The 1,119,788-nt window shown below is 41.5% G+C and overlaps 5 protein-coding genes, 1 non-coding gene and 3 pseudogenes across 16 annotated transcripts; 3 read left to right on the forward strand and 6 right to left on the reverse strand.

The window, feature by feature from the left end:
- The first annotated feature begins 61,606 nt into the window (after positions 1–61,606).
- LOC115846350 (putative MAGE domain-containing protein MAGEA13P) lies at positions 61,607–62,641 on the forward strand (annotated as a pseudogene).
- A 108,088-nt stretch (positions 62,642–170,729) lies between these two features.
- FGF13 (fibroblast growth factor 13) lies at positions 170,730–670,448 on the reverse strand. Of its 4 annotated transcripts, none has more exons than XM_030844968.2 (7): positions 670,308–670,448; positions 668,932–669,144; positions 368,365–368,532; positions 235,544–235,654; positions 229,835–229,938; positions 173,325–173,523; positions 170,730–172,121 (listed from the first exon to the last, which is right to left on the reverse strand). In XM_030844968.2, exons 2-7 carry the CDS (start codon positions 668,978–668,980, stop codon positions 171,985–171,987), a joined length of 768 nt encoding a protein of 255 aa, XP_030700828.1. In that variant the 5' UTR covers positions 668,981–669,144; positions 670,308–670,448; the 3' UTR covers positions 170,730–171,984. The 4 variants fall into 4 exon arrangements, with proteins under 4 accessions (XP_030700828.1, XP_060148784.1, XP_069900831.1 ...); XM_060292801.1 differs by lacking the exon at positions 670,308–670,448 and adding an exon at positions 669,885–669,937; XM_070044730.1 differs by lacking the exon at positions 368,365–368,532.
- A 94,737-nt stretch (positions 670,449–765,185) lies between these two features.
- LOC115846169 (heat shock cognate 71 kDa protein-like) lies at positions 765,186–767,293 on the reverse strand. Its single transcript, XM_060292615.1, is given in 3 exon segments — positions 765,186–766,764; positions 766,767–766,796; positions 766,799–767,293. Coding segments are annotated over 3 exon segments (1,935 nt in total). The 5' UTR covers positions 767,289–767,293; the 3' UTR covers positions 765,186–765,349.
- A 47,051-nt stretch (positions 767,294–814,344) lies between these two features.
- Positions 814,345–816,114, reverse strand: LOC115846173 (small ribosomal subunit protein eS27-like pseudogene; annotated as a pseudogene).
- Positions 816,115–891,891: 75,777 nt separating this feature from the next.
- LOC115846183 (small ribosomal subunit protein uS12-like) lies at positions 891,892–892,402 on the reverse strand. The gene has a single exon (XM_060292606.2). It carries the CDS (start codon positions 892,370–892,372, stop codon positions 891,941–891,943), a length of 432 nt encoding a protein of 143 aa, XP_060148589.1. The 5' UTR covers positions 892,373–892,402; the 3' UTR covers positions 891,892–891,940.
- Positions 892,403–953,282: 60,880 nt separating this feature from the next.
- On the forward strand, positions 953,283–981,342 carry F9 (coagulation factor IX). 2 transcript variants are annotated; one of them, XM_030844663.2, is made up of 8 exons: positions 953,283–953,370; positions 958,348–958,511; positions 958,714–958,738; positions 963,377–963,490; positions 969,859–969,987; positions 972,449–972,654; positions 980,013–980,127; positions 980,795–981,342. In XM_030844663.2, the coding sequence occupies exons 1-8, from the start codon at positions 953,283–953,285 to the stop codon at positions 981,340–981,342; spliced, it is 1,389 nt and encodes a 462-aa protein (XP_030700523.1). The 2 variants fall into 2 exon arrangements, with proteins under 2 accessions (XP_030700523.1, XP_030700524.1); XM_030844664.1 differs by lacking the exon at positions 963,377–963,490.
- Positions 971,877–971,949, forward strand: TRNAK-CUU (transfer RNA lysine (anticodon CUU)). The gene has a single exon. It is a non-coding gene; the product is annotated as a tRNA-Lys (tRNA).
- A 10,870-nt stretch (positions 981,343–992,212) lies between the features above and the next one.
- On the reverse strand, positions 992,213–1,056,341 carry MCF2 (MCF.2 cell line derived transforming sequence). 7 transcript variants are annotated; one of them, XM_060292587.1, is made up of 26 exons: positions 1,055,960–1,056,335; positions 1,046,860–1,046,979; positions 1,045,944–1,046,060; positions 1,044,317–1,044,466; positions 1,041,511–1,041,644; positions 1,041,090–1,041,204; positions 1,038,002–1,038,121; positions 1,036,055–1,036,246; positions 1,034,264–1,034,455; positions 1,032,797–1,032,968; positions 1,031,239–1,031,286; positions 1,028,445–1,028,482; positions 1,027,092–1,027,180; positions 1,025,564–1,025,630; positions 1,024,805–1,024,920; positions 1,024,620–1,024,689; positions 1,022,714–1,022,806; positions 1,018,584–1,018,676; positions 1,017,697–1,017,822; positions 1,016,823–1,017,044; positions 1,010,078–1,010,170; positions 1,008,514–1,008,592; positions 1,007,895–1,007,955; positions 1,004,612–1,004,721; positions 1,002,930–1,003,039; positions 992,213–993,833 (listed from the first exon to the last, which is right to left on the reverse strand). In XM_060292587.1, the coding sequence occupies exons 1-26, from the start codon at positions 1,056,008–1,056,010 to the stop codon at positions 993,822–993,824; spliced, it is 2,790 nt and encodes a 929-aa protein (XP_060148570.1). In that variant the 5' UTR covers positions 1,056,011–1,056,335; the 3' UTR covers positions 992,213–993,821. The 7 variants fall into 7 exon arrangements, with proteins under 7 accessions (XP_060148570.1, XP_060148575.1, XP_030700526.1 ...); XM_060292592.1 differs by lacking the exon at positions 992,213–993,833 and adding an exon at positions 1,000,274–1,001,021 and having other exon boundaries at positions 1,056,254–1,056,341; XM_030844666.2 differs by lacking the exon at positions 992,213–993,833 and adding an exon at positions 1,000,274–1,001,021.
- Positions 1,026,144–1,026,270, reverse strand: LOC115846184 (U4 spliceosomal RNA; annotated as a pseudogene).
- Positions 1,056,342–1,119,788: the final 63,447 nt, after the last annotated feature.

Consider the following 1,119,788-nt stretch of genomic DNA (forward strand, 5'->3'; position numbering starts at 1 on the left):
CCTCCATACTGTTCTCCATAGTGGCTGTGCCAATTTACATCCCCACCAACAGTGCAGGACGGTTCCCTTTTCTCCATACCCTCTCCAGCATTTATTGTTTGTAGATTTTATGATGATGGCCATTCTGACGGTGTGAGATGATATCTCATTGTGGTTTTGATTTGCATTTCTTTAGTAATTAGCGATGTTGAGCACCTTTTCATGTGCCTCTTGGCCATCTGTATGTCTTCCTGAGTAGTATTTCTGAAGTCCTACCTCAGAATACTGTAGTACAGAGGAAGTTCGAGCAAATATGTCAACAGCAAACATGCTTGTTTGGTGTTAGAAAACTGCATCAGTTCATTTTGTTGTATTTACTGATCTGATCTGTGAAACAAACTCTCAGCTGATTCATATAACTCTTGTGTTTTGCTGTTATTGCCCACTAAATTGACCATTTGACCAAATTATTAGTTGTTGTGGTTTTCTGTAGAAGAGGGTAAGTTCTGACAAACTGTGGGGGATGGAGGAAAGCACTTTAGTTAGCTTTGTAATGAACATCCACAAATGATCCCCAGAAACAAAGCATCTATTATGGGATGGCAGATTCCTAAACCATCATCACAACCTGATTCTTTAAAATAGCACAACAATGCAAACAATTTAGCGATAACTTCTAAAGCTGTACTTGAAATAGGGCAACTTCCACGCACAGAAATAGAGAATTTGTTGCTGGGATGTCTGTAGTGTCTGTGGATTTTTAAAATAAGTCCCAGTTTTACTCTTGATCTGGAACATCTCATTATCATCATCAAAAGGGAGATTTGGTTCTGATGTCTTACATGTTTACTATCTTTAAAATATAGCCAGGGGATTGCAGTCCCTGACATTTACATTTATCTAATTTATTGTCCACAGGCTTTGAATTGCTTATTTAATTTAAATTAATGGGCCGTGTTCAAATCAAAGAAAGCTAAACAAATTAAGGCAGAGTAGTCTAATCTGGCACTTTAAACTCTAAGATTTATTGCAGACATTCAAGATTTGAATTTGATTGCATTTATTGAATCAAGCCAGGAAGCTATTTGACTCTAATGGTTGGGCTAGGTTAATCTATAATGAAGTCCAACCTAAGATTAGAGGTGGGAGTTCAACTCAGTTCAACATCTGAGCACTGCATGCGCTATAGGTTCTGGGTACTGGGGAGAGAGAGAGGCTAGGCCTCATACCTCACCTTCAAGGAGCCCACAGTTTATTGAGAAGAATCAAAGGGAGGGATAATATCACAAAGGATGAATTTTCCTATCTTCTCTCAATTTGAAGCCTACCCTCTGAAGACGATATAACTTCCAGAGATACATTCACTTCAAAAAATTTTTCCTAAGCACCTACTACTATGTGTCAGAAACTGGTACCAGTGCTAGCGACTGGGAATACATAGATGATTTATTTTTTTTTTGGTAACTGAGCTGTACATGGAGAAGACAGAGAAAAGAGACAAATATTTACAATAGAGTAGGACTTAGGAAGATACGTGGACCCTGTGAAGAGAAGCACAGTTTGTTCTGGAAGAATTAGGGGTTATGAGATGTTGCTAGCTGATACATTCAATAAGCATTTAATAAGTGCCCACTATGTGACAGGCCATGAGGGTAAAAGGATGAATAAGAAATACTTCTTTCCCTGGAGGAGCTCATGATTTAGTGGACCTATGTATTGCAAAGTTCTAAAAATGTCTGCATCAGACGGGTTGTTGTTCTTAACAACAACAAAAAATTTAGAAGGCTTGACCTTCTGAAAGAATAACTGGCTTAAGGTTAAAAACAAATAGAAAATGCTGTGGACAAAATAATGAACAATGTACATTTAAAGACTCAGAAATGTCTATTAGACAAAGATTAATAAACAATTTATTTTACTGAGTTGTATTGTATATAAAAAATAATTTAAAAGCTGAAGTTCAAAAATGACTGGCAATGCAATTATGATTTCCATAAATTAAATTACATTAAGTTGCCTCAAATATTTTCCTTGGTTTAAATTCCAAGTTATGACACTAGATTGTTTATACAATATTAGAGTCACTGGTTGAAATGTGTAAGACTTGGTCAACTAGCTCTTACCTACTTTATGCTAAGTGATTTAATTGTAACAACAATACTTTTCTATAAATATAACAATGTTCAAACACTGATTCACAAAATTTTTGCCTTAGTATATTTCTGTATGATCAGGAGTTGTTGAATTGCTTGGGTACAGAACTTTTTGCAGTTACATAAAGCAGTTTGTTTGCATTTACAGATGACAATACTTTTCAAGTTCCGAAATTCACAAATATTAAGATTACATATAATTTCCCCCCTAAAACTTCTGTGTTATGGCTAAGAATAATAAATTTTGGAGAATTTTTATACATTCATCACCAACAGTGGACTTTCATGTGGGGTCTGTTTTTACCCACACAAGTTTTTATCACTTAGAATTATGTGAGGTTGACTAGAGAACAATCATGCCCCTTGCAGAGGAAGTGCTTGCCAGTCCACCGGCCTAACCTGCCAGCTAAGTGACTCCTGAAGGTCGCTAACAGGGTGGGAGAGAGACAAATTATTACATCGTCAACCTTAAGGGTAACTTGAAATTATTTTAAACTTTCAATATGAAATCTATAAATGCTATACTGTAGTATATAAAAAATCATATCCTTATATTTTTAACATATGTACCTGGCATTATCTCTAACTCTTTCCAAGGAATATAGACATCTTAGGTAACTCCAGTCACCTCTCCTATCTTCCATGTTTTTGTTTTCTAGTATTATAGTCCCACCTTTTTTTATCACATCACCCCAAAATTCGTCATTAATATAATTGTTTGTACCCAAATCAGTCATTAACATGATTAGCCGTTGATTTGAAGTTAGCAAGCTTGTTCTGTAAAGATGAGGTAGTAAATATGTTCATCTTTGCAGGCCATACAGTCCCTATCACTACTACTCAATTCTACTGTAGTAGGAAAGTGACCACAGACAGTAGGTGAATGAATGAGAGTAGCTGTGTTTCAATAAAACTATAGGTACAAAAATAGGCAGTGGGCTGCATTTGGCCCAGAGGCCATAGTTTGCCAAATTCTGGTTTATACAGTCAGAGCTTTGTTCAGCTTTAGTTTCCCAGTCCCCCCTTCCTTTTCTTAACTTTTGCATCCTGCTCTTTGTAGGTTCAATTTCCTTCTTTCTGAAATGAATCCTCATGTAGGTTTTTCAGAAGAGATCTCTAAAGTGTAACCACTCTTTGACAGTGAGGAATTCCTGAAGCCCTTCAGTCTAGAGTTCCTAATCACATTTGACTTGCAAGGATTTTAGGCTCTGTGTAAAAAAAAAAACAAGTTCCAAGTTCGGATTTTTTTCTTCAAAAGGTCCTACTCTAACACAAAATTTTATCTACCTTATATTTAAAACTATTTAATCATGATATAAATAGGGACAAGGACTGAAAAGGAATGTGAGAATATAAAAATAATTTGATAGAAAGATAGGATTGGTAGGTGATTTTTTTTCTAGTTATGTTTGTTCAATAAATAAAAATTTTAAGTACTGGTCTCAACTGATTCAACTTTCTTTTCCTTAGAGAAAAAAGATAATTCTAGCTTTCAAGTAAATTGGTATAATATCAATATCTAAATAGAATGACACTGATTCCCCTTTGTAAGCTCCCAGTTTCTCAAAGAATACCTTAGGGAAAGCTCCTGCCAACTCCCTGCAGTTGTACTGTCTGGATGACACAAATGCTTTGAACACTGATTCCCAGAAGTGTATGCTGGATCCTTCCCCAGAGGCCTGTGTGCCCACCTCATGTGCTGGCAGTTGGCATCCTCTTGGCATAGGAGTTGTACTGCATAGTCAAACCCAGCTTCTATCAGTAGCATGTGAGTTGCTGATTTAATCTCAAATATATGTTGATTTTAATGCCCTTGGCCATGGCTGTTTGGGAAAAAAAAAAACCTGTTACACTACAACTAGAATAACCTTAATCTTACACTGACAGCCTTTAACGATTACTGTTACAGTGTAATATAATGTAATCTTTTGTATCAGTTGTCGATCACTATATAATAAACTGCCTCAAAGCTTAATGGCTTAAATAAGCAACTATTTCTTATCTCTCAAGGTTCTGTGAGTCACCTAGGATGTTTTTCTGGTCTGGGCTGGTTTGATTTATCTCTGCTGGGCTCACTGACGTGTGCGGTCAGGTAGTGGGTTGAATGGCACCCGGACGATCTAGGGTGGACTCACTCACATGTTTGGCACTTGCCAGGCTATTGAATGGAACACTTAGATTCACCTCTGTAGTGAATACTATGGCATGCAAGCCAGATCCCCCTCTTCAAGGCCAAGACATTTTTCCCACAGTGACTAGAAGTGTTGCCTGTTGACAACTTACTGCTGAATCTCTACCCCAATAGTTGTCAAAAGCACCTGCCTAGCCCAAGATCATACTCCCTCCTTGAGGGCAGCCCTCATCCAGTGACTGGCTGATGCAGACATCAAAGTGCCTGGCCCTTTGCCTTAACTTGAAACAACTTTGAAGGGCCGTCTCAGCTCCAGAGTTCCCCAAGGGATCAGCTGAGACCTCTGTTTCAACTGTGCTGCAGCTTAACTTTCCCCATGACCAGTCCTACATTTATTCCTGCCTCACAGTTGTTGCCAACAGCACTCCCCAGTAAACTTCCTGCTTGAAAATCTCCATTCCAGAATCTGTCTTCTGGGAATCATGACCTAAGACATCCTGAATGTGGCCTCTCATCCTCCAGCAGGTCTTGTGCTCACCCACGTAGGTGCTTACAGGGTTCCCGAGACCATAAAAGTAAACTGCAAAGTCTTTTAAGGAATGGGCTCAGAACTTGCACAATTTCTTTTCTGTCACATAATTTTGGTCAAACATATCAGTTATTAAAATAAGTGAGAATGGGTTAAATAATATTAATAGCATTGGTGGTGATGACAATGCCTTTTCAATGCTTACTTTGTGCAGGCACTATTTTAAGCATTATATGTATAATAATATCTTTAATACCATAACTTTATGAGGCAAGTGCTGTTGTTATTCTTTTTTACAGATGAACAAAGAGTAGAGTTTCATCAAATATTTCCCCAAACAAGCTAATCTACTACATGAAATCTGTGAAATACCTCTGATCCTAAAATGGGGATGGGTGACACAGCTCTGTGATGTACAGAACAGTCATTCCAATCAGCTGATTTCACGCTGGGACTTTAAATCACTGAGCAGTGCTGATGCTAGTGAGAAGTTTCATTAATTTCATTAATGAAATTAAGTTTCATTAATTTTTTTAATTAATTAATTTCATTAATTAATTTCATTAATTAACCATCAAATGACTAAGACTTGGGTGAAGCAGGGACGTTCTGAACTTTTTTGGACTCTTCAAATGTTGTGGCCTTCAGTTCACTTATGCTCATAGACCTTTACTGTATTTTATTCACTGAGGGATTCCTATGCCAAAAGAATTTCAGTTGAAGGATTAGTCTGGTGAAGTCAAACCCTCTGTCGTGCATCAGAGTAGACATTTTAAGCATCAGTCCAGCTCACATTTGAGGAGAAGTGGATTTAGTTACTGATCCCATGTATTTATGCTGTCTGCCTTTTATTTTAATAATTGCTTTTCTCCAATCTCCCTTGATAATCAGAAACTCTGTATTTATGGCTACCCGAATACTACAGTGGCAGCATGGATTTAGCATAGAACTTTAGACAGCTAAGAACTGACTCACCATCCCCTCATTCCCCTAACTTAACCATTTCTAATGGAATGTAAGAGCAATGTTGTTGCACCCTTGTCACCCACTGATTGGCAGGATGTATGTTTGGTCTAGCTGCTGGGTAGGGATTCACTTTCTCCCTCACTACTTGACGCAGACATGACAAAAAGGCTGATCTGGCCATGGGAATGCAAGTTGCTATCCTCTTATACTAGAATTTCCAAGAAAGCTTCTGGAGAACAAAAAGGACAGCTTAAACACCCTACATTTATAGCCTATGCATTTTCACCATTGTGATATTGTAAGTGGCCTAGTGTTGTCTCCGTGGATTCTCGACCCGAAGCGCTAACACTTCCTTGTCACTTTTACTGCAGCTAGAACACAACAGATATGATTCATGATGCAAACACATGTACTTTTTCCCTTAATAAAATAAAATCTCCGAAGTCATTTTCCAAAGTGGGGCACTGTTCAGTTGTGTTTTTAAACAACTTGTCTATAATGCGTTATCAGAAAATTTTGGCTGAGAAGGGAAGATGTGATTACTTCCTCTAAAATGTAGTCATTGACTTAAAAAAATCATAACCATGCCCCTGGGACAGTTAGTAAAATCATTCATGAAAGGTGACTGAGCATCAATCAAGTTTTTTTTTTTTTTTTTTTTTTTTTTTATTTTTTTTTTAACATCTTTATTGGGGTATAATTGCTTTACAATGGTGTGTTAGTTTCTGCTTTATAACAAAGTGAATCAGTCATACATAAACCTATGTTCCCATATGTCTTCCCTGTTGCGTCTCCCTCCCTCCCACCCTCCCCATCCCACCCCTCCAGGCTGTCACAAAGCACCGAGCCAATATCCCTGTGCCATGCGGCTGCTTCCCACTAGCTATCTACCTTACTGCGTTTGTTAGTGTGTATATGCCCATGACTCTCTCTCGCCCTGTCACAGCTCACCCTTCCCCCTCCCCATAACCTCAAGTCCGTTCTCTAAGAGGTCTGCGTCTTTATTCCTGCTTTACCCCTAGGTTCTTCATGACATTTTTTTCTTAAATTCCATATATATGTGTTAGCATACGGTATTTGTCTTTTTCTTTCTGACTTACTTCACTCTGTATGACAGACTCTAGGTCTATCCACCTCATTACAAATAGCTCAATTTCGTTTCTTTTTATGGCTGAGTAATATTCCATTGTATATATGTGCCACATCTTCTTTATCCATTCATCCGATGACGGGCACTTAGGTTGTTTCCATCTCCGGGCTATTGTAAATAGAGCTGCAATGAACATTTTGGTACATGACTCTTTTTGAATTTTGGTTTTCTCAGGGTATATGCCCAGTAGTGGGATTGCTGGGTCATATGGTAGTTCTATTTGTAGTTTTTTAAGGAACCTCCATACTGTTCTCCATAGTGGCTGAACCAATTCACATTCCCACCAGCAGTGCAAGAGTGTTCCCTTTTCTCCACACCCTCTCCAGCATTTATTGTTTCTAGATTTTTTGATGATGGCCATTCTGACTGGTGTGAGATGATATCTCATTGTAGTTTTGATTTGCATTTCTCTAATGATTAATGATGTTGAGCATTCTTTCATGTGTTTGTTGGCAGTCTGTATATCTTCTTTGGAGAAATGTCTATTTAGGTCTTCTGCCCATTTTTGGATTGGGTTGTTTGTTTTCTTGTTATTGAGCTGCATGAGCTGCTTGTAAATTTTGGAGATTAATCCTTTGTCGGTTGCTTCATTTGCAAATATTTTCTCCCATTCTGAGGGTTGTCTTTTGGTCTTGTTTACGGTTTCCTTTGCTGTGCAAAAGCTTTGAAGTTTCATTAGGTCCCATTTGTTTATTTTTGTTTTTATTTCCATTACTCTAGGAGGTGGGTCAGAAAGGATCTTGCTTTGATTTATGTCATAGAGTGTTCTGCCTATGTTTTCCTCTAAGAGTTTGATAGTTTCTGGCCTTACATTTAGGTCTTTAATCCATTTTGAGCTTATTTTTGTGTATGGTGTTAGGGAGTGATCTAATCTCATACTTTTACATGTACCTGTCCAGTTTTCCCAGCACCACTTATTGAAGAGGCTGTCCTTTCTCCATTGTACATTACTGCCACCTTTATCAAAGATAAGGTGTCCATATGTGCATGGGTTTATCTCTGGGCTTTCTATCCTGTTCCATTGATCTATCTTTCTGTTTTTGTGCCAGTACCATACCGTCTTGATGACTGTAGCTTTGTAGTATAGTCTGAAGTCAGGGAGCCTGATTCCTCCAGTTCCTTCTTTCGTTCTCAAGATTGCTTTGGCTATTCGGGGTCTTTTGTGTTTCCATACAAATTGTGAAAGTTTTTGTTCTAGTTCTGTGAAAAATGCCAGTGGTAGTTTGATAGGGATTGCATTGAATCTGTAGATTGCTTTGGGTAGTAGAGTCATTTTCACAATGTTGATTCTTCCAATCCAAGAACATGGTATATCTCTCCATCTATTTATATCATCTTTAATTTCTTTCATCAGTGTCTTATAATTTTCTGCATACAGGTCTTTTGTCTCCTTAGGTAGGTTTATTCCTAGATATTTTATTCTTTTTGTTGCAATGGTAAATGGGAGTGTTTTCTTGATTTCACTTTCAGATTTTTCATCATTAGTATATAGGAATGCCAGAGATTTCTGTGCATTAATTTTGTATCCTGCCACTTTACCAAATTCATTGATTAGCTCTAGTAGTTTTCTGGTAGCATCTTTAGGGTTCTCTATGTATAGGATCATGTCATCTGCAAACAGTGACAGCTTTACTTCTTCTTTTCCAATTTGGATTCCTTTTATTTCCTTTTCTTCTCTGATTGCTGTGGCTAAAACTTCCAAAACAATGTTGAATAATAGTGGTGAGAGTGGGCAACCTTGTCTTGTTCCTGATCTTAGTGGAAATGCTTTCAGTTTTTCACCATTGAGGATGATGTTTGCTGTGGGCTTGTCATATATGGCCTTTATTATGTTGAGGAAAGTTCCCTCTATGCCTACTTTCTGCAGGGTTTTTATCATAAATGGGTGTTGAATTTTGTCAAAAGCTTTCTCTGCATCTATTGAGATGATCATATGGTTTTTCTCCTTCAATTTGTTAATATGGTTTATCACATTGATAGATTTGCGTATATTGAAGAATCCTTGCATTCCTGGAATAAACCCCACTTGATCATGGTGTATGATCCTTTTAATGTGCTGTTGGATTCTGTTTGCTAGTATTTTGTTGAGGATTTTTGCATCTATGTTCATCAGTGATATTGGCCTGTAGTTTTCTTTCTTTGTGACATCCTTGTCTGGTTTTGGTATCAAGGTGATGGTGGCCTCGTAGAAGGAGTTAGGGAGTGGTCCTCCCTCTGCTATATTTTGGAAGAGTTTGAGAAGGATAGGTGTTAGCTCTTCTCTAAATGTTTGATAGAATTCGCCTGTGAAGCCATCTGGTCCTGGGCTTTTTTTTGTTGGAAGATTTTTAATCACAGTTTCAATTTCAGTGCTTGTGATTGGTCTGTTCATATTTTCTATTTCTTCCTGATTCAGTCTTGGCAGGTTGTGCATTTCTAAGAATTTGTCCATTTCTTCCAGATTGTCCATTTTATTGGCATAGAGTTGCTTGTAGTAATCTCTCATGATCTCTTTTATCTCTGCAGTGTCAGTTGTTACCTCTCCTTTTTCATTTCTAATTCTATTGATTTGAGTCTTCTCCCTTTTTTTCTTGATGAGTCTGGCTAGTGGTTTATCTATTTTGTTTATCTTCTCAAAGAACCAGCTTTTAGTTTTATTGATCTTTGCTATTGTTTCCTTCATTTCTTTTTCATTTATTTCTGATCTGATTTTTATGATTTCTTTCCTTCTGCTAGCTTTGGGGTTTTTTTGTTCTTCTTTCTCTAATTGCTTGAGGTGCAAGGTTAGGTTGTTTATTCGAGATGTTTCCTGCTTCTTAAGGTGGGCTTGTATTGCTATAAACTTCCCCCTTAGAACTGCTTTTGCTGCATCCCACAGGTTTTGGGTCGTTGTGTCTCCATTGTCATTTGTTTCTAGGTATTTTTTGATTTCCTCTTTGATTTCTTCAGTGATCTCTTCATTATTAAGTAGTGTATTGTTTAGCCTCCATGTGTTTGTATTTTTTACAGATCTTTTCCTGTAATTGATATCTAGTCTCATGGCGTTGTGGTCAGAAAAGATACTTGATACAATTTCAATTTTCTTAAATTTACCAAGGCTTGATTTGTGACCTAAGATATGATCTATCCTGGAGAATGTTCCATGAGCACTTGAGAAAAATGTGTATTCTGTTGTTTTTGGATGGAGTGTCCTATAAATATCAATTAAGTCCATCTTGTTTAATGTATCATTTAAAGCTTGTGTTTCCTTATTTATTTTCATTTTGGATGATCTGTCCATGGGTGAAAGTGGGGTGTTTAAGTCCCCTACTATGAATGTGTTACTGTCGATTTCCCCTTTTATGGCTGTTAGTATTTGCCTTATGTACTGAGGTGCTCCTATGTTGGGTGCATAAATATTTACAATTGTTATATCTTCTTCTTGGATCGATCCTTTGATCATTATGTAGTGTCCTTCTTTGTCTCTTTTAATAGTCCTTATTTTAAAGTCTATTTTGTCTGATATGAGAATTGCTACTCCAGCTTTCTTTTGGCTTCCATTTGCATGGAATATCTTTTTCCATCCCCTTACTTTCAGTCTGTATGTGTCTCTAGGTCTGAAGTGGGTCTCTTGTAGACAGCATATATAAGGGTCTTGTTTTTGTATCCATTCAGCTAATCTGTGTCTTTTGGTGGGAGCATTTAGTCCATTTACATTTAAGGTAATTATTGATATGTATGTTCCTATTCCCATTTTCTAAATTGTTTTGGGTTCGTTATTATAGGTCTTTTCCTTCTCTTGTGTTTCTTGCCTAGAGAAGATCCTTTAGCATTTGTTGTAAAGCTGGTTTGGTGGTGCTGAACTCTCTCAGCTTTTGCTTGTCTGTAAAGGTTTTAATTTCTCCATCAAATCTGAATGAGATCCTTGCTGGGTAGAGTAGTCTTGGCTGCAGGTTTTTCTCCTTCATCACTTTCAGTATGTCCTGCCACTCCCTTCTGGCTTGTAGGGTTTCTGCTGAGAGATCAGCTGTTAACCTTATGGGGATTCCCTTATGTGTTATTTGTTGTTTTTCCCTTGCTGCTTTTAATATGCTTTCTTTGTATTTAATTTTTGACAGTTTGATTAATATGTGTCTTGGCGTATTTCTCCTTGTATTTATCTTGTATGGGACTCTCTGTGCTTCCTGGACTTGATTAACTATTTCCTTTCCCATATTAGGGAAGTTTTCAACTATAATCTCTTCAAATATTTTCTCAGTCCCTTTCTTTTTCTCTTCTTCTTCTGGAACCCCTATAATTCGAATGTTGGTGCGTTTAATGTTGTCCCAGAGGTCTCTGAGACTGTCCTCAGTTCTTTTCATTCTTTTTTCTTTATTCTGCTCTGCAGTAGTTATTTCCACTATTTTATCTTCCAGGTCACTTATCCGTTCTTCTGCCTCAGTTATTCTGCTATTGATCCCATCTAGAGTACTTTTAATTTCATTTATTGTGTTGTTCATCGTTGCTTGTTTCATCTTTAGTTCTTCTAGGTCCTTGTTAACTGATTCTTGCATTTTGTCCAATCTATTGTCCATTCTATCTCCAAGATTTCGGATCAACCTTACTATCATTATTCTGAATTCTCTTTCAGGTAGACTCCCTATTTCCTCTTCATTTGTTAGGTCTGGTGCATTTTTATCTTGCTCCTTTATCTGCTGTGTGTTTTTCTGTCTTCTCATTTTGCTTATCTTACTGTGTTTGGGGTCTCCTTTTTGCAGGCTGCAGGTTTGTGGTTCCTCCTGTTTTTGATGTCTGTCTCTAGTGGCTAAGGTTGGTTCAGTGGGTTGTGTAGGCTTCCTGGTGGAGGGGGCTAGTGCCTGTGTTGTGGTGGATGAGGCTGGATCTTGTCTCTCTAGTGGTCAGGTTCACGTCTGGTGGTGTGTTTGGGGGTGTCTGTGGCCTTATTATGATTTTAGGCAGCCTCTCTGCTAATGGGTGGGGTTGTGTTCCTGTTTTGCTAGTTGTTTGGCATAGGTTTTCCAGCACTGTGGCTTGCTGGTCGTTGAGTGAAGCTGGGTGCTGGTGTTAAGATGGAGGTCTCTGGGAGATTTTCGCTGTTTGATATTATGTGGAGCTGGGAGGTCTCTTGTTGATCAGTGTCCTGAAGTTGGCTCTCCTACCTCAGAGGCAGAGCCCTGCCTCCTGGCTGGAGCACCAAAAGCTTTTCATCCACAGGCTCAGGATAAAAGGGAGAAAAAGTAGAGGGAATTAGTAGAAGTATGAGGAAAGAAAGAAGGAAAGGAGGGTAGGAAGGAAGGAAGAAAGAAAGAAAGAAGCAAAGAAGGAAAGAAGGCAAGAAGGAAAGAAGGGAGGGAGGGAGGGAAGAGGGAAGGAAGGAGGGAAAGAAGGAAAAAAGACAGAAAGAAAGAAGATACAGTAAAAATAAAATACAGTATAATAAAGTTATTGAATTAAAAACTTCTTATTTAGAAAAAAAAAAAAAGGGACGGAAAGAACCTAGGACAAATGTTGGCAGACAAAATCTTACACAGAAGCATACACATACACCCTCACTAAAAGAGGTAAATGGGGAAAAATCCTAAATCTTGCTGTCAGAGACCACCTCCTCAATTTGGGATGATTCGTTGTCTAAAGGAGGGAAGGAAGGACGGAAAGAAAGAAAGAAAGAACGAAGGTAAAGTATAATAAGGTTATTAAAATTAATTATTAAGAAAAAAATTTAAAAAAAAAACATGGACGGATAGAACCCTAGGACAAATGGTGGAAGCAAGACTATACAGACAAGATCTCACACAGAAGCATACACATACACGTTCGCAAAAAGAGGAAAGGGGAAAAAATCATAGATCTTGCTCCTAAAGTCCACTTCCTTAATTTGGGATGATTGGTTGTCTATTCAGGTATTCCACAGATGCAGGGTACATCAAGTTGATTGTGGAGCTTTAATCCGCTGCTTCTGAGGCTGCTGGGAGGGATTTCCCTTTCTCTTCTTTGTTCTCACAGCTCCCAGGGCTAAGCTTTGGATTTGGCCCTGCCACTGCGTGTAGATCGCTGGAGGGCGTCTGTTTTTTGCTCAGACAGGATGGGGTTAAAAGAGCCGCTGATTGGGGGCTCTGGCGCACTCAGGCCGGCGGGGACGGAGGGGCACAGAGTGCGGGGCGGGCCTGCGGTGGCAAAGGCCGGCGTGACTTTGCACCAGCCTGAGGCGCGCTGTGCGCTCTCCCGGGGAAGTTGTCCCTGGATTCCGGGAACCCGGCAGTGGCGGGCTGCACAGCCTCCGCGGAAGAGGGGTGTGGAGAGTGACCTGTGCTCGCACACAGGCCCCTCGGTGGCGGCAGCAGCAGCCTTAACGTCTCCCGCCCGCCTCTGGGGTCCGCGCTTTTAGCCGCGGCTTGCGCCCGTCTCTGGATTCCGCGCTTTCAGCCGCGGCTCGCGCCCGTCTCTGGATTCCGCGCTTTCAGCCGCGGCTCGCGCCCGTCTCTGGATTCCGCGCTTTCAGCCGCGGCTCGCGCCCGTCTCTGGATTCCGCGCTTTCAGCCGCGGCTGGCGCCCGTCTCTGGATTCCGAGCTTTCAGCCGCGGCTCGCGCCCGTCTCTGGGGTTCGCGCTTTTAGCCGCGGCTCGCGCCCGTCTCTGGAGTTCCTTTAAGCAGCGTTCTTAAACCCCTCTCCTCACGCCCCAGGAAACAAAGAGGGAAGAAAAAGTCTCCTGCCTCTTCTGCAGGTGCAGGCTTTTCCCCGGACTCCCTCCCGGCTAGCTGTGGTGCACTAACCCCTTCAGGCTATGTTCAAGCCGCCAACCCCAGTCCTCTCCCTGCGCTCCGGCCTCAGCTCTCAGCCCCGCCCGCCCCGGCGGGTGAGCAGACAAGCCTCTCGGGCTGGTGAGTGCCGGTCGGCACCGATCCTCTGTGCGGGAATCTCCCCGCTTTGCCCTCCGCACCCGTTGCTGTGCACTCCGCAGCTTCGAAGCTCCCCCCTCCGCCTCCCGCAGTCTCCGCCCTCGAAGGGGCTTCCTAGAGTGTGGAAACTTTTCCTCCTTCACAGCTCCCTCCCACTGGTGCAGGTGCCGTCCCTATTCTTTTGTCTCTGTTTTTTCTTTTGCCCTACCCAGGTACGTGGGGAGTTTCTTGCCTTTTGGGAGGTCTGAGGTCTTCTGCCAGCCTTCAGTAGGTGTTCTGTAGGAGTTGTTCCACGTGTAGATGTATTTCTGGTGTATCTGTGGGGAGGAAGGTGATCTCCGCGTCTTACTCTTCCGCCATCTTCCGCCTCGGTCCCCATCAATCAAGTTTGAAATGTTCCCCAATGAACAGCTGCTAGCCGAGTCAGAATAATAATTTTGATTTTATTGTATTTCCGTTTGTTGAGTATATTAAATTAACAGAGCTCAATGTTAGGCTTCTTGACCTCAGTATTATTGCTATTACTCATGGAGTAAGATTTTCACCCAGGGAAATTATTTTGATTAATTTCTCAGTGGACTAAGGAAAGATTTTATCTCATTTCTGACTCATAAAGTTACTATTTCATTCACTTCAGTTGGCAATGGAAAAGAGAATTCTCTGAAATTGCCGTGCTGCAAGAGGGAAGAGATATGGGGATATATGTATATGTATAGCTGATTCACTTTGTTATAAAGCAGAAACTAACACACCATTGTAAAAAAAATACATTTACTGAAGAGTTTATGTGCAAAGAGAATTTTAATTTCTGATGAAAAGATAAGTGGCTTTTTTTCTTCCCTAGGAAAGAAACTTGAAAGTCTACATGCAAACTGGCTTTAGGAGACTGTACCTTCCTTAGATGCAAGGGGAATGTTTCAATGTTTGAACACTTTTGTATGTTTGTATATAAAATGTCAAGTGACATATTAAATAGCATATTATAAATAAAACCTAAATGCTGATAGATATGGCAAAAAAAGAAAAAGAAATTGCCGGGCCACTCATGCCCTATTTTGTATTATATTTGGGGTTGTCTACTTCCATAATTAGGAGAGGACCATAACCTTGACAACAGAGTTCCCAGAGTTCCTGACTACTCTCCACAGACCACTGGGTATTGTGTGCACCTGACTCAGGGAAAGTCTCACCTCACTAAATATTAGGGCGAACCTTCTCAAAATGAGAGAACACTGGCATTTTCATTCATACAGTAATGTGCTAAAAATGCTTTCAGCAAATGGTTTGTTATAGCTCAGTTTAAAATGTGTAGAAATCCCTCTTTTTTTCAGCTGGGTCTCTATTCATTCTTGCCTTACATGACTGAGATGTCAAATAAGAGGTAGGGAAATGATTTTTTTACTTGCCCCAAATAAGAACACATAAAGGCATTAATGCAGTTTGGTTTTTTTTCTTCTTTTTCTTTTCTTCCCAATTCCACAGAAGACATCCTGTTCCAAGAGAATTAAAATCAAATCATCAGTTAATTGTATCTATATACACAGATATTTTCTTCAATGTTCAAATCCCTTTGAAATTGTCTTCCCTTTAGCTCTTAACTTCTTATTAAGTATGTTTTTGGTGCAAGCCTGAAATCATCATTAAATTGCCACAGATGGTTCTGCTTTGATCACATTTTTCCTCAGTCAGTCTTGCCCTTGATGTAGCTAAGGGCTAGCTTTCTGCTTTGATTTTCCTGAGATTTTGAAAGCTAGAAATGCAAATGTTATTTTACACCATAAACTGGACTAAATTCTGTTTCCTCTTCATAATTCCTTGGCGGATCTTTGTTAATGTTGGTTTAAGTCTTGTGGCTATTTCTAACCATGTAGCATGTGGATTATTTCCCTGAAATTTGTTTGATTTAATTTAGTCTTCATGATCAACTGAAGCATTTATCAAAATCATTAAAATAAACCCACTTTTCATTCATTCATCTCTCTGGATGTTGTAGAAAAATGTGTTTAGGATCAACATTTCAAGCCACTTTCCCTAGCTTTCCACTTTCTTATGCCACCATGAACCCAAATAGCGATAGTCCCTAGTAATAGCCAATTGTCCACCTGCCCCCCCCCCCCGCCAAAATAATGGATTTGCAGATGCCAATGCTGATTTTTGTAACCAGTTTTCCAAAATCCATCTGCAAAACGTTGTTTTATATGCTGGATACATAGTAGAATTCCCCTCCAAATATCTGTAGACAAAGGGCCACCTCTTAATTCAAGCTTTGAGTTCTTTAAGGATGGAGACCTCATTAACCTTGATTATGGACCTTCAAGAGCCAGCCTAGTGCTGGGCTCTGAGAAGATTCTTAGTGAATTACAGACTGATTACCTGAAAATCACAGGCTGTTAAAAGGCTGCTAATTAGGAATTGTAGAATTGATTAAATAATATTTTATACATTCTATGAAATTAAATTGAATCTAAAAGATATACTAGAGCCCTTTAAAAAGGATCAACACTATAGAAACCATAATCGGAGGTAAACATGAATGCAAACAGTCCAGAAGAATAAAAGGCAGCATCAGATTGTTGCTTGAACCGCCCCTACACACACACGTACACCTAAAGTGTGCCCCTCCTTCTTTCTCCTTTCCCATTATCTGGAGAAGAGTTAAAGAAGGGAAATCATATGGGAGATGATACTGTGCTTATCTTTCTTGTTCACTTAATGTGCTTATAATTCTTGTCACTTCTGGTTTACTTTGTTCCTTATAAGTGTTTGTATTTGTATATGTGGGAAGTAAATAGTAGTAGCAGCATAGAAATCAATTGTAGCTTAAAACAACATAACTAAATTTCTATTACTGTGACCCCAAACAATTGCAGAAAGTGGGTGGGTCTGGTTAATGTCCAACTTGAATCTCCACCTGAATATCCAAGTATTGATGTTAAAATAAAGGAGATAGTTTATAGTAGTTAACTTTAATTTCCTCGTCTCTTTAGCAACCCCATGTGAAGCAGGAAGAAGTGGTGTCCAATGACAATAACATATTTTTTTCCCCTCTCTCTCTACTGGTCACCTCCAAGTTAGGATTGGCAAAAACTGCCTTTAGTGGCTTTCCACAGTCTGGTGACCCAAATGCATGTGTTCCTTTGTACCCTTCTGCTGAATCCCTAGTGAAATAGTTAATGGATTTTGTAGAAATATTATAGAATATTACCAATAAAACTTTTTCATTTTACAAGTGAGAAAACCAAGGTTCAGGGAGGTAAAGCTAGTTGGTTACACTCAGTGCAAATACAATTATGCCATGTGACACAGTAAGTATCAGGAAAACAAAGGGTACTTAGGTTATAACTTCAGCATTGGGGGAAAATAAAAATAATCATACCTCCAATAATAATAATTCTCCTTATTTATTTTTGTCCTTTTCTTTTCTTTTCTTTTTTTCTTTTTTGTGGTACGCAGGCCTCTCACTGTTGTGGCCTCTCCCGTTGCGGAGCACAGGCTCCGGACACGCAGGCTCAGCGGCCATGGCTCACGGAACCAGCCGTTCCACGGCATGTGGGATCTTCCCAGACCGGGGCACAAACCTGTGTCCCCTGCATCGGCAGGCAGACTCTCAACCATTGCACCCCCAGGGAAGCCCTGTCCTTTTCTTTTATCGTCAAATTTACATATAGAGAATGCACATACAATATTTTAAGTGTACCATTGGTTTAATTTTGACAGTTACAAATACCTGTGTAAATACTATGTAATCAAGAATATAAACTATACCCATCACCTCAGAAAGTACCCTAGTTCCCCTTTGCAGTCAGTTCCAACCCAACCCTAATACAACCATGTTTGGATTGTTACTACCATAGATTTATTTTCCCCGTTTTTGTACTTAATATAAATGGAATAATAAAGGGTTTACTTTTTTATTTTTCTGGCTTCTTTAACTCAGCACACCATGAGATTCATTTAAATTGTCCACATATACCAGTGTTCTTTTTTTCTTTTTTTTGGATTAAAAAAAAACAGACATTTATTTTTCACAGTTCTAGAGGCTGGAAGTCCAAGATTAGGGTGCCAGTATGATCTACCAGAAAACTACTAGAGCTAATCAATGAATTTGGTAAAGTAGCAGGATGCAAAATTAATGCACAGAAATCTCTTGCATTACTGTACGCTAATGATGAAAAATCTGAAAGAGAAATTAAAGAAACACTCCCATTTACCATTGCAAAAACAACAAAAAATACCTAGGAATAAACCTACCTAAGGAGACAAAAGACCTGTATGCAGAAAACTATAAGACACTGATGAAAGAAATTAAAGATATCACAAAAAGATGGAGAGATATACCATGTTTTTGTATTGGAAGAATCAATATTGTGAAATGACTATACTACCCAAAGCAATCTACAGATTCAGTGCAATCCCTATCAAATTACCAATGGCATTTTTCACAGAACTAGAACAAAAAAGTTCACAATTTGTAGGGAAACACAAAAGACCCCAAATAGCCAAAGCAATCTTAAGGGAAAAAAACGGAGCTGGAGGAATCAGACTCCTTGACTTCAGACTACACTACAAAGCTACAGTAATCAAGACAGTATGGTGCTGGCACAAAAACAGAAAGATAGATCAATGGAACAGGATAGAAAGCCCAGAGATAAACCCATGCACATATGATCACCCTATCTTTGATAAAGGAGGCAAGAATATACAGTGGAGAAAAGACAGCCTCTTCAATAAATGGTGCTGGGAAAACTGGACAGCTACATGTAAAAGAATGAAATTAGAACACTTCCTAACACCATACACAAAAGTAAACTCAAAATGGATTAAAGACCTAAATGTAAGGCCAGACAATATAAAACTCTTACAGGAAAACATAAGCAGAACACTCTATGACATAAATCATAGCAAGATCCTTTTTGACCCACCTCCTAGGGAAATGGAAATAAAAACAAATGGGGCCTAATGAAACTTCAAAGCTTTTGCACAGCAAAGGAAACCATAAACAAGACGAAAAGACAACCCTCAGAATGGGAGAAAGTATTTGCAAACGAAGCAACTGACAAGGGATTAATCTCCAAAATATACAAACAGTGCATACAGCTCAATCCAAAAATGGGCAGAAGACCTAAATAGACATTTCTCCAAAGAAGATATACAGGTAGCCAACAAACACATGAAAGGATGCTCAACATCACTAATCATTAGAGAAATGCAAATCAAAACTACAGTGAGGTATCACCTCACACGAGTCAGAATGGCCATCATCAAAAAATCTACAAACAACACTAAATTCTGGAGAGGGTGTGGAGAGAAGGGAACCCTCTTGCACTGTTGGTGGGAATGTAAATTGATACAGCCACTATGGAGAACAGTATGGAGGTTCCTTAAAAAACTAAAAATAGAACTACCATATGACCCAGCAATCACACTACTAGGCATATACCTTGAGAAAACCATAATTCAAAAAGAGTCATGTACCACAATGTTCATTGCAGCACTATTTACAATAGCCAGGGCATGGAAGCAACCTATGTGTCCATCAACAGATGAATGGATAAAGAAGATGTGGCACATATATACAATGGAATATTACTCAGCCATAAAAAGAAACGAAATTGAGTTATTTGTAGTGAGGTGGATGGACCTAGAGTCTGTCATACAGAGTGAGGTAAGTCAGAAAGAGAAAAACAAATACTGTATGCTAACACATATATATGGAATCTTAAAAAAATGGTTCTGAAGAACCTAGGGGCAGGACAGGAATAAAGACGCAGACATAGAGAATGGACTTGAGGACACGGGGAGGGGGAAGGATAAGCTGGGCCGAAGTGAGAGAGTGGCACTGACATATATACACTACCAAATGTAAAGTAGATAGCTGGTGGGAAGCAACCGCATAACACAGAGAGATCAGCTTGGTGCTTTGTGACCACCTAGAGGCGTGGGATAGGGAGGGTGGGAGGGAGACGCAAGAGGGAGGAGATATGGGGATATATGGACACCTACAGAGGAATGGATAAAGAAGATGTGGTACATATATACAATGGAATATTACTCAGCCATAAAAAAAGAATGAAATAATGCCATTTGCAGCAACATGGACGAATCTAGAGCTTGTCATACTGAGTGAAGTAAGTCAGACACAGATAGACAAATATCATATGTTATCACTTATATGTGGAATCTGAAAACAGGGTACAAGTGAGCTTATCTACCAAACAGAAATAAAGTTACAGATGTAGGAAACAAACTTATGGTTACCAAGGTGTAAGGGGCGGGTATAAATTGTGAGATTGGGATTGACATATACACACTACTATGTATAAAGTAGATAACCAATAAGGACCCACTGTAAAGTACAGGGAACTCTACTCAGTACTCTGTAATGGCCTATATGGGAAAAGAATCTAAAAAAGAATGGATATATGTATAACAGATTCACTTTGCTGTACACCTGAAACTAACATGACATTGTAAATCAACTATACTCCAATAAAAATTTAGAGAGAGAAAATAAATAAATTCTGGAGGATGTTGAGGTTTTGAGTAGGGTCACCATCCTGGTACTTCTTCTCTGAGCGTATCCCAGTATAGAGTCTTCCAAATGTCAAAGCGTAAATTTTTCAGGGTAAAGTTTTCAGGTATCTTTTGATCTGTGCAAAATAGAGCAAGCCTGTTGCCTCTTCTAGATATTAAACATCTGTTAGTATAACCTCATAATGCTATTGATTCATGGAACCTACTAAGACAGCTAGTCTTTTTTACAGGTCCCTCACTTTTTTAATATGTCACCCCAAAACTGCACTACTGCATTTATAGAGCTTGTTTTATACACGAAAGCAGGACATTGAAATGTGTCACTATTAAATTTCATCTTTTTAAAATCAGAATCTAAAACCAAGAGGCTACAGAGATGGGCAAAATCTATTTTTCATAATAAGTCATTATCCCTACTGGCTTTGTGTCTACTAATGGTTGGGTAAGCATGTCAGCTATGCTCTCATTTAATTCATTAATATAAGTGATTACTAGGACAAGGCATAAGATAGAGACTCATTAGAGATGTGTTAATTTTGACCTATTAATTAAGACAAAGATAATTTAACCCAATATGTAGCAGTACAATTGTCTGGTCACAATTTATCCCTCTTATGGATAGGATATGAGGAAAGGCTTTGTAAAATGCCACCTAGAAATCCAGTTACACCATTTTCACAGAATACCCTTGATATGTCGGTCTGACAAAATTCAACATAGTCCATCTCATCACCGTACTCCATTAACATATCTGCTTCTTAATTTCCCTATTTCTGACAAAGAGGCCCTTTCTCCTTCAGGCCACCCAGGCTTGAGAGTTAAACCATTTTTGATACCTCCACCTCCCTCTCCTCCTGGTCAGTTAATCACGAAATCAATTGTTTGCTCTTCATTATAATGCTCTGCAACTCTTATGTCTCCATTTTCCACTTTTACCACCCTAATCCAGGCCTTTATCACTTCAGACATGGAGCACTGCAGAAGCTTAACGATTTCCCTCATTCTTTTATGTAGTGACAGTGTGAAGAATGGCTCCTTTTATTCCTGTCACTCCCATCTAAGATGCATTCACTCATTTCTTCTGTACACATTTATTAGACATGGGGGGCATGCTTTTTCTTGTCTCTTCAAGGAACAACCTCTTACAATCTCTTTGTAAGCAACTTGAAGGCAAAGATTATAGTATCAACCCCCCCATCATTGTCCACACAAATATTGCACAAATACTGTTTAATAGCTGTACAGTACACAAATACAGTAAATAGCTGTTAACTAGAGATCAAATCCATTGAATCGATTCAGTTATTTCACTCATTCTCTTATTTCATACTTATTAAAGATAGGTAGGGAATTTTTTGTAGTACCGTAGTTATGTGAAGATAATTATATGCAACTTTTTAGAACCAAGAACACCACATTGAATTCATCTGGGTGGTCTTGTGGTAAAGTATTAGAAATTTGTCATTTGAGAATCTTCCAAATGTATAGGATACTACTCCAAGCAGAAATCTATTGGCAGACAAAGCGCCCCGAGTTCGATACTTCACTTGCAGTGTTAGGCTGAATGGTATTTGGCAGCAAAATCCATCCAGAGACCTCCAGAGACTCATTAAAAGCAGATAGTGCGGAAGCATAGCAAAATGGTTTCCATTTGGACCATGGTGCCAACTTAGATGTATGAGAAATAAAATGATTAAGTAGTTCCTCGCAAGGACATTCATCTAACTAGGCAGTTCTTAAAAACAGTTAATGTGTGTACACTTATTAGGTCAATGTAGTTGACCCCTAACTCCTTTGAACCGTACAACCTAAACACAAGTTACAGGAGAGATGGCCTAATACCAGGCCATGTATGTGCTAGAAAAGTAAAAACAACTTATGTGACTTTAAAGTTGAAGTGCTAGTACATAAAGATGCCTGATTTGTATGACATAAGAAATGAGAATAGTCACTCTGTGAGAGAACAACTTACTGATGGGCACATAGCTCAGTGGTTCCCAATCCTGTATATGATATACATTTATTTCAAACCTCAGAGCAAGTACAAATCTTTTTCTAGTCACTAGAGTAATTCATTGTCATTGTAGAGCATTTGGAAAGTATGTAAGCACAAAAGGAAAATGAAATTCACCTGGAATCCTACTACTCATTATGACTCCTGTTACCATGTGGTGAAACTATGTAATTTTAGTATGCTTTTATAAATAGGGATCTTATTGTGCATATAGGCAAAAGAAATATTTTCTACAATCAAAAACATATTTCATTTTCTTATGTCATTGATGCTGTGTAATTAATATCCACACATCTGTTTTTATCTATTTGAATTTTTTGTTGATTTTTATTAGTGCTTTAACGGGGAAAATCAAGAGCATATGCATTATAAATATAACTGTATGATGTTTGTTTTGGCAATTTTGCCAGCTATTACGAAGCCTCTTTTTAAAAGACCTCACTGAAGACATAGTAGCCTCCCATGAAATATGAAGCACTTTGGTAGCTGCCAACAAGTGTTGAGTAGGCCCCTTGCAGGGAAGACTGAGGGTCTTACTTCTTGGAGCCTTTATGGTAAGGAACATTGGAACACTGGACATTGTTTGTCTGGGAATTAAGGAGATCTGAGCTCTAATTTTGACTCTGCCACTAAATCACCACTAACCTCATTTTCTTATCTAGATACGGAATTAGGGGGGTATTAGGAGAGGGAGAATATTTGAAATGATCCAAAAACTCATCAAAAACCTATTCTGATCTAGACAGAAGGTACAGGTGCTCAATGTTTTACATATTGGATGTTGAATGATTGAACAGCATATCCAGGTCAAAAAGTTCATGATACTAAGCAGTTATAGCTATAGCATTAAATTAACTGGAAATGTGGTAAAGGGTAAAGGAAAAAGAAATTGTGTCAGCCCTTCTAAAAATGCTCTTCAGTGAAAAACACAACATAAAGTTCTCCTTTACAACTATAAATATTTGTAAATAGTCAGTAGATAACTCTAGGTCACTGGTTTGCTGAGGTTGGAGTCTTGACTCCCATTGACCCCTTCCTATCATAACATTCCTTTTTCTGTGCCTATCTTTTATTCTGTCACATGTAATGTGAAGCTCGCCGGCAGGAGGACAGACTGAATGACACGTAAACCTTCCTCATGGGCACTTGGACCCACGCGCCACTTGTTTCCCAAAGCACAACCATAAACACCAACGGAGGACTTTTTAGAGAAGAACAGAGGACCAAGGACTTTACATGGAAGCAGTGGCCAGTTTATAGCCTCTCCAGGGAATCAGGCAGTGTGATAAGGGAGAAGGGCATTTAGAGAACCAGCCAAAAGCTCCATCTTCTTTTATTAAGTGTTCTGCTCACACCCATGAAAGTTTCTCCAGGACAGCTCTTGGAAGAGCCTTGGGAGAAACAAAAATTCAAGTTTCTGTCTAATAATGGAAAACAAAGACTTAACTAGATGACTGCTAAAGCATGTCTTCAATTGCTCTTGGTCATACATCCCTATGAGGAAAATAAGAGCAACTCCCAGCAGGGCTAACGTTCAGCTAGTACATTCTCGTACGACCCTACCTATTGTTTGCATCTGTTCTAACTGGCCAGTACCCATTTAGGCTATCGTACTTCTGAAGGGGATTTTTGAAACAGAGTTTCCTCTCATGATTTTGCCCGAGATACACTGCTCATGGACGGGAAGGCCTCTTCCAGAGGGTCACTAGAGAGGTCTAGGGAGTCCACGTGAAGGAAACTTCTGTACTTGACATTTGACAGCCCATTGCTGCCGGTTCTTTAAGGCTTGACAAAGTTAATAAGCCACAGAAGACTTGGGGAATGTGTGCATATAAGTGAAAAAGACTATGTTTAAGCTCTAACTATGTCAAAAGCCACACAGCCAAAAGACGTCTAGGAAACCTCAAATAGCTGCAGGGACATTCTGGGTGGCTCCCCTGAACAGCACCTATAGTAGGTGGGGCGGCTGAGCAACAACAGCTGTGCAAAGTGGTTAGCAGTGACATCACTAAGTTTACCAAACCCCAGGGTGAGCCCCACATCCTACCTGGTTCCCTGAGATTTGGAAGCATTTAGTGTCTCTGGTCACACGGCTCTAACTAGTTTCCTGCTGCCTTTGCAGTCCAACTCGTGGCTATTGGGTGAGGAGGAAAGCACCAGAGAACAAAGCCCGCACCAGTCATTCGCCCGTTCAATCTGAGGGGTGAGTGGGAGAAAAGAATCATGAAAATGCGAGCGTTCTGATTCTAAAAGTGAAGATTAAATCCATTCCTATAAGCAAGTATAGGAGGATCTTGGAGGTTCATGATTCCTGCATGTCATCTCACAGTGTACGTGCAGCCCTACGAAGAGGCAGAGAGATGGGCTATAATAACCAAACACCTTTTTTAGTTTGATACACTGTTATCCAGCAATGAAGACCTGGTTCAAAACGTACACGAAACTCAGGGAGATGGGTGCCTTACAAAGTGGGCTGTATCATGCGATAACGAAAATTGCACAGATTTGGGGGCCAGGTAAACCTGGATTCAGATCCCGGATCTGCCGTTGAAGGTATATTCTGTGACTTCAATCAACATGGTTTCAGTTTTCTCATTTGTCAAACGGAACTAGTAATAGCACCTATTTACTAAGGTTTAATGGGGATTAACTAGAATACTGTATAGTACAAAGATCTGGCACAGAATAGGTGCTCAGTAAATGGTTATTCCTTTTCCCTCCACTTTGCCCTCATTTTTCCTTGGCTTCTTGGAGCACAAGGGTTTAAGTCATAGACACAGACATGAGCCCAGGAAGGCCAGAAAATGAAGGGTGACTAAGCATGACCCTCCTTTTCTCCAGACAGCAGGTAAAGATAAGCCATTGCTGCCTTGCGGGCTCTGAAAGGTTCTTCTATATCAATGTGGGGCACGTAGAAGGAGGTTAAAGTAAGTCATTTATTAAACCAGTGCAAGAGGCAGGAGGGAAAATGTAATGACTTCTCAAGTTTCCTTGGTCTTCTCTGTGCATCTTTGCTCTGAAGACTTCAGCCAGGTGGCTTGATAGGGTGTGGGCTTGTCAGGGTTAGGGTGTGCTATGGGAAGCTCAGCAGTTCCCCAGCTTCACCCCAAATGCCTAATAAAGATACCCACTCGTGAAAACTCGTAACGACTGATCAGAGAAGTCTAAGAATTGAGGAACTTAGCTAAAAATCTTTATGGGCAGCCTTTTGTGAGAATACTGCAGAGGAAAACCAAGAAAGAGGATGCGAGCAGCAGTGTCGCCAAGTAGGCTGCCCTACTTACCTTGCTTAGGATCAGTACTAAGTCTTCTCTCAGACAAACCTAATGGAGTAGTGGCGTAAAGCTCAGACATTACAAAGAATTTAGTTCAGAGAATAGCCGGAAGTTACAAATGCTTATCAGAGTCAAGTTGTTTCCCTAGCTCGACTCTGCAGGTGCTTTAAGGAATGCCAGGAAAAAGCAAACATGTTACAATCATGCCGTATTTTACATGTAAAATTGGAATTTCCTATGTTGAATCTGCTTGAAGATCAATTAGAAATGATTTCTTTATAAAAAGATTCACATCAGGATTTCTTCCAACAGTGTGTTTTAGAAGGGCTTTTCTCCATACGCAACTCCTCGTGAACGCACCTATTGGGCAAAGGCAGGAAGTCCTGTACAAAGACGGAAAGAAGTGATGATTTATGAAGAGCCAAGGAAAGCAAGAGTGAACTGAAGACAATTCCTTCCATTTGTTCAAGTGCCTTCTCCGTTGGTTTTCCTATGCTAACAACCAATCACAAGGAGAAAAAGTTACCCGGGGGCTGAAAGTATAAGTGTGGCTCCTGAATTGTCTGTTTGGAATCAGACATTGCGACAATGTTGCTATATGTGCAACAGAATCTCTGGTAATAAGTATTATGTTCGATAGTAGCTATATACTATCATTAAACCTCTTAAATACTGATTCTAGGGACCCAGGCAGTTCACATGTGGCAGCTATAGCTTTTTTGCTGCTGATAGAGGAGAAATTATAATTTAGAAAGGCAAGAAGGAAATGAAATTAGTTTCTATTAAAATTAAAGGAAAGGGCTTCCCTGGTGGCGCAGTGGTTGAGAGTCCGCCTGCCGATGCAGGGGACACAGGTTCGTGCCCCGGTCTGGGAAGATCCCACATGCCGCGGAGCGGCTGGGCCCATGAGCCATGGCCGCTGAGCCTGAGCGTCCGGAGCCTGTGCTCCGCAACGGGAGAGGCCACAACAGTGAGAGGCCCGCGTACCGAAAAAAAAAAAAAATTAAAGGAAAGCATTAGCTGACATCATTCAGACAAGTCAGAGCCATTAGGAAATCAAGTTGCATGTCTAAGATCATGAAGCCCACAGATAAAGCAATAAGTATGGAATCCATTTCTCTTCTAAATTTATCCGATATTACTTCAAAACACTGCTAGAAACATAGTTCATTTCCTCATGCCCATTTCCTAGTTAGAGTTATAAAACTTTATATAAAAGACTGAAATTATCCTATATTGTAAGACACTTACAAAGTTGTTATTTTGTATTTACTCCGGAGTTGTATCCTGGCCCCAAACACTGCATACAGTCAAAAGTAATTTTAAAACAAGCCAAGTCCTTACTTGTATTTCTTAACCTTGAAATATATCAGAGTCTCAGCTGGACATAGATGGCGTACTCAAAGGGTATATAAGTCGGGAAGGTTTAATATAGGGCCCATTTTTACAGAGGGGTAGGCAGGGTAAGAGAAACCCACAAAGATATAGAGTGTCTGGGGACTAAGAACAGAGGGAAGCTGCTACTGCTTAGGATTGAAGGAGCCAGGGGACGGAAGTGGTGTTACTAGAACTCAGTGAGAGCTGTAGTCATGGAGACGGGCTCCTCAACAGGAATCGTGGCTTTTGTCAAGGACTGCGGCCACTGCCCAAAGCATGGGCAGGTTGGGTGTGAGGTGGGAAATCAATACCCTACCCAACTTCTCTTTCTTCCCATCCTTTGATCTTATGCTAGTGCCTCCCACTGACTGAATCGGATCCTAGCCCAGCTAGAGACCCAGGAGATGCGGTACCTGGAGCCTCCAGGGGTACAAAACAGAGCAGAGAAGGGTAAAGAATGACTCTGCAAGAACGAATGGAGAATAACCATCACAACAGTGAATAGGGATTCCTAAACCACATCAACACTTCCTTGAAGTGTCCTTAAGATGTCCCATTTCTCTTTCATCCATTTCCTTCATAAATCACAGCTCTCCTCTCCACAACCCCTGAAAAACCCTCCGTCTCTCCACTCTACATGCCTCTTATTAATGTCTTATGCTGCTACTCTTTACCCTTGATTCATTCTGTGTCACAGAACCCCTAGAGTAAATCTGATCAGGCAGAACCCCATCTTTCCAGGATGCAGGAAAAGAAGAGACTGACCATACCACACTAGAATTCTCTTTAGCAAACAGGAGGGAAACACTAGGGGACTTCATTTATTAATCACTTTTGTCCTTTTACGATAAGGTTTTCTAAAATTCTAACCCCACCACCCATTCCTTACCATCATAATTAGTATACCTTTAAAGTGTCCTTATTCTTTTTTCTTTTCATCCTTAAAACACAGGCATACACTCAAACATATACAATGCTGTACAATTCCATTAAGATCTCAAGCTCATTAATTAGAAGGATACCTCTGATGGAAGCCAGGGTTGCTTTCCACTAACACTTTCACACTGAGTGGTACCATGTCTGTCCTGAGCCCAAATGGCTTTTCAGGTTGCTAAAGGGAGTTTTTCCTCATCATCGAAGTGAAATGCCAGGCTTATAATAACCACTGCCTGGAGACAGGAGCTAACAATCTATTACACCAAACCCTGAGAATCAATTAAACTACTTTATTGAATCAATGAGTCAAACTTTCATCAAGCATCCTCTCTAAGTCCCTGAAGCAGAGCCATCCTTTCCTTGGATATCCATTTATCTCAGTGTTTTCCCTCTTTTTCAATTCTGTCCATTTTCTATTTTGGCAAAAGATACATGGTATATTTATTTGTTAGGCCAGGGAAGTGGCTGTTAGCATAAGACCACAAAATAAAATTTTTAGTGAAGAAGAGAACCATATGGTGAAGTTGGGAGGAGGAAGAAATAAAATACCTAAGGACTTTATTATTCTAAGAATAAATTATTAAGAAATATTTAAAATACACTAAAACAGCACAAAATCTTATTTAAGGAAACAAAACTGCACAAGTATAAAAGAAGCCATGTTACCAAATACGAAGACTCAGTATTACACAAATGTTCATTTTTCCCAATTACTGTATACATTGAACACAATTTTAAAAACAGTGAGGGACTTCCCTGGTGGTGCAGTGGTTAAGACTCCACCCTCCCAATGCAGGGGGCCCGGGTTCATTCCCCGGTCAGGGAACCAGATCTCACACGCATGCTGCAACTAAGAGTTCACATGCCACAACTAAGGAGCCCATGTGCTGCAACTAAGGAGCTGGCAAGCCACAACTAAGGAGCCCATCTGCCACAACTGCCACAACTAAGACCCTGCATAAATAAATAAACAAATAAATATTTTAAAAATAAATAAAAGCAGTGAAATTTACTCTGGAACTTAAAATGAATCTTGTGCTTATAAACACAGGAAAAATAAACATTTGTGATCCATCAAGAAAATTGTGTAAAAAAAAATTAGAGGGCTCTTGTATCAAAAAATAACTTTAAAAGCATAATATTACCACAGAAGGAGTCAACTCAATGAAACAATAGAGACTTTTGAGAGATATTATCAGATATAAATATATATATATGATTAAAATGTCATGTCAATTTAATAAGAATAGTGTCATATATGACGTTTAAAAAAAATCCAGCAAACCAACAAAACCTTATGTAAGGAAAAACTATGAAGGAACTTGAAGACAAATGACAAATCAAAAAAAAAAGCCCTAATCTGTAAACCACTATTACAAATCAAAAAGGAGTAACATTTCCCTCAAATTGGTAACTATATGAATTTTAAAAAGAAATACAGAAGGCAAACAAACATAAGGACAAGATAAAACATGAAAAAGTTCAATCTCACAAATAATAGTGACATAAATAGAGACACAATTTTCAATTAAATTCATGGAACATTACAAATTGTAATAACTAGTGTTGGCAATGGAATGGGGAACGGGAATGTTGATAGGCTGAAATTGGGAGAGTGATCTGGTGAGTCTCTGGAGGCATTTTGGCAGCATGTACCAAAAAACCTTAAAAATATACATCAGCTGGGACACAGCAATTCTGCTTCTAGGAATTTGTCTGAAGGAAAAAAATCATGTTAATTTATAGAGATTTAGCTACTAGAATGCTCATTTCAGTTACATGTGACACCAAAAAATGATTCCTTTTATTTTCTTTCTATCTCCTTTCCCTACATTTCTATAATGAACAGTTACTTTTGTTATAGGAGAAAAATAACTGTTGTTTATGAGCAGACCTAAATAAACAAGGGAGCCATGACGATTTAATGGAAAGAACACTGAGCTAGTCACCAGAGTTGGTGGATTCCAAAACTAGATGGACATGAGAAGCACCTGAACGACTCGTTTTTAAAGATCATCTTTATTTGAGAATGTGTCAGTTTTGGCTTCTACCCTCTACTACTTGATTGCCCGTCACTCCCATGGCTGTTGACAAGCCAAGCTCGGTGGTGACGTCTTCTAGCATCATCCCTGGCCTGCAGAAGAGAGCCACCTTTTAACTTTTTAGTGATGCTAGTGCCACTCTCACTAGCACATTCCTGAGGTCCTTGGTGAATTCTTGAGGTCCTTTGGGTTCCCCTGTGGAACATAATTATCTGGTGGTTTTTATGGCCCCACTTAATATATCTCTTACAATATCCCCACTTTCCTGAGCTTTTTTATTCTTTCCTCTACCATCTGCCAGGGTAACTCTGGCATTTCCACTTCCTACAACATAAGATGTATCTTTCTCCAGGTTTCTAAGAGACACACTAAGTGAATTTGTAACACTCACAGGGGTCCTTGCCAGGTGTTAAATCCTGTGCCCTAAGAAAATACCCTGAGTCAATTAATTCTTGATAACTCATTCTTAAATTGCACCTCTCTTGTAGAAGCATCCACAAAATTCAATCCCAGGGAGTACGATGGCTTTTACAGGACATGCTAACAAATTCTTGCAGCCCCTTCAGAGTATAATCTCTTTCCTCCTTATCAGACCCACCACATCCTGAGCTAGGTTACCCTGGGATTTAACCCATTATTGTCCTGGCCACCAGGAGAGGAGATGCATGATCCTTTTAATGTGCTGTCACATTCTGTTTGCTAGTATTCTGTTGAGGATTTTTGCATCTATGTTCATCAGTGATATTGGCCTGTAGCTTTCTTGTTTTGTGACATCCTTGTCTGGCTTTGGTATCAGGGTGATGGTGGCCTCGTAGAATGAGTTTCAGAGTGTTCCTCCCTCTGCTATATTTTGGAAGACTTTGAGAAGGATAGGTGTTAGCTCTTCTCTAAATGTTTGATAGAATTTGCCTCTGAAGCCATCTGGTCCTGGGCTATTGTCTGTTGGAAGATTTTTACTCACAGTTTCAATTTCAGTGCTTGTGATTGGTCTGTTCATATTTTCTATTTCTTCCTGATTCAGTCTCAGAAGGTTGTGTTTCTCTAAGAATTTGTCCATTTCTTCCAGGTTGTCCATTTTATTGGCATAGAGTTGCTTGTAGTAATCTCTCATGATCCTTTATATCTCTGCCGTGTCAGTTGTTACTTCTCCTTTTTCATTTCTAATCCTGTTGATTTCAGTCTTCTCCCTTTTTTTCTTGATGAGTCTGGCTAATGGTTTATCAATTTTGTTTATCTTCTCAAAGAACCAGCTTTTAGTGTTATTGATCTCTGCCATCGTTTCCTTCATTTCTTTTTCATTTATTTCTGATCTGATCTTTATGATTTCTTTCCTTCTGCTAACTTTGGGGTTTTTTTGTTCTTCTTTCTGTAAGTGCTTTAGGTGTAAGGTTAGGTTGTTTATTTGAGATGTTTCTTGTTTCTTGAGGTAGTATTGTATTGCTATAAACTTTCCTCTTAGAACTGGTTTTGCTGCATCCCATAGGTTTTGGGTCATCGTGTTTTCATTGTCATTTGTTTCTAGGTATTTTTTCATTATCTCTTTGATTTCTTCAGTGATATCTTGGTTATTTAGTAGCGTATTGTTTAGCCTCCATGTGTTTGCATTTCTTACATTTTTTTCGCGGTAATTGATATCTAGTCTCATAGCGTTGTGGTCAGGAAAGATACTTGATATGATTTCAATTTTCTTAAATTTACCAAAGCTTGATTTGTAACCCAAGATATGATCTCTCCTGGAGAATGTTCCATGAGCACTTGAGAAGAAAGTGTATTCTGTTGTTTTTGGATGGAATGTCCTATAAATATCAATTAAGTCCATCTTGTTTAATGTGTCATTTAAAGCTTGTGTTTCCTTATATATTTTCATTTTGGATGATCTGTCCATTGGTGAAAGTGGGGTGTTAAAGTCCCCTACTATTATTGTGTTACTGTCGATTTCCTCTTTTATGGCTGTTAACATTTGCTTTATGTATTGAGGTGTTCCTATGTTGGGTGCATAAATATTTACAATTGTTATATCTTCTTCTTGGATTGATCCCTTGATCATTATGTAGTGTCCTTCTTTGTCTCTTCTAATAGTCTTTATTTTAAAGTCTATTTTGTCTGATATGAGGATTGCTACTCCAGCTTTCTTTTGATTTCCATTTGCATGGAATATCTTTTTCCATCCCCTCACTTTCAGTCTGTATGTGTCCCTAGGTCTGAAGTGGGTCTCTTGTAGACAGCATATATATGGGTCTTGTTTTTGTATCCATTCAGCCAGTCTATGTCTTTTGGTGGGAGCATTTAATCCATTTACATTTAAGGTAGTTATCAATATGTACGTTCCTATTACCATTTTCTTAATTGTTTTGGGTGTGTTATTGTATGTCTTTTCCTTCTCTTTTGTTTCCTTCCTAGAAAAGTTCCTTTAACATTTGTTGTAAAGCTGGTTTGGTGGTGTTGAATTCTCTTAGCTTTTGCTTTTCTCTAAAGATTTTAATTTCTCCATCGAATCTGAATGAGATCCTTGCTGAGTAGAGTACTCTTGGTTGTAGGTTTTTCCCTTTCATCACTTTAAATATGTCCTGCCACTCCCTTCTGGCTTGCAGAGTTTCTGCTGAAAGATTGGCTATTAACCTTATGGGGATTCCCTTGTATGCTATTTGTTGTTTTTCCCTTGCTGCTTTTAATATGTTTTCTTTGTATTTAATTTTTGACAGTTCGATTAATATGTGTCTTAGCGTGTTTCTCCTTGGATTTATCCTGTATGAGACTCTCTGTGCTTCCTGGACTTGACTATTTCCTTTCCCATATTAGGGAAGTTTTCAACTATAATCTCTTCAAATATTTTCTCAGTCCCTTTCTTTTTCTCTTCTTCTTCTGGAACCCCTATAATTCGAATGTTGGTGCGTTTAATGTTGTCCCAGAGGTCTCTGAGACTGTCCTCAGTTCTTTTCATTCTTTTTTCTTTATTCTGCTCTGCAGTAGTTATTTCCATTATTTTATCTTCCAGGTCACTTATCCGTTCTTCTGCCTCAGTTATTCTGCTATTGATCCCTTCTAGAGTATTTTTAATTTCATTTATTGTGTTGTTCATCGTTCCTTGTTTCATCTTTAGTTCTTCTAGGTCCTTGTTAAACGTTTCTTGCATTTTGTCTATTCAATTTCCAAGATTTTGGATCATCTTTACTATCATTATTCTGAATTCTTTTTCAGGTAGTCTGCCTATTTCCTCTTCATTTGTTAGGTCTGGTGGGTTTTTATCTTGCTCCTTCATCTGCTGTGTGTTTTTCTGTCTTCTCATTTTGCTTATCTTACTGTGTTTGGGGTCTCCTTTTTGCAGGCTGCAGGTTCATAGTTCCCATTGTTTTTGGTGTCTGCCCCCAGTGGTTAAGATTGGTTCAGTGGTTTGTGTAGGTTTCCTGGTAGAGGGGACTGGTGACTTTGTTCTGGTCTATGAGGCTTGATCTTGTCTTTCTGATGGGCAGGACCGTATCCATTGGTGTGTTTTGGGGTGTATATGACCTTATTATGATTTTAGGCAGCCTCTCTGCTAGTGGGTGGGGTTGTGTTCCTGTCTTGCTAGTTGTTTGGCATAGGATATCCAGCACTGTAGCTTGCTGGTCGTTGAGTGGAGCTGGGTCTTAGTGTTGAGATGGAAATTTCTGGGAGAGCTTTCGCCATTTGATATTATGTGGGGCTGGGAGGTCTCTGGTGGACCAATGTCCTGAACTCAGCTCTCCCACCTCAGAGGCATGGGCCTGACACCTGGCCAGAGCACGAAGACCCTGTCAGCCACAGAAGAGAAGGGAGAAAGAAAGAAAAACATAAAATGAAATAAAGGTATTAAAATAAATAATTTTTTAAATTATTAAAAATTAAAAGTAATAAAAAAGAAAGAAAGAAAGCGGAGAGAAACCAAACCAAAAAACAAATCCACCAATGATAACAAGTGCTAAAAACTATACAGAAAAAGAAACAGACAGACAGAACCCTAGGAAAATGGCAAAAGCAAAGCTATACAGACAAAGTCGCACAAAGAAGCATACACATACACACTAAAAGAGAAAAAGGAAATATATATTTATATATATTTTTTTAAAAAAAGGAGGAGAGAGAGCAACCAAATCAATAAACAAATCTACCAATGATTACAAACTCTAAATACTAAACTAAGATAAACATAAAACCAGAAACAAGTTAGATGCAGAAAGCAAACCCCAAGCCTACAGTTGCTCCCGAAGTCCACTGCCTCAATTTTGGAATGATTCATAGTCTATTCATGTATTCCAGAGATGCAGGGTACATCAAGTTGATTGTGGAGCTTTAATCTGCTACTCCTGAGGCTGCTGGGAGAAATTTCCCTTTCTCTTCTTTGTTCGCTCAGCTCCTGGGGTTCAGCTTTGGATTTGGACCCGCCTCTGCATGTAGGTCGCCTGAGGGCATCTGTTCTTCACTCAGACAGGACGGGGTTAAAAGAGCAGCTGATTAGGGTACTCTGGCTCACTCAGGCCGGGGGGGGGGAGGGAGGGGCATGGAGTGCGGGGAGAGCCTGCGGAGGCAGAGGCCGGCGTAACGTTGCACCAGCCTGAGGCGGGCCGTGTGTGCTCCCGGGAAAGCTGTCCCTGGATCACGGGACCCTGGCAGTGGCGGGCTGCACAGGCTCCCAGGAGGGGAGGTGTGGAGAGTGACCTGTGCTTGCACACAGGCTTCTTGGTGGCTGCAGTAGCAGCCTTAGCATTTCATGCCCATCTCTGGTGTCCGTGCTGATAGCCACGGCTCCCGCATGTCTCTGGAGCTCATTTAGGCCTCTCAGGATGGTGAGTGCTGGTCGACACCAATCATCTGTGCGGAATTTCTCCACTTTGCCCTCTGCACCCCTATTGCTGCACTCTCCTCTGTGGCTCTGAAGCTTCCCCCCCTGCCACCCCCCGTCTCCGCCAGTGAAGGGGCTTCCTAGTGTGTGGAAACTTTTCCTCCTTTGCAGCTCCCTCCCAGAGGGGCAGGTCCCATCCCTATTCTTTTGTCTCTGTTTTTTCATTTTCTTTTGCCTTACCCAGGTACGTGGAGAGTTTCTTGCCTTTTGGGAAGTCTGAGGTCTTCTGCCAGCATTCAGTAACGGTTCTGTAGGAGTTGTTCCACATGTAGATGTATTACTGATGTATTTGTGGGGAGGAAGGTGATCTCCATGTCTTACTCCTCTGCCATCTTGAAGGTCTCCTCCAAAAAATAAATATTCTGTAGAATCCCCAGAGGTCAAAGTGGAAATCACAAGGGAAATGAGAAAATATTCTGAGTTGAAGTATAACAGAAACACAACATACCAGAATTCATGAGACAGCTAAAGAAGTACTGAGAGGAAAATTTATAACATTTAAGGCTTATAATATAAAAGAAGGAAAATCTATCATGACTTAAGATTTCACCAAAAAACAAAACAAAACAAAAACTAGCTAAAGAAGAGCAAATTTAAGAAAAAGCAAGGAGAAGGAAAAATACAAAAATAAGAGCAGTGAAAATGGAAACAAAAATCAGTAGAGAGAATCAATGAAATGAAAAGTAATTTCCTTGAAAAAAATCAATAAAATTGATAAACTAGCTGAAATGACCAAAAAAAGACACCAATTACAAATATAAGAAATGACAGACAGGAAGTCACTATAGACAATGCAAATCTTAAGAGGATAATAAGGAATACTTCAAACAATGGTGTGACAATAAATAAATTTTACAACTTAGATGAAATGGATGAATTCCTCAAAAGATATGATCTTCCAAAGCTCACTGAAGGAAACAGTGATAACTTGAATAGTGCTGTTATCCAAAGAAATTGAATTTGTAATTTAAAAACTTCTAACAAAGAAAAATCCTAGTCCAGATGGCTTCTCTGGCAAATCTTAACACACATTTGAGGAAAGAATAATAACAATTCCACACAAATTCCTCCAAAATATGTAACAAAAGGAAACCCTTTCTAACTCAATTTATGAGATCAGCATTACGCTGATAAGGAAACCAGACAAAAACATTCCAACAAAAGAAAACTACACAAGAATATCCCTAACATGAATGTAAAATCTTCAACAAAACACAAAATAGACACAAAACACAAAAAAATAGAATCCAACAGTATATTAAAACAGATAATGCATTATGACAAAGTGGGGTTTATCTCAGGAATACAAGGCTAGTTCAATATTCAAATCCCAGTCTGAGGAATTCACCATATCAACTGACAAAAGAAGAAAACCATATCATCATCTCAATAGATGAAGAAAAAGCCTTTAACAAAATTTTACATCTATTCATGATAAAAAGGATAACTCCCAGAAATCTAACAGTAGAAAGGAACTTCCTCAATCTGATAAAGGCTATCTCCAAAAAAATTTTCATTTCTCCATTGATGATCTAATTTCACTATTTCTTTAGTCACAGAAAAAATTTATTTTTCAGTTTATACTGAACCATGACTTTTATTCACATGCTAAAAATTCACCATAATCTTTTGAGATATTGGATTAATGGGGAATATTCTAACCTTACCAATGATTAAACATCACACCAGACAGTCTAGAACCTCTTTAGCATGTATAATTTCCCCAGAAAATAAATGTCATTTCAATTTGTTGGGACAGACATGAGGCTACACAGATTGACATAGGAGACTAGGAAGTCTAAACAGCATTTTTTTTTTTTAGATTTTTAACTAGTTCGTATGCTTTCATATCACCTCAACTTTTACCCATGCTTTCTGTGGTACTCGGGACCTCCAATCAAAGTCTTGCTTAAGTTTGACAAAGAAAGATTAGTTCAGGTCTTATCATTATTCCCCTCTATAGCTACCTAGGCTTCAGTTCTTTATGTTCTAAGTCATTTACCAATCTTCTGTCTACTGTAGATCTTTCAGATTTTTGTTTATTTATCTCTCGTGCTGTAGTCTTCTCTCCTGTTCTCTTTGTGGTTATGGTTTACATGTGTCTTATTTCTTTGTTGCTGTTTTTAATGGGATTTAAGGTAGTAGCATAGATAACCACATGTTTTCATCTGCCATTTTTTATAGCTTTACTGTGGTATAGTTTATATAACATAAAATTTACCCGCTCTAAGTATAGATTTCAATGATTTTAGTAAATTTACAGAGTTGTCTAGTTTTACAACGTTTCCATCACTCCAAAAAGTTCCTTCATGTCCATGTGTAGTCAATACCCACCCCCAGACCCAACCCCAGGCAACCAGTGAACTGTTCTGTCTCTACAGATTTATCTTCTCTGGAAATGACATATGAATAGAATCATACAATATATAATCTTTTGCATTTGGCTTTTTCTCACTTAGTATTATGTTTTTGAGATTCATTCATGATTCATGTTGTGGAATGTATCAGTAGTCTATTTCTTTTTATTGATGAATACTTTTGCAATAAAACCACATTTTGTTTATCCTTTCACCAATTGATTGATAGATATTTGGATTGTAGCTATTATGAAAAAATACTTCTGTAAACATTCCCCCACAAGTCTTTGTGGAAACATGTTTTCATATCTCTCAGATAGGTATCTAGGCATAGAATTGTTGTGTTGTGTGGTATGTTTATGATTAACTATCTAAGAGACTGTCAAACTGTTTTTAAAAGTGGATGCAGCATTTTACATTCCCACCAGCAATGTATGACCATTCTAGGGTTTGCATTTTCGTGGTGTATCACTGTGATTTTAATTTGCATTTTCATAATGAGTAATGATGTTGAACATTTTTTCATGTTTTTATTCACCCATTCCTATATCTTTTTTGCTGAAATATCTGAATCTTTTGAGCATTTCTTAATTGCGTTTCCTTCTTATTATTGAGATATGAGTAATTATTCTTGATACCACTTCTTTAGCAGATATGACTTGCAAATGTTTTTCGTCCAGTTTATGGGTTGCCTTTTCATTTTATCAGTGTTGTCTGTTGAAACACAAAAACTTTCTATTTATGTAAAGTGCAATTTATCAATCTTTTCTTTTATGGATCATGCATTTGGTGTCATATTTATGTGCTTACCTAATCCAGGGTCACAAAGATTTTATGCCAAAAGTATTATAGTTTGATATCTCACATTTTGGTATGATATATTTTGAATCACTTTTTTGTGTTTTATGTGGAGCAACGGTATAATTTTTTTTTTTTACATATGCTACCCAATTGTCTCAGGACCACTTGTTGAAAAAACTATCTTTTCTCTATCAAATTGACTTCTCAACTCTGTCAAACATCAATTGACCATAAATGTAAAGGTATTTTGAGAAGTTCAGTTCTGTGCCATTAATTGATATGCCTATTTGTACACCACTCCCATACTATCTTTACTAATGTAGTAACTTATGAATTGGGAAGTGTGAGCCCTCCAGCTTTGTCCTTTTTTAATGTTGTTTTGGTTATTCTGGGTCACTACATTTCCCTATGGATTTCAGGGATACTTTGTCAATTTCTGCAAAAATGCCAATTGAGAATTTGATTGCAGTGAATCTATAAATCAATTTGCCACCTAATGTTAAAACTTAAAATGCATGAACATGGAATGTCTGTCCATTTGTTTGTCTTCTTTAATTTCTGCCAACAATGTTTTACAGTTTTCAGGTACAAGACTTGCACTTCTTCTGTTAAATTTGTTCCTAAGCATTTGTTTTCTTTTTGATGTTGTTGTGAGTGAAATTTTCTTAAGTTTATTTTTGGATTATTCATTGCCTTACATGAAACACTCTTTTATGGTCACTCCCAGCCCTTTCCTGTAAAATGCTAATTACATGTTAGTGTGTGAACATGTACATAAATATAGCTTCCAGGACTGTTTGCAATAACTCCATACACCCTCTCCCTGAGAAATCCAAGGCCCAATGCTTAAGAATTACTTTCATATAAACAACTAGGTACATTAAAATGGGATTTTAAAAAAGAATAAATATTGCTCTCTGAATTTAGATGCAGATTTTGTGAATTTAGATTATCTTAGTTGGTTTAATTCCTGACAATCAACTTTTATTAAAGAATATAGCTAGGCTTTAGAGTTATAATAAGTAGACAGGCTGAGAGATGGAAATAAAATTATTCTGATTGGGTACATCTGTGTAATAACCTATAAATCTGTTTGGTCTTCGCTCATGATAATAGAGTTCTTGTTATGACATAATATTACAAAACTTTTTACATGTCTATACACAACTTATCAGCTTCCTATGGCCACAGTAACACGTAAACAATTACAAAATCTCAGTGGCATAAATGGTAAGTATCTTTTTAGCTCACAACACTGGGTCAACTCATCTAGGCTGGACCCTGCTGGAGAGATCTGCTAATCTCAATTTTGCTTGCTCATACATCTAGGGGTTGGTTTATCTATGTTGAGCTCAGCTGGGCAGCTCTTTTTATCTCAGATATGTTTGCTCACACATCCGGTGGTTGTTTGATCTAGTCTGGGATACACTAGGCAGCTCTGCTAACGTCAGATATGCTTGTTCACACACCTGGGAGTTGGCTGATCTAAGCCCGGCTCAGCTGTGGTAGAAACTCTGCGTCACTTTTCTCTCATCCTCCTTTGGAATTCAGTGAGCTATCCACGTTCTTTCAGCAACAGCAGACGCTCAAGAGCAAGTGGAAAGAAACAAAACTGAGTTATTGGTAGTGAGGTGGATGGACCTAGAGTCTGTCATACAGAGTGAAGTAAATAAGAAAGAGAAAAACAAATACTGTATGCTAACACATATATATGGAATCTTAAAAAAAAAATGGTTCTGAGGAACCTAGAGGCAGGACAGGAATAAAAACGCAGACATAGAGAATGGACTTGAGGACACGGGGAGGGGGAAGGGTAAGCTGGGACGAAGTGACAGAGTGGCATGAATATATATACACTACCAAACGTAAAATAGATAGGTAGTGGGAAGCAGCTGCATAGCACAGGGAGATCAGCTCGGTGCTTTGTGACCACCTAGAGGGGTGGGATAGGGACGGTGGGAGGGAGGGAGACGCAAGAGGGAGGAGATATGGGGATATATGTATACATATAGCTGATTCACTTTGTTATACAGCAGAAACTAACACAACATTGTAAAGCAACTATACTCCAATAAAGATGTTAAAAAAAAAAAAGAGCAGGGGCTTCCCTGGTGGCGCAGTGGTTGAGAGTCCACCTGCCGATGCAGGGGACGCGGGTTCATGCCCCGGTCTGGGAAGATCCCACATGCCGCGGAGCGGCTGGGCCCGTGAGCCATGGCCGCTGAGCCTGCGCGTCCGGAGCCTGTGCTCCGCAACGGGAGAGGCCACAACAGTGAGAGGCCCGCGTACCGCAAAAAAAAAAAAAAAAAAAAAAAAGAGCAAGTGGAAAAATGCAAGCCTCTTGAGGGCTACGTTTGGAATTGGTTCACTGTTACTTCCAGCTTATTCTACAGTCCAAGGCAAATCACACAGTCCTACTCAAGTTTGAGTTTGGGAGGACACTGCTGCACCATAGACATATGGAAGGATGAGGAATTTGAAGCAAATAATACAATCTACAACGTAACTTTAGAAATAACTGACTATTAAAATTCCGAAATCATTATGAATCTGTCAGGATTATTCAAACCCATACTTGAGAGTCTCACCCTCAGGCCCTCTCAAAATGGCCTCCAAAACTGCCAGCTCAGTATGAGAGCTAGAGACTACTGAGTGTCTTAGTATCTGTGCCTTTGTTCTGCTTTCTGCAATTTAAGTAAATACATGCATTTCTAGTACAGGGCTACACTGGTGTGCTGACCTATACAGTGTGCCCTGAACTACAGACATCTATCTAAATGATGCTTTGGAATATCACAACTAATATATTCAATTTGATAAGAAAAACAAATGGCTTTGTGCTTTTGAAACTGTGCTCTAAGCATTTGTTAGCCCTTTGTACACTGTTCCCTCTGTTATCCGCCTCTAATGGATATATGTTTCAACACTCCCTAAGCCTCTTGTGTTGAGGAGACTCTGAGTAGGATGTTCAGCAGTTGGCATATGATTCCTAGTTGGCAAGATTACAAATAATCACTAAATGGTAGAAAAAGATCTCAGTGTGTCACAAAAAGAGAAAAAAAAATTGACATGTAATTAGACTGTACTCACTTAGTAAATTATATTGGGAGCAAAGGAAAATTGCATTTTGAGCAAATATATCAAGAAGCTAGTATTTTACTCTAATTTGTAGTTTGACTATGGGTTTCAATCCAACTGTGACTAGGAAATTATTTCACCCAGTGAACTCTAAATATAGGAAAAAATGAAAAACAAGAATCAATTTATGTAAACTTGAAATTTCTTACAAATATTCTTCTGTTATTAAACCAAAAAATAACCCAACATTATTTCATAATCTGAAATGCCATAAGAAGTCACACGACACTCAGATAATACCATGTCTACAGAATGTTGTGAAACTTAGGAGAATCATAAGTTTAGTTATAGTCAGATACATGTTTGGATAAGAACAAACAATTGGCTCAGTACAAATCCTCATCTATTCACAGATCTGTTGATTCACTAGGGAACTGGTCATAGTTCCTTTTGAATAATTCATTTTAACAACTGCTTATTGGGTCCTCATCAGGTACAACACCCGTGATAAGTGTTGTGCGCATCATCCAGACATGTCTTTGGAAGACTCAAGTCCAAAAAGGGAGAGAGACACTTAGAGAAATACTAATGAAAGAAGTAACATTTATTGAGTGATTACTGGGCACTGTGTTATGGTAATTATGTCATTTAATCCTCACCACCCTCCTATGACAGAGGTATTATCATTATTCCCATTTTACAGATGAGGGAACAGAGGTCCCTTAAAATGGTTAATTAACTGGTGCATCGTTTCACAGCTAGTAAAAAAGGCAGAGCTTCAATTTGAACACAGTTCTTTTGGACTCAGTAGTAATCACCATGGTCTAATAGGTGATAAGTGCTCCTCAAAGAAAAGTGATACATTAAATATTATGGAAGGGAGCCAGAAAGGGGTGGGGTGTGGTGAGGAATGGAATTCTAGGCAGAGAGATACATGAGCAAAGCTAAAGCTCTACAGATGATATTCAGGCAATGGCAAGGAATTCTGGCATGGCTGGTGTGTTCAGGGTGTGAAGGGGAGGGAAAATGCAGGGAAAGGAGCCTGGAATAGAAGTTTGGGGTGAATTTGTCCCAGGTTTTGAATGCTTTACATAGGAAATTGGGCTTTATTTTTTAAAGCAGTGGGCTGCCATAGAAAGTGTTTTAGAAAGGGGGTGATGAGTTTTAAATTATGAGATCTCTGTGCTTACCTAAGTGGTGCTGCCATGTGCTATTATTCAGAAAACTGCAAGTTTCCATTACTATGGCATGCTGGCCCCAGGGTGGATGGGGAAGAAAGTCAGCTTGAAAAGCCCAGGCTTGGGCCAATTTCAGTACTAAATATATAGTGAAACTATCACATCAGTGCTATATTAATCTCCATATGTAGATATTTGTAAAAGCTGGGCCATTTGAAAGTTATTTCTCAAATGGATAAAATTGATAGTAAACATTCAGAAATCACACTTTTGGGAAATGCATGAGTTATAAAGTGAAAGAAATATACCATCTATATAGAGGTGACTTCCAAAATGAATTGTTTAGTGAGGTGATGAGATATCACATTAGGACTAAAAATAACCTTTTCTATTCCATTGAAGTTCTTGTTTGTTTTGTTACTTCCAGAACTCCCATCCTGACTCCCTCATAGTCCTAGCTCAATGTTTCGCACATACTGATCTCTCTGCCTGAAAAACCTTTTCCCTGTCTCTTTTCTTGATTCAGTCTTAATGGTCATGGAAAACTTGGGTTGGTCATCACCACCTGCTCCAGTAAGCTACCCAGCATGTTTTCCCTACTCCATTCTTAATTAGGTGTACATGTTGTGAGCAACCAAAGCCTCTTGTTCTCACTTCCAGCTTCTCTTATAGTCCCTCTTATACTGGATTGCAGCATTCTGTTTACTTTTCCATGTCCCAATGACTGTGAGCTCCATGAATTAAAGGATAGGTCCCCGTCTTTTGTATTATTTTTCCACGTAACTACATATGCAATAAAAGTATGTTGACTGTGACTTCAAATTATATTACAAAGTGATCATAATCAAAACAGTATGGTACTGGCATAAAAACAGACATATAGACCAATGGAACAGAATAGAGAACCCAGAAATAAACCCATGCATTTACGGTCAATTGATATTCACCACAGGACAGTAGAACTGAGTTCTTATATATATATATATATATATATATATATATATATATATATATACTTTTAAAATATTGGGGTTTCCCTGGTGGTCCAGTGGCTAAGACTCCACACTCCCAATTCACGGGACCTGGGTTTGATCCCTGGTCACGGAACTAGATTCCGCATGCCACAACAAAAGATCATGCCACAACTAAAGATCCCGTGTGCCGCAACTAAGACCCAGTGCAGCCAAATAAATAAATTTAAATATATATATATATATATATCTTGTTATATAGAATAGCATGATGAATAAAGTAAAGAAATTAAAGGCCCTTTCCTACCAACAAAACACGAAGAAACAGGAGATTACATTTTCATATGATATACTGAGTTGACTTACTTTATGTAATATTTTTAAAGTTTTTTGCATTAGCTATCTCTTCAAAAAGACATTATCAACATAGCTTCCCTTCATATTGTATTAGTGTTCTCTTAAAATCCAAGCATTTCTTTTTAAGACATCCTCAAGGATGAACATGGTTTAATTACAAGGAGAGAAGCCAACAGAAATACTTTTGGCACTGAAAGTTTGCACTCTGCCAGAGTATAATTTATTCCTGGATTCACATAGTTAAGAGTATATATATTCTCTTCACAGAGCACATTGTTTACTACATCCCCATAAAGATGAAGGGAAGAAAGGTTAAATAACACACAAAGCCCATGATTTTCATATTTTGCAGAAGAAATGAGCATTCATCCATTCATTCATTCAGCTAACCTTTGACTACATTACAAATGCCACAGTTGTGGGTTGGATTCCCTAGGGAGCCAGTTCTGAGTTGGACGTCAATGTGCAGGATGTTTACTAAGGAGTGCCTTTGAGATAAACACCTATGGAAGGGAGAAGAAAGGAAACAGGAGTGGGCAGTGGGAGATCTCAAATTATGATGCAGCCCAATGATAGCCTTGTCCAACCCCACAGGGATCTCTGAAGCTATAGTTGCCCTTCAGAATTGCCATCCCCAAGAATGGATATCACCAGGCCTGTATATTTCTAAATCAATTACTCACTGTGTCTCTGCCTTGCGGGGGGGATGTGACCTTGAACAAAGCAGCTCTGTGTAGCTGAGATGTTTCCTGAAGGGGCTGACAACTGAAGGCTTTCTGCTGAGAGTACTCCCAACAGCTAGGGGAATAAGTCCTTCACTGAAGGGGGATCTGGGTGGCATGTCATCTTGTCTACCATAGCTATGCACTATACCAGGAAACACGAAAATAGGTACAACTCTTACCCTTGGAAAGGTCAAAGTCTGGTAGGGTAGATTGTCTTGGAAACACACAAACAAATATAGTATTTTATTTGTTTTGTGGTTATGGTATTTAAGACATTGTTACAAACACTTCACATATATTATCTCTTTTAATCCCCACCAGGACCCAGCGTGGGTGGTACTATTAATACAATAAGTCCCTTATATACGGACCTTCAAGTTGCAAACTTTCAAAGATGCAAACGTGCGTTCGCATGTCCAATCACGTAAGTTAGTTCATGTGTCAGGTGTACATTGTCACGTGCGTGCATCCTCTACAAGTGGTTGTGCTTTTGTATACTTTACTTTTGTGTGAAAAGTATTATAAACCTAGTACAGTACCGTACTACATAGCCGATTGTGTTAGTTGGGTACCTAGGCTAACTTTTCTGGACTTGCAAACAAATTGGAAGTATGAACTCGCTCTTGGAATGGAACTTATTCATATGTAGGGGACTTACTCTATCTCCATTTAACAGAGGAGGAAAAAGAACCTATGGTAAAATGACTGGCCCAAGGTCTAATGGTAAGTGGCTGATGGACACAGGATTCAAACGTTTTCAGTTTGATTTAAATCTGATAAGTGATAAAACAGTGGGTACCATAGAAACAGACACAAAAAACAGAATCAACTTTGTTTGCATAACTCTGTTTCAAAGAGCAAAATCATTTCTAAAGAGATAAATTAGGAGTTGGGATTAATATATACACACTACTATATATAAAATAGGTAAACAACAAGGGCCTACTGTATACCACAGGGAACTATACTCAATGTCTTGTAATAACCTATAAGGGAAAAGAATCTGAAAATGAGTGTGTGTGTATGTGTATATATATATGTGTGTGTGTGTGTGTGTGTGTGTGTGTGTGTGTGTGTGTGTGTGTATATATATATATCCGAATCACTTTGCTGTACACTTGAAACTAACACAACATTGTAAATTAACTATACTTCGATTAAAAGATTAAAAAGAATAAAAAATAAAATGCAATGGAGACAATGTCAGTTCTTTGTTTTAAAGCCTCCAATGACTACTCATTGCCTTTTTAGGACAAAGCCAAACTCATCAGCATGTGGTTTTCCAATGCACTTTATGAGGTAGCCATTCTAGTTCTTCACCCTTATCTTTTATTAATTGCTATGGCCTCTCGCATCCCTCACCCCCTCATTCACCCACACTGTCAGATCGAAAAACTTGAAGTTTCATTACCAAGTAAGGTCATGTTCTCTTAAACTTACGAGCCTTTGCACACACAGCTCCCTCTTCCAGGAGTGATTTTACCAGGATGATCCATGATCATCCAACCAATTCCTATATGTTCCTGAAGGCTCATTTCAAGTGCTACCGCCTCTCTGAAGCCTCCCTCAAGTTTCCCAGGTAGAGTAAATCATTTCCTCCTCTTCATGCCCCACTGTAGCTCGTGCATAATTTTACTGTAGTCCCATCACACTGTTTTATAATTATTTATATGCATTGCTACTTCTTTCACCTGAAAACAAGGATTGTGTTTTACTTATCTTCAGATTTCTAGGTTCTAGCTGTTCGTGGCACGAAGTAGGAGATGGATATATTTTTTGAATGAATGGACAATCAGCCTTGTGGCACCTGCCTCTTAATAAAGCTTCTGAATCTCTGAGATCCTCTTCATTTCCACAAGTACTGACTAGCTCAGTACCTCATCATTTCAGACCCAGACTATGCCAGCAGCCTCCTAGGTAGTCTTCTTGCCTGTAATCGTACTTCTTCCTCTCCCTGCTCAGGCTGTCTTCTGCATGACTAGCAGAGTGATTTGTCTGAAACATAAACGGGATTACACCGATCCCTAGTTAAACGCTTTCCGTGGATCCCAATGACACATAAGATAAATTTTATATTTTACGTCGCTTATATTTTCTGCTAGTTATTTGTCCCCTGCTGATCTCTGTAGCCTCATCTCTCATTACTCCCCTATTCAGAGCCAGAATGATAAAAAGTGGTACTCCCCGGATGGCTAGTAATTTGGCACCCAATCAAGGCGATATTCTTTTTTTTTTAATTAATTAATTTATTTTTTGGCTGCATTGGGTCTTCATTGCTGCGCGCAGGCTTTCTCTAGTTGTGGCGAGCGAGGGCTACTCTTCATTGCGGCGCACGGGCTTCTCATTGCGGTGGCTTCTCTTGTTGTGCAGCACGGACTCTAGGCGCATGGGCTTCAGTAGTTGTGGCACACAGGCTCAGTAGTTATGGCTCACAGGCTCTAGAGCACAGGCTCAGTAGTTGTGGCTTATGGGCTTAGTTGCTCCACGGCATGTGGGATCTTCCCACGCCAGGGCTCGAACCCGTGTCCCCTGCATTGGCAGGTGGATTCTTAACCACTGCACCACCAGAGAAGTCCCAAGGCGATATTCTTTAAACACATACTTCTTCAGCCTCATTTTTTCAAGTGAGGATGGAAAGATATGAATTTTCTAATAATAAAATTTGATGCTTCTTTACGTTTAAGGTAAAGGATTTATGACATTAATTTATTCCATACAATCTCCAAATCCTGACAACCCCTTGGGAGGCATGGTGAACCATTTAAAATGTAGCTACTAGATGACATTTCTTATTCCAAATAACTAGTCCTATACTTTGCTGCGGAATTTAGGTGACTGTCCTCTGACTGGTCTTGGGTTTGGTTGTGCCACCTGCCTGTAGTTGGAACCTGCAACTTGCACATGTGTGTTGCAACAACCGTTCAACCATGAGAAGTCAGCACCACTAGGAGTATTTTTATTTCTACTTGAGGTACTGAATATTTCAGTCAAAAGCTGTCCGATTTCTGTTTTGCCAGTTATATAATGATTGGTAGATAGAAGCATGAATTAACTGGTTTCATTTAGTATTTAACACTTTAATGTTTTAGCGCCCAGAATAGATTGACACCCTGTGCAGCCGCTTGTCTGCCCTCCTCCTAAATCTGATTCTGTCTCTACCCACCTTGCTTAACCAAACCATATATCTGCAAGGACCCGTGATTGCCTAGAAAACTCCAATTCATCTTTTTTATTCTCAACCTAAGGGCCGCCATCTCTATGAAACCTTCCCAAATTCCCCAGAAAACTTAAGTTTCCTTTGTCTGTTATATATTTATATTGTTATGTACTTTAGTCGATCACTTATCACACAGTATTTTTACTGCTGGTTTATATGTTTGTCTTTTCTGCTAGGGCAAAAAATATCTTAATAAAATACAAAGAACAGGGTTTCCCTGGTGGTGCAGTGGTTAAGAATCCGCCTGCCAATGCAGGGGACACGGGTTTGAGCCCTGGTCCGGGAAGATCCCACATGTCGCGGAGCTACTAAACCCATGCGCCACAACTACTGAGCCTGTGCTCTAGAGCCCGTGAACCACAACTATGGAAGCCCGCATGCCTGAGCTCCGCAACAAGAGAAGCCACCGCAATGAGAAGCCCGCACACCGCAACTAAGAGTAGCCCCAGCTCACCGCAACTAGAGAAAGCGGCGCACAGAAACAGAGACCCAATGCAGCCAAAAATAAATAATAAATAAATTTATTAAAAAACATACAAAGAACACACTCATTTTTCTTAAGGTATATTTATTGTAAGTGAGTTTGATGAAAAAAGAGAGGGATATCTGAAATTAGGCTGATACAGGACAACCGTAAGTGTCCACATCCTGAATAATCTCACACAGGGCAGAAGTATGATCGTGTTGTAGGGTAGGTTAGACAGGCTAAATTAATTTGATTATCAAATTCCTTTTTTCACAGACCACCCATTGCCATCTCTCATGACACTAGCATCAGATTAGTTTGGGAAGTGCTACACTCCACCATGACAGCAAATGTCACCCACGTAGAAATCTTATCTGTATTTACAGAGGAAATGTATCAAAACAAAACTTGCATTATTTTTACCCACTCATTGTCACTCATCAGTTTTATTTTTTAAAAAATGGATCATGTGGCTCAGAGCTCCTACGAGCCAGTTCACATTGTTTGTTGTTAACTTACCATTCCATTACAGAGGTATCAAATGGAATGATTCCATGCCAGGGGCACTGACATTTCGCTTCTGACTGGCTCTGGATAGGAAAACGTTCCTCTCTACCTTAGAAATACTATCCAAGTGTAATTATACATGAACAAAAAAATCTGCCAGTGATCTCACACCAATTTTAGAAACACCAGTGTGAGTCTTCTTACACTAATCAGACTTCATATGTAAAAGTCTTGATTACAGACTCTTCAGGAAAAAATACAGTATTCACTATTACACACAGCTAAGCCGTTTACTCACAATTCCTCGATCATTGTTCTACTTTATATGACCATTTGGTATTTAATTGCTCACCTTATTGGAGAACCCAGCCCACATTGTCTGCAAGATTATAAAGGCAAAGGAAGTTGGAGATATTAACTACCTAGTGGGGACCTTTTTTATATTTCCATATAGGTATAATTTAAGATGGTTGCATTTTTCTCGCAACCTCAAAATAAATGTAACCCATACTAACTGTATTTTATTATAGGCAAGTGACATTACAGTTCCATCTGCTATTTAAAGTAAATGTATTCGAATAAAAGTTTCAATTTGGCATAGTAGTTAAAAGCATGGACTCTAGAACCACACCATGTGGACCCCATCCCTTACTAGCCATGTGACATGGAACAAGTAACATATTCTCCCTGTGCCTTAGATTTCTCAACAACAGAATAAAGGTAATAATAGTCCTTGTCTCACAGAATTTTAGGTGGATTTAATGAACTAACACTTATAAAGCACTTAGAATAGTAACTGAAACATTAGTAACGCTATATAACTGGTAGCAGATGTATTAACTGCAAGCCTTCGCCATGCCTTTAATATGCTTACGTTCCTTGTGAATCCATGGGAGTCTAGCTATTAAGAAATGGACTAGCATCCTATTTATTCAACACTGCACTAGAGTTCCTAGCACTGTAAATAAGAAAGGATTCAGCTACACTGCTGAAAGTGGTTTCAGTATACTAAATTCATTTTATTTCTACACACTAGGAATGAAGAGTTATAAATGCAATCGAAATGTCTAAATGTCATTTATACTAGCAACAAAAATACTAGATAGCTAGAAATAATCCAGTGAAAGTTGTGCAAGACCATTATATACAAAATCATAAAATTTTAATTGAAAGTTATCTTAAAAATCTAAATAAATGGAGAACAGTGGTCAGGGGAAGACTCAAAAGAGTAATGATATCAATTCTTGCCAAATTAATCTATAAATTCAATGTAATTCCAATTAGGAGAGTAAGTTGTGGGTTAGACTCCCAGGGCTCAAATTCCAAATCAGCCACTTACTACAGGGGTCCCCAACCCTCAGGCCCGTGGACCACTATCAGTCCGAAGCCTGTTAGGAACCAGGCCTCACAGCAGGAGGTGAGCGGCGGGCGAAACGTCACCTGCCGCTCCCCATCACTCGCATTACTGCCTGAACCATCTCTCGCATTACCACCTAAACCATCCCCCCCAACCCCGCCCATCCGTGGAAAAATTGTCTTCCACGAAACCAGTCCCTGGTGCCAAAAAGTTGGGGACCGCTGACTTACTATATGACCTTGGGCAGGTTACTTCACCATTCTGTACTTTAGTTATGTTGTCAGATGAACACAGATAATGTACTCTTTTCCTTTTGGGTTTTTGTGAGGAATAAATAAAATAAATATAAAGTGCTTAAAATATTCCTGGCATGTAGTCAGGTCCTCTAAAAATGTTGTATATCGTTGATGTTATATTAAGAACTGCAGGTCCATAAAGAAAAGAAACAAACAACCTAATAGAAAATAGGCAAGCAAATGAAAAATACTTTACAGAATAAGAAATAAAACTGTCCAAAATGCATTTAAAACAATCTTTACTAATAATTGTAAAAGGCAAATTAAAACTCTAAATACTTCTTCAGTCGTATTGGCAAAGATTAAAATGTGTTGGCAAGAATGTAAGAGAAACAAGTGTTTTTGAACACTGTGAGAATATAAATTGGCACCATTTTATAGGAAAATATAACAGTAACTAACAAATTATAAAGTGTACATACATTTAAAAAAATTATGTACATACATTTTTGATTGAGCAATTCCATTTATGAGACTTAGCCTACAAAAACTGTCATGTAAGTACACTAAGATGGAAGGATGTTTATTGTCATATTGTTTGTAATACAAGAACCTGGGAAAATCCTAAGGATCCATATTATTCGGTCAATGAAAATAAAGTGATAGAAAGTATACATTAACATGGAAAAATGTCCAAGATCTAATGTTAAGTGCAGAAAAATGAGTCCAACAAGGTAACATAATTTAAAATTTTTCACATAAATGTTAGTATGCACATAAAAATCCTCTGGAAGGATGTACAGAAATTGTTCACAGTGGTAAACTTTGAGGGTGTGAGTGGAAAGGGAATGTATGTGACTTTTATTTTCTATTTGAAGCATGTCTCAATTGTCTAAAAATATTACAAGGTGAGAGCATCATTTTTATAGTAAATAGATTTAATTCTTCTAAGTTTTATTTAATTAACATGGTTCCCACTGTTAAGCATGTTTCTTAGCTTGATATAACTATGTTAAACTATTTATCTTAAATTATTTGAAGAAGTACTAAAGACTTCCCCAATTCAGTAGGATAGAGTGTTTAGTTTTTAAACTTATGAAAACTTTGTGTTTTTTTGTTTTGTTTTGTATTTTTTACATCTTTATTGGAGTATAATTGCTTTACAATGGTGTGTTAGTTTCTGCTTTATAACAAAGTGAATCAGTTATACATATACATATGTTCCCATATCTCTTCCCTCTTGCGTCTCCCTCCCTCCCACCCTTCCTATCCCACCCCTCCAGGCGGTCACAAAGCACCGAGCTGATCTCCCTGTGCTATGCGGCTGCTTCCCACTAGCTATCTACCTTACGTTTGGTAGTGTATATATGTCCATGCCCCTCTCTCGCTTTGTCACAGCTTACCCTTCCCCCTCCCCATATCCTCAACTTTGGAATGATGATTCATGAATGTTTTAATTCTACCTTTTCAGGTGCATCCTAAAACTGATTATATATTTCACCAGAGCCAAATAGCAAATGTTTTAGTTCTCTGAATGTTTCAACACTTTTTGTCAGTTCCCTATATATCCCTCCCCAAGACAATGAAGAACCATGCCCTTGGGCTTTCTTTAGTCACCAAGGAATTTCCCCAGCGATAGTAACTCTGCAGTGGCTTGGACATAAAAAAGCACCACTCTTGATACCTTGGAATGGGGGTGTAAGGAGACCCTGGAAGACAACATGCTCTAATTGCATAAAGGGAGCATTTATTTTTAGCACTTCTAAAGACCCTTCCCAAAATGACCTTCCACTTTTCCTCATCTCCCCACCATCAGTTCTGACAGCCGACATGCCAGAGAGGGTATTTCCTCCAAGACTTTCACCACAGCCACTACATTCGGTGGTTCATTCTGTTCTTTTTCTCCACCCTTCACCATGCATGACCTATTATTTTGGATGTCTTACCTAAAATCCCTCCAACATAATGTGACTACATTTAATATGTAAGTCTCAGTGGATATGTGAATCATCTCAGTTCCTTCCTACAAATTTCCCTTGTATGCCTTGAAGATGATTCACTTCTTGGCTACCACCAGGTAACTTCTCCATTCTTCCTCATTTTCACAATGTCCACGTAGCTCTTCTCAGTTCTCTGTTTCTAGCCTGAGATCACTGCCTTCATTCTGTCAAGACTTTAGTGAATTAAACTTGCCCTACTGAGTATCCTACTCTTGTTTTAAATCTGAGGGGTTATGTTCAACTCAGAAAATGTATTACCCAGGCTTAGGTTTTTTCAGTGTAGATGGTGAGGAGGCAAATATTCACATGCTGAAAGTTGTTCTGGGTGTTTGCATTCAGGAAACCACCATCTAAACTGATGTGCACTCCCAGAGCAGGGAAGGGTTGTTCAACTTCATACTGAAGGTTCTGTCAAGTGCAACATGAGGGGGAAAAAGGCCTCCAGATCACAAAGGGAGGTGTAAAAATGTCTTTATTCAGACTCTAAAATAGTGTATGTAGAATACTCTATCAATCTTAAAAAAAAAACTTCAAAAACTAATATTTGGATTTAGCAAGGTTGCAGTATACAAACTCTATACACACACAAAATATTTTATTTTTACATATTAGCAATGAACAACTGCAAACTGAAATGAAAAAGAGTGCATTTTAAAATAGCATCAGAAAATATGAAATACATAGGGATAAATCTGACCAAAGTTGTAGAAAAACCGTACACAAAAAAACTAAAAGTCACTGCAGATATAAACTAAAGAAGACCTAAGTAAATGATAATATGAGGGGTAAAACATCTTATCTATAGAGAAAGAGGTTTTAGTACGTTGAATTGTGGTCCCCAAAAAGATATGTGTAAGTCCTAACCCCCAGTAGCTGTGAATGTGACTTTTTTTGAAAAAATGTTCTTTGCAAATGTCATTAAGTGAAGAATCTGACGATGAGATCATCCTGGGTTATCTAGATGGGCCCTAAATCTAATGACAAATGTTTTTGTAAGAAAAAGATGAGATACAGAATACCTCAGATAATACCATGTCTACAGAATGCTGTGAAACCTAAGAGAATCATAAGTTTAGTTATAGTCAGATATATGTTTGGATAAGAACAAACAATTGGCTCAGCACATATTCTCATCTATTCACAAAACTGTTGATCCACTAGGGAACTGGCCATAGCTCCTTTTGAATAATTCATTTTAACAACTGCTTATTGGGTCCTCATTAGGTACAACACCCATAAGTGTTGTGTGCATCATCCAGACATCACTTTGGAAGACTCAGTCCAAAAAGGGAGAGAGACCCTTAAAGAAATACTAATGAAAGAACTAACATTTATTGAGTGATTACTGAGCACTGTGTTATGGTAATTATGTCTGTCCTCCAAAACAAGGACTGGAACCACCAGAAGATGGAATAAACAAGGAAGTATTCTGCACTAGAGCCTTGGGAAAGAGAGCAGTCCTGCCAGCTCCTTGATTTCAGACTTCAGGCCTCCAGAATTGTGAAAGAATAAATTTATTTTAAGGCACCCAGTTTGTGGTAATTTGGCAGCTCTAGGAAACGAATATACAGATGCAAGAATTACACTGGACATCTCATCAGAAACTATGGAGAAAAGAGTGAAAAGTGAAATATTTAAAGTATTGAAAGAAAAAAAAACCCATCAACATAGTATTCTGTATCCAGCAAAATTGTTCTTCAAAAGTGAAGAGAAGTCGCTGGGTGAGGCGGGGATTTTGGTGCCAGGAGCCCAGTTAGAAGAAATGATACATTTCCTCACTGCCCTCGTGTTCTCTTTGTGAACAACATGTGTTTTCCAAGAAGTTAAGTGAAACTAAGGATCCAGTTGGTGGCCACTGAACAGAGCGAAGCCGTGTGCATGAAAGGCTCTTGGTGCTGCAGCCAGCAGTCAGTGCTGTGCCTCTGAGGTGGGAGAGCCAACTTCAGGACACTGGTCCACAAGAGACCTCCCAGCTCCACATAATATCAAACAGCGAAAATCTCCCAGAGATCTCCATCTCAACACCAACACCCAGCTTCACTCAATGACCAGCAAGCTACAGTGCTGGACACCCTATGCCAAACAACTAGAAAGACAGGAACACAACCCCACCCATTAGCAGAGAGGCTGCCTAAAATCATAATAAGACCACAGACACCCCAAAACACACCACTAGACGTGGACCTGCCCACCAGAAAGACAAGATCCAGCCTCATCCCCCATAACACAGGCACTAGTCCCCTCCACCAGGAAGCCTACACAACCCACTGAATCAACTTTAGCCACTGGGGGCAGACACCAAAAACAACGGGAAATACGAACCTGCAGCCTGCAAAGAGGAGACCCCAAACACAGTAAGATAAGCAAAATGAGAAGACAGAAAAACACACAGCAGATGAAGGAGCAAGATAAAAACCCACCAGACCTAACAAATGAAGAGGAAATAGGCAGACTACCTGAAAAAGAATTCAGAATAATGATAGTAAAGATGATCCAAAATCTTGGAAATTGAATAGACAAAATGCAAGAAACGTTTAACAGGACCTAGAAGAACTAAAGATGAAACAAGGAACGATGAACAACACAATAAATGAAATTAAAAATACTCTAGAAGGGATCAATAGCAGAATAACTGAGGCAGAAGAACGGATAAGTGACCTGGAAGATAAAATAATGGAAATAACTACTGCAGAGCAGAATAAAGAAAAAAGAATGAAAAGAACTGAGGACAGTCTCAGAGACCTCTGGGACAACATTAAACGCACCAACATTCGAATTATAGGAGTTCCAGAAGAAGAAGAGAAACAGAAAGGGACTGAGAAAATATTTGAAGAGATTATAGTTGAAAACTTCCCTAATATGAGAAAGGAAATAGTTGATCAAGTCCAGGAAGCACAGAGAGTCCTATACAGGATAAATCCAAGGAGAAACATGCCAAGACACATATTAATCAAACTGTCAAAAATTAAATACAAAGAAAACATATTAAAAGCAGCAAGGGAAAAATAACACACAAGGGAATCTCCATAAGGTTAACAGCTGATCTTTCAGCAGAAACTCTGCAAGCCAGAAGGCAGTGGCAAGACATATTTAAAGTGATGAAGGAGAAAAACCTACAACCAAGAGTACTCTACTCAGCAAGGATCTCATTCAGATTTGATGGAGAAATTAAAACCTTTACAGACAAGCAAAAGCTGAGAGAGTTCAGCACCACCAAACCAGCTTTACAACAAATGCTAAAGGATCTTTTCTAGGCAAGAAACACAAGAGAAAGAAAAGACCTATAATAACAAACCCAAAACAATTAAGAAAATGGGAATAGGAACATACATATTGATAATTACCTTAAATGTAAATGGATTAAATGCTCCCACCAAAAGACACAGACTGGCTGAATGGATACAAAAACAAGACCCATATATATGCTGTCTACAAGAGACCCATTTCAGACCTAGGGACACATACAGACTGAAAGTGAGGGGTTGGAAAAAGATATTCCATGCAAATGGAAACCAAAAGAAAGCTGGAGTAGCAATTCTCATATCAGACAAAATAGACTTTAAAATAATGACTATTAGAAGAGACAAAGAAGGACACTACATAATGATCAAGGGATCGATCCAAGAAGAAGATATAACAATTGTAAATATTTATGCACCCAACATAGAAGCACCTCAATACATAAGGCAAATACTAACAGCCATAAAAGGGGAAATCGACAGTAACACATTCATAGTAGGGGACTTTAACACCCCACTTTCACCAATGAACAGATCATCCAAAATGAAAATAAATAAGGAAACACAAGCTTTAAATGATACATTAAACAAGGTGGACTTAATTGATATTTATAGGACATTCCATCCAAAAACGACAGAATACACATTTTTCTCGAGTGCTCAAGGAACATTCTCCAGGATAGAACATAGCTTGGGTCACAAATCAAGCCTTGATAAATTTAAGAAAATTGAAATTGTATCAAGTATCTTTTCCGACAACAATGCTATGAGACTAGATATCAATTACAGGAAAAAATCTGTAAAAAATACAGACACATGGAGGCTAAACAGTACACTACTTAATAACCAAGAGATCACTGAATAAATCAAAGAGGAAATCAAAAACTACCTAGAAAAAGGTGACAATGAAAACACGACGACCCAAAACCTATGGGATGCAGCAAAAGCAGTTCTAAGAGGTAAGTTTATAGCGATACAATCCTACCTTAAGAAACAAGAAACATCTCAAATAAGCAACCTAACCTTACACCTAAAGCAATTAGAGAAAGAAGAACAAAAATACCCCCAAAGTTAGCAGAAGGAAAGAAATCATAAAGATCAGATCAGAAATAAATGAAGGAAATGATAGCAAAGATCAATAAAACTGAAAGCTGGTTCTTTGAGAAGATAAACAAGATTGGTAAACCATTAGCCAGACTCATCAAGAAAAAAAGGGAGAAGACTCAAATCAATTTGAGTTAGAAATGAAAAAGGAGAAGTAACAACTGACATGGCAGAGATACAAAGGATCATGAGAGATTACTACAAGCAACTCTATGCCAATAAAATGGACAACCTGGAAGAAATGGACAAATTCTTAGAAATGCACAACCTGCTGAGACTGAAGCAGGAAGAAATAGAAAATATGAACGGACCAATCACAAGCACTGAAATTGAAACTGTGACTAAAAATCTTCCAACAAACAAAAGCCCAGGACCAGACGGCTTCACAGGCAAATTCTATGAAACATTTAGAGAAGAGCTAACACCTTTCCTTCTCAAAGTCTTCCAAAATATAGCAGAGGGAGGAACACTCCCAAACTCATTCTACGAGGCCACCATCACTCTGATACCAAAACCAGACAAAGGTGTCACAAAGACAACTACAGGCCAATATCACTGCTGAACATAGATGCAAAAATCCTCAACAAAATACTAGCAAACAGAATCCAACAGCACATTAAAAGGATCATACACCATGATCAAGTGGGGTTTATCCCAGGAATGCAAGGATTCTTCAATATATGCAAATCAAGCAATGTGATACACCATATTAAGAAATTGAAGGAGAAAAACCAAATGATCATCTCAATCGATGCAGAGAAAGCTTTCGACAAAATTCAACATCCATTTATGATAAAAACCCTGCAGAAAGTAGGCATAGAGGGAACTTTCCTCAACATAATAAAGGCCATATATGACAAACCCACAGCCAACATCGTCCTCAGTGGTGAAAAACTGAAACCATTTCCACTAAGATCAGGAAAAAGACAAGGTTTCCCACTCTCACCACTATTATTCAACATAGTTTTGGAAGTTTTAGCCCCAGCAATCAGAGAAGAAAAAGAAATAAAAAGAATCCAAATCGGAAAAGAAGAAGTAAAGCTGTCACTGTTTGTAGATGACATGATACTATACATAGAGACTCCTAAAGATGCAACCAGAAAACTACTAGAGCTAATCAATGAATTTGGTGAAGTAGCAGGACACAAAATTAATGCACAGACATCTCTTGCATTCCTGTACACTAATGATCAAAAATCTAAAAGAGAAATTAAGGAAACACTCCCATTTACCACTACAACAAAAAGAATAAAATATCTAGGAATAAACCTACCTAAGGAGACAAAAGACCTGTATGCAGAAAACTGTAAGACACTGAGGAAAGAAATTAAAGATGACACAAACAGATGGAGAGATATACCATGTTCTTGTATTGGAAGAATCCACATTGTGAAATGACTATACTACCCTAAGCAATCTACAGATTCAATGCAATCCCTATCAAACTACCACTGGCATTTTTCACAGAACTAGAACAAAAAATCCCACAATTTGTATGGAAACACAAAAGACCCCGAATAGCCAAATCAATCTTGAGAACGAAAAATGGAGCTGGAGGAATCAGGCTCCCTGACTTCAGACTATACTACAAAGCTACAGTAATCAAGACAGTATGGTACTGGCACAAAAACAGAAATATAGAGCAATGGAACAGGATAGAAAGCCCAGAGATAAACCCACGCACATATGGTCACCGTATCTTTGATAAAGGAGGCAAGAATATACAGTGGAGAAAAGACAGCCTCTTCAATAAGTGGTGCTGTGATAACTGGACAGGTACATGTAAAAGTATGAGATTAGATCACTCCCTAACACCATACACAAAAATAAACTCAAAATGGATTAAAGACCAAAATGTAAGGTCAGACACTATCCAACTCTTAGAGGAAAACATAGGCAGAACACTCCATGACATAAATCACAGCAAGATCCTTTTTGACCCACTTCCTAGAGAAATGGAAATAAACACAAAAATAAACAAATGGGACCTAATGAAACTTAAAAGCTTTTGCACAGCAAAGGAAACCATAAACAAGACCAAAAGACAACCCTCAGAATGGGAGAAAATATTTGCAAATGAAGCAACTGACAAAGGATTAATCTCCAAAATTTACAAGCAGCTCATGCAGCTCAATATCAAAAAAACAAACAACCCAATCCAAAAATGGGCAGAAGGCCTAAATCAACATTTCTCCAAAGAAGATACACAGACTGCAAACAAACACATGAAAGAATGCTCAACATCATTAATCATTAGAGAAATGCAAATCAAAACTACAATGAGATATCATCTCACACCAGTCAGAATGACCATCATCAAAAAATCTACAAACAATAAATGCTGGAGAGGGTGTGGAGAGCAGGGAACCCTCTTGCCCTGTTGGTGGGAATGTAAATTGATACAGCCACTATTGAGAACAGTATGGAGGTTCCTTAAAAAACTAAAAATAGAACTACCATATGACCCAGCAATCCCACTACTGGGCATATACCCTGAGAAAACCATAATTCAAAAAAAGTCATGTACCAAAATGTTCATTGCAGCTCTATTTACCATAGCCAGTACATGGAAGCAACCTAAGTGTCCATCGACAGATGAATGGATAAAGAAGATGTGGCACATATATGCAAAGGAATATTACTCAGCCATAAAAAGAAATGAAATTGAGTTATTTGTAATGAGGTGGATGGACCTAGAGTCTGTCATACAGAGTGAAAGAAGTCAGAAAGAGAAAAACAAATACCGTATGCTAACACATATATATGGAATCTAAGAAAAAAAGTCATGAAGAACCTAGGGGCAAGAAGGGAATAAAGACAGAGACCTACTAGAGAATGGACTTGAGGATACTGGGATGGGAAAGGGTAAGCTGTGACAAAGTGAGAGAGTGGCATGGACATATATACAGTACCAAATGTAAAACAGATAGCTAGTGGGAAGCAGTCGCATAGCACACGGAGATCAGCTCGGTGCTTCTTGACCACCTAGAGGGGTGGTATAAGGAGGGTGGGAGGGAGGGAGATGCAAGAGGGAAGAGGTATGGGAACATATGTATATGTATAACTGATTCACTTTGTTATAAAGCAGAAACTAACACACCATTGTAAAGCAATTATACTCCAATAAAGATGTTAAAAAAAAAAGACACAGGTAGTCAAGGTGATAGAATACAATATCTAATCACATTTTGTCTAATGGATGAAGAAATTCATTTTAAATATAAAGATTCAGATAGGCTAAAAGTAAAAGTATGGAAAAAATATTCCACATTAACAATAATCAAAAGAAAGCTGTTGTAGCTATATTAATTTCACAGAAGCAGACTTTAGGACAAGGGAAATCATCAGGGATTCAGAGGGGCACAACATCATGAAAAAGAAGTCAATTCTCCAAGAAGATGTAGCAATGTTAAACGCATATGCAACTAAAAACAAAGTGTCAGAATATGTGAAGCAAAATCTGATAGAGATGAAAGGAGAAATAGACAAGTCCACTATTATATTTGGAGACTTCAATACCACTCTGTCGGTAATTGATAGATCAAACACGCAGAAAATCAGTAGGTGACCTGAACAGCACTATCAGTCAACTTGATCTACTTGACATTTATAAAATACTCCATCCAACAATAGAATACATATTACTCTCAAGTGACATAAAGCATTTATCAAGATAGGACAAAATCAAAGCCATTAAACATACCTAAAAGAATAGAAATTATACAAAGTTTGTTCACAAACCACAATGGAATTAAACTGAAAATCAGTAACAAGAAGGTAGTTAGAGTATCCCCGACATATTTGGAAATGAAATAACATGCTTCTGTATAATTTGTAGGTTAATGAAAAACCCCAAAGAGAGATTGAAAATATATTTTTTAATCTAAATGAAAATGTGTTTAACAAAATTGTAAAGAAAGCAGAGAGAAAAATAGAGTAAAAAATCAGTGAAATTGAAAACAGAAAAACAATAGAGAAAATCAAGGAAACCCAAAGTCGGTTCTTTGGAAAGATCAATAAAATTAATAAGCTTCTAGTTAGGCTAACCAAGAGAAAAGAAGACAGAATTACAAATATCAGAAATATCAAATATTACACATATCAGGTCAGCTGAGGGGGAAGGACCCACTCCCACCTGCTGGTCTCGCGGAGCCTCAGTGCGCCAGAGGGATGAATCTCAGGCTGTGCCAGGAGTGAAGTGGAAGGTGGAGGGCGGGGCGGACCCCCTGCTGCAGCACAGATGGGGCCCGGCGCCTCTCTGCCCCTGCTGTCAGCCATGAGAGGACACAGGGAGTGGTGGTTGAGTGTGGCGCCCCTTCGCTTCCTCCTCCGCTATCTCAGGGAAGTGAGGCCTTGGTTTAAGGAGGGTGACCTCGGGTCAACAGAGGGGGTGTCCCAGGCCTTAAGATAGGGACCGTGATGATCCGTCTATTCCAGGAGAGCAGGGTCCACGGAGTTCATCCAGCCCTTACTGTCACCCCAGGTAGGCCCTGGGCAGGTGTGGCCAGATGCGATGCCCTCCTCTTGATCTCGGGAGAGTGAGCTCTTGTTCTGCGAGTTCTGCCTCAGAGCAGCAGAGGGGTGGGGTGCAGGCCTGCCTGGCCAGGAGAAAGCCAAGGACTCCGAGTGGGCACTGATGGGACCATCCACCCCAGGACGGTGCGAGCAACCCAAAGGCTGGCCTTCCCCCTCCCGTCAGCGCTGGGGACTGGGGGCAGGATTTTGATTGCAGTCTGCGGCCTGAGGTGGCCCTCAGTTCCTCTTACAGGGACTCAAGTAACCCCGGGAGCAAGGATCTTGGTCTGAGGCAAGTGTCCTCGGGTGAGCAGAGCAGAGGAAGCCCAGGAAGGGCCGGGAGTCAGTCAAGGTGAGGACCCTGAATGTCGACCAGTGGACCCCCCCACACCAGAGCAGAGGGGACACCACAGTGCCTGAGCTCGCACAGCCTACTGTCTTACCTGGAATCTGCAGGCTGAGCGGGCTGGTGTCACCCTGAGGAGTTTCACAGGCCCTCCCACTGGTCCTTAGGGCACAGACCAGTCAGGAAGACAGGGGACCCCCCAGAGCACTGTCTAAGGGAAGACCTATTAAGATGGCCTTGGTCAGAGCTGACAGGGTCGAGTTTCTCACACTCTTCCTCTCTCCCTCAGACCAATTGGCCGCCATCACCACGCCCTGCCCACACCCCTGCCTGCTGCCCCAGCACGGGTCATCATGCTTCACAGTCGGAAGAGTCAGTGCGACGTGCTTGAAGTAGGCCTTCAGGCCGGAAAAGAGGCTCAGGGCCTGGTGGGCGCACAGGTCCCTGTAGCTGAGGAGGAGGGGCCAGTGCCTCCTCGCTCTGTCCTTTGACCCAGGGCCCCTAAGAGGCTGTGCCTGCTGCTGGGACGCGGTGTGTGTCCCCGGAGGTCGCAGAGAGCCCGCTTCTCCATGGCCGTCGCAGCCATTCCACTGAGCAAGTCAAATGAGGGCTGCAGCAGGCAAGCAGAGGGTGTGAGCACCTCCCAGGCTCCCGGGTTCTTGCTCTGTGACGTGCTAAACAAGAAGGTGGCCAAACTGGTGCAGTTCTTAAGTGTCAAGTATGTAAAACAGGAGCCCATCACAAAGGCAGAAATGCTGAGGAATGTCATCAAAGAGCACAAGGACCACTTCCCTGCCATCTTCAGCAAAGCCTGTGAGCGCATGGAGGTTGTCTTTGGCATTGAAGTGAAGGAAGTGGACCCCACCAGCCACTCCTATGTGCTCGTGAAGACACTAGACCTCACCTACGACGGGATGCTGAGTGATGACCAGCGCGTGCCCAAGGCCGGCCTCGTGGTACTTATCCTGGGTGTGATCTTCATGCAGGGCAACCGTGCCCCTGAGGAGAAAATCTGGGAAGTGCTGAGTGTTATTGGGATGTATGCTGGGCAGGAGGATTTCATCTACGGGGAGACCAAGAAGCTCATCACCAAAGAGTTGGTGGAGGAGAAGTACCTGGAGTAGCGCCAGGTGCCCGACAGTGATCCCCCACACTGCGAATTCCTGTGGGGTCCAAGGGCCCACGCTGAAAGCAGCAAGACGAAAGTCCTGGAGTTTTTTGCCAAGATCAATGAGACTGACCCCACTGCATTCTCACGCTGGTATGAGGAAGCTTTGAGAGATGAGAAAGAGAGAGCTCAGGCCAGAGCTGCCGCGGGGGCTAATACTTCCGCCATGGCCAGTGGCAGCTCCAGTGTCATGCCCAGCAGCCTCTCCTGCCCTGAGTGAAGTCAGAGGAAGATTCTCCACTCTGTGTTTGAGGTCAAGGTTCTAAATAGTGGAGGGCTGAATTGCAGATTTTATCTTTTTTTTCCTAAAGGTTTTTAGCTTTAGAGTCTAGGTTCGTGAATAACATTGGTCACATATTTACTGCTGTTAGTCAGGCTTTAGAATAATAATTTTGCTAGTCTGTAACACAAATTGGGAAATCTTTCATCATATTTTGTGATCTGGAACAGGATAACATGGCATTGGAATAGGAATTTCCTTAGAAACATGCAAGGGCCCAGGAATAAAATAGATGGGAGCGAGAAATAGAAGAAAAAAATGTAAAAGATGGTTATCCTAAGAATCCTGTATCCCATTTAGTCTGTTGTTTTGTAAGATTAAAGTTATACACCTCGATTTGCTTGGCTAATTAAACAAGGTGTGAGAAATTAAATCTTAATAAATGAGAGTCCTGGCTCACTAGCTCATTTATGCTTACAGGTGGGTGTTAGAGGTGAGAGAAAAGCCTAGAATGGAAAGCTGGTCCTGGCAGTTTCTCTGGGATCGTGGAGCAGCATAGCCCAGTCTCCACCTGGAGCGGGTGTCCTGCCCTTCTGTCCCCACGCCACCGAACAGTGCACAGACTTGGTGTTCTATACACATCATCTGCAAGGATTTCCTGAGAAAAGGCTGATATTTCTTTGAGGTGGTGCCCAGAGGCTGGCACTTTTTCCCTAGCCTGGGAGAGCCAGAGCCCATGCCACTGAGAGGACATTTTCATTAAGTTATCTTGAGTGCAATTCGGCCAACTCTAAGCAAGGGCTAGATTTTTGGTGGGGGTGAGATGAATGAAAATAGTTGTTTGGATGGAAAAGCAGCTGAGAGGGGGGAAAGGAGTTAGTCCTTGACTCAAATTCCGGAAGCTTTGAGTTGCATTCAACTGGGGAAGACCTCCCAATATCCAAATTAAAGATTATATCCACTAACAGGGAAAATGTACTGCGTTTTATTTACAAAGCAGCATTTGGGGCTCACTTGTTTTATGTCCTAGAGTGCTACGTGTTCTCTGAGATGCCATGGAGCGCGCGCACACACACACACACACACACAGTCCCAGGAGAGACTGATAGAGTCTGGGGTCAAAATCATATTAGAATTACTGCTATTATTAAACATCCATTAAATGCCAGGCCATGTGCTTGACTTACATTATATGCTGTACATTCCAGCAGTCCCACAAGTCAGGGCTTATTAGACCCACTTCACAAATGAAGAAACTAAGGCTCATATTGGCCACTTAGCCATGGACCCAGTATCACATGTCCAGTAAGTGACAGAGCTGGGACTGGATCCCTGGTCTGAATTCATCGAGGTCCAGACTGTCCCCACTACTCCCAGCCTGAGGCCGACCTTTTGTCTCTTAGTTCGTTTCCCTCCCCAGTACTGCATCATGGCAACAAAAAGAAGGGCCCTGTGTCCAGTGTGCTAAAAGCAGGCCAAAGGAAGGAAGGAGACGGTGAGAAACTGGACTTGGGGATTGTCTGTGGGCTTTATTTACCTCTGGGCCTCCTGCCTGGGTCCCAGGGCTTCCTGGCAATTCTGTCCGGGCCTGGCACTTTCCTGCACTATGCACCCTTCCACTGGTCTTCCTTCATGTGCCCTCCTGTCCAGCTCTGGATCCTGGCCTGCTGGCCGGCTCATCACTTACTCTTCTCTGAAGACTGGACCCTGCTCCCAGTGGAACAGCCACAAATATTGTGTCCAAGTTATTTTAGTATGTCTCCCATTTTCTCATTAAGTTAAGCAGAAAATTAACTTATCCCTCACGCATATAAAACTGGATTTGTTCAGTGATGTCCTGAGAGAAGGGATTCCTCTGGGCATGACTTAAAGTTCTGAAATGTCAGCAGGACCTTTCTCCTTTACTTTGAGAAGCAAGGATTTGGCCAGAATGACCAGGAGCCAGGGAAGGATACTCTCAGTCAGTGAGGGTCATTGAGAGCATCCTGGCGAGAGCGATTGCCAGAGCCCACGAGAGAGCACGTACAAAACCGAGTCCAGAGAGCCCCAGGCAGGCTGGTGGTCAGGGCTCTCTGAGCCCAGAGTTCAGGGCCCAGAAGGAGAGATGGTGGGGAACCTGGGCGGGTGGTACTGGACGCCTTACAAGAATAGGCTGGGGAATCTCGGCATCCTCATGACCAGCTGGAAGTCCCAGTGTGGTCTGAGTGGGTAGGTCATTGGGAGGAGTGGACCAGCCACATGCCAGACACCACCCGCTGCCTTAGAGTCGCCCGTGTGTCCTGTCAGGAAGAGCACAGCTGCTCCCCTGCATCATTTGGGTGAGCTACATTTCTTGACACCTCTAGTGGTCCAGTGCTCCCTTGCCAGTGTCCCCGCGCTGGGAGCTGTCTTGATGCCTGCTGGAGGCTGGGATGTGCCCCTGTGCGCAGTGGACCCCTCCGTAGCAGCTGGGCTATGTGAGTGAGTGGGGTGGTGACCGACGTCTGCCAGGTGAGACAGGCCAGGGGCACCAATGAAGAGTGGAAGGCAGTGCGCAGCCACAAGGAGGGGGCAATTGGAGGGGCAATCCCTGGGACTAATCACCTCAGAGACTCTGCAGCAAAAGGGCTGGGTGTGAACGTGCATTGAAACATGATCCAGGTGTTGTCCCCAGCTCAGGCTGCTTCCCACGGATTCTGAGCTGTCGGGACACTAGAGGGCGGGTGTCCTGTGGCTCTGACTGCCGGTCTATGTTGCCACCAGATTCTGTCTGGGATTGAGGATTGGTCTGCATTATCTTCCCAGGCAGTAAACTGGGATATCGTAGGACTTTACTCATTTGCTTTCCATTTCTTAGAGATCACTGTCCTTCATGGCCTGATGTCCAATCAGTTAAAACTTGTTTCATATATTTCATCTGGATTTTTAGGTATATCAGGTAGGAGTTCAGTTCCTCTTACTCCATTACGGCCAGAAGCAGAAGTCCTATAATGCAAATTAAAACCAGGATTGAAAGACTATGGGACACATTTATGTTAATATAGACATACTTACATACAGCTAGGAGAATATACAGAAAATGTCAACAATGTATTTCTCTGCTAGTGGGTATATAATTGATTTCTTTATTTTCTTATTCACGGTTTTAAAATTTTCCAACAGTTTGGAAACACATATGAATTACCTTTATAAATATTTTAAAATGTGATTTTGACTGCCAGAAATAAATACACATCCTCTAAATGGTTTGTTTGCAAAAAATTGATCAACCTCTTGCTGGATTCTACCCAGCTTCTGGCATGCCTACTGCTTGTCTGACTAGAAAGAAAAAGAAATGCAATCCAATTAGTAAGCTATGTGTAGCCATCCAACTTCCCTCATACTTTCAAAGACAGTGCTGCACAGATAAGAATGCATCTCCTTTTTAAAGCCCTCTCTCCAGAAAAAGTATATTTACATCTAAATCATATTCTCCATGATATGATTAGATCCAATATTTATACGAAGGACAGTACACAGGCAATTTGGGGAGAAGGAATTATAATGATCACGTTCATTACTATGAGTGTTGTTTATATGTCTCTTGTCAGAGCGCATAATAAATAAATCATGTTATTTTAAAAATACGTTCTTCCGTCATTACTGCATTAATTCCAAGTTGTGCCTGAAAATGCACTTTTATTTTCTTATGACTGACGCAACATTTTCATTAGAATGTTTATCATTTTCTTTCATAGACTATTATCAACACACAGTTTCTCAACACATGGTTATCTTTCACAAAGTAAGTATCATGTAAAAAGTGCTATAATTGATCATTTTGACAGCCTTCTCTACTGTATATGTTATTAGCTGTAATTCACATACTCATTTTCTACACTCAACAATTCCACTATTTTAATGGTTTCATTCACACACTGCCCTAACAGAGCCATTAATGCTTATTGATGTGATTCAATATTATTTATACCTTAGGATATTCTCATCACTGTATTGTTTGTTCCTTGTTCTTTACTTTTCTTTCTTTTTCTCTTTCTTTCTTTTTATTAGAACAACCACATAGCCGCTTTCTTCATGTGAACAATCTCTCTTTATTAGACCATGGCCAACTTTCTGGAACTAATCAATCCCTGAGTTTTACCAAATGATTTTGATCCAATTGTGTTTCTATGGATTTTTCAGTTGTAAAATATATACACATTATTTATTTCTTTGCAATGGAATAATCTTACAATACTTTTATTTTTCCATTTTTACAATGTAGGTTCACATTCTCCAAAAAAAAGGATGCAAGTGAAACTATACTTCAATTTAAGAAAAAAATAATAATAAAGATACAAGTGAATTAATAAGCACCAGTAACTCTGCCAATACTATTTTTTTACCAATACCACTTAATAAATTGACTAGCATTTTCCTCTTGAAAATTAAAACTGTTCCTAATTTTCCCACATTATCACCTTGTTTCCTTTATATGCATTTGCTCTAGATCTAAATAATTTGATCACTATTCTACACTTTTAAACAATTACAAATTACTACTATAAGACATTTTTTTGTTTATATGATTATAAGTATCCTGTCATTTTTGCCCTTTCTGCAAACTCCTATATTATCTGTCATTTTCTCTATATGCACAGTTTCATATACTTTAAACTATGTCTGCAATGGGCTGAATAGCTGTGTCTCCCCCAAATCCTTATGTGTTTGGAGGTGAGGTCTTTGGGAGGTAATTAGTTCATGAAGGTGGAGCCCTCATGAATGGGATTGGTGCCCTTATAAGAGTCCAGAAAGCTAGCTAGTTCTCTTTCTGCCATGTAAGGATACTGAGAAGTTAACAGTCTGCAACCTGGAAGAGAGCTTTCACCAGAACCCAACCATGCTGGCACCATGATCTCACCCTTCTAGCCTTCGGAACTATGAGATATAAAGTTCTGTTGTTAATAAGTCACTCAGTTTATGGTATCTTTTTATAGGAGCCTAAGCTGACCAAGACAGTGTCCAAAACCATTGTTTTATAACAGTCTTTTAAAAAAATTCTCAGATATTTCAGCTTCTTTGATCTTTTCGAAGGAACAGTTTTTGTTCCATTGATATTATTTATTGTTTTTCTAATTTCAATTTCATTGGTTTCTGCTCTTATCTATATTATTACTATCATTCTTCTTGCCTTGGGTTTAATTTAGTTTTATCATTTCTCACGGTAGGAGCTGATGTTATCAAGTTGAGTCTTTTCTTCCTTTCTAATATAAGCATTTAATGACATAAATTTCCCACTTAGCTCTTCTTTAGCCAAGTCCCAAAAATTGTGATATGGTGTATTTAGATTTTCATTCAGTTCAAAATATTTTCTAATTTCCTTCAATAATTTCTTTTGAAGCATGTGTTAGTAAAAATGTGTTGTTTAATTTCCAAATATCTGGGAACCGTGATGATATTTGAAAAAAATATTGAGGCCTTAAGTGCTAGAGTGAGGAGTTGGTAACTAATGTGTTGAGCAATGGGGAGCCTTGATGATTTTTGAGAAGTATGCTGACATGATCTGAGCTATGTTTGAGGAAGGACAATCTTGAGGGATAGAATGGATTGGAGGCAGGAAGTAGGGAGGTAGCTAAGAGTCAGCTACTCATTCTAGCCAAATACACCAGATCATGCACTTACATCTATTGAATTTCTATTTCTGAAAGACCATTTCTCTAAGTATTCAAGTCACTTTGAATTTAAATCCCAATTTAAATGTACTAGCAAATTCACTAGTTAATGTCATCTGCAAACCTAATTAGCACATCCTTTATCTCCATGAATGACTGGTTTAACCATTACCATGGCCAAGCCAGTTAAATTGCTCAATTTGGGCTAAAGTTGTTGCTACTGGAATAGATATTTGCATTTAATATATGCATTTCAAACTATAAGCAATTGCTACTTAGCTACTTAGAACCTAAAACATAATTGTCAGGAGACGTAATTAGTATGAAATCAGAATCTTATAAATCTCTGCCTAATTATTCTGAGTTATATATCTAGATGTCTGGTTGCTATATATTCTTCCAAGGTTTCATACTCTTTTAAACCAAAGCATTTAAACCAGAGAACTGTGAGACAATAAAGTTCTGTTGTTTTTAGCTATCCAGTTTGTAGTACTTTGTTTTGGCAGCCCAAGAAAACGAATACAGATTTTGGTACCAGGAAGTGCGGTGCTACTGTAACAAATATCTAAAATATAGAAGCAGATTTGGAATTGGATAATGGGTAGAGCTTGGAAGAATTCCTAAGTGTTGATTTTTTTAAAAAGCTTAGATTGCCTTTAAGGGAGGATGGTAAAAATATGAACACTAAAGCACTTCTGGTGAGGCCTGAAAAGGGAATGATGAATGCATTATTGAGCACTGAAGGAAAAGCAATCCACGTTATAAAGTGGCAGAAAATTTGTTTGAATTGTGTTTTTTTGTTGGGTGAAATGTAGAACTTATAAACTATAAACCTGAATATTCAGCTGAGAAAATTTTCGAAGTGTAGAAGATACAGCCTGATTTCTTCTTACTGCTTATATTAAAATGCAAGAGTAAAGATATAAATTAAGGAATAAATTATTAAGCCAAAAGCAACTAGCACTTAATGATTTGGAAAATTCTCAGTCTATCTAGATATCATGATCTGGAAACAAGGCCAAGGGTGTGGCTGAACAACTGTTGGCTAAATTGATTAGGTACGTGCTTTGTGGGTCCAATCAACCATCTCAGCAATAGGAATGTGGTGATCCTGGAAGGATCTGGGAGAAACCCCATGTCAAATGGGGTGAATTCCCTTGACATTCATGGAAGACAGAAAAGGTTTTTGAGAAGTATAGCAACATGGCATTTCTAGCCTAGATTGAAAGGGACAGAGGTGGGACAAAGTGAGGGAAGCATGACTCTAAGGGCAGAGCCATGGATGCAAAGGCCAGAAAGAGCACAGGCCAAGGGGGCAGAGTGGCCACCTCCTTGTTTCCAGAGGGTAGGGCTGCTGCCCAGGGCTACGAGGGCAGAGCATTCTTAGGTCCTGGAACCTAGTGAAACTTGCCCTGCTGTGTTGTGAACTTACTTTAGATTAATGACATCTTTTTTTTCTTCTTCCAATCCCTCCCTTTTAGAATAGGACGTCTATCTTTATATATATATATATAATTTATTTATTTTTTGGCCGCGCCGCACAGCATGCAGGATCTTAGTCCCCAACCAGGGATTGAACCCGGACCACTTGCAGTGGAAGCGCTGAACCACTGCACCACCAGGGAAATCCCTAGGATGTCTATCTTAAGCCTGTTCTATAATTGTGTCTTTGAAGCAGATAATTTCTTTTCCAGTTTTCACGGGTCTATAGATGGAGAAGAACTATGCCCCAAGATGGACCATACTCATAGTCTCACCTGTAACTTATTTAAATGATGTATATGATACGATTTGAGACTTTAGTTGATTATACTTAGATGGTATTTTGGACTTAAAGTTGATGCTGGAATGGGTTAAGACTTTGGGGGATGTTGGGATGGGATTAATGTATTTTGTACGTGGGAAGTACATGAATTTGGGAGGATGCAAAGGGAAGATTGTTATCGGTTGAACTGTGCCCCCCCCCAAAAAGATATGTTGAAGTTCTAATTCTCAGTATCTGTGAAGTGACAATATGACACAGCAAGTCCACTCCTGGGTATATACCCAAAGATTTGAAAACATTCAAACAAAAACTTGTGCATAAATGCTCTCAGCCTTACTATTCACAATAGCCAAAAAGTGGGAACAACTGAATTGTCCATCAGTGGATGAGTGAATAAACAATTGTGGTGTGTCCATACAATGGGACATAATTAAGCCATAAAAAGGAATGAAGTACTGATACATGCTATGATGTGGATGAGCCTTGAAAATATGCTGAGTGAAAGAAACCAGATACAAAATGTCACATGTTGCATGATCCCATGTGTATGAAATATCCAGAATTGGTCAATCTATAGAGACAGAAAGCAGATTGGTTTTGCCAGGGGCTGGGAGAAGGTTGAGTGGGGAATGACTACTTAATGGGTACAGCGTTTCCTTTTGGGATGATGAAAATGATTGGAACTTGATATAAGTGGTGGTTGCACAACATTGTGGATGTCCTAAATGCTGCTGAAATGTATGCTTTAAAATGGTTAATTTTATGTTATGTGAATTTCATCACAACAAAAAATGAAAAGTATATAAATGCAATCATACAGCGTGTAACCTTTTGAGATCAGCTGGTTTCATTCAGAATAATTCCCTTGAGATTCATCCAAGCCATTTGCCTTCTATGTCTTCAGAGAAACTGATGAAATGGCCAAGGCTAAGCACAAAGCCAGCTAGCATGTGAAGGCATTCTCTAGCCATGTTAACATTGCTCCATTCATATTTGTGTATACTTCCACCAGGTGTGACACCACTTACCTATCCTATCATCTAGTCCATGTTTCTCCCTTTTGTTTCTAAAGCTATAAACTCTTTACCTAATTTAGTGAGTATCAGTATTAGTTACTATAGCTGCTGTAACAAATTGCTACAAGCAGAGAAGCTTAAAACAAGGCGAATTTATTATCTTAAAATTCTGAGAGGCAGAAGTCTGAAGTGTGCATGACTCAGTGAAAAAGGTATTGGTAGGGCTGCATTCCTTCTAGAGACTCCAGGGGAGACTATATCTCCTTGCCTTTTCCAGGTTTCAGAGAATGCTGGCGTTCCTTGCGTCAAAGTCCCTTCATCAATCTTCAGAGCATCATTCCAACCTCTGCTTCCACCATCACAGCCCCTCTCTCTCTGTGACCCTAATTCTACTACCTTCCTTTCATAAGGTTGATTACATTGGACCCACCTGGGTATTTCACCTTAATCTCCCCATCGCATTTCCTTAATTTAACCTCCCTTTTGCTATGTAAATTAACATATTCACAGATTCTAGGGTTTAGAATGTGAACATATTTGATTCTGCCTACCTCAGTGTTTGTTTTTTTTTGAATTCCAGACATATTGGTTCAACAGCATTCCCTTGATTTACCAGCCTAGTTAGACTTTCAAGGCTCCTCAACTGAATCCATTAATTTAACTGCAATGCATTGAATGAATTGAGTAGAAAGTACCACAGTAAACTGGACATGCCAATCATCCTGCATGTGTCTGGACACACACAAAATGACTTCTCAAGAGTCATAACTTTTATTAAAGTATTAATACAAGCCTTGCTTACTGCTTTCCACACTCTGCCTATTTGGGAGCAATGCTTGAGATATTTTGCAGACTAAATATGCATTGATTAATGGTTCTTTCCACATCTTTTCACCAAGATAGTATTTTAATGGTGTGTATTATTGATTTGCACTTTCCCACAGTAATAATTTGTATTGGTAAATAAAACAAAGAGATGCTTAAATATTCACTTGAGTTGTTTTTCTAATTCTTTTTTTAAATTAATTTATTTATTCATATTTTATTTTTGGCTGCATTGGGTCTTCATTGCTGCACACGGGCTTTCTCTAGTTGCGGCGAGCGGGGGCTTCTCTTGTTGTGGAGCACGGGCTCTAGGCACACGGGCTTCAGTAGTTGTGGCTCACGGGCTTAGTCGTTCCTCGGCATAAAGGGTCTTTGCGGACCCAGGCTCAAACCTGTGTCCCCTGCATTGGCAGGTGGATTCTTAACCACTGCGCCACCAGGGTAGTCCTCACTTGAGCTATATTATGATCAGTACTTTCAGAGGCACAAGATAATAGAGACAATATAAATAATCTCATAGAAGCTAAGCAATTCTTCCCACACTAAAATGTGAAGGCATGTCCAAATGGCAGCATTTTTTCCTAATCCCTACCATACTGGGTTTTCAAAGATAAGTTTCTCACTACCAAACTAAAGTTGATTCTCAATTTATAAAACTAAATCACTTTTAAAAGGCGTTCAGACTCCTTAAAACGTTCCATTATTACTTGTGACAATTACTAGTTGTAAATGTAAAAACTATACAAAATCCCACCATATATTCTGGGCCAGTTGACACCAATGAGAGTGCTGGGACATTTATCCCCTCTTTAGTCTGAGATACCAAAGGAATGTTAAGAGGTCTTCTGGCCTAAAATCCAGCTCCCTAGATTTGTGGCATCTGCTCATTTAATAAACATGCCTCTGTGTATTCCTTGAATATGTTGACTTAATAGGGCCAAAGACAGAGACCAAAGCAGGAAGTTTCCTTGAGGACAATCTTGGTAGATAGACCTTCAAGCTTTGTTTGGACAGTTCCTAAGATTACTCTGGGGTTTTCTAAGTTACCTCTGCCCTCTCCCTTCTCTCCCTGCCCTCCCACCCCATGCTAACTGCTTTGCTGATCATGCTCTTTGCTTGTATTTTCATATGTATCTGGTTGGACTGCTTTGATATAAGGGAGGATCTCTCTTTAAGCTTCAGTTTTATTGTGTGTCACTAAGTCCAAAGGATAGAAAGCCCTTTTTATAGGCTGTGGGCTGTAAACGTTTCTGGGATATCTTTAGCGCAGTCTATAGCAACTGAGGATTTGCATTACCTTGCCTTTTCCTTATATGTCAAGACACATAATTTACTAACTTTTTAAATGGACTGGTATATATTGATATTTCATTGTTTCTTTGTTTTTCTTTGTTTCCATTTGTCTCGCTAAGCTGTGAGCTGAGAGGTTTGAGAGCCAGACTTTGAAATGAGTCAGCTGTTTAGAGCCCAGACACTGAAAGAGGTTTCCGTAGCAACGGAGATGTGTGGGAAAGCCTTATGCACACTATAGCTTAGGAAGCAAGATTTACTGGCTGAAGTGCAAAGCTTCCCCTCCGTCCAGGAGTTATTTTCTTAGTACAGGGATACTTGATTTGTGTTAGTTTTAGCTAACATTCAAACATGGTAAAATTTCTTCTCAGGGTGAACTTTGCATTTTGTGGAAATATATTAAATACTGATATTAAACACATACTCTTTCAAAAATAATCATAAAATCAATAAAGCACTATTAACTAAGGGAGCTAAGCTTTAGTCAATGGTAAATAACAACAGTATCTTATTGATCTCATCACAAACATATTCACTGCTACAATGAATTCAGTCTGGCAAATGTCTTGCCTCCATTCCTATCTATAAAGTGGTCATTAAATATATGGAAAACATCCGACACCTAGCAGGTTTCCTAGAAGAGATTTCAGACAACCAATCCTTATTCGACCTATGGCCGGCTGATTTAATTGGTTAGAAACTGACTAAGCAAACCAACACTTCTGGTCTGATTCAATATTCCACTCAACCCTAGGTAGTTGCATTGTGATGGAGCCATTGGGCAGAAGTGAAAGAATCAGTGTATTTCCACACATCCACTATTGGAGAAACAACTCCAAGGGCATTCCCTTGGTAACTCATTCCCAGGAAACTCAGCTTTCTGCAATATAGAGGGCACATATACTGCCTGGAGTTTTGCAAACTAATTACAAAAAGACTTGTGATCTAAGAAATATTGCAGTTGGACCATGAGGATAACTATAAACAAATTCTGCCATATGGAAAATTTTACAAAATATTATATCTCAACCTAGAGCTAAACACTGTAATTTGCTAGGCCAGGGTTTTCCTCCCATAATCTTTGGGGCTATTGTGAGAACATTAAGAACCATTCTTTTCTCTTTATTTCTGTTGATGACCTCTGCACTCTTGTCACCATTCTGCTGAAAGGAAGCCTTATCTCCCCTATAGAATCATTTTGATTTCTAACATGACCTCAAAATCTTCAGCTAAAAACTGCCTCAAATTTGTGGTCATGATAATTTAAATATTAAATGGTCTTTTAAAGGTGGCTATCACTGGGCTTCCCTGGTGGCGCAGTGGTTGAGAGTCCGCCTGCCGATGCAGGGGACACGGGTTCGTGCCCCGGTCCGGGAAGATCCCACGTGCTGTGGAGCGACTGGGCCCGTGAGCCATGGCCGCTGAGCCTGTGCGTCCGGAGCCTGTGCTCCACAATGGGAGAGGCCACAACAGTGAGAGGCCCGCGTACCGCAAAAAAAAAAAAAAAAAGTGGCTATCACTAAAAGCTATGTGGGAGTGCATACAAACTAGCAGCAATGCTTTGTAACTTCAAAATATGCCATGATTCGAGATTTGATTCCATATTTATAGAAACAGCAAGAATTGCTTGCGTGATCAAGTAGTACAACTTCCTCACTTTACGGATGGTGAAACCAAGGCTTTTATTGAGAGAAGAGCATTTCTCCTTCAATTACATTAAATTAAGTGAGGTTTGGAGATGATTTAATTTGAAATACATTTTTAATTCCCTGCTAACATATATTTTAATGTCAAATTACATTTGGTTTACATACCTGTATTTCTTCAAAAGATCTTACATATCTATAAGGTATTTAATGGAATTGGAAATAAAACTTAATCTTCTGTGTCTAGGGTCTATAACTTTTCTTTGACAACTAAAATGGCCTTCCCTCTTGGTTGATGATAAAGTGGAAAATTTTGAAAAGGCCTGGTGTCATCCAGACTTCTCTGCAATGGTCATAAACGCTAAGTATGTAAGTGGCACTAACTCTTATTTCTGCATGAATATAGCAATATTAAAGCCATAGCTACAGACTCAACAAGCTACCTCGTTCAAGACAAATAGTATCTTATGGTTCAAATGAAAGAATTTTTGTACTGGTTGTCTTTCATCCGGTAGGCTCTAAATAGAAAGAATGCCTGTAAAACAACGCGTACTTTTCAAATACGTGTACTGATTTAACTATTGTGCCTGCTTTCCATATTGGAAGCACTGAGATAGTTGAGTAATTAATATGTTTTAACAAATATACATGACAAATAGTTTGCGCTTAGTAAATGCTTGTCAAATGAGTGAATGAACATCCCCAGTTGGTTTTTACCAGTCTGTCTCATGAACTCCTTATCCTCTATCCCATCCTCCCAAGTTGGGAGTACTAATGTATGCATCACATATCATGTACATTTCCAACTGGATCTTTTTATTTGAGTCTCAGGGCTAATAGATCTGCCCAGATACTAGACATATCTTCTTGAATTATGAGCTCTTTCCTCCCAAACCAATTATATCCATAAGCGAACACCCTTTTCCATAGTTACCCCTTCCAATCAAATTCAGTTCTATTCCAAATAACTTTGTCCCTGTTAATAACACTTTTATTCTAGTAAGCTATTCAGGCTTAAAACTTTGAATCATCTTTGGCAGTTTCCACTCACAGAGCTCTCATTTCATTCAGTCACAGACGCTATCCATTTTCTTTCAAAATGACTGTCATTTTCATCCACCTTATTTCCCTTCTCTATACCCATTTCCAAATATTTATCCCCTCACCCTTGGATTATTGCAACAGCCTCCCAGCCTAGCCCTCAGGTTCCAAGTTCTCCCTCACCCCAAATTATCTCCATTGTCCTCCCTCTCTGCTATACCTCCTTACAGCATTTCTAATTTGCATCTCTCAGTTTAGCACTGAATTCCATAATTTTGCACTGGTGTTTGTTGCTGTGTGGAAAGCTCATTTCCCCAATGTATTGTAAACCCCTTAAAGGCAGGCATAGTATCTTAAACTGCTCTGTATTTCCTACAGCCCTGAGCACAGAGTGGCCACTCAAAAAAATAAGAAAAGCGTATGAGTAAAAAATAAATAGAAGGCAGAATAATAGGAAGCAGACAAGAAGAGGAGAAAATAATCAAAGAGGAAATGAAAGGGGGTTTTCTATGCAAAAATACCTTTATGGAGTGAGATCTCCCAATCCTGTCCCAGTCTGCCTCTGTTCCACTCGCCCTGTGGAGCAGCTACCAGGCTTCTATTCCATGTGTTACTTAGCATGAAAATAGGACCCACTACAGAGCTGATACCTTGGCTGGAGTACTGAATTTTGAGATGGTTTGGAAAGACAATGGGAAATGAAGAATCTTTGCTAGGACATCCCTGGTGACCAGTGGTTAAGAATCCGCCTGCCAATGCAGGGGACGTGGGTTCGAGCCCTGGTCCGGGAAGATGCCACATGCCGCGGAGCAACTAAGCCCGTGCACCACAATTACTGTGCCTGTGCTCTAGAGCCCGTGCGCCACAACTACTGAAGCCCGTGCGCCTAGAGCCCGTGCTCTGCAACAAGAGAAGCCACCACAATGACAAGCCCACGCACCACAACGAAGAGTAGCCCCCGCTCACCACAACTAGAGAAAGCCTGCGCGCAGCAGCGAAGACCCAACGCAGCCAAAAAATAAATAAATAAATTTATTTTTTTTAAAAGAGTCTTTGCTAAAGAAACAATAAACAGAAAATCTCGAGTAACCATGCCTTATGCTTGTGACACTGTTTACCAGAAGAGGCTTAGATATGTTTCAGTAACACATAACCCCCAAATCTCAGAGACTAAAGACACAAAACTTTATTTCTCACTCACACAAAGTCACTTGGGGGTCATTTAGGAGGCGGAGTTTTCAGCCATTTAGTGACTCAGAGATTGATGCTCCTTCTGTCCTTACAATGTATCCTCTTCCTGGTTACTGAAGAAGGGGAAGAGACAGCTTGGAGATGGCCTAGGAACTCTTAATGCTTTGAATTAGCAGTTACTTGTGTCACACCCACTCACAGCCCATTAGCCAGAGTTTTCACATGGTTCCAACATAAGTAAAAAGATACTAGGCTATATATGGGAACACGTGGAAAACTGGGAGAGCACTAGTGTCTTCCACAAGCACCTTTATGTTATCCAAGGAGTTTTACATCTATTGATCACTTGGTTCCCACAATTCTGTGAGGTGTCTGGGACAGACAGCAGCTCCTTTGTAAAGAAGTAGCAACCAAGGCCCGGAGGGCAAAAGTGACTTTTCTCGGTTACAAATTTAACGAGTGGCAGAGGTAGAATTAGAAACACGGTGCCTCTTTTCACTCCTGAGTTCTTTATGCTTTAAAATATTTCCTGCTGAAAAGAAAAAACTCGACAGCCAGGAGCAAGCCAAGAAGATGAAGATGGTTGACTCACTTCATACTCAGCCACTTTCAGGCACTTCCAGATTAAATGAAAACATCTCTCTTCAGATTGTAATAATAATAAATAAATAAAATTATCCAGAAACTTTTCGAAGATATTATCAGATGTTTGACGATTTTTAACTAGACCCATGGATTTCTTTCACTGGCAAAAAAGAAAGAAAAAATCTCTGTTGACCTGAAAGTGGTTACCACCACAAAGCAGGTTAAAAGAATTAGTGAAGAACATCTTGCTTAACAGTCAAAAGAGATGCTGAAAGGAAATCCAATCAGAGGAAGCTTAATATTAAATAGGTAGTCTTATGTTGGTCATGTGACATTACACACATACCCATGAATATACTATGCCATACAGATAATTGGTCAACTAGACTTCAAAATAACGGATGTGTCCCATGCGTTACTATGCTTCTCCTTATACTCGTCTCTCCTGCATGAATATACCCCTGATGTAATACTTGTCACATTGTGTTGCAATCACTGATGTGCTTGTCCCTCCCCTTTCTCCAACCTTTGAAGACAAAGATCATGTGTTATTGGTTGTTATAGTCACAACACATAGTGAAATGGTCCTACCTCTCTTGTTCCCCCTTTGAAGGTTCCTTGGCTTTAGTTGATCACTTTCATGTTCCTCAGTGCTCTGCCCCAGGTCCTATACTCTTCTCAACGTATACTAACCTCTTGGGTGGTTTCATCTACTCCCATGGATTTAAGTACCATTAATATTGTGGTTATGCCTAATCTCTGACTCTGATTGAACTTTAGACCCACCAGTCATTGTCTACAGGACCTGTCCATTGGTCCTGAAAGTCAATACAATGCTGGCTGACCCAATTCTCTCCCTCACCACCCCCAAACTACTACTGTTCCTTTGCTCCCTGACTCTTTCAGTGGCACCAATATCCAACCAGTGACTCAAGCCAGATATTTGGGAGTCATTCTCCTACTCCCTATTCATTTTCCACCACGATCAATCAATCACCAAATCCTGACCTTTCAATTTCCTAAAACATCTCTCAAATCTGTAAAATTTCTCCCCATCTCCACTTTCACTGCATTAGTCATGACACTATCACCTCCCAACTGGAATACTCCAATCTTTCCTCTTCTACCCCATTTTCTTTACATCAAAGAGAGTGATCTGTCTAAAATGCCAGTATGATCTTGTCACTGCCATATGTAAAAGTAATCAATTATCTGTTATTACTAGGTGCTTTGAGTACACAAAGATAAAAATCTAGATGAGGGTGGTGTTATGGACTGAATGTGCCCCTCTCCAAATTCATATGTAGAAACCCCAATCCCAATGTGATGGTATTAATTAGGTGGGGTCTTTGGGAGGTAATTAGGTTTAGATGAAGTCCTGCGGGTGGAATTCTCATGAATGGGATTTGTGCCCATATAAAAAGAGGCCAGAGATCTGGTTAACTCTCTTTCCAACCTGTGAGGATACAAGGAGATGTCAGCAATCTATAGGCTGGAAGAGCATTCTCATCAGAACCTGACCATGCTGGCACCCTGACATTGAACTTCCAGTCTCCAGAAATGTGAGAAATAAATTTCTGTTGTGTTTATAAGCTACCCATTCTATGGTACTTTGTTATAGGAGCCTGAATTGACTAAGACAGGTGAAGGTGGAAGGAAAAGATAGTCTATAATCAGTTAAGGTTTTTCAATACAAATAATAGAAACTAACTCTGGCTAACTGAAGGGGAAAAGTTTATTGAAAAGATATTGGATAGTTCACAGAATCAACAGGAAATCTGTCAAAGCAGGTTCAAAATAGTCAAGAACCAAAGGTAACTAGGCAGCAAGAAATACAGCCAGTCACTCCACAGGAACAGCTGGTGTTGGCAACACTGCCACAGGTCACTTGACTACTGCCTCAGTGAATAATCTCTAACTTTCCCTGTTCCTTTTCATCTCTCTCAGAATTCCAAGTCCCAAGATGGAATATTCAATTGGTGAAACCTAGGTTATACATCCATGACCAAATACCAGGGAAGAAGAGGTTGAAATACCAGGTAACTTCAAAGTCCATGATGGAGATGGAGCCCTAATTCCCACCAAGACTTACACAATGGCAGATTCTCTCAGAATAGAATGGTGGTCTAGATATTAGGTAGCCAAAAAAAAAAAAAAGACAACTGTATATTATCAAGTTTACAATCCCTATCCTTGGAAACAGATATATTTCAAGATTCATACATTTTCAGAGTTAGAACAGTAATAAGACCCACATACTGCATATGAAATAACACAATGAGAGTAGCCCATTATCAAACACATTTATATTTCTGAACTGAAATAAATGCTTATTAACACTAAACTGAGATAAATAAAGACTAGAGAGAGTCTCACATCACTTCAGATTAAATTTTACTACCAAATAAGTTCAGATCAGATCTGATTTTTTTAATGCTTTTGAAAACTTTTCTATTTTCATAGCTTTGGGGGTTTGAGAATTGCAAGAAAGAGATGGTCAACCTATCTGTGTTAGCGCCATAAAGACTCATCAGAGTTTCTGGAGAAAGGAGAATGTGATTATTCTGAAAGAATCAAGGATGACTTACTGAAGAAAGTAACATTTGAACCCAGTCTAACATAAAGAATGGATAAAATCTGAATGGACCTGAATGTGAGGGAGGACATACACATTAGGAGGCATAGCAGGAGGGAAAATCCCTGGATGGAAAGACAAGGAAACATGTGAAGAATAGCTGCGGTCAAGTTTCAGCGTCTGTGAAGGAGAACAGGATATAACCTTGAAACGTAGACTAAATCATAGAGTGCCAGATTAAAGGATTCATTTCATTCTCCAGCCAATGGGGAGCCGTCGAAGTTTTTTGAGTATGGAATTATAAAATCAGAGCTATGCTTTTGGAAGTTTAATCTGGCTATATTGTGTCAGTTTCAAATAATCCATATAGATAAATTTTATCTGATATCACAGGAGATGTTTAATTTATACAATTGAAATCCATTTTCTCTTGCCCTTGTCTCAGTAAAGATAGCTGCTTGACACCGCCCAGTCAATATTCCTATCCTTTCAGAACACTCCTACTCAATTGCCTACTAAGAAGTGTTGGAGAATTGTCGGAAGACTTGTGAGGAACTAAGTTATTGGTGTAAGATAAACCACAAATACACAATGTAATGCAGAATAATGGACTTAAAGGTTAATATTTAACGACTTCTTCAGTTGCTTCAGTTGTTTCATTTAATGGTCTGGTATCAGTATGCCAGATGCTGATGAGAATAATGAGTTAATTATAATTATTCCAAGTGAGGGAAAGAGTTAAAGAGAAGATCAACCCCAACCAACATTTATTGAACATTCAGTGAGAACCAGACATTATCCTAGACAATTTCTGTACATGATACTCATGTCAGGAATGAACTATTTCTTGGCCATGCACCAGGAAAACAATCTCTCTCCCTTCCATTCTCACCCCAAATTCACCCTCCTTTCTTGGATACAAAACAAAACTTCCATCTTTGGCGTACTTTGTCCTTAGGAACAGGAACTGGTAATTTTCTTCATTACAAAGTGTCTGTAGTCACAGCTACCACAGAGACCTATGTATTAAAGACCATTGGCTGCCCCAGCTGATTAGCAGCCAAAGGCACAAACGAAATGCATTCTCAGCACTTTTTTATGACATTAGCCCATTACTTCCCACTAAGTGTGAGTTATAAAAGCATCTTCCCTGCCCCCACCCTAACTACTGCATTTGACTCAGTGTCCTCCCTACAAGCTGTTATCTGCAGACTCTGCCATGACACATATTGGCCAGTTATGGATGAGATCAAACTGCAGAATATTTTTGTTCTATGGGCTAGAATATTTCCAGTAATTAAAGGGACTTAAGAATAAGTTGGTTTTTTAAAATTATATTATTTAATATAATTAATTCAAAATATTAACCAATCAATACAGAATCGGTTTAAAATATTAATGACATAGCTTACAAGGAAAAAGTTGTTTTAAAACCATTTATTTTTCATGTGTTTCACCAATGTCATTAAAATACTATATACTCCATCCCTTTAAATCCCATAATCCCTCCCACCAACAACTCATCCTCCAAAGTTACTCCTCCTTAGCTTGGAGAAAACATTTTTACCTCAATAGTCAGTAGTCTTGAAATTTCCTGGCTATAGTTAAAGAGATTTTTTTTAAAAAACTTCATATGTATCTGGCTACTGAAAGATAGTATGACTCAATGCAACAATTCTTGACTTGCTTCTCCCATGGCACATGGAATGGAAAGCCTGAATATGCTTACCCCATTCCTCTGAGCAAGTCCCAGTACGCTCGTCATAGCTGCATCCCTTTTCTTCTCATTCAAGAAAGCAAATCAGAATATAAGGGACTGAGAGTGACCCCATGTTGTTCTGGTTTTTTCCTACTCAGTGTTCTTTCTTGGCCCTTCCTCCACAACCTGATTTCAAGCTAATGGTTCAGTCATAGGGACATCTCTTCTTATACTATATTCTTTTTTAGGGACTTCCCTTGATATCTAAAGATCTATTTGATGTCTATATATTGACAACTCCAAAAATTTATATTTCCAAGGCAAATCTCTCTTCTGAACCCCGGAAACCCATCTGTTCCTCTGTCTACTTGATATTCAATTTTTCAGAGGCATTTCAAACTCAATTTTTCCTTGTAATCTTCCCCCACCAGCTAGATCCTCTCTCACTACGCCATGCCTCAGTGAAGCGTTTCCATTCAGTTCAGTAAGTCAGAATCCTAGGTGTCAGCTATAATACCTCCTTCTCCCTCAACATCTGTATCTAATCTAAGTCCAAGTCCTGTCAATATCCCCAGCTAAAGGTTTCTTGAATCTGTCCATATTTCTCCTTTCCTACACCTTTTCCCCTAGTCTAAGCCATCACCCAATTTCACCTGGACCACTGTAATTTACTTTCTACACAGCATATATGGAATATAATGTTAATGGTGCCCTAAGGAGTTGCTCAACTCAGCAGTTCTCAAGCCACTGGAGAGGAGTAAAATCAGGGGATCATGGCCAGAAGTCAGTTTCCGGAATTGTGGAAGAAGAGATGCTCATCTTTAAGCAGATTATTGTGAAAGACACACATCTCTCTGTGGAACAGTCTAAGATCACAGTTGATAGGAAAAGATTAGTAGAGTCTACAGGAGGTAAGATTCGGGAGCTGAGAAGCCTGGATTCATTTTCTGGGGAGAAATTAGCACGCACCCATAACTCTTATGACAATCCTAAACCTGCCTTTGAGGATGCAACGTGGCCACCTTAAAAGCTCAGTACTCTGAACTGGCATTTATTTTCCACAAATGTCTGCTTTAGCTTCTGGATTTATTCAGCTATATCTGATAAATTCAATTTTCTGGAAGAGGGGAGAGAATGAACAGAGAGATGTGGATGAAGACAGGGATAAAAGGAACAGAGGGTCAATACTGGAAAAGAAAGGGACACATAAGATGATCTAAAACCATGAGAAAATGTTTCACCCATAGCCTCCTCTGTCCTCTTGCAAAATCACACAATCAATCTCACCATACATTTCTAATTAGACAGGAGCCATGGTAATGGTAGTGTTCCTCATCTCTTACCACTCCCACTGCATTATTCCCTTCCAGCCACATTGTTTCTTTCCTATTCCTGGAGTATACTAGGCTTGCCCCAGCCTTAGGGATTTATACTTACTGTTGCCTCTGCCTGGACCCATCTTCTCCCAGGTATTCTCATCACCTTCTCCCTCACGTCCTTCATGCCTCTGCTCAGACAATTTTCTATCAGAGAGGATTCCCTAGCCTCCCTCACCTGCACTTACTATCCCTCTTGTCTTTATACCCCCAGTAAAGGGGTTAACCTCAGAGGAGTAAGATCTTCTCTCTCTTTTTCTTTTTCTTTTCCTTTTCTTCCCTGTGGTATCTACAGCATTTTTTCTAATTGATATAATTGACATACAACATTGCATTAGCTTCAGGTTTACAACATAATGATTCAATACTTGTATACATTGCAAAATGATCACCACGATAAACATTTAGTTAACATCCGTCACCCATACATGGTTACAATTTTTTTCTTGCAGTGAGAACTTTTAAAATCTACTCTCTTAACAACTTTCAAATATGCAATACAGTATTTTTAATTAGAGTCATTATGCTGTACATTACATCTGCATGACAGTTATTTTATAACTGGAAGATCGTACCTTTTGACCCCATCACCCATTTCACTCCCCCTCCCACCCCCTGCCTCTGGCAGCCATCAATCTGTTCTCTGTATCTATGAGCTTGGTTTTTTTTTTAGATTCCACATATAAGTGTGATCATATGGTGTTTGTCATTCTCACTACAACATTTTAGAACAATACCAGACTTATAGTAGGTATTCAATAAATATTTGTTATATGGAAAAAAGAATAAATAATCCAATGCAACCTAGTGATGAAATACCCTAGTGAAAATTTTTCCTATTAATTACTAACAAGTGCTAACAAAGAAAGTCTTACATATTTAAGCAGCATCAATTTGGTTGGATAGAATCCAGGAACTATGACAATCCTTGCCGACACCCACTCAAAACCCCTTTTGCCCTATCCATCTGCTAAATGTTTCTATTCATATATTTGCCTTGTGGCTTTGTTTTCAGTCCCATCCAAACTTTTTCTTGTCCAAAGGAAGAAACACAATCTCAGTGTCTGGTACATATTTAGCCTTTTCCCATTCGAGATTTGGTGTTCTATCTTTTCCCAGGCATTCTGAACCACAGCTCATCTTCTCAATCGTTATTATACAGCCACGCCACCTGCTTTGCTCACCACATTGCGGATCTGAAACAGGTTCAGATCCTGTACAGACTGAGTTAAGTACCTACCTCCTATTGGGAATGTATAGGCAAGCTGAGCTGTGTGTAGGCGCTACAACCGTGGGAACGGGTTTTCAAGCAGCTTTTAGGAGCTGTTTGAGTTGTTATGCTTATGACAGTATGCAGCAGAAGATTGTATTAATGCTCACTAAACTCTAGAAAAAAATACTAAGAACTGAGTTTTTCAGAATTTAAAAATAGAAATGTATACATATTTATACAGAACCAAAATAAAACACTAATTATTCTACTGAAATTATATTGGGCCTTTTGCCTGTGAAGGTTTTACATGGAGCATTTTATAAATGTGGCTAAATCAGTCTAGCAGAGAGAATAAGAGGAAATGCAACTCTTATGCAATGGTTAAACGGCTATGGAAAGTCCATGAAATTTATACTAGAGTCATACCCAGAATCCCAACTCTTAATTTCTTCAGGGTGATTTTTCCAACAGATGATACTAATTTAGGACACAAGGAATAAAAATATTTCCTGGTTTATTTTACATTTTAGTTATAGTTAAGATATTTTTCATGCCCAATCTCAGAGCATGGTACAGCTAAAAGAGAATGGAAATGAGAACCAGGGTTTAGTCATAGTTCTGTTAAAAAAAAATTGGTGTTCAACTTTAAGCCAGTTACCTATCCTCTCTGAATCTCAGTTTCTCCATCGGGAAAATGCAGTCATGTAGTAATAATGGTTCTTTTAAAAAAAATTTTATTGGAGTGTAGTTGACTTACAACGTTGTGTTAGTTTCAGGTGTACAGCAAAGTGAATCAGTTACACATATACATATATCCACTCTTTTTTGGATTCTTTTCCCATATAGGTCATTACAGAGCAATGGTTCTTAACCGAGGGTTGTATAATACTCCCAGTTGGGACTTTGGAAATGTATGGTGGCATTTTTTGGCAGTTAGCAGGCAAGTGTATGAGCAAGAATTGTCTCCCTCAAAATACCAGTAGTGTTCCTCTGAGGAAACACTGGACTGGATTTTTAATATTCCTTCCAGCTCTGACATTCTATGATCCTGTGATACTGCCTCTCTTAGATTCACTATGTTAAAATGTAAAATACTAACATTTGGAACCTATAAAATCCCTTTTCAAATGATTTTGAAATGGTTTTTTTCTTTAGGATGTGATATAAATTTCCAACTTTTCTTACAGATGATAAGTTGTCTTGGGTAGAAATACACACTGAATATGACAAAAATAGCATAAAGGATGAGAAAAGGAGAAAATGGACCTATACAGCTCAAGGTTTCTACATATTCTATGAAGCAATAAAATATCAACTCTAAGTAGACTGTTAAAATTTAAGGACGTATACTGTAATCTCTAGAGGAAACACTAAAACAAAAATATAAAAGAGATATAGCTACAAAGCCAAAAGATAAAATAAAAATGGATTTTTAGAAATAAATATTCAATTAATCCAATAGGGGGAAGGGAAGGAGGATTAGTAGAATAAACGACAATGGAGACCTCAGAAAATAAATAGTAAAATGGTAGACCTAAATCTAACTCTATCAATTTTACAGTAAATGCTGATGGCACAAAAACACTCCAATTAAAATGCAGAAGTTGTTAGAATGGATAAAAACCGAGACCAAGTATGTGCTATCAACTAGAGATATGCTTTAAATTTACAGACACAAATCGATGGAAATAATATGGATGGGAAAAAGATACATGTTATATAGAAGTATGCATAGGTTAATTGCAGTAAAAAAAAAGTATGCATAGGAAAGTAGGGGTCACAATATTAATATCAGATAAGATAGACTTCAATAAAAGTATTACAAAAAATAAAACAGAAAATCTAAATTACACAATAAATCTTAAGGAATTTGAATTTGTTGTATTTTTAAAATTACCCCAAAAGAAAACTTCAGGCAATTATAGATTCAATGATAAGTCTTATCAAGCATTTAAGGAGGAAATAGCATGAATCTTAAAGTCTTTCAGAAATAGAGGAAGAGGAATTGATTCACAACTTATTTCATAAGGCAAAGCGCAAACCTCATTTTAAAATCTGAGACAGTCATTACAAAAGAAGAAACTAATAGACCAGTATCCCTCATGAATATAGGCACAAAACACTTAATACAATTTGAGCAGATAAAATTCAAAAACATAGAAAGATATATCATAATCATGGAACATTTATCCCAGGAATATAGGATTGATTTATTTCAAAAATTAATCGATGTAATTTGCCATATTTATTGAATAAAGGAAAACACCACATATGGCAAAATTCAACACCCACCCAGTGTAAGAACCTGCAGTAAACTAGATATAGAAGGGAAATTCTTATTCCAATAAAAGACATTTACGAAATACCTAGAGTCAGCATCACATTTAATAGTGAAATATTGAATGCTTTTCCCCTTAGAACAAGGGGTGAATAGCCACTTTCACCACCTATTCAGCACTTTCCTGGAGGTACTATCCACTGCAATAAAGCAAGAAAAAAAAAGAAAGAAAGAAAGGTATAAAGATCAGCAAGGAGGAAACAAAAATCTTCTTAGGTTTAGATCTCATGAAGGTATATATAAAATATCACAAAGAATGTATAATTAAAATTACCAGAACTAATTTATATCATTTAGCAAGGTTGTAGGATACAAGGTTAACATATAAAATCAATTATATTTTCATATGAAACAGTTCCAGTTGCAAATTAAAATTAAAGCAATGCAGTTTACAACAGCAACAAAAAGCATTATATTCCTAGGAGTAAATCTAACAACAGATGTACAAGACCTCTATACTGAAAACTACAAACCATTGCTGAGAGAAATTAAGAACTAAATGGAGACATTTGTTATGTTCATGAATTGGAAGATGTAATATTTTAAAGATATCAGTAATCTCCAAATGGATCTACAGATTCAGTGCAATCTCAAACATAATTCCACCATGCTTTTTGTTGTAGAAACTGATAACCTAATTCCCTAAATGTATAAGGCATTAAAAGGATCTAGAACAGTGAAAGCAGTTAGAAAAAGAACAACAAATTTGGAGACGTACACTACCTTATTTCAAAGATTATTGAAAAGTTACATTACTCAAGGCAGTATAGTACTGTCATAAAGACTAATGAAACGGAGTCCAGAAAAAGACCCACACTTATAACAGTTATTTAATTTTTGAAAAAGTCACTAAAGCAATCCAATGTTGAAAGGAACATCTTTTCAACAAACGGTAGTGGGAAAATTAGGTATCTGTATGGAAAAACAATGAAACTCAATCCCTGCCTCACATTGTAAACAAAAGTTTGTTTGAGATAGGTCATTGACATAAATGTAAAATAATGTATATTGCATATTTATACAATGGAATACAACTTAGCAAGAAAAGGGAACATACTACTGATACACACAATGTGAATGAAACTCAAAAATATTATGCTGAATAAAGAAAAGCCTTACACAAGAGAGTACATTACACACCATAGATTCCACTTACATGAAGTTCTAGAACAGGCCAAACTAATCTACTGTGAAAAAAATCAGAATATTGCCTCTGGTGGGGGTGTGGGTGGGATGTGACAGGAAATGAAGCGTTAGGGAAATTTTTGGAGTGATGGTAATATTTCTATATTTTGATAGAATTTTGGATTACATGGTGTATTCCTTTATCAACACTCATTGAATTTCTGCATTTCATTTTATGTAAATTTCACCTTAAGAAAAGAGCTATAAACAAACATTTAACTATGGTTGATGATATGCATTCTGTAGTGTTTCCTGATGAAGTGAACTGATGTCTGCGACTTATTTTGAAATTCATTAAAGAAAATAAGATGAATTGATTGGTGTATATGTGATACATGATGAAACAGGTATTGTAAACTGTTAATTCTAATATCTACATAATGTGTATATTCATACTCACTGTATAATTCTTTCAATTTTCTGTGTTGTGCTTCAAAGATTTAATTGTAAAATGTTGGTAAAAATCAAACAAACAGATAGGGGTAAATATGTATATTTATAATGATAAGGAATTGTCTCCAGGATAAATCATTGAGTGAAAAAACATCAAAGTACAGATACTTCCATTTGTGGAACACATATGTAATATGTGTGTGTGTGTGTGTGTGTTTGTGTAGTTTCTTGTGTTCTATGCATAAACTATTTTGGAAAGATAGACAAGAAAGCATTAATGGTGGTTGTGTTGTGGCTACCTCAAGGGGTAGGGACTGGATTAGAGGAAGACTTACATTTCATTGTATAACATTCTACACTGTAGGAAATTTTATCCTTATGATAATGTATTACTTTTTCAAAAAGACCTACATAAAAACCTAAAAATAAGGAAAATAATAAAATTAAAATCTCCTTATCATCTCTATTTAATGAGCTAGCAATGAGCAAAGCTTAGGAGACTAGGACTTGGAATCCAACAAGGTCATGCCTGTGCTACTCATCTGAGCAGGCAAGTAATCGATTTCAGGAAGATCAGTCAGTATACACATACTCACACACCTGTGTGGACTTTAGGCAAGTTAAATTTCCTGAGCCTTTGCTCATCTGTCAAAATAGAGATAATAATACAAGGCTGCAACTTTTAATTACATGGCATATTCAAATGCATGGGTGGAGCAAGGTCTACTTTTAAGGTCTTAGCCCACACGATAATAGACCAAAATAGAGTGTAAAAAAAAAATTGATTGACGATCATTTGAATTGCTGGATTTCAATGAAGCAAGGTACATTTCTTCAGAAGAACCACCATAAGAGCCTAAATGCTCAGGAAATCATTGATAAACTGCCAGGATAAATTTATTAACTCGAGGGACTGTAGCATTCTACACGTGCAGATAAAGGGGCTTCAGTTCATCCTTAATGAATCCCTGATGTCTGAATGCCTGGGAATCTTTACTCAGGTGAACCAAAGTCATATGGCTGGTTCCCTGCCCTTAATACATTTATTAAGGCCAAGAAGTACTCTTCTGGTGTTCTAAGACTCAATTTCCAATGTGTGGGGGGGGGCGGGGCAGGTGGAGGGAGTTTCCCCCCACACCAACGAAGGGACACCACCACGGTGCCTGAGAATTTAACTTAATTCTGACACAGTTTCTACCAGAGATAGCATTAGATGCCACAGGTTAAGGGCTGTCCTGCAAGACTGCCCTCCACCCCCTCCCTGCCCCAACTTCAGACACCAGTCACAAGTCCAGGTTATCACCTGCATTTCTGACCAACTGACTACAAACTGGGGGTTCCAACAACCCCCCAACTTGGGTTTCAGACACCAGCCTCAAGTCCAGGTTGTTACCTGTACTTCTGACTGACTGGCTTTAAATCAGAGGTTCCCACAACCTCCTCCTTGGGGTTGATTATTTGCTAGAGCAGCTCACAGAACTCACAGAAACATTTTACAATACTTACTAGATCACCAGTTTATTATAAAACGATATACCTCAGGAACAACCAAACAGAGGAGATGTATAGGGCAAAGTATGAGGAAAGAGCGCAGAGCTTCCATGCCCTTTCCATGTAAACCCCCGCCCCCAAACCTCCAAGTGTTCACCAACCTGGAAGCTCTCCAAACCCTTTCCTCTGGGGTTTTATGGAGGCTTCATTACATAGGCATGATTGACTAACCCATTGGCCATTGGTGATTGAACTCAACCTCCAGCCCCTCTTCCCTCCTTGGAGGTCTTGGGGGTGGGACTGAAATTACCAACCTTCTAATCACGTGATTGGCTGCTCTGGCAACCAGCCCCCATCCTTAGGTGCTTTACAAAAGTCATCTCATTAATATAACAAAAGACCTTTAAACTCTTATCACTTAGGAAATTTCTAGGGTTTGGGGAGCTGTGAGCCAGGAAGTATGGGCAATGACCAAATATATATGATAAGTATATTTTGGTCATCTGAATGACCAAATATAGATTTCTTATAAATTATAATATCACAAATACATTAAAAATTATAGAAAAATTCCAGTAAACTATTAATACTTTTCTGGCACTGAAGGGTTAATCTTCACCTATCTAGAAAAAGTGTTTATTCAAACAACTACTTCTTTAAAGATTTCAATTTTATAAGGCTTATTCAACTGCTGGAAGGTTGTAGGAATATGACACAACCATTGTGGCATATTCAAAATGCACATACCTATCTGCTTCAGATTTAATTTTATATATTCCCACATCTGGCTTTATACAAAGGAGAAAGGAAGGTGTTGAGTAGGCAGGAGAAGGCAAACAGCTCCTCTGTTCTCACTGATCTAATATACCGTGGCGTTCCGGTATCTGAGTGTTTCCACTAGATCAGTGTTTAATTCAGCAAATATTTATTGAGTATCTACCTATTCTGTGTCAGGCACTATCATAGGCACAGGAAGAAAGTGCTGTGAAAGAAAGATCAGAGTCTTGCTTTTGTGGAGTTTGCATTCTCACTGGGGAAGATAGACAATACACAAGTAAAGATATATACAGGAAGATAATTTTACATAGTGTTAACTGCTGTGAAGAAAATAAAAGAGGATGATATGAGAATGATTTAAAGGGGGGGCAGGGCATCTCTCTCTAGAGTGGCCTGGGAAACCCTCTATGAAATGGTGACATATCATCTGAGACCTGAGTGATGAGAAAAAGTAAGCTATACGTGAACTTGGGGGAAGGAATAGCAAGGAACAGCAAGCAACAAGGACTGGTTCTTAAATATTCAGGCAGGTGAAAATCTCCCAGAGGACTGATTTAAATGACGATTTCTGGGCTCCAACTTCCCTATTCTGGTTCGGTAGATCTGAGCTGAGCCCCCAGATCTGCATTTTAGCAAGCTTCATGCCCACCCCAAGGCATTTCTGATTCTCATGATCTATGAACCACATTTGGAGAAACACAAGTCTCGGGCCTGCTTATTGGTTTGTGGGATGAATTTTCATACTGAAGCCCAAGAAAGGTTGGGGAATCCAGAGCTTTGGGCCTAGAGAAAGGATCCCTAGAATCTTGTGACCCTAGAGGCACAGACAGTGGAATAGACAAGCCAGGTGGAACCTCGAAGGCTTGTTATTCAAGGCTGGAAAGGGGATGAAGGTATGGAGATCAACTAAGGTAGGGAGATCAACATCGACAGGTTTAGTCAATGTTCCAACTAGCAGAAATCAGGAAATCGGTGAGATCCGCAAGAGTTGAAGGCTTTTCCTAAGGCAGGCTGGCTCTCTGCCGTGTGGAGGTGGCCCTGAGCTCATAGGTGTTGATTGAAGACAGAAGGCCCTCAGGAGCCTGCAGGTGTCTCTAAGGGAGAAAAGGGTCCATTTTACCTCTTGCATTGTTTTATCTCACCAGTAGAAATATCTCAATGTTGACTGAGAGCAAATCGAGTAAGGAGGAGATGCAATCTTTTTATTTCCAACCCAGATGATGATAACGAGCTTCACCACATTCTATTTACTGATTTCTGCCTCGAGGAACATCTTGGCTTTTCCAATTAACAATAATTTAATATGTTTTTGCTTATCCTTTGTTCTTTTTCTTTGAGCTTATCCAATTACTGCATACTGCTTTTGTTTTCATAGTCCTAAACACTAACTTTATTATTTTTTCTTATGAGATTTTTTTCTTAGATCTTGTCCTAATTATAAAGTATTTCCAGTTGTATTTAAAATCATGGTTAAATGCTTCATTTGGGGGGTATATAACAAAAGAGTGGATGAAGTATCAGCTTTTTGTTACTGGGGAAATAATGCAAGTAACAAAAAAAAGTTTTGAAATTTTTAAACAGCCCATTTTTATCTATTTAAACTATTATCAGCTCAAGGTATATGCAATTTAAACTAAATTGCATCTTCTTTGCAAATCAATGTCTTCGGAAGCAACCCCCTTGTTTGATTGTATAATCAGTCCAGGAGTCATTCTGCACTTTCCAGCCTTTCACACAGTGTGGGGCTCAAACCATCCTAGGATCACAGTGGTTTTACGGTATTCCTAAAATATTTTAGAAAGAAACCAACCACGGGCACAAGATTTCCCCAGATGCTACTCTACCAATTTTTATTGAGTAGTAACTATCTGCTAGGCATTGTAATTAGTGTCTTCCAAACAGTGCTTGCAGGCTATACCTCATAATTAACTGTGTCACAATGTTTTACAGTTCAACTGTAAAACATTGAACTGCTTTACAGTTCAATGCAACTATAAACTTCCTGAAGACAGAAAACATATCACGCCTTTGTTTGCCCCCATAATAACAAGCAAAAAAAAAAAAAAATAGGGTCAGTGTGGGTTTCCAAAAGTAAACGGATTGATATGTTTCAGTGACATTTCTCATTCAATGCACTGGCTGCATTTGTGCTATATGAATCTGTCCAAGTACAAAATCCAATAAAATTAATCTTTTTAACCCAGTCGATCATCTACAACTGCACTGAGACCATGCTTTGTCCCTTCTGTGGGCTCTTAGATAGGCTTACTGATCTGTTGATGGGAGAAAAAAAGAAGTGTAAATTAGACACATTTCTAACAGTTTTTCCAGTCTCTATTAAAAAGTTCCATAGCCTTGTGGCCAAAGGACAATTTTCATGACCACTCTATTAAGAGAACTCATCAGCTTTATTTCACTGACTTCATTTATAGCATTTCTAGTCTAATAGAAGAAATGATGTAACTTCTGAACCATTTATTAGTAGAAGAATACACTCTTAATCAGATTGTATACTTTGAAAAATGTTAAACATATTGGAATATCCCAATTACCCTTCCCAAGGGATTGGGCAGTTTGCCCCACTGCAATAAATCATTGCCTTGTACAAATAAATTATTAGCAGTGTCGCTGTGAGCACTGTCATCCCATTCAAATATGCTAAAAAGCTCTTTGGTTGATTTGTGCTTCTGTAAGAGAATGTGTTGTAAATGTTGATCTAACTTCAGCTGTGAGAATGTGGAATAGACAGAGGGTAGTAGAAAAAATTTTGAACTTAAAATAGGAAGAACCGGTTCTAGGCCTAACCCCATCATTACTGGGTAACATTGGGCAAGTCATTGTACCTCTCTCAGGCTTTGACTTGTCCCCTGTAAAATGAGGATAATGCTGCCTGCCCTCCCACCTCTCAAGGCTGTGAGGATTTACAAACTTTGTAAGCAGCGGAGCACAGTACAAATTTAAGGGTGATAGCCACGGCACAACAAACAAATTCCTTTACCTTGAGCTTTTCTTTATGAACAGAGCATAAATTTTCCCGGGAGAAATTCTAGTTTCTAAACGAATAAAACTTACAGCTCTACTGACTAAAATGTGTTCTTCTTTTCTTTTTTCTTTTTATTGAAGAAGTGTTGATTTACAATGTTGTGTTGTTAGTTTTAGGTGTACAGAAAGTGATTCCGTTATATATATGTATTATTTTTCAGATTCTTTTCCATTATAGATTATTACAGAATACTGAGTATAGTTCCCTGTGCTATACAGTAGATCCTTGTTGGTTATCTATTTTATATACAGTAGTGTGTATATGTTAATCCCAAACTCCTAATTTATCTCTCCCCTGCCCTTTCCCCTTTGGTAACCATAAGTTTGTTTTCTATGTCAGTGGGTCTTTTTCTGAAAAATGTGTTCTTTGCATGGAAACATTGTCCAGCTGTCTCTAGAAATGTGTCTCTACCCCCTCTCTCTGACTTAGCTACCTTATTTCCAACTACTGCTCTCACCACGCAAGTCCTCTCCATTCTTTCAGGCCCATTTAAAGCCTAGGTCTTCAGTGTTGATTCCACGCCACATTGATTTCTTCCTACAATGAGCTCCCAGAGATCTTATTATGGGCTAAACCATGTGATTAATGCCAGGTCCGCTAGCAATCCTTCCCTGACCACCTCTACCAGGTCTAGGTTATGGGCCCTTTCTCTGTGTTCCCAGAGGCCCCTGGGCAAACCTCTTTTCTAGCACCTGTCACACTTCACGTTTTAAAGAGCATTATGCAATATATCTGACATGAAATTGAACAAAATGATATTTTGATTATTTATTCACTCATCATGCAGCTTAAGAAATAATGGCATCATCAATATACTGAAGCCTCCTAGGCACCCCTCCCAAACTGCGTCACCCTCCCTAACTCTCAGAGGTGGCTACTTCTTTGAACTGTTGTCCATTATTCCATGCAATTCTATATCACTTAACGACAGCTAGATATAGAACTATACACCATACAGTATTATTTGGCATATTTTAAAAACCTTATATGGAATTATACTGGAATGATCTTTCTGTGATGTTTGCTTCTGCTCAATATTGTTTGTGAGATTGCTCCATGTTGTATCCTTGAATAGACAACAACGTAGTCATCAGTTCTTCTAATTGGTAGACTATTTTTTCAAAAAATATTTTAAGATAATTATGCTATGAACTTTCTTATACTTGTTTTTTGCTGCATGTGTATATATTTTTCTGTAGAGCATATACATAGAAGTGAAACTGTTGAGTCATAAGGTATATATGAGGTAAGCTTTAATAAATATTGACAAGTCACCCTCGAAAGTGGTTGTGTGAATTCACACTCCCATCGGAATTGTATGGGATTTGCCCTCAGTCTACATACTCTCCAACACTTCGTACGGTTAGACTTGTAAAATCTGATGGATCTTGTGCCCCTCCAGATCCACACTTCATTCTTTTCTATCCTGCAACGTGATCCAGGGGGTTGAACTCTATGCGTGACCGCAAAGGGTTCCCTTGTCTTTGACTTCTATTTGGTTTCACATGGGGAACATCAGAAGGAAATTGAATGGAAGGTAGAATTTTAATTCCTTCAGTCCTCTCTCTGGGAGTCATCACATCATGAGCTAGAATTATACCTTCATAGCTTCTATTGAAGTGACATTTTCCTTACTGATTTGTAGGATTTCTTTACATATTCTGGAAAGTAATCCTGCTTTCAGTTATGTACACTGCAAATATTTTCTCCCAATGTGTGGTATGTCTTTTTACTTAAAAAATATTTTTGTGCTAATTTTTTTTACAGTGGTTCTATTTATCAAATTGTTCCCTTTATAGTGTATGTTTTCCTTGTCTTCTTAAAAAACGATTTCTCTACTCTAAAGTCATTAAGATATTGTCCTAAATTTTCTTCTAGAAGATTAATAAAAGTTTTACTTTTCACATTAGACTTTTAAGCCACCTAGAACTGATTTTTGTATATACTATGGAACAGAAATCCACATTTACTTAATTTTCATGTGGGTAGCCTATTTTTCTAGAACAAAGTATTGAACTGCTATTCTTTCCCTACTATGAAACATTTCATGTTTCTGTTTCATGCTACCTTTCTCTTTATCACTCCAGGTTTAGTATATGTGCTGACAAAGTGAGCACTCCCATTTCACTTTATTATCTGGTTCTGTGACTATCTCCCTGTAATAATTTGCTGCTATAACAAATTACCACAAACTTGAAGCTTTAAAACAACACAGATGTATTCTCTGAACTGTATGTTCTGGAAGCCAGAAGAAGTCTAAAATCAATTTCACTAGGCTGAAACCAAGGTGTCAGCAGGGCCAAGCTCCCTCTGGAGGCTCTAGGGGACAATCCATTTCCTTTCCTTTTCCAGCCTTTAGAGGCCTTCTGAATTCCATAAATTCATTGGCTCATGACCCCTTCCTTCATGTTTCAAAGCCCAATAACTTCAAATATCTCTCTCTCTGCTGAGCTTGTCACATCGTCTTCTCTGTTCTGTAGTAGAATCTGCCTCTGCCTCCCTCTTGTAAGGACGTTTGTAGTTATATTCAGGGTCCATCTGGACAAACCAGGATAGTCTCCCCATCTCAAGATTCTTAATCACATCTGCAAAGCCCCTGTTACTATATAAGGTAACAGTCACAGGTTCCAGGGATTAGGACCTGGATATCTTTGGGGGCCATTATTCAGCCAATCACACTTTCCATGAATCTTATGAGCTCCTTGAAGGCCTATACCCTTATTGGTCTTTAAACTCCTAGTGCATCAAAAGTAGCAAACGTTCAGCACACATTTTCTGAATAAATAAAATTTTGTTTCATCTCCGTACTATTATTGTAAACTCCTTCAAGGAAGCCTTTGTATCTTTAGCTTCTTTCATACCTTCCAATGTGTCTACAATAGCACAGGTCCCTAATAAATTCAATACTCTTTTGAGGCAATATGGTAGAGTAGAAACAGATCTAGAATCCGGTCCTGGTTGTATCACTTATAAACAAGGAATTTTAAGGCAAATTCATTTTTCCTTCTCTGGAATTCTCTTTCTTCATTGATAAAATAAGAGGAGGAAAGAGTAAGCCTAGATGGTGAGGGCCCAAGCCCCCTACTTCTAATTCATTCAGAGCATTTCTGCTTTTATCTGTTTTATATAACTACTGAACATTTTTATACAAAATTTTGTTTGAAAAAATAAAAGGTTCTCTTCCTTTAAACCCTTTTGAAAATTACTGTCCTCATCACAGTCTACCATGGGAATACTGAAACTCAGGTGTACTCTTTGCCTTCTGAATTTATTTTCTGAAACCACTGCCTTGAAATTATTCTGTTGAAACCACTGCCTTGAAACCATTGTGTTGAAAAGACCACTGGGACAACTTGTGCCCTCGTCCTGGTGGTTGCTAATGTCGTCTCTTATCTTAACATACAAATCCAACTGCGTAAGCTCTAAGATACCAAAGGAGTATGCGATCAGACACATACTTCCTACAGGAGAATCAAGATCTAAATCTGCTACACAGACTGATCAAATTGCAAACCACAGTGATCGCTTGGGGAGAAGGGATAGAGGAACACCGAGCCACTCAATAAGCCAGGGAATTTACTGTATTCAGTGTAGAGGGGTATACAAAACGCTCCTTGAGAGTGGGAATGGTGTCTTATTCATATTCATCCGCCCACATTTATACTGCACAGATGACACAGTATCTGCCCCCAAAGGGCTTATATCTTAGTATCTTGCATCGTATGCACAACTTTAATCTACCTCCATCAGTAAGACTGCTAAGCTGATTAGATTGACTGTAGGCCAATATTTGCAGTTACTCAGATATGACTTACATTGTTTCTCTCTAAACTTCATCACGGAGCCCCTAGAACACACTGCCATATATCCCAGAGATGGTCAATAAAATTACTGATAAGGAAGATCTTAGTTTTGTTGTTTTGGGTTTTTTTTTTTTTGCGGTACGCGGGCCTCTCACTGTTGTGGCTTCTCCCGTTGCGGAGCACAGGCTCCGGACGCGCAGGCTCAGCGGCCATGGCTCACGGGCCCAGCCGCTCCGCGGCATGTGGGATCTTCCCGGACCGGGGCACGAACCCGTATCCCCTGCATCGGCAGGCGGACTCTCAACCACTGTGCCGCCAGGGAAGCCCGATCTTAGTTCTTTTTCATGTATTTCCATAGCTTTTCTGAAAAATAAAATAAAATCCCAGCCTCATTTTGTTATATGAGAAAGGATCATGTTTATGTATTCTGATAACTTACTATCTGTGTGACATTAATCAGTCCCTTTCTACCCCTGTGCATCATTTTTTCCCATCTGAAAAAATGAAATGAGAATATTCAGACTAAATGATCTCTGAATTCCTCTTCAGACTCAAGGCTTTACTATCTATTATTACAGGAGTAAATGTATCATTTTAACCCACTGAATTGGTTTTCTTAGCTGTCTGCACCATTCAATAACTATTTATTTAATGTTTACTAGGTGCAAGAATTTCACTCAGAAAGAAAAAAGAGCAGCAGGAAAGTGTTGATTCTGTTAGTGATTGATAGTATTATTCATTGGCACAAATTGTGGTTTCTGAATTTTGTTTTCAAGTCAACCAAGAGTAACCATGGCAAAATAGGTTAAGTTGACTATTGCCCTATGTTGAAGTGTCAAAGTCTTAAATTCCTCCTCTGCAGCAAAGGCAGGGAAATAAGAAACATGCCACTCTTTTCTGAAGCTCAATTAGTTAAAATTAATGCAGGAAGCTGGGTTATTTCAATCGACGTTTCAGAAATTCTGTGACAGATCATTTAAGGGTGAAAGTGCGATCCAACTACTACTGACAAAATTAGATTACTATTTTTTAACGCCCCGTTACAGCCATACAACTTAAAATCAATAGTCTGGGTTCTTGAGGAATGTGGTAATCAAGAAGAGATTAATATTGTAAGTTTTGTTATAAAAGTGAAGTCTGGTCAATTTTTTAAATGATTAAAATCAGGAAAGAATTTATATTTTAATTGCATCATAAATAGTATAAGAAAAGATGGATGGAAAAATCACATGATGTGTGAAAAAAAATGAAAAATAAACCAGGCATCATAAAAAAGAATTTTTTAAAAGGTAGAAAAATTTAGAAACACCACTCAAAAAAATCACTTGACATGTAAGTGAAATTAGTTACATTTGAACTGGTTATTTTTTTTTTCTCTTGATTCTATCATTGTGTTATAGTGACTTTTTTCATTAGAAGATATATATTGGCAGTGTTTGTTAACAAGTTGCTTCCTAGATAAAGCTATTTGAATATTTCTTATCAGTTTCTTAGTATGACATGTTAGGAGTGATGACACTGCATGCTTTTCATGCAAAGAATTTTCTGAACATTTCCTACACAGGTCAAGTCCCTAATCCTTCCTTAGCTCTTCTTACTCTCAATTCAAACTTTACAGAGAAGACTCAAGAAGATCAAAGTCATCTTTTGTGAGTTTCCTCGAGGTCCTTCCCTTCTACCTCTGAAGTCCTCTCTCTGTTCACTTACTCCCTCATTTTCTTTTTGTATTTTAGAGAAAGAAACATCTCCCCACTATTTTAAGTCAAATTCATCCCTACAGTGTCTTTGATTCCATTACTCTCCGCTGGTTCTTTCCTCCAAACATACTCATCTCTGCTCTTCTGTATTCACTTCCTGTACTTTCATCTCTAGCACTCATCTTTCATCTAGGCTCCAGATCTAACCTTACCAGCTGCTGGGTGGATATTTTCAGGTAAATGTTCCTTAGACTCTGTAAACTCAATGTTATTTTATTTTATTTTATTTTATTTTCCGCTAATACTGGCTTAGAATTTGTGCTTTTTTTTTTAAATTGGAGTGTAGTTGCTTTACACTGCTGTGTACAGTTTCAGGTGTACAGCAAAGTGAATCAGTTATACATATACATATATCCCCTCTTTTTTGGATTTCCTTCCTGTTTAGGTCACCACAGAGCACTGAGTAGAGTTCCCTGTGCTATACAGTAGGTTCTTATTAGTTATCTACTTTATACATAATATGAATAGTTACTATAATTGCTCTCATTTTGCAAATTGGTTAAAAATACCTGAGGTCACACCACCTAGAGGGGTGGGATAGGGAGGGTGGGAGGGAGACACAAGAGGGAGGGGATATGGGGATATATGTATACATATAGTTGATTCACTTTGTTATACAGCAGAAACTAACACAACATTGTAAAGCAATTATACTCCAATAAAGATGTTAAAAAAAAAAAAAACTCAAGGCCAGTTCAACTCCTCCATGAAGACTTTTTCATCCTTCTGTTTGAAATCACTCCTTGCTTTGCGTTCCCTTCAAGTTCCACTTGTTCTTACGAGGTTTTCCTTCTAGTTGCTATGTTCCTACAAATCCTGGCATAGCATAGGCGCTTGTTTGAAGTGAATTGAATCAATACATAATTGATACAATACACTGAGCTATGATTATGGTAATATGTTATACCATGAGAAATCAGTTTCTCTTAGTAAAAAATGATTATCAGTTGGTTATTCCATATGGTTTAACCTAATACTCAGCTCTCTAATTGAATTTTCTACTATTAGTTCTTTTTTCTGGAAATGAATTTTTACAGTATAGGTGGGTCGTGATTCAGTCTGAGTCCATGGTTCTCATAGTTAGAACAGAAAATGTCAGTTAGATCTTCTTATTTGTATTCCTGCCTTTTCAGCAGTCTCATTTTATTCCCTAGATCATGTCACCTAAATCACAGCACTAAGGTCATGTACACTCAAGGCTAACAGCTAAACACAGTGTATGGCTGGAAAAAGGTCAGCACAGGCACTTAATGGAAAGCAGTCATTCTGGCCAAAAATAGTATTGGCCAAACACCCTGAGTCATTGGAAAAGTTTAATTTTGCTTCAGCTGATCTGATTCCACCAAGGAGATCCTACCACATTTTTGCTGCACTTTACAAATGAACTGAATTCAAATTCCCTTCTTTAAATTCATGATGATCTGTTCATAGGAATTACTAAAACCTTTTCACACATGCAAATTGAATACACTTGTAACCTCTCTATAATTCCCTCTACTCTGCGGAGCCCACCGAGGTAAATGATTTCCCGGAAATAGGTGGCTTCTCAGGATGCCAGGCCGTACGTTTGGTTACACTTTGCATTTCCCCAACTATCAGATATGTTCTTTGGAAGTCAGCAATCAGTGGAAAGGATATAGTTTTATTCTCCTATATTTAAAGTATTCTATTTTTATTATTCTGGTCAATTAATCTCTTTGATGGTTATAATCCATTTTTAACTATATCTCAGATGTTCCATTGTTCTGGTCATTTTACATAGTAGCAAATTATGGGGTTTTTTTGTTTTGTTTTGTTTTGTTTGCGGTACGCGGGCCTCTCACTGTTGTGGCCTCTCCCGTTGTGGAGCACAGGCTCCGGACGCGCAGGCTCAGCGGCCATGGCTCACGGGCCCAGCCGCTCCGCGGCATGTGGGATCTTCCCGGACCGGGGCACGAACCCGTGTCCCCTGCATCGGCAGGCGGACTCTCAACCACTGCGCCACCAGGGAAGCCCAGTAGCAAATTATGGAAAGGATAGAATGATTCTTTAAACCTGACTGGCTAATGTCCAATTAATTCTATACAAATGTTCAATACATTATAATTTGGAAATATATCGAGTTTTCTTATGTCCTATATCCTTAAATACAATCAAGCATCTAATCATTGCCCCTTTGGAATCAATAAGGAAAGAAGTAGGTGCCTTGCCAGCTCGAATTCTGAAATAATTTCTAGGTTTACCCGATGTATCTGAGCCATCATGACACCCTTAAAAACTCTCTTCTCGGGCTTCCCTGGTGGCGCAGTGGTTGAGAGTCCGCCTGCCGATGCAGGGGACACGAGTTCGTGCCCCGGTCCGGGAAGATCCCACATGCCGCGGAGCGGCTGGGCCCGTGAGCCATGGCCGCTGAGCCTGCGCGTCCGGAGCCTGTGCTCCGCAACGGGAGAGGCCACAACAGTGAGAGGCCCGCGTACAGCAAAAAAAAAAAAACTCTCTTCTCATTCATTGCCAAAGCTACCCGTGCACTGAAAAGAGGCTTAGTAAATTTCCCTAAGTTCCTCCTTCTGCTCTCCATCCTCCATTTTGCTCTGGTGCTACATTGCAGGTCCCTATCCCACTTCTTCACTCCTGGATTCTACCCATCTGCCTTACTCTCTTGTTTAGAATCCTTGTTTGAATTGTATGTTTTTCTGGCTTCAATTTGGCTACTGTCATTCAGCACCCTATACACCACCGGCCAGAGCCCTATGCCCTTGGGATTACAGCCCAGGTACAACACCCCAGGCTTCAGCTTATCCAAGAACAAAGTTCAGACACTCTGCCTGATCTAATATTGACCATTCTGCTGCCACAAAACCAAACCCACATACCAAATGCTTTTGAAAGTTTTCAAAATCCAGGAGTCAAGGCCAATGCATTTTGATAACTATATTAAAGATGTTAAAAAAAAAAAAAGAACAAGGGAGAAAGGAGCCAATCAACAAACTGATTTGGAGTCAGTGGATGTAAGTTTGAGTCCCTGCTCAGCCATATACTATAGCTGATGACACTGGACAAGTTCATAGTTTCTAGGGGCTTCTCTTCCTCATCTGTAAAATAGGGTAACAGCTTTCCTGCCAATTTCTTAGGGCTGTCGTAAGGACTAAACAAGGTAACAGAAGCAGAAATGCTTTTCAAGCAAAGGAAAATTATCCTTATTGAAATAATAAGGACAAATAAGTAACATTTTGAAAGGCATAAAGCCTTTGACACTTTACAAAGTGGCTAAGAAAATAATTATCTAAAACATAAAGGTATCCCAGCAAATTCTAGTTTCCTGTGGCTCCTGGAGCGTCCTAGAAAAGTTAATTATTCATGCTAACTGGCTCTTGCCATTTTTTTACTTACAATTTCTCCCATTACTCCATCACTCTTGTTTATTACATGCAGAAATGGCTGCCTTTATATTTCATGTATTCTTTTCAATATCAAGACGAATACAGCACGGTGACATGAATAATAGCCAATCTGCCACAGCATACGCTACAGCTCATAACATGATTCATCGCTGCAGTTTTGGTCGTGCAATGCTCCTTGATTTGACGTTCTGGAGGTCTATGGTTTCCCTCTATATTAACTTTGAGCATGTCCTGTCAGTATTCTAAAGCACAGTGGCTTTGGACTGAAGGGATGCTCTATTTTAAGGGACAAGGGCTCTTAACATGTAGTACAGAACGTTTAGTCCGTAGACTAATTCAATCCTTTCCTTAGTTTTCATGCCCTTGTTTATATCAGAAATAGCTGCCACACCACAGTTTACATAAATATTGGCTTCACAGAATCTTCCATTGCTTTTCCTTAATTTTCTTTTCCTAAAGAGTAAGGCTCAGTTAGTAGAGCTACCACCAAAAGCGTTTTAATTGAATGAGCAGTCTATAAAGTAATCAGTGGTCATGCTGAGGGCAGTCCCATTTATGGCTTGTCTGCTTGCTTGTAATTTAAAAAAAAAAAAAAACAGCACTTTCTGGGAGATTCTTTCTTCAAGTCTCTGAGATATTCTCTTTGTTCTAGGACATCAACCATTTTCACATCCCCATACCTGTAAAGTCACTTATCTATAGAAGAGTCAATTCTCTATTTTTAGCGGTGCTAATGGTCAATTTTCACACAATAGAGCAACCTGACCAAACAGTGACCTGAAACAGCATGTTGAGACAGATGACATGCAGACTTTCTGTTACAATCCAAAATACTGGCTGTTAAAAGCTATATGTGGTAACAGTCAAATCCGGGCTGTTTAAAGATGGCAACCACAGCACAACTTTGCGAGAGTTATTTTCAGCTCAGCTTCAGATAGACATTGAATTCTTGCTCTGGGACAATGGAGCGAGCTCTTTTATGAGCCAAGGTTGACATTTCAACTGATTGATACATATTTCTTGAGCCCTTGCTATGGCTGTCAAAGTGACTGAATTGTTTGATTGAGTCAGAAGGCAAAAGCCAGGTTTTAAAGCACAAATTAAATTTATGAAGTGAAAAACTAAAATGAAAATGCCTGGGCGAACAAAGCTGAGATACCTTAAAAATTCCCCCAAACAGTGTGTCCAAAGAGCAGGCTGAAGGACAGCCAGCCACAGCAAGGGGCAGCGAGAGTCGTGGTGCATATGGTCTCCAAAAGGGATGGGGAGATGTGGGCAGATCGCCAGGCATTCTGTCTGTTTTCTCCCGTAGCCACTGGCTCTCTTGGAGGGGAAAAATGGATACCTCTATTCTCTTTGGCAGGCAGACATTAATCAACTGGTAAATATGAAATGCCTACCGTGTATAGTATTCTCTAGGTGCTGTAAGAAGGGGATACAAAGAAATATGTACTACGAGCTCCAGGCTCTAGCTGCTTAGTTAGGGAGTGAAGATACCTCTGCATAACAATCCTACACTAAAAGTTTGTGCCATGTGCCAACTGAGAGGTATACCTTATGAAGGTTATGGAAGTTTGTAGTTCTCCATCTGTTTGGACCATTTCCACCTTCCTTCCCTGACTTCACAAGCTAAGGCAAGTCCTTTCAGTGTAGGCTCTCCCAGAACCTCCACTTTCCTTCCTAGTCCTTTTTTGGAGTAACTCTGTGATTATTTTGTTTCTTGCCACCTCCTTCTATAACTGTAATTAACATGAAAGACCAGGGCATTTTCCTGCTCAACATTTTCCTGTATCTTCAGTATTTAGCACATTGCTTAGTTTCCCTCTCATGTAACGTAGCATGTTTTTTGATATTTATTTTTAGTTAACTTTAATTGAGTATGATTTACATACAATAAGCTAAATTCATTCAACGTACAGGTTTTGATAGATGCATACAGCCACAACCAAGACACAGGCCATTTGCATCACCTCCAAAAGTTCTCTTGAGCCTCTTTGCAATCCACCACTACCTGTGATCCTGGCTGCAGGCAACCACTAATGCTTTTGTCCACACTTTTTAGAATTTCTACAAAATTTCATTTTCTAGAATTTCGAGAGTTTCATATACATGGAATTATACAGCATGTACCCTTGTATCAAGCTTCTTTCATTCAGCATAATGATTTTTTAAAATAAATTTATTTATTTATTTTTGGCTGCGTTGGGTGTTTGTTGCTGCGTGTGGGCTTTCTCTAGCTGCGGCGAGCGGGGGCTACTCTTCGTTGCGGTGTGCGGGCTTCTCATTGCGGTGACTTCTCTTGTTGCAGAGCACGGGCTCTAGGTGCGTGGGCCTCAGTAGTTGCAGCACACAGGCTCAGTAGTTGCAGCTCACGGGCTCTAGAGCGCAGGCTCAGTAGTTGTGGCGCACGGGCTTAGTTGCTCCGCAGCATGTGGGATCTTCCCGGACCAGGGATTGAACCTGTGTTCCCTGCATTGGCAGGCGGATTCTTAACCACTGTGCCAACAGGGAAGTCCCCAGCATAATGATTTTTGAGAATCCTTCATGTTATTGTGTTGCCACAATAATTTTTATGCATCTTACAACAGTATCTTCTGACAAAGAATGCATTTCTGTTTTATTATCATGTTTCCCTCATATATTATTTCAGTCATTTTATCATGGCAAATGAACAAGTGTGTTCCAAGTAGTGTGTGAAATTTTGTAGTTTGTTAATAAGTGAGAATCCTCAACAAAGGCTGCACATTTTCATCATTGTTAAATGAACTTGGGTGAAGTATTGGAACGAGGATCACATGATTTTATACATTTGAAACTCTGGAGCTAATTTTTTTTTTTTGGCTCTTTGTCATGTCTATGAGATGGTCATTGTTTTCACCTTGTAATATAGCTAAGCGCTTGTACCAGGACTAGGAAATGTGTCAGATCTGCCAATTATTTGTCATTCATTTCTGCTTATGTTATTTATATAAGCCCCAAAGCTGAGTTTCCTTGAAGGAATATTTTTAAGTGACTTATCAATTTTTCAAAAAGTTTCTTTATTTCCAGCTAGATTTTTGAAAATCCACAAGTTGGCTTTTCCGGGCTCACGGAAACTGTAATTAGTTGGAATCAGGAGAAAGTGAAAGGATGAGCAAGGGCATCACCTTAAGGCCCTTTGTGGGGTGGAACGCCCCGCTTTCCTTGGGACACCTTGCCTCCCTTATGCAATAGATGGTCATGTAAACACCAAGGGAGGGTGCCGGTATATACGCATGTATTCAATGTCAATAGTTTTTTCTTTCTTACTATTTGAGCTAAATATATATAAATAGAACATCCCTCATTTTGAAGACCATTGCTAGGCAGTGGAGAGTTATTGAGACTTGGTGAGCAGAGGAGTGACATAATAAAAACGGGTATTATCATTATATTAACTCAGTGCTACTATACAGAATGTGTTGCAAAGAGTAGTGACTGGTGGCAAGAGGAATAGTTAGAGGTTGTGTTTGTTTTTACTTCCATTTATTTATTTATTTTGGCTGCATAGGGTCTTTGTTGCTGTGCAGTCTTTCTCTAATTGCAGCGAGCAGGGGCTACTCTTCGTTGCGGTGCGCAGGCTTCTCATTGCGGTGGCTTCTCTTGTTGCCGAGCATGGGCTCTAGGGCGCATGGGCTTCAGTCGTTGTGGCATGCAGGCTCAGTAGTTGTAGCGCACAGGCTTAGTTGCTCCACGGCATGTGGGATCTTCCCGGACCAGGGCTCAAACCCATGTCCCCTGTAATAGCAGGCAGATTCTTAACCACTGCACTACCAGGGAAGTCCCTTCCATTTATTTTTTAGTTAATATATTTAAGTAATATACACTCAAAGGACAATATATAAAGGAATAAAGAGGATAAAGCCCTCTTCCTCTCAACTTTCAGACCAACTCCTTAGCTAACTGTTAATAGTTTCTTGTGCATCCTGCTGGATGGTTTCTACATGGATGCAACATATGCACGCGTGCCTAGACTTGTCTATCTGCGTAAATGTGATTAACTGTTCACACTATTGTGAACATTGCTTTTTCATTTAACAATATACCTTAGACATCTTCCCACACGTGTAAATAGAGAACCACCTGATTCCTTTTCAGGGCTACTGAGTATTCCACCACATGGATATGCCATGATTTGTAAACCAGCTCTCTTTTTTTCCCCTATTTTTATCCTTATTAGAAAAAACTCCAGTGGCCGTATGTGTACATATGTCTTGCATAGGGTTATTTTTAGAAGCAAAATTTGCTGAGTAGAAGCACATATCGGTTCCTATTGTTGCATAACACACTGCTCAGTCAAACACTAGCTGTTTGTTCGTTCATGATTTCCTGGCTTGGCAACTTGGACAGGGCTCAGGGGGCGTGACTCATCTCTGCTCCCCACGATGCCAGATGGACCCACTCCCGCATTTTCAGTCTGTTTGTGGGTTGTCTGCTCCTAGATGTCCCTCTCCCCTGTCAGGGGCCCCAGCATTAAGGACTGGGATGCCTGGACCCCTCTTTCTCACCTCATGATCTCTCTCTCCGTGTGGTGTCTCATCCTCAGAATTCGCCTGGGATGATTCACAAGGTTGTAGTGATACAAGCGATACAAGTGATACAAGTGATACAAGCGAGTGAGAACAGAAGCTGAAAAGCTTCTTAAGGCCTAGAGTTGGAAGTCACACAATAGTTTTTTTATACATTTATTTATTTATTTGTTTGTTTGTTTGTTTTTGGCTGCATTGGGTCTTCGTTGCTGTGCGCGGGCATTCTCTAGTTGCAGCGAGCAGGGGCTACTCTTCGTTGCGGTGCACGGGCTTCTCATTGCGGTGGCTTCTTTTATTGTGGAGCACGGGTTCTAGGTGCGTGGGCTTCAGTAGTTGTGGCACGCGGGCTCTAGAGCACAGGCTCAGTAGTTGCGGTGCACGGGCTTAGTTGCTCCGCGGCATGTGGGATCTTCCTGGACCAGGGCTCAAACCCATGTCCCCTGCTTTGGCAGGCAGATTCTTAACCACTGCACCACTAGGGAAGTCCGGAAGTCACACAATATTAATTCTACCACATCCTATTGGTCAGAGAAAACTCATAGCATCCCAGACTAAAGGAGTGGGAAGATAAGTCACCTTTTGATGGAAGTTGCAACAATGTTACACGACAAAGACACCTGTGTACAGAGATGGAAGAAGATGTTTAACCATCATTGTAAACAATTTTTGTAAACAATGCTCCCCAAAGAATGTGCACATTTTAATTTTGATATATCTTTTTAATTAGGAGAATATTGTAATATTCAGATCACTGTAGAATAATAATGCAAGAATGATACAGGACACATTGTAAAGGAACTCATTAACTGATTAGATATGAGGTGCTAGGCAAGAATAGAAGATTCTTTTAATGTTGTTCAGAACTAGGTCTCTAACGTCATTGACCAAGTTTAGAATATTAGGACTGGGGGAGACTAATTTGTTCCAACCCCATCTAATGTTGAGATTTCCTCTTCAAACACATTCCTGACGTACTTGAGCACCTCCATTCGTAGGCACATCTCTGTCTCCTAGGATAGCCCATTCCTTTTTTGAAGAGTCCTGCTAAATGGGTCTCTCCTGATTTGAGCCGAATATTGCTTCCCTCCTCAGTCCTGCTGTTAATCTGTAGAGGCCAGAGAACGATTGCCTTCATCCTTTGCCATAAGCGCTTCAACAACTGAAGTTCACTACTGTGTCCTCCTTTAGTCTTTTCTTCTCTTGATTAAACTTGCCCAGGTCCTTCTCCCATTCCCCATATCACGTAACTTTTAGAATTGTCATCCTCTCTAAGGATAGCAGAATTTGGATATGTTCCTCATCGTCAATCTCTCTCAAACTACAGTGTCCAGAACAGAACACAGTTCACAAGGATGGCCTGACTAGCATATAACAAAGCAGAGCCATTAACTCTTTTTCTTGGACGTGTCATTTTGGTTAATAAAACCAAGGCTGCACTAGCTTTTTGGGAAGCTACATTTTATACTTTACTCATTTCTACTTTCAGTACTTTCAGTTTCTTTTTTTCCAAGTATACTCCTTTCAGTACTGTGCCAGGAGTCACTTGAAAAATCCTATCCTTCCAAGCCAGGAGCTTTTTGCTAATTTTCCATGTGACAATCCTTTATTTTTTAAAAAACCTTTAAAAAATAGGTTTAATAAACTCTCATTCGTATTCCTACAGAGTGGTATTACCAGTACTTGGCCATTCTTTTCCCAAATGATAATTTATGCATTGCACGCTTTACAAGGGAAGGGAACAAAACATGAGGTGCTCTGCAAAAAATGCTATATCTTGCTTTCTGTCCTGAGGCAATACGTATGTTGGCTATTTTGTAATTTTTCAGTATAGAGGAAGCCCACTTCTCGCTGTCCCAAATGAGAAAGGAAAACTCGGATTAGACGTTAAGACTAAGATGAAATAAACAGGTGATGCCAACGGAGCTTGGTTCTCCTGAGAGAGTGAAGAAGGGTGGGGTTTACACTTTTCAGCAAGAAACATTATAAATAGGATTGAAAAACCATTACAGGTAAAAACTAATTGCTCCTTAATATTATCTCTATTATCTTTTGTTGAAAAATTCTTTTTTTTTTTGAGTTCAAAATCGTTCACTTGCTCCCTTATGAAAATAATCAGTTGATCAATTTAGAGCCTGGAAAGGAGACGTATTCCCTCATCTTTGACTAAGAATTCCCCTAAAATAAGAACAGGCTTTTTCTCAACATAAATATAAAGTTTTATATTTATTTATATATCTGTATACATATAGCTGACTCACTTTGTTATACAGCAGAAACTAACACGCCATTGTAAAGCAATTATACTCCAGTAAAGATGTTAAAAAATATATATTTATTTATATCAGTCAAGGTTCAGCTTTTAGATTCAGAGGAAGTGTCTAGCTTGGAAAGATCTTTAAGGCTCCTGATTATGTCACAAAAATACATTCACTGTCCTTACCAAGTTCTTGTGATGAGCAGATTTTATACATATGTTATGGATGTCCTCCTCCAAGTCATTAAAAAATTGTTGAACAGGTCAAGACCAAATTTCCAGCTCTGATGTATGACACTAGAAAGTTCCCTCCAGGATTGCAATGAGCCATAATCAGCATCTTTTGGCTACAGTAGATCGACCACGGCTGAATCCACCAAGCTCTACTGGGCATCCAGCCCATGCTTCTGTAACTCATCCAAAAGGACAACATGAAACACACTGATATCTGCTTTCCCAGTGCGATGCCATCTTTTTTCTTTCTCCCTGAATTCCTAGTTTTGAACTCAGCAAGTTTAAAGTTGTTCCACAGATTGGTGTTTATTTAACCCTTCATAAGGAGAGGCATACCTAATGCAGAGATGTGTTTTTAAATGTCTGTAAAGTTCTCTAATTTAAAAATGCCAAATTCATCTATGCACCAAATAAAGTGAAGTAGCCCAATGCACACTATTCTTAGCTCAATCTGCCAGAGGACATTTGCATAATATCACAATGTACTGATTTCAGCTGTTTGTAATATCAGGCCCAGACGGAGTAAGGCTAAGAAACAGAGTGGAAGTGGTGATAGATGCTACAATACTGCTTTTCATTAATGAGAAGTTTAAAGAATGGCCTCTAAAAAAATAACACTTGTCAGAGCCTTAAATGGGTACTGTCTAAGGAGTATTGATTGATCTCGACTAGCCAGGAAATTAGAAAGAGGAGAGTCATAGTGGAACAATTCATCTTTGTCAATAAAAGGAATTTCTGTTTCTATTGGAAACCATCTCTCTCCTGGTTCGTAGCATGCAGTCTTTAAGAACGGTATATTCTGTAGCAATTTTCATGTGTTACCTTGGAAAGTCCTCCAATTGCCATAATTATGTGTGCTTATACCTGTCCCCTTAAACCACTCTTAATCACATTCACCGACCAACGTGAAGTGCTATAGAAGTGAAATGTTGACCCAATGCACCCAAGAGTTGTTTAGTATGGTAACATTGAAAATGGGGAAAAGTTGTCATTTATGTCAATGAAAAGTAAAAATTACATTCTGTTATGTTGTCTAGATGGTATTGTTTTCATTAGAATGTAAGTCCCATGAGAGCAGGGATGTTACTTTGCTCAATGACATGTCCTCAGCACCTGGCAGAGTGCCTGGCACATAGCAGACACTCAATAATATTCGTGAGATGAATAAATGGATTAATGGATAACTTCTTCAATACACATATCTACTGAATGTCTACTATGGGCAAGGCACCAGAAAACATGCTGTTGGAAGTAGTCGTTCATTTATTCAGCAAATATTGAATGCCGACTATGTCTCAGGTACTGAACTAGGTTCTAAGGGTATAACTGTGGAGAAGATGGAGTGTGCCTTCTTCGGAGCTTATAGCCCAATGACAAGTAGCCAGGAGTAAAAGATAGATTCTCTGCTCTTGGGAGCTAGCTATTTAAAAAATCAAGTTGGGGAGGCAAGACATAAACATAAGAAAGTTAAATAATGAAAAATTTAACCTATATAACACAAAGACTATCATCCTTCTTTAATGTATGGTCCCAAGGCTTAAAGACTCCACCTGCAACTAAGTTCATGTCCAGTTTTTTTCTTTTCCTTTACGAGGGCTTCACACTACTTTATTTTCATTTATCATTTTTTCTTTCCTGCATACTATAAACCCCCGACCAAACAGGAAGCAAAATAAAGTGTGATACATCTTGTTTACTTTAAAACATCACAACCTTTCTGCCTACACCACCAAAAGCAATCATACTTCAAAGTCCGTTGGCTGTATCATCTCAGCACTTTTAATTTAGATGTAGTTACATTTGCATAACAGTTTAGCTGTGAATTTGGCAGGAAATCTCTGAAGAGTTATTTTGGTTCTACAGAGAGCGTGCCCAATGTCTAATAAGCAGATCTCCTGTGCAGTATTGCATTTTTATCTTCACAAAAAAAGTACCCTGGAGGCTCATACCTTGGCAAAAGCTTTTTTTGCTAACCAATAATATGATTAGCAGCATTGTTTTCCCTGGGAGTGATAATGTGGTAAAGCCTGTTGAATTTTTGAAACCATAGTAACTATACAGGAGAAACTCAATGAGAGTGATATTTTAAAATTTTTGTACGGTTTACTTTTCTGATTATAAAAGAAATGCATATTCATAGTTATATATTTGGAAGATACAGAAAAATACAGAGAGGATAAAAATCACTCATAATCCTACCACCTGAAGCTAAACAGTTTAATATATTGGAGTAAGTTGTTCTAGTTATTTTTTTTCGCTCTGTGTGTGTGTGTCTGTGTGTGTGACAAACTCAGAAGTGTATGCTACAGGCCAAGGGCAAAAAAACACGTTATGTCACGTGCTTCTGACTGATTATTAGAGACTACTCATGGACTAAAACGGATTCTAAGGCAAGGACACCGTGAGGATTAATAATGGCTGCCTTCTTTCCTTCATTCTTTCATCCTTTGTTTCTTTTTAAAAAAATTTTTTTTAATTACAGAAAATTTCAAACATAAAACAGAATAAGCAAAATAATGGGAAACCCCATGTACCCATTACCTAGCTTCCACAACTATCAACATTCTGCCATTTTTGTTTCATCTGTATCTCCCGCCCAATTCCCAAGCGACTTGATTATTACATTTGTACACTTCTTTTATTGGTAAGAATGGCATATGTTAAAATGTACGTATTTCAACTGCACAATTTTGAAAAATTGATACATCCATGTAATCTACACCCACGTCCAGAGTTCCCTTTGCAATCAATCCTGCCCCTCCTCCATGGGCAACCAGAATTCTGACTCATCTAGAACTTCATATACATATCCAAATACATATACATAAACTTATACACAGACATAAACATATACATGTACATAAACATATACATATACAGTATGTTCTCTTTTGTGTCTGGGTTCTTCATTCAGCATAGTACCTGTGAGATCCATCCGTGTGATTGTGTGTTTCAGAAGTTCGTTTTGGGTTTTGCTGAATGTATGAAGATACAATGGTTTGTTTATCCATTTTTCTGAGCTATTTCCAGTTTGGGCTCTTATGAATAAAAGTGATGTAAACATTCTGCTGCACATTGTGTGCGTGCTTGTGTGTGTGTGGGGGGGTAGATATAATTTTATTTTTCTTGAATAAATACCCAGAAGAAGAATGGCTGGGTCACAAAGCAGGAGTATGTTAGTTTTATAAGAAACGGTCAGACTTTTTTCCAAAGTGGTTGTAACCTTTTCCCACATCACCAACAATGTAGGAAAGTTCTAGTTGTTCTACATTCTCACACACATTACGTATTATCAACCATTCCAGAGAGTATGTTAGTGTTACATGCTGGTCCAGTCATTAGGATGACCTAACACCCACACTTCTAGGTTAAGGTCTCAATGTCTATGGTGTCGCGAGGGCTGCTTCCTGACCAGCTAGCGGCTGCGTTATGGAGACAAAGTTGGCGGGAATAAGCACCGGTGACGGTGTCTTGAAAGTCTCAGGCCAGCTGAACGATCAAGCTAGGTGTACAGAGCAAACCATCATGCTGGAAATAGAAGCTGTCAGAACTCTTGTGGGCTTAGGAAGCATACACCCTCCTGCCGCACGGAAACCAAGCCACACTTCCCTGAGAGCCACGTGGACCACCGCGCGCACGAAAAGCGCTCTGCCCAGTGCCTGAGCTTGTCCACGCAGGTTCTCCTCTCTGCCATTCTCTAATACATGAGCTCCAGCCACCAGCAACGGCAGGATTTGGAGGGCAGTGGCCGACAACTCGCAGCTCAGTCACCTCTTTGAAGATGACACCAATTCTCAGGTTCGTGAAATGTTGTATCGCAGGAAGGACAGCTGGTGCCTGGGCCCCAGCGCCCGGAAGGAGCCCCACATGGCCTCATCCAGCGCCAAAACCTCTCACGGCAGAAGAAGCCCTGTGCTGCTAACACCTGTCCAGGTTATTCAAGAATTTAAATCCGTGGGCGTGCTTGTGGCTCCTGCCACCTGTAATCCTACTAACTTGAAGGTGTGTGTGAGGCATCCAAGAGAAGATGATTCCACAGAGAGTTGGAAGGATAGAGGATGTGGTCAGTGGGGTGGGGGGGCTTGAATCAGGGGTTCCAGAGGAGCGGTTTCCAATGGTAACGATGAGGGGAGTGACCCCGGCGGGGGGACTACCGGGTTGAGGTGGTGGGGAAAGAGGACTCCCTCACTGGCTCTGAGAAAGTAAGGGCTTGACACCAGGAAGTCGGCTGCGTGCGTTGTAGGCACAGTTGACTTCCCAGAGTGATGGTGGTAGCTGAGGCGGAGCTGAACATGATGACTAGGCTACAGAAGGCTCCATTCGTAGTGGGCAAATGTCTACAGGTCAGAAGGGGACAGCAATGGGGATGGGGAGCAGAGGGCTGCACAGCAATTGGCATGAACTTGGGGCAGAGACTTTCACAGGAAGATTGAGGAGTGATGGAAGAAATATTGGTTTGGCCAAAAAGTTTGTTTGGGTTTTTCTGTAACATCTATGGTCATGCTGATTTCATTGATTATTTATACCCTGCCTCATTCCCAAAAAAGGACTCGAAGCAGGGATTATTGGTTAGATTGTGCCATGATTCTTTCTGTGGAATATATCCTTCTGTCCTCTCTTGTGAAAATATAAATAGGAATATTACATATAAGCCACTCTCTGGCCTTAAGGCATGGAATTCAAGCAGTTCTTAATGATTATTAAATATTAATGAATGGATTTATTTCTTTTTCAAACTTTTTGCGTGCTGTCTGTCTTGCGGGATCTTAGTTCCCTGACCAGGGATTGAACCTGGGTCATGGTGGTGAAAGAGCCGAGTACTAACCACTGGACCGCCAGGGAACTCCCCATGAATAGATTTATTTGTTAATGTATTCCATTGTAAATACAATGATTAATCTCATTCTCAGATGAAACACCAATAAGTCTAATGATCTCATATTTGATAGAGCACCATAGAATTATCAGTAGTTGAATAACTGTTTTAAAAAGTATAAGTATATTCTACGTAAATTCTGTTCCAAGTGGTGAACTCAAAAGAAAATGCATAGGAGGGGTGGGGGAAGGAAGGATTGGGAGTTTGGGGTTAGCAGATGCCAACTATTATATAGAGACTGCATAAACAACGAGATCCTACTGTATAGCCCAGGGAACTATATACAATATCTTGTGATAAACCGTAATGGAAAAGAATATAAAAAAGAATGCATGTATATGTATAACTGAATCACTTTGCTGTACAGCAGAAATTAACACAACATTGTAAATCAACTATACTTCAATTAAAAAAAAAGAAAATACAATTCTTAGAAACACTTTCATGCACTGTATTAAGTTAAAAATAGCTGTCACATTACATGGTGTGGAAATCTGAGATTCATTTCTATGAACAGTAACTATTCACCCTCCCCTGTGAGTGTCAACATTTGAGGTTTTCACTTGACCATTGGATGCTCAAAGACAACCCTCTGCTGCTTCTGGGCCTTTTCATAGAGGGCTGGTAAGAGGCTGTCCAGATAACCTGAATAACAGAATTAGATGGGCTGGGTTCAAGACAGCAGTTCACCACTTACTGGCCATGTGATCTTGGACATCCATTTATTCCCTCTAAACATGTTTCCTCATCTGTAAAATGGGAATAATAAGAGTTCCTTCATCTTTGGGTTTTCACAAGGATTAAGACAATGTTTGCCTGTAAACTGCAGTTTAGCACAGTGCCTAGCACAGAGCACTCTTAACGAGTAGCTACATGCAGCTTCTTCCATAAATACTAGATGTTTAGGCATGCTTCCCTAAGGTGCAGCTGGGTCCATTTCTCACATGATGACTGGATGCTTGGGCCACTGGCTCTGAAAACCATACCCTGCTAAACGTCGTGGAGAGACAAAGGAGTGCGATGAAGGTAAGTCAGAGTTAGAACAGAGAACTAGACGGTCCAGACACAGGTTTCCTCTTGTCTCCCCACTGCCTGGTGATCTACTCTCTCTCTCTGCTTTCCACCACGTGTCCAAGCAGAAGGACCCATCTTGGCCTTTGCCTGCTACACAGCAGTCTCCTGAGAATAAAAGAAATAGTATTAGGATTGGCTTTACAGCTCTTTGCAATATGTGCTTGTTATAGAGCCAAGAAACCTTTCTTGCCACATAATTTCATTAAACACCATACTCATAGATCACTCATTGTCCCAATGTTCACACCACAGACTTGTGATTCGTTACAGGCACACATGAAGCCCTCCTAGCGTTAGCCAAGCCCAACCCTTACTCTGCTCTTCGTTGCAGTTGACAAGCAGGCCTGTGCCCAATAACTGCCTGTGGAGATTCACCTTCAAGACTGCTACCACCACCCCATCCCAAAATGAAGTATCTGTTTGTCCAGGGCATTGGTTTCTCATATTATGGTGCCCTTCAGCCTACAGTGAATGCCTCTATGGTGGGTAATGCCAGGAAATTAATCATTATACTAAGAACATAGCATGTTGGCTAAATAGCTAATTTTTTAAAACTGCTTTTTTGACCTATAGTTGTTGCTTGTAGCACAAAACATAATCTCCTGGATATGTCACTGAGCAACACAACAAAGGATATTCATGGTGTCAAGAAGCCATAGCTGGTGGGTAAACCATGTCAAGGTTAGCAATTCTCTGTGGCCAGGTCATCAGTCCTTACAGTCCATGAAGCGGCCAAGAAGTAGTCCTGTAAGGAGGCAGGCTTCTGAGGTCTTTCAGACACCCTTTGATTTCTGTGGTGAAGCTTGGAAGCTGAGCATTTAGGAGCTCACGTTGGAAAGCCCTCTGGGGAGTCACATAGGTGTGGGAGAATCAGCAATACTACGATGCTTTTAAAGAATTATGTTTCAGCTATGCTTGTGGTTTTTACAGGAAACCTGGGGACCATGACAAACATAGCATCTGGCCTAGAGCCTGCTTATTCATTTCCTAAATGGTATCTTGTGAGGAGGAGAAATTTTTAATTTTTATGAAATATAATTTTTCAATATTTAATCTTACTTTCTGTTAATATGGTGAATTATGTAGAATATTTTTACCTTATATTGCTAGGATAATTCCACTCAGTCATGAAGTATTTTATATTTTACATATTGCTAGATACAATTGCTAATACTTGATACAATATTTTTGGATATGTGCTTCCCTTATTGGAATGCCTTTGACAAGTTTTAGTATCAGGGTTATTCTATTTTCTGAAAGACCTTGTGTAAAATTGTTATTATTTCTTTTTGAAATGTTCAATAGAATTTACCAGTAAAATAATTTGAGCCTGGGGTTTTGTTTGCATAGATGTTTCTAATAATAATTTCAATTACTTTGACACATATAAGGCTATTCAGATTTTCTATTTCATCTTGTATCAATTTGGACTGTTTTGTTTTTCAGGTGCTTTTTATCTCGTTTGTCTAATGTATTGGCATAATATTTCCCTTTTGACATCTGTAGAATCTATAGGGATATCTGCTCCTTCATTCCTAATACTGGTTGTTTGGTTTTATTCTCTCTCTTTTTTTTTTTTTTTTTGGTCTGTCTTGCTAGGGATTCATCAATTTTATTAACCTCTTAAAAAAACCAACGTTTGACTTAGTACAATTTTTATGTTGTTTTTATATTTTTCATTTCATTGATGTCTGCTCTTATCTTTATAATTTCCTTTCTACTAACTTTGGATTCAGTTTGGTATTATTTTTTCTAGGATCATAAGATAGAAATGTAACAATTATTTTTACCCATTCTTTTTCTGTAATATAAGCATTTATTATGAATTAATTCCAAGCATGCCTTAGCTGCCAATAACAAAGTTTGCTATTTCGTATTTCCATTTTCTTTCCATTTGAAATATTATCTACCTTCCCTTTTGATTTATTTGTGCCATGAGTTATTTAGAAATATGTTGTTTTATTTCCAAATAATTAGGGCTTTTCTAGCTTCATTATTGTAATTGATATCAAATGTAATTTCATTGCAATCAGAAAAGTAAACTCTCAAAACAAACTTCTGAAATGTCTTAAATCTTGATTTATTTCCTTGTATATGGTCTATGTTGGTGTACATTCCATACGTATGTAAAAAGAAAGGAGGATGTATATTCTGCAGTTGTTTGGTGTTGTATTTTATAAATGCCAATTTGGTTAAAGTGGTTGATAGTGTTCTACAAATCTTCTGTATGTTTACTTATTTTCTGTCTAGCTCTATCAGTTATTGAGATGGGGTGTTTATTTCTGATTACGTTTGTGTGTTTATCTTTTTCTCTCTCTAATATAGACAAATTTGTTTCACTGACATTTTTGGCTGTGTTTTAGGCACACGTAGAGTTAGAATTTTTATGTCCTCCTAATGTATTGTTTATTATCATTAAGAAATGCCCCTCTTTCTCTCTAATAAAACTGTTTATTTTGAACTGTATTTAGTATAGTCACTCTGGATTTCTTATAGTATTATTTATATATTATTTTCCATCTTTTAGCTTTCAACCTATTTGTGAATGTTCATTTAAAGTTCATTTTTTGTAGATATAGGTAGGTCCACCTGTTGTTTTGTCTGTTTAAACTATATTTCTTACATTTCGCCCCAGCTTTATTGAGATATTATTGTCATATAATGTAAATAAGTTCAAGGTCTACAACATGATTTGATACACATATATATTACAAAATTATTACCACCATAAGGTAACACCTCCATCCCCTCATATAACTACCACTTCTTTTCTGTGGGGAGAATATTTAAGATCTACTCTCTTAACAATTTTCAACTATATAATACAGTATTGTTAATTATAGTCACCATGCTGTATATCAGATCTCCAGAACTTAGTCATATTTTATTTAGTTGGGAATTTGTACATTTGACCAACATCTCTCCATTTTCCCTACCCCCCAGCCCCTGCAAACACCACTCTACTCTCTATGAGTTCAGCTTTTTCAGATTCTGCATATAAGTAAGAATATACAGTATTTGTCTTTCTCTGTCTGACTTATTTAATGTAGCATAATGCCCTCAAGATTCATCCATGTTGTCGCAAAGAGCAGGATTTCCTTCTTTTTCGTGGCCGAATAATATTCTAGTGTGTGTGTGTGTGTGTGTGTGTGTTTTTTATATATATATATATATATATATATATATATATATATATATATATATATATCTCACATTTTCCTTATCAATTCATCCATCAGTGGGCATTTAGGTTGTTTCCGTGTCTTAGCTATTGTGAATAATGCTGCAATGAATGTGGTATGGATATTTCTTTGAGACAGTGTTTTCATTTCCTTCAGATGTACACCCAGAAGTGTGATTGCTGAATCACATCGTATTTCTATCTTTAGTTTTCTGAGGACCCTCCATACCATACCAATTTCCATTCCCACCAACAGTGCAAGAGGGTTCCCTTTCCTCCACACCCTCATCAGCACTTATCTCTTGTCTTTTTGACAACAGCCATTCTGACTGGTGTGAGGTGACATCTCACTGTGGTTTTGATTTGCATTTCCCTGATGATTAGTGATGTTGAGCAACTTTCCTTGTACCAGTTGGCCATTCATATATCTTCTTTAGAAAAACATCTATTCAAGTCCTTTGCCCATTTTTGAATCAGATTGGTTAGGTTTTTGCTTTTTTTTTTTGCTATTGAATTGTATGAGTCCGTTGCATATTTTAGATATTAACCCCCTATCAGAGAGATGGCTTGCAAATATTTTCTCCCATTCTATAGGTTGCCTTTTTATTTTTCTGATTTCTTTTGTTGTACAGAGCTCTTTAGTTTGATGTCATCCCACTTGTTCATTTTTGCATTTGTTGCTTGCACTTTTGGTGTCATATCTAAAAAATCTTTGCCAAGACCAATGTTAAGGAGGCTTTAAGCCTTATTAGATGTCCTTTACTCAAGATTTAATATATCTCCTCTGCTATGGTGCTATCTTCCTGACAACTCTACCGTATGCCCTTTGTGAGATGAAGTTTTTCACTCTGGCTGGTGAGAACACGGAATATTCCCATCCCTGTGGGAGATTTGGAAATTGTTCAGCCTAATGGTTTACAGTGATTCTATTTCCTGTGCCTGGTAGTTTCCTCTCATGCATGCACAGGATTAATAAGCCTAAGACTCAAGGGAACACTTCTGCAGACCTCTGGAGTTTTCTCTCTGCAGCTTTCTCCTCTCTGGTACTCTGTCCCATGATTACCAGCTGCTTAGGCCTCCCTGAATCTTGTTCTTTGACTTTTCAAATTCAGGCTGTGTTTGGGTCCCCCTCACTCTGCGCTGTAGCTTGAAAACACCTCCCACCAATAAGTTGGGGCAACTGGGGGGAGCACCTCATTTATTTCTTTTCTCTTATGATAATAGTCCTGTGCTTCCTGTTGTCCAGCCTGAAAACAATTGATTCATTTATTTATCCAGTTTTATAGTTGCCTAAGCCAGGAGAGTAAATCTGATCCTGATCACTCTACTGTGACAAATTTCATGGCTTCTTATTTCGTGTTGATCTTTTTTTTTTTAATGTTTTTTTTTGTTTGTTTGTTTTTGCGGTACACAGACCTCTCACTGTTGTGGCCTCTCCCGCTGCGGAGCACAGGCTCCGGACGCACAGGCTCAGCGGCCACGGCTCACGGGCCCAGCCGCTCCGCAGCATGTGGGATCTTCCCGGACCGGGGCACGAACCTGTGTCCCCTGCATCGGCAGGCAGACTCTCAACCACTGCACCACCAGGGTAGCCCTCGTGTTGATCTTTTAAAGCTTTTCTTTTCTTTCTTTAAGTACAGCAAGCGTAGCTCTTTTATAGTTGATTACACATTGTTCCAATTTCCCAGGTCTTTGTGGATTATGATTTTTCTATTGTTGTATAACAAGTTAACTACAAATTTAGTCACTTAAATCAACAACCACTTACCAGCTCACAGCTCTGCCTGTCAGAAATTCAGGCAGAATTCTTTGCTTGGGGTTTCACAAACCTAAAATCCAGGATTTGGGCTGGTGCATGCTCATGTGTAGCTGAGAGTCTTCTTCCAAGCTGACATTGTTGTGACAGAGTTAAATTTCTTGCAGTTGTAGGACTGAGCTCACAGTTTCCGTGTTGACTGTCAGCTGGGGGGCGCTCTTGTTCCCAGATACTGTCTGCATCCCTTGCCACGTGGCCTTCTCCATCTTCAGAGCCAGCAGCAGAGATTCTCCCTTGTGCCAAATTCCTCTCATGCTTCAAATCTCTTCATCAGAAAGAGTCCAGTAAATTATCCTCTGTAGGCCTGATTAAGTCAGGCCCACTGAGAATAATCTCCTTATCTTAAAGTCAGCTGATTTGAGACCTTAATTATGTCTGCAAAATCCCACTACAGCAGCACCTAGATTAATGTTTGATTGAATAACTAGGGCAGGAATCTTGGGGACTTAGAATTTTGCCTACCGCATTTGGTATGTTTCTATTGCCTATAGTTTCACTTGGTTCTTGCTCATGGTGTCCTGTTTCCTAATGTATCTAGTTCTAGTTGCCTGTTTTCTTGATATTTTATTAGAAGCTTTATTAACAGGAATTATATGAGGCCTAGGATGATAGCTTCCTCCTCCAGAGGACTTTTTGTTTGCTTACAGGAGGGGCCTGTGGGCATTACTTTTCCAGGAACACCTTAATACAAATTTAAGGTGTGTGTTTGTCCAGACCTTCCAAGACCATTCGTGGTCTGGTTTACTTCTGGTTCACCTCTACCCTGAGGATATAACCCTTTGGTGTGGCAACTTAAGAGTGGCTGGTAATTTATTCAGTCTTTTCCCCGCTACGAGGACCCTGGGATTTTATCACTGTCCTCCTCATGCCAGAATGTTGCCCAAAATGCAGGGCTGTTTTTTCAGGTCAGTTTCACAGTTGTTTCTCTCACAGTGGCAAATACGCTCAGAGCCAAAGTGGCTCTGAGTGTTGGGATTCCCTCTTCGTTCTCCTCTTCTCCTAGATTTTGGTTATTTCTCTAGTTCTTTTGTGCTTTAATAATATGTTTTATATTGCATCTAACTTGTTTTAGATGTGCTCTATAGAAGATTATTCTGATTGTCTAGCTGCCAGTTTTAGAAGTGGATGCTATCTCCATTGTTTTCTAGTTTTAATGTTATTTTTAAGGAACTTGATGCCATTTTGATTCCTGTTCCCTTGTATGTGACCAGTTATTTTTTTCTCCATGCAACATTTTAGGACCCAGCTCTGGTTTTGTATAATTTCATGATGATGTGCCGAGTATGGGTAATTTTTCCCATTGTGCTGAGCACTTAGTGGGTTCTTTTGATCTGGAAACTCATATCCTTCAGTTCCAGGAAGTTGTCTAATATACTTTGTAATTTCCTTGTCTATGATTTTACTATTCTCCCTTTCTAAAACTTTAAGTAATGGGATGTTTGGCTTCTTGTAATGATCCTCTAATTTTCTTGTCTTTATTCCCTTGTATTCCCTTTATTCCCCTTTTCTCTTTTTCCTCTATTTCACTGAGATTTGCTCAAATTTATCTTCCAATCTTTCATTAAATTTTCACATCAGCAATTACATATTTAATTTCTGAGAGCTCTACCTTGTTTTCAGAATATTCCTTTAAAATACCATCCTGTTTGGGACTTCCCTGTTGGCGCAGTGGTTGAGAGTCCGCCTGCCTATGCAGGGGACACGGGTTCGTGCCCCGGTCCGCGAAGATCCCACGTGCCGCGGAACGGCTGGGCCCGTGAGCCATGGCCGCGGAGCCTGCGCGTCTGGAGCCTGTGCTGCGCAACGGGAGAGGCCACCACAGTGAGAGGCCGCAAAAACAAACAAACAAACAAAAAAAACCATCCTGTTCATGTTCAGTGATGGGATTTTCTCTGATTATCGGGGGATATAAATTACAATGTCATTTTAAGTTTTCTTTTATTCACTGCATTATCTCTATTTCCTCCAAGTTCTTTACTTTTGTTCATTCTGAACTCTGTTGTTAATATTAGAGTCTTTGCTTGAATGTGTAGTGATTATTTGCTATCCATTCATATTTATTAGTGAGTTACTAAAAATCTCACTGGAATTTCTACATTTGGGGAACAAGACTTTCTGTATGTGAAATGACCATGAATCAGGAACCTGACTCTTGGTGGGAGACAGCTAAGTGTGTGTGTGTGTGTGTGTGTGTGTGTGTGTGTAGCATTTTGTTTAGGGCCAGTTTTCACAAGGAGGATTTCTCTGATCTCTAATCTTTGGGGCCCCTGTTTTGGGAGCCAACAGAGAAAATGGGGCTGTGGACTCTCAATGTTCAATATGAAAATTTGTAACTAATTCCCTTATTTTCAGTATAGAACCTTACTTCAGGCCTCATCAGTTCAATCTGGTATCCTCCAGTCCAAAATCCCTCCTGTCATCTCACTCTTTTGTCTTTTCTCTATATATTTGCTTCATTCTTGTAGTGACAAAGTGACTTTCTCTGAAATCTCTTAGATTTCCCTCTTCCATATCATCTACTTGCATGAGGCTGTGGTATATCATGGCGGCAATTCCCAGCCAGCATTCTATTATATTTTTTTCAATCATATAAGTGTTCCAGTGTATCGATGTTTCAAATTCAAGTTCTTAGGAAAAAGAATCAAATTAACCCAACTTAGACCAGGGGTTCCATTTTGGTCATATCAGCTGCAAGGGGGGAAAGCAGGTCATCTACAGCTTATAGAAACCTTTTTAAACTTCTATATAGCAGAAAAACGTCATAAACAAAATTAAAAGGCAAAGTACAAACTAGGGAAAAAATTTGCAATCCATATAAGAGACAAAGGGTTAATAGATGCATAATACCCTCTATTCGTATGTACGAATAGAACTAAAATAAACACCTGATAGCAGAAAAATGGGTAAAGAGCTTGAAAATGCCATTCACACTAGTGACAAGTAAATATATGGGAAAACATTCAACACCAAACAGTAATAAAAGCAATAAAATTTAAACAGAAAAGTTTTTACCTATGACATAAAAAGGAATAATGATATTCAGGATTAATGGTAGCCCATGTAAGTAGCCACCCTCAGACACTGCTGATAAATTTGTAAATTGAAATTGGTATAATCTTTCTTGCGGCTTTTTGGTATCATATCTAAAAGGAATTAAAAGGAAGCATTCCTGGAGCGCTTGGTGTGCTGGGCACTTGGGCAGAGGCTGGGGGCGTGGGATGCTGACAGTATGCAGCTCTGAGGCCCGGTATGGGGCCCCAGGGACCTGAGGTGAGGTACCCAACCAACCACGATGGGGCACCAGTGCCGAGGCTCTCAGTGGGCTTTAGACCACCCTCCCCTTTGCTGAGAGTGCTCCTGGGGAGTCTGAGGACCTCGCAGTCAAGGCCTTGCCCTTAGGATCTGCAAAGCCAAAGGTCCCATTGACTGCATCGATCATCATGGCGGCCATTTCACCTGGATTATCACATTTAACCCTCACAAATCCATGGAGTGAGTGCTACTGCTACCCTGGGCCTTGCAGAAGATGTCAATATTACTTTTGAAGATCAACAAGAGATAATTTTGCATGGACCGACTAGAAGAACAGAGCTAAAGGAAGAAATGGAAGTGATAAAGCAACAATTCCAAAAGCTAGAAGATGCTTGTGATGGCATCACGCTGCCAGATGACTACTTAATGACACCTTATCCAACTGGTGATGCTTTCACTAGCCATTTTCAAGAAGAAACACCATAAATGGTAGGAGAAAAATTTGCAAGAGGAAAATGACATCTTAGAATTCATAGTGGAATCAAATCAGCAAGTGTGAGCAGATTGGAAAGTTCAATTACATGCCAAAATTAGGATCAACATAAACCTCAAAGCTGATGAGTATTAAAAGTTCTATACCTTTTTTTTTGGCCATGCCACGTGGCATGCAGGATCCTACTTCCCCAACCAGGGCCCGAATCTGGGACCCTTGCAGTGGAAGCATAGAGTCCTAACCACTGGACCACCAGGGAATTCCCAATATACTTTAAAATTTTTATTTAATACATACAAATATTGTTTAAAATGAAAAAATAAGCATTTCTTTTGACCCAGCAATTTCACTTCTAAAAACCGCATCCTAAGAAAAATAAACATAGATGTATATTAAAAGCGACACGTGTTCAACAGAATATTACTGACAATAGAGAAAAACAGTAAACAACCTTAATGTCCAACAATAGGAGACTGGTTAAAGATATGTATGACACAAGCATGCAATGGAATAATGGAATATAATATGTATACTGTATATAATAATGGAATATATTTATTCACTATGTACATACATATTTATTAACATTCATGTTCTGAACATATTTAATGACATGAATTATGTCATTTTAAATCTAAAAGCAAGTTACAAAATTTTATATATCTAACATGCTCTTATTTTTGTAAAAAAGAGAATAATGCATAAAAACGAAAGGCTATACATTCTCAAGCTGATAATAGTTATCTCTGGGTAGTGACATTAGGAGTCATTTTATTTTTTTCTTTGTAGTTTTTTTAATTTTCAGAAATTCCACAGTGAACACATATCCCTTCTGTAAATATGAAAAACAAGTAAATGTTATTTTATGTATTAAATAAAGAGATCTTGTATTGTGGAACAATTTATTGGTTACTTCAAAGCACAGGGGTCTTATAATAGGCAAACGCTTGTCCAATTTTCAGGTCTGTACAGACCTGGAATTTCTGTGCTAAAGGGCAAGTAGAAAATAAGAGATAATATGCCTTCCTGTCTTCTTGCGGGGAGGCCAGGCTACCCTGTTACATGGGGAAATGGGGAGGCGGCTGCTGATGGGGAACTGATCATTTTTTCAGTGCTCAATCGGTCTCTCTCTCTCTCTCTCTCTCTCTTTTTTTTTTTTTGGCCACGCCACATGGCATGCAGGATCTTAGTTCCCCCACCAGGGATTGAACCCATGCCCCCTACATCGGGAGAGTGGAGTCTTAACCACTGGACCAACAGGGAAGTCACTCAATCAGTCTTATAATTGGTAGAAATTCTTTCCAGAGTCTGTCAGTAGGTTGTCTCTCAATCTTACTTTTCATTGCTGCTGAGTTTTCATCTTTTTATGTGCATTTTAGAGGGAAATTGTATGAGACTGCAATAGATATGCTAGCCTGAAATCCTTTTAAAACTGAATGTATAGGAAGAATTCTCTCTCTTGATCTACAACTTTCTTGTCATATATGTGATGGTACCTTAAGTGGGCCTTTTTTCTTTTATAATATTGCTTCACAGAGACCAGTAACTCCTCCCACTTCATCATCACTCTAGGAAGCTGGGCATGGATTCCTGACATATTGGGGGGAATTGCCTTGTTTTTTGTATTTATCCCAGATCTCTGAAACAGAGGACCTGTAACCCACTCCCAGATGCAGAAGAAAGGAATGCGACAGGCAGGGACTGGGTTCTGGGAACAACGAGCTTTGTCATTTCCAAAGATCACCTCTGGGAGCTGAGGCTGCTTTGGCTCTGGTTTTCTGAATCGTGACTCTGAGATCTTTTCTGAAACGGGAACATTATTAGGAGCCCAAGTGGAAGGCCCTGGAATCAGTTCTGCTCTCTTGGTCTGCAGGAAATCCAGACACCTTGTAGTTGTTAATGTGTTTGGGGTAAAATCACCCTGAAAGTTTGATCACACCTATATAGAAATTAAAGTGGCTGCAAGAAAAAAAATAACTGTACATAGATCCCACTTCTGGCATATCATGTGTTGATAAAACCACTTTTCGAAATTTTTTGCTAAAGTGCTAATAAAATGGATGGACAAAATGGCTAGTTACATGCGGCTTTCTTAGAAGGTCACTGCAATTTTCTCCTAATATAATTTGCTTTGACCTGTCAAAATAAACCTTCTTTTGAATTACATATTTGCTTTTAATCCTAATACCTTATGTGTGCTCTCCTGCAAATGTATCATTAAGTTATACAGTTTTAAGCTTGAAATGGAGCGAATTGAAAAAATGTAAAAATTATCTTTTGAAAATAATGATGTAGCTCTAGAGAGGAGTTGTGATTCAGTTTTGTGTGTGTCTTTGATTTATTCTCACCCAAATTCACAAACCTGAAAAATCCTGAAAGCCAGTCTCAGATTTTTTTTTTTTTAGCTTGAAGAAAGTTTGGATATCATCTAAACCTAATTCCTAATTTTATAGAAGAGAAAACTAGGATTCTCTAAGATTAAATATGTAAACCTAGGATCATACAGCGAAGTCTTAAAATCACTCTTTCCAGCATATTTATGAGATGATGAAATGAACGATACGCAGCCTGCAGAGGACACCACTGCAAAATCCCATGATAACGAAGTCCTGTACTCATTTGTGGAGCAAATATTTTCTTTCTGTGAAGAAAGACGAATCAGAGCATCTACTGCTTCTGCTATCCCTTAGCTATAAATTGAGCTCAGAATTTTTTTCAAAAGCCTATTTGGTAATTGCATAAAATCACAATTAGGGATGAGTCACTCTACACTCAAGCAAATTTTTATTGAGATTAATTTATGCTAATCAAGGTGAATGGGCTGACCATAAGCAATGGTATTAGCTAATGTAAATACATGGTCAAATTATCAGAGTGGTGGTGCTTTTACTAATAAGACAGTTTTTAATGAAACAGGCTCCCTCAACCCCTGCGCTACCGCTATAGACCTGTCAGTCCTTTACACCCCCTAAGGCCTATTCTTCCTAAGCTTTGACGTTAGCTAGCAGAAACTAAAAACGATTTCATAATTCTTTCACAAAAATCTTTCTGGCATTTAGTGTCTCGTTAGGCACCTAAGCAGTAGATAAATCTCAGCTTCATGGAATCCAACTGCCTCTGTCTCTAATGGAGATAAAACTAAAGAAAAAGACCATCGATTTCTGACACCATCATGATTTCCTCCAAAATTATGTGAATATATTATTGTCCTTCTGATACGGACCCCTCTAGTGGTTTCCTTGTGGACTTTTAGAGAATAGTTACTAATAGACTTCCCTGGGAATGCACTGGTTGTCTAATGATGCTTCATTTTTCCATATAGTCCCTCCTTTTCAGAATGTGTTTATTGCCCCCAATTCTACAAGCACTGCCACCCCCATCTCCTTCCCCATCTCTCAGCCTAAAAATGCTGCAGTGACTTCAAACCAGTACACATTTTCATTTGATTTCATCTTCAATACATGTATGCATACCTGAAATATTTAAGAGGCCAGTTTGGATTAATGAAAATTTGATATTTCTGAATGTTTTAGATGACTAGCAATAAAAAAATTGTGTATGTAGAATGCTTTTATGCTTCCAGAAGAATTTCAAACCCATTGTTTCATGTGATCTCAGAACCTCACTGAGAAGTTCACAGCACAGTTATTAGCACCCTCATTTTCCATGTGAGGATCCAGAGGCTGAGAGGCTGAATGATTTTTACCAGCTTATTCACCGAGTAAGTCTTGTAGTAGAAACTGACACCTACGTACCTGAACTCCTACCTAAATGACTTTTTTTCTACATGCAGCTAAAATGTTTCACTTTTTAGGCAATCTCATTGGTCTTGGTGTTAGGCAATTTGCACCAAAGAATTGAACAATATTATTTAAATGAACTTTACCATAACTAATAACTGAGTATTTCTAAAGTGTTTGAAAAGAGTTCATGAAAATTGTTATTACAAAACTATTCCTGAGATATTTGGAATTCTAAATAGAAAAGGCAAGAAGTCAGAGGATTCTAGGTAGAAGGGGAGAAAACAGTCCATCATTTTCTGATCCAAAGTTGGCATTTTAAAAATGACAGCATGAGGTTAACCGGATTGCCATTCCCATTTAGCACAAGGAAACGAGTGTTTCTAGTGGTGAGTGCAAACCATGAACGTTGAAGAATAAGACATTTTCACTCTTTCGTAAGACATTGTGTGTCCTCTTTACTTCTCTCTCACTTAACTGTACGTCTTGGACCTAGCAAGTTGGCTCTATTTGGAAGCTTTTCTTTTCTGATTCTTTGAACTCCAGGGAAACACATGCTGTGCACTGCAGCTGGTACTACTGGGCTTAGAACCTCCTCCTCGTCTCATATTTATTAGTCATATCTCTCACTCCTTACCTTAACGTGCTACCTTTCAAGGGGGTGGCAGTATAGTGAACTTATTAAAAACATAGATTTAGGGGTTAGATCGTATGAGGTTTGATCTTATTACTTACTGCCCTCATCAGTTTCTAGCCATATGACCTTGGATTTCTTACTCAGGGTCACTGATTCCTTTTCTGTAAAATGGTGTTCACATATTAATCTGCAGGTGTCTGGATGAAGCTCTCACATAGCAGGTGTATGGCTGAGACAATGCAGGGATGAGCCCTAAAAGTAGCTCAAATTGATCATTAAGCCAGACTGTTTAGACTGAGGAAGGCTGTGTCACTTGGTTGCTATAGCAACCGAATTATAGATAGGTAGGTAGATAGCTAGATAGATAGATAGATGGAAAATAGACAAATAGGCATAGATATTGATAGACAAAATCTACATTCCACCATGGCTAATTAATTATGCTACCATCCAAGTATAGAAGTTTCTCCCATATATATGTGTTTTTCAAAGAGTTTCTGCAGTTCATTCAACTTGAATTCTTCTGGGACGCTAGTTAGGATATTTAGGTTGCAAGTAACAGAATACCTGACTTAAAAAATAACTTAAAATATAGGGATTTATTATCTCACTTAATAAAACTCCATAGTTAGACTTTCCCTGGGGTCTGTAATGGCAGGACTCCCACTTGATTTCTCTGTGATTATTTTGGCTTCCCCCTCATGGTTGCAAGATAACTGCCACAGCTCAATATATCACATTGTCAGAGGACTCATCAAAAAGTGAGAAGAGGACACTTTCTCCTACTGCATCCTCTGCTCTTCTTCAGGAAGGAAACCTTTCACAGAAGTACAAAATTCTCACCCTGAAAGAGTTCCCCTTACATTTTTTTAGACAAAACTGGATCACATGCTCAACCCTAAACCAATCACTGGCAAGAGAGCAATGGGGTTACCATGCTTGGTTTAGATTGGAGAGGTACCCGCCTTCTCTGGGCACTTTGCTACCTATCCTGAACAAAATCAGAGTCTGTTAGCAAGGTGGCAGTGGAGCATGGCTGTTAGATAGGTAATAACCAGCAGTATCTGCCATGGGGATGCAGAGACTGGTATCTGGCAATAGATTTCTGTCTGATGTAACCTTACACAAAGATCAACCTTCCCTGTGTCATAATACTGAAAAGGAAAGCCCATGAGATTTACTAAAAAGTGATGCTAATTATGGACCACTGCTTTGCGTTTTTTCTTTCTTTTTTGATATAGAAGTGAAATTTGATACACAAAACCACATAGGCTAAAGCTGAAGTTGGGAAGGAGGGTAATTTGGAATATTAACAATTCATAGAACTTTTCAAGATCGGAAGGAACATTAGAAAATATCTATATTTATAACTCAGAATCCTTTGTCCAGTGTTTGTTTTCAATAGAGCATCCATGTCAAATAATTGTTCCCCTCTTCTTGAACACTTTCAATGATGGGCATCTCACTACCTCATGACGCAGTCCAGTGCTCCTTTAAACAAGTCTATTAAATACTTCAAGTTTATGCTGACCCCCAAATCTATCATCTTCAGCCATTCATCCTAGTACTTGAATCCAGCACCATACAGAACTGATCTAATCTCTCTTCTAAGTTCTAGACATCCAGAAATTGCTTGGTCCATCTTCCATGCAACAACGCTGCAAATATTTGAAGAAAGCTATTGTGTGCTTTTATGTCTCCTCTTCATGAAGTTATTTGTCCCCAGATCCTGCATGGTTCCATAGCCCATCACCATCCTGGTCCCTTGCTTGTAGCCTTTGCTCATCTTAAAGGAGGCAGCCAGAGAAGGATAACAAGTGCAAAGGGGGACTTATCTCCTTCATTCGAAATACTAAATATCTATTAAGGCAGTCCAAGTGGGCACTACATTTATATTTAAACTGTGGCCTTATACTAAAATAGATACTTAGTATACCTAAGTCTTTTTTTTATGTGCAAATTTTCAGCCTATCACCTGTATCCTGTAAAGGTAGTATATTTATTATTTGTGGCATTTTAAAGGGGGGGGTGTAATTTGAGTAAAGGATGTTAAATTGATTTGCTTAAATTCATCTCATCAGATTAAGATTTCTCTTCTTAAAAATCTTATGACTTTTTTTTAACATCTTTATTGGAGTATAATTGCTTTACAATGTTGTGTTAGTTTCTGCTGTATAACAAAGTGAATCAGCTATATGCATATGTATATCCCCATATCTCTTCCCTCTTGCGACTCCCTTCCACCCTCCTATCGCACCCCTCTAGGTGGTCACAAAGCCCAGAGCTGATCTCCCTGTGCTATGCTGCTGCTTCCCACCAGCTATCTATTTTACATTTTGCAGTGTATATATGTCAATGTTACTCTCTCACTTCATCCCAGCTTACCCTTCCCCCTCCCCGTGTCCTCAAGTCCATTCTCTACATCTGTGTCTTTATTCCTGTCCTGCCGCTAGGCTCATCAGAACCTTTTTTTTTTTTTAGATTCCATATATATGTGTTAGCATACGGCATTTGTTTTTCTCTCTCTGTCTTACTTCACTCTGTATGACAGACTCTAGGTCCAGCCACCTGACTACAAATAACTCAATTTCATTTCTTTTTTATGGCTGAGTAATATTCCACTGTATATATGTGCCACATCTTCTTTATCCATTCATCTGTCGATGGACACTTAGGTTGCTTCCATGTCCTGGCTATTGTAAATAGAGCTGCAATGAACATTTTGGTACATGACTCTTTTTGAATTATGGTTTTCTCAGGGTATATGCCCAGTAGTGGGATTGCTGGGTCATATGGTAGTTCTATTTTTAGTTTTTTAAGGAACTTCCATACTGTTCTCCATAGTGGCTGTATCAATTCACATTCCCACCAACAGCGTAAGAGGGTTTCCTTTTCTCCACACCCTCTCCAGCATTTATTGTCTCTAGATTTTTTGATGATGGCCATTCTGACTGGTGTGAGATGATATCTCATTGTAGTTTTGATTTGCATTTCTCTAATGATTAATAATGTTGAGCATTCTTTCATGTGCTTGTTGGCAGTCTGTGTATCTTCTTTGGAGAAATGTCAATTTAGGTCTTCTGCCCATTTTTGGATTGGGTTGTTTGTTTTTTTGATATTGAGCTGCTTGTAAATTTTGGAGATTAATCCTTTGTCAGTTGCTTCATTTGCAAATATTTTCTCCCATTCTGAGGGTTGTCTTTTGGTCTTGTTTATGGTTTCCTTTGCTGTGCAAAAGCTTTGAAGTTTCATTAGGTCCCATTTGTTTATTTTTGTTTTTATTTCCATTTCTCTAGGAGGTGGGTCAGAAAGGATCTCGCTGTAATTTATGTCATAAAGTGTTCTGCGTGTGTTTTCCTCTAAAAGTTTTATAGTGTCTGGTCTTACATTTAGGTCTTTAATCCATTTTGAGTTTATTTTTGTGTATGGTGTTAGGAAGTGTTCTAATTTCATTCTTTTACACGTAGCTGTCCAGTTTTCCCAGCACCACATATTGAAGAGACTGTCTTTTCTCCATTGTATATCCTTGCCTCCTTTGTCATAGATTAGTTGACCATAGGTGCATGAGTTTATCTCTAGACTTTCTATCCTGTTCCATTGATCTATATTTTTCTTTTTGTGTCAGTACCACAACTGTCTTGATTACTGTCGCTTTGTAGTATAGTCTGAAGTCAGGGAGCCTGATTCCTCCAGCTCCATTTTTCTTTCTCAAGATTGCTTTGGCTCTTCAGGGTCTTTTGTGTTTCCATACAAATTGTGAAAGTTTTTGTTCTAGTTCTGTGAAAAATGCCAGTGGTAGTTTGATAGGGATTGCATTGAATCTGTAGATTGCTTAGGGTAGTATAGTCATTTTCACAATGTTGATTCTTCCAATCCAAGAACATGGTATATCTCTCCATCTGTTTGTGTCATCTTTAATTTCTTTCATCAGTGTCTTATAGTTTTCTGAGTACAGGTCTTTTACCTCCTTACATAGGTTTATTCCTAGGTACTTTATTCTTTTTGTTACAATGGTAAATGGGAGTGTTTCCTTAATTTCTCTTTCAGATTTTTCATCATTAGTGTATAGGAGTGCCAGAGATTTCTGTGCATTAATTTTGTATCCTGCTACTCTACCAAATTCATTGATTAGCTCTAGTAGTTTTCTGGTAGCATCTTTAGGATTCTCTATGTACAGTATCATGTCATCTGCAAACAGTGAGAGTTTTACTTCTTTTCCGATTTGGATTCCTTTTTTTTCCTTTTCTTCTCTGATTGCTGTGGCTAAAACTTCCAAAACTATGTTGAATAAGAGTGGTGAGAGTGGGCATCCTTGTCTTGTTCCTGATCTTAGTGGAAATGGTTTCAGTTTTTCACCATTGAGAATGATGTTGGCTGTGGGTTTGTCATATATGGCCTTTATTATGTTGAGGTAAGTTCCCTCTATGCCCACTTTCTGAAGAGTTTTTATGAAAAATGAGTGTTGAATTTTCTCAAAAGCTTTTTCTGCATCTATTAAGATTATCATATAGATCTTATCCTTCAATTTATTAATATGGTGTATCACATTGATTGATTTGCACATAATGAAGAATCCTTGCAGTCCTGGGATAAAACCCACTTGATCATGGTGTATGATCCTTTTTTTTTTTTTTTTGTATGATCCTTTTTATGTGCTGTTGGATTCTGTTTGCTAGTATTTTGTTGAGGCTTTTTGCATCTATGTTCATCAGAGATATTGGCCTGTAGTTTTCTTTTTTTTTTTGTGACACCTTTGTCTGGTTTTGGTGTCAGGATGATGGTGGCCTCGCAGAATGAGTTTGGGAGTTTTCCTCCCTCTGCTATATTTTGGAAGAGTTTGAGAAGGATAGATGTTAGCTCTTCTCTAAATGTTTGATAGAATTCGCCTGTGAAACCAGCTGGTCCTGGGCTTTTGTTTGTTGGAAGATTTTTAATCACAGTTTCAATTTCAGTGCTTGTGATTGGTCTGTTTATATTTTCTATTTCTTCATGGTTCAGTCTCAGAAAGTTGTGCTTTTCTGAGAATTTGTCCATTTCTTCCAGATTGTCCATTTTATTGGCATATAGTTGCTTGTAGTAATCTCTCATGATCCTTTGTATTTCTGCAGTGTCAGTGTTTACTTCTTTTTCATTTCTAATTCTGTTGATTTGAGTCTTTTCCCTTTTTTTCTTGATTAGTCTGGTTAAGGGTTTATCAATTTTGTTTGCCTTCTCAAAGACAGCTTTTAGTTTTATTGATCTTTGCTATTGTTTCCTTCATTTCTTTTTAATTTATTTCTGATCTGGTCTTTATTGTTTCTTTCTTTCTGCTAACTTTGGGGTTTTTTTTGTTCTTTCTCTAGTTGCTTTAGTTGTAAGGTTAGGTTGATTATTTGAGATTTTTCTTATTTCTTGAGGTAGGATTGTATTGCTATAAACTTCCCTCTTAGAACTGTTTTTGCTGCATCCCATAGGTTTTGGGTCATCGTGTTTTCATTGTCATTTGTTTCTAGGTAGTTTTTGATTTCTTCAGTGATCTCTTGGTTATTTAGTAGCATATTGGTTAGCCTCCCTTGTCTGTATTTTTTACAGTTTTCTTTCTGTAATTGATATCTAGTCTCATAGCGTTGTGGTCAGAAAAGATACTTGATACGATTTCAATTTTCTTAAACTTACCAAGGCTTGATTTGTGACCCAAGATATGGTCTATCCTGGAGAATGTTCCTTGAGCACTTGAAAAGAAAGTGTCTTCTGTTTTTTCTGGATGGAATGTCCTATAAATATCAATTAAGTCCATCTTGTTTAACGTGTCATTTAAAGCTTGTATTTCCTTATGTATTTTCATTTTGGATGATCTCTCCATTGGTGAAAGTGAGGAGTTAAAGTCCCCTACTATTATTGTGTTACTGTCAATTTCCCCTTTTATGGCTGTTAGCATTTGCCTTATGCATTGAGGTGCTCCAATGTTGGGTGCATAAATATTTACATTTGTTGTATCTCCTTCTTGGATTGATCCCTTGATCATTATGTAGTGTCCTTGTCTCTTGTAATAGTCTTTATTTTGAACTCTATTTTTTCTGATATGAGAATTGCTACTCCAAGTTTCTTTTGATTTCCATTTGCATGGAATATCTTTTTCCATTCCCTTACTTTCACCCTGTATATGTCCCTAGGTCTGAAGTGGGTCTCTTGTAGACACCATATTGTGGGTCTTTTTTTTGGTATCCATTCAGTGAGTCTATGTCTTTTGGTTGGAGCATTTAATCCATTTACATTTAAGATAATTAATGATATGTATGTTCCTCTTACATTTTCTTAATTGTTTTGGGTTTGTGTTTGTAAGTCTTTTCCTTCTCTCATATTTTCTGCCTAGAGAAGTTCCTTTAGCATTTGTTGTAAAGCTGGTTTGGTGGTGCTGAATTCTCTTAACTTTTGCTTATCTGTAAAGGTTTTAATTTCTCCATCGAATCCGAATGAGATCCTTGCTGGGTAGAGTAATCTTGATTGTCGATTCTTCCCTTTCATCACCTTAAATATGTCCTGCCACTCCCTTCTGGCTTGCAGAGTTTCTGCTGAGAAATCAGCTGTTAACATTATGGGGATTCCCTTGTATGTTATTTGTTGCTTTTCCCTTGCTGCTTTTAATATTTTTTCTTTGTATTTAATTTTTGATAGTTTGATTAATATGTGTCTCAGCATGTTTCTCTTTGGGATTATCTTGTATGGTACTCTCTGTGCTTCCTGGACTTGATTGACTATTTCCCTTCCCATTTTAGGGAAGTTTTCAACTATAATCTCTTCAAATATTTTCTCAGACCCTTTCTTTTTCTCTTCTTCTTCTATAATTCGAATGTTGGTGTGTTTAATGTTGTCCCAGCGGTTTCTGACACTGTCCTTAATTCTTTTCATTCCTTTTCCTTTATTCTGCTCCCTGGCAGTTATTTCCACTATTTTGTCTTCCAGGTCACTTATCTGTCCTACTGCCTCAGCCATTCTGCTATTGATCCCTTCTACAGTATTTTTAATTTTATTTATTGTGTTGTTCATCACTGTTTGTTTGCTCTTTAGTTCTTCTAGATCCTTGTTAAACGTTTCTTGTTTTTTCTCCATCTGTTTCCGATATTTTGGATCATCTCTACTATCATTACTCAGAATTCTTTTTCAGTAGGTTGCCTATTTTGTCCTGATTTATTTGGTCTTGTAGGTTTTTACCTTGCTCCTTCGTCTGTAACATATTTATTTGGTGGTGGTGCTGTATTCCTGTCTTACTGGTTGTTTGGCCTGAGACGTCCAGCACTGGAGTTTGCAGGCAGTTGGATAGAGCTGGGTCTTGGTGCTGAGATGAGGACCTCTGGGAAGCCTCACTCTGATTAATGTTCCCTGAGTTCTGAGGTTCTCTGTTAGTCCAGCCGTTTGGACTTGGAGCTCCCACCACAGGAGCTCAGGCCCGACCTCTGGCCTGGGACCCAAGATCCTGCAAGCTTCGTGGTGTGGTGAAAAAAGAAAGAAAGAAAGAAAAAAGGAGCAGTACAATATCAAAGAATAAAAAACAAAATAAAATTAGAAAGATAAAAAATATATTAGGAAAAATAAAACTGTAATTGAAACAACTGGTTGCTGGGGGTTCCTCCCATCTCCTTAGGTGTCCGTGGTCTCCCAGCAGTGCTTGGTAAGTGCCCTAGTTGTGCGGAGATGCGAATTCCATGTCCTCCTAGTACACCATCTTGACTCTGCCCCACCTCGTGTGTTTCTCAGTTCTTTCATGTATTCACTTTTTTATTCCTTTATTTATTTTTATTTAGGGGGCTCAATTTTCTTTTCCTATGGTGAAGAAATCATTTCTTGTGTTCATTGTGGTTGTCAAGGCCAATGAGCGCCAGATCAAACAGGCTGTGAAGATGCTCTACAACCTTGATGTGGCCAAGGTCAACACCGGATCAGGCTGTGTCCTAATGCTGGGCAGCAAGCCACAGCTCCCAGTTGAGACAGGAAGTAAGGGGCATGGCACAACCATTAAAAGAATGACACAGCCCAGCCATTGAAGATATGACAAAACTCCTTATGCCTTTTTAAATGCAGCTTAGTTGTGGTAACTGTTGAAGTTCTGTAAGAAAAGGGGCTTTCAAATTTGTTTAGGTTGGGGATCTCAGTCCTGGCTACATAATATCATCTGGAAAATGGAAAATAAAACAAATCAAAACAAATATCACAAATAAAACCCTTGATGTTCAGGCCCAACCCTACACCAATTTAATCAGAACCTCTGGAGATGGACCTGGGTATCACCAGTTTTTGGAAAACTTTCCAGATAATTCTTATGAATAGCCAGGATTGAAAATAATTGCTTTATAGTGACACAAGTCCAGAAGTTCTGGATACATTAGGAAATGGGTCTCTAATTTTAATATTATAGCCTAGTATCTTAGAAACAAGATAGTCTTCTCAGGTTCAGATGTTTTTCCAAATTTTTTAAATATTTTGGACAAAAGTTAGAAACCCCTTACATTTATTCATGTACAGTAGTTCCCCCTTGTCCATGAGAGGTACGTTCCAAGACCCCCAGTGGATGCCTGAAACCACGCGTAGTACTGAACCCTATATAGACTATGCTTTTTCCTATACTAGCAGGCGGGTAGCATATACTGGGTGGATAAGCCATGCAAAGGGATGAATTCCTGGCCCAGAGCAAGCAGGAGCACGGGAAATTTTATCACACTGTTCAGATGGTACTCAATTTAAAACTTATGAATTGCTTATTTCTGGAATTTTCCATTTAATATTTTTGGACCATAGTTGACCTGGGTAACTGAAACCATGAAAAAGGAAGCCACAGATAAGGAGGGGGGTAATCCTTTGTAAATATATAATCCCTTTTCCTCTCTAGTATAACTACTAGCATTTTTGTATGTTTTCTTACAGTTTCCCATGAATCTCTTTTTTATAGTTTGAATCATAATGATATTAAGCCAAAATATTTTCAAGTATTATTCTTTATACTTATCTTTTTAATGAATGTATAATATCCTAATGAAAGGATGTATCATACTTTCTTTACCCATTTCCCTGCTGTCAGACATTTAAGATGGCTGTTTTAGGTAATGCTATATGGAGTACTTTCATCCACATAACTATATTTTGAAAATTTTCCCAAGCATAAGTCCCAGAAGTGGAAGTAATTAGTCAAAAGTCATAAATATTTTACTGCATATTTTATAATTGCTTTCCAAGAGATCTCTAAAATTTGCAATAAAAGTTTTTACATATGATAATACTGGTTCTGCCACACTGTAGTCAACATTAGGACTAACTTAATTTTTTACAACTTAATAAGCAAAAATGACTTTATATTGTTTTTTTCAAATTGCCTTTCCTTGATCATCCACATAATTAAATGTGTGCCTTCTTGTAAATATTTTCCCACTCTACTATTTTCTTTGTTATATTGGAGTAAAGGGGTAAGATTGAGGGGGAAATAATAATAATAATATTTTTAAAGTGACCATGGGGCTTCCCTGGTGGCGCGGTGGTTGAGAGTCCACCTGCCGATGCAGGGGACACAGGTTCGTGCCCCGGTCCGGGAAGATCCCACATGCCGCGGAGCGGCTGGGCCCGTGGGCCATGGCCGCGGAGCCTGCGTGTCCGGAGCCTGTGCTCCGCAACGGGAGAGGCCATAGCAGTGAGAGGCCCGCGTACCGCAAAATAAATAAATAAATAAATAAAGTGACCATGAATAGCTCAACAATAATGTGATATGATCTGAAGATTTTTACCACTACAGTTTGGTGCCCCTAAAGATTTATATTTGTATACACAAACCAAAATAAATAAATGCTTACCCAGGTCAAGGGAAACCACACTTGCAGGAAAAAAGCCCTGGCTACCCTGGGGTAGGGGTAAAGAAGGGGAGGGAAGGGGAGCAGAGAATTGCCTTTCATTCTCTTATTTTGCAAATGTCGGCAAAATAAAAAAATACGACATGACAAATTTTGCAATCTGATTATATATACTATACCACACAGAAAAAAAATACCTGGAAATAATATAAATTATAAGAACACACTATTATCTATTTTATGTGTATCTTTTCAATCTGCCTTCCAGACCTTTATGTACATATTATAAGTATCCACAGTATTTTCTTTTCACTCGACATCATGTTGAAATTGACCCCAATTTCATTGGTTTTTATTACTGTAGAATATTCCATCCTTTGCATATATCTCACTTTATTTATGCATTCCTCTACTTGCAAACATTTAGGTTGCTTCCAATGCTTAGTTATTTCTTATTACATCACTGCTACTTTGAGCACACCCCTACATATGTTTGTGGACCTGTGCAGTAATTTCTCTGGGCTCTATACTTAGGGGTGAAATTGCTGGGCCCTGGGAAATTCACATATCTCTTTTCAGTAACAACTTCCAAATGACTTTTCATAATAGCTGCATGAGTTTACACCTCTATCAAGCATACCTGATGATTGCTGATTATGCATATCCTTTCTAGCACTGGATATTATTCATGTTTTAAAGTTTGGGCTATCTGTAAGTATAAAGTAATATTATGCAGCTGCTTCATCTTGCATATTTCTAATTACTAATGAAGTTGATCATCTCATACGTTCATTCATGTTGCCCTTCTGTGAACTATCTTTTCATAATCTTTACCCATTTTTCTATTCTGCAGAGTCTGTTGTCTGTTTATCTTGCAGATGTGCATGAGTTTCTTCCAATTGTTCTCCATGGAGATAGCATTCCTCCCAAGAGAACATTTTAGAAATTTGTGAGGACATGTTTAGTTGTCCCTATGCCTTGTGGGTGTTATTGAGCCTCAGTCAGTGAGGGCCAGGAATGTTAGATATCCTACACACACACACACACACACACACACACACACACACACACACACAATGTTCCCTATTCCTCCTAACTTTCAGATGTCTTGTCATATATTCATGCAGATGACAAATCCGTTTGTATATAAAACACATTAGGTTCTTATTAGTTATCCATTTTATTTTATTTTATTTTATTTTTGCGGTACGCGGGCCTCTCACTGTTGTGGCCTCTCCCGTTGTAGAGCACAGGCTCCGGATGCGCATGTGGGATCCTCCCAGACCGGGGCACGAACCCGCGTCCCCTGCATCGGCAGGCGGACTCTCAACTACTGCGCCACCAGGGAAGCCCTGCTTCTATTTTTTAATTGTGGAAAATTTTAATTTTTAATCAAAGTTGGAGAAAAACACATATATATTGTTTTCCTATTCTACCTTAATACAGTGATTTCCACAATTTTGCTCATACACCTCTATCAGTTAGAGACTGATCATTCACCATTTAAATTATATATGTGACAAATCAACTATAGTACGCCATTTTGTGTTCTACAAAAATACATGTCAAATGAGACAAAGGTGAAGTTAATTAAAATAATTTGACTTGATTTAATTTGATTTATTAGTAGTATTATTAAAAGTACTATATGGGACTTCTGGTCCAGAAAAGATGGCACAGACCTGTTTCTCCCTGCCCTTCTGCACTAGGATCAGCCATAAATAAGCCCTGGGAATAATGCAAAAGGCAATACTGCAAAGGAGAACTCAACAGTGGCTCAGTTCATTTCTATGTGATCAGCTTAATCAAGTTTTCTAATTTTTGTGCCAATTTTGGCATGTTATATTTTTCCAGAAATTAAGTCAACTTGTGTAAGTTTTAAAATGCTATTTCTTAGTGAATGTTTCTCCTAGTACGTATCCAATGGATAGATCCAATTTTCCTCATGCATTTTTTTCACTGGTGGTTTCAAGATTTTACATTTTATTATTATTGCTGTCAGATGTCTCTAGATTCACATAGATATAAGCCTAGACTGTTTGATAAGAAGTGTTTAAGAGCTGGGTTTCCCAATGCTGAAGGGATGCATGGTTCCTGGACTCTGTGAACGTTGAGACTATGTAGCATTCTTGCATACAAAGTTAGGAGTTGTCAGGCTTTTTCACAGGGGTACTTGTGTAGTAGTTGCAAGGGACTGATCTCTAGGCATCACAGCTTTCCAAGGGACAGTGGATATCCTGGTGGCTGAATTTCTCTCAGAAGAATTGTAGGCTGTGAGCAGGAGAACTGACAGTATCTGAATGTATCATATAGCTGCATAGGTTTCACTTGATTTTTTAAAAAATAAAGAAATGCACTGTTACTTTCACGCAAGTGCCATGGAGCAAATTCATATGATGTTATTGATGTGTGTGTATGTATATATATATATATTTATATTTATGTATGTAATAGATAGATGATAGATAGACCTATTTCTTCCATCTATAGGCTCCCATAGTATTAATAGCCTGTATCAGTTTATTCATTACTTACATTTTTATATTCTCCTCTTACCTGCCCAGCTGGGTTGTAAGTACCTCAGTCACTAACATTTACTCCTTTTTCTGCCACTGATTGCAGCCTTAAGCCTTTCCTTCTCTGTATATTGGGCATTCTCATGGTCATCTGTATAATGAAGGAGTGTAGAAGCTCCATGTAGTGTCTTCCAAATCTAACGTCCTAGAATTACAAAGCTGTCTTTGATGAAGAGCAGGTGTTCAAAAACTCATGTTGATTTCATTATCACTTTGTGGCAGGGGAAGCTGATGTGAAAGATCGTTAGCATCCTTTTCATGCAAATGTTACGTTTCTCACTGTAAGCTGGGAATCATAGAAATATATAGGCTTCCACACTGATAGCAATCCATGCCACTGAGCTGAGGGACTCAGAGAATGAAACTAATCCTCAGATCTGAAAGTCCGTTGGTCACTGAACATTCTCTACAAAGCACTGTGTTCAGTGCTATGGGCTGTACAATATATTAGTCAGAATAGGCTTGTTATGCTGCAGAAACAAACAACCCCAAAATATGAGAGCGTCAAAATGACAAAAATATGGTTTTTCATTCATGCTACGTGTCCATCACATGTTGGCTGGGGAAAATCTTCTGCATCTCATCCTCACTCACAGGCTAAGGGAAGCTCTACCTCGGTGCTTCCATAATTTCTGAGCCAAAAAATGAGAATGTGGTGGATCATATCTTAGTTCTAAAGCCTTCACTTGGAAGTGACAAGCGCACTTTCCACTCACATTTAATTGACCAAGAAATGATGAGGCTGGACTTAACTTCAAGGGCACAGGGAAGTGTCACCTACCTCCTACCATTTCTGGAAGGAGAATCAGAAATATTTGGTGAATAGCTATAATGACTACCATGTTTGATGATTAATATGAGATAATATATACCTTTGAGGAACTCTAAGTTTATGACTCATACCCCCCAAAAACTACAAAACAAGGCAGATTGTAATAAATGCCAAAAGAGAAATGAAATCAAGTATTGTGGGGCTTTAGTGGAGAAAAAGATCTATTTGGCCACGGTGGTCTAAGAGCACACCATTCCTTTCTGTAAAGGTACCTCTTTAACTTCAAGTTTGTGGGACCAAACTCATCTTTATGGGAATCATGTCCACTATCTAGATGTGGTCTTCAGATACCTCACACTATATATAAGCACAAGATTTCCAGTAGTACTGCAGAGGAAAGGTAAAAATAAATGTGAGATGGCGTCAAAGCTCCATCAGCCATTGGGCTTGATCTATGATTTAGCTTAGGAGAGAGAATAAATTTTTGGTTCATGTATGCAAGTCAGTTCAACTGCTGTTACTGTGATTATCCATTTCAAACTTTCTTCCAAATGTGCAGACTCATATCTGAAATGTTTCCCACCAACACCGGCAAAGTGAAAGTGAATCTCATAGTAAACTTTTCAGGATGGTAGTTAGACCTTGGGCATTGAAACTGATTACACTTGGAAGCTTTCTATTTGCAGTACAAGTTCACTGAATTACTGCTCAATTCCTTTTAATCATGCTCTGAGCACTTCTCAGTGGATTTGAATTGAGGCATGTTTTATTTATTCATTTATCATTGATGGAGCTATTAGAATGCCAATTCCAAGCCTCATTATATATGTAGCTTCTTAGATGGTTTTGCTTTTGTATCTGTGGATTTCTAATTCTTTCATTATTTTGTAACCCTTGATAATTCTTAGCTGACCACCCAACCAATTCCTGTTCTCCAATTCTGACTGAGGCCAGGTTACTTAGTTCAAATTACACTGACTGGACATTAGTGGACCCAGATATCACAGCTCACAAATCCTAATCCCAGTTCCAGTGTTTGTCTCAATAGTGTGAGCTCTAAATGCCAAAGTTCCTCTATGACACCCTCAAATGCTTATTCTTCTCCGTATTATTTGTCTGTGTATATGTCACAGATAGATCCTGCAAAGAAAACTTCCTGGGAATTTCTGTGGCAATTCTATTTAGCTGTGGTAAAGTTTATATTTATTAGATCTTTATGTAATTTAGGGAGAAGGATGCACAGTCTAAAAGCTTAAAGGAGCATTTTGACAACAGCTGAAAGAAATCAGAGTTACTTTGTACTGGCAATGGTTTTATTGTTTGCCAATGTATGAACTGTCTTTCTACCATAGGTTAATTGTTATAAAAGATTGCATATCACTAATTTAGTTTCATTGTCTCTCTTCATTCTTAGGTGGTGACCTTCCTTCTTTTACCGAGAAAATAGAAGCAATCAGAAAAGAATTTACACATCCTCCCACCGCCAAATCCACTAACCCCACTACATTGCACACAAACACAGTGCCCCATCCTTTTTTCCTATATAACAGCAACCCTTCCGCCTCAATCCAGGATCCCTACACAAGGATTATAATTAGTGTCCCTCTCCACTGCATCATTGTATGCTGATGAGAATGATCTATGACAAACAGAAAAAAAAACATGCTGTAAAATCTCTCCATTAAAAAGGAAACCCTTCTGAGACATCCTCCCCACTCCTCCACCCCCGAACTTGTTATCTTTTGCCATGTAACAAAGTCTCCCAACCTTGGTAGCTGAAAACAATACGGATTATCTCACAGTTCATGTGGATCAGGAAGTTGGGAGCAAATGAGTTGGTGGCTTTACCTCAGGTTCTCTCTGGAGGCTGTCATCAAGCTGTTGGCCAGGGCTGCAGTCCCAACTCTACTGGAGCTGAAGGGTTCACGCCCATGCTCAATTCCCAGGTTGTTGGTGGGCCTCGATTTCCCGTGGGCTATTGGACGGAGGTCCCTAGTTCCTGGCCACACCACCTGGTCTTCTCCATAGAGAAAGAATTGCTTGCTTCCCCCATGCCAGTGTTCAGAGAGATAGAGAGAGAAGCTACAGTCTTTATGTAAATTAATCTCCCAGAAGTGACACCCTATAACTTCTGACGCATTCTATTCTTAGGAGTGAGTCACTAACTTCAGCCAGAACTCCAGGGGAGAGGATTACACAGGGGCGTGAATACCAGGAGCCGGGGAATCATGGGAGAGCAGTTTAGAGACCGACTACCATACTCCCCTAGGTATTGCCATAGTCCTCTGCTTCCCTTTCTAGCTCAACTCAAAGGAGTATCCAATACTTACTGTCTTTATTTTCTCACCTCCCACACCTGTATGGTTTTTACCCCCTCCACCCCATTGAAACAACTTTCACCTTGTCAAATCTAATGAGCCATTTTCATTCCTTATATTAAGGATTTATCAACAATATTTGGCCCAATTAATTAGTGTCTCCTTGTTGAAACAGTCTCTTCACTTGGTTTTTAGAATTCCTTAGTCCCTTTGTTCTCCTGACACCCCACTGGCTTTTCCATGTCAACCTCCTTTGTTAGTTTTCCCTCCTCTTTTATCTAATCTCTAAATCCTATCTCATCTTATCACCTAGATTACTTCATCCAGATTTACATCTCATAAGCATCTAAATCTTAAAATGTCCCAAACAAGACCCTTGATTTCAACCCACAAAATTAATTTCCCCAGTGTTCCCCATCTCGCTGAAGAGCACCTCCACAAGCCAGATTGCATAAGTAGAGATCTTAAGTGCCTTCATGGCTTATCTCCCCTTCGGACACGGAGTCAGTGTTTCAGCAAATTCAGTGTACTCTACCTTCAAATACATCCCAAGCTAAACCCCTGCTCTCACCACTAGCATTTTGGTGTGACATACCAAAACTTAAGAGATGGACTTAAGCAGTGCTTAAAGGGAAATTTATAGCTGTAAATGCCGAGTGCTTATCTCTTTATTGATATTCTCTATTTGGTGATACGTGGGTCTCCTGGTGCCCTTTTGTTCTTCATCCACACTTTGCTTTAGCTCTTGAGCATATTGAAGATAGTTGATTTAAACTGTGCTAAAGTGCAACATCTGTGCTTCTTCAGGGCCAGTTTCTCTCGACTACTTCTCTTGCTGTTTGTGGGCCATACTTCTCGTTTCTTTGCATGTCTCACGTTTCTTTGGTTGAAAATTGGGCATTTTACATAATATAATGTGTCAATGCTGGAAATCAAGTTCCTCCTCTTCCTTAGGATTTGCTATTTCTGCTGTTGTTGTTTGCTGGTTTAGTCACCTTCCTGAACTAATTCTCTAAAGTCTGTGGGGTTATTTGTTTGTTTGTTTTTGTTTGTTTTTGGCCATGCACTTTGTGGCATGCTGGATCATGCGGGATCTTAGTTCCCTGACCAGGGATCGAACCTGTGCCCCTGCAGTGGAAGCACGGAGTCCTAACCACTGGACCACCAGGGAATTCCCAGTCTGTGTTTATTATAAGGAAATCATTTGTTGTGTGTGACCACTGAAGTCTCTGCTCAGCTGATAGTCTAATGGTTGGACTAATGATTAGACAGAGATTTCTTAACCGCTTGCATTGTGAGCCCAGGGGCGCTGTTCTCATGCTCGGCACGCTGTCCACACTTAAGCAAATAGTTTCCAATTCTAGTCTTTACTTCCTGCTTGCGAAGAGGCTTAAGTTCAGCTCAAGGTGAGAGATTAGGACCTTCTCATGTCTTCCCTGAGCGTTCGCACAGCCCTGGGGGTGCACGCAGCCCTACCCATGTGCTTAGCCTTCTAGATTTCCAGGAATATATTGGAGCTTTCCAAAGCCCTCTATGGACATCTTGTTCCCAAGCTTTCCTTTTAAGCTTTTTGGTTAGCCTCTTGTTTGCCCCAGCTGTTAACCACATCTTCAAATAGCTATGATTTTAAACAACTGCTGTAATTGTTTTCAACAAAGACCTTCAAGAAAAGGTAGTTAGCATTGGGTGAGTTCTGAGTCAGCGCAGATAAAGATAAGCTTTGGGGGTTTGTATCTACCAGGGAGCCACCAGGTAAAATAATGATGAGAATGGGGCTTTCACAGAGCTCCAATGCCACTCTGTCCCCTCCAGTGGCTGCCAGAATTTTTTGGCTACTGTGGGGAAGAGGGGCTTAGGAATAGGGCTAATTGAAATGCCACAAAGCTCGCTGTCCTTACCAAGATTCAACTACTTTTCTTGAACAGATGCTCCCAGATTGTTCTCAGCCTTTGGTTAATTTTCAGAGTTCTGAGAAAGTTGATTCTGATAATGACAATCTTTTCATCGCTTTTATGGAGGAGAGCGTTTTCAAAGTTTTCTTACTCCATCATTCCCACTGATGGCACCTAACTGCTGTTATTTTGACTAGAACGTTCCTTCTCTCAATTTTTGCATAGTTGGCTACCTCACTTCGGTCAGGTCTTTGATAATATTGTAACTCCTCAGAGTTACATCCACTTTTCCTGAAATACCCACCATCACCTTACCCTGATATATTGTCCTGATAGTATCTGGTATTGTGCTATATAGTGATCGTTCGCCCTGTAGAATGTCACTCTATAAGGATGAGAACTTTGTAAATTTTGTTTACAACTTTAACTCCCTCATGTAGCACCATCTTTGGTACATAGTATAAGCTCCATAATTATTTGTTGAATCAATCAATAAATTGGACTATTTAATTTATTATTCCCCATAATAAAATATCTGGCTTAATTACATCTGTTTTTAATAAAATAATATTCATGGTTTTGTATGAATATTAATGTAGTATATACTAATTAAAGTATGGAAAATGTAGAAACATAACCATAGATGCTCTTGTGAACATTTTGGTATATATCAAATCAACTTGTTTTGTAGAACCGGATTGTTTTTACCTGAACACATTTCTGTATGTGGATGAACCATAATTTATTTAACCTTGATGGACATTTAAGTTGTCTCTAATATTTTTTTGTTAAACTGTGGTGAACAGCTTTGTAAATTTTTTTTTCATTTTTATGGCTATTTCCTAAGAGATTAAAAGCCTACAGTTAAATTTTCTGATCATGGAATATATAGAATGTTAAGTCATTTTTATACGTATTGCTAAATTTCTCTCAAGAAATGATTTTATTAACTTTTACTAACTTATACCCTCATTAACAGGGTCGTAGTTTTCCTATTCCCTCAAAGCATTAACTTTACTTTTATATTTTCTTTATCAATTCTTAGGCCAATAAAAATGATGTCTTATCTCAATGTTCATTAAGATAAATACTAATGAGGCTGTGCAGTTTTATATGTTTATTGAAAATGTTTAATTTTACAATTATTCACACTTTGACTTTAAAAATTTTTTTATTATTCAATTTTTCCTTATTGATAAGGGAGCACTCTATTAAGCAAATAATTCTTTATTGAACATATAAGCTCTTTGTTAGTTTCTCCTTTCTGTTTTTATATAAATTGTAATGCTTTTATTTCTAATGCAGCCAAATGTCACAATTTTATTTATGTAAACACTAAACATTATTTGTTGTGTTTAATAATTGATATTTTCTATTTCCTTGTTACGGTGAATAGGACTTTTGTCCTTTATATTTTTAAGTGATTATATTGGTATGTAAAAAGGGTATTGATATTTATTTAATTTTAATAAACCCTCTTTTATATTCTAGATAGTGTTATTTGTGATGTCTGTTTAAGGAAAGCTAAGAAAATATAAAAGTACTTACTCATATGGAAAATAAGCAGCAAAGCCTACCCCATTATTTATGGCTTGACTTCCTAGGCAGATTCTTAAGCTATAATACTCAAAGTGAAACCGAGCATGTGGTTAAAATGTAATACAGAGGGTATTTACCTAACTGTCCATGTGCTTTTCTGAAGATTGCAAGTTCCTCTTGCTCCAAAATTTATAGAAGCAACTGCAGTAGCTCTGGGTTGAAAATTCTCACCCCCCCAAATCTGCAGCTACTCCATCCCTGGCCAAAAAAATAAAGCTCACATTCTTATCTTGCAAAAATACGATCACTACATCCTCTCACTAATGATTTGTCCATCGCAGTTCCTTTCCTTTCTAATATTTTACCCCATCCCTGTTCTATTTTTTCTGCCTCATTTCTCTCTATTTTTCATTAACTTTCACTTCTTTCAAGCTCTTACTCATTTTTCCTCTGTTGCTCTTAAAACAGATCCTCTTTTATTTTTCTTAACAATTTATCAGTTTTTTTCTCTTTTTTATTTCCATTTTAATTATAATGTCACTTGAAAATAATGATTTACTCATCCCTTCTTTCAACACATATTTATTCAGTACCTACTCTAGGCCAGACATTGTTCCTCACACTGGGGATATGTCCCCAGCTACAAAACAAGACAGACAATAACTCTACACTCACAGCAGAAACAAGATAATGATCAAACCAAACCTTCTACAGTATATCAGTTGGTGATGTGTTATGAAGAAAAATCAGCAGAGAAAGAGGATATTGAGTGATGATGGCAAAGAGAGGTTACAATTTTAGGTAGGGTGGTTCAGGAAGGACGCTCTGATAAAATGACATTTGAGAAGAGACTAGAAAGAAGGTAGAGAGGGGCTTCCCTGGTGGCGCAGTGGTTAAGAATCTGCCTGCCGTTACAGGGGACACAGGTCCGAGCCCTGATCTGGGAAGATCCCACATGCCGCAGAGCAACTAAGCCTGTGCACCACAACTACTGAGCCTGCGCTCTAGAGCCCGGAAGCCACAGCTACTGAACCCGCGTGCCACAACTACTGAAGCCCACGCACCTAGAGCCCATGCTCTGCAACAAGAGAAGCCCCTGCAACGAGAAGCCTGCGCACCCCAATGAAGAGTAGCCCCCACTCGCCGCAATTAGAGAAAGCTTGTGTGCAGCAACGAAGACTCAACGCAGCCAAAAAAATTGTTTTAATAAATAAATCAATTTATAAAAAAAAAGAAAGAAAGAAGGTAGGGAGTCAGCCATGCAAAGATCTTGATCTGGGTAAGCAGTGTTCCAGATAGAACAGCTTGTGAAAAGTGCTGCTCTAAATCAGAAATGAGTCTGAAAAGTAAGGAGGCCAGTGTACCTTGTGCAGAGTGAACAAGGGGGAGAGAGTTAAGAGATGAGGTCAGAGAAGTAGTAAGAATGGTAATGTGTATAACCTTGTAATGTGGTTATAATGTGTATAACCTTGTAGACTTTTACCAAAGTGTTTAACAGGTTTCAGAAGTCACATGTTCCATTTTGGGGGCTATTCATTTTGATATATATCACTTTGGCTGATGAACAGAAACGATATTTTGGTCATTTTTTTCAGTTATGCCAAGGCTCAGAAATTACATCTATAATAATAAATTACTTGAGTTGATAATATTTGACTTAAAACATTTCTCTCAAAACTATGTCTGGGCTTCCCTGGTGGCGCAGTGGTTGAGAGTCCGCCTGCCGATGCCGGGGACGCGAGTTCGTGCCCCGGTCCGGGAGGATCCCACATGCCGCAGAGCGGCTGGGCCCATGAGCAATGGCCGCTGAGCCTGCGCGTCCGGAGCCTGTGCTCCGCAACGAGAGAGGCCACAACAGTAAAAGGCCTGCGTACCGCAAATAAATAAATAAATAAACTATGTCTGACATTTCCCCAAATCCATTCTATGAATGTGGAATACCAATCACTATTACACGGAAAAAGGGAATTCTATGGTCAAATGAATTTGGGGAACTATGGACTTAAAAATTAAATTTGTGTGGTTTCTTTGCCATACAAATTCTCAGAATTTTAAAATATATTGAATCTGCTTTACTGAACCACCAAAACAGACACATACCTGCAGCATTTCATAAACTTCTTTGATCAAACAAACAAAAACCCAAAACATTTTTCTGATGGAGAATGTCTTGGAACTTGCTGAAGCAAAAAATATTTTGGAAAGTTGTCTTCCAAACAAGCTCCATTATCTTCCATAAGCCTCAATAATCTGAGGCCAATCTGATTTCTCCTCCTCTGCAAATTCACTATATTTTCCTGCATGCTTGCTTTCTTGACTATAAAAATTAAAAGTTTTTGCCTGATTTTTTCCCCATATCTTCAAAGAAAAGTCTTTCAGTTTGCAGATCCAGATCTTTACTTCTTCAGAAATGTTTTCCTTCTTGAATCTTGCTTATTTTGGTTTCTCATCTTGTTCTGGTTCCTTGTACAAGAGCATGAATTGTCTGCATTTGCCTGATCCCTCATACCCACCCTTCCTTCCCTTTTCATAATCATCTTTTTAACTGGCAGAACCTCGATACCCTTGCAGTGTTGTTCTGATTGCTGTCACTTCTTCTAAAGATTCTAATTCTCTTGGTGAATTATGATTTTCCTTATATGTTTTCATTATTTCATCCAATTCCTTTTGATTTTTTCATTCTCTTAGCCAAAGACTTTCCATAAGTTTCTTTTCTTATACTCTCATATTTAATTTCTTATTTTATACTGTCCATTTTAATAATACCCATTAAAAATGTTTCCTTAAATGTACTTTTCTTTTCTTCCATAAATTCTTCTTTTTCTATTTAAAAAAAAATTTTTGCCCACGTCATACAGCATCTTAGTTCCTGACCAGGGATTGAACGCATGCCCCAGACCACCAGGGAAGTCCCCATAAATTATCTTTTAAAATATGCCCTTTCTCTTGAAAGAGGAGAGGTCGTCCATGATCACTATTTCCCCATTTGCAATGTGTGACTGACACAGGGGATGTGACATCCCAAAGACATTCATAATACCCTTTACCTTGTCTTTCTTCCTAGACTTCCTTGCAGCTGAGTGTGGCCACGTGACACAGTTTCCAGACAATGAAATTCAAGCAAATGTGTGTCTAGGGGAGTAGGGCTTGCTGAAAACTTTTTATATGGCGCATACTAAGTTGGCATGTCCCGTTGACACTTTGTGTCTTCCTGCCTGAAATTCAGATGTGAGGCTTGGAGATCAAATAGCCACCTTGCAACCAGAAGGTGAAAAGCCACACACTAAGTCCCACACTAAGAAGATAGAAAAAGCTTAGATTTCTTATGACATCTCTGAGTATATCACTGAAATAAATAGACTCATCTTTTTAGACACTGCTAGTCTGTTTCCTGATACACACAGACAAATGTGAGTGGATTTTCCTTTTATACATTTACTTTTTACCAGTTTGCTATGCAAGGGGACAGGCTGTTATATATTCAAAAACACTGTGTGATGGAGGAGAGTATGGAGAAGGAGTTGGTGCTTTGGGAAGTCCCAGAAAGAGATTTCCATCTCACTGTGATATTTTCCTTCTGTTTCGTAAAGACATTGAGCAATGGGACAGCTTTATATATTCAGATGTCTTTTAGCTTAGCCTCCATTCCAGTTCTTTGATGGTTCTGTTTGGCCTTCTTCCCAGGGCTGTTGTCAGAAATGCAGCCATCTGTACAGCTGGCTATCTGCTCCTGGTAGCTCTGTGCCTCCTGGAGCTTTCCAGGGTAGTTGTCGATATTATGGCTCTTTATTGACAAAGGGGTCTCAAGGAGGCTTGTTTCATATCTGCCCTACGTTTCTTCCTTGCCTGCAGCCCTTGCCCTTCCAAATGAGGTGGTCACTGTGATACCGAGCAGGACCCTATGGGGCTCCTGGGCACAACAGCCTTTCTGTGTCCCACGTTTCTTGATTACAGGAAATAGGCTTCATTCAGCCTCCATGACCTTCCCTGAGTTCCAAAGGGCAGGTTCAAGCAGTTGCTAATTAGGGAAGGGAGGGGATGCGGAGACGAGAGGAGCAGTTCAGAAACAATAGTGCATTTCTGCAGTGTCAGTTGTTACTTCTCCTTTTTCATTTCTAATTCTGTTGACTTGAGTCTCCTCCCTTTTTTTTTGATGAGTCTGGCTAGTGGTTTATCAATTTTTTTTGTCTTCTCAAAGAACCAGGTTTTAAGTTTATTGATTTTTGCTTTCGTATCCTTCATTTCTTTTTCATTTATTTCTGATCTGATATTTATTATTTCTTTCCTTCTGCTAACTTTGGGGTTTTTGTTCTTCTTTCTCTAATTGCTTTAGGTGTGAGGTTAGGTTGTTTATTTGAGATTTTTCTTGTTTCCTGAGGTAGGATTGTATTGCTATAAACTTCCCCCTTAAAACTGCTTTTGCTGCATCTCATAGGTTTTGGGTCATCATGTTTTCATTGTCATTTGTTTCTAGGTATTTTTGGACAACTACATGTAAAAGAAAGAAATTAGAACACTTCCTAACACCATAGACAAAGATAAACTCAAAATGGAATAAAGACCTAAATGTAAGGCCAGACACAGTAAAACTCTTAGAGGAAAACATAGGAAGGACACTCTTTGACATAAATCACAGCAAGATCCTTTTTGGCCCACCTCCTAGAGAAATGGAAATAAAGACAAAAATAAACAAATGGGACCTAATTAAACTTAAAAGCTTTTGAACATCAAAGGAAACCATAAATAAGACAAAAAGACAACCCTCAGAATGGGAGAAAATATTTGCAAACGAAGCAACTGACAAAGGATTAATCTCCAAAATTTACAAGCAGCTCATGCAGCTCAATATCAAAAAAACAAACAACCCAATCCAAAAATGGGCAGAAGATCTAAATAGACATTTCTCCAAAGAAGATATACAGATTGCCAACTAACACATGAAAGGATGCTCAACATCACTAAGCATTAGAGAAATGCAAATCAAAACTACAATGAGGTATCACCTCACACCGGTCAGAATGGCCATCATCAAAAAATCTACAAACAATAAATGCTGGAGAGGGTATGGAGAAAAGGGAACCCTCTTGCCCTGTTGGTGGGAAAGTAAATTGATACAGCCACTATAGAGAACAGTATAGAGGTTCCTTAAAAAACTAAAATAGAACTACCATATGACCCAGCAATCCCACTACTGGGCATATACCCAGAGAAAACCATAATTCAAAAAGACACATGCACCCCAATGTTCATTGCAGCACTATTTACAATAGCCAGAACATGGAAGCAACCTAAGTGTCCATTGACAGATGAATGGATAAAGAAGATGTGGCACATATATACAGTGGAATATTACTCAGCCATAAAAAGAAAGGAAATTGAGTTATTTGTAGTGAGGTGGATGGACGTAGAGTCTGTCATACAGAGTGAAGTAAGTCAAAAAGAGAAAAACAAATACCGTATGCTAACACATATTATATGGAATCTAAAAAAAATTTTTTTATGAAGAACCTAGGGGCAGAACAGGTATAAAGATGCAGACATAGGAATATACTTGAGGACATGGGGAGGGGGAAGGGTAAGCTGGGATGAAGTGAGAGAGTGGCATGGACATATACACACTACCAAATATAAAATAGCTAGTGGGAAGCAGCCACATAGCACAGGGAGATCAGCTCGGTGCTTTGTGACCACCTAGAGGGGGGGGATAGGGAGGGTGGGAGGGAGATGCAAGAGGGAGGGGATATGGGGATATATGTATACATATAGCTGATTCACTTTGTTATACAGCAGAAACTAACGCAACATTGTAAAGCAATTATACTCCAATAAAGATGTTAAAAAAAAAAGAAACAATAGTGCAATCTTGGGGCAGGGTCCTGGTTCCCCCCAAGTGATATACATAGCAATATCTTTGAACTGTTTTGCAGATACTGAAATCTCCACCAGGTGGGAGAAATTAACGGTATGCTCCCCACAAGCACGTCGACCCCAGACCAGTTGGAATCAGAAAGTTGATGATGCTGACGCCTACTTACCTCACCACCAACCGGTCAGAAGAAAGTCCATGAGCTGATCACAACCTCTTTGAACCATTTCTATAAAACTCCTCACTCTCCCCTCCATGTTGGGACACACAGTTTTGAGGGCATTAGCCCACTGTGGCCCCCCTTGCCTGGCAAAGCAATAAAACTAGTCTTTTCTACTTCACCCAAAACTCTGTCTCCAAGATTTAATTCAGTGTTGGGGTACAGAGGCCGGATTCAGCTTCCACTGTTGCCTTTTTCCATGATGGCCTCTCCATATGACCATCATTCTCTGATGTCTTTTCAGAAGAGAGTTAAGACCAGGATTAGCACTTTTCTTCAATATGCTGACATGTTCATAATATTTAGAAGAAATTTCTTAAAATTTCAAGTAGGTGAATAGCACCCTTACCTGGTTTCCAGAGATGAAATAGATCCCCTGCCACCCTTTTAACTCCTTTGCTTATTCCATAGGTGGATACTTGGGAAGAAGTAGACACTTTTATTCAAGTCCCATCTTAGGCAGAGTTCCCAAAGTTTAGTTTAAACTTATGAACACACATAAACATTCAGAAAGGAAATTAAATTTCTCAGTTCCATATATAAATGTCCTGCTACATGACATTTGCCACTTAATCTAATGCACCTCAGTCCAATCAGTGAGGTACAGTCTGAAGTGCACTGGTCTGGGACCGGGAGGGTCACGTAACGAAGTTTGTGACCAAGGTAAAGGGATTTAATTTTCAATTTCTCCTTTTTCTCATCTGTAAAAACAATGTTTGGATTAGAGTGAAGTTCTCAACCAAACTATACAGAAAAATAGTAAACTATCCAATATCTGTACTGTGAACCTCAGGAATGAACAAATAGGATACAAGGCAGAAGAGCGGAAGAGGGTATGTTTTCAAGGCATGAAATAGAAGGTACTAAATTAACATTCCTTCTGGCTCTGATATTCTGCTACAGCATGTGTTTTAGTGTGTGACAAGACATCTCTTGAAATTACCACACTCTCATCAAAAATGGGTTCCACATTCCCAAGTGGGAAAAGTGTATATATGTATTTACACACACATACCATAGTGGTCATTTATTTTTATATTTTTAGAAAGTTTATGCCTTTGTACAGTTCTCAAATTTTCTACCCAGCCATATAGTACATATTTTATAATTAAAAAAAGAAAATGATCATTCTCTCCCCATAATGACATACTCATTTGGTAGGGGGTTGTCCAACAAAAACCAATAGACTACATAATATGTCCCTGTCAGTTTCCAAAAGGGATCATACAGCAGCAGCAGCAATAATGATGATAGAAAACATTAAACTCTTATTTGAGCCCTACTTTTTGTTTTATACCTCTATGTTTGTGTTATATAATACAGTGAAACTTTCTTATTTACCATCTGCTAGGCCCTGTTCTAAGCTCTTTAATTTAATCTTCATAAGAAACCTATAAAAAAGGCACTATTATGATCCCTATTTAATAGATAAAGAAACCTAGGGATATGGAGTTCTACAATAACAGAATGACACAGCAGCACATGAAATAGCAATGGGGGATCACATCAACACAAAGAACTCTGCCAAGGTGAAGTCCACTTCTCTGTCAGCAGAGCATTAAGGAAGTGCTTTCTCTCTTTGCTCCCTAGAGCTGTGGGTCTCAATTGTATTGACCTGACACATGTTTTGAGAGATGTGAGACATATTTTGTTACTAATACTAGTTCAAAAACCAAAGTTTGCTAATTATGTACTTTTTATTTTATTTTATTTTTACTTTTGCTGTGCCATTCAGCTTGTGGGATCTTAGTTCCCCAACCAGGGACTGAACCTGGGCCCAGGCAGTGAAAGCACAGTCTTAACCACTGGACCTCCAGGAAATTCCCAATTATGTACTTTCTAAAGTTAAAAAAATTGTGTACAATTTAGTGGTTTTTATTATATTCACAAAGTTGTACAAACAACACCACTAATTCCAGAATATTTCAACACCTCAGAAGGAAATCCCATACCAATTAAAAGTCACTCCTCAATCTTCCTTTCCCCCAGCTCATGGTAACTGCTAATCTACTTTCTGGCTCTATCAATTTGCCTACTCTGGACATTCCATATAAATGGACTTGTACAAATATGTGTCTTTTTTTTTTTTGTGGTACGCGGGCCTCTCACTGTTGTGGCCTCTCCCGTTGCGGAGCACAGGCTCAGCGGCCATGGCTCACGGGCCTAGCCGCTCCGCGGCATGTGGGATCTTCCCGGACCGGGGCACGAACCCGTGTCCCCTGCATCAGCAGGCGGACTCTCAACCACTGCGCCACCAGGGAAGCCCCTATGTGTCCTTTTTTGTCTGCCTTCTTTCTCTTAGCATCTTTTCAAGGTTCATTCATGTTGTAGATATGTCTGTACTTTGTTCCTGTATGGCTAATAATATTCCATTGTATAGATACACCACATTTTGTTTATCCAGTCATCAGTTGGTGGACATTTGTGTTGTTTCCACTTTTTAGTTATAGTGAATAATGCTGCTGTGAATATTCATGTACAAGTTTTTGTAAGCTACTATATGTAAAATAGATAACCAACAAGAACCTACTGTATAGCGCAGGGAACTATATTCAATATAGTTGAAAAAAAATATATAGTTGAATATAGTTGTAATAACCTATAATGGAAAAGAATCTGAAAAAGTTTTATATATATATAACTGAAAAAGTTATATATATAAAACCAAATCACTCTACTGTACACCTGAAACATTATAAATCAACTATACTTAAAAAAAAAGTTTTTGTGTATATACCTAGGAATGGAATTGCTGTGTCATATGGTAACTTTATGTTTAGGTTTCTGAGGAATTGCCAGACTTTTTTCCAAAGTGGCTGCACCAGTTTACATTCCCACCATTGGTGTATGAAGATTCCAGTTTCATCACATCCTCACTAATATGTGTTACTGTCTTTTAAAAAAATGTAGCCATTTTACTGGGTGTGTTTACTGCAATTTCATTGTGGTTGTGATTTGAATTATGTAAATGACTAGCAATGCTGAGCATCATTTCATGTGCTTATTGGCCATTTTTATGTAGTTTTCAGAGAAATAACTATTCAAATCACTTAACCATTTTTAAGTGGGTTATTGTCTTTTTATCGTCAAGTTGTAAGAGTTATTTATGTGTTTTGGTTAATTTCCAGAGTTCTCAAAAAGTTGATTTAGAATTTTTGCCAGTGCTCTCATGGCTTTTATGAAGGAAAATATTTTCATAGGCTCTAACTCCAACATTCCCAAAGGCCTTCCCTAATTAGATACATTTTTAAAAATAAATTTATTTATTTATTATTTTTGGCTGTGTTGGGTCTTTGTTGCTGCATGTGGGTTTTCTCTAGCTGCGGCGAGCAGGGGCTACTCTTCATTGCGGTGTGCGGGCTTCTCATTGCAGTGGCTTCTCTTGTGGCAGAGCATGGGCTCTAGGCATGCAGGCTTCAGTAGTTGTGGCAGGCGGGCTCAGTAGTTGTGGCTTGCGGGCTCTAGAGTGCAGGCTCAGTAGTTGTGGCTCATGGGCTTAGTTGCTCCGTGGCATGTGGGATCTTCCTGGACCAGGGCTCGAACCCATGTCCCCTGCACTGGCAGGCAGATTCTTAACCACTGTGCCACTAGGGAAGTCCCACTAATTATATACTTTTAATAACCAATCACTGGAAGATAATTTGCAAGCTATATAACTGCCAAAGGATTCATACCTAGAATACATAACAAACTCATAAAACTGTATGGTAAATTTTAAAAAATCCAATAGAAAATAGATAAAAGTCATGAACAGACATTTCAAAAAATAGGATATAATAATGGAAAATTAAAACATGAAAAAAATGTTCATTAGCCACTAAGGAAAATGCAATTAAAATCATAATGTTATATGTTATGCACCTATCAGAATGGTTAAAATAAAATAGAATATTGACAACGGCAAATGCTGGTGAAGATGCAGAGAGTTTGGATCACTGTATGTTTATGGTGGAACCTATAATAATACAGCCATGTGGAATGTAGTGTGTCAGTTTCTTTTAAAACTAATTATCATATGACCCAGCAATTACACTCATGCATTTAGCCCAGAGAAACAAAAACTAATGTCCACACAAAATCCTGTATGTGAATGTTCATAGCAACTTTATTTGTAATAGCTGAAAACTGGAAGCAACACAAATCTAGTTCAGCAGGTTGATAATTAAACCAACTGTGGCACATCCATACCCAGAAATACTATGCAACAATAAAAATGCACTACTGATACATGTAACAACGTGAACGAACCTCAAGGGAATTTGGCTCAGTGGGAAAAACCAATCTCAAAGTGTTACATTATGTATGATGGCATTTATGTAACATTCTTTTTTTTATGTAACATTCTTGAAATAACAAAATTATAGAAGTGGGGAACAGATTAGTGGTTGCCAGCTTTTACGGATGGGAAGGATGAGAGGGAAATGGATGTGACTATAAAAGAACAATACATGGGGTCTTAGTGGTAGTTACACGAATCCATACACGTGATAAAATTACATGGATCTTCACACACACGAGTGCATTGTAAAACTGATGAAATCTGAATAAGCTCTGTAGATTGTACCCATGTCGATTTCCTTGTTTTGATATTGTAGGATAGCTCCCATTGGGGGAAGGAGGTAAAGAGCACACAAAGTTCTCTGTACTCTCTGCATCTTCCATGAATCTATAATTATTTCAAGACGAAAATATAAAGAAATCAACCAGAGAAGACTTGTGCTTAGTCCTACAGTTGTAATGTTGCCCTCTACATTCTGAGAGCTTCCCTAAAGTGCAGAGAAGAGGTGAGAAGGAGTCAGAGCTAGTAATCAGGAAATTGAAAGGAACCACAATAGATCCATGTGAGTGAATATCATGGCAGAAAGAAATGTTCAGAAACTCCACCTTCTGTTATCAGAGAGTAAAGTACAAGGATAATGTAATAATGGGGGAGAGTTGTGAGAGTATAAGTTTGCTTATTTATGTGTCTTTGTTGTTAAAATTTTACCCTGTAAATGTTTTAATAGTGGATTTCAAAATGACAGTCTCTCAACCTCACTAAGGGTAGTTTTAGATCTAGGGCATTTTCCCACTATATTTCTATTTTATACTGTGGGAACAATTCTGGTTCTGAGAAAATGTAAAATCTTTGATGTGTTCTCACACTAGCAATGCCAGGGAAGAAGAGGCAGATGAGTTTTCCTTAAAAAACCCAAGGGACTGAACTGACTCTAGTTCCATAATTGGTGGCAGAAACTCTATTATTTGCTATGATATTGCTAACATCAGAACGTGGTCCTCGAACACTTTCTAAAGATTATACCTAGCATTCTAGTCAATAGGGTAATTTAATTGTAGACATCCGATCTTCCTCATTAGATTATATTCTTTTCCAGGACAAGGATCATATTTATTTCATCCCCATATTCTGAGCGCCTACGTAAGGCCTGGACCTTAGTAAGAACCCAATACGTTTTTGATAAATAAATGATTGAGTGTAGCAGATGAGGTCATCATTCTTGGAAAATGTTTCTTTTGGGGTCCCCAGTCTTGATAGTAAGGGTAGCATATTTCATTCTCTTTACCATTTCTGTGAGTTTTACTTTCAGCGTTTGAGGTCCAAATATGGTCCAGTGATAGAATAGTTCTAGATCCAGGGCCAAGGTAATGTATGAATAGACTGGAAATTGCCTACGTACTATGTTTTGAGGGAAGGACTTCACACCCAGTTACCCAGAAAACCTTTATCTTGGTCCATTCTGGTTGCTATAACAAAATACCACAGACTGGTATTTTCCTGGTAAAAAACAGGAATTTATTTCTCACAGTTCTGGAGGCTGCAAGTCTGAGATCAGGGTGCCAGCACTGTCGGGTGAGGGCCCCTCTTCTAGGGTGCAGATTTCTCGTTGTGTCCTCCTATGGAGGAAGGGGTGATGGATCTCTGTGTGGTGGCTTCTAAAAACACTGATCTCATTCAATAGGCGTCCACCCTCATGACCTAAGCCCCTCCCAAAGGCCCCACCTCCTAATACCATTACACTGAGAATTGAGTTCAACATATGAAATTTAGGAGGGACGTGTTCAGATCATAGCAGCCCTCAGTAGAATCCTAGAGTGGGTTAACTGGAGTATCCTTAAACATTGACTCCAAAACCCTCGTCTTCCAAATAAAAAAGAGGAGAACAGAGAGGAGAAGTGACTCATTGTAGATCAAGCAGGTGAGGGAGATGGCTAGAACTGGAGTGTCTGTCTCCAAAATTCTAATAAAATGAAAACCACACTCAGCTTCTTCCTCCAATGATAGGCATTTCTTTAAGAAGCAATGAGCTGGAATGGTCTGGAGCATGGACTGAGGGATGCAGTGTGGGATTAGACATGTATAAAATACAAACAGGAAACTTGTCAGCATTTCCTAATGCACATTTTGAAAATAACTTCCTTGTTGTCATTAGAGCAAGAGAACAAAAGAATGAATGCCTAAAGTGTGCTCCCTACAGAAGTGTCTAGGAACACAACCAAGAGAAAATTCCCGTTCAGCATCCTTGGTCATGTCGCAGAGGACTTCAAGTTCTGATGGTCAGACTGGTCAATGACATGGTCAATGCCGAGTAGAAAGTGACAGCACAATGAAGGGATCTAAGGTGGCTCTGGGAGCTTTAACCATCAACAGATGCAAGAATACTTTGAAAAGGTGGGACTTATTGGTTAAATAATCGAAGTTTATGCTGAAATGATTATTGAAAGGTGAGAACATTTAATGTAGTGTGGTTACTAAATAATAGGAATGGTTTTTTCCTTCTGACCTGAGAAAATTTTTTGTAGCTACACCTTGTAATATCTGGAAAGGCTGAATTTTATGGAGTTAGAAAAACATTGTTGAAAGGCTCAAATAACTACCAGATAGCACCTTTATTTATAAAGGCTACCAGGAGAGGAGGTGAGAGAGTTGGAGGAAGACCACACGTGGAACAGCCTCCAAGGGCCAAATCCAGAGGTTTAGAATTGATCAGACATTGTCTAATAAGGAAATAATATGGCCTAAAGGATTTTTAGGACGTTTATCTAGCTGAGATAGGAAGGGGAGATAGTGGGAGACAATAGCATTAGTTCAGGTGGAATGTTCCAGAGAAGGTGGCTGTAAGAATGGTTAAAAAATAGAAAACAAAAAGCAAATAAATATTTGGCAACCCTCAATGATTAGCCATGGGAGATGAAGAGGCAACGCAAAGAACTTGTTTTTCTGAGCTTGAAGCTGGTAAGAATGGTCTTACTCCTGATTTGGGCCAGCTTGTGGGAAAGCCTAGTGAGTTCAATTCGTTATTGATGTGGAGAAATAGCTAAGCTTTAGGGGAATGTCTACATGGGCTTGGGGCATGAATTAGACTTAGCCAGATATTACGATTTGGAGATTCATTAGTCAGCAATGATTTGTGAAAACGGGAGATCAGGTGAGCACTTGGAGTGGATGGAAAGGTAGAAGATTAAAGTGCAAGCCTGTGGGACATCTTCAGCTACCCAGATAAGGACCTGGAATGTTTAAAAGCTACCTGGGAAAGAAGAACAAAGTTGAAGGAATTATTACCAGACTTCAAGACCTACTACAGAGTTACAGTAATTTAGACAGTGTAGTACTGGCATAAGAATCAATAAATATACCAGTAGGACTGAATAGAGAGTCTGGAAATAGACTCACACATATGTGGTTATTTGATTTCTGTCAAAGACACCACAGCAGCCTAATGTGGAAAGAAAAGTCTTTTCAGCCAGTGGGGCTGGATATCCATATTTAAAAATTAACCTCAACTAGGACCTTACACCATACACAAAAATTAATTTGAGCTGGATCATAGTTGTAAATTTAGAAGCTAAGGATAAGACACAAAAATCAATAATAAAAAAAGGAAATTTATAAATTAGATTTTATCAAAATTAAAATTTCTGCTCACTAAAAGACACCATTAAGACAATCAATACAAAGGCCATAAACTGGAAAAGAATATTCACAAATCATATATCTGACAAAGAACTGGTATCTGGGTTATATAAAGAATTCCTACAGATCAATAATAAAAAGACAATGAGATATACATGGGCAAATCAGGGGAGCACACACGTCACACAGGAGGATACATGAATGGCCAATAAGCACATGAAAACGTGCTTGACGTCACTAATCATCAGGGAAATGCAGATTAAAGCCAAATGTGATACCTCTACACACATACCAGAATGGCTAAAATTAACAAGACTGGATACACCAAATGTTGACAAGGATTTGGAGCAACTGGAACTTTTATACACTGCTGGCAGGAGTGCAAAAGAAAGTACTACTTTGGCAAAAGTTCTGACAGGCTCATAAAATGAACCATACACCTACTCTAGGACACAGAAAATCCACTCCTTGGTATTTACCTAAGAGAAATGAGAGTCTATGTCCACAAAAACCTGTGTAAAACTGTTTATAGCAGCTCTCTTCCAAGCAGCCCAAATTTGGAAACAGCCCAGGTGTTGTCAACTGGAAATGGGTAAGCAAACTGTGGATATAGTCATATTTTGTAACACTACTTATCAGTAAAAAGGGATGAAAGACTGATAACACACGACAACATGGATGGATCTCAGAAACATTTTCCTGAGCAAAAGAAGTCTTACAGGGCTTCCCTGGTGGCACAGTGGTTGAGAGTCCGCCTGCTGATGCAGGGGACACGGGTTCGTGCCCCGGTCTGGGAAGATCCCACATGCCGCAGAGCGGCTGGGCCCGTGAGCCATGGCCGCTGAGCCTGCGCGTCCGAAGCCTGTGCTCTGCAACGGGAGAGGCCACAACAGTGAGAGGCCCGCATACCGCAAAAAAAAAAAAAAAAAAAAAAAGTCTTACACAAACAGCACATATGTATGACAATATTTGTAATAAGTTCTAAAACAAAAACAAGTCATCTAAGGTGAAAAAAAAATCAGACCACTGGTTGCCTGTGGGTGGTGGGTGCATATTGACTGGGAAGTGGCACAAGAAAACTTGCTGTGGTGCTGGAAACACTCTATATTACAGGGGTTTGCTTTCCATGGTGTATGCGTTTGTCAAACCAAACTAATTGGTACACTTAAGAAGTTTGTACATTACATTATATGAAAATTTTAGCTCTCCTTCCCAAAGAAGTATACAAATTGTGTGTGTGTGTGTGTGTGTGTGTGTGTGTGTGTGTGTGTGTATGCGGGCATGCGTAGGTGCATGTATGTGGTGGTGTATGGAGAGGGAGGGAGAGAGGTTATTTTAAATAAATGTGTAAATCTGAAAATTCCAAATAAACTGTATTCAAAGGAAAAATCATTCAAATGTACATTTTAGATGGAAGGAATTTGCTTGAAGAAAGTTTTCCTTTCATTATCTTGCTGCTGCTTTTCTTTCTCTATATGATTGTACTGGTCAAACAACCCATATTGCTTGACAAATTCTTTTTAGAGCAGGCAAAGAACAGATTGTTCAATAGAGAAGGGGGAATTAGTAAGACCCATCCACTCCAGTCTAATAAGCAAGGCTGTGAATCATACTTTGCTCAGACAATTATCTTTGATTTTTGTCTACTGAAGAGAGTAATTTACTCATCAGGTTTTTACAAAACATATAGAGCAACTAGGTTTCAAAGACAGGCCAATAATCCAGACTTAGGTGGCTCACAGCCTCTTTCTGGCAGTGAGACATAGTGGAATGAAGCATTGCGGGGAGGTTATTCTTCTCCAGAGCGTCACTTGCATAGCAGGGGCTCTGCCTCCTATCGTCCAGCTACACTAGGCTAACTAATGTTTTCTGGACACTCAATGCTATTTAATGACTCTATGCTTTGCTTATATTGTTTTTTTGTCCTAGAGCCACCTACACTACCTTTCTAGCTCATCTTTTAAGACTCAACTCAAAGATCAACTCCTCTTTGAAACTTTTTCAGTTTCCCTAATCAATTTCTTCCTCCACTGTGTTCTCCCGACACCTTGATTATACATTTTACAGTGTTTATACTAACTGACTGAATTTGATAGTTGCATGTGTACTATTCTAGACTGAGCGTCTCTGGGAAGTAGAACCTGTGTATTTGGTTCCTAGCACAGTTTAGTCACATGATATTCTACTTGATGCAGGTGACTCCAAGGAAATTTGAAGACCTCCTGACTGAAACCTCCGAGAGCAGGTAGCAGGACTCTTTATTCACTGCCCTGGCCGCTACACGCACACACACCATAGGGCAGTGTTTTGTGTGGATTTGGCATACAGTATGTTGGTGAATGTAATGATGATGTACTTTGAAATGTCCCTAAGACCCAGGAAACTCAAATGTTGTGCAAGCTGTTTTGTTCAGCTGTTTTATATTCAAGGCAAAACTGTAGTACAGCCAGCCTTTGAGAACTAATTGAACCTAGTTTTGCAACTTTTAAAGAAGAAAAGAACACTTGGGTTGTGACCATCCAGTTTGTACCAGGGTATTAGTGATGGAGAGGTTTACATATATGAAGAATGTAAAGCTGAACAATTATTTCCAGTTGGAATTCCACTTTATTAATTCCAGTAAGGAAGGGAAATTTCCACGTTGCTAAAACCCCAGAATCTCTCTTTTTCTGCAAGACTGACTCAGTCTCAATCCATTTGTCCTTGCGTGAATGCTTTCTCCACGGCTCAGCTACGTGCCGCGCTGCACTGACAGCTTATAAGGTGATAGATATCCACTGAGCCAACGACCTGAGCAATTGACTCCAGGAAGCCAAGCTTTTACTCACTCATCGCCCTTGTACATCTCTCTTACTTTAAGCATTAACTTTACAGAATCAAAAACAAATTTTTAAGAGTGCACACAATTATTTAGAGTACAGAATGTTGCAGGCATGCTCATTTGTTGTGAGGACACACCTGGGCAATCCTCCTTAGTGAACAGAAGTGTCATAGCTTCAGAAGCCATCTTACTTTATTCTTCCTGGTATTTTTTGAAGTATAGCTGACATATAATATTCTGTTAGTTTCAGGTGTACAACATAGTGATTGATATTTTTATACATTATAAAATGATCACTATAAGACTAGTTACTATCTGGCCCCGCACACAATTATTAAAGTATTACTGGCTATATTCTTTGTGCTGTACGTTATATCCCCGTGACTTGTCTATTTTATAAGTGGAAGTTTGTACCTCTTAATCCCCTCACCCCCCCTCCCCTCTGGTAACCACCAGTTTGCTCTTGGTAACTGAGTCCGTTTCTGTTTTGTCTTGCTTTTTTTGTTTTGTTTTTTCCGTGTTGTCACAAATGGCAAGATTTCATTCTTTTTCATGGCTAGTATTCCACTGTATATATATATACCACATCTTCTCTATCCATTCATCTATCAGTGGGCACTGAGGTGGCTTCCATATCTTGGCTATTGTCAATAATGCTGCAATAAACCTAGGGGAGCACATATCTTTTTTAGGTTATCTTATTCACATTCTTTTTTTTTCAGTTGAAGTATAGTTGATTTACAATGTGTTAGTTTCAAGTGTACAGCATAGTGATTCAGTTATACATACATATATATATTCTTTTTCAGATTCTTTAAAATTAGTGTTTTTGTTTTCTTTGAGTAAATATCGAGAGGTGGAATCGCTGGATCATATGGTAGCTCTGTTTTTGACTTTTTGAGGAATCTCTATACTGTTTTCCATAGTGGCTGCACCAATTTACATTCCTACCAACAGTGTAGGAGGGTTCCCTTTTCTCCATGGCCTCACAACTCTTATTATTTCTTGTCTTTTTTTTTTTTTTTTTTTTTTTTTTGCAGTACGCGGGCCTCTCACTGCTGTGGCCTCTCCCTTTGCGGAGCACAGGCTCCGGACACGCAGGCTCAGCGGCCATGACTCACGGGCCCAGCCGCTCCGCGGTATGTGGGATCCTCCCCGACCAGGGCACGAACCCGTGTCCCCTGCATTGGCAGGTGGACTCTCAACCACTGTGCCACCAGGGAAGCCCTCTTGTCTTTTTGATAATAGCCATTCTGACAGGTGTGAGAGTAGGTATCTCACTGTGGTTTTAATTTGCATTTCCCTGATGACTAGTGATGTTGAGCATCTTTTCATGTACCTGTTGGCCATCTCTATGTCTTGAGTCCTGGCTTTTGAAACTTAGCTGTCCCAGCCTCCCTACTGAATAGACATACGTCATCTTCCCAGAGGAACAGAGCGTCTCTGAGAACTTTTGGGGGCACATCTATTTGTGTGTGTATGTGTGAAGTGACTGATGAGAGACAGAGAGGCAGAGTGTATGAAACAAAAATTAACAGAAAAGGAAATATTGGGTTGACATTTGGTAAATTAGTTTAGAATCCTAATACTGAAAACCATCCATTGGGTGTTCTAGAAAGACTTCCTGCATAATGACAGAATTGCAGCTGTTACAAACCTCTTCGAGAATGCCCACATAGAAAGTGAAACATTCCCCTAATGATGCCATGTACTTTTCTGTATTTATTATTAGAGTAACTGTGATGAAGAAAATACCATGTACTCATGTGATATTAGCAAAATCATGTGATTTGTACTCATGTGATATTAGCAAAAGGGCTGACTGATTTGGCATAGATTATTGTTCTCTGTGCAACAAATTCAAACTAACCCTTAAAGAGCAGTACAATGTTTAGCGATTAAAGAGGTCCAGGATGTGATGATCCATGAAAGAATAGCACTCAAATGCTAGTTCTCTGTCTGGATTTTTCTCCTTTTTTTTCCCCCCATTTAGAGCTAAAGAGCAGCCCAGAATTTGAGGCACACTCTGTTGTGTGTACATGCTTGTAGCATTCCCATTCACTAGGGGGGAAAGAGTGTACCCAAGGTGACAGAACAAGCTAGCACGGCGGCCGAGTGTCTTCATTCCAGGATAGCTAAACACATGAAGTCAAACCATGGGACCACATGTTGGCATATAGAGTAATGGAAAGTATGAAAAGTTGTCATTGTCAATAAGGTTAATAATTTGGGGCACAAGTGGCCTACCCTAGCTACAGTTCTCCACTTGTTTTTTGTTTTTGTTTTTAACATCTTTATTGGAGTATAATTGCTTTACAATGGTGTGTTAGTTTCTGCTTTATAACAAAGTGAATCAGTTATACATATGTCCCCATATCTCTTCCCTCTTGCGTCTCCCTCCCTCCCACCCTCCCTATCCCACCCCTCTAGGTGGTCACAAAGCACCGAGCTGATCTCCCTGTGCTATGTGGCTGCTTCCCACTAGCTATCTATTTTATATTTGGTAGTGTATTTATGTCCATGCCACTCTCTCACTTCGTCCCAGCTTCCCCTTCCCCTTCCCCGTATCCTCAAGTCCATTCTCTATGTCTGTGCCCCTATTCCTGTCCTGCCCCTAGGTTCTTCAGCACCTTTTTTTTTTTGGATTCCATATATATGTGTTAGCATATGGTATTTATTTTTGTCTTTCTGACTTACTTCACTCTATATGACAGACTCTAGGTCCATCCACCTCACTTCAAATAACTCAATTTTGTTTCTTCTTATGGCTGAGTAATATTCCATTGTATATATGTGCCACATCTTCTTTATCCATTCATCTGTTGATGGACACTTAGGTTGCTTCCATGTCCTGGCTATGTAAATAGAGCTGCAATGAACATTGTGGTACATGACTCTTTTTGAATTACGGTTTTCTCAGGGTATATGCCCAGTAGTGGGATTGCTGGGTCGTATGGTAGTTCTATTTGTAGTTTTTTAAGGAACCTCCATACCGTTCTCCATTCCACTTGGGTTTCCATTGGAAATGGTCATCCATCATGCCTCTGTCATATCCCTGTAGAGATTTTGGTACTGTAGTGCGATGCTGCTATAACCAAGACCTAAAATGTGGAAATGGCTTTGACCAGAGGTTGGAAGAAGTTTGAGAAGCATGATAGGAAAAGCCTAGATTGCCTTGAAAAGACTGTTCGTAGGAATATAGTCGTGCCAGTGAAGGCACATTTCAGTTTAACCCGTGAGTGACATGCCTCAGCTAAATGAGGCTTCTAAGGCCCATGTGGACGACATTTATTCAAAACGGTTCTCAGCCCTGATTCCACCACCCCTTCTATGCAGACTGGCTATAATCAGACGGTGCAGATGAAAAGGTGGTCCTACTGGATATTCACTTTCTCCCATGTGCTCACTTGGACAATGGGTGCTTGGAAAATTCGGCAACATGTAGCTGGCTCCTTTGAAAAGTTCTTCGGTGAAATTGACTGGCTTAGGACTGGGACGGTGTGCTGCGGAGGGAGGTGAGGGCAAGGGCTACAGGTCACTTCTCCCCTCAATCCTTTAAGGATTCCATGGCAATGAGTACGTGTTCTCTCCAGGTACAAGTGCAAGTCCTGGAGGAAAATGCTGGCATTTGTTTTTCTTTTAAACAACTGCAAGTAGTTTGAAGAAAGTCGCTGCAGTGGTTGTTGTTTTCCTTATTAGTCTCCTAGGCTCAATACAACGCAAGGATTGGCTATACACTCACAGAGAGTGTGACGACGTGAGATTGACTGGGCGCCACAGAGCAGTGGGCTCAGACTGTGGTGGGAGCCCAATCCAGCATGTTCCCAGGCCTGGCCTAAAACCACAGATGGTTCTGGCACTGCCAAAGGCCTGAGGACCACCGTTCTCTGGCAGGGTTAGTATGTGCTCTGTGAAACTATGGCTTCATGGCCAAATGTTTGTTCATCCCAGCAGCTCCCAAAGTTAAGCAGGCTTCCTTAACAGAAGACTTTCTAGAATTCAATGTGCTAATGCTCATTTTCAATCCTGAAAGAGAGTGTGCGGGCCAGTGGTTCTCCAAGTGTGGTTCCCCAGGACCAGAGGCCTCAGCATCACCTGGAAACGTAAACATCCAAACACTTGAGCCCACCCCAGACCTACTGAATCGGAAACGCTGGAGGTGGAGTCCACCAATCTGTGTCTTACAAGCCCTCCAGGTGTTTCTGATGTGGACAAAGGTCTGAGAGCCAATAGTCATTGTGGTGTTTTTCCAAAAATATTTCATCAAACATGTGGCAGGGCTAATATTTTCAACCATGAGAAATGATACTGAAGTGTGTGTGTGTGTGTGTGTGTGTGTGTGTGTGTGCGCGCGCGTGTGTGTGTGTGTGTGTGTGTGTGTGTGTGTGTGTGTGTGTAATGAAGATGTGTGAAAGCATCACTGTTTGTAGGGAGGTATTTTGGAGGACGATTTAATCACTGATTTATTTAAACACCACCTTCTGTTAAAAACAACTTGCGGCAGCTCGCTGAGAATGTTGTGACTAAAGGATTATTCCTGGGCATTTTAGCCCCTTCTTATTTATGCCAGGCCTCCCCAAGACACCAAGGTTCTGACTTGTTTATGACTAGCAGACCTATGCTATTCCTGAACAATGAAAAAGCAAGAGCCACAAGCAAACTAATCAATAACCAAACCTTAAAGCCCTTGGAGCAAGAGTGAGACAATAGGGCTTCCCCGGTGGCGCTGTGGTTGAGAGTCCGCCTGCCGAAGCTAGGGGACACGGATTCGTGCCCCGGTCCGGGAAGATCCCACATGACGCGGAGCGGCCGGGCCCGTGAGCCATGGCCGCTGAGCCTGCGCGTCCGGAGCCTGTGCCCCACAGCGGGAGAGGCCACAGCAGTGAGAGGCCCGCGTACCGCAAAAAAAAAAAAAAAAAAAAAAAAAAGTGAGACAATGCACTAATTTTCTCTACGGACTGAAAATGAGTGAGACTGAATAGTGGGCAGGGTTGAGCAAGTCTACTTATGGTATATGGTACCCAGGCTCCTGTCCAAGCTGGGCAGGCAGGCTCTTTCATGCAAGCTGGACCTTAGAGCTCTGGCAGGATGAAGGCTTAAGACGGGATCACAAGGTGACTGAGCTGAGCTGGGCTGGACTAGGAGATCCTGCTGAACCTGGCCCAGACATCTTAGGAATGGGCAGCCTCCCCTCTGTGCAAAAGCATGCTGCCTGGGGCCCGGGAAACTTTAGCTGACGGATGCCCTGAAAAGTGCCAGTCAATTATGTTTCACCTGTTCCTCCACTCTTACTTACCTACATCAACTACTCTGAAAGCAGCATAACCAGGCAATGGCAGCTTTGGGGAGCTAGTGAAAAGTCATCAACATTGAAAATGTTTATGGTTACACAAATGTATGCCTTTGTCAACTCAACAAACATACACTAAAGATACGTGCACTTCATTGTAAGTTTTATATTAAGAGAAAAAACTGCAGGCACTTCCCTGGTGGTCTAGTGGTTAAGACTCTGCACTTCCAATGCAGCGGGCGTGGGTTCGATCCCTGGTCAGGGAGTAAGATTCCCCATGCTGCACGGTGCGGCCAAAAGATTAAAAATAAAAATAAGAGAAAAAACTGCAACGAACATTGAACTCTAGTTACAGATATACATAAGGAATTAGGAGGAAGTGTACATATGTCTGCAATTTATTTTGAAATATGTCAAACATAAGATGGATTGATAAATTGATGGACGGATAGATGTATAGTACAGTAATATGTTAATGGCGGAACACAGGTGTAGGTTTACTGACGTTCACTATAAAAATCTTTCAATTTTAATATATGTTTTGAAATTTTAGTGAAAAAAGAAAATGTTTATGTTTTCCTTCAGTTCTCAGAGGTGGAAAGGACTTGAGATATTTAGTCCCGTTCCTTCCCTCTACTGAGAGAAATGAGAAACAGAGAGGGGAAATGACAGACTGAATGGCAGGGAGGGTACTAGAACATAGGTGTCTTTTGTACAATGTATCACTGAATGGGAATGAGAATTCTTCTGTTCCAATCTGAAGTTCAAGTACAACAACTAGTACAATAACTACACTTCCAAGAGTGTTCGTGTTAATATAAATCTCTAGACTGTAGATTATCTGAGGGCAGTGACCTGATGTACATAATTCAGTGTGTAACTCCAGTTTCTACCACAGTTCACGGCACATAGTGGACGCTCAATAAATACACGTTGGAGGATTTTTCTTTGAATGAATAGAAAGAGTTTATTCGGTGCGTATCTGGGTATACAACAACAAATATTAAACAACTTTTTTTAAACTTTTTTGTGCACAGGACAGAAAACTGCCTGTACATGCTATGTCCACTTTTGGAACACAGATTTTAACAATTATTAATGCACAAAATCTTACATATCATGCAACTCTATGCCAAGATTCCAACTTTCTTCCATGCAACAGATATGAAGATCTAAATGGAAACCTAGCTAAGTCTTAAACACTTTTCCAGAAGCAGGTATAAGTATATGTTGTTTAGGGGTAACCAGTCTTTTAACATTTTCTTGTACACAATATTCACGCGCCAAATACAATGACAGGAGGACTTATACATACACAGATAAGACATTTCTTATTTTAACAACACGAAAGACAACATCACAGTTCCACAGTTCCTGTCTTTACACAAGAAGCCACAATAGTAGTTTAACATGATAACACAAATGGAATTAAGAGAAATCTATACTTGAGGATAACTTTTTTTTTAAGTAATCGTTACTGACTGGGGTTGACAACACAACACAATTTCTACGCACAAAGTACAGCACAAGAACTCGATCAGAATACTACAAGTGTAAAGGAAAAAAAAATTTGGTAAAATCACAAGAACACTGTTACCTTGAGCCTGAGATGCCAATTCAGCTTCAACCCTGAATTTGGTTGAGTTGGATTAAGTGACACAGAGTCAATAGAACCATTGAATTCCAGAAATCATAAAGTTGCGCTATGCCAAAGGAAAGAATACATACGAATCAAGCATAGATAGAAAACAACACGGTTCACAGAATTTTGTTTGCCCCTACAAAACATTGAAGCAGTTAATTTTGTTCTGTTTTGTTTTGTTTGCTTTTGAAGAACAATGGTGGTCTTTTCAATTTTCTTGGTTGGAGAGCAATTTTTTTAATCAGCATTAGTGCTGTGAAATGTTTTTGGTTTGTCTTCCCCAAAGCATAGGTGAGATCATGAGAAAATTGGGCAGTCCTTCTCCTGGATTTAATTCACTGATCATGCTTGGCACTCTTTTTTCGCACAAGCTCGTTCTAAATTATGGGGCGTTTGTATGGATGAGAAGAAGGTTTGACGGCAGATTAGAGTAGTGAACTCTGCCTTGTTTGTTTGGTAAACATCATGGACAAATCTGAACTTTTGGGTGAAGGACTGCTAGAATTAACAGCACCTGGAGGTAAGGTTCTGTTACAGAGCCCTTGTTTTGCCCTCACTGGCTACGTTGATTCATTGTGGCTCATGGATTTGCCTCCATTCAGTACGCCGGAGACACTTCTGCTCTTGGTTGGGGTCCCGCTTCCAGATCGGGAGAACTCCGTGAGGTCGTGCAGAGACGGCTCCTTGTACATGGCCACTGCAAAGCACAGAGACACGGCATCAAAGGCCACCGCACTGGCCCTCAACTTCCCTTCTGCCCACTAGGCTTCCAGGCTGGAGGCCAAACCTGAAAAATGCCGCTTTCAAGGACTCAGTAGAGAGCGGACTGGACCAGATGAAGCAAAATCCAGTCTTGGTACAGAAGCGTGTAGAGAATTCTAATGCCTCATCTCTATCACTGATGGTTTTAGATATACGAGAGGATTAATGAAAAATGCATTTAATAAAGCTCTTAGAAGTTTAAACATATTTAAACACTCATTTCTCTCAGACTTTAAAACGAAACTCTCCCAGACTCTAAGTATTAGCACAGTTCTTAATGCAATAAATGGTAAATATTATTGTTGTGCTGTAAATAACAGCCCTGGCTTACGCTTATGGAGCACTTAGAACGTGCCAGATACTGTTGTAAGTGCTTCACGTGTGTCATCTCATTTAATCCACATGCAAATCCCACGAGGCAGGTGTTTTTATCCATATTTTACAGAAGGAACTTGAGCTCAATAATCTGCCCAAGACTACCTGCTTACTAAAGGCGGAAGCTGGGCTTCGGACCCAAGTAATCTGGCTGCAGAAAATGTGCTGTCAAAGGGCGCTGTGTTGATTTGACTGGATGTCTGCCCCTCCTGTAAACCGCTCTTCTCTGCCTGGATTTCCTACCGCTTCTCCACCACATCTCACTCCTTCTAACATCTCTACTTCCTGCAGCCCATTCCGATCCCTCACCCTTTCTCATTTGCTACTAAGCTGCTAGTAATGACCAAAAAACAAAACTATGAATGAATGAAAATTGTTGGGACCATACTGTTGGGCCCTTAGAGAGACAGGCCCAAGGAGCTTTCTGATAAGTGTTAAGTATGCACACACTTTGGCACCTGTGTTCCTGTCCAGGGATCATTTGGGCATAATTTGGGGTTCTTGGCTGTCCTGAGCTAGCAATTAAGCTATTTCCACATAAGAAAGGTGTTACCACGTGCAGATATACTATGGAAAAGTTAAAATCAGGAGATTAGATGCTATTGTCAATGCTTTAGTGTTTTTTTAAGTGTAAAATGTTACTGAAGTTTTGTATAAATGCCTTAGTATGGAAGAATTACATTCCACTTTCGAAAGCGTGAAAAAGGATTGATTTCAATACCGATACTCATTGAATCCATAGCTGGTATAATATCAAGTTTACCTTTCAGTGGTTTGGGCAGAAAGTGAGCTGCAGGCTTGTTCTTCTTCACATGGTTTCCTTTCATGATCTCTCCTTCTTTGTTCAGACCCAGATACCACCCTCGGCCTGACTGCTGCTGACGGTATATCATTGATGAATATGTCACATAATAATTTTCAAACACCGATTCTTTGAATTTGCACTCAGGTGTGAAATGTTCCTACAAGAGAAGTAAATAAACAAAAGCTCAATATTTATAGCTATGAATTTCATGGAGAACCATATGGTATTATCCTTCAGGAGTTCAGGACATACTTTGTTAGAGCTTGTTATGACTGGGGTTCTATTTTAATAGCAGAAACTATTATCATTGGAAACTAAAACTATAACATTTCACGTGATGCTTTAGGAAAGGCCCTAAGTGCAAGTGCTACTGATCAATGATTAGCTCTCTTTGTAATAAGGTAATGGAAAAATTAGAACCAGCCACCTAAGTGTAATGTATTGGAAAAATACAGGAGCCAAAGATTGAAAAGACAAGCATAAAACTGTCACATGGAGCTTTGTTCCCTTCCGGATTAAATGAGAAAATAAACATCCGATCCCTGTACTTAATTTTCACAGATTATCCAGTTACTATGTACTATAATTTTCAATTGCCCCAGGCTGAAATCTGTGTTATACTGTTACAATGCTGGCCGCCTAGATTTCTAAAGAGATGCTACAAAGAAAGACTACCTTTTACTTTTAAATAAACCAAATTGATTTTTTTTTTCAGATCATTGGACCTTGACTTACAAAGAAAAAAAAAATTCCCTCATCACCCCATCCTTGCCTTACAGTAACATTTCACACAAATCAATATAGAAACAAGGAATTTACAGTAATTCTACAAGCAGACATGAGAGAGCAGGCCAGGAGACTTTGAACCCGGCAACGTGGTTTCCTGCCATGTACGTGGCCATGTTTTCTTTGGACTTGCCCGTACAAAAGAAGGGTTCCTGACACAATAGACTGTTTTTGAAAACAAACAAAAAAACCCATAAAACCTTCTTTCAAGTTTTGTAATATGTGTATGTATTCAATAAACAGCTATTTAAAATATCCGTTTATAAGTAAAGTGAAATGAACAGCAGATTCTAATCTCTAAGTAATCTATAGAGCAGCAGTGGGTCCACTTGGAGTAAAAGATTATGAGGAAAATGCGAAGTGAGCTACATGTGAAAGTGGCACTAAGGAAGCCATTCAATTTGTACTATTTTGCTGAGATATTATCAGGAATAAGTTTTTTTTTTTTTTTTTTTTTGCGGTATGCGGGCCCCTCACTGCTGTGGCCTCTCCCGTTGCGGAGCACAGGCTCCGGACGCGCAGGCTCAGCGGCCATGGCTCACGGGCCCAGCCGCTCAGCGGCATGTGGGATCTTCCCGGACCGGGGCACGAACCCGTGTCCCCTGCATCGGCAGGCGGACTCTCAACCACTGTGCCACCAGGGAAGCCCAGGAATAAGTTTTGATAAAACCCTGAAAAAAACCCACCTTGCAATAAAAATACTGCAAGCTTTCTGGACACCTGTCTTTTCTGAATGATGTCTCCATGGTCCTACCTTCCTTCATGTTAGATAGCATTCCAAGCAAAGCACATTATTTGAGCGTCAGACAGTGATTTACTATCAGAGAATCACTTCAGCAAAGAGGGACAGATTCCTCAAATGAGGCAGCCTTTTTCTGAAAGTTAAATAATTGAACACTTTTTTTCTGGAAATCCACAAAATCTGTTTCACTCAGTAATCTCACTGGTTCCCCCATCTGGCTTCCAGGGTGCACAGATCAGAGTCATCTTTTGGCATAATTTCAGCCTAGGGGCATACTTGATAGATCCTCAGAAGATTCACACAAATTCAACCTACTCAAGAAGCAATGTACTTCGAAGGCAACTATCACGTGGTAGGAACGAAAGTGTTCTATTTATGGGCTGTGAACGCTCCTCTTTGTAGAATTCTCAACGTAGGGAAAGCCAAGGTATGTCTACAAAGAAATCTGACTAAAATAGTCTCCATGTGTCCTCTAGGGATGAGGACAGTTGTATAGAATGTTGGTTTCGCCTTGCCTAGCGTAAAATGACAACCTAATGCGACATTTAAAATTCTCCACAATTCAGGGACATCTCTGGCGGTCCAGCGGTTAAGACTCCACGCTTCCAATGCAGGGGGGCGGGGAACTAAGATCCCACATGCCGCGCGGTGTGGCCATAAATAAATGAATGAATAAATAAATAAATCTTTGCAACTCAGTCGCTACCTTGCCTTGTCTCCACCATAGAACCATGTGTGCCTTTGTGCCTTTACAGACGCCATTCATGTCATTTCTGTACCTCTCTACCTACTGGCTTTCCTCTCATTCCTCACGGTCTAGCTCAAATATGACGCCCCTGGAATCATATATGATCTCTCCCAATCAGAACCGATGACACTCATATTTGTGCTCCCGGAAACTCTATCTACATCTGCAGCATGGCCCCGTGACCCAGGCGTGTGCGTTCCTTGCTCCAGAAGACAAGGAATTCGTCTTATTTCTGAATTCACCTTCCAGTCATAAAGGACTGGTCGTACTGTCTAGCACATAGCAGACCACTTGGTTACTGCTTACAGGATCTGCATTGCAGAGATTCAGATTGAATTCGGAAATTCCAGGATTTACAAGTATCAACCAGTAAAAAGTCTGCAGGGAATTTCCTGAATACCATAGAACGAAATCAGCTGTATATAGAAGGAGGTTGTCATTGCAGGGACAGATCCTGCATGTGTGACTTCGTAACTGTTCAGAATAACAGATACTACACAGATACCGGCACCTACAACATGAGGAGGAAAAACACTCGGCAATTGTTACAACTATTGGAAAATGGCAAGGAAGGACTCAATGAACTGAATGCTCTGTCACATCCTGGCAATTTCTTAGTCATCACCAATAAATTTGGACTCAAGAACTCAGTAGAGAGGGAGGAAAATGAGGCCAAAAAAAGAATGTTGAAGCAACCAAAGGAGTGCTCTGTTCTCTGTGTGTGATGCTGTCATTTTATCCAGCGCTGGAAGGAACGGCAGAAGAGGCTTGATTTTTATCAAATGTGGAAAGACGTGAACATCCCACCCAATACAGGAAGGGCCACCAAAGGGAAGAGGGGTGCAGCTGCCTCTCTGTCTCAGCAGTGGTTCACAGAAATAACAGAAATTGGATTGGACCCTAACCAGAGAAGCCCTGTTCAGAGAATACCAGGTAGATATCTGGCAAGGAATCAATATCCTTTGACTGACCTGAAGCTGATTATTAGCGCTCTCGAAAAAGGTACCGTAGTGGCCTTGATACACAGTAGGCACTAAACAGAGGCAGCAGTCATTGTGCTCTGCATTTAATATGCATTAGATAAATACCTGTTATCATAATAAATGCATTAAAAAGATGTCAAGCATCCCTTGCACAGCCACTAAGAAATTATTTGGCATGAATACAAAAGAAAAGGCGCTTTGTATCTTCTAAACTTTTATGCATCGATTTCTCTTAAAAGTTGTTTACCTCTCTTGCATATCTATACTAATGTCAGAGGAATAATGTTAGTAATGTTCAGAGGAATAACTCTGAAAAAAATACAGATATTCAATCTCTCTAAAATCTCTTCTCTGTAACCATCATCTCTATTCCCCTTGAAGTTCAAGGTTAGTTTTTTTCTCAGTGAATATTGAACTTCTTATCCAAGGAATCCATACTAGTTAGCTACAGTGATCGTATTTCGGGTGACGAATGAAGAATCTACATTTGCAGAACGAGCAGATCCAGGAGCAAAACCTAATACCTCTCTCTCTCTTTTTTTTTTTTTTTTTTTTTTTACCAATTTACTCACTATTAAGGGCAAAATAGTTCTTTGGAGGTTGAAATATCACTGACAAGAAGAAAACATTTGAAACCCTCAACGTCAGGTCAGTAGAGCATATAGGAGGATACTTACAGCTACAAATGGTGATGGTCAGCTGCCCTTATCAGGACATACCTCCACACAGACTCTGAGAGGCATTAACGCAATCAGTAACATTGGATATATGCAAAGAACCCCCAGATACAATGGTGTGGTCCAGAACAAAGGCTCTGGACCTGGGTAAATTGCTATCCTCTTTAGGGTCAGAAGAAGCAACGGTGCCTTGAGTTGCCCCTGGCACCAAGGGCAAAGTATGGAGGAGATGCGTAATTCTCTGGCCTCCTGGAGCTGGAGCCAGTTCAGAAGAAGCATGGGCTGTGATGGTGGCTTCCTTGAAGGGAGCCAAGTAAGGGGCTCGTCACTCAGCAGGTGATGTGCAACTGTATCCTCAACAGCCATATCCCAAAAGGTGAGAGCTCGAAAACACCTGTATATCATGTACGTCATTCCCGTGCCCTAAACACATCTACGACGCCACAATACACACATCACGACTAAGTGCCTTCCTGATTAAAAGAAGTCATTCGGCGAACATAGGCCTTAATATCAGGTTTTTCATACTTTTGCCCCCTGCTTTTGTATTTTCAGCTATGCTACCGACAGATAGGGTGGCAGTGTTTCACTTGAGTCTGTACCTCAGTAGGCTTTGAGGAGTGCCATGACTATTCTGGCCGTGCCACGCGGCATGCGGGATCTTAGTTCCCCAACCAAGGATTGAACCTGTGACCCCTGCAATGGAAGCGTGGGGTCTCAACCACTGGACAGCCAGGGAGGTCCTGCCATGACTATTGTAAACGTTTCCTTTGAACACATTTCTCTCAAAAGAAATCTTTTTTAAATGGGTTGCGCTGATTTCCTTGGATCTCAAGAGAGCAGCAGAGTCTCCTCAGGTTGTCCATACATAAAATGGCAACACTAAGGTCCTAGGCTGTTGAACAAAGCCTGAACATTGAATATAAGCTTTCGCATATGTATACGCTATGTCAAGTGCACAAATCCTGGTAGAGGTGAACGTTTCTCAATACATTTTGTTCTATTAACATGTAATATTTTCACTGGCATCACAGAACACAGAAAAACAGTTTAGACATCGATGAGTGAGCATTTAAAGAAACTTTAAAAAATGAACCTAGTGAAACATGATTTCCTCTTTTCAGCAGGTGCTATAAACATATTATAACTGATCTATCTCTCCCTTTAATCCTCTCACTTCCTTCTCTTCTCCTCCTCTCTTCTGGCCACATTTTCAGTAGCCTGAAGATCCAATTAATTTAACAATTACTGCCAATAGCAAGGGTCACTCTTCTAATTCTCAGCCACGTTCTGATGACAATTTATTTTCTAGGTTTAAAGTTAGCAGGTTATTGAAGCAGGTCTGACCTGTGTGTGTCAGTTATTCCCCAGCCTAAAGAAAATAATATGTAAATTAAAATTAGATTTTCAACTCTGTTAAAAAAGAAAACAAAATAGAGTCTTTAAAATATGGGGGGGGGTGACACTGTAACTACCTATATTCTCTATATAAGCTTCTCCTCTATCGGTGATTTCAAAATCCAGGATTAATTATTATATTCAGGATTTTGATGGTCTCTCCCAGGGTATATTTGATGTGAATGAACTTCATTATTACTAAGATCAAGGCGCGAGAAAGGAGAGGATGGGGAAGAGGGAATCAATACTTAGCCAGTGCACTGTAGCTAAGCAAAATTATTAATTCAGGATAAACAGAGTTTGGTTTGTTCACTCAGATATCCTCTGGACTGTGGGATACTTGAGGGCAGCTCCTAGCATGGGGCCTGGCTTAGAGTCAATGATCAATATAACTCTGGTGAAATAAATAACAGAAAGAATGAAATATCACAGGAAGAGGACTTGGGAGCTAGCTTATACAGATCCAAAAAAGGGTTAAACGTGGCGGGGTATGAACAGAGGGCTGTTTTAGAGGAGAGACTGACAAGTCAGAACTTGCCTGCGGGGCAGAAAGAGTAGGTGATAAAAGGAGGAAAGCAGTCTACAGGTAAATTCAATTTAAAAAACTGGAGAGGGAGGGAGAGAGGGAGGAGAGAGGGAGGGGTGGAAGGGAAGGATGGAGGGAGGGAGGTGGAGAGGGAGGAAGAGAAGGGGGACCAATAAAGACAAAACTAGCTGCAAGAATAAAGAGATTTCCTGGTAACCAAGACATAAGCATTAGACTGATATTCTTGGTCTTTGGGTCCGCAAATAGCAGACACTGCAACTAAATTCTATTAACTTGATTTTTGTAAAATGGCGCGGGGCGGGGGCGGGGGGGAACACCTGACCTTACAGGATGGACGAGGAGCCAATGAGATGATGTATGTGAAAGAAGCTCTGAAAATTGTAAAGCTCCACACACGTGAAACGTGGGATTACTCTGATAATACATGCCCAGAAAACCAAGGCAAAACAAATCAATTCTCTCTTCTTTCCCAAGTTCTTTTCACCCTGGAATCCATTTCTAAAGAAAGCATCTGCCTATTTGTGTTGTATTAACATGGAAGGAGATAAATTCTGCCAAAAATTAGGACTGCACATGAATGACACTCAGTGTTCTCCTCCAGGCCTGGTTCCCCGAAAACTGTTTCGCTTCCTTCCATTTGTCATTTTGGTCTGCAGTCGGCTGAAAAGGCTGCAGTGCTTCGAGCCCCAGCACTAAACAAACGAAGTGCTGAAAAATGGGCTTCGTGAAATACCATGCCACAAAATGACTTCAAAGTACCCATGCTAACTGGCAACCATTTGTAAAGAAACACAGATTATAATTAAGAATACGCACATGGGACTATTTCTCCTCGTACGGTTATAGTGAAACTTCTTGGTAGCAGTTTTGTATTCCAAGATATCTGATAGACATTTTCATTTACCTTATGTTGAGCCCACAAAATAGGGCAGCGGAGTACTGCTTTTTCTCAACTCTTCACAAACAAAAAATGAAAAAAAAAACCCCAAAGTTAATGAGTTTGTCAACCGATGCCCTGTTTAAAACAGAATTAGGATGCAGATACGACCACATTTTAGCCCTGGGTTTCACTGAGTCCTTTGTATTGGCTTGTTCTGGACTGTCATACATTTCTGTAGAGCAGTCTCATGCAATGTCAAATTTCACAATTTGTTTTATAAAATACACTGAAATAAGCTACAATAAAGCAGGAGACAAAACAAAAACACCATATCCCTTACAGAGCCTAAGAGGGGTGATTTTTGTTGTGATAAAAAATTACATGATCCTAAGGCCTCACTCAGCTCCAGACCTGGTCAGCAGATACATTCTGAAATGGAAGTAACTTGCTGAGACTTGTGACGAAGCAGAGGGACAGGCCATACGTCTCCAGGGCTGTATAATTGGCCCAAGGCAGTGTCAGTCTGACCCAAGCCTTGTAGAAGAATAGAGATTGGTTAAGAAACCAATTAGCAGAAGATGGATTTCATTTTACATAAGATATGCTACAGAGACTGTGGCCATAATATTATTTTTTTAATCTTACTAGATTAAATCTTGCTGTTGGACAAAAATCTGTGGAAAAGCATTTTTTTCAACCAAAGAACAATTCTCTAAAGTGAGTAATTCTCTCCAACTTTGTCTATTATGTGTATTAACGCGTGGTGTTGGCTTTTCTTATAAGCAGGGCTGACCTATGTGTTTTGAAAGGGGAACCAAATATCAGATATGATTTCTAAAAATAAACTTTCCTGACTTTTGGCTGGTTACTGGAATTAATCTGTGACCATTAGCTAACTATTCTCCATTACTGTGAAGCTTTCTAATTTGTGGCAAGATTCTTCTGTATAATAACTTCACAGGGGGATCTAAGCCCATCGGCAAGAGAATGACTTTGGGAATATTTATAGTCAGTGAGAGAATAAACTTAGTAGGCTGTATCCTTTTAAAGAGCTCTTCCAAGCTCCTGTCCAAAAATTCAAAGCCTGGGAACTCTGAAAACTTTTCCTAGACATCCAACAAACTGTCATGTAAAGGAGAAAGGTTCTTTCTGCGTAGATCAATTGAAAAAACTCTGGCAAGGTTAGGTGGCCTATTAAAAATAACACCATACCCACGTGGGTGCATAGCTTGTTCTAGTACTGCAGGCAGTTGTGAAGGAGGTAATTCTGATTTGTACTGGATAGCGGTTTTGTTAGATTTGATAGGGTCTGTCTCTGTAGAAGACAGTCATTTACAATTGCCAGGAGTCTACTTCGTCAAAGACTTTCAAAGAAGACTTCTTATTTTTTCTCTTGCACAGGTAGGAAGGCAATGCCACTGCTCAGAAGGAAATCACTAATGCCTGCTTTCCACTGCAAACCAGAAAACCTGGAACCACAGGTCAGGGTGCAAAGGCCTCATCTAGAAACCAAGGATGAGAGAGATGTCGTAGAGGGCTATTGGACTGCCACATCACATAACACCTGCAAATGACTTCTGGGGATAGGAAATCTTACAGAGTCCTATTTCTACGTAGAGAGCACATTTCCACTAACATCTGCCCCTTGAAATGAGCTAATGAAAGGATGCTTGCGACAGTCACTTACCATGAGTCTGAGTAGTACTCAGGGGTAGTCAGTAGTACTCAGGGGTAGTCAATTCATTAAGTTAAGACTCAAATGGAAGAATTCATTCTCAACGACTCCTTACCCCGGGAGCCTAGGCCCCTTTGCGTATCTAACGAGCTGACTTAATCTCGACAGCAGGCCTCTGTACCAGCTGCAGAATGGCCTGAGAGAGGAGGTTTACCACCTCACAAGTGAGAAAGCCACAGGAAAGAAGCCCTTAACAAGCCATTCCCTTATGAACTCAACTGCAAGTGCGCCTCTTCACCCAAACAGTCACTGTGTAGACAAGAGCTGTGATATCAATTCTCTTCTCAATGGACAGTTCCAACATTGGCTGAAGGTTCAGCCGCCCTTCCTCCTATTCGTGTGCCCTGGCTCTCTGAACACCAAAGAGCTCTGTTCAAACCTGCCTCTTACACCTTCCAGATTTCTGACTTTGGGCAATTTACCTGGGCTCTGATCTTGCATCTCTAAGAGGAGAATAGCATCACGTGCCTCCCAGGGAGGACTGCAGGGGGCATGGAAAGCAGCTAGTGTACGTGTAGGTGCTCACAGACTGCGGGATCCCTTGCCTTCACTTAATTTTCTGTTCATGTGACAGCAAGGAGAATGCAGCCTCCTCCCAACTTGAAACTGGTATGAAAACTAGTGGTTGTCAGTGAGAACAAACGAAGTAGAGAAGCACCTTTCCAGTTCACAGAGAGGCTCATGTTACACATTAACCGTATGGGTGAGGATTGCTTTCGTTAGTGATTCCTATGCAAGGGCAACAATACATGAGCTCTTAATATGGGGCTTAAGATATCCTAGGATTCTAAAATTGGAATTACTGCAATGTGTATCAGTGAACCCACATGATATTAAAGAGATTTGTGAACTAATCCAGTATTAATGGCCCAAATGACATCTACATGTCTCATTTTAATGCCACAAAAGTACAACATTATCTCATTTCTTTTGTTCTAAACCAGCGTTTTGCTAGTTCTACTTTCATAATGCAGGTTACTAATAACAACAATACTGAAAAATCTAATGGTACCTTACGTTTAAGCAGTGCCTACATTTAAAGTTTTCTACAACTGCTTAAACAGTTTTGGCATTCGAATGAGATAAGGGACAGTTTAATAATGATGATGATAAGAAAGGTAATGATTACAATGGATTTGGTGGACCTTTTTTTTTTAACAGTTGAAGAAACGAAACCAGAGATATTAATATACTGGAATCTGGCTTTCACACTTTCTTTTAGAGAATGAATCCAGAGCAGGGAAGCAGCTCCTTCCAGAGGAAGCTGAAATCTGTTTAAGGTAGCTGCTGTTGACACGTGAGAGACCCTTATTTTAAGGCAACCTGATCCCTAAGGGCTGAAAAACACCGAGGACCCAGCAGTGCTAACTGGCCCTGGGCTGCAGAAGGAAGGAAGAGCTTTAACTCAAAGCACGAGCCAAGCCCGCCAGCCTGTCTGCCACTGGCTTCTCCACCAGGCCAGGCAGCTTCCCATGGATCTTAAGTAAATGTGTCCATGGAACATTCTCCTAGCTCATGCCATGAAAACTTCATTCTTCTACTGCAAAATACTCATCTCTGAATCTCAGCACACTTGGGTGTTTTTTTTTTTCTTTTCAGGGACCTCTCTACACTCAGAGTTCTTAGGGGATGACCCCAGAGCAATTTTACTGAAACTAGGCACAGAGGTGGGTAACCGGTCAGAGTCCTGCATATGTGCATACGCTCGCAATAGAGACAGACAGACTGACAGACGGGGGTGGCAGACAAAAAGAGAACAAGAAGTGAACACAGAGAAAGTCCATGCGATGATTTCTTCTTTTTCCCAATTCTGTAATCCTGTGGCCTTTGAGAAATGCCTGCTATTCCCCACCCCATACAAGGGGGAAGGTGGGAAAGGGAGCCATCTCACTTGTTGGAGAAAATCTGTTTCCTGTCCCGATTCCCAGCTGTGCTATAGAGGAGCCTGATAGACGAATAAACCCATTTCTTCCTAGAGATTTTCCTATATGTAATGTACACCCATCTCTGAAAGAAAAGAAAAAGGGAATCCAGGTCTTTCGAGAAACTCAGGATGAGTGCAAAGTTCATTAAAATAAGATACTTTGAAAGATGAACGTTGCCATCATAAAGTGAATTATATTTTCATAAGAGGAATGTAATGCTCAGATGTGTAGCTGTGGTGCAGTAAACAAGACAACGGTTCCCTATTTATGACCAAACTGTGGTCACCTGTGATAAGCATCACCTGATATTATGGTTAGGGAGAAACCACTGCAGGGAAGCCTGAATTCTAAGAACGCGATGCTTTACAGGAGTGTTTAGGCCGAGTATCCAGCTACAATTCATAAATGAGCTTTTGATAGCTTAGTTTAAATTAAATTGGGTCTGTTCTAGATTTCCTGAAATACCGCAACATTTTTAGATTAATTTTTTAAAGGGTTTTGATGACATTCAATTTTGAGATAGGCAAATTACAGTTCTTTATCAAAATATGCAATTTCAATTTTCAAATATTTGTTACCTTAAGTATTACCGGAGTTTGAAAACACAATGCAAGAATATAATATAAACTCCGAGGATATATCAAAATGATGAATACTTCATAAGCTCTGCACAACCATGACCTGTTTGCAATAATTTTCAGCTTCCATTTTCAACAGTGTAGACTGTTAAAGCATTTGCACGAGAATGCAAAATACATAAATTATCCCTGCAGGGAACACTTAAAACTTAAGGTAATTATATAGCATAGAAGTGACTTCAAAGAACTCCAACAAAATAACAAAGAATTCTACAGTCACCCTTTAAAATGCTTATTATTCTGTGTTACCAGTGATCTTGACCACTAAAACCCCTCTCTTTACAATTATATTCACATTATCAATTCTTACTTCGTTCTTTTACCATCAAGCTCTTACAGCTGGCCCTGAAAATCTGCATGCTGTAAAAGCTGAACTAGAAAGCTAGTAGAGATGAATTCCCCAGTTATAGCCATGCTGTGAACAGAACCATAACACCCCCTTAATATATCTTATCATTGCACTTTTATACTAAACACGCATCCAAAGCAGGTCCTATTTTTTACATTCCTCCTGTTCAAAATCTTTTAAGGGCTCCCTGCTGCCTACAGGATAAAAATCCAAACTCCCTGGCCTGGTGTTCAAGCCCTCCACAATCCCGCACATGTGTTCCTACAACTTTAGCATAAGATTCCTCCAATCCAGCCAGACTGGAGAAATAAGGCCAGGACCAAAAGGAGCAGAGATTGTTTCTTATGAATGGCAAAATATCTCCTCCAAACCAATTAGTGTGCTTCGGAAGCTGGGATAGTCACTGTGATTAGAGATAATATATATATATTTTTATATTATATATTTTATATATTTTAATTCAAACAAACGCCTTGCGCTTCTGGAACAACCGAGCAACCTCATGTCATGGTTCCACGCGCTGTGACTTAGCAGGGGCTGCCCCCGGGTATGCAATTCTCTGGGGGCCACTTGCTAATAATCGGCACCTCTTCCTTTCACAGCACACGGAGGAAAAAGAGTCAAACGTCAGCGTGCTAGGAACCTCCAGGCTCAGCTTCGGCTGGGATGCAAAAGCACTTTACAATTGATTATTTCTGAAGACTTCACAGTATCGAGGAAGAGGGTAATGAAATTGTATCTGAACAGAAGGAAGCTAAATTATTTATCTCATACTAATTTATACCAGACGGCTGGTGATGAAAAATCTATACTGGCAAATCTGCTGTATATATTACTTTAAAGATAATCAAGGGGGCTAACACTTTAAATGGTCACAATATATTTGGATTTAGTTTTATGGCTCCTATCGATTCCATACATAGGTTCTTCTATGTGCACGTGACTGGGACATGATAAATCGTATCACCAAGTCATTAGAAGCTGCATCATCTCTTCATGAATTACATCAGCAGTTGGATTGCTTCTCTTTCTTTAACCCGCAGAGAGAACACATTTGGGATGTTGCCACACGAGGGTGCCTACCATATCCCTCTGCATCAGGAGGGTGCAAACGACACTCCTTCCCCAAGAGAGAGAGAAGGAGATGGCCCTTCAGCGAGATCACAATCTTCAGGAGGAAACTCCCTCACTGAGCTTCAGGCAGAACGGGTTAAATGCTGACTTCCGACTACAATAAACAGTTGATGACTGGAAGGGAGATAGGGTGTACCAGATGTACATCCTTTTCCTTTTCTGCCCAAGTTATGTCTCCTGGGAGAGGGTTGTATGGGTTCAGCATCCAATTTGGGCCTGTCCTGGATCCACTTCCTCTCTGCTCTGAAGCTCACCCCTGGAGAAAGCCCAGCCTTGTTCTTTGGTTGACTCTCAAATGCCAATTGTTCAGGGAAGGATAGAAGACATTCAATTACACGTGCTGGTTCATACCAAACGACATTCACATGAGCCTAGCTACTCGATACTGTTCTCCAGGTAAAGCAGGTAAAACTTCTGGCCCTGGAAAGGAATTGGTTTGTGTACAGAATCCCAAAGTATGATTCGCCTAGTGAATCAGAGCTTCTCTGAACAACATCTTTATATAATGTTTATTATTTTGCAGAATGTGCAGTATCATCTCTGGTTGACTTATGAAGACCAATTATCTTACATAATTATGGGGGTTCTATGCCTTCAAGTCAACAAAGATTTTTTGAGTGCCTATCACATGCACCATTTTTCCTAAACTAGATGCCGACACTCATGGTGCTTTAGCACTCTGGGAAGAGCAGTTGCTGTCCCCCAACAGCCGTCCAAAGAGCACTTCCCAAGCTGCAGCCAGAACTCATGCAATGCCCCCAAGTGTGTTCTTACGGTGAGAGACAACAGACCAAAATTGAGTTCCACCGTCTATTGTGGCCAAGCAAGATACAGACCTACTGTGGGTGAATATCTTCCCACTACGATAACCTGATTGAGCATTTATTCCATTTGCAAAGGATTCATTTAGTAATCTCATCTGTCAGCAGCAGCAGCAGCTAAGCATTTACCAATCTCTGAAAAAGTATGACCATCCCAGGTCAACGTATAGATTAGAATGGTAATAGCTTATGTTGAAACCTAAAAACAAATCCTTCAGAATCACATGAGAATGATCAAAGTTGCCACTGTGATATTACCTAAAGGAACATAGAACCCGTACATTCTATGACTAGTCAAACTCGAGTTAATTTAATCATAGTAACTAACTGCAAGTGATACTGTACACCATCTGCCAATATAAGACAATAAGGCTCCATTGTTAAATCACTGTCCTGCACGGCGAGGTTACTAGTACTCCAATCGCCAGCAACAATGTGCCGTAAACACACTTTGGTGTCGCTGAAGTTATACTTTCTGCAATTCTGATTTATTGAAAGAATGTTTTCAGAAGCCAGACATTTGCAGAAAATCATAGGGAAAAGGCATGAACGGGGGGGGCTGTGAGTTAAGTGACCAGAATAAAAGACAGTACGAATACTCCTTTGAGTGAACACTAACAGAGTTTCAAATCTCAGAGCTTTGGGGGTGACTCCATAGGCCATGCCCAGTTGTCAGGGACTTTGCTAATTTTCTAGCGTTACAAGGAACCAGGAGGGGACAAATCAAACGGATGTGACGCCCTCAGAACTTCGGTGTTTAACTTTGCGCCAACACATCAAATTACCGGTGCGGTTCCAGTGAGAAAGCAGAGATGGGTGTATACACAGCAACCCGTCACTAAAGGACAGACGTAAACACAGAGTCGGTGTGAGAACTGCTGCAGATTACATTTTGTCTTCTTAGCAACATTAACTCTCTGTTCTTTTAAATAGTCTTAATGTTTATCCAAAGTTGCTTACTGTATTTTGAGTGAGCAATAATAGCTTCGATTTTCCCTGAGCCTGAGTCACAGCCTGGTAGTAAATTAGCTGCTTCCTTGAGGCCACTGAGCCATCATTTAAGGCATTAAAGCTTGCTTTCATTTATGAAGATGCTACTGACTCACTTCAGTAGGAGTTGTTTTTCCTGCGCTGCTGATGCCTGAGTTAAAGGAATGTACTCGTGTTTTTTCCTCCTTGCAGTATGGATGGACTGGGCTAATGACACATTCTTGTCAACTGCATTGTGACCCATGGAGCAAATGCCCATGATGTTTATTCTGCAGCTGCAGAACAAAGCAAAGTCCCTGAGGGCTGGGGGAGACCGTAGACTCCTCGATAGCATCCTCTAATTGACATTGACTACGTAAGTGGCCACTAGTGCCATAAAAGCCACCCTTGTAGTACAACAATAACTTACCACATGAGGCAAATCCTGTCGCTCCTCTACTCAACACCCTCCAATGGCTTCCCTTCTCAAGAATCAAAAGCAAAGTCCTTACCTTGGACAATAAGATCATATGTTATCTGATCCCAGTTATTGATACTTCTCTACTCTAGTCTCTCACTTGCCCTTTTTTTTTTTTCACTTTATGTCAGTTACACTGGCTTCCTAGCTTGTCCCTTGAACATGCCAACCATATTCTCACTTAAGGGTTTTGAATTTGCTGATACCTCTGTCTGGAATTTTTTTCCTTTAGATGTCCACCTGAACCCTTCCTTCCTGTCCATCAAATGCCACCTTAACAGAGAGGCTTTCTCTGACCACCCTATATGAAAGCTGCCCCTATCTCTCAGCATGCCCTGTCCCCCTAACCCTGCTTGTTTCTTCTCCAAAGCAAATTATGTATGAATTTGTTTATATCTACTTCTGTCTACCCGCTCTAGAACACAAGCTCCACGAGAACAGGGACTATATTCTGTCCATTGTTGTATTCTAGTACTTGGAACGGTGCCTCAAGCTCTGTATTCACGCCGTAAAAATTTGCTGAATGAATAGATGGATGAATTCTGGTGGCGTGATCAATTGAAGGGACAAGTTAGTCCAGATTATTAAGGTCTCTGCATAAGTATTAAAGAATTAATTTGTCATAAAATGATATTTTGGCTCCTTTGAGGTACAGTTATTGGGGCGTTCATTTTCACTGTGGTTATGAACTGCATTATAATTATAAACCAGCAACTCTACCCGGAGAAACAAAATAAACCTTTACTAACATTCTTTTGAACTATACATGAAAGGCTATTCATAAAAAATGGTAGGTCAAGATGAAAGGAAATAGCTAAAGAGAATAATACCTTTGAAAAGTATGCCAACAGGTAATTAATCATTGAAAGCAGCAAATCCTGATGGCTAGTAAATTTCAAGGGCTTATCTTGTAACATATGAAAGTGCAATCTTCTCCTCAACGTATTAGAAATGTCAGTTCATTGTACTGAACAAAAGAATAAAGGAAAAATACGTCTTTCCCAAGAAGATGCTATTATTTTTGATGATTTCATTAAAATACATTAAATAAAGATTAAAACACTAAAATATCAAGAAGAGTTTAGCTAGGGCCCTAGTGCTTCACTCTGATGTGTTTTTCATGGGGGTTTAATGCCTGATATGACTTGTGCTTACATTGCCCCGTGTACAGCACAGGCATCTCAGGCTGAACAGATGCAGTGTAGAAGGGTTCACATCTCATTTCCTTGCCGTGGACCACATTTCGTCTTCCACTTACCGAAACAAAGATAACGATTTTTAAAGAAAGAGGGATGTTAAAGAAGAAATAAATGCCACAACTTGCTAATTAAGTACCATGGGATACAAAAACCACTTCAGTGCCACACTTTAGATGTTGTTTAGAGAAAGGAATAATTTGGAAGGAAGCACAGTGAAGGAGAAAGAAAAAAGAATGGTTTAATTGTGAATACACTTTGCATAAATAAACATTTACATTTGTCAACAGCAATAAATGCAAACCTTACCACTACTGCACTCACTGGATGATTATAAGAGACAAGTGCCTTGCTTAATATGGACCCAGAAGGAACTTTATCTAACCAAATGCCTGGGATGGTTTTGCCAGTAGTAGAGGTTCAGGGCCCTGATCCAGGTGTAATGAAGAGGTTTGGCTGTATTCCCTGTGAGATAGTCTCTTTTGGATATAAACTAATAGACTAGATACTGGAACCTCATAAAATAAAGCAACATGCATATTAGGCCTCTAGTTGTTCTTTTCATGGAAACTGGTTTGTAAGATATGCTCACCTCAATCAAACGTCTTGGCCTGTTGATTTTGACACACAGGGAAAAGGAAAAGTGGATAAACAATCCTAACTAAAGGCTAATGGCAAATAGCAGCCCAGAACTGTCGTACTTTCCACTCTCTTCTTCATTTTATGTTCTATATTAAGGCAACTTTGCGCACTGGTTGAGAAAATAGGTTTTCAAGTCAGACAGTGGCCGAGCACAAATTAGAACCCAGGTCTGTCTAACCGGGTAACTTTGGGCAAGTACTGTAACCTCCGGCCTTAGTTTCCTCACCCTTAAAATGGGAAAAATAATTTTCTTCATAGGGTTGTTGGGAGGATTAAATAGGTTAAGATTTGTACTAGGCTGCCTAGCCCATAATAAGAAGAGAATTTTCTAAAGCAAATGTTTTAAATTCAGGAACGAAGGGCACTATTGTAGGACACTGGCATTCACGTAAAGCACAATTACTCTGTGCCTGAATGAAACATCGGGGCAGTGTTGGCTGCTAACAAAGTCGTGTCACTCCCCTGTGCGAACCAGAGCGGGGCTGACCATCAACTCACGCCTGCGGTCAGCATCACATCTGCTTCGGGATGGTTTAGGCGTTTGGTTCTGAAAATGGGGTGGTGGCAGGTACTGAAATTCTGTGAACTCATTTTTGGGGTAAAGTCGGTTTTTCTTTCTGTCCTTAACCAGTCGTCCTTCGAGCAGAGGTTAGGATCCTCTCCCTTCAAGAATTGAAACAACAGCTGGTAAACATCTGGCTAAGAAATCCCTGGGGGGTTTCTCTGGATATGCTCTTCCACTCCTCTGCTCTTTCTCAGCTTTTGAGGAGTGAAGCCGCTTCTCCTGTTGCCAGGCAATGAATTCCAAGAGCTTAATTTGGTTAGTGACTACTAAAAATGCATCTCCTTCTAGTGCACCTTCTTGCCTACATCCTAGTTCCTAGGCCTTTTTTGTTGTTTTGTTAATGCTGACGTCTAAAATTACTGTTCAATGCTGCGCTGCAACGGTGATCTGTTCATGGTACTCTTCATCTGCGAGTGGTCGGGTATTAGTGAAAAGGGGACCTTGAGTGGGCACTTGATTGTAATTAACAGTTCAAAGTCTGTTTCTTCCATTTGACTCTAAGCTCAGAGAAGGCAGGGGCTGTGTTTGCCAAGTGTCAGGCAATCAGTGGATTATTGCTTGAATGGATGGATGGAAGTATATATACTATAGCAATCTATTATGAAAGGAGTAGAAGGACTAAAGATTCAAAAAAGAGCAAGAAACATATTTATTCAGGATCTTACTAACCGGCTAAAGTAAAACAAGAGGAGCTGAGATTGGGTGTGTAATTTGGTGAGACAGTCAACAGTAGGTGGAAAAAGTGAAGAGAGAAAGGGTTCAGATTTGCTGAGGAGGGGCTACCAGGGTTGATCTATGCGTGTGACAGTTACTTGAGAGGGAAACTGCCTTTTAGGGGCTGCTATCCTCAACAGATTTTAGCCAATCAGTATCGATATTACATAATGACGGGGTGAAAGGATAATTATTTAGTATCCAATCAAAGGATGTGTAATTAATATGAAAGTGTAATGATTATGTTGCATCCAACCCGAGGTTAACATTCGGAGCTCAATTGCTAATATTAATGCTTTGCATCTGTTCACAGCACATACGTTGTTATGCTAACCCTATTTTGGGGGGTGTAACTGGAAAATGCACACCTTCTTTGGGGCCACTCTCGCACGTGGGGGTCATACCTGTGATCCTAGGATACTTTATTCATTCACTCAGCAAACATTTATTGAACACCTACTACATGCATGAAAAGTTGAGACACTAAGCTAAGCACTAGGGCTACAGAAGTGGACGAGACATAGCTGTTTTCTTCTCTTTCGGAATTTACGGTCTGGTTAAAGAAACGAGAGGTAAATGTGCAAGTACTGTTGGCAAGGTGAGTACTGAAGTAGGAGTTATCACAGTACACTATGGGATCTTGGAGGACACACAGTTAAGCTATCTAGTCAGGGAAAGAGTTGCAGTTTGGTAGACCCAGGTTTAACAGCCATTTTATCCTGAGGGCCACTAGATGGGCTCAGTCACAACATTGGATATTTGACATTTATTGAATGCTCACAGGATGTCAGTAACATGCACAGGGCTTCCTATTCCTATGGAATAGGAGGAAATACCATATGGAAATCCCATAGGTGCTGGGAGGAAAAAGAACAGAGATGCCTTGGGAAGTTTTCTAAGGAGGCTTTCTCTAGGCTGCAGTGGCTTCTCACAGCTGATAGCAACAGAGAACAAGAGCCATCCTGTGGCACTCTCTCTTGGTTGGCAAGGAGTTCACCTGAGCTTGTTGGAGGGTGGAGCATAGCACCTTGGGGTTCTCGTGACAGCCAGTGATTCCACAGTGCCCGTCACCACAAAGAAGTGTATGGGTCTAATGTGAGTAAGTTTTCTGGCAGATGCCAGCAGGTCACTAGCTTAATGCTGGAGGGTAAAAATGGTTTTAAAAATGGTGGGAGGAAAGGAAACAGCCTTCTCTTCAATCTTCCATGTAGCTATTACTAAAGTATTAAACAAATGACAGGTGGAGAGAAGACAGACACAATGTCCAGGGAAACAGAGATGGCTGGGGAATCCTCATTCGGGAGCATGGTGAGGCATCTTAACCATGGACATGCCATATACAGAAAGGAAGAAACAGGCACTGTTAAGGCCTAACTTCCTCAGCCTGACTGATAGCGTTGTATTTAATGACCCCTATTGAAGCTTTTCAGAAATGATGGTATTTCATAGATCACCCCTGTACACTCTGAGCTCAATTCCCAATTATTGGTAAAATGACTTCTTTATAGCGTCCTCCTTGAAGGAAGCCTTGTCTTCAGGAGTTATAGAAAATCAGTCTCAGCAGAAACAAAGCTAATTAATTGACATAGGTTCGTGGATGGCCTATGGGCAGGGTACTATACTAGATTCTTGGAAAGGAATGAAAAGATTTCATTGAACCTCTGGTTTTAATTTTGACCCCCTAGGGTCGCATTTATTACGAATAAACACAACCCATTAAAATCACTAACTGACAGATTAGGTGTCTATGTGACTCCATCAGCTATTAAAATAACATTAACCACTCCATATTCTTCAATGATCTTACCAGAACCAAACACAGATTCATCTCTAGCAGGCACTGACTTCCTACCAGAGTGAGCATGTAAAAGATGGACATTTGCCTTTACCCCTAAAAAGCCAGTAACAGGGGCCTTCACTCAAGTCACATGGGTATGCACAATCTATTCGAAAATATTTTAAAACTTTGACCCAATGTTATACAATGATATCGCGTGTGATGCTGGAGTAACATGGCTTACTTTTTATTATCTCAACTTTTCACTTTATGGGTACGGCTATATGCTTAAAGAAATCAAATCTTTTACTGATGACGGGGCTTTATGAAGGCTTACTCTGGGAATTCACAACAGAAATCCAGTTTATTTTCCAGTATTTCACCTGCTGAAAGAAATCACCAGCCCCCACTATGATTACTGCTCTGATGCCACCAATCACAACCTGAAATATTCGATGACTCTAGGTTTTTGATGATTCTGTTTCCTCCTCAATTACTAGAGAAGACAGCAGAAGAGTCTAGTGAAGATCTCACCTTATTGATTTGCTTCAGATTTTTAAAGTGAGCTGAGAGTAAGATATTTATTATGCTTAACTGGTTGGTTTATTTTCTTGAGTATCAGCATGAAAGTACAGACTGTGAAATAAGTTCCATTTGAACTCAAGTAATTTTCCCAAGTCATTTTCAGAATGAGCAAAAAACGGGAGCCTGTCGAAAGAAAGGTGTGACCAAATACAATCAGCAATTAGGAGCAGAAATTGCCTTCACTACAACAGCTATCAGCTAAGGTGCACAGCACGCGTGGGAAACTAATCCTTGAAAATCTTGTTTCCTTTTGTACGGCTACTTAAATGAAAGCACCTAGCTAATCCAATTATTCTGACTGTCCCTTTAAAATTAAATTTTTGATTTATTTTGGCTAGGTAGATAATTCAAAAGTTATAATTATGACAAATTTGAATTCAATTGACCAGTATAGAAGAATTATCATTCTTCGGAAGTATTACAGAAAAGAACTTTCCAGTTTGTCTGAAAAATGTTTGTGCATTCAAGGGTCTGGAGTAGCTTCTGTAAGTCCAGTTACATTCTTTTAGATCAAGGAGTTCTAATGTGGAGGGATCCTGGGCTCTGTCACCCCATTTCACTAAGACTCTTACTATAACGTCTGGCAAATGCTTTGAACCTTGGGTTTCACAATTTATATAATGGAAAGAATGATACTGACCTTTCTCATTCATACTGACCTTTCTCATTCATACGTGATGAATACTATTTCTACAAAGCCATATAATTACAGCTTGATGTTTTTCACATAACCGTCTTTAAAGAGGAAGTTATGTTTTAAAGTGGAAGCCCTCATCTCCTGCATATTCTGACAAATACCTCAAATTGAAAGAAACTGCCCCACATCACACTTCAATGATATAAGGCGAAATATAGGATCTTAACTCAAACTGATGGTGAAATATCAGCTTGCTTTTTCTATCAATCTTATATAATCCTGAAAGTTGGTCTTCTTATCTCTCTAATCCTTCTGAAATGTGAAGGACATGAGTAATGGCTTGAAAAAAAAAAGAATGACAGATCTTCACCATCACATTAATACCTTCTAAGTCAATGACCTAAAAAGGTTCCATAGAGTGATTTTTAAAAAATTAAATGTAAAACAAACATTGGAAACATTACCATTTTTCTTGTTTCCATTAGCCATGTACTTTTGTTAATTTAATGTATACTTGGAGTATTCATGTCTAAACAAAGGTATCACATAGATTATTAACTCATCATTGGTCAGGGGAAATAAAATTAACTGGATTTCCAATTTAATTTGTCAAAGGAAATCATTGTTAGAACCCACTCCTTTAAAAGTGAAATGGTATAGCCTTCCCTGAAAATCCTTTGGGTTGCAAATAAGTGATGGCAGCCTTATAATCTTTTGTTAATCCATCTGTATATTTTGTTTAAATAATTTACACCTTGTCTAGCAAGGCAAGCCAATGATTTGGAGTGCTCTTCCTAGAAGTACTCTATGGAATACATTCTATTTGAATGCCGCTCTATCTATGTAAGATATTTTTCATTTTTAGAATACGTGATTTGCAATTTATTATATTTGCAGGAGTTACATAGGGAATACATGCTCACTTTAGTATTCACCCAACAAAAATATAACTGAGAAGAATAATTTCTGCACCAAAGATCATCTTGTACAGTCCAAGGATCCAACAGAAAGACATCTGAGGAGTTCTGCTCCTTTAGACAATATACACTGTGTTCTTTCCAGAAGTCTATTACCACTACTACTGATTTTCTGGAGGAATTAGAGCTGGTAAATGGATAACAAGAGACCCAAACTGCGTGATTGCTTGGCTAGTATATGTCCTTTTCCCTTCTTGCCCCAATCCCTATCAGAGCTGTCTTACTCAGCCTTCTCTTTCTGTTGCACACTGAATAAATAAGAGCTTGGGAAAGTTTATTAGAAGCAGTATAACCCTCAAGTCTCACCCTGTCAGATGCTTGGTGTTCCTCTATAATTGGCATTTGTGGACGCAGAATAATGATTTGCTTTGTACCTATTCCATAAATCTGAACTGTGATTCTCTTCTTTACTGAGAGACCTACAACGAAGTAAGGCTCTAGCTTTCCAAGCTCCGATGCTGAGTCCACTCAGCACTCTGGAGCTCCAGTGGGGATGAATGAAAATATTTCACTGTGAACTCTGGTGATGTTACTGCTGCCGCATTACTTAACTGTATTAGATGCTTTCCATACCCAGGAGTCCAGGAGGCAGCATGATTCTGTCGGGAAGTCTTCCTTGTTCCTCATATAGCCTTCTGTTTCAGCAATAATATTAGATAGTAATTTAATTTATCTGCCTATGATTACTTTAGTTAAAAAAATGAGAGAGGGAAAGAATTGCTAGATTCGGTGAGATAAAGATATAGGAATAAAGATGGATACTTCTTTATTCACGTTCACGGGTAGTTTGCCATTTTCATGTGTTTCGTTCTATAGGAATGGTTTCATTTTATTTGATTCGATGATTGGGATATAATGAGAAATAGAATCAAGCTGTGAAAATGTTCATGACAAAATCTCTCTCACTAAACACTATTTCTTTAAATGTGATGCAAATTTCATCAGGTGGTTTGAACCACCTTTATCACCTTAGTCTTTGGGAAGAAGAAAACACAATCTTCAATAAAAATTCTAACTTGCATATTAACCAAGTTTTGCTTCTCTCTGGAGGAAGTAGAATAAGATGCAAATAAACAAAGCTTCAATATAAGAAATGAGGTAATTTGCACTTACATAAAGCCTCATCCAAGTCTATATGAGAAATACAAAAAATTCCACATTAGTCAAGTTGAAATTCATGAGGTCCTAATGATGTTCCCTGATTTCTATAGGCCTGGCACTGAATGATTGACTTCCTGAGCACTGACAAAATCAGATCCATTGTCCTTTTAATTTTATTATTTTTTCCTATGAAACAGTTCCTTTTTACACAAGAGTACAGTGATAGGCAATGACAAGCACGATAAAACGGAAAACGTTCCCAGTTAACAATGAATGATTAAACTGTCTCAGTAGCTGTCAATACGGTTCCATATTCTTGCTGAATGAAAAGACGCCTTTGGAATATGCTTTAACCATGATTTTAATTTATATATTGTTCAGCACGAAAAAATTAGCTTACTAAATAATGCTTTCTAAAAAGCATTATCCAAAAATATATCGCAGCAATCAGCAATACACATACTGAAATCTTCCTGTCCAGGAAATTCCCACTTTTAGGTAGAATAAAGCACGTCTCCATGACAGAGGAATAAAATGTAATTCAGGTAAAATGGCACGTCTGACTCTGAAAAGAACATTTGGATTCCGTTCAAAAGTTGCTTCTGAACACTAAAAGCAGCAAGGGCCTCTTCAGTTTTCCATTTGCTGATTGTTTCTAATCTACTCTGCAATAAAAAAACACGCCCACGCCGTACTAGTGGATAATCATTAAGAAGGAGAGAATGGCTTTTAGCGAGCTTCCATCCACAGTCCAGAGGAATGCATGGGCTATGGGGCAGAGACTCTGATGGCCACTGAGTAGTTGCTGGGTGCTGTCACCAGGCAGCTGACAGACATGATAGTTGGAGGGTCCCTTTGCTCCAGAAGGCTCTCGGCTTTCACATTTCCTTTTTCATCGTCTGCTCCAAAGCCGTATTTAGGGTTTCTAAACTACCTGTGCTTTTCTAAGGAGCGTCAGCTTGGACAGGACCAGCTCCTCCCCCACTCCCAAAAGCCAGATTCTGGACTAATGGAAAGAAAAAAAAATCAGCATAAGTTATTCAAGAGAACAGATTGACCTCAAATGTGTTCTTGGAATTCCGTACTGGGCAACATGGTGTTCAGGGCAGAAGTCTGTCTTCCTAATTATATTTTGCTTAGGTGACTATTAAAATGATTGTGTATTTTCTGAGCCTCCTTAGATATGCAGGAAGAACTGGGAAGTTTAAGGCTGAAATAGCATGGAATTTAAAATTTTCTACATGTACAAACCACAATTTTCCATGTCCTAGTTGCTTCTAATCAATTCTGAGCCTAACTGCTCAACAAAATCTGTAAAGTAGTTAACATTACCTCGATTATTTATGCACAGATAGTTGAAGGTTGACTAATGAACCTTAAGGAACAAAATCTACACAGCAGCTGATGCCCTTCATGAACGAGCACACAGTAAATCCACACTAGAAACCAGGAAAGTTGTTTCCAAGCTCAGGCCTTGGGCAGAGACATCCATTAAAATCTTGAGAATGGCAATATTTGAGTTACATTCGCATTCTGTATCTAGTCCCAAATGAGTCATCCTTAACTACTCTCCCTCACTCTCCAATATGTAAGCATATAGTAAATGAATGGACATATGGTTGCGGATAACCTTAGCCACAGACATGCAAATAAACCGCACATGTTTCACTTATTAAAAAGCAAACTGGCAAACTATCTAAAATCCAAATTTATATGAGAAATAAGAGCTGGAGTGGGGGGGGAGGGGGAGGCATGCACACACTCTGTTCTATATTTTCAGTGCTTTGTACTTCACCAAATCGTTGCAGCTGAAACTAGTTATTTCAGAGTCACGGTGGGGAAGCCCTACAGAAAGTCCCACAGCATCTTCTGTGAGTCACCTGTCTCTTTGGTAGTCTTTGTTATTTGACAGTCTACTAGTCCCATTTAGGTCTCTTAAATTTAGCACCCCTGCCCCCTCCCCTCCCCTCCCCCACCCCCCACCACAAACAGGCAGCTGCTTCGAGAGTGTCTTCTTAAATGGCTCCATAAATGAATAAGTAAAGACTATGGCTGTTCCAGTGGCCTGTTTTGGCTCAATGGTACAAACTCCCAGCTGGTGAATTCCCCAGGAAGTACCGCTACAAGAACAATCTGTTTGATTGATGCAGTGAAGTCTGAAAACTGTTATGACATGAAGTTCCCTATCCAGATTGGAAGGAAACTTTGGCTAATACAATCTTTTGAAGACAATAATGTGAAAGTCCACCTTACATACTTTAATTTTTGGCCAGGGCCATCATGAAGCTCAGTTATTCCAAATTACTAGTTGGTTTTGAAATATTATATTTGATACTTGAACAGGCTCTGAGAAGACACATCATTCCTTTGTTCCAGTGAAATGACCTCATTTATAAGATATTTTAGGAGAAAATATTCAGAAAAGCAAGCAATAAAGTTCAGCTGAAGAAGGGAAGTTGTTCCAAGAGAGATTAGTTGCTTATTAATCCTCAGCACTAGTCTGAGGTTGTGTGTGTGTGTGTGTGTGTGTGTGTGTGTGTGTGTGTGTGTGTGTGTGTGTGTGTGTGTGTGTGAGTGTGTGTAAGAGCGAGAGAAAAAAAGGAAAATTAATTAAAAAATTAACTTAAGAAAAAAAATTTTCCACAGATGGCTGGTTCTGGAACACTAGGCAGTTTAGAAAATGCCAGAGGGTTTCCCACATAGGGCCAAGAAAAACTATTATACCTCTTTTTAAAAGAAACAGGGGCAGGAGGACCAAGAAACAGAGAAAGAGAGAAAGAGATGAAAAACCTGAACCTCTGTGTACAAATATCCAACAATGGTCTGGCTGCAAGAAGTCAGGCAACATATAGTAACTAGTTTGGTGCTGAGAAGTGCAAAGAAAAGAAAGTGTATGAGAGAAGTTCCCTTCTCACCCTTTCTACCTTCCTCACCACTGCCCCGCTCAGTTTGCTTCCTCTGTTGTTTTTAAATTCAGCTGTTCATCGACCTCAACACTCAAGGACACGCTGGGTCCACTGAGCTCCCTGGAAATGAGGGGGCACAGCCGGGATCTCTGTCTGTACAAAAGGGGTTCTCAGTGCCCTAGAGTGTGCTCTTTTAGTCCCTTCCCTCCTTTAGCCTGCTAGCCCTGGAAAATATTCTCTAGGTCAGAGTGGGCAGAGGTCACCCCAAGTCAAGATCCAGGCCTTACTTAAGCCTAAAATTCCTTCATTCGTAACTAATTCCTTCTTTCAAAGCCAGGCTGTCTGCTTCTCCCTGGTCTTGTGAGGCCTGGGAACCCACGCCAATTCTCCTTCAAGTATCATGTTGATTCTGGGGTTCAGTTCAGGCCAAGGCTCCTGTGGTTTCAAGTTATTTTTGATCTGACTGTGCAATTAAGATAGTTTCATCCCTGTGTGCTGAACACCTATTATACTTACTGCAATTGTTCCTGCTTGGTTTGAGGGAATAGTGAGTGAGCAATACCTGTGCATTTTAAGAAGACACGGGGAACTTAATTTTGGAAGATTTCATAAACTCTTAGAATCTATGTATCTACAATGTGCCCTTCTGGCTGGGCCTTTGGGAAATGTATCTTGAGCACCTAGCATACTATAGTTAATCAGACATTAATTCTGAGCAAAGGGGCACTATGAAAAGCATTTCATTCCTGTTTATGAAGAATATGCAGATTACTCTGCAGTAGATTGTTTCAGTATATTCCGTAAGTGCTCATTACATGCAGGCAGTTTGGCTGAGATGTAATGGCACTTAATTCTTGAAAGAAAAGCAGAGTCTTTACCTTCATATAAAACAGATGGCAAAAGTGTGTGCCCGACCACTTTCTTAACAGGCACCAGGATAAAACAGAGCGTCAAAAGGTGCTATTTTAAAAGAAAAAAAGCAACTTGCTGAGAAGAAAAAAAAAAGCAAGGAGCAATAATGTCATCAACTAAATTAAGGCTGACACAGGACTGGAGGCACTTTGTCATCAGTTTCCCAGGTAATCAGGTGAGGAGGGACCCCATCCTGGGTATAAGCACATGAAACCTCTCTCTCATTCTCTCTCTATCTCTGTCTCCGAGACACACACACACACACACACACACACACACACACGTGCATTTCTCACTCCTGTTCCACTACCTCCTGGGAACCTAACTGAGAAGAGGACTAGATGACACACATCAACTTCAAGTCTGGCTACAGGGTAGGCTATTCTCACTCGTTAGCCAGTGTCATTTTACTTTAACACGTACTCTATCTCTAAGAAGTTGTAATAGGGACTTTCTGTCCTATGCTTTAATTCCCTGGCGTTTACACTGTATTTCTTAACCTGACCATCCACACTTTCAAATCAAGATGTTCCAACTGTGAATGACTGCAGTCCAGCCTCCCTAAACTGTTAGGGCAAAAGACTGGATTTCCCTCTTTCTGAGAAGAGCCCAAGTTGCTATATAAGGTACCTCATAAACATCATCAATGCAAATCCAACATCTAAGAGTTTTTTCCCAAGTATAATACACAGCATATTTGCATTTCTGAAAGGAAAAAATGTTTTTATTGTTAGAATCTAGCCGTATTCTCTTACTGCTAATGAGAAAATTGGTGAGAAAGCTACATTCTCCTAAGTCATGATCAAACATGTGTAAGAAGAGAATATTTGAATAAGAAATGATAGTAAGAAGCATTTAACTAAAGTGGAGAAGTTGGGACATGGCAAAATGGACTGGAAAGAGGACTGGTTTGGAATCAGAAGACTTGAGTTCAACTTCCAATTCTGCCACTTATTTTTGAACTGTGTGTCCTTTGGCAAATCACTTCATCTCTCTGAACATGTGTCCTCATCTATGAAGACATAATAATAACCTGTGCCCTGTCTATCTCACAAGGTGGCTGCAGGGATCAAACAAAGAAATGAACACAAAACACTATACACTTTAAAGTGTTAGACTAGGTCAATTACCATTATTATACATGAGCAGGATACACAACAATATATAATTTGTAAGTCAAAGACCATTATTAACTATTCTGTCTCCTCCCACTTTTTCAAGGATTCAAGTGCCCTGATCTAGACATAGAGGTTGCATACATTTAGGCATTTGGGTGTTTCACAAAAACAAAACTGGAGAAACAGAAAACAATGTAAATAGACTATTATTCTTTAGCCATTCAAATAATGATGTGGAAGAATATATGAGGGAATATTCATGACAAAAAGAAAAGGCTTCAGACATGATATGTGTAACACTACTACATATAAAATAGATAACTAATAAGGACCTGCTGTATAGCACAGGGAACTGTACTCAATACTCTGTAATGGCCTATATGGGAAAAGAATCTAAAAAAGAGTGGATATATGTATATGTGTAACTGCTTCACTTTGCTGTACACCTGAAACTAACACAACATTGTAAATCAACTATACTCCAGTAAAAATTTTAAAAAATATATGTATAGAGAATTCTAAATATATATATTTATATAGAGAGAAAGAGAGAGGTAGAGAGGGAGAGGTAGAGAGAGAAAGAAACAGCCACTCAAAGGAACTATAATAGAATATTAACATTGGTTGTCTCTGTTTAGGAGGATTTTTTTAATGGATACTTTTTCGTATTTTCCAATTTTTCTACAAACACACATGACACTGATAAACAGAAAATTAAAATGCACAAAATCAGGTATTCTTTTAGAGATAGGGACGGGACAGAGGGAGAAAAGGAGAGAGAGGGATGGACAAAGAGAGAGGGAGGGGCTCAAAATTCTTGTCCCACCTATGACGATAAGAAAGTTGTTACGAGGATATTTCAATAATTACTGAAGAGACTTATGAGGGTAGAGCTTCTTATGAGCAGACCAGCTGAATTTTCATGAAGCACCGGACTGGCAGGGTAGATTCTGGTGAAATGGCTTTGAAATCGAGTTCCGATACACCTTGGCCATGCAGTGGTTGCCCGTGCCCTCTGTATGGGAAACCCTGCCCTGCGCTCCCTTCAGTAAGCATACAGATAGAGTGCAGACCAGGGTCTCCCAACAGCAGCTGAGTAAACGTTCCACTTCAGATTTTGTCTTCAGTTGTGATTTTAGGTGGAAATGGATGGCTCGTTGAGTTACCTTTTCCTTTGGAATTGTCCTGCTGCAGTGAAGAGTACTGGCTGATGAGGGGAGACCGTGACCATGTGGATCAGTTTGTCCCCTGCGAATAACTGTACTTTTGGACTTTCTATAAATCTTTTTAATTCGGCCTTAGAAAAAAAGGCAAAATCTGACAATATAATACATGATAAGATCCTCAGTCTTCCAAGAATTATAGGCTGAAGTCAGCATGTCACTATATGGACTGTAACAGCAAATAATAAGTTGAACATTTATTAACTCTCTGTGCTTTTCACACTGTAAAATGCTGTGCCTGTGTTATCTCATTTAATCAATCCTCTTAAGGACTCCATGAGGTCTATACCACTATTACCCCCATTTCAGAAGTAGGGAAACTAAAGGACAGAAAGATTAAGTTCTTTATCCAAAATCAGAAACCTTATGAGCAGCTGAGCTGGGTCTCCAATCCATGTCACCTGACAGAGCCCTCCCTCTTAACTCTGCAAGCATCTTGAAGGCAAATATTAAGTGTCATTTATTAATGATACTGGAGCCTGCTTAAACCCAGGACATCAAAAGGCTGTTGCCACAGGGTGAGAAGTAGGGTTATTCTGTTCTATTTTGGAGATAGAGACCACGGTGCCATTGTTGGCTATCTTGAGTCTGAAAAGCCATTAGCAATAGACAAATGTAGAGATGCAGTAGCCAGTTGGATATACAGGTCTGGTTCTCAAGAGGGAAGCTGTTTGCATATGGATAGGAACTGGAGCCTGTGAATAGATTTAATAATCTGAGAATATGTGCAGAAAAGAAGACAGCCATTGAGGCTGAAACCTGGGGGTTAGCGACGGCACCAACATTTAAGAAGAGACGAAGGAAAGGGAGGAATCAAAAGAAAAATAGAGAGAAAGGAGTGTTGGGAAAGCCAAAGAGAAGAGTTCGTTTCCATGAGGAGGAGGTGATGAACCTAGTCCAATGCTGCATGAAGAAGAAATAAGGTGAGGACCGAAGGGAACAGTGGATTTTGTTTGGTGGTCACTGGTGACCTTAGCAAGAGGAGTTTAAGGATAGTAATAAGGGCAGAAGATAAAGTAAAAAGCATTGAGGAATTAAGAAGTAGATGAGAAAACAGACTCGGCAAAGATAAAGTTGGCTCTTGGCTATCAAGGGAAAGAGACAGTTTGAGAGGGAAAGAGTCCCAGGAGAGACTTTTTAGGGTTGGACTCCTGAAATGATCTGTATGCCAATGGGAAAAAGCTAGTGGTCAAGGAGAGAGTTAAAGTATGGGAAAAAGAACAATTGATGGATCTAGGTCTACATGGCTTTGGGAAATGACACAATCAAGGGAAAGATAGAGGGCTTGGTCCTGAAAAGGATTTCTTTTGGGAGAGGGAGGTTGAACTGAATGACCTATAAGATCATTCACAATATTAATACTCTTTGATGAAGGATGAAAAGAATCTTAACGCTATTACAGTGAGCTTTGGATGGCGAGGAAGGAAAAGTACTCCTATGGACTTAGGCTTGTTCTATATGGCACAGAACAAAGTAATGTTAAAAGGATCCATTCTACTTCAGACAACTACCAGTAACCCCCTCACCTGATGCTAAACTTAGACTTTTTTCAGCAAAGAGGTCTCTCTCTCTTTTTCTGTCTTACTGGATTTCTTCTAAAAGCTCAGAACGAAATGCGATACCTTTGCATGAAAATGACATGCAACATACAATCTACATGTACACTGACAAGAATGTATTGGAAATATGTCACTTTAATAATGTGGACTGGGGCTCCCTCCCCCACTCCTGGCCCCATGCTGTCCTTACTATCTCTAGATTCCCCTTCCTGCTTCTCCCAAAAATACCTTTAGGATTTCTCCTGTGTGCATGACAAATGACAGCATGATGTACATTTCAGCACTCCTTCAAAGAGGTTCCCAGGTGCGGATACAAGCAGTAGAAGATCTTGTGTTTTTTCCTTTAGATCTAAATAGTCTGAATCTCAGTATTGCTCATGGGAACTGTTTCAAAGGCTGAAGTGTCAGAATCAGAAAGGAAAGAAATGTGTGGGTGGCAAGTTGCTACATGCAAACCTGTCATATTCTTCTTTCATTTTCAGACCTGAATATTCATGGATGCAGAAATTATAGCTTATTCCAGAGTTTTTATTGTCAGCATCAAATATAGCAAAAAATGTCAAGAAGATAAGATTGGTATATTTAAGTGTAAATGTTCAACAAATTTGATCTTTAACTCAAATATCTCTATCTGTTAATGAGCCCTTTCATTCCCTTTGAATATACTTTAAGAGAGGGTTCTGGGGCAAAGTACAGAGTAAAATCTCATTTATTCAAATTTCACTACTTTGAAATTTACAGTAACTTAAAAACAGAATGGGGAGAAACTTATCCTTGTTTCGTGATCAATTTAGACATGAGTACAAAATAATGACACTGAAGAAGAAACTTTAAAAATATTTGTTAATCAAATTTTTAAAATGTATGCATAAAGACTGTTTTATGACAACAATAAAAAAGAAAACATTCTAAACATTCATCAATAGAGGACTGGATAAGCAAATTATGGCGCATACATACAACAGAATATTACCCGCTTTTAAAAATGATACGGATGTACATTTACTGACAAAATATGTGCACAAGATGTAAGTGAAAAAAGCAAGTTACAGAACAGCACATACAGAATTATCACATTTATGTACAACAAAGTACATATATGTGTGTGTGTGTGTGTGTGTATATATATATATATATATACACATACATACATACATACACATAAAGAGGCATATGGGTGACAGACACTGAAATCTCTGGGTGGTGAGTTTGTGGTGATGTTTAACTTCTTTTCATTTTTATATAAAATAAAAAATAGAAGTAACAAAGTACCTCTGAACAAACTTTTCTGGAATTCACATGTAAACAACTGAGACATTAATTATACATCATTTCATTAAATCAGGTCATCTCAGGACCCTTACCAAAAAAGGAATAAGCATAGTTTGAGTTAATCTAGGGAACAGGTGTTATTGCATCTCTTTAAAAAAATACTTTATAAGACTGACCCACTTCGTAATTCTTTTTTAGTAGTGAGTGGGTTTTGTGTGTGTGTGTGTCTGTGTGTGTGAATTGAACAGCAAGTCTCAAAGTTGTTCTTTAGCTGTGGCACACACACACACACACACACACACACACACACACATCACCACCATCACCACCACCAACCACCACCATCATTTCCATTATTAATCTACATCATCATAAAGGATATTAAAAGATATTAAAATTGATTATATAACTCTTAGTGGGAATAAATGTATACTTAAAATACTCATAGTGTTTCCTAGCAACAAATCTAAACAAATGAGAAAGGAATCAATGGTTGGACTATAGGAGTTCAACATAAATTAGGCTGAATGACATCTCCACTTCATACAGTGGGATACTCTTAGCCAGAAAAACCTCTGGTTTTCATATTTACCAGTTTTTAAAATAAATCACCATTTCCATATAATGGAGTAGGATAAAATTATGAATCTTACAAACATAGTCAACACTTATCAATATGTCTTCCTCATACAGAACTTGGATATCTATCCATCATACTGATTTGAGTTTAAGCATTACCCTTGGAAGTTGAAGCACGCACTGTATGTCAGGCACTGTTCCAGGCACTGAAAATAGGTCACTGAACAAAATAAAGACCCTGCCCTCAAGGAGCTGACATTCTAGTAGAGAGACACAATAAATAAACATGTACATATTCATTCAACAGAAACAGTGAACAAAACAAAATTCTTGCCTGCATATAATTTATGTTCTAGTATATGGATACAAAAAACATACAAATAAACAGTTTATTCAACAAATATTCATTGAACATATTTATCATGATTTGACCTATTTATACATACTACATAAATTATGGACAGTGGGAGATGGAGAATAAGGGGGACAATGTGCTATTTTAAATTAGGGAAGCTTTACAGATGAACTTATTTGCAAAGCAGAAATAGAGACACAGATGTAGAGAACAAACGTATGGATACCAAAGAGGGAAGGGAGGGTGGGATGAACTGGGAGATAGGGATTGACATATATATACTAACTAATATGTATAAAATAGATAACTAACAAGAACCGACTGTATAGCACAGGGGACTCTACTCAATGCTCTGTGGTGACCTAAATGAGAAGGAAATCTAAAAAAGAGGGGATAGGGCTTCCCTGGTGGTGCAGTGGTTGGGAGTCCGCCTGCCGATGCAGGGGACGTGGGTTCGTGCCCCGGTCCGGGAAGATCCCACATGCCGCGGAGCGGCTGGGCCCGTGAGCCATGGCCGCTGAGCCTGCGCGTCCGGAGCCTGTGCCCCGCAACGGGAGAGGCCACAACAGTGAGAGGCCCGCGTACCGCAAAAAAATAAAAAAATAAAAAAGAGGAGATGTATGTATACGTATAGCTGATTCACTTTGCTGTACAGCAGAAACTAATACAACACTGTAAAGCAACTATACTCCAATAAAAATGAATTTAAAATAAATAAATAAATAAATTAGAGAAGTTTATTTGATAAGGTGATATTTGAATCGGGACCTGAGGGTAGTGAGAGAGGGAGCAGTGGGTCTAGCTAGGGAAGAGGAGTCCAGTCTGAAGGAACAGCCAGTGTGAAGGTTCTACAGCAGGGGAGGCTTGTCACGATGTGAGGAAGGAACAGGATAAAAAGCACTGTCACTTGAGCATAGTGAGTGGTGAGTGAGAAGCTAGTGAGTATGGGGAGGGTGCAGTCAGACAGAGAGCTGGGGGACCATGTCACAGAGGGTCTTACAGTCCATACTAAAGACTTTGAAGTTTGCTCTGAAGAAGCCATTAGAGGAATCTGAACAGAGGAGTTATTACACGATCTGACTTACATTTAAAAAGGATGAGTGGAGAATCGAGTGGGGAAGCATGGGATGTAAGAAGGAAGACTAATTAGCAGGCTGTTGCCATAATCCAGGTATGAGAGGGGGAACCTAAAAGGTAGAAATGGAGGCGATGAGAACTGGCTTGGTTCTCAAGCTGCATACATCCTGAAGCAAAAGCCAAGATCTGCTGATGCACTGGGTGTGTAATGTTAGAGAAAGAAAAGACAGAGACAACTCCAAGGATGTCGACCTGAGCAACTGGAAGGATGGGGTTGCCATTTATTGAGATGGAGAAGCTTGTGGGGTAGAGCACATCTGGGGAAGGGATATGAATATTTCTATTTGGACAAGCTAAATGAAGGATGCTAATTACGCACCGAAATGGAGATGTTAAGGAAACAATTGGAAATAAGATTCTAGATTCTAGATAAGAGATCCAGGCTGGAGGATTTGGGGAGTCACCCATATATGGATAGTATTTACAAGTCATGAGAGCAGTACCTCAAGAGAGTAAATATAGATAAAGAACAGATCCAAGAACTGAGTCCTGGGGCCCACCAAAGTCTAAAGGTGAAGAAGATAAGAAAGAATCAACAAAGGAAACTTGGAAGGATTGGCCAGTGAAGGAGGAGAAAAACCAAGAGAGTGTGGTACCCTGGAGGCCAAGTGAAGAAAGTGTTTTTAGGAGGAAGGGGTGGTGAATTGCAGCCACCGCCAGGGTTAGGTCAAATAAGAGGAAGAGTGAGGACTGGACACTAGATTTGGAAATGTGGAGGTAACTGGGGATTTCGAGAAGAGTAATTGGGTGGAATAATGGGGGGGGGGCTGGCAAAAGCCAGACTGGAATAGGTTTACCGGAGAATGAGAGAAGATGAGGGGAGATGCACACACAATTCTTTGAGGGGTTGTGCTGTAACAGGAAACTAATAAATGGATTGGTAGCTGGTGAGGGATGTATAATCAAGGGAGATTTTCCTTATTTAAATGGGAAAAATGAGAGCATGTTTGTATGCTGATGGGGATTATATGTTAGGAAAATATGATGACATAGGAGGGATCACTTCTGGAGTGATCATCTTGAGGAAGAGATGTGGGATTGAATCCAGTGGAAAATTGTAAGGGCTGGCTTTATATAGGAGCAAGGAAAAAGTGACATAATAACGGGGGGAAAGGCAGAGTATGTAGGCACAGATATACGTGGGTAAGAGATAAGCTGGTGGAAGTACAAGGGAAATTTTATTTTCTATTTTCTCTGTGAAACAAGAATCTTAGCCTGAAGAGCGGGAGGAGACATTCAGGATTTCAGGAGAAAGAAGTATGAAACAATTAAGTAGGTTGGTATACAAGTAATTCAACTAGGGAAATTCTAAAATACTAATACTAATATGGAAAAGGAGGTAGAAGAAGAAGGCTTTATATATGCTAACATATTTAAATCCCTCAACCTTATGACTTAGTTTTCTATTACTATCCCCATATTACAGATGAGAAAACAGAGTCAAGTCAGCAATTCATCTGTGTAGTAGGCTTATTGGGCAGCATGGATGGTCCACCAATGATCAAGAATTTAAAGTGAAATCAGATGGTGGCATTGTGTTCACTTCCAGCAGCACTTGTACAGATGTTGAATCGGCAAAGATGTGAATTTAACGAAGGCGGGGGTGTTGCCAGTGATTAACAACGGGGGGAGAGAGGGGAAGTTGAATTAAATTGATAGTGTATGAAAGAGTGATTATCATGATGAATTGTGTCACCTAAGCAGGGGAAGGAGATAAGTGAGGAAGTGGAATTGCTAGAGTCTGGGGAATAGAAAGAATGAACTGTATAGGCAGAAGGTGGTAGTCAAAGAATGGGATGCTTGAAATTGCGTTGGGGGTAAAGGCTACTTTGAATGATAGTCTAACGTTTTCCTTAAGAGTGGATGGCTTAGGTAGGGTGGACAAGATCATTGGAGAAGCAAAGTTCAAGGAACTGAGAGGTCAAAGCACTTGACAGTCATCTACACGGACACTGAAATCATCAAGATTTACAGCAAGAGTAATGTGGGGGGTGTTTGTCAAGGGGCAATGGATATTAGTGTTGGAGAGAATGATAATCAAACACAAGAAACACTCCCTTTATCTCCTATTCATAGAAGGTACAATCAAAGCAGGACTAAAAAGTGGTGTATGGCCCAAGGGTAAACTAAGAATGGAGAAAAAACACTTGGGAGTTCTCACGGTTATGGTTCCGAAGACCACCCAAAACCCTTGCCATTTTCCCAAATAATCAGTTCACTGTTCCTATCAATTTGCTACTTGCGAACTTCCGCTGCTATGAGCCCGTTAATTCTATGGCTACTCTCTCGTGCCCTTTTTCCCCAATGAAGCAAACTAGACTCTGTATGATGCAAAAGCAGGGCTCAAGCATTGTGATAGCTCCAAACAGAAAGTTTGCTAGATATACACATTTTTTAAAAAGTCCTAGTTGCCTAGTCCAAGCAATAGGATTTACTCTACACAAAGGCAAAAGATAAATGAAATCTAAATCTCTCTTAAATTTGAACTACTCATGATTTCGTCACGAAAATCTTGAGAAATCGTAATAGTCATCTGCTACATTTGAAACTACGCTCTATACCACACGCAACAGTAATTCTGTGAAAGGAAAATTCTTATGATTTTTCTATCTTATTATTTAATTAATATATTTTCACATCGGGGCGATTCTGATCATCTAATATGCATCTTAGTGACAATGTCACATATTAATTAAATCAACACACAAACAAAAGGGAGTGAAAAGCTGAAGTAACTTAGACACTGTCTAAAGGACACCCTGTTTTGCTTTTTTATCTTTTATAAAGGTAATATAATAAAATTAATTTTGGAAACTTTGATAAAGGTGTAAAAATAAGAATCGCATATGATTCTACCATGCAGTAATAACCATTCTTTAATCTTTTGGGGTATGTGCCTCTTTTCTAGGAAATGAGAGCCAAGAGATGGGGCCTGAATCCTCTAAGAGGTTTTGTTCTTGTTCTTGTACCTTCTCAATCTTTGCATTTTGTAATAATTCAGGCTCCTGTTAAATTATGGAGAAAATACGTGCTAGTTGTTAAGGCATCATGACTATTAATGAAAGGTTTTGCTCTAGATGAGAAATAGCTGTTTGGAATGAATAAAAGCATCTTCAATCTGCAGCAGAATGGCTTAGTATAGAGGTACTGGGGGGTGACCAAAGATTAGAGACAGCAGAACAAAACATAGAGAGGAAAAAGCTAAAAAGCCCATACTTCAGTGAACCTGCAGCTGTTTGGTCCTTACAAGATCTGACAGCCCGGCAGCCTAAGAAAACAGGGTGAGCTGAAACTGGCACAGGCGAGGTTTATGGGGTCATTCGAGGTTCGAAAGCGTGTCAAAAAGTGGATGGGATTAATGCACTTGGGAAACCCAGTTAAATGTCTAGCAATGATTTATTTCCATGAATATATGTTTTCTTTCCCTGTATGCATCACTGAATTCAGAAAGCCTTAACTGGTCCCTCAGTCTCCCTATCTATAAAAAAGGTAGGCTGTAAAGGGAAAATGGTACATTATCTGAATTTGAGTAGATCACTTTTGTGGAGACGGTAGTGATTTCCTTATAAGGAATTCACAAAATTATGAACTCCTACCCATAAATCAGCCAATCAGAAATTTAAAAGGTTGGGGAATATGATTAACATTGCCAATGGCTCTTTCAAATTTAGTTGATTCCTTCCCAGAGAGCTTTTCATACTTCACTACATCATGCACGGCCTGTTAGAGTCATGCACTGATAGAACATCTCTGCAAAACAGAAGAGTGGAGCTGGTGATGAACTATGGGTTGATCTCATAGGAAATAAAGCTGTGTTCCAAATAAATTATCCTGTAAAATGGATAACTAAGCAGTTAGATTCAGTCATGTCAGTTTTTCTTTTAGTATCTCTCATGTGTTCTGTGTTCCTTTTGATAGATGGCTATACCACTCACACCTGTATCGGGTCCAAATCAAAGCTAGAAAGAGGAAAGCGCTGACTGTGAAGCTATCGCGATGCCCTACCTGTGCACATTTACGACTGGACCATGCGGTTTTCATGATAGATAGGTGAGCCATGGAAATTCTGAGCTCTGAGATGGTCCCAGACTTATATAACATGAACTTGCACGAGTGTAGTGTTTTTTTGGGTTTTTCCACTGCTATTCTTCAGTTCATTTAACTTAGAAGAGCTTTCAGCTCATAATGAGCAAAGAAGTACACTCAACCGAGTAAAACAGGATCACAAAGCACCCACAAGAGATGGTTTTCCTTATAAAAAAGTTTCATAAAACACTCAAAAAAAAACCCGATTGCCTTTTCATAAGCTGCACTTATATGCTAAAATTGAATCTTAGATTCTACAATTGCACGAGCCTCATGAAAAGTTTCTGAAACTTTTGTTACATAGAAGGATGCCTTAAGTCCAATGTTCGTTCAGCCACAGTGATGCGGAGGCAAACATTTGTTGAGCACCTATGTATGTCAGACAATTCACAGAAGTAATCTTCGTGAACCTCAGACATATATGTTGGGTTGGCCAAAAAGTTCGTTCGGGTTTTTATACGATGGTACAAAAACCCGAACGAACGTTTTGGCCAACCCAATAATACCCCATGTTTTAGATGAGGAATCTGAAGGTCAGAAATGAAAGGTAACTTGCCCAAGGTCACACAGTGGGCAAGTGATAGTGAAGGATGGACATGCTTAAGATGTTTGTACTGTGTCTCAGGTGTGGGTTCGCCTAAGTCCTCTATTTTCCGTGACCCTATGAACATGGAAAATAAGGATGTTATAATTCTTTCCCTTACATTCCTATAAATGTATTATGAGATCGAAAACTTGAAGCATTGCCATGTCTAAGGAATATTTACACTGCCCCTAAAGATTGTACCACTGAGGTGCGCTGTGTCCCTAAGACAGAAAGAAAACTACTGAGAGTAGAAAGTTCCATGGTGAACCCTTCAGCATAGTCCTACGAGTTAAATGTGCTCAGAATCCCCATAGCTCCTAACAGAATTATATACATCTCCATCTTCAAGTATATTTTCAAAGAAGGGACCTGGGAACATTGATCTCACTGTGTTTCTCTACAATGAAATAATTTGTGCAGAAATCGGAATTTTATGACAGATTCTATGTCCTCTAAAAGTTATCTTTAATTTTACTGCCACGTAGAGATCGATGAAAGCAAGGAGACTATAAACTATGAAACAGCTTTTCCTGGCTCATTTATGAAGGAATAGGACAGAAGTCCTCGGGTTTAACTTTCAGAAATCCCAAAGGCCAGCATTTTTGGTTCTCGAGGAAATTCAATATAAAGGAATAGATAAGCAAAACTAAGTCAAATCTGGTACATTAGACCTTCTTCTCCCTTCAGACCACCAATGTTTGGATGTTTTATCTGCTACCAATTCCTCCAAAGAAATCTCAAGCATGTTTTCTTGCCAGAAAAAGTGATATAAATTCTAGGGAATCATGACTTGATAAATTTGTAGAAGAGAGAAAATGCCCATGAATGTATCAGAAGCTTGCTGATACTCTGTAGTAACACTAACAAAACCTGTTAACATAGTATATAACTAGGGTAACTTTGGGTGTAAATTTGTTTTAATTTGACCTCTGATTATATATTTGTTAAATCGTACATATTCAGTTATGCTCAGAGATCCCTTTTGATAAATATCAAGTTTTCAAATACTGTTTTACTGGGTTTGGAATGAAACTATAGAATGGATAATTACTATCCGAGAGAGGAAAGCCTCTAACTACCACAATTACCCACATTAATTCAAATTGCATGAAAAGAGAAATAACAAATGTTTAGAAGACTGCACTATGGGGGAAACTAAACAAACCAGCACAAAGAAAAACCTGATATTAATAGAGGGAGGAAATCATGTATTTTCTCCTGTTGTATGGGGTAATGAGATGCAAGCTTTGAGTCCACTAGACTTGTTTCCCGGGTCATTACCAGTGGGCAGGAATACAGGCTAGGCAAGTGAGCCCTTCATTAGGTGATGTAATAACTGAGTGCACCACAAAAGCCTATTTCTAAGCCCAAATGAGAAATTTTCGCAGTTGAGAAATACCTAGTTATGTACCTTACCATTTTCAAAAGCTGTCTACCTCCCTTTATATAAAGCAAATTGCCATATTTTGACACCACTCACACATTCATTTATTACATGAGTCACAGACCATGGAAATGTGACATTTCCCACAGTTCAGCGGGATGAATAGCAGGACCATTAAGCGGAGGCGATTAGAAGACACAGACAGTCATCCTTTATTGCTCAAGCCCAATTACGTCCCCAGTGGAATCCTAATGGTACTTTTATATAAATAAACCAGATAATCAAAGGCAGAGAAAAAGAAAATAATGTTATCATGAAAGATTCATTAGAAACCGATGACAATTGTTTTGATCACAAGTAGAAAATGACTGTTCCTTTCCCCAGGTACAACCCATCTATTTCAAAGATGATACCCCGCCGACCAGTACTGAGGAGCGTTCATTAGATCTGCACTCTACTCAACACCATTGCTGAGGATTTTATGAAAAAACTTAATGATGGATGCAAACTTGAGGCATTTATGGCTTGCAAAATAGATTCCAGGAGTCATAGGGATCAAATGTAATTTTCCCATTTCATATAAGGAAGGGAGCTGCCTGAGTTCATACATTCATTTGAACAGGGCTTAGAAGATGCATCCTCAGCCTTCTAGCTCAGCGTGCTCACCTTGTAACTCCCCGTGCAACTGTGACATTACTACTTGTTCAACCAGCGTTTCTCACATATAATAACAAGGACATGATTAACCAAGTGGCATTTTATTCATCACTATTTTGGAATGGTGACAGAGACTTGGTAAACACGCAAGCCTCCATGAGGAAGGGGGAAACCCACGTGTAGTCTGGCTCTCCACATGGTTCCTTACTAAACTGTGCCATTCTTGATTCAGTCATCTCTTACTATGTAAATGAAAGAAATCATACCTTTTCTCTCCATCTTTGGCCTCTAACATAGCGAAATGTTCTTCTGTCATTTACTAAGTGTTAGTAAAGCGCCCGCCAGGTATTTAGCAAGGAATTTGGTATGGGGGGAAATATAAAAAGAGAAGGCACCATTCTCATCCACGAATAGCTTAAAATATGGTTTGGGGGTGCCCAACTTACACAAAAGAAACATCTGGGGGATAAAAGAGGTACATGAAAATATGACACACATTCTGCTCTGAGAACACAAAGTGAGGCCCTGTGATGCTCCTACAGGCTTTTATAAGGTTGTAACATTACAAGGAAATTGTCTGATATTATCAGATACTTCTTTAATCTCTGTATTTAAAATTGGCTTAATGAAGCCAAACAGAGTAGGGCCTTAAAGATGTGTAATCCAGCTTCTATCAAGGGACCTCTGCTAAATAAAAATTTGAAGACTGTAAGTTCTCCCGCGAGCAATTCAGGAGAGAAGGGAACGACTGAAGACAAAACAAACAATGAAGCAAAAACAAACAAGATAGTCTATCTCATTTGAATTCAGAATGTCACACTTGAAGGGAAAATGAACTACCAGGTATTCTTATAAAAGCGGGAATAAAAATTGAGTTGGTAAGGAAGCTTCTTTGAGCAACCACAAAGACATACAATAAAACTGTCTGGACGAACAATTTTCCCTTGAATTAAGTGGGATGGCCACATAATTGTTTGGGGGACTACAGTCGGTATCATAACGGCAAGAAAAACTTTCTATATTTCTGGAAAATATATGAATCTGCCACAAGGTTGTATCAGAGGTGGTGATGCTGAAATTCCACAGAAGATTGAGATGCGTGAAACAACTAAAGAAAAGTTCATGTATGTTGCAAGAAAGCCACTTAATATTTCTTGGCCACACTGCCTCACATATAAACATTGCGTACATACCTACGACTTCTGGAACCATGAAGAATTCTTTCAGCGTGACTCTAGGCCACAATAATCAAAAAACTTTTAACGGACAAAAGGACGAATTTCACGTTACTCTTTTTTGGTTTATTTGTTGTCACAAAATATACCTATTTTGACTTTGCATTTAATCCAGCAGTATAACATCGTAACCCAAATATAGCAGTTTTTCCTGATCGTTTGTTACATACACATACCGTGATGTAGGCAATAGGGCCCGGAAAGAAGAAATCACCATATTTGATATTATGTATTTTGATATTATTATTACACTGGGTTGTCTCTATAATTCTACCGGTAGGGTCCTAGAAACAGGAAAAACTTAGAATAAAACTCCTTTTATGACAAAGTTTCTTTCTCATGACACAAACTAAATTCTCTCAAATGGGATGCTCCTTTACGGAAAGAGTACATTTATATCAAGGGTCCCCCATGGACTTTTGACTCATCATGGATTCTGGTAAAGCAGCTCTGTACATGGCTTCCTGAAAGATTAATTTCCTCAATATATTGAATGAAACACTGGTTCATGACGAAATGGTAATGGGTTTGGTGGCAACGATAATGACAAATAAAGGTTTAATAAAATCTCATAAAAAAGACAAATTTTCTCTATTACTGCTGTACTTAGATAAACTCTCCATGAAAAATGTTACTGTTTTTTAATGTCTTGCTGCTAACTTTTAAGAACAAAGTTTTATCTTAAATTCTAAGAGAAAATACATTATTTACGCAAAAGTGATCCTGGTTGGGTGAAGCCATATGCTAATTTATAACCTATGAAATAGCCATTCATTCATTAAGGAATTAAATGTTGGTAACATTCAGAAAAAGAAAGTGTTATTATAAAAGTGAAATGGGAACACGACGAACAATTTGTGAAGTAATTAACTAATGTGCCAGAAATGAGCAACTTGCTGATGAGACTTCCCAGGTTTTTTCACAGTGGGTCCTACTTTCATTTCCTCTAACTTGAAAACACCAGATGAAGTTTGAGATCCGTCAGGCTGAGGACTGCTGAGCCATTTAAAAATCAGGATTTAATTACTAATAGATGCTATTTACTCAGGAAATCAGTGGGTTGGTATCTCAAACTATTATGACACATTTCATATAGAGAGATCTCTATACAAATGATAGCGAGGTCTCGGTAGAATTTCTTGGATTACTGAAATCTGGGTTTGATGAAATCTATATACTGCTAGCTAGAAAAATTATATCATATTAAAGGGATGACTCAGAAACTGTACGAATGACACGTATACTTCAGGATTAAGCAGTTACACATAGAAAAATGCTAGAATGTATGTTTGTAAAGCCTCTCAAAGGATGACTTAAGTCACCATTCAACGATGCATAACAACACTCCAGGAAATAACAATAATAATAAATACTCAATTAGGCATGGATGGTTAAAGCAAAGTAAAAATCCAAACCCACTAACTGTCCATCTTCTTTCAGCATGCTTTTGTTTTCTTCATAACAAGGAATAAATTTTATTTGGCAATTTATTATTTTAATATCGTTCAAATTTAAGTATTTTTTATGTTTTAAAACGCAACAACATGTCTACAATTACCTTCTACTATGGAGAGTAAAGTTGGGTTTTGGTGAATGGCAATTTTTTTTAATCTTTATTTTATATTGGAGCATAGTTGATTAACAATGTTGCGTTAGCTTCAGGTGTACAGCAAAGTGATTCACTTATACATATATATGTATCTATTCTTTTTCAAATTCTTTTCCCATTTAGGTTATTACAGAGTGTTGAGCAGAGTTCCCTGTGCTATACAGTAGGTCTTTGTTCGTTATCTATTTTATTTATTTATTGTTTTAACATCTTTACTGGAGTATAATTGCTTTACAATGGTGTGTTAGTTTCTGCTGTATAACAAAGTGAATCAGCTATATGTATACATATATCCCCATATCCCCTCCCTCTTGCGTCTCCCTCCCTCCCACCCGCCCTATCCCACCCCCCTAGGTGGTCACAAAGCACTGAGCTGATCTCCCTGTGCTATGTGACTGCTTCCCACTAGCTATCTATTTTACATTTGGTAGTGTATATATGTCCATGCCACTCTCTCACTTCGTTCCAGCTTACCCTTCCCCCTCCCCGTGTCCTCAAGTCCATTCTCTACGTCTGCGTCTTTATTCCTGTCCTGCCCCTAGGTTCTTCAGAACCATTTTTTCTTTTTAGATTCCATACATATGTGTTAGCATACGGTATTTGTTTTTCTCTTTCTGACTTCACTCTGTGTGATAGACTCTAGGTCCATCCACCTCACTACAAATAACTCAGTTTCGTTTCTTTTTACGGCTGAGTAATATTCCACTGTACATATGTGCCACATCTTCTTTATCCATCCATCTGCTGATGGACACTTAGGTCAGCATGCTTTCTTACATCAGCATTTAGTCAGTACAGTAACCACCCTATCACAGCACCGATCAAATCTCATTATGGTTCCAATTTTTAAACTCAGGCAGCTCACAATTATCCTGACAAAAATGCCAAGTACTTCCCTCTCCCAAAAGGAAGATCGACCATATAAAAAGACTATTGTATAAATGCTTCTATATTTGCCATTTAAAAAAAAACCACTTTGTCAAATATTCTGACAGAAAATTCTAAGTAAATTAACAGGAGAGCCTGAGCTTTAGGTATGTGATCGAACAATCTAAAACCTGTTTGCAGAGCTACCTGTATGAATATTCGCACAAATGGGCAAAAAAAAAAAGCAATGATGGTAAACTTATTTGAAAAGATCTGCCATCGTACAATCTCCTCTACTGACTCATTGAATTTCTGCCATATTACGGCAGATCTTTACCACTACGGTGGGAACAGGGATTACGGTGCCTGGGCCAGGTGCTCCCACACTGTTGACCCCTGAGGTTGGAGCACCGCCATTACAGCCTACTCAGAATTTCAGAGAGTACTAATAACCTTGTGGAAGAAAGAGTGTTTCCTTTTTCATACTGGGTCCCTGAAACTAACAAGACTGAGGTGTCCCCGGCTGTCAGAAGGAAAGTTCTGAAACAAACCTAGACCAGAATTGTTTCAAAAACATCTGGAATTCTTCTATTTCTTTACTGTTATTACTCCTCACCAGTTTGCTTGCATCCTTTGGATGTTTGGGCGGTACACAGTTACAAGAACAACACTACCATCCAGCCAGCTGGTTGCCAAACTGCCTCTCTGTGTCCACACAAAGGAGCAAGCTAGGAGACCAGAGCCCTTACCTCTCCGACAGCAGGAACCATGGAAATAGAATGGACTTGAGGACACGGAGAGGGGGCAGGGAATGTGTTATAGATGTTGAAAGACAAACAAACAAAACAAAACACCCCCACCCTCACCTTGATGCTGAAATCCACCAGTCTTGCCAAGGCTTGAGAGGTTCAAGGCAGCTGCCGTTGAGGATTGGCAAATAAAAGGATGAATTACGGAGTGGAAAAAGGCCCCTGTCAGAATCTGGAGAGAAGGCACACCGAAAAGGCTTCCAAATCATGTAAAATAAAACGCTGCTCTGCGTGCCCTCAGTGTGGACAGAAATCAGGCCAAGGTCCAGAGCAAAGAAAAGTACTGAGCAAAACCACCCATCGCGGTTCTGTCGATCTCTTTTCTCCAGGTTAGTTATTGGTTTGAATAAAGTCTCCTGCCTAGATCAGAGACACTGGCACTTAATGTGTTTCCTGAGCCTATTATCTTACGTGAAGTTTAAGAATTGTGAGATTCAAATACCCTTGTGACATAAATAATGCTTTGATTTATGGGCAGCCCTACTGGAAGCAGAACTTTTTTTGTCTGAGCAAATAATTCTCTTTGGGAATAGAGAAGTACAAAGAAACAAAGTCAGCTGGCTAGGTGGCTTCCCTTGCTGGTAAGGATATTAAGAATGAAAATATAATAAACAGCTTTAATAAATGTGCTTTTTATCCACTTGCTGTCTCTAGTGTTAAACGCCTCTCTAACCAGCCATCTAATCAGAGAGAAATGGTCCCTGAGTAACAGGGATCTCAGAGCAAGAGGAGATGGGAGCGTCAAAACCTCGCTCCATTTCCTCAACAGTGATGAAAATCACTGGTAGGAAATGAATTCCATTCTGGATAAATGAGCACTTGGTATTCACCCAAAGATCGGATGTTAATATATCTTGCATATTGTAACTCCAAGAAGGCGCATCTCTATCTATGGGTCAGTATTGTTTCTCTTCGCTATGCCTACCTACTACTGCAGCATGACATTCCAGAAAAATGGAGGGGAAGATGTCCCCATGTCATTGTCCAAACACGTGAGTTTGACTCTGATATACCTTGAAGCTTTGGTTGGTTGAATCCACTGTAATCCATCTGTTACCCAGGTGGGAGATTTTTTTTAAAGAGTTGCACATCTATAAAACTTCTAAAGCACTTCAACTTATATCTTTTCTTGATATAACTGAAAACCATTTTCCCACTGCATTCAAGTTTACCTTGCTAGGACATATAAACGTGGTCTTAATGTGGTCTGCTGAACACTATGGTGTCAATCACCCAATATATATTCAATACAACTGGTAAATTTCCATAATGATGCCCCCCTACTCACCCCCATCCCCAAGGACGTTCGAATTGTTTCCCTATACGGATTTGCTTACAGTGAGTTCTAGACTAAAAATAGCATTGCCAGGCTGTGGAAGTTGGGGAGAAACAGTTTATGCTGATCCGTCCAGTAGATCAACTGTTAACAGTTAGGGCTCTGAACTTAGGACGAATTCCATGTGCAATGTAAACTCCAGTCATTGTCAGTAGAGATCAATGTGATCATTGGGCTGCCTAGTACCTTGTGGATGTTCCACAGATATCTGGTCACTGATTGGTTGATGAAGCTCCTGGACCATTTCAGGCCCAGATGTGTGACTGGGCTTTCTGAGACTGGAAGAATGGAGGGAGTTTTCAGGAAATCTTTACTTGAAAGGTTATGATAACACAACATTGTAAATCAACTATACTCTAATATAAAATAAAATTTAAAAATAAAAATAAATAAATAAAGGTTATGATACAGTATAGAAACACTCAGCTTCAGATCTCCCCGAGGCTCTGCCTCTAACTTCTTCAGCGCAAAGGGTCTGCAAAGTGTTAACACTTGTATTACAGGAAATCATTGTTATGATGTGGGCAGGAACCAGGGAATACCGTATACAATATTTTGGAGATTCTTTAATCAGACCAACAACCAACCATTTTTGTTGTTGTAGCCTTGCTGATTTTGTGACCAGATTATAGCAATGGATTTGTTAGGCACAGGATTTTTTGTTATACTATTTGCTATATACAATGGAGTTTTACCTGTTGGCATCTCACTTCTGAAAGCTATCACTGTCGTTTTCTAGTGTCTCTTTGTCAATTATGAGACTATTATGGGATGATTCACACCCTCCCTCTGTTAAGCATTTTTCATTCTCTGTATTATTATAGTCTACATTCTAACACCTTGGGGCAGTTATTTACATTTGACTTTTCCAAATCTCTATAATAACTTTTTTCTCAGGTAAAAATGGACATCATCTCTCATTTTGGCTACTCCTGTTTTATGCTGAGCCAGAATTCCTATAGAGCCTACATCTGAGGCTCTTATGGAAGGGGATGTTATATATCATGGCTACTGGCTGTATGTAAAATCTTTCCAAGAAATGAATTGAGGCTTTTCCAGTACTTTCACTTCCAGGAATGTCAAAAGCAGTTAGTATCAGAGTATCTGATGAACAACTTAAGCAGAATTTTAGCACAGACGTGTTATCTATTCACACATTCAGCCTGGGCAAAACATATTAAATATATTAGTCGGGGGCTTGCCAGTTATTAACCTTGGTTACAGCTATTACAATGATCAGAGAAATGCTTTCATTTAAAGTTTCCCTGTTCAGAAGTCACAATTCCCTTTAAGCGGTGTAACCATTGAAACCAGTGCTATTGCCTTCATTTTTTTTCTCGTGTCTCAGTAATTCACTTTCTTATGTAATCTTGAAACGTTAACACTTGAGAGAATGCATGAAAAGTTATAATTGGGCCCTTTCACGTATTTTAAATATTCAAAAGCCTTGACAGAAATAATGTGATTTTTCTTTACTTTTTGTTATACGCATCTTTATTAATTATTTTAATGAATATTTATTTAAAAGATAATTTTTGCTGGGTATTGCTCTATGTCTAAGAAGGGGGTGGAGAAAAATAAAACCAGTTATTACTTAGTGAGCATAGGATTTGGCAGGTAAACTATTTTAAAATATTTGAATTTCACGGAAGAAAAAGGATAGCAAGAAAAAGGGTCTTGATGGGCTCTGTGTTTTTCTATCACATGGTGGATTAAAATTATACAAACAAGAAGGCAGGGACTAAAAACAATGTCTGCACCAACACATGAGATTCACTGAATGATTAAAGGAAATACAGCTAAAAAGTCTTATTTGCTCTGTTTTATAAAGCTATCAAGCATTACAGAATATGTTGCCAGAGCAATCTCTAAAGGTATTACACGTTCAGTGCAGGGTATGTATTTAAAACAGAATTATTTTAGGAATTCCAAAATAACTCATCCCGTAATAGCAACAGAGCAATGAGCATAAGATTGGTTTCTTCCATTTGTCTTTCGTGTATGTGTGTTGTATGCGTGTGCATATACGTGTACGTGTGTGCATTATCTCCTTATATCTGGTTTTACTGGCTAAAATTCTTCTTTGTTATTCTTGCCAATTATTTTATTCTTTAGCTCCAACAGACTGGCTTTTTTCCTACAACTATGAATTTAGCTTCTGAGTTAAAGCCATGAGACACTCTTTTAAATATGTACCCCATGACCTTTCATTTGGATTATTTTTTCAACTTGGCCTCAAAAACGCAATACAGAGCCAATCTTACTCTATTTAGCCATGACTACTACTGTCTCCTTGATTTCTGAGGAAGTATCATCATCGGTCATTTTTTCCATCTAAGAAACTAAGACCTTCACCCGGAATAATTTCTCAGTTTGGTCATTATTTTTTTTTTTTTACAGAGAGCATAAAGAGAAGGCCCTTGACTTTGAAGGCACAACCAACCAGAGTCATCTAATTTCACATCCAAATAATGTCAAGCTAGATTTTCTTTCACATTTGAATGCAACTTCCATTAACTGCAAAGAGAACTAAACATGTGAAATAATCTGTGACTTGGGAAATCTATTTTGGGTTTGAAAATTATGCTGATTCACTGGTATTCTGAAGGAATATCTAAGACGAATACAGAAAGTTTGGTATATTTTTCAATACAATAATTGTAATGACCTCTAATTCAATAGCACCAACACAATAACTACAAAAGCCTCTTTAAAACATAAAGCTTGTCTGCTTGAGCTTAGCAGAGCCATTCATTAGCAAATAAAATCTGCTTGTTTTCTCTGCTTTTCTTCCTGTAAAATAATTCCGTGTCTACATTTTCCATTTTTAGTGATACCACTCAGAAATAGGGGTGTATGTGTACAATTACCCTTACAATCCATTAGTCTGAACTGAAAATGCCCATCAAAATTGTTTAACCCCATAGCCACTGAAAATGAAAAAGTTTTCTAGATGTAGGTACCAAAATTGGGAATCTACGTTTTCAGAGTCAACATTTTTTAAATTTTATATTAAACAAATCAAATTCAACAATTTGTGAATTAACTGAAATATACAAATAAGCTAATGCTGTAAGTTAGAAGTTAGAATTTATTTGTGTCTACTCGTTTTGCAGGGGGGTGATATATATGATGGCTACTGGCTATATGCAAAACCCGTAACGATCATTTTCTTCTATATTGGATATGATAGCGCTCATGTTCATTTTAAATATATTTCCTTTTATAATTGAGTCAATCCCACCTCCTTAAAGAGCTGTAATGTTTAAACCAGTGCCCTTGCATTTAATTCTACTGAATTTATAAGTCTCTGTGATAATAACCCCAGAAGTTAAATTATACGAACTTGCTGATACACAGATTTGACATAACTCAAACATTTTACATGCTACAAATGTTTGCTGGGAGAACATTCATCACTCTGAAATGATCGATGAATTCATCTAAATTTTAACATCCTTTCTGTACTACAATATGGTCTTGAGCTGTGAAGCTGTATCACTGAAAATTAGATCTTAAACTGTCATACACTAAAATCAGAGGAACTAAAGAAACCTGCAAATGAGTAAGGTCGCAGTTGACAGCGAAATGTCCTGAACATCTGAGGCATGTTAACATAAACCAAGACCCCACACATAGTATGAAATCAAAACATGTATCAGAACTGATTTTAATTCACCTGGACGATTTAAACTAACTTTCCATTAAGTAATGGTATGGAAGCCCAGTGACTAGAATGGTGAACCCAGGAAATCCTTGCTGTTGGATCCTATTTTCTATGACACTTGTTCATCTGGGGAAAAATGTGTTAAATTTTCTCTACTTCAATTTAGCTATCAGTAAACTTATATGGCCTATCTAAAAAAACAATGGTCATTTCTCAATTTATTGACTAATTATCTTATTTTTCTTAAGAGATTTGGGATACCTGAAAATATAATGTTAAAAGCTGGGTTCTTCAGAGCAGGTATTTACTCAAAGTGTCTCCCAATGGATTGTTTACTAGGTACAATAAAATAAAATAAATTTTAAAAAGCAAGAACTACACAGTGGAAAATCAGTCAACATCTTGAATGGATCATCAAAATTAACATCTGTGAGGGGAGAAGAAACTTGCTAAGTTTAAGCTAAGTAAAAATAATTCAATAGAGAAGGAAAATATGCCCCCTTAGTTCAGGTTCAAAGTCTGCCTGGGGCCCTGGGATCAGTAACACACACTGCCTCATTCCCATGGCATCAGGCGGACTCTCAGAGAGACCTGCTTCCTGGTCTTGCATCTAGTTTGCTCTGATAGTCCCAGGACCATAAAACACAGCAGTGAAATCACTCCTAAAAGCCCTCTCTAGAAATATCTGAATGGAAAAGGTTTACTTGTCAAAGGATTTCTACTTGTCTACACATGTTAGCTATCCCAACAACAACCCAAGCAGCACAGTGTACTCTGGAAATGGAAAACTAGTGTTGAAGAACAGGAAATAATTAGGCAGGGAAAAATGCTGCTGCCAAGTTCTGGAATATTCCAAAAGCAGAAGAAAATGCTTTGGGCTCAGCTTTGAATCTTTATTATCTTGTTTCTAATATCTGTTATTACTCCTCTATTAAGATAGTTACTAGGACATTAATAACATTTTTACATTTAAGACTCTTGTTTTCCTATAGCGAATGTTCCTTTATTTCAAGCAGTTTTGAAATACATATTACAAATGGCTTTATACTATTAAGTTTTCAGGAACTCTCAAAAGCTTGTGTCCAACTCATTATTCTTAGTAAAGGAAAACCAAAGGTATGAACAAAGTTCTCTATACACAATGAGTAATAATTTCCTTACAGTTCTAGAAAGACGTAGTTATATCATGGACAAAAGTAAATATGTTATGAAATAATGGCTAATTATGAGTCTCTGTGCCACAGATGGTTTCTCACTGCCACTTGAGCCTACATCAAGTCTGTCCCCCATGGCAACAAGGAAAAAAGGGAGGGGGAAGGGTGCAAGAATCCTGAGATTAATCATGGAAAGCAAATTGCTATCTCTGTAGCAATTACAATGTGGAGGTATTGTTTCTTTATTTAATGACCAAAGGGGGTAAGAAATGGTAAAAGTGTAAAACTGAATTTAAAAGAAATCGAGGAGAAAAAAATAAAAGAAATCGAGGGATGTAGAAGCAGAAATGCAAAAGAAGATAGAAAAAAAGAAAAGGAAATAGAATAAGGAATCTCTCTGAAGGATCAGCATTTTCTTTCATCTCAAGAAACAAGCCTTTAGAAATGTAAAGGCAATTTGTTTACAAGAACAGAAAAAGAAGGTCAGCTTCAGAAATTTCAGATATAGGACAAAAGTGCCTGTAAATTCATGGTTTCTGACTTCATTGCGGGGGTGGGGGGCAGTTCTCAGTGCTATTCAGCAATCATTTTTCTTAGTTGTCTATCAGTGGTTTTCAACCCAGGCTACACATTAGAATCATCTGGGGAGCTTTGGAAAATACTACTGCACAGACTCCACCCTCAGATATTTTGATATTATTGGTTCGTGTTTAGCACAGAGAATGGAATTTTCTTAAAGGTCCTCAGGTGATTCTAATAGGTAACTAAGCTTTGTGAACTATCATCTGACTAGGGGGGTCAAGAAACTTTTTTTGGTAAAGGACAAGATAGTAAGTAATTTATGCTTTGTGGGCCACAAGGGCTCTTGTTGCAACTATTCAACTCTGCTGTTGTATCGCAATGGCAGCCATAGACTTTTGAATGGGTGTAACTGTGTCCCAATAAAACCGTATTTACAAAAAGAGGTGGTAGGCTGGATTTGGCCCATGGGTCACAGTCTATCCACCCCTGGTCATTAGACTGTTTCCCCTCCCCTTTCCTAAAACAGCTGTTCCAAACCGTCACCTATGTCCTCCCTATGCCTGATTTTTGGCAGATGACTCTCTTTCCTGGTTCAGTGGGAAAATACAGGTCATCTGGCTAAAAATTCTTCAACTTCCTTGTCCATCACCTGCAGACTTAGTACACCTACGTCCGCATCTGTCCTCATCTCTTTGCCTCCTGTTGTAGAAACAGCATCATCTCTTCAAGGTGAATCTAATCCTCTTACTTCTACTCAGTTCCATCACTCTCTCTGACTCCTTTGGGACCCTACTCCACAAAGGGTCCCATCTCCTATGTCTTTAGCATCTCCCTCGGTACTAGCTCTTGCCCTTCAGCTAACAAATATATTCAAGAGTTTAAACCAAAGAACCCTCAAAGCCTTCTTCAATCCCATGTCCTCCTCTAAATACTCACCCATGTCTCCCTTTCCCTTAGAAAGTCTACACCTACTGCCTCTGCCTCCTCTCTTCCCATTCATTCCTCAAGTCACTGCAGTCTGGCTTCTGTCCCCACTACTCCACAGACAGTGCTCTTGCCAAGACTGCTGAAGACCTTCATACGGTGTATTCCTAGTTCTTGTTTTACTTGTTTTCTCCGAAGCTTCTGACATTGTTGACTCTTCTGAAAACTCTCTCCCCACTTGGTTTTTGCAATGCTATGATATCTGCCACAATTCGTTCTTTTGCTGCTGGCCGCTTCCATGCTAGTACTGTCTAATATTATTCGACAGACTCTCTTTTCTCCTTACGCTATGTATTCCTCAACTCTTCTCGTGGCATCAACCACCACCTACATGTGGTAACTCCCGCATTTTATCTCTAGCTCACATCTCTTCCTCAAGCTCTAGGTTCATATTTTCAAACATCTATGTCAAGCTGTACTCAGGTATCTTTTTTTTTCCCCCCAATCTGTAGTTTTTCCTTTATTCTCCATCTTGGTTAATAGCTCACCATCAACTCAACTGCCAAAGGTAAAATTCTCACTCTCCCTCAGGGACCCTAATAACCACTGCTGTGCAAATTTTAAAAAATGTCTACCTGAGGATACTTTATTTCCATCTGTGCAGTAAACGGCAACTATACATGTTCAACCATACATGGTGTTCCTACTCTCCCTCCAAATCCAGTCAGCCACCAAATCCTCACGATTCTACCTCTGAAATGCCTCGCAAATCCCTCTCCATTCAGCCATTGCCACTGAAAATGTTCTAAGGCAGCCCTTAGTCAGCCCTCACCAAGATAATTTTCAATAACCTCCTAACAGATCTTTCTACTTGCCCATATCAGTAGCCTCTACTTCCTTTTCTTATTTTTGCTTCCTCCCTAAGGTCTTTGTCCAATCTTATTTTCTCTTTGTTAACAAAACTGCGTACAGTATTTCAGTAGCAGAAGTGCCACGGTTTTATGTAAGGGAAGCTTTCCCTTTGGTGACCCTCTCTTCCTGATGAAGCAAGATATTTCATTTAGCTTTTTGGTCTTGTGTTGTTGAAGTCACTAAGACAGACAATATCCTGAGAGAGTCTGAGTACTATATATATATTTTTTACTTTTATTTATTTATTTTTTTTGCGGTACGCGGGCCTCTCACTGCTGTGGCCTCTCCCATTGCGGAGCACAGGCTCCGGACGTGCGGGCTCAGCGGCCATGGCTCACGGGCCCAGCCGCTCCGCGGCACGTGGGATCCTCCCAGACCGGGGCACGAACCCGCGTCCCCTGCATCGGCAGGCGGACTCTCAACCACTGCGCCACCAGGGAAGCCCAATATTTTTAAAAAGATGATAATAAATGGAGTACCCACTGAGGATAGTGATCAACGTGGTGATGGGACCCCAAACCACAATCAGTAAGAAGTAATGAGAAGAACTGGGTAATTTATCCTGGAGAAGATTCTGATTCTTTCCTGGAGCAGACTAATTTGGGTATTTCTTCCTCTACGAACTCTAGGATTATCAATCAGACATCTCTCCTCCTTAAAGAAAACCTCGTTTCTTTTCCTTAATAGGAAACACTTACTTAAGGTTTCCCTTCCTTAATAGGAAATGCATACAAAGTGGTCCACATTTTGCTGTATATTGGCCTGCCCACCAAAGAAAGGCAGCCCACCCATCTACAATGCTGATTCCCCTGGAAAGCCTTCCTTAGAAATGAGCTCACGTTGACATTTACCATCTGCTAGAATAACGGTCAACTTGAATGGTAGGCTATGAGTTTTTGACATCAATTCCCTACATGTAATACTGCATGCCCTCATTTTCTTGAGTGGGAGCACGTGACATACTGCCTAACTTACATGCCATTTTCTCATTTTAACTTACATATTATTTGCCAACTGTTTTAAAAAATTTACTGTTGCCAGATTTTTAAAAAATCAACCTTTCTCATCAGGGCACCGCAATGGTGACCACACAGCTCAGTGAAATTCCGGATGCTTTACCAGCAATGATTTCCTACGCCATCCGGTATTTACCTTCTCCAAAGTATGCCCTGTATATTCCATTTCCTTCCCATACCTGCATAGTAGTTGCAGAAAGCAGTCATTTATTTTATGAAAAACCTACCTTTGCACCTGGTCCTGATGAGGTAGTCTGTTGATCTAAATGAGGTTAATTAAAATCCTTTGTTACTAAATTATCTTAATGCACAAATCTGAAAGACAAATCCCCTTTCCTATCGTTTATAATAATGGCCATGTATTAATAAAGTGACAGATGTCATGAAGTTCGCAATAAACTCAAATCTTGCATTTGTAAAAAAGAATAAAACCCCTACATTTATTAAACAACAAGACAGTTGAAATGGCCTGATAGGAATGCTGATCGTGATCAGGATTTGAAGATTACGCTTCCAATCTTTTATTGTGGAATCTGAAATGCACTACCCAGTTTACCAAATGAATAGGCCCTTTGGTCTCACTCTTCTCCCGCCCCTCTTTCCCATCTTGGTCTCTGAAAAACAGAGTTATGACATGGTTTCACCAGGTCTGAGAGTCTTTCTACATACCTGGCTTTGAAATAAATTTAAGGAACAGACCAGGGCAAGAGTGTTTAAAGGTAACCAGTTTTGCAGTTGGAGGAATAGATTTCTCTAGTCATGGTAATAGCCTACTTCAAGGCTATCTAGAAGGAAGTTTGAGAAGCAATTTTCTCCATTTTTAACATCTTATCCTTTTCTTAGAATATATGAAGTTCAAAACAAAGATTAAAAAATATTCACATATTAAGTGGTCTCCTGTACTCTGTATCTAGATCTACTGCTAAGAATAAAATCCTAACCCTGGTACTGTACCATTTCTGCCTATGTTTAAGTGTAAAAATTTTAAAAGTTTAATGTGGCCCCAGGTTCCTAGCTGAACTGTTGCCTACATTGTTTATAAATTTCTTGGAAAAAGTTTCATTTTGTACTCTGTACATTATAAACTTTTAAGAAAAGGCAAGCAGGAATTTGCAAGGAGAGATTGAACTGTGCTTGATGGAAAAACAGAATTTAAAGTAGAGACAGCAAATGTGACCTAACTGAACTGAATATAAGATACAGAAACACTTCTAAAACTGTTCTTTATGTCCTAGAGTTGATTTGAGGATGAGGTTTCATTAATTTCTTTAGGAGTAAACATGGATAAATATATGTTGAACTGAGTTATAGAAATGGCTTTGCTTCCCACAGCTGCAAAGCACTACAGCAAGACAGACCATTATATCATATGCTACACAAAATAACAACCCATATGCCAATGTATGCAAAAATGTGTAATGAATCTTTGAATTTTATACCCCAAATGCTAGCTTCAGATGATTAATTAGTGATAGACATAATTTTCACTGGAAATTAATGTCTTTTCAAAGATATTTCCATCCAGACCACTCTTCCTCAAATCACACAAATCTGCAATGATAACACATATGCAGCCTATTTCACTTCGTATCAGGTGAAAACTAGAATAATCAAAACATGAACACAGTGACAGGCTTACCGAGGTGTACAGGTATCCCTCGCTGTTCATTGCCAAATACAGCTTGGTCTGAACTCCTTGAATAGCCACCACTCGAAGACCCACAGGGATGAGGTTAAACAGAGCTGCAACCAAACAGAATGTGAAAACAAGGTTAGGATTTCGAATTCCATAGCTTTTCAATGTTTCCAGCAGGACTGTCTGGTCTTCCAAAAGTAATGTGTGCTTGGTAGGAATATTCATATATATATATATATATATATATAAAAATATATATAACTCCAGATAGATAGGGCCTCTTCTACCTTTCAGTATTTTTTTTTGTTTGTTTTTTTTGCGGTACGCAGGCCTCTCACTGTTGTGGCCTCTCCCGTTGCGGAGCACAGGCTCCAGACGCGCAGGCTCAGCGGCCATGGCTCACGGACCCAGCCGCTCCGCGGCATGTGGGATCGTCCCAGACCGGGGCACGAACCCGTGTCCCCTGCATCGGCAGGCGGACTCCCAACCACTGCGCCACCAGGGAAGCCCCCTTTCAGTATTCTTGATTCATGGTTGCAGTCATACAACGGGGACTATAGCTACATATTTTTAAACACCCCGGAGAAAATGGAAGACAATTCCATGGTTTGTATAGTGTTGGAGGTGGGAAATCTTGATGCTTCTGTAAAGATCCAGTTCCAGGAATTGGTCTACATATTAAATAGCTTTATTTTCAACCAGCCAAGGTTTTAAACTGCTCCCTTAGACAACTGCTGAAATTCAGACACAGATATGATCTATCAGCTGGGGAGAGATTCCTAGAATCTTAGAAAAGACACTAGTCCAACTCCTTCACCTAAATTATCTGTATTATTTCCGACGCAAGCACAAAAAAAGAGTTCCAGGCCTTGAAAAAAAAGGAGTCTTACGTTCCCACAGTAGTATTTCTTAAAGAACATTTTCTAAGATTGGGTTGAGATAGGTTGTCTTTTAGTCTCTGGGAGCAAAGGTTATAGGAATAAAAACAATGAACTTGAGAGGTTTATTTATTTCATTTTTTTTTCCTAAATAGTTGTAAGTGGGCAGCTGGCTGGTGCCCAGGAGGCCTTCATTTCTCCATTTGAAGGTCTGATTGCGTGAAACTTACACCCCGGCTCTCCTCACAATCACACACCACTCACTGGATGAAACCAGTGGGCGTCTTCCCCCTACCAGCTGTCTACTCCCTCCTACACCAGGAATAAAAATAAAACAGTACATTTTTAAAACGTAGTGCTTGCCACACACATCTTTTGAAAATAGCCTGTGCACCTTTCTCTCAAGAGTCCTAGACCAATGTTGACGATTTTTGCCTTGGTGTGTAAGTTTATGGAGGATGATAAATTGGTCTGCTATCATTCCTGTGAACGAGAACGTAAAGCAGTCACCCCGTGGGTAAGAATAGTTTCTCTCAGATCTCTTATCTTGGTGTATGTATATTCTACTACAGTAGGTGGGGTTACAGAGTTGAGAAATATTAATGAAGAACTCAATATTCCTTGGTGAGCCTACAATGTACCTTTCCCTTAAAGTCAGCGCGTCACCAGAGAGGAGCTAGGACATTGTACGGTTCAAAATACAAGTGTTCCTACCACACGCCACTGATGGCATTTCATTCAATACTCATCATATTTGAAGCTGTGCCCTTCTGCTATGTGAGGTGAAGGAAAGTAATTGCACAGACTGCGAGCCAGGATCTAATGCTATATTTGACCATGCAGTGCCCAGGAATGAAGTCTGATCTCATTGAGCATGTCACGTATACGTTCTATCTCTTTCTGTTGATGGTACCTTGCTCACGGCAGGTGCTCAACACACATTTGTGGACTGCTAGCAATCTGCATGGTGAAACCATGATAATATTACATTTTGGGAATGTAATAGATCACAATCCCATTATATAAAAGCTCATAGTTTTAAATTCTGATATCTAAAAAACCAAATGAGACCAAACAAAAACCTCCATATGGGTTTGGCTTAAAAGCCAAACCACTAGACAACTAGAACACCAGTGCATGTCTGAATCCTAGTTTAGTCAAACTAATAGATGATAACAGATGATAGATGACAGGTAATAAAGGGCGCTCAGAATTGTTTCTAGAACTTCAATTTTTACAATATTCTGAACCTTCTTAGTTCTCTGAATGCAGGTGGTAACCAGCAAAAAACAGAGAAAGAGAGAGAGAGAAATATTTGATTTTCACCGTGTGCCCCAACTCCTCTCTGATGTGGGTTTTAATGGGCAATAAAATGCTTAAGTCCCAAACATCAGATAGCAGTAGGAGGAAGAGAAGCAAAGAACATCCGTAACCCATGCCCGGCATTATGTATTCCTGAATAATGGTATGAACTCTATAGCGGCCATGGATTTTTCACTACGTACCATAAATTTCTGTGAAGCCTGATTCAGAAACAAAAAATACCACTCTAAAATAAAAAATTGAAGAGAGCAGCAAAAGTGGAGAGTGACGGGTGATACCAGTCCAATCTTTTTTCTTTCGACATTCAAGATAGATCATAAAACAGGTTTGTTTCAAGTCTGTCTAAAGGGACAGTATTTCCAGATAAAAATGCAAAGAAATTACATCAAGGGTGAGCTTGCACAGGTTCAATATTCTCCAATATGCCTTTGCTTCTCTAAGTCTGGAGTACTTCATGGACTTAAGATATTATTTTGATTAGGATGAAAATATGCTGAACATGAAAACAATTGATTTTATTTGTGTATCTAAAACACATTCATTAAACACCTAATATCTTTTTCCATTTCTGCCAAAATTTTGAAGATTTTAATAAGTAAAAGGACCTTCGTTTCTTGTTTTCTGTTGTGTCTACGTAAAAACAAACTCCTTCTACCTCGAAGGGACCATTTTTCTCAGAGATGTGCACACAGTTGGCACTCAGTGTTTGCCGAATACGAAAGCGAGGCCATCCTTTTTTTATCAGTTGGGTTAAGATCAATTTCTCAAAGGGAGTAATTTAAAAAGTATATATTAATGTAGATTGGAAAGAGCTGACCCATTGAACTGGTAACACTACTGGAGTTTTGAAAGGAAAGCTGCCTATTCTAACATCGCCCTCATTGAACCCATGGCAGATATAATAAAACCACTCCCTTGAAATGTCTATCATCTTTTCCTTTTCAGGGGGCAATAGATAATTTACAATGGTTGACTTGCTCATGATGAGAGTTTATCGGACTAACATTTATCATTGTACTAAAGCTACCTAAGGTCAGCTTGAATGCATAACATCAAACATATGTTTTCAGAAACAGATGTATCTGGGTAAACGTGAACTGATTTGTTTTACCATGATCTGGCTTACCGTGTCAGAATTAAAGTATCATAAAATCAACCACGTTGAATTAAGCGAGAAAAAAATGAAAAATCCTAAAAATTAATAAAAATATAAACATAATACCAGGAATGCATATTAAGGAAACAGTATTAAAATGAAAAAGTGATAGTTGGGAAAAAAAACTTGTATTTTTGTTCCACTCATTTAAAATAATTAATTAAATAATGAATGCCAAGAAAATTGCTTGGCTTGGGGAAAAAAAGAAGCCATCTGCATGGCTAAACTTCCATTTTAATGATGATCATTTTAATGATCACTTTAACCATTAAACATTCTTGTTTCATGATGACTTACACCCTACAGTGTACTTAAGTGGGAAGAAACGCTAGCTCTCTGGCCCCTGGTTATACTTGGCAGCATGGGTAGAGTGAAGCCCCACAGACCTGCTATTTATTTTGAGATACTTTTCATCTGTATGCTTCATGTGATGGTAATACCATCAGCTGACTCACCTCTCATTATTTCATTGTGTCTAAACACAGGTTCTGTCTCTTTAAAGGCCTGACAATATCATTAGTATACAGAAATGCCATGCATATCAGTCAGTTATAAGACAACTGAAAGGCACAAGCTATGCATATGCAAGAATTGAAAAGTAAAACCCACTACCTGATTCCACACTTAAGAAATGGAGCCTTGATTTACATACATATATGTGTGTGTGTCTGTGTGTATATATCTATGTGTGTGTAACATCCTAAAATGACTACATACACAGTGTGATCTTGATGCGTGTGCCATATTGCTGTTTATAAACAAATGAATTGTCTGAGTTTTTTTTTTTCCCTTTTCAGGAAACGCATGTGAACACTGGACCCAAAATAAGTTTTTCACTGATTTCCATCTGCAAAAAAAGTTAAAAGTAGATGGGGGAAAACCTGACCGGGTGGGGTTCATTCGCAGCTGATCGTGAACTTCCAATAATGCCCAACGAATCTGTTTTGCTGAGGCACTTTGGAAAACGGAGCAGCTTACATCCCCTAATTTCTTTCCCAAACACCGATTTAAACATACAATTTATGGGAATGTTTTATTACTGGTCATAATGGACTCATGTCTGTTACAGGAGAGCAGTAAAACCCTCTAGTTACCCTTGACTCATTTTTTTCAAATAGAAGAAAGAGTATGCATGAAAGAACATCTAGCATACTCATTGTAGAACTTCAGTACCACAACAGTAACACTGCATTTTGCAAAACAGTGCCAAAAAACTAGTAAACCATTTAAGTATAGAACTTTTTCACCCTAGGTACCAACAGAGCTTTCTTTAAGGGTAATTAAAGGTGACTTCCTCTTGAGGTCTTGCATTGGCCATCAATCAGCCCAGGAAGCTTTCTTAAAGGATGTGAAACTCTTTTAACACTCAACATTGGAACCCTTGTCTATGGCTTTGTTGTCTCTAGCCCCACATCTCTGAAAATGCTGCAGAGGACTTGTTAGCATTCAGATGGGCTTTCCCTGGCAATGGGACTATTTCTGGGAAAATAACAAAGCCTGAGGGAAATGCAATATAAATTAGGGAAAATCGGGAAGGAGTGGTGAGAGCTAGGTGGCTTAGCCTCATGGAACATTGAATAGGTCTGCAGCAACCTGCTAATTGCAAAACCCCACCAATTATTACCATTGAAGAGGGCGTTACTATTTGTGAGTTTGTTTTGATGACTCCAAATAAATAAAGCATATGTAACAAAAGGTTATATAATATCTTGGAATCACTATCCTTCAGTAATTGGAAATAAAACTGACTTTCTTTTTGATGTGTTTCTCTTTTAGGTTAACCATGATGGTCTCCAATTCGGTCCTAAGACCACGGATAAAAATAAAGCACTCAAAGAAATGTCTTTACCCACCTGTGGAGGTATCTCAGTGTTAAAATCCCAATTAGTCTGAGAGTTATCAGTGTCTGTGGAGGTGGGGGGAGCAGAAGTGAAAGCTTGTAATGATGAATTCTCCTGACATGAAACCTCTCCTCTCTCTTGGGATGAGACCGGTTCTTAAGAGTAGAGATAACCGTGCTATTTCAGGATCAGTGTGTGGGTGAGTAAATTTTCTGTGGGAAAAAAGTAATAAAATCCAAAGGACAGCCATAAATCTATCCAGATTACCATGGAGATGACATTTGGATTGTTCTTTAGAATGGTGTCAACATTATTTGCTACAGTTCACTATTCTAGATATTTTCATGTTCCCCTTCCTTTAGGTTAACCTGCTGAAACAGGATTATATAGTGTTGACTCTATTTTGGATTTGCTTTGGGAGTTAGCAAGGGTTGTTAATTTAAAAAAAAAAGAAAGAAAACACAATGTCAACAACATGCTGGGATATACTATTATTTATTTTGCAGTCACTTACTGTAAGTGCTGTCCTCATCTTTCGTGCCATCAATGGTTCCATCTGCCTGCAGCTGCAAGTGGTAACCTTGTCGGCTGTATAGTTTGGTAACTATACCCTTAAGCTGAGGCTCTGCAAGGAGAAGGATGGTTTGGATCAATTGATAAGTTGTACATATATAGTTGAAAAGACTCAGATTTCAGAACTCTAATTTCATTTAAAAATTTTAGTGGAAGAGGTCAGATGACACTTTTAAAGAGTCCCCTGAAAGAAAGAAAACAAACCAACAAACTCCAAGCTTCAGAACCAATCTCCGAACTGAAGAAACATTTGATTTCTACCTGGTAACACTGGTAAAGCCCTAAAGCTACTGACAGCAGAGACAGTTTCTGATAGCGTGTCCTTTGGCTTACAGAGTGGCACTCCATCTCATTGAGCATTCGAAATGGGTTGGCAAATGGCATATTCTGCCTTTTAACAACGTGCTACTTCTTATGTGGAAGGAAAAGGAGAAATACTAAGATGATTTAGAGTGGGTTTACCAAGCAGGGACCAAAAACACACTAGCAAAGATTTCCCTCAGAAATACCACAATTAGAATAAAGAACTCCCTCCATTCTAAGAAGGTTGAAAACGCATAAATAACCCGGAACCCCATCAAAGGACTTCTATTTAGAAAATTGAGCCGCGATACAAAAAAAGGGGGAGGGGAGAATAAAACAACCATTATCATACCCTATCGTATTAATTATCCTTAGGGAAAATGGGTGCAAAGGGCAGGGGTTTTGTTGGTGGGGAGGAAAGAAAATTAGTTCATATTTATTTTCAAATTTCGTTATCAAATATAATTATCCAAAATATTCTCAAAATGATTTTCAATTATGAATCACCATAGATTAATGAAGTGCCTCATTTATCAATAACAGCCATGTTATCCAGAATTTGCTTTTATTGAATACAGACACCTGCACTGAAATGATATTTACGTGATTATTCAGGCCACATAATCATGCTTTGCCACCGCTTAAACCTGTTTAAAAACAAGCCTAATTTACAGCTAATGCCTTAAAAACTTCGAGCGAGCAGAAAATGTGTGTCTGCATTTCTATTCCAGGATGTGTAGAACACACAAATAGCGAAATAACAGATTGTTGAATAAGTCTGAAATTCTGTGATATTTATCTAGTAAAAGGAAGGAAACAGCTTAAAGGATACATTTGGTTGAGAATAGCCAAATAAGCTGCCTCTACGCCTGAAGGTCTACCTTGACGCAACCCGACACCTCTAGCTGTGTGAATTTCCCCTGGCACCGGAATACCGCGCTACTCTTCTCACTGAACAGGCTCAAAAGGACCCACGATCTGGCTCTGAGTTTAAACTCTCTTGAATCCTGCATTTTAGTAGCAAGTAACCACAGTTTGACTAGTCTCAACCAGATCACTAAGCTCTTTGCCACAGGTTCTAGGAATCCACCCCCTTCTCTCCAGCAAATATTTCAAAGCTGCACCACAAGTCTGTCCCGATAAGCTTAAAAGTGATCAAAGAAACAGAATGCCTAGATAGCGGAAGCCCACGGCCCTTGGGGGTGGAAGCTGGAGGGGAAGGGTCAGAGCTTCGGAGGTGAAGGCAAGGGAGGGATTCCCCGGGTTTCCTGGGGTGGGGGGTGGGCAGGGGTCTGCCCAGCTCCGCGCCTGCAATTAACACGCCACTCACGCGATAGCCACGTCTGGGTCACGCCTGCCCAGAGCCCACGGGCTTGCACACATGTGGCCTGTCTGAAGCTGACTGCGCGCCCGCTGGGCAGGGTATGCCCCCAGGCTCTGCGCCTGTCCCACGGCAGTTGCAATGCAGCAAGCCTGTTACTGTTACGAAGGAGGCGAGAAAGCGACCGCTTCCCACGCACGCACACCGGCTAGGTGGCCACATCCGCACTAGATGGGCCGCCGACAAACTCACCTCCGCTTCCATCCACGCCCCCCAGCCCCCTCCACACCCGTAAAGTACGGGGGGGCGAAAAAGCCAGCCAAGAGCCCCTTCCAACCTGGTCTCCTTCTGCGCCTCTTCTTGGAGCCGAAGAGTTTGACCCGGGAAAAGACGTTTAACTTGTTCTTGTCGCAGCTGGTCTTGCCTTTGCTGGGGCTGCTGACACACTTGCAGGCGTTCGATTTCTCACGCTCCCGGGCTTGTCGCTTCTGCCGGATGAGCGAGCTGGCGATAGCCGCCGCCATGGCCACGACGCCCACCACCACCACTTCTTTCCGGGCCCCTCTCCGGGTTCGCCTCCTCCCCCCGCTCCTCCGCCGCTCGTCCGCTCGGTCTCGCGCCTCCGCCGCCTTCGTCTCCGGAGCCGGCGCTCGCCCGGGCTGCTCCGCGCTCGGGCTTCAGCCGAGGAGGGGGCTCAGCATGCCGGCCGAGCTCCTCCGGCGGTGGTCCGGATCCCGCGCGGGCTGCCGGCTGCCTGGGTCCGAGCCGACGCCACAGCCCCGGGCCGGGATCGCGGGCGAGACTGCCAGGCGGAGGCAGAGCTGCGCGAGTGCGTGCGCTCGGCCCCTGCGCCCCGAGGACACTGTGCGAGTCCAAGTGGCTCGGGTCGGAGTTTGGCGGCACCCACCGCCCGGTGCCGCGCGGCGGGGGCCGGAGGAGGGAGGCAGGCGGAGGGAGGGAGCGCGGGCGGGAGAGAGGCCGGGAGCGCGGGCGGCAGCAGGGAGGGGGGGATGGAGGAAGCGCGCGGGGGAGCGCGCCCTCGCCCTGGCCCCTCCGAGCCTCCGACTAGTCCTTGCAACTTCTTGGCCTGCCGATCGGGAAAAGTTGGCCTGTGCCAGCTTTCCGACGGGGCTCAAACAGGTAATGGCCTTGCATCTTCGCTGCCGCCGCTGCCGCCGCTACCGCCGCTGCTGCTCTGGGCGCGGCACAGACTCAGTATAGGAATTCCGTCGCCGCAGGCACCCTCCGGAAGAGCGCGACGGCCTCCCGCGGCCCCCTCCCCCGGCGGCCCCTCCCTCCCGGAGCCCAGCCCGCTGGCTCCCTGCCGCGGGCCGCCCACCCGCCCCACCCCCCAAGTCCCCGGCGGGCCGCTCGGGCTAACACCTGTAGGGGCTCAATCTCCCAAACCCTTCTCCCCTCCTCTTTCCCGAAGGAGCTTAGGGAGGAAACAGTGATGGAGGAGGCACTGGGATGAGGCAGTTGGGTTGGAGGAGCCGGGGGTTGCTTGGCGATGGGGGCGGCGGAGCGGGATGTTCCGTTAGTGTGCGACTCTTAGCTGGCCAGGTTACGCCCGGGCTGGAGCCCCCGCCCCAGGCTCGGACTCACAACACCCACTCCCCTCCAAACACACACTCGCTGAGGTTTTTCGCATGGCGACACTTGTAGCCATTGAGGAAGGAGGCCGGGGCTCGCAGACTGCTTTAGCCCCCGCGGCCGCGGCAGCAGCAGTAGCAGCGGCGGCAGCAGCAGAAGGCACTGCAGAGCTGCGCCCGCACGCCACGCTGCCACCCGGTGCTTTTTGCTGACTTTTCATTTCAGGCCAATTTGTGCGGCCCGAACCCCGTTTTTCCCCTCCACAAAACAGAATGCGCCCCCTCATCATTCTGTTCGGCTTTGGGATCCAAACAAAGAGCTCGGGTGGTGTACCACAAGCAGTATCTGGGAAATGCAGGGCTGAGCCTCTTTAAGCTCTGGCGCGTCTCCAACACCCTAACTTTCCCCACCCCCTCAAGCTCAGGCAGCCTGCCTCCCTTCAATTCAGGAATCAAGTCTGGCTTGTTGCTCACTTCGCTCAGTTCACAAGTTCTGTCCCTTCCCTGTTCTATATTTTAATCTGGAGAAGAAAGAAGGAATTTTGAGGTCAAATGTAACAAAAAGAATAGTCCGTCCACATCTCTCCCTTCAAACAGACATGATGGTTTTACTATGTTAACTTGATTTCTGATGCCAGAAAGGAAGCCCCCCAATAGTAAGTCTGCTCCAACGTGGAGCTACCACTATGCTGTTTACTGGACCTCCACCCCTTTGCAGATCTTTTCAGAATTGATACAGATGCACAACCAAATGCCTAGACTCTGGTCCTTTCCTGAGCTCTTTTGCCTGAACCTCAACTAAGAAACTGAAATCTTTCAGGCTTCTTAGCCCATCAGAGTTGAATCACTTGAACCTTCTGTAAATTTCATTGCTCCACCGGGGAGGCTGCTGCCACCTCCCTTCCACCTTTGTCCAACCTTGAAGTGTCTCTTGCCCTGTCAGAAGCACGATTATGTGTCTGCTAAAGTGGGCGGGGGTGAAAGTGCAGGGACTGAAATGGATAGATACAGGAGAATGATGCCGAATGGTCTGAAATCCCCTGCAGGTTAGTCTACTGCTCCTTTGTGCTTTGCACTTTCCCAAAAGGAAGGACAAGGTAGGAGAGTTTTAGCACCTCAAGCCCATCGAAGTATCTTCAGACCTGAATTCACAGGGGAAAAACCCTGGTCTGCTCCCACAGAACTCTGAACACCTTAAAAATGGGGACTGGGGCTTGGTCACCACTATATTCCCATCTCCTGGCACAGTTCCTGTCACATGATTTATGCTCAATAAAAGTTTATTGAAAATAATTGACAAATGACTGATCGATACTGATTCTGAAGGGTAGGAAGATGTTCCCTGGCTCAGAGTGTATGTGATTTGAATTCCAAGTACCACGAAGGGAAATAATCTCACCCAAAGAGGGGTCAAAAGGAGCTCTGACCAGGACCAAATATTTGGGGTGTGGGACGGACAGTTATGAGATTCCTACTCACTGGCCATGTTTTTACCTTCTGCTGAGTACCAACTCCAAGGGCCTTTTTTTTTTTCCTTTCTTTCCTCTTGCTGCTCTCTTGGGACCTTGAACCAAAGCAGGCATGACAAAGCTAAAGAAAGACAGAGTTCTGATTCAGGCAAGGGAGAGAACTTGGGAAGAATGAGGGAATGGTACTGAGAAAATGAGGAGGGCTTTCCCGGGCTCTTTCCTCCGCTTCTCCACCGGGAGAGCACACATTGTTTGCTTGTCCAAATGCCATTCACAAGGTATTTTCAGGCGGGTATTTGAGGTAGACAGGCACGAAGAAGACTTCAGGAATATATAATGAAGAGGAGGGGCACGTCATTACAAAGTCACAAACACAAACATGTAAATACGCCAGCTCTGTCACTAACCCCTACCCACCACCTCAGGCTTTTTTTTAAAAAAATACATTAGAGAATTAAACTCTATGCCATGAGCATGGAACCACTGGGTCAAAGCTGATAACCAAATGATTCTATGGGTGTTTATAGATATCTTTCTTGCTCTAACGTCTCTTGAAAAGTGTGAGGTATGGGGGAACCAGACTCTGTGTCCCATGTCCCTGTCAGCCCATAAAATGTACTTCTGCCTATTTATATCCCCCCTTTATTCTTTCAATTCCATGGACAGGAAAACGAATGACGTGTGATGGGTGAGACTGGAGATAGGGGCAGCTAACTCTCTGTGGTGTGTCTGCCTACAGACCACAAGTGTTCTCCTGTCTCCTTCAGTGAGAGAACTCACAGAGGTCTATCACTGGAGAGGGATCATGGTGGGCAGGGGGTGGCGGGGAGGGACTGAATGAAAGCCATTTTGACTTTGGGTCCAAACTGTATTGTACAATCACGTTAACCACTAATGAAGCAGATATTTTCATCCTTTCCTAACTCTCGTGTGTATTTCTCAGGTGCTCTCAGAGAAGAGTGTGAATATAACTCTGAAACGCTCAAAGCAGATCTGTGCTAAAACCCCATTCATCTTTTTTATTTCTAAGAGATTTTTTTTGATGTGGACAATTTTTTAAAGTCTTTATTGAATTTGTTACAATACTGCTTCTGTTTTATGGCCGCGAGGCATGTGGGATCCTAGCTCCCTGATCAGGGATTGAATCTGCACCCCCTGCATTGGAAGGCAAAGTCTTAACCACTGGACCACCAGGGAAGTCCCCAAACCCCATTCATCTTGGGAAGGCAATAATGAAAGAAAGACTCGCAGGCCACCCTAGAGAAGCATATTTTGCCTTTCCTTTCTGTCTTACTGCCACCCCAGGCCAGCAGCATGACATTTCAGTGGGAGGATGAATAAAGAACATTCCTTTGACACTTCCAAAGTGTCTTTTGCTCCTGTCTTGCTCTGCTCCTACCAGTTCCCCCTGCGCCCTTGTTAGGGAACTTCCTGGATCTCCTGCAGATCCAGAGTTTCAATTCTCCCTGCTTAACTCCAAGGCTCCCAACTCCTCTATGCTAGGTGGGCCTACTCGCTGCAGCTCCTCCCAGACCTTTGCTCCCCACTGCCCTAACCACCAAGCTCTCTCCTCCATCAGATTCAGGAAGAAAGCATCCTTGGCTCCTTTCTCCAAGTCAACTCACAAAGAGTTCTAGCCTGGGAGACAGGAGGCATACCTTTGAATCCTGTCTCTACCACTAACTGGCTGTGTGACCTTGGACATGTCGTATCTCCTGTTGGCGCTTCATCTTTCCCACCTTTATTTATTTTTTTAAAATATTTATTTATTGATTTGGCTGGGTCAGATCTTAGTTGCGGCATGTGGGATCTCTTAGTTGCAGCATGCAGGCTCTTAGTTGTGGCATGTGGGATCTTGTCCCCGACCAGGGATCAAATGCCCCCTGCATTGGGAGCATGGGGTCTTAACCACTGGCCCACCAGGGAAGTCCAAGTTTTCCCATCTTTAAAATCATCCTTGAGGCTTCATGAATGGCTTTCAAATCGTACCCTGCAGAGCCCTAAGAGTACACAAATGTAAGTTCCCTCACCCGTGTTTCAACCATAGCACTTCTTTCCTCTCTTTTATATATTGGGACTCATTGTGTGATTTCTTATGAAAAAGATAAAAATAAAAAGATTCCACTACTAAAAACAAAACATTTGAAGACCTCTGGATGAGAGGTTCTGGAAAGTCTTTTGGGCCCTGGGAGCCTATGATTTTTCTGCCTGTTCCTCCTACCTCTTCACCTTGCCCTCCTCACTTGCCCTCTGCCCTTTCTCTTCCCATCCCATCAGAATATAAACTCCACATGGGATCCCCAAGGAAAATACGAGTCTCCTCGGCTCCATTCTTCACGGGTTCACTTGAGAAGCAGGCTTTGGCATTCTTTTCAGGGAGAGTTATGTGAGCTATCAGAGCAGAGAATGCGATTGTTGTCTGCCAATCTCTCTTGGCAGGCCTTGGCGGAGCTGGAAAGAAGCTGGGGGGACCTGCTCTCAAGAGGCATCTCCAGGAGAGAGGCAGAAACCCAAACAGATGTGACTGTGATGAGTAAAAACGAGAGAATTCAGACAGCCTCATCAGGAGCAGCCTCAGTACTTTCTGAGCAGGAAGGAACTGGCTGTCTTTCTGAAAAGATTTCAAACACCCTTCCTCCATGAAGTGAAGATAAACATACTCAGAGCCACTTGCCAGTTGGCTCTCCAACTTCACTGACAGTCCATCAAAACATCTCAGTGACCAGCTAGTTACCAGGTCAAAGACTGATGATGAGCTCAAAGGGAGGGAAGGGGGGCAGGTTCAAGTGCACCATGGTCAAGCAGCACTGGGGTCCAGCTGGTAACTGAGTAGGGCAGCAGAGGGGGTACTGAAGAGACTGGCCAGCAAGCACCACCTTTTGTCGTCTATTTAATTATGTCCAGAAGCTGAGAGAAACGACTGGATAGAAATACAAATGAGGAGATTAGAGAAACGCCATCAGCAAAGGCTCCGGCCACTTAACTCCAACCAGGAAGAAAAATGAAATTTAAGGAAATCTCGTCAATGTCACACTGGAATTCTGGAGACAGAAAGAATGACTACTGTATTCTGTAACATAACCTGACAAATGTATTAGCTGGCAAAGAGTCTCTCCTAGTCAGATCATTTAGGGGAATTATGCTTCAGAAACAAAGATCTCAAGAATCAATTTTTTTAGCAATTGATTGGCTCTCTCCTGATTTGCATTCGGAATGAAAAGCCAGGGAACCCTAGGCTTGCACTGCTCTAGAATAGTGGGGTTGGTCTTCATTATGTCCCCTTTCTGAGATCATTCTCTACATACTTAAGCTATAGAATGTACTGAAGCCACCTCTGGTTTATATTTAAATCAAATAAATAAATAAATAGATAGATAGATAAATAAAATCAATTGGGAACACACTAATTAATTCTGATCCTTAAGAGGAAAAATCCTATAACCCATATAAAAATTTCATTGTGCAGTCATAATTTATGAACATTAAAACCATAAAGCACCCTGATGCTATTAATCATATCTATGAATTCAGCTCCTTGCCATTTTAATTAGCCATAGCAGCTGCAACATCAAGAGTTCAAGGTCCCTGATTACCTGCTTGGTCACTTTAATCAAGAAAACCTGGAGAGGACATGGAAGCAACCTAAGTGTCCATCATTGGATGAATGGATAAAGAAGATGTGGCACATATATACAATGGAATATTACTCAGCCATAAAGAGAAACGAAATTGAGTTATTTGTAGTGAGGTGGATGGACCTAGAGTCTGTCATACAGAGTGAGGTAAGTCAGAAAGAGAGAGACAAATACCGTATGCTAACATATATATATGGAATCTAAGAAAAAAAAAAAGGTTCTGAAGAACCTAGGAGCAGGACAGAAATAAAGACACAGACATAGAGAATGGACTTGAGGACACGGGGAGGGGGAAGGGTAAGCTGGGACGAAGTAAGAGAGTGGCATGGATATATATACACTACCAAATGTAAAATAGATAGCTAGTGGGAAGCAGCCGCATAGCACAGGGAGATCAGCTCGGTGCTTTGTGACCACCTAGAGGGGTGGGATAGGGAGGGTGGGAGGGAGATGCAAGAGTGAGGAGATATGGGGATATATGTATACGTATAGCTGATTCACTGTGTTATAAAGCAGAGACTAACACACCATTGTAAACAATTATACTGCAATAAAGATGTTTAAAAAAGAAAGAAAGAAAAAGAAAACCTGGAGAAAAATATCAGATTGCTCGGGTGGAAGTTTCTCCCTTGATCATTCGGAGAGAGGAAGGATCACAAGAAAATGAGCTTAAGCTTCAAGATGTGGGGATTGAAGTTTTGTACAAGGAAAACATTCTTTTCAGCAGGGGTTGTCAAATACCATAGCTGATTGCTGATTTTCCTATAGAAGCTTTCGTGACTACAACAGAAACCTTATCTACCTTGGTGGATATGTGGACTCAAGGCTCTCATTCTGTCATTAAAACTACACTACTATTCACATACCCATGACCTGCAACCAAGGAGGGGTCACGAGGAAAAGGGTAGCAACGCCATTACTGAGAAAGCGTAAGGTCCTGTCTGATGGGGCATGGAGATAACTAGTGCCTTTGCCTTTGGAAGATCATATTGGGTGAACTTGGAACATGTGGGTCAAGGCAGTCGCACCCATTTTCTAAAGTTTCTCTCATTTAACGTGTGGGTAATACTTTGTACATACAATACATTTATTCTCTACTACATGGTTTGCCCCAGTGGTGACGGAGCATGCAGAGCCAGCACAAGCACCAGCTTCTCTGAGATCGATTTAGTTTTATTCAATAATATTTGAAGATCTTGAAGGAACAGTTGTTATTTTATGAGGTGACTGGTGGCTAACAAACATAAATGAGGTGTTTCTATGATGAAACACTTATGGCAGATGAGAAATGTGCAAAACTCAGAGGCAAAATATCTGTAACACTGGGTTCATTTCTTGCCCAGTGAACTAAGTAATCTAAATGAAAAGCTAGGGGGAAAAAAGAATGGAGGATTTGAGGCAGAAGCAGACAGTCATTTTTCTGGATCTAAGCTGTTTCAGGAAATAGGATTTCTGGAGGAAGGTGACCTAAACTCAAGATGTGTGGAAGGGAATGCAGTGTTTACAAATGATCTAATGTTCACGGTTACTCAGCATAGGGGGGCGGGATTCACAAGCAGTATAAGGAACTCTGGATTGATTTCCTATTTGCCAATGGCACTGTTTCCATCAACTTCCTGTCAAGGGTTGCCATCTTTGAAAGGAGCAGAGAGGTATGGGAAACTACTTCAGTGCTCTCTCAGGATTAAGTCTTAACACATCTCTTTTCAGACAGCAGCCAGAATTTGGGCAGCAGAACCTGCTGAATTTGGAGAAGATGGTATCCTCCAGATTCTAAGGAGGGGTCAAAGGCCAGGTCGATGATGCCCCTGAGAACTGTGCAGATGCCCTAGAGGAGTTTTAAACTCTCCACTCTGCTTTAGTTGTTGTTCATTTGTTTTTCGGTTTGGGTTTTGTGTTTTTGTTGTTGTTTTTTTTTTTTTGCCCAAACTGGGGTTTCAAATGGTGATAACACTCGATAAATACTGTGGTTATAATTGGATAAGCAACTTAAACCTTACAACACCTGTAAGGTAGGTGTTGTCATTATCGCCATTTTATAGAAGAGGAGAGGGCAGTCTAGAGAGACTAAGCGATGTATCTATGGTTTCCTGGCCTGTACGTAGGTGGCAGTGCCCATATTTAAACTAAGGATCGTCAGCCAATACAATGTTATGTGTACAAGGCCAGCCCCTTTTCTTCTTGGCACCGGGTTCGGAATTTGGGTCGCTAAACAGTGGTGCTCGGATATGGCTATCTCTTGGCTTGGTTAACAGAAAAAGATGGAATATGGCATGCTTTTCAACTCAGTTATGTTTTTTTCTTTTTTAAAAAAAACAAAAGTGAATTGTGAAGCAAACAAGAATAGATATGACCTCTGCATATTTATTAGCACAGTTCATAACTTCTTAGAGCGATATTTAAAGGAAACTTCACTACCTTTCTCACTAAAATTCAACGATTATAAATCACTGCTTAATGCGACCCTGGGTTTCTCAGCCCAGGGAGTACTCTGACACCAGGGCGTGGTCTGACTCAGGTAATCTGGGGTTTGGGGATGCTACGAGACCCAAAAGACATTCCCCGGACTTTTTCTTCACCCCTACTTAGTGGAGACAAGAAGTGAAAGCTACTCCCAATTCTCTCAGTTCTTTTCATACAGGGAAAACTGGCTTTCCACACTGTAAGCACTTTTGTGCCATCTGCTTCCAGCTACAGGAAGCTTGAGTTCAGCCCAAAGAGAGAAAAATATTACACACAATGTATTCACTTCCACGCTCTGACGCCCATGACTATTCTTTTGCAATCGGGTTTCTCCAGTATCCATTCTAACTAATTTGCCCTAACTTTTCCCTTCTGACAAACAGCTAAAAGTATAATCAACAGATGGAAACTATTTACTAACTTCTCCTGTAACCACTGAAGACCTCAAGCAATTTGAGAAGCTGATTTCATAACAGGGGCCTTGATGCTCAATTAACAACCTCATTTTAGAGAAGAGATCTGAGGCAAGAGAAGTTAAATGAATTTGTCCTGGGCCAAACTGTTCATTCATTCATTTAAAATCGACTGAGAACCATTTGCCATGTACCAAGCTACACCCCGAAGGGGTGCAAAGGTACCTTGAAAGACGCAAAGGTACGAATAGCTACAATGGGTTTATCGAGCACTAACTATATCCCTGGCACTCTTCTAAGTACCTTACCCTTATTGACTCACTTAATACTTAACAACCACCTTATGGGCTTATCCTCATTCTACAGATGAAGAAGCTGAGGCAAAAAGAGGTTAATGAGTTCATTCAGGTAAGAAGTGGAGGATTCAAATCCATGCATTCTGACTTACATCCCATGTTCTTAAAACTGCTCTACTGCCTCTCCAGTGACTGTCCCTGGCCTCAAGTGGAGGAGAAAGAGAAGTAAATAAAATGACTAAAACCAAATGTGATGAAGCACAGTAAGAGTGGTACCAATGTCCCAAGTGCTGGGAGCATGCAAAAGGAGGCACAGCTAACTGTGGGCAGAAGTCGTCAGCTTCAGAAAACACACACACACACACACACACACACACACACAACCATCCCACTAAAGATGGATTTTGGAGGATGAGAAAGAGCTAGGAAGTCGGGGAATGAAACCGGGTAAAGCCAGACTTCAAACCTGGGTTAAACTGACTCGTGGTGCTGAGTTCTTACCAGGCTATGTTACTTCACCTCAGGTGAGAGGATTTACACAATCTTGGATTATGATGCCCCTACACTTCGAATCACTTGGCAACAAGTTGATCCCCTATTGTAACCATTCTCCAGGAGTGTACTTTTCTGTGAAATATTGATTACAGGTATGGTCGTGAAGCATTCTGGGGATTGGGAGAAATAAAATGTGCTAGGTGGAGGCTCTGATGCACGTTTGTGAGTTGTTTATTTCTTGCTTGTAAACCAACTGTCTTCCCTTCCCCACTCACTGATCGCGTTCCGCACAATATTGTCAATGGTGATGTTCAAGTGTACAGTAGTTTATCGATTTACAACTGCCATCAGCAGAGGGTTTAGTAGAAGTAATCCTTTTGGAAAGATGCCAATCAAAATGAAAATTAAATTGGCATGTATGCCACAGTGAGTCATGCATTCTCCTCCTGCAATAACTGGGGTGAGCTTAGCAACCAGAGATTTGCGTGTGGGCAGTTATTAAATAATTTTATGATGATGATGATAAAACTTTAAGCTAACAAATGAATTAAAGATTATGGGGAGGGCTTCCTTGGTGGCACAGTGGTTTAGAGTCCGCCTGCCGATGCAGGGGACACGGGTTCGTGCCCTGGTCCGGGAAGATGCCACATGCCGCGGAGCGGCTGGGCCCGTGAGCCATGGCCGCTGAGCCTGCGCGTCCGGAGCCTGTGCTCCGCAACGGGAGAGGCCGCAACAGTGAGAGGCCCGCGTACCGAAAAAAAAAAAAAAAAAAAAAAAAGATTATGGGGAAATGACTGTCCAAGCCACATAATCCTAGTAATTCCTCTGTGTAGATTTCAGTATTCCTATTGGAGAGGGACAAGTAGGATTTGGTTAGTGTTTGAATATATTTAAAACAAATGAAAAAATCTTCCTACTTACTCATTCCTCTTCCTGCCGCTAAAATACCAGTGCCTACTTTCTCTATCAGAATATTGGTATCCTTTGGTCTGAAAAAAATATACTTAAACAGAATTGTTAAGGGAAACAACAGTGCACTATTTCATTATAAGAAGAACCAAGACAACATGCTGTATGTACGTGTGTGTGTGTGTGTGTGTCCACTCCGTGTAGGCTTCAGGCAATGCTGTAAAGCCAGCACCTCAGCCCAGATGCCCACCGCCCTTATGAGGCCCCAGCTCTTGCAGATAAGACTTTAGCATCCAGGTTGTCCTAATTCTTCTCCTTCATTAATATTGTCCTTCCCAATATCCCATCCCTGGGTCGGTGCTTTCCAATAAGACAGCTACTCTCAGCTCCTCTCATCGGTGCTGGGTTAATGATTACTAATAATGTCCTCATGACCCCTGCCCCCCGCCAGTGGCTCATTCTAACAGATTTTATGGAGGCAATATTATATTGTACTACAAAAGAGCGCCTCTAGTGGTGACATTAAAATGACAGAACAGCCTGCCAAAGTAGCTTCAAGGGAACTAACAGCTTTGGAGAATCCTCAGTTTAAAGGTCCCCTGCAGGGCTTCCCTGGTGGTGCAGTGGTTAAGAATCCGCCTGCCAATGCAGGGGACACGGGTTCGAGCGTTCATCCGCGAAGATCCCACATGCCGCGGAGCAACTAAGCCCGTGCGCCACAACTACTGAGCCTGCCTGCACTCTGGAGCCCGCGTGCTGCAACTACTGAAGCCTGCGCGCCTAGAGCCTGTGCTCCACAGCAAGAGAAGCCCGCGCACCACAACGAAGAGTAGCCCCTGCTCGCCGCAACTAGAGAGAGCCTGCGCGCAGCAACAAATACCCCACATCTTCACCAACAATACCCACTTCCCTTCTTCATATTCACCATTCACTCTAATTTTATCATATATTATGTGTGTGTCTGTGTGTATATATTCCTGGCGATTCCTCCCTATAGATTTCAATATCCCTTTTAGAGAGGGACAACTAGTATTTGGTTGACCTTTGAATATATTTAAAACATCAAAAATATTCCTACTCACTGCATTCCTCTTCTTATGCTCCTTCCATTGTTCAATTGTTTTGCTTCAATTCTGGAAATTTAGCCATCAACTCTTCATCTACTGCTTCCCCTTAAGTCTCTATTCTTCTTCTGAAGCTTCTATTAGGTGTATGTGAGACGTCATTCTCTCCTCCATTCTTTCTTACTTCTCTTTCCTAGTCCCATCTCTTTAACTTTGTAGAATCGGGGTGCTTCACCGATTCCCTCTCTAGTTGGATTTAGTCTATTGCTTGATTTTGTTTTTATTCCACTGATGCACACACAAATACTGTATTATACATTACATAATATAAATTACATATAGCATATTAAAAATTATATATGTATATACATACATGCATGTGTATACATACACATATATACTTTTCATAATGTCTGTTTCATCTTTTCTAATATGTCTGCTATTTTTTTCACAGCATGCTGTTTATACCTTATGGATTCTATTCCTTCCTTTATCCTATGGAACATTTTGAAGATGCTTATGTTGAAGTCTCTTTCATATTGCCTTATTACACAACTTTTCTGGAATATAGATCACCCTGTTTATTGTCACTTCTGACTACCCCTGCAGTGTCTTATTTCCCTTCTTGCTCTGTAAATTTGACTGTGGGCTCACCTTCAGCAGGAGAGTTCTTTTCTGTAGAAGTCCTATGTGAACCCTGCATAGCAGACTTATCCATCTCTACAATTCTGTGTTCTTTCTCTGCCAGTACTCTCTGAGTTTCACTGGATCAAAGTCCATTTTTAAATTTTAATTTCCCAGCTTTTTAGTATCAGTTAAGACGTGGGGCTTTGATTTCTTACACTCTAGGCCCAGAATGGACACTCCACCTATATTGTGCATCCCCAGGCCTTGAGTCCTGATTTATCATGAGCTGGACAGGACTTCTGGCTCCTAGCTTTATGCAGGAAGTTCGAGGCTCTGCATCAGGGCTGTGGCTTCACCTTAAGCCCCAAGATATATATCCAAGTCTAGTACTCTTGATGGCCATGTAGCTTTAACGGTTGCACTTTGCTTTGGCTTTGAATTGCTGCCTTGTTTCTGTCACCTGGAAAGTTTTCTTTTTAGATTTTGAATTTTCTTTCATATTGTCAAAGACATGCTTCTGTTTTATCCACTCTTTCTATGTTTTTATGGAAGGATAGGGGCTTCTGCAAGACCTTAGTTCAACATATTGACTAGAAGTCCTGATTCAAACTTTATTTCCACCATTAACACTAAAATTGCTTATACTAAGATCATCAATAACCTTCTTATTGTTACTTGCAATGACTGCTTCTCAGTCATTACTTTACACAACCCTTCAGCAGCATTGGATGCCATTGACCATTCTCTTCTTGACATTCTTCCATAGGCTTCTCGAGGTTCTGTTCTCCTGGTTTTCCTCCTACCTATATTTCACTACTCCTTCTCAGTCTCCTTTTCGTGTTACTGACCATTTGAGTTCCTTAGGATTCTGTCTTAAGCTGTGTAATTTCTCCCTCATCCTCCTCTTTGTAGGTATTTACTCTTCATTCATCCACTCAACGAGTGTTCTTGGAGTACTTACTATGTGCTGGGCTGAGTTGTAGGTATACAGCAGTGAACAAGGCAGATGGGATCGGGCTCACATGGACATGAGAGTCCCATGAAGAGCCAAAGAGTGAACTCTTAAACATAAATAAGTAGTTATAAATTGTGATTGCTGCTATAAAACAAAAGAACAGAATGCTAGTCGAGAGTAATACCAAAGAAACTAATTGAGATTGGAAAGTCAGGGAAGGACTCTAAAAGGAGATGACACCTAGCTGACTCTTGATATATGATAGGGACCCAGCCTCATGAATAGTGTAGGAAATAACTACCTTTTCTACTGTAACAACTCCAGAAATTTCCATCATTTTTGATAGAGTTCAGGACATCATGCCCCTAAATATGGCACATTGAAAATGTTAAGCTGAAGGAGTTTGAGAAAACAGCAAAAGCAGGAAAGTCACTCTCACCTGCCATCCTCCTTTCTCCCCAGACACACGTCATAAAACCCTCATGTGATGGGGTTCCCTGGTAGCGCAGTGGTTGAGAGTCCGCCTGCCAATGCAGGGGACACGGTTCGTGCCCCGGTCCGGGAAGATCCCACATGCCGCGGAGCGGCTGGGCCCGTGAGCCATGGCCGCTGAGCCTGCGCGTCCGGAGCCTGTGCTCCGCAGCGGGAGAGGTCGCAGCAGTGAGAGGTCCGCGTACCGCAAAAAAAACAAAAACAAAACAAAACAAAAAAAACCCTCATGTGAGAAGTGCCCTTCTCGTACCCAGGGGAAAGGAGCATCATTATCTCCAAAGGCCTTGCTGAGTTTCCCCCAGTTTACTACACTTACCTCATACTCCTTGGCCTATTATATTTCTACATGACTGCCCATTCTTCATCAAAACTAGCATAAAAATACTCAGGTCTAATTGTTCCTTCTGGTCTGCATTTCCTTATGAAGACTTATGTCACGTAAACCTGACGCTCAGTAATTTTGTATGTTTTTCTCTTGTTAATTTGTCTTTGTGTGCTGTTCAGACCCAGCCAGGGTTGAGGCTGGGTCTGAAACCCAAAAGGGTTGAGGAAAACTTTGTCCTCCCCTACACTTTCATCAGCTCAGACAGCTCCTCTGAGCTCTACACATGGATAGTTCTACCCAAATGCCATTCAGGACCTCGAACTAAACAAATCTGAAATTGAACTCATCTTCCCAAACTGTTTCCTCCTCTCTTATTCCATGTGGCTATTACACGTGTTTCTCGTAGCCTACTCCTTTCTGGATTCATCCACCATCTCAATCAAGCCAGGAACTTAGGTATGATCCTGTGTCCTTTGCTTTCCCACCTCACTTCCAAGGAGTAACCAAGTACTGCAGGTTCTGTATTCTTACTGTCTTCTGTAAATCCCTATCGTTAAGACTTTCACCTATTCCAGTTTTGTTTCTCGCCTGAATTTCCCCATGGCCTCCTCTCTGCTCACTGCTCCAATGTTAGCAGACAAATCCGATCAGGCACGCCCTGTTAACAACTCTCGGCGGCTCTCCACTGCCAAGCCTTCCATTATGAGGCCCCAGACTTCCTTGTCACCCCTCCTTCCTTTCTCAGCCACATTGTATTTCAGCCATACCAAAGGACTTCCCTTCCTCAAGACACCCCTTCCAGCCCTTCAGCCACTCCAACTGCTACAGCTTTGAAAATTCTCTTCCCTCTCACTAGCAAATGCTTTAAGATTTATTTCAGGCGTGATCTCCCCTGGGAAACCTTCCTCAACAATCCCCCTGTAAAGACAGTTTCTTCTTCTCCGCTCCATAGCTATTATGGCATTTACAGTGTTCATTTTCCGTCGACTTGTCTGTCACGCCCACCAAACAGTGAGCTCCCACGGCAGGGACAGAGCCCTCATTGCTGGATGCCCACAGCTACAAAGAGTAGGGACTCAATAACATGGCTGTTTCTTGGCTAAATGAATTAGCTAACTGTCCCTTTCTCTGTTTATAAAGGAGGCATCTGGAAAACTGAAATGCAGGACGGGTCTATTTTGATAAGAGTAGGTTCACCTACAAATGCATGTTTTCACATAGACAGAAGAACTATATAGTTCAGGCATCCAACTATAAGCCGGGAATGACTGGATCCTTGTGAAAGGGAAAGAAGTTAAATCACGTTGGTAACTAGGTTGGCCCATATTTCATATTAAAATAATTCTTCAGAAGTATACAACACGTTAAGGTCTGACAGAGCCCTTTTACAACCATTGTCTGATTTGATATGCTTGAGAACTGGTGACGAAGCCAGAGGAGATTTCAATTGGCTCCATTTTACAGACCAGAAAACTGTTTCTCACCAAGAGGTCACGGTTTGCCTACCATCACACACCTAATTTATTGATTGATCAGTTGAGGCCCTGCCTCATTCCAAGGAGGCAGTGTAGTTGCTTACAAAAAGGTATGCAGGGAAACAGAGGGCAGCGGAGTGAAGAAAGAAGTCAAAGGGTAGCAGAGGCCAGCAGGCTTTCAAACCTCAGGTTTCTGAGTCCTAGGCTCCTTCCCTTTCAGCTCCATTAGGTTGTGACTCCAAAAGGTTTCAACTACTGGGCAGTGATCGGCAGGAGTTCTGTTTGCATTTTTTAAAAAAAAAGAAAAGAAAAGAAAAAAGGAGCAACAATTTTGACCTCACAAAGCAAGTAGCCCGGTATCTGTTAGAATAATCTCCCCTCAAATGTAAGCACTGACAGTTAAATCCAAACTTGAATTACTGTAGCTATCCTGCTTGGACTAGAAACCTAATCAACCAACAGACAGAGGCAAGGTGAAATGAGCTGAGACCACAAAGAAAACTGGCCCACGAGGGTACAGGGGCTTGGGTTTGTTTTTCAGAGAGAGAGAGAGAGAGGGAGAGAGAGAGGGAGAGGGAGAGATTTATATATAATTAATAAATATATTTAATACATATACATATTAAATATATATATTAAAATTAATTAGATCAAGAGGTGACTCGGTTTCTGAGGTAAATGAATTCAATTCTGATCACATCCCACCTTACAGTCATCCGCCTGCTCCTAGATTTTGATGAGAGTTTAAACAATGATGTGGCTTTACTTGGATCCCATGCCTCAACCAGAATCACAGTTACCATTTTCCTAAGTGTTTTATTGAAATTGAAGATGATAATACCTATAAAACCTCTCCAGGGCTGACATTTCCAAGTCTTTTTCAGCACAAACAAAATTAGAAAATGGAAAATATAACCTTTCCCGCCCTGTATTTTCTTCACAGTGTATAAAATTGAAAGGTAGTCTCTATTCCAGAATCACGACCAACCAGCAGGAATAATAATAATGAGGAGGAGTGATAATAGAAGCTAGCATGTTCTGGAGCTTTGACTCTGGACCAGGCTCTGTTCTGAACCCTTTACGCGTGTTGACTTACTCAACGATCACAGCAACCCTATGAGGTAGGAACGATTATTATCCCCATGTTACAAAAGAGAACAATGAGGTACAATGAGGTTAAAGTTTTGGCTAAGCTAGTGACTGCTGGAACTGGGTTCCTAACCCAGACAAATCCTGCTACACTCAGATGTGCAAATCATCTTTTTTTCTTTAACTTTTCTTTTCTTTTGATTCTTTTCTCTTTTTAAAAAAATTTATTTATTTATTTTTGTCTGCGTTGGGTCTTTGTTGCGGTGCACGGGCTTCTCATTGTGGGGGCTTCTCTTGTGGCAGAGCACGGGCTCTAGGTGCACAGGCTTCAGTAGTTGTGGCACGCGGGCTCAGTAGTTGTGGCTCGCCGGCTAGTTGCTCTGAGGCATGTGGGATCTTCCCGGACCAGGGCTCGAACCCGTGTCCCCTGCATCGGCAGGCGGATTCTTAACCACTGCGCCACCAGGGAAGCCCCAAATAATCTTAATTTATAGTTGTTTGGTCAAACAGATGGATTACAGATTTCATGGATCACTTCTGACTTTTTCTACTCCTTGTTGCTGTTTTCTGTTTATATCATTGTCAATTAACATTCCAGTAGTAGAGGCTCAGGGAAGTAAAAACCTATAGGGAGTTGTATGAATTTCTTCAAGAAGTGGAAATATGTTTCAGGGTTTTTTGTGCTTTTTTTTTCCGCCTTGCTGCCCATTGCAGTGATTTCTATCATACTTCGCAGCTTTGAAATCACTTTTTCCCCTGTACACAGCTAACCCTGGTGTTGCCATGGAGACTGAGATCAATGCCACAAGAGGGGCCCTCATTTGCATATTTTGTTGATTAGCAGGGCTATTTGCTAATCCCTTCCAAATTCTCCCATCCACTACCATGACTAATCTCACACGTTGGCAATATATGGGATTCAAGAATGGTAGGAACTGATCCTCTCAGGTTATTTAACACTTGAGTTCTGTTCAGTAACAGCTTAATTAAACCTCGAGGGAAAAAAAGTCAACAGAAAAATAAAAGTAAGTCTTTAAGGAAGTTTGTTAATACGAAGGGAAAGTTAGAATTCACCGCTGTGAGGAAGAGCAAAGAATACAATAATATAATACAACATAAATGGTACTTTTCATTCTGAGTATTCAGGAGTTGCTCATCCTGACCAAGTCTCACGTATTAAGAGTCTTCTCTGTGCCTGGCAACGCGCCAGGTGCTGTCATATCCGTTACTTCATTTCATTTTCACAATAATCCAATGAGGCCCAGAGCAGCTGAGTCACATGCCCCAATTCAGACACCCACCAAGTGATACTATCTTAACAAAGCTGGACCACCCAAGTGTCTGACTCCCTCCACGCCCCTGGAGTGAGTGGGACTGGAGATGGAGCTTACTTGCCATCTAATAACTTGATTCTCTAGAAGACAGCAATAGGGTCAATGAAGAGAAACTACAAGGAAATAGATCAGGGCTCATTCTGACAATGCCATTTCTAACAATAGGGGCTGTCCAAAAACGGATAGAATGGATTCTCTCGGGAGGTAATCAGTGCCCTGCCATTGGAAGTGTTCATATAGGGGCTGCGGGGTTCACACAGGCCCGGTAAACTCTTATCAGATGTTGTAGAGAGGATTCTAGCATTTAGTGAACGATTGAATCAAATCATTATGGATCCCACTGTCAAAGCCCAACACAAAAAGACCACCAGAGAAGCCCGCTGGTCATAAAAACATGCTGGGCGTGAGAAAGGCACCCCCTCAGTAGTGGCTCAAAAGGGAGAGTTAGTGGAGAATACTTCGAGCATTCTAGAGGCTGCGATTGGTCATAAGGTGGTTTCAAAGCAGAATTTTGTTAAGCTCAGTCCTTTCAAATCCAGATCAGAATTTGTAAATTAGGTGAGTTGCTGGAATAGTCAGTGGTCTTATCTTTGAATCACAGGAGTAAATGTGGATTTACTGTTAGAACAGTCCAAGCTAAAAAACAATAAGACACAAAGAAGCTGTCACCGACCAGAAGAGATGAAGATGTGACGATTAAATGAGATATGGTACCCTGGATGGGACTCTGGAAGGGAACAAGGGTATTAGTGGAGAAACTGGTGAAATCTGAATAAAATCTGGGGTTTATTTGATAGTAATGTACCAGTGCTGGTTTCTTAGTTTTCATAGATGTACCATAGTAATTTAAGATGTTAACATTAGGGAAAATTGGATGAAGGGTAAGTGGGAACTCTCTGTATCATCTTTGCAACTTTTCTGTAAATCTAAAATTATTCAAAAAATTTTAAGTTTATGAAGAAACAGTTTGAGTTTCATTTGTCTTGTTCATCATGGCTTGCTTCAACTGATCTAGTTTTTGAGTCATAGATCAATATGTTTTACAAGTTGTGGTCTGTTTTGTTTCTCACCTTGATTTGGAAAACATTTCACGGGCCTTCTAGTCTGAATAGAGTTTCTATGTAACCTGAACTATGGGGAAATAAGTAATCGGATTTGATGGGGATGGAAAAGATGTGTCTAAAATGAGACCTATTTTTTCACTTTTTTTTCCAATTTTATAATTTCCTGAGTTAAGGGGACCATCTTGAGTACACAAATGATGCGGTACCAACAGGGCAGCGAGAAGAAAGCCGCTGAGTTTGTAGGGAAAGGCACGCACGCCCTCTGTCACTGCTAACAGAAAAGCACCAAGTAAAGACTAGTGAAGCCCATGATATGGTTATTTACCAGGGGATACAGCTCGCCGAATCTAACACCCAGAGCACGAGAAGTTGACACAGGCCTAGGACAGCTCCTTTCTGTCTCATTGAATCAGAAACTGCACTCTTGTTCTTCCTAAGCTGTACTGGGAGATTTCTCAGCTAGCAAGCACCAGACATTACGCATTTCAAGTTTTTCCCTCTTCAGAGGAGCCGGCTGCAGATGGTGTTTGTGACTGCAGCAGAGGAAATGCCACTGAAGGCAAAGAGTATTGATAATATAATAGCTTCTTTCCTAACTAAGGATATTTGTTTTGGCATGCATTTCCACTGACATTTCCTTTTACGTGCCCGGGAAGCTTGAAGTTCCTTTTCTCCTCCCTGCAAAAATACTGACATTATTGGTAATGGACAAAGCATGACTTAGCATTTGCAAAAGCAAGGACTAGGCGTTGTATTGAGGCAACTTTTGTTACGGGTTTGCACATGATAATTAGAAATAGTATTCAGTTGTGTCCAAGGTCAACTGTCATTTCCACTTTTCGAACTACAGGCTTGATGGAATGATGGAAAGAAGAATCCTGGGCCTGAGTCTCAGTTCTCTTCATAACTTGTCTTGAGACTTTTGGAAAACTGTCTGTACTCTGTCTAGATGTTTCCTCATCTAGAAAATAAGAGGCCTACGTACACAAAACCTCTTTGAATTTAATTAACCCACCACTAATCAGAAGAACAATGGTCATGGGAGTTTATCACATAGGCATAGAATTATTTGTCCGTCATATTCACTTGCTTCATCAAATTGAAAAAGACATGAAGCACAGGAAGCCTGAAGCCCCAGGGCAGGTTCTCCACTTAATACAGAAGATAGTGGGCCATACAGCAGAGTGGTTAAGAGCACAAACTCTGCCACTAGAAAACTTAGGTGTGATTTTTGAGTCCATACCACGGGAGCTGTGTGACCTTAGAACACCAATTAATCTCTCTGTTCCTCAGTTTCTTCAGCTGTAAGATGAAAATAACTACAGTGCCTATCTCCTAGGGTAACTGTGAGAGCTCAGTGGATTAATATTGGTAAAGAGCTTAGCGTGTATTTGGCGTATAGTATATACACAATAAACTGTACTTGCTGCTTCTGTTCTTCTTCTTGTTGACACGTCTCATTAAAGCCAATTTTATCTGCACAGATATCTTGACAAAAACAGCCAGAACCTTCCATCTAGTACAGACCAACAGAAGTGACTAATATTCAGTTGAGACCTCCAATGGGATCCCATCTCCTGAGCCCGCCCTGGTCTGAACTGTCTGGAATGGAAGAGAATAATAGCAAATACTTACATCGTACCTACTGTATGGGCCAGACACCGGTCCATTATATGTATTAATAAATTTTATCCTACTGAAGAGGTGGGTACTATTATTCTCCATAATTTGGGGGATGATAAAACTGAGGTATGAGGAGGTAAAGCAACTTGCCTAAGTGGCAGCTAGTATATATCAGAGGCAGGATTTGGACCTTAACAGTCTGGTTCGAGTCCCTGCTTTAACCCTATGCTTTGCTGCCATAATAGCAGCTCATATCTATTAAGTGCCCACTGAGTGCTACACTCATTACAAACCTTATCTCTAACCCTTATGGTAACCCTGCAAGGAAGGTATTACGCTTACCTCAGTTCTTAACAGACATGGACAGTGATGCTGAGAAGGCCTAAGTAACTTGCCCAACATCACAGAGCGACGGAGGGCTAGAGGCTGTCTCTTTAACCCATGTTCTGCCCACTCTACTGCATTGTCTCTTAGCAAGAATGAAATTCCTGTTTTTTAGCTTAGTTTTTTTTTTCTTTTCTTAAACTCAGAGTCTTTCTAGTGGGAGATGAAAGTAAATTTTGCTCAGTGACAAATTTCTGGAGGGGCTGGATAACTGCAACACCAACGTTCTCTCTGGGAAATCTGCACAGCGGGCCCATTATTGAGGGTCAGGAAGCAGTAGCCTTGGGTGAAGGCCCCCTGCTGCTGGCCCAGGTCCCACAGGCACTGAGGAGATCTGTAGATCTCTCCAACAAGAAGATTTTCTCTTCTATAAAGGGAAAGCGTTGCTGAAGCACATAAAGAAAGCTTTCATATGAAATTCAAATTTGCTCAACCTTCCTGAGAATGAATCTTAAGGGAACAAAATAACATTCTGACTAAAGCCCATAATCACATCACTTTTTACATGATGAAATACAATGAGATGCCTGGAAGAAATCACCGTGGAACAAATTCACCCGATTTAATTCTATGGGAGAACCGTTCTTCTAGATGTACTCTGGAAGTACACAGGCTATCAAAGCCAACACATTTTTGTGATCTACTAGGAAAACATATCTAGTAAAATGTGAGACAGAGCCAATGATTAATATTCCTTGTCCTTAGATGCTTGGAACCATGGCCTACAAAGAATGCTCTAAAAGGCATTACAGTGAACAACAAAGGGCTGGAAAAATGTATCAGCTCTGCAGTGTTTATGCTTTTCCCACTGGACATTACTTTTATGTAACTCCTTATTTCAATTTTGTGTAAAAAAAGCCTCCCAAGTTCAAGAAGGTCATAACACTCAATATGAAAAAGAAGACAGACTGAAAAACTTATATTTTAAATAGAACAGTGAGTGACTTTCACTCGCCCAGTATTTTAATATTATATTATCTTTCCCAAAGCTGCAGTTAGCAAAAACTGAAGAAAAATGTGTGAATTCATACTGTTGAGGAACCTTATAAGCAGTAAAATATGAACACATTTATATTAAATAAAAGCCTTTTATGAATCATAATTCATCAGGCAATAGCTTATTTGCTTATACTCTAAGCTGATACATTTTGTGTAGCTTTCCTGTTTTGGCTCTGTGGATTATAACTCCAGGATATGCAAAGTTTCAGAGGGAAGTCACTCTCTTACCTAGCATTTAAATATGGGTAGACAAGAGATAACATTTTTCCCTTCTCTCGTTGCCAATGAGCCATAGCCCCTTGACCCTACAGAGAGCACTCGTGGAAAATTTACCATGAACAAACTCTGACCTCCAAATTGGAGAATGGGTTTAACCAGGCCATATGCATAATTATCGCATAGTCAAGCATGCACAGAATTTTGGAATATTATGTGGTTGGTGGATTTTTACGAACATTATGTTGGGTGCTATTACTTCTGCAACAATGGTACTCAAGCACAGATCTAAGATATCATGGTAAACAAAACTCAGAAAGTAGGAATTAGAACTCTTCTCATACTCTAGGCTTTACAATGAGTAGGAGACAGTGGTCATCTGCCCCTGGAGGAGGGGCAGGAAAGCCGAGGGAGGCATCGCCCGCTCCTCGATCCTAGGTGCATAGCGTGCGGAGGGCGGGAATAATAACCCGGAGAAACCCCACAGGCGCTAAGGACCTGGAGTACACTGAGTACCAGCCAGTGGCCCTCTACTGCTGTGATGGGCAAGAGAATAAAGAGAGAACACCCCCATCTGTCAGGGTTCTAGTTTAGAGCCTGCTAAAGCCCGGGGTTAAGGAAGGAGAACAGAAACAAAGGATCCAGGTACACAGATTGAAAGCCCTGCTAAAGAGAAAGCTGTAATACTGCTCTTAAGTACGGTGAAGGCTATTGTGAACTGAATAGAACTAAAGCAACAAAAAATTCAGCTCCAGATCAATCTCACAGTGGACTGACCCCAAACCAAATACTAATGGCCTAATAGAATGTCCCAGTTTTGGACATTGATATAATTTACCTCAGTTTCTGTTCTTTCACATATAGTAACTTGTATTCAAACGGAAATTACATAAACAAACAAAACAAAAGACTTCCAAAAAAGGAAGAAAATAGGAAACTTTCTCAAGAAATAAAGACTATAGAACCAATCCCAGAGATGGCCTAGATGAAGGAATTATCAAACAGGGACTTTAAAGTAACTATGATAAATATTTTAAAAGATCTAGTGGAAAAGGTGAGTAACATGCACGAATGGAGATAGAATTTCAGCATTGAGATGGAAACTATGAATAGAGAAAGATGGAAAAGCTGGAAATAAAATGTAGACTCTCAGAGATGATGAATTTGTTTTAAGGCGTTATCAGTTGACTGGCTATAGCACAGAATGAAATTTGTGACTTGGATGCATGTGAATATGAAGTATCTAAAAAGAAACAGAAACAAAGAAAACAGTGAAAAAAAAAAAAAAAAAGGAACAGAGCATCTGATATCTGTGGCACAATAGCAAACCATCTGACATACGAGTAATGAGAGTCCCTGGAGGAGAAGAAAGAGAGAAATGAGCAGAAGGAATATATGAGGGGATAACTGCCAACAATTTTTCAAAATTTATGGAAAGACAACATCTTGACTATCCAAGAAGCTCAGAGAATACTAATCAGGATTAATACAACAAACAAAACCAGCTAGGCATATCAGAGTCAAACTACTAAAGACACTAAGATAAAGAGACAATCTTGAAAGCATCCAGAAAAAACAGAAATACTACATACAGGGCAACAATGATAAGAATAACATATAACATCTCATCAGAAATGAGGAGACAGAATACAGTGGAATACCATCTCAGCCCCTCGTTGAAAGAAAAATAAAGCCTGTCAAACCTGAATTACATATCCAGCAAAAAATATTTTTCAAAGATGAAGGTGAAAGAAAGAAATTTGCAGGAAAGAAGAAGCTGAAAGAATTTTTATGCAGCAGAAATACACTATAAGGAATACTCAAAATAAGCTCTTTATACTGAAGCAAAATTATACCACCTAGAAATCTAATTCTGTAGGAAGAAATGAAAAATGCCAGGAGTAAATATATTGGTAAATATAAAGAATCATTATTTAAAAAAATAGTATGTACATGTTTACGTGTGTGTGTGTAGAAATCACATCAAAGACTATTGACTGTTTATAGTAAAATAATAATAACATAACAAGGAGGGGTTATAGCACATATAGAATAAAAGATATGAGAAAATGATCATAAAGGCAGTGAGTGGGATAATTGGAAGAATAATTCTGCAAATTTCTTACATTCTATGTGACGTAATAGAATATACATTGAAAGTAGCAGAGATAAAGATGCATACCATAATCTTGTGAAACTGCTAAAAATAATACAAAGAATGTACTATAAAAATATCTGATTCACTTCAAAAAGGCTGGAGAAAAGGAACAGGGGGATGCAGAGAGATTGGACAAACAGAAATCAAGCACCCAAATGGAAGATTTAAATCCAAACATATTAATAATTATGATATGAATGGTCTAAGAACCCTAAATAAAAGGCAGAATTTGGGGACTGGAAGAAAAGAAATGACTCAGTTACATGCTACTTACAAAACACACTTTAAACATAAAGACACAAAGAGGATGAACGTCAAAGGATGGAAAATATGTATTTTGCAAACACTGAGCCTAACGTTGATGGTGTGGTAGGTAGGCTTCGTGGAAATGAACACCACCAGAGATAAAGAAGGAAATTTAATAATTATACAATGGTCAATTTATCAAGAATATAAATTACTATATGTGCTTGCACCTAACAAAGGTATTACATATATGAAGCAAAATTTGATAGCAATGAAAGAAAATACAGATAAGTTCACGATCATGGTTTGAGGTTTCAATACTCATCTCCAAGGCATTGACTGATAGAATATGTAGACCAAAAATTCAGAGTATAGAACTGAACAACACTATCGGTCAATTGGACCTGATATAAATTTGTAGAACACTGCACTAACCAGTAGCAGGAAGCACATTCTTCTCAAGGCCACCAAGTAGACTATGAGCTCGGCCCTCTAAATACTTTAAAGAAATGTCTAAAGATTAAAAGCGAACAGAATATGTTGTCTGATTGCAACAATATTAAGTTTAAAATCAACATCAAGAAAGTACTAGTCCCTCCGCCCCAATTTGGAAATCAAATATCACATATTTAAATAAGCCATGGGGAAAAGAAAAATTTAAAAAGGACGTTAGAAAATACTTTGAACTGAATGATAATTAAACACAATATATCAAAAAATGAAATGAGTCTAAAGCAGCCCTTGTAGGGAAACGTATAGCGGCTTTAAATGCCTTTACTCAAAAAGAAGAAAGTTGTAAAATAAATGAGTCATATTTCCACCTTAAGAAGCCAGAAAAAGAAGAACTAAATCCTAAATGAATAAGGAGGAAGGACATAATAAAAATGAGCCTATCATCAGTGACACAGAAAACAGATAATCACCAAAGCCAAAAGTTGATTCTTTGAAAACATTAATAAAAATTTAAGCCACTAGCAATACAGATGAAGAAAAAGAAAAAAGAAACAAACTATGAATATAATAAATGGAAATGAGGACATCGCTAGAGATGCTACAGACATTAAAAGGATAATGAGAGGCTGTTGTGGACAACTCAATAATATGACAGAAAACACACTGAAAAATAGGCCAAACCCTTGAACAGATACTTCAGTGAAGAAGATATACAAAGAGCCACCAAGCATATGAAACAGTATTCAGCATCCTTCGTCATCAGGCAGATGAAAATTAAAACAAATGTAATACCGCAATATGCACACAACAATAGGAAGAATGGAAGTAACTGTCAACCCCAAATGTTGGTGATTATGTGGAACAATCAGAATTCTCATTCTTGGGAGTATAAAATGATGGGAAACTGTTTAGCAGTAGCTTAAAAGTTAGGGAATTCCCTGGCTGCCTAGTGGTTAGGACCCTGCGCTTTCACTGATGAGGGCTCGGGTTCAATCCCTGGTCAGGGAACTATGATCCCGCACGCTGGCTGCGCGGGCAAAAAAAAACAACCCCAAAGTTAAGCTTACATCAACCTTAATACCCAACAGTTCCACTGCTAGGTGTTTGTCCAAAAGAAATTAAAACATGTTCACGAGAAGATTTTTAAAAATTGTTTACAGAAGCTTTACTCATCGTAGTCAAAATCTGGCAGCGGTCTAGACGTCCCTCAGTGACAGAGTAGGTAAACAAACTGGCATATTCATTCAATGGAATACTTCTCAGTAAGAAAGTGTCATGACTTACTGATACACACAGACACCTGGGTGAATTTCAAAAACCTTATTCTGGGTGAAAGGAGCCAGACACAAAAAACCCCCACCTACTACCATGTTTCCATTTATATGAAGTTCTAAAGTAGCAAAAACAACCTATGACGATAGAAATAAGTTCAGGGATTGCTTCTGGCAGCAGAGGGGTGTTGACTAGGAAGGGGCACAAGGGAACTTTCTGGGGTGATGGAAATGTTCTCTACCTTGAATATAGATTACATGAGTGAATGTAGTTTTCAAAACTGATCAAACTGTCTACTTAACATCTGAGCACTTAACGGGATGTAAATTATATCTAAATAGCGAAAAACAAAACAAAACAAAAAACTTTAAAAAGTAATACACACTCAACTTCTTATATGTGGATGTGGGAGGCTGGTGAGGGAAGGAGACTGAAGACTGGGAAAAGAGTAATGAGTGGAGAATAGTTCCAGGAGGATTTCTCTAAGCGAGATAGGATATGGAGTCCTTGTCAGGATGTATCAATAGATTCTTGGGTTCCAACCAAATCAGCCGGGAATCGCCAATTTTAACCAGTTTCACAGAGGATATTGATGGCACACACTGAAGTTGGGGAATAGCTGGGTTACAGAATTTTCAGCCCAGAATACAGAATTTTACCATAGGGAAACAGTGTAGTTAGACAACACTGAAGCTAAGGCTTGAAATGTGATTTTGGATATTTTCACGAGTGATGACTGTTGAGTCAGCTTTCATATGTCTATAAAATCAGATTCTTTTATTTTATTGAGAAGAGTTGACATTGTAATTTTTGGTTGGATGCTTGAAACTTTGAGCATCTGACAGAAACTATAACATTAACCGAGAATCTAAATTTTCCTGTTATTGAGATGAATTGTCAATATGTATTCATGTAAAAAAATGTTTGAGGGAACGGAGTTATATTGTATCAAAACAATAATTTTGCTTCTATTACGCATAAAGCAGTCATAGAATTGCTATTGGAGCAAAAAGACATGAGCTTGGGATTGATAGCAACCCGACTATCAACTTCTTTTTTTTTTTTTGCGATACGTGGGCCTCTCACCATTGTGGCCTCTCTCGTTGCAGAGCACAGGCTCCAGACGCGCAGGCTCAGCGGCCATGGCTCACGGGCCCAGCCGCTCTGCGGCATGTGGGATCTTCCCGGACCGGGGCACGAACCCGTGTCCCCTGCATCGGCAGGCGGACTCTCAACCACTGCGCCACCAGGGCAGCCCCGGACTATCAACTTCTGACATTGGCATTTTAAATATATAAAGATCTTGCAATCAGAATAGTAACAATCAGCCAATCAACAAACCAGTATTTGTTCAAAGTCAATTATACCTGGGATAGTATGGCATTACATGGACCTATTTTAAAGACTGGCTCCAATGTTCATGAACTGGAGAGCTCGGTCTCATTATTTAATCTCTCTGAGCCTCAGTTCCCCCAGCAGTAAAATGAAGAAATTATTCACCTCCCTTGCAGGATGGCTGTAAGAATTAGAGTTATCAGTGTACAGTATTTAAGCTGGGGACTGGCCCATAGTTGATACTTAACAAATGGTAGCTGTTTTCTCTTGGTCACACAGTCTAACCACTAGGGTTACTTTAGCTTCTTTTTCTTAATGAGGAAGAAAGAAACTGCTGACCAAGAACAAGGATCAAATGGATCACATATTTAGAGAATGAAATAATATGGACAGGAAAAAATAAGAGTCTGATTGGTTGTTTTCGGAGTGTTAAGGTCTATAGAGCAGGATCATGATGTGATTTCGGGGAAAGGGACCAAAAAGGCTTCTTCTAGAGCCTTTTTGAGCTGCTTCTAGACTATATATTCCATGGTTTGTACTGTACATCCAGAAGCCGGCAGAGCACCTGTAACATAGGTTCTCAGTGTATATCTGTTGAGCGAATGAAAGGGGCCAAAAGGAATCGTCACAGCTGTGTGCAGTCCAGGCTGGTTCGGCAGTAGTGAACTTGACTAGTTGTGCTCTATCTTGGTATTCTACTACGGAGCAGTGGTTAACTAAGAAGTCAAGGAATTCTCAGGACCCAAACAAGAGTTTGTGGGTTTGTTTTTTTCACATAAATGGCATTTTATGTTACTATTGTGATTAGTCCTGTGCTATTGATTAGGGGGATAAAAAAAAAGAAGGGTTCAATGTGAGCCTTGCCTCCAAGGAATTTATAATCCAGTGGGGAAATGAACACAAGGTTCAAAACAAATGAAGGAGTTTAGAATGAGTGTCACATGATTGGTTTAGCCAGTAAGTCCTATGAGAGCTCTAGGGGTGAAAAAATCTTATTTGTCTAGGGGAGGGCTTTGGAAGGGCATCTCAGAGGACATGAACCAAAGTCTAACATACATTTAAGTCCCTGGTTAAATTACACCTTCTGAATGAGGCCGTCCCAAATCCAGCCGGCAGAAGGCTGCTATCCTGGTCTTGATCCCGGGTGGCTTTTTGTATTTCCATTACAGCACTTGTCACAGTGCTGGGCAACCAGGCTATGCCTTCCTGGAAGCCAGGCCCTATGGCTCTTTCATCTTGGCACCTTCCTCGGTGTGTAGCACATCACAGAGAGGACGCTGCATAGAGAACACGTTAATGAATTGGACAAATTCCTCGCGATGTAATGGAGGTGATGGGATTGGTTGAAGCAGTTCTTTTAGGGAAGGATGGAGATAGGACTGGAAAGCTATGTTAAGCCAGCCTGTTGTGAGCTTTGCTTACAGAATAAAGTCAACCACCCCCTGCCCCCGACTTGTTGGCGTACAGAATGAAGCCAGTGAAGGTTCTTCCAGAGAGAAGGAACATGATGAATGTGGCATTTGAAGACCTCGTCATGTTCCCTTACACTAGCTAGTGTTAGAGCTGGAAAAGTATCTTCTTATTCAAGCATGCAGTTAAGCCCTAGGAGAACAATGAATAGTACAAAGAGTGCCGGAGATGCATGCAGATAACCAACCAAAGAAACAGTCCCGGTAAATATCCCCAACTCCGACTCCTCTGGAGGCCTCGTATATGCCTAAATAACACCCATCATGTCATGCAAGGAAAGGCTCCTCAATCAGCAGTCAGTCCTCTAAGAACAGAGTAAAGCATGGAGTATGCTGGGAAAGGGTTACTATTTGGACATTGCAGCTACATGTTGAACCAGACATGGGAAATTGGCATAGGTAACAGAGTAGAGTTTTGGGTTCAGGAGACATGCGCATACCCTCTTTAAATATGTAAATGACCATACCTGTTATTTACAACTCCCTTTGAGGAAAATTTTTTTAAAATTCTATTTTAGAAGGCAGTAGTAGCATGTCATATCAGATAGCTGCTAAATCCTAAGAAATGTTAATAAATTACTCAGAAAATTGCAAAACAAAGTAAGCAGATTCAAATGCAACCATTTTTAACATTCTCACTATTAAAACATACTTTAGCAAGTCCTGGTCAAAGAACTCCTTCTCAACAGAATGTAGATATGTTTTCATTCTGGTATACAATACTCAGACTTCCCAATGGATAGATTAAAAAGTAATCCTTTAAATTACATGTATTATAAAAGAAGTCTTCACTTTACAAAAACATTCACAAGGATCCTTTCTTACTACACACCCCGTGTGGATTTCAAATGGTACTTGATTTACATATAATTTTCTGGAAACAATTTAATTGTATAAAGCAAGACACACTTGTTCTGTAGACTGAGATATGCTTAAACTTATAGGCCATGCCCAGTGGCACTGCTGGAATTAAAAGAAATGTTATGGCATATTCATCTTTCTCCCACAGTACTGGTATTCCCAGGGGAACTTACAGAACTTTTTCTACCCAAAAGGCACTTGCTTCCTGTAGATACTCTCCTTCCTCCTCAAGAAGGATGCATTGTCCCACCACCCAAGATCTCTTCACTTTCAATAGTATTCCCAACTCCAAGCCTCCAGTTTCTAAAGCAAACGGCAAGGGCAAATACACACTTCCACTATACATTCTAAAGACACGATTTGAAGATAGTCTTTCTAGTCCATTTTATAAGATCAGCTTAGATTGTTTAATCACTTGTCCAAAGCAAATAGATTGAAATATTTTTGAGTGTTCTCTATGCAGCCATTGTCGAGATATTCATTCACTCAACAAACACCGAGTATCTACTAAGCCCCAGGTCCGGGGCCAGGCAGTCAGAGCTATGTATTATAAGAAAGTGCACTTTGAAGCACTGCCCAGGTTAACAGTGGCCTCAATGTTTGAAACGAATGATCTATGGAACAGCTGAAAGTACACATCTGCATCCCCTGAAAAATAGACTAAGCGATCACTGATTAAAAAAAACAATTAATACATACATCATTTCCTAAGTGCCTATCGATAAGAAAATGAAACAAATGTACTGTTTCCCGTAGTTCCCAAAGAAGGGGAAATCTGTCTTCGTATGTTCTAAATTTTGGAAATTCTCAGCCAACATGATACGTGGACTATTAGGCAGAGGTAGGCATAGCCATGAAGAGAAGGCCCACAACCAGCTAGAAAGAGAAAAGAACACGAAGGGACCTTGAAAAGCTGAAAAAGTAGTCACGGGGACAAGCAGAAAGCAGCACAGCGAGGATATAAACACTTAGAGAAGTAAATGGGTGAGCTACAACGGGACTGGTGAGACACAAGGCTTTTAATAGGCTGAAGAGCCTTAGAATCCTTCAGCAAGCGTGATCACGAGGAAGGGTTACACAGAGCACAGCTACTGTCTGTCCTCTGGTTTCCCTGCAGACCAAATGAGAGCCACCAGACTTAAGTAGAGGAGGGGGGATTTAGGGTGGATGTTCTTGCCCTGAGAGCCGTTGAAATGAATTCTTTAAAGAGCTTGTGTGTGTGGTGGCTGAGAGAGTCTCACCTGTATAAGAGAGGTGAAGTGTTTTCCAGTCTAAAGGCAAAGAGATAAACTACCTGACCTTTCTTGGGACTCATCATTCTTTGGTTGCATAATCCTTTCTCCTGGTCTCATATGCACTGTGTTACCATGGACCCACAGCTTACCCTATATCGCATCAGGTACTTTTAACTTTCCTTTCAAAGAGACACTGCAGCATCGTCGGTTGCTGCCAACCTGTCCCTGAGTTTGCACTCATTTCTGCAAAGGGCCTTGGTTTGCCATGAACATACATCTATTTAAAACAGACACGTCTCTTTATAACACTTCATCAATCAATCTAGAAGTCTTTTGTAAGCATAAAGTTGGTTTGTACTTGAATCTAACCAAACAGCTTAGATGGGAATCTGATCGCTTCCAACGAATCTATGCACTTGTCAGTGCAGTAATTGTTTGGTGAGAATTACTTATGGCACAGACCTTACTCAGCAAAGAATTAATGTATGCATTCCACTCAAATACTTTACAAGCAAAGGGACGAGTTTAAATGTTTCTGCCACGTGTACTATAAGGGACGTGGAGTCCGTAGTCCCCTTAAGGATGATCAGAAGCCGTTTCCCATCTGAGTGGTGGAAACTTTGGTGGGTTTATTACAGGCATGAGTTGTGAAAATAATCAGAAAATGAAATGCTGAACCGAACTCAGAAAGTCTCTAATGATTTCCATCACTAATATTGCCCGTGATGCCCTAACCGTTCAAAGAAGCTTTTTTCTCCTTTTCATGAGGAGATCAGTTGAAAATAACCAACTCAGCAATGCCCATGCAACGTGACAGATCAATCGTAACCTTCATCTGGGGATGCTCCGGGACCACTTCAAGTAGTTCAGGAGATCTTGTGAAGTTCTCAGAAGGGAAAATCTATCAATCCCAGTTAATTCCATGAATAAACGCACGCTACTCAGCAGTTTTTGAACAGGGGGGAAGGATTTTGAAGAAACAAAAATTGCAAAGAGTAATCATGCATCTGGATGAAGTGTCCTAGCAAAATAAAAAACATTTAGAGGGGTGAGCATTCTCCAGGGTCCTCTCGAGTTCAATGATCAAGGAAGTGCAAAGGGTTGCAATGGAAGCGTTTGCTTGACGATGATACTTCATTCAAATAATAGGAAGCCTGGCATAAAGTTTCCAAAGAAAAGATGTCATTTTCCATTTAGTTACGCGTTAACATTCCTCATCAAAAAGTAGCCAGCGGAGTGAGTGACGCCCTCCCCAAGAAACCCTGTCCTGCTATTTTCAGATGCTGGAAAGTGGCTGCTTGGACAACCTTGTCTCATTTTGTTTTCCTCCGTGAGCCGGAGGCTCTTGGGCGTTGGTTCCATTAGCTATCTGCCGCATCTCCCTGGCCGCCATGGAGGAACAGATCGTCTCCTAGTTTCGCTTAGATATGGAGTGCCTATCTTCTGTGATTTCCCTGAAGATACGCCTAATAAGATTCTCAGAATTAATATGTGATTGTGTCCACCTCCCCTTAGCTCTATGTTGCCTTCTCTTTCCTTCCTTTCCTAAGCTAAAAGCAACATACATTCCAAGCCGATTATAATTATTTATTCCCTTCTCTTCCTTTAGAAATTCAAATGAATGTTTTGTGCTGTCTGCCCAGAGTAAAGGCAAATCTGGAGGTAGGAAATCTCTCTTGAAGCAGCTTGTGTCAGTTTCCTAAATACAAACAGGGCTTTAAATAGACAAACATTCACTCTTCTATAACAATTAATATCCAAAATTCCTTAGGCAAAAACCAAAACAAAACAAAGGAAGCATTTTTCAAAGAGTCTATGTTCAACAGCCACACATCATGGAGTACGGGGAAACTCAAGAGCCCCTGTCCATCCGGAAAGAAAAGATCTCAACAGAAAGATCGCCAGCATAATTTTGTTAATTTCCACAAAGGCGTTAATGTCCAGGATAAGCTCTCAAATCTCTGCCCTTCAAAAACATTGCTTAAATAAATCTTACCTGAATACGACTTCCTTAACAAAGCCATGCTTCTTTATAAGCTGGTCCTACCCAGACAGTTGCTGTCTACATTTGGAGCAGACACAGAGAAAGGAGATCAGAGAAAGTTTAAGGCATATCTAACGTATTCTCCAAGGTACTGGCCAGAAACATCAAGCCCATACTCGCGGTATAGAGAGATCATTAATGGGCATTAGTGACAGACCATTATGACTCTCACAGATCATTAATGATTCATCATGCAGCAGTATTGTTCTGGCAATAATCAGACCATTGCTTGGTCTCAGATATGAGCTTTGCCCATACTATTTGCTTAAACTTATTATTTCCAAGCAAAAATTGTATTTTGCCTTCTAGAATTACGAAAAATGGTCTGTAACAGGATCCCTCCACATTAGAGGAGTTTTTGGAACTAGCTGCCTTCTTTGGTTGATGCCTCTCCCATGGTCAGAAATCTTGTTGTCTGAAAGGCTCCCCAATAGCTTTTGGGACGTAGAGAATGTGTCTTTTATTTTGAAATTGAGTTACCGATGAATTGAACATGCTACAAGCAAAACCAACATTTATAAGAATTACAGTTGTTCAATCTTCTGTAACAATTACTTGTCAAACGTTGAAATTTTACCTGAATTTTGAGTTTCTTGCCAAGAAATGCATTTTCATATCGAAGTCCTTTGTTAAAAATTCAGAGAATCCACTAGCAGCTTATGATGAGGCTTTCAGCTAATTATAACAAAAAGCAAGAAACATTTCAGCATTATGCCATACACGTTACTGAAGCACTCAACAGTGTTAATATAGGAATCAAAATTTTAAGGAAAAGTGAAACCCCAAACCAAATTGTCATTCTTTTTATTTCTGCCTTATGGAAGATCCACTATTTTGGTTAAAAATTCAAATGGAAATGGAAATAGAAATTTAGTTATTCCGGGAGCAAATGAGTCTTTCCTATTGAACAGATTGGATTCTCCTTCTGTGTGGCTCTGGGAAAATTTCCCTTGAGTCAGAAAGAAAGGAAATCTGTCTCAAGGTCTGAATATCGTCACTATCAATGAATATTGAAGGATTACTGACACCCACAAGGAGCTATATTTATTGAGCCCATCACCCATACTCAGTGCTATATGGAAAGGAAGATTATGCATACCCAAAGGCATTCCATAAACTTACATAATTTTTTTTCCCTTAAACGTCTCTGCATAATCAAAGTTGCCTTGCGCTCTCTCCCTCCACTTTTCCATCCAACACAAGAGTATATGAGACAACAGCTGCAGACGGGAGCCCCTCCCAAAGGGATCCAGCCTCAAGCGAAATTGGTTTAGCTGTAAGGACGGGATTTCAGCGGTAGGCAGAGGATGGAGAAAATTTGTTCTGCCCTGAAATCAAGCATCCTCCCCCGCCCCTTTCCACCGCCCACAGCCCAGGGGCCAGAGCAGCAGGAGCCCTCAGAACCCACAGGGGCCAAGGAGTTATTCCTCAGCAGGGAAGTGTGTCCCGGTTTTGTAAGCTTTGCTGTCACCGTTATTTTTTGTTTGTTTGTTTGTTTGTTTTTAATTCTTAACAATTTTGGAACAGAGAGCAAACATTTTTAACATTTTCATTTTGCACTGGGCCCTGCAAATTAAGTAGCCAGTCCTGACCCCTGCCAGCCATTAGTCAGTCATGCTAAGAGGGGCAGAGTGTGGCCATGGGGTCTCCCCCATGGCCCTGGGGCTGGCAGGCCACCAGACACACAGTTGCATATGCTCGGATCCCTGTTTGCAACCCAAAATGGCTAATGGGAGAATTTAGGCTTCAGTGAACTCCTTACACAGGAGAGATGCCAGCTTCCTTCAAACAAAAATAGAAAACCCTAATACGAAGGCAGTCTCTCTTGGCCAATGGAAGAACTCTTTTTAAAAGGCATTTCTCAAGGGGTGAAATTAAGTCATCTCAACCTGGGTGGTCTCATCGGGTCTAATCAAGAGACTCGGTCTTTCTTGTAGCTGTGCCATAGCTTCTTCTGGCCGGGCAGGGGCTGCACTGGTCAGTGCACCGGAGAAGGAGGTTCCCCTGGGATGAGAGCAACGCAATCTTTGCCTGTCTAGACAGCACAGAAATAAACAAAGTGAGGCTGACACGGAGCCAAATTGCAAGGCAGGTGAAATTTATTTCTGCTCTCCTTTCTCTCCTTTCCCCAACTAGTTGCCAGGCGCTCGGGGCCTAGGTGCTGCTGTCCAGCTGCTGGAACTCCACTGCAGGAGGAGCCCCCTACTAGGTGTGGCAACTCCCTCCGTACCCCAGGCCCTACCTTCTCTTGCTTTCCATGTCTCCCCAGGTCAGGCATCATGGAGGAAAGCAATCTGATTAAACTAATTCACACGAATTTGTGAATAAATGACAGCTCTCACAAAGGTGTTTTCATTTTGAAAGAAAGTATCTTGTTCTTCGACTGGCATACCCTTGGGGAGTGGGACCGATGGAAGGACGTCAAGCAACAGAAAGGTACAGGGGATGTTAGTGCTCACCTGTTCTATTTAGCCTTAGGTGGGGATGGACTTCAACGTTTTCATCACTTCTTGCTTGATTTCAGTTTCTAAACCTTAGGGCTAAGGTCCTCCCACCCTTTCAAAAGTAGCAAGGGGGGGATGGGCTTGGGCTGAGCCAGCCCATTGGTTCACGGTACCACTCCCAACCTCACAAGCCAGACTGACTGAGTTCTCGGAATGTACCAGGCTCTTTCACACCTCGGCGGGTCTGTTCAAGATCTTCCCCCAGCGTGGGGTGCCCTTCGCCCTTTGTCTGCCTACTAATCTTTCAAGTAGGACATCTACTGGGAAGACATGTCTTCCAGCCTCTCCACACTTCTCAGTTGACCATGGCCTCCTTGGTCCCTTCACTGTACCCAACACAAACGTCTATCACTGAACTATTCAACTTGACTGCATTCAGCTGTTTATATTTACCAGCCTGTAAGTGGCTCGAGGGCAAGGGCCCCATGTGACCTGACAAGCACCTGTGAACAGATGAAATCAACAGAGAACGGGGTAACCTAAATGGTGAATGCACTAGGGAGTCTGAGCCTACGCGGCTGTCGTAATTGTGATAAACAGATTCGCAGGCTGTAGGGCGCAGTTTTACGCTAGTTGACTTAGACAGGGGTTGCATGGGTGCCTTCACTTCCTTTACAGGGATTTCATCCAGGTAGAATTGATACTGGGGTCAGCGCTCAGTGCTGTGTCACTCACCCTCTTCTAAGAGATGCCATCAGCAACTAACTCTCTCTTTCTGCCCATTGACCAACAGCACCCCTCCAAAGTCACAGTCTATCGTCTGCCCCTACTGGCAGAGTCCAAACTAAACAGAAGTTGACAACTCTAGTTAACTCTCTGGTGAGTGGCCTTTCATCCCAGCCCAAGAAGTTACAGATCTCCAAACTTTCAATGCACTGTGGTCCAGCAGCCCGAGTTAGCATCCTGCCTTCCTGGAGGCCCCAGTCAATACTCTGCCCACCTCTTACAGCCCAGACACATCAAAAGCAATAATGCCTGATATTTAATCATTGCCCATTAAAAGGCAAGGCTGTCTCCAGGCCCCCTGGACAGTTTAATTGTTTTAAAATGTCTGCAGAAGCCGATGTAAACAGATTTGTCGTACGTTGTTTACATGCTGCGCCATCACAGCCTCTTGGCTAATTAATAAGAGCATTTTGCTGCAAACTCGGCATCTTGGCTGCACTGATCCCTCATGTTCGGAAGAAGTTATCGGAGAGGGGAATTTATGGGAGTAAGGACAGATACATTTTTCATTAAAAAGTACCAATGCCTTGAAATTTTATGCATACAAAAAAAACCTGCACGCAGATGTTTATAGTGGCTTTATTCATCATCGCCCAAAAGCTGGAAACAACCAGGATGTCCTTCAGTAGCTGAGTGGATAAATAAACCGGTACACCCAGACAATGAAATATTATTCAACACTAAAAAGAAATGAGCTTTCCAGCCACAAAGAGACATGGAAGAACCTTCAATGCATATGACTAAGTGAAAGCAGCCAATCAGAAAAGCCCACATACTGTGTGATTCCAACTCTATGACTTTCTGAGAAAGGCAAAATATGATGACAGTAAAGTGTTTGCCAGGGATTGGGGGGAGGAAGGGATGAATGGGCGGAGCACAGAGGATTTTTAGGGCAGTGAAAACACTCTGTATGATACCATGATGGGTAAATGGCATTATACATTTGTCCAGACCCACTGAATGTATAACACCAAGAGCGAATCCTAAGGTAAATATGGACTTTGGGTGATTACGTCACTCTAGGTTCATCAACTGTAACAAATGTACCACTGTGGTAAGGGATGTGGATAATGGGGGAGGGGACAGGGGTATATGGGATGTCTCTGTAGCTTCCCCTCAATTTTGCTGTGAATCTAAAACTGCTCTAAAAAATAAAATTGAAAAGTACTGAGTACCTCGTATGTTCCAGGAGTCCATGTTTTCTCACTGGATTCTCAAGACAACCCCGTAAGGTTTTGTTGTGCTTTTTGTTTTTGTAAATGAGGAAACTCAGGCCAAGAGAGGGGAAGTTCCTTGCCCAAGGTCATGTAGCGGGCAATTGGCTGGAGTTTTGTCAAGGGTTTCAAAAGCTTGCTTGGTGGTTAAACTGGATGCCCTTTATGGTTTCTCCCGAGCCAGAGTTTTCACAATCACGAGTCCCTCCTCCTCTACAAAGCGTTCTCCAGTGAGCCCAGCTGCTGGAAGTCCGTCACCACCTGCCCATGTCTCTCATTTCCCACAACACCCAAGAGTCCCAGGGAGGAAAGGAAATCTCCCACAGGCAGCCCCACCCCAGTCAGAAGATAGGAACGACTTCACCTCTGTCAACTGCCAAGGGCTGCATCTCCCTGTCAATTTCTCTGAGTGCAGCAGGGGCAGAGAGGCAGCCAGGGAGATCCACTTCTCCCTTACCCCCATGAACACAGGAGTCAGCTTCAATAACAGTTCATTGTTTATCCTGCCCACAGCTCAAACCCCAATCAGCACCTGCACTGCCCTTAGGTACAAGAGGCACAGATGAAGCCTTGGCCACTCCCAGGAATACTCATTAAAATTGAGTATTTTAATGCAACAGTCACAACTGTGCAAAAAGTTAGGCGGTGGAATCGGGGTGATAATCATTTCTTCATTGGGCTACTGTAAGAATTAGATAAGAAATTCACGTAAACTGCTTAGGGCGGTGCCCGGCACACTGTGATCGGTCAGTGAAATGAGTCCTCTTCTCTTCCCCTCAGTCCCTACTGGCCCATTTACTTGTATCCCCTGTAATCTCATCATTATCCTTCCCGACGTTTTTTGGCAGCATTTTTATGGAAACTGATCAATAAGCAAGCAATCCATGAACACTAACTGAGTCCTTACAATGTACCTTGGTACAATGTACCTTTGCCATGTGCAGGAGACACAGATGGAAAGAACACACATACACACAGAGCTCAGACTCTAAAAGGATGATAAACATGAATACAATTTAAAAATATCACTCAGCACCCAAGGCCATCAGGGATATGCTAAAGGCAGAAACTGGAGCCACGATGTTGAAAACAAGATTTGATTTGTCTAAGTCACTGGTTATACAAACTACGGCTTCCCAAATATTGATCGTGCTGTCTGTGTTCTCCCATTACGGTCTTGTAAGAACTAGTGCACACAAGCTGGATACTGCTCTGTCTATGTGCTCTTAGTAACAAGAGCTGGCTGATAGCCCATCTCGGATACTTGGACGGGTCTTCTAGAATAGTCTATTCTATGTCAGGGTTAAAAAGCAACGTAGCACACACTTTGTTCTGCTCGATTCTGCTTCTGGCATCGTAGTAAATAACACCTGAATTTGTCAATGAACAAATTCAAGATATACCAAAAATCATACATTTTTAAACTTGATGCCTGATCTTTTAAAGGTGCTGAGGGTGTGTGTGTCTGTGTGTGCGTGCGCACACGTGCACACATGAGCAGGCAGGCACACATGCGCACCTTATTAGCAGGAAGACTTGTTCCAGGCAGACGTGATTTTCAAGCATGATGGAAGACTTATTCATCTCTTGCAAAACTGTATGCAATGCAGGGACAATAGAAAAGTTGTTTGGTTTCTGCAGTTTCTCTGAGGGAGAACAAATTAATGAAGAACCGTTTCTCTTTGTGTTCATAGCACCCCCTGGTGGAGAGCTAGCATATTTCAGTTGCATGCTAATCCTCCCTGCTTGAACACTTTTTATTTTCCTCTCAATCCATGGAGGGAGGGAGAAAGAAATTAAATATTTTGACTTTTCTAGATTTATATTTCATGACCACAGGAATAAATTACTGTCCACTTTGTTCACTTACTCTGAAGATTCTCTTGACTGAATTTAAAATTCATGTCAAATCCTTATTCTAGGGAAATTTCTTTTTATTCACCAAACATTTCCTGAGTGCCTATTATTATGTGCTAGGCCTGTTCTGGGTGCTTGAGACACAGGGATAAAGAAGCCCGGGTCCCTGCTGGGGAGGAGCTTGTCCAGAGCTGAGAGGTATCTTGGAAGGCCATCTTCAAAAGTGCAAGGCTGGGAGGCTCAACCGGGCCTGGTAAGACTCACAGACAGTGACCAGGAACCAAAAAGGTTTCATAGAGAAGGTGACAGTTGACCTGAGCATTGAAAGTTGAATAGTTGTTCACAAGGCAGATGTGGTTGGTGAGGGAGATAAGGTATTCCAGGCCGAAAAAGTAGAGAGAGCAACCTGAACCCACATGGCACGCACCGGAAGGTGAAGTCGTTTAGCATGGCCACAGGGTAAGGGATGAGCGAGCGACGAGCAGAGGATTTTGGAGGCGTAAACTGGAGAGGCAGGCAGGCGATCGTTTAGAAAGCCAGTTTAAGGAGTTTGGACGTTACCCCAAGCGCAACTGGGTTTTACACTAGAAATGATTAAAAGTGCTCTCATAAAGGTGATATGGGCTGCAGCGCGTAGAATGCAGGGAGGGGGGAGACGAGACAGGGAGCTCTGGTAAGTGATACAGTGAGAGATGATGAGGGTAGAAAGTGAAGTTGTAGGTTCCTTCTGAAGACCCCACCAAAGCCTGGATCATTGTCTATATCAAAACAAAACACAAAACAAAACAACCCCACAAAAGACAAACAAAACCAAAAAAACCCTAGTTCTCTTCACTATAAAACAATTGATTCTTGGGTTGGGGGAGGGGTCAGGCAGTGATTACGTCAAATAGTCATCTAAGCTGCTCTTTGATTTGGCCAACAGCAGGCAGAGGGGCTCCATCCCACCTGTAGATTCACAACGAAGTGAAACCAAGTCCCCCTAAAACCAAGTTCTTTTGCCAAGTTTATGATCAACCTCTCTACCCAAAACGTTGTTCCCTTTCTTGTCCCACCCCTGCTCCCCCTCAAGATTGAGGAGAATCAAAGAAAAGGAGGGACTGCAACTGAGCAGCACCCTCTGGGATCCTCCCAGGTACAAAAGCTTTTCCGTGTCCCCCATTTCCTCTTTGTAGGAAAAAGGCTTCAGCTTCCTAGACCTTCCCTAAGTTCCAAAGGGCAGATTCAAGCAGTTATAATTAGAGGAGTGAGGGAATGCAGGAAGAAGCAACAGTGCAGCCACGGGGCAGGGTCCTGGTTCCTCCTGCGGGGTGGTGCATAACAATGTGACACATATCTCTGAGTTCTTCTATGGAACTAAGATCCCCACCCAGGTGGAGGATGGTAACTTCAGCCTGAGCACAAGCACGTGGGCCCCAGACGGGTTGGAACCAGAAGGCTGATGACTGAGATTCCTAAAACACCACCCCATTACCTCACCACCAACCATTGGGGAGTTTGGGCTTTTTGAGCACTACCCACCCGTTCTCCTTGCTGGGCCCTGCAATAAACCTTTCTCTGCTCCAAACTCTAATGTTTCAGTTTGTTTGGCCTCACCGAGCATTAGGGTGAAGTGGTGAAAAGCATGGGCTCTGGGGCCAACAGACAGAGACTCGAGTCCTGGCTCTGCTACTCGTCGGAAGCTATGCTTCCTTGGGCCTGTTTCCTCACCTCTCTGAGTTTCAGTTTCCTCCTCTGTAAAATGAATGTAATCATTGTACCTATCTCTCAGGGTGCTTGTAAGAACTCAATTAGGTAATGCACGTAAAGCACGTATTACAGTGTCTGGCACATAATAAGCAGTTGATAAAAGCGAATGTATCTCCCCTTCCCCTTTCTTGTTCAGCGCACCCAGGAAGGTGAGCGTTTTGTGAGATGCCTGTACGCGAGTCTCATAGTGCCTGCCTCGGGTACTCTACCTTGGGCTGTCAGGAAAGCCTCTATTTGAAAGGTATCTGATGATTTCAGCAGTCTGTTCCCTTCCTAACCAGGACAGAGTCTAAGTTCCACAGGGAGAGCTGAGAACAAGCCAGGCTCTCTCGGTCCAGACGGCCTGCTCTGCGTACCTGCCAATTCTTACTGGAAAGCACGGAGCCTGGAAACAAGGCTGGCAGCAGAATCCTATGGGATTTCTAAGTCAGCCAAGAAAGAGACAGGTGAAGAGGAAAAGGCCCAGGCAAGATAGTTGGACAAGTGGATTTGGCATTACTGGGTACCGATGCAGAGAGGCAGAGAGCAGAGCTAGGCCTGAAGGAAGTCCTTGGGTCAAGGTGCATCTCCCACAATGGCTTTTTACAGGAGCCTCCCAGAGGTAGCATTCCTAAGAGTGAGTCCTCGGGGACACTAAACGGACCAAGACGCTCTGACTGAAATGATTCTGTGACCAGTAAGTTTGGAAAAGGCCGTTCACCGTGCCCTACTCGTGGAGATTCATGTTGTACATTTGGATGGCTGAAGGTTCTCATAAAGCCTACAGTAAAGAAACCTATTATCTGTGAGAAACTCTGGGTTAAACATACTCATGTGCCCCGGAATCGTTATTTCCCACATTAACTGCTAGTGTTACTTAATACCAGTATTTAGTGAAAAACACTGGGGACATGCCGGGCTAACGTCCCCTTGGGCATGAGCCTCTTTAGCCAGGGCGGAATCACTCAGGGGGCCCCTGTGAGCGGCTCCAAGGGTTCTAATCCTAGGTTGGCACTGTATTTTCCACATACGTATCAGATGACCCCAGAGGGATGGGGTCGGAAAGATGCCCCGGATAGGGCTGCCTCCGCGACTTCTGGTATTTCTGGTTTCCAGGTGAGGGCTCCCTTAAGGAGGTTTTGAAAACCTGGTACCCAGAAAAAGGTAAAACTGAAGCCCTTGAAGAAGGCAGTCCACTTGACTTAGAAGGAGTAGAGCTTCTGGGTCGGCCACAGTGCTTCTAGGCTTCTGAGATAATGAAGGGCTGGAAAAGGGAAAGAACTCAAGTATCATTTCTCCAGCTCGAGGGTGCCCTGCAGGCCCACCTGCCCCAAACCGCTCCTGCAGCAGAAACTCCCTCCTTTGACACACGAGGTAACAGAGACTCAGGAAGTTTGATCATAGGTTGGTGTTACAACCAATCCGGCTGCTTTTGTTCCAAGACAATTTAAATATCGTGTTTCATGGAACTACACAAAATGCTGATAACCTTGTGATGCGATACTTGTTCTGGACTGAATTGTGTGTCCCCCCCAGAATCCATGTGTTGAAGCCCTAGCCCTCAGTTTGGAGATAGGGCCTTTAGGGAGGTAATTAAGGTTAAATGACATCACAAGGGTGGGGTCCTCATCTGACAGGACTGGTGTCCTTATGAGAAGAGGAAGAGACACCAGAGAGCTCAGGAAATCTGTCTCTAGCTCTTTCCTACCACCCCTCCCCCAAGACTATGTGAGGACACGGCGAGAAGGTAGCCACCTACAAGCCGGGGAAAGAGGCTTTACCAAAAACGGACTTGTTACAGCACCTCGATCTTGCACTTCTAGCCTCTAGAACTTTGAGAAAATAAATTCCTGTTTAAGCCACACTGTTTCTGGGATTTTGCTATGTCAGCCCTAGCAGACTAATGCGGTACCTCTTTCTCCTAAAGCGTATGTAACTTTGCATTTCTTTTCCAAACAACTCCACCTAGAGGACAAAATAGTCCAAATTTGTAAAACTATATAACGCTTGGAAAAGATGCAACCCGGAGCAGTTTAAAAACAGGAATGCAACTGTAATGAAATAGAAATGAAGCACAATCGCAATGTCCAAATGCAAGGTGAAATCAGTAAACATTTAATGAATGACTAACCTGTACCTGGCTCTGTGCTTGACAACAATAGGCAGCTGGGCTGGGAAACACGATGTCGAATAAACTCTAGTCCCTTCCTTCAAGGGACTCTGCATTTAGTGGAGGAGACAGAGAAGTAAACTTTTAAAAAGCAAAGGAGAAGTTCTGTGTTAGAGAGGAGGGACTTCTAACACATTGGGTTGGGGTTTGGAGGGACCTCTAACACATTGGTCGGGCTGAACTCAGGAAAGGCATCCAGAAGAGGTGATATGAAGCTGAAACTAGAAGCAGAAACAGGATGCAATCAGGTGAAAGCAGTTAACTGCTCTAGGAACAGGCACAACCCAGAGGAATCATACAAAGTCTCTACGGCTTAATGAGCTCTTAGCTCCCAGGAGAGAGCAACCAACACACATATAATTAATTACCTTACAAGGTAGTAAGTGTAAGGACACAGATGTGGCACAAGTCATTATGAAAGCACAGAGGGGGGCACCTACCAAATCTAGCCTTGGCGGCAGTCAGGGAAGCCCTTCTCAGAGCATGCGGTAGGAGCTGACTTTTGATGGCCAGTGGTCAGTAGTCAAGTGAATTGGAGGGGGCGGGAAAACGTCTGGGATTCCAGGCAGAGGGAACAAGTACAAAGACATACGGGCCTGAGTCGATCGGACCCAGTTGAGAAATGCAGCAGTTCGGAATGCTTGGCACACAGATTCGCAGGAGTGGGACGAGACGTGGAGTTGTGAAAGTTGCTAGTAGGCTGGATCACGTGGCACCTCATGGGCCACAGAAGGGGATCTGCTACAATCCTGTATGCCCCTGGGGGAATATGCAAGCGTTTTAAGTGAGGGAGAGACCCGACCCAGTTGGCATTTTAGAAGGAGCTCAGTGGCTGCAGTGTGAAGATTAGTGTGGTGGTTGCCAGTACGAGACTAGAGGCAGAGGATGACATCTCGAGAGGATGTTTATCCAGGGAGCAATGTCGAGAGCCCAAATTAAGGAACTGATGCTGTGAACAGAGAAAAAGAGGCCTTCAGAGCCGCTGTAGATGCAGAGTTGATAGAATTGGTTATGGACTGGAGATGGAAGGTAAGGAAGAGGCAGGTGTCAGGGAGTACTCTAGGGTTTCTGACTTGGGCAACTGGATGGTTGGGGTGTTGTCATTCATCAAGATAGGGAACCTTGGAGTTCATTTTCCCAATTTTCTATTTTTACAGGTGAGGAAACTAAACTTGCCCCACATCATTCAAAAAGTGAGTGACAGCTGGCACTAGAAGCCAGTATTTTCTGATTCTTTGCCAACTGTTTTGTGTGCACGTGCACATATGCACACACACGCACAAATTCAGTTTTGGATATGCCTACGGGGCCGTGGAGATGATCTAGAATTAGTAGGCCTGGGATATGGAAGAGGGACCTGGATTGGAGATAGAGATTGTGGAGTAAAGAGCAAAGAGACGGTAATTGCAGTCCTGAGGGGTAGGGTAGATGAGATGAGATGTCCTAGGAAGGATGCATGGAGGGAGATGCGAAGGAGGCTGAGGATGAAACCTTGAGAAATACTAACATTTATAACAGAGGAAGAGGAGGGAGTGAAGGAGGGGAAATAGCATCTTTCTACTAGCACCTTTTCTTCACTTTTTGTAACCTATGTTGTTGAAAGGTACCACTTTTGGAGATGTGCTTAAAGGGAGTAACCACCTCTTCCCTTTTTGCTTTTTTCCGTGTCCATTAGCAGGAAATTATGTCCACAAGCTGCAACAGAATTTCCCAGTTGGAACAGATCTTACATCAGACCCTATTACAGAACGTATCCTATCAAGTGGAATGTATGAGGGGTATCCACAATCAAAAGTAATGGGGTCCTGAGGGTGAAGCCTAATTAATTTCATCTAAGAAGTGGGGAATTAACCATGTGTGCCACTGTTATCATCATCATCATCATCAACATAGCAATTATTATTTACATTATTCACTTATCCTATTTTATGGATGACAAAGCAAAGGCCCGGATTATGGATAGTAGAACCTGCTCAGGCTCACACAGTCAGTAGAAGAACTTAGACTTGAACACATTTAAGTCTAACTGTGGCTATGACAGTCCTGAACAAGAAGGGTTTCCTAATAATATTCAAAAAACATTATTATGAATTGAGCACCTTTGATGGACCATACTCTAGAAAAGTGGTCTCCCAAGCGGGATACATGAGTCTCAGGAACGGGCAAAGGAATCAGATGTGGGGAGAACATATTGGAACTTCAATTATATGTATTTTACTCATCCTTTTTTATTTGTATGCTTGTGTTTATTTTAGAATATATTTAGAATATAATTAAAATATGTTAGTAGACATGTACATATACATAATTTGTACATAAATAAGTATGTACACGCAGGTAGAGGTGTGTGATCAAAAGGTTTGTAGATGACCGGTGTAGAGACAGTGATAAACAAAACCTCACTAGCCCTGACCTCTTAGAATTTACACATAACGCTGTCTGTCTCCTGGGTCCACGTTCCTGAGTCTCTTTATTTTATACACCTTTGAAGTACACAAATCCTTTGTATTGCTTGGACCAAAGCACAGACCACAGATGTAATTTAAAATATAGTTTTGTGAACAATTTATTTTCCAGACATTTATCCCCAGAGGCTATTTCTCACTGTCAGAAAAAAATCAGAGGTATCTATGTTTGAATCAGCACCTTCCATTACTCATTTTTATCGATGATGATTTTCTTTATAGTTGAAACATGAAAAGAATTTTAAAATTTGAAATACATACCCAGATAACTGACCATATTACAGGTTAGCTTCAATTTTCGAACATTCCCTAAGCACTATTTTTCTTTTATATGTTGAATCCACCAATTCTCTCAGACATTCACCAGATATTTGAGAGCATCCTGGATTCCAAGCACTGTTCTAGGCACTAAGGAATTCAACTTGTATGTTAGCATATCTCCAATTTTTGTCTTTTCCAAAAGCTAACTGCTAAGGAGAGCTTTACTTATCTGGAGTGTTATTTTTTTCCCTTGCTCTCAGTTACCCAGCCACCTACAGCAAAAAGGAAGGCCCTGTCGGGTATTCAGTGTTAATTGTCAGATAAGAATAGAGCAAATATGTAGGAATTTATTTTATTGGTAGAAATGAAGTCACAGTTCCAGAAGTAGTTTCCCTTTTGATGGCTATGAGCTACGCTTTGAATTTTTAGAGTGCAAAGATCAGGATGTATCTGAATTATTAAGCATCTGTCCTGTCAGTATGTTAGTTTCAAGAGAGCCTAATTCAGCCAAGAATCAACAATGCCAAACTATAAGATTCCTGGAAACTCTGAGATGAGAATATGAATCCTATAACCATCCTGACCGTTCTAGTTGTGTGGTCAAATCTGGGCACTTTTGAGTCTGAGACTTAACTCTGTGAAAGTAAACTTGGCTTTCACGAAATGTCTCAAGGTGAGCTGAGAGTTAAGCTCAGTGATGCAATATGGTGACAGGATTGAGATGGCTGGCTGGACTAGACAATTAACAAGCATACTTCAGTCTGTTAAGTAGCAATATTCTCGTTGGCTTAATTAAAATTGATCAGAGGGCTTCCCTGGTGGCGCAGTGGTTGAGGGTCCGCCTGCCGATGCAGGGGACACGGGTTCGTGCCCCGGTCCGGGAAGATCCCACATGCCGCGGAGCGGCTGGGCCCGTGAGCCATGGCCGCTGAGTCTGCGCGTCCGGAGCCTGTGCTCCACAATGGGAGAGGCCACAACAGTGAGAGGCCCGCGTTCCGCAAAAAAAAAAATAAATAAATAAAAAATAAAAAATAAATTGATCAGATCCTAGGCTTCTAACTGTGCTCTTTTGTTTGACTAAAGCTGGTGAATGTTTTCTGGACTGGTTGTGTCTTGCTGCTCTCTGAAGAGCTAACAGATTATTCCTCACTCTTGTTATCACCACCATTACCATCACCACCAACAAAATCATGCTGCCAACATATAAACAGATTCAGATTAGGAGACTCACAACTGAAATAATGCCAGTCTTTGATCATAGCAGTGACAGGTGGCTCCCACTTTAAAAACCTACCTTATCAGCATTTACTATGTACATGTAATAGGTTACTTACACACAAGCCTAGCTGGAATTTTGGATAGAAAATATCTTCTTGTTTTTATTCTAATGAAGGAGCATGCCAAATAGATTTAAATGTTCATGGTCTGCTTAAAACTAGAGAGAGAATTTCCAGTAAAATGGATGTGGTGTGATTCAGCCCATGTAGATAACAGGCACTAAAATGTAGGCTCTGTGAGGACAGGAACATTTGTTTGGATCCCTATCGTGTCCTCAGTGCCTCACATGACACCTGGCACATGGTGGGCAGTCAATACATTTTTTTTTGAATGAATGAATGAATACAAGTATCGCAACGAATGTCCACTTGATTAACCTGACTCCTTCCCCTCTCCCCTCAGGCAGATGGGGGAGTTTCTTTTAGTTTCATGAATCAGCCATGCTCCCTCTCCCACTGGGACTCTGCATCTTTTGTTCCTGCTCTCTGGAATGTTCATTTCCAGAAAAATTAACCCCTTGGTTCCCCCTCCTCCCCACATTACTTCAGCAACTTAGCTGCCCTGATGCTGCTGTCTTTAGAAAGGTCCGCTTGCACAGCTGGCCCCTTGGCTGGCGTCCGGGACCTGGCTGGCAAAGAGTTCCCTACACTCATATGAAGCTTGCACAAAATGATAAATGTGATTCACTGCATCTAAACAATTTCGTACAAACAAGGTGGTTGATGCTGAATACTGTTTTCCTTCTGGGTATCTGGAATTTTGCCATGTACCAGGCAGGTGGTGCCTACGTGACCAGCCCTCAACAGAAACCTTGGGCACTGGGTCCCTAATGAGCTTCCCCGAGAGACAACCTTTCACATGTGTTGCCGCGCTTGTTGCTGGGGGAAATAAGGGTGTCCTGGGTGACTCCACTGGGAAAAGAATGTTGGAGGTTTGAGCCTGGTTTCCTCCAGATTTCTCCCCATGCATCTTGTCCCCAAGCTGACTTCGCTCTGTATCCTTTTGCTGTAATAAATCATAGCCATGAGCACGACTATATGCTAAACCTTCTAGTGAATCACTGATCCTGGGGGCGGTCTGCGCAACTCCCGACATATCTCCTACTATAAACTCATCACATTTCATGAAATAAACAATGGCCCCTGATCTACCCGAGACTGCAAGCTCTATGGGGGCAATAACCTTGCTGGTTTTGTTCACCACAGTATCATCAGCACCCAGCAGAGTACCCGGCACACTGTGGGTATTTAAAATATTCACGGAACGCACGAATCAATGAAAGAATACATAAACTAGAGAACTACGTATGGGAAATTAAAACCTTAAGACTACACGTACAAACTCATTGTTAAAGGCAGAAGGATGGGTAAACCCAATATTGCTTCTGAGTTTTACACCTCAGGGTCCAACAATTTCTTGCAGAATACATATTTAAAATTATAACAAGAGCTAATTTGAAAATATGATCTAATAGATTCAGCTTTTTTCTCTTGCCTTTAACATAGCACGTGGCATATATGACACTAAAATATAGTTATTTAATAAAGAAATTTATATATATATATATATATATATCAAGTTCAAACTCTATAATGAAATTGCTACATTAGTTTGCTCTCAGAATAAGAAATCAGCCTGGACTGTGAAAATCCATTCGTTAGCGAGTCATCACAAATTTGCATTTTTTTTCTGGAAAACTTACCCATACTTCATAGAATCATTTATTTTTGGAAAATATTTCTAAGCTTCTAGCTCTAACCCATTTATCATAAAGGTCCAGACAGGGAAAGAGCCTACCCAAAGTCTTCACTGTACGAGCAGTGTAGGGGGGATTGAATTTTTACCCCAAATTCATATGCTGAAGTCCTAATTCCCCCAACACCTCAAAATGTGACTCTATTTGGAGATAGGGCCTTTAAAGAGATAATTACATTAAAAGGAAGCCGTTAGGGTGGGCCATAATCCAACAGAAAGGTGTCCACACAAGAGCAGGAGATTTGAACACAAAAAGAACCAGAGATATACGCACACAGAAGAAAGTCCATATGCGGACGGAGCGAGAAGGTGGTCATCTGCAAGCCAAGGAGAGAGGTCTTTGAAGAAACCACCCCTGCTGACAACTCGATCTTGGACTTCTAGACTCCAGAACTGTGAGAAAATAGATTTCTATGGTTTGAGTCATGCAGTCTGTGGTGTTTTGTTATGGCAGCCTGAGCAAACAAATACAAATGTCATCCTTCAGATGACAACCTTTTGCTATGCATCCCCATCAGACCAGAGAAAAGAGAAGGCAGCTGGCAGACATAGATTCTAGGAGCCCTGGGCAGCTTAACCCCCCCTCCCGCTGCCCAGTCAAATTTCCGGCTGGAGAAGCCAAGGCAGCGGGACGGTGCTGCAGTGAGGCATGGGGAGGAGCCCGCCCTGGCAGACGGTTTGAAGCAGGCTGCTGGGTGCTGGTTCATTAGCAAGCAGGTTCCTGGAGATGGCAGCATTAGCTAACGATGACTCCTTCAGGCAGGCCAGCTGCCTTTTTGCATTTTCCCTAACAATTTACAGAAACGGTAGGATAAGGAATGGATCCAAATAAAGCAAGGACTCTTGCCAGGGCCATATGTTTCTAACTGGGGTGGGAAGCCCTAGCAGAGCTTATAGAATGTCTTTCTCTTGACTAATTTCAACACCCCCCCCCCCACAACCTCCCATCCCTTTAGCAGAGCACAGTCTCCATGAATGCCAGGCTGCCTGGGGGACAATTATACCATTGCATCACTCAGTGTGGGTTGCAAATTTCCCATTCCAGTCATCCTGGTGAATTTACAGTCCTGCCCATTCCCCTTCTCTCCGCCCATCCTTCCTCCCCGCTACCTCGGGGCAATGTACCGTGCATATTTCTGGCTTCAGGCTTGTGTTCCCACTGTATCCTCCATCTGGAATGCCCTCCTTCCCTTTGTCTAATTCCAATCCTTTATCTACTTCTAGGCTGAACGAAGCCCCTGTCATCCATGAAGGCTTCCTTGGGCACCACAACCTGCAATCAGGTCTCTTTCCCTGAATCACAATAATGCGGTGTGATGAGCGTCCTATAACAGAGCTGTATGTGAGAAGCTGTGAGATGGGAGCAGGGGGTGGATGGGGGCAGGGCACAGAAGCTAGGAGAAACAAGCCTGTGTGTATACCTGGTGTGGCACTTAATCACCTGCTGCCCTAGGAACACGTATGACATTGTGGTTTGACTCCCAGGTCACATTACATTTTCTGTATGTTGATCACGGCTACGTCAGGGGTCCCCCTGCCAACATTACCTCCCTCCTCACACCCCACCCCGCCATCATCTCTGCTGCTGTATGATCTGAACGTCTGTGTGCGTGTGCATGTGTGTGCCACAGAGAAAGGCAAGGGCTAGAAAACCTCTGCAAGGGTTTGCAAGTGTTTACTTTACATGAACCATCCCCTTCCAGTGCTGACGCTTGCAAAGAGGAACCAGGAAGCCATCTCAAGCCTACCTGGGTGTTAGTCCCACTTTGCAAGGTTGCAGCCCCCTTAGAGAACTGAGATTCCAAAACCCAATGCGGGCAGGGTAGGGTCTTGGGGAGTGCGGCCAAAACAAAGGGAGAAATTAACAGACGACGCATTGCAGATTAGAAGACTGAGGGCTACAAGGCTTGCCTTGGTCTACACCACCTCACCTCATCCCGGCCTCCACTTCAACTACTGTCAAGGCCTCCAGTTTGCCTCCGGTAAACTAATGTACCAGAGGGACTTCAGCAAGAGGTCACTGAGTCAACAGCAGAGCTGGATTAGAACCCACATCTAAACTGTGTGAACCCTGGCCCTCTAACACTCCACCGAAAGTGATACCTTGAAAGCTACAAGGAAAAGAAATCCTGGCACAATTGAACAAGGACAGGTCAACATGAGACCTCAACTTTCTTCCAGCTTCTAGGAACACGTGTCTGGATATACATCGCGCTATCAGAGACACTGGTCAAAATCCTGAACGTGCAGATTTATGTTCCTCTCTGGCTCTGATCTCAGCAGAATCATCATGTTAAGTGGGCTGGAAAGAACCCCAGGAGGTTCATTTAAGTCAACTCAAAGGGCCCCTGCCCGGGCTTTTTATGGTCTTTGAGATTTAATATTCTCTACCATGCTGCCTGGTCCTTCCTCACCTGCCATTCATTTCTTATTAACGATTACTTATGAATTTGACAAAGGTCACAGACACGATTTTTTACTCTCATTACCAAACTCAGTCATAACTTTTGAATTAAATAGGACTGCTCCCCCAGAGCTCTGAGCACTTCATCACTCCTGGAACGGCTTTGGAAATGTTCAAGGCCAAAGGCTTTGAAAGGGCCACGGAGGCAGCAGGCTGGTCAGGAGTCACGCTGCCGTCCACACTGTTAAAGCTGGTGGCAAGTTGTGCTCTCAAAAAGCAAATGAAGGGACTTCCCTGGGGGCTCAGTGGTTAAGAATCCGCCTGCCAATGCAGGGGACACAGGTTCGAGCCCTGGTCCGGGAAGATCCCACATGCCGCGGAGCAACTAAGCCCGTGAGCCACAACTACTGAGCCTGAGCTCTAGAGCCCGTGAGCCACAGCTACTGAAGCCCGCACACCTAGAGCCCGTGCTCCACAACCAGAGAAGCCACTGCAATGAGAAGCCCGCGCACTGCAACGAAGAGTAGCCTCCGCTCGCCGCAACTAGAGAAAGCCCGTGTGCGGCAATGAAGACCCAACACGGCAAAAAATAAATAAATAAATTTATTAAAAAAAAAAAAAAAGAAGCAAATGAATAGTGTGATGTGTGCAAATGAATAGTGTGATGTGTGCCCCACTGGACTTGGGAACAGGAGCCGGGGCTGGGCCCTCCACTGTCCAGCACAGTGTCCGTCATAAAGCAGCTTCACCGTCAATGCCCACCAAGGTGGCACCAAGTGCCCTCCTATTTATCAAACCCAGAGGGTATTTTTCAACTAGACTTCAGAAGATCTGTTTGCCAGCACTTGACATTGAGAAGCGCACTTTGCTCTTGGATATTCCCCCACTCTGGGCTTTCCTGACCCCACGTTATCCTGCTTAACTTTCCAGCTTCTCCATCCCCTCTTTTGTCTCCCTGACGGCCTCATTTTCTACTTCAAACTTCTAATCATGGCTAGTACCCAAGATTCTGTCAACACCTGTCTTCTCTTCTTCTTCCTTCGCTTCTCTCTAGATCTGAGCTGTCCAGTGGAACCTTCTGCAATGATGGAAATATTCTATACCATTGCTGTCCAATATGGTAGCCACAAGTTAGATGCAGCTATTGAACAAGTAAGCATGGCTAGTGGGATTGAAGAACTGAATTTTTAACTTCATTTAATTACAAATAACTGAAACTTAACTAGCCACACGTGCCTAAGTGCGATCTTATTGGCTAGCACAGCCCTAGACACTTGTGTGTGGCAGTCTCATACCTTCACCTGCCTCCAGGGAGCACTTCCGTGTTTATCACTCCTCCGTGTCCTTTGACTTGATAAAACCAAGTATATGTGGAAGAATTTCATAGATGCCACTTCCAATGAAATCTCCACTTACAGGCCCAGCACATAGGAGAAATACTCGTGAAATGAGAGTGTGAACAAAGGGCAGTGAGTTCATTTTAATTTCATCCATTGTTGTGAGAACTAGATTTTTGGAATGAGATCAAGACTGTTCAGATGAAGAACAAATGACTTAAGCTGGCTGTTGAAAGACAGAACCTACGTTCTTCTCCAAATGTACTGCATTCCTTTACCTGTACCACCTGTAGGACAGGAGGAGCTCGGATTCTGTCCTCTGAAGAGGCAGCGTGGGGTTGGGTTTAACATCTTGGCACCTACAGTTGGACTGTCTGGGTATGAATCCTGGCTCCACCACTTGCAAGATAGAAATGTGGGCAAGTTACTTAACCTCTCACTGCCTCAGCTTCCTCACTGTAAAATGGGGACGATAATCGCAGCACTTACTGCATGGACTTATAGTAAGGATTAAGTGCAATAACACACAAAAGTGTGCCTAATGCAATATCTGGCATAGAATAATGGTTATAATCGTAGCGAATCTTGACCTAGATTACAAGCTTCCGGAGTTCACTAATCTCCCTTAGACATGCCATCCGTTAGGAAGTCCAGGTCTAAAATGAGGACCCAGGAGTTCCTGGTGGTGCAGTGGTTAAGAATCTGCCTGCCAATGCAGGGGACCCGGGTTCGAGCCCTTCTCTGGCAAGATCCCACATGCCGTGGAGCAACAAAGCCTGTGCGCCACAACTACTGAGCCTGCGCTCTAGAGCCCGTGAGCCACAACTACTGAGCCTGCGTGCTGCAACTACTGAAGCCCGCGGGCCTAGAGCCCATGCTCTGCAACAAGAGAAGCCACCGCAATGAGAAGGCCGCGCACCGCAACGAAGAGTAGCCCCCACTCACCGCAACTAAAGAAAGCCTGCACGCAGCAGTGAAACCCAACGCAGCCAAAAATTAATTAATTATTTTAAAAAGTATATAATTCGATGGTTTAAAATGAGGACACCTTTAGGGGCAGAACTGCCTAGTAGGCCTAGTCCTGTACACTCACTTCTGGAGTCCTCTCAGCCCCTGGGTTTCCAAGCCTCGTAGGGCTGCTCACAAGTTAATATAATTGTTTTCATAGCCGACTACAGAATTCTGGAAGATATTCTGGATTTATAAAGGGATAGTTCCCAAACTGGCTGAGATTTTCATCATAGCTCATTATAACTAGAGACAATGGAGCCCCCCCCCCCCGGCTTGGCTCACAACCAGCTTGGGAAAAATACGTACATGTATACATAATACACAATACAAAAATATATGTATATATATTACATTGCATATATATTTTATATAATATATACACATCAACATGTATGTATATATACATAATATGCATATGGACGTATAAACATATACATAAACCTATTTTTTCCCAAACTTGCTTTGAGCCAAGCAGAGGGCTCCACTTTCTCTAGTTATAGTCTATCTACCTAGATATATAATATAAATATACAATATTACACACATCATATAATATATGTAGTATATATTATATCTCGTACATACATACATAACATATCCTATATAATGGAGGGGTTTCCCCTATTTGAGGTGGTCTTAATACCTGGAACTCCTCTAGCTGGGAACCTGTGTGTCCTTGCTGGTTTGGGGATAGATTCATGGCTCACTCCACGAATATTTGCAGTCCTTCCACGTCACATCCGCTACATTTGCCTGTGCACAAAAGCATGGCTCTTGTATCTGTAAAGACTGTGTCTCCTGTACAGCAAGCAAGACAACTGGATGCTAAGACCTTAAAGTCAACATTTGTTTGGGGATTGAATGTTCTGGTAACAGTTAATTAGCACCCTCATTCATAGTATTATCCTCAATCCTAAACCATGAACCTTAACACAAGGGGCTGCTTCGGCGGATACTGAAGAGTTGGCATCCTTCCCTTGACGTACCACCCGCTCCCTGCCTTGAATTCACCAGCTGTCCAGCAAGGCCTTGCATGCTTTGGCCACATGGTAAGTTGCAGTTCTGTGCTCCATCTGGTGCTAAGAATACATCCTCAGCCACGGGACAGCATGTCACTCTTGCATTTATGTACTGGGCAGAGAAAAAACAGAGCTGGAGAAGTGGCTGAATCGGGGCAGCAGAAGTACAGCAAGTGCTCACACCGTCAGCTGGTTGCTCTGTAGAAAGAAGCAAGTGGTTACCAGCCAGATACCCTGCTTCCCACCCTGCGCTCGAGGCACAGAGGAAAGGAAGCCACTGTCACTTCTTCGGATCCAGTGGTCCCAAACGAGCGTCTTTCCCCCCTGCGTGAGTAGCATTTGCTGACTGTGTTTCTAGCTTGTACCCTGAGCTGAGAAGCCCCTTCCTTTGCCTCGGGAGCCTCAGATCCAGGCCCCACCAAGACAGCCCAGCAGCGCAGGAACCAACTATGATTAGGAAGCATGTCAACCCTGAACCCGGGCCAGTGGACTCTTCGCAGCTTTTCAAGATGAAAGCATGTGTAATTAACTCTCTGATACGCTAGTGGAATCAAATCAAATGCTATTGTTCCACCTGAAATAAAATTCGGGTATAGGGCAAAGCTCTAACCCTTGCTGATGGAAACACAAACCTTTTTAAAAATCGTACAACAGTCCCTAAGTGGCGCCCTTAGGCCTGCTGCTGGTCCTTTTAGTGCTGGGGTCAGCAAACTATGGTACGGCCCCAAGGTCAAATGCAGCCCACTGCCATCTGTTTTTGCCCAGCCACAAGTTAAGAAGGTTTTTTCCATTTTTAAATGGTTGAGAAAAATCAAAAGAAGAATAATGTTGCATGATACATGACAATTATATGAAATACAAATTTCAGGGTCCTTAAGCAAATTTTTAATGGAACACAGCCATGCCCATTTGTTTCTGCATTGTCTGTGGCCGTTTTCTAACTACAGTGGCGAAGTTGAAACGTTACAGCAGAGGCTGCAAAGCCTAAAATATCTACTGTCTAGCCCTTTATGGAAAGAGTTTTCCAACCTCTTTCTTAGTGTTCCAAGAGTCTCTTTTATAAACTGCTATTAACTGTACCTTTATCAAATTAGATGATGGGTTTAAATGCACCTTCTTGGGGATTCAAAAGGCAACACAGAGGCCAGGAGGAAATCTGGGGTCCTATGAGAGATGGCTGTTACTCCTCTTCTCAATCAGTTCCTTCACATTTATAGCAAGGATCTACTCAACACAATAAACATGAATTAAGCCTCCGAATGGCAAAAAAACGAAAAAAGAAAAAAAAAAGTGGTCAAGAACTCAAGCGTTGGAGGGACCTTGCCGAGCCTCTTTCCTTATCTGCAAAATGAGTTAATAATATATTAACCTGGGACTTCCCTGGTGGCACAGCGGTTAAGAATCCGCCTGCCGATGCAGGGGACACGGGTTCGAGCCCTGGTCCGGGAAGATCCCACATGCCGCAGAGCACCTAAGCCCATGCGCCACAACTACTGAGGCTGCGCTCCAGAGCCTGCAAGCCACAACTACTGAGCCCACGTGTCACAACTACTGAAGCCCGCGTGCCTAGAGCCCCATGCTCCGCAACAAGAGAAGCCACCGCAATGAGAAGCCCGCGCACCGCAATGAAGAGTAGCCCCCGCTCGCCGCAACTAGAGAAAGCCCACGCACAGCAACAAAGACCCAACGCAGCCAAAAATAAATAAATTTATATATAAAAAATAACATATTATCCCATTTAGTGCTCACAGCAGTCCAGTGTAATAGGGAAGAACAAATCTGACTCCATATCCCATCTGTTTCTTTAACTTTGACCTTTATATTCTATTGCTTTTGCTACAAGTTAATCGCTATAGGGGTGTTGCCTATAGCTTAAAGTATACTTAATGGCCCATCTCCCAGGACCCTGCCTCCTGAGCAATGAAGTTAAGCTAAAATACCTTCATTTACCCTCATAGGAAACATCCTGCCCAGGCTCACCTGTGAATGGCAGCAGGAAAGAAGACATTAACACACGTCCTCCGGAAGCTGGCAGGAACCAGGAAATATTTGCAATAACGTATTGCCTTTTTAATTTTACCTCCCCCCCCATCTTTGCTCTGTGAAAGAAACTAGCATCCTGACGGGGGCAAGGTGGGACACTTTGGGACACGAGTCCGCCGTCTTCTCAGTCTTCTGGCTTTCCAAATAAAGTCACCATTCCTTGCCTGAGCACCTTGTCTCTCAATTGATTGGCCTATCATGCAGCGAGCTGTATGGACTCCGTAGCAATTTGCTAGGTCAAAGTGCTTTTCAAAGGCAAGAATAAAAATGCCTGCGTGCCTGCCGGTGCGATGATTATTACATGTACTGTCTCTTCCCTATTTGCTCCCTTAGTCATCCCTTCAAGACTGTCAGACCTATTAAGCATGGCTTCCCCTTACAGAAACTCATTACATGTGTTGCCTTTGACCAGGTAGGACTCTGTGATCCTGTCCTCCAGTATACACTCCACCAGCTTATTTGACATGGAAAGTCAGACTCCCTCATCTCACTCATACCGTGCCAGGCGCTCTGACCCCAGGCCCAATTGTCATATAGCAGAAAGAAGCCAAGACATATTTCAAAACAAATCAAGGTATATACAATGTGAGTTAGAGATGGCCTGAAGGGCATTCCAGAAAAAATGTCGCCACATGAAAACAGAGAAGTGCCATGTTGTCATGGTTAAGAGAGCTGGTTCAGCAGTCAGATGGGCTTGGATTTGAATCCTCCCTCTGCTCCTAACAGCTGTGAGGCCTGGAACAACTCATAATCTCTTTGAGCCTACTGAAAACCCTTCCATGTCTCCCCATTGCCCCAGAGATAGCGTCACCATCCCCAAGGCGACTGTCAAGACCCTGCACGATCTGGCTCGTAGGCAACTCTCTTTTCTCTCCGCTCTCAAGCCTTCCTGGACTTGTTTCACATCCTTTGAATGTTCCATGTTCTTTCCTACCAAAGGGACTCTGCATGTGCTATTTCCCCAGCTGGGAATGAAATGCCCACCCCTACTCTACTCTTGCCTAATTCGCCTAGTTAACACCCATTCATCCTTCATCTTTCTTGTCCTTTTAGGTGTTCAAGGTCTTCTGCTGGTGTTCGGTAGGCATTCTGTGAGAACTGTTCCTTGAGGCCTGTAGATGTATTTTTGATGTATTAGTGGGAGGAGGTGAGTTCCATGTCCTACTACTCTTTCATCTTGATTCTCCCTCTCCCATTCATGCTTCAGACCTTAGTTTGAATGTCATACCTCCAGAAAGTTCTTCCTAACCCCACCGCCATGTCCACACAACTGGTTTCTGGACAGCCCCTACGCCCACTGCATCCTATGCCTCTGTGGGCTAGCATCTGACACCAATACTTACATTTTTAAAAATGCAAAGTGGGGATTAATTGTTAAATGTCTGTCTCGCCCATGAGAACAAGGATCTGGTCACCATTTGGTCTAGCACCTAGATTTGTGCCTGCTACATAGTAGGTGATCAATAAATACTTAATGGATACATGAATGAATGACTCTGGGATGTGCTGTTTCTTAGAGGATATCAACGTTATCATGTCACAGAGCGAGAGGTTCCAGAAAGCTAACATCTGCACAGTCGTCAGTTCACTGATGACAAATGGACTCAGAAAGCAGGAAGAAAACCCACTCAGAGTAGCAGTTCCCACCTCCCCGCTGGCATAATTTCAGGGCAAACCTCCTTCTCTGTTGCTAGCCAGAATGCTACTCTAAGTCAAATAATGCGGCCCACGTTAAGGGAATTTAAATATCTTTTCGACGTTGCACATGATTTATAATGTCTGCAAAGGCAGAGCTGAGATGGTTGATGTTTCCTTACACTGCAAGAAATTAAGGTGTCTATTTTCCCCAGCAGGTGTGCGAATACTGTAAATGCAATTAATGCTAATGACAGCACGTGCCCGCCAAGAGAGCAAAGTGAACGAGGGAGGTTGTTCCTGTTATAATCTTCTCGCAACTTCCCGTTGCCTCAGCAAGGAGGATGCGGCTTCCTTTTCTGCCTCTTAAAATACGAGCAATAATCTCACTCTTAGTTTCCATGTCTTTTACCCAAGACAGATATAAGTTCCCTATAAACCCATTTTGAGCAGAGTAACACTGAACGTGGTGTTCTGGCATTCAACTCTGCTTCTCATACTTTCATGTGTGTACAGATCCCCTGGGTATCTCGGTAAAATGTAAATTCTCACAGGCCTGGGATCCTTCATTTCATGCCGTGGGTTCACAGACCAGACTTTGAGAAGGGAGGTCCTAATGGATACTTTAGCCTTTTTTGGTATCATCAGTAGTAAATGATGTGCTCAATGATCATTCTGACGCCCTGAAAATTCCTTCTGAACCATCCCCCAAAGAGCAGAAATTCAAGACATCAACTTGAAATCTTGGGGGCCACAGTTAAGGATTCCCCAGTAAAGCAACTCTCTGGAAAGCTAAGGGGTGTTTCAAGCTTGGAGTAGGATGGCTACAAGCAGAAGCTGTAGTCAAAATAGACATGGACATCCTGGTCCAGCCATTTACAAGCTGTGTGACCTTGGCCAGGGCATTTATCCTTACTGAGCATCAATTTTCTCACCTGTGAAAAGGGATGATAATTGCTGAGGGAATTTGGAGGATTAGAGACTAGAGATATAGGGCAGAGCCTGGCAGTGATTGTATTAGCACAGCCAAGGGTCATCTTGGCCCCATAAAACCTGGTTGCATTTAAGACCCATGCTAGCTGGCCTCCGGAGGGACTGCAAAGTTACAGACGTTTGGGACTTGGTCCTTAGCCCTTTGAGATCACGACTGTCATCGGCCCCATCAGGAACAGCGTCTTGGAAACCCAGCATCACCCACCGGCCCCTTTCTACTCACAGCCACCCTTTCAGGCCCGGCTATTTAGGTACCTATCATTTTACCTTCAGACACCATCAAACACTTTCTTAAAACTAGAAACATTCTTCTCTCTATGGAATTTGGAAAGTTTTATAGGCATGCATTTCATTATCTGATGTATAAGCTCTGGAGTCAGATGGTCCAAATTTCATGTCTGACATGTAGTTTCTTTTTTTTTTTTTTGCGGTACGCGGGCCTCTCCCTGTTGTGGTCTCTCCCGTTGCAGAGCACAGGCTCCGGACGCGCAGGCTCAGCGGCCATGGCTCACGGGCCCAGCCGCTCCGCGGCATGTGGGATCTTCCCGGACCAGGGCACGAACCCATGTCCCCTGCATCGGCAGGCGGACTCCCAACCACTGCGCCACCAGGGAAGCCCTGTAGTTTGTTTTAACTTCTATGCTGTTCAGAGTCAGGATAGACGTTACCCTTAGAAGTTAGTGACCAGAGTGGCTCTTTTTGGGGTGCTGTTAATGTTCTGCTTCTTCACCTAGGTGGTCATTATTTAGGTGTGTTCAGTGTGTAAATATTAATCACTAATTACATATGCAATCTTCTGTATATGTATTATACTTTACTATAAATTTTAAAACATGCCATTCATGTTAACTCATCTACAAAGACTAGGCAATGATGGGAATAAATGCTTTTATGTTCAAAAAGCGAGAGTAAGTAGGATAGTTTAAAAAACAAATCTCGCAAGCAGCCAGTCTCCGTGCCAGCAGCCTAGGAGGTGACATCTCATTAATCCTCCCCGTCAGCCCACTTCCTTTTATTTTGGTCTATGTGAAAAAAAGGCACGAAGCAGATTCATGGAAGCCTGGAACTCCTGTGAGAAGAGTAGGAAGGACTGTACAGTTTGGGGTCCGGCACAGCAGCGCCCGGACTTGCTTGGTTTGGTTCTGTCCCAGGTGGTGTCTAATTGTGTGACACCGCGGGAGCCAACATCCTGCGTCAGCTGCAGGTATGAATCAGCGTGGAGCACCACTCAGCTGACTGTTCTCATCCAATAACGCTGTCACCGAGCTTATCTCTCACGTAGAGAACAATGATACACACTTGATCCATGGCTACTTGGCAAGCAGTCATAAACGGATCCTATTTCATGGTAGCTACTGAGGTTAGGATTTTTTCTTCAAGATACGTTTGTGTGGACACAGGAGCTGCAGTGCAAAGGAATCACTGGGTTGGCCAAGGTTTTTCCGGAAAGACCCGCTATCTCTAGTAGCCCTGACAGCAGCGTGGTGGGGTAGTTAAGCATGTGGCTTTTAGTGTAAGAAAGACCCAGGTTCAAGTCCTTGCTCTGCCACTGACTACCGGTGTGACCTTGCACTAGTTCCCTAACCTCTCTGTGCCTCAGTTTTATTAGAAATGGGTCAGGTTGCTTCGAGGCATGAACAAGATAATGTCTGTAAAGTGTGCCTAGCCCGGGACCTGGCACAGCTTTAAACACTCAATAAGTAATTGTTACTGTGGCATCATTATGCCCGTGACTGCCATGGAAAATCAATGAGATAAAATGTAGAAAATGCCTGATGCGAAGTCAGTGCTTGATAAGTGTTAACTGTGATCATCTCGAGACCACTGTTTCAGAGATTAGCATTGGTGTGGGAACATCTGGCCCATAGGGAAGCTGGGTATTTTCCTGATTAGCTGGAGTATAATCTGACTTGTAAATGAAGGAAAGGAGTTACTGTCCCTGAAAAGGTCTTGCAAAACCCACAGGGACTGGGGCTGGCTCACCTTGTGCCTGGTTGCCCATGCTGCCCACCTGCAATGAGCCATCCGGTTACAAAGTTGAACATGATCTTTCCCAAGTGTAATCCCTGAAACATTATCCTGGATTTCTTTCACTTTATATTCATTCATATAGCTATCCATTTGCAGGTCTCCTTTAGCACATGATTTCCCCAAACGTGTTCCAAAAATCAATAGTCTTTGAAAATGTATTATTCAGTGAAACAAAAAAGTTATGTGGTCAAATAAGGCAGAAACTCTGCATACTATACCCCTCTTTTGAGATCTGTAACATACACTGGCCTATTGAAGGTTCTGACAAGTCCTACCATTCATGCAATCACTCGTTCATTCATTCATTTAATACAACATGTATTGAGTGCTTACTATTTGCCAGTCACTATTCTAGGCACTGGGAAGAATATAGCAAAGAACAAAACCACCCTACAGGGCACTGTTTAATCCAGTGTTTCCCAACTGCGTTCTCTCTGTAGAGACCCTTCATGGTTCGGCACCCAATGCCCCACCCTCACTACAGCTAAAATGAGTATCTAGAAGCTCCAAAGCCTGGCATTTGATCTCACACCTCTGTGCATCCACTTTGCCCTCCTCCCCACTGGAATGCTTTTTCTCCCCTCAACCCACTCCCACCTCACTAACCCCATTCTTCCATCTGGATTCTGCTCAAGCTGAAAATTCTCTGAGCAGGTCTCTTAGTTCATGCCACCAGGCTGAAAGAGCACGCCCCTCCTCTGCACTCTCGTCGTGCACAGGGCACACCCTGTACCGTGGCACATTCGTAATGATCTTTTTACTTGTCCATCCTCAACCAGACTCTGCATTCCTAGAAAGAAGTGACCGTGCGCCATCCATCTCTGTATTCCCAGAACTTAACTTGTGTTTGGCTCTCAGTACTGACTCTGCAAACAAGTGTTAAATGTCTGTGCGAATCGGGGCCAACAGTCTAGTGTTATGCAAATGATTTTCCAAAGGCACCAGCTCTTAGCAGGCTCAGCCTGGGAGGGTGTGATTTGGCAAGCGTTGGACTTCAGCCCCAACCGACCCCATCCCCCATCGGCCTGCCACCTTTTCGCCAGCAACTCTGAAATGGAAGAATGGGGTTCCAGGCCGGGGTAGGGGATCTTAGGGGGAACATTAGACTGATTGTCCTGCACAGCCCTTTCAGACCTGAAACACTATATAAATAAACTAAATAAAATAAGTAAACTAAAGAGAACTTTGATGCAATCCTACATATAATTAACATGTTTCCTTTCTCTTAAGTGATTATTATTAATAATTATTTAAGCGAGATATAATTAATTAATTATTATTATATATTATTAATGTAATTACATTATTATTAATTATTATTAACTTGGTTGTACTCCGCTGATGGCCCATTAACCAAATCGGACATTCTGCTGCTCATTTGACTCTAAGGAAGTGCAGCTCATTCTGTAGGAGTCCCACTATAATGAAACAAGTTAAAATTGGCCTTACTGCTGTATTTCATTTATATAACTTGGAAATTATAACTAACATTGAGGATTGCCAGATAAAATATAGGATGCCCAGTGAAATTTGAAATTCAGATAACAATGAATTTTTTTAGTATAAGTATGGCCCATGCAATATTTGGGACATACTTATACTAAAAAATTTTGTTGTTCTGTACCTGAAATTCATATTTCACTAGGCATCCTCTATTTTTACTTGCTAAAACTGGCAACCCTATATGTGATGTTTTTGTGTATCAACAGCTATAGGATAGTCAAATTTTCCTGGTACTGTACCTCCAGAAATAATTATAGGGCATTTAAGGGCAGTAATCAGTGGATAAACATGGGAACACCCTCTCTTCTTTCCCTGACATTCAGGATGGAGTAGACAAGGAGAAAGGAGACTGTCATGATTCTGGAAGAGAAAGAAGCTTTTCTCTCTGAAAGGAAGGGAGCAAACTCAGTTTGGAAGGATTTAGAACATCAAGGTTGGGCTGCTAAATTCCGCAGAGGCTGTGATAACAGATCCATTTAAAGTGAAAAGTAGAAAGAGCCTTCATTTTTGCTATTGATCGGTTAGCTTCTGTTCTCTGTGCTTTCAGAGAAAACATAAATTGATGACTTCTTTAAAAGCAAGTTTTTCGAATATTACAATGAGGAGAATAAAAGTACCTATGTCTCAGGGCTTTAGCAAGAACTAAACCTGGTAACACATTTTAAGCACCCAACCAGAGAAAAGGTTCCAGAAATTGGAGCTGCTAATATTATTATCATCTCTATTGTTGGTATTATTTCTAAATCTGGAGCAATCTTCTATGAGCTTCCCTTCTTCCAGAATACAACAGGAAGGACTACAACACAGGAATAACTGGTTAGGTGAAGGGCGGGCATAGGGAGCTCGATACCTTATATCTCGTCACTGCTGAATTTGTACTCTCAAATTACAGCACCCCCCAACGACAGCAAAGGTTTTACCCAGACAGAATTTTTTTTTTTTTCCCAGGATCTTAGTTCCCCGACCAGGCATCGAACCTGTGACCCCTGCAGTGGAAGTGTGGAGTCTTAACCACTGGACTGCCAGAGAAGTCCCCCCAGACAGAATTTTGATACTGTTTATTTTCAATTATTATGTATTTTGTGTGTCAGTCCTTTAACTCCGTGCTGTTTTCAACCATGTTTAGCACTGGCATTGAGCAAACTTTGCTAGTTTTGTGAGTAAGTTGCAAAGATGTGAAGATGGCCAGAGGTTGGGTCTCATTTTCTATTCAAAAGCATGTTCTGTTAGCCAGATGGTAAATTAGAATCTCAAGTTCTAACACAAATTGATCGACTATGGTTTTGGCCACTTTTTCTTTTACCTCTGTGATTTATTTAACAGGTCATTAGCTTTGGTAACTTTTAAAATCCATGAAGTACTCTAACTACACATATTATAGATCTTGTGTTAGGCTGGTGTTACGTCTCATACTATTGGTTCCTAACAGGAATCTAGACAAAGTGTCATTCATTGAGTCTTGCTGGCAAAGCTAGTTATGAACGTATATAGAGTGGGCTCAAACCACAGAAGCAGAGAAGACTATTTCCCCACTAAGCTAAACTGCTGCGTCATTGTGAATTCAAGGTGATGGCTGGTCTATATTTAGTCCAGAAAAAGGGCCTCACTGAAAAGCGAAAGAGGTGATCAGTTGATACTCAGTAAAGGCAAATGATAGTAGCTGCGTAAAATTTAAAGAGGGATCAGGATTCCAGGAAGCAAGTTAATACAAATAGAACCATGAAATTAGTTAGTCCACCCTCATGGCCTGTGCCCCCCACAGTCTGTACTGTGCCCGAGAACTGGTCCTGATGCACAGTGCTATTCCTTCCAGTGAGGCCACATGCGGGCCTTCCAGAGAAATCCTGATCTCACTGGGCCCCTAGATGACTGGAGCAAAGTTGGACTTACTGATGAGTAAGGCAGATGGGCTTCCCAAGTCTCCGGGACCAAGTGGGCGGTGATGGGGGAGAGGAGCAAACATGTCACTGTTCCCACTTGTACATTTTAAGAAACATTAAACATCAATAACAATTGCCCATTAGCCTAAGAACTTTGAAATACTGAACAATCAAATGATGAACATTATCCACTTTTCATAAAGCCATGCTACAATATATTGTTAAGTGGCTAAGGCATTACAACCAAAGTAAAATTTGGACTGTCCATAACAGTTTATGTCTATAATCTTCCTTCTTAGCCGTCAATACTTTTGCTAAGGCACAAAACATAATTTAGGATTAAGCAATTTAATACAAACTGTGTTTCATGGAGGAGTTATTTCACAACTTGAGAACACAGACCATTCAGCGTCCATCAAGCGTCTACAGAACACACTTAAGGTACCATATGCCGGCAGTAGGACACACCCATGCCTTTATTTTGTGAAGATTCTTTCTAGTTTTTTCGGTTGATTTTGTTAAAGCCAACCCAGAAGGGGTTTTACCTTTACAAGTGTGTACATGGATAGATTCAAATAATCTTCCATACTCTTAACACAAGCCCAATGTACCATACAGTCCAGTGATACCAGTACTACTGTCCTCTGTCCTGTCATTGTGCCACTCTTTTGCTCTAGGCCCTGTCTCAGGACCAGACTTGAAGGAGATGATGATCTACTAGAAGGGAGGAGATAATGGTTTCTACCCATTCCTCATGGGAACTAGTAAAAGTAGGACCGCAATAAGTAACTTATTTATTTATTTATTCTTTGGCTGTGTTGGGTCTTCGTTGCTGCATGCGGGCTTTCTCTAGCTGCAGCGAGCGGGGGCTACTCTTCCTTGCGGTGCATGGGCTTCTCATTGCGGTGGCTTCTCTTGTTGTGGAGCACGGGCTCTAGGTGCACGGGCTTCAGTAGTTGTGGTTCATGGGCTCAGTAGTTGTGGCTCGCGGGCTCTAGAGCGCAGGTTCCATAGTTGTGGCGCACGGGCTTAGTTGCTCCGTGGCATGTGGGATCTTCCCGGACCAGGGCTCGAACCCATGTCGTCTGCATTGGCAGGTGGATTCTTAACCACTGCACCACCAGGGAAGTCCCAGTAACTTATTTTTAAACTTAAAAAGTGAAAGAACTAATAGTGAAGTTTAGCTCACCCTACAAAACACACCTCAAATGCTTCCTCTGTAGCAACAGAGATGATGATGGTGATCCTGATGACGACGATGATGCCGAGAGCTAAAACGTATACAGCACTTACCAGAAGCTAGGCAAGGGCTTTGTACATATTAACTCATTTCACCCTGACTTCATTCATGTGAAGGGGGCACTGTATTCTCCCAATTTATAGATGAGGAAACTGAGGTATAGAGAAGTTTAGTACTTTGCCCAAAGTCATCCAACTGGTAAGTAGCAAAATTAAGATTCAAACACAGCCAAGCTGGAGCCAGAGGCCATGCTCTTATCCGCCACGCCAAACTGTTATGCCTTCCTAGAGCTTCCATAGCACCTCCACAGAGTCTGGCTTAACCTTACACAGTTGGCAGTTAACAGAAATGACTAGAACACAAGGCATGTTATCTAAGTGTCCACTTCCCCCACTTAATGGTGAGGTACCTGAAGCCAAGACCCATGTCTTATTTGTCTCTGTATGCTCCAGGGCCTCGCTCAGCATCTAGACCTATTGTACGTCCAGAATAAATTTGTTACATGAACTAGTTTGAAATATTAGGCCGATCCCTATGAAATTGACATTGTTACAAGTCAAAATAGTTCTTTTTCAATTTCATTTAGTTCAACCTTCTAGAACACAGACAGCACCTACCAGCTCGGAAGCAAACCTATTCTTCATGTTCTTTCAATGCTTTATGAATTCGTAGCACACTGATACTTACAGGAAGAGACTAACACCACCAGGTAGTTTACTCATCTACCACTGCCAAGACCAGAACATGGAAAAGTTGGTAGCCTGTGATTTACTTACGCAAACATTTCATGCCTCATTTTCCTCTACTGCAGGCACATAATAATGCCTCAGGGTACCCTACAATACCATTTTTAAAGGTCTCCAAACCAACAATGGCCAGGGCATTAGACGTTTTATCAAGGTGACATCCATCTTACCAATAACTTTCCAAAGCAAGTCTCTGCTTCATCCCTATCCCCTTCTCTCATTCATTCATTTATTCATCAAGTAATTTTCAAGCATTTCTTCCAGGCTGGGCCTTGAGGATATTAAAAAAAACCACACACTCAGCTCCCACTGGTGGCTTTTTGTAACTCCTAAGTAGTAATAGCAGCTCGCTCCACAAGATGGCACTCTTAATTCTTCTTTGTATTCCTTTACTACCATGAAAGGTCGTATGATTTTTCCACTGTTGCAAAACAAATAGAACTAAGAGGGTTTTTTTCACGATTGATGTAGCTGACTGCTCATATGAACATATTTCAGACACTTCAAAACAATGGTTTTCTCAGGGACATTCAAATGTTACTTTGGGAGAGGGTGTATGTTGCAACAGGGCATGTTGTGATGTGAAGAGGTTGGAACCTTCTCTTATTGCTGGTCCTGACCAAGAGAGCACGCAGGCTTATGGAAAAGAAAGGCAGTAAGTTGCATAGAACACTGCAGGCAAAGAGCACTGCAGCAGAAAGTGCACGGAGGTAGGCGTTCTGAAATTCCTCATACTCAGTTGCTCCATCCCCACTATTCCTACCCACACTGGTTCCAGATGCCCATGCCCACTCTCACCTCGACCCTCTCTACCAAAGGCACAGGATTCAGCTGAGTTTGGCAAATTTTGACCAATGCTTTTAATTCAAGAGAACAGCCTAAGGCTGAAAAGAGTAAGTAGGAAAATGACTATTTTTTGAATGCTGAATACTGAGCAGTTTGATAAGCAAAGTGCTTAGCAAACTTATTTCATTTAATACAAGAACCCTATGAGAAAGTTTTATGTACAAACAACACTTATGTAATACCTGATTCTAAGCACTTCACAAATATGATTTCATTTCAATTAATCATCATAACATTCCTATGAGGATATACGCTATTGTTATTTCCCTTCTATGGGAAACTGAGGCATAAAGGGATTACTTGACTTGCCAAAGGTCTAACAGCTGGGGTTCATAGCCAGGAATGTCAAACTCAGTGTCTGGGCTTTTATGCTGCATCTCTGTTTCAGAGAAAAAATATTAGGTCCATTGGATAAGAATGCCCTCAAATTTCTGTTATGACATTTATAAACTTACCTGACTCTGCACCTTCTCTGTTTGGCTAACATATTTACCAAAACGTCCATGACACAATAAAAAAATCACCTGTCATGCCAAGGACCAGGAAAATCACAATGAGAATTTTAATAAAAGATAATCAACTAATGTCAACATTGAGATGACTTTGATGTTGGAATTATCTGACAAGGATTTTAAAGCAGCCATCATACAAATGCTTAAACAACAATTAGAAATTCTCATGAAACAAATGAAAAAATATAGAATCTCAGAAAAGAAATACAAATTATAAAAAAGAACAAAAGGGAAATTATAAAAATGAAAAATACAATAATATAAATTTAAAAATCACTGGATGAAATCAATAGTAGATTGATGACAGAGGATAGAATCAGTGAACTTGAGAATGGATCAACAGAATTCACAAAATATGAATAACAGCAATTAAACAGACTGTAAAAAAAAATGAACAGAACCTCAGAGATCTGTGGAACAACAACAGAAGATCCAATATTCACATCATAGGACTCCAAGAAGGAGAGGAAGAAAATGGAACTGAAAAAATGTAAAAACATAAGGGCTAAAAACTTCCCAAGTTTGGTGAAAGATGTAGACCTATAGATTCAAGATGCTGAGCAAACTCCAAATAGTATAAACACAAAGAAATGCATGCCAAGACGCATTATAATTAAACTTCTGATGAATAAAGACAAAAAAGAAATCTTGAAAGCAGCCAAACAGAAAGAACACATTACCCAGAGAGAATACCAATTCGACTGACTGCATATTTCTCATCTGAAACCATGAAGAACAGGAGGGAGTTTCACAATCTTTCAAGTGAAATTCAAGAAAACTTTTTCAAGAAAATTCTTTTCTCTGAGGAAGGCCATGCAAAGAGAATGAAAACACTAGCTACAGTCTGGGAGAAAATATTTGCAAACCACGTATCTGACTAAAACTATCTAGAGTATCTAGAATATACAGAGAACTGTCAAAGCTCAAGAGTAGCTTTTCCAGTAAACGGCCTGAGGTGACCTCTAAAAATGGTTCGCTATTCACTTGACCCAGAAAACCCCACAAAATCATGCAAGTCGAGAGGTTCAAATCTTTGTGTTCACTTTAAGAACACTCGTGAAACTGCCCAGGCCATTAAGGGTATGCATATCTGAAAAGCCACCAAGTATGTGAAGGATGTCACTTTAAAGAAGCAATGCGTGCCGTTCCGTCCTTACAATGGTGGAGTTGGTAGGTGTGCCCAGGCCAGACAGTGGGGCTGCACGCAGGGTCGGTGGCCCAGAAAGAGTGCAGAATTTTTACTGCACATGCTCAAAAATGCAGAGAGTAACGCTGAACTTAAGGGCTTAGATGTAGATTCTCTGGTCATTGAGCACATCCAGGTGAACAAAGCCCCCAAGATTAGGCACAGGACTTATAGAGCTCATGGTCGGATCAACCCATACATGAGGTCTCCCTGCCACACTGAGATGATCCTTACTGAAAAAGAACAGATTGTTCCTAAACCACAAGAGGAGGTTGCCCAGAAGAAAAAGACATCCCAGAAGAAACTGAAGAAACAAAAACTTATGGCCCGGGAATAAATGCCGCAAAAAATAAATGCAAATAAAAGTAAAAAAACAAAAAAACCAAAAAGCTCAAGAGTAAAAGTCAAAAAATCCAACTGAAAAAAAAAAATCGACAAAAGTCAAACAGATATTTCACCAAAGTGGATATACAGAGGGCCAATAAGCACATAAAAAACCATTCAAAATCATTAGCTATCAGGGAAACACAAATTAAAAGCACAATAAGATACCACTGTACACTTAGTAAAATGGCTAAAATAAAAAATAACAGGAGAAAATTCTGGTGATGATGCCAATAACTGGATCACTCATCTATTGCTCTTAAGAATGTAAAATGGTGCAGTCACTCTGGAAAATGGTTTGGCAGTCCCTTAAAAAATTAAACATGCAACTAACTATCAAATGACCCAGTAATTGCACTCCTAAGTATTTATCGCAGAGAAATGAAAACCCACCTTCACACAAAAATCTGTACAAATATGTTTATAGCAGCTTTATGTGTAAGATCGGAAAACCAGTAGGTAACAGCTCAGATGTTCTTTAATGGGTGAATGGTTATGCTAAGTGTGGTATATCTATATCATGGAACTCAGGAATAAAAAGGAAAAAAGTTATTGATATGCACAATACCTGGGTGAATCTCAGGGAATTATGCTGAATGAGAAAAGCCAGTTCCCAAAGTTTACATACTGTGTGATTTCACATATATAGCATTCAAGAAATGACAAAATTATAGAAATGGAAAAGAGATTAGTGGTTGCAAGCAGTTAGGGATGGCGGAGGGATGGTGAGAGGGATGCAGGAGGGGGACGTATGTGGTTATAAAAGAGCAACATGAGGGATCCATCTGGTGTTGGAACCGTGTGTAGTCCTAAGAGTGTCGATGCACACACAACTCACACAAGTGATAAAACTGTATAGAATTTAATATGTATACGCACACGCAAGTGCAGGTGGTGCTGGGGAAATCTGGGTAGAATCGGCATTTTATAGCAGTGTCAATGTCCTGGGTGGTATATTGTACTGTGTTAATGCAGGATGTGATTGTTAGGGGAAGCTGGGCAGGTCATGCAAAAAAAATCTCTGTTTATTTCTTGCAACTAACTGCATGTGAATCTACAATTATACCAATAATAATTTCCATTTAAAAAAATCAAGAGTTGCTCAGTCACTTAAGGCTCCATATTCCTGTCTAGCAACCACCTATTTTTTTAGTTTCCCTGCACAACCAGCTTCTGATTTCTCTGTCTCAACTTCGTCATCCCCAATCAATTCTCAGTCCACCACAATGGATACTATCACTCCACTGAAATGGCTCTTGTCAAGGTCAACAACGATCTTCTTGTCATTCTATCCCTATCTTTTTTTTTTTTTTTTTGCGGTACGCGGGCCTCTCACTGTTGTGGCTTCTCCCGATGCGGAGCACAGGCTCCGGACGCGCAGGCTCAGCGGCCATGGCTCACGGGCCCAGCCACTCCGCGGCATATGGGATCTTCCTGAACCGGGGCACGAACCCGTGTCCCCTGCATCGGCAGGTGGACTCTCAACCACTGCGCCACCAGGGAAGCCCTCTATCCCTATCTTACTTGATGTCTCACCCTGCTGACTGCTCCTTCCTTCTAGAAACATTCTTTCCCTCTCCGTCTTCACAGGTCACTCCTCAATCTCCCTTTTGGGCTCCTCTTTCTCTGCCTGTTTCTCTTCCTTCCAGATCATTCAGTAATTAACTTCATCAAGACCTGCAAGGTACTCACCACCTTCTCACAGTTAATCATCTACCCTATGTCTTCAATTCACTCTATCCAAACCTTTGACTCAACAATCCATCACTGTATTCACTCTCTTGCAAACAAGCTTAGCTCACTAATTTCTCTCTCCCTCTATCACATCTGCCTTGCAAAGTCCCAACTTCAGTCAACTCTCCTCTCTGCCTACTACATCCCTCTATTTTAGCAGCTGAATATTGTCTGCAAAAACACACAGTAGTGTTGGCAGGTTTCGTTTTAAAATTTAAAACCCTGATTTTAAATTTCAAATGAGCCCTCTATGTTGCCTGAACATCACACCACTTGCTTTCATGTTCACATTCCTACTGCCAAAACAACGATTTCACAGCTTTCTCTCCCTTCTCAAACCTACAAACAAATCCAACATCTAACCTTTCGCTCACAGATGATGTTTTAGGCCCACTCAATTGACAAAGGAGCAGCCGTATAGTAAAATGTCCCTGCTTCTCTCTGTGGCTATCTCCTCCACTTGTGCTCAGTGTTCATCGCATCCCCTCTAGCCTTCTAAGGGGTCCCCTTCCTCTCATTATTCCCTCTCTTTCTTGCATCTCAAATTTCTCCCTCTCCCTCTGATCATCTTCAGCAGCAAATGGGCTTGCCTTAGGTATTTGCCATTTTTACAAAAAATTCCTTTTACCCTAAATTTCCATTCCACCTGCCACCTCATTTCTCATCCACTTCACAAGAAAATCTCTTGTGTAAGTAGTCTGTAGTCACCATTTTGACTTTACATCTCTCATTTTTTTAAAATTTATTTATTTATTTTTGGCTGTGTTGGGTCTTCATTGCTGCACGCAGGCTTTCTCTAGTTGCGGCGAGCAGGGGCCACTCTACTGTGGTGCGTGGGCTTCTCATTGCGGTGGCTTCTCTTGTTGCGGAGCGCGGGTTCTAGGTGCACAGGCTTCAGTAGTTGTGGCACGCGGGCTCAGCAGTTGCGACTCGCGGGTTCTAGAGTGCAGACTCAGTAGTTGTGGCACATGGGCCCAGTTGCTCCGTGGCATGTGGGATCCCCTGGGACCAGGGCTTGAACCCCTGTCCCCTGCATTGGCAGGCAGACTCCCAAGCACTGCACCACCAGGGAAGCCCCTACATCTCTCATTTTTTCCTCAACTCTAATTCCAGTTTCTCTCCTCACCACTCACTCTACAGACACTGTTTTTGCAAAAGTTATCAATGACCTTCATGTCATCGAAGTCAGTGGTCTCTTCTCTGCTCTTAATTTACTTGATTCCCAGCAGGACTTGACATATCTGACTATTCCATCCATTTTAAAACCTGTTCTTCCCTTGGCTTCCAGAACGCTGCACTCTCCTGGTTCTATTTCTATCACACTGGCCTCTCTCCCAAACTGTTTTGCAGCCTCCTTTTCTTCTCATCCTAAGTGGCCTCATTCAGTCCTATAGCTTTAAATACTGTCTATGTACTGATGACTCCCAGGTTTACATTTCCGCTCATATCCAACTGCCTACTTGACATCGCCATTTGGATGGCTAATAGGCACCTTAAAACTATCACAGTCAAGTGAGGGGCGCCGGCTTGGGGTGTGTGTGCCTGGAGCACTCCAGACTCTGGCCACTTTCAGGAATATCTCTGTGGGTTCCCAGCCAGGGGTCCGGACAAAGCTCCTACATTGGGAGCTCCAAGTCTGAAACACTGAATTAACAGAGAATCTCAGACCCCAGGGAATATTAATCGGAGTGAGGTCTCATGGAGGTCCTCATTTCAGCACCAAGACCCAGCTCTACCCAACAGCCTACAAACTCCAGTGTTGGGAGCCTCAGGCCAAATAACCAGTAAGACAGGAACACAATCCCACTCACAAAAAATAAATAAATAAGATGGCAAAAAAATATGTCACAGATGAAGGAGCAGGTAAAAACCTATAAGACCAAATAAATGAAGAAGAAATAGGCAATCTATCTGAAAAAGAATTCAGAGTAATGATAGTAAAGATGATCCAGAGTCTTGGAAATAGAATGGAGGCATGGATTGAGAAAATGTTAAACAAGAAATGTTTAACAAAGATCTAGAAGATCTAAAGAACAAACAAACAGAGATGAACAACACAATAACTGAAATGAAAAATACACTAGAAGGAATCAATAACAGAATGACTGAATGACTGAGGCAGAAGAACGAATAAGTGAGCTGGAAGACAAAATGGTGGAAATAACTGCCAAGGAGCAGAATAAAGAAAAAAAAGAATGAAAAGAATTGAAGACAATCGCAGAGACCTCTGGAACAACACTAAAGGCACCAACATTCGAATTATAGGGGTCCCAGAAGAAGAAGAGAAACAGAAAGCATCTGAGAGAGTATTTGAAGAGATTATAGTTGAAAACTTCCCTAACATGGGAAAAGAAATAGTCACCCATGTCCAGGAAGCATAGAGAGTCTCATACAGGATAAACCCTAGGAAAAACACAGCAAGACACATATTAATCAAAGTAACAAAAATTAAATTCAAAGAAAAAATATTAAAAGCAGCAAGGGAGAAACAAAAAATAACATAGAAAGAAATCCCCCTAAGGTTATCAGCTGACTTTTCAGCAGAAACTCTGCAGGCCAGAAGGGAGTGGCAGGATATAGTTAAAGTGATGAAAGAGAAAAACCTACAACCAAGATTACTCTACCCGGCAAGGATCTCATTCAGATTTGATGGAGAAATCAAGAGCTTAACAGACAAGCAAAAGCTAAGAGAATTCAGCACCACCAAACCAGCTTTACAACAAATGCTAAAGGAACTTCTCTGGGCAGGAGCCAGAAGAGAAGGAAAAGACTTACAATAACAAACCCAAAACAATTAAGAAAATGGTAATAGGAACATACATAGTGATAATTACCTTAAATATAAATGGATTAAATACTCCAACCAAAAGACATAGACTGGCTAAACAAAACAAAGACCCATACAAAAACAAGACCCATATATATGCTGTCTACAAGAGACCCACTTCAGACCTAGGGACACATACAGACTGAAAGTGAGGGGATGGAAAAAGGTACTCCACGCATATGGAAATCAGAAGAAAGCCGGAGTAGCAATACTTATATCAGACAAAATAGACTTTAAAATGAAGACTGTCACAAGAGACAAAGAAGGACGCTGCATAATGATCAAAGGATCAATTCAAGAAGAAGATATAACAATTGTAAATATACATGCACCCAACGTACAATCACCTCAAAGCAAATGCTAATAGCCATAAAAGGAGAAATAGACTTAACACAATAATAGTGTGGGACTTTATCACCCCACTTACATCAATAGTCAGGTCATCCAGACAGAAAATCAATAAGGAAACACAGGTGCTAAATGACACATTTGACCAGATGGACTTAGTTGATATTTATAGAGCATTCCATCAGAAAGCAGCAAAATACACATTCTTTTCATGTGCACATGGAACATTCTCCAGGATACATCACATGCTGGGTCACAAAGTGAGCCTTGGCAAATTTAAGAAAACTGAAATCATACCAAGCATCTTTTGCAACCACAACGCTATGAGGCTAGAAATCAACTACAAGAAAAAACTGCAAAAAAATAAACACGTGGAGGCTAAACAATATGCTAATAAACAACCAATGGATCACTCAAGAAATCAAAGAAATTAAAAAATACCTAGAGACAAATGAAAACAAAAACATGAAGATCCAAAACCTATGGGATGCATCAAAAGCAGTTCTAAGAGAGAAGTTTATAGCGATACAAACTTACCTCAGGAAACAAGAAAAACCTCAAATAAACAACCTAACCTTACACTTAAAGCAACTAGAGAAAGAAGAACAAACAAAATCCAAAGTTAGTAGAAGGAAAGAAATCTTAAAGATCGGAGCAAAAATAAAGGAAATAGAGACGAGGAAAACAATAGGAAACTTCAATTAAACTAAAAGCTGGTTCTTTGAAAAGATAAACAACATTGATAAACGTTTAGCCAGACTCATCTATAAAAAAAATGGAGAGGGCCCAAAGCAATAAAATCAAAAATGAAAAAGGAGAAGTTACAAGCAACTCCACATAAATACAAAGAATCATGAGACTACTCTGAGCAGCTATATGCCAATAAAATGGACAACCTATAAGAAATGGATACATTCTTAGAAAGGTACAATCTCTCAAGATTGAACCAGGAAGAAACAGAAAATATGAACAGACCAAATTGCCAGCACTGAAATTTAAACAGTAATTTAAAAACTCCTAATAAACAAAAGTCCAGGACCAGATGGTTACATGGGTAAATTCTACCAAACATTTAGAGAAGAGTTAACAGCTATCCTTCTGAAACTATTCCAAAAAATTGCAACATGTGTTCCTTTTGGAAGGAACACTTCCAAATTCATTCTATGAGGCCACAATCACCCTGATACCAAAAAGAGGCAAAAATATCACAAAAAAAGAAAATTACAGGCCAATATCACTGATGAACATACATGCAAAAATCTTCAACAAAATACTAGCAAACCGAACACAATGATACATTAAAAGGATCATACATCATGATCAAGTGGGATTTATCCCAGGGATGCAAGGATTTTTCAATATCCACAAATCAATCAATGTGATACACATTAACATATTGAAGAATAAAAACCATATGTTCATCTCAATAGATGCAGAAAAAATTTTTCGATAAAATTCAACATCCATTTGTAATAAAAACTCTCCAGAAAGTGGGCACAGAGAGAATATACCTCAACATAATAAAGGTATGATACACCCATAGCTAACTTCATACTCAAAGGTGAAAAGCTGAAAGCATTCCCTCTCGAATAGGAACCAGACAAGGATGCCAACTCTCACCACTTTTATTCAACATAGTTTTGGAAGTCCTAGCCACAGCAATCAGAGAAGAAAAAGAAATAAAAGAATATAAATTCGAAAATAAGTAAAACTTTCACTGTTTGGAGGTGACATGATCCTGTGCATAGAAAATCCTAAAGACACTACCAGAAAACTACTAGAGCTCACCAGTGAATCTGGTAAAGTTGCTGGTACAAAATAAATATACAGAAATCTGTTGCATTTCTATACACTGACAATGAAATATCAGAAAGAGAAACTAAGGAAACACTCCTATTTACTATCACATTAAAAAAAAATACCTAGGAATAAGCCTATCGAAAGAGGCAAAAGACCTGTACTCTGAAAACTATAAGACACTGATGAAAGAATTGAAAACCATACAAACAGATGGAAAGATATATTGTGTCCTTGCATTGGAAGAGTCAATATTGTTAAAATGACTGTACTACCCAAGGCAATCTACAGATCCAATGCAATCCCTATCAAATTACCAATGGCATTTTTCACAGAAATGAAACAAAAAATTAAAATATTTGTATGGAAACACAAAAGACCCCAAATAACCAAAACAATCTTGAGAAAGAATAACAGAAACATAACTGGAAGAATCATGCTCTCTGACTTCAGACTATACTACAAAGAGACAGTCATCAAAACAGTATGGTACGGACACAAAAACAGACATGTAGATCAATGGAACAGGATAAAAAGCCCAGAGATTAAATCCACATAGTTATGGTCAATTAATCTATGACAAAGGGGGCAAGAATATACAATGGAGAAAAGACAGTCTCTTCAATAAGTGGTGCTGGGAAAAGTGGACAGCTACATGTAGAAGAATGAAATCAAACACTCTCTAACACCATATACAAAAATAAACTCAAAATGGATCAAAGACCTAACTGTAAGACCAGGTACTATAAAACTCCTAGAGGAAAACATAGGCAGAACACTCTTTGACATAAATTGCAGCAATATTTTATTGGATCCATCTCCTAGAGTAATGGAAATAAAAATAAACAAATGGGGCATAATCAAACTTAAAAGCTTTTGCACAACAAAGGAAACCATAAACAAAACAAAAAGACAATCTGCGGTCTAGGAGAAAATATGCAAATGATGCAACCAACAAGGGATTAATTTCTAAAATATAAAAACAGCTCATATAAATTAATATTGTTAAAAAACAAACAACTTAATCAAAAAATGGGCAGAAGACCTAAATAGACATTTCCCCAAAGAAGACATACACACAGTCAACAAGTGCATGAAAAGATGCTCAATATCGCTAATTATTAGAGAAATGTAAATCAAAACTACCATGAGGTATCACCTCACACCGGTCAGAGTGGCCATCATTAAAAAGTCTACAAACAATAAATGCTGGAGAGGGTGTGGGGAAATGGGAACCTTCCTACACTGTTGATGGGAATGTAAATTGGGCAGCCACTATGGAAAATAGTATGAAGGTTCCTTAAAAAACTAAAACTAGAACTACCATATGATCCAGCAATCCCACTCCTGGGCATATATCTGGAGAAAACTCTAATTCAAAAAGATACATGCACCCCAATGTTCATAGCAGCACTATTTATAATAGCCAATACATGGAAACAACCTAAGTGTCCATTGACAGATGAATGGATAAAGAAGATGTGGTATATATATAGATGATGGAATATTACTCAGCCATAAAAAAGAATGAAATAATGCCATTTGAAGCAACATGGATAGACCTAGAGATTATCATACAAAGTGAAGTAAGTCAGAAAGAAAAAGACAAATATATGATATCGCTTATATGTGGAATCTAAAAAAGTGATATAAATCAACTTTTTTACAAAACAGGAACAGACTCACAGACATAGAAAACAAACTTATGGTTACCAAAGGGGATAGTGGGGTGGGGAGGGAGAGAGAAATTAGGAGTTTGGGATTAACATATACACACTACTATTTATAAAATAGATAACCAACAAGGACCTACTGTATAGCACAGGGAACTATGTTCAATATCTTGTAATAACCTATAATGGAAAGGAATCTGAAAAAGAATATACGTGTGTGTGTGTGTGTGTGTGTGTATAACTGAATCACTTGGCTGTACACCTAAACTAACACAACATTGTAAATTAACTATATTTCAATTTTAAAACATGGTTAAAAAAATCATATCATTCATTTCCTTACTTAAAATCTTCCAGGGACTACACAAGAGACTTAGAATAAAATCTAAACTCCTTTTCCTCCCTATTTTCCCAACCAGTCCCGTGGGAAAAGCCAGGGAGGGATTTCACCCTCCACTTTCCAGAAAACAAACTGGGGAAGAGGGCAAGGGAACCAACATATAAACACCCACTCCATATCTGCACTGGAGGAGGACAAGGTTGTTTTATTTGTAGGAAATTAAAAGCCCTTGGCAGTTCTTTACCAAGCCTGGGTCAAATAGTCTGGCATCTCCAGGGTCTTCCCGGGGGACTGATTTCCATGTTTCTCTAATCTGAAGCCCCTGCTTCAAGTGGGCTGGTTTCTCCAAGGTGTTACACTGAACCAGAGAACTTCCTGCCTCCAAGAGTTTGTTAGAATTCCCCCAACCATCTCTTTACCTCACTTCCTACTGTCCTTTCTCACCACCCAGCAAAATGCAACCATCATTCACTACCGTGGCCAGAGGGCAGCACTGACAAAAGGAAAGGTAATGAAAACCTTGGCCTTCTGTCTGCTGGTCCAGCTAGATCTGCAACTAAGTAGCTGTGTGACTCTGGGCAAGCCACATAACCACTCTGAGGCTTAATGTTATTGAAATGGTCCCTGTTAACACTAAGATTCCAAAATCAACTGCTAGTTTTCAAGTTGCAATACATTACCAATTCTACTAGCACCAGGTCAAAGAGAGGAAATGTAATCGTTTTATAAGAAGTAAACAAAGGGCTTCCCTGGTGGTGCAGTGGTTGAGAGTCCACCTGCCGATGCAGGGGACACGGGTTCGTGCCCCGGTCCGGGAAGATCCCACATGCCGCGGAGCGGCTGGGCCCATGAGCCATGGCCGCTGAGCCTGCACGTCCGGAGCCTGTGCTCCGCATCGGGAGAAGCCACAACAGTGAGAGGCCCGTGTACCACAAAAAAAATAAAAAATAAAAAATAAATAAAGAAATAAACAAAAAAAAATCATTGGGACTTTCCTCTTTTTCCTTGGAAAACCTTCATGGTTAACCAATGATTCAATCTTTCTTTAGTGGGATAGGGAAATCTTTAAGCTCCTGAACCAAACTGCCAATATCTGCTCACTTACTAGCTTCCATTTGCAAGAGTTTGAGACTAATTTCTTTAAAGTGGTGGATCCTGCTTGACTTTTCAAAGCAGAAGATTTTTCCTCATTATCTGCACTGTGAAAATGTTTTAAAAGAAATTAAATGAGGAACGATTACTTGCTATTTGAATTAGCCCTTAATCACCCAGAGCTCCAGGGATGCGCTGTCTCTGGTGGCCCGGATTTTGCTGCACAGAGAAAGTACGCTGGGCAAACCCAAACTGCCTGCCCAGTGCCCAAGCCTAAGTAAGGCTTCACAGCCTTTCAGCCTCTTTCCTCTCCTATATCCTATCTGTCATCTGGTCCTGGATCTACCCAGAAACACTTTCTAGATATGTTCAGACCCAAAGAGCCAGCCCTTCCCCCTTCACCTATCTTAATGCTTTTTGTTTGTTTGTTTTCACATCTCTGTGCCTTTGTCCTTTGCATTTAATAAAATCTCTGCCTCTGATATCCAGGCTTAGTTCCCATTCCACCCTCTCATATGTAGCTGAAATTGCCCCTCCTCTGTGAAGTCTCCGCCCCTACCCTTCCTAAAATGAGCAGGAGCGTCTCACAGTAACTTTCAGAAGTTCCCCGTCAGGGCTGTCTTCTTTATCTCTGTATCGCCAGCATCTGGCACAAGGCTGGTGAATTTGCAAAGCAGAGTTGACCCTTGAACAACACGAGTGTGAATTGCGCAGGTCCACTTACACGCGAATATTTTTTTCACTAGATACATAGTACAGTACATGCTAAATGATCCACGATTGGTTGAACCTGCAGATGCAGAACCTCGGATACAGCCAGCCAACTATCAGGTTCTAGGCAGATTTCTGACTCTGTGGAGGGTCGGTGCCCCTGATCCCCCCATTGTTCAAGGGTCAGCAGCACTTACTCACTGTCTATTGAGCACGAGAATGGATCCTCAGAACCTGGATTTGCACATGCAGGAAACAAAAGTTCTACTTCCTTGGCCTGATGCTTACTATGATGTCAAAGCCCGCCTTCTGTATGTCACTGTTCACTGGCCGCTTTCTTTCGGGAAGTCCTTTTCCTCTACTATTGATTGTGGTAATGCATTTGAACTGATGTCCAAAGACTTAACAGCTGTTTTGTACTTGACTGCAATCAAAGGAGGCAGGAACCAGGCTAATGTGGACTGTTGACCTGGAAGGCTCCCTCGGTGGTCTGAATTGTAATATCTTGATGTCTGCAGCAACACTTTTAACTTCTGTACAAAGCAAGATATTTAAGAACAGTCAAGCTGGTTTTGTCACTCTAATGACCCTAATTGGAATTTGCCAGTAAAACAAGAAGAAAATCTCCATAAGCATTCGGCTAGAAAAGTAAAAAGCAATTAAAAAGGGTTCATTTGTTAGTTGTCTACATTTCTCAACTTTTTCCCAGGACATATTTAAAATCTACGAATTTTGACAGGAAAGACATTAGCTTTGATCTGTGGTCTGGATATCAAGATGTTTACCATAGTTAAAATGTTGGCTCCTTAAAACATAATTAACCCTTAGCCCCTTCACCCCTTTTTAAACTCTTCAAATTTATGCAATTTCACCCAAGAGTGCCTATAACTTAACTGTATCTCAAGGAATTAATTTTCAGGGGCATACGTTGAGTGGTGTTTCTAGTTTCTCACAATCATACCATCTTTCTCCTTCTAAAAGCTCAGTCTTCTCTACAGGAGGACCAAGATGCATCTCTGCATTGCTCCATAGTGCATGGTAGGACGTCTAGCATAGATTCTGCCCTCTCGGAGTTGTAGCTGATGACAACACAATAATGAATATAAACATGCACTGACACCAACTATAGCTTCTGTAACTTTTACTATTAAATCTTAGCATCTCTGTAAGATAAGGGTTATTATCCCTATTATGTGTGCATGAGGAAACTGAGCTTTAAGAGATTTTCAGTGTCTTGCCCCAAATTGTGGTTAGTGGGTGGCAGAGCCAGGAAACAAACCCATGTCTCTCTGTCCCCAAAGCCAAGACACTTTTTTCTCTTACAGGAGCCTCTGACCAAAATGGATTGCTTCATCTCATTTCTGTTCTGCAGGTGAACAAACTGAGTCCTAGAGAAGGTCAGTGAACATGTCCAAGGTCACATCAAAAGGAAGTGTTTTGAGTAACTTCAAACCCAGTTCTGTGAGATTCCTAAGTTCTTGCGATCTCTCTTATACTACACTGTTTACACAAATGGATGGACCTCAGTTGACCTGAGACTGATCTCATGGGGTGTCAGGGTAGCTTGGGGACTGGAGGGCGCAATGGGTGAGTGGCCATATTTTAAAAGGTAGGAGGGGAGGGTAGCCACCATCTTATCCTCCTATTCCTTAGTGACTCAGTTTGGCCCTGGGCAGCCTGATTCCCTGTGGTTCAGAGCACTGGTGGGGGACGCTGATTCTCACACAAGATATGTACACATCCTAATCCCTGAACCTGTGAATATTGCCATATTTGAAAAAATAGGCAGATGTCATTAAATTAAGGATCTTGAGATGAGCTCATCCTCAATTATCTGGGTGGGCCCTAAATCCAATTACAAATGTCCTTATAAAGGAAAGGCAAGGGATATTGGAGAAAGAGGAGAAAAAGACACAGTAGAAGAGGAGGTGATATGAAGACAGGCGTAGATTAAAGTGATGAAGTTACAAACCAAGGAACACCAAGGAATGCCTGAAGCCACCCCAAACTAGAAGAGGCAAGGAACAGATCCTCTCCTAGAGCCTCTGGACGGAGTGCACCACTGCCAAAACTCGATTTTGGGTTTCTGGCCTCCAGAAATGCGAAAGAATAAAATTCTGTTGTTTTAAGCCAAGTCTGTGGCCATTCGTTATGGCTGCCACAGGAAACTAATCCACGCCGAGTGTGGCTTGAGGTGCTTCCATCCGCAGACACACAAAAAGAGAGCTCTGTCTACCTCTAGGACTGAGTAGTTTGACCATGAGAAACCCCCAACCAGGAAATCCAGGGTGCTTAGAGTGCAGGGCAATCTTAGACTGTAACGTCCAAGGAGTAAGTGGATGGCGGTCAGGGCCTAGCAAAGGCCCTGTGATTAGAAACATCTGGGCTAATACAGGTGCCATGAAAATCTTGATAGGCATGAAAGTAAGGATTCTAACAAACTAGGCATCAATACCATACAAGATGTACTAACCTATAAACATGAAGGATTCAGCAAGGCTTCAATGAGGACAATTTGTCCTGCCTTTACACTTCACCTGAAGCTGCATGATGTGGAGAAATGAGCATAGACTGTGCTCTAAAAACCTTGGGTTTCATTTCTGGCCCTGTCCTAGGTCCCAGAGTCATTGAGCTGACAATGAGTAGACACTTTCTCAGTTTCCTTATCTGCAAAATTGAGACAATGCCAGGAACAATCTCATTGAGATGTCAGGACTGAGTTAAATATTACAAGTTTACATGAAGAATCACTGACACAAAACAAGTGCTCACTAAATACTAGTTGGTGTTCTCTTCAGTCATGAGGCCTCAGCCTGCAGCTCTGTCACTGCCATCCTTTCCTTGCGCTGGTTCAAGAGTAAGAGGCAAGATCTATTCTCACAGCCAATGTTCTAACCTAAGTGTAAGATGGCTCAGAGCAGGAGCCTCCTCTCCATCCCGGACCGAAGTCTCAAAATGGTGAAATCCAATGGACTTCATAGCTCTGAAAAAGAGTGGATGGCTTCCCCCTTTTATCTGTCCATTGTTTCTCAGATCTTATAGCAGAATTCCCTGAGTGAGGTATGTGACTTTTCTTAACCATTATTTATTTGTAACTTACGATAAAATTTTAGTCACATTCATGAAATGAATGATTCATTGAGATTACATTTTAAAAACTGAAATCAACAATACAATGCAAGCTACCATCCCAGTTACTGGGCTAGACTCTGGCATGACATTTTGTGATGGCAGTCACTTCAGTGGCTGGGAAGACTGGATGACGCAAGGGACATGGCATCAGGAATGAGTACTTTCTATGAAGTCACATTTCATTTACATCGTGACATCAAACGACTGAATTCATTTTCATCTGTTACGCTCGGTTCTTGGGCCTTACCTGGAGTCTAATCTGTCAGATCCTTTCAGAGGTGTTACCAGTGAAATCTGTCAGCATGACAAGTGGTCTCTTTTATTCTTACTGTTAAGTGTTCCTGCATTCTGGGATTCTGACAACTGAGAAAACTCCTGTAACTTCTTATTTAATCATGGGAAGCCTCAGAGGTGAAGAAACAGACCTATTGTCTGAAAGGCAATAATTTTGTTTTAAAATATTCGCCAGTGAAAGGAGAGGTCAGGCTAGAGTAAGGAAAATTCAGTGCTACCAAGTCACAAGTTCATTCTGCTGTAGCGGATCAGTCATTTAAAGGAGAAAAAACCAGAATGGTAAGCAACTCCAGCCAGGAATAATACCATGTATGTGTTTGTCCTTAATGGAAGAGGTATTCTGACATTCTGTGCGTGTCTGACATCTTAGAGCTTCTCCACAGAAGTGTGGTTTTCTTCGTTTTGTTGGGAGTTCTCTTTATAACTATAAACACAGGGTATAAGAAGGGTCAAGTTATTCCCTCAAGAAGGTAAACTGTGGGTGGAATGGAGCCAAATTAATTAACTCCTACATAGGTTTAAGTTATTTATAAACCTGAGAAATAAGCACAGCCTGGATTTACAAGTGCCTGTAGCTAACACACTTAACTCTTTATGAACCAGCTAAAAATACTCCAATCCTCATTTCTACACTGGGGAAATTTTGGTTTAGCCAAGTCAGTTCTGCCATAATGAACCCAGGCTAGTTTGCACCGTGAGTTATTTCTGTGAGTAACTGACACACCCACTCTGAATCATCAAGATCCATCCAGATGGAATGGCTGTCATGGATTCTTGGCAGATAACACGTGAATGGCAGGTCTTGAGCAGGTGAGCCTCAGGAACACACACAGTCTACATTGTGAGACACGTTACACAAGTTGTAAGACGTATGTTTGGGAATACACAACGAGTTGTGAAGATAATCGGGGAGTGATTCTTTTCATAGACAACATGGCTCACATAAGGGTCCCATTGCAGTCGAGTTCAGAAAGACTTTGTAGAAGCAGAAAGAGTTATGGAACCGGACTAGACCAGACAAGTCTGAAGATGGGGACCATAAGCAATAAATATAATTTATTGTCCAAATCGGGGCATTTTTGAAGATGAAATGAGGAGTTATTAATAATTGCATCAAGACCTAGTTCTAAGGCATGGGGAGGGCACTGCTAATATTATAACTGATATTGGCAACAGACAGAGAACATCTTGCATGATGCCTGGCATGTAGAAAAGTTCGATAAAGTTTTGTTGAATGAATAAATAAAGTAAAATTGGATCCCTTTATTTCTCCAAAGCCTTTCCGTCAAACATCCATTGCGGTTGTTATACCATTATTAAGAACTTCATGGTAGCCATGGTTTTGATTCAATTTTGTTATAATAAAGGGAGAAACTGGAGTTATGACCACCAAATCCAATGGTTTTGTCTCAGCTTACACTCTCCTTGATCTTTTGAAGAATCTAACAGTATTGGCCACCGCTCCCTTACCTTGGTTTCCATGACATTGTGCTGTCCTGGTTCGCTACTTACTTTTCTGACCACTGCTCCCTGTTCCCTTCTCCTAGTTTCTCTTTGTCTTTTTCTTCCTCGGCCCTAAAACCAGGTATTCAAGGGGGGCCATCCTCGACTACTTGCCCTCTCTTTCTGCCCATGTTCCCTAGTGGTCTCATCTACTCTGTGTACTCCTCACACAATTCTTAAATCTGGGACTCCTTCCAAAGCATCAATTCTACAATACGATGTGGCGCCTGCACCTCGGACTCATCTTTTTGAAACAGAACTCAACATGTTAAATCAACTCTTCCTTCTGCTGTCTTTCTTTGAAAGGCACCTCCATTTGTCAAGGGACCAAGTCTTGAAGCCTCAAGCTCATCATTTTTTTCTTCCCTCTGAGCCATACATCCGAGACAACGCCAAGTTCTCCTGGACCTTTTTAGCAAATTACTCCTACATTTGCCCAACTCTAAATGCAACTGCCTTGGTTGAGGCCTACAATCTCTTTCTTGCTATGGTGTTATCAACCTCCTAATTAGCCTTTCTGCTTTCATTTCTAGCTTCCCAATCCAAATCACTGGGGTTTGAAGTTTCCTCTATTTGGATGTCAAGGCATGACCTATCTTAGCTGCATAATTGCTACTGCTGAGAAACAAGAGAGGTGATTCAGAGGTGATGCAAGCGCTAGAGAAAGTGAGTAGAAATCGCTACAATCCCTTCTAATAGCTGAAAGGGCAGGTAGGAGATAGGGGACTGGAAACTGAGTCAGGAGGGTAGGAGCTGCTTCCTATTTATCGGGGTCCATTCGGTGTCATTCATCTCTACTGGGGTTGCCCAGGAAGCAAACGTAAATGCAATGTTGCTTTCTGGGCGGCAGAGTGTCTTTCGATTTGATGCCAGGTGGTGGGGTAGCACCCAGTCTGATTTAGGACTAAGAAGCAAATGACGGCAAGAATCCACCCTTTGAAAAACAGTGCCTACTTTGGAGCAGTCAGTGCCATCCTTTCTGACTGAGTTCCAGAAAGGAGTCAGTTTCGCTGGGTGACCCTTTCAAAGAGAGGCCTACGTCACCACATTTAGACCTAATGTACTTTATAAAGCCTGACACACTTTGCTCCCACAAACCTTAAAAATTTCTTCTTCATTTACTTGAAATATCCTCAGTTCCCTAACAAGGAAAAACTGTTGAAGCTAAATGGCAAGCACCCTGCTTCTCATCTATCCTCTCAAACCCCTTTTCTTAGCTTTTTGGTACCACTCACTTCACGCTCATGGACAGATTCTTCAAAGGTGACATTGCATTTTCTCGTAAAATGCCCTCTATCTCATTGTCACAGCTCCTCCTCCCACCATCATTCCCTGTCACATGTCACCTGCACCTGACTGGTGCAATGCACTATGGGCCTGAAAGCATCACTCAGAAACCCAGACTCTTATTTTCAATATGCACCTATATGCACCCAGGGTGGGCAGACTCAATCATTAGTTGGAGCCAACAGTGCTTGACCAATGATGCTGTTGACGAGAGTTCTTCATTGCTAATTAGCCCAGCATTATATATGTGTCTGTGGGATGCACACACACACACATATATACACACACACTTGAAAGCACACACATTATCAAGCTCTTCCTGGTTCCTAAAAGGAGAATCAGTAACACGATACACCACCCTGCCTATGCGCGGCATGTGGCTTTTCTGCTTTGTCAATTTCACTTACGTTCTTTTTGTATGCACACATCTTATTTTTAAAAGGCTTCTTTGCAATTCAAATCTCTGTTGTGTAAGATTATCAGAAGAAACTGTTCAATTCAGTCCTGCTTTGTGCTATACTGTGGTTAAGTTTTGAAGGAGACAAATTTCAAATTTTGAGACTGTCCTTCCCACCAAACTACATTCAAATAATTTTAACGCTGAAAATTATTATCTAGTCTTAAAAGTCTTAACAAATGTCTTTTTTTTAATTTTTAAATTTTTGGCCGCACCGAGTGGCACGCGGAATCTTAGTTCCCCAACCAGGGATTGAACCCACACCCCCTGCAATGGAGGCGCAGAGTCTTAAACACTGGACCACCAGGGAAGTCCCTTATAAGTCTTATAAGTTCTCTTCAGACTATGGGATACAAAAGAGCCCCACATTACTTTTAAAGAAATATTGAAATTGCAACTTAATAGTAGGGCAAAGGTTAACAATCTTATTTCATACTACCTAATGTTATCATGACTCATTTGAGATTAAAAAGGAAGACTCATAATAATTACTTGTTGATACCAATTAAATGGAAAGGCAGATGTTTCAAGTAGGTGCAAAATTAATGTCAGATGTCAAGTTGACGTGGGTTTCTCTATGTTATATAAATACAAATCAGTATGTGTATAACCTCCTATACATTCAACTTTAAATAAGCACACTTGGATGTGGATAACAAAAGCCATCTACGGTGACTCTAGGGGAATAAATATACAAGGTAACAGCAGATGCCAAGTTATTTTCAGATACTGGTGTCTCAGGAAACCTCTCTTTTTCCTGTCCTGAAAGTCTTTCAAAATTCCTTGCTATATTTTCAGATAACTGGATACATTCCATGTGAGATAAAGTGAATTGATATAATGGCATAAAATATGTGATAAACATAAGCACCCACATACACTGAGGAAGAAATCTAAATATTAAAATGTCTGAAGCTCTTGTTAAATTGAATGGCTGGCTTGTATTTTGACTGGATTTGTGACCCAGCAATCTAAAGGAGGAGGGTAGGGGTGGAGGAGTCTGTTAGGGCCTACAATTTAATTAGTCCTGTGCTAAGTGGCTGGAATGGAAAAACAAATTAAAATTTCATGATTCCAAAATGTGTAGGGCCAGTTGAATTCTGCGAGTGTTAGGACCTAAGCACTGTTAATTCTACAGGGCAAGGGGGAGGTAGGGGCACTATTAAACATCTGGTGTGGCTGACGACCAGAATGAAAACGTCTATGAACTGTGTCCATCTTTGTGGCTCCAAGATGAAGCACGGTGCTTGGCATACAGTGGGTACTCAATAAACAGATATTAATGAATGAATAGATTAACAAAAAATGATACTTAAATAACAACACTGTTTTCCAAAATACTCTTAATTATTTCAGTCCATGGCGAATACTGGATCTATACTTCTCCATGCCCATCTTACTGTAGTCACTGTTGTTCTTGTTGAAGACTTATTCTCCCCTTACCACTCATATTTTTCTTGCTATATCACCCACCTAATCACTGAAATTAACATGTCCTTAGGTTGACCAGAAGTAAGGAAACAATTCTGAAAATGATCTCCCAATTTAATGAAGGAATCTAGTCAAATTAGGAGTTTGAATCTATTATTTATACTTTAGAACAGCAAATTTCAAACTTATGTAAATGAAACCACTGGTGGAACTCAGAATAAGAAACACAGCAGAGCTGGTATGTATGGGGAGGTGGCCTTTAGTCCCACCCTGAATATATCTGACCTCTAACTTCATCCTCTCTCTCCTAGCATTCCGCAGTTCAGAAGCCCTATGGTTTTGAAACGCAGAGTTTGAAAACTAGTGCCCTAGGACATGCCTTCAGCAAGGGTAGAGAAGGGAAGCCGAGTTCTAACCCAGGGTGAGGATGGGAGGCATGGATTTGGAGCTGGACAACAATAGATTGACTTGAAAGAATACATCACAGGGTGAAATAAGCATGAGCTACGATCAGATTACGGCAGCCTCCTGGAATAGCACAGCCATTGGTGGCAGCTGCCTTAGCAGAAACACTCAGAGTGCACTGGTGCAGCTCCTGTCAACACTTCCAAGTGTAGAAAGTGCTTTTCTCCCCATATGCTTTCCCACTGGCACATCTGTATTTCTTTCCAAAGCTCCACTACCTGAGAAACTGAGTTGATACTACACCAAAGAAACTACTCTGCATCCTGGTCCAAGCAGAGGGTGTAACCTCAGGAGGAAATGGTTATCTCTGGTGCTAGAGACACACCACACAGGGGACAGACAGCTGAGGGTCTCAAAGTCATGTGCCCTGCTGCACTCCACTGTCCACATCCTTTAACCAGGAGCAAACACTTTGGCAAAATTGGGGCATTTCCACCCCAAAGCCAAATGGAACGCAGCACCCAGGGCACTCTGAGGAAATGTTAAAGTCATCAAATCAAGCCATATCAAAGCACACCCTCACAAAGAACTAAGGCCACACTATATTTTAGCAGAGCTTTGAATGCTTACACCATTCCTCTCTCCCTGGGCATAGCCTTTAGGGCCCAGAACACATGCCACCTCCTGCAGGAAGCCTTCTTCTACTGCAGTCTTCGACGATCGGATCTCTCGCTTCTCAGGCGTTCATTTGCACTGACCATTTCTACCACATCTCTCAGGCTAGACACCATATAATAGTACACAGTAATGAACCACTTAGCTCTAGGCCCAACTTCTAGAAATCAGCCACCTAGGTGAGAGCTGTGAACACTCAATCAATAGCTTCAGTATTGATTTCTCTCTTTATTGCCACGTTCATAAAGCCAACGGCATACCTTTACTTCGATGTTTAGTGGACATCTCAAAACCGACATGATCATAGGAGGACACGAGATTTCCAATCCCATGACTACTCAATCCTGATTTGCCCCCAATATTCCCAACCTCCGTAAATGGCACCTCCATCCACCCAATTGTTCAGCCCCCAAGCCTAAAATTCATCCTTCATTCTTATCACTCCATCAACTCCTACATCCAATCCATCAATAAATCTCACTAATTCTACCTATAAAATCTATTCCAAATCCAACTACTTTCATCATCTCCACGATTACTCTCGAGTCTAGACCAAACCACCATCATCTCCTGCCTGCGCTGTGCCCACATCCTCCTAACTGAGCTCCCTGCTTCTGCTGTTTGTTGAGCCATCGTGGTCCATTCTTTCATTCTCATTCTCTCTCTCCCCACCCCCTTTCTCTTCCCTTTCCCTCTCCCCGACAAACGCTTTGGTCAACTGAAACTTTATTAGGAAATCCAATGGAACCAATAGCTGCCCCTTTGTTTCACTTTCCTTTTGTTTCTTGTTCTGGTCTCTAGAGCAGGTCTGAGCTCCTGACATCCATTTATCAAAAGACATGTAAGAGCTCCGAGTTTTCTCTTCTTTCTCTCCAGTATCCCCAGTTCTTTCAACTATTTCTAACAGGAGATGCTTTCTTGGCATCTCAGGGTGCTCTCCTCTGGATTCTCTCCAGTTTGTCCACATTTCCCTTAATTTAAGATTCTTCTTCATAAATAGAGGGCTACCTACAGATTGGTCCAACCAAGAAGTGCACAGCTTGCCTTGATCTGGTCACCACATTTGTTCTAATGAAGCTTGGATGACTATGTTATTTTAACAGCTGCTGAACAGAAACTACTGGATCCAGTTAAGTTATGGGTCAATCTAGATACCTCCTCCAGATATCAAAAGCACTGCACCCAAAGCAGTTTTTCTACTTTTGAACCTCAGTGTAGAATTTTCTCTACTTGTTAAGTTTGGGCTGATCATTCCAGACTGTCAAGATATTTTTGAATCTTCATTTTTGTCACAGTCATGATCATCATCCCTTACAACTCTTCTCTTTGGTTTTGATAAGTTGCTCTCTGGCTTCGGTGAAATCACTGATGAGAATGAATGAATGAGTAAGTGATGAACTAGGACATTTCCAGCTCAGAATACAATTGGAGTAGGTGTGGAACAGATTTGCTCTTCCCTTTTCAACTTATATATGTAAATGGAATGTTCATTAAACATATTTTCCGTATTCTGAAAAGCTTCAACAGTCCAAATAAAAATCTAATTTTCTTAAACTTTTTCCATTCATAAAAGACACAAAAATAGACTTGAAGAAATGGAAAGTCATTCCTTGTTTTTTGATAGGATGACTCGACAGTATAAAGATGTCACTTAATTTATAAGTTTAATATATAGAGTTAAATTATAAATTTGACATAATCCCAATTAAAACATCAAGTTTTTCAAGAACCTTCAAGTTAGACAAGCTGTCACTGAACCTCACATGGAAAAATTAACAGGGGTCATAGAAACACAAAAATGAAAAACTATGAGCAGGTACTAGCCTTACCAGAAAATAAAACATACTATAAAGTCTCTATAATTGAACAGGTGTGGTACTAGCACATATTTACAGACCATTGAAAAAGAATAGGAAGTTCAGAAATAGACCCAAGTAAATACGGAACTTTAGAATATAAGGAAGATCATATATTGAATAAATGGAGCAAAGATAAACTTTTTTGATAGATGGCGCAGGGACAAAGGTTAACCATTTGGAAAAAGAAAATTAGATCCACACGTCACACCATACATTAGAATAAGTTCCAAATGGATCAGGGATCTAATGCAAAGTGAAACCATACAAGCACTAGAAGAAAATATGGGTGAATCCCTCTTTAATCTGGATGTAGTAAGAGGTCTTCTAACTAGAACTCCAAATCCAGATACGATAAAACAAATGATTTTTAAATCTCATTGCATAACAATAATTTTTTAAATGAATGCATGTCAATAAATACCATAAACAAAATGAAAAGGTAACTGACAAACCAGTAGAAATATTTGCAACATGTATGACAGGTTAACAGCTAATATCTCTAATATGTAAGTAATGCTGAAAATCTGAAGGAAGAAAAACAAATCCCAGATAGAAAAATGGCCCAAAATATGAATAACTCACACCAAAAGATGATATAAAAATAATCTTTAAGCTTATGAAAAAAATTCACCCTCACTCATACTAAATGATATGCAAGATAAAATTACGTTAAGAATCCACTTCTCACCTATCAGATTTGCAAAAATTAAAAACTATAATATTCTCTATAGGAGAGGTTGTGGAGAAACAGGCACTCTCATATATAGCTGGTGGGAATGCAAACTGGTACAACTCTTGGGAAGGGAATTTGGCAATAGTCAACTGAATTATATATGTACTTACTTATTGACTCAGCAATCCCACTTATCAGGATTTACCCTGAACATCTAGCTTCAACAATATGAAAATACATAAGCATAACATTATTTATTGCAGCATTGTAACAGCGAAAATGTAGGAAAACATGGTATACTATAGAATACTGTTATTGTGATTTTTCTGGAAGTCAAAAATCATGTCAAAATAAAAGGGGAAAAAAAGGATTTTTTCAGCCCTCCCTTCTCATAGTATCCATCTCACATTGCATTTTAAAAATAGAGAATCAAGGCTTTAAATGTATAAGTGAACAGAATATTTAACAAATCAGTAATCACACTGTTGTAGTCCTCCCTAGACCGACAATAAATTCTGTAAGAAGTCAGTCAATCGGTCAACACCATTTATCTTGAGAATTCCTACTGTGCAGACAGCACTCCAGGAGGTCCCATCTCATATCACGGTAAAAGTGATGGAGGTCGTTCTGCTTATTCTTCAATGTCTCCCTAAAGCTACTTATCGAGGACCTTTGAGTCCTGTTTACCAGGACTTAAGCATACTGCCAGGGCGGTTAAAGAATGCCTGCAGGGCTTCCTTGGTGGCGCAGTGGTTGAGAGTTCGCCTGCCGATGCAGGGGACGCGGGTTCGTGCCCCGGTCCGGGAAGATCCCACATGCCACGGCGCAACTAAGCCCGTGAGCCATGGCCGCTGAGCCTGCGCGTCCGGAGCCTGTGCTCCGCAACGGGAGAAGCCACAACAGTGAGAGGTCCGCATACCGCCAAAAAAAAAAAAAGAAAAGAAAAAAGAAAGAAAGAAAAAAAAAAGGAATGCCTGCAAATGCTGGGTTTTCATCCTTCTGTATGGGAAGGAGGACAGTCTGCAAGCCCTTACTCCCTCGAGTTTCCTACAGCTCAGTGTCATCAGCAAGGGCCCATAAAGAGCCTGAATTTGCTTCATTTGAAAATCAAACAGCAACCTGAAGAGAAGTGGTTCATAAACCCTTTAGAATGCATAGGCCACCTATGGATTTCTCTCGCTTCCTCTGCATACACTGGCAGGCTAAATTTTATAAAATTTTGCCACTTCTCTGTAGGGAGCATGTATGCTTTCCTTCTTAAAGAAATGTCAGTGTATCAGGGATGCTGTAGAGGAAATACATAAAAGAATGGATGGGAAATGCAGACAGTTAGACGCGCTAAGGTCTCTTCCCACTCAAAGACGGCATGATTATATGGTTTAATTCCTCTGAAAATTTTCTGATCGATCCTTCTTCAAGAAGATGTAATTATATGTGCTGCCTTTGTGCCTCCTCCAGTTTTGTACCTAGACCACTGGATTGAAATTAAAGATGTACATGTTTGTCTACAAGAAGCACTGGCAAACTTTTGCTATAAAGAATCAAATAGTAAATATCTTAGGTTTTGTGGGCTATATGGCCTCTGTTGCCACTACTCAATTCGGCTGTAGTAGTGCAAAAGTAGCCATAGACAACATGAAAATGAAGGGGAGTGGTTGTGTTCCAAGAAAATTTTACTTATGAAAAGAGATGATGGGTGGGAATCCATCTGAGGGCCATAATTTGCTGACCCCGGTCTACGACATTTAAGACAGAGGCCATGTCCTAAATCGTGACATCCCCAGTTCTAGTACAGTACATGGAAACCTCAAAGGTAACCAGTAACCAGTTATTGAATGAGTACATGATGGACCACAGGGTCACACTGTCTGGTTATGCCTGGAAATTTCAGTATACCTCATTTCTCCCAGAGTGTGAAGCACAGAAATAACCTCAATCATAACTGTAATCCAATTATTCATATAATGTCTGAATAACGTCTACAACATTTCTACCAAGTCACTGTCCATTTCTACTTAAAAATGGAAATTCCCCATGTCTTAGGGTATCCCAATTCATTTTAGGAAGGCCATGCCCAGCTGAAACAATTTCTTCTATTGAACCAAAATCTGTCTCCCTCAATTGGTCCTGGAACCTCCTAATCATACTCCTAAAATCATAAACTATGGGCCAGAAAAGACCTTAGATTTCACCTATCCCAGGTTCCTCATTTTACAGATAAGAAATTCAGGCTCAGGGGGATCTAGAGAGTTGCTCACAGGAGCCCACGCTATCACCAGCAGAACTCTTAAAGGGCAATTTCGTGTGTGCTGGCATCACTGGCTGGATTCCCTGCAGATTTGGTAAAAATCAATCATCTTTGGTGTACTTTCGGAGTACTGGTTTTTTTTCTTCTTTCAGCAGAAATACTTTTCTTAAAATGAACCTTAAAATAAAATAAAGTGGGTGTATGCTTGTTTACATCCAACCAGGAATGTCAATTGAGATGCAGGACGGGCAGCCCTGGACTAGCAGTCAGGAGACTCGAGTAGTGCATTTGCCACGAACTCAGATGAGGTCACGTGGGCAAGTTGTTGAACCTCTTTGGGTTAAATTAGGTGACTTCTCGAGCCCCTTCGAGTTCTAGGATTCATCCTCTAGATGAAAAAGGCAGAATAATTCAAAGCATAGTTTAGGCACCTTTTTTTTCAAAAACCTAATATCTTTCACCTCAGAAAATATTACAGCCTCTACAGTGGTTAAGACCAGGGGCTCCTGAGACTTGGGTTCAAATCCCAGATCTGCCACTTACTTGTTATGTGACCTGGGCGCAGGGCATTTCATCTTTTACAGGTTCAGTACCCTCATCTGTAAATTGAAGATAAAAGTACCTACCTCACAGGGTTATTGTGAGGATAAGAAATGAGTTATAGAAACAAGATATATAGATGGTACTGTGAAATCAAGTTCATATTTTATGGCAAGACAAGAAAAATGTAAACATAAAAATTCTTCTCTGCCCTTTGGCCTCCTCTCTCCGCCTGCTGTGCATCGTGTATCTGCATTATGCATCGACCAAACCTCCCCTATCGAGAGGAAGACCTGCTCAACCATAAAGAGCAACATTCTCTCAGCATCAACAAGACAACTCCTTAAAGAACATTCCTTCTTGATCTCCTAAGGGATCACATGACCCACCACTACGTTGCTTAGATCTGGATTATGTGAACTGTCAATAATACGTCATTTGATGTACAGCCCCCTTCTCTAAAAAACTTATATGACTGTTCCTTGATTTCTAACCTGCGGAACAGTCCTTAGAGCTTTCTGAGATACTCCTCCCGGGTTATAATCCTCAAATTTGGCTCGAATAAAATTTTCCAATTCTTTCTCAGATCAAGTGACTAATTTTTCGTCAACAGTACACAGTTGTGCTCAGTAAGTGAAATCCCTCATCACCCTAAGAATTCTGAGCAAAAAGCAAGCTAGGAATTGCAACTATAAGACTGGGTGTGGGTGTGGATCATGAATGCTTCTAGCCACTGTCAGGTGGAAAGTCCTCCTAGAAACGGAACTTCCCAAAGACAGCCCCTCCATCTTTTGCTCGTATCATAAAGCCTCCAGACCTTTCTACAAGATGCCTTGTCTCTCACCTTCAAGTTCTTCATTCATAGAGGTGTGGCTCAAATGTGGAAACCATCTTCAATGTTTGCTTTCAGAATTCTAGTTTTATAATGCAACATGAGAAATGACAGATAAGTGGTCTTTTCGTATTAGTACAGAATTATGATGGTATTATTGATGGCCAACAATTTCTTCCCCCAAACAGGAAACTTTTAATAATGGAGTTTAAAAAAAAACAAACTAACTAATATGTAAAGTGGGTGCATATACTGCTTAGTTCTTGATTCTCTGTGGAGGAAAAATAGCTTCTTTTATTTTAGGAAAATCTATGTTATGTTAAGAATACTCATTACAAAATGCATATTGTATTCACACACACTTCAAGTAAAAACGTGAAGATGGGATAATGTTATTTACAGTAAAGACTCAGAAAAGAACACTAACAAGTCAGGTCAAGTGTCTTATCAAAAGTAGCCGACTAAGCCAAAGATCAAGCCAAGACTTGAATTCATACCTTCTGCCACTTCCCTGTGCTGGAGTCACTCACCTTCTAAGGATTTAATCAATTTGTGTCCCTGTGAAGCAGGTCAAATCAAACAGAAATTAAAGTACAAATGGTAGGTGGTACATCGTATTTTGCAAAAAAAGAATGAAGGAGGTAAAACAAAAATTGCTTCATTCAAGCGAACAGTTATAAAGTGGCAATATGGTGGATATCATGAAGAATTCTAAAGGGGTAGCAAAAAGCATTTTCTATCCTCAAAAATCTTCTCAATTACAGACAAAAACATCAACTTTCATTCAACTCATCAATCCAATTTCATTCAATTCAGCTACTGTTCAATCCCACAAACATTTACTGAGAAGTAAATTCCACAAACATTTATTGCCATGTGCCTGGCGCTGTCTTAGGGCACTGAAGATGGGTAAGACAGAACCCCCAGCCTCTAGGACAGAGAGGTAGGTAAACTTTTCCTGTAAAAGGCCAGATAATAAATATTTTAGCCTTTGTGGGTCATTCAGTCTCTATTGCAACAAATAGTTGCAATAAACTACAAAAAAAAATAAAGAGCTGAATAAACACTACCACTGGAGCATGAACACAGCAATAGACAACATGTAAATGAATGAGCATAGCTGTGTTCTAAATGGAAAAATGTTTTCAATCAGTGCTTTTAACTGGGAGTGTTTTTGCCCCCACTGCCACTCCCCACATCAGGGGCACATTTGGCAGTTCTACAGAAGTTTTGGCTGTCACACCTTGGGGAAAGGGGTGGTCTGCTACTTGTACGTCAAGGGTAAGCGACCAGGGACGCTGCTAAACATCCTATAATGCAAAGGACAATTCCCCACAACGAAGTTATCTGGCTCAAAATGTCAATAATAATTGAGAGACCTTGTTTTAAAAGCAAGCATTCTAGTTGAATTAAGAAAGTGAGAATGTGGAATCTAGAAAAATGGTACAGATGAACCAGTTTGCAAGGCAGAAATAGAGACACAGATGTAGAGAACAAACGTATGGACACCAAGGGGGGAAAGTGGGGGTGGGATGAATTGGGAAACTGGGATTGACATATATACACTACTATGTATAAAATAGATAACTAATGAGAACCTGCTATATAGCACAGGGAACTCTACTCCACTTCTCTTTACAGTAGAAACTAACACAACATTGTAAAATAGCTATACCCCAATTAAAAAAAAAGAAAAAGAAAGTGAGAATGTGAAAAAAAGAGGATAAAAAATCAGAGATTTGGTACACCAAACCAAAGAATTTTTTAACAAATGCTATTTTAGCCCTCTAAGAGAAAGTATATTTTCTCTGAGATAATTTTTCTTCTGCAACATGAAATCAAAGCAGGCTCTGAAATTAAAGTGAGTTGCTTAAAATGTTCAGATGACTGTTCAAACCAGGCTTTAGTCTGTCAGATTGCTCACTAGGTAAATTTACTTATACATGAGAATTTTCAGACAACTAATAACAATGTATAATATCTTTCACCCTGTTTGCTCCTGGTTGAATCCAGGCATTCAAATTCTTAAAAGAGAGTGACCAAAGGAAAGTAATGGTCACAAGATGAAACTTCTTCATTGAGCCTCTTGAGGACATTAATAAATGTTTTTACATATCTGAAGGCAATTGAGCTTGTTCTGCAGCGTTCCATGGCAGGGGTGGGGATGGGACGGAAAAGGAAAATCAATTCATAACGATAAAAGCCAACTTTCCCTTTGTTCTCTTCTGTTGAAGACTCACAATGATCCCAGTAGGTAGGTACTAATATTATGATCATTTTATATATGTGAAAACTAAGGCTCAGAAAGGATAAATACTATGCCCAAGGTAAAGAGACAAAAACAAACAAATAAAAAACAACAACAAAACTGGTCAATGGCTAAGCTGGAGATCCAAACCACTGTGCTCAAGATAGACGTATAGACAGTACTGAAATGATTCAAGCAAAGATCAGAGAGGACAGATGTATTTGGATAAATTGACCTTTTAGGTCACTTCTAAACCTGAGGTTGCCAATAAGTAAAGAACTAAGTAGAAAATCCACTTTTGGAAGAAAGGGTCTGATCCTCTTATAGGAAAAGCAAAGGTCTTTAGGATATCCGTAGGCAATGCCTAAGAGGCAAACAAACTATCAGCTGTCACAAGATTGCCAACCTCAGAAGATATGCAGCAACAATCCAGTCCCTTGGCTATGGGAGCCCTGCCTGCTTCCTCCCTCCTCAATCAATTTCTTGCCTACCAGCATCAAACCCCTGACCCTGCCAAGGGGACTGACACTCAGCCAATCGGATTCTCTTCTTGTCTGAAACTCTTGCAGAATGCTGAAGGCTTGCTCCGCATCTTAAAAGGAGTAAGCTGATGATAATTACTGACTCTGCTAAGTGGCAGCTTTGTCTTTCAAACTGATGAGAAATCACTAAAATCATTCATGCCCTCAGGGAGGTGAGAGAAGAGTGGCTGAGAAGGGATTCTGCTTACAGGAGCCAATTATTTTTAAGAGGCTACCTCCCCCTTAAAATCAAGAAGCTAAAAGTTTCCATTTTTTAGCATCAATGGGAACAGAAAGCATGGAACCAAATATTGTACTAATTTCCCATCTTTAGAATGCCTAACAAAGGAGCACTGCTATTTAATAGCTTTAAAAGTACAAAAAGAATCTCCAATAACATGATAAAAATAATTTTGTTAAAGTGGCCAAGCAGTTCCTCAACTGGTGGGCAGTGTCATGAGGCCATAGTAGTTATCCATTACCACAATCATCAGGCTTGTACTGAGTACTCAGCCACTGGAGATACCAAGCTTAACTCGCTCTAGTCCCCCAGGAGTTCCAAGTGGAACAGGATGGAAAAGCAGGTCAAGAATGAACATACCATGTGCGACAATACATGTAAAGGGTATGGGATCACCAACTCTGCCCACGGTGCGAGGATGACGAAAACAACACTGATCAAGGCGCACCATTCTAGGACTCACTCGGGGAAAAGGGGAAAAGGCAGGGAAAGCAGAAGGAACATCATGAACAGAATCATGAGGATGAAAGTCCACAGCATGACTGGGGAATGACGAGTGGGCCAGTAAGCCTGGAACAAGGGGGGCTTTGAGAGGAAATGAAATTGGGAGAGTTTGGATACAGTTGAAATATATTAAACACTGTGACAAAGGATGGGACAGGAGATTACAGAATCTAAACTTGTACTTGGACAAGTAAAGGGCACCTTGAAGGTATTTTGGTTCAATTCCCTGTATAATTATTCCCACTATGACTATAAGTACTATAAAAAATACCATGACCACAAATGTCACCATTTTTTTTTTTTTTTTTTATTTGCAGTACGCGGGCCTCTCACTGCTGTGGCGTCTCCCGTCGCGGAGCACAGGCTCCGGACGCGCAGGCCCAGCGGCCATGGCCCACGGGCCCAGCCGCTCCGCGGCACGCGGGATCCTCCCGGACCGGGGCACGAACCCGCGTCCCCTGCATTGGCAGGCGGACTCTCAACCACTGCGCCACCAGGGAAGCCCCAAATGTCACCATTTTTGAGCACTCGGTTCTAGGTTTGGTGATACACATTGTTCAGTGATACTCATTGTTTCAAGAGAACCGTATCATGTTCATAGAGATCAGATAATGTCACTGATGAATTTATTTTTATGCAGGGGATTGAAGCATGGGAGTGAACTGGTAACTCATTTTCCTGTGGTCTCTACCCATGCCAATTGGCAACAAAAGGCACCAGTCTCAGGCGCTCCTCTACCTGAGAATATTTACATTCCAAAGGCCAGCCTAGCCAGTGGGAAGCAAGAAATATAAGGGAAACAGAAATACTAATTGATATCAAGGTCATGGAAGGGACAGGAAGAATGTGATCCAAAGCACATGTAGAAAGGACAAACTTTGGGCAAGAAAAGAGAAACTTTCTGTGAGGAGAAGAATGGGACAGAGGGTGACTGCAAATGCCTACAAGTTTGAAGGTGCAGAGGAGGGAAGCTAAGGGGGTTCACCTGGACTTTTTCTGCAGTGTTGGGAGTTCCTCTGCTAAGTAGGTGAGATGGTTAATTTTATGTGTTAACTTGACTGGGCTAAGGCACTCTCAGATTGCTGGTAAAACCTTATTCCTAAGTGTGTCTGTGAGAGTATTTCTGGAAGAGATTAGCATTTGAATCCATAGACTGAGTAAGGAAGATTGCTCTCCCCAATGTCCTTGGGCATCATCCAATCCATCCAGGGCCTGAATAGAGCAAACAGGCCAAGGAACGGTGAATTTGCTCTCAGCGAGGGCTGGGACATCGGTCTTCTCCAGCCCTCCTACACTGGCGCGTGATCCTCGGGCCTTCCAGCTCTGACAGGGACTTATAGCATTGACCCTTCCCCCTTGCACACTGATTTTGGGGCCTTTGGACTCAGGTTGTGACTTCTACCATTGTTCCCCTGGTTCTTAGGCCTTCAAACTTGGACTGAATTACACCATCAGCTTGCCTGCTTCTCCAGCTTCTAGATGACAGATTGTGGACCTTCTTGGCTTTCATATCACATGAGCCAATTCCTATAATCTCGGGGTGGGGGGGTGTTTCTCTGGAGGATGATACAGTACGCTTCAGATGGTACAGAGGCTTGAGGCACGTGGCATGGGTTTAGGACATCTGCTGTGGGAGAAAAAAGCAGGAGACAATAGGCTACATAATGGACCGGATGACTTCAGTGTCAAGGCTGTGTATCCCGGATGCACTTTACTCATTTTTCAATGTAAAGAATCAAAAGGTGAAATTCTTCTCTTATTATATCCGAGAGTATAAATAATCAGAAAAATTAGGACATGACCCATGATGATACTTTTTGTAAAAACTGACCTTATGAAGGTCAAAAGTTAAGAGATAACTGAGGATGCATCACAAAAACAACTTCTTATTCTCAGTGATAAAAAGTACGTCTTAAAAGTAGATCTGTGTCAAAGATCTTGGCCATAAATACAGACTAAGTTTCATGGAATTCTGCCTATATTCTGCCTAAGCATAATCAAAGAGCCCGTAATATGATAACATGCGGCCTTCAAAGAGAAAGAATCAGAAGTGGTTAGGATTGTCCACGTTAAAAAAACGTCTAACTCATCCCTTCCTTCACTTATCCTGTGGCTGCACAACCCCGAAGGAAAAGGAATGTTGTCATTCTGCTTCGGTAAGCAGACTATTACAACTTATTGCAAGGGAATTATACACCCTACTCGATTTGTGCTTAAGAATGATATTTGTGCTCATTTTCTCCTTTTTTTTATAATGAGTTTTTGTGAATAACCCTTGTTATCATAGATCTTTTGTTTAAAAATTTTTTAATTAATTAATTATTTGTTTGTCTATTTTTTTATTTTTGGCTGTGTTGGGTCTTCGCTTCTGTGTGAGGGCTTTCTCCAGTTGTGGCAAGCGGGGGCCACTCTTCATCGCGGTGCGCGGGCCTCTCACCATCGCGGCCTCTCCTGTTGCGGAGCACAGGCTCCAGACGCGCAGGCTCAGTAGTTGTGGCTCACGGGCCTAGTTGCTCCGTGGCATGTGGGATCCTCCCAGACCAGGGCTCGAACCCGTGTCCCCTGCATTGGCAGGCAGATTCTCAACCACTGCGCCACCAGGGAAGCCCTCATTTTCTCCTTTTGTGCATTTCCTCCACCACACAGGCAGCTGCCAATCCACTTCTTATGCAGAGAGGACACCAGCCCAATGAGTTGAGCAAAGCCTTCCTTTGAAGAGGATGATTCTTGGCCCACTGAAAAAGACCATGGGAAGGCTGGCCTGTCATTTAACTCATTTCCCCTTCTCCTACCCATCACTGCAGGATCTCGGTTGTGAGTGATAAATGTGGTGGTCAAAATGACTGTTTCAATGGTCTTAGGAGTTGCTCATTGGGGCAATATATACAGGGTAATTATGGAACATGTTCTATGGAGTCAGATATGGGTTCAAATCCCAGCTCCACAATTTACTAGCTAGTTGACCCTGGGCACGTAAATTCAAATTCATGCTCCAAGTCTCCATTTTCTCATCTCAAAATTAGGGGCAAATAATAAGATCAAACTTACAATATTGTTGGGAGGATTATAAAGATAATGCATGTAAAGCTTTAGCATGGCACCTGGCACAGAGAGGTGCTCCATAATGTGCAGCTACATAAAAATAATTCAGGGCTTCCTCTTGCTTTTGTTCCAGAGGGAAAAGGAACTTGTCCTTTGTCTTTCCAGGCCCCATGATAGGCATGAAAACCCTTTCAAAAATGGACTGCTATGGTTAAGAACTTGACCTCTGGACTCTGCCCAAGTTCAAGTCCCTGTTCTGCTACTTTCCTGTGACCTCAGGAAAGTTACCTTTCTAAGCACCAGTTTTCTCATCTGCAAAATGAGAATTAAATGAAATCATGGATGTAAAGCACAGTGATTGGCATATGGTATACACTAAAAATGTAGGCAATTGATATTATTGTTGGGTAGGCTCACTCTGAGCTTATGAAGATAAGATGACATTTTTCAGAGGCAGTCTGCCAAAAATTGAACTCAAGGTTTCCTACCAGTAGTGTCCAAAGCTCTGCAGTATACTTGGTTCCATGATGGCAGCCAAACTCACATCAGGCTTATTAATTGCTTGGCTTCTTAAACAGGGAGCTTCTAACTCCTCAGGAAATGAAGAAAGAGTTTGGCTACACTGGGCCGACCTGGGAGGGCTTCTAGAAAATCTGACCCACAAGGGTGGTTCTCATACTGTGGGTAAGGGCAGTTATGGAAGTAGCATCTAACGAAAAACTTTTGCTGGTGGAACAGCAATACATCCTTTCAGTCCCCATCAGTTCAGCTATCTGATTTATAACGATCCTTTCTAGCTACCTGTCCTTTCTTAAATATTTGGCTGGGCCTTTTCCAACAGGACCTCTGTATTAACAAGTCTTCAGAATTTCAGGATGATTTGCCCAAAGCGTTAGGTGCTCTCGGGAACGAGTTTGCTATTTCTGAAAACCTCTTCTCTCTTTTAGGCTAAACGAATACCATTAGACAAAGGATGTCTACAATGTACTACTGGTACCCGAGTGGTCAAAAAGTTGGAATATCCCTTAAATGACTATTTCCCAGCAAGTCATTTATACCGTTCAAACAAAATCCATCCAAAATAAAACGAAAGAATGGTGCCTTTCCACAGAATATAGAACATAAAAACACAGGTCTAAAGTACAAATTTCTCAAGTAGTAAAAGGAAAGACCTGAATAGTAATATTTCACAGAATATTCTAGTCATGAAAGCCTCTTCATGATCTGCCCGACTATGCAGAAACAAAAAAAGAATCAGATCCGAAGGATGCTATTACGGGTAGGAACCAAACAACACAGCCCAAGGCAGCTGTCCCTCACTTTATCTAATAAAATGCTTTGATGTTAGAAAGTTGTGTATAAATCAATGCTTATTTAAAAATACTTTCAAAAGGCCTTACAAAGCAATCTTGCAGTGGATCCATTAATAAAATGAATGATTACTCCCATTTTACATCTTTTACAAACTCAAAGGCTCAAATAATAATACTTGAAGTGGGATTTACTTATGACCCAAGAGACCCTAGCTCCACAGCTATATACCTTAAGCAACTTTTATCCCAAGATGGGCATTACGGCCCTACGCTGGTACACTGGTATATTAATACATAGTAAACTGAACTGCAGCCACAAAGCTCGTGACACACGGAACTGTAGCATGGGTGGTGTATACATGGCACCACAGCCTACTCTATACAAGATTACACTCCTGATCGTTGGCTCCATTTTAATATTCAGCTGGTATCAAAGGAAAAGTCTAACCCTAACTCCCAGAGCATGTCGTGATTCTGTAAGAACTTGTATACGAACTAGAAAATGGCATTGAATACCAACCACCTGGAAACTTCTAAGGAACAGATCGGCATGTCGTATGGTCCTGGTGGCCTGATCGCAGTGACTGCAACTTCATAGCCCCTGTCTACTGAAGATCTTTCCTGAAGTGGAAAGAGAGTAGGAGAGTGAAACAAGTCACTGATATAAACATGAAGACAGCAAGAATAAAAGAGCTTGTACTATGGGGAGGTTCTTTGTAAGTGCAAGAACAATTTCATATGCATAAAAGAAGAATGATATAGGACTCTCCAGAGTCTTTAATATTATAATGTGCAGTGCAAATCTCCAGGGCAGGAAGATGGCAAACAGCTGTTTCTCAAACAGTTTTACTCTTGCGACCTTTCCTAGGGGAGCATTTCATTCGGGTAACATATTTGGAAATGCTGCCTTAAAGTCAATTTTAACAACAATAAGAACAACTAACATTTATTAAGTGCCAGGCACAGAATATGTGATACTCAGGTACCAGTCTGGAAGGATGATGTAAAATGGGTCCCAATATGTAGCTTGGGACAGCGGCTAAAACCTGATGAGGACTCTGAAGGCCCATTTATATATGGCAATGGCTGGATTGGCTTAAGGGTGGCCTGATGAGTTAAAAGACTCACCCAGAGCTGCATCTTCATCATCGTTAACAGTGATAAAAAAAACTTCATTATTCTAAAGGGCAGACAGCAGAAGCAAGAAGAACTACAATCCTGTAGACTGTGAAACAAAAACCACATTCACAGAAAGACAGAAAAGATGAAAAGGCAGAGGGCAATGTACCAGATGAATGAACAAGATAAAACCACAGAAAAACAACTAAATGAAGTGGAGATAGGCAACCTTACCGGAAAAAGAATTCAGAATAATGACAGTGAAGATGATCCAGGACCTCGGAAAAAGAATGGAGGCAAAGATGGAGAAGATGCAAGAAATGTTTAACAAAGACCCAGAAGAATTAAAGAACAAACACGTAGAAGAATTAAAGAACAAACAAACAGTGATGAAAAATACAATAACTGAAATGAAAAATACACTAGAAGGAATCAATAGCAGAATAACTGAGGCAGAAGAACGGATAAGTGACCTGGAAGACAGAATGGTAGAATTCACTGCTGTGGAACAGAATAAAGAAAAAAGAATGAAAAGAAATGAAGACAGCCTAAGAGACCTCTGGAAAAACATTAAACACAACAACATTCACATTATAGGGGTCCCAGAAGGAGAAGAGACAGAGAAAGGACCCGAGAAAATATTTGAAGAGATTAGAGTTGAAAAATTCCCTAACATGGGAAAGGAAATAGCCATCCAAGTCCAGGAAGCGCAGAGAGTCCCAGGCAGGATAAACCCAAGGAGAAACAGGCCGAGACACATAGTAATGAAATTGACAAAAATTAAAGACAAAGAAAAACTACTGAAAGCAACAAGGGAAAAAGACAAATAACATACAAGGGAACTCCCATAAGGTAAACAGCTGATTTCTCAGCAACTCTAGAAGCCAGAAGGGAGTGGCACGATATATTTAAAGTGATGAAAGGGAAGAACCTACAGACAAAATTACTCTACCTGGCAGGATCTCATTGAGATTCAACGGAGAAACCAAAAGCTTTACAAAGACAAGCAAAAGCTAACAGAATTCAGCACCACCAAACCGGCTCTACAATAAATGCTAAAGGAACTTCTCTAGGCAGGAAACACAAGAGAAGGAAAAGACGTACAATAACAAACACAAAACAATTAAGAACATAGGAACATACATATCGATAATTACCTTAAATGTGAATGGATTAAATGCTCCAATCAAAAGACACAGACTGGCTGAATGGATACAAAAACAAGACCTGTATATATGCTGTCTATAAGAGACCCACTTCAGACCTAGGGACACATACAGAATGAAAGTGAGGGGATGGAAAAAGATATTCCATGCAAATGGAAATCAAAAGAAAGCTGGAGTAGCAATTCTCATATCAGACTAGACTTTAAAATAAAGACTATTACAAGAGACACAGAAGGACACTACATAATGATCAAGGGATCAATCCAAGAAGAAGATATAACAATTGTAAATATTTATGCACCCAACATAGGAGCACCTCAATACATAAGGCAATGCTAAAAGCCATAAAAGGGGAAATCAACAGTAACACGATCATAGTAGGGGAATTTAACACTGCACTTTCACCAACAGACAGATCATCCAAAATGAAAATAAATAAGGAAACAGAAGCTTTAAATGATACATTAAACAAGATGGACTTAATTGATATTTATAGGACATTCCATCCAAAAACAACAGAATACACTTTCTTCTCAAGTGCTCATGGAACATTCTCCAGGATGGATCATATCTTGGGTCACAGATCAAGCGTTGGTAAATTTAAGAAAATTGAAATTGTATCAAGTATCTTTTCCAACCACAACGCTATGAGACTAAATATCAATTACAGGAAAAAATCTGTAAAAACCTACAAACATATGGAGGCTAAACAATACACTACTTAATAACCAAGAGATCACTGAAGAAGTCAAAGAGGAAATCAAAAAATACTTAGAAACATATGATAATGAAAACACGACGGCCCAAAATCTGTGGGATGCAGCAAAAGCAGTTCTAAGAGGGAAGTTTATAGGAATACAAGCTTACCTCCAGAAAGAAGAAAAATCTCAAATAAACAATGTAACTTTACACCTAAAGGAACTAGAGAAAGAAGAACAAACAAAACCCAAAGTTAGTAGAAGGAAAGAAATCATACAGATCAGAGCAGAAATAAATGAAATAGAAACAAAGAAAACAATAGCAAAGATCCATAATACTGAAAGCTGGGGCTTCTCTGGTGGCGCAGCGGTTGAGAGTCCGCCTGCCAATGCAGGGGACACAGGTTTGTGCCCCGGTCCGGGAAGATCCCACATGCCGCGGAGCGGCTGGGCCCATGGGCCATGGCCGCTGAGCCTGGGCGTCCGGAGCCTGTGCTCCGCAACCGCAACCGGAGAGGCCACAACAGTGAGAGGCCCACATACCGCAAAAAAAAAAACACACAAAAAAAAACAACAAAAAAAACATCTTCCAACAAACGAAAGTGCAGGACCAGATGGCTTCACAGGTGAATTCTATCAAACATTTAGAGAAGAGCTAACACCCATCCTTCTCAAACTCTTCCAAAAAATTGCAGAGGAGGGAACACTCCCAAACTCATTCTATGAGGGCACCATCACCCTGATACCAAAACCAGACAGAGATACTACAAAAAAAGAAAATTACAGACCAATATAACTGATGAATATAGATGCAAAAATCCTCAACAAAATACTAACAGAATCCAACAACACATTAAAAGGATCATACACCATGATCAAGTGGGATTTATCCCAGGGATGCAAGGATTCTTCAATATACGCAAGTCAATCAATGTGATACACCATATTAACAAATTGAAGAATAAAAGCCATATGATCATCTAAATAGATGCAGAAAAAGCTTTTGACAAAATTCCACACCCCTTTATGATAAAAACTCTCCAGAAAGTGGGCATAGAGGGAACCTACCTCAACATAATAAAAGCCATATATGACAAACCCACAGCAAACATCATTCTCAGTGGTGAAAAACTGAAACCATTTCCTCTAAGATCAGGAACAAGACAAGGATGTCCACTCTCGTCACTCTTATTCAACATAGTTTCGGAAGTCCTAGCCACGGCAATCAAAGAAGAAAAAGAAATAAAAGGAATCCAAATTGGAAAAGAAGAAGTAAAATTGTCACTGTGTGCAGATGACATACTATACATAGAGAATCCTAAAGATGACACCAGAAAACTACTAGAACTAATCAATGAATTTGGTAAAGTAGCAGGATACAAAACTAATGCACAGAAATCTCTTGCATTCCTATCACTAATGATGAAAAATCTGAAAGAGAAATTAAGGAAACACTCCCATTTACCACTGCAACAGAAAGAATAAAATACCTAGGAATAAACCTACCTAAGGAGACAAAAGATCTGTATGCAGAAAACTATAAGACACTGATGAAAGAAATTAAAGATGATACAAACAGATGGAGAGATATACCATGTTCTTGGATTGGAAGAATCAATATCGTGAAAATGACTATACTATCCAAAGCAATCTACAGGTTCAATGCAATCCCTATCAGATTACCAATGGCATTCTTTACAGAACTAGAACAAAAAATCTTAAAATTTGTATGCAGACACAAAAGACCCCGAATAGTCAAAGTAGTCTTGAAGTTAAAAAACGGAGCTGGAGGAATCAGACTCCCTGACTTCAGACTATACTACAAAGCTACAGTCATCAAGACAATGGTACTGGCACAAAAACAGAAATATAGATCAATGGAACAGAATAGAAAGCTCAGAGATAAACCCACGCACCTATGGTCAACTAATCCATGACAAAGGAGGTAAGGATATACAGTGGAGAAAAGACAGTCTCTTATAATATAAGAGTGCGGGGGAAACTGGACAGCTACATGTAAAAGAATGAAATTAGAACACTCCCTAACACCATACACAAAAATAAACTCAAAATGGATTAGAGACCTAACTGTAAGCCTGGACACTATAAAACTCTTAGAGGAAAACATAGGAAGAACACTCTTTGACATAAATCACAGCAAGATCTTTTTTGATCCACCTCCTAGAGAAATGGAAATAAAAACAAAAATAAACAAATGGGACCTAATTATAAAAAGAAATACTTCACCATTATAAATCACTTGCTATGTTTCAGGCACTGTGGTGAATCAGTCCTCAAGCGAGTCCTGTAAATTTCGATCCTACTATTGTCTCTATTTTACCCTCACTTGCCCCAATCATCCAGTGAGTGTCAGAGGTAGGACTGAAACCCAGGTTTGTTGAACATGAGTTCGGTGTTCTTTCCATTCCTCTAGCTGTCTCTCATTAACGCACTGGCGAAGACAGATTCGGAAGGACCTGCAGGATACCACGTAGAGCAGTATGTGCTGCAGATAACTGCACCCAGCAGAAGGCACTAGGAGAAAGTGATATGTATGAATGGATTCTCACAGCTCAGGATTAAAAATACTGAAAAATACAATCAGCAAACCAAACCTTTTTAACCTGAAATAACCTGCAAGCAAACTCTATGTGGACGCTAATTGCCTTGATGAAGTAATGAATCTATTGTTCACTCCGCATTTGAAAATTTCCATTAAGGTAAAACAACACTCGAGAGAGGGACCTAATTGTGCAACATGATCTGTGAAAGCCTCTTACTAGTAAGACAAACATGCCCTTAACAGTGATGTGTAACACCCAGTATTTTCCAATTCTGAGAAGTATACTTTTGTGCATTAAGAGGTAACAGAGGTTCCTATTTCCTTGATATGACACCCGGCCTCGTTTCTAAAACATCAGCGTTGCATCTTCAATTGAGACACCTGTACTGGGTACGTATGGTGTTCAAGGAAGATGTGGGTCCTGCCCTCTACGGAAAGATGAAACCCTTTAATCTTAGGCAGGCAGTGATAAGATCTATAATGGAAGGCCTCAACAAAGTGCTTTGAAACCAATGGGGAGGGATTGACAGCAAAAGTGCCTGGAGCAGGGGGAGCACTGGCAATAGATCCAGGAAGGCAAAGGCCGAGGTTGGAGTTGAGGAAGGATTTGAAGGCTTTTGAACCTGACCAGTTTCAAATTCACAGGGATGGGCAGTGTTGCCCACATTAAAAGAAAAGTGAAAGACCCCAAGTTAAAGAAGAAAGTTCACGGCTTCCCTGGTGGCGCAGTGGTTAAGAGTCCGCCTGCCGGTGCAGGGGACACAGGCTCGTGCCCCAGTCCGGGAGGATCCCACATGCCGCGGAGCGGCTGGGCCCGTGAGTCATGGCCGCTGGGCCTGCGCGTCCGGAGCCTGTGCTCCGCAACGGGAGAGGCCGCAACAGTGAGAGGCCCGCGTACCGCAAAAAAAATAAATACATAAGAAGTTCAGAAATGAAGATACTCAATAAACCAGGTTTTCTATTTATGGACAAACACATTCGAATGCACATTTATGCGGCTCCCATTTTATAGCTAACAAGAGATTTACTGAAGCAGTGTTTTATGTGACTGGTATAGCTATTACTCTAGAATAAATTATTTTGTAAATAGAGAAGATAAATTGAAACTTAGTCACATCTTGAGCAACAGTTTAAGTCACCAACCTAGGTGATACCCCAGATGGAGGAGCGAATCTATCCAAAGGCTGGTTTAGATCACTTAAAGAGTTCAAACTTCAAATCAAACTGTGTTTTGAACACCTCCTAGATTCCTAGTCCTGGCTCAACTAAACTCTGTGAGCCTCAGTTACCTCGTGTATGAAATTGGGATAAAATAGCTACATTACAGGATTTAAACAGAGATTAGAGAAACTTGACGTGTACTTGGCTTAGACTGGGCCTTCAAAGAAATGGCGGCCGTGGTAATTGCTGCTCGTCGTCCAAAGCCAGGTGCGGTGCACAGGGGTGAGGAGAGATGGGCTGGAGGCCCCGCGTGAGGCAGTATTCCACAAGGTTCCCCCACTTCTTTTCACACAGGCGTATCACTCCGCTTTTCTAACCATTCATTCAACTCCTCTATCATCCAGAACATCAGCTTCCAAACTAGGTGCAGGAGTATTAGAGCAGCTGTAGCGCTCACAGGAGAGGGGAGCTGATTCTATGAACAATAGGCTATCACCTAAAAGACAACTGGGCAATTTGGAAAACTCTACCCTTTTAGTGAGATGAACAAATATCCCACCCTTGTACCTAACACTCACCCAGCAATAGTTTCTATTCCAAGAGAATGTGGGTTGTTAATTCAACTTCCCACAGAACTAGGTAAACATGGGAGTAAATGGGAAAGCCCCAAGATGAGGGACAGTAGGCTGAGGAGGGATGTGAAGCTTGATACCTAGGATCCTGCGTCAGGAAATAGAGGTGTGAAGTGCAGTGGCTTGGGGGCTCGTCTACCAGACAGCTGATCCCTCCCACCCCCAGCTCTGACTTTCTGTGCTGAGGGGATCCGCCTTGCTCCAAAGCACTTCTCCACCAAAGGGTACCAAATGGGCGGTTCTACACATCAGGGTCGTGACAGCATCAGGTCTCTGAAGTCAAGTTTAGAGGCACTAAAAGGAAGAGCTAAGGTCACCAAGGAAAAGCATGGTTAAGTCCTCATCCTCCTTGAGGCAGTCCTGAGAGCCTCCCTTGCAGAGAAAGTAGAGTACAGCTCAGGCAAGACAATTTGGGTTTGAACCTCAATTCCTCCATTTTCTAATGGTGTGATATTGGGCAAGTTACTTAGATAATTTGATCATACTAACAAATGTTTGAAATAAAGACAGCCCGGGCCATTCCTCTTCTTAAAGCTGCCCAGAATCAAGATTACCAGTTTCAGCAAGAATCTGGAAAAGGAGAAGCCCATGGCCATCACCATTTGGCCACGAAGTCCTCGAACTTTTTGAACATTGAACCACCCAGCTGAAGGCAGCAAACATTTGGAACTTTCATGAAATCAGACTTCAACCATATCCATTAGTCCAATTTCCATCCATTCTGACTGTGCATAAAGTTGTTAGGAACCTAGCAACAAACTGAGTCTTATTTTGAACCACTGAGATACATACAACAAGAAGTCAATTCAGCCCCCATTCAACCCATTTTTCCCCCCATTTAAACACATAAGGATATGGAGACCCAACGAAGGAATGGACCTTGTTCAAGTTACATAACTCACTGAGAGCGTTTTACTATGATAAGGGAATAAAAGCAAAGCTAAAAACAGGAACCAGATAAATTGAAGCTGCTTTTGAAAAGAATAAATCAAAATCTATTAAATTAGCTGAGAGGTAAATTTAATTCTGTTCTTTGATTATCCTTCAGAGGACTGATTTCTCTGAACTTGGATGAGTTGAATTCCTGTTTGTCCTTTAAAATATTATGCAAGGCTTCACAAAATTCCTTTTTCCTGATCTCATGGAACCAAGAGGACGTAGGGAAAAGTGATAGATAATTTTTAGGGATGTTTTAAGAACTAAATACTCTGAAGGAAGCAGCTAGCCCAGTGCCTGGCATAGTGATAGGTACCTAGCCTGTGTGAGTTCACTCTCAATGGTTAGGTTTAATATTCTAAGCTTTTGAATTTTGAACTAGATATGAAAACAGGCAAAAGAAAACACTGAAGAATACTTTCATCTCTGCTCATCATCAGCTCTGCTGAAGAAAGAGAGTGAACAGAGGGAAGCTTTCTCAAAGGATTTCAATGAAAAGAGTGAACAAGATTATGCTTGAGCCTGGGCCCTGGACACAAACTGACTGACATTACTTTTCCCATGTGGGAGTTTTGACACTAAGCTCCTGGAAGGAAGGAACTCTGTCATACTTCTACAGATCTCCTATAATAGACACAAGGGGGAAACAATGACTGGGGAAGGACTCACTGAACCAGAGCTCTTAGCTCTCTTCTGCGAAATCGCTGCATTGAGCTCTACTGGAAAGTCTTATAAATAGTTTAGATAACTTAAGAAGCTTTTGGTAGGGAGGGATAAATTAGGAGTTTGGAATTAACATATACACATTACTATATATGAAATAGACAACCAACAAGGGCCTAATATATAGAACAGGGAACTACATTCAATATCTTCTATAATGGAAAAGAATCTAAAAAATAGATTTATAAAAAAAGATAGATTTACATATATATGTATATACATATATATACATATGTATAACTGAATCACTTTGCTGTACACCTAAAACTAACACAACATTTTAAATCAATTATACTTCTGTTAAAAAATAAAGGAAAAAGAACTTGCACTTATAAGCTGGTAAGCCAACCATGGGAAAAACCCAAATATAAAATTAATGGAAAAAGAAAAGCTTTTGGAGGGAGGAGGGAAGGATTGGGAGGCGGAATTTGGATTAAATTGAAATTATGACCTTAGTAATCCAAGGAAGCAGGGCATTGGTGGTGATTAAACAGAAGCATTATGAATGTCTCCTAAAGAGTAATTCTCAGACCATAGCCTTCTGATTGGCATAGTTAGTATACAGCCAAGGGGTGCTTAACAGGGTGATGTGTCTTCTCATGAGACATGTGGCAATGTCTGGAGATATTTATCGTTGTCACAACTCAGGGGGACGGGGGGCCAGCTGAGACGCTGCTACTACTATCTACTGCATAGAGTCCAGGTATCTGCTCAACACCCCACCACTTTCAGGATAGCCCCTGACAACAAAGAATGATCTGGCTTGAGGGCACGGGGAGGGGGAAGGGTAAGCTGGGATGAAGTGAGAGAGTGGCATGGACATATATACACTACCAAATGTAAAACAGACAGCTAGTGGGAAGCAGCCGCATAGCACAGGGAGATCAGCTCGGTGCTTTGTGACCACCTAGAGGGGTGGGAGGGAGACACAAAAGGGAGGATATATGGGGATATATGTATATGTATTTATGATTCACTTTGTTATACAGCAGAAACTAACACACCATTGTAAAGCAATTATACTGCAATAAAGATGTTAAAAAAAAAAAAGAATGACCTGGCCCCAAAGGTCAATAGTGCTGAGGTTGAGAAACCTTATTCTAGCCCAACATGGGGCCTGGAACTGACTGACTGAAGGAAAAAAAGGTATGTCAACTGACGTTTACAGCAGGAAAGAAGCATGAACAATTACGCTCCCTGGGTTTTAGTTCTCACTTGTGTTTCCCATGTTAATTTGGTGTCATTTATAACCCAATGTTATTCATTAACAAGAATATGAATGTGTTGGTTGATTTGATGAACTCCTCTATGTACAAACGAATTAGGCACCATTGCATAAAGATGATACACACTACCCCTTGGAGCATTCTAGGGAAACAGGTCGATTTCCGATTTTCCGTCCCCACTCCTCTACCCCACACAGGAATAGAACTAAGCAGGAGAGAAGACAAAGTTCAGGTTGTGTGTTAAGTCTAACCTCTTCCCCCTACTTGCAGAGGTATTATTCCTTTCTTTGCAAAGCCCTTTCTTGAGGCCAGGAGACAGGTGAAAAAAGGATGACAGGACGTCAAAAAGTTTCACAAGTCAAAGGAATATACAGACTCCTTGGTTAGCTTTCAGGTTCCACCATGGAGACCCCAACCTACATTTTAAGGTACAGGATACTGTCTCAGCACAGATTTAACTGAGACATAGGAGAGTAGTACTGGATAGGCATAGGGGGAAAATATGTTGTTAGAGGTTGGCGCATGAATGCATCCTTTTCTACCATGACATTTTGCTGTCTTGGTAAAAAGGGTCCTGGGCCAAGAGTCTAGCAGCTGTAGCCTCTGGTCTTAGTTTAGAAATGGGTAGTAGCCTAATGTAGTTTTAATTAAGGGGTAATCCAACTACAAGACTTCCTTTAAAAAGAATTTTCCCCCCAATCCTCCGGACCACCTTACACTATGAGAAGTTAACTAATTTTTGATTTTCTCATCCTGAAAAAACAAACCTTCTTTCATTTTTTGAGGCTACTAAGAAGAGTCACTTGACCTTGGACAAGGGGACACCCTGTACAGAAAACTTTCATCCAGTTTTGCACGGTTAAGTTCACATATCCTTGAGATGTAAATTCATAAATCCTAGATGAAAACTCAGCTCAATTACATGGACTCTATATCATATTGTCATCTCAACAGTTCTTCACCACAAAACTGTGTGTCTGTGCTTTTTATATACTAGCTCTTTGATTCTGCAAGAGACCCTCTCTGTTAGACAAGGAATCAATTTCCATCGTCTAGCAAGAATGCACATGTTTGTAAAGTTGGCAGAAAACTTGCTTTACTGGAAACTCACGTAATGTCATCCTTGACTGCAGCATATTAATACAACTTCAAAGAATGTCAGTTTGAAAATACTGAACTCAAGAGGCAATTTACTTTTAATTTGAATGCCCAGTGGTCCAATATTTTTAGGCTATTAAAAAATATCGAGCAAGCTTAACTATATGAAAAAGGACAAACAACAAAAGAATAAATCAGTCCTGGCAAAGGCTTAAACTTTACATGCACTGTGGAGAAGAAAAATCGATGACATCTTTACAAAGACCTACTCTTTCTTTAGCAGTTTGGCAGTGTGTGATTAGTCATCACTCCCTCTATCAAGGGTCATTCTAACCAAACTCATTTCGATGATTTATGCTAGTTATTTACAAGAAGTCTAATAAGGTGTGAGAAGTGGGGAGACATTTGTTCTGTATTGAAATGAACTGGGCTACGAAGTCCAGATGTTAAGAGGGACATATGAGAAGCTTGCATTCAATTACCTCCTTCCTGCATTCTGCTCTACGGATTATTTCCTGAAGCTCTGACCCCCTTGGCTTCCTTAGTAGCTTCTTCTCCTGCTTTTCCTTCTCTCACCCCTGAGGAGTCCCTTCGCTTCCAGATCACCTTCTCTGCCTCCCCTTCCTCCCTAGACGATCGCCTCTGCTCTGATGCTTTTACCACCACCCACAGGCTGCTAAGTCCTAAATGTCTGCCACCAGCCTAGAACTCATTCCTGAGCAATTTAAAGGCAGGTCCACAGAGTGTCTGAGACGCAGAAACATTGCTCAATAAGGGTTAAATGAATAAATGAATGAAATATAAAACCGGATTCATGGGATTTCAGTGAAAGACACATGGAGGAAAGTGAAGTTGTCCTAGACGAGCCCGTTCTAGAGCGATTGAGCTGTCCTTGACAAGCCCGTCCTAGAACCCGGCTCACAAGCTGACCACAAGTGTATGAGTGAGCTCAGGAAAGATAAACAGAACCTATAGGCTATCTATAACAGACCTAGCCACCCTATTGACTACGAGAAAGAATAAATTTTTTCCTCTTTCAAACCACCATGTTTTAGGGTGACTTAAAATACAAGAGCTAACTGATAGTTCAAAGTCGGCCGTTCATGCTAGTCTTTGTTCCTCAAGGGCAGAGATAGTACCTCTTGTCCGTGGTGTGCCTAATAACCAGCACCGTCCCTGGTCTGTACAAGACAATAAATACCTATTGACAAATACATCAATTCTGTTAATGGTGACTGCAAGCGTCATCAGTCATTTGCTGCCTAGAATTACGGCAAATGGCAGGTTTAAACCAGAGTACCAAATTTGTTATTGGAATAGGTTAGTTGTAATGATAAATATTTACTGAGTATTTCTTGACCGACACAGTGCTAGGCCTGTGGTCTCTATATAATAAAGCTCTATTTAGTAGGGATGAAATAAAGGGTGTATGTTTAAATGGAGCCCTAATTGGGAAGGGAGGCAGATCTCTTTTAAGACACCGGTAACTGCTCCCAAAGAAAATGCTGCACTAGAATAAAAGGCTCCCAAACTATTCTGATGTGCTTTGGGGATTTTTTCCTCCTTCAGTAAATATTCTGGGTATATTTAACCAATTATCCACTAAGTGAACAGCTAACCATGCATGCCAATCAGAAATTTACTGACCCAGTTCACAAATCTAACACGAATCCAAAATTGCTACCTTCTCAGAGAAAGATCAAGAGATTACAGAAGGAAAATGGCTGAGGAGGGAACAAAACAGAAAAGTTACTGGCTGGCAGCGCCTAGAACTCCTACTTTTTGAAATGCCCTTTGTTCCTTATTGCATGAAAAGAAGTAGATTTTGTTCACAGCCTGAGGCAGCCTGCTAGACAAAGGTGCTCCCTGTATGAATGACCTCGTTGAGCCCACATTATCCCATAGAAGGCTGTGATTAGGCTGGGCTTTGTGGGCTGGATGTATTCTAGAAAGGGCTCCAGTAGACGGGCCGTGGGAGCTCTACTACTTCTTTGCTTGTGTTTTTCCGCAATAAAGTATTTTAACTAGTGGTGTGCGTGCATGCGTACGTGCGTGTGTTCACACCTTCTTTGAATGCCAACTAGTGACCACAAGGGGCATGTTTCACTTGTCTTGGGGCTTTGTGTTTTGGGGAGAGGCTGTGTCCACAGTGCTGTGCGGGCAATGGCAGGTCTCTGGGAGAATTAAACTGAGACAGTTCCTGCTCCATTGAGCTTCCAAGTAGAGGACCTGCACATAACCTGGGGGAATGTGCTCACACCAAGAGAGAAGAAAAGAAGGAGCAAATAACCCCAATATGAACATGTGTGTCCCTATAACCTCCTTGCATTTCAGACAGACTACCTAAAAAGGGGTCCACCTTTAGTGCACAAGATCACTGCATTCCAAAGTGGGCACAAAAATTCAGTGCATGGGTGGAACCCCTGAGCTCTCACTGGGAGTGCCCAAAGCTGGATAACCTAAAATGGGCGTTTTCTATCTGTACAGACCCCACCTCAGAATCACAGAAGTTCCAGAACTCTGCATCACTGCTTTCCTTTTCTTAGCGGGCAGCACATGGCACAACCAGTTAAGGCTGCTTCAAGGTCTAGTGGTTCCATGAGGAAGAGTATGGGTTAGAAGCATTCTTCCACTTAAGGAAACACTGCAGGAAACATGACCTGCACTTAGTAGATGTTCATATAGGGAACAAAGGAGAAGAGCATGTGACAAATCTCAGGGATGACCGTTTGTTCAACCCCTTGCCTGCTGCTGATACCAACGTTTCAACCAGGATGTGGGGAAACCCACAAGGGAAGTCTCCCAATGGATGCACTGGGTACGTGCACTCTGCTGAGAGGTGAGAGAGATTTCTGTAGTCCTTCTCTAACAGCAACTCTTACCAGCAGTGGACAAGATACTGCTGAGCTCTTCAACATGGATGGACCTGGAGAAAATCATACTAATTGAAGTAAGCCAGACAGAGAAAGACAAATACCATATGATATTACTTATATGTGGAACCTAAAGTATGACACAAATGAACTTATCTACAAAACAGAAACAGACTCACAGACATAGAAAACACACTTATGGCTACCAAAGGGGAAGGGAGGGAGGGATAAATTAGGAGTCTGGGATTAACAGATACACATAACTATATATAAAACACATAAACAACATGGACCTACTGTATAGCACAGGGAACTGTATTCAATGTCCTGACATAAACCATAATGAAAAACAATCTGAAAAAAATAAATAACTGGGACTTCCCAGTTCCAAACCACTGGTGGCACAGTGGTTTGGAATCCGCCTGCCAATGCAGGGGACATGGGTTTGAGCCCTGGTCTGGGAAGATCCCACATGCCATAGAGCCACTAAGCCCATGCGCCACAACTACTGAGCCTGTGTGTCACAACTACTGAAGCCCGAGCGCCTAGAGGCTGTGCTCCACAACAAGAGAAGCCACCACAACGAGAAGCCCGCACACCGCAACGAAGAGCAGCCCCCGCTTGCCGCAACTAGAGAAAGCCCACGCACAGCAACAAAAACCCAACGCAGCCAAAAATTAATTAATTAAAAAAAATATATAACTGAATCATTTTGCTGTACACCTGAAACTAACAAATATTATAAATCAACTATACATCAATTTGGAGAAAAAACAAAAGCAAAGCAAAACAAGAAAAGTATGGTGCTGAGCTTTTTCTCAGGTCTTTTACACCTGAAAGAGGGAGTCAGGGGTCAGGGTATAGGATGAGCTAAGGCAACACAGTGCAGTAGAGGATATCAGGCTTGGGAGATAAAAAGACTAGGCTACAGATACCAATTAAGACACGTATTAGCTATATGACTCTGAAGAAGTTATTTCCCATCGCTACACACCAGTATCCCCACCATGTCCTGCAAGATTGATGACACCTACCTCATGGGTCGGGAAGAATAGCAATAATAAATCTGAAGTGCCTGGCACAGAAAAGATGCTTTAAAAATTTGATAGCTAAGCACCTAACCAAAGCACAGTATGGAACTTCCTACACAGAACAGACCACACAAATTCCCGAGACCTCCTTCTTCATGCTTCTGGAGGGAAGTGGACCACTTCCTGCAATCTCATTCCTTGTGAAAGTCACATAGAACAATCTCTTGAGAGCGATCCAACCCAGTTGGGTAAGACTTTCTCTTCATGTGCCTTTAAGTCAGTTGTCATTATGTAATGAAGGTTTTGTCATTCAGGGGTTTAGGTCAGCAGGTATTTTGTGAGCCAAGGTTTTAAGGCAGAAGGTCAACTGGCCTGAGGTGATTAAGAACTGGCCCGCAGCTGAATACTGCACACCAGCACGGTGAGTAAATCCCAATTCTGACACTGCAGATTGTACAGCATTTCGACAGAGCCATATTTGATAAGAATTTGCCCTGTACACATGTTGAAGCTCAACCTCGCCGTTTCTCTTTTCCCTGAAGAACAAGCCACCTTTTTAATCCATCGTTTTTCTGACAGCAGGCCCGTGGTCCCTCCATGTCTTAGCTGCATTGGAGTATTGGCTCTACCATGTCCCAGTCAGGTGATCTTGGACAAGTTATTTCACTTCTCTTAGTCTCCATTTCCTCTTGCATAAAATGGAGAGGAAAAAAAAGTCACCTACTTACTTCTAAGGATTCTTGTAAGACTTAAGATAATATTAGGTAGAGCACTTGGCACATAGTAAATTCTGGATAATTGTCCGTTATTGTTTTCATTACTATTTACCATAGACTAGAGAGTAAGGTTCCAACAAGTAATGAGAACTCATGGCTAATATCTAAACCTCTAGGTAAAAACTAATCAAACAGAAAAGGGGAAATGCTGAGAGCAGGTCTTAATAACATTCCTATTCATGGTGGTAATTTTTTTTTTAATAAGAAACACTTTTAATTTTATTTATTTATTTATTTTTTGGCTGTGTTGGGTCTTCGTTTCTGTACGCAGGCTTTCTCTAGTTGCGGCGAGCAGGGGCTACTCTTCATTGCAGTGCGCGGGCCTCTCACTGTCGCGGCCTCTCTTGTTGCGGAGCGCAGGCTCAGTAGTTGTGGCTCACGGGCCCAGCTGCTCCGCGGCATGTGGGACCTTCCCAGACCAGGGCTTGAACCCGTGTCCCCTGCATTGGCAGGCAGATTCTCAACCACTGCACCATCAGGGAAGCCCCATGGTGGTGAAAAAAAATTTAACCAACAGAATCAGCTTTTTAATAATGAGAAATGATCTTTCCTCATTTCTGCTATTATAGGTGAAGAGCATCCTCTGGCTTAAAGAAAGATGAGGCAAGTGACCAGTTATGTTATTTATCTAGGGAACGTTCTATTGCACTCAAATGGAATTTAGCTTTTCATAATCATTCTACGCTTTCTCTGTGTGTCCTTGACAAGGTCATCACCTCCTTGAGGGTGAGGGTCATTTCACTTCCTTCTTGTGAGTGCTACACTCCACCTAACTCTAGGCCTGCAGAATTAGCAGGTACTTCCTGAGTCCCTTCTGCTTGTGACAACGTATTATCACAGCAAAGCTGAGAATGGCGTGCAGACAGCATTTTTCCCTTTAAAACTAAGATGTTTCAGCAATAAAATTGCTTTTAGACAACAAATGCACGTACAGGGCAAGAGGGGCAAAACTGAGCATATGGAGAAGCCATGGAGGGGGAAAGGAGGCCAGAAAAACCACGTTTCAATCAAGTCCTGTCATTCGCTGGGGAAGTGACTTAACCTTCCCATATCTTAGTTTACTCATCTGTGAAAGGTTGGTAGCAGCCCCTACCTTACGGGGGTTTTGTGATCTTGCCTCTAAGGGGCTTTGCACAGCGCTCTCACTGCATGTAGAAGTGGCCCAGTGGAACTGTGCTCCCTTTTCCTTCCTCCTCGGAGATCCGATATTCCAGACAATGTATACTGGTTGCTTCCAAAGCTGGACATGCTTGAAGGTTGACCTGGAGCTGTTCTGAAAATATATATCTTAAAATAGCTGGGGCTCCTAAGTAGAAATAGGCTAGCACATGGGTGGAAGTGAACATGTGATTTTGATGTGTCGGAGTGAGTGTGGATAATGGCTGTGAAGCAAGACAAGGGTAAGTGTTTGATAAAATGCAGGATGTAATATCTCTTGTTCCACATTTTCCCACGGGCATTATTCAAGCGGCATATTCTCAAGCACGCTGACAAATGCTGTAGCGTATAACAAATAAATACCTGAATCAATGTAATTTAGAATGCTAGGAATGATTTAGAAACACAGATAACACTGAAAGTCTCCCAATCATGGCAAAGTCAGTTTTCACACATTACACTGTGGGAGCTGGTGATGTCTGGATGATAAGAGGGCAAATGCCCCAGTGACGACAGCCTCGGGGACAGATACCCAGATCAGGGGCAGCTGGCGGCAACTTCTGCAATCTCACCCTAGAGCAGCAGCAATGAAGTCAAGAAGCACGTAGAAGTCCTCCTCTGGCATGTGGAGACGCTCTCCTCCTTCCCCTCCTCCCCCATCTTCTTCTTTAAGTATGATCACAGTGCTCCCGAGAATCACAGAGAGCAGAGCAAGGTTTCAACCACTGCTTGCAAGAAAGAAGGCTGATCACAAGGTGGCAGATTGCCACGCTCCTATGGAAAAGCCAGATTATATTTCTAAAAGCACAGAGAGGCAATGAGGCAAGGGAACTTCAAAAAGGTGAGAGAGAGAGAATGTGTGTGTGTGTTGGGAAGGATGGATACCTTACATGGACACAAGTTCTAAAGGTCATATAAGTGCTGCCTGTCCAGCAGTGACCTCTAATCACAGGGCACCTCCTGAAGAGGCTCATGCAACCAGCATGATAAGAATTGTAAATGGACAGCTGACATCATACAACGAACCTTATGTCAAGGTAATTTTGTTCTAAGGCAGCGATTCCAGCCCTGTTAGTACATTAGAATCACCTGGGGAGCTTTTTTTTTTTTTTAAAAAAAAATACCCATGTCAAGACTCAGCCACAAGAGATTTTGCAGGGTTTTCATTTGGACAAGTTATTGGTTATTGCTTGATTTTGGTCTGATGTTGGGCTCAGACATCACTACTATTTAAAAGGTCCTCAGATAATTCAAGTGTGGAGCCGAGGTTGAGAATCATTGAAGTAATCTAAGCAAGTTTGCTGAATGTTGGGTCCAAAGACTTAGTGCTGATACGTGAACTTGTAACTAAGCACATTTTTTATTTAGTTCAGCTGACACTATTTTTCACAGCAAGACTTTCTTTTTTTTAGTTGAAGTATAGTTGATTTACAATGTTGTGCTAGTTTCTGGTGTACAGGAAAGTGAGATACACAGACACACATACACATATTCCATTTCATATTCTTTTCCGTTATGCTTTATTACAGGATATTTTTAAAATTTTATTTATTTTATTTATTTTTGGCTGCATTGGGTCTTCGTTGCTGTGTGAGGGCTTTCTCTAGTTGCAGAGAGCAGGGGCTACTCTTCTTTGCAGTGCACGGGCTTCTCACTGCGGTGGCTTCTCTTGTTGTGGAGCACGGGCTCTAGAGTGCAGGCTCAGTAGTTGTGGCTCACAGGTTCAGTAGTTGTGGCTCACGGGCTCTAGAGCACAGGCTCAGTAGTTGTGGCACATGGGCTTAGTTGCTCCACAGCATGTGGGATCTTCCCGGACCAGGGCTCGAACCTGTGTCCCCTGCATTGGCAGGTGGATTCTTAACCACTGCGCCATCAGGGAAACCCTATTACGGGATATTGAATAGAGTTCCCTGTGCTATGCAGTAGGTCCTTGTTGTTTACCTATTTTATATATAGTGGTGTATATCTGCTAATTCCAAACTCCTTATTCCTCACTCACCCCTTTTTTCCTTTGGTAACCATAAATTTGTTTTCTATGTCTGTGAGTCTGTTTCTATTTTGTAAATAAGTTCATTTGTAGCATATTTTAGATTCCACATATAAGTGATATCATATGATATTTGTCTTTCTCGTTCTGACTTACTTCGCTTAGTATGATAATCTCTAGGTCCATCCATGCTGCTACAAATGGCATTATTTCATTCTTTTTATGGCTGAGTAGTATTTCATTGTATATATATACACCACATCTTCTTCATCCATTCATCTGTCAATGGACATTTAAGTTGCTTCCATGTCTTGCCTACTGTAAATGGTGCTGCTATGAACATTGGTATGCGTGTATCTTTTGAAATTAGAGTTTTTGTCTTTTCTGGATGTAATCCCAGGAATGGGATTGCTGAATCATATGGTAGCTCTATTTTTAGTTTTTTAAGGAACCTCCGTACTGTTGTCCATAGTGACTTCATCAATTTACATTCCCGCCGACAATGTAGGAGGGTTCCCTTTTCCACACCCTCTCCAGCATTTATTATTCGCAGACTTTTTAATGATGGCCATTCTGACTGGTGTGAGGTGATACCTCATTGTGGTTTCGATTTGCATTTCTCTGATAATCAGCAATGTTGAGTGTCTTTTCATGTACCTGTTGGCCATCTGTATGTCTTTGGAGAAATGTCTATTTAGGTCTTCTGCCCATTTTTTGACTGGGTGGTTTGTTTTTGTTATTGAATCGTATGAGCTGTTTGTATATTTTGGAAATTAAGCCCTTGTAGGCCACATCATTTGTAAATATTTTGTCCCAGTCTGCAGGTTGTCTTTTTGTTTTTCTTATGGTTTCCTTTGCTGTGCAAAAGCTTGTAAGTTTGATTAGGTCCCATTTGTTTATTTTTGCCTTTATTCCTATTGCCTTGGGAGACTGACCTAAGAAAACATTGCTATGATTTATGTCAGAGAATGTTTTGCCTATGTTCTCTTCTAGGAATTTTTTATGGTGTCATGTCTTATAGTTAAGTCTTCAAGCCATTTTGAGTTTATTTTTGTTTAGGGTGTGAGGGAGTGTTCTAACCTCATTGATTTACATGCAGAAAGACAGCAATACTTTCTTGAGGAAAGAAACAGTGCACTGATTTGCATTCTGGCACAAGCTCCTCATCTCATCACGGACTGGTAACAAACAATTTCAGACCCAGCCCTGAACCACAGACCACATTTGGAGTAGGACTTCCCTAAAGATAGCAGGCGGGGGTCAGAGAACAAGGGAACGGCATTCATCTTCAAGTGTGTTACTTGTCAGAGCCCAGCTTTGATGGGAACACGCTGCTCAGTGGGGCCAGCATGGCACTTCCCAAAGCGTATTTGTGGGATGTTACTACGTATTACAAATAAAAAGGTTCTGATAGCTGGAGTATGTTGTTTACCACTGAATTGCCCAAAGAGAGACAAATTCCTAACCTGTAAGACTCCTTAAAACCTTTAATACTCTCTAAGAATGGTGTGGAATTCAGGAAACGTGTATGTGATCTCTCTTTTCACAAAGACATATATGATCAGCGTTTCATGAAACATAATTTGGAAAATAGTGATCCAATAATTATTGAAGAACACGTGCAAGCGAGTAGAGTTAACTCTGCATTCTCTTCAACCAGGCAAACAAGTTATCATTTAAAACAAAGGAGTGAAAATTAGAGCTGAAGCAGCAGCACATCTGGTGCATCTTCTTCACAGAGGCAGACCTCCAGGCCTTAGGGTTGGGCTTGACTGGGGAAACAGCTCAAAGTCATCCAGGCTATGCCTTTTCGGATGTGGACCACAGTCTACCTGGGTCATACCGTGCTGGGTCAGAAAGGCAGATTTTCTTAAGTGGTTTATTAACTGGCTGTGAAAAGGAAAAAACCAGTAGGTGTTGCTGAGACATCAGAGCCCCGGAAGCACGTTGGCAATGCGATCCCTGATGTAGCAGCTTTGAAGGGGGCAGCGCTATATGGATAGATAACTTCCAGATTGCTTTCAAGGATCAGCACTTAGATTTTGACTTTGTTTTAAAATCAGAATCACCACCATCGTTCATCCAGTAAGACCTTTCCGGGAACTTTCCCAGGGCACTGTTCATTTAAACATAAATACTTGAAATGGAGGCAGATAACCGAGGGAAACCTCAGTCAAGAGAGTTGTAAAGGAGAGACTACTTCTCAGGAAACATCACCACTGTCAGGACGGGAACACCAAGGCTCAAGGGGGAAGGGAGGCCTGTTGCTTTAAAAAGTGAATCATCAAAGAATAAAAGGTTGTTAGTTCCTACCAGAAAAGCCAGCCTGGAGACTGAGCTGAGATGCGTGTGTCTAATAAGAGAATAATAAAAGCGCATCCTGGCCTGAAACTGAATTAGTGGCTGTTGTGTGTATACTTCCTTGATCGAATTATGAGTTTTCCAGAGAGTAGAAACTATCCCCCAAATACAACTTAATGTTGTATTTGCTGCCATAACGTAGGGAAATAGGAGAGAAGAGAGACTGTGTTTCAGTGCCATTACTAGTTCCCTAACGTTGTTAGGAGATAACAAGTTGTCTTCTAAGAAGTAGCTGACAAGTAACCAAGAGAAATACATTTGATCACTTTATGGGGAGAGGACAGTGTTTATTCATTGCTAATCACCAAGGCCTTCAGATTTCTGGCTTTTTAATTCGATTTCCATATGGACCAATATTTTACTCCTTCTTGTGACTCTGCAGTTAAGCTGCCAATGGCTTCAATGAGCAAAGAAACCTCTCTGCTGTTGTTTTGTCATCCTTCATGTCATAAAACAAAGGCAGGGTGACCCTAAGTCATAGTTATTTTGAAATTAAAAGATTCAGAATAAGGTCTTTTATCTCTACAGAGCCACCCAGACATATGGCCCCATGTTCTTCTAATCAAATAGGAATATCCCCTCAATTCTCATCTTCAAGGGGACAGATATGGAAGCAGTTATACCCTTCCTGCAAGTCAAGACATTTTCAGATATCAAGCATCAGAGGTGGCTTCGTTTTATTGAACTATTAATTCAAACAGCATTACACCCATTTTTCTCAAACGGCAAATTAGTATGAAAATGAGGAAGACACAAAACAGGAGACAACAAAGTTAAAGAAAAGGTGAGGATGAAAATAAAAACATTTCCCTCGGCATGTTCCTAAATGCTCTCCTACCGTCTTTCTCTCCTACCATTTAGGCAAGACTGATATTCATGGTGACATATTCTCTTTCTGGGATAAAGAAACCAAGGCAGTATCAGAGTAACAGACATTGTGCTTGTTACAAATATGCGCCCTTAACATTTGGCACATAATTTTGCTCTCTTTTGGTTGGTGAAAGCTGGCATATTTCATCACCGGGCTGGAGCACAGATTCTCTTCTCCTCCAACCAAAGTCACTGTGGTTGGATGCCTCTCTGAATAAAAAGGTTATGGATGTCCTGAGGGGGGAGATAGAATATATATATAACATTTTTTTTTAAATCACATGAAAACAGGACTGTAGGAAGGAGGCCAGATACTTGATTAAAAGATGGTGACAAAACCCTGAGCTTTGTAATACTTTCCTATATTGCATGAACTCCTTCAAATTTACTATTGTGATCAGGATTTTCAATCCTACAAGCAAATGCTGGGAATCCATGATTTCTTTTTCTCTGTAGATTTTCAACATTATCTACTTGTAAGCATGTATATCTTGGTGTAATTCTTCTGAACAACCTTCAAACATCAGTAAAAGCCCAATGACTGGCATTTCGGAAGCAACAAACTATACTGATAATAGATTGGCTTTCAGAAGTTACTCTAAATCAGTGATTTCATTTTGGCACACGTGACAATGAAAGGAAAAAAATGAACAAAAGAATAAAGCTTTGATGATTATACTTTCTCTTGCCAAGAGCCTCCTGGAACAGGAAGAAAAAGATTTTGGTAACGATCTCCACTCTCCATGTGGCTTTCTTATAACAAAGAGCGTTGCTGGTACTGGGCCAAATTAGACTCTCAGATATTTGTATGTGCTTCTTCACCCAAATTCCAGTACTCACATAAGATTCCATCGTAAGTGGTTTTTATGGAAATAATCACATCACCGAAAATCACAAGTATCTGGAACAAACTAAAGAACTTATTTTGGAATTGGCTGCTCAGAAATAGAGAGCTGTTTTTGGCAAAGTGTAATCTGTCCTTAGTATATCCTGAAAAGCCAGGGAGGTATATCAGGCCTTCCATGTACTATTTTACATGAATTCTGAGGGCCCTGGACACAATACAAAAATGTCTTTTCAAAGATAGATGATTGTGAACAATTGTAAATAAGTTATCTGTACCAAATCTCAGATCATCATAAATTATAGAAATAACCTGGCCCTTATAAAAACATCACCAACCAAAAGTAACACGAAGACTTTATAACAATGCAAAAACAGTTGGTAGATTTTATCAATTCAGTAAGGAAGAAGAAAATTAATCCCAGCTGTATCATAATACACATAAACCTCTTTGATCTAATTTAATCATTTGTAAGACTTATCCAACTCTAACTTACATTTCACCCCCAAATTTCAATGAGTGTTTCATTTTTCAAATGAGTGCCGCACACACACAATCGCATTAGAAGAGGTCACACTGGCAGCTCGGCATTGCACAGATCAAACCATGGATGGCTTAGCCACCCTGTCCGTTGCCTTCACCTGCAGTGGAATTGGTGGGCAGCCACAGTCAAGGTCAATTTCATGCTTTGGCAGAAAGACCATGAGAGGAACTCTCTCTTCAAAATGCTTCACGTGAGAATAAAATGTTTCAAGGTATGGATATAGTTTAGAATTGAGAGTCTATCCATTTGTAGTAAAGCGATCTCTTATTTCTACTAATCATAATAAAATGTTACAACAACTGAAAGAGAGAACTGAAGACTGTACCTTACAGAATTTAAAAACCAGTCTTGCAAAAATCTTCCAGGTCGCCAGAACGGCCACTGAACCCTTTTAAACCCACAGTTACTTCACCTCCTGGCAATGATGAGTTTCTGGCCTTCTGTATCCTACATGAAGTAAGCATGTTAATTTCTTAGCATAGTTTCCTTATTTATCCGAGGTCTCTTCCACAGCATGCTTCCTTTCGCCCCCATCTAAGGTCTTCGGGATCCTGTTAATTTGTACAGAGATCAAGTGTATTCATTTTAAGGTCTGGGTTCACCATTAGCTTCTGGCTCCTTGTTTAAAGGGGGTACAGTAAAATTGTAAATAGTGTCAAAATATCATCCCAGAAAACCTCTAATGCATCTAATACTATTTATAAATAATTCATACAAATCAAGAGGGAAGTATTAGCTTTCACTATTCCAGGAGAGCAAGACTAAGGGAAACCTTCAGTCTGAAAGCAGACAATGACCACCATCAAAGTATACCAAAGTGAAAGGCTGGAAGCCACATTTAACACAAGGACAGCCAGCTTAAAAAGTATCCAAACCTTGTACAAGAGAGCTTCACTGCAACCCATTCTCTAAAGAATTTTTCATATCTAAAAACATTCATAACATTATTCACGATACACTCCAGATATTTTGAAAACTAATAGGTGGGATAGGGAGGGTGGGAGGGAGGGAGACGCAAGAGGGAAGAGATACGGGAACATATGTATATGTATAACTGATTCACTTTGTTATAAAGCAGAAACTAACACACCATTGTAAAGCAATTATACTCCAATAAAGATGTAAAAAAAAAACTATATGTAATAAGAACACACCCATTAAAATTAGTTATTCAAATGTTTTTTTTTTTTAATCTGAGAATTGTTAAAACAATTTGAAGTAAGTTTCTAACCAATTGCTTGACTGAATTTAACCAACTTTTGTTTTTCAGGACGATGTGCAAGTACAAAAATAGTATAGTATCTGTAATACAGATACACACATCCATAAGAATATAATTACATAATAAATAGTATATTTCTCTCATACAGACACTGTTTTTGTGCTTGCAAATATATATATATAGAGAGAGATATAGATATATATCACATACAGATATCATTTTATAGAAAAGAAAGAAAATATTGCAATGCATTATATAAAGTCATTGTCACTGGCTTAATTTTTTTGTTTCAGTGAAGCATAAAATCAAGTTAGTATCTTCTCTATGAAACCACCAAAAATTTGTCTTACTCACTGTAAAGGGCCACCATTTATATCTCCAGATGACATCAGCACTCATGTGCAAAGTGGATAGCTTGCATACGGGAGTATGAGTGGAAAGTAAAGGCAAATGCTCTACTCTATTGCTGAAATAGAATTAAGCATAGAAAAGTGTACACTTCTCATTTTCTGCCAAAGAACATTTAAAGCTCTGTTTGGAAGGGAGGAAAAAGGGGAGGCTTTGAGATGTAAAAATTTGCTTCCAAAACTATAGACTAGACTCAATTTGGATTAATTTCCTCAAACACCAAACTTTGAACAGAACCACACAGCAGAAAGACAGCTGTACTGAAGATCTCATAATGTTGCAAAAAAGGGCAACTTGAAATCGGAACAAAGGCACTTCTAGAAATTGTACCAGAACCATTTATGCGAACGTGTACACGGAATGCCAAAGGACTAGTGAATACTGTCACCCCCAACATCATTCACTGGTAGATTGCATGGATAGTATTTGATCTTGGGTTGGGGGGGAGGGGTGTGGGAGAACATGAGCTGTTTTACCATAAGTATACTTCTCAAATGTCATTTTGGAAATCAAAACGTACACAGATGGCAAAAAGTTGACCACACTTGGTAATGTGAAAAATGTCCCTGTTTGATATATGCAAAACAGGTGGAAAAATGAATGAATACTCTTTCTAGAGACGAGGCACTTCACAGATAGATTTGTAGCACGGATTGCGATGAATACCTTATTGACCTCAGTTTAAGTAACAGCAAGTAGAGTTTTCCAAACCTGTACTTGAGCTGCAAAGAAAAACAAACTACTCATCGTTTCCTTGAGGCATGCATTTCACTATGGCAAAGCGCACCGGGCGTGCATGACAGGGGAAGTCTGGGCCTGCTTCAGCCAACTGAGTAGATCATGAGCATTCTTCGAACACAAGGCAGAAGGCTTTATGGAGTGGAGAAGAGTGAGAAAATTTGGAACAATCTTCTCATTATTTCATTTTGGAAGGGCCATTCCTCAGCCGACTGCTGCTTCAGGAAGGCGATGTGATGGGACCAGACTCGGCCAGATGTTGGCTACGGGAGCAAGCAACTTTAGCAGCCAAAACGGGGCAGTGTCATGACACCAGCTGAACACGTGTCAGCTGTGAGAAGCAGGAAGATGCTGCGCGCCCGGCCAGATCTGACTGTATTATACAGTGTCCCATCTGAGACTGCATAACACACTCACTGGCGAGCCACGGGGCCTCGGAACGATGTCAGGGGCCGAACAACACACAGCACAGCAGAGGGCAATGCACAGTCAGAAAGAAAGAGAAAGAAAGAAGAATGAGAGGAAACAAGCAAGACACACGTCCGTCGTGCACAAACCTTCGGGCTCTGTGTGTTCTTTGTGATGGACTTGCTTCAGCGGGCAGCAGAAGATTTCGTGACACTTAGCACGAAAGGGGGACTCTTTTTTCTTTAATTCCGCAGATTGGATGGAATCTTGCCGTAACATAATGTATTCCTGTGTGCCAGGGGGGGCGTCATCCAGAACTGTGGTCACCACATAACAAAATGAACTCAAGTTAGAGCTTCAGGAAAGCAGCGAACGTCTTACATCAACTCTACTCCCAGGAAGACTACAGAAACAACATTCCCAAGAAAAGTTTCAAAGAAAAGCATTGCATAGCTTGGGGGTTTTCTTTTTAAGGGCTTAGTTTTATAATACGAAAGCCCTGGGAATAGTTTACTCAGCTATACACACCTCGAGTGCTTGTATAATGAAAATTTAACAGTGTTAAACTGTCCCGGATGAACAATAAAACATATTAATACCAATAACCATATTGTATCTAAAGAAACACCATGGAGAGCTCACATGTTTCAGCTTGAAATCTAATATAAATATTTACAGGTGAAAATGGCAAATGTCCACCAACTTCTCAGGGTATTACTTTAGGTTTTCTTCCTCAGTCTGCTCCTGGAGAGGGCCCGGCTTCCATGCACTATGTACTGAGTCTGACAAAAGAATTCATTTTTTCCCCAAAGAGAACTGGGGCTGTCACAAACATTCTTCACATATTCGAAACCCCCTAATGCAGAGAACAAATTCCAGTTGAGAGCCTAATAATCAACATTGGCTCAAAGACCTACCTTGAATTGCGGAACAGCAGGGCCTGGTTCACTAATTCTGGCCTCAGATATACACCAAGCCCCTCTCAGCTTGCTAGGCCCTTTGTGCATTTTCCTAAGCAAGACTGAATTTCTAGTGTTTTCTCCCTGCAAAAACAAGGTGTCTGCTTTTACAGGGTCTGCTGCAACATTCTTTAGCCTGGTAACTACCCACCAAAGTGGGTGCAAATTTGATCTGCATCTGCAGAAACAGAGAACTGACCCCAGCATGGATTTTTTTCTCTTTCATGCCCTTCCCAATGAGGCCATCCCATTTTACTGGGAGTGAGTCAGTGCCCCTAAAGCTATGATTCACGGCGAGCTGACTCATTCTACTCCCCCAAATGCATACACTTAACATGCATTGAGAAAGACTGACACCAGCGGCACACTTCCTATGGGGAGAATAATGCTGCAGTGTTTGTAAAATACCAACAGCTTATGGCTGAAATTAGATGGCATCTCAAGCTTCCATGTTTGGCAAAACATTCCCAGCTCACTGGCTGGGATCCTAACGGACATTAAGAACTTTCTTTCATGTAGGAGTAAAAAAGGTATAAAAACCAACATAACTTTGAAATTCGTATTATGAGTTTAGAACAAGTTCTTGATAGATTGCTTGTATGTGGAATTGTTGTCTTCCTTTATAAGTCATTAAATTATGCAAGAAGGTGATGAATATTTTAGTTACTTCTCTTTCTATTTTCCTCTAGCTCCCAGCAGCACTAATCAAAAATACTATATAGACAAACCCCCACTGCTTTTCCTGGCAGAGTTCCCTTCATCTACTAGGAATGTGACTATAACTTCTTAGAATCTGGTCGTTGAATGCACATCTTCGGTAGCAACAGCTGCTATTCAAACCATTTGCAACCATTACCTGCCATGAGCAGTTAGTTACGACAATATAGACACTTATCAAATTCCAGCATCATAGGTAAAGATAAATTCTGATTTTACCATACAAAGTATTTTAGGGGGCTTCCCTAGTGGCGCAGTGGTTGAGAGTCCGCCTGCCGATGCAGGGGACACGGGTTCGTGCCCCGGTCCGGGAAGATCCCACGTGCCGCGGAGCGGCTGGGCCCGTGAGCCATGGCCGCTAAGCCTGCGCGTCCGGAGCCTGTGCTCCGCAACGGGAGAGGCCACAACAGTGAGAGGCCCGTGTACCGCAAAAAAAAAAAAAAAAATTTAGGGAAACCTCCCAAACTTGGAACTCAAAAAAAAAAGCAAAACCCCGCCCATGATTATACAGAAGCTGAGAAATCCCATTTTCATGCACTGTATATAAGAAACAAATTTTAAGATTAAAGGACAATTGGAGGATTAAAAAAAAAGAGCAACTTTTGGATAATATATAGAGAACTTGCTATTCAGAAGTACATGATAAACACCAGTAAATTGTCTTCCATTTTCATTTTTCAATACCAAAAATGACGTCACAAATGGGCATTTCTGGAGATTAATGACAGGCTGAAGGTAATAGTCTTTGGCTGACTCTCCAGCCATCAGCTTTTCCCCGCTGGTCATTAATTCCCAGAAAATGCCTTGCACTGACATCATTATTGTTTAATTAGATACAACTGGTTATCCGTAACATACAACAAAATTCTAGTGAAAGCAACCCAGTGACTGATACAAGAACCAGCCCCCAAATTCATCATGATGGGAAAGCATGAAAGTCACAAAAGTGCAAGATAATTGCTTTCCACAAAATTCTCTCTCTCCTGTTCTTTCTTCAAGCTGAATTTAGCAAGTGCAAAAGGTGCCAAGATGCGAGCATTTAAGGTGCCATCTGAGTAATGACCACAGGCACAGAACATTTCCTTGGAAATCGTGAACACCTGGGAGTTAATGGCTTAGCTTTGGGTCCAGGCCGTCTCCACTCAATGCCCCAAACATCAGTCAATTCAGGCAAAACAGAAAGAAAAAAAAAGAATATTCAAGAATATTCAATCAGTACATCTGGGTGTCATGTTGACACGAGAGCTAAAAATATTTTGGACTTTGTAAACAGAAGTGGCATCATCCACGCAACACCTCACACAGGTGTATAAAATCTCTGAATGTAAATTTATTTTGGATGAAAGATTAAAACTATTATGTTAAATGCATTTATTCTTAGGGCTCCTTCAAGTAGGACAGTGGATGCATGTGCAGTTGACAGCAGCGGGAATGACAGGGGACTTCCCACAAGACCCCAGCATCAAGGCAGGTGGGTACCTTAATTCTACTTCCTTACAAAAAGAATGAGGAGACAATGCTTCCAAGGGCCACTAGCTCTAGAAAAGAGGGACACTTGTAAAGAAGTCAGCTCATCAAAACAGGAAGAAAGAATGGGATTTGCCTTTCCCTGGCTTAGTACTATGACTTCTGCTGTTTTCCCCCTTCTAGTGCATTTCTTCTTGCACATCACTTCTAGCCTCTGAAAACCACTCTCGCCTTTGTTCATTGGAACCATTTGTCCACATTTACTCAATGACTCCTGCTGTTCTTCTAAATAATATTTATCTAATCTTGAAGGTGCATGAAAGACTCCAGTGATTAGGTAGATGATAGATTTACACCAAACCTCTTCCAGTTTCAGAGGTTCAACTTGACTCTTCAAGACAGATAAGATGGTAAGAGTGGCTTAGCCCTCATGGTTGATTTCTGGACCGTGGGGCCCATGCTTTGAGAAACCCCGCGAGCCCCATGACAACAGCAGTCAAGGAGTAGGCCTCTGCTGGGAAATGACACCCACTCAGCCAGTGCCCTTGGCCCTGATCACCTACTCAGAATTCCAAAGTCCCACAAGAGTGGTTGAGATTTGGAGGAGACAAGTGCACACATGCAAATTCACACACCCACAGACACGCAGACACTGACAGGTGGCATACGCAGAGATGAGGGTGGCAAAAATAAGTGACTTTACTGGTAGCATGACAGTTAAGAGCACAATTTATGAAAGACCTAGTTCCCATTATAAAAGGTGTTTATTGACTAACCATTAGGTGGGCAAGCCTGCATCCAGGATTGGTTTCCCAGCATCAGTACTGGATTGGCATTAAACCACCCCCACTCTCCCCCAGGCTTCTCAGCAATCACCTAGATCAAGGTCATGGTCAGGGGTTGGGGGTCATTCATGGTAAGGGAAGAGAGTTTATGTCTAAACCTGATGACCTGGTCTGAGGTACTCATGATCACAGAAATAGTGTTCCCATTTCAAACTGGATATAAAGAAAGCATCAATCTGTAGCAAAACAATCTTTGATAAAATTAAAGATAATTCCAAGTAATATACTTCTTAAATGTATTTTTTTAGTTAAAGAAGTTAACAATCATTTACCCTTTCTATGTTTAGAAAATCCACTTCCGGAACTTCCCTGGTGCTGCAGTGGTTAAGAATCCACCTGCCAGTGCAGGGGACGCGGGTTGGATCCCTGGTCTGGGAAGATCCCAAATGCTGCGGTGCAACTAAGCCCGTATGCCACAACTACTGAGCCTGCGAGCCACAACTACTGAAGCCCACGTGCCCTAGAGCCTGCGCCGCAACTACTGAGCCCGCATGCTGCAACTACTGAAGCCCATGCGCCTAGGGCCTGTGCTCTGCAACAAGAGAAGGCACCGCAATAAGAAGCCCGCGCACCTCAACGAAGAGTAGCCCCTGCTCGCTGCAACTAGAGAAAGCCCGTGTGCAGCCCCCCCAAAAAATTATCCACTTCCTGTTTTACTCTATAACTTTTATCAATAAATATAACATAGGTGGGGCTTCCCTGGTGGCACAGTGGTTGAGAATCCGCCTGCCGATGCAGGGGACATGGGTTCGTGACCCGGTCCGGGAAGATCCCACATGCTGCAAAGTGGCTAGGCCCGTGAGCCATGGCCGCTGAGCCTGCGCGTCCGGAGCCTGTGCTCCGCAACGGGAGAGGCCACAACAGTGAGAGGCCCGCATACTGCAAAAAAATAATAATAATTATATATATATATATATATGTATCATAGGTTACATAAAATACCTACCCAAATATTTAGTAGTATCACGAACACTACAATCTTCCACAACATTCCAAACACAATTCCTTTAGCGATAACTTAATGCAACCCCTTTGTCTTAAAACATAAGGTAAATAAAGCTCAAGAAGGGGAAGTGACTTGACAAGCCACACAGCTATTGGAAAAGCACAGCCTAGAAGCCAGGATTCCAGTGTGTTTACCAAAAAGTCTAAGGTAAGACTGCTTTGTACAAACATTGATATATTTAACAGGGATGGGGATCACCGGTGTTTCTTAGCCTCAAAGGTTATCTCTGTCTCCAACGAAGTTTTCTGTCTTTTTTTTTTTTTTTTTTTGCGGTATGCGGGCCTCTCACTGTTGTGGCCTCTCCCGTTGCGGAGCACAGGCTACGGACGCACAGGCTCAGCGGCCATGGCTCACGGGCCCAGCCGCTCCGCAGCATGTGGGATCTTCCTGGACTGGGGCACGAACCCGTGTCCCCTGCATCGGCAGGCGGACTCTCAACCACTGCGCCACCAGGGAAGCCCTGTTGTTTTCTCTTTTTAAATGAACTCTTCAGAAAGATGACTCAACATAATTAATGACGTGATTTTAAATCAAAGCAAATCTGAGATCACCAGGGCAACAGAAATGAACACAGCCATGGGACTACCAAAGTTATTAGACATATATTAGTGACTTCAACAGGCAAATACTTGAAAATATCTATGAAACAGAAAATATGGCAAAATGTACAGATTATCAAATGTCCTCACATAATGAGAAAGAAAGTGAGACGAAAACAAGAGTAATTAGAGCGATTACTTTTCCCTGTCACTGAGCACCTGTCAAGCTGAAAGGTACATCAACCACAGGATGAGTTAAGACCTCCATTTTGCCTCCCAACTTACACTCTATCTACTTATGTGTATCTATTGTTCAAGCTTTACTGCCACACTGGATACTATCAAGATGGCAGGTTTAAATGTAAATGAGTAACTTAAATAAATAATTACTGAACGGAATTGATCAATACTAATGATCATTTGATTTGGCTAAGACAGAAATAACTGTAAAATATTTCTAGAAATTTCAGTTACCTTCGCCTTTGCGATCTCCCCCATCTCCATGCAACCCCCAAGCACTATCCAGCCTTCCTCCAATTCTGTTTGTTCAGGCTGTTTTGCTCTTTTCATGGTAGAATACAATGCAAACTCCCTACCACGGTGGCCACCCACCTCCTCAATTCCATCACATGCCTATCTTCTTCCACACACTAGCTTTACATTAGTATCTAGAATATGCTAGGCTTTTTCCTGCCTAAAGACCGTGTACTTGCTGTTCACTCTGATGCCCCTTGTATGTCCTTCAGGCTCTACTCAAATGCCACCTCTTCTGAGATGTCTTTTTAGCCATGTTAGGTAGGTTTGCACTCGTCACAATCTGTAATTATTTTATGTATGTATGTAGGTATGTATGTATCTCTCATCTGACTCTTCCCACAAGAATACAAGCTCTCTGAGGCAGCAACATTCGATGTCTCATTCGCCATTCTACATGTGGGGTCCATCATAAACACACTCAAAGAATTCTTATGAATCAAATGAAGGATGCCCTTCTTCACCCAGCCTTCCCACAAAGCTCACTCTGACTCTTCATGTCCATATGACAATTTTTAAAATTAATTTTATTTATTTATTTATTTTTGGCTGCGTTGAGCCTTCGTTGCTGCACGCCGGCTCTCTGTAGTTGTGGCGAGCGGGGGCTACTCTTCATTGTGGCTCGTGGGCTTCTCATTGCAGTGGCCTCTCCCGTTGCGGAGCACGGGCTCCAGGCGCATGGGCTTCAGTAGTTGCATCACGTGGGCTCAGTAGTTGTGGCATGCAGGCTCTAGAGCTCAGGCTCAGCAGTTGTGGCCCATGGGCCCAGTCACTCCGCAGCATGTGGGATCCTCCCGGGCCAGGGCCCGAACCCGTGTCCCCTGCACTGGCAGGCGGACTCCCAACCACTGCACCACCAGGGAAGCCCCATATGACATTTTAAGAAATTTATCCTGTCATGCCTTGAGACAGCTTTCTGGTCATAATCCTAGGTTTTTACTGACAAGTTAGATTGATAATTATTTTCTTATATATGGTCTCTCCTCCACAACTTGAATGTCAGCTCCCAGAAGACCAGAACAATGTCTCTTTTGGTATCATCCTTGCTTTCCTAGTGGCCTACAATGCTTTGCACATGGTAATTTTGCATGCATAAAATTAGTGCCTTCTAGGGAGAGCCCTGCCTACCTTGAAGGCGAGTGCTAAGAAGAAGGGGTCAAAAATGGAAAGAGTCCAGCACATTGCCCGGTACCTGGCAGGCACATAGTAGTGGCTGCAATGGAGGAAACGCTGCCCATGACAGAGATGGAGCCGGTGAGCAGTGTACCAGGATCCCCACCCTGAGTCACAGCTGACTTCCCGGGTGACCTCTGGAATGCCAGGTCAGATCTCTGAGCCTGTTTTCTCATTTCAAAAATAAGTCATGTGGACTAGGCCAGGGTAGCGCAACGTTAGCACTTTGACACCTGGGGCTGGATAATTCCTTGTTCCGAGAGGCTGTTCTGTGCACTGTAGGATGTTTAATAGGATCCCTGACCTCTACCCAGTAGATGCCAGTAGCATCCCTGTTCAACTTGTGACAACCAAAGAGGTCTCCAGATACTGTCAAATCCCCCTTTACCAGTGGGATGAGAGCAAAATCATCTTAGTTGAGAATCACTAGACTTGATGACAGGTAAGCCCCCTGTGTTCTATAAACCTCTCTGTAAAGCAGTCGTACCAATCCTGGAAGCCCCTTTGTGATCTTCGGAGATGCTCAGCATCTTGCAGGGACTCAGCTCTTCTATTCAGGGGAGTTTGGCCCACACAGTCCAGACCAAAGAGCGAGGAAAATGCGCTAGTGAGCATGCCAATGAGCCGGGTAACAGAAAGCCCCTAACAAGATGGAAAGCACTACGGCTACACACCAGTGGGGTCCTTACTCAGCCCAGTGCAAAGGCTTTCTCTAGTGAGTGACGACACAGAGCAGCACCAATGGCATTGTTCAACTCTAGGGGAGTAACTTCAGGCACGTGCTGTGAATAACAGACAGGGCACAGGCTACCAAAGACCCTGCTCAAATGGGGATGAGAAGCAAGGAGACAGAGCAACTCTCTGTGGCCTTATCTAAGGAGCTTCCTTGAAGACTGGCATTCTCATCATCAAAGGGCCCATGTCACCAGGAAGGATGCACATCCCTACTGAAGACAGAAATGACTCCCTTAAGAAGAAAAGTGGCAGCTTCCTCTAGCAGAGTAGAGTGTGCTTTCAGAAGTCCCCTGCCCCAGCAGGAATGACATAGGTTTTGTCCCTACTGCCATTTCAAGCATGTGAGAAAGAAATGCCAAGAAATACATTCCACCTTAGAACACTGGCTGCTGCTAACACATCTCAGTATACTGTTCAGAGAGCTGATACCAGCCCATTACTTTCAAGTTTTCTAGCCGGATGTCATTGCATTCCTCTCCCATGCACCCTGCTCAAGTCCAAGCGAAACTGAAGTATCCATCATGGTGCACTGCAAGGCTTGTTAAGACACAGACTGCTGGGCCCCCTCCACTAGAGTTGCTTGTTTTTAATTAATTTATTGTATTTTATTTATTTTTGGCTGCATTGGGTCTTCGTTGCTGCACGCGGGCTTTCTCTAGTTGCGACGAGCAGGGGCTATTCTTTGTTGTGGTGCGCGGGCTTCTCATTGCAGTGGCTTCTCTTGTTGCAGAGCACAAGCTCGAGGCGCGTGGGCTTCAGAAGTTGTGGCTCAGTAGTTGTGGCACACGGGCTTAGTTGCCCCACGGCATATGGGATCTTCCTGGACCAGGGATCAAACCCGTGTCCCCTGCATTGGCAGGCGGATTTTTAACCACTGTGCCACCAGGGAAGTCCTCCACTAGAGTTTCTGATGGAGGTGTTCTGGGGTGGGTGTGAGTATTGTCATTTCTAACAAGTTCCCAAGTGCTGCCGCTGCTGGTCAGGGATCACACTGGGAGTATGATTGCCCCAGCTGTTCGTTTTACCTGCTCCAGCTACCTCTGCCGTCTGCATTCTCCGCCAGGAGCAAACATAATCCATACCAGTGGTTCTCAGCTGGGGTTGAGCCTTAGCGTCACCTGGGGAACTCTAAAAACTGAAGTACCCGTGGTGCCACCCCAGATCAATTACACTAGAATCTCCAGCCTGAGGCCAGAGCACTGGCGGGTTTCCAAGCTCCTCGGGCGATTCGACTGCACAGCTAGAGTTAAGAATGACTGTTTTAAGCCATTCCTTGCTTTCTCCAGTGAAAATTCCTCTCTCATCTTTGGAGGGTGGGCTCTGGCGCCTGATTATCTTGCTACAGTTGACCCTTGAAAAAGATGCAGGGTTAGGGGTGCCAAACCTCCATGCAGCTGAAAATCCACGTATAACTTGTAGTCAGCCCTCCCTCTCCACGGTTCCTCCATACCCGTGGTTCCGCATCTGCGGATACAGCCAACCACGGATCATGTGGTCCTGTAGTATTTATTAGTGAACAACAATCCCACATGTAAGTGGACCCTGGCAGTTCAAATCCATGCTGTTCAAGGATCAACTGTATTTCCATTTCTTTGCACACCTCAGCCAACAGCGGCCACGTCCCCTCGGGCAGTGGTGCTATTCACTGCGTAAAACTCTACAGCAGCTCATATCTCCCCACAGCCGGTCCGTTCCAGCCTGAGCACTCAGCCCCTGTGGTTTGTCCATAGTTCTACCACAGCATTAACCCACCCCTGCCCTGTGTTTTTGTTGTGTTTCAATATGACTATCTCCTCACTAGCCAGTTTTGTTGCAGTGAGTCAAAGCAAGCTCTCTTCTTATTAATACCCTTCAAGGTCAACGTCTTGGGTTGGTGAGAACAGGTGTCTTGGCCCTGAAGCCAGTCTGTGATGCTGTATCTCACCCTCAAGGTCACCCAGAGCCACTGCAAACTTCACATGTGCCCCAACTTGAACCACAGTGCAGTCCAAGCTCATGGTCACAAAACAAAATGGTACCAAGAATTCATCGGGAACCTTGTTGGTGACTGGCTCAATAAATACACTAGTCCTTCTTTTATGACATCACAAAAAAAGGAGGTTTGCATTACATTTTCCAGAAATTGCTCCCTTGAACCCTGTAATTCAGGGGCTCTCCACCCTAGCTACAAAATCAGGATCACGTAGGGAGCTTTTATAACATGCCCATGCCCGGGCCCCACCTCCAGAAATTCTCCTTTAATTGGTCTTGCAGCGGGGTGTGGACCTTGGTAGTCAAGCTCCCCAGGTGGTTCTAAGGTGCAGCTAGGGTGGAACCAGTGTGTCTAATGAAAGGAGCAAGAGAAAAATTAAGGCCGCAAATGTAAGCACAATTAACTGCAAAGATGTTTTCCTGAACAAAGAAGGAAGCGCTCTAGGAGATACTACAACTTCAGAGTTCTAAGCCCCTTAATTAAATATGGAATACAAATGGCTCTCTCAAGGAGGAAGGTTTAAAAGCCTAAGGGAATGAAAAACGAGGTACTGGCAAAGGCGTCATAATCCACCAGTCCTGGTTCAAATCCCACTTCTAATCCCAAACTCCCAGTTCTCCCCTCCCCCACCTCCCTCTCTCTTGGCAACCACAAGTCTGCTTGGGATTAGCAGATGTAAACTATTATATACAGTATGGAGAAACAACAAGGTCCTACTGCACAACGCAGGGAAACATTCAATATCCGGTGATAAACCATAATGGAAAAGAATATGAAAACACAGTGTCTATATGTGAATAACTCAGTCACTTGGCTGTACAGCAGAGATTGCCAGAGCATTGTAAATCAACTCTACTTCGATTAAAAAAACAATCAATTTTTTTAAAAAAATCCCAGTTCTGAGACCGAAAGTGGTCTCGACAGTGTGACCTTGGGCAAGTCCTGTCTCCTCTTTGAACCCATAAAATAGTCTGATAGCTATTTTGAAGTCAGGACCCTGGACCAGCAGCATGGGTATCGCCTGGGAGCTTGTTAGACATGCAGCCCCGCACCCCTGCCAAGTCTAGACCCACAGAGTCAGAATCTGTATTTTCACAAGGTTCTGAGGGGACTGCTAGTCATATTAAAGACTGAAATACGCCTAGAACAGTGGCTGGCAGATGGTCATGCAGTCGGCCCTCAGTATGGGTTCATTCCCTTTTCCCTTGAGGCCAAACAACTATTTGGGTGGCAATTAAATGTATATTCCTGGAAACCCAGCCACAGGGTAGAAAAAAGAGCACTGAACTTGGGAGACCTCTGCCACCTACTGCATAACCTTGGGCCCGTCAATTTCCTACCTTTTACAGACGATCCAACTGAATCAGAGTTTAACTCCTAACAAGGTTGTTTTTAAAATTAAAAGAGATACTTGGATGGAACCATCCAGCACAATGTCTAGCCTTTGATAGTTACTCCACATGTACTAAGTACTCCCTAAGCATTAACGGAGGCTGAATCCTATTTAACATGAAAGTGACTTTCTCAAGAAAACAAATGCCAACCACCTACTTTCTAGCTGGTCCAGACAAGGCTTCACACGGCCCTCATGTTAGTTTTCTAACCAAAGTATGGAGAATGACCCACAGGAGAAAAAGACGGCTGTACTGCTCAAAGAGTAATAAACTGACTGACAAATGGTATTTCTTCGAGAATGCCATCTGGAATTTCTTGAAAATGTTTCATTATGACTGGCTTCACTGAAAAGTTTTATTTGGTCTCACTTATTTTGTTTTTTTAATACAGAGTGCTTCTGGCCACGATGTCCTAGGGGCTGAAATATCTGGGCAGCCTTTAAAGATTACTTATAGATTGATTCTAGGTATGGCTTTTCCACCAAATTTTGCCTCTTCCTCCGTGCATAATGATGGAAGCCACTGGCACCATTTTGTAAGCGGCCTTTGTCTTCAGACACAGTAAACTAAGGGGACTGCCCGCAGCATGCTGTTCCAGCCAGCTCTGCTGTGTGTGTGTGTGTGTGTGTGTGTGTGTGTGTGTGTGTGTGGTGTGGTGTGTGTGTGTGTGTGTGTGTGTGTGTGTGTGTCTGAGGCTAGAGACATGCCTTTGTCTTTAATAACTATTAGTACAGGAGCTCCGGTTAGGCTCACAAAATGATGTCATAGCTACTCACAGAAACGTTCTCGCCTGAAATCTTTGATCTTAAGACCTTTCTTGGGCAACATCACAGGCTAAATTGCGATAGGAAGCCTATTTTCTCCTATCAATCTTTTCCATTTTTAGAGCATTAAATCTCAGAGGAATGAGGTTTCGTCACCTACATACTAGAGAGTGCACCCTCAAGCATTACACCCGTCTTTCTAGAAAATGTGTTCATTGTCACCATACTTCTTCACATGGACGGCATGCTAGAAGAGGCCTGCAATACGCATGATCACTATTTCCTTCACATTCTTATTTCATGTTTTGAAAGCTAAGCTCTAATACAAATCTCATGGTTGCTCCAAATCTCCTGAGATGTCTCGAGAGCCCAGGAAACCCCACCTCATAGGTTCTGCTGACAGCCAGAAATTTCTCAGTCCTGGTGACAGTGACTGGAAAATTATATTGTAATGTTGCTTAAAAATTATATGACTGGGGCTTCCCTGGTAGCGCAGTGGTTGAGAGTCTGCCTGCCGATGCAGGGGACACGGGTTCGTGCCCCGATCCGGGAGGATCCCACATGCCGCAGAGCGGCTGGGCCCGTGAGCCATGGCCGCTGAGCCTGCGCGTGCGGAGCCTGTGCTCCGCACCGGGAGAGGCCACAACAGTGAGGCCCGCGTACCACAAAAAAAAAAAAAAAATTATATGATTGGGAGAGTGATCAGTACCATCAAAGTCACCTCTACATCTCCATGTCCCCCCAAAAAGGTATCTAAGCAGCAAACTCATTTTACTTTATCAGTTATGAAATACTACCCCTCACTTTCAAGCAAGCAGAGTTCTCTTACTTCCTCTTCCTGCCACTGTTCCATGAGCATATGTGCTTCTATCACTTACTGATGTGTCCTTCCAGCCCCAGCGACACTGAAGAAAGTTCACTCAAGTACATTAGCAGCCCATCTTGACTAAACCTTTGGCAGGAACCATGAAGTAAATACCAATATATGGGCTGATCTATAAAAACCCTTTCTCAAAAACTATAAAGTATGCATATGTCATTGTGGCTTTGTGCTACCTGGCATTCAACATAGTATGGCTGTGTGAGTGGATTGAGAAGGAGGAAAGGGGCAAAGAAGGCCCCAGAAAAGAGAGGGGAGAAGGCTCTTCCAACTGATCAGGACGTGAGCCCTGGCATGTCTTACTTCATTTAAACGATGCTCTGGTTAAATCTTTCCCTCCCTAGTTAATCGCAAGCTGCACTCAAGCTCATCAGAAGGCATTTAGTTCAAAAAATGATACAAATGAACTTATTTACAAAACAGAAACAGACTCACAGACTTAGAGACCCAACTTACGGTTACCAGGCAGGAACTGGGGGGGATAGACTGGGAGGTTGGGATTGACATGTACACACTGCTATACTTAAAATAGATAACCAACAAGGACCTACTGTATAGCATAGGGAACTCTGCTCAATATTCCATAATAACCTAAAAGGGAAAAGAACTTGAAAAAGAATAGATACATGTATATGTATAACTTTGCTGTACACCTGAAACTAACACAACATTGTTAATCAACTACACTCCAATATAAAATAAAAATGTTTAAAAAAAGGCAGTTTGGGGGCTTCCCTGGTGGCGCAGTGGTTGAGAATCTGCCTGCCAATGCAGGGGACACGGGTTCGAGCCCTGGTCTGGGAGGATCCCACATCCCGCGGAGCAACTAGGCCCATGAGCCACAACTACTGAGCCTGCGCGTCTGGAGCCTGTGCTCCGCAACAAGAGAGGCCGCGACAGTGAGAGGCCCACGCACCGCGATGAAGAGTGGCCTCCGCTCGCCACAACTAGAGAAAGCCCTCGCACAGAAACGAAGACCCAACACAGCCCTAAATAAATGAATAAATAAATAAATTAGGGGGGGGGGAAAAAGGCAGTTAGTTCAATTTGGCCACAACATCAAATTCATTTATTTGCAAGCTCAAATGGTCTTTAAAACCTCCAGGAAATGCAGTTCTCACCTATATTCTGTGAAAGAATTCTTCCCCCTTAAGATAGTTAAAAGAGTTGAACTTTTTAGCTAATGAAAAGCTTTAGAACAAAATTCCCAATTACAGCAGCTGAAATCCAGAAAAGAATTCTCAAACAGAAATATTCCAGTAAAATGAGTGCTGTTCTCTGCACTCAGGCCTGAAACAGTTTCTAACTCCTCATTCAATAAACAGAGCTGGTGTTTCTGCTGAGCAGGCCTGTCCCTGCAGGGATCACAGATGGAAGAATATAGTGCGCCAGGTTAGAACCTACTCTAAATTGTTTTTGAAAAATTTCAAAGCTAATGGTATTTGAGTTTGTTTACTCTTGGCAGCATTTCTGTTCAAGAAAAGAGGCATTATGAATGTTTGAAAAGCCTCGAGCCATTAAGTGTCCTTAAAATAGCATTTAATGATTTAGGCGTAAATGAATCACGAACACTTAAATAAAACTTTCCCCTCATTCCCTACAAACCCAGCTGGTTAAGGGAGGTTTTAGCAAAAGAGCACTCCTTAATCCTATTAAAGGTAAGGTCTTCTGAGGTGGGTTCAAAGCTGGATTTGGTGCTCCCGTTTAGGACACTAGGACTAGTCACATATTTTTTTAAAGTTATTACAAAATTGCAAAGTTGCATATTTTTCTTCTTTTTTTATTGAAGTATAGTTGATTTACAATATTGTGTTAATTTCTGCTGTAGAGCAAAGAGATTCAGTTATATTTATATATTCCTTTTCATATTCTTTTCCATTACGGTTTATCACAGGATATTGAATATAGTTCCCTGTGCTATACAGTAGGACCTTGTTGTTCATCCATTCGATACTCACATTATATTTTTGAAAGGAGTAAAGTAGAGTGCCTGGTGTGTATACACACTTTCACATATTTCCAATATCCACGACAATCCCATAAGGCAGGTGTCATTATTGTCCCCTGTTGGCACAGAGGAACCTGAATGTCAGAGAGGTTAAGAAACATATCCAGAGGAACCCAGCATCAAGATGAAAGCTGGGATTCAAACCCAGGTCTTCATGTCTCCAGAGCCTTTACTCTTACTCACTATGCCGTATCTTACACTTGATTTTATATCCATGGTAGGCAGAACAATAGCCCCTCAAAGATGCCCACATCCTAGTCCCTGGAACCTGTGCATATGTTACCTGAAGGTTACAGATGTCATGAGGGTTACTAATAAGCTGACCGTTACAAGGATTATCCAGGTGGGTGCAATGTAATCATATGAGCTCTTAAAATCAAAAGAGAGAAGTCTCGGTCACAGAGATGAGAAGGAAGCAGAGACAGGCCAGAGCAAAAGTGTGAAAGGACTCAACAGGATGTTGCTGGCTTTAAACACTGGCCTGAAGGACGCCAGGACCAAGGAATACACGGAGCTTCTAGCAGCTGGGAACAGTCCTCAGTTGACAGCTAGCAAGGGGACAGGGATCTCTGTCCTACCAGGAACTGAACAGTGCTAACAACCAAAATGAGAAGGGAATAGATCCTCCTTTAGAGCCTCCAGAAAGAAACACAGCCCAGCCAAGCCACGCCAAGACTAAGGTCTTAGCTTGGTGAGATGCGTGTCTGACTTCTGACCTCCAGGACTGTAAGATAATACATTTGCATTGCTTAAGCCACCTAGATTGTGGTATTTTGTTAGGGCAGCAGAAAACTAATACAATATACAACGCTTAATGCTGACAACCTAACTAGGTTCTACAGCTCATAAGCCTTCAACAGGTAATTTAATAACAATAATCAAATATCATTATGTAGAACTGACATATCTTCATCATCTTCAGCCTCAGAAGAAAACATGTGCACAAAGATGCTTCCTTTGGCCTTTTTATTTTCCACTGCCTCTCATAATACTACCTTTCAATATTCTTTCAACAAGTATTTATTGGGAATATACCAGGCACTATTCAATGTATACAGTATACAGGGGAAAAAAATGGAGAGAAAAACCCTCGCCCTCATGGAGTTTATACATTTGGAGTGGAGCTGAGGGGTAAAGAGAGAGTAAATAAATCAGGAAGATGAGACTTCCAAGGGTCTCTGAGTCACTCAAGGGAAGGCAGGGGCTCGGAATTGCCGCTAGACCCATGTACGTAAGAAATAAACTTTTACAAGTTAAGCTCCTGCCACGTCAGTTAGCTTCCCTTTAGGGCAAGGCAAGAAGACGTCAGAGCAGAGGCCTGAGTGAAGCGCCATGGCGATATCCAGGAGACAAGCGTTCCCAGCAGAGGGATCAAAAATGCTCAGATCCTGAGGGAAGAGTAGGACTCGCTGTTTTGCGTATTTTTTTTTTAAGAAAATGAAGAAAGCCAATGTGGCTGGAAGTCAAAGACTGAAGGGGAGAGTGGGAGGAGGTGAGGTCAGAAAAGCAACAGGAAGCCTGCTCACTAGGCCGTGTTAATACCTCTGGCTTCAATTCTGAGTGGTGGGGAACCATTGGATGGATTCAGACACGAGAGTGATGGGATCTGGCTCATGTGATCCACAGCTCATTCTTGCCACTATATAAAGAACAGACTTCAGAGGAGAAGGACAGAAGTAGAGAAACTGGTTAGGAGGCCACTGCTACGATGCAGGCAAGGGTTGACAGCAGTTAGGACTTGGTGGTATAGGCAGGAAGAAGTGGTTTTATTCTGGGTACATACTGTAGGAATATAAACTTTTATGAACAGAAGTATAATGGCTAACATTATGCAGCATCTAACAATGCTGCTTAATATAGATACCCTTTGAAAATGGTAATTCCATGGAATATACACTTCCCAGAGGGGAAAGTCTCTCCTTTCAGCCTAGGAGAGAAATCTCCTCACACTTAGCTCTCTCCTGCACCATGCCATTGTACTAAATGTGCCGATACAGCCTGGGACCCAGCAAACGTTCACACAGCAGGAAAGTATTAATGGCAGCGATGGAGATGAGGATGGGCAGTTTGCAAAACAACATTCTTGAGAAATCGATTAATTTGATCCTTTACACCATTCTTGTTTCTCTTCCATCAATCTATTTTCTTCTGTCATTATGTCAAAGATTCCACCAAACCAATCTAACACTTCAAGTGCTAGTGGGAGAGGGGAAGGGTGGGAAACAACCTTAGAACCGAAGCGCCTGGACACCTAGCCCAGCCTAGGAGCCAGTTAGTCCCTTTGACATGCCTCCAATATTTGCATTAATTAGACTCATACAGAGAAACCCAGTCATCTGAAGAGGGTCTGTTGGCACCATCAAGAAATTGAAACACGCCACACTGCACAAGCTTGAAAAATGTCAGCTGGGGCGTGGAAACATTTCCCAGTTCTCATACCAGAGAGGGCCTTCTGCTTCCTTCCTAATGGAGAGTTAAGTGGAGTTCAAGATTGCACCAAAGAAAGCCAGGGCAAAATGTTCCACATAAATCCTCTCCCAGCCAATTAGGCATTTAGTTGCCGAGTGGTGGAAGAGATAGAGGTCCTATGAAATGCAGAACTGCAATCGGTAACCTTCCACAGATATCTAGAGAGCAATTCTTTCTTCTTTCCTCTCCCAATGTCTCTATCTAACACTTGTTTAACTGACAACTTCTCAAAGACAAGCTCAGGGCATGTGAGATAGTCTCAGAAGCTTGAGACATCACCCCTGAGGCAGTCAGTCCCTAGTTGGCAAAGAGATCCTCAGGTCAAGCTATGGCAACCTGGAAAAAACATTTTGGGCTGAGAGCAGGGTGGGTCCCAGTCGGATGTAGGAAGCAGCAATGATGGACTGAACCACAGGGTACTGTGGATCGCCAGCCTTTTCCTGCAGCCTATTTTAGACTTTGCTCTGTTCTACATGGAACTTTGGGAGCCCCTTCTGATGAGCACAAGAGGAACATGGCTTTTATGCTGACATCCATATTTAGGGTGATTGGAAATAACGGAGGAAGTGGCAAAGTGAAGCAGAAGAGGCAGTAAGAATGCCGAGCTGGGAATCTCCAGCCAGGGGAGGCCTCCTGCCTCTGCTCCTGGCTTCATCTTTGCCTCTTTGCCCCTGAGCAAGTCCAGTTTACTTTTCTTCCCCCAGAAGCTCGCCAGAAGCATACTGCTGTGAGCAGACTTGTAACACGCCCCAGCAATGGCTGCAGGAAACAGGCTGAGGAAGGCCCCTCAGCTCACGGGGTAAAGCAGGAGCTGTTTGAGTCCTGTTGCTATGATAATTGGATTAGCCCCGCTTGTCAGGGAGAAGGGCCTGTGATTATTGAAGAGTACTGTAATGGTTAATTTTATGTGTCTCCTTGACTGGGCCATAGGGTGCCCAGATATTTGGTCAGACATTATTGTGACGACAGCAGCTACTGCTTCCTGAATGCTTATTAGGTCCCAGGTACTCTTCTTATGTGATCATTTTTATCAATGTGTCTTGCCAGATTGCTAGATTTGGAAAAGCCCATACATACATTAACCAAAAAAAAAAAAAGAAAAAAAAGGGAAAAAAATCAAAAGGCAGACCCATTCCGAGATCGCAGGACATGAGCTGCCCACCTTCATGTCCCAGTCTGTCTCCTTCCTCCCAACTGATGACCCACTATTTTACTTCCTCTTTTTCCATATTTGAAACTGATCTAGCCCAACCATAAATCTAACAATTGTGGGTTTCAGTATTTTCTCCATCATTCTGCTCTGCATGTGTCCGCAGTGCCCTGGGCAAGTACATTGGGTCTGTGGAGTTGGAATCTTTCTTCCAACTCTTTCAGTGTTATGACAGAGTGAATTTTTACTTGATGGGAAGATATTTTGTATTTCATTCCATATTTTATAACCATGTGTTTATACACACTGGAAAAGGTTAAATTCAACAGTTCAACATAATTCTGTGCTCTCCTTGCTCAGAGGTGATTATCCTAAATGAAATTTGTCAATAATCAGCATCATTTCTCTTGCGTGCTATCAAAATGTTTTAATGCAGTGAGTGAAAAACAGAGTGTTGTTATCATGATTATACAGACGAGACGCAAACTCAATACCATGTGTGACCAGTAGACTAGTAACCAGCTCGATGTGTTTAGCATTTCAGTGCCAAAAGTACATTTTCATATAGTCCTTCATTTTTATTTAATTTTGATCTACCTAACAACTCTGTGAAATAAACAAGGCCAGCATTGATATTATCCTGATTGCTATAAGGAGGGAAGCTGAGGCTCTAGGAGTTATTTGCTTAAGGTTACCCAGAAAATATATGCCAGAATTTGGAACACAACCAGGTCCCTGATCCTAAAGCCGGCATCTAATACACAGATAAATTTCTTAGGTTCAATAAGCTCATTAGCATACCCATTTACTCAGCATCTACTGCATACCAGATCTGTGCTAGACTCTGAGACATACAGAGATGAGCAAGCCAATGAATGTTTACATGAGGTTAACAGGTGCATGAATCGATCTCAGCTTCTTTTCGTCTCGTCTTACGCAGCTCTTCAGAAGGAGAAGGTGTATGTGCGCGGGGTATGTTGATGTGATAACAGAGACATTTCTTTCCTTGAGGTACCACGCTAGACACCATGCATGCATGTGTACAAGCAGAAAACCTTGTGACCTAGGCCCACTGTGGGCCGGTGGCAGACACAGACGCAACCCTGCAAGGAAACACCCTTAGACAGGGATTATTCAATTAAGGTTTGCCAGCATTGGCCCTTGAGAGCAAGTTCCTCCAGACAACTTTTAAAATTTTCCTTCTTGAATTGGAATTCAGAAATAACAACAACAAAAAGAGTAGAAGGGGTCCCCCCAAAACAGGCTGAACTATACTTCCAGGGGGAAACACAAAGATGTCATCAGTACTTGCTCATACTCAGCTGCTGGAGGAGATGGTAGTACTTTTCCTCATTGAATTAAAAGGAAACAAACCCCTAATTTTTTCCATGTTTTGGCAAGAAAATTATAAGTAGCTGTGCCCCCTGGGTTTGGCATGAATCTAAACACAGGCGGGCGTCTGTAACCCCAACGTGGGAATGCTGTCACGTGGTGGCACACGCGTCACTCAGCATTTGGGGTGGGAGGGGCGGTGGGAGGCCTCCTGAGCTCGATGCCCTACAGGACCGCCCAAGCCCAGGCGGGTGGTTTACAAAGGCTGTTTTGCCCAGGCCAGGCTTCCTTTCTCCTGCTGGATGGGGCCTAGTGCCAACCTGCAGGTGCCCTGGAAACAACGTAAAGGAGGGTCGGGCTTCTCTCACACACCCCGTTTCACCTCAGGGCCTGTAGTGACTCAGCTCGGCCACTTCATACACAACACGGGTAAACGTGAGGTGAGGGTTTCAGGCCCTGCCTGGCCAAGCATGTTACCCAGGCACAACCCCAGGCATAAGGAGAATGGAGTGAGGGAGGGCAGATGACTCCACGGGAGCCAGCCCCACCACTGGAAACAGAGGCCGTACAGTGTCTGCGAAGCCTGTCAGTTTCCCTCCTCTGCACTTCCGGCGAGTCCCCCTATCTTGGGCGTGATCAGCCACAAAGACAGCCCATTAACGTCATACGGAACAAGGTCCCTAGAAACTTTCCTACCGGACCCAGAATAGGGGCTCGGTCAAGGCTGGTAACTGAATTGCTTCCCTTTGGCCATCTTTAAAATAATGGCAAGAGAGGACCGTGCCCCCTTGGATGCTCTGAATCATTGAGAAAGTTCTATTTTCTTCTACAGAAGAAAAAGTAAAAGCCACAGCCAACCAGCTTCTCCATAGGACAGAGGTTTACCCTACCCCCCACCCCATTTCAGCACTTGCCTCCCCCCCCCACCCCGTCTAAAACTTTTACCTTGCGGTTGAACTGAAAGCGAGCTGATCCAAACATATTGAGGAGGGTTGGGAGGTCTCTGTTTATCTGTTTGTTTTCTTACGCCAAATCCTGGGGGAGTAGTCGGAGCAGAGGCAGCCCTGAGACCAGTTCTCTGGAGTCTGGATCAGCATCCTACACAGCAGAGCATGGCGCTCACTGATGACGTGTCTCAGTAATACCCAATCAGGAGCCAAGGCAATAAACCAGAGCGACAAATATGCTGCCAGATAATGGAGCTGGACAAGGGCATGAGTGGCTGTGCAAGTGATGAAAAGTGATGTAAAATGAGGCCCAGGAACAACCCAGAATTCAGAAGCTCAAGGCTTACAGAAGCACTCCGCGGGAAGCACAGGCAGCCACTAGGAGGCTTTAACGAGGAGAGCACGTTACTTGGAGAAAACAAAGATCTGGCTTGACTAAAACGGAGAGGCACTGGCATCCCCATGTCACCAGGAAGTAGAATGACCATTTAAGAGAATGCCAAAAATAAGTCATTGCCTTTTCACAACACTGGAAAGGCACAGCAGTTAGAAGACCTGCGGTCTATCTCTGACTCTGTGGCTCACTAGCTTTTGTGATCTTGGTGAGTCACTTAAGTCTCCGAATCTTTACCGCTTCATTTGCAAAGTGGGAACAACTGTACCTCCTCTGCCTACTCCACAGGGTAGTATTAACTAAGGTGTCAGAGAGGGCAGCTGACACCAGCTGAACGACTCTAGGTGAATACGTTGGGGGAAGACTGAGCTGGGCAAAGGGGCCTGAATACATGGGGATCCGGTTAGAGCTAGTGTCTGGCTGAGACCACAGCCTTGCTTGGTTCGCGCCCTCCCCTGACCTCTCCTGCCTACTCCCTTCTCCCTCAAAGAATCCCTGTCCCAGGATTTGCTTCTAGGGAAGCAAACTTAAGACAACCAACTTTCAACAACACAATTAAAAAAAACTAATATACGCTATTTTTCTCCTCAAATGTCGACTTTGGGCTATATTTGATTGAACCAGGCACCCCAGGTGGTGAGGCAGGTCATTCAAGCCAGTCTCCACTGCCTTCCGTTGTCTTCAGGAGTCAGGAGAGAGATCTGTGAGCTAGGTGGCACTACAGGTGACATTACTGATACCGGGGCCTGTCTCTCTAATTCTGTTCCTCAGCAGAGGAGAGCATTTTCACTAGGGTCTGGATGGATCTGTGTTACAGAGATCCCAAAGAATCCCAAAGTATCTTACACAATGTGACTTGCACTGGTCTCAGACCTTAGCAGTGGCTCTGTGAAAGGGGGACCAAATGTCCTCAGGACCACGGGCAAATCCTTTGTTGAGAGCAGGGAGTGGGGAACCTCAGAGTCGGAGAGGCCCTTCAAGAACCTGGCTTTGTTCATTCACAGCCCAAGCAAGAGACAGCCTTCAGTTGGAGTTTTCTCACACTCATTGCTAAAAGTCATACTTATAACCAGACACTTGTTACCCAAAACAGTCGTTCTCTAAACCTTGGCCCTGATAACCAAGTCAGTTTTGCCCACACTAGTGAGAAATGGGGAAAAGGCAAATTTATCGCCTGCTAGTTTTGAGATGGGTGCAGATTTTCCAGCCACAGCTTCTTTCCCGTTCCTAAAGTAGATGACAGGAAGAAGAGGCTGCAGTTAGACAAAAGATGTGCAAAACACTGCCGTTTCTCACGAAAGGACTATATTCTGTACTATACTATATCCACTCGCACATAATTGCCAGACTGCAGGAAGTCAATATGTACTGACTAGGATTCCAAGTAACTAGAGTGAGGCATCGAAAGGGACCCTCCTGTGGATTCACTCACCCATGTAAAAGCAAGTCAGTCATTGTAACACAATCCCATCAAGACCCGAGTGAAAACGCCCTCCTCCGCTGAGGAGCAGAATTAGAGAGACAGGCCCAGATGTCAGTAATGTCACCTCTAGTGCCATCTAGCTCACAGATCTCTCTCCTGACTCCTAAAGAAAACGGAAGGCAGTGGAGACTGGCTTGAAAGATCTGCCTCACCGTCTGGGGTGCCCACTTCAATAAAATACAACACAAAGTCGAACTCTGAGGAGAAGAATAGAGCATAGTAACTTTCTGAAATTATGTTGCTGAAAGTTGGTTGTTTTCGGTTCGGTTCCCTGGAAGCAGAGCCTGAGACAGGGATTCTTTGGGGGAGAAGGGAGTAGGCAGGAGAGGGCAGGGGAGGGCCCTAAGCAAGGCTGTGGTCTCAGTCAGAGACTAGCTCTAACTTGATCCCGCAAGGTGTCCTGGACCACAAATGGCACCATGGGGTTGGTCCCACCTTCAGGCGAAGGGGTTGAAAGTGTCATTGGCTGTGGGCTGCCCCCAGGGATGAGGACGCAACACCCCTTAGGCGAGAGGCCTCCTGCTACAGAGAAGGGGGCAACTATGAGCCTCAGCAACCAACACTCCCAGCAGCGTAGGGAGAGGTACACACGACTGGTAAAGGGAATGTGGGCAGGGCACCAACAGTGTCCACTACACCTGCCAAACATCAACCAGATACCTGGTCAACAAAGCTTCTTACCGTGGGCCAGCCAGCTCCCTGGCGACCTGTCTATCCTCACCTCACATCCCTCTCCCCCTCGCTCACCCCATGCCCACCACATTGGTCCCTGCCCGTGCTCTCATCTTAGGGTCTCTGCACTCACTCTTCCCTCTGCCCGGAGCGCTCTGTGTGCACATATCATCTTCCCACTTGAGCCTTCTCTAGCCGTCCCCCTCTGCACACACCCACACACCTGAGCACCCCTATCCCTCTTCCTTGCTTTATTTTTCTCCACAGCACTTATCACCATCTGACATAACGTGTTTTATTTATATTTATTGTCTCTTCTTCCCCCCTTGAATGTCAGCTCCAACAAGGCAGGAATTTTTGTCTTTTTTTTACTCACTGCTGTATCTCCAGTGCTAGAACAATGCCTGGCTCATTAAATATTTGTTGAATAAGTAAATGAACGGCTCCTTAATTTTAATGCCTTCTCCCCTAAGCTCGAGCTAACTGGAATCTATTTCCAATGTTCACATTTTCCCCCTCTAGTTCATTTCTACCATCTCCAGTGCATTAGGTTCGCTTTTAAAAGAACCTTTACAGCAATGGTTATGTTTCTTCCCACTTCATATTTTCAAATGTTCACCAAGTCATCATATCCACATTGGTTATGAGTCATATTTGTTTTGAGAGTGAAAATACTTAAAGCCCCCAATCCTGCCAATCATGAGGGACAAGACACCGCAAGAAAGAATCCATTGACACTTACCCAGTAGACAAATAAAATTCTAATGGAGTAAAGGTATGTCGTATATCCTAAAAGGTTCCCAAGCCCCCAGCCTCAACCCAGTAAGCTGTATCTGAACAGAAATCTATGTTGCTTTGGTCAACTAAAGCTATCCATATAAGCTACTTATTTTAGGAAACCTACAAAATAATATGTGCTCCTTTTTGTACCCCTTCTGTAGTATATAATACAGTGTTGTGAACACAATCAACTTATTAAGAGTCTTTTGGATCTGGAATGAGAAAGAAATCTTGGTATATCATAGTACACTTGCATACACAGTACCTATTTTGAAACGGCAAATGCTTTACTAACTGCTTCAGTTCATTGGGGGCACAAAAACAGAAGTGAAAATTGGGTTGAGCTTCCTGAAGAATGGGTATGCCTTCTCCTACTTCCAACAGCAAAGGTGCCCAGCAGTGGCTCCAAAACCCTTCGGGCTACATGACCTTGGGCTGTCTCAGCCTTACCCTTCCTCGATTATAAAATGGGAAGAACCTCACTGGGGTTGTTGTGAGGATCCCACGAGATCATAAATGTGAAACGACTTCCTAAACAAGATACACGCATAAGGTTTGAGGTAAATCTGTTCTCTAAATTCAGCTTGGACAAGGGTAGTGTTTTGTAGCTTTAATTATCTAGAGAAAAAAAAACAGTAGTAAGGTAGAAAGGCCTTATCAATTATGACCACATGGACGACAAGGTAGGAAATCGGGATTCAAGTCACTTGACATCTGAAATTAGCAGATGTGGCCAATCTACTCTTCCACGTCTAATCTTGTGCTTTTTCACCTGTTAAAGAACTCTGTCCTGCCAGAAGGAGCAATCTTTGGCCTTTTTCCCAGGCTGTCCCTTTGTTTCTGGGCTAGTGTCAGACTCCATTCTAGTCTGATAGACAGCTGCAGTGTAGCATGGTGGTTAAGAGCACGGCCTATGGAATCGGAGCACATGAGTTTGCATACTATAGTCCTGAATTACTAATCGAACATGCTCAGCAGTGCTGCATGCCCTCGAGGAGCCTCGGCATCCTCACGTGTAAAACTGGCAAGTGAGTGTGATTATAACCTCATTCACAGGGTTGTTGTTAGGATGAGATACACGACATGTATAAAATGTCCAGTCCAAAGAATTAACTCCAAAACGGGCAGCTGTGGTTGTTCACACAGATGAGCTGTGTTTTTCTGTTTCGGTTTCAACTTTACCTTGACAGTTCCAGGCCCCAATGTCCTCGAGAACATTAAGGAAGCCTTCCCCAGCTGCTAGAACAAAAGCTAAGCTGCCTCATCGAGCCAAGGCATCATGGATGTGACTGACAAGGCCTCCTCCTCGTTTGAGCCACAAAGTGACAACGTGGAAAGAGCATTGGGCTTGGAGTCAGAAGACTTCAAGTTTCAGCCCTACATCTTACCAGCAACTGTGATCTAAAAATTCCTTTTACTTCCGCCCTAGAAAGTAAGCTCCTGGAGGGCAGGGACCATATCTAAACGTTCATCCAGCACAAGCATGGTGACTAGAACCTAATAGGGCTTCGATAATGACTCGTTAACTCAATTAAAGACATGAACATGTCCGAGTCTCAATTTCCTTATGCATTCAAGAGTAATAACTGTGGAGCTGCCTATCGCTCAAGGTTGTTTGGAAACTAGGCAGCGGCCCTTGCAGTATAGTATCCTCTCCCTCCTCTTTCCTTCCATTTCTCCCATTCAACTATGACTGCCTTTCGAAGTTGGCTCCCTCTGCCTAGTCTCTCATGATTTCCCTCCTTCTATTCCCTACTTGTTAATACCTATTCGTCCATAAATTCTCAGCTCAAAAGGCCCTTTCTCTGATTCTTCATACCTCCTCACGCTATTAGAACTCTTCCATATGTCCTCCACGGAACTCAGATTAGATTATATTTGCCTGATGGTTTCATTCTTCCCGTTAGACTGTAAATACCACCAGGGCAGGGCCCCATGTCTTCCCTGCTCACCACTACCTTTCTTGTTCCTCGGCCAATTGTTAACCTACATGAACAGCTTATTAAATGGTTGTTGGATGAATGAGTGAAGGGGCGATTAAATGAGTGAATGAGAAGCAGTTAAAATAATCATTGTTTCTGCCTCACCCTTTTCCAGAACCTTCCCATTGTTAGTTTAAGACCATTGCCATTGTGTGGGTCATTCCATTCCAATGCACTTAGGAATATCACTTTGCAAGCCCTACTACTTAACAGGAAAAATATACTATAACAAACTCTCAGACACTGAACCTGAGAAAGCCAGAACACAACCTTTGTGGGCACCCATCTACCTCATCATGATCACAATAAGCTTTCCTTTCCTTGGACCCGCACCATCTCTTCTGCTCTAGCATTCGAGCCCCCTGGCTCTCATTCCTCCAGCTTGCCTGGAACCTGATGGAGTCCTCTACTGTTCTGATCCTCTAAGACCTGTGTTCAGCAGGTCCTCATCTCAGGTGGTGCTTCCCAGACTCTATAAGGTTGATGGCTGGCACTTAGCACTTCTTTTGGCTTAGCAAAAATGGTGGGGAAGGGAAAGAGGAAGGGAAAAGGGAAGAGGAGTCATCTCTGCTTGCTTCCCAAGGCATGACCATTTTTCCTTCTTCCCCATCCTTCTGCCGGCTCATAGTACTAGGGGTGAGGGGGAAAGCAAAATTCCTCCTGCTACAATAGAAGTCATGAGCTAGCTCCCTTTAGAGAATCTTCCCACTGAATCTCTACAACCTTCCCGGGATTTCACTATTATTACTGTTCCTATGTTCCAAATGAAGAAAGTCTATGACCAATCATTCCCCTGGCAGCAGTCCCATTAATGCCACCATTCTTCTGATATCTTCGTCCACAAGAAGTCCTTTGTGTGATATAAATGTGATGCCTGGCACTGTAATTGTTTTTGCTGTCCACCATAAGCATTAAAATCATTCATCCAACTAATATTTTCTGAGCGTCAAGCATCAGCTCAGCACTGTTCTCAGCACTGGGAAATACAGCAGTGGACAAGACAGACACAGAACTGCAGGAATGAGAGTGGGGGCAGAAAGACAGAGACACATTACAGTACAGCACAGAAAGAAAACACTTTCTTTGCTGCAGTACAGATGAAAATGGACAAATCAAAATAGGCCAACATAAAGTTTTTACAGTCTTCCACTTGCAAAATATTCATTTAATCAGCAGACGTCTATCACATATCTACTCTATGCCAAGCATACTGCTATGCACTGGGGATGCAAAGTGAAACAAGGTAAACATGGTCCCTGCCTTTAGATGGAAATTTCAACCAGATGGTCTCAAAGGTGCCTCCCAGCAAGAATGTTTGATTGTTTTTCCACCCAACAGTACAAAAGTCCTTTGATTTGATGCCACCATAACAAATCCCAAGGGTAACAACAGGCAATCTGTCCAAGATTAGAAGGGCATCTCCTTAGAATCCTACAAAAAGAAAACCCATAAAATCTCCCTGGTGACTTAGACAAGACCAATACACATGGCTTTCACAACACATCCCATAGCCAAGCTCTCTTGAACAGGCCCATTAAGGAAATGACAAACAACTCAAAGCAGCAGGCACGGAGAGCTCCAAGAAAAATCATTCTCATTCATATGCCAGAGAACAGAGTTAATACTGTGGCACCCTTGCTTATAACTGTATTTCAAGGCTAGAACAGAGAAAAACTGCCATGCTGCTAAGCCAAAACATGGGCTTCGGGGGCTCAGAGTGGAGGAAGAGACTGAATCTTAGTGTATATTGGAAACCCACTCGTTTTGTAACATGAGGGAAAGAGGATATCCAACCTCTACCTTTGGAACTTATTCTACATAGATATCTCAGCACAGTGAGGGTTTGAAATCAGTCCACCACTTATTCAATCTACACATTTTTGTAGTGCCTGTTATGTGTCAAGCACTGTACCAACTTGCACACGAGACAGTGATAGGGCTTCTCTTTCGCTAAGTCACACAGATCACCGGTGTCATTATCAAAACATCTCTCTCCAATTTGTATCAAGTTATACACATTAACAACAACAACAATACCAATAGTAGAAAGCTACAGGATGTTCCATTTGCCGGGTACAGTTCTAAGTACTATACATATATTAATTCATTTATTTTTCAAAATAACCCCATGAAAGAGGTACTATTATTATTCCCATTTAATAGATGAGTAAATTTTAAGGCACAGACAGGTTAAGTACCTTGACCAAATTGTAGCTTTTTTTTCTTGCTCAATTAAACAATCTGGTGTTGAAATATATCATCCCAGGAATGTTTTCAGTACACTTACCATGTTCCAAACTAAGATATGCCATGCTGGCTTTTACTGAAGTTCAGCAGCCTCTCAATTATTAAGCAATCAAGAAACAAACAACTACTGAGGACCAAAGAGGTGCCTGGCTCTGGGCTAATGGAAGCGATGTAGTCTGCTTGGGCTACTATAACAAAATACCACAGACTGGGCAGCTTAAAGATAAAAATTTATTTCTCAAAGTTCTGGAAGCTGGAGGTCCAAGATAAGGGTAACTTTTTGAGGAAAAGTTTTCCATAATAGCTACACCAATGTATATTCCCATCATAACCATACTGTTTTGATTACTATAGCTTTGTAATACACTTAGAAATCAGAAAATGTGATGCCCCCAGCTTTGTTCTTCTTGCTTGAGATCAATATCGCTAGTAGGGGTCTTTTTGGTTCTGTATGAGTTTTAGGATTGTTTTTCCTTTTTCTGTGAAAAATGTCATTGGAATTTTGATAGGGATTGCATTGAATCTAGGGATCACTTTGGGTAGTATGGACATTTTAACAATATTAATCCTTCCAATCCATGAACACAGGATATCTTTCCATTTATTTGTGTCTTCTTCAATTTCTTATATCAATCAGTGTTTCCAGTGTACAAATCTTTAACCTCCTTTGTTATATTTATTCCTAAGTATTTTATTCTAAGTATTTTTATTTCTTTTTCAGATAGTTTGTTGTTAGTATATATAGAAACAATAGATTTTTGTATGTTGATTTTGTATCCTGAAAATTTACTGAATTCATTTATTCTGATTTTTTCATGGAGTCTTTAGGATTTTCTTTTCTTTTTTTTTTAATTCAATTTTTTTGTCCTTAAAATACCATCTAAGAAACCTAGAAACTAGCAAAAGTCATGGCTAGGCACTTGAGGAGACATAGAAAAATACAGACCTGAGAACATAACATGGTAAACCAAAGCAGTGTGCAAAGTTAAGTTATTGGCAAAGATGACCATACATGAATTAAAGAAAGAGACTGGTTAAGAAAGAACAGAATGATGCAGATAGGACAAACATATAGACCCAGAGGAGGAATGATCAAGAGAGTAGCCACTCTCACTATTGATAAATTTCTACTTACCCTCTTAGAACTACAGGAGGCCCAGCTATAGTCTTTTTTTTTTAATTTTTTAATTTTATTTATACAGCAGGTTATTAGTCATCAATTTTATACACATCAGTGTATACATGTCAATCCCAATCGCCCAATTCAGGATTTTCTATATATAAGATCATGTCATCTGCAAATAAAGACAATTCTGCATCTTCTTTTCTGATTTGGATGCCTTTTATTTCTTTTTCTTGCCTGATTGCTCTGCCTAGAACCACAAATATGATGTTTAATAGCAATGGTAAGACTAAGCATCCTTGTCTTCTACCTGATCTTAAAGGAGAAGCTTTCAGCTTTTCACCATTGAGTATGATGTTAGCTGTGACCCTATCATCTATGGCCTTTATTAGGTTGAGTTACTTTCTTTCTATACCTAAATTGTTGATGGTTTTAATCATGAAAAGATGTTCAATTTTGTCAAATGCTTTTTCTGCATCTACTGAGATGACCTGTGATTTTTCTTCTTCACTTTGTTAATGTGGTGTATCACATTGATTGATTTGCATATGGTAACCTATTCTTGCCTCTTAGGGATAAATCCCACTTGATCATGATTCTTTTAAGGTGCTGTTAAATTTGTTTTGCTAATTTTTTTTGATGATTTTTGCATCTAAGTCCAAAAGAGATATTGGCTTGTAACTTGCTTTTCATATTGTGTCCTGTCTGGCTTTAGCATTAGAGTAATGGTGGCCTTCCAACCTGGGTTTGGAAGTGTTCCCTCAATTTCAATTATCTGCAGGAGTTTGAGGAAGACCTGTATTCATTCTTCCTTAAACATTTGTTAGAATTCACCTGTGATGCCATCTGATACTGGACATTTTGTTGAGACATTTTTGATTACTGATTTTATCCCCTTACTCATGAATGGTCTGTTCAGATTTTCTCTTTTTCATGATTCAGTCTTGGTAAATTGTGTGTTTCTTGGAATTTATCCATTTCATCTGGGTTACCCAACTTGTTGACATATAAGTGTTCACAGTAGTCTCTTATGATCCTTTGTATTTCTGTGGCATCTGTTGTAATGTCTCCTCTTTCACTGCTGATTTTGAGCCTTCTCTCTTTTTTTCTTTCTCCAGCTAAAGGTTTGGTAATTTTGTTTATTTCAACAAAAAACAAACTCTTAGTTTTGCTGATCTATTCTATTGCCTTTCTGGTCTCCATTTCATTATTTTTGCTCTGATCTTTGTTATTTCCTTCCTTCTAGTAACTTTAGGCTTAGTTTGTTCTTCTTTTCCTAGTTCCTACACATGTAAAAGTAAAATCTTCCTGTTTTCTTAATGTAGGCATATTGCTATAAACAATCCTCTTAGAACTGCTTTTGCTGCACCCCATAAGTTTTGATATGCTGTACTTCCATTTTTGTTTGTGTCAAGATTTTTTTTTAATTTCTCTTTTGATTTCTTCTTTAACCCATTGGTTGTTCAGCAGCATGTTCTTTAATCTTTACCTATTTGTGACTTTTCCAGCTTTCCTCCTGTGATTGACTTCTTGTTTCATTGCATTGTGGTTGGAAAAGATGCTTGGTATGGTTTCAATCTTGTTAAATTTGTTAAGACTTATTTCGTAGTCTAACATATGATCTACCCTGGAGAATTTTGAATGTGCACTTGAGAAGAATGTGCATACTACTGCTGTTGGATGGAATGATCTATATACGTATCTTAGTTCCATTTGGTCTAAAGTATAGTCCAAGTCCAATGTTTCCTTATTGATTTTCTGCCTGGATGAACTATTGTTTGTTGAAATTGGGTTATTAAAATCCCCTACTATTACTGTACTGCTGTCTATTTCTCCCTTCAGATATGTTAATATTTGCTTTACATATTTTGGTACTTTGATGTCAGATGCATAGATATTTAAAATTATTATATCCTCTTCATGAGTTTACTCATCATTATATAATGACTTGCTTTGTCTCTTATTACAGTTTTTGACTTAAAGTCTTTTTTATCTGATATAAGTATAGCTTTCCCTGCTCAATTTTGGTTTTCTTTTGCATAGAATATCTTTTTCCAGCCCGGCATTTTCAATCTATATATAGTGTCTTTAAAGCTGAAGTGAGTCTCTTGCAGGCAGCACATAATGGGGTTTTATTCTTTTATCCATTCAATCACTCTATGTCTTTTGATAGGAGAAATTAGTCCATTTACATTTAATGTGATTACCAATAGATAAGGGCTTGATGTTGTCCTTTGTTCAGTTGTTTTCTAGGTGTTATGTTGATCTCTGTTCCTTTCTTCCTTTCTTGCTGTCTTCCTTGTTGCTTTGATGATTCTCTCTGGTGGTACGTTTTGATTCCTTTCTCTTTAGTGTATCTACCATATGTTTTTGTTCTGTAGTTGCCATGAGACTTACATAAAACATCTTATAGTTATAATAGGCTATTGTAAGCTGAACAACCTAACTTTAATCACAGAGAAAAACCCTGCATTTTTAATTCCCCTCCCACATTTTATGTTTTTGATGCCACAATTTACATCTTTTTATACTATGTGTCCATTATCAGATTATTGTAGCGATAGTTATTTTTAATAATTTTGTCTTTTGCCTTTCTCTTCTTATAAGGGGTGCTAGTTCCATCATGGGGGCTCCATCATCATTACACGATTACCTCTCAAATGCCTTACCTCCTGATACCAGCACAGTGGGACTCAGGGCTTAAACACATGAATTTTGAGGGGCCACAAACATTCAGTCCATAAAAAAGGGGATCGATGATGTCGAACTCTCATTGTCCCATTTAGAGTGTGAGCTCTTTTAGGGAATAGATTAATACCTGATAATGCAGTAGTTAAGAATATAGGCTGTGGGCTTCCCTGGTGGCGCAGTGGTTGGGGGTCCGCCTGCCGATGCAGGGGACATAGGTTCGTGCCCTGGTCCAGGAAGATCCCACATGCCGTGGAGTGGCTGGGCCCGTGGGTCATGGCCGCTGAGCCTGTGTGTCTGGAGCCTGTGCTCCACAACGGGAGAGGCCACAACAGTGAGAGGCCCGTGAACCCAAAAACAAAAACAAAAAGAATATAGGCTGTGAATTCATATTAGAACTGCATTTAAATCTCAGTCACACCATTGATGAAGTATGTAGCCTTGGGCAAGTTACTTAACCTCTCTGAACCTTATAAAATGGGCATACCGAAAATTCTGAGTGGTACAGATTAAGTGATATTATCAATATAAAATAATAAGTACACTGCCTATCCAAAAGCAAATAATGTATACTAGTGAAATATCAATACATATGTATATCACATGTAGCAGAGAATAAGTAGGAATCAATGGTACTGAGGACAAGAGCTGAAGGAGGTCAGCAGAGCAAGGATCAGTATAAATAGCAGGTGTAAGAGAAGGCTTCATGGAGGATGTAGAGTTGAAGGATGCTTCAGAATGAGCGAAGTAGAGGAGGGAGGGCGTTTTGGACCAGGGAACAACCTGAGCTAATAAAGAGGTCTAGGCATAGGAAGCACACAAGAAGTGATCGGGTGGGGGTGTGTGTCAGGATACCAGGAATAGCTTCTGTTTCATAATATTTGCTATTATCTTTCTCATTCCAAAATAGTTCTGTATTCTGAAATGCACTGGCTCCCAAGGGGTATGGAGAGAAGACTGAGGTCCTGTACTACATTCCCTGCTTACCTTAGATAATTATTCTAAGGAGAAATCTTCAAATGGTGTGAATATTCCAGGAATATTTCATAAGAGAAAAAAGGTTCTCTGAAATTCAAAGTGATTATCGTATAATGTGAAATTGCAGCTACGGCCGAACTTGTATTATAGCAGTGACAATCTAAGTGGTGGCAATGACTGTCAAATCATTGCAAAATAAAAGACTATCAATCAGTTCAATCCACCAGGAAGGCTGGTGAGCCACTGACTGTGACAGCGATCTAGTTAGTTTAGCCTGAATTGCGTATTTCACTTTCCCGTGCAAAGGCGCCAGTGGCTGTTGTATAGTCTCCACCACAATCGGGGGATGAATATGTGCCTGAGGTTGGCTCCCTTGAGGTATCTGATTATGAAGACCATGTTATTATTATTAAGGATGTAGTGATGGTTTCACAAATAATTAGAATCTAACTCCCTTCAGCAAAAGAAATGAGTAAAGCACATGTTGTGACACACTACCTACAGCCTCTTTACTTTGCTAACTCTCCAGTGTACCAATTCCTGTTATTTCCAGCAACTCATTCCAATTTTCCTGGGACTCTGTAAAGCCATACTATATACACGTGCCATCAATGTCTTTTAAATTTACTCTTTAATGATGGTTCACATTTTAAAGCTCAGTCTCCAAATGGAATTACTTGGTGGTTTTGAATTTACTGAATACTTTTAGTTGCACCTTATTTATTGGAAAACCAAGCTCCTCCTGCCAACATGACCCCATAAGTATATTACTGCATCTGTACTGTATTCACAAACAGCACTAGAGAGATTTAGTCCAGCAGCTCTATGAGTGTTATAAACGATAAATAACTCAAGGGAAGAGAAAGCAAATGGCATCTTCAGAAAAACAAAACAAAACAAAAGAATGATATTCATTTTCAAAGCTTCCTGATGCCTTACTGAAACTTTCTGGGCAATCCAATGTATTTGATATTCATGAAATGTAAGTTAAAGTAAATAAAGCCCATATTACCACTACCACCCAAGTATACTCCATTCCATCCACCCTTCCATCAGGAATGACATGTGTTAAATCAATATGAGACCAGTAATAGAGTGTACCCAAGAAGGGAGAGCAAGCACTAACAAATTTCCTTTTTAGATAATGCTGTATTGATATAAGCTAGTGCTCACAGAGCTGATCATATTACGTTAAATAAAATCTACGATCCCCATCCCACCTCACATCACTGAAGTGTAATTGGAAAGGACTTTTCATCCTTCCCTGCCTAAAGTCTCTGCCACAGATATATTTAAATTAACTTATTTCTGCTCATTAAAGCTGCGCGTGCCCGTTGTGGAAAATTTGGAATTAGAAAAAGCATAAAGAAGCGAACAACTACACACAAGCCTGCCAGTTAGAGATATTGTTGACATCTTGGCATATTTTTTCTTCCAGTTCTTTTTTCTACATATTGTTAATTTTTGCCCATACGATTAGAGTCAAAACTTTTATATCTCAATCTTTTCACATAACAGTATACAATATAATAAGCATTATCCGTGTTATTAAAATTCATCATACAATTAAATTTTAAATGACCATATAATATGCTATCAAACTATCTTCTAGTATCAAACATTTAGGTTGTTTCCATTTTTGTTATAATAAATAAAGCAGCTATGAACATCTAAATCAGATTTGTAGACAAAATGCCGATAAATAACAATAAAATGTCTTAGCTTTTGTTTTAGATATAGAATTACAACTTCAAAGGATATATACATATTAAGTCTTTAGATACATCTGGTCAACATGATTTCTAGAAAGATTGGCTGGATGTACATTTCCAACAGCAATGTACTTGAATACCAGTCTCGACTTAATTCTCTTCAACAATGTATATTATCAGTAAAACAGAGATAAATCAAATCACTTTTTGCCGATATGGTAAATGTAAAATGGATATTTTATTGATTTGAATTTCCTCGATTACTAGAAAAGGAAGTTCTCATAGGTTATTGGCTCTTTGTAGATTATATTTTGTAAATTGACTCTTTAAGCACTTTGAGACTGCAGTCATGTTTAAAAACAATGAGATTCTAAATGTTTTCAAAGTAGAAGAAATCAGGATTCGTTCCATCTCCCTAAATCTATCCTAAATACCTCTTTTTTTGTCCAAACTTACTTCCAATTGTGCTTTCCTCAGTGGGGATAGCTGACTTTCTCGATGACTTTATATATCAATGAGTTTATCCTCAGACTCCTCCTCTTGCTTTAAAGTAAAGATCCCTCAGTCCAATGGTTCTCAAGCTTCAGTGCACATAACAATGAGTTAGAGTGCTCGTTATAATGCAGATTCCTTGGCCCCTCTCCCAAAGATTCTGATGCAGCAGGTCTTGGGTGGGATCCAGAAAGTGTTTTTAACAAGCACTCCTGGCTATTTTGATACCGGTGACGTAGAGACTATGCTTTGATAAGCACCACTTTAAGCCACTCATCCTAGATCTTTGATAACGTTAGAAATCCCACAGAACTCTCCTGCGCCCTTCCATTAGTTTCCTCTCCAGGGTCTCCCTGTAGGGGCTTCACTATGGCATTAGGGCCTGGATACTTCCTGGTGGAGTAGGACATCCCACTCAATGCAGAGCATTTCACAACACTGGTGCCTGCCCACAAAATGCCAATAGTTCCCTTCAGTCAGTGCGACAATGCAAAAATACTCCCACCACTTTTCCAAATGCAATACTGCTCCTGGGCATGAAACACTGCCAGAGCCACCTTGGCTCAGATTTTTAGGGGACGTCTGACCACTGCTGATAAGACACTCACTGTGTGCTGTGTGTGTGTGTGTATGTGTTTAGTCCAATATCATGTTTGTTTCTTTTTAACAACCCTGGATCTACTTGTTACCCCTCAGAGAAGATGAAGACACTTGACACATACACAAGATGGCAGAAATAGAGCAGAAAGGGATCTAGGGAACAAAGAGAACAGGACTATCTCTCTTGGACTGCATGGATCAGTATCTGAATGGAAGAACAACAAGGTGCTGTAAAGCTAAACCATGATGGCTCATATGTCTCTCAGGTCATAAAGCCCTCGCTATACTCTTTGCCAAAGCTGTCATCCCACGTCCAGGCTGACTCTGATTTTAGGCAACCGGGTGCCTGCTGGCACTGGAGGCTAAGGTGTGTGTGGAGTATGCTGCCTTGGAATGCCCACCACTCAAGAGCAGAGATGGGCTGTACGAGATGGTGGGTATACATTGGGCTGTTCTTGGTAGCCAGAGGGCCATTTGTGTAGAAATGCACTACTATTTTGGTCGCTGCAAGTTTTGATGACCCCTGGGCCTTCCTTTTCTTCCTTCCTGGCAGTGAAGCCACAGTGAGGAGGGCTCACCATGAAAACAGCTACATTAGTAGTTGGTAAGCTGTTAGTAAGTTGAAAGAATCTATTTCTGTCTCAGTCTATGGAATGTAATGGTCCAGCTAGCATGCTTCTTGGGTCCATTTTATTTTTTGTCCTAAGTGGTTTGGAGGAAACAGACCAAAGTGATTCTTCTAGGGACACCTTCTAGTTAATTTCATCATGAAGATCCAAGCCCAGGAACCAGTCAAAACATAAAGCAGAAAACTTGCAGTGGAAACAAGGGTGAGCAGGCAGGGCCATACTGTACAGGTGGCTGGGTGGGGGCAGGCACCAATGCTGCCCCTACTCCTGCAGCTACCACTATGGGGATGAGCAATTCTGTCCTCTGGTGGATAGACACAGCATCCGGGAAACAACTGCAAGATCATTTTTGCAAGTTCCAAAGACAAGACCCCAGAGCAATCGTGACTCAGTAATTCTCTGGGCAGCAGTACCATCAGGATGTTCATAGATGCCCAATGGTAGCAAGGACGATGAATGAATCCCTCTCAGGACTTCTGCCAGGACACTCACTGGCCATGTGACCTTTTTTAAAATTTATTTAATTTATTTATTTTTGGCCGCATTGGGTCTTCATTGCTGCAAGCGGGCTTTCTCTAGTTGCGGCGAGCAGGGGCTACTCTTCACTGCGGTGTGCGGGCTTCTCATTGCGGTGGCTTCCCTTGTTCAGAGCACAGGCTCCAGGCGCGCGGGCCTCAGTAGTTGCAGCACGCAGCCTCAGTAGTTGCGGCTCGCAGGCTCTAGAGCGCAGGCTCAGTAGTTGTGGCGCACGGGCTTAGTTGCTCCGCGGCATGTGGGATCTTCCCAGAACAGGGCTCGAACCCGTGTCCCCTACATTGGCAGGTGGATTCTTAACCACTGCGCCATCAGGGAAGCCCCGGCCATGTGACCTTCTGGCAGCATAAAACACTAATAATAATCGTTCCCTCTTCCAATTCCCCATCACTCAGCTCTCACATCTGTACTTTGCCTGGCCCCTTCAAGGACCCCAATATGTCCACACTTATACCTTCTAATGGGAATACAGAACTCCCCATCTGGCTCTGTATGGGTGCTCCAGACTTCTCTGGGGCCCCCCTTACTCGAAAACCTATTTTGGAAGTGTGTTCGTGCTCTGTTACAGACATCTCCCTCAGAACAAATCTTTGGTGTTCCTATTCCTGCCTAGAACTGTTAGAGGAAGAAGCTCCTGGGGTCCCTACTTCCACCCAGGCAATCAGTCTGTGGGGCCTGTGTCTTACCCGAACGCTCAGCCGGGGAAAGGACAAGTGTCTACTCTGCAGGCACTCCTCCCACTGCTCCCGGGTCTCTGTCTACACTACTCTAGTCATCTGACCTTGGGGAAGACACATCCTTTGTCAGCTCCTCTGCCTCGTTTAGTCTGCTGAGTGCAATTAACAACCCGGGTGGAGGCTTTGTGCCTGTGTCCTCCACGCTCTACATTCTTTGTCTCGAAAAGACTGTCTGAGTATTACCACCTGTTGCCTGACTTCTCATCTAAACCCCATTTCTGTATCATCCACTGGGTGTCTCACCTCTACTGGGCTGGCCTGATGGTACTGCAAGAGGTCTAAACCCAAAATCTTCAAAACCACAGACCAGAAAGCCAAAAGGGAGAGAACACAGTCTCTCTTTTCTGACTTCCCATCTTCAGTCTTCAACCCCAAGTTCTCCCAGTTCCTCAACAGAGTGCTTATAAGTACAAGCTTTGGAATCAATCAGACCGGGGTTCAATACACATGCTGACTCAGCGTTTTCTGGCCACTTGGCCAACGATTCTAAGGCTTCTTTTCAGCTTCACTGATATATCGTTGGTAAATAACATGGTGTAAGTTTAAGATGTACAACATGATGATTTGAAACACATACATATTGTGAAATGACTACCACAATAAGATTAGTTAACACATCCATCACCTCCACTGTTAGCTTTTCCTACATGGGTGGCGAGAACGTTTGAGATCTATCCTCTTACCAACATTCAAGTAAACCATGTGGTATTGTTGATTACAGTCGCCATGCTCCATTCTACTCCTTCTTAAGGGGAACTTCCTTAGCTTTAAACTAGTTTTAAACAGGACCTATTTTCCATGAATTTCCATGAATTGAGAAAATATAGTTAAAATACTTGCTTAGCTCAAAACAGCTCCTCCTGAAATGGTAGCTGTTACCGTCTTTCCGCTCATGTTTTAAAGGTTTATCTACTTTACCTTAGGCGAATCATTTCAAACCTTCTCTCACTGTCCCTCATTCACGTTCATTCATGTAACCGACAGGTATTTATTGTGTATTAACTACATGCCTGGAACTGAGTGGGCAGTGAAGATAAAGCAGTGAATAAGAGAGACACAGTCTCCATCCTCACCAAGCTTACAGACTAGTGGGCAAAGACCAACTTTAAAAAATACAACTCTGATCAATATTATGAATGGGGAAGTAAATATCAATAGCTCAGCACACAGAAATGAGTCCTAAATCATTTATGACTAGGCTTTTACAATGTCCTCCAACCGGTCTCCTATTTCTCGCCTCTCACTTTGCTAACACACGGCCACCAAGGTAATCTTCCTGAAAAACTGCTTTCTTCGTGTAAGTCTCCTCCGTAACCTTTCCATGGCTGCCCACTTCAGGAGGCAGCTTACGTGCAAATGCACAGGCTTTGGAGTTAGACACGGATTTAAACCTGGTCTCTGCTACTCACTAGACGTGTCAACAAAGACGCCTAGCTCTGTAAGCCTCAGTGACATTAGCTGTGCAATGGGAAAAGAACTGCTCTCCACATGTGGACTCCTACATATTGCTCGCCCTGCCTAGAAGGCCTTCCCCAACCTTTTCTCTGCCATCTCGGTCTGAATGACTCCTACGTATCCTTCCATCAGTGCTTCAGTAGCAGCAACAGATGGGACGGAAGAGCAATGAGATAAGGTCAACGATGGTAGATGACAGTGGGCGTCTAAATCCCTGATCCAGTCAGAAGTTCCAGGGAGGGCGGGGCTCATATAAGCCTTGCTTGGCTAAGTGAACATGGATCCCAGGCTTAGAATGGTTCACATTCCATTGAGCACTAACTACTATGAACAGTTATGTGAGGAGACGCTAAGGCCACATGACATTACACACAGCGGTTAAGTAATCTAAAAGGGCAACTTAGGAGCGAAGCGGCAGAACAAGCCACAGCAGATGTCACACCTCTGTCTGCTGGGCCGGCACTGTCCTGGTTCCAGAAGACTTTTAGGAGGCTGGGCACACTTGCTGATTAACCTGGGCACAGCAAAGGCCTGGACACGCCCCCAGAGCTCACCCCACCAAACCACTCCGAGGACGATGGGTCTCAGCCCTCACACCACATCTGGGGCCCGCGCGGTCAGCCAGAGAAGCTGTCACGTGAAAACATTTCAGGGCCAGGGCACTGGTCCAAATTCAGATCTGAACCAGGATCCTTCCCTCCAGGACAAAGAAATCCCTGGCTTCTGCTTTTTCTTGGTGAGGACTCTTGCAAACAGCCGCTGGATCAGGGAACACGCTCTCAGGCTCTCCACAGCCCAGCTGACAAATTCTTCCACCCATCCGAAGCTTAGCCACACCATCATCTGCCTCTGAAGTGAAATCCCACTTGCCTGAATAAGTGCCATGGGATCTTTCTCCAGCTGCAAGAGGCATATTTGCTCTGGTGTTTAAAAAGGCTTCTTCTGACATTAACAATAACAACAGAAACTAAGATTTCCTAGTGGAGCTGGGGACAAAAGGAGGCAAAAGGGAAGGAGTCAGAACACTGGGTTACTCCACTGCACACCTTTTAATTACCTAAGCTGTGTAAGTTGTCTGGGGGCAAGTACGATCTGCATTGTTCACCTCTCCGACATCAGCAATTTGCACGGGTCAAACCTAAGAGCACTTGGTCCATAAATATTTCTTGAACATCCACTAGGGGCCTGAACGGGCACTTTACTAGACACTAAGTAGGTGATCAGTATACATGTGGCGAATTCCATTCCTGGTTTCCTCACGCTTCCTGACCCTGAAGGGCCCAGCACCCACTTCAGACCTCACTTCTTTGCGGGAGAAACATAGGACATAGGTCGCCTTCAGTCAACATGTTCAGACCACTCCCTTTCCCTGTGTCCTCTTCCTGTTTCAAAGCATTCATAGCTTTTTTCCATAGAAGGTTCAAAAAATACTGAGAGATGATGATATGCCCAAAGCTTGTCGGGGAGGAGGAGATTCATGAGAGGGAGAGAATCAAACTCCCTGCCCCGACACAATTCCCGAAGTCAGGACTCAGATGCAAAGCTCTCTCTCGTTCTCTCTCACATCCTCCAGCCTTCAGTCCGTTCTTTATTCAGGACTAAGGAGGTTGTTGCTGTGACTTGCATATTGGAAAAGTTTAGATGAGGAAAAAAAAAAAAAAAGAAGCAGCAGCTTGTGGGTGGGGAGAAGTGCGGGAGGGATATCAGAACTCGAAGAAACTGAACACGTACAGGCCGTGGGTTGAGGTTGATATGTTCAGCCGATTGCGATCCCCCTACCATGTGCAGCAATGGAGTCCACAGCCCAGGCTGGGGAATGCCATCTTTTCGGCCTGTTCCTTAGTGCAAAAAGCCAGTCACACGGGCCTAATTCTCTCCATTTCCAGAACAATGGTTGCCAATTGGAAAGGCTGATGAGGTTTCACGAGGAACTGATGCTTTTGACCCAAGCAACACTTGCCCAGAGAAGGTCTTCTATATCTCCAACCGGAAAGCAGCCAGAGTTAGACAGAAGGGTCACTGCTGCATACGTGGTGGACCGAGACGAGCATGAACCGGCTGCCCTTCCCCTTGGATTTCGCCAAAGCAAAAACTTCCATGCAGTGTATCAATATTTACCCCCCAAAGCCTATTTTTCACCTTTCCTAAGGTAGCTAATAGACGAGGAACTAGCTGTCAGAGCCCTAGGGAATTGCCTGCAATTAGAAGCATGAAATGGAGAGCGAGGCCAGCTCCCTAAGTGAGGTCACTCACTCTCTGTCAGCAAACGGGAAATAACACAATTATGTGTGTGTATGAATGTGTCAGCGTCCTCGTGTGTGGGTCTATGTGCATGTGTCCTGGGTTTACAATCGTGGCAGGAGCTAAGTTTTAGAGAAAGAAAATGGGAGAAGAGAAAAAGAATAAGAACAGGCTGTATGTCACAGGTCCTATCAGGCCTGAGAAGTCAGCAAGGTTCTTTCTGCTCATAGGAACCCAAACCATTTTGACTATACATATGTCAACATTTCACGGCTCCCACTGGATGCCCAGCTCCAATCAAAATCCCACAAGCAGATCGTCTTATTTACTAGTGTCCGAAGCTCCACTCTCTCAGATTTCCACAGAGGATCATGTCCTAACTCCTTCCCAACACATCCTTATGCAATATCACCACTCTTAGACTTTACCCTTGGCCATGTCTGAACTTGAACTCTGGACACTCATGCCCTCACCGCTCTTCCTCCTGCCAGTCTTCACCATCTGATAACTCAGTACAGAGCCTGGGTCTCCTCCCTTTCCCACACCCTGAATTCCAATCCATCACCAAGCCCTACGGATTCTACCTCAGAAATGGGTCCCCAGTCCGAATCCTCTCACCATCTGCACCCCACCACCCTATGCCAAGCTACCATCACACGCCTCCACTGGACTCCTACAGTGGGGTCCTAATTTATCTCCAAACTTGCCCTTTTCCACTTAATTATTCATATAATCTCCAGAGAAATCCCTTAAAAACCAAAATCTGATCGTGCTGCTTCTCTGCTTAAAGCATTCCACTGCCTGCACATGTTGCTTAGAAGAAAATCCAAACCCCTTAGGATACCTTGCAAGGCCCTAGGTGATGGGCCTCCAGCCCACCTTCCTGGCTTCATCTCCTCTGACTCTGCCCCAGGTTCAAGGCTCTTTTCTGCCCTTTGGACATAATCCACTAGTTCCTGCCGTGGCAGCTTTGCACCTCCTCTGCCCTCTGCCTGGAACACTCTTTCTTCATCCTTTTGCTTGGCAGCCCCTGCTCATCATTCAGGTCTCTCTTAATACCCCCTCAGGCCCCCGTGGCTAAAGAAGCTTTCCCCCCACTTCGTCTCCCCCGTCCACTCTGCCGTATTTTCCCCGTGCGTTTATGACTATATGATAGTAGCTCTGTATCAGGTTACATGTCGATGCCGTTAACGCCTCGCTTTGGCTTGTGTGCTGCTACATCCTCAGAGCATCGTCTGGCGCATAATCAGGGCCACTGTGTGGAGAGGCAGGCCAGATTTGCTTCTCATTTTTCTTTTGAAGTTGGTAATTCCTCTTGGCTCCCGAGTTTCAGGATTTAGCATCTGGACTGAAATACTTGATTAAATTATGACACAGAAGGTGGGACTGTTGGCTGGAATCTTACCCGGGCCTGGTCATTCCGCCACAGGCCCAAAGGCTGGTGGCCATCCCACCGTTCCCTCTGTTGTACATCACCAGGAAAGCTACGCAGGAGAGCGGGCAGCTCGGCATGCTGGGGGCAGAGCTGCCTGTGTAAGGGGGCCAGGGCAGAGGGTACGTGCTCTTACTTTTCTTTTAGACATATTTTTTATTTTTTAAATATATTCCCTTTATGTCCCTCGTTAGGAGCCATCAACACACCCATTTCCAGGAGTCCTAGGCTCTTGGGAATCTCCGAGCCTTTGACTACACAGTGCTTCCCCTCTCCCGTCCGTCCCTCATCCACGGGGCAAACTCCTAGTGACTCTGCAAAATCCACTATGAGCAGAGCCGTCTCTGAAATACTTCCCTGGCTCCCATTCCTTAATCTGGCTCCCACCATATCTGGAACAGGTAAATTAACAATGATAAAGCAATGTGATGGCTTCTCTCCTAAAGCGTAAACTCCATGAGGTCAGGGGCTGGCTTTTTTGCCTTTACATAGGGGAATGGGTCCATTGATTCATTTGTTCATTCGATTGGTCTTTCACGAGACATTTATTGAGCATTTACCATCAAGAAAAAAAGTTCAAGGTCAGTGCTTGTCGTCCATTCCACAGCACACACCACACCCCACGGCACACACCACATCCCACGACACACACCACAACTACTGAGAGTGACCTTCTGGCTGCATTCCCTACTCCAGATGAATTTCCTATTAGTTTGCAGGTGTCAGGAATCATGAAAATGAAATGATTAATCCCTTGAAGATCCACACAGATATGAAAAATTGGTAAACGGGAAGCTTTCTGAGAAAAGAAACCCAGACTGCAGTACAGAGAGAGAAACAGATGGAAATGATGAAGACAAGGTTAACAGACAGAGAAGGCGAAATGAGGAATGCCAACCAAAGTCTACTAGGATTTTCAGTAGGAGATAATAACGAGAAGGGGGAGAGGAAATATTCTAAGATGTAACGGCAACCATTTCCAAGAATTGCAGAAAGAGACATGAATCCTCAGGCTTAAACATGCTAAGTTCCAGGAAGGCTAAATAAAAACAAATCTATACTCTAGGGGCTGGAAGAAAAATCAAAACTATTTAAAGTGACTGAAGAAAAACAAAAGATTGCCTGCAAAAGAAAGATAATTAGATTGACAACAGCCTTCTCCACAGCAAGACATAGAGCAGTGTTTTGAAACTGCTACACTTGGCGGGGGGGATAAAGCCATCTCTACCCAGCTAACCCATCGTTAAAAGAATGAAAATGAAATTTCAACATCTTCAAAGAAAAACTGAGTTTCTTGCTTAGAGAACTTCAGTACAAGAATATTCTATAGTTTGAAAAGAAGGCAACCGAATCTAAATGAAAGGAGTAGAGTGTAAGAGACAAATGGCAAGCAAAGAAGTTGCTAATGAATCTAAATAAACACTAACTGGAAATAATAAAGGAAAATAATAGGTAACGGAGGGAGTGCGAAAACAAGGTGGTTCTAAATACTAGTAGACAATAATTTGGTACATGGTAATTGGGAGATCAAAGATAAAATGTTCCAGGTTCTTTACAATTCTCGGGAGGAAAGTAGAGAAACTGACTAGTCTTCGATTCGTAAAGCTAACCATGAATTTCTTAACATTTAATGAAACCCAGTAAAATAACAGAAACAAAGAGTAAAGGAGGTCTGATCTTGGTTCTGAGTGTTCATTCTACTGCAGACTCAGAAACCTACTTTCCTTGATGTCTCGACACCATCCAACTATCTCAGCCTGCTGAGCTGCACATGTAACGATGTCAGGTATTTCTGTTAGGCTGCTAGAGCAGGGCACGAGACAGTCGTTATTTTGATGGTTATACTGAGGGGGAAATGCGGCACCTGTTTCGTTATACACACAAACGTTCTTAATGTGGCCAATCAGCTGAAAAACCAACACAGGGACCATTTCCCTTATTTTAGGAACGCCATCTCATGCTCACCGGGTCCCTCCTCGTCCTCTGAAGGAAACCATCCTTCCTTTTCCATCAGAATTCCATCACCCCAGCAACTTCTCTTCCTTTCCACAGATGCTCTCACAATTTCATTGTAACTAATCATTTCAACCTTCTATTCATTGACTTTACCTCGTTTTAGGGAAGGAAAAAAGTCTCAATGGGAGCTGTGCCTCTCCCCCATCTTCCAGGAAGGATAGAAGAGGAAGACTAGAAAATCAGAGTGATGAAAACCCTGCCTAAGAATCAGCTTGGTAGAAATATTTAAATACCATCAGTACATTTATTCAGGCAATGGCTTTTTGAAATGTATTAAGGAATTCTGGGTGTATTTGATAATGGCCTCTGTATTTAAAGCAAAACACAGATTGTATGCAGCATAACATAAATGCTTAAATAAAACCATAAAATCATTAACAGGTGTCTCTGAGGGACCCATCACCACATTTGACTAAAAATTCTTGGTTTCAAGAAACACACTGAGTTAAATATCGAAAGAATCAATGGACAAAGAAATGTCGAGTCTTATAATACGGAAAAGAGCAGCGTGTGATGATGAATACTCGAATCTAGAGAACTGGGCTAGACAGAGTCAACTTTTCATGATCTGTTATAGTAAGAAAAGGGCTTAAATGAAGATTAATCTCATAGAAGCTGAGATCTGCTATGGTTTCTGGGAATGGTGAAAAGAAAAAGGAGAAAACAAGATCTAGATCCCAGTGAAAGGGTTTCCAGTCCTTAGCAGTTTAAAAGCAGCTTAACAATTAAAACCAAGGGAATAAAAATACTAGTTACCAAGCACTGATGACTGTCCCTTGCATACAAGCTTCTAGGACATCGATAAAAGTGACTCTTCAGATTTCATGACTGAATATGCCAACAGTCAAATTTGAAGGTTGATATACTGCTGCAAAATGCTATTGCAGAACAGAAGACAAGAAAACTGACAAGTCCATAAAAAATTAAAATGGCGAAAAGAGTAGGGACCAATAAAAGTCGACTCCTTCAGCTGAAAAGCAATCAACCTAGTCTAGGGAAGCCATCTCTCCTGGTGCGCCTGTTTCGTGGGGTAGAACCCAGCCCCCGGGAGGCTTAGAGGAGCCGTGTCCAGGTCAGGCTGAGAATTTTTCTCAAGTAGTTAAAGTACCTATTTTCAAAGTCTGTAGCTTTGTTTCATAAAATGGAAAAGCGTGGTCCAAGAGGCTGCATCATGATTACTGCTCCTTCCAAACAAGAAGTCCCCAAACCCACAGCTAGTCGATTAAAAGGACACCACCTTGTGTCAGGACACTTGAAGTGTGGTCCCATAGAAGTAGCCCGAATAAGGTTTCAAAGAAGCACTGTCATTTCCAGGAGGACCTGACTTAGTATTTATATGTATGGGGCAGGGGTGAGCGGTTGAAAATGAAACATGGTCAGAATTGCATCGATATTTCTGGCAATGATGCCAAGTGACCCTTACAAATTGAATTCTTTGGAACATCTATTATCTCCACACACATGTGTCTAGTACCTGACAGGTTCCCAACCCTGTGCTAGGCACTGGGAAAATAGCGCCATTCAAATACAGGCCCTGTAATTCAGTGGTTCTTGATCTTAGGTACATATGAAATCCCCTCAGCCTTATGTCCAGACATTCTGATTTACGTGGCCTGCCGTAGAGCCTGAACGTTGGTAATTTTTGGAAGCCCTTCCAGGTGATTCTAACATACAGCCAGGGTGAGAACTACCAAGCTAGTTGTGAGCAGTAACACGTGCACCCCAAGAGAACAAATCACATGGACTACTTTTCTTCCTTGACAACTTATGACTTGAACTGATATATACTGAAAAGAAAAACTTGGGTAAAACCTAGACTGTTCTCTAACGTGACAGAAATGCAAGTGTCAGGAGTCTGTACTCCTATTAGGGACTTACTCATCCTCTACAAATCAATATGAAATATTGCGGAATACTTTGAAATCTCAGTGAATTCCTAATAGACCTAAGTATAATTGTGACTCACCTAGAAGAAAAGAAAGAAGAATGGCTCAGGAAATCTGTTGGTGGTTTGAACACTAAAAAGGAACCTAGGCCCAGATGGGGTTGGGTGGCCCAGAATGTCCCTAAAACCTGGGATTCTTGGGATGGGGAGGTGACTGAACACAGAATCCTCGAAGTCAATGGTGCTGGAGCCTGCTTTGGAAACAAGGCAGTGATTCCTTGACTCCTCCATGGAAACACAGAGTCTCTCACTCACTTATATGTAGGTCTCCTTGAAGAGGAATAATAGGACTCTTTAACTGGCTAATTATAATACAAGCATGATAGAGACCTTAATTTTCATAAACACAAGATAATGATGTGACTACCCTGACAATGGACTGCGCCAGGTGCTACGATGTGGATACGCCACGCTTAGGAGGAAAATGAGACTCCATTCACGCCCCGAGCCAGCGTGCTGAGGGCACCTGGGAGCCCCCAGAAGGAAATGAGCCTCTGCAGGGGCCTTGGGGACTTTGGGGTGCACATATAAATATACCCTGCCCTTGGGGAGCTCCGTGGACCGCTTGTCCTTGGTGGGGTGTTTTGGTCTGACGTATTTTTGTTGCATTTTCTTTGGGAAGAGGGGTGCATGCAAATTGCAATTTCGTGAAAAACAGTGATGAAAAAATTAACTAAGAGGCCCTAAAATGCTCTGGCTTTGAAAACACTTCGTCAATAAGTAGTGTTGTCTAGGCCATGTCTTCAGCAAGCGAAAGTCAACAGTGGAGCATGTCAGAATGGCTGTTAATCTTTATTCCCAAATCTTCAAGGAAAGGAACTCTCATTACCTATGTGGTAACGGCTTCACTACTGAGCCACTACTGTGACAAAGAATGGGGCTCCTTCTGCCACAGAGCAGTGCTCTGCTAGTTTGAGTTTATGATGACAAGTTCAAGGGTATCACAGGTTTAGTAGATGCAAATGAAACATTCACCTCATGTGGTCATTTTAGTGAGAGTTTTATACAGTTGGATAAGAATCATGGAAAGAGATTCCAAAGAACTCAATTCAAAATATTATCAAGTGAATCCTGAGTCTGGTATGTCTGAAAAGATGGCCCCCAGGCCCGAGATCAAATCCTGGCTCTTCCATTTACTCACGTTGTGACCCCAGGGTCTCAGAAGCAAGTCACTTAACCCCCAAGTCTATTTTCCTTCACAGCAAAACGGGGACAGGGACAGCATGCAGGAGGCAGAGTTGCTGTGAAGATTCAGGGAGTTGATCACGGCATTCAAGACATCATCTGCTGTTGTTGTTGTCCTTGTGGGGATTGGTCTACTCCTTGTCTTGTTCATACTAGGTTCATTCATTCCCACAATCCATTGATTTATTTCACTTATATTACCTGAGCTTCTGCCGTGTGCCAGGCCCTGTTCTAGGCCCTGGGGACACAGGAGTGAATAAACCCAACTCCATGTTTTCTTGGACCTTACATTCGAGCGGGTAAGACAGACAATGGAAAAATGAATAAACAGATAAAAAGCATAATGTCGGGTAGTGACGTGTGCAGGGAAGAACAATAATGCAGGATAAAGGGAGAGTCAGTGACAGGGCCTGCTTTAAATAGAGTGCCAAGGAGCCCTCACTGAGGGTGACACTGGAGCACAGACTTGAGGTTTCAATCCTCCCAGTGACCAGGCCACCTTCTTTTTTGATTCAATCACTCAGGCACTTGGTCTAGCAGGCTCCCTCGGCCCTCCATTCCCGTCTCCTTTTCCCAGCAACATGTTTTGCTTGCTCGGGGATGTGTGATGACAGCATCTCACAGAGGCAGGGAAAAATGTGTCGCTTGCAGCCCAGCTAAAATGAATGTTCAAGTTTGGCAGATTGTTATTCCACCTGCTGATCCCTAGAGAGTAAGCTGCTACCTTTTTTTCCCTCCTTCTAAAAATAGCTGGCTGCTTCAGGAACGCGCTGTGTAACAAACATGCTGCGTCGGGGCTTCTCTGGTGGCGCAGTGGTTGAGGGTCCGCCTGCCGATGCAGGGGACACGGATTCATGCCCCAGTCCGGGAGGTTCCCACATGCTGCGGAGTGGCTGGGCCCGTGAGCCATGGCCGCTGAGCCTGTGCGTCTGGAGCCTGTGCTCCACAGCGGGAGAGGCCACAACAGTGAGAGGCCCCCGTACCGCAAAAAAAAAAAAAAAAAACACAAAGATGCTGCGTGGCTCCCCAACATTTCTTTCCTATGATTCAAGTCTGCCAGGACAGTAGAGTTAGCTCCTGCCTCCTCAAGGAATTGTGGCCAGACAGCCAGGCGCACGGGACGCGGAGGCCTCTGTTAGGAAAAGCCCTGGAGGAGGTTTCTTAGCTCAGCTGAACTCAGGGAGCAGGGGAGGAGCAGGTCGGGACGGAGGTGGCGGGGGGTGGACTCTCCCAGCACACAGGATGCTACAGCATCACATCCATGAGAGCAGCATCGACTGGAAGGACGTTCTGACCTGTCTCAGGCCTCCTTAGTCACGTCTCCACGAGCTTCTCCTCCCCCTTCTCTGACAGACCCGAAGTCGAATGATAACAAGATTGTGGGCTGGGAAGAGAACGGAGAGTTGAAGTGCAGGCTGCAGCTGGAGTGCTAGGCATTCAGCCTTCGCACAGAGAACAGAAGCTGAGTCAAAAGGCTCTGGGGCCCAGGCATCGCATTGCTGACGGTAACAGGGCTGTGGGAAGCGTCGCGTGCGGCCTCTTCATTTTCTGCCCTGATTCCAGCTGGGATGAACACAGGCTGAGATCAGGCCCAGTTTCTAATAGCAGCTATGCCACTGAGGGTGCTTTCGATGGGGTGTGGGGTGGGAGCTTTGGGGGAGTCCCCTGAAAGTCTAGCACCAACTTGGCTTCCTGCTCTGAGCCATCCTGGTGATCTGATTGGTTCCTGATCTCATTATTACACCTGTTTTCTTAATGAGCCACATACATCTGGGGGCTCATGGGCAGCTTTCCTTAGCTTTGAGAATTAAAAACCTATTATTGATCCAATATCAAATAAGGATGCTGATTAGAAAGGTGGCCTGATATGCCAGCGAAAGCATCGAGTGTGAGCTCAGAAGCCCTGGGTCTTACCGTGTCTCTAGGTAAGTGGAAGAAAATGCATTGAGAGAAGATGGAAAGGAAGGAAATACAGCAAAATGGTCAGAGTGGAATTGTCTGTGCAGAGGGATTACAGGCGTTCTGTTCCTGTTTTATCATTTTCCACATTTTTCAAATTTTATCTAATAAGCATGACAAATCAGAACACCAACGTCATGTAAGATAAAAGATCAGGGTTAGAATCTCATTTTTATCATTTATGATTTGTGTCGCTTTGGAGCCAGCTACAGTCCCTTCTTTGGGTCCTTTGTTTTCCCATCTGTGAGGAGAGGCAGAGGCTGGAGGAGGAGACGGTAGTTCTAGCATTCTGTGTTGCTAACACATTTTTTTTAATACTAGTAGATTTAGGCAATTTAAAGAGCTGGGACATTACCTCTATTTCAAGTCACCCTGACCAAAGTTGCCTTGTGCCACGGAGCTAATCCTTTTCGCGGGGCAACGACACTCAGCCCAAGAGCGGGCAGGTGTGAGTATTTTTCTGCATTTGCTTGTGAGTCACAGTCATCCTGATCTTGAAGTGTGCGATTAATAAGTATTCATGACATCTGCCTTCGGCTGAAGCCAATTCTTTATTTTGAATTCTGCTTTGGAGTGTTCCTCAGAAACACAGATAACAAAGCACATCGATTATTTTCATTTAAGCCCTACGACCATAACTGTTAAACAGCAACAGTATTATTATTATCCCCTTCTTATGAATGATGGAGCAGGGTCCGAGAAGCACACAGAAAGGTTCCAACATTTGAACCCCCGTCTGCTCAGCCATGCTAAATACCATTCCTGGAATTTTACCGAAGGAAAAAAAAATGTGGGCAAGGCTTTGCTGGGGGCGGGGGGATGGTCACTGAGCTTCTAGTCATTGTTTTTTCTCTGTGACTCAGGACGATCGAATCTTCTAGCAAGGATTCTGTTCTTGTTGTTGTTGTGCTGTTTCCCTGGTCCCTGGGCCATGAAAAGAACAATCCGCACAGCAAAAGCCTCTACCACCACTCCTACCAGGAACTCGAGGCTTGGGAGTGGGTGTGGAAGATGCTGACAGAGCCCCCAAGTAGAGCAGGTGGTAATTCTGCTGAGATCTGTGCACCTCCCATCTGAGAATTCCTCCAAGCCCGGGGAGAGGTGAAGATGACAGCAGTCCCCGTGGCAAGCCCCTGGGTGTAACAATGAATGACATACAGGTGACAGGCTTCCCGACTTTGTTTTATGGTCCCAGTTCAATTCAGTCCCCAAGTAGAGCCCATCCAATTTCTAAGATTCAGGACGTTAACATGTTGGTTTCCCAACGTTGTGCTAACATGACGTTTCTATCCCAAGAGCCGACGGCAGGGCTGTGCGTGCAAACACAATGGGTGTGAGCACCTCTACAACCTGCTCACTAGGTGACGTGGGACAAGTCTTGGAATCTCTTTGCACTTCCTTTTTTGCATCAATAAAGTGGAGACAATAAGTCTATCGTACAGCATGTTTATGAAGATGAAATTAGGACATTTCCCCTAAGTATGGACAAACTATTTTCCAGGTATGTTCATAGGTGTTTGGTGGATATGTACGTGAATCAGGGTGTACATGAGCGGAGTCCATGACCCCATGATCTGGGCAAACACTGGGTTGAACAAAGCTAAGGTATTGTATTTATACTCTTACACCAACAACTTCTCAGCCTATCAGGGCGTCTAGAAGCTGCTTAGAAGCCCCATGGACAGCTCGAGGTAGGCCAAGAGTGTTAGGTTAGCCCAACGGAGCCATTCTGGACCGCCAGCTTATCCAGAGGATGTAGAGACAAGATCAAGCTATGACCCCCAAGTCCTCCTCCCTTTGCCTAAAGAGCATCATCTGTCCAGCTCAAGCACTCAGGCTGGCACCAAGCTAGTGCCCAAGGCCACCAGTGACGACCAGGTTGGTAACCTTTGACCACCGACAGCAATCCATAAGACTGGCTGGCAATATATGTCACACACAAAGACTGGAGTCCATGTAAGAAGACATTAAGGAAACGCAGACTAGAGGCGACATGGCTACCTTGGTAGGGTTGGGTTCAGGTTCCCATGCAGATAGGACAAAGCCAGCAAGATTAGAAAGCTCAGGTAGAGGCCAGAGTGTCAGAGCAAAGCCAGATGGGAGCATCCGCTGAAAGAATCCCCAAATGAGGAAGCCACTGCCGGTGCTAAAGGAATGGTCTTTCTTTCTGCCAAATCACGAACACTTAACTGAGCGACCTAACCGTGGCTAAAGCCAAGCAAATAGCTGAGATGTGAAGGAGACATAATAGATGATAAAACAGTGAGAGAAATAGACTGTGACACTATGGAAATGCAGATGAACATCTATCATCCCTCTTTGAAACTTGGCCTCTACACACGGGACTCAGCAGTTTATTTACTGACCATTTACAGTGTCCCAGCTGTCCCAGCGACACTACACCAGTTATATTTACTGACTGACTAGGATAACACTGGTAAGTAAGTGGCAGGACCAGGATTGAACTCTGGGTCGATCTGATTCCAAGCCCAGGCTTTTTCATTAACCCGTGAGAGAGGCAGGTTGCTTGGCTTTCCTAACTCTCTTGGCCTCTTTCACTAACGTGTCCCAGTGCTGGAGCCTTACCAGGATCCCACAGCTGGCCCCCAGGCCTGAGCACTGGTATTTGGTCCCGCGTTCCCACAGCTCACAAACCCTGGCATCTCAGGCCTTTTCCTTTATGTAAGAGGGGCGTTGCAATGTCTGCATGCCTAACAAATCCTTGACTGACTAAATAGTAAAAAGAACCCCAACTCATGCCAAGAAAGGGGAAATTACCCCTTTCCCAAGGCAATCTGAAAATCTTTCAGTGAATTTTGGAATATTTTCAAACATGCTTTGCCTGTGCCTACCGTCAGGCCATTGTTCTAGCTGTTTTCTTTAGTGGGAATGTCTCTGTGTGGTCGAATCCTGCATGTTTTTCAAAGTCCCTCATAAATCATGGTTCCCACTAAGAAGCATTTGCTCATTTTCCCAACATGCTGGGACTTTTCGCTGCTCTCAATCTCCACGGCAAATATTTTATCTTGTATCACGGTCAGCTAATAATTTACCTCTACCCCAAACTTCCCAATCATTACCATGAACCGGTCAAAGCAGGGGCTGCATATTCCTTACATCCACGGGCCCTAAAACAGTCAGAATAATAAACACCCAGAAAAAGACTCCTGTCCCCAGAAGGTACCCAGGAGCGATCCCATGACTTGAATGGATACACAGATGCCCAACACAGATCCGGACAGCTCCTTCCCCCTTCCTGGGAAAAGGAAGAAAAAGGAGCGACCCTTCCAGGTCCCTGAGCAAACAGCTTCTTACTGGCTTGGAGGCTGGTCTTTGTGTATACTCCCAAAGTGACAGGGCAACATTTTAAAACAATGTTTAGAGTTGACAGAAAAAATAGTAAGCCAGGCAAATTCGGTCCAGAAATCTATAATTCCTTTGAAATCACTCTATTTAAAATGACAAGCAGAGATTGATTAATCCAAGGCTGATGAATGGATAGTCTCATCCCCCGATCTGTCTTTCCCTTCATCTGCTGAGTACACGTTTTACTGACACAATAATGTTTCCATGGCAGTTTACAGTTTGAACTTTTCACAGTCCTTTTCCTTTTGCATTCGGCATGCTAAACAGGAGTCGTTAGGTCCACATAGAAGACAAGGAAAGACTGAAGCACGGTGATGTTAAAGGTCATCCTCCAAATCAGAGGCAGATCTGAGAACAGAACACTGACTTCGGAGACTTGCGCTCTGAAGACATATTAATCAACTAGCCTGCTGTCCATCCGGAGGAAAGGAAGAAAAATGTCACTGAATTAGAGTTAGAAAACTCTTCTATCAACATAGCATTATTTAATCAATTTAGAGTAAGGGATTGACACAAACTGACCAAAATTAGGCAACCCAAGGAGCAGATTAAAGATCACAGATACCCAGACCCCATCCCACGCCCACTGTCAAAATCTTGGCAATAGTGCCCAGGAATCTACATTTTAACAGGCTTCCATGTGATTCTGTTGTGCAGCTATGGTTATGTCCCATGGGTTTATGCCACTGCAAAGGTGTCACATTTGAAGTCTCGCACCAGGGTTCTGGTCTGCCTTGCCCTGAAGACCTATTCAAAATGGCAGTGGGGGGAGGGGGAGGGGGAGGGGAGGGAGAGTCGTCAGGCTGCATTCAGGGAAAATGAACTCTGTAAATAGGCCTGAAAAAGTCCCTGGAAGAGAGCATCCAGACCCTCTGGTTGCACCCCACATTCGGCTCTGACATTTCCTCAGAATGTGCTTTTCACTCCTCTATCATCCTGGTATGGAGAAAACAGGCCCCTGGCAAAGAGAACCCATTCAAATCCAGGCTATGATTCCACAGTAATAAACAGCAAACACTATTTCATTACATCTCAAAACCCATTTGTAAGCAGACAACATCATTCCCCTTTCAGGGACAGGTCCTCGTCGTGATTTCCTTCTCCTGCACCTGGGCAGAAAAAGCCTCTACTAGCTAGAAATCCCCAATATAAGTCGGGTTACTATTAGACGTGCGAAAATATGATGAATTAAATTACCCCAAATTACAACAATAAACAGGGCCGGAAGGAAAAACAAACAAAACAAACAAACAAAGAGCCATCACATTAAATAAGGAGCATTTCAAAATCATCCTTAAAAAAATAATCTGATTTGACCAGTTTTGTCAATCCTTAATGACTGGAAGAATTCAATAGTTTGTTTGGGGGTTTTGGTGCAAAGATAAAACAGGAAGAATGAACTTAACGGAAACAACCTGCCTCCCCCCAGGATTAAATCCAGACCAGCCCTGAGGGAAGGTTCTCCCTGTTTCCCTGTTAGCATTATTTGTACTGTGCTTGAACCAGGTGAGCTAATGCCTCATTAATGAGAGCAAGGCTACCACTGAGATAACCCCTCCCCTTCCGGGCCTTAAAAATAAAGAAAATACAAAAAGCCATGGAGAATTTACATGTGCCTTTCACAAGCTTCATTCACTAATTACAGATCAATCATCAGTGCTCTCAGAGACCCTCCTCTTAGGACTCCTCCAGAGAGAGCTGCCCACCCTCACCTCCTATGGCTCCCCTGGGCAGCAAGCGGCTAATGACCAAGAAAGAATTGAGATCCAGGCAAAGCGGCCCTAGAGCAGAGGTTTCGCCCCACGCCTGCCCCCTGAGCAGCTACTGCCTTTCACACAAATACCCTTCCAGTCCTTTCAGCCCCACCCCATTTCCTTGAATGCTCCCTCCCACCATGATTTTGCAGCTACACGACTCTGTAATCTAGTCTGAGTTCCTGGCCTCTGCCTCTTCCTTTTCCCATTCCCAAAGAATGGAGCCTAGCCCCTCAAGCTGCATTCCTTCTCTGTTCCCGAGACGGCAGGGCTGGGGCATCCATGGCTCAGAATACAATTTATAATTTACCTCTGCCCTTTTTCTGGAAAACCAATCTGCCTGACACGTTGACAGCTTCCAAACCCACTAATGGTTTCCAAAGCTTCTGGAAAGCCAAGACCTTGCTACTGTTTCTGTGTCTCTCGTGGACCTTTCTCGCCTTACGAAAAAGAAAAAGAAAAGAAAGAAGGAAAACATAATTTTTCTTCTTTGGACCCACACACACAAAAAACCCTCATGGTCAGGCTGGGAGAATCCTGGTGCAAACTCCTTGGGGAGGAAAGGAAGTAGTGGGCAAACAAAGGCTTAGTTCATCTTCTTAGAAAATCCTTTCAGGCGTCATAGCAAATGCTGTGCTGTACTATACCCCACCCATATCCCCTTGGCACTCCCAGTTCCTACACACACGGACAACTTTCTACTGTGATGACCTGCAACGTCTGCCTGCCAGGAGTTTCCTCTGGGGCCGCAGGAACTTGCTCAGTCTGGGAGCTGGCACTTAACGGACACGAGTTGATGAAAACATGCTCCAGTTTCTTCAACTCTGAGGCATGTTCTGCACAACTCCCATGATCCCCACGGCGACTGAACTGCCTGAAGCCCAGGTGCCCACAGTGGAAACTTACTAAATAATGTACTGTGTATACTGGCTTACATGCCTTGCTTCCTACTTCCCCCCCATAATAGTGCTTCCTGGAAGTACCTCCCAAATAAACCACTTGAACTCAAATCTTGTCTCGAGGTCAACTTCAGGAAGAAGCTGACTTAAGACCCCTATCATTATCATCCCCAGTCCCATGACTGCCTTTCCCCAAGCCCTGCCGCCATCACTACGTGGTAGACTCTGTGGGAAAGCCAACAGGTATGGGAACAGCGCACAGCAGCCTTCCTGCCTGTAAGTGAATGCTAGCGCTCTTTGCAAGGACTGTTCATATGTGCAGTTTACATCCAGAGCGGCATGAGTCAGGACACTTGCCAGGCCTGGCTCAGCCCTGCAGGAGGGGCCTAGGGCATTTCTCAGGCATCTCGAGGATTTTACTGTTTACGATGAGGAGGGACGCTTAGTGAGCTGGCCAGGATGTTCACTGAAGGGTGTCACCTTAAAACCGCTACCAGAGGATTTCCCTGGCGGTGCAGTGGTTAAGAATCCGCCTGCCAATGCAGGGGACACGGGTTTGAGCCCTGGTCCAGGAAGGTCCCACATGCCGCGGAGCAACTAAGCCCATGCGCCACAACTACTGAGCCCGTGTGCCACAACTACAGAAGCCTGCGCGCCTAGAGCCCGTGCTCCGCAACAAGAGAAGCCACCGCCATGAGAAGCCCACACATCGTAACGAAGAGTAGCCCCCGCTCGCCGCAACTAGAGAAAGCCCACGCACAGCAACGGAGACCCAACGCAGCCAAAAATAAATGAATTAATTAAAAAAAACCCCTGCTACTAGCATCATTCATCAGGAGATATACGCTAAGACTTCTTGCTGAATCCACCCGAATGGCACTCTAGAAGATTCCCAAATTAGGGACTATACTTCTTGGCTCTGGTCTGGAGAACTAGGCTTCCCTGGAACTGACCTAGCTCATTCAACAGTACACTCTGTATCTATGAGGACAACTTTCTTCTGGCATCTTGATGATTCCACGTGGAGGGCCTGCCTATACTATAAGAGAGTTATAACCCAGCCTCTGCCACCAACTCACTCACCCCTCCCCTCGAAGGAGTGACCAGTCTGCTTGCTTGAAGGAACATGTGTTCTGGTCTGCTTGGCCACAGACCTAAGCCAAAATCTCTAAATAGCTTTATCACAAATCAAGGTGATCTGTTCCTCTCCCTCTATCTCACTACTGTGCCTCATTTGGTTCAGGACTCAGATGGAGAATGAAGGGCTGTATTCGCTGATCCACTAAAGCCTCAAGAGGACCCTGTGACTTGTCGTCTTCTACTGTCAGAAAGGCTCTACAGGGGAGGAATCCCAGATCCTCAAGGGTTCGAGTTGATGAGTTCATGGGCTTCTCTTCATCACTCTCATCAATTTCCACACACTCTTCAGAGAGGTAAAGGTACTCATTACTTGTCATGTGAACTTTGGAAAACTACTTAAACCTTCAGTACCTCCATCATAGGACTGCTGTGAGGATTAGCTAGCAAGTCAAGTGTCTTTAAAATTACCTGGCATATAGTATGCATAGAACACGTGGCAGGGAATGGCAGCGAAGTTTACATGGTGGCTGTCCTGGTTTCTCCGATTCCCTCTGGGTTCTGTCACCACCACTGACCACACTTCGCCCATTCCACAGCAAGTACTTCTATAGATACATTTTTGTCCTGGATCATAAGAAACTGCAAAGTGAACAGCTAGCAGCTCTGTGATGTCTGGATAATTTTTCCTCAATTGGTCCTGCTCCTGTTGCACAAAGGGCGCCTCCAGGGCTTTGGGAGGCCTACTGATCGTAGGAGCAACATCTGCTCCATAGTCCCCAGTGCGTTGACTGGGAAACAGCAGAAGATGACTTGAAAATCTCATGCCAGGTCTGGGATGGCACATCCCTAACATACTGACTACTCTGACGGTCCTAAGTCCACAGTGGCCAAACGGTCCGCACGACGCTTCTGAACAGACTCCTGACATCTTTCACCAGCTCACTGAAGTTGGCAAGTGAAATGAACACATTTGAAATCTCTGATCTGGGTAAACCAGGCTTTATGATGAAGGTGGGGAAGCTTGTGGGGGCCTCTAGACTGCAATGCAAAGAGAGCGTCCACATTCTGAGAGGCCACCATCAGAAGGGGGCAGCAATGAGTCAGAAAAGGGCTGCTTGAAGCTTATCGCATTGATTATAAAGTCCCACTTCTGATGTGATCAAAGTTATCATTAATAAAAATATTAAAATGAAGCAAGCAGGACAAACTGCTTTCAGAAAGCTGCTTCCGTTAGGAGAACGATCACATGACTGTCGGCGGTGCAGGCATCACATCGATATCCAGCTGAGTAGTGATCATATTTCAACGGGACCAATGTGAGTAGAAGCAGAAGAAACCTGAAAGCTCAAGTCTCTAAAGCCTCTTTTTTTTTGTTTGTTTTTTTTGCGGTGCGCGGGCCTCTCACTGCTGCGGCCTCTCCCGTTGCGGAGCACAGGCTCCGGACGCGCAGGCTCAGCGGCCATGGCTCACGGGCGCAGCCGCTCCGCGGCATGTGGGATCCTCCCGGACCGGGGCACGAACCCGCGTCCCCTGCATCGGCAGGCGGACTCTCAACCACTGCGCCACCAGGGAAACCCTAAAGCCTCTCTTTGTACAGATGGGCTCACTGAATGCTCCAAAGGAGAAGGAATGTGCCCACGTTCACTTGGTGAGAGTTCAGTAGCAGCGCTACTGCCACAGCCAACACATCCTGGCTTTTGGACCAAAAGCTCTTTTTACTAAACCAGACTGTCCCTAAATTACACACACACACACACCACAAAATAAAAAAAAAGGTGGCAGCAAGAGTGAAAGAGAGGAAATGGAAATGTGAAAGATGTTTCTTTGAAGCTGATCCTAAATATAGTGATGTAGTGGCCTCAAAGAGCGCTATGAATTATGCCAGAATAAGGAGAAATTTTAAAGGAGCGGCATCATCCTAAACAGCGAAGCAGTCGAGGACTTAAGTAAATGCACGCTGAGCTGTGTGCCTTCCCCACCCTTCACTTTACCTGGTGAGCAGCAAGTCTCGCCTAAGGGAATTTCCTTTCCTCTAACCTACCACAAATTCGAAATGATAGTTCTCTTTTGGACAACTGCTTCCAGTTCAGTAACATGATGGAAGTGTTCACCACGTCTCCTGCTTTCTCGAAGTTTGCTCTTCATTTTCCTCTTTTTACTCTTCAGTTGCCTGGGTGTGGCACATTTTGTTCCAGGCAGCATCCGGAGAGTCTATTTTGGCTGCAACAGGTGGCCGTGACATTAAATTAGGCTTTCAGCTCCAATTAAAAAGAACCTTCTCGCTTCCCGGTGGCAGTCGCAGCCCGGGAGCAGCAGGGGCTGCCGGAAAAGAGGCCCTATTTTCTCCTCAGTTGCCGGTGGAACGATTTTCAGGAGCTACACTGAGTCCAAAAGGAAAGTACATGATCGCTTCATCTGAAAAAAGGAGCAGCCGGGAATTTTTTAAGGTCTGGCCATCTCGCTTGGAAAGAATACATGTCTGTGTCCATGTGCCCATATCTGATGGGGGAAGGGAGCCATACCACCAGAGAGTTTAACCATCTTGGAGCAAAAGCTTTGCTGAACAGCTGACACACTTCTCTGCTTCCTTAAATAGAGGAGAAAAAACAGTGTAAGTCTCCCTGCCTACCCGTGCTTCAATGTTACTTTCATGGAGTTCTTGCTTCTTGACACTGAGGCTTGTAGTTCACACATGCTCTCTCGGGAACTGGTCCTTGGCTTTCCTTTACTCTGTTTGGCTTATCAGGCCCCTTTCACTACCAAGACCCCCGCCCCCCCCCCCGCCATGACTGCCTTGCGCTTAAAAGCCCACACTGTAGCCTGTGACCCCCAGACACTATTCTGCTCTAAGCCTCTCAGCCCACAGAGCCCTGGCCAGCCGGATTCTCCCATGAGTAAGGGAGTCCTGGATCACAAGAGAGTTTGCCTCTGCACCAAGCACACTGAGCAACTGTGCTTTGCGAGGTCTAAGGTCTGCTTATTTTCCATGGATCTCCCTCATCCCACATTCAATCAAGGTCGCTGGTCACCTACCAGGGGATCAGGCACTTTGCGGAAGGTACAACTGTGAAACCGACTGACACGGCCTCTTCTCTCATGGAGCCAAAGCCACGTGGGGGACACGGGGAGTAAACATGCAGTTACACTGCAGTGTGAGACGCACTATAACGAGGGGAGCACAGGGTGATGTGGGATCGTAGAGAAGGAACTCGGAAGAAGACCTGAAAAGTGTCAAGGAAATCTACTCCCAGAGGAGTAGATATTAAGTTGAGCCTTGAAGGACGAATGGAATGAATGGTGGGCAGAAAGTACAATGCACTGAGATGCAGTGAAAATCATCATTATTTGCTGCTATCAGTGTAACTGTCTCCAGAATTTCCCTGGCCCCTTCCAACGTACTGGTGTGTGAAGTACTTCAACATCAGATCAGCAGGAATGGTAGTACTGGGTATAATTAAGAGCAAAGAGACTGTTTGAGGCTCTATGAAGTCTCATCTATGAATAAACTGCAAAAGGATTTCTTATTCAAGACCACAAAACCCACAAACCATAAAGGGAAAGAATGATGAATGTGACTACATGAAAATTTTAAATGTGAACATAAAAAAGACGCCACGAAGAAATTAACCCAACAGGTCACAGGTTGGAAAACATGTAATATATTTAACCAACAAAAGGATTACCATCAACAATAAACAAAGAACTGCAACAAAATCAGTAAGAAAAGGGCCAAAAAGCTCATTAGAAAACAACAGGCAAATGATAGGAATAGGAATTTCAAGGAAAAGAAAGGCCTAAAGGCCAAGGAGCATATAAAAAGATGTTCTACACCAAACATCATCTTGAAGATGTAAATTAACAAGGGGGGGAAGGGACAGCCTCTGGGGAAAATAGTTTGGCAGTGCCTTTCCAAACTAAAGATGCATAGGGCCACGAGGCCCAGCAATTGCACTTTCAGGCATTTATCCCAGAGAAAGGAAGACGTATTTTCAAAAACTATAAATTATACAAATGCCCTTCAATGGACAACTGGTTAAACCATGGTCCACCCATACCATACAGCAAGCTACATGCAACAATTTGGATGAACCTTGGGACTGCCCTGGTGGCGCAGTGGTTAAGAATCTGCCTGCCAATGCAGAGGACACGGGTTTGAGCCCGGGTCGGGGAAGATCCCACATGCCGCGGGGCAACTAAGCCCGTGCGCCACAACTACTGAGCCTGTGCTCTAGAGCCCGCAAGCCACAACTACTGAGCCCGTGTGCCACAGCTACTGAAGCCCACGCGCCTAGAGCCCGTGCTCCACAACAAAAGAGGCCACCGCAACGAGAAGCCCGCGCACCGCAACGAACAGTAGCCCCGCTCGCCACAACTAGAGAAAGCCCACGAGCAGCAACGATGGCCCAACGCAGCCAAAAATAAAAATGAATTAATTTTTTAAAACGCTTATTAAAAAAAAACAATTTGGATGAACCTCAAGGAATTTGTGCTGAGTGAGAAAAGTCCATCACCAAAGTTTACATACTGTATAATCCCTTTCATGTAACATTTATGAAATAACATAATTAGAGCTGTGGAGAAGAGGTAGTAGCCAGAGATGAGGGAGGGTGAGAGGAGATGGGTTTGGCTATAAAGGAGTAACACAGGGACGTCTTGTGTACAGTGGGTATGTTAACTGTGGTGGTGGTTACATAAGGCTACACACATGATGAAATTACCTAGAACCGCCCCCCCACCGCACACACACGAGTGCACTTAAAACTGGAGAAGTCTGAATAAGCTCTAAGGACTGTCAGTGGTTTTGACATTGTACTACAGTTGGATAATATGTTAACACTGGAAGAAGCTGGGGCGGGGGCTCAGGACTGTATCTTTCTTTACAACCTTTTGTGAATCTATAATTATTTCAAAATAAAATGTTTTAAAAAATTAAAAGCGGGCATAGACCTGAGGCAAAATTTTAACTTTTGTTTGATCTTTTTGGCAGGCATATAAGAGGAGTTAATATTATTTTCTGTACCAACAGTCTACGTTGGAATTCTTTTGTGATCATAATAAAGAATACCAGTAACAGAAAAAACGCAGGTTAAAGAGCAAACAGGGTAGTTACCAGAGATTAGGGAAAGGGGATGGATGTGGCCATAAAGGAGTGACACAGGGAGGTCTTGTGGAAAGTGACTGAAGCATAACTCGTTTCAAATCACAGACCTATCACTTACTAGCTGTGTGATCATGAGAAAATTACTTAGCTCTCAGAATATCAGTTTCCTCTCTTATAAAGTCAGCACAATACTCCCTGCCTTACAGAGATTTCTTTTTGTAAAATTAATTAAAATAATGGCTATAACGTGCCTGGCATAGTACGAATGTGATGAATGGCTGGTATGAAATGATGATAATGACGATGATAAGGTTGCCCCTTTTTTTCTATAGCCTCAGCTGAAATTAATTTGACATGTTGCCACAAAGTAAGTCAAAGATGATTTGATCTAACCTATGGAGGCTTCCTTACATGGACAAGTTTACCTTTCGTGGTCTTCTTGACCTTAGTGACATCAAATCATATAGACAATTCCATAAACCGTTAGAGAAGGTAAATGAGGATAACCAATGTGCTATCAAGTCTGCCAGAGTTGTATGACTATCGGTCAATGTTTTAACCACAAAGAAAGGTAGAACTTGAGGAGGTATTGAGAACAGCTGCCGGGGAAAATGCTCCAAGTCCTCTTGGTCTTCCATAGTCTCTATCTCATAGCCATTGACAAATGTTTCAACAGTCCTTGGCAAGGCTCCACGAACTCAGCCCAACTCTACCCAACTGTGTGCAAAAGAACTGACACTGATTTAAATGATCAAATGATAAAACCTACTTCATAGGGTTATTTTAAGGATTAAATGAAATAATCTCTGTAAAACACTTAGTACAGTGCCAGGTCGATATTCAACACTAATATTAATTTACCCAACTCCCATTAAGTATTAGTCATATCAGAAACAAACTCTACTGACCATGACGTTGTGTCTGAGAAGTTCCTGATGAAATTCAGTGGTCATCAAAAGTGAATTGGGTTAGAACATGCATCCACTCATCATTCCTACCAGGCAGAACTTGTGCAATGTGAACTCCTAAGGTCTTGTTTTGCTGTGAACCCAGGTGTTGATGCTATGCACATTTATCAAGTTCTTTGCAAATTTATCATTTCATATGGTATTAATTCTAACTCCAAAGTGGCCCTGCCTTTTTAGTGACAATGTTCATGGGATATGTATTCTTAGAAATGCTATTACCAAGTTCCCTATGGTGTCTTACAATGATTCTTTCTCATCTCTATTACTGCTGATTCCCTTGACATTTCTAACTTCCAGCCATAAAGAGCCCTTGAAGCTATGGTTTCTCCATATGACTTTTTGCCTCAGCCTAAGAAAGATAGCTTGGAATTTATATGAAGAAAGTCAATATTTATGGGACAGCTTAATTGCAGCAGTGCACACAGGCATGTGAACAGACTTGACCGTGTTTCAAGGATTTTTCTATCTAGGATGAGGATTCTACTTGTAATTTAATTTTTTTCCACAAAAGATATCTGAATGCATGTTGCACTAGGCCTACACTGTTCTAGGAACTGTAGGGAGATCCAGAAATCATGAGGTCGAACCTATGCTTCAAAAGAACTGAAAATTCATTGGGGAGATAAAATTTCCATACATGAAACAATCAGAGAAATCGGCCAACCAGGTCCGTCTCATGGAATTAAAAGAAGATACAAAACCTCTGCATTACTGTTCCTCGTCCTGGTCTTCGGGTCAGGGTGTCAATAGCCGATTTTGCCGCCGGCTATGCCCCCAGATAAACCTCTCCAAGAAATCACTTCCCATTTCTGAAAATGTTTATATGTTAAACTAGGGATTCCTAACTGTATCCTGAGTGGATGTAACGTTTATTCTCAATGTCTGAGGTCCATCGTCCAACCATCAAACAGGCTTCCACTGGCAGAATTGGAATGTTCCTATAAATTCCCCTCTTCCATAGTATAAGGCTTGAATCCCAAATCAAGATGGACCCAATGGTTCTAATCACCTAATGGGGAAAGGCATGGTGGGTGACTGCAAGGTGGTCTGCATAGGACTCTGCAGGCCTCCATCTGTGGGAGTTCTCTTCTCTTGCTACATTTCCTTACTGGAGGAGCTCATCCGTTGCCATGGCTTTAACAATCATCGTCAGGGGGGTAATCTCCAAAAGTAAACCTTCAGAACTTCACCCTCAACTCTAGACCTGCCTTCCAGATGGCTGCATCATCCCAAACTAGATTTCCTCAAGGATTCCCAGTTCTATCAAAGCACCATCACTGTCCCAGTCAGTTGGCCCCTGTCTGTTGATTCCACAGACATAACATTTGATTCTCACATCTCCCTATTTCCCCACATCGAATCTGTCCCCAAGTCCTGATAGTGTAGCCCCCAGATATCTGCATCTGCCCACTTACCATCTCCACTGTCACTTTCATAGCTCATGCTAATATCTTCTCTTCCCCAGAATGTCCTTAAGAGGACCCCGTGTTTCATCTCTTGCCCCTTCATCCAATCATTCTTTCTAGACTGCAAATCCATATCAAACGCTTCATCTATGTTTGCTGAACTGAGATGAATTAAATTGCATTATCCAATTTCCTTAAATGGCAGCTTCCGTATTCAGAATGTGTGCACATTAATGACTTAAGGATGCTCTCAGTGCCAGAGAATAAACATGATTTCAAGGTATTTTGTAAGCATACCGTCCCAGGACTTAGAAAGAAAGATACACTTTTATTATATTCACATGCTATTAAATCACCAGCATGTTTGAAGTATGATGAGCTTCATAATATCCAATTCATTAATGTTACAAGTTCATATTTTATGGTGCTACCCTGTGGAAACCGAGCAAAATTCTGAGAGTGAGGGGCTCACGCTCAGATAGGGTGTAGTGCTGGCCCATCTACAGCAATGGGGAAGCCACCACTAAATTAAGCCCTGGTGAATGTGAGAGGTTAATTTATGTGTCAAACCCGAGCCATTTATTCCCAGCTCTGCTATCTTTCTAAAGGATCAACCTTACAGGCATCATCTTGTACAGCTACGCTGAACCACAGTGCCCGCCAGGCAAGCCGCCCTGGGATGTTACTGAATGAATGCAGGCCTTTACTGCCTTTGTCGTTGCCCATTTTCCCTCCTGTCTTATGTCAGACAGAGGGAGATTCCCAGACTGCTCTCAAGTCATGCCTTCTCCGGAAAGATACAGGTCACCCTTGGCTACCTCTCCACTCCCATCCAGATCCTGTTTCACAAAGCTCTAGCCACGTGGACCTTCTGGAGGGTTCTCAAACCAATAGCGAGCCCTTTCCTGTCTCTGGGCCTATGTACTTGCCGTCTCCTCTACCTGGAATGCTCTTCCTCTGCGTAAGCACGTATCTAGCTGCTTTTCGTCATTCATTCAGATGTCAACTCAGGTGCCACTTCCTTTATTGAAAGTAGCCACCACCTCAGGTGCTCCTTAGGCCATTACCAAGGCCTTCGGTCTCCAGTGGCATCATTATCTCTGCATTCCTGAATTGATCAAGGCAGAAAAAGAAACTTTAATAGCAGAATTTATAACCTTTTGCTGAAGAAAAGTTCCTTTTGATTTTCCTGAAGCTTTAGGAGGTAGAGGAGAGATGGTGTGTTACTCAGTCCTCTTTGGATTGCCAATGGCAGAAACCTCAGTCAAATGAGCTTTAGTAACAATGGGAATTTATCGGCCCACAAATGGGATGTTGAAGGGCACACGATGGCTTCAGGTGTGACAAGATCTGAGGGTTTGAACAATGTCAGCAGTGCGCGGCCTCTGTTGTCCAACTCCTAACTTTGCTTTTCTGTGTGTCGACTTCATTTTCAGGCAGGATTTGCTCATATTTGGAAAAGATGGTCACAGAGCACTAGGCTCTGTGCTGAGGACACAGCCATGAATAAGAATGGCAAGGGCCCTGCTGTCTTGCAGGCATGACTTGGCGCACGGTGAACTGTCTGGGCATCTAACCCCTTCTGACATGACATGGGGGTAAGATGGGCAACACTGCAGGCAGCAAGGACATATATGTGTGCAAATAAAGAAATAAGCCGAGTCATTTTAGATAGTGACAATGATATTTAATCCACCCTTAGGACACCTTGTCACAGCTTCCCATAAATTTTAATTCTAGACAGTCTTTACTGAGCACCTACTCTGGGCCAGCCTGCGCCAAAAGGCTGGGAAGCAGACCCAGGGCTATGTTCCACCCCAGTAGGTGAACTTCCAGGTAGTTGAGATGGGGGGTTCAAGAAAAAAGTACCGGTAAAAGAGTCCCTGTACAAAGTGATGAAGGGCAGAACCGGAGTATCGGAAGTGGTAATGGACAGGAAGAGATTAGCCATCAAGGATTCTGAACGAATGCTGCTCCCTGAGAGCTACAGGGAAGTCAAGAAAGCAGCAGTTCTCAGCGCGAACAGAAGGGGAGGGAGTGATGAGCTTGGTCTGGGACATAGTTATTTGAAGGATATATGGAAAGCAGTTACCATTATCATTCTGTTCCTATTTGTTCAGGGCCTATATATACCTAAAAGTATGCTTCATAGGGGCTTCTCTGGTGGCGCGGTGGGTGAGGGTCCGCCTGCCGATGCAGGGGACGCGGGTTCGTGCCCCGGTCCGGGAAGATCCCACATGCCGCGGAGCAACTAAGCCCGTGAGCCATGGCCGCTGAGCTTGCGCGTCCGGAGCCTGTGCTCTGCAACGGGAGAGGCCACAACACTGAGAGGCCCGCGTACCGCAAAAACAAAACAAAACAAACAAACAAAAAGTATGCTTCATATACATTATTTCACTTAATTACACATCTAGTGACTCTTGGCGAAGGAGGTGCTGTTAGCCCCACCTTTTACATATGAGACACATGAAAATCAGAGAGGTTATGGAACCCATAGAAGGTCACACAGCAAGTTAGTGACACAGCTGGCCTTTGACCCTCTACCCCTATCTGACCCTTTCTACCTTATCCCCCTACCTTATCATAACCAGTATCTTCAAATATGGCAACCACAAAGATCTTACTGGCTCATCTTCCCATTAAAACCATTTCCAATTGAAGAAAGAAGCAAAGGGGATGACTAAACCCCATGTTGATTTATTTTGGAAGACTTTTCACAAGACTCTTTAAGGAGCTCTCTGACAGTGCTAATTTTAACCAAGTCATTGTAGAACAACCTTGGATTCCTCCATGGAAGGCAAAGTACAAATACAAGTGGATGACTCAGCACAAACCAGCTGTGGTTCTCTCTGCAGCCCATTCCCCACACCCTAAAGGGGATGGGCAACAGCCCCTAGATTCAATAAAAAAATCCCAAACTTGTGGACTTCCTTGTGACGCAGTGGTTAAGAATCCGCCTGCCAATGCAAGGGACACGGGTTCGAGTCCTGGTCCGGGAAGATCCCACATGCCGTGGAGCAACTAAGCCCGTGGGCCACAACTACTGAGCCTGTGCTCTGGAGCCCACGGGCCACAACTACTGAGCCCACGTGCCACAACTACTGAAGCCTGCGCTCCGCAACAAGAGAAGCCACCACAATGAGAAGCCTGCACACCGCATTGAAGAGTAGCCCCCGCTCGCCACAACTAGAGAAAGCCCGCACGCAGCAACGAAGACCCAACACAGCCAAAGATAAATAAATAAAAATAAATTAATTAATTTAAAAAAATCCCAAACTTGCTTAGAAATTCCCCCACCTTCCCTATCCCCTCAGCTGCCCATACTGAGGCTGTGGCACTACTTCCCAAAGAGTCTACCCGCAGTGAATCGTCTTCTTATAATCCTCTTTTGTCCTGGTGTTGAAGGCAGGGCTGAGTTGGGCTATGGGACATGTCCTGCAGATTATATGCGGCAGTAAGCATCTGTTTGCTGAGACCACAGATCAGAGGGGGAGGTGATCAAGGAGGGGCTGAGACTGTAGTCACAGCAGTAGCAGCAGCCGTGGAAATCTGGTCTCAACATTTGGATGAGGTCCTTCACTTTAAGAGCTCTGAGATGCTGGCCTGCATTACTGTTACCATGACAAAGAGGCCCAGGACACTCTAAACCCAAATTCTCCCCATGATGCTGTCCTATCCCTCCGGCTGATCTCACCACCATCCCCAAGGAATGGAGTAAGGTGTTTCTTCAGACTTCAATCTGGCGCCCACAACCCAGGGGATGGGGGATTTTCTGCCTTGCTCTTCTGAACATGCTCTTCAACGTCAGGCTGCCAATCACATGATCAGTTTTTCATTCCACAAACATATAATGCTCCCCTACTGTATGTGCAAGACACTGTTTTAGGCTCCAGCAATATAGCATGACCAAAACAGACAAAGATCCTTGCTTTCATGAAAAAGTAGGGAGGGGCAGACAATAAAGAATCAGCATAATAAATCAGTATATTATAAAATTTAATAAAAAGTATAGTATAATTTGATGAAAAGGGGGAAATGTGGGCAGAATAAGGGGGAGCAGGAGTGTCAGAGTTGGGGTTTTTAAATAAATAATAAACTTAATAAATTAAATAGGGTGGTCAACGTAGGCCTCATTGATGTTGTAAGAGATGAGCAAAGACCCAAATGAGATGAATGATCTGGTCCAGTGGGTATCTGAGAAAGGCCCATTCGACACTGAAGGAACAGCCAGTGCAAAGGCCCTGAGATGCGAGCCTAGCATATTTGAAGAGCAGCAAGAAGGCCTTTGTGGCCAGAGAAGAGCGAGTCTTGCCCAGTCAGCCTCTTAGAAAGCCAAGGTGATTCCTTTAGGCCCAGAGTGCAAACCCTGTAGCAACTTCCACACCTAATGCATTTGAACGAAGTACCAGAACAGGAGCTGCAACACTATGTTCATAGCTGCACCCCCACTAGGAAAATAGTGCCGATTCAAAAACTATTCGTTAATGCATGACTGAATAAAGGAAGGAAGGAATATAAAAATATGGCTTTTATTATTACAAGCTGACCTCCCTGTCACCTATCCAGTTCTTACTTAATCCCAGGCCCAGGGGATCCTCATTTACAAATGTGCAAAGTGCTGTAAATCAGTTGAGAATCCATTTGAACTGCCTAAAATAAAAGGGGCAACTAGATTGGAGGAGTCTGTGAGTACAACCTGCCCTGGGTCGTGGGGCGGGATCCAGGAACGGGTAGGTCAAGAGCTAAAATTACTTGTTCCATCATCCTGGGTCACATAAGCACTCAATGCACAGTGTATTCTGCAGTTCCCTGCGCTTTGCTGCATGGAGTAGACTACACTGTATCTTTAACGTCTTCCTTTCCCTGACCCGATTTGCTGATATTAAGTTCCAAAGCATTTAACAGCATCCTCGTTCCCTAGCCCTTCACTTCTCAACCCCATCTCTCCACTACTTCCTCCTACACAGCCTTGAATTAATTTTGTCTTGACGTCCCCACAGACCTGGAGCAAAGCACGTGCCACCCTAATGGATCTTACCACCTTCCCTGGTGGCGGTGGCTTATTCAACAAACATGCGTATTGTGCCTGATAGGTGTTGAGCGCCATAAAAGAAGTTAATGTCATGGGCCCTGACCTAGAGGAGCCTTCCAGCTCTCCAGCAGATACGGATTACAAGCCATGCTATTACTTAGCACCGGAGAGGACGGACTAGTCAACCTCCCTCATGTACTGCCTGTGGATGTGTATATATTGGTACACTCTTTGTAGCAAGCCATTTGGAACTCTGTAACAAGAGCCTAAAATTTCATACCCTTTCCCCTAGTAATTTAAATTCTGGAAAGCTGGAGTGAGGAAACAGAGAAGGGGTCAAATGTTTACACACAAAGATATTTATTTGCATTGTTATTTGGGAAGGAGGGAAGCTGACAATTAAATTTGCCCAAATAAGTGAATACTTAAACATATTTCTGTATAACTATGTAACCACTAGGAATATTTACTGATACGGGGAAATGCTCATTATGTAATGTTAAGGGGAAAAAATGGATACAAAACTGTATGTACCACATTGTTTTCTTTTAAATATATACAACATGTATAAAACATTGGGAAGAATGACAACAAAAGGCCAACTTGATCTTCTTTGGGAGTTTAGTGTGACAGGCACTTTGTGTACTTTATGGACTCTCCCATGATAAGCAAATATTCTAACTTCTATATTAAATGTTTATAAATGGATATTTTATAACTTTCTAAAAAATAAATAATTTAAATATTCTGAGATGGGCGATAGGCCTTATTAAAACATTGACCTTATCTGGGGGGTTGGGGGTTCCTCCCAGAAAAGGGGCTTGTGTATTACACATGTATATTGCATTCCATCTAGAGAGGGGGGAGTTGGAGGGGATTTTTGAATCTCTTCCATTTCTGCCTTTGAAGGACACAGTCGTCTTGTGGGAAGGCGTTTAACATGGAGCTCTCAGGAAGTCAGGCCAGGCCCAGGGTGCCCTCACCTCCCAGGAGTCTCCTGATCCCCAGAGGGCAGCACAATCTCCAGAGGAGAGGGAAATAAATCACCAAAGCTCCTCTCACAGAGGAATCCGCAGGAGCTTCAAATCAAAAACCCAATCTCAGAAAACGCTTACTCCACTCCCACGAGCCCCCATCCAGGGCAGGAATTTTCTCTACTGTTTCTCTACGAGTTGGGCAGTCAGAATGTACCTCAATACCAATGAGACCCGAAGACTTCCTCTTCCATACCTGAAACGATCTCCTAAAACACAGGCCCACACTACTGACCTTTCCAGTCTACATTCTCACCACAGTGAGCCTGGTTTTCAGTGATACCAGGCTCCCCACTGTTGTTAAACACACTGTGCTTGGGTCAAATATTAAGCCTCTGCTTGGGCTTTTCCCCTTTCTCTCAACAATGGCTGTCTGTACCTGAAATGACAATCATTTATTTCTCTTTCTCTCTTCTCAAAGCCATGATGACTTAACCCATGAGGCATAGCTGATTGGATCAGAATGGCCAATGTGGCGATGGAACACAGGAATTCTGGTCCATCTCCGTTGGATCCTTGAACTAGGAAGTGGATTTAAAGCTGAGGCTGATGTGGCCATTAAGTGTGTGAAAGTAGAAAAAAGAAAACAAACAAACAAAAAACTCGTGTGTGTGTGTTTGTGTTTCGTGTGGGGAAAAGGAGAGAAGAGATAAACTTAAATCAGTCTTAGAAGCTGGGATGAGTGCCTATATGACCCAAGATGATGGAACAAGTAATCTTTAGCTCTTGACCCACCCGTTCCTGGATCCCGCCACACGACTCGGGGCAGGTTGTACTCACAGACTCCTCCAACCTGATTGCCTCTTTTATTTAGGCAGTTCAAATGGATTCTCAACTTATTTACAGCACTTTGCACTTCTGTAATAACTCAGCCAGTAAAATATAATTAAAAGAATTGTCTTCAGCCTAAAGGATAAGCTCCATGATAGCCTAGATGATGTTTGACTTATTCTTCTCTTTGCCCCTGACATTGACCAAGTAAGAGGCCCTCAACAAGTAGTTGCCTTAGTTGGGCAACATCATGACTCCCTCTTCTTTGTGCTTACAATGTTCTCCCCGTTCTCCTTAGTCAAGTTCAAGCTCCAATTTCCCTGGCTCCTTGAGTTCACAGTGATGACCTCCTTTCCCTAAACTCCTCTACAGCAACCGTGGTCCACACGATTCACCGTCGTCCTCAGTCATACACTGTCATGAACTCTTATTTCCCTGTGTTAGCTGTGTGCGTGCACATATGCGCGCGCTCGCGCGCGTGTGTGTATCTGTGTGTTCAATCTTCTCAACAGCTTGTAAGCTCTTTGAAGGCAGGGGCTACCTGCCTTCCACTTCTCACTGTACTTCCAGTCCCTACCACTGTTTTTGCTCACAGCAGACGCTAAATAAATATTTGCCTAACAAATGCAGCATGTATTCTAAATTTGCCTTTTTCTGTCTCTCAGCCAGTCTTTGGCAGGAAACTAATAGTCTTCAAAGCCACGGCTTCAAGCCAGCAGGGTACTGGGTGCCTAGCAGCAAGTGGCCTGAAAGAGTTAATGAGCTTCATCGAGTCTGAGAGAATATAGCTTGTTTACTTTGAGGCCAACATATCTGTCAAGTACCCAGTGAAACATGTGTTGTGCTAGGGTGTTTAGATTTTTTTTTCTACTGCATTTGTGCCATAATACAATAATGTTTCTATCTGAAAGCTGACTGAATTCAACTAAAAACTACTGTGTTCAGTTATATCGAAAGAGCAAAATTTAGGTCGTAGGGTTTTGTTTATTTTAATGTTAACAGAAACAAGGTAATGGATAATAAAATGCATATAGAATGGAAAACATACTGCTTTCCGGATGGGGCAAATTTCCCCCTCAAAAGACTTCACCAAGGGAGGGATAAATTGCAGATCTGCAACTGTACTCCAATAAAATAATTTAAAAAATTAAAAAAAAAGACGGCTTCCCTGGTGGCACAGTGGTTGAGAGTCCGCCTGCCGATGCAGGGGACACGGGTTCGTGCCCCGGTCCGGGAAGATCCCACATGCCGCGGAGCGGCTGGGCCCGTGAGCCATGGCCGCTGAGCCTGCACATCCGGAACCTGTGCTGCGCAACAGGAGAGCCACAACAGTGAGAGGCCCGCGTACCACCAGAAAAAAAAAAAAAAAAATCAATAAAATTAAAAAAAAAAAGAATTCTCTGAATCCAGAGAAAAGGCAGGAATGAAGATATATGAACAAAACATTCCGCTGCTACTTAGGAGGACAGATCTGAAAGTCTTTTTATCTTTGTTTCATCTTTAAAGTCAAAAATAGTCATTTGCCAAGCATCATTTTTCTTCATGAACCTAAGAACCTACACTAAAACACGACACGCTTTCACTTGCTAACTCAGCCTCCCCATGCACTTATCTCAGCAGCTTAGTAGAGACGATAACAAATAAGCCCGGGCTGCTTGTGTACCACAACTGGACCAAACAGATTTATTATTGAACTTGAAAAGTCAAGGGCTGCGGAGATACCCCCAAACCTCCCTCAGCTGCTCTGGGATGAAGCACTTGATGCATCTCTAGCAACTTGGGTCACCGAGGTACATACATATCCTCCATGTAATAACTGGTTGTCTGCAGGAGACGAGAAATGAAAAGAAAGGACAGTTGAAATGAAGGGGAAAAAACCTCTAAGATCGCTTCTCTTAAATTTCTTATGAACTGTAAGTCAAAAAGGATGTTCTACCATAATCAGAATTCCAGTCATGTTTTCTTTTCCCTCAAGGCCAATCTTTGGGGCTATTTGCTCCCTAATTACCCACAATGCTTAGCAATAGTGAGTACGTGCTGTGGAAGATACTAGAAGAAATACCTGAGCACTGGATACAGTCCATTTGCTATAGTACACTTGGTTCCTTACTGATAGAAAAGGACTCTTTTTTAATAACTGTTAATTTTTCCCCAGCCAGCAGTGAGGGCTACAGGCCTGTCTACAACTGAGAGTAGAGACTGACAGGCATGCTGCTGGTTACAGCTGTTTATGGGGCAACCTTCTAGCGAACACTGTCTAGGACAGCATGAATCCCTTTGCTTTAGTGCAGATGTTTTTGTGAAACTCTAACCCACCAGGGAGTTGAAAGTCGCAGCAGAATCCTTTGTCAAGAATCAAAATGATGAACCAACACCTCTAAGCTGAAACAGGAAAATACACTCATTACAAATAGAACATGTAAAGTAGATAGCTAGTGGGAAGCAGCCCCATAGCACAGGGAGATCAGCTCGGTGCTTTGTGACCACCTAGAGGGGTGGGATAGGGAGGGAGACGCAAGAGGGAGGGGATATGGGGATATATGTATACATATAGCCGATTCTCTTTGTTATACTGCAGAAACTAACACACCATTGTAAAACAATTATACTCCAATAAAGATGTTAAATAAAAAAGAACGTGTCACATTGTCTCGTTTCGGGGCTGAGTTTTCTTCCAAACGTGAAAACAATTCTCTATCGCCAAAGGGCTCCAGGCCTCCAACAGACCTAAGGTAGCTACATCTGAATAGAGTCATCAGCTCTGTAAATCGATACACAAAAGCCTTCGTGTTTCCAGTTTTACCCAAGAATACAGAGACAGGAGAATTCACTGTTTCCAAAAACTCAGGGTGCACTTCTCCTCAAGTGGACCCTAAATGTATATGTCTAGTAAGAGCCTGACAAAGGGTGATTTGCAGCATTCAGAAATAAGTTTGTGGGCTCAAATAAAAACAAACAAGCATATGAATAGGAAAGAATGACCAGAGCTCAGTTTCTAAGAAATGTAGCTCCTGTTTTCCCACGTCCATTTCCTAAGAGCTTAGGTACACATGGATTGAAAAACCAGCAGCAAACTACCCCCCTCATCAAAAAGGTCACTCCTCTATGGAATTTAGAGTAGCTCACCTCTCCTGAAGGCAGGCTTTAGCCATTTACTGTTCCTGAGATTGGTTCCAATGGTATACTTGTCACTCCCATCAGTGGCCCTTTAAGCCTAGATATGGTCTCGAAGATAAGTGGTACGAGCTATAAAGCCAGAAGAGGTTAGTACCTTTTACAGCAAAACAAGCCCACTAATCCCAGCCTTCCATCCCAGATCCCAGTTTACGGTGCCATTAAAACCAAACCCCTTTCCTGAAATAAACTGAAAAATAACTCCAGCACAAGATAGAAGGGGGGAAAAATGTCTAAAAGGAGTGTAATGTGTTTGCTTGTGTTAAGTTTTGAGTTTGTTTGCTTCCTGGTTGTTTTGAAATCGCAGCACTGTGTCGGTGACCATCAACCAGAGTCCCTCGAGTCTGGGCTTTGTTGCTGTCCCCCAGCTCTAAAGGCCTTGGTTTGCAGAGGCTCAGCCATCTTCTCCAGCCTGGAAGCAACTTGCATTTAGTGGCCGGGTCGTGGTAGAAGGAGTCGGGAGTAAAATTTGAGGCCCACCTTTGCCACCTACTCACGATACCAAGACCTTGGGCAAGTATGACCTTTCCGGGTCTCCTTAACTCGTCTATAGAATGACAGGTCTCCATGGCTCTTCTAGCTTGAAATGTCTTTGGGTCTATACCATTCTGACCAGCAGCATCCTGATTTTTAAGAAAATCTAAATTTCTTTTTCTTTTTTTTTTTTTTCCTCTGGTCGCACCACACGGCCCGCAGGATCCTAGTTCCCTGACCGGGGACCAAACCCACGCCCTCGGCAGTGACAATACAGAGTCCAAACCACTGGACAGCCAGGGAATTCTAAATTTAAAATCTAGAAAATCTCCATTTCTTGGAGAGTCACAGGGGTAGACTTGGGGAAGATTCTCCAAGACATTTCTTAACATGGATCCCCAGTGGCTGCCTTGCGGGTTAAAGAAAAGTGCCCCCCAGGACTCAGGTTCTGCGGTGTGGCCTGGGAGCTCAGCCAGTCAGAGAGAGAGGGAGAAAGCGTTGCCTGCCGCCCTTACAATGCGGGGCTCCTTCAGGGTCTTGGTGCTCAGTCAATGTGAATGGGGCAAGGCTACCCTCTAAGTCTCACTCTTGGAAGCCCCCAGGGTGAGTAAATCGGGAAGGAGGTCACTCTGGTTGAGTGACATCATCTTAATCTTCAGGCCAAACAGCACATGTGTGGCCTCTTAGCGATGGCTTCCTCACTGGCCTCTATGCTTTAGGCCTCGCTTTCTTCACACCATCCTGCGTACTGCTGTCGGATAAATATCCCTTAAATATTTTCGTCTCATCAGTGTCCTGCTCAAAACTTGTACTGGCTCCCAAATGCCTGCAGGATGAGGCTCATGTATCTGTCTTCCCCACCAGTCTGTGAGGTGGTTGAGGGCACAGGCCACGCCATATCATCTTGAGGTTCACAGCGTCAACCATAGTAACTGTACACACACAGGAAGCTGGATTAAGTGATGAACCTGTTGACCTAAGTGGTGGATCATAGCTGATCTTCATTTTCTCTGTTTTGCTAATCAATATTTCAAAATTTTCTGTAATCAACACATTTAGTTTTGCTTTCCTAAATGAAAAAGAAGCCACTGTTTTCTTAGAATTCAATGTAACCTCTTTTAACTTTCAACTCAAGAGCTAAATCCCAGATACCAGCCATGCGCAAGGCACGACACACTCATAGTGCTCACCCTGGAAGGGCTTCTAGACCAATCAGGGATGCGGCAAATAGAGGAGCAATGATGCCATAGGAAAAACACAGCAACAGCTCTAAGGGTGGTCCCAGCAAAATGTCACGGGAGTTCGGAGGAGAGGAGAGAGTGGGCCCATAGTCACAGGAGAGGATGCCTTCTCCTCAAAAAGTTGATAGGGATGAAGAAGCCTGGTCGTTCTGCCCCCAAATGACCACACCTCAAGAGATGCTTGGCGTGATTGCAGGTAAGCACAAATGAATTGCTGTCGTGATAGAAACTACTTTTCAATGCTGCCTAATTATTCCGTAGCACAGTAACAATTCGGCATCCTGTCTAACATGTCAGAATACCTTGATGGGAATTTGTATTTTCTTTCAAAAGTGCTTTGCTCACGGAGCGTGGCTCTCTGCTCACGGCTTTGAAAATAAACTGGATGAAATGTGCTCTAGGTTTCAAAACTGTGTCCGCCATTGGGTGGCTGAGTAGGTTGGAAATCACAACACGCAATCCCAAGGGAAGAAATGGTAGGTGTCCAAGCTAGTCCAGCATAAATCCTATTAAACTCATCCTTATCATCATACGAATGTGCCCAGCACTTTGACATTTGACCCAAACGGTCTGTCTGGAAGTTATGCAAGGAAGATATTGTTATCCACATGTCCCAGATGAGGAAAGAATCAAAGAAGGTTAAGTGCCTTGCCAAAAGTGCAACAACCAGTAAGGGGAGGAGCTTGGAAAAAATACTATGCATATTACCGAAGCTAGTCCAGTTACAGTATAATTGGTGACAAATCATTCCCTCTCTTTCCTCCTGCTCTGGACTAAGGACTTCAGGACAAGAAACAAGAGAGGGAGAGGGGAAAAGCACAGCTCCCCAGTCTGGCAGAAACGAGTGCTCCTTCTGCCCTAGAGCACCTGAACTGAAGGTTCCAGAGTCATTAATCTTTGCAGAAAGCTTGGTGGGTGACCCCTCCCGAGGGGTCAGGGCCTATGGAAGTCAAGGTCTGCCTGCTCTGGGCTGCAAGTACTAACAGGAACTGAAGTCACATCTGACACTGAGAAAAAGCTGCAAAGGGGAGCATTTGAGGATCGTGGGCTCCAACTTGGGCAACGATGCTCTTTTCACACTACTTCCCTGGAGCGTGCCCCAGCATCATGCGTCATCCCACGCTGCCTATGTGGCATCTTCCAAATAAGGGCATTCGGTAGCTTAACAACAGAGATGGTACATGGGAGGATAAATCAGCTTCTCATGACTGAAAAAGAATCAAGGGCCAAGTTCAAGCAGTCTTCCTTATTAGCCTTCTTCCAGCCCTGCCAAGTCATCAAAGGCTATAAGTGCCCGTGTTTCTGTGCAGGAACTAAGAGATGAGAAATAAAAACTATGTAGGTGGCCTTGGCTCTTTCTGAAAGTTTGCTTTTAAAAATTAACATACAGTAAACCTGACTTTTCTGGGTGTACGGTTCTATGAGTTTTAACACGTGTATAGATTCGGGGAAATGCCACCACGGTCTACACGATCTGTCACTCCAAAACACTCCCTGCTCGTGCTACTTGCCTGCCTAACTCCTAATTCCTGACAACTGCCTTGATCTACGTCACCAAAGCTTTGTCCTTTTTTAACAGTGTCACATCACTGAGACAAATGGAACCTATGTGGTGTGTGTTTCACCTGAATCTGCATCAGCCACACTTGCAGGCCCTGCTGCTTCCATCTGCAAGCGTACAGCCCGGCTGGGCAGAGGGTTCAAGAAATACTTGTGAAGACGGAATCTCTCCACTGCTTCTCCTGGGTCCCTTATGGATCCTTAGGGCCACAGACAGGGCCAAGGCATACTGGGTGATGCCAAGGTCCCACTGTGGCATCTGAGCAGAGATGAATCATCTCAAAATTCTTACTAAGGTTCAATCATCTTTTGGACATAAGGCCCCACAGTCTGCACAGGGTGTGCTACATGGACCATCAAGCCTACTACATTCTACTACTTCTCCCTAAAACTCCATCCCTGGGCTCCCTCTCTTTGCACAAAAAGAGCTCTCCCACAGTGATCTTACTGATGCTTGCCAAAATTCCCTCAAGCTTCAGCCCAGACCCAAAGACAATGTCAACAGCACTTAAGAGCCCAAGTGTTAGAGCCCATTGGCCTGTTCTGAATCTTGCCTTTGTCCCTTTTTTAAAAAATTTAACCTCACTGTGATGGTTTCTTCATCTGAAAAGTGGGGACTAATCAAAGATCTCACATAGAGTTATTGTAAAGATTAAAGGGGATAATTCCCATGAAATATTACCTGGACATAATACTTGAATACTTAATTCCCATGAAGTATTACCTGGACATAAGGGCTCAAGAAGCATTAGCTGTTATTATAACAGTGATACCACCAGTGGCACTGACTTGTTAACATTTCAATCTCTTGCATTAGACTGTGACCTGAGCTCCCTGACGGCAGGGCCCTGGTATCATTCATCTCTCCAGCCCCAGTGGCTTGCCTAATGGCTAGCCAGCACAGATTCTGGCTAACTCCTGCTTACACTATAATACGTTCATTCATTCATTCAACCAATATTAATTAAGCACTTCCTATGGGGTGGAGGTGAGAATGAGGGTGACTTTGGCTTTCTTTTTCTCTGCCTAAGAGAACACCTCCCTGTAAAGCCAGGCCATCTCTCTCGATTGGTCCTCTTACATAACTGGTGTGACAGGCTTACACAGCATAGCACCTGGTGCACTGAAAGATCCCAGTTAATATTTGCCAAATGAATATCTGCGAGGAAGATGGACATACTCATGACTGCATGGATGAACACACACTTCTCCACCATCCCATGCATACACATAGCCCAGTGCACTGCAACTGGCTCTCCCCCAACCCCCAATTTCTACAGCAGCTAGCACTGTGTCTGACACAGTGTAGATAATCTGTTAATGTTTGTTGAAAGAGTCTCTCTAGGTGAATGATCTAGAAATGGGAACTCAAAGGCCAAGGAGAAAAAGAAAAGGCCATTAAACCATCAGTGTGCCTCACAGGCAGCCCTACTTCAGTCTTCTGCTTTAGACAGAATATTTAGCACAACACATCTGGGAGAAGAGATGAGGACTGGAGGAAGAAATATGGCCGTCAACTGCACAAAACGTCAAAGCACCAATAGATGAGATCACCAGGGCAGTGTATACAGAGATGGAGAAGAGGAGAAAGGCCAGAAGCAAGCGCCAAGGGTCCTACCATTTAGCGATTGCTCAGAGGAGGATAAGCCAGTAAAGGAGGCCGAGAAGGAGTAGCCGGTGAGGAAGGAGAAGCAGGAGAACGCGAAATCAACTAAGCCAAAACAAGAGAGCAGTCAATCATGGATGCGATTAAGAGATCAAATGAGATGAGGAAAGAGAAGACCATTTTACTGGGCCACACAGGAGGTCACTGGCGACCTTGACAAGAGTAGTCTCAATGGAGGGATGACTGGAATGGGATGAGGAGAGAATGGGGAAAGTGTTGGCTGTCAGTACAGACACGTCTTCCAACCTTCGGGGGAAACAATCTGCTTGCCAAATACCTTTTCAGTAGTTCATTTCCTGCCCACTACTTAAAAAGGCCTTTCTCCTGGCCAAATCACAGCAGTTCTAGGATGCAAATAACAGGCATCCAGAAAAAGGAGGTAAGCTCTTAGCCTGAGAGTCGCTGGCTTCGGCAGTCCCACGGAGCCAGGACTTGTCTGCCTGTGCCGCCCTCTGTCCGCCGCCGAGGCCCTGGCACAATCTTGTCCTCTCCACTCCATCCACTATTAATGACATCACTGTAATCAAAAACGAGTTAGGGAGAATTTGGAACGTATCAAGTAGGAGCTGCAACAAAATACTCTGTTATTCGATGATGAATTTTTAAATGAAACATCTAAATACAGATTTCTCCCCAAGAGATGTTCTGATTTGAGGCTGACCTTGATGTACTTCCAAGAAACTGTCTATTTACAAATTAGGCCCTAAACCTAGATGCTTAGGGAAGATTGCAATGCAGTCTTTTCTACCCCGCTCCTCCTGTGGGCTGGACTTCAGAGCAAGGGAAATGCCAGAGAGGCTCTGATGAGAAGCTTGTCCACCAGGCCTTGAGAGGCATAGGCAGAGGTTTCCCCGTCCTCAGGGGGATTGGGTTTAAGTGTAATTTTAATTTTACTTTGCTTTTAAAGGGCTCGAAGAAAAGCTGGTATTTAAAGCCATTTCCCCAAACAAAGCCCAAAAATCTGATGAAGATTTTCATGCTTGGTTGAGACAGTGCCAGGAAATAATGAATCTGGAACTAGCCTGGCCTCCTGTTGGCATTGCCGAAGCTGCTAGTGAAAATGTATTTATGGAAACCAAGCCGTAGGTCAACTGGCCCAGAGCAGCACTTCAGTGAAAAGACCTCCCCCTTTATTCATCTGCTAAAAGCAAGAAACCACAGATGCTGCTTCATGTTTCACAAATTGCAAAGCCTCAGCATGGTCCAGAGAGAAAGTTCTCGAACCTCACAGGATGGCATTCAGGTGACAAGTCCCTGCTCCCCAAACTCATGGCCAGATTGGGTTCTGCCTATGACCTCTCATTCCTCTGAAAAAGTGGCACTTTTGCTGCTCTGCAGGTGTCTGAGGGCCCTCTCCACTCTGTATCTATACTCAGGCCTCTTTCACAGGGAGTCCCTCGATACCAATGCCCCAAACTAAGGAGCACCAGACAGCACTTCAACCTGCATCCGGTAGCCGTGTGTCAGGACTCTTCCCCGAGCAACTCACTGGCCCAGAAGATGAGGTCTCCTCACTAGTGCGGCATTCAAAGAAATAGTCTCCAAGCCCAGGCAATCCTTATCCTGCAAAACCCTGCGATTCTCATCTATCTTTCACTGAGCAGCTACTCCCTTATATCCCTGGCATGGCGAGAAGGGTCTTTACGTGGAATATCTCATTTGAGCCATGAAACAACCCTTGGAAGTTGGTATTATTATTCTCTGCATTTCTTAGACAAGCCAGCTGAGGCTAAGAGGATAAGCCATTGGCCCCAAGGCATATATGTAATAAATGTCCGAGCTAAGACCCCAGAGCCCAGGCCCCCTCTCCTGCACTCTCTCCTTGGGAGCAAAACGCCTGCCCGAGTTAATAAGTAGAGTGCTAACTCCACTGGGAAGGGTGCCTCCCACAGGGCCAAGGCAGGAGTATGATCACACACACACACACACACACACACACACACACACACACACACCCGTACATAACAATTTGACAAAGAAAGGGACAGTTTGGAGGCAGCCTAGAAGCCTTGACCTGAGGTCAGCTATGACTCAGCTGGGTCCAAAACACCCGGTCATTTGAGCAATGAGATAATGTCCTCTTCGGTGCCCTCTCCTCCCCTGGCTTCCTCAGAAAAGCCAGTAAGAAGAAATATAACCTTTTGTTTGCTTGTTACAGAGCTAATTCTTCCTATCCACAGAAAGAACCAACTCAGAATTTGACCTCACAAGACAAATCTCTGGACAGTTAATTAAGAATCCATTCTTAACTGGACTCAAAGGTACTTTCCATCTCCTTAGTTCACAAGGAAAAAAAAGCCCCAAGATACTGCAAGGAAAACAAAACCGGGGAAATTCTCATTATACTGGTTCCTTGGACATGGTGCTCTTCAAGTATTTGGTTTGTTTGTTCTGCCTTGCAACATACAACTTTTCATCTTCGAGATTGCTCTAGGCCATTTACAAGATGAAAAATTTTCATTTGAGCCTGACAAGCAGTTTCTGCAAACATTAGACCAGCCAAGATTCTACTCTGCTCATGAAATTTCTATCAACTCTACACCTAAAATTCCAGGGGGGGGGGGGGCGCAGTAAATCTCACCTGCTCTCTCCTACTGACTCTAAACCCTCCATAATAATCACACTACGCGTTTTTTTGGGGGGGCTGGTTTGTGGGTTTTGGTGGGGTGTTTTTGTTGCACTATCCGGGGCAGGAGAGGGGAGTGGTGATCAAAGACTAGGCCACCTGGTCCTCTCCGGGGCATCGAAGTGGGCTCCGGAGCTGTGCATGAGGATGTTACTGCCTCACCCTCACAGCCCACGGCCAGTGATGAGGGGCTACAGAGGCCTTCTGCGACCCGAAATGTGGGATGTGTAGCAGGGTCTGGCCATCTCATCTTCTAGGCTGTGCACAACTCATTCTTGTCAACGTGAGTGGCACCCTACACACAGGGCCATATGTGGCAACCAAAGCCCTACCGTTAAGGCTCTGTCTCAACATTTCACTGAGCTAAGAGAGTATGAGCTTGCCAAGTTTCCTAAACATGGATTCCAATGAAAATCACATAAAGAACACACCGCTAAAGCTTTATTATCTGACCTACTGGGAAGCAGGTATATCTGTCAAAAATGGCCTGGTTAACTACAAAGTATCCAACAGTCACAGAGCCATGGGGCTAAAAGAAGGAAAAAAACAAAAGCTTAAGTGGATCTTCCTTCCCTCTAGAAGGACTGGGAATGAGCCATCCTTGGGTATTTTTATTCAAATTCTAATCATTTTAGCAAAGACCATCACTGGAAAAGGGACGAAGGCAAAAGAGGAGAATGAACTTCACTGCTGAGAATAACAGCCTGCCTTCTCAGCCCTCAGGGCCAGTGTGTACAGGAGGACACGGATACTCTTTGACTGTCTAAATGAACCTTTTCAGGAGCAACAGTGCCTGAGATAGTCTATAGCGAGATGCCTGAAATTATTCCCGGAAAGGAGGCTGGGTACAAATTCAAAATTAAGACTTGGTTATTAGTATAACTTTACAGGTTATTTAATGAATGCATGGTGGATTTTTATTTTTTCCATCTCTTATGTGTTAGGCACATTATAGGAAATCCATTTACATCATTTCATGCAATCCACACACAGCCCCATGAGGTAAAGCACCACTGTCCTGATTCTACTGACTCAGCAAACAAATACTTAGGGAATGCTTACGTGGGCCAGACACCTAAGTTCAGGGTAGTAAGGAACTGACCTAGGGTCACACAGCCACTAAGTGCAGAGGAAGACACGGAACCCATGTATTTTTGACTCCTAAGCCTGGGCCCTTTCCACAAAACCATACTCTCATTCCAGCTTCCGTGATGCCTTCTGTTATCCAAAAGGTCTGTACCCAACACTGCCATCCTCAAAGTTACCCAAATATAATTTGCCGTTTTCTCCTTCCCATTTCCTCATTGAAAAGTCCTTGTCACCAAAGAATACAAGACAATATTAATTAAGCTCTTAGACTCAAAGCACATGAAAATTGAGGATGTGAAGAAAGAGGAGGGAGACACAGGAGACGCGAGTTCTGGTCCTTCTTGCCATTAAGGCGTGTGTGACCTTGGGCCAGTCACTTGGGCTCCCAAATCTGAGTCTCCTCACCTGTCCTCATAGGAGAAAAAGGTGACTGGCTCTCCACAAGGATTACAAGAAGGTCAGGACGGGAGTCTATGAGCTATTTTTAACACTTCAATAAGCCTAAGGGAGCTGGATTGTAAAGATCCCTGAGATCTAGCAGACCCCAGGGAAACTCAACGAGTGCCTTTGCTTTGGGAAGGAATTCTATAAGCTTACGGTGGTCACACTGATTATTTCATGCTGACCAGATGCTCTAATCGGCGGTTATCAATGGCCCTGAGCAACAAGCAATGGGAAAAGAAATTATGATGTGATAAATGTATTTTACGTAGTAGGCCAGACATTTTAAAACATAGAATGCAGGGGAAAATTAATTAAGGGTGCCCTTGGTGATGAGAACTTTCGGACCCACTAGACTAGATCATATCCAAGGGCCTTTCCAGCTCAAAAATCCTCTACAGCGCTCCTGAGTAGCCGATAGATCATAGGCTGCATCTTAGAGCCAGGCACGCTAATTACAGGATGAAAGATTAAAAAGCAGCTTCTGTGTTGCTGCTTCTCAAATATGCTTAGATATTACATTTTTTAGTGGCTAAAAAGCAGTGGCAATTTTCTCACTGGTATTATTCTATTCAGGAAAGGGGTAATCTAGAATTTTAAGAATAAACGTTTCCCAACACCCTACCACCACCATGGGATTAATAAAGCATTTTAATTTTGAAAACCATCTGTCCCTTCCTTCCTTCCTTCCTTCCAGTCCCATGTATTGAAAGTGTTCACCACTTATCCCATATGCACAGTTCTCCTTTGCCCAGCGTGACCTCCCACATAAGCTACTGGTCACCATTGCTCTAAGGATGCGGCTCCTGTAAGTGGCGGGAGGGCGGAGATGAAGCAGTAAGTGTACAGAGGCAGCCCACACTGAGCAGTCAGAGTGCACCTGCGAGGAACAGCCCAGGAAAAGGTAGCCAACTGTATTCCGAAACAGAGTCTCAGGATGGACCTGCAGCGTCACAGAAGGCTTGGACTTTCACCCCCTCCATCTTTACATCCAAAATGGCGTTCTTCACTGCTGCACAAGGAGATGTCCACGGGACACGCACTGAGCCTTCCCAATCAAAGTCCTAGGTCCTAAAAGCATGTGGAGTCATGAAGATGATTTGCCTAAGCACTGCTGCTCTGCTCCCCCAGCACAGATGCTGACCTCTGCCAGCTCCTGTGAAGAGGGTCAACTACAGCTTTGCAACAGAAGTGATAGATGTCTACAGATCATTCGGGCAGTGGAGTCTGAAGGAAGCCAGTTCAGTTCCGGGCTCCTGCTGGCTCCATGCACAGAGGGGACTATTCCTAGAAGAAAGGATCTACCTACCCAGGGCTCTTCATTCTGATGCTTATCAACACCACTTGCCAACAGAAGTGATGAACCCTTCATCTGGAAAGCATCCAGGAACTGAGACTTCTATTGGTGAGCATGTTTTCAATTAAGTGATTACATAGGAACCAAAACTAATACGTGGAATGGAGAAAACAGATTCGGTGCGGTAGAGAGATAGGAGGTCAGAAATCGTTTCGTATCAAGAATCAGCAAAGCAAGCATCCTCTGTGCGCACACAGTGATTGTGGGTTACCCCCAGAGAGGCTTGGCTCACATCATAAGCTTTCCCATACAATTTTAGAAGACTATTACCTAATTAGATGATGCAGATAAGTTGACAATTTCACCTTCCAGGTACATATTCCATTGCATTTTTCTAAGATTAGTATTTATTTTCGTCAACTGATTTCCTTAGGAACGGACTTCTCCCAGTTAAAGAGACAGAGTGAGTAAAAGCAATGGGTCAGAAGCTACATTCAATGACTTCCAATGCTCCCTTTGCGGCTTACTCTCTGTGTAACCTTGGGAAAGTTACTTCACAGTTCCAAGCCTCAGTTTCCCCATTTGTAATGTGGGTGTAATACGTCTCTTGCAGAGTTCTTGCGAAGATCAGATACCAGGCAAAGGCAGCACCTGACAAATGGCTAATATTCCATATATGGTGGCTATTTGTTGAGTTATTAGCAGCAAGAGCACTAGATGGAAGACTGAAATATGGCCTGAATTTAGTAAATGTTTGGCTGCACACGGCCTGGAGAGAAAAGAACCCCTGCATCTTGATTGGCATCCACTGGGCAGTTGAAACTAGTAAGCAATTATTCATGGCCCCAATTCTACTTATAAATTGTTCCAGGAGGACAAAATGTTCAACAGTTGAAAGGGAATGAACTCAGTGTGCTGGACTTATAAAAAGTAATTTAGCAAGAAAGTCAGGGGTGATCAAAAGACCTGGGAGTTTGCTCTGCCTACATTTAACCTCTTTGAACCTCAATTTCCACATCTGGATAGTAGATATAACAGTCTCTGACTGATCACTTCAATATATTTTTGTGAAAATCAAATGAGATATAGAAGGTCCGTGTAAACCAGAAAGAATTCAACAGTAGGAAGCATGGCTGTTATCGCTGCCATCGTCATTTTTAACCGGCCCTGCAATCCTTTGAAATGTATTTTATCTTTCACTTGAACTGCCACCAGCCCCTTCCTCTGCAAAGAATTCATCCTTAGGAACTGAACCATTCACTGGGTAGAAACAGCATCACAAAATATGTCACAATCACAGGAAATTTCCGGAGAACAGGGACGCTCCTGACTTTTCCTGTATAATCTCTGACCATTTTCAGAGTTTGGGAACAAGACTGCATAGGGAACACCACACATAAACAGGCCGTTTTTGGTACTGCAAGCCAATGCTCTGTGAAGTGGAGCTCGATCGCAGAGGCCATAGGATAAATCTGAATCACTTCGTCACACCAGCATGGCGGAAAGGGCTCTCCGCACCATCACCCCCACCCCCGTTCCTTTTTCAATTTATAATTAACCACTTTGCTGTCCCCATTTCCTAATTCTTCAGTTGTGCAATGTGCATGGCAAGCTTTAAAAAAAAAATCAGCTAGTGAGGCAATACTAAAAAGAAAGCACAGTCAAGTATGCGTATATGATAAAGAGAAGGATGAATAAATGAAGACTGTAAACTTCTAGAAACTCTGTCAAAAAGTTGTGTTTTTTTTAAATTTTAGTGCAACATGCTTGAAATGGGAAAGAGGAAACTTGTTTTTCAAATCCAGATAAGGGATGCATGTGGAAAGGGCATGGCTCTGAAATCTGACGGGTTTATGGTTAAATCTCAACTCTAGTATACTTACTAGCTGTGTGTCTTTGACCAAATCACTTTAGCCCCTCTGAATCTTAATTTCCACATCAGAGTGACTGTGAGGAGTAAATTAAACATCCCATTACAGTGGTGACGCAATGGTAGGTGTTCACGAGCGCTAACTTCTGTCAATTGTTTGCCTCTCCTGACGAGGAAGACCTGTAAATTGTGCTGGAGTAACTTCTATGTATATACCATGACCCTGAAGTCTCAGCGTGTAGAAGATGTGATGTTTGGAGAAACAAGGCTAAATAATAAGCTCATCACAAAGTGATTTCAAAGCATTTTGATCATAAGACAACTACAGGTCTGCTTACGGTTTCTGTCCATCCAAAATTCATATGTTCAAGTCCTAACCCCCTGTTAAGAATGTGACTGTATTTGGATATAAAGCCTTTAAAGAGGTAACTGAGGTAAAATGAGGCTATTAGGGTGAGGCCCTAATCCAGTATGGCTGGTGTCCTTATGAGAAGAGAAAATTTGAACACAAATATGCACTCACACAGAGGAAAGACGACGTGAGGACAGAGAGAGAAGACGGCCGTCTACAAACCAAGGACAGAGGCCTCAGGATGAAATCAACCCTGCTAATGCATTGACCTTAGGCTTCTAGCCCCCAGAACTGTGAGGAAATAAAGGAATGTTGTTCAAGCCACCGTGGTATTTTTTTAATGACAGACTAGCAAACTAATACAAGGGCTAACCAGACAGAGGGGGCAGGCGTTTGTGTTTATTAACTCTGCCACGCTAACCGGGGTACCAGTCAATGCCTAAAACACTTTAGTGTGATTTCACAAAAAGGCTCTCAACTGATATATCTGGAAAAGGAGATGATGGACTAAAAGTAAGGGGATGATATTACTCTTGACCTTTTTTAAAAGCTTGGTGAGGGTGGGGACTGAGGGTGCAGACAGTCAAAGAGAACTGAGGACGAGGAACACACGCTGAGCTCCCGACTTGGGCCTGGCAGTCCAGACTCCAGGAGTGAAAAAACAGAGAAACTCTCCAGGAATGAGGCCTTTTCGGACAGTGTCCTGGAGGAAGAGAGACCAGCTTTCCAGGTGAAAGACTTTTGGATTTATCAAGTGTAAGGATGTCCCAGTACCATCTACAGGAGCTGTGCAATCAGCAGAGGGCTCTTACTTTTCCAAAATTCTTGCTCCACATTTAGCCACCGAAACAACATCCACCCTGGATCTTACAACCAGGAGCGTTCAGGAGCTAAAAGCAGACTTCCCTGTTTATCTTTTACAACTCGATCGACAGACTTATGGCTGGAACTCCCAGTGTAGAAAACTGGACTCCTAACACCCACCACTTGGAACAGTAGACTCCTGGAAATCTGCTTGTCTCTACCATTGGTGGGGACTGCGTTCTGTCCTGTGTGATACGCAGTTAACTACACGCCTACCCATGCTCCCTACAGCACTGGAACCAGTAATAACAGAACTATGCCCTTACTACAAAATTATCGCGATATGAGGCAGAATGGGTGAATCAATTAAGAAAGGGAGGGAGAATCATATTTATGATACAACAATCCTATTAGGTAAGCATCATTAATTCTGTTGAACAGACGAAGAAATCCTGTCAGTAGCTGGCCAGGGTTAGAGCCAAGATTTTTCTGGCAACGGAAGTTTGTGATCTTTGTAGTACCGCCTTCCTACAGAGGTCAGGAAGAGTGAGAAATTACATCTAATTGAGGAGACCTGGGAAGATGTCATACTTCAGCCTGACCTTGAAAAAGGGTGTCACGGTTGCCTAGGGCTACCATGGAAAATTACCACAAACTGGGTGGCTTAAAACAACAGAAATTTATTTTCTCACAGCTCTGGAGGATGAAGTTCGAAATCAAGGTGTTGGCAGGGCCACTCTCCTCCTGAAGGCTCTAGGCATCTTTCCTGGCTGCTTCCTAGCCTCTGGTGGTGGCCAGCGGTCCTTGGCTTGTGGCCGCATCACTCCAGTCTCTGCCTCCAGCTTCACATGGCCCTCTTCCCTGCGTGTGTCTGTGTCTTCACACGACCTTCTTATAAGGACACGGGTCTTCAGATTTAGGGCCCACCCTAATCCAGTATGACCTCATCTTAGCTAATTCCATCTGCAGAGCACCTATTTCCAAATGAGATCACATTCTGAGGTTCCAGGTGGACGTGAAATTTAGGGGAACACTATTCAACTCAGAACAGATGGTACACTTTCAGCAGAGAGACATGAGAGGAAAAGCTTCTCAAGTTTGGGTAAAGAAACAGCACGAGCGAAGATGCAGAAACAGTACAACATGGGAGTTGTTTGGAGAACGGTAATTGGTTTGCTCTGGCAAGAAAAGAGGTAGGGCTATAGTGGTAGGTTGAGACCAGTGTATGATGGGCCTAGAGTGATTCCCGCGGGGAGGACATCAGCAGATGTCGCTCCAAAGGCTTGAGGAAAGTCTTTGATGCCTTCAAAAGGCAGAAAGAATGCTCAGCCAATAGCCTTCTGAGTTTGGGTATGTGTATTCATTCTGAAAGCAGCAGTAGTAGCAATAGCAGAGAGCAATTTCCATGCACCATCTTCTCCTTCCTCTCCCCGCGACGACAGGAAGATGTTGAAAGGGAAGGTATTAAAGGCAGAAATGTATAGAGCAAAAGCCACATTCTTCTCCTTTACCCAGGATCACTGGAACGTGTATATCCATCATTCCGACATGACAAATGGCCAGGGATGCTCCGCTATGATTCAGAAATGCATTGAATCAGTGAGTGTTCTGAAAATGGCCTCACTTATCAAACAGATGTATTTTGTGAATATAATTCCAAAACACAGAGGAGAAATCCATAAAAAATATTGCTTTCCTCTTTTAGGATGTAACTCATTTGAAATTCGATATCTCACCTTTGTTTGATATGATCAGTACATATAAAAGTAATAATACAATCACTAAAAATATGAGGTTAACCAATAAGTACCATTTTCAAGGGCCTACTATGTGCCAGATTATGTACTCATATTCTATGTAACACTCACAAAATATTCACCAGTACTTAGTTAAACTACGTTTTACAGACGATAGAAGTGAGATTCACAACAATCAAGTGATATGGCCAAGAATTCAAGTTCCATGCTTGTTTCATCTCAAAGTCCCTGCTCTTTTCACTGTACGACGTTGACTTAAAAACCTTCTACACATCTGCCTTTAACCACATTTAACCAGCACGTCGCATTTCTGGAAAAACATTGCATCTGCTCTGTCATACAATTTCAGTTTTCAATAAAATTGTCCTCTCTGCCAGGGAGTTGTATAATCATATCTGTGCCAGGGGATTCTGTTATTCTCATTAATCAAAAGTATAAAAATGTGATTTTAGACTCATATATAAATAACTCTGTCCATAACTATAGCCAGTTTCTTCTCAGGTGGGTCAACTCTACGTTCAATGATTCTTTTTTTTTTTTTTTAACGTTCAAAGATTCTGTTTGAAGTCGGGTAAGGGGAAAAAAGGCAACGCTCCCTGTTTTTGCCTCTAGCATTAAGAGCTCTTGGTGAGACTGATATAATATGAATGCAAATTATTCTATCTACATTGGTTGAGAGCTTACTATGTGTTATGTCCTGTTTTAGTAAGTTATCATACAATTATTCATTTGATAATCATAACTTCCTTGTAGGATAAGCAGGAGGTATTATCCCCTCTATACAAATGAAAAAACTTACACATAGAAAGATGAATTAACTTGGCCAAGGTCACACTGCTGGTAAGTATTAGAGCCGGGATTTGAACTCACATCTGTCAGACTTCAAAGCTGTCAGTACACTGCCTCCCATCAGCTCGTTCTAATAAAAAATTATCTGATGAACTAATGCATCCACTATAAAAAATAAGGTCAAAGAGAGGGTGCACGTTATAGTGATTAAAATGGAGGCTTTAGGAGACACTACGGAAGAGTGTCTTCACAGCCTTGGGGTTGACAAATATTTCTTAGGACACAGACAATATGAACCATAAAAGAAAAAAACTGATAAATTAGACTTCATTCAATTAAAAGATCCTATATATCAAAAGAGCAGAAAAGAATAATCAAGTCACAATCTGGGAAAAAATATTCGCAAAACATTTATCTGATAAAGAACTTGTATCGGAATATATAAAGAAGAACTCCCACAGTTCAATAGTAGAAATGTGAACAAGCCAATAAAAAATAGGCCAAGGACTTCAACACGCTTCACAAGGAAGATACGTGAATGGCCCAGAAGACGTGCAACCATGCTCACCAGGCACACGCCAGGGAAACACACATTAAAACCATAATGATACCACAACACACCCACTAGAGTAGCTCCAATTAAAAAGACTTCAAATATCGAAGTGCTGTCAAGGATGTAAAGCAACCACAACTCTCATCCGTTGCTGGTGGCAACCTATTTGGAAATATGCTTGGAGGTTTCTTGAAATATTAAACAAACTCTTTCCACATCACCCGGGAAATCCACATCTAGATAAATCCTGAAGAGAAATGAAAACGTATATGTACAAAAGACCTGAACACAAATGTTCGTGGCAGCTTGATCTGTAGTACCAAAAACTGAAAACAACCCAAATGTCCATCAACAGGAGGAAAATAAACACACTGTGGTATATTCATACACTGGCATGCTACTTAATAATAAAACGTAACTACTGACAATCTTAACAACATGGACAGGTCTTAAAAATCATCATGCTGAATGGAAAAAAACCAGACTCAAGGGACTTCATAATGTATGATTCCGTTCATCTAAAATTCTAGAAAAGACAAAACTGACCTATGATGAAAGTAAAAACAGAACAGCCTTTGTCTGCAAAGTGGGTGGAGAAGTTCTGGGAAGGGACAAAAGGGAAACCTGGAGTGTGATGGAAATGTTCTATATCTTAAGGGTTGCGGGTTGCACAGTTGCAAGCATTTGTCAAAGCTTATAAAATTGTACACTAAATGTTGGTACATTTACTGGTATGTAAGTTTAACCTAAGTCAAAGATGTGTGTGTATAAGTATTACTGCAATAGAGACTACTATATATAAAATAGATAAACAACAAGGACCTACTGTATAGCACAGGGAACTATACTCAATATCTTGTAATCACCTATAATGGAAACAAATATGAACAAAAAAAAAAAATATATATATATATATACATATCTGAATCACTTTGCTGTATACCTGAAACACTGTAAATTAATGATACTTCAAATAAAAATAACTAAATAAATATTTAATTAAAAACAATAAGTACTGAAAAGTGAGCTTTGAAATCAGACAGACTTGGGTTGAATCCAGGTCCCATCATGTAACTTATTCCACTAGTATTTATTTACTGAGCCTCTGTGATACGCCAGGCACTGTTCTCAGTACTGGAGATACAGCAGTGACCGAAACAGACAAAAATCACTACCCTCACAAAGTTGTTTGGATACTGTGCTAAGACTAAGGGATAAATCACTGAAGGATTTTAAGAGAGGGAGTAAGGTGATCCAGTTTGTACTTTGAAAAGCTCATGCTCAAAAAAAAGAAAAAAAGATCATGCTCATCCCTATTCAGTAAATGAAGATCTCTTATCAGCTGTGTGCCCTTAGGTAAGTCACTTTACCTCTCTGAGCTTTATCTTTGTTTTAAAATTGGGAAAAATATTAACGCCTATCTCAAGGATTATCATAAAGATTAAGGAAATACACGTAGCAACTGCCATTTAAAAGGTGCTCAGTAGCTATTACTATGATCAACCCTGAGATACTTCTACTCCATTACATGAATTGTTAAACGTCATTACTGCAGCTGGAGTCATAAAATAAAGAAAAATGCATTTTCTAAATGATGCGAGTGATCATCTGGGGAAGCCAAAAGAAAGCGGATCCCTCGGAAGTTCACTCTGTCCTAACATTACATCCCTGAGAATCTGACCTCAAGCCACTAAGGCAGGAAAGAAAAGAATTCTCCATGGGGAAAAAAAATCTCATCTTTGAGGCCCTCTAGAGGAAGTGTAAATACTCTCTGATTTTCTGTGTGAAAATCAGCATGTGTCAGTGGTGGGCCTAATTAATGGGGAGACAGTTTTGTGAAGGTAAAAAGTCCCGAGACTGATGGAAGTCACGGAAGGGAAGACCTGTAGAACTCTCCTGAATCAGGGGTTCTCACACCTGACTACTCATCAGAATCCCCTGGGGGACTTGAAATGTCCTCTAGATTTGTGACCATGCTCTAGATCTCCTCACTCAGACTGTCTGCGGGTGGCGCCTGAGCATCTGTACTTTAAAAAACAAAACAAAACAAAAAACTCAAGATAATTTTGATAGACTCGAGTCCTGGATCAACAAACAGAACCAGTGTTTAAGGGCAAACCCCTCCTTCCCGAAAGGGGACACTGAAGCCAAAGAGAGGAGCGGAAACTAAATCATGGTTCCCCCAATAGTCAGTGGCCGAACAGTCGGGATACAGAGGGTTGGTGGAGAATACGATTGCATGCAGGGGACACGGGAAATGTGGTAGGACACGGGGAGGAGAGCACGGGTTCGGCCCCTGATTATTGGGGGAACCATGATTTAAGTTTCCGCTCCTCTCTTTGGCTTCAGTGTCCCCTTTAGGGAAGGAGGGGTTTGCCCTTAAACACTGGTTCTGTTTGTTGATCCAAGACTAGAGTCTATCAAAATTATCTTCTAATGTAGACATTACACTCTCCATCTTGACAGATGAGGGAATGGAGGCCCAAGAAACTGAACTCGGCCAAGACCCCACAGACAGTAAGCGGCAGTGCCATGATTCAAGGTCATATCCGAGCCATCCAAAGCATGTGTTCGTAACCACTCCACTGTGCCGCTGTCCTGGCTGGGAACACTGGCCTGGCCACCTGTCACTAGTTCTCGGGTCCCGTGGACAGGCTGAAGCCTTGGGTAAGCGGATCTCTGGCCTAGCAGATGAACTATCTTTGCTTCCCGTGCAGCACAGAGAAATTCCACCCAAGGAAATACAGATCTTCAACTCAGGAAGTCTAGAGACCAGCTCGCCCCTCACCCCAACAACGGTGTCTGTCTATGAACTGCCTTTTTGCCTTCTTGAGTTTGTTTGTTTCTCTCTCTCCACTGTGGTGCCCAGAAGCAGAGCAGTTATCTTCATCCTGGACCAATGCACAGCAAAGGGAGACCCAGACAGACTCAGCATGGCTCGCCCATTGTCAGGTCCACAACAAGTCTACAGACTGCAGCTGGGGCTCAGTCGGGTTTCTTGACAGTGACAAAGTAGGTTAGAAGACTGGGGAGGAGACCAGCCCAAGAATAGCCTGGATTGTCCAGCTGGTGGCCTGAAGCCAAGCAGGAACCGTGCCAGGGCCACAGCCGGCTGCCGCTTCTTTACGAATTATGGCAGAGTGTTTGTGCAAAGCCAACGGGACGTTACTTTGTGGAGGGCACACAGGATACTTCTGACTGTGACGTGTATTCTAATAGAGTGCGTGCTGTAAAATGGATGCAGGTCACAAAGACAAGAGAACCAGCAGAAATGAGACAGAATGAAGACGGCCTGGACGGACCGAGGACACGCAAGTCAGTTGTGTATTTCCATTTCCTCCTACTTCAATAGCAATGATTATATATAATTTCGGGTTTAAGCCACGTTGCGCCCAGGTTCTTTGTGACGCTAATGTGGTACGGATGATAGGAGGTTTGCAATTAGAAGAGAAATAAGGGAAGGTCGAGGCTCTGCCCTGGAGGTCTCCACTCTGCCACTGAGTGAACGGTGACCTTCGGTTAAGTCATTTCTCCTCTGTTTGAATCAGTATTCCGAGGTGAAGGAAGGAAGGGATTGGACTAGATCACTGGGTTTCAAACTGTGTTCCTCAGAACCTCCTTAGGAAGCACTCTGGGGGGAGACAGGTGTGGGCAGCATGCAGCATCTCCCCCTTCCCTTTACTCCCTTCAACCAGAGGGCTCCGTGGTTAAAATAATTTTGAAAACCAGTGAACTCAATGATCTGTGGGGTTGACCCTGTAGAGATTCTATGGTCTTCGTGTGCTGTGAGGAAACATCCACGGACAGGCTAAATCCTTGCGACCCCTGTAACTGGATGTTGAGTTATACGTATTTATGCAAAAGTACACTTCTCTGGGGAAAGGGTTAATATTGAATAGTTTGCATCAGATTCTCAACGGTATCCATGAGCCCTGCTAGCAGGAATGTGGAGTGTTCAGAAGGCCCTGCACCACAGAAATCCATTACACTGTAAATCTAGATAGGGTATAAATGAGGATATTAGGATACATCTACAAAGAAAGAAGAAATCAAAAGGAAAGGAAAGGAAAGCAAGAGATCGGTTCCCATCTAATCTAGCCCATCAGAATTAGAGAAATCATTACAAGTCACACAGAGTCTGTTCAAAGAGGAGACCGAGAGCATTGTCCAAGCTAATTAGAACCCATTATAGTGACGAGAAACAATTAATACTTCCATAAGACACTCTCAAAATGCGCAACTGATTTCCTGGCGTTCGGAAAGGCTTGGCACAGCTGCTGGGAGCTGTTTAGCAGAAAGGTGTCTGAAGAATGAGCAGGCACAGAAACAGCTTTCCTTTGCACTTCCACATCAGACTGATGTTCACCTCAAGACAAAGGAAACAGACGGAAGTAAAAGTTCAGCTGCCAGAAACAGAAGCCCCATTTGACTTTCCCGGCACATAGTAGGCACTCAATAAACACTTGCGGGCGGGTTAAGAGACTGTCCCACATCAATCACTGGTAGGAACGGTAAACTCTTTCAGGCCCCGAGAGTGCTTTTTCATGAGGCATGAGATCCCTACTCGAACTTTCTGGGCAGCTGCTAAGACTCCGATCATGGCCAGGCCCTCTGCAGAGGCAGACTGGTATGTGGCAGTCTGGAGAACAAATTACCTGGGAAAGAGTTCATGAGGGTCCCTACACACCTGCCTTAGAGGTTACTGTTCCCTTGGCACCGGCTAGCCAACCCGCATGGGACTAGCTCCCTGGGGTGATGCAGCCTGGGGGATTAGCATGGCTTGGCCCAGTGCGTGCCTCTGCCTTTCTCTGCGCTCCCGCGTCACCGCAGCAGCCCACACCTACACAAGCTCTCTTGGTACTTTCCTCACACTACCTTGGGTTGTTGGACTTATCTGCTCTGCAGTTATCTGACCTCCCTCATTGCACGGCATACCCCATGAGAACAAAGAGAAAACAAACCAAAAAGAATCCTCAGACTTGGTGTTTTGCTTCTGGAAAGTCCTTATTTAGCTGGTCTTATTAGTCTCATTTCTAAACGTGTCTTTTAAATGTTTAGAAAAGCAACGTGAATAACCGGAAGGTTGTTTCTATTTTACTACCTGACAGCTCTTTGACTTTGGTCAGGATCAACTAGCTCTGCTTTCGTTTCATCATCTGTAAAACGGGGATAGTAACACACCACACGTTCATATATACATTTGTCAAATACTTGTTGAGAAGCTACTCTTGGCCTTTATGCTTGGCACAAAGGGTAGACTCAGAAAAGTCTGCTAAATTAATGAAGGAACACGGGACTTCCCTGGCAGTCCAGTAGTTAAGACTCCGAGCTCCCAGTGCAGGGGGGCACGGGTTCGATCCCTGGTCGGGAAACTAAGATCCTGCAAGCCGCACGGCGCAGCCAAAACATAAGTAAATAAAAATAAATGAAGGAAGGAACAGATGACTGAATGCCAGGATATACGGAACACTACCAAGGTATCAACGTTTAGGTGTCCCTCTACATGCCCCTTGAAGCCCAATTTTACTGAGCAGGTAGTTTCCTATATTCTTTTGCCAAGCATAATACAAGTGGGCCTGATGTAAAAGTTATCACTGGCAGCAGGAAGGTTCTAGAATGATTTAAGAGACTCAGGGCTAGGTACATGATTTGGGGGGCCCAGTACAAGATGAGAGCGGAGGGTGCCCCTTGTTCAAAAATTAAGAATTTCAAGATGGCAACCGCAGAGCATTAGACCAAGCACAGAACACACACCCATGAAACCAGCCCTGAAGAGACCACTGAAGTTCAGAAGTCTCTTTAACGTCTATAGCCGATAAAGGGGAGTGTTAAAGAACAGCTTCTTTTATTTTTGGTATTTTGATGAATGGAAGTTTTCTTTCTTCTTTTTTTAAATTTTGATCTGTCAACTCTTTCAATCATTTTCTTTGTGATTCCTGCTTTTCTCCTTCTTGTAAACTCTGACCATTATTACACAGCAATAGGATATGAGGCAAAGACGAACGTACCTGCGTGTGAGGGAGATTTCATTTAATTTCTTAGTTTAATATAAAGTTGATGAGACAATGACTTATAAACCAGATCAGGGAGGGAATACTCATTCCTTCCATACATTTTAGGAAATATCATCCGTTGTAAAATTCAGTGGCATTTTCTTGACTATGCAATCCTACTGGGGCATCATTTAAAACTAGTTAAAACTTTTCCAAGCTATGAAGAAATGGAAATAAATGGCTTTCCTTCCTTCCTTTAATTCTTTCATGGACTTAAATGCGTTTTTGGAGTCCCGATCAAGTGCTGGCAAAGTGCTGGGTGCTCTGAAGACAAAGAGAAAAAGATACTGTCCCCTTAAACAGAGAACATCATGAGGGCTGGATATGACATGAAAACAATGAGAACAACAACAGAAAAACAAATGCTATACTCAAAATATGCCAACGCACAGAGAAAAAGAGGAAAGCAGGCTGAAATTTACCTTAGCTGTAATGCTTAAAAGCTAACTCCTGAGAGGGCAGCGGGCTAGATGTAGACAGACAGAGGGTAAGGAAGTTTCTTCAGGGAGAGCAAAGGGCATATGGAAAGATAAAGAAGTTGTACAAATAATGTGTGTGTTTTTTGTTTTCCCCACTAGAATGGAAATTCTATGGAGAAAGGACCTTGGTTCTATTTTGTTCACAGCGGTATACCCAGTGTCTAGACATAAATAGCTGCTGAAAGAACAAATGAACGCTCTATTCTGGAACTCTTAAGTATTTTGGTATGACTGGGAAGTTAACAGGGATGATGAGAGCTGAGACTGGATAGAGAGGAGACAAACTGGGCAGAGTTTTGTGTAGCACGCCAAGGAGTTCAGGCTTTATTCTGCATAAGCAATATGGAGCCACTGACAGACACTGAACGGGAAAGTGACACGGTCACCGTGAGCGAGTAAATGGCTTCTGAAGGAGGGGGGGTGGGGAACGTGGAGGAGGGCTGACTGGAGGTGAAGAGGCGTCTACATTATTGGTGTCATTGATGACTGAGATCATGCGAGCACGGACTAAGGTAGTGGCCGCGGGGCTGGAGAGGACATCTATTTAAGGAACAAACTCAAGAGAACTTTGCGACGGAACAGATTTGGGGGAGGGTGGGTGACGGAGAAGGAAACATCTAGGCTGGCTTTCAGCTTCCTGACTTACTTGGTGGAATCACTCACAAAGACCTGACCTACCTGGTGCATGCAGGGCAGAGTGTGGAGGTGGATGAGCAATTAGGACATACAATTGCAATATAGCAAGAGAACTCGTGCAATGCCTGGAAAATGAGTTTGCGGGATGTCATACTCATGAAACTTGTCATAAGATAGCGCAGCACAGTTTTCATTACTACTGTCATTTTCTTGTAAGAGCACAGGCTTCTGAACCCCAAATGCAATGTATTAGGGATGTCTTTTAAGCAGCACATCATTACAACAAATTGGAGAGCTGATAGCTTGTCACTGACTCCCACGTATAACCAACCACAGACAGCAGCAGGAAACTAAATTTGAAATTCTAACACCAATGGGAACGCTGAGAGCCACCTGACTCAGTGACTATATCCGTTCATCCATCCTGCTTTGATGGCAGTCGAGTCACTCAAGCAAGTCCATCGAGTCCATTTTTGACGGGCTGATTCACCTGTTCTAAGGGCTGTGCAAGAAAACGGCAACAATCTTGGACTAAAATAAATGAAAGTCACAGAGATCCGAGGGCATGTATGCGGGTACACGTGCATGTGTGCACGCCTGAGTCAAGTACACCGAGTGGTGTAACGCCAAGATGCAAGACAAAGAAAGGATGGCCACACCTTGTGAGCCCTGACTATGTTTTGGCCACTTTTACATCCACCACTCTCATTCAATCCTCACACCAGGCTGAACTGACAGGAAGGTAGGTACAATCGGTTAAATTCTAAGTTTCCTGACGGCAGGGTGAGTGTTTTGTTCACTCTGATATCCATACACCCCAGCAGAGTGCCTGACACATGGTCCACTAAGTCTTTTTGTAAATAACTGAATGGAGAGAGGGAAGGAGAGCAGGAATCAGCCTCATTTTACAGTGAGCCTAAGAGGTCCAGCTAGGATTTATATGCTCTTTGACCCCATGGTGCCATTTGTTTCATTTTCTAATCCAGCCTGCTTCGGATCCCCCGCCCCCGAGAACAAGGGCTCAGGCAAGACACCATATAGAAGCACCATCTCTACAGCTCTGCCAAGTCACCACTCTGAGACCTCATTCTCACCTCTCAACACCCTTTTCACTGAGTCACTATCTCCTCTGTCTACTTCTAAGTCTTCAACTCTTGAATACTTAATGAAGGTTAGGAGAACCCCTCAACATTGTAGGAAAAGGAATGAAGGAGAAAAGTCTAACAGTATGTCAGATCAGCAGAGTATGGGTTTGGGAAACTAACAGCTAGGATTTCAGGTACATGTATTAGTTTTTAGCATTCATCACTAAAGGAGACTGAGGATGCGTCACTGTGGACCTCACCCGTGCGAGCAAGCGCTGTAAATCCGAACATGTAGTGTGACTAAAGGTTTCTACGCGTCTTCTAGTGCCGGAGGCCATCTGGAAAGTCGAGTTTAGAGACTGAAAGACTACAGCTTCTGGGACAGTTTGCTGGTCATGCCCAGGGATTGGGTGACAAACATCTTCCCTCGGCACCTTTCAGAATGAGTTTCAAAGCAGCCTTGCTTGATTTTTCATTGAAGAACAATAATAAAAGGACCAGTACTGCCCATGTTCGTGGCATTTCATTGTCTACTTAAGAGCTTCGTGTGCGTCACCTCCTTCAAGGGTCACAGCAAGCCTCTGACGTGTGCAGGGGAGGCGTTATTTTCTCCATGTTCCAGATGAAGGCATTGGCTCAGAAAGTGAGGTTCAATGTCTTGTCCAAGATCACAAATGGCAAATGGCAGAGCTGGGATTCAAACCCAGCGTTTCTGAACGCAAGCTCTTCTATGACACCGTAGTTTCAAAGTGCCAGAGGACTACAGAGAAAAGGGCCTTGAGTACGTTTGGGGGCTCTGGGAAGGTTCCTTGGAGAAGGGAGGATTTGAACTGGGATTAGAAGAATGGATAACTCTTTGGTCGACAGATCCAGAGGAGAAAAAGGACGCTGGAGGAAGAGTGGTGACAAGAGAGCTGAAAACAGTTGACTGGGGCTTCAGGAGAGCAGACCCATGAGAAGAAAGGCTGGGGACGAGAGTAAGAGCAAAGTCATGCAGGACTTTGACTTTGGGACAGAAACGACTGCATCTGGCCGACATTAAGGTGGTACAGAGGTCTGAGAACAGCAGAGGGCAAGATCACTAGGCTATACTTGAGAAAGCTTACGCTTGCACCAGTGTGGAGAATATACTGGCAAGGCAGCTCTTTGCCCCGTACAGGAAAACGGGATTGGAGGCAGCTGTCTGGGACCTGCTGTATTCGATTTTGTGTCACTGTTCATTGGATACTTCTCATTCTCTCTCAGAAAAAAAAACCTTTTTTTTGAAGCCTGGACTTGTATTCATGGCCATTCACTGGCAATCGCTGTTTGCAGTCTGACCTTCAAACACCGTATTACCTGGGTTAGACACAGGACTCTGAAAAGCTCCTGGGCCCCGGCGGGGGCCACCCAGAACAAGGCCTACTTTCCCACTTTCTGGGTGAATTACAGCTATAATATATAAATTTCCTCTACAAAGATGTGTAAGAACTTACAACGGTTACCTCCATTGTAAAGAAAATGAAAAGTATTTGTGAGAATTTCCTGTGGAAAAAAAAAGGTCATTGAAAATGGATTAAGGTACGTTACGAGCAGACAGACAGAATAACATTTTGTAGAAAGAAAATGCGCACGAGAACACTCTGGGGATTTGATTGTTGAAATTATGGTCCTCTTCTCCACGGTCAAATGGAATAAAAGGTCAGAGCCACCATTTTCTCCACAGAAAGCTGCTGAAGTTATAATTTTAATATGGATGGGCTCCACAAATAAAAAGAGGTCTGCTGGTGCCCTGCAAAACAGCTGCTTTGACAACAGCAAATGTTGGAGCCACTTAAGATCCTAACTATAACTCAGTGCACATTTAAAAATAGTGAAAATACTAACAATGAGCTGTTTTAACCTGGATGTGAGAAATGCAGAAAGGAGTTGTGCTACAAGGTATGTAACTTTGCTCCCATGGTGAACGCTGGCCCCAGACACTGCCTGGATGACACTGTGTGCAATTCTCGGTTCACGTGATCTGGCTAGGACCTCGTCACTTTCCAAATATCATAATCGCAATTCATTTTCTTGATTTATATTAAGTGTTTCTCTTTCCCTTGTAGGACTAGTTACGCCTTCAAAATAGAATGTGTTCCAAGATGAGGAAGGTATTTTTTTTGGTAATTTTTACTGAAGTAGAGTTGATTTACAATGTTGTGTTAATTTCTGCTGTACAGCAAAGTGATGCAGTTATACATATATTCTTTTTCATATGCTTTTCCATTATAGTTTATCATAGGATATTGAATATAGTTCCCTGTGCTATACAGTAGGACCTTGTTGTTTATCCACTCTATATATAATAGTCTGCATGTGCTAACCCCAAACTCCCAATCCATCCCTCCCCTGCCCCCCTTGGCAACCATCAGTCTGTTCTCTATCTCCATGATTCTGTTTCTGTTTCATAGATAAGTTCCTTTGTGTCATATTTTTATTTATTTATTTATTTATTTATATTTTGGCTGGGCTGGGTCTTTGCTGCTGTGCACGGGCTCTTCTCTAGCTGTGGCGAGCGGGGGCCACTCTTCGTTGCGGTGCGCGGGCTTCTCGTTGTGGTGGCTTCTCCCATTGTGGAGCACGGGCTCCAGGCACGCGGGCTTCAGTAGTTGTGGTGCGAGGGCTCAGCAGTCGTGGCTCTCGGGCTCCAGAGTGCAGGCTCAGTAGTTGTGGCACACAAGGGCCTAGTTGCTCTGCGGCATGTGGGATCCTCCCGGACCAGGGCTCGAACCTGTGTCCCCTGCATTGGCAGGCGGATTCCCAATCACTGTGCCACCAGGGAAGTCCCTGTGTCATATTTTAGATTCCACATATAAGTGATATCCTATGGTATTTGTCTTTCTAAGATGAAGAAGGTATTGAAATATCATCTGTATCTAGCTTGGGTAAACAGTGGGAGCCTCCCCTGACAGTCAACAAAATCTTAAGTGATCTTGCCCATGACCTACTACTTAAAAGATGAATGCAATCAATACTAAATTGATGGAGGCTCACTCTTCGTACGACCATAGTGTGAGAAAATGTCTCTTTTTGCCACAGCCTGTGACTTCCCTCAGTCAGCTTCTGTTCCTAAGGAATTAGCCGTTGCCCCACACGTCTTAATAGACTTTCTCATGGATATGTTATTGACCTTAATGGGTAGGAACTTAGCTACATCTGCACAGGTCTCAAAATATACTTGGCTAAGGAGCCTGGCCACAGGGAAAGAAGGAGGAATGATGGAGGGGATACAGAAGAAAGAGGAGGAAGGAGGGCAGAGCTAGAGGGAGAGGTAGCAACAAAGGAGGGACAGAACCAGAAGAGGGACATAGGAGAGCCCACTTGGAACCAGCCCCTAATTCCAAGTCACGGCTCCCAACTACATGGCATTCACTCTCCTCGAGCCAGTTTTACCTCCACCGTCTCACCTGACACTGGCTTCCTACTCAAAGATTTAAGGTAACTGACAAAAACAAGGCTGAAGTCTTGAACCTGTACTGGCCAAAAGGATGATAGCCACCAGCTACACGTGGCCACTGAAATTTAACTGTAAGTTAATTACTATTAAATAAAATGAAAAATTCAATTTCTCACAAGGATTATCCAAATCCCAAGTGCTCAAAAGCCACACGTGACTAGTGGCGACCATATCAGACAGTGTCGATACAGGACATTTCTGTCGCCATTGAAAGTTCTATTAGATAGCACTGTCCTAAACTATTCTATGTGGGACTTGATGAAACCTCCATAACACTGTCTAGACCTTCCCTTTCTGCAGACCTGCGCTCTCTCCCTGGGAGCTTGCCTCTGGGTGAATTTAATGTACTTTCCAACCTGTTTAATCTCCATGGGCTAACTCCCCTAATTGTCCTAAGGAAAGATTACTTAACGGTTTCAATCAACAGTAATGATAACGATAGCTAACATTTACTGAATAGTATTATAATTATAGTTATAATTATACTTGGAAGTATAAGGTATACTTCCAAGCACTTGACATATCGTGTACTCAATCCTTACAACCTATTTTACAGAAGGGGAAACTGAGGGATTGAGCGGTTAATTCTTTGTCCAAAGTCATACTGCTGGCAGGCAGCAGAACCAATATTTGAACCAAGGCAGTTTGACTCCAGAGACATTTAAGTTACTGAGTGTTTTAAGGGACTCTGAGATAAAGAAATAAAAGACAGAGTTTATGTACTTTGAGACCTTGCAATTTAACCCAGGAGACTAACAAAATGAGGTGAATAGTAAACTATTCAAAAAGCTGATAGCTGCCATGAGGCTTTGGCCCCATAGTAAAGTGCCTTTTCCACTCATATAGAACAGCCTTGTTAAATTACAGGTAACCCTACCTGCTTAACCTGCAATGAATGTCAGAGCAGATACAAATAACTACCATCCTTGAGTTTTCTATGTAAACACACCTCCCTGCGAAGAAACGTCAAGGTCAGAGCTCATCTTCTACGAGAAAACTCCACTGTGACTGCCAAAAGAGACTACAGTTGCTTCACCGTAGGACAGGTTGAGACATCATGGGGCAGGAAGCACACTAGCTGGGAAATCAAAACACCTATATTCCCATACTGGCTCTGCCACTGGTTAACAAGCATCACCAACTGGGGTGGGCCCATGCTTCTTTCTAGATCTTAGTTAGCCTATCAGTAAAATGAGAGAGAAGTAGACTTCTCTCAGAAGTAGAGAGAAGGAGGTCAGAGATTCCCGCGTTTGGGTATCTGACTTTCCAGGCGGTCAGTATGGCAGGATATCTGCCCATCATCTGTAGATTTTCCTTTCCCACCTCCATTTTCACACTGTCCTTTTTCCCACTTGACAAAAGAGAGACAGACCTCTTGGCCACCCTTAATTTTACTGTGGAACATTATCTCAGGGAGTAACATCCTCTGGAGTACAAAACAACAAAGGGAAGATTCAAGAACATGGAACTCCTGAAGGAGAGTCCTTGTAGAACAAACCCAAGAGTGCTGGGGTAAGAGAGATTGATGAGGCAGGGCCTTTATTTCATCCAGGTGACAAACCATGGCAAGACTCTGTGCCTTATCGACCTCTCTTCACGTTAGAATTTCAGTTCAGTGATACCTGTCACAGGAGAATATAATCAAATCAAACTCTGTTAACCAGAAAGTCAACCTTAGCTGGCTGATTGGTTTGACAACGAGGGCTGGTTTCACTGCTGAGGCTATATGGTGGACATTTTCCATAAACTGAATGTGCTAACTGATCATTTCCAAGGTTGTGATGAAAATATACATAAAGTATGTAATAAATATACAAAACAGTGAAAACTACATCCTTTAAAACCATTTAAAGTCATGAGTCATATATGTAAAAATAATGACATGTGAACGGTTACATAGTTTTTCAAAACACTTTTATCATTTTAGGGGGAATACAAGCACAAGAAATTGAGGATCACTGAACTAGATGTTAAAAGCCTTTTTCCAGCTCTATTAGTCTGGGTTTCTCTAATATTCTAAAAGCACTTCTTACTCATTCCTTTTAATCCCTGAGCCAAACCTCGCCTCATTTTAAGTCTCCAACATTTGCATCACCGGATTCTGCAAATTTCCTTGAAACGTGTAATATCCTACCTTTCAACTTCTTAACTAGGAATCAAGAAGAATCTACTACTTCATCTCTCTCCTGGCTCATGAATGCTGATCGGTAATAATTTGATGTTGTCTTTCCCATGTGGACTTGATTAGGGAGAGAATGTTTTCTTTTAAAAATCAAATTTTGCACTGGTAGCCAGTTCCTGAAATTAGCTACAAAATGCAAAACAACTGCTAAAGCTCTTCCCGTGAAACAGCTGGTTGATAAATGTTAATAATCTCTAGAGAACAGTAGTGATAGTCAGCACCAGGTATGCTTCCAGAAGTATTTCTTGTGTCTTTAGTGGAGGGAAAGCATGGGAGAAATTCATGGTTAGGAGAGATACCGGTATCTTTTGTTTCCTAGATGATAAGTATGAATAGGGTTTGCTTGTCAATGCCTTTTAATTTTGGTGACTTCATGATCGGTGTATTCAGTTTATAGACAAAAACAATGGAAGAGGTGAACAAAAGGATCGAATGGAGCAGACATGATAAGTAGGAAGACGCTTTCCAATCATATATTCAGGAAACATATATTGAAAGCCTAATATGTGCCAGGCCATGCGTTAAGCACCAGAGATAGAAAGAGCTGAATGAGATGCAGCCTCGGCCCGCTACAAGCTCACAGCTCAATATGAGATGAGGTCGGAAGCAAAACTGTCAACTTTTGTTTATTTCACTTCTATGACGATGATGCCATAAGAGTGGAATGCTATCAGAACACAGAGAAAGGACATCTGGGGGGATTCTTGGGTCAGCAAGAAAAACTTTTTGGACAAAATAAGACCTGTGCTACGACTGGAAGACTGAACAAGAGGTAGAGGGAAAGGACATGGTACACAGAGAGATAGCAGGTGCAAAGGCAAGACTGTCAAAGCACATGGCCCATTCACAGTTGGAACGGAGGTGTGCGTGCACGTGTGTGTGTGTGCGCGCGCACACAAGAACAGCAGAGCAGGGGCTTACGGTGGTGAGAAATGAGGCAGGTAAGAATTAAGAGTTTGAGAATTATCCTGAACAAATGAGTCTACACTGAGCAAAAGCTATAAGCTAGGTATGCGCCAGGATGCTAGGAGTGAAGGGGTGGATGTGAGGATGGGCAGGACGTATTCTTTGAAGGGATCACAGACCAGTTCTTCACACTACCAATATTCACCCACATAGGGGTCCAGAGAATTTTCAATCAGCCCTTCCCTTCAGATTCAGGCGATACAGTCCAATAATCCACTTGTTCCTCAGCCCACCGGGTGATGGGAATCGGGAACTGCCTATGTAATTTATTCAACTCATCCCCAGAGTCTTCATTCAAAAGCACAGGGCATTCATTTTACGCTCAGGAGCCACATCACGAGGCCCCTCTCGTCATCAGCGCACTCCATCTTCTCACCCCTTACTTCTCTCTCCCTCCCATATGACCTCTCGATTCATTTAATTCCTTTGCTCCCACCCCCTGCCTTAGATCTGGCTTCCGGAATCAGTCACCAGTAGGTAGTCAGGATCAAGGATCATTGATCAGGGCTGAGCAGTTTGGCAAGGCTTGGAAGAACACCCAGGAATGTTCAGTACTATCGGGGAGCGTGAGGGTAAGAGTGTAGCCAGCAGTGGAGGACTTGACTTATGGGGTAGGAAGGTCTCAGCTGAAGTGAGTCTTTCAGGTTGAAGGATGTAATCAGGGTTGGGGGAAGGTTCCCTAAGGTCAAGAATGCAGGTGGGACCGGAGATGGGGTATGGGCAGGTCGGGGGGAAATCATCTGAGTTGTTGGGTGTTGTCAGAATCCATGAATCCAATTTGAGTTAAGCAGAGTAGTTGTGCTTGGAATAATTACACTTTTCTTATTTCAAGCCCATTTTCTCTGCTTTAACGACACCATCAACCTTTCCTCTATGTAATGTCACAATCCTTGTCCAACCCATCCGTATAGTCAGGACACACATACAGCAGGGGAAAACAACAGAAGATAAAACCCAAACTCAGAATGTATTTTTCAATGAAAAACAAATTATGATAGCGGGAGGAAATGGATTCTGCATTTCAGTAACAGACTTCTGCATGGAACTCAGGAGACACTGAAAAGCAGCCACTGAGGAAGTTGTACAAAAAAAAGGTCGAGGAAATCATCATTTCAGCCAAATAGAATCAAATACACGCCTTCACAGACGGGTACAGGAGAAACCTTCATCTATATGATCCAGGGGCCTAGCAGCAATCAGCCAGTGTCCTCGTCCCAGCTCTGCCACCAGCTAGCTGAGAGTCTTCGGGAAAATTCTACTTCTCTCAGACCCTCAGTTTCACTGTCTATAAAATGAGCACGTTTGACTATGAAGACCAGAGTCAGAAAGGACTTCAGCATTTCTTTGTGGTATTTTGTTTTGTTTCAGAAGCAAGCTAAAATTGTCATGTCCGAAGATCCTGTGTCAGTTCACTGTGGGTTGTTTGTTTGTTTGTTTGTTTGTTTGCGGTACGCAGGCCTCTCACGGTTGTGGCCTCTCCGATTGCGGAGCACAGGCTCCGGACGCGCAGGCTCAGCGGCCATGGCTCACGGGCCCAGCCGCTCCGCGGCATGTGGGATCTTCCCAGACCAGGGCACGAACCCATGTCCCCTGCATCGGCAGGCGGACTCTCAACCACTGCGCCACCAGGGAAGCCCCACTGTGGGTTGTTTTAATGGAGCAATACCATCATCACTTCTCATTAAAATGAAAGCACGAATGGAGATGTACCCCAGCCACAAAAATTACCTACAGGCACTAATAGGATAAAGGCAGTTTGGGGAAATATTAATGGCACTGCACCTAATGATATGAATGCCTTTTAGTTAGATAGTAGCTTCCTCCCAAAGAGCTCAAATGGTGTCACCTGACTTTAGCACGCTCGTCCTCACCATACTGCTGGGAAGTGAGGACGAAAATGATTCGCATCGTCCACTAGGACTGTGTGGAAGAGAAAGTTGAGGCCGTGTCTAGCTGACAGCAAACTTGGGAAGGAACGCATGTTTCACAGGTTTACAGACAAGAACTGATGTCCCTGCTTTGGGGGGTAATTGTGGGAGGTTGTGTGTGTGTGTGTGTGTGTGTGTGTGTGTGTGTGTGTGCTCGCGCACGCGCGCGCACGTTCTACGGACACACCAAGAGGGGAGGGGACAGTGAATAGTGGCAGGGATGCAGCAGACCTCAGGTCACCTGTCTCTCACGCATGTCCTTCCCACCTGATACTTCCGGTAAACTGTATGAAGTTTCCGGCAACAACACATCCTCAGCCATGCTTACAGAGCGTAAACATAAAAGTGACTCAGTCAACAGCCCCTGCTCTCCTCTTCCCTGAGTACAATTTAGAAGATGGGAAACATTGGTAGCTGCAGAGGCTAAAAGAGCTAGTAAGTGCTTCTAGGCTTTGGCCAAGGTTACTCTGGACAAGTGGGGACCCTCAGAAGAACCTGCAGGGCTCTTCCCAGGGACCCAAGTGTGCCTGCTTCCAGCTGAGAGGAAGCAAAACAAAACTGCCTGGGGACAAAAGCAGTCAAAAGGACCTTGCCCCTTCCCAAGCCCTAGGAAAATAGTTATCTACAACTATAGTTATCTATAGTGATTGCCAAGTGTGGTTGCCAATTTACCAAACAGTAGTCTTAAAGAAATGGAATAATTATTACCCAAACTCTTGTTTTTTTAAAAAATAAGTAGTAAATTAGAACATCATTTCCTCAGTAAAATGAATAGCATTAGAATAATCTTACAAGGTGAGACTCTTATCCTTCTGATAAGTAAAAGCCCTCTGGTCATAAACTTAGACACGGCATTATTTTTCTACAGGGCCTTGAGAGAGAAAAAGACGGCTGCATTATGTGTCCTATGTAGATACCATATAGCTTAACTAACTAAAAAATTTTTAGCACCTTGTTTATAATGGACTCTTGAGTCTGCAGGCTTTACAGACCTTAACTTATTTTACCCTTAAAACAACCAGGTAGGGCTTCCCTGGTGGCGCAGTGGTTGAGAGTCCGCCTGCCGATGCAGGGGACACGGGTTCGTGCCCCGGTCCAGGAAGATCCCACATGCTGCGGAGCGGCTGGGCCCGTGAGCCATGGCCGCTGAGCCTGTGTGTCTGGAGCCTGTGCTCCGCAACGGGAGAGGCCACAACAGTGAGAGGCCCGCATACAGCAAAAAAAAAAAAAAAACCAATGAGGTAACTACGAACTATTTTTATGCCCATTTGACAGATGAAAAAACTGAGGCATAAAGCCATGGAGGAACTCACCTAAGGTCATATAGCTTGTAAGTGATAGAGGTAAAATTCAAACCCGAACAGGCTAGCTCCGGAGCCCAGGCCCTTAACCACTCTGTTTTTCTGACTATGGGTAAGGAAACTTACCAGGGGTGGGATTGTTTGTTTCTATTTTTTTGCTCTATTAGAGCACAGAGCCCAGCTTCATGGCTGAAGATGGTAATTATGACCAATGTAGCACTTTGAGCTCATCTAGCATAATTTCTCTCACCTTACTCATAAGGAAACTGAGACCCAAGACAAGTCCAAGATCAAACAATAAGGGGATGGCAGAGCCAGAATGTGAAAGTATGTGCCATGACCCCTCATCGCCCCAGCCTGAATTTCTTCCTCTCCACCATGTCCTTAAAGCCGAACTTGCCCTCTATTGGGTTAACAGATCTAGATAATCACTGCATCATCAAGAGTCTGTGTTGCCCACACAGGGAGGGAGAAAGGCACATTTTCCCACATAATGGAAATATTTTTAAAGAGAAGGCTGACATACCAAGTAAACAGGCTCTAGAACTAATTTCCGTAATGCAGTCCTATTTTCCCACTGAATACATTTTTAAAATAGGAATATGTAACATTTGATTTTCTTGTCACATGATATTATGAAAAGTGTATCAAAATAAAGAGTCACAGGAAGGAAGCAAGGAAAATGAACAGAACTAGAAAGAACATTTTAAAAAGTCACCCATGATCTTCCATCTCTTCAAGTCAAATATTGAGTACTGTTAAAATGTTGCTGTGCGACAAATATTTTAAATGTACAAAACTTCCCAAACCTCCCAAGAAAAAAAAAGCAAGCAGCAGAGCTTTTGCAATGTATGTGTCCCTCTGGAGGCATGTACTAAATTAAATGGCCCAGCCCCGCTCCAGGAGAGATGACCCCTATATACCAAGGAAGTGGAGGTACCAACAGGAGGCTGAAAAGACTTCCCAAGAAGATGTCTCTGGGGTATAGAATGAATGTTGTGACACAGCCACAAAGGCAGCAACAGGCTCAGTAGGAGTGACAGTACGTATCCTCTGTTTTTTTAGGGTTCAAGTTATTTTCAATATTCAGATCTCGGGCTTCCCTGGTGGCGCAGTGGTTGTGAGTCCGCCTGCCGATGCAGGGGACACAGGTTTGTGCCCCCGTCCGGGAGGATCCCACATGCCGCGGAGCGGCTGGGCCCGTGGACCGTGGCCGCTGAGCCTGTGCGTCCGGAGCCTGTGCTCCGCAACGGGAGAGGCCACAACAGCGAGAGGCCCGCATACAGCAAAAAAAAAGGAAAAAAATTCAGATCTCCCCAGCACCACTGACCACTCTGGCCCATCCTTCCTCTCCCCCTAGAGGGTAAGCTCCTAGACTCTGCTCCTAATCTACTGATAACCCCATGGGTTCTTCTACATTTTTTTTTCATGTCCACTTTTTTCTTTTCTTTTTTTAATTGAAGTATAGTTGATTTACAATGTTGTTTTAGTTTCAGGTGTACAGCAAAGTGATTCAGATAGCTATAGATGATATAGATGATGTATTCTTTTTTAAAAATATTCGTTTCCATTATGATTTATCATAGGATAGAGGATATTGAATATAGTTCTCTGTGCTATACAGTAGGACCTTGTTGTTTATCCTGTGGGTTCTTCTGAATACACTGCCAGGACTGGGGGAACCAGCCTGAGTAACAAACTGTAAGATGCAAACCTTGCACGTAGCTCCAGATGTGAAGCTCCGCAGATGGAACTCAGGGATTTAATTCATTTAATCAAATTTTGAAATTCAAAATTGGATCATTTTCAGTTAAGGCAAAGATTTGGCTGGCGTTCACTTAGTTGAATAATCTCAGCGATGACCAAAATGACTTCTTATTGGCTTGGATGGCAGAGAGACTGGTGGTCCAAATGATGTATGAAAAATGTTAACATTAGCAAATTAGCTTACGGTAACAGTAGTAGTAGTCAGGTACATTGGGGGTGGGGGGTGAATTCTTGAACTCATATTGGAAATTTCTCAAGGAGGGTGAGGTTAATATCTGTTTTCTTAACAGCTATTATTCAGATTTTGGCTATAAAACACATGTACCACATTTTGGTGATAAATTAAGTATATATACAACATATGCTATTCATCTGTGACTTCACTTTTGAAATCGAGCAGGACGCTATGGGGCTCCTAGACGCAGAAGTCTTTCTGTGCCCCCTGTTCCTTGTTTGTAGGGAACAGACCTTCAGCCTCCATGACCTTCCCTGAGTTCCAAAGGCCAGATTAAAGGAACCAGAGAAGCGCATCAGGAGACCACCTGAGGCCAGATTAAAGGAATGCAGACCCTGCGCACACCCAACCCGGCCCCTGAACCACTGCTATACAACTCCTCACCAATTCCCCCCGGAGGTGGGACACACAGTTTTTGAGGCACGAGCCCACTGTATCCCTCTTTGCCTAGCAAAGTAATAAAGCTATTCTTTTCTACTTCACCCAAAACTCTGTCTCTGTGATTTGATCTGGCACCAGTGCACAGAGGCTGAGTTTTTGGCATCTCTTTCAAGTGTTGATGAGGGGAAACAAACATAATCGATATGATTTTATTAGTAACCTATAAGACCTTTGAAGATAGGAAAAAATCTTATCATCATAATAATGAAAATAAAGCAATTTTACTGTTACAGATAAAATTAATAATTTTATTTCTAAGACTCGATCTCTCTCTCTCTCTGCCTCTGGTTTTCACCTGTTCCCTAGTTAGGAACAAGAAGCAGAAACATTTCCACCTAGCTCACTGTGTGTCTTTGTGGTGGACTCTTTTACTCACACACCCCAAGCGTCCTTCATTAACCCCTTTCCCTTCTGCCCCTATACTCTCCCCTGCTGTGAGTGTCTTCTGCTCTTGGCTTCAACTATCGCTATGCTAATGACCCTCAACTGGTCTTACTTTCTGTAGCAGACTAACTTGTCAACTAAGTCAGCAAATCAAATTTCTCATTCTCATTACAGGTGAATAGGCACAGAGCAGATGCTCCGTAAATATGTGCTGAATGAATAATTGAATGGGTCTATGCTATATAACAATGAGCTATCATCATAGGCTCCTCAGCTGGGGTCTCCAAATCACGTTGCAGAAATGTGCAGGGAAGCACACGGTTTGGAAATATGCCGAAATTTATTACTGTTTTTCTAAAAGGCTCCGGGGAAATACTGTCATTCAAAAGAGCTCTGCTCTGTTACCAACATGCAGAAGGGTTAGGCTTGAAGGAGTATGCAAACACTAATATATATGATTGCAACGTGTCCATCACACAAGGGGCCCAAACTTCTAGTCTGGAACCAAGAACTTCGTTTTATTTGAGATGAATAAGTTCTAGCGATCTGCTTACAACATAGCGCCTGTCGTTCACAACACCGTACTGTACACTTCAAAATTTGTTAAGAAGGTAGATGTCATGTTAAGTGTTCCTGCCACAATTAATAAAAAACTTAGGTGAATGAGACGGCCAATCCATCTAGCTGCACAGAAAGCAGGAGCTAGAATGAGCGTAAACGGAGCTTTGAGGTTTAAGTAAGGGCTGAAAGAAGAAATGGTACATGGATGCCTCATCCTGAGCGTGCCTGCTGGCATCTTCCCTGTGGGAGCTGTTCTCTCAGTGGATGCCTGTCTTTCATTTTCTGGCCACTAAGAAGTATATACAATTATCCTGGAGATGGCTGAAAAGAAGACAAAGTAATAATGATCAACTAATTGTTTTAGAAGCAAGATGAGAACGAGGGTTTTTACACGCTTCCCTTTAAGTTGTATCCCTGGCTGTCTGTTGCCACATACAGATTAATCAAACCTATACTGTCCTTCCACAGCAAGTTGGGAAATAAGTTTCTTCTTTTATGCTAATGATATGTTTTAAATATTTCCAACCAGGAACGATGCCAAGAGGAACTAAGAGAGAAATGGCACTTGTATTTAACGGTGAAGGATCATTGGGAATTATATCAAAATGAAAATTGTACTCTCGAGAAGCCAGTGTGTCAATATTGAAGAAATCCATTTAGCAAGTCAGTCGATTTGGTGTCCCGGGATTTTATTTTACTGCCGAGTTGTCCTATCCAGAACACCAAGAGGCTATGCTGATCACAACCACACTTTTCACAAGCGCCTCATTGGGTCTTTCTCGAGCTGGGGTGGACAGCAGCTGATACCTACCTTGAAAATTTCCTAACCCAAGTATTTCCTTAGAAAGGACCTGGCACATGGTAACTCTTCTTACCGATTTTTCGTTAGAAACTTCTAAGCTAAAGAAACTTCCTGGTATTGTCATAGATATCGGGAGTGGGAAGATGCCATCTGAAAATAACATTCAAACTTAGGGGGTTGTGCAGAGATAGAGCTACAAGGGAAATCACCACCATTATGGGAAACAGCAGAGACATCTAACCATAATAGGAGACTGATTAAATGTGACAGTTGAGTCACACAATGAATATTATGCAGACATAATAATAATGATGTAAAAGAATAATGACACAGGAAAATATTCATGGTTTACTATTAAGTGGGGAAAAAGCAGGATATCCATCTCAGTGGGGATAAATATCCTGCCTAGAGTAATATAACTACCGTGGAAAATACCAGGAAAAGAACCAAGACTCGCCCAACCCTAAACCATGTTCATGCCCCTATGTTACATTAAACCCCAAAATTCAAGGTGGGAATCCCCAAATAAATTACAACCTCCACCGGTCTTGACTTAAATGAAGCCTTGGCACAGATTTCTAAGCAGAGCTTGTAAAAAACTTTGTAAAAATTGTTTTTGGCATCTTAAAAGAATCTATCTAGACAGTATGTGTCAAGCCTGGAGACTTCCTAATTTGAGAAATTACAGGCTTCCCTTTATCTCTCCAGAAATGCACTGTATGGTACCTTTAGAGTGAGCCTTTTTGATATTACAAAGAGCCCTGGATTGAGTCTCGCTCCTGGATTCTAGGCTGGGATCTGTATGTACGGCGTGACCACGTGCAGGTCTCTTAAGCACTGGGAGCCTTAATTCTTTATCTCTGAAGGGTAAGGTTTGGATTGGATATTCTCTCAACTCTTTCAGCTTTCTGAGTAAAGACGGAAAAACACAGGATTTAGACTCAGGCGGACTTGGCTTTGAATCCTCACCAGCACCTCCACTAGGCTACATGGCACCTCTGTGATTGAGAAAAGCTCAAGGCGGACGGAGCTCTGGGAGGAACAGTGTCTCTGCACGGACTGGACTCTAGTCCCATTAGCTCCCTCCTGCAAGCCTTTGAAATGGAGACTCCAGGCCCAGTACAAGCCCATAGGTACTGAAGCTGGGAGTCAAAGCATCTGTAGGAAAGGATAATGGGGCTGGCTCATAATTTAATAGTCAACACACACTCACCTGTTGGTGCCTTTTCATAGTCTTATGGCTGTCATTGCTAATGAACTGCTACTACCTAAGGTTCCTGGAAGGATCAAAAATAGAGTATTCACTTTCCCTCAACTTTGGTATACTTAGAAGACAAGTTCCGCTCAAGGAATGAAACTGAATCGGTTATTATTGCTCTCATAGCCTACGTGGCTACTGTGTGTCTGGTACTATACATGTATCTTACAAGAGATAGAGAAGCATTCTGGCCAGGAGCCTTTTCTTCCAGGCTTGGCTCACTGTGTGACCCTGGGCAAGCCACTGACCCTCTCTGGACCTCACTCCCTCCTGTAAATCATTCAGAGATGGGCTCGAACATCTCTAAGGGTCCTACTAGTTCTGGTCTTTATGACTCCATAGCTCCCAGAGATATACAGATATACAGATCTATGCATAGATAGAGACATAGAGATCCCAGAGTCCAGTGGAGAGTAGAAGCAAAAGTAGCAAAATCAACAACCATGGAGACGGCTTCTCAATCACAACTTGCTTCTTTAATGATAAATGATTAAAAAAAGGTGTGTGGGGCGGTATTTGGGAAAGTATTTCAAGTACCTATAAATGCCTGTTGAACAGTCTTAACACAACTTGTATTACCAGTGACCTTCAAGAACATTGTAAAGCAGCCTTCTCCTAAATGTCACTAGAAAATAAACACATTTCTGCTTTCAACCTCTCTCTAACCTCTGGACTAGGTAGTTCTAAAAGTCCCTTTTTGTACCAGCTTGCAATTCCCATCCACAATGTATGAGAGTACCTGTTGCCCCACGTTGTCATACTTTTAAATTTTCACCATTCTGATAGGTGGGAAATGGCATCTTGGTGCTGCTTTGGTTTGCATTTCTCTCATTATGAGTGAGCCAGAACATTTTTCCTATGGTTAAGGGCCATCTTTAGATGAGATTTTGGTAAGCTGTCTGTTCACGTCTTTCTTCCCATTTTTCTGTAAGGTTTTTAGTCATTTAATTCTCAAGTTAACAGTTCTTTATATATTAAGTATATTAGACCTTTGTGGTAGAGTGCAAATATTTTCTTCGTATTTTGTCAGTTGTCTTTTGACTTTGTTCATGGTGTTTTATAGTACAATTGCTTTTAGTTTCATACAGTCATATTTATCAGTCTTTCATGTATTTACTTTTGCATCTGGACTTTGAGTGATGGTTAGAAAGCGTTTCGCTACAACAAGGTTTAAGGGGTAGGCACCACATTTTTTCTAGCATTTATATGCTTTCATTTTTTACATTTCTTTGCCTGTACCATTTGGGGTTTATTCTTTTATACAGTGTGAGATAGAAGCTTAATTAAATGATTACAGTAATGGCGTACAATGCATACAATAAAATAAATATCCTTGAGTACATACTGATATAAATAAATAAGTAAATAAAGAAATGATGGAAGAGGGCAGATTCTCTTTACAGTAGAATTAATAAACAGAGAAGGAATGATATAAGTAGAACATGATCATTGGGAAAACGCCACAAAAATAATTGTTGCAGTCACGAAATATTGATGGGCGGTAAAATTAGTGAACAAACACATGGTGAAAAACCACATACTTCCCCACAAGATACTCATTAATATCAAGAGAAAATTAGTTTCTTTACAGTGGAATGACCTCGTGTCCCTGTATCAGCCAAGCGATCAAAGTTAACATGACCAGTAAGGAGACAGACTGACATCATGTACCTCTTGATAAGATGCATTGGAAAGGTCACGATATTGCTTCTGTGTTATTCCTGCCAAAAATTCATACTCTGAGTTTAATTATGAGGAAGCTTAAGACAAAACCATATTGAGGAACATTCTGCAAAAAAACTAACCAGCGGGCTTCCCTGGTGGCGCAGTGGTTGAGAGTCCGCCTGCCGATGCAGGGGATACGGGTTCGTGCCCCGGTTCGGGAAGATCCCACATGCCGCGGAGCGGCTGGGCCCGTGAGCCATGGCCGCTGAGCCTGCGCGTCCGGAGCCTGTGCTCCGCAGCGGGAGAGGCCACAACAGTGAGAGGCCCGCGTACCGCAAAAAAAAAAAACAAAAAACAAAAAAAACTAACCAGCACTCATCAAAAGTGTCAAGGTCATGAAAGACAAGAAAAGACTGAGGACTGTCACAGACTAGAAGAGACTAAGGTAACAGGGCCACTAAATGCTATGTGACATCCTGGATGGGATCCTTGACCAGCAAAGGGACAACTGTAGAATAACTGCTGAAATCCGAATAAAATCTATAGTTTAGCTACTAGTATTATATCAATGTTTGTCTCCTCACTTCAATAATTATGCTATGGTAACACAAGCAGTTAAAATTAGGGGAACCTCAGTGAAAGGTATATGGGAACTCTTTATACTAATTTTGCCACTTTTCAGTAAGCCTAACATTTCAAAATAAAAAGTTTTATAAAGTCCCTCCTTGCCTTCTGATCAATTTCATCCAAAGTGAACAACTGAAGGAGTAAAGCAGCTTTCCTCATATCTGCTTAATGAAAATGGGCCTCTAGGACAATAGAAAACTCAGGCTTAAAACTCCAGTTACTGGTTAACGACCATAGCTGAATACCGCCCCTTCTAGAAACTCTTTCCTGGCATGGCAACAAGCAAACAAGGAGGCATGGGAACCAGACAAACCAAATTCTCCCTCTGTTGCACATAGCTATATCATCTTGATTAAGTGTCAATCTCTCAGAGCCTTACTTTCTACAACTGTCAAATTAAGATAACTCCCACCTTGTCGTACGGTGGAATAAAGATTAAATGGGATACTGTGTTGTCAAAAGGATTAAGTGAGTTAAGGTTGTAAAAGAGTCTCTCACGGTGTTGGACACTGAGTAGATGCTTAGTAGGTAATAACTACTGCTTTCATTATTTTTATTATCATGCCAGTTGACCCAATCTTTCCTCTCAGGATCAATACATTTAAAATTATTGAAACTACTTCTAGTGATCAGAGACATCATGATTTTCCTCCTCCATCATACTGGAGACGACTGGATCCCTGAAGTAGGAAGCAGCCGCTCCAGTTTTGTTATTGTCTGTCTTAGTCTGCTTGGGCTGCTATAACAAAATATCATAGATGGTGGCTTAAGCAGTAGACACCCCTTGTCCTAGAGGCTTGGAAGCCTGGGATGGAGGTGGTAGCATGATCAGATTCTCGTGAGAGCTCTCTTCCTAGCTTGCAGACAGCTGCCTTCTCACTCTGTCCTCACCTGGCAGAGAGAAAGAGAAAGCTTTGGTCTCTTCCTCTTCTTATAAGGACACTAATCCCATCAAGAGGGCTCCACCCTCATGAACTCATCTAATCATAATTACCTCCTAAAGTCTCCACCTCCAAATATCATCGTTTCAGGGATTAAGGCTTCAACAAATAAATTTTGGGGGAACATAAACATTCAATAGATAGCACTGCTGTACCTTTTTACATTTCAAATACCATTTTCCTTGGTAGATTTGAGAAAGTGAAAACATTTTAAACACATAATTCTTTTACTAGAAAAGCTGACATTATTTTCTCTTGTGTTTTCCTAATTCATATAATGTGTATATACAGATATTATGAATTATACTGAATATAGTGTTTTTTTCACTCAGCATTTGCATCAATATACTTACTGACTTATTTAGGAAACAGAGGAAATTTAGGGGTTTTAACCATGCTTAATATTTCATCAGTGCTCACTACCCCTCTATTGCTGGGTATTCTACGGTTTGCTCTGCCATCATTCCTCTAAACAATGTTATAATGGGCTGAAAGATGCATCAGTAAGGATCCCCACATTTGAGAACATTTCCCTGTATCAGTAAATATTCTTTCGCAGTACACTTTTTAACAATTGCATTATATTTCATTATGTGTTCCATTTCCTCAACTAACTTCCTGTTACTGGACTAGAGGTTGTACTGACCATTTTGCTCTGAGAAATGACCCTGCAACAAAATTCCTTGAAAAAGTGGCCTTATGCACATCTTTGATCCTTTATTTCAAATGAACTAGAAGTGGAATTGAGGGATCAAAGGTTTCACGACTTTTTAAGGTTTTGATATACTGCCAACTTGTGCTCAGAAAAGCATATTATCTCAACCCCAAGAAGGCTATGCAAGTACCCACTTCCCTCTACCCTTACCAATGTCATCATGCTTTGAAAAATCTCTTATTTTAATACGTACAAAATATTTCACTTTTGTTAACTTTTTTCTTTTACGACAGCTAAACATTTTCGTCTCATTTTAAATGTGAATTACTTAAATTCGTGAAGGGGTTTAAAAAATACCATTTAAGTGATGATGAGGAAGTTTGGTGTTTCGTATCTTGATAACAAGCAATATGTGGAGAGGGCAGGAAAGGTACTATCATCCCTATCTCTATTTTGGTAAATGAGGAAGTTGTTCAGAAATTCAAAGTGATTTTGCCAAGGTCGGTGAAAGATCACGACTCCCAGCGTTTTTCGCAGTCCCTTTCCAGCCTGAAGTTGCTAAGTAAACACGGACTGGGTAAGGAATCTAAGCTTTTCCAAATGCAAATAGAAAGATGACACATAAAATACAGTGATGGGAGTCCGGTCAGCCCTCTCCTCTCCCCTTTCCCCTCTGAGCATTATCTTGGCAAAAGAAAGCAAAGGCAGGAGGCAAGTGAGGCAGCTGGGCTCGCGAGGTCTCCCAAGCATAACTAGAACATATTTTATTCGCTTCAGCATTTGGCTCCAAAACAGTACTTGGGATGACAGTCTGCGAGGTGCCTCGGGGCCAATCACATGGCTTCCCTACCGATGTCCTATCTAGGTTGCTGGAGCCTCCCTGGTCCCAGCATGTCTCCGGTCGGCCTTCTGCATGGAGATCCAGAAAGAAATGGGCCACTCAAGGGACCGCTACTCTCTCCCACGCCACACAAATATGCTCCTTTCTTAATTTTCGTTTCTGTGTTTTTAAGAAAGATGCAAATGCACCAATTCTTTTCAAGCAGTCATATTTTATTTGATGTCCTTTCCAAAATATTCATTTCCTTCCCTCACAACAAAAATTCAAAGCTGACCTCTGTGGTGAATAATTCAGCATTCTTTTCAGTGACTTAAGTAACTACTCATTTTACTCTAGAAGATAGATGATAGATTTTTACATATGCAGAATCTATATTATATGTACTGTTTTACATATAATATATATGTCATACACACACATATTTATGTCCTATATATACATACATACATATACACACACACACAATAAATGACCTTTTGGATGTATGAATGAAGGCACTAATGTGGGTCGAGAAGTAGGGAGGAAGGAACGAGCATTCATTCAGAGACTACCATATGTTAGGTATTATAATTGTATTATCTCATTTAACCTTCCAAGTAACCCTGTAAATGGGACAAGATGATGCTGGGCTGGTCTCTCAGACCAACTGGACATTTTCATACCTCAGGTTCCCCCCAAACATATGAAAGGTTTTCAGTATATCTGCATCAAGTGATTTCACTTTGGGCTGTGTTCATTCAGCATGGTTTGAAGTAGAGACAACTAGACAGAACTCCTTACAAAAATCAAGGCCCAAGATCACGTTTTGTTGTGCAGATCAGTGAATGAAGCCCTTTACAAAATGGAGGCCCCCAAGGTATGCCCCCAACTCTTAAATCTTCCAGATGGTGCCAAATGTCTCTCGTAAAGCTGTATCACAGTAAATCCACTTTGGAGAATCTTTTTTAGTGGAGATGAATAAATCAAACTCATTAAGAGGCATGCCCTCAACTCTATCAAATGTCTCAAGTAATTCAGCATTGGAATTACCAGCACGGCCAGGCCAGGGAAGTTTGCAGTGAAGACAAGTAGATCAAATCCCTTAGAAAATTGAGGCCTGAGGTGTTATCTCGACTTTTCAGCTGGGGGCCTTGGAAGGCCACTTGCTCTCATCTGCCACGAAGCCCTAGATGACAAATGAGTTTTGCACCTGCTTACCTTAGGAAGCTGCCAAAAGTAACTCCCAAAACCTGTTCAGGACTAAAAATTTTCCCAGCTGTGATTCCTAAAGGGAAGCAATCCTTCCACAGTGGCCACTACGATGCAGCTGAGGAGACTTTGTCCAGGCCCCAGACCACGTACCTGTGGTGGCCAAGCTCGAGTAGGGAGAAGGTTGGCCTGGGCCTCCAAAGCCCAAGGGACTCCATTTCCGTCATCTCAGGAAATCTCCCTCTCTTTATTCACTAATTATTTTTAAGTTTTTAAACAGCTTTGTTGAGCTATAATCTACATAAAACTCACCCTTTAAAGTGAACAATTCAATGGTTTTTAATACATTCACAGAATTGTCCAACCATTAGTACAATTAGTTTTAGAACATTTTTCATCACCCCAAAATGAAATCCCATATCCTTTAGCAGTTAATCCCACTCATTTCCTCCCCAAATATATTTTCTATCTCTATAGATTTGCCTATTCTGCACATTTCATATAAATGGAATCATACAATTTTTTTTAATATAACTGTGAAATGTAGCAATTTTAGCTTCTTATAAAGAAGGAAATGGGGGCTCAGAGAAATTAAATAATTTGCCCATGGTCACACAAGTAGAAAGTGTCAAGCCAGGAAACAAACCAAGGTGTGCCTGGATCTAAAGGCAATGCTGTTTTTATCTTTCCATTTTCTACCTTCTAGAAGACCTGATTCTAGCCCTGCCTTAGCCATTATTTTGCTTCGTGAAATGGAATGATTCAACACATACTTTGGTATTTGACAGGAAAGGCTTGCTGATGATTTGTCTGTAGGTATTCAGAGACAGAGAGCTCCTAGCTTGAGGAACAGGGACGAAGAAGGTTCCATTTGCTGACATGGGTAAAAAGTGGAGAGAAAGGTATGTCAAGAGAGACACATCAAGTAAAGAGCCAAACTAATAAAACCAAATATTCACATTCTGAAGAGCTCCAGAGTGTAACAGACATAGACTAAAACATGGTGAAGAAGTGAGAAAGGATAATAGAGGTGAAGAGCAGAACGAGCTTATGCATCACAGGCATTTCCAAGGAAAAACCAGAAGGACTGGAAGACAACAATGGTTAAAAACATAACTGAAGATAACCCTCCTAAGCTGAAGAAAAAGCTGAGTCTACTGATAAAATGGGTTCCTCAAATTCCAGGCAAAACCAGTGAAAAGAGATCCACACTTGGATAAATATGGTGTATGTCTTATGTAAGTAAAATCCCACAAGAATCCAGTCTAGAAAAAAAGAGGTCAATTACAAAACAACTATCAGTCTGGCCTTCTCTGGGGATGTATGGGTTTCTTCCTTCCGATATTTAGTACTGCAGAATCTTTCTAGGAAAAACTAACACCTTAAGGGTCCAAAAGCTGTGGAATAAAAGGACAAGCAACCATTGTTACCATCCTTGAAAACTACAATATGATGTTTAACCCGTAGAGGCACTACAAGAGTAATGGAAAAACCATCAAACTAGAAGCCCTAAGATCTGCTGGTGGTGTGGACATATGAAATCACTTAACTTCTTTAAGCCTTGCTTCCTTCCTATTTAATATCAGGATAATTTTAATACCTTCTCATAGCTTTGTAAGAAGGATAAAACATGATGGTTTTTACTTAGAATTACCAGTTCATCAGTAGAATCAGCCTAATGGTTCTCACTTTCCTTTCTTAAAGTGGGTCTGCTCTGTCCTCCCCTTCTCAGGAGAGATTTGTCGTTGAGACAGCATGACCCACGGAGACATAAACATTCCCTTTTTCCTTTTCTCAGTGTGGCAACAACACAGCTACAAGCATCTCTCTTTTGCCCAGGGAGTAGCAACTCTCTTGACAATCTAGGTGCTCCAAACTTTGGTCCCATCTTCTTTAGTGAATCATATCACCGCCCTCTCTAGAGTGAAGCGGATGCGTCTTCCTTTACATTACTGATGGCTGCTCTATCTTCCTTCACCTCTTCTGTATTACGGGGCCTGGTTCATGCCTGCCTTACTACCTTCATTAGATGGAGCTGACTTAGCATTGAGGAAGAGAGCAATGTTAAGCTTAAATTCCACCTTTTGTATTTTTTCCCCAAGGACTGCAACCACCATTGAAATTCTACAATTCAAATTTTCTAAACGATGGTATAAATAATGTGATTGATATTCAAGTCATATTCCTTAATTTCTGTACTTCACGATTTGGTCCTGTTCTATTCGCTATTTTAGGCATATTGGAGTGTATCCCAAAATCCATTTTAATTCCCTTGGTGGTTAGGAGTATGGCAATATGATGTCCATAAACAGCTTATAATAACATGAGAAAATGTTTATGGTAAAGTGAAATTAAAACAAATCAAGATATAATATTGCATTTTATATATGATCGCAACTAGAAAAAATATATAGAGGGATGAGTGGAAAACTATGTTAAAAGGTTGGTAGTGATTATGAGTGGGTGATGGGATTGTGGTTAAAATGCATACATAGGTAAAAGAAATCAACAGTAATTGTAATTCCCATAATGACCAGGTATTGCTTTTATAAGTTAAAAACAATTAAGATATACTTCAGGAGGTAAATATTTAGGCATCCATCTCCTAAATATTAGAATACTTCTAAAAGGTAAGTACTTATTTAAGGTTTTATTAATTTTATTAGAATTAAAGAGGTTTATTATATAATGATTACATATAAAATATATCAAATACACATCAAATATATCAATATAACCTAAAAAATAAGTGACACGGATTTCTCTGGCAGTCCAGTGGTTAAGACTTCGCCTTCCAGTGAAGGGGGTACGGGTTTGATCCCTGGTCAGGGAGCTAAGATCCCGCATGCCTCACGGCCAAATAACCAAAACATAAAACAGAAGCAATATTGTAACAAATTCAATAAAGATTTTAAAAATGGTCCACATCAAAAAAAGAAAAATCTTAAAAAAAAAAAGTGACACAAAATTGGCATACCTACAAGGAAAAGTCAATAAATCCACAATGACAGCAGAAGGGTTTTAACTAACATCTCTCAGAAAGTGACAAATCAATCAGGCAAAAAATTAATACAGTCATAGGAGATTCGAACTACATAATTAACAAGCTTGCTCTAATTGAACCGTATAGAGCCCTGCATTCAATGATTAGAGAATACACATTCCCTTCAAGCACACGCAGGACATTAAGGAAATCTGATCACATATTAGCCATAAAGTAACTCTCAAAAATTCCAAAGAAATGCTTTTAAAAAAGAACACAAGCTCCTTCCAAAAGCCCAAGATCCAAAAACAAATTGTAACAAAGGAGAAGGGAGGGAGAGAGCCCTACTAGGCTGTGTGTTTGGAAACTGAAATAGCAATCTAAATAATTCATAGGTCAAAGAAAATATTGTAATGAGATTTAAAATATGTTGAACAGAGTAAGCATGGTATATACTTAAAAGGTGAATACTTTAAAAAAAAAAAAAAAAGAGCCGCCATATTAACTTTGCGTTCCATCGATCTGGATGATTGAGAACTGATTGTGTCAGGAGACACCAGTGACTGGTCTCTTTCATCTATGTTACCTTTCCTGCCTTGTATTCCTCCAAATACCAAAGAGGACCCTGTGATAAAGTTTCTGTAGACAATATCACTTGGAATGTTTGAAGATTAATTGAGACATAGTGGAGATAATTGATGAAGAAGACGGGAGATTTCCAAGGCAGGGATGAGACAGGAGCAAGAGGAGGAATAGGAAGAAGAACAATGAATTAGTCTTGGTAGGAAAGGAAAGACCTTTTTCTCTAAGATTGGACAGAAGGAAAAAAAAAAAATGATGGATGTGAAAAAAAGACAGAAAAAACCTAACAAGTTATATAAAAAGGATAATGACCCAACTTTGGTTACATGGCAACCCTGGGTTCTGAAGTCATTCCCTAAAACAGTGTACTGAAAGTCTACTTTCCATACATTTTTTGCTGCATTCTTTTTTGGAGCACACAATACACAACCATTTTAAAACTGATTGTCCTAAATCTAGCTAAAGTTTAAACTCATCACATTCCAAAATTTCCCCTTCTGTCTGCCTCTACTCTGTCAAGCACCTCTTCTCTTTCTTTATATAATCTTTATCCAAACCAGTTCTTATGATTTCCTTCCCTGTCGTCGTTTTCTATAAATCGTTGATTGTATGAGCATTTGTAATTCATGCACTGCTGATGGTGACTTTCTAGCGGAAGTGAAACATGTCCGACCACATTCAACCACCCAAGGTTATCTCTACCAAGGCCGGCAACCCAAAGATGCTACTTGACCAGGGAGAACAATTCCCATGCCAGCCACATGAGGGAGCATCTGCAATGGTCTTAGAAGGCACATACATGTGGAACATATATGAAAATCACCAAAACAAGCAAAAGCTTGGACTTCCTTCCTTCGAAATAAATGGTACAGCTTCCAGTGGAACACCTGCCAAGCTCTCCAGTGACAGTGTTTATCAGTTCGAAGTCAGGCATTACTCCAAGCACTTCAAATGTATCAAATCATTCTCTCTTCACAAAGCCGACAAGAGACTGCCATTATAATTACCCTCACTTTACAGATGAAGAAACAGGGGCAGCATCGATTTACAATATGCATAGAATACAGCATAAGAGCAAATTATTCGGGAATCGAAATAAAGGATTGGTGTATTACCTATAATAACTTTCTAAAGCCCTCTGGCCTAAATCAGGAATCATCAATCTTTCTCTACAAAAGGCCAGACAGTAAATATTTTAGGCATGGTGGGGGCCATATAGTCTTTGTTGCAACCACCCAACTCACCCATAGTATGAGCACGAAAAGAGCCATGGGCAATACAGAAACAAGTAAGTGTGGCCGTACTCCAAATTTTACTAATGGACAATGAAATTTAAATTTCATATAATTTTCACATAGCACAGAACATCATTCTTCTTTATACGTTTTTCAATCATTTAAAAATGTAAAAAGCGGGACTTCCCTGGTGGCACAGTGGTTAAGAATCCGCCTGCCAACGCAGGGGACATGGGTTCGAGCCCTGGTCTGGGAAGATCCCATGCGTGGGATCTCCCATGCGTGGAGCAACTAAGCCCGTGCGCCACAACTACTGAGCCTGCGCTCTAGAGCCTACGAGCCACAACTACTGAAGCCCGCACACCTAGAGCCTGTGCTCCGCAACAAGAGAAGCCACTGCGATGAGAAGCCCGCGTACCACAATGAAGGGTAGCCCCCGCTCGCTGCAACTAGAGAAAGCCCGCGCACAGCAACAAAGACCCAACACAGACAAAAATAAATAACTAAATAAATTTATTAAAAAATAATGTAGGGGCTTCCCTGGTGGCGCAGTGGTTGAGAGTCCGCCTGCCGATGCAGGGGACACGGGTTCGTGCCCCGGTCCGGGAAGATCCCACATGCCGCGGAGCGGCTGGGCCCGTCAGCCATGGCCGCTGAGCCTGCGCGTCCGGAGCCTGTGCTCCGCAACGGGAGAGGCCACAACAGTGAGAGGCCCGTGTACCGCAAAAAAAAAAAAAAACAAAACAAAAAAAAATAAAAATAAAAAATAATGTAAAAAGCATTCTTAGCTTATGGGAGTTGTTCTCCCTGATCAAGTAGCATGTTTGAGCCAAATAAAAACAGGAGGCAGGCTGGATTTGGCCCGTCGGCTGGAATTTGTTAACCCTTGGTCTAAATCAGTAACACATCTGATAACGAATCCACTGCACCATAATCACAAGGATAAATTAGATTTCAAGTGTAAATTGTAAGAAAAAAAGGCATAAAAGAACGTCAAGAGGAAGACAGGGAGAAAGGGAAAGAAAGAAGAAGATGGGGGAGGGGGAGGGAAGAAGGAAGGAGGGAGGAGAGAAACCACTTTGACAGTTATATTTCTAAGCCATTATATTTCTAAGACTGTATTTAAGTAACCATGAATGTGTGCAAGATTAATTTCTTCTCAAGGATGTTCATACCTACATGATTTATAATTACAAAAAAACGAACAAAACCCAGATAAATAGCCCGAGGAGAGGAGTTAAATAAATACAGTAAATCAATGGAATAATACTACGTTGAACGCCATTTTGTCAGAGTATCGATGGCATCTGATCATAAGGAACTCTGAAGAGTTTCTGAATGTTTACACTGATTTTAAACATTTGGGGCTTAGGAACATGAAGAAAAAAATATTTTGTTTTCCCTGATGGGCTCATTCTCCTGTCCATGGTGACATCAGTGAACCCACAGAAGACCGTCATACAGCCATGCCACTAGGAAAGCAGTACTCAGTGAAATCCAAACACAGTGCCCCAAACATCATTTTGGTGAGAAGTTTCTCTAGAAGCCACTTTTTTTCTTTCTTTTTTTCTTACTTTTTCTTTTGGCAGCTCTGTGCGGCTTGCAGGATCTTAGTTCCTGGACCAGGGATTGAACCCGGCCCGCCCCGCCGCGCCCCACCCCCACCCCGCAGTGAAGGCCTGGAGTCCTAACCACTGGACTGCCAGGGGATTCTCTGGAGGCCATTGTTTAAAGACTGTTGCAAAGTAAATAATTTGAATATTTCATCCACGTTATAATCTTATGGGGATATTTTCAGGTCACAGAACATCCAAAAACTGGGCGGGAAAAAGGTCAGATCAATCCCGTCAAAAGCTTTCCCAAATTATTAATGACACATTCCCAGTCAACGCCATTGACGCTTCACACCAGGAAACTCACAGCACTGAATACCTGCCTTACAGACTCCTTGAAATAAGGCAGAGCCACAAATAAATGAACAAAAGGTATTAAAAGCAACCAGGAGATAGAGTATTAAGGAATGAATAGTGTCCTCAAGATACCACTGGTCAAAGATAAAGCTGTATTGAAGCAAATTGTCAGCCTGATATGAAATATTGACAAAGTACTAAGCCCTGAAGTTTGGGATCCTTATCTAACGTCAAGCTTTGGACTCCAAGACCTCTCACCCATGACTCACTTCTCTACAACTCAAAGGGCTGCAAAGAAGGGCCATAAACCTTCTCATTGGCCTCATGCACCAACCCGAGGCTAGAAAATGTCCATGACTCTTCCATCCCATACCCGTCATCCTTGGTCATTAACCAAAATGTAAGCCCCTTCCTCATCTACAGTCTCATTCTCGCCCTCCTGTGCTGCCCTTGCCCATAAACCTTCCCATGTGTGCTCTGATTCCTCAAGACCACGGAAGAAGCTTGACAGAATTGCTTCTCCAACTCCTCCCTTTACTGGAACCTAAGTATCTTCTGTCGACACTGCCTTCCCAGCAGGCTTTCAAGTGAAGACTGGTTACTCTTCCACCTACTCTTCATATCTCACAAAATGGGAATATTGGAGATCTGGCCCTGTTATTTACTAACCTGACACCATGTTCATCATTCCTGAATGCTCATGTAAAAACCTCTGGTCTCTTGAAATGCTTGCCTCTTAGCTATCTACCTCTCTGTGCCGCCTAATAACTCTTCACATTCATGACCTACTCAGAACGATTTTAGTTCATGGATCATCACCTCCTTCTCTACCCCAAGTCCTGACATCATCCTCGAGAGACCTGCATTTCCCTCGCGTCTACCAGACTTCTGTCTTCACTTCCGTCCCTACCCTGCCTGGATCTGACGGTTACAAATCCAAGCTACTTGCCCTCCAGCCCCTCAGATTCTTTCCACCACTGTCCTTCTGCCACCACCCCAAATTCCAATATTACAATCTACCCTTTCAGATTTACCCAGCAAGAGAAAGAAATGCAAACCGGGCAGTTAAGCAACGTTACAAACCCATGATCTCCAACCTTGGTAGAGTCTCAGCAACAACCCTTTATACTTTGATTCAGTCCATAATCTACTCTCCTCAATGACCATGTTAATTAAGCCTTCACTACCCTGCTCAAAAGCCCCCGCCCCTTCCAATTTCAATCTTTGGTTTGCCCCCATTTCACTAACACAATTGAGGCTTTCAGCTATATTCTGCTTAACTTTCTCCATCTCCACCAAAAATATTTACAAGTCACATCCTTCCTGATTTTCTTCCCTCAAGAATGAGGACTGTGGCTTGGTCCACATCCCCTCCTGTCACCTCTTGGACACTGGCCCTCAGGTTACCTCCTAAATCTCAAACCATTCTCTCCATGCAGGCCCTTTCCTTTCAAACTATAGTTATGCTAGAGTCTTTTCATGGCTTAAAATTTTTAAAAGATACCCTCCTGTAAGGATGTGTCCCCAAGAAGCCACTCCCTTCTCCCGTCCCTGCCGCATCAAAACCATTAGAAGTACCAAACTACTCACTAACGGTCTTCTTTTCCTTCACTTCCTACTGACGCCTCATTCATCTGCATCTTGCCCTTCCCACTTCATAGAAGGGGCTCTTGGGAAGGTCAGCATCGACCTCCCAAATGCAAAAGCCTGGGGTTCTTTGTAGGCTTTATCTTTCTGGAAGTCTCTTGTACATCACACAGTGTTGAAACACTTGCTCCATCTTGAAATTTCCTCCTTTTTTGGCGTCCATGACAACGCATTCTGGTTCTGCTTGCACCTATCTTGACTCATGGCCTCCTTGTAACGTCTGCCACAGGATTCAGGACTGGCCCCGACATGTGTAGACTCAATGGTACTCACTGGATTCCAATTCCTATTGCCCCAACTTCCCGGCCTTCACATCACTTCACCAGTGACATGTCCTTGTTATAACTGTCAGTGCGAGGTTAGATTTTTAGCAATGATATATATATTTTAAAAGATGATGACCTTATCATCATGTCACATTACATGATATAATTTTATTTATAAAAACATTAATATATTTACCCCTAAAGCAAGGAGAGCCATAGCACGGGTTAGCAGAAAGGGTCTTGGTTTAATCATTTAAAAATGAGAATAGTAACATTACCCTCAAAATCTTATGACGATTAAATGAGATAAAGGGGCTGGAGACACCAGAACCATGCCCGGTACACAGCAAGTCATATGATACACGTTTGCTGAATCCAAATCTAAAGTCATTGGGTGTCCTTGGCCATTAAACAATTGGTCAGTTGCAAAAACTCAACGTTAGTCAAGACAAGTAGAGCATCAGCCCAACAAATTGTCTGATATACTCAGATCAAGGCCAGAGGTTAGTATCCCCTGGCGTATGTACCCAAGCACGCACATGATGACATGGCAGTCCACCGTCTCTGGTGGGAGGCCCAGTGGTGGCCTCCATTCCTCTCTCCATGATTCCTGCCAGCAGCATGATGAGTACCAGTAGCAGCAAAGAGTTGGGAGAGCTGGAGCCTGAGCTCCCGTGGCTGGCAGGCAAGGCAGGCACGGAACACATTTGCTGCTGTTCCAACCAGCGTGCCGGCAACATTCTCCTCCCCCAGCTGTGATCCGGCGCAGCGTAGCTCACCCCTTTATAAAGGTATCAAACACCAACATCAAGAAAACCAGTGGTAGATGGACTGGAATTTGATTTCTGTAAGCAGTCATGTTGGCAGGACGCAGCCAGTCTTTGAGTGCCTCACGCACCACCCCCGACCCCCTCAAGATTAATGAGGTCACCATGGGACTCTGTGAATAGATGCAGGAGGTGAAACTGCCACATTTCTTTAGCTCCTCTATTTTGGCTGTCAAGTGAAATTACCTAGTGTGGCTTTGGTAGGGCCCAAGGCAGTCACAAATTTAGCACACGTTACACATATCCATTGCATCTCTTCTACCATGCCCCTTATTCAAAGTGGCATTTGATTGTTTTGGGAAAATATTTGTTCTTATGTAAGCTTCCTTAGACCTTATAAAATGTACTGTCACTACAATCTAACTGATACAGAGATGTTCACAGAATGTGATACTGATCTGTTTTATTTCAGGAGTGGCATTAATATATAACATTCTCCCATAATAGCATACAGCTTTTTTTTTACATTTTCCTAAAAACATGTTTTAAAACTTCCCTACATAGTCAATACACAATATGATGTAGGATACTTTTAGTCCAAAGAAATACAGCATGTCACATATTATCTTTCATGAGTCCTAAAGACGTATTTGTAAGACTTTAAGTGTCTCAAGCCATTCATCTGTCTAAATATAATCTCATTCACACTTTGTGGATTGCTGCATGGATTCAGTTTACATCCAGAGGAAGACACTGATGATGACATTTAAATCACAGGATACCAATTAACATCTGTGCTTCTTTTGTACAAACTACACAGATTTATTTCAAGTCAGTTTTCACGCAATACTGACAAGCCAGAAACAGAGATATATCTTTAAACATGCTAAACAAAAGGCCAAGGGCGTTTTGTACCCTTTCTTTAATGTCACTGTAAATAAAGAGGCTGAGAAAAGCAGGCAGACAAGGAGTGAAAGGACAATGCAGGACTCAGAGAGGAAGAACTAAGGAACCAACATGCCTCTATTCTTCCAGGCCAGTCATTTCATCTCCAATTTTTGGAACAACATCAGGAAGTGTCACAACACAATACATGCAGATACATTTTCTCTGCAAATTGACTTCTTTCTGCATGCTTTCAAAAGAATGGACAAAAGGCAGACAATAACCATCACACAGAACCCCTCCGCCCAGAGGTCATGGGTCTCTCCAATTTTATTTGACTAGGGGTGAGCGATTTAAGACACATACTGCCACCCAAATACATGATGCAAAGCTGAGACCACAGTGTATACAGAGCTATTTTTATCTGCATTATGCTATAGTTTCCACATCACTAAATAGATTTATAAACATAAATTTAATATGTATATATAAAACAACATTATATGGATATACAAAGTTAAAAATAGGGTTTTAAAAAAACAATTGTATTCAATTTACTTTTTTAAAATTTATTTTTCTATACAGCAGGTTCTTATTAGTCATCCATTTTATACACATCACTGTATGCATGTCAATCCCAATCTCCCAATTCATCACACAACCACGACCACCCCCCCGCCACTTTACCCCTTGGTGTCCATACGTTTGTTCTCTACATCTGTGTCTCAATTTCTGCCGTGCAAACCGGTTCATCTGTACCATTTTTCTAGATTCCACATATATGTGTTAATATGCGATATTTGTTTTTCTCTTTCTGACTTACTTCACTCTGTATGACAGTCTCTAGATCCATCCACGTCTTTACAAATAACCCAATTTCGTTCCTTTTTATGGCTAAGTAATAATCCATTGTATATATGTACCACATCTTCTTTATCCATTCATCTGTCGATGGGCATTTAGGTTGCTTCCATGACCTGGCTACTGTAAATAGTGCTGCAATGAACATTGGGGTGCATGTGTCTTTTGAATCATGCTTTTCTCTGGGTATATGCCCAGTAGTGGGGTTGCTGGGTCATATGGTAATTCACATTTTAGTTTTTTAAGGAACCTCCATACTTTTCTCCATAGTGGCTGTATCAATTTACATTCCCACCAACAGGGCAAGATGGTTCCCTTTTCTCCACACCCTCTGCAGCATTTGTTGTTTGTAGATTTTCTGATGAAGCCCATTCTAACTGGTGTGAGTGATACCTCATTGTAGTTTTGATTTGCATTTCTCTAATAATTAGTGATGTTGAGCAGCTTTCCATGTGCTTCTTGGCCATCTGTATGTCTTCTTTGGAGAAATGTCTATTTAGGTCTTCTACACATTTTTGGATTAAGTTGTTTGTTTTTTTGATATTGAGCTGCATGAGCTATTTATATATTTTAGAGATTAATCCTTTGTCCATTGATTTGTTTGCAAATACTTTCTCCCATTTTGAGGGTTGTTTATGGTTTCCTTTGCTGTGCAAAAGGTTTTTAAGATTCACTAGGCTCCACTTGTTTATTTTTGTTTGTATTTCCATTACTCTAGGAGATGGATCAAAAAAGATCTTGCTGTGATTTATGTCAAAGAGTGTTCTTCCTATGTTTTCCTCTAAGACTTTTATAGTGTCTGGTCTTACATTTAGGTCTCTAATCCAGTTTGAGTTTATTTTTCTGTATGGTGTTAGGGAGTGTTCTAATTTCATTCTTTTACATGTAGCTGACCAGTTCTCCCAGCACCACTTATTGAAGAGACTGTCTTTTCTCCAATGTATATCCTCGTGTCCTTTATCATAGATTAGTTGACCATAGGTGCGTGGGTTTATCTCTGAGCTTCCTATCCTGTTCCATTGATCTATATTTCTGTTTTTGTGCCAGTACCATATTGTCTTGATGACTGTAGCTTTGTAGTATAGTCTGAAGTCAGGGAGTCTGATTCCTACAGCTCCGTTTTTTCCCCTCAAGACTGCTTTGGCTATTCAGGATCTTTTGTGTCTCCATACAAATTTTAAGAGTTTTTGTTCTAGTTCTATAAAAAATGCCACTGTTAATTTGATAGGGATTGCATTGAATCTGTAGATTGCTATGGGGAGTGTAGTCATTTTCACAATGTTGATTCCTCCAATCCAAGAACAGGGTATATCTCTCCATCTGTTGGTATCATCTTTAATTTCTTTCATCAGTGTCTTATTATTTTCTGCATACAGGACATATGTCTCCCTAGGTAGATTTAGCCCTAGGTATTTTATTCTTTTTGTTGCAACAGTAAATGGGAGTGTTTCCTTAATTTCTCTTTTACATTTTTCCTCATTAGTGTATAGGAATGCAAGAGATTTCTGTGCATTAATTTTGTACCCTGAAACTTTACCAAATTCATTGATGAGCTCTAGTAGTTTTCTGGTGGCATCTTTAGGATTCTCTATCTATAGTATCATATCATCTGCAAAGAGTGACCGTTTTACTTCCTCTTTTCCAATTTGTGTTCCTTTTATTTCTTTTTCTTCTCTGATTGCTGTGGTTAGGACTTCCAAAACTATGTTGAATAATAGTGGTGAAAGTGGACACAGTTGTCTTGTTCCTGGTCTTAGAGGAAATGCTTTCACTGTTTCACCATTGAGAATGATGTTCGCTGTGGGGTCGCCGTATATGGCTTTTATTATGTTGAAGTAGGCTCCCTCTATGCCCACTTTCTGGAGAGATTTTATCATAAATGGGTGTGGACTTTTGCCAAAATCTTTTTCTCCATCTACTGAGATGATCATATGGTTTTTAATTCTTCAATCTGTTAATATGGTGTATCACACTGACTGATTTGCATATATTGAAGAATCCTTGCATCCCTGGGATAAATCCCACTTGATCATGGTGTATGATCCTTTTAATGTGTAGTTGGATTCTGTTTGCTAGTATTTTATTGAGGATTTTTGCATCTATATTCATCAGTGATATTGGTCTGTAATATCCTTTTTTTTGTAGTATCTTTCTCTGGTTTTGGTATCAGGGTGATGGTGGACTCATAGAATGAGTTTGGGAGTGTTCCTTCCTCTGCAGTTTTTTGGAAGAGTTTGAGGAGGATGGGTGTTAGCTCTTCTCTAAATGTTTGATAGAATTCATCTGTGAAGCCATCTGGTCCTGGACTTTTGTTTGTTGGAAGATGTTTAATCACAGTTTCAATTTCATTACTTGTGACTTGCCTGTTCATAGTTTCTATTTGTTCCTGGTTCAGCCTTGGTAGCCTATACCGTTCTAAGAATTTGTCCATTTCTTCCAGGTTGTCCATTTTATTGGCATAGAGTTGCTTGTAGTAGTCTCTTAGGATGCTTTGTATTTCGGCATTGTCTGTTGTAACTTCTCCTTTTTCACTTCTAATTTTATTGATTTGAGTTCTCTCCCTCTTTTTCTTGATGAGTCTGGCTAATGGTTTATCAATTTTGTTTACCTTCTCAAAGAACCAGCTTTTAGTTCTATTGCTCTTTGCTATCGTTTATTTGTGCTCCAATCTTTATGATTTCTTTCCTTCTGCTAACTGTGGGTTTTGTTTGTTCTTCTTTCTCTAGCTCCTTTAGGTGTAAGGTTAGATCGTTTATTTGAGATTTTTCTTGTTTCTTGACGTAGGCTTGTATTGCTATAAACTTCCCTCTTAGAACTGCTTTTGCTGCATCCCATAGGTTTTGGATCATCGTGTTTTGTCATTTGTCTCTCGGTATTTTTTGATTTCCTCTTTGATTTATTCAGTGATCTCTTGGTTATTTAGCAACATATTCCTTAGCTCCATGTGTTTGTGTTTTTTACTTTTTTTTTCCCTGTAATTCATTTCTAATCTCATAGCGTTGTGGTCAGAAAACATGCTTGACATGATTTCAATTTTCTTAAATTTACTGAGGCTTGATTTGTGACCCAAGATGTGATCTATACTGGAGAATGTTCCTTGCACACTTGAGAAGAAAGTGTAATCTGCTGTCCCTGGATGGAATGTCCTATTAATATCAATTAAATCTATCTGATCTGTTGTGTCATTTAAAGCTTGTGTTTCCTTATTCATTTTCTGTCTGGATGATCTGTCCATTAGTGTAAGTGAGGTATTAAAGTCCCCCACTGTTACTGTGTTACTGTCGATTTCCTCTTTTATAGCTGTTAGCAGTTGCCTTATGTATTGAGGTGCTCCTATGTTGGGTGCATATATATTTATAATTGTTATATCTTCTTCTTGGATTGATCCCATGATCATTATGTACTGTCCTTCATTGTCTCTTGTAACATTCTTTAAAGTCTATTTTATCTGATATGAGTATTGCTACTCCAGCTTTCTTTTGATTTCCATTTGCATGGAATATCTTTTTCCATCCTCTCGCTTTCAGTCTGTATGTGTCCCTAGGTCTGAAGTGGGTCTCTTGTAGACACCATATATATGGGTCTTGTTTTTGTATCCATTCAGCAAGCCTGTGTCTTTTGGTTGGAGAATTCAATCCATTCACATTTAAGGTAATTATTGATATGTATGTTCCTATGACCATTTTCTTAATTGTTTTGGGTTTGTTTTTGTAGGTCGTTTCCTTCTCTTGTGTTTCCCACTTTAGCATTTGTTGTAGAGCTGGTTTGGTGGTGCTGAATTCTCTTAGCTTTTGCTTGTCTGTAAAGCTTTTGATTTCTCCATCAAATCTGAATGAGACCCTTGCTGGGTAGAGTATTCTTGGTTGTAGGTTCTTCCCTTTCATCACTTTAAGTATATCATGCCATTCCCTTCTGGCTTGTAGAGTTTCTGCTGAGAAATCAGCTGTTAACCTTATGGGAGTTTCCTCGAATGTTATTTGTTGTTGTTCCCTTGTTGCTTTCAATAATTTTTCTTTGTCTTTAATTTTTGCCAATTTGATTACTATGTGTCTCGGAGTGTTTCTCCTTGGGTTTATCCTGCCTGGGACTCTCTGTGCTTCCTGGACTTGGGTAGCTATTTCCTTTCCCATGTTAGGGAAGTTTTCGACTATAATCTCTTCAAATATTTTCTCTGGTCCTTTCTCTCTCTCTTCTCCTTCTGGGACCACTTACAATGTGAATGTTGTTGCGTTTAATGTTGTCCCAGAGGTCCCTTAGGGTATCTTCATTTCTTTTCATTCTTTTTTCTTTATTCTGTTCCACAGCAGTGAATTCCACCATTCTGTCTTCCAGGTCTCTTATGTGTTCTTCTGCCTCAGTTATTCTGCTATTGATTCCTTCTAGTGTATTTTTCATTTCAGTTACTGTATTGTTCATCTCTGTTTGTTTGTTCTTTAATTCTTCTAGATCTTTGTTAAAGATTTCTTGCATCTTCTTGATCTTTGCCTCCAATCTTTTCCCAAGGTCTTGGATCATCTTCACTATCATTATTCTGAATTCTTTATCAGGAAGGTTGCCTATCTCCACTTCATTTAGTTGTTTTTCTGGGGTTTTATCTTGTTACTTCATGTGGTACATATCCCTCTGCCTTTTCATCTTGTCTATCTTTCTGTGAATGTGGTTTTTGTTCCATAGGCTGCAGGATTGTAGTTCGTCTTGCTTCTGCGTCTCTCCTCTGGTGGATGAGGCTATCTAAGAGGCTTGTGCAATTTTCCTGATGGGAGGGACTGGTGGTGAGTAGAGGTCTACTTTTTTCTTTTTTTAAAGGAACTTTTTTTTTTTTTTTGGCTGCGTTGGGTCTTCGTTGCTGTGCGCCAGCTTTCTCTAGTTGTGGCGAGCGGGGGCTACACTTCGTTGTGGTGTGCAGGCTTCTCATTGCAGTGGCGTCTCTTGTTGCGGAGCACGGTCTCTAGGCGTGCGGGATCAGTAGTTGTGGCGCGTGGGCTCAGTAGTTGTGGCTTGCATGCTCTAGAGCATAGGCTCAGTAGTTGTGGCTCTCGGGCTTAGCTGTCCGCGGCATGTGGAATCTTCCCAGACCAGGGATCGAACCCATGTGCCCTGCGTTGGCAGGTGGATTCTTAACCACTGCACCACCAGGGAAGTCCCTTCAATTTACTTTTTTTTTTTTTTTTTTTTTTTGCGGTACGCGGGCCTCTCACTGTTGTGGCCTCTCCCGTTGCGGGGCACAGGCTCAGGACGCGCAGGCTCAGTGGCCATGGCTCACGGGCCCAGTCGCTCTGCAGCATGTGGGATCTTCCCGGACCGGGGCACGAACCCGCATCCCCTGCATCGGCAGGCAGACTCTCAACCACTGCGCCACCAGGGAAGCCCCCTTCAATTTACTTTTGATTTGGCTAGGGAGATTGGAAGCTTGGCAGTGGTGAAAGCAGTCACATAAACAAATATAGTGATCCTTGACTTTTATTTTTCTTTTGCAACTGTACGGAATGCCTTGGGAATCACTGGCATTGTGGCAAAAGAGCAATCAGACACCTGTGCTATGAGAAAGATGAAGACTGAATGATGATGGCCCAAATCTCTTGTCATTCCATCTCTCGTTATAGGTCCCGAGAAGGTCCATGCTATGTTTAGGTGAAAGCTGAAGTAAAAGTGTTTGTGTGTGTGTGTGCGCGCACGCGCGTGCATGAGTGTGTTGCCCAGAGGAAGGGTGTGATCATGAAGTGTGATCAAAGAAGTTCTGCTTTAATCTGTTTTATATACATCAGGCTCATGGATAGCATTTTTTGAGTAAAAGAAGGTTCTGCTGCCAAACACATAAGTGCAAACATACACACACACACGCACACACACACACATACATACACACATATACAGATACATAAAATATCAATAAAATAAAAATGTGAGAAGCACTGGTGTAGGAGAAAGAACACAGTACTGGAGCCTGTGGACTGGGTTCACATCCTAGGTCAATCATGTTAGCAGCTATGTGACCTTAATGAAATCATTTTTTCTTTCCAAGTCTGAAATTTCCTGATCTGTAAAGTGGAGACAAAGTAGCCACCTCGTAGGATTATTATATGCGTTAATGAATAATACACAAGAAAACACATACCCAAGCACTAGGTACCCAGTGCATAGTTGGTACTTAATATACACTAGCTGAGCCTGACTTTACCCGCTTAGTGGTCCCAGAAAAGATGAAATTAGAAGGACATCATCAGGAAGTCCACTTGTCAGATTCGGTCTACATATAATACTGCACGTAATCTTAAATACTATCAAGCAATTAGCTCAATGGTTTAGACAAGGGCTGGGCAAACTTTTTCTGCAAAGGTCAGATAGCAAATATTTCTGGCTTTGCACGCCATACCATCTGTCACAACTATTCAACTGTGCCATTGTAGTGAAAAAGCAGCAATAAACTATATGTAAACAAATGGGCAAGGTCCAATAAAACTTTACTTAAAAAAAAATAGTTAGTGGTCTGCCTGCAGGCTCTACTTTGCCAACCCTGGTTTTGACAAGCACATAAGGTAAGCCTGGCAAGGAATTTGGGGAAACAGGAGTACAAAATCCTCAATGGAACTTGTCTTACAAATAAGAAAGAAGGGATGAACTTGGATACCAAGGAGTCCGGTGGGAGAGATAGAAGTTGTATTCTTGCCCCAGTGGTCTTAACCCAATAATAAGTGATATTCTAGATGAGGGTTAAGGCTCTTCAACTTGTGTCAGTGGCAACCAACGTGGACCCTCTTACTAGGAAGCCACAGGTCCTCCAACAATCCTACCAGATACTCTGCTGGCAGCGACATGGAATTCACCAGTGTTTTTGTCTGTATGTGCCTGCCCACCCCCGTGTGTGACTTAGGCATCCTTTTTGGTTATGCATCGCTATTAAAAAAAAAAAAAACACCCAAACTAGTGGCTCCAAACAACAATTTACTACATTATCTCACAGTTCTGCGGATTAACTGGGCTAACTGAAGAGTACTTACTTGGGGTCTCTCTGGCAGCTACAGTCAGATGGGGGCTGATGTCCTCCAAAGTTTCACCTGGGCTGGATGTCCAAGATGGCTTTTTCACTCACGCGTCTGGCACCTCAGCCGGGATGGCTGGAGCAGCTGGGCGCTGGTCCGACATCTCTCTCTCTCTCTCTCTCTCTCTCTCTCTCTCTCTCTCTCTCCACGGGGACTCACTATCTGAGCTCCCTGCAGCATGAGGAACTAGAGCAGTTGGATTTCTTCCCTGGTACCTAGCTTCTCCCAGAATGAGCACTGCAAGAGACTCAGACCAGCGTGGCTCCAAGGCTTCTTATGATCTAGTCTAGAGAGTCATCAGTGTCACTTCCACCGAATTCTAACGGGCAAAGGCCAGCCCAGGTTCAAAGGGAGGGCCTCCATGCAAGGAAGCGTTGTTCATCTGGATGCCATCTTTGGAAACTAGGTGCCACAGGCATGTCAAAAGTTAACCATTTTGAAGATCAAGTTTCTGGACCTGTTCTTGGCTGACTTATTTAAACGTCTAAAGTCAAATCAGATCACAAACTCTAAGCTTCCTCGATCTCCTCATAAATGTGTGTTTCCCTAGACACTTTGGCTACGGAGTACAACGTGTCAGAAGTTTTGGTCAAAGTCTCCTCACCTTCCTAAGGAACACGCAGAGCCCCTTTACAATAAAGATGTAAAATGTCTTCAAAGAAGCTGAAGATAGCTTAAAGACATCTTTAAAAACTGACCTTTGAGGTGAAAAGCAATCACTGCTCAAGATTCTAGTCACAAAGCCTGTTTGAGGGTAAATCCAAAGCAAGAGGATAACAGTTCCTAGATTATTCAACAAAAATAGCGGAAAATATAAACCAGAATCACAAGGGATCTTACAGAACACCTAATTCACTTTCCCACACAAGGAAGGTGCCCCTTCCGCAATAAGTCCTAGGGAACTGATCTTCAACCAACTACTCTAGTCCATGATAAAATGATTTGCATGCATTATTTCATTAACTCGTCACAACACCCCTATAAGGTCATTATAAAGAAGGCAGTAGCACTATTCCCATTTTACAGGTAAGGAAATTGAGGCTCAGATAAGCTAAGTGATTTGCCCAAGGAAACATGTAGGAATTGGCAACAATAGGATCTAAAGCCCATTCTGGCTGATGTCAAGTCCAGCGCTTTCTTCCACTATGCCACCCTGCTCGTCTGGCCAGCCAGCATCTGTACCCATGAAGTAATCAACCATTCTCTCATGAAATGGCCTGTTCCAATACTGGGCAGTTCTAATGATCAGGGGGAAATGCTTCCTTAGTGAACATTTACCCCAACAGTTTTTGTGTTCCATCAAGAGAAGCCTTTCCTGCAGGGATTCTTAGTCTCAGAGGGCATGGCTGGGTTTCAGTGGGACCATAATTCCTTGAAAGAATATGTAGATTTTACTGTTTACAAGCATTTTTCATGGCAGTGGGTCTACAACTTTGATCAAATTCTCAAAAAAGATGACACAAAAATATTTAGGAGCAACCAATCTATAAAGAAAGCAGAGCTGTGTCCGATGGGAGCTGATGAGTTGTCTAGTCATAAAGACCCTGGTCTTCACAAGTTCACATTCCACTTGGAGAGATAGAAAACGCAGCTGTGCAACCACCGCAGGTATAAAAAATACAGTTCACAATCAGTAGGTCCCTACCCTTGCATGGCTATGTAACAGAGCTGAGCGAATGTTTCCCCACGCATTATTTTGGCCATAAAATCATTTCTTTAAATGAAATCTCATGCTGATGTCAAATACAGGTTGCAGATAAAAAGAGAACTTCTCTGGTCAAAGGAACGAAAGGTTCCCCACAGCCTTGTCCGTTCACAGTCTTTCTTTAGCACCCATCTCCCACCAACTTCCTCCCTATGAAGCCCTGGATACCCCCCCAGAGTATACCTATAGGGTCTTTGGAGAAGAGTTTGAAAACCAAGTACAGCTCTGAGGGTGGTCTCTGAGAGCCCATTTCCTTCCATACTTTCCTGTAGCCTTAGGTCTCTGTATTGTACCTAATTACCAAATGAGCTTGCCATGTGTTCCTAGCTAGGTTACACCAGAAGTTGAGAGTGAATGGCATAAAAGACATGCCAAGAAGGAAAGAGAAGAAGAACCCTCAGAGCCACAGACAAAGGAGGACTTGGCTTAGACATCGGGAGACATAGGTAGGAAGGAAGGCATCAGCCAAGCTGCCGAGGAGCCTAAGGAGTTTTGATACATTGGCAGCAGCAAGTGGGAGCTCATATCTGCACTTTGCCGCTCACCGCTTCCTGCTCTCCCGGGGTCTGAGTGACAGAGGAGCCATGACAACAGGGATGGATGGGTGTTTCTTTACTCGTTGCTCTACCACCTTCCTGGCTTCACTCAATAACCCTGCAGTCTCAGGAGGGAGATCGCACACATTTCAAAAGAACAGCGGAGGACTTCAATGGACTTTCTGTTCATTTTTGAAATTTTGTGGAGGCAAGGAAGAATCGGGCTTATTTGTCAGCTCTCCTTCCCCGGCCTGGTGAAATAATTAGAAGACCAGAGTCAGAGTATCTGATTATACTCGGAAAGAAATGTGGTTGGTATTCAGGGGCTAATGTGGAGAGATCTGTGGGCCTTCGTTTTCCCCTCAGCTCCGCAGGGAAACTTTCAGTCTGCGTACGGATTACATCAAAGCAGAGCAAACCCGGAGTTTCTGGGAGCTATGCTTTATTAAACAAATCAGTTGTATTTGGAAAGGTAAGTTACATGACATTCTTTTTTCTGTATCTTTTTTGAAGAAAGGTACTGTGTAAAGAAGTAATGTTAATAATAACAATAAAAGTGTTCAAATTCATGCACAAACTTTGAGAAAGAAAGGGGAACGAAAGCCAGAACATTTAGACTTATTCATCCCAATGGGGGTATATCTTTCTTGGACATTTGAATTTAACAAATCTTTATCAATCACGTACTAGGTATGAGATAACTTTCACCAGGGGTCATGAGGCTTACATTACTGTCCCATTTTAGAGACGAGGAAATCAAGGCTAAGAGTGATCAACCAACTTGCCCGAAGGAACACTGTTGGGTAACAGAAAGGTAAGAAATTTCACTTCCGAAGAACCCTCCGATACACCATCTGCTTTCTCACAGGAAAATACACGAAATCTTATTGGCAAAAAAAGTCACGTAAATGCACATTTCATGACACCCATTCCTGTGCTTCTACCCGCAACTGTCGTATTTCAGGCACCATCTACTTCATGACCAAATGACTGCAGCACAGGGTAAAGCCCCCAGAAGCCCCTTCGAGTTGTGGAAATAGTCATCTTGGAAAGAGCCAAGCTCCCAACTGATATGACCTTTTCTTGCATAGAGCAAGTGTTAACTAAAAGTGAAAGTTAGTTTTGGAAGAGCTGATTTCTCTCCATTGCTGCATGTCTTATTATCCCTCACATAAAGTCTCAAGAGCAGGGGAGAGGAATGTTCAGCTACAGAGTCCACATGCTGTCTGAGCATTGCCTTCTCTCCCTGAACGATTATGACTGTCCTGCTCCAAAAATCACTCCTCTCAGCATTATCAACATTTACCAAGTGCCTTCCAAACAAGGAAATACACACATTATAATCACAATAGCAAATTCCACGTACTGAGTACTTACTCTGTGCTAGCCACTGTGGTAAGTGCTAGAAATTCAGTGACAAAGACAGTATCCTGGAGCCTACGTTCTAGGAGGGGACACAGAGGTTAATCGGGTGATCACCATTCAGTAGGAGAAGTAGCCAAACAGGAGAAGAAGCTCCAGCAGGGAAACAAGTCTGGACACTCAGGGAGAATTTCCAGCAGGAATAAACATCTAAGTTGAAACATGGCAAGAATGAGGGAAGTTAGCTAGGTGAATGGGGAAAGGAGGAGGAGAATACGATCCTGACAGAGGGAACAGTACGTGTGAAGGACCAGAAGCAAGAGAATGTTCTAGAAACTGAAAGAAGTACATTATGACTGAAGTTGGCAGTGCAGGGGTAAGTGGGGGGAGGGAGATGGTCTGAGAGCTGAAGAGGTAAACAGGGGCCCATTCTCAGAAGGTCTTGTAGGCCATGGTGTCTGGAGTACACTGAGAAGGCACTAAAGCCAATGGCTTATTCTTTGGTCGCCATGATTCACAGGTGGTAAATGTGGAATTTCAAGTGCCTTGAATACTGGGCTGATTTTTCATAAATACTTGCTTTGTTGATTTCTCTACTCTTTCTATTTATTCTGCTTAAAGAAAAGCCCTCTGAAGACAGATTGGTTTTCTGGAAAAAAAAAATCAATGTTTTTCTCATGTTGTGGAGGGGTGGAATTAAACATTATTTCTGGGACTTCCCTGGGGGCGCAGTGGTTAAAAATCCACCTGCCAATGCAGGGGACATGGGTTCAAGCCCTGGTCCGGGAAGATCCCACATGCCGCGGAGCAACTACGCCCGAGTGCCACAACTACTGAGCCTGCGCTCTAGAGCCTATGAGCCACACCTACTGAGCCCACGCGCCTAGAGCCCGTGCTCTGCAACAAGAGAAGCCACTGCAACGAGAAGCCCACGCACCGCAATGAAGAGTTGCCCCCACTCGCCATAACTAGAGAAAGCCCGCGCAACAACAAAGACCCAACGCAGCCAGAAATAAATAAAATTTTTTAAAAATTATTTCTTAAATTTACTTGTTTTAAAAGATTGCTAACATTCCCCTTCAGTTAAAAAGTAAAAGAGGTATGGGCATGTTTTTATAATACCATCACCAAGGACAACGTAGGCTATTATCTCTGCATCAGGAATGGCCAGTGCAGTGCCATTTGTGGTACCTATTGCGTGAAAACATCCCATGGCAGTGAAGAGACCCATTATAAACACCGTATGGCACTGGTCTGTCTTTCCATCATCTTGCCACCTACCAATCCATCTTTTGCCTCATTTTGAAGATCATTCAAAACAGCCCCAATAAATACACAATGGCAATGTGATTTTTTAAAATTAATTAATTAATTTGGTTGCGCCAGGTCTTAGTTGCGGCAGGCGGGCTCTTAATTGTGGCATGCATGTGGGATCTAGTTCCTTGACCAGGGATCAAACCCAGGCCCCCTGCATTGGGAGCACGGAGTCTTATCCACTGCACCACCAGGGAAGTCCCGGCAATGTGATTTTTTTAAATAGGTAAAGAAATGGAGGAAGTGTAAATCAAAATGTGTCACTAAGATCAAGTGTAGGTCAGAACTGCACTCAGAACTACACACCATGAAGTCCTATTTAGATGTCGGAAAACGACCCAAACTAGGGACTTCCCTGGCGGTCTAGTGGTTAACATTCCATGCTTCCATTGCAGAGAGTGTGGGTTCAATTCCTGGTCGGGGAACTAAGATCCCACACGCCATGCAGTGTGGCTAAAAAAGAAAAAAAAAATTTTTTTAAAGAGACGACCCAAACTAGATTCTGACCTTTCCAGTGGCCAAAGCAATTAGACCCAATCAGTTTTAACAGTGATCCGCTCAGAATCACTAGAGGGAGGGAGCAGGGTTTTGGGAAAATTATCCTCACCCTAGAAAAATTAACTTCCTGAGAGTGGGGATATTTCTAATATGTAGCTATGGTTGTGTACTTCAGTGGATGTGACCATTGAATAACAAAATTCCGAATCTCCATAAATTAGAAAACACATTAGTTGCTCATAAGAAACACAGCTTTTCCTGGCAATGAGGATAGAGAGAACAGCCTCCCTCCCGTGGGTTCTTCTAAAGGGTATAGAATGGGATATGGTGGACAGTTCTTTCAAAACCATCCCTCCCATCAACACGATGCCAGGCTTCTGACGAAGAGCTCCAGTAGAGCCCTCCATGGGCGATCCAGAGCCTCTTGCTGAGGTACAATTGAAAGAAGGTGAGCTTAGGAGGTTTGAGGTGCATTTCAGGGACACAGTTCTCGGATATACTCACTTCATTCAGAAAGAGCATTTCTAGAGGAGCAGACAGAAAAAATATAGTTTCTTCACCCACTACCCCCAAAAGAGAAGCCCTTTTGAAACTCGGGCACATTTCTCAGCCCCCAGGCAAAGCAACAGCTCAATGTGCAATAATTCTGGATGATATATTTAAGGTACTGGAGATATAAAATGTCCTTTGTTTGCCAAGGGACCAGTAAGTAAACCTTCAAAGGCATTTTTATGTCAAGCAAATACTTAAGGATCACAGAGAAATTCACTAGTGATCTGTGGAATAATAGCACACCTGACCTACGAAATAGGGGAAGATTGGAGAATTCTACTGATTCTGACCTTTACTAATGCAACAGAAACACCCTGGCTTCACAAATATGTTTAAGCCGCCTGGGTGATGGAGCTCCAATTCTTATAATCCACTTTAAAAATCAAATAACAGCCCAGATGCTGTCATATTCATGACATTCTGCTGCTTCTCACAGCCACCCTCTGCTTGGAAGCTGGAAGGCCAGGCCTCCGGGGGTCTCTCCCAAATCTGGTCTTCCTCCCTTTCTCTGAGTTCCATGGGGTTTGATCGCCACAGGGTCTCTGCTTCTTCTTATCTTCTACAGTGGCAACTTGCAGAATGTTCCACCAGTATTTTCAAACATCTTTTTGAGCCCCAGGATCGTGTATGCATGTGTATGTGTGAAATCTAACCTGGAAGTCAAATATTTAAAAAATGAATACATGTAGAACTTCTCTGGCTGAAGGCATCCCATCATCCCATCATCTCCTGTAAAACACCTTAGGTCTCTGCGGGCTCAGCTTGAAACCACGGCCTTGCAACAAGCGTGGGTTCAGATGAGGGTTGATGCCCTGAAATTGAAGGCAGACTCAGATCCCGTGGCAGGATACATTAGCTCTAATAAAGGCAGCTTTTGTTACCATCTTTGGATGGGTTGGCCACTTTACTCTTCCCCACCTATTTGTCCCCTAACTCCTTGTGACATGGCTTCCTTTGCCCACCTCTCTACAGTAGAAAGTGTGCTGTTGAGTGAAAAGGACACTGGCCCTGGGTTCCATCTCCAGCTGCCTCCTTTCCTAGCTCTGCACAAGTCTCTTCAAATCTCCGACCCTCACTTTCCCTCTCTATGCGCTGAAGGAAAGAACTCCTTCCTCAAGAGTTGCTGTGAGTATTAAAGGAGGTGATGTTTGTGAACCTGCTTGTAGATCTGAAAAATACTATAGAAATAGAAGGTTATGTTATTCATTTCCTATCACTGCTGTAAAAAAAAAAAAAAAGACCATAAACTTAGTGTCTGAAAAGACACAAAATTCTTCCCCAAAATAGGTCTCGTTGGGCTAAACTCCAGGCATCCGCAGGGCTGTGCTCCTTCTGGAAGTTCTAGGGGAGAATTCACTTCCTTGACTTTACCAGCTTCTAAAGGCGGCCCGCATTCCTTGGCTCCTGACTGCACGTCACTCTGACCTCCGCTTCAGTTTCCACATCGCCCTCTCTGAATTTCCCGCCCCCCCCTTTTCCTTATAAAAATCCTTCTGATTACATTGGGCTCAGCCAGACAACCTAGGATAATCTTACCATCTCAAAATCTTTAATTTAATCACACCAGCAAAGTCCCTTTACCGTGTAAGTTAATACATGCATATGTTCCTGGGTTACGTGGGAGCCATGGGAGGGGGCACTATTTAGCCTAGCACAGATATATGTCAGATACTTATCTTTCCAGATCTATGCTCCATCCCTCTCCACCGTGCTCTGTGCTCCAGAAGGCTGACCTCCAATGGACTATAATCCATTCGGTTCCCTTCCCCTCTGGATTCCAGTTGGGTTTGGCCAATAGGAGGCACTGGCAAGAGAGTGAATGAAGGGTGAGGGGTATGTGTCCCCACTGCCAGATTCCTTGGTGCTAGGCTACAGGCTGGTGGTCCCTGTGTTCCTCCACCAAAGACCACAGCTCTGTCCAAACAGCTGGTGCCCTCTCCAGGCTCTGCGACCACCCCCTGCCCCAGCTTCATCAGGACAGGGGATGATAATAACTCCCAGCTGCTGTTTGCCCTGGACGGTGCCCCCTCCCTTGTTGGTTTCCTTTAGTTGTTAACCCTAAACTCTGACCACAGCTTTGTAAATAGTCCCTTCATTAAATTATCCTCTAATTACTCCCTTGGGTGCACGGCTTGTCTCCTGCTGGGACCCTAACTGATAAAAATACCAAAAGTACTTTTAGAAAGCTTACCAGGATCACCGTCTATAAGCCTTCTTGCCTGCCCTCACCCCCTTGACCTCTCTAGAATATTTGATGCTGTCAACAGCTCTTCCTTACTTTTCTAAATACAGTATAGGTATATTCTTTCAAAATAATCAGGACATTGGGCTTCTTTTAGCTCTCTGAACAGGCCAACCTCTTCCCACACTATTCTACATGCTGTTCCCTCTGGCGGTAATGCTTTTCCATTGCTAGTTCCTTCTCAGCATTGAGATCTCAGTTTAGATGTCATCTCTTAAGAGAAGTCCTCCCTGTTCCTTCGCTTTAAAAGTAAGCAACTATTGGTCACTACAATAGCACTGTTTGTTTCCTTCATAACATTTTCACCATCTGGGCTTAATTAATTAATTAATTAGTTTGTCTCCAGGAGAGTAAGGGATGTCTATCTTGTTCTCCACTTGTGCCCAGGGCTGAGCACAAGACCTTACAACACATGTTAGTGAACGAAGTCAGAAGAGCAGAAGAATATGTTGCACACAGTGTCATTAAAAGTTTTTATCTCACTTAATCCGTAGAACAGTCATGTGGATAAGTAGATATTAAATTCCATTTGCAGAAAGGAAGCCAATCCTCCGTGAAAGTAAGTAATTTGCTGAATGTTAATCAGCTAGTAAGCCTGGAACAGAGATTTGAAACCAGGCATCCTTTACTCCGTGGCTCTTTCTAGTAATAGCTAACGTTTCTTGAGCACTTACTTTGTGCCAGGCCTGTACGAAGTGCTTTACAGACATCCTCTCATTTTAATGCTCACAACCACCCAAGAAAGAGGTAATCATTATCCTTAATTAACAATGAGGAAACGGAGGCTCAGAGAGGTGAAATGACTAGTGGGAGGTCACACAGCTAGGAAGCAGTGGAGCTGAGGTGAGTCTAGTTGGGTCTGACATCCTTTCCTTTGCACCAAGAAGTGCTAGCCCCCTTAGAACAGAGTTAGAAAACCTAACGCCTAGAATAAGGTAAGGCTTAACCTAGAAACGACTTATTCCATTATTTCCCAGACAGGATGAAAGAGGAAGCGTTAGGCTTATTCCTGGAAACAACAGCCTGCTGTAACCAGAGGAGGGGGAAGGCAGAGAATTTCAGCTCCTATTTCGCTTCTATATTCTCCATCAAAGGTAATGAGCCGACCATCGGAAAAGGCAACACAAAGGTAGTTTATTGGAGAAAGGGAGGGGCAGGGCCAAGTCGGGCAAGGAGGCTGGAAAAGCAGCCCTGGCTATCCTAAGGCATTTCAACTGAACTGGGATAGAAGCTTCATGAAAGCAGGGATGTTGTTTTGTTCACCCTGTTATCCCTAGAACAGCAACCGGCACATCGCACGCACTACATCCATGTTTTAGGAATGAATTAAGCGAGTCTCCTGACCCACTTAGATGACACCACAGGCACAGAGAGCACGTGTAGATTCGATTTCCGAGTGACCCTTTGTAAACTGAGGGAAGGAGGAGAATGTGAGCCATGTCCGAAGACTAGGGATGGGGCATCAATTTTCCAAAAGGTTGACTATTTACATTTTCAAGCAAATTAAACTAGATCAATGGGATACTTTCCCAGAGCAGTTTGTTTAACAGGGTGGCTTGGGAGAACTTTCCTGTGAGGAACCCCAGTGTTCACTATCATCTTTTGTTCTATTAATTAAGCATTTACTGTGTGTAGGGGCTGTACTAAGTGTTTCTAGTGCTGTATCTCATTTCATCCTCATAAAAGCCCTATAAGGCAAGTACTCTCATTATTCTCTTTTCACCGGTGAGGAAAGTGAGGCACAGGGAAGTTGAGTACCTTGTCCTGGTCTGACTCCAAAGGCCAGCCACAAAATAGCCCCATCTCATCACTGCAGTAAAGAAACCTGCCAAGATAGTTAGAGACACTCTCCAGTCATACGGGTTAACTATGACACTCAGAAAATAAGGAACTCAGTTCACTGAAGCATTACTTATGCGGGGGGCTGGGAATTTAGAAATGGAGGGCAAGAGAGGTGTTCAGCAGCTAGGAAGAGAATGCAGATTAGATTGGCAACACCAAAGGACACTTAAGAACCAAAATCCTTGGAGGGGGTTAGGGGATGAGGAGGGGAGATCAAGACTTGACTAAGAAAACAGAAGCTCAGACAACCTTCAGTAGACTAATACAATGTGTATGCTGACAGAGCAAGGGTTTCTTTTAAATCTCCTATTATGTGAAATAGAATGGGCAGATCTATTTTCTCGCATAACACATTTAAATGAATAGAATAGCACTCTTGAGAGGATTAGCTAGGATTAGAACGTGCATACAAAAGCACTGACGCTCATATACGGTGAGCTGATTGGAACAAGAATTTCAATCTGAGTTTCTTCTGCAGGATGGACTTCTCCCACTGACACCTAAAATTATATTCTGGATGACTTTCTTTTTTTTAATTAATTACATGTATTCATCCATGTAACTCGCATAACTAAGCACCTAGTGTATTTTAAGCATTGTGTTTGGCCACCTCTTAGCTTTGCTCTTCCAACTAAACCCCAATACTTCAACAGAAGTCAGTCGCTTGGATAACTCTGATTCTGTGTTCTAGTTCCAGTCATGGCTCCTAACTTTTTCAGGTGACTCTAATGGGTATTTTTGAATTATACCAATCACACCAACTTGGATTTTTAATTTAATGTGAAAGCAGGCATTTGAACCAAGTGTTACTAACTGAACTTGGGTTCACTCGCCTGACGTGCCGCAAAGCCAATCTACTAACACTGAGTTTTGGTGAAGGAAAGTACAGTGTTTATTTGCAGGGCACCAAGGAAGGAGAACGGGCAGCTAAAGCGCAAAAGACCCAAACTCTCTGATGGCTTTCAGGGAAGGGTTTTTAAAGGCAACATGACGGGGAAGGGTCAGAGGGTGTGTGATCAGCTTGTGGACACTCTTCTGACTGGCTGGTGGTGAGGTAACAGGGTAATGTTTCAAGAATCTTAACCATCAACTTTCCAGTTCTAACCAGTCTGGGGTCTATGAGTTTGTGGTTAGCATGTAGTCATGTCCTCCACCTGGATGGGGGTTTTAGTTAATGCAGAAAGACTCAAAGATATGCATCAGATTGTTACCTACATCCCTTCAGGAGGAACCAGGAGTCCTGTGACTCTATTGTTCTAATCATTACTGCTTGAGTCCGCTATCTGGAATGCTGGTAAGGCCAAACAAGAAGCAGGAAGCATGCAGGGGCTTGTACCTGAGAAGGTCACGCAGGGCCCTACTCCGTTTCAGTCCCCCTTTTCTTTGATATTTCTAAATCCTAAGAGTAACAGGGGCAGGACAAGAAAAGGAATAAAGTTTTGGATAGAGAAGTTAATCATAAACTCACCCAGGAACTCGATTTTAGGGGGATTCGGTTTCAAAAACATCACAATACTCAATGATTGTGGGTGAAAGAACAACCTGGAAAATTCACTAGTATGATTTATGAAAATCTTATGATAGCCAACCACAAAAGCAGTTATTCTCTAGAAAGAAACTGATGCCCATTCTGTCAAAAACACTCAAAAATTGTTTACATGTTTAGTAGCCTGTCATGGAGAGGAAATGGCTTGAACATTCAAGCACATGAGTAAAACTGCTGACCTGTCAGAATATTCCATCATGGTATTTGACAATACTGGGCATTTAGCCATTAAGTAGAAGAATGGGCACGTCTACATTACCTAAGAGTTTAAATGAAATTTACACAGAGTGATAAAGTAGGCATTCTTACCTGTGTCTATTTCCATTTCAAAAGCCTGAGCTACGCTCCATCTGTATAATAGTGCTGTTATTCTTAGCAAGAGATGGATATTCTCTGTGGCCCACGCTAACGTGGTAACCGATCACACAGAACATAGGTTTGGGTATGTGAGTCATTTGGACCATGAGTCATTCCAAGAATGGAGAACTGTGGTAGTATAATATCCCAGGCAGTGGTTTAGTGCAGTAGGTAAAGATATAATCAGCTCATTGTTGGTAACTGAACTTAGCAGTTTAGGGACAGATTCACATTTTACATGCTGATGGTCAATTCTCAACGGTAAACTGAAAGTGACAAATATAAAGTAATTACTGCAGTGTAGCTTGCCTACTTATTAACATCCATTTAAGTAAAAATATTTGACTTTAATAATAAAGTACAGCTAATGATTCCTTTGGGTCTCTTAATTTAAATATTATTTTTAAAAGACAGATGATCCACTGTAATTTATTCAATTTTGTACAGTGCTCATCTCAACTGAACTATATGTAATTTTTTAGACATGGCCCTTTTAATATTTTATGAACTGACATAATGTGAGAGTGAGCTCACTTATCATTGAAAGACATCACCGTTATAATGTTAAATCTGTATTTCAGAGAATTAGATTTTTAAATGTATCATGGATTCTGATTAGCACCTTATTATTTCATTTTTAATAATCTACGTGCAGCTTTTAAAATCTGAGCCTATGGAGGACCAAAAATTTTCCTTGTTTCTGTATCCACAATGTTTGTCACATTCCCTGGCACATTACTCCCTGCTCCTCAATCAGCTGGTGTTTAATACGTAGACGTCAGTTATTCCTCCCAGCTGTGTGTCATCTTTGGGTATGTGTGCTACATTTCCGCATGGGACGTGTGTACACGAGAATGGACTTCAGCTGGAGTAATAGCCCTGGCTTCTACCCACCTGTGACTTACCCTACTACAAGGAAGAGGAGTAAGTTACCAAACTGGTAGTGCACATTCATTGGGCTACACTGCTCAGTCAGGGAGAGCTCATTTATATTAAAAGGAGACAGGTGTAGAAAACAGTTTGGTGTTTTCTCAATAAGTTAAACATAAAATCCCCATATTATCAGAGAAGAATCGAGAGCAGGTATTCAAATAAATACTTGAAAATGAAAGTTCATAGCAGCATTATTCACAATAGCCAAAAGGTGGAAATAACCCAAATCTCCATTAATGGATGAATGGATAACCAAATATGGTATATCCATACAATGGAATATTATTCACGCATAGAAAGGAATGAAGTACTGATACATGGTACGACACAAGTGAACCCTTGCAAACATGCTCAGTGAAAGAAGCCATACACCAAGAGCCCCATAAGGTATGATTCCTGAAATTTCCAAAACAGGCAAATTCATATAAAACAAAATAGATCAGTGGTTACCAGGGGTTTGAAGGAGGAGGGAATGAAGGGGTACAGCCTAGTGGGTATGAGGTTTCCTTCTGGGGTGATAAAAATACTTTGGAACTAATGGAGGTGGTAATTGCATGACATTGTGCATTGTACACTATAAAATGCTTTCAATGGTAAATTTTATGTCATGTATACTTTACCACAATTTTTTTAAACTCTCCAAGTACTGGGGATTCAGCCTTATCTGTCCCTTTCTGACCAGAATCAGCAGCCTGGGTAAATGTAGCTGCACCTGTGGACCTAACCCTTCCCTCAGGTTCGCTGTCCCAACTTTGAACGTGAAGGCAGTTAGGGGGTTAGGGGGGTAGGTACAACTGTCAGCAAACACTTCTCACTATAGATCTAACGCCAAATTCTCCCATCAGCTAGCTTTATTGGTAAAAATGTTGGCATTCTGTCTCCATCTGTCTGCCTTTTGAATTTTCTCTCTCCACTGACTCTTAACTTGAAAAGAATGGAATGTTTTTTTACTGGCATCCCCCACCTCTATCAGCAGAATTGAAAAACCGGACAAGTGTGGTTCCTGTGGCCTCGTCTGATTCAAGATTGAGCAGTAGAGGATTAAAGATAGAGACAGGCCTATAAGCCCCCTCCACTACTGCTCATCCTCCCAGGTGTATAAAGGAAGGCTGAGTATCTGTTCAGAGAATACAGCAATGAAGGAAACTTGTCTGCCCACAAGATACCAGGACAATGTAGATACAAGCCCTCATTCAGCATTCTCCTACTTCGGTCATTCAGGCCGCTCACGTAACCACTTCAAGAGATCTGGGAGGCATGCCCATGATGGCCCAGTTGAGTCAGTGGTCAACATGGAATCAAGAGACTGGATTCCCTGGCTACTCAAAGTCCTCTTTGGACTATAACGCACATCGTCGCTATGCCAACAATGTCTGGGTATATCTTCTTAATGATCTAAGAACCCATCTATGTCACCACCTATAACACATCTTCCCAGGTTCTGGATAGTGCTGGGTTTCACACTGATTTCAGAGCGCATCAGAACTGGGTTTCAAATGTCGGTTCTGCCACTGATGGGCTGCATGACATCAAGCAAGTTAGTCAAACTCACAGAGCCTCAATTTCCTCACCTGTAAAATGGAGACACAGCATCCCCTTCCTCTAAGATTAGTTGGAGGTTTCAATGAGAAAATGTATTCAAAGAGCTTTGCACACTGCATGCTTTGTGCGTATTAGTTTATATCCTCTGTAATGGGGGTCCTTTCCAATGTCCTTAAATAGGCGGCATTTACATTTCCAGGGCTGTTTAGTTTTAACGAAATAATTCATCTTTTTGGCTCGTTGTAACTTTTCTGACAAAACAGAAGTAACTTAAGCAAACATGATAGCATTCCCCTCCCTCACCCAATACCAGCCCCTGATGTGACCACCATCAAAGAGTTTTGTGTTTATCTTTCCACATAAACAAACAAAACTATATATGCCCATACTTAGGCTTGCTTTTTAACCAAATAGGATCATACTATACATGCAGCTGTAAAACTAGCTCGTTTTATTTAATTATATACAGGGACAGTCTTTCAAGTTTATAGATAACTAGATAGGTCTACAGAATTCTTCTTCTAGCTGCATATTACTCCAAAGTAGAGAACTGTAACAATTTATTCAACTATTCCCCTATGGAAGGCCATTCAGGTTCCTTCTAGTTTTTTAATATTCCAAGTAAATGTTTCAACAAATTTTCCTGTAAATAAATATATGTTTATCGAACGATCTTTCATCTATCATATAAATTCTAGAAATGGGATTGCTGGATCAAAGATTATATGCATTTAAATGCTAATAAATACTGCCACATTCATCTCTCAACAAGTTATAGTCATTTGCACCCCAACCAGGACATCAGGAGAGCACTCCTACCCCACACACTTGGCAAATGTCAATGTTATTGATCTGTCTTATTTGAACCAGTGTCAAATAAAATGACATCTCATTTTAATGTGCTGTTACCTGATGATTAGCAGAATTGAGAACCTGTGCAACTTTGTATTTTCCCGATGGATGTTCATTCAGGTTCCTTACGGTTTTTTAATACTCCAAATAAATGCTTCAACAAAACTGTACTTTCTCCTTTAAACTGCCTGTTTAAATCCTTTGTTTACGTATCCATTGGGTAGTTCCTTTTTGTTATGAATGTAGGTGTATTTTGCGTATTAGCAATATCAAATATTTTCTGTCAGACACATGCAAATATTTTCTCCCAACTGATCATTTTTATGGAATAAAATCTGTAGTTTTTTTTTTCTTTAAAGAGTCTAGATCTGTGTCCTGCTTAAGGAGCATCACCCGAAAGTCATATATATATTCTCTTACACTGCTTTTTAATACTTTAGTAGTTTTCTCTTTACACTTCACCTTTAATACATCTACAATTTATCTTTGTATGTTGTGAAGAAGAGGTTCTATTTTTATTTTCTTCACCATATATTTAAAAACTTGTATGTAAGTCAAGTCGTGCTGTACACCTTAAACTCATGTAGTGCTGTATGTCAATTATATCTCAATAAAGCTGGGATAAATACATAAATAAATAAATTTAAAAAGAAAAGGCTACAAATAGGAAGGAAATAAAATATTCTGAGATTCATAAAAGAAAAAAAGAAGCTAATGTCATTAAACATATATGATTACCAATATAACCACAAAAATTAAAAGGCTATTGCAAGACAGTCCTTCAAAAGGTTAGTCAGAGTTGCCATGTGATCTCTCAATTTCTCTCCAAGTATCTACCCAAGCGGGATGAGAACGTATGTCCACACAAAAACTTGTACACAGCAGCATTATTCATAGTCACGCCAAACTGGAAACAACCCAAATGTCCATCAACTACTGAACAGATAATGTGATATATCCATAAAATGGAATATTATTTAGTCATAAAAAGGACTGAAGTACTGATACATGCTACAATGTGGATAAACCTTGAAAACATTATGCTAAGTGAAAGAAATCAGTCACAAAAAATTATACAATTCCATTTATAAGAAATGTCCAGAATATACAAATCGGTTAAGAGATACAAAGTAAAGTAGTGGTTATCTAAGTCTGGAGGGGTGCAGGTTGGGAAGAAATGAGGACTAACTGCTAATGGGTATGGGGCTTTTTTATGGGATGATGAAAATGTTCTAAACTTGACGGTGGTGATGGTAGCACAACTATCTAAATATACTTAAAACCACTGAACTGGGACTTAAGGACATGGGGAAGGGGAAGGGGAAGCTGGGACGAAGTGAAAGAGTGGCATGGACATATATACACTACCAAACGTAAAATAGTGGGAAGCAGCCGCATAGCACAGGGAGATCAGCTCGGTGCTTTGTGACCACCTAGAGGGGTGGGATAGGGAGGGTGGGAGGGAGACACAAGAGGGAGGGGCTATGGGGATATATGTATACATATAGCTGATTCACTTTGTTATACAGCAGAAACTAACACACCATTGTAAAGCAAATATATTCCAACAAAGATGTTACAAATAAATAAATAAATTTTAAAAAGAGGAAAAAAGCAAACCACTGAACTGTATACATTTTTTTTGCATTTTTGAAAACATTTTATATTGGAGCATATTTGATTAACAATGCTGTTAGTTTCAGGTGTACAGCAAAGGAACTGTATATTTTAAATGGGTGAATAGTATGGTATGTAAATTTTATTCCCCTAATAATAAAAATTAAAGAGATTTTTTTTAATAAAAATTTAAAAAGCCAATCTTTCCCTACTGACTTCAGTAACTCCTTTAGCATTAGCAGGTTCCCATATATACTTACATCTATATTTTCTACTCTGTTCTGTTCATTTGTTTGTCCAATTTGGATCAATATCATACTGATTTGTTTATAATGAAATTCACATCTCACAGGAGAACTTTCCCCTCACACTTCTTTTCCTCCAAGACGTCCTTATCAATGCTAGCATGTTTATTCTTCCACATGAATTTCAGAATCATGATCTCAAGTTTAAAAAAATATCCTAGGGCTTCCCTGGTGGCGCAGTAGTTGAGAGTCCGCCTGCCCATGCAGGGGACACGGGTTCGTGTCCAGGTCCGGGAAGATCCCACACGCCGCGGAGCGGCTGGGCCCGTGAGCCATGGCCGCTGAACCTGCGCGTCCGGAGCCTGTGCTCCGCAACGGGAGAAGCCACAACAGTGAGAGGCCCGCGTACCGAAAAAAAAAAAAAATCCTAAGTATTTAAGATAACAATTCTTGCCACGCAGGGGCATGGTATGTCTCTCACTTTGAACAGGTCTTGTACTCTGCCATTATATAAAACGTTATTGCTTTTCACATAGGTGGTATCTTTATAATTAATTTTATTCCTGGGTGATTGTTTTAGTTACATATTATTATGAATGGAATTTTGTCTTATTTCTGGCTAGCTAGTGCTATTATAAATAAAATCAATTGATTTTTTCTATTTATTTTGCATCAAGCCACTTAATCAAATTCTTATTCATTCTCAAGATTTTACAGTTGAATCTTCTGGTTTTCATAGATATATACTGATATTGTATTCAATAATGACAATTTTGTCACTTTTCCTTTTTATAAAACTAATTTCTTTTCCATGACATCTAATATTATGATTACCTTTAAAACAATGTTAAATAGTATTGATGATGTGGGAATCCCTGTCTTGTTCCTAAGTTTTTGGAAATGCCATTTGTATTTCTCCATTTATTATGTGTACTATTGGTTTTATGTAGTAAATATACTACACTATTCCTATTATACTTAAAACTGAACATTCATTCCTGATTTTTAAATCTCTAAAAGTACCTTCTTTGTTTCGTTTCTACTGATGATATGGCTTTTTTGCTTCAAATCTGTCACACTGATAAGATTTCCAATTGTTGAACCAGCCTTGCATTCCTGGAATAAACCCAACGTAATAAAGTGTTTCTGTCACTCATCCCTTCCGTCTCTCCCCCTTCTCTACCCACCTGTCAACCTGAGTCCCTGGAGAGAATGAGTTCATGGGAACCTATTTGTTCAGGAGTGTCAAAACCCCTGCCCTTTCTAGTCTCTACCCTGGTAGGGTGCCTCTGATCTGCAGTCCTTGGCTTTTTTGGGCTGGACGCTCGCCATGAGTCACAATGGCAGCTGGGTCTCAGAGGGAAGCTTGTCTGAGTTTGTTGTCTGCGTAGGCAGATGTTACTTCTTTCTTGCTGACTAAATGACTTCTCAATTCAGCCATACGTGGCACAGATGGCAGTTAAGTTTTGGAATCCCATGGCATTCCTTCTGATTTTGGGGCTCAGTGCACTTGTGTAATGGGTAGTCAGGAGAACAATCTGATCTACCTTTGGTATAAGATTGGCATGAACATTTGGGAGGGATCTAAATCTTTACCTGTCACGTTCAAAGCCCAATCAATTAAACTTTTCCTCACTCTTGACATAAATGAAAATGTTGAACAATGCACAGCGGTATATCTTCACCACATTTTGCTTTTCTAGAGAAGCCCCTCCCAATTTATAGCTCAGACCCCCTTCTCTCATGTATTGAATGTGATGTGCATAGCCAATCCTATGGGCAGTGTGCTAGGCCCCAGGAATCCCACATGAGTCAAAACCCTGCTCTCAAAGCAGTCATTTTCATAAGGAATGAATGAATCAACATGATATAGTAAGATAAGATGTGACAAAAGAAGGACATACAGGACCCATGTCCTTCAAGTCTTCCCCCCAACCTCCATTTGGATTCAATAATTGATTTTCTTTCATGTCTTAAACAAGAGCCTCACCTAGAGTGATAATCCCGCAAAACATTACCTTACAAAATGCAATAACATACTAACAAGAGCAGCTCATCTTCCCTGCATCCCAGCAGTGCCTACCACAGAGCCTGGCTCTGTAGCAGCAAGCGCCCTTTCCGTGTTTCAGATTGCATGAACGCATGGATACGGTCAAATATCAAAAGCACTAGAGCCTACAGAGGAACAGGGTGAAGCAAAAATGAAGGAATGAAGAGGTAAATAGATCAACAGGCTGAAACTAAATGAAGAGGTGCACATAAAAGCATCACTAGTGCCACAGAGTTCTCTCCCCCATGTAAAATGACATTAATAGTACCACTGGCACTCAGAGGGCGGCCACTACGCTTTAAACTGGAATGTGCAATACGCCCCCAGTTTATTTTCTTGGAGATGCTGCGTGTATCCTGACAAAATCTAGATTTCTGCTTTCATGCATGTGGTTTGTAGTCACTCGGAAATAGAAACACTCCAAAGAACCATTTTCAGTTACAGTGAATTCAGACTGCCTGAAATAATTCTACGCCTAAAATAAATCAGCCTTTACTATATGTCTATAAAAAATTGACCAACACTCATACACACGCCTCGTCTCTGGCTCTTCCCCATGACATCTTCTATGTAAGTGTGAGAAGCACTGCCCCAAATTCAAATTGTTCGCTGTCTGCTTCAATAAACTTTCTGCTGCTTAGTATAGCTGGGGAATGGCACATAGGGATTAATCCAACATCCTAGTTATTGGAGACCCACCAAATATACTTAGAGCCCTATTAAATACACTAGGCGTAGATAGAAATGTGTAAGAGTAAGATGACATTAAGTCAAATTCGACCTTTCTGTGATGATCCTGAATCGTCGCAGAATCCAATAATCCAGGTGTAAGATGCGCCTGGGTAGTACACAGAGCAAATCTATTACCACCGTCATTCCAGGCCAAGGGCTGGCTAACGTATCAGTAATGTTTTATTTTTTTTTTGTGGGGGGGGGAGGTCTGCGCGGTTTGTGGGATCTTAGTTCCCTGACCAGGGGTTGAGCCACGCCCCCTGCAGTGGAAGCGCGGAGTCTTAACTGCTGGACCGCCAGGGAAGTCCCCACAGATCAGTAATTTTAAAATGTCACAGATATCCACTTTGACTACTCAGATACGACAGAACCTTAGAACCGAAAACCCCTGAGGATCACTTAGCCTAGTGGATGACAGTTTTACTCAGGGCTTGGAATGGAGCCCTTTACTCGGATGCAACCCTGAGAAGAGCCCCTTTGTATACATGGAACTTGGGATTCCGGACTGAGGTCTCAGAACGCCTCCTTCAGTGATCTGAGGCACCTCTGTGGAACCCTACGAATCTGCAGAATGCAGCTGACAAATTTTCCCTGGATAGGGCATTTTCAGATGAGAGAACTGAAGCTCACAACATCAAGGTGACTTGTTCAGGTCCCACTCTAAAACAGTAATTGATCTGGAGTGAGAAGCCAGGTCTCTCGACTCCCGGTCAGGGGCATTTTCCAGCCCTGTCAGTCTTCCTGAGAGTTTCTCCTGCTCTGTATTTGCTCTAGGAAATAGACGTTAGCCCTGGTTTCTGAGAGTTCCAGGTTAAGCACATGACTCATTTCAGCGCCATTCTGAAAGTCTTCCTAGCTAAAACAAAACTACATTTTTCGCTTGTTTTAGGCCATTAATCCAACAATGAGGTATCACATATCCAGGAGCTGGTATAAATTACAAGTCCCTGAAGCTTTATTTCTAACATTTACTTAGATAGGAGGAGTTGCTTTAGCTCATCCATCTGTTCATAGCTTTTTTAAAAATAAATTTATTTATTTTATTTATTTATTTTGGCTGTATAAATATAAATAAATAAAATAATTGATTTATTCTATTTATTTATATTTGTCTGTTGCGCACAGGCTTTCTCTAGTTGCGGAGGGCCGGGGCTACTCTTCAGTGCGATGCGCAGGCTTCTCATTGCGGTGGCTTCTCTTGTTGCGGAGCACGGGCTCTAGGCATGCAGGCTTCAGTAGTTGCGGCTCGCGGGCTCAGTAGTTGTGGCTCGCGGGCTCTAGAGCGCAGGCTCAGGAGTTGTGGCGCACGGGCTTAGCTGCTCCGCGGCATGTGGGATCTTCCCAGACCAGGGCTCGAACCCGTGTCCCCTGCATTGGCAGGCAGATCCTTAACCAGTGGGTCATCAGGGAAGTCCTCATATCTTTTTATGATATGTGATATATTGGGGTATTTTTGATTGAAATATTCTTTCCAACATTGTTGGCCTTGTTTTAGTCTGCTAGACTTTAGCATTGGTAATAATGGTTACTTATAGAAATCTATAAGCTAAAACTAATATAGAGTGTGACATGCTTGAACGTTGAAATTTTGTTTGCATATCACACCCACCCCCACTACAGGATTAGGAAGCAGTCAGTCTAGTCACAATAAATGAATAAGTGAATGAATGAGTTTGGGATATTTGGGGGATTTGGGGAATCAGCAAAGCCCTCTTTTCCTAGTCCACAGCCTTCTCCAGCAGAGAATCTAACAGTAGCTACCATACAACGAGTATCTACTAAGCACGAGGTGCTTTACATACATTATTTCTCTGAAATGGGTACAAGATCATCCCATTTTACAGCCTAGGAACTGAGGGTCAGATAATTACTGAAGAACTAAGGTTATGTAAATTTGCAGTGAACCAAGGGGTCAAACCTTGAAACCTGGAAAGCCAGGCAGTGTGTTAGCATCTCCATCTGAGGAGCAGGTGTTAACAAGATTGGCGCAGGTCAGTCACTGTATGATGGGGGATTAGGAAGTTCATGTTTACAGCATCTTCCCCTAATCTTGTTTGAAAGAATACAAACTCCACGAAATTACAGAGCACTGTTGTTATTAAAAGGGATTTTGAAAACTGCTGAATGTACTTTCAGCTCGAAAGATTGTGCTGGGAATCATTTTAATTCAGATTCTCATTTGGTATGAAAGCAATAAACATCTTTTAAAAAGATTTCTTTCTTTGCTCTAAGTGCTTATGCGTAAAACTGTGGGTGTAAATCTTCTTAATTCTTCCTGAGCTATTTGAAAATCTTAATCATGATCAGAGTATAAAACAGAACAAGATATTATATGTGTATCATTAAAAACTGTATTTGCTGAAACGTCACTTTATGTTTCTTTTCTCCGGCTTAACTGATGGTAGTTCTCAGGGCTGGATAATGCGAAGTCTCCATGATAAGAGACTTGCTTCTTTGACTTTCAATTTAAGCCCTGGAAATGTACAGGGTTTTTTCCTGCCAAGATTAATTTCAATCTCTGCAAATTAACAGGAGAGGGGAAGCAAAGATGCATCGAGGAGCTCGTCTGTGTAGGTAGAAAGAACCCCGGAATAGGAGTCAGGAGACCTAGCCACTAGGCCCAGGTTGTCTGGCTATGCCCATTCCTCTTTCTGAGTTTCAACTTTCTTACCAATAAAGTGATGGGACTGGGCAGGTGACCTCAAAGGCCCTTGTAGAACTTGGGTGCAAAGATTCTTTGAGATAATAGGGTGTAGAATAGGAGTCTACTAGCAAAATAGGGTCACTCAACAAAGGTGCATTTGGGCACGTACTTTGTGTCAGGGCAATGCTGAAAGACACAAAAAAGGAAATGAGCCTTCAGAGAGAAGCCGCCACATGCAGACCCAGCAAAGAAGAGTCAGAGAAGGCTTTCCAGTAGAAGAAGCGTCTGAGCTAAATCTTGAAGGCTCTTTCCACATATTTCAGAAAAGACAGGGAAATATTACTTGTTCCAGTTAGTGCCCTGGATAGGAAATGACCTAAGATTAGTTAATTAAGAAAAGTTAGCTTTGGAGGTATTTTCTGAGTATAACAGCAAGACATAAAAACCTATAGAGAAGAAAACATACCGTCAGAATGGCTAAAATTTTAAAGTCTGACTATACCAAGTGTTGACAAGGATATGGAGCAGGTAGAATTCTTACAAGCTACTGAAAGGAATGTAAAATCGTGCAGCCACTTTGGAAAAGTTTGGCAGTTGATCAAAAAGTTAAACCTAGAGTTACCATGTGGCCCAGCAATTCCAGTACTAGGCATCTACCCAAGACAACTGAAAACATATGCCCACACAAAAAACTGTACATAAATGTTCATAGCAACATTATTCACAATAGCCAAGAAGTAGAAACCTACAACTCCACTGGCATATCCATACAATGGAATATTACTCAGCAATAAGAATAAATGAGAAATGACATATGCTACAATATGAATGAACCTTGGAAACATTATGCTAAGTGAAAGAAGCCATTCACAAAAGATACATATAATCCCATTTATATGAAACATCCGGAAAAGGAAAATCCAGTCTATGGTGCTCGAAATTATAGTGGTTACCTTCGTGGTGAAGAATAAACTCTGGAAAAGGGCAGAAGAAGGGCTTTTAAAGTGCTGGTAATGTTACCTTTCTTAATCTGGGTGCTAGTTAGAATGCTTTGTTCAATTTGTAAACATTTAATGAGCTGTACACTTAGGATTTGTGCACTTTTCTGTGTGAATGCCATTCTCCTAAATTAGTTTACTAAAAAAGTCTAAAGAGGTTATTTACACTTCAGCTGTTTCTATCTTCTGGGAGAATATTAACTCTATACAATCAAATACCTGCATCATCTTGAATGCTATGTTTGAACTTAAAACCAAAAGAGAAGCGGTGCCTCTTTGATGTGATCTTCTTCACTTACTCCCGGGAATGGGCTTCAAACATTTCTAAGATCATAAATAGCAAGTATCCTGTGGCTGGCACTCTGGGTATCCAAAGTAAGAGGGCATACATTTGAAATATAAAGGGCAATTTTCCAGCAAAATGAACACCTTCATCATGGAAGCCCTTTTCAAAGCAGATTTATCCCACCGTCTCTCCTTCCTCCCTTCCTTTCTTCCTTCTTACCATCCATCCATTCCTCTAGCCATCCATCTATCCATCCACCCATTCATTTAACAAATACTGAGGTCCTACCATGTGCCTGACACCACGCTAGGCCCTACCACAATGAACAAGACAGATAAAGCCCATGCCCTCGTGGGGTTTCCCAAAGAACATCACCAAGGTGATTGAGAATTCTAATATTGCATCTAAGATCAAAACTCTTTTTGAGGCTTATACAGACTTTTAAACCTCCACAGCCATGGATCTAGTCATATAAATGACTAAAATGTTTTTTCTTAGACAGTGGACTGGGTTACTTGCTGATTTGACCATTATTACTTGCTGTATTTGGTCCTATATTACTTGCTGATTTGGCCATTCATCTAGTGATATTAAGAGTGTCCGTACATACTGATTCTCAACATAATGTTGTAAGAAGTGTACCAAAATAAGTTGGAAAAAAGTCTATTCGTCAATAATGATATCACAATAGTTTCTATAATTAGCACAAAGCTAATTATTATTAAAAGTATTATTAAAAGCTCTTATTATTAAAAGTACATCAACAAATGTATATAGTTGCAGGCTCCCAGAATGGACAAAAAGATCCAAATGAATACATAATTCAGTCACGTTCTATCATATATGCAGAGAGGATGTGAGATCAAACACCAGGACCCATTCATCCTACCACCTAAAATATGGTAACAGGAGCCTGGATAGCCACATGAGATGAGGCCCTGATTTGATCTATGCTGGTGGCCCCTTTTCTCTTTGAAAGTTACACTGAATTCAAGAGGATTAATCAACCCAAAAGTTAATCTTCAGAACTGCCTTCATCTTTTATGTTCTAAGATTGAAAAGGGTGGGCGGGGGGCAGGGGTGGGGGGAGAGATGGAGAGAAGGAAAAAATTTTAAGCATCTAAGCATCACTTTCATTATTAATACAGTCAAAGGCCTGAAAACTCTGCTGAATATTTAAGAAAAGACTTTCCAATCTTACACAAAAACCAACCCAAAGTTAGGTGATTTAAAAAATAACCACTGGGCCCTTTTCTTTCAAAAAGTTTTCAGTGATGCATAAAAAGATTTTAAAAACCCACAATTTAAGTTCCTTTGTTTCAGCTATAAACTCTGCCTTTTCATCTAAAATCCTGAGTCACCTGACCCCTTAACTCTCCCCTGCAGAAAGCCACCACACAGTGTACCTGAGTCACTGCCACAATAATAGTTGGTGTGACACCAGGCTTTTCTTCAAGGGTAAGAAAAGATTTCTTCAAGCGTAAGAACATTGACTGAGAAAATATTCTAACGGAAAATGTCCAGGAGGGTCTTCCTGCTTCACTGCCTCAGGTCTGTCAGGCTCCAGGAGATAGGACTAAACTTTTCCAACTGTCTCCTCAGGGGAACCTTCTGGGCACGGCTGACTATTTTACTGTCCTTTTCCACAAATGTACTATAAACATACTTTTCCAAATTGCTTTGTACACGCAACATTATTGTTCAGATTCGTGTGTGTGTGTGTTGGCATATCTCCATTCTTTTTATTTATTTTTTTATTGAAGCATAGTCGATTTACAATATTGTGTTAGTTTTAGGTGTACAGCACAGTGATTCAGTTATACATATACATGTGTATATATGTGTATATATATATATATATTCTTTTTCAGATTCTTTTCTTTTATAGGTTATTACAAAATACTGAGTATCGTGCCCTGTGCTATATAGTAGGACCCTGTTGTTTACCTATTTTACATAAAGTAGTGTGTCTCTGTTGATACCAAGCTCCTAATTTATCCCTCCCCTCCCCCACGTTTCCCCTTTGGTCACCATAAGTTTGTTTTCTATGTCTGAGTCTATTTCTATTTTGTAAATAAGTTCATTTATATCATTTTTTCAGTTTCCACATATAAGCGATATCATATGATGTTTGTCTGTCTCGCTTACTTCACTTAGTATGATAATCTCAAGGTCCATCCTTGTTGCTGCAAATGGCATTATTTCGTTCTTTTTAATGGCTGAGTAATATTCCATTATATATATATATCCATTCATCTGTCGATGGACACTTAGGTTGCTTCCATGTCTTGGTTACTGTAAATAGTGCTGCAATGAACATTGGGGTGCATGACTCTTTCTGAATTATGGTTTTCTCTGGGTATATGCCCAGTAGTGGGATTGCTGGGTGGTATGGTAGCTCTATTTTTAGTTTTTTAAGGAACCTCCATACTGTTCTGCATAGTGGCTGTATCAATTTACACTCCCACCAACAGTGCAAGAGGGCTCCCTTTTCTCCGCACCCTCTCCAGCATTTATTGTTTGTAGATTTTTTGGATGATGGCCATTCTGACTGGTGTGAGGTGATACCTCAGTGTAGTTTTGATTTGCATTTCTCTAATGATGAGCGATGTTGAGCAACCTTTCACGTGCCTTTTGGCAATCTGTATGTTTTCATCAGATTCATCTTTGTTGATGCATGTGGATACAGTTCATTCATTCAAACTGCCATAGAGCCTTCCATTCTTTCAATATGTTGCCATTTATAATATTAATCCACTCTCATATTCTTGGACATTAATTTTTGATATAGCAATAAACATTCTTGTTTATGTCTTCGTACACGTGCAAGGAATTCTCCCTAGTAAACATCTAGAAGAGGGACTATGGGATCATAATAAGGTATGCACATCCCCAAGTTTGCTAGATATTGCATTGCTGAAGTGCTCTTCAAAGCAAGGATATAAATTTATACTCCCATCAGAACTCCTAGTTCCCTGCATCTTGCTTTGGTATGACCACTTGGCATGCTCATGTTTTTTAATGTTTGCCAATTTGATGGTTGTGAAGGACTGTCTTATTTTGAATTTAATTTACATTTCCCTCATGACTAGTGAGGTTGAGAACCTTTTCTAATGTGTTTACAGGTCAACTGGGTTTTCCCTTATGTAAAATGCCTGGTCATATCCTTTGTATATTTTTCTAATGAATTGCTTGTCTTTTTCGTAATGATTTTTAGACTACAGCTGCTGGATATTAATCCTTCCTTATTTATAAGAGCTAAAAATAGCTTCTACCAGCCGGTGGCTCATTATTTTAAATTTTCTTTGTGTTATACTTCATCAATTAGAGTTTCTATTTTTAATGAAGTCAAATTTATCAATCTTTTCTTTTCTGGTTTTCATTTTGTGGTTTTAAGAAATCTTTCCCTAGTTTGAGATCATTAAGATATTTCTTCAAATTTTTCAAAAGCAAATAATCCTCGCTTTTAACATTTAGGTCTTTAATCCATTTGGAGGTTACATTTCTGTACGGTATGGGGTAGGGAATTTTACTTTTTTCCATCTAAATAACCAATTGTCCCAGGACTATTCTACTGTAATGTCCCCTCTGTCATATACCAAGTTCTCATATATGTATGAGATTGTTTCTGGAATTTCAATTTTCTTCTATTGGCACTTTTGTCTATCCCTGTACTAATATCGTATTTTTTATTAATATGGGTTAATAACAATGCTTCCTACCTGACAGAGCTCATCGCATCTTATTTTTCTTCTCTAAGATGATCTTCACTAATCTTTACCCTTTCTCTTTCCATACAAATTTTAGGGTAAGTTTGCCAAGTTCCACGAAAAAAATTTGTGGGGGAGTTTGATTAGAACTGCACTGAACTGCAAGTTAATTTGTGGAGAATTGATTTATGTATGATATTGAGTCTTCCAAACCATTTAAATGGTATATATCTTCTATTATTTATACTTAGGTCTTTGTTCATTATCTTCAATAACATTTCATAATATTTCTTTAAAAGACACATATTTTGTTAGGTACATATCCAGATTTATTATGCGTTTTGCTATTATGTAAATGGTTTTTTTTCCTTTCCAATTTAGCAACTTATCTTGCAAATAAACTCTAATTCTAGTATTTATTCATAAATGACATGAATAGCTACGGAAATACAGCTTGTGTGCTTGAAAGTAGCTGACATTCTGAGCTCACCAAATTAGAGTCAATTTTGCCCTTTCATTAAACAAAGTAGGATAATTCCTATTATGTTCAGAGACTGCTTTTCGGTTAGTGTGACAGTGTTTCTATATTTCAGAAATGTTATTTTTTCCTAAGAAGGCTTCTACTTTTCCTGCCTGGGGCTCACACCACTGTCGTAGTTCTAAATGCAAAGGTTTTTCTTCTTATTCTTTAGAATACATTTTTATTGTTTATTTTCATTTAATGTATACACTTGTTCAAAGGCATGTTTTTTCTCCTAAGAAGATTATTGCTTTAGAGGACACACAAGCACGCGTGCACACGCGCGCACGCACACACACACACGCAAACATACTTTATCTGGGTTCTTTAAATATATGAGGTGTTTCCTCTTCCTTGTTCTGCACTTACATTTCTTTCTAACTACTCTCAAGTCTTTCTGTCCTGATTTCAACCATTATTTTTTTCTTCTTTAAAGATCTCTTCTTCAAAGACAAAGCAGCTTCTTTACCATTTTCCTCTTGTTTTAGACAGAGATTCATACTCTTCAGTAAATCAGTACTTATCATCAAAGAACTATCTTCTACCAACTTTACATCACACACATCCGCATATTAACAATAACACGTATCCTCTGTAACAGACTCTCCAACAGATGAAATGACTCCAAAGCCATCTAAATATTCATATCTATAATCATCAATGTCCTCTTTTACTAAATTTTCACCAACATTCATAAGTTTCAAGGTCTCCTTCAGGTGATCCCGTACTTCAGTTTTTCAAATCAGTTTTAAAATCCTCTTGCAATGATTCGATCAAAGGTTAAAATTGTTTTTCAGAGGAATGGTTTATTTCCATTCTATGAATATACTCACAGGAACCCTGGGCTTTTGTATTTAGTTTCTTATTTATTTCTGAAAGCCTTGAAGTATTTATATTTACCTTTGGTCTTCCTTTTCTTTTTTTTTTTAATAATTCTTTTCTTCAACTTTTCCAAAATAGCTTTTAAAAGTCAAAGGGGACAGGAGGAATCGCATGACTGGGTAGGACGTGGGGGAGAAGGGGGAGGAGGAAAAGTGGAGGCAGGACGGGACCAGCTTCCCTGAGGGGTGCCTGGGGGAGGAGAGGGGTTCCCACGATTGGAAGGGCCCACCCACGGTACAGGGATCAGCAGGGATGGGAAGAGACCTTCAGAGAATGGGGGATCAGAGGGTAACACGGCGACCGTCTCACCCGACTGCTCGGGCCATGGAGAGCCTGCTCTGATACTGGGCCTGAACCTCAGCCCGCTGGGGGCTCCCTCCATCCCAGCTGAGTCTCAAGCCCGCCCCGCAAGGCGTTTTCCAGCCACTCAGGTTCTGAGCCTAAGCACCACCACACCCGGGCCTTTTCCAGCACACAGGTCCTGAGCCTAGGCCCTCACCCCACCTAAGCCCTGTCCACATGGCCTTTTCCAGACTTTTTCTTTTTTCTTTTTCTGTTGTGATTCTGTTTTGCCTTGTTATTTCATTTATATTTTTATCTTTTCTAATATATTTTTTATTTTTCTAATTTTATTTTATTTTTTATTCTTTGATATTTTTCTCTCTTTTCCTTTTTTTTGCTGTACCACGTGCCTTGCAGGATCTTGGTTCCCAGGCTGGGGGTCAGACCTGAGCTCCGGTGGTGGGAGGGCCAAGTCCAAACCGCTGGACTAACAGAAAACCTCAGAGCCCAGGGAATATTCAACGGTGTGAGGTCTCCCAGAGGTCTTTATCTCAACACCAAGACCAGGCTCCACCCAACTGCCTGCAAACTCCAGTGCTGGACGCCTCAGGCCAAACAACCAGCAAGACAGGAACACAATCCCACCCGTCCAAAAAAATGAGATGACAAAAAAATATGTTACACATGAAGGTGCAATGTAAAACACTCTAAGACCAAGTAAATGAAGAGAAAATAGGCAATCTACCTGAAAAAGAATTCAGGGTAATGACAGTAAAGATGATACAAAATCTCAGAAAAAGAATGAAGGCATGGATCGATAAAATGCAAGAAATGTTTAAAAAAGACCTAGAAGAACTAAAGAACAAACAAACAGTGATGAACAACACAATAACTGAAATGAAAACTACACTAGAAGGACCCAAGAGCAGATTACCTGAAGCAGAAGAAGGAATAAGTGAGCTGGAAGATAGAATGGTGGAAATAACTGACGAGGAGCAGAATAAAGAAAAAAGAGTGAAAAGAACTGAGGACAGTCTCAGACACCTCTGGGATATTAAATGCACCAACATTCAAATTATAGGGGTCCCAGATGAAGAAGAGAAAGAGAAAGGGTCTGAGAAAATATTTGAAGAGATTATAGTCAAAAAAATCCCTAACATGGGAAAGGAAAGAGCCACCCAAGTCCAGGAAGGGGAAAGAGTCCAATACAGGATAAGCCCAAAGAGAAACACACCAAGACACATATTACTCAAACTAACAAAAATTAAATACAAAGAAAAATATTAAAAGCAGCAAGGGATAACATACAAGGGAACCCCCATAAGTTTAACAGCTGCACTTTCAGCAGAAACTCTGCAGGCCAAAAGGGAATGGCAGTATATATTTAGTGTGATGAAAGGAAAAACCTACAACCAAGATTACTCTACCCAGCAAGGATCTCATTCAGATGCGACAGAGAAACCAAAAGCTTTTCAGACAAGCAAAAGCTAAGAAAATTCAGCAGCACCAAACCAAATTTACAGCAAATGCTAAAGGAACTTCTCTAGGCGGGAAACACATGAGAAGAAAAAGACCCACAAAAACAAACCCAAAACAATTGAGAATATGGTAATAGGAGCATACATATCGATACCTACCTTGTATGTAAATGGTTTCAATGCTCCAACGAAAAGACACAGACTGGCTGAATGGATACAAAAACAAGACCCGTATATAATGCTGTCTACGAGAGACACACTTCAGACTGAAAGTGAGGGGATGGAAAAATGATATACCATGCAAATGGAAATCAAAAGAAAGCTGGAGTAGCAATACTCATATCAGATAAAAGAGACTTTAAAATAAAGACTGTTAAAAGAGATAAGGCAGGGCGCTACATAATGATCAATCCAAGAAGAAGATACAACAATTATAAATATTTATGCACCCAGCACAGGAGCACCTCAGTACATAAGGCAAATGCTAACAGCCATAAAAGGGGAAATCGACAGTAACACAATAATAGTGGAGGGATGTTAACACCCCAGTTACACCAATGTACAGATCATCCAGACAGAAAATAAGTAAGGAAACACAAGCTTTAAATGACACAATAGACCAGATAGATTTAATTGATATTTGTAGGACATGCCACCCGAAAGCAGCAGAATACACTTTCTCCTCAAGTGCACACAGAACATTCTCCAGAATAGAACACATCTTGGGTCACAAATCAAGCTTTAGAAAATTTAAGAAAATTGAAATAATATCAAGCATCTTTTCCGACCACAATGCTATGAGATTAGAAATCAATTACATGAAAAAAAGTGTAAAAAACACAAACACATGGAGGCTAAACAATACTCTACTAAATACTCAAGCGATCACTAAAGAAATCAAAGAGGAAATTAAAAAATACATAGAAACAAATGATGATGAAAACATGACCACCCAAAAGCTATGGGACGTAGCAAAAGCAGTTCTAAGAGGGAAGTTTACAGCACTTCAATCTCACCTCAAGAAACAAGAAAAATCTCAAATAAACAATCTAACCTTACACCTAAAGGAACTAGAGAAAGAAGAACAAACAAAACCCAAAGTTAGTAGAAGGAAAGAAATCATAAACATCAGAGCAAAAATAAATGAAATAGAAACAAAGAAAACAATAGCAAAGATCAATAAAACTAAAAGTTGGTTCTTTCAGAAGGTAAACAAAATTGATAAACCTTTAGACAGACTCACAAAGAAAAACAGGGAGAGAATTCAAATCAATAAAATTAGAAGTGAAAAAGGAGAAATTACAACTGACACCGCAGAAATACAAAGGATCATAAGAAACTACTACAAAAAGCGGTATGCCAATAAAATGGACAACCTGGAAGAAATGGACAAATTCTTAGAAAGGTACAACTTTCTAAGACTGAACCAGGAAGAACTGGAAAATATAAACAGACGAATCACAGGTAATGAAATTGAAACTGTAATTAAAAATCTTCCAGCAAGAAGAAGTCCAGAACCACAGGGCTTCAAAGGCGAATACTATCAAACATTGAGAGACAAGCTAACACCTACCCTTCCCAAACTCTTCCAAAAAATTGCAGAGGGAGGAACACTCCCAAACGCATTCTACAAGGCCCCCAGCACCCTGATACCAAAAAACGACAAATGTATCACAAATAAAGAAAATTAAAGACCAGTATCACTGATGAACATAGACACAAAAATCCTCAACAAAATTCTAGCAAACAATCCAACAACACAGAAAAAGGATCATACACCATGATCAAGTGGGATTTATCCCAGGGATGCAAGGATTCTTCAGTATACACAAATCAGTCAATGTGATACACCATATTAACAAATTAAATAAAAACCATATGATAATCTCAACAGATGCAGAAAAAGGTTTTGACGAAATTCAACACCCACCTATGATAAAAACTCTCCTGGGCTTCCCTAGTGGCACAGTGGTTAAGAATACAGCTACCAATGCATGGGACACGGGTTTGATCCCTGGTCCAGGAAGATCCCACATGCCACGGAGCAACAAAGCCCATGAGCCACAACTACTGAGCCTGCACTCTAGGGCCCGCGAGCCACAACTACTGAGCCCATGTGCCACAACTACTGAAGCCCACATGCCTAGACCCTGTGCTCTGCAACAAGAAAAGCCACCCAATGAGAAGCCCGCGCAACAAAACAAAGAGTAGCCCCTGCTCGCCACAACGAGAGAAAGCCCGCCTGCAGCAACGAAGGCCCAATGCAGCCAAAAATAATAAATAAATAAATAAATTTATATTTAAAAGAAAAGCTATCGAGAAAGTGGGCATAAAGGGAACCTACCTCAACATAATAAAGGCCATATATGACAAACCCACAGCAAACATCATTCTCAATGGTGAAAAACTAAAATCATTTCCTCTAAGATCAGGAACAAGACAAGGATGTCCACTCTCGCCACTATTATTCAACATAGTTCTGGAAGCCCTAGCCATTGCAATCAGAGAAGAAAAGGAAATAAAAGGAATATAAATTGGAAAAGAAGAAGTAAAACTGTCACTGTTTGCAAATGACATGATACTATACACAGAAAATCTCAAAGATGCCACAAGAAAACTACTAGAGCTAATCAATGAATTTGGTAACGTTGCAGGATACAAAATTAATGCACAGAAATCTCTTGCATATTTATGTACTAACAACGAAAGATCAGATAGAGAAATTAAGGAAACACTCCCATTTATCATTGCAACAAAAAGAATAAAATACCTTGGAATAAACCTACCTAAGGAGGCAAAAGACCTGTGCTCAGAAAAGTATAAGACACTGATGAAAGAAATCAAAGATGACACAAACAGATGGAGAGATATACCATGTTTTTGGATTGGAAGAATCAATGTTGTGAAAATGACTCTACTACCCAAAGTAATCTACAGATTCAATGCAATCCCTATCAATTACCAATGGTATTTTTCACAGAATTAGAACAAAAAATTTTACAGTTTGTATGGAAACAAACAAAAGACCTCAAATAGCCAAAGCAATCTTGAGAAAGAAAAACGGAGCTGGAGAAATCAGGTTCCCCGACTTCAGACTATACTACAAAGCTACAGTAATCAACACAGTATGGTACTCGCACAAAAACAGAAATATAGATCAATGGAATAGGATAGAAAGCCCAGAGATAAACCCACACACCTATGGTCACCTAACTTATAACAAAGGAGGCAAGAATATACAATGGAGAAAAGACAGTCTCTTCAGTAAGTGGTGCTGGGAAAACTGGACAGCTACATGTAAAAGAATGAAATTAGAACACTCCCTAACATCATACACCAAGATAAACTCAAAATGGATTAGAGACCTAAATGTAAGACCGGACACTATAAAACTCTTACAGGAAAACACAGGAAGAACACTCTTTGACATAAATCACAGCAACATCTTTTTTGACCCACCTCCTAGAGTAATGAAAATGAAAACAAAAATAAACAAATGGGACCTAATTAATCTTAAAAGCTTTTGAACAGCAAAGGAAACCATAAACAAGACGAAAAGACAACTCTCAGAACGCTAGGAAATATTTGCAAACGAAGCAACTGACAAAGGATTAATCTCCAAAATATACCAACAGCTCATGCAGCTCAATATCAAAAGACAAACAACCCAATCAAAAAATGGATGGAAGACCTAAATAGACATTTCTCCAAAAAACACATACAGATGGCCAAGAGGCACATGAAAAGATGCTCAACATCACTACTTATTAAATCAATGCAAACGAAAGCTACAATAAGGTATCACCTCACACCAGTCAGAACGGCCATCATCAAATAAATCTACAAACAATAAATGCTGGAGTAGGTGTGGAGAAAAGGGAAACCTCTTGCACTGTTGGTGGGAATGTACATTGATACAGCCACTATGGAGAACAGTGTGGAGCTTCCTTAAAGAACTAAAAATACAATTACCATATGACCCAGCAATGCCACTACTGGGCACATACCCAGAGAAAACCATAATTCCAAAAGACACATGCACCCCAATGTTCAGTGCAGCACTATTTACAATAGCCAGGCCATGGAAGCAACCTAAATGCCCATCGACAGATGAATGGATAAAGAAGGTGTGGTACATATATGCAATGGAATATTACTCAGCAATAAAAAGGGATGAACTTGGGTCATTTGTAGAGATGCAGATGGACCTAGAGTCTGTCATACAGGGTGAAGTAAGTCAGAAAGAGAAAAACAAACACTGTATATTAACGCATATATGTGGAATCTAGAAAAATGGTACAGATGAACCTATTTTCAGGCCAGGAATAGAGATGCAGACATAGAGAACGGACATGAGGACCCCGGGGTCGGGGGAAAGGGAGGGTGGGATGAACTGGAAGGCTTGACATATATAGACTACCACGTGTAAAACAGATAGCTAGTGGGAACCTGCTGTATAGCACAGGGAGCTCAGCTCAGCGTTGTGTTGACCCAGATGGGTGGGATGGGGGTGTAGGAGCGATGTCCAAGAGGGAGCGTTTTTATGTATACATATAGCTGATTCACTTTGTTGTACAGCAGAAACTAACACAACATTGTAAAGCAACTATACTCCAATTAAAAAAAAAGTCAATGGGTTTAAAAAGAAAAGAACTTGATAAATTTCTTCTTGAATACACTCAAGTGAGGGAACATATTCTCTAATGGGGTGTCAGCTCCTTTACTTAGAAATAGGAACAAACTGAACTTTGAATAAGCGGGTACAGAAGAATCAGTGCTATACTCTGGTTTTCAATTTCCATAGCAGTAGCTACAGCAAAGTCACTATGGACTTGTAAGAAGAATCATTGGAAAGGAATATTCTCTAAGTTCTTCCCAACAATCCTGTCTCGTCTTCATTTGTTCTTTAAGTTAGTTAATTTCTCTTTAGAGGGCCCAGAAGAAAGGAAGAACAAACCTCTTCACCCAAGCATACTGAGGGGAGATGGGCAAACCTCACAAAAACAACGTAGGACCTGAAAGAAAGTGAAACATGGGAAGATACCAATGTTGCATGCCATGTTGGTTGTAAGAATATATCTTTATAACATTTTCTCCTTGATTCTTACTGTTGAAGAGGAGCACTATTGATTTTTATATATTAAGCCTATACCCAGAAAACCTGTGGAACCCTATATTAGTTCTATTCATTTGTCTACATATCCTAGTACGTTATCTGTGTAGCCAATCATGCCATCTGTGAAAATAAAAATGTGTTTTCAACCCTTGTATTTTTCTTTTCCCAATGAGCTGGTTAGGATCTCATTTATAAAACTGAATAAAAACTGTGACTAGAGGTTTTCTTGTCAGTTTTGCTCCTGACTTGAAAGAGACATTTGGACTTCTAATACTTTACCATTAAGCATAGTGTGTGCCACAGGGTTTTGGGAGATAGCCTTCAACAGGTGAAGAATCTACTTCTAGTTTGTTAGGTAGGTTTTTTTTTCTTATTCATGTTGACGTTTATTGAGTGACTTCTTTACGTCTTGAGATGACAATAGGTTTTTTTCCTCCTTTAATCTATTTTATAGCTGTGACTATCACACAGTATTGCATTTTTGTCAAATAACCTGGTCTGTATGACACTGGCTTTTTGGTATTAGAGATTTCCTTTACGGCTTACTACAAGGTCGATTTTTATACATGTGCCCTATTCGTTAGAAAATCATTTTTATTCTCTAATCATTGGGTGTAGGGTTCTATACAGGTCCTCTGCATCAGGTTTTACCATTTTGTTATTCAAATCTTCTATATTCTGAACAATATTTGTTCGCTTGCTAGATCCCCATCATTGCCTTCCCCAAAGATGTCTAGCACCAGGCACTGTCCACAGATCCTGAGCTACAACAAGGATCAATCAAATGGAAGCGAACCATTTGAAAGGCTTAGTTAGGCAACTGGTTTCACTGTTTTCCTACCCTCACCAGCAATGTTGTTTGGATAACCTAGAATCAAACACTTTACTCGCAGAGCCATTTGTTCCCTACAGAACATTGTGCAAAGTTATAACACAGCTTACTGTGATGAGCTGGCAAGAAACGTTTGCCAAGTTTCAAAGGTTTGGGGGAAAGATATCATAACCCTGAAAGGCATTTTCTTTTTATTTTTGTTTGGAAGTGTTTGTAACTCTAAGAACAAAAGGTAGTCCTTTTACTGTCTCTTCTTGGATAGCTGACACTAAACTTCTCTACTATTATCAGTTCCCTAAATAAGTTTAGTTGTATTTAATTACTGCTGAATACAGGGGAGATGTGTGCTGGTCCTTTTGTTTAGTACTTTAGAATGAGAGGAATAACAGGTGTGGTGTTGTGTCAGTGTTCCTTTATTCATTTCAAAGCCACTCTTTATCACAAGAATGTACAACTCATCCAGGCCACCAGCCTCAAGGAACTGCAATAAATACAGTTCTAAAGAATTCCAAGCTAGCTCTGTCTTTCCCTCATATATCAAGTGTGGACAGAATGTTTTGTTGAATAGTTGCCATCTCAAGGGAGGTTATAGCTGGCAGATGATCTGAGCAGCAAAGGCTGCTCTTAAATCACTACATATGACAGACCAAACCTAGAAGAAAATAAGCCTATCTAGGCTCAGAGAGGTGAAGCAACCTGCCCAAGGTCACACAGTCCATCCATGTTTCTCTTCCACTGTTTCCATCCCAGTCTAAGCCACCACCGCGCCTGGTCGAGTCCACTGCAACAGTCTCCTAAAGAGTCCCCCCACCTCCAGCGTGGCTCCTGCTTTGATCCTTTCTCTACCTTCTTACAGCCAGTGTCAACTATCTCACTGAAAACCCGCACATGGCTTCCCGTCGTTCTTCCAAAAATGTTTAAACACTTTACCACAGATGGGTATGGCCTGGAAGGTGCTGTCCCCTTCCCATCTCTTCAGCCTCAGCTTTTCCCACTTCCCCTCTCATGTGCTCTGCTCCGGCCATGCTGGCCTTCAGGTCATGCACTAGAACATGCTGCATTCTCTCCTTACGCCTGCTCTTCCCTCTTTCGGGAAAGTTCCCTTTACACACCCTTGCCTAAACAGCTCTTCGTTCTTCATATTCCTTCCTCATCTCCAACCTCAGGTCTTACTTCTGGCCATGAAGTTCCATCAGTGAAGTTCACCGATGCCCCAGACGAGGTCAGGTCTCTCATAACATGTACTTTTTCTTCATAGCACCCACCATGTTTGTTACATAGTAAGTTCAACACCTATTTGGTAAGTGCGTGAATCATCTGTTTAAGGTCTCTCTTCTTGACTAGATGGGAAGCTCCAAGAGGATCACTAGTGCCATTTGTTAGATGGATGAAGCAGTAGTAGATCCAGAATTCGAACCAGGATCTACTCCCTAGTTCCTCCTGTTCCCCAGACCCTACGTTCCCACTCTGCCTTACTCCTCTGTTCCTCTGTCTCCCACCTGTCAGACCAGGAGCCTCCTGCAACAGGCACTGCCTAATTCCACTGGTGGCTGGCGGCGGCGCTGGGGAGGCTGTGCCCTGTGCCACCTAGACACTCGTCGGCAATTACTCCTTGTCTAGGGAGAGTCTTCATCACCGGCAGAAGCAGCAGCTACCTGCTAATGCCTCACATCAGGATACTGTTCCTTCCCATTAAGGACGGCTGTCTCCATGCAGCCCTCTTTTTAAACGCTCACAAGCCCATTACGGGGAAGGTAACACTTGCTCATCCATCCCTTGGTCAACGGGTTTGACTTCACGCTCTTCACCTGGCTCAGCGTTGGCTCAGGTGCTCACACAATTAAATGGAAGAAAGAACTGAAATCAGAAAGAATGGAGGGGAAAGAAAGAAAGAAAAGGCTCTCAAGTTGGCCACAGGCTGAATCTGTCTTTCTAATCTGGCCGATTTTCCCATGAGTTTGGAATGGATAATTTAATTTTAAATTAAATTACCCGAATATTAAGGTACCCATCTAACAGCAAATGGTATGTGTGTGTGTATTTCTCCAATTACCTTCATTTACATAGCTTGAATCTATAACGACCAGCCAACATTCCCCATAAGAAAAAGTGCTCTCTGATGATTATACCGGTGCCCTATTCTGACCATGACAGTCTGTGTGTGTGGAGCTAGCCTTCCCTACATGTAAACCTCCCCAGTAGCAAGAACATCATACGAATGGCTTTTCTGGTCACCTAACACCAAAGCACTCGGTAGGCCATTAGTGCATCCTGGATTAGAAAACCCAAAAGGTGTAAAATGGGAATTTGTGATCTGAATGTGGCCTAATTATCACACGGCCAAATGCAATCAGTGCATTCACTGGAATAAATGCACTGGAATGGAAGCATAATTTGCAGCTCACCTGGATACCTAACTATTTACCTGAAGCAGCGTCTGTTTTTCACATTCACCAGAATCTAAAATGAAAAGTAAAGGGGATAGAGGGGCCACAGCATCTTCTGCATGTACAGGGATTAATCTGCTTGAAAGTAACCAACGTTAGTGGGTGGTATATTTTTATTTTAATGGCCTGATGTGTTCTCCCCTGTCATCTCTTTGGCCAGTGGCTGAGAGTCCGCCTGTCGACGCAGGGGACACGGGTTCGTGCCCCGGTCCGGGAAGATCTCACATGCCGCGGAGCGGCTGAGCCCGTGAGCCATGGCCGCTGAGCCTGTGCGTCCGGAGCCTGTGCTCCGCAACGGGAGAGGCCGCAACGGTGAGAGGCCCGCGTACCGGGTGGTGGTGGTGGGGGGGAACAGTAAGTAGAAATACGAATAAAATGCTACCATAATGTTTCTAATGAGTTATGATTCCACACCAATCTGAATACTTCAGAGGTGAAAAAGAATCCATTAACTGAGGCTGGAATCTGGTTCTCACCTGGGAGCCCGGGAGGAGAAAAATTCCCATTTTCTTCTCAGTGCCCTCCCCAGATATTTTGGCAACTCTGAGAACTCAGTACCTTGAAGGTGGCGAGGTCACTTGGCCCAGGTAACAAACTGTGCCTCAGGTCTGCCCAGAAGTATCAGAGGAGGTATTTCAGCCCATGGAGCAAACAGCGCCTGGCACAGGTGTGCCGATTTGATGACACAGAAGAGGAGAAAGAATGTTCTCTCTGAAATGTGCAGATTTGAAGAGGTGGGGTTTTGTGCGGGATTGTTTTTCCTGTACCGCTGCACGTGAGCTGCTTTGCAGATCGATTCATCATGCTGCAAAAGGACTGGAGAATGTGATGTTGACTGACCCTGAGGGCACGGCTTCAATTCAAGTGCATTGATTCAACAAGGATGGCCCTGTTTTCTAGTAGGCTCCAGCTGCCCACTCACCAGACCCCTTGGTGCTCCTTATTTAAAGAGCAGGAGGCATCTCTGAAACTTTAATCTGCACCTTAATAGAACAATTCAGGACCAAAATATAAAATAAAACGTCGTTTTGCTGCTGTTGTCGTGTTTTTACATGCATCCAAGTGCATGTAAACTGTGAACAATCTCAAACCTATGGTTCAAGCAGAGGTCATGGGAGATGACTTAGTTGAGCGGAAGGATGTTTAAATGAATGGTATTGAGGACTACACAGTAGATAACCACAAATGATTCACTCAGTTCATCATCCCAATAATCAAGACCAACTGTGAAAAACATTGGATCCACTCAGTGGAAAAAGAACCTGAAAGAACACACGGCCCATTCCTGACATGATAAGTGATCTCTAAGCCCTAAGCGGCTAATATTTCTTGAGCACTTATGTGCATTTACCACAATTAGCTATTTAGCCTTCTTTACAAACATCAGCCAACGTGGCCCTTTCAACTTTGCTCAGTAATTAGCTCCCATCTTTAACTCGTACGTGCACGAAGGAAGGGTGGACAGAAAATGTGACTTGGAGTCAGACAGGTCTGGATTCAAATCCTGACTTTGCTGCTTACTAGCTATATGACCGTGACCAAGTTACTAAACTTCTCAGAGCCTTTAGTTCCTCATAAATAGTAATGAGGACAATTTCATAGATTGTCACGAGAATGGAAAGAAAGCATCAGTAAAAATGCCTAGCACATGGTACTACTCAACAAATGCCAATGGTGCCTCCACTTAAAAAGCCACTGTAAGAGAATTAAAATAAAGATTACCGGGCTTCCTTCGTGGCAGTGGTCAAGAATCCGCCTGCCAATGCAGGGGACACGGGTTCGAGCCCTGGTCTGGGAAGATCCCACATGCCGTGAAGCAACTAAGCCTGTGAGCCACAACTCTACTGAGCAAGTGAGCCACAACTACTGAAGCCAACGCGCCTGGAGCCCGTGCTCCACAACAAAAGAAGCCACCACAATGAGAAGCCCGAGCACCGCAACGAAGAGCAGCCCCCGCTCGCCACAATTAGAGAAAGCCCGCGCGCAGCAACAAAAGACCCAACATAGCCAAAAATAAATAAATTTTTTAAAAATGTTAAAAAAAAGATTACCAACAGAACGTTTGTTACTGATTAGTTTAAAATAACTATGTTTGGAGAAGTTTAGGTTTCTTTAGAAATCAAACCCACCTTTGAATGCCACAGGGAATTTTTGCTATCCTGTATTTAGAAATACTGTGTCACCTCATCACAGAACAGAATGCAGTATTAGGCAACTCAGTTCTTAGGAGTAGGGACCATGTTTCATGGTCTCTGTGCCCCCAGTACCCAGCACAGTGCCAGGAACAACATCAACACTCAAACAGTACATACGCACATATATACATACATACATAGTTTTATGGAGTGGCATCATAGCATGGAATCTGAACCAGCCCTGAGGCCAGATTTGAGGCAGATGCTTCCATTTTCATATTAACAGCCATCTTTTAAGAACCTTTTAGGAGCATCAGTTCTCAGTGGGGATAGAACTCCAGATATCCTGTCAACTTCTTAAAATGCAGAAGCCTGACTGCCACCGAAGAGTCAATAATAGTAAGCACTCAAACAGGAAGCATATTTTTTACTTATGTACAGTCCCCTATACATCAACGCATTCACCCCTCTCGACAACCATATGAAAGCAGTGGCAGCATTTTACCCATTTGACAAATGAAGAAAGCGAGGGGACTTGGAAAGGGTAAGTGATGTGCCCAAGGGCACACGACTAGCAAATGACAGAATCAGGATTCAACCAAAGTCCATGTGTCTGCATCTTTCTTACCATTTTCCATCTACTTGAGCTACCTGAACAACACCTATAGGGCTTAAGCTTGTGCCTTTCTCTTTTTTTTTTCCTTAAAGATTCCACAGTGGTTCTGATTCATATGCCTAGTTAAGAGTCAGTCAATTAGGAAATGATTAAAAACACGCGAGAGGCAACGGCCAAGGCCATTAGCCCAGTTCTCCAAATCTGAATAACAGTATGTGAAATAACCCATCCCTGTGAGTCAAGCAGAAGAAATTAACCCTTCACATGGCTGCGAATCAGCTTTACAAGCTTTCTAACACTTCTGCCGCTACTAGCTCACCCTGAACAATCTGTCACCACATAGCGAGGCTGGCCCGGCTGTTTCCAGAAAGGACACGATTGCATGATACCCACCAGGCCTGATAGATGGAATTGTAAGGGCAATGACATGATCTATGAGGTATCCTAACTTACTACCAAAGAGTAGATGTTATTAGCAGTTAATATTGCCTATCCTTTTCCCAACCGAATTTTTAAAGACTTTGGAAAAGAATCTAAACCTCAATGTTATTGCAGAATCAAGAAGCAACTACTGCCCTAGTTCCATAACGAATGCTGATCAAATACACTTGAATTGGAAAAGTATATTTAATTTGCAGGTTTCTGTCTACATGTCCTGCTTCTATTTTCTTTGATAAGATCAGTGAACAAAGTTGAGAGGACTTTTTTTAGTTCAAACGTTTTCCTATAATGGCAAATCAATCTTCTCGGGCAAACAGAACATCAAAACGCTAACCATCGGAAGCTATCATTGGAAGTTGATCCGATTTACACATAAGAACATCCACTAAAACTTAAATGAAACTTTATAGAGGAACAAAACTGACTAAAGGATTTTTTTGTCTTTTAAAGCAGCTACTACAATAACTGCAGAAGTATGCACAAATCGTGCCAAATCTAATCAATCTTGTGTATTTCTCCTGCACCGTTGCAGAATACGTTTCATAGGAGGGTAGCACAAGCTCACAGCAGGCAAAATGTGGTAGCTGAAGTCAAGCACAGCTAATTTACTGTTAGGACAGATGAGATCTACAGAATTCCCCAATCCATGCTAATCAGCTCTGATACGGAGGACCGATTCCCAGCATGCATTGCTTCTATGGGTTTTAATGTCGATGCTATAGACTTCTTGGATCTAGATGGATAGAGGAAGATGGCAGCAGTATGTGAGCAGAAGGCCTATTCTATTTTACATGGCAGCATTAAGTATGATAGGAAGGCCGCGCCTAGTAGGTGGGAGCCAGGAGCAGGTCTCAGACTCTCCCACCAGCGTTAAGAGCTCAGAGAAAGGGGCAGGGGCAGGGGCAGGTCTCATAGGCCTAGACATCAGTATATATACTACAAGCCTAGAACATAAGTCTCCAGAACAGTTTCCCAGGACAAAGGCCATTCCCCCTCTAGCTTCTTTTTTGGGAAGAAGAATTTGGGGCTGAACCGCCACCCACACACCCTCTCCCCACCCAACAGCTACCACAGTTACGACTGTTGTGAGGATTAAATGACTCAGTGCATCTAAAGCACTTAGTGAAGTGCCTTCGTCACGGTAAGCGCTCAATAAATGTCAGCAGTTGCTATTATCATTATTCACAAATGACCGGAAGGCTTTTACGTTGACCAAAATGAAGAGACTGCTACCTCAAAAGATCATAAGAAGCAGAATCATAGCCAGTTTTTTCCCCAACACACCTGTTATGTAGTTTCTTAAAATTAAATATTCTACAGCCCCAGTGCCAATCTCTTCTGGAGCTCTGCCATTCTCTCACTCTCTGCCCCATATCTATTTGTAGCCAGGGAGGACAGATTTCATACCTGTGCAGAAGTGTTACCTGCCAAGTGATGAAATGAGAGAGGACATGAAAAGGCAACGAGGAAACATTAAGGAGGCGGGTGGAGGGAGACAAATCCAAGAAGAGGTTGGTACCTGGCCTCATTTCCCCCTCTCCCCCGGACTCCTCTCTCCCTCTCTCATGCACCCTTGACAACATCCCAACTCAGGTTACACCTAATTCTTGAACGACTCCACACTGCTCGCAAGCAGCTTAACGTGACTGGACCACCATGCCACCATGCTGTCTGTTCCCCTCTAAACTGATGCCCTCAAACCTCAAGCGTGCGCCTTCAGTGCTGCCTGCCACCCCGCTCTACCCCCTACCCCAGACGCTATTTCATGTCTCCTCTCTGCTCACACCTCTTAACTCTTTCTTCCTCCTCGCTCTCAGCTGATGACCTAGCTTCTAATTTCAGAAAGAAAAAAGAAACAATTAGGAGAAATTCCACATCCTCCCACCACACTATCTGCCCACCTACCAGCATCTGTACCCACCGGCTCTGGCTGCTCTCTGTTAACTGTGGATGAAGGGTCTCTGCTCCGAAGGACAACCCTCCACCAACACTAGGAAGCTAATACACCTGCTTTATTTTTCTTCATAGTATTATGACATTACGGTAATTTCCAGATAATATAATATAGGTCCATTTGTTTACTGTCTGACCCCCCCATGAGAATATAAGCTCCTTAAGGGAAATGTTAAGGGGTACCAGGCACTTACTAGGCACTCAATGAATATGTATCTCTGGAATGAACAGAACAGCGAATGAAGGAAAGAAAAACACGAATTTCTCACTGTGTGAAATTCCCTTTTGAATGCTTATAGCTCTCTCTCTCTCTCTCTCTCCCCCATGTCACTCCCACCCCATCTTTGGGATAGAAATCTAATGTCCCAGGAGGCTAGCTTATTAAAAACCGAAGCTCTTCAGGGAGGTATGCCCTGGACAGCCACGTGAGTGACGATGCCTGCGTAGAACTGGCCTTGGCTAAAGAGTGCCAGTGAGCGAGGCCCTACCCACAGAGCAGGGCCAGCCAGACAATATGGGAAGTCGGCTTGCCAAGCCAAGGTCTGTGTAGGATCCAGATCCAATGAGAGGAGAGCTTCTTAACTCCCTTCCTTCCTTGCCACTGAGCCTGAGGCTCTGCCAGGGAAAGTCCAACACTCAAAGGTCTACGGAAAGTATCCCAGGGAGAAAGGCTATGGCTTGTATACGCCATCTGTACAACGCTCAGGAAGCCAGCCAGCCTGAACGTGGGAGGGGGCCTCTAGCTTGTACTTTCTGTCCATGCATACGCTATTCAGTTTCTGAGCGCTGTGGCCAACGTGGATGAAGGATCATAGGAGATAATGGATGTAAAAGTGGCTTGTTAGTTAGATCACAGGCTTGACACACATCAGGAGGTTGTAGAGAAGATGGAGATGAAGGAGGAGGCGGAGGAAGGGAAAGGGACCTTGGGGGAAGGGAAGAAGGGGTGGAGAAGGGAGAGAAGGAGAAGGTAGAGAAATAATTTAGTTCTACACATCACTGGTGAATATAAGTTAACCTGAAGATTGCAAATGTGACTAGTGGACTCTGGCAGTCACCGGTTTAGGCACCTTGGCCAAGTCCCTTTCCTTGTCTGAGCCTTGGTTTTCAATCACCAGTCAATGCAGAAAGTTGTCATCTCCAAGGACCCTCGCAGCTCTGACCTCTGTAAATCCATAATGTTGACAGGCACCAGCTTGGCTCTGTGATCTGGGTCAGTGGAGCCACCAAGCGCCGAGGCCAACCAGGACAGAGTCTGGAGCTTCAGCAGACGTCCTTAAAAACAAGCAGAGACTCCCGGTGCCAGAAGTACTTTGGTCCCAAATGGAGCCTTAGCTGCCTTCCCATAGACCCCAGCTTTCTTCCCAGGAAGACATCCTCCCGGGGTGCCCATTGATGGTACATCTCATTTCACAGCTTCTTTTTCCTGAGAAATAAACAGCACGAAGTATCATTTGTTCCTCAGCACAGAATGAGCCAGTCCAATGAAGTTCAGCCAATTTGTCCTTTAATACCGTTTACTGGCTCTTTAATGATGAATTCATTTGTGCACTTGGCCCCAGATTCTAATTCACAATGACTCAATGTAAATGAGACCTCTCCCAAGCTCTGCTCCTGGCCCCTTTTGAACTTTCATAAATCACACCTGGCTGCCTCAGGAACAGGCCACTCTAGTCTTACTTTGGGAAAGGATCCTGCCTGGCAGGCAGTACACTTACAGATTTTATGGACCACATGGTAAAATCAACCAGAGACAGGCACCCCCAGAGGCAGCCAGCCCGTGGGAAGGGAAGAGACACAGTCTGTGAACACCATGTTGTTTCCTTATTCTTGAATCTTTCCAAGTTAACTGGTGTGGAATCTAAATTGCTCGCCCATATACAGCCTTGGACTATCTGATACAGAGACGTCATGGTGTACTGAAGAGAACACCGCAGCTGGAACCCAAAAGACCCAAGTAAAATGTTGGCTCCAACCACTGATCACACTTTGGGCAATTTACGTAATTCCTCTGGGCCTCCTAATTCTCCCCATCTCTAAACTGGAGATAACAATAGTACCTAAGAAATAAGGTCAACTAAGATATCTTTGTCTCAAGCATATGCACAGTGTCCAGTACAAATGTATACAATAAATATTAGCTACTAGCCACTGATGGTATTAAATGAAATCAGCATATGTATAGGCATGCGGTGGGAAATATAAAGAGCCCCCCAAAGTGTGTTTCCAAAAGAGAGGACCGCAAAGTGAGCAGCTAATTGTTAGCCTTCGTTTCCGGACATGGCATCCTTGTCATCATGAGCAAACAGCATGGATTCACATTTGTCCAAAGGGACTAAGCATCGATATGGGCACAAATTTTGTGTATCCAACACGTAAATACTCTGCACAGGCTGCAGCATCGTTCTGATAGCTGACAACTGGAAACGTCCCAAATGTCCAAAATGACAAAGGTCCAAAACAGAAGCCTAGTTGAGGAAACTAAAATACGCATATAATCGACTACCAGGCCACAATTCAAATGATGCTCGGAAAGTATATTTACTGACAGAAAAACATGCCCCAAATATGCTGTTGAATGGGGAAAAAAAGGCAAGTTAAGAAACAGATGTTCTGAGTTACACTTTATACACCTCTCTTGTATGCATTTTAACAAATATATATTACCTTGGAAATACAGTAATAAAAAGTATCCCACCTGATCTCACTTCCGCAAATATGTGGTACATGTTAAAATGCGTAGAAAAACTCTCAAAGACTTTATTTACACTTCAACATGATTCTTTCTGCATAATAGGAATTGAGGTGACTTTCACCTTGTCTTTGGACTTTACTTGAACTTTCTGGGGTTTTTTTTAATGATTTTTTTAAAAACAAGGAACATGTATTTATTCAACACCATGACAGACAGCATCCCTAACCATAAGGCTCTAAGTCTCCTAAACTAGCCATCACTTGGTTTGAGAGGCTGATATGCCGGTTTCTGGAAGGCCTGGACCTCCATTTACTCTGTCAGAGAGATGAAGGGAGGGCTATTTCTTGCTTTCCCTGGTGCATCTGCCCGAACACTCAAGCCACCCTTGAAATTGCTTTGAAGGTACATTTTAAAATTAAAATGCCACTCTGGGAAGAGAGGGGAAGAGAAAATGATTGCTTAATGGGCATAGGGCTTCCTTTTGGCACGATGAACGTGTTTTGGAACTAAACAGAGTTAATGGTTGCACAACATTGTGTCTGTACTAAATGCTATTGAATTGTACATTTTAAAATGGCTAATTGTATGTTGTGTGATTTCACCTCAATAAAATATAAACAAAAATTAAGCCATGACAGTGAGTGCTGGTAATTTCAACGTGGATGTGGAAAATTTGCCTCTTAGAATTTTTGTGTATCCAACACGTAAATACTCTGCACACCTAGATCAAAATTTTCATAGATGCCTCTTTACTTTGTTTCCAGGAGATGCATATTATGAACCAATATGCCGTTTTCATCATGTCATTACCATAGCCATAGGATATTAGAACTGAAAGACAGTTCAGCCATTTTGTTTACAGAATAGGTAACTGAGGCTAGAAAAGAGAGAAATGGAACACACAGTAATTTACAAAATCAGATTTAGAATTCAAGTGTCCTTGTCCAATGTTCTGTCCAGAATAATCCACTCCTAGTCTTTTCTTCATTCAATTTTCTGGGCTTCTTTATAACTATTTTTAAATACGTATTTACTCTTTGATCAAAGTCTCAGCCTCATGCCATTTTCCAGATTTTGCTTTCTGCACCCAAAGTCCTTTCATATACTGTATACTAGTCGTATGTTTGGATAGTTGTATTGAGCAAACTCATCCTTGTTTAACACAGTTATACGAGTTGTGAGAAGCAGGTGATGGCTTGTGGATTAACTCAGTAATGCTCCACACCTTCTCGGCCCTACCACTTTATCCCTGGGAAAACTGAAGATCTGGCTTTCATCTGGGTCTCAAGAACACTGTCATTAACACAGCGGTTTCTATGTCTGCACCTCTCACACTGCCCTGACTCCAAATCGCAGCTAGATTATTTACTTGAAGGACAAAGAAATCTTTCCATCCACAGCCAAGAAAATCATACCTTACTTGTATTTTGCACAGATTAATTTCTGAGAAGGCTTACGATCAAATGTTTCTCAAATGTGTCTCTTCGTAGTAGGACTGCATGCTTGCCCGTGATCTGTTATTTGGAATCAAAGAAGCACTGGCATGATGGAGGCAGCAAAGATCTGGGCATTTTGTTAAGTTACACGTCACCAATTTGCAGTTTTGTGACACCTGCATTCAGCACTTTGGAGTCTGGGCTGAAGCATGACCATTCCTGCAAAATGGTAGGTTTTAAAAACATTCTGGGCACCTCTGGCATTCTGAGGAGTTTAGATACATTGGGAGACAATGATCTGAATTGAATCTGGATCCCAGCCTCCAGCAGTTTACCCACTGCACACCCCACTGGTGAAGCCCTGTATGTTTATTTAACATCACTCCTTAGACTTGCAAACAAACAAGACAAAAGATCTCAACTTGTTTCCTGGTTATCAGAGAGCCAATGATGATGTGTTAAGAAGTAACTTGAGCAGGAATGAAAGGAGAAGAAATCCTATTTGGTTACCACCCCAATCTGTGCACATAATTTAGAATCAGAGCCTTTTTTTTTTTTGCGGTACGCGGGCCTCTCCCGTGGCGGACGCGCAGGCTCAGCGGCCATGGCTCACGCGCCCAGCCGCTCCGCGGCATGTGGGATCCTCCCGGACCAGGGCACAAACCCGCGTCCCCTGCATCGGCAGGCGGACTCTCAACCACTGCGCCACCAGGGAAGCCCCAGAGCCAATTTTATGGTGGGGTTTTTGAGGCAAGGGGACAACCTATAAGAGTTTTCCCAAATGGATTCAACAAAGCCAGCCACAGTGGGATTCACTCAGCATTACTTGAAAGAAAAACTCCCCAAACAAATAACTCCCAGAATTAAATTTGAATTCTATACATAAGTCAACGTAGAGCAAACTTCAAAAGGAATGTCCATGATATGTCCCCTCCCAGAGCCTCCAATCCAGGGATAAAATGGGAAGGTTGTGATTTTCTCAGTGATTTTCCCACAGTGTGACACACATGTGAGGAACACACTCCACTGGGGGGGGGGAGTTGGTACCCAGATTATGATACAACCTCAATAATAAGTTCACTGTGTTCGTGCGTGCGTGCATGTGTGCGTGCGTGCATGCGTGTCGTAGAAGAAGCCAGGCAGCAGGGCAGCTGAGGACTGGTAGCTGAACTTCCTTGTGGCCACATCTAGGTGGTACCTAATTAGACTCTTATGAAAGGATGGAAGCAATTCTTTCGACGCCCTGTTCGTGTCCATGTAGACCTCCACGTAGTTACTGCCCTTCGGTGGTTATGACCTGATGGAAGTAATGGGTTTTGGAGATAAAACCTGTGGACTCAAATTTGAGCTTTGCCACTAAGTAGTTTTATATACCACAGTTTCTTCATCTGGATTCAAATCCTGGGATGACATTCTGCAAATCCCCCAACTCTTCTACGGTTTACTCTCCTCATCTATGAAATGAGGATAATGATAGTGTTTATCTCCTAGGCTTATAGTTAAGGATTTAATGAAATGACACATGTAGAGCCCTTCAAGCTGCCCACAGCAGAGACTGTGCTCAATAGATGTTGTGACAGGTCATAGTAACATCGTCTTTGTCCCCTTATCATTTAGGTGTTTTCATAGCTCCCTGAATATACTAGGAACGGGAAATTGGCTTTTGGATGAATTTATTAAGCTTTTATACTATAATGTACATCATCAGCATCACAATAACTACATTTTTGAGCTATATATAATGTCTCATGCACACGACTACGCTAGGCAGTTTACCATGAAGTAACTTACTTAATACTAACAATGCATCTGCAAGAGAAGTCCCCAGTACAGGTTCCTATAGGTTAAGAAAGCGACACTGCTAGTCACATCACCAGTAAGTGACAAAACCAGGATTTGAACTCAAGTCTCTCTTATTGGAAAGTGACTATTAATAGTGGTAATGACAACAGCAAAGCTTCAGTGCATTCTTACTGTGTACCAAGCATTGTACCCAGTGTTAAAGCTGCATTACACCTGCATTAGACAGATTCTGCATGCCTGTAAAACACTGGGAGAATCGGGGTCTCAGAAGGCAGGAAAAACAGAGGCTATCCCTTGGTCTCTGGCCTTATCCAATGATAGCAAAATGTAGCAAAAGCCCATGCTGTAGAGGGAACCATTTGGGCCCTAAGTAGAAAACCTACTTACACAAACCCTTCTTGGGAAGTTGGGCCATAGACTACTAGAGCTAGCTAGGACCTAAAGAAATCAAACTTACAGCCGCCCTGACTGGTAGACCAGAAACTTGAAGACATGATAAGTGGAGCAATGCGTTTTCATCGCCTCCCACAGAACCTCAGGGGTGTTGCAAGCTTTTTCTTTTTGGGCAGGGGTGGGGGCCAACTCCAACAGTTACCAAGGGCTTTGTAAGGGCCCCAAGGCCCACAGAGGGAGACGGACGAGTCACAAGCGACATGAATTCAAGCCAATTGCCAGTTTTCAGAGGAGGAAAACTCCTTTCCAACGGGGCCCAGGGTGTCAAGGAAAGCTTAGTAAAGGAGATGACGTTGACAAATGACAGGTAAAATTACGAGGAGAAATACCTTTAAGTAAAGAGCTGTAGCAGAGGCAGAAAATGTCAAGGTGTGTTCAGGAAGCACTGAGGGCTCCAGTCTGGCTGGAAATGAGTCAGGTGAAGGAGAAGAGAAGGGCAAATGGCCGTTCAGTTGCTTGGGAAGCCCAGACACACGGAGCTGAGAAGGGTAGACTATTTCTTAGCAGCCCAAGTCCGCATGTGGGACGAAGGTGATTCGAACTGGGCCTTAGAAGGATGCACCTGGCACTGCTTTAGGGTACATGTCGGAGGCGGAAGAGGCCAGTGAGGAGAGACACGTGACACTGGAGAACAATGAGAAGGATGTCTGTCGCAACAGCAAAGACAAGGGGTAATGAGAGTCTGCCTGCAACGGAGGAATGGCCTGGGAAGTGCAGAGAGGTGGCCGCCGGAGATGCTTTTCCTCCCCTTCCTCTAGGTCTGCGCTTAATGGCTGAGTGGCGCTGAAGTGATCTGAAGCAGTACGTAGTCCTCATCCCTTATTCCTTAGAGGCTCTTGGCCCCTGAAGGGACATGACTAACTAAGTAGCTTCTGAATACTCGCTCGTGTCCTCTGGGCTGTATCTGGCCAAACTCTGGCACAACTGAGCACCTTCCTACATCCTCAAATTCTAAAGTTCATCACCTCATCAACCTGTTTCTACTGACTGCCTTTTTTTCAGGGAGGGGTTTGGGGGTAGGATGTGTAGACAGAAGCCAGCCGGTTCCAGACAACAGCCCTTACTGTGACCACATCAACAGCTGCATCTCATTGTCGGTGGCCACTGCTTTCCTGGGTCTTGGCCCCTCGCTAGGGCTTTTCACTGCACCAATCCTCAAACAACACAGGTATCAGCTCCCCCCGACCTCCCCCCACCCCCGAGATCAGAGCTAACAGAAACAGCTACCTGGCAGTTAGGTATGTCCATTCAGAAGTCAGTATTTACCAACTAAAATCTCTGTGAAAGTAGCTGGGAGGCAAACAGTAGTTATCTAGACATTCCAAGAACTCCCAAAGCCCCACCAGAGCAACCAGTCCTCAGTACTGCATGTTTCTGTTTGATCTACTCAAAGCAATTTACATGATCTTCCCACCGTTTCCGTTAAAAATTAACTAGGTGGATTCAGTTTTCTTCCTTAAGATGAGTTACCTACCGATCGTAGGATCAGGCAATATAATACTCGATAAAGCCTTGTCTCTATCTACAGAACACATCTCAAATCTTCCTCTAACAAAACCTATTTCACAGCTCTCCCCAAGACTAAAAAAGGGATAACATCAAGCAGAGCTTGCAGTCATCAGCAGGGACGTGGACGATCAAGTCTTCTGAGGCTGAGTGCTGGGGCAGGACTAGTCAGCTGTGCAGTACCAGCACCTGAGCAGGACTAGTTACCAGAACCGACTACAAGTAAAGTCACCGCTATGAAATAAGATGTAAAATTAATGGGCCTGTCAGCCTTTTGCAACACACTAGGTAGAAAACGTGGCTTGAGTGGACTGGGGAGAGTTGTTCTCCCAATCACACCCCAGCTGACACATCCACGTGCTTTCTTGCCTTCAAAATTGTCCCGTGCTAATTCCACATGTGCTTACAACTGTCAGACAGCACCTCCTTGGCAGAAAGATGAGATAACTTGACCAAGATCTTTCTGTAGAGGATGCCAGGTAGTTACGTGAATGAAGAAGAACGGAGCAAGCCCGATACATCCTTCAGAAATAAGGTTGTCCCACCTAAATGTCCATCAACAGATGAGTGGATAAAGATGTGGTACATATATGCAATGGAATAGTATTCAGCCATAAAAAGGAATGAAATGATGCCATCTGCAGCAACATGGATGGACCTAGAGACTATTATACTAAGTGAAGTAGGTCAGACAGAGAAAGATAAATATCATATGATATCACTTATATGTGGAATCTAAAAAAAAACAGATACAAATGAACTTATTTCCAAAACAGAAAGAGATTCATGGACATAGAAAACAAACTTATGGATACCAAAACAGAAAGAGGGGTGGCGGAGGGACAATTAGGAGTTTGGGATTAATAGATACACACTACTATTTATAAAATAGATAAACAACAAGGACCTACTGTATAGCACAGGGAACTATACTCAATATTTTGTAATAACCTATAAGGGAAGAGAATCTGAATAAGAATATGTATGTGTAACTGATTCGCTGTGCTGTACACCTGAAACTAGCACAATATTGTAAATCAACTACATTTCAAGTTTTAAAAAAGTTTAAAAAAAATAAAGAAATAAGGTTGTCTTTCATACAGGCCCTCTAAAGTACCTGTTGGTTTGTAGTTAGATCGATATCCCAAGGGAAACTTGCTAAAGTGGCAGGACCCAGAAAACCAAGATTCTTAGGGACACGGTAGACATCATTATACACCTTTCTTAACAGCGCTGCGTGAAGAATCACCATATATCTCTAAAGTTAAGTGAAAAAAAATCACTCTACAAACTTTATGTATACAGTGCAAGACCATTTTAACAAATCTGCGTGAGTTAGAAGCAAAATTTGGAATGGACTTCAAGAAACTGGAGCTAATGGACGGGCTGGATGTGGAAGTACCGAGGCTCCGCGCAGAAGGGGCCTCCTCTGGGCGACAGGAGTTGCAGGTGAGGGCAATGCCATACAGAGAGACTAGGAATCCTGTTGAAGAAGAGTCAGAAAAGGAGAAGGCGACCCTACTGAACCACCAATCCCCCACTGAGGGCCAACTATGTGCGAGTCATGGTACCGAGTCCAGGATCAAGTAAAAAATGTGCTCTCTGGCTTCAAGGCACTTAAAGCCTAACTGAAAAAAAAAGCATGTTCCCTTGCAAAGATCACTGATTTCAAAAAAAAAAGGGCAGTGTACACTGAGGGCCAAATAAAGTTTCCCAATCTGGAACATTGTATCAAAAACCCTGAGTTTTAATGCAGGCTTGACTCCCACTCTATGTGAGTCTGGGTGAGACAATGCCCCCTCGCTGGGCTCCCAGTTCCTCATCTACACAATGCTGGGTTTGGACCAGATGACCTGTAGACTATTGATCTGGCACCCCTAAATTGGCTCTGTGGATTGGTGGGGTGAGGGGAGGGCAGAAAGTGCTCTCCCAGTAGCTTCCTGTTTCCCAGCCTGGAAAGAGTAAACTACAAAATTGCCCCCAAGTATACACAGTCATGGTCTCTGGTCAGCCCTCTGAGCTATTTCCCAGCTTCTCTGGAAACAGTTGTTTCCCTCCCCTTTAATCAAGGAAGCTGTTGTTTCCAAAAGCCGGATGTTTCAGGAACAGCCTGTGGACAAGGTGGGAATGACATGACCTAAAGCAGAGACTTCTCTTTACAAAGAAGTTCCAGACCCTTGTGAAACCCAGAAGCCCCCACTAAGGGAGCAGAGAGAGATGCTATAGGGACAGGAAGCAACCCAAGCAGTTGCACACATTCTTAGCTCATTCCAGCAGCTTCCAAGATCGGCCAGCAAGCAGGAGGTGACTTTTGACCACTAAAATACCTGAAAAACTGACTGTGGGATAGTGGTGAGCCAGACAGAGGCAACTCCCATAACAGGGACTCAATAAGAAGCTGAGGTTTTGAGACGAGGTCATAAAGAAGAGAGTGATTGGGTAGTAGAAGAACACAGTCCGTCAGACCTCGCTTTGCATCTCAGCTCCGCCACTTGCTAGCTGAGTGGCCTTGGCTAAGTTGCTTCACCTCCCTGAACCTCAGTTTCTTCAAGTGTAAAACTGGAGATGATAATAGTATCTACCTCTTTGAGTTGGCATGAAGATCACATACGACTTGGCACAATACTTGGAATAGAGTAGATCCTGAATCAAAGATAATAAATATGAGTATACCTAGCCACCCCTTTCTGCATCCTCGTCCCCCCTAAGAGATGTTCCTTATTTACATCTCATCAATATATCTGCTCTCAGGAAAAGATCTAGCAAATCCACCCACTTGTGAGGGACCAGGAAAAATTCTGAGGGGTGTGATGTCAATATCTGATAACGTCTCCTATGCTTCCCCCTATCAGGTAGCGTTTTTAGCAAGGAGAAAATGTATTAAGACAAATAAATGAAGCCCAAATGACGAACTTTCAGACTTCAGCCAGTTCATGAAAGCAGTAAGAGCATCTTCACATTATGTCAGATTACAACACGTGGCCAGCATTTTTGCAATTCTACATTCTGCCAAAGGAGGAATAAATGCCTGTTCAATTCCACTCAGCTTCATTAGGTTCAACTGAATTGAACAGATTCTGTGCAGTCCCGTGCTGGGTGCTTAGAATGCAGACAAGAATAAGACCCTGTCTTGCCTTCAAGAGGCTCAACACCTACAAGACTTTGCAGACATGGAAGCAACTCTTGAAATATGAACAGACCATGATACTTGCTATGGAGAAGTTGGGGGAATATATCATGGGAACGCAGGAGAAGAAGAGATCTATTCTGTTTGGGGGAAAACAGGGGAAAGCTTCATGGAACAGGTAGAATTTGAGATGAGCCTTGAGAAACAATGAGTATTTCAAAGGATGAAGATGGAGAAAAGGGAGGTCAAAATGGTGGGAAGGTACCGGCTCATGGAAGATAAGAATACACCAGGATAAATACAGAAATCCAATGTGGCTGGGAATCAAAGTAATGAGTAAGAAAATCATTTTTTAAAACTGGAAAGCTAGGCTGTGACTAGATCAGAAAGGGCCTTGAAAGTCCCCCTGTAGTTTGTAACTGTGGAAGAGAACTAACTATATGACTGGTACCATGTTTTAATAACACTGTTTTGGTGATTATGTGGACTTAGAAATAAAAGGGAGTCATCGTACTGGAAAAACAGGTACAAATAAACAATATTAAGAATTAAAAGGGGCATAACTGCAGATGCAGCAAAGAAAAAAATGATTAGATAATGTTATGAGCAACTTTACAGCCATAAATTTGAAAATTTCAATGAAATAACCCAAATTATTAGAAAAATGTAAATTTTAAAATTGACTCCAGAATGGTCCTATAACCATTAAAATTTTGAAAGCATCCCATTAAACAAATGTCAGACCAATGGGGGATTTTACAGGCTAGTTCTACTAAATATTCAAGAAACACATAAGTCCAATCTTAAACACTTCAGAGAGAAGATAGGAACATTTCCCAACTCATTTTATAAGCTAACTCTCATCTGGGCACAAAAAATAGACATGAATAATAGAGAAAGGAAAAATACATACTAGCCTAACTTGTGAACATAAAAGTAAAAATGCTCAACAAAATATTAGCAAGTGAAATCTAGCAATGTATAAAAAAGAAAATAAATCGTGACCAAGTTGGGTTAATTCCAAGAATTTAAGTTTCTTTTAGCATTAAAAATTTTATGAGTGTAAAGGAATGCACTGCTTTAAAGGATTAAAGGAGAAAGAAAAAAAACTATGCTATATGATCACCTCAAAAGACACAGAAAATATGTTTGGTAAAAATCAATATCCATTCGCAATAAAATCTATTAGCTAACTACAGGTGGAAATTTCTCCAACCTGATAAAATCTATCTGTACAAAATATTTTGGAAGTATCATAACTCAATGATGAAATATTATAAGTATTCCATTTAAAATCAGGAACAAAAGAAGAACGTCCACTCATATCACTTTGGTTCAACAATGCACTACAGGTCTTAACCAGCACAGTACGGCAAAACAATGGAAAAGTCGGCCAAAGGACTAGAAAGGAAGGAATAAAACTGTCATTATTTGCAGATGATATGATTGACTACACAGAATTAAAGAATCTTAGGAATTGTTAGAATTTTATTAAGAGAATTTAGCGAGGTTGTTAGAGGCAGGCTTCGAAAGTACAGGTAGTACTATTCTATTTCCCAGGCTATAGGATGAACACACAGGGGTTCTTTTTATTTTTTCATTATAATCATTTTTATTTTCAGGCACCTGTTATATGTACTCTTCAGTATGTGTATTTCACCATAAACTTTAAAAAGGAAACGAAAAGCTTGGAGGCAGAAGATCAGTGCTGAGCTCTCGCGATAGTCCAGGTGAGAGAGGGGAGGGCTTTAAACAGGGCAGTGGCAGTGATCGGGAGGACAGGCCAGCTGAGGGCTTAGAAGAAGCCCCCTACGTGGCCTCAGGGCTCAGCGGAGGATGGCGAGAGAAAGAGGGGTCTGAATAAGGCACAGAGGCCCCTTCACCTCCCGGTCAACGAGGCCCCCGCTCTGCAAGCGACCTTTGCGCCAGAGGCCCTTTCCTGACAGCCCCACTCTGTACCCCCAATAGCAGACAGTGGAGCTGCTGTCTCTGTGCCCCCAGGGCTACGACTGGTCAGGAGCCCATCTTGGCTCCCTGCCTGGCTTCCTCTGGCAGCTCCAGGCCTGGGAGCACAGCCCATCCTAGCCCTGGCCTTCGAATGACATGTCCAAATGGGTGGAGTCAATGCGCATTTACTGGGTCTGACTGACCCAGCCTCTCTTCTTAGTATAAAAGTTGGAAAAAACCACCTCATAATAAGATAAGAACAAATCTTACTCACTGAACTAATCTCTGTCAAAGGCATGGTAACCTGACAAACTGCTGTGTCTGGCTCTGTTTCGGGCTTTTGGCTGCGGGGAACGTTGGTGGAGAGGATCTTTTCTGTCTCAGAGAGAAGCATGATTGTACATCCTAAGCCCCAAGACCAGCCGGACGGCTGCGAGAATGCTGATACAAATGTAGAGACTCGAGGGTTGCCCTTCGGCTTCCTTCAGGACCAAGGACTAGGCTCCTAATCGCACAATGCTTCAACTTGCCGTCCTTGAGCGTCTCTGTACCATGTCCTCTCCCCTGTCCCTAGCTCTGGATCTCACCTGTGAATTGAAAGGGAAGGGGACCAGGCCAGGAGTATATCAAACTCTTCTCCAAAGACCCACAGCCCTCTTCTGTGGAATCCCCTGGTGGGTCCCTGAGGTGGGGAAGGATGAGTTTCCCACCTGCATTTCAGGCACAGCAGCTCCCATTTGACCTGTTGGAAATATAGGACTTTGCATAAGATTTCAGAGACGATTTTTTTAAATCCCTGTTAAAAAAATATAAAGCAGAAAAAAACCATATGTGTGAAAATCGCTATATTAGAAGAACTCTAGGTCATGCAAATGACAGCATCTTAGATCAGTAAGTCCAAGAAAGCCAGAACCATAACGGAAGTACTGGTGGCAACTGAGTGGCAGATTTAAGTATGAGGACGGCCCATCCGTACTCCCGAAAAAATGAAAGAGCCATGTGGGTCTTCCTGCCAGTTTCTGGGCAAACACACACGCGTGCACATGTGTGCGCGCACACACACACACGCAGCCACCACCGGGGAGGCAAAACAACTTCTTTGGGTCATCATAATGCTGCATCCAAAGACTGGGTTTGAGCTGGGTTTGCAGAGCAGATGGCCTCAGTTCGGAACACAGCTTCACCACGTCCAACAGACCACATCCTAAGAACAAACAAGCAGAAGATTTAAGGACGTGAGGAAAAGCAAATAGGTACCTCAGTGGGGACACGCTCGCACCTATAAGTGAGAGGAGTGGAGAGATGGAGGGAGTGAGAGGGAGCGACAGAAGAAAGGAGGGAAGAGAAGAGGGACAGGGAAGAGGGAGGGAGGGCGGAAGGAGGCGAAGATGCAGAGAAAAGCAACAGCAGGGCGCCCTGAACAGCACTGACAGCAAACACCACCAGGAATTTGCTCAGAAGACCGAACCCCAAAAGGTGGCCAATGCAGGGAAGGCAGACACTACCTAGAAACTTGGCACTCAAGGGACCAAGTTGAGGTGACTTCAGGGGAGCTGGAACACAAGGAAGAGGAGGGGACGTTTTTTTCCTCCCTTTAAAAAGTACCAACACCTGCGAACAATAGGCTTCCTCTACTAGCCAGGAAAGGTGAAAAGCTTCATAGTAATTCCCACTTCCTTGAAAAATAGAAGCTCAGAGGCCAAGCCTCGATGCAGGGATGTAATCTCTCGTATGCCAAAGGGAAGCAGGCATGGCTAACTTCATATGTGCGCCATCTTCCTCGGTCCAAGTGGAAGAAACAGCTACATTACCATCCATCCTCAGCTCTCTTCCCACAATACCAGGAGCCAAGAAAGGCAGCTGCTAAGGCAAAGCGTCTCGGGAAGACACAAAAAGATGAAGCAAGAGGAGAAATCTTTTGTAAGGATGAGATGCTCCGAGTTTGTCCAGTCGCCAAACATGCCGCATGCCCCTGCAAACTGAACAAGTCCATCAAGACTGGGGAAACTTTGCTGCTAAACCGTAAATGCAATGGACTCAGAGACCCAACTCTGGCCTCTGCTGAGAAGCTGGCGTTAGAACCGAAGGCCATCTTCTCCTCAAAGCCATTCTGACAAGAAGCCAATAGTCCACTATGCCTCCAGAGATTACTGATATTGTGGTTCGGTTAGAAATCAATAAATGTACTGTTTAATCATCCTGAAGCTAAAAGCTATCGAACAGTCTGCTGCAAATACCTAAAAACTAGCGCGATTTGTACGTGACATGGTAACATATTTTTAAGTAAGAAACAGGTTTGCAATTTTGAAAAAAAGAATATTCAATGGATTGCATATAACTTTGCCTTTCAAGAGAGCTGGAAAAGCTATTATACTTGAAGAATAAAAAACAGATTTTGAGGAAGGATAAAATCTTCAGAATAAAGATAAAATACTTCTGTGATGAAAAAGAAATACTGTTAAGGCCTCCATCTATTCCCTTTAAAATTGCAGCAAATGAAACTAGATGCAGATTTTTAAAATTGGTTTAATATCTAAGGAGACTATCAGATGGAACAACCCAGTAAACACTTTAACCACAGAACAGTTTCAGAAGATGAGGAGGGCAACAGTGCTCTGGAAACACAAGTGAAGTACATAGAAAGGGATCGATTCTTCAGGCTTTCAAGTCAAGTTTACAACTGGAGTGTCCTGAGGTCAGAGAAAAGCTTTTGAGAGAAACGCAAAGCAGAGCCCAAAGTAATAGTAGGCTCCCAGCCAGCCCAGGCTCCCCCCATTAGAGACCCAGGCATCTAACACAGGCTGTCTTCCTTCCTTGTGGTCTCCTGGCGGACCTCCTGGGAGAATGCGGCCGAGGCATCCCATAGGACGATGCTTTCTTATCGCACTGGGCTGTTCAGAACTTGGATCAATTCAATAGTTCAGGCCTGGGGAATTCCCTGGCGGTCCAGCAGTTAGGGCTCCACGCTTCCACTGCAGGGGGCACAGGTTCGATCCCTGATCAGGGAACTAAGATCCCGCAACCTGCGCGGCATGCCCCAAAATAAACAAATAAATAAAATAAAACATTGTATCCATTAAAAAATATTAGTTCAGGCCTGTGCTGTCTGCTTCCATATTTCACAACACAGAACTAAAACAAGGGAAGGGGAGAACCTCTGCTTAGGGTGATGCCCTAGTGAGAAGGGCCGACTTGTGATGGCCACGAGCAGGCTGAACTCTGTCTGCGTGACTCATACTTTGAGGTATAGATGGGTGCATCTGTGGCCCCTCCCACAAATTACAGTCATTGAAAATGGGGCTGATATTTTCACCATAACAAATGTATTTAAAATATAGAATTTCAAGTAATTCTGAGAGACATCGTCCAAATGTGTAATGTCCTTACCTGTCCCTTTGAGACATATAAGTATATGACAAAGCCACATGCCCACTTCCATATTATGCAACTATTTGTTTCTTTCTCACAGCTGTCCCAATGGTGGTAAGACCAGTGTCCAGACTATTAGAGAATTTGGGTCAATGTGGAGAATGGCCCCACGGGAAGATTTTCACCTCTCGCCCTCCTCCCCCTCTCTTTGCCTCTCACCTCTCTGCCTTGCTAAACTCACCCTTCCTTCGAGGTCTAGCATCAGTATTCCATCGTCTAGGAAGCTGTCATAACTTTTCTATTCTCAAATTTCTACGGCATTTATAATCCTCACCACGATACAGTATCTTACACTCCTCTAGTTATGTACGTGCATCTTCCCCTCCCCACTGTTTTATAACATGATAATTATCATCATCAAACAGCTCGCTGAGGCCATGGTACAGTTGGGAAAAATAAAAATGGGCTTAGAGACAAAAGTGCTAATTTTTTTTCCCCCGGCACGCGGGCCTCCCACTGCCGCGGCCTCTCCCGTTGCGGAGCACAGGCTCCGGACGCGCAGGCTCAGCGGCCATGGCTCACGGGCCCAGCCGCCCCGCGGCACGTGGGACCCTCCCGGACCGGGGCACGAACCTGTGTCCCCTGTACCGGCAGGCAGACCCCCAACCACTGCGCCACCAGGGAAGCCCCAAAAGTGCTAATTTTAAAGTCCCTGCTTCACCATTTACTAAGAATGTGTCCCAGGAGAGGTCACCTCTCTGTCTGAGCCTTAACGCCTTCATCTGCAAAATGGGAGTGATGATTCGTGATGATGAAGGAGGAGGAACGGCAGGAGAGAAAATGAAGTCCTTGTCAGCAGGGCATTGTGAGATGTCAAACTCTGGAGTCGGATGGACCTGAGCTCTGTCATTTACCCACTGAGTCACCAAATTCAAGCTCTTGAGACTCTCGCAGTCTGTTTCCTCATCTGCGAAACTGGTACAATAGTACCTACCCTGATGACTTGCCTTGTTAGTTAACAGAAGAAAGGACCGAGTAGAGGGCCTGGCACACACAATGCCTCAGACAAATGAGAGCTATGATTATTCCACTCATGACCCTGAATATGAGTCACACTTGCTCCCTGACCTCAAGGGGTTCCCAGTCCAGCAAAGGAAAAATGAGAAACACAGAGAAGCGTCTCCCTCCCAGTGTGCAGAGGCACACACTGAGGGCCAAATGGGCGGTCCAGACATGAGAGCTCTGGCTGGTGGAAAGGAAGGGAGAGCTCGAGAAGGCTCCATCCATGTGGGAGGGCTCCGCGCTCGATTAAAGCACAGTTCCTCGCCAGTCCTTCCCAGCGTAAGTGCCCACTCCATGCCAGGCACTTTCCCACAAGAAAATCCAAACTCAGGAGTTTAAACAATGTCCTAGAGGCAAAGTGAAATCTGTGATGACTTTCCATCAGAGGGGTGACATGACTGAGAGCTACGCTTCAGGAAAATTAATCTGAAAGTGCTGTGCAGAATAAGACATTTAAGAGGCCAAAGAGTTCATAATGTCCAAAAGATGGAAACAACCCCAATGTCCATCTAATCAACTGATGAAGGGATAAACAAATATGGTCTGTCCATACAACAGGATATAATCTGTCCAGAAAAAAGAATGAAGATCTCACATATGCAACAACATCGATGTACCTTGAAAACATTAGGCTAAGTGAAAGGAGTCAATCACAAAAGTCCACATACTATACGATTCCATTTATATGAAAGTCCAGAATAGGGAAATCTGTAGACAGAAGGTAGATTCGTGGATGCTTAGGGCTGAAGCGAGGGGGTGCAGGAGGATTGTGGCATGACAGCTAAACGACTGGGGCTTCTTCTGGAGGTGATAAACAATGTTCTAAAATTGACGTAGGCAACTTGTATGGTATGTGACTTATATCTCAGTAGAGCTGTTTTAAACAGACGCCAGTCAGGAGCCTGAGACTCAAAGACAGGTAGGAATAACGTGGGAGAGGAAGGAGTGAGGAAACATTCTCAGATTCGCACTCAGAGAAAGATGGAGATTACAGAGGCGGTGTGGAGAGTCCAGCGCTTCTTCCCACTACACCTTCAATGCCAATTCGTTCAATTCTCATGCCAGAAACTTCTAAAGGAAAGGTTGGGCTTTGCTTGTAGGAGCCCAGAGTTTCCTAATTTCCTGCTAACTGTGGTCTTATGGCCCTTGTACTTGCAAACTTTCAGGGCTGGATGGCGAACCAGCCTTGTTAGGAGGACGGCTTGGGATATGGGCCTCAGAGATGTTTATCCTCGTTGTTTCTGGGAACTAATTTAAATATTTTAATGAATCATTTTATTGGGCTCGGCCTCGAAGAATACATGAGCAAAGAGAACAAACTTCTAAGATGGAGTTAGCACTCCAGATTTACTAAGGAAAATATGTGACACAGAGTTAAAACGGGGCCTTGACATTCTTCATAAAAAGATTTTAAACTCTTCGTTGTCAAGTGCGAAGGAGCCTGGATCTGCTGACGCAAGTGCTGCCCTAAAGGGCAGGGAGGATACCAAGAAGATGGCGAATAAGCTGCGGGGGGAGGGCGGCAAGAGTCCCCCCCCCCCCCAGCAGCAACTCTGTCAAATCACTCTCACGCCCTGCTGAACAGATGAGGAACTCAGGCCTCAGGGTATTTCCAGAAAGCTTCAAAGCCTGTAAACGATCCTTTGTGCAGAGGCCATGTTATTTTTTCATTGTGATTCTACTTTTAACATGTATCAGGCCCTGGGGATATAAAAGTGGTTAAGCTGCAGTCCTACCCTTAAAGAGAGTGAGGGGACAGGTGTGGACAAGGGAATTGACAAGTATAACAAAGGATGATAAACAGAGGCACGTGCTAGCCACTGTCATAAGGGGCACCTGGCCCCTTATAAGAACGCTGCTAGATGTTATTTTATAACATGTAAAATTACGGTTGTAGGGGAAAAGAAGATTGTAACTTGCTCCTCTAAGATGACTTTCCTTGAAACAAAAGCAACTAGTTATTTGTCACAAATACATTACATACTAGAAATCTCTTAAAAAGCCAAGGCGACAAAATGAACTAGGCCCCGCAGATGGAGAGTAATCAGAAAGGCTTAGGTCATCGATAAAATATGCTGATGGTGAAATACTTATCCTTCACCGCTGAAAAAAGAAGGATCAGGCTATGAAAGCCGGCCTCTCAGGCCATCTGCTAGGGCTATGGCTGGATCTCCAGTGAATCTTGGGAAGGAGAGTTTAAAATAAATATTCATATAATGAACTAAAGAATGAGAGAAAGATGGAGGGAGGAAAGGATGGAGGGAGGAGAGAGAAGAAAGGAGACGCAATAGGGATGACTTTGTGCCTTTGGTGTCACCCCTCCTCTTCCGGGGGTTCTAGCACATAGGAATCATGAGGGTTCATTCATGAACAGATATTCGTTATCTCAAAATATACACTTATCAACTGCTATAAGGATACTGAATCTAAGAAGAAGGGGAGGGGGAGAAGAGGGGGAGGGGGAAAGGAGGAAGAGAAAGGGCCATCATTTTATTGAATACCTAGTATCATCTCAGTTAATTACCGAATACACTGTGGTGAACTGGCAACAGTCAAGGAACGTGGACTCTGGTCTTAGCTCTGCCACATCCAAGCTGGCCACTCTGCACCTCAGTTTTCTCATCTTTAAAATTAAACAACCATCCCTGTCATAACCATCTAGAAGACTGTGAAGACCAAAGGAGAAGATGGAAGAGAACAGGCCGTGGAAACTCTAAAGTCCTATACACACATGATAGTCACTCTTAATAATTTTATTTTCCATTATGGAACACTGGCGCACAGTTAGAGAACTATAGTGGCAGCTCTTCTTGCAGCCGCCCTGGCAACTCAATCCAAGGAGCCCTCCTAAGCTGGAAGAAGCCTAGGGGTCACAGGGCCCTAGCCCTTCACTTCTCAAAGGAGAACACTACGGCCCAAAGAGGGGAAGATGGTTTACCGATGACACACATCGATGTTCAATTAATTCAGTAAGTATTTATTGAGCATTTGGGCAAAACACTGCTCTAGGAGTGGGGTTGGGGGAATGGAAATAAAATGTGTCTCGTAGGTGAAGATGCTTACGATCCATCCAAGTTACTTCATCTCTTTGTGCCTCAGCTTTCTCACCTAAAAGACGGGGGCAATAATTGTATCAATGCCCACCTCATAGAGTGAACTGAGTGAATACATGTAAAGAATACAGGTGAATACATGCCTGGAACATAATAAACTATATGCATTTTTACATAAATATATGAAATATATTTATATTTTAACATGCTTTTTTTTTTTTTTTTTTTTTTTTTTGCTGTACGCGGGCCTCTCACTGTTGTGGTCTCTCCCGTCGCGGAGCGCACAGGCTCCGGATGCGCAGGCTCAGCGGCCATGGCTCACGGGCCCAGCCACTCTGCGGCATGTGGGATCTTCCCGGACCGGGGCACAAAGCCGTGTCCCCTGCATCGGCAGGCAGACTCTCAACGACTGTGCCACCAGGGAAGCCCCACATGCATGTTTTATATTTGGAATATATGTGTGCATGTATCTGTGTGTGTACATAAACACATATGTTCATTTATGTATTTAGTTATATATACTCATATATTTCGAAGACTAGAGTGAGGCAAGGGCCACCCTCCTACATCTCCAGCTGTTTTTTTTTTTTTTTTTTAATCCTGGCAAGCAAAGTCATGGAGACGTGGATCACGCCACAGCAATGGTCCAGCGGCCCGTCATTCGCTGGGAGGGGGTTGAGACACAGTTGCAGTGGCTGTGTGGTGGCCTCCTCACCCTGGGCTGCACCATTAGGCATGTATGTGTCCTGAAGCCCAGCGCTCCAGCCTCCCGGTTGCCCGCCTCCCTTGGGTGGGCCATTTCAGTGGTGGTGCTCTAGGTGTCACCCCTGGAGACCCAGCCTAGAGGCCTCACGACCACGCATCCCAGTGATTTTGTCAGTGCCTGACTGACAGCACTAAAATACCTGTCTGCTTAAGACAACAAGAGTAGCTTTGGCTGTCTTCAGAGGAACGCGGACTGCTACAGATGGGGACGATCTCAAAAGGCAGAGCTGGAGTGTAGAGAGAGAGTAAACACGCCCCAGCTCGCGGGAAGAGCCTGGGCACAGGTGCAGAGCGGGGACGTGCAGGATGCAGTCAGGGGAGCTTGCTCTGGGGACTGATGCCCGTCCGTGATGATGGTATCAGACATCAGAGAGGCCTGGGAATAACTGCGCACCACCCCAGGGAGGCGAGGCTGGCAGATGCTCAGTGCCATTACAACCTGTGAGAGCCCTCTTTTTTTTAAAAAAAAAAAAAAAAAAAGCCAATTTCATAGAGACAGAGAACAGAATGCTGGTTGCCAGGGGCTGGGAGGAGGGGGAAAGGGGTGATGAAGGTGAAGAATACAAACTTCCAGGTATAAGAAGAATAAGCTCTGAGGACCTAACGCACATGGTGAGTATAATTATAATACGGAATTGTATACTTAAAAGTTGCTGAGAGTAGGCTGCAAGTATTCTCAACACACACACACGCACACACACACAGGAGTTACCTATGTTAACTATGTAGGGTGATAGATGCATTAATTATGTTTATCTTGGTAATCATTCTACAGTATATATAAAATCATTACACTGTACATTTTAAATATTCACAATTATATCTGTCAATTATTCCTCAATAAAGTTTATTTAAAAAAAGAGTTCTCTTTTGGTACCAAAGAAAGAAAATTTGAAGATATATAGTTATGGCATCATCCTCCAAAGATGAAAGGTGTTTTGAGCAGGAAGGCTAAGGATAGAACCAAGGCTGCTTAACAATGAGTGGCTTTATTGCTTCTAAACAGAAATTTTTGATCAAAGTATATCAATATTAACTCTATTTTATAGGATTCCAGTATTTCTGCCAAGAGTGTTCTGTCGCAGTGCCACAGAAAATTTCCCCAATGAAACTGTTTCCGTTTATGAATGCTATCTATTTGTAGAAAAAACACACACACGCACACACACACGCTGCTACGTGTCATAAATGGGGAAAGTTTACATAAGAGAAACAAAACAGAACACCCAAAATGAACAGTACATTTAAAATAAAAGGCTTCAGGACTGCCAAGAGTGAGCACAACGAACAGAGATCACATTTTCCCCGCTCTAAATTCCTTAGACGCGAAGCATTTTTCAATCTCCAGTTTATACCTGACACATTAAAATGCCATCACTAAACTGCTGGATGAACAACATCCCTGCCACCCCTGCCCATCTTCTGCTACGTGGACAAATGATACATGTGAGTGGTGATGTAGCAGAAACGCTGCAAAGGTTTCTTCTGAGGGCATCTCGTAGTAGAAATGATTATAAATTCTAAGACCAATAAAAACTGGGGCCAGATTTCTTTGATACCAGAAAGAAAACCAATCTCTGTCTTGTTTCAGGGAGACAGAAAAAGCACAAGCTTTAGAATCAAATATCCATGGGTCTGAGTCCTAGCGCCAATGCTTCTTAGGTGCATGATCTCAGCCAAGCGTCTTAGTGTCTTTGAGCCTTGACTTCCTCATCTGTAAAATGGGCATTATGGCACACCTACTTCACAGAGCTGTTATGACATTAAATAATAGCTGTAAAACTCTTCACCATTGCCCAACATATAGAAAACATTCAATTAGCATTAGTCACCGAGTTACCCTGCCTTTTTATGATAACTGCTTTGAGATATGATATACATACTATACAATTCACCCATTTAAAGTTTGCGATTCAATTATTTTTTGTATTAATTCACAGCGTTGGGCAACTCTCACCACAGTCTGTTTTTAAAATATTCTTGTCACCCCAACAAGCTTTTAGCCATTAGCAGTCACTATCCTGCCATTTTAATCCCCACAAAAGACCGCTAAGAACTTGGGCCCTGGAGCCAGACACAACTGAGTTCAAGTCCAAGTTCCACTACTTGCTAGTTGTGTGATCCTCAGCAAGCTACTCAACCTTCCTGGGCCTCAGTTTCCTCACTGTAAGAGGGAGATGATAATACCACCTACTCTGCGTAGGCCTGCCGTGAGGATCTGGTGAGACATGCATTTATATCACTCGCCAATGGCTGGCCCAGAGCGAGCACCAGATACATGGCAACCATCGTCCCCACAATCCTTCTTTTCATTCATTCTGCTCATTTTCCTCTTCCCCTTGTTCACCTGTCTTTCATTATCATTCCATTAAAACGCATCCCCAGGGCCCAGAATAGTACCTTGCACACAGAGAGCATAATGTGTATTTCATGAACTAATTACTTAACTATGTAGTGGTTGTGTGTGTGCATGTGTATAGATTTCATTTAGACCAGATCTTCTTCCAGAAAAAAGAAAATTAAAGTGGCTTCTTGAACAGCAGTAAAACATCGTGAAAGCAAAAGGAAATGTCCACATCTAATAATGCCAACTAGAGGCAAGTTTATCTGAGGGCTGTGTCTATCAACACTGCTCCAAATTATCATGATCACTGTCTAAATTCAGCCCCAGGGACCCAGTGGCTTTCAGTCACATTCTAGAACTCCAGACCAAGGTGTCACCTCCCTCCCCACCGGCTTTTCTCACATCCGTTAAGTGTATGAACCTACAACTGCCAGATACACTATCAGCTCCAAGAAGGTTCTTACCAAAGGCTCGCAAAGCTAGTAGGTTGTTAAGCCATGATTCAAAGCCAGGCCACCTGACTCCAAAGTCTACGTTTTCTTGGCTGCATCACACAGCTGCCTTATTAGAATCATTAACGTTTTTTTCAGAAATCAAAAAAGAAAAGTATATTTGCCTCTACGTGCATTCTGCAATGGTGGCAGGTAACACGGAAGTGGAAACACACTACTAAAAGATACAACCACTTAGGGACTTCCCTGGCGGTCCACTGGTTAAGACTCTGCGCTTCCACTGCAGGGGGCATGGGTTCGAGCCCTTGTTGGGGAACTAGGATCTTGCATGCTGCACTGCGTGGCCAAAAAAAAGATACAACCACTCAATAGCAGTAGATGTTGCTATTTCAAACCAGGCTGGGGTTGACTATACTTGGCTTATCGTTTGAAATACATGGTTAAATTTTAATGAATCACTTCTTCACTCTTAAGAGTCCATTCACAAATGCCTTATTTTTGGTGAGAAATCCTTCTGACCTGCTGCATAAGTGGCAGCATGATAGAGTAGAAAGAGCACTGGAGCGGGAGTCAGATGGCGGGGCCACTAACCGCTAGCCTTGGCCAAGTGCCTTTGTTCCTCTGAATCTCCATTTCCTCTTCCCGGGAAATGAGGGGGACTGAACCAGGGATGACTAAGGGCCCTCTGGCTCTAATATTCTGGATTCTCTGATGTCTCTGGGCAAAGCAGAACTGACTGGATTCTCTTAACACCCACTTAATTTAAATAATTAATGTCTTTACAGCCTTGGATGGCAAGTCATCAAGTGACTTAATCATGAACTCCTCAGAGAAGAGCAGAAAACTCAGGTCTCCATCCAAGGCCTCAGGGCCCAGATGACTGGCAGCTGACTTAGTAAAGGGAATGAGAGGAAATTCACAGCCACAGAAAGGATGTCCCCTGCGTAGAATGATTTGCCTTGGAGAGCCTGAATTGTTTTACCTTGAAGTAAACCAACTCCATAAAGCAAACAAGAGAACTGAGTTTGCTTTAGAAAAGACAGTTATCTAAAATCTGGATGTATGGTGATATTGTATTAACACTCCAAGGCGGTGTGGGAAAATAAACAAATAAAATCTAGACGTATAAAATAGATGTATCGGGGGCAACTGTTCACCGTACAAAAGAACATGGGCTTGGTATAAGAGCTCCAGCCAGTTCTGTTCAACAACTGGACATGTACTAGGTCCTGATTAAATGCCAGGTCCTGGGTCAGGGGGTAGGGCTACCAAACTCAGTACAATCAGCCCCTGCCCATGAAGATCCATTATCTCCCGGAAGAGACTGACACTTAAACAGGAAGCATTCCTGGATGAGGTGACATGTAAGCCAGGGTTTGAACTTGCTTTTACCCAAACTCTGGGCCTCTGTCTCCTCATCTGTTCAATGGGGAAATGAAGCCTACCTTACATGACTGAGGCAAGAGTTCAATGAGGCAATCGGTGGAGAAACTGAACACAGTAAAAATCCATAACAATAGTGGATGCATGACGTCACAGCCCACGATGTTTTCCCAATCTTCTGTAAAGCGTGACCTATATAATCAACTTATTTTTCTGTTATTTCTTTTCTGCCTCACTAGAATGCCCTATATGAGGACAGGGATCTTTGTTTTGTTCTTAATATATATCACCAGTATCTAGAGAGGTGCTTTTACTTATGTAAGTGCTCACTGGATAGTTCTGGAAGGAAGAAAGGGACAGTCTTTAGAAAACTTTGCTATTTTTAGCAAATTCCATAAAATACAACCTGAGTTAAAAGTGTGTGTGTATTGGGCTTCCCTGGTGGCGCAGTGGTTGAGAGTCCCCCTGCCGATGCAGGGGACACGGGTTCGTGCCCCGGTCCGGGAAGATCCCACATGCCGCAGAGCGGCTGCACCCGTGAGCCACGGCTGCTGAGCCTGCGCGTCTGGAGCCTGTGCTCCGCAACGGGAGAGGCCACAACAGTGAGACGCCCGCGTACCACACACACAAAAAAAAAGTCATGAGGGGCCCTTTAACTCAATGAGGAAATGCAGAGATCCCCAGAATCACTTCTGTTAGTACAATTCAACAAAAGTTTATGGCGCGCCTACTGCGTGCCAGGCCCTAGGCAGAGGACTAAAGAGAAGTGTTTTGAAATGTTCATTTCATAGTACTTTATACAAAAACTCTCAATTTCAACAGCAAATTAACAAAAGCAGCCAGACTCTGGTCGTGGGCTACTTTGAAATCTTAACAAGGAATATATGATGAGTGATCATTGCTGATTTTCATGAAAAACGTACCAGCTCCAAAATAGTGGGATGTTCATATTATGGCATTAAGATTAATAACCTTTATTTATTTTGCTGATTTCTAACATACTTTTTTTCCATCGGTATTTTTCCTCCTGGATCAAGAAAATACAGAAACAAATACTTGTCATTTATCCCAAAAGACCAACTTGTTTGGGGTGATTAATATACAACAGACTATAATATTTCTATTGTAGATTTGTCTATTCTGGTAGTTGAATTCTTCCCATGAATATTATTTTGGCATTCTCTTGCATCTGAAAAAAGAATATGAACACTAACATAAAAATGGCAAACGCCCCTTCTCGCTGCAAACCTAAAAGCTGATTTTAATGGTCTTTCAGTGCAAGTGACCTAAAGCGACCTAAAGTAAAGGAAGTCGTTCTGGAGGTTGGATCGTGTTGCTTCTAATGGGTAAAGAAAGAAAAAAGGGGAGTGGAAAAAAGTTCCATTTGGCACTGTGTCTAGTTAACGGAGAAGAGAAAAGAACACCAGGGGGAATGTTAGTGAGGACAGGAAAGGCCAAATTGAAGAACATCCAGCAGGAAGGAGAATGGTACAGAGTGACCATATTCCTGCCTCTTCCATGGCAACCACCTGATTACTGATGGCTAGACCTCCCTGGGGACTGCTAATGAGAAAGCAAAGCCAACCATTTTGCTATGAGATATGCTACCAAATTGGACATTAAAAATCTCAGCCACGGTATTAGACGAGGAATAACCAAACTATAAGGACTACTAAAGGGAAGCATATAACAGTAATAACAGCCACCATTAACAGAGAATTTAAAAGATGCTCCCGACACTGTGCTAAGGACCTAGTAGGAGTAACCATTAAAAATGTTTCAAAAAAAAAACCAACAAGGCACCAGAGACCATACAGCCCAGTGGTTCTCAACTGAGGATGGTTTTAGCCCCCTGGGGACATCTGGCAGTGTCTGAAGACATTTTTGGTTGTTACAACTTGGCGGAGGGGGAGATGCTACTGGCATCCAGTGAGGAGAGGCCAGCGATGCTGCTGAACGCAATGCACAGGATGGTCCCACACGGCAAAGAATTATCCAGTCCAAGATGTCAGTGGCTGAGAAATCCGGCTTAAGTTCCACCCCTCACAGTACAGAGGAGATCAAGGTCCAGAAGGAGTGTGTCTTGTCTCAGGTCATTCTTATCTATCATCTATACATCTATCTTTCTACCCATCCATCTATCGGCCACAGTTTAAAATTTCATTTGAATAAAGGGTCCTGTTACTTTGAAAAATGTGAAAACCACTGATAAACTGAAGCAGGTGCTTATTATTCCCTTTTCCAAGAGGCCCATAACTATCCAGAGAGGTATACAACCCTCGGAATTAAGTTCTCTTACCATCATTCTTCAGATGAGAAGCACAGCCATAAGCAGAGGGCTCCGTTCCATTCCTCCCCTCCACACGCATACCCTACATCCCACGGGTGCCTGGGGTGCTGCTTCCCTGCTGCTCAGGACCCAGACAAAGCGCTCCCTGCCCTCCTCCCTCAATTACTGCCCACTCATTTGCTCAACGAAGCATCCCCTCTCCTGCTTCCTCATGAACCCCATCCTCTTCATATCATCTCCTTGGTAAAAGGCACTAAGCTGGGGCTGGGAGGAAGCAACCAAGGTAGTCTAGAGAAAAACAAGGCACAGTCCAGGTCCCCTAGAGGTGCTCCAGGCTGGTAGGAGATGCGGAGGGGGCAATGAATGACTTCCACCAGGTAAGCTGGGCTAAGAGTCTCTGGAGGCCACACAGTGCTGTGGGAGGCCTCAGCAGGAAAGGATACATATGGCAGCTGGGAGAATCAGAGAAGGCTTCCTGGAGGAGGCAGCTGTTGTCCCTTTACAGAAGTGTGTACGCTGTGAAACGAGGAGAATCCACAAATGAGGAGACAAACACAAAAGGAGCCTCAGACCCCCTGGTTTTAGAACTTCTGACAGACAAGAGAATATTCCTGAAGCCCTCCCCCACCTACCTCCCGTCTCAATGATTTTTACAGCCTCTGCTGCCAGTGAAATAAAAACCAAATTCCTTACCTTGGCATCCAATGCCTTTCACTCCCTAGTTTAAACCACATCTCGCACTACAGGGAGCTGCCAAGGGATCCGAATTGGTCTGCTCGTCACCACCAGCACTCCCCGGGAGCTTCTTGCCTCCCAGCCTTTGCCCATATGTAAACCTCTCCCTCTGAGAGCATCCAAGTCCTTGCTCACCTCGCACACTGGCAGCTTGCACTCTGCCTGATAATAATAAGTGTAACTCCTTGAATTCATTGTAAATATAAGGATGAGTAGTAACTAGTAAACAACATCTTCATTTACTGAGTACTAACCACACGCCAGGCACTTTACGTTTATTGCTTTACTTAATCCTCCCCGTTATCATCCCCATTTTGCAGTCGGAGAAACTGAGGCAAAGAGAGGCGCGTAAATTGCCCAATGTCCCTCCGCTAACAAGTGGCCGAGCAGGGATCCCCGCCTAGTTCTGGCAGGCCCCACGGTCGAGCTGCATCCCCCAGCCTCTGCAGTGTCTGCCTGCTCTGTGATGCCTTCCTGGAGCTCGTCTGAACTCTGAAGCACACGGGGTCTGCCCTCTTGGAGTCCATGCTGCCTCTGGCTACTGATAGAAATGATCAATGGTAATAATAGCAGACGTTTAAATAGTCCTTCCATGTGGCAGGAACCCTTTAAATTCCTTGACTCAGGTTAGCTCATGTAATCCTGCCAACAACCCTATTATCGTCATCTCTGATTTACCGATGAGACAGGTGAAGCACAAAGAGGTTAAGACATTTGCCAAAGGTCTCACAACTAATTAGTGGCCGAGCTAGGATCTGAATGTAGGCAGTCTGGCTCCCATGTAGTCTTCCTAATTGCTGTATTACACAGACCACCTCTTGGGCACTAACTCATTTAATCTGCACAGCAGCCCTCTGAGGCAGGTACCAGCATCCCTCATTTTATAGATAAGGAAATTGAGGTTCAGAGATGTTAAGTAACTTGCCTGAGGTCACACAGCCAATAAGAAGAGGATCTGGACTGGAACCTAAAGTCTGTGCTCTTAACCACCACAGGTCAGCCCCTCTGAACAATGACTTCTCTTGGGTCTCCCCAGCTATATCCTCTACAGAACACCACCAACCGAACACACCAAAAACAGCAGGTTCTAGCCATAGAAAATTCAATATCCTGTGATAAACCATAATGGAAAAGAACATTTAAAAAAAGAACTGTATGTGTATAACTGAGTCACTTTGCTGTACAGCAGAGATTGGCACATTATAAATCAACTATACTTCAATAAAAAAATTAATTTTTTAAAAAATCAATGGAAGCATCTTTTGTTATTAAAAAAAAAAAAAGCATTTCTGATTTTCAAGCTACATTGCTACAGGCCCCCAGGAGGTCTACTTGGACCCTGACCTCAGTTAATTGGGAACTTGCCCTAAGGGTGGCTGCGGAGCCTGGGTCTCCCGGCCCTCCAGGCCCTGTGGGCTGTGGACCAGCAGGAGGACTAAGCCCCTGGCTCCCTGGCCCCAGACTGAAGTCAGGCCCAAACTGACAACCAAGTTCACTATTGAAATACAGATGACTAATGAAGCAGAGGAGGCAGGAAAAAATGACAAGTGTATTGCTCATTTTTAAGCTACAAACGTACAATTATAACCTTACTCACTAATAATTTCAGGTGGCACTCTCCTGACAAGTAAGGATGACTCTCCGCATGCAGTAGCACCATTTTATAGTAGTGAGTGGTATGGGGAAAAGCATATAATCATTTATTGTTGTTGTTATATCCCCTAAGGGCCGCCAATGTTACCATTCTGACATCACTATAATTTACTACATTTCCTTCCATTCCTCATCCATAGAGCCTGTCACAGAATGAGTTACCAGTTTTCATCCTCCACAAAAAACAGATCGGACAGGATTTTAAATGTTTAGGGTGTTTTCTTGAGACCAACATCTCCGCATCATTTGTAAACTAAGCAACTATATGAGGTAAAAGAAAGCATATGTCTGTATTTGGGGGGGATCTGGATTCTAGAAGTGCTCCATCACGACCTGTATGATCACAAGCAAGGCAGTCACCACTCTATGCCTGTTTAATGGTACCCAGGATTTGTTTTAATCAAGTGTAATCAGACATGCAGACGCAAGTTCTGGGGTCCAATCAGAGCTCTGCAGCTTCCACTCTGAGTCACCCTGGCCAGTTCCCCCTCAACTTTGGAGTCTCAGTTTCCTCATCTGGAAAATGGGAATAACAGCAAGACCCTCACAAGGTTTCCTTGAGGCTCAACTGAGAGCATGTCTGTGTGGCTCCCGAGCCACAGTTGGTGCTCATGAAGCACTTGCTATTATTACCACAATCAAGTCAGAAAAGACAAGTGGTACCCAGGAGTGAACTTGGGCTGGGGGCGGAGGGTGCGCTGGGAGTGGGCTGGCGATGGACACAGCCAGCCTGAGTTCCAAATGGAACTTCTCACACGGATCCTCTGGGGAGGGGGTGGTACTACTGAGGTAGGAGGAGAGAGAGAGGTCCTGGGTTAACCTGCATGCTGATACTTTGGTACCTTTCCAGGCTCCAAAACAGAGTCCAATGACCAAAATCACATAATACAGGTTTTATGCTTCTGTCTACGTGAAAGAAAAAGAAAAAAAAAAAACGCTTTGAATCTTTTTCTCAAAATTATGAGGCCAAAATGGTCATGACGTGGAACAAGGACCCCACTAACTGAAATCCATTACAGAAGGGAGGGGAGAAGTCACAGAAATAGAAATTGTTACACATATGATTTCAGGGGTATTTTTAACTCTCCTTAGAAACAGCCTCCCTATGGGAATATTCATAGTTAGGACTGATTATTTCATAAACGTCCTCAGTCTGATCCAGAAAAAAAAAAAAAACAAAACTGTTGTCACTAACACCAGTGAAATAAAAAAAATTTTTTGGCAAGAAAAAGATGTTCAGCTCTTTTTTCAGCTTGCAAAATTACGGATTTTGTAGTGTCCCACCTGCCATTCATTTAAAAAAATAATTAGTTAAGAATGAAAAGTATTTTTTCCCTTCGAAGAAGCTCCAACATAATCTGGAAGAGTTCCTATGTTTATGACGTGGTTCCACAGAGCTGAATGTCTTCGTTTGTATGAGCAGGAAGTTGTAGCAATTAAAACAACAGAACAAGCAAAAGAATTTGATGCCAGTTATATCAGAAACAGCATTTTAAACAACCCAGAGCCCTTAACTGAATCCTAGGTAGATCAATTAAGCAAGCGTGGGCCGGGCACCTGCTCACTGCCCAGTCCTGTGTGAGGGGACATGGCTTGAATGAAGATGTGTGGCTGACAGGCTCACAGCTGCTGCAGAGCCAAGGTCTTGCAAAGAGGTAGTACAGTAGCTGGAAAGGCCAAGGGAAGAAGGTAACAATAGGTTCGACTGCTAAGACCAGCGTCCTCCGGCTCTCCCATCTGCCATATTCCGCCTGCATCTCTGGCCCCTGCGACTAGTGCCGGGATCCCCTTGTGCCTGGTTGCACTGACGGGCCTTGAGCGAGTCACTTCACCCCATGAGCGTCCAAACATCAAATGGGGACAGTAGGTGTACCTACACCTCGTATGGCTGGGCACACTCTGGCAGTCAGCCTTGGCTGGAACACAGCCAAGTTCACACCTGTTTACATCCCGTCTGTGGCAGCTTTTGCACTACAAGGCAGAGTTGAGTAGCTGGGATAGAGTCTAAAATATTTACTATCGGCATTGTACAGGAAACCTTTGCAGACCCCTGCCTTAGAATGCCCTCCCCTTTCTCTCCTACTTTGATAAATCCTCTTCATCTTTTAAAATTTAGCTCTAGTCCTCTCCACCACGAAGCCTTCCCAGACCTTTCCACCCTGCCAGTGTCCAAGGGAATTTGAACCTCCGCCTTCTACGCACCCCACACCCACATCGCACTCAATTCATTGCCCCTATGAAGCACTGATCACATGGGGATGGAATTATCTGCCCGAAACCCAAGACACTGACCTCCCTGGGGGAGTGAACACCCAGCACCAGGGCGTGACCCGGAAACGGTACTAAGTAGTTCAGCAGTGAACACCCAGCACCCAGGGCGTGACCCGGAAACGGTACTAAATAAGTCCTGCTGGAGTGAACGGGCTGGGCACTCCTGTATTCGTAACGTCACACAAAGCTACCCCAACCACCACTCAACAATTACCTTGGCACTTGCGGAAGTCACCGTACAGCCTGCCCTGCTGCCGGCAGGGAAGGGTCACCCACCGAGCAGAGCACAGCTGGGTCCTCTTGCCTCTCCCAAGGGCTGACCTCCTTCACTCCAGCTGCGCACCCAGCTTTGGCCAATCCCCCACCTGTGGCAACACAACCACCACGTCAAGTGCCACCTACTACAGGTGTCCCAGCATGCCCACGGGCCCGAGTTTTTTGAGCCTGCCATTTTCCTCTTAGGTCCTAATCCTGGTATCAGGGATGGAGCCCAGTGCCACAAAAGCACTGGACTTGGAGTCAGAAGACCCAGCTGTTACTACCGGCTCCTCTACTTTCTAACTGTGAGAACCTCGGGCAGCTCAGGCCCCAGCTTCCTCATCGATGATTTGGTCATGATAATGCCACCAGATCAGAAGAAGCCAGGAGATCATAGGGGTGAAAAGAGCTCTTCTCGCTGGAAAGTAGTGATGCTCAAGGGATCGGAACATGGCCTCCTGCCCCAGGAAGACAGCTCAGCATCATCTGGGGGACTTTCTCTAACCCTACCCAGCTCTGGGAGATGCGGAACGCGGCCTTCCCCACTTGAGAATCAGAGCTGGGGTGAGGCACTTTTACCCATTGGAGGAGTACCGTCTCTCAAGGGTCCAGGTGCTGTTGGACTGGGTTGCCAGTGGTGGCATCGTTAGAAAGCTGTGCTTGGGCAGGGGTTGGTAACTTCGAGATAAATGACCACCTCTCAGGAGCAAGTAAGCCAGCTGTATCTACCTCCCCCAGCATAATGAAAGTTAGGAGCCAGCCTGTAATAATCCATGTCCCACCAACCCTCAGCACGTCGGAAGGAGTCAAAACACCGCTTTACAAAGTTTGCCAGTCCTGCAATCCCTTTTCACTTTGGTCTGGGGCTTGATCTCACCTTAGGACCGCTCTCTGCCTTGGAGGTGCTTCTTGGCTCTCTGACCTGAGTCTACTCTCTCTCCACCTCTGAAGTTCATCCTCCTGGACCCGCAGGCATTGCCCTACCTTAACCCGGGTCCTAGCTTATTCTCAGTTGGGAAACACAATCGGCCCAGGGCAGGAGCTGAAGAAGCTCGCCACGAGCACCAGGCTCACCCTCAGGAGCAGGGATGCTGGCGCTGCCTGGCCCTCAGCTCTTGTTGCCGGAGTCATGCCTCCTTCCTTATCAAGTGAGACCCCACCTTGTCGCCCCAAACCCAGTAACATGCTTCTTGCTTTGCTCCTCTGTATCCAAGGCTGTGTTCCCCAGTTCCTCCAGATCTGGGCTCCTGCCTTACTCTTTCCCGATCTCTGTTGGCCTGGAATGCATGCTCTCAGTCCTGACTAGGCCCGCCTTCACTATGTGTTGCCAATCCCCCAGGCCCACGTGACTCTCCGGACCATACTCTAAATTTGATCCAAGGCCTTGCTGCTAACTGTTCTCCCCAGCACTCGTGCAGTCCCGCCTGGGGTGTCTGCTGTCTGCATCTGTGCCCTTCCTGGCCTGGCCCCCGCCTAGTCCATGGGGTGGAAAGGCTCTTTCTGCCTTATGGCACAACTGCTCAAGGCCTGGCCTTTGGAATGGCCAAGACACGAAGGAACATTGCAGCTCTACCGCTCACTGGCTATACGTCCTCAAATATGTCAGTCTGCTTTAACTTCCTCATTTATGAAATGATAAAAAGAGTAGCCATCTTAGGAGAGTCATTGTGAGAAGTAATCTTTAAACATGTTGCATTCATTCATTAAAGAGTTGAGGGCCTACTCTGTGTGAGACACTGAGCTGAGCTAGTCCGTCACTGGGGGATACAGTGGTGCCCCCTGATGCGAACATTCTAGTGGCAATTAGCAAATGTTCTTTAACTATTAGTTAAAATCATGAAAATGCTGGTTAGAGATCATCTCGTTTTAAGTGTTTACTAGACCCTCTGCAGTATACTCCAGCACCTGCAACACCCATGTGGGCATAGCAGCAACTATATAATCATTCTGAACACTGCGCCTACTTTAATCCCTTTGTTTAATAAATGGGGCAGGGGGCGCTCCTCTGCGGAGATGCTCTGTCTGATGCTGTGGAACCAGTGTTTCCAAACCTGGTTCTTCAGCTAAATAGTCTGGAAAATCCATATATATATATATATATATATATATATATATATATATATAAAATGCATAATTATAATGTAATATTTAACATAATATATAATACTATGTGATCTATAATACAATGTAATATATTTTCCATATATTATACCCCCAGATCTGTTGAATCTGAATCACCAAGGTCAGGGATATCTGTCTCTTAAAGGTTCCTCAAGTGACTCTGATAACCAGCCCTTCATGAAACAGGTCAACTATTGCACACGTGCGGAGCGGGAAGAGGCATTTTTGTTAGGGGTATTTGAGAAAGATTTCACACCAGCGATGGGCCTCAAAAAATGAAGGAGGATTTCTTGCATCTGCAAAGTAGAGGGGTCAGACCCCAAAGCTGCAGCAGAGAGCAATGAGATCCAGGCTGGTACTCCTGTTCCAACTTCTGAGGTTTTCTCATGAAGATGGTGGCTGATGAGTGAGAGCGCCCAAGTGTCAAGGTGACAAGAAGCCCGGGCAGAGAGCTAGCAGGCAGGTCTGACTTTGCTAGAAAAATGTCAGCAGGATGACTACAAGATCCTGAAATTCTGACTACGACCACTGCTGCCTTCCTTTTGCTTTAAGATGAGGCCACGTCCCCAGTGTTCCATCTCATCAGTTCTCTGACACCTTGGGGAAAGCCAGCAGTCAATCCCTAGCTTATGTTCAAAGCCCTACAATGAGGATCCCTCCCTTTCTTCTTTCCACTAGTATTAATGGAGAACCTTTTATCAGTCAGGCACAGGGCTATAACTGGATGGATATGGAGAAAGAGATGCTCTTAAGATTGAATAAATATACGACAGAAAGTATAAGTTCAAATGATTAATTTTAAAACTCTTTAGTATTTCTGCCTGCTTATTTTTCTAGATGAATTTCGCTAGCAATTTGTCACATCTCATAAAGTACCCCACCAGGTCTTTAATTGGCATGCACTGACAACTCAGGGGACACTGTAATCTTTCCCATATGTTGTCTTTTCAACTGGAGCGAGGTATCTCTCCCTTCATTTATTTAATGCCTTTGATTCCTCCCTTTAGGATTGTATAATTTTATTTAAATAAATCTCATGTCCCCAATTAAATTAATGCCCTAGTATTTAATGTATTTTGTCTCCAATGCAAATGATTCTCTTCCTCATTATATTCTTCAGTTGTTGGCAACTGGAAACATGACTATTTGTGTTCCTCTGCCTTGAATTTCAAGATGTTGTTAACCTCATTTACACCAACTGGTATATGATGACCCTGTATGTTCTAGGTATGCACAGTCTTTCCAGGGTATATCCGCAGTAACTATCACAATGCCTTGCATATAGTAAGTGCTAGGCCTATTGAAGAAAGGTACTCATCTAATTTCTTTTTCCTTCTAATGACTATGGCTCACATTTCTAGTACAGTGTTAAAATATGGTAGAACTTTAGTCCTACCGTCATCTGTAATTTTTTCTATTTTTATGGGAACTCTCTTCTCAATGAAAGATAAGTGTTATATCTTTTATTTACATATATAAAAATCATATTATTTTTCAGGTCTCCAAATACATTGTCCGAGAACAGCTGATGCCATTTCAACATCTATGGAGGTATTATTTTAACTATGCTTTTCTATTAATAGGATGAATTGGCACAGTAATTTTCATTTTATCATCTTATTCTGTGCTCCTGGATTACATCTCATTTGGTCAGAGATCAATTTTTAAGTAAAATTACTTCTGTTTATAATTATTTAATAAATAATGAATATCCATAACTGAAGTTGGCCTATAATTTTCTTTCTTTGTACTTTTTCCCAATTTGAAGATTGAAATCATATTTCTTCAAAAAGTAAATTGGGAATTGAGTTAAAGCAGCATCAACTCAACATTTAAAAACAATTTAGGGGAGACAAATCTTTTATACTTGTGGAAAGTATAATGTAGGGAAAGATTATAAACTTTGTAGCCAGATGGATCTGAGTTCAAATCCTAGCTCTACCACACTTACTTGCTGTGTGATTCAGGCAAGTCACCTAACTTTTCAGAGCCTATAATTATTATAAGATCTGTAAATTAGTATTACTAATAGCTCTCATATATAATCATTATATAAATTGGACCTTATAGATACATGTGTATGTATGTATGTAAATGATCTAGTCAATAGTAGGCAGTCAAAAAATATCATGGCTTTCAAAGTTTGGGTCTTTTTATTAATGTATTAAGTCCAAATACCCACAGTTTGTGTGGGTTTCACGGTAAGACTTTAATGACTTCTTCTTTCTTCCTCTGTAATAGGTGTAGTCGTGTTTTCTATTTAATCATGCATGATTTTTTATATTTTGTAATTTTTCAAGGAGTAATTCATTCCCACTCTGATTCATCTGACTTATTAGCATACAGTGGAGGGTACTGTTTTCTCTGCAAATTTCTAAACCTTCTATATTTGTTGTCAGATCTTCTGTCTCATTTCTAATTTAACGAATTTGTGTTTTCTCTTTTTTAGTTAGGCAAGCCATTGTTCATTTTTTCCCCCAAAATCAGCTTAGGGTATATATCAGCTTTTTCTCCAGTTTATTTATTTCTGCTTTTAAGTTTATTACTTCCTCTTCCCACTCTCTCTGGCTTCTGACACTGCTCCTGTTGGAAAACATCTAGGTGTAAGCTTAATTCATTATGTCTTGCCTTTCCTTTCTTAGCAACATAAACACCTAGAATAATGCAGCTTCCTCTAAGCGCCACTTTGGCAACATCCCACATTATTTTGATATGTTCATATTTATGTTTGTTTTGCTCATTAAAAAGTCTGGGTTATTGGGTTCTGCACTTCTCTCAGAATCACGGTACTATTTAAGAGAGTATGTTGTTAATTTCCCTTGTTTGTTTTTCATTTCATTACAGCTTCATAAAGTGTTTTTTGGGGTACTTTTGTCTTTTTATATTTACAAAGCATGTATCTAAGTCCAGGCATATCATTAAATTTTATAAATGATCTCCATGCATTTGCAAAGAAATTTTATCACGTTAAAGTAGTAAATAATGTGATTAGTTTGAAATTTATGCTGTCATTTCTAATTAAAATAAGAGCAAGGGGACTCTGAAAAATGTGCATTTTCTTTGTTAGATTCTAATCTTAGTTATGGGAATTCTTCCAAAGGAAAATGAAATGCTGTTAATTTCCTAACATTACCACTTAACATAAGAATGACAGTTAGTCTAAACAAAATATTATAACGTGTTAGTTCTAACCAAATGTAGTAATTCGTGATATTTAAACTTGGGAACACAGTGAAATCTCATTTTAGTAGAACTGAAATATACCAGTGTTGCAAAATGCACCTCTTCTAGATAGATGGCCATTGATCGGAAGAAAAAAATCTACATACTTCTTTTCTGACAATTGATCAGAACTTTCCAAGTATATACATTTCCCATTGACGGGGATTAAATGGGAAAAGGGCTTCAGTGGTCAAATACACTGGGAAATGCTACCTTACACAAAGGTTTCCTTTCTTCAAAATTTCTTAAGGGGGCTTCCCTGGTGGCACAGTGGTTGAGAGTCCACCTGCCGATGCAGGGGACGCGGGTTCGTGCCCCGGTCCGGGAGGATCCCACATACCACGGAGCGGCTGCGCCCGTGAGCCATGGCCGCTGGGCCTGCGCGTCCAGAGCCTGTGCTCCGCAGCGGGAGAGGCCACAGCAGTGAGAGGCCCGCGTACCGCAAAAAAAAAAAAAAAAAAATTCTTAGGGTCTTCATAGACTAGTGTAGATTATGAATCTCTAAAAAAGGGATATAGGTTCCCCAATATTTGACCATGGAATGCATCACTGCTAAGCATGTTGAAGCACTAGTATTTTCACGGAATATACCTTGGGAAACACTATTAGTAAAAGACAATAGCAGCTTTCCAAAGGCAGGACTGTCTGGCCTTTGCAAGCAGGTTTCCCAGGCAAGCACACAAATACACCCCAGCAGGAGGCTCTGTGAAGTCAAGCTGGCGATAGTTCTTGCAGGACCATGAGAAAAAGTCTTCTCACCAGGAGGCTGGGGCAAAGCAAATGTTGGGGCAGGCAGTGAGAAGAATGCACTGTTGACTGTTCTACAAACTTCAAAGGATGCCTATCCCTTAGGATCAAAGCAAAAACCGTCCCAAGTCAGAGTGAGCTTTAGATGGCAGAGGAAGAAGAGCAAGCTTATATTACAGTATAAGAAATACGTCCCGGGCTTCCCTGGTGGCGCAGTGGTTGAGAGTCCGCCTGCCGATGCAGGGGACACGGGTTCGTGCCCCGGTCCAGGAAGATCCCACATGCCGCGGAGCGGCTGGGCCCGTGAGCCATGGCCGCTGAGCCTGCGCGTCCGGAGCCTGTGCTCCGCAACGGGAGAGGCCACAACAGTGAGAGGCCCGCGTACTGCCAAAAAAAAAAAAAAAAAAAAGTCCTAGAAATACGTCCCTTCTCCTACCAAATAATGATAGTGCCCTCTCCCCTTCACCGTCACCTCAGGCCTCCTGAGCAGTTTCTCACATTCACTGGGGGCCTTGGCAACTGGCTCCCAGCCTTCCTCCACTGCAGGTCCCACCTTCACCCTATATGACCTCAATGTACACAAGGATGACATATCCAACCACTGGCTTCTCAGTTTCTTCTCTCCCCTCTCCAAAGATCACCTCCGCATACCCACGCTGATCCCTAGAATTTACAGTCACCTGGAACAGTTCGACTCTGATATCTTAAGTTCAAACAGCCTATTTTCTGGTCACTAGTCTTCTCCACCTGTTACTCTCACTCTTTCTGCACTTACATAGATGGCAGCGGAGTCAGAAGATTCCGACGGCCCCAGGAAGTCTATTAGGCCACTCTTGCCATCCATCTTAGATATCGTGTTACCTGACTTCAATCACCCTTTTGCCAATATCCTTAACTTCTGTGCCTCCTTTTCCATCCATTTCTCCCACCTGACAACCCCTAATCCCAGATCAACATGGTGGAACATATGTCATGGATCCATACAGACTGGTGCCACTACGTATTCATGGGTCTTCGCCCTGCCCAGCAAGTATTCTACATGACCTACTCCATTTTCTCTCCCGTTCCTCACTGAATCTTTTCTCCTGTTTCCTCAAGCCTGACCTCACTACCTGTCAAAATATAGCTCCTGCCTACCGCCCCTTCATCTGCTACTCTCCAGATACACTGAACGACTGATTGTTTTTAGAAGACATCGTGGTCTCTCTTGCCACAGGATGCTGTTTCTTCTTCCTGGAGTGCCTTTCTCCTGTTCCAGGTGAAACTTACCTGTCCTTCCACCTAGACACTGCCCCTCAGGGAACCTTCGCCTGACTCCCTGCCCTTGGGCTAGCTTAGGGGCTTTCTTGATCATGCACATTGCCTCCTGAAAGCCCAACCTCTCAACCCAAAACTTGCCAGACTCTCCTTGAAAGCAGGCACCATTCCTGTTCACTCTTGGGGCCCCAATATACATCACAGAGTAGGTTAGGATAGTCAGCCCTCAAACCATGTTTAGTGAATGAGCACAGAGCCAATAAACACGTTTTGAAAAGGAGTGATTCAAATGTAAAATGATTTTAGAAGAGCATGTTAGACTTTACAGGGGTCTTTTCCTCCTGCTTCACATAGCTAACTTCTAATTACCCTTCAAGATTCAACTCAAGGACTTCCCTGGTGGCGCAGTGGATAAGAATCCACCTGCCAATGCAGGGAACACAGGTTCGATTCCTGGTCCAGGAAGATCCCACATGCCGCGGAGCAACTAAGCCCGTGCACCACAACTACTGAGCCTGCGCTCTAAAGCCTGCGCTCCGCAACTGCTGAAGTCCACGCATCCAGAACCTGTGCTCTACAACAAGAGAAGCCACCACAACGAGAAGCCCGCACACCGCAACAAAGAGTAGCCCCCGCTCGCCGCAACTAGAGAAAGCCCACGTGCAGCAATGAAGACCCAACGTAGCCAAAAATAATTTTTTTAAAAAAATTTAATATAAAAAATAATTTTAAAAAATTACAAAAAGAAAAAGATTCAACTCAAAAAGTTCCCCCCAACACCCTAGAGCTAGGGTCAATGTCCCTCCTCAGGGCTGACCCAGCCCCCTGCACTAACCTCACTCACTGTATAGTAATTACTTACATGTTGGGCTTTCTAGCTAAAGTGTGAGCTTTCTAAGGGCAAAGAACATGTATTACATTTATATCTATATCTATGCACTGAGGTCCTCAAGACCATGCCCAGGTTGAATGATTTGCTAGGACTCATGGGACTCAAGAAATTACTGCTCTCACAGCTGTGATTTACTACCATGAAACGATACAAAGCAAAATCAGGAACAGGAAAAAGCACATGGGGCCAAGTCCAAGGGAAACCAGGTGCAAGCTTCCAAGAGTCCTCTTCCAGCAAAGTCACACAAAATATGCTTAATTCCCACAATGACGAGTTTCGGCAACATGTGTGAAATGTTGTCTCCCAGGGATGCTCATCAGATCAAGTGTCCAAGGCTCTTCTCTCTGCCAAGCACGTGTCAACATCCCAGATGCCCCAGAGGAGAGCAGGTGTTCGGCAGAAACCACCTTGTTTGCACAGCGGCAATGGATGGAACCCCTCTGAATCCAAATTCCCAGACACCAGCCACAGACCAACCTTGTAAGCAGGCCTTTCAAAGGAGAGCAGCCAGGCCTGCTGTGGTTACTCTTTTCTGCATAATCCAGAACACCTAGTACTTGAGCTTGGCGCCGAGTAAATGCATGAAGAATGAATGAATGCCAGACATTTTATTTATTTATTTTTATAAATTTATTTTATTTATTTTTGGCTACGTTGGGTCTTTGTTGCTGCACACGGGCTTTCTCTAGTTGCGGTGAGCAGGGGGGCTGCTCTTCGTTGCGGCACGCAGGCTTCTCATTGCGGTGGCTTCTCTTGTTGCAAAGCACGGGCTCTCGGAGTGCAGGCTTCAGTAGCTGTGGCACATGGGCTCAGTAGTTGTGGCTCGCGGGCTCTAGAGTGCAGGCTCAGTAGTTGTGGTGCACGGGCCTAGCTGCTCTGCAGCATGTGGGATCTTCCCGAACCAGGGCTCAAACCCGTGTCCCCCGCATTGGCAAGCGGATTCTTAACCACTGTGACAACCCGGAAGCCCAATGCCAGACATTTAGATGGGCAATTTACCTATGTGATCCCATGACTTTTCACAATCACCCTATATTGTATGCGTTATTATTCTAATTGTCGACAGGGCGAAACTGGCTCCGCAAGGTTAAACAACATGCCCAGAGTCACAGCCAGTAAGATGGCAAGGCTAGGATTTGATCTTATGGCTGCCTGATCCAGACCTCACGCCTTTCGCACTTTACCCCAACTGCCCACTCAGTGGGGATTATATTGTATAAGCAGCAAACGAGTAGAGTAGGGTAGGTAGACAACAAACACACAGATAAGCTACTGAACTCACAAGACACATACACAACCAAACGAGTTTGCAAAAGTTCTCGGAGAGGCAGTCACGTGGCGCCTGACGCGGAGTTGCTGAGGCCTCTTCTGGTTTGCATCCATTCTCCAGAGGCAGCTATGGGCAGGGCGATTGCTAAGGCACGGGGCTACGCCACCATTCAGAACTCAGGCGCTTGCCAGATGTTCAGCTCCGCTCATTAGGGCTAAGCAGACAGAAGCCCACCAAGGATGCCATCTGTGCCCTGGCCCAGGGATGGGGAGCTGGAAATAGCCAAAGCACAAGAGTGCTGAGGCCCTAACTGAGGTACATTCACCTTTCTGTGCCAATCTTTCCTCCCCCAAACATTCTGATTGTGCCAATCCTAGTAGCACCCACTCATCTCAGGAGCTGGTGTTATGTGTGTGTTTAGGAAAAATCTTTCAAATCACTGTGAAGCAACCTTTACATATCCAGTTCAAGTTCTTTGCCTCATATTCAATGCCTGCTCCGGCCAATACCCTAGCCTGGGTCCTGGAAATACAGAGATCAACAGGGTCCAGTCACCGTTCTTGAAGCCTGTGTCACAGAGTAAGGCTTCAAAAGTGGGTGTCCCTTTGCCCCCCTCTCCTAAGATTGACTAGGGACTGTCCTCTATCAATGCAAAGTTGAAAGAACCTACTGGAATCAATATCAACAATAATAACAATAGCAGCCAACATTTATTAAGCACTTACTGGGTGCACCAGGCACTGTGCTAAGCATATTATATTCATCATTTTAGTTACGCCTCTTATTAGCCCCACATTGCTAAAAAGTCATTTCAGGGGGTCTGGGCATGGAGTAAGCATTCTTTCAAACAGTGTGGAATACTAATCAGCCATAAAAAAGAATGAAATAATGCCATTTGCAGCTACATGGATGGACATAGAGATTATCATACTAAGTGAAACAAGTCAAACAGAGAAAGACAAATATCATAGGATATCACTTACATGTGCAATCTAAAATACGACAAAAAGGAACATATCTATGAAACAGAAACAGACTCGTGGACATAGAGAACAGACTTGTGGTTGCCAAGGGGGAGGGGGGCTGGGGGAGAGATGGATTGGGAGTTTGGGATTAGCAGACGCAAACTATTATACATAGGATGGATAAACAACAAGGTCCTAGTGTACAGCACAGGAACTATATTCAATGTCCTATGATAAGCCATAACGGAAAAGAATATTTAAAAAAAGAACGTATATATGTGTATAACTGAATCACTTTGCTGTAAAGCAGAAATTAATACAACATTGTAAACCAACTATACTTTAATTAAAAATAAATTAAAAGTTTGTTAACATTTTCTTGTATTTTGAGTGATCTGACCATTTTCAAGCAAGTGTTTCTGTATGCAAATGAGGACACATAACTCATGCCTATTTTTGTAGACTCCTGGGTGTTTTCTATCATTCTCTGTACACAGTCAGATGGTCAATAAATCTGTACCTAACTAGCTCAGTAGTATGCTGACAGGTTGATATTAGTTAGTAACAAATGCGATTTGGTATGGACAAGCTCAGGCTCTGGAATCAGACGACCCAGGTTGGAGTCCACACTCTGTCACATACAACACACGTTGTGACACTGGCAAGTCACTTGACATCCTTGAACCTCAGTCCCCTCTAATCAGAAGCAAGAGAATCACACCTCTCTCAAAAGGTTGCCGGGAGGATCAGATGAGGTTATGCATGTGAAAGTGCTTTGTAAGCTGGAAATCGTTCCGTGGAAGGGATGCTAGTTATTAAAAGCCCAGTCAGAACATCCTGAAGCCTGGGGAGACGTGATCCATCCCCAGTCTGCGCTGTTGTTCCCCTGCAGTGTATTAAGTGAGCTTGGGTAGCCTTGCACTTGGGCCTCTGTGGAGGGAGCTGCTGACGGCTGACGGCTGACGGGCTGCGGTCACAGACCTCTCTTGGAGCCCACGTGGGTCTGCTGTGGCCAGACTATTCCATCCTTAGTTCAGAAAGAGCCCTTGCGTCGGGAGGGCAGGACAGACTGGCTCAATCCTGCTGCCTCGCTTCTTCAGCCGGCCTTCTCTAAGTCCACACCAGCTTCTCAAAGGCAGTGAGTGCTGTGGTTAAGAACTTGGGTTTTGCAGTCAAGTAGAAGTGAGTCTGAATCCCAGCTTTACCACTGACTGGGTGTTTGGGCTTGAGAAAGTTATTTAACCCACCTAAGCCTCAGTTTCCCCATCTGCATTCCTAGCTTCCTCATGGTCAACTTCCCAATCTACATCTCCATCCTGGGTCACATTTCTTTTCTTTTTTTTTGCCGCACCTCACAGCCTGTGGGATGCTAGTTCCCCGACCAGGGGTCAAACCCGGATCCCTGGCAGTGAGAGCACGGAGTCCCAGCCAACCACTAGACTGCCAGGGAAGTCCCCAGGTCAGACTTCTGAAAAACACACTTATATTTCCAATGATCTACTCTTTTGCTTCCCTTTCGGGCTCCACAGCTCAACCCCGGTTCAATCAAACAGGACTCATTCACCCACCTCACTCACTGCTCTGTGGCTAGTGCGCCCAGTAAATGACAACACTCGGTGACTCCGATCAGAAACCGAGGAGTCATCCTGAACTCATCCTTTACCCTTATTCCCCACATCCCACCCATCAGCAAGTCCTGTGGGTGGGCATAGACGCTCTAGCTATCTCTCAGATCTGCCCACACCTCTCCCTCCCCAGGGCCCCCACTCAGCTTCCTCCCAGTCTCCCAGCAAGTCTACTGCACAGCCTGCTAATGGGTCTCCCTGCTCCTACTCCTGCCCTTCTTCAGATCTGCACTCAGTCAATTCTGATCTTCCCTCCTGTGCACAAACCCCCGGGTCCCAGTCATCATCTCCTTGTTTCCACCTTTGTCCCTTACAGTCTACAAAGTGAAAGATGACCCCCAGAATGGGACAAAAATATCTGCAAATCACACATCTGGTAAAAGACCTGTATCCAGAATATATAAAGAGCTCTTATAACTCAACAATAAAAAGACCAATGACCTGATTTTCTAGATGGGAAAAGGAACCGTATAGACATTTCCTCAAAAAAATATGCACTAACAGCCAGTAAGCACATGAGTACATAAGTAGTCATTCAGGAAATGCAAATCAAAACCAATGAGCTACCACTTCACATCCACTAGGATGGCGTGAATCAAAAAGTCCACTCCTAGGTATATATCTGAAAAAAATGAAATCACTAATTTGAAAAGACACATGCACCCCAATGTTCACTGCGGTACTATTTACAATGGCCAGAACATGGAAGTAACCTAAATGTCCATCAACAGAGGAATGGATAAGGATGTGGTACATATATATACAATGGAATATTACTCAGCCATAAAAAACAACGAAATAATGCCATTTGCAGCAACATGGATGGACCTAGAGAGTGTCATACTGAGTGAAGTCAGACAAAGACAAATATATGATCTCGCTTATATGTGGAATCTACTAAAAGGCTACAAATGAACTTATCTACAAAACAGAAATAGAGTCACAGATGTAGAAAATAAACTTATGGCTACCACAGGGGAAGGGGTGAGGGATAAACTGAGAGATTGGGATTGACATATACAACCTACTATATATAAAATAGATAACTAATAAGGACTTACTGTATTGCCCAGGGAAGTCTACTCAGTACTCTGTAATGGCCTATATGGGAAAAGAATCTAAAAAAGAGTGAATATATGTATATGTGTAACTGATTCACTTTGCTTTATACCTGAAACTAACACAACGCTGTAAATCAAATCTACTCCAGTTTAAAAAAAAAATTATGAACATTGTATCATCTGTCCAATGGCTCCCCATCCCACTCAGCATGAAAGCAAACATCCTTACGTTGGCCAAGACTGTCCACCATCTGAGTCCCGACTTTCTCAGGAATTTCAGCGCCCACCATTCTCCACTGCCCACCCCACTCCAGCCACCAATCTCCTTCCTCCTTAGGGCCTGTGCACCTTGCTCTTCTATGCCTGGAACATTCTTCTTCCTCATGCATCTCTCACCTCCTTCTGGCCGTTACTGAAACGCCACCTTCAGCATGAGGTCTTCCCTCCCCCACTCTATATGTATAAATTGGCATCCTTCCCCCCGACCATTGCTACTCTTCACAGCACCCATCACCACCTGATATGCTCCATGTTTACATTTACTAGTTCCCCCCACCCCACTATAATGTAAATTCGACAAACGCAGGGATTTTTTTTTTTTTTGGTCGGTTTTATTCCCTGAGTTATCCCCAGAACCAAGGACAAGGCCTGGAATGTAGTAAACGATCAATAATTATTTGTGGGATTAAGAGCAACTGCACTGACCTTTTCAAAATGGAAATACAAATTGAATCATGCTACTCCAGGCTTCAAAGCCTTTAATGATTTCCATTGTGGTAGAAAAGGTTTCAATCCAGCATCGTCTCCTGCCATCGCTCACTCACTCTCTCTGCTCCAGCCCTGCTGGACTTCTCTGGTTTTCTACCACGCTCTTCTTTGTCCCACTCAGGGGCCCTCACATCTACTGGTCACTCCTTCTGCAATTCTCTCCTCCCTTCTCATCCTATACTAACCCCTCCGCACCCTTCCCTTTCTACCTGGAATGTCACTTAACTTGGGGAAGCCTTCTTAGAATCCCTAGACTAGTACAAGTCTCTCGATTTTGTGAATCTCCTTCACAGCCCTATCCCATTTCTCTTATTAACTTATTTATATTTACCTCTTCAATGTTCTGTTTTCTTTTCTTTAATGTTTATTTTTCATTTCTTTTTTTTTTCTTATTAGTCATCCATTTTATACAAATCAGTGTATACATGTCAATCCCAATCTCCCAATTCATCACACCACCACCACCACCACCCCACCACTTCCCCGCTTGGTGGCCATACATTTTTTTCTCTACTTCTCTGTCTCAATTTCTGCTCTACAAACCGGTTCATCTGTACCATTTTCTAGGTTCCACATATATGCGTTAATATACGATATTTCTTTTTCTCTTTCTGACTTACTCCAGTCTGTATGACAGTCTCTAGATGCATCCACGTCTCTAAAAAAGACCAAAGTTCGTTCCTTTTTATGGCTGAGTAATATTCCATTGTATATATGTACCACATCTTCTTTATCCATTCGTCTGTGGATGGGCATTTAGGTTGCTTCCATGGCCTGGCTATTGTAAATAGTGCTGGACTGAACACTGGGGTGCATGTGTCTTTTGGAATTATGGTTCTCTCTGGGTATATGCCCAGTAGTAGCATTGCTGGGTCATTTGGTAATTTTATTTTTAGTTCTTTAAGGAACCTCCATACTGTTCTCCATAGTGGCTGTATCAATGTACACTCCCACCAACAGTGCAAGAGGGTTCCCTTTTCTCCACACCTACTCCAGCATTTATTGTTTGCAGATTTTTTTGATGTTGGCCATTCTGACTGGTGTGAGGTGATACCTTATTGTAGTTTTCATTTACATTGATCTAATAATTAGTGATGTTGAGCATCTTTTCATGTGCCTCTTGGCCATCTGTATGTGTTTTTTGGAGAAATGTCTATTGAGGTCTTCCATCCATTTTCTGATTGGGTTGTTTGTTTTTTGATATTGAGCTGCATGAGCTGTTTGTACATTTTGGAGATTAATCCTCTGTCAGTTGCTTCATTTGCAAATATTTCCTCCCATTCTGAGGGTTGTCCTTTCGTATTGTTTATGGTGTCCTTTGCTGTTCAAAAGCTTGTAAGATTAATTAGGTCCAATTTGTTTATTCTTCTTTTCATTTTCATTACTCTAGGAGGTGGATCAAAAGAGATGTTGCTGTGATTTATGTCAAAGTGTGCTCTTCCTATGTTTTCCTGTAAGAGGTTTATAGTGTCCAGGCTTACAGTTAGGTCTCTAATCCATTTTGAGTTTATTTTTGTGTATGGTGTTAGGGAGTGTTCTAATTTCATTCTTTTACATGTAGCTGTCCAGTTTTCCCAGCACCACTTATTGAAGAGGCTGTCTTTTCTCCATTGTATATCCGTGCCTCCTTTGTCATAAGTTAGGTGACCATAGGTGTGTGGGTTTATCTCTGGGCTTCCTATCCTTTTCCACGGATCTATATTTCTGTTTTTGTGCCAGTACCACATTGTCTTAATGATTGTAGCTTCATAGTATAGTCTGAAGTCAGGGAGTCTGATTCCACCAGCTCCGTTTTTTTCCCTCAAGACTGCTTAGGCTATTCAGGGTCTTTTGTGCCTCCATACAAACGTTAAGAGTTTTTGTTCTAGTTCCATAAAAAATGCCATTGGTTATTTGATAGGGATTGAATTGAATCTGTAGATTTCTTTAGTTAGTATAGTCATTTTCACAATATTGATTCTTCCAATCCAAGAACATGGTATATCTCTCCATCTGTTGGTATCATCTTCAATTTCTTTCATCAGTGTCTTATAGTTTTCTGCATACAGGTCTTTTGTCTCCCCTAGGTAGGTTTATTCCTAGGTATTTTATTCTTTTTGTTGCAATGGTAAATGGGAGTGTTTCCTTAATTTCTCCTTCAGATTTTTCATCATTAGTGTATAGGAATGCAAGAGATTTCTGTGCATTAATTTTGTATCCTGCCACTTTACCAAATTCATTGATTAGCTCTAGTAGTTTTCTGGTGGCACCTTTAGGGTTCTCTATGTATAGTATCGTGGCATCTGCAAACAGTGACAGTTTTACTTCTTCTTTTCCAATTTGTATTCCTTCTATTTCTTTTTCTTCTCTGATTGCCGTGGCTAGGACTTCCAAAACCATGTTGAATAATAGTGGCGAGAGTGGACATCCTTTTTTTGTTCCTGATCTTAGAGGAAATGCTTTCAGTTTTTCACCATTGAGAATGTCGTTCGCTGTGGGTTTGTCGAATATGGCCTTTATATGTTCAGGTAGGTTCCCTCTATGTCCACTTTCTGGAGAGTTTTTATCATACATGGGTGTGGAATTTTGCCAAAATATTTTTCTGCATCTATTGAGATGATCACATGGTTTTTCTCCTGAAGTTTGTTAATATGGTATATCACATTGATTGATTTGCATATATTGAAGAATCCTTGCATCTCTGGGATAAATCCCACTTGATCGTGGTGCATGATCCTTTTAAGGTGTTGTTGGATTCTGTTTGCTAGTATTTTGTTGAGGATTTCTGCATCTATATTCATCAGTGATATTGGTCTGTAATTTCCTTTTTTTGTAGTATCTTTGTCTGATTCGGTATCAGTGTGATGGTGGCCTCATAGAATGAGTTTGGGAGTGTTCCTTCCTCTGCAATTTTTTGGAAGAGTTTGAGAAGGATGGGTGTTAGCTCTTCTCTAAATGTTTGATAGAATTCATTTGTGAAGCCATCTGCTCCTGGACTTCTGTTTGTTGGAAGATTTTTAATCACAGTTTCAATTTCATTACTTGTGATTTTTCTGTTCATAGTTTCTATTTCTTCCTGGTTCAGTCTTGGAAGGCTATAGCGTTCTAAGAATTTGTCCATTTCTTCCAGGTCATCCAATTTATTGGCACAGAGTTGCTTGTAGTAGTCTCTTAGGATGCTTTGTGTTTCTGCAGTGTCCTTTGTAACTTCTCCTTTTTCATTTCTAATTTTATTGATTTGAGTCCTCTCCTTCTTTTTCTTGATGAGTCTGGCTAATGGTTTATCAATTTTGTTCATCTTGTCAAAGAACCAGCTTTTAGTTCTATTGCTCTTTGCTATCGTTTTCTTCATTTCTTTTTCATTTATTTCTGCTCCAATCTTTATGATTTCTTTCCTTCTGCTAACTGTGGGTTTTGTTTGTTCTTCTTTCTCTAGTTCCTTTAGGTGTAAGGTTAGATCGTTTATTTGAGATTTTTCTTGTTTCTTGACGTAGGCTTGTATTGCTATAAACTTCCCTCTTAGAACTGCTTTTGCTGCATTCCATAGGTTTTGGATCATCATGTTTTCATTGTCATTTGTCTCTTGGTATTTTTTGATTTCCTCTTTGATTTCTTCAGTGATCTCTTGGTTATTTAGTAACGTATTGTTTAGCCTCCATGTGTTCGTGTTTTTTACGGTTTTTTCCCTGTAATTGATTTCTAATCTCATAGCGTTGTGGTCAGAAAAGACGCTTGATATGATTTCAATTTTCTTAAATTTACTGAGGCTTGATTTGTGACCCAAGATGTGATCTATACTGGAGAATGTTCCGTGCGCACTTGAGAAGAAAGTGTAATGTGCTGTTTTTGCATGGAATGTCCTATTAATATCAATTAAATCTATCTTGTCTATTGTGTCATTTAAAGCTTGTGTTTCCTTATTAATTTTCTGTCTGGATGATCTGTCCATTGGTGTAAGTGACGTGTTAATGTCCCCCACTATTATTGTGTTACTGTCGATTTCCTCTTTTATAGCTGTTAGCAGTTGCCTTATGTATTGAGGTGCTCCTATGTTGGGTGCATATATATTTATAATTGTTATATCTTCTTCTTGGATTGATCCCATGATCATTATGTAGTGTCCTTCCTTGTCTCTTGTAACATTCTTTATTTTAAAGTCTATTTTATCTGATATGAGTATTGCTACTCCAGCTTTCTTTTGATTTCCATTTGCATGGAATATCTTTCTCCATCCCCTCACTTTCAGTCTGTATGTGTCCCTAGGTCTGAAGTGGGTCTCTTGTAGACACCATACATATGGGTCTTGTTTTTGTATCCATTCAGCACGCCTGTGTCTTCTGGTTGGAGCATTGAATCCTTCACGTTTAAGGTAATTATCGATATGTATGTTCCTATGACCATTTTCTTAATTGTTTTGGGTTTGTTTTTGTAGGTCCTTTTCTTCTCTTGTGTTTCCCACTTAGAGAAGTTTCTTTAGCATTTTTTCTAGAGCTGGTTTGGTGGTGCTGAATTCTCATAGCTTTTGCTTGTCTGTAAAACTTTTGATTTCTCCATCGAATCTGAATGAGATCCTTGCCGGGTAGAGTAATCTTGGTTGTAGGTTCTTCCCTTTCATCACTTTAAGTATATCATGCTACTCCCTTCTGGCTTGTAGAGTTTCTGCTGAGAAATCAGCTGTTAACCTTATGGGAGTTCCCTTGTATGTTATTTGTCATTTTTCCCTCGCTGCTTTCAATAATTTTTCTATCTTTAATTTTGCCTATGTGATTACTATGTGTTTTGGCGTGTTTCTCCTTGGGTTTAGCCTGTATGGGACTCTCTGCGCTTCCTGGACTTGTGTGGCTATCTCCTTTCCCATGTTAGGGAAGTTTTCGACTCTAATCTCTTCAAATATATTCTCGTGTCCCTTCTCTCTTTCTTCTCCTTCTGGGACCCCTATAATGTGAATGTTTTTGTGTTTAATGTTGTCCCAGAGGTCCCTTAGGGTGTCTTAATTTCTTTTCATTCTTTTTTCTTTATTCTGTTCTGCAGCAGTGAATTCCACAATTCTGTCTTCCAGGTCACTTATCCGTTCTTCTGCCTCAGTTATTCTGCTATTGATTCCTTCTAGTGTATTTTTCATTTCAGTTATTGTATTGTTCATCTCTGCTTGTTTGTTCTTTAATTCTTCTAGGTCGTTGTTAAACATTTCTTGCATCTTCTCGATCTTTGCCTCCATTCTTTTTCCGAGGTCCTGGATCATCTTCACTATCATTGTTCTGAATTCTTTTTCTGGAAGATTGCCTATCTCCATTTCATTTAGCTGTTTTTATGGGGTTTTATCTTGTTCCTTCATCTGGTACATATCCCTCTGCCTTTTCTTCTTGTCTATCTTTCTGTGAATGTAGTTTTTGCTCCACAGGCTGCAGGATTGTAGTTCTTCTTGCTTCTGCTGTCTGCCCTCTCCTGTTTTCTTTAATAAAGCACGAAGATGGAGACCATTTCTATCGTATTCAGTATCCTGGTGCCTAATAAGCACATAGTAGGTGCACATAACTATTTAACGAGCTGCTAAAAGTACCTGCTAATGCAGCTCAAATCACGCTAACTTCTGAAATGTAAGGCCATGGGTTTGGTGTGCCCTGGGACTGATACACTGATTAGGCTGGGGACCAGAAAAAGAGGTCCCTGGAGCTCAGGCCGAATTAACACTTTGCAGGGCTCAAGCACTTAACGTACAGGCTCTACCAGAGAAGCCCACAGGCTGAGCGAGACCACCTCTTCTACAAGATCTAAATTGCTGCTACAAACAACAGTTATTTACAAGTGCATATGTCACCTGAATACAAAGACAGATAGTTTCCACAACTGAGTTCCAAAAAATGTGTTTCACCGCATTTTTTTCTAAGCTGCAAGCAATGACTGCAATGTTTATTGTCAATATTTTTGTTGTCAAGTGAGAAAATAGCACAGATAATCAGCTATAGTTTCTGTAGATAAAAACGACAGCCAACAGAAAGAGAAAGATAAAAATACCAACACATAAAAACATCATCAATGGCATTACAGACAATAAAAATAGACAAGTTGTAAACTACCGGAGAATAACAAAGTACTCTCTCCAAGAAACCTTTAATTAAATACATGACTCTTCAAAATCTGCCACTAAATAGTCCATCCCTCTAATTCTTAACACTTTGGGGGAAGAAGTGGCTTTTGGTTTTTAGGTATAGTATAAGGGTTAAGAGAGAGGACTTGGGGGAGGTTTCCTGGCAGTCCAGTGGTTAGGACTCAGCCCGCTCACTGCCGTGAGCCCGGGTTCAATCCCTGTTCAGGGAACTAAGATCCCGCAAGCCACACGGTACGGCCAAAAACGACAACAACAAAAAGGAAGACTTGGGCACCAGTCTGCCCGGATTCAACCCCTGGCTTGGTCACTTCCAAGCCGTGTGACCTTGGGCAAGTTGCGTTACCTCTCTGAACCTTGGTTTCCTCCTCATCTGTAGAATAGAACAAAAATAATACTTCCCTTATAGGTTTTATGAGAATGAACTGCACTAATACATGAAAAGAACAGAATAATTCATCCAATGTTATTTTCTTTGGGGTGGTGGCTGTTATCATCATCCACATGCAACATGAGCTAAAGGCTAAGGAGATATTGGCAAGTAGAGGTCCTGGTAGACAGCCTTTAATAAAGAGAAGAATGCCTGTGCATTTGGAGAATCACCTAACACCATGCAAAATAACAGTGTTGTAACAACACACTGTCAAAAATAGGGCGTAGTGATGCAAACACTGCATTCCCTCTAAATTTGATAAGCAGGATAAAAAATACAAGGAACCCATGAGATTAAAAGGCCAACGGGAGGGACTTCCCTGGCGGTCCAGTGGTTAAGACTCCAAGCTTCCACTGCAGGGGTCACGGATTCAATCCCTCGTCGGGGAACTAAGATCCCACATCCCACATGCCCCCCACCCAAAAAAAGGCCAATGCGAACGTTCTTTCCTCTGAGAACCGTTCCAATTAAGATTTTGAAAAGGGAGCCAGGAGTCTCTAAGGACATTTATGTTTGGATATTTATTTGGTAATATGGGTTACTGATTTCCCATTACTCGCGCCCAAGATAACAGGCCCAGTAGTTTGGAAGAGGTACCAGAGTCCAGATAAAAACGTTGGAGACAAGAAGTTGCGTCCCTCTTACCCACTGCCTGAGACACTCCCCTTTCTGGGAAGCCAGTTCACCTCCGCATCCTATGAGAACAATGGCCTGGGATTGTCCCAACTCCTGTCCTGATGATCCCTCACGACAGATCCTTTCTCTCCCGTCTCTGTGGCCCTGCCCCTCGGGCACATGCTCCCCCCATGCTTGGACCCCTCCTATCCTCCCCCATCCTTATGCTTCCAGAGGCCTCCTTCTCCAGCCAAGCCAGATCCTGTCACCGCCTGTTGAAAAGGTCTTCAACAGGTCCCCACTCCATCGGGAAAGAAAGTCCAGAAACCTTAGCAGAGCATTCAAAGCCCTCTATGGCAACAGTCCTCTAACTTTTTCATCTCAGGATCTTAAAACTAATTGAGACGGGAATTCCCTGGCGGTCCAATGGTTAGGACTCTGCGCTTTCACTGCCAAGGGCCTAGGTTCGATCCCTGGTGGGGGAACTAAGATCCCACATAGCGGCTTGGCCAAAACAATTAAAAAAAAAAAAAAAACGAGAGGTGGCAGAAAAAAGGGGGGTAGGCAATTTCTTGAAAAATAGTAATTACTGAGGAGCCCAAAGAGCTTCTGTTTATATGGGCTATATTTGTCAATATTTATCCTATTAGAAATTAAAGCTGAAAAAAGTTTTTAAATATTCATGTACTGATAAAAGTTAGCGATAATAAACCTACTACATGTTAATATAAGTAACAGAATTACGTGGTAACATAAATACCATATTTTTATGAAAATAACCACACTTTACAAAAAGCAGCACTGTTCTGTATTTTTTGATTTTCATGTCTGCTTGTCCATTTGATTTGTTGTGATAGGATGTTTTAGCTGAGATACATGAAAAATCTTCAGTCTTACACAGATATGTAATAATAAAAGGTAAGATTTCACAGACCCCCTCAAAGGGACTCAGGGACACCCCGGGGGTCCTCGGACCACACTTTAAGAAATCCTCAATCGGTGGCTTCCTGGGGACGGATGTATAAGCATCAGAGTCAGGGGGGGATTATAAAAAGTCACAGGAAAACTTTGGGGAATGATGGATATGTTCATTATCTTGATGGTGGTGATCCTTCCACGGTGTATACATACATCAAAACTTATCAAATTGTACATTTGAAATATATGCTGTTTGTTGTATGTATGTCAATTATACTGCAATAAAGCTGTTAAAAATAGGAAAAAAGGAGAAAGAAAAAGAAACACTGCTCTTAACGGCCTCAGCCTTCCTCTCCTCTTCTCCCTCCACTCTCCGCAAAGCCACACACAACCTACACTCCCACTGCGTTACTAACAGCGGTCCCCAGCCCTGGCCCGACCCACCGTGGTACCTCTCTGCCTCCCTCCCTCCTCCCACTAGAGAACTTCCTCAAAATCCACATCAAATGTCACCAGCCCAAGAAGGCTTCCTAGATCCTAACACCGTCCTGAGGGAAAATTAAGCTATTGTCTCCTCAACTTCTGTGGCTCAGGAAAAGAATCAGGTGAGAGCAGCTGGGGACCCATCTCCATCTGGATTTCCTCAGATTGACTTATCTCCTCTTAATCTTTATCGAATCAAGAAGAGACACCCAGGGACTTCCCTGGTAGTCCAGCGGTTAAGACCCTGTGCTTCCACTGCAGGGGTAACTAAGATCCCTGGTTGGGGAACTAAGATCCTGCATGCCGCATAGAGCAGCCAAAAAAGAAAAGAAGAAACACCCAAAAAGGAGATCAAAGAAGGCTATAAGCAGAAGAAAGCGGCCTAGTGTTACACGGCCTGGGAGGAAGATCCATCTCCATTTCTAGGGGTTCTCCCACAATACAGAGGAAGTGGTCACAGCTCCATATCTATACTCAGGGACCTCTGTGGGGACAAGGGCCACATTTGGCCAATCCTTCAAGTGCCTGGCCCCCATCACAGGTACTCACAAAGTACCTGTGCTGCAAGTGACATAGGACGTCCTCAGTAAGACTCAGCTTCTCAGTCTACAAAAGGCATCTAAGAGCATCTACCTGTCCAGGTTGCCCTAAGTCCTTATTTACAGTGCCTTAGCTTCCTAGGGCTACCTTAACAAAATACGACAAATCAGGTGGCTTAAAACAACCGAAATCTATTGTCTCACAGTTCTGGAGGCTAGAAGTCCGAAGTCAAGGCACCAGTAGGGCTCTTCTAGCTTCTGGTGTTTGCCAGGGATCCTTGGCTTGTAGCCGCCTCATTCCACTCTCTACCACCGCCTTCACATGGCCCTGAATATCTCTACGTGTCTCCAAATCTCTTTCTCCTTATAAGGACATCCGTCACTGAATTTAGGGCTCACCCGAATTCTGTAGAAGCTCATCTTAACTTGATTACATCCGCAAAGATTCTATTTCCGAATAAGGTCACATTCTGGGGTTCAGTGTAGATGTGAATTTTAGGAGGGATCCGAGTCCACCCAGTACACAGAGCATGTGTGAAAGTGCTGGGGAGGTACCCAGCTCATGGGAACATCCTCCTTCCCTTCTGCAAAGGCAGAAGAGGAGCAGAGGGCGCCCTTCTCAGAGGAGGTTTTCTCCTTCCATACTTAGCAGATGTGAGGGACCAACAGGGAAATGACAGACAGCCGCGGGTAATGACTGTTTTCCCCCTCAGCTCCTGCTTTCCTCACAGGCTCCTGAGCCACCCACGTGGTCAGTGCCACACAGAACACACACCTGCCCATTCAGAGAGAAACTTCAAACGCTATCCAGGATTCACCTCCGTACATTTAGGGACTATAATTTCATGCTAACATTTCTCAGTGAGGGGGATAGGATTTCCCAGGGAGAGTATATGTTTGGTGGATGCAGCCTACACAATAAATCCAAAAGGCCAGCTTTTTTCGAAGGAATAAAAGGGAAAGAATGACTCTGAGTCTAATTATCCTAAAAATGCCTTCCCAAATCAGCTCTGGTCCAGAATGTTGCAATGTAACTGGGCTTTCTAATGTCAGTGGCCACTGGTTACAAGAAAGCATAAAACACATTGGGAAAGGATCACAAAGTCTTTGTTGAAAAACAGAAACCAAGGAACTATGGTATGTCCATCTTTAACACGGCGAGGCCAGGAATGTCCAACAAAACCGACAGGAGGCGTGAGCTGGAAGGAGCGTGCCCCTAATGCCAGTTTTCTTTGTCAGCGCGTAGCAGGCCACCGGGGGCTCGGACGCTCGGGGAGTGTTTCGACATTCATGGGGGCGCATCCGGTAGGGTCCTGACCCCCACCACCCACCCAGAACACAGGGATCTGTCTGACAAAGAGGTGGCGGGCCTCGAGTCCTGCTGTGATTCCCTTTTGTCCCCAATATCAAGCCTTAAGTACAATTTTGGGTTACTCAAAATATCATTACTTCTCAGAGGCAACCTGGACTTAGTCTCCTGCAAAGTTAAAATGGCTTTGACCTTTTCCGGTGTCAGTCTTGGTGATTTGGCCATGTATTTACAAAACCCTAGATGATTTCCCTTAAGGATTCTTTTTCTCTCTCTGCCTTTCTTCTGTCCATCGCTCTTCCTCTGTTCGTTCAGGATGTTTGCCTTGTCTTCTTCAAATTGTGATACCTAACGCATCGTTGCTTTGCAACATTTCAAAGATTTTCCATGTCTAGAACTACCTACATAACGTGTACTATTGTAATACATAAAATTAAAGATTTAAAAGTTAAATTAGAAACATGGAATTGACATCAAAAGGGGGGCCACATGGTGTGTTACATCGAGAATACTTTGTTAAAGGGACACAGGGTCAATATATAAGGACTCTTTACAAACACTGGAAACTTTAAGTGCTCATACTTCTAAGAGCTACTAATGTTATATCTGGTTAGTACACTTGGTGAAAGAAAAGTGTGTTTAAGTTTAAAATGTCCTAAGAAGAGCAGCTAAGTATCTGGGTCAAAATTCCCATTCAAGCAATTACATTTTCCCAACCAAATGTTAATTAGCACTTCTTAAAAACGCCGTTGAATACTACTACTTGATAAGATTACGTCAGCAGGTACAGGTCACCACGTACAAAACAACCTGGATCTCCCATGGGTTACTTTTTCTGTGAACTGGAAATCTGTTGCCCCTGATTCAGGGATGAGTCCCCACAAAAGGAACCTGGGACAACCCACTGAGACACAGAGAAACTTCTTCATATGGACACTTTGCACAAACTCTTCTGAGAACACTTTACACCAATCCTTTGCTCATCCAGCACAAAAGTGACCTGTGCATTTTGCCCAAGCAGAACTCAGGTGATAACAGGAAGAGGGGGCAAAAGAGGTCTCTCAGAGGTGCTCAAGGGTGCTCACACACACACAATATACAAAGTTCTAGAAATTTATTCACAGCACAGCTCCTCAACTCCGCACTGAGAACTTCTTTTCGCCTACCTTCCAGAAAGTTTTTAAAGGTTGGATGAGCAATCTCGGAACATCCAGGAACTATCAAGTGGGAGGGAGGCGATCAAGTACCACCAGTGCACCATTAACAGCAACTCAAAGTGACAGGGAACAACTTCCCTGCCAGGGAAGGGGACCAGAAAAGAAAAGAAAGAAAAAGAAAAGAACTCAGAACTCAGAGAGTAGTCTCAGATCATTTGGTGCAGGGTAAAATGCTCCTCATGCCTCAAGAATTGATTCTTATTAGGAAGGTTTCGAATCTCCAATAAAAGGTAGATTACATTCAGCAGTACTTGCTTCAAAAAAGCAAAGTAGTGGGCTTCCCTGGTGGCGCAGTGGTTGAGAGTCCGCCTGCCGATGCAGGGGACACGGGTTCGTGCCCTGGTCCGGGAAGATCCCACATGCCACGGAGCGGCTAGGCCCGTGAGCCATGGCCACTGAGCCTGAGCTCCGCAACGGGAGAGACCACAGCAGTGAGAGGCCCACGTACAGCAAAAAAAAAAAAAAAAAAGCAAAGTAGTGACTAGGACATTTTAGAAAGATACTCACTCATACTTTTCACATTAAAACTATTTTGCTACCACACTATTCACAATAGCCCAAGACATGAAAACAACCTAAATGTCCATCAACAGATGAATGGATAGAGAAGGTGTGGTACACATATGCAATGGAATATTACTGGGCCATAAAAAGAACAAAATAATGCCATATGCGGCAACATGGATGCAACTAGAGATTATCATACTAAGTGAAGTAAGTCAGACAGAGAAAGACAAATATTGGGTTGGCCAAAAAGTTCATTCGCGTTTTTCTGTAAGATGTTACGGAAAAACCCAAACGAACTTTTTGGCCAACCCAATATCATGATACCGCTTATATGTGGAATCTAAAATATGACACAGATGAACTTATCTATGAAACAGAAACAGACTCATAGACATAGAGAACAGACTTGTGGTTGCCAAGGGTGAGGGGGGTGGGGGAGGGATGGAGTGGGAGTTTGGGATTAGCAAATGCAAACCGTTATATATAGAATGGATAAACAACAAGGTCTTACTGTACAGCACAGGGAACTATATTCAGTATCCTGTGATAAACCATAATGGAAAAGAATACGAAAAAAAAGTGTATATATGTATAAGAGAATCACTTTGCTGTACAGCAGTAATTAACACAACACTATAAATCAACCATACTTCGGTTTTTAAAAAAATTTAAAAAAAAACTATTTCGCTACCTAAATGGCAAACAGTCAAAGCCAGGTAGCCACAATGACATCCTCCCCAGGGTGCCCGAAAATGAGAAGACCCTGAAGAGGTTTATTTTGGAGGCAGTGATTTGAGATTCTTATTCAATAGTGCACCTTCTTTCTTCCCATTGGATCCAGCCCTCATCTAGCCCACGATGTAGGCCGAATCCATGTGCAGTGCCTTCCCTTTATTCCAGAATCATTTACTGAGCACTTCCTGTGTGCCAGGCACTATGGTAGATTCCAGCAACAGAACAAGGTACAATGGCCAATGCCTGCACAGACTAGACAGCATATAACAGAACACCAATTACTCACTGGGCGGTAAGTGGCGGGATGCAGTAAGCCACAGAGATTAAATAACTCCAGGGAGGGGCCCCTAACACTGCTTTGACCCCAGTGCTGTAGTATCCTCAATCTAGGGGCCCAGCCTCTGCGTTCAGTGCCCCACTTGGACTGCTCTCCCATGGCAATGGTTCATGCCCTGAATCTATTCTGATCCTCTGCCTGAAATGGAGCAAGGACCCTGTGGGGCTCCTGGGCACAAAAGCCTTTGTGTGCCCCGTTGCCCTGCTTTCCTGTTTGCAGGAAGTAGGATTCATTCAGCCTCAGTTCCAAAGGGCAGGTTCAAACAGTTGCTAATCTGTCAAGAGAGGGGATGTAGAGACTAGGGAGGAGCAGTCAAGAAACAGCAGTGCAGCCTTGGGGCAGCGTCTGGGTTCCCCCTCAAGGGATACACGTAACAATATCTTTGAGCTGTTTTGCAGATACTGAAACCCCCAACAGGTGGGAGAAATTAACATTATGCACCAGCATGCAGACCCCAGACCGGTTGCAGCCAGAAGGTTGATGATGTTGACGCCCACTTACCTCACCCCCAACCAATCAGAAGAATGTCCAAGAGCTGATCACACCCTCCTCTTTGACTTCTCACTACCCCCTCCAGGTTGGGACACACAGTTCTGAGGGCATTAGCCCACTGTGATCCCCTTTGACTGGCAAAGCAATAAAGCTATTCCTTTTCTACTTTACCCAAAACTCTGTCTCCGAGATTCAATTCAGTACCGGGATACAGAGGCCAAATTTTGGCTATATGCCCTATATCCTTCTTTTTTTTTTTAAAAAAAAAGCTTTATTCTTTTGGGGTTTTCTTTTTTTTTTTGGTGGTGGTGGTGCCTCACAGCATGTGGGATCTTCACCAATCCCTCGTGCCCTCAGGAATGCCAGGGAAGTCCCACTCTATATCCTTTTAATATTCAGCTTTCCTGGGCCCTGTATTTTAAGGAGTCAGACTCCTAAGAGGACACCATCAGATAAACCATGCATTCTCTCGGAGTCAGTATAGCCTTCAAGGGGGTAAAATTCAGTTCTTAGGGAAGGAGGCAAGAAAAAAATCTTACCTATTACAATGGTGTGTGGCCCTCCAAAAGCTCAGCCCTACCGAACAAAATCTTACTGCTCTGTATTCAATTTCTCCTGTTGGGTTTTCTTGGCTATCACACGAGTGACAATGACAATGAATTCACAGATGATAAACAAAACACATGTAGGATCAGCGCTACAAAATTATGGTCAATACACGGTTGTGATTGGAAGACTGTCTCTGGATTGACTGCTTATTCTAGAAGTTATATAGCAAGAGGTGGCCTGTGTGTGCCTATTAGCTGCCACTGGCTACCCTGTTAATGTTTATATTTGATCTTCAGATTATATTTTAGTATTTAATTCTAAAAATGCCATTCTACCCATCACTGATTATGTCAAATGCAAAGAAAAACTGTCGACAAGATCTGAATGAGTATCTAGCAGCTAGTTAAATTAGAAGTTATTTTCCTAGGGGAATTTCCTGGCAGTCCAGTGGTTAGGACTTGGTGCTTTCACTACCGTGGCCCAGGTTCAATCCCTGGTCAGGGAACTAAGATACTGCAAGCCATGCACTGCAGCCAAAAAAAAAGAAAACAAGTTATTTTCCTATATGAAGCAATAGTTAAAAGTTAAGCTCACTAAAAATATTTTTAGGAAGTTAATTTATTCAATTTTTGTTTACTTTTGTTAGAAAAACAACAGTTTTAAATGATTTTTTTAATTTGATCACATTGCTATTATTACATATTTCTATAAGTTGGAAATTCGCATATGTAATTTGATACATTGTAATTTTTAAGTAAAAATTACTCAGCAAATACAAATAAATCAATAAATTTACTGTTAGTACCTTTTTAATATTTAGTTTAACTTTTACCTTTAAAATGTTTGTCATTCTTAATCCTGCATGTTATAAAGAGTAAATAAACCTTACACTTACTCATTTTATGTATAAAGTACAGATATACATATAATACATAAACAGATATACAAGCATATCTCTGGTATTCAAATATCATAGGGAGGTAATAAGGAAAAAATATCTAGAAAGGATCTTTAGGGGAGCAACAATTTAAAAAAAAGTCTTGAGAAACACTGAGATAAACTAATCTCCATTGCCTTGACAGGAATTAATCGTAATACTATGAACAGAGTTGGGAAATGAGAAGATGCGCCATGTACCAAAATTTGACGAATCCCGAGGATGGAAAGCACATGGGATCAGATCGACAAGAAACGAGGAAACCATCGCTCAAATCATATGTAGGAAGATAAAAGGAGATAAAGTGCCAGTTAGAGGAACACACACACACACACACACACACACACACACACTCCCTCCCTCCCTCTCTCTCTCTCTCACACACACACACAACAGAAGACAGAGGCCTTTAACCACAGACTAAAACCTGCAAATTATACTATAAGGAACTCTGGCTTCTGGGCCCAAGACAGAGGCTGGAGTTAATTCCGAACTAACATAGATCGAGGGGAAACGACTGGAAAGGTAGCTCAACATAGACAGAGATACCCTGAAGCCTTCTTTATCCAGAATAAAGGTCTGCTCGTTCTCATCAGGGGGTCAAGAGTCCCCAGCCCAAGTGCTTACTCCATGCCCAGACCCCCTGAAATGACTTCTCACTGCATCTGGGAAAATAATTCAGATCCCTGAAAGAAAGCTGCCAAAGCTATTCACAATGCCATACCTGTGCTTCAGCCAGGATCTCTCCGCTCTTCCCACACGTGCTGTCCTTGCTCACGCACTCCCCGGCACCCCCAACCCTGCTCCACTCTTCCTTTTCTGGATGACTCTGCTCAGCTTTTGGGTCTCAGCTCCTCGACCTTTGCCCACTGTTGCATACTTTGCTCACAGCCCTCAGGTAAACGGACAGACAGCTGCATTTAGCCTGCTTTAGCCCCCACGTGACCATGAGCTCTGTAGGCAGAGTACCTACTCTTCTGGTCGACAACTCCCCAGGGCCTAGTTCAAGTTAATAGCTCAGGAAAATATTGATTAGATTCCCCTACCATGGGTGGAAGAGCAATCTGGAGCCGGTCAGGGCTGCTGACAGTCAATTCACAAACTCCCTCCCTGCCCCATTCAGCCAAGAACCCCAACTACCGGCAGGACCAAACCCAGCTTCCACTTTCCCAACTACCTCTGCTTTTATAGGAATTTGCCTCAATGTATTATTGCCACATGAGGACTTCCAACCACAGCTGCCAACATCTTTATCAAGAGGTAATAACAGCAACAACAAATTCCTGACCTGGAAGTTAAGAAATCTGAAGAGTTTGATGACTGGTTCTACACCTCAGAGTACCCTCCCCCACTAGGCCTCAGTTGGTAAAATAAAAGAAATGGGCCTTTTCTTCCAGTTTCCTCCTCCTGCTCTAACAGTCGGTGACTTTTAATCCTAATTTATAAATCAACTTATTCCTGTATGACTGGGTTGACTGGGGGGGGAGGGTTCATCTTGTTAAATATAAGAGGGAAAATAAGAAAGGGAAATATCTACTGTTGTGGGTTGAATTGCGACCCAAGAAAGATGTTTTCAAGTCCTAACCCCCATGCTATGAACTGAATGAATCTTTGTGTCCCGCCACCCAAATTCATATATTGAAGCCTTAATCCCCAAAGTGATGGTACTGGAGGTGGGGTCTTTGGAAGGTAATCAGGTTTCGATGAGGTCACAGGAGTGGAGTCCCCATGATAGCAGTGATGTCCCTGTAAGGGAATGAGGAGACATGGGCTCACTCTCTCTCCACCATGTGAGGACACAGCAAGAAGATGGCCACCTATAAACCAGGAAGAGGTCCCTTATCAAGGACCTGACCGTGATGACACCCTGACTGCAGACTCCTAGCCTCCAAAACTATGAGAAATAAATGTTCACTGTTTAAGCCACCCAGTCTACGGTATTCTGTTACAGCAGCCCGAACTGATTAAGGTCCCTAAGTACCAGTGAACATGACTTTATATGGAAAAAGAGTCCTTGCAGGTGTAATCAAAGTAAGATGAGGTCACAGTGGATTAAAGTGAGCCCTAATCCAATGACTGGTGTCTTTCAAAGAAGAGGGCGGACAAGCTTCAAGATGGTGGAGAAGAAAGACGTGGCGATCACCTTCCTCCCCACAAATACATCAGAAATACATCTACACGTGGAACAACTCCTACAGAACACCTACTGAAGGCTGGCAGAAGACCTCAGACCTCCCAAAAGGCAAGAAACTCCCCACATACCTGGGTAGGGCAAAAGAAATAAAGAAAAAACATGCACCAGTGGGAGGGAGCTGTGAAGGAGGAAATGTTCCCACACGCTAGGAAGCCCCTTCGCGGGCGGAGACTGCGGGTGGCGGAGGGGGAAAGCTTCGGGGCCGTGGAGGAGAGCACGGCAACAGGGGTGCGGAGGGCAAAGCGGAGAGATTCCCGCACAGAGGATCGGTGCCAACCGGCAACTCACCAGCCCAAGAGGCTTGTCTGCTCACCCGCCAGGGCGGGCGGGGCTGGGAGCTGAGGCTCGGGCTTCGGTCGGAGCGCAGGGAGAGGACTGGGGTTGGCGGCGTGAACACAGCCTGCAGGGGTTAGTGCGCCACGGCTAGCTGGGAGGGAGTCCGGGGAGAAGTCTGGACCTGCCGAAGAGGCAAGAGACTTTTTCTTCCCTCTTTGTTTCCTGGTGCGCGAGGAGAGGGGTTTAAGAGCGCTGCTTAAAGGAGCTCCAGAGACGGGCATGAGACGCTAAGGCTGCTGCTGCCGCCACCAAGAAGCCTGTGTGCGAGCGCAGGTCACTCTCCACACCCCCCTTCCGGGGAGCCTGTGCAGCCCGCCACTGCCAGGGTCCCAGGATCCAGGGACAACTTCCCCGGGAGAACACACGGCGCGCCTCAGGCTGGTGCAACGTCATGCCGGCCTCTGCCGCCGCAGGCTCGCCCCCGACTCCGTGCCCCTCCCTACCCCCCGAATCAGCGGCTCCTTTAACCCTGTCCTGTCTGAGCGAAGAACAGACGCCCTCAGGCGACCTACACGCAGAGGTGGGGCCAAATCCAAAGCTGAACCCCAGGAGCTGTGCGAACAAAGAAGAGAAAGGGAAATCTCTCCCAGCAGCCTCAAGCAGCGGATTAAAGCTCCACAATCAACTTGATGTACCCCGCATCTGTGGAATACATGAATAGACAACGAATCATCCCAAACTGAGGAGGTGGACTTTTGGAGCAACGATATATATATTTTTCCCTTTTTCTCTTTTTGTGTGTATGTGTATGCTTCTGTGTGTGACTTTGTCTGTATAGCTTTGCTTTTACCATCTGTCCTACTGTTCTGTCTCCCAATTTTGTTTGTTTCTTTTTAGTATAGTTTTTAGCATTTGTTATCATTGGTGGGTTTGTTTCTTGGTTTGGGTGCTCTCGTCTTTCTTTCTTTCTTTTTTTTTCTTATTACTTAAAAAAAATTTTTTTAACAATTATTTTTATTTTAATAACTTTATTTTATGCTTTTCTTTCTTTCTTTTTTTTCCTCCCTCTTATTCTGAGCCATGTAGATGACAGTCTCTTGGTGCTCCAGCCATGCGTCAGGGCTGTGCCTCTGAGGTGGGAGAGCCAAGTTAAGGACATTGGTCCACAGACACCTCCCAGCTCCACGTAATATCAAACGGCAAAAATCTCCCAGAAATCTCCATCTCAACGCCAAGACCCAGCTCCACTCAACGACCAGCAAGCTACAGTGCTGGACACGCTATGCCAAACAGCTAGCAAGACAGGAACACAACCCCACCCATTAGCAGAGAGGCTGCCTAAAATCATAATAAGGCCACAGACACCCCAAAACACACCACCAGACGTGGACCTGCCTACTAGAGAGACAAGATCTAGTCTCATCCACCAGAACACAGGCACTAGTCCGCTCCATCACAAAGCCTACACTACCCACTGAACCAACTTTAGCCACTGTAGACAGACACCAAATACAACGGAAACTACGAACCTGCAGTCTGCAAAAAGGAGACCCCAAACACAGTAAGATAAGCAAAATGAGAAGACAGAAAAACACACCGCAGATGAAGGAGCAAGATAAAAACCCACCAGACCTAACAAATGAAGAGGAAATAGGCAGTCTACCTGAAAAAGACTTCAGAATAATGATAGTAAAGATGATCCAAAATCCTGGAAATAGAATAGAGAAAATTCAAGAAACATTTATCAAGGACCTAGAAGAACTAAAGATGAAACAAGCAACGATGAACAACACAATAAATGAAATGAAAAATACTCTAGAAGGGATCAATAGCAGAATAACTGAGGCAGAAGAACGGATAAGTGACCTGGAAGATAAAATAGTGGAAATAACTACTGCAGAGCAGAATAAAGAAAAAAGAATGAAAAGAACTGAGGACACTCTCAGAGACCTCTGGGACAACATTAAACACACAAACATTCGAATTATAGGGGTCCCAGAAGAAGAAGAGAAAAAGAAAGGGACTGAGAAAATATTTGAAGAGATTATAGTTGAAAACTTCCCTAATATGGGAAAGAAAATAGTTAATCAAGTCCAGGAAGCACAGAGAGTCCCATACAGGATAAATCCAAGGAGAAACATGCCAAGACACATATTAATCAAACTATGAAAAATTAAATACAAAGAAAAAATATTAAAAGCAGCAAGGGAAAAACAACAAATACCACACAAGGGAATCCCCATAAGGTGAAGAGTTGACCTTTCAGCAGAAATTCTGCAAGCCAGAAGGGACTGGCAGGACATATTTAAAGTGATGAAGGGGAAAAAGGTACAACCAAGATTACTCTACCCACCAAGGATCTCATTCAGATTCGACGGAGAAATTAAAACCTCAGAGACAAGCAAAAGCTAAGAGAATTCAGCATCACCAAACCAGCTTTACAACAAATGCTAAAGGAACTTCTCTAGGCAGGAAACACAAGAGAAGGAAAAGACCTACAATAACAAACCCAAAACAATTAAGAAAATGGGAATAGGAACATACATATCGATAATTACCTTAAATGTAAATGGATTAAATGCTCCAAACAAAGGACACAGACCAGCTGAATGGATAGAAAAACAAGACCCATATATATGTTGTCTACAAGAGACCCACTTCAGACCTAGGGACACATACAGACTGAAAGTGAGGGGATGGAAAAAGATATTCCATGCAAATGGAAATCAAAAGAAAGCTGGAGTAGCAATTCTCGTATCAGACAAAATAGACTTTAAAATAAAGACTATTAGAAGAGACAAAGAAGGACACTACATAATGATCAAGGGATCGATCCAAGAAGAAGATATAACAATTGTAAATATTTATGCAACCCAACATAGGAGCACCTCAATACATAAGGCAAATACTAACAGCCATAAAAGGGGAAATCGACAGTAACACAATCATAGTAGGGGACTTCAACACCCCACCTTCACCAATGGACAGATCATCCAAAATGAAAATAAATAAGGAAACACAAGCTTTAAATGATACATTATCAAGATGGACTTAATTGATATTTATAGGACATTCCATCCAAAAACAACAGAATACACTTTCTTCTCAAGTGCTCATGGAACATTCTCCAGGATAGATCATATCCTGGGCCATAAATCAAGCCTTGGTAAGTTTAAGAAAACTGAAATCGTATCAAGTATCTTTTCTGACCACAACGCTATGAGACTACATATCAATTACAGGAAAAAGTCTGTAAAAAATACAAACACATGGAGGCTAAACAATACACTACTTAATAACGAAGAGATCAAAGAAGAAATAAGAAACTACCTAGAAACAAATGACAATGAAAACTAGAAGACTCAAAACCTATGGGATGCAGCAAAAGCAGTTCTAAGAGGGAACTTTATAGCAATACAATCCTACCTTAAGAAACAAACATCTCAAATAAACAACCTAACCTTACACCTCAAGCAATTAGAGAAAGAAGAACAAAAAAACCCCCAAAGTTAGCAGAAAGAAAGAAATCATAAAGATCAGATCAGAAATAAATGAAAAAGAAATGAAGGAAACGATAGCAAAGATCAATAAAACTAAAAGCTGGTTCTTTGAGAAGATAAACAAAATTGATAAACCATTAGCCAGACTCATCAAGAAAAAGGAGAGGACTCAAATCAATAAAGTTAGAAATGACAAAGGAGAAGTTACAACAGACACAGAAGAAATAAAAAGGAGCATGAGAGATTACTTCAAGCAACTATATGCCAATAAAACGGACAACCCGGAAGAAATGGACAAATTCTTAGAAATGCACAACCTTCCGAGACTGAACCAGGAAGAAATAGAAACCATGAACAGACCAATCACAAGCTGAAATTGAAACTATGATTAAAAATCTTCCAACAGGGCTTCCCTGGTGGCGCAGTGGTTGAGAATCTGCCTGCCGATGCAGGGGACACGGGTTCGTGCCCTGGACCAGGAAGATCCCACGTGCCACGGAGCAGCTGGGCCCGTGAGCCATGCCCGCTGGGCCTGAGCGTCCGGAGCCTGTGCTCCTTAACGGAAGAGGCCACAGCAGTGAGAGGCCCGTGTACCACAAAAAAAAAAAAAATCTTCCAACAAACAAAAGCCCAGGACCAGATGGCTTCACAGGCGAATTCTATCAAACATTTAGAGAAGAGCTAACACCTATCCTTCTCAAACTCTTCCAAATATAGCAGAGGGGGGAACACTCCCAAACTCATTCTACGAGGCCACAATCACCCTGATACCAAAAGCAGACAAAGATGTCACAAAGAAAGAAAACTACAGGCCACTATCACTGATGAACATAGATGCAAAAGTCGTCAACAATATACTAGCAAACAGAATCCAACAGCACATTAAAAGGATCATTCACCATGATCAAGTGGGGTTTATCCCAGGGATGCAAGGATTCTTCAGTAAACACAAATCAATCAATCTGATAAACCATATTAACAAACTGAAGAATAAAAACCATATGATCATCTCAATAGATGCAGGGAAAGCTTTCAACAAAATTCAACACCCATTTATGATAAAAACCCTCCAGAAAGTGGGCATAGAGAGAAGATGCCTCAACATAATAAAGGCCATACATGACAAACCCACAGCCGACATCGTCCTCAATGGTGAAAAACTGAAACCATTTCCACTAAGATCAGGAACAAGACAAGGTTGCCCACTCTCACCACTCTTATTCAACATAGTTCTGGAAGTCTTAACCACAGCAATCAGAAGAAAAAGAAACAAAAGGAATCCAAATCGGAAAAGAAGAAGTAAAGCTGTCACTGTTTGCAGATGACACGATACTATACATAGAGAATCCTAAAGATGCTACCAGAAAACTACTAGAGCTAATCAATGAATTTGGTAAAGTTGCAGGATACAAAATTAATGCACAGAAATCTCTTGCATTCCTATACACTAATGATGAAAAATCTGAAAGTGAAATCAAGAAAACACTCCCATTTACCACTGCAACAAAAAAAATAAAATATCTAGGAATAAACCTACCTAAGGAGACAAAAGACCTGTATGCAGAAAATTATAAGACACTGATGAAAGAAATTAAAGATGATACAAATAGATGGAGAGACATACCATGTTACTGGATTGGAAGAATCAACATTGTGAAAATGACTCTACTACCCAAAGCAATCTACAGATTCAATGCAACCCCTATCAAACTACCACTGGCATTTTTCACAGAACTAGAACAAAAAATTTCACAATTTGTATGGAAACACAAAACACCCCGAATAGCCAAAGCAATCTTGAGAAAGAAAAACGGAGCTGGAGAAATCAGGCTCCTGGACTTCAGACCATACTACAAAGCTACAGTAATTAAGACAGTGTGGTACTGGCACAAAAACAGAAATACAGAGCAATGGAACAGGATAGAAAGCCCAGAGATAAACCCACCCACATACGGTCACCTTATCTTTGATAAAGAAGGCAGGAATGTACAGTGGAGAAAGGACAGCCTCTTCAATAACTGGTCCTGGGAAAACTGAACAGCTACATGTAAAAGAATGAAATTAGAACACTCCCTAACACCACACACAAAAGTAAACTCAAAATGGATTAAAGACCTAAATGTAAGGCCAGACACTATCAAACTCTTAGAGGAAAACATAGGCAGAACACTCTTTGACATAAATCACAGCAAGATCCTTTTTGACCCACCTCCTAGAGAAATGGAAATAAAAACAAAAATAAACAAATGGGACCTAATGAAACTTCAAAGCTTTTGCAGAGCAAAGGAAAGCATAAACAAGACCAAAAGACAACCCTCAGAATGGGAGAAAATATTTGCAAATGAAGCAACTGACAAAGGATTAATCTCCAAAATTTACAAGCAGCTCAATATCAAAAAATCAAAGAACCCAATCAAAAAATGGGCCAAAGACCTAAATAGACATTTCTCCAAAGATATACAGATTGCCAACAAACACATGAAAGAATGCTCAACATCACTAATCATTAGAGAAATGCAAATCAAAACTACAGTGTGGTATCACCTCACACCGGTCAGAATGGCCATCATCAAAAAATCTACAAACAATAAATGCTGGAGAGGGTGTGGAGAAAAGGGAACCCTCTTGCACTGTTGTTGGGAATGTAAATTGATACAGCCACTATGGAGAACAGTATGGATGTTCCTTAACAAACTAAAATTAGAACTACCATTTGACCCAGCAATCCCACTACTGGGCATATAACCTGAGAAAACCATAATTCAAAGAGTCCTGTACCACAGTGTTCACTGCAGCTCTATTTACAATAGCCAGGACATGGAAGCAACCTAAGTGTCCATCAACAAATGAATGGATAAAGAAGATGTGGCACATATATACAATGGAATATTACTCAGCCATAAAAAGAAACGAAACTGAGTTATTTGTAGTAAGGTGGATGGACCTAGAGTCTGTCATACAGAGTGAAGTAAGTCAGAAAGAGAAAAAGAAATACCATATGCTAACACATATATATGGAATCTAAAACAAAAAACAAAATGGTCATGAAGAACCTAGGGGCAAGACGGGAATAAAGACACAGACCTACTAAAGAATGGACTTGAGTATACGGGGAGGGGGAAGGGTAAGTTGGCACAAAGTGAGAGAGCGGCATGGACATACATACACTACCAAATGTAAAATAGATAGCTAGTGGGAAGCAGCCGCATAGCACAGGGAGATCAGCTCGGTGCTTGGTGACCACCTGGAGGGGTGGGATAGGGAGTGTGGGAGGGAGGGAGATGCAAGAGGGAAGAGATATGGGGATATATTTATGTATAACTGATTCACTTTGTTATAAAGCAGAAACTAACAAAACCAAAAAAAAAGAATGCATGCCTCTAGTCACAGAAAAAAAAAAGAAGAAGAGGGACCCTTGGACACAGAGAAAGAGGAGACTCACACAGCCACACTGAGGAGGAAGCACTGGGAAGACAGGAGCCATGATTGGAATGCCAAGGATTGCAGGCAACACCAGAGGTAGTAGAGGCAAGCAAGGTTCTCCCCTAGAGTCTATAGAGGGAGCATGGCCCTACCGACACCTTGATTTTAGACTTTTAGCCTCCAGAACCATGAGACAATAAGTTTCTGTTGTTTCAAGCCACCGAATTTATAGTAATCTGTTACTACATTCCTAGGAAATGAGCACAGGAACCACCTTAAGGAAAGACCAAACACAGAAAAAGTATTCTCGTTTTACCTAGGATCTGCTGCCGCTTGACTATCCCTGGTGGGCATGTCCTTGGATCCTGGTAATAAGAGAGCTTCCAAGGACAACTGCTAGTGAAATGGGGTTCTGGCTATACAGGAAGGAAGCACGTGTGCAGGAATAGACAAGGGGACCGAAAATAGCCCTGCTTAGAGTCGCCATGAGATTTTTTTCTATTCAGAACATTTTGTGCTGTTCACAAACCCTGCAATAACTCAACCACTCTAAGAGCATCAATGAAGGGATGTGTTTACCAAAACCCCATATCAGCAACAGAGAGGTATCCAGGACAACATATCCACTGTCTCAAGAAAGGGTTAGATGAATATACAACATGACCATGGAAGCAAGCAATCATGAACAAGGGCTCTTCTGGACATATGAACTGAGGGGAGAGTGCCCAGACAATCACTGCTTGCTAATTAGAGAGCACCCCAATATCAAACTATGGCTACTAAATGACAATAGGCCCTGAACAGAACAGCAAAATTTCCAATTTATTCTCATTAAACAAAGACTTTAAGAGACAAAGAAGGAGGATCTGCAACAGCAAAAATGATGAGGCAACTGTAGTCAGGGGCCCTGGGCTCTATCCATTCCCAGCTCGGTACTCATTCAGGGAGCATGACAGCAGCTGTACTTTCAGTATCTTCTGATTATGAAAACACTGAACCAGAAACAGCTAGAATGCATTCAGTAGTTCTTTTAATTTGTATGCTATTAATAATACAAGTTAACACATACGACACTTACTTTGTACCAGGCACTGTTCTAAGCCCTTTTGGGGAACATCTAACTTAAGCCTGACAACAACCTTCAGAGGTACAAACTGTTACTATGTCCATTTTCCAGATAACAAAACTGAGGCTTGGAGAAATTAAGCAATATGCCCATCATCATCACACATCGCATAGTTTGTGTGTTCTAGATGGAGAATCTCAAACCAATCAGATTTCAGAGCCTATGTTCTTAACTTTCCATCACAACAGTAAGCACAGACGTTGATAAGCAGCAGCACAGATACGGACCATGTTAATCATTGAGTCAAGGGCTAATACTAGCTGTGCATATTTCATACCCAAAGCATTCATGTCACCCCCACTTTCTTAGGGTCCAGGACTCACAGGTTGGGACCCAGTGCTGGAGACACTTTAGAGCCTCGTCCAGCTCTGTGTCTCTATGGAGGACCCTGGCAGGTCAGTGATGGCCAAGACGAACCTACTAGACAGAAAGCTCCTCAACTCCCCATCTTAGGCAAAGAATCCCCCAGCACTCAGATGGCAGGAAGCGTAGGGATACAACTTCTTTGACTTGTTAGGTTGTCCTCCATGAGTCATCTTCAGGAGACTGCAGCTAACGGTGGACTCCCTGACTCACTATTCTGGGGTAGAAACTTGGAAAGCCCTGGATACCGAAAGAAAAGCAGAAACGTTCAATGGCTCTTACTGGCCACCACACAGGAGCCTGGACCCAGCCGTCTTCAGAGGCATGTTTGCTCTGCAGATGCAGATGCCTAGTGGATTACAGATGGGTAGCAGAGGGCATGGCTAATGCCTGCCTGAGAGTTCTATTTTCTCCTCCTTGCTTAGCATGAGCTCCCAAAGAATGCTGGACCAGATACAAAAGCAGTCTTCTGGAACTGGTCCTCTCCACTCTTCAGAAAGTGCTTGGGATAATGACTCAGGGATTCCCCCTGCGAATGACCGTCTCCTGGTAACAGCTGCTAGGCCAAGGTTATGCAATCCCCAGCTAGGGGCTGTCTGTCAGGGTGAGCCCTGGGCAGCAGAGCCTTCTCCAATGAGAGCAAAGGAAGCACCTGAAACGGGGCTCCAGGGACCTGCTGTGCTGGGTGGTAATGGAGAGCTTTGCCATTACTGCCCTAGGTTACCCATGCTCGCTGACTGAACCTTCTGCTGAGCTACAGACCCAAGCAGCTAACTTCCTACCTGACCTCTGCCACCGGCAGGGGCAGATCTGCGTTTTGTGAGGCCTGAAGTTTATGTAATTCAAAAGATTCTTTTTAGAAACAGAAAATGAAATTATGGATACAAAATGAGCCAATGAGCCATACGCCCTTGTAAGGGGCCACGGAAGTACAGGGCCCGAAGCTGATACTTCTTTAGATTCATGATGAATCCACCTCTGCCCACAACTACCTTAAAGGTCACACGTGGAAAACTGAAGTCACCATCTCTCCACTCCTCTCACATGCTGCGAGGGGCAGACTCTAAGGTGGCCCCCATCAGCCCATGCTCCGGGGGTCATGCCCTCATACCATCCCCGCCCCTTGAGGGTAGGTTCCATTCCAGTGCAATGTAATCACGGACACATACTCACATACATCCCATCACCTTTGCAAGGAGACTCCCTTGCTGGCTTTGAGGACGCAGCCATGTTGAGAAGGCCCAGCCAGCAACAAACTGAGGCCCCCAACCCTACAGCCCACAGACCTAAGTAAGTGGTCCTCAAGCTTTAGTGCACACAAGAATACTCACGGGAGCTTATCAGAAATCAGGGCCCACCCCCAGAGGGTCTCAGCAACCGGCCACGGGGCGGGGCTGAATCATTTTTCACAAAATGGTGATTCTGATGCTACACTTTGCTAAACCACGATCCTAATTCCTGTTCATTTGCCTGCCTGGAGTCCTTGTCATTTGTCACCTCCTCTCCATTCTCATTGACACCTGCTTAGTGTGTCTCTTGTCTTGTCTTACCTGCACTAATGGAATATTCTCCTACTCCCCGTTCTCCCTGCTTCAAATCTCTCACATCTCTTTAATCTATTTTTCATAGTACCCCCAGAATGATCCTCCTAAAACTGAAATGGGATAACGTCACTCCCTTTCCTCAAAAACCTTCAGTGGCAATAGAAAGATTAACAAGGTCATTCCTCACAGCCCTCATATACGGAATTATAAACTTCTTCAGCAGCGAACTACAGAAAAATGATCAGATAGAATATAATACATCCATATGATGGAACAGTACGCAGTCATGACAAACGATGTCTTAAGGATTTTTAATCACATCAAAAAATGTTCACAATGTGATAGGTGAAAAAATATAAATAGTAGAGCTCTAAACATGCATGATCCCCATTGCATAGATAAACACTGAAAAGAATTCACAAAAAAACTTGAGTGGTTTTTCCCTTGGGTGAGTTATGTGGTCTTCTTTGTATGTTTCTATATTTTCAGGTTTCCTACAACAAGCACGTGATGAAAAAAAACAATAAAATAACCTGTAAATAATGACGAGGACTCCTCAGTGTCAGGTATATGTTGCCATCCAGGACCCTGGCCACTTTATTCGGCCTCAGCTCCAAATACATCTACCCTCCAGCCACAATGACCAACGTGCTCTTCCCTTAGCTACACACCACGTCTTTGCTCACATGGTTCTTTCCACCTGGAATGAGGCCTCTTCCCTTGCCATCTCCACCTTTAGATCCCTTACTCAACTCCCCAGGTTCAGGTCAAAAGCTACCTCCTGCGGGAAGCCCTTCTCTGATCCCTTCCTGATGCATGTCCCCCCTCCTGTGCCTTCCTACAGCAATCACTTGCTAGCTCATTTGCTCCTTCATTGATCACTCAATCAATTTCACTTTCAAGCACATAGTTTACAGGCCTCTCTACCCCACAGAAGGCAAGTGGTGGGAAGGCACAGGCCAGGTCACAATCAACTCCCAACTCCTCACTTGGCCCAAAGGCTTGGGCATCACAGACGCTCGGGAAGAGGAGTGCTGAAACGCAATTAAACACACAGAGGATTTATAGCAAGTAAATCACTGCATCTTTAGGAAAGTGGCTGAGTGTGGTTTGGATCCAATGGGACATCATCTCCTGATTAAATTCAGCATTTTACACGATAAATAGAGCCATCAAACAATGTCCTGGCTGCAGATTACTGTACATCTTCATGAGGAACAAACTTAAAATCTAAGGCAAGACCAGGTACACCGCAGTCCATGAGCCGACGCCTCTGAACTTCGTGGGTCACAATCAATGAAGGTGAGGACAAAGAACCGGGTCCTTAAGCTGCTGCTTTAGGTCAAATTCAAGTGGGGAGTCAAAAGCTAAGTGAACTAAACACCACAAAGCCATTGGAGGAAAACAAGACCCAAGATAGACACTGTTGGGAAAATCTCAGAACAAAATAGACTCTTCCAAGGCATCGTTTGAAGGGCAGGAGCACAAATGGAAGAAGAGAATAGGAAGGGAAGTGGCATTTCCTGAGAATCTACCACTTGCCGGGCGTGTGATACAGGTGGTACATGCCTGGTATTATTCAGTGCTCACAGCAGCCCTGCAAGGTAGGAACTGTCATCCCTGTTTCACTGATGAGCACCTGAAGCCTAGAGAAGTTACATCATTTGATCAACATCACGCAGCTAGGAAGCAGTAAAACAAGGACTCAAACCCAGGTCTTTCTGATGTAGCGCCAAGCTCTGTGCATTAGACCAGATCATCATGGGGCTCCCCATCCAACATGAACTCGGCTAGAGTTCCTCCAAGCTGCCACCAGAGAGCTCTTCCTAAAGCCCAATCCGAACATTCCACTTCCCCGTAGAAAACTCTCTACCAGTTCTCCGGTGCCTAAGAGAAAATGGCCAGGCTCCCTGTGTGGCACATGCGATTCTTTAGAATCTGACCCAGGCCTACACTTTCAGCCTCCCTCTTATCTCACCCACATGCTTCCCAAACTCACCATCCTCTTTTGTGATTCTGCATCTTGGCAAGTGATATGCCCTCTGCATTCCAATTTGGAAAACTTCTACTCGTCCACCAAGACTCATATCAAATATCACCTCCTCGGAAAAGGCTCCCTTGAGCCATTATCCTTTATACATTAACACTTCCTTCCTCTGGTGTTCCTCTAATACACTGCACATAACTCAATTAAAGAACCTGCCAAAGTATACGGTCTATCTGCCTTCCTGGACCGTCAGCTCTTCAAGGGTAAAATAATCTCTAAACAGTCTGTACTTGGCAGACTAGCTGGCATATAATAAAATGCTGATGGGAAAATGGCAGGTTTAATCTAAACATTAAGAGAAAATATATTCTAATTGTAGATATGAAGATAAGCAAACGTCAAGTCAGCAATTACATTCACATACGAACGCGCGCGCACACGCGTCAAGCCGATATGTCAACACGACATTAATTAGAGCAGAGTAGAAACTCAGTCAATGTCAATCATCTCAACTCGCTCTGGGCATCTTTCTGTTAACCAATGTCTGAGATATGAATGATGGTGACACCGGAAGAATGAGGACATCTCACTCAGGGATGTGGTAATATCAGTGTCCCAGATAAGTTACAACCAACAAAGGGATTACACCAAATACACGACCAGGTGTCAAAACCCCAACTGGCCATGACCTCTCACGAGTGATACATAATGATAAACATTCTGACCACCAATGTCTCTGGCATCTCAGCTGGTGATCTCAGAGCCCATAAGTGGTATCTGCTCTGATCAGCCACACGTTTGATCCAGAAGATAAATAGGGCATCATTCATCAGCCCACAGAGTCAGACAGATTCCACTCAGCAAGAATGAAGGGGACTTCCCTGGTGGTCGGGACGTCACGCTTTCATTTCAAGGAGCAAGGGTTCGATCCCTGGTCGGGGAACTAAAATCCCGCATGCCGCGTGGCTCGGCCAAAAAAAAAAAAGAAAAAAAAATGAGGGAAAAGGTTATAACGTACATGCCATAAACTGCTTTTTTTTTAAAAAAAAATAGGTGTCCTCTCAAACAATAAAATGTAAATGCTGTGGAGTAATGATTTGCAAAGAATAACAACGCAACTTTACCGGAATATAAACTACAAATATCTACCCTTTCAAAAACCAAACAATTACACTTAAAGAGAAGACATCATACTTCACAAATATAAGACTCTAGAGTTCAAAATGAAAACTAGGATGCTATTTCACGCTCAAATGAATAAATGTGAGCGCACAGTCTAAAGATGCGTGGTGTTCCATTTAAGACCACGAGTAAACCGAACTATTTTTCATGGAAGTTTCATACTTAATAGTCAAAATCCCAAGTCTCTAAATCCAGACGAGTGTTGTGTAGACAAAATTCTGGAAGTTTCATCCATCTAGCCACCCAATCAAGGTTCAGTAACATGCACGTATTGGCACCCTATACTTATGATTGGCCTGGAGGTATATCAGCTCAAATTCCCAAAACTCAGTCACTTGCTGCCTAAAGCCTATAGAAAGTCAACTTCCAATATCCTTACTATTTAAAAAATATTAACTCTTTGTATTTTACAGTAAAAAGGTAATGGTCTTCTCCATAATAAATAATAACATTTTTACTTCCCTACCTCATGTACTACAACAAATATATATTAATATAAATGTTGAGAGGGAGAAAGTGAGCTGCAGAAGAAAAAATATAGTAAGAAGATGTCTACATAAAGTAAAAATTTAACAAAAAAGAAATGATATCAGGGACTTCCCTCGTGGTGCAGTGGTTAAGACTCCGTGCTCCCAGTGCAGGGGGCCCGGGTTCGATCGCTGGTCGGGGAACTAGATCCCACATGCATGCCGCAACTAAGAGTTTGCATGCCACAACTAAGGAGCCCGCCTCCGCAACAAAGACCCGGAACAACCAAATAAAAAAGAAATGATATCTTCTTTCCAGATAGTCCCAAATGTAATAGCAATATAAAAACATGAGTGGAAGTATCCATGCCTAAGTCAGGATCCTAATAACTTCCACGCATGGGGGAGGGGAATATGATCAGTGAGGGATACACAAGGGGCTTCCAGTGTATCAGTCATATTTCGTTGAGTGGTAGGTCCATCAGTGTTCACTCGATTATTCTTCGTATCATTTTTATATCTGAAATACTGATATTTCCTTGTCATCTTTTTTAAAACAGGGCTGGTGTTAATTCCTTGAATTCCCCTTATATGACGTAACTAAAAATAAACGATGCTCATGTTGTTGAACTGAGAGGCGTTCTCTCTCAGTAAAGAGAAATTTATCAAGATATGAAGTCTGAAGCCACCGCTGTCATTGAGTAGACAGTCTTCTGATTCCAAATAAGAACATTAATAGGCAAAATGTTTCCGTCACTTAATACGTGGCAGGTACTTTACACAAATTCTCTGCTTTCATCTTCATAAAATACCTCTGAAGGAGATACTAGTATTATTTTGTGTTTGGTTGATAATGAACTTGATGCTCCAGGAGGTTAGGGAAGTTATGTAAGGTCACACATCTAGTAAGGGTGGGGCAGGGACTTGAATCCAACTCCAACTCCTAAATTCTCTCCTGCTTCTCACCCCCTCTTCATACTGTTTTCCCAAATATCCAGTGCAACCCGGTGTGAATCAGAAAAATGTCCCCATCTGGAAGAGCATTGTCTGGACTTCAGTTCCACTCAGCCCCAGGCCTAGGCGCCCTCGTGCAGAGGCCCTACCCCCTGCTCACCTTGCTTCTCTCTGGCCTACATACCTCCTTCACCCAAGGCTTTCTTCCTAGATCTCCGAGACCCCTTTCACAAATTCAGCCTGACTGGAGTCCGAACAATTGTTCAGAATGATTTGGGATCTATGATGACCCTGGGTATCAAAGAACATCCCAGACACCTCACCAGAGAGCCCCCGGGAGCGGTGAGGGCCTCTGAAACAGACCAGGCTGCCTGCCCCCAGACCCACCTGCCTGCTCGTGCCCAACCGGCCCAGCAGGAGGCCAGTTTCCCTTACTGGGCGGCAGGGAGGAGCTCCTATAAGATTTCCTTTGAAACCAGAGTCCTGTTGCTAAAACTACAGTATTAGTTAAAAGTATAAAAACCGTTCCCCTAAATCCTTTCAGTCAACTCTTCAAGTCTATCCTGGACTCTAGGCCCCAAACACTGCTTACGCATTTCAGGCCCACGGCTTCCCCTCCCAGAAAGCCAAGCTTTTCTCATCTGTGCCAACGCACCATCCTTACCACTGTGAGGGTGATGGCTCTAAACCACAAGTCTGATCAGGCCTCCTTTCTGCACTTGGCCTTTAAGTCCAAGCTGCTCAGCCAGGCCGACCGGCTCTGTTGCCATCTGGTCTCTACCCTCTTCCCATATGGCTACCTGCTCTACAACGAAGTCATCTCCTGTCCCCAGCATGGCATGTTCTCACAGACCTCTGGGACTTTGCAGTTGCTGTTCCTTCCGCCTGGAATGCCATTCCCCAACTCCTTCCCTGGAGAACTCATATCCACCCAAGACTCAGCTAAATGTCGTCACCTGGGTGACGCCTGGGTGACCGTGCCACAGCTTCCACACCTCGGCAGCTTAGTGGCTCCCTCCTCCATGCTTCCAACCACTTCTCACTCGTTTCTGTCATGCTTCTTGCCATGATATGCTGTAAACAGCTGTTTGCGAGGCTGCCTAGCTAATCCTCTGCATGTGTCTCAGCACTGCCTATAAAGTCCGAAACACTGGCCTGACATCCAAGGCTGTCCTTACCAATCTAGCTTCAACTTTCATCACTAATCGGACCTCCCATCACTTCCCTTCCTATACTCTTGCCTTTCCCTATCGTCCAAGACAAACCTACTTCTCACTGTCAGCCACCATGTCACATGCCTTCTCAACCCTTTGACTGCCCCCTCTGCCCTCCCCCAGATCCCACCTAGCTGTCAAGGACCAGCTCCCAGTGCCCTCTTCCAGGAGCCTCCCAGCAGGAATCAATTTCCTCCTGCCCTGAATCCCCATGGGCCCTTGATGGTGTCTTTACGTGTGCCTCATCGCATGGGGCCTACTAGATTGTGAGCTCCTGGCAAGCAGGGTGCGTCCCATTCATCTTTGTGTCCCCATAGCTGACAGTGGGTGTCCAATGCAAGCTTGAGGAAAGAGTAAGGATCCACTCTCAGGGCTATTTTTAAAAGAAGAATCCTTATTAGGAATGTGTGAAAATGCAAATTCCAGACTGTGCTCCTTTCTCCTCCTTAAGAAAACTATTATTAGATGCCTAATTTCTCTTAGCTTGTACAACAGAGTCCCCAAAGGATATGGAAAAAGCTTGTGAAAGAAATAAGTGCAAAAGAGTGGGGGGAGGAGACAGCCTATGAAGAGCTTCTATCTGAGGTTCTAACGCAGCCCTGAGATAGACGACGACCTGCCTTCAGCAGAAACGGGGTGTCTATAGACCCCACGCCCCAATCCAAGCTCTGCCTTGTTTGTCTACCTGCTGGTCTCCTTATGCCCTTTCATAGTGACTTTTATTTTGTAAAAAGAAAATATTCAATTTCATATCTAAATCCAATGCTTTTTTTTTTTTTTTGGTTGGGCCATGTGGGAGCGCAGAGAATACCCCTCAATGCTTTTTCTAAAATATGTAAGGCATTACTAACAACTCAGGCTGCCCATTAGTCAACAGCTTCCTGAGGCCCTGTCCCACCCCAGTCCTGCGAAAGAGTGCGCTAATTGTTTCCTTGTCAATGTGCGATTTCCAAATGAATGAATAAGTTAGGATGCTAATGACTTTATACAAGGAAACAATGAACTATCTTCCCTACATTGTGATTATGATATTGCTTTGACATATGCAGCTGATTCATAAACTTTTCAAGGGTGAAATGCATTGTTCTATTATTTTCCTTTCTAAACATTCACGTCACCTCAATGTGACTGGTACTCTCTTTCCTGCCATAAAAAAACAGAACAAAAAAAAAAACCCGAAAAGCATACCTAGGATGTGTTTTGCCCCCAGTGGGTCCTCAACAAATACAGTTGTTTAAAACTAACTTCAATCAACAAGATATGATTCCAACATAAGAACTCAGATATGACTGTATTTCTATTTTACTGGTATAAAATTCCCTACTGGTCTATAAAAATCCCATACACCTTCATAAACAGTGGAAACGGTTTTGAAATGGTTATTTTTTTTTTACTCTTTAATATCAGGACCCAAATCCAATCTGAGTAGAAAGTTCTCTGCGATTAATCTGATGGTTCTTGGGCTAGTTCTGCACCAGGGCTGAAGGTCAGCCTTAGCAAAGGGACTCCTTAACTCTTTCTGGCCAGCAGGTCATGTGAGGAAAGGACAATGAACCAGGCCCACAGGAGCCTTGTCCCCGATTCCACATGGGGCTTGTGCCAGACTCCTGCTCGCATAGCCTACACTTGCCATTTCTTCCTTCCTCTCCGCCCTCTCTCCATTTTCCACCCTTGCTTAATCTGACTTGCGCTTTCTTGGCTCGTAGCACAAACCAGGTACTTGAGTCATCCTTGGTTTTCAAGGTCCTCGTTTTCGGAGTAGACCATTACTCAGTGAACTTCGGCACAAAGTCCTAAAGACAGCAATCTTTAAAGGAGAAACAAGATCAACTTGTTCACTATTGGCAGACGCCGTAAAGCTCTGGGGAGAATTTAGACGGTTTTCCACCAGCCCTATGCCAGAACGCTGCAACCACAAATTAATCTGTATATTCATGTCCCAACAGTCAGAATCTGCCGGCAGTCACAGATTTTCTCAAATCAAGATACAAATTTTATATAACACCTGATTAGGCTAGGAGACCTGGAAATTTTATTACCCATGATTTTTTTTTACCCTGCTCCAAGAACCAAAAGACACATTAATTTCCAGATTTATATTAGATATATGCCAACACCCCCCGCCCCGTTGATTTCTACTATCAAGCCAATCAACAAACATTCATCAAGTGTGTATTATGTGCTAGGTATTAAGGGGGATTCAAGAGGTATAAAACCTGTCTATCCCCAGTCCTCAGATTATAGTATAGTTAGTGCTGTGGTCTGAATATGTTCACAACTTAAAGCTGGGGACAAAAATTGCAGCCTGCCGTTCCAGTTAGCAAGGAATGCTGCCAGCCATCAAGCCACCAGCCACTGCAGCCTCTTACCCCAATGCATGGTGCGCCTGAGAAGAATTCAGGATGGAGAAAAAGCAGGATACTGGCCCTGGAGGGTTAAGATGCATATCTAAGGAATAATTTCAGTGAGCCCAGACTCGGGCAACTTCCCCTACATAAGACAGACACTAAAATCATTAACTTGAAATGTCTGTTTTTAGCGATTAGCAGTAATCTTTTGACGCCCCTGTAAGTTTTTTTTCCAACAAAAACTCCTATATATCCTGGCTCGTCCTTTACCTCCTCAGAGCATTTCCTCAAGCTGTCTGAGAGGCTGTCTCCCAGGGTCAGTCCTCGGTAAGGTCCCCAAGTAAAACATAACTCACAACTTTTAGGTTGTGCGTTTTTCTGCTGCCATCAAACGCCCGCCAAGGTGAGAGTTTTAGGTGAAGCCTTTGTAAAGTGATTAGGTCACGAGGGCAGAGTCCTCATGAATGGCGTCAGTGCCCTTATTTATAAAAGAGACACTAGAAAGCTCCCGCACTCCTTCTGCCATGAGTACAAAGCAAGGCATCGGCAACGCGGAACAGGACCCTCACCCAAACATGCTGGCACCCCGATCTTGGGCTTCTGGGCTCCAGAACTATGAGATGTAAATGTCTGTTGTTTATAGGCTACCCAGTTTGTGGCACTGTGTTATAGCAGCTCGAATGGACTAAGACAGAGAAACAAAATACATACCAATTTAAATAGTTAATTACCAATCTAAGACAATTTGCAAGAGCCAATGAATAGTAGTGTCAAAAAATGATGTAGGAAGTACTTTGCCAAACTCCACACAACGGAAATGTCTGGTCTGAAAGAAAAGGATTCAGAGGCATTATGCAGGGATTAAACTGCACATTGGTTTAATCAGAAGATCTGGGCTTTAGTCCCAGCTATGCCGCTATCTCTTGGACCCTGAACAAGCAGTGCAACCTCCGTGGCTCTCCACTGTCTCCTCTATACAATGGAACGAAACAAACTGCCCCACTTGCCTCATCCAATTGTTTTAAAGAGCAAATGATACACAAGCAATGGAAAGCAACTCCAGAAGCTCTATCTTGCCACACCAAAAAACCTGGGAAAAGTCCTTCACCTTCTCCAGGCCTCGGTCCCTTCAACTGTAGAATGCTGGGTTGATCTCTGAGGTCACCGAGTTTAGGGCGATGACATGGAAAATGGAAAGAAAGGATGTGAGGGACATCACTGACACCAGACTGCCAGGGGAGACTTCCACACCCATCAATGTTTCTATACCTCCGGATCTAACAGCCCCAGAGAACGTTGCTGAGTACTATACCAGTGTTGATCTTTTCACGCTGACACGCCAACAATCCCATCACAAACGTAGAGCCACAAGCTCACACTCCACACCACCTGGTCACACCAGGAATTTGTGCACTCTTGCAAAGTTCGACACTCTCCATGAAAACCTCGAGGTGGGCAGGTCCAGAATGTCATTACCAGAGACATAACTTCTCCAGTCAGCTTCAGATCTAAGTGCTTTAAAGAAAGATCAAGTGAACCATGCCTAGAAAAACATTATACCCTGTGTTTCGTGTGGTCTCAATCTGCATAATTTGGGTGTGGGGTCTGTAATCACAGTTAATTTCTTTCTTTCATTCTTGGCCACAAACCCATTCCAGTTATCTCCCTACTCTGTCCTCTGTTTTCAGGAAAGAATGAGGGATTAAACTGCACATTAGTGTTCCAAATCCTTTATATATCTCTTTCCTTATCTTAAAATTACTGACTCAGCGGAAGGAAGGAAGGAAGGAAAGAAGGAAGGGAGGGAAGGGAGGGAAGGAAGGAAGGAAAGAGAGAGAGAAATCTACCACCCAAACCACCTAACAGTCTTTCTTTTTAAAAATACATTTATAAATTGCAAGCCAGCAAGATCAAGAATTGACACATGCAAGTGACAAGATACCATAAGTGACTTTTTCACAATAGTTTTACTTTATAGAGCATTGAACTCTATGGTCAATATTCCATGATGCTAATCGGCTTGTCTGTCGGCAGCCTAGCACGGGTTATTTGGGAAAGAAACAGAGCACAACAATCCTGAGAGTGGTGTGAATGGGGAGAGTTTTGAATGGAAGGGTTAGGGTTAAGGTCTGGTAAGTTCTCATTTTTAAGCAAAGTCCTCTCCAAATATTAAGACTGTCTTAGTCCTCAGGAGTCAGTCTGGAAGGATTCCATAACTGAATCTGCACTCCTAGGCAAGAAAGAATAGCAGGGAATGATGGCCAACCCAAGTGGGGCATCTCACAGTGGACTAGTGAAGCAACACACCCAGACGTGGTCCCCTCTTATTTTTATTACCCTCCCATTACACGTCTTCAAACTTTTCATAACTTTACCTGAGTTGACAGCAATTTTCCCATTCAGAGAAATCATTCTTTCATTTCTTTAGGAAAAGGTGCGCACACCTCTTTCCACAATCAGATTTCAAACTTTATTTCTGCTCATACAGTTCTGAGTCGGGCAGTCTTGTGATTCCAGGACATAAATAAAAACGTACAGAAGTTGGATCATGTCCCAGCTCAGCTGCTTCCTAGCAGTGTGAACATAGGCAAATCGCTTAACTCCTCTGCGCCTTAGTTTTCTAATCTGTGAGATGGGGATAACGCAAACAACTTCTCAGGATTGCTGAGGATTCAACCTGCCCTGTGTGTGAAAGAGCACTTAGCAAATGGCAAATGGCAGATTGTATGTTTTAATATGTGTCTACCTAGAAGATGCAAGTGTCCTGGACTAGTCATATTTATTTTTGTATGCCCAGCATCCAGCACTGAGTGAGACCCAAATGAGACCTTTATGAGATGCTTGATGAAACCATGAATGGCTGATGAGTAAAGGAACGCACTCCCTGGGTGTCCCCATAGTACCAAGAGCAGGGACCACGTCCTGTGTGTCTCTGTTCCCGAGTATCCAGCACAGGGCCGGGCTCAAAGCAGCTGATTGAATAAGTTTCACCTGACGAATGAATGAAGCTCCTGTCAGGCTGGACCCATCACCAACACCTCACAATCATTTTTACTTCCATCCCTGTCTCCCCTTGCCCCCACCTGGACTGCACTTCCGACTCCCCTGGCTGCTCTCATCCCAGCCCTTCCCCCTCACAGAGCCTCCCCCGATGTAGCCCACCTAGTACACAGAACGGACAGCTCAGCTTTAGCGTTTCTATCCTTCCAAGCTGCTCACTGCCGTTTCAGATATAACCTCCTGAGATCAATGAGAATGCAACCTCTTTGGGGACCAAGACCAGGCCTTATCGATGTATGAAATTCCTTGCAAAGACTGGCACCAATGCTGGGCACTCAGCTAAATGATGACCTTCTAGAACTGATGTTCCCTAAGGGTATTCCATGCACAAATCGCTCCAAGCTTGGGTGGCCACTGCAAAACTTCTATTATCCAGAATCCTCAGAAATTGAGTCTTCTGGGACTTCCCCAGTGGTCCAGTGGTAAAGAATCCGCCTTACAATGCAGGGGACGTGGGTTCGATCCCTGGTCAGGGAACTAAGATCCCACGTGCCATGGGGCAACTAAGCCCGCGCGCCACAACTACTGAGCTCACGCACCTCAGCTAGAGGGCCTGCGTGCTGCAAACAACAGAGCCCACGCACCCCGGAGCCTGGGCACCACAACTAGAGAAGAGAAAACCCGCACGCCACAACTAGAGAGAAGCCCGTGAGCCGCAACGAAAGATCCCGCACGCCTCAACAAAGATCCTGCGTGCTGCAACTACGACCCGACAAAGCCAAAACTTAAAATTAAATAACTAACTAACTAATAAGTAACTAACAAAAAAAAAAGAAATTGAGTTTTCTGAAATACTGGGGGTTAAATGTTTTGTTTCTTAGTTCTGTTTCTCTCTGGATGAAGAATCTCATTCTAACAGATACCATATACTTCCTTAACTTCTCAAGTAGAGGATCTCCAACACGATTTGGCCACCATATGTGCATCAGCCTTACAACGGGCTGGACATACAACTCCAGATGCAGTTGAAGATGGTGCACGACGGGGCAGCCTGACTTAGTTGGTGACTGTGTGACCGGGTGTGGTCACCGCTGCGACCACTTCTAAACTGCACAGGCTGGCACACTGACCCCTCCTCCAGTGACTACTGTATAAAAGGTTGCTGATCTGTATTCCTGCCCCCAGGTACACCCAGAAAGTAGGAGTACCCTCAGGCCATGCTGCTTTCAAGCACCATTCAATTCACCAAGCGTTCACTGAACCCCTCCTATGGACCAGGTGCCCAGCGGGAGAGAAGGGTTCCATGGTTCGCTGCCAGTTGAAACAAACAGAAAACAAGGAACGGGATACGCTTTTCCACAGCGTTGGGGCAGACTACTGACGCAGCAGCAGGAAGATAAAGCACCTCCGTTACTGACTCATCCACCAACCACTGACCCCAGGCTGCTCCGCAGAACCAACAGAGTCCCTGCCCTCCTGTGGCTCACAGTCTAGGGAGGAACAGACAGGCAAATACGCATGACTGATGTAGTATTATTAGTTATTTATTATGCAATAAAATCCCTTCTTTCAACAGAGATGTCACGTGTTAGCAGTGAGCACACAGGAGGAGCAACAGCTAGGTGTGCCTGGGGGCCCCTGGGAAGGCCACAGAGACATCAGCCCTGCCCTCCACGAGCTCAGTCCAGCTGGAGGGGCGGCAGCGAGCAGCACCCACACCCCCGCTGCAGGAAGGGAAGGTGGACTGTCATTCTAAGTGCCTCTTCTCCTCCTTTCTGCCGCAGCAACGCCCCGGCCCACTGTGGTTGGGACAATCACTTCATTCGGCGGTCCAGCCGCCCGCTGCAGAGATGCAGGCCTCTGGCCAAGCAGATCACGGCCACTCGGGGCTGGCTCTCGTCTAATCTTCTGGGGAAGGCAGTGACCACAAGGAAGGACAGCCCTGAAAGAGAAATGGCCTGCCCGGCTACCGTCAGCCACTGCACAAGCCCAAATTGAGCGTCTACTGTGTACCAAGACACTGTACTCGGATGACACCAGTCCCTCACCTCCAGGAGGCCATGGTCCGTGAGGGAGACAGACCCATAAACGCATAATATGACGCGTGTGATAAATGCCATAATCCAGGAACTTACTGTATAAAGTGCTGAGATCGTAGCGGGAATTATCTGCTGGGTTTAGGGAGAAGGGTGGGGAAGGCAGGGAGGGTGGACGTTTGAACTGGGTCTCGAAGGGACTTGAAGGGCTTTGCCAGGTGGCTGAGGTGGAGAAGAACACTGGTGGCAGATATTGTTGGTTACTTACTGAACGGAATTCCTTTACCACCTCCTCTTCCCTCTCTAACAGAATCCACACTGTATTCAGACTTTTGCTTTAGACAGAGACCCTCTAGGCCAATCTAATCTCAGTGATGAGGGCTTAAGTAATAACAATAGTAGCGAACATTCACATGGTGATGACTACGTGTGGGTCACTGTTCTTAGTGTTATATACATTAAATGATTTAATCCACGCAACAACCCAAGGAGGTAGGCACTATTGTTATTCCCATTTTACAGATGGGAAAACTAAGGCACACACTCTGTATGCTTCACCACTATACCCTATTGTCTCTTTATTACGAGATGTTGATGGTCCACATGGCAAAAGTGACTCTGGTGAGCAGTCTTGGGGGGACCTTCACCTAAACGTCAAAGGGTCAAGCCTGAAAGGGAACACTGGAAGGGAAATCCTAAATATGCTACATTGTCCTTAGTGAAAAACATCCAATCTCTGAACTTCAACAGGACCATCAGTCTTTTCTGTAAAATAAATTGAAATGTCATGAGGTTGCTTCTTCAAAATTGCATATTGTTCTAGTACATATAGTATTAAACGTTCTATAATATTTCCATCACTGAATGACAGCCAGGAAGCAGAAATGTAAGCTCTCCTGCTGATTCAGGCCTGTCGCTTTCACAGTACACTATCTTTTATTTGTCAACAGTAAATTGTTCACTGGTCCCCTTGGGGTGCAGTGGGGAAGGTATTAAAATGAAATTATCTGGGCGATGAAATCTTAGGAAGCATGTGACTTCAAATGTGAATAATGCTAATTTGGGGGAACTTCCTGACAAAAGGCCGCGTGTCATTTGTATGGCTGAACAACCTTCCACCAATAAAGGCCTTCTAAGGAAAAACCATTTATAAAGGCACACTTACAGCTACAGTGCTACACCAGGTGCGCTCATGCACCGTATCTCGTTTTATTCCCCAACAGAGCTTGGTAGGTGCATAATATCATTATTCTCATTGTACAGGCTCATGAAACTGAGAACCAGGGAGTCAAAGCAGCTCACCCAAGGGCACCCAGTTCCTGTCCTCTTTCCACAAACATGCTCCGTTCCCTCCTTCCCACCCCCACCCCATTCGAATCTTTATACAACAGATGAGCACTTCGCTGAAGAGGCGAAGGTCAATCTGCAGCCCCATCCCAACTACAGCAGCCGCTGTGCAGCACACACTCACTCCCACACTCCAGCTCTTCGCACACAAACGGCAGGCAGGTCACACCCAACAAGTACAGCACGCCCGGATCTTGTCCAAGGGAGGCTGGAGCAAGCATTTTTCACTTTGGGTTGGCGGTCTCCCCACCGTAGGATCAGCTCTCCCTTCCAGACCTGCTAGGTCCGCCCTCCTAATCTACCTGGCCAGTGGCAAGGGTTAAGCACAGCACTGTTGAGAGAGAGAGAGAGAACATGCACCGACTGGTCCTAACATTAATCCACAACGAATGCTGACCAAGAAGCTCTCCTCCCCGGGACTCTGACTCACTCACTACTCCTTGCAAGTGGCCCAACACTGCTCTCACCCGCCCCTTTCAGGTCCTCAAGAGAGCTAGTCTAGCTAGCTGCCGCTCCCTCCTAATTTCAGAAGTCAAAGAATCCAAAGGAGCTCCAGGTGAATCCCCGGACCAGGGAGATGCTCATTCTTCCAAGATATCAGAATGGTTCAGGCTTTCTTCTGCAGAAACGAAAATCTGGCCTGCTTGCATCCACAAATCAGCAAGTGGTTTTCCACACCAAGGCAGGTATAGACACGGGTAGAGACCAATTTAGTCCGTGCAAGTGTTATATGTATGCATCTACACACATTTTAGAGACTGCAATTAGAAAAGCTCTTTGTGGGGCTTCCCTGGTGGCGCAGTGGTTGAGAGTCCGCCTGCCAATGCAGGGGACACGGGTTCGTGCCCCAGTCCGGGAAGATCCCACATGCCGCGGATAGGCTAGGCCTGTGAGCCATGGCCGCTGAGCCTGTGCGTCCGGATCCTGTGCGTCCGGAGCCTGTGCTCCGCAATGGGAGAGGCCACAGCAGTGAGAGGCCCGCGTACCGCAAAAAAAAAAAAAAAAAAGCTCTTTGTGCACTTTACAGAGTCAAATAGCTGTAGACTACATTTGAAATTCTGCCTCGCAGAATTTATACAGGAATGCAGGAAGGACCTCACTCCTGTTCAGTAGAAAACAACTCTGACTGCCTGACTGCTGGGCAATTCTTTTTTTTTTTCCCCAAGCAACACGCAAAAGTGTGCAATCCTCTTCCCCCAGAATATCTGTGTGACTGTCGCTCAGGTTTTTACTCAAATGCCACCTTAGTTGAGTCTAGCCCTGAACACCACACACAAGACTGCAGCCACTGACTACCATTTTGTGTGTTGTATGCCCCCCAAAATACACACGTACATACACACATGCACACAGGAATGTAAGCCCAGGAGGGCAGAGATCTCAGTTCTAGTCACTGCTGTGTCACCTCTACCTGGAACAGTGCCTAGCACATAGCAGATAGTCAATACATATTTGTTGAATGAATGTTATATGAAAAATCCTTGCTTTCCAAGATGAAATAAAATTTTCCCATACCAACTTGAAGTCTCATTTCAGAATGTAACCTTCTTTATTTCTTCAGGTTTGCTAATGCATTTCTGACCTAGCAGGACCATCTTCTTCAGAGGAAGCACTCAGATGCATGTTCCAGGACACTTTACTGGGACAACTCTCACCATTATAGCCTCAAATGTAGACCATTTAGGTCTGGTTCATGCACAGATGAAACCAGCCCTGGGCAGTACCTGTATTAACTTTGTTTTGCACTGGAGCAAAACTCATTAAATCAGACTCAGTGATGCAGGATTCATAAATCCCACAGGGGCCAAGCCTGAACTATCTATGGGGACAGGGTATGCTGAGCACATTCTGACACTTGCCCGACCACTCGGGCAATAATTACTTTTTAAAAACAATAAGAAAATTGTAAAAAAAAAATGTATTTATTCATTACGGCAAAATCACAAAATCCATGAACTCTGTAAAGTTTTGCTTTGCTAGAAGTTCATCTCACTTTTGCTTTGCTAGCAGTTCATCTCACAAGTATACCTGGATACTTGTGCATAATGAAGTGTTTCCTTCTATCCACTATCTGATACCAGCTTTCCTTCCTACTGTTCAGGACACACCAATCCCGATTCCACAGCAGTGTGACTTCACAGTGTCGACCCTAAAATGTAGCCTTTGTCAACAGCATTACCAATATCCATACATTTCCCTTGAACTGGGATGGGCTTCTTACCAGTTGTAGCTTTGGTTTTACATCCGGCATTTCTGAAACAAGAGAAGACCATGTTGCAGGAGACTGCAGAGCAGGGTCTCTCCCCCGGAATGAGCTGAGGGATTCCCAGGACAGCCGTAGCCCACCCCACCGGTCCAGCCCACATCCCCATGGCAGTAAGATAACAGTCAGGACACAGACGCTCTGAAAAAGCTCTTCAGGGGCTTCTGTTCTCTGCCTTAGCCCACCCCCAATGACAACCACCCTTAAGCCCTTAGGGGAATGATCTATTATAAACACTAGATGCTTAAAAGCTATTATCTTGTTAATAACAGCAACCTTAAAACTAAGTCAGGATCTGGCATTATCCTCTATATTTTACAGGCATGAATATTGATATAAAGCTCTGTAGTGATTTTCTCTTGCATAAAATAAAGCAAGATAACAGCAAAGCAGGAAATAAAACCTGAGTTCTCGGGCCCCAGTGCAATATGGGGACCATTATGACACACACACTCTAAGGTTTGATTTCCACTTTTAACTGGTCTAGTCATCTGAAGATAATATTCCCATCAGTCAGCTGCAGATAAGAGAGACCGAATATGCTAACGTGCACCTAACCGGGAATTGGACCTGCATAAGAAATGAGAGGTGGCTGACCAATGTCCCTTCATTTATTTGCCCAATATTTATTGAGGATCTGCTATATACCTTAGAAGTAAATGATATGAAGGTCATTATCAATCACTGTTGAAAATGGTTCTGCAATCACACTGGGGAAACTTAAGAGATGACGGGAAGGAGATGCAGAGAGGAGAAGTGACACTGCCCAATCACACCCTTTCTAGGTGCTAGAGATGGAAGTGGACTCCAGAAAATGAGAGTCATCATTCTGGACTCCTCTCGCCCCCCTAATAAAATGAGATATAAATGGGCCACTCATGTTACTGTTAGCCTTAAACCCAATCTCCTCTACCCCTTGAAGAGTGCCCTCAGATCTTTAGACATCATCCATCTTCGTTCCTACTTTACCGAGTCTAAGCTTGGACCACCTGCATCAGCTTTCCCACTGCTTTCCCAGGCAGCCAGAGCTTTTCAAAATGCACATCAGGGCTTCCCTGGTGGCGCAGTGGTTGGGGGTCCGCCTGCCGATGCAGGGGACACGGGTTCGTGCCCCGGTCCGGGAAGATCCCACATGCTGCGGAGCGGCTGGGCCCGTGAGCCATGGCCGCTGAGCCTGCGCGTCCGGAGCCTGTGCTCCGCAACGGGAGAGGCCACAACGGTGAGAGGCCTGCGTACCGCAAAAAAAAAAAAAAAAAAAATGCACATCAGGTCACAGGGCTCTCCACCATACAACCCTCCACAGGTGTCCCAATGCATTTAAAAATGACAGTCAAACTCCTCATCCTGATAGACCAAGCCCTCAACGCCTTTTGCACTGGCCCCTGCCTACGTCTTGAGGTGCACCTCATGCCTCTCTAGTCATAATGAATGTTATTCAACTATGCACATTTATACTTCCATTTGCAAACCCTCTCCTTCTCCTTCCCTCTCTCTCTTACTTCCCTCCGTTCCCCTCCCCTTTCTTTGTCTTCAGATGCGCTGTTCTCGCTGCTTGAAATTCTCCTCGCCCTCCTCTCTGCGCGGCCAACTCCTAACTCACTTTTCTGATCCCAGTTAAACGTCTCTTTCCCCAGGAAGCCTTCCCTGCACCCCTTCCAGGCTGGGTTAGCTGCCCTCCTCTGGGCTCGCACTGCTCCCTGGGCTTCTCCTATTACACACTGCTCACACTGTGTTTATCCCAATCGACAATATCCTTGTGCGTATTCCCCACTAGACTGTGAGCCCCATGAGGGCAGGGACCATCTATAGCTTGTTCACCTTTGTATCACCAGCACCTAGAATCAAGCCTGACACAGAGCTGGCACCCAACACATGTTCAATGAATGGATTAAGTGAAATACATGGAACTGTACTGAAATTTCTTTGTGGCAGCTTCTGGGTAATATTTGGGAGAGCACATTTACTTTTCTGCAACTGCTGAAGTCAAAGCTGAGAGCCACCAGGAGTGATGTAAGTTGGAGCCGTTAGTGAGTTGCATCCTGCCTGGCTATAGCCCCAGCTCTCAAGAATGACGCTATCTGTTAAATACCAATGGTCTTTTTGACTTAATAAAAATTCATGACCTACTAATAACTAGCCATATTACTTTGTACTTTTGTATGAATAAAGTTGATTAAGTTGCTTTCTGGGCTGGCAGTATCTGACTGCTAAACAATCCATATTCTGAATAGCTAAAAGGTTATCTCGCACTCCTCTTACCAGTTTTAAAAAAAACAAAACACTGCAAACGCATATATGGATTTCTAAGCACAGAGCCTACAATTCACAGAACTCCAAGGCCTTTGATCTTAGTAGCACAAAATAAACAACGTTAAACCATGAGACATCACTTCACATCTCTCGGAATGGCTATTATGAAAAAGACAAGAAATAACAAGTGTTGGTGAGGATGTGGCCAAAAGGGAAGCCTCATAAGCTGTTGCTGGGAATGTGAATTGGTGCAGCCACTATGGAAGACAATATAGAGATTCCTCAAAAACTTAAAAATACAACTACCATAGGATCCAGCAATTCCACTTCTGGGAATTTACCCAAAGAATACAAAAACACTAATCCGAAAAGATATGTGCACCCCTATGTTCACAGCAGCATTATTTACAATAGCCGAGACATGAAAACAACCTAAATGCCCATCAATGGATGAAGAAGATGTGGTATATACATACAAGAGAATACTACCAGCCATAAAAAAGATAAAATCTTGCCATTTGGGACAACATGGATGGACCTTGAGGGTATCGTGCTAAGGGAAATAAGTCACACGGAGAAACACTGTATGACTTCATTCATATGTGGAATCTAAAACACTAATCAACAAATAAAAATAAATAAATGAATGAACAAACCAAACAAAACCACGTAGATACAGAGAACAGAGTAGTGGTTACTAGAAAGGGGAGGGGGAGGGTGAAATGGGCAAAAGGATCAACTGTATGGTGACCCATGGAAACTAAAATTTTGGTGGTAAAAAAAAAAAAACTTTAACAACAAAGGCTTCTACTTAAAAACCTAATGAGTTTTATTCATTTAAAAAGATCATATCCCACGGTTTTGTTCACAGTCGGCATTTAAACTCGCCCATTGTTATCACTGAGCCTGCTTGAATTCTGTATAGTTTTGTCTTTTCATATATTTCTTCCAATCAGGGAAGCTGCTTGTTGATGCAGAGAGAAATGGTGTTTTGGAAATTCTTCTTAAAAACTGGAAATCACTGAGAACATCCACTGCCACGTGAGTGGCATAACTCAGGGCGTGCAAGGCCTGGCCTGTCACTAGGCTGACTCGCTGCTCAAGGAACCCTGAACTTCCTTCGGTTCTCTAAGTAAGCCTGGTTCTCACTGTCTGCCAGCCTTTGCATGTACCGTTCCCACTTGCCATGAAACTTGTTCCGTCTCATCAACTGACGAACCCTTGCTCATCCTGCAGGTGTCAGGTCAATGTTCCCGCTACTAACTGCCCCCCAGCTAGGGCAGTGCCCTTCTCGCGAGCTTCCCCAGCTCTCCATCCTTCCCACTGTCAGCCCTGAGGGAGCAAGGACAGGGACTCTCTGCCCCTCAGTGCCTGGCACTGAGCCTGCAAGGTGGCTGGTGCTCTTTGAATGAATGGTGTCCAGATTCTCAGGCATGTGTTTCTAAAGTATTGTCTATCGCCTAATAAGTGTACCTGCACGCTCTCTGCTCACCAATGGGAAACAGAATATATTAAATATTGCTAGGGCTTTTGTTAGAAACCAGAGTCCACTTGGGGAGATTTCTATTTCGGGAAACATAAAAAAGATGTTCTGGAGGGTTTTGAAGATGGCAAGGGGTGTGAAAAACAAGGCTTAGGAGCCAGTACACAGCGTGGGAAATACGTGCCCGATACCACTGCGGCACTCACGGCGCTGGCTGTACAAGCCAGAGCCACACACAAGACCTGTGCAAACCAGCTTATGAGGGCGCTGGGAGGAGAGAGGGTGCACAGTGAAGATGTTCAGAGGGGCTACACAGACCGACACTAAAGTCCAGGCCTGGATACTCCCTCTATTTCATGCCAAGTATTCAGCAAAGGATTGAGAGAAAGAAACTTAATTGTCACATATTTAAACCTAATTTGTGCGCCTGAACATAAGCCATGTCTCACACATAAAAGCAGCAGAGGAAAACAAAAATGTCAAGTTGTTCCAAGACTAACAAGGAAGTTACAATTTTCCAAATGACAGAATGAGTCAAATTTCTGTTCAAACAAGCATTTAATGTACTTGCTTTATGGGCCAGTCTCTGCCCTAGGTTACTGGACATCCACAGATGAATGACAGCGGCCCTGAGCTCAAGAAGTTTACAGTACAGGGGGAGAGACTTACAAAGCAAAAGGGAAATGGAGATAAACTGCAAAGGCCACTGGAAGGCACAGTCCACTCCAAATGCAGGGATGAAGGATCATGAAGGCTATCTCAGAGAAATCACATTATTTCTACCAAAACATCACTGTACCAAAAAAAACCCACCATAAAATAAATACATAGACAGAAGAGGACCAACAAAAGCCCTATTCTCTCTTCTCATGGTTCTCAAACTTGCAAGCCATTTGGATTAACACCTCCATCCTCAGGGCCCAGCCTGATGGTTTGGGCTCTTCCTTCACTTCATTCACCATATTATTTTGATGACCTAGGACTAAGACTGAGGAAACAAATCGAGTACGTTAAAACAACGTCTCCCGGGAACTCCCTGGAGGTCCAGTGGTTAGGACTCAGTGCTTTTACTGCCGGGGCCCAGGTTCAATCTCTGGTCAGGGAACTAAGATCCCACAAGCTGCCCAACACAGCCAAAAAAAAAAAAAAAAAAAAAAACACAGGGCTTCCCTGGTGGCGCAGTGGTTGGGAGTCCGCCTGCCGATGCAGGGGACACGGGTTTGTGCCCTGGTCTGGGAAGATCCCACATGCCACGGAGCGGCTGGGCCCGTGAGCCATGGCTGCTGAGCCTGCGCGTCCGGAGCCTGTGCTCCGCAACAGGAGAGGCCACAGCAGTGAGAGGCCCGCATACCACAAAAAACAAACAAAAACAAAAAAACAAACAAAAAGACCCAACTTCTCCCATCACTTAAACAACAACAGAAAAATAATCAACACCCACGCTCACAGCAGCATTAGCCAAAAGGTAGAAGCAAAACCCAAATGTCCATCAGCAGAGGAAATGGATAAAGAAAATGTGGTACATACACATGTGATGGTTGACTTTATGTGTCAATTTGGCTGGGCTATGAGATGTTTTACCAGATAGTTGGTAAAACATTATCTTGGGGTGTGTCTGTGAGGGTGTCTCTGGAAAGGATTAGCATTTGAGTCAGTAGACTGAGTACATAAGATCCCCCTCACTAATGTGGGCAGGCACCATCCAATCCCTTGAGGTCCCCAACAGAACAAAAGGCTGGGGGAAGGGCAAATTCTCTTTCTCCTTGAGCTGGGATGTCCATCCCCTCCTGCCCGTGGACATCGGAGGTCCTGGTTCTCAGGCCTTCAAAGTCCAGGACTTACACCACCCGACCCCCTACCCCACCCCCAGGCCTTCGATCTTGGAGTAAAAGTTACATCATCAGCTCCCCTGGTTCTCAAACCTTTGTACTCAGACTGAATAACACCATCGGCTTTCCTGGTTCTCCATCCTGCAGATGGCAGACTGTGGGACTTCTCGGCCTCTATAACCACATGAGGCAATTTCTATAATAAATGTCCTCTATCTCCATCTCTATCTATATAGAGATATCTTATTGATTCTGTTTCTCTGGAGAACCCTGACTAATACAATATACGCGGGAATATCATTCAGCCTTTTAGGAGGACATTCTGACACATGCCACAACATGTATGGACCATGAGGACATTATCTTAAGTGAAATAAACCAGTCACAAAGAGATAAATACTATAAGATTCCACTTATACATAAGTTCTCTAAAACAGTCAAACTCATAGAAACAGAAAGGAGAGTGGTGGTTTCCAGGGGCTGGGGGCAAGAGGGATGGGGAGATGTTGCTTAATGGGTAGAGTTTCAGTTACACAGGATAAAAAAGTTCTGGAGATTGGTTGCACAACAATGTGAAGATACTTAACACTACTGAACTGTGCACTTAAAAATGGTTGAAGATGATAAATTTTCTATCACGTTTACTGTATCACAATTAGAAATAAAATTTTTATGAAGGATCATGCTGTAAAGCTACATGGTACATTGTCTTGAACCTCTACTCCAAGAACAAGTGGTTATGGTACACAAAGGCCCCAAACAGTTTAACTTGTGTAGAAATACCCTACTCCATCTAATGAAAGTTTCCTTACCTAATGTAATAAACAGGACAAAAAAACCCCCAATGTTCAGCTCTTTTAGTCACAGGTAAGTACACTGGTATGAGAGACGAACACACTTTTAAAAACTGTTCTTGCCTTTGTGGGGAAAAAACAATACAGGCAAATTTTATTTAGGTCACAGCAGTTACTGTAAACATCTCAGGGAAAGCTTATTAATAACAGCCACCCACAAAGAACCTGGTTTCAACATGGAATGTCAAGGAGTCACTGGAAGGAAGACTGGGGGAGAATTGGACTGAATTTTGGAAATCAGAACGTTAGCATCTTTTTGTAGTTGAATTCGGATTTAGAAATAGCAAATGGAACCAATATTTTAAATTTGGAATTGGAACTAGATGATGTGTGAAGGGCTTCTGGCTCTAAATCATAAAGACTGATGGCTTACTTGATTTAAAAAAAAATCAGGGAAACATCCTAAATATTTAGGCCAATCCTTGATTCTGCTACCAGTAGAGTCAAAGACGACACCTTTACTATCAATGTGGTCACACAGAAATGCACTGGGCTAGGCTCCTGTTAATTAGTTGCTTTCTGGCCTTGGGCAGATCACTACATCGCTGTGGGCCTGATTTCCCTCTTCTCTCTAATGGGAAGGTTGGGCAAAATGGTTATTATGGTCCCTTCCAGCCATTATAATCTCTCACTAAGAACCTTGGAAGTATGAGAGGGCAGACAGCAGAAGCAAGAAGAACTACAATCCTGCAGCCTGTGGACCAAAAACAACATTCACAGAAAGACAGAAAAGATGAAAAGGCAGAGGGCTATGTACCAGATGAAGGAACAAGATAAAACCCCAGAAACACAACTAAATGAAGTGGAGATAGGAAACCTTCCAGAAAAAGAATTCAGAATAATGATAGTGAAGATGATCCAGGACCTCGGAAAAAGAATGGAGGCAAAGATCGAGAAGTAGCAAGAAATGTTTAACGAAGACCTAGAATAATTAAAGAACAAACTCCTAGAAGAATTAAAGAACAAACAAACAGAAATGAACAATACAATAACTGAAATGAAAAACAAACTAGAAGGTATCAATAGCAGAATAACTGAGGCAGAAGAATGGATAAGTGACCTGGAAGACAGAATGGTGGAATTCACTGCCACAGAACAGAATAAAGAAAAAACAATGAAAAGAAATGAAGACAGCCGAAGGGCGTCCCAGGAGAAGAGACAGACAGAGGACCAGAGAAAATATTTGAAAAGATTATAGTCGAAAACTTCCCTAACATGGGAAAGGAAATAGCCACCCAACTCCAGGAAGTGCAGAGAGTCCGAGGCAGGATAAACCCAAGGAGAAACACGATGAGACACGTAGTAATCAAACTGACAAAAATTACACACAAAGAAAAATTATTGAAAGCAACAAGGGAAAAACAACAAATAACATACAAGGGAACTCCCATAACGTTAACAGTTGATTTCTCAGCAAAAACTCTGCAAGCCAGAAGGGAGTGGCATGATATATTTAAAGTGATGAAAGGGAAGAACCTACAACCAAGACTACTCTACCCGGCAAGGATCTCATTCAGATTCGATGGAGAAATCAAAAGCTTTACAGACAAGCAAAAGCTGAGAGAATTCAACACCACCAAACCAGCTCTACAACAAATGCTAAAGAAACTTCTCTAAGTGGGAAACACAAGAGAAGAAAAGGACCTACAAAAACAAACCCAAAACAATTAAGAAAATGGGCATAGGAACATACATATTGATAATTACCTTAAACGTGAATAGATTAAATGCTCTAACCAAAAGACACTGGCTGGCTCAATGGATACAAAAACAAAACCCATATATATGCTGTCTACAAGAGACCCACTTCAGACCTAGGGACACATACAGACTGAAAGTGAGGGGATGGAAAAAGATATTCCATGCAAATGGAAATCAAAAGAAAGCTGGAGTAGCAATACTCATATCAGATAAAATAGACTTTAAAATAAAGAATGTTACAAGAGACAAGGAAGGACACTACATAATGATCAAGGGATCAATCTAAGAAGAAGATATAACAATTGTAAATATATATGCACCCAACATAGGAGCACCTCAATACATAAGGCAACTGCTAACAGCTATAAAAGAGGAAATCGACAGTAACACAATAATAGTGGGGGAGTTTAACACCTCACTTACAACAGTGGACAGATCATCCAAAGAGAAAATGAATAAGGAAACACAAGCTTTAAATGACACAACAGATCAGATAGATTTAATTGATATTTATGACATTCCACCCAAAAACAGCAGATTACACTTTCTTCTCAAGTGCACATGGAACATTCTCCAGAATAGATTAAGATCTTGGGTCACAAATCAAGCCTCAGTAAATTTAAGAAAACTGAAATCATATCAAACACCTTTTCTGACCACAACACTATGAGATTAGAAATCAATTACAGGGGAAAAAAATGTAAAAAACACAAACACATGGAGGCTAAACAATACATTACTAAATAACCAAGAGATCACTGAAGAAATCAAAGAGGAAATCAAAAAATGCCAAGAGACAAATGACAATGAAAACATGACAACCCAGAACCTATGGGATGCAGCAAAAGCAGTTCTAAGAGGGAAGTTTATAGCAATACAAGCCTACCTCAAGAAACAAGAAAAATCTCAAATAAACAATCTAACCTTACACCTAAAGGAACTAGAGGAAGAAGAACAAACAAAACCCAAAGTTAGTAGAAGGAAAGAAATCATGAAGATCAGAGCAGAAATAAATGAAATAGAAACAAAGAAAACAATAGCAAAGATCAATAAAACTAAAAGCTGGTTCTTTGACAAGACGAACAAAATTGATAAACTATTAGCCAGACTCATCAAGAAAAAGAAGGAGAGGACTCAAATCAATAAAATTAGAAATGCCAAAGGAGACGTTACAACAGACACGACAGAAATACAAAGCATCCTAGGAGACTACTACAAGCAACTCTGTGCCAATAAAATGGACAACCTGGAAGAAATGGACAAATTCTTAGAAAGGTATAACCTTTCAAGACTGAACCAGGAAGAAAGAGAAAATATTAACAGACCAATCACAAGTAATGAAATTGAAACTGTGATTAAAAATCTTCCAACAAACAAAAGTCAAGGACCAGATGGCTTCACAGGTGACTTCTATCAAACACTTAGAGAAGAGCTAACACCCATCCTTCTCAAACTCTTCCAAAAAACTGCAGAGGAAGGAACACCCCCAAACGCATTCTATGAGGCCACCATCACACTGATACCAAAACCAGACAAAGATACTACAAAAAAAGGAAATTACAGACCAATACCACTGATGAATATAGATGCAAAACTCCTCAACAAAATACTAGCAAACAGAATCCAACAGCACCTTAAAAGGATCATACACCATGATCAAGTGGGATTTATCCCAGGGATGCAAGGATTCTTCAGTATACACAAATCAATCAATGTGATACACCATATTAACAAACTTCAGGAGAAAAACCATATGTTCATCTCAATAGATGCAGAAAAAGCTTTTGACAAAATTCAACACCCATTTATGATAAAAACTCTCCAGAAAGTGGGCATAGAGGAAACCTACCTCAACATAATAAAGGCCATATATGACAAACCCACAGCAAACATCATTCTCAGTGGTGAAAAACTGAAAGCATTTCCTTTAAGATCAGGAACAAAAAAAGGATGCCCACTCTTGCCACTATTATTCAACACAGTCTTGGAAGTCCTAGCCACGGCAATCAGAGAAGAAAAAGAAATAGAAGGAATACAAATTGGAAAAGAAGTAAAACTGTCACTGTTTGCAGATGCCATGATACTATACATAGAGAACCCTAAAGATGCCACCAGAAAACTACTAGAGCTAATCAATGAATTTGGTAAAGTTGCAGGATACAAAATTAACGCACAGAAATCTCTTGCATTCCTATACACTAATGATGAAAAATCTGAAAGAGAAATTAAGGAAACACTCCCATTTACCATTGCAACAAAAAGAATAAAATGCCTAGGAATAAATCTACCTAGGGAGACAAAAGACCTGTATGCAGAAAACTATAAGACACTGATGAAAGAAATTAAAGATGATACAAACAGATGGAGAGATATACCATGTTCTTGGATTGGAAGAATCAACACTGTGAAAATGACTATACTACCCAAAGCAATCTACAGATTCAGTGCAATCCCTATCAAATTACCAATGGCATTTTTTACGGAACTAGAACAGAAGCTCTTAAAATTTGTATGGAGACACAAAAGACCCCGAAGAGCCAAAGCAGTCTTGAGGGAAAAAACGGAGCTCGAGGAATCAGGCTCCTGGACTTCAGACTATACTACAAAGCTACAGTCATCAAGACAATGGTACTGGCACAAAAACAGAAATATAGATCACTGGAACAGGATAGAAAGCCCAGAGATAAACCCACACACCTAATCTATGACAAAGGAGGCAAGGATATACTATGGAGAAAAGCCCGTCTCTTCAATAAGTGGTGCTGAGAAAACTGGACAGTTACATGTAAAAGAATGAAATTAGAACACTCCCTGACACCATACACAAAAATAAACTCAAAATGGATTAGAGAGCTAAATGTAAGACCGGACACTATAAAACTCTTAGAGGACAACATAGGCAGAACACTCTTTGACATAAACCACAGCAAGATCTTTTTTGATCCATCTCCTAGAGTCATGGAGATAAAAACAAAAATAAACAAATGAGACCTAATGAAACTTCAAAGCTTTTGCACAGCAACGCAAACCATAAACAAGACGAAAGGACAGCCCTCAGAATGGGAGAAAATATTTGTAAATGAATCAACGGACAAAGGATTAATCTCCAAAATATATAAATAGCTCATGCAGCTCAATATTAAAAAAACAAACAACCCAATCCAAAAATGGGCAGAAGACCTAAATAGACATTTCTCCAAAAAAGACATACAGATGGCCAAGAAGCACATGGAAAGCTGCTCAACATCACGAATTATTAGAGAAATGCAAATCAGAACTACAGGGAGATATCACCTCACACCAGTTAGAATGGGCATCGTCAGAAAATCTACAAACAACAAATGCTGGAGAGGGTATGGAGAAAAGGGAACCCTCTTGCACTGTTGGTGGCAATGTACATTGATACAGGCACTATGGAGAACAGTATGGAGGTTCCTTAAAAAAATAAAAAGAGAATTAACATATGACCCAGCAATGCCACTACTGGGCATATACCCAGAGAAAACCATAATTCAAAAGGACACATGCATCCCAATGCTCATTGCAGCACTGTTTACAATAGCCGGATCATGGAAGCAACCTAAATGCCCATCGGCAGACCAATGGATAAAGAAGAAGTGGTACATATATACAATGGAATATTACTCAGCCATAAAAAGGAACGAAATTGGGTCATTTGTAGAGACGTGGATGGATCTAGAGACTGTTATACAAAGTGAAGTAAGTCTGAAAGAGAAAAACAAATATGGTATATTAACGCATATATGCGGAACCTAGAAAAATGGTACAGATGAACCAGTTTGCAGGGCAGAAATTGAGACACAGATGCAGAGAACGAACGTATGGGGCCCAAGGCGGGAAAGTGGCGGGGGCAGGGGGGTTGTGTGATGAATTGGGAGATTGGGATTGACATGTATACACTAATATGTATAAAATGGATAACTAATAAGAATCTGCCTTATAAAAAAATATATACAATTCTAAAAAAACGAATCTTGGAAGTATGGCGGTGATGGTCGCAGAACAACGTGAGTGCACATAACGCCACAGAACTGTACACTTTAAAAAAAAATCACTGTATATTTTCCCACAATGAAAAGTAAAAATGAAGATTTTTAAAAAGAACCTGGGAAGTGAAAACAGCCACTGCGAGCAATAGCTTATAATGAGAACTGCAGGAAGCCCAATTGCTTCAACAAGAGACCTCTAGCCTTGGCCTTTATTTCTTTATTTTTAATGAAGTAATCCTTGATCCGTAAAGAAACATTCAGATACACCAGAGATGATGCTATGAAAAGAAAACCTTTTCATAAAACAGTAAGTCCTTCAATATCGCAATGACCTCCCCATCCACCATTTAAATCCAATCTGTATATATCAGGCTTTCAGAAAGCGAGCCTCTTCTCTATCAATATGGTCAAGCGAGAGGCACCCTGGTCAAAATCTCACCCTCAGTAAACCAAGCAACTCAACTCCTGGCTCAAAGGCAGGAGAACAAGTTTATTATCTTCTACCAGGTTTTCAGATCCTAGGGAGATGCCTGTGCACTAAAAAATCAATACAAGATTTTTCAGTTTTGTCACTTGCCTGGAGACAATGGCCTCAGAAAAGAGGACGAACTGTCTTACTTCCCTTTCCTCCCTTTCTGTGTGCACTGCCGTTTAAAGACATGCTCTTTGTTCCATAAATTCAAAGATTGCTTTTATGTCCAGTGGGGTAGAGACAAAAAGCTGTGTTTTTTAAGTGGTGAAATCTGTCAAAGTCCCAAAGGCTCTTGTGATACAAATCGGGTCGTTCTATACAGCCTGAATCCCCAATTCCACAGGGGAAATAAAAACCATTTATAACTCAAAGTAACTAGCAGTAATAGGTCAATGCACCTGACTGCTCATGAACCAGTGACAGCGACACTGCTGGCTGCCTGGGGGAGACCAAGTAGGGAAGTGTCTGAGCCTGGCCCAACCCTTGCAATCCCACCCCGCCCCACCTCCTGCCACGTACAGGCAGGAAAGTGGTACCAAGAAGGGGGAATGCCCTTGCCCACCCGCTCTGGACTGGCAAAGGATTATCTTAGAAGTCGCACTTTCCAGACCCTTATCCCCCCACATGAAGATCCATTGAGGTCCAGCCCCCAGAAGGGTCAAAATAACTGCTCACTGACCTCCACCATTCTCACAGCTATGCTGGGATGGCCAGCTCTGGATGGCATCCCCAGAGCTCCCTCCCAGCCCCGCCCTCTCTGGAAGGGCCCAAGGCTTTGAAATTCTCTTCCTGGAAGCAACAGAAAGAACGGAGGCCAGCCTGACAAGAGAGAAAGGAGCAAGAATGGAGAAAGGAGGCTTCCAAACAGAACATCTGCCTGGGGAGGATGAGTAGGGCTGAGAAAACTGAGGACCCAGTGCACACAGTTCATGGGCGACAATGCTGGGCACAGAGCTCAGGGCTATTTCTGGAGATGCTGAACCCTCTGAGAATCTGCTGAAAGCTGTGGATGCCACCACCGGAAAAATGCACATTTACACATAATAGCCAGGGGTCCTTTGATGTCTCTGGGACAGTGTTTCCCCAACTTGCTCAATGATAAGAATCACCCAGATGCTGATTTACAATTCACAGTACCAAACTCTCTTCCTAAAGTTCTTTGTCAGCAGGTCAAGGGGAGGGGTAGTTTCTTTGTTTTTGTTTTTTAACAAACCCTACAGGTGACTGTTAACTTCCTGCAAGCTAGAGAAACACTGCTCAGGAGCAGTAAGCCCCATAATTGGCTGTGCGTTCGAATAACTTAAGGAGATTTATAAACCATATGGGTTCATAAGCCCCATACTCAGATCTACTGAGTCGAATTCTCATGGTGGAGATGTATGTGGTGGAAGGTGGTGCTGATGCCCAAGCAGGTTTAGGAACCTCAGCTCTAGTGGTCCCTGGACCAAAGATGAATAACCCATGTCCAACTTCACCCAGGTTCCGTCCCTGGTAGTTTGGGCTGGCCAGGGCCCGGGGGCCCGGATGGCTATTATGGGCACCAGGTCACTCACTGCTTGACATATCACCAACATGGGACAGAGTGCTTTGTGCACTGAAAGTCCGGTTCCTCTAAGTAAACCTCTAAACTATCGGCTCCGTGAAAGCCGGGATGATTATGTGTTCTGCTCACTGCTGTCACATAGGAGGTTCAACAAATATTTATTGATAAAGTAATGGATGAATTACTTAATACATGAATTAGTAGAGTTGGCACTCTGTATCCACAAATTCCACGTCTGTGGATTCAACCAACTATGGATCTAAAAAACGTTTTTTTTTAATTCCAGAAAGTTTCAAAAACCAAACTTGAATTTGCCCCAGGCCATCAACTATTTACATAGCATTTACATTGTATTTACAACTATTTACATTTGGTATTAGAAGTAATCTAGAGATGATCTAAAGTCTACAGGAGGATGTGCATAGGTTATATGCAGATACTACACCATTTTATATAAGGGACTTGATCATCCACGGATTTTATTTTGGTATCTGGGGGTGGGGGGTCCTGGAACCCATCCCCAGTGACTGTATAACTAAAATCCATTAAATTGGAGTATGACTGTCAGATGTGTCAATCTGTAGATTTATTTCTATGGCCAACAAGCCCTTTAACAAGAACCCTCTAACTTGAATAATCAATACGAAAATCACTACTATTTTAACAATATTATCGATATGACCATTGACCAAATTCTATGTTTGTTTTTCACACATTATTTCATTCTATCTTTAAAATAGGCATGTAAGAGAAATATAACTATCTCCATTGCGAAGAGGCTTAGGAAGATTATTTGCCCAAGATCATACAGCGACTAAGCAGAGGAACTTATATGTGAACCCAAGTTTCTAAAATCCATGCTTTTAACCATGCAGCCACTTTCACCTGGAAGATGGTCCACTGTACAGTGAAAATTATACCCCAAATCAAATTAGCAATATTAAATCCAGATGGATTGCTGCTGTCATTCTAAGGGCTTCTGATATGGCCTGGAGTTTCAAAAGGTACAAGAGCATTTAAAGAAACCTAGGAAGGATGCTGAGCGTGATGGTTAAGTAACACATTTACTGAGTACTGTACCTCTTTTGTGAAAAGGGCCCTTGAGGAGGTTTAAAATCTAGTTGGGGAGATAAAACATGAGCAGATGAAAACTGCATCATCAGATTTATCCAAAGTAGTCCACGGACCTTGCCAGATGGGTAACCGAGAAGCCCAGTGCAAGGGGTAAACAGATCCTGTAGGGAGGGTGGGAGAGAGGCTTCCTGGAGGATGTGGGTTAAGCTTGGACATGAAGGATCACAAAACGTAGAAATAATAGGTAGTAGAGCATTCCAGATCAAGAAATGGTAAGAGCTGGAGCAGAAGAGTCAGTTTGAAGACAATCCATAAGCAATATATTGTTTATGTTAATTTTCATTATATCATTATGATCATTATATACATCCACTGTAGAGAAAATAGAAGATACGAATAAACATACATATACGTATACATCCTCTATACATCTTCTATAAGCCAACCACCCAGAGACTCCTTTTGATATATATTCTTTCAGGGTTTATTCTAAGCATATTTGTGTGTGTATTTATTTAGACATATGCATATTTGTCTACATGCATTTAATTTTATATGTATACATTTATACATGCATATATGTATCTTTATATATGCACAGATTCGTATATATACGTTTATAAAATACGAATAATGTTTGTGGTGCCCAGTGAGAAAGATCAAGGCAGCAGAGAAAAACTTTTCACAACCACAGGCTCCAAATGACCATCTCTCCTTTGTCACCCCCAAATCCACACCCAGTGCACGCACTAAAAATGATAGTGTGGAAGATTATTTAATGACATAGAAAAACATTCTAACAGGGTGTTGAGGGGAAAAAAGCAGGTGATAGTATCTACTGTGTAATCCCACACATGTACTTAAAGATGTGTACGTGTGTATTATAAAATTCAGAGAAAAAAGACTGGAAGGATAATCTCAAAAAGAACCTGGGAGTACGACCCTTGGGGGATATTTTCTTCTTCATGCTTTTATGATTTTCCAAATTGCATGCATTATTTTGTAATCTGAAAAAAATCGACACCACGAAACATAAGCAATATTAAAAGCAGACCAACACAAAACGGTCAGGGGCGTTCTGGTCAAGATGCATCCTAGGTTTTTTACACAGCTGAAACCGAATTAACATTGACCAGAAGACAGAGAAAGCAAAGCACTTCTGTTTGGCCAAGACCTGACTTCCAGGCTTTGAAGGGTATCCGCCTTTGAGGGGCCCAGCGAGAGGGTCAGGCGAAGGCAGGGCAAGGACGCCCTGATCGCTAGAGGGGGGTGGGGGTCAGGACACTCTTCCTCCGGCCCCGCCCGCCGCCACCATCTTAACGCAGCCTCCCACTGGCTGCAAAGCGCCCGCGGTCTAGACCTCCAGGCCGTGGGCTGCCCCCGGCGCCCCGCCCCCTCGGCGGCGTCCCCACGCGAGCGAGCCGGGCCGCCGGCACCCGGGGCCGGTGGGCAAAGCCCTCGGCTGCACGCCGCCGCCGCCTCGAGCAGCTTTGTCATGCCCGGCGCCGAGCACTTCTTCGCCAAGTTTCACCTTCCGTGACACAACTTTTCTGTGTTTCTTTTTTCGGCAGCCGCCGCATCACGAGGCTCATGGGCACACAGGTTTGTAAACAACCCGCCGGCCGGATCCGCGGCGACTGAGGGACGCCGGTTAACCGGGCCGTTCGGCGTTCCCGCCCGGGTCCGAGCTTGTCGGGTCCCAGTTAGTCGGAAAACAAACGCTCCCGGGAGCTGAGAGCCACGAGGAGCGCCGGCCCCGTTTCCAGGAGAACCGCTCACATTGTTCCCAGGGCTCCGAAAACCACGCAAATCCAAGAGCTCTTGGAAGTCTTTTCAATAAGCCCCCCAAGGGAAGAGGCGAGCACACACACGGAGAATCAAAGGCAAGAGAAGCAGGTCAATTCACAATACTTTCAAAGTCGTGGTTGAAAGAAGATTCTTAAAATAGCTGTAGGCATATATTCAAGAACTGCGCTCAGCCTGCCTTCTTTAGCTTGTTTACTTCTACTTTTAAGAGCAAGATAAATATTTGAAGAACTCGATCTGTTTACTGACCCCCAGTGCAAGAGCAGGAGACATGCTACCTACATAATTTGGAGGGATTTTTTTTGCGAACTGGGTTTCACATTTGTTATTAAACTTACCTATAACCACGCGATAGACCCGTCACTGTTCATTACGGCTGTTAAACCTAGGTTCTGCAGCACCAGAGAAACACTGCATGAGTCTTAACTTTGAGAACTATAATTAATAATGCTCGTTCAAGGCGTATGTCTCTGTTCACAAGATATATTTTTGGAAATATTATCGAACTGAAGGCAGCATAAACAGTATAAGAAATAAAGCTCGCACTTTATTTTTCCATTTAAAATGAGTTATATAATAAGTAGTGGAATGCTTCTTCCATGGAGCTACATGTTAAGGGGGGGGATTTCTTTTACTGAAGTTATAGCTATCAAGGGAGAAAATCCAGACATGAGAATCCTCCAATGAGCCCAGCATACCCTAAGGAACCCCATTCACTTAATGAAAACCACTGACATCTGTAGACAAGAAAAGAAAGGGGGCAGAACAGGAGAGAAAAGGAGGGAGGGAGGGAATGAGGAGAGGGTGGGGTTGAGAGAAAGAGAAGGGAAAGGAGACAGATGATTCTGCTGAGAGGCAGACTGAAAGCATATGCCATGTAATGGAAAAAATAAATAAATAAACAATTGGGAGTTTTACCCAGTTGTGAATTAAGAGGAAGTGTAATCGATAGAACACAGGTGAAACAAGCTCCCAGACTCAGTTCTGGGGAAGAAATACCACTATTTTCAAACTGACAGATGTTACATCTTGAAAGTCAGAATCATGGCCAAATGAGGAGAGATGCACTTTGGAAAGTACAAGTGAGAATGTCCAAGGCCAAAGAGGAAGGAAAGGGCACCCCTAAGGCTTAAGGTAGGACTGGGTTTCTCTCATCTCTGGGGGGGCGCAGCACAGTGCCCGAGATAGATAAGTCACTCAAGAAATCTGTTCGGACATCTCTTTGGCTGCACAAAGATCACAGCCATGGAGCAATCATGCCTGTATAGGCAAACTCTTCCTAGTCATGTCCACGTTGGCAAACGGCAAGTAATTTGGTCCTTGTGCAAACCTGGATTAGAAAAGAATCAACTGGGCTTCCCTGGTGGTGCAGTGGTTAAGAATCCGCCTGCCAATGCAGGGGACACGGGTTCGAGCCCTGGTCCGGGAAGATCCCACATGCCGTGGAGCGACTAAGCCCGTGTGCCACAGCTACTGGTCTCAACCCGGGACTGTTTTCTCATCTGTCAAATGGGAATAATAGTAGTATGTATATCTATCTTGGATAGCTTGAGATATTTCATGTCAATCCCTGGCATATGGTCAGTGCTCAAAAAAACTACTGCTGTTACCAAATGCAAGTTCGTGTGCCTACGTCAGAGTTTGGAGCGCAGAACCCCAAACTCCACAAAGGGCTTCAGCAAAGCATTTTTAAAGGCCAGGTGAGGGGGCTGATCACAGGGTGTGTGATCAGCTCGTACACAATTCTCTTGATGGTGAAGTAACAGGGCAATTAACTTTAATCAGTCCTTAGGCGCCAGAAGGGCTGGGGGCTCCTGATCATCAAGTAGTTAACTTCTTCCATTGCTGGTGGGTTTTAGCATCTGAAAAACTCAGGAAATATGCATGAGATACTATTGTCTGGGTACTTCAGAGAGGAACTACAGCAGAGGATATGGGGGAGGGGTCTGTCCCCAGCAGGACCCGTAGGGTCCCGCTCGGGTTACATTATTTTTAAGACTCCAACCAAAATTACTTCCCCATCCTATCTAGATGTCAGAAACTCAATCACTGACATTAATTCCCCGGAGTTAAAGCGCTGCCTCTGGCAATCCTTAGTTCAATGCCAGGTGCTGTGCCAGTAATTTGGGACCCACTAGCTGTGTGACCTCGTACAAACTACATAATCTCCCTGAACTTCAATTTTCTCATCTCTGAAGTCCATAAATACTATTCACTATTTCATTTGGCTGTCATGAGGATTAAATGAGATATATATAAAAATCATGCATGCCTAGTAAATAGTGAGTGCTCCGTAATTTAGAAGCTACTATAATAATGATAATAATAATTATGATCATTATTAAGGATGAAAAAGACGTACCCTGGCTTAAAGGAATTCCCTACCTTGCCTAGATCATTCAACAAATGCTCCTTATGGGCTGCCAAGTACAAGACCCTGTTGAGTGCCCTAGCGTGGGGGTCTTCCAAGAAACCAGATGCCAAGACAAGAAGAAGGGCTGTCAACTGGGAAAGGAAGCATGCTGACCAGAGAGGTGGCTAGGTCTCAGGGACCAAGAGTGCATCCTGCGAGATTCCATTTCCATTCAGTTCAATAAAGGGAGAACTAAAATATGATGACAGAAATCAAAATAGTAGTTGCCTTTGAAGGGGGAATGATTAGAAAGGGACACAAGAAAACTTTCTGGGGTGATGAAAATATTCTATCATGTGGGTGTAAACATTTGTCAAAATTCGTGGAGATGTACACCTAGGATTTGTTCATGTTGTATATAATCTTCAATTACACAAAAGGAAATTGGGTTCGTACCATTTTTTTTAATAACTTTTATATATAATTTGGCCTCTGACCAGGCCTGCCTTTCACCAGAAGATTTTTTTCTTTCTTCCCAGGCCCTACTGACAGGCTCCATAAAGGACAGACATGTATACCTGAGAATTCCTTTGGGCAACAGTGATTGTCCAAACCAAATCTGAAGTCTCTGCACAAGGCTGAGAGCAGGCAGGCCAAGCAAACGCCTCAGCTCAGCCCAGCCCCAATGCACCCCCTGGAACGTCAACCTAAACCTTACACCGACATAAGCCAAGGGTGCTGCCAGTTTAAAAGACTCAGCAAGGACACCTACTACCCTCTGCCCACTGCCTGTGGGGAGGGTCTTAGCCAGTGACACTAATACCATTTCCATTTGAAAATCAATGCTAAATGTAATTTACAAGGGCAGAGGCATGAGTAGGGCATGAGAACTGCTTAACAGTAATCTCAACGTACAGTAATTGTAATTTAGGCTTAATGTTTATTACAAACCCAGATCCCTAATAAAACAGTCCTTCACATTTCCGTTGTGCCCCAAGAATCAAGAACTTATCTCTTTTCTAATATAAAACTCCCATTTTCAGGATTAATACCCTGGAAAACAAGGCTTTAGAGAAAAACAAGTGGCCATCCAATTCAAGGAGAAATTAGACCTGCAGGCTGGAGTGGGGGGCATAATGATTACTATTTCACTTTCTTTAGGAAATTAGTGCCATTTACCCAGAAATTCACACCCCTAAGAAATGTTTCATCAAGATATGGCTTTCACCAAAGTGATAAAATGTCACGTCTTAAAATGTCAGAAATCTCATCCAAGTGAGTTCGTAGAACTGGTATATCACAAATAGATAAGCTGCGTCTAGAGTTGGTGAGGACTGATGAGGATGAACCACGCTACACAGGACGAGAAATCCTGCTGCTAACATGTCTTCTGGATCCTCTGGATAGGGAAACGTAAATGGGTGGCTGCACACAATGATTTCTGCAGACATTTGTCTTCTCTGCTAATTGCTAAAGCTACATTTATGTGCCCAGTCTTCGCATTCCAAAGACCACGTTAAGCTTAGCACGGTAATAGCCATGGAGGATCCCCTCCACCTGCCACACTTTAATTCATGGGAGGTTTTTTTTCCCTCTTTGAATTGTTTAATCTTGGCAATTATCTTGTATTCCTTTCAAATTTCTCAACTCCAAAAATACAAGCCATAATGAAGCAGACACTAGAAAGGCCTTTTATTGGATATATTTGAAGAACTGCAACACATTCCGGTTGTTCTGTGTTGATTGTAATTCCCAGAATGAGGAGTTGATTTGAACATAAAACAGCACAGCTGCAAAGAGACCTGGAATGTTAAGTTTCCTCTCCCTAGTGACTGCCTCACATATCAGCCCTCCAGCTTACCACCCAGACCCTGGCTCCAGTTCTTTCCCAGTTCCAGCTCTGTGCTCAGAGCCACCATACATGTCCCTGCGCACGAGGCATGGACCTCAACCCCACAGCTCACTTTCTGCTCCTCGCTCATCCTGCAACATCCTTTCGGACTCCAACCTCCCTCACACCTCCAGCCCGAGGATGCATCCTAACGCCTTTTAACAATTTGAACTGTACTGGCAAGAGACTTAGAGGAAGCAGAGCTAAGAAGATACAGTGCCCCTAACCCGCATCCCACTCCTGCTCCGGCCTGTCAGTAAAGAAGCTGCACACCACTGGAAATAATGATGACGAGGATTTTGGGACACTGCACTCATCTTCTGCACCTATCCCCAAGAAAAGACCAACGCTTCTCATTAGAGATCTCCCTGGCCACACCCCCTCACTGAGGCTGTGATCACCATCTCGGCCACGGAAGCAAATCTGGGGCTTGTGACACTCCATAATACCGTACTGGTCCATGGTGACACGCACCAGGTGAAAAAACAAGCCCCTATATGAGTAATAGGGAGATTATGATTGCTAAGTTTTTTTCTCTCTCTCGTTTTTTCCCCCAATTTATTTATTTATTTTGGCTGCATTGGGTCTTCGTTGCTGCGCGCGGGCTTTCTCTAGTTGCGGCGAGCGGGGGCTACTCTTCGTTGCGGTGCGCAGGCTTCTCACTGCGGTGGCTTCTCTGGTTGCGGAGCACGGGCTCTAGGCGCGCGGGCTTCAGTAGTTGCAGCACACGGGGTCTCGGTAGTTGTGGCTCGCGGGCTCCAGAGCGCAGGCTCAGTAGTTGTGGCGCATGGGCTTAGTTGTTCCGCGGCATGTGGGATCTTCCCGGACCAGGGATCGAACCCGTGTCCCCTTCACTGGCAGGCAGATTCTTAACCACTGCACCACCAGGGAAGTCCCTGACTGCTAGTTTTTAATAAGAGGTCGCCAACATCATGACTTCCTGTGGGTGAAATACCTCTAAACACCTGCTTCACCTGGCCCCAGTCTGAGAAAGACACTTGACGGAGGCGACTGCAATAATCTACCAAGACCAAGATGAGCTTTTGGAATGGCCTTCCAGGTTCAAGACTTGATACGCTGGCTGCCTGACCACAATGCCCTGTCCTTCTTAGGTATGATTAGAAAGGCTACTGGAAAAGGCCAGGAAGGGAACTGCAAGAGGCCAGGAAGGGAACTGAAAATGAGCTGCACCCATAAATGCACGTGTGCAACGTAATCTGTTACAGCAACAGCTGTGCAAGCGGCTGGCGTCTCGGACTATGCGTGGAACTGTCCTCCACTGCCCAGCAGCCAGCAGAAACCCAGCCTGGCGTTAGTGCTGGCCGTCTCAGAGAGAACCCACCACAGCCCACATGGCCTTTAAACCTGCCCAGATGTGATGGCTCTCAGGCTAAGCACAAGGGAAGGGGTTGCTGAAAAAACACACCCAAACCCAAACCCAAACAGCAACTACAAACCAAATAACAGTTGTGGGGGTTTTTTGGCCATGTCACGCGGCATGTGGGATCTTAGTACCAGGACCAGGGATCAAACCCGTGCACCCTGCAGTGGAAGCGCAGAGTCCTAACCGCCGGACCGCCAGAGAATTCCCAAACCAAATGACAGTTTTGAAATCAAGAATTGGCTAGGACTTTCACTCAATCTACAAACGATTTAATTTTATCTGTAACAGGCTACACAGTCTCCGAATGCCACAGGAACACGGTTGCAGTAAACCAGACAAAGCCTTAACTGAGTGCTTTTACAACAGAGAACTGCTGAAAAGATCTTATGTGACAAGGTAGAGAAGAGAATCAAAGCTAAGTGAATATCTGCTTGAACAACCAAATGTTATTCTTCCCTGAAATGGAAATAGGTCCTCCTGTTCAGGAGCTGAGTGCCCTAAACTATATATTCATCTGCCAATTTAAAAGTTTATGCATGGGACTTCCCTGGAGGCGCAGTGGTTAAGAATCCGCCTGCCAATGCAGGGGACATGGGTTCGAGCCCTGGTCCGGGAAGATCCCACATGCCGTGGAGCAACTAAGCCTGTGCGCCACAACTACTGAGCCTGCGCTCTAGAGCCCGCGAGCCACAACTGCTGAGCCCGTGTGCCACAGCTACTGAAGCCCACGCACCTAGAGCCCGTGCTCCGCAACAAGAGAAGCCACCGCAGTTAAGAAGCCCGCGCAACGCAATGAAGAGTAGCCCCCGTCGCCACCAACTAGAGAAAGCCCACAGGTAGCAACAAAGACCCAATGCAGCCAAAAATAAATAAATAAATTTTTTTAAAAAAGAGTAGATGTTAAAGAACTTAATCTAAAAAAAAAAGTTTATGCAAAGCCTAAATACACAAAAGATGATTTGCTGCTCAAGAGGCCATTTTAATACTTTCAAACACAATCAAGATTCCCCTCCCGCCTCCCAAAGAGGACAGTCCATCTTGTCTGGCTATGTTACTGAAAAAGGTTAGAGAAAACATCATCGTCCATCATTGGTCTTAACCTCAATGAGTTGAAGAACATCATTTAAAAAGACAAAGAGCAATTTATATGCTCTGAAAGCCATATTTCATTAAGCAGCACAAAATAACTAATTACCTGCTACCTATGCTTTAGAAAGTCTAGAAACACTGTACTCTGTGATAATCTTCTATGCAGTTATGATGGGCTGTGAGCATCAACCCCAGGTGATGGGGTGGGAGGCCGAATTTAAACGAGCAGTAGGCTCTGAAAATATTATGAAATTCATTCAAACTGTTGCTAAATTTTGACTTGATTCAATCATTTGTCACACCAGCATTCAAAATTAAGTGTGTATATTCAAAGTACCCAATAAACGTTCAATCCTGTATCTGTTGCAGAGTGTGCTCCTGAGTCACTTAGCTTAAAAATATCCAAAAATGACTTCTATACATAGGAAATCTGTAAATAACCCAACCTCTCCATGAATATGGTCAATAAACTTTATTAGCTAAAAATATAAATAGACTTGGTATCTTTCATCTCTAACATAAAAAGTAGTCTTTAAAATTTAGTCACACAAGACTTTTAACATATTTACCTGAAAGGGTAAAATACCAAGGGCTACTAGGCATTCACTATTTTGAAAATACTCTATATTCAACAACCAACAGAAAGACAGAAATGGGATTCGGGCTCTTAGCAGCCATAAGATTCCCATCTCCTCAGGAACGTAAACTCCCTTCTTAAAAGTTGTCTTGTAATATTACTTTAATTTATTCTAATTACAACCATAATTCCAAATGCTAATTACACAATTCATACAGAGAGGTATTCGGTTTCAAATGTCGTGAGTCAACGTAAGAAAATGTTATGACATACGCCTAGTAAAAATTTTCATTCTCAAGTGACAGAAACTTGTCCTAATGTTTCCAGACTTGTTACTCCGTTCTGGACAATTACAAATTATATTCCTAGAACAGCATCTCATTTTCTGTGAATGAATTTGGTTTCAGGGTCCTCCCAAACGTAGCCTGAAATAAGCCTTAGGTAACCACCTGATGGAAATCAGGGACCAAAGTTCCAGAAACAAACTTGAAATACTCCCAGATGCAGAAGGGGAATCACTTGCCTAGGTCAATTTGGTGCCACCATCTTCAATTGTGTTCACCTGTCTGGGCCCTCAACGGACAACAAAACCTTCTAACGACCCGGAAGTCACTTTCTCTTATCATACGAATGCCTGTTTACAACGCACAACGATTAGGAAAGCTCTGGAAATGTGTCGCAGGAGTTCTGCTTTCCGGGTGACCCTTTCAATTAATCTGTGCGCCTCAAACAGCCTGCGGGTATCAGTGGGTCCGAAGGGAGTGACCTCTAGCCTTGAGCCGATGGCAACACTGACCCTTAGTACAGCAGATCTAAACGCCCCACAAACTTCTGGAGCCTCTCGTCGGCGCTTCGCCTAGTTGGAAGAGAACCGGCTCCATTTAGAAACAAGGATAAAGGCCCTGAGCTGAAGACTTTGACAACTTTCCGCGGGGGAGGGCTGACGCTGCCCTAGAATCTCCCGGGAAAGAAAGCTCTTGAGAGATGGGGAGAGGCGAGAAGGAGGAGATGAGAAAAAGGAAGAGGGAAAGGAGTGGGAGGGAAGGGAGCCCCAGGGCTCAAGGAGGAATCGGGGCCCCGTGAACGAAGGCTGGGGCTCCCCCCACTGCAGCCCCACTTCTGCAGCAGCGTGGACCCGGCGTGGGTCGCTGCAGCTCAGCATGCCTGGGGCCCTCCGGGCCGGTCCAGCCCACTCCGGCGTCCGCTCTGTGGCCATTCCGGACACTTGCACCTAAGGCACCTGCCGTTTCCCCACGGCTCTACCACACCCCCTCTTCTGTGCCTCTCTGCACCCGGGTCTCCAAGGATGCTGTCTCCAGCTTACATTCCGGAGCTAAGCCGGGTCCTCAGCAAGGCCACGGCTAGGACTGGTGGGGGTCGGGGGGACGCCCCTTCCTTCTCCCGAGTTCTCCCGGGCCTGAGCCCTGCTCCGCTGCGCCTCCCCAGCCCGCCGGTGGGAGGCCCGAGGCCAAGAAGCGCTCTTCGGGGGACCGGCGGCCGTGCGCCGCGGGCCAGGTGGCTAAACCCCCCAGAGTGGAGGGAGGGGACTCTCCCCTCCCGCGGGGACCCGCTTCTGCTGGGCAATGGTACCAAGGGGACAAGAGCCTTTGTTCTCCCGGGGCTCGACGAGGCTGCGCTGCCGACGCGCAGCGCGGGCGGCGCCGGGGCACCGGGATCGCTCACTTTTGCACGCGGCGTGTGGAAGGTTGCAAGCTCCTGCCTTCTGGGGAGGGGACGTAGAGAGTTGGGGAGCGGAGGGCGTGAGAGGGAAAGGAGCGTGGGGGGAGGGGTTGTGCGTGTCGGCCAGGCTCTTTGTTTGCATTGGGGGCGGGGAGAGGGGGGGTTGAAGGTGGATTCGAGCTTGGGTTCTAAGAGTGGGGCAGATTCCTGAGTATGTCACCATGTTGCACCCGCGCAGCACACATATGCACACTCGCGCACACGCACACACAGGCACTCGCACGGAGAGGGGGCCGGCCGGTGAGAGGCAGCGCTGTTCCCGGCGCTCGCGGCTGCAGCAGCTTCGTCTGCCCGCAGCACCACCCCGGTGCGTCCAGAGGGGGAGCGAAGAGGCTGGAGGCACTCGCGGGGCGACAATTCCACGAGGAAGGAGGGAAAGTGGTGCAAACCCAGGGCCCCCAGCGGCCCGGCCCCCGCCTTTCTCGCCGGGGTCGCAGAGGTCACGGGCAGCTTAGGCTCCGGGAGGGAGGCCGGGAGCCGCCGGAGGGCGGCGCGCACGCGAGTGGGCGAGGGAAACCAAGGGAAGGGAAGCTGGCGGACTCGGCGGGCGGGCTTACCCTTAGAAGCATCTTTCTCCTCTTTGGGTTTGGTCACCTTTCCACTCATAGATCCCAGCTTGCTTGACAAGGTTCGGCCAGGAGACGGAAGTCCTCGCCGAGCGGGCCGGACTTGGGAGAGTGCTTAGGGTGGCAAGTCACGACCGCGAGCTCCCCTCGGTGTGGCTCCGGGCAGAAGCCGCTTTCCCCCAGCGCTGCCGCCGCCGCCGCTGCCTACGGGAGAGTGGGGAGGAAAGGAGAGGGGTGAAGGAGGAGCCGCTGCCGCCGTCGCCGCCGCCGCCGCCGCCGCGAGCCCGAGCGGCCGGCCGCGGGAGGAGCCGCTCGCCTGGCTCCAGAAGTGCAGAGACAAAGCGGCGCGGCGCTCCCTCCGCGCCCCGCGCCCGCCGCTCCTGCCCACCCCCGCCCGCCCGCGGAGAGCCGCGCTCGCCACCCCCGGGCCCGCCGAGAGGTGCGGCTGGGACTCCCTGGCTCGGCCGCCGGCCTCCCGGGGCTCCGCGCCGGCCGCTCGCCGGGCCGGCGCGGGCCGCGAGGGGAGTTGCCTGGGTGGGCTGCCCGCGCGCCGGCGGGCCGCTTCCCCCGCCTCTCCCCATCCGCTGCGGGCCGCCAACTCCATCAAAATAAAACGGCGAGGAAGGTTAAAAAAAATGAAAACAAAGACGAAAATATTCACTTAAAAATGACGAGCCTCCCCGAAAGGGAAATGTTTGAACATGTGATGAGCAACGTGTGAGCCTGTTACACCGCAGAGCCGCGCAGCTCCTCGCCCGCGGAGAATCGAGAGGGGAGGGTCGCCTCTTTCTTTCTATTGAACCAATTTTCAGGTTCCTATCATTTTGCCAAAGGGGGGTCCCGAGCTGCTGGCGGGCGGAGGAGCGGGACGCGACGGCCCTTACCTGCTCTCTCCGTCTCCCTACACCCACACCCCCTAGGAGCTCGCCCGCTCCCTCGCTTACGCTCTCCTTCCAAAGAACTCTCGGGTCCCGGAGAGCCGCGATTCGGCACGGCGGCGCATTCTATATAAACGACAAGGTGTGGGCACGCGGGGGGCGGGGGCCGGCGGGGGGCGGGGCCGGCACAAAGCCGCCGGCGGGCTGTAGTAAAAGGAGAGCTCGGCAGGGGCGCGCCGACGTCAGCCGCCGGGTGGCAAAACCCAGGCGAGCCCAGAGGAGTGCGGGCGAGCGTGTCAGCCTGGCGTCCCCCGGCCCCTCCGGGGTCAGGCAGGGCCCGCGAACGCCGCCGGAGCGGACTCGCACTGTCGGCCGCCGAGATCGAAGCCCGGCGCCCCCCGTCCCCCCGCCCCGCTCCCGTTACCCCCTCTGATCCCGGCGCCCGCCTTCCCCGCAGCGCTGCCTGGGCCCGCGCTGGTCGCCACCTACACTTTGGGGACTCCGCTGTTGGCAAGTGCCTGCACCGAGCGGTGGAATCTCAGTCCGGGAGTCGGCGACTCCTCGCCTCCGGCCAGCTGCCCAAGTTGAGACAGCCGGACTCTCCGCGAGAAGGGCGCGCTGGGATCTGGGTGTCAGTAGGGCAGAGAGTGAAACTGACCGCGGCGGCTGCCACCTCCCACCCCACCCCCACCCCCCGCACGCAGGCCCCTCCTCCTAGGGCTGGTCGCTCTGGCTGGCAAACTAGGCGCAGAGTGCCCACCACCCGGGATGGCCAACCCCAGACAAACGGAGTAAGGTGGGACTGGGGGCGAGTGCTGGAGAGGGATTAAGGGATCGACACGTCGCCTGGGGCACGCTAGTGACAAAACAGGGAACGTCCCTGAAGATTTGAACTAAAAGGAAAACTGCTCAGAAATTGTACAAGAGAGGGTTGGATGGGGAAGAAGAGAGAGCCTGGGAAAGGGAAGGGGGGACAGGGTGGCCCTGAAACATCCTGGGAAACCCTTTCCGCGATGGCCCTTTCTCGGCGCGCGGATACCCGGAAGCCCGGCGCTCTGTTGAGGGACTGGGGTCGCTGCTGTCAGGACTTGGTCCTCAGGGCGGTCCATTAATCAGAACATAGGCTCCAGCCTGGCGGTGGAGACGCAGCAGCGACTCCCATGAAGAAAATCCGTTTCCCCTTGTCCCACCCAACTCCACCCGCTCCTTAATTCGGTTTCGTTAATGGCATTAAACCAGGCGAAGAAATTATATAGATGGATTAGTCCTACTGAATCCCAGGCGGTGACTCAATTACAAGAGCCTGCTGTGGCTTTCAAGACCAGGAGAGTGGGCTGCCCCTGCCTCCAGCCCGGGTCTAAAGGTTGGCAACCCTCTAAATTCAATTTGCAGCCTCTGTCCTTGGTCTGGGAGGAACTCCAGGCCTATTTTTCTTGTAAATAATATCTAATAATCTGGAGGTTGATGACACAATGTGATTATCCAACCCAAGTTTAGATCATTAGTATCAGTACTCTGGGAAAGAAAGAATTTCTCTTCAAATGACCGGAATTCAAAAGGGGTGGAAACTTGGGTGGGTTTAGAGGAAAGATGAAGGGGAAAAGGGGAAAGAGTCCTCAGTTTACACCCAATAATAATCAGTTACTATGGATTTAACACCTACCCTGTGCCAAACAGTGTGCTGAATGCTTTACATCATTATCTTATTTCATCTTCACAGCAGTCCTAGGAAGTGTTATTTCCATTTTACAAATGAGGAAACTGAGGCTCAGAGAGGTTAAGTAACTTGCCCAGAGGTCACACAGCTCGTAGTGGTGGAGCCTGGATAAAAAACTAGGAGAGTCAGGATAGGAAACCAGGTGGGTCTGTCTTTTCCGTGCTCTTCTATTAGACCACATGGTCTCTCAACACTCCTATCAGCCTGTTAAAAAGAGGGGGGAAGCACATTTTCACTGAACCTATCTGCCAATCTTGAACCCCTCAGTCTTTTTAAACTCCCTTAACTCAGCACATTCAAACACACACACACACACACACACACACACACACACTCCTCTCTTCTGTACACATAACATTTGCTTTGTCTACATAACTCCAGTAAGCAACAAGACCCTCTTTTGGGAAAAGGGTCAGTCTCTGTCTTGGGGGTTATTAAGCATGGTGTCCATCCTGAGTATCTCAGCTTTCCTGACACACTAAGATTTCCAGGGAAGTTTTCTGCACAGAGAAGACTCCCTCATCCCGCAAGCCCTATCACCTCTGGCACCTCCGGCACAGTTAACTTCCAGCTGGAAGCCAGATATCAACCCTGTTCCTTGAAGGACAATAATAGTTAACATACGACTAAACCTAGGTTAGTTAATATGATTGAGGTGAGTTGAAGAGATGTCTGCTTGGGAGTATTAGTGGAGTCTGCCTGTCCATGAACGCAAAAAGATAAGGCGTGTTTCTTCACCATAAACCACTCTGCCAAAGAAATAATCAGAAGCTAAAGAAACTAGACATTTCATGCAAGAACAATATAGTGATGTGTGTTCATATGGGGGCAAATCAATGACGTCATAAAGGCATTCATGCCAGAGACCAAGAATCATGAATATTCAAGGACCAGGACAAGCAATCTCCTCTAAACAAAGCTTCTGAAGACCCTGCTAGGGGGGTCACGGGCAGCCTCTTTCATGAAAGGCATGGAGGCCTTCCCTTTCTCCAAGCCCTGTGAGAATATGAACAAAATGTCGTTGGTACTGGCTCAAAAAAGGCACGCTCCAGTGTGTTCAGCCCCTGAGCGCCTTGTAATTTCGGATGATCGGCCACAGGAAGATCTGACCTCTGAGATAGGGTATTCAGAGGGTGGTCTTTTCCCCACCACCAAATGGACTCAGTGTGGAAGCATCTCAGTGAAGCCCGGGCTTAGACTGTAGCACTTCTCTGCCCCTCCCAGATCCTTCTGCCCCATCCCACTGGGGTGGAAGCTCCTTCACTTTCGCTCTAGCAATTGGTGCTATCTGATCCCTTCACTCCTCCCTGCCTTGTCACTATGGTAAAATGGTCCCTTCTGTCCTGTCTCTGTCCCTCCTACGAGAGAGAACTCCATTCATCTGACACAACACGGGGCACAGGGATTACCCTGTATAGTCAGGTAACTCAGTCCTGGAATTAAGGCAATATTCCAAAACAAAAGGCTGCAGGGCCACGCCCCTAAAGAGGGCCTGGTTGTCTTCCGGAGGGAGGAGCTGAGCTTGAGTCTTTGGTAGGAAAGTGGGAAAGCTACTGAGAGTCTCATCCTCTTGGCCCTATCATCTCCCTGGTGTCTGTTTCATGCCAGTCCCCAAATGTCCCAAGACACCAGCCTCTGGATTCCAGGTTTGCTCATCCTCCAGCAGCTCTGAGCAATGCTTCTGGGCAAGATGCCGCTCGGTTCCATTGTCTGCGTGGGAGGGTAAGGGTAGGGTGAGTGGGGTCGTGGAGGACAGATACACTTAGGGCTTCTTCCTGTCAGGTTTGAACTGTCTGAGTGTAGAGCCATTGTCATCAGAAACCACCAAATTAGACGTTTCAGTGACAAGACTGCTTCTCACTGGACCAAATGTGGTTTTCATTTGTGAAAGCACTTCACAGCAGAAAGCTGGTTCAGAAGGAGGCAGCCTGGCAAAAGCTACACTTCCAGCCAGGATACCTGAGATAAAGCAAGGCCCAAGGGACCAAGATCTGGGAGTTGGAAGTCCCTCTGATTTTTAAGCTCACATCTCAGCACTTTGAATTTTGAGATCCAAATGCTAGAGCTCTGAAAGGACTCATTTCTGATGCAAACTCTACAGTGTTTATCTATGTCATGACTTAACATTGCTTTCTAGCAGCAGCATAGGCGAGTTGGTGGATTTCTGTGACGTAAGAGTTGGGTAAAATATAATAAGACCCTACTGTGTAGCACAGGGAACTCTACTCAATACTCTGTAATGGCCCATATGGGAAAAGAATCTAAAAAAAAGAGTGGAAATATGTATGTGTATAACTGATTCACTTTATTGTACACCTGAAACTAACACAACATTGTAAATCAACTACACTCCACTAAAATTTTTTTTAAAGAAAGAGTTGGGTAAAGTAATGTCCAAAGATGGTGACTGTGGCCTGGCCATTGCGAGGTGGGCACTGACTCCTCCCCTTGATTCTGGGTGGCCTGTAACCGCTTCACTGGTGGAAGTGATGCTCTATTCGTTTTAGGATAGGTTAGCAAAGGCCATGCAGCTTCTGCCTGGCCCTCTTAGGACGTTTGCTCTGCGGAAAGCCAGCCGGCATGATGTCAGCTTACCCTCAGACCACCATGGTGGAGACGTGACATCTAGGCTCTTCAGCTGACAGTGCTAGCTGAGCTCCCAGACGACAGCCAAACCATCAAATGACTGCAGCTCCAGGTGACATCTGACCTCAACCTTGTGAAAGACCCCTCAGTGGAGAACTACTCAGTGGCACCCTTCTCTAACTCCTGACCCATAATATTAGGAGCAGAATTAAATGGATGCTTTTAGGTGCTACATTTTAGGGTAATAAGTTATGCAGAAATCGTAACTGGAATAGTGACCAACAATTTCTCCTCATCCTGTATGCATATGCCACTCCACTCTCTAGAGGTAATGTCCTCTTAAATCCAGGCTGGCCTTGTGGCTTGTTCTTACCAAAATAATGTGGCCGAAGTGATGCTGTGCCAGTTCCCGGCCAAACTTTAGGAGACTTGGCAGCTCCACTTTCTTTCTGGGGGAAGCCAACCACCACACAAGAAGGCAGACACCTTGACACCCATGTTGCGAGGAAGCCCAGGCAGGCTATGCAGAGAGACCACGTGAAGAGCCGAGAAACCCAGCTCACGGCAGGAACGAGGGTCCAGAACATGACCACGGTCAAGCCATCCAGCCAGCGCCCATCCATTCAGCTGCAAGGCTCCAGAATTCATGGAGTAGAAAAGAGCCAACTTTGCTGCGCCCTGTCCAAATTCCTGACCCACAGAACTGTGAGTAGAACTGAGAGTAGGGAAAAGTTGTAAGACAGAGAGATGTCCACGATTTATCTGAAAACAGCTTCACACTAAGATCTTTCCAATCTATACCAAACATATAAGTGATTCTTCTGCCTCCCTTGAACTTGAACATTTAGACCATTGTGATGCAATGTCGGCATGCCTGTCAGGAGTGAACATCTTTAAATGTTCTGTCACTTTCTTCTCTAGTGAAGGAGGAAACAATGAGCTAGAACTTGTTCAAGGATTCTCCCAAACAAGGAACATCACTAGGCAGCATCAGCTCCCCACCCAGAGTCCCTATCAGTCCACAGCCTTCAGAATCTCCCGTGTCAAGAGGAAGGGGTCATCAAAGGTGGCCTTTTCCTAACGGCATGTTCCTGATGTTCTTTACACCTGAAACAGAGGACCTAGCCATCGTCTCTCCCAGTAAATAACACCCAAAAGACTCTGGCCAAGGTGGGCCAGAGATTTTCAGATGCTGCTCTTCCCTCCATGCTACTGGATACACTGCAATGCTAACAGAGAACATGTCAGGCGGAAAAAGATTATGTCTTACAAAATTCTTGGCTATAGCGGGCTTGGTTAGCACACTCCCATTTGCCCTTATCTTGAATCCTCAATGAGACTGTAAACTCCAAGGTGCCAAGGACTGGGTTAAACTCTCCTAAGACGAACTGCCCCCATGCCCACTCCACGGTTTACACAGCGCCTGGCACATCAAAGGCGCAGGACATAGTCTCATCCTTGTAACAGCATTTATTTAATCTACTGGCTTTCCTGCTCCGCACTAAATCGTTATCCAGATTATGCCATTTTATACTCACAGCAACCCTCTGAATTAGTGACTATTATTAGCTCCATTTTCCAGAGGAGAAAAGAAGCTCAGAGAGGTGAAACATCTTCCCCAAGATTGTAGTAAACGGACACACCCAGGAATGAGACTCGGGTAGGATCTCCCGTTTCCAAAGACCCTGCTCTTTCTACTCTGCGACACTGCATATTTTGTAAATGTTAGAAAATAATTAGTGGCTCTAAAACTTCTCTTTATTTAAAAATAAAGCCAAGCAGGGAATTCCCTGGCGGCCCAGTGGTTAAGACTCCACACTTCCAATGCAGGGGGCACAGGTTCAATCCCTGGTCGGGGAACTAAGATCCCACATGCCACAGGGCACGGGCAAAAAAAATTTTTTAAATAAATAAAGCCAAGCATTAGAGCAAGAACAGAGATCTCAGGGCTGACTTGGCTTTCATTCGCTTTCTGTCCATACCCGCCCCCCACATGGTAGACAGGGAGGTGTGCCAGTGGGATTCCCCTTCCAGGAAGGTCTTCCTATCCAGCTGTCAGGGGCCTGTCAGGGGGCAGCCTCTAGAGGTCAGCTCCTTCAGGGTCTGCCTCAGCTGCAGAACCCTGACCTCACCGGAAGTCATGTCCTTCCTGGGGCGGCCCACATCCCAGTGAACGAGGCCTGGCCATCTGCGCTCAATGCAGGCTCTCTGGCAGAGGGCACTCACGCCACAGCTCCCCACCTGATGGGCCGAGGCCTTGATGCACCTGCATCGCAGTTCAACTTCTCCCTCTGCCCCATCCCACCTCCTCCCTCTTCCTTTTACAGGTGTTGATCCCTAATGAGCATCTTCCAGCACAAACTCCATCTGCTTTCAGAGATCCCAGCCTGTGACTCCTCTCTCTTTCTCTCCAACACTGTCTGACGGCCCAGGCTTTTGGTAAAGAGAGATTCTGAGAAACTTCCTCTTCTTCTGGTGATTTAAGTGACCATCACTGTGTTGCTAGTGCCTTTTGCCTCCAAGTTGCTTGGAACCCTCTTTGGAGCGTCAGGGTTTGGCGCTTGGATTTATACCTGCCCACAGAGCCCGGATACCCAGCTGCTACTGTCTATAACAGTTACATTTTAGGAAAAGAGGAATAACTTGCAGATGGTCAAGAAATTCCGAGCTGGGTTTCTAATGATGTGATGAGACACTTGTACCTGCACTCTCCTTACCTAGAAACTGTAACCCAGTTGGTGTGATTTTACTGGGCACAGAATGGAGTTGCACCCGGCACATAGCTGGGGTGACGGTAACCATCACACTGTTGTTGGTAGAGCTGTAGCTGCCAGTCTGCGGCTGTGTTCTTCTCTAAGGGACTCGCCATACTCGGTTTCCCACTCCTGCGATTCTTTATTCTCCTCTGTTCCACTTCTGCCAGTGCAGCCTCCAGTGGTATTTTCCTTTCCATGTTCTCATCCCCTCTCCCACTAGCGGGGTCTAGCATGACTGTTCCCTATTACTTTTTTCTCCATATTTATTCACTCTGTTACATAAAGCCTCCCTTTTCCCTATATCACCCAGCCTGAAAGGTCAGGATTTACTGTGGTCTGCTTCTGGAGAGAGTATCTCAGATCAGTGATAGGAGATCTGCCTCCCTGCCACTCAGCCAGCAAAAGAGGAGCCCCTCTGAGGGTCCCCACTTACTACGGAATGAATGAAGCAACAGCATCATTTTTCTTCCCCATAGGCAAACACTAGAAGCATTGTCAAGGCAGCAAGACTAATGACCCAGAACTGGAGAGGCAATTAATAGATGGTGCTTTATAGAAATTGTCATTTCATACTTCTAACTGTCCTAAAAGTTAGATATTGTCACCCTTCATTTACAAATAATGAAAAGGGCTGAGAAAGAGCGATTTACCTGCCCGGGTAGCGGACAGCAGTAGAGGGATTTGAACGTAGGTCTTTCCGTTGCAAAAACCTAAGCAGTTTGCACTGCCAGATGCTGACATAGTCAAGAAGGCTCACCTACCAGTCTTGGCACTGGGCCACAGGATTCTGGAAGAATCCATGACCAGTGAGTGAGTGATGCTGTGGCTTTGGTGTTAGTGGAGAGGACGTCTCTGAGAGCCACGTCAAAGCATGCGCTCAAGAGAGCTACACACTGGGGCCAAAGGCAGAAGTCTCTCCAGAGGCCACTCCGCCACAGCCACAGTCCTACCCTGCGCCTCTTTGGTCTTCCTGCTGGGGTACTGAGCTCGACTGTCTGTGGTCAGCTCAGGTACCACTGCCACTCCTGACCAAGGCCAGGAACCAGGTTACCCAGAAGGCCCTCCGTTGTGTGATTCCAGCTTAGACTTTGCCACTGAGAGAAACAGACCTGGAAGGTGGGAATGAAGCAGAAGTCACTGTTCTCGGGACGCTGCGACATTCAAGACGGTGTGACGTCACACATCTCTCTATGAGCTTCCCCTTCCGGGTCACCTTTTTCAGCGAGACCTGGTGACTTCTCAGAATTCCAGTGAGTTCTGACTTCCTCACCCCCTCCAATGCTTCAAGTTGGAGTCATTATGTAACAGGGAAGAGCTAAATCGGACTCCCATGTTGGATCTGTTTCTTTGACTTTAACCTTTGCTTTTCGTTGCTCTTGTTATTATAATCACACATAACGGCCTGCCTCAGGGAACCCTGCCCCTCTGCCTGAATGTCCAACTAAAGTGCCTCTGTTCAGCTCACAGGGAGAGGATCTGACCCTGCCCACCTGTGGATGGCTGAAATTAACACACCCCCTCACAGAGGCTGGTCATTCCAGGAAATGTTTTGCAAGACTGATGGCCCTTTTTACTTCACTTCCTCACCACCTCTCCCTCTCTATTTTGCCTTTTTACTTACTTTACTTCCCTCTCTGAATCTATAAAAGAAACTGGCATCCAGACCCTGATAAGATGGTTATTTTGAGACATTAGTCTGCCATCTCCTCCGTCTGCCGGCTTTCCGAATAAAGTCGTCTTCCTTGCCTCAACACCTCGTCTCCGATTTATTGGCCTGTCGTGCGGTGAGCAGAGCGAGCTTGGACTCAGTAACAATTAGAGACATTTGAGCCTCTGGCGTAAACCTTGTGGACCTTCACTCTCCTAGCTACTCCCACTTTTTATAAATATATACATAGATATGGTTAGATAGATAGACAGATCTCTTCTTCCTGCAATATTTCAGTAGTTCTATTTTCACGACTGCGCCCAAACTGATATAGGTTCCACCCTGAGCCTCATCACCAGCCCTGTGTTATTAAAGAGCGACTCCCTGGAAGTGATGTAACTAAGGTCCAGTCATCTAAAAGCCTTTCTTCTTTCTCTTTAGAAACCACAGAAGATTCTGGGAAGATGGTGACCCAAGCATGGGTTGTTTCCATCCTCAACTCCAGGCTGCCTGCCTCTCCTCAGCCAAAAAGCTACTGAGGTCTGTGGAGAAAACTCGGATGTGAGCGAAGCCCTAGGCATTGTGGGAGTCTCAGCAGAAAGAAGTGTTGTCGCACCTTCTCCCTTGAGAGCTGAGCAAAGGTGGGGATGCAGCACCAGAAAGGCCCGGCCCAAGGAGACCAGGAGATCGGGAAACAGTATCAGATCTGTATTGCCCGTCTCCTAGGCCTCCTACGGGCCAAGAAAGAATGAAGTAAAGGAGCAGAGAGGCACTCTGCGAGGAGACCTAGGAAGAGGGCGGCTTCCTTCAGGTACTTAGTTTCCCACCACTTGAGGGCCTCCTAGCCTCTGCGGAGCTCTCAGAGACCCCTTCCACCGTGAGCTGACTGCTATGGGCCAACAACAAAATCCTTTATAACCATCTCTGTGCATCCAGCACCCAGTGGAAGGTTGATGAAGCAATGTATGTCTAAAGAAATAAACTGACTGGGGGATAACAAATGCCAACTTGAACAACCACAACAGCTATAACAACAAAATAGGAAATAGAGTCACAGATGTAGAGAACAAACTTACGGTTACCAAGGGGGGAAGAGGGGGTAGGGTGAGTTGGGAGATTGGGATTGACATATATACACTACTATGTATAAAATAAATAACTAATGAGAACCTACTGTAGAGCACAGGGAGCTCTACTCAATGCTCTGTGGTGACCTAAATGGGAAGAAAATCTTAAAAAGAGTGGATATATGTATATGTATAACTGACTCACTTTGCTGCACAGCAGAAACTAACACAGCATTGTAAAGCAACTATACTCCAATAAAAATTAATTTTAAAAAAAAAGGCACTTACACAGAGATTCAAGTGCAGCCTAAAAAGAGGCTTTCTGGAACTACAAAATGTGATTCCCCAACTATACAGTTCAGTAGATGAACTGAAGGAAAGGATGATCACTGCTGAGACCCAAAATTGTGACCTGGAAGAGAAAGTAAAAGAAGAATCGCAGAGCACAAAGTCGAAAATACCTAGACAGGGAATCATGAAGGAAAATGTAAGAGACTTGTAGACCCTGAAGAATAAGAAGTCTTCTAGAAGAAGAGGGAAGAGACAGAGGAAAGGCAGTAATATTTTTAAAAGATAATAGAAAAGAGATTTGCTGAGCATAACAGCTATAAGATTTAAATAATTTAAAAGATGCAAAGAATAACTGTTTGGAAATTAAGAAATATACCCCTAGAACACCACTGGATCAAAAGTGAGATTACAAACTATCTAGAAAGCAATTTAAAAGAACACTATTCTAAAACCTACTTGGGGCTTCCCTGGTGGCACAGTGGTTGAGAGTCCATCTGCCGATGCAGGGGACGTGGGTTCAATCCCTGGTCCGGGAAGATCCCACATGCCGCGGAGCAACTAAGCCCGTGCTCCACAACTACAGAGCCTGTGCTCTAGAGCCCGTGCACCACAACTACTGAGCCCGCGTGCATAGAGCCCATGCTCTGCAACAAGAGAAGCCACCACGATGAGAAGCCCATGCACCGCACCGAAGAGTAGCCCCCACTCACCACAACTAGAGAAAGCCCGCGCGCAGCAACAAAGACCCAATGCAGCCAAAAATAAATAAAATAAATAATAATAAAAAAATAAAAATAAAACCTACTTGGCACAGTAAACTGCCTTTCTCAGAAAAAAAATTATATTCTTAAATGTCTTCAGTATTAATGAACAAAGATAAAAGAACTTAGTATTCGTCTTAAGATATGTGGGAAAGAACCAGAAATTAAACTAAAAAGAACTAGGAAAAGGCTTTAACAACAAAAAAGATGGAATTAATGAGATAGTCAAAACTTGTTCTTTGAAAAGACATATAAAACAGATAACCTTCTTGCAAGTCTCATTAAGGAAAAAGGGAGAATAAACATTGACAACACTGGAAATGGAAAAGTATACATAAAAGATTTAAATAATTATAAAATGACACTACATTAAACTCTACCGCAGCAAATTTGAAAATTTAGACAAAAGGGATGATTTTTCAGAAACCAAAATTAACCCAACAAGAAGTGTTGAATAGGTCAATTATCAAAAAAGAGATTGAAAAAGTGAATAAATATCTACCACTGAAAATGTCATCATAACAGAGTGGTTCAGCTGTTTTAATTCAACTTTTTTTAAAAACAAGTAATTTTAATATTATTTAAACTACTTCAGGCCATAAAATAGAAGGAAAGCTCTTTAATTATTTTTCGTCCCCAGCTTTATTGAGATATAATTGACACATAACATTGTGTAAGTTTTTTTGTTTTTTGGGTGTTTTTCTTTTTTTTTTTTTTTTTGGCCGTTTGGCTTGTGGGATCTTAGTTCTCTGACCAGGGATTGAACCCGGGCCCTCAGCAGTGAAAGCACTGAGTCCTAACCACTGGACTGCTAGGGAACTCCCCAACAATATGTAAGTTTAAGATGTACAATGTTATGATTTGATACACATATATTCTGAAATGTTTACCCAAATAAGGTTAGTCAACCCAGCTTTCACCTCACATAATTACTATTTTATTGTTGTTGCTGTTGTTATAGTAAGAACATTAAAGCTCTAGTCTCATAGAAACTTTAAAATATTCAGTACCTTATTGTTAACTGTAGTCTCCACATGCTATATATTAGATCCCTGGAACTTCTTCATCTTATAACTGAAAGTTTGTACTCTTTGACCAACATCTAACCATTTCCATCAACCCTCAGCCCCTGGCAACCACCATTCTTCTGTTTCTATGAGTTCAATGTTTTTAGATTCCATATACAAGTGAGATCACATAGTATTTGTCTTTCTCTACCTTACTTATTTCACTTAGCATAATGCCATCAAGGTTCTTCCATGTTGTCACAAATGGCAGGATATCCTTCTTTTTCATGGCCGAATAATATTCCATTATGTATATATACCACATCTTCTTTATCCATTCCTCCATCAATGAACACCTGGGTTGTTTCCATGTCTTGCCTATTGTGAATAATGCTGCAATGAATATGGGGATGCAGATATCACTTCAAGACAGTAATTTCTTCTCCTTCAGATATATACCCAGAAGTCAAATTGCTGGATCATATGGTAGTTCTATTTTTAATTTTTTGAGGAGCTTCCATACTGTTTTCTACAGTGGCTATACCAATTTACATTTCTGTTAACAGTGCACCAGAGTTCCCTTTTCTCTACATCCTCACCAGCATTGGTTATCTCTCGTCTTTTTGATGATAGCCATTCACACAAATGTGAAGTGATATCTCATTTTGGTTTTGATTTGCATTTCCCTGATGATTAGTGACACTGAGTACCTTCTCATGTACCTGTCGGCCATTTGTATGTCTTCTTTGAAAAAATGTCCATTCAGGTGCTTTGCCTATTTTTTAACTGAATTGTTTGGGTGTTTTTGCTATTGAGTTGTGAGTTTTTTATAGATTTTGTATATTAATCGCTTACCAGATATATGGTTTGGAAATACTTTCTTCCATCCTGTAGGTTGCCTTTTCATTTTCTTGATTGCTTCTTTTTCTGTGCAGAAGCTTCTTGGTTTAATGTGGTTCCACTTGTTAATTTTTGCTTTTGTTGCCTATGTTTTCGGTGTCATATCCAAACAATCATTGTCATGACCAAGGTCTAGGAGCTTTTTTGAATTCTACAGTTTCAGGTCTTACAATTAAGTCCTTAATCCATTGCAAGTTAATATTTGTGAGTGGTGTAGGATAGAAGTCCAATTTCATTCTTTTGTATATGGGCATCCAGTTTTCCCAACAGCATTTATTGAAGAGACTATCCATTCTCCATTGAGTATTCTTGTCTCTCTAGTGGACTCTTGATTCTGTTTCGTTGATCTATGTGTCTGGTTTTATCTCAATACCTCAACGTTTTGATTACTATAGCTTTGTAATATAGTTTGAAATCAGGACGAGTGAGGCCTCCATCTTTCTTCTTTCTCAAGATTGCTTTGCCTATTCAGGGTCTTTTGTGGTTCTACATGAATTTCAGGACTGTTTTTTCTATTTCTGTGAAAAGTGCCATTGGAATTTTGATAGGGATAGCAATGAATCTATAGAGGGCTTTGGGTAGTATGGACGTTTTAGTAATATTAACTCCTCTGATCCATGAACATAGGATATCTTTCTATTTGTGTCTTTTTCAGTTTCTTTCATCAATGTCTTTTAGCTTTGGGTATATAGATTTTTTGGTTAAATTTATTACTAAGTATCTTATTGTTTTTGATGCACGGTAGTGGAGACCAGTGTTGGGAGAAAGGCGGGAGGTGTACAAGTGCACAGATGCTGGGTCTAGCTGCAGGTGAGCCTAGTGGTGCCAGTGACAGGAGACAGGGCCAGATCCAGGCCCACAAGCAACTGCAGAGGCCCTGGCTATCAGTGTGCACTTCCACAGCTATAGGATGTTGCCACAGATGCACACATGCCAATGAAGGCTGGTGATGGGTGTCAGGCCCGCAGTGTGCAGGTGCACAGCTGGAGGGTCTAGCCCTGAGAGCACACACAGTGGTGTGGGTCAGCTGTGGGGGGTCTAGGTTTGCGCCTTGCACTCTTGCAGCCACAGAGGCCTGGGCTGGCTGCCTGTGCAAATTCAGGGCTTGGGTGGGAGCAGGGTGAAGGGAGTGGGGAGGGACTCAGATGGCTAATGTCAGTAGAGGCAAATAGCTGTGGGGCAAAAGCCTAGTGAAATCTGTAGGGGGTTTATGGCGGGTGTGTTGGCCACTGGTTTCTTCGGTGGAGAAAGCTGGGGTCATCTACAGAGCAAGTCAACGGGAACCCCCTTAATTCTTTTTTAGGAAGCCAATCTAAATTTAATATTCAAATCTACAAAGGAGGCAACCAAAAAGAAATCCATAAACACTCACTTTTAAAATGTAGATGCTGGGGACTTCCCTGGTGGTCCAGTGGTAGAGAATCTGCCTTCCAGTGCAGGAGATGCGGGTTCGATCCCTGGTTGGGGAAGATCCCACATGCTGCGAGGCAACTAAGCCTGCGAGCCACAGTTATTGAGCTCGCATGCCACAAACTACAGAGCCCACGTGCTCTGGAGCCTGCGCGCCACAACTAGAGAGAAACCTAAGCAGACCACACACCGTAACAAAAAGATCCTGCATGCCTCAACAAAGATCCTGCGCGCCGCAACTAAGACCTGACGCAGCCAAAAAAAAAAGAAAGAAAGGAAAATAAATAAATACTTTAAAAAATGTAGATGCTGAAATTTTGAATACAACATTAGCAAATACAATCCAACAATCTTTCAACAAAGTAAAATTATAGCTACATAGGACCATAATTCTTCACCCTTCCTTGTGTCTAAGAGTTTTTACATGTGATTTTGGAGTTCCTGCCATCAACGTGGTATACATTTCCCTGCCCCTTAACTTTGGGATCAGCCAAATGCCTTTGGGTGAATAAAATGAAGTAGACGGATACCACTCCCCGCGCTAGGCCTCAAGAGGCCTTGTGCATTGCCGCCTCCCTTCTTGTGCTTCTGCCTGCTTGCCCCACAAGGAGGATAAGAGTCACCTGGGGCAAAGCTGCTCCCACCACCACAACCTGAAGCAAAGCAGCCCCATCGGACCAACAGACTTACAGCAACAAGCAGAGCCACTCAGCTGAGCCCAGACTAGACCAACCAGACCCCAACTAACCTGAAGAAAACATGAGCAGGAAGAAATGATTGTTGGTTTTGAAGCCACTGCAGTTTTGGCTGGTTTGTTTCACAAGAATTACTGACATATAGGATTATATTTGGAAATGCAAAGGAGGTTCAGTATCAGCAAATCTATCAACATAACTCATTACATCAGCAAATTAAAGAGGAAAACTATGAATAATGATATCAAGAAAGGCTTAAAAGTCAACTGATAAAATTCAGCTGCTCTCCTAACACATTTCTAAGTTAAATAGGATTAGAAGGAAATTTCTTAAAATAATACAGATTGTTTACCAAAAATGGATGCCAAATATTATCCCAAATGGCAAAACACTGACCTACTTGAATAAAATTCAGAAGTAGGCAAGAATGCCTCTTACCCCCATTATTATTCAACATTGCCTTGGAGATTCTAGCTTATAAAAAAGGCAGAATAAAAAGAGAGAAAGAACTAACAAATATCAGAAAAGGCGTCTATTTCTTCGTCTGCTAGTGGTATATTTGTACAGCTACTCAAACAAAACACTCTAATAAAATCTGTGAGACTTATTGAGAGAATTTGGTATGGTAGAGCATACAAGGTTACTATACAAAACAAATAGTGTTTCTCTATTCAAGCAATCAACACCAAGAAATGAAAGTGGGAAAAATCATGTTCATAATAATGAAAAAACCTATATAACAAAAAAAGTGTCAGGCCAGTATGAAGAATTACAATAGCTTACTGAAGGACATAAAATCTGGAAAAAGGGAATGAATTAAAGAATCATAAGACTTTATATCATAAAATGTCAATTCTCCCAAAACCAGTACCCTTTTTAAAATCCCAAGTTAAATTCCCAACATAATTTTTCAAGGAAAAAAGAGGGAATTTATTTTTACAGATGGTCCCCCATTTATGATGCCTCGACTTATGAGTTTTCGATTTTACAATGGTGCAAAACCAATATATACTCGGTAGACAGAGAAAGACAAATATCATATGATATCGCATATAGGCGGAATCTAAAAAAATTATACAAATGAACTTATTTACATAACAGAAAGAGACTCACAGACTTAGAGAACAAACTTACAGTTACCAGAGGGGAGGGGTGGGGTGGAGGGATAGATTGGGAGTTTGGGATTGACATGTACACACTGCTTATTTAAAATAAAATGTCTTTCCATGAAAAAAAATAGTGATTTTGCTTATGAATTTTGATAATATGAATATGTTGTGTATCTGTGAACCTTTATATTAAATAAGTGTTTGCCTTTATATATAGATATAGATACAGATATAGATACAGATATAACGAAACCATACTTCGAATTTTGAATTTTGATCTTTTTCTGGGCTAGTGATATGCGGTCAGATACTCTCTCGTGATGCTGGCCAGTGGCAGCCATAGCAGCTCCCCGTCAGCCACGCGATCACCCGATACCCTTACAATCATTCTGTACCCAGACAACCATTCTGTTTTCCATTTTCAGGACAGTATTCAATAAGTTACATGAGATATTCCACACTTTATTTTGAAATATGCTTTGTGTTAGAGGATTATGCCCAACTGCAGGCTAATGTAGGTGCTCTGAGCGCGTTTAAGGTAGGCTAGGCTATGTTGCTCTGTAGGTTAAGTGTATTGAATGCATTTTTGACTTAGGATATTTTCAACTTATGATGGATTTTTGAAGATGTAACCTCATCATAAGATCAGGAAGACCTGTAGACATAATCTTAATACTTAGATGGAAGAATAAAAACCTTAGGATAGCCATGAAAAATAAGAATAATGAGAGAGAAATATCTTAACCAGATATCAGATATACCCTAACGTCACCATAATCAAGTCAAAACATGGTAGTGGCATGGGAATAATAGGCAATTAGATCAGAGGAATGAAATAGAGAATGCAGAATTAAGTCCCATATACAAGCAGTGAATACACGGCAAAAGTATTATTTCACTTTAGTGGGAAAAAGATGGATTGTTAGTGAACAATAAGGATGTAACTGGCTATTAATTCGGAAGAGTAAAAAATTGGACCTCTATTTTATGCCCCAAGTCAGTAGTTTCCGGGTAAAGACATATTTTAATATAAAAGCAGTAGAAGTCCTACAAGAAAATCTAGTAAAATACACGCGCCACCTAGGAGTGGGAAAACCCTCTTAACCAATCTTTAGAACCCAGAAGTTATAAAAGAAATTTAACTATATATATTTTTTCAAAATTTTGCCACAAGGCCCAATAATTAAAATCAATAAAATAAGAAATTGGAAACAGAGCTGCACACAGGGAGTAGATGTGGGGCTTATAGCAATAATATGGGAGGAGGTCTTAGAAATTGACAAGGAAAAACAACCCATTCAAAAAATAGGGAAAGGATATGAAGAGCCACTAAGAAGCAAATCCAAATGGCCAAAAAGTTTTTCAAAAGACACTCAGACTCATGAATAGCCAGAGAAACTCAAGTTAAAATAACAATGAGACGACCTTTTTCATAGGACTGTTAAAACTTAAGAAGAGCAGAAAGATCAACTGTTGGTGGGATTGCAGGAAAAGGTGTACACCCGTACATTACTGGTGGAACTGTGCCTTTGTTACATGCTTTTTAGAAAGCAATATGGCAACATTTAATGAAATTTAAAACAACATGTATACACTCTTCAACAACTTAGCTATTTCATTCCTGGGAATCTGTCCCAGAGTAAGAAAAAAAGTGCAGGTAAGGGTATATATACAAAGGTGTTTATTGCAATGTTGCTTTTTTTTTTTTTTTGCAGTACGCGGGCCTCTCACTGTTGTGGCCTCTCCCGTTGCGGAGCACAGGCTCCGGACGCGCAGGCTCAGCGGCCATGGCTCACGAGCCTAGCCGCTCCGCGGCATGTGGGATCTTCCCGGACCCGGGCACAAACCTGTGTCCCCTGCATCGGCAGGCGGACTCTCAACCACTGCGCCACCAGGGAAGCCCTGCAATGTTGCTTTTTAGTGACCAAAAAAAAAAAAAAAAAAAAAAATGGAAGCAAAGTGAATGTCCACTAAAAGTCAAATGGATAGAGAAATTGTTCTCCATCACAAAATTCTGTGCAACCATTAAAAAGAATGAAACCAATCAACTGCAGTTGACTTGTAGGTTTTGTTGAATGAGAATAATAGTAATGATGCTAATAGCAAACACTCACATATAGCGCTATTTTAAGTGCTTTATGTATTTTAACTCAATGAATCCTCATAATAAACCCATGAGATAAGTACTATCATCATCCTCATTTTCCAAATGAGGAAACTGAAGCCCAGAGAACCTAAAGTCACACAGCTAGTAGATGGTAAGAAGAATAAGATCCAGAAATGTTTAAGTAACATGACATAATTTTTGTAAAATAATCTATAACAAAAAAGATATATTCATGTGTCTATGTGTACATATGCATGTTTTATATAATTATATGAGAACAGAAATATGGAAGGACACATATGAGGCTAGCAATGCGAGTTGTACATTTTTACATAATTATATATTATATACGTGTTTAAGTAAATTACAAATAATTAAAGAGCCACAGCATTTCAGTAATGGACGATTCTAGAGGAACTGCAGTTGCTACACCAGGTGAGGCACAGAAGGGAAGTCTGCCCCAAGTGAAGCCCCTGCAGATCTCCATCACCCAAGGTCTCCTGCCCCGCCTCTGCATCCCTTGGCACTATGTTCATCCCTCCCTTATGGCAGAACTACTGCATTTAGAAATGCCAGGTGCTTTCCCATCCTACCTAAGGCAAGAGACTTCCTGGAATCCAGTCATCATTGTGCTCTGAGATTTCCCAACCACAGAAGGCTTCTCAGATCCCTTGCTGGTGCATAAATCTCAGATTTTGGGCATAGAGACAGAGAGGATCTGCCTCACATTCACCTTTCTTAGGGAAAATAAAGCTTTATCTTGGGACAGCTTCTATCCTCGCTTCATCTACCGCAAGGTGATTTAAACTTTACGATTCCACTGACACTGCACACTCAGGCCTAAGGTGTTTACACAGATAAATGGACAGAGATCCCTCCTCCCAAGGAGCGTGCGTTCTTGAGGAAGGATATATCTTTTATATTAGGCACTCAGTGGATGTTTGTTGAGTGAGAGAAATGATAATGTACAGGAATAATTCAAATAAAAGGTAAAGAGTGAAGTATTAAATTACGATCTATAAACAAAATGCTTTGGGAGTGGAGAAGCACGAACACCTTGAGAAATGGTTTCATAAAGAGATGACATTTGAGCTAGATGTAGTGTTTCTGAAAGCGTGGCAGCATCAGACCCTCTGAGGCACAGGAGAACTCCAGACCTGCTGAATCAGAATCTCCAGAAGTGAGTCTCAGGAGTTGGTATTTTTAAAGAAGCCCTCGGAGTCCTTCTTATGCACTCTGGAGTCTAGATGTTAAGTTGTGTGTTACGGTCCAAACTGCAGTCTATCTTGGCAACTGTTCCATGGTAGCTTGAGAAGAAGGTGTATTCTGCTGTTGTCAGATGAAGTAGACTATAGATGTCACTTATATCCAGTTGACTGATGGGTATTGTTCAGTTCAACTCTGTTCTTACTGACTGTCTGCCTGTTGGATCTATCTTTTTCTGAAAGAGGGATGTTGAAGTTTTCAACTATGATAGTAGATTTATCTATTTCTCTTGGCAGTTCTATTAGTTTTTGCCTCACATAGTTTGATGCTCTGTTGTTCTCCTTCTAGTAGCTGCTAGGCTACTGGTTTTCAAGGCCGCCACTGATTTGGGGAGAGGAGGATGTACATAGGGAAAGTTAAAACACTACAAAGTCCTCTATTCTTATCAAGGTCCAGCTATTTTTCTTAAATAAAATGCTTCATGGATTTTTGAAGCCTTTGGTTAATTTCCAGAAAAAGTTATAAAAAAGCTTATTTTGACAAATTTCCCAGTGTTTTCCCTGCTTTCATGGAGGAATGTATTTTTGGACACCCTTACTCCTCCATTCTGTTAAGTGCTTCTCTCTTTCTATTGCTTTTTGGTTCTAGACCCATACTGTTTCTGTGATAGACCACGAGAAATGGGGCAGACTTGGGTGTGCAGAAAGGTAAGGAAGGACACAGCAGTCAAAGGCATTAGTAAAGTGCCCAGGCATGGAAGCAAAATGGAAAGATGAGGAATGAGATTGGAAGGTGGGTTAGGGCTAGAACATGGAGGGCCTGGGGAATGCCAAACGAAGTATGAACTTTTCCTGAAGGCAACAGAGAATCATTAAGAGATGTGGGACAAAGAAATAAACGAACAAAAACGGGAGGACCTTGACTTTCACAATGCTTCCCAAATCTGCCCATGCATCAGGATGGCTTGCTAAAAGTCCAGGTTCTGGGGCTCCATTCCTAGACCTTTGAATCTGAAGTTCCAGGGATGTGGCCCAGAAACTATATTTTTAAACAATCTTTCCAGGTGATTCCTGGGCAGCCAGCCTGGCATTGGTTCATGAAATGGAGTATGGGAAGCATTGCTTTACTGAAAAATGCATTCCTGAAAAGTTGTTTGTTCATGGAGTTTTTCTTAGCAGAGTCATTTGTTCAAAGTACTAGACAAGTGTGCTATTTAGAGGCAACATCCAGCAAATCGCCTTCTCTAGAGTGTTTCAATAAAACGAATACCCAGTTTGAATGCAAAACCCCTGACAACTTTCAATAAAACGTGACAACACATTTGGGTGGTAAGACCAGCGCCTGGTATTAATGGCGCCACGTGGCCGCACAAATGCAACATGGGGAAAATAATTCAAAGCATTCTAGCTTCATCTAGCTTTGCAACAACATGAATGAACCTTAAAGTGTTATCGGAAAGGAGAAAGCACTAGTAGGATGTGGTGTCAATAGAACCACGGCTTCAAAATGGAAATAAACACCATGTGTATCCATTTTGAGCCACAGGGAAAGCTGAGGCAACACTCTAGGTACAGACCAGGTCGCCACTCAACCCAACTCATGCTCCTATAAGGAGGATTAGACAAGATGACTTCCAACATTTTTCCTCTAGGTTTAAGTTTTTTTGTTTTGTTGTTTGGGCCTATGTGGCTTGTGGGATTCTAGTTCCCCGACCAGGGACTGACCCCGGGCCCTCGGCAGTGAGAGCACGGAGTCCTAACCACTGGGCAGCCAGGGAATTCCCTAGGTTTAAGAGTTTAAGTTTATGGTATTTAGACACTCATCTACCCCAAAGATGGGTGAAAGGAAAAAAAAAAGTAGGGATATAATGTTCAAGTATCAGTCAGTGATCCATTCTTCTACAAAATGCACACAGATGATTCTGAGTCTAGAGATTTGTTTCCTCCAGCCATGTAATATTTTAAGATTGTAGTTTTCATTTAAAGTAAGCATATCTGTTACTAAAGCGTCTCTTCGTTTTCATGAAAACACCTTGATTTGGCAAGCTGGAATGCTGGCATAGTACTTTGCACAGCGAATGCTCAAAAGTTAACCTTAAAAGCAAGAAATTGTTAGCGTTTAACCTTCCCACAGCCAAGGCAGCTTCTTTTTCTCTCAGAGGGCTCCTAACCTCTCCCCCAGAACTTTCCAGCTCCCCTTCAATTCCAACTCCTTCCCCAAGGCCCATTGCTATAAACGGACTAGAAATCAGAGATGAGTCCCGACAGGGGTATTGCAGGGAGGAAAGGGAATCCAAGCAAGTCTTTTGTGCACCTGGGGTGGACTCCCTCTGTCACAGGGCCTGCCTGAACTACAGGAATCTCTGCTCTAGGCAGCTCTGTGTCACTCTGTCACTGTACAGCAGAAAAGGCAAACACAGATAACCAGTGCCCTGAGCAAAGTTCAAATTCTCAGCGTTAGTAACAGGAGAGGAAGGACAAGGCACCTAAAAAAAAAGGCAACTCTAAGTAGAGATGTTAAGAAAGGGTTAAATTTAACATCTGAGGTGCTTTCCTGCTGGCTAATATCTTCGCTTTGGGGCAGGAGGGTGCAAGGAAAGGACTCAGACTTTTATCCCTAAGCTACGTCCTGCCCTGACATTTGCCTCCCTGACCCCGGCTGAGGAAACCTGGGCTGGGGTTACCCAAGAGGATCACGGTTCCAGTAGCATTTCCCCCAAGGAGTTTGGTTTCACCTACCTTAGAAGTGGAGATGCAGTGGGCCCGGTGGTGAGGAACAAGCGATATTCCACCATGGACCAAACTCTTAAAGGGACCTGTTGTTATTAGTGCCGACGGTCACGCGCTCCGGGGGGGAGGAAGCTTCTCGGTCATATCACCACCATGCGCGTCTGAGATTTGCAAGAGTCTGCATCTGAGCCAAAGCGCCCCCAGCTCCCTAAGCCCCTCGTGGTTTCAAGGGCTCCAGGCAGGACAAGCAAATAGTCCAAAGTGATGGCCGGGGTCAGTGGACCCCGTGCGGTGCATATCAGACTGTTCTGAGGAGTGGTAAGTCACAGGGTCTATACTGCAGCTATTTTTAGTGAAACCAAATTCCTTCCCCAAGTTCTCTTGCCTCCAACTTGTTCTAAGTGTAGGAGACCAGCTGTGGTCAGATCATCTTACCGGACCAAGGCTCTGTCAAGGCGAAGGAAACAAACCAGGGAGGTGGAGCTAAGAGCTGGCAACTGCTGGTGCTTTGGTTCCTCACCATCTCAGGCATCTCCAGAGGAGGAGCCTCTGGAGAGGAAAGTGTTACCACCCAGGGGAGTGGGCATTCCCCTCCAACCTGGCAGAAACCTGAGAGGTAGATGACATCAGAGGGAAAAACTGAGAAGTTGGCAGTCCTTCCCCTCTCCTACCCAATTCCTACGAACTCTCTCTCCCTCTCTCCCATGCGCGCACACACATGCACTCGCACTCCCAAGTGCGTGCCAGGTCCTACAGGCCAAACCCGGATCTTGGCCTGGAGTTGCTAGAAGTGTCTAGAAAAGAATATCATCATCCAGAAGGCAGGCCAGGGGTGAAAGTATGAGGACTGGTGTCTAGTCACTTTGCAGCTGTCATTCATTGTTCTCACAGGTAGTTTTAATGGGGAAGATAATTCATGGCGAACATTTATTTTGGATCCAAATCTTGGCCAGAGATGTTAATTCAGAAGAAGACAGCTCTCTGGGACTTCCCTGGTGGCGCAGTGGTTAAGAATCCGCCTGCCGATGCAGGGGACACGGGTTCGAGCCCTGGTCCGGGAAGATCCCACATGCCGCGGAGCAACTAAGCCCGTGCGCCACAACTACTGAGCCTGTGCGCTCTAGAGCCCGTGCTCCACAAGAGAAGCCACCGCAATGAGAAGCCCACGTACCGCAACGAAGAGTAGCCCCTGCTCGCTGCAACTAGAGAAAAGCCCGTGCGCAGCGACGAAGACCCAACACAGCCAAAAATAAATAAATAATAAATAAATAAATTTCTAAAGAATTAAAGAAAAAAGAAGACTGCTCTCTGGGATCCTGAGAGCGCTAACTGCCTTTCCCAGGTTCATCTAGGTGAGTGCTTTACAAACTGTGGGCCACGACCCACTTACACAGTAGTGAAAGCTACTTAGCGGGCTGTGATCAGCATTTAAGAATGAAAAGAAATAAAATAAATAGAGTAGAAAAGAATAGAGTTTAATAGAATAGATTGCACACAGTAATGGGGAATATTGTTCCGTGAAACTTTTGTCTCTCCTATGGACATGTGTACTCAATCACTTCATAAAATGTGTCTCACTGCTGGTCATCATAAAATTTGTTTGAAAAACACTGAGCTACAAGATTTGGTAGAAAAGAGCATGAAGATAAGCCCTCGGGCAACCCCAATTTCATAAATATTACTACTAATACTACTATAACCACTATTCTGGGGGTGTTTATTATGTGTCAGGCACTATTCTATTTCATGTTCATCATCTTATCTAATCTTTATCACAACCTTCTGAGGTAAATTTATCCAGTTCTCCAGAAGCAGCAGCAAGGCTCAGTATCAATTTCAAGCAGCAAGTCAGGGGAAGCACCAGGGTATAACCCAGGTCTGTCTGTCTCCAAAGTTTGTGTTCTTTACCACTCTAGACCCCTCCCCTCTTTAATGGGTCAATGTATAGTTAAATCCACTAGTTAAACACATATGAAAAGCCTGGCTGTGCTGGTGGCTTTATATAAAATAAGATGAGATATTTAGAAAAATAATTTCAGATTCCCAAAAGCTTCTGGTAAACTCTTATTAGAAAAGAGGGCTTCATTTTGAATTAGAATTAGTTGCCTATTAGAACCCCACACCTCACCCCCAGCCTCAAGACCCTCTAAGGGGCATCTGAAAAATCAGCTGGAAGAATATGATTTCCTGGTACTAGATTTTCACGGCCTTACCCCTCTAGTTGCTTCCACTCTCTTCCACACAGAAATCTTGTACCGGGCCACATTTGGTGATCATCTTTTTATAGTTCGAGCTAAATCAGTTCAACCACTTTTGAGTTGATGAGGGAAAAAAAAATCATACTTCTTCCACTTCCAAAATAAGCTTCTCTTCTGGGCACACAGAAAGCTCAGAAAAGGCTGAAACTTAAAACTTCCCACTTCACATATGGGTACTTTTAGGCCCTCATTACTTTTAAATTTACTTTTAAAAGTCCTAGTGATTTGCTCATTTTGCAGGCTCCTATGTTCTGTTGTCATTTTTGTAATTCCCACAGCACACACCCTACGCGCAGACTCAGTGTGTTATCGACCAGAGGTATTGGCCTCAATAAGTGCCAATAAAAGGCGGGGGGGGGGGGCGGGCGGGGCGGGCTGAGAAGGGACAGAAGTACCGAATACAGTCTCGTGCAGGTTAAGTAAAAAATGCCCCAAAGGGCAAGCCCCGCTTTTGTTTCCTGGCTGCTTGCATGGGCCAGAGCAATACCACCTGGCTGCTGGCTTCAGAAGGGACTTTTCTCCCAAGCACGGCAGGCTGAAACTTGACCTCACTGGCTTTTCACTTCTCTGTAGTAATTCTTGGCCACTCATCAGAGCTTCTGTGATCTCTTTGTTTGAAATGAAAACTAATTGACTCATAACCACGTGCAGAATTTCCAGGCAAGAAGCTCTCCATTGTCACCAGCGACCTGACCAGACCCTGGGGCCACAGGTGCTGTCAGGAGTACAGCCCAAATCTCAGCTCGGCACCATGGGGGCCCAGCCCCTTCCTGGCTGGACTTCACCCTCAGGGCTGACATTTATCCCCACCTGTGGCTACATCCTTCCGAAGCTTTTCAAAACAGGACCAGTTGTCTCAGTCCTCGCATTCTCCTGGCTATTCTATTTTTGCTGGGATGGCATCGGATATTGCAGGCCTGCCCCAGCCAGAGCAGGGCTGACTTGTTGAAAGGGAGCCCTGGGGCTCCCCACCCCAGGACGTGGCCCAAGCCCTGCCCGCTCTAGTGGCCACAATCGCGGAAGCAGGGCGCGAAGGACACAGTCAAGGGGTTCTACTTCTCAACCTTACCGCTCTGCCTGAAGCTCCTATGAACAAAGGACATTTAATAATAGAATTCCTCCTCTGGTATTTATAGCACCAATTGCTCAAAGCTGTGTTAGGCTTTAGGTTTTAAATCCCAGCCTTTGTCATAACCTCCCCAGGAACTGGAGTAGAAGGCAGGTATTAGCAGCCCCACTTTGCAGACCAGGAGACTGAGGGATGGATGAAAAGGGTATTATTCCAAGGACGGACAATGAAGAAAGGCAGCCCCGAGAAGAGGAAAGGCCGCCCAAGCCCGGCACCAGGCTGAGGAAGTTTGGTCCTTCACTCCTTCATTCATTCATTCGCCCGACGTTGATTAAGTTCTGATTCTTTTCTAGCTACTACGCTAGACACCAGGGAAACAGAGAGGAGCAAGTTTCTGTTCTCCTGTTTCCTTAACAAATAAATTTCCAGGCAACAAGAAAGGAAGGGGGAACTTAAGATTAAAAGAGATTTGAGAGACCAAATGCAATGTACGGACCTTGTTTAGATCCTGAATCAAATATAACAACTCTAAGAACACATTTGTGAGGGACTTCCCTGGTGGTGCAGTGGTTTATAGACTCACGCTTCCACTGCAGGGCGTGCGGTTCGATCCCTGGTTGGGGAACTAAGATCCCACGTGCCCCGAGGCCAAAAAAACACCACATTTGTGAAACGAGAGGGGGAATTTTAATATGGACTGGACGTTTGATACTTAAGAAATTGTTAATTTTCTGGTGTGATAGAATTACATTGATAAAATTACCTTACCATTTAGAGACACACTGTGAAGCATCTGTAGATGAAATGATATGATATTTGAGATTAGCTTTAAACAATACATGGTTAATAGGAGGAAATGGGCAGGGATATAGATGAAACAAGAATGCCCTTGAGTTGATGGTTGTTATAGCTGGGTAATGAGTACAGGGTAGTTCACTGGACTTTTCAGTTTTGTGTGTGCTTGAAAATTTCTACAACGGATGAATAAAAATCATTTTTCAAAAGAAAAGTCATGGTACCTGCTCTCAAGGAACTCCCAGAGTCAGAATCACCTGGAAACCTCTACTGACAGTCATTTCTGATGAGCCCCACCTCTCCTAAGCTACAGTGGCCAAGACCAAGGAACATAAGGACCCAGCATGGGGCCCCTGGTCCAGAACAAGTGGCGGTGGAAGGGGGAGATTGGGAGGGAAGCTTCTCAAGTAAAAGGAAGGCTCTGAAATGGGAAAGACCTTGAAAGAAGGTCACTGAGGTTGGTGCCTATAAAGCAAGGGAGGGTATGACCCGAGATGAAGTTAGAAAGTAGGAGGGGAAACAGATTACACACAGGGCCTCATGGGCCACGGTAAGGAGTGGAGACGTTTCCCTGAAAGCAAAGGGAAGTCAATAAAGCACTCCAAGCAAGGGGCTGACATGCTTTTATTTGCATTTTTAAAATATCCTACTGGCAGCACGGTGGCAAATGTAATGGTGGAGATAGGAGGAGAAGCAGGGGACCGACTGGCCGACTATTAGAGAGGCCCAAGTGAGAGACAATGGCGGCCTCTTCTGGAATAGGGGGATGGAAGAGAATCGAACAGATTTTATAAGAATTAGGAAACAGAATTAACAGAATGAGGCGCCTATGTGGAAGTGAGCGTGAAGGAGTGGGAGAAGTCAGGGATGTCTCCTAAGTTTGTGTCCAGAGTGGGTAGATGGTGGAGGTGGGGCTGAGGGCGGGGTGAGCACCTGCAGGAGAAGGTGAAGATCATGAGATTTGATTTGGATCTGGTGCCCAGTGTTTGCTGGGCAGTTCAGCCAGGGTGGTGTGGCTTCACCAGGCGGAGGGCTGAGTTCAACTAACGTCCTCCCACTTGGGCAATCCGCAGGCTAATTGAACTACTTGGGGTGTCACGGTGCCCCACTCATTACTGCCCCGGGACCATTTCCGAAGTGTCCATGCTGGGTCTGTGCTCTCTGTGATCTCTGTTTTCTAGGAGCTTCTTTTCGGGGACCTGGCATGGATGAGTCCAACTGCTCGGTAGGATGGCACAGGCAGAGTAAAAGACGAGGAGATCCTGGATCAGCCTGGAAGGGCTAAGAGAGACCGCAGGACCACTACCACACCCACCTCCCACCTGGAGAGACCCTCGAAGTGCCTCCCCAGCCATGAGCTCACCTGTTCTTCACAACAGCACTGTGACAAAGGCAGGAAATGACATATTTGACAGATGTGGCAGTGAGTGAGCCCTGATGACAGGGACGGTGGCGTCTTTTTCCATCCCTCTCTCTTTCTCCCCCTCGGTACCCCAGCACCCAGCACATACATGGCTTGGCACAGAGAAGGGACACAGCAAGCACGTGGTGAAAGACAGAAAATGATTTCATTCAATCTTAATGAAACCCAGGAAACAACAGCACCTTCCCCGAACCGTCCAGACACTATCTAAGGTTCCTATCTAAGGCTATCTGGACACCGTTTCCAGAAACACAAAACTTACCCTACAAAACAGGTAGTTTGGCGGGGGGGACTGTTTTTATTTATTGTCATTTGTTTTATATATAATTTCAAAATGCCAAATATAGTAAATGCTGGGGCCTAGTGTTCCAGAAGCCATTAGATCCCTAGTGAAGAAGAATGTGGTCAAGGAATTTGCTTCAATAGGCACAGAGATTGTCATCTGGGAAAATGAGATTTGCAAGGAAAGCAGCGGGCCTTCATCCCAGGAGCCTGGGGTCATAAACATCCTATGAGGATGGCAACAGGACCGGCAGGGCTGGAGACAGGGAGGCCAGGTTAGGGGGCTATGGGAAAAGAGGAAAACAGCTCCCTGTAGGGGATCCAGAGAGGCAGAGAGAGAGGGAGAAGGCCCAGATCTGAGGAGAAGGCCAGCTCTGGAGCTGATCAGGTCCCTCAGGCTGGGGTCTGCATGTGGTCACGGCTACGTTACCCAGGGGCCAATGGATTTCTGGTTTGGAAGGTAAGGGGGAAAGACAGAGGGGGCTTCCCTGAACGTATCAGTTAGGACTTTACATCAAAAGTGATAGAAACCCAACTTGAACAGGCTTCCCCTATCAGGTGGGTCCCTCTCTGATAACCTCAGAGATACAAGTCTAGTGGAAAGAGACCTACCTCTTTTCCAATAACACCAACCAAAATTCCAGAATTGAGTCTCATTGAACTGGATTAGCACTGTGCCCTAGACCCTGGAATTCATCAGTAGGCCAGGCCCAGGTCACACGCGTAGGCATGTGAGGTGTAGGTGGGGGTCAAGCCCACGCAAACCAACTGTACTGAGAATAGGAGCCAAATGGTTCCGCAGTGAAAAATTAGTGTCATCAGAAGATGGGGAAATGAAAGCTGGGTGGGCAGAAACAGCAGAAGTCCAGTGCACTGGAGGACAAGACTGTGGAAAATAATACACACAAAACCCCTTGAGGGGAATGAGCCCAGGCAGGAGACGAGGAAACAGCACTGGATGAGGACGGGGGAGGAGTGTCAGTGGAGAGATGGAAGTGTGATGGGCTTCAGAGACTTTTGCCCTGTGCTTGGGGCAGCAACAGAATTCTTCACAGGATTGAGGAAAAATGCTCTTCTGCCGGGCTAGTCCCAAAAAGAGGGCCTCAGCCTGGTCACGTGTTGGCGAGCAGCTAAACACCTGTACTTTGGGCCAAGCACGTACTGTTTGTTGTTTGTATCCTTATTTCTCCTGTCAGATCACTCTGGTCCAGCCTCCTTCATGAATCTCAGCTATTGTAAAGGCTGACATGATTGATACTGTACAACAGAGATCCTGGAGCCGTCATACAGGAAAGGGCTCCTGGACCACCAAGCCAGAGTCTGGCTCTCCCGATTCCAAGGTGAGTAAGCGAGTAGGAACGAGAAACTGAAAAGCTGTCTATCAGCCTGTTGGGGTCACTCCACCTCTTTGAATTTTAGTTTTATGATCTGTAAAACACAGATAATGTCTTTGGAAATACCTAGCATCCTACCTGGTTCATAGTAGACTCAAAAATTACCATTTCTTCTTCTGTTCTACCCCCCATCCTCCAAGGTGACATGGAAAGCCGAAGTACCTCCTGAAAGCATCTGTTAACTCATCAGCTGAACCGTAGTCTGAAATCCTGAAACCAGAGTTAAACCATCTTATGCCTCTGGCCCTCCTGACCCCTTGGTGTCACTGGGAATTGCCTGATGGGCTGTTCCCTCTTCTTTTGTGGAAGAGTGGAAATAGTCATACCCTATCCTTCCCAGGAATCTGGGGGTGTTACTCATCTGCTCACTCAAGTGAGCCTCAGAGGTCATCTGGTCTAATTCTCTCCCACATATTACTTACAAGGAGACGGAGGCCCAGAGGGGGGAAGAAGTTGGCTCAAGGTCACACAGCATCTTAGGGACAGAGTCAGGAGTAGGCATTAGGGCTGAAGGACCAGTGCTCTTTCTATTGCTACACAGCTGCTTATAAACCTTTTTTATTTTCACAAAATGTAGTATATTTATTAGCTAAACCAACTTCTTTTCAACATACATCTACAGTAAAGGCTTTTCAGAGATGTGGCAAAAAGATGAAATGAAGACTGTTCCTGAAAGAAAAGAGTCACCCTACTACTACTCATCCAACCAGGGCTGATTATGTGGAATGGGGGTGTGAGGAAAGGAAGCCACTAGGCCACTAGGCCACTAGGCCTAAGCCACATATTCACAGTCTCAAAGTTCTACTTTTTACACCACCTAACAACAACGACAACAGCAAACATACAGTATTTGGTATGTACCAGGCTCTGCTCCAAGACCTTTACTGATAATAACTCATATAATCCAAATAAAGTTATACTACAGTGATGCTTTAAGTGCGTGTTAAAAATGCTAATATATTAACAGTATTTTAAACATAGCACAAGTGTTGTAGCACTATTTTGGCATTTCTTCTTTTCTTAATCTATCACAAGCTTCAAACAATGAAAGAGGCCTGGGTATTGACCTTGGAAAGGCCCTGCTACAATCCACTCATCCATCCATCTATCTATCCACTCATCCACTCATCCATCCATCTACCCACCCACTCATCCACTCATCAGTCCATCCATCCATCCATCCAGTTATCCATCTATCCACCCATCCACCCACCCACCCACCTACCCATCCGTCCGACAGTTGCCGCGTTCCTCCAGTACACCAAGCCTTGTGTTTGGTGCTAGTGATGCAGAGATGAAGAGAAGACACTACCCGTGCTTTAGTAGTGGGGAGAGGAGGGATAAGTATGAACTTACATGGAAACCACTGTGGAACAGTGGCATAAAGGCATGGAGGAGGGGCACCTTGCCAAGTCTGTTGGCTTAGTTATTTTTAGTGGGAAGTGTCAAGGAAGACTTCCTTGAGGAGGTGACACCTCAGAGGAGACCAGGAAAATAACGGTAGGAGACTTCAGCTTCTGGAGTAATAATACCCTTGGAAAATCTGATGAAAATTGTATCTCTCTAGATAAGTGCATATGTACACTTACGCACACATTTTACCTTTTCACAGGTGAGTTTAAAATCCAGCTCCATCACGTAGAGCCTTAGAGCCTCTGCTCTCTAATTGGTAAAATGAGAGTAACAACAGAACTTGTCTTCCTCTCAGGGTAGCTGTGACGATCAAATGCAAATTTGTGTGTAAAGCACCTGCAGAGACTTGGCAATCAATAAGTTGGCAATCAATCGGTCTCTATCCTTCTCCTAAGTGGAATTTAATTTTCAAAAGCAATGAGATGACAGTGTAGCCAAGAGGGTAAAATGATCTTTTTTTGTCTCCTACAGAGTCTACTGTATTTTTTTTTCCTTCTTCCATCATGCAGATTAGTTTGTGTGGCTTCATTTTCCCAAGTAGCTTTTTATGGCCAGCCCCTTAGATTAATTGGAGTCCCTTAGGGTACCCGTAGAGATGTGATCCCTGCTTAGGTCAGGAGGCCATTCTTTCCCTTTGGGAATCTTCTTTTCTACCCGAAAGGACTTTAATGTGTATCTTCTTCTAGGGCTTCTAGAAGTCCCTGGCTATATATAGATCAGCGATTCTAACAGGGTAATGACTGGCATGGCCTGGAGGTGCTGTGTCAGGCCTGCAGAACAATACACCACCCCAACTCATCTCTTAGCTTAACTTCTAGGGTCTGTATTAGTTTCCTAGGGCTCCTGTAACAAAGAATCACAAACTGGGTGGCATTACACAACAGAAATGCATTCTCTCACAGTTCTGGAGGCCAGACGTCTGAAATCAAAGTGTGGGCAGGGGTGATTATTCTGGAGGTTCTGAGGGAGAATCCATTCACTGCCTGTCTCCTAGCATCTGGGGGTTGCTTGGCATCCCTTGGCATTCCTGGGCTCCTATGTGTATCACTCCAATCCCTGCCGCCATCTTCACATCCCGCCTCTGTGTGGTTCTGTGTCAAATCTTTCTCTCCTTTCTCTTAGGAGGACACTTATTGCATTTAGGGCCCATCCAGATAATGCAGGATGATCTCATCTTGAGATCCTTAACTTCATTACATCTGCAAAGACCCTTTTTCCAAATAAGATCCCCTTCCCAGGTTTTAGGAATTAGGACCTGGACATTCTCTTGGGGAACCACCATTCAATCCACTGCAGGTCTTAATTCCATAACCAAAGTCTAGCTTTTTCAAGCCTGGCGATTTGGCTTTTTCATGATGTCACTACCTTTGAGTAAAAGGGAAAAATATATCAGTTACAGATTGGTGCCAGGCCCAGGGCTGGGGGCTGCATCTACATCCCCTCGCTTAATCTTCACAGCCCTGTAGAAGGCAGATGCTCAGATCATCTTTATTTTGCAGATAAGGCTGAGAGTACTTCAGTCATAGCCCCAGGTCATACAACTAGTACATAATGAAGTTGCATTCCAGCTCATCTCTGCCAGATTCTGAAAGCTCATTTATTGAGGCCTGAGCCTGGGCAAGGCACTCTCCTATGTGCTTTACACATCTAACATTCAAATCATCTAACATTCAAATCAAAACACATCTAACATTCATGACGACCACACAAGTTAAATACATTATTAATAGTTCTCCCCTCCCTGGAGATGAGGAACCTGAGACACAGAGAGATTTAGTAACTTGTCCAAGGAAACGTGGCTAAAAGACCATGACCCTGGATGTCCTTAATTTGTAAGATTAAGAATGAAGATTTAATAGATGTGCACTACGTCAGTCACTTTGTGTTTTTCACGTGGAGTCTTCCCTGGAAACTTGCAAAACAGATTATTATTATTATATTTTACAGAAGGGAAACCAAGGCTCAAAGGGGGGAAATGACTTGTCCATGCACGATGAAGTGGGATACCAACCTAGGTCTTTGCAACCCATCAGGGAGGCTCTAGGGAGATGACGTATGTGACTGGGCCTCACTTTGAAAACAAGATGCGGGTTTGAGGGAAAAGTAAGTACTTAGCCCTGTCCTTACAGTCTTCTTCCTCTTCATCATCATCATAATCGCCATTGCTGTCAGCAGCATCAAAGTACCACTGCCGCTGCCCAACCTGAAAAGTCCAAGGCCGGGGTCAATGATGCCCAGGGGGTGCTACTGGCTCACACAGCTCTGATCTCGTCCTGACACTTCTGAGAAAAATATTACATAACCCGAGGGAAGAAGGATGAGTTGGCATGAGGCACACAGTTCGGTCACTTTGCAGTCACGCTTGGAGTGTCTAATTAAGCATCAAGTGTGTGCCTCCTGGCAATGGCTGCAAAGAGGTTCAGGACAGAAACCCTCACCCCCGACATGCACGAGGAACTGAGAAAGAAGAATATGGAGAGCCACGTGTCACCAAGGGCTTCTCAAGGGGGGCCCAGCTATTAACAACGCTGGGGCAGGGCCGGGGACTGAGGGGACGCTGGAGTTGATGCCACCAGAAATGCTGGAGATCAAGGGCAGCAGGGATCCCCCCTCCCAGGGCACGCTTCCCAACCCACCAGCTCCAGCTCCTGCTTTCCCAAGGCTTCATTTTGAATGATACCATTCAGCCTGAACCTTCAGCTTGTCTGACTCTTTCCTCCCCCTCAACTCCCGTGGAACCGGCACTGTGGTTGTTGCCCAGGTCCTAGAAGTCTCCTCACATGCTACGCTTACGGCCCCACCTCTCTTCTAAGAAGCTCTTCCTCTTGCACTGTGACTGCGTGATCTAGGAAGCACCCCACCTCCCATACCCACTGTGACCGTGGAGGTAGGGTCCAAACAGCACTCCTAAGTCTGGCCAAGCTTCACCTTCTACTGGGCATTTTCAAATTGGAGCTGGAGGGGAGGACCCTCTTTGTTCTTCGGTCAATGGCAGGATGTGAGCTTGAGGTAGCCCTGCGGTCAGCTTTCTCAGCTCATGGAGAACGCCAGCCTCCAGCAGGAAAGGATGAAGATGCCCCATGAAGAAAAGAGAGATGAAAGAAAGAACCAATGCCTACAAGCATTCTTCTTCCCGTTTGCCGGCTGTCCCCAAGGCTAGCTCCATTCTTGTCCTTCCCCTGGCTTGATCACAGGAGCCCACACATTCCTCTCTTCTTTGGTTTAAGATGAATTGAATTGTGTGTCTGTCACTTTCAATGAACAGTTCTTATACCCTCCACTTGCCAAGGAGAGTCATAATTATCCTATCTAGTCCATGGCACTGGGGGCCTCATAACATTTCTCTGAGGCAGCTGGTCCCATTCTACAGATGAGGAAGCTGAGCCACGGAGAACTGAAGTGAATTATCCTAAGGCGCCCAGCGAGTCAGTGGCAAAGCCCGGAATCTGTGTTCTTTCCCTACCCTTGCCCCTCAAAATTATTAACCTAATCCCTGCGACATGTGTCAGAGCCCTCCCTCCATCCTCTCTGTCCTCCCTGCCCATCTGCCTAGGCTAGGGCCTCTTCACTCCTTCCCTAGTGGAGTGTACTAGCATCCTAACTAGCTCCCCTGCCTCTCCCCATCTCCAACCCACTATTTCCGGCCAGGATTCCTAAAGCATACCTACTGGTTATATAATTTGCTCAGTTAAAAAATCGCTGTGGCCTTCCCATTGCCTACTCAATTAACTTCGGAGCTTGGCATTCAAGGCTCTTCCCAACCTGGACCTAATCAACCTTTGTATGTTTCTCTTCCTTTCTCTTGCCACCCACTGTTAAGGTTCCAGCTGTACCAGCTGCATTCCTGTGCCCACCCCTTGGCTCAAGTAGATCCTCCGCCCAAACTGCCCCTGTGCCCACTGTGGAAATCCACCCGGTTCATTAAGGCCCAACTCAGACACCGGTGCTTGCATAAAGCCTTCCCGAGGTCACTAACTGCACGTCATGGTCGCCTTTCGGAATCCTCATGGACCCTTCATTCTGTCCTTTTAGGGCACTTTTCATACTGTTCTGGATATTATAGCTACCCTGAGATTTTTCTCAAAATCTTTACCAGGTCAAGAGGGCCAGGAAGACAAGGTCTGTGCCTTCCTTCCTGATTTCATTCAACATACATCATTCAGCACCTTCTGCATGATTGGCACTCTTCTTCGTGCTAGAGGTAGTAAATTATAGTAGATAACAAGCCAGGCACTATTCGAGAATTTCATGCACGATAGCTCTTATCATTCTCACAATAATTCTACAAAGTAGGTATTGTCATGCTCATTTTATAGTTGAAGAAACAGAGGCCCAGAGAAGTTAAGTAACTTGCCTGAGGTCACACAGCTAGTAAATGGCAGAGCTGGGATACAAACCCAGGCAGTCTGGCCCTGGGGGCAGCGCTCCTAAGCACTCTGCCAGGCTGCCTTTAAGCCCTCTTCTCTTTCAGCATTCTCTTCAGAGGTGATCCTACCTGCCTCTTCATATCTTTTTTCTTTCATCCACTCATATCACACAGTTTTATTGATGCCTGCTGTGAGCCAGGCACTGATGGTGATTCAGCAGTGTGGTGGGCTGAATGATTGCCCCAAAGATATATCCACATCCTAATCCTTAGAACCTACGAATATCCACTTACGTCACAAAAGATATGAGGAAATTAAGGATCCTGAGAGGAGGAGCTTTTGCTGAACTATCCAGTCCACTGTAATCACAAGGGTCCTTATAACAAGAAGGCAGGTGATCAGAGTCAGAGAAAGAGATGTGACGACAGAAGCAGAGACTGGAGTGATGCAGCCACAAGCCAAGCAATTCTGGAAGCCACCGGATTCTCTCCTACAGCCTCTAGAGGGAGTCTGGCCCTGCCGACACCTTGACTTTGGCCCAATGATACTGATTTCAGACTTCTGGCCTCTAGAACTATGAGAGAATACATTTCTGCTGTTTTAAGCCATCCAGTATGGGATCATTTGTTATGGCAGCGCTAGGAAATTAATACAGACAGGGAGCAAGATAAACGTGATTTCTGCTCTCATGGAATGGACAAGACAGATACTGATTTTTTAAAAATTAGAGGGTCACTCTATTAAGTATGTGAAATAAGGCTAGTCCTAATTGAGATATGCTATGTCAATTACACATGGGATTTTGAGGACTTACTAGGAAAAAAAGTATAAAGTAGCTCACTAATTTTCTACTGATTACATGTTGAAATGATAATATTTTAGATACACTGAGTTAAAGAAAATATATTATTAAAATTAAAAAAAAATAGAAGGTCACTGAGTGTTCCAGATGGGATCTACAGGGTACAATGAGAGCTTCTCTATCAGCAGCCCACGGCCACAGCCTTCCTGTCCCTTAACACATGTGAAGGGGACAAAGGGATGAGATTGATGGCTGAGGGCTGGAAGAGACTTAGTACACTGAACAAGCATGACAGGGGAGCATTTTGAACACTGCTACTGAAAACATGAAACTCATCATGAGATCACCTTATGAGGCTACGAGTGAAGGGATCTAATCCTCATCCTTGCTGCTGTCAGCATTTTCATAAAGGCTACCCAGAGGCTCTTGTGGCCCTTGGCCCAGAAGCATGCCTCTCTCCTTTGTTAAGAACCACACACAGGTTACCGTGCAGGCAGTCCTGTAGCCACCTGTGCTGGGCTGACAAGTAGGTCACCTCCATTCAATTGCTAGTGACGGACTAGAATGCTGTTTGGAGAAAGACTCTGAGGCCATGTCCGGGCTCGGTCATCATGACTGATTAGCAAGACCTGCCATGAGCTGCATCTAGTGGAAGGGGAACACGGGCACCGTGTATTTCTGACCATCCTCTAGAACCCTGTTCTCAACCTTTAGCTCACATAAGAATCCCCTGGGCAGGGGGGCTTATTAAAACCCACACTGTCGGGCCCCACCTCGAGAATCTCTGAAACATTCGATTTGGGGTGAAGCCTGAGAATGTACATGCTCGCAGGTGCTCAGATGATGCTGGTACTGCTGGCCCACGTACTGCACTTAGCAAACTGCTAGTCCAGAGCGCATCTCAAACTTCTCCACGAGCAGCAATCACACGGAGTCCTTGGGAAAAGGCCGCTCTGAGTCAGCAGGCGCGAGGTAAAGCCCAAGATTCTGTATTTCTTGTAAGCTCCCAGGCAGCGCCCATGCTGCACTATGGATTACACACACCTTGGGTGGAAGGAGCTAGAAAGACAGTCCTCCATTATGGTGGCATGGCACACGAGGGTGCCAAGGACAATTGTAAGGTGTCACAAATAATTTAGAACGAATCGCTTTCCCTAAAAGTAACCTCGGGAAGATTCGTTCTTTTCTCTATTTAGAAAGCCTGTCTTTTACTTGCATACTTGTATATGATGAAAGATGCGGGATTTCCCTGGCCGTCTAATGGTTGGGACTCCACACTCTCACTGTTGCCGGCTCGGGTTCATTCCCTGGTCAGGGAGTTAAAATCCCACAAGCCGTGTGCCTCGGCCAAAGAATGAAAAAAAAAATTTTTTAAAAGAAAGATGCAATTACAGCAAATCTACCAGGAACTGTATATAGACTCAGACTCAAAGACCATATCCCATCTCTCTCCCTCCATTACAATCCCATTTATTTATACAGATACACAGGGAGTTGTGGAGGGACCCAGAGGACCCTAGTCCACCCTTCCTGGCCCAGGGAAGTTCAAAAGAAGGGGTTACTAGTCCTGGAGGTGTTGGGAAGGATCTGGAAAGCTGTGTTGAGGGAACTGGAGGGGAAGGTGGTGGGCCAGGCCGGGCACTCCCCCTGAGGACAGCCCAGGGTCCGGCTGGCTCCACGGCTCACTGGGAGGACGCAGAGGAGGGGTGGGGAATCTGGCACCTTCTGGCATCTTGGAGAAGCTGGTCCCCAAGGACACCCAGCCCAGGTCGTGCTGCGCCCGAGCACCGTGTAACTGTCCAGAGTGCACAGCAGCCCTCTGGTCATCTCCCACAGGTGGCAGCAGACAAAGGCCAAGACTACTGGGCTGGAGTGTTAGGATGCAGTTCCTTGGAGAGGACATCCCACTTCTTGCCCCTAAGCTGAATTACAAGGACAACATGAAGGCTGAGGAAAGAGAGACAGTCAGCTCTGGAAATAGAAGGGCGAGAGGGAATACAGCAGGGTGACCTGTCACTCATCCTGCTTTGCCCAGACCGAGGGGTTGCTCAGGATGCAGGAATTTCAGTGCAAAAGTCCGGACAGTCCCAGGCAAACAGGGATGGTCAGTCACCCAAGCACCCAGCCTTTCTTTGGGCCTCCTCACATCTCATGTTCGGGCACTACATAATTCCCTGCCCCTCCTCAAACACACCATAGTCTCTGGAAAGTTCATGGTGCAGTTCTGGAGTATCATTGCTTACAGAAAGTTAGCCATTATTATTGCAACTGTGGGCACGTTTAGAGACACACAGCACAACCTACAGCTCACTCAGTCTTCTATATCTCTGAAAAGGAAGAGGCAAAGAATGGAAGAGGAGGGGAGAGGAGAAAGAGAAGGGTGGGGAGAGGAAGAGGAACTCTGACGTGGGAAGAGGACATGCAAGTGAATAGGAAGCTGTGTTTTCAGAGGGGAGGGAAGATCCCACACCGTTTCCTTTTCCTTCCCGTGGGTTCCCTTCTGGCTAGTTTTGCAGGCTTTTTTTTTTTTTTTTTTTTTCGGTACGCGGGCCTCTCACTGTTGTGGCCTCTCCCGTTGCGGAGCACAGGCTCAGCGGCCATGGCTCACGGGCCCAGGCGCTCCGTGACATGTGGGATCCTCCCGGACCGGGGCACGAACCCATGTCCCCTGCATCGGCAGGCGGACTCTCAACCACTGCGCCACCAGGGAAGCCCTGCAGGCTGTTTTTTTTCTCTGCTCCCTACCTTGCTTGGTATAATGGGCCTATAAAGGGATCCTGAAGCTGCCTTCTTCTAGGTTCTGGTTCATCATATAAAAAAGCCGTGATCTTTGCAGATGAGGATGGTTGGACCAACAAGGGAAAAGCCCTCACCTATATCTGCTGGCCTGGGCTCACCTATGGGAGTGCAAAGCCCACGTATCGTCTAAAGATAATTGACAAGCCCTGATCATACTTGTATGTTTCAGGAGTCCCGGGCTTGGGTTTTTCCACACCAATTTATCAGCAAACGGAAACAGCAGAATTGGGGTCCCTCTTTTTTGGGGGGAGTTATCTCCTTCTTGGGCTGCAGGGGAGAAGATATAAAACTAAATTCAAACCAAAGACTCATGTACAGAATCCTGATGCTTTAAAAACCCAAGGTAAATATATATATATATATATGAATGTATTGAATTTGACTCTATCATTTCTGGATTTTTGGTCTTTTTCTTAAGGCCTCTTTCAAGTAAGTACTTAACAACCCAGGATGCTTTCTCTCCCCTTTCTGATTTCTTTCCTCATGTCAGGTGGGCAGGGGGTGGTTTCATAGGGTCCAGATATCTATGATGTGCTTCTTGTCTTTGACCAGTTGCAGTCCAAAATTGACATTTACTGGCCATGTAACTTATCCTGTCTGTTCTTTGCAGTCCTTAGGCAAAGGACATCCCACTTCTTCCCCCTAATTTGAATTACAGGATAACACGAAGGGTGAGGAAAGAGACAGCTCCGTAAATAGAAGGGCAGGAGGAAACACAGTGGGGTGACTGAGCAACCTGATTGGCCCAGACTCGAGTGCACGTTGCTGCATCCGCCGCTGAAATGCCCAAGTCCTCCTCTAATTTTTATTCCCATGGACCCTGCAGGTTGTTCTGTATCATCCATCCTTTCTCTGACTGTGCAGCCTCCTCAAGTCCACTAGCCTACATTAGAGCCCCATCCCAGAGTAACAGGAGCCAGGAGAGTATGTCAGGCAGTATCAGGGTGTGGGGGAGGTATATTTCTCTACTGGCCCCAGAATATCTCCTGATCAGAGGATGCCTCTGTCTTCAGATGGCAGAGAAAGAACCAGAGTGGCTCCAAAGGAAAAGAGGAAAAGCAGCAGGTTGCTTAACCTGCACCTGGTCTGGGCCAAAAAAGTCTGCATCATCCAGAGCATCTCACCAGGGGAGGACTGATGACACAGGGATCTGTGGCCAGACCCCCAGTTAGCAATGTGTTCTTGGAGATGATTTCAACTTCAAGAATCTATAGCAGTAGGAGAAAATGGCTTGAAACTTAGTAGATTTGGGGCTCTGGCCAAACCGTTTGTAACATCCAGGGACCAACTGAGCTTTCTTCTTCCCTTGCTATCAATTAGTTATTTCTATTATTTCTCCCTATCTTTCCAGTCATGTTTTTGCCATTAGCTCATCTCAATTATGTTGGCATTTCAAGGAAACACTTTTTCCCATAAGGCAAGTTGATGTAAGTTGATCTTTACACATTCTCAGGAGACTTGATTATTGAAGCCCCCAAAGAATCTCATTAACAAATGTTTTAATGACGACAATCCTAGCATGTGGTCCTTCCCATTAGTTTAGAACTATGAAGCACTTTTTAAGACATCTTTTCTTTGTTCAACAGACAAAACTTTTAAATCAAATACATACACGCCTTAGTAAATGGATAGCTTTTTTGTGATATGGGAATTATAATGCTGAACTACTACAGCAGTAGCTGAAGGAAGCATGTGTTCAAAATTCTCCCAACGGCATTTTAGCCATAGGTACAAAGAAGTCTTAAAAATGTGTTTATTCATATCCTTTGTTTCAACTGCATTTCTAGGAATTTATAGTAAGAAATAATTAAAGATGTATGCACAGAGACTGAACTTCCACTTAGAATGTAGAAAGGCGCATGAGAACATTGCTTCCACCATAACAATGAAAAAAGAAACTGGGTAATTTATAAAAACATAACATTCTTGAGCCCAACAGAAATCTGAAGTCACAGGGAAAGCAAGCAAAATGAGTTCCAGGAACATGAAATCTTCTGAGAAGAGATGAGACCCATGATCTATTTCATCTTTGGCAGAGCAGAGTTTGGAAAAAGGAGTCTGCCACACAAGTGGTATCAGCTAACATTTTAATGAATTCTTAAAGGCCAAGTATGGGTTAGCACATCAGTTTGGAATAGCTAAGGACCACAGACATAAACAAATCTCACACTCACTTCCACAAACCTTCACTGGGTGTTTACTCGAAAGATTGAAGGGAAGGCAGGAGACTGGAAAGAACTCTCCTCAGTGACAGAGGCCTGCAGGAGGTGATTGCTGATGCTGGTATCTGGACCAGCAGCCTCGGCATCATCTGAGCACTTGCGAAGCAAAAGCTTTAAGTGACTGGGGGAATGGCAGCAAATCCTTTTGCCTCCAGGTTCCAAGCAGAAATCTATTGCCTCAGGAGGAAGCGTAGAAGCAAAAACCTTCTGACCCTGAGGGAGGGGCAGGAATCCATCTTCAGCTCAGGAGCCTTCAAAGATCCCGAGCAAAGATCCACATCATCTGGGAGAGGGGAAGGGAACTTTCATACTAGATCAACCATGAAAACAAGGCAGAATTTGGGTGTCATAGGAAAGAAGGGCAAGAACATTGAGAAAACCCTACCCTTGAGGTCCAAGTATACAGGGCTTGCCTAAGAAGGCGGCTGGACCAGGACAACAGAAAACGTTTGCATCCCCTACCATGAGCCTAGCATTGAGTAACAAGGAATAGTTTAGCAAGAGTGGAGAGGCAGTCAACCTCTGTAGGGCAGGTGGATAAGAACTAGCAATTTCCCCAAGGGTGGGTAATAGAAACACTGAGAAAAACCCATGAGCACCCCAGTTCCATTCTAAGAACAAGGTAACAGCAGCCAAGATCCGGAGAAATTTGAAGCCTGTAGCACACTTAGGTAAAGATAGCAATAACAGAACAACCCAAACCCTGCTACACTCCTGACTAGACTGACTCAAGTCCCAGTGGCCTAACAGAAGAAGAGGTGTACTCATTGCTAGGCTAAATACCACTTACCTCTGTCTCTTGTTCTTCTAACCATGATGGCCAGATTTCAATAAAAAATTATAAGAAACACAAAAAAGCAAGTTTAAAAATAACATTGTCAAGTGATGACATAGTCAACAGAACCAGACTCAGAGATGACCCATTTGTTGGAATTCTTAAAGAGACTTTAAAATAAATATTAATAATATGTTAAACGTAGAGGAGTATGATATTAGTTGGAAATTTGGATATATGCATATAAATTAAGTAGAAAGTGGTAAAAATTAAGGTAAACATAAAATATATTATTTTCACATTTAATTGCCTAATTAAAAAAATTTTGATTAGAGTACAGTTGATTTACAATGTTGTGCTAGTTTCAGGTATACAGCAAAGGGTATTTTTAAAAATTTCCTTGAGATGTCCTTTTTGACCTATGGGTTATTTAGGAGTGTGTTGTTTAGCTTTCAAATGTTGGGAGATTTTTCTATTATCTCTCTGTTATTGATTTCTAATTTGATTCCATTGTGATTGGAGAACACACTCTGCATTATTTCAATTCTTTCAGATTTGTTGAGGTTTGTTTTATGGCCCAAGATATGGACTATCTCAATAAATGTTTTGTGGGTCTTTGAAAATAATATGTATTATACTGTTTTGGAGTGGAGTGTTTTATAAATGTCGATTAAATCCTGTTGGTTGATGATATTCTTGATTTCTCCTATACTCTTGCTGATTTTCTGTCTAGTTGTTCCATCAGTTGTTGAGAGAGGGGTGTTGAAGTCACCAAATATATCTCTGGATTTGGCTGTTTCTCCCTTTTTTTTTGCTTCACATATTTTACAGCTCTGTTTTTTTCATGCACTTACATTTTGGATTCCTATGTCTTCTTGGTGGATTGATCTTTTTGTCATTATATAATGTCTCTGTCATTCGCTGGTAATTTTCTCTGCTCTGAAGTCTACTTTATCTGATATTAATATAGCTACTCCTGACTTCTTTTTGTCCTCCTTTGACTTTCAACCTACCTCTATCATTATAAAGTGAGTTTCTTATAGACACTATATAATTGGGTCATATTTTTAAATCCACAATGAAAATCTATGTTTTTAATTGGTGGATTTAGACCATTTACATTTAACTTAAATGTTGCTATGTTAGTGCCTAAGTCAGCCATTTTATTTTTTGTTTTCTGCTTCTCCTCTGTATTTTCCTTTTCTCTGTTTTCTTTTTCTTGCTTTCCATGGGAATTCCATTTTGATTTATCTATAGTGTTTTTGACTATATCTCTTTGTATAAGCATTTTTGAGATATTTCTAGATATATCATTATATATATCTTACTTATTACAGTCTACTGGTGTCATCATTAAACCAGTTTGAGTGAAGTGTAGAAACCGTACCTCCACGGATATCCCTTCACTCTCCCCATTTTTGATATAATTGTCTGAAATAGTTCCTCTACATACAATTAGAAATACATGAGACAGTGTTCTAATTTTTGCTCCAACTGTCAAACATAATTTGGAAAACTCAAGAAAAGAAAAAAAGCCTATTTTATTTACTCATATTTTTACTAAATGTCTTCTTTCTTCCTTCCTGATATTCCAAGGTTTTTTTTTTTAATCATTTCCTTTTAGTTGAAAGAACTTCCTTTGGCCTTTCTTTTAGGGTAGGTCTGCTGGTGAAAAATTCTTAGTTTTCCTTTATCTGAGAATATTTTGATTTCCCTTTTATTCCTGAGGTATATTTTCATTGGGTAGAGGATTCTGAATTGACAGTTCTTTTGTTTCAGCACTTGAGAAACACTGTGCCAGTTCCTTCCAGCTCCATGGACTCTGATGAGAAATCCCTCATTCCCTGCTTTCTCCCTATAAACAAAGTGTCATTTTTCTCTTACGGCTTTGAAGATTTTTTCATTGGTTTTATTTTGCAGAAGTTTAATTGTAATGTGTCTTGGCATAGATTTTCTTTGGGTTTATCCTTTTGTAGTTTGTCCAGCTTCTTGAATCTGTGTATGTCTTTGCCAAATTTGGAGAGTTTTCAGCCATTATTCTTTAAGTACTTTTACAGCTCTGTTCTCTTTTTTTCTTTCCTCCAAGACTCTTGTTTCATTAATGTTAGATGTTTTGTTACAGTTTCACAGGTTTCTGAGGCTCTATTTGTTTTTGTACTATATTTTCTTTTTTGTTGTACAGATTGAGTAATGTCTATTATTCTATCTTCCAGTTCACTGATTCTTTCCTCTGTCTCCTTTTGTTGTTGAAGCCATGCACTAAGCTTTCCATTTCAGTTATTGTGTTTTGCAGTTGTAAAGTTTATGTTTTGTTCTTCTTTACATCTTCTATACCTTTGTTGAGACTTCCTATTTCTTTGTTGAGAGTTTAAGTCTTTTCATTCTTTTCAAGTATAATTGCTCCTTGAAATATTTTTTTATGGCCACCTTTAAATCTTTGTCAGATAATTCTCACACCTGTGTCATCTTGGAATCGGCACCTCTTTTTCTTAATTTTAATTTTTTGTTTTTTGGCTGTGCCGCTCGGCATGCAGGATCCTCATGCCCTGACCAGGAATTGAACCCACGTCCCCTGCACTGGAAGCGTGGAGTTTTAACCGCTGGACCACCAGGGAAGTCCCGGAATTGGCGCCTCTTGATTATCTTTTTTTATTCAGGTTGAAATCTTCCCGTTTTTTTTTGTATATGTAATTTTCTACTGAAACTTGGAGAATTTTGTATTGTATTCTAATTCTTTGGATCTAATTTGTTTAAACCTTAGCTGGCTTTCTCTGACACCACTCTGAAGAGAGAGGATGACAGAGCCTCATTGCTGATAAGTGGGGTTAGAAATCCAGCTTTCCCACTTGACCTCTGTTGACAATCAAGAGGAGGCACCCCATTACTGTTGAGTGGTGAGTAGGATTTCTGGCTTCCCGTTAGGCCTCCATTGATACCTTCCTGCCTTGGAGGGGTAGGAGTTCTTTGTCACTGCTCCCCCAAAAACTTTGACTGACACCATGAGGTGGGGGGCTCACCACTAGCCATCAGGGATGAACACAGCTCCCTACTGGGTCTTCCCTGACATCACCTTGGTGTGAGTTTGGGTCACCTTGTAACAGTCTGCAAGGATAGAAGTCTAGGCTCCCCATTCTGTCGTTGTTGGTATGAGTGGGGGTGGGGTCATAGTTTTTCTGTGGTGTTTGGCTGGAGTAGAGCAGTACTGTCTAAAAGTTTCTGGCTTGCTAGGCTGCCCCTTTCCTAGTCTTTTGGCTAGAGAGAGCAGCCTTTTATCGGGGCTTTTTTATTTTCTTGGTATGTGCCTATTACTGTTTCTCTGTTACTGACTTCATCAGCGCCAAGTCTAGGACATATGAGGAAAAACAAAACCCAGAGAACTCAGTAGCATGTTGTACCTCAGGTCCTGAGGTCCATACATAGTTTGCATTCTTCTCCACATTTCACAGTCTTCTTACATTTCTTTTATATATAATTTCTAGGGCTTCTCATTGTACTTAGTAGAAGAAAGAGGATAAAGTATGTCCATCTTCTCAGAAGTGGAAGTCCTCCAAAAATATTTAAAGAATTGAAATTATACAAAGTATATTCTCTGGTTACAAAAGAATTAAACTAGAAATGAATAACAGAAAGATATCTAGAATATCTCCAAATATTTGAAAACTAGGAAATACACATCCAAATAACTTATGAAACAATAAAGAAGTCACAAGGAGAATTAGAAAAAAAATTGAGTTGAATAAAAAATAAAACATAATATAGTCAGAATGTGTTGGATATAGCTAATGCAGTGCTGAGAGGGAAATTTATAGTACTAAATGCATAAATTAGAAAAGAGGAAATGTCTCAAATCAATCACCTAAGTTCTACTTCAAGAAAACTAGAAAGAGTAGAGGAAATTAAACATAAGACAAGCAAAATGAAGGAAATAATAAAGATAACAGAAATAAATGAAATAGAAAACAAACAATACAGAAGATCCATGAAACTAAATTGTTTCTTTGAAAATATCAATAAAACTGATAAATCTCTATCAAGACTGTTCAAGAAAGAAGAGATAAAACACAAATTTTCAACATCAGAAAATAGACTAGTGTTATAACTATAGCCTCTAAAGATACTTAAAACATACTAAGGTTATATTATGAACAACTTTGTGCCAATAAATTTAGTAACTTAGATGAAATTTAGTAACTTAGATATTCTTTGAAAATCACAAACCACCAAAATTATTCAAGAAGAAATAGATCACCTGAATGTCCTTATGGTTACTAAAGAAATAAAATTTGTAGTCAAAACATTACTGCAAACAAAACCACAGCCCCAGGTTAAAAACCTCCCCAAAGAACTATTGACTCAAGAGGAAGGAATAATTAACTCAGTTTATAAGGCCAGCTTTACCCGGATACCAAACCAAAGACATTACAAGAAAAGAAAACTACAAAACAATATCCCTCTTGAATATAGATGTAAAAATCCTTAACAAGATATTAGCATATTTAACAACACATAAAAGAATAATATATCATATCTGAGTAGAATTTAATCCAAGAACATAAGTTTGGTTCAAAATTCAAAGACCAGTGGATAAAGAAGATGTGGTACATATATACAATGGAATACTACTCAGCCAGAAAAAAGAACAAAATAATGCCATTTGCAGCAACATGGATGCAACTAGAGATTATCATACTAAGTGAAGTAAGTCAGAAAGAGAAAGACAGATACCACATGATATCACTTATATGTGGAATCTAAAATATGACACAAATGAACATATCTATGAAACAGAAACAGACTCACAGACATAGAGAACAGACTCGTGGTTGCCGAGGGGGAGGGATTTGGCAGAGCGATGGAGTGGGAGGTTGGGGTTAGCAGATGTAAGCTTTTACATGTAGAATGGATAAACTACAAGGTCCTACTGTATAGCACAGAGAACTATATTCAATATCCTATGACAAACCATAATGGAAAAGAATATTTTTTAAAAAACAAGAATGTATATATATGTATAACTGAATCACTTTGCTGTACAGCAGAAATTAACACAACATTGTAAATCAACTATACTTCAATAAAAAATTCAAAGACCAATAAGGCAATTCACTATAAAAATAGATGATTTAAAAAAAAATTTTTCCTTTTTAAAAATTTATTTATTTTATTTTATTTAGTTTATTTTTGGCTGTATTGGGTCTCTGTTGCTGCATACGGGCTTTCTCTAGTTGCAGCGAGCAGGGGCTACTCTTCGTTGTGGTGCGCGGGCTTCTCATTGCAGTGGCTTCTCTTGTTGTGGAGCATGGGCTCTAGGCGTGCTGGCTTCGGTAGCTGTGGCTCGCGGGCTCTAGAGCACAGGCTCAGTAGTTGTGGTGCACGGGCTTAGTTGTTCCACGGCATGTGGGATCTTCCTGGACGAGGGCTCGAACCCACGTCCCCTGCATTGGCAGGCGGATTCTTAACCACGGTGCCACCAGGGAAGACCTGAATTTTTTTTTTTTTTTTTTTTGCGGTACGCGGGCCTCTCACTGTTGTGGCCTCTCCCGTTGTGGAGCACAGGCTCCAGACGCGCAGGCTCAGCAGCCATGGCTCACGGGCCCAGCCGCTTTGCGGCAGGTGGGCTCTTCCCAGACTGGGGCACGAACCCGTGTCCCCTGTATCGGCAGGCGGACTCTCAACCACTGCGCCACCAGGGAAGCCCAGACCTGAATTTTTTTAAGGTTTTTATTATCTCACTCCATGCAGCAAAAATATTTGACAAGATTCAGCATTCATTCATGTTAAAAACCCTCAGGAAACAAGGATGGAAGAGAAATTCCTAAAACTGATAAAGGGTATCTATAAAAAACCTCAGCCTGTAGACCTTCTCTAAAAAAAAAAATTGCTCTATCATACTCAAATGATGAAAGAGTTTACGTTTTTTCCCCTATGATCAGGAATAAGACAGGAATGTCCACTCTAACCTCTCTTATTCAACATTGCACTGGAGGTCCTAGCTACAAATATAGTAGAAATAAGAGGGTATTTATTCTCAAATCAAAAGAGATTTGAAAGGAAGAAATAAGTCTTCATTCATAGAAGACATGATTGAATCTGTAAAAAATTTCAAACAATCTACTACAAAGCTTCTAGAACTAATAAGTGAATTTATCAAAGTCATAAGATATAGGGTCCATTTACAAAAATCTATTTCTATATGTTTACAATGAACAGTTGGAATTGAAATTTTCATTACCTCTTACAATGCCACCAAAATACATACAAGATCTGTATCCTGAAAATAAATCTTCCCTGTAGTACTTTTTAAAATTAATTAATTATTTTTGGCTGCGTTGGGTCTTTGTTGCTGCACGCGGGGTTTTCTCTAGTTGCGGCGAGCGGGGACTACTCTTTGTTGTGGTGCGCAGGCTTCTCCTTGTGGTGCCTTCTCTTGTTGGAAGCATGGGCTCTAGGCGCTTGGGCTTCAGTAGTTGTGGCACACGGGCTCAGTAGTTGTGGCTCGCAGGCGGATTCTTAACCACTGTGCCACCAGGGAAGTCCTCTTCCTTGTAGTTATTGTTTTTAGTAGATATGAACCTCAAACTAGATAAATGCCAATAATAGAGTTCTGGGTAAATTATATATGGGTCTTTCAAATAAAGGAATGTTATTCAATCACTAAAAAAGACATTGTAGATTATTATTTATCAAATGTGTTTTAAATATCTTATGTTTTTTAAAAGTTTAAAAATAATATATGCAGTAAAATGTTGTTTAAAACTATCTTATACATAGTGCATAATGATGAGCTGCAATAGGTAAACAAAGATTTACATGACAACTTCCTCTGGATGATAGGATTATGAGTGTTTTAAACTTTTTCATTTATTTGCTTATGTGCTTTTCTTCATTTTTATACATGAGCATGTATAGCTAACATCATAAAAAATAAATAATGCTTTTATACATTAAATTTGGTCTCAGGACTTCTCTGGTGGTCCAGTGGGTAAGACTTCACGTTCCCAAAGCAAGGGGCCCGGGTTCAATCCCTGGTCGGGGAACTAGATCCCACATGCCGCAACTAAGAGTTCACATGCTGCAACTAAGAAATCCGCATGCCAGAACTAAAGGTCCCGCATGCCACAACAAAGATCCTGCATGCCGCAACTAAGACCCAGTGCAGCCAAAATAAATAAATAAATAGATAGATAAATATATATTTTTAAATCTATAAAAATATAAATAAATTTGGTCTCTATCAGCTCTCTTGTATGGTTGAGATGGAATATTACAGAATGACATATATGTATCAACTTTCTAAATTTCTCTTCATCTTTTCCACCTTCATCTGAGTAGCTCTCTAAATTTGGTCCCAACCTTCTCATATAAGTATAGTGAGATTTGGGTGGTTCAGTTTGACCTTCATATATTCAACATTCTAGAATCTCAATTACATTTCCTATTTCCCCCAAATACTTTGAGATACACTGATATTTTACCATTCATATACGATTCTGCCTTTTCTTTTTTTAAACATCTTTATTGGAGTATAATTGCTTTACAATGGTGTGTTAGTTTCTGCTGTATAACAAAGTCAATCAGCTATACATATAAATATATCGATTCTGCCGTTTTGAATTTCCTTTATTTTACCCCTAGTGCAGTTGGCATGACAATATAAAACATCATTAATTCCAAGATTGGTTTTAATGAAACAATAGCTTAAATGATCACATTTCTATTTGCATTTTAAAATATCATTTAAGTATTCACATCATGTATATATTTAATTCAGATACTGCTGAGAAACATAATTTCTGTTTTACTTGTACTGTCTGCGTTGGGAAAAAATCACTCATTTACATCTTGAAATTATTATGTTAAAATGTTCCTGAACAGAAATCAGATCCTGTATTGTCAACAAAGTCTTTTGCCTGATATTATTTCTAAAAGTCACCTACTCTACCCTGTCTATCAAAAGAGTATTGAAATCAATACACACTGGTCAGTCACTGGATTTGAAACAGAAAACTGGTCCCGGGCTCTAGCATATGATTATGGAATTGAGTGAAAAACACTGGTAACTGAGTTAATTATGACACATCTGCAGCATATAGCACGGCATTTAAGAGAACAGGTTCTGGAGTGAGACTGCTTGGGTTCCAAATCCTCGCTCACTAGCCAGAGGACTTGGGGAACTTAACCTCTCTCAGCCTCCATTTCCTTCTTTGTAAAGTAGGGGTAATGCCAGTACCTTCCTTAGAGGGATGATATGAACATTAAGTCACTACATGCAATGCACTTCGAATAGTGCCTGGCACGTTGTAAGGACTCAATAAATATTATCTATTATTAATTGATAAACTGGTGGTTTGGAGTGAAGTCAGTTCAGGATACAGATGGAACGAACACTGGATTAAGGGGCCCTAATTAATCTAATGACAGCTATGTGACTGGCAAAATATACCACCATTTACCAACTGAGTACTGAAGTACATATACCTGTGCTAATTGCTATCTCATAGCATTATCTGGTTTAATGTAATCCTACCAGACAAGTATTAGCATCTCCATTTCATTTCATAACACAGTGGTAAGACTTCAGACAGAGAATCAGATTTCCAGGGTTTTAATCATGGCTCTATTATTCACTAGCTACGTGATCTGGGGCAGATCACCTAAACGTTCAAAGCTTCAGTGTCCCCATATCTAAAGCGGGGAACAGTTGAAGCAAAAGGCCTGCATCATAGACTTACTGTGAGGATTAAATGAGTTACTACATATTAAGGTCTTTTAGCACAATGTCTGGCCCATAAGTGATCAAGACGGCTTAGCTGTTATTATTGCTACTGGAACAGATGATCATAAATATCTAGTCGCAGGTCACGAAGCTGTCTAATTCTCCATTTCATATTCTTTGCATGGTTCTATGCTGATTGTGATGGCAAGTCAATTCTTTCTTGGTTTCAGTGAAGATCCTCATCTTTAAAGTAAGCATTGTGATCTCTTGTTATACTATAAAGCTGTCTTGCTTCTCTAAAAAGCAATGACTTCTGGATGGATTTATACAGTCAAAAGTTGGACAAATAGTAGCAGTGCATTCTTTCCTGGATAGCACTTAGCGTGACAGCACAGATACAAGGCTGAAGAGGGGTACCAGTAAAGATGGCACTGTGACCTAAAGCACAGGTATCTGCATGATTTGTGAATTATTTTTAGTTTTTCTAGTGGTTATAAGAGTATACAGCATATATGCAGCATATATGATCCGATACGCTCGCAAACCTTACTGAGAAGCATTGGGAATGTGCTTCTGTCCAAGCCAAAGGTAACATAAATTTGGTTCTTAGTCTTCCTCTGTACTAAGGATGGCAAAGGTTGTGTCTAAAGAGAAAAAGGCAGGGCTTCTCTGGTGGCACAGTGGTTAAAGAATCCGCCTTCCAGTGCAGGGGACACGGGTTCGAACCCTGGGCCGGGAAGATCCCACATGCCATGGAGCAACTGGGCCTGTGCACCACAACTACTGAGCCTGCGTTCTAGAGCCCAAGAGCCACAACTACCGAGCCTATGTGTCACAACTATTGAAGCCCACATGCCTAGAGCCCATGCTCCGCAACAAGAGAAGCCACCGCAATGAGACGCCCGTGCACCGCAACGAAGAGTAGCTCCCACTTGCTGCAACTAGAGAAAGCCCACGCAGAGCAATGAAGACCCAATGCAGCCAAAGATAAATAAATTTATTTAAAAATAAATAAATAAAGAGAAAAAGGTAAACATCAAAATCCACATTCAAGGAACTCCCTGGTGGTCCAGTGGTTGGGACTCTGCACTCCCAATGCAGGAGGCCCGGGTTCAATCCCTGGTCAGGGAACTAGATCCTGCATGCTGCAACTAATAGCCTGCATGACACAACGAAAAAGATCCTGCATGCCACAACCAAGACCAGACGCAGCCAAATAAATAAATAATTTTTTTAAAAAATCCATATTCATGAGGAAATCTTTCTATGAAGATGATTGAGGAGCCTGTCTAAGTCCATTAGGTCTGTTATAACAAAAATACTTAGACTGGGTGGCTTAACAACAAACATTTATTTCTCACAGTTATAGAGTGTGGGAAGTCCAAGATTAAGGCACTGATAGATCAGTGTCTGGTAAGCACTCACTTCTTGGTTCATAGAAGGCCATTATCTCCATGTGTCCTCACATGGTGGAAGGGGAGAACTCTGGTCTCTTCAGCCCCTTGTATGGGCACTAATCCCGTTTATGAGTGCTCCACCTTCATGACTTAATCACCTTCTAAAGGCTGTACTTCCAAACACCATCACATTGGGTGGTGTTTATTTCAACATATGTATTTTAGGGGGACACTGTCTTTAGCAGAGCTCCAAACAACGATCTCCTCTGGACAGCCTCAAATACCCTTGTAAGATACAGCCTCTGAGTTTGACGGCCAAGGCATTTTTGTTCCCTTTGACAGCAAAAAGAGTTCATTTGAATCCTTAGATTTCAGCTACAACATTAAATTGGTACCAAACCAACTTGAGTTTTTGTTATATTTGAACAATGTGGTTAAAAGATCTTTTTGAAAACTGTGAAGAACAAAATTTAGAAGTCAAAAAGGTCATAAGAGACATCTTAGCAAGAATACCGAATTTGGTGAAACAACCCAGGAAAAAAATGAGAGGAGGTGGCTAAGTGTAATGCCTCTTCACTTCATTCTTTTTCTTCAGTTTTAATGAGAAATGATCGACATGTATCACTGTATAAGCTTAAGGTGTACAGAATGATGGTTTAATTTACATATATTGTGAAATGATTACCACAGTAGGTTTAGTTAATATCTATCATCTCATATATCAATAAATACCAAAAAAAATCTCCTTGTAATGAGAACTCTTAGGATCTACTCTCTTAACAACTTCCTATACATCACACAGCAGTGTTAACTATAGTCATCATGTTGTACACTACATCCCTAGTACTTATTTATTATATAACTGAAAGTTTGTACCGTTTGACCACCTTCCTCTAATCCACTCCCCAGCTTGCCTCTGGTAATTACATACCTGATCTCTTTTTCTACGAGTTTGGCGTTTTTGGCTTTTTTAATTAGATTCCACAAATAAGTGAGATCATACACTATTTGTCTTTCTCCGTTTGACTTATTTCACTTAGCGTGATGGCTTCAAGGTCCATCCATGTTGTCGCAAATGGCAGGGTTTCCTTTTTTTATGACTGAATAATATTCAATTGTGTGTATATGTGTGTGTGTGTGTGTGTGTGTATCACAGAGTCTTTATCCATTCATCCATCAATGGGTACTTAGGTTGTTTCCATGTCTTGGCTATTATAAATAATGCTGCTATGAACATGGAGGTGAAGACAGCTTTTCAAGTTAGTGTTTTTGTTTCCTTTGGATATATTCTCAAAAATGGAATTGCTGGACCATTCGGTAGTTCTACTTTTAATTTCTTGAGGAACTTCCATGTGTTTCTCCATAGTGACTGGATCAACTTACAATCCCATGCATAGTGTGCAAGGGTTCCCTTTTCTCCACATTCATGCCAGCATTTGTCATCTCTGGACTTTTCAATGACAGACATTCTAACAGGTGTGAGTTGATAGCTCACTGTGGTTTTAATTTGCATTTCTCTATTGACTAGTGATATTGAGTATGTTTTCATGTACCTGTTGGCCATTCATATATCAAAGAAATCCTGAGAAAAAAGAACAAAGCAGGATGCTTCACACTTCCTGATTTCAAGCTATACTATAACATTATAGTAACTAAAGCAGTATGGTACTGGCATAAAAATAGACAAATAGACCAATGGAATGGAACTGAGATCCCAGAAATAAACCCAAGCAAATACAGTCAACTAATATTTAACAAGGGAGCCAAGAACACTCAATGGAAAAAAGAGATTCATTTCAATAAATGATGCTGGGGAAACTGGATATTTACATGTAAAAGAATGAAAGTTGATCTCTATCTTACACTACTCACAAAAATTAACTCGAAATGGATTAAAGACTTAACTATGAGACCTGAAACCATGAAACTCCTAAAAGAAAACAGAAAAAAGCTCTCTGGCATGGGACATAGTAATGATTTATTTGGAAATCACACCTAAAGCACAAGCAACAAAATCAAGAATAAACAAGTGGGACTATATCAAACTAAAAAGCTTCCATACAGCAAAAGAAACCATCAACAAAGTGAAAAGACAATCTACAGAATGGGGAAAAGTATTTGCAAATCATATATCTGATAAGGGGTTAATATACAAAGTATATAAAAAGTACATACAACTCAACAGCCAAAAAAAAAAAAACCAGCCAAATAATTTTTACTTCATTCTGAACCGTGTACCATTTATATTGCATCCGAATTGTCCTCTAAGGAAGCTATATGAAATGTTCAAAAACAAGTAAGAATGCAACATAATTAGTCTATATTTATGTTTGGGGAAAGTTCTTTGAAGCAAATTATACACCAAGAGTATAGCTTCAAATAAGTAGGACTAAGTACTGTAAAGCAAAAAGCATGTTAACAGGACTTTTATCATTGCAGCTTTGATCTGCGATCAACCGCACCATTAAGCCCCCTTACCAACTGTTGGCACCTAACACATATCAAGCCAAAGGTACTCCTTGTCAAGACGGTGTACTGAGGTAATAGTAACAAAAACAAAAACAACCTTCTCCTTCAAACACAAAATAGACGCTAGATAAAATATGACAAAATCATTTAAAAATGCATGGTCAAGATTAAAAATAAGAGGAAATACCTTTGTGCCAAAAACCAAGAAGGAACTCAAAAGTTAGAATGGCGAGCAGATATTTACATAGAACAGCTCTTGGAGATCACAAGGACAGGTCTTAGAGTTTGTATTTTAACATCTATTCAAGGATAGCAAATAAGGACTCAGGCCCATGTAGAAAGCTAGAATTGAGCTCCCTGCATAAAGCTACATGCCCCCTCCCTGCCCCCACAATAAAAACGTCCTTTATGTGAAACAGAATCGCAAAACTTTGCCTACCAGCCAAGGGAAGCAGCAAAGTAGCTTGTCATATTCTCATCAGTATGGGTAAAAAAAGAGTCAGTTGCAAGAATGGGTCCCCAAATCTGCCTGATCCATGGAAATAAGACTCAAATTCACAATACCTGCATGGTTCAGGAAACTGAAGCCAAGAAATAAATATAAAAATAAATTTGAAGCAAGAAAATTCTATAGGGATCTGAAAAAAAGGGCCAAATTGACCTATAGGATTGCATCTGCAACCAAAGGGTCTGGGATACCTACTGAAAATAACTTCCTCTGAAGACTAGTTCATATTCAAGAATTACAAGAGAACAAAAGACCATGAGTGAGATTTTGGACCCCCTCAAAACTAGAAATAATTCAGCATTTAAAATGTACTTAGTTTACGGCTTCCCTGGTGGCACAGTGGTTGAGAGTCCGCCTGCCGATGCAGGGGACACGGGTTCGTGCCCCAGTCTGGGAAGATCCCACATGCTGCGGAGCAGCTAGGCCCGTGAGCCATGGCCACTAAGCCTGTGCGTCCGGAGCCTGTGCTCCACAATGGAAGGGGCCACAACAGTGAGAGGCCCGTGTACTGCAAAAAAAAAAAAAAAAAAAGTACTTAGTTTAAAATCTCTTTGAAATTGTTTTTTAAAAAATAAAGAAAAAGGGCTCCCCTGGTGGTGCAGTGGTTAAGATTTCACCTGCCAATGCAGGGGACACAGGTTCGATCCCTGGTCCGGGAAGATCCCACATGCCGCAGAGCAACTAAGCCCATGCGCCACAACTACTGAGCCTGTGCTCTAGAGCCTGTGAGCCACAACTACTGAGCCCAAGTGCCACAACTACCAAAGCCCGTGTGCCTAGAGCCCATGCTCCGTAACAAGAGAAGCCACCGCAATGAGAAGCCCATGCACTGCAACGAAGAGTAGCTCTCGCTCGCTGCAACTAGAGAAAGCCCGCACACAGCAACAAAGACCCAATGCAGCCGAAAATAAAATAAATAAATTTATTAAAGGGAGAAAGAAAGGAAGGAAGGAAGGAAGGAAGGAAGGAAGAAAGAAAGAAAGAAAGAAAGAAAGAAAGAAAGAAAGAAAGAAAGAAAGAAAGAAAGAAAGAAAGAAAGAAAGAAAGAAAAAGAAAAGGAAACAATATAGTAAGAATAGGTGGATTTAACAGATGATCCAGGTAAAAACTTCCAAATTTGAAAAATGTAATCATCGAAATGTTTAAAACTCAGTGTATTAGACAATATATTAGACATCATTGGAAAGAGTTAAATGAACTGGAAGATAAAGCTGAGGACATCACTGAAAACACAGCACAGAGAGATAAAAAGAAAATATCAAAGTGAGGTGAAGAGACATGAAGGACAGAATGAGAATAGCCAACACATAGTCATCAGGAGTTCTAGAAACTTACAATGTAGAAGCAATCTTCAAGACAATACTTGCCAAAAATTTTAGAACTGAGAAAAGCTAGTGTCTCCAAATTCAAGTATCAGCATACTGAATCCCTAGCAGGTTAAGTTACAACAAATCACAGGTAGGCACACTGTAGTGAAATTGCAGAACAATTAGCAGCCACAGAGAAAAGACAGATTAATTGCAAAGAAAATAATGCCACAGTGTATGTCAAATATATCTCAATAAAAGTGGAAGGAAGAAACAAAGAATGCCACAGTGGCTGTAGATACTGAATCACCAGTAAGAGATGTCAGAAAAAATAATATATTCATAGTGCTGAAGGAAAATGACAGTCTAATAAGCTATACACAGCTAAGCTCTCACCTTAGGGGAGCATAAAATACTTTTATAGGCATATAAATCCTGAGTTTATTATTCACAGACCATCACTAACAGAAACACTAAATGACACGTTATCTCAAGAAGGAAATAAAACTAGAAGAAAAGTTTGAGATACAAAAAGCATTGTACACATATAAAGCATTATAAACAATTTGATATACCTAAATAATGTTACATCCACTACTACAATATAATACTTATATAGCACTTGCTATGAGCCAGATACTATATTTAGCACTTTACAACAATCTTTTGAGATAGGTACTGATATAATCCTATTTTATAAAGGAGAAAACTGAAGACTCAGAGAGGTTAAGGGACTTGCTCACTGTCTCACAGCTAGTAAGTGGTGGAGTCTGGCTACAGAATCTGTGCCCATAACCTGTTTGCTGTATTGCCTCTCCAATAAATATCAATTCCAATATAAATCACTAATAAAAATGGTAATGCTTGAAGCAAGCACATATGTTAATAAATGGTAAATATAAGGCGAAACTAAAAATCTAAACAATAGTAGCACAGAAGACGGAACGTGTGAGCTCAGAATTAAGGCATCCTAAACTCATTTTATTTTTTAGGAGGAGAGAAATATTGATTAAATTTAATCTGTATTGAGTATAAAGTGTAAAACTTTAAGGATAATCACCAAAAGAATAGAAATAAAATGTATATCAAACCAAGAGAGGGGAGAAAAGGAATAAGGAATCCTTGACTACTCCAATGAGTAAGTAATGAGGAAAAAAATACATGTAATTCACCAGAAAGGAGAATTCAATAAGTTCCAAGAATACAATGCCATACAGACTTCTTTCTTTAACCACATTTAATACAATTAGAAGTCAATAATTATAGCAAAAATGTGGACTTTAAGGAAGTTATAAATGAAGTATGGGTTAAAGAAGAGGTCATAATGGATATAGTGTTTGCAATAAACAACCCTGAAAGGAATACACATCAAAATTTGTGGGATTCGGTTTAAAGGGAATATTTAGGGGAAATTTTATAGCTTTAAGTACATATTTAGAAAACAGAAAAAAAATGAAATTAATGAGATAAAAGTTCAAATCAAGAGGCAAGAAAAATAACAATAAACACTACTAAAGCAGAAAGAAGGGAAAGAACAATAAAAGTCAAAATGAAATATTAATAAAAACAATAGAAATGATCAACAATATCAGAAGTTGGTTCTCTGCACACACACAAAAATATTGGAGGATATTACTACAGATTTTGTAGAAATTTAAAGATAATACAATAATATTGTGAATAGTGTATGCCAAAAAATTAGAAAATGTAGACAAAATGAATAATTTCCTTTTAAAATGTGCTTAAACTGATCAAGAAGAATATCAGACTAAAAGTACTAGAGAAACTGAATAGTAGCAAAAAAAAAAAAAAAAAATCTAACCACTAGACCAAGGAATTTTCCAGACTATTTTGCAAAGGAAACCTTAAAGGAAAAAGCAAAAGAATATTCATTTATTTAAACAACTTTACTGAGGTATAATTGAAATTCAAAAAACTGCATATATTTAATGTATACAATTTGATGAGTTTGGACATAAGCATACACTTGTGAAACCATCATCACAATTGAGGTAATAAACATACATCACCTCAGAAAGCTTCCTCGTACCCCCAGTTTTGTTTGTTTGTTGTTTGTTTGGTAAGAACACTTAACATGAGCTCTACCCTTATAACAAATTTTCTAAGTGCACAAAACTATTAACTCTAGGCACAGTGTTATAGAGCAGCTCTCTAGAACTTACTCATCATGCAAAACTAAAACTTTTAGCCATTGAACAGCAACTCCCTACTTTTCCCTCCTCCCAGCCCTTGTCAACCACAATCCTACCATCTACTTTCATGAGTTTGACTACTTTTAGATACCTTATATAAGTGGAATCATGCAGTATTTGTCCTTCTGTGACTGTTTATCACTTAGCATAATATCCTGAAGGCTGGTCCATGTTGTTGCATGAGATAGATTTCTTTTCCTATTTACTTATTTATAAATATTTATTTATTTGGCTGCACCAGGTCTTAGTTGCAGCACACGGGGTCTTTAGTTGCAGCATGCGGGCTCTTAGTTGCAGCATGTGGGATCTAGCTCCCTGACCAGCGATCAAACCTGGGACCCCTGCATTGGGAGCACGGAGTCCCAACCGCTGGACCACCAGGGAAGTCCCTCTTTTCCTTTTTAAAGTATGAATAATATTCCATTGTGTGTAATACCACATCTTCTTTATCTATTCCCATGTCAAAAGACATTTTTGTTTCTTCCATATCTTGGCTATGGTAAATAATGTTGCAATGAACACGAGAGTGCATATATCTCTTTGAGATCCAGATTTCATTTCTTTTGGATATATACTCAGAAGTGGGATTACTAGATCATTCATTCCCACCAACACATTACTCCACATTCTCACCAACTTTTTAAACTTTTGTCTTTTTTTTTTTGACATCTGTCTTCCCTCCTCACCAAAACATTCACTGTAAGCTTCACAAGTCTTTGGTCTTTTTGAAAATAGCTAATCTAACAGGTGTGTAATGACATCTTATTGTGGTTTTGATTTGCATTTCCCTGATGATTAGTGACATTGAGCATCTTTTTTTTTTTTTTAAACAGCTTTATTGGAGCATAATTGCTTTACAATGGTGTGTTAGTTTCTGCTTTATAACAAAGTGAATCAGCTATACATATACATATATCCCCATATCTCTTCCCTCTTGCGTCTCCCTCCCTCCCACTCTCCCTATCCCACCCCTCTAGGTGGTCACAAAGCACCCAGCGGATCTCCCTGTGCTATGCGGCTGCTTCCCACTAGCTTTTTTTTTTTGCGGTACGCGGGCCTCTCACTGTTGTGGCCTCTCCCATTGCGGAGCACAGGCTCTGGATGCGCAGGCTCAGCGGCCATGGCTCACGGGCCCAGCCGCTCCGCGGCATGTAGGATCTTCCCGGACCAGGGCACGAACCCGTGTCCCCTGCATCGGCAGGAGGACTCTCAACCACTGAGCCACCAGGGAAGCCCATAGCTATCTATTTTACATTTGGTAGTGTATATATGTCCATGAGCATCTTTTTATACACTCATATTGGCCATCTGTGTGTCTTCTTTGGAAAAATGTCCTTTTCCCATTTTTTAATCAGGTTATTTGATTTTTTTGATGTACTCCCACTTGTCAATTTTTGCTTTTTTTGCCTGTGCTATATTAGTGTCATATCCAAGAAATCATTCCAAGACGATGTCAAGAGGCTTTTCCCCAATATTTTCTTCTAGAAGTTTCATGGTTTCTGGTCTCCTGTTTAAGTCTTTAATCCATTTTTAGTTGATTTTTGTGTATGGAATAAGAAAAGGGTACAATTTCATTCTTTTGCATGAAGTGCAGATATCATTTTCCCAACTTCTCCATTTGTTGAAGAGACTATCTTTTATCTATTGTGTATTCTTGAAGATCAGTTGACCACGTCCTTATGGGGTCAATTGAGGGCTCCCTATTCTGTTCCACTGGTCTATATGTCTGTCTTTGTGCCAGTACCATACTGTTTTAATTACTGTAACTTTGTAATAAATTTTGAAGCCAAGAAGGTATAATGCCTCCAGCTTTGTTCTTTCTCAAGATTGCTTTGTTATTTGGCATCTTCTGTGGTTCCATATGAATTCTGCGATTGTTTTCCTCTTTCTGTAAAAAATGCCATTGGGATTTTGATGGGAATGACATTTAATTTGTAGATCACTTTGAGTACTATGGACATTTTAACAATATTAAGTCTTCCAACTCATGAACATGGGATGCCTTTCCATTTACTTGAGTTTTCATTAATTTCTTTCATCAACGTTTTATAGTTTTCAGTGTACTATTCTTTCACCTCCTTGGTGAAGGTTATTCCTAAATATTTTATTCTTTCTGATGCTATTGTAAGTTATTTCCTTTCCAAATAATTCATTGTTAGTGTATAGAAATGCAACTGACTTTTTATGCTGAATCTGTATTTTGCAGATTTACTGAATACACTTATTAGTTCTAACAGCTTCTTTGTGAATCTTTACAATTGTCTACATATAAAATCATGCCAGCTGCAAACAGACTATTTAACTTCTTTTCTGATTGGGATGCCTTTTATATGTTTTTCTTCCCTAATTGCTCTGGCTAGGACCCCAGTACTATGTACAATATAAGTGGTGAGAGTGGGCATCCTTATCTTAGTCTTAGCGGCACCCCTTATGCATACATTTTGGTTTTAGGTTACAGATTGTATATTGATTATTTTTTTCTACTGGTTAATTTGAGATGATTTCTGAAAGAAGGAGGCAGTAAAGTCTTTACTTCAGCGGTCTTCAAGTGTTTCTTTGCACATTTTAAAGTTGACACTTTTTTTGTCATATGTGTAAGTAGGCACAAGGAATACAATTTTCCACAGATTGTGAATAAAATAAAAACTGCTAAATCATTATTTACTACTCACCATTACCTACTTTATTCTATTTTACTTTTTAGCTGTGAACTAGTATGATTCTTTTTTATTTTGGCCATGACTCAGGGCTTGTGAGATCATCTTAGTTCCCTGACCAGGAATTGAACCGGGATCTTCATCAGTGAAAGCACCAAGTCCTAACCACTGGACCACCAGGGAATTCTCTAATATGATTCTTTTTTTTATTCTTTTTTTTCTAAATTGAAGTATAGTTAATTTACAATGTTGTGTTAATTTCTGCTGTACGGCAAAGTGATTCAGCTATACACATATATATACATTTTTAAAATATTCTTTTCCATTATGGTTTATCATAGGATATCGAGTATAGATTCTCTGTGCTATACAGTAGGACCTTGTTGTTTATCCATTCTATATATAAAAGCTTACATTTGCTAACCCCAACCTCCCACCCCATCCCTCCCCCCACCCTCTCCCCCTTGGCAACCACAAGTCTGTTCTCTATGTCCATGGGTCTGTTTCTGTTTTGCAGATAGATTCATTTGTGTCATATTTTAGATTCCACATGTAAGTGATATCATATGGTATTTGTCTTTCTCTTTCTGACTTACTTCATTTAGTATGATAATCTCTAGTTGCATCCATGTTGCTGCAAATGGCATTATTTCGTTCTTTTTTCTGGCTGACTAGTATTCCATTGTATATATGTATCACATCTTCTTTATCCATTCCTCTGTTGGTGGGCATTTAGGTTGCTTCCTTGTCTTGGCTATTGTGAATAATGCTGCTATGAACATAGGGGTGCATATATCTTTTTGAATTAGAGTTTTATCTGGATATATGCCCAGGAGTGGGATTGCTGGATCATATGGTAATTCTATTTTTAGTTTTCTGAGGAACCTCCATACTGTTTTCCATAGTGGCTGTACCAACTTACATTCCCACCAACACTGTAGGAGGGTTCCCTTTTCTCCCCACCCTCTCTAGCATTTGCTGCTTGTAGAGTTTTTAATGATGTAGAGTTTTTAATGATGGCCATTCATCATTATATGCAGATGACATGATACTATATATAGAAAACACTAAAGACTCCACACAAAAACCACTAGAACTGATAAAGAAATTCAGCAAGGTAGCAGGATACAAGATTAACATACAGAAATTGGTTGCATTTCTTTACACTAACAGTAAAATATCAGAAAGGGAATGCAAAAAAATACCTTCTCAAATTGTATTATACAATTGTATATTTAAATACATAAAATTGTATTATTATGTATTTAAATATACATAGTTCCTGTTTTTCCTTGACCTCATACATCCATTCCATCCCTCCCAATATTTTTAACATAATATATTTTTATACTTGAATGCCTATAATTAAGCCACATCAAAATATACACATAAATTGAAATTAATTTAAAAAAATTTTCTATGAACACAAGGCTCTGTATGTCTTTTTTCTGGATTACATTATAATTACAATATCACTATTACACAATTTTAAAAAATAACATAAATATATTTAGTATTTTGATAAAATTATTAACCTAAAAATAAAATTTTACTGCAAATTCATTTCTGAGTGCATTGGATGAGGATAGGTTCGGAATTAACTTATGCACCTCTGAATTAATACTACTTTTTGATGGAATGAGAAAGGGTTCAGCATTAATTCTATCCCTCTTTTACATTTTTGTATGTGTGAGGGCTAAGAAACTTTGTTCACATAAACAAGTATTAAAAGAAGTTTGGGGCTTCCCTGGTGGCGCAGTGGTTGGGAGTCTGCCTGCCGATGCAGGGGACACGGGTTCGTGCCCCAGTCCAGGAAGATCCCACATGCCGCGGAGCGGCTAGGCCTGTGAGCCATGGCCGCTGAGCCTGCGCGTCCGGAGCCTGTGCTCCGCAACGGGAGAGGCCCCAACAGTGAGAGGCCCGCGTACCGCAAACAAAACAAAACAAAACAAAACAAAAAACCTGACAATATGTTAACATTTATTAATATTGGATGTGATATATCGGTGTGTCTCTTCTAGTACTCACTATACTGTTCTATGAATTTAAAATATCTCATTTGACATAACTCATTTCAAGTTGACAATGGTTAAAAGGACCTAATGAGAACATTCTGCTCAAGTCTGAGGACAAGTCCACCCACTGTCTAGCACAACTGATTCCATTATGGCATTTAGTTGCTTTGACTTCTCAGGCTTCACTGTGAAGTTCAAGATGTACTTTTTTTTTTTTTTTTTTTTTTTGTGGTACGCGGGCCTCTCACTGTTGTGGCCTCTCCCGTTGCGGAGCACAGGCTCCGGACGCGCAGGCTCAGTGGCCATGGCTCACGGGCCCAGCCGCTCCGCGGCATGTGGGATTTTCCCGGACCGGGGCACGAACCCGTGTCCCCTGCATCGGCAGGCGGACTCTCAACCACTGTGCCACCAGGGAAGCCCAAGATGTACTTTTTAAAATAACCATTCAAATCCACTGAGAAAGTGTGTAGCTTGTCAAATTTGAAAGTCCCAAATATGGCGGATGGGCTTGTATATTTAACCAGCCTCCACCACCACTCCATCACCACTCACTGTAACCACATCCCACACACTGAAAATGCACTGTGTAGCAGGATCCTTGAGAACAGGATGATAGCCAAAGCTTGATAACCAGGATATTTGACCTAGGGAACTGATGGGGTTGGGATAGGGTAAAGAATGACTCTGAAACTACCTAACCTGAAAGAGGTAGCATAAACGGTAAATACTAAGCTTGACTACATAGCTTAGATGGCCAAAACGAAGACGTGTTCATTGAGTACTACCACACCAAGGCTCTGTGAAGATCATTGCAAAAGCAGCCTGTTAGGTGAGAAGTACAGACTGATCGACCTGGTGACCTGGGTTCCAATGCTGGCTCTCCTACCATGTGCTAGCTTAGTGATCTTGAACATGTTCCTTAATCTATGCAAGGATTAGTGTCATTGCATGTAAACTGGGGGTTATAACTATCTGATTGTTGTGAGAATTAAATTAAATGTTTTGTTTGTTTGTTTGTTTGTTTTGGCCAAGCCATGCAGCATGTGGGATCTTAGCTCCGCAATCAGGGATTGAACCCGCGCCCCCTGCGGTGGAAGCATGGAGTCTTGACCACTGGACCATCAGGGAAGCCCCTAAATGAGATGATTTTATGTAATAGGTCCTGGTTAAACCTAGCACAGAGTAAGCAGTCACTCAAAGCATGTTCCTTTCATTTTATCATTTTCTAAAAGACATTTTCACACGATTTTAGGTATTGGAGGTTGAGAAGAATAAGCAGATAAATACATGAATGATAGTTTGACATTAGGGAGCGTATGAGTTCTGAGTAGACACTGATACTCAAGTTTGGGATAATGCCCTGGTTAAAGAGCTCTGGTGTCCAACTGTCTGGGTACAATTCCTGGCTCTGCCATGTTCTAGAGATATAAACATAGACAAATCATCTGTCTGTGCTCAGTCCCTCAGCTAAAATAGTGCTGCTATAGACTGAACGTGTGCCCCTAAAATTCATACGTTGAAACCTAATCCCCAGCGTGATGGTATTAGGAGGTGGGGCCTTTGGGAGGTGATTAGGTCATAAAGGTGGAGCCTTCTTGATTGGGACCAGTGCCCTTACAAAGATACCCCAGAGAGTTCCCTAGCCCCTTCCACCAAGTGAGGACACAGCAAGAAGCTGGCCATTTATGAACCAGAAAGTACGCCCTCACCAGACACCGAATCTGCCAGCAACTTGATCTCGGATTTCCCAGACTCTAGAACTGTGAGAGACAAATTTCTATTGCTTATAAGCCACCCAGTCTAAAAGACCAGTGCCTTCCTCATGAGATTGTTACAGGGACTGAAAAGCGATAATCAATGTGATGCTTCAGCATTGTGATTGGCACACTGTAAGTACTCAGTGTTTGTTATTTTGCACACATACACACCCAACCTTACTCAAGGCCCTATTCCCAACCATGCCTCTATGACTTTCTATTACAGTTGTTTCTTCAAAAAACTGCTGAATGAATGCTTTAATTGACAGCCAAGGTGAACAATCATTCCTTTATAACCTTGCTTCTCAAAGTATGTTCTGCAGAGATCAGCAACATCAGTGTTACCTGGGAGCTTGTTAAAAATGCAGAATCTCAAGCCCCGCCCCAGACCTACTGCATCAGAATCTGCATTTTAACAGGATGCCCAGGTGTTTCCAATGCACGACATAGACGGAGAAGTGCTCATTTATACCTCGAGACTGAGAAGTGCTCATTTATACCTCGACCTATTCTCTTGTCCCCACTGTGAAACGCCTTACAGTCTGGTAGCAGGCAGAACTCCCTCTAATGCTTTCAAGAAAGCCTCCACTGTGACTTTGATCTCTTTTGCAAGTTCTCGGTGTCCTCTGGTCTGGCCAGCCCTTCCAGGACAAAGACAGACAAATCTACTTCTGCTTCACTTCCACCACTAAGCACAGCACTTGTTAGCCTGGTCTCTCCAGCTCAATTGTAAACTCCTTGAAGGCAAGGACCAGACTTTATGTTTCTCCTGTATCCTACCCTTTCTCTCAGCTGCTCAATGTAAAGGAAGTATAGCTGTCAACCTCAGTGTCTTGATTATGATCATTTCGGCAGAACTTCTTGGAGGGAGAGATTCTCTAACTGCCATGGCTCAAGGTAGCAGTTCAAAGGGAGTGTCAGAAAGAGTAGCCAAACCCCGTCCCTAGCACTCCCGATTCTATTCCAGAAAGCTGCTTTCCCAAGTGAGCGATGATGCTGACAGGGTCAAGTGCATCCTGGGATGGCTTGCCTGTTAGCCATACTGTTGGCCTGCCCATCAAGTCATCTGTCCTGAAGATTCAGAAACCCTCAGAATAACAACCCTGGAGGCAGCCATGGCACCAGCCATGGAGTAAGAAGAAAGACTAGATAATTTGGGGGGAAATTTTTCTCTTTTTTTTTTCATTTCAGGCACTGAAAAGGCAAGTAAGAGAAGGGGGAATAAGGTTGAGCTTGGATGAGCACCATGCTAACTAAGCACTTTATACAGATTCTTATTTATTTTATCCAACCTAAGTTGTTTCTTTTTATTTTTATATGATTTCTAACTCACAGAAAGATTTGCAAGGGCTTCCCTGGTGGCGCAGTGGTTGAGAGTCTGCCTGCCGATGCAGGGGACACGGGTTCGTGCCCCAGTCCAGGAAGATCTCACATGTCGTGGAGCGGCTGGGCCCGTGAGCCATGGCCACTGAGCCTGCACGTCCGGAGCCTGTGCTCCGCAATGGGAGAGGCCACAACAGTGAGAGGCCCGCGTATGGAAAAAAAAAAAAAAAAGATTTGCAAGAACAGTACAGGAACTTCTGTATACCCCTACATGGACTCACCAACTGTTTACATTTGTCCCATTTGTTTTATCATTTTATCATTCATTTTCATTCTCTCTCTCTCTCTCTCTCTATATATATATATATACACACACACATATACGTGTGTGTGTGTGTATGATATGTATTTATTTGTATACACACAAACATGAACATAATTTCTTTTTCTGAACCACTATGATGGAGACACGTGCCACTCAGCCCTTAAATACTTCAACGTGTATTTCCTAAAAACAATGCCATTCTCTTTTTTTATTGGGTAAAATATACATCACAAAGTTTACCATTTTAACTATTTTTAAGTGTACAATTCAGTACAATTAAGTACGTTCACATTGTTGTGCAATCATCACCACTATCCATCTCCAGAACGTTTCCATCATCCCAAACTGAAACTCTGTACTCATTAAACAATAACTCCCCATTTCCCACTCCCCCCAACCTCTGATACCCCAAATTTCGTTTTTGTCTCTATGAATTGGCCTACTCTAGGTACCTTATATAAGACGAATCATGCGGTATTTGTCTTTTTGGAACGGACTTATTTCACTTAGCATAATGTCTTCAAGATTCATCCATGTTGTAGCATATGTCAGAATTTCTGTCCTTTTTAAGTCTGAATAACATTCCACTGTATAGATGGACCACATTTGTTTATCCCTTCATCTGGTGATCGATACTTGGATTAAGTCCATCTTTTGGCTACTGTGAAAACTACTGCTGTGAACATGGATGTACAAATCTGTTAGAGTCTCTGCTTTCAGGGGGTTTTTGGCATAAACCCATAAGTGGAATTGCTGCATCATATGGTAATTGTATTTTTAATTCTTTGGGAAACCACCATACTGCTTTCCACAGGGGCTGCACCATTTTACATTCCCACCAGGAGTTGCACGAGGGCTCCAATTTCTCCACATCCTCACCAACACTTCTTATTTTCTATTATTTTGATAATAGCTAACCTAATAGGCATGAAGTAGTATCTCATTATGGTTTTGATTTGCATTTCCCTAACAGTAGTGACAAGGAGCATCTTTTATATGTTTGTCACCCATTTTTATATCTTCTTTGGAGAAATGTATATTCAAGTTTAATTTAGTTCTTTTGTTGTTGTTATTGAGTTGTATGAGTTTTTTATATATTTGGATATTAATCCCTTATTAAATATGATTTGCAAACATTTTCTCCCACATCATGGGTTGCCTGTTTACTCTGTTCATAGTATTTCTTTGATGCACAAGAGTTTTTAATTTTGATGAAGTCCAATTTATCTATTTTTTTCTTTTGTTGACTGTGCTTTTGGTGTCATATATAAGAGATCACTGCCAAATACACTTTTATGAAGTCTTCCCCTATGTTTCACTCTAAGAGTCTTACAATTTTAGCCTGTATATTTAGGTCTTTGATCCTCTTTGTGCTAATCTTTGTATATGATATAAGGTAACGGTCCAACTTCATTCTTTTACATATACATATCCAGTTTCCCCAGGACCACTTGTTGAAAGACTGTCCTTTTCCCATTAAATGACTTTGGCATCCTTGTGAAAAATCAATTGACCTTATATATATGGGTTTATTTCCAGACTCTCAATTCTATTCCATTGATCTATGTATCTACCCTTATGCCTTTACCACACTTTTAAAAACTACTATAACTTTTCAGTAAGTTTTGAAATGGGGAAGTGTGACTCCTTGCAATGGATTGAATGTTTGTGCTCTTCCAAAATTCACATGATGAAATCCTAACCCTTAGCGTGATGGTATTTGGACATGAGGTCTTTAGAAGGTGATCAGCTCATGAGAGCAGAGACCTCATAAGTGGGATTAGTACCCATATAAAAGAAACCCCAAAGAGCTCCTTTGCCCCTTCTGCTATATGAGGACACAGTGAGAAGATAGCCATCTATGAACCAGAAGGCAGGTCCTCACCAGATGTCGAATCTGTTGTGCCATGTTCTTGGACTTCCTAGCCTTCAAAACTGTGAGAAATAAATTTCTGATGTTTATAAGCCACTCAGTCTATGGTATTTTGTTATAGTGGCCTGGATGGATGAAGACACTCCTCCAAATTTGTTTTGGTTTTTTAAAAATTGTTTTGGCTATTCAGGGTCCCTTGAAATTTCATATGAATTTTAGGAGCGACTTTTCCATTTATGCAAAAAAGGGGCTATTGTGTTATTGATAGGAATTGCACTGAATCTTTAGATCAATTTAGGGAGTATTACCATAGTAATAATATTAAATCATCAAGTTCATGTACACTGGGTATCGTTCCAGTTATTTAACTCTTCTTTAATTTCTTTCAGCAATGTTTGTAGTTTGCAGTGTATAAGGCTTGCACTGCCTTGGTTTAATTTCTTAGTATTGTGAATGAAATTGTTTACTTAAATTCCTTTATGGATCGTTCATTGCTGGCATATATAGAATTACAACTGATCTTTTTATATTGAGCTTATATCCTGAAAATTTTCTGAATTTGTTTATTAGCACTAATAGTTTTTGTGGATGCTTTAGGAATTTCTATACATAAGATCATGTCATCTGAGAACAGAGATAGTTTTACTTCATTTCAATTTGGATATCTTTTATTTATTTTTCTTGTCTAATTGCTCTGGCTAGAACTTCCTGTACAATGTTGAATAGAAGTGGGGAAAGCAAGTTTGCTTGTCTTGTTCCTGATCTTACAAAGAGAGTTTTCAGTCTTTTACCATTAAATATGATGTCCACTGTGAGTTTTTCATAAATGCCCTATATCATGTTGAGGAAGTTCCCATCTATTTCTAATTTGCTGAATGTATTTATCATGAATAGGGGAGTTGAGTTTTATCAAACGCTTTTTCTGCCTCAGTTGAGATAATCATGTGGGGTTTTTTTTTTCCTTCATTCTGTTAGTATGGTATATTAAATTATGTTATGGACTGAATTGTGTCCCCTCACAAAAGGCATATGTTGAAGCCCAAACCCCCAATGTGGCTGTATTTGAAGATAGGGCCTTTAAGGAGGTAATTAGATTAAAGGAAGTAATAAGGGTAGGGTGTTAATCCAATAGGACTGGTGTACTTATAAGAAGAGGAAGAGACACTAGGAGTGCATGAGCACAGAGGAAAGGCCATGTGAAGACACAGCAAGAAGGAAGTAAGTCAAGGGAGCGGTCTCACCAGAAACCAACCAGCACCTTGATCTTGGACTTTCAGCCTCCGTATCTCTGAGAAAATAAATTTCTGTTATTGAAGCCACCCAGTCTGTGGTATTCTATTATGGTAGTCCTAGTAGACTAATATACATTGATAGTTGTTTGTTTTTTCTTAATGTTGAACCCCTTGCATTCCTTAGACAAATCTCAATTGCTCATGGTTTATAGTCCTATTAATATACTGCTGGATTTGGTTGCTAGTAATTTGTTGATGATTTTTACATCTATATTCATAATGGATATTCTATAGTTTTCTTTGCTTGTGATGTCTTTGTCTGGCTTTGATAGGGGAATGCTGGTTTCAAAGAATAAATTAGGGAGTATTCCCTCCACTTACATATTTTGGAAGAGTTTGAGAAGAACTGGTGTTAATGCTTCCTTAAATGTTTGGTAGAATTCATCAGTGAAGCCATCTGGTCCTAGGCTTTTTTTGTCGGGAGGTGTTTGATTACTGACTCAATCTCAATTTGTTATGGGTCTACTTAGATTTTCTATTTCTTCTTGAGTCAGGTTTGGTAGTTTGTTTCTAGGACTTTATCCATGTCATCTAGGATATCTAATTTTTTGGCATTCAATTATTCACAGTATTGTCTTATAATACTTTTTATTTCTGTAGGTCTGTAGTAATGTCCTCAACTTCATTTCTGATTTTAGATTTGAGTCTTCTTTTTGTGTTTCTTGGCCAGTCTAGCTAGAGATTTGCAAATTTTGTTGATCTTTCTGAAGAACCACCTTTTGGTTTGGTTGATTATATTGTTTTTCTATTGTGTACTTTAAAAATTTTCCACTCAACTCATTCCTTCCTTCTGCTACTGTAGGGTTTAGTTTGCTCTTTTTTTCTTTATGGTGCAAAGATAGGTTATTGGTTTGAGATCTTTCTTCTTTTTTAATGTAGGTGTTTATAGCCATAAATTTCCCTCTGAGCGCTGCTTTCACTGCATCCATTACGTTTTGGTATAATGTCTTTTCACTTTCATTCACCTCAAAATGTTTTATAATTTCTCTTGTGATTTCATTTTGATCCATTGGTTGTTTAAGAGTGTGTTGTTTAATTTCCACATATTTGTGAATTTTTCAGATTTACTATTTTATTGATTTCCAGTTTCATTTCTTTTGAGTTGGAGAAATTATAGGATTTCAATATTTTTAAATTTATTGAGACTTGTTTTGTGGCCTAATTTATGGCATATATCTCCTAGATAATGTTCCAAGTGCACTTCAGAAAAATGTATATTCTGTTGTTGTTTACAGAGTACATTAGGTCTAGTTGGTGTATAATATTGTTCAGCTCCACTATTTCTTTATTGATCTTCTTGCTATTCTATTCATTTTTGAAAGTGAACTATTTAAATCTCCAAATATTATGTAGAACTGTCTATTCAGTTCTCTCAGTTTTTGGTTCATATATTTTGGGGCTCTATTATTAGCTATGTATATACTTATAATTGTTGGATCTTCTTGATGGACTACCCCTTTTATCAATAAATAGTGTCATTCTTTGTCTCTTATAATGATTCTTTAATTAAAGTGACTCTCTTGTAGAGAGAGTATAGCTGGATCATTTTTATTAAAAGTTTTTAATAAAATTTCAGAAAAATCGAGGGGGAAGTACAGAGATTTCTTATATATCCCTTGCCCCACACATGCATAGCTTCCCTCATTATCAACATTCCCCACCAGAGTGGTACAGTTGTTACAATTAATGAACCTCCATTCACACATCATAATCACCTAAAGTCCATAGTTTATATTAGGGTTCACTCTTGGTGTTGTACATTCTATGGGCTTGGACAATTGCATAATGATTTTTACCCATCATTACAGAATCATACAGAGTATTTTCACCATCCTAAAAATCCTCTGTACTCCACCTATTCATCCATCCCCACACAGCCCCTGGCAAACACTGATTTTTTACTGCCTCCATAGTTTTGCCTTTTTCAGAATGTCATATGATTGGAATCATATAGTATGAAGCCTTTTCAGATCGGCTTCTTTCACTTAGTAATATGCATTTAAGTTTTCACTATGTCTTTTCATGATTTGATAGCTCACTTCTTTTTACTACTGTATAATATTCCACTGAATAGATATACCACAGTTTATTAACCATTCACCTACTGAAGAACATTTTGATTGCTTCCAAGTTTTAGCAGTTATGAAGAAACCTGCTATAAACATCAGTGGACAAGTTTTTGTGTGGACATGAATTTTCATCTCCTTTGGTAAATACCAAGGAGTGCAAATCTTGGATTGTATGTTAAGAAAGTGTTTACTCTTGTAAGAAACCACCAAACTGTCTTCCAAAGTGGCTATACTATTTTGCCTTCTTACTGGCAACAAATGAGAGTTCCTGTTGCTCCACATCCTGGCCAGCATTTGGTGTTCTCAGTATCCCAGATTTTGACCATTCTAGTAGGTGTCTCATAGTATCTCATTGTTGTTTTAATTTGTATTTCCCAGATCACATATGATGTGAAGTCTCTTTTCATATGCTTATTCAAAATATGTATATTTTATTTGGTGAGGTGTCTGTTAAGGACTTTGGCCCATTTTTTAATCAGGTTGTTTCTTTTCTAATTGCTGAGTTTTAAGATTTCTTTATATATGTTGGATAACATGCCTTTATCAGGTGTGTCTTTTGCAAATATTTTCTTCTAGTCTGTGGCTTGTCTTCTCATTCTCTTGACATTGTCTTTTGCAGAACAGAAGTTTTTAATTTTCATGAAATCCAACTTATCTATTATTTCTTTCATATATTGTGACATCGGTGTTTTACCTGAAAAGTCATCACAATACTCAAGGTCATGTAGATTTTCTTCTATTTTAGCCCCTAGGAGTTTTATAGTCTTGCATTTTACATTTAGGTCTGTGCTCTATTTGGAGTTAATTTTTGTGAAGAGTAAAGGTCTGTGTCTAGATTCATTTTTTGCATGTGGATGTCTAGTTGGTTCAGCACCATTTGTTAAGGAGACTATCTTTGCTCCTTTGTCAAAGATCAATTGACTATATTATGTGTGTTTATTTCTGAGTTCTCTATTCTGTTTCACTGATCTATTTGTCTATTCTTTCACCAATATCACACTGCCTTGATTACTGTACCTTTATAGTAAGTCTTGAACTCAGGTAGTGTCAGTCCTCCAAATTTATTATTCCCCTTCAATAATGTGTTGGCTATTCTGAGTCTTTTGCCTCAGCATATAAACTTTAGGATCAGTTTGCCAGAATCCATAAAACAACTTGTTGAGATTTTTATTGGGATTGCGTTGACTTTATAGGTTAAGATGGGATGAACTGACATCTTGACCATACTGAGCCTTCCTATTCATGAACTGGAATACCTCTCCATTTATTTGGTTCTTCCTTGATCTAGTTCATCAGAGTTTTGTAGTTTTCGTCACATAGATCGTATACTTATTTTGTTAGATTTATAACAAAGCATTTCAGTTTTGGAGGTGCTAATGTAAATGGTATTGTGTTTTTAATTTCAAATTCCACTTGTTCACTGCTGGTATACATGAAAGTGACAGACTTTTGAGTATTAACTTTATATCCTGCAACCTTGCATTCATAATCACTTATTAGTTCCAGCAGTTTTTTGTTGCTGTTGTTGATTCTTTCAGATTTTTTACATAAACAATGTCATCTCCAAAAAAGTTTTATTTCTTCCTTCCCAGTCTTTTATTTCCTTTTCTTGTCTTATTGCATTAGCTAGAACTACCAGGATCATGTTGAGAAGGAGTGGTGAGAGGGGACATTCTTGCCTTTAGACTGATCTTAATGGGAAAGCTTCAAGTTTCTCATCATAGAGTATAAGGTGAGCTATAGGATTTTTGTAAATGTTCTTTATCAAGTTAAAGAAGTTTCACCCCAGCTTACTAAGAGAATTTTTATCATGAATCAGTGTTGGATTTTGTCAAATGCTTTTTCTGCATCTACTGACATGATCATGTGATTTTTTTCTTTTTTGTCTGTTGATATGATGGATTACATTGATTTTCAAATGTTGAATCAGCCTTGTATACCTGGGATAAATCCCACTAGTCATGGTATATAATCTTTTTTATACATTGTTGGATTCAACTTGCTAATATTTTGCTGAGGATTTTTACATCTATGTTCATGAGTGATATTGGTCTATAGTTTTCTTGTAATGTCTTGGTCTGGTTTTGATATTAGGGTAATGCTGGCCTCAGAATGAGTTAGGATGTATTCCCTTTGCTTCTATCCTCTGAGATTGTAAAGAATTACTATAATTTCTTTTTTAAATGGTTAGTAGAATTCACCAGTGAACCCAATCTAGGTCCACTGCTCTCTGTTTTGGAAGGATATTATTGATTTGATATCTTTAATAGATATAGGCCTATTTAGATTGTTTCTTCTTGTCTGTGTGAGTTTTGGCAAAATGTGTCTTTCAAGGAATTGGTCTATTTCGTCTAGGTTATCAAACCTGTGGGCATAGAGTTGTTCATAGTCCTCCTTCATTATCATTTTCCATTTTTGTCTGAGAGGAGACATTGTATGATTTAGTCTTTTAAATTTGTTAAGTTGTGTGTTACGGTCCAAACTGCAGTCTATCTTGGCAACTGTTCCATGGTAGCTTGAGAAGAAGGTGTATTCTGCTGTTGTCAGATGAAGTAGACTATAGATATCACTTATATCCAGTTGACTGATGGGTATTGTTCAGTTCAACTCTGTTCTTACTGACTGTCTGCCTGTTGGATCTATCTTTTTCTGAAAGAGGGCTGTTGAAGTTTTCAACTATGATAGTAGATTTATCTATTTCTCTTGGCAGTTCTATTAGTTTTTGCCTCACATAGTTTGATGCTCTGTTGTTCTCCTTCTAGTAGCTGCTAGGCTACTGGTTTTCAAGGCCGCCACTGATTTGGGGAGAGGAGGATGTACATAGGGAAAGTTAAAACACTACAAAGTCCTCTATTCTTATCAAGGTCCAGCTATTTTTCTTAAATAAAATGCTTCATGGATTTTTGAAGCCTTTGGTTAATTTCCAGAAAAAGTTATAAAAAAGCTTATTTTGACAAATTTCCCAGTGTTTTCCCTGCTTTCATGGAGGAATGTATTTTTGGACACCCTTACTCCTCCATTCTGTTAAGTGCTTCTCTCTTTCTATTGCTTTTTGGTTCTCGACCCATACTGTTTCTGTGACCTTAGGCTACTCATGTTATTTCTCTGGGCCCTCTTCCTCTGTACAACATAGAGGGGTCTGTGGGTGTGAAGGCCAGATAATCTTAAGATCCAAGATTAGAATGTAAGTTACAATTGATGCATAAAACAGCATTGTCTCATAGTTTAATTTTAAGCATTAAACAAATTTCTTAATGGTATGTAAGAGAGCATCTTACCAGAGTGGCATCTTAGATTGCATAAGGTACATTAAGTTAGTCACACTCAGGAGGCTTTAAAGCACATTAAATTCATGGCCAGCTGATTCAAGCTTCATCATAAGGGTGATCAGATCCTATTGCTTCTCCTCAAGCCCTGAGCCCAGGGTCTATTATTAGACTTCTCAAACACCCCCTTCTCTATAAACCTGGAAAAAGGGGTAAACTTCAACCTACTGATTTTTAATCCTAGGTCATTAAAACTGGCAGGAAGCCTAGAGATCAATGTCCAACCTCCTCTGCAAAAGCACTTCTCAAGGACACACAGAGAGTTAGTGGCAGAGTGCAAGTTAGAACCATGGTCTCTTGTTCTTCTCTGCTAGACCAGGCTGCTTCTCTTTTACCCCTTCCCTCTCAGCTTCACATTTACCTGCATATCATTTGTTTCATTTCATTCCAAAGGCATTCTCACCTTAATGGGCAATTAGAATGGAGACAACTACACATTTTAAAAATCCTTAAATCATGTTTGTACTTTAAGTTATGTGATTTCCATTTGGACATGAGTAAAAATGCCAAGACAAGCCATAGCCCTGTTGCAGACCAGGTCTTCCTCCTTCCAGGCGGCAGCCAGATCACTACTGGTGAGGAAGAGTGGGCTGGCGGCGGCCTTTGTTAACCCTTAGTGGCAACCCAAATGTTTATAAGTCAATTGGGTCAGGAAATGCAGGTTTTAGCTTCAGCTCTGACAATAGCTAGCTGGCTGTATGACCTGAGGTCTTGGTTGGTGGGGCAACACTTGGTCTGAGGTTTCTGCAGCCAAGAAGGAGCAATCTGGAAGGCAATATTTTTATGAGAAGCTGGATCAGAAGCTAAACAGATGAGATTAGGCATATTCAGGGTGGTATGCCCGTAGACTCAAAGGCTAAACAGATAGGGATTAAGAACCTCGAAAAAGCATATACCCCTTGATGTAGAAATCCAGTTTCTAGGAATTTATTCTTTGGAAATAATAAGATAAGCATACAAATATGTGTACGTATAAGGATGAATACAGAAATACCGCTCATTACAGTGAAAAACTGGAAAGAATTGAATAGTCAACAACATGTGATTAAGTACATGATAGTTCCTCTTTACAGTAAGATGTTATGCAGCCACTAAAAATAAAAATGAAGTATGTATTTGTGGTCATGGAAAACTTTTCCCAATTGATCAAAAGGTAGGTTATAAAATAACGTCTGAAATATAATTCTATGTATATAAATTTAAAGTATATGTAGCTTTGTATGCATAGGAAAAAAGACTGAAAGCATCTCATTAAAGAAAATAAAGCAGAAGAGACTACGGAACAGGGAAGACTATGAGAACGAATCCATGAAAAGCTGGATCTTGGACAAAGCAGTACTAACAGAGGGAAGACAGAACTTTGCTTTGTGGTCAGAGCTGCTCTGACTTTGTGGAAGGCTCTTGTGGGGAAATATAGGGGAGGAGTCCCAAGAACTTAAGGGTCTGTGCCCCAGAGCAAGGCACGTCTTTGACCCACATATCCACATACCCCTCCAAGCAACACCTAGCCCAGCTCCCCAGTAAGTGCTCTGTCAATGTTTAGCGAATGAATAATGAGAAACAGATACACAGCTATTGCTCACTCATCAAGAAACAATTTTTTTACATAACACAGCAGAGGCAAGAACTGCATGATTTCAGGCAAATCTCCAAGTTAACATTTCAGAAAAAACACTTCATTTACAATATTCTGATATTTTCAAATACATATATAGACAAAGAGATTACTCACTAAGTTATATTTCCATAACTTACCCTGAGTTGGGGGAGAGATAGGCCTGCAAGCCTGCCATATTGTAGAAGATTTATTACATTAAAATGACTTCTCATTTCTATAAAATGATTAAGCCCAAGTTGGCTTTGAAAGGATGTGGAGCAATCAGCCTTAGTCTAGTACTCACGCGGGCACTGACCAGCTGTGAGGTGATGAACAGGTCATGTCCAGCCCACTCTGAGGCCTCCATGTCTCCATCCATACAACCTATTAAAAACCTCCTCCAAATCTAAGAGTAAGGTCTCCACAGTGGATAAAAGCTACAATAAGCCTCCGTGTCACCTGTTAAAAATATAGAAGACTATTTGCATTCCTGCCCAAAGTCTTGTCTCCATTGGGGCTTCTGGTATTGAACGTGCCTAACTCCCTTCCCCCAATGGGATGATTCTGCTTGCATTGACTCTCATGGGTCAGAGTCACTGCTGAAAGGACTGGGAGGACAAGTTGATCTCCAGAGAGAACCATGAGGACTGGTGGCGGGAAAAGAAGACCCCTCTCTGGTCAGTAGTAACCTCCACACATTAGATTCCTCCTCAAAAATATCTCCTGCATATTCCACCAATTGGAGAGATGGTGGTGTTGACCAATGGGTTTGCACATACATAGAAGCCATTCACCCATTGGTGTCTACTGCTTTTAATCAGCTCTATGTGGGGAGGAAATGATCTTGCTCAAAGTTGTGCTGATTCCTTTGCAGGAGGGAGAAGAGAGAAATAAAACTCAAAATAGAACTGCCATATGACCCACCAATCCCACTCCTGGGCATATATCCTGAGAAAACCATAATTCAAAAAGAGTCATGTACCACAATGTTCATTGTAGCACTATTTACAATAGCCAGGACATGGAAGCAACCTAAGTGTCCATCGACAGATGAATGGATAAAGAAGATGTGGCACATATATACAATGCAATATTATTCAGCCATAAAAAGAAACGAAATTGAGTTATTTGTAGTGAGGTGGATGGACCTAGAGTCTGTCATACAGAGTGAAGTAAGTCAGAAAGAGAAAAACAAATACCGTATGCTACACATATATATGGAATCTAAAAAAAAAATGGTTCTGAAAAACCTAGAGGGAGGACAGGAATAAAGACACAGATGTAGAGAATGGACTTGAGGACACAGGGAGGGGGAAGGGTAAGCTGGGACGAAGTGAGAGAGTGGCATGGACATATATACACTACCAAATGTAAAATGGATGGCTACTGGGAAGCAGCCGCATAGCACAGGGAGATCAGCTCGGTGCTTTGTGACCACCTAGAGGGGTGGGATAGGGAGGGTGGGAGGGAGATGCAAGAGGGAGGAGATATGGGGATATATGTATATGTATAGCTGATTCACTTTGTTATAGAGCAGAAACTAACACACCATTGTAAAGCAATTATACTCCAATAAAGATGTTAAAAAAAATGGAAGGGAAAAAAAAAAAGGATACACGAAAATGGAGAAAGGAGGTAATTCATTCACCATATATCAGATTCGTCCTCATCAGTGATTCTGCTTTTCTTGGCCTGTTATACCTCCTTCCTTTCCATCTAGGTTTTGGATATCTGGAAATTATTGTTTTCCTCTATATTAGTTAAGGTAAGTAAAGCTGGGCTCTGTAACTCAAACTTTAGTAGCGAAACAGAAAAAGAGTTGTTTACCACTCGTGTCATAATCCAGTGCAAATATTCCTGGCTGGATAGCTCTCTCATTGTCATCCTGGATCCAGTCTCCTCTAATCCTCAGAGTTCTTTCCATCAACCTGATTGATATACAGGAAAGGGATTGAGGATTACATGGAGTTATTCTGGGCTAAGTCTGGACAAAGTTCACATCGTTTACACTCATGTTTTATGTGGAATAGTCACATGTCCACACCTTACTGCAGGGGAGCCTGGGAAGTATAGTTGGGCTATAGGCCTAAGAAGAGTAGAACACGAATGTTGGTGAGTGCTAGAAGTCTCTGCAACATCCTCCAAGGTCAAGTCCTCCATTCTTTGATATTCAATCAGGAATGCAAACCCCTAAGTCATTGCAATAAATCTGGAGATAAGAAAACAAGTGGGGATCCTGAAACTGACCACAGCATGACTAATACCTCTTCCAAATAACCCAAAGGGAATAGGCAGCCCACAAATTAGAGGTTACTTGAATGAAGACAGAACATCTACTGACAGGATCTGCTTTCTGACAATAAAGCACTCGATGGCTGAGTCACATAATTAGAGGTGAATGACAGGTGATACAAGCCATGCACACTCTCTCTCAGCCTATAAATCATGCTGCTAATTAGGGGAAGTTACAACAAATGTGGCCAATGGGAGACATGCAGTGGGAGAGGATGCAGAAGTCCACATATGTCTGCAGACATATTTCTAGACTTTGGGAGGCAGTGGGTTGAATGGAAATAGAGCAGCCTCTGGAGGTAGACAGTCTGGTTTGAGGCCCAGGCCCTGCCATTTACCAAGTCTGTGGTCTTGGGAAAAGATCTCAGCCTCTGCTAAGTCTTGGTTTTCTCATCACTAAGATGAGTATAATAATGATACCTTTCTCACAGAGCTACTGGGAAGGGTAAATCGTTGCTGTAAAATTGATTGGCATGAAATTTGGCATAGAGAAGATGCCCAAGAGACGGTCTCTTTTTCAAAATACTGTCAAGCTAATTTCTAATTGTGGGGCCTGGGCTTCCCTGGTGGCGCAGTGGTTAAGAATCTGCCTGCCAATGCAGGGGACACGGGTTTGAGCCCTGGTCCGGGAAGATCCCACACACCACGGAGCACCTAAGCCCATGCACCACAACTACTGAGCCTGAGCTCTAGGGCCCGCGAGCCACAACTACTGAACCCATGTGCCACAACTACTGAAGCCCACGTGCCACAACTACTGAGCCTGTGCTCTAGAGCCCGTGAGCCACAACTACTGAGCCCGTGAGCCACAACTACTGAAGCCCACGCGCCTGGAGCCCGTGCTCCACAACAAGAGAAGCCACCGCAATGAGAAGCCCACGCACCGCAACGAAGAGTAGCCCCCGCTCACCGCAACTAGAGAAAGCCCGTGCGCAGCAACGAGGACCCAACACAGCCAAAAATAAATAAAATAATTAATTGATTTTAAAAAGAAGAGATACAAAGAAAATAGTCTTTAAAAAAAATTGTGCAGCCTACTGTTCTAGCCTGTCCTCGACTCTCAGATAGCCAAGCAGACAAAGGCGAGAGAGGAGGAAATGAGATCAGAGAGCTAAGAGCAACTTGCACAGGAGACTTGCAGACCACTGCGAAGGCTTTTGGCTGTTATTCTGAGTGCAGTGGAGGAACCTTTGCGGATAATGTTAGTACCTACCTCACAGGGTTGTTCTGAGGGTTAAATGAAATAATACATCCATGCTTAGCCCAATGCCTGGCACATAAACGTCGGCATGAGTACTCATATTATTTATTATTCTTCTGAACAAAAGGAGAGTGGTACCGGCTGGGTGAGGAGAAAGGGAAAAGAAATTGTGGCGTCCCTCTGGCGGGCCTCTGTCTTCTTAGTAATGTAGAGGGTGGAGTGGCCGTGCAGTGGAGGTCTTGCGGGGGAGTCGCAAAGGCCTGGCAATGCTGCAATGACGAGCACTGTCTTCCTCAGTCCAGCCTCAGAGGGGCATGTCTGAAGACAGGATGAGATCACGCCTGGAAAGTTCTCTGTGCTCCAGAGGAGAAAGACGGCCCGCACATTTAAGTCACCATTACTTGGAAAGCCAAGTGCCAGGCTTTGAAATGCAGCCAGTCTCTCTTCAATATCTAGTTATGTTTCCACAGCACAGGAAGAAAAAAACCCAACTGTTTACATGCAGTAGTATTTTTGGTAACTGAACTTATTAGTTTAAAAGGCAATATTTACTGAGCTCACAAAATAGCATGCTTTCTGCCCACAGAGACCTGTTTTAATTAAAGCTCTACCTTTAAAATTCATTAAAGTAATCAGTTCTAAGAGATTAGGAGCCCGCATATTAGATTTCAACCTGGGACTGCCACGTATTCCCTTCTGCAGGTGCAGGAGGCAATGATTTAAACAACTGTGAACATCTCTCCTTTCAGTGGATTTCAGTTTTATTTAAAGGCACTGGCCGGCTAGCCTCAGGAATTTCTCTTTTTTATTAGGCATGAGCGGCTCAGTCGCCTTACTACGTGGATCACCTCATTATTCTCGTCACCTGGGCAGAGCCGTCACTCGGAAGCCGTCTCTCCCAGGGCAGAGGGGATGGGAAGGGGAAGGTGGCTACGGAGAGATGAAATGCCACCATGTTCCCCGGCCCCAAAGAGGCTCTGCTCTTACACCCTGGCCCCCTGGCTGTGGGGTAACAGGGATGGCTGGAAGAGCTCAGTGGGGACAGCTTAGAGGGGTAAGGATATAGTAACAACAGCAGTGACAACCACAACTACAATTGCTACAACGTATGCAGCACTCACTATGCGCTAGGTCTGCACACTGTGTGTTTTGAGCCTCTTAGCAACCCTACGAGGTGGGCGCTCTGATCAGCTTCATTTCACACATGAGGAAATAGAAGCTCAGGGAGGCCAGGTGCCTCGCCAAAGCCCACATGGAGAGGAAGTGACAGGAAAGCAGCGTAGGCAGAAGACGACTGGCCTTGGAACTCCACTGTGGCCACTTTCTAGATGTGAGCTCTGCGACGTCATTTTCCTGACCTTTGGTTTGCTCGCGTATAAAGGGTTGCGGCTACCTGACAGGGTAACGGCAAGAATCCCATGCGGTGACGTGAGGACAGCATGCAGCACAGAGCCCGGCACGGAGGACGCACCCAACGCAGGGTAGCAATTCGTATCCGGCGACGGTAAAACGTGAAGTCGGGCATCCAAGCATCAGAGAGCCAGCTCCCCTGCACCTGGACGACCTCCCTGCAACCCCGACTGGGAGACGGGGGACGGGAGCTCAGTCCGCTCGTGTGGGGATGAGGCAGAGCTCCGAGTGCGGGGCCGTGGCAGCAGACGACGGGCAGCCCCGCTCCGAGGGTCGTGGAAGGCATGCGGCGGGGATGCCAGGGACAGGCTGACGGCACAGAATGAGGCCCGGGAGGCGATAGCTGGGCTTGGAAAGGGGCCTCAGTCCTTTCTCCCTGGAAAACAAGCCGTCGCTGCCAGATGGAAACACTGAGAAAGGCCCTTGACGGCAATCTTGTCCAACCTCTTCACTGTTCACGCGGGGCTACCGAGGCCCCATGAGTGCAAGTCTGTTCTATTTTACGTCCAGAGAGCAAGTGCCTACACTGGAGTTCAAGATGACTCCGCCACCTGACTGGCTATAGGACCCTGACAAAATTATGTCATCTCTTCATGCCTCAATTTCCTTACCTATAAAAAAGCACCTATTTCACAGAGGTTTTCAAGGATGGAATGAGAGAATGACTGTAAAACCCACAGCACAGGGCTTGGCACCTGCGAAGCATTCAGTACGAACTCTCTGGCACTTTGTCCCCGTCACAGTCACCTTCTCTGCCGGCCCAGAAGCATCCTCGAAGCTGACTCACACTGGCCCCTGTGACAGTTGGGCCCGGTGAGTGGTCTATTCTGTGGGGCTCTGGAACACGGAGGCCCTGTTTCAGTACTCCCACGCTGGAAGCCCCTTTGGGATAACTGAGCCCCAGAAGGATGGGCTCCAGGAGTCCCCTCTGGGGGGGATCTTCCTCACCAGCTATGGCTTCTCCTGCTGAGAATACTGAGCCATGTCTGCCACAGGCTGGCGTTTGGCAACAGGCTCCGGGAGTCCCTGAAGTGAGGCCGTGCCCACCCCTGAGCCAGGCTCGCTCCCTCGCCAGGCACTGAGCGGGGCACGGAGACTACAGTGGCATGCAAGGTGGATGCTGGCTCAGCCCTCAGTGATCACAAACAATACTCAGTTGGGCAAGAAGTAACAGTAAAAGGTGATTCGAGCTATTCACATATTTATTTAACCACTATGGACTGAGTTCAAGTTTGTGCCAAGTCATATGCTCAGTGTTAGAGAGATGCTGGTGATTTAAAAGCAGACACCATCCCTGACCATAAGGTACTTACAATCCAGTGAAGGGGACCACATCATTGCAACGAATACTTCTTGTTTGAATTACTTGCTTGGTGTGTAGGTGATGGAAAGAAAAGAACCAGATTGCTAAGAGAGCAGATACTGGAGGCTTGACCCAGCTTGGAGGATCACAGAGGCAGTAACATTTGGTCTGAGCTCTAAAGGATGCAGAGTTTTCTAGGCAGAGGCAGTAGGAGGCGGGGGGTGGTGGGTGGGAGAAGCCATTAGAGGCAGAGGAAACTTTGAGGAAGGCCCCAAGAAAGGAAAGCCCATGACAAGTTGAAGGAGTTGAGAGACTGCTAGTGAGTCTGGGGGTATCAGCAAAAGGAAGAATGGTACAGGATGAGGTGATGAGGCCAGTAGGCCCACATCACCCAAGGCCTTTGGTCCAGAATAAGGAGACTTGCTTTCAGGGCCAATGGGGAGCTGTCGATGGATTTCAAGCCAGTGAGCAACATGACCTGACTTAGGTTTGTGAAAGATCTGGATGCCGTGGGGAGAATGGATTGCGGGAAGGCAGACCAGAGCGGAGGGCAGAGACCTGTTCGGATGCTACTGTCCAGTGAGAGGTGATGGGAGCTCAGAGGTGGAGAATGGGAAGAGGGAATAAGCACAGTGGGTTGATCTGAGAGAGACGTCAGAGTTCTTTTTTTTTTCGCGTTTTTGTTTGTTTGTTTGTTTTTGTCCTCACCGCAAGGCATGCCGGATCTTAGTTCCCCGACCAGGGAACAAACCTGATTCCCCTGCAGTGGAAGCGTGGAGCCCTAACGTGGACCTCCAGGCAAGTCCCTGTCAGAGTTCTAACTGAAAAGCCTTGCTGATGAGTTGGACGTGGAGTGTGAGTGAGCAGGAGTGGTCAGGAGTGACTCCTTCTCAGGCTTGTGCCCTGGGTAGATGCTGGGACCTGGTCACGCGGATGGGAAACCCGCAAGGAAGAGCCGCTGCGGAGTGGTTTGGAAGGATGGGGAGCTCCTTTTGAGATGAGTTGAACTGAGATGCCTGGGAGGCAGGGCAGTGGGCAGTTGCATATACAGATCAGGAGCTCAGAGGACAGGAGAGAGAAATCTGAATTCCGTCAGCTCAGTATAGAGGCGGGAACTGCAGCCAAGGAGTGAACGAGTTCATCCGCGGGGGCATGGAACGTGAGCACAGAGGAGGACGGAAGACAGAACCGTGATCGACTCCAGCAGGCCAACGTCAGGAAGAGGACAGACCAAGGAGGCTGAGAGGAACCAGGAGGGATGGTAGGTGGGAGAGTGAGGGCTTCAAGCACAGAGTGACCAACAGTAGCTCTGGGACAGATGTCCAGTAAGATGAGCATGGGAAAATGTCCATTAGATTTAGCAACCTAGAGGTAATTTGGGACGATAAAGAATCAGCCCTGCTCCCCCCTTTAGCTGACAGGTATTTTTTTAACGTGACTGTAGTTAAGTTGCAGAATCTAACCTCAAATTCTTCACATGTCCCTTTGCCCCTTTCCCAGGCCCAACCCACACGTTGAGAACTCCAGTGGCTGGCAGGACTCCCCCAGAGTACTGCCCATCTGGTCCTTCAGGTCTCTGGGTAACTCCCAACTGCTAGCTGTTCCAGGCATCATTTCTCTAACTACCACTTACCACTAATTTGGTCCTCATGTTGGCTTCATGTTGTTTGCCTTTTACTGAAGGCTAATAGTTAGGCATTAGCTACAATTTATTCCTACAATTACTTTTGAAGGGCTCAGCAATGATAGCAGTTTCCAATCCTCGCCTATCAAATGTGTTTCTGATGCCATTATAATCATAGAATTATATAAATAAATGAACAAGCAAATTACCCAAAGCAAAATGTGATTAGACTCCAGGCAGCCCATCTTATTCTTTGGTACTCCAGATACCCTCCTTTTTAGGTACCTCCCAATCACTTCCCTCACCCCTTCATGGATACACAAAAATGAAAGCATAAGACTGGATTACTGTAGTGGCAGACACAAATGTTCAGTTCCATCTTAGAAAGTTTGATGATGTGGATGTCATTGAGAAATTAGCAGTTATTGCAAACCACAGAAACTCATAATTAAGTAAACCAAATGCAGGATCACAATTTGTTTCCAAATTAGTTGTTATTTTCTTATACAGGAAAGCAGAGCATAAGTGAGGATGGATTTATTTCATATTATACAAATTCATTTATTAACATCTCCTTTGAGGATTCTCATCAAGTTTAGTTTCAAAGATGTCACTAGTGGGCTTCCCTGGTGGCAAAGTGGTTAAGAATCCGCCTGCCAATGCAGGGGACATGGGTTCGAGCCTTGGTCCGGGAAGATCCCACATGCCACGGAGCAACTAAGTCCGTGCACCACAACTACTGAGCCTGCGCTCTAGAGCCCGCGAGCCACAACTCCTGAAGCCCATGCACCTAGCTCCACAACAAGAGAAGCCACTGCAATGAGAAGCCCACACACCGCAATGAAGAATAGCCCCTGCTCACTGCAACTAGAGAAAGCCCATGTGCAGCAATGAAGACCCAACACAGCCAAAAATAAATAAATGGAATAAATAAATTTATTCTTTTAAAAAAAAGATGTCACTAGTGACTACTTAACATCTGGACAAAATGGTTCCCTCTTACTCTATACTTGTTTTTGAATTTATTAGGAATGTAACCGAGTATTACCTACCCAGTTTGGCATCTCAAAAATACCATATTGTTACGGGTAACAAAGATAAGACCAAACGTGAGGAGTCTAGAGGCTTCTTCAAGGGATTGTGCCCATTGTTCTGGGCTCCAGGCCCTACTCAGGAACTTGCGGAATATACCCTCTCAGCCAGTTCCTCGCAACAACTCTTTAGCTCGATTCACAAATAACTTTAAAGACCAATTACAATTTGACACCATGCCCTCACAACAATCTACTTGGTCTCCATTCCCTTTTCTGGGCCACCCCCCCCCCCACTGTCTTTGAACTCAGATAAGGATCTACTTCTAGAAGTCTTGCTTCTCACAGGCTGGTCTCCCTGCTTCCCCTGAGGTTTGCTGGTCTGTGTCCTTGTTACTTCTGGAAAGCCCTCTCCTTTAAGAAAGAGGCCAACGCTACTGGGATCACCACCCCACTTGTAACGTCTGCTCAGGAGCAGACACATCTCCTTCTTTTATAAAGTCCCTCTTACTCTGCCATTGCTGGGGATCAATGAAACAGATCTCTACGCAGCTAGAGTGACCAATGCCATAGCCCAAGCTAATTGTCCTTCCAATCTCACTTCAGAATTGGTCCTTTCCTTTGCAGAGGCCTTCACCCTCTATCTCAGCTGGCTGCCCCAGCCTCTGCTTTCTGCCTCAGCTATCCTGAGGGAACCACAGAATAAATTAGTTGGCAAGTTAGCCAACTGAGAAACAAAGAGGCCCCAATACCCATCAGAGGTTAGAAGTTTAAAAAAAAAAAAGGCAAAATTTTCAGGTTTCGAATGATTTCTTTTTTAAAAGATTTCAGTGCCCTAACTCCAGTTTGAGAACTGAAAAAAGGTCTTTCTGCCACGGTTTGGAATGCACAGACCACTTACTTCCTTTTTCAAAGGGAAAACAAAAACGAAAGCAAAACCAAAGGTCTCAGTGTCATTATCCATTGATGTCTGCCTTCTCTTTTATTTCATGATCCGCTTGATTTTTGTCCTTGTTAGTTTTGAAAATCTCCGGCAAGTTTCCAAAGCTTGATGTGACAAGGTGAAGTGGCTTAAAAAAAACTCAGCATTTGGCAAGACTCATTAACAATAAAGAGAAACAATGGGATATGAGTTTCTAGGTGGGCTGCGTTCTAAAATGAGTAGCTTATAAATAAACACTATAATTGTGATTTGGGGCACTACTAATATATCCTCTTTAAGAAAATCCTAACCACAAAACTCAGAGACAATGCGGATAGATTAGCTTATTTGCATTACAAAAGATCTCTTCCTGTTTACCAAAGGATTCACCACAAGACTTCTTTAATGAGAGCGCATTTGTACAAGGTTTCTGCTTACAAAAATAAAAACATCAATTTGTACTAGAGTTACAGGAACTCTCCAATGGGTAATATGAGAGCCACCCTCTATTAGATGATTTATCTCGGGTCAGCTGGGATGGAAGGCCACGCTGGGGAATGTGCTGGCTCACTCTGCCAGGACCCTGGAATCCACTGAGTAATTCTAATCTCATTTTCCCCAGATGCCCCACTCTCCTGTTTTCTGAGTGCACATGTTGTGGAAGAGTGTCCTCAGAAAACAATCTTTGGGGACATTTCGACTCAGATATTGAGGAATCACAACACTCCTGCATTCTCCTGCCTTCTGACCTCCAAGGTGGGGATGGGCGAGGTGGGCGGTCAGGACTCCCAGAGCCACTGGACTTGACCTGAACTCCGACCTGTGGATATCCCTGTGGATCTGAGGCCTGGATGAAACTGCTTGAAGTCTCCATTGAAAAACTTTGTTGATGGTTAGATTAAAACAGCTCCAAAGTTCTGTCATGGTACAAGCCTCTGTTTGTGTCTGGAACCTCTGCCAAACAAGGCTGTTTGTTAGTCTCAGCAGTTACGGAAGGAAGCTTTAAAATGTAGTGTAATGATCTTCCACTTCTTCACACTTGGCAGTTTCCAGAGAAAGAAGCAGATACCATAAAAAGTCGACCGTTCTGTTCTCCCCCGAAGAAGAAATCAGTGAGCAACCTTTACCATTCAGGGGCCCATCCTACCCTGATGGGGCAGCTTCTCCTCCTATTTCGGCTGGGGGAAGAAACAAAGTAAACATCGCATAAACCAGCACTGATTCCCCCTGATCTGCAGCTGAGCTAGAAAGGCAGCTGGAAGCAGATGAGCATATTATTAGAAAGTGCCTGTGGAGCTCAGCAGACCTGGGTGTGAATCCCACCTCCGCCATCTATTCTCTGTGGAACTTGGACAAGTGATTTCATCTCTTTAATGAGATGATTCTTCATCTGGGAAACTGGGAGGATACCATCAACCTTGCAGGGTTGCTGTAAGTGTAAAGGGCTGAGAGAGTATGGAGGCTGACACAAAGTAGGCCCTTAATAAATGTGGAATTAATGACCACTTATAAATATCAAAACTAACACTGTCCCTTTAATTCTATCTAAAGCTTAATCAGGGTCAAAAGAATACTGATGGATTGTGACAGAAAGAAAACTAGACAGGTCATTAGGCTTTTGATGCAAATCCTAGACCCAGGAAGGATTCGATTCTCAGATTTCATTTCGAGTTAAGTTAACGAGGGTGGTCTCATCAGGGTCTGTGAGTGAAAACAGAATTCGATTAAATGTGAGTGATGACCATTAACGGATGGTAAGATTGTCAACTCTGCATTGCCACGGTTAAGCCTAGCACCTTGGGTCATATACCAGGGCACAGGGTGATAGTGTGACTTCTTTGCACACAGCTCACCTGAAAGGAAAAACAGTGCCAGTGCAGAACCTGCTGGTCTTATTACCTACAGAGCAAAACAAAGCAAAACAAAGCATGAAACTTGCTTTGGCTTTAATGAATCTCTTCTTCTTCATCCAGTTTAGGATGGGAGAAAATATTAGCTGACTCCTCTCACTCAAGCTGTATCAGTATCCCTTTGCCCTGACCCCCAGTTGAATTCGCCTTATCTCAGGGTGGAAGATGTTTTCCTATGACACCCTCTCCAGAAGTGCAGGTAGCCTTTATCTCCCCTTATTTGCTGTGAGAGGATCTGAAGCCTGGTACTACAGAAGCTTACTGAGGGCTCCAAAGCGCTCTTTGCAGAGAGACCCCATTCTGGCTACCCCAGGTCTCTTCAGGCAAACACGAAGATCAGTCTTTAGGCTACACTAATTATCTCAGGTGGTGTTTCTGACCTTTTGCAGTTCAAGTTCACGTTCCACCTTCCCCAGGGACCATTCATGTATGCCTTCATAAAGTATTCCTTGAGCACCACAAGTGATGAACACTAATTTGATGGGTAAATTTGGGTAGATCACTGGACAAGCTCAACTCAATGCAGTCCCCCTTTCTCTTGGGAGCAACTGTACTCCAGGGAGTGGGTTTCTCCTCTGCTCCTCTGGGTGGGCAGCCTGCCCTGGTTCTGTGCTGCTTATATTGAAGTTGGGTAAGTCTGCCTAATTTTTACAATTCATTTAACAGACACATTTCACTTGCTCATTAAGCTAGGTTTCCTAGCCTGGCCTCCATCAGCATTGAAGTGATATTTTAGAGTCCACATTTACTGTTTTGTATATTTCTCAACTTGTTCAGAATCTAGATGATGAAATGGAAATCGGGACCATCCCCCGCCCCGCCATAAGCACCAACCGTGTGCCAGGGGGACGGTCTAAGTCACAGGGATAGAATAGTGAGTGTCATAAACAGAGTTCTTGTCTTCATGGAGCTTACATGTCTGAGTCTCCCAGGAAACATTTCTGGTGTGAACTGCCTTTTTCTCACCATCACTCGTGTAGCATGCTATCTTCATGGAGCAGGTGATCAGGATAGCCCCCCAGCCAGAGGACGTCAGTGGCAGAGCCAGGAAGATGCTCTGCCCTGCTTTCCTGCTCATGCCTTTTCCTAAGATATCTTTGCTCAGAGTTGTGTTCCTAAAGGATAGGACTGTTGCTGAAATAGAGAAAGAATCCTACCTATTATAATGTCAAAACTTGGCATTTTTTTTCTTTTTCAAATACTGTTCTCTTCTTGTTTATAGATCACATCAATGCCCTGTGGCAGAGTCAAAGCTTTTGAAGGTTCACTGTTTAGGATTCAGCATCACTTCAAAGCCCAGGAAACTTTAAACCTGACCAAACATCAGATATAATTTTCCAAATAAAACCGGAGAGTTTCCAAAAATATTCTATGTGGTGCACTGTGCTTAAAGTTTCGAGGTTGTTTCCATGTTTTTAGGTGTGCAAGTCCACAACTTGGAAGCAATTCTATTTCTACTGGGTAGATTGGCATTACCTCCAATAAGTCGTTTCAATCAACATGCTTTGACTGGGTGCCAATGATGCACCCAGAAGGGTGATAACTGTCATCTCCTATTTGCCCGAGCTCTGCCCAGCTTTACGTAAGAAAAGCCTATAAAATCTATGCAAAGTAAGACACCAGAAGCCCAGTGTCCAACACGGGTAGGGTTAGTCTCAGTCTTGCTATCTGGACCCTGCTCTCTGGTATATCTGGAGACTTCGGCTCTCTATGCCCACCCAAATACAGCCTCCAAGCCAAATCTCACTGCATGTGCCCAACGACAGCTTCTAATTACCATTCCAGCTCCTCACGGGCACTGGAGCTCTGCTCTGCCCCCACTACGAACATTTATCTCATGCTCAAGAGTTCATGTGATAACTGGCTTTACAATCATCTCTTTCACATGCTATAAGGTTCGACTGCCAAAGTCACAGTCACATGTCAGCTAAGGCTAATCTCAGTGAGAGTCAGACCTAAAGATTCCAAAGGGATAGGTGGACAGAGAGTCAGGTGAGAAGTTAGGGATGATTGGCTTGGAGGAAGCGAAGGAGACACAGTCTGCTTTATCACCTCTCCCTTCTCATGCACTGACTGAAATACGGGTTAACTATGATGATTATTTTCTAAACCATCGGTCTTCAGGACACATGGTCTGTCAAATTTTATATGACTTATGGTGTTAAAGACACTTAGAAGTTCTGACCCCAGACATTAACAGTTCTTGTACATTTTGATTGTTTATATCAAGGGTTAAAAACTCAAACATCAATCAATCAATCAATAAATAAATTTGTAAATCCAAATTTGCAGATTGAAAAAGAAACTCAGATGTATGCAAGGGTCTCATATATAACATAAATGAGTGAATGGGCTAAATGTAAGACAACAGGAGTGCTGGGGACATGGGGGAGCTGGAGTGTGCCTACTCTATTTAAAGACATACCAATTCAATTAAAAAAAAAAACGATGGGACAAATTAAGCAGGTCTGTGGGTTAGATTTGTCTTGGGATCCACCAGTTTGCCAAACTTAGTTTTACAGAGATAAGAGATAATTGTACCATCCTTGGAAGTTCAGGTTTTATCATCTCTATAGCTAACTTCTTCTAGACAGAACTGTTGAACTTTGCACAACTGTGGAACAATGGAAGGAACGCTGCATCCAGGAGCAGAAGGCCCGGGCTCTAGTTTAGATCTTATAAAATGTGCTTATAAATAAAGTGACATTGGATAAATCCCTTGTCTTCTTTAGGCCTTAGTTTCTTCATCTGTAAAGCTGCCTGTCCTAGACAGCCTTTAAGGCATCAAAGCACCTTCATCTCTAAGATTCTTTTTTCCATTTCTAATGGTTTTGGGAGACAGGAAGAGAAAGATATTAGACTACCACTGTTTACTTCCATGATGTGCAACTAAGATGTCCATGATCAAGATTTGAAACAATACATTCTATTAAGACTTATGACAAGCACTTAAATTCAGTGTGTATACACGTGCACAAGTGGTTTGGGACAGGATATAGCGAGGGACAGCAAGGTGGCACCGTTCCATTTTGATCTTTTTCCAATAATGCTGATGCACAAGTCTGCCTCATGAATAGCTGTGAGCAGGGAAACAGGAAACGGACGCTGCCTAAGCATTTTTCATTCACCATTAACTGATTATTCACTCAACAAACATTGGGCGCCTCAGATTCTGGTGATGCTGCGCTAAATGAGCAAGGTCTCTTGTCCCACAGAGCTCGGTGACAAGCATTAAGAGGCACCTGGTTTCACTGAAGAATATAATGAACAACGAGAATGGTGGCTGAAGTGTTGCCAAATGGTGTCCTCCCTTCAGGTATAGATCGGTTGTATTCAAACTGGTCCTAGAGCCGCAAGGTTCCCCCTGGGTGCTTCTGGGACCATCACGGTTAGGAACTAGTAGAGGCTAAATGAGTAAGACTTTAACTATAGTTGCTGCTGTGCTTTGATGTAATTTATGTACTGGGGTTCCTCACACGACTTCACTTGAAAACATGATTTTATTAGTTGTGGTAAGCTAAATCATGCTCCCCCCATGATGTCCACATCTCAATCCCTGGAAGCTGTGAATGTTATCTCGTATGGCCAAAGGGATTGGTAGATGTGTTTTAAATTAAGTATCTTGAGATGAGCAAATAATCCTGGATTATCCTGAAAGGACCAATGTAATCACAGGATCCTCAAAAAAAGGAAGCAGGAGGGTCAGACTGAGAAGGAGAGAAGGCAATGTGACAATGGAAGCAGAAGTTTAAGTGTTGCCGCCATGGGACAAGGAATGCGGGCAGCCTCTAGAAGCTGAATAGGCAAGAATGGGTTCTCCCCTAGAGCCTCCAGAAGCCCTGCTGACACCTGGATTTTAGTCTAGTGAGACTCATTTTACTTTCGACATCCGGAATTGTAAGGTAGTAAGTTTGGGTTGTTTTAAACCACTAAGTTTGTGGTGATTTTTTACAGCAACTATAAGAAATGAATACACTAGGATAAAACATGATGTGTGGAGGCCTTTCTAGTTAAAGCCAGGTCTCCTTTAACCTAGACGGAGAGAGACATTTTCCCAGGGCAGTGCCTCTCCGTGACTCTTTCTAGGGTCCCTCTAATCCTGGCATTGCTGTTAGAATTCTAGGTATGAGCTACCCAAGTGCCCTAATTTTGAACTAGTTCCACCCCCACCAGCTTCCCCAGGCCAGAAACTGATTGTCTCTTGCTTTAGGGAGAGGAGAAACCTCCAGTTTCCCCCTCTGTAACAGCACTGACCCACTTCTGCAAGCCACTGCTAGTTAACGATCTGAAAAGGATACGGGAAGGCTCATTGTTCTCCATCTTACTTTCTAACCTGGCTGGATTAACAGCTAATCAGAAATTAATGCTCTGAGTAGGCACTTCTTCTGATTCAACAGTGAACAAGTCAGCAAAAACTTTAAGTAAGCACTTTATTGCCTGCCTCCACTGCAACAGGGTTAACGATTATGAGGCAGGGAACTTAGCCGTCATCGTTTCCCATTGGGATTTTGGCTGTTCTTTCAGTTCCTGAATTTAAAATGAAACAGGAAATAAACAGTGCATGGTAAAAACTTGTTACGTAGTAAGGTCGACAGAGGTTTTCTTCAATGCCTCTTTCCATTTGGAGCATCAGGGCAGGGGAGAGGAAGGGTCCGTACGCTGGATATTAGGTGATGGGATTCTAATCCTGGTTTTGCTACCAACTTGCTATGAGTTTAAGTCCCTCAGTTGGCTTATCTGTAAAATTGGGATAGTGAGCTTAATATCAAAGAATCTTGTCATCTTTGGTAGTCCAAATCAATGGTTCCCAGATTTTTGAATTTCATGGACCAATAACACTTCCCATGAACATTTTGGAGACATACGTAGGATTTACAAAGTTTGACTGCCAAGTGAAGGCATTGTAAAAAGCTACCACAATAATTTCAAAAAAGAAAAGACAGGGGCTTCCCTGGTGGCACAGTGGTTGAGAGTCCGCCTGCCGATGCAAGGGACACGGGTTCATGCCCCGGTCCGGGAAGATCCCACATGCTGCAGAGCGGCTGGGCCCGTGAGCCATGGCCGCTGAGCCTGCGCGTCCGGAGCCTGTGCTCCGCGACGGGAGAGGCCACAACAGTGAGAGGCTCGCGTACCACAAAAAAAAAAAAAAAAAATAGAGAACTGGTCATTATGTTGAATCTTTTTGGCTTTATGAAAAACTCACTCCCTTGTCTATTTTTTTCTCATTTAGATACAGATATAAGAAACATTGTCGGGAATTCCCCGGCGGTCCAGTGGTTAGGACTCCGTGCTTCCACTGCAGGGGCACAGGTTTGATCCCTGTTCAGGGAACTAGGATCCCACAAGCTGCATGGCCAAAAAAAGAAAGAAAGAAAGAAAGGAAAAAAAGAAACATTTTCAAAGATTGGCAAAGTTCCTCAGATCCACTTTTGGGATTCACCAAACTTTCTTATTTCTCCCTTAAGGTCACCCTGGGTGGATGATCTCTTCCGCCAGGCCTGCTTACTGCTACTCCAGTCAGAACCTTGTCAAGGGGAATGCCACTGGGCCTCTTCCTCCCCAGGAGGGAAAGGACATCTATGTCTAAAAGCCTCAGCAGAGAACAAGACAGAGAATAAAGTGGCAAAGGAAGCTGGGTTTGATGAGTCGGAAAAAATCAAACAAATCAAAAGGACATGCATGGCACATCACGCATGCGTGCGCATGCATTCTGAAAGAAGACATCTAGGAAATTTGAAGTTTGGCCTCAGGCATCTGAAGCTGGGTATCATTCATGTGACTCTGGTTAACAGAGAAAAATGCCATACTCCAGATCTCTCTGCCCCTTAGGGAGAGTAGGCGTCTCTAAGCATCTCAGCAACTGCTACAGAGATAATCCCAGCTCAGAAATCTTGCGGCTGCATACTGCTTCTCAGGATGGATCAGTGGCCAGTGTCGCCACACCGTGCTGACTTTTTTTAAAAAATAAATGTATTTGTTTGTTTATTTATTTATTTATTTTTGGCTGCACTGGGTCTTCGTTGCTGCACGCGGTTTTTCTCTAGTTGCGGCAAGCGGGGGCTACTCTTCGTTGCAGTGCGTGGGCTTCTCATGGCAGAGGCTTCTCTTGTTGCAGAGTATGCGCTCTAGGCACACGGGCTTCAGTAGTTGTGGCACGTGGTCTCAGTAGTTGTGGCTCGTGGGCTCTAGAGCGCAGGCTCAGTAGTTGTGGCGCACGGGCTTAGTTGCTCCGAGGCACGTGGGATCTTCCCGGACCAGGGCTCGAACCTGTGTCTCCTGCATTGGCAGGCAGATTCTTAACCACTGCACCACCAGGGAGGCCCGTGCTGACTTTTTCTCTCACGGGCTCAGAGAAGTTGGGCGACTTACCCAAAGTCACAGGCTGGTCAGTGGGAAAGCAGAGATCCCATTAAGGACTGCTGAAATACAATGCCTGCACTCTCTTTTTTAAAAAATTAAGGTAACATTGGTTTATAACATTATATAAGTTTCATGTGTACAACATTGTATTTCTACTCCTGTGTACACTACAGTGTGCTCACCACCACAAATTTAGTTTCCATCCATCACCATACAATTGATGCCTTTAACTCATTTGGCCCACTCCTCACTACCCCTTCCCCTCTCGTTACCACTACAGTAAGTCCCCTCCATACGAACCTTCAAGTTGCGAACTTTCAAAGATGTGAACACACGGTCACATGTCCAATCACTTAAGTTAGTTCACGTGTCTGGCGTACACTGTCACGTGTGCGCATCCTCTACAAGTGGTTGTGCTTTTGTGTACTTTACTGTACAGTATTGTATAGAGTACAGTAATACGGTATCTTTATTTCTTGCCTGTTCACGCTATGCTACCCCCTGTATGCCAGCTGTTGTACTGTACTGTAAGATTAAAAATGTTTTATTTTTTGTGTTTGTTTTTTATGTATTATTTGTGTGAAAAGTATTATAAACCTATTACGGTACAGTTCTATATAGCTGATTGTGTTAGTTGGGTACCTAGGCTAATGTGTTTGGTTTAGTTTGGCTTGGTTTGTTAATTTATTTTTGTTTGTTGGTTTTTATATTCCATATATGAATGAAATCATATGGTATTTGTCTTTCTCTGACTTATTTTACTTAGCATAATACCCTCAAGGTCCATGCATATTGTCACAAATAATGCCTATATTTTTTTGCCAATTTTAAATACAGTTTTATTTAAGACATTGCATTTTCCATTTACAATACAGTGCTTGTAAAGTGCAGTGTTATTTCCTTTCCCTGTGCACACATTCCATGTTCAAGTATCAAGAATGCCCAGTTTACTACAGCAGCTCAACTTTAAAACTGCCATAGAATTTGCTACAGATTTGGGTCCTTCAATGTTGTGTGGAACAATGCTAACCCTATGCTAGGCTGGCTTAATCAACCTCTTCAATGGTGGGCCCAGAGGAGGCACCAGCAGATGGAGGAGCTCCACCACCAGGGAAGCCCCCGGGCACTCCTCCTGGCATGCCTCCTGCGCTCTGGTACAGCTTGGTAATGATGGGGTTGCAGACTTTTTCCAGCTCCTTCTGCTGATGTTCAAATTCTTCCTTCTCTGCAGTCTGGTTCTTATCAAGCCAGTTGATTATTTCATTACACTTATCAAGAATCTTCTGTTTGTCCTCATCATTAATTTTGCCTTGAAGTTTCTCATCCTCAACAGTAGCTTTCATGTTGAAAGCATAGGATTCAAGAGAATTCTTCAAAGACACCTTATCCCGCTGCTTCTCATCTTCAGCTTTGTACTTCTCTGCTTCCTGAACCATGCGTTCAATGTCTTCCTTGCTCAAACGGCCCTTATCATTAGTGATGGTAATCTTGTTCTCTTTTCCTGTGCTCTTATGCACAGCAGAGACATTGAGGATGCCATTGGCATCAATATCAAAAGTGAGTTCAATCTGAGGAACACCACGGGAGGCAGGAGGTACGCCTGTGAGTTCAAACGTGCCAAGCAGGTTGTTATCCTTGGTCATGGCACGCTCACCTTCATAAACCTGAATGAGTACACCGGGCTGGTTGTCCAAGCAGGTTGTGACAGTCTGTGTCTGCTTGGTGAGAATGGTGGTGCTGCGCTTGATGAGGACAGTCATGACTCCACCAGTAGTTTGAATTCCAAGGGAAAGAGGAGTGACATCCAACAGCAGCAAGTCTTGAACATTTTCAGATTTGTCTCCAGATAGAATGGCTGCCTGGACAGCTGCACCATAAGCAACAGCCTCATCAGGGTTGATGCTCTTATTCAGTTCTTTCCCATTGCAGAAGTCCTGGAGAAGTTTCTGAATCTTGGGGATGCAGGTTGAACCACCCACCAAGACAATATCATGGATCTGAGACTTGTCTAGCTTGGCAGCCCGAAGGGCTTTCTCCACAGGGTCCAGTGTGCCAAGGAACAGGTCAGCATTCACTTCTTCAAATCGGCCACAGGTAATTGAGGTATAGAAGTTGATTCCTTCATAGAGGGAATCAATCTCAATAGTGGCCTGGGTGCTGGAAGAGAGAGTGCGCTTAGCACGCTCACAAGCAGTACGAAGGCGACGGACAGCCTTCTTGTTCTCACTGATGTCCTTCTTGTGCTTGCGCTTGAATTCTGCAATAAAATGGTTGACCATCCGGTTGCCAAAGTCTTCTCCACCTAAGTGGTTATCTCCAGCTGTAGATTTGACCTCAGAGATTCCATCCTCAATAGTGAGGACTGACACATCAAAAGTGCCACCACCTAAATCAAAGATCAGCACATTTCTTTCTGCTCCAACCTTTTTGTCTAAGCAGTAGGCAATAGCTGCAGCAGTTGCTCGTTGATGATTCTAAGTACATTGAGCCCAGAATAGTTCCAGCACATTTGGTAGCCTGACGCTGAGAATCATTAAAGTAAGCGGGTACTGTGACAACAGCATTGGTAACAGTCTTCCCAAGGTAGGCTTCTGCTATTTCCTTCATCTTTGTCAAAACCATGGATGACACCTCCTCTGGATAGAAACTTTTTGTCTCTCCCTTGTATTCTACTTGAACCTCAGGCCTGCCTGCATCATTCACCACCATGAAGGGCCAATGCTTCTTATCAGACTGGACAAAAGCATCATCAAATCTTCATCCAATGAGGTGTTTGGCATCAAAAACCGTGTTGGTGGGATTCATTACAACTTGGTTCTTTGCAGCATCACCGATCAATCGTTCGGTATCAGTAAAGGCGACATAGCTTGGGGTAGTTCGGTTCCCCTGATCATTGACAATTATTTCCACCTTTCTGTGCTGGAAGACACCCACACGAGAATAGGTGGTGCCAAGATCAATGCCAACGGCAGGCCCCTTAGACATGGTTGCTGGAGTGCAGGCCCAGGTCCGCTGGAGGAGAAAACAGCAATCTGTAAAGCTGCCGCCACGTTCAATGAGACCCAATGCCTACATTCTTAACCACGGTTATTTACTGCCTCCCAAATAGTCCAGTTTTACCACAGCAGAGGATATATGACGGTTTGGTTTCCCATTCATCGAGAAGGTTTTTTTGATCCAGATAATAGAATGATTATGGTAAAATCTAGATGAAGGGTAAATGGGAGTCTTTGTAACTATTTCTGTAAGTGTGAAATTATTTCAAAATGAAAAATTAACAAAAAAAAGACTGCCCCAAACTATCACTATTTGTAGATAACATGATTTTATATATAGAAAACCCTAAAGACTCCACAAAAAAAACTGTTAGAATAAGCAAATTCAGTAAACTTGCAGGATACAAAAATCTATATACAAAATCTGTTGTGTATCTATACACTGATAACAAATTAGCAGAGAGAAATTAAGAAAACAATCCCATTTATAATTGCATCAAAAAGAATAAAATACCTAGGAATAAATTTAACCAAGGAGGTAAAAGACCTGTACACTGAAAAATATAAGACAGTAATGAAAGAAATTGAAGAAGACACATATAAATGTAAAGATATTCCATGCTCATGGATTGATAGAATTAATACTGTCAAAATGTCCATACAACCCAACAGACATAGAGAACAAATGTATGGATACCAAGAGGAAAGGGGGAGCAGTGGGAGGAATTGGGAGATTGGGATTGACATATATACACTATTGATACTATGTATAAAGTAGATAACTAATGAGAACCTCCTGTATATAGCACAGGGAGCTCTACTCGATGCTCTGTGGTGACCTAAATGGGAAGGAAATCCAAAAAAGAGGGGATATATGTATACATACACCTGATTCACTTTGCTGTACAGCAGAAACTAACACAACATTGTAAAGCAACTATACTCCAATAAAAATTAATTTTTAAAAATGTCCATACAACCCATACTACAGATGCAATGTAATCCCTGTCAAAATTCCAATGGTATTTTTCACAGAAATAGAACAAACAATCCCAAAGTTTCTACGAAACCATAAAAGACCCTGAATAGCCAAAGCAATCTTAAGAAAGAAGAACAAAGCTGGAGGCATCAAGCTACCTGATTTCAAACTATTTTACAAAGCTATAGTAATCAAAACAGTACAGTATTGGCATAAAAACAGCACAAAGATCAATGGAACAAAACAGAGAGCCTAAAAACAAACCCATGCTTATATGGTCGATTAATCTGTGACAAAGGAGGCAAGAAGATACAATGGGGAAGGGACAGTCTCTTCAATAAAAGGTGCTGGGAAAACTGCACAAACACATGTAAAAGAATGATATTGGACCACTATCTTACACCATACACAAAAATTAACTGAAAATAGATTAAAGACCTGAATGTGAGACCTGAAAACATAAAACTCCTAGAAGAAAACATAAGCAGTAAGCTTCTTAACACAGGTCATAGCAATGATGTTTTTTTTCTTTGACACCAAAAGCCAAGGCAATCAAAGTAAAAATAAATAAATGAGACCACATGAAACTAAAACCTTCTGCTCAGCAAAGGGAACCATCAACAAAATGAAAAGGCAACCTACTGAATGGAAGAAAATATTTGCAAATCATAAAGCTGATAAGGGGTTAATATCCAAAATATACAAAGAACTCATACAACTCAACATCAAAACAAACAATCCAATTAAAAAATGGGCGGAGGACCTTAACAGACATTTCCCCAAAAACTACATACAAATGGCCAACAGACAAATGCAAAGATGCTCAACATCACTAATTATCAGGGAAATGCAAATTAAAACCACAACGAGATACCACCTCACACCTGTCAGAATGGCTACTATCAAAAGAACAAGAAATAAACAAGGGTTGATGAGGATGTGGAGAAAAGGGAACCCCAGTGCACTGTTCATGGGAATGTAAACTGGTGCAGCCACTATGGAAAAAAGAATGGAGGTTCCTCAAAAAACTAACAGTAGAACTACCATATGACCCAGCAATTCTACTCCTGGGTATTTATCCAAAAAAAGCCAAAACCAAAAACACTGAATTGAAAAGATATATGCACCCCCATGTTCACTGCAGCATTGTTTACAATAGCCAAGACATGGAAACAACCTAAATGTTCATCAATGGATGAATGGATAAAGACAAACATGGTGTGCGTGTATGTGTGTGTGTCTCTGTGTGTATTGATATAGGTATAAAATATTGGAATATATAATGGAATATTATTCAGCCGTTAAAGAAATGAAATCTTCGGAATTCCCTGGTGGTCCAGTGATTAGGACTCCGAGCTCTCACTGCCGAGGGCCCTGGGTTCAGTCCTTGGTCAGGGAACTGAAATCTCACAAGCCACACAGCGCAGCCAAAAGAAAAGAAAAACAAATGAAACCTTGCCATTTGTGACAACATACATAGACCTTGAGGGTATTCTGCTAAGTGAAATAAGTCAGACAGAGAAAGACAAATACCGTATGATCTCACTTATATATGGAATCTTAAAAAAAAAAAAAGAGAGAACTCATAGATATAGGGAACAGGATGGTGGTTGCCAGAGGTGGGGCGTGGGTGAAATGGCTGAATGAGGGTCAAAAGATACAAATTTCTATTTATAAAATAAGTCATGGGGATGTAATGTACAGCATGGTGACTATAGTTAATAATACTGTATTGCATATTTGGAAGCTGCTAAGAGAGTAGATCTTAAAATTTCTCATCACAAGAAATTTTTGTAACTATGTATGGTGACATGTTAACTAGATTGAATGTGATGATCACTTCTGATATATACACATATCAAATCATTATGTTGTACAACTATAACTAATATAATGTTATATGTCAATTACACCTCACTAAAACAAAAAAAAAAACACCAAAAATTAAAATTTGGCAAATTTGTTGAAAACGATCACAAAGGCCAGAGTGCTGAGTATTTATGTATCAGGCATGGGGCAAAACACTTTATGTGCATTGGTTCATGTAATTCCCACAGCGATGCTTTAAGTACTACAACTATCTCCAATTTACAAATGAAGAAACTGATGTTCTAAGAAATTAAGTAATCTGGCAGGGGTCACACAGCTAACAAGCAGTAGGTCCTGCACTTCAACCATGATCTAGGCTGATGCTTCTCTACTATAGCACCCTGCTTGGATATGGGGTATTGGTATTTTAAGCATATAGATGTGAATACATGATATTAACAAATATCCATTTACCCACATTCTGTGTTATCAAATCTTAATTTTAGCCCATTTTTGTTTCAGACCTCATTTATTTTTAAGAAAAAATACCCATTTCAGATAGAGTTGAGAACCCCATTGTACTCTTTCCAATCCATTCCCCATTTTTCTCTTCTTCTTGTTAGTTAGGAATACAGTATTAAAGTTCCCATGCATATTTTTAATAATTTTACACCATACATATACATCCATAAACAATGTACAATATTAGTGTATGTATTTTTCAACATTTAACAAATGAGGTCATACCGTATCATGAGGCAACTTGGTTTTTTCACTCAACATTATGTTTTCAAGATACTAAATGGTGTCTCTGTGCAGATTTTTTAAATTACAGAATCAAATTTATCAGTTGTTTCCTTTATGATTTGTGCTTTTCTGTTTTGTTTTGTCTCGTTTTGTTAAAGAAAACTTTTCCTGTCCTGTGATCATGAAGATTTTCTCCTGGGTTTGGTTTTACATTATATGTAATAAAGGTTTAATTTTATTTTCCCTCAAATTATCCCCAATTCTACCAGAAGCATATACCGAATGATGCTTCCATCTCCCTGCTGATTTGATATCCCACACCTGACATATATCCAGGGTCCGCGCTCATCTGAGTATATTTCTGGGCTCTCTATTCTGTTCCAGTGTTTTTGCCCCTCCCTGCACCAAGCACAGTGTCTTAATTACTGTAGCTTCATAGGAAGTTTTGTTTTGTTTTGTTTGTTTGTTTTGCCTGCACTGAGCGGCTTGTGGGATCTTAGTTCCCTGACCAGGGACTGAACCCAGGCCTCAGCAATGAAAGCATCGAGTCCCAAACACTAGACTGCCAGGGAATTCCCATGTACCTTTATAGGAAGTTTTGATATCAGGTAGAGCAAGATACTCTGCTCAGTTCTTCCAAAATCTCGTAGATATTTGTCCCCTATTTTTCTATTCTCTGCAACAGTTTGTAAAAGAGGGACTATCTGATCCTGGAAGATTTGGTAAATTTCTTCTGTAAAACTGCCTGAGCCTAGTGTTTTTTAAGGTAGAACATTTTTGAATATTAACTCACTTCCACTAATGTTTATTGGTTTATGGAGGTATCTGTTTTCTTCTTGAGTCACTTTTGATAGACTTTCTAGGAAAATATTCATTTCTTTTAAGCTTTCAAGTTTACGGGCATAAAGTTGATTGTAGTTTTCTCTTACGATCACTGAAATCTCTAATTTACCAGCAGGACTGTCATATTCCTTTTTTTGTTCCTAAAATTATTTGTCTTTTCTTTGACTATTGTTGTTATTTTCTCACTGTACTCATTCCTTTTTTCCCCAAAGAACCAATATTTAAATTTTGTGGATCCTCTCTCTGATTTGTTTTCTACCAAACTCATTAATTTATTTCTGCTCTTTACAATTTCCTTCTTTCTAATTTACTTTGTTTTTCTTTTTTCTGCTTTCTTGAGTTGAACATTTAATTCATTTATTTTCAATTTGCCTTAGTTTTTAAATTAAATGTAGTTAAGATTGTAAAATTACCTTTAATTATCACTTCAGCAAGATAACACTAGATCTTTTATTTTTTAATAATTTAAGGCTGACAGAAAAGCTGCAAAAATAATAAAAGAATTCTTATGTACCACAACTCAAATTCCACAAATGTTATCATATATATACACACACTTAATGGTATATATTATATATTTTTCTAAACTGCTTTGTTTGAAAGAAAGTTGCTGACATAAAGTCTCTTTTTCCCTCATATTTTAGTGTGTATTTTCTAAAAACAAGGTCATTCTTTTACACAATTACGATACAATAATCAGATATCAGGAAATTCACAATACAGTATTATAATCTATAGATCTTATTTATATGTCACCAGTTATCTCACTAATGTCCTTTATAGCAAAAGATCCAATTTAGGATTATGTATTGCATTTAGTTGTCACGTTTCTTTGGTATCCTTTAATCTAGAACAGTTCTGCATTTCTTTGTCTTTCATGATCTTGACAATTTTGAATAGTACAGGCCATGTATTTTGGAGAATATCTACCAATTTGGATTTGTTTGATTTTTCCTCATGATTAAATTCAGGTTATTTCTATAACTTTGGCAGAGATGTCATACAAATGATGTGTCCTTCTCAGTGCATCTTATCAGGAGACACATGATATCTATGTCCCATTACTGGTGATATAAATTTTGATCACGTGGTTGCAGTGGTATCTCCAGGTTTCTCCTCTGTAAAATTACTGTTTCCTTCTTTGTTATTACTAAGTGTCCTATAAAGGAAATTCTTTGCAAATATGTAAATATGCCATCTTTCAACAAAATGTAACCCACTAGTTACAGCATCTATTAACGATTATTGCCGAATGGTGATTTTCTATGATTCCGCCTACATTTATTAACATTTTCTGTGAGGAAGAGCTTTCACAAGTTCTCCATTTATTTATTTATATTGATATTTGTATGGACTCGTGGATTCACAGCAGGGTCTGGGGGGAGAGTAAGGCAGCTGGGGCACAAAATTTAAGGAGGTACTTACTCTCAGCATTGTGCAAGCGTCTTCTGAAAAGCAACATGTCTAGGGCCTTTTTTTTCCTGTCTCTGCTTCTGTTCTCATCCCTTCCCATCTAGCAGTTTTACAGTCATCTCCACCCAGCCCTACAGGTCCCTATTCCAGAGCCAGGTCTTACAGACTCAGTCTGGAGTTTCCACCCAGTGGTCATATTGTGGACTCGGCAAATCTTTTCACTGAACAAATGGGCCACTTGGCTCATACCTAGGTCATGAGGCTGTATCTGTGTCCTCCTATTTCTTAAGGCCTATATCTTGCAAGGGATGTGGTCTCAGGTAACATTTTGCAGCTTCCTTTCATGAAACAAGGTAAAATGTTCTGTCCCCCACTCCCAGTTCTTGCTTTTAAACACTGAGCTGGTCCTGATCCCCCTTTATATGTGGAGCACATTAGCTGCCTCACCAAGGACCTAACCACTTGGCCATCATTGCCTATTACTAGATCAGGAGCCCAGCAACATTCAGCCCTGCTCACACTTGTGCTTTGCTTTTCTGTATCTGATCCATGGAGATAACTTGTGTTCTATCCAAGACGAGCTGTGTCTTTTTGTTTATCTTTTCTGTATATTATCCATCAATACTATTGTCTACAGCAGAGGAATTACCAAAGGATGTGACATCTCAAAGTATGTGTCACCTCTTATTCTTCATTCAGAGATACTTAACCTATGACTGTATAGACACATTATAAATGACCTATTACATTAGTTATGTTTTTCAAACTTCCTAATGAAATTTATATGTTCTCTCTTTATTTTATTTGAAATCTAGCTAATAATATATTCCAGTGTTAAACACAAGCTTTAGATTTCAAATAAGGGAAGCTGGAGAATTAAATGCAAACAAGATCGGACAGCTTTGTAAGAAAATTTGATTACCACTGTAAGATAAAGAAAAAGAATAAAATGAAGGAATTAGTCCTACTAGATATTACAGATTGAGCTTTTTGCTTCTGTGTCAAATACATAAGAGAGAGGGGCTATTTTTATCTACGTATGCATGTGAATTTTGTTTCATTAGCAATTATGATAATGGATCTGCTCACAGAGGAGAGGGTAATTGTCCATTTACTCAGGCTCTAACCAACTTTAAAATTAATTATGTGGCATATAACATATGTTTAATGATCAACTAATAAACTCATTTTAAGAAAGGGCTGGAGGCTGGCATTCTAGGATTTTTTTACTGTGGGCTGAATATTAAAATCAAAGGCAGGTTCCATGTTTTGAATTCCTAAGTTCATTCTCTCCAGGGTCTGATTTATGTACCAAATAACTGCCATGGGTTTGTGGTGGAAACATTCAGTTCTAGCTACCTAAGACAAATGACTAACTACCCTGGACAGCAACTACATGAACAGACAACCTCCTTTTAATTAAATATCAGACTTAGTATCTATAACATTCATGCCACTTCAGAAAACATAATGGAAATGATGAAACTGCAAGTCTTTTGGAAACACAGACTAAAAGGTTGTAAATATGAAACTCAATCTTCCATTTTAGAACTCATTTTCATATATACTCAAATCCCTTGCTTTATCTCAAAATTTTTCATTTCAATAGTTACAAAATGGAAAGGCTTTGGGAGATATGAAATCAACATGCTGAATGCTTAAAGAATGATAGATATAGACATTACAAAATTGGAGTCAATGTCTTACAGTCTAACAAAAGCCTGACAAAAACTACACTGCACATGATAGATAATTTTCATCTTCAAATCTGTTTTACATTTGACAACAGAATATTCTGGCTAAGGAAAGATGTTTTTTCCCTCAACAACCTAGTCACTGTCTTACACTTAACATCATTATTTCCCCCTTTCCCAATCTCTCTTGTCACCATCTCAGGCTGGGTCCTTATCACCTCGTGCATGGATTACAACAGCCTCCAAGCTGGTCTCGCTCTTTTTCATGAAAAAAATAGGGGCTCCCATTTACGGCATGATTACTATGGGTCAGGCACTGGGCAGAGCATTTCATATATTTCGTCTTGTTGACTCCTTACAGCACTCCTATGAGACACATACATTCTATTATCAGCTTCATCTACAGCTGAGACAGTTGAGGGTCAGGAGAGAGAGAATGCCTTGCCTGAAATCACACAGCTAATCAATGACAGCGCTCAGCTTCAGACTCAGGCCTCTGGGGCCCATGCCTATTGCCCTGTGCTTGGAGTAGAGAAATAGTTGTCTTTACTCACTCTAGGTCCTGCCACTCAATTCATCCTTGCAGACCAATGCCCGAAAATCTTCCTGAAACACAACTCTCGTTATCTCCTTTCTGCATTCTCAGGAAATCTGACTAACTCTCCACTGTCAATTTAACAGAGTCCCAGAATTTCTGTAATCTGGGCCCAGTGGACCCCTCTGATATTACTGTGTATTCTCTGTAAAAACAATGTCTCTCTTTATGGTCCATGGGCCAGGCGTTTGTTGATGCCATTCACCCACATCTGGCTACATCATCTCTTGCTAGCCTTTGTTTCAACGTCTACAAACTGGGGATCATGATATTGTTCTTGTGAGAGTGAGATTTTTAAATAAATTTATTTTATTTTATTTATTTTTGGCTGCCTTGGGTCTTTGTTGCTGCACGCCAGCTTTCTCTAGTTATGGCAAGCGGGGGCTACTCTTCATTGTGGTGCACGGGTCTCTCATTGCGGTGGCTTCTCTTGTTGTGGAGCATGGGCTCTAGGTGTGCAGGCTTCACTAGTTGTGGCACGTGGGCTCAGTAGTTGTGGCGGATTCTCAACCACTGCACCATCAGGGAAGCCCCAAGACCGAGTTTTAATGGATGAAAGTCCCTAGTGCAAGGCCTGGCATACATATAGCAGGCTCTAAAGAAAAGGAGGCACTGTCTATTCACGTCTCATCCCTCCTTCAAAAATGCACTTCCTGCCTCCTCTTCCATGGGTATGATGGGGGAGACCTTCAAGATGGCAGAGGAGTAACACGTGGAGATCACCTTCCTCCCCATAAATACATCAAAAATACATCTACATGTGGAACAACTCCTACAGAACACGTACTGAACACTGGCAGAAGACCTCAGACTTCCCAAAAGGCAAGAAACTCCCCATGTACTTGAGTAGGGCAAAAGAAAAAAGAAAAAACAGACAAAAGAATAGGGATAGGACCTCCCCTCTGGGAGGGAGCTGTGAAGGAGGAAAGGTTTCCACACACTAGGAAGCCCCTTCACTGGTGGAGACTGCAGGTGGCGGAAGGGGGAAGCTTCAGAGTCACAGAGGAGAGCACAGCAACAGGGGTGCAGGGGGCAAAGCAGAGAGATTCCCACACAGAGGATTGGTGCTGACCAGCACTCACCAGCCCGAGAGGCTTGTCTGCTCACCCGCCGGGGTGGGCGGGGGCTGGGAGCTCAGGCTCAGGCTTCGGAGGTCAGATTCCAGGGAGAGGACTGGGGTTGGCTGCGTGAACACAGCCTGAAGTGGTCAGTGCACCACAGCTAGCCGGGAGGGAGTCCAGGAAAAAGTCTGGACCTGCCTAAGAGGCAAGAAACCATTGTTTCCAGGTGCGTGAGGAGAGGGGATGCAGAGCACCACCTAAACAAGCTTCAGAGACGGGCGCGAGCCGCGGCTATCAGTGTGGACCCCAGAGACGGGCATGATATGCTAAGGCTGCTGCTGCCGCCACCAAGAAGCCTGTGTGCGAGCACAGGTCACCCTCCACACCTGCCCTCCCGGGAGCCTGTGAAGCCTGCCACTGCCAGGGTCCCGTGATCCAGGAACAACCTCCCCAGGAGAACGCATGCTGCGCCTCAGGCTGGTGCAACGTCCCACCGGCCTCTGTTGCCAGTCTCACCCCACATCCGTACCTCTCCCTCCCCCCGGCCTGAGTGAGCCAGAGCCCCCGAATCAGCTGCTCCTTTAACCCCATCCTGACTGAGTGAAGAACAGACGCCCTCAGGCGACGTACACGCAGAGGTGGGTCCAAATCCAAAGCTGAACCCCGGGAGCTGTGCGAACAAAGGAGAGAAAGGGAAATCTCTCCCAGCAGCCTCAGGAGCAGTGGATTAAATTTCCACAATCAACTTGATATACCCTGCATCTGTGGAATACCTGAATAGACAACGAATCATCCCAAAATTGAGGTGGTGGACTTTGGGAGCAACTGTAGACTTGGAGTTTGCTTTCTGCATCTAATTTGTTTCTGGTTTTATGTTTATCTTAGTTTACTATTTAGAGTTTATTATCATTGGTAGATTTGTTTAATGATTTGGTTGCTCTCTTCCTTTTTTTAAAATATATAGATATATATATTTTTCCTTTTTCTCTTTTTATGAGTGTGTATGTGTATGCTTCTCTGTGTGATTTTGTCTGTATAGCTTTGCTTTTACCATTTGTCCTAGGGTTCTGTCTGTCCATTTTGTTTTGTTTTGTTTTGTTCTTGTATAGTTTTTAGCATTGTTATCATTGGTGGATTTGTTTTTTGGTTTGGTTGCTCTCTTCTTTCCTTTTTTTTTTTTTTTTTACTTTTTAATATTTTTTATTTTTAATAATTTTTTTAATTTTAATAACTTTATTTTATTTTATTTTTCTTTCTTTTTTTCTCCCTTTTCTTCTGAGCCGTGTGGCTGACAGGGTACTGATGCTCCAGCTGGGTGTCAACCCTGTGCCGCTGAGGTGGAAGAGCTCAGTTCAGGACATTGGTCCAGCAGAGACCTCCCAGCTCCACAAAATATTAAAAGGTAAAAGCTCTCCCAGAGATCTCCATCTCAACACTAAGCCCCAGCTCCACTCAACAACCAGCAAGTTACAGTGCTGGATACCCTATGCCAAACAACTAGCAAGACAGGAACACAACCCCACCCATTAGCAGAGAGGCTGCCTAAAATCATAATAAGGTCACAGATGCCCCAAAACACACCACTGGATGTGGTCCTGCCCACCAGAAAGACAAGATCCAGCCTCATCCACCAGAACACAGGCACCAGTGCCCTCCACCAGGAAGCTTCCACAACCCACAGAACCAACCTTAGCCACTGGGGGCAGGCACCAAAAACAATGGGAATTACGAACCTTCAGCCTGCGAAAAGGAGACCCCCAACACAGTAAGTTAAGCAAAATGAAAAGACAGAAAAACACACAGCAGATGAAGGAGCAAGGTAAAAACTCACCAGACCAGACAAATGAAGAGGAAATAGGTAGTCTACCTGAGAAAGAATTCAGAATAATGATAGTGAAGATGATCTAAAATCTTGGAAATAGAATGGAGGAAATACAAGGAACGTTTAATAAGGACCTAGAAGAACTAAAGAGCAAACAAACAATGATGAACAACACAATAAATGAAATTAAAAATTCTCTAGAAAGAATCAATAGCAGAATAACTGAGGCAGAAGAACGGATAAGTGACCTGGAAGATAAAATAGTGGAAATAACTACTTCAGAGAAGAATAAAGAAAAAGGAAAGAAAAGAATTGAGGACAGTTACATGGACCTCTGGGACAACATTAAACACACCAACATTCGAATTATTGGGGTCCCAGAAAAAGAAGAGAAAAAGAAAGGGACTGAGAAAATATTTGAAGAGATTATAGTTGAAAACTTCCCTAACATGGGAAAGGAAATTGTTAACCAAGTGCAGGAAGAACAGAGAGTCCCATACAGGATAAATCCAAGGAGAAACATGCCAAGACACATATTAATCAAACTATCAAAAAGTAAATACAAAGAAAACATATTAAAAGCACCAAGGGAAAAACAACAAATAACATACAAAGGAATCCCCATAAGGTTAACAGCTGATCTTTCAGCAGAAACTCTGCAAGCCAGAAGGGACTGGCAGGACATATTTAAAGTGATGAAAGGGAAAAACCTACAACCAAGACTACTCTACCCAACAAGGATCTCATTGAGATTTGACGGACAAATTAAAACCCTTACAGACAAGCAAAAGCTGAGAGAGTTCAGCACCACCAAACCAGCTTTACAACAAATCCTAAAGGAACTTCTCTAGGCAGGAAACACAAGAGCAGGAAAAGACCTACAATAACAAACCCCAAACAATTAGGAAAATAGTAATCGGAAGATACATATTGATAACTACCTTAAATGTAAATGGACTAAATGCTCCCACCAAAAGACACAGACTGGCTGAATGGATACAAAAACAAGACCCTTATATATGCTGTCTACAAGAGACCCACTTCAGACCTAGGGACACATACAGACTGAAAGTGAGGGGATGGAAAAAGATATTTCATGCAAATGGAAACCAAAAGAAAGCTGGAGTAGCAATTCTCATATCAGACAAAATAGACTTTAAAATAAAGTCTATTACAAGAGACAAAGAAGGACACTACATAATGATCAAGGGATCAATCCAAGAAGAAGATATAACAATTGTAAATATTTATGCACCCAACATAAGAGCACCTCAATATATAAGGCAAATGCTAACAGCCATAAAAGGGGAAATTGACAGTAACACAATCATAGTAGGGGACTTTAACACTCCAGTTTCACCAATGGACAGATCATCCAAAATGAAAATAAATAAGGAAACACAAGCTTTAAATGACACATTAAACAAGATGGACTTAATTGATATTTATAGGTCATTCCATCCAAAAACAACAGAATACACTTTCTTCTCAAGTGCTCAAGGAACATTCTCCAGGATGGATCATATCTTCGGTCACAAATCAAGCCTTGGTATAAATCGTATCAGGTATCGTTTCCGACCATAACGCTATGAGACTAGATATCAATTACAGGAAAAAAATCTGTAAAAAATACAAACACATGGAGGTTAAACAATACACTACTAACTGACCAAGAGATCACTGAAGAAATCAAAGAGGAAATCAAAAAATACCTAGAAACAAGTGACAATGAAAACATGACGACCCAGAACCTATGGGATGCAGCAAAACCAGTTCTAAGAGGGAAGTTTATAGCAATACAATCCTACCTCAAGAAACAAGAAATATTTCAAATAAACAACCTAACCTTACACCTAAAGCAATTAGAGAAAGGAGAAGAAAAAAACGCTAAAGTTAGCAGACGGAAAGAAATCATAAAGATCATATCAGAAATAAATGAAAAAGAAATGAAGGAAACGAAAGCAAAAATCAGTAAAACTAAAAGCTGGCTCTTTGAGAATATAAACAAAATTGATAAACCATTAGCCAGACTCATCAAGAAAAAAAAGGGAGAAGACTCAAATCAACAGAATTAGAAATGAAAAAGGAGAAGTAACAACTCTCACTACAGAAATACAAAGGATCATGAGAGTTTACTACAAGCAACTGTATGCCAATAAATTGGACAACCTGGAAGAAATGGATAAATTCCTAGAAAGGCACAACCTCCCGAGACTGAACCAGGAAGAAATAGAAAATATAAAAAGACCTATCACAAACCCTGAAATTGAGACTGTGATTAAAAATCTTCCAACACTTTCAGATTTTTCATCATTAGTGTACAGGAATGCAAGAGATTTCTGGGCATTAATTTTGTATTCTGCTACTTTACCAAATTCACCAATTAGCTCTAGTAGTTTTCTGGTAGCATCTTTAGGATTCTCTCTATATAGTATCATGTCATCTGCAAACAGTGACAGCTTTACTTCTTCTTTTCCGATTTGGATTCCTTTTATTTCTTTTCCTTCTCTGATTGCTGTGGCTAAAACTTCCAAAACTATGTTGAATAACAGTGGTGAGAGTGGGCAACCTTTTCTTGTTCCTGATCTTAGTGGAAATGGTTTCAGTTTTTCACCATTGAGGATGATGTTGGCTGTGGGTTTGTCATATATGGCCTTTATTATGTTGAGGAAAGTTCCCTCTATGCCTACTTTCTGGAGGGTTTTTATCATAAATGGGTGTTGAATTTTGTCAAAAGCTTTCTCTGCATCTATTGAGATGACCATATGGTTTTTCTCCTTCAGTTTGTTAATATGGTGTATCACGTTGATTGATTTGCGTATACTGAATAATCCTTACATTCCTGGGATAAACCCCACTTGATCATGGTGTATGATCCTTTTAATGTGCTGTTGGATTCTGTTTGCTAGTATTTTGTTGAGGATTTTTGCATCTATGTTCATCAGTGATATTGGCCTGTAGTTTTCTTACTTTGTGACATCCTTGTCTGGTTTTGGTATCGGGGATGGTGGCCTCGTAGAAGGAGTTTGGGAGTGTTCTGCCCTCTGCTATATTTTGGCAGAGTTTGAGAAGGATAGGTGTTAGCTCTTCTCTAAAGGTTTGATAGAGTTCTCTGTGAAGCCATCTGGTCCTTGGCTTTTGTTTGTTGGAAGATTTTTAATCACAATTTCAATTTCAGTGCTTGTGATTGGTCTGTTTATATTTTCTATTTCTTCCTGGTTCAGTCTCAGAAGGTTGTGCATTTCTTGTATAGCACAGGGAACTCTGCTCAGGACTCTGTAATAACCTAAATGGGAAAATAATTTGAAAAAGAATAGATACACGTATAACTGAATCACTTTACTGTGCACCTGAAACTAACACAACATTATTAATCAACTATACTGCATTATATAAAATAAAAAAATTTTTATATTAAAAGAAAAATCTTCCAACAAACAAAAGCCCAGGACCAGACGGGTTCACAGGCGAATTCTACCAAACACTTAGAGAAGAGCTAACACCTATCCCTCTCATACTCTTCCAAAATACAGCAGAGGGAGGAACACTCCCAAACTCATTATACGAGGCCACCATCACCCTGATACCAAAACCAAAAATGTCATAAAGAAAGAAAACTACAGGCCATTATCACTGATGAACACAGATGCAAAAATCCTCAACAAAATACTAGGAAACAGAATCCAACAGCACATTAAAAGGATCATACACCATGTGCAAGTGAGGTTTATCCCAGGAATGCAAGGATTTTTCAATATATGCAAATCACTCAGTGTGATAAACCATATTAACAAACTGAAGGATTAAAACCATATGATAATCTCAATAGATGCAGAAAAAGCTTCCAACAAAATTCAACACCCATTTATGATAAAAAAAACCCTCCAGAAAGTAGGCATAGAGCGAACTTACCTCAACATAATAAAGGCCGTATATGACAAACCCACAGCGAACATACTTCTCAATGGTGAAAAACTGAAAACATTTCCTCTAAGATCAGGAACAAGACAAGGTTGTCCACTCTCATCACTATTATTCAACATTGTTTTGGAATTTTTAGCCACAGCAATTAGAGAAGAGAGAGAAATAAACGGAACCCAAATCGGAAAAGAAGAAGTAAAGCTGTCCCTGTTTGCAGATGACATGATACTATACATAGAGAATCCTAAAGATGCTACCAGAAAACTACTAGAGCTATCGGTGAATTTGGTAAAGTAGCAGGATACAAAATTAATACACAGAAGTCTCCTGCATTCCTATACACTAATGAAGAAAAATCGGAAAGAGAAATTAAGGAAACACTCCCATTTACCCTTGCAACAAAAAGAATAAAAAACCTAGGAATAAACCTACCTAAGGAGACAAAAGACCTCTATGCAAAAAACTATAAGACACTGATGAAAGAAATTAAACATGATACAAATAGATGGAGAGATATACCATGTTCTTGGATTGGAAGAATCAACATTGTGAAAATGACTCTACTACCCAAAGCAATCTACAGATTCAGTGCAATCACTATCAAACTACCAATGACATTTTTCACAGAACTAAAACAAAAAATTTCACAATTTTTATGGAAACACAAAAGACCCCGAATAGCCAAAGCAATCTTAGAAAGAAAAATGGAGCTCGATGAATCAGGCTCCTGGACTTCAGACTATACTACAAAGCTACAGTAATCAAGACACTATGGTACTGGCACAAAAACAGAAATATAGATCACTGGAACAGGATAGAAAGCCCAGAGATAAACCCATGCACATATGGTCACCTTATCTTTGATAAAGGAGGGAAGAATATACAACGGAGAAAAGACAGCCTCTTCAATAAGTGGTGCTGGGAAAACCGGCCAGCTACATGTAAAAGAATGAAATTAGAACACTCTCCAACTCCACACACAAAAATAAACTCAGAATGGTTTAAAGACCTAAATGTAAGGCCAGACACTATAAAACTCTTAGAGGAAAACATAGGCAGAACACTTTATTACATAAATCACAGCAGGATCCTTTTTGACCCACCTCCTAGAGAAATGGAAATAAAAACAAAAATAAACAAATGGGACCTAACGAAACTTCAAAGCTTTTGCACAGCAAAGGAAATGATAAATAAGACGAAAAGACATCCCTCAAAATGGGAGAAAATATTTGCAAACGAAGCAATGGACAAAGGATTAATCTTCAAAATTTACAAGCAGCTAATGCAGCTCAATATCCAAAAAACAAACAACCCAATCCAAGAATGGGCAGAAGACCTAAATAGACATTTCTCCAAAGAAGATAATCAGATTGCCAACAAACACATGAAAGGATGCTAAACATCACTAATCATTAGAGAAATGCAAATCAAAACTACAATGAGGTATCACCTCACACCAGCCAGAAAAGCCATCACCAAAAAATCTACAAATAATAAATGCTGGAGAGGGTGTGGAGAAAAGGGAACCCTCTTGCACTGTTGGTGGGAATGTAAGTTGATACAGCCACTATGGAGAACAGTACGGAGGTTCCTTAAAAAACAAAAAATAGAACTACCATACGACCCAGCAATCCCACTACTGGGCATATACCCTGAGAAAACCATAATTCCAAAAGAGTCATGTACCAAAATGTTCACTGCAGCTCTATTTAGAATAGCCAGGACATGGAAGCAACCTAAGTGTCCATCGACAGATGAATGGATAAAGAAGATGTGGCACATATATACAATGGAATATTACTCAGCCATAAAAAGAAACGAAATTGAGTTATTTGTAGTGAGGGGGATGGACCAAGAGTTTGTCATACAGAGTGAAGTAAGTCAGAAAGAGAAAAACAAATACCATATGCTAACACATATATATGGAATCTAAAAAAAAAATAAACAAGGTTCTGAAGAACCTAGGGGCAGGAGAGGAATAAAGATGCAGACATAGAGAATGGACTTGAGGACACGGGGATGGGGAAGGGTAAGCTGGGACAAAGTGAGAGAGTGGCATTGACATATATACACTACCAAATGTAAAATAGATAGCTAGTGGGAAGCAGCCGCATAGCACAGGGAGATCAGCTCGGTGCTTTGTGACCACCTAGAGGGATGGGATAGGGAGGGTGGGAGGGAGACGCAAGAGGGAGGAGATATGGGGATATATGTATATGTATAGCTGATTCACTTTGTTATAAAGCAGCAATTAACACACCATTGTAAAGCAATTATACTCCAATAAAGATGTTAAAAAAATTGGTATGATAATAATAGTACCTAGCCCACATGATTGTTTTCAGCTTTGGTGATACTATTAGTAAAGCATCCACTAGAATATTCCAGCACACCTGAAGTGCTTGATTCTTTCACACAACTGATGCTCAGAAAAAATCAAATCTTCATTAATTAATCTATTTTATATTTTATTTTCATAGCAGGAATGGGTTTATCGTATCTGCCATACTCTGCCCGCTCTCATGGTGATGGCTGGCCCTGGCACGGCAATACACTGCACTCAGTGGTCTGGGGCTAATGACACAAGCCTACTTTCTTCACTAGGTCTCTTGGAGGGATATGGCTTGCTTTGCTTTCCCATTTCCCGGCTAGAAGACTAATGTACACGGTAGTGATGTGTTCCCCAGTAAAATTATAGTCACAACTCCAACAGAGAGTTGTGTCTGGGTCTAGCCTTGCTAGAATATATGGCTTTGATAACAGAGGACTAGAGAGTCTCACTCTTCACATTCACTGTTCATAGGAAAAATCCAGCTGGAATCGCCACACCATGCCTTTCAGTGGTAAAGGGAATACCACACCAGGAAACTAATAATTTCTCCCAGCCAAAATGACCTCTTCCTTCAAAACAGGGGTGCAGTTTCTCCTCGGAAAATTATAGTTCTGTTACTAGAGTGTCTCTTCATCAAATTTCCCATTCATACAGCCAGGCAAGGATGAACAAAACATGCTGGTGGTGAAATATACTAGGTACAAGGTCCCATTTAATTCCATTCTACTGTTTCAGCACATTCGGCAGAGGTAAGTTTCCTAGACTGCCACAGGATTTTGCTGTTTAATACTTAAAATAGCAAGCAGAGGGTACCAAGTTGCTTCCTATCACGTGGAAGCAGACTTGTATCCAAGTATAGTGTGTAAAAGTAGACGTGTCCCTGCTTATCAGAGATATGTGAGAGGTTGACACATTGAAAATAATGCCTCTACTTAGAAGCCTCTGTAGCTTCAGTACCAATCTGAGGGTCTCGGGGTTAGCCAGCTTCTTCTAGCTAATCAGCAACTTCCCAAGGAGGCATTCTTCATGCAAAGTGGAATCAATATTTGCAAATCTCGCAGGTAGTGTTTGGTCTAGTAAGACAATGAATGACCACAATGGTCCTTAGTTGAGGACACAAGGATTAACAAAGCAGAAGAACTCGTTACCCTATCCTACTAAGGTATTATCATACTAAGGACAATTATCAGCAGCATTATTAATATTTACTCTTATCTATTGAATGCTTACCTTGGGACAGGCACTTTCCAACATGCATATAATACTCTGAACAATTCTAGGAGACGGGTATTGTGATTTCTACTTACATTATCAGCCATGTGACCTTGACTGCATTATTTTACCTCTCAGTTCCTCTACCGACTCGGTAAAATGGCGCCTATGGGAACTGTCAGGTCATCACAGGTGCAAACACACGCAAGGGGCATACACCAATGTCAGGTGAAAAAAACCCAATGATTTGTCACTATGTGTTTGTGAGCAAACTTGGTCTGTGCTTGAGAGACTCTTAACAGTGTTGGGCATTTCACATGAGGGCTGACATTGCCAACGGCACCCAAATGGCTACAGTGGAGCTTCGGTGTAGAGGAAAGATCGCTGAACACTGAGGCCTGGATGTGGGCTCCAGTTCAACTACTTAGTCTCTGGGAGACGTTTTTTTTCCCAGGACTTTATTTTTTAAGTTTTTTTCCCTTTCTAAAAAATTTTACTATAGTTGATTTACAATATTGTATTAGTTTCAGGTGTACATCTTCAGATTCTTCTCCATTATAGGTTATTACAAGATTACTGAAGAATATAGTTCCCTGTGCTATACAGTAACTCCTTGTTGTTTATCTATTTTATTTATAGTGATGTGTATCTGTTAATCCCATACTCCTAATTTATCCCTCCCCCTCCCCTTTCCCCTTTGATAACCATAAGTTCCTTTTCTATGTCTGTGAGTCTGCTCCTGTTTTGTAAATAAGTTGATTTGCATTATTTTTAAAAAATTTTTATTGGAGTATAGTTGATTTACAATGTTGTATTAGTTTCAGTTGTACAGTGTATTTTTTTTTAGATTCTACATATAAGCAATATCATATGATATTTGTCTTTCTCTGCCTGACTTACTTCATTTAGTATGATAATCTCTAGTTGCATCCATGTTGCTGCAAATGGCATTTTTATTTTGTTCTTTTTTATGGCTGTGTAGTATTCCATTTTGTGTATATATATTTCACATCTTTATCCTTTCATCTGTTGATGGACATTTAAGTTGCGTCCATGTCTTGGCTATTGTAAATAGCGCTGCTATGAACATTGGTGTGCATGTATCTTTTCAAATTAGTTTTCTCAGGATATATGCCCAGGAGTGGGATTGCTGGATCATATGGTAGCTCTATTTTTAGTTTTTTAAGGAACCTCCATACTGTTCTCCATAGTGGCTGCACCAATTTACATTCCCACCAACAGTATAGGAGGGTTCCCTTTTCCCCACACCCTCTCTAGCATTTATTAATTGTAAACTTTTTGATGATGGCCATTCTGACCAGTGTGAAGTGATACTCTGGGAGACTTTAAAGAAGGCAACAAGGCACTTAACCTCTCTGAGATTTCTCTGGAGACAGACTAAGTGGGTTTGAATCTCAGTTCTGCCACTTGCTAAATTTGTGGCTTTAAATAAATTATTTCAAATTTTTGAGTCTTAATGTCCTTATCCATGAAAGATAGTACCTAGTTCATAGATTTCATAAGATCTAACATAGATCCTTAGATAAGGAAGAAGACTTGGCACTTAGAAATTATCTAAATCTATTTTGTATTCAATGACCAAATAAAAAAGATGCCTCTAGAAATGGTTAGAATCAATTATGAAGTATATTAAAGTCAATTATGGCTGAGTGATAGAGATACTATCAATAATCCATTATATTTGACAATGTGTGTCAAGGACCTTAAACATATGCATAGATTTAAAACAGTCATTCTACTAGGAATTTATAACAAGAAAATAATCAGTCAAATTGATTCATGGTAGAACTATGTATAATTGGTTTTGAAATAGCAAAAACTGAAAGCAGAAAAATGTCCAGTAATCAAAGATTGGTTAAATGAATTATGGTAGAGTTGTGTGGTAAGTAACCATGAAAATGCTTTCAACAAAATTTAGTGACTTGAAAATATGCTCACAATAGAGGTTAATATTAAAAGCAGAGTACAAAGCCACGAATACAGCCTGTTCATTAAAATATTTTATCTATCTACCCATCCAGGGTAAAGACTTGGAGAAAATGTACCAGATATAATAGGTATCTCTAGGTTAAGGTATTATGGATATTTTTTATTCTTATTGTTGTTTTCTTCATTATATTTTATCTTCTTTAAATGTGCCGTAATAGTTAAGTATAGAGGCAGGATTTGGTGGCAGTAAAGTGTGAAGTTTCCAGTGTCAGAAGACCCAGGTTCTAATTCTAGCATTACCACTTCCCAGCTCTGTGAACCTGAACAAGACACCGGATTTCTTTGGACCTCACTTTCCTTCTAAGTTAAATGGAAATCATAATATTTACCACAGAAAGTTGTTGGGAAGATTAGTCAATGCATGCAAAACACTGAGCCCAGTCCTGAGCTCTTAGCATGTACTCAAAAGCATAAGTCATTGTTATGTATTCCTTTTAAAATCAGAAAGAAAATGTTACTTTAAAAATAGCTCTGGACTTCAATCAATACCTACGGTCGGTCATAGGCCCCAGGTATTTTGTTTGCCTAGCAGCTTGTTGGATAGCAAAAGATGAGCAGAACACAGAAACTACTTAAATAAAGGCCCCATTTAAAACACAACACAGAAAACTTGTCCTTTTGAAAGGAATTATACTCCAAAGGCCCTATGAGAAAGACACAAAGCGTGTGAGCACAGAGCTAGCAAAATAAGACCCAGGTTTCCTGGGATATTTATCGAGGGTTTGCCCTTTATGACCACACTGAATGTTTTCACCATATCCTGCATTTTGATATTCTGTGGGAAGGTGATGGTGCCAGGTGTCCATCAGTAATCCTTTCCAAATGACATGTCAGGCTGTACCACATACATCCATCAGCTTCCTCACACAAACTCAGGGTACCAAAGGACACTGGCCAAGGAGCTACATGCACTGAACTGTAAGTAGTTCATCAATCACTCTCCAGAAACCAGGGCAGGGAAAATGATTCCCTCCTTCTCCAGGAAGTAATCAGCCCTAAGTAAGATGATACAGAGTCCTTTAGAGATGCCATCCTCACAACCCAGTGTCAGGTCAGGAAGCAGGAGATGGATTGAGTTCAGACACAGAAAGAAATGTAGACAGTTCACCAAAGCACTGTACATAGAGAAAGCAGCGTCCAACATAGATGATGGTCAGATACTGAGTCAATTGACTGAAGATGCCAAACCAGAGCAGATGTAAGGTGGGTAATCAGAGTCTGAGGATTCAATTTCAGATTGGCAATGGCTCAATGCACAAGACGGCTGAACACAGGTAATAAGATACCAAGAGATTTGCATGGGAGGGAGGCGCACCTCTCCTTGTTCGGTTATTCAGGTATAATCTGGGTACTCTCGACAACTTCAAGAAAGCTCCCTGGGAAGAACACTCCCAAACCCAAATAACTGCCCTGGGAAATGATGCAAAAACACTACTGCAAAACTGTAAATGCTCACCAGATTCACTAGAGTCTGGGGGTTCTCCCAGACTCCATGCTCTCTTCTTCCTGAGCACACAGCTAGGTGACATTGCCCAGTCACCCTTGCAGCTGGATAAGGTCATGTGACTGAGTACAGGCCAATAGAATGTGAGATGAAGTGACTAAAACCTACTATATGCAACAGCTCCCCTCTCCCTGCCCCAGTTCGTGTTGACCTGCATTAGACTGTACGAAAGAAACAAACTTTTACTGTTTCCAGCCACTGCGTCTTTGGGGTAGTTTATTACAGCACTCAATCTACCCTGACTATGCAGTTAGTTAATCATGTTGTTCCCTTCCTCCCTATATGAGCATCACAAGCATACTCCAAAGTTGTATCTCTTAATTATATTGTCAACTTTCTTTTTAAAATATTTTTTTCTTCTTGATATAGTAGTAATGCATGCTTACTGTAAGAAATATGGGAAACACTGAACAACACAAAGAAGACAACAAAGGGGAATTCCCTGGTGGTGCAGTGGTTAGGACTCCACGCTTTCACTGCTGAGGGCACGGGTTCAATCCCTGGGACATTCAGAAGCATCATCCATTCAGACATAATCAAGGTTGATATTTTGGTTCATGTCTTGTCAATATATTTCCTAGGAGTCTTTATATTTGTGTATAGTTCAAAACTGGAACCAGGGTGCTCATCATGTAGACTCAATACACGTGCTTCCCCATCACAATTTTTATAGCTGCAGCAGAGATTCTTTAATAAAAATAACATTAACTTTCCTATATATAACAAATAACTAGTTAGAAAACAGAATCAAAGAAAATAACCCATTTAAAGTAGCAACAGAAATGATTCTTACTAAAACAATTCTCTCAAGAATATTTATAAATTTCAACAATCCAGATAACATACAAATAGGATTCTATTTTGAAGCAGCCCAACTTATTCTTAAAGTTCAAGTGGAAACACAACTTGTAAGAAACCCGAGGAAAATTCTGAAAAGAAAGAGTTGTGTGAGGATGCTAGCAATAATACCTATTAAGATATCATAAAACGTGTGTAATTAACACAGTTTGATGCCATTAAATGAATGGACAAAATTAATGGAACAGAACACAGAATCTAGAAATTGCCCAAAATATATCTCTTAAAAATCTGTTTTATTATTAAGGAGGCATTTAAATTCAACAGGGGAAATGAATTATTCAATAAATAGTATTGGGCCAACTGGCTAAGCATTTGAAAAAGAATTAGGTTGGATACCTGCCCCATTTCTTATACTAAAATAAATACCACGTGGATAAAAATGTTAAACGTTTTCTTAAAAACTGATACCATTAAAGTAACAAATGTAAACAGGGAAAATTTATTACATTCTCAGAAATGTTTTGTAAGTATGACACATACACCAGGAACCATTAAACAAGAGACAAAGACATTAAAATTTAAAACATTCCATGTATCAAAATACCATGGATACTATGAATAAAATCAAAAGATAAGTGGCAGACAAAATACTTTCAACATATCTGGGAAAGAATCTAAAACTTTAAAGAGGTTTTATATACCAGTAAAATGAATTTAATAATCCATAAGAAAATGGGTAAGGAACGTGTATATAGAAAAAGAAACGACTCAAATATATGAAAAGATGATCAATTCCCTCATAGCAACAGAGATACAAAATTAAACTAAAACAAATTATCATCTTCCAACTAGAATTGAAAAGGATAACCTATACTGTATTCCAGGATGTGAAGAAACACCCTCATTCATTGTTAGTGGTAATTAAACTGGGACACCCTCTTTGAAGGACAATTTGGCAGTATTCATCAACATGGCAAATGTACATACACTTTGATCCAGTGATTCCAGTAATAGCCATTTATCTTATGATTCTACGTGCCCGTGTGCAATGATGTGTGCATGAAGATAATGCCTTCAAAATTATTTGTAATAGCAAAAGACCGTAAACAACTTTGGGACTGTTTACATAAATTATAGGATATCCATATGTTTGAATACCACACAGCCATTAAAAATAATGAAGAAGATCTATTCATACTGAAATGGAAAGATTGCCAAGATACATTGTTAAATAACAAAAACAAGGTTCAAACAGTGTGTAGAATATGCTATCATGGTTGTGAAAAAAGGCAGGGAGATAAAAATATACAGATATGCCTGTACGTGAACAGAGTATCTCTCTTGAAAGACACACAACATAAGCGCAGTGGTTACTTCTAAGAAGGGTAAGTGGGGAATTGAGGGTGGTGGGAAAGAAGAATTTATTCTTCAGTGTAAAGCTTCAACAGCTTTTGCCTTTTCCCACATGTGCACGTATTATTAAAATTATAAAGTAAGAAAAAATGTCAAATTTTGGAATCCTCTGTCATGTACATTCTTTGGGAAGTTAGTATTTCTATGTAAGCACAGAATGCTTGGATTTTTCGGGGTGGGGAAAAATCAGACACAAAATTGTTCCAGCTTAATTTCCCCAATGTATCCAAATTCTAATGTAGAAAAATCACACATTCCTAATGTGAAAAACAGTTGAGCTAAATTTCAGCCATGACTACTGTAAAAGTGAAACAGATACCTGTCAACTGTCCACAGAAGGGCAAGATCAATAATTATTGGAAAGGGAAGGGTCACGAACAGATAGATGCTGGGCTAGATAGTCTGCACGCACCTTCTCATTTAATCTTGCTGGCAAGGTTGTGACGTAGGAGTTATCGCCACTGTACAGATGAAGAAACTAGCTCCTAGAGAGGAATGAAATTGCCCAGGGTGACAAGGCTAGTGACTCCGAGGAAGCAAAGAGATAACATTTTGTGTCATTTCTGAGAGGTCCACTGATTAAAAAGAACAGGAGATTTTGCCTTTCCTACCAGCCCAGGAGGTATCTAATACAGCAGTGTACAGCCCTCGTGCCACCCAAAGGCATTCTTATGGTTACCACTCCTCCCCATCATGAAGGACGTGAAGTATTCCTCATCCATAAAATGAGAAGTATCTATTTAGCAGGGCGGTTACAATGATCCAAAACAAATTATGTGCAGTGCCTGGTACATCATAGATGCTCAACACATGGTGGCCCCTAGCACTGTTCTCATGATCCACTGACACTGACAGCCACGTGGGCAACAGGGGAATCCTAATTCCAGATTATGGAAATATCTGGAAGCAGGACAGTAAAGGTTTTAAGAATGTGAGCTCTGTCTGACTTATCTCATTTAGCACTATGCCCTCAAGGTCCATCCCTGCTGTCCCAAATAGCAGGATTTCGTTCTTTCTCATGGCTGAGTAATATCCAAAGATAGAATATCTATATCTGTACCTATATCTATATATAGATACAGATATATAGCCACACACACACACACACACACACACACACACACCCCACATCTTCTTTATCCATTCATCTGCTCAGGGACACTTAGGCTGTTTCCATATCTTGGCTATTGAGAACAATTCTGCAATAAACTCGGCAGTGTTATATGGTATCATTTATATGTGGAATCTAAAAAAGCCAAAATCATAGAAACAGAGGGTAGAATAGTAGTTACCAGGGGCTGGGGGGTAGGGGAGTTGAGGAGATGTTGGTCAAAGGGTACAAACTTGCAGTGAGAAGATGACTAAGTTCTGGAGATCTAATGCACAGCACTGTGATGGTAGTCGACAATACTACAATATATACTTCAAAGTTGCTAAGAGACTAGATCAAAATTGTTCTCACCACAAAAATGAAATGATGATAATGTGACCTGACAGAGGTGTTAGCTAATTCTATGGTGGTAATCATATTATGGTGGTAATCATATTGCAATACATAAATGTATCAAATCAACACGTACGCCATAAACTTACACAATGTTACATGTCAATTATATCTCAATTAAAAAATAATAATGCGAGCTCTGGAGTGAGAAAGACCTCTGTCTGTATTTTGATTCCACAACTTCCTAGCTGTGTGACCCTGAACAAGTCATTTAACCGCTCTTAGCCTTCATTCCCTCTCCTTAGAAAGGGGATGAGCGTTCACAGGCACCATCTCACAGGTTTGTAAGGATTCAGTGAGATGCTGTGCATGACTGACTTAGCACAGTGTCTGGTGCCTAATAAGTGATAGATAAATGTTATGTCCTATTTTTTTTATTAATTAATTAATTTATTTATTTTGGCTGCACCGGGTCTTAGTTGCAGCATACGGGATCTTCGTTGCGGCACGCGGGATCTTTAGTTGCGGCATGCATGCGGGACCTAGTTCCCCCACGAGGGATGGAACCCAGGCCACCTGCTTTGGGAGCGAGGAGTCTTACCCACTGGACCACTAGGGAAGTCCCCTATTTTTTACTCATATGCTTTTCTGTGCTTAGACGGAGACCCCTATGTTTTATACCAGAACTCATTGATCCTGGCTTTGAACATCCAAGTACAGAGATACTCATAACAAAGGAAAAGGAGAAACATATCAAAAATTGTCACCTCTGCTGTCAAAAATACTATTTAGTCATCCTCAAATTCCACCCTCTCCATGACCCTCTTCCCTGATCCCACCCGAGGGAGATCTAATTGCTCCTTATTCAGGAGTCCCACGGTACTCTGGTTAGACTTCTGAGTCAGCATATGTGAGGACCCGTGTGGCTTAGCGAGGCTGACCATATAATTTATTGTTCAGATCAAGACACTTTTGAGAGTGAAAAGGGTGCCATTAATCATTTCACTGGAACAACAAGAATAAACCAGGACTGTCCCAACAAAATCAAGACAAAAGTAGCTCTATGCTTAATGAAATGAAAAGGAGCTTTGGTTCAGATGAAGCCCTTGTGCATAGTAGGTATTTAGCAAATGATAACTATAATTTTGTCTACATGTAAATCATGAACCTCTTGGGGTGGAGAGGCTAGGTTTTAATTACTTTTCCACATCCCCAGAACCTCATTTACAGGATGCCCGGAAACCATGAGGGGCTTGTTGAACTGGCCAGCAAGTGACACCTGTCACCACCTCCAGGGCAGGCATCCCACTGCATGCAGGACAGCGGAGAGCATAATGACGCCTGCGCCCAGGAACCACAGTCCCAGGAGATCAATCACGGTTCGAGGTTGCCAAGATATGACTCACGCAGGTACCAGATGGAGCAACAGTTCACCCCCATGGAGAAGAGACAGAGCAACATCAGCTTCCATGGTGGGCGTCAGCCCCTCCTGGTCAGCAGGTCCTGGCCCATAGGGAGATGGTCTGCACCCACCACTCTCCTGCTGCAAGTGAAGGACCCGTTCCGCCCCACCAGGAACAGATAGAGCAGTGGAGTTGACCAGGCACCATATGACACACATGCTAACCAGAGCAAAGGAGCACGCGTTAAGTCTGAAATGGGGAAAGATCCCCACACAAGGTGTGAGGACTGTATCTGTGGTAAGGGAGTGTTCCAGGCCCAAGGCCCATTCTTATGTGGCCAAACTGGAGGGAAGGAGTGCCCATAAGACTGCATGCACACATGAGACTGCTTTTCCCAATGACGCTTAATGAATACGTATTGGCTGAGTGAACTGGAGTCAATATCACATTCTCTTGTCTGAAGCCTACATCCCTAACTAGGGCTAGCAGGGCTGTCTGAGAGGGAGAAGCAAATGTCAGCAAGTAGGTGCTGGGAATGGGAATGTCAGGTGGCCCTAAGGGGCTCATAGCTATCTATCGATTGATATTTCAATTTAATATTCAAACATTCATCAAGTGCTAACTACACGCCCGGCACCAGACACATGGTGACTGAGATTCAGTTCTTGTCCTCACAGAGCTCATGCACGGGGACGGTGCAGGCAAGGTAACCGGTGATCATGGCAGTGCCCTGATACCCTCTCCACTGACTCTTCAGGACAAGCCTCAACTGAGCCCCTAAGGATGGGGTCTGCCTTCACTAGGCTTCCTTCCTCCAGTCAGAAAATCCAGAGTCATAGATAATCCAGATGCCCTGAAGTCCAGCAGAGGACAGAGAGAGCCCACTCAGAAGCACAGGCTGACCATCCTTTCAGCTCTGAAGGCTCTCCTGCCCAGGCCGGGAGTCAGAGGCTTGGAAATATTTCTGCAAGTTGGAGTGGGTGTAGGAAGAACTCAGGGATCACCCTGTATGGCTCCCTGAGAAATCAGTAGGATCTGAGGCAATTCTCATAGAAAATCCGTACCTTCAATAATGGTTCCTGAAATGTACTTGCCTGAGCCCTGGGCCACAGAAGAGCCAGCTTGCATGTCCCTTGCACCCCTCTTGTTATCTTAGTCTCTAACTATCTTCATCTCATCCTGTCACATCTTTTAGTTAATGTTGTTGTATCCATATCGGGAAGAAAAAAACAAGGCAAACTTCTGGAGTGACACACAGGTGAATTAGAATCCGACTCTTCCACCCATTGGCAATGTGGCATCATTGGATCCCCCCTGGACCTCCATTTCCTCATCTGTTAAATAAGGGCTAATGATGTTTGCTTTGATGGGCAGCTATGGGCACTGCATGAGGAAATGTATTTAAAACGGTTTGGGAAATGTAAAAATGGAGTAGGTAGCCTAGTACCTGACATACAGAAAGTGTTCAAAAAATGTAGAGTTGTGATGAAATGTGAGTTAGGGAGCTCTCCAGAGATGGGTAACTGGGCTGTTGAAAAGTCATACAAGAGCCCAGATGAATCCTCTCCTCAAAGGCAGCCAGTGGCTTTCTCTCAACACCCCCCAGCATGCTATTTATTATCCCTTCTAACTTTGTTGAACCCATGGTTGAGGCTGGCTAATCTGTAACAACTGTCTCTAATGGTAATCTACAGTTTGGCTAATCTAATGTTTTAATATTAAGTATATAATGGACTGAAATAGAATTTCTCAAATTTATTCAGAGTAAACACAGCTTTGCAAATTAGCCACTTTTGCCCCTTCCAGATGGTGGTTAGAAATGCTGGCCAAATGCAAGCATTTATCAGGGGCATTTATTTAGGGGCCAATTTGAGTTCAAAACCCTGCTCTCTTTACTTGTGTGCAAATAAACAGAAATAGACTTTGAGAATTTGAAAGCAAAATTTTTACACTGGCTGGTATATAAACAATCAATACCCAAATTGTTCTCAGTGTTCACCATCTTTGCTAGCATTTTAGGATGTAAAATGAGGTTGATAAATCCTACCCATAATGAGCACCAAAGTCAAGGCTTCCTGCACCAAGATGATGTGCAGTTCACTTAAGTGCTTCCATCTGGAGCTTGAAATACCTTGATATCCTCATCAATATGTGAAAGCAACTTTAAAGCCATGATAGAGTATGAGGCTTTGCCATACTCTAATCCAAAAGATTTACCATGAAATTTAGGACCATTCCAACTGAGTTGCTAGCTAAGCATAGCTGAAGAACTCGAGGAACAATACAAGCCTAAAAGACTGGCTCAGTTTCCTGATGACTAACAAACATCAAATTTCACTTTCCAAGGTAGAGGCATGGAATAAACATATCTCAAGTTGCCAACAACTGGAAATACCAAAGCAGATCCAGCCTGAGCTGTGAACATTTAGAGTCTCCCACACACAGCCAAGTTGGCTCTTTGGATGATGCTAAAGAGTGAATAAACCCAGTGAAGAAACATACATTCCCAGCCCCTCCTATATCAAATGATAAATACTATTTATTTATTCAATAAATATTTCTTGAGCACCTATTGTGTTCATTGGGATAGAAACTGGTAGAAGACACTTCTCTCAGAGGGGTTACATTTTTGTGGGTGAGACACCAAACAAACAAGCAAATGGATGATCAGATATTATGATAAATGGCAAAACAGAAAAACTGGGGAACTATCATAGAGAATAATAGATTTGGGGGGAAGACACAGCCCTTTCTACCTTTTTATTATGCTTAATATGGTTTGTGAATATTTTCTCCAAGCATTTGGCTTGCCTATTCATTTTCCTAATGGTATCTTTTGATAAACAGAAGTTCTTTATTCTCAGCAACTCTAGTTGACCAAGGTATTTGCTTATATATTTATTTCTTTCTGTGTCCTGCCTACAAAAAACACTGGTGACCCCCTGACTGCAAAGATATTCACTTATGTTTCCTTCTAGAAGCTTTGTAATTTAAGCATAATATTTATATTTATGAGCCATCTTGAATTATGTTCTGTGCATAGTGTGAGGTAGGGGTTAACAGTATATTTTTAATATGGTTATTCAGTTGTTCTAGTACCATTCCTTGAAAAGACTTCATTTTTGCAAGTGAACTACTTTGGCAGACTGTCAAAAATCAACTGAATTTAGAAATTTAGGTTTAATTCTAGAATCCCTACTCTGTTGCATCGATCTACTTTTCTATCTGTATGCTAGTACCACGCTGTCTTAATTACTGAAAATTTATAGTAATATTTGAACTCATATATATAAGTTTATTAACTTTGTCCTTTGTTTTCAAGATTTGGCTATTTTATACCTCAACACAATAAAGGTCATATATGAAAAGCCCACAGCTAACATCATAATCAATTGGGAAAATGTGAAAGCCTTCCCTCTAAGATCCAGTACAAGGCAAGGGTGCCCACACTTGTCACTTCTATTCAAAATAGTACTGGAAGTCCTAGCCAGAGCAATTAGATAAGAAAAAGAAATAAAGGCATCCAAATAGGAAAAGAGGTAAAATTATCTCTGTTTGAAGAAAACCCTAAACACTCAACAAAAATTCTACTAGAACTAAAATGAATTCAGTAAAGTTGTACAATACAAAATCAACATACAAAAAACAGTGGCATTTTTACACAGAAATAATTAACTATCTAAAAAGAAATTTAAGAAAAGAATCTCATTCACAATAGCAACAAAAAGAATAAAATACTTAGGTATAAACTTAAAGAGTTGAAAGACTTGTACACCAAAAATTATAAAACATCAATGAAGGAAATTAAAGGAGACACAGATAAATGGAAAGACAGCTTGTGTCCATACTACCCAAAGAGATCTATTAATTCAGTACAAACCCTATCAAAATTCCAATGGCGGGCTTCCCTGGTGGTGCAGTGGTTGAGAATCCGCCTGCCAACACAGGGGACACGGGTTCGTGCCCCGGTCCGGGAAGATCCCACATGCCATGGAGCGGCTAGGCCCGCAAGCCATGGCCACCGAGCCTGCGCGCCCGGAGCCTGTGCTCCGCAACGGGAGAGGCCACAACAGTGAGATGCCCGCGTACCGCAAAAAAAAAAAAAAAAAAAATTCCAATGGCATTTTTCAGAGAAAAACAGTCCTAAAATTTATATGAAACTGCAAAAGACTCCAAATAGCCAAAGCAATCTTGAGCAAGAAGAACGAAGCTGGAGGCATCACAATTCCTGATTTCAAAATATATTACAAAGTGACAGTAATCAAAATAGTATGATACTGGCACACTAAAGAGACACATAGACCAATGGAACAGAATAGAGAGCCCAGAAATAAATCCACACATTTACACTCAACTGATTTCAACAAGGGTGTCAACAACACATAGTGGGAAGAGTCTCTTCAATACATGATTTTGGGAAAACTGGAAATTCACCTGCAGAATAAATTGGAACCATATCTCACACCATATACAAAAGTCAATTCATAAACAATTAAAGACTTAAACATAACACCTGAAACTGTAAAACTACAAGAAGAAAACATAAGGAAAAAGCTTCCTCACATTGAACTAGGCAATTATTTTTTTTGGATATCACCTCAAAATACCAGGCAACAAAAGCGTAAACAGACGAGTGGGATTGCATCAAACTAAAAAGCTTTACCTCAGCAAAGGAAACATTCAACAGAGTGAAGAGACAACCTACATAATGAGAGAAAATGTTCAAAAACCACTATCAAGCAAAAAAGGGGCGAATATCCAAAATATGTAACTCATAAAACTCAAGAGCAGAAAAATCAAACAACCTCATTAAAAAATGGGCAAAGGACCTGAACAGGCATTTTTCAGAAGAAGACACTGAATGGCCAACAGGTACATGAAAAGTTGCTCAACATCACTAATCCTCAGGGAAATGCAAATCAAAACCACAATGAGATATCACCTCACACTTGCTAGAGTGGCTATTATCAAAAAGACAAAAGACAACAAGTGTTGGTGAGGATGTGCAGAAAACGGAACACTTGTACACTGTTTGTGAGAATGTAAATTGGTACAGCTATTATGAAAATAGAATGGAGATTCCTCAAAAAATTAAAATTAAAAGTACCACATGATCCAGTAATCCCACTTCTGGGTATATATCCAAAGGAATTAAAATCTATATCTCTAAAACAACTATAGTTCAATAAAAGTAAGCAAAAATAAAATAAAATCTATATTTCAAAGAGATATCTGCACTTCTTGTTCATTATAGCATTATTCACAATAGCCAAGATATGGAAACAACGGAACTATCCACTGACAGATGAATGGAGAACGAAAATGTGGTACGCATATACCACAGAATATCATGTAGCCTAAAAAAAGAAGGAAAACCTGCCATTTAAAACAACATGGATGAACCTGGAGGATATTATGCTAAGTGAAACAAGCCAGATACATAAAGACAAATATTGCATGGTCTCACTTATAGGTGGAATCTAAAATAGTCAAATTGATGGAAGCAGAGAGTAAAATGATAGTTGCCAGGAGTGTGTCTGTGTGTGCGTGGGAGGAGTGGGGAGATGTTGGTCAACGAGTTCAAACTTTCAGTTATGCAAGAATAAATTATAGGGATCTAATGTACAGCAATATGAATATAGTCAACAATGTTGTATTGTATACTTGAAATTTGCTAAGAAGGAAGATCTTAAGTGTTCTTACCACTAAAGAGAGGAAAGAGAAAGAAAGAAAGGAAGGAAGAAAGGGAGGGAGGGAAGGAGGGAGGGAGGAAGGAAGAAGTAACTATGTGAGGTAGTATGTTAATTAGTTTGATTTTGGCTATTATTTCAAAATGTATTATGTATATCAAAATATCATCATACACCTTAAATATATATAATTTTTGTCAACTATACATCAGTAAAAATGGGGAAATCTGTAGAAACAGCTTGTCAATTTTTTCAAAAGAACCTTCCAGGATTTTATTTTATTATATGATCTAGCAATTAATTTGGGGAGAATGAACATCTTAATAATATTTAGTCTTTATCCAGCAATTTTTACACCCTTCAAAGTAGAGCTCACATACATCTGTTATATTTTTCCTAAATTATGTTATAGTTTTGATGCTATTATAAATAGAATTGTTTGCTTAAATTTTTTCCCAAATGTTTTGGGTCACTATAAATATATACTACTCTTTTTGTAAATTGAGTCATGTCAGCTTGGTAGACTCACTTATTTGTTTGAAGAATGATTTTGCAGATTCCTTAGAATTTTCTACATAAACAATCATGTTGTATGCAAATACAGGTGCTTTTAAACTTTCCTTTCTAATATTTATGCCTTTATTTTACCTTATTGCACTTGCTAGGATTTCCAGAACAATGTTCAGTGGAAGCGGTGAGCCTGGGCATCTGTGCCTAATTCTAAATTTAGGGGAAAGTATTTGTATTTCATCAATAAATATCATGAGACCTGTAGCTTTTTCTGTTTCCAGTCTGCTGAGGTTTTGTTGTTGTTGTTTATCATGAACAGGTGTTGGATTTTGTCAAAATCTTCTTACTCTATTGACGTGATCATACTTTTCCCCCTTTTCCCTTTATTCTTTTAATATATTGCTGGTTTCGACTATATATTTTGTTAAGGATTTTTGCATCTATGTACACAAAGTATATTGATTTGCAGTTCTCTTCAAACCAATTACTTTGCAACATTTTGGCACCAAGGTTTTGCTGCTTCATAGAAAAATGTATGAAGTGTACCTCCTCCTCCATTTTATAAACAGGTTTGTGTATGACTAGTGGCATTTCTTCTTTAAATATTCACCAGTGAAAATTCACCAGCATCATCGTCCAACTTGCTGCTCAAACTCAAAAGTTATTTGAGATACTTCACTGTCAGTGCAAAGTGATGCCTTCCAGCCCTTGAGGTCTGTGAAGAGGGAGCCAGAGGCCCAGAGTATGTGTTTTAAAAGCTGTTCCTTCTGTTTTAAACAGCTGCTTGTCAACGCCTTCCTAAGATATAGAGCAGGATGTAAAAATAAAAATAAGGGCATTAACAGATCGGTTTTATGATGAAAATGTTGCTGTGGAGTAGTGCTTTAACAGAGATCTCTCATCAGTGTCAAAAAAAACCCAAACATTTTCAAAATTACATTAGCCCAAGGTAACCTAAGTGTGACCCACTACCTTTGCTGTTTACACAGATTCCGTTGTTTGCGCAGTCCTGCCTCTGTATGTGGCTGAGGCTTACATTTAGCTCAAAAGGTCTCAGAGCATTTATACATCAATTAATTGTACCACAGACTTGCTCCCTAGCTGTTCCTCATTTAGTCAGAATGCAGCAGGTTTTTCAGGAGTTCTGACACACCCATGCTTAGGCGCAGCTGACTTATTACAATCTGCCCATCAGTTCCTCCCTTCCCTGCTGGTGGGCTGTAGGAAATATTAGACACCAACTATTGCCAACATTCTTGATATTTACAAGCGAGCATTTAGGAGGATACAAACTTCTAAATTATATATGCCAGTTTTCATGAACAGATTTAAATTGTGATCAGTCATCAGAGTGATCAGGATTAAATGGCAAAATGCTAGCACAAAGAATGATTTCTTCCATACAGTTCGACATCAAAATACAGTGCCGTCAGGAACCTTTTTTTTTTTTTTAACTACCATCAAGCTGATACCAGAACTCATCCCACTCCCCTGTGATAGCTTCCTCTGCAGTTGGCTCTGGCCCGGAGTCTAGGGGTTCAGGAATATCAGAGCAATGGCAATCATTTTTTGATGAAAGCTTCCTCCTCCAACAAAACTAGCAAATGTGTTTTCCCCCTGTGAGATTTTCCCCACAGATTCTCTGTAATAATTATGACAGCACTGAATATATAAATTCATATTTAAAAACACTGAAGTTTATATTTCATGTAAGATATTCTCATTTCTATGTATTTTTTAGTATAAATTAACACAAGCAATATAGGCACAGGGTTAAAAGAAAAATAAAGGACCTTGTTGTTGATCCACTTGGTTGTACAGCAAAGACTGGCACAACATTGTAAATCAACTATACTTCAATTAAAAACAAATAAATAAAGTACCACAAAAGGGTCTATTTTGAAAAGTGGGTCTCCTCCCATGCTAGACTTTCCAGTGGCCACTATTTCAACAATTTCCTATGTCCCCTTCCAGTACTTTTCAATGTTGATATACAAATATGTATAGATGCATCCTTTTAAATCATAAGTGGGAACACACCACACAAGCTATCCTGGACCTTGTTTCTTTTCACTGAATAACACCCTGGCAAGAGCTCCATCATCACCTAAGTCCAATTTCCTCATCTCTTCTCTAGATTTCTGCTGTAGCACGTTTAATTGAAATTCTTATCGAGATAACTGAAGATTCCAGGCAGTTGTAAGAAATACAGAGAGATTGCTTGCTCACCTTGCTCAGTTTACCCAAATGGCAACATGTTACAAAACTATAAACCAGGCTATTGACATTAATATAATCCACCAATCTTATTCCGATTTCCCCGGTTTTAATGGTTCCCATTTGTGTGTATGTGTGTGCACGTGTTGCATTTAGTGCTACACTTCTTTTTTCTTTCTGTGTAAGTTTGTGCATCCATCACAAAAGTCAAAATACTGACTAGTTCCAAGGACACAAAGGTCCCTCCTGTTGCCATTTTATAACCACACCCACTTACCTCCTGCTGCCCGCTCTCCTGTCCCTAATTCCTGGTAACCATTAATCTATCCTTCATTTCTAAAATTTTGTCCTTTCAAAAATGCTATAGAGGGACTTCCCTGGTGGCACAGTGGTTAAGAATCCGCCTGCCAATGCAGAGGACATGGGTTCGATCCCTGGTCTGGGAAGATCCCACATGCTGTGGAGCAGCTAAGCCCATGCGCCACAACTACGGAGCCTGCACTCTAGAGCCCGTGAGCCACAACTACTGAGCCTGTGTGCCACAACTACTGAAGCCCAGGCGCCTAGAGCCCGTGCTCCACAACAAGAGAAGCCACCACAATGAGAAGCCCATGCATCACAACAAAGAGTAGCCCCCGCTCACCGCAACTAGAGAAAGCCCACACGCAGCAACAAAGACCCAATGCAGCCAAAAATAAATAAACAAATTTTTTAAAATGCTATAGAAATGGAATCATGCTTTTTTAACTTTGGGGGATTGGCTTTTTTTCCACTCAGTGTAATTTCCTAGGGGTTTATCCACGTTGTGTGTTTCAATAGTTTATTCCTTTTAACTGTTGAGTAGTAGCCCATGGTATGGATATGCCACAGTTTCTTTAACCATCACTTGTTGAAGGACATCTGAGCTGTTCCCAGTTTTTGCCTATTAAGAATAAAGATGCTATGAACATGTGTGTACAGGTTTTTGTGTGAACATAAATTTCCAGTTCTCTGAGATAAATGACCAAGGGTGCCCTTGGTGGGTTATATGATAATTGCATGTTTACTTTTTTTTTTTTTTTTTTGCGGTACATGGGCCTCTCACTGCTGTGGCCTCTCCTGTTGCGGAGCACAGGCTCCGGACGCACAGGCTCAGCGGCCATGGCTCACGGGCCCAGCCGCTCCGCGGCATGTGGGATCTTCCCGGACCGGGGCAGGAACCCGTGTCCCCTGCATCGGCAGGCGGACCCTCAACCACTGCGCCACCAGGGAAGTCCTGCATGTTTACTTATGAAAGACTCTGCGAAACTAGTTTCCAAAATGGTTGTACCATTTTGCGTTCGCACACCAATGTAGGAGTGAGCCAGTTTCTCTGAATCCTCACCATCATTTGCTGTTGTCGCTGTTTTTGATTTTAGTCATTCTGATAGATGTGTAGTGATGTTTCATTTTGGTTTTAATCTGTATTTCCCTGATGGCTAATGATGTTGGACATCTTTTCATGTGCTTATTTGCTATCTGTATATCCACTTTGATGAAATGTCTCTCCATGATGTCTCTCGGTCATTTTATAATTGGATTTTTTGTTTTTTTGTTTTACTGCTGAGTCTTGAGAGCTCTTTATATATTCCTGATACTAGTCCTTTGTCAGATATGTTGTTTGCAAATATTCTCTCCCAATCCATAGTTTATCCTCTTCACACAGACTTTCACAGAACAAAAGTTTTTAATTTTGATGAGGTTAGATTTTTATATTTTTCCTTTTATGGATCATGCTTTTGGTGTCAAGTCTAAGAACTCTTTGCCTAGCCCAAGTTCCTAAATATTGTCTCCTATGTTCTTTCTAAAGTTTTTATAGTTCTATGTTTTACATTTAGGTCTGTGATCCGTTTTGTGATAATTTTTGTATAAAGTATGACGTTTAGTTGAAAGTTTGTTGTTGTTGTTGTGTTTTGCCTGTGGATGTCCAATTGCTCCAGCACTGCCTGTTGAGAAGGCTATCCCTCCACTGAATTACTCTTGTACATTTGTTAAAAGCAACTGAGCACATTTGTGAGGGTCTATTTCTGGATTCTTGATTCTATCCCATTGACCAATGTGTTTAGCCCTCCACCCAGCAATATAACACTGTCTTGATTACTGTAGCTTTAGAGTAAGCCTTATTACCAGGTAGAGCGATTCCTCCCACTTTATTCTTTGTCAATATTGTTTTATCTATCATAGGGCCTTTCCCTTTCCACATGCTTGAAAAAAATGTGCATTCTGTTGTTGTTGGACAGAATCTTCTGTATATGTCAATTTGATCCTGATTGGTTTATAGCATTGCTCAAATCTTTTATATCTTTGTTGATTTTCTATGAGGAAGTTCTATGTGTTGCTGAGAGTGGAGGTTTTAGAGTTCCCAACTATAATTGTGGATTTGCCTATTTCTATTTTCAACTCCATCAGTTTTTGCTTCATATATTTTGAGACTCTGATTTTGGGTATGCACACCTTTAGGACTGTAATATTTTCCTCAGTGATTGATCCTATTATATAATGTCCCTCTTTGTAGCGATTATTTATTTATTTATTTAACTTATTTATTTTTGGCCATGCCACGCAGCTTGCACGATCTTAGTTCCCTGACCAGGGATCGAACCTGTGCTCCCTGCAGTGGAAAAGTGTAGTCCTAACCATTGGACTGCCACAGAATTCTCTGTAGTGATTTTTTAAATTGGAAGACTATTTTATTAGATATTACTATAGCCACACCTGCTTTTTAAAGTTAATATTTGCAATTTACATCTTTTTCCATCCTTTTACTTTCAACTTATTTATGCCATTGAATTGACTCATGACATTCAAAAATAGTGTTGAGAAGGAATTTAAGCCACTAAATGCTTACATTAGAAATAAGCATAGGTCTCAAATCAAAAAAACCTAAGTTCCTACATCAAGAAACTAGAAAAGCATTAAAGTTTTGTAAGGAGTATATATTTGTATCATGTTTTTTTACTTGTGTAATCTTTGTCTTTTAATTGTTGTATTCACACCCTTTATATTTCATGTAATTATGGATATGTTAGCACTTGAATTTGTTGTTTTATTATTTGCTTTCTTTTTTTAATCCTTTTGGTTCCCATTCCTCTGTTCCTCTTTCCTTGCCTTCCTGTGGGCCAGTTAGACATTTTTTTAATCCCATCTTGATTCATTAAGTGTTCTTGAGTCTCTCTCTGTGTAGTTTTCACTACACAAGTGTAGTAGTTGCTTGGTGTATTACATTATAAATATGTGCCTTACAACAGTTTACTGGTATCAACTTTTTACCATTTCAAATGTGGAAACCTCACTCTCGGTTAGGTCTCTCTACCCTCCCCACTTTTAAATATCATTATTTTGAGTATTAGATGGTGTTATTATATTGTATTTAATCACTAATAATGCTTTATAAAACTCCTGAGGAAAACAGTTTACTATATGTACCCATATTTCTGCTCTTTCCATTGTTAATCCTTCTTCCTTCCTGATGCTTCAAATTTCATTCTTTTATCATTACCTTCCTGTTTGAAGAATTTCCTTTAGCCAATATTTAATGGCATGTCTGCTAGTGAAAAATTCTTTTAGTTTTCCCTTGCCTGAAAATGTTTTTGTTTTCTCTTCATTCCCGAACGATACCTGAAACAGAATTTGCGGCTGACAATTCTTTTCTCTCTGCATTTGAAAAATGTTGTGTCACTTCCGGCCTCTATGTTTTCAGATGAGAAATACATTTTTGAATTGGTGTGCCCCCCTAGGTAATATGTCATTGCTCTCAGGCTGCTTCTGAGATTTTTTTCTTTGTCTTTATTTTTCAAAAGTTTAACTATGAAGTGTCTTAGCATCTTTCTTTGATTTTCCTATTTATGGTTCACTCAGCTTCTTGGGCCTGTAGCCTTGTGTCTTTTGCCAAATTAGAACTTTGCAGCCATTGTTTCTTCAAATACTCTTTCAGCCTCCCTATCGCCTATCCTTTTGAGGCACCGATTATACAAACATTGGGATATTTTATTATCCCACAGGTCCCTCGGGCTCTGCTGCTTTTCAGTCTATTTTCTCTCTGTTGTTCGAAATGGGTGGCTGCTATGGTTCTGTCCTCAAGTTTATGTCCTCTGTCATTAAACCCATTCAGCAAGTTATTTATTTCAGTTATTGGAATTTTCAGTTCTATAATTTCCATTTGGTTCTTTTTTATGACTTCTACTTTTTGCTGAGATCTTCTATTTTTTCATTTGTTTCAAAAGAATTAGTAATTGATTGCAGAAGCATTTTTATGATAGCTGCTTTGAAATCCTCATCAGATAATTCCAACATCTGATTCATCTCAGTGTTGGCATCAGTTAATTGCTTTTCCTCATTCACGTTGTGATCTTCTGGTTCTTGTTATGATGGGTGGTTTTCAAGTGTATCCTGGACATTTTGTTCATTAATTTAGGACTCTGAGAACTATATAATTCTTTTATTTCGGCAGGCATTCACCCTGTTTTAGTTTAGCATAAGGTCCTGACCTAATTTTGTGGGCTGTGGTTCAAATGGCAGTTTGTTTTCAGAGACTCTGTGGTATTACGTTGGTCAGCTTCATTTATCTGGTGCCCCCGGGGGCTTCCTATGTTTCCTGCTGCTGATGACTGAGGGTTTCATAAGGTCAGGCTACAAGGTGTTCCCAGTGGGGGAAGGGAAGGGTATGTTGAGATTCCCTTGCTGACGCCCTAAACTGCTCTGGTGTCTCTGGGTAGGGGGTAAAGACATTTTTAACTATGATGATAAAGAGGTTTCCAAGATCTGGCCGTTTGCCGTTGACTGGGTGCCTCTCGCCTGCCCTGGTGTCTCCGGTGCATTAGGACAAACGTGCTTCCCAGACTGGGCCTCCGTCAGCCTTTATAAAAATGTTTATTTAAGTTTTAACACTTCTATGGCAGGATAATTTACATAATACAAAATTCATCTATTGTAAGCATTAAAAATGACTTTTTTGTAAAGTTATAGACTTTTTTTTTACATCTTTATCGGAGCATAATTGCTTTACAATGGTGTGTTAGTTTCTGCTTTATAACAAAGTGAATCAGTTATACATATACATATGTTCCCATATTTCTTCCCTCTTGTGTCTCCCTCCCTCCTACCCTCCCTATCCCACCCGTCTAGGTGGTCACAAAGCACCGAGCTGATCTCCCTGGGCTATGCGGCTGCTTCCCACTAGCTATCTGTTTTACGTTTGGTAGTGTATGTATGTCCATGCCACTCTCTCACTTCGTCCCAGCTTACCCTTCCCCCTCCCCATATCCTCAAGTCCATTCTCTAGTAGGTCTGTGTCTTTATTCCTGTCTTACCCCTAGGTTCTTCATGACATTTTTTTCCCTTAAATTCCATATATATGTGTTAGCATACGGTATTTGTCTTTCTCTTTCTGACATACTTCACTCCGTATGACAGACTCTAGGTCCATCCACCTCATTACAAATAGCTCAATTTCGTTTCATTTTATGGCTGAGTAATATTCCATTGTATATACGTGCCACATCTTCTTTATCCATTCCTCCAATGATGGACACTTAGGTTGTTTCTGTCTCCTGGCTATTGTAAATAGAGCTGCAATGAATATTTTGGTACATGACACTTTTTGAATTATGGTTTCCTCAGGGTATATGCCCAGTAGTGGGATTGCTGGGTTATGACAGCAATGGTAGTTCTATTTGTAGTTTTTTAAGGAACCTCCATACTGTTCTCCATAGTGGCTGTACCAATTCACATTCCCACCAGCACTGCAAGACTGTTCCCTTTTCTCCACACCCTCTGCAGCATTTATTGTTTCTAGATTTTTTGATCATGGCCATTCTGATTGGTGTGAGATGATATCTCATTGTAGTTTTGATTTGCATGTCTCTAATGATTAATGATGTTGAGCATTCTTTCATGTGTTTGTTGGCAGTCTGTATATCTTCTTTGGAGAAATGTCTGTTTAGGTCTTCTGCGCATTTTTGGATTGGGTTGCTTGGTTTTTTGTTATTGAGCTGCATGAGCTGCTTATAAATTTTGGAGATTAATCCTTTGTCAGTTGCTTCATTTGCAAATATTTTCTCCCATTCTGAGGGTTGTCTTTTGGTCTTGTTTATGGTTTCCTTTGCTGTGTAAAAGCTTTGAAGTTTCGTTACATCCCATTTGTTTATTTTTCTTTTTACTTCCATTTCTCTAGAAGGTGGGTCAAAAAGGATCTTGCTGTGATTTATGTAATAAAGTGTTCTGCCTATGTTTTCCTCTAAGAGTTTGATAGTTTCTGGCCTTACATTTAGGTCTTTAATCCATTTTGAGCTTATTTTTGGGTATGGTGTTAGGGAGTGATCTAATCTCAAACTTTTACATGTACCTGTCCACTTTTCCCAGCACCATTTATTGAAGAGGCTGTCCTTTCCCCACTGTACCTTCCTGCCTCCTTTATCAAAGATAAGGTGACTATATGTGCGTGGGTTTATCTCTGGCTTTCTAACCTGTTCCATTGATCTATATTTCTGTTTTTGTGCCAGTACCATACTGTCTTGATTACTGTAGCTTTGTAGTATAGTCTGAAGTCAGGGAGCCTGATTCCTCCAGCTCCATTTTTCATTCTCAAGATTGCTTTGGCTATTCGGGATCTTTTGTGTTTCCATAAAAATTGTGAAATTTTTTTGTTCTAGTTCTGTGAAAAATGCCAGTGGTAGTTTGATAGGGATTGCATTGAATCTGTAGATTGCTTTGGGTAGTAGATTCATTTTCACAATGTTGATTCTTCCAATCCAAGAACATGGTATATCTCTCCATCTATTTGTATCATCTTTAATTTCTTTCAGCAGTGTCTTATAATTTTCTGCATACAGGTCTTTTGTCTCCTTAGGTAGGTTTATCCCTAGATATTTTATTCTTTTTGTTGCAAGGGTAAATGGGAGTGTTTTCTTGATTTCACTTTCAGATTTTTCATCATTAGTGTATAGAAATACCAGAGATTTCTGTGCATTAATTTTGTATCCTGCTACTTTACCAAATTCATTGATTAGCTCTAGTAGTTTTCTGGTAGCATCTTTAGGATTCTCTATGTATAGGATCATGTCATCTGCAAACAGTGACAGCTTTACTTCTTCTTTTCCGATTTGGATTCCTTTTATTTCCTTTTCTTCTCTGATTGCTGTGGCTAAAACTTCCAAAACTATGTTGAATAAGAGTGATGACAGTGGGCAACCTTATCTTGTTCCTGATCTTAGTGGAAATGCTTTCAGTTTTTCATCATTGAGGACAATGTTGGCTGTGGGTTTGTCATATATGGCCTTAAGTATGTTGAGGAAAGTTCCCTCTATGCCTACTTTCTGGAGGGTTTTTGTCATAAATGGGTGTTGAATTTCATCAAAAGCTTTCCCTGCATCTATTGAGATGACCACATGGTTTTTCTCCTTCAAATTGTTAATATGGTGTATCACACTGATTGACTTGCGTATACTGAAGAATCCTTGCATTCCTGGGATAAACCCCACTTGATCATGGTGTATGATCCTTTTAATGTGTTATTGGATTCTGTTTGCTAGTATTTTGTTCAGGATTTTTGCATCTATGTTCATCAGTGATATTGGCCTGTAGTTTTCTTTCTTTGTGACATCCTTGTCTGGTTTTGGTATTAGGGTGATGGTGGCCTCATAGAATGAGTTTGGGAGTGTTCCTCCCTCTGCTAAATTTTGGAAGAGTTTGAGAAGGATAGGTGTTAGCTCTTCTCTAAATGTTTGATAGAATTTGCCTGTGAAGCCATCTGGTCCTGGGCTTTTGTTTGTTGGAAGAATTTTAATCACAATTTCAATTTCAGTGCTTGTGATTGGTCTGTTCATATTTTCTATTTCTTCCTGATTCAGTCTTGGCAGGTTGTGCGTTTCTAAGAATTTGCCCATTTCTTCCAGGTTGTCCATTTTATTGGCATAGAGTTGCTTGTAGTAATCTCTCATGATCTTTTGTATTTCTGCAGTGTCAGTTGTTACTTCTCCTTTTTCATTTCTAATTCTATTGATTCGAGTCTTCTCCCTTTTTTTCTTGATGAGTCTGGCTAATGGTTTATCAATTTTGTTTATCTTTTCAAAGATCAGTTTTATTGATCTTTGCTATTGTTTCCTTCTTTTCTTTTTCATTTATTTCTGATCTGATCTTTACGATTTCTTTCCTTCTGCTAACTGTGGGGTTTTTTGTTCTTTTTTCTCTAATTGCTTTAGGTGCAAGGTTAGCTTGTTTATTCGAGATGTTTCCTGTTTCTTAAGGTAAGACTGTATTGCTATAAACGTCCCTCTTAGAACTGCTTTTGCTGCATCCTATAGGTTTTGGATCGTCGTGTCTCCATTGTCATTTGTTTCTAGGTATTTTTTGATTTCCTCTTTGATTTCTCCAGTGATCACTTCGTTATTAAGTAGTGTATTGTTTAGCCTCCATGTGTTTATATTTTTTACAGATCTTTTCCTGTAATTGATATCTAGTCTCATAGCGTTGTGGCTGGAAAAGATACTTGATATAATTTCAATTTTCTTAAATTTACCAAGGCTTGATTTGTGACCCAAGATATGGTCTATCCTGGAGAATATTCCTTGAGCACTTGAGAAAACTGTGTATTCTGCTGTTTTTGGATGGAATGACCTATAAATATCAATTAAGTCCATCTTGTTTAATGTATCATTTAAAGCTTTTGTTTCCTTATTTATTTTCATTTTGGATGATCTGTCCATTGGTGAAAGTGGGGTGTTAAAGTCCCCTACTATGAAGTGTTACTGTCAATTTCCTCCTTTATGGCTGTTAGTATTTGCCTTATGTATTGAGGTGCTCCTATGTTGGGTGCATAAATATTTACAATTGTTATATCTTCTCCTTGGATCGATCCCTTGATCATTATGTAGTGTGCTTCTTTGTCTCTTCTAATACTCTTTATTTTAAAGTCTATTTTGTCTGATATGAGAATTGCTACTCCAGCTTTCTTTTGGTTTCCATTTGCATGGAGTATCTTTTTCCATCCCCTTACTTTCAGTCTGTATGTGTCTCTAGGTCTGAAGTGGGTCTCTTGTAGACAGCATATATACGGGTCTTGTTTTTGTATCCATTCAGCCAGTCTGTGTCTTTTGGTGGGAGCATTTAATCCATTTACATTTAAGGTAATTATCGATATGTATGTTCCTATTCCCATTTTCTTAACTGTTTTGGGTTCATTATTGTAGGTCTTTTCCTTCTCTTGTGTTTCTTGCCTAGAGAAGTTCCTTTAGCATTTGTTGTAAAGCTGGTTTGGTGGTGCTGAACTCTCTCAGCTTTTGCTTGTCTGTAAAGGTTTTAATTTTTCCATCAAATTTGAATGAGGTCCTTGCTGGGTAGAGTAATCTTGGTTGTAGGTTTCTCTCCTTCATCACTTTAAATATGTCCTGCCAGTCCCTTCTGGCTTGCAGAGTTTCTGCTGAAAGATCAGCTGTTAACCTTATGGGGATCCCCTTGTGTGTTATTTGTTGTTTTTCCCTTGCTGCTTTTAATATGTTTTCTTTGTATTTAATTTTTGACAGTTTGATTAATATGTGTCTTGGCATGTTTCTCCTTGGATTTATCCTGTATGGGACTCTCTGTGCTTCCTGGACTTGATTGACTATTTCCTTGCCCATATTAGGGAAGTTTTCAACTATAATCTCTTCAAATATTTTCTCAGTCCCTTTCTTTTTCTCTTCTTCTTCTGGAACCCCTATATTTCGAATGTTGGTGTGTTTAATGTTGTCCCAGAGGTCTCTGAGACTGTCCTCAGTTCTTTTCATTCTTTTTTCTTTATTCTGCTCTGCATTAGTTATTTCCACTATTTTATCTTCCAGGTCACTTATCCGTTCTTCTGCCTCAGTTATTCTGCTATTGATCCCATCTAGAGTATTTTCAATTTCATTTATTGTGTTGTTAATCATTGCTTGTTTCATCTTTAGTTCTTCTAGGTCCTTGTTAAATGTTTCTTGCATTTTGTCTATTCTATTTCCAAGATTTTGGATCATCTTTACTATCATTATTCTGAATTCTTTTTCAGGTAGGCTGCTTATGTCCTCTTCATTTGTTGCCCTTCTTGCGCTGTCGCATTTCAATCCTTACGAAGCAGCCAGATCATATTCCTTCCCTACTTACAACACAGCACTGGTTTTCCACAGCGCTAAAAATAAAATCCAAACTCCTTAATGTGGCCTGCTGGGTCCTGTATGATCTGGCCCCTGCTAGCCCCTAAAATCTCCTACCACTCCCCCACTGCTGCCCCCAGTCTGCCCACAACTCCTGAGCCCCAGTTCCCTTCTTTCTGTCCCAGCAATATATGTGCTCTCCCCTTCTCGGTGCGCTTGTACTTGCCGTCCCCCATCCCCTGAAATGCACAATGCCTGCCTCCTTCTCGTCACTTAGATCTCACCTCCTTGGAGAGGCCTTCCCGCTCTACCCAAGCTGAAACACCCCCTCCAATCCCAGAGCTCCATTTCATTTTGTTCACTGCAGTTACTGCAAGCAGTAATGACAGTGTTGGTGCTAGTTTATTGCCCGAGCCGAACCTTCCAGTGACAAGCTCCGTGAGGGCAGGGTATTTGTATTCCCTGGCACCTAGAACTGTTGCTGACATGTAGTAGGTGATTGTTGGGCATTTTTCATATAAAAATTTTAAAAATATATATTGGATACCTTTCCATGTTTTTATCATTTTTGTAACGGCTGCATATTTTCACTGTGAAATGTACTACCGTTTGCTCCCTTGAACATCAAATTACTGTAACAACTCAGCATCACATGAGTTATGCGAATGGACCTTGGAATCAGACAGACTTGGGTTCAAACCCTGGATTTACTACTTACTAACTATGCAATTTCATACCAGTTCTTAATTTTTCTGTGTGTAACCCAGTTTCTTATCTGAAATAATACTATCTGCCTCACAGAGTTGTAGTGAGGATTAAATGACAGGATGTAAGGGGCTCGGGATCGTGCCATGCTCCCAGGAAATGGAAGTGAAATTGCTCTATTTTGCTTTCGCCTGAAGTGGCAAAGGGCCTCCCTAGTGCTTTCCCCTCCCTGGCAATCCTTCGCAAGAAAGACATAACCCAGCCCAAAGAGACTAACTGAAGCTCTCCCTTCTTTTTCATGTGACCCTCCCTTTGTACAGACTCTGATGGAATCTGGGAGCCCTGCACTCTGTCTGTGAGCAGCAGCACATGCCCAGTGAAGAGGATGGGGCTAAGGATGCACCCAAGCGCATTAGGTGAATAAACGGCAAAATGGAGACTGAAAAATACCTTCTGCTCCTCCTGCCAGAATTAGAGGACTGGGGAATTCCTGGGACCCCGGGAAATTGTGAAATAAAATGAGAGGAACTGGTTTGATTGAAATTTTCCCATGATAAAGTCAGCCACACTCCAGCCACCACTGTGACTTGTGCCCCTGGTGTTTGGAACCTTGTTCTTAAATCAGGAGAAAGGTGACGCAGCAGCGGACTAGCTTACTTATCAGGAAGAAAAGCGGCAAGTTCTCTGGACTCTGAAAATTTATGTTCTTGGCTTTTGCCCATAATCAAAAAGTACTGACAAGCTGACACCAAAATAGGAGATCACTGTTGTAGACCTTACAGAATTAAACATCATTACCTTATCTTGACAGATTAACTAGAATTACACAACCAATAAGGCTTTCTGCGATACCACCCAAATTCAGGAAGTTGTGGGGATCATTAGTGTTGCTTTTTCTACATGAACACCCTTCTGTGAGCCTGGCCTTTCCTCCCATCAGCTGGCACAACTCTGTTGAACAACCTACACAAAGCATCACCACGTGGGAATGGCTACAAACCCTGGCAATCCTGCAGCAACCTGGACATTTTCCATCCATAAAATAAGAATTTGGACTTTGAACGAGCCATTTCTTTTTCTGTTTTTTCTCTTCCTCTTCCAACGATGAATGTAGTAAGTCTCTAGCTAAAGGCACGTTGATTCTTTTGCAAGCCCCGCCCACCCATCTCTCTCGCTGATATTCTAAATATATGTCTTGTGTCCAGATGGGAGGAGGGATGACAGGGATAGGGACAAAGAAATATTTATTTGATTTACATCTTATCTTGCAGTAAACTGACACTGCTGGAAAATGAAATTTGACACCTCAGACTTTTCTTAAGCAGAATCTTATAAAAACAGAAAAAATAAGTCTATTTTATATGTGGTAATACTTTTGACAGAAGATTAACTCCAGATAACAAAAGCTGAATAAATTAGGCTTCCTGTCATGTAACCCAGATGTGGTAGGCTCTCCCCTTTTTGACATAAAAGGCATCCTTGCCAACCTAGCGCAGCACCAGGGGATTCGGTTTGATTGTCTCTTGCACCTGAGCGCTTGTTTGTGATGTCTTCTCCTGCAGGTAACCAGTAGAGGCACCCCCTAATAATCCAACTGTCAGGGGGATACCTTTCCGGCACCATCTTCTTCTGAGCAATATCAACCAAACTATACCATTTGCAGACCCATGACATCCCTTCCCTCCAACCTCAGCACAGCGCACACCAGATTACAAGGCGAGAATACAAAATTCTTTACTGAAGAGGGAGAGAAAGAGAGAGTAAATGGAAGTCGTGGTCTTTTGTAACCTAATCACAGAGACTCCAGTCACTTTTGCCATATACTGTTCATGAGAAGTGAGTCACTGGGAATTCCCTGGCAGTCCAGTAGGATGCCGGGCTTTCACTGCTGAGGGCACAGGTTCGATCCTTGGTCAGGGAACTAAGATCCTGCATGCCACGTGGTGCAGCCAAAAAAAGAAAAAAGAAAAAAAAGAATGTGGGGATCCATGGAGCCATTTTAGAGACTGTCTGCTACATGTGATACTCAGTGAAGGCGCTACTGAAACCCAGGGAGAGAGGGATGATCTTTTCAATATATGGTGCTGGGTTAATTGCATATCCATATGGAAAGTTAACCATGACCCTCGAATTGTATACAAAAATTAACTTGAGATAGGTGGTAGACCTAAATGTAAGAGGCAAAACAATAAAACTTCTGAAATAAAGTATCAGAAAATACCTCCATGACCTTGGGGTAGGCAAAAATTTCTTAGAGCATAAAGAGTACTAACTACAGATGAAAAGATTGATAAAGTGGACTTCATTACAATTACAAACTTATTAATGAGTTTAACTAAAATATAAAAAAATAATATATTAGCTTAATTAGCACTAGCTACTAAAACAAACAATGCAACAACGGTTTATTTCTCACTCACATTACAGTCAGATGTGGATTAATTCTCTTCCAGGCAGTGACTCAAGGACTCAGAGTGCTTCCATCTGGTGGCTTCAAGGTCACACTAGTGTTACCCAGACAGCAAACAGGGGCAAGAGTTTGGAAAAGGCAAACTGGATACTCACCCATCTAGGTGCACAAGTGACACATGTCATTTCCACTCAAACTCCATAGACTAGAACTAGTCCATGGCCAATCCAGCTGCAAACGGATGCTGAGAAGTGTAGGGTAGCTCGGGGTTGTCCATGAGTACTGACAGTCTCTGCCAAGAAGATGAAACGGAAAACAAACTACTGATCACTTTGGATACTGTTACTACTTTAAGTTGAAAGAATTTTGAAACGGACACAGAAAAATAAATGTGAAGGAAAAAAATGAACTACTACCTAAATGAAAACATTTAGACATTCAGGTCATCTCCTGCTCATCCTGATTTGTAAAGATCCTTTTTCTGCCATCCTGACCACTGAGACCACTCGAAGGATTTACATTGGACAGAGCGGAAAGGTACTGGCAAGAAAGAGATGAATAAATCCTGAAGATGAGAGGAAAGAACAAGACCAGAGTAGGCAGCACAGGCTAGGTTTGGGGAAGGTTTTGGAGAGGTTGAGAAAGAAAAATGAGAGAGTTTGGGGCACCTGTACTGGGGGTAAGCAATTGAGAGAGAAAGACAGGGAGGAAGAAGTTTTAGAAAGAACTTCGTGAAGGTGTGGCGTACACTGAGATTGGAATGGGGACCTTTGGATACTTCTGAGACAACATCTATAATGCTAATTACATTGTTTTTTACATCTTTTTCTTGATGTTCAGAATCTTCTTTCTTTGACTGTGACTTTGTGCCCAGACTGGTCAATAGGTAGATGAACTTCATAAAGGTTACGTAAATTTCTTTAGAAAATTCTGACAAACACTTGCATTAAGTGCCTACTTTCAAGAGGTGATAGCAAAGTAGATGTTGTGTGGAATGACGGCATCTGCTTCCTTGTGGCTATAAGAGCATTACGAACCACGAATGGGGCTCTTATGCCCAGGAACTTAGACCCCCACTGGATGTCCTCCCACTGATACCAGCAACTGATGTTTCAAATGGTAATTTTAACGTCAAAATGAGAACAGCCAGGGCACTTCTACTGGGAGGTTAATGAACAATGAGAAAGGCGATAGAAGCAACTTGATGTGTAAGAAAGAGCAGTATCTTTGGAGTCAGGCAAGCCTGAATTTTCATCTGGGTTTATTAGTTAAGCTATATGACATTGGACCAAGTATTCAAGATTTCTGAGTGCCAATTTCCTCCTCGGTAAGATGGTAGGAAGGGCATTACCTCACAGTGTTAGGGCAGGGGTGTTAAAGATCATACGTATGAAGGACTCAGCACGATGCTTGGTGAAGAGCAAGTGTGTAATATACAAGAGAGCCCTTTGCCTTCCACCTCCACTTTCTGGATGCCAAAGTTCAGGGAACGAGATGAGTAAGCCTTTGCGTAAGAGATGGATGATAGGGAGAATGTTCCCGGGACAAGAACAGTACAAGGAAAGAACTGAAGGTGAGGAATGATCATGGCATTTGCTGAAAAGAGCAGAGACTTTGTGAGGGAAACTACAGAAGACAAGAGTTGCACAGGGCTTTCCAGACTGCCAGGCCCTTCACGGACTGGCCCTATGACCTCTCCATCTTCACCTTCTACCATACCCTAGTCTCTGAATTTCACCAAGAGCAGCCCTCTCTCAGTTCCTTGAATATTCTGTGCTTTCTCTTACACCTCTCTCCCACGGGGCGTCTGCCGATGCTGTTGCCTCTGTCTGGAATGCTTCCCCCATCTCTGCATCCTTTACTGTTCATTCCTATTCATCCTTTATATGTTAACTCAAATGTCAGGCAAGCCTTCCTTGAAAACCTCAACTAAGTCAGACCTGCTCTGAAAATAATCTGTAACTTTCCCTTCTATCACTAATCACGGTTTAGAATCATCTATTACTTTGGGTAATTCTTTATTTGATGTATATACCCCCCCTCAGTGGGCCATCATCGTATCCCTAACATCTAGGGCATAGAAAGCCCTCCATAAATGCCTTTTCAATGGATGAATGAATGAGTACATGTCTTCTGATGGGATTAAAAGTCAATCTTGTCATTCAAAGGTCTCTCCAATAGGCTCTCTGGCGAAGCAATGACAGATTGGTCTGGACTACCCATAAATGTCCCAAACCTCCAGCCCGGAGGCAGTGCCCCATTGCAATCTTCTTTGCAGGCTGAGAGTTGATGGATAGCTCTCTAGTAATCCCTATTGTATCACCTAGCTGTGTGTGCTATCTGTGAAACTGGTCTCAAAAACTGAAAGTTAATTTAGACTCACTCCCTAAATGCTATACCAAATACTTTATATAAAGGAATCAAAACCTCTGCTTAAATGCTTGCCTTCTGAGCAAGGGCTCTCTCTGCTGACATAAGCCAATAAGAATGGCAATGTGGAGGTAAAGCCAGAAGCACCAACTTCAACTCCTTTGCTACTTTTCAACTTGTAAATGATTGGTTTGGAGTCTTATTCTGTGGATCCCACAGGGAAGGCCTAGAATCAGTTTACAGAATGACAGAAGGTTGTAATTCACATAAGAAACAATTTATCAGAACTGCTTCAAGATGAAATGGTTGGCTACTGTATAGCACAGGGAACTATATTCAATATCCTGTGATAAACCATAACGGAAATGAATAGGAAAGAGATTATATATATGTATAACTAATTTCTGCCGTAGAGCAGAAATTAACACATTGTAAATCAATTATAATTCAATAAAATAAAATTTTTGTAAAAAAAGATTGAATGGTTGGGACTGGAAAGCAATGAGTTCTCTGTCACTGGAGGCATTCAAGAAAAGACTGAATAACCCCTTTACAAAATTACTGCATATCAGATGGGGAGGAAAAAGAGAAGAGCCCTGAGATTCTTCCCAACACTGACACTGGGAGATTCTGCAATGGGTGTTCTTTGAGCTGTCTCTCTAGTCATGCGGAATGGGTTTACACTGAATCATCTCCTCTCTTCCCTGGATTCCCTTGACCCCAAGAGTCCTCTGGCCAGGATTGGGGTAGAGTCCACAGCCAGGAAACATAACGAAGTTAATACTCTTACAGAGACTGAAACCATGACTTTGGTTCTCATTAGCTCCGTCCTCTAACCCCCCCAACTTCACAGGCACATTTCTGATAGGCAGCAGCAAAATTAATTAGAGAGACAGAGAGAGACAGAGAGAATCAGAGAGAGAGAGAGAGAGAGAGAGAGAGAGAGAGAGAGAGAGAGAGAGAGAGGGAGAGAGGGAGAAGGAGAGGGAGAGGGAGGGAGGGGGAGAGCACTCCACACCAGGCAAAGTGATGGAATCCAATGACATCTATTTCATCATGATAACTTTGTACTCCTGTTTAAGAATGAAATTTTCAGGGGTGATAAAACTTAAAATGCTGGTTTTGAAGTATTCTGAGTGAGAAATTTTCTATCAAAGCCAGAGGAAATGTTATGCAAAAGGATTTGCAGCTTCCACCACGAGAGACATAAATCTCACATATTAATAGATTTGACCTAGTTGCAATCATAGTCAGCTTCATTCTCATCTCGTCTCCCTCCCATGTTTATTCTGTATTTGGCTATAGCTCACTCTGAAAGTCCACGGGATATCCATGGATATGCAAAAAGAATGAAAAGTAGGCAGTTAGCATGATAATAAACAGAAATGAAAATAAACTGGGCTCGAAGATCTTTCAGTGTTGCTAACGACTTTAAATTATTAGGGCTTGCAAATTATTAGTCTTTACTACTCTTGCTGTCTCCAATTTAAGATCATACATTAGATTATCTCATTACATAGTTAGACCTTCAATTATGCTTGATGATGGCAAATATGAAAAGGCGTTCACTGGGCTACCTGTTGAATTTCCTATCACTCTCCCCTCAACTAAGGAAGAGCTGTAATGAATCTGCTTAGCAAATCTCTTTGAACTTTAAAGTCACACAGGAACTCGGAAAGCATCTAACTCAGAAATTCTCAATTTTCCCATGAACATCGTAGAATCTGAGAAAAGCCATAGACACTTTCTTCAGAACACTGCACATATGTATTTACACACACACACACACACATACACACACAATTTGCATACAGTTGCCTGGAGCTTAGAGACTGCCATGAAGCCCATCCATGGAGCCCAGATTAAGAAGTGTTCCCATGCAGACTTTTCCTGTGAAAGACAAGGACGTTAAGTGTAAAGACCTATCTAGATTGATCTTCCCAGAGATGCTGTTCCAATTGCAATCTGATTAAAAATGACAATTTTAAAAAGAAACTGAAGACATGAGGTTTAAGAGATGTCACCTGATTTAAAAAACACTATGAATAAACTTTGAGAGTCAGGAGTCATTATAAAATGTGGGACTTGCATATATATTTTCTAAGTGGAATATCATTTTTACGTGACATGTCCAAAGAAGAACAATGGCCCTTCCACCTGCTAAACTTGCTACACATTCTTTTATTTCACACTGTCATGTATATTTTAACATATAAGTCTACACTTTCCTTCCTGCTAGTTTCTTTTGAAATTGCACATATCAGTTTAACTATATTTTCCTCCCATTCTAAGGAAGGCCTACAAAGGTACTGTTTGTATGGTTACCTGTTTGTCTATTTGCTTGAGGAAATAAATTTAGTGTGGCCCCACTGATACATGAAAAGGTTTTCACCTTGCAGTTAAGCTTCTTGAAGGGTAAAGTGAAGATTTACACATTGTCCAAACCCTGGTTGCTTCCATACTCTCTGCATTGCAATTATTTCCCTGGGGTACCTTTTTATTAGGGTCAACCACAGAATGTTACCTGCAGAGGCTGCTATAGACCAATGTAGCTAGAGACCGAGCGCTTACCAAAAATTCATCATCTGTGATTCTATCAAATCCCAGTTACCCACAGAGTCATGTGAAGGCTAGGACCAAACACTGACGCCAGGAATCAAAGACAGCATCACCTATGGGCTTCCACAAATCCTCTCTTTCCTTGAGTATAATGGAATTCATTGAGCTATGATATGTCCTATAAACCTGAAAGCAAACATTGCCATCCCAAAGGCTAAGCACAGATCCAGGCGAGAATATTGACGCTAACAGATTGGATGCCATGGAAACTGAGATAGACCTAATTTAAGCAGAAGCCATTGCTATTTATTTATTTATTTAAATCAGCCTTCTAAACCTAGAGTGAGTAAGAGGTTAGGGGCCTCTAAAAATAACATGTTTGTAATATTTAAAACCACTGGTGTTCTTCTGAATGTAGGGCAACAAATATCAAATTCTATCAATATTTGCCACTTCTTTGTAGTGAAACACTGGGGTCTGGGACTATGAAATTCTTGAGGTTGGGCTTGAAAATTTTTTTGGCAGTTGGTGGAAATTGCAAAAACGCTGGGTATTCCCAATCTTCACCCGCAGAATTGTGTACTTTTATAGCTGAAAGTTATCTTGGAACCGGTCCAATTCAGAGATGATTTGACTACATACACGACTGATGAACGTGTCTGCTCACTCTTCTCCAGAGAGAAGACACAACCAGGTGAGCGTTGGTTTTACCTGCACTCATGTGAACAACAGTTTGATTTGGTCCACAAAAGAATTAGCAAGCCTAGATCCAACTGACTAGGAAAAAGGGAACAATTTTCAGTTTTGCAGAGTTCTGATTTCCTGGATGTTGACCGTTCTTGCTCTTGGTAGCCTTGACGTGAGCCTCATAGGACAGGGAGGGCAGACAAGCAAACCACCATACACGGAGCATCAAGGTCAGCACACCACACTCCAGTCTCTGTCAGTGGCCTGGCAAGTGCCAAGGCCAAGTCAAAGTCAGAGCACAGGCAGCCTGTCCTCAAAAGTGACTAGCCTGTCCTCAGACTAGTGAAGGGGGGACATACAGGCATACTTCTGGGCACATCTGACAGTCTCATACTGTGGCCAAGCAGTGCCCACATGGCTCAGTGTTTAACATGTGGACTGTGACGTCAGCTCGGTGTGAATCCTGGGTCTGCAACTACTTGGTCTGTGACCCTTGGCAAGTTATTTAATATATTTGTGCCTCAGTTTATCATCTGTCAAATAAAGATAACAGAACCAACCTCGGAAGATTACAGTGAGGCTCAGAATCAGATAATACAGCTGTGATAGTTAACCCTTAGTTGCCTCACAAATTGAGCACGTAAGCACACAGCACAACAGCTGACCTAGAGGAGGGCTTGATGTTTGGCAACTATCATTATTTCTCCTCTTTAGCATGGGGTGCAACCTTTTCTCACCAGCCCAGAACACTCACTAAATCACGTGGCCCTTTGAACACTAGTCTGGACCCTGCCAAGTGTACTGCTTAGGAGGCCAACGCCATAGTATACCAGTATTTTATCCATGTAAGTGTGGCTCATCAGTGTCACAGCCCTGACTTAGGGACACAGGTCAACCCTCAGCAGCAGTTTTGACTTTTTTAAAATTTTATTTATTTTTGGCTGCGTTGGGTCTTCGTTGCTGTGTGCAGGCTTTGTCTAGTTGTGGCGAGCGGGGGCTACTCTTCGTTGCGGTGCGTGGGCTTCTCACTGCGATGGCTTCTCTTGTTGAGGAGAACGGGCCCTAGAGCACATGGGCTTCAGTAGTTGTGGCTCATGGGCTCAGTAGTTGTGGTGCGTGGGCTCTAGGCACACGGGCTTCAGTAGTTGTGGTGCACAGGCTCAGTATTTGTGGCTCGTGGGCTCTAGAGCACAGGCTCGGTAGTTGTGGCTCACGGGCTCTAGAGCACAGACTCAGTAGTTGTGGCGCATGGGCTTAGCTGCTCTGCAGCATGTGGGATCTTCCCGGACCAGGGCTCGAACCCGTGTCCCCTGCACTGGCAGGCAGATTCTTAACCACTGTGCCACCAGGGAAGTCCCCAGCAGCAGTTTTAGTCACTTCCACTTCCAGGTCCACACCCTCCCCTGGGCCTCAGCCTCCTCATTTATAAAATGAAGGGGTTAGGGGAGAAGATCATCTCTAAGGGCCCTTCCAGCTCTGACACTCTAAGTCTTTATGGTTTTATACCTAGAGATATAGATGTGTAGAAACATCATGTTCTTGAGATTTTTAAAGAAGTGATAGAGACACAGACAGGGTTGAGGTTAGTAGAGGTAGTGATGAGTTCAACCCTTAGGAATAAGTGATAGAGAAAAGAGTTACAAAACTGCCATAGGAACGTCTAAGTAGGGAGCAAGGAAAGGGGTATATGAGAATTAACAACCCAAACTCAATCAATTTCAGTGAAGACAGGAGATGCCTGCTGCTGGTGGGATACTGACCTGTCTCCACTCATCTCACCCAAAGACATGGCAGACCCCTGACAACTCAGAGCCATGGGCCACGTCTGCCCTACTGAACACTCCCTGACTGGGTTCTCGGACGGGGGGAGATCTGACCAAGGCCAAGGGTTTGTTATAGAGGGAACAATGCTCCATGCACCAAGGCCAATTTGAATGTAAGTTTACACACTGTAGTTCTTGGCATGAAGCAAGAAAGAGATTTGTTTGAACAGAGCAGTATTTCTATTTGCAATCATACCCCCGTGTGCTGCGATCCTATTAATTCCCACAAGCCAAGGGACTCTGGAAGGCCATCTTCTCCCCAAAGCAAAAGCACGGTCCCGAACACTCCTTGAAAAACCACTACCTATTTTAAGGTGGAGGGAAGGAAATCAGATCTGCTCCCCACCAAGAGGAGGGCAGAAAAAAACAGTGCATCCATTAATAGGAGGCAATCTGGTATGGCAGATAAAAGCATGAGCTCTGGAGCCAGATGGCCTGGGTTTTCCTCCCGAGTCTGCTGCTTCTTAGCATGTGACCTTGGGCAAATTATTTAACCTCTCTGTGCCTCAGTTCTTCATATGTAGAGTGGAAGAAATAATTGAGCCTAGTTCATAGAATTGTTGGGAAAATTGAATGAGTTAATATTTATAAAGCAGTTATAACAGTGCCTAGTGCCTTTTAATTGTTTCCTAAACAAAATAATCTTTATATGCCTGGCACCAACTAAAGTATCTGAAGGTCAGTAGCAATTTAACTGCTTTTCTCCTGTATTAAAAATCTTCCTCTACTTGCAGAGCGTAAGTACTAATGGCCAAAATCAGTAGAGAGAGTTTTAGATAGCCTCACATTACTTTAAATCCAAGACTGCCAGATAGAATGTTTTTGTCTTCAACATTCATATGTTGAAATCCTAACCCCCTCAAAGTGATGGAATTAGGAGGTGGGGTCTTTGGGAAGCAATTAGGTCATGAGGATGGAGCCCCCCGGAATGGGATTAGTGCCCTTATAAGAGAGATTCCCAGAGAGCTCTCTCTCTCTCTCCCCTTCCAATACTTGAGGACACAGTGAGAAGAAGGCCATCTATGAACCAGGGAGGTGGCCCTCATCAGACATCAAATCTGGCAGCACCTTGATCTTGGACTTCCCGGCCTCCAGAACTGTGACAAATAAATTTCTGTTTTTATAAGCCACCCAGCCTATGGTATCTTTGTTATAGCAGCCTGGATGGACCAAGAATGACCAAACTCAGGGAATGTTCTGATCTAAATGATAAATCGAGAAAGATGCATCTCACATAAGGCACTTGTATTAGTCAGAATAAGGTAAGTGCTAGAAAAAAACAGACTCAAATATGTCTGATAGGCTGAAACACAATAGAACTTTACTTCTCACGCATTTAAAACTACCAAGAGGTGTTCCTGTTAAGCAGCTTTCTTCTAAGCAGTGACTCAGGGACCCAGGCTCCTCCTACACTGTGGCTCCTTTATCTTCCACACATGGCTTCCTAGATCACTATACTCCTCTGTATCAGGCTAGTGAAAAGAGAAAATGTGGTGGAGAAAATGCACATGATGGCCTAGAAGTGATATACATCTCTTCACTCACATGCTATTGGTGAGAACTAGCCACAGGATCCCATCAAACTCTAATGAAGACTGGGAATGTAGTCCCCAACTGGACAGCCACTTTCCTGTGACCACTCCACACAGTGGAAGGGGAACATGAATTTGGTTGGACAGTTAGCCATCTCTACCATAGGCTCTAGGGTAACAATTGTGGAATTAGCAGAGTAAGGGTGGGGTAAGACTCTGAGCTCCTAGAGGTCAGAGGCTGTCTTTTATTCTTCTCTGTGTCCTCAGAACCCAACACAGGGATGATATCGTTGTAGGGAACAAAAAAGTCAAGTTGGCAATATGCCAGTAGAGTGCCCAATTCTTCTTTCTTGTGAGCTGTCTCTTCTGGGTCTCTCTACCTGGTACTCTCCATTCTCAACCTTCATATGTGGGCTGAAACCTAAAGTTTCCCAAACCTTTTCCATCACCACATAAGAGAGATCCAGGATTCTTGGCTTTCAAATACCTCTAGTACCTCCCCCTCCTCCCACCTAATGAAGACAGTGGGCCTCTCATTTGTACATTTTTTGAGACAGGCTGAAAGTACAATTTATCTTCTCTAGTCACTCATTTAAAAACTCCTTTATGTTGCAGAAATATTAAAGATCTCCTCTCTAATTTGGGGTTTCTCTCTTTGTCTATTTTTGTGATAGCTTTCACTCATACAAGTTCCCTTTCTCTCTGAATTCTAGTTAGGGATCAACTCTTTCCAAATTAGACAGTGGAAACAATTCCCAGCAGCACTGGTCTCTCCCATGCAGTCAGGCTTTGGCAATATAACCCAAGTCCAAATATCTCCCAGAAGTTAAGGATTTAAACATGAATGGTTGATGTCACCAGTCTTTTCTGAGTAGGTAATATGGATAAATGGTTTAAAAGCAGTATTGCAATCTGCCAATAATGATTATAAAATGCTTCTGGTGTGATAAGATGTTTCTCTCTAGTGACACCATGTGTGCTAGGGTCTGAGGACTGATCTAGTCTGAACATGGATCAGAGGCAAAGGCACACCTGAAATCTGGAACCTGATTCTCATGACAACAGAATAGTGCTGTATGTATTATATAGATATATGTGGGTGTGTGTTTGTATTTGTGCAGGTGGTATATGTCTAGGTGTGTGTGAATGTATATTTATACATATATGTGTGAATCATGTTTGTGAACATGTATCTCTGTGTGTATGTGTATATGTGTATCTATTGTATGTGTGTATGTTACTGCATGTCTCCGTATGTGTGTATGTTCATTTGTATTTGTGTGTGTGTATATACATTAATGTGTGTTGTGTATATGTCTTTATATATGTTATGAGTGTTTACATGTATCAGTGCATTACATGTCTGTATATGTATGTGTATATGCATGAATATATATGTAGGTGTGCACGTGTGTGCATGTCTGCACATGTATATGTGTGTTTGTATATCTGTGAATGGGGATGCCATTGTTTATGTGCACGCATGTGAATATGTGTGTTTTTAAGGGTTTGTGTTTGTATAAGTAAATGTATATATTTACACATATAAGTATGTACATGTTTTCATGTATACCCATGTATATGTGTGTATTGGTGTTTATGGTATGTTCATACATGTGTGTTACACATGTACACACATAAACACCTGAAGCAAGTTTCATGAAACATTTACAACATTCAAGGCACTCATAGTTTTCATCCGATGCTATTTTATTAATGAAATACCCAAGTCACGACTACCTAAATGATTTTTCTCATCTATTAATGGGTTGAAACCACAGTGTGAAAAATATGGTAGGAAATAATAATAATAGCAAATATTTGTTAAGCGCTAGCTAAATGCCAAACACTTTACGTACACTATTTCATTTAACACTCATGACAATCCAATGAGGTAGGCACTATTAACAGTTCCATTTTATGGATGAGAGAACAGTCATATAGAGGTTAATCAACGTGCCACACTCCAGTGCCAGAATGAATAAGTTACTTGCGGTCACTAAGCAGGCCAGAATCTGGAGCCAGACAGTATGGCTCCAATGCCCTAGCTCATAACCAACAGCCTGTACAACCCTGCCACTTATTTATAAAGGGGCCTCTCTAATCCCCTTGCCCAAGGTTTCTGTTGAAAGTACATCCCTCTCCACCTCCTTACTCCATTTTTCCAGCTCCAGTGCCTGCTGCCAGGGCCATAGCTGGCAGCCTCCCTAACTCTGGCTACAATTACTCAAGTGACTCTGGCACTGCTGACTGAGTCGATGGGCACAGATGTAGTGGAATCAGATGCAGCTGTAAGATGTAGTCATTATTCTCCAGCAAGTTTCATTATCATGATTTTTCCTATAATAATGCTCCCATGTCTTTGAGCCCCATTCAATCACAAGAATTGGGAGACGGGCCCCAGCAAATCGAAGTGACTGAATCTTCCTGGCGTGTCGGATTGCACTATGAGTGTAAATCCATGCCCTTCATCATCTTTCTGCATCTTGTTTTGACATCTACTAAATGAAGATAATAATAACTGCAACCTTTATTAAGCCCTCCTTGCTGGTTGCCTTTAGTTTTCATACTTAGCAACTGGACTTTTCTCTGTGTCTTTTTGTGCTCGTCTTTTTTTTTGTTTTCCTTTTCCAAATTGCTCTATGCTTTCCATCTCCCTTTCTAGATCATAAGCAGCTCAAGGCCCAACCCAGCCATCTCATTTCCTGGGTGGTCCCCAGCCAGTGGAGGGAAGTGCTCTGCATACAAAGGCTCCCGTGCAACTGGGACTCCCTCACTGGGGTACAGAGCTCCCACCCTGTGCCTGGCACAGTTCTAGAAACTGCGGACACAGAGACCCCAAAAGACACAGCCCCTGCCAGTAAAGAGCTCTGTATAACTGGTCCTCTAGGACATATCCACAGTCCCGTCTCATTTGGCTTGAAGGAGTCCTTTGCCCCCCATGAGGAGGGAAGGAAAATGCCCCCAACGTGGTCTGATAACTCTCTACTAATACAAAATTCCCTCTCCCAAGACAGCCCTCCCTTCAAAAAGCCCCCTTCTTCTGCTTTACTAGGTTGGATGGGGTGGGGATGAGGGTCTAAAGGAGCCGTTTAGCCACCTCTTAGCAAGTGTCGGCAAGGTGTGTTTGGTAGCTCCTTGGCTGATCCCTTGAGACTGTGAAGAGCAGCTGAAAGGTGGCTGTGAAGGGCACGGACTCCAGGGTCACACCACCCGGACCAACTCTTGGCCCCAGCACTCACCGTGTGTGTGTGAATTCTGCCAAGTTACCTGTCATCTCTGTACTTCGGCTTCCTTTTCTGTACAACGAGAATGATAATAGTAACCGCTTCATGGGGGTGTGTTTAAAGGAGTCCATCCACGTGAAAGCACTTAGACGCGTGCCTGGCACATAGTGAGGAATAACTGTAAGCCTCCATTATTATCAATTTACTTAACACCCATTGCCCCCAGTTTTGAGCTTCAGCCAAATTTCCAGGACTCCAGGGAAGGTCCCCTCATGCATCCCATAACATTCACTTTATCTCATTTCATCCAGTGTGGATGGAGCAGAGTGAGAAAGGAGGAGAGAGGAGATGAGGCTTAAGAGGTCAGTAGAGCCCAGACCATGCAGGGCCTCGGGGGTGTGTGGCAGGAAGTATGCCTGCAACCAGAAGTGGTTAGAAGCTTCTGAGCAGGAGAGCGACATGATCTGATTTGTATTAATAAAGGATTATTCAGGCTGCTATGAGAGAAGGAACGGATTGTACAGGACAAGAGTGATCACTTAGTGTGACCAGAGACTAGTTAGGAGGCTATGGCTGTGGTCCAGGCTAGAGGTTACACACACACACACACACACACACACACACACACACTGAATAAATATAATCACATTGTGGATTTGTTTTTGAAGGTGAAGGCAACTGGATTTGCTGATAAATGTAATATATATATATGTATATTTACTATATATACATGTATATTTCTTTTTTGTGAGAGTCAAAATAGAAGACAAGAGGCATACACTAGACCAAAAGAACATAATATCACTCAATTTCGAGTGAATGATGGCAGTAAACTGTCAGACTGAAGAATTCTGAAGTGGTTTAGGCAAGGGGTCCTGAAGAAAACAGATTTAGGGGAGACCATTCAGGCACAGGTACGACCATGTTCTATGATGATGGTGACTATGACGATGATGATGATGGTGATGGATACAGTCTGTAGACAGGCAGGTAACCATCTGACAGTGGCTGCCTGGAAAAAGTTAGCACTCACGGGAGAAAATGAAGAATATGATGTATACCCGCACCCCTGCCCGACCTTCAGTCGCCAGGAGTAAGAGCAGAGCTGGTATTATTTCTGAAGTACATGGAGCCACAGAGCTGGTGAGTCTTCTTACGGTGTAGGAAAGCTAAAATTAGCAGAAAATGCTTGTTTTCAAAGCTCCTTACACTTTCCTAGCATGTGCACTATCGTATTGCTGACAGTTCAAGGATTCTAATACTCAGCTATGGCCTTTAGATGTGAAAGCTTCATTCATCAGTCAAGGTTTAATCTCAGCTGTGAGTCAAGCCTAAAGCGAGCATTATATAACATGCTTTACACACTTTCCAAAGCACATGAGACCCTGGTCCTGAGATTAAAGAGGAAGATCCACAGCTAGCTGTGCATTTGAGAGCCCGGGGCAGGGGCAATTATGGCCTGGTTTCACCTGGCCAGAAAGAGAGCCATTTTGCTGGATTCAGGATTCAAAGGCCATAGGAGAGGAAGGGAAACAAAGAGCTCCAAACTGGCTCTTTGGGTGTCTTGAAATCAGTGTTTCATCAGAAGGTACTTAGTGACTTGAGCTTGGTGAATGGAGCATGCTGGTGGGATTGGGGCCATGCCCTTTGGAGGGGCCATTTTGCCTAGACTTCCCCCAGCACTCTCCATTCCCCAAGCTACCAGCATGCATCAGTAGAGAGCTAAGGAAGAGTGTAAGAAAAACTTGGGGCAGTAGAAAGATGTGCTTTTTAAAGTGTGTAAAGCATGGTATATAATACGCCCTCATTTTAGTGTTGGTTCACAGCTACAATTGACTGATGAATGAACCTTCTTCCTTCACCTTCGACTAATTTCTTGCTCTATTATCAAAAGTCTATATTTTGGGAGCCTGCTCTTTTAAAAGACAGAAGAGTGGATAGATCCTTCAGGGTAAGGCATCTATTCTCAAGAGAGTCTAAAGAACTATCAAATTTCCAGCAGCTTCAGCCTCTGAAAACGAGACTGCCCTGCTCTGAAAAGGTGGACCATCCCTCTTCTTCTGTCAGAAAATCCACTCCCTGGTCAGTACTTCAGTGTGCTGATACAGATGGCCAAAAACTGTAAGTTGCATGTGGGAAAGAGCACAGGTATTTGAAGCACAAAGATCTGGGCTCCCATTCTGGTTCACCAACTTACTGGCAACATGACCTTCCCCTTTCTGAGCCTCAGTTGCCTCATCTGTAAAATGGTGAAGATACTCATAGGAGTTAATGCATGTAAAGTGTTTAGTGCATAATAATCATAAAAGCCAGCATTTATTGTGCACCAAAGTTTTTGATTCATTCATCACACACACATTCACATATTTGAGCGCTACCTCAGGGCCAGATACTATTCTTGATGCTGGTGATATAGCAGTGAACAACTTTTCATAATTGCCTTCTTTGCTTTAATTCTCAGAACGAGCGTGTGGTAGGTGCTTATTACTCCCATCTTCTAGAGCACGAAGGAGGCTTAGAGAACGTAAATCACTCTAAATCACTTCAAAACTCCTCTCACCAATATTTATGGACAACTGAATAAGTGCTGGTCACGTAGCAAGTAAGTAGCAGGGCAGGGATTTCCACTCATCTCATGCTGACGCGACACCATGCTCTCCCCACTCCACACTGCTTTCCTGTGATTTTAACTCCTCTGCTCTACTGAAGCTTTGTATACTTGGATAATGTGAGATGATTTTTTAAAAACGGAAAGAAAATGCCACCTTGGGGCCATGGACCAGTGTGCTGGATCTTCTGCTCAAATGAGGCGCTGGTCTCAGACTCGCTGCACTGTGCTCGGGAGCTTTTGATTCATGAGGTAGTTCCCACACTGTAACCTGCACTGACACGGGTGACCAGAATGGTGGCAGAGGTGGGAAACAGGGACACACACTGGCCAGATCCTGCTTCAAGGAAGGCCCTGCCGCCCCCCTGCAGGGCGTATGGTCACACCCAGCCACCAGCTGCCAGCTCCCTTAGGGTCTGCCGCGGACGCAGAGAGCCGCCTCGCCCGAGGTCAGGACTACAGAGAGCAGAGGGACACGAGGTACTGCCATCGTCAGGTGGCTGAGCAGAGTGGGTGAGGGGGGATGGGTAAAAAGGCCTGGCCATTTCCACCCGTCCCAGGGCAACTGTGAAGGGCAACACTTGCTCCAGAGCTCCTCGCTGGGTGGGCCAAGGCGCTATCAGCTCTGCGCTGCACTTGGATTCCTTCCTCTCCTCCGTCAGGCTTCCTTTCACAGGTGTTGGTCCCTAAAACATATCCTGTCCTCTAAATTCCATCTCAGCATCTGCTTCCAGAAAACCCAGCATGAGGAAGTTGGTGTGAGGAGTGGTCCAAGAAAGCAGGTGACAAGACAGGCCTCCAGAGCTGGACCCCTCGCTGCCAGGCTGGTGATGAGAATCCTCTCACTGGTGATAGGGGGGCACACAGCTCCTACCCAAAGTGGTGGTCCAGTTGTTACAATATTCACCAGAATCAGAAGAGTGGTCCCGTGGAAAGGAAGTCACTAGTGGGCAGGAGGTATCAGGCTTTTATGGAGGACACAGCAGACACTTCTGAACCTTGTGAGCCTACAGAAGTGCTTTGCATCAAGTTCAGGCTTTACTGCAAGCACTCCTGCCTCTTGGACGTTGTGGTCCAGCAGACACTATGATGCTGGAGGTATCAATGGTGAGAAACAATGCCATGGAGAGGTTGTGGCAAGCCCCAGGGGAAGAGCCACAAAACACGGTGCTGGGATTCTAGTGCAAGACCATGGTGACAGCAGTGGAGACCTGGAACACTTAAAACAAAAACTCCTCATGGTAGACTACTGGTAGAGACAGAATGCCTGACCCTTAGACACCAAGAGTCCATGAGTCCAGAATCTCCCCTGTGGTCTGGGTCAGGTGCACCAAGTCACGAGATGAGGTGAGCTGATCAATACTCCATCATAAGCTAGAAGGAGTACATCTTGAATTAAGCATGAGCAGAGCCACAGGGCACAAGCATGATGCATGAGCAAGTAGCCCAGATCCTTACGGCATCTACCACCGTTGCCCCAGAGTCCTACGTGAGCTGACATTCGAGGCCACATGGGGGATCCCATACCACCAGCTGACAGAGGAGGGAAGAGCCTGAGCTTGGTGTATGGCTGCACAGCCATCCATATGTGGGTGTACTTGGGTGCTAGCCACACATACAACCTCACTCAGTGATGGCCTTGAAAGCAAGTGGGCAGGAAAGAAACTTGCAATGGGCAGTTTGGGACAATGTACCTGGGCAACCAATATCTTTGGAAAAAGAAGTTGTGAACGGTCTGGCCAGCTGGTTAGGGGCCTGGAAGGAGGGAGACGGGAGTACCGAGGGCAAGGAACTCAGCAGTAGAGGCATGTGGATGGACAAATGGGAGTGAGGACAAAGCGTGAAGACCTTTGTATCCCATTTCAATATCCACTAGAAAGCATCTACCATGGACGAGGCACTGAATAAGCAAACTGACGCAATGACTTGGCCAGGTGACCTTAGTCAGCCTTTATCATCGAGCATCCCCAAACTGGCATGATGGGTGCATGAACGGAGTAGCTATGGTGGCAGAGATGAAGGCTGCACGTGGGCCCAACAGCATGAACTCCCACTTCAGAAGATGGATCTAATTACTGCGGCCTCTCAATACCCAACCTTTCAACAGCAGAGACCAACACCGAGCCCCGACCATGGCGCTATTCCTTAAGGAGTCCTCCTGGCCACTTGGTGGCATGCTGACCATATTGAGCCTCCCTTACTTGGAAAGACCAGTGTTTATTCTCACAGCAATAGTATGAGTTCACCTTTTCTGTCTACAAGGCCACAGCCAGCACTACTCCCCGAGGGCTTACAGAATATTCGACTTATCAGCACAGGAACCCACATTACAGTGCATCTGACCAGGGGACCTGCTTTACAGAACACAATGTGTAGGTGTGGGACCACGACCATGAGAATCTACGGATCTGACAGAGCACTGGGATGGCCTGCTGAAGGCACAGCTAAAGTACCAGCTCATAGGCAACATTTGGTGAGAACAGGGAACCACCCTTCAAGATGCCATATGTGTACTGAATCAAACACTTCCATTTGGTGGTGTGACCCCAGCAGAAAGAATACATAGGTCTGGGAACCAAGGAGTGGAAGCAAAAGTGACCACACTTGTTATGGGCTGAATTCTGTCCCCCTCAAAAAATGTATATGTTGATATCCTCACCCCCTGTACCTCAGAATGTGATATTTGGAAATAGGGTTTTTATACAGGTAACTAAGTTAAAACGGAGTCATTAGGCTGGACCCTAATCTGACTGGTATCTTTATAAGAAGAGGAAATTTGGACTCAGACATGTACAGAGGGAAGACAAAGTAGAAACACAAGGAGAAGAGAACTTTCTACAAGCCAAGGAGAGAGGCCTGGAACAGATCCTTCCCTCATGGCCCTCAGAAGGAACCAACGCTGCTGACACCTTGATCTCATACTTCTAGCCTCCAAAACTGCTAAGCCACCCAGGCTGTGGTGCTTTCTTACAGCAGCCCTAGCCAACCAATACACCACTTACTTATCATCACTCACAAAACCCATTGGGAGAATCTGTGCTTTCCATCCATGAAACTCAGGGCTCTGTTAAGTTCAAGACCGTGATTCCCAAAAGGGGAACACCTCCTCCAGGGGACACAACAAGAGTTGCATTGAATTATATTAGCTACGGCTGCCACCTGGGCACTCTGGACATCTCATCAGGGACACACAGGCAAGAATGAGCCACTGTCCTGACAGGGACAATTGACCATGGTCATCAGGAAGAGGTCGGGATGCTGTCACACAATGGTGTAGAACGCAGTACCAATCGTGGTCCTGAGACCAACTGTAGTAGCAGGGACTGTAGTTCATCCAGTTAACCTCCCTCACCTGCTTCTTCTCAGTTTCTCCTCAGGAAGAGCGGCCTACTGACTCCAGTGGTTCCCGGAAGACCTGTCCCTTGAAGCTGTGTGGAGAAGTGAATCCAGATGGCGTAACAGATAGACTGTGATAGACGTGGGAACACGCTAATCCAGATCCCACTCCAAGGAAGGACTTGTGGCCCAGTTGTGAGGCGTGCAGTCAGCAGACAGACTCAGCTGCAGAGAGCTGTCACCCGAGGTGACACTTGCCACAATGGGGACTCAGGGGACTAGGGCATAATGCCTGCTGCTGGGCAACTCTGACAGGTAATCCAGAGCTCCCTGCCTGGTTAGCTGAGACTTTGTTGAGCCTGCATTATAGTTCAAGTTCTTCCCCTCCCCAGTCTGACTCTTCCCCAATTCTTTGGTAAGCATTGACCCATAATAAACACCTTGAACCCTCCAGTCTGTTCTATGTCTCCTTCCACAGAACCCAATCTGTGACAGTGCAGGGAAGCTATGTCCTCTGAGGAACAGCTGAAATATTTGGGGATTTTCTGAAAAGAGCAAATTTCAAAATGACAGGAGAACTCTTTTTAAATATATCAAGGCTTATCATAATGTACAGTAGAATCCATTAAGTTTACTCTGGATGGCTTCATGAGGTGAAACTAGGTAGGCCTAACGGGAGGGCATCACAGGCAGATAGATTTGGGCTCAATATAGAAAGATAACTTTCTAGCATTTCGAATTGTATGAAAAATGAAATGGCCTGGACATCAAATCCTGCCCTAGAGAACGTGCAGTGGAAACTGAATGAGTCCTCATAGGGCGATAGTAGCAGAGTTTCTTTCACTTGTTAGGGGCACAGGCTGGGTGACCTCTGAGCCTACCTGCAGACTCTCTGGGCTCATGACATGGGAGTCAGCTTCTTTTGTCTTTTCTTGGCACTTTCAAAACTTACAAAGGTAGGGGCTTCCCTGGTGGCGCAGTGGTTGAGAGTCTGCCTGCCGATGCAGGGGACACGGGTTCGAGCCCTGGTCTGGGAGGATCCCATGTGCCGCGGAGCAACTGGGCCCGTGAGCCACAACTACTGAGCCTGCACGTCTGGAGCCTGTGCTCCGCAACAAGAGAGGCCGCGACAGTGAGAGGCCTGCGCACCGCGATGAAGAGTGGCCCCCGCTCACCGCAACTAGAGAAAGCCCTCGCACAGAAACAAAGACACAGCACAGCCAAAAATAAATAAATTTTTTAAAAAATTACAAAGGTAAATTACGCCATCTATAAATTTAAAGCAATACAGGGGCTTCCCTGGTGGCGCAGTGGTTAAGAATCTGCCTGCTAATGCAGGGGACACGGGTTCGAGCCCTGGTCTGGGAGGATCCCACACGCCGCGGAGCAACTGGGCCCGTGAGCCACAACTACTGAGCCTGCGCATCTGGAGCCCATGCTCCACAACAAGAGAGGCCGCGATAGTGAGAGGCCCGCACACCGCGATGAAGAGTGGCCCCCGCTTGCCACAACTAGAGAAAGCCCTCGCACAGAAACAAAGACCCAACACAGTGTAAATAAATTAATAAAACTCCTATCCCAACATCTTCTAAAAATAAAAATAAAAAATAAATAAAGCAATACAAAAGGGTATAAAGTAAAATGTGAAAGTCTTCCATTTCCTCCACCCTCCCAACCCCACGGCCCCGAGGTGACCCCTGAGGGTATTTGACGTGTGACACCCCCTCCCCAGACATTTACCTGATCCAGGCAGTGTGTTATACTTTACATATATTTTCTGATTTAACCCTTACCCTCAACAATAAACCTGTGTGGTAGGTACTAGCATCCCTGTTTTACAGATGAGGAAACTGATGCTCAGAGAATGTCACAAGGTTAGGATACATCATAGCGATCGAGCCAGGGGTCAAAACCAGCTCTTCCCTAACCATGGGCTCTTAAACATGACATTATACTGCCAGAGATGAAATGGAGAGAGGGGGGCAGAGATAAGCAAATATAACCATGACAATTATTTCTTAGTGAAGGACCAATGTTTCTGAAACTTTTCAAGCTGTCAATGGCCATATACAACACACTGTGAATCAAAAGATTTATCACCTTCCAGTGGCTCATCAAGTTCTAGGAAGTCATCTGGCATTTCTGCCATCCTGACCCTTGGGGATTCATTTCCAGCAACAGAAGCCTCTGGGGATCTATGCTTGTCACAAGTGCTTACGTTCAGCTCTTGAGGATTCAGATTATTCAATAGCTGAGGATCTCAACCCTGGCTACACATTAGAATCATCTAGGGAACTTTTACAAAATACCTAGGCTGGGCCTCACCCCAGAAATTCTGAATTAATTGGTCTAGGAGAGGCCTTGGACACTGATTTTTAAAAAGGCTCCTCCAAGGCCCTCAAACGGGGAAGCCACGCCGAGGATAAACCAATAACATTTGCATCTGGACAATCCTGGGAAAACAGGATTCATATAAAAAGTAGTACAGTGGCTGCCTTCCTCTGCTAGGGTTCCAGAATAGTCTGTGGTACATAAGGTTGTATTAAGACTCCTTGCTGTATTTCCCAAGAGATGAATGCCTTGTAACCCTGACCAGGAGGTTCACAATTTGAGATTAAGCCTGACCTGAGGGAGGCAGCATTTTAAAGGACCAAGGTCTGCCCTTCTGGCAACTCAGGGATAAATCAAATTTGCATAGGGACTCACCCTGAGCCCGATCTTAACAATTCTTTGTTTACTGCTGTATCTCCAGCATCAAAACAATGCCAAGTACATAGTTGGTGCTTATTAAATACTTACTGAATGAATGAATGAATGAATGGACGTCCATGACCAGTCCCCACTTCACAGCACTTTTTTTCAGGTCTGAGCTACTCCTGACCACTCTCCTTACAGCCCCAAGCCCACAGCTTAGATCAGGGTTCTGAGATTTTCATCCCAGGCCAACAGTAACAGCATCACTTGGGAACCTGTTAGAAATGCAAATTTGAGAGCTCCAACTCAGACTAGAAAGTTAGGAAATGAGGCCCACTCATCTGTGCTTTATGAAGCCCTTAGATAATTAGAATGCACCCTGAGGTTTGAGAACCACTGCTAGAGAAGAGGTTCCAACTCTTTAGGATGTGACACAAGGCCCTTCATCCTCTGATCCCAACTTCCCTTTCAGCCTCTGCTCCCTTGACTTTCCTCCAGGCACTCAGGGCACCAGATACACTAAACATCTCCCTCTCTCTAAAACACAGCATGTTATTCCTATCAAACATTGACTCATTCTTCTAGAACCCACCCCTATCTCTTCCTTGGCATTTTCTTCCCTGTTTCTTCATTCTTCTATTCATTCGATCACTCATTCAGTCAGCCAAGAAGCGTGCATTAAGCCTATAGTTGCTGGGTGCTAGTGATCTAAACATAAAGAAGTTTGCTGTCTAGTGGGTGTCAACTCAAAGCAAAACATACACCATAAGAGTTGTGAGTTTAGGTTTTATTCAGGGTCTTGCTGAGGACTATAGCCTGGTAGACTGCCTCTCAGTAGCTCTGAGGGAACTGCTCCGAAGAGGTAAGGGAGAAGCCAGTTTATATATGATTTTTGGCTAGGGAATACGTGCAGTCGAGCATACGTTCTTGGTAAAAGATAACTGCAGTTCACGAAGAACAGATATCTCAAGTTAAGATTTTAGTGCTTTTCTATGTATGGGAAGATGCAAGAATCTGGGGTCATGACAATTCTTCTTGAGATAAATACATCTATCTCTGGGGCCTGTTTATCCAAACCACAAAGTACCTCATCCTGTTTTTCATCCTGAATTCGTCTCTCTCAGGGTGAACTGTTTGTCAGTGACTGCAGTGGCTAGAACTAATCCTTGTAGAACTGGGTGATGAGCAACACTTTGTTTTTCTTTGTTTACATGGAAGAGACTGAAATACAAATGAAAGGTTAAAACACAGTGTGGTAAGTGATATAACAGAGATAATCACAGGGTCCCACGTGAGTTGAAGTTGAATTGAAACATCCCAGAGTCTGCCTGGATGTGAGGAGAGTGGTGGTCTGGAAGTCTCACAAATGAGGTGACATCAACAGAGTCCTGAAGTACCATAATAAATATTCCAGGATCCAACATACAGTATGGTGACTATAGTTAACAATACTGTATTAAATACTTGAAAGGTGCTAGGAGAGTAGATCTTAAAAGTTCTCAACGCCCCCATCCTGAAAAAAATGGTAACTTATGTGAGAGATGGATGTGTTAACTGACCCTACTGTGGTAATCATTTTTCAATATGCATATGTCTACCAAATCATCCCATTATATGATGTTATATGTTAATTCTATCTCAATAAAACTGGAAAATAAAGGATAAAGAAATATTCCAAAGGCACAGCAAGTTTTTCCAGACTTTCCTTACACAACTTCAGTAGTTCCCTCACATAAGCTCACCATTCCTTGACCTGCTGCTTTCTAGGTACCATACCTGGTGGGCCAGCTCCTGCCTCAGGCCCTGGGTCTACCCTTCCAAACTGCTCTGGGGTTCACCTCTGGGCTCTCACTCCACTGTCTTCCTAATATGGCCCTTCTTCTGTGGCCTAGAGCTCTAAACACTCATGCCCCTGTTTTCCTGCTGGAAAAAGCTCTAACAGACCCTCAGACAGGCCGGACACCAAGCTACAGTCTTATTTATTAGCACACTGCATTGCAACCCGGAAGGCAATGAGAGAGCTGCAACCTGGAAACACACAAAAAAATAACTCATTCATCTTCTGTTTAAAGCTAAATGGCCCATTTGGGATTGAATCTATGACCTTGGCCTCATCACTGCTGGGCTCTAGCCAACTGAGAGCTGACTGGCCCAGTGTGGGTTTGCTACAACTAATATCCTCAAGGCACTTCTGTATTAGAGATAAGACAGCCCTTTATAAAATGGATGGTGTCAAGAACTCATTGGTAGCCATGTTGTGCATAATAAACAAGGAATATGTGCATTCGCTTCTCTCAAGCCACTTGAAATCTGCCAGAAGGAAGTATTTTAGAAACTGTTCCATAGGCACTTGTTCAAGAGCAATACGATCAAGCTGAGTAAAGGCAATGAACACCTCAGGGCACCAGAAGGTCTATTTCCTGCTCACTTCATCTCTGGCTGTTTAATAGAAAGAATGTCTTATAATCATCAATGCAATGATTTGCAACTTGAAAGCATCTTACTTTTCTAATTTCGGAGAACTAAAGCTATTTCAGGAAGGAGTGATTTTTAAGTATTCCTAGACTTGAACCAACTAAAAATAACCAGTGAAAATAAACACAAAATTGAAAGTCGAAATGTGGTTTACCTTCTATTGCTACACAACTAGGACCGAAATATAGCAGCTCACCTCCCCTCTGCCTCACTGAAGTAGACATTAGTCCCTAGAAAGTCAATCAGCAAGCAAGTGACGTGGGAAATATCTGCTCGTGTGATGGGTGGAAAGCCCCGGAAGGACCCCATTTGCCCCCTGCCCCTAAGTACTCCCCAGTTATCATACCACTTCCAGTTTCTAGCTTCATCCTTTTGAGTCCCATAAAGCTTTTCAGCCTTCTAGAGCCCTCTCTGAAATAAACATGAGAACCCTGGAAGGCATCCAAGCATGAACCCTTACATTTATCATGTACCAGGGAGGGTAAATGAGGCTCACAAGAGATGTACTGGCACAGTATTCTGGGGAGGAGCTACTGAGAAGAGAGGCAGGATACTGCCAAAAGTGTGACCATAGGGCTGGCTTGGGTGTGGCTGAGTCAGAAATAAGTCAGAAATAAGACTGCATAAAAGAATTCATTGGTCCTATTGGTGTTTGCTGTTTCCAGAGGGGACCCCTTTCCTTAAGCAGCCTTGGAGTCCAAATTTGTAGGCTAGGTCATGACAACTCTAAATATTAAACTGAAAGTTTTGGCCCCATGCATGCCGACCCTGTGGGCAGCCAGGATCTGTTGGCTTTTTTCAGGTCCTCTGGGTGGTTCCTCTGTGCGACCTCAAACAGCCCCCTCTCCTGGGCTGGGTTGAAAGGTCACAATTACGAGTCCCTATTGATTCTGCTAAATTCTGCCCAGATTCCACGAAGGAAATGCATATCTGGAAAGCACTAAAAGAGAGCAGCAAGATTTTGCTCACAAAATCAGGATCTATTTCTTCATGCTTGAAATCCCAAGCTTTTCTCTCTTTACTGGACAAAAATAGTAACTGGGTCAAATATAGAAAATTCACCACCTCTCCCTTTTATTTACTTCTCCATCTGTGCACAGGCTTCATCAATGATGACAGCGGGAACTGGCTTGGCTTTGGAGCTCTGGTTGGTTAGCTATTTGATGTGAGGAAGCAGCTGGGAGAACAGACACACACACACACACACACACACACACACACACACATACACACACACACACACACACACTGTTCCTGGGCCCTGCTCCGGGGGGGCCCCCATTCACCAAGCGAGAGGCTGCTCTGGGAGCTGCTTACAGGACCCTTAGAAGAGATGCCTTCCCTAATTTGTTTTAAAACAAAAACATACAGGAAAGGTATTTTAATAATATTTGTTGTATATTTTTCTAAATAACACAAGTAATAAATGCGCACTCTACATCACTTGGGAAACAAAATAAAAAGAAACTAAAGTCCACCTAGAGGGGTGGGATAGGGAGGATAGGAGGGAGACGCAAGAGGGAGGGGCTATGGGGATATATGTATATGTATAGCTGATTCACTTTGTTATACAGCAGAAACTAACACACCATTGTAAAGCAATTATACTCCAATAAAGATGTTTAAAAAAAGAAACTAAAAAGAAGTCATCTATTAGCCAACTATTACAAATTAACCCAAATAATTAATTTTATGTATGTTTTTCCAGGGTTTTCTGTGCATACCTATGAAAATAAAGAAACTTACTAGTTATGTTCAATCTCCCCACCCTTTCCAGGTTTTTCTAAGCAAGGTAGATGCTGAGGAAAAGTCACTGAATCACCCCTCACATCTCCTGTACTCAGCAAAGTTGAAGATCCAGATGTGACCTAGCTTGTTCTGCCTAAGAAGGAACTGGAGCTTTGCTGCCCAATATGGTGGCCCTTGGCCACATATGGGTAATTTAAATTCCTTACAGTCAAATAAAATGTAAACTATATTTCCTCAGTTACACTAGCCATATTTCAGATGCTTAATAGCCACATGTGGTTAATTTAAATCAATTACAATTAAATAAAAATAAAAACGTATTTTCTCAGTTGCACCAGTCACACTGCAAGTGCTCACTAGCCACGTGTGGCTAGTGACCGCCATATTGAACAGAGAAGTTTATAGAACATTTCAGTCATTGCAGGAAATTCTGTTGGATAATGCTTGACTAGGGAATCATGGAAGGCTGCATGGTGGTGGCAGTGGTCATGGTGATGGTAGAGGAGTAAGAAGAGGAGGAGGAGATGTTGGCAACAGAAAGGGGGAGAGTCCCTGAAGGGGTCTGAGAGAAAGGGAAGGGAGAAAAGTAGCTACAGAAGGACATCAAACTTTGGCAAGAGAGAAATGTTTGAAGGGAAAGTGATTTAGAAGGTTTTGCTGTTTGATATGTGAAATAACTCTATCCCTACTCCATCTTCTCACGAAATTGTCAATAAAACTCACATCATTTGTCTATTTTTAGACTTGGATTTGTAGGTGTTTGTACTTTAATGTGTATTTTAATGTGTTATATGTCACTGACCTCAAAGTAGACACCTGGTAGAAACAAGACAGGCCTACATTTGCGTTATGTTCTATATACGTGAGTATATAAAATACACAATATGAGATTTTAAAAGAAGATATATTGTCTTGCCCCTTGACATTTTTTCCCTTGCACTATAACAAACATTTCTTGTGTTCATTCTTTTCACAGACCCAAAATATATATGTAATTAAATGCACACAAACACACATACATTCCTTCAGGCTGTATTTCTACAAGTCAAATATACTGGATTAGAAGACATGCACGTTTTTAAGGCGCCCAACACATACTAATATATTTATCATAATTGTCAGCAGTAATGTTTGCCCATTCCCATTTCTTCACACCCTCCTCAAACCTACAGATTTTTATTCTTTTTATTTTTGATGTTTTCAGAAGCAAAAACATAGTATTTATTTTAATTAGAAGCACTTCTGAAGTTTCTCCAAACAAGTGCAGAAAGAACAATGCCAATGCTGAGCGTTTAATATAATCTTTAGCTTCTCAAAGCACAGCAGAAACCCTCTCCATGAAACTCAGAAGGGGCACCGCAAACCAATGATTCAATTTGAACAAGTCTCTTCTCTCATCTCCGATTACTTGATGCCTTTATGAGAACACTCAGCAATCTGCTCGCACTCGACGTATTTACGTACATCTCCATTGACCCTCACTGGACCCGGATAATATTTCATTTCCCTATAAAACACCTCTGGGATTTAGCACAATGTTTCATATACAAAGACAGCGAATGATGGATATACTGAGTTGAATCAAGGAGCTTTTGCACTTCCTTGAAACCTCAAGCTCCCGGTGCGGAAACATGGTGCCAAGGGTATTAGAAGAACTGGCTTTGAGTCCTGGCTCTGCTCTGTACCACCTGTCTTTGAGCCTCAGCTTCCCCATTTTTATAAATTGAGGAAGTTGGCCCAGATGATATTTCTGGTCCGTTCCAGATCTAACACAATTCTATTCCTGAGCGGCCCTGAGTGTTTGCAGGGATTGGGGTGGGATGGGACGAGGGGTGTTGTGTCTTCATGTGAGCACATGCATGCGAGAGTGTGTGCAGGGAGAGGGAAGGTGTGATTAATGGATGCTTTCTCCTCTCTGCTGGGAGTCCTTAGAGATAAAAGGAGAAGACGCAGCAACAGGTTTGGACACCAATTAGATAAGGCTTCAAGATACACAAGCCCATCCTAATAAATTATTTGGGGATGCCTGCTCTGGGCCATTGGGGGAAAAGTTCCCATGATGCTTTGTAAAGCTGAAGGTCACCTTAAAGTGCCAACGTTTGTACTGTTCTTTCCCTTCTGAAGTAGCAACTGCAAAAATGTCTGGGTAGCTTAGTTCTTGAATAAAAGCAGCAAGAGACTTTCCAACATGAGTTAGTAGTCCCCTGAGGCTGACCTTGAATGGGTCTATTATTGAGAGCTTCTATTCTAATTACCACTTCAGAAAAAGCTTTATGCCACCGACAGAATACTACACTGGTGGAATGTCTTGATGCCATGGCCTCAAGAATAAATGACTGCCTGGCTTGTAGTTGGAGATTTTGTGTGGTACTAAGGATTTGCAGAAGGGCATGTCTCTATCCTGATAAGGAGACAGTCATTTAATATGGTACCACAAGCATCCAACATGCCGGTCACAGAGAAGGCAGCTTTTTTAGGTGCAAACATGAAGCCAGAATCGCACTATGTTACTGTCAGCCTGAGGGAGTCTGCTCCTCTGCCTTGTTTGTCACATTTGAGGTCATTTGAATCAGGGAGGCTTTCTGTAGATTTATTGTGAAGAATCCCAAGCTGCAGAATTTGAGAACACAAAGAACACTGGAAAGCAAGTTCACATTCATGGGGTAACTGATGTCCCGAGAACAAAAAAGATTTTCCCAAGGTCACAGAAGTGGGAAGTGGCAGAACCAGGATAAAAAGCCAAGTATCCTACTCTCAGTTCAGTAGTACATACTGAGCTCCTGTCTCATTCATGCAAGCAATATTGATTATCTACTGTGTACCAGGCACAGTGCTAGGTATTGGGGATACATATGTGAACAAGGCAGATCTGTCTTCCTGGAAGCTTCCTAGGATGGCTGCTTCCTGACTGACTATAAGCCACTTGCCAGAGCTCCAAACCACATCTGAGGTCCATCTGTACTAGCACCAAAAACATCAGTGTTCTCTTACTGTCAAGAGTCCAAAGGACCTCATTTCGGTCACTGAGCGACGTCCAGATTTCCGCTTATTTGTACACCATCCAATGTATAAAGGACTAGGAGCCATTGTATTCCTCTTTGCTGATAAATTTCAAAAAAAATGCTCTCTCTTCTCTATCAACTGTATTATGGAAACACTAAAATAGAAGTAGCATTCTGTCAAGGGCATCAGTGCCAGTCATGGATTTTACCAAATTCACAGTGCCTTTGAGGCCACATTTTCACTAGTTTAGAAATGTTTAATATTTGTATCAGGAGGAAAAAGATAAATCAAAAACATATTCCATCAAGTCAGGCAGCTGTAAGTGACCGAGCCAGGACCAGGAACCCAGGCCTGTTTGACTCCACAGAGACCAGATGAGAAGTAATTTTCATTATTTCTGGAACTTGGGCAATGGCTGTGGGAAGAAGATGAACAGACATTTCCAAGATAGAATCATCAGGACTAATGGGTCTACATTAACTCAATAGTCATGCATCCCACAGATATTTATTGAGCCCTTGCTATGTGCCAAGCTTGTGCAAGGGGATGCATGTGGAATGATGCACCAGATAGACACAGTCTGGACTCTCAGATTTTAAAACCAGCAACAGCCAATCTTAGGAACGTGACAAGGCTGACGTTCTATACCTTTGCCTTCCTGCTTTATATCATCTAGTTCACTATTTGTCTTAAGTGTGGTGACTGCAATTAGAGTAATCAGGGTCCAGGGGAAATAAATCACTATTTTGTTTTGTCCTCTGAGCTGATTCTGAAAGTAACCCATATGCCCTCAATTACAGACTTTTTTATTTCTGCCTACATTACTGAATATTCTCAGAAAGCTAAGGAGAAAAGGAAGACCTCAGCTTCCTGCCACCTTGAGAGTAAACCCCTACTCTGTATATAACCCCCCAAACGTATTCCTAGCCCCAACCATCTTCCTGACTTCTAGTTCTAAATGTCCAGTTTTCTGCTTGCCATCTTCACCTGTTTCTCATGTTGTGCTCCTTGGTTCTGTGACAAATCGCCATCCTCCCAGGCATCCAGGCCCAAAGACTCGTCTTTGATTCCTCCGTTCTCCTTGCTCCCAACCTCTAATGAACTGTCACATCTTCTCTATTATGCCTTCAGAGTATCTCTCCCATCTGTTCCCTCTTCTCCATCTCCAACATCTGAAGGGCCTGTGATGGCTAATTTTGTATGTCAATTGACTGGGTTAAGGGATGCCTAGATAGCTGTTAAAACATTATTTCTGGGCATGTCTGTGTTTCTGGAAGAGATTAGCATTTTAATCAGTAGACTAAAGAAGACCGTTCTCATTAATATGGGTGGGCATCATCCAATCTGTTGAGGGCCTGAATAGAACAAAAAGGCAGAGGAAGGGGGAATATGCTCTCTCTGATCTGGGGCATCTATCTTCTCCTGCCTTTGAACATCTGCGCTCCTGATTCTCGGACCTTTGGACTTGGACTTCAACTTAAATCATCAGCTCTCCCGGTTCTCAGGCCTTCAGACCTGAATCACACCACTGGCTTTCCTGGTTCTCCAGCTTGCAGACAGCAGTTTGTGGGACTTCTTGGCCTCTAAAGTCACATGAGCCAATTCTTATAATCTATCTATCTATCTATCTGTCATCATCTATTTATCCATCTATCTATTAATACAGGGACTGAGATTCAAGACAGGACAAGTGACCGGCCCAAGATCACACTCTTCATGAACAGCAGAGTTGGTGTTTTATAGAGTCCGTATATGTCTGACATCAAAGTACATATACAGGCACTATGGCAGATAAGACCTTTATTAACTCTCACGTGTCCAACTTCAATGCCTTACTGAAGTTTTTCTTCAGCCTTTACTACAGACGGTTTTCAGGTTACTCTTGCTAAAGCACAGTTTTTACTAAAAGCTTTTAAATTGCTCTCTAAACCTTACAAGTCTTTCACTGCTTGGCATATCCCAGGAATGAAAATAAATGGCTTAGCCACAGTAAGTGCAAGAATATGTTTTCATCATCTTGGTATCTTTGTTCTTGGGCCTGGAATAGTGTTCAACTCATAAGAGCCACACCTCTAATTGTACTTGTGTGCCACCCCTTAACTCATGATTTGTCTCTAGTGACACAGATGTGCCTCATCTTCTCAAGGGCATGTAAACTCTTTGAGGTCAGGTGCCGTGGTTTACATGTCTTTGTATCCACCACCCACAGCATCTGTGGAAAAAAAGAAATACTTAAATACTGAGGAAAGAGGGGTTAAGTAATGCACAGAAGGGCTGCTTTTTTCTTCCAGCTGTCCTGAAGACTTCTTGTGTACAGAACAGACCACTGCTGCCCAAAACTTTCCAGTTGGAAAACTTGCAAGTGCTTATTTTCCCACACTCAGCATTCTGTTTGTTCCCACTTACCCCCAACAGTCATCCCATCCTTACCTGTATCCACTGCCTTGTACATTACTTATATTAAAATAAGTTCAACGTTATTTTCTTGAAGGCAAGCACTACATTGCACTCGTCTCAGTGTTCGCTCTCCCCCACATACCCAGCGTGTTACTTTTGGCACATACTAGGTGAACGATCAATATTTTTAAAATAAAAAATAACAACTGTGACAGGTTAATAGCAGGTACTACACCATAGGCCATGGACCTTCAGTTTGTGCTGGTTTGCCATTCTACCAAATGGATCATATCCTGAATGGAATTCTTCATTTCCCCAAACCAGTCCCTCTACCATTCCTCATCTCTGTCTTTGGCATCAAAGAATCTTCCGGTCTCCCAGGCTGAATACTTTAGAAGTGTCTTGGATGAAAGTAAGATGTACATGGCAGTACATCAAGGCTAAACCATTCAATAGCCATTTGGAAACTAAGGCAGAGGTGGAAGGGATATTTTTAGAGAGAAGGAAGGGACCTGCTCTTCCTTTGAGGCTGGAGAGAATAAAAAATATGTATACAGACAGCAATGAGTTGAGGCGGGGATAAGAGCACATACGAGGGACTCAGTCTTAGCAAAGTAGGAGAGGTCATTTGCTAAGGCAGTGGGTGCGTGGAGCTTGAGGAGAACAGAGGAGATCTAGAATAACTGGTGTCAGGAACTCCCTTGGATACTGACAAGATTAAACTTCTGCATCAAGGATCCTGAATCAACATGACATCCTTAAATGAAAGTCCCATTGTTTGTAGTTTTTGAAAAATGACTGTAGAGGCTGACTAAATTAAAAGTTCATCCCGCACGATCCATGGTTGTAAGATGGATGTTCTTTGAGTAGAGTGGCCCATTTATACAGATGCCATTTATAGTACAGTTAGCACACATTTCCTCTTTAAAAACTAAAGACAGCATTCTAGATACAGTGTGAGATGATTCTCCTTTGCAGTTCTTCCCCTGCAATAGCCCACGGGATGGGACAGAGAGTCAATTTCTAATCATTAGTCTTTTTTATCATTATTATAATATTAACTTTACTTGAAGAAGTATGCCCACAACCCACATTTTTGTTCTTCTAATCTCTTTCAACCTATAGGTTTATGTAGATCATTTTTTTAACCTTATTTTAAAATTAAGACATAGAAAACCACACAAAACAAATGTAGAGCTTAGAGAATTATTATACAAATAATACCCTTGTAACCACCATCCCGGCTAAAAAACTAGCCATGCCAGAAGCTCCTCCAAATGCCCAACCCCAAATACAGCCCCCTCTCTCCCTCCAAATAGAACCACTATCCTTAATTTTATAGTAATCATTTCCTTGGATTCGTATGGTTTCATTACCCAAGGGTGAACCACTAGAGAATATAGAACAGTCTTGCCCAATTTCTTAAAAACTTGGTATGTCTTTTAAACCTATTTTAACCTATAGGTTTTCCCTCCATCCACTTCCTTTTCCTACATTTACATGCCAAGGAACTCATGCTGTTTTACCTGCAGAGTTCCTCACAATCTGCATGGTGCTGATTACACATTCATTGTGACGGTCAACACGTTCTTCTGTATATACTGGCGGATTCAGGCCTCGGTCAGTTTCGGGTTTTCACTATTTTGTTAGCAGCCACTGATATTCAATTTCAAAAGGACCACGTTCTATCATTTTAAGTTATTGGCTGGAATGATGTTTTTTGAGATATAATTCACATATCAAAAAATCAACCATTTTAAAGTGTGCAATTCAGGGACTGTTAGTATATTCACCAAGCTTTGCAATCATCACCATGGTGTATTGTGGTTATTGCCCTTTGTTTAGTGAATTTTCTGAACTAATTCTGTAACGTCTGCATTCTTTGTTGTGTGTGGTCACTGAAGTCTTTGCTTGGCTAGCTAAGTGATCAGTTAATGAGATTTCCTTAAATGCCTGGAACCAATGAGTCTCCCAGTCTTTACCTACGGGTTCTGTGTGCATGTCAGGGAATGTTTTCAAAACTCAGCTGGGCAGTTTCCAACTATGCCTTAGCCTTCACGTCCTCCTTGTGCCAGTCTGCAGCAAGAGTTCAGGGAACTCTCATGTCTTTACTGAGCATGTGCACAGCCCTACAAATGAGTGTGCCCGTCTAGATTCCCAGAAATATGATGGAGTTTTTCAAAGTCCCCAATAACATCTCATTCCCCAGATTTTCCTTTCTGGCTGTTTGATTAGCCAATTGTTGCCTCACGTGACTGCCTCAGGCAGAACAGAAATTAAATAATTGACCACAAATATTTTCAACAAACACTCCCAGGGAAAAGGCTTTTTTGCCCTAGAGGAACACTGCGTCAGATTTTTTTTCACTGTCCAAGAATAATTTTATGCCCTCTTGGGGGCTATATTAGCCCCAGTGAGAATACATGACAGAATATGCCACTGGCTTTTTCCATATAACATACATAGTAATATCTGCATAACAATACTACTGCCTCCACCAATATAATTAATGAATAGTTTAAACATTTTGCATGGTCTAACCCCTTTCCTTCTCCCACTTGTTTTATGGTTGTACTATATCTACAATGCTTCATCATATAGCCACAGCTGACTCTTTCCTTTTTAACTCATTTAGACTTAATTCTAGGAGTAACTATATATTTAATGCTCACCACTAACCCTTGCGTTGATATTTCCCTAGAGAGATATAGAGATCTTTCGGTTATCTAAAGTTCATTCTCTATTACTTTCCTCAAGAAGGGCTTATATCAATATCCTTCTCCATGCTGTTAACAATTTGTCTGCTCCCTCTCTACTGGAAGGTCAGTATTCCTGGATATAAAATTACTGGCGAATATTTTCTTTTCTTGAATATTTTTAAAATGCTATTCAATTCCCTTAGAGCATAAAGCTTTATTGTTTAAAAAATCTGATAACCTGCGGCTTCCCTGGTGGCACGGTGGTTGAGAATCTGCCTGCCAATGCAGAGGACATGGGTTCGAGCCCTGGTTTGGGAAGATCGCACATCCCGCGGAGCAACTAGGCCCGTGAGCCACAACTACTGAGCCTGCGCGTCTGGAGCCTGTGCTCCGCAACAAGAGAGGCCGCGATAGCGAGAGGCGCGTGCACCACGATGAAGAGTGGCCCCCGCTTGCCACAACTAGAGAAAGCCCTCACACAGAAACAAAGACCCAACACAGCCCAAAATAAATAAATAAATAAATAAATAAATTTTTAAAAAATCTGATAACCTGATTTTATTTTTCCTTATAAGTCTTGTTCTCTCTCTTTTTTTAAAAATAAACTTACTTATTTTGGGCTGTGCTGGATCTTCATTGCTGCGTGTGGGCTTTCTCTAGTTGTGGTGAGCAGGGGCTACTCTTCGTTGTGGTGCGCAGGCTTCTCATTGAGGTGGCTTCTCTTGTTGCGGAGCACAGGCTCTAGGTGTGCGGGCTTCAGTATTTGTGGCACACGGGCTTAGTTGCTCCGTGGCATGTGGGATCTTCCTGGACCAGGGCTCGAACCCGTGATGCAGGCAGATTCTTAACCACTGTGCCACCAGGGAAGTCCCAGCCTTGTTCTCTTTATCCAAGGTGCCTAAATAATGTTTTTCCTTCTCTAAAAACCCAGTAATTTTACTAGAATGCAGTCCTGCTATTTGTCATTCTGGATCAGTATTCTCGGGTAAACAGTGTTTTTTTGTTATTTTTTTTAAATGTATAGTTCAATTATGTGTGTGTGTGTGTGTGTGTGTGTACGTTTGTATTTTGTTTGTATTTCTTCTGTCCCCTTGCTTGGTTTCCTTCTTCAGGGACTCCTGTTACCTGTATGTTGGATCTTCTTTGCTTACCTTCCATATGTGTCATTTTCACTCAAGTTATTTCATCTCTTCATTTATTTTTTTAAATTTTCCTTAAAATTTTGTTAAGAGGATAGATCTTATATTACATGTTCTTATCACAAAATAATAATAATAAATAAAGAGGGTAGGAGAAAACCTTTGAAGGTAAAAATAAAAATAAAATTTTCCTCCCTTTAATCTTCTTTTTCTCCTAAAGCATTATTTGTTGTGCCTTTTCACTCTTCTATTTCTTTTAATTTATTCTACATTTCTAAAATGAATTCCCTGCTATTTGTAATTATTTTTGAGTTTGGTATCCTTATTTATGAGTTTTTCTAATTTATATTATTTTGTCATATCTTGTATCATTCTAATACATTTTTATTAAGTAACCTGTCACAATTTTTATCTGTTTTAAAGCATGCCTTGCTGCTCAGTTTTCATGAAATAAGTTTATTTTACTCCCTATTCTCTCTTCTTATAGTAACTGTCTATGAAATTTTATCCTGATAAATTTCTGTTAGTCATTTTAATGTGAACTTAGTTTGACTCAACTTTTAGAAAGAGGCAGGATTCAGATAGATTTTCTAACTTCACAGGGCCTCTTCTGTAGTTCTGTGTAGTGTTAAACAATATGGCCTCTCACTTTCTGAGATTCCTTGTAGTATCTGTTTCCCTCCCCAACTTTTATTTGAACCTCATCTTTCCCTCATCTCTGTTATTCTTACATGTTCATATTTTATCCAGCTACCTGGAGTTTCTCTTCAATATGATGCTCTATCATGGAAGGAGATTCCTAGTGGATCAATTTTAATGGGGCAGGGCTTCCCGGGTGGCGCAGTGGTTAAGGATCCACCTGCTGGGCTTCCCTGGTGGCACAGTGGTTGGGAGTCCACCTGCCGATGCAGGGGACACAGGTTCGTGCCCCGGTCCGGGAGGATCTCACGTGCCGCAGAGCGGCTGGGCCCGTGGGCCATGGCCGCTGGGCCTGCATGTCTGGAGCCTGTGCTCCGCAGTGGGGGGGGGGGGGGGCACAGCAGTGAGAGGCTGCGTACCGCAAAAAAAAAAAAAAAAAGAATCCACCTGCCAATACAGAGGACACGGGTTTGAGTCCTGGTCTGGGAAGATTCCACATGCCACGGAGCAGCTAAGCCTGTGCGCCACAACTACTGAGCCTGTGCTCTAGAGCCCATGAGCCACAACTACTGAAGCCCGCGTGCTTAGAGCCCGTTCTCCGCAAGAGAAGACACCGCAATGACAAGCCCGCGTGCCACAACAAAGAGTAGCCCCCGCTCACCACAACTAGAGAAAGCCCACACGCAGCAACAAAGACACAACACAGCCAAAAATAAAATAAATAAAATAAATAAATTTATAAAAAAAAAAATTTAATGGGGCATAGGGAATACACAGCTCTAGCCCCTTCAGACCTTCTTAACACAGGCTCTTATAACTTGTTCAATTCATTTTTAATTTTTTATATATACTTTTCCATGTATCTCAATAATCTTCATATTTATCATTTTCATTGGTTGCAAACAATTCCACTAGGTTAAAATATCATGATTTTATAACCATCTCTCTATTAATGGCTATTTGGGATATATCCAGTTTTCCATGATAATAAATAACACATAATGCATTTCTTCTTCTGAATTATATCCTTAAAACAAATACCCTGGAGTGAGATTATTTAGTAAAAAGCTATGAACATTTTATGACTCTTGATAAAAACTGCCAGATTATTCATCAAATTGACTGAGATAATTTACAGTGTCACTAGAAATGTATAAATGTTTCAATTTCCCCAATAGTTCCATCACTAGTTTTACTAATGTTCCTTTATTGCTGCTAATTTTAGAGTTATAAAGTGACATTTCATTGTTGTTTTAAATCGCACGTCTTTTATTGCTGGCAAGACTGCACCCTGCTTCCTGTTAATTTACTAACAGTGTCTTATCTTATGTAATGATTCTTCTTTGACCACTGTCCACAGTGAACTTAATGTAAATTTATAAAAACTCAATATATTTTGGAAATGTCATCATATGTATTAAAAATAATTTTCTATATTGTGACTTGATTTTTATCTTGGTTTTGTTGTGTTTTAGTTTTGTTAATTTTTGTTGTACAATCATTCTGCTTATCTTTTCCTTTGTAATTTATTTTTCTCCTTTAATCAAACATTATCTATCTCCCTCCATAGACTAAGTGCTCTATTTTCTCTTTATCCCCTATAATTAAATTTTTATAAATAGTTGACGTTGAATTTTTATGTTGTTGACTGTGATATATTGCATGAGGTATAGGTTTAAGTTCATTTTTCCTCATGGTAATGTCAAGTTACTTTAACAGCATTTATGAAAATGAACCCTTCCCTGTTGCTTGGTTAAATTTAGGTGGACATGTATTGAACTCTTATGTATGTTGATTTAAGTCTATATTCTTGTTTTCCAGAGGGCACCTAACTGGATTTAAACAGGCCATATTAATGATACTGCTGTTTTAGAAACAAAGGCCATGTTGCAGTGTCATATGATCAAACCTTATAGTGGAGAGTGCTCAAAAGTAACTCTTAATCTAAGCTTTCTTTTACTCCCTTCCCTTCCTTCTTTCTATAGTCTGTCTGTCTGTCTGTCTGTCTGCCTGTCTCTCTCTCTCTCTCTATATATATATATATATGGTTTACAGATGTGTAGATATCTATAGCTATATAGATATATATATCCTATTGGTTCTATTTCTCTAGAGCAGCAGTCCCCAACCTTTTTGGCACCAGGGACCAGTTTCGGGGAAGACAATTTTTCCATGGATGGGGTAGGGGGGATGGTTCAGGCAATAATGCAAGTGATGGGGAGCGATGGGGAGCAGCAGATGAAGCTTCACTCGCTCACCCGCCGCTCACCTCCTGCTGTGCGACCCGGTTCCTAACAGGCCGTGGACCAGTACTGGTCCGTGGCCTGGGGGTGGGGGGACCCCTTCTCTAGAGAACAGCTGACAATGCGGTAATGTGGTCCTGATGGAGCTACCAGTCCCGCTCTCTGCTGGTTCTTGTCCTTTGTCCCCAGCCTGCTCTTCCTTTGAGTCTTAGTCAAAATATTACCTCCTCAGGGAAGCATCCCCTCCTTCTATGCCTTATGGATGGAAAATGGGTGGAGGATGCGGAGAACCAATATATGTACCCAAAAGCCTTTTCCAGAAACCTCCTTTCCTCATGCCTGCCTTGTTCTCCAGCATCCAACTCTTCTCTGACAGGAGTAAGGAAATGGTGCTCAAAGACAGAATACTTTAGAGAGCTTGGCATGACAACACACTTCCACACATCCCTTACATTAGGCAGTAGATCTGTTTCCAGAGTATGAATTGAGTCATTATAAATTTAGCTGTGTTTTCCCAGTGAGTGGAGTCATAATATATACCTTCCCTGTGGCATCGTTGACAAGTAATTTTGTAAACCAAAACGTTGATAAAGCAAATACATTACACAGGTTTCAGAATCACCTGTGATTTTTTGGAATTTTTAAGCCACTCATGCCTCTCCCTGAGGATCTAGATGGCTTATTGCCAGGATATTTAACGAGATTGTAAAAGGGGAAAGGAGGAATGTAGGAATGTGTGTAGTTTCACAAAGCCGCACAGGATAATCTTATACCTGCCCCTTACACATGCACACACTCACTGAAAACCCCTGAAGCAAGGTACAATGATTATGTTCTATAAATTCAGGGGTTTTTTTCTTTATTAGGTTTTCTTAACGTAGAGCCCATCTGTGGAAGATACAGCCAGCCAACCCCTCTGATATGCCAAAGAATGTAGACAGATATAAAGAGGATCATCAATAATTTTTAAATTAAATTGAGTCTTCAGAAACTATATTTCCAAAAGGGAGGTTTTGTGCATTTGGCAGTCTTTGCTCTGTAGTTTAACTAAGCTGGCACACTTCTGAGTTTAGGTGGCAATAAAATAAATGATAGAAAAACTGCTTCAGAGGCACCTTTTAAGATTCAGATATTCAGGCTAGGACTTGTGAGACATAATCTCCAACCAGGCATTAGGCCTGCAATTAAGGCAAATAGCATCTGTGTGAACACAATATCATCTCTTAAGGACCAAGTATCCAGAGATACCTCAGGCAGGGGAATCTATATTTATTGAGCTCCTAGTATGACTCCGACACTTTCTAGAGGTTTTTAAACATTCTAGTTTTCACAGAAACCTTGGGAAGTAGGGAATATGTTGACAGATTAGGAAACTAAGGCATGGAGTTCAGAAACTGTCCAAGTTAATATAAATAGTAGGTGGTAAAGACCTGGGGTCCAGGTCTTTCTGGCTCAAGCCTCCTGCTTTTAACCACTAAATTTCGATGTAACAGAAGCAATTTAGCCCCACTGTCAGCTCGAGAGAGAGCAGAGCAAATGGAGCCAGGGTTGGTTGGGGGCGGGGGGTGACGATCAAGCTTCTTACTGCCTTCTTACCAGTGGCAGTGGCATGGTGGTGTTGGTGACAGGCCAAGAATGCAGGCAGTACAGCAGAGAGCAATCACAACCCATGGTGTGGTTGTTCTCATGTCTATGAAGACCTGAAGGAACAAGGGGGCCACCATCAAGCAGTGTTCAATTTGTTGAAGGTCATTTCTCTTGAGAGAAAGGAGAGGAGTAACATACCAAGTAAGTACATCAGCCCTCTCAGCACCATCTCTTATCTGCCATTTGCCTTAAGAATTAAACCCAGGGCCTTCCCTGGCAGTCCAGTGGTTAGGACTCTGTGCTTTCACTGCTGTGGGCCTGGGTTCAATCCCTGGTCAGGGAACTAAGATCCCACAAGCTGTGCGGTGTGGCCAAAAAAAAAAAAAGGAATTAAATCCATCCCTTACATTCTCCCTTTCAGCACTTCAGTCATCCTGTCTTTTTTTTTACATTCTCTACTAAATCTGAGCTTTAATCTTCCTGATCCTTTCTAGAATGTTGAGCCATGGATTCATACTTGACTTTTTATTGAACTTTTTGGAATTATAGCCTATGATAGGCTTTTGTGCACAGCTTCCCCTCTCTTTGCTTTTATTAACACTATGGTAGTCTTTCACAGTTATCATTGCTTCTCTTAATTCTAGTACAGTGTATCCAAGCTGAGGATCCTTGAATCTCTGAATCAGTCCTATTGCCTGTTGCTACCATAAAAGGACAGAACATTAAAGGCAAATGCCCAATGTTATACATAGCTGGAACACTGGTCCCAAATCTATGTGTGGGCTCTCTTACCTGATTAGCAGGGCTAGGCTTTAAGGAATCCTTTCGCTCAGATATGGGAAAGGCCAGGCAGCCTCTGCCTTGCTGCCTTTGTCTTGACCAAACCACCTTTCTTACCCACCAAATCCTGGACCTCTGACTTAATCTTCCAGGAGCTGTACAGAAAAACCAACGCTGCGAACTAGAGCACTCCTCCCTAGCCCCATCCCATCCTGGTCTTGCTAGACCATTCTAAAGTGGCTGGTGTGGGGGATTGAGTTCAAGCATGCTCAGGGAAGGAATTCCAATAAAGGAGCCCTTCTCTAAGAAGGAATGTGGCCTAAGCCCATTTTACTGATTGAAAATTATGAGGAAAAAAAAGAACCCAAAGTGGGCACACCATCACAAAGAAAGGTCTCCACCCACTACAAAAAATGTTACTGGAAGTCATGAGGTAAATTCTAGAAATAAATTCAAGTATTTTGTCCAATACTTGCCTATTTTAGAGGCACAAGTTCTAGGTCTTATGGCCATGCCTTTCTCATCCTAAAGCAAATAAAGTCCTCTATTGGAGAGCTGAAACTGCCTGCAAGTTGAGTGAAGAACCTTCTGGATGCTCTACAATGGAAGGAGAACTCTAGCCATCTTAGGTACAGTTGAAATGTGCCATCACTGCTCTATCTTGCTTTTCTTATTTTTTATTGATATTATGAAAGCATCATCCAAAGCAGCCATCTATCAATTCAATAAGTCCATAGTATTCTCCCAAAAATATCACCACCCAGTTGTATTTCATCACATTTCTCCTTAGGTCTATGGATTCAGATCGTAAGGAACAGCATCTTGCAACTCTTAACCCTTACCAGATGAGTTTTTTAGATAAAGTGTATGCATCTATTACAGCATTCTAATCATGAATTCAACTCTACATACCTCAGCAGAACCTATGAGATAATATTAACTTCATACATGAAATCTTTAAGGTCACTTTGGTTATGACTCCAGATATTGGAAATTAACACCTGAAGTAATGAGAAACTGCTTCATACTTTTATCTTGTGGATTACTGGGAAACTTCTTCCATTTTTCTTTTCTTCTACAGTGCATAAGCCCAAACGACAAATGGATAAAGATCACATTTGGTCCAGTTAAGTAAGGGTAGGCGATCTGAAGCCTCACCTATACCATTCCCCTCCCACTCCTTCTCCACCGTCTGTGTTTCCTCAAACTCAGAAAGCTCCACATGGCACAATTTGACATTTATCTTTTTTCCTCCCGAGAACCTAGTTCATGACGTTTTTCTCCCATGTCATCAACTTCAGTCCAAAACCTTCCCAGTCTAATCAGTGGGACTGACTGTCTCCAGCATCTTGGTGACTTAAGTATCCATATGACTTGGCAGGTGTAAATATCTCTACATGTAAAAGAGTAATGTACCAGGTCACAACAGCTGGTGGAATATGCACTTTAGGATTATTCAAAGCCATTTGCCATGACTCTGTTTTAATCACGCATCCTTCTGCTCTTACAGAATTTCCTAAGTTAAATACAATCTCCCTTAAAACAATCTCCATTTAAATTACTTGAAAAATTAATCAAATACTTCATTCCATCTATAAAATGTCCAATGGCCATGGTACACTGAATCCTCAGGGATAATGAGCTATATTCTAGTACATCCACTCATTTTGCTTCCACCATTAGGCTGTGTGCATACTAAGTACAAGTTCCATTTATTCCCAAACCTGTTTATTCAAATTTTACTTGTTATAATTAACAGATTTAATTAAAATATTAATTAAATCAAATGGAAGCGTGAGTTGTTCTTTGTGTAAAGTTAAGCTGAATAGCTCTGCAAAAGAAAATGTCAAGAAAATGAGATGAGCCATACATTGGGAGAAAATATTTCTAAAACACACATCTGATAAAGGACTGTTATCCAAAATATAAAAGAAATCTTAAAACTCAATAATCAGAAAAGAAACAACCTGATTAAAAAATGGGCCAAAGACCTTAACAGACACCTCACCAAAGAAGATATACAGATGGCAAATAAGCTTATGAAAAGACGCTCCACACCACATGTCATCCGAAAAATGCAAATTAAAACAGCAATGAGATACCATTACACACCTATTAGAATGGCCAAAATCCAGAACACTGACAACACTGAATGCTGGCCAGGACAGAGAGCAACAGGAACTCTTATTCATTGTTGGTGGGAATGCAAAATACTACAGCCATTTTGTAAGACTGTTGGGCACCTTCTTATAAAACTAAACATACTCTTATCACATGATCCAGGAATTGTGCTCCTTGGTATTTACCCAAAAGAGTTGAAAATTTATGTCCACACAAAAACCTGCACATGGATGTTTATAGCATCTTTATTCATAATTGCCAAAATTTGGAAGCAACCAAGATGTCCTTCAGTAAGCAAACAGATAAACTGTTACATCCAGACAATGGAATATTATTCAACACTAAAAAGAAATGAGCTATCAAGACAGGAAAAGGTATGGAGGAACTTTAAATGCATATTGCTAAGTGAAAGAAGACAACCTGAAAAGTCTATATACTACATGATTCCAACTATATGACATTTTGGAAAAGGCAAAACTATGGAGACTATAAAAATATCAGTGGTTGCCAGGGGTTGGAGGAGGGAGGGATAGATGAACAGGCAAAACACAGAGAATTTTTAGGGCAGTGAAAATTCTCTGTAAGATACTATAATGATGGATATAGCTCATTATACATTTGTCTAAATTTATAGAATGTACAACACCAAGAGTGAACCATAATGTAAACTATGGCCTCTGGGTAATTATGATGTTCCAATGGAGGTTAATCAATTTAACAAATGTATCACTCTAGTGGGGGATTGTGATAATGAGGATGGCTATGCATGTGCGGGGGCAGGAGTATATGGGAAATCTCTGTACCTTTCCCTTAATTTTGCTCTGAATCTAAAATGGCTGTAAAAATAAAGTCTTAATTTTTAAAAAAGTTAAGCTGAATACTTCAGGGATACTTTATAAATGCTGTGAAATTATATATGGGCAAGACATCTGTGAAATAGTGGAGAGAATAATAAAAGCCTAGAAGGATTCTGCACTCAGTTGCATTATAGTGTCATAATCAAATTCATTACCCAGTTTAAAAAAATACAAACTGTAAATGTTAGAGGGATATGATGAATACAAGGGAAAAAACTCAGCCTGATGTTAAATATTGATCAATAATGTACATTTTTTTGTTTTAAATTAAACTGTTAGAATTTGTATGTAAACATTTAAATTAATCCCTGTAACTGTCGTTGAAAAATTAACTAGTCGGACCACACTTGAGCACATCATAGTCAAACTGATGAAAACCGAAGATGAAGAGAATCTTGAAAGCAGAAAGAGGAAGAGACACATGATATATAGGAGAACAATAATGCAAATGACACCTGGATTCTCAAAAGAAATAATTAAGGCCAGGAGACAAAGGAATAAAATGTTCAAGGTGCTGAAAAAAAAAAAAAAACAACTTTTCACTCAAAATTCTATATCCAGAAAAGTATCCTTCAAAAGTGAAGGCAACGGAGATGGAAACAACCTAAGTGTCCATCATCAGATGAATGGATAAAGAAGATGTGGACATATATACAATGGAATATTACTCAGCCATAAAAAGAAATGAAATTGAGCTATTTTCAATGAGGTGGATAGACCTAGAGTCTGTCATACAGAGTGAAGTAAGTCAGAAAGAGAAAGACAAATACCGTATGCTAACACATATATATGGAATTCAAGAAAAGAAAATGTCATGAACCTAGGGGTAAGACAGGAATAAAGACACAGACCTACTAGAGAATGGACTTGAGGATATGGGGAGGGGGAAGGGTAAGCTGTAACAAAGCGAGAGAGAGGCATGGACATATATACACTACCAAATATAAAATAGATAGCTAGTGGGAAGCAGCCGCATAGCACAGGGAGATCAGCTCGGTGCTTTGTGACCGCCTAGAGGGGTGGGACAGGGAGGGTGGGAGGGAGGGAGATGCAAGAGGGAAGAGATATGGGAACATATGTATATGTATAACTGATTCACTTTGTTATAAAGCAGAAACTAACACACCATTGTAAAGCAATTATACTCCAGTAAAGATGTTAAAAAATAAAAGTGAAGGCAAAACAAAGACATGTTCATATTAAAAGGAAAAAAAAAAGCTGAGACTATGTCACCATCAGACCTATGAAAGTTCTTCAGGCTGAAGGGAAAGGACACCAGATGGTAATGCACATCTCCAGAATGTAATTAAGAGCACTTGAATTAGTAAATATGTTGGTAAATATAAAGACCATATAATATTTTTCTCTTAAATTTTTAATTATTTTGTGGTGTTTGTAACCTACATGAATGTAACATACATTAAAGCTATAAGACAAAAGACATGAAGTTAAATGGAACTATGCAGTTAAAAGTTTCTTATATTTTACGTGAAATAATGCAGTCTTAATTCTATGTAGCCCACCATAACTTAAAGACGCATGTTGTAATCCGTAGAGAAATCATTGAAAAGTAATGAAAAGGTAAAATTTTAAAGTCAATAGAGAAATTAAAATGGAATACTGAAAATATTCAATTAACCTCCCACAAAAGGAAAGGAGGTAAAAAAGAAATGAGACAAAGAAAAACAAAGAAGCAAAATGATAGACCTAAGTCAAAATAGATAAATAATTACACTAAACCAACCATCTTAATAAACACATTAAATGCAAATGGTCTAAACTACCAAATAATAATCAGCGGTGGACATATTGTATAAAAAAGCAAGACTCAACTATATCCTCTCTATAAGAAACTCACTTTGAATGTAAAGATACAGGGGGGTAAAAGTAAAATGATGGAACATGATATACCATGCAAACACCAATCCAAAGAAAGATGGAATATCCATATTAATATCAGGCAAAACAGGCTTCAGAATAAGAAGTATTATCATCAAGAGTGAAAACAGGAGATCACATCAAATAAAGGGGCTAAATCATTGAAAATAAAGAACAATCCTAAATATGTATGCCACCAATAATGGACTATTAAAATACATGAGAAAAAACTAATAAAACTGAAAGAAAAAACAGATAAGACTACCATTATTTTAGACACTTCAACACCAGACTCTCAATCATTATAGAACTAATTATACAGAAAATCAATAAAAATATGAAATATTTGAACAATACCATCAATCAACTTGACCTAATTAACACTTATAGAATACTCCACCCAAAAATAACAAAATAAAGATTCTTTTCAATAGCATATGGAATATTTGCCAATATATACTATGTTATGGGCCATAAAGTAAGTCTAAATAATTTTAAATGATTGAATTGATATGACAAATGTTCTCTGACCACAATAACTTTTAATTAGAAATAAGTAACAGAAAGATATCTGAAAAGTCTCTAAATACTTGGAAATTAAACAACACTTCTAAATGTGGATCCATATGATTCCTGTTGATCAAGGATCAAGGGAAATTTTTAAATATTTTGTACTAAATTAAAATGAATACACAAAAGATCAAATTTTGTGGGACACAGCTAAAGCAGTGCTTAGAGGGAAATTTGGTGCATTGAATGCTTATATTAAAAGAAAAAGAATGATTTCATACCAATGTTCTAAACTTCCACCTTAAGAAACTAAAAAAAGAAGAGCAAATTTAACCCAAAGTAAAAATATAACAAAGATAAGCAGAAATCAGTCAATTACATGGAAAAAAAAGAAAAATTTCAATAATAGAGAAAAATCAATAAAACTAAAAGCTGATTTTTTGAAAATATCAATAAGGGAAAAAGTCAAAAAAGACACAAAATACTAACATCAGGAATAAGAAAGCGGACATCAATATAGATCCTACAGTCATTAAAAGGATAAAAAGAGCTTTTCATGAACAGTTTTATATGCCAAAATTCAACATCTCAGAATTAACAGATTCCTTGAACTACGAAGCTCACCTAAGAAGAAATATAGCATCTGAATATTCCTGTACCTATTAACAAATTGAACTTTCCTACAAAGAAAATTCTAGGCCCTGATGGCTTCACTTCCCTTTACTAGAGGGAATCCACCTCCTCACTCCATTTGTTTGGCAAATAATAATTAAGGAAGAAAAAAATTCCATTTCTAATCAAACTCTTCTCAAAAATAGGAGAGACAGTGACCTGCTTAATTAATTCTATGAGGTCAGCCTTACCCTGATATGAAAGCCAGCTAAAACATTACAAGAAGAGAAAGCTATGTTTCAATATCCCTCATAAAGGCAGAAACAAAAATTTTGTAACAAAATATTATCAAAGATAATTCAGTCAAAACATAAAAGGGATAATACATCAGGACCATGAGGGGTTTATCCCATGAATGCAGAGTTGGATTAACATTTCAAAATCAATCAATGTTAAGCAACATATTAATTGACTAAAATAAGAAATATGTTTATCTCAATAGATGCAGAAAAGTATCTTGACAAAATTAAATACCTTTCCATAATATCAACTCCCAGAAAACCAGGAATAAAAGGATGCTTCCTTAATCTTATAAAGTACAGTTGACCTTTGAACAACACGGGTTTGAATTGCACAGGTCCACTTATACCTGGATTTCTTCCAGTAGTAAATACTACAGTACTACACCATCCGCGGTTGGTTGAACCTGCAAATGCAAAACCATGGATACAGAGGAGCCGTGAACACAGAGCACCGACTACCTGTTATACTCAGATTTTCAGCTGTGCAGAGGGTCAGTGCCTCTAAGCCCCAAACTGTTCAAGCGTCAATTATATATCTTTTTTAAAAAAAACCTCCAGCTAATACTGCACCCTGTTTTCAGTAATAAGGCAAGTATGTCCATTCTTGTCATTTTTACTCAACATTGTACTAGATGATCTAATACAGTAAGAAAAAACAAAGATTGGAAAAGACGAAATTAATCTTTATTTGCAGTTGCCATCATTGTTTATATAGAAAATTATAAAGAATTTCCAAAACAATTACTAGAAATAATAAGTGAAGTGAGTAACGTGACAGGATATGATATCAATATACAAAAATCAATTGTATTTTTATATACTAAAAGGAAAAACTTGTAAAATGAAATTTTAAAAGAAATAATTCCATTTACATTAGCATCAAAATGATATGATGCACTGAGAAAGCCATAATATCACTCATGTGGTATTTCTGCCAAAAATACATAACCTTGAATCTAGATCATGAAGAAACATCAGACAAACTCATACTGAGGGACAATCTACAAAATAACTGGCATATACTCTTCAATAATGTCAAGATCAAAGAAGCAAAGAAAGGCTGAGGAACTAGGCCAGATTAAAGGAGATTAAATACCATCAGGGAAATGTAAATCAAACCACCATGAGATGTCACCTTCTACCTGTTAGAATGGCTATTATCAAAAAGACTAGATAACAAGTAAGTGCTGTGGAAAAAAGGGAACCCTTGTACACTGTTGGTGGGAACATGCATTGGTGCAACCACTGTGGAAAACAGTATGGAGGTTCCTCAAAAAACTAAGACTAGAACCACCACAGAATCCAGCAATCCCACTCCTAGGCATATATCCAGAGAAATTAAAACACTAATTCAAAAAGATAGGTACACCTCCATGTTCAACGCAATGTTATTTATAATAGCCAAGACATGGAAATAACCTAAGTGTCCATCGAGTGATAAAATAAAAATAAAGAAGGTGTGGTATATATCTACAATAGAATATTACTCAGCTGTAAAAAAGAAGGAAATAATGCCATTTGCAGCAACATGGATGGACCGTGAGGGCATTATGCTAGGTGAAATAAGTCAGTGAAAGACAAATACCCCATGATCTCACTTATATGTGGAATCTTAAAAAAGCAAAAACAAACAAAAAACCAAGCTCATAGATACAGAGAAGAGATTGGTGGTTGCCAGAGGCAGAGGGTGGAGGGTGGGTGAAATGGGTGATGGGCTCAAAAGGTACAAACTTCTGTTATAAAGTAAATAAGTCATGGGGATGTGCAGGATGTACAGTATGGTGACTGTAGTTAATAAGACTGTATCATATATTTGAAGTTTGCTAAGGGATTAGATCTCAAAAGTTCCCATCACAAGAAATAAAATTCCATAACTCTGTGGGGTGACAGCTGTTAACTAGACTTGATGATCATTTTGCAATATATACAAATATCGAATCATTATGTTGTATGCCTAAAACTAATATAATGTCATATCTCCATTATACCTCAATAGAAAATAATAAAAGAGATTAAATTCACAACAACAAGTGTAATGCATAACACTGAATTATATCTTAGATCAGGCAAAACATTAGCTATACAGGACATTATTAGGATAATTGGCTAAATGTGAAAATGGACTATGCATAACATAACAGAAGTGGACTGTATCAATCTTAAATTTTCTGATTTTGATAATGGTGCTGTATTTATCCTTGTTTTTAGGAAATACACGCTGAAGTATTTGCAGGGAACCATGTCTCTAACTTACTGCCAAATGATTCGTGAAAAAAATATGTGCATGTGTCTTGTGTACAGATAGGGAGATAGAAAGAGAGAGATTTTCACTTGATTTTCTAATTCACAGTCTGAGCTTTGGTGGCATAAGCCAGCTTTCCCAGAGCTAAATCGTTAAAGAATGAGCTGCTTGAGGAGGTTCTAGACCTCATTCCTTACTCAAACATTCCCCAAGCACATCCCCTGTGCAACGCTCCATACTACTTTGCCTCTGAGGCCAAGTAATCCACCCAGGACGCAGCGCCTATGTGGCCTGGTATATACAATGCATCCTACCACTCCCAACCGTCTTTACTAGAGGGAATCCACCTCCTCACTCCATTTGTTTGGCAAAAGACAAAGTGATATCTTGTCATTTAAGTTTCTCACTTCTTCAACTAGTTGCAAAAACGGGCTCTCCCAATTGGCAATTCTACAGTGTCAATTGCCAAAATATTTTTTTGCCACATGCTCTGTGTTGCAATACGCTGCTACAACTTTGCTTAGTCACTGAGTGATTTCCTCCCACTACCACTTAGAAGCTCCAGCATTCTTCTTTTATTTTTTTAATAAATTTATTTATTTTATTTTATTTTGGGCTGCGTTGGGTCTTCATTTCTGCACGTGGGCTTTTCTCTGGTTGCGGTGAGCGCAGTCTACTCTTCATTGTGGTGCACAGGCTTCTCATTGTGGTGGCTTCTCTTGTTGGAAGCATGGGCTCTAGGCGCTTGGGCTTCAGTAGTTGTGGCACACGGGCTCAGCAGTTGTGGCTCGCAGGTTCTAGAGCGCAGGCTTAGTAGTTGTGGCGCACGGGCTTAGCTGCTCCACGGCATGTGGGATCTTCCCAGACCAAGGCTCGAACCTGTGTCCCCTGCATTAGCGGGCGGATTCTTAACCACTGTGCCACCAGGGAAGCCCCCAGCATTCTTCTTGAGATGGCAAAACCCTCCGAGGAATATCACTCTATAAACTCTGAATCTCCTCCTTGTGTGCTTATTAACCCTGAAGTCAGTCCTTGTGTTTGGGAAGGCAGGCAGCAAATTACCAAATACACTGAACTTGTTTTTTGTTTGTTTGTTTTTATACTAAACTTATTTTGAGGAGAGAGGTGTGTGTGTGTGTGTGTGTGTGTGTATACAAACATACAATGACCTCTCCTCACCTGGCACTAAAATATGATTGTGCTGTGGGTGGTAATTTGTGACAGGCTATGCTACTCCCTTCTTCCTTGGGAGAGATCAGGAGCTTAGTTTTTTATTATCAAGTTTGGGTGCACCTACCATCTCAGAGCAAATTTAATATGCCAACATAAGTGATTCCTAGGGGAATAGGTGTGTATGTGATGACAGACTCTTCTTTTGTCGTCAACATAAAAAAATGAAAACTTTAGAATATTTCATAACTGTTCATGGTAACATCTCAATTATCCAACACTATTTAGAAATGACATATTCAAGATGGTTAAGTTTCCACATAAGCAAGTGTGAAACCCTTTCAAGTCCCACCTTAACTATTTAACTGCAGTTTGACAGAAATCATTCCAACATCCACTGTATATTTTCAGGTGCTCTTAAATTAACAATAACAAATGATTTAATAAAGAGCTATGGTCATTATCATGTACAGCATATTTTGATATCACTGTAATAGATCCATATACCACTACTACTACTACTAACAACAACAACAACAGTGGCGGCAACAACAACATTTGTTGAATGTCACATGATATGCCAGATGCTATCCTAAGCACTTTACATTTATTCATTAATTTAGCTTTCACAGCAACCATATGTAGAATAACCCCCACTTTACAGATGAGGAAACTGAAGCACAGAGAGGTTAAGCAACTTGCCCAAGATTACAATGGGAGAGCTCCCGATTTAAACCCAGGTATGAGGACAAAAGGCAAATACATGGCCATAAAGTATAATTTCACAACAAAGTCCAGAAATCTCTATTTAAAAAGGATGCTGGCTACTGTCAATAACACGCACACACTATTCTCCCTCTTTTTTCTATTCTCACCTTTTTTTCTTATCTCTTTTATAGACTGTTTTCCCCACATTTCTTAGGTTTTTCACCACGTAGCTTTGGGTCAATATTGCTAACAAGCAGGGCCACTACCAGGTCGATATTGCCAACCCCGGGCCACTTACTTGAGGTGCACAAATTCTAGACACCTTGCTTGCCTCACCCTAGTCCTGGCTTGGCCACCCAATAAGAATGTGTCTTTCGTTGCTATTATGAAAAGGCATGATCTCTGATTCTAATTTCTGGTATTTATTTCACAATGAATCATCTCCATTTCCTCTCATTCGGGTTCAAGCCCATGCAATTTTTGACCTGATCATGTTGTAGTCCCCTCCAGAAGGCTATAAATCCGTAACAGTTATAAGAGGATGGTTCAAATGATTAATCTGATTGTTAAATTCTGGGAACTCCTTCATTGGCTTGCATTAAAGGGGCTGAAACAGAACAGACACTACCACGGGGTTGGGTAGAGAATTATACCTGGGATCACTGGGATGAGCCCTGGGTACCCCCATTTCTAGCGAGATGCCTATTCTCTGCACTCCCACGGTATATATCCAGTGCATCTTTTTTTTTTTTTTTTTTTTTACATCTTTACTGGAGTATAATTGCTTTACAATGTTGTATTAGTTTCTGTTGTACAACAAAGTGAATCAGCTATATGTATACATATATCCCCATATCCCCTCCCTCTTGAGCCTCCCTCCCACCCTCCCTATCCCAACCCATCTAGGTCGTCACGAAGCATCGAGCTGATCTCCTTGTGCCACGCAGTAGCTTCCCACTAGTCATCCATTATACATTTGGTAGTGTATATATGTCAAAGCTACTCTCTCACTTCGTCCCAGCTTCTCCTTCCCCTACTGTGTCCTCTAGTCCATTCTCTACGTCTGAGTCTTTATTCCTGCCCTGCCACTAGGTTCATCAGTACCTTTTTATAGATTCCATATATATGCATTAGCATACGGTATTTGTTTTTGTCTTTCTGACTTACTTCACTCTGTATGACAGACTCTAGTCCAGCGCATCTTTGATGGCTCCTACTTAACCCTTCACTTCCTCTGCTGGGACCAGAACCTTGTCCAAAGAGTCAGCCCACTTGATTGAGATTTGCCAAGTTCTTGACCACCCCTCCTTCCTTGTGCCCCCTATATCCAGCTCATGGCTCTCTGGGAGTCTATTACAAATAGATGGATCATCCAGAATTGTCACACCGATTGTGGCCTCATATTGACTATTCTACTTCTTGAGACACCAGAAGTCATGATCACTGCCATTCCACAGAATCCTGACCTCACAGAAGACCCTAGACCAGTGCACACTGCACCTTTGGCTATTCCCTTCCTCTCTGCCCCTGCCCCAAGTTCCCCCAGCCCCAGCTTCCTATCATTCACTGAATGCCCAAGATGCCTTCTAGCTGAGCTCATCCAAGTTAAAGCTCTAAGCATCCTAGGAACACATTTGAGCACAGTTTGGAGCCACAAAAGCGCAATGCTGTGAAAGGAGAAAGCTTTGTCCAAGCACAAAATCATTAACTGAATAAGCAATGTAAGCTAAGTACTGCAAGGCTTCTTAGACTTTTTAGCAAGTTACTACTTGTATTAGTCAGGGTCCTTCAGAGAAACAGAACTAATATATTGATACAGTAGATGAAAAGATTTATATGAATGATTAACTCACATGATTATGGAGGCTTAGAAGTCCCAAGAGCTGTAGTTGGCAAGCTGGGGACCCAGGAGAGCCCATGGTGTAGTTCCAGTCCAAGTCTGAAGACCTGAGAACCAGCAGACTCGATGGAATAAGTTCCAGTCCAAGTGCAGGTCCATAGGCAGGAGAAGACCAATGTCCAAGCTGGAAGACAGTTGGGAAGAGAGAGTGAATTCTCCCTTACTCAGCCTTTTAGTTCTATTCAGGCCTTCAACTGGTTGAATGAGGTCCACTCACATTATGGAGGGCAATCTGCTTTACTCTGTTTACCAACTCAAACATTAATATCATCCAGAAACACCCTCACGGACATACCCAGAATAATGTTTAATCAAATATCTGGACAACGTGTGGCCTAGTCAGGTTGACACATAAAATTAACCATCACAAGGGTATACCTTCCACAACTTGTCACCATATGCCTCTCCTTAAACCATACTTAATCTCTAAATAAAGACAATAACAAGGTCATAACTCCACCTAACTGATACAACTATTTGCATACAACTGAAAATGCACTAATCCCCTCCCCAGAATAGGAGATAAGTCCTTGAGTGATGTTTACTCTTATCTTTGATATCACAAAACTTAAATACTATGATGTAAAATTAACAATAATAAATACTATGACATAAAGTCAGTATATGTTACATGATAAAGGAATAAGAAAAGGAAGAAAGCAAAGATTATTTGCTTAGTGTATAGATGTCTGTGTATATACATATCTAAATACATATACATACAATATATATGTATACACACACAAATATATTCGTAACAAAATAAGAAGGAAATATTCATATAATTATAGTCCTCATTTCTGTAACTGGTCACATGGTCATAACTGGTATTTATAACTACCTTCTTCAACTACTCAATAACAGTATTCAAGATTGTCAGTGTACTCAGGCCTTTCCTCAAGGGGAACTGGCCTCCCCTTCATTGAAAATGCTTTGAGTCTATAAACTGGCTCAAGTCTGGGAATTGATTGATGGGCCATGACTCTCTGTTTTTATGATTCTGGTTAAGATTTTTCTTCACTTGACCTAAAACTTTTCTGCTTATGCAGATCAAGTAAGAACTTAGTAGGCTTCTACAAAATCTCAATGGCATGTAACAAAAAGGCTTTATTTCTTCCTTATAAGTGTTTTCAGTCAGATGGGGTGATTCTGTCTCAAACTACAGGCAAAGAACCAGCTTGCTGCATGTGTTTCATGTAGAGAGCCCAGGTTAGAGGGGTAGCAACCACCTGCATCATGTTCTTCTCACAGCAGAAGCTAAAAACTATCAAAGAGGCAAGGAGAAATATGCCCTGCCTCTAAGATCTAGGCTTGGAGCTTCCACATTGTCAATTTCACCCATATTGCATTGGCCAAAGCAACAGGTATGGAGGATATTTGCAAACATTAGTCTAACTACTTCACACTGCTTGGATTTCCACATCCATCCAAGATGGAGTAACAGGGATGGGATTTACCCTCCTACTTGAAACAACTAAAGAAATGTCCAAAATATATAAAAAACTATTTCTAAGACATTGAAAATTGATGCAGTAAAAGACAGTGATCCCTGAAATATGGAAAACAAATGAAATGAGACCTATGATTTCCCATACTTACTGCCTGGAGGGAGTTTCCAGGCTGCTGAGCAGAGAAGGGAAACCCAAGCAGAGCCCTATGGTGCCCCCGAGTTGAAGAGACAGGGATAAAAGTCTGGAGAAGCCAAAAGGGCAAGAGTTCATAGGAGAGAATAACAGAGAGAAGAGAGCTGCATAGAGAGAACTCTGGAGATCTGCTGAATCTGCAGCTGAGTACTGAGCAGCACATGTGTGTGAGGAAACTACCCAAGACCAGGTAAAGAACCACCCAAAATGTTTAGGGAAACAATCCTCAGTTCTCACACAGAGAAGGGAAAAGCTCCTGTTTCCACAAGTCAAAGTGAAATACTCATAATTCACGAGGCACTGAGGAAAGCACTCAGGAGGTTTTCCTCAGTAGTAAGGCAAAATAAGCCTTAGACTAAATGCTGCTCTGATCCTGCCTACCAAAGCTTAAAAGCAAGACCGAAAGGATCAAACTGTTTCTTATTAACATAACTGTGTTCCAGTATGAAACCCAAAAATATTTATAGTGATATTAAAAAATCTAGCACTGAAAAAGTAAAATTCAAAATGTCTGTCATGCTATCAAAAATGACTAGGCATGTAAGAAAGCAGGAAACTAACACCCAAAATTACAAGAAAAATCAATTGAAAACAAATGACACAGATGATAGAATTAGTAGACAAGTACATCAAAACAGGTGTTAGTTATAACTGTGTTTCATATATTTAAGAAGCTAGAGAAAATACTGAACATGATAGTAGAGACACAGAAGATATTTTAAAAGACCCAAATGAAACTTCTAGAAATGAAAACAATGTTTAAGATGAAAAATAAACTGGAGTTGATTAACACCAGGTTAGCCATCACAGAAGAAAAGATCAGAGTATTTGGAGAAAGAGCAATAAAAACCATCAAAAATGAAACATGGACAGCAAAAAGATCGAAAAAACAAATTGAACAGAGGATCAGTAAGCTTTGTGACAACTTCCAGCAACCGAATATTTGTGTAATTGTAATCTTTGAAGCAGGGAAAAGAGATGGGGATGGGGGCAGAAGATATATTTGGAGAAATAATGACTGCATATCTTCCAAATTTGACAGAAACTATAAACCAACAGATCCAAGAAGGTCGACAAATCCCAAATTCCAGAAACATGACAAAAGCAACACCAGTGCACGTCACAGTCAAATTCTTTAAAAGCCAAAAAGCTCTTAAAAGCAGCCGGAGGGAAAAAAAGTACATTGTTTACATAAGAGAAAATATATAGATTACTGCAAATTTATCATTGGAAACAATGTAAGGTAAAGTACAGTGAAGTAACATCTTTAAAGTAATGAAAGTATAAACTTGTACCCTAGATTTCTATACCCAGCAAAATTACCTTTCATAAATGAAGGTCATATATAGACTTTGCCAGATGTACAAAAGATTAAAAAATTCATCACCAACAGGCCCACGCTATAAGAAATATTAAAGAAAGTCCTTCACACAGAAGGAAAATGATACCAGATGAAAATCTGAACTTATACAAATAAATGAAGAGCATTGGGAATGGTAACTACATGGATAAATAGAAATTTATTTTTCTTATTATCTACATCTCTTTAAAAGATAACTGACTATCTAAAGAAAAATAATAATATGTATTTTAGGGTATATAACATATGTAGAAGTAAAAATTATGGCAACATACTGGCAACAAAGGGCAGAAAGTGAAAAATTGAAGTATACTATTGTCAGGATTTTTTGTTGTCACTATGTATGAAGTGATTTACTATCACTTAAAGGTAGAATGTGACAAGTTACAGATGTATACTACAAACTAATTCAACCACTTAAATAACAAAACCAAAAATCATAGCTAATAAATTGACAAAGGAGATAAAATGGAATCATAAAAAAATACTCAGTTAATCCAAAAAAATGCAGACAAAAAGGATAAGAGGAGCAAAGAATGGATGAGACAAAGAGAAATCAAATAGCAAGATAGTAGATTTAAATCCTATCGTATCACTAATCACATTAAATGTAAATGGTCTAAACTCCTCCCCTCAATTAGGAAACAGAACTTGTGAGATTAGAAAATAAAGCAAGACTCAATTATACCCTGCCTACAATAAGACATGTTAAATATAAAGACACACATCAATTAAAATTAAAATAATGGAAACTAATATCTCATCTTAATAATTATCAAATGAAGTGTGGGATGGCTATATTATTATCTGACAAAGTAGACTTCAGAGCAAATAATATTACCAAAGATAAAGAAGATCACTTCCTAATGAAAAAGGGGAACATTCATCAAAGACATAACAATCCTATCTGTTTATGTACCTAATAATAGAGTTTCAAAATACACGAAGTAAAAATTGATAGAACTGCCAGGAGAAATAGATGAATCCACAATTTTAGTCAGAGACTTCAACATACTTCTCCCTAGAACTTACAGAACAAGTAGAGAGAAAAATCATAAGGTTATGGAAGACTTCAACAACACTATTAATCAACTTGACCCAATCAACATTTATAGAACTCCACACAACAACTGCAGACTAAACATTCTCTTCAAGTGTACATGGAACATTCATCACATAACAGCCTCCCACCTGGTCTTCCTAATCCCAGGCTCTCATTCCCTTCAATTCCATTTTGCATATTACCAACAAAATTATGTTTCTAAAGCACTCGCCTATTTTATGTTTCAGGCTACTTCTCTGCTTTGAAATCTTTGGTGGCTCCCTAGTGCTTAAGGATTCAGTATAAGCATTTTAAAACAAATAATATAACATAGTGGAGTGAAGAGAGGCTTTGGAGTCAGATCTTGTTTTAACTCTCAGTTCACCACTTAATATCTGTGTAACCCTTGGACAAGAAGTCTAATCTCTCTAATACCTCAATTTCATCACTTGTAAAATGAGTATAATACCTGATTTACAAGGCTGAGTATGGCTTATTGACAATGTGTTTAAAATACTTAGCAAGGCATGTAGCATATAGTAGGAGCCCCATAAACAGCAAATTTTCTTATCATTATAATATTTTGATGTCATTAACATAGCTTAAAAGGGTGTTGATAATCTTGCCCTGTGTTTCTACCAATCACCTTCCCCACATACATATCTACACTCCAGCCACACCAAGTTACTAACTATCCCCTAAACATATCATGCAACTTCATAGTTCTATGCCTTTCCCAGAATTATTAACCTGTGTGCCTATACTACAGCCCTGCCTCCTTGTGAGAAGGTAACATCCTTCTGTGAAGGTTTCCCACTACGTTCCTAAACATGTTGTGACCCCCTTCCTGAGACTCCTGTAGCACTTTTCACTTGGATCTATGATAAGGCTTCTTAACCTGGGGTGCATGGATGGGCACATCTGTGTGCTTGATTGCGTGTGTGTATTTGTTTGGAATGAGAGCCATAGCTTTCCTTGGATTCTCAAGGGGATCGATCACCCTAGAAAGATAGGAACCAAGGTTTTGTGGCAGCAGACAGTAATTAATGGAAAGTTGGTGTGTGCTTCTTGGTGCTAAGAACCATTCCTTACCCGTCCTTTATGTCTTCAATACCTAACATGCTGCTTGGCACATTATCAGAGCTTAATAATTGTTGGCTATAAATGAATAAGAACATTCTTAACCAGGTATAAGAAGTAACTTAAAATCTGAGGAATCTTTTTTTTTTTTTTTTTGGCCACATGGCGTGGCTTGTGGGATCTTAGTTCCCCAACCAGGGATCGAACCCATGCCCCCTGCAGTGGAAGCACAGAGCCCTAACCACTGGACTGCCAGGGAAGTCCATCTGAGGAATCTTTGATAACTTCCTTCCTGTGTTCCTTCTTCCCATTCCCAAATTCAATAAGTCACCTCTCCAAAACCTGCCCTAATGATAGCAGTTGTATCAACCAATTCCTTTTTGTTCCAAATACTGTAGTCTAGATCTTCAAAGTGTCATGTAACTTTTCTACTTCGTTACCGTTAGCCACATCTCTGAAAATCCTGCTTTGCAAATGTCATTCTCATGCTTAGTAGTTTCCTACAGTAAGGTCCAAAGACCCAAGTCAGACATTCAAGATCTTTCACAATCCAGCCTCCATTTACTCCCTTTGAGGAACTTTCCAATCCAATCAAATGGATCTAGTTGTGGTCTCCTAAACATGCTGCATGCATTCCCTGGTCCAGGCTTTTTGTTCACTACATTCCTTGCACCTGGAAGGAGAGGTACTCTCCCATCATCTCGCCTTAAATAAGCTCTATCGATCTACCGTGATTCGGCTCAAGTCCCACCTCCCACAGGAAGTCTTTGCTCACTCTACAACTCATCTCAAACCTCTGTCTCCCACCAACTCCTGGTATACTTATTGAGGGTCCCATTCATTTGAATATTAACATGCCAAACTATAATGTATTAGTTACTTCATTCCTATATGTTCTACCTTTCCAACTAGACTGTCAGCTCTTGAGAGTCAGGATACCATGCCTTATCCCAAGACGTTAGTTATTGCCCATTACACAGTAGATCCTAAATAAATGATTATTGATGATGACTGTGAACATGATGATGTTGATGATGTTTAGGATCCTTTCTTCCTTACACCTGCCAACCTTGAAAATAAAGCAGTTGCTTTTTTACTTGAATGTAATTTAGGAAAACCATTCATATAATTCCTCCTGCAAAGAAGACCTGATGTTAAACAGAAAGGGGACATCAATACCAGAGAGATCAGCTATATTCTGTAGAATGAATGAATGAACAGTGTGGATGAATATGCTACATACAGGCTGAGAGGGACCTAGGCACATGGCTTTATTTCTTCTTGTTTAATCTTGTTTAGACAGGGAGTTAGACACGGGCCCTGATGTCTGCTTCATTGTAAAGAGCCCTCATAAGACTGGCACAGCCTTTCTGCCCACTCCCCTTGAGTGAGCAACCCTGGAGACCGAGGACTGACTAAACTGTCTGATTTTCCTGCACCCGTGAGTAAAGGTTACATTTTTCACTGTATAGGAAATCCTGGAACTTTGGTATCTCTAAGTTTAATTATGTTGCTTTGGCTGCAAGGCAGTGATTTCAGCATCGATTGCATTGCATTGTCTCATTCAGTCAGATGCTGCCATCATTGCTGTGGTACCAATTTGGTTAGGGGACTTAGGGACTAAAAGCAAGACGCCCAATATTATTATAAGATGACACAGTGAACTTTAAGAGCCCACCATACTCCCACATGACTTCATCCTAACTTGATTACATCTGAAAACACCCTATTTCCAAATAAGGTCACACTCACAGATACTGGGGGTTAGGACTCAAACATATTTTTGGGGAGACACAATTTAACCCATAACAGTAACTAAGATATATATATCCACCATATATCTTTGCTGATATATAGTGCCACACAATTCTTTAACCTGAATCCTATTTGTTATGACCACGGCATTTCCTTGAAACCTCCCAGAGGAATATTTTTGTGTAGGTGAAATACTTGCACTCTCTAACAGTGCTTTACAACTGTAATGAAGCGCCACATAACCGTGGAGAAATAGGGTCCCAGGACCTTTTCAGCTTACTAAGAAAATATTTCTGAGATAGAGGTTAAGACATAGCAAGAGAGAAAACAAATTAACTGAGAAAGTAACAACATTTCATCAGTTCTTCAGTTTTAAAAGTCCCAGTGCTTGTTGCCAAATAAACCCACTAATGAGTTCTTTCTTCAGAATAAATGAATTTCCCCTAGCTGAACACTTTTTACAGGTTAGTCAAATAAGAAAAAAAATCAAAAGGCAAAAAAAATGTGATGATTGCACCAATAAAAGTGTTTGCAGGATGAATTTTTTGTATAAGTCTTAATGGCCACAGCTGTATCTTTGGTTCCCAAGTAATACCAATAGCTATTTGACATGAAGTTACTTTCTCTTAGACCTAATGAATATGAGCAGTGTCCTTAAAAATCCATTTTTAGGGGTTTCCCTGGTGGCGCAGTGGTTGACAGGGGACACGGGTTCGTGCCCCGGTCCGGGAAGATCCCACATGCTGCGGAGCGGCTGGGCCCGTGAGCCATGGCCGCTGAGCCTGCGCGTCCAGAGCCTGTGCTCCGCAACGGGAGAGGCCACAACAGTGAGAGGCCCACGTACTGCAAAACAAAAACAAACAAAAATCCATTTTTATAAGCCCAAGCAACAAGAAATCCTAGCAAATTTACTCTCCTCATTTATCACTTGTCTCTCCACTTATACCCACAATACATACCTGGAAAAGATTCTGAACAGTGCAGCTACATTGCAACCATGCCAACTGCCATTCCAAATCTTCCTTACCAATGAACACTATTTCTCCACCACGTTAATGCCATTTTAGGCTAAATACCCACTGCATTTCATTGCAATGTTAAAAGGTAACCAACAGTCAGAAAGGTAAGTGGTCTTTGGAAGTCAGACCTGGCATCGGAAATTTACAGATGATTTTTAGGAGAGTATCCCCACAGGAACAAACATGTTAAATGAGGAAAAGTCAATTGAGAAAAAAAGTTAAGAATGAGTTTAATTAGTTGGAAGCAATGCTGTTAACTGTAAACACCCAAGTATGTCTCCCCAGGAATTAAATCAGGATTTGTTAAATGAAACATAGTGCAAATACATGTGTGCCAGACCAAAGGCAACAGCTTAACCCAGTAGGATGAGGGAGACTTCAATCTGAACATTGTTTCTCCAAACTAAAGCAATGTTTTCTGTTGAGTAATGTTCTAAATGGCTGATTATGAGTTCCACAAAGAATGTCCAGACAGAAGACTGACTGAATGTGCCCGCTGAGCAGTCATCTGTTGCTCTAACTGGGAAGCAAGAAGATACATATATTTCCCAGATGCTCAAGAATGCTCAAGTCAGCAAGAGAAAACCCTTGGTTTTTGTGCAGAACAGGCTGAGAGGGTCAGAGCTCACACAGGAGGAAAGGAGTTATGATCTGAATCTCAAAGAGCTAGCGTCTTACCTCCTCTCCTTGCTGAACACATGAAAGAAGAGTCACAGGAAAGAATGAAGCCAAAATAAAATACAATGAATAAAGAGATCATTCAGATCCATTGAGTGCTCTTATAACTTCAACATTCAGAAAATCTATTGCTTAAGTTGTGAACTCAGTGAATTCAATTCAACACATTTGAGTCCCTACTAGTGCTAGGTACTGCTAACCTATATCAGGATAGTCCAAGTAGAGGGCAACTCCAAGTGCAAAGGCCATGGGGAAGAGTGTGTCTGGCATGTTTGAGAAACAGCGAGGAGGCTAAGGAGGCTGGCATGGAGTGATGGAGGGAAAGAAAAGCAAATGATCAGTTAAGAGAGGCAACAAGGGACCAGTTCATGTAGGGCCTTGCAGACCATTGTAAGGAGGGGCCATTGCAGAGTTTTGAGTAAAGGAGTGTACCAGTAAAGCAATCGCTCTGAAAATAGACTATTAGGGGCAGGATGGAAGAAGGGAGAACAGTGAGGAACTTAATGCAATAATATAGATAAAAATGATGGTGGCTTGAACTAGGATGATAGTGATGGGAGTGAGAAAAAGTTGTCAGATTCTAGAATGGAAGAAAAAAGAAAGAAAGGAAGGGAGGAAAGAAGAGTCAATCTGGGTAGAGTGAACATCATTTTCTGATGGACTGGATGTGGGGTATAAGAGACTATGAGGCAGAGAATAATCAAGGTGAATTCCAAGGGTTTGGGCCTGATCTAATAAAAAAGGAAAGATGGAATTGGTGTTAAACTATATATGGAAGACTGTTAGTAGGGGAGGTATGAGGGTTGGGTGAAGATTAGGAGTCCTGTTTTCAACATGTTAGTTTTGAGATGGTTATCAGGTATCCAAGTGTGTATGCCAAGTAGGAGGTTGGATATACAAGGATGCCGTTTAATGGAGGGATTCAGGCAAGAGATATACATGTGTTGAAAGCACATGTAAGTTATTTAAATTCGTGACACTGGATAAATTACCAAGGGAGTGAGTATAAATAAAGAAAAAAAGGTCCACGGCCTAAGCCTGTGTCATGCCAAAGTCAAGAAGTCAGTAGATGATGTGGAACAAGCAAAAGAGACTGAGAAAGAGTGACCAGTAAAGTAGGAGGAAAACTGAGAAAGTAGACTGTATTGTTCTAGAAGCTAAGCGAAGAAAGTGTTTCCAAAAGGAGGAGGTGATCAACTGTGGCAAAAGCAACTAATAGATCAAGCAAAATGAGGACTGAGAATTGATCACTGAATTTGAAACAAGGATGTCATAATGACCTTGAAAAGGGCAGTTTCGTGGAGCAGTGGGGGCGAAAGCCTGTCTGGAGTGGGTTCAAGACAGAATGGGAAGAGATGAAGTGAAGACAGCTAGTGTAGACAACTCTATGAATTCTTATATAAATGGGAGATAGGAAATGGGATGGTAAGTGGGGTCAACAGAAGACTATTATAAACTGAGAGGAGTGATAGCATGTCTTTATGCTGATGAAACTGATCAAGAAGAAAAGGAAAAATACATGAGGGAAAGGGTAGAAGTGCTGGAGAAGGTAAGGGGGGAGATAAGATCTAATGCAGAGTTGGAAGAGGTGTCTTTTGAAGCAATGGAAGTTCATTTCTAGTCATTGGATAGAAGGCAGAGAATATGAGTAGACATGAATGTGTGTGGCTAGATGTTTTGGTAGGAGTCTGCAGTTTTCTTCAGCCCACTTCAATTTTCTCAATAGAGTAGGAAACAAGAACACTATCTGAGAGAGAAATTGAGGGAGGAGGTGTTGGGTGTTTGAAAGAGGAGAATGTGTGAAATGGTCATCTGGAAGAGTGGGCGCACAAACGGACTTGGGAAGAGCAGTGGGATTGTTACGTGGCATGAAGGACCAGTCAGCAAGGCTGTGTGTTTTTCCAGCCATGTTCAGTTGCTCAGTTGAATGCTCAGAGAAGGCAGAGCTGGATTTAGCCAGGATTGTGGTTTTGCCATGAGAGATGGAGGCAAGTGATCAGAGGGTATCAACACGGATCAATAGAATGATTGCATAATTTAAGCTGGGAAAGGAAGGAAAAGATATGAGATAGGTGAGGGGTAGTGAACCACATTAGAGAAGACCATGGCTGGCCTCCTAACTCCAACCCCACCTCTCAGAAGCAGAACTGAGAAAAGGGAAGAGGAGTCCAACAAATCATGGGAGTTTTATTAATACCCTTCAACTTGTAGGGAAATGGAGTGAGGCATAGGTCCCTGTGGGATCTCAGCAATGGCAGGAAGATCCATCAGGATTCATCACCTTTTCCAAAGCAATGTGTTGAGATAAGGAAATGAAGCAAAGCCGGCACAAGTGAAATACACCCCTGACTGGAGAGAGGGGCCCTGACATGTTTCACAAGATCTTAGTAGAAAAAAAATCCTCAACACGGGTTTCTCTACAAATACCCATGCTGCACCAGCCAAGCTCTCCACCAACAACACCAAGTCACCTAAGAGAACTATCCTCCAGCGCTGAACTATAGAAACCAATACCCAGAGCTCATACTGTCCCTCAGCATGGGCCTGGGGTTTGAAAGATGGACCTAGATAAAGACCACCATCACTTACTACTGAAGGTTTGGACAGAGCCACCAATAACAAATAGGAGTGAGATGTAAAATTACAAAGCAACTGTGTAAACATACTACTGCAGAAAAAGAGGAAAGGAGGGGAAAGAAGGGGAGTGGAATGGAGGGAAGACTCAGCAAGTCTGAAGGAAAACAAAACAAGAAAACAAAGCAGCTTTAAAATTTTTTCTGTAAGGACTTCATGCTAAAAAAAAAATAAAAGGAAATAAAACAGGAGTTAAATATAAGATAAAATCAGAGAACAGAGATGGAGGGGCTAAGAAAATAAAATGAAAACTAAAATGTTAATACACATTATAATATATAAATTAGAAATAACAAGAAAATAGAATGGACTGAATGGAGAAAAGATTTGAGAGAACGAAGGTCGATAAAAGTGTCCAGATCCCAATTCCAATTCGGCGGGGAGGGGTTTCCCCACCACCATCAAGCAATTCTCCAGACACCAACCAGGTGTCCTACAGTTCAAGTTAATTCTGACACCATCTAGCTGGAGACGGCATCAGATTCCACAGGTTGAGGGCTCAGTCCTACAAGATTGCCAGCCCCTTCTACTTCAGAGGCCAGTTGCAAGTTCAGGTTATCACCTGTGCTACTGACTGCCTGGCTATAAATTGGAGGTTTGCATGACCCCTCCATTGGGTTACATTAATTTGCTAGGGTGCCTCACAAAACTCAGAGAAACATTTTACTTACTAGATTATGGGTTTATCATAAAAGGGTATAACTCAGAAACAGCCAGATAAGAGGTACATAGGGCAAGGTATGGGAAAGAGCTCGGCGCTTCCATGCCCTCTTGGAGTGCCATTCTCCCCAAATCTCCACGTGTTCACCAACTCGAAAGCTCTCTGAACCTGATCCTTTTGGGTTTTAAGGAGGCTTCATTATATGGGTATGTTTAGTTAAATCTTTGGCCATTGGCAATTGATTCAACCTCCAGCCCTTCTCTCTTCCCAAGAGGTGGGGGGTTGGGGTGGGGGACTGAAAGTTCCAACCCTCTAATCACATGGTCAGTTCCTCCGGTAACCAGCCCTTATCCTTAGGTAATCTAGGGGCATTCCAAAAGTCACAATTAACATACAAAAGACACCTTAATCTTTCTCTTAAGAAATTCCAAAGGTTTTAAGAGCTCTTTGCCAGAAACAGAGAAGATGATCAAATATATATTTCTAATTATAAATCACAATATCATACATAGTGTATGTCCAGGAAAAGGACATTAAATAACTAGAGAAACGATGACAGATACGAAGAACAGATAAAGATGACCCAACAATTGGGTCTCTGAAATAAGGAACATTTCCAAGAAGGAAGAACTGGATCTTCTAGTCAAAAGGGCACGCTACATACCAAGAAACAGTGACACAGTGAAACCACCATCAAAACATATTCTGGTCAAGTTATTAAACCTGAAGTATGAGGAAAACCTATTTAGGTATCCAGGCAGAAAAAGCAAGTCATCCACAAGGGGGGAAATTCCAACCTCAGACTCTTCCCTGGAAACTTTCGGTGCTGGAAGATAGACCAAAATCCTAAAGGAAAGTACATGTGACTCCAAAATGCTTTACCCAGACAAGTTGTTCAAGTATAAAAATAATAGGCAGATATTCTCAAACATGAATAAATTAAACACTCAGGAGCTGTAGCCCTAATGAGCTCCTCTTAAAAGAAATACTAGGGACTTCCCTGGTGGCACAGTGGTTAAGAATCTGCCTGCCAATGCAGGGGACATGGGTTCGAGCCCTGGTCCGGGGAAGATCCCCCATGCCGCAGAGCAACTAAGCCTGTGTGCCACAACTACTGAGCCCACGTGCCACAACTACTGAGCCCACTTGCCACAACTACTGAATCCCGAGCACCTAGAGCCCGTGCTCCTCAACAAGAGAAGCCACCGCAATGAGAAGCCCACACACCACAAGGAAGAGTAGCCTCCGCAAGAGAAGCCACCGCAATGAGAAGCCTGCGCACCACAAGGAAGAGTAGCCCCTGCTTGCCGCAACTAGAGAAAGCCAGCGTGCAGCAATGAAGACCCAACACAGCCAAAAAATAATAATAAACAAATTTATTTTTAAAAAAATAAAAGAAATACTACTTGATAATGAAGTTCAGCCAACCAAGAGGGGAGTCTAATGAAGAACTGAGGACAAGATAAGGTAATGGGACAGTAAGCACTGAATCCAATTAAACTAGAATTTAACTGAGAGAATTGTGATTGCAGAATAGCAATGTAAATATTATAAGCTCTGATGACATAAAACCCAGACAAGTAACAAAAACTGAGAGGTGGAGGGGAAGGAAGTGAGAAAAGTGGTAAGAGAACTAAGTAGCTGGTCTTTTAAGGTCATTTATACTGTTAAAAAATTATCGAGTCCTACAACAAATGCTACTTTAGTCTCGTAATGATTTTTAGAATCTGTTTTCCTAATCTTAAAGAGATCTTTTAGGAACCAACATCTCTCATGGCAAAGAAACTTTTACCTATGGCAAAGAAACTTTTACCTAACATTCAGTGATTTCTTCAGCTCTATTTTATTTTTCTTTTATTAAATTCAAGAAAAACAAAATCAAATACTTTTATTATTAAAACAATAACATGCTTCTATATTATCCAATTCTTTTAGATTTGTTTCTATCTGCACAGCTACACATCCATTCATCCATCTTTATAGAGAGAGCTATCTATAATAATAGCCACAAAGTATGATATCAGTCATTTCTGAGCACTGATATTTGAGATTTTTAAAAACAGATATTCTTCGTACTTTTTTATATTGCTTGAATTTTTATAGCTAGCCTGTGTCATTTTTATAAAAATATTCATTCTTATTAAAGGATCACTATGATAAAGAGGAAAGGGAGAAAGTTGGCCAAATATTTATTTTTGACCCTAAAATGAGGCTTTCACTGTAAGTCTCCCATGTCAGAACTACTTTACAGGGTCATCACTTAGGGCAATTTCAAATCGATTTAACTTATTGAACATGCGCTGTCTGTACTGTTCCAACATGTAATTCTTTCTCCTCTTGCTTGTGATGAAACAAACCCTAGCCAAGAGAAGACATAAATTATCCGGTGAGTTAAAAGGGCAACCGAGGCTTTCACTGTCTGCAGCAGTGGTTTAGGAACCGTGCAGAGAAAAGGATCCTGGTAGCAGTAGCTCTGCGATACTCTACCACAGGCTGCTGTAGACCATGGCAACTGTCTAGGCCTTCTATCAATACAAGACCATATCACATGTCATACATAATCCAGAGCAGAGCCTGAGAGAGACACCACCAATTTAGAAGCATGCAGAAACAGCATAATTCTGAGGTTCTAGGTCAAGTGATACAGGATCAGTTTTATTTATAGACTTACAAATCTGTAGATTAACTACTAGCCCACTGAACATATAACTAATAAAGGTATGTGTCCTATAGAAATATTCATTAGACTGGGAATCAAGTCCCTCCCCTTGAAAACCAGGCAAGTCTGGCCCTCAGGGATGAGACCAGAGATCTTCAGAAAGGAATTTTCCTAACAGAAAAGTTGCAAAAATAATAGAGTTCACATCTACCCTTTATCCAGCTTCCCCTTATTAACATCTTACACAACCACAGTAGATCATCAAAACCAGGAAATTAACATTAATGAAATAGTATTAACTACATGCCTTATTCAAGTTCCACCAGCTTTCCTACTAATGTCCTTTATCTGTTCCAGGTTCCACCTTGCATTCAATTGTTATTTCTCTTTAGTCCTCTCCAATCTGCAACAACTCCTCAGAATTCATTTGTCTGGCATAACCTGGACACTTGAAGAGTACTGAGCAGTTACAGCATGGGCCTCAATTTGGGTTTGGTTGGTATTTCCTCATGGCTAGATTGAGGTCATGTAGTGTTGGCATGAATGCCACAGAAGTCATGTTGTGCCCCCTCAGTGCATCATATCAGGAGGTCCATCAGGCCCATGTGTCTTATTACCCTTGATGTTAATCCTGATTATATGGTTTAGGTGGTATTGATTGGTTTCTCCACTGTAAAGTTAACATTTTTTTTCTCTTTGCAATTGGTAAACATCTTTGAGATATTTTGAGACTGTGCCAATACCTTGTTTCTCCTCAAAGTCTCACCTACTGATTTTCTTTTATCCATTGGTAGACCTTACTGTAAATAATTATCACTGCAGCGTTTGCCCAATGGTGATTCTAAATTTTGCTCATTCCTCTACACGTATTAATTGGAATTCTTCTGTAAGGAAGAGCTGCCCATTCTCTTCTAGTATAGACTGAATGTTTGTGTTCCTCTAAAATTCGTATGCTGTAACCCTACCCTCCAATACAATGATATTAGAAGACGGGGCCTTCGGGAGGTAATTAGGGCTAGATGAGGTCATGAGGTATTAGTGTCCTTACAAGAATCAGGAGATAGCTTGCTACTCTCTTTCTGCCATGTGAGGAAACAAGAAGTCAGCAGTCTGCAACCCGGAAGAGGGGGGTCCTCACCAGAACTTGACCATGCTGGCACCCTGACCTTTGATTTCCAGCCTCCAGTATTAAGAAATAAATTTCCGTGGTTTATAAGCCACCCAATTTATGGTACTTTGTTATAGCAGTCCAAATGGACTAAGATACCTTCCATGTATTTATTCATCTATATCAGCATGGACAAATGGATATTTATTGAATTCTACAGGTTATAATACAATACTATCATCATTTATTTTGTTGTTCAACTTGTCCGAGATTTGGCCATTGGGAGCCCTGTCAGATTGGATCCTGTATTCTTTTGACATGCTTTTTTTGTGTGAATATTTTCTAACTGTCTGGTACCACAAGATGTTCCAGGTTCATCATATATTTTCTATGCTCCAACTGGAATCAGTCACTTCTCTGAGAAGCCTTGGTTCCTTTTATTGGAAAACTATGTTTCAAAATCAAGGTCTGGGCACTAAGTGTGCTTATTGCTAATGGGTTGTCCTGAGTCCTAGGTCCTCTCAGAGAAAAAAGCTAGAAATATAGGCGTGTATATTAACTCAATATACGAAACGTCAATATCTATTTCTATATCTATCTCTCTGTATCTATACTAAAAGCCATGAATTCATACTGATACCTCTGAATCCAATCCAACATCTCAATCATTCTAGCCTTCCCTCTTTCCTTATTTGTAACTTCTTTCTCTACCTATGAGAAAACTGGTTCTCATTATCTATCTCATTATAGATTCATTTTATTTTGTTCAATCTTGACCACAGAAAGTTGTTAAAGAATTGCTAAACAATACCCTGTGAATAACAGGGCTACCAAAAGGAATGCACTATTTGTGTACAGTTTTTTTATCTTTAACCTTACCCTAACCAGTCAGAATGCTGTTTTCCACAGTTGCTATATTAGTTAACTATTGCTAGATAAGAAATTTCCCCCAAAATTTAGCAACTGAAAACCACATTTTTCTCACTAGTTCTGTGGAATCAGGAATCTGGGCATAGCTTAGGTAGATGCCTTTGGCTTCTGGTCTCTCACAAAGCTGTAATAAATGTGTCACCCAGGGCTGCACGCATCTCAAACTCACTCATGTGGCCGCTGGCGGGCCTCAGTTCTTCAATGGCTGTCAACTGGAAACGTCAATTCTTTGCCACAGGGCAAGGGCAGCTCTATAGGGCAGCTCACAACATGGCAGCCAGCTTCTGTCAGAGTCAGAAAGGAAAAAGGGCGCCCAAGGCAGAAGACCCTGTCCTTCTGTACTCAAATTTCACAAGGGACATCCCATCATCTCCGCCACATTCTTTTCACTAGAAGCAATCATTCAATCCAGGCCAACTCAAGGATTGCACAAGAGCATGAAAGCCAGGATGCAGGGATCACTGGGGGCCATCTCAGAGGCTACCCACCACAGTTACTTAGGTCAGCTCCTCTCTCACCATCCCCTTCAGTGTGGTTATGTTATTCATTTGAAATACAGTTAGGAATACTCTCTGTAAATACAGTTGAAATACTACTTGCATTCCAATTGAGTTCCCCCTCCCCCCACCTTGGTTGATTTAAATTATCGATTCATTTTTGGCAGGGTGTATAAGGAACATTAGCACAGTTCTGAGAATCCGAGCTATACGAAAAGATCAACCCTGAGAAAGGTCGCTGCCTCTCATCCCTACGACCTCATGGACATTCTTCCCTTCATTCCATCCCAGACCCTGCAGGTAATCAGTCTCTTCAGTTTCTGGTTTATCCTCCCTGTTTATATTGTACAGACGAGCAGATATGTCTATATTTTCTTAAATCCCTTTCTTCCTTACATGAAGGGTAGCATAGTATAGTCTTTTGCACTTTGTTTTTTTCACTTGAGTATATGCTTGAAATTATTCCAAATCAGTTTATTAGAATCTCCCTCATTTTTTTTTAAACCGCTGCATAGTACAACATTGTGTGGATGTGCCATGCTTTATTCAACCACTCAGGGAGAGGAATTTTTGTCTGTCCTTTTTTGACCAAGAAACATTCCCCAAATTTTTAAGGATAATTTAAAAGTAATAACTAGGAAAGAAGATTGTGTGCTTCCTCTAGGCTACTCTGCAGATTACAAGAGCAATGTTTCAATTCTCATTGCCTGATAAGACTCAAATGGAACTAGAATCTCTACACTCTGCTGGTGGCCTTGTGAACAGAAACATCATTTTGAAAGTAGCATAGCAATGTGTAACAGCCACTTCCCTTCATTCAGTAATTCAACTCATGGGAATTTACTCTAAGAAAGTCATTTAACAGAGGGATAAATCTTAAAGCAGAAGGATGTCCATAGAAAGAAAATGTATAATCCTCAAAAACAGAAAAATAATCTAAACGTCCAATAAGGGACGGCCTAATAAATTATGATTCATCAATAGAATACTATATTGCAACTAAAAATAATTACTCAAACTCTGCAGATTATTAAGTGAAAAAGCAGGATACAAACTGATTACGGTTACAACGCTGCCAAACTGAAAAATGTGTGTAGCTGCACTAAAGTGGGTTGATGCTGAGAAGTGGCTGCTCTGTCAGTTAGTACATTTCCCGGTTCCTCTGGCATCCTCGTAGAGCCATGTGCCTGAGTTCTGGCTAACAGAATTGTGTAGAATTTATGTGAGCAACCTCCCTGCTTGGGCCACACACATCTCCCATGAGGTTTCTTTCCTTGTCTGCCAGCTGGATGTCAATACAAAGAAACCATGTGTTGAAGAGAACAGAATCTCTGTCAGTCTGAGTCCCTGAGTGTGGGATAGAGCCTCACCCCTACCATTGCCAACTGGGCTTTAATAAGCAAGGAACAAATATCTAATATGATAAGCCACTGAGATATCAGGGTCTATCTGATTCGAAAATTTCTCCAATGCTAATATTTTACTATCTGTTACACTCCAATCTGTAGGAAAAACTTAAAAGCAAGTGAGTTATTAGTATTCCTTCCTATGGTACTTTATCAGAAAGACAGCCAACGAAAGCCAAACACCCATTGTACTGCTGACTATTCTAAGCAGAGTCTCAGAACACACCTGGATATGGGCTGGAAAGTGTATTTACGTGCTTTTGACTCTCAACATGCTGTACTCACAAGGCTGCCACAGCCGGCAGGAACACAATCATCTAGGAAGCCAAGAGTGTCAGGGATTTGGGGCTATAAAAGATGACTAGCAATATATCAAAACATCACCTTAATCCAATTTTTCAAGTAAAGATGTATTAGAGAGAACAGCTGCCTTGGGCCTGTCGGAGATCGGCTGACCCAGCCCTCTAGACCCTGACAGAAGCAGGCCATGGGCCTGTATATCATCAGCCTTAATATTTGCGACTACATCCAAATACAGCATTGCTTCTCTTGTTAGAACTCCTGTTACCAGTAGGCCTCCTGCGCCTTCGCGCTGGGAGTGCTAGTGGCTTCAACCCATTCCAAGTCAAAACCTGGACAAGACAAAGGAACAGCTAAAGAAGTCTGTTATAAATATTTAAAGTTTCCTACGTATTATGATGTTTTAACATCATAAAAAAAAATCCGTCTGGCTGGAAAAAGCCTGCCCCTCCAGGGACTAGTCAATTCTTAGAGATAACAAAGCGTCCAGGCAGAAGCATGCCTTTGATATGCAAACCAACTAATCGGGAGCCGTGTCTCCTCTGTCTGGCGCCTATACCCCAGGAGACATATTCCTCTGCCTTAATCACCCAGCACCAGGTGTCAGACAAGTAGGGACTACCCCTATAGCCCAAAGCCCAAGGAAATTATTCAAACTAGCCCATCCAAAACTGTTCACCTTGCCCTGCCTTCCCTAAAACTTCCCCTCCCTCCTGTCTTCTGCCTCCTGACCTCCTCAGTGTCTTCCCCATTGGCCCTGCGTGCCGGGTCTCCTGTCTCTAGCACCCGTTAGCATCATAATCTATGCTTCCCTGAGCCTATCCTCTGTCTCCTCTTATGGCTGCACCTGACTAACCATCTCATGAAAGAATACAAACAAGGAGCTTATATCCTTTAAAAACCCAGATGGGGGACTTTCCTGGTGGTCCAGTGGGTAAGACTCTGTGCTCCCAACGCAGGGGGCCAGGGTTCCACCCCTGGTCAGAGAACTAGATCCCGCATGCTGCAACTAAGACACTGCACAGTCTAATTTAATTAATTAATTTAAAAAAATAGATGAAAGCCCACTCCTTCCAGAATGCCACCCCTCTTCCTCAACTACACAGAAGAAAAAAAAAACAAATCCTGACTCCTATGAACTCTCGGAATTTAATCAGTGTGTATTATGTCTATTGTAATGACTTAAGTATCTATCTCATCTCCCTTCTGGCAAGTTCCTGCAGAGCCGGATCATGTATTTTTTATTCACCACATACCCCCTCCACCTTCTCATTTCAGGGCCTAGAGAAGGACCACACAAGTCCTCTATACTCACTGAATTTGAAATAGATTTGCAAACACCCAAATAGTCAATACATTTCAACTAGAGAGTGCTTTCACTTTAGTAAGCCACTAATCTAAAGATGCTGATGTGTTGGTAAACCCAATAAATTATTCTTTTAATTTAGGGAAATTTTCCACATAAATGTCTCTCCTGATTAAACTGACTATATTGGTCAATTCAGCCTTTCTAGTAAGACAGATACTTTTTTCTTTATTATTTAGTATCAACTAGCTGATTCAACTGGTTTTCTTTCCTGTTGAGGTAACCAACTGTTACCAACCAACTGCAAGTCATCAGTTGTTTGGCCTCACCCCCTGCCGGAGATCAATCTAAGAACTCTCCTTCTTTGAATCTACTTAAGGGTTAGGTAACCTGTCAAATGTTGCTAAAATTTCATATAGTCTTCAGAAAACTCTGAGATACAGATATTATGCCCATTTTACAGATAAACTCAGGCTCAGAGAACTTAATTGATTTTCCCTATGCCATGTGGTAAGTAAATGACAGTACCGTGATCTGCACTCAATTCTGTCTGACTGAAAAAGCCATTAGGCCAAGACTTGTCCAAGGAGGGGGAAAAAAAAACCCAGACCTGTGTCTGAGTGGTTTCTCTGTGTGGAGCAGGTCCTCTCCTTCAACTGCAGCAGCTGCAGCATCAGGGAACACAGGCCAGCAGGCTGGAATCAGCATAGGCAGGAAGTCTGAGGGAGGAGTAGTTGAGTTGATGGGGAAGGGGCTAGATCAGTCCCTAGGAGCAGTTGAAAATGGGGTATGCTGGAAGACTTCCAGTTGTAACAAACTGAATCACACATGGTTATATCCATTTCCTTCCCAAACACCATAAAGTGAGTGTAAAGGAATAAAAATAGGACACGTGTACAAGAACACAATGCTATTAAAAAAAAAAAAGGAATATTCAGAAAACAAGATACATTCTTGTGGATTAAGAATTTATAGCAGAATTTGTTTTAAAGACCACAGAAGGGTTGGAAACTAAAGTTGAGACACTCTGAACTCCTTAACTGCAGATTGGCTGGCTGGGTAGGCTGAGGAGGCTTGAAATGGTTCACCTTTAAAAACAGCAGAAGCACCTAAGTAGCTGTCAAAATGAACAGCTACTGCAATGGGCCTCTCCTGGCTGCTAGCACTCTAGAGTCCACAGTGCCTAACGCTGTTCTGTGACACATACACAGATGCTCAAAAAGATGGTCTCTCTTCTCCCAGCTCTAGTACCTGGTTTGACCTTGACCTCAGTCTAACCATTGTCCAAATGCCCTGATCTTACTGAAGAACTTCTCAGAGCACAGAGCAACCATGTTTGGCATCACTAACTGTCTAGCAAGGTAAAATACAAATCCATTCTCCTACAAGAAACATATCCCTCCAAAACGGACACCTAAAATCCCGATATAATGCCAGTCTTGAAGGAGAGTACTGCTATCAGTGTCAATATAGAGTTGTTATATCCAGGTGCATACTTTGGCCTGCAATATAACTGAATCTATGTTACAGAAAGGTTGGGTGTTGTGGAGTTTGTCTTAGTGTGCTCAGGCTGCTATAACAGAATACCACTGACCGGGTGGCTTAAACAACAGACATTATTTCTCGGTTCTGGAGGCTAGGAAGTCCAAGATCAAGGTGCTGGGAGATGTGGTCCTTGATGAGGGCTCCCTTCCTAACTTGTAGACAGTCACCTTCTCTCCGTGTCTTCACATGGCAGAGAGAGGACGCTCTATTGTCTCTTCTTCTTCTTCTAAGGGCACTAATCCTATCATGGGGGCTCTACCCTCACAACCTCATCTAATCCTAATTACTTCCCAAAGGCCTCACCTCCTAATATCATCACAATGGGGGTTAGGGCTTCAACATATGAATTCTGAGAAGATGCAAACATTCAGTCCATAAGAGAGTTCTACTTCATTTAGTCTTTGAAGAGACAAGGCAATCTCATCCTTTACTGTCTTTCTGGGTTGAGAACAGAAGACAAATTTATATAATCAAGATATTTTAACTCTAAGGGTTTGAGTTAGGCTAAAATTATTTTTGGCCAATATTCCACAGTATATCTCACACAGATCATCTAATTCAAGGAAGATTTATATCTGTCCCGTCTTGATGCAATTATAACCAAGCAACCCAAGCTCTCAAATTAAAATGCATAGAAATATGAGTGACAGTCCAAGAACTAAATTCTTGAGTTAGATTGTCTTCATTGATCTTGCTTTGCAATGTAATAATGGGGCCAGACCACGTACACAGAATAGGTAGTTAAGAAGGCTGTGGAAGTTCTGTTTGTTTTTTAGGGTTTTGTTTTTGTTTGTTTTTGGTGAGGTGCATTTTACATCTCTTGGAAAATGAAATTGGGAAGGAAAGATTCCCCTGTTAGTGTCAATCATGTCCTCCTTCTTCGTAAAGATGCTTCCCAAGGACCACGGCAGCTGTACTCACCAATACTGTCTTGAGCACAGAGCCATCTGAGGGAGGGAATGCCAAAGTGAAAAGAGGAAAAATAAAGATTTTATCATCAACTTACATTTACTGGCAATTTCCTCCCACTTTTCAAGACTTCAGTATTCAAGCACAGTTGGCCATTATGGCATTCTATTCTTCAGAAACGCAGGAAATAAATGACTCCCCTTAGTCTTTATTTGACTAGAGCCAGGTGTAATATTCAAAATATTTAACAATCAGTACCCCACAATGAACCATCTGAAAAGATGCAGACCTCAGGACTCAGCTAGTTACTGGATGTCCCCTGCTTCACTAGAACTTAACCCCTTAGTTGCTGGACTGGTCGGGTGGGGGGGGCGGCACAGGTAGGTTGAGAAGGCTTGTCCTGCCTTTGCAGGACTGCAAGTTAGGCGACAGCAGTCAAACTGACCTGGCCAACAACTTGAACACAGCTAGATGGTACAGTCTTACAAATATCATCTCTAGTCATCAAAAGAAACTTGCCAGACAGGTATTATCTATAGTCTGTAGATATGGACACAACATTTCAGGAACTTTAAATAACTGGCTACAAGTCACACAGCTAGTACATAACAGAACCAAAGCTCAGGACACCCAAGCTGATGCTTTGTCTCTCTTGCAATACCGGATCCTCCTATGAAAAAAGGAAATCAAAGGCTGATGCTTTCCACTCCGAGGTTCACGTTTCATGACTTAATTTTGACACGTGCTTAGACAACTTATTCTATCGTAAGCTTCCGCAATGAAAAGGAAAAACTGTAGTTCACGTGGAAAGGTTTATTTGTGAGGACCAGTAACTTTCCCCAGTAAAATTTTGGAACGGGAAAAAGCAATACAACCATTGTTTTGGTTGCTAGGTCACTCTACGTTTTTTTTTTTCATTTAAAGATAGAGGATTTGGGAATTCCCTCATGGTCCAGTGGTTAGGACTCCACGCTTTCAGTGCCGAGGGCCCAGGGTCAATCCCTGGCTGGGGACCTAAGATTCCACAACCCGCATGGTGCAGCCAAAAAAAAAATTTTTTTTTAAAGAGAGGATTCAACTACTTCAAGGCAGCCAAAGTTCCCCTTTCTGCTAGCCTCCAGTAATTTTCACAAGAATGGTTAATGCTGGAATTGACTGACAGGTGTAGTGTCTAACATTCTTCTCATAAGTAATTCATGCTCATTTTTTTAAAATAAATTTATTTATTTTTGGCTGAGTTGGGTCTTCACTGCTGCGCCTGGGCTTTCTCTATTTGCAGTGAGTGGGGGCTACTCTTCGTTGCAGTGCACAGGCTTCTCATTGTGGTGGCTTCTCTTGTTGCAGAGCACGGGCTCTAGGCGCACGGGCTTCAGTTGTGGCACCCAGGCTCAGTAGTTGTGGCTCGCAGGCTCTAGCGCACAGGCTCAGTAGTTGTGGCGCACGGGCTTAGTTGCTCCGCGGCATGTGGGATCTTCCCAGAGCAGAGCTCGAACCCGTGCCCCCTGAATTAGCAGGCGGATTCTGTACCACCAGGGAAGCCCCATGCTCATTTTTTTTTTTTTTGGCATATGGAAATTTATTACTATTCCGCTTTCATCATCAAAACTTATGATCTTGGTCTTTCCTTCTTGCCTTTATATAAGGCCAAAAGAGAGACATTGGCTACTTTGACAACCTTAAAGCAGACTCCAGGAATGTCACCAACAGCATGACCTTTGCGAGCAAATCCAGCAACCAGAACTTCATCATTTTCCTCAATAAAATTCAAACAACCATCATTGGGTACAAAGGCGGTGATTTTTTTGCCATTCTTGATTAGTTGAATGCTGACACACTTCCTGATGGCAGAATTTAGCTCTTTGGTTTCAACCCCTACTTTTTCAAGCACAATTCCCTTGGCATGAGAAGCACCTCCAAAAGGGTTGGCCTTCAGGGCTGTGCCCAAATGGGCTTTCTTGTACTGTTTATCATGCCACTTCTGGTCTCGTCGGTGGCTACGGAGCTTCCTGGCAGTACGAAGACCGCAACACTTGCCCATGCTGCCAGCGCCACGGGCCTGAGCAGAAGAGAGAAGCAGTGCAGGAAGGAGCCACAAGCCATTGCCCCATGCTCATTTTTAAACTTTGGAAAACACAGAGAAATACAAAGATTATGAAAATCACCCACAATCCCATTGCCCAGAGACAATCACAGTTAAAATCGTGACATATTTTCTTCCAATCTTTTTGCTATACATATATTCACACAAAAATTGAGATCACTTATATATATATTTAAAAAGTAAATATTGTGAACATTTCCAATGGTCATTAAAAATTCTGAGAAACAAAATTTAAAGCTTTCTTAATGCTCCAACATACAGATGAAGAATAATTTATTTAACCGTTCCCCTATCTTTGGAGAACAGCAGGGCTTGGTCAGGAAATAAATAGTTATGTAAATAACAGGACTGGAATTAGCACAGAAGATTAAGAACCCTAGGTTATTCCTTGGTCTCTGCAACTTAATAGAATCAAGGGAGGCAAGACAATCAAATACAATATTTTTAGCCTTTAGAAGGATCCATCCATATACGTATATATTTAGCCTTTTTGCTGATGTGTTATACTGAAAGGGGCCCCCAGATTAAAGCACTTAAGACAGGGGCTCCTTACCAGAATGGTAAGAGTAGCTCTCATATCTGTATGGGTCAGAAAACAGTACCAGAGAATGCAACTCAGGGAACTCAACTGGGCCAATCAAAACCCAGCTCCTGTCTAAGAAAATTAAATCAAGATTTTTTACTCCCCAAACTCATGATATTTAACAAACACGAAAAGTTGGGCTTAAATTATTATCAATTATTGCATTTTTTTAATCTTCTAAGTGAGAGTCCAATTTTAATGGGGGGATTTCTGGCTCTAGAAAGCACAGATGGTAAGATGTCATAGCTCTGCACATAAAAAGGTACCCACTCTTCTACAGATATATTAATTTTTTTAAAAAAACTGAATTTCTAATTGGTGACCCTGACTTGAGGATTTCGTGATTATACAGAGTTCAGCTGGAATGGGGAACAGAGCAGGTTACTTAGGAGTCAGAAGAGAGCTCAGGCACTCTCACGGAGCAATGTTCTCAAAGCACGGGGAGACAAAAACAGGCAGCTGGACACCAAAGTGTACTGTTGTCACTGGGAAGTGACTGCCCAGCCTGGGGCTACATTTCCCAGTCCCTCCTGCATCTGTGTGGGGCCATGTGACTAGTTCTGGCCAATGGAATGAAACAATTAGAGAATGTACCACTTCTGGACCAAGTAACACTTGGTCCCTTGCACTTTCTTTCCCGCCTACAGTGACTGTGGAGGCTCATACTGAAGACGACAGCATCACAAGATGGAAGGGGGCTGCATGCTTGAGTCACCATTTAGAGTAGAGGTGCCCAGGACAACTGACTAACCAGAACATCAACACTGGATCTTGTGTGACCAAGAAATAAATATCTATTGTGTTAAGCCACTGACATTTGAAGGTGGTTTGTTAAAGTCAGCCTATCTCAACAGGGGCTCACTAAAAAGGCCTCTCTGCTATCTGACAACCTGATTTAGCAGAGACAGAGCATGGGGAAAAAGATGAGTGTGGAGTACTTCTTCAAGATGGAGAACAGTATTTTTTTCAATAAAACAAGGGGGATAAAAGATGGAGGATAACACAAATGGGGAAAGACAGGGCAAGAAGAGGACAAAGCACCAAGGTTTATAGTCACAGAGAATCTGAATTAAAGCTCCAGAAAATCAAGGTGGTAGAGGGAAGTCTAAAATCAAATTCTTTTTTGATGTGACTTGGGCTTCTGGTGTGTTCCATGGCCTACATGACCAATGAAACATTAGTTATAAATGTATATTTCTGTCAACAAGCAGTGTTTCTTTGGTATTCAAATCATTTCTCTTCCCCAAATAATCTCCCTTTTTGATTGATGACTCTTCACTCTTGATTTTTTAGGTCACATTCTAATTCATTGAGTTCTCTTGAGATTTTGGTTACTGGTTGAAGCGACAATATAGGCATGAAAAATAGTTCAAGATTTCATTACACAGATTAAAAATGTTAATGAAAGCTTTTTGATCCGCAGCAAGATCACTCAGGGTTTTTCCGTCAGCTATAGATTTTTCAGAGCTCTGGAAACATTCACAGTGACATGAAGCTGCACCCATCTGTTTACTGATATCTTGAGTGTTAAATGCTCCTTGTGTTATTCTCCAAGGATAGAGCGCTGAGTTGTTATAAAGTGTTAGCCCTCACCTTCTGAAGCCCCGCTCTGCTGGAATTGCTGAGCTTCACTCCCATTCATCTCTCCATGGGTACATGTATGTATGAACGTACGTATGTATTGGGTTGGGCAAAAAGCTCATTCGGGTTTTTCTGTAAAACCCGAACGAACGTTTTGCCCAACCCAGTAAGTATGCATGTATGTATGTATGTATCTATAAATTTTAAGCCCTAATAAGGAGCTAGGCAAGGAATATACCAAACGCTAAAACCAGTCCTGACTAGGGCAGAGAGTCTTATGAGAGGCCCAGCCACGCCAAAAGATGCGATCTAGGCTGTGTCTTGCTGCCCTAGTATGATCCTAGGTCAGCCTGTTGGTACTATATCCACTGGCCTCTCAGTTCCTCAGTCTATTGGTATTATATCCTCAATGCCTGGCTCAGAATCTGGCACAGAGTAAATACCTGACAAATGTACACTGAGTAGAACTAACTTCTGGAATTCTCAGAGTCACGATTTTCTTGGAATACTTTCTGAATTGGTAAAGTCTGTCTGTGTGGGCTTCTGCCTCAATTTCTTACTGGGGCTGAATACCAGGCTTGCAAACCAGCCACACCCCACCCAGCACTGATCAGTTCCTCCTACAGGATTTTAAACCCTGTTCTCAGTGGATCCATCTCTTGCTTGTGGACCTTCTCCAAGAGAACCGGGACAGTCTTCAGTTGATTTACGAGCATCACCCACTCCTGACACATGCCCCCTCCCACCCCTACAATCATACAAACTGGAATTTTGAACATTCCCATATAAGCTTTGGTCAAGGAAGAGTTCACTCACTCCACTGGATGCTGCATTTTCCACTGCTGGATAGCCACGCCTTAGGAACAGAGCCTGTAACTCGGCCTTGTCTCTTAACCTGTCCCACTATTTTTACTGCTTTTCCCTCAGTATCTGCTCACTGCAGAGGCTCTAGTAAGTCCCTCCACAGAGTTCTCTCACTCCTGTAACCCCAAGGTATGACCTAATGCCAGTTACAAGGACCTTTCAAATGCTTTCTGCTACTTATCAGACCTGAGGTTTGCTACATGCAGTTAACTACACACATAATTAGAAACTCACAGAATATGGTTGGCTTCTACCAATAACTCATTTGATCCAGGATTTATGGAAGGTGGAAGAACTCGACCTACTTACAAAAGGAATTGAGGTAATATATGCCTGTGAATAATTATAGATAAAATGAATGGAGGAGGGAGGGAGGCATGCTTATAAAACAGTAACAAGCGGGATCCTTGTAGGGATATAACTCTTCTGTATGTTGACCCTATCAATGTCAATATCCTGGATGTGATGCTGTATGATAGTTTTTGCAAGATGTCACCTTTGGGGAAAGTGGGTAGCTTGTATTATTTCTTGCAACTAAATGTGAATCTGCAATTATGTCAAAGTAAAAAGTTTAATTAAAATAAATGAATGGGAGTAAAAGAAGTTAGGCACTTTTGGAATTTGTTCTTAAAAATCTTGTGTACATAGGCAGAAAGGCAAATAAACTTTAGCTAAAAATGACTGATCTACTGATAATGAAAATTCAAATAAGACACAGGTTAGTCAGGCAATTCTCAGTAAGAAAAATGAAGAGCAAATAGAAGGAACATAGTATCAGAGCCTTCTAGAACTCACTAGGATATGAACCATTGAACTTCTGACAATAATACAAAGAAAACTCCCCAAAGCAAAACATTTAATTATTTTAGTTTCCAAACTGTGCATGCCATAGTAATAACTATAGGTATAAAAACATAATCTTCTCTTTCTACCACATTCCATTTAGAAGTCTAGCATATGAAATAGCAAAATGAATCTCTCATTCACACTTATAAGTCATACGAGATAAACCATGATTTAAAAATGAGATGCCTGATGACCAGAGAAAGAAGTATGAGATTGCGACCTAAAAGTCAACTATATAAATCCATAGCATTAACTTGGAACTCTTCTTGACAACTGCAACATAAACCAAATTATTACTGACATGACTGCATATGCTGCAGTCCTCCGGGTAGTCATGCTCAGTTATACTCCTCACATGTACCTTCGCCAGGAAATAATCACAATTACTTTTAGTTCAGCCCTGAGCTACCATTAGTAATAAATTATGATGAGGATTGCATTCAACATTATTGACTACATGAATGACAATACCATTAACAAATTAGATTGCAGGTCTTATCGAAAACAAATGTCCTAATGGGGAGAAGTAAAATCCTTTCAAAGAGAGGCCCAGAGGTACTTCCAGATAGCCAGTACTACTTCCTATGAATTCTGATGGTGTAAGATGGATAACATAAGAGGTGATAAGTCTCCAATTCAACACTCTCAGGCCCATGGTTTTTTTCTAACCAATTCAACAGACACTCAGGCCCATGTTTTTTTTCTAATTTATTTATTTAGTTATTTATTTTTGGGTTGCATTGAGTCTTCGTTGCTGTGCACAGGCTTTTCTCTAGTTGTGGCGAGCTGGGGCTACTCTTCGTTGTGGTGCGTGGGCTTCCTGTTGTGGTGGCTTCTCTTGTTGAAGAGCACGGGCTCTAGGTGCGTGGGCTTCAGTCGCTGTGGCACGTAGGCTCAGTAGTTGTGGCTCACAGGCTCAGTAGCTGTGGCTCACAGGCTCAGTAGTTGTGGCACACGGGCTTAGTTGCTCCGTGGCATGTTGGGCTTGACTAGGCCCCCAGACTAGGGCTTGAACCTGTGTCTCCTGCAATGGCAGGTGGATTCTTAACCCCTGTGCCACCAGGGAAGCCCCCAGGCCCATGCTCTGGGTGAGTATGAAGCATATCCTTGCACTTCCCACTTGCATTAATTAGCCAAGGCTTCCAGCTTCCTGGAGAGAGACCCAGAGAGCTTGGCACTGGAGGCACCCAATAACCTGGGAAAGATCCAGGTCTTCAGGTCAGTGTTACTAGAGTAGAGATCTCGCCAGAAATGCCAAGTCACAGGGTAAGTCAGAAAAGGAAGAGCTTGTGCCCACCCAACTGAAATCAGCCATCAGAGCCCAGGAGTGGCCAGGTTGAGAATGTACACTCCGGCTCACGGGACCCAGCGAAGGACGGGCATGTGCCCATTTTCTTTTCTCCATGTCTAGCCCCAAAGCCTTCACTTATTTTTTATCTTGTACTGTCTGTTTCATAGCAAGTCATCTCAAATCCTTTTTTGGATAAAGTACAAATGAAAGGACAAAAATAATGGTTGATAATACACTGGCCTTGCTTGCTGGCCTTCCTTGCTGCTCTTAAAGGCCTTTATCACCCTTCCTTCGTGGTGGCGCCTTGGCTGTCTAAAAGCAGCTTAAGTTGTGAGTCACCACTAATCATGCATTGACTTTGACCTGAGCATTTCTGGAGAACTGTCCTGATCGGAACATAAGCCATCTGGTCGCAGCTAGCAGTGGTCTCTGAAGAAAGAGATGTCCTGCTTTGAGAACTATCCCTGCGCCCCTGATTCCCAGAGACAGTCTCAGATTATAAGAGCTGATCTGGACCAAGCAGCACCCCTATCTCCAAATGCCTATTGGGCACTTTTCTTCTATCTTTTCTTTTTTAGTTTTTTTTTTTTTTTTTTTTTGCGGTACGCGGGCCTCTCACTGTTGTGGCCTCTCCCACTGCGGAGCACAGGCTCCAGACGCACAGGCTCAGCGGCCATGGCTCACGGACCCAGCCGCTCCGCGGCATGTGGGATCTTCCCGGACTGGGGCACGAACCTGCATCCCCTGCATCGGCAGGCGGACTCTCAACCACTGTGCCACCAGGGAAGCCCTCTTCTATCTTTTCAAGTAATTTGAACTAGAATCACTGCATATTTAAACTCTACCTATTTCCACAAGGACTAAACATGTTCAACACCTGTGACTAATTGTGGAAAAAAATGGATTGGGGGGTGGTTAGTTGTTTTGGGAATTTTCTCTTAAAGCCCTGTCAACACATGCAGAAATGTAAAGAAACTTCAGCCAAAAATGACTGAACTGATTGAATGAGAAGGGAAAATCATCCCCAGCACAGGCTACTGGGACAATTCTCTGCGGAGTTAATGGGAGCTGGAGAGCAAGGAGAAGAAACCCTAAGCCCAGTGTGAAAGCACAGCTCACAGCTACCTCTTCAGGGGCTCCGCATGTCATTCCTCCCCCAGAAAGCCCTCCCTTCAATTTTCACACCCACCATGGGTGTGTCTCTACTGCTCATTAATTCTCCCCTATTTCCATTCCTCACTCTCCTAGTGGCGATCCAGTTCTTAAAGGCAGCTCTTTTGCCCCTTTCCTGTTTGCCCATTTCTCTTCCCCTCTAACCTTAAAAGAACCTAATCATAAGAATGAGATCACTAGGCAGTTTAACCTAACTCCTGACTTATGCTCTCCTGAATGGACACCATGCCTTGCCTAACCTGTTGATTCTTTTCCTAGATAAAAAGAAGAATGAGGAATGAAGCAGTTAAAAAATGACTAGCTCTCCACCCTGAACAGTCCCTTTAGCAATCCTGCAGGCAGATCACAGGGATCAAGATGACATCTGAAGAGAGTCAGCCAGTCTACACTCAATGTAGATGAGAATGATGCAGAATCCAACCTTCTGCTTTGACAGTTCACTGAGATTCTTTCCCCTTTTTCCCCTTAAAAACTGTCATGGCTGATCAGAATCTCCGGAGTTGGTCTCTGGACATGAGTCCACCATCTCCCCAGATTGCTGGCTTTTCTCATTAAAGCACGTTTCCTTTCTACTGACACTTGCCTCTCGAATTATTGGCTTTTGAGCGGCAAGCAGCCAAACCTGGGTTCAGTAACATCCTTTCCTGATTAAAAGGAAAACAAGGCAAAGAAGACAAAATGTTGGGAATAAGGGAACAGAAGTTAAGCCTTAACATGGTTTTCCCCGGCTGATGGCTATGTTGAGATGTGTAAGAGGGTCTGCAGTCCAGTCCGGTCCCTACAGTGGAGGACAGAAGTAAATAAGGCGGAACTTTCTTGCCTGGCTCCAAAAACATCTGGTGTGACCCAAGGGCCCAAGCACCATGTCATCACGGGAGAAGAGAGCCAGCGAATAAAGAGTAGAGACCAAAAGAGATTTAACTGTGTGTGAGAGAGAGGAAAGAGAAAGGGATGGCACCCAGGGGTTAACTCTTTTCATTATGCCCCCAGAAACAGGATTGCCAGATTTAGCAAATGAAAATATAGGACCCCCCTCCAATTAAATTTGACTTTTAGATAAACAATAATTTTCAGCGTAAGTGTATCCCAAGTGGGACACACTTATATTAAAAAATAGTTGCTGTTTATCTGAAATTCCAATTTAACTGGGCAACCCTACCCAAGAGTGTTTAAGAACTTAAGCACTGGAGTCAGAGGAAACTGGATTTAAATACAGCTCCACTGGGCAAGTCACTTAATTTTGTGTTTACCTCAGTTTCCTAAACTGTAGAAGAGGAATAATAATAGTGCCTACTGCACAGGCCTATTGTGAGGATTAAATGAGATAATTCATATAAAGTGCTTAGAATAATGCCTGGCACATTGCTCACAGAATGTTTATTATCTGGAAGCATATCAAGGGCCACAACAACTGGATCAGAAAGGTGGCGGTAAACCACTCACTCAGCTTTGTCACCTTTATACAAATAAGCCCCCAAAGCATTATGTCTAGCAAACTCCTCCTCCTCCACTGGCTACTGATACACCAACTTCTGCGGCATCTCACACCTTTTAACGCAAATACAGTATCTTCTCCAGAAGTTACAACTCCTCAAGACAACCTTGTTTCTGTTCATAGCATCATCCTTCTCTCCAGCTCAAAATCTAGGAGTCATCTCTGCCACTCCCTCTCTCCTGAACCCACATCTGATATCCTTGGTTGAGTTAACTATTTGCAGGTTGCATGTTAATTTCTTTTCAATACCTTAAGACTATCTGACTTGGCATTATAACCACGCTTTTCTTGGTACACACACACACTGTTTATCCGATCAATGCTCCTTTCAGAAGCAGGAAATATTTTTATTGATTTTGCTGTAAATCACATAGTCAGTGCTTCCTTCATATAAGAAAACAATAATGTGAACCTTGGCTGTTCGCAAGGTCACAGATCTTGGATCTAAGCCAAAGGCCTGAGTTTTATTTGGTTGTTCCTCTTTAAGAAAAATCAATATTAATGACAGAGACTTAAAGATTCTTCCACACTTTTAACCACATCATGCATGTTTCTGTGTAGTCTGATTCCAACTTGTTTTGCAACTACACCCCATGTCAACACAGAATATCCACCAGTTCATAGACATACCCTTCATTTTCTACCTCCATGCTTCTTTGACTTTTGTTACTTCTTCAGAGTCACATTTTTTGAGCATTGTGTCGATGAAGAAACACACCTTGTACCATTTCATCTAATCCTCATAACAAATCTGTCACGTGATGGGTACCATCATCCCCATTTTACATATGAGGAAACTGAGGCTTTGAGAAGTTTCGTGACTTGCCCAAGGACACGTGCTAGTGAGTAGCAGAGCTTGAACTGGAATTCAAATCTTCAGGCTCAAAGGCCCATGTTCTTCCCAATACACCACACAACTTCCCTTGGATACAAAGTGCCTTCAACTGCACCCCATTCCAAATTTTAACCTATGAAAATGCCTGTTTTAAAAGTCTGTTTCAAATACTATCTCCTCCATAAAGTGCTTGATCACCCAGTCCAAAAATGAGCTCTCCCTACTTGGATTTCTTCAGCATGCTGTCTATTCAGTCATTCAAGAAACAACTGAGCACCTACTGTGTGCTAGCTTCTATAGTAGGTGCTACAAAAACAGCAGTGAATGACACAGGAAGGACACTGATCCCATGGATCATATATTTTTGCAGTATATATCATAAAATCATAGAATGATAGTTTTCAATTTAAAAAAAAAATTTTTTTGACTGCGCTGGGTCTTCATTGCTGCACACAGGCTTTCTCTAGTTGCGGCGAGTGGAGGCTACTCTTCATTGCAGTGTGTGGGCTTCTCATTGCGGTGGCTTCTCTTGTTGTGGAGCATGGGCTCTAGGCACGTGGGCTTCAGTAGTTGTGGCGTGCAGGCTCAGGAGTTGTGGCTTGCAGGCTCAGGAGTTGTGGCACACGGGCTTAGTTGCTCCATGGCATGTGGGATCTTCCCGGACCAGGGCTCGAACCTGTGTCTCCTGCAATGGCAGGCGGATTCTTAACCACTGTGCTACCAGGGAAGTCCGATAGTTTTAAATTTCATGTCATCTAAAGCCCTTATTTTACAGATGAGTAAACTCACACATATGAAGTTCAGTATCATGCCTTCATAAACAGAGATCAGACTGGAGGCCTCCATCCCCACTGCTCATCAACATTGTGCCCATGGCTTCTTTTCCTTCACAGGTTGTCAGCAACTTGAGGGCAGGAACTGTGTCTTAATCATCTCTGTACATCCTTCAGCATTAGCACAGGCGTTCCAAAAAAGGGTAGAATGTGTGATAATGGTGGCGAACAGGAAAGATATATTATCTATACCCTTAGATCCCAAATGGACAAGATAGCGAGATCTTTAACATTTATAAAGCATGTTACAGTTCAAAGTATTCCCTCACACCATTCATTTCTCGGCAAAGGAGCTTTCATAAATTATGGATGTACACTGCAGAGTCAAGCTTGTGAAAAGATCACATATTTTAAAAATAGAAAATGTTGTTTTCTCCGATAATCTATCATTTTTCATTGTTTTCCCCCTTAATTCAATCCCCAGAATTACAAATAGCATATTAATACCTAACTTATCAGAAGGCTACCTACCTATCAACTTCAACCATGAAGAAGACACCTGAAATTAAAAAGGAAGCAGAAAATTCCTCTGCGCACTAAAATATACCTTACGAAGTATGGGCACTAAAGAAATAGCACTGCTTTTTTCATGTCTGCTCATTCCACAGTACTTGAATGCTCATGCTTTCTCTGTGCAAGCAACTCACTCTGGGACTCTTAACGCTTAGTTTGGACACATTTCTAACAGGCACAGCCATCGAATTTTCATACCTTACAGCCAATGAAAAGCAGGAAACAGAAAGTGGAAAAGGTTGGCCAGAAGCAAGTTATTCTCCCCCATTCTCAGAGTTCATTGTAATTCCGGCAGCCACAGGTGTACCTCATAAATGCCCAAGACTGAAGACAATGCAGCGTCAGTCTACGGATTATGGTACTTCATAATATTTGTGAAATGTGTTACATATAAATACACTGTGAAAGAGAGCTAGGGTTCCTTCCTAGCAGCAGCCAGGTAAGGATCAGACTGCCATGGCTCCTGGAAAAAATATTCATTTATCTTTCTGTATTTAAAAGGCGAAATCATTAACTTTGTGGGAGTGAAGGTATTTTGTTAGAGTGAGACTGAAATTCCCTCCCCTCAAATTCTTCAGCTCCTGAACAGAATAGACGTGGATTATCTTTCACCAGCAGGGGGAGGTTAAAACAAGGAAGTTCTAAAAATGTCCAAGTCTTCACCAGAGGGGCTGAGCCTTTTTCAGTGTGACTGATTGGCTCCTGTAAGCAGCATGGTCTAATTTAGAAAGGTCAGGAAGTAGTGTTTAACATTTACTGAGGCAACAAACTTAGGAAAAACGAATGTGGCAAAAAGGAAACACGCTCAGCAGGACTGGCCCTTGCACAATGGCTTCGAGAAGAGCTGGGGGGGAAACTTCGCAATGTCTGCACCACTGCACACTGACAAGAAATCTTTTTTGCCATGAAATCACACTTGGCATGTTTTTACAGTGAGAAGACATCTACACATCAGCTCAGAGAGAGCTGAGCGCTTACTCTTCATTGCGATGAAAGCGATGATGCGGAGGCATTTGCTGTTGTTTTTAAGTGGAAATCACCATGGGTAAATCCGACTCCTTGGCAGGACCAGGGGGAGGGGCAGAGGGCAGCCAACTCCCCGCTGGGGTCCAGCAAAGATGGACATGGCGGCCTGGGAAGAAGCATACCACTTGAGATTCTCCAGGGAGGCCGAAGAAGTAACCAACTGTGAAGTTACCTTCACCTTAGCACAGTACAGAAGGACCACCACAGCCATGGGGAGAGGGGGTAGTGTTTGAAAAACCGCACAGTCTGCCAAATTGTTTGCATTTCCTGAGAGACAAAGACAGGATAGCAAATCCAACGGGAGTCCAGGCTCTGACGTTTGCTGTGCGAACAAGTCAGAGCCCCTCTCTTGGCTTCAGTTTCTCTATCTGCAAAATGAGGAGGTAGTACAGACTAGAAAATCTCTAAAATAATCTCAGTCCTAACATCCTGCGCTCTGTGATTCAACTGCCAGATTGAAACTGTGGGAATGGGATTATCTTCCCAAACTAAGGTTATCACATTTATTTGTTTATTCCTCATAAGAAAGATGGGCCAATTATTGTAAGGGATCAACCCTCCCTCACGAACTCTAGCTATAAAACTGGGGCAACCAAGAGGGAAGAGATATGGGAACATATGTATATGTATAACTGATTCACTTTGTTATAAAGCAGAAACTAACACACCATTGTAAAGCAATTATACCCCAATAAAGATGTTAAAAAAAAAAAAAAACTGGGGCAACATCTAACTATATAAAGAACAGGAACCCATGCTGGCTGGCCACAGAATTCCTCTCTGAGAGAAAACTGTGTTGATTTAGGACAAAGGCCATGTTTGGTTATGAAGATGAGCCCCCAGGGCAGAGTCTGAATGGGTTGAGCTGAGACCAGCCTAACTGCTAAACTGCTCTTTGTAAGAAAAGGAGAAGAGTGGGGGTGATCAGAAATAAATGAGCTGGAGAGGGAAAGAAAAGAGGTGGAAGGCAGGAGCCAGGGGCCACGCAGCACAATGGAGGTCTGAGTCACAAATATTGGGTTGGCCAAAAAGTTCGTTCGAGTTTTTCACGTTACAGAAAACCCGAACGAACTTTTTGGCCAACCCAATATAAGGGCGCAGGGGTGGAGGGCGGGGTCTGGAGAATAGCTCCCAGAGGCTAGGGTTGCAGATCAAATTTAACTGGATACCTTGTATTTTAATTTCAGGTGAACAAGGAAAAATTTTTAGTCTAAGTATGTCCCCAATATTGCTTGGGACATAGTTACACTAAAAAAAAAAAATTCATTGTTTATCTGAAATTCAAATTTCACTGGGTATCCTGTATTTTTATTTGCTAAATCTGGCAATCCTACCAGGGGCAGAAATGACGAATATTCTAGGAATTTCAATCTGAGGTTGTTTAGCTGTACTAGGGTGTAATCCTCCTCAGAGATGCCACCTAACCCATAAGACGGGTTTGGGTTAATTAGAAAAAACTACCCCTCCCTCCCAGAACCCAGCTAGGGCACAGGCTTGGTGAGCGGCTCAGGGGCCAAATTTCAGCCCATATTCCCCTCAATCCTGCCCCCCTTCCCTGTCTTCAAACCTTTAGCAAAGTCTGCCACGCACATCCCTAGGCCAAAGGTGTAGCCCAGGACAGGATCTGCATGGAGAGATGCAGGAAAAGAGAGCCAGGTTTATTTCAGGAGCTAAGCCACAGAGCGAAGATCAAGGATTCAGTGGCCACAGAGAAGAGGATTCACAGGTGATGAGTATAACAGTCCTTGGCCCGCACCCAGAATCCCCAGAGATGTTGGAGGGATTCTAGGCCACGCACTTTGCATTGGGTGGCATTAGAGTTGATTATAAAGGTCAGGGTACAACCTAAAGATGGGAGAATTGGGCATATAAACGTGGTTACATAGGAAGAGGAACCCCGACTCAGACTTTGAGGTCAGCGGTTACCTGCTCTATGAAGCTTTTCCTGATGGCTCCAGGCCAAATGCATTCCTTCTTTGTGTTCCCTTGTTCGTGGCACCTACCTCTGTTAAGCCACTGGGAAAGAAACTATCAGAATACAAAGAGTGAGTGAGTGAGTGAGTGAGTGAGTGAGTGAGTGAGTGTGTGTGTGTGTATCTCCCCCCCCAAAACTAGATTAGGAGTTTGAAGACATATAACTCTTTGGCAGAAGAATTATCCAGCTGGTTATTTTTAAGTAAAAGCTCTGAAAACCTAGTAGAAGTTACCTTTTTGTAAGAGACATTTACATTTACAAGGGAAATCTCCATTTGAAAGGGTGTCTCCCTCTCCAAACAGGAAGAGGAGGAAAACTCTAAATCTCTAGGCACTTTTATCGAGAGAGAAGGCAGACGTAAATCTGCATCACAACCTTACCCTCTTTAACCGGGCTCTTCCTGGTCACCTCCCTCCCTGACTTCTCATCCCCAACATCATCTTCTGTCTGCAGCTGGAGATGGTAGGTGGTATTTAAGGTGATAACTTGGGCCTTTGGGGGAGTTACTCAGTTTTCCCGGGGCTCTTTTATCACTGGAGGGGGGATGGGGGGGCGGAGGCTCCACCGAGAACCTAGAAGGCTATTTTTCCTCCCCTACAAGTTCTTTGAAAGCAAGGGCTGATTTAGTAACTTATTGATTTTATAGCCACAGTGACCGGCACGTATTAGCCACTTGATACATTTATGGGAAAGAGAAAAGATATTTTGAGTTTAACATGAAGGCTATGGGGCAATATAAGAATGTCTTTGTGTATATAAGGGATTGTACAGTTGTTTTCATGTCCACAGAGGGCACAACAAGAGGAGAGGCATCTGAAATGCAAGGTGAGGGAACTAGGCTAGCCAGAAGCAAGAACAGAAGTCACTGGGTAATCAGCCTCTGATGTGGGCTTTCAAACATAGAAAAAGAGCATTTTTTATTTACTTTAGTCAGTTTAGTATGGTCCTATCTCTCAAGGTCCCTTGCAGATGGAGAATCCTGTTTCCCATGACTTTGAATCCTAAGTACAGCGGAAGTGGTAGCATGACCATTTCCCTAACTGGTAGGGACACACTATTCACACTGTAATGCTATGCTAAAGGCCAGGAGAGCTGACACTTTGGGAACCTGCACCAGAAAATGCAGCCCCAAAGCCCCAAACTGCCAATTCATAGGGGACCCTGATATCTGCTTTGATTCAACGCTGAACTTTACCTTTAAGATGGGAGAGATGCAATTGACTCTTCAATGCCCTGCTAATTCAGTCCTGTTGACTAATCACCTTGGGTTAACTTTGCAAGTGCTGGAACTGTCTGAACTCTCATATGAAAGAATTGTAAATAGAAACCTGGAAGGGAGAAAGGAAGGACAGGTCAAGTCTCATAATAATATTGCTAACAGTGATGATGAGAATTTCTGTGTCCTACAAAATCGCACAGAGCTGTCATTCTCCGTCTTTTGTTCACATTTGACTCTAAGGAAGACAGGCATCCCTCCTTTCCAAGGTGAGGTCCGCCCTAATTGGTGCTCATGTGCCCATCCCCCTTGTAGGACTTTACCCTGTTGATTCTTGCTTTTTCTCATCCTCCTCCTTTCCACTTTACAATTCCCCTTCCTCCGGCACCCTTCTCTTGACCTACACACATGCTCCATTCTCTCCCAAATGGAACACACTTTCCTGATTCTCTGCTCCCTTCCAAGCAAACCTGACTCGTCCTCATCCAGTTCATCCTCATCCAGTTCTCTCCTCAGAGGCACATAAAAGTCTGCACTGCCCACTCGTTGCAGTTAGGAAAGCTCACATGACTCGTTCTGGCCAATGACTTGAGTGGAGGTAACGCATCATTTGCTTAGAAGAGCAGATGTAAAATGTACGTACACTTTTTGCTTGAAGTAACAACTAAGGAGACCTCAAGTTCTAGAAGGTACAGCAGCAAGATGATTGAAGGCTTTGTCAGCCTGACTTAAACAGAGGTCTCTCCCCTAGCTCATGATGATCAGACAGCAGGAGTGAGAAATCAGCATTTCTCACTGAGAAAGAGTTAAAAACACTGAGATTTGGGGGCTGTTGGTTTGATGTTTTCTAACCAATCCTAAACCGTAGTCTTTTCTCTCTCACTTCTACCTTACTATGAATTTCCTTCAAATAAAAGTCTAGCACGTGGTTCTCAAATCTACCTGTGCATAAGAAACGCTCAGAGAGCTTTTAAGAAACCAGATTTCTACACCTACCCCACACCTGATGGATCCAAATACAGTTTGGGTGCTGAGGCGTAGAAATCCAGTTTTTATATAGTCTCCCCAACTGACTGAGGCAGCCGACCTGTGCCACCCCTCAGACGTCTGAGTACCCCAGCCTCCGCCCCTCCCGTCCCGTTCACACATCAACGTTCCATCACCTGCCTTCTCCATCCCCCGCCCCTTACCACGGATGAACGTGCTTCCTCACAGGCCATGTCAGACCTCCAGGACCTCCTCAGTGCAAAACCACTCAGTCTCTGTCCTACTCACATTCCCTGTAACACCTGGCACTGTTATCTGCCACTTCCTTTTTTGAAACACTCTCCTCCGTCAGTTTTCATGACGTGACACTACTGTTGCTCTCCTTCCACTTCTATAACCAATATATTTTTGCATTTTCTTATTTCCTGTCTTCTTTCATCCTGGATAGAAGTGATCCTATGCTTTTAACTTGAGTCCTCTGCTCTTTTCTCCAGTACATACTCTCTCCCTCTATTAGCACGTTGGAGCTGCCACAACAAATCACCACTAATTAGGTGGCTTACACAACAGAAATCTGCCTAACAGTTCTGGAGGCTAGAAGTCTGAGGTCAAGGTGTTGGCAGGGCTGGTTCCTTCTGAGGCTGTGAGGGAAGGATTTGTTTCAGGCCTCTCTCCTTAGCTTGTAGATGGCCATCTTTTCCCTACATCTCTTCATATTGTAGGGGAAGAAAAGTTTTTCCTCTACCCTTCTGGGTTCTTTGGTTGGTCTAATAAATAAACTGATGTAAGACAAATTAACCAGACAAAAACAAATTTAATGACGTACATAAGGGACCCCCAAAGATACAAGATCCCAGGGCAAGTCAGGCAGTTGAGGCTTATATGCCATCCTGAGCTAAGGGGTGGGATAGGGGCCTGGGCCTTCAGAAGGGAGGAGGGTAATTCACTGGACAATAATAAGAAGAGATGTTTGAAAAGAGAAATAGACCCACAGACACAGAAAACAAACTTATGGTGACCAAAGGGGAAAAGTGTTGGGGAGGGATAAATTAGGAGGTTGGGATTAACATATACACACTACTATATGTAAAACAGATAACCAGCAAGGACCTACTGTATAGCACAGGGAACTCTACTCAAGATTTTATAATAACCTAGAAGGGAAAGGAATCTGAAAAAGAATATATATATGTACGTATGTATAACTGAATCACTGTGCTGTACACCTGAAACTAACACAACATTGTAAATCAACTATACTCCAATAAAAAAAAAAAGAACAGATGTTTGGTAATTAGATATGTGTCCACCCATACAGATAGATCATTCAGATAAAAGTTAACTCTAGTAATAGTTCTCTCTGATCCAGGCCCCCTATCTAAATTCTTTTAGGTAGTCAAGAGGGAGGTAAAAAGCTCCTCCTGAGTCTTTTGGACCCCGACTGCCTTCAGGTCAAAACACTCCACATGCCAAAGTGGCACATTTTGGGGAAACATGTTCTGAACCCCTTTGATATCATCTTCCTTCTATGTGAAGGGGAGCAAAATATGTCACCTCAAAATATGCCTCTTTGACATAATATCTTGAACTGGTTATTTTTAAGAAATAGCAGAGAGGAGAAGCTCTGAAAACCAAGCAGAGGTTACCCTTTTGTAAGAGAGATTTACATTTATAAGGGAGGCCTCCATTTGTAAGGGTGTCTCCCCCTCTGTAGCAAGAAGAGAATGACTAAATTTCTAGAAACATCAATGGAGAAGGCATGGACTTAAACCTGCATAATAACCATACCCTTGTTTACTGTGCTCTTCCTGGTCACCTCTCATGACTGATTCCCCCACCACCCCCAACATCTTCTTTTCTCTTTAGCTGGAGATGGTATTTAAGGTGATGGCTTGGGCCATTTGGGAGAGTTGCTTAGTTTTCCTGGGTATCTCTCATGCATACAGGAGGTATACATGTTATTAAACTTCTGTTTCTTTTTCTCCTGTTACACAGGGTCTCAGCCAAGAACCTAAAAGGATAAAGGGAAAATTATTTTTCCTCCCCTACATATGCATGTCTGTATCTGTCCAAATTTCCCCTTTTTATAAGGGCACTAGTCACATTGGATTAGGACCCACCCTCATTACCTCATTTTAGCTTGACTACCTTTGTAAAGACCCTATCTCCAAATAAGGTCACATATTCCAAGGTACTGGAAGTTAGAACTTCAACACATGAATCTGGGGAGGACACAATTCAACCCAAAACACCCCTTCAGTGATTTCACCTACTCAGTGCTTTGAATATCACTTTGGTCATTGTGACCCATCACTCTTGGCCTTGACCTCTCTCCTAACCACTAGTTCACTAATTAAAAAAAAAATAAAACAAAACAGTATTGTGAACCTATGACTTCTCATTGAACAAAGAACATTGAACAAAGTCCTTCTCCATACAGAGCTAACAGAAACTCATTACACACATAGCTGCAGAGGAAGGTGATGTACAGGTAGGGAGCACATAGGGAACCTACGGCGGGAGGTCTACCCTAGTCTCATTCCACATTTCCAACAGCCTTTTGGGTATCTCTATTCAGATGTTCAACCAGCACCACAGACCCAACATGTTCAAAACCACCAAACAAATGTCCCTTTTCAAATCAATGACCCCAGCTGATTTCTCAATATCTATGAGTGATCCTATTCACCTAGTCACCCAGGCTTGAAAGCTTGCTGTCATCTTTGTTTCCTCTCCACCTTACTCCCAGCAGTCCATCAGAAACCAAGTCAGAGCCAATTCGGCTCTCCAGTATGTCTGTCAGTCCTGTCTCTATTCTCATCCCACTGCCACCAGGGTAAGTCAGACCTGCATCATCTCTACCTAGACCACTGCAGTAGCTTCACTGCCTTCCACACGTCTCAGGTATTCTACACAGTACTATCCAGCTAGCATTCTAAGTAATAGCTGCTCTTGGCTGGCACTGGAGTCTACCTAACATATCTTTCCTGCCACCGCCCCTCCCCCAACTTTACCTGGCATTGTACCCAGAACACGACCCATGTTGTACCATCTCTCTCCGTGCCTTTATTATCTAAGATGAGACACTTTATATTTACTGAGCACATGGAATGTAATACCCATCTCTATACCCTCCTTACACTAATGAGTGTCCTACACTCAATAAATACAGCTCAGTAAATATTTGTTGAATTCCAGTGTGTAGTGTTCTTTGTTTCACAAAGGATATCATATCATTAATCCTCACTTTAACCCTTCAACATGGTACTGCCTTCAACAGGGGTCTACTAATCCCACTGCCACCCCAAAACATACAATTCTTCATGGTTGTCAGCCCTGGGCCAGGAAATGGGGAAATACAGTCATTCTAGAGCTTCGAGAGCCTGCCCCTTGCCCCGTGAAACGTACCAGGCCATGCAAAGGAAGGCTGTGTTCATGAAATTACTTTGGGCACCAGTTTCAACCCCCTGCATCTTGTTCTCCTCTCTGCTTGCTCCCTTATTCTTATCTGGCTTCCAGCTAGTACAGCCCCTTCCAGTGTGGTGACCTATTCGACCAACATGGTGGCTCACGACCCTCCTACTTTCCTTCCCAGCTATAAATTGCTTTCTTCTTCCAGACTCAGAACTTTCTGAAACTTAGTTACAAGACACCATTTGGCTCAGCCCCAGGACCTTATGACTGGGAAGAGCATAATTCTATCCCATTCTAGGAGGGATCCTACCACTCTGGAGCTGCTTTCAAATCCTGTTCTAGAGTCTGACAGCAGTAACTGAAAACCAACTCCCGTCTTGTTTCAGCACAAGCAGTACAGCTTGCATCAATTATTCCTGAAATCCTGGGTCCTGTGGTGGAGGGATGTCAGGGCCAAAGTTGATTAATCTCTCAGCAAAATCTCCTCTGTCACCACCGTGTTTACTGACCACAGAGGGACTGTGCATTGATTCCTCCATTGTGTGCAGCGTCCCTTATCACTTCCCAGCATAAAGCTCCTAGCTGGTACTTTTTCTAGACTGAAAAGAGCAAGCATTATCTGCTTTCCCCATTCTCAGCTACTGAAAATCCTGTCACGTGTTTATGCTTCTGAGATGGGTGATAGGAAGGTCTTGTCTAAAGGGCTTCAGGACACTAATCCAGACAAATGGCAGATCTGGTATCAATGTGTTTGCTCTGCTTCTCTCTTGACAGTTCCTGAACAAAAAGCACAGGGCCATGAGGAAAATATTTGCTCATTCATTCCACGAATATCTAAGGAGCACCAACTCTGAGCTAAGTGCAGGGAATCCAGAAGTTGCTTCCCTGGAGTAGTTCCCAGTTCAGTAGGGAAGAGAGAGCCAACTAGATCGTTTCCTTTTTTTTATTATGATCATTCAAAGCAAGCATTTTCTCACATTTGGGAGGCCCCGTTCAACCTTTTCTCATCAGCTTCTTTTTTTCCCTTGCAACAGAAAATGAGAGTTTTGCTTAGGGAATTATGCGTATGCAACCAGCGGGCAGAAAAGATCTTCATGGCAGTGGTTTATTACAGCCTCTTCTTTACAGATTATTCAGCCACAGACAACATTCCATTCACAGGACAGTTTGCTTCATTTCCTCTTTCCTTTGTCCTGTGGGATATTCTATCAACAGGTAACATGAATCTGAAAATGTCCCACCTCCACAAAGAGACATTTCCACACATTGTGACCAGAGCAGAGGCAGAGGTGAGGCAATGCTGAGAGACACAAGAGGCCAGGCCTGGTACCTGGGGAGTGGGGCTCGGGAAAGCCAAGTCTGAAGGACTGCGGGAGTAAGCGGGGAGTGAGTCAGGCTAAGAGGACCATGGTGGACCAGGGCCTCAGCCCAGGCAGAGTCAAGAGTGGGAGCAATGGCAGGAGTGGGGAGCATGGCACCTAGAGATGACTGGACCATCAGCAAGAGACGGGAGGTGAAGCTGGCATGACAGACGGAGTCAAGTTACCAGTGAGCTATCTTCACTTCCTCAGCAAACAGAAACAACAAAAGATCTGCAAACTATCTACCTCTGGTATTTGGGAAATCTCTTCGGTGACTTGGGAATGATTTCTCCTTACGTTGTTATAAAGAATTTCCCTTTCTCCTCTAACTGGATAATGATATACCCCAAGTATCCTGAGTGCGCACGTCATCTGGGAGCCTCTTTAAGCCACTGCAGATATTTTAAAGGGTGGTGAAGGTCACTGGATCTCCTCTGAAAATACAGAGGCCCTAGGCAGCCATCAGGGCCCTTTTGTGAACGTGCAGTAACAAATGTCCAACTGTCAGAGACAACCGGACAACAAGCTCTCAGCCTGCACCAGACGACACAGGCAGTGCGTAGTGATCAAAAGGAAGGTCTCACAAATGAGAGTGAAGAGTGACATGAGGGAGGAGACACGCCATTTGAATGGACAGCGAGCTGGCGACAGAGCTCAGCGTGGCTCCTTGAAGATGGTGAACACAGTGATCCAGGGCTGAGGAGAGCCAGAGAGAGGTCCCGGTCAGATGTCCGCGTAGAAGGAATACTCAATGGACTGCACTGGTCCACTGTAGTGTATATTCATTTCCCATGGCTACTGTAACAGATCACCACAAACTTAAAACAACAGAAATTTTCTCACAATTTTAGAGGCCATAAGTTCAAAATCCAGGTGTCAGCAGGGGTATGCTCCCCTGGGAGGCTCTAGGGTTAAATCCTTCCTTGCCTCTTCTGGCTCCTCGTGGCTGGCAGTATTCCTTAGCTTATGGCCAAACTCTGCCTCCATCTTCACGGCTTTCTCCTCTGTAGCTGTGCCTTCTCCACTTCCGTCTTTCAATAAAGATGCTTGTTATTGGATTTAGGACCCACCTGGACAGTCCACACGATCTCATCTCGAGGTCCTTAACTTAATTACATCTGCAAAGACTCTCTTTCCAAATAAGGTCACATTCACAGGCTCCAAAGATTAGGACACAGGCATATATTTTGTTTGCGGGGGCCGGGGGAGGGCACCATTCAAGCCACTACAACAGCGTTTACAAGGGGGAGAGGTATCCTCTCTTTTCCTGATTGTAAAGTTAATATATGTTCATTATCATTATAGAGAACATTTTAAAAGCACAGAGAAAAATAAAACCCATCTTTAATTCCACAACCCAGAGACAGCCACTGTTAACAACCGGAGAAATTATATTTCAGGCTTCTATGAATATGTGTACACATTTTATTAAGCTCCTACTGGACTTACTAGTATATAATCTGCCCTATTCTCTAGTTATTGATATATTGTGAACATCATCCCATGCCATTAAATCCCTTTTGTACAACACAGCCATCACATGGCAGCATCACAGTTTAATTAACCAGTTCTGTGCTGTTAGATGCTTGGGCTGTTCCTGAGTTTTCAGTGTTATAAGTAACACTGAGAGGAGAACATGCATGCCAGGGTGTTCATAAGAAGATTTGGGCTGTATGATACAAAATGATATTGACTGTGTATACCCCACATTCTCTGAGCTTTATAGTAGAGTGTGCACTGGACTGCACTGAATCAGGCCAGAGTTAGGCCAAGGATTTGGCCCAGAGCTGAGAATCACTTTAACCACTCTTTCTCTTTCTCAGGAAAACACCTCATTATTCAGCTTCATCTCCTGCCACTCTCTGCCTCATGCTTTTTATTTTCAAGGGGGCGGGAGTGGTAACACAACCACTGCCTCTTTTTAAATCTTATATTTTATTAATGCTTACCATCTTATTTAGCCAAGCCAACCTTCTTATTCAATGAAGTATAAATACAGCTTTTTATTTCAAGCTCCATGAATAGCACTGGAAAAATCAACCACGATTTTTTTTTTCTTTCTATACCTGAACTGAGAAATATTTGTATCTGGACTAGAATAAATGGAGGGTAGGAGAGGGGCCGTGGGTAAACTGAGTAAATATAGAGTTGCTTGAAAAAGCTATTCAGACTCCTGAGCAGCTAGAAAAGATAGCCCTCAGATTGATGTGAAGGGGAAGCCAATGTTTGAATTACAACAAAATCAATGCAAAGCCACCACAGAGTCTCATATAATAAGGAATACAAAGAGCCTGCAGACTGTTCATTAAAGAAAATTAGTGTTTGCTGAGGAAGCCCATTCTTCGACACAGCCAGCTGACTTTGTGAAATGACATAGGAACCAGCAAGTTCCAATCTACCTACATTTGTGATTTCTAGGATTACTGCCATAGAATTTTGGCCCATAACGTGAATGTTCTTTCTGATTTGGCCTTCTGCATTCTTAAAGTGACAAACTGCCTTTTTAAAATGTCACTCTTGATGTTATCTCTGCATCTGAGTAGCACAAGTGAACAATTCTGATAATGAAATCACAGAAATGACAGCAATACACAACCCTAGTGCACACAGTTCAAAAAGTATGTTGAAAGTGCATTTTCATCACTCACTCAGGTTGACTCCAGTAGTGACCAAAAGTAATTCTTTTATACAGTCCTGGCAGAGGGGGCTGTTGAGAACTTGAGAAAAACACATTTCAGTGCAAACAACCAACTCATTAATAGCAGCTTCTGCCATCCTGCAGACTCATGTAGCTCACCGCTTTCCACACGGAGCCTTAACACAATAGTACAAACACTTACCCTTGGATCGGCCAAGAACGCTTGTTTAGATTTGTCCCATTCAGTCATCTCTTCATTCCTGAAATATTTACTATGCCCACTATCAATGATCTCAAAATCTAATGAGAGAAGCAACACACCCATGAAAGTGCCCAACACCTACCCTGCTAAACCATCATCAGGGTCTCGCTTCCAGGGTCCTATCATTTGGCTTGGTACCTTGGCTGCCCACTCAACCTCTAAGTTCTTCCCAGCCTGACTACAGAGCTAACATTTAGTTTTTATTTATATTGTGCTTAGTTGTATGACACATATTTTACATGCATCATCTCATGTAATCTTCACAACCACCATATGAGGTAAATACAAATTCTATTTCATGGGTGTAGAGAAGGTGAATAAAATTACCCAAGCATTTGAGCCCAGCTTGGCCTAACTCCAGAGCTCTGGTTTATTCCATCTTACCATCTTGACACTCAAATTTTAAAAAGGAAGGTGGCTAATGGGGCTAAAAAGTGCAGACGGGTTGACCACAGTAAGAAGGGGCCTTTGGCTTTGAGCCTTAGGAAATCGTATTTGTGGCCATTGTGCTGGGGCTGCCATTAACGAAGTGCCACAAATTGGGTAGCTTAAACAACAGAAATTTATTGTCTCACAGTTCTGCAGTCTAGAAGTCAGAGATCAAGGTGTGGGAAGGGTTGGTTCTTTCTGAGGGCTGTGAGGGAAAATTTGTTCCATGTCCCTTTCCAAGTTTCTGGTAGCCTCCAGTGTTTCTTGGCTTGTGGATGGTATTCCCCTGTATCTTCACATGGTCTTTCCTCTGTACATATCTGTCTCTGTGGTCTGTCTTTGGGTCCCCTGTTTATAAGGATACCAGTCATATTGGATTAGGACCCACCTTAATGATGTCATTTTAACTTGATTACCTCTATACTCTATTTCTCATGTTGAAATGTAGAGAAATAGCAAATTACTATGTTGTGTAACAGGAACTAACATAGTGTTGTAGATCAATTATACTTCAAAAATAAACAAACTCATAGAAAAAGAGATCAGATTTGTGGTGACCAGAGGCAGGGGGTAGGAGGAGGGGGAATTGGATGAAGGCAGTGAAAAGGTACAAACTTGCAGTTATCAGATAAATAAGTACTAGCGATGTAATGTATAACATGATAAATAGAATTAGCACTGCTGTATGTTATATATGAAAGCTGTTAAGAGCAAATCCTAAGGGTTCTCATCACAAGGAAAAATATTTGTTTTTCTATTTCTTTAATTTTGTATCTATATGAGATGACAGATGTTCTCTAAACTTATTGTCATATCATTTCATGACATGAGTGAATCAAATCATTATGCTGTATACCTTAAAGTTATACAGTGCTGTGTGTCTATTATAGCTCAGTAAAACTGGAAGAAAAAAAGACTTTCTAAAAACAAGTCACCTTCTGAGGTGCTGGAGTTAGGATTTCAACATACCTATTTTGGGGGAACACACTTCAACCCACAGCACCCACGAAGGCGCACTTACAGCTCAGCAGTAACTAAAGAAGGCAGACAGAAAGGGGATAAGGGCTGGGGCTTGGTGAGGTCACGGGAACTGGCTGGGAGCTGGAGGAGGCCTGAGAGTGTCCTCCAGGTGAGAGAAAAGCCCCAGGAGAAAGGGGAACTTCCAGGACCATGGAGAGAGGATAACTGATGGGCAGAGTCAGGCAGGGAATGGGAAGGGGTGTGAGTCGTCAGAAAGAAGGTAGCCTGCCACTTCGAAACAAAGGGGAAAGGGAGAGATTTAAACAACTGATTTTTTTTGAATTAATTTACAATGTTAAACAACTGATATTGATGTGCATTTCTGGAGACACCTTTATCACCTCAGCCCAAATCTCATCCCAGATTCTCCAGAAGCCTGCCTCATATTTCTTCAGTAACTTGCAGATATAGCTTTGTAACTTAGACCAGCTTTATTCGCAGCTCTGTAATTCTCCGCTACTGCTTCCTACTTGATACAAAGTATCACAGGATCTTTCCCACAGTTATTTCTAGAAAGTGTTTGAATGATTACGGGAATAAATGGACGCATAAATATGAGGAGGAGACAGATGGTCTCGACTCTACTTACACCTGAACTCCGCCAGCGTTCGGCATGGCTGAGTTTAGCAGCGAGGCCCAGGCCTGCGGGCCCAGGCAGGGAGGAAGCGCCCAGCCAGGGTGCGGACAAGGTCCACGTGCCAAGACACTGGGTGGGGGAACCTCCACGTGCAGCTGGCCACGCCGCACTGATGGGCACTCAGAGAACACAGCCCTGACACTCTCCTCTTCAGGTCCTGCCAGGAGGAGCAGCAGTGAAGTGTGGCCCCAAAGACCTTATCATATAACAGGCAGCTTGAACAAAAAGGAGGCCTTATTGCCTAGAACTCCAGTATTTCAACCTAGTTATCAGAATCTGAAGCTACTCGATAAAGGGCTAGTCCTACAAGTCGGTGCACGAAGGGCATTTTTGAAAATGGTGACCGACCGGCCCCCAAAGCTCCAGTGGTTCCAGCAGTGCTTCGTGGACTCGGCCCTGCTGCTCCTGACCTGGGATTTGGTAAAGCATGGCTCTCACCATCTCGCCATGTTTCTGTCAGCAGATGAAGAAATCCCACTAGAGAACGCTGAAATGCACTCCCCAGAATCTTCCAGCAAATCAGTGCAAAGGGTGCAGGGTGTGACCCGAGAGCCCCCTGGGTGCCCGGCTGGTCTCCTAACCATGAACAGCAGTGGCCCTCATTAAGTGGCCCTAACATTAAGAATAGAGTGGCCCTAACATTAAGAATAGAGTACAAGGCGAGTATGGCAGCATTATCAGTATCTCTCTCCTTTCACAATTTCTCTTGGACTCATATATCTAGTATATATTTATGGAAAGAGTTTATATATAGCCTACCCGCCTAAAAGCATGATTCCTTCCATATAAAAATGTGACATCTTATAATTGAGCACATACTGTACACTCTTCATTATTTCACTGATTTGACAGTTCTCTTCTGAAATAAAAAGCTCTCATAAACCAGCACGTTTTGTGTGTGTGTATGTGTGTGTGTGTGTGTAATAACCAAGAGAATTTTTTGGTATTTAAAGCTACAGGAGCCTAAATTTGATAAGCCCATCCCAAAAAGAAAATTAAGGTTTCAGAAAGCCTGACAGGTCCAAACATTAAGCCCACTCCCTTCGAGGTTTGATTCACAGAAACAGGTTTTTGAAATTTTATATCAAATTATAAAAATGATGATGTGGTCCAGCTGCTACAGTACCTGCTTATAATTCAAATGTTTTATTTTCAAGGTAGGGCTCACATGCAGAAACAAACTGCAGGAACAATGCCCACGGACTAATTCAGTCAGGCCATTCACTGCTCTGCTTTCTTTTTTTCCTTTCCATCTCCTCCTCTGGGGAGCTAAGAGGCAATGAGAGCTGTCTCTATGTGCTCTGGTTAACCGAGGAAGAGCTCAATTCACAAAGTCCAAGTGTTGCTCACTCATGCCAATTAAAGGGCTCTGTGCTTAAATCTGCTCCAGGCCATCTTTTAGAAATGAGTCTTTCTGACCAAAATTCTCCGATAGGGAAAGGTACTGAAAATTAATTAGTACTATTCCTAGGTACCAGCAAGGATGCTACAGCGCCACTGTGCTTTAGGAAGGCTCACCTGGGACTTGAAGGGATGCTCAGAATTCACACCTGCTCACCAATTTTCTAAATTGATGCTTACAAATGACAGATGCTAGCAGGCAAGTTCAGGGAAAGTAAAATTCAGAGAGCAAAGAACCAAAAGTTGAGCTGAGCATTCAATCCACAATACACATGGCCTTGACCTTCTGCCTCAGAAGAGATCTGTATCTCAAGGATGGCTGTTCAAACAAAGAGGAATATGGAATCAGGCTCCAAGCTGTCACTGGTGACATGATATTTAATGGTTGCAGAGGGGAAAAAGAGCTCCTGGGTCCTCTTTTGTGTGACCTGCTGTTGAATGTCATAATAAACAACGTCAAATGTTCAAATCGTTAGTCTCTCTTGCCTCATGCTGACCTTTCCATCTCTATCTTAGCACACCCTACTCCCCAAATGAAAAATAAAGAAATTGACAAAGCACTAAATTGACCTGTCATGATGACAGAGTGCAACAGTGTCTTCATTATCACACATTGCATTCACTGGAACAAAGAGTGTTTCCATTACAATATTTGCTTTGACACATCTGTCACTGCCCAGTATCTTTGCCATCCTGTACCAAAATTATGAGGGGATTATATCCCACCAAACTTTAAAAATAAGTGAGGGGCTTCCCTCATGGCACAGTGGTTAACAATCCACCTGCCAATGCAGGGGACACGGGTTCAAGCCCTGGTCCAGGAAGATCCCACATGCCGCGGAGCAACTAAGCCCGTGCGCCACAACTACTGAGCCTGTGCTCTAGAGCCCGTGAGCCACAACTACTGAGCCCGCGAGCCGCAACTACTGAAGCCTGTGCGCCTAGAGCCCATGCTCCTCAATAAGAGGAGCCACCGCAATGAGAAGCCCACACACTGCAACGAAGAGTAGCCCCCGCTCACTGCAACCCCGCGCACAGCAATGAAGACCCAACGCAGCCAAAAATAAATTCATTCTTTTTTTTTTTTTTTTTTTGCAGTATGCGGGCCTCTCACTGTTGTGGCCTCTCCCGCTGCGGAGCACAGGCTCCGGACACGCAGGCTCAGTGGCCACGGCTCACGGGCCCAGCCGCTCCGCGGCATGTGGGATCCTCCCGGACCGGGGCACGAACCCATGTCCCCTGCATCAGCAGGTGGACCCTCAACCACTGCGCCACCTGGGAAGCCCAATTCATTCTTTTAAAAAATAAAAAAAATAAGTGAGGAGTCCCCTTACATACAGTTGACTCTGTCAAGTCCCTTCAGCTGAGGGAGGGTGCAAGGCCTAATAGGATGATGGGACTCTTGGAAATACGTTTTTTTTTTCTGCATTTGCTCGTACTGTCAGGCACACACTTGAGGTCTCTCAGATCACCTACCTGCATCTCTATTTTAGTCACCTTTACTAGCTCTTCCACATCTCTCTGAGCTTTAGATGTTAGAGGGCCCCAGGGCCCAGTCTTTGTACATTTTTCTCTACACTTACTCCCTTGGTGATCTCCTCATGTCCTATGTGTTTTTTTGTTTTTTTTTTTTTTTGCGGTACGCGGGCCTCTCACTGTTGCGGCCTCTCCCGTTGCGGAGCACAAGCTCCGGACGCGCAGGCTCAGCGGCCATGGCTCACGGGCCCAGCCACTCCGCGGCATGTGGGATCTTCCCGGACCGGGACACAAACCCGTGTCCCCTGCATCGGCAGGCGGACTCTCAACCACTGCGCCACCAGGGAAGCCCATGTCCTATGCCTTTAAATTCCATCTGTACGCAGACAACTCCCCAATGCACATAAATGTACCTTCTGAAGCCCAGATGTATGTATCCAGCTGCCTCCTCAATAGCTCCCCCTGAATATCTAACAGGCATCTCAAACTTAACATGTCAAAAACCAAAGCCCAGACTTTCCCCTAAAGCCTGCTCCTCCTCAATTTTCCCCAACTAAGTTAATAACAACCCCATCCTTCCTGTTGCTCAGGCCAAATCCTTCAAGTCATCCTGACTCCTCTTGTTCTCTCACACCCACACCCCATCTGTAAGAAAATCCTACTGGCAATACCTTCCAACTACGTCTAGAACCCCATCGTCTCTCACCGTACCCCTGTTACCACCTGGTCCAGCCACCAGCATCTGTGCCCTAGGTCGCTGCAACAGCCTTGTCACTGGTCCGCTTCCGCCCTTGGTGCTTTACATTGCCTTTCAACACAGCAGGCAGAGAGATCAGTGAATGCATGTCAGATCACCTCACTTCTCCGCTGGCTCCCAACAGCCCTCCATGGGATCTCCTACCAGGCTCTGCCTCCCGTACTCAGTTCCAGTCACCTGGCTTTTCACAGACCTGGCTATGCACAGGTCCATCTCAGGGTCTTTGCACTTGGAGGTTCTCCCTTTGCCTAGAATGTTCTTTCCCCAGATATCTGCAGGCATCATTCCCTCAACTGCTTCAAGTCTTCATTCAAATGGCACCTTGTCAGTGAGGCCTTCCCTTGCCACCCGATTCCAAATGGCATCCTCTCCCGTACACCACAGGACCCCTGTGCTCCCTGATTTTACTCCACAGCACTTATCACCAAGTTACTCTACATTTTATTTATTGTTTAATTCTGTCTCCCCTGACACGTGAGGGCATGCCCTATGAGGTCAGAGATTTTTTTCCTATCTTGTTCTCTGCTTCATCCATAGGACACAGAACAGTACCTAGCACACAGTGGGTGCTCAATAAATATTCTCTGAATAAAGAATTAAAATCCCAAGGCAACCCGTCAATTCAGAATAAAAATAAGGCAAATGTATTGAAGTAGCTATACACTGAATAAAATGTTCACTCCAGCCAATTATTTGGGGACTGTGCGCGTGTGTGTATAGACAGAGACAGAGAACCTACACCAGTTACCAATGAAGCAATAGACACAGGAATTGGGGTGGGGTGGCTGAGCAGAGGTGCTCCCAGCCCCTAGGGCACGGCCAAGGCCAAGGCCAATTTTGTAATCCTAATGCTTTATAAAAATAACTTGCAAAGCTTATGATGAAGTACTACTGACAATTCAATTAGCCACACAAAAATGGCGGATTCATCTAACCCCTGGCAGAAAACTTTTCATTTTGCTACATAAAATGGCCATACTCGGTTATAGATGTAAACAGAATTACCGAGTCTGATTATTTTTTTATCTGATAGTTCATCATCAATAGAAAAACAGACTAGACTCAAGAGAAGGGAAAGGACAGATGCTACAGGAGGAAAACGCGGTTTACGAATGAATTAACAATCATGTTTACGAATGAATTAATAATCATGTTTGTCCTCTCTACTATAAAGTCTTCCCTGTCTCACCACTCATTTCTGTCGTTTGAACGGAAAGCTATCTTTGCAAGAATTTTTTTTTCAAGTCAGGCACTTCATCTCAACCTGCATTTTTTTTTAACTTTTGATATTTTTCTTCCCAGATATATTTTACTGTGACAGGATCTCTCAGATGAAAGCAGAGTTCAAGGTAGGTTACTATATACAAGTCTAATAAAATATTTGAGAAAATAGGTCTTTTGATCCAGTCAGAATTCAAAAATTTATTCATTTCCCTTCTAGTATACTAAAAACTGAAATATGGGGGGTTTAAGATGGCTGAACAAATAATAACTAAGCTAGTCCCAACATAAACTTAGCTTCTGGGGTGGCAGAGTGAAATAAAGGCAAGAACAGTGGCCAGGAACAGAGTCTTGGTTTCCTACCTATAAGACAGATATTAACTCTTTTCCCTGCCTAGTTCAAAGGATTATTGTGAGACCCAAATACGAAAATGAGTGGGAGTGGGCTCTGTCAATTTTAAAATGCTGTCCCTGTGGAAGTCAAATGACTGGGAGAACTAGGAGGAAGCTGCTTCTACCTTATGCCCAAGATGGGAGAGCAAATGGAATTGTTAACATGTAGAAACTTTTGGCTCCTAAAGAAAATGAAATGCTTTAAAAAGCAAAAGAACACTGTTGTGCTGAACCACTCAAAAATTCCTTTTATGTTTCATCTGCTATGATGTATTATCTTTGGAGGCAATATGATGCTCCCCTTCTAAAAATGTCACAGCTTTGAGGATAATAATTTAAGAATTTCAGACAAGCCAATGAATTTCTCTTAGAACATCCTTTTTGAAAAATGACCAAGTATAAATCCTCTACTCTCAATCTGTGTCATGACAATCGATAACCAAAGTGGCTGTCTGATGTATAATTGGCTATATCCTACCAATATGGCTCTTGATTCCAGAATGCAGGGGAGCAGCAACCACTTTTACAAGAACCTGAGATACATACTGAAAGCCAGATCCTTATATAACACTATTTTCTTTTTTTGTTCTCCCTCCCCACCCTCCCACCACCCCCCAGCCCTCACCCCGGCCAGGACCCGTGCCATGTGGGATCTTAATTCCCTGACCAGGGACCAAACCCGTGCTGCCCCCTGCAGTGGAAGTGCGGAGTCTTAACCACTGGATCGCCAGGAAAATCCCTAACACTATTTTCTTATATGTCAAAAACCTTATTAATCTAACTTGGGTAGAATGGTGTCCTCCCTGCTGCCTTGTATCCATGTGGTCACATTATGTTGTACGATTGCACCTCATTTTCCCTGGGCTCCTTTGCTCATTTGCAGATTCTTACACAGAGAGGATGCTAAGAATTATAATGGCATTCTCCAGTTGAATTCATAAATAGATTAAGTACAGCTTAACACACTTCTGCCACTGAAATATGACAGTGGTTACTTTACAAATCATTCACTGGTGTAACCCAAATCTCAAAACCATAGAATGAAAAAAGTCAAATCTTCATGCTGTCAACTACAAGCCTGAGCTCTAGTAAACCTGTATAAGTAGGTCAGCCAGTTGTGCCTCAACATCTCAGCTCTGTAGCCTTCCCTGATGCTTTCTCCTACTCCCTCTATTAAAAGGCAGGCAAAAATGTCTGATAATAGGTACAGATTTTAGCCTCCACCCTAGAATGATACAGAGTTGACAGGAATCAAAGAGTCAAGAGATAAAAGTACCATTAATTTTATCAAGGACCTACAATGTGACCAGCTATTTAGAGATATTACCTCCCTTAATCATTCATTCATTTATTCACAAATAACCTATAAATGTCAGACACCCCAAAATCAGCAAAGCAGATAATGTTCCTACTTTCATGTAGCTTACAAATGAGCTCAAGAAAGAGACGTTTAAAAATAATCACACAGGGGCTTCCCTGGTGGCACAGTGGTTAAGAATCTGCCTGCCAATGCAGGGGACATGGGTTCAAGCCCTGGTCCGGGAAGATCCCACATGCCACGGAGCAACTAAGCCTGTGTGCCACAACTACGGAGCCTGCGCTCTAGAGCCCATGAGCCACAACTACTGAAGCCCGCGAGCCTAGAGCCCGTGCTTCGCAACAAGAGAAGCCACCACAGTGAGAAGCCCGTGCGCTGGACTGAAGAGCAGCCCCCACTTGACACAACTAGAGAAAGCCCTAGCACAGCAACGAAGACCCAACACAGCCAAAAATAAATAAATAAATAAAATAAATTTAAAACAATGATAATAATAATCACACAACTTCTACTTCCAGGTAAAATGTAACAGACTGCAGCAAATAAATACTCCTGCTGTAATAACTAATTAAATATGGATACATTATTAAAAATCATATTTTAAATGTCTGAGAGAGCTTCGGTAACAATTAGGACTAGATGACCTAATATTCTAGAGAGTATACAAACATTCCAAGACCTGCACTACAAGAAGAATGGGGGGGTCCCTGCGACAGAAGAAAAGGATCCCAGACAGAAGCATGCAAATGCAGGAAGGAATGAAGAATCCAAGAATGAACTAATATGTGGGTAAATGTAAATAAATATTGACTGCACAAAGTAATAATAAAGCACTGTCTTGTAGAATTCACATTAAATGACAACAATAACAAAATATTAATAACAGAGAGGTGAATGAAGTTTATAGGTTCTAAGGGTCTATTGGTTATGAGGCCACAGCAAAACAATAATTTGTATTATAATAAAATAATTCATGAATGCATGTTATAATCTCTACAGTAACAACTAAAAGAGCGAAAAGTGTATGTAACTAACAAATTATCAGAAGAAAAAACCCAGCACAATATATTTTTATATTAATCTAAAAGAAAGTATCGATAAGAAAAGGTGATAAAAGGAATATAAAACGGATGGACCGGGAAAGAAATAAATAACATGATATATCAGTAATTACAATAAATGTAAAGGAACTAACTACTCCAAGTAAAAGACCAAGATTATAAAGCCAGACAAAAACAAAACATGACTATATACATTATAAAACCAGACAAAGACTTCACAAGAAAATAAACCAACAGACCAATATAACTTATGAATGAAAATAGGTGCCAAAATTCTCAATGATATACTAGTAAAGTAAATTCAGCAACATATAAAAAGGACTATACACCATAAGAGATTTATCTCAGGAGTTCTGGCTGATTTAACATATGCAAGCCAATGTAATGTACCATATTAATATAATAAAGGAAAAAAAATTACATGATCATCTCAACAGATGCAAAAACAAAAAGCACCCGACAAAATTCAATACTCTTTTCTGATTAAAAACACTCAATATACTAGGAATAGAAAAGAGCTTTATCAACCTGAAAAAGGAGATCTACGAATAACCTACTCATCATGCTACTGAAAAAATGTATGTTTTCTCCCTAACATCAGGAACAAGACAAGGATGTATATATACTCTCATTGCTTCTATTCAGCATTTTACTATCAATTCTAGCCATAGCAATTAGGCAAGAAAATGAAATGAAAGTCATCAAGTTGAAAAGGAAGAAATAAAACTATATCTATTCACCGATGACACAATCATATATAGGAAATCCTATGGGATCCCCACCAAAAAACTATTAGAACTAATAAGAGGGTTCAGCAAAGTTGCAGGTTAAAGATCAATTTACAGAAATCAATTGTAATTCTATATTAATGCACATCCTAAAATTATGAGCATAATTCCATTTATAATAGTATGAGAAAGAATGCTTATGAAAGAATTTTTCAAGAAGAGTACAAATGATACATTAAACAAGATGGACTTAATTGATATTTATAGGACATTCCATCCAAAAACAACAGAATACACTTTCTTCTCACGTGCTCATGGAACATTCTCTAGGATAGATCATATCTTCGTTCACAAATCAAGCCTTGGTAAATTTAACAAAACTGAAATCATATCAAGTATCTTTTCCGACCACAACACTATGAGACTAGATATCAATTACAGGAAAAGATCTGTAAAAAATACTAATACATGGAGGCTAAACAATACACTACAAATTAACCAAGAGACCCCTGAGGAAATCAAAGAGGAAATCAAAAAATACTTAGAAACAAATGACAATAAAAACATGACGACCCAAAACCTATGGGATGCAGCAAAAGCAGTTCTAAGAGGGAAGTTTATAGCAATACAATCCTACTTCAAGAAACAAGAAACACCACAAATAAACAACTGAACCTTACACCTAAAGCAATTAGAGAAAGAACAAAAAAACCCCAAAGTTAGCAGAAGGAAAGAAATCATAAAGATCAGATCAGAAATAAATGAAAAAGAAATGACGGAAATAACAGCAAAGATCAATAAAACTATAAGCTGCTTCTTTGAGAAGATAAATAAAATTGATAAACCATTAGCCAGACTCATCAAGAAAAAAAGGGAGAAGACTCAAATCAATAGAATTAGAAATGAAACAGGAGAAGTAACAACTGACACTGCAGAAATAAAAAAGATCATGAGAGATTACTACAAGCAACTTGATGCCAATAAAATGGACAACCTGGAAGATATGGACAAATTCTTAGAAAAGCACACCTTCTGAGAATGAACTACGAAGAAATAGAAAATATAAACAGACCAATCACATGCACTGAAATTGAGACTGTGATTAAAAATCTTCCAACAAACAAAAGCCCAGGACCAGATGGCTTCACAGGCGAATTCTATCAAACATTTAGAGAAGAGAGCTAACATCTATCCTTCTCAAACTCGTCCAAAATATAGCAGCGGGAGGAACACTCCCAAATTCATTCTACGAGGACACCATCACCCTGATACCAAAACCAGACAAAGATGTCACAAAGAAAGAAAACTATAGGCCAATATCACTGATGAACATAGATGCAAAAATCCTCAACAAAATACTAGCAAACAGAATCCAACAGCACATTAAAAGGTTCACACACCATGATCAAGTGGTGTTTACCCCAGGAATGCAAGGATTCTTCAATATATGCAAATCAACCAATGTGATACACCATATTCACAAACTGAAGAATAAAAACCATATGATCATCTCAACAGATGTAGAAAAAGCTTTCGACAAAATTCAACACCCATTTATGATAAGAACCCTCCAGAAAGTAGGCAAAGAGGGAACTTACCTCAACATAATAAAGGCCATATATGACAAACCCACAGCCAACATCATTCTCAATGGTGAAAAACTGAAACCATTTCCTCTAAGATCAAAACAAGACAAGGTTATCCACTCTCACCACTATGACTCAACATAGTTTTGGAAGTTTTAGCCACAGCAATCAAAGAAACAGAAATAAAAGGAATCCATATCAGAAAAGAAGAAGTAAAACTGTCACTGTTTGCAGATGACATGATACTATACACAGAGAATCCTAAAGATGATACCAAAAAACATCTAGAGCTAACCAATGAATCTGGTAAAGTAGCAGGGTACAAAATTAATGCACAGAAATCTCTTGCATTCTTACACACTAACGATGAAAAATCTGAAAGAGAACTTAAGGAAACACTCCCATTTACCACTGCAACAAAAAGAATAAAATACCTAGGAATACACCTACCTAAGGAGACAAAACACCTGTATGCAGAAAACTATAAGACACTGATGAAAGAAATTAAAGATGATACCAACAGATGGAGAGATATACCATGTTCTTGGATTGGAAGAATCAACATTGTGAAAATGAATCTACTACCCAAAGCAATCTACAGATTCAGTGCAATCCCTATCAAACTACCAATGACATTTTTCACAGAACTAGAACAAAAATTTTCACAATTTGTATGGAAACATAAAAGACCCCAAATCGCCAAAGCAATCTTGAGAAAGAAAAACGGAGCTGGAGGAATCAGGCTCCCTGACCTCAGACTATACTACAAAGCTACAGTAATCAAGACAGTATGGTACTGGCACAAAAACAGAAATATAGATCAATGGAACAGGGTAGAAAGCCCAGAGGTAAACCCACACACGTATGGTCCCCTTATTTTTGATAAAGGAGGCCAGAATATACAGTGGAGAAAAGACAGCCTCTTCAATAAGTGGTGCTGGGTAAACTGGACAGCTACATGTAAAAGAATGAAACTAGAACACTCCCTAACGCCATACACAAAAATAAACCCAAAATGAATTAAAGACCTAAATGTGAGGCCAGATACTATAAAACTCTTAGAGGAAAACATAGGCAGAACACTCTATGAGATAAATCACAGCAAGATCCTTTTTGACCCACCTCCTAGAGAAATGGAAATAAAAACAAAAACAAACAAATGGGACCTAATGAAGCGTCAAAGCTTTTGCACAGCAAAAGAAACCATAAACAAGACGAAAAGACAACCCTCAGAATGGGAGAAAATATTTGCAAACAAATCAACGGACAAAGGATTAATCTCCAAAATATATAAACAGCTCATGCAGCTCAATATTAAAAAAACAAACAACCTAATCCAAAAATGGGCAGAAGACCTAAACAGACATTTGTCCAAAGAAGATATACAGATGGCCAACAAACATATGAAAGAACGCTCAACATCACTAATCATTAGAGAAATGCAAATCAAAACTACAATGAGGTATCACTTCACACTGGTCAGAATGGCCAGCATCAAAAAATCTACAAACAATAAATGCTGGAGAGGGTGTGGAGAAGAGGGAACCCTCTTGCACTGTTGGTGGGAATGAAACTTTATACAGCCACTATGGAGAACAGTATGGAGGTTCCTTACAAAACTAAAAGTAGAACTACCATACAAGCCAGCAATCCCACTACTGGGCATACACCCTGAGAAAACCATAATTCAAAAAGAGCCATGTATCACAATGTTCATTGCAGCTCTATTTACAATAGCCAGGACATGGAAGCAACCTACGTGTCCATCGACAGATGAATGGATAAAGAATATGGGGCACATATATACAATGGAATATTACTCAGTCATAAAAAGAAACAAAATTGAGTTATGTGTAGTGAGGTGGATGGACCTAGAGACTGTCATACAGAGTGAAGTAAGTCAGAAGGAGAAAAACAAATACCGTATGCTAACACATATATATGGAATCTAAAAAAAAAAACAAAAAATAGTTCTGAAGAACCTAGGGGCAGGACTGGAAGAAAGATGCAGACGTAGAGAATGGACTTGAGGACACGGGGAGGGGGAAGGGTAAGATGGGACGAAGTGAGAGAGTGGCATGGACATATATGCACTACCAAATGTAAAATGGATGGCTAGTGGGAAGCAGCCGCATAGCACAGGGAGATCAGCTCGGTGCTTTGTGACACCTAGAGGGGTGGGATAGGGAGGATGGGAGGGAGACGCAAGAGGGAGGAGATATGGGGCTATATGTATATGTGTAGCTGTTTCACTTTGTTATAAAGCAGAAACTAACACACCATTGTAAAGCAATTATACTCCAATAAAGATGGTAAAAAAAAAAGAGTGCAAAAGCTGTATACTGAAAACTATAAGACATTTTGAAAGAAATTTTAAAAGACCTAAATAAATGGGAAGACATCCCATGTTCTTGGATTGGACAATTAATATTGTTGAAATGGCAATATTTCCCAAATTTATCTATAGATTCAATGCAATTCCTGTCAACCACAGCCAGTTTTTGTGCAACAATTGACAAGTTCATCCCAAAATTCGTATGGAAATGCAAGGGACCTAGAATAACCACAACACTCACAAAAAAGAACAAAGATGGACGACTCATTCTTCTTGATTTCAAATTTTACTACAAAGCTACAAGAATTAAGACACTGTGATACTGACATATGGATAGACATATAGATCAATGGAACAGAATTGCGAGCTCAACAGTTTTGACAGTTTCTGAAAGCATTAAACATAGAATTACCATATAACCCACCAATCCCACTCCTAAGTGTATACCAAAAGAACTGAATACATATGCCCATATAAAGCCCTTACATGAATGTCCACAGCAGCATCACTCACGATAACCAAAAAGTGGAAACAACCCAAATGTCCATCATCTAATAAGTGGGTAAACAAAATACTGTATATACATACATTGGGATATTTTTCAGCCATAAAAAGGAATAAAGGATTGATAAATGCTACAACATGGATGATCTTATAAACATTATGCTAAGTGAAAGAGGCCAAACATGAAAGACCATATTTTATATGATTATGTTTATATAAAATGTTCCCATTAGGCAAACCCATAGATACAGAAAGAGGATTATATTTTCTAGGGTCTTGGGGTGAAAAAGAATTGGAAGAGACTAATGGATGCAAAGTTTCTTTTGGGGGTGATGAAAATGTTTTAAAATTAGTGGTAATGGTTTCACAACTCTGTGGATATGCTAAAAACCACTGAGTTGTACACTTATACACAAGAATATTATAGTATGTAAATTATATCTTAGTAAAGCTGTTATAATTTTTTAAAGATAACTATAATACACTTATAGAAACACTTTTAAAAAATATAAAGACACAGAAAGGTCTAAATTAAAAGGATAGATAAAATACATCATTCAAACATTAACCAAAAGAAGTCTGGCATAACTACAGTAATATCAGGCAAAGTAAATTTTAAGGTAGTAAGCATTATTAGAGATAAAGAGCAACATTTTGTAGTGATAAAGAGGTCAATAACCAGGAGTGGAACTGCTGGGTCACATGGTAGTTCTTTTTTTTGCGGTACACGGGCCTCTCACTGCTGTGGCCTCTTCCGTTGCGGAGCACAGGCTCCAGACGCACAGGATGAGCAGCCATGGCTCATGGGCCTAGCCGCTCTGCGGCATGTGGGATCCTCCCGGACCGGGGCACGAACCCGCGTCCCCTGCATCAGCAGGCGGACTCCCAACCACTGCGCCACCAGGGAAGCCCGGTAGTTCTATTTTTAGTTTTTTTGAGAAACCTCCATACTGTCTTCCACAGTGGCTGCGCCAATTCACATTCCCACCAACAGTGCACAAGGGTTCCCTTTTCTCCACACCCTCGCCAACACTTGTTATTTGTGGTCTTTTTGATGACAGCAATTCTGACAGGTGTGAGGTGATATCGCACTGTGGTTTTGATTTGCATTTCCTGATGATTAGATGTTCAGCATCTTTTCATGTGCCTGTTGGCCATCTGCATTTCTTCTTTGGAAAAATGTCTATTCAGGTGTTCTGCCCATTTTTCAATCAAGTCATTTTTTTTCTGATGTTGAGTAGTATGAACTGTTTATATACGTTGGATATTAATCCCTTATTGGTCATATAATTTACAAATATTGTCTCCCATTCAATAGGTTGTCTTTTTGTCAATCGTTTCTTTTGCTGTGCAAAAGCTTTTAAGTTTAATTAGGTCCTATTTGTTTACCCAGCAATTCCACTCCTGGATATATATCTGAAAAAAACTAAAACACAAATTTGAAAAGATAAATACACTCCAATGTTCACAGCAGCATTATTTACCATTGCCAAAATTTGGGAGCAACCTAAGTGTCCATCAACAGATGAATGGATAAAGAAGATGTGGTGTGTGTGTGTGTGTGTATATATATATATATATATACACACACACACACACACACACATACACACACAATGGAATATTACCCAGCCATAAAAAAGAACAAAATAATGCTATTTGCAGCAACATGGATAGACTTGGAGGGCATTATGTTAAGTGAAATAATTCAGAGAAAGACAAATACTGTATGATATCACTTATATGTGGAATCTAAAAACTACAACAAACGAGTGAATATAACAAAAAAGAAGCAGACTCACAGATGCACAGAACAAACTAGTGGTTACCAGTGGGGAGAGGGGGGAGGGGCAATGTAGGAGTGGGGGAGTGGAAACCACAAACTATTGGGTGTAAGACAGACTCAAGAATGTATTGTGCAACATGGGGAATATAGCCAATGTTTTGTAATAACTGTAAATGGAAGGTAACCTTTAAAATTGTATAAAAATTTTAAAAATTAAAAAATAAATAAAATTTAAAAAAAATTTTAAAAGAGGTCAATACCTCTTCAATATCTTTATAATGATAAAGAGCTCAATACCATCAGTAAAAAGATATCACTATCCTAAAACTGTATACACATAATAATATAGCTTCTAAGTGTATTATATATATCAAAAATCCTGAGAAAACTAAAGAGAAATAGACAGCACAATCATAAAGGAATACTTAGCCATCAATATTTTTTAATTGAGGTATAGTTGATTTACATGTTAATTTCTGCTGTACAGCAAAGTGACTCAGTTATACATATATAAACATTCTTTTTTATATTATTTTCCCTTATGGTTTATCCCAGGATATTGAATATAGTTCCCTGTGCTATACAGTAGAACCTTACTGTCCATCTCCATCAATCTTCATAGCTAATAAAACAGGCAGACAAAACTATCAGTATATACATAAAAGTTCTGAAGAGCACAATTAACAAACTCGATGTAATATTCATTTACAGAGCTCTGCATCCAAAAAAGCCAGAATTCACATTTTTTTCAAGGGCACATGGAGCAGTTATTAAAATCCACTATATGCTGAGCCATGAAAAGAACCTCAACACATTATAAAATAGTAAAACCATTCAGAATATGTTTTCTAACCAAAATAGAAATTAATAACAAAAATATAAATAGAAATTAATAACAGAAATAAAATAATAATAGAAATTTAAAATAGGCAAAAACCCCAACTGAGCAGAAATTATATAATACAAACAAAATAAACATGGCCCATGCATGACTGTGGTTTAACCATCAATCAGTTCAAGTCTTTAAGCCTTTGCTCTGCTCCTTTGAGTCTGCTCTGTAACTATATGGTTCAAGGGTCAGCTTGAGACTTTCCTGGTGTTCATACACAGAATTAGGGATCCCTTTCTCCAACTCTCCCCTCTGGGAATTATACCTCACTCTCTAGTCATGGATGCCTGGATTTCTTTCCCTGGTTCTCCTAGCCAGAAAGCACCATTTCTTTTTTTTTTTTTTTTTTTTTTTTTTTTTTGCGGTACGCGGGCCTCTCACTGCTGTGGCCTCTCCCGCTGTGGAGCACAGGCTCCGGACGCGCAGGCTCAGCGGCCATGGCTCACGGGCCCAGCCGCTCCACGGCACGTGGGATCTTCCCGGACTGGGGCACGAACCCGTGTCCCCTGCATCGGCAGGCAGACTCTTAACCACTGCGCCACCAGGGAAGCCCATCATGTCTTTTTTTATTTATTTTTATTTTGGGCTGCGTTGGATCTTCATTGCTGCGCACGGGCTCTCTCCAGCTGTGGCGAGCGAAGGCCACTCCTCGCTGCAGTGCACAGGCCTCTCACCGCGGCGGCCTCTCCCGCTGCGGAGCACGGGCTCCAGGCATGCGGGCTCAGCAGTTGTGGCGCACGGGCCCAGCCGCTCCGTGGCCCGTGGGACCCTCCTGGACCAGGGCCTGAACCCGTGTCCCCTGTATCGGCAGGTGGACTCCCAACCACTGTGCTACCAGGGAAGCCCCCAGAAAGCACCATTTCTATCAGAATTGAAGCCGCTTTTGCTGCCCTGTCTCACTGAACAACTGATGCCTGCCCTTGGGGCAAAGCCACAAAGACAAAAACAAATAGCACAAAACTGATGCCCATGCACATTGCTTCTGCGAATTTCAGCTCTTCTCCGCAGTTTGTCTGCCTATATTTTAAAATCAGAATCCTCAGGTCTGTATTTTGTATTTTGTCTTCTGTGAATTTCAGCTCTTCTCCGCAGTTTGTCTGCCTATATTTTAAAATCAGAATCCTCAGGTAGCTGTTTTTTGTATTTTGTCAAGTAAATATTTACCTCTATAACTCCTCTATAGAGGGGTTATACCACTACTTCAGAAGTTACAGGTCCCACTCTGGGATTTTAATTTGCATTTATCTGATGACAGTGAAGCAGGATGACCATAGATTTCTCATCAGAAAATATGAAGACTATAAGACAGTGGAATAGCATACTGAAAGTGATAAAAGAAAAAAAGACAGGTCACCCACAATTCTATATCCAGTGAAAATATCCCTTAGGAATGAAGGTAAAATAAACAAATTTTTAGAAAAAGGAGAACTAAGAAGACACATTGCAGTGTTCTTTAGACTGAAGGGAAATAGTACTGGAAGGAAGCTTGGATCTTCAAGAACAAATGAGAAGCATTAGAAATGGTTTACTTCTTGGGGCTTCCCTGGTGGCACAGTGGTTAAGAATCCGCCTGCCAATGCAGGAGACACGGGTTCGAGCCCTGGTCCGGGAAGATCCCACATGCCGCGGAGCAACTAAGCCCACACGCCACAACTACTAAGCCTGCACTCTGGAGCCCCTGAGCCACAACTACTGAAGGCCACTGCAATGAGACGCCCGCACTCCTTAACGAAGAGTAGCCCCCACTCACCGCAACTAGAGAAAGCCCGCGCCCAGCAACGAAGACCCAATGCAGCCAAATATTAAGTAAAGAAATAAATTTATTTAAAAAAAAAGAAATGGTTTACTTCTTAAATTCTTTAAAACATATATGATTGTTTAAAGAAAAAGTATAACATTTTCTTGTCTGATTTTGAAAGTAGGTAGATGCAATACATAGGTAATTATAACATAAAGGATGAGAATGGGGATTAAGGGGACCTATATGGTTAAAAAGTTTCTACATTTTACATGAAATGGTATGATATTAATTCTAAATAGATTGGTAAAGTTTAGGAATTTATATTTTAATTGCTAGTACAACCACTAAAAACTAACACATTACTATAGCTAAAAAGCCAATAGATAAAATAGAATACTAAAATACATTCAAATAATCAAAATGAAAGCAGAAAACAGGATAGGAACAACAACAAAAAAGAAACAAGAGACAAACAGGAAACAAAAAATAAAATGGCAAACCTAAATCCAACCATGTCAATAATTACATTAAACCGTAATGGTATAAGCATTTCAATTAAAGGAACAGATTCTCAGAATGGATAAAAAAGCAAAACTGAACCATATGCTGGCAACAAGAGACAACCTAAAAATAAAAACACTGACAGGTCAAAAGTAAATGACTGGGAAAAAAATATACCGTGTAAACAGTAAGCATAGATGGCTGGAGGGACAGAGATATAGTGACCATATATATCCTGTTTGCTTGGGAGGCGCCGGGTCCTAACCACTGGACCACCAGGGAATTCCCCCAAGTAACTATTAACCTAGAATTCTATAGCCTACAGAAATACTTTTTCTGAATCAATGCAAAACAGAGACAACTACAGGCAATTATAATAATAATATTAATAATAATTGCCATTATTAGCCTATACTTTTACTAAAAAGTATTTACTAATAAAGACTTATTTAAAGTCAAAACTATATACACCAGTTGGAATATGTGAGGTGTAAAAAAGAATGAAGAATAAAGTAATAAAAATGTGGGCAAATATAAATGAACACTGACTAAAAAGCAATAATAATAATGTCTAGTGGTATTAAAAAGAGAAATGAAACATGATAGATTTTAATACCAGGCAATAAAATATATAAGCTTGAGGTGGGGAGAGGACAAAATATGAGTTCCAAAATTCCTGCAGTATCTGGGAGTAGGATAAAGGTTTTGACTCACTTTAGACTTTCATGTTATTTATCCATGTTATAATTTACAGGCTAACAGCTAAATAAATAGAAAGAGTATATAACTTTCTACGTGGTAAAGAGAAAATAATAGAATGATTAAAAATAATTAACTGAAAGAAAGGCAAGGAAGAAAACAAAGAACACAATAAAAATAAATTTAATCCCAAATATATCTGTAAATACATTAAATATAAGTGGGCCAAATGTTCCAATAATAGACAAAGACAGTCAGATTGGGGTTTTAAAAAATCAGTAGTTTGGGGGTGGTGTTATTGCGATGAAGCTGAGATTCAAAAAGGTTAATTAATTTGCCCAAGTTCACCTAGCCATTAAGTGGCTAAACTGAGATCTGAATCCAGGTTGTCTAACTAAAGCCCATGCTCTTTTCACTACTATACGCTGCCTCCTCATGCATGGATTTGGCTGTAATCACATGTGTAATGTTTGATTTTCTATACACTAAGTCACAGAGCCACAGCTTAACCTAGCATATGAAACTCCACTATTTGTCTTAAAAGCAACGATCAGTTGGTGGTCAGACTTTCTGGCCACCAGATGTCCTGATGCCCTGATGCATTTCTTCACACATGAGAAACAGAACATAAAATTCTATTCATAAAATTTCATAACTCACAAGGTTCTCCCCTACAGGATAAAGAGCAGTTCACAAAACATTTTCACATCCATTCTTTCATTTAATCTTCTCACCACTATCATGAGGTATATAGCCATTATCACCCCCATTTTTATAGATGAGGAAACTAGGATCCAGCAAGGTGAGGCATCTTACCCAAGGCCCCACACAATTAATAACATATCTGCAACTTGAACCCATGTCTTCTGTCCCAACAGTCTGCCCTGAGTTCACTACTACACCGAAAGTTATGAGACCTGTCACTACATGGCATGTAAAAGAGAAGCTGTTCCAACTCACACAAAGGGTGTGAAGAAAAAGACAGTTGCTAGCTGTGATTAGACAAATCCATTTCTTCCTGTTGTCTCCATGATACCACAACACCTCCATCACAGCACAGAGATGGCTGAATACCTGTCTATGCAACATGACCTATAAGCAGTGCAAGTTCAGACAGGAGCCATACAGGACCTCTACAGTGAGCTAGTCGAGGGGAGAAGAAAGCTGTGAACAGGCAAAAGTCTGGTCTCTGAACAGAGTGGTGGACAGTCCACCACACATAGCCCAAAGGCTCATGGGGAGTTATGATTCTCAAGTACAGCCAGCCTCCATAGGCCAATGCAGCTGCAGCACACATCAGCACCTCAGAAGTAGAAACTGTGAGCACCTGAGATTATAAAGGCCAGGGCCAGGCTCCGGGGAAAGAGTGGGTAAAGGACTACAGACTGGTAGAAGATGGTTTAGAGGAGCATGGAGAACTGGTGGGCCAGGTGGAGGGAAATGAGGCAACAGCCCAGTCACATGGCCTGGTTGGATGGGTTCACCTCAGGCATAGTGGATATAAGCCTGGTAACAAAAGTAGGTCCAGACCTCACCTGATGGTAGGGATGGGACGACTTCATATCCTTTCTGCCTCATGGTGGACTGAGGCTGAGTCCATGGGCTGGAGGCTGGAGAAGGCAGAGGCTGACAATCAGAGCTGTCTTTGGGCAGAAAGAATGCTCAGCGGTTTACTGAACAGAAGGAAATAATATGGTTTCCCTGCAGAGTTTGATATATGGGGTTGGAACAATTCTGTGACCTACTGTTTTGCCCCTGTAACATAAACTCACCTCTAAAAACCAGTGCAATGACTTCTAAGACATTCCTCCATCGTTTCTTATGGCTGCTTCTCTTGGAGAAACGCAGGAGAGTATTCTAGGGGACACCAACAGAGACAGAATGCTGGAGGCTTTGTCTCCCTGAGCGAGGCAAGACCCAGAGAGAAGTAAAAAGGATGAGATTAAATTCTGCCAGCGAAGCCTCTGGAGAGCATCCTTGGCATGAGATTCCCTTGCCCAGCTGTGCAGGCCCACTCTTTGGGCTTTCACCTTCCAAGTACACTGGTTTATCTTGCTAACCAGGAGGCCATTTAACAGCAATAATTATTTCCCAGGTATATTGCAGCATGCGGCTTATTTTGTGGATGGCTAAGCGAATTTGGGAGGATAAACCCAGCACCATTTTTTCTTCTTAGTAACTCAGTTGTTCCAATATCATTTTCAGTAATTGTTTTTTCAACCTCCAAATACAGGGTACTTTCATTGATTTTAGTATTCTTTGTATATTTAACCATCATTCCCATTCCATACACTTTGGTGAAGAAAAGTAACTATAGTTATCAACTGTTTCTATTCAAAAACTTTTCTTTATGAGTTGATTATAACTGCTTCCCTTTTACAGGCCTCACTGTTCAGGACTCTGAGTTATCTAGATCATGAAAGTGTAATGTGGGAATTTCTCAGGATCACACTTTGATGTATCCCCCTTTGAACTCTGAGCATGCTCTTGAGAGCTGTGTCTACATTAAATTCGGAAGCAACTTCTGATCCCATTTTGCAGCCAGAGATCAGAACTGGTGGTTGACAAAGACTTAGAGCATTTAATAACCCCAGATTTCCTCCAATTGATTATGCCACTCTATGGAAAAACTGAACAAATCAGTTTCAATAAAAGTTACTACGGTCCTTGGAGATTTGTGGTCGCAGCCAAAACTCTTTAGCAGGAACTCTGGATGGATCCATTTAAATTATGGCCTAGTGCATGGAGAGTATTATTTCTACAGTACAGCATGTGGGTGAGGTACAGAAATAACCGCAGGAATTTGGTCTTACAGGGAGGCAAAAAGGTGGAGTGCCAAAAGCTTAGGTTTTGGAAATCATCCAAAACTAGATGCAAGTTTCTACTTCTGCTATGTCCTAACTGTGACTTTAAACAAGTTACCTCATCTCTCTGAGGCTCAGTCTCATCTGTAAATTGGGGAGAGCAAAAATACCAACTTTATACAGCCACCATGGAGAACAGTATGGAGGTTCCTTAAAAAAACTAAAAATAGAGCTACCATATGATCCTACAATCCCACTCCTGGGCATATATCCAGGGAAAACCATAATTTGAAAAAATACATGCACCCCAATGTTCATAGCAGCACTATTTATAATAGCCAAGACATGGAAGCAACCTAAGTGTCCATCAACAGATGAATGGATAAAGAAGATGTGGTATATATACACAATGGAATATTACTCAGTCATAAAAAGGAATGAAATAATGCCATTTGCAGCAACATGGATGGACCTAGAGATTATCATACTAAGTGAAGTAAGGCAGACAAAGACAAATATCATGTGATATCACTTACGCATGGGATCTAAAAAAACGATACAAATGAACTTATTTACAAAACAGAAATGTACTCATAGACATAGAAAACAAACTTGTGGTTACCAAAGGGGAAAGAGGGGGAGGGATAAATTAGGAGTTTGGGATTAACAGATACACACTACTATATATGAAATAGATCCTACTGTATAGCACAGGGAGCTATATTCAATATACTGTAATAACATAATGGAAGAGAATGTAAAAAAGAATATATTTATATATACATATAATTAAATCACTTTGCTGTATATCTGAAACTAACACAATATTGTAAATATTGTAAATATTTCAATAAAAAATTTTTAAAATACCAACTTTACAATGTTCTCAGATAAAAAGAGAATAAATCAGAACACTTGAGAAAAGACTCTGACGTATGGTTCACATTCAATAAATGAGTATCACTAATACAGTTAAAACTATCTTACTTATTCATAGGTCCTGCAGGGAGTTGTTCACACATCCTGTATTCCAGTCAACCTCAACTACTTGGAAAGCAGAACAGTAGTGGTGGTGGTGATGCTGGTTATAGCAGTTGCCCTTTATTGAGCTATTTATGTTTACCACTCTGCTAAGTACCTTACATGTATTATCTTATTTAATCTTGACAACAACTCTAAGAGGTAGGTATCAACATAGAGGTTAACCCAAAGGGTTCTGAAATCAGAAAGTGCTGGATTTGAATTGTGGGATCCCCACTTAATATCTGTGTGGCCTTGGACAAGCTATAGAGCCTGTCTAACTATGGAGTGTCAATTTCCACATCTGTAAAACATATCATTCCTACTTCACGGGTTGCCAAGGTTTAAGGAGATAGCATATATAAAGTTCCTGGCACATAACAGGTGTTTAATGTTACACTTCCTTCTTCCTTTAAATTTAATAAGAAAAGGACAAATGAGTGAGTTTGTATATTATCTCATCACTCCTTAAATCTGAAAATTAAACCAAGATTTGTAGGAAGCAATATAGTAGAGAAAAAAATAATAAAAAACCAAGCCATCTTGGAAGAAGTGTTGGGGGCGGGGATGGAAAGAAAGCTGAAAGGAGGTTTTTATTTTAGATTTTTCCAGTACTAGTCCTGAAAATAGTGCTATTTGTATTTGAATTATGTGTTATTTCTCAATTTTACTCACTTGACAACTGCTTCAATAGTTCTTCATTGGGGTCATGGTTACTGGAAGAAAGCATATTGTGACATTTGAATAAAGCATTTTTAGCGGCTCCATTTTGGCCAAATGGAGACAATGTAGATGTCAGGCAGAGTCAGAAACCAATCCAGTGGCTAACTCCATCTTAATGGTAACAAGCCACGACTGCCAATTCCCAGAGATTCTCTACCTGGCCTTTTCCCAGGAAGATGCAGGGTGCAGCCCTGTATAGAACTTTAACAAGCTGCCCCTGCCCCAATCTGCCACATGTCCAGTGTGCACAAACTCATTTCCTCAGCACTCCATCCTCCCTCACTCCATTCCTTGTTCCTCACTCTGACTTCTTTCATCCACTGGCCCCTGACCATTCCAATTTCAAATCACCCCCTCAGCTGGACAGATAATCTAGTCCATCCAAACTTTCAGCCTTGGCTTCCCTCCTGGCCAAATGTTTCTATCATCTCTCCCTCTGGCACATGCTGATAACTCGTAGGGTAGTGCCCTTGTGGACCAATCTGGTTCCACAGAAAAATTCTATCCACACACTGACCTTGCACACAGCTTTGCAAACCTCTCTGCCACAGCTTGTGCACAGCCCTGGCTTGACAGGGATGATTAAGGGAGGGAACCCAAGGGACTTCCCTGGTGGTCCAGTGGGTAAGACTCTGTGCTCCCAATGCAGGGGGCCCAGGTTCGATCCCTTGTCAGGGAACTAGATCCCACATGCATGCTGCAACTAAGAAGTCCGCGTGCCACAACAAAGAAGTCCGCACGCCACAACTAAAGATCCCATGTGCTGCAACGAAGATCCCGTGTGCCACAACGAAGACCTGGCACAGCATAAACAAACAAACAAATAAATAAAACTTAAAATAAAAAAGAGAGAGGAAACCCAAGAATGATTCTCAGCAACCCAAGAATGATCCCCGCAAAAAGGCTGAACTTGAGGACAAACAGGATTCTTATGAAATAACCCTTCCTCCCAGGGCCCCTCCATCTCTGTTTTCCCTCCTCCTCCTGTGTTGTACCAGTTCTAGTTCCTTTTAAGAGCAATCTCCACCACCACCCAAACTTCATGCCTCCTCTCTAACTCTTATTGTCAGCACCTAGCCATGTGGTTTGCTATTCCCATGAGCCAAGGCAAGTGACAGCCACAAAAGAACTACCTTTGAGTCACTACTGAACACACCATCTCTTCAGTAGGTTCAAATGGTTCAGCACAACACCTGCCTTTCCATCCAAGAAAAATGCTTTCACTTCTACGGGCACAGCTACAAGGCTCACTTTGAGACTCCCGTAGCATTCAAACAAGTTATTTATACTCCACCTTGCTACCAAAAGGATCTAAGGTAGCTTATTATATGATACGATATATTTTTATTTATTTTATTTCATGATAAAATTAAAAGTGTAAATAAGAAGGTAAAAGGTCAGGAAATCAAGGCAAGGTGAAAAAAATGGTAGAGGGCTTCCCTGGTGGCGCAGTGGTTAAGAATCACCTACCAATGCAGGAGACACGGGTTCGAGCCCTGGTCCGGGAAGATCCCACATGTGGCAGAGCAACTAAGCCCATGCACCACAACTACTGAGCCCTCACACCACAACTACTGAAGCCCGCATGCCTAGAGCCCATGCTCCGCAACAAGAGAAGCCACCACAATGAGAAGCCGGAGCACCACAACGAAGAGTAGCCCCCGCTCGCCACAACTAGAGAAAGCCCGCCCGCAGCAACGAAGACCCAATGCAGCCAAAAATAAATAAATTAAATAAATAAATTTATATTAAAAAAATGGTATAAAGGTAAAAACAGGGTTAGGAGTAAAGTTAATACACAAAACATCTACTGAAAGTACGGAACACTTGCATAAAATCAGCCCGTGTGAAGGAAGAAAAGCAGCGACATGGTGCCTCCAGGAAATAAGCCAAACAAGAGAAGCACAGGTATTCCTGGTACTGAGACCAGACATTACATTACATGATCCACAAGCAACACGCTTCATAGCGCTGTTTCCTATAGGATCACTCGCTGTACGCTGATGACTTCAGGTCAAAGCACTTCTACAGGGAGCCAGAGAGATGGGAGCCGGGTAACCAGCTCTACCAAGGTCTGGCTTACAGAGAGGTTTTAGCATTTCTTTAGGAATGGATAGATGACATAACTTATAGGCCATTCTCCATAAATATGTTACCAACAACTGAGTTTTGGGTTTTGGCACCAGCAATTCCTAGGAAATGTTCCCTGACAAGTCACTGAAATGGAGCTCTTTTAGACAACCAGCTAAGCATGTGCTTTAGCAGTGAGTTCAGCTACAGTAAGTCAAATACTCATGTTAGTTATTTTAAAAACATAAAATAATCATGAAATTCTGTCTAATCTAGGACAGTATAAATTTCTGGTATATAATTTAAAATAAATCACAAGTGTGGCTGATAAATAAATCATAAAGTTCCCCATGATGCCCTCCTCCGAGTAGCCACCTTCTTATATAATCCCTTCACCCTGAGTGTGGGTGGAGCCTGTGACTTGTTTCTGAATAATACAAGGGGCCAAAGTGATGGGAGGTTGCGCCTGTGATTAGGTTTCATTGTAGAAGACTTCATTCTGTCAGCAGTTGGGCTTTAGATACTCCTTACTAGCTTGAAGAAGTAAGTAGCCATTTTGGGCTACTTACAGAGCAAGAAACTATGAGCAGCCCCTAGGAGCTGAGAGTAGCCGACATAAAGCCAGGGGACCTTCTGTCCTCACATCCCAAAGGGAATGAACTTTGACAACCACCTGCATGAGCTGCTTGGAAGCAGATTCTTCCCCAGTTAAGTCTCCACATGCCTACACGGTCTGGCTGGGACCTGTTCCTGACTGTAACCTGGTAAGACCCTAAGCAGAGGATTCAGCTTAGGTATGCCTAGACTTCTGACCCACAAAAACGGTGAGATAGTAAATGTGTGTTGTTTTAAGCCATTAAGTTTGTGGTAATTTGTGGTGCAGAAAAAGGCACTCAATATAAAGAGTAGACTTGTTTTAAAATATGTGGCAAAATAGCAGTTCATTTCTTAATTATAAAACAGTTAAATGGTGGGGGCCGCCTGCCAAAGATAAAACCTTTGGTTTTAGAATAAAATACAGAATATCTTTCTGGCTACCAATAGATAGCAGGGCTAGCTGATGATTCAAGTCTCTCCTGGATTCTGCCAATTCAACCATTTCATCCACACTGGCTGTGTCCTTGCTGTGTGCAAAGCACTGTTACTGGGCTCTGGAAGAGCAAGAACAGGAAGAAAAGCCAAGATCCCATACCCGGCGGGGGGGGGGGGGGGGGGCGGCTCACAATGGGCTCCAGGAGAGCAAACATATACAAATGAAACAACTTGTGAACAAATGCAAAACAACAGGTCACTTGTACTAATGCAAATTAACAAGGATGTAGGGAATTCAATCAGACAAATAATAGGCATTGTTAAGTGCATTTTCATTCAGCTTTAGGTGTTTGGATGCTTTTACATTTGATCGTGGATATGCCTGCTGTTCTGAGAGTTCACCTAAAAACAAAAAGAAGCGCCACCACACTGTGCCTGTTACCCGTCCCCCACCCGCTTTCCCCCCCTCCAACTCCGGACAAAGAGTAGGCTCATTCTTTCCTATCAATGATGCAAGCTCTGTCTACCCTCACACTGGTCCTGGAACAGAGGACACAGATATTCAGGGGAAAAGCTGAAGTTTGATGGACTTTTTCTCCTTCCTCAGTGCCACTGTATTTGAGTACAGAAGTGTTAGCAATTTTCTTAATTTAAGAAAATTATATGCTCATTACAAAAAAAAAAAGAAAAGAAAAGAATTATAAACGAGGAAAAAAGGAAAATAACCTGTAATCGAGCCCCAGGAAAAAAACACTGAAAATTCTGGAGTAATCTACTGTGACTATAAGTGTGCATGCATGTGTTAACATCGTTTACACACACAGGAACACATACATGAGAATACAATCACACTACCATGCTGCTGTTTTCTCCTCACGTAAGAATTGACAACATCTGTCCATGTCAAACACACTTCCCCATCATTGTTTTTTAAACCCTAACCCTAAGCTTTGTTTATTTTAAGCTTTGGTGAAAATAAAACAAATATTCCAGTTTAAAAATCACTGTAAACCGTATTATTTTTTAGATCTAGTTCACTTGTTTTCATAAGCTGACTGAGATATAATTCACATGCCATACTATTCACCAGTTTAAAGTGTACAATTTAAGTTTTTAGTATATTCACAGAGTTGTGGAACCATCACTACAATCAATTTTTTGGAACATTTTTTATCACTACAATCAGTTTTAAAACATTTTGATCACCCTAAAAAGAAACCCTGTACCTATTAGTAGTAACTTCCCATTTTCCCTTTACCAAAGCCCTCAGCAACCTGGATTTACCTATTCTCATTTCACATAAATAGCATCATATAATACGTGGCCTTTTTTTTTTTTCTTTTTGGCCACACCACATGGCATGTGGAACTTCCCTGACCAGGGATCGAACCCATGCCCCCTGTGGTGGAAGTGCAGTCTTAACCACTGGACCACCAGGGAAGTCCTAATACGTGGCCTTTTATGATTGGCTTCTGTCAGTTAGCTTAATGTTTTCAAGGTTTATCTATATTGTAGCATGTATGGATGCTATATTCATTCCTTTTCATGGCTGGATAATATTCCAGTGTGTGGATATACCACATTTTGCTCAGGCATTCATATGCCAATAGCATTTTTTGGCTATCATGAATAATGCTATTAACATTCAGGTACAAATTTTTGTGTGGACATATATTTTCATTTCTCCTGAGTATATACCTAGGAGTAGAATTCTTGGGTCACATGGTAACTCTGTGTTGAACTTTTTAAGGAACAAAAAAATTGTTTTCCATAGAGGCTGTACCAAGAGCAATGTACGAGGGTCCCAATTTCTCCACATCCTCACCAAACTTATCTTCTGTTTTGTTGATTATAGCCATCCTATTGGGTTTGAAGTTGTCCCTAATTGTTAATTTGATTTGTATTTCCCTAATAACTAATGAAGCTGAGCATCTTTTCATGTCCTTATTGGTCATTTGTATACATTCTTCAGAGAAATCTCTACTCAGATCTTCTACCAATTTTTAATTGGGCTATTTGTGTTTTTTATGTTGAGCTGTAAGAGTTCTTTATATATCTTATTAAAAATCCCTTATCAGATATGATTGGCAATTTTTTTCTCCTATTCTGTGGGTTATACTTTCACTATTTTAATAGCACCTTTTGATGCAGAAGAGTTTTTAATTTTGATGAGATTCAATTTGTTGCTTTTTTTCCTTTGGTTGTTTGAGCTTTAGGTGTCATATTTAAGAAACCATTGCCTAATCCAAGATCATGAAGATTTATACCTATGTTTTCTTCTAAGAGTTTTATAGTTTTAGTTCTGTGGTCGATTTCTGAGTTAATTTTTGTGTATGATGTGAGGTAGGGATTCAACTTCATTCTTTTTCACATGGGTATCCAATTGTCCCAAAACCAGTTCTTGAAAAGACTGTTCTTTGCCCCATCAAATTTTCGCAATACCCTTGTCAAAATCAATGACCATAAAATTGAGGATTTATCTATGGACACTCAATTCTAATCCATTGATATATATGGTAGGCTTAATACTGGCCCCCAAATATGCCCACATCCAGAAATGATGAATATGTTACCTTACATTTGGCAAAAAAGATTGCAGATGTGATTAAGGATCTTAAGATGTGGAGATTTTCCAGGATTAGTCAGTGCGCCCAATGTAATTACAAGAACCCTTATAAGAGAGAGGCAGTAGGATCACAGTCAGTAGGAGATACAATGATGGAAGCAAGAGCTTGGAGTAATATAAGGAAGGGGCTATGAGCCAGAAATTCAGGTGGCACCTAGAAGCTGAAAAAGACAGGGAAATGGACTGTTCTCTCTGAACTTCCATAAATAACCAGATCTGACAACACCCTGACTTTGACCCAGTGAGATCGATTTTGAACTTCTGACCCCTTCAGAAGCATAAGATAATAAATTTTTTATTTTAAGCCACTGAATTTGCAGCAACTTGTTACAGCAGTAACAGGAAACTAATTCAATCTGTCTATCCACGTGCCAGTACTACACTTTCTTGATTACTATGGCTTTGTAGCAATTTTATTTATTATTTATTATTATAGGCATAATGATGTACAGCTGAACTCTAGAACTTATTTTTCAGGCATAACTGAAACTTTATACCCATTGAACAACAATTCCCCACTGTTTTGGCTATTCTGGCAAGCTGTATCATGTTATAGTTCAACATACCATTATTTAATTGTTACCATAATTCTTACTGTTGGATATTTGGGTTATTTTCAGTATTTCACTATTATAATAAGTGCAAAAACTATAGTTTGAGGTAAATTCTTTGTTCACTTATAATTATCAGCTTAATTTCTATGTCAAAAGAATAAATTTTTGAGGCTTTTGATAAGACCTAAATGACCTCCAGAACTCTGTACACACACCAATAGTAAATGTGAGTACTCTTTCCCCACACTCTCATCAACCTTGTTATCAAATTTTAGACACAGATTAGACTATAAATTTAGATGTGAAAGATAAAGCTATAAAGTTAATATAAAAAATATAAGAGAGGGGCTTCCCTGGTGGCGCAGTGGTTGAGGGTCCGCCTGCCGATGCAGGGGACATGGGTTCGTGCCCCAGTCTGGGAGGATCCCACATGCCGCGGAGTGGCTGGGCCCGTGAGCCATGGCCGCTGGGCCTGCGCGTCCAGAGCCTATGCTCCACAATGGGAGAGGCGACAGCAGTGAGAGGCCCACATACCATAAAATAAATAAATAAATAAATAAATAAATAAATAAATAAATAAATATATATATGAGAATATTTTTTTGACCTAGGGGCAGGGAAACATTTCTCAAACAAAACTTTAAAACACAGATTATAAAAGAAAAAACTGATGAATTTAATAAATTCAAATTGAGGATGTCTATTCAACAAAGTATAAGAAAATCACAAAGTTAGTTGACATATGACAGAATGGGAAACATTAATTATTTACAATGTCTAAAACTGATAATGGATTAATATCTAGAATATTCAGGGAAAGCCTTCAAATTAACAACCCCAGAAGAAAAACGGGCAATGGTCATAAGCAGGCAATTTATAAAAGGGGAAATTCAGAAGTCTGAAAAGTATACAGAGACATGTTCTAACTCATAACAATAAGACAAGCATCAATTAAAACAAGATAGCACTTTAACTCTTTTAAATTATTAAAAATTATAAAGGGATAATTCCAAGAATTGGCATGAATGTGCAGATATAGAAATCTATACACACTGCTGGTGGGAGTGTAGATTGGTGCAGCCGACCTGGAGAACAATCTGTCGGTGCTTAGACAAATCAGGAATAGGAATACCCTAAGACCCAGACATTCTGCTCCTGAATATATATCCTAAGTAAATTACCACATTATTCCATAAGGGTACTCAAAAGAAGCTGTCCACTGTGGCAATATCTGTGGAATCAGAGTGTTTTAAGCAATCTAGATGTCAATCACTGGGAGAAAAGCTAGGAAAAAATGTGGTACATATACACCAGGCAGCAGTTAGAAAAGCATTAGACTAGATGTGTGCATAGCAATAAAAATGGATCTTAAAATGATGGGTTTGAATTTAAAAATTAAAGAAACACAAAATATATAATATACTCCCATTCATATAAATTAAAACGTATGCAAACTGAACAGAATAGAGAGTTCAGCAATAAACTCACATGTACAGAGCCAACTGATTTCTGACAAAGGTAGCAAGGTAATATGATGGGGAAAGAATAGTCTTATCAATCAATAGTGCTGGAGAAATCCATATTCATAAAGAACAAAAAATTAACCTCAAATATTAACCTCACTTCATATACAAGATTTATCCAAGATATATCACAGACTAAAACATAAAAGCTAAAACTATAAAGCTTTTATAATCTCAAATTAGTGTTCTCAAGACGGTATTTGTTTACCCTCCCAGAGGTACCAACAGTTCAAACAGAACTTCAAGAAGAAAGCAATGCTTAGCACAAACGAAAACACTAATGATGGAGTGTTAGTTTTCTACTGTCACATAACAAATTTCCACAACCACAGTGGCTTAAAACAATACCCATTTATTATGTCTCAGTTTGGTAAACAGAAGAGCAAGTGATCTCAAGTGAGATCTCAGCTTAGTGTCTCCCAAGGCTGCAGTCAAGATGTCAGCCAGCTAGGCTCCTATCTGGGGGCTCTGGGGGATAACCCATTTTCAGACTCATTAAGGTTGTTGATAGGATTAAATCCCATTTGGCTATAGGTCTGAAATCTTTGATTTCTTGCTGGCTCTCAGCCAGGAATGGCTCTCAGCCTCTAGAGACCACTCTTTCCACATGCCCCACCACCTCCCATGCAACTTCAAAGCCACCAATGCTTCATCAAATCTGTCATGTACTTTGAACATCTCTGACTTCTCCTTTTGCTATCAGTTGGAGAAAACTCTCTGTTTTTAAAGGATATGCCTGACAGGCCCACCCAGATAGTCTCCATATCATAATATCAACTGACTTGGAACTTTAATTACCAAAAATAATCCCACAAAGGATCTAAAAGTTAAATTGGAATTGGAATCACAGCCCAGAAAAATAGGCCAGGACCTGTGTGATAGGTCTAACAGAGTGACTGCCTGCTAAATAGGACCCAGAGTCTACTAACATAATAGACAAAATGTCCAGAATACAACTGAAAACCACTCATCATGCTAAGAACCAAAAAAATCACAACTTGAATGAGAAAAGACGATCAAGTGACACTAATACTGAAATGAATCAGATGTTGGAACTATCTGAGAGGGATATTAAAGCTGGCATCATAAAAATGTTTCAATAATCAATTACAGATTATCTCAGAAAAAAATTTAAAAAGTAGAAAACCTCAGCAAAAACGTAGAAGCTATTTTTTAAAAAAGAAGAAAATGGAAAATATAAAGCTGAAAAGAATAACTTTAAAAAAAAGATACCTCTCTGGAGAGGCTCAATAGCAGAGTAGAGATGACAGAAGATCAACTCAGTAAACTTAAAAGAGAACTCAACAGAAATCACCAAACAATAGTGAATTCACAGAATTTACTTAATAAGAGAGAAAATAGACTAATATAAATGAAAAGAGACTCAGAGACCTGTGGGACAGTAAAATACATGCAACACTGGTGTCATTAGAATCCCAGATGGAGAGGAAAAAGAAAGTGGGGCCAAAGATATAATAGCTGAAAATTTCCCAATTTTGGCAAAACACACAAATTTACAGATTCAAGAAGCTGAGTGAACCCCAAACAGTATAATGCCAAAGGAATCCATGCCAAAGCACATCATAACTAAACTTGTGAAAACTAAAGACAAAGAAAAAAAACTTGATAGCTGCCAGAGAAATCTGACACAATACCTGTAGAGGAGGACCAATTTGAATGACAGATTTCTCATCTGAAAACATGGAGGCCAGAAGGAACTGGTACATTTTTCAAGTACTGGGGGGAAAAAAACAGTCCAATACAAACTCTATATCCAGTAAAACTATCCTTCAAGCATGAATGGGAAACAGAGGCATTTTCAGACCTATCTTAAAAGAATGGCTAAGGGGGCTTCCCTGGTGGCGCAGTGGTTGAGAGTCCGCCTGCCGATGCAGGGGACATGGGTTCGTGCCCTGGTCCGGGAAGATCCCACATGCCGCGGAGCGGCTGGGCCCGTGAGCCATGGTGGCTGAGCCTGCGCATCTGGAGCCTGTGCTCCGCAACGGGAGAGGCCACAACAGTGAGAGGCCCGCGTACCGAAAAAACAAAACAAAAACAAAAACAAACAAAAAAAAAGAATGGCTAAGGGACGTTCTTCAATGAGAAGCAAATGATAAAAGAATTGGATAGGAAGATCTAGCAATGCAAAGAGAAGAATATGGATATATTCATTAGACTATCCTTCTCCTCATGAGTTTTATAAATGATATTTGATAATTAAAACAAAAAATAGCACTATCTGGTTATCACAACAATGATATTTAAAAGTGGAGAAGGTTAATGGACCAAAATCAAAGTAAGGCTTCATATTTCACTTGAAGTGTTAAAATACTGATACCAGTAGACTGTGACAAGTCACATGTGTATATTGTAAAACCCAGAGCAAAAGCTACAATAATTATACAATAAGATACACTTTTTAAAAAACCCTATAAATAAATCAAGATGGAATTCTAAAAATTTTTTCAAGTAACCCACCAACAGGCATGTAAAGAGAACAGAGAAATGAGAACAAGAGGAGGGAAAAAGAAACAAATAATAAAATGGCAGACTCTTATAAAGCAGAAACTAACACACCATTGTAAAGCAATTATACTCCAATAAAGATGTTAAAAAAATGGCAGACTAAACCACTAACATATTAATAGTTATCTGCAATATAAATGGTCTAAATACATATCTATCAAAATGTCTAAAATAAAAAACAGTGATAACACCAAATGCTTGCAAGGATGCAGAGAAACTAGACCACTCATCCATCGCAGTCAGAATGTAAAGTGGTACAGCCGTCTTGGAATATAGTTTGGCAGTTTATTTAAAAACCAAATATTCAACTCTCACATGACCCAGAAAATGCATTCCTGTGCATTTATCCCAGAGAAATTAAAAAGTTACATCCACATAGAAACCTGTACATGAATGTTGAAAGCACATTATTGCAATAGCAAAAAATTGCAAACAATCAAAATGTCCCTCAGTAAGTGAATAGTTAAACAAACTGGCATATCCATATTCCTCAGCGATAAAAAGCAACTACTAAAACATGTGGCAATCTAGATGGATCTCAAAGGCATTGTGCTGAATGAAGAGAGCCAATCTCAAAAGGTCACATACTCTATGATTCCATTTATACCACATTCTCACTATAGAGACCAAAAACTGATCAGTAGTGCCAGGGGTTAGGAATAATTGGAAGGAGGGGGAGGGGTGTGATTATAAAACAGCAGCACAAGGGAGACCTTTGTGGTGACATAATTGTTAATTATAATTGTTCTGTATATTAATTATAGTGGTGGTCACATAAATCTATGCATGTGATAAAATCACTCAGAATTATACACATACAATAGACCAATGTCCACTACCTGGTTTTGATATTATATTACTATATTTATGTAAGATATAAACATTGTGAAAGGTATATGGGACTTCTCTGTATTGTTTTTGCAATTTCCCATAACTGTAATTATTTTAAAACAAAATTTTGAAAAATAAGATCCAAGAATTTTCCTAATTTTAATGCCACAGATCCAAGAATCTCAATGAACCCCAAGAATACCTTGGCTCATTGTAGTCCAACTGCTGAAAAGAAATGATAATAATATTCACTGCCTTCTCATCAGAAACAATGCATGCCAAAAGGCAACAGGATGACTTCTTTAATGTGCTGAAAGAAAAAAAAATGTCAACCTAGAATTGTATATACAGCCAAATTACTTTTTTTAAATGAAGGTAAAATGGAGACATTTTCAAATAAACGGAAGTTGAGAAAATTCATCAAAAGATGACCTACGCTATCAAAATTATTAAAGAAAATTCTTCACAATAATGAAAAACCGTAACAGACTGAAATTTGGGTCCTCACAAAGAAATGAAGAAAATGTGACTAAATATAAAATCTTTCCCCATTTTTAAATTTCTTTGAAAGACTGTTGACTGCGTGAGGCAGAATAAGGTAATATAGGGTTTACTGGGAGATCAGGATGGACATATATACACTACCATGCATAAAATAGATGGCTAGGGGCTTCCCTGGTGGCGCAGTGGTTGAGAGTCCGCCTGCCAATGCAGGGGACACGGGTTCGTGCCCCGGTCCGGAAAGATCCCACATGCCGCGGAGCGGCTGGGCCCGTGAGCCATGGCCGCTGAGCCTGCGCGTCCGGAGCCTGTGCTCCGCAACAGGAGAGCCGTGGGAGTGAGAGGCCCACGTACCGAAAAAAAAAAAAAAAAAGATAGCTAGTGGGAACATGCTGTAAAGCACAGGAAGCTCAGCTCGGTGCTCTGTGACAACCTAGATGGGTGGGATGGGAGGGGGAGGTCCAAGAGGGAGGGGATATAGGTATACATATAGCTGATTCACTTCAGTGTACAGCAGAAACTAACACAACATTGTAAAGCAATCATACTCCAATAAAAAAATTTTTTTTAATTTAGAAATAAAATGTATCACAACAGCACAAAGAATGGTAGGTAAATGTTGGTATACTATTATGAGTTTTTTATATTACATGTGAAGTGGTATATCAATATGAACTACTATATAATAATATTTATAACATTTATTTTCTATACATAAGTATATATGCATATACATACATGTGTTCTGAGACAGGACCCATATGTTTCACCATATGGGTACACAGCACAACAAAGTTTATAAGCTCCTTGTTACGAGGAGGAACATAAAGGATCCACCAGGTGACTCGAGATTATCAGCAGTGGTGACGTTTTAAGGTGGGTGACAAAATGACTTCATTCTTTCCATCTCTTTACCTTTCAACTATAAGACATTAATGCTCCCTGACAAGGATAAGATGGATCCTATGATGAATTTTGCTGCCACAGCAACTGCAGCCGCATTATACCTCCCCCTATTCTAATGATGGGTCACTTCCTGTTTCAGCCTCAGATCAGCCACAGTGACAGAAGCCCATGGAATCAGAGGTGAAGTTTAACAATGGCCACTGCCTCCTCTCTTCATTTAACCCAAGAGGACATCGGAAACAGCCCAAAGACCCACTGAGGGAGATGGACATTGTTTCCCAGAAGTAAATACAGCTCAGCTTGTACTTTGGAACAATTGTCAACCTTGCTACTTGCACAATCTACTAGCAAAGGTTATGCGGTGCCTGAACATGATCATGGCAGAATCACCGGGCCTCGTCACCATCTGCCTTTTAGGATATCTACTCAGTGCTGAATGTACAGGTTTGTTTCCTTTATAAAGATACATTCAATGTGCTTGGCTTTTATATATAGAAACGTCTGGGGCTGTCTTCTTCATTAAATAATGATTACAGGATTTGACCACAATGTTTAAGATTCTACTAGTTAGCATGTGGGTTGGTGAGTACTAGTTCTCTGGTGCTGGTTCTTCCTCATTTTTAAAACTAAATAGATTTACAATGTTTATAGTACATTTTTTTAATGGACACTGTTGGGCTTATAATTTGACAATGTAATTCCTTGGAAAAGTCATCTCCTTGGTTAAAAAAATAAATAGAAGGGGGAAATGTTTTAACAAGGAAACAGCCGAATGTGGAGAAAAAATTAACTGTCATTTTGTGGGGTTTTAACTCATTATTTTGAAATCAAAATGGGAAACATTAAAGCAAAAACAATGGTTTTATTTACACACAAAGTTTGATTTTAAGACATGATGTGATTCAAAACTTTATAACTATTTAATGAGTCATGCCTCTAATTTTTAGTCTATAAAATTATATACCTTCAATTGAAAGTTTTAGTTAAAATACAAACCTTTCATTAGTAAGTTGTTATTTATCACTGAAGTTTTCCATGGGTGAGGAAGAAATTATTTTGTCTGATTCTAAACATCTCGGAGTTAATACAGGGGGAAACTCAGTACTCACTTGAGCTCTTAGGACAGCAAAGCAAGTACAAGAATTGATGTCGAGTAGGAACTTAGTTAAAGCAATTTACATCACTTGGTTTTTTTTCACAACTTTACTGACTTTATGCATTCCCCAAAGGCAGGCACATAGGGAAGAAATTACCCCATTTAGACAAACAGCATGTTCTCACAGGAAGCATTTATCACACTTACTTGTCAACCTATTATGATCAAATCTAGTAGCTGACAGTGGAGGATCAGGGGTGCCAACCCTAAGCATCCCCAGAAAGCAGACTGGCCCGAGGTTCCCACTCCAGACATGATGTCACACTGAAATGCAGAAATAATGGTGCGAGAATGCAGAGGTTAAATCAAGCCAGCAAACTGGCTAGAGTCAAACAATAAAGAAATTCAGCGTGAACACTCACAAAGTAAGACAGAATGCTACGTCTTTACACACATCTCATCAGTGTGAGATCTAGGAGGACAAAGGATCCAAACCCTTCCTTCAAGATAAGTGCTGAGATGATGGAGTAAATTTTAAGAGGACTGCTGCCCCCTTGAAACCTCAGATGTAGGAAAAAGGATAGATTCAGAGAAAAAAAGAAGGACTAGGATTTCACAGCTTGGGAAATAATGACTAGAAGAGATAAGCCCGAAGGGAGGTTAAATATATGACCCTCAGACAATGGTGAGGAGAAAGGCAGTGTGATTCCAGAGTCACCTTAGTCAGAGATAATAGGTCCTTGAGCAGAGCACCAAGGCGCCTTCCCTAAGGACGGACAGTGTTGATGCAGTGCTCTCCTCTACTGTTGAACCACCACTGGCTTCTAAAAGCAGTTTCTATGAATGATTTTCTGAGATGTTGCATTTTCATGGCTGCTGCCCTTAGATATTATTGTATCAATTTAGAATTTTGAAATCAAATGTGTTCCATAAAACCAATTCAGTTTTGTAAAGCATATGGACCCAACCTGTCTTTCATTTAGAATGAATGAATGAAATAAATGAAAGACAGCTTCAGTCCACACACTTTACAAAACTTTACAAAACTAGGTGACTACTACGGTGCCAGGTACTGTGGCAAGGTACTAGGGGCTTGGGGATAAACCAGATTCCCTCTTTGACCTAAAGTACCATGAGGTCAGCTGAGAGATTTCAATATAACATGAGGAGATGTATACCAGCTGCTAAAGGGGCACAGAGAAAGGAACACATTAACTGGGGAGACACTGACAGAGAGACCATATTTTGAGCTGGGTCTTAAAGAATAAGTAGGTACTCTCTCCTTAAATGACTGATCTAGGTCATCCTGTGAAGAGAGGATCACTCACGTGCAGAGATCCAGATCCACAAAGAATGTGAGGTCTTTCAGGAACTAAGTATGTTTTCAATATTGAATATGACAGGTGAGGCAGGGTCAGGTCATCAGATAAGGAAGGCCCTAAATGAAGGAGTTTGGACAACGGAATGCAATGTGGAGTCATCAGAAGTGTAAACATGAATACCACTGATGGCTGACTCAGGCTGCTCAGCCTGGCAACATTCTCATGACCTGTGTGAGGAAGGGGCGGCCAGACAAGGGGAGACCAGTCTTGAGGCTACTGTAATCATCCAGGGAAGGCATGAGGGCCTGAACCTGGACATTAGCTGTACAGACAGAGAAGAGGGAATGGAATGCAAGTGACACTGAGGAAGTAGAAATGATATGACTTAACCACCTGCGTATGGAAGGGGAACGGGTTTAGAGGAAGTGGAAAGACCATGTCTTGAGCATTTGGGATACAGCACAGTGCCTAAGAGCATGGACTGTGTGGTCTGACTGCCAATGTCTAAATTCTGGCTCTGACACTTTAATATATCACTTGGGGCAAATCACTTAACCTCTCTGAACCTCCGAGTTTTTGATTTACGAAAATGAGACGACAGCACCTCTCTCATGGGACTGCCGTGAGAAGGGAATGAAATAATGGATGCAAAGCACCAAGCACATTGTCCAGCACATCAGAAGCATTAAATAAACATCAGCTCTTATCAGCCACATGACAATGGACAGTTACAAAGAAAGACAATCTGGAATTCCGAAGATATATCTGACTGGAGATGAATATTCGGAACTCACTGTCCTATAGACAGTAGTTACAACCACGTGTGTGAGGATCCAGGGAGTGAGCATGGATCTTGTGGCACCTAGTACAGTGCCTGGCAGTAGTGAGTGCTCAGAAAATTGTGTTGAGTCGGGGCTGGACTAGGGTGAGGCAAGCAGGGCATAAACATACTTGCACACACTGAGAGAGAGTGACTCCGTAGATTCTGTGCCCTAGGGGCCTTGTTTACCTCACCCCAGCCCTGGTCCTAGCAAGGATGTATGGAGTGAAGAGGGACAAGGCTGAAGCTGGAGGCTGGAGCCTGGGAGAACTCTGAACATATAAGGGGCAAGCAGAAGAAGGGGAATGAATGGATGCAAGTGGTGGATGAATAACAAGAATCAGAGCGAAGAGGAGAACCAGGAGAGAGTGATTTCATGAAAAGAGCACCCTGAAGACGGAAAGATCAACAATTAGAAATGTTTCAGAGCAGGCAGGAAATACAGAAGCTCAAAATTACCCTTTAGGAGGTCATTGCTGATCCTGACAGTAGTCGTTTCATTACATGGATGGCGGTAAAGAAGAGAAAGAGCCACAGAAAAGTGCATTAAATAAAAAGGGAATTGAGAAAATTAGGGAGGCAGACCAGACAGAGGAGTAGAAAGGAAGAGAGAAAACCAACATACACCAGCCTGTACACATTATCTCACTGATCCTGTCAGCAACGCTGGGAGGTAGACAGTCTGATGATACTACTGTTATACCCATTTACACTTGACAAAGTTAAGCTGCGGAGTTTATGTGACCTGCCTGAGATCTCACTGCCAATAGCTGGTAGACATGTGATTCAAATCCAGGTGTGTCTGCTCTGACTCCAAACCCCTATTTTTCCACTAGACCACACTGTAAATGGATACAGACACAGATGCTACTGTAGGAGCGCCCAGGGCCAAGCACATGAACTGGCAAGCAGAGAGGAGGGCCTGGTGGAGGCTGGGAGGTGTCGATATGCCGTGGCACCCAATTGCAGCTTGTGGCTTTCTCCCAGGGCGCCTGGCTGCCTGGGAAGGGAAGGAAGAGGCAGCTGGCGGCACTGACCTAGTGGTTGGGATTGCGGGGTATTGCAGCACTGAAGAAGGGGTGAAGGGAACTGAGAAGGTTGGCAAGGGAAGAGTTGAAGAGAAAAAGTCTAAGCTAAATTCAGGGAAAAAGTAAAGCCCAAGGGGACTTGAAGAGCAAGAGAAAAGTGAGAGGCTTTTAAGGGACTAGAAGGCTCCATAAAGCGAACAGCTGCAATGGAAATAAGGAACTTCGGTTTGTTTCTTTTCCTTTCTTTTTTTTTTTTTTTTTTGGCGCTAATGAGAAAACAGTCCCAAAATGCCCTGGAGAGTTCACGTTATAAACACCTCGTCCTGTTGAGATGGTATCAGACACTCTCTAGAAGAAAGGAATAACTCCAGGCAGCTTCTTGAGTTCCTGTTATTAGTTATAGATACAGATACTACATCTATATCTGTCTATCTAGAGAGAAACACGCACAGAGACAGAGAGTGAAACAGAAAGAAGAGACTGAGGTATGGAGAGTGGCGGGGAGGGGCTGGGGTGGAGAATTAGGTTAGGGACCTCAATCCCAGAGTTCAGGAGTGCATTCCTAACAGGCTAGACAGTCAGAGCTAAAATAAACCACATCCTGTATCCCAGAGAAAGACTTATGTCACTGGTATTCCTAGAACACGTGCCAACTTAAGGTGCTGTGAGTCTGAAGGTTAAAAAAACATGAATGCAGTGGTTTTTCTTTAATATCTAGTGAGAGACAGCAGGGTTGCATTTAGGCTTCTGCTCTTCCAAGGGAAATGTGCTCCAAAGTCATTTGGGCAACTGCGTCCTGTAAGCACAGCCCGGCCAGCGTGATGGATCACCTTGCAAGGATCTGCAATTAGTTATTTTCAAATGATGACAAAGTGTGAAGTTAACTGCTTATCTCAGAACTTTCCTTTTCATCCAGAGTAAATTCAAATATGATTGAAAATCTGACCTTTCATTACCAGAGTTCTCTTGACTAAGAGTAAAATTGAATTTTAATTCCTAAATCTCCATGTGTATACAGTGCCATGAGAACATCATAGATTTTGGCTCCATGCCCCAAAGATAAATTGGCTTTGGGATTACTTGGATTAAAAAGAAAGCCTTTCTTAAGAGATGTATTTAATTTTCATGATGTTCTCTTTTTCTTTTAAATTTCAGTTTTTCTTGATCGTGAAAATGCCACCAAAATTCTGAATCGGCCAAAGAGGTATAATTCAGGTAAATTGGAAGAGTTTGTTCGAGGGAACCTTGAGAGAGAATGTATAGAAGAAAAGTGTAGTTTTGAAGAAGCACGAGAAGTTTTTGAAAACACTGAGAAAACTGTGAGTATTTCCACATACCATCCTTCAGATGCAGAGCAAAGAATAGAAAACCTTTAAAAAGAAAAGGTGGGGGGACCATACTTCTCTTTGGAATTTTAAAATATCTATACATACACGTGTTTTACAAATGTTATAATAGAGAAGGAATCAAATCGAAAACATTTTAAATAGTACCATTAACTTGTCTTCTTTTTCGTTATAGACTGAATTTTGGAAGCAGTATGTTGGTAAGCAATTCATTTTATCCTCTAGTATACGAAACATTTGAGAATTATGTATTTTTTTCTTCTGTGTAAACAGATAATATATTAAACTGTGTCAAAAGGGCTCAGAAAAATAAGTCCAACTCTTTTTACCCAAAATTGAATGGTGAGAGACTCCAGGTTTATGCCAGCGTGGGAGATATCCTCTGGCAGATACGCTTACTTCTTCCTAGGGCTTCAAAAGGAACATCGTTCCACCCCAGGAATCTGGAAGGGAGAGACCAAAGAGAATTGCATCTGGGACTGAATGAGAGTTTGCCATCCTCAGCAGAGAATCAGAGAATGCTGACTGACTTACATGTCTACTGCTTAAAAGTGCTCCTCCTTCTGGCGGCCTGCAAGGCCCTCCTGATTGCCCAGCCCCTCCCTCCCCGCTGCCCCTCTGACCTCCTCTCCTCCTCACACATCCTGGGCTGCTGCGGCTCCTTGCATGCTCTAGGAATGCTTCCATTTCAAAGTCTTAGACTTGATTGTTCCTTTACTGTGGAAGGTTCCTCTGCCAGGTTCCCCTAGGCTCACTCACTCACCTCCTTCAGGTCTTTACCCAAATGTCACCCTCTCAATGAAGCCTGCCTTGATCATCTATTAATACTTCAACCTGCCCCCCCATAACCCCATCACTTTAGACACCGTATCCTGCTCTATTATTTTTCATAGCACTTTTCACCACTGAGGTATCATATAATGGTCTTATGTATACTATTTATGTCTCCCACCTCACTAGAATGTAAGCTTCATGTTGGCAGGGGTATTCAACTGTTTTGTTTATTGATGTAGTCCTAGTACCTCGAACAGTATCTGGTACAGAAGCACTGAGTAAATATTTGTTGAATGAATTGACCAAAAGGAGGAAAAGTCAAAACTTTAATGACAACTAAGTTTTAAAACTAATTTAAAATCCAGCAGCAGGATTTTGAGGCAGTGTAACTTTCCCAGCTTGATTTACCTAAGACTATTTGCATGGACAGAAACTAACCTGGACAGCCAATTCACTGAATTCCATCAGTTCTATTTTCCCAGATTCTATTCTGTAGACACTAATGGACTTATTCATACTCTTGTAACTCATAATTTCTCCACTTTGTTTTTAAATCATGAGGGAAGAAGAGGTCCATTCTGTTACATCTGCTTTATCTGCCTTTCCTCGTTCTTAGTAATGAATGCTACCACGCCAACTCTCTACTAAGGTATTGCCCTACAGTTAGTCCAAATAAGTCTTTTTATTCTCTATTTCTAATCTATTTAAAATTTTGAATCTTGTATTTTAAAGCAAATCAATTTCTACCTTTCCTCCCCAAACATTCCTGGCTGCATTTAAACTCTCATGGTCCCTTCATTGCCCACCCCCCCACCCAGTTGGCCCCCCACCTGTGAGTAGAGGTTCATCAGTATCTCTTAAACACCATATTTTGAAGTTGGCTCCCTAACTTCTAGGTCACAGGCTGTGTTGTTTACTGTAACTCAGGTAAAGATACCTGGAAAACATCAAGGGCATGATTCTGTTGTTGATCTGAAACAAACAGACTCCAGCAAAGATGGGTTTATTCAGGATCAGCAGAGAATTGCAATTCAGGGTCTACAACCACCATGAGCCACGTGCAAGTCCCTGCATGGTAGGGGACAGACAACTCCTTCAGAGAGGGGAAAAGGAAGTAAGGAGGGCTACAGTAAACAAAGAGTCCCTGGCTTTTCATTGGCTTAGTCCTTGCCAAGAAAGGAGTCTGTCTTCTTTCCGTTGGGCTCTGCTATTGTCATAGGGCATGAGAGCTCTGCCCTCCAGTCTCTTGACTTTTTTTTTTAATAAATTTATTTATTTATTTTTCGCTGCGTTGGGTCTTCGTTGCTGCAGGCGGGCTTTCTCCAGTTGCGGCGAGCGGGGGCTACTCTTCCTTGTGGTGCGCGGGCTTCTCACTGCGGTGGCTTCTCTTGTTGAGGAGCACGGGATCTAGGCGCGAGGGCTTCCGTAGTTGTGGCACATGGGCTCAGTAGTTGTGGCTCGCGGGCTCTAGAGCGCAGGCTCAGTAGTTGTGGCGCACGGGCTTAGTTGCTCCGCGGCATGTGGGATCTTCCCGGACCAGGGCTCGAACCCGTGTCCCTTGCACTGGCAGGCGGATTCTTAACCACTGCGCCACCAGGGAAGTCCCTCTTGACTCTACTTAACTGAGGTTTCCGTTTATTAATTTTTTACACTGTCACTACTGCTTTGTCTGCTAAAAATAAAAAAACAAGAAAAGAGAAAAAGAAAACCCAACTCCACGGCTTATTTTCACTTTGCAGTCGAGATTCCCAACCCCCCCAAAATAGTCTATGCTGTTTCTCCCTGTCTGGGCTTTCTCACATGGTAGGGTCGCAGGCCCCTCACTCCTGCCCTACTCTCTTCCATCATCTCACCAAGTAAGGAGCCTGGTGAAGAGGAAACATCACCCAACCACATTAACCAGCATCTGCCCAGCCCTTTACAGAGTGCCTGTCACCTTTAATCCTCACACCAACCCTGTGAGCAAAGCACTATGAACCTCATTTTACAGAAGAAGAAACTGAGATTTAGGGAGGTTAAATGACTTGTCAAAGGTCACCCAGCTAGGGAGTCATGGAGCCCAGAAGAGCAGCCAAATTCTCCACTGCCCAATCCCCACTTTCTCTATTACCCCTCCCGGCCTTCAAATCTAAATGCAGTTATTCATTAAACCACCACCTGGTAGGCTTAAACAGGAAGCTCTCACTTGGCAAGGTCTTGTCCCTTGTTGTCTTTGACCCCTACAGTCTGTGGCTTTGCTTCAGCCCGAAGTACACACAGACAAGCACCCAAAGGAGGACTAAATGCGGGATGAAATGACACTCATTTTAAAGATATGTCTCAGCAAATGAGTTGCTGTGTAGCTGGCTGCAAGCCCAGAGCCTTTCAGTGAAACATCCTAAATAATTCAGCTCCATTGGTCTGTAATATAAAGTGCAAATGTGGCTCGTTTTTTTGGACCAGTTCTGAACATCAATAATAATAAACCAGAGATAACGTATTTTGTTTTTATAGAATTGGAACAAACTGAAGTATCTGTGCAAAAGCACACTGGATCAAGGGGCAGAGGGGGCAAGGTCTAATTTTTACAACAAGCAGTTTTCCAGAGAGGGACTATTCCTAAGAAAGGGGTGCTAACCCCCAGCCAGTGGGACCTAGACACATGCTCCTGACAGCGAGCACGACAGACACTCTCCTGCTGTCCCTAGAGCAGGCAGGGGGCCACACACTAGATGTCACGGAGCTTGGCTCTAAAATATGAACGACCATTAGAAATTTCTCTTAAATTGCCCCCTTTCGTTCACTGTTTTATTCTTACACCATCTTTATCACTTACTCTTTTGTTACTCATACATTAAGCCTTGCTGATCTTGCTCCCAGTTTTCTTCAGGGCTCTCTCTCAGCTCACAGTGCACACCAGCCTCCCTTCTGGCTCTATGCATCCCTTTCTCCTGAAGCTTCCTTAGAAGTACAGATGGAGGCAGAGCTCTCAGAAACCAGACTTAAAGGCTCCCTCCACATCCTGACCCTTCCCCTCTTACCTATTCCTTCCTGCTGTTTTCTGATGACCAGTATTCTCAAAGGCTCTCCAGAACTCTGCAAATGTAGAAACTTCAGGAAAGGTGGGAAGGAAACATAGCCAATCTATATATAAATAAAGCACATTTTCAGAACTTTTTCTTTTTTAATTCTTTGTATTGAAAGTTGTTTCTCACTTTACCAAACCATCTGGGACCTAATCACAGACAGTAGAATATCTTTCAGGAGTAAAGCATCTTTTGTACTGTTTGGAATGATCACTGCATACTCTGCTTAAAAGTGAAGTGATGGGGCTTCCCTGGTGGCGCAGTGGTTGAGAGTCCGCCTGCCGATGCAAGGGACGTGGGTTCGTGCCCCGGTCCGGGAGGATCCCACATGCCGCGGAGCGGCTGGGCCCGTGAGCCATAGCCGCTGGGCCTGCGCGTCCGGAGCCTGTGCTCCGCAACGGGAGAGGCCACAACAGTGAGAGGCCCGCATACCGCAAAAAAAAAAAAAAAAGTGAAGTGATAAGATGAGGAAGTGAATGCATGTGCGCCATGCCTAGGCTGCCAGGTCCCTGAGTGGAGTTGCTATCTGTTACCAAGCTCATGAGTGGAGTTGCTGTTACCTAGCTCAGCTTGCTCTACAAGACCTGTGACAGAGCAAGCCTTGTACAACACATAGATGATTGTTGAAGCAATGTGATTTCATTGAGAATTAACTATATCATCGTTCGATAAGGAAGGATTGAAAATTCTTCTCACACTCTGCTGATAGAGTACATCTCTATATTCAGACGTTCTTTTCCCTCTTCCTCCTCCCTTCAGTTACATAAACAATGTACATGCCTTCCTCGGGGCCATTTCCTAGGACAATGTTAGCCTAAGAACCTTTACTTGTTTTTAGAAACTTAGGAAGACAGGGACATCCCATAAGCAGCTGGTTTCCAGGTCAGCAGTCTTGCTCTGACCCTAAAATCAGGCTCCCCTCTCCATGAGTCTGTGCAGGGAAGACTAAGCATTCTAAGCAATGGATCTGCTAATTCAACTTCTTAATCTATCTCGAAGATGGAGATCAGTGTGAGTCCAATCCATGTTTAAATGGTGGCCTGTGCAAGGATGACATTAATTCCTATGAATGTTGGTGTCAAGTTGGATTTGAAGGAAAAAACTGTGAATTAGGTAAGTAACTATCTTTGGATTACTCGTGGTTCAAAATTTCCCTTTGAAACCAGATGCAACTGGAAAATGCAATGTGTATGTATCATAATTTTCTCTTAAATTGTGGTAAAGAACCATTTACATGAGATCTACACTCAACAAATTTTGAAGTGTATGATACAGTACTGCTAACTCTAGGCTCTATGCGGTACAGCAGACATCTAGACCTTATTCCTCTTGCATAACTGAAACTTGATACCTGCTAAACAACAACTCCCCATTTTCCCCTCCCCCTGGCCCCTGGCAAGCACCATTGTATTCTCTGCTTCTATGTGTTGGACTATTTTTAGACATCTCATATAAGTGGAATCATGCAGCATTTGTCCTTCTAAGACTGGCTTGTTTCATTTACCATAATGTCCTTCAGGCTCATCCATGTTGTTGATTATGACAGAATTTCCTTCTTTTTGAAGACTGAATAATATTCCATTGTATAAAACATACTTTCAAAGCTTATAAACATTCATTTTATCTGCAGTCATAGTTTCCAGGATGTGCTCAAGAAACTAGATGAAGAACAATAGTAAGATTTGGTAGCTAGTAGGAAGTGGTAATGATGTTCCATTAGCATATTCATCCTCAATACAACCACATGTAGTCAGCACCATTATCCTCTCCATTCTACGCAAATGAGAAAAGTGCAGCTCAAACAGCTCAAAAATCACAGAAGCAGTAAACAGTTGAGCCAGGACTTGAACTTCAGTTGGTTTGGCCAAAACCCATTCTTCTAACTGCTACCCACAAAACACAAAGAAAACTGACCCATAAAATTGTTAGAACTCGTGACTAAATTGCTATCAACAAAAGCAGTGGAAGTCAACTAAGTAAAGAATTGGGGTATGGGAAGGCCAATTCTCCCATATACTAGGCACTTCTCCACGCATACGAACCACTTCACATATGAAATTTGTTGACAAAAATCAAAACTCATTCCTGAATTTGACTATACTGATTACGCTGAAAGAATTACATAGAAAATCTAGGATCATTGTGCATCTTTTCTTTGCATATCCTAGAATCTTTTTGTTCTGAGATTTTGGCAACTGGAACAGTAAACCCCAAAGTCCTTTACCTACTTGTTTATTACCTCTGGATGCAGGATTACTGGTATCTGATTGTGAAAAGCATACAGTGCTAATGACGGGTTCTCTTTCTCCTCTGAAACTCCAGAAGAATAGAGATGCAGTCCTAGGGAAAGAATTTAACACCACAGGCTACATGACTAGCACCACAGGCTACATGACTAAGGGCAAAGAGTAGAAAATTAGCAAGACTCTATTAAGGCGTTATGGCAACCCACCTGACACACAGATGAAAAGGGCATAAAACAAAATGAAACGCAGCAGCTGCACTTGTCCTATTGAGAAGGGAAAAAGTCATCTCTAATGCTGTTCAGAAATCCTTTCAGTGCTAAAGAGAAATCCATTGATCATCTTCCTTTGAGATCCAAAAGATAAAAAGGAATAGAAGATAGGAAAAAGAAAAGGTGGCAGGGCAAAAACATTTTAAAAAAAAAAAGAAAAAAGGAGATGCAGGTGGATGAACTGTACCCCAGGCTTGGACTCCCACTCCTGCAGGCTTCCCAGCATGGGGACAAACCGATGTCTGGGTTCCCTTTCCTATGGGTGTGTTCATTGGCTCAACACCTCTGAAGTGCTACTTTCATCTGAAAGGTTATAATTTCAAGTTCAGATTGACCTAGATAAATCCGATTCTGCTATCATGGAAACCTACAGAAACTGATGGAGTATCAGCTTAAATAATATAACTATTGGAGCTGAGGGAATGAACGACTCAACTGGTCTCTGTTAAGAATGAAGGGCATGTGGTAGCAAAGTATAACTGAAAACAGTGTTTGGTATTAAATATTCCTAAATGTCTTTAGTTTAAAAATAAAGACACTTTAAAAGAGGCAAAGAGCCCTGAGGAATGTAGCTATAAGCACAAAACTGCTATAACAGGTTTTGCTACGTGTGTGAGGCTACAGTCTACACAGCAAGAGTGCTAGGTCTACAACGGGCACCATCTCAGGCCTTTCGGGTTCCCCACGTTTTGGTTTGGTCAGGGCTCTGCAGTGACACTGCAGCCACCACTACACCTGGCCTCTAGGGTGTCTTGAGCTCCCCCAGCCCATCTGATCAAGGTTTAGAAAAATCCTCCCAGCTTGCTTAGTTCAGGAACAAAGTGGGAATTCTCTCAAAAAGCTCTTTATCTCAGACACTAGAGGAAAGCAAAAGCATATACAAACTCCCCTTTAAGCTGTTGCTTCAAACTGAACTAAGAACTAATCTCAAAAGCCGCTAGAAAAACAACACAGTTTATGGAGTATCTGGGCCCCAAGTCCCTTGCTTCACCCTGTCTCGGAAAGGGAAGGCGATTTCCACTGTTAAATCCTTGCTGTTTTCCTCTTCTCTTGTTCATCAGGCTCCTCTCCAGGGGAGAGAGGTGCAAATATTCAGGGCACGCTTTCTAGTTAGAACAATTAATTGGCTATTGTGTCCCTTTGGCTGGAATAAAGACCACTGTATGTGCCCAGCTACACATCACATCTGAGTCCTTTTCAGATAAATCAAAGTCTATAAGAACTTGGTCATTCCTGTCCCTTCTAAAGAGTACAAGAGGCATTTCCCCACAGTAACAGAGGATGGAAAGAAAATCAAGCATATAAACACTTTTTTATATTTTTCGTTTCGCTAACACGTCACAGACACTACTAATTTACTGCGTATTTCTATGGAGTAGAAAAAAGAAAATATCTTGAGTTTAGCCTAACAACAACATATTCTGTGATACACTGGTTAAACAGAACATCTTTTGTCCAAGCTTTGGTTTTCCCATCCCTGAATATACCAGGGAAGATGAAGGCAGAGTAAAATGAAGCAGAACACGATAACTTTGTAGTAGGCATGAGGGGAATTAGAAAGAGGTATCTGTGCTAGCTGACACGGAGGGAGAAGAACAGATGCTCTGACATGTCCTTCCACAGATATTCTAGGCACTGAGATCAGCCCCAGGACCAGGGAGAACCCACACCCAACACAGTGCCTGACGTCCGAGTGCTCAAGAAGCAATTGATGAATGAGGCCCGCAGTGACTGTCCCTGAGGTCCAGGACTACAGACCTCTCAACTGGAACTCCTCGTGCTGTTATTCTCTTTCCAGACTCGAGTTCTTTACCTGAGGTCAAAAGACTGCTGGTCGGACAGCAATATTTCCCACTGCGTGTGCAAACCAAGCCAGAGGACAGCAACAGCGGCAACACACTGGGCTGCAAAGAGCAATGACGAATGAGGAAAATGACAGAGAGGTCTAGTTACCTAGCCAAGGACGCCGCATCAGAATCGGGAAAAGCACCCTGACTTTACCCATTCCCGTTGTGCATGGCCTGGACCAAAGTAGTCAGCACCTGCCACCCACCTCTGTGAACTCAGCACAATCTCATATTGACTGAACACTCCCTGCAGGTGGTATTTGATTTGGCTGAACACTCTAGTGTTGCTTTATAGCAACGAAATGATTGCTAGTAACATGAGAAGAGCTCAGGGATGTAATCACCACTAGTGTAATCACCAGTAGTGAGGAGAAAGGTCTTTAAAAAATAAATACATAAATAAAAAGGATCAAGTGCCACCTTTTTGGATCATGCACTTAGTGGATTATTGGTAGCGAAGGTTAAAGCTCAGGCTGGTTCCTTTGTCCACCTAGTAACAGTTGATTTGCCTCCCCTTATTTCTTGAAGTATCAGTAAGGAACATGAGCGAATCATTACATTAGCCTATGCTACCTATGTAAAATGTAATTAGAAAATTTAGATCTGTCACCCAAAAATCCATAATATACTCCAAAACCATATAGTCACTCGGTTAGCCTGGAATCCCCCAGGAAAAAAGAGTCTCTGACACAAGCTTATCTATTAGGGTGTGCAATTCTAGGGGGGCAAAAGTAAGGGATGGGGGAGTAAGGCAGTAAGGAAAGGAGAACCAAGAGTAAAAGGAGTCATCCATCCTCATCTGCAACTGACTGTTTGATCTCCGGGGACTGTTTTCCAAGAAGCCACGTGAGCTGGCCTCAGGAGAGTCAGCCTCGGAGGGAGAAGAGGTGAAAGAATCTGTCCATCAGCACCCTTCTCCACATGGTCAATACTTCAGCCTGTGGGGCTTTAACTCCCCTGCATCACCAGGCTGTACAGGCTGGGGCCCCCTAGAGGTCACGTGGCATCCCAGGCCTCAGCATCAACCCGGGAACGCCAAGCTAAGAGGCGAGAGGCACACAGTGCAGATCTGAGCCCAGGCCATTCAAGGCTGCACCTGGACGAGGCCAGCGGATGTCCATGCAGAGCTGATCACCAGGGTGCTGGGGACGGACGTGGGTGAGGCTGGTGGGGACTAAGGTGGTGCACAAAGAGGTGGCTAACACAGTCGCTCATGTTCAAACTCTCCAAGTTCTAACTGCACTGACAAGTGAGCATTTCTCTTGAAGGCTGTACTGCTGTTGAGCCTGTAGGTAAGGGGGAAGGTGCCTTCCATTCACTGTGTTCCTATGCTGCTCTAGAGACAGAAATAGGCCCAAGGGCAGAGCCTGTTTCTCTTAACTCAGCAGGTCTCAGCCAGCAAGCCCTAAACCTGCTACTTCCTGTTATTGAGATCGCATCAGAGAAACAAAGGGAAAGCACGCAAATTAGAAAATGGAAAATGAGATGGCAGGAACAAGCCAAATATATCAGGAATCACAGTTAATGTGAATTGGGGTTAATGACAATTTTCAGCCTGGAGTTAAAAATCTAATTGCATGCTGTTGATAAAAGAGATACTAAAATAAAACTCTACCAGGAGGCTAAAATAAAAGGATGGGAAAACATTTGCCAGGTAAATGCTAACAAAAAGAAACTGGCAAAGCTATCTTAATGTCAGATAAAACAGAATCCCGACAAAAGGCATTGTATGAGACAAAGAAAGGTATTTTATATTAATAAGGGAGATTGTATAGGAGAGTAAAGAAAATATGAGCCAGTAGAATGCTTATCATTGTCAACACATAGCGTTTCAGGCATTTAGCTCCCTTAAAGGACCCTATTTCATTCTCTTGTGTTGACACATACGTCAGCCAGCTTCAAGTTTGCTTTGAAAAACTGGATTATATTAAAACCAGGCACTTCTATTCAGCAAAATATACTATTTAGGGTGAAAAGGTAAGTCAAGAGTGGGAGAAGATATCCGCAATACATATATCCAGTAACTGGAACTCTCATACGCTGATGGTGGGAATCCAAATTTGTACAATTATCTTAGAAGACTACTTGGTAGTATCTACTAAATCTGAACACATGGTCCAATCATTGCACTCATGAGTATATATCCAGTAAATATGCAAGCATATGTTACCAAAAGATATGTACAAGAATGTTCATTACAGCATTATACATAAGAGCCAAAAACTGGAAACTCAACTCAAATATTCACCCACAGTAAAATGGATGAATGAAGGTAGTAATATTCATACAATGGAATATACTACACAGCATGCAGATGAACTATAGCTATACAAAACAACATGGATGAAGCTCACAGACAAAATGTTAACTGAAAGACACAGAGGAGTACATATTGGGAACGTCTCCTTATATAAACTTCGTGAACAGGCAAAACTAATGCCCTGTTAGAAGTCAGGGTAAAGGTAACTTTGGGAAGGAGGAAATAGTGACCAGAAGGGGGAATCAGGAGAGCTTCTGGGGGTGTTGATAACGTCCTATGTACTGATCTGTTTACTGTTTAAATAAGTGCAGTCACCTTGTGAAAACTTATTCCAAAATTCTGGGTACTTTTTGGAATATGTTATACTCTAATAAACAGCTTTTTTCATTGCACTCTATGACTTTGTGAAAGTAGTATATCTACAACTTCAGTTTTATGCCAAATCACATATATTGCTGCCACCATTTTTATGCCTTATTAAGAATTTTATCTTTTTTTTCCTACTCTTAGCTCAAGCTTAGCTTCACACACTTCTCTCTATGAATGCCCCCAGCTTATATCTGACCTGTACAGGAGTCAGTAGTTTCATGTACTTTTTAGAAATGCATGTTAAATGATGCTATTGCTGGGACTTCCCTGGCGGTCCAGTGGTTAAGACTTCCCCTTCCAATGCAGGGGGTGTGGGTTCGATCCCTGGTCAGGGAGCTAAGATGCCACATGTCTCGTGGCCAAAAAACCAAAACATAAAGCAGAAGCAATACTGTAACAAATTCAATAAAGACTTTAAAAATGGTCCACATCAAAGAAATCTTTAAAAAAAATACATGATGCTATTGCTGTTGACTCTGCTTTCTTTCAGATGCGACATGCAGCATTAAGAATGGCAGATGCAAGCAGTTTTGTAAAAAGGGCGCTGATAACAAGGTGGTTTGTTCCTGTACTGCCGGATACCGACTTGCAGAAGACCAAAAGTCCTGCGAACCAGCAGGTCAAAATCTAAATAAGTTTTTTTTTAAGCTCGGCAGATACATTCTCCAAATCCATATTTGAACTTTTTGCATTATAACTAACCTACATAATTTTATGCCCTACTTGTTTCTACTTCCTTTTGAAATCATAGAAAAGACTAGTAGCTTGGACAAATTAATTTTTCAAAATGCATCATCATTTTAAATAGAAATTCTGCAACTGTCTTCAGTTTGAATTCTTTTCTGTCTGATTTTTTTCTGACCTTATATCATGAAGCAATCGATTTGTGTGATTTCTGTATGCCTATTTGTAATTCCCCAAGTCAAATTAATGTAGTAATCCCATAACATAAAAGATACGTACGTGATTGACTGATAGGCTTCTAGTACAAGGATAGTGATTTTTTTTTTTTTTTTTTTTTTTTGCGGTACGCGGGTCTCTCACTGCTGTGGCCTCCCCCGCTGCGGAGCACAGGCTCCAGACGCGCAGGCCCAGCGGCCATGGCTCACGGGCCCAGCCGCTCCGCGGCATGTGGGATCCTCCCGGACCGGAGCACGAACCTGCGTCCCCTGCATCGGCAGGTGGACTCCCAACCACTGTGCCACCAGGGAAGCCCAAGGATAGTGAATTTTAAGCATGATCTGTCCGGTTGTGTCTGGCTTACTCCAAGAAAGTTATTTCCTATCCTTGGGTCTCAGCTGAGTTTATACGCTTGGCATCACAACAGTTCCGACAACCATCTGTTTTAAGTTGTGTCAGGCTGATCAGCACAGTCAGTCTATACAGCAGTGGACAAAGCAATGTTTCCCACTCATGCCAACCATGCCACCATGTTGACAGCTGACTGGTGTGTTCAGAGCATCTCCACTCCAAACTCATACTGCTCTTCTCTGAAAAAGAAGGCAGTAGAAACTTGGATTTTGAAAAAAGCAGGTTCTGCGGGACCAATTACATTTGATAAATGAGGGGTCTTTTTGAAGCAAACTAGATATAATTTCTTTTGCATTTCTAAAGCCTGATATCTTATTAAATTGGTACATTAAATCACGCACCATTCCTCTGTAACTGGGTTCGATACCTATCTCAGCAATGCAGCCGGCAGAGGAAATTAAAGGCAGCATCAGAAGCCAAGAGTGTACATGCTGCACTAAAATGAAGAGTCTCTAATGCTTCAGGGACCTGCCTGCCTCCTGTCCTTCTACCTGGTTCTTGACATACACTGCTTCAAATTAGCCTACCGAGGGAGGAGTGTGTGCGTATATCTGTTTTAACCTTCGAAACCTAACTTCCAGTGTAGACAGATAGCATACATAGTAGCTAAACCCTTATAAGCCCTTCTCTGTTATAAGCGAGGAAAAAAAATGGAGAACCACCTCCAACTATTAAGTGTTATATTTGAATATAGCCTTAGCTTTAGCAGAATAAATAGGCCAAACCTAAAATAAGCTTTTCTGCCTTTCAATAGTAATGGTCCCTTTTCTCTAGCTATTGTTGATGATTTATATTTATACATAAGTATTTTGAACTAATTTCTTGTTTTCCCAACCACATGCTGTCTTCATGATACTCTGCCGCAGCTGGTTGCTATAGAAATGTCTGTTATAAGGAATGTGGATAGAAGGAAAGTGAGAAATGAAATGTGAGGTGACTTTGCTGGACTACAAATTTCCATTCTGGTTGTCCCCAGTGTTTCAGTAGATGATTTCTTTTCCTTAGGAAATAAACCAACCCAAGGTAAAAGGTGGCCAGTGCCCAGGTAGATGTGGCTGTAATAATCATATCAATAACTTATTTGGTTAATACTCAACAGACAGGTAATTAAATCATGATAATCCCTCCCCAATGGATACCTAAAGTCCACCTTGGAATCTAGAAGGCATTCTGGTCTACAAAAGAAACCCTGGGAATTCCCTGGTGGTCCAGTGGTTAGGACTCTGCACTCTTACTGCTGAGGGCCCGGGTTCTATCCCTGGTCAGGGAACTAAAATCCCATGAGCCACGTGGTGCGGCCAAAAAAAAAAAGAAAGAAAGAAAGAAAGAAAGAAAGAAATCCTGTTAACAATAAGCAGCAGACATCCCATTTACCTAATTCTAAAATCAAAGTTACATGGCACCAGATTTCCATTCAGGGACAGTACTTGAGAGTAAGACTTTTTAGCAAAGAAACTAAACAGAACGTCATTAGACTTTATAAAAGTCTTACAAAATTCAATTCTGGAACACCTCTTTTATTTCCATAAAGATGATGGATTCCTGAGCCAAATGTCCTTTTCATGAAGGGTTTGAAAACTTTCCATGAAAATAATTCAATTAACCTTTTAGTTTTAGACTATATTCATTGATTTGATTTTTTAAAAAATATCGACGGGCCTACTTCTCAGAAGTGACAAGGATGGGCCTCATTTTCAATTTTTGTAATACAAGTTCTGCTTGCCAATGAGAAATACCAGAACACTAATTTTTTTTTTCCATTTGTCTAGTGCCATTTCCCTGTGGAAGAGTTTCTGTCTCAAACACTCGTATGAAGTTCACCCGTGCTGAGACTATTTTTTCCAATATGGACTATGAAAATTCTACTGAAGCTGAAATAATTTTCGATAACATCATTCAAAGCAACCAATCATCCAATGATGTCACTCGCATTGTTGGTGGAGAAGACGCCATACGAGGTCAATTCCCTTGGCAGGTACTCTCTATTTATGGTGTGTCAAAACCGGAGCCCAGTGGGCAAGGGCCAGGCCAGGTGGGAGGCTGAGGCTAGGATATCAGACAGACTTATTGGGATGAGGGAAGTATTTAGGCAAGTTTCAACACTAAGCCGGATGAGGAAGCCCCGACAGGTGAGTCGCCGGTGAGAGAGAAGTCCAGGGACAGCTACCATACAAGGTCAAGGAGAGTTTGGCGTCAAGGAAATAGCACAGCAGGATTTCAGACAAGCAACAGGGAGGTCTGGAAGCGAGGTCACTGGTGCTGGGGTTCTGGGTATTACTTCAGCTTCAGCCCCTGGGAGAACTGGTGAGAGTCAGAAAGTCTCTAGGTCCAGAGAAACTGAATTATTTCGAAGGCATTTTTAAAAGGACTCAGGAAGGATTAAGACAAGAACTGGGTTACTGGAACCAGGGCATATGAGACAGGGGCTTGGTCAAAGGCTGTAGTTCTCAAAGTGTGGTAGCATCAGATTCACCTGGGAACTTGTGAGGAATGTAAATTTTCATGCTACGCCTCAGACCTACTGAATCAGCATCTCTGAGGGTGAGGCCAGCAGTCTGTGCACTAACGAGCCCTTCAGGTGATTCTGACGCACTCTACAATTTGAAACGCACTGGTCCAAAGGAAACAAACTTGTTATAGAAGCTAGGCTCCAAAACACCAAACAGTAGACTCGTGGTACCTAGTCCCACATTTCTCCAGGTGTGATCTGCAGACAACCCACATGAAAATCACCTGTGCACATTTTTGAGGTAACAGCCAAGGGCTAGATTTGATACCCATCATTTCAAATCGTTTCACGTCCTCCGTGCTGCACACTTAGTGTACCTGTTGTCCCCTTCCTATGGAGCCCAGCTAAGATCATTAGGAATGTTCAAGATCACTCATCCACACCTGTGCACATACAGGTTCACTCGCTATTTCATCCATATGAAGTAAGATTAGTGACTGTAGAGGTACCAAGCGCTAGGTTTTAGTTTTTTCCAAAAGTGAAGAGCTGTGCTACTTGCTAGGATACTTGAGAAAGACCCTGCCATACTTTCACACTGATGCCTTCCTCAAGAGAACCGTCTCTCCACACCCACCTCCACCCAGTTTCTCACAAAAGGTTACTGGGTTTCAAAAATAGGAGACAAACTGAGTGTGCAAAAGTCACTTTTAGACAAAATAAGAAAGAAAACCAACCAGAATCTCTCCCCATTTGTGGATGAGTCAGCTCGACCATGTCACCATCAATCTGCAAGGTGGAAATGCTTGATCTGATTGCAGACAAGACTGCAACACACCTGCTGCAGCCCAGGCATCAAGAGAAAGCTAGCAACAGCTGGGGTTTCAATGGCCAAACTAGATCTGTGGCTCTGACATAGGAAATACTGTTTAGCAATATCACCTAGCAAAAAAAGTGATTCAAAATGCTGATGCGTCAATAAAAGGGGATGGGAAATAACGCGACCACGTGGGTGACGCAATTCCACAAAGCAGCACAGACAGAGTTCACTTTCCTCTGGAGTAACAAACAGTTTGAACGAACTGGAAATGTCTAGTCTGTTAAAGAAAAGGTTTAGGTGAGCTGTTTGCGAGAGCTAAAGGGCCACAAGAGAAAGGGGACGACAACTTTTTCTTTGTAGACTTATGGGTGAAAGTTCCAGGCAGGCAGGTCGATACCGGCCCCAGTTAAGAAAGCCCTTTCCAACCACTTGGGTCGGCCGCGTGGGCTGGGCAGCTCGGGGAGGAGATTTGGTTTAACATATGTTCGTGGAATTGTTGACTCGAGCTGCTCTGTCACTGGGACGACAGCAGCGGGACAACCCCATCCCAGAGAGCATCGAGGGCTCGAGCTCCCCTGGTGGGAGATGAGACAGGACAGGCTAGGGACCGCAGCCACCCCGTGCAGCTCTGAGACCCTAAGGAGCGAGCTTCACCTTCCGCGCAGCTTGTCCGCGGCCGCGTGCATTTCTTACCTTATTCTAGGGCTTTCGTCTCCGCTTCCCGGCTAGAGGAGAAGCCGCCGCCGCCGCCGCACCCACAGCCGCGCCGCGTCAGCCACAGACGTTTCCCAGAAGCCCCTGCGCTTCCGGCCGCCTTAACCCCCGACCCCAAGGCCAAAGGTGAAGGCAGACTTGCCTGACCTCTGACCTCTGACCCCACATCACAGTGTCAGAACACCCAAGAAAGGAGCGGAGGGAGGTGTGAGGCCAGTTTCCTTCATTTTCCCTCCAGATGCCCAGCGCTGGGCTCAGAGCCCCTGGAGAACTCTGGGGACGGCAAGCAGGGACTCTGCAGGGCCACTTAGGAGCAGAGAGAGGAAGCTAGAGGGTTAACTCTTATATAGGAACAGAAAGGCTATTTCCAAGAGTCGGTATATCCTTAGCGGAGTGGGAAACTAAAACAGAACTCGGGGCTTCCCTGGTGGCGCAGTGGTTGAGAGTCTGCCTGCCGATGCAGGGGACGCAGGTTCGTGCCCCGGTCCGGGAAGATCCCACATGCCGCGGAGCGGCTGGGCCCGTGAGCCATGGCCGCTGAGCCTGCGCGTCCGGAGCCTGTGCTCCGCAGCGGGAGAGGCCACGACAGTGAGAGGCCCCGCGTACCGCAAAAAAAAAAAAAAAAAACAGAACTCGAATTTCATACAGCTACAAAGGGAAACAATGAAAAATGTGAACATTAGAGTCGGGAAATCGCAACACCTGTACCACGAGACCACCTTCATCAACAGCTTAATAGTGAGAGATTTGAGGAAGTAGCACTGTGTTTCGGCTTTCTAAAGCTTTTATTGGGTTTTGGTCCCATGCACTTGACCCTGCCAGCCCACAATTCTGAGCATGCGCAAGCCTGCCCCCAAGAGCTCTGTCCTCCTCTTCTGCTTTGAGTTAGGATCCGACTGGCCCTGTGTGTGAAGTACCAGATCTTTCTCTTTTGTTTTATCATGGGCCTCAGGTTCTGTATTAGCCATAATTATTGTACATTTAATAATTTGAAGATCATTCTATGAGATTGATAAAAACGGAATACAATGGAAACCAAGTAGTTAAGCTTTCCTTAATCCTTTATATTAGGCTGTATCTATGCAATTGCCTGTATTTAACCATTTTACCCAGCAAAATATGTCTTGAGAGGCAGTCTGTCTATTCCTTATTCTATTCTTGGCCTAAACAATCTTTAAAATGTCTTAACATTTTCCCCAGTCTTGGCTTTCCTCAGCTTTGGCCTGAAGCTATCCTTAATGGTACCCGAGCACTTGACCTATACAGCTACCTACACAGACCCAAACCTTTCATTTGATTAGGATACACCCCCATAGCAGACAACATGCAGTTACCATCTGTACGAACCAGAACTTCCTCTTTTTTTGCGGGGGGGTGGGGAGGGACGGGGGGTTTGGGAGGAAGATGTTACAGGAAGGTCCTAAGGCTATAGATATATCTTCACTTGGAAAGGTAATCCTCTATTTTTCCTAGCTCAGATGATACAGCTCCAATTAGCAGAAATGAAAACATAACATATGTAATCTCATCTGGCCTCACAAAACTATTTTGAACAGAACATTTAGACAATTATTCTCTAGGATGGTTTGATGAAGTCTCTTTCAATGACGAGTCTAGTTAACCATTAAAAGCCAAAAGTGAGCATCCCCTCTGTGCCCAGAGAAATGAAGTAGGGCCAAGGGCTGGGCGAATCACACCTGTGGGTATAATAAGCTGTGCATCATGTAGAAATGGTTTTGCTCTTCATATGAAAGAGAACAAGTGTGCAAAGAAAAAATGTTACTGTAAACCTGGAGGTGGCTAGGTAGGGAGAGTGAGGGTTTACTGAAATCACAGGGAAAGGCCAAGTTTGAGTTAAAAGGTTAGGAAGGGAACAACGGGGCAGCAGCTATCACTCCAGGCTGGCATTGTCAGTGAAGAACGTCAGAACAGATATGTGAATGTGTGTTTTGCAGATGTGTGTGGGTGTGTGGGTGTCTGAAAGAGAAAACAGGCTCCTGTTAGGATGTGACAAACATGAAAATGTTTGACAGATCAGAACTCCGACATCCTTGCTCAGAACATATGCTTTCCCATTTCTTCCAACATTCTCCAAAGTGATGCCATACAAGAACCTGTCCTTCGCCAAGCAGACAGCTCATACCCAAACAGCTAATATTTAGATAGCTGTGATCCTGAGGTAGCCAAGCAAACATTCCAAAACCAAGTTGCTTGTAATATCTTTAAATGCAAATGTATTTTAGGGCTTTTTCTTGGCAAAGATGTTTGCTAAAATTTCTAATACCAATCAGGAATGGGCAAAAAAACACACTTCGGGCTTAGAAGAACACAACTGTATTTCTCAGTCATGCACCAGAACAGCGTAGATGCTCCGGGCAGCAAATCTTTGGCAGGAGTCAGACTAGCTACATCAGATTAGTCTCTGTGCCCAGGGGCTGTGGCTATCATTCACTCTGGCCTAACTAGCCCATTAAGCTGAGAGATGTCCAATTCACCTCTCATACAGAGGAGAAGCACCATTATATCATTGCATGTGAATGCTTAACTCCAGTTACTTGAGCAAATGTATTCAGTTGCAATCATTAGGCCCAGTAAAGAACAGTGTTACGCAAATGTGCTTGGTGACGAAACTCACCTGAGGTCTGGGCCAGCTCCATGAGCTGGTGACCAAGTGCACTTGCACAGGGCCCTGTCTTCAAAAGGTTCCCGCATTTGTAGTTCAATGCTTTGCATTTGTGTTTTGTAACTCAAGTTCAATGAGACAATGGAGCATGCGTGTGCTGGGGACCTGGAACCTCAAGTCACCACACTCTTACCTCTCAGCACCACCCAGGGATGGATTCTTGACCTCCCTCTCCCCTGTCCTGTGGTGCCTTGGCTAGCTCTTTCTCCCCTTTCCACAGCTGCCCAGTGACCACTACCACCCCCAACCCCTGGCTCACTGGCAGATGCCACCTCCTCACCCTCAACAGCTACCATTGTCATCCTCCTTCGGCACAGGCACAGGGAGGGTTGAGGCTGGGTGCACAGACCCTATGCCATTTGGGGACAGGGCGTGGCCACATGGCATCTCAGGACCAGAAATGCATCATAGCACATTTGGAGGGTGAATGGCAGGGGCAAACCTCTTGTCCACCTTCATTCCAGAACCTGAACATATCCTGGCAGGGAAGTTGAAATCCCTTGGGAGTCACTGCTTGCTGTTGATTGCTACAGTGGACCAGTGGGAAAGACTGACTTACCCTTCCCCCTGCTGGGGCACAGGGCATCAGCACAGGGCTGGCGGAAGAGGGGACCTGGCAGCTGAGGGCTGCGTTTGTGCTTGCGTGCTCGATTTCAGGCTGTAGTCCCTGGGCACCTGTGAGGATCTGCGCTCGCCCAGCGAATATCCCCCATACCCGAGGAAGCACAACTTTGAATAGTAAATTCAAAACACCACGATAGGTTGTGAGAGACCACAGAAGAAAAGAAAAAGTTTTGTATTTTAGTATCTTCCGTGACACTTTTTCCTCGCTTTTGAACAAGGGACCCTGCATTTTCATTTTGCAACAAGCCCTACAAATTATGTAGCCAGCCCTGCCTGGAGTGAGCACTTTTAAAACAGAAAGGTCACCAAGCCTTGGGAATTCTGGAACCGAATTTCTCAAATTTAATTACGCATAAGGATATTCTGGAGATCTTCATTTTCTCCCATCCCAGCCACCAAATATTCTGATTAAGTCTGGTGGGCTTCCAAAGCTGCATTTTACAAGCATCCCAGCAAGGGATGGGAGCAAGGGATCCCAGCAAGGACTGCTACAGCACTCGGCCCACCAAGCACACTTGGAGAAATACTGGGTGCTTAGAAGCCTAGACTCTGAAGCCAGGCTGACTAGGGTGTGCATCACAGCCTCACCACGAACTAACCTTAACTAACTAACTGCATATCTAAACCTCAGTTTGCTCATCTGTATATGGGTACGTTACTGTCACTCCACAAAGTACATAAAACACTTAGCACAGTGATTATCCATAGTAAGCAATCGATACAGGTTCAAAAAAACATTAAGATTGCTAAATCTGGGCGATGGGTACACTGGTGTTTATTATATTGTGTGAGTTTTCCTATATTTTTACTTTTCAACATAAGAAGCAACAGCTAGAATGAGAGGGAAACCTGAGTATGGAAAAGAGGGTCAGAGCCTTGCAGTGAGTCAGGCCCATAGGTCTCCAGGTAGGAGGCTAGTGCTTTGGTGTCTAGGATTTAGCAAGTGTTCCATAAACTGAATTCAGGACAAAAAGAATCTTCACTAGAATATGCCCCCAAGGACCTTCTCAGACTCACCCTTGAAAGGAGTGACCACACCCCTTCCCTAGTTTATTATGAATGGGTTTATGCCTGGGGCTATGTGTGCTTTAGTAAAAGGTCAGCAGTTCACAAGGGCTAGTCAGGGCCCACAAAGGGTTTACCAAATGTTAGTGTGCCCTCTAGTGTTCACACTTCTCAGACGGATCGAGGCCCTTGCATACACAAGAAGTGAAATTCTCCAACTTGATCTAGACATTGAGGTGGTAAAAATATTCATGAACCACTCTGGATATACAATGAACGTACAGATGAAAGAATGGATCGGCCTCTTATCTAATAATGTCCAGGCTCAAAGCAGCACCCAAACACTTTTGTCTGCGTTGTCCCCAAATCAAACATAGCTTAATAGACCTTTTAGGACAGAGGCAGCTTACGGATCCAGTTGGGGGAGGAGAATAGAGTTGGGGGAGACCGGGAGGAGTAGGCGAGTTCTTCTGTTGCTCACTGCCTGGATGGCCATAGCACAGCCCTTAGGGATGCCATAGGTCTCATTTCATATCATTCTGGTTTAGAAAGGGCTTGAAAAGACGTCCTGGAAAAATCAATAGTTTTTCTCTTTCAAATGATCTGTAGCAAGGAGATTTCCTCGTGCAGGGACAGAAGACTCGGTAATAACTATTGATCCCCAGGAGTCAAATAAGTGCGTTTCTGAACGTACCTGCCATATCCCCGTGAAGCAATTCGTGCTATCAGAGAACCTGCCTCACCTGGAAAAGGACTCCAAGGGCCCTGAATCATCAAAAGAAGCCATTTCCTCACAGTTGCCTCATCTAGTGCTCGCCCTGGCTATCACTGTTCATTCTGTTCAAGAGTTTCAGAAATGGCTTTTTTGATTGTGCTCCAGAAACACTAATTCATCTTCAAAGCTGACACTTTCCAGAAACACTCCACTTCTGCCAGCACCTAGAAGCCAACATTTGCCCACTCCTCTAAACAGCACACATGGGTTTTTTTGTTCTGGATCAAATATATTATGTAGTAAGATTCATAATTTTGTTTCCACAGGTCCTTTTGAGTGATGAAATTGATGGGTTCTGTGGAGGTTCCATCATTAATGAAAAATGGGTTGTAACTGCAGCCCACTGTCTCAAACCTGGTGTTAAAATTACTGTTGTCGCAGGTAAATAAAGAATGATAGACGTCTGCAACATCCCTAGATCTTCTGCATGACTGCTAGATCATACTTTACTAAGGTCTAATAAGCTCATTGCTAAATAAGTTGAACTAGTGGTAGGGGGGCCATCTTTTCAAAATCCAATGTGTTCCATCCTCCAAGCCCCCCATCGTTCTTTCGGCGGACCTTTCATGTCAGTGCAGTACGATTAATCTATTGATGTGTCCGTTTCCCCACCAGACTGCGCCTTCCCAAAAGCCGTGTCATATCACTGATTCTTGTATCCTTGCACCTGGCACAAGCTGCAACCTGCCCTCAGTTAACATTGAATGAATGACCAAATGAATGTATTATCTGTGCTCAAAAAAGCGGCCAAAATCTTTGAAATTGGGAACGTCTAGGATAATTCATAACAAGTCGATTCATTATCACCTGTGAACCATGTAAGACTTGTAACAGCATGGGTGAACAGCTCCATCTATCCGATGGTCCTGAATGGCTTTTTGGTCTGAAAAGTATGCATCGGCCCTCATTACATTTTACCAAAATCGTAACGATATAAGATCTTTGACACTTGACTGCCAGGTACTTCAATGGTGCTAGGTGGACACTTGGAAAACGTTGTTTCTTTGTGGGAAAGACTGTGATTGAAAAAGAAATTTCTTTTCAATAGGTGAGCATAACACCGAGGAGACGGAACCTACAGAGCAAAAGCGAAACGTGATCCGTGCTATTCCTCACCACAGCTACAACGCATCTGTTAATAAGTACAGCCATGACATTGCCCTTCTGGAACTGGATGAACCCTTGATGCTAAATAGCTACGTAACCCCTATTTGCATTGCTGACAGGGAATACACGAACATCTTCCTCAAATTTGGATATGGTTATGTGAGTGGCTGGGGGAGAGTCTTCAACAGAGGGAGATCGGCTTCAATTCTTCAGTACCTGAAAGTTCCACTTGTTGACCGAGCTACATGCCTTCGATCCACAAAGTTCACCATCTATAATCACATGTTCTGTGCCGGCTTCCATGAGGGAGGTAAAGATTCATGCCAAGGAGACAGTGGGGGACCCCATGTTACCGAAGTGGAAGGTACCAGTTTCTTAACTGGAATTATTAGCTGGGGCGAAGAGTGTGCAGTGAAAGGAAAATATGGAATATATACCAAGGTATCCCGGTATGTCAACTGGATCAAGGAAAAAACAAAGCTCACTTAAAGAAAAATGTATTTCCAAGGCTGATATATTTGGGATTGAACATGGACAAGGTCCTTTACTCACTAATCACTTCCCCATCTCTTTAGATTTGAATATATACATTCTATGAATACTGCTTTTTCTCTTTACCGGAAGAAGTCTAACTAGAATTCATATTTTACTAGAATAAGTAGATTAGAAAATGTAATCACTAGAGAAATATACTGTGGTGGGAAATTGTGCCCATTCCTCCAGGTCCAGCCCTTGACAGAACTGTGAAGTTAAGTTCGTCATCCTGTGCATCAGGCATTATGTTTCTCCACTGAGGCGACTCCCTGCTTCTCCGTCCTTAGCAGCATTCCATGTGCCAGATCTTTCTCACCTCTCCCATCAAAACGTTAAAATTTATTAGATCCGTATCCAGGATATTTGGTCTAGTCCATCACAAGGCCAGCACCACACTCATACAGGAAGAACACAGGAGCAGCTGACAGGTTAAAACTCATGGAAAACCCTACTTTTTTTCCGGTACCCTTATTCCTGCATCCTTTGTCCTTGCCAACTCCTAATCCCCAAGTCAGTTCTGCTCTTTCTCTCTCCCTCTCTCCCCTTTTCCTTACATAGGCATTAAAGGAGGAAAGGGGAACATCATACTGTTTTACTGCTGTGCACAATTATATATACCCATCAAACCCAGACTTGCTTTCAGTTTGGTCTTGGACTTGCTTTTCATCACATAGGGATGAAGTAAGGTGCCTGAACTTGGAGGAAAAGTTCCTCTCAGACAGTCACATTATTGAAATACATACATAATGGAAGGAACGACCCATCAGAATAGTTTCCTAAGGGCTTTAATTGTGTTGTTATGGAGGTTTGACTAGACATGCTTCCATGAAGGCAAACCGGCATGTCATTGTACCCAAGAAAGCTGACATCAACCCAGTGCTTTGTCCCCTGTCAGAACAGTCAGTTTGCAAATAGAGCTAATAGAGTCTTCAAGAAAGAATTTGTTGGTGTGTCTCCAGTGTTGTCCAGGGCTAAGGAAGAAGTTGCCCAGACCAGAGAAGATAGGCATCATGCCTCCTCAACTGGTGTATCACCACAGTGAAGAGGGATGCACTCATTCCAATGAGCCAACCAACTCCCTTTTTCTGGTTCATGCTCCCCAAGCCACTTTTTGATAATAATTAGGCCTTCTATATTGTATTTTCTAGAGGGTTACTGACCAACCAACACATCAATCACATCAATACTTCGATCTGTTAGACTGTTTCCCTTTGTGAGTTAAACTGGTGTTCTGATTCAGACCTTTGCTTTTCACGAATTTGGGTGATGTGAATCATTTACCCTGCATGTGATTACATGTGGAACTACTGACATCATGTTTCGGACCACTTTGACCCCACCAAGCTGCTGCTGCTCCTGCCCTCATCTCACCCTCCGCCAGGTCTTACACTTGCTGATTTCTTTCAAGTTACTCTAGTTAATCCCTTTTTCCTTTAGTCTTTCAAACATAAGTATCAATAAATGTAGTTTTCAATTTCTCAAAGTGTTTCTTGTTGAATCATTCCCAGAGAGAGCTCCCAAACCCTACATTCAGCAGGACACTCAGAAGAATGTGTCCAAGTGCCATATGACACAGCAGAGATTTGATGGTCTGCTGTCACCCAGCTTTCATGGGAGGCAGCACGTGTGTGTCCTGGTGAGGACAGTGGTCTGGATCCACACGGGAGGATTGAGTCTAAACAGCTGTGAATATGCCCTTGGATAAGTCACTCCACATTTTATGCTTTGATTTCTCCATTGTGCAATGAGGGAGTTTGACAGGATGCTCTCCAAAGGCCCTTGTTGACCCTGTGATAGTCGGTGGGTTCGTGTTCTTCCATTCCTTTATTCAACAAATATTCAAGGAGTGATTACTGTTTGGCATTGGTTGTATGCCAAACACCAAGAGCGTTCATTACAATTTAAGTTCACATTTACATATTTTGTGAGTTAACTAAAATAATGTATGTGAATTGCCTTGTCAGTGCCTACTACACAGTAGTTGCTCAGTAAATGTTAGCTGAATCTGAACCCATGTTTATCCCACAATAGGAATTAGTCTTGTATTGAGTATCAGGGGAAGAGGACATACTTAAATAAAAATAATGCCTGGGATTGAGGTTTCATGAACAAACAAAAGAAATCAGTTCAGCTATTGCTGGCTGAAGGAGAGAGAGGAGACACTGCAATGGTCCCCCTTAGGGTAAGGAGGGTACTGATTCATGCATGGAACACATTACTTCAAATTTGAATGAGGAAAGATCTGTAGGCCCAGGGCTCTGCGATTGATAAAAGGGAGCCACTCTGGCCTTGTTGCCATGGAGACCACCCCTTACAAAGGCAGCCATGGGGGCATGGCCTTATGCCTCCTGTGATTGGTCTTCCCTGTGGCAGAGGGAGGAGCTCCTGGGCCCATCAGTCTGAAATCCACAGACTTTTTCCCCATAAGCTCAAAAATGACTGGATTCATTAGGACCCACGTGTGGCATGTTGCCACCACTAAACATACGGGGCCTTTAAGCCCACCTAAGAGCCAGCGGCTTTGGATCCAGGCCCTCGCTAGATTCTACCTAGAGCATTTGCAGTCGCCATATAAGAATCATTAACGCTTTCAAAAATCGCTGTAGCTACTTAACCGAAATTGGCTGAAATATGCTGCTGCAACAATATTGAGAGTGACAGATTAAAACAGAACTCTTGCTGAGTGAAGAGATGTGTGTTAATGTAGTGCGGTCATTTCAACTTGCTGTTTAAGTATGACTGTTTTGGGTTCTTTTGAATATTAGTTGCTAAATGCTGACAGGAACAAAGTGTCCAATTTTCTCTGCCAAGGGAGAAAGAAAGGTTTTCTCCCCAACTTTCCTGTACCATGACAGACCAGTTCGCAAAATTGCTTAATTATAATTTCTAAACCACTTCTGAAGGCTTACAGTCCAGTCTAAGAATGTCTGAGCTGCAAAGGCCCTTAGACACCAGCCAAACTCCTCTACCCATTTAACAGATGAGGAAATTGAGGCCAAGATAATGCCAGGCCCAAAGTAACACAATGTCAAGAGCCAGGACTAGAACTCAGGTGTCCCACTCCACACTGTGAAAGTACAGTGCTTTCAATTAGAGCCCTGTCTATATTTTTAGGGCCGCTGGGGCATTCTGCATTGGTGGCGATCCTTTCAGCAAACCTGGGAGTGAAAACTGCCTGAAATTCTTACTAGTGATGCTCTAATTGACAAACAGGTGACCAAATCAAGAAGACCAACAGGTAGCGGGGAAGGCAGAGTGGCGGTTGAATAGCAAACTGGAACCGCAGTCCTGGACTCAGGGCAGCACATGTGGAATGAACCTGTGGTGCTGGTGCCTGGCTTTTAGCCCAGCTGTGAGCACTGGGCCTTCCAGATGTGACATTTGACTTCTAGAGCAAGTTCGTCAGTGTCATCTGGCACACAGTCATCCCGGCAACATTTCAACTCGATTCATTGCAGCTGCGCAGGGTAAAACAGGCAGCACGCCGAGACAGCAGCCTACCCCAGAAACTGCTGTTTGAGAGTTGAAGGAATGCTTCAAAGGCCCGCTGAATCTGGGATGCTACTAGCCCTGGGTGTCGGGAAAACAGACTTCAGCAGCTGACAGGCCTGTCTGAGCAAAGCACTCAGGAATCAGGGCTCTTTTTGAATCTGAGGCTGATGCCATTTAGAAACCTCAGGGTTTAAAAAAAAATGCTAGGATCAGTGGATTAATACAAAATTAAAACTTGGGGGGAAAAATCTCATGGTTAAAGCCACAAAAATCATGTTCTGGAAACTATGGAGTCACAGCAGGCAAAAGACTATGGGACCCCTGCCCTTTCCAACCAATGCAGGTACACAGATCACTCATTTTCTCCAAGAGTACTTTCAAGGCAGACCTCTTCCACCGTGTCCGTGGCGTTATAGCTTGCCTTGAGATTTCCAGAGTTAATCTCAACCTCTTGTATGGAGAAAGGTATCAGAAGGGAAGGACAGACAGCAAGCAGACACTTTCTTATAGATAAAGAGGCAACGGCTTCTGGAAGACAGCCAAGACCCCCTCACAGAATGAGAATACTATTTCGAACTCCTGGCCAGATCATTTCACCTTGGAAGGAGACTGACCTCTTTTTTGCCCCCCGAACCCCACCCCCACCCTACCCCCAAGAGTTACCTCTTGATTGGAGAAGGATGGAAATAGGAATATTTCCTATATTTTGAACCCGTGTCCCCTGCATTGGCAGGCGGATTCTTAACCACTGCGCCACCAGGGAAGCCCTACTGCAAGCATTTCTAGAAGTATAAGAGTGACAGCATGCAGGGCTTCCCTGGTGGCGCAGTGGTTAAGAATCCGCCTGCCAATGCAGGGGACACGGGTTCGAGCCCTGGTCCGGGAAGATCCCACATGCCACGGAGCAACTAAGCCCGTGCGCCACAACTACTGAGCCTGCGCTCTAGAGCCCACGAGCCACAACTACTGAAGCCTGTGTACTCTAGGGCCCGCGTGCCACAACTACTGAGCCAGTGTGCTGCAACTACTGAAGCCCGCGTGCCTAGAGCCGGTGCTCCACAACAAGAGAAGCCACCACAATGAGAAGCCCGCACACTGCAACGAAGACCCAATGCAGCCAAAAATAACTAAATCAATTAATAAATCTATTTTTTTTAAAGTTAAAAAAAAAAGAAATGCTGCAGTAGATAGCTTCTCCAGATCAATAACCGTGTAGTGGCTTAGGTGCTGACCTCATAAAGTTAAGGGGTCTCACGATTTACACGTGACATGCTTTAGTGAAGATCTATATATAAAAATCTATTTTCCTCTTGGAATATATTACAAAAATAAACATGCATTTTCATGATATTAAAACTCAGCTCTGAAAGTAAGTAGCCAGGTCTCTGAGAAACTCAGTGCGTGCTTGTTGAATGAACCAATGGGTGAATGAAATGGAAGAAAAACAAGCCATTACTGACTACCTCAGTTATCTAGGGTAGGAATGAGATATTCAACCTGAACACATAGGGAATATGCCATAGAAAGGAAGAGAGACAAATACAAATACATTCATGTCCTTGCAAGGATTATGAGGAGTTATTACTAATTTCTAGGAAATGTAAAAAAGAATCGCCCATAAGACCATTGTTTTAGCCTTTTCCTCTCCTGTTAACATTTTTTGCTTTTGTGTTTGTGTTCTCCAGAAGCCGTATTTACCTCTCTTATCTGTGCTTTGTATCCTTATTTAGGTAGGTATTTTATTGTTGTACCTTGGTTTTATAGTCAGCTCTTGGCTTTCATTTGGATTTCAAAGTTTTATATCTGAATCAAACTGCTGTTCTTCGCCACAGGGATTTAATTTCTCTCAATATGCCTCCCATATTTTTCATTGTCCACACTCTCTTCCATATGTCGTTTTAGGTGATTGTGCTTGAGATCACAATCTACTTTTTTACTTTAGGAAATGTAAATTTGGGTAATTGATACGGCTAAAAGCATAGCTACACATTACCTAATGGTGGGTTATAATTCGGAAATCTTAGTGCATAAGGAATAAGGAATTTTACTGAACACTTACTATGGGCCTAGCACCGTGTCTGTTTCATAAGATAAAATCAGCCATGTGCTGGAACTGGCTTATACCAACTCACAAATGTGAATTTTGCACATCTCTTTCCAACGTCCAGTTCAGTGACTTCATGTCAGTAGCTTAAAATCCACCATGATAGGGGTATTTACACAACAGATATTGACAAATACTACAAATACTTTTGTTTAAGAGAGCCAGTTGTTCAACATACCAATTGACACAATCTAATTATTTGATTTAAAAAATTCATCATTTTTACAGTCCTGCTACTCAATTATTGCTGAGTGAGCACTAAATACACTGTGAATTAAAATATAAAAGTTGTTTAAGGAAGCAGAATATTTATGACCTAGAAATATTTAAAAATCAGACCTTTAAAGTTGTTCTCAGGTGGCAACAAGTAGTTATTTTGTTGCAAAATAAAACAATTTTTTTTTCAACTTTTCTTTTTTTTTTTGGCTGTGTCACGCAGCATACCAGATCTTAGTTCCCCAGCCAAGGATCGAACCTGTGCCCCTTGCAGGGGAAGCACAGAGTCTTAACCACTGGACTGCCAGGGAAGTCCCATAACATTTCTTAAGTGCAAATATTTCTCCTATACAACACATTCACAATCACACATTGTGAAGTCAATGAAGGATTATCCTATGGTAGTTTTCTGCTGGTATGTTAGTTCACAGTAATTTCTTAAGATATTTATGAAGACTGCATAAAAGAGTTCGTGACTGTTATTTTCAGCTAACAAGTAAGATTTAAAAAAAAAAACCCACAAGGATGTATGGAAGGTAAGTTTGGTGTAGATTTTCACTATACTTCAATCATCAGGGGACAAGACGTTATAATCCACTTTTCCAGTACTGAATTAAAGTAAGCAGAATTTTTTACAGCATGAAATGTTTCAGACATAAAAATAGAGAGAGGATAATATTCAATATCATAAACTCCCTCTGTCTCTGTCTCTGTCTCTCCCCGCCCCCCACCCCATCTTCAGAGGTAGGTAGCTACCATCCTTAATTTGGTGTTCATCATTAGCCAGCATATGCATATTTTACTCTAAATTATCCATTAAAAGTATAGAGTTTTGCACATTTTAAAACTCTACAAATGCTATCATCTTGCATCTATCTTGCAAGATTCATTGACGTTGACAGGTGAAGCCTGAGATCATTCATTTTAACTTCTAAATAGTATTTTATTTTATGATATTTCATCATCTAGTTATCTATTCTTCCGTTCATGGTCATTAATGTTGTCTCCAAATTTTTTACTCTTCCAAACAATGCTGTTATAAACATTCTGGCACATATGTCTCCTTGAGCACATGTGTGAGTGTTTCTCTGGGGGAGACACTTAGAAGTGGAACTGCTAAGCCATACAGTATTCACTTCACCTTTATTTGGTATTAGCAAATTGTTCATCAAAGGGTTGTACCAATTTATGCACCAGTAGCACCATGTAAGAGTTCTTGCTTCATATTTTTTTCTAACACTTGGTAGTTTTAGAAATACAGGCAGATTTTAAAGCTACTAATACTCATGTAAAATGGCTGTTTTGCATTGAATTCAGGTATTTTGAAACTAGTTCTAAATGTATAGGTATAGCTCTGTGTCTTCTCTAAGGTCAGTAAAGAGACCACTTTAGCTTCTAACATTAGATTCCAAAACATCCACTAGGATTTTTCCCTTTTAAGTCATTTTTGTCATGGTTGAAAAGTTACAGTTCACTTAGTTACTAAAATTTTATTTGTTCTCATAGCTTGCCATGTAAAAGAGCACATTCACTATCAAACTGAGATAAAAAGGAAATATTGACTTAGATAACTCTCAGCACGTCGAGCTCTCTTCATGCTTCAGATCTTTCTGACTTTCACTCCAGCCTGGTTTTATTTGTTTGGTTCTTTTTGGAGTAATTGAGTTAGTGAGTCTATCTCAGAAATACTTAGATGAAACGTATCTTTGAAACAGTTTACATTTTAATTGGGTTTGGGCTTAAGGAAAGTTTCATTTACCTTAAGGAATTCATCTTCACAAAGTCCAGCTTCATTGGCTGTTCTCAATGCACATTATTAGTCCTATTTGGTGTACATTTGCTGAAATTATCTCTTCAGAATTTAAAGTGCAAATTCATATATGTGAAAATGAGGTGATCAACAAATATTAGGTAGTCCCTCACCAAGTACAAGGGAAAACTTTAGACTTGAGTGTGTCATGAGCTTTAATATAGAAAATACATTTTGAACTAAAAAGGAATTACTTTTTTTTAAAAAGACTATTGTCACTTCTATTCATTTCCTTTTGAACAATATAAAGGGTTTACGTTTTGTCTGTGACACTGGTTGGTTGGTTTGTTTGCTGTCCTTGGGCAGGCCCCATAAGACCAACTGCAAACTGATCATTCCAAATCAACGCAGGGAAGTGTACTGAAAGGTAATAAAAATGACTTGTTTTGACAATTAATTGCTTGACACTTGATTCACTGAGCACTCTGGAGTCTACTGCTCCTAAGGGAAGCACGTTCCTGTGTTCTAATACCTACTACTAATAAGCATTTGTTTCAGAGAAAGTCTGTTAAGTGAAACTGGATTGATTTCTGACTAAACCTCAGACAAAATCACTGACCTAATTTCTTTTCAGGTGGAGCATTTCTCATACTCCCTTACACCTTCAAATATATACTCTGAAACTTTCTCTCTTCTTAAGAGAATACTGTAGCCTGGAAGTTGGGGAGGCTTTTAAAACAACTACATACTCTATATTGTGAGATTCATGTGCAATTTTGGAAATGTTAACAATAATACTTACTCTTCAGCCAACACAGGAATAAAGACTTGAATACACACTTTAATTTTCAAGGAGTTCTTTTTTTTATTTTTTGGCTGCCGCGTGGCATGCGGAACTTCCCCAACCAGGGATTGAGCCTATGTCCCCTGCAGTGGAAGCGTGGAGTCTTAATCACTGGACCACCAGGGAAGTCCTCAAGGAGTTCTTGAAGATGGATTAAATGCTTGAGTAAGTAGTTCACGAACGGTGCTTCCTCAAAAGGGCTCAAAATAGGGCTTCCCCGGTGGCGCAGTGGTTGAGAGTCCGCCTGCAGAGGCAGGGGACACGGGTTCGTGCGCCGGTCCGGGAAGATCCCACAGGCCGCGGAGCGGCTGGGCCCGTGAGCCATGGCCACTGAGCCTGCGCGTCCGGAGCCTGTGCTCCGCAATGGGAGAGGCCACAGCAGTGAGAGGCCTGCGTACCGAAAAAAAAAAGCTCAAAATAAAATTAAAGGCAAAAAGGAATAGTTGATCCTGTCATGGGATGTTCATTAAGACATCCGAAACAATCTGAGTTTTTGAGAAATGGAAGATTCAACCAAACCAGTTTGATAGGTTTTGATTCCCCCTCTATATTAAGGCATACTTCTAGCTCCCTAATGGGCTGTGGAAGAGATTAAGTCTGGCAAACCCAACTAAGAACCCTTTGCAAAAGCAAGCAACGGTTCAGAAAACAACTGTGGGTAGCTAAATGCTTTCCAGCTTTCCTTGGGCTCCATCACATGGAAGCAGATTTTTTCAGTGTGTGGAAATATCCACTCATAAACATGGCTATCTAACCCCTGAAACTGCTATCCTACAAATTTGGGTAAAGAAATTTTTTAAGCAAAATATTTATCCTAGTTCTGGTCAGATCTCTGTATCTCTGTGTCTCTGTGTCTCTATCTCTCTCAGAGAAGCAAGGCTGAAAGTAAACATTTCCTTCTACATTTCCTAGCATCATTTATTAAACAGTCCCTTATTTCCCCACATGCAATGCTACATCCATCAACACAGCAAATTAAATGTATGTAAGACTGTTTCTGGGTTTTCTTTGTTCTATTGTATTTTGTCTATCATTGAGCTCATTCTCTTTCTTTATTACAACTTTATGACAAATCTGAAGGTAAGCATTTAACTCAAAATACTTACTGTGTCTTTACTGTATCACTAATAAATGAAAGGACAGGAGTTTTCCATTCTTTGACATAAATCGTACCAATGTTTTCTTAGGTCAGTCTCCCAAGGTAATAGAAATAAAAACAAAAATAAACAAATGGGACCTAATCAAACTTACAAACTTTTGCACAGCAAAGGAAACCGTAAACAAAACGAAAAGACAACCTACAAACTGGGAGAACATACGTGCAAATGATGCAACAGACAAGGGCCTAATTTCTAATATATACAAACAGCTCATACAACTCAACAACAATCAAAAAAAAAAAAAGAAAACAACCCATTCAAAAATGGGCAGAAGACCTAAATAGACATTCCCCCAAAGAAGAAGTACAGATGGCCAATAGGCACATGAAAAGATGTTCAACATCACTAATTATCAGAGAAATGCAAATCAAAACTACAATGAGATATCACCTCACACCCATCATCAGAATGGCCATCATCAAAAAGTCTACAAATAACAAATGCTGGAGAAGGTGTGGAGAAAAAGGAACCCTCCTACACTGTTGGTGGGAATATAAATTGGTGCAGCCACTATGGAAAACAGTGTGGAGGTTCCTCAGAAAACTAAAAATAGAATTACCATATGATCTAGCAATCCCACTCCTGAGCATATATCCAAAAAGATCCATGCACCCCTATGTTCATAGCGGCACTATTCACAACAGCCAAGACACGGAAACAACCTAAATGTCCATGGACAGATGAATGGATAAAGAAGATGTGGTACCTCTATATAATGGAATACTACTCAACCATAAAAGAGAATGAAATAATGCCATTTGCAGCAACATGAATGGACCCAGAGATTATCATACTAAGTGAAGTAAGTCAGAAAGAGCAAGACAAATATCATACATCACTTATATGTGGAATCTAAAATAAGACACAAATGAACCTATCTATGAAACAGAATCAAGGACATAGAGAACAGACTTGTGGTTGCCAAAGGTGAGGGGGTGGGAGAGGGATGGATTGGGAGGTTGGGGTTAGCAGATGCAAACTATGATACATAGGATGGATAAACAACGAGGTCCTACTCTACTGTATAGCACAGAGAACTGTATTCAGTATCCTGTGATAAACCATAATGGAAAAGAATATATGTTATATATAAAAAAGAATATATATATGTATAACTGAATCACTTTGTTGTACAGCAGTAATTAACACAGCATTGTAAATCAACTATACTTCAATAAAAAAAAAAAGGAAAGGAGTTTTCAATGATACTATACTAAACCGAAAAAAATATATGAGTGAGTTTAAGGTTGGATATTTTTAATGTGGAATTAATGCAAGTACATTTACTTTTTAAGTACATTTATAACGTAATTAAAATTTGAAGACTTAAAGGGAAATTGCTGCTATGTTTCATAGTAATACACATTTATAAACCTGAAAAAATACAGTGCAGTTACAAATACATGTACAAATATAGCATTCATTGTACAGTGATTAAAACATTAAAAGACTACACTGCATGTTTGAATATATAGAACTCAGTACTGTCTTAAATGATTAAAATCCCTAGTTTAATACCATGAAAATAAAATGCCTTGTGCAGAGGGGCATCATTATTCAAAGATTTTATCTCCTAGTTCTGTCTTCTAACCACAGGGTCAGCACACAAAAGAAATGTATTTTAATATCATTTTGTTGTTGTTGTTATTGTTGCAGAAGCATTCATTGAAATATCAAACATATGGACATTTTCATGAGTCAGTTATAAATCAACCATCACAAATTCCAGCAATTTGACATTAGAAGATTTATAATTTACAGGTAACTTTGAATAAAATACAATTGGTTTGTCATATAAATGGTTACATCTAATGATACCACTGAAATAAACTATGATTTGACATGATACACAAACCTACTTAAAAGATAATTTATGTATTATATAGTTATTGTGTTGTTTTCTGTAAAACCAATCATCAAAAACCATGCACCTAATATGCCAACTTGATAGTAAAACTCACGATCCATGATTCAAAAGGCAGCAGTTTCAAACCATCGTCTTCAGTGGCCCATAATATAAAATACGCCAAGCCTAAGTTCAACACTGCATGCAACAACTGGGCCTGTGCTTTAAAACAAGTGATCTCACTGTTTACATATTTAAAAGAAGGGCATCTATACATATATTATCAAAGAAAAACCACAGGTAGAAACACAATATAACTTAAGAAAACCTGCACTAGAATAGATTTTTCTAGAAAATTCAAAAGCAAGTAAAGACACTGGAAAGCAGAGCTTTGTTACAGGAACACCTCTTGTGCAAATATGAATATTTAACTTAAAGCTGTGATGTATCTAAATTTCAATGCATAAAGTGTAAACTTCAACACATCCTAACTGCAGGATTTTTAGCTTTGGGTCTTTTTAGAACCATTAAGACAGCTCTGACAACCCTAAATACCAGTCCAAGTGCAAAAGAGGTCCTTCAGAACGTATCCCTTTGGTACATTATAGTCACATAGTTAACAAAATTAAATAGTAACATATCCTAACAATTACCAAAGGGGTTTAAAATCTCTGATTATCTCGCTTCTCTCTTTGGATTTTTGTTTTGTTTTGTTTAGATAGAATCTGAATGCATGCCATGAAAAACCCTACTTGGAAACAAAATAACACTGCACTTTTCACCTGCGGGGATTGGAAGGTGTGAAGATGGCTTCTTGCAAGAATGAGACAAACTGTGAATGACGAAGTCCACCTCAGTCCTGTGAATGTCATGGGTAGCATAGGATCATCCTGACTCTTGTGCTGTTTATCTGTAACACTTTTAAGAACTGTAATCTAGTTCATACCTTCAAAGGAAATCTTATTTTTAAAAGTCTATTCATTCTCCTTTAATTCAAGGGGAACTTAGTTTCCTTGTGTTACTCAGAGCAGCATCTACAAAATAATGAAGAATGATGTTAATACTCGTGACTTTTAAGGCCAAAAATGTTGTCTGTGCTATGACTTCTAACGCTAACTGTGAGGATTCAAAAGGTCCATCATAAATTCAAAGGTGATGTCTTTTGGTTGTTTATTTTAATTTGAAAGGCGTTATTCTGCTACATAGTGATTTATTAAAGGCATCTATTTCATGAACGGCATAACTTCACTAGAAGCAAAATAAACAGAATTCACATCTCCTAAAACCAGATTTCCCGAATATCGTATGAATTATGCTGTGTGCATATAGATGAAACATGTTAAGCACATAATTAACGGAGAGACCTTTACATTCCATTTGCCAGATTTCAAATAAGATACTCTAATACATATTTTGAAACCTAAGTGCTGTTGACAGTTGCATATGCGATCAACTTTCATTTCCTAATCCATTAACTGACACACAGTACAATATAGTTTTGTAGGCCACATTATACTATTTTGCTCTATGCAATGTAATGAGGAACAGATCTCAGTCAAGACCACTTGATATAGCATTCAACCAAAATCTACCAAGTACGGATTTGTCAATTCGATCTGTCATAAATCCATGTTATTTGAAAGTAATGTATATTTTTAAAACTTCTGAAGTCAGAACTTTCTAGAGAACAGGGAACTATGGGACCTTGTCACCTTATCTAGTAGCATGTCATACCAAGAGAGTAATACATGCTTTAAACGCTGATGGTATATCAATCCATTACACTTAACTCTCCTGATGACACTGCAAAAAAGAAAAGGATATTGAAAAAGTGTACTGATGGTAGAAAATGAAACTGAAAAGAATAATGTTATTTTTTCCAAATAAAGTGTATGTATGTTAACAAATGTATAGTAAGCCCTTCACTGACTGAAAAATAAGCACAAGCCCTAAACCTACTGTGATTAGTTACAGTAATGGAATCATTTCAAATTAAAACTAATCATATATGTAATTTTACATGTCCTGCATTACTGTTAGCTAAAATTGAATGTAATTAACTTTGTCCTGAATTAACTACGAGGACACCTGGCTCTATATTTAAAATGATGATGATAAAAGTTATGGAAAATCTACTGAGTGTTCCTAATGTTGAATACAAATGCTAATATTATATGGAAGTTAGATGAATGCCCTTGGTGTTTTCAATTTTGAATTTTGGAGACCTGAGTACAAGAAAGGCCATTATTTTCTAGTATATACACTGCACTCTTATTTCATGGCTTTATTGGCTTATAAAATATGCTTCATTAAAAAATGATTTATATATTTAATTTACACAGCTCTTCGAGCACGTATTTTAAGTGACTCATGTGTTTCTTTGTCTCTCTCTCATTAACCACTTAAATAAGCATAAAGCAGTTGGCAGAAAGCTGGCCATATTTATTTTCAAACTTAACTCTTTGATGTGTAAGATGGAATCAGTTAATTTGAGGGGAATATATGATTCATTACAACTATCTGGCTTTTGAAAGTGTTCAAAATGTCACTATCTTAGGTTTTACCTTATTCGAACACATATACGTTTTTAAAGTGTAAAGTGCTCAATTCGGCATGTGCAATGTTTCTTTGTGTTTGTCTGATACTCTTCTTTTATGGTTAGTACTTTTTCTGCCCTGTATAATTTACAAGAAAGAAATGGTTAACTGCTCAAAGGCATGAAGATGTTGTCCTGTGCTTTTAGAAGCTTTATGATTCTAGCTTTTATGTTTAGGTCTATGATGCAACTGAAATTAATTTTTGTGTATGGAGTGAGGTGTAGGGATGGTGGCTCATTTTTTTTTTTAATGTGGATACCCAGTTGCTCCTGCACAATTTGCTAAAACAACCTTCCTTTCCCCATTCAGTTGACTTGACACCTTGATTAAACATTAATCAGTTATATATTTGTGGGTCTATTTTTTTAAATTCTTTTAAAATTTTATTTTATTTATTTATCTTTGGCTGTGTTGGGTCTTCATTGCTGCGCGCTGGCTTTCTCTAGTTGCCGCCAGCGGGGGCTACTCTTCGTTACGGTGCGTGGGCTTCTCATTGCGGGGGGCTTCTCTTGTTGTGGAGCATGGGCTCTAGGTGCGTGGGCTTCAGAGCGCAGGCTCAGTAGCTGTGGCGCACGGGCTTCATTGCTCCACGGCACATAGGCTCTTCCCGGACCAGGGCTCGAACCCGTGTCCCCTGCATTGGCAGGCGGATTCTTTAACACTGCGCCACCAGGGCAGTCCCTGTGGGTCTATTTTTCTTTTTTCTTTTTTTTTTTTTTTTCTTTTCGGTACGCGGGCCTCTCACTGCTGTGGCCTCTCCCGTTGCGGAGCACAGGCTCCGGACGCGCAGGCTCAGCGGCCATGGCTCACGCGCTCCGCGGCCTGTGGGATCTTCCCGGACCGGGGCACGAACCCGTGTCCCCTGCATCGGCAGGTGGACTCTCAACCACTGCGCCACCAGGGAAGCCCCCTGTGGGTCTATTTTTGAACTCTATTTTTCTATACTTAAACCAATACCACACTGTATTCATTACTGTAGCCTTTTAGTAGGTTTTGAAATCAGGTATGTAAATCCTCAAGATTTCTGAGATTCCTCTGTTCTAGGTTGTTTTTTGCCTTCCATATACATTTTAGAATATACTTGTCTTTATTTTTTCTTCCAAAAGGGCTTGCTGAGATTTTGACTTCATTAACTGTCTATTTGGGGACAATGGATTTCTTAACAATGAGATTTCCAATCCTCGAATATGGTATATCTCTCCTTTTAGTAGGTCATCTTAAATATACCCCAGCAATTATTTGTGGTTGTCAGTATAGAAGCCTTAGACATCTGTTGTTAGATTTATTCATATTTATTTTATATTTTATATTACTAATGTAAATGGTATTTTTTATTTCTTTTTTTTCTAATTCTTTGTTGCTAGGATATAGAATTACAGTTTATTTTTTATAATTATTTTATATACCATGGCCTTATAAAATTCACTTATTACTTCTAATAGGGTCTTTTTGTGTAGAGATTCCCAATGGTTTCATACATACACATGATCTGCTAAGCATGATAGTGTTGTCTCTTTTCTAATATTTTGGTTCCTTTATCTCTTTATCTTGAGTTATGGCACTGGCTAGGACTTCCAATATAATGTTAAATAGAAATGGTGAGAATGAATATCCTTGGCTTATTCCCAATCTTAGGGGCAAAAGCTTCCAATATTTCATCATTAAGAATGAGGTTAACTGTGATTTTTCACAAGCACACATTATTCCCTTTATTCCTAGTGTGGTGAGAGTTGTTATCATGAATGAGTATGGAGTTTTGTCAAGTGCATTTCTGTATCTACTGAAATGATTATATAATTTTCCGATTCATTATATTAATATGGCAAATTATACTGACTTTTGAAGCATGTAATACAAGTACTTAATTTAAAGCTATACAATTCCCTACATTTCCTTCCCTCTTGAGCTGCATCCCCAAATTTTGATATGTCACATTTCATTTTCATCCAATTTTAAATCATTATAATTACTCTTGTGATTTCCTCTTTGTCCCATGTGTTGTTTAGATGTGTATTATTTAATATCCAAATATTTAGGGATAATCTATTTCTAATATAATATCTTTTGAGACTTTATATGATTCCTATCTTCTGAAATTTATTATTTCTTTTGTGATCCAACGTATAATCTATCTTGGTGAATGTTCCATGTATACTTAAAAATAATGGTGTATTCTGCAGTTGTTGGGTGTCAATTTTGAATAAATGCCAACTGGTTCAGGTTGTTGGCCTATCAGACTTTTCTGATTACTAATTGTCTAAATAATTCAGTAATTCAATAATTATCAAAAAAAAAAAACCTTTGAAAGGTGGCCCAGATTTAGAGAAACAAACAAACAAACAAACAAACAAACAAACAAAAACACAAACAAGAAGTGACTCTATTTTGGGGATTCCCATGTGACCCAATATTTATATTGAGCCCTATCACCCTTAGATTTTGTTTCATGTCATAAATGAAATTTAGAACCAAGTAAGTTACTCCTGGCCTATTAGATTCATTTAAACACAAGGTAACATCACCTAGAATTCAAATACAAGTCCAAAACTAGGAATTCAAAGGAAATATGTACATAAAATAATAATAATCTTGTTCACAGACAAATTTGTTGTTTTCGTGCTGCCTTTTTATAGATAGCTCAGTATCAGGTGAAAAATTTATAAGAATACTGGTTTGTGTACAGAAATTTCATGTACTAATGCTTGGGTTAATAGAAAGGAACATTCTCATTGCTTCGTCATATCTTCACACATTAAGTCTTGGGAACAGACACAGGGTATGTTTGTGCGCGTGTGCGTGCGCACGTGCATGCACAAACGTGTAGCAGAAACCTACCATAAGGAAATAGCATGCTCTTAGAACTGAGTAAAAACACACTGGTGAAGCATCCTTGGACAGTAAGGCTGGTTCCTTAAAATCATATCATGAGTATTTAGTTCTGAAGGATCTCTTATAAGACAGCACTGTACATGAAACTTTCTTTCAAACCTATCAACCTTGTAGAGAAAAGTTTAACATGTTTAAAACATCTCTATTCATTAATTTAAAACTATTAAGGGAAAAAATTAAATCCTAGCTAACATAATGTGCTTGCAGCTCTATTTCTAAGTGCAGAGAGGTTCTTACCCTATGCCAATTACATATTTGGTGGAGCTTTAAAATTTTTAGCCTTTAAACAAATAGCATACAGTCAAGTTCATATTATACCTGTAACTTTGGCATTCTGAAACCTATAGTCACCGACTAAAACCTGCAAACTGGGGCTTCCCTGGTGGCACAGTGGTTAAGAATCCACCTGCCAATGAAAGGGACATGGGTTCGATCCCTGGTCTGGGAAGATCCCACATGCCGCGGAGCAACTAAGCCCTGTGCCACAACTACTGAGCCTGCGCTCCAGAGCCCGTGAGCCACAACTCCTGAAGCCCAGGCACCTAGAGCCCATGCTCCACAACAAGAGAAGCCACCGCAATGAGAAGCCCGCACACCGCAACAGAGTAGCCCCCGCTCGCCGCAACCAGAGAAAGCCTGCACGCACCGACAAAGACCCAACGCAGCCAAAAATAAATAAATTAAAAGAAACAAACAAACAAACAAAAAACCCTGCAAACTGTTCCCTGGAATCAGATCTTCTTTTCTTCTGTTTAGATTTTTCATCAACCTAAATAATAAACTAATTAGTAGCCAATAATGGTAATATAAGGTAATAAAATTAACATATACGTTGCATTAAAGCTCAGATTTTCACAAACTATTGCACGTATTCAAAGACCTTCATGACACTGTGCTTGAGTCCTCTGACTACAAAAGACTTAGCTCACTAGCAAAAATGGTTATTATGTTAATGACCCATCATTAATTTCACCGTCAGGTGTACACTCTTCCCCCTTTAGGGTCAGAGTACACAGTCAATGTAGCACTTCAGTTAAAGTTACTGACACAATGAAGGCAGAATTATTTCATATAAAATTTCCAAAAGCTTTATGGAAGTTTCATTCAGTCCTCTTCCAAATATTTCCTTCTTGCTTTGGGTTCTCTATAATTAAACAGCATATCTGGCAGAAGCATCTTTGCAATCAGTGCTGTATAAAGTCAAACGCATGAGGATAGAATGATAAGACTAAAAAGTCAGTATTCGAACTGATAAAGCAAAGTGTGGCTATGTTGTAAAGTAGCGAACATGGTCCCTGGCACATAGTGGGCATTCATTAAACATGTGATGAATTAATGCATGACTTAAACGACCTAATGTAATGTGATCTGTAGCCATTACAAAGCCTGACGTATCAGCTGAAACATCTGAGCCAAAGGTAAACCACAAAAGAGCATGCAGACTCATAGCATTTCATTCTTTCAAAGCATTTTTCACTCACCAAAGGTTAACATTCCTTTCAGTGAGCTATATAGACATGGCTGAAGCAATGAAAATGAAACACTGGTAAGAAATGTGTTATTTCTGCTTCTTGAGACTGTATAACAAAGATACAAGTAAAGCAGAACAATTGATTAGATATCCGTGTGCCCCAGGCGGAGGTCAACGTAGTCATGGAGAATTCACCTACCCTTGACCCTCAGCATCCTCACGGAGAAGCTGAATGACATCTCCATTTCTAATCAGGAGGTCTTCTGAGCCTCTCTTCCTGCAATCTGCTAGGGCTTTATATTTGCCTGGAGACTGTAAGGTTGTTTTGAAAAGTGACATTACAAATTTGAATGCAAAACTACTTGCGTAAGTGCCTGTTCTGTGACGTACAGACTTCATTCTTTACGTCAATGGTAAATGTGGTTAGCTGCAGCGGCTTTGAAGTAACAAACAAACACAGAGCAGTTTGTGATGGCAAAAAAAAAAAAGCAGGACATGTGTTTATTTAACCTGAAGAATTAATTTTTATTTGCAAAAAGAGCATTACAGCATGAACTACACAGAAAATAACAGAGCACAGCTGATTTAAGTTACATGAATAATAAACATAAATCCAGAAAAAAAACAAGCATGAAGATAATTTTTAAATACTGTTATTTGTAAACTACTCTCATTAAAAATAATTATCTTGGCACATAAAAAAGGCAATGGCCCTGAACAAAGATTTACTAACGCCCCCAAAAGGACTCCTTGCTTTGTTATCGTTTTGCACAGGTAAAAATAATGCGCACAAAAGCTTAGTCCGATAAAAGCATATTAAACCATAATGTTGTGCTTTACTTGGCCTTAATCTTTTTGCAGCTATAATTTTAACTTGATTCATTAATAAGCTAAATAATCCAAGGCACACTGATTGCATTTGGTTACAAGGTAGACAGAGAAGAGATAGTAATCTTCAAGTCCAAACGTATTCTGAGATGAGAATTTTTCCAGCACAGTATCTTATACATTGAATATATGATTTTAAAGAGTAAGAGTACCATAATTAAAACTTTTTTAAAATAAAAGGAAAGAAATAATTAAGTGGTGTTGATTCTTTGCACGTCCAAAGGAATTAACCTGAAAACATTATCCGCATCACTCGGGCTGAACGTCTTTTGAGCAGTATTTTTATCAAATGGGCCGAGGAGCAGGCAGGAAAGAGCTACTTGCCATTTAACAGAGTAGCTTCATTAAAATAGGACAGCCATCTCCGACACCGGCCTCTACAAGGGAAGCAGCACCCATTATTTCTTGTTTTTGACTTGATAAAGCGAGGCTAAAAGATCAGCTCATTCCAATCTGTTTTGCTTTCTAGGTTGGGGGTTATTTAATTGAGGGGGTATGGAATGCACTATATTGTCCCTTGTATGTTTTCCTTAGTAGCACAACTCAGGGAATTCTTGGGAGAAGAGAGGAGAGCTAGTAGGTTTTTCTACATTCCCATCCCCTATGATGAAAGTATTAATCAATTTGGCATATTTGCTTTATTTTCTGACACCATAGCTGGAAAAATGCTTACTGAAGGCTTTCTCGGTTCTTGACAATCCCTTCATAGAGCATCATTCACAGCAAACACTGAAATCCCAACTGGCTTCCCTTGACTTACTGCTCACATCTGAACAACGATCCCTCCTGTCCTCAGATAATGTTACTTCAGGAAATGAAGTTCTTTTTATTTATTCATCTAAATCAGCAATTCTCAAAGTTTGGGAGGCTGACCGTTGGGAGTTCCAAGGGTCTGCAAGGGTCAAAGCTAAATATATTATTTGCCTTTTTCACTCTCATCCTCTCACAAGTCTACAGGGGAGTTTTCAAGAGGCCACCGAATGTGTGATAGCACAACAGACTGAATGCAAACGCAAATATGAGAATCCAGCTGTCTTTTCTGAAGCCAGATGTTAAAGAAATTTGCAAAAATATTTCATTTATTATTATTTTTTTTATTGGTTGCACTGTGCAGCTTGCGGGATACCACTTCCCTGACCAGGGGTCGAACCCATGCCCCCTGCACTGGAAGCGCAGAGTCCTAAACACCAGACCGCCAGGGAAGTCCCTTATTTACTTTTTATTTTTTAGGCTGCAAAAATATTTCAAATGCCACTCTTGTCACTAGATTTTTTTGGTTTCAAAAATGTAAATTCATTAAAACGTTTGAGCACTGCCAGCCTAGACAACGAACGCTGGACAAACCTCTTACCAGCTCTGAGCTTCGGCTCAGAGGGAATAAAGCCTCACTAAGACTATGAATATTCAGTGTGAAATCACTTTGAAAACTGTAAACGACCATACAAATACGAATTATGGTCACTGTCTTATTAGTGGAAAGAATGTTCTGTTGCTTTTTAAAAGAAAGCATTCCAGCGTCGATGCACCTTTGGGATTCTCCATGCCATTACTCCCTCACCCCAACACCAGAACTGCCAAACTGGATTTATTCCTCTGAAAAGCACCAAGGAACAGGCCACTACAAAGCACCGCTCCCACCCTCCACCCTGGTGACTTCAGAAAATTGGAGATTTATCCTAAACAGTCCTAACTCCCCTCTAATAATCCACCAGGATCCTAACAACACTGCAAACTAGTTCTTCTATAAAACACTTCCTTCTACCCTAAAGCAACCTTTACTTTCATGGGGTGCCCTCTTGCTGTGATATGCTGAGATCTGTAGCCTTAGCATGTTTTTTGACAGCCCACTAAAATATATTCCCCAGATGGTATTAAATAGTTTTTAATGTGTAATGTTTATTTCCTATACTTTCTAATCTGGAATCTAAACTGATTTCTAAGTATATCTGAACCTCCTTTGTGCTCTGATTTTATCTCACATGCCCAGATTGAAAACAGACTGGTGAAGCTCAATTAAAGATAAAATTGGTCACGATATGGGACTTGGAATGATTGACTATCTCATCAACTTCAGTAGGAGCTCCATGTATAGCTCAAACAAGTTCTCACAGAGATAAAGGTGCTTACTGAATGTTCACAGTAAGACTTGATTCAAATCTTTTGGCTGTGGAAATGACCTCATGACCTCAAGGATACTGACAAAGGATTGCCCCTATGTGCCTCACCTATTTCATCAATAAAATTGCTTGAAGGGTTTTTATTTATCTTAATATGTCATTACTAACCATTAGAGGCCTTTCTTCTTCATTGTCATCATAAGAAGAGTAGAAATAGTTACTGGGCCATTCTTCAGGCTCAACAGAGATTTCTGAAGGTGACGACATCTCAGTCCAAACTGTAAGAAAAACATGGAGGGTGGCAGTTACTGGTCCACCACAAGGAGAGAAGTAAAATGAAGTGTAATAATCAAGGCCATACCCTTCAATGGTCCAAGAATAATATCTTTTGTAATAAAACCTCCAATGAGGTTGTACTAGTTTAGAATTTCTGATATTTCAGAAAGGGCCTAGAATATCTACACTTCTTTTACTTTTTAGGATAGTTTCCTGTTGGGGGGGGTGGGAGTTATTACAGATAATAATAAGTTAAATAACATTCCAGAGAACATTTATCCCTTCTTATAGAAAATCATCTCTTCCAAAAATTCTTTCTATAGCATTCTTCTTGGTCCCACTTAAATAGCACTTATAACATTCTACCTGGTAATATTGTTATTTCGGACCTGTCGTATCTCTTTTATTAGGCAGGAACCATGTGTTACACATTGTGTGTCTCATAAGAACCTGCCTGCAAGAGATGCTTAATTAATAAAATGCATTGAACTGGTATGGATGAAGCAATCTGATATAGGCAGAGAAATGACAGCATTTCATCTTGGCCACACTAAACTATTCATGTAACCTTGGAAGAGTCATGTTAACTTTCTCTGACTTGGTTTCCTCATCTGTCAAATGAAGGCAGTGGTACTAGGCTCCCTCCTGATGGCTCAGGGGGCCACAGTATAGATGACCTGAGGGAAGCGACACGTAAATGGAGAACTGAAGCTGAGCAAGGTTGTTGTTCCTTGTTTCTCCTCAGCTAGTAGAGAAGTCTTCCAGATTAAGGAACATCATATTTAAGCACTGAGTATCAGGCACCCCGTTAGGCATTTCGTCAGGGAAGTCTATGCTGTTGATCCCAGAGTTGTTGAGGTGACCCTTGCAGGTGCTTCGGAAGCGCCTTCCCTGTTATCACACTATCAAATTGAATTTTCATTGCTTTTTGCATTATCCTTCTACTCTCCTAGCTTCGTGGGGATGGCAGCTGAGTGTATCTCAGTTAGCCTGTATGCCCAGAGTACTGCACAGTTCCTGGCACACAGGCTGTTATGTTTGTTAAATTAAACAAATTGTTTTAAATCCCTTGAAATGACCCAATTTGCAAAATAAAAAGAAATATTCCTGAGCTGTAAATGACTCTTCTCTATTCATTAAACTTACAGTGAGTCAAGCAAGTGTGCATCCCTTGATGCAGGATGTGTTTTATTCACCTCTGTATCCTGTGTAGGAGGGGCTCCCAAACTTGAGAAGGTTCCAGAAAGAATCACATGAAGAACTTGTTACATTACAGCTGGCTGGGTCTCACTCCCAGAGTTTTTGATTCAGAAGGTCTGGGATGGAGCCAGAGCATTTGCCTTCTTAACAAGTTTCCAGGTGATGCTGATGCTACTGGTCCACGGACCACACTTTGACAACCTCTGCTCAGCCGAGTATCTTGCATATACACAAGACAGAAGAGTCTTCTAAAAATGGGTTAACTTTGTTTTCTCCATATAAAGTGAATAGATGGGTAGATTTCTCAAATTAACAACGGGAGGAAACAATTTGCACAGCCATGAATTCTGCCTTCGGATGAGCATTACACATACCTGTATTTGCTTCTGCCCGAACTGACGCGATGGCCTCACCGACTTCCACCATAGCGCTGGTGTGCGCCAAGTCAGTTTCCTCAGCACCTATAAAAGCTCCCTGTTGCCTTCTGAAATAGTAAATATGTAAAAACTGGTAAGCTTTTTTTCAGTTTAAGAGTAATAAGAAATTTTAAATGGTATTTCTTCTACTAATACCATGTGTTAAGAACATAGTCTAAGAATCCATTCAAACAGAGCTGATTTTCCCCCTTATTTAAGTCTGTGTGATAACAGCTCATAATATACAAAAGCTTTAATCCTGGGATCCAAGCCAGCATGGAAAGAAAAGGCTCCTTTCTGGACCCAAGGCAGGTATATTGTTTAGAATCCCTGTTTCATATTATATTGTATACCCAAAATTTGCTAAGAGGTAAATGCTAAATGTTCTCACCACAGACACAAAAAAGGATAACTATGTGAGGTGATGGATATGTCAATTAGCTTGATTGTGTTGATTATTTCACAGTGTATATGTATGTCAAATCATCAAATTTTACTCTTTTTTTAAAATATCTTTATCGGAGTATAATTGCTTTACAATGGTGTGTTAGTTTCTGCTGTATAACAAAGTGAAATCAGCTATACATATACATATATCCCCATATCCCCTCCCTCTTGTGTCTCCCTCCCACTCTCCCTATCCCACCCCTCTAGGTGGTCACAAAGCACAGAGCTGATCTCCCTGTGCTATGCGGCTGCTTCCCACTAGCTATCTATTTTACATTTGGTAGTGTATATATGTCCATGCCACTCTCTCACTTCGTCCCAGCTTACCCTTCCCCCTCCCCATGTCCTCAGGTCCACTCTCTACGTCTGCATCTTTATTCCTGTCCTGCCCCTAGGTCCTTCAGAACCTTTTTTTTTTTTAGATTCCATATATATGTGTTAGCATATGGTATCAAATTGTACTCTTTAAAAGTATATAATTTTAATTGTCAACTATAACTCAATAAGTTGGAAAAATATAAACAACAAAAAAACCCTAGTGTTCTATGAACTTTTAACTTCAATGAATTAGGCAAAGTGTATATGAATGACAATGAAACCTCAATCTGATTAATACTGTTGAGTTGTATCAGCTACTGTAGAGTCAATTGCTCCATGAAATCTAAAGACTTTACTTCCAGAATACATGATAAAACACTGAGTATTGTGAACCGTGGAAAATAAAGACTTCCACCGTGATTTTAAAATGGTTCTCCTGCGGCTTCCCTGGTGGCGCAGTGGTTAAGAATCCACCTGCCAATGCAGGGGACACAGGTTCGAGGCCTGGTCCAGGAAGATCTCACATGCCGTGGAGCAACTAAGCCCGTGTGCCACAACTACCGAAGCCTGTGCTCCTAGAGCCCGTGCTCTGCAACAAGAGAAGCCACCGCAATGAGAAGCCCGCGCACTGCAACGAACAGTAGCCCCCGCTCGCCACAACTACAGAAAGCCTGTCCGCAGCAACAAAGACCCAATGCAGCCAAAAATAAATAAATAAAAAATAAACTAAAATGGTTCTCCTAAAGCCTCAGATGAATCAACATACTTTGCACCTGATCTTAGCTACCTATGAAAGATGATGTGCAACAGAGAAAAAGAGTATTTTTATTTTTATTGGAGTACAGTTGATTCACAATGTTGTATTAGTTTCTGCTGTACAGCACAGTGAATCAGTCATACATATACATATATCCACTCTTTTTTAGACTCTTTTCCCAGATAGGTCATTAGATAGTATTGAGTAGAGCTCCCTGTGCAGTAGGTCCTTATTAGTTATCTATTTTATCTATAGTCGTATGTATATGTCAGTCCCAATCCCCCAATTTATCCCTCCCTCACCTCCCCCCAACCCCGTAACAGTAAGTTTATTTTCTACATCTGTGACTCTATTTCTGTTTTGTAAATAAGTTCATTTGTACCACTGAAAAAGAGTACTTTTAATAAGTCCTTCAATGATCCCTACATCATGCAGATGCTGCGTGGTGAATTTCTGTGCCAAGGCTTTGGAATCACCATGAGGATTCTTTCTGCATATATGTAAATGTTGTATGGAAACTCCACCTTTTAAGATTCCTAGAGGTGGAATACAATGGCCACATCTCTAAACCAGCAGCAAAGCTATCATTGAGGACGGCTGCCTTCCTCAAAGACGTGGTTGTGTCCAGGCACAGCCCCCGCCCCACAGCCTCCACCCCCGGGATCCAGACCTCCTCTCTAGCTACACAGAGAGGGCAAGTCACCAGCAAGTGGTCTCCATCAAGAGACCACAAAGCTGCAGGCCAGTATTAGCTGCCAGTACTTCATCATTCTTTTTTTTTTTTTTTTTTTACAGAAGGCTGTTACTTTATTTTTTTATTTTATTTTTTTTTGCGGTACACGGGCCTCTCACTGCTGTGGCCTCTCCCTTTGCAGAGCACAGGCTCCGGACGCACAGGCTCAGCGGCCATGGCCCAAGGGCCCAGCCGCTCCGCGGCATGTGGGATTCTCCCGGACCGGGGCACGAACCTGTGTCTCCTGCATCGGCAGGTGGACTCTCAACCACTGCGCCACCAGGGAAGCCCCTTCATCATTCTTATACCTCTCCTTCTCCAATCAGATTGAAGGTGCCCAGAAATACTTTGAAGAGAAAGCCATGAGTGTAGCCGCTTTTGCTAGCAGCCTACATGCAACTCCCCCCAGGGTATACTGAGAACAAAGCACTTATAATCGTGTTTAAAAATTAGCCCAGACTATTTTTTTTTTTTTTTTGAGGCAAGGAATACGACTTTATTTGGAAAGCTGGCAGACCGAGAAGATGGCAGACTAATGTCTCAAAATAACCATCTTATCAGGGTCTGGATGCCAGTTTCTTTTATAGAATCCGAGAGGGAAATAAAGTAAAAAGGCATAATAGTGAGAGGCGGGGAGGAAGTAAAGTAAAAAGGGCCATCAGTCTTGCAAAACATCTCCTGGGGGAGGGGATGTGTTAATTTCTTCTTTCTTGCCGCCATCCACACCTGGACCGGGTCAAGACGTTTCCCTGAACAAAGGCACTTCCTTATATTCTTTTCAACATCAGGGGAACAGTGGGATAACTACTAAGGACTATCAGGCTGCAAGTCCAAGGACAGAACTGAGAAAATGTGTTTATAGAATTTGATGAGTTATTGCTAAAAGGCCAGGTAATTTTTGTCTGATAGTTTAATTACATTGTTTCATGTTATATACGGAAAACAGAAGATTGGAGAGTGGTATTTCTTAAAGTATAATCACTTACTCTTTCCGCTGAGAAGAAAGATTCTGTTCTGTTAACTGATTATGTTGTTCTTGTTTTTTAACTGTGAAATAAAACAAAGATTATATAAGCATTGTTCGGAAGCCACACTTCTTACTTCCTTGAGGACCAATGACCTTCACATATGCACACACACACACCCCGATCCCATTTGAGTTCACCTTCACAGACTTGAAACAGCCAGAGGGAAGGCCAGTCTGAATTTGGAATATAGAAAAGGGTCGAACCATGTAATATTTTATTCAAGAAATTCAAGTTTATAACTAGCACCACCCCCAGGCCAACATTACCAAGCACTGATTACTGAGGTCCTAAGCAGAGTTGCCTCATGGGAAGCAATTAGAATTAACACATTCAGATTGCTCTATCACTGCACCGCTGCTTCTCAGGCACTAGAGCTCATCTTCCATTGTAAAATTCATTCTCCAAAATAGTTTAAACAGCCTCCTGCATCTTGATCTCCTACTAATGAGTTGAGCAAACCATTTCATTATAAATAGTAGAAAGTAAATATCAGCCCCATTCCCTGTAAAAATTATCACAGAATCTGAGTCACTGAGCCGTTCTTGTACTTCTTGTTCTGGAGAATGCGTGAACTTACCTGTCATAAGTTCCTGTTGCTTCAACAAAATACTTCTGATTTCTTTTAACCACATCATCTTCACATCTACATTTGAAGCCTAAAGATTTAAAAAGCAGGGGAGGAGAGGACATGTTTCCTTTTTAGAACGATGCTTTAATAATAAAACAAATGTCACTAAGTATATCAAACACGATTTACATCCTGAACCACCATAATCCAACTCTAACATTTTGATTCTTAAAACTTCTAAGAAGCAAATAAGTAGCCATCGGATTAGATGAAATAACAGCCCAAAGCATTTCGAAATTGGCCTTCAATAATAATGCTCAGAGAAGCGTGAAATATAAATCTCACTTATTTTTTCTGTGTAGGAGGGTTCTTTTAAATATATAAATGTTTTTATGTTTAATTTTGGTAAAACAAAACAAGTTCTACTGTTTCTGAAAAGACAATCTATTGTAGGGACCTCCCTGGCAGTCCAGTGGTTAGGACTCAGTGCTTTCACAGCCGAGGGCCGGGGTTCGATCCCTGGTCAGGGAACTAAGATCCTGAAAGCCATGTGGTGCGGCCAAAAAAAAAAGACTCTTTGAAATGACAATAATCTCTTGAAATGTTCTAATTCCTCTCTTCTTCCGTGAGACAGGTTGAAGCTTACAGCATGTCTGGCCAGGACTTTAACCACATTCTTTAGAAAAAACAATCCGATCTGAATCATCACATCGCCCTGTCTCGTAATCAGGTCCTCTCTGAATGCTGAGCACAAGAGGAACTCAGAACTGTTATAAATCTGTAACTCAAGAGACTTGATGGGGACAGAGAAGCACCGGCCAAGCTCTTGGCTATCAGCTCTTGTTGATAAGTCTCCTGGTGTCGTGGTGAAAACTTAAAGCCATAGAAAGCATCACAGACATATCTCAAGTTGAAGAAAACTTCTGCCAAGACATGGAAGTAACCTAAGTGTCCATCGACAGATGAACGGATTTGGAAGATATGGTACATATATACAATGGAATACTACTCAGCCATAAAAAAGTATGAAATAATGCCATTTGCAGCAACACGGATGGACCTAGAGATTATATATGGAATCTAAAAAATAAACAAACTAGTGAATATAACAAAAAAGAAGCAGACTCACAGATACAGAGAACAAACTAGTGGTTACCAGTGGGGAGAGGGAAGGGGGAAGGGGCAATATGGCAGTAGGGGATTAATAGGTACAAACTATTAGGTACAAAATGAGCTACAAGGATATATTGTACAGCACAGGGAATATAGCCAATATTTTACAATAACTATAAATGGAGTATAACCTTTAAAACTTGTGAATCACTGTATTGTACACCTGTAAAATATAATATTATACAGCAACTATACTTCAATAAAAGAAAAAAAGAAAACTTGGTAACTGAGAAAATGTTTAATTGCATCACAAAGAATAATAATCAAATAATATTTAGGTAACCTACAGGAAAGGACTGAGAACTTTTGTAATGTAACCAAAATTATTTTTGTTTGTAAATGCAGACTTTTGTATCTTAAGGCAGGTTATGGTTTCTAGAACAATTCTTAAGTGACCAACCTGGACAATATAAACTTCTTCCTTCCCAGCATACCAGATTTCAAACTTGCGGTCGTCTCCTTTTACATATTCAGTGATTCCAACTTCATCCATCTACAATAAATGAGTCACCATTTTCATGAGCATTTTATTAGGAAAATGAAATTACATTAAATCTACCCCATCATATTCTAAATGAAACAGAATTTCTCACTTCTGCAAAATATATGTTTTATAATCAAAGAATATGAAATGATAAATACAATCAGAGACCTGAGTGTTTATACACTTTCATTAAACTATGCACTTATATAGTACAGACTACATGCTCCATTCCAGTGAGTGAAACAAATGTTTCAAATCTGAGCATCCAAGTAGTCCATGTAAGATTGAATTCCATTATAAATTAACTGTACAGTATAAAAACAAATTATTGTGTCAAACACAGAAGTAAAACTAATTGAACATTGTGGAAAAGGTCATCCAAAATTAATTTAAATGGTTCTTTTTAATAACTTTATGCCAGATAAGTTAATCTCACAAATTACTACGTATGTCTATAGAAGCCCTACAAGTTATAGACATCCAATTTATGGGTCAGGGGAGAACCAACCAGGTACACAGAAATCCCCTCTATTTCCACCAAGCTCTTGGCCTCTCTAGGAAACAACCTGTCATGGGACAGTGATGTCTTCTTGTAGCCAGTGGAAATTAGGTATGCAATATCCCTTCCCTACCATAGTTTTTATTCTCTTTCATATGATTGTGCAAAGCACAAACTCTTCCATTTTCTTTCATCCTGTGCTGCTAGTAGCTTGGTTAATTTCATTTTGAGCAACTTCACTCCCTTGTACACACATTCTCTTTTAGTTTCCTTCTGCCTTCTCTTTCCTTTCAATCATTTCCTAATTAACTAAAGGAATATCTCACTCTCTGTTCCATTTACATGCCTCCCAAATGACCCTAATTAGAGCTGATAAGCATTTAAAGTAGTGCTAGTGAGATCCCCATATCAAGGAAAAGAAAAAGGATTATACTTAGAAACGAAAGAGCCTGTGACATCTACCCTGAATGTACTCAGAAGTTACTTTCAGAATATCCAAAAATATCTTTACATTCCTACTCAACCACTCTAACTAACCTACTCTTGCTCAAACATCAGGTTTTAAGATAAACAATAATCTCATATTCAATCTCTATTTAAATTGATTTTGTTTCAATACATGGTTTTGTTTTAACAGCATGATAAGATGGAAGGCCCATGCGCTAGCTATGTGTGCTGGTACAAGTTGCTTAACCTTTCTGAATTTCAGTTTCCTCAACTATAAAGTGGGAAGAGTACCTATTTCATAGAGTTGATATAAGGATTAAATAGCATGCACTAAAGGCTTAGATAACATGATGAGTTTTTAAAAGTGTGAGTTTGCTTTCTCAACTTTCCCTTATTTGAATAGCAATGGTTTTGCCATTTTTCATTGTATACATAGAGCACAGCATTATAGAGTAAATGAGCTTTTTTGAGTTACTCTGGAAACCTAACCATGATCTCTATCAGACAACACTGTTCTTAGTTCTAAACAATTCACTACAAATGATCCACTGTACTACAATCCATTTGTAATTCATGGATTGTAGATATTTACTCAAGTAACACAATATAAAGGTTTTATCAAAAGGTTTTTATTCTACTTATTAAATATTTACTATACCATGAAAACTTACCTTTAGAACCTAGAGGCAGAGTTAAAGCTCTAACTATATGAATATAGTTATATGATATATTATATAATAAATAATATATATAAAAGAACAAGGCTGATTCTACAGTTATACCCTAACTGTGGTCTCCGCCTCACCCTTCACATTTTCACTGATGATTTCTGGTAGCTATGAATATATTTTCTTTATTTTAAAGCATTTTATCTGAAGACATCTTGTTGTATCAAGTGCTCAGGGCCCCAATTTTTAACCTAATTTTCTGTCTTCAGGGTAGTGAGAAGATGTCAACTACCTTGTTAAAAGTCACCCAGTGGGTCAGAACTCTGGGATTATAACCAATAACTACCTATCTTAAGACTTTTATTAGGCAGATCAGCTCGGTGCTTTGCGATGACCTAGAGAGGTGGGATAGGGAGGGTGGGAGGAAGGATCAAGAGGGAGGGGATATGGGGACATATGTATGTATATGGCTGATTCACTTTGTTGTACAACAGAAACTAACACAGTATTGTGAAGCAATTATACTCCAATAAATATCTATTAAAAAAAAACTACTTGAATATTGGGAGGGAAAGCACTTGATATATTAAATGAAAAGTCCATGTTATAAAACTGAAGAAAAAAGACTTTTATTTCTGTATCTGGGATATATAATAGTTACTTCTTGGGTCAGTATTATGAAAAAATTGATCTTGGACTTCCCTGGCAGTCCAGTGGGTAACACTCTGCACTTCCAATGCAGGGGGCATGGGTTTGATCCCTGATCAGGGAACTAGGATCCCACATGCCACGTGGTACAGCCAAAAAAAAAAACTGATCTTGATTCACAATAACAACACCAACAAAAAAATGTAGCTAGGCTGAACTGCCGTGAAGCAGTTAGAAACAAGATATTGGGTATAAAACAGTAACATAACTGTATCTTGAAAATAGTTTCTGGGATCAAAAAAAGAAAGAAGATGAGAATTATAACAGAATACTATTTATATAAATTAAAACTAAATGGGGGGCTTCCCTGGTGGCGCAGTGGTTGAGAGTCCACCTGCCGATGCAGGGGACATGGGTTTGAGCCTTGGTCCGGGAAGATCCCACATGCCGCGGAGCAACTAAGCCCGTGTGCCACAACTACTGAGCCTGCGCTCTAGAGCCCGCGAGCCACAACTACTGAAGCCCGTGTGCCTAGAGCCTGTGCTCCATAACAAGAGAAGCCACTGCAATGAGAAGCCTGTGCACCGCAACGAAGAGCAGCCCCCGCTCGCCGCAACTAGAGAGAGCCCGTGTGCAGCAATGAAGACCCAATGCAGCCAAAAATAAATAAATAAAATAAAATAATTAATTAATTTTTAAAAAACTAAATGGGCACAGAACATTAGTGTATACTTAAAAAGAACACACAAACTGAAGGATGTACATCAAATAATACAGGGGTAGAGAGGAGAGGAAGTGTGGGGAATGATAAAAAGGAATGAATGAAGGAATGAAAGAATAAACAAGCAAGAACAAGGCCTGCCAGCACGGCGCAGTGGTTACAATCATGGAGACCGAAGCCATCTGCCCGGGTTTGAATCTGTGCTGCACCACTTACTAGCCATGCTCTTGGATGAATTATTCACCTCTCTGGCACTTGGCTTTCTCATCCTCAAAATGGGGTTAATAATAGTTCCTACTTCATATAAAGTTGCTATGTGGATTAAATGAATTAACACTGATATTCATAAACACTTAGAACAGCTCCTAGCAAACAGTGAGTACTACATGTATGTTTGTTAAACTTAAAAACATAGATGATAATAATAAACACATGAACTGAGGAATCTGTAGAACTCAAATGTCTCCATTTGACTAACTGTGACTTTAGGGCCTTTCCTTTGCACAGGAGCAGGCGACTTAAAATATAGCACACAATCAACGTACAGCTGTGGGGCTACGAGATTCCAGCTTGGTACGATGAACTCACGGCAACAGTCCCCTGAAAGTGCATCTGCATTGATCGTATCTACCAAGGGGAAGATTCTGAAACCAGGAACCCAAACTGTTAGGTAACACACTGACTAGTCCTACTAGTAATTATTTAATCCTGGAATCTCATATAAGCAAGAGGAAGAAAGCATGGTGAGGCTTATAAGAGATAGCCTAATTTCCATCTTTCTCTGTCAGCGACATCACCATTTTCCTAGTAATCCTGGTCTAAATCCTTGCAGGCATCACTGACTAATCTCTTTTATTAAGGACACTAGGCATTATTGGGGAATCAAAGAAAAATCAGGCTGATTTTTTTCCTTCAAATGTCAGGTATTATTTATTTTCAGTATCTAGTAAGTCAGTAAGCCTGCCTGTTTACCTGCCATGGAAGTGTTTCTTGCATCTATCCCACCCTCTGTTTCCACAGTAGCCACTGTAGTTCGAAATCTCACAAATTGGTTACCTCATACCAGTCTGTCCTTACTGTGATGTACTTTAGAAACACTCTGTTGGTGTGCCCATCATTGTGACAAATTAAAGGTAAAAAAAGAAAAATAGATACAAGCCAGAAATAGTATATTAGGTAGTAACTAGGTCACACCTAAATGCCCATCGACAGACGAATGGATAAGAAGATGTGGTACATATATACAATGGAATATTACTCAGCCATAAAAAGGAACGAAATTGGGTCATTTGTTGAGACGTGGGTAGATCTAGAGACTGCCATACAGAGTGAAGTAAGACAGAAAGAGAAAAACAAATATCGTATATTAACGCATATATGTGGAACCTAGAAAAATGGTACAGATGAACCGGTTTGCAGGGCAGAAATTGAGACACATGTAGAGAGCAAACGTATGGGGACCAAGGGGGTAAAGTGGCAGGGGCAGGGGGGTGGTGTGATGAATTGGGAGATTGGGATTGACATGTATACACTAATATGTATAAAATGGATAACTATAAGAACCTGCTGTATAAAAGAATAAATTAAATTAAATTTAAAAATTAAAAAAAAAAGTGAACCAAATGGATTTGGGTTCAACGTGGCTATGAAGATAAAGTACCCTCCTCTGGAATAAATATACAGACAGCAAGACATCTGAACCCTGTCTGAGGTCAATTACAAATTCTTGCTTCTCGACAGATGTTTATTAGAGACATAAAAGACCCTTGGAAATTCTGGGGGCTTAGAGGTGGGCGAATATCAAAGGAGCAACTGGGAGACTTCCTTGGTGGCGCAGTGGTCAAGAATCCGCCTGCCAATGCAGGGGACACGGGTTCGCACCCTGGTCCCAGAAGATCCCACGTGCCGCGGAGCAACTAAGCCCGCGTGCCACAACTACTGAGCCTGCGCTCTAGAGCCCAGGAGCCACAACTACTGAGCCCGCATGCCACAACTACTGAAGCCCACACGCCTAAAGCCTGTGCTCCGCGACAGGAGAAGCCACCGCAATGAGAAGCCCACGCACCTCAATGAAAAGTAGCCGCCGCTCGCCGCAACTAGAGAAAGCCCGCGCGCAGCAATGAAGACCCAACACAGCCAAAAATTAATTAATTAATTAATTAATTTTTTAAAAGGAGCGACTGGGCATTTGTTATGAAAACAGTGAGGTTTTTGAACAGTCACTGCTGTGGGTTCAGAAGTGAAGCAGGGAAAGTAGACAGTAGGAAGAAGTCAGAGACCTAACCCTGGGCAGGAACCCCATTAGGAACAGCATGGAGTCGTTGGCCTCTGGGAAGAATCAAAAGCAGGGCCTGCTTCTCCGGTGGCCTCCTGACACAAAGCCCTCGGGCCTGGCTCAGGACACATGGCACGTCCTCTCCATTACCACTGCTGGACATCGCATCAATTCTCAACATGCTAACAACCAAGAAACAGTGGTTGGGGAGTCAAGGGTCATAATTTTCTCCATTTTCTTCTTCAGCAAATGCCATACCGCTTTTACAATGTAGAACTTGAAAGATAAAATTAATTAGGTGTGAAAAAAATCAAATTTGCCAATTACAGACTCATGTGGATTGGAGGTTCCTCTTGTCAAATGTCAAAACCAGCTGGGAGTGTCACTGGATTGCCAGTAACTTCCTCAAACAATACTGCTCTCATTTTAATACCAAACTAACATTAGGACACAATGGCAGTTTGGGTTATGGGAGAGAAGAAAGTAATTTCTAAGGATCGGACAGGACAGGTGTGGGCAGGATTCAGCGGTAGGTGGCTTTGCACACCCAGGAAGGGAGGGGATGGAGGAGGGATACAATGGGAATGTGCTAACCATAAAAGTGATCCATTTTTAAATCACACGGAAAAAAAGGAAGAAACTCTTTCCTCCTTGACTCTCCCGTATGAGAAAAGCTCCTTGCTACCAAGACCAAGAACTCCACCTGGTGCCATTGGTAAGAGAGTGCTAATGGGGGAGCCTGTGTCACTGCCCACAATTTCAAACTGTGCCGTGCAGGAGTCTAGGGCGCCCCCTTGGGGACTGCCTGGGACTGAAGTGAGAGAGGAAAGGAAGGAGGCCACGGTCTGTCCTCCGTGGCTCGCATTTCAGGTAGAAAAGTTCTGCTTCACCTGACTTCTCTCTAAGATTTCTACTTAAGGTTCCATGGGTGGGAGCGTGCGAAATGGGTGGTGAAGGGGGAGTCAAAGGGTACAAACTTCCCGTTATAAAATAAATAAGTCCTAGGGCTGTAATGCACAGCATGGTGACTATGGGTACCACGGTTAATAATACTGTACTTCATATTTGAAACTTGCTAACAGATTAGATCTTAAAAGTTCCCATCACAAGAAAAAAAGGTTTGTAACTATGTGTGGTGATGGATGTTACTTGTGGTGATCATTTCACAACACATACAAATATTGAATCATTACACTGTACACCTGAAACTAATGTGATGTTATATGTCAGTTATACCTCAATTCAAAAAAAAAGATTTTCTTTTAAAAAAAGATGTGCAACTAAAGTATAAGAGTATATATACTTTTTCAGCCCAGTCATCTGAGCTGAAAAAGTATACAAACTGGAATACAGTATATGTATACATGAAAGACTATTACATTACACAATTCAAACAGTCTTACTTTCAAACAGTGCTTAAAACTGTACGACGGGTATCGATCAGAGCCTTCTCTGCTTTCAACACGCCTTTTGCAAAAAACAATGGCTTTTTCGTACAAGAAAAGGTGCCGCTGCATTGGCTTGAATCTAGCAAAATCCTTCATCTTTGTAGCACCTTTCTTGTGCCCAATCCAAACGCTGAATGCACCCTGCGTTATCATCTTGCCCAGCTCATTTAAGTTTCCCTGGAATGGAAAACCCAAACTCATTAGTACAAGGCAGAGCAACATTCAGATCTCTGACATCAATATTACAGTGTTTAGATTGAGTTACTAAAACCCTGAAGCGTATATTTATAGTTTTTAAAGTTTCATTCATCATAACTTTTCACAGGAAAACATGCCATGTGTCACCCAGTTACAAAATGACTGTGGGACCAGGAGATAGAAGAAGCCTCCTTTTCCCTGGCTTCATGTTTCCATTACTTCCTCAATCCTAATCGGTAAATGACCTCTCCCAGTCCAAGTTTTCCCACGGGGGGCAGTTAACTCTAAAGATTTGATCTCTTTCTTCCATCTCTATCCTGGACTGAGGCAAAGAGCAATTCTGGGACCATATGCCTCCTTAGAATAGACCCAAACATTCCAGCAAGCGGGATCTCCCAAGGTCTGCACTTGGGGGTAGGCCTTGTTAGGGACAAGGGGAATGTCGTAAATCCATCTGGCTGCTGATCTGAAGCCAATTTTCCACTTAGCATCATAAGTAATAATGCTGACATTCGGATCCTTCATTTGTCTGCCTCTTACATCTTATTTCTCAGTTGATTCCAGGAGAGGAAGAAAGAGATGTTAACATGCTTACCCTGTAAAACTGCAACAATCATTATGATCTACTTACGATATAGCCATTTATTGCAATCTGATGCATTGAGTCATTAACTGACTTCAGTAAATCCAGTATCATGTCAAGTGCCTCCTTTAATTGCACAGATCCTTCGCAGTCTTTGCTATATTTTAATAGCTCCTGTAATTAGAAGTCAAGAATTAATATTAGGCTGATATTAATAACTGGAGAAAATGAATACATTTTTGGCTAACACGCTTTCGAGGAGGAATCCAAAGATAATGGCAGTTTTTCGAGTAATTTCTTTCATATGCTATTTGTCACATTAATACTATATTTAATAACAATGTCAAAACCGGGGAAGAAATGGAATAGTGACTAAACAAGTAGAAAGCAAAGGGCATTCAATGCTTCTGGAGCTGGAGAACTATAGGTATTAGGACACGCTAGAGATCTGTTTTTAAAGCAATTACACATTTTTTGGTCCTCCACTTACAGCAGTTCATTTTATTCATTATGCATATACCATAGAACGTTGTAAAAAGACATTTTAAAACAGGCTGTGTTGTATTTATACTTAACGTGACATTTTTGGAACCCTTTCACATGACTCAGAGGTGTGCCGCCTTCATTTTTCATTGAGAAGGCCCATAGGAAATACAGTCTCAAAACTATAGGAAATACAGTCTCAAAACTATATTTGTTTAGTGCTGCTTAACAACAGTGAAAGTTCTGCAGTCAGGGTTATCCATATATCAGTGTACCTTGTATGGACGATTAAATAGCTAGAAGCATTGATTCAACTGCTAAATCCAGCTGTCCCAGTCAGGAAGCCTACCTATTTCTAGTGCTTACTAGTCAGCTGCTTCCATTTTAATGGCTTTGCCACATTTGACCCAAAGAAGTAAGTAAAGAAAGAAACAAATGTTTCATGCAATTACCTTCAACAGTAACTGATATTTAGTAATCCGTTGCACTGGTTTCAGTAAATAGGAATCTAGACCAAGTCTGTGCTTTAATTTTCTTTGACATTCCTGTCATTAAAATACAATGATCAATAAATTTAAATTGGCATTTACCTATGAAAATGTCAAATGTTCATTGATTAGACCCAATGCACGCATGTTTCTTACATCTCAAGGAAAAGTTACCAGAAAAATTGCTGTTATATATGGTATGGAAATTGTAAGAGGCAGTATGTCTAAAACACTACAGTAAACTTTATTTCAAGGGTCGGAGAGGTAGAAAATCCCCAAATTTCAAAGACTAAAAAGTTTTTATATATAAATTCACAATGATGTAGAATGCTTAAAAAGTAAGAAAGCAGGGCTTCCCTGGTGGCGCAGTGGTTGAGAGTCCGCCTGCCGATGCAGGGGACGCGGGTTCGCGCCCCGGTCTGGGAAGATCCCACATGCCGCAGAGCGGCTGGGCCCGTGAGCCATGGCCGCTGAGCCTGCGCGTCCGGAGCCTGTGCTCCGCAACGGGAGAGGCCATAGCAGTGAGAGGCCCGCGTACCGCAAAAAAAAAAAAAAAAAAAAAAAAGTAAGAAAGCAATGAATGACCATAGGTTAACATGACCACAAAGTTCTTCAAAGTATCCAAGAAAATTAACAAAAGGCTCAGCTCTGCAAGCCAAGACCCAGAAAAGAAATAGGTTGTACTGAATATAAATCAGACTGGGTATGAGAAGAGTTTTTTAAATGTCACAAGAAAAATACAGCCCTTATCAACTGGTGCTACATTTCATCTGATTATTGGCTTGCTGCCACTATAAATATAAGAGCCATGACTTTGGGTCCTGGGAACATTGTAGGGTCCATAATTAGGGCAAGATGGAGCTGTTAAGGATGAAATCTGCGTATAGGAAGTGCAGAACACAAAGGGAATGGGAGAGGAGATATCTATGGAAGATTCAGGACCCTCCTCTGTATGTGATAAAATCCAATACATAATCTAATTCGATTATCAACTTTTATGGTTAAAAATGGTGGACTGATACATGTATTTAGCTCTCCACTCATGAAACCCAATTAAAGTGATGGAAAAGTTATTTTTACAACGAAAAACCCAAAGTTACAAAGATGAAAGAGGGAAAGACATTGACAACATTTGGAAACTGGCAGAGGGAAAAGCCAAGGAACAACTCAATTTATGTTAAAGAACACACTTCCCCCTCCTCCACAAAGACTCCAGAATCAAGTACCTCTGGAAGTTGGAGATGAAGGTGGGGTTTGAAAAAAGATAGCTGTTTAAGAAGTAATTTTAAAAGTTTGTTTAAGCAGTAATTAGATACTAACCAGTGTTGGTAGAGGTGTGGAGCAATCAGGCCCCTCATACACCGTTGGCAGGAATGTAAAAAGGTGCAGCAACTTTGGAAAACAACCCAACAGTTCTTCAAAAAGTTAACAGAATTACCATATGACCTAGCAATTTCACACCCAGGTCTATGGCAAAGAGAAATGAAAATAATGCCCACACAAAAACTTGTACACAAAAGGTGGAGACAACCCAAATGTCCATCAACTGATGGATGGGTAAATAAAATGTGGAATATCCATCCATACAATGGAATATTATTAGGCCATAAAATGGAGTGAAGTTCTGACACTTGCTACAACACGGATGAACCATGAAAACATGATGCTGAGTGGAAGGAGCCAGACACAGAAGGTCACATATTTTAAGATTCCATTTATATGAAATGTCCAGAACAGGCAAATCTATAGTGACAGAAAGTAGCTTCGTAATTGCAGAGAGCTGTGGGGCTTGGGGGAACATGGGAGGTGACTGTTAAAAGGTAATTTTTTTTGGAGTGATGAAAATGTTCTTAAGTTGACAGTGGTGATGGTTGCACAACATTGTGAATATAGTGAAACTACTGAATTGTACATTTTAAAAGGGTGAATTTTGTGTTATTTTAATTATATCTCAACAAAGCTGTTACCAAAAAAAAAAAAAAAGAATTAAATGAGCATTAAATCGAAACAAAGCAGCACCGGCAGCAGCAGCAACAGTAAGCATCTTAGACAGCATGCCACTGTCCAAAACTGGGTGGCTGCTGTCCTTGTCCCCATAGCAGAAGAAAGGATGTTTATCTGAAAAGAGTAAAACAGAGGGCCTTTGGACTAGGGAATATCAGGTCCAGCTGACGGCATCATACCATATTGAAAGCAAAGAGATTACTTGAATATTTATGTACCAACTAAGAGACTCTCAACCTTTCCCCCCACTTGGCTACCAGAACACTGGCAGTCAGATCCTTATTCTCCAGGTAGCAGAATGGAGAATCTGACCAGCCTGAGCAAAAGGACCTAAACATACAGGTCTTGGGGATCTTCCAAGGACCCAACAGTGAGGACCATGGTCAATAAACCCACATAAGCACAGGAAACTTCCAGTCAGCTTTTTAGTGCTTATTCCTAACGCGAGTGGACAACCAAATATCACCAGACATTCGAGGAAAGTGACAGAAACAAAAAAAAAAAAGAAAAGAAAAGAAAGAAGAAAAGCAATATGAAGACAACAGAAACTCTGCAAGGAGGAGAAAGCTATTTTTAAAAGGAAAATCTATTATAATTCTCCTCATAGAGATAAGATATTGAATTCATGAAACATAAACAGGGTTGTACTGAAAGGAACATTCAGAGAACAAAAAGGGGTAGAGGCTCTTCAAAATTAATAACATGATGGCAGAAACAAAACCCTCAACAGAAGGACTGGAAGATAAGTCCCAGAAGATACAGCAACAAGACAAAGACCCAGAACATAGAAAGAAAAGATAATTAGAGGACTGGTCCAGAATCTCCAACATCTGTACAATAGAAATTCCAGAAAGAGAAAATGGAGAAAATTGTGTGGAGAAAATCAAAGGAAAAAAAATCCAAGTAAATTTGGACAAGGGGTTCCAAATTCAAAGGGATCACCATAAGATTGGATGATGGCACAGCACTGTGATATTTCAGAACCCTGAGGATAAAGGAAGCTCCCATAAGCTTTCATAGAGAGGACAAAACTAGGCCACATGCAAAGGAACAAAAATCAAACTGGCATAAGATTTCTTAACAGCAACACTGGAAACTAGAAAACAATGGAGCAAATACCTTCAAAATTGTGAGGAAAATTATTTCTTACATAGAACTCTATACCCAGTCAAGCTAGCAATCAAGTGTTAGGGTAGAATAAAGACATTCGCAGACATGCGCGCTCTCAGAAACATTTACCTATCATGCACACTTTCTCAGTAAAGCTACTGGAGGATGTATTCCGCTGAACAAGTTAATAAAACAAGGAAGAGACAGATATGGCACCTAGGAAACGGGAGAGCCTGGGCAAGAGACACGTGAACAGACTCCCCGAAATTGATATTCACCAACATTCCAAGACGGCAGCTGCACAACGGGCTTAGTGAGTCTAGATGAGCAGGTCAGAAGACTCCAGGGGAGATGTTTTCAAGATGAAATTCAGAGAAAATATAATGTTTAAATGTACTAAGAAGAGATTGATGTAACTCTCACAACTGGGAGAGTTTGGGGTAGAATAGGGATAAGTACCTAGAAAATTAAGTGAGTAAAAAAGACACTTGTAAGAAAAATAATAAGGAAGGAAAAGCAACCGTCTTATTCCACATTATTCACCTGAGCACAGAAATTACATAGTCTTAATAATTTAACACTGTATATCAATCTAACCAGAGTTACACAACATAACTAGATTGGACTATTTGGAGGAAAAGGTGTGTGTGGGGGGGGAGCCAAGAACAATGAAAGAAAGCTAACTCCTCATCTTCCATCATGGGAAGCAGCAACAGGAGTATGATATTTGGAGGTATGGAGGTAACGACCGAAAGAAGTAGCTAAAAGAGCAGAAAATAGTTGCCTCTGGGGAGCAGCATATATGTTTGTGCGCATGTATGCATACTTGGGGGTGGGTCAAACCGCTCCTTTTTATATATATATATATATATATATATATATATATATAACTTATTTAAAGCAGAAAATGAATTTATAAATAAGAAATATCCCAGTATCTTCCACAGAGAGTACATCCAATACCTGAACAATTACTATACCTGGAAGAAGGCGCATTCTGAATACTTCTTCCAAATTGCCTCTGACTTGGGCTTATTCTGACAATATTTTGCATACATTTGAAAATCATCTTTCTGTGATAAAAAGAAAATTCAAGGGTATTAGCAATTTGTGAGCATGTACTTTTCTTATCAAGGAAGCCTGAGCAAGGGTTAGTATGGCCAAGCATCACAGGGAATGTGGCCTAAAGGGCCTGTCACACTGGCAGCTGGTCAGAAGCTCTTTTTATATTCCAAGAACAGCATGCCCATCAGACCAGGTACAGGGACACATAATTATCCAAGGAATTTCATAACTTCCATTTACCAAGTTTAAGAGTTAGAGGGAGAAAAGAAAAGTCAGAGGCAGAAAAGTCTTCTTTGAATGAACTATGAAAACAGACTACTTTTTTCATTACTATGAGGTAACAGGATACCAAGAAATATGCTCCTTCTATGCTTTCAGTCTCTCGACTCCCTAGTGAATGAACTTATAGTAACTCCCGAGGTCTTTGGTCCCTCGGAGCATCATCATTGTACCATAACACTGCGAGGCATCTGCCCATGCTATTCTCTCTCCCTGGAATCATCTTTATTTGACCCACATGTAATGGGCTACCTCCTACTCACTCATTAGCATTCATCTCATGAGTCATCTCTTCTACACAACCATCATTTATACCTCCAGTCAATATCAGATGCACCTCTTCTTGGCTCCTATAGGACCCTTTGTATATCTCTAATATACCACATCTCACACTGTACACAATGGATTCCCTGTCTTTCTATGCGGATGGTCTTGGTATTCCGCATTGCCTAGTAAAGTGCTTGGCACAGAGTAGGTATTCAGTAGATGGCTGTTGAATGAATGAACAGACCAACAGGCACTTATTAAACCCCTACTGATCGCCAAGAACCATGCTGACCTTATTAGAGATACAAAAATACATGGGATATGGACCCTGCCTCAATGAGCTTTCCATCTAGTTGGAGCAGATTTCATGAATATGTGTAAAGATGCGTAGTAATGTAAAATTCCCAATGAGTAGCACAGACATTAAGTACTACAGTTCAAAGGAAAGAGAGGTGGTTGTTGCTTAGGGAAGTTGGGGAGGAATTTGGCCATGGTTTAAACGCGTTTGAAGTTTGGATATGTTGAGAAAGGTTCTGCCTTATCCTTATTATTTTCTCACGCCATAAACGCTTTCTGAGACAAGATATCTCCTTGGAAGCTTTCAGTGATCACCTCTATCAAACTGACTCTCAAATCAAGACAAAACTGATCTTTCAAGAAGAGGAGGAACTAGATAAGCAGAGAACATTGTGAGAGAAAACTCTAATGGAAGAGAGTATGATTACAAAGCCTGGGAAGTCAATTGTACTAAGTACACTCTTAGGACGTAGAGAAATGAGCCTCCCTGAATGATCTTGTAGAATAAAAGGAACACACAGCTCCCCATTTTGCAAAGTTCCTGTGATAGATGCCTTGGTGTCTGAAAGCCAGACTCCATTTGATTCAAAGACTTCACATGTATTAGAGGGGAATATCAAGGCATCTCTTAGGCTAAAAATTAACCAAGCCAAGAATGGTTGTGCTGAGATGATCCCAAATCTCCCATCTTCACAGCCAGGATGGTCCTTGGACTCCTGGGATCACCCAGGGGTCAGTGGACACAAGCTGAGCCATTGTAGCATTTGATACCACAGAATACAATGGCCATTTGCACGTTCGAATACCCCATTCCTGTAACAAAACTTGGTTTAGCCTCAAATACTTGCTGGAGTGATGTGTTTCCTCCAAAAACATAAAGACATAAAAAACAATGCCCAGCTTGTCTCTAAATCTGTAAAATGACCTGCTCTTTTGGTGGCCTATATTTATCTATTTTGAAATAATCATTGAACTAACCCTTTCCAGGAAACAAGGTCCCACTCTTTCTGGAGCAACAACGCAATCTTCCAGACTGCTCATGAAAATGCTGTAAAAATTTCAAAGAAAAAAATGATATGATTTTGTGTGAAATACGCTAAATTGATCAATAACCTTTTAAATAAAAATCACGAAAAAGAAAATTCAATTCAGCAATTACATACTTGCTATGGAATTCATATATTTCTGCCATATTTCCAAAGAGAACATCCTTTTTATTTCTCAGGAGAGGTGGTATAAGGTCAAACATCTCTGGATTATCCATCTCCTCTCTATAGCCCTACCCAAAATAAATACATTTATTCATTTAAAAAATATTTACATCAACATTTGATTGGGCCTCCAAAGATATAGGTATAGCAGAACATATATGGGATTAATGGGTAAAGTTGTTTAAATTTTAACATTCAAATTTTCTAGTTCCCAAAGTTATCCACTATTATTATTATTATTATTTTAGATAGTAGAACAAGGAAGTCAAGGTTTTCTACTCAATGGGTAGAATAAAGTGACAGCTCTTTGGCCTTCAGGGTAGCTTATAGGAAAACAAAATAGAGACAAAATAGAAACCAGGTATGAAAAATGATATTACAGGTCATTAACTTCTCCTTAAACAGGCAATAATTGTTTAGTTTTTTTCAGACCAAATTAATATTATGACATTTGTATCAAGAGAATGTTTTTCTCCCATACTTAACGCTTTACATCACAATCTCTAAAGAGCACCCTGGGAATAATGATAACAATCTGCTGTATTCCTAAGGGAACAGCTTATCTGTTCTGTAACAAATTCTGAACCCACAATTCTCACTGCTGAGGGAGAACCTGAATATGCACATTTAACAATCAAGGAAGGAGACAAAAAGAGAAGTCTGCCCGAAGCACTTCCTAAACGACAGGAAAATACGATCTGAGTCACTTACCAACAAAACAGCAAATAGTTCCCGAACATACACCTTCTCTGTCTGTACCAGCTCATTTAGGACGTGGCTAAAATGAAAGGACCACGTTTGTCAGTTATTTTATGGCTTTAGAATTGTATTGCAACATTTCACTTATTATCATTATAAATTGTCAAAGATGAAAATTAATAATGCAGGGGAACTACTAATGGTTTGGTTTTATCATCAAAATATAAAATTAATTCTATGGTTTCTAGAGTAAGTACTACGCACAAGACTCTTAAAAATTTTTTTTAAAAAAGAGGAGTGGGGCTCAGGAGTTATTTTTTTTTTTTTTTTTTTTTTTTTTTTTTTTTGCGGTACGCGGGCTTCTCACTGTTGTGGCCTCTCCCGTTGCAGAGCACAGGCTTCTGACGCGCAGGCTCAGCAGCCATGGCTCATGGGCCCAGCCGCTCCGTGGCATGTGGGATCTTCCCGGACCGGGGCACGAACCTGTGTCCCCTGCATCGGCAGGCGGACTCTCAACCACTGCGCCACCAGGGAAGCCCCAGGAGTTATTTTTAAAGAGAAAAAAACCCCATCTTATTTCTAACTCACTAAGCTTAAGAATCATTTACTAAAAATTCACAAAATCTATTCCTAAAAATCTGGGGAATACTTTTTTCAATTAGCAATAATCGCGCCTCGAATAAACCTCATTGGCTATGATACTGCCGCTGCGCAAAAGCTGGGAATACTTTTCTGAACAGCACAGTTTCTGCGCTATAGTTCCCTCTCTCTTGCTCAGAAAAAAATAATATTAGCATTTTAGGCACAATTTTTCCTTTTTTCCCCAGTAATGTTCTGAAATTCTCCAAGACATGATTATACTGGTTTTCTCAAATATAGATCATACTTAAGTTTCTGTAGTAATTTTTTTACTGTCTTTTTAAAATAAAATACATTTTCCTTCCAATGTGATTTCTAATTGACATCATATTTAAAATTTATTTCCTCACTCCCCAATATAAGTTACCCATTTAATTTAACTTCTATCCTTGGCTTCTTCTAAATTTTTACACTTCTAAGAATTAACATTTAACAATCTTTGACTATATACATAACTTGCTCCAAAATACTGGTTACTTACTCAAAAGTCTGTGACATAAAGTTTAAAATGTGAATATTCATATGTGTGGAATATTAACATAATAATATAAAAGTGAACAAAACGATGATTTTTATTAGCACCTATAAAATCACATTGTATATCTACATAATCCTTTGTAGTTTTTGAAACACTGACCCATTCACTCTCACCTCTTTCATAAAAGAGGAGACTAAGATTCTGAAAAGATCTGGTTAATTTTCAAGTCACATAAACAGAATATAGGTTGGCCAGGCCTAAATCCAGGACTTCTGACACCTTCTCTAGTATACTTCTCATCACATCCAGTAGAACCCCATTCTGTGAACTCAAAATTCTAAGCACATTTGCCTTGAACACTGAATCAGAGCCTCCTACTGGTAGATGTATATATATGGGTGTATGTTAATAAATAAAAGATACTTCTTTAAAATATCCAGGCTATTGTCATTGTCCAAACTGGAGGACTGAGCAGAACTTCTCTTCTCCTGACAATCATGCACCACTTCAATCTGAAATGAAAATAAAAGTGAAATTAGCATCTACGTAGGTATAGTTCTTTTTCATGGAACTCTAGCTCAAATTAAGTTTTCTACGTTCTAACTGTATAGATACACTGAAAAGTAACACTATGAGTATGATTTTTTCAGAAATAACTTTGATATGTACTAGTTAAAAAAATTATTTTAGTTGCCTAAGAGGACAGATTTAAGATATTCATTACCATTTACTTTATATGTTAAGTAATGTTTCATTTCTTTGGCACTTCGGGAAAATGAGGTTAATTCATAAAAAGTTGATTGTACTGGGACATCCCTGGCGGTCCAGTGGCTAAGACTCCGTGTTTCCACTGCAGGGGGCACAGGTTCGATCCCTGGTTGAGGAACTAAGATCCCACATGCCGGGATTTCCCTGGTGGTGCAGTGGTTAAGAATCCGCCTGCCAATGCAGGGGATACGGGTTCAATCTCTGGTCCGGGAAGGTCCCACGTGCCTCGGAGCAACTAAGCCCGCATGCCACAGCTACTGAGCCTGCACTCTAGAGCCCGTGAGCCACAACTACTGAGCCCACGTGCTGCAACTACTGAAGCCGGCGCGCCTAGAGCCCGTGCTCCGCAGCAAGAGCAGCCACTACAATGAGAAGCCTTCACACCGCAACAACGAGTAGCCCCCGCTCGCCGCAACTAGAGAAAGCCCGCGCACAGCAACGAAGACCCAATGCAGCCCAAAATTAATTAATTAATTATTTTTAAAAAAGAACACACAAAGAAAACGTAGGGTGCTGCAGTTTTGAGGAGGCTACTCTCTGCAGATACCAGAATATCATGGCTAACTGAGAAGGAATCTTAAATCTATCAAGAAATGGATAGATGTCTGTTTTGAGCCAAGGGGATGGTCCATTAGAATCTGTCCTTTGTCCATGTTTCGTACTTGCAGGACTGGAATCACTTAGGAAAGAAATCTCCTTTTGTAAGAAGATGCAACAATTGTTTAGGTGAATTGAGGTGGGGGCAGGAATGAGAAGCTGGAACTTATGTGAGATGTTCTACAGCAATTATTCTGAACTTCAGCCAAGACCTGAGAAACTGCTCATATATCTGGGGCTACGCCAGTACTGCAATTAGACACAATGCAACAGCAGCTTTTTCTTTTCGATGAAGTTGGCTTTCAAATGCACAATATTGGTTTAGTGAATGAAAAAATATGGTTTTAGTCCCTATCCCAATTCTGCAACTACAGCAATAAGGCCAACTTTGAATTAATTAATGATATTTACTTTTATGTTGCTCTGATTTTGTCTCCAAGTCTTCCTCCCTGGTAGAGAAATATGAAAGAAGAATTTCAAACGAGAATTAAAATCAACACTTTTCATAAAAATACGTGCATGTGTGTTACAGAGACATTAATGTTCCATCATGTTTATATTAGTACTTTTAAATCACACTATACATAACAGATGATTAGTTAGACTTATCTATATGATTTCAACTTCTTACAGAGCATGTTTTGCTATGTATTCACCCATTCTCTCATTCATCAAACATTTGCTGGATTGCCGAGCAAGCACGAAGCTAGGTGTTAGTACCCATGATTATTCGCAGGTTTAGTGTTCATTCCGATAACATAAGCATTTAATCAGATGGTAGCTCACTGATTAACTGAATCAAAAAGAATTTCGGAAAAAAAATCTCAATTTAACTAACAATTATAGCCTCTGACATTTATTTGGCACTTACTACATGCCAGGCACTATTCTAAGCCCTACACGTGCATTTTCTTTTTTAACCCTCAAATCGACCCTGAGCAATAGGTACTACTTCTATCCCCATTTTATAGGTGACTAAGCTTAATATCTTGTCCAAGAAGCAAAAGTGGTACCCAAATCCATAAAGTCTACTATCAGAATCCGTGTTTCTAACCACTATATAAAACATTTCTGGGCTTCCCTGGTGGCGCAGTGGTTGAGAGTCCACCTGCCGATGCAGGGGACACGGGTTCGTGCCCCGGTCCGGGAAGATCCCACATGCCGCGGAGAGGCTGGGCCCGTGAGCCATGGCCGCTGAGCCTGCGCGTCCGGAGCCTGTGCTCCACAACGGGAGAGGCCACAGCAGTGAGAGGCCCGCGTACCGCAAAAAAAAAAAAAAAAGACAAGGCCGTTTAGGCTCCTAATTCTCAGGGCTGCTGGAAGGACTAGACTTTTTGTCCTTTCCTCCTCGGTGGGAGCCATGACAAGGCCCGCTCAGGGAAAGACTCTGTTGTTAAGTTCTCTAAATCTTATCCTTCACTTTCATTTACTTAAAAATATATTCTATATGGGAATATTGACCTTTACACGATATATATGTAAATAGATAAATATAAATTAGACTTAGTGGCAATTACCATATAAAATCAATTTCTCAATAAATACTGATACCCATCACTTTAAAGAAACTTGATATACAGACATCCAAAGATACTTATAAAGGAAACTTAGGGAGCTTTACTTATTAGCTTTACTAATTAATTCTTTGCAAATACATTAAGAGATGAAAAAGGAATATATACACAACTTATGAAGAATGCACCTTTTTCTGAAAAGCAAGGTAGATGTATTCATTCTTTTAACAATATGACTATATATATATGTATATATATATACATACATATATATATATATATATAAAATTCTTAAGCACCTATACTCTCTGCTAAGCTTTGTGTCTGGTGCTGGGCATACAAACGTGAACTGCACACAGTCCCTGCTCTGACAGAGCTTACGGTCTAGCAAGAGAGACAGGAAACAGGCAATGACGCTAAAGCTGAGAAGAAATGAAGAGGGGCTTTTTATGCCATGGCCTGAACACCTGACCGAACTGGGGTGCAGGGGAGGAGGAGAGGCAGGAAGGAAAAGCTTACCTGAAGGAAGAGGCCTAGAGATAGGAAATCTGATGGCAGAGTAGGAGAGAACAGTAGGTGTAAAGTCCAAAAGGCAAGACAACTAGGGGCATTTAAGAAAAGAAAGTGGGAAACAGGGAGACTGTTGTAGTTGCCAAGGCAACAGATGGTTGTTAGGCTGGATTCCGGAAGTGGCAGTGAGGGCTAGCAGGGCGGATGGAAACAAGTGGGTCTTTTGGACTGATTAGAGGTCAGGAATGAGTGAGAAAGGGGAGCAGGAGAAATGGCATCAGTTTTGGGGTTCGCTGAGACTGAGCTGCCGGTAGGAAATTCAAGGAGGCAAATTGGAAGCGGAGACTCTGAAGTTACAGATTTGGGAGCTCAGACCACATCTTACCCCTCGCACACAATGTTCTTCCATAACTTCCCTCTGTATGAAATGTTAATTCAGCAAATAGTTACCACACCTTGCTAGGTGCCAGGCACTGTGTTAGATACAAGATTCTATTTGATGCAAATTAATGAAAATAAACAAACAAAAACAACAAAAAAACAGTTTGACTTATTTTATAAAAAATTAACACTTATGCCTTGATTTGACCAAATCTTTTTTTTTTTACCAAATCTTATATATTTGGCTTAGCAATTAAAAGTCTTGAAGAGTTATTTGGAACTGATTGTTAGAATCCCCACTACTCACAGACCAATTAGGTAAGATGAACAGTGTTTGTAGCATAAATAATGCTCTGATTTAATTTAGAAACCATGATGGATAACAGATAAAATCATTTATCCATCCATGTCATTTATTCAGTAAGCTGCCTTCTTCCTTATAAATACATTAGGCAGTTCTAAACCGAGGCAAATTCAAGCTACTCCCAACAAATAGTTTTATTCTGGGTGACAGAGAGTCTCTACAATGAAAGCAAGCTTGATTTATTTTAACATGGCCAATTGTTTTCGTCTTATGAGTGGTCATTTGATGAAAGGGAATAATCTACTTTTTATATAGTTTTTTTCCAAGGTAATTTTAGTACTGAGAGAATAATGGATGCTTATTATGAAAAAAAGGAGAAAGTTAATCCTAGGCAGAATGCAAGAATGAACTGCTGCTGGTTTTAGATGCCAAACTGGTTTTTCACACGTACACAAACTCAGAAAATGTACTGATGAAAAGTAATAAAGATGGGTACCTTTTGAAAAAAGTTTACATGCTTGAAAGAAAGAGTATCCAACTCCCACTGCAGAAAGAAAGTGTAACGCCATTAAATAAGAATATCAGAAAGAAAAAAAATGAAACAACACAAAACAAAATGTACTTTTAGTGACTAAGGCCTTGAGTGGGTCTTAGGCAGTCTTTTCAGAGCTCTATTTCTCAACCTGAGGCATGCCGCTTTCGGAACGCCTTCAGAGGAGTTGAGCTTTTGGAAGACCATAAAGCAAGAGGCCTTAGTCATGAGGGAAAGAATAGTCTAGTTTATTGAGTATTTTTTTATATTCTACAATTTTTTTCCACTTTGTCTTCACAACAACACTTTGAAATCGGTAGGTATTATTGCTCCTATTTTACAGACAAGGAAACCAAGGCAAAACCAACAAAGGAGGTTAAGTGAACTGCCCAAGGTCACATAACCCATGAATGGAGCCAGAAATCTGAGCTCTGTCTTCTGTTCAGGAATATCAACCTATTCTATTTTTATTCTCATAGCTGTTGGTTTTTATGCCCTATTGGTTGTTTGTTCTTTTTATTCTTTTTCCCAGTATCTTCTTAGTATAATTTATTTATGGCATTGTTCATGGTTTGACTTGTGAGTATATTTTTATATTTAATAACTATTAACTATATAACTTTCATCATCTTAGCCTAGTTATCTGCTTTCATCACCTCATTTTAATCTGATCCATGCTGGGGCTGAGCTGGATTTTTATATTCATTATGCCTGGCTCAGGCTTTCTCTGATTTTCAAAGCAGTTCCCATCATTAATGAAGTCTCTGATTCTCTCAGATCAAAGAGACCGAATTTAGTCCCATGTTCACCCACTCAACTAACTTAGGGCCCCAAAGGCCAAATTTCTTTCCCCTAAGAGGCCCCAGAGGCAGCTCAAGAAAAACCTTGGGGCAATAGTCATCTTATTTCCACAGTAGCTCAACATCACAGTGAGGATAATTTTTTTTATCCCATAGAACGTAGAAAACAGAAATGGATATTACATGTTTAACACTACTCTACAAAGATTAAAACGAGTAAACGAACTTTGTAACAGTTAATTACCAGTGAAACTACTCAATTTACCTGTGCCCATTTAGAAAAGGCAATTCATTCGATTATCTATCTATCTATCTTATCATTCACTTACTAGAAGCTAATAAGAACCAAGTGATAGTTTATCCCAAGAAGTGGTAAATACATGCGTGTATATACCAGTTTCATATGCTTTCCTCTACCTGCTGAAGAAAAGGGTGAGTTTGATGCTAGTATAATGTTCATATTCATTGCAACACTGGGCAATTCAGTCCAGATGTGCACCATCCTGTACTATACTATACTACTACTATGTTTAATTATTGTACGATAATCTCTATCACAACTCCTGCCTTGTGCAATGTAATCTGTACATGACCAAGGACGCTAAAAATAAAATTTCAGTTTCTCGGGACTGAAGAATGAGTTCAGTATTTACATCAAGAGTAACAAAGTAAACAATAGCAGGGAAAGAAGAGATAGAAAAGGGGAATGTAAGATACTCTACCTTGTTCAGGTGAAAAAAATGGTTCTCTAGATCTGATCAAACTGTCAGAAGCAGGTACTACAGATGGAATTGGCCTCACGTGCTTATCAGTCAGGTTTCTGAAACCGGCTTGTTGGTTCTCAAATATACTTCGGAGGTTTTCAAGCTTGAGTTGTATGGTCTGCATTTGAACCTGCAGGTTGCATAAGAATTCTATGAAATAGTTTCTGAAATGGGGGTCATTACAAATCCTATTACATTTCTCAGACTCAGACAGATAAAAAATTAATATAGAGTTTAATATATAACTAGAAGAAATTTAGGAAAGTAATGGGAAACAGATTAATGCATTATTTCACATGGTTATAAAACCAGAAGGTCTCAGCCAAAACAACTTGAAGAAGAAATTTATCAAGCAGTCATGAAATAGGTCACTGCATAAAGTGATTTACCCTTCATTGGGTGAAAGGGGATCAAGGCCTGAAAAGAAGGCGTGTTTGGTACGAGAAAGCCACCAGGTTAAGCATTATCACGGTAGTTTGTTATATTTTAGCCTGCAGGACATTCTATAGTTCACCATGTCGTAAAAGGTTCCTCAGAGCCACTGATGATTTGAGGCAGCTAGAGAATCACTTGGTTATCGCCATGTTTGTGATCTTCTGGAGTATTCCCCTCAGATCTGCGGCTAAGAATGGATTTAGATACTGCTCCAAACTTAAGGGTCAATGAGACATTTTAGCAGCAAATAGCATCACAAATGCTCTTATCCACAATGTGGAGACAGGGCTTCATGGCAGCTGCAACAGGGTGGTGCTGAACTAACCTATAGCTCTCTACCCTGCCAACACCGGCCTCTGCTGCTCCCCCTTCCCCAAGAAGACACAGATCCTTCCCTCATCTCTTCATCCTCAAACTGAGTAGGAAAGCCAGATCTGTGTCCCCAGAGCATCTGCTGGTAGTCACTGCAGCACGAAGGGAAGATGTTTTGGGTAGAGTGTTCTTGATATGGGTCCAATATTCTAGGACAGTTTTGGGCCTTAGTCCAAGGATGCACAAGAAAATGTATGTGAGAGCTCCTAGTATGTGAAAAGAGTTGAAAAATAAGGCAGTCATGGGACTTCCCTGGCGGTCCAGTGGTTAAGACTCTGCGCTTGCACTGCAGGGGGCACGGGTTCGATCCCTGGTCGGGGAACTAAGATCCTGCGTGCCGCGTGGTGTGGCCAAAAAAATAAAAATAAACAATAAATTAAAAAATTAAAAATACTGCAGTCAGAATTCAGAAAGGAAATTACTCTTCATTACAAGGCAAACATAAGCCTTTGGATTCTTTGACGCCTAACAGTGGCCCTGATACAACCCCTAATCCTTGAGAGAACTGTGTCATTGCAACGTGATATAAAGTTACCTGTGAAGCAGTAAAACTCTTATCAACACTAGTGCAATTATAGTTTTTTAAAGTTTGTTTACTTGCCCCCAAAAGCCTCTTACCTTGAGTTCAGGGGATAAAATCATATCAAATTCATACTGCAGGGCTTCAGGACCATAATTTATAAAGGGTGCAGCCATTTCAAGAAAAGTTTCCATGTCTTGGAGGGCTTTCTGAGCATCTTTCTTAGACTGAAACTTATTTATTTCTTGATTAGCCAGAAGGCACTCTCCTTCATCACAGCACTGGTGAGCCTGGTGAGCAAATCACACACATGCACAAACCATGAATGAATAAAGAAGAAATATGTTTGTCCCTTAGGAGAGTGTTTATCAGCTCTGGCTTCTGTGAATCAGAGTTGTTTTCAGAGCTGTTAAAAAAAAAAAAAAGATATCCGGTTTCTACCCCCAGAAATTCTGATTCAGTAGCTCTGGGCTGTAAGCCAGGCATTTATATTTTTACAGCATTCCACAGGTACTTCTTTTTTTAAATTTTATTTATTTATTTGTTTATTTTTGGCTGTGTTGTCTTCATTGCTGTGCACGGGCTTTCTCTGGTTGCAGCGAGTGGGGGCTGCTCTTTTTCGTTACGGTGCGTGGGTTTCTCATTGCAGTGGCTTCTCTTGTTGCACAGCACGGCCTCTAGGCGCGTGGGCTTCAGTAGTTGTGGCACGCGGGCTCAGCAGTTGTGGTGCACAGGCTTAGTTGCTCCGCGGCATGTGGGATCTTCCCGGACCAGGGCATGAACCCGCGTCCCCTGCATCGGCAGGCGGACTCTCAACCACTGCGCCACCCGGGAAGCCCCCCTCTTCTTTCTTTTTAATTGAAGTATAGTTGATTTATAATGTTGTGTTAATTTCTGCTGTACAGCAATGTGATTCAGTTATACATATACATACATTCTTTTTCATATTCTTTTCCATTATGGTTTATTACAGGATATTGAATATAGTTCCCTGTGCTATACAGTAGGGGCTTGTTGTTTATCCATCCTATATGTAATAGTTTGCATCTGCTAATCTGAAACTTCCACTCCATCCCTCCCTCACCCCCCCTCCGCCTTGGCAACCACAAGTCTCTGTGTCTCCACAGGTATTTCTGACACCCAGCCAAGTGTGGGAAGTGCTGTACTCATTTCATAATGAGGAATTCATTCTGCAGCAGGTGTCTGACCATTCTCTCAACACCAGCACTTCAGCTGCACGTTATTTTCACAAAATCAATAATTGAAATATGAAACTCCTCGCAAAATATCAAGTGTAATATAAGTGCATAATGATTGCCAAGGACAAGGATAAAAGTTTCCTTGCCAGAGAAGGAGATGTACAGATTAGAATGCTCACATTCAGATCCGATGCCTATAAGTGACACCCCTATTTCACATTCCACTGCCATGATCACAACTTCTCTTCACCGCCTAATCATCAAAGGGGTCAGACCCACAAGCCATGGAGGAATAGTTTCCAATCACTGTTTAATTTGTTATTGCTGTAACTATGAAATGTGGAATGAGTGTCAGGCTTTAGCAAAATGCCCCCAGGGCTTTTTTAAGTGTTCTGATTGCAAACTATCACCAGGGCAGAGGCTACAGAGATGGACCCAAAATAGAGGAAGCCACTGCCACCACCACGTCAATATTCAGAACAGAGGCCAAAATTCGTACAATACTGGACCTGCTCTGAATACTGCAAAGTAGACGGAGTAAACAAGCATAATCAAACTCAGTCCTTCAGACTTCTTACAAATTTAATTCCAAAGCTATACCAGACCTTAGCCCCATAGCCTCTGAGAAGGACCCAGGGGAAAAAAAAAGTATCTTCTCTTTCAGAAATGCACCATGTCCTATGACACTACCTGCTGTAGGATTTTATGCATCTTAAAGGTCCTGCTGAGCTGTATCCGTTTGGTTTTGATCTCATTCACCAAAATATCAGAAAGGTAACGTAGCTCATTGCACCTCTGGCAGATCAAATCCAGGGCGTAATGGTGACTTGCTGCGAGCCTGTGTCCATGTAGTATCACGAACTGGGCCTTTGCTAACAGGTCCTGATTTTAAGAAAGAAGGGAAACAAAAACTGCATGATCTCTTTCTGAATAGAGGGGGAGAAAAGAATGCAATTAAACAAGCATAAATGGTCGAACCAGAGACATATATTGCCAAATATACAGTTTGTTGTCATACTTCTGCTGGCTGCAAAAAAAGCCTCCAGTTACAGTCACTAGTTATGGCAGTGATGTCATCAGAAGCTCATGCACTTCTGGTCACAGAAACAGAAAATTAACCAGCCTGCCCAGAATGTGGATTAGATTTGTTCCTCTTGGTATGTACAGATTTAGAACAGAACCGCATATATCAAATGAGGTACACAAAAGCCAAGTGAAAGCTAAGGGATTTCATATCATTTCAGTCTTGGAAATCCCATTAGGTCTAGTCAGCATCTACCTGAGTACTTTACACACATGAAGTGACCGTCACAGGGTTTCCCTGTCAAAAGGGATCTCAGCAGCCTAGTCTCTACTCTATCAACTACTGACCGTCCCCCAGCCCCACCCAGTATAGCGCAAGATGAAAAAGTTCTGGAGATCTGTTATACAACAACGTGAATACACTCAATGAACTGTACACTTCAAAATGGTGGAGATGGTAAATTTTACGTTGTGTGTCTTTTACCACAATTAAAACTAAAACTTATTCAAAACACAACAAAACAAAATGAAAACAAACAAAACAAAACCAAACAAAAAATTCAAAGCTCCCTAGTTTGCAAGCCAGTTTGCCTTCTCTTTCTCCTATACCATAAAGATTTGTAAGTTGCCCCATGATCACAAAGATCTACAAGCACAATTTCAGAACTAGGCACCACAACTGCTGCCTCTCAATTTTGGTTTTTAGATGCTTGTGGTACACCCATAAATCTATTTGTTTGCTGAGAACACACCTTAAAAACAATGGTCTTACTCTCACATACGAGACAGGAGAGCAAGGCTAGAATGTGCTGAGTATTAAAGCCATGAGTCCAAGCTTTAAGACCAGCAGAACAATGATAGCTGGCTCTTGTGGGTACTTACTATATATCCATATATCCCAGGTACTGTGCTAAGTGTTTTATCTACAGCATCTAAATAAATCCTCACAATCACTCTGAAAAGTAGGTCATTACATCCCCAATGTATAGATGAGGACAACTGGTAAGGCTAAGTAGATCTATCTGTATGAATCTATGTTTGGTTCAATTGCATATATCAAATGATGGTTATTTAAGGAATTATATTGTTATGTTTCCATCATTTTCAAATACCAAATAGCATTCTTTTTTTTTTTTTTTTTGCGGTATGCGGGCCTCTCACTGCTGTGGCCTCTCCCGTTGCAGAGCACAGGCTCCGGACGCGTAGGCTCAGTGGCCATGACTCACGGGCCCAACCGCTCCGTGGCATGTGGGATCTTCCCGGACCAGGGCATGAACCCATGTCCCCTGCATCGGCAGGCAGACTCTCAACCACTGCACCACCAGGGAAGCCCGCGTTTAGCATTCTTGATAGACAATTTTCTAGCTTCTTCAAAATGATTTATGCTCTTGTTCCTATTGGTGGGCCTGCAACAGTTACAACTACATAACATAACTGCAGAGTCAACTCAGGCCCACATTGAACAAAACAGAATATAGACCAATATTACTGAACCAATTATACAGATTGTTGCTATGAGAGATTAATTATAATAAGGGTTTATATTACTAAAAAACATCAAAATGTGACTATTATACCCCATAAATATAGAGAACATCTAAAATGTAATCTTACCTGAGAATTTTCATCTAAGTTTTCCAACTTTTTAATTTTTTGTTTTACTTGAGCTATATTCCCTGTTACATCTGCCAACTCTGCTTGTTGGTTTAAAAGAAGTTCAGCTTCACTCACGAGCTAAAAATAAGGGGGAGAAAAAGTCTTAAAAGCATATAAATTATTAAGCATTTTCCCTTAATAATCAAGTTTTGTAGTAAATGCTAGTAATTAAGAACATCAATATGGAAAAATCGCACATATGGAAAATGTCTTCAGTTATTTTATTCACAGAAATCAATTTAATCTGTTAAAATTTAACCTGCTAGACATCAGTGTGTACTGATGATTTATAAAAGATCACTATGTACATGTAAGGGCATGTGTATATGGACAGGTATGGAAGTATATATACGTGTATATACATGCATATATATTCCCTAGCTCTATGGTGAATGGTTCTAGAAACAAAGACCCTTCAGTAGCAATGAGCACACCTAGCACCCAGATCTTGGTCTTTAATATCATTTCCCAGAAAAAGAAAGTGGGACTTTGCAGGAAATTGGCTGGTTCCTGGGCTGAAGCAGAGTAGGAATAAGATTAGTTTAGAACATCTCTTTATGCCAGGAAGTAAAGAAGTGATCAAAATGTTTGGACATGTCACAAGGACACAGCAGTCAGGTGGAAACACCAAAACAGTTAAGAACAGTAATGAATTAAAAACTAGGAAGCCATGAGCCCAATAAATAGATAAACACCAAACAGCATTCTTTTTTTTTTTTAAAACCCCCCTTTATTTATTTATTTATTTGGCCACACTGCACAGCTTGTGGGACCTTTGTTCCCCAACCAGGGATTGAACCCGGGCCCTCAGCTGTGAGAGCGCAGAGTCCTAACCACTGGAATGCTAGGGAACTCCCCCAGACAGTATTCTTGATAGACAATTTTCTAGCTTCTTCAAAATGATTTGTACTCTTGTTCCTATTGGTGGGCCTGAAACAGTTACAACTCCATGACATATCTACACTGAGATATGAAGATCAGCATTTCACAACCATCATACTTTGAAGCAAGAATCATCAATTGATGCTAAACTGGATGGGGAATTTTTGATGAGGAACAAGATATTTGCATGGCTTTAAATTTTCTCCCTACATATTGTCTACTAGTTGCAAGAGGGAAAAAAGTAACTATACTCTGGAGAAATTCAACAACACTCTGACAGGGTGATCAAAACCCCTACCAACAATGAGGGGCAGATGGACCTCATCTACCTGCAGATGTGATACCCTCCAAAGGAAACATCACTTATGCAGTATTCTTGCTGGTCATGCGGAGATTAATCTAATCATGAGACAATGTCAGACAAACTCAAAATGGTGAATATTTTATTTTAAAAATGACTGTATTTTTCCAAAATGTCAGTGTCATAAAAGACAAAGAAAGGCTATGGAAATGTTATAGATTAAAGGAGACTAAAGACACATGACAACTTAATGCAATACCTGACTCTCTAGACTGGATTCTGTGCTGAGGGGGGAAAATGATATAAATGGCATGATTGAGTCAATTGACAAAATCGGAATACTGATGGCAGATAATTAGAAAACTATTGCATTATTCGTAAACGTACAAAATTTGATTGCTGTACTGTGATTATGCAAGAAAATATTCCTATTCTGTACCTTCAAGAGTATCTCAAGTTTGAGAATATTCAATTTTTTCTTGTAAGTTTGAATTGCCAATTAAGCCTTTATTTAGTTAATTCCTAAAAAGCCAGAACCCATCTGCATGTCACTATGAGAGACAGATCGTGTCAGTGAGATTACAATCCAAGACAAACAACAGCAATACTGATCGGAGGCAACAATGACTACATGAAACAGACTATAACCACAGGGCAAGAATTTAACCTGGAGGCAACTCAGGCCCACATTGAACAAAACAGAATATAGACCTCTACTTAACATATAAGTAGAGGCGCAATGGGTCTATTCAGGAAGAGTGTTGTTTTTGCATGTGTTTGGTTGGGGAGGAGGGACTGACACAAATAATCTGGAAGGCCCAAGAGCAATTTGACCTATTCTCTCTTTAAGAAAGGTTTCTTGGAGAGCACGCACTTCAAAATCTGAATCACTGGAGGGAAAAGGCTGGTAGTAACTGAGCCCTGGGTTCAGAACGCAGTGCCGCTCCCCCAACTGATTCTGCCAGACGAGTCAGTCACTCATGGGTGGGAACAAGCTGACCACGTGCAAGAGAAAGAAGTGAGTTTTCCTTGGATCTGTGGGAAAATACTATGACAGAGACTGGGAGAAGCTTGGATGCTGACCATTAAAGAAAAGAAGAAAATAAATCCATATGGGATGGATTTTTCAGAAGGATGGAACTAGAATATACTTATAACCTTTTAAATAATGTATAATTAAACATGATTTAATTTCATCCATCAGGCTTTCCATAGAAAATAAATTGCTGGATCAGAAAAAAATGTTTCGTTAGATTATATTAAATATGGTCAGCATAGATATATGGTATTTAAAAAATCATGAAGGGGCTTCCCTAGTGGCGCAGTGGTTGAGAGTACGCCTGCTGATGCAGGGGACATGGGTTCGTGCCCCGGTCCGGGAAGATCCCACATGCCACGGAGCGGCTAGGCCTGTGAGCCATGGCCGCTGAGCCTGCGCGTCCGGAGCCTGTGCTCTGCAACGGGAGAGGCCACAACAGTGAGAGGCCCGCGTACCGGGGAAAAAAAAAAAATCATGAAAGAAGTTGGTATTATTTCCTTGGAAAGTTATCCCATAGTCCAAAAGCATTTTGTATCTAAAATAAATTTGAATATCAAACATCAGTGTAGATAGCAACTTTATCCCTGTCATCTATGTTAGGACTTAAGTGCTTTCTCATAAGAAATGAGTTTAAGCCAGAGAAGTAGAAGTCTTGGCATTTTCGAAGCTGTTTTCTTCATTCTAAGTCAAGGTTCACTCACACTTGCCTCTTTTCACCTCTCTGGGGGTATAAATGGGCACCTTGCAAGACTGTTTCTGATGATCAGGGAGCAAGAACCTCCAGCATAATGAAAAACACTGTATCAAGGAAAGTTTTAACTGACCTCTTGAAAATCCTGCTCAAACTTCCAGAGTTGCAGATATTGCTCCATTTTTAGCTGGTGTTTTTCCCAAAATCCATCAAAAGCTATTTCCATATCATGTACTTGAGTGAGCAATCTTAACAAAGCAAAGTCATAATTAAAACAACGATTTGTGTTGCAGGTATGCAGATAAACCTGGTCTGGATGTTAAGAATTATAGGCAAAGTCACAGCCCATGACATTTGGTCCAGGTAGAGACTATCAGTGTCCACAGAACCTCCTCTCTGAGCAAACTAAGCTCCGTGAGACATCTCAGGAAGGAGTTCTCAGATCCCCAGAGGTCCAGGAATACTTTCACACTTAACAGGTAGCAGCAACAATGTATAATTCCCTTTCAAAGGTATAAAATAAGTAACTCTAAACCCAAAAGAGTACTACTCACTTATTAATAGTTTGCCAGTCACCACAAATTTGCTGATGATTTTCAAGTCTTGAACTCACAGCATCTTCGGCATCAGGCACTTCCAGATTTGTTAGCAGGATTTTTCCTTCTTTGGTTACAGTTGTAATATCCTTCTGTACAAAGGCAAAATAGGATGAATCAGCCTGCTGGGAACCTATTCTGAATGACCTGGGGAAAAGGAAGCATACAGCAACAGCATGCAGAATAGAAACAGCAGTTCTAGAACGGCCTTTGCTTTCATAAGTGAAAAATCAAGGAATACCTCATTATCACAGAATCCAAAAGCCGTGAGGATCTCCAAGAAGCCCTGCCTATTGAGATGGATTTGCAATCACTAATTTTATAAGATCTTTACAGACAGAAGTACCCCATGCTCGATTTGTAGCCTCCTTCTGTCACAGGTAGAAAGTTCTAATTTAGGGACTTCCCTGGTGGCACAGTGGTTAAGAATCCACCTGCCAATGCAGGGCACATGGGTTCGAGCCCTGGTCCCAGAAGATCCCACATGCCGCGGAGCAAATAAGCCCGTGCACCACAATTACTGAACCTGCACTCTCAAGCCACAACTCCTGAACCCGTGTGCCACAACTACTGAAGCCTGAGCACCTACAGCCCATGCACTGCAACAAAGACAAGCCACTGCAATGAGAAGCCCGCGCACCAAAACGAGGAGTAGCCCCCGCTCCCTGTAGCTAGAGAAAGCCCACACGCAGCAACGAAGACCCAACACAGCCATAAATAAATTAATTAATTAATAAAAAAAGAAAGTTCCAATTTAATGTGGAAACAACCTAAGTATCCATCAACAGGTGAATGGATAAAGAAGATGTGGTGTATATATACAATGGAATATTACTCAGCCATTAAAAAGAATGAAATTTGCCATTTGCAACAACATGGATGGACCTGGAGGGTATTATGCTAAGTGAGGTAAGTCTGACAAAGAAAGACAAATACTGTATGATATCACTTATACGTGGAATCTAAAAAGTATAACAAACTAGTGAACATAGCAAAAAAGAAACAGCCTCACACATACAGACAACAAACTAGTGGTTACCAGTGGGGAGAGGGCAGGGGGGAGGGGCAAAATAGGGGTAGGTAATTAAGAGGTACAAACTACTATGAATAAAATGAGCAAAAAATAAATAAATAAAATGAGTGACAAGGATACAGCATGGGGAATATAGCCAATATTTTACAATAACTATCAATGGAGCATAACCTTTAAAAATTGTGAATCACTATGCTGTACACCTGAAACGAATATAGTATTGTAAATCAACTATACCTCAATAAAAAAAGAAAGTTCTAATTTATTCTATTCTATTTTGCTAATATTTTTAATGTGCTCCAATAAAGCAGTAGTACTGTAATAAAGACTACCACACTAGAAAGCATACAGTTACAAATAATATTTAATGCATATTCAGATATAGTTAGATACCTTTCCTACAAATCCTTAATTGTTACCAATCACTGCCGGCCATAAGTACTCTGTTACTTCACGTTTGGATTAATGAATTCACCATGAAGCATGTACTTCTATTCAGAAGGTCTGAACCTTAGAAGGATCTTGATCCTTTAGGGATCTAAGAGTGATCTAGCACTCCCTTCAGGAGATGCAAAGGCCCTCTGAAACTTTAAGGAAAAATTTGGGTGCCCATGTATTTTCTGGGAACAGGTTCCAAGATACCAACACGAAATAAGAACATAAACATTAAGAGCTACTGTTTATGAAGTGCCAACTACGTGTCAAACACTGTTTGATACACATCAGATACTTACTTCATTTCATCCTCACGACAGCCCTACAAGGTATGCATGTATCATCATCATCATCATCAACCCCATCGCACATATAAGGAAACTGAGACTCAGAGAGGGTAAGCAAATGACCAAGTCACTCAACTTGTGAGGGACAGAGCTTTTTTTCCTTGAATAGAGTTTTGCTTTTAGATTATGATTCAAAATTTCCATTTCTCTCCTCTTCTTAACATAAAAATGTCACCTCCACATAGAGCTTGTATCTGTCAGTGCCCCCAGCATGCCTGTTATCATACAAAGGACATGAGTTTTACAGGGATGCCTGGTGCTTGTTCAGATCATGCTCAGACTTTTGGGGGAAAGTGAATCTAAAAGTATTTGGTGACTGTCTGAAACGTGACTCAGAATCCTTCACAACACAACACTCCAGACAACTGGGGAGGAGGGTAAGATCAACTTGCTAGCTATGGTCTATTGTAGAAGACATCAGGAACTAGTACTCTGTGGAAAAGAAAGCTTGTAATCAATTTAGCCATGTTTGGCTTGGTCACAATGCTAGTATATGGCAGAGTTGGGACAAGAAACCAGGCCTCCTGACTCCTCATCAAGTTCTCCTTCTCCACTTCACAGTGTACCTCTGCTGGATGTTGAAACAGAACACCTGTCTGCCTCTTGACCCTCACTCTAGCTTTCCAAATGAGAGGGCCTTTCTATAAGATACAGAATGCATGGCAACAAAAATGACTGTGGATCTCTTATTCTGAAGCATTGATAAACTATTCTATTTACAAATAAATAGCTGCTTAAGAGAATGCACCATTTAAACAAGGGACACTTCGATTCAACATATCCAGGACATCTTCCTCTTGTATTCTTTTTTTTTAATAGTGTGCTTTATAATATATAAATATCTCCTTTGTCTCCCTACCCAGCAATCTGTGTGAAATGGACACTCAACATCTCTCTATCAAAAGAAAGACCATGGGAAATTTTGGTTTGTCCCCTCTATCAGACATACCTTTAACAGGTGGTACCTTTCAGCACGAATTGCAAGGATTTCTTCTATCGCGGGAATATCATCTGGTAGTTCTGTCTCAGCCAGTTCGGTTCCAAAGGACTGTAACATCTGAGCCATGTCTTTCACTGTGAGGGCAAAATTTTCTATAGCCTGCAAAGGAGCCCGTGATGCTTTTAATTGTATGGAAGTTCTGCCAGCATATCAAAACCTAGACCAGCAATCGTATTAACTTTCATTTAGGTATGACAGCAAACACATATACTATGAACTCTGCTGAGGAAAGCTGGCAATGCCCTTGACAATCAACTCTAACTTTGCATCTAAGCCCCTAAGAAACTGAAGTGAGGTAGAAAGTCTTCTCAAATGTCTTTTACCTAAACTTCTGTACTTATTTCTCGAACACCGATGAAAACTCTTTCTTAAAGATGCCATGTAAAGAGTAATTTGTTTTATTCTCTTGCAAAACACAGTGTTTCCTTATTCTATTAAATTCTGAAACTGCAAAATTATTTTATAATAACTTTACTTCTGAAGAGAAATGAGAACATCAAAGCCACTTTATATTTATTAGCATTTATCAGCAAGTATTAGCATTTCAAACAAGGCAATGGACTAAGGTGACAGAGCAATATTAGTCACAACAGTTCATTTCAGGTACTGGGGAAGATTTGAAATTGTGACCCCCAAAGGCTCTGCTGCCCTAAAATGTCAAGTAAGGTTGGGTTGTTTATTTTGTTTCCAAAATCAATGACTCAGAGAAAGAAGGACAACATGTAGAGACCATATTAACCCTTTGTTTACCATGCAACTCAAGGTGTCTGCTCTTTTATTTATAGCTTTATAGGTTAGTAAAGGCAAGACACTGCTTATTTTGACAATACACTTTCATATGAGTGAACAGGACTGCTGAATGAAAATAAGGATGAGGAAAATAGAATCCTGATTGAATTAAATATCATTATTTCCTTCAGAAGGGTTCCCATATCTCTGGGATTTGGAGTAAAGATTTTTATAGGACAGATTCACACCTGTGAGGCACCGGGCCCTTGCCTATTCGTACATTTCTGGAACACAAGGCATCTTTGCTACAAATCTAACTGCCCCAGGAGAATCACTAAACTGATGAGATTAATAAGATTACTTGCATTTTTTGAGGGTGGACCATAGGCCAGGCACAATGCCAAACATTTTACATCTGTAATCTCATTTAATCTTCCTGATATTCCTATGAGGTAGTCTTATTCTTCCCATTTTATACTTGGAAAAACTGAGGCTGAGAGAGCTTTTACAACTTGCACAAAGTTATATCCCTAAAAATCAGCACTGCTAGGATTTGAACCCAAACGCTTGGTTTCTTCAAGTTACTACACGGCCACAGGAGGGGGTGGGTACAGTAGGATCTCCTTACTCCCTATAGGCCTCTCACTCAAATGCCATCCTCAGTGACTCTGCATCATTTCTAGATACTTCCTAGGGAAGAAAATCAAGATGTTGAATTATACATGTTTTTGTAAAATAGGAGCCCCAGAAACCTGTTTTCCCCAAGGGGGAAAACAAACAACTCTAGAACTAGATTTCAAAGCTAACACAAACTACACGCTCTACAGTAAGGGCAAAAGAAACATACATTTCTGAAGATGATCCATTCACTGTGGCAGTACTGCAAGGTGCCGCCTAACTCAGGGGTTAACTGCTCGTCATCAATGTATGTCAGCAAATCACTAACTGAGCTCAGCATAACCACCTACATAAATAAGCAAGAAAGATACTGTTAACTGCCCTCCGTGGCATCCCTCCACACAGCCGTACAATGAACTTTAGCATTCATTTAGCAGAATGTTATCTTTTATAAACGGTTCTAACAATTCTCTCCTGTACATCCCCTCCCACATGGATACACTACCTTCCCTCAGGGAATAACAGTTGTCATTTACAAAACATTTCTCTGTAAAGCGAAGGTAATCGCCATAGAAACCCAAACACCTGATTCCCCCTGATCTAAAATGTTGCACTGTCAGTGGTCAACCTTCTGAAAGAATGTTAAGCCCATAACAAAGTAAAAGGGCTTTCTGCAGTAAATTATAATTTATCAGGAGGGACTGATCTTTGCCAAAGTACCCAAATTTATGAGCACTCTATTCGTAACTCTAAAAACGTATCAAAATATCTTTTGAAAAAAAAAAGTTACTCTGAACTAGCTCAGGATGTAAGTTCATGGGAGTTCAAATACATAAAACACACACTCATTTTTTTCTCTAAAAATAAAATGTCCTGATTTTATACACATGCACACATACATATATACACATATACAACATATGTGACGTACATCTTTTTCAAAAGGAACTGCTTTGTTACAAGTTGATTAATCTTTTCCTCTATTTTAACAGTAGGAGCAGAAGACTTTTAGGCGTTTTGATTTTACATTTTGGGAAGATAAATTCTATTTTTTTCTTTTACACACTCTGTGACCATGTGTAAAACATCAATAGCATGGTGCAAAGTCTTCATGAGAAAGGGACAAAACATTTAAATACTCTTACTGGTAATTTGAGTATGAAATCTTCCTGACTAAATCGAAATCCAATGTCTGTGAAAGTTCGTTGGAGAAAACTGGTAGGACGAAGGACCAAAACCAAGTGCAAGTTCCCAGGGAAGGAAGCCTATAGAAAGACCACAGGAAAGCAAGAAAAAATTGTCAAAACATGCATTCAAGTGAGCACATGGCAGAAAATATATAGTTAAAGAAAACAAATTCTAAAGTCATAAAAGCCACTAAAAGGATAAAACTTTAAAAAATGGATATTGATAAAATCTAAAAACACAAAAATAGAAATAAAACTAATGTAAGGTCATCAGGTCAGATCCTTGCAGTTCTCGTGGCCTGGAATTTTCTCACACTAAAGTCAATCCCAAGTTATGAAAAATTATGCTCTTAAACTTCATTTTAAACTTAGTTGTTTGCACTCAAATTGCATTTAATCCCTGTAAAACAGAATTAGGAGGCAGGTTTCTAGGATAACCCTAAATGCCAAAGGGAGCTGAAATACTGAATACCTGCAGTAAACAATGGAAGAAAACTATTTTATGGACTCATATTTTTAGTTCAGCCAAGCAACATTCACAGAATATCTTCTACGTGTCCTACTCCATGTATTTAAGTGAATGATTATCAGGCACTGTTAACACTTGGTGTACACAAATTAATAAAATATAGTCCCTACCCAGCTTGCAAGAAAATGACAACCTAATAGTAGAGTCCATTAGTATCATTTACTCTATAGGACGATAAGTTGATCAATGAAACAAGGGAATTAGAATAATATACAACAGGAAGTGGTAGCACAGAGCATCCTAGACCTAGGAATGTCAAAAAGGTCTCCCATAAAGAGGAACAAATTGGATTAGAATCTTGTTCTGGTGCACCCATGTTTCCCAGCTTCTTAGAATACTGGCGCATAGTAGGTGGTCAAGAAATAATCATTAAATGAAAGAATGCAAAAGACAAGGAGGGCACTATGCAGAATTTGCAAGGGGTGGAATAGTATAGCCTGATATAAATGATAAAACACCACATATCAAATGCTTACTGTATACGAAGTATTTTGCCAACATTATCACAGTTCCTCTTCATAATAATCCTGTGAATTAGTTAGGCTATCCTCTTTTACAAACAAAAAATAGTGAGGCTCATAGAGTTTAAGTATAACTTGACCCAGCTGGTAAAGTCTGAGTCGGCACCCGAGTCTGCCCCACATCAAGAGGTCCCAGTCCAGAAAACTAGAGGAAAATGCTGATGGGAGTGGAGGGGTGCAGCAATGGGAGATGGTGCTAAAAAGATGAGCAGGAGCCAGATCAGGAAAGACCTTGGGTTTTTTCCTGGCGGCAAAGGGAGACTCAAGAGTTTTTAAGCAGCAGAGCAACACGATCAGATCTGCATTTTAGAAGGATCACTTTGGCTCTGGAAAAGGACAGGATTTGGACAAGAGTGGAAGCAAACAGATGAGCCTGAAGGCTGGAACAGTCCTCCAAGCCAGGGATGGTGAGTTTCTGAACTGGAGCAACAATAGCAGGGATGAGGGTAGAATTTAGGAGGTACTCTCTGCAAGGCATGATGACTGGCTGTGTCTGATGAGAAAGGAAAGACTAGGACAATCAATTTCCAGATTTTTGGCTTAAGTAACTGGGTGAATGGTACGACCCTCACTGACATGGGAACACAAGAGAAGCAGGTTTTCAGGAGGGGGATATGATACGATTCCCATTCCTTGACCTGTTGGAAGGGTCATTAGGACAATCTGATGATGTCCATCAGACAAATGGACATACAAGTAAGGAGGGAAAGAAGCCTACACTGGGAATGTAGAGTTCGGAGTCATCAGTCTCAGAACAGTGGGTTAAAGCGTAATAAAGCAAAATATGTCCAAAATGTTTAAAATACAGTCATCTTTTAGGAATGCTGGAATATTAATAATTGAAGAAAACTATAAAACAAAAGTTAATAAGATACTGTGGAGGCAGGGGCATATGGGAACTCTGTGCTTTCTGCTCAATTTGCTGTGAACCTAATCCTGCTCTAAAAAATAAAGTCTATTAAAAAAAAAGAATAACTTTCATAGAGGGATAAGACCTAGACTCTGAAATGACATTCAAAACTGGAGATTTTTAAAATTCAACTTGAGATGATGATAAAAACATAAACAAGTGGCGATGAGAACTAGAGTCAGGGAAAGAGAACTGAGTGTGATACAAATAGGTAAAAGAAAGGAGCGCAAAATTAAATCAATAAACTAAACAATGATTACAAATAGACACAAATCGGGATGGCTATCTACCTGAAAACTCCTCTAGGTGGCGATATCTGTACTACCCTCTCCCTTCCTGAGAAACTACTTCCCCTCCCCTCAAAATTCATATGTTGAAACTTAACCCACAAAGTGAAGGTATCTGGTGGTGGGGGCTTCAGGAGATGATTAGGGCATGAAGGTGGAGCCCTCATGAATGGGATTAGTGCCCTTACAAAAGAGACCCCAGAGAGCTCCCTCACACGTTATGCCATGTGAAGACACAGAGAAAAGATGGCCATCTATGAACCAACCAGCAAGTAGGCTCTCACCAGACACCGAATCTGCTGGCACCTTGATCTTGGACTCCAGACTCTAGAACTGTGAGAAATAAATTTCTGTTGTTTATAAGCCACACAGTCTATGCTATTCTGTTATAGCAGCCCATAAGGACTAAGACAACCTCCTATTACTCTTTTTTTTAAAAATAAATTTATTTGTTTTATTTATTTATTATTTTTGGCTGCGTTGGGTCTTCGTTGCTGCACGTGGGCTTTCTCTAGTTGTGGCAAGCGGGGGCTACTCTTCGTTGTGGTGCGCGGGCTTCTCATTGTGGTGGCTTCTCTTGTGGAGCACAGGCTCTAGGCGTGTGGCCTTCAGTAGTTGTGGCACGCAGGCTTCAGTAGTTGTGGCTCGTGGGCTCTAGAGTGCAGGCTCAGTAGTTGTGGCGCACGGGCTTAGTTACTCCGCGGCATGTGGGATCTTACCGGACCAGGGCTCAAACCCGTGTCCCCTGCATTGGCAGGCAGATTCTTAAGCACTGTGCCACCAGGGAAGCCCAACCTCTTATTATTCTTAATATTGGTTTCTAATGAGAACTGTTCTCTTTCTTCATGACCTTGCCCTTCTAACACACAATGATTTGAAGTGGGATGAAAATTTAATGTAAAAAGTCCCACACTAGGGTTTTTCAAACTATTGCTGAGGGAAGGAAACTTTGAGGGTGCAGTTCCAGAGCTACTGATAGCCATGACCCCTGCTGCTAGAGGAAGCTTATTCCAAAGAACAAAGCCAACAATGTATATAGAGAACTGGAAGTAGAGACAGAGAGTCCCAATGATAATGTGTATCCTACCATCTATTATGCACATAATGTCTATTATATTTTATGCTAAGAATGGTACATACTTGCCATAGTTATTATAAGAATTAAAAGAAATAATGACTATCAAGCTACTCTGTCAACTCTAAAAAAATTAATAAGATAGTTGTTTTAATTTACCTTGGGTTCTTGGACCTAAAGAAGAACAAGCAGACTTAGGTAGAAAACTTTTTCGGGATATGGATAAAGGCTTGCTTAAGGGGAAACTCTGACAGGGACTTGTGAGAACTCTGGACCTACTTCTAGACTGACAGCACTAAGTGTATTTCTATCCTATTCACTTTAGGAGTTAAGCCTTTCCTTCTCCTTCACATGGGCATATTACCAGCATAATTATTATACTTAACCTGCCTTGCCCCAGCTTATTTTTTCACTTTTAAATGAAATCGAAAGCATCCTACTTTTGCCAACACTTAAAGCACTATTACTTTTATTGTTTCATGGATTCTAGGTTGATCTGCTCTCATTTGTCTTTTTGTCTCTGACTTTCCTTAATGTCATATTCTCTGGTATTGCACTGGAAATCTCTAGATGCAACACCCTAGCGATGACTAACTTAAAGCCTGGAATACTGACCCACCTCCAAAATTGGTGGGGGCGGGGTGGGGGTGGTGATACTATGGGAGCAGAGAAGATCATGTGGCAACTCTCTGCCCTGAGGTCAGGCCCTGGTCTCTAACCTGCCACTCCTAGGAGAACAAGCAGCCAGGCCCTGGGACAGCTGATCACACAGCAGGGAACAAAGTAGAGAGGAGAGAGAAGCAGAATCACTGTTCACAGCATCCATGGAGAAGAGAGTTCAGGCAGGGTTTGCGGGTATTCAGCTGCTCCCAAGTCAGGGGTTTCATGCTGGCTGTTTTACTAAATCAGTTATTCCATCTATTTGATAAAGTGGCTTATCCCAAACATTGAAAGCGGAATAAAATGCTTCTAAAGATATTTCTACATTCTAAGGAGATCATTCTTAAGTAAAACTTCCTGATTATTTTATCATACCTTCTCCTCCCTTAATTCCTTCAAAATGTTTAGTGATTTGCTTATCACAGAAAACCTATAGGACTTCCCTGGTGGTCCAGCGGTTAAGACTCCGAGCTCACAATGCAGGGGGTCTCGGTTCAATCCCTGGTCAGGGAACTAGATCCCACATGCTGCAACGAAGATCCTGCGTGCTGCAACTAAGACCCAATGCAGCCAAATAAATAAATAAATACATATTTTTAAAAGCCCACAGATATTTGCATTTCTAAAGAAAACACCCTATCAAGGATGAACACTTCATTTACTGCCTGTATAATTACATTTGCAATGTTGTTCCTTATAGGATAATTTTAGAATCTTTATTGAGCTGCCACGCAAATCTTCCTAGAATACATGGATTCTGTTAACCCAACAGCTACTCTCAAATCTAAGCCATTTGAAGGAATAAATAACTTGTAGGCAACAGTTATTATTTAGTAGGCAAAACTACTAAACACTTGGGTGGCACTCAAACAATTCATGTGATTTGTCAGTTATTTTTTTAGAAAACTAAATCATGCATTAGATCCCATGAATCCCAGTCCCACTCACTTACCCAAATTTACACAGGTGCCAAACTAGTTATAGTAAAACCACAACCTCATGTGAATGACTTTTAATAGCTTCTCTCCAGCATAATATATATATATATATATATATATATATATATACACACACACATGTACATATATTTACATGTATTCAGGACCCCTCAAAGCCTTAAGGTAGGGACAGGAGATTGGCTAGCTGGCCATGGGTGGGAGTGTTGCTTTTTATTGAATGACTATTATGAGAATTCTCCTCATTATGATATTATGACATCATACTAAGTATTTTACATGCAATAGGTTCTTTTATCCTCATTTCACAACTAGTCAGTTCCAGCTAAACGCTGTCATGTGGGAAGGTGGGCCCAGCTCTGCCTAATCTGTGATTTCTCAAAAGCCAGAAATCCAGACTTCTGTGGGAAACACGATTTTCAAAGATGGGAAACAAATGGAAAGTTTGTTAAAGCACTGGATGGTCTCAACAAAACACATGTATGGACTACCAGTTTGCAACCTTGGAACTAAAGCTTCATACATCTGAACCTGGGCCAGTATCAACGCTCTGTCCACTTCTCTGGCTGTGATCGCTGGCTATGAGAATCTGGAGGGGACAGGGCACTCTTGAGAAATTTTAACCTGAAAGGCCATTTTGGCTTTAGGGTCAGTCTGCATGTGTTTGCATGTGAGCATACAAATAGGTATAGAGACAGATTCTATTCTTTATATACAGATGTCTGCATAACTAAAAGATTCAAGATAATCTATTTTAAAGCCGCTATTGAAATGAACATTCAAATAGCATATCACATATCATAAACAGGATCAGATGCACATATAGCAAATATAGCGCAAGCCCCCTGAGGTTTCCCATTCGGTTTGGGGAAACTACATTTCTACATTCTCTGGTATGCTGCCTTAAAGATCTCTAATCTGGATGGTTATATAAACATGAAAAGGCACAGTTCCTATTTTCTCCAAAATCAAACCCTAGATTTTCAAACTATAAATCGTTTTTGAGAGCCTGTCAAAAAAGCAAAAAGATGTGAGCAAGGGTCAGTCTCGTTTTCTTTTATTGCTTTCTTCTTTACCAAAAAAAAGCATGCAGCATGAGAGAGGAAACAGCACTGGTTTTAGGCACTGGTTGCAGGCTTTGTTTTTTTTTGGAGTTCCAACATGTGACTGCTTAAAGGCGCCTCAGTAAAAATGAACATGCCGCCTGTCTTCATAGGGCGCAGAGCCATTTCTCCCGTTTCTGAGCACGGCCCCACCCCAGCCCTCGGCAGCAGCTCCGCCCGGTTCTTCAAGTTAAGGTGCACAGAATTCGTTTTCTCTCCCCTTCCCCTCCTGGAGAAGACATTTACTCCCTTCTCCTCATGCCTGTCTTCAGATCACCCAGTTATATGGCCTCACGGCAGTTTGGACAGCAATAACAATGACAAAAGGCATCGTTTTTTCACTACTGAAGTCTGGAAATTAACCTTGTTTAATATTCTTTTGTGCGGCATCTCAGACAGGCAATTCATACACCCCCTGCTCGCTTTTCAGTTATTCTAGTTATTTCTTTAAAAACGCTTACAGTGGCTGATGCCACATAAAAATTTGATTATTTTACTATGAAAACAATTTATATTCCTAGAGCTTTTTCTTTGCATCTTTAGGGCAGAGAAATGCAGTCACAATAAGAGGGAAACCAGGCCAGTCTGAATGCTAAGGACAAGCTCTTTCCAGGACCCTTAACCCTTCCCAGGACACGTACTTAACGCACAGGCTGAATGCAAACTCAGACTTGCTGCCTGGCATTTAGGAATAACTTGACCTTGACATCTAGAAAATAGGACAAATACTAACAGAAAAACAAATGTTTGAAACAATTTAGCATCGTGGAGCCTACTGAACAAAACTATTATAATTTCATATTGTTATAGTTACAGAATATAACTGTTACAGAATATAAAATACTGAATTGTTGGCAATGTGACTGACCTCGATAAGGTCCACACCATCACGTTAGAATAAGTTGGGAAACATCTCGTGACCTCAAACTACAGAGAAGAGTTTCCAAGGCCATGAGCTACTCCCGCACTCTTCCCACATACCCCACCCTTAAAGGGTACAGAAAGGAAGAGTTATTCCACAGATAGCCAAATAACTTGCCAAGGGATCTCAGGAGTGGGACAGTCCCAGGCAATACTCTTTTCCTTGTGATTCGCCCTTCTTGTCCCATATCCATTCTCAACCCCCTCACTTGTTCACACTCATTGCAATTTCCACCAAGTAGCCAGTTTAAGCCTCTCTTTGGACTTTAAATCCACTGCTACCATCCTTCCAGGTGCTACCTATCATAGCCTCTAGAATCAGCCCAACTCCAGAGATCCTTCCAAGTCAAACTATGGTGTCACCAACTGAGTTGCAAATTTTTCACTCTGGCCAGCCCCTATGCATGCAAGCAGAACAAATTTGTCTTCCACCATAGTTCTGGGCTTCAGGCTTAATCCAATCAATTTCATTTCAAGCTAGCTGTTCATAGGGACTACTTAAAGTAATTCATTTGAGAGAAAAAGAGAAGAAAGAAACCAAGAAAGGTAATAGACACATATGCTCTTCCTTAAGGTCCAAACAAACGTCATCTCCTTTGAGAGCCCTTCCCTACCAACTAGAAGTTCTTTCATAATAGTTATTTAATAGTTATTTATGAACATGTCCTACCTTCTCTACTAGATTGAAAGCTCCTTCAGCTCTGTAGCCATTCCATGTTTACCTTTGTAACCCATGTTGTGTGTGGCACAGTACTAGATATATCTATTCACTGAGTACTTGTGTGCTGTATTAATTTGTGTGTATATTAAGGGATGTGCATCTACACGAAACAAAGTTCAGAACTGAGAAAACATCTATGCACATAAAGGAATTAGGAATTTTCTGAAAGCTTAAGTAAATTACTTTTGATAACATAAGTACTAATGTCAGTTGCACCCAGTATTGCAAAGCATATACACAGGCATCTCTTGTGCACCATGAATTGTCTGTTAAAAGTCTGAAGCTATTATTCCCATAATACAAAATCATGTGTAGAGCTGGAGACAAAAGATTCATATCCTAAACTGTAATTTTTAATATACCATTTTGTGCCAAGAGCTTTATTAGAAAATAAACCGTTTACTCACCCATTGATGTTACTGTCATTCAACAACAATAAAATTCTTACTGGTTTATTTCCCTGATCTTACTTTTGATTCCAAGTGTCATTTTTTTCTATGACTGATTTTCACTTTCTTATTTTTTGTGTGTTGTCTTGATTATTTAAATAAGCAAGTATTATATTTTAAATCATAACATCAAGAATATTACCTTAAGTTTTGAAAGAAAAAGAGTAGCCCTGAAAACCTTGCTGATGACCAGTTAGTTATCAAATTAGCTAGTGTTACTTTGTATCTCTCCAAAATACATCTAAATATCCCTTCAGGAATTTGCTGGGAATTTAGTATACAAGTGAACCAACGATGGGAAAATTTGAAAATGTATCTGAAAGGAGAGTCTAGCTTATCAAGAACAGTGAGTCACTTTTTTTCCTTTAAGAAACAGTTGTCAACAGGCTAGAAATCTGCGTCTTTCAAGTTTGAATATGGGGAAGAAATGAAATCAGAAAGATTTCAGATCATCAGACTTCAACATTTTTTCACTTGTCCGGTAACACCCAGGAAGGGCTGCCTTTTTAAATGCTGATGAAGTCGTCTCCAGGTCTGCCCATGATATCATACTCTACTTGACCATGGTGAAAGGAAGGACGAATCCTTTTGTTAGATATTATTTTAACTGGTCACTTAAAGCTACTCTGTCCAACGATTCAAAATTGCTCATACAGTCTTGAACAAGTACCATGACGGATGGTGCTTCCTCATAAACTCGATCACGTTTAGATTTTGAAATTACATTCTACCTCCTTGGCCTTAACATTCCCCTATGTCCGTATCACAGGAATCACATCAATGCAGTCCATGCAAACACAAGACTCCATTCTCGCCCTCTGTCCTTAAAAGCCCCATTCAGCAGTTTGTGCTATAGCACCATGCTGCCGCATCCCTGCACTTGAACTTGGGAATAGGCTTTCCAGGACTGCAGGCAGAGCCCTTACCGCATTCCTTCTGAACCTCATCTTGCCTCTCGGGGGAGTTGCTTCTGCCATCTCGCCTATACACAATAACACTCTTCTTTTCCAATTGTCAATGCCACATTGATGAAATATGAGCCGCTTCTTAGGTAGTATTTAAAAGCAGCAGCCAAAAATCTCTATCAAACAAAGCTACCGTAGCTGCTTCCATTACCACCGTGGCAGCGCTGCAAAAAAACCACTATCCCTGATTCGTCAGCTGACAGAGCCTTCCCTGCTGCTCATTGTAATTCAGAGTCGACACATTCCCCCAATTACTTAGCCTGATTGAACCTCATGGATTAGCTGGTGCTGGACTGCTCAAGAAGATCAGCCTCGTCCAGGGAGTGGAGGAAGGAAAAAAAAATGACTCTCCTCCTAGGGGCTAGATGGGACTGGCTTTCTCCTCTGCGCAATTTGATTTTTAAGGTGGAATGCTAAGAATCTTTGTGAAGGTAGTATTAACTGATATCTTTAATCTTGTCCTACCCTGGTCTGTAACTTGAAATTCAATTCTGTTTGTTTTTTTTTTAATTAAATTCTATTCTGGGTTTAAGCCTTGTGAAAGGTTAATAGCTTGTGAAATTTTGTCCTGATGATAATCTAGAAAGAGCAGAATGTGCAAACTTTCTAAGATGGATAGGATGCTCTCCCAAATGAACATTTCCCCAAAATGTGTAACTAAAAAATAAAAAATCTCGTCTCTTATCATTATGAAGTATAGCCTAACTGCGTAGTTTCTTTTGGAATCTAGAAATTAAGATCTTCAAATTGAATTATATAATTACTTCATAGACACTAGTTTAAAATAATGTACTGAAGACAGTTAGACCTATCTATACAATGGCCATTTTCACCAGAAATTCTTTCTGAATGTCAACTTTTGTTCTTGAAATTGGCTTGCATTCAATATTTACCTCTATTGCAAACAGTGTCCAATGGCTATTAATGGTTGAGATATAATTAATGTGCTTTTGAGTATGGGTATAGAAGCTCTACCATAAGCAGAAACATTTAAAATGCTAAAAAGAAACAACGCTTAAACTAATCTATAGCCAGTTACATGTCATCGTCACCTGCCGTCCCCCCACCTCCCACTCCTGCCCGACTGTTATGCAAGTAAAGCGACCTTGGGCTCAAAGCTCTTTGTTGGGCATACTTCACACTTCCCCCCTGAGAGAGCATTCCCTAGGGAAACAGAAAGGGGAGCACCACCTCCCCTTTCTGTTGGGGTCAACAAAGTCATTATTCCTTTGTTGACCCCAAATCAATACTATCAAGACCCAATTTTGTATTTCTCTTTTGGGAAAAACAAGACCTCTGTTCTAAGCAATCTATTTGATAAATAAAAATAAAACTTTACCAAAAAACTGATGCCATGTGCCAACCAGTCACTCAATGAAAATTAATCTCATCAAGCAGGTAGTTTTGGCCAAAAGAAAAAACGCTGGGCTGGGTGATAAAAAAATGTTTTATTGTAACAAGTGCTATATTTAGTATTAAATAATCGATTATTGTCATAAACTAAAGTCTGCTCAATAAGCCCAAGGACCGATCCTAAAGGCCAGGGCACAATAAATGCCTTTTATATGATTCAGCCCATTGACAGAGCTCAATAGTACCCGGACGCCAGATGTACTCTCTCCAAAGGAATTTTTACCTTTTTCTAAAAAAAAATTTAATGTATTTGTCTATCCACATGTCATTTGGAAAATGATAGGAAGCAGCAGGTGGAAAGGTCACCAACTGCAGTTCATGAAAATTCAATTCTTGCTCCTGACCTTGGATTCAACATGTAATCTTTCCAAAATGCGTATATCAATGTAATTCCCTCATCTATGGGACAATTATAATGATACCTGCCCACAGGACTTAATCAGGAAACGAAGAGAATCAACATTACTTAATAAATGTGAATGCCTTTGAAAAAGCAAAAATGTATTATACAAAATCGAGGTTTTACTATTTTATTTTGGTAACTTGTATGAATGTGGTATTAACTCTTCTCTTCATTGCTTAGGATTAAACACTTCTGTTATAAAAAATAAACAAAAAACTACCTTGCTGACTTGCCCAAGATGAGGAATAATTCATACTGGGTATGAGAAGAATAATGATCTCATTCATTTTACCATGTGAGTGCCAGTGTATTTCTTACACTCGTCAGCAAGTTAGTAGAGCAAAATGAACACTGGCTCAGAAGTCCAACAACCTACATTTTTGTCTTGTCTTCACAACTAAACCAACTGCCTCTGCTGGCTGTGGCCTCCCGCGTGAGTCCGGAGACGAAGGAAGAATTTCAGATGGCTGATGACATTGGACTCTCAAAGAAAAACATATATTGATTCCCAGCTATTCTGGTCTGATAGAGGAAGTTGACTGCACGGCACTTTTGCAGACAGCCCCACTCTTACCAGCTCGGGAGGAGTCTATGGGTTCCTCACCTCCCTCTTCTTCTATGAAAGAGAAGTGTCAGACAATATGCAGATGAGCATAATAATGTAAGAGATCATCTTGGCTGTGGGCAGGATTGCATCTCTCATATTGTCTCCTTTAGGGAAACTGTTTTTTCTCTCTGGGTCTTGGAGAGCTGGGGACTAGCTTCCAATAGGGACAATATGTCATTTTGCAGGTGACTCCCTTCCCTCTCTACCCCAGGGGAAAGAAAAGTCTAGAAAGATACACACCAAAATGTTAAAAAGTGCTTATTTCTGGACGGTTCGATTATTGACTATTGTTTTAAACCTTCTTCTTTATACTTTTCCATATATAATGAGTATACAGCAACACAGCTATTTCCATTTTTAAAGCAGTTCTCATAAAAAAACTGCCTTGCTTTGAAAGGCATAGGGGACCATGAATCACTTCTCACTCAACTTGAACCATTAACTACCCATTCTTTCCTATTAGGTTTTATTTTGGGTAGAGTTGGTTAGCTCAATCTCCTCTACCAATTCGCCTCTCTAGTTTTCCACCTCCCCATTCCATCTATTTTTATTGTCTCCATCAGTATCAAAATAAGCTGTAACCCACAAACAGAAAGCATAATGCAAAACAAAGTCAAGAAGTTACTGTAGAATACAAATGTAAAATAGCTAGCTAGTGGGAAGCAGCCACATAGCACAGGGAGATCAGTTCGGTGCTTTGTGACCACCTAGAGGGGTGGCATAGGGAGGGTGGGAGGGAGGCTCAAGAGGGAGGGGATATGGGGATATATGTATGCATATGGCTGATTCACTTTGTTGTACAACAGAAACTAACACAGCACTGTGAAGCAATTATACTCCAATAAAGATCTATTTAAAAAAAAAGTTACTGTAGAATAAATTGGTACTCACTGAGATTTTTTGGAGAGAGATTTTGAGAGAAGACCAGGTATCCAGTCTTCGATCAAGAATAATGGTAAATCGGGAGTCAGATTCATTTTGCCTACAAGATGAGAGGAAATACTCTGTTTTTCTTAGTAATAACCCAACTTTGCTAGATATGTCCTTACTTCTGATTATTTCATTTACATGTGATGTCTTGCCTGAAGACAGATTTGGAAAGTTATCACAAAGTGTTACAATGGAAAGCCAATTTAATTCCATATTCCACTACTCGCTATTTAAAATTTCTTTTTTGTCACTAATGTCAATCTTTTAAATAGGCAAGTAATAGTGTCATGCAGGTAGGCCACTAAAATGGATTTGGAATACTATGATTTGGGGCATGGGAAAACCTTATAGACAGCTGTCCTTCATGACGTCAGATGTAACTTCACGGCAATCCATCAGGAGTCAATGATCCATTCATTCATTCAGAAAAACACTGTTAAATACATATTCTTACCTCTTGCCTGCTCCTTGAGGGAAGGCAGTGTAATGGATAATAAAACTTTTATTTGCCCTAAAAAGACCACTTTCAAGCTTTAAGGGGTGCCGTGTAAATTTAGTTTTCTGGGATTTGATTTTTGTTCATGAGCTTCTTCACAATATTATGATTTTAGATTCCTGCCTTCTTTGTCTTCAGGATTAATAACCAGAAAATGTTTCCTTTAAAAGATTTGTTTTCAACCTAAATAAAATCTTTAAGGAAGCATCTGAAACTTTCCCCTTAAAGCATTCTCATCTCAAATGATTTCTAATATCAAGTAACTCCTAATCCATTCCAATATCACTTTTGAGTCTATTTAACTTTCAGTCTTCTTATTTTATCCTTGGAAGAAATGAAGAATAGCTGTCTAGCTACTGGCTAGTGAGAGTTCCTTTTAGGCGAATTAAAGGCTTTATGTATGACCATCATTTTTAACCTATCTTCTTCTGCATGGGGACAAATACTTCTAGGCCCCCAATTTGGTTTTCATAGAGCCTCAGTAAAATTTTTTTTTTTTTTTTTTTTTGCATTTACGCGGGCCTCTCACTGTTGTGGCCTCTCCCGTTGCGGAGCACAGGCTCCGGACGCGCAGGCTCAGCGGCCATGGCTCACGGGCCCAGCCGCTCCGCGGCACGTGGGATCTTCCCGGACCGGGGCACGAACCTGCGTCCCCTGCATCGGCAGACGGACTCTCAACCACTGCGCCACCAGGGAAGCCCTCAGTATAATTTTTTTTTTTTTCTCAGTATAATTTTTATAGCTTTAGGTAGCTGTCAGCTTCCCCTTCTAAGTTATTTCTTATCTACTCTGAAGGTGAGTCTTATGATCATTTACAATAACAAAAGCCACACTAAAACACCATTTTCCTGTTACTACATTCAAGTGGGTAGCCAATAGAAAGCAAACTGAAAAAAAATGTAATGAAATGCTATACCTTGCAACAGACGTCAAGTAAGTCAGCACTTTTGCTATCACCTCTTCCGGTATGCATCTGAAATTACAATTTTCCGGAAACGTAATGATCCAAGCATTGTCCTTTCCCCGGCCACCTAAAATAGTATAAAAAAACAAATTAGCATTTATGTGACAACAATGCAAGAAAGAGGATTTTAGATTTGAGAGGGCTGGTTAGAAGACAGTCTGGGGCCAATGCAACTTTTATAAGGATGATGATCTCCACAGAAACCAAAACGGCACCATGCTCCTGCTGAAGTCTAAAAAGTAGCAGGGTGGTTTTGAAATAAAAAAGGAGAAAGAAAGAAAGGGGGGGGAGACAGAGAGAGAGAAAGAAAGAAAGAAGAAAAGAAAGGAAGAAAGAGAAGGGGGAGGGAGGGAGGAAGGAAGGAAGAAAGAAAAAGAAAGAGGGGAGGGAGGGAGTAGAGAAGGCAAAATGAGAAAAAATTTCACAGAATGTGTATAATAAATGCAGTTGAAAATAGAGCTGATCACTCATATTGGACAACCATGGGTATTGGGAAATAACTGTTTCTATACCAATGCTATGAGCCTAAATTCAAGTGAGTCACTGACAGCTTGATAACAAGTGGAAACCTTGATAAAATTGACCACTTAGAGTCATGGTGAGCATGAAGAGTATAGGATACAAACTATAGGAAATAAGTGATGTTCTAACGGATTGGTGGAAGAAACAATATAAGCAATGGAATAGGAATCTTACTAATGCAAAGAAAGAAAGACCACAAATTCTCCATGGGTTAAAATTCAGTGTGCACCCCACTCCACAGCCCTCTACGCAGCCTGGAGGATTGAGAATGAAAGCCACCTAGTGCAGGGATGAGCCTTACATGTGCCTAAGGTCCCACTCTGTAGTCAGCCTAACACCTGGGCACAGAGTGGGTGCTCAATGCATATTAGTGCTAAATGGAAGTTGAAAGATTATTTTAGGGGAAAAGTTGTACTGTGGCCTTTGAATTTAGCTTGCTAAAAGAATTTTTTTGAGAGGTTTAGTTGTAATTCTTGTTTGGCTAAATTTAAGTGAATAAAGGTACCGGATATAAAAATATTCAATATGCAATAAAACTATGACAAAGGCAAAGGAGAGAAAGTAGAATGATAAAGCAACTAATTCCAAAAGAAAGCAAAAATGGAGGGAAAAAAACAAAGAATAGGACAAATAGAAAACAAACAGTAAATGATAGGTTTAAACTGAGCCATGAATAATCACATTAAATGTAAATGATTTTGACACCCCAATTAAAAGTTAGAGATCGTCAAATTGGATAAAACAATCAAGACACAACTATATATTGCCTACAAGAAACACACTTTAAATATAAAGGCACAAAAAAAATATATATATATAAAGGCACAATGCATTAAAAGCAAAAAGATGGAAAAAGATATATCATGCTAAGTAGTCAAAAGGAAGGTGTCTAATTTTAGACAAAGAAGATTTCAGAATCAAGATTAAGAAGATCATTTGATAATCAAACAGCAGTAAATTCATCAAGAGGACATAACAATCCTAAGCGCTTATGTATCTGATAACAGAGCTTCAAAATACATGAAACAAAAATGGATAGAGCTGCAAGGAGAAATAAACAAATCCAGAATTTTAGTCAGAAATTTCACCACCCCTCTCAATAAGTGATAGAACAAGTAGACAGGAAGTTCACTAGGAAACAGTACACCCGAATAACAATCTCAGCACTGTGACTTAATTTACGTTTCTAGAACACTCCATCCAACAAAAGCAGAACACATATTCTACACGAGTGTACTTGGGAAAGATCAAATTCATTCCTTGCCTTAATCTTTACCAACGGAAACTGAAGGGAGGTCCCCATTCCCATAGTATCTGTTGAATCAAACTAGACCAAAGTAATAAATCAAATGACGATAAATCTTTATAACATTCTAGACTTAAAGAGCAGGATGAAGAAAGATAATCATGGAAAATGAGGGCACCCACCCAAGAATTTTAAAGGAACTCAAAGGAGAAACTGTACAACTCTGAACCAAGAGATTAGCCAATCATGAAACAAAGGGCCTCTATAGGTACTGTATGGCGTAGAACTAGGAATATAAATAATATATAACATATAATGCTCTCTCTCTCTATATATATATATATTATATATAATATAACTTAGACTTGCCAAGCAACACTTAGGCAAACTATACCTGTCAAAGGAAAGAATGTTTGTTCTTGTTAAGGACAGACTGTCATTGACTAATCTATAAACCGTTATTACTGCTGAGTATCTACAAGTGCTATACTAGGTAATAAACATGCGAGAAAAGAACAAGGGAGATATTTATATTCTGAATTGGGGGTTTTCAGTATTTTTCCCAATGGGAACCCTTTCTTCAAAAGAAACGACAGGCATAAGCATTTTTTAAAACAACTAGAAAAATCAGATAAGGAAAGAAGTTGTGGAGCGGGATCTAGGTCTGGGAACAGGTCCTGAGGGTGGTTCTATTTGGAACACAGTTGGAAAAACACTAAGAAGCTTCAGTAAAATCCCTGAATCTCAACAGTGAAAGCATACCACACATTTATACCACTTATAAAATAAAACATAAAACCACATTAATTAAGTCACCACAATTACCGCTAATTATAATCATTAAAGCAGAGGCCAGATTGAAGTGTCCAATTAGGATCATCTGTAAAGTAAATGTGTGTTTAGTAAACCAAGCATGTAGGTATCATTTCAGGAGAAATAATTAAACTACTTAAAAGGAATAAGATGGTCTCTTGTACTCTCAACACCTAAGAAGGATTTTCATGCAAACAATGCATACACTCGTAAATTCTTATCTGTGTAATACAATAAATATAAAGTTTAATGGCATAGTTCAAGTTACTCGAACACCTGAAAGGAATCTGCTTGTCTTTAGGCAAAGCTTTCCCTAGATATCTGACCAAATTAAAAAGACAAGGGTGGTTTCCCATTGCTATATCTCTAAACATATGTAATGCTTTTGAGCAGCATTATTCACAATAGCCAAAAGGTGCAAGCAACCCAAGTGTCCATCAATGGATAAATGGATAAACAAATGTGGTCCATCCATACAACGGAATGTTATTCAGCCTTAAAAAGGAAGGAAATTCTGAAAAACGCTACAACATAGAAAGACCTTGAGGACATTAAGCTAAGTGAAATAAGCAAGTCACAAAAAGACAAATACAGCAATGATTCCACTCATATGAGGCACCTAGAATAGTCAAATACCTAGAGACAGAAAGTAGAATGGTAGTTGCCAGGGGCTAGATGGAGGAAGGAATGAGGGGTAATTTTTTTAACAGGTACAGAGTTTCAGTTTTATAAGACAAAAAGAGTTCTGGAGATGGATGGTGGTGATGGTTGCACAACAATGTGAATGTATTTAATGCCACTGAAATGTACACTTAAAAATGGGCTTCCATGGGCTTCCCTGGTGGCGCAGTGGTTGAGAGTCCCTGCCGATGCAGGGGACACGGGTTCGAGCTCTGGTCCAGGAAGATCCCACATGCCCGTGGAGCAACTAAGCCCATGTGCCACAACTACTGAGCCCGCATGCCACAACTACTGAAGCCTACACGCCTAGAGCCTGTGCTCCACAACAAGAGAAGCCACTGTAATGAGAAGGCCACGCACTGCAACGAAGACTAGCTCCGGCTCACCGCAACTAGAGAAAGCCCGCATGCAGCAATGAAGACCCAATGCAGCCAAAAATAAAAATAATAAATAAATAAATAAAATTTCATTAAAAAAGAAGAAAAAAGAAGAGTTAAGACGGTAAATTTTATGTTATGCGTATTTCATCACAATTTTTAGAAATTATATACGAATACATATACATATACAAATACCTATACATATTTTAGAAAAGTAAACTTTTTTATCATGTGTAAATAAAATCCTTTTAAAAAAAACTTAATACATGATGCTTAATTAGGGTGACTTGCAGCATTTGTAATGAACATTTAAGTCATCAGAGCTATGGTGGAGGGGGAAACCTCAAAGAAGCCACCTGAGTGGTTACCCTCTCACTCAGCCTGCACCCACCTAGGAGATGTATTCCACTTTCACCCATCACAGATTGCTGAAGACTTGCCCAAACGTCCAATATACAAGACTGGTAAGACTGGTTTTAATCACATATCTAAACATATTTCAAACCTCTAGTTATTCTCTAAATGTCCATTTTTTAGCAACTACATGCACAATGTATGAATGTTTATTAAAATATAAAAATTATACAGCCACTTATATAAGAGGGACCAAATTAACTTTGCTAATAGATTCAAACATTTATCTGGTCTAAATATATGAAAAAGTCTACTTACCAGACAGGAAGGCAATGTCTTGCATTAAGAAATGGCTGATGTCCTTCACACGGAGGAGCACCTCGGTTTCTATGTGACAAATGAGAAAGGGAGAGAAACAGCGGGCACATTAGAGGACAGCCAGAAACGCACACGTGATTTCTTATCGTGCCGAAAAGAACTCTGGGGGTCCCGCAGATCTGCATCCCCAGAAGCACTGCTGACCTTCTCCTCTCAGCCACATAAGAAAGAAATCACACTCTGGACAATATCACTGGGTAAGGAGGACCAGTGTCCTCGTTCTCACAATCTACGCCTGGGACATAAACTACTTTCACTCACCAGAAAGCCAGGGGCAAAGGTCCAAACTCCAGGACATCCAGATTTATTTATCTAAAGGGTAGATAGTCACATAGACACTGGCATAGTGTCTTTTACTTCTAACAATGCCTTTCACTCTGCAAAGCTTTATTAGCGACTACAAAGCACTTTTCGGATCGTTTATTGCATTGGATACTCAAAATAACCCAGAGAAAGGTATTATTATCCCATCTTACAGGTCAGGAAAATGTCAGAGAGCAAGTACAAAGTATTGGTTAAGCATGTGAGAAACCTAGATTCCAATCCCAGCTTGTTGCATTTACTGGCTGTATAAACATGTACAAGCTACTTAGCCTCTCAGAGCCTCAAGTTTCCTTACCTGTAAAATGGGCATAATATCTACCCCACAGGGTGCCTTGCCGACCAAATGCAAAATAACTGGCATAAGAGTCAGTGTTCCATGAACGGCAGCCTATTAACTCATCTTTGACCATTAGAGGTGGGACACATCCATGTGATGTTCAATATGTTTTAGTTGTCCCAGATCTTAAGTGCTAATTTGTAATGTTCGATTCTAGTGAACTCTACAGGGGCCCCAGGTCAAAGTTCACTACCTGCCTCTGGTCCATGAGCAAGGATAACTTTTTAAAAGAAAATGGGTCATCAAACTCAGCTATTCTGGATTGCTGGTTTTAACGCCTGTGACATCTCTCAGAGAAACCATGTTTTCCCCTTGCCCTCTGATACATAGGGCCTTCAAAGACCTGGTCTCTGGTGGTGTCAGACTGATGACACATTACCCTTCTTAGTGCTCTTCAGATCATACCATATGGAGGTGGTGGATCAGGGCCCATCCTGCTCAAGGGCCCTGCACAGACAAGCTCACAATGACCCACACCAGACAGTGGAATAGGGCCTCTGTTACAGAGCCACACACACACAAGCACACACACACACACGATTTGAAACATAAATTCACCGACAAATTTATTTTTCATAAGAAACATGCCATTAAAAATCCACCATTTGTCAGGACATAAAAATCAATTCCTAAAAATGTCTTGCAATTTTAAAAAATTAGGCTCCTGGTACGTCCCAGTCTTCACAACCCAAACTGCCAAAAGCAGTTATTTTTACAATGGTACATGTTTCCTCTGATAAAAGCACGTGTTTATGACAGTCACAAACATGCGTCATATATTCACATTTTTTATGCCTGGAGACCTGAAGGAAGGATGAGATGGGGATAGTGCAAAGAGGACTAGAACTTTCTCTGCTCTCAGAGGCCTGCACAAGTGGCAATGCCCCAAATGTGTTCTACCGTTTAGATGAGAGCATTAGGCATTAAAATATTCCTACATAATAAGACCCAATTTTCTCCCCTGCTTTGATCAGCAGAAATAGCTATCAACATAAATGGATACATTTTATGTCATGTGGCAGATCTGGAAGCACTAATATCTGCAACCTGATTCCTCCCATACCATTCAGCACAGCACATTCTTGCACAGTTACAATGTCTACTTACTCTACAATTTTTGTATCCATTCATATCATCAGAGAGGCATCAGGGCATAAAATAAAAGGCTGAGGGCTGGGAATGGGAGGACCTGGGCTCAGTGCTGGCTCGGCCACTGAGCAGTTCTGGGATCTAGGGCAAGTCACTCCCTACCCCTCAGCTCACTACCTTCTGTGGGTAATACAACAAATGCTTTCCAAGGCCCCTTACATTCTCTGAGATCCGACAACAGGTAAAATCCATAGATATAAGGAAAACACACTGTCATAAAATGTCTCCCACAATTATGCCAACAAAATGACATTTCCACACTAACAAAAAAGGATAAAATAATGGTTAAAAGAAACAGACTCACAGGTATAGGGAACAAACTAGTTGTAACCAGTGGGGAGAGGGATGGTGGGAGGGGCAAGATAGGGGTAGGGGATTAAGAGGTACAAACTAGTATGTATAAAATAAATAAGCTGCAAGGATATATTGTACAGCACAGGGAATACAGCCAATATTTTAGAATCACTATAAATGGAGTATAACTTCTAAAACTTGTGAATCACTATGCTGCACACCTGAAACTTACATAGTATTGTAAATCAACTACACCTCAATTAAAAGAAATGGTTAAAAAAGATGTTACTACTTTAAGAAATGATCAGAGACTTCCCTGGTGGCTCAGTGGTTAAGCCTCCACGCTCCCAATGCAGGGGGCCCGGGTTCGATCCCTTCTCAGGGAACTACATCCTACATGCATGCCACAACTAAGGAGCCCAACTGCCACAACTAAGGAGCTGGTGAGCCACAACTAAGACCCAGAGCAACCTAATTAATTAATTAATTTAAAAAATGATCAAGTTCTGGGTTGGAAACAGACTGAAGGGAGAGAAGATAGCAGGAAAGGAAAACAGAAGCCACGGGGTTATCACTGAGCAGCCACAAAAGACAAGGTGGGCTTTTTGCTGAGAAGAGAGAAATAGAGTACAGACTCTGGAGAAGGCTGACACTGAGTTAAACCCAGCTTTGTATCTAACCTTCTTGAACCTCCACACAGATTTCCTCCAGAAATGTAAAAGTGAGAACAAATATGGTTTAGAATGTTCTTCTTGATGACCCTTTATACTCTATTACTCCAGAGCATGAGAAATAAAAAGCCTGGGTCACCGAAGCCAGATCAGGTCCATATTACAGTATATTCCTGTTGACCAGATTCACATTTGATAGGAGGTTTGCGGAGCTGTCCCACGTGGTAAGGTCAATCACTCAAAGATGAAAGGCGTGCATTCTCCTTACTTTGGACTAGTTGTGCAAAAGGGCTGGTTGGGAAGGCAAAAAAGTACTAACTCAATAAGTAATCTGACAAACAGCCTCAAAAACACCCCGATGGAGCAGCTCTTCATTGAAAAGCTCTGAAGAACCAACCATGTGACTGTACAGTCAAACACAATCAGGCACAAACTGAAAACAAAAGACGAGGAGAGTGCTTGTCAACTCATTCATTCCATACATTTGATCAGGAAGCAAGAGAGGCAAGCTTTTATTGCCTTGGCCATAAATTGCAAACTCAATCACTAATATTTCCTTTATAACATAACAGGTAGTTGTGCAAATGAGGATACAAGCTCAGAATGCAAATACAAAGAATTTTTAAAGTCCTAAAAGCCATGGAAATAAATAATATATTTAGGATGGTTCGCAGAGGAGGAAGGTAAACCCATCCAATTAGTTGATCCATTTGGGTTGTGTCACTTACAGAAATAAAAGACACTTGTCAGGGCCTTCCCTGGTGGTCCAGTGGCTAAGACTCCGTGCTCCCAACGCAGGGGGCCCGGGTTTGATCCCTGGTCAGGGAACTAGATCCTGCACGCCACAACTAAGACCTGGCGCAGCCAAATAAATATTAAAAAAAAAAACCACTTGTCACCTTGATACAGGGTGCCCTTTATAGCTTTTAAAGATTTATCTTGCAACCATTCACTTTTTTTTTTTTTTTTTTTTGGCTGTGTTGGGTCTTCATTGCTGCTCACGGGCTTCCTCTAGCTGCCTCGAGCAGGGGCTACTCTTTGTTGTGGTACACAGGCTTCTCATCATGGTGGCTTCTCTTGTTGCAGAGCACAGGCTCTAGGCGCGTGGGCTTCAGTAGTTGTGGCACGTGAGCTCAGTAGTTGTGGCTCGTGGTCTCTAGAGCGCAGCCTCAGTAGTTGTGGCACACAGGCTTAGCTGCTCCGCGGCCTGTGGGATCTTCCCGGACCAGGGCTCGAACCCGTGTTCCCTGCATTGGCAGGCGGATTCTTAACCACTGTGCCGCCAGAGAAGCCCCATCCATTCACTGTTTAAAAACAAATATTTATTGAGCACCTACTATGTGCCAGATACTAAGCTGTGGATAGATGTTCTGGGTAAAAGTAAAGATTCGCAACCAAAAATGTTTTGTGATATTGGGGGTAAAGCATACTGCAACATTCCCCAGCAAATACACACACACACGTTGCAACTCCCTGGGTATGGGCTATGTATGCAGCGTTTCCCAAACCTATTTGATCAGGTACTTCTTTGTTTGTTTGTGTGGTTGGTTGGCTGGTTGTTTGGTTGGTTGGAAGTTGGTTGGTTGGTTTTTTCCCTTCAGAGAGAGAGAGAAGACAAACAGAAAGCCACAGAGACAGCTACACAGACTCCATGTAAAGAAGCACTTGTTTTAGAAGTCAGAACTCTCTGGAGATGAAATGACCGCCGTGGTGGGTAGAGAAGCCTTTCCCTACCACTAATAGGGTTGGAACGAAGGCCAAGCAGCTCTGTAGCAAGGAGGCTAGAGAGGACAATGGAGCGTGTAGGTGGATTGGAGTAAATGATCCTTCTTGTCCTACTTCTCCAAGAGTCTATTTCTCCATAAACTGAGTATGTATTACCATTCCAAGATATTTAAATTCTACTGAGTTTATTAATGATTCCTACAAGGAAAACGATGGTTTATAAAGTTAAGTAAATTGGTATCTACAAGCATTTCCATTTTCTAGAAAGCGTTTTTACTCCAGATTCTGGTGTATAACAGCTATAATTCCAACCCTTGAGCTTTATGTCACAGTGACACGCTCTTGTGTACTATACATTTGTCCCTTCTCCGGGGTTTCTGTTCATACCCCATAGAAGAATACGAGCTCTGAACCATGTTGCACACACGTGCCATTCTGTTCAAGCGCCAGAAAGCCAGGGCAAATACTAACTGCTTAAAAGAGCAAATACTTCTATTCTCACATTTTCCTAAAAATAAGAGGCAAAAATGGAGCACAAATTAAAATAGAAAGGGAAATAAAGGAAATGTCAACCAGAAAGATACAATCTCTTTCAAGGCAACTGACCCACTGGCACAGCCAATATGAAAACAGAGGGGAAAAGTGTAGGGAATGATTAAAAGTAGATATTTGCTGAGCACCTAGTACTCCAAGATGGATATTAAAACCCTCACCTTACTCAGTGCTCTGTGGTGACCTAAATGGGAAGGAAATCTAAAAAAGAGGGGATATATGTATATGTATAATGGATTCACTGCTATACAGCAGAAAGTAACAACACTGTAAAGCAACCATACTCCAATAAAAATTAATAAAAAATAAATAAAACCCTCACCTTACAGATGAGGAAACAGACTCAGAGAGGCTCCCATTCATGTACTTATTCATTTAAGAAATTCACACTGAACAACTGCTAGGCACAGGCACTGCTGTGTAGAACCTAGTAGAAGATTTAGAAGAAGCTTTCACGGTGTCATCCATTTGGTTCCCTAACCTTCAGACAGGCAGAAGAATACACTCAATCAGCTCTAATGCAAATTACTAACTATATATAGTTTATTAACCTCCAATTTTCTTCCAGGAAGAATTTTTTAAATTAAGTTATTTTATTTTTTTGGCTGCGTTGGGTCTTTGTTGCTGCACGCAGGCTTTCTCTAGTTGTGGCGAGCGGGGGCTACTCTTCGTTGTGGTGCACGGGCTTCTCACTGTGGTGGCTTCTCTTGTTGTGGAGCACAGGCTCTAGGCGCACAGGCTTCAGTAGTTGCTGCACGCAGGCTCAGTAGTTGTGGCGCACAGGCTTATTTGCTCCGCGGCATGTGGGATCTTCCCGGGCCAGGGCTCAAACCCATGTCCTCTGCATTGGCTGGCAGATTCTTAGTCACTGCGCCACCAGAGAAGCCCTTCCAGGAAGAATTTTATCCCAAACCACATCAAGAATGTTTATAAACAATCTTTTGCCAGAAACTCCATTATTTTTACACCCTGGAATTCTTAACAATGGTGCTTACTCTTAGCAATCATCTCTTTGAAGGTTCACTATTGCTGATGTGCAGGACGCAAATAAAATTAGGTTTCGTTTTGAGTCCTAAATCCTGTTGCGAGTCAGATGGGATTCTATGAGTGTAATTTTTCCCTTTCAATATGAACATCAGATACACTGTACCATCTGTAAACATTAATGAGTTAGCACATGCAACAGATTCAAGTGCTGTCTTGACAAGTGTTATGCTTTAAAAGGTGGAACAGGGACTTCCTTGGCGGTCCAGTGGTTAAGACTCTGCACTTCCACTGCAGGGGGCACAGATTGGATCCCTGGTCGGGGAACTAAGATCCTGCATGCTGCACGGTGTGGCCAAAAAAAAAAAAAAAAAGGTGGAACAAATAAAAGGGCAATTCTGAAACCATCACAAAATGAATTCCCATTAGACTACAGGAGAACAAACTATGCAGTACTTTGTTCTACCATAAAGGTACAGTATAGGGACTTCCCTGGTGGTCCAGTGGTTAAGACTCCACGCTCCCAATGCAGGGGGCCTGGGATCGAATCCTGTCAGGGAACTAGATCCCACATGCCGCAACTAAGAGCCCACATGCCGCAACTAAAGATCCCACGTGCCATGACGAAGATCCCGCTTGTGGCAACCAAGATCCCGTGTGCCGCAACTAAGACCCGACACGGCCAAATAAATAAATAAATATATATTTTTAAAAGGTACAGTATAAAAGACTCGCAAAATTCTGTACTAACAAAAGAAAACAAAGATTCTTGCTAAACCCTTCTGCTAACAACCTCCTTCCAATCTACTGTAATCCAACTCACCAAACATCTAGTGGGTTTCTATCTGCTCCTCTCTGCTAGGTGCTGTGGCCCATTGGAATATGATAGAGTTTCTCACCTTAAGCTCAAAAATTAACAGAAGATATGACATATAAACAACTGGCCATAATATATGGTACAGTATGTGCTATAATAGAAATATACAATATAGGGTATAGGGAGGAAGAAATTATTGCATCGAAATTGAGAGATTAAGAAAAAAGAAGCTTTCACAGATGATGTGACATCTGAGCTGAGCCTTGAAAAGTGAGTGGGATTCAAATACGTAGACAGGGGAATAAAGAAGGACATTCCAGGTAAAAGAAACAAGGCACAAACACAGGAGTAGGTGAAGGCATCAGGGACTGTACATGCCTGATATGGTTTGAGTTCAGAGCATGGGATAGTCTAGCTAAAGCCTGACAGCAAGACTGGAAGCAAAAAGTGGAGAACTTTGCATGTCTTCAGAGGAGAGCAGGCTTCTGGAAAGCCTCTGATCCAGGATCACTGCCTTAGCACAAAGGTATTTTCCAAGCAGGCAACTCCTGCAACACAATGGCAGGGATGGAGAAACTGGTGGAGTCTCAAGTCAACTACCAACTTTTGGTATAACCTCAGGCAATTCACTGAAGATGCCCCAGGACTCAGGTTGTTTATAAGCACCTATACAACAAAATGTGTGGGAAGGAAAAGGGAAATGGAAGTGAAAGTACTTCTTTCATGTGTTATAAACTCCAAATAAAACTTGGCCTGAGTACTAGATGCCCATTTTTTTTCAAAAGTTAACAGTTCTGAAGTCTAGAGGTATAGTAGACTCACCATCACATTTGATTCTGTTTTTCGTTTTTCCATCCAAAACCCTATATTAAGTAACTTAGAACAAATCAATTACAGTCAAAAAAAGGAAAAACAGGAAATTTAAAAAATTAATTCCCAACCTCTTTGTAGTTGATATATATATATATATATACACATATACATGTGCATATATATATCAATATATATCTTTAGATTTCACAATTGTCATTTTAGATGTCATATAGCACAAGATAATGTGGCATGAAAAAGCAGAATACAAAACTGTCTGTTCAGAGACAAGACATGGAAACAACCTAAATGTCCATCAACAGATGAATGGGTAAAGAAGATGGGGTACATATACACAATGGAATATTACTCAGCCATTAAAAAGAATGAAATAATGCCATTTGCAGCAACATGGATGGACCTAGAGATTATCATACTAGGTGAAGTAAGTCAGACAGAGAAAGACAAATATCATATGATATCACTTATATGTGGAATCTAAAAAAAAATTATACAAATGAACTTATTTACCAAACAGAAACAGACTCACAGACATAGAGAACAGACTTGTGGTTCCCGGGGGTTGGCGGAGGGATGGATTGGGAGTTCGGAGTTAGCAGATGCAAACTATTACATATAGAATGGATAAACAACAAGGTCTTACTGTATAGCACAGGGAACTATATTCAACATCCTGTAATAAACCATAGTGGAAAAGAATATGAAAAAGAATATATATCTACACGTATAACGGAATCACTTTGCTGTATACCAGAAACTAACGCAATATCGTAGTAAATCAACTATACTTCAATTTAAAAAAAAACCCATCTATTCAGTATGATGTCAACTATATAATATACTGGGCTGGCCAAAAAGTTCATTCAGGATTTTCTGTAAGCTAGTATGGAAAAACCCAAACGAACTTTTTGGCCGACCCAATATCTATTTTTAACCAAAAATCTGTAAAAAATATATATATATACTTCAGTGTTAGCAGGGCTTTTCCTCTGGACCATAAAATTCTTTTTTTTGGTATATTTTCCACTTTTTTTTTGTAGTGATCATGTTCACTTTTTTTAAGTATACTTTTTTAAGAGCAGTTTTAGGTTTCCAGCAAAATTGAGGGGAAAGTACAGAGATCTCCCATATACTGCCCACCCCTACATATGCATAGCCTCCATTATCAACATCACTCACCAGAGAGGTACATTGTTACAACTGATGAATCTACAATGACACATCATTATTACCCAAAGTCCATGGTTTACATGAGGGTTCATTCTTGGTGTTGTACATTCTATGGGTCTGGACAAAAGTGTAATGACATGTATCCATTATTATGGTATCATGCAGCATATTTTCACTGCCCTAAAATTCCTCTGTGCTCCACCCATTCATCCCCCCCACACACTCACAACCCATGGCAACCATTGTTGTTTTTCATTGTCTACATAGTTATGCCTTTTCCAGAATGCCCCATAGTTGGAATCATACAGTATGTAGCCTTTTCAGACTGGTTTCTTTCACTTAGCAACATGCATTTAAGGTTCCTCCATGTCTTTTTATGGCTTGATAGCTCATATCTTTTTAGTGCTGAACAATATTCCATTCTCTGGATGTACCACTGTTTATTTATCCATTCTTTCTTTCTTTTTGATAAGTTATGTTTTCATTTTCATTTAATTCAAAATATTTTAAAAATTTCTTTTCAGACTTCTTTTTGACCCAAGTGTTATTTAGAAGTATGCTGCTTAATCCCCATGTATTTTAGGATTTTCCAGTTATTTTTCTGATATTGATTTCTAGTTTAATTCCATTGTGGGCTGAGAACAGACACTGTATGATTATTTTTAATTAATTTTTTAAAAAATTTTATTTTTGGCTGCATTGGGTCTTCGTTGCTCCGCACAGGCTTTCTCTAGTTGCAGCGAGCGGGGCCTACTCTTCGTTGCGGTGTGTGGGCTTCTCATTGTGGTGGCTTCTCTTGTTGTGGAGCACAGGCTTTAGGCACGTGGGCTTCATTAGTTGTGGCTTGTGGGCTCAGTAGTTGTGGCACACAGGCTTAGGTGCTCCACGGCATGTGGGATATTCCCGGACCAGGGCTCGAACCCTGGCAGGGGGATTCTTAACCACTGCGCCACCAGGGAAGCCCCTAGACATTTTATGATTTATACTCTTTTAAATTTGTTAAGGTGGTCCATCTTGGTCAATGTCCCCTGTGAGCCTGAGAAGAAACACTTTTTATTATATATTTATTTATATATATTGAGATATAATTCACATACCAAAAATTCGCCCTTTTAAGAATACAATTCAGTAGATTTCCTTATATTCAAAGTTGTGCAACTGTCGCCACTATCTAACTCCAGAACATTTTCATCATTTCAAAATGAAATCCTGTAAAATGTAAATCAAAACCACAATGAGATATCACCTCACACCTGTCAGAATGGCCATCATCAAAAAGAACACAAGTAACAAATGTTGGTGAGGATGTGGAAAAAGGGGAACCCTTGTGCACTGTTGGTGGGAATGTACATTGGTGCAGCCACTGTGGAAAAGAGTATGGAGGTTTCTCAAAAAACTGAAACTTAAAAAAGAAAAAAGAACTACCAAGTGATCAAGCAACTCCACTCCTGGGTTTATATCCAAAAGAAACCAAAACACTAATTCGAAAAGACACATGCACCCCAATGTTCACAGCAGCATTGTTTACAATTGCCACGGTATGGAAGTAATCTAAGTGTCCACCAGCAGATAAACAGATAAAGAAGATGTGGTAAATATATACAATGAAATATTACTCAGCCATAAAAAAAATGAGATTTTTGCCATTTGCAGCAACATGGATGGACTTAGAGAGCATTATGCTAAGTGAAATAAGTCAGAGAAAGACAAATACTGTATGATATCACTTATATGTGGAATCTAAAAAATACAACAAACTAGCAAATAAAACAAAAAAGAAGCAGACTCAGAACAAACTAGTGGCTACGGGGGAGAGAGGGAATAGGGGTGGGGAAGTGGGAGGTACAGGCTATGCGGTGTAAGGTAGGCTCAAGGATGTATTGTAAAACACAGAGAATATAGCCAATATTTTGTAATAACTGTAAATGGAAAGTAACCTTTAAAATTGTATTAAATTTTTTTAAAATAATTTTTTAAAACTTTCTGGGGAAAAAAAAAAAGAATTCCTGTAGCATTAGAAGTCAGTACAGAAAGAGTTAACATAGCAGGCCTAGACTGCTTTTCCTAAGAAAGGCTGAATTGCAAAGTAAGCCTTTGGCTGGCATCTGGGAACTTGGATTCAGGAAGTAAACAATGCAGATTATGCTAAATACCTGCTTTCCTTCCGGGAGCAAGGAAAAATTTTGGTACCTGCTAGGCATTGGGTGCCTATGTAACTACCCAACAATATCAACCCTGCACTGAGCCTCTAAAGAGGGTCCCTGATTGGCAACATTTCACATGTGTTACAACTTGTTGCTGGGGTAAATGATTAAGCACATTCTTTGTGACTCCACTGGGAGAGAGACCTTGAAAGCTTGTGCCTGGTTTTCTCCAGACTTCATCTCATGTGCCTTTCCTCTTTGCTGATTTCGCTTTGTATCTGTTTGTTGTAACAAACACTATCTATGAGTAGAACAATATGCCGAGTCCTGTGAGTCTGTCTAGCAAGGCATCAAACTTGGGGTGGTCTTGAGAACCCCCAACACACAGTCACCTCCCCAAAGGAAGAAGTAAAACTATCTCTACTTGCAAATGACTTGATCTTGCTTGTCGAAAATAATAAGGAATTCACACAGAGACACAAAAATGACAAAACCTTTTAGTACTAATAAACAAGTTTAGCAAGGGTGTAGTGTATTAGATCAAAAATCAATTGTATTTCTATTGTGCAAAGTATAACTGCAAAACTTATACTCTGAAAACGACAAAACATTATTGAAAGAAATTAAAGATGATCTAAATAAATGGAAGCCATCCCATATTCCTGAAATGGAAGACAATATTATTATGGTGGCATTACTCCCCTAATTGATATACAGATTCAAAACAACCCCTATAAAAATCCTAGCTGGCAGGACTTCCCTGGTGGCACAGTGGTTAAGAATCCACCTGTCAATGCAGGGGACACGGGTTCGACCCCTGGTCTGGGAAGACTCCACATGCCACGGAGCAACTAAGCCTGTGTGCCACAACTACTGAGGCTGCGCTCTAGAGCCCGTGAGCCACAACTACTGAAGCCTGCATGCCTAGAGCCCATGCTCCGCAATAAGAGAAGCCACCGCAATGAGAAGCCCGCGCACCACAATGAAGAGTAGTCCCCACTCACCACAACTAGAGAAAGCCCGCGCACAGCCATGAAGACCCAACGCAGCAGGAAAAAAAAAAAAATCCTAGCTGGCTTTTTTTTTTTTTGGCAGAAATTGACAAGTTGATTCTAAAATTCATATGGAAATGCATGGGAGGCAGGTAAACCAAAACAATCTTGGAAAAAAAAGGAACAAAACTGGAGGACTTACACTTCCCAATTTCAAATCTTACTACACAAAGTTGCAATAAAAACAAGACAGTGTGGGGCTTCCCTGGTGGTGCAGTGGTTGAGAATCTGCCTGCCAATGCAGGCGACACGGGTTCGAGCCCTGGTCTGGGAAGGTCCCACATGCCGCGGAGCAGCTAGGCCCGTGAGCCATGGCCACTGAGCCTGCACATCTGGAGCCTGTGCTCCGCAACAAGAGAGGCCGCGATAGTGAGAGGCCGTGCACTGCGATGAAGAGTGGCCCCTGCTTGCCACAACTAGAGAAAGCCCTCTCACAGAAACGAAGATGCAACACAGCCAAAAATTAATTAATTAATTAATTAATTAATTTTTTAAAAAAACTAAAAACTAGACAATGTGGTACTGGCATAATGACAGACGTAAAGATCAGTGGAATAGAACTGAGCATTCAAAAATTAGGCCATACATCTAGTGTCAATTGATTTTTGACAAGGACAAGATAATTCAATGAGGAAAGAATAGTCTTTTCAACAAATGGTGATGGGACAACAGGATATCCACATTCAAAAGAATGAAGTTGGACACTTACCTTAACACCATATACAAAAATTAACTCAAAATGAACCAAACGTTGAAATATAAGAGCTAAAGCAATAAAACTCTTAAAATAAAATACAGTAATAAATCTTTGTGACCTTGCATTAAGCAAAGACTTCATATACATGATATCAAAAGTAGAAGCAACAAAAGAAAAAAAATTATATTTTTGCACTTCAAAGGACACTAACAAGAAAAGGAAAAGACAATCTACAGAAAGGGAGAATATATTTGCAAATCATTATCTGTTAAGGAATATGTATCTAGAATACATAAAGAACACTTAGTAATCAATAATGAAAAGGCAAATAGCACAATTAAAAATGGGCACGGGGGGCTCCCCTGGTGGCGCAGTGGTTGAGGGTCCGCCTGCCGATGCAGGGGACACGGGTTCGTGCCCCGGTCCGGGAGGGTCCCACATGCTGCGGAGCGGCTGGGCCCGTGAGCCATGGCCGCTGGGCCTGCGCGTCTAGAGCCTGTGCTCCGCAACGGGAGAGGCCACAGCAGTGAGAGGCCCGCGTACCGCAAAAAAGAAAAAAAATGGGCAAAGGATTTGAATACACACATCTCCAAAGAAGGTATAAAACTGACCAATAAGCACATGCAAAGATTCTCAACATCATTTAGTCATTTTGGAAATATCAAGACCACAATTAGTTACCACTTCATACCCATGGGGATGGCTATAAGGAAAAAGATGGACAATAACAAGTGTCAACAAGTATGTGGACAAATTAGAAAACTCATCTACTGTTCAAGGGAATGTAAAGTGGTTCAGCCCCTGTGCAAAACAATTGTGTAATTTCTCAAAAAGTTAAACAGAGAGTTACCATACGACCCAGCAATTCTACTTCTAGGTATATAGCTGAAAGAAATGAAAACATACATCTACACAAAAACACATACAGGAATGTCAATAGCATTATTCATAATAACCAAAAGGTGGAAACAACACAAATGTCTATCAACTGAAGAATGGATAAACAAAATGTGCTATATCCACATGATGGAATATTATTCATCCATAAAAAGTAATGAAGGACTGACACATGCTACAACATGGATGGATCTTGACAACATTTTGCTAACTGAAAGAAGCCACAAATTATGTGATTCCACTTATATGAAATATCCTGAACAGGCATAGAGAGAGATACAGAAAGTAGATTAGTGGTTGCTTAGGGCTGGGGAATGGGGAAACTGGGAGGATGATAGCTGAAAGGTATAGGGTTTCTTTTAGGAATGATGAAATGCCCCCAAATTGGTTTCAGTAATGCTTACACAGCACTGAATGTGCTAAAAACACTGAACTATACACTTTAAATGGGTAAATGATATGGTATGTGAAGTATATCACAATAAGGCTGTTACAAAATAACAAATCAAGGAAAGAATCGGTGTTTATAAGAAAAAATTTCATTTGAGCAAAAGTTGCACTTTTTCTACTTCTCCTTCCGAAGGAATTTAAACATGAAAAACAAACAGAAGTGGGCTCGACTTTTGGAAATGTATGTTCAGGAAAAAAGATGAAGGTTGTGCATAAAGGTAAACCACAAGGGCATCACACGATCAGTAAGTTCACACCGTGGTTATATTTCGGTGCTATCTTAGGTGATGTATAAATATAGAATTCTGATTTTTTTCACACAAATATTTCTTGTAGAGGTAATATAGCACAGTACTTTTTTTTTTTTTTTTTTTTTTTTTGTGGTATGCGGGCCTCTCACTGTTGTGGCCTCTCCCGCTGCGGAGCACAGGCTCCGGACGCGCAGGCCCAGCGGCCATGGCTCACGGGCCCAGCCGCTCCGCGGCATGTGGGATCCTCCCGGACCGGGGCACGAACCCGTGTCCCCTGCATCAGCAGGCGGACCCTCAACCACTGCACCACCAGGGAAGCCCAGCACAGTACTTTTGAGTGCGTGCTTCAAAGACAGATTGCCTATATTCCAATTCCAGCTCTACCACTTACAAGTTGTATGACCTTGGACGAGCTGCTTAAACTCTGTGTCTCAATTTCCTTTATTGGTAACATGGAGAAAATGACAGTACCTATTTCATAGGGTTATTGTAATGAGTAAAGTCGTTAATACATGCAAAGACTTGGAACAGTGTCTAGTATATGGTAAGTGCTCAATACACATTGGCCATTGTTATAGAAGAAAGAAAATATAACATTACAATTTAAAAGGTTTAGTGTACAAGTGAGCATTCAGGCAGTGGCAGATAACGACTGGGTTAGCATTTTGCTTCCTACCCTCCCCAAACAGCCACGGGCTGCTTCTAGGCCAGAATACCACTCCCATCTTTCAGTTCATCTGCAAATAGGAGACTAGGTCATGGTTCCTTATCCATATCTCAAGTCTGGTATACAAGGAAAACTCTGAGATGATATCATCTTTGAATATAAAAATTGAACTCTCAAGTTTGACAAACATGAAGGCACTTTCCCTTATTGGTCTCACAGGGGACTAAACATCCTGAAAAATCTTCCTGCTACAAAACATAAAAACATGGTGGGGAAAATAAAATTAAATTCTTTCTAATGAATGGCTGAGTTGGCAGGAAAGACAAGGAAATCCTCAGAGGCCAAAACCACTACCAGGGCAAATATTCTGAGAGAAGCCAACTGAGAATAGAAGTTGCCCCAAGGCAGCTGCTAAATCCCAGGTGACTTAGAACTTGGTTTTAATGGTCATGCTTTGGTGGAGATTCAAAGCCTACAGCGCTAGGCATCAGATCAGAGAAAATACAGGAGAATATGTGTATATCCTGTGGGTAGGATAGAATTTTTTAAACAAAATGCAAGAAGCAGAAAGCTTAAAGGAAAAGATCGATAATTTAGGCTACACTAAATTTAAAGTTTTCTTTCATCAGGATGATGAAAGAAAAGGATGATGTCTATCATAAAGAAAATGATGACAAGCCACAAATTAGAAGCAGATACTGCAATACATATAAGTGACAAACAAATAGTATCAAGGATGTATAAAAGATTGTAAGTCAATTAAAAAAAAAGACAGACCACATGACAGAAAAATGGGGAAAAAAAGAACACAGACAGGCATTTCACGGAAAAGGAAATAGGAATGGTCAATAAACATTTGTAAAGATCCTCAACGGCATTTGTAAAGTTTGAAATGCAAAATTCAAGGACAGTAAGATAATATTTTCTACCCACCACTTAAACAATAATTTTAAAACATCGACGTTAGCATGCACCTGTATGTGCGTAATCATTATAGATGTTTTGGTTTTGGCCGTGGCTCTTATCACAGATTTCTTTTCTTATGAAGCATCCATTTTGAAAGACCACATTAAAAATTGTTTTAGTGATCACTGAAAGAAAACATATCAGGGAGAGTTTTACCGTGATAGAGCTGAAGGGCAAATGCAGTGACTAGACACAGGCTAAAATGGAAACAGAAAAATCAGTTAGATGTGACAACAAAGATCACAGGAACTCTGCGGTGGCGTTAAAGGCATGTATAATGTCAACTCAAACATTCGCAAGTGTGGCCTGAGTACCTACTATGCATTCAGCGGTGTTTTAGAACCCACTTACACGGCACTTAAGAATGAACAGTTTCCAATTCAGGGAAGAACATCCACAGATCTGGCTGTCCTCGGATGCTCAACCTTTGAAATTGTGCTTTGAAGGGAAAAACCATGGGATGATTTTACCCACAGTAGCACGAAGTGGAATTCTAAAGGATGATGGGAAAGGGAAGGAAGGAATGAGAGGCTGGAAGGAGAGAATAGGAATACAAATCAGGAATCCACATTTCAAAACAACTTTAAGTGTCCTTTTCGTTTACCTATCAGCCACTCTCATCATTTGTGTATTTCTTCTTTCAACAAACCTTTGTTAGACTCCCATCTGTTGCCATGCCCCAAGCAGCGCTGGGGACACAGAAACCAGTGAAAACACTGGCCCAGCCTCATGGGCTCTTCATCTGGGAGCTAAGTGTTACAATAGTGTTGAGCCTAGGATACTGTGAGCACACAGAGAAAGAACATCGAGCACTAAACTGATAAAATAGATAACGTATGAAAAAAGGAAAGAAAATGGTTTTGTGGCCTAATCTGTGCTGAATACCTCCCGGCATTCATTTGCAGCATTTTCAGTGTGCAGCAATGACTCAACATTATACCAAGGTCGATGGCCTCTGACCTGCTTCCAAGGAGGGGAGTAAGTGGTAGTGAGCTCCCTCAGCCTGTCATGCATGAGACAAATGAAACGGAACTGTTCATTTCTGTAACTTTTGCCAACTCCGATGTGTATGTGTTTCTGTGCATGCGTATAGTCCAGATAATTGGAAATAATAAGTATGTAATTAAAATGGCTGGTTCTGAAAATTCATTCTGCCGTCTTTCATATCACTTGTAAAGTCAAGAGGCAATATGAAGAAGCTCACACTGATAAGAAGTGGTTAAAAACTGCAGCGTGGAGCCTTTATTTACTCTTCTTCACTGTGAAAGTGCTTTTGTGACTTGATCGTGTGTCTTTTAAAATTTATACTCCATAAAAATTGACAGGATCTTTGCTAAATGCCAGAACTCTGGTAAAGGGCTTTTTAATATGTATATGAGGATATATATTATATACATATTTCATATATGTTATATACAATTATGCATCATCTTCAAAACCATACATTATCTGTTATGAAAATAAATGTCTTTCAGAATTTGCTTCCGTGGGTACTTCTGAGAGCACAGTTTAAACAAAACACGTCTTCATCACACAATTTTGAATGTTCCAAATTATTTCTTAACAATAGAAATTTGAGAAAAAAGCATGTAAATCAAAGGGACATCACTTTATTCATCCAAATCATACTCATTCAAGTACCCACGGTGCAAATGAGCAGGCAAATGAACATGAGCTTAAAATCACTACCGCCACCACTAGATGATTCTAAACACACTAACTTAGTAACAGGTAAATATTAACATTAGGCTCTTTTCAAAATTTTTATTATAACATCAAGCCTTTGGAGAGCAGCTATTTAAAGCATAAGCTATAAAAGAAGACGAGATGACCCACTAATATTAGAACTCACAATATCCATGTAGACATATGACCAAATGCCAGGTCTATTCCGTGGCTATTTCATCTCTTCTTGGGTTCAGACAATCTAATTTTGAAATACACAGCATCTGCAATGGTAAATCCGATTAAAATGACTTACTTTAGCTTATAAGGCATGCAAAAGAACACACAACATCTGTCAATGGTCCTTGGAATGTGTTAACGAAGGAAGCAAAACTGACCCTCTGTTGGAAACTGACAAGTGCAAAACGGCAAAGAAAAACAGGGCCGCTGCTTTTTGCTCTGTGACTAATCACGTGATCCGGCTGGCACGTGCAAACACAAAGATGTCCTGCAAATACACATATTACTTTTCAGTGTCATCAAAGAGTCTAAGAATATATAATCACACCATTGCAGTTTAAATATGGGAAATATTATTTAAAATAACTCCCTATGGCTTTTCTTGTCATCAGACTGATACTGAGTAGCTAATTCTTCAGCTTAACTATCAGGAGTGCAAGTGAGCGTCTGATGAACAGAGAACCCAGTGTCCCTGAATGTGTATCTTTGTCTTCCATGAAAGGAAAAAATTTTAATAGCATAACAAAATGATTTTATATTATATATTTTATGTTTCCTGTACTCTTGTGTGTATCACACATTTCAATATGAAATCATTTTTAAGTAAACACATTCAAATGCAAGTCACAGTTCAAGGTAAGGAGGAAGATCCCAGCTTGGTAAAATGCTTAGATACACATGGATTCCTTTTTTTTTTTTTTGCGGTACGCGGGCCTCTCACTGTTGTGGCCTCTGCTGTTGCGGAGAACAGGCTCCGGACGTGCAGGCCCAGCAGCCATGGCTCACGGGCCTAGCCGTGCCCCGGACCAGGGCACGAACCCGTGTCCCCTGCATCGGCAGGCGGACTCTCAACCACTGCACCACCAGGGAAGCCCGACATGGATTCTTTACTGTTGTTCTCACCAGTTAGAAATAAGCTCCTTGTAGGCAGGGATTTTTGTGGGTTTTGTTCACTGAAATATCCCAACAGTGGAGGTGATCAATACATGTTGAATTGAATTAATGTATCTATATCCATAGAAAAGTTCCACAATCCCAAACTGATTGCATATAAATAATTTAATTTAAAAACAAAAGAAAATGTCTTTCTCTTATTTCACTTAGCATAATACCCTCCAGGTCCATCCATGTTGCTGCAAATAGCAAAATTTCATTCTTTTTTATGGCTGAGTAGTATTTCAGTATGTGTGTGTGCATGTGTGTGTGCGTGCGTGTGTGTGTGCGTGCGTGCAAGTATCACATCTTCTTTATCCATTCATCTGTTAATGCACATTTATGTTGTTTCCATGTCTTGGCTATTGTAAATAATGCTATAAGGGCTTCCCTGGTGGTGCAGTGGTTAAGAATCCACCTGCCAATGTAGGGGACATGGGCTCGAGCCCTGGTCCAGGAAGATCTCACATGCCACGGAGCGGCTAAGCCCGTGTGTCACAACTACTGAGCCTGCACTCTAGAGCCTGCAAGTCAAAACTACTGAGCCCTCACGCCACAACTACTGAAGCCCATGCACCTAGAGCCCATGCTCTGCAACAAGAGAAGCCACCACAATGAGAAGGCCATGTACCGCAACGAAGAGTAGCCCCCACTCACTGCAACTAGAGAAAGCCCGTGAGCAGCAACGAAGACCCAATGTAGCCATAAATAAATAAACAAATAAAGGTCTGAACATAGGGGTGCATGTATCTTTTCGAATTAGTGTTTTTGTTTCTTTGGGATATACACCCAGGAGTGGAATTGCTGGGTCACATGGTAATTCTTTTTTTTTAATTTTTAGTTTTTTGAGAAACCTCCATACTGTTTTCCACAGTGGCTGCACCAATTTACATAGTGTTCGATGGTTCCCTTTACTCCGTATCCTCGCCAATGTTCGTTATTTGTGGTCTTTTTGATGACAGCCATTCTGACAGGTGTGAGGCAATACCTCATTATGGTTTTGATTTGCATTTCCCTGATGATTAGCAATGTTGAGCATCCTTTTATGTGCCTGTTGGCCATCCGCATGTCCTTTTTTAAAAAATGTCTATTCAGGTCTTTTGCCCATTTTTTAATCAGGTTGTTCATTTTTTTGATGTTGAGTTGTATGAGCTGTTTATATATTTTGGATATAAACCTCTTATCGGTCATATCATTTGCAAATATTTTCTCCCATTCTGTAGGTTGTCCTTTTGTTTTGTCAGTGGTCTCCTTTGCTGTGCAAAAGCTTTCAAGTTTAATTAGGTCCCATTTGTTTATTTTTGCTTTTATTTCCTTTATTTTAGGAGACAGATCCAAAAAAATATTGCTATGATTTATGTCAAAGAGTGTGCTGCTTATGTTTTCCTCTAGGAGTTTTATGGTTTCTATTCCTACATTTAGGTCTTTAATCCATTTTAAGTTCACTTTTGTAGATAGTGTTAGAGAATGTTCTAATTTCATACTTTTATAGGTAGCTGTCCAGTTTTCCCAGAACCACTTATCAAAGAGACTCTGTTTTCGCCATTGTATGTTCTTGCCTGCTTTGTCGTAGATTAATTGCCCATGTAAGTGTGGATTCATTTCTGGGCTCTCTATTCTGTTCCATTAATCTATGTGTCTGCTTTTATGCCAGTACCATACTGTATGGTATCACTTATATGTGGAATCTAAAAAATACAACAAACTAGTAAATATAATAAAAGAAACAGACTCACAGATATAGAGAACAAACTAGTGGTTACCAGTGGGGAGAGGGCAGGGGGAGGGGCAAAATAGGGTTAGGGGATTAAGAAGAACTATTATGTATAAAATAAGCTACAAGGATATATTGTACAACATAGGGAATATAGTCAGCATTCTGTAATAACTATAAATGGAGTATAACCTTTAAAAACTGTAAATTTTATACAACTATAACATATAATGTATATCAACTATACTTCATTTAAATAATAATATAAATCAGAATAATCTGCCAAAGCAAATTGAAACCAAATAGTAAAGTCCTTTCGACTCAACCTTGATCAGATACGTATTGGAAAAGTCATTATTAATCAGTTAAAACTGGAAATAAACGTTTGTGGTTTTCTAATATTACAAAGCAAGAATAACTATACCCTAGATCAGTGTTTCCCCAACTTGTCCCTTGAGAAAAAAAATCACCTGATACGTCTGAAAAGAATGCATATTCCTGGGCTTCATCCTAAATCTGAATCAGAAAAAAGACAATGGAATCTGTAGCTCACCCCAAAGGCCAGGTGATTCTTTTAACAAGGCAGGTGTATGACAGAGTTCACTAGAGCAGCAGTTGGCCAACTATGGCTTGGGGACCAAATCCGCCCTACTCCTTGCTTTTGTAAATAAAGTTTTATTGGAACAGAGAAAAAATAAAGTCACAAGAAAATGGAAAAATAAAAGATAATCCCTTACCAAAAGCAAAACACACACATACACACACACACACACACACACACACACACACACACACAGAAAGAAGCAGCACCTAAGGCACTAGGCAAGGAAGAGAGAAATGTTTAAAAGGAGTAATAAAAAAGAGGAGAAAACCAAGAAGAGAGAGGGATGAAAGGGAGAGAGCCAAAAAGCACATGATTTCGAAAAATGAGGCTCAGCGGGTAGGCAGTGACAAGGTGGAACCTCCACCCAGGAGCTGGGTGTCCCAGGTTGCTGGGCCTCGCCTGTGTCTCTTGCAGGTGTTTAAGAGTGTGACTATGGAAAGCTCTTCCTTCCTCCCTCCTTCAGATTAAAAGCCACCCAACAGAGACAGCATGTTTTCCTTGTACAGGGGCGGGAGCTGCCATTGTCTTGGGAACCTGACTAACAATTACAGCCTAGTGAATTCATTATTCGGGAACCCAATACATATAGGTAAATTTTGAGAGGGACTGAATCGTGCCATAAAGAGAACTACATACGTGGTGCTTTACTGTATGTAAAAATCGAGATTAGAAAATGTTTTTCCTGCTTAAAGCATCAGCAAATCCACGGCAGAGTTGGCCCAAGCTTAACTGTGTAGTCACTGCAATCTATTTTCCTGAAAGACATCTCCTGCCACAGGGAGGGGGATTATACATTTGATTGACACATGGTCTCATCCAGCCTGGAAAGGTCTTTTGCGGATTCCTGGTCAATGTGGTATAAAACACATGCTTCTCATTTTCTGTATGTTAACCCACTCTAGTCCCACACAGACTCACATGCCAAATGTTGAATCATAAGCACTAAGGCAATTGAGTTTGTGATTATATTTTGCTGTTTTTGTCTTCACTGTGAATTTGTCTTCCCTTGGGAGAACTCCTGTGGATATTTACTGTTTTATGCCTCTTAAAAGCTTCTAGCAGGGTCTCTAGAATAATTCCCATAATAAGAATGAAGTAATGTATCATAATCATAACTGAACTCTTGAAAATCTACAGGCGAGTAATCATTCAATGTGAGCACTGATGGGCCAGAAAAGCATTAGAGTAAATAATTCCCAAATACTTTAAAGAGGAATGCCCTGTATTTGGGGGAACCTCAATTTGTACAACTAAAAAAATGAGATTCAGACATTCCCTAAATTGATCTACAGTATGATACAGATATAATGACAGACTTACAGATAGATCAGTGGAATAGAATTGTCCAGAAATAAACCCTTACATCTATGATCAACTGATTTTAAACCAGGGTACCAAGACATTTTAGTGGGAAAAGAATATTCTTTTCCACAGATGGTGCTGGGAACACCTGTATATATGCACATGGTTAAAAGAATGTAGTTGGACCCCTAGCTCACACCATGTACAAAAATCAACTCAAAATGGATCAAAGACTGAAATGTAAGACCTAAACCTATAAAACTCAGATGTAAATATAGATGGAATTCTTCGTGACCTTGGGTTAGGCAATATTATCCTATATATGACACTGAAAGCAAAGAAGAGAAAAAAACAGGTCAACAGGTACAAGAAAAGATGCTCAGCATCACTACTCATCAGGGAAATGCAAGTCAAAAGCACAATGAGGTACCACCTCACACCTGTCAGAATAGCTATTATCGAAAAGACAAGAAATGAGTGTTGGAGAGGATGTGGATAAAAGGGAACTCTTGTGCACTGCTGGTGTTAATGTAAATTGGTATGGAAAACAGTATGGAGGTGCCTCAAAAAATTAAACATAGAAGTACCACATGATCCAGTAATTCCACTTCTGGGTATTTATCTAAAGAAAACGAAAACAATAACTCAAAAAGATATATGCACCCCCATGTTCATTGCAGCATTATTTACAATAGACAAGACATAGAATCAACCTAAGTGTCCATCAATGGATAAATAGATAAAGAAGCTGTGGTATATATATATATATATATATATATATATATATATATATATATATATATATATATATATATATATAATGGAATATTATTCAGCCATAGAAAAGAAGGAAATCTTGCCATTTGTGACAACATGGATGGACCCTGAAGGCATTAGGCTAAGTGAAGTCAGTCAGACAGAGAAAGACAAATATCATATGATGATCTCACTTATATGTGGAATCTTATAAAACAAACAAAGAGAACAGATTGGTGGTTGCCAGAGGTGGGAGATGAGATGGGGTGGGAGACATGGGTGAAGGGGGTCAAAAGGTACAAACTTCCAGTTATGAAATAAATAAGTCATGGGGATATAATGTACAGCAGAGTGACTATAGTTTAAATTACTTGGGGAACTTCCCTGATGGTGCAGTGGTTAAGAATCCACCTGCCAACGCAGGGTACACAGGTTCGAGCCCTGGTCTGGGAAGATCCCACATGCCGCAGACCAACTAAGCCCGTGCACCACAACTACTGAGTCTGTGCTCTAGAGCCCGCAAGCCACAACTACTGAGCCCGTGTGCTGCAACTACTGAAGCTGGCGTGCCTAGAGCCCGTGCTCCGCAACAAGAGAAGCCACTGCAATGAGAAGCCCGAGCACTGCAACGAAGGGTAGCCCCTGCTTGCTGCAACTAGAGAAAGTCCACGTGCAGCAACAAAGACACAACACAGCCAATAAATAAATTAATTAATTAATTAAAAAAAAATACTTGGGGGCTTCCCTGGTAGCACAGTGGTTGAGAGTCCACCTGCTGATGCAGGGGACACGGGTCGTGCCCTGGTCTGGGAAGATCCCACATGCCGTGGAGTGGCTGGGCCCGTGAGCCATGGCCGCTGAGCCTGCGCGTCCGGAGCCTGTGCTCCGCAACGGGAGAGGCCACAACAGTGGGAGTCCCGCGTACTGCAAAAGGAAAAAAAAAAAAACTTGGGACTTCCCTGGTGGTCCAGTGGTTGAGAATCTGCCTTCCAATGAAGGGAACATGGGTTTGATTCCTGGTCGGGGAACTAAGATCCCACATGCCGCGGGGCAACTAAGCCCGCGCGCCACAACTACTGAGCTCGCGTGCCTCAGTGAAAGAGACCACGCGCCACAACGAAGAGCCCACATGCCGCAACTAGGACCCAATGCAGCCAAAAATAAATAATAAATAAATGAATGAATAAATACATAAATTTTTTTTTAATTTTATTTATTTATTTATTTTGGCTGCTTTGGGTGTTCATTGCTGCGCGCGGGCTACTCTTCGTTGCGGTGCGTGGGCTTCTCATTGCGGTGGCTTCTGTTGTTATGGAGCATGGGCTCTAGGCACGCAGACTTCATTAGCTGTGGCACTCGGGCTCAGTAGTTGTGGCTCACCGGCTTAGTTGCTCCGCGAGCATGTGGGATCTTCCCGGACCAGGGCTCGAACCCGTGTCCCCTGCATTGGCAGGCAGATTCTTAATCACTGTGCCACCAGGGAAGTCCCCATAAATATTTTTTTAAATACTTTACTGCATATTTGAAAGTTGCTAACAGAGCAAATCTTAAAAGTTCTCATCACAAGAAAAAAATTTTTGTAACTATGTGTGGTGAGGGATGTTAATTAGACTTATTGCGGTAATCATTTCCAATACACACAACTATTGAATCATGTTGTACACCTGAAACTAATATAATGTTATATGTCAATTATACCTCAATTTAAAAAAAGAACTGAAAACAGAAACTCAAAAAAAAGAGAGAAAAATCGGTAAATTTGACTTCAAAATTAAAAACGCTTGTGCTTCAGATGAAACCATCAAGAAAATGAAAGATAATCCACAGAATGGGAGAAAATATTTGCAAATTAATATCTAATAAGGATTCTTGAATCCAGACTATATAAATAACTCTTACAACTAACTAAATAGTAAAAACAGAAATAGACCAATTTTAAAATGGGCAAAGAATCTTCATAGACATTTCTCCAAAGAAGATCTACAAATGGCCAATAAGCACATGAAAAGGTGCTCAACATCACTAGCCATTCGGGAAATGCAAATCAAAACCACAATGTGAAACCACTTTGCACTTCACACCCAGTAGGCTGGCTGGAATCAGACAGAGATTAACAAGTTCTCAGAAGAATGTGGAGAAAATGGAACCCTCACACAATGATGGTGGGAATGTGAAATGGTACAGTTGCTTTGGAAGTCTGGGAGTTCCTCAAAAGATTAAACATACAGTGACTCTATGACCTAGCAAATCCACTCCTAGATATATACTCAAGAGAAGTGAAAACATGTCCACACAAAAACTTATATAAGAATATTCATAGCAACATTATTCATAATAGACAAAAGGTGGAAATAATTCAAGTGTCCATCAACTGAAGAATGGATAATTAAAATATTTAGCCAGATAAAAAGAATGAAATACTGACACATGCTACAACATGGATGAAACTTGAAAACATTATGCTAAGTGAAAGAAGCTAGTCACAAAAGATCATCTATTATGATTCTATCTGTCTGAAATTTGTGGAATAGACACATCTTTAAAGAGAGAAAGTGTGTTAGTGGCTGCCAGGGGCTGGTGGGAAGGGCTGTTGGGAGGAAATGGGGAGCAATGGCTAATAGGTATGAGGGTTTCTTTTTGGGGTGATGGGAATGTTCTAAACTTGTGGTAATTAATGCACAACTCTGTGATTATACTAAAATCTATTGAAATGTACACTTTAAATGGGTTAATTGTATGGTATGTGAATTATATCTCAATAGAGCTGTTAAAAAAAACTTGAATGGGATCCTGTTTTCCCCGTGTGCCTTCTTGTTAAGAAAACTCTTTTCTGTTCCTCCTTGCTGGGAATGGCTCTCCTTCCCTTTTCAGATTAGTGCAAAAAATTATCTGAAAGTGGAGCAGACATATCTCTATCAAGTTGCTGGCTCACAATTTTCCAGAGACAAATACACAAATGTAAATTATAAGTGCTGCTAAAACATCTGGTTTCCCAGCATCTGCAGGGTTAACAAGCCAACTTAATTTCTTCCTGGCAGAGGTAAGAGTATCATTGATAAATATTTGAAAGAAAGTCAGAAAAGAGATAATTACTTTTCAGAGTAAATTTCAATATATTAAAGTGTCACTATATTTGCTAATCCAACTATTTTATAAAGCCCCAAACTTTATTATGAGTATAAACTGATCCTTCTTTCCAATTTCACATCAGCTTTTGATTTTTCCATTAAAATATAATTGTTTTAAAGAAAATTATATCATGTATTGAAAATGAAAGGAGGTAACGGATAAAGGTCTTCTCAACTGGGAAGCAACAGTGGCTGCTTAATATTCCTACTGAAGAAAAGAATAAGATGGGAAGGAATTCATCTGCATCATGAAACTTAAGCCATAAATGACTACTGCAGATTTCTTGCCGCATAAAGAAGGCTCGTTTAGCACTGAAGTGTAGTTTCTCTCTTTGGAGAGCTTTCCTCGTAGACCTCTTCTTTACCCCCGGGCACAGATTATGTTGGTTCCATACTCTGAGCAAAGGAATATGAGCCAAAGTGACCTGTGAGCAAATCGGACAGTGCAAACATTTCAACAACAAACCACAGAAATGATCTGTCTTTTTGGAGCACTGATTCCACTAGTGCTCTCTTATGTTTTTTCTAATAAATTTATTTATTTATTTTTAATTTTGGCTGTGTTGGGTGTTCGTTGCTGCGTGCAGGCTTTCTCTAGTTGTAGCGAGTGGGAGCTGCTCTCTGATGCAGTGCTCAGGCTTCTCATTGCGGTGGCTTCTCTTGTTGCGGAGCACGGGCTCTAGGCATGCGGGCTTCAGTAGTTGTGGCACGCGGGCTCGGTAGTTGTGGCTCGAGGTCTCTAGATCGCAGGCTCAGTAGTTGCGGTGCATGGGCTTAGTTGCTCTGTAGCATGTGGGATCTTCCCGGACCAGGGATCGAACCCGTGTTCCCCCCTGCATTGGCAGGCAGATTCTTAACCACTGCGCCACCAGGGGAGTCCCTTGTGCTCTCTTGAATGTTGCTCTGGGGAAGAGGTCATCCCCAAGTCTTCACTGGGGGAAACAAACAACTGTCTCTTCTGACTGATCTCTTCTCTATACTCACTCATCCAGGCTTTAAATACCACCTCCGATGACTCCCAAATTGATATCCCCATCTCAGATCCTTTCCTTGAAGACCAGATTCCTATATCCATTTGCCAACCCAAGATCTCTGCGTGGACATCGAATAGGCACCTCAAAGTTAGCAGGTCCCAAACCAAACTTCTTTTTTTTTTTGCAGGGGACCCGCCCAGCTCGGCTCGTGGGATCTCAGTTCCCTGACCAGCAACTGAACCCCAGCCACAGCAGTGAAAGCACCGAGTCCTAACCACTGGACCGCCAGGGAACTCCTCCCCCCAAACCAAACTTCAGAGCCTCATGATTTCCCCACACCCAGCTCTCCCTGCCGGCATCTCCATCTCCATCCGTGACAATTCCTGCCATCCTGGACACCCCTCTTCTCTCATAGCCCACATTGAAACCATTTGCAAATCGTTTTGGCTCTACCTTCAAAAATATACCCCGACTCTCACCACTGCTCACCACCTCCAGTATCAACTCTCTGGTTTAAGCCACCATCATCGATTGTCACAGTCTCCTAATTGGTCTCCCCGCTTTCACCTTTCTCCTGCCTTTACCTCATTCTCCACATAGCATGCAGAGCAAGGTACATCACTCCTTTGCTCAAAACCAGATCAACTCGGTGCTGTGCTCTGTGACCACCTAGAGGGGTGGGATAGGAAGGGTGGGAGGGAGACACAAGAGGGAGGAGATATGGGGATATATCTATATGGATAGCTGATTCACTTTGTTATACAGCAGAAACTAACACACCATTGTAAAGCAACTATACTCCAATAAAGATGTAAAAACAAACAAACAAAAAAAAAAAACCTTCCCGTGGCTCCTCATGTGACTCAGGGTAAAAGCCGAAGTCCTTACCAAGCCCTATACGACCCAGACCCGTTACCTCTCTGGCTTCATCACACACACACACACTGCTTCAGCCACACTGGTTTTCCTCCCATTCCTTGAACTTGTCAATACTTTGTCATCTCAACGCCTTTACATCGATTATCCCCTCTGCCCAGAATACTCCCTCAGACCCCCCTCTTGGTGACATCCTACAATCCCTTAGGTCTTTGCTCAGTGTCACCTTCCCAGTCCTGAAAGGAACAAGAAGCCAGTCAGATCCTTACATTCATCATGCATATACAACGAGGGGAGGGCTTGGGTGAAAAATAAATGAAAGGAAGGGCTGTGACATTGGCCTCTTGCCGGGTTCCGGATAAGACCTTGGCAGCGATCAGATAAGAGGCATCTCTCTTAGGGGGCTGACCTCTGCCTCTGCGCTGGGGCAGGTGGGGAGCAGGTTTTTTATTGAGCCTTCAGAGGGTGCTTGCTTGAGAAGATGCTGTAGAGGGACATTTGCTTTCAATCCCTGGGGGCAACTCCTAAAGACTGAAGTGCCTCCTAGTGCCAAGCACTTGCAGGCATGCCTGAGAAATGCAATGGATAAAATGCATCTCGATTTTCTGATGGATTTTGAACACACTTGCTTATTTGTTTGTTTTACGAGACAGTAAACTATTACAATTTCACATACTGTAATAGCTTAATTTATGAGAGAACATGTTTCACTGATAACATTTTTAACAGCATCAAGGGAATTCCCTAGCTGTGCAGTGGTTAGGACTCTGCGCTTTCACTGCTGAGGGCCCGGGTTCAATCTCTGGTTGGGGAACTAAGATCCCACAAGCCGTGCAGCCAAAAAACAAAACAAAACAAAAACATCATCAACCCTCCAGGACACAACTAAGTACTAGGAAAAAACTTTGTTAAGCTTTTAGGAACAGAAACAGACACACAGATACAGAGAACGAACTAGTAGTTACCAGAGGGGAGTGGGAAGGAGGGAAGAGCAAGATAGGGGAAGGGGATTAAGAGGTACAAACTACTAGGTGTAAAATAAGATACAAGGATGTGATGTACAGCACAGGGAACACAGCCAATATTTTGTAATAACTTTGTATGGAGGATAATTTATAAAAAATGGAATCACTATGTTGTATACCTGAAACTAACATTATACAGTAAGTCAACTATACTTCAATTTTTTTTTCTTTTTTTTTTGCGGTACGCGGGCCTCTCACTGCTGTGGCCTCCCCCGTCGCGGAGCACAGGCTCCGGATGCACAGGCTCAGCGGCCATGGCTCACGGGCCCAGCTGCTCCGCGGCATGTGGGATCCTCCCGGACCGGGGCACGAACCCGTGTCCCCTGCATCGGCAGGCGGACTCTCAACCACTGCGCCACCAGGGAAGCCCTATACTTCAATTAAAAAAAAAAAAAAAAAACTTTTAATGCAACCGGAAGAGATATCACAGAGTCCATGTGTTCAAGGTCCTATACGTTGGTAGAAGCAGGCTCCCCAAATACTCATAGTCTATTTACTCGTATTCTGCAAACAACTCTAACAAGTTTGGTTATCTCATTTCCTAGTTCATAACAACACATCAGAAGGGGCGACGAAGGAGGGAGCTTAGAGGCTTAGGCAGTAACTGCTGGCTGGTAGAAAGAGTTAAAATAACAGCAGCAAGAAATGGCAACTAACAGAGAGGGGATATATGGAACGATTAGAAAACCAGGCATTACCAATTAAGAAGCAGAACATTGTGCCCAATTTAATGCAGGGACAAACAGACCCGCCACACTTTAGGAGCCCTTGAGGCAACACTACATACAGCAAATTAAAATAACTAATGCTCTTATAAGGATAATCTTGAATCATCAAGAAAAGATACAATTATTTCCAGGCTCAGGAGTCAGGAAGGTAAATAATCTTTTTGAAAAGCTTTCCATCCAAAATGGTTAGAGACTGGGGCAAGGGAAAAGCAGTGCAAGTGCTGAACCTCAGTTACCCAGAAAATCAGTTATGCGGAACAACTCAGAAATTAGTGTTGCCCAGTAAGTGACCCATCATCATTGGAAAACAGTTTTATACTATGTTGCAATGTATATTGAATAATTAACTTTTGTTGTGATTTACACAGCTAAACTCTGACAAAAACAAATTTGCAGTGAACAGGTTTTCACAACTACTTCTCTGAGTTTTGTGAGGTTACCTTAGATCAGTATAGTTCCAGTCCTTTTGTCCTTCAAGGAACGCAAAACATTTCTTTCTTTTTTTTTTTTCTTTTTTCACCCATCATCAGGTGAGGAAAGTTTGAGGGGGGAAAAAGAATCTCTATTTAAAGGTAAGTTCAAAAGGTAATTTTATAATAAATGTGGGCTCCGTCTAGGCTAGACTGAGTTATCAACCCACAGAAGTAATTTAAGGAAAGAACTTCTGTGCCAGGAGTTGTTTAATGAGCGCCACGGATGACTGTAAGAAATAATATTCACTTCTTCCCAGCTCTAGTAAGCTCTCAACTCTGAACCCCAAATTTCCTCTCCATCCTCCATTCCCTATCTTAATGATATCTCTCCCCACTCCTTCACCCTAACTACAAACCTGGAATTAACCTAGTCTCCTTCCCTGTCCCTCAAACCTCGCAAGGAGTCACCAAGTCAAATCAGTTCTACCATCTCAGTTCCTCCAGCTTCTCCCCTTCTCCCCATTCCCAGAACTGACTCAGTCCATGCCTTCGTCCACTCTTGCCCAGCATGCTACAACTGCTCTCTAACTGGCCCCCCTACTTCCGGTCTTCTGGCTCTCTTCTGCACACTCCACACACTGTGTCCTCCCCACAACCGCCAGAGTGGTATCTGCAAAAGCAACAAGCCCCGCCATGCACTGGCACTGCCAGCCACTGTGCACACCGTGCCCTGTACCACCCCAGTAAGGGCATCATTCACAGTTTTGCAGTGCACAACCTGTACAACCATATGCAGCAGCCTTGCTCTATTCCCCTATTTACAACACCCCAATGGCTCCCCATTGCACTCCAAATAAAGCCCTTTAATATGCCTGATCCAGCCTCTGCCTACTTCACCAAATTAATCTCTCTCCTGTATTTTCCACACTTTCCACTCCAATCATTAAAAAAAAAAGAAAAAGAAACAAAGAAACGACTCCCCAAACCTACCATGCTGTCACCTTTCTGCTTGTTTCGGCACATCTTATTTCCTTTGCCTAGATAACCTCTCCCTACCTTTCCCCACCACACTCCATCCCCATCCCCAGTCCACCTGGACATTTGTATGCATCCTTGAAGATTCAAATCATGCATCACCCTCTCCCCAAAGTCTTCCCTTAACTCCCTAAGTAGAGTCAACCATCCTATTTCTGGCTGCCCCGCAGCAGATCCTGCACAAACAGGTGTAATTAGCTTATTGCACCGTGGCATGTCCTGGTAGCGAGCAGTCTCTAAATGGTCATTACTGAAATGATCTCTCAGAAAGTTCTGTACCACAGTAAAAAACCTTGTAAACATATTCTTAAGTAGAGGAATATTTTTTTTAAATAGATGAAATCTTTTCACACGTAAAACGCTCATCCTAGGGTGCATGTCCTAACAGCATAGCTACAGACCACTTCCAAGACATTCTGTTGGTCCATCCAGCGGTAGATGTTACTGCTAAAAATGCTGAAAGGCAGAACAGCACCACAAGCTCGTGTAAAAACACAGCACAGCAACCGGTGTCATTTAGGTGCTGTGACACATCATAATGTCAAGGCAACTGCCACCATGCAGGAGCCTTCAAAGGTATGGAAGATAAAACACCGCACCACTATAGAAGTAGAGAAATCACTGGAGGTAGAAATGTCAACTGGCAGTTCATAGCATAGCTAATTGAACTTTGGTGAGAAAGCATACATTTCTCCTATGGAGAGTTTTTCCACTCTCAGGAAGATGGAGGAGGCAAACACAAGACACAAAGCACTTTCCACACTCCCCTGAGCTGCCCAGCTGCCAGTGAGGGTCTGTTGTAGCATCCCAACCCATTCCAGACGCTGAATACCTGAAGGAGCGTGTGCCCCATCACCGCACTCCCCTTAATGGTTGATTACACATGGAAACCAATAGTGCCCACCCCAAATACCAAACAGGGAGGGCCTGAAAACGCACAGGCCGCAGCCTTGACTTACTGCGGTCTAACGACAGGGGTTGCCGTGGCCTCCTTTGGATTCGAGGCTAGCCCCGAATAAGGAAGGAAAGCATTTGGAACGTGTGTGAGGGCTACCTGATTTTCAGAAAATTGTCACCAAGTCTATTTTTGGGGTGCCAAAACTCCCACTGCAAGGCTGAACACCTGCTAAAGCAAAACCACCACGGGAGCAGAGGAAGAAGACACGTCCATGAATTGCAGTACCTTGAGAACTTGTCTGAAAAGCCCTGGCGGAACTTAAGGTACCAGAGCTGCACCCTGTTCTCGGGTTGCTCCCGAGTCCCAGTCCGCATGGTCCCGTAGGAACCTAGCTCCTCAGAGCCCAGAGCCTGCTGCACCTTCCCCGCTGCACCAACCCCAAAGCTTGGCACCTCCGGCGAAGTAGACGCGTGTGCATCACGGCTGGCAAGTGACCACGTCCACCGTCCCCCGCTCACTGCTCACATCCCTCACCCAAATCGCGGCAGTGGCAGTAAAGGATGCGTGGGTTTGTTGGCTCTTTTTTGTCTGTCCTATAGTGAGGACCCCAGGGGACAGGAAACTCATGGACCCAGCTGGAAAGATGCACCAGCCTGAGTGTAAGAAAGCCCGAGTTGGCGGCGGCGGCGGCGGCACGGTTTCTCTACAACTCCTCCCCCTCCAAGTGCGGCGCCGAGGGTCTGCGAATCCCAGCACCTTTTTGGATTTGGTTTCCCCAAAAGTATTATTCAACCCCCGCCGCCGCTTTTGCAGCATTCAGGGGATATTACAAGCGAAGTGCACCCCCGGGAGGGGGGCTTCTGGTCGGCGGGATGCGGAGTTGGAAGATACCGTCTGGCCCCATCTCTCCAGCGACACACAGGAGCGGGTGAGGAGCGGAGAGGAGACCTGAACTAGCCACGGCGGAGACGTCCTCACACCACCTCCCGGACTTTCTCACGGTCCCTCTGCAGCGCGGCCCGGGGCCGGAGGAAAAACGGCTGGCCGGCCAAGGGCGCTGGCAGCGGGGGAGGGCGAGCGTGTGTGGGCGAAGGGAAGACAAAGTGTGCTCGGCAGCCGGGCGGCCGGGGATGGAGCGCGGGAGGAGAGGGGCGCGCCAGCGCTGCGGGAGGCGGAGGCCGCCGGGCGGCGTGCGCGAGGAGGGAACTTACCTGCGAGGAAGACCGCTTGCAGCAGGCAGAGGTAGCTCTTGCCGTACTTATCGGAAATCCGTACGCGCTGCAGGGCCATGGCCATGTCCACCTGCAGAGAGATGGCCTGGGTGGCCGGCACGAACGCGCAGCCGTCCGGGTCCCAGGGCAGGCCCGGCGTCCTGCCGCCCGGCGCGGGGCTCTGCGGCGCCGGGGTCCGGGGCGCGTGCCCGGAGGCCGAGCCCAGGTGGGGCCGGGAGTCCGCCGCCGCCGCCGCCGCCGCCATACTCACGCGGGAGCCCGGGCCGGGACCGCCGGCCCGGCCGGCCGCTGCCGAACTCCACCCCGCCTCCGGCCCCGCGCGACCGGACACGGGCGGGGAGTTCTGACGCCCGCCCGCCCGGCCCCGCCGTGCCGCCACCGCGGCCCGCCCTCCCGAGCCCGCTCGTGGGGACGGGAGCGCCGGAGGCCGAGAGCGCGGCGCGCCCGGAGCCCGGGAACTTGCTCGAAGTTTGGGGCTCCGGTGGGCCGCTTCTGGCCGCGGCCGCCGCGAGGGCCACTCCTCCAGGGAGCGCACACACGCCCCCCTTAGCTCCCGGGAGGATGGGAGGCGGGGATGTGGGGAGGGACTCCGGTAGCCTAAAGGGAGAACCCCTGCAGAGACGCCCATTGTCAGGGGAGGGAAGGCCGACCGAGGCGAGCACACGTGGTGGGAGGAGACGGCCGGGCCTCGCACTCCCATGGCAACTCTTGCAACTGTTGGCGATTCCTTAGCATCTGGCTAGCACTGGCCGAGGCAAAGATTCGCCACGCGCGGGAGTGGCTCCGTGAGGACGCTTGCAGGTGGCCCTGCCGGGACTGCTGTCCTTGCTGACGCCGAGAGGACACTAGCCCTGGAGAGTCTGAAAGGGTATGTGCTGAAGCCAGAATATGCCCTCCCCACCCCCAGCTCAAACAGACACACACACATTCCTACCCCTTGGGGATGCTAAGTCCTGTGCCCTCCAGATCCCTGATTCTCGAACGCTGGGGTCTCAGGAAGCGCCCTGTATAGACACCTGAGCTGCCATCCCTCAGGGGCTTTGGAATCTTGACCTGTCCTCGAGCGGGAGGTCTCAAGAACACAGAGAGCACAAGAAAACAGAAAGGCAAGAGGAGGTGACCCCTTAAAGAAGCCAAGTGGGAAAGGAAGGAGCCGGAGCTCTTTCCTTGCCCCAAAGCCCCCAGGGATGGGGTTGATGAAAGATGGGACTCCGCAGTGCCTGGAAGGAAAGGAGCGCTGCCCAGGAAGCCGCGGCTGCTGGAGGAGAGGCCAGGGGATGTCAGCATAAAAAAACGCAAGTCTGAAACTGAGTCAGTGCTGTTGGAATTCGCCACGATTTTGCTCCAATGCTAGAAATCTTTATGGGAATTGCAAGTGCCATTTCTCTCTTTAATCCTTATCCTTTTCAAAATTTTCTGGCAAGAGAGTGGTCTGATGGCCAATCTTTCCAGGTCCATCTTTTAAACACTCTATGGGGAATCACTGATTTATACCTCCAGAGAATGAGTGCAGGCAAGTACAAAAGGCAAGAGTAAGTAGGGGAGGAAAACAACACACGCACACACACACACACACACACACATACACACACACCTCTTCCTCTAACCAGTTTAAGCTCTGTCTGAATGCCTCAGTCCACAGGCAGAATGTTTTCCAGCCCCTCTCTTGAATATGTGCAGAGGGAAGAGGAGCAACGACTTATAGTTGTCCCCTCTATTGTGGACAAGATGACATTAAGAATTCCACTGATGCTACAGTTGTTGTTCTTTTACAACTTTAAAGTTAAAAATAAATAGCAGTCTATTTAAATAACATTTATTATTTTATTTAATAAAAATAGCAGTCTATAAAAGTACTAGGTGACTATATAGGAGGATATTTTTTATAATGTGGGGTGGAGAAGGCTTTACTTAGCATAACCAAAAAAATGTGATTGATCCACATATGGAAAGATGTCCTGCTATACTGTCAAGTGAAAAAAGTAAGATGCAAAACAATATTTATAGTTTGATCCCACTTTTTAAACACTATACATATGTATATGCATAGAAAATGGTTGGGAAGGATACAAATTGCTAACAGTGGTGATCTCTGAAGAGTGAAACTGAGAGTCACTTGGTTATGGGGGAGCTCTCACTTTTTGCTTTATAAGTAATTATGTTAAATTTTTCACAGTGGGCAATTGTTTTTTAGTAACACATTTTCTAAATAAAGAAGGAAACAAATAGAAAAATAAATTTAGGTTCAGAAAGGTATTAGAAAATTAACAATGAAAAAGAATTTTCTAAATATAAAAGCAGTAGATGCCCTGATTTCAAAGTATACTGCAAAGCTACATTAATCAAAACAGTATGGTACTAGTACAAAAACAGACACATAGATCAGTGGAACAAAACAGAGAGCCCAGAAGTGAATCCACACCTATATGGGCAATTAATCGATGACAAAGGAGGCAACAATATATAACAGGCAAAAGAGAACCTCTTCAATAAATGGTGTTAGGAAAACTGGACAGCTACATGCAAAAGAATCAAACTGGACTACTTTCTCACACCATATACAAAAATAACCTCAAAATGGATTAAAGACTTAAATGTTAAGACCTGACATCCTAAAAGAAAACATAGGCAGTATACTCTTTGATACTGGTCTTAGCAATATATATATTTTTTGGATATATCTCCTCAGGCAATGGAAACAAAAGCAAAAATAAACAAATGGGACCTAATCAAACTAATAGGCTCTTGCAAAGCAAAGGAAGCTATCAACAAAACAAAAAGGTTCCCTACTGAATGGGAGAAGATATTTACATATGATATATCTGGTAAGGAGTTAATATCCAAAGTATACAAAGAACTCATACAACTCAACATCAAAAAACAAACAAGGGCTTCCCTGGTGGCACAGTGGTTGAGAGTCCACCTGCCGATGCAGGGGACACGGGTTCGTGCCCTGGTCCAGGAAGATCCCACATGCCGCAGAGCGGCTAGGCCCATAAGCCATGGCCGCTGAGCCAGCATGTCCGGAGCCTGTGCTCCGCAACGAGAGAGGCCACGACAGTGAGAGGCCCACATAACGCAAAAAAAAAAAAAAAAAAAAACAAAAAAAAAAACAACCCTGGGCTTCCCTGGTGGCGCAGTGGTTGGGAGTCCGCCTGCCGACGCAGGGGACGCGGGTTCGTGCCCCGGTCTGGGAAGATCCCACATGCCGCGGAGCGGCTGGGCCCGTAAGGCATGGCCGCTGAGCCTGCGCGTCTGGATGACTGTGCTCTGCAACTGGAGAGGCCACAACAGTGAAAGGCCCGCATACCGCAAAACAAACAAACAAACAAACAACCCAAACAAACAAACAACCCGATTAAAAAGTGAGCAGAGGAACTGAATACATATTTTCCCAAAGAAGACATACAGTTGGCCAACAGACACATGAAAAGGTGCTCAACTTCTCTAATCATCAGGGAAATGCAAATCAAAACCACAATGAGATATCACCTCACACCTGTCAGAATGGCTATCATCACAAAGACAAGAAATCACAAATGTTGGCAAGGATGTAGAGAAAAGGGAACCCTTGTACACTGCTGGTGGGAATGTAAATTGGTACAGCCACTATGGCCAACAGTATGGAGATTCCTCAAAATATTAAAAATAGAAGTGCTATATGATCCAGCAAAACCACTTTTGGGTATTTTTCCAAAGAAAACAAAGACACAATTCAAAAAGATATGTGTGCTTCTATGTTCATTGCAGCATTATTTACAGTAGCCAAGATGTGGAAGCAACCTAAGTGTACATCGACAGATGAATGGATAAGGAAGATGAGGTATATATACACACAATGGAATATTACTCAGCCATAAATCAAAAATGAAATCTTGCCACTCATGACAACCTCGGTGGACCTAGAGGGTATTATGCTAGGTGAAATAAGTCAGACAAAGGAAAGACAAATACCATATGATTTCACTTACATGTGTAATCTAAAAATAAATAAATAAACATAATAAAATAGAAACAGAGTCACAGATACAGAGAACAAACAGGTGGTTGCCAGAGGGAAAAGGATGGGGGATGAATGAAATAGGTGAGGGAGATTCAGATTAACAAACTTGCAGTTACAAAATAAATATCACAGGGATGAAATGTATAGTGTGGGGAATATAGTCAATAATAATGTAATATCTTTGTATGATGACAGGTGGTAACTAGACTTATAATGGTGATCATTTTGTAATGTATAGAAATATTGAATCACTATGCTATGTACCAGGAAATAACATAGTGTTGTAGATCAATTATACTTAAAAACAAACAAACAAACTGATAGAAAAAGAGAACAGATTTGTGGTGACCAGAGGCAGGGGTTGGGGGGAGGGAGAATTGGATGAAGGGATGAAGGTGGTCAAAAGGTACTTCCAGTACTTCCAGTTGTAAGATAAATAAGTACTAGGGATGTAATGTACAACATGATAAATAAAATTAGCACTGCTGTATGTTATATATGAAAGTTGTTAAGACAGTAAATCCTGAGAGTTCTCATCTTAAGTGAAATCTTGAGTTCCCTTCTTAAGTGAAAGAAGCCAGTCGCAAAGACCACATGTTTTACAATCCCATTTATATGAAATGTCAAGAATAGGCAAATATATAGAGACAGAAAGTAGAATAATGATTGTCAGAGAATGGGGAGGATGGAGGGAGTATGGGTAAAAACTAAGGGGATTAAAGTTCCTTTTTGGGGTAATGAAATATTTTAAAATTCATTGTGCTGATGGATGCTCAAGTCTGTGAATATACTAAAAACCACTGAATTTTTTTTTATTGAGGTACAGTTGACTTACAATATTATATTAGTTTTAGGTGTACAGCATAGTGATTCAAAATTTTTATAGAGGGCTTCCCTGGTGGCGCAGTGGTTGAGAGTCTGCCTGCCGATGCAGGGGACATGGGTTTGAGCCCTGGCCCGGGAAGATCCCACATGCCCCGGAGCAACTAAGCCCGTGCGCCACAACTACTGAGTCCGTACTCTAGAGCCCACGTGCCACAACTACTGAAGCCTGTGTGCCACAACTACTGAAGACCGTGCAACTAGGGCCCGTGCTCCACAACAAGAGAAGCCACCGCAATGAGAAGCCCACACACTGCAACGAAGAGTAGCCCCCGCTCACCGCAACTAGAGAAAGCCTGCGCGCAGCAGTGAAACCCAATGCAGTCTAAATAAATAAATTTTTTTTTTTTTTTGCGGTACTCGGGCCTCTCACTGTTGTGGCCTCTCCCGCTGCGGAGCACAGGCTCCGGACGCGCAGACTCAGCGGCCATGGCTCACGGGCCCAGCCGCTCCGCGGCATGTGGGATCTTCCCGGACCGGGGCACGAACCCGTGTCCCCTGCATCGGCAGGCGGACTCTCAACCACTGTGCCACCAGGGAAGCCCTAGAAATTTTTTTTAAAAGGGGGGATAAAGGATAAAGGATGATTAGGTGTGAGAGAGCCGTAGCTTGAATGGGGGGAGGGTGGGACTCACAGAAACCGGATATGGATCAAAGGGAGCCAGTTTGCCTGGCAGAACCCTGAAAAGTCTTGGAATTTGGAGATAGCAGGTACTGCGAAAGATGGAAGTGAATAAATATTTTTTTAAATGCTCATTGTTGGGCTTCCCTGGTGGCGCAGTGGTTGAGAGTCTGCCTGCCAATGCAGGGAATACGGGTTCATGCCCCGGTCGGGGAGGATCCCATATGCCGCGGAGCGGCTGGGCCAGTGAGCCATGGACGCTGAGCCTGCGCGTCTGGAGCCTGTGCTCCACAACGGGAGAGGCCACAACAGTGAGAGGCCCGCGTACCGAAAAAAAAAAAAAAAAAGAAAAAAAAGCTAATTGTTTATATGCTGTAAGATTCAAGTCATTTTTATAATCTATAAACAAAAACAGTATACTATGAAAAAGGAATAATTAGAGTAGAAAAAAGAGAGCTCTCAGAGCGGAAAATGACTGGCAACATTTTGAAAATTCCATAAAAGGGCCAATTTCAGACTACTAACTCGATGTCACTGAGTGCCAAGTTGGGAAGAGAGGTGCAGAGTCGGTTTTCACAGGCTGGTCTGAGCCGGTTCCTGGGCACCAGACGGGTGCAAGGGGGCTGATGCGTTAGCAGCTGTGATGTGCCACTCAGATCCTCCTTCAGGAGGGAAGGATTTATTCTCCCATCTGTTGAAACTGGTACCAGCTAAATGTCTTCTGCTGTTAGCACCCCGCAGCAATTGCCTCAGCTGAAAAGAGCCACCTAAGCCAAGGTCACGGCCCCTGACAATGGCAACCCCATCCAATGACTGAACAGCACGGGGTATCAGGATCCAGCTCTCTTGCTCCCAATAGGAACCACTCTGACAAATGATCCCATCTCCAAAACTTACCGGAGTGTTGGGTGAGGATTCTGTTCAGGATACTTTACCAGTTGACTTCTGCCCAATCCATCTTCCTTCTCTTCCGTACTCTTCCACAGGAGTTAGTCTCAGTAACACATCTTAACGAGCCTCCTGTATCTATTTTCTTTCTGAAGTCATCAGATGACAGTAAAGAGGAGAAGTGGAGGTAGGAATTCCTCCTCTTCCTCACTATTTTTAGAGTGGAAAACTGGGTTTCTAGGAAAGTACAGTGTGGGATTGCCTGGAAGTGTTGAGTGAAAGAAAAGAGACACAGAGAATGAATTCAGGAGGCCCAACATCCCACAGAAGCCCAAGAAAGGAAGAAGAGAGAAAATGCGGAGGGGCTATTTCAAAGAAATCATAAAAGAAATAGAAGAAAAATTTCCTAGAACTGAAAAACACAAGTATTTATACTAAAAGGGCCCATCAAATGCAAACCAAGATGATTTTTTAAAAAAGAAGTACACTGACACACACCCTTATGAATTTTTAAGGACACCAGGGATATGAAAAAGAACCTAAATATTTCCAGAGTGGAAAAACATAAATCCCTTACAAAGGAATAAAAGTCAAAATGGCATAGAACTTCTCAGTAGCAATACTGGACTCTAGAAACTACTGGAAAAATACATTCAAAATTATGAGGGAAGTGACTTCCCTTGTGGTCCACTGGGTAAGAATCTGTGCTCGCAATGCAGGGGGCCCAGGTTCGATACCTGGTCGGGGAACTAGATCCCGTATGCATGCAGCAACTAAGACCTGGCACAGCCTAAATAAATAAATATTTAAACCAAAAAACTTTTTTAATTATGAGGGAAAATATTTTTCAACTCAGAATTCTTTACTGAGCCAAAATCTCAGACAAATACGAAGATAGACTAAAGATATTTTTCAGACATGCGAAGAATAATATTTTAAAAGCTTGTTACCCATAAACCTTTCTTAGGAAGTTACTAGAGAATGTATTCCCCCCAAATGAAGAAGTAAATCAATAAAGAGGAAGACAAGGAATCTAGGAGATATTGATCCAATCCAGGAGCACAAACAAAAGAAATTCTAGAAAGAGAGATGTGCAGGGAGCCTGGAGAACAACCAGCTCCGGTGGGATAAGAACGGAGGGCTCTGAGAGGGCGCTGCTCCATCTCTTTCTACCTCTGTCTAACTGACTTCAGTAAGCCTTCATCAGGGCCTTTTTGATCCACCCAAAGAGGCTTTAAGAACTCTGTACCTCAAAGAAAGAATTCTCGTCTCCAATGCTTCACTCTTAGAAGGCTCCCAGGCTCCTTACACAAATAGATCCACTCCTTCTCCAGAAACTTCCTCCCTCCACAAATCAATACTATAGAGCAAGAATGAAAAGGTCAAGTTTTGCCTCAATAGATACCACTCCAAAAAAATGTGAGAAAGGTCGCCATATTCTTTTAGAAAATTGTTCTTAAGACCTTCTGTTTTTCTTTACTCCCCAAGTCTGTGCTTGCCAGCCACCTTCTGGGGACCAAAGTGGGTTCCAGGCATTTTGGTCCTGGGAAAACGCTGTGCTTAAAATGAACTAGACACAAATAGTGGAAAGGTCTTTTCCCCACTGAAAATGAATAATTTAGTGTTCAAATTTACAAGCCAATCTTGCATAAGTTCAGGTAGCATGAGGCACTTTCTCATGTCCTAATCACTATAGGGCTCAGAGTCTGAGACCCTTGGATTCCACAGGGACCCCCCCCACCAACATACAGCTATCCCGAGAAGGACCAGCGGACAGCAAAGGACCAGCAAAGGACCAGCAAAGAACCAGCGGACAAGATCTGGTGCAGTAGTAATCTCAGCTTTACTACTGGTGAAGTCCCAATCCAGAACTGGGAAATTCTTGCCTGCCTTTCCTTGAGGTCCCAAATTATTTTAGGAGACCCCTGAAGAGTAGACAAAGAACTGGCAGAGAACTCTGAAGCAAGTTATCTCAGTCTGCATGTATGAATACACCTTAACAAGAGCTGCAGTCACTCAACAGCTGTGTCCTGCAATCACTGGCTCTAGAACTGTGGGATTCTGGGGAAAGGAGTGGGAATGACTGGCTACGGTGGATACTCTCTTAATAGGAATATTCCAGGATGGACCCATCATGCCTAAACCCATTTCTTGTATTTGTCTAAGGCAAAGAAATCCTTACCACAAATGTTGGTCCTTAAGACGGTCGCTACTCATTCTCTGCTTCCTCAGCCGAAAGGAACCTCAGGACACCACAGCCTGTCTCTCCGCCTGGATCTTAACTTCAGATTAAACATGAATATATGGAAAAATGTTTCAAAACCAACCTGCTGTCAGCAACTACAAATGTAGAATAGCCTTGACTTGCAGAAAACTATTTTATAAACTATACACTGTATCAGTAAAGGAAGGGGACCTACTTTATTTACAAGGACAATGCTGGGGAAATGGAGCTTCTACTGGAAAGAATTAGCCTGCCATGTTCAAAGCCAAATATTTGTGTGTGTGTGTGTTGATTAGTTTTTTTCTTTTTCTTTTTTTAAAATTGAAGTATAAGGGCTTCCCTGGTGGCACAGTGGTTGGGAGTCCGCCTGCCGGTGCAGGGGACGTGGGTTCATGCCCGTGTTGATTAGATTTTTTTCTTTTTCTTTTTTTAAAATTGAAGTATAGTGGATTTACAATGTGTTAGTTTCTGGTGTACAGCAAAGTGATTCAGTTTTATTTGTGTGTGTGTATATATATATATATATATATATATATATACACATATACTTTTCATATTCTTTTTGCATTATAGTTTATTACAACATATGGAATATAGTTCCCTGTGTTATACAGTAAGTCTTTGCTGCTTACCTATATTATATACAGTAATGTGTATCTGCTAATCCCAAACTCCTAATTTATCCCTCCCTGCCCTTCCCCTTTGTTAACCATAAGTTCGTTTTCTATGTCTGTGGATCTATTTCTGTTTTGTAAGTAAGTTCATTTGTACCATTTTTTTAAGATTCCGCATATAAGTGATATCATATTATATCTCTTTCTCTTTCTGACTTACTTCACTTAGTGTGATAATCTCTAGGTCCATCCATGTTGCTGCAGATGGCATTATTTCCTTCTTTTCTATGGCTGAGTAATATTCCATTGTGTATATGTACCACATATTCTTTATACATTCATCTGTCGATTGGACATTTAGGTTGTTTCCATGTCTTGGCTATTGTAAAGTGCTGCTGTGAACACTGGGGTGCATGTATCTTTTCGAATTAGAGTTTTCATCTTTTCCAGATATATGCCCAGGAGTGTGATCACTGGATCATATGACAACTCTATTTTCAGTTTTTAAGGAATATCCATACTGTTCTCCATAGTGGCTGCACCAATTTACATTCCTACCAACAATGCAGGAGGGTTCCCTTTCTCCACACCCTCTCCAGCATTTATGATTTGTGGACTTTTTCATGATGGCCATTCTGACTGGTGTGAGGTGATACCTCATTGTAGTTTTCGTTTGCATTTCTCTAATAATTAGCAATGTCGAGCATCTTTTCATGTGCCTATTGGCCATCTGTATATCTTCTTTGGACAAATGTCTATTTAGGTCTTCTGCCCATTTTATTTATTTATTTATTTTTTGCGGTACGCGGGCCTCTCACTGCTGCGGCCTCTCCCGCTGCGGAGCACAGGCTCCGAACGCGCAGGCCCAGCAGCCATGGCCCATGGGCCCGCCCCAGCTGCTCCATGGCACATGGGATCCTCCTGGACCAGGGCACGAACCCGTGTCCCCTGCATCAGCAGGCGGACTCTCAACCACTGCGCCACCAGGGAAGCCCTCTGCCCATTTTTTGATTGGGTTGTTTGTTTGTTATTCAGCTGTATGAGTTGTCTGTCTAATTTGGAAATTAAGCTCTTGTCAGTTGCATCATTTGCAAATATTTTCTCCCAGTACTTAGGTGGTCTTTTCGTTTTGTTTACGGTTTCCTTTGCTGTGCAAAAGCTTGTAAGTTTGATTAGGTCCCATTTGTTTATTTTTGCTTTTATTTCCATTGCCTTGGGAGACTGACCTAAGAAAACATTGGTACAATTTATGTCAGAGAATGTTTTGCCTATGTTCTCTTCTAGGATTTTTATGGTGTCATGTCTTATAATTAATCCATTTTGAGTTTATTTTTGTGTAGGGTGTGAAGGTGTGTTCTACCTTAATTGATTTACATGCGGCTGTCGAGCGTTCCCAACACCACTTGCTGAAGAGACTGTCTTTTCTCCATTGTATATTCTTGCCTCCTTTGTCGAAGATTAATTGACCATAGGTGTGTGAGTTTATTTCTGGGCCCTCTATTCTGTTCCATTGATCATATGTCTGTTTTTGTGCCAGTAACACACTGTTTTGATTACTGTAGCTTTGTAGTATTGTCTGAAGTCTGGGAGGGTTATGCCTCCAACTTTGTTCTTTTTCTTCAGGATTGCTTTGGCAATTCTAGGTCTTTTGTGATTCCATATAAATTTTAGGATTATTTGTTCTAGTTCTGTGAAAAATGTCATGGGTAATTTGATAGGGATTGCATTAAATCTGTAGATTGCTTTGGGTAGCGTGGCCATTTTAACAATTTAATTCTTCCAATCCAGGAGCATGGGATATCTTTCCATTTCTTTAAATCATCTTCAGTTTCCTTTATCAATGTTTTATAGTTCTCAGTGTTTAAGTCTTTCACCTCCTTGCTTGGGTTTATTCCTAAGTATTTTATTTCTTGATGTGATTTTAAAAGGGATTTTTTTTTTTTTTACTTTCCCTTTCTGATATTTCATTGTTAGTATAAAGAAATCAAAGCAAAATATTTTTGTTCAAAATATACAGGGGGCTGGAGCAGCAGATCTTTAAGGTACTTCCCAATCTTAAGATTATATATATCCCTAAAGGCTTATTAAAATACTACTACCCTTACACTTGGTTCTTTATTCTTTTCTATATTATCTATATATTTGAAGATGGACATATATTTAATTTATAATAAGGAATATAAAAAATATTTTAAAATAGACAACAAAATTAGACTCAAGGGATCCTTTTAAAACTTAAGTCAGATCATGTCACTCTGGTCATAATGCTCCAAACTTCCATCGCAATTACAATAAAATCCAATGTCCTTGCCATGGCTACAAGGTTCTATATCATCTTCTCCCTCCCTACATCTGTAATTTCAACTCTTACCACTCTCCCTCCATTTTGGTCACACCAATCTCCTGGCAGTACCTCCAATATGCCATGTAAGCTGCCATCTCAGCGTCTGTGCATTTGCTGTTCCCAGTGCCAGGATAACCCTCATAAGTTCATCCACATATCTCTCTCTTGCTTATTTCAATTCTCCGCTCAAACGTCACCATGTCAGAGAGAACCTCTTTCACTACCATATCTAAAGTAAGTCATTCTCTGAACACTTGCATTGATTACCTGCTCATTAAAACTTCCTTTGTAATGTAAAAAAATGCCTGACGTAATGGTAATTGGACACAGAGAAAAAAATACTCGCAAAATATGTGACAAAATGTACGTTTTCCTAATATACAAAGAGTTCTTACAAGTAAGGAAAAAAAAGATGAGCAACTGAAGAGGAAAATGGGCAAAGGAAATGTAATTGCCAAAAGAAGAAATACAAACACCTACATGTTTAAAATACTTAAACTCACACAAAAGCAAAGCAAATACTACCAAAAATAGAGCACTATTTTTCCTCTAAACCAATGGTTGACAAACTTCTTCTGTAAAGATCTAGATAGTAGAAGTTTCCATGTTGTGGGCCACATACAGCATACAGTTTCTGTCACATAGTCTTCAACGTCTTTTTTTTTTTTTGGCCGTGCTACGGGGCATGCAGGATCTTAGTTCCCAGACCAGGGATCAAACCTGTGCCCCGTGAAGTGGGAGCAAGGCGTCCTAAGCACTGAACCACCAGGGAATTCCCCACATCAGGATTTTAAATGTGCACATCCTTTGCCCCAGGAATTCCTCATCTTTGATTTTATACCAGAAGTTAATGCGGTAAGTGTGCAAATATTTTGGTTGAGGGTGCATTGACACGTCATTCACAGTAGCAGGCAGGAGGAGGAAAAGGAGAAAGCTAAATAGCCATTAAGCAGGCAATGGTAAAATAATGCATGTACATGAAATCAATAAAATAATGTGAAAAGGTCTTCATGGCTTTTTTTGGTTAAAAAATATATATATATACATACACACGCATAAAACAGTGTGTATATCATGGTTCAATTTATACAAAATTATACATACATATGTGTGTGTGTGTGTATATCCATGCTATGTGTGTACGTCTGCATAGAGAGAGTCTGAAGAACATGGTTAACAGGAGTGTGGTGGGATATTACATGACATCCTATTAGGTATTGCTTAATTTTGACAATGCATCATCATATATAATCAGAAAAAATAATACTCTTATTAAATTAGGAAAACATCAGGTCAACCCAAATGGATTTTTGCCTGAAATGCGATAATCTTCTAAAATTATCTTTCCAAAATTATTCTTACAATACAATCATGGTAGATATTTTTCTCCATTTGAACAAATAGTTTTATGGGTTTTATTGGCTTCTTGGTTTGTTTCTTGTGCTGAAAGTACAAAGTTACTCATTAATTTGTCATCTTATAAATATTCTTTTAGGATATCTAGGATCATGCTTTTAAATTTTTGTCACCTCTTTTTCTCAAACTCACAGTGAACATTCACTGGCATTGTAGTATCATCGTATTCTCAAACCAGGGCACAGAGAATGGAACTAGAACAGCACCACACTGCCTGCTGCCGTATGGAAGCTGGAGAAGGGTAGAGAGAAGATGGACGGTGAGAGACACTCCAAGTGCATCACTCACATCACTGTAATTTGCAGGCAAGCTGTCCTCAGTTACTGTATCATGTAAGCTTGCTGTGTTTGAAAATAAACGTGCAAGTGCACAGAAATATCACAGCCCTGGTGTTCTGCATAGCACTTCAGTTGCACCATGTTTTGCACAAATGAGCAGCTTTTATGGATCCACAATGTGTATTTCAGTATTCAAACAGAAAGGCTTCACTGACAGTTAAAACGGGACTTCAGATTAAAGCTCTTACCTCAGAAATGGGACCCTTTTATTCTTGGAGAATAACTTTGATTTATTTGTTATTTTTTGTGTTTGCTTTTTTTTTATTATGAGAGTATACATGCTCATTGTGGAAGATTTGCAAACTATGGAAAAGCATAAAAAAACAGAAAAGCAAAACCCAGCATTAATGACATCATCCGGTGGCCACCATGGTTAATTTTATGACATTCCCCCAGTCATTGTGAGATCATACTGTTCTTATTTATTTATTAACATCTTTATTGGAGTAAAATTGCTTTACATTGTTGTGTTAGTTTCTGCTGTATAACAAAGTGAATCAGTTACACATATACATATGTTCCCATATTTCTTCCCTCTTGCGTCTCCCTCCCTCCCACCCTCCTTATCCCACCCCTCTAGGTGGTCACAAAGCACCGAGCTGATCTCCCTGTGCTATGCGGCTGCTTGCCACTAGCTAGCTATTTTACATTTGGTAGTATATATAAGTCCATGCCACTCTCTCACTTTGTCCCAGCTTACCCTTCCCCCTCCCCATGTCCTCAAGTCCATTCTCTAGTAGGTCTGCGTCTTTATTCCTGTCTTGCCCCTAGGTTCTTCAGAACCATGATCCTACTGTTTATAATTTTGAGTATTTTTTTTACTAAGCCTTAAAGTATACTCGTTTCCCACTGGCAACAGTTTTTTAATAAGTGTGAAAAAATATGTCTTGGCTTTCAATATCAAACTAGTCATGAAATAAGGTTAACAGGTTACATTTGCACGACGTGTTCTTTCATACCTCTATCATGAAAAATTCCAAATAGACAAAATTGCATTTTAAATACCACAAGGATAATCAAAGTGAAAAAAAAAACCCACTGAAATCTAAACATTGGATTAGACACTGTTTTCAATCAAATGGTCAGATTTCTTATAACCAAAAGGAGGGTCATTGTTACTCACAGCCCTTGATGACACTTCAGTGATTGACAACAAAGTTAAAATTGCTATTTAAATTTTATATACAGGCCAACTTTAAGGCATGAAAAGAAAACAAGATAAAAATCTGTCATCCCTTTCTGGTTCCAAAATTATTCAATAGAACAGATAATTTAAATGTCAGAAAAAGGCTTTTCAAAGGCTTCCAGGAATATTGACAAATTACATAAAGAATTTTTGCCTAATATTTTTGTCATTTAAGAGGTATTCTTACTTTATTAAAAAAACACTTTCTGGGGCTTCGCTGGTGGCGTAATGGTTGAGAATCTGCCTGCCAATGCAGGGGACACGGGTTCGAGCCCTGGTCTGGGAAGATTCCACATGCTGCGGAGCAACTAGACCCGTGAGCCACAACTACTGAGCCTGCGTGTCTGGAGCCTGTGCTCCGCAACGAGAGGCCACAACAGTGAGAGGCCTGCGCACCGCGATGGAGAGTAGCCCCCGCTCACCGCAACTAGAGAAAGCCCTCGCACAGAAACGAAGACCCAACACAGCCAAAAATAATAAATAAATAAATAAAAATTAAAAAAAAACACTTTCTGAAGTCTTCACATCAATTTTACCTGTTAAACAATAGTACTACTCAATTAAAATTCAAAGCAAATTTATATTTAGATTTCAATAGTACATGTTCATCCTTAAAGGTTATAATTTGTTTTAAATAGCACAACCATCTGTCCTGTGATGGCTCACATGAGTTTAATTACTGGAGAAGTCTGAGTGGAAGTTCTCCCACGAATACACATCCTGCTGAACTGTACTAAAAACATGAGATCTGACTCTGACATTTAAAAAAAAAAATAAATTTATTTATTTTACTTATTTTTTATTTTTGGTTGCGTTGGGTCTTCGTTGCTGCACGTGGACATTCTCTAGTTGCGGTGAGCAGGGGCTACTCTTCGTTGCGGTGCGCGGGCTTCTCATTGTGGTGCCTTCTCTTGTTGTGGAGCACGGGCTCTAGGCACGTGGGCTTCAGTAGTTGTGGAACGTGGGATCCGTAGTTGTGGCTCGCGGGCTCTAGAGAGCAGGCTCAGTAGTTGTGGTGCACTGCCTTAGTTGCTCCGCGGCATGTGGGACCTTCCAGGACCAGGGCTCGAACCCGTGTCCCCTGCATTAGCAGGCGGATTCTTAACCACTGCACCACCAGGGAAGCCCTCTAGTCGGTTACATGTTATAATTTAAAAAGAAACCGGTGGGGGAAGTTAAGAGGTAGAGAGTAGATGTGGACCTATACACACAGCAAAACTAATAGCTGGGCTTCCCTGGTGGCGCAGTGGTTGAGAGTCCGCCTGCCAACGCAGGGGACATGGGTTCGTGCCCCAGTCCGGGAAGATCCCACATGCCGCGGAGCGGCTGGGCCCGTGAGCCGTGGCCACTGAGGCTGCGTGTCCGGAGCCTGTGCTCCTCAACGGGAGAGGCCACAGCAGTGAGAGGCCCACGTACCGCAAAAACAAAACAAAACATAAAAAACTAATAGCTGATGGTGAGAGCTTCAAGGGAGGTGCCAGGACTATAGAAAGAAATCCGATATCCTCTTAAAGCCATGCAATGCGGAGGCGCACAAACGTGGGAACCACAGCACTTCCTGCCCAGCACTGTGCTGGAACTCCAGAAATGACCCAGTGTCATCAGGAGAAGGTGACGTGGTAGCCGGTGCCTCTGCATATGGAAGAGAAGAGTGCAGCACATTGTAAAAAGATTTCCACTAAGGAAAAAGTTTTGATGCTTAAATGAGGGACTTGCTGTTATCTGGAAAATCTAATTATGTAGAAACTGACAGTGCAGGATGAAAGACATAATGCTTTAAAACAATGTGAAAGGCAACTGTTAAGGAAATGTAGCAAATGCAGGAGGAGGCGTTCAACAAATATATTTGAAAAGTAAATTCAATTTCTAACCCTGTCTAGTCCCCCTCCTGCCAGGATGCCTAAATAAATGAATGAGTGAGCAAATGAATGAATGAATGCAAATTGTCCTTCCATGGGTCCCCCTCCTCAGGGCTGTTCTACGATTGTTGGAGCTAATGCTGTGTCAAGGTGTTGGAGACGGACAAGGGCACCTGTCTGGTCCTCAGTCATCATCCACACTTATACCCGAGAGGTCCATCATCCCAATCTACATAGTGTCTCCCACAGCCAGCAGCTCTCCTGGCTCTTGCCATGTGGAGGCTTGGAAGTCTCTGCCAAGGCTGGCTGGCTAGGATCCTGTCTCCCTAGAGGCACCCAGCTGTTGTCCTCTCTGTTCCTGCTGTTACCCTGTAGGTGCTGTTCTGCAGAAGAACATAGGTTCTGCCTGCTCTTTGCACTCAAAGGCCCCCTCCTCATTTCTCCTCCCCAAGACACTCTCTGCCCATGACTCCCCTTTGCCCTCTTCTCTGCAAACCTTCTACAGTCTTCTTAACGATTTGCCTTTGCAACACAGCCAAAAGCTGTGCAGGCTGTTTCATGTTTTCCTGGTACTATATACTTCTTAAGGTAATGAGCTGGCTATCTGTTTGAATATGGAGAACGTAAAGGGGAAAATGCAAACAACACTCCTCCCCCATCTTGTCATCTCTCTCTCCCTTGGGAGTTCAAGCCAGTTGAGAAATAGGCTCAGGCATCAATCAGATAAAATGCACTTGCTCATTTATGACGTGTTTGTTAAATAGCATCTATGGTCCCAGAATTGCTCTAGGCATTAAGAACACAGAAGTGCCTGAAGCAGACAAGATAGCCGTCTATTATTTGCAAAGTTGCATTTTAAAACTTGGCTTAGCTTGCAGTGGAAATGACATACCTGAATTGAATTTATCCATTGTAGTCAAAGACTTCAGTGGCTGGAAAACTGAAACCACCCCTTCACCCTTCCAGTATGGTTCCCTGTCCCCAGTGAGCTCACTGCACAGAAGATCCAGGGATGGAGAAAAGAACACCAGCAGACTCGAAGCTGGCAGCGCTAAAAGAGAAGGGGCAGAGCAGGCTGAAACACACACACGTGTGTGCACGCACACACATGGAATAAACCCTTCTCCAGGCTCACCCATTAGTACTTGAGTGGGTGGAGAGAGGGGCAGAAACCTCGCTCCACATGCTTCAGGGAGGATGAGAGTTCCTATTTTATGGGTGGAGGCAGGAACATGAAGAGGGAAAATTATTCCCTTTGCAATTAATATTGCAATTTTATCCAGACCCTTGTGAATTTTAAATTTTGAATATGATGTAGGTGAATTTACCTAGATATGCTTACTCCTTCATTTTGCTCTAGTGTTTAATCTTAAGTGTCTATTATTACTAATTGAGAAGACTATTATACAAGGGCCTTCTACTTCCATTAAGCTATGCATCCATAAAAGTTATCATCTGTATGTATCACACTAAATATATTACAGAAGTGAGTTTAGATTAGATGCATTGCTCGCACTTCCCAGCTCTGCTCTATTCTGTGATGATGGGGAGTGACTCCCTTCAAGCTGTTTCCCAAGATGGCTGGCTTCCACCTGGGTCCAGCCAGTGACAGGCACTGGCTGGAGGCTTGGGGGCAGGCGGGAGAAGCCAGGGTGTCTGTACCACAGGTTGCATCTTTAACAGTGGCTGAGTCTGCTGTTGTTCCAGCCGCTCCAGGTAGGTCCACCATGATTCCTATTTCTGCCAAGTGACCAGGCCACAGCATCCAGGATCGCCACCTTCTTTTTGTCCCCTCAGCCTGAGTGGTTCTGGCCTCCTACTCTTTCTAATTTCTGGGCTGCTTTACAAAGAGCCCCAGTTGGTTGTGCCCCTCTGCCATCACATGTGTAATCAATTCCCCGTTTTAAGTTCCCTCCACTTAAAATACATGGAATGGTCTCTGCTTTCTACTGTGGAGTTTGAGGCTTTTGCCTTGAAAACTGTCTTCATTTACATCTTTCTCAGATCACGAAAATGAACTCCATCACCTGAGTGGGGAAGAAAGAGTGTTCCATGGAAAACTGGTGTCCGACGATTTGTTATTAGGTGATCTATGCAAAAAGGTTTCCTTGGTCCAGTGTTTGGAACATAGTGGGTTAAAAGAAGTCAAATGGGTTTAATATTAGATCTCTCATAGAGTTTAGTGTTCTAGTATGCATTGTAACTTAGGGCAATCATACACAGAACTTCCCAAAGTTAGTTAACCAGGGAACCCCCGTTTTCAAGGACTTTCTAATAACATTTCCCAGGACTCTTAATGCTTCATACAACCCAGTTTGGGAAATACTAAACAACAATCATCTCAGCATACTTTTGCTAGGAGGGGGGTAGAATAATTTGAGATGGAGATTGCCGGCAACATTCCCACATTCTTACTTTAAGCGATGTACATATTTTAGACACCAGGTGGCTAGCCTGACGCCTCGTTATTCAATTGAAGGAGCTTATTTGTGTTCTCACTCAGATGGGGGGAAGCTGGTTTAGGAGGATAAAACTTGCCTCGGGAACCACCTGAAAAACATGAGGGAAACCTAGTTCAACATCAAATTAGATGGAAGGGAAAACCTGGGCCTAGGGCATTCTGAGGGAACCCACCTCAACCTTAAGGGCATTGGCATGAGTCTCATTCATGGTTTGACCTGGGGTAGACCGACGTATCCAGATGAACCTACAGGAAAAATGACTGCAGAAAGATTTTCTTTTAAATGATTGTAGACTCCAGCAGGACATGCTTTAGGAATCCTAGACAAACCGCAGTGCAGTGTAGGGGGAAACATGTGGATCAGACCTAGGTTCAGTCCTGAGGGACCAGGGACAAGATAATTAACTTATCTAAGCCCCAGTTTCTTTTCTCTTTTTTTGTTCGTTTAGTTTTTTTGGCTGCGTGGCATGTGGGATCTTAGTTCTCTGACCAGGGATGGAACCCATGCCCCCTGCAGTGAAAGCGCAGAGTCTTAACCACTGGACTGCCAGGGAAGTCCTGAGCCCCAGTTTCTTTATCTTTAAGAATCTGGAGGGCTTCCCTGGTGGCGCAGTGGTTGAGAGTCCGCCTGCCGATGCAGGGGACACGGGTTCACGCCCTGGTCCGGGAGGATCCCGCATGCCGTGGAGCGGCTTGGCCCGTGAGCCGTGGCCGCTGAGCCTGCGCGTCCTGAGCCTGTGCTCTGCAACGGGAGAGGCCACAGCAGTGAGAGGCCCGCGTACCGCAAAAAAAAAAAGAATCTGGAATTTAATGATCTCTACATAGAGCTGTTGTGAAGATTAAATGAGGTATGCAAAAGCATTCTGTAAAGTGCTATGCAGATATTTGTTAATAAATTATATTTTAGTCTTCTATAGTCAGCTCAATTTAATGCCCTCTCCCATTAATATTTGTATGCTTCATTATGTTTTAGCTTTACTTTTCAAATTATAATTTTGAAATAATTTCAGACTTAAGTTGCAAAAACAGTACAAAGAATTCCCATATACTCTCCACTCAGATCCCCCCAAATATCATCACAGCACAATTTCAAAAATCGGGAAATTAACATTGATATAACCTATATACCACAGTCAAACTTCATCAATTACTCCACTAATGTCCAATTTCTGGTCCAGGATCCAACTGAGGACCATACGCTGCACTTGTTATGTCATCTTGATTTCCTTGATCTGGGAGTTTCTGGGTCTTCATCTTTAATCATGTTAATAATTTTGAAGATTACAAGCCAGTTAAAGTGTAGAATATCCCTCAGTTTGGATCTGTCTGATGCTGTCTCATAGCTGACATTAACATTTTGCATTAATGTTGTGATTATTTATTCAGGCCATCAAAGGTGATATAATGATGGAAATGCAGTGTCCTGGTTAAGTGCCTGGACCCTAGTCAGAAGAACTGGGTTTAAATTCTGGTTCTACCAGACTGTGTGACCTTGGCTGGTGACTCAGTTTCCTTATCTGTCAGATGGAGAAACGTTAATACCTATTTCATAGGGTTGTCGGGATTATTAAAGGAGCGAATATACGTAAAGTTATTGGAACAGTGCCTGGCACATAGTAAATGCTATCTAAGTGTTAGCTTATATGAGGAGTTGGGATTTTAGTGGCTTTACTGGTAGGAAATATATCCTAACAAATTGATGAAGAGATCAAAGAAGCAGCAGGCATTTTAGCTATGAACATCCATTGCCCCTCTCCACCCAAAGAGCCAGGGCCAAAGACCTTTGGCTAGCAGGCATTCTGCTCCACCAAGAGGTGCACTGTTCTTTCAGCCAGAGGCCTGCTCATAGCCCTTGCTCCTAAGCCCATGAGATGAGGACTTGCTTGGTCCACAATAGGTCCACGTACTAGGAACTGAGGCCACATTTCCTTACCCGTCAGTTGCTGGGAAATACGTGTCAAATTAATTAAAAAATGTTGTGAAATAATTAAGCCCCCCATTTTCCTGACAACTATTCCCAGAACTCAGGCTTTCAAGCTTCATTAGTATGCATCCAGCACTTCAGCTGCGGACACATTCACTGAATAACCATAGTGATAACCTCAGCCCCTAACCTTTGCATGTGCTTCTTGTTGAAGGGGCCAAACCACTCAGCCCCTCACAATACTTACTTTATTGGCCAATCCTGGGCAGACTCCACAGTGAGGCAGCGTCTTAATAGGCTGGATGGGGGAAGGGAAGGAAACCTGAACAGACTAATTCCAA

The sequence above is a fragment of the Globicephala melas genome, chromosome X, assembly GCF_963455315.2.
Source record: "Globicephala melas chromosome X, mGloMel1.2, whole genome shotgun sequence".
Taxonomy (NCBI): domain Eukaryota; kingdom Metazoa; phylum Chordata; class Mammalia; order Artiodactyla; family Delphinidae; genus Globicephala; species Globicephala melas.

Bases quoted from the DNA above. Each gene is read 5' to 3' on its own strand.
- MCF2 (XM_030844666.2), bottom strand. From the start codon at position 1,056,010: ATGGCAGAAGCAACTCCCCCGAGAGGCAAGATGAGGTTCAGAAGGAAT. The intron at 1,038,122-1,041,089 runs GTCAGTTAAAAC...CCTTATTTTTAG, and splicing joins TTGAGCAGGATTTTCAAGAG to CTCGTGAGTGAAGCTGAACT. The intron at 1,010,171-1,016,822 runs GTAAGACTGTTT...CATTTATTGTAG, and splicing joins GTTTTAAGCACTGTTTGAAA to ATGGATGAAGTTGGAATCAC.
- LOC115846183 (XM_060292606.2), bottom strand. From the start codon at position 892,372: ATGGGCAAGTGTTGCGGTCTTCGTACTGCCAGGAAGCTCCGTAGCCAC.
- F9 (XM_030844663.2), top strand. From the start codon at position 953,283: ATGCGGTGCCTGAACATGATCATGGCAGAATCACCGGGCCTCGTCACC. The intron at 953,371-958,347 runs GTTTGTTTCCTT...TTTAAATTTCAG, and splicing joins ACTCAGTGCTGAATGTACAG to TTTTTCTTGATCGTGAAAAT. The intron at 958,512-958,713 runs GTGAGTATTTCC...TTTTCGTTATAG, and splicing joins TTGAAAACACTGAGAAAACT to ACTGAATTTTGGAAGCAGTA.
- FGF13 (XM_030844968.2), bottom strand. From the start codon at position 668,980: ATGAGTGGAAAGGTGACCAAACCCAAAGAGGAGAAAGATGCTTCTAAG. The intron at 235,655-368,364 runs GTTTGTGCACGA...TTCTCCTTGCAG, and splicing joins AGAACACACAGAGCCCGAAG to AGCCTCAGCTTAAGGGTATA. The intron at 172,122-173,324 runs GTAAACTTGATA...TGTGCTTTGCAG, and splicing joins TCTGCCCAAACCACTGAAAG to TGGCCATGTACAAGGAGCCG.